This window comes from Balaenoptera ricei, chromosome 18 (assembly GCF_028023285.1).
Source record: "Balaenoptera ricei isolate mBalRic1 chromosome 18, mBalRic1.hap2, whole genome shotgun sequence".
Taxonomy (NCBI): domain Eukaryota; kingdom Metazoa; phylum Chordata; class Mammalia; order Artiodactyla; family Balaenopteridae; genus Balaenoptera; species Balaenoptera ricei.
In genome coordinates, this window is record NC_082656.1 from 18,155,089 (window position 1) to 19,308,521 (window position 1,153,433).

Consider the following 1,153,433-nt stretch of genomic DNA (forward strand, 5'->3'; position numbering starts at 1 on the left):
TTAGTATCAGTGTTAGTTTTCTGGTTTGGATATTGTACTGTAGTTGTGTAAGATGTTACCACTAGGGGAAGCTGAGTGAAGCGTACACAGGAATTTATGTATTATTTTTGCTACTCTTTGTGAATCTATAATTTTTTTTTAATAAAATATTTTTTGAGAAGTAATTTATCTTAATGTGTAAAATTGAGAAGATACAGGTAGGTAAATAAGGAAAAACTCAAATTACCGATATTTACATCATCTAGAAATAATTATTAATAAAATTTGGTGTATTTCCTTTCAGTGTTCTTGATAGATTTTATTCTTCATTGTGGTTATTTTTACCCAATAGGATCATGTTTTGTAACCTGGATAGCAGATGCGTTTATTCTTCCTGCCTATTAATATTATGGCATTATGAAAACAGTTTATAATTTATGTATTCATTCAAATTAAGGTGTTTGCTTCTAATTTATTTTCTTTTTTTCTATCTCTAGTTGATGACAGTGCAATTTTGGATTGCCAGTTCAGTGAATTTTATCATACTCCTCCACCTGGTTTTGAAAAGATATTATTTGAACAGCAGATCTTCTGAATGTATTTGTTTTTGAAACTTGTATTTCTGCACTGTTAAAAGTGTTTACCATTTAATAAAGCTTTACCTGACCTACAGATGACAATATATCCTTAAAAATATGCTCGTTAATGTTGTCTAAGGAACCAATGTATACAATATACCATCCTGAAGTTGTGATTTAAAATACTTAGGTTTTGTGATAATGAAATCAGCATTTGGGGCAGTTTATTTAATTCTTATTTAAATATAACTGTGGGTTTGATTAACAGTATTAAATGGAAATACGTATATAGATATTTAAAAGGGAATCTTTCTTAAGATAAAATATTTGTTTTGATAGAGATACAGAGTTGGGTGGGGGTTTTTGTCATGCTGAAGTGTAGACCTCATTAACTATTTTAAGTCTGCAGTCCAATAATTTTGTGTCTCAGTGTCTTTTTTATATAGAGTATAACAAGGTGACAAATTTATGTTATTGGCAACTTCATTTCTGGCGATTTATTTACTATAAAATGTACCACTTTTCTTAAAATTTAAATTGCTTATTTTGTTTGTATGTCATTGCTTTTGATTTTCTTTGTGAAAGGAGATAAGTGTCGTAGTAGCTGTCAGAGTATTTTGTTGAAGACCATCATGCTGTGTTACTTCAATACCTGAGTAAGTAGTGGTTGATTGGTGATGTAGTGTACACAGCAGACATTTAGAATAGTATCATGCTTTCAACTTAAGTGGAAATGAGATTATTCTTTTAAGGACTTTTATTTAAATGTGCATTTTTCTGTAAGGAATAATAAAATATTAGTAATTAAGGACTATTCAGTACTATATTAAATACATGTTCTTCCTGTTAATTATACAGTAATTCACTTCACCCTTGATTATTTCAGAAGTTCGGAGATAAGTGAATTCTCTCCACAACCCTGAGCCTTTGCCTAGTTTTCAGGAAGAATCCCTGACCTTTAGATAACACCCTACTAAGCTGAACAAATCACTTTCTATATCTGGTACCGTCTCCTTTCCAGATGGGCATGCAAAGGATGCGTGCGTTTCACTCCTTTACCAACGCGGAGCAGTATGTTGTACTAGAAAAACAGGGCTTTAGAACTGAAGGAGATCTGAATTGTGGTTTTGCCACCTGATCCCATTATCTCTTCAGGCAAGTTCCTCAGTCTTTCTGAGCGCAGGTTCCCCATTTATAAAAGGGATAATCATACCCTTGATAAGATTCTGTAACTCGTTAAATAATATTACATACATAAAACACCTTCGTCATCGTAGGCAATTAATGAACGCAGCTTCTTTGTTGACTGCTCAGTGGTTTTCATAGTGTGGCCTTCAAACCGTCAGCCTCGGCCTCACTTGAGAACTTGTTAGAAATGGACACTCAGGCCCCACCCCCGACCCACTGAATCAGAAACTGCTGGGGATAGCACCCAGGAATCTGTGTTTGAACAAGCCCTTCGGGTGATTCTGATCCACGCGAAAGATTGAGAACCACTGCTCAGGAGAGAGTCCTTTGAGAATGATTGCCTACTCTAAATTTTCAAAGGATTTAAGACTATTTTTGACCCATAGACAAAAGAATTCTGCACAATATTTATTTATTGTTCATTTGATAGACACAAACGTGACAATGTGTTTTGAAATCATAGATATACCTGAGTAACATCTATTTACATAAATCCCAAATTTACCTCTGTAGATACATAGAATTGAACTAACTTTATATCGTTTATGCATTTTTATCTGACTTTCTGGCCTAGTAGTTTTAATTCATAAAGAATATGCTTACTTCGGAAAGAGAATTAATATAACTACTGTTTGCTCTCTTTATAATGTTACCTACCTCTTATTTATTTTTTTAAAAGCCAAACTTTTTTTTTTAATCATCATATTCTTTTCTCAAGACTATCTTTGCTACCTCTAATCATACAGAATAGGTACAATACTAAAAATGGTACATGAGCTATGTCCATGGCAACAGTTTGATGAAGTCTAGATGTGTTTTTAATTTCTAGGTATCTAATTTCTCTTAGGAAAATTACCTATAACCTCAGTCTAATCTTGAGAAAAATCATCAGACAAATTCCAGTAGGGGCGCGTCCTACAAAATACTTGAGCAGTACTCCGAACTGTCAAGGTCATCAAAAACAAGGAAAGTCAGAGACACTGTCACACCCCGGGGAGCCTAAGGGAACACGACAAGTCAATGTAATGTGCGAACCAGGAACAGAAAAAGGACATTAGGTAAAAACTAAGGAAATCTGAATAAACCATGGACTTTAGTTAATAATGTATCAATATGTTTATTAATTATAGCAGATGAACCATAATAATGTAAGATGTTAATAACAGGAGAAACTGGGAGAGGGGATATATAGGAACTCTGTACTATTGTCTCAATTCTTCTGTAAATCTAAACCATTCTAAAAAAATAAAGTCTATTTAAGAAACTATGTTGAGCTAGGAGAAATTTAAAAATAAAGCCTTTCTTGAAGCCAGCAGACCGTTAGTATGATACATACCTATAGCCTAACTATTCAATGATAGCTAAATATAGACATGGATGGGACATAAAACATTCTTGTATTTTAACACACAAAAACCTGCGTTTGTTCCTGGCTGAAGAGATTGTCCACTGTCTTGATTCTGTTTATTGCAAAAATCCATTTGTTCACACTGGTGTAGCTTTTTATACTCACATTGAAAATTAATCAGTGATTTATTATCCATGTTATTATTTCAGTGATTTAAACATTGCAAGGGATTTGCAGTGTTAGATATGTGAAACAATGAAAATCTCATAAATAATAAATTTACATTATTAAAAACCAGAAAAAGAGAATTTGGCTTTTAACTGCTTTTGGCTCATCAGTTAAGATTATTTGAATATATTTTCAACTTGGATTACAAACTATTATAATTTAAGAATGGTACAAAATATAATTTAAGGCTTTTTAAAATCATTAACAAAAACAGACACATGTATGACAGTGTTGCTCACATCTCTTTTTTTTTTACTGTATGTTTACTTTTTTAACCAAACGATTTTTTTTTTTTTTAATACTTTTTTGGTCGCACCACACGCCATGTGGGATCTTAGTTCCCCGACCAGGGATGGAACCCATGCCCCTTGCATTGGAAGCGAGGAGTCTTAACCACTGGACTGCCAGGGAAGTCCCTGTACGTTTACTTCTTAATGTAAGTCTAGATATGGACCAGCAAAAGCATAGCTGGAAATGGAAGTGAAATCTTAGACTAATCTTGATAAATTACATTAAATCAGTAATTTCTTTTACATAATGTAAAAACACTAGATATTGTGAGTGGAAAATTTATAATCAAAACTGTGGAGTTTCCCTGTACATAGTACTCATAAATGGAATATAATCAACTACCACTTACATTAATTTGCATTATTTATGCAACCTGGCAGGGAAATACTTTGGGGAGCTAACTGGACTGCACGTGAATGAGTGGAAACAATAGAATCAATTAAACTCGTGCAATAGGATATGAGACTCCCTTTCAACTTGCTCTTTTAAAAAAACTGAGACCAAATTATTGAAATAATGAGTATAAACACAACGTTAGATATAATTAGCAATTTAAATGAATCACACACCACCCAAGACTTCTATAGAAATTGAAAGGAAAAATTGTCCCAGTATTGGCTGAAATGTGTAATCTGTAGTTCCGTAGGAATCATTACAATGTAGTCATTCAAAAATTGAATCATTTATGTGCTGTGTTTCATAAATACTTAAACACAATAGTCCCTGGCCTCAAGGAACTCTGTTAATAGTAATTCATTCATAAGTATGGCTCTGTAATACCCAAGATATATTGATAAATGAAAAAAAAGTTGTGAAACATTTGTATGTATAATCTGATTCATGGTCCAGTGGGTAGGACCCAGTGCTTTCACTGCCAGGGCTGGGGTTCAATCCCTGGTCCTGCAAGCATGGCACAACCAATAAAAAACAAAAAACTAGATCCTTATGTATAAGAAAAATATGATGTAATATAAACATCAAAAATACCATATGTTGAGAATAAGATTACAGGGATCTAGCTCTTTCATTGCAAATTTATCTGATAATTTTTTTACAATAAACATACTATTTTGGGGAAAAAAATTTTAAACGAGGAAAGAACGTGACTCTGGAGGAAGCCCTGTACACTAGAGAATGGGGGAATTTTACATTCACACTTAGAAATCTAAAAGGCTGCAGTAGAATCACAACACAATTAACTTAAGGATAAAAAGTGTTTCATGGCAATTCATCTTAAAGGATTCAGAAATTTTAGTCTATGCCATGCCTGGCACCACTACAAACTGGGTCCCCAGACCCAGGCAAGTAAGTGCTAGTGAAGCCACATGTGGAGTAGACCAGTTCCAGCAGACACTGCACTTGAAATCAAGGGCAGTGATAAACCAGCAAAGGCTACCAGGCTGCTGAGCAGCTGCTTAATTAATCCATGCATGAATGAATGAATGGTCCTTGACACTGGGAATGTTGGAAGAATGTATTCAATCCATTGGGCTATTGAAGCTGGTATGACTTGTGAAATGCTAATCATTTGAAGAAGTTGACTAGAAATAAAGCCAAAAAAAAAATAATAATCTGTAGATTCGTGTGTGTGATTCTCACAAATGTATTTCAGGAAAGACAGTCATAGATGTGTTTCAGATATCTGATGGTTCATCACTTGAAAAAAAATGGGTAGATTTATTCTCTATTGCCCTGGAGGAAGAATTATTAGAAGGTACAGGGAAGCAGATTTTAATTTAAGATGGAAAAGAACTTTCCTACTTAGTTCACTACTGAAATTGCTGCCTTGCAAAGAAATGAACTTCTGGTCCCTGGAATTGTTTTAACAGTTGTTTTTAAAATGTAGGTTTTGTTCTTATTCAGGTATGGAGAGCAGGAAACTACTGCTGTTGAAAAAGATAGTGTTACAGTTCCCAAGAGGAGAGGGCACACCTTGCCACACAGGGACTCACAGGTAAGCATCAGGGTTGGTCAGGAGGCAGAAGGAGCAAGGGGAAGGCAAGGGTGTGAGCCCTTATTGTGGTTTCCATGTGCAAGGCAGGGTAAGCATACTCAGGATTGGCTAGTTTGAATAGTTTCAGCAGGCTCTGGGGTACGGGGGCTGTCCCAAATTGTCCGGTACCTGGCCCTGGGGTGAGTAGGACAAGGAAATATTGATTGACATGGAATGTAAGAGCCAGGTAAGGAAGGTGGGGGGCTCTGGATTGGTTGGTTTACAAATGAAAGGCAGGCTCCTTGGGGCGAGTGGTTTGCCTTCTCTAGGAATTAGCCAACTGTGGGTGAAGCAGTCCCTCCTCTGACAGTAAGGCCCCAGTAAAGCATCAAGAATACAGAAAATAAGAAAATATAATCAATACACAGGCTAGATGACTATCCCAGAGATCTCATAAATATGGTTCCCGCTGGGTTAGAGACCAAACTAGATGTTTTCTTAAACTTTGTGATTCCGAATCATTCAAGACTATTGCCGAGTCTCCAAATAAGTTAAATTGAAAACAAGGAAATAGGAGATGCAGGATCTCCAGGGATTTATACAAGGATTTGTCACATTAAAATTTGTGTTACAATGGAACAGGATAGAAAGCCCAGAGAGGGCTTCCCTGGTGGCGCAGTGGTTAAGAATCCGCCTGCCAATGCAGGAGACACGGGTTCGAGCCCTGGTCCAGGAAGATCCCACATGCCACGGAACAACTAAGCCTATGTGCCACAACTACTGAGCCTGTGCTCTAGGGCCTGAGAGCCACAGCTACTGAAACCCGTGCTCCTAGAGCCCATGCTCCTCAACAAGAGAAGCCACCGCAATGAGAAGCCCACGCACCGCAATGAAGAGTAGCCCCTGCTCGCCGCAACTAGAGAAAGCCCACGCAGCAACGAAGACCCAACACAGCCAAAAATAAAATAAATAAATAATTTTTTTTTTTAAAAAAGAAAGCCCAGAGATAAACCCACACACATATGGTCACCTTATCTTTGATAAAGGAGGCAAGAGTATACGATGGAGAAAAGACAGCCTCTTCAATAAGTGGTGCTGGGAAAACTGGACAGCTACATGTAAAAGAATGAAATTAGAACACTCCCTTACACCATACACATAAATAAACTCAAAATGGATTAAAGACCTAAATGGAAGGCCAGACACTATAAAACTCTTAGAGGAAAACATAGGAAGAACACTCTGACATAAAATCACAGCAAGATCCTTTTTGACTCACCTCCTAGAGAAACTGAAATAAAATCAAAAATAAACAAATGGGACCTAATGAAACTTAAAAGCTTTTGCACAGCAAAGGAAACCATAAACAAGATGAAAAGACAACCCTCAGAATGGGAGAAAATATTTGCAAACGAAGCAACTGACAAAGGATTAATCTCCAAAATGTACAAGCAGCTCATGCAGCTCAGTATCAAAAAAACAAACAGCCCAATCCAAAAATGGGCAGAAGACCTAAATAGACATTTCTCCAAAGAAGATATACAGACTGCCAACAAACACATGAAAGGATGCTCACCATCACTAATCATTAGAGAAAGGCAAATCAAAACTACAATGAGGTATCACCTCACACTGGTCAGAGTGGCCATCGTCAAAAAATCTACAAACAGTAAATGCTGGAGGGGTTGTGGAGAAAAGGGAACCATCTTGCACTGTTGGTGGGAATGTAAATTGATACAGCCACTATGGAGAACAGTGTGGAGGTTCCTTAAAAAACTAAAAATAGAACTATCATATGACCCAGCAATCCCACTACTGGGCATGTACCCTGAGAAAACCATAATTCAAAAAGAGTCAAGTACCACAGTGTTCATTGCAGCACTATTTACAATAGCCAGGACATGGAAGCAACCTAAGTGTCCATCGACAGATGAATGGATAAAGAAAATGTGGCACATATATACAATGGAATATCACCCAGCCATAAAAAGAAATAGAGTTTTTGTAGTGAGGTGGATGGACCTAGAGTCTGTCATACAGAGTGAAGTAAGTCAGAAAGAGAAAAACAAATACCATATGCTAACACATATATATGGAATCTAAGAAAAAAAAAAAAAGGTCATGAAGAATCTAAGGGCAAGTGGGGAATAAAGACACAGACCTACTAGAGAATGGACTTGAGGATATGGGGAGGGGGAAGGGTAAGCTGTGACAAAGTGAGAGAGTGACATGGACATATATATACTACCAAATGTAAAATAGATAGCTAGTGGGAAGCAGCTGCCTAGCACAGGGAGATCAGCTCGGTGCTTTGTGACCACCTAGAGGGGTGGGATAGGGAGAGTGGGAGGGAGACACAAGAGGGAGGGCATACTGTGTTATGTATACATATAGCTGATTCACTTTGTTATACAACAGAAACTAACACAATATTGTAAAGCAACTATACTCCAATAAAGATGTTAAAAAAATAAAAAAGTACAGCAAAGACCCAAGGAAAAATAAATAAATAAATAAATAAATAAAATATAAAATGATATATTGCAAAAAAAATTTGTGTTTATTCTGAAAAGGGGAGATGATACTATAGTTTATTGAGGAATGTAGTGCTAGTTCAACACGGTAAATAAGAGGTTTCACACAGTTTTGTGAGTAGACGGAAGTGACTTACCAGTGATGAACAAGAAACTGTGAAATTGTATATTTGGGGATAAATTGTATGATGGTCTCCTAGGTCTTATTTAAGGTCACACAAAGATCTCTGAAGTACCAGCCCAGTGTGTGGTCACAATCAAAAGCATATGTAAAATGCTATTATCAGAAAGGGTTTTGAAAATTAAGCAGAGAATCTTATCACCCATGATAAGAAACAAGACACAAAACTTGTCCTTCCTGACCTATGTTTGGTTCACTTATTGCGTTTCTGGTGAAAAGGTGAGTTGAAGAAGCTCAAGGAAGAAGAGCACCAGTGACCCAGAGAAGGCACACGAGACACAACAGCCTTTCAGTCTGGAAGTCAAGGCTGAGGAGGAACCTTATCCCAATCTATAGAATCGTGGTGAGTGTGGATGGGTGCAGTGAACTTGGACTTGCTGTCGAATTCCAGAACACTAATAATTAAGGCAGCAACCCTTGAAACTTAAGGAAAAGAATATTTAGAGGCAAAAAGTTCCATATTATCTTCATGCTGTGTAAGAAACAGGATTGCGAGGTGGTATAGGGAGAGGTCGTTTTGAAACTGAATTGTTAAACCAGAAGGCATCTTGGAGACCATTTGTCCAAATCCTCACTCCCCCCATGGGTAAAGCGGCCCAAGAGAGATTAGGTGTCTTTGGCAAGGTGAAACAGTAAAATCCAGGTAATTCAGTATTCATTAAATAAATATAAGCACTTACTCCTTCAGGCACTGTATAAAGTTCATTCTACACTGCCATGTGATTAGATAAATCCGTTAACAATTTCTAAAGGAAAGGTTTCTAAAGGGTTTTTGATAGAAGCTAGGAATTTAGGAGTATATCCGTTTTAACGCTGAGAACATGAAAGATAGTTTAGCAGTCCTACAAAACACATCCTAATACAACTGTCCGAGACTGAACAAAGGCCAGGATAGACCATTAGATAGATTCACGTTTGATTACCCTTATTCAGTGGCTGGTTCTTGTAAAGGTGCCAAAAATGATGAAATAAATATCTGCCTTTCGGGATTATCTATGTGACAGCTCTCCATTAGCATAAATAAACAGCAGTTAATGATTCACTGACTGTCATTCCTGGGTAATGTGCAGACATGGAGGTGTGGCCTCAAAGACAGTTAATAAGAAAACGTGTTTTTTGGCCTTGTGTTATATTGTAATTAGATTGGACTATGTACACTGAGGCTTAGAAATTTACAATACTTTAAAGAAGGGGCTTCCCTGGCGGTCCAGTGGTTAGGACTCCATGCTTCCACTGCAGGGGGCGAGGGTTTGATCCCTGGTTGGGGAAACAGGACCCCACGTGCTGTGTGCGGTTAATTTAAAAAAAAAAAAATACTAATGAATTTTACTACAACGTGTCTTCTGTTGGCATTCCTGAATTTTTTCCTGGACCTTGTTCCTCCCATTAAACTCATTTTTAGAAAAGGCTCAGTATTTGCTGGACTTTACAGATTCAGACTTTATGAAGATTCAAACAATGAAGCCCCTCTTTTTAAAACAATGTTTGGGGAATTCCTTGGCGGTCCAGTGGTTAGAATCCAGTGCTTTCACTGCCATGGCTCGGATTCAATCCCTGGTCGGGGAACGAAGATTCCGCAAGCAGCGTGGCGTGGCCAAAAAAAAAATTTTTTTTTGAAGGATACTTTAAAGCAAATATAATAATAGAAGTTAAATTACAGGGAAAATGTTTAAACCCATCACAAGAACAAAGTTCCCACATTTTAGAAGCACACATATATCTTCTTGTAAGCAGTTGTCACACTAGTTATAAAACAGTTCCTGCCTATTTGTTAAGGATTTTGGAAAATAAGATTGGCATACTTACTGGCATAACTTATGTATTATCCATAACTCTTCTCAGAAATGGTGGTAGAAAATTTTCTTTTTGATTCTTTTGGGAAGACTGAACTTATTCATTCAACAAATATTTTTCAGCATCTACTATGTGCCAAGCACAAGGCTGGGCTAGATGGAAGGATGAGTAAGGCAGTCTTCACCTTGAAGGAAGCACATGACCATGCTTATGGCTCCATAACATTTACGCTCCACCAGCAGGAACAGAAGGAAACTGACATAGACTTGTTTTTTCTAGCATTACAGTGAAAATATGTCACGGTAACAAGCAGACTAGAATCATTCTGTATTTCCTTCAGTCAGATGCTCAGTTGGTGGGGTTTCTACTTGAATAACCCAAACCTTCATTCCCAAAAGAACCCAATAGTCAATTATCTTGTTTTCCTGTTTGTTTGTTTCTATGGTTTCCATTAACCCTTAACGTTGGTCATGGAAATACTAAAGACACCCCAGAAAATCCCCCGTGTTCCAGACATAGTCCTCCTTGTCCCCATTGTGTAGCAGCAACTCACTTTCCCTTCGGTAATTAAGGTCAATCACTTTAGTCATTAGAGTAATGCTTTTTCTGCCTGTTGGTTCAATGGCATGAGGAGCCCAAAATGGCCAGGTGGAAGCCTCACCATCCAATCTAATAGAACCACTGTTATTTCCGCTGGTGGAAAGATTTTCTCTTTGGGGACGAAGACCTCCCAGCCAGCAGAGCTCAGGGTTATCAGGATGAGAAGCGACAATTACCTGTGAGTGAGTTTTTGGGTATAACAGTAAGAAGAGCCACTCCTACTTTCACCCCTTGATTCTGGGCCATGTGTTCCGGTTATGTTCTGGAGACAGCAGGGTTCTTCCCCAAGGGGCACCTGCCTCCTCTTTAATCAAGGAGCTTTGGGTCTGTGAATTGACTTACATTTGGAAACGGGATAAGATGCCATGACTGTCCACGGTGGTGACTCAAGTCAGGTGTTTGGCTACCAGACCTGAAGTTTTCCCCTCTCATATAGATCAAGCAGTACTCTAACAGACTGTCTACCTATTTTATTCCTAGGAATAGCATGATAAATTAACCACCATCAAAGATCTCTGCAGGCCAAGGCATTCTGATTACCCCTTACAGTAGATGCATCCAATTTGTCTTTGGTGATTAAGTGCTACCACTACCTCTGCCACTCTGAGATCCATTATCCCTATTAGAATTGGAAAGACCATATCAGTGGTAGTACCTTTTACCTGGCTTACCAAGGAAAGCAACCACAGAGCTCTCCTTTGAGAGAGCTTGCAGGGGCTCCACTCATGAATGCAATTCTCAATGCTTTAGTGAAGGAGATGTGCTCTGGGCCTTGTCATGGAGCATAGCTGGGGGTCAGGAATGAATAATGATGTGATGAGAACAGTAAAGAAATATTTTTTACCATCTTCTGGGCTCTGTTCACAATTGAATAATTTTTTCCTAATAACATGGGCTTTTTAGATTTTGTAGACATTTTAGAGCATGGCAGAAGATTACAGAAAGATATTAGGGTATTTCATGAATCAAAGCCTCAGGAGGGCCAGAAACCAGGAAAGTTTCTGGATTCCTCAGCTGCATTCATGTGTGTCTCTTCTTTTTAAAATTTTGCCATCATTATGACGAAATTCCCATCCTCAGTCTTGGATCTCTCCATTCACATTCTAGAAAAAGAAGCTGAGAGAATTCCCTGGCGGTCCAGTGGTTGGGACTCTGTGCTTCCACTGCAGGGGGCACGGGTTCGCTCCCTGTTGGGGGAACTAGGATCCCACAAGCTGCATGGCGCGGCCAAAAAAAAAGAAGTTAAAAAAGAAGCTGATTTCTCTTTCTCTTATTTTATCAATTTTCCTGGAGGCATGCTTTTAACTGGCCAGTTAGCAAGTATTTTAAAGAGCAAATACCTTTCACATCAGTTTCCACAAATGCATCCAGCATCATGCTTTAAACTGGGAACAGTGCTTGGGGAATTACACAGTGGTATGTATAAACCTGAACAGGCTGTACTCACAAGGAAAAATATGTGATTTATCTAAGCATAGTAAATACTTCAGAGTTTAGATTTCAGAGTAGGAATGTCTCATGTAAACAGTAGCAGTGACTTTCCCTATAGCAAAATTTCTAAGCATGAGAATACATCAAATTTTTGTAAAGAACATTTGCTCAGTAATATCTTTGCCCTTTTATTTAGAGGGTAGAAGAGGGAAGAAATTTGAAAAACACACTTACTACTTACTACTACCTTCTCTTTTCTCATATTCTTTTCCTTACCATAAATTAAATCACCATGCACTGAATTTCAAGACCAATGCCATATCACTAAAGCTGTCAAGTTTTGCAAATTTACACGGTGACAGTTCAGTGCTCCTTGACTGGCAAACTTCTCTCTGGGTGTGGGTGTCCTGAAGCCTCCCAGATCCCTGCGTCATACTGCTTCTCAACCACACAGTAGCCAGGCCTTTAAAGGAGAAACGTAAAACTCATACAGTCAGATGAAACAGATTTGTACTCTGTTAACTCTGTCTTCACTTTTGCCTACAGAATGTAGGGTCCTTGAGGTGCCTGACATATTGTTTTTAAACTAGCTCCATCATTTCAAAAGCAAATGGTAGGAATATTTGCTGAGAAGAACATAACCTGAAACATTACATTCTGATCCATGGGCAGTGAAGATTCCATTTTCCTGTTCTTTTCCACCTGGGTTTTGGTTCTTATCCCTGCTGTACCCTCTGATTAATACTTATTTTCTCAGGGTTGTGGTTTCGTGGTTTTTGGCTGCCACTTCCTGCCAAAGCTACTTGGTATCTCTATATATCTAAGAGGGTCCCCCATCAACTTATGCCCTTCCTTTTTTCCTTTTCCCATCTACTATGTTGATTGCACTTGAACTCAATGAACTTTCAGTCCCTGGATTCCTTTATTTTAATCAATGGAGCTTTCTAACTAAATTGGCACACTAACTCCTAAGCAAGCCAGACCTGCATGTTTGATTAACCATACTGCTAGTCGTAGTTAGCTTGGAAAAAGTGTTGCAACTTCCAGACCTTTGGGAAAATCAAAGTGAGTTAGAAGCACCAGTTTGTAGAAACATGAGCCAATCTGGACAAGCCCAACTATTTTGGGAAGTAGATAGCCTCAGGTACACAGTTATGGATTAGGATTAATCACAATCCTATTTATGACATACTTTCCTCAATGGTCCTTAGGTGGCCTCTTCCAGTAGATATGATTATATTGGTATAGATATAAATATAGATGTAAATATAGATAAGCACCCATGAACTCACCATCTAAAGCAAAAATTAAGACCTTGACAAATTATGTCACTTAGAACAACAGAAATTTATCCTTTTCTAGTTCTGGATGGTAGAAATACAAAAATGTGTCCAATCTCTGTCTCTGTCTTCACATGGCCTTCTCCTCTGTGTGTTTCTCTGTCTCTTCTCTTATAAAGACATCAGTCATTTTGGATTTAAGGTCCACCCTACTCACATATGATGTCATCTTAGAGAATTACATCTGCAAAGTCCAAATAAGGTTTCAGGAGTCAGAACTTCAACATACTTTTTGGGGGACTCAGTTCAACCTATAACAGTATATAAGTGTCCAAATTTAGAAGAAAATGCCAAACCATTTCCCAAAGTAGTTAAAAAATGTACACTCCCACCAGCATTGAAAAAACTTGGTATTATCAGACTATTTAAATTTTTACCAACGGAATGAGTATAAAATGGTATGTCATTGCAGTCTGGGTTTATACTTCCAAACTAATAATTATGGTAAACATTTCTCCATATATTTATTGCCCTTATACTTCTTCTTTTTTTTTTTTTCCTGTTGGGCTACTTATGCTTTTTTTTTTTTCTTTTACTGATCTGTAGGAGTTCTTGGCATATTCATACCAGTCCTTTGCCAGTTTTATGTATTTTGAATATCTTATATATATAACTTTTCACTTTCTCTAAGGTAACTTTGATGAACAAAAGTTCTTAATTGTATATAGTAATATTTATCAGTCTTTTATGGTCAATATTTTTTGTGTCTTCTTTACAATATCTTTCCCTATACCAACATCTTAACTGTGTCTATCTCTAATTTTCTACAATGAATTTTAAATATATTTTGGGGGGATGTCTGTTCAATCTACCAATAATCAAGAGAAGATTGTTGAAATCTCCCATTACAGTGGTGAACTTACCCATTTCTGTCTGTCCTTCCATCATTTTTGTTTCATGAATTTTGCATCCCTTTGTTTATTACATACATAGATGCTATGCATCTTTTTGCTGTTGGCTTTAGATCCATTTTATCTAATACTACTGTAGATAAACCAACTTTATTTTGATTAGTATTTTCCTGATGTATCATTTTGCATTCATTTATGTACAGCCTTTGCATTTTCCTCATGCTTTAGGTCTGTCTCGTGTTAGCAGCACATACTTGGATTTTTTTTTTTATAAATTTATTTTTTATTTTATTTATTTTTCGCTGCGTTGCATCTTCATTGCTGCGCGTGGGCTTTTTCTAGTTGCGGCTAGCGGGGGCTATTCTTTGTTGTGGTGCATGGGCTTCTCATTGCGGTGGCTTCTCTTGTTGCGGAGCACGAGCTCTAGAGTGCAGGCTCAGTAGTTGTGGTGCAAGGGCTTAGTTGCCTCATGGCATGTGGGATCTTCCTGGACCAGGGCTCGAACCCGTGTCCCCTGCATTAGCAGGCAGATCCTTAACCACTGTACCACCAGGGAAGTCCCCATGCTTGGATTTTTTTAAAAATCCAAATTGTCAATCTTTTTCTTAAAAAGATTAATTTAGTTCATGTATATTTGCTGTAATTATTTATATATTTGGACCTGTTTCTGTGATCTTAATATTTTATTTCAGTCTGACCCACTTTTTCTATACTTATTGTTAACCATTTCTTTAATAGGTATATATTCCCCTAATGAGAGCTTTATTGTACCCTCATATATCTTCATCTCTACTCCCCAAATCTACATCATGTTATTACCTACACTTTAATGCCAGCTTATTGGGAATATGTGTTCTTTTTTCTTTAGTCATAGCTATTCTTTTAAGTCAAACAAATTTTACCAGTGGACTTGATCAACTTTACTTCACATATCTCTTGCAATATCTACTAGATTTTCTCTCCCCTTATTTAAATCCTTGGTCCAAAACAGTTTCCAATGTAGTCTTTGTGTGATAAATTTTCTGGAAACTTCTATGCCTGAGAATATTTTTTAATCATGCTCTTGCTTTTGAGTGGCAGACTGGACATAGGAAAGAGGTTGTTTCTGATTTCTGTTCCCTCAATATTTTGAAAATACCACTCCACTATCTTCTTGAATTACTTGTTGCTGTTGAAAAATCTGATGTCAACCTGACTTCTGTCCTCTTTTTGTGATCTTCTCTTTCCCTTTACAGTCTTTTAGAATTTGCTTCTTTGAAATTCTTAATTTTACTATAAAATTTCCTGGTATGGATTTTTTCATTATTACTCCTCTATAACCCTTTCAATCTTTCATCTTTTATAATTACGGAAATTATCTCAATTTCTCCTCAGACGTTTCTTCCTCTTCATTTTTATTTTTCCTCTCTTTCTAGGATTCTTATTAGCCACATGGTAGTACTTCTACTTCTATCTTCCAAATAACCTAGCTTTTAAAAAATATTTTATGTTTTTGTCCTTTCCTCCTTCCTTCTGAAAGATTTCCTTCACCTGTCCTCCCAAGTTGCTAATTTGTTCTGCAGCCCTATCCATTCTGTTATTTATCCATCTGATGCGTTCTTTTCAACTATTATATTTTTCACATCTAAGATTTCTTATCAGTTTGTTTTCTTATTTTTGTTTATCTTGCCATATATTCTTTTATCTCTTTGTATGTTTATTGGGCCAAAATTAAATTAGAATCATTTGTTTTCATATGTATACTTGGATTCTGTAATCTAATATGTTATTTTTCATTTCAAATAGTTGTGCTTCTCAAATCTCTTGTTACTTTGATGTGTAAATTCATTTTCCCCTGGAGGTAGAGGCTTCTCTGTCTGGTAATGCATAGAGAGGAAGGCCAGTCCCAATTAGGTCATTCCCAGGGAGCCCCAGTTAGCCCAGAGGGTGGGATGGATTAGGCCCAAGGTGGGGAAAGAAGCCTGGGCACAAGAAAACCAGGGTCACTCATTCCCCACCACAAAACACTGAAGTCAGGACTTTACTCTTTGTCTTTCAGGGATCTTCAGCATTAGAAGGAGACTCTCTTGGACTGTAATTTGCCAGCCCTGGGGGTTTGGAGGGGAAGGGGAAACAAACCCAAAATAGTCCTCATTGAATTAGTCCTCATTCCAAGCACAATTATTGAATCTAAAGTTGTGAATCTAATTTGTTGCATATCACTGGGAGGCCAGTCCCTGGCAGATTACCCATCAAGGGGCAAGATTTGTGCTAACATTCTCTTTCAGTGAGTACCAGGAAATCTCCTTTGTCCAGTTTTTCAAGAATTTCCCAATTCCATCCCTTCACATTTCTTCTTCTGTGATTCTTTTCCCTCCCCTACTTCTTCAGACATCTATTTAGGCCTCCTGCAGGTCAGGCACTGTGCTAGGTCCAGATTCTGACAGATGTGAAGAGCAAATGTACTTCAAAAATTAAAAACGGGGGAACAGAAGTGGGACCAAGGCTAGAACATTAAAGACAAATTTGGCCTCCTTTCCCTGGCAGCAAAGCAAGGAGAGAGGTGCTGCCTTCCTCTGAGGTGGAACCTAGAGATGGTGATGGAAAGGTGTTCTAAGCCACTGGTTCTAACTTTGGCTGCTCCTAGAACCACCTGGGGAGCTTTTTAAAATCCTAATGTCCAAACATACACAGTGTCAATTACATAATAATCTGTGGGGCTGGAACCCAGGCATCAATATTTTAAAAATTCTCCAAGTAAACCCAGTATACACCCAAGTTTGAGAACTACCGCTTGACTATACAGGCAGGCACCAGGTTTAGAATCAGGAGTCCTGGGTTAATCCCATTATGGATTGAATTGTGTCCCCCAAAATTCCTGTGTTGAAATTCTAACCCCCAGTTCCCTAGAATATGACTTTATCTGGAGATAGGATCTTTACAGCAGTAATCAAGTTGAAACGAGTTCACTAGGGTGGGCCAGTATGACTGGTGTCCTTAAAAAAGAGGAAATTTGGAGACAGACATGCATACAGAGAGTGAAGACAGCCATCTACAAGCCAAAGAGAAAGGCCTGGAAAAGATCCCTCCCTCACAGCCCTCTCGGGAGGAACCAACACCCCCTTATTTCAGACTTCTAGCCTCCAGAACTGTGAGACAATAAATTTATGTTGTTTAAGCCACCCAGTTTTGGGTACTTTGTTATAGCAGCCCCCTCAAAATAATACAAATTCCGACGTAGCCATGTTTCAACTATGCAAATAACTTCTCTTAGGGTGCTTCAATTACCTTATCAGGAAAACAGAGGATAAACCCTCCCTCGCAGGGCCGCTGAGAAGTTTAAACGAGATAAGGTAAATGAAGAGCACCCAGCACCCACATTGGAACACAGTAAGCGCTCAGTAAATGCTAGCTGAGTCTGAGTCTTTCCTGCTTGAATAAACCAAGTAGCTCTTTCAGCTTACCTGACTGTGGTCAGCTCGGCAGCCTGGGGATGCAGCCTGCTACCGACAGGATCCGCCCTAGGCTCTCAGAAAACAGAGTGAAAGACTTTGCCGGCTCTGGACAACCCCTTTCCACCCTGTGCCTTGGCCTAGGGAGCCCCTAAGCTTTCTCTTCAACCCTGTCTAGCAAGCAACTCTTGCTCCCAAGGACGGCCTCTAGGAGGCGCTCTGTCTTCAGAGCTTGGGCCTGGACTCGCCCCTTGGGCGGAGGGAACGCGGAGGACGGATCTGAGGCCCGGCAGAGGGCGCGCCTCCAGCTGTCCCCCTTCCTCCCCATGGCAGTTTGCTCGCAGTAACTCAGGAAAGCGGAAACACTCACTTTCCAGGGCTTTGCTGAGCGCGCCCTGATGCCCTGTGTGCTACATCACTTACTCTGGACAGTCCTGTTCTTTTCTCACAAATGAGTAAGTTAAGGCTCAGAGAGGTTAAGTAACTGGCCGAAAGCACACAGCTAGTGGAATAGAACGCAGCTCTGCCTGACTCCAAAAGCAGCAAAACACTTTTGTGGCCAGAAGAAGCCCCAAGTGTCCAGCTCTCCAGAGGGGGCCAAGTGACTTGCAGGCCTAGTCATGGGCCCAGCAGAAGACCCCAGGGACAAGAGGACCAAAACAGCTTTTATTAATACTTTCCTTTTCTCCTCAGAACCTGCTGCTGCTTCTGCAGCCCTAGGTATGTCTGTCTCTCTTTGCATCCACTGGTGATTTTTTTAAATTATTTATTTATTCGTTTTTTACCACCCTAATTCTGAAAGTGAAGGTGTTGAGGGTTAATTCCTTTTCCTTCTTTTCTCCTGTTCTCTGTCCCTCAGGATGGTTGATTTTCACAGTCACTTCAAAGGAGTATATAGGACAGTGTAGGAGCAAGTGTTTTGTTTATTGCCTCTCCATTGAAGGAGTCAGGACACATTAAAAAACAACAGTAGTAACTACATGTAATTGACTGCTGATGTCTACACTGCTGGCCAACGGCAGAGTTCTTCCTCCAAGACATGGTCTCCTGTGCCAGAAAAAATAACTACTGTTAATTTGATGTTCTGTGTCACTGAATTTGTGCTCTGCGGCTGTCCAGGTGATATTCTCCAGCTCCTTCCTGCAATCATCCATCCACCCACCCACCCATCCATCCTGCCAATAGTTCAGGGCCCACAACATGCAAACCATGGAGAAGTATACCTTGCTAGGTATCTGCAGTTGTGATCCAGCAGGGCAGCGCTCATGGGAGAACTGGCACCAAGTGCACATTCAGAAAACACTCTTTAATGCAGGACATACTCATGAAAAAGATGCCAATTCTTTCTGGACATTTTGTTGTTTGGTCTTGTAGCAATTCTTTTTAAGAGTATAGGAGTGATTACAGGAGGCTGGAATTCTGGTCCTCTCTATTGCACTCACCAACCCCAAATTGAGCCTGTGGACAAGGCCCTTGGCTTCTGTGTTTGTACAACAAGGAACACAGGCTCCTTTCTGACTCTGCTGGTCTCTCATGTCACAAGCTGGTGTTGGGACTTCCCTGGTGGCGCAGTGGTTAAGAATCTGCCTGCCAGTGCAGGGGACATGGGTTCGAGCCCGGGTCCTGGAAGATCCCACATGCCGCAGAGCAACTAAGGCCGTGTGCCACAACTACTGAACCTGTGCTCTAGAGCCCGCGAGCCACAACAGCTGAGCCCATGTGCCGCAACTACTGAAGCCCGCACTCCTAGAGCCCGTGCTCCACAAGAAGTGTTACAAGCTGGTGTCATCAACTGCTACAGCTTTGAAACAACTTTAACATCTCTCCTGCCCACACTAAAGTTCACAAGCATAATGCTGTGTGCAAGGTGAACTGTATTGAGATCCCTGGAAAAGACTCCAGGGCCGAGACAGCCTTCCTGCCCCCCACCCCTTGCTGTGCATTTGTTCTATAAGTTAGTGGCCTCAGGGAGACCCGCCTGCCTCTGAGGCCCTCCCTAGCCCTTGTTCAAACATGCCATCACCAATATCTAAGTAAATGTGACTGGGTGTCATGGAGAACAAAGACACTGGAAAGGTGCTAGTGAATGAAAGTCATAATAGAAGAGCAGAAAGTCTACAGAACAATTCCGGTGCCTTGGGTAGTGCTGATGAATCTAATCTTCAGGCCTCAGCACCCTTTCCTTCTCCCCGTGCGTGGCTGAGCACCCTTCCCCAGCCTGGTGCCCAGCGTCCTCACCCATCCATCCAAAGCTGCAGGAGCAGGAAGAGCAAAGTGTCCAGAAGGAGGCAGCACAAGAGGCGGGGGCTGGCTCTGCCCATCAGGAGCTCTGTACATTTGGGTGAGTTGCCTGGTCTCCAGGCCCATCGTCCTTGTCTGTAAAATGAGGATAGTAATGTCCAGTGCACAGAATTCCTACTGGGCACAGGAAGTGATGGGTGTAAAACACAAGCATGTGGTATGTGGTAAATCTTTTTTGTAAAGAGTGTTTCCTTCCCCGAGGTACCTGTATTTCACCAGGGCACAAAGTCCAGTCAAAGAAATGACCTTGTACAGTAGATTGCAGGTCATAACCAGGAAGGAAAATGTATTTGGAGGGATTGGTCATCTTCCCACTGTCATCGTATCCCAGCAAGGGGGCAGCTACTGAACAGAGACCTGTTCTGAGACTAGAATCTCATAATAATGATGAGAGTAGAATACTGCTTCCCTTACATTTGTAAAATAATTTAGAATTATCAATGAATTCTTATTTGACTCTGAGAGTGATCCTTTAGACAGGACAGATATAGTATGTCCATTGCAGGGATGTGGAGGTTGGAGATCACAGAAGTGAGGTGACTTGCTAGGAAGTGACTTGAACCCAGGGGCTTGACTCCTCTGGATTCCAAACTCAGTGCTCTTTCCACCATGCCCCCAACTACAAGTGTGAAATATTGACACTTGGCCAGACTGTTAGAGAGCCATGGATGACACATCACATTGTGTCCCACAGTGGCCAGTGCAGCTTTCCTGCAGGAGCACATCTCCAACTTCCTGCTGGGAACTAGTGTGGTTTTTACCCACAACTTTACTTCCCAGCAACTTCTCCAGAACATATTTGCCCCATACCATGGACAGAAGTGAACTTTTGATCTTGCCCAGCAAGTTGGCTCCTCCTCCATCCTCCCCTTTCCGGTGCACAGCACTGCATCTGTCCTTTTCTTTCTCCTAGAAACCTGCCCCTCACCCGCACATCCCATACTCTGTCCTGGTCCTTCCTCCGTCCTGGTCCTTCCTCCAGTGAAATATAGCTCCATGTTCTCTCTCTCTCCACTGCTCTAATCCAAACCACTTTCTTTTGTCTGACTTCAACTTGCGTCTAATCCCTGGGAGAGCTTTTGTTAAAACTCAGATTGCAGGGCCCCACCCCCAGAGTTTCTGATTCAGTGGGTCTGGGATGGGGCCTGAAAATGAGCATTTCTGATGCTGCTGGAGTCCACACTTTTTTTTTTTTTTTTAAATTACACTATACTAGGTGTGCTTTATTTATTTATTTATGGCTGTGTTGGATCTTCGTTTCTGTGTGAGGGCTTTCTCTAGTTGTGGCAAGCGGGGGCCACTCTTCATCACGGTGCGCGGGCCTCTCACTATCGCGGCCTCTCTTGTTGCGGAGCACAGGCTCCAGACGCGCAGGCTCAGTAATTGTGGCTCACGGGCCCATTTGCTCCGTGGCATGTGGGATCTTCCCAGACCAGGGCTCGAACCCGTGTCCCCTGCATTGGCAGGCAGACTCTCAAGCACTGCGCCACCAGGGAAGCCCCCTGGAGTCCACACTTTGACAACCAAATAACTGTAATAGCCTCCAGATGCCACTGAACTTCCCTCCAGTCCTTTCTCTGCATAGCAGTCTGGGAGATCTTTGCAAAATCTCAGTTGGATCATGTCACTTCCTTGCTGTCTTAGTCTGTTCAGGCTACTATAACAAAATACCATAGACTCAGTCGCGTATAAACAACAGAAACTTATTTCTCACAATTCTCAAGGCTGAGAAATTCACGATCGAAGTGCCAGCAGATTCTGTGTCTAGTAAGGGCCCACTCCATTGTTCACAGATGGCTGTCTTTTCTCTTGTCCTCACATGGTGGAAGGGGCAAGGGAGCTCTTTTATAAGGGCACTAATCCCATTAATGAGGGTGGAGCCTCATCACCTCCCAAGGGCCTCACCTCCCAATACTGTCACATTAAGTGTTAGGATTTCCACATATGAATCTAGGGGGGACACAAACATTTGGTCTATAACACTTGTCTGAAACCCTTCATGGCTTCTCATTGCACTTAGAAAGGGAACTGTGTCTGTCTTGTATCCCTTTGTGCTGGCACAAAGCTCCTTCAAAGTTCATGCCACCCTCCAATTGCCTTCATCTACTGCCTCCTTGTTCCTTAAGGACTTGAGTACTGAGCTCACTATCTTCATTTTCACCAACCACTTCTGTCACTATGTGGGGAATGATCCATCTAACACTTTGGCCTCTACGTTCCTGACCTCACCTTGAGTGATCTGTAGCTTTCCATCCTGGGGGTCATATGCTTGACCTTGTCGTCACTTCTAAGTCCCAATTTGAAGCCCCTCATTTCTTTTTTTTTTTTTAACGTATTTATTGGAGTATAATCGCTTTACAATGTTGTGTTAGTTTCTGTTGTATGACAAAGTGAATCAGCTATACGTATACATATATCTCCATATCCCCTCCCTCTTGCGTTTCCCTTCCACCCTCTCTATCCCACCCCTCTAGGTGGTCACAAAGCACCAAGCTGATCTCCCTGTGCTATGCGGCTGCTTCCCACTAGCTATTTTACATTTGGTAGTGTATATATGTCCATGCCACTCTCTCACCCTGTCACATCTTACCCTTCCCCCTCCCCATGTCCTCAAATCCATTCTCTATGTCTGGGTCTTTATTCCTGTCCTGCCTCTAGGTTCATCAGAACCATTTTTTTTTTTTAGATTCCATATATATGTGTTAGCATACTGTATTTGTTTTTCCCTTTCTGATTTCCTTCACTCTGTATGACAGACTCTACGTCCATGCACCTCACTACAAATAACTCAATTTCATTTCTTTTTATGGCTGAGTAGTATTCCATTGTATATGTGTGCCACATCTTTATCCATTCATCTGTCAATGGACATTTAGGTTGTGAAGCCCCTCACTTCTGACCACCTCTTCCTCTCCTTCTGGCTTATTGGTTCTAACACTCGCATCCCAGCAATTCTCTGACCTCATCAAGGCCCGTGAGTCATTGGCCTTATCATTTTTTCATCACCCATCATAGCTTAGGTTAAATGGCATATTTTTAAAAGCACTTCCTCGTAAATACCACTAACTCTCAGCTGTCCCCTACTCTATTCCTATACCCAATCACCCAAAAAAGAACACCAGCTGGGGTGAGTGTTCTCACTTTAATTCATGGCCACAGACCATAAAAGTCCCTACATACTGCCCACAAATCCTATGTATTTCCCTTCCTACTTAAGCGGTGGTCCTGGACCAACAGCACAGACATCACCAGGGAGTTTTTGCACATGCAGAAGCTCAGGCCCCACCCAGACCTACTGAATCAGGATCTGCATTTTAACAAAGTCCCCAGGTAATTAATTTCCGCATTAAATGTTCAGAAGCGCTGTCCTAGTGGTTTGCTTTCTGGATCACCAGAAATTCATTCATCATCTTTCTCTTTCTCCTCAAACCTTCTGAATCCCTGTGGCCCGTTGCTCAGCCTCACACTTCATTGGAATCCCAGAAGCAGTCATACTGAATTCATCTTCCCATCACATCTTCAACCTGCTTCCACATCCCATCTTCCCTCCTGTTACAATGAGAGAAGGGTCCCAGCTCTGCTGGAGGCCGTTGCCCTTCATTAGCCTCCGGATTTCATCCCTCTCTCTCCTCCATCCCTGAATCATGAGATGCTCCTTGGCTACTGGACATGTTCTAGTTCCAGCTTAAAAGACTCTTCCCTGATCCCACATCCCACTCCTACTGCCCACTTCTCGGCTTCCCAGCAAATCACCCAGGTCCCCTTTCCTCCAGTATTCTCATGGCTCACTCCCTCTCTTTATTTAGGTCTTTGCTCAAATGTCGCTTCAGTGGAGAGGCCTTCTCTGACCACCCTTTATAAAATCACACACACACACACACGCACACACACACACTCACTCTTTAATTATTTTTATAACGCTTATCTCCACCTGGTATGTTCTCTATTTCTTTAGTGTTGGTCTCCCCACACTGGAATGTAAGCTCCAGGGAGCAGGGTCTTTTTCTGTTTTGTCTGTGGCCGTCTCCCCAGGGCCTGACAGCCACTCTTGTTGCATAAATAAGGTCTAGGCTGGAGTGCCGCATGCCAGGAAGAGACAGAGGTTACCAAGAAGGGCCCTGGAAGGCAAAGACCTCAGAGACCCCTTCATTTGATAAGAGGTGATGGGACAAATAATATGTCTTTTTCATTCTTCATCGCTTTCTTAGGGTTCATTTATTGCAAGGATATAGAAATGTACTTGTCATCTCAAGTGAAAAAGAGGGAGACAGTTCTTATAAGATAAGCAGAGTCTCACTGAATCCCAGTGGGGAGTTCAGAGGGGCCTCAGCAGATGGCCTCCAGTGATTCTCCCCTCACTGTATTCCTGCCCTGGTGCACAGGCCCCCTACACTGAACAGGCCTGACCTGTGAGTAACCAACAGGATTGTGGAAACAACAGTGTGTGTGTGGCTTCTGAAGTTAGATCATAAAAGGCACTGTCTTAGGTCATTGCCCCAGGGGAAGCCAGCTGCCATCTCCCGAGGACACTCAGGAGTTCCCGGGAGAGGTCCACTGTGGGAGGAACCAAGGCCTCCCGTCCACTACTTGCCAACCTCGAGAGCAGCCCCCTTGGAAGTGGACCCTCCAGTCCTCCTCAAGCCTCTCTTGTCTCTGCCACTCCTTTCTCTGCTCTCTTGCTTTCTGTGGCCAAATGCTCTGTTGTCCGTACCATTCTCCCACTTCTCTCTGCAGATGACCTTTTCTGCTTACCTTTTAATATACAAATGTCAAAACATTGTTGCCAGTTGTTGGTCTACATCATGGGGCCAACTTTTTTCTATAAAGGGCCAGGTAGTAAATAATTAGGCTCTGCAGGTCCTGTGCTTTCTGTTGCAACTCTTCAACTTGACTCTGCCTTTGTAGTGCACAAGCAGCCATGGACAATACCTAAGTGAATGGGTGTGGCCGTGCGCTAATAAAATTCTATTTACAAAGTCAGGCAGTGAGCTGTGTTTGACTCCACAGTCGTGGATTGCCTACCTCTGGGTCTTCAGGACATCGCAGCTCCAGGGCCCAATACCATCTGATGGGCTACGTCTGAGGCTGGTGTCCACTGTTGGCAAATCAATTTTGGCCAAATAGCCGCAGTGAGACCCGATGGGTTAAGGGAGGAGCAGGGGCAAATTTTCCAAGAAAGAAATGGTGCTGATCAGGAAATAATGTGCATCTTTAGCACAACGACATTCAGTCAGTTCGTTAGTGTTAATTGAGCAAGGATTAACTGACCATCTACATTGCCCTGAGCACTTTGACAGGATCTTAGGAATATAAAGATGAGTGATACATGTTTCCCAATAATAGCCATTATGTATCTCATGATTAAATGTGCCAGGCTTGCCATTAAGTACTTTATACACATTGTCTCATATAACTCTCAAAGCCATGCTATGAGGAAATTGAAGTTCAGAGAGGTTAAGTAACTTGTTTAAGGCCGTACAGTAACAGGGAGCCAAGCCGCCTCTGACTATAAAAGCCAGGGCTCTTGAACCTTATGACTCCTGCTATTCAGTGCTGCCTCTCAAGTTTCTTGAGAATTCTTGCCCTCTGAAGAGCTCATAGTCGCCTTAGACTTTTTTTTTGGGGGGGGGGGGAATTCTCTATTTTTTTGTAAATTAGTTTTGAATCCTTTTTGCTGTTGATAAGACCAGTTATGTAATTATGACCTCGACTGTTAATAGAGTGACTCTACAATTAAAAATGACATTGGAGGAAGCCCTGTTCGCTGGACAGAGCCCGCACCTGGCCAACTTCCTGGCATTCTGGATTTGTGGGCCACTTATAGCCTGGCAGTCATTGTGGTCCGCAGCTGCCGTGGCTTATCACAAAGGCACACTTAGGATTATTGTTGAGGAGGCTGGGGATTCCGCCCCAGTTACTTTCTCTTTGTCTCTCTAAACTCTCAGAAATTACAACATGAATAAACATAGTCCATTTGCATTATTTTTCAGCAAATTAGAAATCAAATTGCAGTGAACTAAATACGTAATTTCTCAGAAGAGGCTCCCTAGTCTTCTAATCATGAAACATTTACTTTTTTTTACATTGCTTTTTCAAGGTGCCAGTTAGACACATTAAAATTTAAATCTTGGAGATTTACATCACTGTTTTTCTCTTCAGGTTCAAATCCACATTAATAATATTTACCAAGAAAAAAAAAAGCAATATCCCAGAACACCATTATATTTGTATTAACACCATTTTTGTTTCATAATTCTGAAGTTACAAATCAATAATAAATGATTATACTATATTGTTAAATTTTTTTAGATTTGACAGTGTAATTGTGGTTGTTTCAAAACCAGAGGCTTTGTCTTGGAGACACTGTGGTAGATTGAAAAACCTGGCCACAGTACTTTGCAGTTCCTCCCGTCAAGGGAAGACATCCACTTTCCCACTGCGTGTGTCTGGGCTGACGTTGTGATTTGTTTAGACTGATGGAATGAAGTGGAAGTGATGCCGTGTGGGTTCGGAAGCCCATACCCCAAGGGGTCTCATAGTTTCCACTTACATCCTCTTAAAATGCTGCCATTGCCACGGAACGAAGCCAGACTTTTGAATGATGAGAGATGACATGGAGAGAGAGCCACCACTGACAAGCCAGCACCAAGACCCCTGACAGTGAGGGAGGCCATCCTAGACCTGCCCACCCCACTCAAGCCACTAGATGACCACAGCTGCATGAATCAACCAGGGGAGACCATTAGAAGAATCACCCAGCTGAGCCCAGCCTAAATTGCAGAAGTGTGAGCAAATAAATTGTTGTTATAGGCCACTGTGTTTTGGGGTGGCTTGTTATAACGGTGATGAATAACTGATACAGGCAAACATACTGAAATATTTATGGATAAAATGATATATTGTCTTGGATTGACTTAAAAACAATCTGATGGTAGGGAAAAGTTGGTGGAGGTATGTTTGAAGAAGGTTGGCTGTCAGTTAATAATTGTTGAAGCTAGATGATAGATGTGTAGGGGAATTCACTATTCTCTCTCCCTTTAAAATTTTCAGATATGTTTGAAGTTTTCCTGATAAAAAGTTTTTTTAAAACGAGTCAGTATTGTAATATTGCGAACCAAGTGGAAAATTACCTATCTAGTATGGTATAACTTAAACTTTAATGTTGAATATTAGAAGACTTCATGTCTGGTCTCATAAAACAAAAATTAGAATCAAAACCAAAGAAATCAGGCTAAGAGGAAATATGGTGCAAAGAAAGGGCAGAAAACTTAGGCTGTTGGTTCTTGAGCCATCAGAGGCTGAATGAGTGCTATATATGTGCATGGCTACAAAGTTTTAAAATTAAATGTTAGGAAAGAAGCATCAATCTGAACTCTTTTCAGTAACCTGTGAGTCAGACTCTATGCTGAGCACTGGAGTTGTAACAGAGAGCTCATCCTGACCTTCTTGTCTGCCCTTGGACACACTGTAATCTCTTTAGCCCAGAGGTGGGAAACTCAGTGCCAACGGCCTGGTCAGGTATGTACACAAGTGAGGTGGCTACAAGGGGGGGGGGCTATGGCAGTGGACAGCACGTGCTGGATGAGGACCAGGGAAACATCTAGAAAGGTCACTGCAGCAGAGGGAGCTGGTTCTCCCACTAGCAGCTCTCCTGTCTCACAATAGACTTTTTATCTAGGCACCAGGCAGCCCAAAATAAAGACTGCATCTTCAGCCTCCTTTATGGCTGGGTGTGGCCATGAGATTGAGATTTGGACAATGGTTGTAAAAATAATATGTGCGACTCCCAGGTTATGCCCTTTAAAGAGAAGTGTCACATCCCCTCCTTCCTTCTTCTCTCCCTTCAGCTCACTGCTGAGACAGAGTAGACATACAGACAATCATAACTGCCCCCAGGATGGGGGCCCGGACCACTCTATGAATTTGGGGAGCCTTAAACATCTTTGCCTTTGTGGACCCCTTCCTCCATAAAAAAGTATTAAAAGTTATATTTTACAACTGCATCGATATAATGGCACATGTAATCCAGGCTGGATTCATTTTTATATATTCATTATTATTATACTCATGTTTTTCTTCTGATTCTAAACCAAATTAAAATTAAACATTTTCATGGACCCCTAAAAATATCACAGGACTTGGGCACTGCCTGCTGCGCCACCCAATGGGTAAGTCAGCCCTGGATGGTGGAGCAGTTAGAGAGAAGAACCAGGGTACTGGGGAGGGCCACGCCAGACAGGACCCTCCCAGAAAAGAGAATAAACATCTGCCTTTTAAAAATCACAGTTATTAGGGGCCTCGCTGGCATCCGTCTGAACCTGTATGTCTACTAATTGAACCCAGTTACTGGAGGCCCAGGAGGCTCCCTAAAGGAACTGACATCATGAAGGATGCGTAGGAATTGGCCAAGTGAATGGGAGGGGGTGAGGGAGGGCATTTCAGGCAAGAAAACAATTTGAGCAAAGGCTGGGAGGAGAAAAAGTGAAAGGAACTAAAGGACTTCATTACAGCTGGAGTTTAGGATGCAAGGGTGTGTGTATGAGAGAGAGTACTGAGTGCTTGGGTCCTTTGGTCTGTTCTTGGGGCCGCCCCTGTGTTTGAACATGCCCTCTCATCTCCTTATCTCCAGTGCCTACTGGAGCCAGCGGAACATGAATGACCAGGCGTCCACAGACAGGGGCTGTGTCCAAGAGGAGAGCATGTGCCCAGTTTAAGGGGCCTCCACTGGCCAGCTTCTGCCATTGTCACATGAGATTGCAGGGCCAGGGTTGAAAGAGTTTCCAGTTTATCTAAAGAAACCAGAAATTTGATTTTGCTTGCAAAACTCCTGACTTATAATGTAGGCCATTAACTAGGATTAGATACAAACAAACACTGTTTATGCCCGTCGGGATCCTGGGCTGAGAGCTGGCACCCTCATGCCCTTCTGTGAGGCATCACCCTTTTCCCTCCTCAGTCTCCAGTGTGGGCAGTCCTTCAATGACAGCATTTGGAATTGCAGGACAAGGCTGGATACGGAATCTTTAAAAGGCTAAAACAACCTTTTTCAAATGCTTTGACTCAATTGGGGTTAGTACCACTGCTGATTCTTTTTTTTTTTTCCCCTGTTCTCTCCCTTTCATTTTTTTTCCAATTTTTTTATTGTGGCAGAATCACATGTAACATAAATGTACCATCTTAACCATTTTAAAGTGTACAGTTCAGTGGTGTTAAGTAGATTCACATTGTTGTGCAACCATCACCACCAGCCATCTCCAGAACTCTTTATATCTCGTAAAACTGAAACTCTTACCCATTAAACAATTCCTCATTGCTCTCTCCCCACAACCCCTGGCAACCACCATTCTACTTTCTGTCTCTATGATTTTGACAACTCTAAGTAGTGCATGTAAGTGGAATCCTACAGTGTGCATTTTTCTGATTTGTTATTTCACTTAGCATAGTGTCCTCAAGGTTCACCCATGTTGTGGCATTTTACAGAATTTCCTTCCTTTTTAAGACTGAATAATATTCCATTGTATGTATATACCACATTTTGCTTATACACTGATTCATCAATGGACTCTGGGGTTGCTTCTGTGTGTTAGCTATTGTGAATAATGCTGCTATGAACATGAGGGTACAAATACCTCTATTAGACCCTGCTTTCAGTACTTTTGGATATATACTCAGAAATTAAATTGCTGGATCATAGGGATTTACTTTTAATTTTGTGAGGATACTCCAAACTGTTTTCCACAGCAGCAGTACCATTTTAAATTCCTATCAACGTTGCACATGTGTTTCAATTATTCCACATCTCCAACAATTTTTTCTTGACTATAGCCATCCTAATGGGTGTGAAGTGGTACCTCATTGTAGTTTTGATTTGCATTTCCCTAATGACTAGTGATGTTGAGCATCTGTTCATGTGCTTCTTGGCCATTTGTATACCTTCTATAGAGAAATGTCTATTCATGTCCTTTGCCCATTTTAAAATCAGGTTTTTGTTGTTATTGTTGAATTTCAGTTCTCTGTATACTCCGGATATTAATCCCTTATTAAACATATGATTGAGTTTAGTTTGTTCTTTTTCTAGGCCCTTAAGTTTTAAAGTTAGGTTGTTGGTTTGAGAGCCTTCTTGTTTTTAATGTAAGCTCTTATAATTATAAATTTCCCCCATATCACTGCTGTTGCTGTGTCCCATAAGTTTTGGTACATTGTGGTTTAGTTTACATTTGTCTCTAAGTATAATTTTCCTTGTGATTTCTTATTGATCCATTAGTGTTTAAAAATATGTTGTTTAATTTCAACAAATTTGTGAATTTTCCAATTTTCCTTCTCTGCTATTGATTTTTAACTGTACTACATTCTGATCAAAGAAGACACTTTGTATAATATTTGTCTTTTAAAATCTATGTGTGGGTGTCTAACATATGATCTATTCTGAAAAATGTCCCACGTGCCCTTGAGAGGAATATGTATTCTGTTGTTGTTGGATGAATTGCATGTCTGTTAGGTCTAGTTCACTTATTGTTTTTTAACTCTTCTATATCCTCAATTATCTTCTGTCTAGTTGTTCTATCCATTATTGAGAGTGAGGTACTGAAGTCTTCAACTATTGTCATAGAACTGTCTGTTTCTCACTTCACTTCTATCAGTTTTTGCTTCATATATTTTGATGGCCAGTCATTAGTATGTAAATGTTTATAATTATTTTATCTTGATATATTGAAAGCTTTATTAATATACAACGTCCTTCTTTGTCTCTTTTAACCTTTTTAAATTTAAAGTATATTTTTTCTGATATTAGTATAGCCACCCCTGCTTTCTTTTGGTTATTTGCATGGAATATCTTTTTCCATCTTGTCACCTTCAATATATTTATGTCTTTGGATCTAAAGTGAGTCTCTTGTAGATAACATATAGTTGGATCATGCTTGTCTTTTTATTTATTTATTTATTTATTTTTGGCTGTGTTGGGTCTTTGTTGCTGCACGCGAGCTTTCTCTAGTTGCGGCGAGCAGGGTCTACTCTTCGTTCCGGTGCACGGGCTTCTCATTGCGGTGGCTTCTCTTGTTGCAGAGCACGGGCTCTAGGTGCGCGGGCTTCAGTGGTTGTGGCACGTGGGCTCAGTAGTTGTGGCTCACAGGCTCTAGAGCGCAGGCTCAGTAGTTGTGGCGCATGGGCTTAGTTGTTCCGTGGCATGTGGGATCTTCCTGGACCAGGGCTCGAACCCATGTCCCCTGCATTGGCAGGCGGATTCTTAACCACTGTGCCGCCAGGGAAGCCCCGGATCATGCTTTTTTATCCATTTTGCAAATCTGCAAATCGAATCTTTTGATTCGAGAGTTTAATACATTTATATTTACAGTAATTACTGATAAAAGAGGACTGACTTCTGTTATTTGTTATTTGTTTTCTATATGCATTATAGCTTTTTATCCCTCATTTCCTGCATTACTGTCTTCTTTTGTATTTAGGTTTTTTTGTTTTTTTTACTGAAACATTTAAATTCCTTTCTCATTTCTTTTGTGTATATTCTTCAGCAATATTCTTTGTAGTTGCCATGGAGATTACATTTAACATCCTAAAGTCATAACACTCTAATTTGAATTTATGCCAGCTTAACTTTAATAATATTAAAAAAAACTCTGCTCCTTTACAGTTTCATCCCAAACCCTTTGGTTGTGGATGTCACAAAATTACATCTTTATATATTGTGTGCCCCAAAACATAAACTAATATTTCTTTTAAATGATTTAGTCTCTTAAATTATATAGAAAACGAAGTGTAGAGTTACAAACCAAAGTTAAAATAATACTAGCTTTTAGACTAACAATTGTTTCATTAAAATGCATCAGTCTCAGTGTCCCTGGTGGTGCAATGGTTAAGAATCCTCCTGCCAATGCAGGGGACACAGGTTTGAGCCCTGGTCCAGGAAGATCCCACATGCCATGGAGCAACTAAGCCCATGTACCACAACTACTGAGCCTGTGCTCTAGAACCTGCAAGCCACAACTACTGAGCTGCATGCCACAACTACTGAAGCCCGTGCACCTAGAGCCCGTGCTCTGCAACAAGAGAAGCCACCGCAATGAGCAGCCCATGCACCACAACAAAGAGTAGCCCCCGCTCACCACAACTAGAGAAAGTCTGCGCACAGCAATGAAGACCCAACGCAGCCAAAATTTAAAAATATATAAATGAATAAATAAATTTTTAAAAATTCATCAGTCTCTTTTTTAAACTTTTTTTTTAAATTTTTATTTATTTATTTATTTATTTATGGCTCTGTTGGGTCTTCGTTTCTGTGTGAGGGCTTTCTCTAGTTGTGGTGAGCGGGGGCCACTCTTCATCGCGGTGCGCGGGCCTCTCACTATCGCGGCCTCTCTTGTTGCGGAGCACAGGCTCCAGACGCGCAGGCTCAGTAGCTGTGGGTCACGGGCCTAGTTGCTCCGCGGCATGTGGGATCTTCCCAGACCAGGGCTCGAACCCGTGTGCCCTGCATTGGCAGGCAGACTCTCAACCACTGCGCCACCAGGGAAGCCCTCATCAGTCTCTTAAATCACATAGAATACAAATAGTAGAGTTACAAACTGTCATTACAATAATACTAGCTTTTATAACTGTCCATGTATTTACCTGTGTTGAGGTCTTTATTTCTTCATATGACTTCAGGTTACTGTCTAGTGCCCTTTCATTTCACCCTGAAGGACCCCTTTGAGCATTTCTTGTAGGGCAAATCTGTTGGTAACAAAGTCTCTCAGCTTTTTGTTTATCTGGGGATGTCTTAATTTCTCCCTTATTTTGAAGGATAGTTTTGCTGGATATAGGATTCCTGGTTGGTTGACAGGTTTTGGGTGTTTTTTTCTTTTTTTCCCCATTTTAGCACTTTGAATATGTTGGCCCACTGTTCTAGCCTCCAAATTTTCTGATGAGAAATCTGCTCATAATCTTAATGAAGATCCCTGTACGTGACAAGTTGCTCCTCTTACTGTTTTCAAATTTTTATCTCTGTCTTTTGAAAGTTTGAATATAATGTGTGTTGGTGTGGGTTTCTTTGAGTTCATCTTACTTTGAGTTCATTGAGCTTCTTCCATGCTGATATTCATATCATTCATCAAATTTGGGAAGTTTTCAGCCATTATTTCTTCACATATTCTCTTTGCCCCTTTTTCTGTCTCTTCTCTTTCTGGGACTTCCAGGATGTGTATGTTGGTCTGCTTCATGGTAAGCCACAGGTCCTTTAGGCTCTGTTCACTTTTCTTCTATCATTTTTCTTTCTGTTCTTCATCTCAATAATTTCCCTTGTCTTATTTTCAGGTTCACTGATTCTTTCTTCCACCTGCTCAAATCTATCTTTGTATCCCTCTAGTGAATTTCCCATTTCAGTTATTGTACTTTTCAGCTCCATAATTTTTTTTTTAGGTTTTCTCTTTACTAATATTTCCATTTTGTTCACAAATCATCTTCTCAACTTTCTCCACATCTTCCTTTAGTTCCTTGAGCATCTTAAATACAGCTGTTTAAAGTCTTTGTCTAGGAGATCTGCCCATCAGTGCCATAAAGATTTTTTAAGGACCGTTTCTGTTGTTGTTGTTGTTTTAAGGGTTATACTTTCCTATTTCTTTGTATGCCTTGTGCTTTTTTTTTTTTTTTTCCCCGTAAACTAGACATTTGAATCTACTAATGGGGTAACTCTGGAAATAATATTTTTACATTTCCTTAGGGTTAGCTGTTTTGTGTTACTATTTTTGCTTATTTTTTATTGTTGTAGGGTGTCTCAGTGCCAAGAATCAGCTTGAGGTGTAAACTTGAGGTATTTTTAAGTCTTTGGTGAGCCTGCACCTTTCCCTGAGCATGTCCAGTCACTTTCTAATTTTCCCTGTATATGCAGTTGCTTTTCAATGTCCTAGTCTTTAATGTCTGTCTCCCAAAAGGGAAAAAGAAAACTGAAGGGGGGTGAGAAAGGGTGCCAGTCCCTTAAATCCCCAGAAATCACTTCAGCTGGGTAGGGGGAGCTTACAACAGTGGGGAGAGGTCAGCAACAGTGACAGCCCATCTCTTTACCTGCACCTCTGTGATGAGAAGCAGCCATCAGTGATCAGAGCACAGATCCCCAGTATTTGGAGATCAGGGTGCTTTTTGCCCACCTTGGCTCCCACAAGCTGTGTATAAGTTGCTCCAGGAACATGTGCACAGCTGCCTTCAAAGGTGCTGAGCAGTGGGAGATGGGTAGCTGCTACTGTGCTAAGAGCATAAATTGACCAAAATTAACTGCACTTGATGACAATTACTGTCCAAGCCTTCCCTTGGAAGTTGCAAACCTTCAATAGATTCCAGAGTTACATCACATGGATTCTGCCAGTGCAATTGTTGTCTAAGAGGGGAGACAGATTCCTGGTGATTCCTACTCCACCATCTTCCCAGAATCCTCTCCCCAATTTTGAATCTTATGCCACAAGTTTCACTGACCCTTAATGAGAATCTATGAGTGAAAAAAAAAAAAAAAATGAACACACTTGCTTAGAGAATGCAAAGTGATTACCCTGTTCAGAGTGACAAGGGAGAACATTAGTGAATATTCAAGTACTACTTATCATAATATTTAAGTTAAATATATATTCATCCTGTAGCTAACCATGATGTAGTTGGGTTTCTGATTATTTAAAATAGCATTCATGTCATAGTCAGAGTTTAATTTTAATAGTTCTCCTCCAAGGACTGTTGAATTGTAATCTTGAAACTGTGCATATTTGTTAGAGAAAATTGCATTTGTTAAAATGCTTGTGGTAAAGAATATGCTTGTTTACTTAAAATTATCACCACTATGGTTTTTTCAGAAAGTTGAATTTTCTCACCAGCTTCATCATAAATACCTGCTGAGTAGTCCTTACTGATCTAGTTACAATTATTCAACCAGTGTAAGTTCAACAGAAAACTAACCTAAGTGTCCATCGACAGATGAATGGATAAAGAAGATGTGGCACATATATACAATGGAATATTACTCAGCCATAAAAGAAACAAAATTGAGTTGTTTGTAGTGAGGTGGATGGACCTAGAGTCTGTCATACAGAGTGAAGTAAGTCAGAAAGAGAAAAACAAATACCGTGTGCTAACTCATATATATGAAATCTAAACAAAAATGGTTCTGATGAACCTAGGGGCAGGACAGGAATAAAGATCCAGACGTAGAGAATGGACTTGAGGACAGGGGGAGGGGGAAGGGTAAGCTGGGACGAAGTAAGAGAGTAGCATTGACATATATACACTACCAAATGTAAAATAGATAGCTAGTGGGAAGCAGCTGCATAGCACAGGGAGATCAGCTTGGTGCTTTGTGACCACCTAGACGGGTGGGATAGGGAAGGTGGGAGGAAGACGCAAGAGAGAGGGGATATAGGGATATACGTATGCAAATAGCTGATTCACTTTGTTATAAAGCAGAAACTAACACAACACTGTAAAGCAATTGTACTCCAATAAAGATGTTAAAAAAAAAAAAGTATCAGTGTATCAGATGCCTCTGTGCCTGCCTCACATCCTCCTGGCCCACCCTTTTTTTTTTTTTAAAGTTTAGTCATTGCTGTAGCAAACAGGCACGTATATCCCACCAGCCCCTCCCCTCAGCTGCCTATGGAATCTCTAGATTTCTGTTGGGGTGGAAGTGGGGACTTCTGTGCCACCACCCATGCCTGTGGGGACCCACTGAGCCATTCAGATATGTGTGAAAACTTGGAGATACAAGGAGTTACCCACCTTGAGGCAACCTTTAAGCAGTTGGAGGCAGCCTTACAATTCTGAAGTCCATTTTCCCTAGCAACTCGGCATCCCCAGTGGGATCAAGTCCCAGCTGCCCGCAGCAGTGACTGGCTTCGTAGTACAGCTTTGGATTCATTCTCCATCCCAAACCCCACTCCCATTCCTTGGAGCCACTTTATAAGAAACTACACACATATCTGTCTCAGGGTCCAACTAGTGAAGTAGAAAGCACTGTGTATTTTATTTTATTTGTATTTTTATTTTTATTTTGGCGATGCCACATAGCATGTGGAATCTTAATTCCCCGACCAGGGATCAAACCCATGCCCCCTGCAGTGGAAGTCTTAACCACTGGACTGCCAGAGAAGTCCCAGCACTGTGTATTTTAAACAGAAAGATTTATTCAGAGAAATGGTTGCATGTGTGATAGAAGAAGCTGAGATGCCCACCAGTGCAGGGTGGGGAGACAGGGAGACCACAGCCTGAAGTCACTGACACCTCTAGGTAGGAGGGACAAAGGACAGAGGTGATGTCAGCAGGGCCTAGAAGACAGAAGCACCACAGTGGGCCTGTCCAGCAGCAGCTGGAGCCATAGAGGAGATACCTTTACTGCTGGAGGTGCTGGCCTCCGCCCGCTTCTGGCAGAACCCAGCCAGAAGCCAGCGGACGTGGGAGCCTAGGAAATGCAGCCTTCAGGGATTAGCTCACTGCAGCAGAGAGTAGAGCAGGGGCAGGCAAGGAAGGGAGGGAGGACAAACTGGTCTGGACTGGCACAAAAGAACTGGCAGGGGATAGACAGCAAAAGAGACTGAGAGTGAAGAGCCAGAAGTCTAAATTGTTCTGATTTTCTAAAACGTGCTTTGTAAGATTAAAAGAATATTCCCAGTTAGGATACCCCCATATGTTTCCTTGCTCTGTCAACTGAGGGGGCCTGGAAGCAACAACACTGCAGTAGCAGTGAGCACATCGAGTGCCCAGATCTTGGTTTATAGTACCATTCTTCAATAAAAGGAACAAGGGGTCCTCAGAGAAATGGCTGATTCTAGGACTAGGGCAAGAGACATATAAGATGAGCCTGGAGCATCCTGTAGGGCTAGAAAGTAAAGTGTTAAACACAACAAAATAAAACAAATTGCATAATGATGGAGGTATGTGAAAGGGACAAAGAAGTCAAATAAAAGAGCCCCCAATGGCCAAATTTGGAACACTCGATCAACAAAATAAAGTAGTACTGGATTACAATCCAAAGTATAAAATAAATATCCAGGAGTCTGTACTTATAGATGATTGAATAAATAAATACATGGGAGTGGATAGACACATCTCCCATGCAAAAGAATTCCAAACAATTTATGTAGACACTCAGCCCTCCAGGAGGTGGGGCATAACTCCCACTCCTTCAGAGTGAGCTGCACATCTGACTTTCTTCCAAGGAGTACAGTGTGAGAAGGGTAGGGGGGTGGGGGGCTGAGTACCTTTAGAGTGGAGAAACCTGACAGACACCACCTTAGCCAGGTGATCAAGGTCAACATCAACAGGGATAAATCACAGTGATAGTCTGTACCCTTGATATGGTGTGATGAGAATGACACTTTTATCTCTCAGTCTTCTTCCCCGAAACCCATAACTCCTGTCTAATCAGAAGAAAAACATCAGGCAAATCACAATTGAGGGTCATCCTACAAAACAGCTGACCAGCACTCCTTTACAGTCAAGGTCATTCAGTACAAAGAAAGTATGAGAAACTGTCACAGACAAGAGAAGCTTAGAGAGATGTGACAGCTACATGTAATGTCAGATCTTGGAACAGAAAAAAGGACATTAGGTAAAAACAAAGAAAAATCGGAATGCAGTATGGACTTTAGTTAATGATAATGTATCAATATTTGTTCATTAATTGTGACAAAAGTACCATTTTTTAAAAAAATTTGTTTTATTTATTTATTTTTGGCTGCATTGGGTCTTAGTTGCTGTGCGCGGGCTTTCTCTAGCTGTAGCGAGCGAGGGCTACTTTTCGTTGCGGTACGCGGGCTTCTCATGGCAATGGCTTCTCTTGTTGCAGAGCATGGCCTCTAGGCACACGGGCTTCAGTAGGTGTGGCTTTCAGGCTCTAGAGCGCAGGCTCAGTAGTTGTGGCATGCGGGCTCAGTAGTTGTGGCACATGAGCTTAGTTGCTCCATGCCATGTGGGATCTTCGGACCAGGGCTCGAACCCATGTCCCCTGCATTGGCAGGTGGATTCTTAACCACTGCACCACCAGGGAAGCCCCAAAAGTACCATATTAATGTTAGATATTAATAATAAAGGACACCAGGCACAGGTCATGTGGGAGCTCTTTGTACTATCTTTAGAATATTTCTGTGAATCTGAAACAGTTCCAAATTTTAAAAATTAAATATAAGACCTGCTCAAGTGTAAAACTGTGTATCAGTTAGTTCTACAGGCATTTATTGAATGCCCTGTCTAGGCAGACCTGGGCTACAGGATCTGAAAGCACAACAGATTCCTGCCCTCAGTAAACACACAGCCTGGTATGATGCAGGTATGTACCAGTAAACACCAAATATGCAATAATAGAAATATATACAAGGCACAAAACAATTTAGAGGAGGAAGTGATTGAATCAGAGGGAGAAAAATTGTTACCCAAATAGGATTTGAGAAATGCACAGGATTTTGTTTGAAAGATAAGAGAGAGGAGGGACTTCCCTGGCGGGTCCAGTGGTTAAGACTTCGTGCTTCCACTGCAGGGGGCATGGGTTCAATCCCTGGTCCCTGCTGCATGGTGCAGCCAAAAAAAAGGTAAGAGAGGGGATATTGTCATCTAAGACTTGAACACTGAGAGGACAAGCGTTCGACCTATATATATCTGAACATAAAAATGAATACACTTAAGTCCTCTTAGAGATCTGTAGCATACTCATCTCTGGTGCTCTAGTCCTAGAGTCAGAGTGTCTGGATTGAGATCATCTCTCCATCTCATACTGTTTGTGTATATCAGATGCATCTCCCGGCCTCACTTGTCTCTTCAGCCTCTTGTTTTCCCTCAGCTGCCATACGTGGCCCACACAAGTCTACCACCTGCTACATAACTAGAGTTATGGTTTCTCCCACCATTTCCAGGCTTTGATAAAGTACCAACCCACAAAGCTGGGATCTAGCTTCCGCAGTGACTGCCAAAGAGGCCAGGTGACACCCCGGAAGTGTGGGGTTATTGACTCCCTATGGGGCAAACTTGAGTCAGTAGGAGAAAGACAGGGGAGAGCTGACAGCAAACGCTCTCCTCTTGTCCTTCCACTGGACGCTTTGCGTTGTGGTTTTTCCATGCAGCCAGTGTGGAGGTCATTCCATGAGCCCAAGCAGCTGCTCCTGCTGCAAGACAAGTTGAATTGCTTCATGGCTCATGGTAAAGTAGTAGCCAGTGTGGTAACACATCACCTGGCATTTGCTTCCCGACTTTCCCTGCCTCACTTCTCTCTCCCCCCACTCTCGTTGCCCTGGAATTGTACCTCCCAAGAGCATTAGCTCTTGGCCTTGACTTAGATTCTGTGTTTTTCATAGGAAACTTCAGCAAGTTATAGTTTCTCTGGGCCTCAGTTTCCTCATCTGTAAAATGGAAGAAATAATAGTACCTACCTCATAGGGATAAAATGAAATAATTCACAAAAAGCACTTAGGTCAGTATTTAGCATATGGCAAGCACTTGATAGATCTGAGCTATTGTTATCTAGAGCAAGCCCTCAATTTTGCAGCTGTGGCTTATGAGGATCAGAGAGCTTGAGTAACTTGCCCAAAATCACTCAGTGATGAAAAGCAGAATTAGGATGAGAACCTAAAGTGGTGTACTTCTTATACCTGAGTGGACTCAAGAACATAATGCTGAATATTAATGTTTATAAACTAAACAAATAATTGACTTTATATTAATGAGCAGGTCTTGACCTTAGGCTACTGTCTCAACAGGAGCACAACGGACACATCAAGGTGTAGCATCCAGAGCCCTTCATCCAGGCATGCTCAGTAAGAGATCAGTATAATTTCAGGGAAACTGGGAGGGTTGTTACCCTGTAGAATCTTTTCTCATTCATTGTTTGCTACCTAAAATTCTACCTTCAGTATTTTTTTTTTCCAAAAGGTCTTGACTCCTGTTTATGCAAGTTTAATAAGAAAAAATGGTACACTGAAGTTTTTATCTAATAGTTATCTAGCACAACTGTTTATCATAGAAGGTCTTATGGAATAAATATTACTGAGTTAACAAATTTGCAAGAGTACCTGTTTATACCCTGGTGAATATGTCATAAAATAATGGTCCCGTGGAGGATGGCTTATAAGAGATGAAGAGGCCCCAGAGTACTGAGAAATAGAGTTTGAGGGAGATTTAGGAGGTACTATCAATAAAAAGGTGAAGATGGGTAAGCTGAGGGCCTGAAAATTAATGTTACTCTATAAATTTTTTCCTAGTGACAATAGCAAAATTTTCTATTGCAGTACAGCTCTTCTAGATGTTATAGATGTCCAGGAAAAAGGAAAAGGAACTTCCGAGGTAGACTTTCCAAGCATGAGGAAACTCCCCACAGTACAGGAAGGGAGCAGGAAGGCACATGAAGAGGCAGTGACAGACCAAAAGCAGAAGCAATAGATAACTCAATTCTGCTAACTGCTGCCAAGGAGGAAAAACAACAGCAACAAAAATCAATGATTAGTGGATATAATTTGGACAGATTGCAAAAGAGCACAAGATTTGGAGGCAGAGGCTTTGGGGGATTTGGGGTAAAGGACTTATTCTCTTGAATACCAAGTTAAAATAAGGATGATGATGATGATACAATACTTAACTTATTGGGTTACATGGATTCAAATCACCATCCTAATTTTTCTCATCATCAGTTTCCAGTTTAGATATTGGAAACTCACTCTCCTTTGAAAAGTGTCCTTTTTCTTGGGATACCCTTTGCTGAAGTTTGTGTAGGACTCTACTTGTTCCAACCGCAGGGCTGGTTCTGTGGGTCAGGACGATGCAGACCTCTGAGGATGCCCACCTTCCAGCAGAGGGCTAGAAGCATGTGGCCAATAATTGGACACTGTTTTCATGTTATCTGATAAAAAATAGAAGGACACGTGATTGAGTAAATAAATGGGGGAGAGGAGACAAACTTCCCATGTAGAAATCCAAATAATCTATGTAGCTACTCCACCCTCAAGAATGTGGAACACGGACTTCCCTCGCGGTCCAGTGGTTAAGACTTCGCCTTCCAGTGCAGGGGGTGTGGGTTCAACGCCTGGTCAGGGAGCTAAGATCCCACATGCCTCAATGGCCAAAACAGAAGCAATATTGTAACAAATTCAATAAAGACTTTAAAATGGTCCACATCAAAAACAAAAAACAATGTGGAACATAACTCCCTACTCCTAAGTGTGGGCTGTGCATAGGGACTTTCTTCCGAAGAGTACAGTATGGAAAGGAGTGGGGATAGGGAGAGTAACTTTATTGTGGAGACACCTGACAAACAGCACCTCAGCCAGATGACCAAGGACAACATCAGTAGTCAAAAATCATGCAGATAGTATGTACCCTTGATATGATGTGATGAAAATAGCATTTTGCATCTGTGATCTTATTCCCCCAAACACATAACCCCAGTCTAATTACAAGAAAAAATCAGACAAATCCCATTAGAGGGCCATTCTACAAAATACCTGACCAGTATTTCTCAGTACTTTCCAATGTCATCAAAAATCAGGAAAGTCTAAGAAACTGTTACAGCCAAGAGGAGCCAAAGGAGACACGATGACTAAATGTAATGTGGTATTCTAGACAGAATCCTGGAACAGAAAAAGGACATTAAGCAAAAACTAAGGAAATATGAATAAAGTATAGACGTTAGTTAATAATAACATACCAATATTGGTTCATTAAATGTAACAAATGTGCCATATAATGTGAGATGTTAATCACAGGGCAAACCAGATGGGAGTTATATGAGAAGTCTGCACTGTGTTTGTAGTTTTTCTGTAAATCTGCCTAAAAAATAAAGGTTATTTTAAAAGTTTAAAAACAGGGACTTCCCTGCTGGCGCAGTGGTTAAGAATCCACCTGCCAATGCAGGGGACATGGGTTCGAGCCCTGGTCCGGGAAGATCCCACATGGCACGGAGCAACTAAGCCCATGTGCCACAACTACTGAGCCCACATGCCACAACTACTGAGCCTGCGCTCTAGAGCCCGCAAGCCACACCTACTGAGCCCATGTGCCACAACTACTGAAGCCTGCACACCTAGAGCCCATGCTCCGCAACAAGAGAAGCCACCGCAATGAGAAGCCCACGCACCGCAAGGAAGAGTATCCCCTGCTCACCACGACTAGAGAAAGCCTGCGCGCAGCAACTAAGACCCAGCGCAACCAAAAATAAGTAATAAATAAATAAAATTTTAAAAAAAGAAAGAAGAGAAAGAGAACAAGTCAAAAAGAGATGTCCCAGTACAATATACAATTAATTGACAAATAAATTGTAGGGATTATAGTTCTGAAAGTTCAGTGGAGGGAGAGAGATCACTTCAGGCTAGACTTGCCAAGGAATATGTTATGGAAACAGTGGGACTTGAAATGTCTCTTAAAAGACTGACAAGCTTCTGCTATTCAGACTAGTTCTAAGTAATTTGATTCTTTTTAAGCAGAGTAATTAGGGGGAGTGAGGAGAAACAGAAAGTCTCATAAAGGAACTTTTGAAGCCTTCAACATTTACTCTAACCCCTTAGCATCAACTCCTCCCTAAATGGTATATGTGTCAGGATTTGCAGCGTTAATAATTGCAAGTAACTTGTATGTAAAGGATATGAGTAACTTACATTTCCGTTCCAAAAGCAGGGAATGCAGTTGTTGCATTAGAGCTGCTCTGCCACACTCACAGTATCTTGCTATTACCAACTAATGCCAAAAGAATGGTTTTGTAATAAAATGATAGATGTATTCTTAAAAAAAAAAAAAAGACAAGATGTTTATAAATATAAATTGAACCAATTTATTTTATGAGTAATTGTAATATCTTGATTAACTGATGAATTGTTCAAGTCCAAAGTAAGTAAATAAACTTTAATATTATTAATACTAGTGAGTAATATATAAGTACTGACTTTACTGTATAAATCTTAAGGTCAGGCTTTGAATGCAAAGGGAAGTTCCTTGTTTGTGTTCTTTCTTAAAAAAATTTTTTTTTATTTAAAAAAAAAAGTACAAAACCCTTGGCCAAGCCTCTATCTAGATTTTCCATAAGCAGAAGAAGCAGAGCAGTAGCTACTTCTTCAAATAGCAATTAGTAATGAAGTAATTCAGGATAATGGAAAGAGACAACATATGAAGCCGCATGACGCTTGGCATATCTTTTGTTTTGTTTTTTGGTTTTGGGGGTTTTTTTTGGCATATCTTTGTACCTGCAGTGCCTAGCATAATATTCATCTCTCCTGGTTCAACCCTAATATTTTTTTTTTTTTTTATACACTTTTTTTTTTTTTTTTTTTAAATTTATTTATGGCTGTGTTGGGTCTTCGTTTCAGTGCGAGGGCTTTCTCTAGTTGCGGCAAGTGGGGGCCACTCTTCATCGCGGTGCGCGGGCCTCTCATTATCGCGGCCTCTCTTGTTGCGGAGCACAGGCTCCAGACGCGCAGGCTCAGTAGTTGTGGCTCACGGGCCTAGTTGCTCCGTGGCATGTGGGATCTTCCCAGACCAGGGCTCGAACCCGTGTCCCCTGCATTGGCAGGCAGATTCTCAACCACTGCGCCACCAGGGAAGCCCCAACCCTAATCTTTTTGACCCTTTCTTCTCAATCTCTTTTACTGCTTGCTCTTCCATCTGCTCAATTAGGAATCAAAAGTGATATGGAAGAGATCTAGAGAACTATAAGAAAATCTGTGTAACACTCCAGCAATATCTTTGAAAATATAGAGAAAAATCAATGGCTTCCTAGTAAAATACAACTTACCAAAATTGATCCCCAAAAAAGTAAGAAAATCTATACCAATCAAAACTCGTGGAAGAGATTAGAGGAGTGATTTCAATCTAACCTTTGAAAAAGCAGTGGGCCAGTAGATCTGGGTTCTATCTACCATTTGATGCAGTGTTACTGCAGGTAGCCAGTGCTGAAACTGTTACTGTCCTGCAAAGAGATAAGGAGCTTATGCCAGAACATACATCAACATACTACTCGTCAAGAAAGTCTTGCTAAAAACAAACAACTGATTTTATTAATGGTGTTCTGAAATAACCCCTTTTTTTTTTAAATTTATTTATTTATTTTTGGCTGTGTTGGGTCTTCGTTTCTGTGCGAGGGCTTTCTCCAGTTGCGGAGAGCGGGGGCCACTCTTCATCGCGGTGCGCGGGCCTCTCACTGTCGCGGCCTCTCCCGTTGCGGAGCACGGGCTCCAGACGCACAGGCTCAGTAGTTGTGGCTCACGGGCTTAGTTGCTCCGCGGCATGTGGGATCCTCCCAGACCAGGGCTCGAACCCGTGTCCCCTGCATTGGCAGGCAGACTCTCACCCACTGCGCCACCAGGGAAGCCCTGAAATAACCCCTTTGAATTGAGTAAGTCAACCTGGGGGGTCCCAGGAAATATCAAAGAGAACCTCTGGAGCAAAATGAACGTTTTCATATATTGGGATATATATTTTCAAATGAATGTAGGCATATTCATTTGAATATTAAATGTGTTAAGGCCTTGTTATATTCTAAGCTGATGAGATTGGCATATACAGCAGTTTTGTACTTTGTATTGATGTTGTTATAGGTTGGGGGGTAAGGGTAGTTTTTAAGAACAACTTTCATCTAGCCACTCAGAATTAAGCAGTATTAGTATTTTGGGGTATATACTTTGAGAAAGTTTTCACATGTAAATGTACATGAGCCTACATGAGGCAGGGTTATTCTCCCCCAAATTAAATACTACACAAACTATTTTGCAGTCTGCTTTTTTCACTTAAAAATGTGAATGACCTCCCATAACAATTACAGATATACATTATTTATAATAATTGAATTATATTCTATTGGTTGGATGTATCATAATTTAAAAATCAGTTCCATGTCAGTAATTTGAATGTCTTGGTTTTTGTTTTTTGTTTTTTGGACCACACAGCTCGGCATGTAGGATCTTAGTTCCCCGCAACCAGGGCTCGAATCTGTGCCCCCTGCAGTGGAAGCACAGAGTCTTAACCACTGGACCACCAGGGAAGTCCCTTAAACTTTTATATATTGTAAATAGCATAGTGGAGAACATCCATTATTACCATTCCAGTACCCCGCCCTCCTCATTAACTCTTCTAGAACTGTTGCAGTGGCTTCATAAATAATATCATTTTGTCTGGCACACAAAAAAATAGGCTGAGCTATAAACTGTACATTTAGTGCCAAAGTTGATTTGCATTTTCATGCCTGCAGATCACGTTTTGAGTAGCACTGGTTTAACAAAAAGATAATTTATGTGTTGTTTAAACTACAGTTAACCCTTGAACAACATGGGTTTGAACTGCAAATAAGTGCGGGGTGCAGTTATAGGTGGATTTTTAAAAATAAATTCATACTGTATTACATGATTCAAGGTTGCTTGAATCTGCGGATGCAGAACCGCAGATTTCAAACGACTGATGTGGGACTTGAGCAACTGCCGATTTCGGTAACCGCAGTGGGTCCTGGAACTAATTCTCCCAAAGATTCCCAGGGATCAGGTATCCTTATTTCAGGACATAGGGGAAAAACCCCTAAAAATCTCTAAAACATGTATGAGGTTACCATAATCTTAAAATCCAATCAATATACTAACCCCCCCACCCCTGAAAAAAAAGAAGCAGGAAAGGAAGGAAAAGAAGACCTCTAGGCGCGGGAGACCTAGCAGGAAACAAGGCAGAGGTCGGGCTCTGTAGCAGATCGCATTCTAGAGGAGGGGGATTGGCTGTAACATGGAAACAAAACACTGACAAATGCTAAGAAGATAAAGTAGAGCAATGTGGTGGAGAGTTCCAGGGGTGGGGGAAATCTGCTTTAACTGCTGTAACAGACCTTTTTTTTTTTTTTTTCTGCAAATCTACAGCCTTCTCTCTTTCCCTTGATCAATCCACAGCTTAGCACTTACCTCTCAGATTGTCACTGAGGCCCTTTTGTTATCGGAAAACTGGGTTTACCTCTTGGTGGGTGTTGAGCCAATAGACACAACCAAGCCAAAGAGCAGGAGAGGGAAGGATTTATTACTTGCAGCGAGGAAGGAGAACACTTTCCCAACACTGCCTGCCCAACCGCAAAATTGAGGAAGTTTTAAGCTAAGGGTACATGCATATTCACGAGGGAGCTTGAGCAGAGGAGAATTCAGCATAGAATTGAGGCAAAGGTTGACAGAGTCCAGGCTTTAGTTGATTGAATTTGGAAGGGTCAACATCATTCCATCCTCCACCTGCTTGGGGGCCTTAATTCTTGCAGAACTTAAAGATTTATTATTATGTATATTCCTTGAAGAACCAGGACCCTGCCCCAAGGCTGCACTATTGTTTCCTTATTTGTTCATCCCCTCCCTTAAGATCATTAATTACTGAGACCTGTACTAGGGCAAGCATTGTGGCCAGGCTTAGATCACAAAATGGCTTAGGCCAAAATGGGCTCTGTTATGTCAAGAAAACCATTCCTGCTTCTCTTTTTCCGGGGACCCCCCCCAACCTATCTGCCTACACTTTAGCAAAAGGACTGCTTTATCCCTCTTCCCATCACATGATAGTTGCTAAAAAAAGGTGCTGATTAAGTTGCACAAAGGGGGCTTCCCTGGTGGCGCAGTGGTTAAGAATCTGCCTGCCAATGCAGGGGTCATGGGTTTGAGCCCTGGTCCAGGAAGATCCCACATGCCACGGAGCAACTAAGCCTGGGTGCCACAACTACTGAGCCTGTGCTCCGGAGCCCGCGAGCCACAACTGCTGAAGCCTGTGCACCTAGAACCTGTGCTCCACAACACAAGAAGCCACTGCAATGAGAAGCCCGTGCACCGCAATGAAGAGTAGCCCTCGCTCACCACAACTAGAGAAAGCCCGCACGCAGCAATGAAGACCCAACGCAGCCATAAATAAATAAATAAATTTATATTTAAAAAAAAGTTGCACAAAGGCTCTCATCTGATTATAACACTGAAGCAGCCATTAGTGTCTCCCTTTACCAAGGAGGACACTGATTCAATTTGCCCAGGGTCGTTGGACTAATAATAGAGTTGGGATGCTAACCTGGGTCTTTCCCACTCAATAACTCCATCCAGGTCACTAGAAATGCTATTGATAGGAGGGGTAAATTGAAGGGCAATCCATAAACCATCAGTGATTTGGCTTTAACTAATATCTTTCCCTCCTTTTCTCTTTACCTCTCTTTCTCCACTCAAAGTTAATGGACAGCTTGGTTTTAACATAATTAAAGCAATTCTAGAACGAACAACCAAAAAGTAACAACTAGATTGAGGTTGCTTCCCAGAATAAGATTTTATTTGGATTAAATCCCAAATTCAGGCTGACCTGACGCTGTGGGTCAGCCCCAGGATATTTCCCAAAGAATAAACCAAGTTCCTGTCTATTTCCCACTCCTCACCAAGATGGCAAGTACTGGAGATGAGATGTCACAGACTTGGGGATCCAAAGCCTCCAACTCCTCCTCTCTTTGCCGGGGCTCTGAACCTCTGTGCATTCTCCCCATTCCCCTTCAGGAAAAGACAAACAGCCTTTGTTGAAGATGTGCATGAAGTTGATACAACCCTTCAAGACTGCAGAGGAGACTCCTTGGACAATCTTCAGAACTGCAGGTAACTGCCCTAGGCTTTCTAAATCAGCTCATTCTCACCTCTATAATGGTATCACAGCTAGGGTGTAGTTTCCTAAGTGTCCGAGAGCTTAAGTACTTCCCAAGTTCTTTCAAGTGCAGTTGTCTCTGGGTGTGTGTTGACACCTTTTCCACTCTCCTTATCCCAAGCCTGCCCCCAGCTTTAAAACCTTCCCTAGGAGATCAATGTATCCCTCTAAAAGCACTCCCTTCTTCAATTCTCAACTACAAGTCCTCCTTGGAAGGCCAAGATCAATCAATCACATGAATAGTATTGATTTCCTAAGTGCTTTCTTTAGTTTTTTTTAATTAGTTTTTGAATAGTTGATTTATGTACATTCTAATAATTGCAAAACAACAAAAAGTTATATAGTGAAATACAAGTCTCCTTTCTCTCTATACACCAATCTGTCACAGATTCAGAAAAGTTCTGTGCCCTCTTTTTTTTTTTTCTTTGTTTCTTTTACACAAATGGTAACATAATACTCTGTTTTTCACCTAATATGACTAGAGGATGGGTCCACATCCATTCAGGTAGATTTGTCTAAAGATTTTTGTGGCTGGAAATCATTGCATTTTATGGATCGACTTGTTACCAAACAAAATTCATGTCCCCAGGGCACAGTGAGGCCAAATAAACCAAAACATCTGAGTTTGGAGCAGAGAAAGGTTTATTTCAGGGCCAAGCAAGGAGAACAGGTGGCTCATGCTCAAAAACCCCAAACCTCCTGATGGCTTTGGGGGAAAAGTTTTTATAGGCAGAGTTTGGGGTGAGAGCTGCAAGGTGTATGACTTTCTTCTTTTTTCTTTTTGGTATTTATTTGGCCGCATTGGGTCTTAGTCATGGCATACGGGATGGATCTTCATTGCGGCACATGGATTTCTCTAGTTGCTGTGTGCAGGCTCTAGAGCGGATGGGCTCAGTAGTTGCGGAACATGGGCTCTAGAGCACGCGGGCTTAGTTGCCCCGCAGCATGTGGGATCTTAGTTCCCCAACCAGGAATCGAACCCGCATTCCCTGCATTGGAAGGTGGATTCTTAAACACTGGACCACCAGGGAAGTCCCTGTATGCTTTTCTAATGATTGGCTAGTGGTGAGGCAACAGGCTATGCTCCAGGAATTGTGCTCAGCATCAAGTTACCATCCTCCACCGGGATGGGGCCTTAGTTCCTGCAGGAGAACTCAAAGATATTGCTATATATATTCCTTGAGGAGGAACCAGGACCCTGCCCCAAGGCTGCACTATTGTTTCTTGACCGTTCCTCCCTTGTTTGTGCATCCCCTCCCTTCCCTGATTAGCAACTGTTTGAACCTGCCCTTTGGAACTCAGGCACAGATAGGATTTGTACCTGGGAGCCCAACAGGGTCCTGCTTGGTTTCAGACTAGGAAACTGAGGTCAGGGACTCTTCCCAAACCTGACTTCATATATTGCACTGTCCTGCAGTAGATTTGTGGGTGATACCTTAAGGGCAAAAGTGTTTGATTAGAAACCATAAAATCAATTTTTTGATTATAAGAGGCTCAAGGAGATAGCTCTGGTGAAGGAATATGCTCTCCTTGTATTTGACATGAAACTTCATTAGGCTAAGTGTCAGGGTCCCCTCGTCCCCCTGCCCTACCTCCTTATAGTTTTGGAGGCTATAGGTACTTATGCCCAAGGGAAAGGGCCAGGTGGGGAATTAAATGTGTTCCACTAAAGGAGAGATTTGTCTCACTCTTAACCTGTATCAAAGTGATCATGGTTTTCAATTTTATTTTATTTTATTTTTAATTTTTTTGGCTGTGCAGGGCATGTGGGATCTTAGTTCCCCCCCTAACCAGGGGTTAAACCCGTGCGCCCTGCCGTGGAAGCTCAATGTCTTAACCACTGGACCACCAGGGAAGTCCCCATCATTGTTTTCAATTATCATGAATTTCCTTTAAGCTATTGACCTTTGTGATCCCTGTGGAGAAGCTGAGGCCGTCAAAAGATTGGGGAAAAGTGGGGTGGAATGAAGATGTGAGGGGGAGGGCTCCCTGCTAGTTCTGACGTGAAATAGGATGGAAAAGTGGGGAGAAGCGGATGTTAGGTGCAGGCAGATTCCAGGTAGGGTGGCTAGCCACCCCCCTCCCCCACAGGTACTGCCACGCCTCCACTTTAAGGCAGCCCATTCGACCTCACCTGTCCGCTCTGAAGCTGCCCTACCTCCCCTAAACACCCAGGTGAAGTGGGGGGGGGGGGGGTTGGTCTCCCCTGGAGTGGTGTTTCCCAGGAATGAAGCCACTTCTCTAACCCTGCCTAAGGGGATGCTCTGGTTTTCTAATGTCTGAGATGGCCTGAGTGTTACCCTGAAGATCAGAAACACCAGGCTGCATGCTCCCCACTCCAGTCCAGGTAAGATTGGGCCATATTGTTGCCCTCCATCCAGTAAAATGTACCTGGAAAAACCTTGTCATATTGTTTATGATTTACTTTAAGATAAATCAGCATGGGGAGTGGGGTATGTATTTGTGTGCTGGTTTTGATTTATCCCCTAGGGATGGTTAGTTACTATCTTTATTTATTTATTTATTTATTTTTTTGGGTGTGTTGGGTCTTCGTTGCTGTGCGCGGACTTTCTCTATTTGCAGCGAGCAGGGGCTATTCTTCATTGCGGTGCACGGTCTTCTCATCGTTGTGGCTTCTAGTGTTGCAGAGCATGGGCTCTAAGCACGCGGGCTTCAGTAGTTGTGGCTCGCGGGCTCTAGAATGCAGGCTCAGTAGTTGTGGTTCATGGGCTTAGTTGCTCCGCAGCATGTGGGATCTTCCCGGAGCAGGGATCAAACCCGTGTCCCCTACATTGGCAGGCGGATTCTTAACCACTGCGCCACCAGGGAAGCCCCAGTTACTATCTTTAATCTAGTGATCATTTTACTTGACCCATCAGCAGCATTTAAGGCAGTTGCTCACTCCATCCTCCTTGGAACAGTTTCAGAACAATATGTTCTCCACAGTTTCTGGCCGCCTTCCAGGACAATCTTTCTCAGCCTCCTTTACTAGTTCCTCCTCTTCTCCCAGACCTTAAAGTACCCAAGGATCAATCCTGAAACTTTGTCTCCATTCTGTCTCCTCTCTCTTGTTGTGTCAAGGGTTTAAGTGCTATCTCTCCACTGATGACTCCCAAATTTATCTACCCAGGCAGGACCTCACCTCTGAACTTGAAACCCTTCTATCTAATTGCCCAATTGACAGCTCCAATATCTCACTGGTCTGTCAAAACCAACAGGATTTGTCCCTCAAAACCTGCTTCTCTCATTTTCTTCCCCATTTTGGTAAATGGCAACACCACTCTAAAAGTTTTGGTTTTGGCCCAAAACCCCCCAGACAAATAAAAACAAAATAACACAACCCTGGAGAGTTGTCCTTGACTCCTGTCTTTCACACCTCCCGTCTTACTCAGCTTAAAAACCACAGTCCTTAAAATGGCCCATGAGGCTAACAATTGTGTGTGTGACTGAATTTAGTCCCGTTTCCAGACTTGGTGAAATAATGGGGCAGGGTGAGCTTACATTCCCCACAGACCTCTAATTTTTGGAGGCTACAAATGTTTGCCAAAAGTGTCTAATAACTGAAAGACTGGATGGGCTAAGATCAGTCACAGTGGCCTTATTTCCTTGCAATTAATTTCTTTTTTTTTTTAAAGAAATTTATTTATTTATTATTTATTTATTCTTGGCTGCGTTGGGTCTTCGTTGCTGCGCACAGGCTTTCTCTAGTTGTGGCAAGTGGCGGCTTCTCTTGTTGTGGAGCACGGGCTCTAGGCGTGCAGGTTTCAGTAGTTGTGGCACGTGGGCTCAGTAGTTGTGGCTCACAGGCTCTAAAGCACAGGCTCAGTAGTTGTGGCACTTGGGCTTAGTTGCTCCTTGGCATGTGGGATCTTCCCGGACTAAGGATAGAACTCGTGACCCCTGAATTGGCAGGTGGATTTTTAACCACTGCGCCACCAGGGATGTCCTGCAATTCATTTCTTTCTTTCTTTCTTTTTTTAAAAAATTAATTAATTAATTAATTTGGTTGCACCAGGTCTTAGTTGTGGCACACGGGCTCAGTAGTTGTGGCACGTGGGCTTAGTTGCTCCGCGGCATGTGGGATCTTCCTGGACCAGGGCTCGAACCCGTGCCCTCTGCATTGGTAGGCAGATTCTTTATCCACTGCGCCACCAGGGAAGTCCTGTAATTCATTTCTTAAACAGCTATTTACTAAGCAGCTACTCTGTGCCAGACCCTGTTCTAGATGCCAGGGATACAGCTCTGAACAAAATAGACAAAAGTCTCTGCCCTTTTGGACTATACATTCTAGTGAGTAAATGGATGGTAGACAAAATATCAACAAGTAAGTTACATAGTATTGTGCTGGGAGAAAGCTCAGGCAGGGGAGAGGGGTGAAGAATATTGGAGAGGGCAGGGGGTCTGTGTTCTGTGTTGGATGAGGTGTTCAGGATGGGCTCACTGAGCAGGCAACATTTGAATAAAGGCCTGAAGGACACAAGGAGTGAGCAGCGGTGTTTGGAGGAGTGCGTGACAGGCATGGGGAACGGCAAAGGCAATGAGGTGACCCTCAGCAGGAGTTGCCTGCTCTGTTCCTTTTAGTGGCACAGTGAACAAGGACGAGAGCGTGCTCGGAGTGAAGTCAATGAGGGCAGTAGGAGGAGATGAAGCAGAAGCGGGGCCAGTCTGGCTCTGGCCACTGAAAAGGCCTACTCATATGGCAATCCCAGGAGCAAGAAATACCCCTGGCACCCAGAATGTGGTCCCTCAATTCAATTGTGGTCACTAAAGGGAACCAGGGCTTCTGTGGATAATCACTGATTCCAGAGCTAGGGCAAGAAATGAGCAATTTGTCATCCTAGAAAGCAAGGAAGCTTTCAGAGATGGCTGTGTTATGTACCAAAGACTCAAGTCAGGAGCCAATGTAAAGAGACTCTCAGTGTTCAAAGATGGAATAATTTGAGCATCTCCAATGTATTGAAATTCATCAAATATATTAAAATCCATGAGTTTATAATTACACCAGAAAAAAAAACCTCCTCATAGGTCACCTTTACAGGTTGCTAGGGAACCAACTCATCACTCTAAAAACTGGTTTAAAAAGGGAAAGAATTGAGCATTTGTCTTGTCTTTTCTATATGAACTGCATCTCAGGATAGCTGAATTGTTGTTAAGGAAAAGTTCTTGTTTCAGAAGCTTTCCAGCTCGCAGATGAAGGAAGAATTGCAGAATTAGAATACCATACTTTTCTAATCCCTAATGAAATAATAGATCTAAACAATGATCATCAATGGCTATTTTTTTAATGTAGGTTTATTTATTTATTTATTTAGTTGCACCAGGTCTTAGTTGCAGCAGGCATGCTCCTTAGCTGCAGCTCGTGGGCTCCTTAGTTATGGCATGCATGTGGGATCTAGTTCCCTGACCAGGGATCGAACCCGGGCCCCCTGCGTTGGGAGCACGGAGTCTTAACCACTGCGCCACCAGGGAAGTCCCATCATTGGCTATTAAAAACTATCAGGGGAAAAGCTTATGGGGTACTTTTAAATGAATGGACCAAGCTGGCAATGCCTGAATTCACTAATCAATCCTAGCATCACAGAAGAGGAGACAATCAGACACCATGTGATGCTGATGTGATGCAGTTGGAGGTTCACAGCACCAGCTATGAAGTATCCTTGTCGAAAAATGGAACCTGAACTAATCAAGATCTAACCAATACCTTTCAGGAAATACAGGCCTTGGGGAAACATGTTGAATGATGCCACAGGGATGCAGTCAGGAAAATGCAGAATGTGGGAAACTACAGAACAGATAATCCAGTTTCTCCAACAAATAAATTAAAAGGAAAAAGGAAAAAAGGCAGGGGACCCTGTAAGTTAAAAAAGATGAAGAAGATATATTAACTGCAATGTATGGACCATAAAATACTAATTTTAAAAAACTGTTAATAAATAATGAGAAATTTGGAATGTTTGAACACTGACTATTTGATAATATTAAGACTTTTTAAAGTATGATAATGACATTATGGTTATGTTTTTTTTAAGAGTCCTTATCTTTTGGAGACACAATACTAAAATATGTATGGATGAAATGATGAGAAATCTGCGACTAATTTCAAAATAATCCAGTTAGGTGGAGGGAAATAGTATTTCCACATGTTAATAATTGTTGAGGCTTGGCAATTGTCCATTACACTATTTTCTCTGTTTTGTATTGTTTGAAATGTTCCATAATACAAAGTATATTGAAAGGGGGCGGGGTGGGGGACCATGTACAGAGGAGTCATAAAGAAAGACTTTCCATGACAAATGGGAATAATAATCCCTATTTTCTAACTGCAGGGCCAACAAATAAGTCATTTTTCAGTATAGTTTCTCCTTTAGTAACAAGTAACTTAGAGTAGACCCTAAAGAACTATTTCAGAGAAGATTCGCTTCCTTTTGTGGACGAAAGGGCTTAAAAGTCAGTCCTTTTGTTTTGGAATGTGATTAGTTGCAGTGTGGGTAGAATTTTCAGGTACCTCAGCAATAACAGGGCCAACGCTTGGCTGGAGGATGAAACCAGGAAAGAGGCATGGAGTGCTCTGCACCACCCTCCTACTGCCCCTCTCAGTTCTTCCTGCTGCTTTTGTACTGCTCTGCCGCTCCCAGGAGCAGGGCTACTTTGTAAGGCTGGGCAGGCTGTGCACTGTACAACTCCAGGGAACTACAGAGCCTGTGTAAATGATGCCCTCTGCACTTCTGCAGCATGGCAGCTTCTGGCAGGAGCCTGGTCACCTCATGTCATCTCTGAGTTTAGACTCCTTAGTCCTAACTAGGGCTATTTCCTCAGGACCCTGCCTTTAGTCTCTGCTAAGGTCAATGGGTAATAATGGCGTAAATCATATTAGCTCTTTAAAATTGGTATTTCTCTGGTATTTCTACGAAAATCTTTTTTCCAGTGACAAAATCCCCACGTGTATTCATCAGGATAAGCTGACAAACAACTCCCAGATCTCAGTAATTTAACAAAGTTAAGGTTTATTTCTTGCTTCTATCACAGTCCAATATAGTGGTAGGAGAGAAAGGGGATCTGGCCTCTTGCTCTTTCAAGCTCCATCCATCCAGGGCCTCTGTCATCATCTCCAAAAAGTCCTTCACTGGGTCTGCTGCAAGAGAAGAAAGAGCATGAAAAGGCTTCTCCATCTGAATGGCCTCTGACCGGGGGCCACACATACAACCTTCACTCACATTCCATCAGCGAGAACAAGTTGAGGAGCAGAGGGCCAAGGAGGCAATGCTGATGTTTGGGAATAACCAGCTAGTCTGAGCCACACCATGTGCGGTAGCAATGCCTTACTGCAGTTAAATTAGGAAGCCTGTACTACAGAATACTGTATAGTCCCTGGCCCCTCAGAGAGATGAGGGAGACGGAGATTTCTGGTGGGACGCCTTCCTGATGCTTTTAAAACTTCATGTAGCTACATTCCTTAAGCCACCTGCCAGGTGGTAATTGCTTTCAGAACAGGAAAATTTGGAAGAGGAATTATTCAGTTATATCCCTTTTACTAGCTGGAGGCCCAGGAGGTTTTAATTTGAGAGAGGGAATCCATGATGTGCTTCAAAGATTTGGTGATTCCCTGGAGACCATAAATAAAGCTGGTGTTTGCAGGGTTTTTTGGGGGGTTTGGGGGGAAAGACCGTAGTTTGGCACATAGAAGGCATTCGTTAAATATTCCTTCTAAAAACTCAAAGAGGGTTCTGTATTACTCAGTGTTCTCCAGAGAAACAGAACCATTAGGATGTATAGATATAGAAATTTATTTTAAGGAACTGGCTTACACAAGTCCAGAACCTTCAGGGTGAGCTGGCAGGCTAGAGACCCAGGAAGAGTTGATACCATAGTTCAAGTCCAAAGGCTGTTGGGCTGGAGAATTCCTTCATGCTCAGGGGAGGTCACTTTTGTTCTATTCAGGCCGTCAGCTGATTGGATGAGACCCACCCACATTACAGAGGCAATCTGCTTTACTCAAAGTCCACTTATTTAAATATTAATCTCATCCAGAAACACCTTCATAGAAACATCCAGAATAATGTTTGACCACATATCTGGGCGCTATGACTCAGCCAAGTTTAGGCATAAAATTAACCATCACAGGGTCCTTGAACCAAACAAAGGGTAGAGGTCAGGAACTACGGTTCTAAGAAATTTCCACCATTCTCCTTCCTTCCCTCTGGTCAGGCTTCAGTGCTCACCCCAGGTTCTGTGCCTGGCCCTAGAATAGGTTACTTATTTTGGCGGCATGTAGAAAATCCACCTAACAATTCCCTTCTAGCGGTTTCCTCCTATTCCACATTAAAAGAATTGGCTCAGGAATTCCCAATTAAGCTTTAGGAAATGTTAAATAATGTTAAAGAAAGAATTACTTGGGACGTCCCTGGCAGTCCAGTGGTTAAGCCCCCGTGCTTCCACTGCAGGGGGCACAGGTTCCATCCCTGGATGGGGAACTAAGATCCCGCATGCCACGTGGCCCGGCCAAAAAATAAAATTAAAAAAGGAAAAGAAAACATTACTTTTCTCCTGGAAAAAAAAAAAAGTTTTGACAAAACCTCCAGAAATGTTGCTTAAGGAAAACATTTTAGCTTTCCCACCCTGTATATGTCAATGATAGTATAATTGGTTACGGTATATATCTTTAATGCTTATATCTTACATCCCTGCTTCTAGTTAGTCATTGGTTGAATAAATCCTCCAGCAAAATGAAGTACCTCAAAATCACAGATTATTTTTTATTCCTTTGCAATTCTCTACAGTGTTGAAAATGCTACTGGCACAGGCAGGAACACCAATTAACGGGTGGTGTCGTCACGTTCTGTTTTATTTGACTCCACTCATGTTAAACCACCAGCTAGCCCTGGTATTAAAAATAGCCCAGATTTATCTTTCAGGATTATCACCCAACTTTGTGGCTATTTCTTACCATAGGTAAAGTCTGGTGATTTAATGCAGATATTTTCTCCCAGCCTTCTCAACCTAACTTAAATTTCATCTGAAAGAGTCCAGTAGGTTCTGTCTGCAGGAAAAGGGCTCTTTCTGCCCCTGATTCTGCAATGGCCCCTACTTGTGCTGTAATGCAGTATGGCTGAGACCTCTGTTCCTTGACCTGGGAAAGAAAGGATGTTCTGTTTCGTAAAGTACTGAGGGACCTAGATGGGTCAGCACTGCTCTATTAATATAAAATGAGATTATTCACCAGCTGTTGTTTCACTGCTTTCAGCAGAGCCGCTGAAACGGTTGCAAAATTGCAAAGGGTTCCAGATGGGAGCGGCCATTGTTCAAAATCCAGACAACCCAGTGGGCACGTCAGGTAACGGGCTTTGTGCCTGACCGGTGCAGAAATTCAGTAATACATCAAGGGTTTTGCATGATGGGTCTGTGCCATTGGGAAACCATAGCACCCTTCTTTTCCTTCCCACTGGCTTCTTTTTCCCCATTATTTCCCCCTTTTTCTTGTATGACCATAGATCTCCCTAAAAATCTGTTCGAGAGGAGTTACTAGATAAAGTTAAAGTAAAAACAAATCCAGTTAAGGAGATAGTAAATGTTGTTTTGACATAAACTTTGTCTTTTAGAGCCCACAATATGACCTACTATGTGTTTGATTTTCATACACTTATAGAACATCATCCAGGATGGGAGGGAGAATGCCAGGGAAAGGGATCTATCTGGAGCAGCGCACTCCTCAAGCTTAATGTGCACACGAAATACGTGGCCGTCCTGCGAAAATGCAGATTCTGATTCAGTAGGTCTGGAGAGGGACCTGAGAATCTACATTTCTGAAAAGCAGTCAGGGGATGGACAGCTCTTTGAGTGGCAAGGGTCTTGATTCAGTGTTTTTCCCATTCACATTTTGCAGCACATCTTGCCCAAGATTTAGAAAATACAACCCAAACAGATGATCAAGGTGGCAAAATTGTTCTCCTTAAAACTAAATTCCTGGGACTTCCCGGGTGGCGCAATGGTTAAGAATCCGCCTCCCAATGCAGGGGACACGGGTTCGATCCCTGGTCCAGGAAGATCCCACATGTCCGCGGAGCAACTAAGCCCGTGCACCACAACTGCTGAGCCCGTGTGCCATGTTTACTGAAGCCCGCGTGCCTAGACCCTGTGTGCCGCACAGAAGCCACCACAATGAGAAGCCTGCGCACTGCAATGAAGAGTAGCCCCCGCTCGCCACAACTAGAGAAAGCCCCGTGCAGCAATGAAGACCCAACACAGCCAAAAATAAATAAATAAATAAAAATTTTTAAAAACTGAATTCCTTAATAAATACTTCGTTACAGAAATACATGTGAGAATAGAGCATCATACAGTATCCATTTTAAAAAAAATGGTTCTCCTCCCCTTTCTACTGATGGATCATTCAACCTTGATCGCCACTTTTGTTGATTTTCTACTGAAGTGTAAGTACAGGATACCTATTCTCTATTTGGATACAGTTTACTAACCTAAAACTACCTTTCCCACGAAATAATGTGTTTTTTGAGAATGAATTTCCTAGATGGCATCTTGGTCGTGTGACAGGAAAGGTCAGAATCTGGCTCTGCCAATTAGGAACAGAGAGACTTTGGACAAATTGCTTAACCTCTCTGATCCTTAGTTTCTGCACCTAAAAGAATAAGTGAGGAGGGGAATTAAAAAATTAAAAAGAACATTTTTTAAATGGGAAAATAGGACTATCTACCTCACAGGATTATTGTAAGCTTTAAAACCAGATAAGGTACTCAAATTACTTACTACATTACATGAAGTAAGTACATAAGCCACGTGAAGTGTTCCATAAACCGAGCTTCAAAACAAAACCCTGAAATTTACATTTAGAATTGCTAAAATGTTTTCCTGTAAACGATTTTGGAAGGAAATCTTTCAAAACATTTCTCACCCCCTACCTTGTGTACGGTGTATTCTGAATCTAATTTAGCTCTTTCCTCATGACTCAGGGTCCTTGTTGTGAACATGAGTGACTGCACTGTCCTGGAACACAGGCATGACCTCAGTCAGGGCGATGATGATCTTGGTCTTTCTAACATCCACCCTCCTGCCCCTTCCCCGACTAGCACTCCCTCAGCCCTCTGTTCATACTTCCACAATAGCTCTTACCACACAGAGGCCAAAATTATGTTTACCCAGTTTTTTGGCCTCAGACCGCCTTTCTTGGGGCAGAGGCCAGGTTCTCAGTAAATGCTATTGAATGAAGATCTCCCCAGGCTCCACTTAAAGGGTTGGGTGTCAGGAACTCAGAAGCACGGCTTGTGTTCATTCATTCGGACACTTTAAAACGCCTCCATGTTCTCAGCCAAGTGCTAAAAGCACTGCTCTATTTTATCTTTTAAAGATAGCCAAAGACAGAAATTACATTCCTCCTTAGAATCTTGTAATGGTGTTTAATTATTGCAGGGCCAAGAAGTTATTTATCCTTCTGGTAAATTTTAAACCCATTCTGTCTTTTTCGTTCTTTGTTCTTCTTTCACTGACAGTAAGGTCATTGAAGCCAGGCAGCCCTGGATTCAAACATGGATCTACAATGTGGTAGTTGTTTGACTCTGGGCAAGTCACTTCAAGACTCTGCTGCTCAGTTTCTAAATCTGTACGATGGGGTAATAACAGTCTGCAGAATTGCTGTGTATATGGAGATGGCAGTAAAGGCATCTCCAGAAGTCCTCTTAGGGAGGCGTTTTAACATTCTCTGCTTTGATAATCCCACTAGGGTTAGGGGGCAGGGGTGGGACTCTAAAGATCCTCCCTGAGTAATACTAGATGGCTGTGAACTAGACTTCCAGGGAGCATGGCCTGTTAACAGTCAGGCATTTTACTTTGCAGAGCACAGAAGTGAGCAGGATACCAAGCTGCTTTGTATGACCAAGACTAGTGGATCACTTCTCTACAACCATTCTCTCCCCACACTTTGTCCTTGCTGCCAGAACCCACTTTCCAACTCTAGAGGCTAAAAACACCAATTAGTTACTACAAGCCTGTAACCCAACCCTTGTGGATGAGTTTAAAGATAAATCTTCTGAGATATTTCTGGGAAACATTTTCCTTTCTGATTTAGGGTTGGAGGTAGGGGACATGAAGAGAAATGCTCCTCTTTCTATCTTTAGATGTAGTTATCTGCAGATATAATTCCTGGAGCTATGGCAGCCATCTTGTGACCATGAGGGACAACTCTGAGGATTAAAAATCTACCTGCTGTGGATGGCAAAGGGAAAAGGCAGAAAGCACCTGGGTTGGGTGGTTGATGACATTGTTGTGCCTCTGAATTAACCAAACCTGGAAATGATACCTCCAGCAATAATAAACCTTATTGTTTAAGCTATATTTAAGCTCTATTTATATTACATATTCTGTTACCTGTTACTTTATTATACATTCAGCATAAAATTGAGGCGGCTGAGCCTTGGAGGTGGGAGAAAAAGGAGGAGACCTACTAGTAGCACAGCAGAAGAGGTGGTCAGAGAAAAGCCACTTCTGTTGAGGATTTTGACTTCTATTGGATGTGCAGTGTAGAACTCTGTTCCACTCCTTTAGGGAGGCATCAGTAAATTTCACATTGCTTGCGAATACTTTTGGTGCTAATGGATTGTATGAGGGACTTGAAGAAGGGTTGAAATCTACATCAAGAATGGTGCTTGATGGGGAATTCCCTGGCGGTCCAGGGGTTAGGACTTGGCGCTTTCATTGCCGGGGCCCTGGGTTTGAGGGAACTAGGATCCTGCAGGCCCAGCGGCATGGCCAAAAAAAAAAAAAAAAAAAATGTGCCTGATGAAAACAGAGACACACCTGTGAATAGCAGTACTTCTAGGTTATGTAAGGATTAGAGATCCTATCTGTCAAACATCTAGAATGATGCCTAGAATTTAGGACGTATGCAATAAGTTATAGATGCTATTATTACCTTATATTACCTGTATTTTTTTTTTTTTTTTTTTGGTCTCGCCTCACGGCTTGTGGGATCTTAGTTCCCCGACCAGGGATTGAACCCAGGCCCTCCACAGTGAAAGCAGGAGTCCTAACCACTGGACCACCAGGGAATTCCCACCAGTATTATTATCTCAGCTCCTGATTTGCATACAGAGAGGAGGCAGAAATTAGATGCTCATGGGTGGGGCTGTGCTTGGGGGAAGACCCAGTAGTAGGCTTTGAGAAGAAGCTCTGTGACAAAGGCTGTATGAAGACAAAAAGGAGCCAAGCACTGCTGGCAGGAGCCCTGGCAGGTGGGCAGGGAACTCCAGCAGAGCTATTGTGACCCTACAGATGGGGCAAAAGGCTGGATCCAGAGGCTGGAGGGAGAGGGAAATGGGGAGTTATTGCTGAAAGGGTATAAAGTCTCAGTTATGCAAGATGAAGAAGTATGGGAGACCTGTTCACAGCAAGGGCGTATAACACTACTGTACTGTAAACTTAAAAATGGTTAAGATGGTAAATTTCATGTTATGTGTTTCTTACTACAGTTAAAAAAATGGGGAGGATCCCAGTTACTAGAACTAAGGTCTACAGTCAGAACAGGCTCAACAGAAGCCTGAGAATTGTTTGGACAGAGGCTTCCTGAATGTCCCCTGATTAGAAAATTACTGGAGATAGCCTCATCCACCAGAGGGCAGACAGCAGAAGCAAGAAGAACTACAATTCTGCAGCCTGTGGAAGGAAAACCACATTCACAAAAAGACAGACAAAATGAAAAGGCAGAGAACTTTGTACCAGATGAAGGGACAAGATAAAACCCCAGAAAAAACAACTAACTGAAGTGGATATAGGCAACCTTCCAGAAAAAGAATTCAGAATAATTATAATGAAGATGATCCAGGACCTCAGAATGGAGGCAAAGATCGAGAAGATGCAAGAAATGTTTAACAAGACCTAGAAGAATTAAAGAACAAACACCTAGAAGAATAAAAGAACAAACAAACAGAGATGAAGAATACAATAACTGAAATGAAAAATACACTAGAAGGAATCAATAGCAGAATAACTGAGGCAGAAGAATGGATAAGTGACCTGGAAGACAGAATGGTGGAATTCACTGCCACGGAACAGAATTTTAAAAAAAGAATGAAAAGAAATGAAGACAGCCTAAGAGACCTCTGGGACAACATTAAACACAACAACATTTGCATTATAGGGGTCCCAGAAGGAGAAGAGAGAGAGAAAGGACCCGAGAAAATATTTGAAGAACTATAGTTGAAAACTTCCTTAACATGGGAAAGGAAATAGCCACCCAAGTCCAGGAAGTGCAGAGAGTCCCAGGCAGGATAAACCCAAGGAGAAACACGCCGAGACACATGGTAATCAAATTGACAAAAATTAAAGACAAAGAAAAATTACTGAAAGCAACAAGGGAAAAAAGACAAATACAAGGGAACTCCCATAAGGTTAACAGCTGACTTCTCAGCAGAAACTCTACAAGCCAGAAGGGAGTGGCACAATATATTTAAAGTGATGAAAGGGAAGAACCTACAACCAAGATTACTCTGCCCAGCAAGGATCTCATTCAGATTTGATGGAGAAATCAAAAGCTTTACAGACAAGCAAAAGCTAAGAGAATTCAGCACCACCAAACCAGCTCTACAACAAATGCTAAAGGAACTTCTCTAAGTGGGAAACACAAAAGAAGAAAAGGACCTACAAAAACAAACCCATAACAATTAAGAAAATGGTAATAGGAAGATACATATCAATAATTACCTTAAACGTGAATGGATTAAATGCTCCAACCAAAAGACACAGGCTCGCTGAATGAATACAAAAACAAGACCCATCTATATGCTATCTACAGGAGACCCACTTCAGACCTAGGGACACATACAGACTGAAAGTGAGGGGATGGAAAAAGATATTCCATGCAAATAGAAATCAAAAGAAAGCTGGAGTAGCAATACTCATATCAGATAAAATAGACTTTAAAATAAAGAATGTTACAAGAGACAAGGAAGGACACTACATAATGATCAAGGGATCAATCCAAGAAGAAGATATAACAATTATAAATATATATGCACCCAACATAGGAGCACCTCAATACATAAAGCAACTGCTAACAACTGTAAAAGAGGAAATCGACAGTAACACAATAATAGTGGGGGACTTTAACACCTCACTTACACCAGTGGACAGGTCATCCAGACAGAAAATTAATAAGGAAACACAAGCTTTAAATGACACCATAGATCAGATAGATTTAATGGATATTTATAGGACACTCTATCCAGAAACAGCAGATTACACTTTCCTCTCAAGTGCACATGGAACATTCTCCAGGATAGATCACATCTTGGGTCACAAATCAAGCCTCAGTAAATTTAAGAAAATTGAAAGCATATCAAGCACCTTTTCTGACCACAATGCTGTGAGATGAGAAATCAATTACAGGGAAAAAAACGTAAAAAACACAAACACATGGAGGCTAAACAATATGTTACTAAATAACCAAGAGATCACTGAAGAAATCAAAGAGGAAATCAAAAAATACCTAGAGACAAATTACAATGAAAACACGACGATCCAAAAGCTATGGAATGCAGCAAAAGCAGTTCTAAGAGGGAAGTTTATAGCAATACAAGCCTACCTCAAGAAACAAGAAAAATCTCAAATAAACAATCTAACCTTACACCTAAAGAAACTAGAGGAAGAAGAACAAACAAAACCCAAAGTTAGCAGAAGGAAAGAAATCATAAAGATCAGAGCAGAAATAAATGAAATAGAAACAAAGAAAACAATAGCAAATATCAATAAAACTAACATCTGGTTCTTTGAGAAGATGAACAAAATTGATAAACCATTAGCCAGACTCATCAAGAAAAAGAGGGAGAGGACTCAAATCAATAAAATTAGAAATGAAAAAGGAGAAGTTACAACAGACACCACAGAAATACAAAGCATCATTAGAGACTACTACAAGCAACTCTATGCCAATAAAATGGACAACCTGGAAGAAATGGACAAATTCTTAGAAAGGTATAACCTTCCAAGACCAAACCAGGAAGAAATAGAAAATATGAACAGACCAATCACAAGTAATGAAATCGAAACTGTGATTAAAAATCTTCCAACAAACAAAAGTCCAGGACCAGATGGCTTCACAGGTGAATTCTATCAAACATTTAAAGAAGAGCTAACACCTAGCCTTCTCAAACTCTTCCAAAAAATTGCAGAGGAAGGAACACTCCCAAACTAATTCTGTGAGGCCACCATCACCCTGATACCAAAACCAGACAAAGATACTACAAAAAAAGAAAATTACAGACCAATATCACTGATGAATATAGATGCAAAAATCCTCAACAAAATACTAGCAAACAGAATCCAACAACACATTAAAAGGATCATACACAATGATCAAGTGGGATTTATCCCAGGGATGTAAGGATTCTTCAGTATATGCAAATCAATCAATGTGATGCACCATATTAACAAATTGAAGAATAAAAACCATATGATCATCTCAGTAGATGCAGAAAAAGCTTTTGACAAAATTCAACACCCATTTAGGATAAAAACTCTCCAGAAAGTGGGCATAGAGGGAAGCTACCTCAACATAATAAAGGCCATATATGACAAGTATGTCCACTCTCGCCGCTATTATTCAACATAGTATTGGAAGTCCTGGCCACGGCAATCAGAGAAGAAAAAGAAATAAAAGGAATACAAATTGGAAAAGAAGAAGTAAAACTGTCATTGTTTGCAGATGACATGGTACTATACACAGAGAATCCTAAAGATGTCACCAGAAAACTACTAGAGCTAATCAATGAATGTGGTTAAGTTTCAGGATACAAAATTAATGCACAGAAATCTCTTGCATTCCTATACACTAACAGAGAAAGGTCTGAAAGAGAAATAAAGGAAACAAACGCATTCACTATTGCAACAAAAAGAATAAAATACCTAGGAATAAACCTACCTAAGGAGGTAAAAGACCTGTATTCAGAAAACTTTAGGACACTGATGAAAGAAATCAAAGATGACAAAAACAGATGGAGAGCTATACCATGTTCGTGGATTGGAAGAATCAATATTGTGAAAATGACTATACTACCCAAAGCAATCTACAGATTCAATGCAATCCCTATCAAATTACCAATGGCATTTTTTACAGAACTAGAACAAAAAAGTCTTAAAATTTGTGTGGAGACACAAAAGACTCCGAATAGCCAAAGCAGTCTTGAGGGAAAAAAATGGAGCTGGAGGAATCAGACTCCCTGACTTCAGACTATGCTACAAAGCTACAGTAATCAAGAGAGTATGGTACTGGCACAAAAACAGAAATATAGATCAATGGAACAGGATAGAAAGCCCAGAGATAAACCCATGCACCTATGGTCAGTTAATCTATGACAAAGGAGGCAAGGATATACAATGGAGAAAAAAGACAGTCTCTTCAATAAGTGGTGCCAGGAAAACTGGACAGCTACATGTAAAAGAATGAAATTAGAACACTCCCTAACACCACACACAAAAATAAACTCAAGAAGGATTAGAGACCTAAATGTAAGACTGGACACTATAAAACTCTTAGAGGAAAACATAGGAAGAACACTCTTTGACATAAATCACAGCAAGATCTTTTTTGATCCACCTCCTAGAGTAATGGAAATAAAAACAAAAATAAACAAATGGGACCTAATGAAACTGAAAAGCTTTTTTTTTTTTTTTTAACTTAAAAGCTTTTGCACAGCAAAGGCAACTACAAACAAGACGAAAAGACAACCCTCAAATGGGAGAAAATATTTGCAGATGAATCAGTGAACAAAGGATTAATCTCCAAAATATATAAACAGCTCGTGCAGCTCAATATTAAAAAAAACAAACAATCCAATCCAAAAATGGGCAGAAGACCTAAATAGACATTTCTCCAAAGAAGACATACAGATGGCCAAGAAGCACATGAAAAGCTGCTCAACATCACTAATTATTAGAGAAATGCAAATCAAAACTACAATGAGGTATCATCTCACACCGGTTAGAATGGGCATCATGAGAAAATCTACAAGAAAAGGGAACCCTCTTGCACTGTTTGTGGGAATGTCAATTGATACAGCCACTATGGAGAACAGTATGGAGGGTTCCTTAAAATACTAAAAATAGAATTACCATATGACCCAGCAATCCCACTACTGGGCATATACCCAGAGGAAACCATAATTCAAAAAGACACGTGCACCCCAATGTTCATTGCAGCACTATTTACAATAGCCACGTCATGGAAGCAACCTAAATGCCCGTTGACAGACGAATGGATAAAGAAGATGTGGTACATATATACAATGGAATATTACTCAGCCATAAAAAGGAACGAAATTGGGTCATTTGTAGAGATGTGGATGGATCTGGAGACTGTCATAGAGAGTGAAGTAAGTCAGAAAGAGAAAAACAAATATCGTATATTAACACACATATGTAGAACCACATAGAAAAATGATACAGATGAACTGGTTTGCAGGGCAGAAATAGAGACACAGATGTAGAGAACAAATGTATGGACACCAAGTGGGGAAAGTGGCAGGACTGGGGTGGTGGTGGTGGGATGAATTGGGAGACTGGGATTCACATATATACACTAATATGTATAAAATAGATAACTAATAAGAACCTGATGTATAAAAAATAAATAAAATTCAAAAATTCAAAAAAAAAAAATAAAGAAAATTACTGGTTCCAGAGCTCAAGTTGAGGCTTACCCTCAACCTGCCATGTAGAAGTCAAGCTGCTTCAAGAGTGGTATAATACTTTAAGACTCTGTGCTTCCACTGTAGGGGATGTGGGTTCCATTGCTGGTCTAGGAACTAGGTTCCCGCGTGCTGCGTGATGAGGCCAAAAAAATAAGAATAAAAAAGAAAGAGTGGTATAATACTATGTGTGTATGTGTGTGTGTGGGTATGTATACATATAAAATTTCCTCCTCTCTGTGCTTGTATGTGTGCAAGTATGTATCTCCTTACCTTACTTAACCTCTCAGAAGGGCCTTGGGTGTCAACCTAATTTATCCTGACGTCTATGAGGAGCCTTCAAAGCAAGGGACTTGCTTTGGTCAATGGGGTGTGAAAGGACATAGCACAGACACCATTTGAACTGAGGCTTTAAGGGCTATTGTGTATGTTTCCACCTATTTTCTTGCTCTTTGCTGTTTTGGCACCGGAGTGGCTTGTCTCAAATAAGAGCTACTCCTGCAGCCTTGGTCCCAAAATGTGAAAACACATGGAGCAGAAGCACAGCCTTCACCGATATGGTGGCAGACATGATAGCAGAATAAGGAGCACTGGTTGTTGCAAGCCACTGGGAGTCAGGGAGTCATTTGTTAGTTTGCTAAAGCTGACTAATACATCTGGAGAATCACCTATTGCGAACACACAGAAGCAGGAAAAATAATAAATCGTTGTTTTAAGCCACTGCATTTTAGGATCCTTATAAGGCAAAAATAGATAACTGGAGCATCCTGTAAAGAAGTGATGCCAGATTAATCCCAGGCAGGGCAGAAAGAGAGAAGATAAATCTGAGAAATATTAAAAGGGTGTATTTGAACTCTTTCAATCACTAATGATAGAACTCAAGCAAAAAATGGAATCAGTTGGCTAAAGGCATTGAAAATGATTGAGGACTCAAATGATGTCACAAGGTTGTTTCTCTCCATCTCTTGACTCTACCTTCCCTTGGTTGGGTTGGTACCCTGGACTCAGAGCAGTGGATTCCAGCAACCTTGGGTACAGCATCTCCAGGCTCATGTCTTTGAAGGTTCAAATTCAGTTTTCTACTGAGCTGCTTTTCTGGTCTTGCCCACAAAAGCCTGAGATCCACTCTGAATAGACTGGCTGAGGTCATAGCCCACCCCTGAGACAACCCCTATGGCTGGGGGGAGATAGCAGTGGCTGCAGAAGAGGATATGTATTGGTTATTGGGTCTTTCTTTTTTTTCTTTTCTTTTTTTTCCTTTTTTGGCTGCATTGCAAGGCTTGTGGGATCTTAGCTTCCCGACCAGGGATTGAACCCGGGCCCTCAGCAGTGAGAGCACAGAGTCCTAACCACTGGACCACCAGGGAATTCCCAGTTATGGGTCTTTCTGTTGAAACTCAACCAGGTTTTTTGAAAGGAAAAGTTATTCAGTTATATAACTTAAAAAAAAAAAAGAGAGAGAAAATTTCATGAAGTATTCCAACTTCAGGTGCAGTTTGATTTAGAGCCAAACAATGTGACCAGGATTCACCTCTTGACTTTTAAAAATTACTGCCAGCTGAGATACTCTTCCTACTGAGGATTTTGAAAACCAAGGAGAATTGGGTTTGGTGAATAGACTACAATCAAATGTTTGGGGTTTGGGACTTCCCTGGTGGCGCAGTGGTTAAGAATCTGCCTGCCAATGCAGGGGACACAGGTTGGAGCCCTGGTCCAGGAAGATCCCACGTGCTGTGGAATAACTAAGTCCAGTGCACCACAACTACCGAGCCTGTGCTCTAGAGCCCGTGAGCCACAACTACTGAGCCCACGCTCCACAACTACTGAAGCCCGTGTGCTCTAGGGCCCATGCTCTGCAACAAGAGAAGTCACTGCAATGAGAAGCCCACACACCGCAATGAAGAGTAGCCCCTGCTCACCACAACTAGACAAAGCCCACGTGCAGCAACAAAGACCCAACGCAGCCAAAAAAAAAAAAAAGCTTGGGGTTCGTCTTTTTAATTGGTTTCTGCAAACATCCATAGCTATAAGATATCAGTCTTGATGTATGATCATAGGTTTGTGAGTAGTAAGGAATTGTTCTTTGTTTAAGTTCATTATTGTTCCAGCTGCCCACAGAGGCAAGAGTGTAAAATGAATCCAGATGGCCCAAGCTTAGATCCTGGCTCTCACACTGATTAACTGTGTGACCTAGGGCAAGTCATTTTAACTACTCGGTGCTTCAGTTGATCCATCTGTAAAATAGGAAATGGTATTATCTACCTACCTTGTAGGGTTGTTAATAATAAGTGTGAATCTCTTAGAACAGTGCTTAGAACATGTTAAGTACTCAATTAATTATTCTCATTTCTACAGTAAACAAATGGCTACTAATGAAGACAGGTTTTCAGAATTATGGCTATTTCAAATGGCAGGGCTTGGCTTGGTTCAGGTTTTGCTTTGGCAGTGAGTGACTGGAACTGTATCTGCTCATACTGTGGGTCAGAAAACATTCTTAGGGTATTTTTCTATGTATTTTCAGTGTATTCATTTGTCCCAGCCATGTTCCCATCAGTCACTGGGCTATAATCTTCTAAGAGAGATGACTCCCTTCATTGGGCTTCTTTGATATGAAAGAAAACCTGAGCAAAGCTCAACTAAATTCTAAGGAGAAACAAGCTAAAGTTTTCTTTAATTAGAATATTTTGCAATCCAGCTTTGAATAGCAAGGACAGAGTATTGTCCTCTATCTTTTTATCATCTCATTGCATAATCTTGCTTCTCTGTTTTTTTTTCTTTGAGAAGCTTAGAAAATCGAAATTTCCAAATGAGTGTGACGTTAGCAATTCATATCATGATGAGATGTAAGTTACCCATAGCTTCTCCTGGTTATTTTTGTTTGGGTTGTTTTGTGTAGTTGTGATTGATTGAACAATTGTCCCATGAGTCTGGAATTATCTTGGCTCTGGCTGCTCGCATTCCTAGCTGTAATGTGTCCCTCTGTGAGAGTGGCAGGGATTAAGCTCTGTGGGCACATTATCCACAGCTCGCTCTTTCAGTTTGGGATGCTGTTATACAAGGCTCCAGATTGATCTGAAAGTGGGGAGGGTGGGAGGGGCTGGAGAGATGCTTAGATAAGTTGAAGTACTTTCAAAAGTCCTGGAGTGTGCAACTTGCATGGGTTTTATCTCCAAGCTAAAGGGTGGTGGGGAGAGGGGAGTATGAATTTTGCCTCACTGCTCTGCAAGCCAGACTTAGATCACCAATAGACATCCTGTTCAAATGCAGACATTTGCTGGACATGTTCCTGAATTAAATTTTAGGGATGGTTTGGGAATCAGAAATCTCCTGGGTCAATTTATGGGTTTAAACAGCTACCCACACCTTAGGTTTCTCCAGGGCAATTCAACTTGTTGTTTTCCTATAGAAGTTTGATGTCATAAATGAAGAAACAAACATATGTGTATCCGGGGACTTCCATGGCAGTCCAGTGGTTAAGACTCCACGCTTCCACTGTAGGGGACACCGCAGGTTCCATCCCTGGTCAGGGAACTAAGATCTGGCATGCCGTGTGGCACGGCCAAAAATTTAAAAACAGACAAACAAAAGTATCCTATGATGTTTTTAATTTTTTAAATCTTTTTGAGTAGCCAGCAAGATTTATTGAGTACTCATGGTATGAAGAAAATATTGGTGTCGAATATTTGAGTCTCAAAAGCTTGAATTTTTGATCCCTAAGCATTAATAATAATAACAGCTTTATTAAGCAATTAAAATGTGCTGGGCATTAACTGACTACTTTACAGGTGTAGGTATTTCTAGCTCTACTTTATAATGTAAATAACGGAAGCTTTGAAAGTTTAAGAACTTCCTGTGGTCACAAATCTAGTAAAAGATGGGAATTAAACACAGGCCTGTCAGTTGCTAAATCTGTGTTCTTTCTAAGGCAGTGCTGTCTCATGGAACTTTCTGTGATAATGTTCTATATCTCTGTGGTCCAATATGGTAGACACAGTATTGGTGGCTAATGAGCACTTGAAATGACACTTGTGTGACTGAGGAAATCAGTTTTAAATTTTATTTAATTGTAATTAAATTTAATAGCCACATGTGGCTAGTGGTTGCACAGCTGTAGGACATCACATTGCCTGGTCTATAAACACTCAGGCTACTGTGATTTCATGCGTAGTGGATCTGGATATAGAAGAGAGCAAATGTGAACAAGTAGTTGGAGAAAAAGGTAACCTTTCATCCAAATCAAAGTCATTTAAATTTATTTATTTATTTATTTATTTATGGCTGTGTTGGGTCTTCGCTTCTGTGCGAGGGCTTTCTCCAGTTGCGGCAAGTGGGGGCCACTCTTCATCGCGGTGCGCGGGCCTCTCATTATCACGGCCTCTCTTGTTGCGGAGCACAGGCTCCAGCCGCACAGGCTCAGTAATTGTGGCTCACGGGCCCAGTCGCTCCGCGGCATGTGGGATCTTCCCAGACCAGGGCTCGAACCCGTGTCCCCTGTATTGGCAGGCAGACTCTCAACCACTGCGCCACCAGGGAAGCCCTCAAAGTCATTTAAATTACAGATTTTAAAGGAAGGTAGACCTCAAAAGGCGCACAAAATTTAGGTAGGAAAAACTCCTTTTGGCAAGCTTCTACTGTATATTTTACTTAGGGATTATTAATATATTGACAATGTTGATTATAAGGGACATAGCAACTTGAAAACAGGAAAAAAATGCCTAGAACTGTAGTCTTACTGCAAGATTCAGTTCTCTAGGCGTTTTTCAATCTAGGAAATCACGAATGACCCAAGTAGTAAGGACAGAGGAGTGTGCTTACAATCAAACTAATTAACCAAGCTTTTTTGATTTCTGTTTTCAGGCATCTCCTGCCTCCAGTTATCCTGTTTTCCGTGAATGGTTTAGAGCTGAATATTTACAAACTGGAGCCTGTACTGCTCAATATTAATAAACAGACTAGGTCTCCTACGAAGGGTGATATGCAAGTGAAACATAGGTGCCTACTTAATAGAAGTCTACATGATAGCCACTTTTTTGTCTGACCTCTGGATTTACAGTTTGTCTGGATAGGTTCCAGCTCTGCCGACTTGATTGTAAAATCTCTTTTCACTGGAGACTAACTTTTCACACTTCTTTAATTCCTTCCTTGGTAACCAGTCTACATAGACTTTTTTTTTTTTTTCTAACAATTGACTATAACTTCAGCGTCCTGTGGAAACCCTTTCATTTATACTCGATGAAGGCAGTGTCTCCATGTGTTGTGGGCCAGAGCAAGGCACAGGGCTCTCAGAGGCAAGGGTCCTGCAGGAGACGGGTAAGCTGGCCAGACCCTGCAGATGCCCCAGCTCCAGGCTGTGGAACTACTCCTGTCTCCATCTCTCTGTGCATCTACACTCAGAAAAACCAATTACCAATGTGGGCCCTGGAATCAAATTGCCTAGACCCTGTTTCCTCGTGACCATGAAAGAGTTACTTGACATTTTTTGATCTGACCATAGGGAAGGAGTCCATTCATTCACTTGTTCATTCATTTATTCATTCAGAAAACATGCATGAGATCCAGTTATTCTCGGCTGGGAAACACAAATATGTACAAGCCATTTTAAGGGTTTCCAGGTGAGTGAGAGAGACAAGACTCAACACAAGTTGCAGCAGTACAGAACAGTAGGTAAGTTCTTCTGAGGATCAGAGAAAGATATGGGTCCTGGTTGGAAAGAGAAATAACTAGGATGAACATAGCAATTTCAAAGCACTTCTGCATGCATTTTAGAACTTCTCACGAAAACCGACGATTCAGAATCCTCATTTGTAGATGAGAAGATGATTCAGGGAAGGTAAAGTGACTTGCCTGGCTTGCTCTGGTAGGTAGTCCGCCCTACGGTCTGAGTTTTCAGATTCTGAAGTTCTCTCCACTGTACCATGCTGGGAAAGCTTCAGGGAGAAGGTGACCTCTTAGGCTGAGTTTTTAAAGAGGGACCAAATTTGACAGGCAGAGATAGGCCAGGGCCTTCTAGGTAAGTGAAAAAGCAAAGATGTGAAAGCTTGAAAGGTTAAGACATACTTGGGAAAGGGTGAGTAGAACATGTTAGCTGAAGCATAAGCTATGTGTAGGGGATTCAGAAAAGAGAAGAGTATACTGCAGTATGACTGCATCACTCGTGGTCTTAACCACTAGACTGAGGAGTTGAGAAATGATTTGAGAGACAGTCACAGAGGGAGAGGAGTGTACTGAATACTGGGAGAAGAGGTAAAATCAGGAAGATCTGGGAAGTGAGTCAGACTGTTGTGGAGAGGATGGGAGAGGCAGGGGAACCTGTTAGGAGGTATTGGGGGAGGAAGAGCTGGATTCAAGAAGTATTGAATGGTGAACTGATATGGTGACTAGGTGGGGGAGTTGTAAAAGGCAGGGAGTAAAGACGGTTGTTAGCTTTGAGTGGAGTCCCTGAAAGAATGTTTATGCCATGAGCAGAGTTGGTGGATTTGCAGAAGGAGTTGCCCTAGGGGGAGAATCATGAGCTCCTTCTTGGATCTGTTGTGTCTATGTTACCTTCTGTGAATTGTCACCTGACTGTCCACTGGGAAGGTGGGTAGTGAGTCAGAGGAAGAAGAAAAGTTTGACTGACTACCCAGGCAGAGGGGCCTTCCTTCCTGTCTCTGCTCTGCTCCCCACCCGCCTGCTGTTTAATGTAAGTGCCTGATGAATACAATGTTTGGTAGGTGGTGGACACTCAAAGTATGTTTGGGAAAGAAATCCATTTGAAAGAAGAGTTGTCAGAAGTTTTGGGACAAAGGCAAAGACTAGAGTAAGGGAAAAGAGGAGATGGTGGCTAACGGTGACAAGCCCCAAATTTGAGTCACTGGAGACAGTCATTTCCCAGAGATGAAGGACTTCGGAAGGCCTGGTGGGGTTTCAAGTGGTAGAAACCTGGTCTAGTTAAGAATGTGGAGGGACTCTGGAGCCAGGGTGCTAAATGTGTGGATGTTGAAGTCACCAGGAATAATGGCAAAGAGTAAAATTGACTAAGTAAGACTTGGGCAAGAAGGGACCCTGCTCTGGACCCTGCCCTTTTTTTTTTTGCTGCGCTGCGCAGCTTGTGGGATCTTAGTTCCCCAACCAGGGATTGAACCCAGGCCCTTGGCAGTGAAAGCTCGGAGTCCTATCCACTGGACCGCCAAGGAATTCCCGACCCTGCCCTTTAGAGGACCTGACTCTGGCTCTCTTCTGCTGCACTCCTCCCCATGGGAAGTCCATGGAGCCAAGGGGTCATGCTCACTGGAACCTGTGCTCCATAGACCCAGCTCTGGGTACCAGGGCTCTGGGATTCCCTGTTCAAATGGCCAAGCCTGCTTCCAGGGTCTTCCCAGGCTTCTTTTCTGGGTCTGTTTTCCTGGGGGCACATGATGCCACAGTTTTGCACACTTTAGGCCTGAGCAATGGCCAAAGGGCATCTCTTGAGGAGGGTAGGGGGATGTGAATAGAGCTTTGGGGGTGAGTGGGGTGGAGCCAGGACAGGGAAGAGAAGGGGAAAAAAAAGTGGGCTGGGGGCTGGCTTCCATCCTTCTTTGCACGGTCACATTCTGAAGCAGAAGTCCAAGAAGTCAAGAAATTTAAATTCAAACCCAGACTTCCAGGTTGTAAAGGAAGCGCATTTGTCAATGTCAAAGGTTAGAATGTATTTTGAGTTTGTAAGCTTGATTTATAACTTTTAAATTTTAGATATGTGACATATAGACCTCTATTTGGGATCTTGCCCTCACACATTAGGAATCAGCAGGTTATAAGGATCTTCATGCTGTGAGCCTTGACACCCATAACACGTTTGGGGTGATGATAACTTGTTTTATTGTCTGTCTACTCTGATAGATATGAAGTTGTGTGGAGGCAGGATACCAGGCTGCCTTGTTTACAAATATATCCCAGTGTTAGTACAACGACTAACCCATGGTAGGTGCTCACTAAATATGTCTAAAATTCTAAAATGGTAACTTACATGATTGGTGATAGCAAGTAGGGTGAAGAGAAGAGGTACAAAGGGGTAAAATAATCTGAAAAGAGAAGTTCTTGCTAAATTGTAATGGAGATTGAGCAACAGTCTGGAAGTTTCTCTTCAGTCAATCAGGAGGAGTGGCAAACATGCACTTCTATCGCCTTAAGAACTAGAGTTGAAGTAATCTATTTATTCATTCTAAGCTTTAGGTGTTTTTTCTCCCCATCAGCTGAGTGTTTGGACCAGGATCACACAATGTGAGGGCCTGGAGTTCTTAAGTGACTGATTCCCTAAAGTCCAGTAAAAAATATAAATCGACATTTAAAAATGAAGAAAAAAGAACAAAGCTTTTTGGTTTCCCTTGAAAAATTGGACCTTTGTCAAGACCAGCCCACAGTCCAATATGGCAACAATGGTCTGAAGCCTTTAAATGAGCCTGTGTTTATCAACAAGCCACCACCCACCACTCACAAAAGTGGCCCAGACATAGCCAGGCCAGCAAAGGCCTCTTAATTCATGACCCCTGGGCCTAGGGCTCTCTAAGTCCCCTTTGCTTTGAAAGAATATCTTCTTCAATTTCTTCATGGTTATATTTCTCCCAACCTTTGAATGACCTCAGTGTCATTTGAACTGTACTATAACATCGCTTGTATCTGCCAGAGATTCTGAAACTAAATTATTTCACATACATTCAGAGAAGCCCACCTGCTCCAGAAAGCAACTATTAGCGTTATGGATCCAAATTTCCCGTGATCATTCCTACCATGACCCTAAAAGGAGATGCTAGACTGGAGAGTCTGCGGATCAGGGCTTGACTACTTCCTGAAGGCTGAGAAGATTATGTGTGGTGGCAGAACGGAGGTACTGAGGGTACATAAATGCAGGAACTACCAGAGTGGAGGCTGCAGAACGGGGCTTGGGAGGATGATGAAGAAACATGCTAGAGCGCTAATCTGTTCAAGTATTTATTGATTATTCACGACGTGCCAGGCACTGTATTAACAGAGGGCTTCAGCAGTAGACCTACCAATGTCCCTACTTTAACTGAGCTCATTCCGATGCAGTAAGCCAGGTAACACACACACATAAACACATATATCACATACATACATATGTACATGTCAGGTGGAAATAAATGCTAATTATAAAACCAAAGCAGAGCAAGGGAACAGCGAATGAGGGTGGCTGCTATTTCAGGAGACTCCCCCCACCCCCCCACCCAAAGAAGCAGGGGAACAAAGCACGAACCGTGGATCCGTTTCTAATTTTCTAGGCTACGGGGAGGGAGGTGCGCCTCCCAGGAAGCCCCGCCCCCTCCCTCTCAATAGGGCGCAAAGTACCAACTACGGGGAAGCTCCTCCCACCCCACCCCACCCCGAGGCGGCCTTGGGGGCGGAGTCTCGCGCCCAGGCGGTCAGAGCGCAGCGCGCAGAAAGCCGCGCGCTTAGGGTTCCCGGCATTCTCCTGGTTCTGTCGAGGCCGGGAGAATTAGCCCCGCCGAAGAATGACATGCTGGGAACTGTAGTTTCCTGCCGCAGCTCCGCGTCTCGGGGGCAGTAAAAGCGGCTAAATCTGGCTCCATTGCTGGCGCATGACTTGCAGCTCCGAGGGGTTGTGGGGGAGTCCTTGCTGGGGGGCGGGGGTTGGCGGGGGTCATCCCGAGAACCAGCGGGCACATCTAGCCGGCTAGCATCCAGGCCGGAGGCCGCCTGCGTCACGTGACTCAATGCTCTCCAGGCGCCGCGGTTCCTCAGCGCAGTTCCCGCCCCGCCCCTCCCGTCTGTCCGCCTGAGCCTCCCCCGGCGCTGCTGCCACCTCGCGCTCGGAGGCGTCACGGAACGTGCTCTCCTCTCCCCCTCCCCCTCCCTTCCCTCCGGCCCTCCCCCACCTCCCCCTCCCGCGCCGAGACTCGCCGCCGCAGCCGCCGGAGTAGCCGCCGCCGGAGCAGCGCGCAGCCATGGCCGAGAACCCCGGCTTGGAGAACCACCGCATCAAGAGCTTTAAGAATAAGGGCCGAGATGTAGAGGTGAGTGTGCTTCCGCGGCTGGGGCCCGCCCGGCTCGCCCGCCTGGCCGCGCCGGCCCCGAGGCGGCAGGGAGGGGCGGGGGGCCGGCGCCGGGCTGGTTCTTGCCGGCTCGCGGTGGGTCGGAGTTGGCCGCCGCCTCTCGTCATCGCGGCTAGGGGCTGGGCAGAGCGGGCGGCGGGACGCGGGCCGGGCTGCAGCCGCCCCCCGGAGCTGCCGGCGCAGAGACCTGGAAATACCGGGGTTTTCGGCCCCGTCACGCGGGCGCGGCCTGCTGTCGGCGAGAAAGAGGTGTGGAGCTGAGGCGGGGTCCGCGGGCCGGGGCCTCGCGGGCCGGGGCTGCTGCCGCCCGGATCTGTCGACCGCCCCACCGAGGGGGCGGCCGCGGCTCACGCCCGCTCCCCATGCAGCCTTCCGCCCGGCGCAGCCCCCTCAGTGCCTCCCGCGCTGCCGCACATGGAGCCTCGACTCTGCCGGTCCCCGCGCCTACCTTCTGCGAGCCGGGCCCAGGCGGGCGGTGGCGGCCCGCAGAGGGGGGTGGGGACCAGCCGGGTAACTGACTTGTCGGCGGGTGGTGGATGGGGGAGGGTAGGATGCGCCAGGACCGTTTTCTAATATTCCGGTGCGGTTCTCTGGAGCAGTCGTGCTGAGCTTTTCCAGTTCATACTCTCCTTACTGCTGGCATTTGGAGCAAGCTGAAGGTGGACAATAGTTTACCATCTATTGTGTGGAGGCTTTGGAAGAGACGTTGTTCCCGACCTCCGCTCACAGGATCTGTTTTCTTAGCCTTTTCTTGTAGTGGGAGTGTGCACAGGGTGATCATTTCTTTGACACGTTTTACTGTAATAAATTGGATACATACGTTCACACGGCCTTGTATATATCTCTTGCTCCAAACTGGTAGAATTTCCAAATGATTGCAAAACTGTAAACATTCATCGTGGTCACTCAGTTTGTTGCTACTCAGCATGTTGCCATTGTCTCATTAAGGTGACATTAGCAGGTACTATTTGCAAACTCGGCTTATCCAGGCAGCGCTAGAGGTCTCTCTGCAGCTACCAAAAGCAGTGTAGTTTAATGCACAAACTTCACTGGGACTCTCACCTCTGGATTTGTTAGGGGGAAAGTGTTTCAAGTCCACAGCCTCCTCTTCTAATACTAGGTGACATGATTTGCAGTTTTGTCATTCTTGCTAAGGGGCCATTGTGACTAAGAAGTGTGCATTTTATCCTGTCCTAAAGAGAGAAGGTGGTGAGGGAAAATAATGCCAGTCAGCGTTGTTTTGTAGCAAAATAGAGAAGACACAGGCCATTTTTGGGAGCTACAAAATTACATACCAATTAGGAAATACTGTGGAATTCCCATTTGATTGAGACAAATAAAGTTCATCTATCTATGTCCTGGTCATGGTTAAATTTCTTTTGTGAGAAATATTGATACTTATAAGCAAAAGTGAAACCTAGGAATAGCAACAAGAAATTTTGGAACTGCTTCTTGTTATTGGTCCACTTGATGATAGGAGTTAATTTTGAACTTTGCCCATCAGTAATTGTTCTTGAAACTTACCCCTATTATAAAGCAAAAGTTAATGTAGTTTGAAAAAATACCTGTATTGTTCGTACAGAAGAACTAATTAACATTCTTTCCTCTCTTGGATACTGGTACAGGTTTTTGTCTTATTTTTTGCCCCTACTGTGTTCTGGCAGCTCAGTGATACTTAGTAAGGACTTCCGCACATAATAGGCACACAGTAAATATCTGCTGATAATCAGAATGTGACCAGTGACTTCTGGATGCATGCTTGCTAAGCCTTTCAGCCTGAAAATATTGGTGACATTACAATTCCCAGGATGCAGGAGGGTAACTAAGGCATGAAATAGCGGACATTCAAATGGTAGTTCCATGTGTCAGACACTATACTAAGAGCTTCATGATACCTCTTTTAATCCTGTGACAACTTTATGAGCTAGGTGTAGCATTATCCACACTTTACAGGAGGAAAGTACTTTAGATGAGGAAACTCAAGACTGTGTGTACAGCCTGCACAAGGTCATGGAGTGGGTATGAGCATTCATTCATTAATTGTCTTTTGGCTATCTAACATTGTTCAGTCTGTACCTCAAGGAGTTTACCTTTACAGTTAAGTAGGAGTGTGGGAAAGTAAACTGATAATTACAATGCAGTACATCAGTAAGTGTATTCTGAGAATGCATGAGAAGATCCTGACTTGGAGCTGAGCAGTCAAGGGAGATGTTCTGGTTGATTCCTAGTGGATGAATGGGAGTGAGCTGATCCTGGATGAAAGAAAGTTGTCCTGGGAGAGGGAGAGAGCAAGGAAGGGGCATTCCAGACATCAGGGAGTGGTAATTGAAGAGTCCTGAGAATGTAGGACTCTTCAGTTACTGCTGAGAGAGAGGGATACTAGAAATGTGACTAAAGGATGAACTGGGGTCAAATCTAATCAAGTGACTTTATTGTAGAATTTGGTGTAACTGAGACTAGACACCATATCTAGTTTAGTCTTATCCATTTTAGAAACTATATTACACTAGAAACTTATGTTGCAGCTTAGCTCTGTGACTAAATAGTAGTGATTATCAGGCTATTTCAAAAACAGTGAGATGTACTTTGATGAGATAACATTCCTGCTTTTTCACACATAGGATAGGTAAAAGATAAAACATATTGTAAATTATATAGCCAGCTGATACACAAATAAGATGCTAGGCGCAAGAATAAAATACATATTTTCTAAAGAAAATAAAAGTGTGGAGTTACGCTAGGGAATTGTGAGTAGGGAGAGGGTTCAGGAAGAAAGTAGTTTCATAGTCATTCAGTTGGGAATAGCTTCATAGAAGAAAGGCTGGTGAATTTTATAGAAAGTATGGACTAAACTTGAACAGGGCACGTGAGAAATTAGTGAATAAAGATCCAGGTGAAAAAGAAGAGATTAGATTAAGGAGTGAAGAGGTGAGACTTCCAGGTGGCTTGTGGTGGTCTGAGAATATTTTTGTGGCAAGGAGTTGCTTGGAAACTTCTTGATATAGAGATCTGAAGGAATTTATTCTAGAGTAGAGTTAGGAGGTGTAACATGATTACAGGAATGGAAAAAGGTGACTGACAGTAATATCTAGAATTAATTCTGGAGGAATGGTTCTGTTATCCCATATGTAAGGAGGAATTTTCCAAAAAATTAAGATCGGGGATGGTCCTAACATGGAATGAGGATTTGAACTTCCTCCTTTTCCGTTGTTCTCTTCCTCTCATGTGTGAAGCTCACAGGAGAGAAAGGGGATAACGCTATCCTGAGGTTTATAGATGGAGGTAGGGGAGGGAGTAATTATCATGGATAGCAGTTCAAGGCTTGGGTAGCGTGAATGGATTTTGTAGCTACAACTAGGAAATACATAGTTCCATTTAGTAAATACTTAAAAATCCAACATGCAGGTAACTGCCATCCAGGTCAAGTTTTTCTTGCTCCTGTACACTTCAAAGATATGACATTTTCATCAGTGACAACTATTCAATTATTTGAAAATTCTTAACACTTACTGAATGTTTACAGTCAACCTGTACCAAGTACTTTATATGGATTATTTATCTAGTCTTCACAGTCCTATAAAGTATGTATGTGTTATTATCCACATTTACTTCCAAGGAAACTTGAAGCCTGCAGTTCTTAAGTTACTAGCCCCAAGTCCTAGGGTGGTTTAAGTGGCAGAGTCTAGACTTAAAGTGAAGCAGCATGACACTAAAGCCAGAACTCTTGCTCACTGTGCTTTACTGTCTCTTCACTGAGTGGAGCTGAAGACTTGACTTGTATGGATGCACATCTGAAGGTTAATTACTGGGGAAAATATTTAATAAATCTTGACTGTATCAGGGAAATTCCTATTTTGATATTTTAAAACCTTGCAAATAAAAACTTTTGACATCCTATTTATCATTTGATTTATTTACCTTCTATTTTTTCACTTTTGCAAAGTTTCCTTATTAGTAAGAAGCCAGTTCATTGGTTTCACTGAAAAATAAGAACCCATATCTTTGGCCTTAACACTTAAACTTTAGGCTTCAATTTCTAATACTAGGGATAAATAAATATCTTCTCATTTGTAAATTCATCTAACACTACCAAACTTGCTTCTCTCTCTGGAACCTCTGTTGGTAAGAGATACTACCTAACTGTTCAAGCTTCAAGCCTTATCCTTGACTTTGACTCCCTTCTTCCCTTCCTTCACTTTTCTGTGCTGGTCATCTGATGAGCCCTCATATTTTTACCTTTGTTACCAACCTTACCACCCTGCCCTAGTTTAGGCCCCTATCACTGTCACCTATACAGGTGTGATAGTGCACCTGGTTTCCCTGTGTCTTCCCTCCCCAGTGAACTTATGGATTGATCTTTCTGAAATCTTTTTGTGTTACTTTCCTGGCAAATCATCCCATTGCGTTCAGGATAAAATTAAAAGTCCTTAGCATGCCCCACATAATTTCATAAAAAGGTCTGCCTTTTCTACCTCACCTACCGCTTTTCCTTATATTTCCTATATGATAAAGTACTTGAGATGGAGCTGTAACCAGTACGTTTCCTTTCCATGCCTTTATATTTGCTGTTCTCCTGAATGCCTTCTTTTGCTATCTGTTTGGTGGGGCTCACTCTGGCAAACTCTTTCTTCACTCATACTCCTTCATATATCTCTGGAACACCAAGATTGCAGTTCTGCCATACCATGTCATTATAGTTCAAAAAAACCTTCAGAAATTCTCCACAGGGCCTTTCCTGACTAATAACATACTTAGTACAATCAGTCCCTATTTTTTTCCTTCTCTCTGTGCTTTTTTCTAAGTGAGTTTTCCTTTACCTCTTTGGCATAGATTGCTGTGATGTACAACAAATTCTGTGTGTGTATTGCAGCTGTTAAAGTATGTGGTCTCTGTCAAGAAGCCCACTGATGGTAGGGACCTTGGGTCATTTAGTGACCAGTATATAAAATTTAATAAATACTCTTTAAGAGAGACTAGATAATGTACTTGGGAGTGAAAGGTACAGTATTATTCTAAAATATTAATAATTTCTTTTGTTATTGACTTTATAGCATTGATACTGTTGCCTACAACCCTCCTTTGGCAGTCTGTTCTGCTGTAATGTATTTCTGTAACATAAACTAATTCTTGCTTGAATGATAAAGAGGAATGATGTTAGTTCATGCAGAATTCATGTTGGTTGATATTTGATTTTTACCAGCACATTAACTGTTTAGCCCTCCCAAGTAGCAGCAGTTGAACACAAGTAGTTGAAGTACAGAAACAGTTGAAAATAGCAAACCCAGGAGTATGCCTCTTGGCTCCAATTAACCATATGTTCTGTCTTAAAGGTGCTTATTGCTCCAACTGTCTTGATATATTTCCCTCTTTCTTCCTAATTTTGCAGAACATGAAGTTTTTCAGGAATCTGTACGTCATATAGCAGGTACACTATAATTATCTTTTCTCAAATTCACTATCTGGACATATTATCTTTCCTGGTCCTCCTGCCTCACTGATTACTCTTTTTTGGTTGGCTTTGCTGGCTCTTCTTTCTACCCATTGATTATAGGCATGCCTTGGGATTCTGTCCACAACTCACTTCTCTGTTGGCTTTTTCTTGCCCACATTAGCAGTTCCCTTAGTTTTAACGGTCATTTCAGTGTGGGGAACTTAAATCTGTTTTAATCATCTGCTGGAAATTAATCACATGAGCATCACATCAGCTTCTCAATCTCGAAGTGTTTAAAGCCTTTGTTTTTTCTTTTTTCTGTTTATGGCATCATCACTCTCACTGTGACCTGAACTTGAAATTTGAGAGGTTTCTTGGACTCCTTCCTCATCTTCCACATTCAGTCAGATGCCAGTCATGTAGCTTGAATCTCTGTGCTGTCTCTGGATTTGGGCCCTGCCTCTCTATTCCACTGCCTCCAGCCTACTTTCAGCCTTATTACTTATCATCTAGCAGTTTAAAAGTTGCCTCCAAAGTGGTGTTCTTCCTCCAGTTCATGAGATTTTTTTAGTAAGCCTGATACCTGGTTATTTTTCCAGGTTCTGTGTCCGTCCCCCACGCCCCATCCCCACACCTTTAAGCTCTAGCAACACTGAACTTCTTATATGCTTATACATAATCTGGAATCCGGCCCTCCCCTGCTTGCCAGTTCTGTTTCTATTCTCAGGGCTATCCTGCTGACTGGAATATCCTTCCCTGCCTCCTGTTGCCTAGTTAATTCCTGCCCCTCTTAAATACTCACCTCTGGATTTAGCTCTTCTGAGAAATCTTTCTGAATCTCCCCTCACCGCCCCCCCCCCCAGGTTGTTAGGAACCTTTCTTCCCTCATTGTGGTTAGATAATATATTTTTATTATGTCTTATCTGTTTCTCCTATATGTACCTCCATTACCTAGTTCTTAGTACAGTGGCTAGAACAAAATAAGCACTAAAATATTTCTTAAATAAGTACCTTCATTGTAAGTACCACCAGCACAATAATTTTCCTAAAATATGCTTTTTAACTGAAACTTCTACTCTTTCGGTGCCTTTTTTTTTTTTTTTTACTGCTTCCCAAATCAAGTCCAAACTTTTTATTATGATAGGTAAAATACTGGGAGATTAAGACACATTCATGGAGAAATAATTTTTAAAATTCTCTTATACGTCAGTCATGACAATTTACTCCCGAAGACTTACATACTTCTCTAAAAAATGAGAGTGCTTTCTTAAATAAATACCACATCACCCTGACACAATTAATCATTTCCTAATGACAGCTAATGTAATCCACATTTAAATTTCCCCAGTTGTCCTTTAATTTTTTTTTTTTTTAACATTTGGTTGTTAGAACCATGATTACACAAGATCTGATCACATTTGGTTATGTTAATTCTCCTTTAAGAGATTCCTCCCACCATCGTTTTTTTTTAACATCTTTATTGGAGTATAATTGCTTTACATTGTTGTGTTAGTTTCTGCTGTATAACAAAGTGAATCAGCTATATGTATACATATATCCCCATATCCCCTCCCTCTTGCGTCTCCCTCCCACCCTCTCTATCCCACCCCTCTAGGTGGTCACAAAGCCCCGAGCTGATCTCCCTGTGCTATGCAGCTGCTTCCCACTAGCTATCTATTTTACATTTGGTAGTATTTATAAGTCCATGCCACTCTCTCACTTCGTCCCAGCTTACCCTTCCCCCTCCCCGTGTCCTCAAGTCCATCCTCTATGTCTGTGTCTTTATTCCTGTCCTGCCCCTAGGTTCATGAGAACCTTTTTTTTTTTTTTTAGATTCCATATATATGAGTTAGCATACAGTATTTGTTTTCCTCTTTCTGACTTTCTTCACTCTGTATGACAGACTCTAGGTCCATCCACCTCACTACAAATAACTTAATTTCGTTTCTTTTTATGGCTGAGTAATATTCCATTGTATATATGTGCCACATCTTCTTTATCCATTCATCTGTTGATGGGCACCTAGGTTGCTTCCATGTCCTGGCTATTGTAAATAGTGCTGCAGTGAACATTGTGGTACATGACTCTTTTTGAATTATGGTTTTCTCTGGGTACATGCCCAGTAGTGGGATTGCTGGGTCATATGGTAGTTCTATTTTTAGTTTTTTAAGGAACCTCCCTACTGTTCTCCATAGTGGCTGTATCAGTTTACATTCCCACCAAAAGTGCAAGAGGGTTCCCTTTTTTCCACACCCTCTCCAGCATTTATTGTTTGTAGATTTTTTTTTGAATTTTATTTTATTTAGTTTTTTATACAGCAGATTCTTATTAGTTATCTGTTTTATACATATTAGTGCATACATGTCAATCCCAATCTCCCAATTCATCCCACCACCACCACCCCCCCCAACCCCTGCCACTTTCCCCACTTGGTGTCCATACGTTTGTTCTCTACATCTGTGTCTCTATTTCTGCCCTGCAAACCAGTTCATCTGTACCATTTTCTAGGTTGTTTGTAGATTTTTTGATGATGGCCATTCTGACTGGTGTGAGGTGATTGTAGTTTTGATTTGCATTTCTCTAATGATAAGTGATGTTGAGCATCCTTTCATGTGTTTGTTGGCAGTCTGTATATCTTCTTCGGAGAAATGTCTATTTAGATTTTCTGCCCGTTTTTGGATTGGGTTGTTTGTTTTTTTGATATTGAGCTGCATAAGCTGCTTGTATGTTTTGCAGATTAATCTTTTGTCGGTTGCTTTGTTTGCAAGTATTTTCTCCCATTCTGAGGGTTGTCTTTTCATCTTGTTTATGGTTTCCTTTGCTACACAAAAGCTTTTAAGTTTCATTAGGTCCCATTTGTTTATTTTTGTTTTTATTTCCATTTCTCTAGGACCACCATGTTTTTTATTGTGGTAAAATATAAAATTTACCATTTTAACCATTTTAAGTGTACCGTTCTGTGGCGTTAAATACATGCACATCATTGTGTAACCATTCCCACTATCTGTCTCCAGAACTTTTTCGTCTTCCCCAACTGAAACTCTGTCCCCATTAAACTAACTACATTTCCACTCTCCCCAGCCCCTGGCAACCTCTCTTCTTTCTGTCTTTATGAATTTGACTCTTCTAGGAACATCACGTAAGTAGAATCATACAGTGTTTTCTCCTTTTGTGACTGACTTATTTCATTTAGCATAATATCTTCAAGGTTCATCCATGTTGCAGTATGTGTCAAAATTTCTTTCCTTTTTATGACTGAATAATATTCCGTTGTATGGATGTACCACATTTTGCTTATCCATTTATCCACTGATGGATCCTTGGGTTGCTTCTACCTTTCTGCTGTTTTTCCCCACCATTTTAAAAATGCCATTAATTTGGTGAAGAAGAAATCGGGTCAGTTTCCTTATATTAAGTCAAACCACATGAAATTGCCATTTTTGAGGTTCAAAGCAGCCAAATATCACCAGTTTCATATGGTTCAACCTATCAGACTGTCCTAATTACTGGATATGTCTTTCTCTTTGTGGTGTTGCTTAACTTGTTCCTCCTATTTTTTACGACCCTCTGAATTTTCTGTAAACTGGAGGTTAGTTTGAAAGGCTTAATTATCTTTAGTTTAAGTATTTTTGATTTAAAAAAACCTTCAGTTGGTGATGCTGTGTGCTTCAGAATACATCCCAATAGTGATGTTAGACTGATCAGGCGGTTCAGATGATCAAGAGTAGTTTAATGTCATGATGTCAGAGTTATCATATTTGGTGAAATGAATTTTAGTTGTTTGGGTGAAATATGATAAAGACTTGAATAACATTTGAAGTGAAAAAGTCACCTGACTTCTTGGGATCCAGTAAAGGAGTTAGAAAATGTATCTAGAAAATCTAACTTCAAAGTCAGTGATATTCTCTTTCCATGACTGACAGCATTCCTAAGTTGACTTTTTGTTTTCTGAGCATAAGGTTTGGCTATATTCTCATTTCCAAGTCTCTATTCCATTACCTTCAAAGTAGAGCAGTATTAAATATGTAAGGAGGATGTAGCTATACTTTGTCCTTTTGCCATTAAGAAAAAATTTGTCGCAGCTTAGGATACGAACATTAACAATTAAAACATGGTAAAATGAATCATGACTATATTAACTTGGAATTAATCATTCTGAACTGTTGAGTTTTCTGGGTTATAAGTTTATTTGTTTACATACCAAATTTTCTTTTATTTTGAAAAGCCAGTATTTCTAAAAATGTCCTATGCATGTCTCTGCCTTCCTAAGTAGAATATAATTTAGTTATTTTCTTGGTTCTTGAGAATCACCATTATGCATATGGCTATTACTTTTTGCTCTTATATAAGTGATGCCTTCAAGTTCTTAGATTTGTCAGAATTTTGGCCTTAATTTCTGTGCTTATGGAGTTTTTGCTCTTCATAATTTTTTTTGCCTGTCATTCCCTTACTCTTAGTCTGTCAGCTTTTTCTTTGACACTGTCAGCATGTTTATCTGTAGTAGCTCCTTTCTTCCCTTTTAGTTTGTTGCTTCATATACAGTTTATATCCTAGTGACTTAGATAACAGATTTATTAAACACTTATGTAGCATTTGCTATGTGCCAGGGAGGCATTGTTAATTCCAAAGACTGTAAATATGAATAATGCTGTCCTTGCTCTAGGGAAGTTCAGTTTGGTGGGAGAGACCGATATCTAAGCATATGCTTAATGTGCAGTATGATAAGTTCTGTGATATAGGTACATAATTTGCAAAGTACTATGAGAGCATGTAGAAAGGGAGTGACTATATCTGGGGAAACTGAGTAAGGTTACACAGAACATCACCCTTGAGCTAGGTCTTGAAGGAGGAGTTTGCTAAGACAGAAAGAAAAATAACATGAATAACAGTGACTAAATCATGGAGTGTTGAAAGCATGGCATGTTCAAGCAACAGTTGATACGATGATCTTATATCTGTTCCCCTTTCTTTTGGAAACAGCATTCTGATTTCACCTTTGGAAGCTACTCTTCTTCCATTGGATACCTCTTGGAGTTTTTAATCTAAATGCTCCTGCTTTTTTTGGTTAATTAAAGTGCTTCACTTTTTCTGGATAGTACAAAATAGACCAATCAGATGCTGTCCCCTGGCATTTAAATCTTGAGTGAGCTGATACTGGGACCTAAGTGATTCATCCTGACAGAAGTATTGTGAAGAAATCTTCCATTAATTCCTGCCACCTAGATCTTTGGAGTTGCTTTCATCCTGATTTTTTCATAGATCTGATTCTTTAGCTTTTCCTTTGGTTCTTTGAATTGTGCTATATTTTTCCAGTAATTCTCCTGTCTCCCCGCTTCCCCTTGTATCTTAAATTAACTCAAATCTGTTTTTTATTGTTTGCAACATATCTCTAATTTAAGGTGATGACTGTCCTTGTTTGGTTAGGACTGAGGGAGTTCTCAGGACACAGGACTTTTCAGTGTTCAGACCAGGAAAGTCCTGGGCAAACCTTAACAGATTGGGTACTCTAACTGAAACAGTTCGGAGTAAGGATAACAAGTTTTGGGAGCCAAACCTTGTTCAAATGGAAATATTCAGTATGCAGCTGAAAATACTGTGTGCAGAACTAGCTTGCTTCAGTTATTTTACTCAGAAGTTATCTGAATTCTGAACTAAGTGTGAGGGATAAAACAATGAAAATAATGATAATCAATGATTATCAATATCAATAATCAATGATTGTTGAGCACTTACTATGTACAAGGTACTCTGCTTATAAGAATAATCTTAAATAATCCTCACAAAATTGCCATTATACAGATGAAGAAAATGAGTTAAGTAATTTGCTTAACAATTTATTGACTAGAGATGTATTAATACGTCTTTTGTTACCCTAACTTTATCGACTGGAGATGTACCAATACCTTTTTAGAGAGTGACACAATTAACATCACCATGCAGAGTTTTTAGAACTTAAAATTGATCAAGGGTTCGTTATACAACTTAATGATTGTCGTTATCATTCACATTTTGCTCCATTAGGTTTTTGTTCCAACCTTGTGTATATTATAAATGCAGTGTACCATAAAATTTTCAAAAATGATGCATCGTGAAATTTTGAGTGAAGAAGAATTTTTCAGGTGAATTTTATGCAAGTACTTTCTCTGATCGTCCGAGCAACATATATACTGGTGTCTCAGAAGATGATAGTTCTTCAGAGTATAGTTCTGATTCAGACAATGTGAATATTAGACCAAAAAAAGACAAAAAACCTTAGCGATTGATTCTGATATGGAACGTGAAAATGAAACTCATGGTACTGGAGAATGCTCCTTTGCTTCTACAGAAGAGTGGATTGAAGACAACATTTCACGAAAATTAGAAGACTTTATAGGCGTGTCAGATGTAACTATTAAATGTAATAACCTGCAAAGTGTTAGTGAAATAACAGAATTAATTTTTGGTAATGACTTTGTTGAGTTGGTCACTTCCCAAACAAACATGTATCACCAACAGAATGAAAAATCATATAAAAAGTATAATAAGGCTTTACAATGAACTGATGTAACCAATAGTGAAATGAAGAAGTTTCTTGGATTAATAATTTTGATGGAGACAGATAAAGTCACACTGGAAAGAATATTGGTCGACTGATCCCTTACTTGAAACACCTATCTTTCTAAAGATTATGACGAGAAGAAGGTTCAAACAAATAATGACATTTCTTCACTTTAACGATAACTCGGAAACTCCACTTCCTGCAGGCAGAATTTCAAAAGTTAAACCTCTTTTGGATTATTTTCTACCAAAATTTCAGTCGATTTATATACCCAAACGAGAGCAATCACTTGAGGAGGCAGTGATAAAGTGGAGAGGATGACTCAGATTCAAAGCCTGTAATACTGGAAAACTTAACAAAATGTGGAATTTTGGTCAGGATGGTTAGCGAAAGTGAAACTGGATATATATGCAACCTTGAGATTTACACAGGTGAAGGAAAGAAACTGCAAGAAAAACAGTATTATCAGTCCTACAACCTTATCTTGGTTCATGGCACCATATTTACCAAGACAGTTATTACAATAGTATGTCCACATCTGAAATATTGTTGAAAAATAAAATCAGAGTTTGTAGACTATAAAAGAGAATTGTGGTCTACCAAACCAGTTAAAGGAGAAATCTAAAAATCTACAGAGGGGAGAAATGACATTCTTACGGAAGGGAGAAGTGATTCTTCTTATATGGAAAGATGAGGCTAGTCCGCATGGTGACAACTATTCCTGATGCCTCCGTAGCATCTACAGGAAAGGAAGACAGGAGGACTGGCCATCAGATAACTAAGCCCACTTCTATATTAGAGTATAATAAACGTATGAAAGGAATTGATCAATCTGATCAATATCTGGCAAACTTCAGTATCCTCCAGAAAACTCGAAAGTGGTATAAGAAAGTGGGTTTCTATCTGAGTAATTGTGGTTTATTCAGTGCGTTTAAAATTTATTGTAGCCTTAATGCACAGAATAAAGTGACATACAAGCAATTTTTGTTAGCAATAGCTAGAGAATGGGTAACTGACCATTCTGGTGCATGTAGTGGTAGTCCCGCACCTGGTCCTTCTTGTGGCATTTCTAAAAGAACCCCCCACTGGGACTTCTCTGGTGGTGCAGTGGATGGGACTCCGTGCTCCCAATGCAGGGGACCTGGGTTCGATCCCTGGTCAGGGAACTAGATCCCATATGCATGCTGCAACTAAGTTCACATGCCGCAACTAAGGAGCCCTGGAGCCACGACTACTTAGTTATTTCTTTGGTAGTAAATCTTGGGTGGGTCTGGAAGTAAAAGACAGCATCATATGCTCTGGGGAACTAAATTCATTCAGTATTTATTACAGGTGGAGTGCTTAGAAAGTTGGAAAAGATAGGCTGGGGCCAGATTGTGAACAAGCTGTACTGTGGGGAAATTTTTAAATCGGGAAGTGGGTTTTGTGCATTGAGAACTGTTGCTTTGGTTGTACTGTAGGAGATAGATTGGTGAGGGTGGGAAGAGAGCTTGGGAGGAACAGTTGGAAAACTCTCAGGGGTCTTAGAGGTGGATGGTCTGACTAATAGCACTGGCATTGGGGGCCAAAGGCAGGAAGTTATCAGAACTATTTACTTGGTATGTTTTACCTTCTAGAACAGAGGTTAGCAAACTTTCTCTGTAAAGAGCCATAATATTTTAAGCTTTGAGGGCTATACTGTTTATGTCACAACTGTTCAACTCTGCTGTGAGCATGAAAGCAGCAAAAGACAATAGGGAAACAAAGCTTATTTACAAAATCAAATGGAGGGCTGGATTTGGCTCACAGGCCCTATTTTGCCTACCCCTGCTCTAGGATGATGTGACCAGTGGTGAAGGTTTGGAAAACAGTTTAAACAGTGATTAGAACGTTTAAGAGAATATAGATAAGGGCTCGTAGGGGTAATAAGAAAAGAGGACTAGGAGGAAAGAACCCCAGGAACCACGTCATTTTAGAGGACTAGTGAGTGCCACTGAAGAATGAGTCTGTAGGAAGCTTACAGCAAAGAGTCGCATCAGAACTTTAGGGGAGGAACTTCCCTGGTGGTGCAGTGGTTGCGAGTCCGCCTGCCAATGCAGGGGACACGGGTTCGATCCCTGGTCCGGGAAGATCCCACATGCTGCGGAGCAGCTAAGCCTGGCACCACGACTACTGAGCCTGCGCGCCTAGAGCCCGTGCTCCGCAACAAGAGAAGCCACCACAGTGAGAAACCTGCGCACCACAACGAAGAGAGCCCCCTGCTCGCCGCAAGTAGAGAAAGCCCGCGCGCAGCAGTGAAGACCCAATGCAGCCCAAAAGTAATAGTAATAATAAAATTAAAGAAAATAAAATAAAATTTAAAAAAGAACTTTAGGGGAGAAGAGTTTCCTGAAAAAGGGATAACAGTTGCAGCATTAAATGCTGCAGAGGAGAGGTATGATGAGGACCTGAAATAAGCCATTCATTGTGGTTGGGGGCTGGTGATTAAATGGAAAACTCAGAGAGTGGTGGAGGCTGGGAGCTAGGTTATAATAGGGTGAGGAGTGAGTCGGAGTTGAGGTAGTAGATGGAACCAGTCAGTAGAAACTCAGTGTAAAAATTTGGTACTCATGGGAAGGAGGGACCACAGGTTAGCTTGAGGAGGAAGTATGCTTAAAAGAATTATTTTTGTTGTTTCTCAGTTGTTGAGAAGTATGGGATTGACTACTGTTTGTGAAGAAACTGGAGCAAAAGAGACTTAAGGACCTGGCTAGAAAAGGAATAAATGATTGAGCCTGGAATACTGGGGAGCTGTACGGATGTGAAGTAAGAGATATATGTTGTGGTTAGGTTTTGAAGGGGCCTCAGTTGGAAAGGACTTGGAAGAAATAGAGATAGAAGTATGGATAGGCTGCAGTAGGGTAGGGAAACTGGAACAGATTATGCCTGATGACCTCTATTTTCTCTGACAAAGTTATCTCCAGAGAATAAAGAGTCTAAGAGAGGTAATACTTGAAGAAAAGGTGTTTGGGGGAATGCAAAGTATCTAGGAATGAAGGCCTAGCTGAGATAAGTACAGTCATCCCTTGGTATTGGTGGGGAATTGGTTCCAGGAGCCCCCTTGGATACCAAAATCTGTGGATGCTCAAGTCCCTTTAAAAATGGTGTATGTAATACAATGAATACAGCTGGCCCTTAGAATCCAAGCAGACTGACAGTACTATAGTGTTATTTTGGTAATGGTTATGAACAGTTTTCAGTTCATTGCATCAGATTTAGCTGTGAAAGCATCATGGATTATAGTTAGAATTGTTAAGCCAAATATAAAGTGTAGAAATCATACTCACTTGAATCATTAAAAAATTGAACTAGCAAGATGCAGAACTTTAGTCCAGACCCTTTTTCTCACAGATGGTGGAAACCGAGAGCGTAGAGGAATAATGAATATTGTCCACTCACCTAGTTGATAACCAGGTTTTCTGATTCTAGTACTTGGGTAACACAGTACACTTAAAAAGAAAAGCAATATTTTAGAAAACTTTGAAACATACAGTAGTAGAATAATACATGGAACTCCTGTATACCATTTTAAAACAGTTATAATTTTTGACCAGACTTGTTTCATTTCTATTCCTGCCCACTATTACCCTTCCCTGGAATATTTTGAAGCAAATTCCAGATATCCTGTTTTATATATCAATATTTTAGCATGTATGTCTAAAAGGTAAGTCTGATTCTGACGCCAATTCTAGTGTGTGGATTTTTTTCCCCACGCCAAGCAATTCTCCGACACCAGCTGGGTTTCCTACAGTTCAGCTAAATTCTGATGCCACCTACCTGGAGATAGCATCAGATTCCATGGGTTAAGGGTTCAGTCCTACAAGACTGCTCCCCACCCCCACCCCTGCCTGCCTTTGATCAACTGGCCATAAACCTCCTTGTGTTGGGTTACTTTGGCTCACAGAACCCAGAGAAACATTTTGCTTACTAGATTATCAGTTTATTGTGAAAAGATACAACTCAGAAACAGCCAAATGGAAGAGGTGCATAGGGCAAGGTATGGGGGAAAGGAGCGGACCTTTCATGTTCTCTCAGAGCGCACCAGTCTCCAGCATCTCCGCGTATTCACCAACCTGGAAGCTGTCTAGACACTGACCTTCCGAGTTTTTATGGAGGCATGATTGATTAAATCGTGGGCCATTGGTGGTGGAACTCAATCTCTAGCCCCTCTACCCTCCCCCGAGTTTGGGGGGTGAGGCTAAAAGTTCCAACCCTCTCATCACAGGTCTGGCATCCAGCCCCCAACCTTAGGTTACCTGAGGTGATCCCAGAGTTGCCTCATTAACATAACAAAAGACACCTTCACTGTGCTCTACACTTAGAAAATCCCAAGAGTTTTAGGAGCTCTGTACCAGGAACAGTGGACAAAGACCAACTGTATATTTCATATTATAAATCACAATATCATAGTTAGACATATGATATTATTATACTTAAACAAAAAACCCAGACCAGTAATTGTCATGTCATTAAATACCCAGTTAAAAACACACTTTTGATATGAAATTTCAAAGTAAAAATACCCACTATTATACCGCACATTTTTAGACCAAAAGGAACCTTCTTGGTCAGTTGTTTGGGGTTGGGATGTGACATAGGAAATTAATAAATAATATTTTTAATAATTTTTTCCTCTCTCCAACTAAGAGAAGTAAAAGAATAATCCTGTCTCTCTCAAAATAGTTGATGATAACAGGTAGTTAATTTGTAACTTCCAAAGATGGTATACAAATTATTATAGAATGAGGAGACTTTACAGAAATAAAGCCTTTTTGAAATGAAGATGACTCTAATAAATGTTATACATTGTAAGAAAGATGTTAAAACACTTTTTGTCTCTGAAACAGCTTGATATATTCCAGTTTATTATACCTTGACTGTAAAAAAACACACAACAAAAAGTTTTCTTATTAAATGTAGAAGCGTTAAATTATAGAGAGACAAAGTGGGGCAGCAGTGAATTTGTGTTATAGACCCTTCCTTTGTTGAAATAGTGTATACTCTTTCTTTGCATTCCCTATCTTAGAATTGCGAAGGTAAATATCCAGTTTTCCAAACATCTTTGTGATGTTTTCAGAGGGTATTCAGGTAGACACTGTAGTCATTTTTCTTTATTTAAGATAACAGTAGAGAGGCAGAGGTAGAAAGCTGAACAGAGTATGGAGGAAGGTAGCTGGACAGACATGGAAATAATTAGATTGTGTAGTACATCTACATGTTCCTCTCAAAATTCAAATGTGGAAGAAAAAAGTAGGTAGCATGAAAAGGATGATCATGTTAACTAAGTATTGGGTTATATATAGATGATCGAGATGCATACATAGATGGTAAACAACCTAGCAGCTAGATGTTACACGATATTAATCTGTGTAGCAGAGAGCCATGGACTATACAGATAGTATCTTTGTAAATTTGAACTAATTTTGTTAATTTGAATCTAGTTCCATGAATATCATATATATGTATCTTGGTTTTGGAATAATGTATAATTAGGTACATTTATTGAGGCTTTTTTTCTTTTTAAACTTTGTAAAAATTTTTCATAACTTTAGCAACTGGTGTTTTAAACAAAAACATAGGAAGTAGAATATTTGGGGAATGGTGCTGCATGACATTAATTAGTGTACTAATTCATATTAGTTAATTATCTATTCACTTCTTAGTTATACTTCTATTTATTCTACTTACTATTAAAAATTAAATATTTTAAAGGGGAAGAGAAGATGAAAATACAAATCATTCTAAATAAGAAAATTTTAACATTCAGATATATTCACAAATTTTGGGGAGAAAGGTTATAAACTGGTAATTCCCAATTAAGGCCCTCATACTGTTTAATGATAAAATGCAGATTTATTCTTGTATGAGAATAAATTCTTGTTGCCTAAAATCCTTCGGTAGGAGTGACAGTCATTTAAAATGCTTCCTTAATCCCCTTGGACAATTTAAAGTTAGTGTTATGGACTGTGGCTGGTAGCAGCAGTGTTTTCAGTTTTGTGCTGAATTCTGGGAACATTGTTTTTGATTGGAATAAAGGAATTGATACTTGGATGTTAGAGTTCTATAATGGCTTGACATTTTCTTTTGTTTTCTAAGTTTTGTGAACGTGGGGCTAATGCAAACTAACATTTTTGTGTATCCTTTGAAACTTTGGGAAAGTGGAATATTTGAGAGTGTTGAGCTAAATCAAATTTTGGAATAGAGAGGGAGAAAGTACATGGTCTGTACAATGATTATGGTAAAGTTCAAACAGCATTGTCGGTGAACATGACAACACAACTTCAGATTTAACATTAGTTGTTCAAACTACTTTTTTTTTGTTATTGTGGAGTAGAGGGAAATAAAAATGAATGAAACAAGATCTCTGCCTTCAAGGGGTATTTAATCTAACAAATAAATACAGCTATAGGTAACTATAAGACAGATTGTGATTGTTTAATAAAAGTAAAGGTGGTTTGGGAACATAGAGGAGGGACTGGCCTTAAAGATTGGACAGAGCTTTATAGTGGAGATGACATGAACTGGGAATGTTTCATGGTTTGAACAAGAATTGTAGGTTAGATATATGTATAGCAGAAACAATTTTTTTATTAAGCTAATTTCTTGATGACAGGGTATTGATGACCTTCCCTCTGGTTTGCTGCAGTGACCCAGAGCATTAGCACGAGGGTCTGTTAGATCAGTGTTTTCTCATCTCATGTGTTGCCCTAGGGGTGGCCAGCCAGGGATCTGGGTGGTGGAGCCCTTGCGGTCTTGTCCCTTAATCTCAGTGTGCAGTACAAATATTTCTGTGTGTGTGTGTGTGTGTGTATGTGCGTGCGCTATGATATGAAAGAGGCTGGCAAGCGCTATTTCAGATTACTTCATACTTCTCTTCTGGTAATAAGTTCTTTAGTATATTGTTTAGCTTTTGTGAAAAACAGCTAGATTATTTTCATAATAAGAACACATTCTGGATAAATTGTATTAGATACCAGTGCAGACAGAATCTTCTAGTAAACTAGACATTAGCTCCATGCAGTGATTAGGGGGCCCTACCAGGTTTTTTAATTCTCAGATTTGTATTTGTGAACATGATGGCATTAAGTGAGGATATGATGTTTGTGGTCATGGCTACACTTTAAATATAATGTGACCAAAATATTCCTCTGTATGCTTTTCTTCTGGTAAACATAGTAGGTACTGGGCCTATTTCTGAGAAAACTATACTCCTCTCAGCAGAACAGGTACTTGGGAGGAAGGGAAGTTGGGCAAATTTGCTTACAGTAGGAACAGCCTTGAAAGGAAGTCCAAAGGCCCCTCCCAGCAAGAGGCAGAAAAGGGAGAAGCAGAAGACAAACTTAGTTTATAAGTTCTGAGTTTACGACGCAGAAGAAACCAGGCATCTGGACACCCAGGCCTAGGTGTTACAGGAGTGCCCTAGTTGTGACTGCTGCCAACTGTTGAATTCAGGATATAGCTGTAGATTTTGGGGGCTAGTATGGCTTGAAATACCCTGCTCCCATCTCCCCCCCACCCCCATTGTACTGAAGAGGAGAAATAGGAGTCCCAGCTTTCTTCTCTCAGTGAAGGGGACTAAGATGGTGGTAGCAAAGGGATAGTTTTGGTGCTACAGACTTTCGGAATATGGTTACTTTTTGTTTGTTTGTTGTGGTTTTTGTTAGTGAAGTAGAAGATATCTGGTGTCTTGGTATTTTAGGATCTTAAGAAGGACTCAGCACCTTCCTACACTTCTTGTTCAGTTTCTCTGCCTAGTAAACTTCAGTAATGTCATTTTGGCTATATAACAGTACTGTAAATAAAATCACTTTATATAAAATAAATAAGCACAGCATTAAGTGTCATATAAACATTATTGTAAGTTTTATTTATTTATAACACTGTTATGGGTTAGTTATTGACAGCTTATAAATTTTTTGAATTACAGGGAATATTTATCAACTGCTACAGTGGTGATAAGAAACACAGATCCAGTGCACAAAATAGTATTACTAGGAGAAAAAAATTAGACTGTTATTGGTAATTATATATTATAGAAAAGTAAATCTTTGAGGCGATTTAATTTAGGAAGGGTTTTAAATAATTTGAGTACTTCTCAGTAATGAACTGATTTTAAATTACAGGGGTAATACACATATTGATAATATAAATTCAAAGGAGAAAATGACATATGTCACCCACACCTGCTACCTCTCTTCCTGCAAGTAACAACTGCTTTTAATAAACTTTGCTGAGGTATATTTATCCATTTTAAGTGTTTAGCTTAACGAGTTTTGACAAATAATTACTCCCTTGTAAGCACCATCACAGTCAAGATGTAGAATATTTCTGTCCCCCTCAAAAGTTCCCCCATGTCCCCTTTTTTTAAAATTAATTAATTAATTTATTTATTTTTGGCTGCATTGGGTCTTCATTGCTGCACGCCGGCTTTCTCTAGTTGCGTCGAGCGGGGGATACCCTTCGTTCTGGTGCGCAGGCTTCTCATCGCAGTAGCTTGTTGCAGAGCACGGGCTCTAGGCATGCGGGCTTCAATAGTTGTGGCGCACGAGCTCAGTTGCTCTGCGGTATGTGGGATCTTCCCGGACCAGGGCTTGAACCCGTGTCTCCTGCATTGGCAGGTGGATTCCTAAACCACTGTGCCACCAGGGAAGCCCCCCCCCCCCATGTCCCTTTGCAGTCAGTCCTCCTTTTCCCCCAGCTGCAGGCAAATACTAGTTTGCTTTCTGTCATTATAGACTAGTTTGCCTTTTCAACAGTTTTATGTAATGTAATCACAATACATACTCCTTTGTGTCTGGCTTTTTTGTTTGTTTAATATAACATTAATATTGTTTTGTAAATCAAGCTTCTTCTCAAGTGCGACTTAATACTGAGATATTGGGCTGGCCAAAAAGTTCGTTCGTTTTTTTCTGTCCGCTGTTACAGAAAAACCTGAACGAACTTTTTGACCAACCCAACATTTTTATATTCCAAAATGCTAAAGGATAGTTTTCCTTCATTTCACACAACACTCCCCAATTCTTCTCTTAACGTCTCTGCCAGATGATCATCAAGTTTCTCCCATCAATGAGGGTCTCACAACCACAAGAGGCACCCATTTTGACAGTTCCAAATGATTTATAGTCCCTTTATGGATAAAACTGATACACAGTCTCTTCGACATAAAATTCCTTCCCCACAACTTCCTCCTGGCATTTCCAAATACTGTACTCTGGATTTTCACATCATGAATCGGTTTTAATATCTACAAGGCAATTCCAAAAGCACCTTTAAAAAATAAAAATAAATCAAGCGGTTAATTTTAAAAAAACAAAACTAACAAACAAAAAAAATATTGTTTTGTTTACTTGGAGTTAATTCTTTTAAATTGCTGACCCATATTCCATTGTATGAATATATCACAATTTGTTTATCCATTCACTTGTTATTGGATGTTTGGGTTCTTCCCAGTTTTGCACACTTATGAGTAAAACTGCTATGATATTTGTTTACAAGTCTGTGTGTGTGTGTTTTCTTTGGATAAAGACCTGGGAGTAAAATGGCTTGGTTATATGGTAAGTATGTCTTTAAATTTATAGGAAACTTTGAAACTCTTTTCCAAAGTGGTTGTAGTATTTTACATTCATATCAGCAGTATGTGAGTTCCAGTTGCTCCACATCCTCACCAGTATTGGCAGTCCTTTAAATTGTTGTCATTTTAGTGAGTGTGTAGTGGTGTCTTGTTATGGTTTTAATTTGCATTTTTCTCCTGTGTTTCCTTCTGACATTTGTTAGTTTCACCTGTTACATTTAGGTTTATAATTCATTTTGAATTAATATTTGATATACTCTTATATAGGGGTTGATGTTTTTCCAGCACTCATTGAATAACTTGGGTACTTTTGTTGAAAATCAGTTGGTCATATAGGTATGGATCTATTTCTGTACTCCATTCAGTTTTATTGATCTGTGTGTCTGTCCTTATGCCATTACCTCACTGTCTATTGCTGGAACTTTATAGTAAGTCTTGAAATCAGCTGATGTAAATCTTCTAACTTTGTTCCTCCTTTCAAGACTGTTTTGGCTACATAACAGACATCTGTATATCATTCATGCAACAGCAGCAGAATACACATTCTTCTCAAGTTCACATGGAATATTCTACAGGATAGATCATATGTTACATTAGGCCATAAAAGAAGTCTCAGTAAATTAAAAAAATATATTAAAATCATACTAAATATGTTCTCTGACCACAGAGGAATAAAATTAGAAATCAATAACAAAGAAATTTGGAAAATTCACAAATAATGTGGAAATTGAATAACACATTCTGAATAACCAGTGGGTCAAATAAATCACAAGGGAATTAGAAAACACTTTGAGATGAATGAAAATGAAAACACAACATATCAAAATTTACTGGGTGAAGCTAAAACGGTACTCAGGAAAGTTTATAGCTGTAAATACTTACATTAAAAAAAAAAGTATAGAGACTTTCCTCGTGGCGCAGTGGTTAAGAATCTGCCTGTCAGTGCAGGGGACACGGGTTCGATCCCTGGTCCGGGAAGATCCCATACATGCCACGGAGCAACTAAACCCGTGTGCCACAACTACTGAGCCTGTGCGCCTAGAGCCCGTGCTCTGCAACAAGCCACTACAATGAGAAGCCCGCACACAGCAGCGACGAGTAGCCCCCACTCGCCGCAACTAGAGAAAGCCCACGCGCAGAGACGCAGACCCAATGCAGCCAAACATAAATAATAAATAAATAAATAAATAAAATAAATAAAAAAAGAAGTATAACTGAAATGAAATAGAATAGAAAAACAATAGAGAAAGTCAATGAAACCAAAAGTTCTTTCTTTGAAAGTATCAACAAAATTCACAAACCTTTAGCTAGACTGATGAAAAAATTACCTTACAGAAATAAAACAGATACTAAGAGAATACTGTGAACAATTATAAGCCAGCAAATTACATAACCTACATGAAATGGAAAAATTTCTAGAAAGACACATACTACCAAACTGACTCAAGAGGAAATAAAGTATCTGAATAGACTTTGTAGCAAGTAAAGAGATTGCATTCATAATCATAAAACTTCCCACAAAGAAAAGCCCAGGACCAGAAGGCTTCACTGGTGAATTCTACTAAATGTGGTATATCCATTCAGTGGAATGTTATTCAGCAACAAAAACAAGTACTGAAATATGCTATAACATAGATGAATCTCAAAATCATTATGCTAAGTAAAGAAGCCAAACCAACAAAAGGCCCACATATTATGTTTCCATTTATATGAAATGGCCAGGCAGTCAGATCCATAGATACAGAAAGTAGATTTGGGAGCTTCCCTGGTGGCGCAGTGGTTGAGAATCTGCCTGCTAATGCAGGGGACACGGGTTCGAGCCCTGGTCTGGGAAGATCCCACATGCCGCGGAGCAACTAGGCCCGTGAGCCACAACTACTGAGCCTGCGCGTCTGGAGCCTGTGCTCCGCAACAAGAGAGGCTGCAATAGTGAGAGGCCCGCGCACCGTGATGAAGAGTGGCCCCCGCTTGCCACAACTAGAGAAAGCCCTCGCACAGAAACGAAGACCCAACACAGCCAAAAATAAAATTAATTAATTAATTAATCTAAAAAATAAAAAAAAAAAGAAAGTAGATTTGTGATTGCCAAGGGATACAGAGTAGGGGTATGGGGAATGAATGATAAAGTGTATGTGGTTTTTTTTGTGGTAGGAAAATGTTGATGGTTGCACAACTCTAAATATATTGAAACCCACTGAACTTATATTTCAAAGGTGAATTTTATGATATGTGAATTATATCTGAATAAAGCTGTTACTAAAGAAAAAGGCAAATTATGCCTAATACTAGCACAAATTACCTTACTTAATGAAGGCATTCAGAATGGAAAAGTGTATGTAATAAGAGTAACATGGGGTTCTGTCTTCCAGTAATGCTGTAAAGGTACTGGAGAATGATCAAAAGCAGGCAGAAACTGGAGGCGAGCTGATTGTTAAAACATAACCGTCTGATGAAATTTGTGAGTTAGTGGGGTTTAGTATGAGGGTCACTCTATAATCGTCCCACTTCTTGGGGCAGAATACTACAGCCTTGTTATAAGGCTCAAAGTATAAGAGTACAGAGTTCCAGGCTGACAAAACAGCCAGAAATCCTGGAAGATCAGGAGCTATAAAGAGAGTGAGTCCTAAAATTTGCATGTAAGATCTGCCCAAATGCTTGGCAATCTGCTGTATTATGCATGCATTTGTGTGCACACGTGCACGCACGCACACACACATGCACAAATGCTGGGCCATTTAGTTTAAGTTGAGTAGTAGAACATTAATTCTATATAGATTGTTTAAAGATTCAAATTATAATCCCTAATGAGAAAACTAATAAAAAAATAAAAAGGCAAACCTAAAAGGCTAGTAGAGCAATCAAACAGAATACTAAAAAAAATTGATTAACCTAAAAGAAGGCAAGCAAGTGGGAATAGAGAAACAGACAAAAAATAGATGAGACAATAGAAAACAAAAATAGGACAACAAATGCCTAATTTCAGCCACATCAATAATTACATTAAATATAAATGAACTAAAGTACTCTAATTAAAAGGCAGAAATTGTCAGACTGGATTAAGAAGCAAAACCCAACTATATACTCCCCACAATGGCTGCATTTCATTTTATTTTTATTTATTTATTTATTTTTCGGCTATGTTAAGTCTTCATTGCTGTGTGCGGGCTTTCTCTAGTTGCAGTGAGCGAGGACTACTATTTGTTGCCGTGCACAGTCTTCTCACTGTGGTGGCTTCTCTTGTTGCGGAGCAGGGCTCTAGGCGCACGGGCTTCAGTAGTTATGGCTTGTGGGCTCTAGAGCACAGGCTCAGTAATTGTGGCTTGTGGGCTTAGTTGCTCCGTGGCATGTGGGATCTTCCCAGACCAGGGCTTGACCTCATGTCCCCTGCATTGGCAGGCGGATTCTTAACCACTGTGCCACCAGGGAAGTCTCAATAGCTGCATTTTAAATATAAAGATACAAATAGCTTGAAAGTAGAAAGATGAAAAATGATAATAGAGGTATGTACATTTTGGACCTTGATTTAGGTTATATATAAGATAGATGTGTTTGCTTTTGGTGCTCACATTGATATTTGATGAATTACTAAAGCATAAGTTTGAATGAATGGTTTATATAGGTACACCTACTTTGTAGAGTAAATAACAAATCGTATTTCATAGACATCATGAAGGACCAGTTATTGCAAGTGCTTTCACTGTACTGTCCCAGGGAGATAGATCACAGTATCTTCATTTCTTAAATAAGGAATCTGGAGTTCAGAGAGGTTAAGTAATGTGCTCAAGATCACATAACTAGTGGCACAACCATTCAGGTACTCTTTCCGTTGCATCACTCTTGTAGCTTTAATACCTTAAAAAGGTACATAGAAATATGGTTTTTTAATAGTTTGAGTCATATTCACTAAGGCTTATTTTTTAAAAAGCAGCTCTTTGAGGTATAATTAACATACAATAAACTGCACATATTTAAAGTACACGTTTGATAAGCTTTGACATGTATATTCTCATGAACCCATCACCACAGTTAAGATATTGAATATATTCATAATGTGTAACAATTCTCCTTTCTCTATTTTGGGTAGCATTCTAGCATTAAATTATTTCCTGGTATTGCTCTAAAATTTTAAACTCTTTGAAACATAAGGACCTATCTTCTAGTCCTATCTTTCCAGCCCTCTTGTGTTAATCAGGAAAACTTATGTTTTAAAGGAATCCCATTGCAAAGTTATCTGTAAAGTGAAAAATCTCCTCAGTTTTTTAAAATGCTAGCTGAGTACTGGCATAAAAACAGAAATATAGATCAGTGGAACAGGATAGAAAGCCCAGAGATAAACCCACGCATATATGGTCACCTTATACTTTGATAAAGGAGACAAGAATATACAATGGAGAAAAGACAGCCTCTTCAATAAGTGGTGCTGGGAAAACTGGACAGCTACATGTAAAAGAATGAAATTAGAACACTCCCTAACACCATACACAAAAATAAACTCAAAATGGATTAAAGACCTAAATGTAAAGCCAGACACTATAAAACTCTTAGAGGAAAACATAGACAGAACACTCTATGACATAAATCACAGCAAGATCCTTTTTGACCCACCTTCTAGAGAAATGGAAATAAAATAAAAAATAAACAAATGGGACCTAATGAAAATTAAAAGCTTTTGCACAGCAAAGGAAACCATAAGCAAGACAAAAAGACAGCCCTCAGAATGGGAGAAAATATTTGCAAACAAAGCAACTGACAGAGGATTAATCTCCAAAATATACAAGCAGCTCATGCAGCTCAATATCAAAAAAACAAACAACCCAATCCCAAAATGGGCAGAAGACCTAAATAGACATTTCTCCAAAGAAGATATACAGACTGCCAACAAACATATGAAAGGATGCTCACCATCACTAATCATTAGAGAAAGGCAAATCAAAACTACAATGAGGTATCACCTCACAGTGGTCAGAATGGCCATCATCAAAAAATCTACAAACAGTAAATGCTGGAGAGACTGTGGAGAAAAGGGAACCCTCTTGCACTGTTGGTGGAAATGTAAACTGATACAGCAACTATGGAGAAGAGTATGGAGGTTCCTTAAAAAACTAAAAATAGAACTACCTTATGACCCAGCAATCCCACTACTTGGTATATACCCTGAGAAAACCATAATTCAAAAAGAGTCAAGTACCACAATGTTCACTGAAGCACTATTTACAATAGCCAGGACATGGAAGCAACCTAAGTGTCCATCGACAGATGAATAGATAAAGAAGATGTGGCACATATATACAATGGAATGTTATCAGCCATAAAAAGAAATGAAATTGAGTTATTTGTACTGAGGTGGATGGACCTAGATTCTGTCATACAGAGTGAAATAAGTCAGAAAAGAGAAAAATACTGTATGCTAACTCATATATATGGAATCTTTAAAAAAAAATGGTTCTGAAGAACCTAGAGGCAGGACAGGAATAAAGACCCAGATGTAGAGAATGGACTTGAGGACATGGGGAGGGGGAAGGGTAAGCTGAGATGAAGTGAGAGTGGCATTGACATATATCCACTACTAAATGTAAAATAGATAGCTAGTGGGAAGCAGCTGCATAGCACAGGGAGATCAGCTCGGGGCTTTGTGACCACCTAGAGGGGTGGGATAGGGAGGGTGGGAGGGAGACGCAAGAGGGAAGGGGATATGGGGATATATGTATATGTATAGCTGATTCACTTTGATTACAGCAGCAACTAACACAACAATGTAAAGCAATCATACTCCAATAAAGATGTTGAAAAAAAAAGTTAACCATAAATTCCAAAAAACTAAAAAAATAAAATAAATTGTAGCTGACATCTAAGACTATGGATGCAGTGAAATTTCGTCTGTAATGGAATTGGAATAGATCTTTTTTGAGCAGTTGAAATAAGTTTCACCTTTTTGTTATTAGGTGTACAGTTAAACTTCTCCATCCCCTGCTATATTTTTTAAACTGTAGCTAGCAGACCAGTGGAATTTGGTAGAGAAGGTGTGAAGTTCCCTACTCATTCTTAAATTTCCATACTAAACAAGACCTTTTTGATCAAAGTGATGCTCATCTGGTGCTTCCCTGGTGGTGCAGTGGTTGAGAATCTGCCTGCCAATGCAGGGGACACGGGTTTGAGCCCTGGTCCGGGAAGATCCCATATGCCGCGGAGCAACTAAGCCCTTGCGCCACAACTACTGAGCCTGTGCTCTAGAGCCCATGAGCCACAACTAGTGAGCCCATGCGCCTCGAGCCTGTGCTCCGCAACAAGAGAAACCACCACGCCTGTGCTCCGCAACAAAAGAAGCCACCACAATGAGAAGCCCGTGCACTACAATGAAGAGTAGGCCCCACTCACTGCAACTAGAGAGAGCCCACGCGTGGCAACATATACCTAACACAGCCAAAAATAAATAAATTTTAAAAATTAAAAACAAAATGATGCTTATTTTCCTGACATGATACCATTCAAATAGCAAATTTAATGTTATTTAATGTTCTGATATTTAGATTCTAAGTTGTTTGCTGCCCTTTTTTTTTTGAGAGAGCAGTGTTGGTACATTTCAAGCTCATAAACTCTGAGTCTTTGTTGGGGGGAAATCGCTTAAGAAAAATGTCTTCTCTGGGAAATTTTGCTAATCCTCTCAGGCAGATCTATGTAGTTGGTACCTCCTGTGATCACATACAGTGTAACCCATATTTAAAGGATAAGAAAAGATTAAAGAACAAACCATAGCCATCAATGCGCTAAGCTGGAGTATGTATGTATTTTAGTGAGATAAAATATGTATCAAGACTTCCCTGGTGGGACAGTGGTTAAGAATCCGCCTGCCAATGCAGGGGACATGAGTTCGAACCCTGGTCCGGGAAGATCCCACATGGCGTGCAGCACCTAAGCCCGTGCGCCACAACTACGGAGCCTGCGCTCTAGAGCCCGTGTGCCCCAACTACTGAGGCCCACATGCCTAGAGCCCGTGCTCTGCAACAAAGACCACTGCAGTGAGAAGCCCACGCACCGCAATGAAGAGTAGCTCCCGCTCGCTGCAACTAGAGAAAGCCAACGCAAACACCCAACACAAATAAATAAACAAATAAATAAACAAATAAAATATGTATCAGAATTTATGTCTCCTATGCAGCTAGGAAGCCCTTTTCAGTCTACATTCAGCCTGGAAGTTGTTCTCTTCTCAATATACACGCAAGGAGCTATTAATGGCCTTCTACCATGGAGATAATTTAATGTTCTGGTATTTAAATTCTATGTTTGCTTTTTAATTACTATTACAGAAAGACTAAGTATTTCAAATTTTGAGCAGTCCCTTTAGCACAGGAAAAGGACAGGAAAGTCCTTTTACCCCAAGCTCATGATGCAAAATCATAAAACACAAGAAAAAATAACTCTATTATAGGTAATGTGCAGATACCAAAAGTATAGTCTTAAGTCTCCTAAGAAATTCAGTAATAGAGATAGCAGAGAACGACTATAAAATAAACATTTAATTTAATTTAATTAATTTTTTTAAAAAATAAATTTGTTTTATTTATTTATTTTTGGCTGTATTGGGTCTTTGTTGCTGTGCGCGGGCTTTCTCTAGTTGCAGCGAGCAGGGGCTACTCTTTGCTGCACGGGCTGCTTATTGTGGTGGCTTCTCTCATTGTGGAGCACGGGCTTTAGGCTCGTGGGCTTCAGTAGTTGCGGCATGCAGGCTCAGTAGTTGTGGCTCATGGGCTCGAGAGCACAGGCTCAGTAGTTGTGGCGCACGGGCTTAGTTGCTCCGTGGAATGTGGGATCTTCCCGGACCAGGGATTGAACCCGTGTCCCCTGCATTGGCAGGCAGATTCTCAACCACTGTGCCACCAGGGAAGCCCTAAAATAAATATTTTAAAATGATTGAATCATTTAAGGAGGAATCAGAAGCATTAGGGAAAAAACCAAGATACTACCAAAGTAGATTAGGAGTATTTGAAAAGGAATTTCATCTAGAAATGAGAAATAAGTCATTGACATTAAATACTCAGTGGACAGGAGAAGTGGTAGGATTTAAAATTGGAAATGCTGATTACAACCTGTAGAAAAGGGAAATGAACATAGATGACTCTACTTTGTGATACAAACTGTGCCAAGTGCTTTTGTAAGTATTCATCTTATCTAATTCTCAGAACCACTTTTTGAGTTTGTTTAATATCCCACTTTAAAAGAGTACTTTTGTCTACAGATAGGGTAAAAACAGTAGGTGAAGCAAGATCAGTGAGGAAAATGATGAACTCAGTTTTGAATATGTTAAGGAACTTGTGGGGTGTTTTGGGAAGTGATCCAGAAGACATTCCAGCTCAGGAGAGAGATCTGGGCTTAAAGTTTTAAGGTGCTTAAATTCCCAAAGTTGTTGGACTAGCAGAATATATCAAAATTTGTGTATTTACAAATACAGCGGTTTATTTAAAGGATGCTGGCTAAAGGGAACTACAGTTGAAGGGATGATTCAAGCCTGACATCTGAAATTTACTATCCATGTTGGCTGCCTTTTCATCTGAGAAATTAAGCCTCCTTACAGATATTCCCTCCCTGTCCTCATCACACATTTTATTCATTTCTCATGGGTAGGAGCTTGAAAAAAAAATTTAGTTTTGCATATAAACTATCATAAACTGGTGGGGATAATTCCTTTAACTTCATTTTAAACTGATATGATATTTTCTTGGGGGATTATCCTTGAATGAGGTCTTCACATATGATTAGTAGTACTGTTTTTTTTTTTTTTTAATATTTATTTATTTATTTATTTATGGCTGTGTTGGGTCTTCGTTTCTGTGCGAGGGCTTTCTCTAGTTGTGGCAAGTGGGGGCCACTCTTCATTGCAGTGCGCGGGCCTCTCACTATCGCAGTCTCTCGTTGCGGAGCACAGGCTCCAGACGCGCAGGCTCAGTAATTGTGGCTCACGGGCCTAGCTGCTCCGCGGCATGTGGGATCTTCCCAGACCAGGGCTCGAACCCGTGTCCCCTGCATTGGCAGGCAGATTCTCAACCAGTGCACCATCAGGGAAGCCCCAGTAGTACTGTTTTAACAGTTTATCAATCAAAAGTAATGGTTCGTTAATCAGGACTGTGTGGTACTGTTGTAAGGAAAGGCATATAAATCAATGGAATATAATTAAGAATCCAGCAATGAACTTACGTTTACAGTAAATTGGTTTTTCAACAAGGATGCCAGAGCAGTTCACCAGGGCGAAAAAAATAGTCTTTTCAACAAAAGGTGTTGGGACAACTGAGCTGGACATCCTCATGTAAAGGAACGAAGTTAGGCCTCTACCGCACCTGTTAACTCAGATGGATCAAAGACCTAAATGTAAGATCTAACATATTAAAAACTCTAGGAGAAAAGAAGTAGGTGTAAATCTTTGTGACCTTGGACCAGGCATTAGTTTCTTAGGGACAACATCAAAAGCACAGGCAATCACATAAAAAATAGATAAACTGTACTTCATTAAAGTAAATATTTGTGCTTCAAGGGAGATCATCAAGAAAGGGAAAGAGATCATTAAGAAAAGAAACCTACAGAATGCAGGAAGGTATTTGCAAATCATGTCTGATAAGGGACTCATATCTAGAGTATATAAAGGACTCTTAAAACTCAATAATAAAAGGCCAACCCAATTCAAAAATGGGCAGTAGACTTGGATAGACATTTCTCCAAAAAAAATATACAGATGGCCAATAAGCACGTGAAAATATGCTAAATATCATTGGTCACAATGAGATGCCACTTCATGAAACCCACTAGGATGGCTAAAATAATAAAAACAGATAATAACAGATGTTGGTGAGAATGTGGCAAAACGGAAACCCTCATCATTGTTGGTGGGATTGTAAAATGGTATAACCACTTTGGAAAACAGTTTGGCAGCCTCAGAAGGTTAAACATTGAGTTACAATATGATGCAGCAATTCCATTCCCAGTTGTGTACCCCAAAGAAATAAAAACATTTCTCCACAAAACTTATTCATAATAGTAAAAAAGTAGAAATAATCCAAATGTCTGTCAGCTAATGAGTGGATAAATGTGGTATATCCTTACAATGGAGTATTATTCAGCAACAAAAGGAATGTAGTACTGATAAAAGGAAACAACATGAATGAACCTTGAAAACGTTATGCTAAGTGGAGAAGCCAGTTACAAAAAAACATATAATGTATGATTCTATTTATATGACTGTCCAGAAGAGGCAAATCTTTAGAGACAAAAAGTAGATTAATATTGCATAGGACTGAGGTGGGAGTTGGGTAGAATGGGGAGGTGACTGCTAAAGGAAACAAAGTTTCTTTTTGTAGTGATGAAAATACTCTAGGGACTTCCCTGGTGGTCCAGTGGTTAAGACTCCCCGCTTCCACTGCAGGGGGCACGTGTTCGATCCCTGGTCTAGGAACTAAGATCCCGTGTGCCATGCAGCGTGGCCAAAAATTTTTTTAAAAAAAGAAAAGAAAAAGAAAAAATACTCAAATTGATTTTGGTGGTGGTTGCACACTCTGTGAGTATACTAAAAACCATTGAATTTGTACACTTTAAATGGCTCAGTTGTGTGGTTTGTGAATTTATATCTCAAAGCTGTTGTAACAATAGCAAGCAAAAGGAGCAATGGTTCCACTGTGATATATTGACTAATTGCCACCTAGACTGTATATAGGTAGACAGAACACTATACTGTACTGCTTTAAACACCAGATAAAAATATTTCCCTATATTTAAAGACTAACTAAATGTTTCCTAATACATATGTTTATAACCTTACTGAAAAGTTACACATCATTATGTTTCAGAATTCATCAGTAAACAAACCCAGATGATTCAGAGTTATTAATATGTAGTTGATAATTAAAGCCATGGAAATATAATATTCTAGACACAGTTTGTAGAGTGAGTAGATGAATGGCCTACAGGGTTATAGACAGAACATAAGGGAAGAACATCATGGATGGATGAAGAAGAAGGCCAAAGAGGATGGTATTATGGAAGTCAAGGAGGTAAGAATGAATGGTTAACAGTTTTCTCCTGCATAGATGCCACATAAGGATTGTGTTTCATGAGTAGAAGATTGCTGATGATGTTAGCAAAAGCAGTGTCAATGGAATTTTATGGGAGCTGGCTAAGTGAATGGAGGTGAAGAAGTGGAAAACAGTGTAGACTATTCTTTAAAGAATTTTGGCTAAGGAAGACAGTAGTTAGAAGAAAATGTAGGTTGAGGAAGAGCTTTTTTTTTTTTTTTTAAATAAGATGAAAGAGACTTGAGTTGACTCATGATGATGAGAAATAGAGGTTGAAAAATGGGAGAGGGGATATTCGATGAAGAAAGACCCTGTCGCTGTGATAGAATGAAAGGAAAGAAGGATGTTTGAAAATGCAGTTTATTGGGGATGGGATTGAGGAGGAAATGTGGAGGTGCAGTGCGTGAATGAAGTTGAGGGAATTGCTACTAATGGTTTTTTTTTCTTAGTAAATAGAAGGCCTGACAAAAACAGAAATATTGATCAATGGAATAGGATAGAAAGCCTAGAGATAAACCCACACACCTTTGGTCAACTAGGAGGCAAGGATATACAATGGAGAAAAGACAGTCTGTTCAATATTTGGTGCTGGGAAAACTGGACAGCTACATGTAAAAGAATGAAATTAGAACACTCCCTAACACCATACACAAAAATAAACTCAAAATAGATTAAAGACCTAAATGTAAGACCAGACACTATAAAACTCTTAGAGGAAAACATAGGAAGAACACACTTCGACATAAATCACAGCAAGATCTTTTTTGAACCACCTCCTAGAGTAATAGAAATAAATTAAAAAAATAAATAAACAACTGAGACCTAATGAAACTTAAAAGCTTTTGCACAGCAAAGGAAACTATAAACAAAGAGAAAAGACAACTGTCAGAATGGGAGAAAATATTTGCAAACGAATCAATGGACAGAGGATTAATATCTGAAATATATAAACAGCTCATGCAGCTCAATATTAAAAAAACAAACAATCCAATCAAAAAATAGGCAGAAGACCTAAATGGACATCTCTCCAAAGACATACAGGTGGCCAAGAGGCACATGAAAAGCTGCTCAACATCACTAGTTATTAGAGAAATGCAAATGAAAACTACAGTGAGGTATCACCTCACACCGGTCAGAATGGCCATCATCAAAAAATCTACAAACAATAAATGCTGGAGAAGGTGTGGAGAAAAGGGAACCCTCTTACACTGTTGGTGGGAATGTAAATTGATACAGCCACTATGGAGAACAGTATGGAGGTTCTTTAACAAACTAATAGAACTACTGTATGACCCAGCAATCCCACTACTGGGCATATACCCTGAGAAAACCATAGTTCAAAATGGCACATGTATCCCAATGTTCATTGCAGCACTATTTACAATAGCCAGGACATGGAAACAACCTAAATGTCCAACGACAGATGAATGGATAAAGATGTGGTACATATATACAGTGGAATATCACTCAGCCATAAAAAGGAACGAAACTGGGGGATATCACTCAGCCATAAAAAGGAACGAAATTGGGTCATTTGTAGAGATGTGGATAGACCTAGAGTCTGTCATACAGAGTGAAGTAAGTCAGAAAGAGAAAAACAGGGCTTCCCGGTGGCGCAGTGGTTGAGAGTCTGCCTGCCAATGCAGGGGACACGGGTTCGAGCCCTGGTCTGGGAGGATCCCACATGCCGCGGAGCAACTGGGCCCGTGGGCCACAATTGCTAAGCCTGCGCGTCTGGAGCCTGTGCTCCACAATGGGAGAGGCCGCGATCGTGAGAGGCCCGCGCACCGCAATAAAGAGTGGCCCCCGCTTGCCACAGCTGAAGAAAGCCCTCGCATAGAAACGAGGACCCAACACAACCATAAATAAATAAATTATTTAATTAAAAAAAAAGAAAAAAAAACAAATATCGTATATTAACGCATATATGTGGAATCTAGAAAAATGGTACAGATGAACCTATTTCCAGGGCAGGAAGAGAGACGCAGACGTAGAAAACAGACATGTGGATGCCAGGGGTGGGGGGAGGGGAGGGAACGAATTGGGAGATTAGGATTGACATATATACACTACCAAGTGTAAAATAGCTAGTGGGAACCTGCTGTATAGTATTGGGAGCTCAGCTTGGTGCTCTGTGATGACCTAGATGGGTGGGATTGAGGGGGTGGGTGGGAGGGAGGGGATATATGTGTACATATAGTTGATTCACTTCATTGTACAACAGAAACTAACACAACATTGTAAAGCAATTATACTCCAATAAAAAAATAAATAGAAGGCCGGGTTTTCTGCAGAGAGGAAGGAGGGTATGGAAAAGAGGGCTTGAGAGCAGTAGCTTTTTGTACAAAACCTACCTAGGGAAGGCTGGAAAGATTTCCAAACAGCAAGCATTGAGAGTTTAATTGAGATTGGAGACCTATAGTTGATAATACCCATATTGGAGGTTGAGGTTTGTTTTTGTTTTTTTTTTTCTCTTGCAACATTTAGCAGCCCAGCTTTTGGAGTGAGACTTGAAGTGACCCAAGGTTAGCTTTTTGCCAGGGCAACAAGATTGAAATACAAGGGGCAAAGGTGTTGAAGTATGAGGACTATGTAAGAATGAAGCAAAAACAGGAAGGGGTTAATAAATTGGGAGAAAATCAAGGAGCTAAGAGACTAAAGTAATCTTTGTGGATCTAGGTCAGTCAGTCAAATGGCTAATTAGTGGGAAATTGTTTAATGCCTTAATTGGATGTAGGGAGAGTTTTGCAACTAGGGTCAGAGATTCTTCAAATTAGAGAACATTGTACATAGTGTTTAAGGGAAAGTCTATCCATTTCATATTAAAATGTTGACCGTTCCAGAGTTTTTGAATGAAATGTAAAACATCCAGAATTTATCCTGATTGGACTGGCAGATCTCTGGCTGGTTCTTGATGAAAGGATTGCTGGAAACTTAGAAAAAAAGAAAAACCTGTACCTGGCCAGCCTGTTGAACTGGGCTGTTTGAAGTGTTGTTGAAGACACCAGGGATGTGGTCAGAACTTGGTTTGGAGAGGAAAACTAAGCCAGCTGCTAGTCTTTAGTGATTATAAGGGCACTGGTGACAGAAATGAGAATGGGCACAAGGTGATATGGTTAAATGGTGTAAACCTTTTCCACAGCTGGGTAGAAGCAGTGGTCTTGAAGTGGTATGGAGATAGACGCAACATTGATGCTGACACATGTGGAATATGGAAGCATCATTAATGATGATGAAGATAGCTAATATTCTTTTGAGGGCTTTCTGTGCCATGCACTGTTCCCATTATAAACATTTAACATGAATTTGACTCATTTGTCGCAATAATCCTATGAGGCACTGTTATCATTTCATAGAGAAAGAAGCTGAGGTAGAGAGACCAGTAACATTCCCAGAGTGTCATCAGCTTTGCGCATGGGGGAGCCAGAATTTAACCCTAGACCGCCGACTCCAGAGCAAATGTTTCTAACCACTGTATTGTGCCATTGTAGGATAGTGCACTCATGTAATTTGTACAATATGTATTCAGTGTGTGTTGAATAATTTACATTAAACCTTAGAGGAAAATTGTTCAGTATAATTTTGGATGCTTTCTAATTTAGTGATAATTTTGTTGGATATTTTATGGAAGAAAATATAACCTAGAGCAGTGATTAAGACTGTGGTTCCTTGGGCCAGCAGCATCAACATCAGTATCGTCTGGGATCTTTTTTATTTTTTTAATTTATTTATTTATTGATTTTTGGCTGCGTTGGGTCTTCGTTGCTATGTGCGGGCTTTCTCTAGTTGCGGCGAGCGGGGGCTACTCTTCGTTGCGGTACGCGGGCTTCTCATTGCGGTGGCTTCTCTTGTTGCAGAACACGGGCTCTAGGCACGTGGGTTTCAGTAGTTGTGGCACACGAGCTTAGTTGCTCCACAGCATGTGGGATCTTCCCAGACCAGGGCTCGAGCCTGAGTCCCCTGCATTGGCAGGTGGATTCTTAACCACTGCGCCACCAGGGGAGTCCTCATCTGGGATCTTGTTTGAAACAAATTCTTAACCCTTACCCCAGACCTGCTGCTGAGAAATCTGGGAATGGAGCCCAGCAGTGTGTGTTTTAACAAAGCCAGTTTATTGTGATGCAGGCTAAAAATTTGAGAACTACTAACCCAGAGCAAAGTGTAGTATGAGAAGGTGAATGAGAGTTCGAATTAGACTGGAGTGATACTGAGATTATCAGTGTTTTCTGGATCACATTCTTAGGACTGAAATCTGATGGGGAATTATTAGCATTAGTTTACACTCTGCATGACTCCAGTTTGGTGTGTTGATGCTACTGGTCACAAGTGAGACGGGAGGCAAAATGTCAATGGACCACAGCTATTGACAACTCAAATGCATGGTTGTATATCAGTAGTGCTATTTTCTTTCCTTTAAACGTTTAAAAAATTTTGTAACATTTGATATACAAAAATAGATAATGTAGATAAAAGTTTTGAAGCAATAATAAAAGAAATATCCATGAATCCAGTACTTAATTTAAGAACTAGAACAAAAGCTATCTCTCTGATTCCCATCCCTAGCTTCCTACCAGAAGTAATCCACGCCTAAGTAGTGACATTCTTGTTCAATTCTCCCGTCGCTGTACTGGCCATGGCAGGGCTGGGGAACTTGTACCCTGGGGGTTGGGCCTCTGTGTTGTAGTGAAAGTGCATGTGTGACTCCAAAGCCAGAGCATGTATGATTTAATTCCACATACAAAAGAAAAAAAAAAAAAGTAAGCCACTGCCATAAATGTGTGTAAATCATTACTTTGCTTTTCCAGATTTACCATATATGTCTGTATCCTGAAATAACATAGCATTTAATTTTGCTTGCTTGTTTTTTTATATGAAATATTCATACTGTATTTATAACAGGAAAAGATAAATTTTTAACATTTCTGGATTCATTTGTGTAGCTGTAGTTCATTCTTCCTCATTGCTGAGTAATTATTGTCTTACAATTCATGTTTTCTTTTTAATGAACATTTGAGTTGTTTTCAAAATTTTTTGCCATTACAAACCAATGACGCCAGAAACCACTTATATATATATATCTCATGATGAGTATATGTAAGAGTTTCTGTAGGATTTATACCTTGGAGTAGAATTGTTGTGTACTTGGGTATCTTTCATCTTTACCATATTTTGCCAAATTTTCTCCCCAAAATGGTTGTACCAACTGACATCTCACCAGTTGCTCTACATCTTCATGAACACTCGGTGATGTTATACCTACTAATGTTCTGGCAATCTTGAGTGCAAAATGGTGTCTCACTGTGGTCTTAATTTGTATCTTCTTGAGTAATGAGGTTGACCACCTTTTCATGTTGGCTATTATTGTTTTATCTTCTTTGAAATGCCTTTTCTTGTCTTTCTCCTGTCTTTCCCAGTGATGTATGAGTACTTTGTATATTCCGAGTATTTATTAATTATTGTTCATGCTTCAAGTATTCTTCCGGTTTGGTTTCTTTTTTCACTTTCTGTGTGGCATCTTTCAAAGAACAGAAATTCTAAATTTTAATGAAGTTATTCTTCTGGTTTTAGCAGTTTTGTATTCTGCTTAAGAAATCTTTCTCCACTTAGGAATCGTAAAGATATTTTTCTTTAAACACTCAATGTTGCTTTTATAAATTTTCAAACCATCTGGAGTTGACTTTTCTGTATGGTGGTATAGTAGGTATCTGGTTTCTTTTTTTCCCCCACATGGATAATTATTTGGCTCAGGACCATTTATTGAATGGCCTGTCTTTTTCCCAGTGGTCTGCAATGCCATCTCTATCATATCAAGTGTCCATGTATGTTTGGGTTTATTTGAGGGATATCTTATATTGGTGAATTTATTTTCTACTTTAATACGTATATACTTTATAATATATCTTTAAAAGGTAGTAATTTTTAAAATTACAGCTAAACATAATTAATAGTAGTAACTTAGTAGTAAATACCCAGTGTTCAGATTTCCCCAGCTGTCTTTTATATATAACACACACGCACACGTGCTAATGTATGTATAAATCACATTATAGTTTGTTTGGATCAGCATCCAGATAAGGTCCATGTATTGTGGTTGGTTGATATGTCTCTTAAATCTCTGTCAATCTATAGGTTCCTACTCCATTTCCCAAGCCACTCCCCCTTCCCCTTTTGCCTTGTTGCTTGTTGTTGTTAGAGAAATGGGGTTGTTTATCCTGAATTTTGCTGATTGCAACCTCGTGATGTTTAGTATGTCCTGTTCTTTTTATTTCCTGTAAATTGGTTGTTAAACGTAAAGCCTTTGTACCCTTCCTTCCTTCTTTCCTTCCTTCTTTTTCTTTCTTTCCTTCCTTCCTCCCTCCCACCCTCCCTCCCTTCCTTCCTTCTTTCCTCATTCCCTCCCTTCCCCAAGACTGATTTGTATGTGGTATTATATACTATAAAAAAACCAAACATTTTGAGATATAATTCACATACATATTCATATCTGCTCAATATGCTTATTTTTAGCATATTCATACTAAATATGAGTTGTGCAACCATCACCATATCCAATTTTAGAATGTTTTCATTACCACAAAAAGAAATGTTATGTCCTTTAGGAGTCATTCCCCATTCCCTCCTCCCCCCCCCAACTAATCTTCCTCCCTTCCTTCCTCCCTCCCTTCCTTCCCGTGCAGCTAGGCATGTGGAATCAGGGATCAAACCTGTGCCCCCTGCAGTGGAAGCATGGAGCCCTAACCACTGGACCTCCAGGGAATTCCTTAATCTACTTTCTATCTCTATAGATTTGTCTATTCAGGACATTTATATAAATGGAATCATATAATATGTAGCCTTTTGTGACTGATTTCTTTCATTTAGCATAATGTTTTCAAGGTTCTTGCATGTTATTAGTATACGTTAGTACTTCATTCCTTTCTATTGCCGAACGATTTTCCATTGTATGGATATACCACATTATATGTATCTATTCATCAGTTGATGGACATTTATTTCCACTTTTTGGCTATTGTGGATAGAGTTGCTATGAACATTCGTGTACAAGTTTTTGTGCAGGCATATGTTTTCATATTTCTTGGGTATATACTAGGAGTAGAGTTGCTAAATCATGTGGTGACTCAATGTTTAACCTTTTGAGGAACACCTAGACTGTTTTTCAGTAGCTACACCATTTTGCAATCCCACCAGCAGTGTATGAGAGTTCCAGTTTCTCCACATTCTCACCAGTACTTAGCTGTCTTCTTTATTTTATCCATTTTAATGGGTGTCTCGTGATTTTGATTTCTGTTTCTCTGATTGCTAATTATGTTGAACATCTTTTCATGTGCTTATTGACCATTTGTTTATCTTCTTTGGAGAACTGTCTATTCAGATCCTTTGTTCGTTTTAAAATTGTATTGTCTTATTATTGAATGGTAAGGGTCCATTTATGTCGTCTAGATACAAGTCCCTTATCAGATACATGATTTGCAAATCTTTTCTCATTCCATGGGTTGGCTTTTCACTTTCATGGGTAACATATAATTTTTATTAGGTGGTATATAATGTTGGGTTCTTTCTTTTTGTGATATTAGCAACCATTGATGAACATTGCCTAGATACATTAATTTGTTAACTGTTGTAAAGTGGTGGTATTTAAATTCTACAATTCCTTCTTTATAAGAATTCTGAGTTTGAAGTTAATGTTCCTTCAGCACATTGAAGATTATCATTTCACTGCCCTGGGGCCTCCATTGCTTTTCAGAAGTCAGCTTTGTCATAAATACCTTGAAACATGAATGAACCAGTTGTTGGCAAATTTAGTTTTTATTGTCCCAGAGCTATTGTTTTCTAACTGTATCACCACTCGACAGGCCAATTTTATATCCTTATATAGTCTTCTACCTCCTTCTCCCCAAGTAAAATTTTTACATTTGCTTCAATTAGTGTATTTAGAAAAACAGACTGGGTAGCCCAAGGAACAAGTATATAAATATCTGTATTGTAGAGAATTTTAAAAACAGGCTTATTTAGGTATAGTTTATATGTAGTATAATTTGCTCATTGTTAGTATAAAGTTTGATTTTTAGTAAATTTTTCAGTTGTGCAGGCATCACCAAAGTCCAGTTTTAGAATACTTCCATCACCCCAAAAAGTTCCTTCCTGTCCTTTTCTGAAATTATTTATTTATTTTTGTTATAGAGAGTCTTAACCTGGAGTTGTCAGAGGCTTTCTGATGGCTCTAAAACCACATGAAATTATATGTAAACAATATGTTCTATAGGGCCTGTGTTTTTAAAAGGGCAGAATTTTAATAAAGTGTCAATTATACAAATGCAGGCTTCTCTTGTTTTTAGGGTTGACTGGGGATATACAAATTACTGTGTTGAAAAGTTGCATAGGATAGTATGACTATGCTACCAACTGGATGCACATTTAGGTTCATAAATTTTTTTTAATTTTTATGGATTGCTTTTTCTTAAAGTTTAATTTTGTCATACACATATATAATTCATTTTCATACGGTTCTAAAGTCAAATGTAACCTAGTTTCCTTGAGCTCTCTACCTTATTTCCTCCCTATTCCCATATATTTATGTGTAAAATAGTTCTATGCAATCTATTTTATGTATTTCTTTCAGTATTTTTTTTTTTTTTTTTTTAGAGAAGGCTTTGGGTCTTTTTTTTTTTTTTTAATTTATTTTTGGCTGCATTGGGTCTTTGTTTCTCCACGCGGGCTTTCTCTAGTTGTGGCAAGCGGGGGCTACTCTTCGTTGCGGCACATGGCCTTCTCATTTTGGTGGCTTCTCTTGTTGCGGAGCATGGGCTCTAGGTGCGTGGGCTGTAGGTGCGTGGGCTTCCTTACTTGTGGCATGTGGGCTCAGTAGTTGTGGCTTGTGGGCTCTAGAGCACAGGCTCAGTAGTTGTGGCACACGGGCTTAGTTGCTCTGCGGCATGTGGGATCTTCCCAGGCCAGGGCTTGAACCTGTGTCCCCTGCATTGACAGGTGGATTCTAAACCACTCTGCCACCAGGGAAGCCCTTTCAGTATGTTTTTTGATATTTTAGAAGGTTTATATTTTTGTTATGGTGGTTAGTTAGCTTTATTTAGTCCCTTCTCTTTTAGTTATTATCTACTGCTTCCCTATTTTGTGCATTTTGGAAATTGGTAGTGACCTCTTCTTCGCCTCCTCCTCAGCATCTGATGTAAAATAGATCCTTTTTTTTTTTTTTTTTTTTTTTCAGGTAAGAAGTGGATTTATTTAGAGAGAAACACTCCCCAGACAGAGTGTGGGCCATCTCAGAAGGTGAGAAAGGCCGATCCTTTTTTTAGAAAGGTTTTTTTATAAAAAGGTTTGCTTGTTTATTTATTTATTTTTGTGGCTGTGCTGCGCAGCTTGTGGGACCAGGGACTGAACCGTGCCCTCGGCAGTGAAAGCACTGAGTCCTAAACCACTGGACCGCCAGGGAGTTCCCTTTAAAAGTTTCTAAAAATTGACCTTTATTTTGAGATAATTGTAGAGTCACATGCAATTGTAAAACATAATACAGAGAGACCCTTTACTCAGTTCCCCCAATGGTAACATCTTGGCAGCATTATAGTAAAATATTGATATTCATACAGTCAAGATATAAAACATTTCCATCACCACAGGGATCTCTCATGTTGCCATTTTGTAGCCATGCTCACTTCCTCCCATCCTGCCCCCTCCTCAGCCCCTGGCAACCACTAATCTCTTCTTCATTTCTATAATTTTGTTATTCCAAGAATGTTATATAAATGGAATCATATGGTATATAACCTTTTGGAATTGGTTTTTTTCTCTTAGCATAATTCCCTGGAGATTCATCCAAGCTGTCGCTTGTATCAATAGTTTATTCCTTTTTATTGTTGGATAGCATTCCGTGGTATGGATGTACCACAGTTTCTTTAAACTGCGAAGAATGTCTGGGTTCCAGGTTTGGGTTATTATGAATAAAGTTTCTATAAACATTTGGGTACAGGTTTCTTGTGAACATAAGTTTTCATTTTTCTGGAATAAATGTTCAGTAGTTGCTAAGTCCAAGGTATTTGCATGTTTAGTTTTTTAAGAAATGATTTTCCAGGTATTGTTTTACATTCCCACCAGCAATGTAGGAGTTTCTCCACATCTTCCCCAGCATTTGTGTTGTCTCAGTTATTTAATTTAGCTGTTCTGATAGGTGTGTAGTAATAACTCATTTTGGTTTTAATTTGCATTTCCCTAATAGCTAATAATATTGAACATCTTTTCATATACTTATTTGCCATCTGTATGTCCTCTGATGAAATGTCTCTTCATTTCTTTGGCCTGTTTTCTAATTTAATTGATTGTGTATTTTAAGTTTGAGTAAGAGTTCTCTGTATATTCCAGATACCAGTCCTTTATCATATATATGTGGTTTGCAGATATTTTTTTTCTGTCTCTAGCTTGTTTTTTCATCCTCTCCACATGGAAGCTTTCTCAGAGCAAAATGTTAACATTTTGATGAGGTCCAGTTTACCAGTTATTCCTTTTGTGGATCATGCTTTTAGGGTCAAGTCTAAGAATTCTTTGCCTAGTTCTAGATCCTAAAGTTTCTTTCTTAATTTTCTTCTAAAAAATTAGTTTATAGTTTTACATTTAAACATGATTCATTTTGTGTTATTTTTTGTGTAAGGTATGAGTCTTAAGTTGAGGTTCATATATTTGTCTATCAATATCTACCTGAACAGCATCATTTGTTGAAGAGTCTAACTTTCCTCCATTGAACTGCTTTCATACCTTTGTCAAAAGTCAGCTGAGCATACTTGTGTAGGTCTGTTTTGTGTTCTCTATTCTATTCCATTGAACAGTGTATATATTTCTTCATCAGTATCACACAAGTGTTTATTACTGTAGCTATATAATAAATCTTGGAGTTAGATAGACTGATTCCTCCCACTTTTTTTTTTTTCTCAAAATTGTTTTAGCTATTCTAATTACTTTGGCTTTCTGTATAAACTTTAGTATTACTGGGATTTGAAAGCAATTATGCTAAGTCTATATATCATTGTGAGGAAAATTGACATCAAGTTGAGTCTACCAATCCATGAACACAGTGTGTCTCTCCATTTTTTTTTAGATTCTTGAATTCCTTCATCAGTGTTGTATCATTTTCAACATCTATATCCTGTACATGTATTGTTAGGTTTGTACCTAAGTATTTATTTTTTTGAGAGATTATTAATGATATTGTTTGTATTTTTAATTTTGATGCCCATGTGTTCATTGCTAGTATATTGCTGGAGGAATCAGACTCCCTGCCTTCAGACTATACCACAAAGCTAAAGTAATCAAAACGGTACAGTACTGGCATGAACAGAAATATAGATCAATGAACAGGATAGAAAGCCCAGAAATGAACCCACACACCTATGGTCAATTAATCTTTGACAAAGGAGGCAAAAATATACAATGGAGTAAAGACAGTCTCTTCAATAAGTGGTGCTAGGACTTCCTTGGTGGTCCAGTGGGTAAGTCTCCACTCTACCAATGCAGGGGGCCCGGGTTTGATCCCGGGTCGGGAAACTAGATCCCGCATGCATGCCACAACTAAGAGTCTGCATGCCGCAACTAAGAAGTCCGCATGCCACAACTAAAGATTCTGCACGCCGCAACAAAGATGCTGTGTGCTGCAACTAAGACTCAGCACAGCCAAAATAAATAAATAAATATTTTTTTTAAAAAAGTGGTGCTGGGAAAACTGGACAGCTACATATAAAAGAATGAAATTAGAACGTTCTCTGTATTTTTAATTTTGATGCCCATGTGTTCATTGCTAGTCTATAGACATGCAAATTGATTTTTATATTTTTATCTTGTATCCTGTGACCTTGTTGAACTCACTTATCAGATCTACCATATGTGTGTGTGTATATATATCTGACATCCAGAGGCATCTGCCTTGTCTTTTCTCTTTTCTTTCTTTTTTTCTTTTTCTTTTTTTTGAAATCCATTAGTCTTTCTAATATATAATGGTATTGGTTTTTCTGGGTTGATTTCCCAGGTACAGTGTGTGCTTTTTCAGTATTTCATTTCAAGTCTTTTAGTTTCAGGATATTTTTCCCTTTAATTGTTATCTTTATTGTCACTTTAATTCTAATAATTTTCACCTTCATTTCTTTTTGATTAAAATTTTAGTTCTTTGCACATTCTGTATCTCTTAAGCATTACCTGTTGTGTTGTGTGATTGTTCTTGGTTAGGTTTCCTTTCTGAAATATTTTTTTATTTTATTTCAAATTCTTTCCTGATTTCTAGTACCTCATTACTGAGTTTTTCTAATTCTGATTATAATGTTCTTTCACATCTTCTATCATTCTCTAGGATATAATTTTTACATGTTTTGTTGGTACAGCTTTTTGGTAGTCTTTTAATGCATCATTCTGCTCCTTGTGTCTTATGGCATAGAATTTGACCCCAATCCTTTTATATTGTACACTTTATAATAGGTTTTCCTGAACTCTTTGGAGTGAGTGGTGGGTCAGGATAGCTTTTCTAGCTTTACCACTCTAGACCCCCTTCTTCTGTTTTTTTTTTTTTTTAAGTGATTAAATAAAAATATATATATATATTTATTTATTTATTTATCTTCCTATTTTCTGAGATCTGGCTCTTGTTTCACTAACCCACTTTTATCTGGATCCTCTCTTTACTTTGCCCCAATTGCGCATGTCTTGATCACTTGGAATTCTTTTTTTGTTTGTTTGTTTATAAATTTATTTATTTTTTCATTTATTTAATTTTTGGCTGCATTGGGTCTTCGCTGCTGCACGCGGGTTTTCTCTAGTTGCTGAGAGCGGGGGCTACTCTTTGTTGCAGTGAGCAGGCTTTTCTTTGCGGCAGCTTCTCTTGTTGCGGAGCACGGGCTCTAGGCGCACGGGCTTCAGTAGTTGTGGCTCGTGGGTGCTACAGCGCAGGCTCAGTAGTTGTGGCGCATGGGCTTACTTGCTCCGCGGCGTGTGGGATCTTCCAGGACCAGGGCTCGAACCCATGTCCCCTGCATTGGCAGGCAGATTCTTAACCCCTGCGCCACCAGGGAAACCCAGATCACTTGGAATTCTTTTCCTGGAAATTTCTTTTCAGTTATAGGGCTTTTTCCAGGTAGGGGGACTTCAGCCCCTTGTTTTTGAGTCTACTCTCGTCATATTTTACAATGTTAGCATGTGCAGAAGATCCCTTCCATTTGCAGATATTCTCAAATTGCCTTCTAAACTCTAGTGATTCATGATTTGGGGTTCTGCTCCCCTCAAGTCCTTCAGTTACCCAGTTACTTCTGCTCTTCTGTTTCCTTCTGCAGATATGCTGAGACCATGTGAGTCCTATAGTTGGTGATTTAACCAGATCCTTCTTGTATTTGAGAATTCGTGGGGTTACCTTGTCACCCAATCTTGTAGATTTTATCCATGGGATTTTGATTTGGCTGTCCTGGTAACTTTTTTTTTTGGCCGTGTGGCATGTGGAATCTTATTTCCCCTACCAGGGATTGAACCTGCGCTCCCTGCATTGGAAGCACAGAGTCTTAACCACTAGACCGCCAGGGAAGTCCCATCGAGAGGTTTTATTCAGGAGAATGGCAACACAGGTTTGCATTAAAAAAAAGAATGCTCTGGCTGCATTGTGGAAAACTGATTCAGTGCGTAGGAGAAGACTAGTTAGGAGACTAGTAGTGATCCGGGTGACATGTGACATGATGTTGGCTTAGTCTAGGATAGTGGCAATAAAGCTAGAAGGTTTGAATCCTATTTTGGTGACTCCATTAGATGTCAGAGAATGAGAGAGTGAGTAGACATGGATTATCTCCCAGGATGTGGGTTCTTGCAACTGTTTGGATGGTTGCACTGTTTCCTAATATTGGGAATATTCATGGAATCGTAGGGGGTGTTTTTTTTTGGGAGGGGAAGATGGGGGAGCAGGTGTGATATTTATAAGCAGCTGAGTTTGAGGCCTTACAATGATCTGTCCTCTAATCTTAAGCATACATACGTGCACACATATTTTAATTCTTCAGCAAGCCTTTTCCTGACCCTCTGATCGTGTCTCCTGATATAGAACTTTATTATTTACTTTCCTATCTTAACATTTAACAGACTCGTGTTACTGCTTATTATTACCATCTTTTCCCCTAGAACAGCTGCTGGCAAACTTTTTCTTAAAAGGAGAGAGAGTAAATATTGTAGGCTTTCTGGGCCAAGAGACAAAAATTAAGTTAATGTAGACACTTAATATCATTTATAATGTAACCACTTAAAAATATACGAACTATTCCTGTGGGGCCCTGCAAAAATAGACAACTTGCCAGAATTGGCCCATAGGCTGCAGTTTGCTCACCACGGTACTAGATTGTAATTGCTATACTTGCCTCCTAGTTGCAGGCATATTGCCGTGGAGCATTTTGGTTGAATTTAGTAAATTTTTGTCAAATGAGTGAATATTATACTTACAGATTTGAAGCCCAGGCGAGAGAGCTGAATAAAGATAGATATTTGGGAGTGGTCTTCAAACAGTAATTGAAGACATAAGAGTAGATGAGATCACTTGGGAAGAATGTAAGGGAGGAGAGGCCCTAAGAAGAAGCCTTTTTCTGTAACTTAAACAGAGAGGAGAATGAGTGATGACTAACTCAAAGGTACTTGTATCATAGATGGTAGTTAGTACCTGTTGCTAACTGACCTAAGCCATTTGGCCATTTACACTCATAGGTTCTTTTGGATGAATAGGAGGCCTTTAACTATATAGGTAGGTGAGGGCAATAGGTGGTTTTCCTTAGAAATTTTACTATCAGTGAGTTACATTATTTTTTTTCTTTTTTCTTTTTTTTTTTTCTTTCTTTTTGGCCGCTCTGCGTGGCTTGTGGGATCTTAATTCCCCAACCAGGGATTGAACCTAGGCCCTTGGTAGTGAAAGTGCTGAGTCCTAACCACTGGACCGCCAGGGAATTCCCAGTGAGTTATATTATAATAAAATAATAAAACAAGCCTTAGACAGAATTTGCTACCCATACAAACATGTATTAGCAAGCAGTCACAAAAAGTCATATAGCTTGTTTTATGGGTTTAGCTCTTTTAGACTCTACTACCTTGTAATAAAACTTCAACTCTAAGCAGATACCAGAAAGATCTGACTAGGATTAGCGGACAGAATCCTCCAAGATGGGGTGGGACACAGGATCAAAAGGAAGCTTAGACTCAGAAACTTCTCTGAAGACAGATTGCAGGGCTTGTCAGATTCTTAAACCTCAAACAGGTAAGAATCAAGACACTTGTACAGTATTTCTAGTTAATCCATATATCTTGAACAATTGCAGTTCAGCAATATAAAATTATTTCCAACATCTCTTATGCTAATTAACAAACACATGTCTAAATTCAGATGTTGATATTCGAAACACTTACTAATTGGGAGCTAACCTCTGATTTGGCACTTCACATGCTAACTAACCGCCTGTGAAGTGTGGATTCCTAATTTAGAGTACTTCAGAAGTTAACTCATCACTTCTATCCAGGCTGAAGTAGTATTTTAATGGAAATTACAGTGTAGCAGTAACTTGATCATATTTTGGAGGGGATAGGCTGCCTGGGTCTTTTTGTTGTGTACTATCTTATAACAATTTGTAAACAATCAAATGTAGTAGTTATTGCAATGAAAATACTTTTTCTTCTCAGCTCTAGTAACAATTGGATTAGATGTTTATACAGGCAAATTTTGACAATTGGTGCAATTCTAATCTTCAAGTGAATAAAGACAGCTTTCTTTACAGAGTGATCAAGTAACACTTCATTAATATTGGTATTTGATTGCTCAATATTTATTACAGTTTGTATGATTAATTTATACATAAAGCGTTCTCTGTATTGATAGTGTTGAAGCCTAAATGCAGAAGCATATTAAATATAGAATTAGATTCAGGGCTCTTTCTTTGTACTGTTGAACCCTATTAGTGTTAATAGTTTTATCAGTGCATCATTCCATCACATTAAATAAATGTTACTAATTTGAATTTTGTTAGGCAGTTTTGTTTATATTTAATATATATCTATATTTAAGCACGAGTTTATATCTAGGTTAATATTTCAATATATTTAACAAAGTTTGTAATTTGGGTTCCATGGGATATTTTTTCCCTGCAAAGAGATTAATTTATCACTGCAGTTTAAGAAAACTTGACAGAGGTGCCATAACAAAAGAATCATTAAATAAAATAATAGCATACTGCATCTAGCCGTATACTAAAATAATAATATACCATGACATGTAGCCTTTATTCTGAAAATGTAGCCATTTATCATATTTGTATGTGTAATAAAGTAATCCATTATATCACTATGTCAAGGGGAGAAGGGATAGCTAGTCATTTCACTAATTCCTGTTAAGACATTCCTGATAAAGCCTCTTAGTAAATTGTAGAAGGATACTTCTTTATCTTTTGATACAAAATATCTATCCCAAATTTATTTTAATTTTTATGCGATTTTAAGGCCATGACAGTGAGGCATTTACTTTTTTTAAACATGAATCATTTGCAATAGAATACATTAGTTGCAAGAGAGGCCGCGATAATGAGAGGCCCGCGCACCGCGATGAAGAGTGGCCCCCACTTGCCGCAACTAGAGAAAGCCCTCGCACAGAGACGAAGACCCAACACAGGCATAAATAAATAAATAAAATAAAAATAAAAACCCAAAGTTTAAAAAAAAAAAAGAATACATTAGTTGCAAGCATCAAAAATCGGCTCTGGCTGACTTAAGAGCAAAACCATAATTTATTAGAAGAATATGAGGTAGTTCAAAGAATGAGTTACGGACACCAGGTAACTAGGAACATAGCAAGTTCAGGATATAGGCATGGTTCACTACCTTGTCCAAATGCTTCCTTTGGAAATTAATACGCTTTTTTTTTTCTTTCCATTTTGCTCTAGGTTTAGAGTTATAGGGGAGAGTTCTGCTGGCTGAGTTTAAGCTCATGCCCTATTTTTGCTAGGAGGAAGTGAGATGCTTTAATAGATGGTTCCATCAAGACTGTACACAATAGAGAGTATATAACTCCCCATAGAAACCTGGGTGCAGTTAGGAAACGGGGATGGATCCTAGGCAGCCAAGCTCTACCTCCCACTCCCCACAAAACTAACCAACAGATACCCAGTAAAATGGACAGGAGTTTTGGCTTTTTAACCTCCTGTAGTTCATCATTTAAAGTCTAAAACTGATTAATCCTTAATCTTTAAAAATAGAATCTTAAACAAATTTAAATCTTAAATGCCAGAGACCTTAATTTATGTACTAGCAGTATCAATATTTAGATACTTATGAAATTTTTGTTTTTCTTTTTAGACAATGCGAAGACACAGAAATGAAGTGACAGTTGAACTGCGAAAGGTAAGAGTGATTTGTGTTTAATAAAAAATAATTAGATTTTTTCTGATGTTAAAATTTTGTATAACTTGAATAATGAAAATACTACGACAAATTAATGGGCATCCCTAAAACTACACAGCATAAAAATATATCATTAAATAATCTATAATGGTATACATTTATAGAAGCTTCCATTTATTGAGTTACCAAGCACTGTGTGAAGTACTTTACCACTGTCATTGAAATTCTCACAACATCTGATGAAGTTGCTATTGTTTTCTCTTAATAATCTCTTTCTATGTGGGCTGTGTGCTAGACAGAATTCCTCCACCTTCCTCATGTAGAAGTTCCATGTCCTTGTTAAAGACACTTTAGAAAAATAAAGTAGAATAATCTTATATCTTACCAATTGAATGCAACTGCTGTTAAAATTTATTTTATTTTCTTCCATTATTTTTGAATTACCTTCATTAGATTGTGTTTTCATGCAAGCAGATTTTATTTTAAGCAAATTTTAATTACCATTTAACAAAGTACACATAATAAATTCTGTCTATATACATGTACATTAAAAAAAATAGATTTGAAACTTATTTCTAAATCTTTGTGTTTGTCTTAGATTAGATTTTCTTGATCTAATTCACTCCTAAAACTCATATATTAAATTATCATCTTGAAACTTTTCAGTTTTAGAAAGAAAGAAGGTCTTGATTCTGAGAGTACACACTCTCTCAGTGAGTCACTAGAATCAAATGGACCTGTGCATTTATTTACTCAATAAGTATTATCGTACCCACTTTGTGTTATTAATTTTTACTCAGCATCGATCTTATGCTCCTTGGTATAGTATATAGTTCCTGAGATCCATTCTCCTGTACCCCCTCTGCTCCATTTTTTATTAAATTTGAAAAATACTTGCTAATCCCATGTTCTTTCAACTCCTTAACTTCATGGGTACTTACAGATTAACATCAGTGCAAGTTTTTTCAGCTCCTTGGGTCATTTGGACCAGAGAAGTGAACTAAGCCTTAGCTTAATAAAGTAAGGTGAGCTCCTTGCCAGTCGTAACACTTTGGACTTAGCTTCTTTTTCTTTTCTTTTTAACTTTTTATTAACATATAACACACCTACAGAAAAGTCGACACAACTTAAGTGTACAGCTTGATGAATTTTCACAAAGTGAACATATCTGTGTAACCAGCTCCTAGATCAAGAAAGAAACACTACCTGTATCCCAAGGCCCCTTCACAGTTTCTGCTTTCCCCCAAAGGCAACCATTATCCTGATTTCTAACATTATAGATTATTTTACATATTTTGCATATTTTGAACTTTATATAAATAGAATGGTGTGTATCCTTTTGTATCTGGTTTCTCATTCATCATGTAAAGATCATTCTCTGTAATAGAGCTGATAGGAATAAAATTGGAATTAAGTAATTATTCATTTATTGTTATCTCTTCACATTACACCAGCTCTCCCCAGATGTGAACCTTCACTTTCCCTTAACTTCTCATGCTTGGAATACAATTCTGAGACTTTTGTATTGGTCTTAGTATTACTCAGAATCCTCTCCTGTTTTAAGCTTTTTTGCCCTTCTGATATGCTTATAAATCTAAGCTATTCACTTATATTTATGTTTGGTGATTTGTTCCTTTTATAGTTGTGCTGCCCTCTGTATTTAATTTATAGAATTAAAATTTCTTGCTTAATCAGAGTACATCTTTTTAAATACTCACCTTGGTTTCTTTAGAGACAGCTTTCTTATCTCTTCTTTTTTTTCCTTCTGGATAACATTATTTCCTTTCCAATTACTATGATTAATTCCTGAAAAATCCTTGTAGGAGGATCAAAATGAAATTAACTGAAGAAATCTCAAGCAGTTCCTTATTTCACATTTCAGAATTCCCTAAGTAAGCAGCAGAAAGTGACCCTTTCCTGAAACAAAGCCTATACTTCAAAGCTTACTTGATTTTGATATAATTCTCCAGAGATGGGTAGAGCCCTTCAAAAGAAGATTCCTCCACTCTTTATGGTCAGAGTGTCTGCCTCTGATTTCAGCCTTGCTGTCTCTATTGCTCCATTGAGGAGATGGTCACAGCATTGTTATTACTGACATTGAGATTCTTGAAAATACAAGAAAGAGAGCTAGTTTCCAGTTTCTTAGATGAGCTCTACACACTTCTGTTAGATGGTAAGCTTCTAAAGTGAAGGTAGTAACCACACTCCCCCACCCAGCCCCGACCCCCAACCCCAGTACTCCCAGGTCTCTCTCCTAGCCCATCCCAAAATGCCCAGTCAAATTCTGGACATGTAGTTGGTACTCATTACATGCTCATGTTCAAGAATTTAATTGAATTATGATATCTTAAATTTTTACTTAAATTTAAATCATTTATTGAAGCTTTAAGAAAAACACTTTAGATATAGAACAGTGCTCAGAAGCACTGATCTGTGACAAGTCAGGGAGCTTGTGTCAAAATGTTAAACAAGACACTGCTTCCTTTACCATGAAAGTCTTTCTGCCTAAATAAATGAATAATGGGACTAAATGGTGTGTTCATTTTCACAGTTGATTACTAGCACAAGTTCCTTATCTTGTAGCAAACCTACAACAAATAGTTCGAGAACGTTTAGCCAGTGACCATACTTTGAATAACACTGATACTGATCTATAAAAATTGAGGGTGAAATCTAGTTATTAATATGTAGTGCTTTACTGGCCTCAGACTCTTTTTGTTTGAACTCTTTTGTTTTCTTTTGTCTCCTTGATCTCTTGCTTTCTTATTTAATTAGGCCCTTATGCATCAACATTTACACAGAAGTCTGTATTTCTGTTTTATATCATGTTGTAAACAGAGTTACATAGGAATTAAATAACTTGTGTAAAGTCACACAGCTGAAAAATGGCAGAGCTGAGCTTTTAACCATTATGCTATAATGCCTCTCAATGTAAATGTTTAAGTGAATAATGCCTTATAAATTGAAAATTGATCCAAAACCTGTCACTGGCATTTATAACTTTGGCACATTGTATTAAACTTGATATAATCTTCTCTTGGTGATTGATCAGTCAGATATGCCATAGTACTTTACTATCATTGGATCTGGGATCGGGGCAGGTTGAGTTCTTACATAAAGAAAAACACCACCAAAATGCCCATTGGACTGATCAGATCCAGTACTTGTTTTAGTTGTCTGACTTAAGTAGAGGAAGCATCATATGGTCATATCAATTGATGCTGAAAAAGCATTTGACACCCCATTCCTGATAAAACTCAACAAATTAGATGTAGAAGGGGATTACCTGGACTTGATAAACAGCATCTACAAAAAAACCCATAGCTAACATCATACTTAATGGTGAAAGACTAAATGCTTTCCCCCTAAGATCTGGGAACAAGACATGGATGTCCATTCTCACCACTCTTATTTATTGTAGTGCTGGAAGTTCTAGCCAGTGCTGTAAGTCAAGAAAAAGAAATAAAAGACATAATTTGGAACAGAAGAAATAAAACTCTCCCTATTTCTAGATGACATAATTATCTATGTAAAAAATGCTGAAGAATCTACAAAAAGGTTTCTAGAACTAATAAGTGAGTTTGGCAAGGTCACAGAGAACAAGATCACACATAAAAGTTAATCACTTATATATGCTAACAGTGAGCTTGCAGAAACCAAAATTAAAAGCACAGTGCCATTTATAAGCACTCCAAAGAACATAAAATACCTTGATATACATTAAGAAAACATGTATAGGATCTGTATGCTGAATATTATAAAATGCTGATGAAAGAAATCAAATAAGACTTAAGTAAATGGAGAGGCATATACTGTGGTCATTGACTTAGTAAAGATGCCTGTTCTCAAATTTATCTGTTGTTATCAAACTCTCTCCAAGGTTTTTTTGTAGACATAGACAAGCTTATTCTAAAACGTACATGGAAAGGCACAAGCTCTAGAGGAGCTAAAATAATCCTGATAAAGAGTAAAATAGGAGCAGTTGCTCTACCCAATATTAAGGCTAATAGAATAGCTACAGTAATGAATACTGTGTGGTATTGGCAGAAGGATAGACATCAGTGGAACAGAGATAGAGCCCAGAGATCAACCCGTACAAAAACACCTAACTAATTTTTGGCAGAGGTGCAAAACTAATTTAATGGATGAAGGATAGCATTTTAAACAAATGGTACAGTACTAGAACAATTGGACATCCATAGGCAAAAAGAAAAGAAAAAGAACCTCAACCTAAATCTCACACCTTATACAAAAACACAAAATGGATCCTAGGTGTAAAAGTAAAGCATAAAGCTTTTAGAAACAAAAAATTGGAGGAAAATCATCAGGATCTAGAACCAGGCAAAGAGTTCTTATACTTCACCACAAAATCATAATCCATAAAAGGAAAATCGGATGTTAACAAATTTAAAAATTTTGCTCTGGGAAAGCCCATGTGAATAGGATGAAAATACAAGCTAGAGACTGGAAGAAAACCGAATATCCATTACAGGACTGGTATCTAGCATATGAAATGAACTCTTAAAGCTCAGTAGTAAAAAAAACCCCAGACAGTCCAATTAGAAAATGGGCAAAAGATATGAAGAGACATTTCATTAAAGAAGATATACCAACAGCAATCATGCTGCTGCTGATGATGATTAATGCATCATTAGCCATCAGGGAAATACGGACTAAGACAAACTAAAAGCCTGTATCAGAGTGGCTAAAATAAAAAAATAGTGATAATACCAGATGCTGGTGGGGATACAGAGAAACTGGATCACTCATACATTGCTGGTGGGAATGTAAAATGGTACAGACACTCTGGAAAACATGCAAACTACTGATAGAAGCAGCAGCTTGCATGAATTTCTAGAGAATTATGCTGGGCAAAAAAAGCCCATCACAAAAAGATTATATACTGTATGATTCCATTCATAGAATATTTTTGAAATGATAAAATTTTGGAGATGGAGGACAGATGAGTGGTTACTGGGGGTTGGTAGGGGCCGGGAGGTGAGAGGGCATTTTCTGGTTTTGGAACTGTTCAGTATCTTGACTATAATGGTGGATACAAGAACATATACAGGTGATAAAATTGTATAGAACTAAATACACATAAACACACATACAGTGAATGCAAGTAAGACAGAAAATCTGAAGTGGATTGTATCAATGTCAGTGTCCTGGTTGTGATGTTTTACTATAGTTTTGCAAAGTGTTACCGTTGGGGAAACCTGGGCAAAGTGTACGAGGGATTTCTGCAATATTTCTTACAACTGCATGCAGATTTACAATTATCTCAATAGAAGTTTTAATTAAAAAACCCTGAATTAGTAAATTAGAATCCATTTGAAAAGAAGAAAAGCAGCCATTTGTTAAGATCAGTTAAGTGATTCTGCAGGAACAATAATTTGTGTTAGGTTGTCAGATTTTTACCTGATTGATGAACAAGTAATGTTGTTTTTTTTGGTTTTTTTTTTCCTCCAATTTTCAGTTGAGGTATAACACACTGAGCAGAGTGCCCAAAATGTAAACATAATATATAAAACTCCTGGGTGAATATTCATGTAACCACCCAGCAGTAGTGTCACTTCATAAATGTTTATATTGAGGGGAAGATCTATCTTGTGAGCATTTTTTTTCTACCTCTATAGAAGCATTTAGATGCAACCAGAGTTGGACTACGTCTTAAAAAAAAGCAAGCAGTAGAATATATTTAAGAAACAGTCTCTGTAGCCACCACAGTCTCAGCTCTGCAGTCTCTGGGTTCAAATCTTTACTGATATTTCCCAGGTATATAATTTAGTTTAGCCAGGTTCTCTGTGTCCCCATTTATTCATCTGTAAAATAAAGATTTAAGTTTTACAGGACTAGCACTAGATAAAGATTTAAAACAGTGAGGGTATTGCTGGGTAAAAACAAATTTAAGTTTGAAGTGTGGCTCGTAAATAATTATCTGTCCTTCATCACATATGTAAGAAGTGACTGCTGACTTGTTCCATATATTTAGGTATGGGATTGCAAACTACTTTTTCAAGATGGAATGAAAAAGAAGAACTTTATATAGAGATTAATAACAGAATTTGTTAAGTCAAAAAATATTAGGTCAAGTCATAAGAAATTGCCTGTAATTAAGCTTTTTGATCTACAAAGTGGCAATTCCATGTGGTTCAACCGAATGTCAGAAAACAGAAGATCTAAAAAGTATTAAATACATACATGGGATAATAGATTAATAATGGATTTCTAAAGGAACTTTAAAATGGATGTAATCTGTGTGTATGTGTTTGGAGATAAGGTAGGTGTTGAAACTAAGCCAGTTTCCATATCCTCTGAGGTCCCCTCCCACTTGACAAAAGAAAAAGATACCTTTTATAGGTGCTGAATTTATAGTACAGTCTCTAAGAGGGTAAAAATCTCTAGGTGACAAGCAAAAGGACAGTTTAAGTTACTGGTTTTGGTGACGCCTCCTTTAATGGTTAATCACATCACCAGAAACCTGCCCAGAGACTGATTATCTTAACTTGGGTTGTACATATTTTTTTGCTGAGAGTGAAGTATGACTTTCGTGCCCTAGGGTGCCCAAAATGGACTGTGTTAGGATGTTTTCAGTTCAAATATGAAGGTTGTTACTTAATTTTTGATAAAAGAAACAACTTACTAAGATGGTATAATAATACTAAACTTGTGTATGCCCAAATATATGTAAGCCAAAATTGACAAAATTACAAGGAGAAATTTGTCAAAGACATAATCATTGTGGGAGAACTTTTGTCAACAGTAAACACACTAGTTAACAGGAGGTAGAAAGGTAAATAGCTTAATATGTGAATATTATCTAATAAACACATATAAACCCCATGCATATTTGAAAATTGGTTTTGTGATAGTATAAAGCCATAGTTGCTACCCTGTGCAGTGAGGTACCATGGGGCTCCATAGTGAATCAAAGGAATACCTTGGGATATTCTAAATTTTTGTGAGAAACATAGTGACACTTAACATTTCAGATACCACAGAATCATTAGATCTTGAAATAGTTCACAATTTAAACATTAGATTGCACTGTGTTTTTTTCAATCACATATTTTGTCTGAGTGAAATAAAATTATTTTCTTTTAACTTCTATGTTTTTCCCCCCAAATTACTATTGAGTTGTTTGGACCTAACCACCTGATAAAGGAAACTGTGGGGTACTTCCTTTGGCCTACACTTAGGCAGATAGACTGAGAAAGTTCTGGAAACTCTGGTATAAAGTAAATGTCAGCTAATTTCAGTGTTGTTCAGACTTTGTTCTCTGATCACAAAACAATTAAATGAGAAATCAGTGAATGAGATAGTTACAAAAACCTCATAATTGTGGGAAAAAAGTAAGCACTTCTAAATAGCTTGGGCATCAAGAAATCCTAATGGAAATTAGTTAATACCAAGGTATGAACAATAGGAAGATGCTACATGTCAGAACCTGTGCAATACAGTTGAAGTGTTACTTTACAAGAGAAGTTTATTGCAAGTAGAGAATAAAAAAATAGGAATTTAAGGGACTTACCTGGTGGCGCAGTGGTTAAGAATCTGCCTGCCAGTGCAGGGGATACAGGTTCAAGCCCTGGTCCGGGAAGATCCCACATGCCGCGGAGCAACTAAGCACGTGCGCCACAGCTACTGAGCCTGTGTGCTACAACTACTGAAGCCCGTGCACCTAGAGCCTGTGCTCTGCAACAAGAGAAGCCACTGCAATGAGAAGCCCACCCACTGCAATGAAGAGTAGCCTCCGCTCGACACAACTAGAGAAAGCCCGCACACAGCAACAAAGACCCAACGCAGCCAAAAATAAATAAATAATTTTAAAAAAAAAAGTACACCCATCACTCAGCACCCAGCTTCCTTGATTCTTAGCATTTTCCCATATTTGCCTTATTCTCACTTTCTCTCTGATATATGTGTGTGTGTGTGTGTGTGTGTGTGTGTGTGTGTGTATGTGTGTGTATATATATAGTGGCGTGGTGCCCCCTTACACCCTTAATACATCGTTAATACATCAGTTCATACACCTTTCAACGTAACCACAGTGTGTTTGTCAAGTTCACATAGATAAATTTCTACTATCCAATCCTTAGGCCCCCACTCATAGTTTGCTAGTTTTTCCCAATAATGTCCTTTATAAACCCAAGATCCAGTCCAGGATTAGACATTGCAGTTAGTTGTCATGTTTCTTAAGTCTCGTTCGATCCAGTAGTTCTTCAGTCTTTATCTTTTATGACAGTGTATTTGAAGAGTACAGACTGGTTTTTTAATAGAATGGCAGATTTGGGTTTGTCTGACTTTTCTCAGGTGGTTGTTATTACTACTACTACCACTACTATTATTGTTATTATTTTGGTCAGGAGTACCACCAAGGTGATATTGTTTTCTTAGTACATCAGACCAGAAGGCATACCATGTTGATTTTTCCTTTACTCTTTTTTTTTTTAATGTATTTGAAATTTTTTTTCTTTTTAATTTTTATTGGAGTGTAGTTGATTTACAATGTTGTGTTAGTTTCAGGTGTACAGCAAAGTGAATCAGCTATACATATACATATACCCACTCTTTTAGATTCTTTCCCATATAGGTCATTACAGGGTATTGAGTAGAGTTCCCTGTGTTATACAGATTCTTCCTTTACTCCTTTTTTTTTTTAATGTCACCGTTTTAAAAAAAATTATTTATTTATTTACTTATTTTTTGGCTGCATTGGGTCTTTGTTGCTGCGCGCGGGCTTTCTCTAGTTGCGGCGAGCGGGAGCTACTCTTTGTTGCGGTGCGTAAGCTTCTCGTTGTGATGGCTTCTCTTGTTGTGGAGCACGGGCTCTAGGCGCACGGGCTTCAGTAGTTGTAGCACGCGGGCTTAACAGTTGTGGCTCGCGGGCTTTAGAGTGCAGGCTCAGTAGTTGTGGCGCACGGGCTTAGTTGCTCCGCGGCATGTGGGATCTTCCCGGACCAGGGCTTGAACCCATGTCCCCTGCATTAGCGGGCGGATTCTTAACCACTGCACCACCAGGGAAGCCCTCTTCTTTTTCTCTGGATGATAACCTTTGCCACTTGGTCAAGATGCTATCTGCCAAGTTTTTCCTCTATAAATTAATAAGTATTTTGTGGGGAGCCACTTGGGACTATAAAATGTGAATGCATGGATTTTCATATTTGTGAGTTGCATTAATTTTAAAATAATGTAAAATTATTTATTTGAGTAGTTACTAAAGAAGTATGCTGTGATATAATTTGAAGTTGGTAATCTCTTAAGGATTAACATATACATAAGCATCTGTTTAAACATGCTTACTTGTACATAGCACACAGGTAGATGTCATGCAGATAAGCCAGTAAGCTTCAGATGTCTATTTCTAGTTTTAATTTTCTATTTGATCTGAATTTTAACCTCAATATCAATATCTCATCAATAGCTTTCTATTGTAATCAAACACTTCTGTAAATATTGTTTTGAAGACTAGAAGGTCTTGAAATTTTAAATTGAAAAGAATCTTAGATATCATTTAGTCTTTTATCTAATTTATTTTGACTTAATCCTGTAGACAAACTAAAATCTTAGAGGAAATTTTGGTTTAATCTGTATATTATGTAAAATGGCACAGGTTGCCATTACAAACAGTTGAAATCCCATAAAATGTAGAAGTATTCTGCTGTTAACAAAAGCCAGATAGGGGACTTCCCTGGTGGTCCAGTGGTTAACACTCTGCGCTTCCACTGCAGGGGGCACAGATCCAATCCCTGATTGGGGAACTAAGATCCCACATGCTGTGCTGTGCAGTCAGGAAAAAAAAAAGAAAAAGAAAGGTTAAGATGATTAAAAAAACAAAAAAGAAAAGCCAGATAGCAAGAGTTTAAATCTGAGATTATAGCAAATAGATAGCATTTATGCTAATGAATTCCCATTCCCCCCACTCCCAACAAACATACAAACCTTAACATTTTAGAAGTAAATTCTTTTTCATTAACCTGACTTCTTAATAAATTGCTTCAGGCAACCATTAGCAGTAAGTTGAAGAAAGCTAGCATACTAGTTGAAATATATTTGCTAGACTTTTATAATAATAATAATTTAAATTTAAAAATTTAAATCTTTACTACAGATTAGGAGGCACAGTATTGGTCAAAACAGTTGGTGCTTAATAAATTTTGTGTCTGTGTGTATGAATGCTGGCCTTTAAACCAGTTAATTTTGTTATCAAATCCAGAATGTGGCCTGTCATTGGTTTGCAGTATACACATTTAATTCATATTATCCTTATGTAGAGATTTTGTGTTTGTTTCATAGTTGCCTGATAAAGTTGAAATAATTTTAGTGGATTTTTCATTAACAGCAGCCTTCACGACTTCTTAGCTATTTATTGGTTGTCTTTCAGAACAAAAGAGATGAACACTTACTGAAAAAAAGAAATGTTCCCCAAGAAGAAAGTTTAGAAGATTCAGATGTTGATGCTGATTTTAAAGCAGTAAGTTACCTTGTTCTTATAAGGTGTTTTAAAAATAATTTTTATAATAACCAGAGAACTTCATTCTCAATCTAAGACCAGTTTTACAATGATAATTAAGGTATATTAACTATTATCTTTAGTAAATAGATTATTCAATAAATGTAATTTTGCTGTTAAACTCTTTGCTGAACTATCTTTTTTTCTTTTGAAGCAAAATGTAACACTAGAAGCTATATTGCAGGTATGTTATTAATTTAATATTTTCATTTTGAAGTATTTTGAAATTGATTTTTTTTTTAATTTCTGAAACTTACATTTGGTGTTGCAGAATGCCACAAGTGATAACCCAGTGGTCCAGTTGAGTGCTGTCCAGGCTGCAAGGTAAGTACTGATTTGTCCAGAGAGAGAATTAGGTGTCACGCCTAGGGTGTCTTAGCTCATAGTCCAGAAGTGGTACATTGTTATTTCTGTTCACAGTTTGAAAATTATAGCAGTTAATTTCTTGTATTTCTTTTTCTAGAAAGCTATTATCCAGTGACAGAAATCCACCAATTGATGACCTAATAAAATCTGGGATTTTACCAATTCTAGTGAAATGTCTAGAAAGGGATGATAAGTAAGTATAGATTTGACTCCCTGTTCACTTTTTTCAGCTAACTGAAAATTTGTGATTATTATTTAACCAGTGGGTTCCATTTGGTTTTGCATTTATCACATTTGTCATTTGTCATGTATTTTAATGTAATTTTCTTATTCTGTGATCATACTCAGTAGACCTAAAGTGCTTCTCTCTTCAGTTTATGAAGTGTGTGTATATTTTCTAGGAAAATTTTAGCTTCTGTTTATTGTCTATTCTAACTTATCTCAAATATTTATAGTCTTTATTTGTTAGTTGGTTTTTTTTTAAGTAATATTTTAAAACAACCCAAATAGTGTTTGAGTCACTCTTTGCTTATGAGTCTATATATAGATTAACCTCATGACTTGAGTCAACATGAATGGTTTCCAGAACTGAGTAGCTCTTTCTTACCCTGGGAGTATTCCAGCTGATCTACTGATACTCTGAGAAGTCTTTAACAGAACTCCAACCATGATTAGTTGTCTATCATCATGGTTTTTATTTGTGGTAAATTAAAAATAAGAGGGCAGATTATAATTTTCCAGAATAGAAAGGGAAAAACACCACTTGGTATCTTTTGAGGTACTGGCCCCATTTCTGTTAGTGTTTAGAGAGATCTCGGTGTGCTATATCTTAAACTTCATCAGTTTGAGTTAAGTGGGGAGAATGTAAGTTTCAACTCCAAAATACATTAAAACAAAGGCTAATTTTGCATTTAAGGGGCGTTTAGACTTGGGATATTTTGCTAAGTGTTGTCTGTGAGATTTTCAGGTGACTAGATAAAATGGTGGTATATAAATGTTTCTACTAAGGGTTTTCATTATTTAAAAATACTTCCTTCTGCTTTGATTATGTGCCACAACATCCCTCCAAAAGCCCATAACACTTTTTTAATACTATCATATATATTTTCTATAACAAGATTTATTTAAGTAAAAATAAGTTTATTTCAATTGTTAAACAAAAATTCTATTTACCTCTACTTTTAAGGCCCTCTTTTTGTTCTTGATTTGCTTTTCTTTCTTCTTCTCCTTCTTCTCCTTCTTCTCCTTCTCCTTCCTCTCCTTTTTTTTTTACTTTTTGGTCTTTGGCATGGGCTCATTTGTGTGGGTGTATCTGTGAAATACAGCATATATACAGAAGAATATGCTAAAATGTATGCAGACCTGTGTAACTACCACCCAAAGTAAAAATAGAAAACTACCACCAGTCGGTGGTCTCGATCTGACCTGGTGAATTTGTCATGGGAAATTGTGTCATAATATAAAAGGCCTATAGACTTTGGAGCCAAACAGACCTTGGTTTAAATCCAGGGTTTGTTGCTGACCAAAACCCAAGTAACATTTGAGCCTCAGATACCTCATCAATAAAATTTAGGTGGTTGTGAGGAATGAAAATAATATAAACAAAACACTATACAATATCAAGCATATAATACATATTCATTTATTATTTACTTATTGCACTCATTATTTATTTTTTCTCTGCCTTCTCTTTTTTTCAAATGACATCTTAGAAGACTTTCTCTAGCTTTGTAATTGTATTTTTTACATCTTTATGTTCTCTCATTTAAGGCCCTCATTGTCAGTATTTTGCCAAGCCACCTAGCCTAGTTTAATAACCCTTCTTCTTCTAGTCTGAGACAACATAAACTGTCTCATCATCTTTGATCTTATCATCCCTGTATTTCTCCTCAGCCTCGATACCCTCTTATTTCTTGCCTTTTGCCAAAGTTCATCATGTAGTTCTTGTCTGCTCCCTCATTTTCTCATCTGTTCCATCTTTTTAACCTCACCGCTTGCTGTATCGCTGACATTTATTCTCCTTAAAACCTTTTCCTTCTCGGATCTCTCTAACCTTTTGATATTAACAACCTCACTCTCTTTCTCTGATATTTACAGAGTTTCTTCTAAGTCCCTAACCTTTGGCTCCCCTTGGTTTTTGCTCACTACCACCCCCTCCTACCTTGGTATTCTATTTAAAAGAATTTGTGTTTTTCAGCTATCTATCCTAACAATGTAGATAATTTCTTAACAGATTTTTCCTACATTGGCCTTTAATCTTTTTTATCTATTCTGCATGGACTCCAACAGTGTTTTTTTTACTTCACTTTTCAGTAACACTCTATACTTAGTATGTCTGTAGAATAAATTCCAAGTTCTGAAGCCTGAGATTTGAGTCCTACTCCCCATACCACACACACAAACTTAGGTAACCTACCCTTCCAGTTTCATCCCATGTTATATTTTTGCATACCTTCTTGGCTTTAGCTCTCTTGATCCCTTCATAGTCATCTGTACACATCATGATCATCCCACCCATGATACTTTTATTTGTATTTCCAGCTGTCAGTGCCTTTCTTTCTTTATCCCTCTTTGAAAATCTAGTTCAGTTTTCCCTTTCTTTGTGAGGTCTTCCATCACCATTCCAAATTATAATGATCTCATCCTTTCAGCAAAATTATGTAGCCTTGTAATATCTCTGGTATGTAAAGCAGATGGTGTAGTGGAATCACAGCTCTAAGACCTGTCTAGAGGTTGTGGCAGTGATTCAACTGAGATGATGAGGGCTTCAGCTAACACAGTGATATTAGGGATGGTGCTATAAATATAAGAAATATTTAAGAGGTAAAATTGATATGACCCTATTGATTAGATGTCTGTGGGAGAGGAAGGAGTCAAGGAAAATAATGACTGGCTAAAAGTTGCAACTACCGGACTTCCCTGGTGGTGCAGTGGTTAAGAATCCGCCTGCCAATGCAGGGGACACGGGTTCGAGCCCTGGTCCTGGAAGATCCCACATGCTGCAGAGCAGCTAAGCCCGTGCACCACAACTACTGAGCCTGCACTCTAGAGCCCGCGAGCCACAACTACTGAGCCTGTGTGCCACAACAGCTGAAGCCCGAGTGCCTAGGGCCTGTGCTCCACAACAAGAGAAGCCACAGCAATGAGAAGCCTGCACACCACAGCAAAGAGCAGCCCCCGCTCACCGCAACTAGAGAAAGCCCATGCACAGCAATGAAGACCCAACGCAGCCAAAAATAAATAAATTAAAAAAAAAAAAATGTTGCAACTACCAATGGACATAAAGAAGTAAGTTTATATTGACTGACTTTGAGAGCAAATGAGACATTCAGGTGGAGATAGCCAACAGGCAGTTGGACATAATAAGACAAAATTCAAGGACAAGGTAAAGGATAACCGTATAATCTGCAGGTCATAAATGTAAATGGTAGTTATGTGTCTAAAGATTTTTTATTGTTTTTTACAGTCCTTCATTACAGTTTGAAGCTGCGTGGGCATTAACTAATATAGCATCAGGAACTTCTGCACAGACTCAAGCTGTTGTACAGTCTAGTAAGTAAATTAGTTAATTGAATTCCTTACTTGCTGGACCCTTTTTTTTTTTTTTAAGGGAAGGAAGTGGTGTTTTATTTAAAAATTGTGAATATTATAAGTTACTTATGATAGTTGATATCTTTCCTATAGCTATCATTAATCTATCACTGAATAATTTTAATTGTGGTTACTAAAAAGTGAATAAGAGTTTTATCTTTTTGGGTCAAGACCATCTCCTAATAATAGGGTTTAAATTTTCTATTCCTAATGTCTCCAAGGTGCTGAATAACTTATGTCTTTTAGCTTGTAACGTATATTTTTAAAATTTTGCTTACCTCAAGATGGGCTAACTATTATTAGCATGTTGACCCAAACTGTCAATAGCTCTTTGAAAAAAACTGGATGTCACCAGGTAGTCTTAAAGTGTGGGACACTTAACTGACTTCAGGTGGTACTTAAGGTGATTCTAGTAGTAAATGATATAGCAATAAGTTACATTGAATCAAGTAGTGAGAATACTATTTTCTTTCACTTTTGTTTTAGATATTTCAGTAATGTCAAAGAGAAGATTTCTAGGTAGATGTTAGATGTAACAAAAAGGGAACAGCAGATTTTAGACTAGGGCTTTCAATAGAGACTAGTAGGTACAATTGAATAACAGTGTTTTGTTTTCATTTTTAATTTTTTGGTTATCTTCTATGTGTGGTGATTGATACTGGTATTCTATTTACAGAAGTGATGAATAAAATTAGTTAAAATACAAATGTGAGTCGATTCAAACCCTCATACATTGCTGGTGAGAATGTAAAATAGTGCAGCCTCTTTGGAAAACAGTTTATTAAAAGGTTAATCATAGAGTTACCATATGACCCAGCAGTTCCCCTACTACATGGAACCAAGAGATATGAAACCATGTGCACAGAAAGACTTGTACAGAAATGTTTGCAGCAGCATTACTCATATTATTCATAATAGCCCCAAAATGGAAATAACCCCAGTATCCATTAGCTGATGAGTAGATAAACAAAATGTGGTATACCATTGAATACTATTCAGCAATTAAAAAAAATGAAATACTTATACATGCTATAACATGGATAAACCTCAAAAACATTATTCTAAGTGAAAGAATCCAAACAAAAAACTACATATTATACAAGTTCATTTATATGACGTGTCCAGAAAAGGAAAGTCTGTAGAGACAGAAAACAGTAAATGGTTGCCTAGGGCTGGGGGAGAGAGTAGTAGGACTTCTCTGGGTATGGGATTTCTTTTGGGGGTGATAGAAATGTTGTAAAATTAGATTGTGGTGATGCCGACACAACTCTGTGTAAATACTAAAACCATTGAATTGTACACTTAAACAGATAAATTATATTGCATATAAATTATATCTCAATAAAGCTATTAAAAGTGTGAGTCAGTTTTAATTTAAATGTTAAATAAATAATACAGGTAGTGCAGAGATACAGCTAAAATCCTAGAGGTAGTGCACAATTGACTGAAATTTAAGAAAAAGTGATCTAGCTTATGCTTAGTTTCTACAGGTAATGAATATGATACCAGTGTTTTGGAATTTCAGTTAACACATAAGTTATGTAAAGAGTAAGGATTATAATGATAAATTATCTTGAAATATAGGGTAGGCCTGATATGGGGATAATCATTTCTTTAGTTAATCCCATGTCAGCAATTGGATCATATTGACTAAAGTATTATATTCTAAGGTTACATGTTCAGGGTAGAAATTTTTTTTAATGAATTATAGGAAAAATTTTATGCTGCTGTTTTCTTTTAATTAATAATATAATAGCAACTTCTAGACACTGTCAATAGGTCTGTTACATGAATACTACTAGGGGAAAACACTAAAATATATTTAGGGTAAAGGTATTTGCCACATTTATTCATTCAGTGAATTATCATTGGGCAACTATAGTGTGCCAAACTCTGTATACAGGCTGAAATCTATGACTCTTCAACATTTTGCAGTGTAAATATTAGTTTTTCTTTATTATAGATGCCGTACCTCTTTTTCTAAGACTTCTCCATTCACCACATCAGAATGTTTGTGAACAAGCAGTATGGGCTTTGGGAAACATTATAGGTAAGTTGAATTTAGGTTTGAAAAGACTCCAATTAAGTATCTTAATTAACTTTTTTCCTACATTGGCATAGCCATTACACACTATGTTTCCTCTAATTTTAATGTGGGTTGACTACCTTCTTGTTTCATAAATACTAACTTAAGATTGTACCTCTTTGAAATGGATATGCAATTTGCTATCAGGATTGGTAGGTTAAATTTGTGTTCCCCAATCAAAGTCTGGAGAAATAGCAACACCTGATGCCCTTGACTAATGGTGAGGAAACATAGAACATCAGTGTCCCAACATGAGCCATTGCATACATTTCAGACTTTCTCATCCTGAATGTAATTTTTTTTTTTAAATACAATTTTCATTTCTGTAGGTGATGGTCCTCAATGTAGAGATTATGTCATATCACTGGGAGTTGTCAAACCTCTTCTGTCCTTCATCAATCCCTCCATTCCCATCACCTTCCTTCGGAACGTCACATGGGTCATTGTCAATCTCTGCAGGAATAAGGATCCCCCACCGCCTATGGAGACAGTTCAGGAGGTAAATGAAGAAATGCAAAGGCCAGATGGTATATTTTCCCTATGTTTATGCTTTAGATTTTCATGCACAGGGAATGAAATAATGTATATACTGATTTCACTGCAGGTATGAGATATTTAAGTAACGTATAATACTTAATTTTGACTCCTGTGAAATAAAAGTTGAGACTCTATGGCACCAGAGTGAATGTCAGTCCACCCTAATTCAAGCAGAAAAATACAAAAGAAGAAAAAAATCTCAGTTTTATTACTACATTGCATTGTTGGTTTAACACTAAAAAAATAAGGGATTGCTACAGATAAAACTGGTCTACTTATATGCAAATGTTCTTGAGTGAATTTGCATTAAGTCCAATCGAAATTTCCCTTGATTCCTGACAAAATTAGTACTCTTAATATGTGGCATGCTTTGTGTTAAATCTGCTAATTAAAGCAAAGTAAAATCTTTGCTATTTACATCTAATTTGTAAATGGATCTGAGTATTTTAAGTTTTAAAAAATCCTATGTAACCTTTAATCACTTGACTGTGCAGAGAAATATTGACTGTGAATCTTTAATCTTCGTAATTGATATCCTTCACAGTCTTCTGCCACCTCTTGCCCTTATGGAAGGGGTACTTAGTGATTCTCCCTGCTACTGCCCCCTCCCTCCCAGGTTTAAAAGAAGATCTGTAATGCCTGAATTCAACAAACTTTATACTTTATACTGGTCATAATTTTCTTGACTAAATCTGAGGTTGAAAACTTTAATTTGACTCAAGTAGCTAAATAAAATCTTATTTTTACTTTAAGCAGATAAGTGAGACAATGACAGCAGTTTTAAGAATAGCTTTTTAGTTTTTTTTAATAATGCACTAGTTTTTCTTTTTAATATTTATTTTACTTATTTATTTATTTATTTATTTTTGGCTGTGTCGGGTCTTAGTTGCGGCATGCGGGCTCTTCGTTGCAGCACGTGGGCTCTGTAGTTGTGGTGCATGGGCTCAGTAGTTGCAGCGTGCGGGCTTAGTTGCCCTGTGGCATGTGGGATCTTAGTTCCTCGACCAAGGATCGAACCCACGTCCCCTGCATTGGAAGGCGGATTCTTAAAATAGCTATACTACATACTTGCATCTCCATTCTTTCCAGTTGACATATGTCATAAAGAAGGTTATTGAAAACAAATGTTTTTCCTTTAAGGTACATTAATCTCTGCCAGACTTACTTGAATATTTCAATTAGACATCTGAAATATTTTTTTGGTTTTTCAGATTGAATTTATCATATTTTTATTTTCCTAATAGAGATTCAAACAAACTTAATGTTGTTTTTCTTGCCCTGCAAATAGTATTTACTGCTCTTTTTAATCACAGTTATTCATTTTTACAAAGACGTCTTCATCAACTCTAGTATTATTTATTGTTTGTCTTCTTTCCTCAGATTTTGCCAGCATTATGTGTCCTCATATACCATACGGACATAAACGTAAGTAAAGCAGAAGCTCAGATTTGGGATTTTGCTCTGGATGGGACTGAAAGGGTTTTTATTATTATTTTTTAAAAGGGTTATTTATTCTTATGCTTTTAATAAGTGTCAGCATATATCTTATTAACTTGTCAATCTTCCACAATGTATGTGGTTTTCAGAAACAGGATTAAAGTTAAATTAAGTTTGTATCTTACATCATTCAGATAGCAAAAATGCTAACTTTAGAGAAATTATCACATACGTAGTTAATTTAGTTATTTGTATCATAATAGTAGTGTTTTAAAGTATTAATATTTATAAAGTGGTAAAAGCTTTATAAAGCTTCTTCATATTTTTTTAAAATCTCATTTGATTCTTAAAATAGGTAGGCTAGATATTATTGTCCCCATTTTACAGAGTAAGAAACTGGGCCTCAGGGAAACATTAAGTGACTTACCCGAAGCTGCAGAGTTTGTAAGGGTCACAGTCGGTATTTAAAACTGAGATCTTCTGATGACAGATCGTGTTTACTTTCTGTGAAACCACACTAACGCCCATGCTACAACCTTTTGAGATACAATATTGAAGGATATCAAGTATAGTTTTATTTTTATTTTTTTAACATCTTTATTGGAGGATAATTGCTTTACAGTGGTGTGTTAATTTCTGCTTTATAACAAAGTGAATCAGCTATACATATACATATATCCCCATACCTCCTCCCTCTTGCGTCTCCCTCCCACCCTCCCTATCCCACCCCTCTAGGTGGTCACAAAGCACCAAGCTGATCTCCCTGTGCTGTGTGGCTGCTTCCCACTCGCTATCTATTTTACATTTGGTAGTGTATATATGTCAATGCCACTCTCTCACTTCGTAAAAATATGGAACGCTTCACGAATTTGCGTGTCACCCTTGTGCAGGGGCCATGCTAATCTTCTCTGTATCGTTCCAGTTTTAGTATATGTGCTGCTGAAGCGAGCACTCAAGTATAGTTTTAAATGCAAAGGCATCTTTACATGATTTGTTCATTACATGAGATTTAGTTAAGCAATTACTATATATATGCCGGCAAATTTTTTATCAGGCAGTCTGAAAATTCTCCTGAATGTAGCAAGGCTAAAAGTTAAATTCTTCCACAGAGTAAAACAATGGATAAATTTCAGTGAAATTTCAGTGAATTTAGAACTGATTCTAGCGTTGATCTAGCATTAATTTGGCTTCTAATGTTCCAACTAAGATCTCTTTCTGATTTGTTGTATGTTTGTGTTTTTATAATCCTATCTTTGTTTATACACACACACACACATAATATGTATGTATGTGAGTGTCAGAATTATGTGTGATTTATCATTGGGATGAGGAAAATGCATCTTTGCTAATAACATTTCTCAAGAGGCAATGTATAGTTCCTGTATAAATATTGAACTGCACGTTTCGCTAGTTAATTTTAGGACTTAAAGTTCTTAGGAGGGTGTCTTTTAAAGGTAACTAAAGTAACTTTTTATTTGTGAAGTGTTAGCCTGAACTGTCATAAAAATTAAGTGAAAACTGTTTAGTTATATACTGTCCGGTTTTCAAAATGGATGTAAAAGTGACTTAGCAACAGATGTAAGTTAATAAATATCTTAAAAGAAAGGGGGAGGAGGTAAAATTCTTTTTATAAATGTATTTGTTGTTATTGAATGCTAAATTTAGTCCTAAGCTTTCTGAAAGCCAAAATTAAAAGGCAAAAAAGCAAAATATCTGATATTTCCATCAAGACATTTCCCCTAGGACATTATGAAATTGATTATAGGCAAATAAAAGCTTCCACCACCTATTGGTCTTGTTAATTTGAAAGCTAGAGGTATTAAAGTGACGAAGTACTGTAGTTATAAGTATGTTTATCGAGTTTAACAAACACAGATTGTTCCACTTAAGCCAGAATTGCACAGAGAATTGTAGGCACAGAGATGAAGAAGACATAGAGGCCCTGCTCTCTAAGACCTCGACATTAGTAGCAGGTAAAAAGAGTGAATGGAGTGAACTTTTGTCAGTTACTTGCTATACTAAATCTGTTTCTATAATCTCCTTTTATCTTACCAGCACCCTTATGAGATAAGTTTTGTTCTCTTATTTTACAAGTAAGGAGATTGAAACTTAGTCAAGTAAAATAACCTAACTAAGGTCATACAGTGCATAAAAGCCATGGCTGAGAATTGAAGCCAAGTCCAAGGCCTATGCTCTTTCATACCATGATCACATAAGCACACAATATGTGTGCAAACAAACAAGAAAGGAAAAGTAAAACAGAGGAATGACCAAAATGCTAGAATTACAGAAGCACATATTCTCTCTGGCAACCAGAAAGCTTCATTGAGGAAGTAACATTTGAAATAAGCATTATAAGGAGATGGTGGTGGAAGTGGTGATAGAAGTGAAAAAGATGATTATGTTAATAGTTAGCATTTATTAAGGGTTTAAAGTGTGCCAGGCACTGTTTTAAGTACTTTTCATATGTTTACTCATTTATTCCTTATAAAAATCCTATGCGATTGGTTACTATAATTATCTCCATCTTACAAACAAGGTAAAAAGAAAACAGATAGTTAAGTAATTTGTCTAAAGTCATACAACTAGGATAAGAAGGATTTTGTCACGTTGAAAAGGTCATTTCAGGTACGTGAGGAGCAATAATAAGGAATCAAGAGAACACATGGAGGGTGTGGAGAATACAGGTGGTTAATAAACCAACACGTTTGCTGGGGAGTTAAGTTTCAGGGTTTTGAATGCTGTTTTAAGGAATTTGGGCTTATGTTGTAATCAGTGCAGAGTCATTGAAGATTTTCAAATAGAGGAGTGATATGCTCATGTCCGTTATAGTCAGATAACTTGGAAAAGGCAAGGAGGGTCTGGAATGGGGAAAGTTTGAGTGTAGGCTGGCCTATTTTACTATCATAATAGGTTTAAGGAAGTTGATGAAGGTATGAACCCAAAGCAGTAATGGTTAGGAGAGAGAAAGTGAGTTAGAACTTCAAGAGGAAAGGATCAAAGAGAAGGAGAAGTAAAAATTACTTTGGTTTCTAACTTGGCAATCTAAATGGATAATAATGCCATGAACCATCAGGAGTCAAGCAAATGGATGAGACTGGTAGAGGAAGATGATGAGTTTATTGTAGGACAGACACATTCATTCTGATTTATTTGTTGTTTCTCTGTAGTAATGTTTCCAGGAAGGAAAAGGCCATACATCTTTGAGATTTATCAGTACTTAAGAGATTCATGAAAATATGGACATGGAGTAAGATTCAGAAAAAGGGCTAAAAATTGAATTCTGAGGAATTCTCTGCATTTGAGCAGTGGTAACAAGGGAAAAGGAACCAGCCAAGGAGTGTTTTAAAGTAGAGAGACGGAAGCATAAATTGTGAAGCAAAGAGTGGGGAAAAAAATAAGGCAGAGATTTAGCAGGTTCTAGATCATACAGAGTCTTGTATACCACCTTAGGATCCATGTATCCTCTTTATGTAGCTGAGAGGGAGCTACATTATGGATTGATAATTTATACCAATTATGAGTGGAGTGTAGATTTTAGAGGAAAGTGGAGTTGAGAAGACAGATCGGTGTTGATTTTGTGGTATGAATGAGAGAAAATGAGGACCAAAACCAGAGCTTAGACATTAGGAATAAAAAGACAAGGGAGGACTGTAGAAATGTTTAGATGATAAATTTGCTGGGTTTGATATGGGTGGTGAGAGAAGAGAGGAGTCAGGGATAATACCCAACTTTCTAACTTGGGTCTTAGGGTAGGACACAACAGAAAAGAAGAATAGCAGCAAGGGGAGGTATAAAACAGCAGGAAAGACTTCATTTATGAGACAGTCACTAGTGGGACTGCTGGAGAAGCTGCGTTAGGGTGTGGAGAGAATTAGGTGGTTTATGAACATTCATATGCCTTTGTGACGTTAGAAGAAGCACTGAATATTGACCCCCAAGGACTAGAGAAGAAATCTGGACTGATTCAGGTCAGTCTGTGTTCATTTGCTTTCTAGTTATTGTGCTTCTTAAAGTTAAGGTGCAATTGCAGTGATTCTGTAGCATTTGGTTTTCCTGTCCTTTTTGAAGTTGTTCATCCATGGCTTGACATGCCCAGATAATTTTGAGTATTATCTAACTTTTGATACAAATCTACTGCTGTTACAAATGAAGTTAATCAGTTGTAGCAGATTGGTTATGTGCGGAGACTTGATGGTTAGTGACACTTGATGATATGTCAGGGGTCCCCAAGACCACCTTCAGGTTCAGTGATTTGCTAGAAGGAATCACTGAGAAGCTTTTATACTCATGCTTGTAATTTATAGCAAAAGGGTACAGATTTGTTTAGGGAAAACTCAGTCTTTTCCTTCCTGTATAGGGAAAAACCCAGTTCTTCCCTACGGTGCATATCTCTCCTATGTGTCTCCTTCACTACTTGTACAGAACACTTCACTGCTCATACTTCTGGTCACCAAATGTGTTGAGCAGGGCTTGGGGGGAGGGTGCCCCACAACAACAAGTAAGTCTCTGTGACCCATTAGGTGTCCTACAATTTAATTCAGTTCCAACACTACCCAGAAATAGTGTCAGATCCCACAGGTTAAGAACTCAGTCCCACATGATGGCCACCTCTTCCCCCAGCCCACAGGCACACTTCAGATGCCAGTCACAAAGTCACAAGCCCTGTGCTTCTGCCCACCCAGCTATAGATTAGAGGTTTCAAAGACACCCTCCTTGGGTTCTATTACTTTGCTAGAGCAGCTCAAAGAACTCAGGGAAACAGTTACATTTACTAGTTTATTAAAGGATATGAGAAAAGATACAGATGAACAGCCAGATGAAGAGATACATAGGGTGAGATCTGGGAGGGTCCTATCCCCGTGAAGCTGGGGTATGTCAGCCTCCTGGTGTGGGTGTGTTCGCCAGCCGGGAAGCTTTTCACACCCCCTACTGTTGGGATTTTATGGAGGTTTCCAAATGTAGGCATGATCAGTTGTTAACTCTGCTTCTAGCCCCTCTCCACTCTCTGGAGAGTGAGGAGCAGGGCTGAAATTTCCAAGCTTCTAATCATGGCTCGGTCTTTCTGGTGACCAGCCTTCATCCAGGAGGCCATCCAGGAGGCCATCCAGAGTTACCTCATTAGAGCAAAAGATGCTCCTAGTGCTCTTATCACTTAGGACATTACAAGGGTGTCAAGGATGGGGTCAAAGACCAGATACTGGAAAAAGAGACGCTCTTAATGTTCTTACTACTTAGGAATTTGTAAGGTTTTAGAGCCCTGTGCTAGAAACTGGGGGCAGAGACTAGTATATTTCTTACCATTTCACAAGATTAAAATCAACAAAGGCTAAAGGTACATAGGGCAGAGTTTAGGAGGACCCAGGTGCAAGTTTCCAGTTGTCCTTTCCCAGTAGATTGGTAAGGACAATACTTTATTCTCCCATCAACCATGTGTGGCGACACATATCAAGTATTACCAACCAGGAAGCTCCTGAACTTTGATGTGTCCAGGGTTTTTACTGGAGAGTCAGTCACATAGGCTGACTGACCTTAACTACTCAGTCTCTATCCCCTCCCAGGAGTCAGACTGATACAGTGTGGCCCAGGGTCTCAGGAATGCAATGTTATTAATAAGCAGGATAATCCCAGGGCTCAGAGGTTATCTTGAAGGAGCTGATCAAGGACCAGTCCTTTCTTTGGAATGTATAGGATTTGAGCACCCTGAGCTTACTCAGTTACCCTTTACTGCATATAAGGATAAGTATACAGTTTTAACTTGGTTCAGCTCTAGTTGTCTCTAAAGCATGTGTGATGTTAACATTCCATAGACATTCTACAGACACCTACTAGGAAATGCTGTACATGTTAATAGCAGTTTTCGGTAAGGGTGCCTAACAGGACATGATTTGTTAGCATATTTACTGGAGGTGGTAAAAATTGGTAAAGCTCTTTGAGCTGAGTATATTATTGTTTGGAGACTTCAGATTGCTAGAGATTTTCCTTTGGCTCATAAGATACCAGTTTTCAAGAAGTTTGTTCAATACATTGACCCTTTGAGTTGCCTATCTTTTCCGTGTGTATATGTGTCTCATACTGTGTGTCTAGAGATCAGCTTTCTAGCAGTCTTCAAGTACATGAAATATTGCTGAAGTAAAAAAATTTAAATGTTTCTAGCCCAGAAAAAGACACAGTGAAAAATAAAGTAGCTCAGGATTGCCAAAGACTTCATTGGCACATGATTAATCTGACTATTAGCTGGAAGGAAAAGAGTTCACTCATTGACTATTAGTGACTGTAAAAGCCAGACATTTTACCATAGAAATCCAGAAAAAGGGAAAAACCAAGAAAAAAGAATATTGGAGGAGGTGTAAAATAGCAGAAGCAGCTCAGATGGGAAAAGGCAGCAAAAGGTAAAATTACAAATGTCAAAGACATTGAGCAGCTGTTAGCCTGATTATGGAGATGAGGAAAGCAAACTGATGAAAATAGAAGAAACTAGAATAGCCTGATAATCTTGTGCTGTGAATTTCAAAGTTTTAAAGCATTTTTAAAATGAGATTTTCAGTGAAGGCCCAGTATATTATAAAACAAAATTAAAGAGAGACTAGAAGAGTCTTTACAGCTTCAGGGGGCCTGTGACCTAGCTATAGCTTACTTTCCCCCACCGGCCTTTGAGGTGGTGTCATGAAGATCCAACCAAAAACCATTAATTGATCTCAGCTTAGAAATCTTAAATATTTCATTTTTCTAGGCTACTGTATATTAGAAAAGAATGGTTTTCTGCTAATAGTAGGGAGGTATAATGGAAAAAAGTTACCTTTCATTTAGCAGCTTCCTAAAACATCACAGGCCAAGGCAACCAAGTATTGTTCTGCACAGTATTCCATTTTGTGGCTATGGTTTATTCAAACACACTATTTTGGGTAGGCATTTAGGCCATTTCTTGAATTTTGCAAATATGAATAATGTAGCGGGCAGTAATCCTGTGTGTTTTCATATTACTGGAGATATATTTCAGGGTAAATTCCTAGAAGCAGATTGCTAGGTCAAAGAGTGAATGCATTATAATTTTTGTTATACACTGCCAAATTCCCTGCCTTAGGGGCTGTGCCATTTGCATTCCCAGCAGCAACATACAAAAGTGACTTTCTTCATGGCCTTGTCCATGTGTTGTCATTTTAAAATTTTTGCCACTCTATGAGAAACTGTATCTCATTTTTAATATGTGTTTCACTTGTTGTGAGTGAAGTTGACCTTGATTTCATATGTTGAAGAACCATTTTTACATCTTTGCAAATAGCCTGTTCATCTTTATTGCTCATTTTCCATCAGATTTTTGGTCTCTTTTCCTTGGCTTTTAAGAGCTCTTTATGTATTAAGGACATTAACTCTTTATTTGTGAGATATATATATATAATCAAATATTTTCCTAATTTGTCCTTTGGCTTTGATATGTTTTGCCATGCAGTTTTCTCCTTTTTATGTAATCAGATTTATCAGTCATTCCTTTTGTTGAATCTAGATTTTTTTCCTGAGTTATAGATGTTTTATTATGTTAAGGAGATATCCATAAAATCCCATTTTGAGTGTTGACATCAAGAATGAGTGTTGGAATTTTTCAGTGTCTATGGAGATGATTATATGATTTTCTCCGTAAGTCTATTAATATGACATATATTGATATTCCTAAAATTGAACCATCCTTGCATTCCGTGAGAAATCCCACTTGATTATCATATATTATTTTCTTAATGTAGTATGGGATCCTTTTCACTAATATTTTATTCAGAATTTTTACATCTCTATTCACATAAGATATTGGTCTACAGTTTTTTTATGCTATCTTTATTCGGTATTAATATTGTATTTTTATTGCATTTTACAAGTTTAGGTATTAACATTATGTTTCATTTGTTTTCTATGCTCTGGAACAATTTATATAGCCTGGGGTCTATCTGATCTTTGAAGATTTGATAGTTTCCCCCTTGAAACCTTTTGGGTCTTGATACTTGTGTGATTAGTTCCCTGATAATTTTCTCTATTTTTGCTATTGAAATTGGCTTGTTGAAGCTCTCAATTTCTAGTGAGGTTAGTTTTTTGTAAACTACTGTCCAAGGAAATTATTCATTTCATCTAGGTTTTCAATTTTGCTTGCATTTAAGTATGCAAAGTAACCTCTTCATGATTTTTTTGTTTTAATTTACTGTTTCAAGAGTTATTTTCTTCATTATTTCTTATTTTGTACATTTGTGCTCCTCCTACCACTTCTCTAATTAACTAGGACTTTTTTTCAATTTTTTCAAAGAACTAGGGTTCTGATTTTTAATTAGATCTGTGGCTTTTCTGTTCTTTACTTCATTACTTTTTACTTTTGTACTTACTGTTTCTTTTTGCTTTCTTTTGGTTTGCTCTGGGTTTTTTTAAAATTTATTTATTTTTGGCTGCGTTGGGTCTACATTGCTGCGCACAGGCTTTCTCTAGTTGTGGTGAGGGGGGCCCCTCTTCCTTGTGGTGCGTGGGCTGCTCATTGCAGTGGCTTCTCTTGTTGTGGAGCACGGGCTCTAGGCGCACGGGCTTCAGTAGTTGTGGCTCGCGGGCTCAGTAGTTGTGGCTTGCAGGCTCAGTAGCTGTGGCTTGGGGGCTCTAGAGCTCAGGCTCAGTAGTTGTGGCACACAGGCTTAGTTGTTCTGCGGCATGTGGGATCTTTCCGGCCCAGGGCTCGAACCCGTGTCCCCCGCACTGTGCCACCAGGGAAGTCCCTGCTCTGTTCTTTTTCTAGCTTTTTATTTGGGATCTATTTTCATTCTTTTAAGTTCTGTTGTATACATTTTTAAGGCTATGAACTTGCCTTTGAACACTGCTTTAAATAAATCCCATAGATTCTGATATGTGGTGTTTTCATTATAATTTTCTAGAAAATTTTTTCTGTTTTGTTGTTTTTTTTTTTTTAATCCGAGTTGTTTAATATAAGGCTCTTAAATTTCCATATGGTATTTTGGTATTTATTAATATCTAATTTTATTGCCTTGTAATAGTTTTATAATATTTCTGCTTTATGTAATTGATGTTTTCTTTGGACCTAATAATATTTTTGTGCTCCATATGCAAGTTTATTAACTGTTATCAGGTTTAAATTTCGATGTATATTTATAAAATCTATATCCTCACTTTTTATCTACTTGACTTCTCATACTGACAACAGTGTATGAAAAATCTTTTATCAGTATATTTTTATTTTTTTCTTGCATCTTTTTAGTTCCTCCTTTGTAGTGGTATTTACAGGGTTACTTAGCGAATAGATGTTTTTAACAGTTACATGTTCATTATAAATTGTGGGATATAGCTTTACAAAGTAGCCTTCTTTATTCTTTGTAATACTTTGTAGAATGAATTCTACTGGTCTGCTAACAGGATTGCAGTCTCTGCTTTGTTATCATTTACTTGGTGTACCTTTGCTTGTCCCTTTATTTTTAGCCTTTTTGAATGACTGTTTTAGGTGTGTCTCTTGTATACAACATAGAATTGGGTTTTGTTTTAGGAGCCAATTTGAAAATCTTTTTCTTGTTACAGGTGAGTTAAGCCTGTTTCATATTGTTTGATATGCTTGGTTTCAACTCTGTCCTGTTATTTTGTGTTATAATTTCTGTGTGTTTTATTTTCTACTTAGTGTTCTTTCTTCTCTCTTTTAAAAATTTCTTTTGGTATTTAGGAATGTTTATTTTTGTTCTAATGTTACCTTTATTCTTATACCTTTTATAATGCCTTTTGTTTTTTTACTGTCTGGTTTGATAGGTTTAAATGGTATTTTTTGACTCCTGTCTTTACCCATACAGCAAGTGATGAGCTTATTTCTGTTTTCTCTTTTCTCTCACCTCATTCTCCCATTTTTGAATCTAGGTTTGTGTCTTTTGCCCAATTTGGGAAGTTTTCCGTCATTATTTCTTCAGATATTTTTTTCAGTTTCACCTCTCTTTCTGGGGCTCTACTGACATAAATGTTATTATATCTTTTGTTATTATCCTACAGTTCCCTAAAGCTCTGTTCATTCTTTGCAATCTTTTTTTTCTTGCCCAATTGGATGATTTGTATTGATCTGTCTTTGAGTTAGTTGATTTTGTTTTTTCTTCTCTCCCTTCTACTGTGGAGTCCTTCCAGTGAGTTTTAAATTTTGGTTACTGAGTTTATTAGTTTTAAAATCCATTTGGTTCTTCTTTATTTTTCCTATTTCTTTGCTGAGACTTACTATATTTCATTTGTTTCAAATGTGTTCATAATTGCATGCTGAAGTGTTTTTATGACAGTTACTTTAAAATCCTGTCAGATAATTCCAATATCTGCGTCATCTCAGTGTTGGCATCTGTTGGCTTTCTTTTCGTTTTTCAGTTGAGGTGATCCTGGTTCTTGATATGATGAGTTATTTTCAGCTGTAGCCTGCATTTTGAGTGTTATGTTATGAGACTCTGATTTCTATTTAAATCTTGCTACCTGTTACTGCCAGACTTGGTAGTAGACAAGCTTCACTCACACACACAGCATCTGTAGACACCCTCCAGCAAGGAGGCTTTCCTTGTGGGGGTAGGATGGTACATGGGTGGAGTTCTCAGGCATACCTTCTGTCCTCCCATTTGTCAAGTGCAATATTTCAATTTTTCTGGAACATATAACATTTAAATTATTCTTCCACTCTTATCTTCACATTTGTGTTAGTCTTTGATCTACAGTGAAATATTTCTTCAGTTATCTCTTAGTTGAATGAAGCTCATCCTCTGGTAAAGGTGTCAGCAAATTTTTCTATAGAAGACAGATAGTAAATCTTGTAGGCTTTCTGAGCCACATGGTCGCTGCCCCACTAAAGTGGAGTAGTTTTACTAGGATGTGTTACCTTTAAGCTCTTCATTCTGCTCTTCTCTGAAGTCTCACATAGCCTTAGGGCAGGAGGTCCAGACAAAAGGTAGAATTTAGTTTTTTCTCTTCTTACAGGTAATTTGAAATTTGTAGCATTCTCAGACTCCTAGTAATGTTGAAGTTGCAGGCTATATGTGGTTTTATTTGCTCTTGTTAATCCATATACTTTTTTGAAGGTTACTTGGAGAGATTTGAATTCAGGTGGCTGCTGTTATTTTAGAGCATCAAATGTCTTTAATTTGAATATTCTAATAGGAAACATCTCTGGATTTCACATGAGATCAGGCCTGTGCTTACATTCCTCTGTGAAGACACCAAGGAAAACCACATATAAGCTCTTTGACTTTGAATGAGTCAACAAACCTGAGCTTGTTTTTTATTATTTGCAAAATTAGATGGATGTAAGGCAGGGTTTATACTGTATGCTCTTCAATTGGGACATTTTTCAAGAAATTTACAAATAATTAATTGTTTCCCCAAAGTTAAAATGCCAAGCCATTTCTTTTATGTTTACTTTAATAGTCTGAAAAATTGCGTTGCTCAACATGTTTGAAAACTACTAACATGGATAAATGATCTCTTTGGGCTCTTCTAAACTGGAAGCAGCATGATATATTGGTCTCATTCTATGTATAAAGTGTTTCCTTGTGATTATTGGGTATTTAGTTTGTGGGGTCAGGGAGAATTACTTTTCTGCCTGTTTTTAAATTTATCTACCTAATATATAGATATGGAAGTTAAGGTAGAAGTTGTCCCAGACTTCTGTGTCTCACTTTCGTGGAGAGTGGCCTGAGGTAGCCATTGAGAGAGTTTTATCTACTACGTAGTAGATGTATCAGCTTAGCAGATATTTTTGCTACCAAGCTAAAACAAAATTCAGTTACTTTTTATGTCACCATTCCATAAGTGTGTTATGTATCTCAAACATTCAAACAAATACATTAAGTGGTAATTCTTTTTTATTTCCTGAAGATTCTTGTGGATACTGTTTGGGCACTGTCATACCTGACAGATGGAGGTAATGAGCAGATACAGATGGTTATTGATTCAGGGGTTGTGCCATTTCTTGTGCCCCTTCTGAGCCACCAGGAAGTGAAAGTTCAAGTAAGTACTTAAACATTTTTTCTTACTTGTGTAAAGTTTGTATTTGCTATAACTAGTTAACTTGTACAACCAGGCTTCAGTTCTGTCTATATGCACATTTCTTCAATATTTCTTGTGCTATTTTACTGAATCTGCTTTTGTTGATTTCTAAATCTTCATCTCATCCAGATTCTTTGCTGAGTTGCAGACTCATATAGCCAATTGTCCTTGAGTCCTTAGACATATCCTCTAAGAACTCCATTATCATTTCAACCAGACAAAAATGAACATACCATCTTCTCCCACAAACCTGCTCCTCTTCCTATATCCCCTTGCAGTGGACAGCATAGTCCAAGCTAGAAACCTTGATATTCCTCCTCTTGTCTCCCCTCCATTACGAAACCCTGTCAATCCTTATTATATAGCTTTCAAATCTGTTTTCTCCTTGTATCTAGAGCCACTGATTTAGTTCAAGATTTATTTTCTTTCCTCTGGGTAATTGCAACAGCTTCCAAACTGCATTTTCTCCTCTCCCTCTCGTTTCTCCTCACTCTAATTAGGGATACATGGCTGATAGATCTGTTCATCCCACTTCTGCCAAAGTGACTTTCTAGATAGAAATGTGTGCCTGTTAGAGGCCTTTATTAAAATCTTTCTGTGGTGCCAATTTAGTAATAGGTAAAAATAGCTGTTAAAAAAGGACCTTTACAATGTTTATTTTAATATTTTTTCCAACTATTTTCCACACAATTTTTCTATATAGTTCCAGTTTTCATAAGACTATTGTTTAACGTTCAAAACTACTTCCCAGTTCTGTGAAATGATTTGTGTAAGAATGCAGTAAATTTTAATCATTCACCCTTTGCATTTTTACATTTTCTCAGGATTATAAAGAACATAGTATCAGTTTCATCATAAACAAATTTATAGAAAACATTTTATCCCCACCCCAGACAGCAGCACTCAGAGCGGTTGGCAACATAGTGACAGGTACCGACGAGCAGACCCAGGTTGTTCTCAACTGCGATGTCCTGTCACACTTCCCAAATCTCTTATCACACCCAAAAGAGAAGATAAATAAGGTAAGGCATATAACAGCCTTGTCAGTGCATTTCTTTCTCTTTGTATATCTCAATTTTGACTGCCTTCTTGTTTCTGTTTCTGTTCCTGTTTGCTTGTGATCCTCTTCAAAACCACTCTAGTTAAGATGAGAATTATTTCAAATCACCTCTGCAGTTATTTTGTTTCAGTTTTTAATTGCTTGCTATTAAGTGCTGCCATGATCATCACAGAATAAAATTATTTTTATATTAACCAATGTTTTTATTTCAATAGATTGAGCAGTAGCAAATTAGTAGCCACTAGATGAGAGTACATATAAAATTTTCCATTGGGTGGCCTATATCTTTTTTTTTTTTTTTTTTTTTGCTGGTGTGTTTTATAAACAAATCATAATTTAATCTCCCTATGAAATTAGACTGAACGAAAAACTGCAGTGCCTAAATTAAAGGATCATTAAAATTGCTTTTTTTTTAAAAAAAGATTTTAAGCTTAAGATACAATCTTACTGTTAAATATGTGCTTAAGTACTCTAGTCTTCATGTCTGGCTTATTTCATATTGCATGTTTTCAAGGTTCATCCATGTTGGAGCATGTTTCAGAACTTCATTCCTTTTTATGGCTGAATAAATATTCCATTGTGCCTATATACCATATTTTGTTTATTCGTCCATTTGTTGATGGATATTTGGATTATTTCTACCTTTTGGCTACTATGAATAATAATGCTGCTAGGAACATTGGTTTGAGTCCCTGCTTTTAGTTCCTTTGGGTATATATCTATGAGTAGAATTGTCAAGTCATATGGTAATTGCATGTTCAAGTTTTTGAGGAACCACCAAGCTCTTTTCCATAGGAGCTGCACCATTTTACATTCCTACAAGCAATGTTATGAGGGATCCAGTTCCTTTTTTAAATTATTATTATAGCCACCCAGTACTGTGAAGTGGGGTCTCATGATTTTGATTTGCATTTAATTTAATACAGTTTTATCTGCCTGAAATGCCACTATCCCTCAAACTAACAAAACTGATCATTTCTTCTTTGTCATAATTATATTTATATAGTTGCATGACTATAATTTGACAGTTGGATTCTTTTTTAATATTTATTTATTTATTCATTCATTCATTCATTCATTTTGTCTGCTCTGGGTCCCAGTTGTGGTATGCGGAATCTGAGTTCCCTGACCAGGGACTGAACCCAGGCCACGGCAGTGAAAGCGCCGAATCCTAATCACTAGACCACCAGGGTACTCTCCTACAATCTTTTAATTGTAGAGGAGGAAGAAGATACACATTTGACACTAAACTTATAATAAACCTATTTGTTCATGACATAAATCATTTAAGGTTACAATAAAATTTGTTATATAGACCATCCTAGACTAGTTAGAAGCTTAAGTTCTAAATATATCTTGCAAGTAAAAATTTTTTTTAATTATTTATTTTCTTTATATTTTTGGCTGCACTGGGTCTTAGTTGTGGCGCGTGGGATCTTTGTTGAGGCCTGCGGGATCTTCCATTGGGGCGCTCTGGCTTCTCTCTAGTTGTGGCGTGCGGGTTTTCTCTCTCTAGTTGTGGTGCGCAGGTTTTCTCTCTCTAGTTGTGGCGCGCGGGTGTCAGAGCACGTAGGCTCTGTAGTTTTGCGGCACGCGTGCTCTCTCGTCGTTGAGGCACGCAAGCTCAGTAGTTGCAGCGTGTGGGCTTAGTTGCCCCGTGGCATTTGGGATCTTCCCAGACCAGGGATTGGACCCACGTCCCCTGCATTGGAAGACAGATTCTTTACCACTTGTCCACCAGGGAATTCCCTGCAAGTAAATATTTTTACAATAAAATAATTCACCTTTCTTAGAAGTAGTTTTAACACAAAGTATTAGGAACTTCAGTCTTTTATTTATTTCTATCATCTGTCTTTTAGAGGGACCTCATGCACCAAAAATACAAGGGCCACGAGTAAAGACTTTTGTCTGTTTTTTTCACTGCCGTATCACCATTGTCTAAAATAGTGCCTCCGGTATAGTCCTAGGTATCTATATTATTGAAGGTTATGCTAGGTTAATGGGCCCAGATATTATGGATAGAAGTTTCCTTATATGTTTAAAATGGGAGATTCTGTATAACCTAATCACTCTTAGATGCATTTCCCTTAATGCAGCTGAGGTGACTTGTTACTGTATATATAAACTACATTAAAATAAAAATATAGGGCTTCCCTGGTGGCGCAGTGGTTGAGAATCGGCCTGCCAATGCAGGGGACACGGGTTCGAGCCCTGGTCTGGGAGGATCCCACATGCCGCGGAGCAACTAGGCCCGTGAGCCACAATTACTGAGCCTGTGCGTCTGGAGCCTGTGCTCCGCAACAAGAGAGGCTGCGATAGTGAGAGGCCCGCGCACCGCGATGAAGAGTGGCCCCTGCTTGCCGCAACTGGAGAAAGCCCTCGCACAGAAACGAAGACCCAACACAGCCAAAAATAAATAAATAAATAAATAAATAATTTAAAATAAAAATAAAAATATAAACACGTTAAAGATACAATTTTTCAAATAAAGTTGCCCTTTATTTTGTTCAATTACAGGAAGCAGTGTGGTTCCTTTCCAACATTACAGCAGGCAACCAGCAACAAGTTCAAGCTGTAATAGATGCTGGATTAATCCCTATGATTATTCATCAACTTGCCAAGGTCAGTCATTGTTATGAGTTCATCATGTCTGTTAATATATTATAACCAAGACTTTTTGACCAAAAAATTCATTTTAACATTTCTTTTTTAACCTTCAGGGGGACTTTGGAACACAAAAAGAAGCTGCTTGGGCAATTAGCAACTTAACAATAAGTGGCAGAAAAGATCAAGTGAGTTTGGAAAAAAACTGTTAATAGTTGTTAATACTGGAAAGCATACTACTCTCTTAGGTTTAGGAGTTGTTGATCGTTTATAAGCCCTGTACTGTGTTCTTTTGGGGGAAAAGATAATTATCTAAATAAGAGTATCTCTTCTCTTCTGTTGTCTAGGTTGAGTACCTTGTACAGCAGAATGTAATACCACCATTCTGTAATTTACTGTCAGTAAAAGATTCTCAAGTTGTTCAGGTGGTTCTAGATGGTCTGAAAAACATTCTGATAATGGCTGGTGATGAAGCAAGCACAATAGCTGAAATAATAGAAGAATGCGGAGGTAAGAGGGTTGATTAAAGAAAAATAGTTGAGCACTGGAACTCTGAAACATTAGTTCCTTTAAAGACAGCTAATTAGAAAGAAAACTTAGGATATATTGCTATTAATATTAACATCATCGGAGGATGTTGCTATTCTTTGTTTGCTATATTAGTAGTCCAAGAAGATTTTCCAGAAAACAACCGGTTGTGAAAGTCACGCCATAACATTCCTAGAGGTTGACAATTCTTTTCAGGAAACACAAATACTCCTCCTGAAGTCACATTGCATAAGAGCAAATTAAAAGCTCTGAAAACCACTATAATAGAGAAACTTACAGGCTTTGTTTAATTCGGCATTTCTCAAACTCCTTGACAGTAAAACACTTGTTTTCACGTTATACCTATTATCATGTGATTCTGTGGACCTCACTTTGTGAAATACTATTCCATATATTGGAATAGGTTATGGAAAAGGTTAATGATTTCACAGTCATCTAGATATTTTGTTTCAGTCTTATGATTGCTAGAACTCCATGCTAGGGTTATTACTACAGAAATTACTTTGAAATTTTAATAAGAAAGAACTGTGATTTGAAATACTATATCATTATTTTCTCTGGTAATGACATATGAAGCATATATTTTAAAATTCTGTTTTTAAAGATGCCTGTTCAATGTGTACTAAATTGCTCAAACCTTAAATTAACTTATCTTAATGTCATGTTTTATTTTATACATTTTGTTGACTAATTTGTTTGATTATACTACCGAGTTTATTTTTTTAAGAGAAAACAAATGTGATAGCATCATAGAATGTTCAGACTGGAAGTATTTTCTTAATAACAAGAAGAAAATATTCTGGAGATGTTAAAGAGTTTTGTCCACGGTCAGGGAAGTAGTTAGTGATAGAAGCATAATTAAAAGCCAGATCTTCTTACTGTACTACTATTAATTCACTGTTTATTTTGTTTTAAGATGTTTTACTTTTTAAATAATTTGAAATGAACACTGTAGTCTGGTTCAGAACAACTTAACCCAGAAAGTTTGAGCTTGTTACTCCAGCTTTTTATCAAGATAGTTGCTTCTGTCTATGAGATAAATACTTATAATTAGGATACATATTTACTTATTTTATGATTTTATAAGGCACTCTACATCCATTATCTTTGACACCTATTTTCCCATTTTTCTGGTTTGAATATTACTATATAAAAAATGAAACTATTTCAAAATAACTTAGCTAAAAAGGCATTTCAAGGAAGAATATTTATTACTAAGGATTTTACAGACTTATTATGTACATGATACATGGAGTAAATATATTGGGAATATAAATAAAGGCATTCTATAGTTACTTTTCTGAAAAAATATTTCCCAGATTCACTGTAGCTATAGGACATAAGCACCCTATTCATTTTTTTTTTTTTAAAGAAATTATTTCAGGGACTTCCCTGGTGGTCCAGTGGTTAAGACACTGTGCTTCCACTGCAGGGGACATGGGTTTGATCCCTGGTTGGGGAAGTTCCACATGCCCCACGATGCGGCCAAAAAAAAAAAGAAAAAAGAAAAAAGAAATTACTTCAAAATTTAAAGTTTTATCTTATATTTATATCAATCATTAAGTAACATTTGGAAAACAAAGAGAAGGATAAAAATTACTGTATGCAACAGTATGATTATATTAAATGAGTCCTGGCATGGGGGGCAGAGATCTTGGTTCTAGTTCTGTCACTAACTTGCCACGTAACCTGAAATAAATCCCTTTACATCTCTGTGCCACAGCTTCCTCATCTGTCAAATGGGGTATTTAGGTGTTTTTTAAGCTGCCTGGCTCAGGGACCAGGATACCTCTAGGGCTTCTAAAGAGGAAGAAATTAGTGGGATGCTGGCCCTCTAACCAGAGAAGCTCAGGGTTTTATCTGTATTTTAGATGAACTGTCATCTTTGGCGGGTGGTGAGAGGGTGTTCTGAGTTCTTTAGGATTTTCCATGATTACAATGAGCACAGTTTTTATTAGTATGTGCCTAATTATTTTGACTATTTTATTTTTATCAGGTTTGGAGAAAATTGAAGTTTTACAGCAGCATGAAAATGAAGACATATATAAATTAGCATTTGAAATCATAGATCAGTATTTCTCTGGTGATGATGTAAGTATATATTAAAGTATGATGTATCTACATGTACGTTAAAATCTATACATAAAGTAAGTTTTCTAAGAATTTTCCATGACTAAATTTATACTGTATTTCTGTCACCTTGTTGCTTTTGTAGTTTGTTAAATGGGAAGAAATGGTAATTATAGAAATGATGTATGTTCAGATAGGTAAAGTAAATCTACAGATACAGGAACTAAAGCATGGGGCAATTTTTAAATGTGTGTTCAATTTTTAATTGTTAGATTTCTTAATAACATTGTTGATTTACTTAAAATATTTTTTAGGTAATAAAAACATTCATATGGAATTCTCTCCTAAGTAAATCAATTCCGCTTACACTGTAATGTATAGTATCTTAACATAATAAAGATTTTTTTCTTGCTTATTATAGATTGATGAAGATCCTAGCCTCATTCCTGAAGCAACACAAGGAGGTACTTACAACTTTGACCCAACAGCCAACCTTCAAACAAAAGAATTTAATTTTTAAGTTCAATTGAGTGCAGCATCTTTCCCACATTCAATATGAAGCACCACCAGATGGCTACCAAATGACAAGAACAACAACTACAAAAGGCTCCAAAACATACATGCCTCTTTGTTTTGATGCTTCTAAAGCAAGCCATGTCTCAGTCACTTTGCAGTTGCCAAAAGTCACTATCCACATGGACTGTAAATGCATATGCATGATTTCCTAAACTGTTTTAGAATTCTCCTTAACAATCTCAACTACCCTATTTTTCCCTGTTCCCTGGTGCCACACGCTGACAACCGCAGTCTCCAGTTTAGAATATTCTGTAGTGGTGGCATGTCAGCTGCCCACTTGATATTCCTTTGGAAAATGGTGCGCTATGGATCAAGACACTTTGGTATGACACATACACATGTTGGAAGACTTTAAAGAGGTGCAGTCTGATCTGAGCCTCCATCATTGTCCTCCACAAACATATTTTCATACTCTTTATGTGGAAGAATAGATTTTAAAGTACAAGCCAAATGATTTTCATTGGTGGAACTGACACAAACAAAAAGTAACTTAAAAAAAAGAAACTTGGTTATTGATTAAACAGATAAGTTTTAAAAAACTGTACTTCATCTACCAGTAATTGATGTGTTTATTATCTGCCTCAGAAGCCAGGGTTGGAGGAAGAACTTTAGCTATGGATGGTAATGCTTTCGCCATTATACCTAATTTTTGAGAACAGCAAGCCCTATTTGACCACTCACTTCAGCCTGTGTGTTCCTGCTGTTTTGAAGTAATCAAATGCTGTGCATGGTATTTTACCTGAGCTGCAACCTGTTACGGACTTGAACTTCTGTTTAAGTTGAAAGCAAGAGTCCCTGACTATAAAGAAAAAAATAAATAAAAACAAAAACACAAAATTCTAAAGTACCCATTGGTGATATTAAAAAAGAAAATCTTGCTTTCAGCTTTCAGGAGTTAATATTTTTCGTTTTAAATTGATAATTGGGTATGGTTGACTTATATTGGGTTTAAACTGTGGAGCTTTCATGTTTACTGTAATTTAGTCTTAAAATATTTTTTACTTAGTAACCAGTGCTTTTGATAATGTGGTTGGCAACAAAACAACAACTATTTAGAAGTGTCATAAAACTTCATTCGTTGATTATTGGAAAGTTCATTCAGATCCTACTCTAAAAGCATATTCACATATAAAAAGATTCAGACAAGGATCTGCATAGAGGAATAATCTACAGTTATTTAACATAAACCTGATTTGCAGTGATCTTTAAGTAATTCTGCAAAATCTGGTATTACTATGTAAAGTCATTGCTTTTGGTAAATTGTCTGACCCAGCTATTCATGAAAGAATTTGAAATTTTTTAAACTGAATAATTTGTGCTGTCACAGGAATGGTTTTGTTGCTATTGTTTACTGGGTATAATTTCCCAATGCATTGATGTGAAGGGATAGAAAATCTAAACTAATTTAGTTATCAGATGGGGGGGGTTGTGTATTTACTGTGATGAAGATGAGACAGATGCCATCAGAGCTTTGTGAATCAGCGGGGGTGTTTTCACTGATAAACAACACATAGCAGGTGTGCGTTCATTACAAATATATGTATCTGCCAAGGTGGAGCCACTTTAAAGAGTGAGTTTTGTCTTGTATCTAAAGTGGATACAAGAGTATGTTTAAACTGCAAGATTTTTACTTGCTAGAGAATCTGTTTTAATATAGTGGTTTGGCCTCTGATTATTTATAGGTTTTATAAATTTTAGAATCAATTTCTCTTTAAGGTGGCTCAGATTTTTCAACTCTTGTGCACATAAAATTGAGTTGAAGTTCATTGTGCCTTTTTTTCTTTATCCAAATTTTGAGTTAAAGCTTCATATGGTAACTGCATCCTGTTCAGTAGTCTAAATTTCTGAAACTGTGTGGTGTTCACTAAAAGTAGGAATAACAAAGTCAAAGCTAATTAAGGTCACAAACTTCGGTGAAACCCTTGAAGTCCAAATCTTCTCAATATTGTGAATTGTACCCCTTCCAGTTTACTTTCTTCTGGACTCTCCATACTTACTGACAGTTACCTTTTAAATTTTGCACACATTGAGATTAAATTGGGCCTCTACTGTGCCGATTCCTATTTCCTCTTGTGTTTTAAGTGCAAACTAACATAAGTGAACATTAGCATCAAGTAGTGCAGACATAACGTATGCATTGGCTTGATCCAATTTGTTGTGACCTTATCAGTTTGGAAATGGAAATGCAAAATTTCGTAGGTAAAGGAAACTAAGTATATTGCTGCACTTTTAAGTTTTCAAAACAGTGTTGAAAAATTGCATTGTTTTTATTTTTTTTTAACTCAGTTAAAAAAGACTAAAACATTCTTTCAAAAGAGGCATCTAAATGTGTTCCTAATTTTGTATATGGGCTTAGGTTTTGTAACCAATAAAAAAGCTGCTATCAAATATGATAAAACATTGAAGAACTTATTTTTGAAAGTATCTTAATTTCCTTCTGCCTTCATCATCACATGGTGTTCTCTCTATGTATCTCAGGTTTAAATACCACAACTCATAGAAAGGCCATTTGAGATGATAGTGTAATTATGACTTTCATAAAACAAAAATTCAAGCTTTATTTAAGGCCTGTCTAATCCTTGAAAACAAGAACTTTGGAAGATAGTCATTGAAGTAAGGTTGAGGCTCTAAATGAAATCTTGGATTAATTGAAAGAACAAAGGAGCAGCCAAACTTTTTAGTATACAGGTATTTTTACTTTCATATAATGAGACTTCAAAGTATTTTTGAAAGAACTCAGTATATAAGTAAATAAGTTACAATACTCCTATTTAATCTTGCCATAATTTACTTCAGAAGGGTTGTCCTTCTGACGAGATTAATTAATTAATTATTGCGAGTAAAAATTTGTGAATGTCAGTTGTCTTACAGTGATGGTTATGAATTTTCTTAACCCTAGTTGAACTGGGGGTTTTAATTAAATCTATTTGGAGAAAGGGAGTATAATTTCTGTACATTAAGCTGTAAGTCTTAAGGCATGTAGGCCAAGGAGTTCTCTCTTTTACCCACCACTCATGTGTCTAAAGTGTAAGAGGAACTCTTCATATAAATGTTGTACTTAGTTAAATAACTGAAAAACAGTGGTAGAATGCTTCTCAAAGCACAGTATATAGATGAGGTTCTATCTGTACATACCTATGTACAGTTGACCCTGGAACAACATGGGTTTGAACTGCATGGGTCCACATATGTGTGGATTTTTTTCAGTAGTAAATACTATAGTACTACACGATCGGCAGTTGGTTGAATCCTCGGATGTGGAACCACTTACACAAAGGAACTGCTGTATGGAGAAACTGTGTATATGGAGCGCTGACTATAACTTACAGGCGGATTTTCGAATATGTAGAGGGTCAGCACCTCTAACCCCTGCGTTGTTCAAAGGTCAACTATATAGGTGGGCTCAGTACTCTATAAAGAGAAAGTGTTTAGGAAAAGGGATGTGGGAATGCTGCCTGTTCACATCCTTAGCCTCTTCATTTACCCATGAAATTCCTCAACTAACTTTAACATAAGTCGGGGTTTTTCAAACCCTTCAATATTGACATTTTAGGGAATTCCCTGGCAGTCCAGTGGTTAGGACTCCGCACTTTCACTGCTGTGGGCCCAGGTTTGATCCCTGGTCAGTGAACTAAGATACTGCAAGCTGCACAGTGCAGCCAAAAAAAAAAAAATTGACATTTTAGGCTGGATAATTCTTTGTTGTGGGAGGCTGTCCTGTGTATTGTAGGGTGTTTAGTGGCAGCCTTAGGCTCTGCCCACTAGATGTGGGTAGTACCTCTCCACTCCCCAGGCAGGACAACCAAAAATGTCTCAAGACACTGCCAAATGTTTCCTGGGGGCCAGAACTGCCCCAAGGTGTGAACCGTTGGCCTAAATCAATTCAGGTAGAAAACTTCTCCAAAGGAGAGAGCCTAAATCATGCCTTTTTGTTCTATGAGTTGTGCCAGGCTTTTTTTCAGATACATAAGATTAAAAAATGAGACAAAAATGTGCCTTTTCTTCATTCTCAGTTTTAGGAGAAAGCAGAGCTCTACCTAACCACATTTCCCAAATCCCCTGTGGGTAGTGCTGAGCCCATCTACTGCAAAGGATTTAGGATAGGAATGGGAATGTGGGGTAACTAGTTACCCTCTTAAATGTATCCTGTGGCTAAAAGAAGTGTGAAACAACCAAATGTGTTGATTGCCCTTTGTCTTCTCAGCACTGCCCTCCCTGTAGCAGTGTTTTTCAAACATTTTTAGTTGAATATCTTTAAGTTCTCTGCGAAAGCTGGGGTTGGAGTAGACAAATCACAGCATAGTTCGAAAAACACTTCTTTGAAGCACTGTGAGAGAATGGCCTCATCAGGAGGCTTACAAGTTTATTAAAAATGATTAAAAGCAGGGGATCAATGGCTGAGCAGAGCTATAAAGGATGTGTTCCCTGCAGGGAATTTCTTCTGCAACATCCCTCTTCCCAACTCTGAAAAACTGCCTGCCATCCACCTTCTTGAGTAATTCCCTTTTTTAAAACTGTGGTCCCCGAAGAAAAATGGGACCTTGTGCCAAGTAATGTGTGAAGCCACAAGAGAAACCGGCCGACTTCACAGGACAGCCATTTTACTTGATGGTAAGGAAGACAGTTTTATGATACTATAAGCCTTAGTGTTAGAGAGTAAAGGACACATTTTGCATAATGTTTTAAAGATAAAATCAGATTTTTTTTGAGGCAGGCCATTTTTATGGACACATTCCTGCAGGACTAGGAGTCAGAAGAGTTTGAGAAGTAAATAGTGAGGCACTTACTCCAGGTAGGCCAGTTCTACTTGTGGAATAGCTTCAGTTGTGACCAAGTCTTTCCTTAATATTGAATAGAAGTCACCACTCTTAAATGACCATCATAAATTAACTGTTCTCGATTCTGAGTAGACTTCTAGTTATTCCCAAATAGCAGAAGACACAGATCTGTTTTTATCAGCTTCCTTCCTCAACCTGAACACTCCATGCATTGTAGCCAACCTGCTTATAAAGTCCTTCCTGGACCTGGTTCCTGTCGGCTTCGCGAATTCCAAGGACCCCACGAATAGAGTGTGGTGTGGCTAGTTTCTGGGTACAATGGAACGGGAACATTCCATTATCTGGCCATTTAATTTTGTTAATGTGGAGGAGATTGTTTCAATTATTTTACAAGCTTCATCACAATTAGATTTGTGATCAAGTAACAGCCTCAGTTCCCTTTGTCTTCAGCTCTCTTCTACCCAGTAGTTAGGCATTTACATTTTTCAAACCTAAATAGAAGAATTTATAAATTTCATTTTATTGATTTCAGCCCAGTTTTCTTCATAATAAGAAAAGATTCCATATCTGTATGTATCCTTTCCATGTCTTCAGTCTTTTATAAGTAAGAATTTTGACTAAGCCTTTAGGAACATTCAAATATTTCTTGAGCATCCTATCTCCAGCCAGGTCCTGTGCTAGGGCGCAGGGTCCACACACATGAATAAAAGTAAAAAAGTTATGACAAATGTTAGAAAAAAGAGATACACGATGATACATAATGGAATCAGCCTCGTTAGGAAGGTGATAATCAGGCTGGCAGTGAGTTCTTACTAAGTGCCAGCCACTGGCTTGAGTGCTTGAGAAGTACCAACTCAGCCCTCAACAACTCTGTGATGAAGGTTCTATTATCAGGCAGAGGAAAGTTAAGTTTGCCAAAAATTACACAGCTTATAGTGGTGAAGGAAAAGCAGAGTTAATAGGGCAGATTCACTGGAAACTCTTCTGGCAGAAGGAACAGTACATACAAAGTAGGAAGCAGCATGGGAGTCCAGGGAGTGAAAGAAAGTACAGCTGGAGCCAAGATGATAGTGGGGAGGAGGACTACCAGGGGCAGGGGAGGGGCTGAAGAGATAGGCAGGTGCTAGACCACACGCCTGTAAGTCATGTAAAGAAACTTTGGTATTCTAAGAGCAATGGTAAATCATTATTAAGCAAGAGTGATGATAGGAGAATTGTGTTCAATAACAATCATTGGCTGGTAAGGTAAGGACAGGAAATGTACTTTGGGTTTAGTGATGTGTAAGGTCGAAATAGTGTGAAGCCCTGAAGTAAGAGATGGTGAACAGTGGATGGGATCAAGAGATACTTGGCAGCTAAAACAGACAGGAGTAGGCGATGCTTAGATCTGGAGTTTGGGGAGAGGGAAGTATCAAGGATGATTTCTGTGTTTCTGGGTTGCTGTAACTGATGAATGTAAGTAGAGTAAGATAAGCAACACTGAGGGGGAGTTCCCTGGTGGTCCAGTGGTTAGGACTTGGTGCTTTGACTGCCATGGCCTGGGTTCAATCCCTGGTCAGGGAACTAAGACCCTGCAAGCCTTGAGGCGAGGCCAAAATACAAAAAGAAAAAGAAAAAGATAAGCAACACTGAGAGAGACTCAGACATAGGGAGTAGAGGGTGATGAATTCAGTTTGGATTGTGTTGAGTGGAGACATCCAAATGACGGTCAAGTAGGGCAACTGGAAATACTGGTCTGGGGCCCAGAAGAGGGGGCCGGGCTAGAGATTTGAATCCCCTATTTTGGTGATTATTACAGCAGGAAGTGAGGGTGAGACTGCCTGGGTTCAGCATTCGGAGTGAGAACAAGGCTTAGGACTGAAGTTCCAGCATTCAAGGGGCATGTAGAGGAGGATGAGCTTGCAAAGGAAACAGAAGGTATGGTTAGGGAGGGGGGAAGAAAACCTGTGTGTTTTCTCAGAAAACTGAGGGAAAAGAGATTTCAGTGCCCAGTGATGCTGTTGAGAGGTCAAGTAAGGTAAGGACAGGAAATGTCCTTTGGTTAGTGATGCGGAGGTCACTGGTCACCTTAGTGAGAGCTGTATCACTGCAGTAATGAGGGTGGAAACTAGAGTAGGAAGGACTGAGGAAAGGGCAGAATATGAAGACAGTGAATCTAATCAGTTTCTTAGGCTTTTATTTTGCTCAGAAGGGGAACAGGGCAGGATAGTCGCTAAAGAGTGGTGTGGGGAAATTGATGGGGGAAATCCAGTTGAGAAAGACATTGAATATACAAGAGAAGAGCAATCATCAGTTTTCCAAGTTACAGGAGAGAATCCAAGGCATAGGTGGCAGGATTGGCCATACTCCTTCAGTCAGCAGTTATTTAATTGAGCAAGTAGTATATGTCAAACTGTGTAATAGGTGCCAGAGATACAGCAGTAACCAAGCCAGACACCTGGCCTTGTGGAGCTTATACTCTAGTGGCAAGAGACTAACAATACATGTATAAATAAATAATTTCATCTAGTGTTAACTGCTATGTAAAAAATGATACGGCGTAACTAAGGGGGAAAGTTTTTGAATTTGTGTTCAATGCCAGAAATCATTTTTTAAATTGTGTAAAATACACATAAAATTTCCCATCTTAAACATTTGCAAGTGTACAGTTCAATAGTGTTAAGTGTATTTATATTGTTGTGCAACCACACTCCAGAACTTTTTCATCTTGCAAAATTGAAACTCTATAGCCATTAAACAAGTCACCTTTTCTCCCTCCCCCTAGCCCCTGGCAAATACCATTCTGTATTTCTGTCTCTAGGAATATGCCTACTTTAAGTGTTTCATATAAGGGGAATCATGCAGTATTTGTCTTTTTGTGACTGGCTTATTTCACATAGCATAATGTCCTCAAGGTTCATCCATGTTGTAGCATATCAGGATTCCCTTTTTATGGCTGAATAATATTCTATTATATGTACAAACCACATTTTAAAACAACAAATGATTTTTTAGCGTAAGTACCCTAGTTATATGCTAGTATAAGTATATACTTAAAATTTCACTTTTTAAAAAAATATGAAATTCATATTTACCTGGGCATTCTATATTTTACCTGGCTACCCAAAATTGAAAACACAGGCTTGATCAATAAGGGTTACAATCTTTTTTAACTCTGACTTCTTTCTCCAGTGCCAAGTCTCTAAGTAACAGAGGCCTATGGAAGGTAGAGGGAGAAGTTTAAAAGCAAACAAAAAGATGAGGAAAAAGTAGAGAGAAAAGGTTAACATGGTGATCAGAACAAAGGGGCACGTCACTCGAGGAGAGCTATACAGTTGTCCCTTGGTATCCACAGGACATTGGTTCCAGAAGCCCCCGTGTGTACCAAAATCCGTGCACGTTCAAGTCCCATTAGTTGGCCCTTCCTATCCACAGATGCGAATCCTGTGAATATAGAGGGCCGACTGCAGTTGCCAATATATTAAGTATCTACTCACACTGCAGGGTCAAAAAGCAAAGGCCTTGGGGACACCCAATCATGGGCTCTGGCCTCGGCCCAGCCACTGAGCGTCCTTAGACAAATTAATGTCTGAGCCTCTTTTCACATTTGTAAAATAAGAAAACACTGAACTCCTAGGGTTGTTGTGAAGATAAGATACCACAGGTAAAAGCATCTAGTACCAAGCTGATGTGGCCTATTGCTCCTCTCCCCCATACTCCTGCTGCTTTTTGGATTTTTTTAAAAATTTATTTATTTATTTTTGGCTGCGTTGGATCTTCGTTGCTGCGCGTGGGCTTTCTCTAGTTGCGGCGAGCGGGGGCTACTCTTTGTTGCGGTGTGCAGGCTTCTCATTGCAGTGGCTTCTCTTGTTGCGGAGCACTGGCTCTAGGTGCCCGGGCTTCAGGAGTTGTGGCACACGGGCTCAGTAGTTGTGACTCATGGGCTCTAGAGCACAGGCTCAGTAGTTGTGGTGCACGGGCTTAGTTGCTCTGTGCCATGTGGGATCTTCCCAGACCAGGGATCCAACCCGTGTTCTCTGCGATGGCAGGCGGATTCTTAACCACTGCGCCACCAGGGAAGTCCCTGCTTTTTGGATTTTTAAGATATAGGGTTAGAGGAAGCCACAAGGGCTTTAAAATGCCTAGTGGTGGTTGCTTGCAAGAGCCTAATTAGAACCTTTTGTCCCTAAAATTCTACCCCCTCTATTGGCAAAATTTCCACCATCTGGATTTCACTTTGTGGTGTAAGGCTTTGAACCTTGTTAAAAATCACACTGCGTCAAAAGGTGTGGCCCTATTACCAGTCCTTCGGGCGTGGTCTGGGAATAGGTTTGGTTCCGGCAGTAAAGCGAGGAGGTGAGCACGTTCCTGGCTTGAGAAAACCTCCGGGCTCTGATAGCCAGCGACTCGGCGGGGCTGCTGGGCGGCCTGGCGGAAGCGTAAGCCTCCCTCCGCTCCGCTCCGCCCCGCCCCGGCCGAGTAGCCCCGCCCCCTCGCCGCCCCGCCTCTCCCGGCGCACTGGGCAATCCTGGCTCTGGGCGCCCCGCGGTCTGCGTCGGGAGCAGGAAGCATGCGCGGCGGCTGGGAGCTGGGCGCCGCGGCTGGAGGCCCGCTGCTGCTGTGCGCCGCGCTGCTGGCCGTGGGCTGCGCACTGGGCCTGCGCCTGGGCCGCGGGCTGGGGGCTGCGGACCGCGGGGCGCTAGCCTGGCTCTGCTTCGACGCCCTGGTGCACTTCGCACTGGTAAGTGTGGTCGCCTCGGCATCGAAAACGCGGGCGGACGCCGCCTCTCTTGGGACCCTTCCCGCCCTCGTCCCAGAGAGTTTCCAGAAAATGACATGGACGACTCGGCCGCCCCGTCCCCTGTGGCGGGAGACCCGGGAAACCTCTGGAGGCCGCGGTGCCCGTGGCCTTTGGCCAGATGCTGCACCTCTCCGAGGTCTCAAGTCTGTAAAAAGAGAGCGCAGCCTCCCTATGTTGCCAATTCCTCTACCAAAAACAAAAAAAAAACAAAAAAAACCCCAAAAATCAGAAAACCATGAAAATTGTTATTCGTTTACGGTGTTGTTAGTCGGTTTGTAAACTACCGAAAGGCCTTGGCTTACTTAACATCTTATCCTGCACATAAATGTTGAACGTAATTGAGAGAGTTTTTGAATGCCCCAGAGGGAGCAGGGAGAGGTGATGAGGCATGCTGGGCCCTGGACCAAAACCAGCCCCCCGCCCCGCAGTAGTAATCACCATTTATTGGGTGACGACTGTATGCAGGCACAGTACTGTGTTTAAAATTTCTGACCTATGAACACCCCGTAAGGTACTTATTATTGTCCCCATTTTACAGAGGAGAAAATGGGCCCTGCAAAGTTAGGTGACTTTATAGTGCCACACAACTGGCGTGATTCAGTCAGGTTTAGTCTGGCTCCAAAGCTTGCACTTTCTTTCACGCCAGGCTTTAGGAAACGTATCCTTAAAAGTTCAACTCACTTTATAAATGGCCAGGACGGTTGTATTTAAGGGATTCTATTGAAAATGCCCCCCTCCCCGTGCACGCACTTCTTTTTTTAAAGCTTTGTTTAAAACTATGCCACAATATCTTTTTTTGCAAATTTGACCTTGCTTAAATCTAGGCAAACTTATAGCTAATGTGAAGCCAGAGTCTATACAATCGATCCTCCTCGGCAGCTGCGGATTCAACCAGTGGAGAACAGAAAATACCAGAAAGAAAAAAAAAAAAAATTCCAGAAATTTCCAAAAAGCAAAACTTGAATTTGCCACCCTCACAACCTACTTCCCTGCAGCTATTTACATAGCGTTTCCATTGTGTGAGGCATTGAAGGTAAGCTAGAGACAAGTTAAAATATAAGGGAGGATGTCAGGTTCTATGCAAATACTACTCCATTTTTACCTAAGGGACTGGAGCATTTGCGGATTTGGTATCCCCAGGGGTCCTGGAAGCAATCCACCTGAGGATACTGAGGGAGAGATGGAGTATTGAGAAAGAAAGAGAAAGCAAAGTTTTGGATAATCATCTAGGGCTATAGATGTTTATCCGTTGGATATGTGCACAAACCAGATGTTGCTGGAATGATGAAATTCCTTCTTTCCTAATAGTCAGCTTGTGGAGATAACAGACAGTAAATACTTCCCTTAACTCCTTTATTTATAGAATTGATTTTTAAGCTGTCACTGAACACAAGGTGTCCCAAAGAACAGGGGCAGTAAAACAGGTTGCTAGGCCCACGTAAGAGAGTATTATATTTTAGACACACAAAAAAGTTATAAAAACACTCAAACATATACACATATGTCTACCACCTGGTTTAAAATTAATTCTACTTTTCACGCACAGACTGTGACAGGTAGCACTACACACATCTCCATTTGTGGCAACTTGAGGTGTAGCCCCATGGGTGGAATCATTGCTCCACTCTCCCCCCCTCCTTGTTCTGAAGGAAATGCCTCCCTGCCCCTACCCACGGCCTCATCTTGTGCCATTTACCTGTCCCAGCTGCAAAACATCCCACTGTTTGAATGCACCATATCTTAGTTCTTTAATTCTAAAATGCACATTTTTTCGCATGTTGCAACAATGAATGACATAACCACTGTGGCTTCTTTTGTTGCTATTTTATGTCTCTGAGATTGGGATATATCTTACAATTGATCTTACAATATATCTTACAATTGGGATATATCTTACAATATATCTTACAATTGATATTTTATGTCTCTGAGATTGGGATATATCTTACAATTGATAAATAAAAACAGGCCCGTTAATATTGGCTGGTTAAATTTACTATTTACACACAGTGTTTCAACCAGCATCTTGGTACACAAGTCTTGGAGATTGGTGAGAAGGCACTTGACTAAGTGGTTGAGGCCTGCAAGACAAATGCATGTCCGTATTATCTTTGGGATAATTGGGAGTTCGTTGCAAGAATACCTAGAAATGTGGCAGGAGCTAAGATTGGAATGTAGAGGCTGGAGGAGATCTGAAACCACAACTCACTTGTTCCCACTAGAACCTGAGCTGCCTCTCCTCACCCCTTTTGCCTTTACTTCTCAAATAGAGGAGATGTTCGGGTTTGTTGGCCGCCATCAAATGCAGAGCTCCCCTATTGGACAGAGTTTCAGGCCAAGCATTCCCAGAGGTAGTTCACCTCCCAGATGTCCAGCCAGACTGTGGTTATCCAGGGCTGCAGAACTGACCTTCAGTTTAGTCAGTTATGGCCAAGATGAAGGTCTGGTTCGTTTCCCATCTGGTGGGAGCCATGGTGACATACATGAGGAAATCAATGGCATGACTCACCATCCCTCAAAAGTTGGCAATAGGCATTTCTTGCCCTGGTGCTTCATGGGTTTTCCCTCATCTGCGATCTAAGTATAGCATCCTAGGCATGGCCAGAGCCTGGAAGCAGGATGTGTACTCCTATGTTTGGGAAACATCTGGAAGTCCAGATTGATTAGAGCACAAGATTTACATAGGGTAAGATTCCAGCAACATCTCTCCAACTGACAAACATCTACAGACCTAGATGATTATTGAAAACTTTGCTTTCTCTTTCTTTCTCAATACTCTAATCCTCCTTTGGTATGCATGGTACGTTGCTTCCATGACCCCTGGGGATACAAAAATCCTCAAATTCTTAAGTCCCTTATATAAAGTGGGAGGACAGGCAGGAAAGGGAACTTGAATGACAGGTAAGACTTGGAGTTTTCTTCTGTGGTAGGAAGCCATTGAAGGGTTTCAAGCAAGGAAGTATAGCCAAAGTAGATCTTTCAAAAGATAGTTTGGTGGTGGTGTGTTAAGTCAAACTGTAAGGGGTCTGAGATTTTACCCTTCTTACAAGTTAAACAAGTTAGCCTGGTTGATTCCCCAAGCTCCACAGGGCAATACAGCGAGGGCCAGATGATACCTGCGCATGCTGGGGGTGCATTACAGGAGAAAACCCCCAAATTAGGCTCCCATCTTATATGGAGCTGCTGGTGACCTGCTCGTATTTCTCTCTGGAGAGAGACTGTATCTTTACTCAGGCATGAAAACAAATCTTCTCTGGGGAAGAGGAGGCGAGGTCTTTTTCTCAGGAGGGAGATGTCTCTAAGCTCTACTTCCTTGGAATGTCTCCTTACATAAATATTCTTAAATTATCTGTAAATGCCTGTGCTCAGACATCCCAGACAGTTAAAAGTCAGGACTAGGAGATAGTCAAGGAGAATTGTCTCCCAACAGGTGCAGGGTGGATTGGAAAGGACAGTTCAGGGACGAGCAGATCAGCTAAAAGCAATTGCAGTATTTTAGGAGTGAGAAGAAAGAGCTGAGCTAAGGTGATGGTGGAAGTTAAAATGGGGAGGAAAGATAAATACGAGAGACTTTGCAGGGGAGAATTTTGTGAGTCAAAGTGACCCCTTTTACATTGTGGGTGGAGATGATCTTGGGGTTTAGAACCTGGCCAACATGGATAATGTTGATAATGTTAACAAAGACAGGAAAGTCGGATTTTAGAACTGTGAATCTGGGGCTGGGGGTGTGGTTGAGGGGAAATGGCCAGAAGGCATTGAAAATGTTAAGACCTCTTGGGAAAACAGTCAGGGCAGAATAAAGAGTTGGAAGTTCTTCACTGCCTTGGAGGAGACAACAGGAAGCCCTGGGGATGAGTGACTTCTGAGTAAGAGAAAACAGAAAGGTGAAAAGGCTGAGGGATGACAGCAGAGTCTTTTTAAATGTCTGCACTGAACAATCAGGGAGAGGAAGATCAGGAAGGGGAGAAAGTGGGAAAGACCAAGAACAGGATAGTGCTGGGTCCTGGGACCCAAGGGAGGGAACTTCAAGATCCCTGTTAAATGCGCAGCACCATTAAAAAAAATTAAAATTTAACATTTAAAAAAAGGTGAAGGCTGAGCCAGGGCCTCTGGGAGCAGCCATCAGGAAGTCAGTGGTAGAGTAGTATTGCTTGAGTGGAGGGACCAGGAGCCAGAGGCAGGGGCTTAGCAGGTGGGATAGAGAAGAAGTGGAGGTTGCATATGCAAGACCTTCAGGAGATTTGGTGGTGGGAGCAAGGAGAGTGTAGGAAGGCACTGGCTTAAAGAAAAATGGACAATCTAAGGGTTTTGAGTTTTATTCAGGGACCTTACTGAAGACTATGGCCCGGGAGACAACCTCTTGGGAGCTCTGAGGAAACTACTCCCAAACGATGGGGGAGAAACCAGCTTGTGTATGGTTTTTGGCTCGGGAATACATGCAGTCAGCCTACATCTTGGTAAAAGATCACTGCTAGTCGCAAAGAGCAGATATCTCCAGTTAATGATATCTGTGCTTTTCCATGTACAGGAAGATGCAAGAATCTGGGCTCTTAAAAATTCTTCCTGAGATATGCATCTAACTATCTATGGGGCCTGTTTTTCTGAAGCACAGAGTGTCTCACCCTGTCTTTCATCCCAAGTTCCTCTCAGGGTGTGCTGTCAGCGACTGCAGTGGCTATTGACTTAATTCTTGTAGAGCTGGGAGCTGAGCAACACCCTTTGTTCTTCTTTGTTTACAAGGGAAAGCTCAAAAGACAGGCAGGGGCAGGCGAGAGACTCTGGGTTTCAGATGGGAAGGTCTGAGCGTGTTTGTGAGCAAGAGCCAGGTCAAGGGGAGAGTGAAGGGCAGAGGTGTGTGCGCACAGACACCGTGTGCTGCCTGACCTCCAGCAGAGCTGAATCTACCACTTGTCCTCTGCTCAAGCCCCTCGACTAGTCATTCCCACCTTTTCATCACTGTGGAGCACGACTTGGGCTTGTCTGTCAGGGTGCAGGGCAGTTGTCACAGAAAATCTGGGCTGGGTAGTCTCTCATTCTGCCTTAACACCCATGGGTAGTCTTCAAGAAATCCTGAGGCTGCTTAAGTCCCTATTGATTTGTGTATTTTGGACATTACCCTTTTCCATTTAACATCACCATCTGTTCTTCGCCTTCCACCACAATAACTTCAGCCTCCGACCTTGGGACTTTCTAAAAATTTCTTCCTCCTCCTACTTTACCATGAGGTCTGAAGTTGCCTTTTAATTCACCGTCTGTTACTGTCTCCTGTTTTCCTTTCCTTTTTTGGCATCGTCATCTTCATCAGTTCTGCTCTAAGATAGATATCCTCTCTGGTAAATGAATTTATAGTCCTTGTGCTGTTTGGTGAGCCTGGTGAATCACAGTTAGTTTAGCTGTATATTAATGGTAAACGTTTATTATGGTTAATTTTACGTGTCGGCTTGACTGGGCCATGGGGTATAAAAAAAATGTTTTTTTAACATCTTTATTGGAGTATAATTGCTTTACAATGGTGTGTTAGTTTCTGCTTTGTAACAAAGTGAATCAGTTATACATATACATATATCCCCATATCTCTTCCCTCTTGCGTCTCCCTCCCTCCCACCCTCCCTATCCCACCCCTGTAGGTGGTCACAAAGCACCGAGCAGATCTCCCTGTGCTATGTGACTGCTTCCCACTAGCTATCTATTTTACGTTTGGTAGTGTATATATGTCCATGCCACTCTCTCACTTTGTCACAGCTTACACTTCCCCCTCCCCGTATCCTCCAGTCCATTCTCTAGTAGGCCTGTGTCTTTATTTCCGTCTTGCCACTAGGTTCTTCATAACCTTTTTTTTTTTTTCCTTAGATTCCATATATATGTGTTAGCATAATGTTATTTCTTTTTCTCTTTCTGACTTACTTCACTCTGTATGACAGACTCTACCTCCATCCACCTCACTACAAATAACTCCATTTCGTTTCTTTTTATGGCTGATAACATTCCATTGTATATATGTGCCACATCTTCTTTATCTATTCATCTGTCGATGGACACTTAGGTTGCTTCCATGTCCTGGCTATTGTAAATAATGCTTCAGTGAACATTGTGGCACTTGACTCTTTTTGAATTATGGTTTTCTCAGGGTATATACCAAGTAGTGGGATTGCTGGGTCATAAGGTAGTTCTATTTTTAGTTTTTTAAGGAACCTCCATACTCTTCTCCATAGTTGCTGTATCAGTTTACATTTCCACCAACAGTGCAAGAGGGTTCCCTTTTCTCCACAGTCTCTCCAGCATTTACTGTTTGTAGATTTTTTGATGATGGCCATTCTGACCACTGTGAGGTGATACCTCATTGTAGTTTTGATTTGCATTTCTCTAATGATTAGTGATGTTGAGCATCCTTTCATGTGTTTGTTGGCAGTCTGTATATCTTCTTTGGAGAAATGTCTATTTAGGTCTTCTGCCCATTTTTGTACTGGGTTGTTTGTTTTTTTGATATTGAGCTGCATGAGCTGCTTGTAAATTTTGGAGATTAATCCTTGGTCAGTTGCTTCATTTGCAAATATTTTCTCCCATTCTCAGGGTTGTCTTTTCGTCTTGTTTATCGTTTCCTTTGCTGTGCAAAAGGTTTTAAGTTTCATTAGGTCCCATTTGTTTATTTTTGTTTTTATTTCCATTTCTCTAGGAGGCGGGTCAAAAAGGATCTTGCTGTGATTTATGTCAAAGAGGGTTCTGCCTGTGTTTTCCTCTAACAGTTTGATAGTGTCTGGCCTTACATTTAGGTCTTTAATCTATTTTGAGTTTATTTTTGTGTATGGTGTTAGGGAGTGTTCTAATTTCATTCTTTTACATGTAGCTGTCCAATTTTCCCAGCACCACTTATTGAAGAGGCTGTCTTTTCTCCACTGTATATACTTGCCTCCTTTATCAAAGATAAGGTGACCATATGTGCGTGGGTTTATCTCTGGGCTTTCTATCCTGTTCCATTGATCTATATTTCTGTTTTTGTGCCAGTACCATACTCTCTTGATTACTGTAGCTTTGTAGTATAGTCTGAAGTCAGGGAGCCTGATTCCTCCAGCTCCGTTTTTCTTTCTCAAGATTGCTTTGGCTATTCGGGGTCTTTTGTGTTTCCATACAAATTGTGAAATTTTTTGTTCTAGTTCTGTGAAAAATGCCAGTGGTAGTTTGATAGGGATTGTATTGAATCTGTAGATTGCTTTGGGTAGTAGAGTCATTTTCACAATGTTGATTCTTCCAATCCAAGAACATGGTGTATCTCTCCATCTGTTTGTATCATCTTTAATTTCTTTCACCAGTGTCTTATAATTTTCTGCATACAGGTCTTTTGTCTCCTTAGTTAGGTTTATTCCTAGATACTTTATTCTTTTTGTTGCAATGGTAAATGGTAGTGTTTTCTTAATTTCACTTTCAGATTTTTCATCATTAGTGTATAGGAATGCAAGAGATTTCTGTGCATTAATTTTGTATCCTGCTACTTTACCAAATTCATTGATTAGCTCTAGTAGTTTTCTGGTAGCATCTTTAGGATTCTTTATATATAGTATCATGTCATCTGCAAACAGTGACAGCTTTATTTCTTCTTTTCCAATTTGGATTCCTTTTATTTCTCTTTCTTCTCTGATTGCTGTGGCTAACACTTCCAAAACTATGTTGAATAATAGTGGTGAGAGTGGGCAACCTTGTCTTGTTCCTGATCTTAGTGGAAATGGTTTCAGTTTTTCACCGTTGAGGACGATGTTGGCTGTGGGTTTGTCATATATGGCCTTCATTATGTTGCAGTAAGTTCCCTCTGTGCCTACTTTCTGGAGGGTTTTTATCATAAATATGTGTTGAATTTTGTCGAAAGCTTTCTCTGCATCTATTGAGATGATCATATGGTTTTGTTTTTTTTTTTTTTTTAAATTGGTTATTTTTATTTTTAATTATTTATTTATTTATTTATTTATGGCTGTGTTGGGTCTTCGTTTCTGTGCGAGGGCTTTCTCCAGTTGTGGCAAGTGGGGGCCACTCTTCATCGCGGTGCGCGGGCCTCTCACTATCGCGGCCTCTCTTGTCGTGGAGCACAGGCTCCAGACGCGCAGGCTCAGCAATTGTGGCTCACGGGCTTAGTCGCTCCGCGGCATGTGGGATCTTCCCAGACCAGGGCTCGAACCCGTGTCCCCTGCATTGGCAGGCAGATTCTCAACCACTGCGCCACCAGGGAAGCCCGATCATATGGTTTTTCTCATTCAATTTGTTAATATGGTGTATCACATTGACTGATTTGCGTATATTGAAGAATCCTTGCATTCCTGGGATAAACCCCACTTGATCGTGGTGTATGGTCCTTTTAATGTGCTGTTGGATTTTGTTTGCTAGTATTTTGTTGAGGATTTTTTTTTTTTTTTTTTTTTTTTTTTTTTTTGTTGAGGATTTTTGCATCTATTTTCATCAGTGATACTGGCCTGTAGTTTTCTTTCTTTGTGACATCTTTGTCTGGTTTTGGTATCAGAGTGATTGTGGCCTCGTAGAATGAGTTTGGGAGTGTTCCTCCCTCTGCTATATTTTGGAAGAGTTTGAGAATGATAGGTGTTAGCTCTTCTCTAAATGTCTGATAGAATTCGCCTGTGAAGCCATCTGGTCCTGGGTTTTGTTTGTTGGAAGATTTTGTTGTTGTTGGAAGATTTTTAATCACAGTTTCAATTTCAGTGCTTGTGATTGGTCTGTTGATATTTTCTGTTTCTTCCTGGTTCAGTCTTGGAAGGTTGTGCATTTCTAAGAATTTGTCCATTCCTGGTTGCCCATTTTATTGGCATAGAGTTGCTTGTAGTAATCTCTCATGATCCTTTGTATTTCTGCAGTGTCAGTTGTTACTTCCCCTTTTTCATTTCTAATTCTGTTGATTTGAGTCTTCTCCCTTTTTTTCTTGATGAGTCTGGCTAATGGTTTATCAATTTTGTTTATCTTCTGAAAGAACCAGCTTTTAGTTTTATTGATCTTTGCTATTGTTTCCTTCATTTCTTTTTCATTTATTTCTGATCTGATCTTTATGATTTCTTTCCTTCTGCTAGCTTTGGGGGTTTTTTGCTCTTCTTTCTCTAATTGCTTTAGGTGCAAGGTTAGGTTGTTTATTCGAGATGTTTCCTGTTTCTTGATGTAGGCTTGTATTGCTATAAACTTCCCTCTTAGAACTGCTTTTGCTGCATCCCATAGGTTTTGGGTCGTTGTGTCTCCATTGTCATTTGTTTCTAGGTATTTTTTGATTTCCCCTTTGATTTCTTCAGTGATCACTTCGTTATTAAGTAGTGTATTGTGTAGCCTCCATGTGTTTGTATTTTTTACAGATCTTTTCCTGTAATTGATATCTAGTCTCATAGCATTGTGGTTGGAAAAGATACTTGATACGATTTCAATTTTCTTAAATTTACCAAGGCTTGATTTGTGACCCAAGATATGATCTATCCTGGAGAATGTTCCATGAGCACTTGAGAAAAATGTGTATTCTGTTGTTTTTGGGTGGAATGTCCTATAAATATCAATTAAGTACATCTTGTTTAATGTATCATTTAAAGCTTGTGTTTCATTATTTATTTTCATTTTGGATGATCTGTTCATTGGTGAAAGTGGGGTGTTAAAGTCCCCTACTATGATTGTGTTACTGTCGATTTCCCCTTTTATGGCTGTTAGTATTTGCCTTATGTATTGATGTGCTCCTATGGTGGGTGCATAAATATTTACAATTGTTATATCTTCTTCTTGGATTCATCCCTTGATCATTATGTAGTGTCCTTCTTTGTCTCTTGTAATAGTCTTTGTTTTAAAGTCTATTTTATCTGAGACGAGTATTGCTACTCCAGCTTTCTTTTGATTTCCATTTTTGTGGAATATCTTTTTCCATCCCCTCACTTTCAGTCTGTATGTGTCCCTAGGTCTGAAGTTGGTCTCTTGTAGACAGCATATATACAGGTCTTGTTTTTGTATTTGTTCAGCCAGTCTATGTCTTTTGGTGGGAACGTTTAATCCATTTACATTTAAGGTAATTATCGATATGTATGTTCCTATTACCATTTTCTTAAATGTTTTGGGTTTGTTATTGTAGGTCTTTTCCTTCTCTTGTGTTTCCTGCCTAGAGAAGTTCCTTTAGCATTTGTTGTAAAGCTGGTTTGGTGATGCTGAATTCTCTTAGCTTTTGCTTGTCTGTAAAGGTTTTAATTTCTCCATCAAATCTGAATGAGATCCTTGCTGGGTAGAGTAATCTTGGTTGTAGGTTTTTCCCCTTCATCACTGTAATTATGTCCTGCCACTCCCTTCTGGCTTACAGAGTTTCTGCTGAAAGATCAGCTGTTAACCTTATGGGGATTTCCTTGTGTGTTATTTGTTGTTTTTCCCTTGCTGCTTTTAATATGTTTTCTTTGTATTTAATTTTTGATAGTTTGATTAATATGTATCTTGGCGTGTTTCTCCTTGGATTTATGCTGTATGGGACTCTCTATGCTTCCCGGACTTGATTAAATATTCCATTTCCCATATTAGGGAAGTTTTCAACTATAATCTCTTCAAATATTTTCTCAGTCCCTTTCTTTTTCTCTTCTTCTTCTGGGACCCATATAATTCGAATGTTGGTGCATTTAATGTTGTCCCAGAGGTCTCTGAGACTGTCCTCAGTTCTTTTCATTCTTTTTTCTTTATTCTGCTCTGCAGTAGTTATTTCCACTATTTTATCTTCCAGGTCACTTATCCGTTCTTCTGCCTCAGTTATTCTGCTATTGATTCCTTCTAGAGAATTTTTAATTTCATTTATTGTGTTGTTCATCACTGTTTGTTTACTCTTTAGTTCTTCTAGGTCCTTGTTAAACGTTTCTTGTATTTTCTCCATTCTGTTTCCAAGATTTTGGATCATCTGTACTATCATTATTCTGAATTCTTTTTCAGGTAGACTGCGTATTTCCTCTTCATTTGTTAGGTCTGGTGGGTTTTTACCTTGCTCCTTCATCTGCTGTGTGTTTCTCTGTCTCCTCATATTGCTTAACTTACTGTGATTGGGGTCTCCTTTTTGCAGGCTGCAGGTTTGTAGTTCCCGTTGTTTTTGGTGTCTGCCCCCCCATCTCTGCGTGCAGGTCGCCTGAGGGCGTCTGTTCTTCACTCAGACAGGACAGGGTTAAAGGAGCCGCTGATTTGGGGGCTCTGGCTCACTCAGGCTGGGGGGAGTGAGGGGTACGGATGCGGTGCGAGCCTGCGGCAGTAGAGACCAGAGTGACATTGCACCAGCCTGAGGTGCCGTGTGTTCTCCCGGGGAAGTTGTCCCTGGATCACGGGAGCCTGGCAGTGGCGGGCTGCACAGGCTCCCGGGAGGGGAAGTGTGGAGAGTGACCTGTGCTCGCACACAGGCTTTTTGGTGGCGGCAGCAGCAGCCTTAGCATTCCATGCCCGTCTCTGGGGTCCGCGCTGATAGCCGCGGCTCACGCCCGTCTCTGGAGCGCCTTTAAGCGGCGCTCTTAATCCCCTCTCCTCGCGCACCAGGAAACAAAGAGGCAAGAAAAAGTCTCTTGCCTCTTAGGCAGATCCAGACCTTTTCCCGGACTCCCTCTCAGCTAGCCATGGCACACTAACCCCTTCAGGCTGTGTTCACGCCGCCAACCCCAGTCCTCTCCCTGGAATCTGACCTCCGAAGCCCGAGCCTCAGCTCCCAGCCCCCGCCCGCCCCGGCGGGTGAGCAGACAAGCCTCTCGGGCTGGTGAGTGCTGCTCGGCACCGAGCCTCTGTGCGGGAATCTCTCCGCTTTGCCCTCCGCACCCCTGTGGCTGCGCTCTCCTCCGTGGCTCCGAAGCTTCCCCCCTCTGCCACCCACAGTCTCCGCCCGCGAAGGGGCTTCCTAGTGCGTGGAAACCTTTCCTCCTTCACGGCTCCCTCCCACTGGTTCAGGTCCCGTCCCTATTCTTTTGTCTCTGTTTTTTCTTTTTTATTTTGCCCTACCCAGGTACGTGGGGAGTTTCTTGCCTTTTGGGAAGTCTGACGTCTTCTGCCAGCGTTCAGTAAGTGTTCTGTAGGAGTTGTTCCACATGTAGATGTATTTCTGATGTATCTGTGGGGAGGAAGGTGATCTCCACGTCTTACTCCTCTGCCATCTTGAAGCTCCTCAGTACCCAGATATTTTGACAAACGTTATTCTGGGTGTCTCTGTGAGGGTGTTTTTGGATGAGGTCAGTATTTAAATTGGTAGAGTAAAGCAGAGTGCCCTCCCTAACATGGGTGGGCTTCATCCCATCCATTGAAGGCCTGACTAGAGCAAAAACACTGGCCTTTCCTCAAGTCAGCAAGAAATCCTTCTGCCTGACTACCTTTAAACTGGGACATTGGCTTTGTACTGCCCTCGGACTTGAACTGAAACAATGACTTTTCCTGGGTCTCAAGCCTGCTGGACTTCAGACTAGATCGCCACCATTGGTTCTCCCTGTTCTCAGGCCTCTGGACTTAGAACTACATTAGCTTTCTTGGGTCTCTAGCTTGCTGACGACTCACCCTGCAGATGGTGGGACTTGTCAGCCTTCATAATTGCATAAGCCAGTCCCTTATGATTAATCTCTTTAGATAGATAGATAGATCTAGGTAGATAGATAGACCTATATATACATATAGATTTAGATATAGATATAATCTCCCAGTGGTTCTGTTTCTCTGGAGAACCTTAGTATAAACTTAGAAATGGTGCCTAATTAAAAGCCTAGGGAATAGCACCCATAATGACCCACTGTCCATTATTTAGGGTGTGGGTAGACAGCCCTTGTACTTCTGCAGACCAAAATTCAGTCTGTTTTCTAACATCATGAAGAAGGATGTTCCTTAGCAATAGGGATAGCTGTCTATTTAGCCACATCTCAGAAATGACATGTTTTTCTGTTGTTCCTCATTTCCACAAAATTTGAGTGCCTGCTGGGGTACTTGCGTCTTGCTGTGCTAGAAGCAAACAAAATGGATGGCCCTTGTCCTCTCAGAGCTTATGGAATAGCAGAGTTTTTCTCCTATTGTTTCATTTGGAGAATAATAGTTACTAATATCACTCTCAATGTGAAACCCATATGAGAAATTTCTTTCACAGATAAGTGCTAGGAGAAGCTTAATTTCTCCTAAAGAAAATTAGTCTGTCTGTTTCTCTCTGACAGCAAGAACAATATAAATGTTTCTCCTTTTCACTTTGGCTGCTTGGAAGCTCAGAATCACATTAAGCTCTATAATAACAACAAAAGATGGATATGCATATAGACATTCTTATTGATCCAAATTCAGGGTAAATTATGTATATTTTACCATTTAATGAATGTTTTTGTTGTAATTGACGTAAAATCTTTTGTATAAGGAGGAAGTATGTAAATACTTCAAAAAATTTTAATGCAACTAAAATTTATTTACTTTGAAATGGAAAAGATACTCTAGGGAAATATCTTTTTTCCTTTATAACACTAAGCACAATTTGTAGCTATTTTGTCTTCCTCTGTCTCTAGTACCTGGCATGTTTGCCTGGTTTGTAGGAGCTATTATGGAATATTTGTTAATATTGAATGAACGGAAGAATGATTCTATCCTTTCAATTTATAGCAGTATCAGTCATTTACATTTTAAGCCTCAAATTGCTCACATATCTAAAATGTCAGTTCTTTTTCTATGTCAGACAGTCTTTTAAAACAAAATTTATTTAAATCGTATATTCCCACAATCATTGCAAAACATAACATTTATATATCTAAAAGGAAGAAAAAGATAAAATTACCTAGAGATAATTTTTATTAGTATTCTTAATAGTCTTCCAGGGACTTTCCTGGTGGTCCATTGGGTAAGACTTCATGCTCCCAATGCAGGGGACCCGGGTTTGATCCCTGGTTGGGGGAACTAGATCCCGCGTGCATGCCGCAACTGAGAGTTCGCATGCCACGACTGAAAAATAAAAAAAAAAAGCTCCCACATGCCACGACAAAGATCCCGTGTGCAGCAAGTAAGACCCAGCACAGCCTAGACAAATAGATAGATAAATAAATAATCTTCCAGAATTTATATGAAAACATATATCCAGATAAATATTTTTTTAGAATTCTCTTTACAAAAATGGGATCATATTATTCATTCTTTGTTACTTTTTTCATTTAACTATGTTCAGTGACCATACATATCAGTCTATTGAACTACCTCATAATTTTAAATAACTGCATAGGATTCCATTATACTTTATGTGTAATCTATTTAACCAATCCCTAATTGTTGGACTTACAGGCTCTTCCCAGTTGCTGGCAATTATATAGAATGCTCTCTGTACATTCTCATGCACTTGTCTTAGGTATTTACACAGGATGAATCCTGGAAGTAGAATTACTGGCCCTAAGGGAAGCCAGTTTTTAAAGATTTCAGAAAGATGGTACCCATTTATATTCCCATCAGCTACTTTCTCACACTCATCCAGTACGAGGTATCAATATTGTATCAGATACCTCTTTTGCATCCTCTCAGATCTTCTTGGCTTCATTGGACCCATTACAGTATGCTCTAGTCCTGCCACCGTGACAGCGACCAACTCCAGCTTCGTTGGGGCCCAGCCAGGCAGCACCTGCTCCCACCTCCTGCCCCAGGCCCCTTGGATGCCACTCGAGTGTGAGATCCTGGGGACCCACTCAGCTCCCACACACCTACCCACAGGCTGAACCTTTGACGGTGGTATTTGGGAACTACAGGATAAATTCTTCTTCCGTCCTCCCCCAAGATGAACTCCCCAAAGAAGCAGTAGTTCATAAAATCTCTAGAAAAATGTAAGGTTGAGACATCAGTTAGCTTGTTACTAAGCAGCCTTACTGAGTTACTAATCCCAGTAATGCACCCTCATATCTGATTCATCCTTCTCCTTTGTCCCATTTCCCATTTCCCCTCCTCTGCCTCCTTGGGATAGCAATCCCCATAAAAGTAGTAGAACATAGCATGATACTTTCTGGGGGACCCGGGTCAAAATATCCTTTTTCCATAGAATGGATATACCATAATTGAACCAACCATGCAGCCTTCAGTTTGGGGTTTTGTTTTTTTTTTAATAAATTTTTTTTAAAATTTATTTATTTTTGGCTGCATTGGGTCTTCATTGCTGTGCACGGGCTTTCTCTAGTTCTGGGCTTCTCATTGCGGTGGCTTCTCTTGTTGCGGAGCATGGGCTCCAGGCACGGAGGCTTAGTAGTTGTGGCTTGCGGGCTCTAGAGTGCAGGCTCAGTAGTTGTGGTGCACGGGCTTAGTTGCTCCATGGCATGTGGGATCTTCCTGGACCAGGGCTCGAACCTGTGTCCCCTGCATTGGCAGGCGGATTCTTAACCACTCCACCACCAAGGAAACCCAGGGTTTTTTTGTTTGTTTTTGTTTTTTGCACCTAAAAACAAACAAGAAACTACAATAAATATTCTTGAACAGATGTCTTTTCTTCTGTAGGACAATTTTCAAACCTGAGATTCAAGTCAAAAAGTATGTCTAAGGAGATATAAGTTTTTCACCACAAAATGTGTCATATAAGAAATAGCTCATCTTTCTTTTATCAAAAATTTTAAAAGGTAAATATGTGAAGTGATGGGTGTGTTAACTAACTCGATTGTGGGAATCCTGTTACAATTATATCAAACATTCACATTATACACTTTAAATATCTTACAATTTTATTTGTCAATTATACCTTAATACAGCTGGAGAAAAAAAATAAATTGAATTGGCAAGCTCCTGTCCTGCCTGGGAGTGGGAAATAAATTCAACCTCAGTTATTAGGGGTCTTCTCTCTTTTGCAGAGTCTCATGAGAATGCAGGAGACTTACATGATTCCCAGAAAAAAGGAGTATCTAGTCTTTGCTCCATCCTCATCACAGCTGATACCCTCAGTGCCTGAGCCTCATGTTTTCTTGAGGGAGGGCAGCTCTGCTGTTCTGTACCAGGCTTTGGGACAGGAATCTGGGGCTGAGTCCTGGGTCCACCTCCTATACCCTGTTTTTCTTTTTCTTTTGCCACGCTGTGCAGCTTGTGGGATCTTAGTTCCCTGACCAGGGATCGAACCCTGGCCCTTCGGCAGTGAAAGCATGGAGTCCTAACCACTGGACTGCCAGGGAATTCCCTATAGCCTGTTTTCCTATGAGGCTGTTCATCTTTTCCTTATTGATCTGAAAGAGATAGTCATATGTTAGTGCAAATAATTTTACATTTAAATTATAAATGTGTAATTTTACATTTTATTACACACTTTTCTGGGGGGGAGCAAGAAGGTGTCTCAACTTCATTTATTGAATAATCCATTCTTTCTCCACTTACTTGAAATTCCATTTTTATCATATGCTAAAATCTTTTATATGTGTAGATATGTTTGGGATTTTCTTAAATTTAGTTTTATTTTATGAATCTTTTGGTTTCAGTTCTGTTTCTTACTATTTTAGCATTATAGTGCTTTTTATTTTTAAGATTTATTTATTTTATTTATTTTTATTTTTGGCTGCCTTGGGTCTTCGTTGCTGCGTGCGGGCTTTCTCTAGTTGTGGCGAGCTGGGGCTACTCTTTGTTGCAGCGCGTGAGCTTCTCATTGCAGTGGCTTCTCTTATTGTGGAGCACGGGCTCTAGGCGTGAGGGCTTCCGTAGTTGTGGCTCGCGGGCTCTAGAGCTCAGGCTCAGTAGCTGTGGCGCACGGGCTCAGTAGTTATGGTGCACAGGCTTAGTTGCTCTGCGGCAGGTGGGATCTTCTCGGACCAGGGCTCAAACCCGTGTCCCCTGCATTGGCAGGCGGATTCTTAACCACTTCACCACCAGGGAAGCCCCTGTAGTGCTTTTGAATAGCCAACGAAGCCAACTTATCACCCTTTTTCAAACACGTTACTATATATCCTTCCAGATGAACTTTAGATTCATTTTGCCAAGTTCTAAAATTTGGTATTTTGATTTGGGATTTTCTTAAATGTATAGATTAATTTGAGATTAAATGATATCTGTGCAATACTGAGTCTCTTCTAAGAATTGAGTGGATCTCAATTTGTTTAAATCTTCTGTTACAGTCTCTTAAAGTTTACTTCTAAATATTTTATATTTTTATTGCTACTATGAGAGTTTTCTCCTTTGTATTCTAACAGACTATTGTGATAAGTGAAAATTACCGGGTTATATCTATATCTATATAGTAACCAGCCACTTTTCTAAATTCTCTTTTTCCCCCTCCAGCTTTATTGAGTTTTAATTTATATACAATAAAATTCACCCATTTTGTATATGGTCTGATGAATTTTGGTGATTGTATAGAGTTATGCAACCAACCACCATCACAGTAGTAGTATAGAACATTTTCATCACTTTTTGAAAGTCTTCTTATGCCCCTTTGTAGATGATCCCAGCCCTGACCTCTGGCCCCAGGAAACACTAATCTGATTTATTGTCACTAAAGTTTTGCCATTTCTAGAATTTCATATAAATGAAATCATACAGTATGTAGTCTTTCATTTAGCATGATCTGCTGACTAGTATCCCAGTATATGGCTATATCCCAATTTATTTATCCATTTACCAGTTAACATTAGGGTTGTTTCTAGTTTTTGGCTGTTATAAATAAGGCAGCTGTGGGTATCTACTTCTAAGTCTTTGTGTGGGCATATGTATTATTTCTCCTGTGTAAATAAATGCCTACGAGTGGGATTCTTTAACTAGAGTAGAAACTGCCAAACTATTTTCCAAAGTGGCTCTACCATTTTCCATTCCCACCAGCAATACTTGAGCATTCCAGTTGCTCCACATTCTCACCAGCATTTAGTGTCTTAGTCTGCTAGGGTCGATATAACAAAAATATCACCGACTGGGTGGCTTAAACAACAGACATTTATTTCTCATGTTCTTGAGGCTGGGAAGTCCAGCCTCTACCCATATCCATGTGGGTTGAATTGTGTCCCTACCAAAAAAACCCATGTTGGGGTCCTAACCCCCATGACCTCAGAATGTGGCCCTATTTAGAGATCTGGTCTTTACAGGTGTAATTAACTTAAAATGAAGTCATTAGGAAAAAAATGAGGTCATTAGCATGGTTCCTCACCTAATAACGACTGGTGTCTTTATAAAAGGGGGGAATTTGGATGTAGGGACATATACACGGGGAGAACACTATGTGAACATGAAGGCACAGATCAGAGTGATGCTTCTACAAGCCAAGGAACGCCAAAGTTTGCCATCAAGCCCCTAGAAGGTGTAGAAGGAGGGGCATGGAACAGAGTCTCCCTTGCAGCCCTCAGAAGAAACCAACCCTGCTGACACCTTCAACCTGGACATCCAGCCTCTGGAACTGTGAGATAATAAGTATTTGTGGTTTTAAGCCACCCAGTTTGTGGTACTTTTTTGTGGCAGCCCAACCAAACTAATACACCATGTCTCCTGGTAACTTGAGTTCATTCATAATGTTGATTTGTTCTTGGCCTCTCCTGACCTCTCCTACATATTAATTTTCAGAATCTGATTGGATTCATTCCCTGTTTCTGAGTTTGTGTTCCAGAGAGTAAGCATTTCACGAGCCCAGCTCATCTGTGTTTGAGGGTGGCATTTTGGGTAGGCTGCTTTGTCGGCCAGGCCCAGCCTGTGCACTGCCTTCCTCCTTGTCCCTCCTGATCCTCTGATCCAATCACCTACAGCCAAAGGAGTGGCCGTCACAGTGTAGAACACGGTCCAGCCCATGGGAACTGGGGGTGGAGCCATGCTGGGCACAGCGTGCATCGTGACCCACACATCTAAAGGAGCACCCAGGGACTTCCCTGGCGGTCCAGTGGTTAAGACTCTGCACTTCCAATGCAGGGGATGCGGGTTCAATCCCCGATCAGGGAACTAAGATCCCACGTGTCCTGTGGCCAAAAGATATTCAGAAAATAAAATAAAATAAGGGAATGCCCAGTACTGTGTGTGGCAAGTGAGAAAGCCGCCATAGTCGAGCAAGGGCCTTTAGGAGCCAAATAGGCCGGCCTCCCCCTTGTATAGGAATTTTACTAAAGAGTCCAGACAGATGTTGGGTCCTCCCCCTTGTATAGGAATTTTACTAAAGAGTCCAGACAGATGTTGGGTCATCCACCCTTTGCTTGAAAACTTTGTCAGTGCCGTCTTTCCAAGATAGAATAGCTCTAGTTACAAGAAAATGTTTCCTTATGTTGAGCTAAAATTAGCCTCCTTATGACTTCTACTTCTAGGGTCCTACTTGTGCCCTCTTGTGTAACCCAAAGGGAAGTTGCATCCCGGGTCTATAAAACAGCTCCACTGTTTCTCACGACATGGTTTCCTGGCGCTTCTCTGTCCTGTCGCTCACCCTCACACACGCCACAGGCTGCCTTTCAAGGGCGGTGCTGGTTACGCAGGGCTGTTACAGAGGAGGTCTGACTGTTATTCAAGAAGCCCTGGGCAGAGTGGGCAGGTGGGAAGATTATGGGCTTTGGGGTCCAACGATGTGCTGGTGCAGCTGGCCCAGCCATTTCCCACCTGTGAAACCTTGGGCAGCACCCCTTTCCCTGCTGAAAACCCTTTCTGTCACGCGGAGGGGAAGGAAGGAATATATGTGCATTATGGAATATATGTGCATTAAACGTGTGTGAGAAGTACAGGCTGAGGAGTCTTTGCAGAGCATGTACAGAAAAGTCAAGATTCTCGCTACAGTGGTTTCCCCCTTTATTGCATAGTAAAAATGTACAACTATTTATTTCATTGTTTGCTAAGACTCGTATTTTGCATTAAACCCTTTTGGCAGCAAAGAGAAATGAAAAGCAAAATGTATGTTTAAAAAAAAAGGAAGAAAGGACTTTTTCTGTCTTGGTTTCCTTACTGTGTTAATCCTTTCAGGCTGCTATAACAAAATACCACAGACTGGGTGGCTTATAAACAACAGAAATTTATTTCTCACAGTTCTGGAGGCTGGAAGTCAGAGATCAGGACACCAGCATGGTCAGGTGAGAACCTGCTTCCTGGTTCATAGCTGGCACCTGGGTGGATGGGACTAGGGGTCTCTCAGGAGCCCCTTTTATAAGGCATTGATCCCATTCATGATGGTTCCACCCTCAAGGCTTAAGCACCTCCTAATACCATCATCTTTCGGGGGAAGGATTTCAACATGAATTTGGGGGCCATGTCTATAAAGTATAGAAATAATATTTTCTTCAAATTGTTGTTATAGGATCAAATAAAGCTTTGTAATTTAGGGCCGTGCTTCTCAAACTTGACTGTGCATAGTAATCACCTGGGGATCTTTTTATAATGTAGATTCTGACTCCATAGGTCTGGGATAGGGTCTGGGATTCTGCATTTGTCACAAGCTCCCAGGAGGTACTCATGCTGTGGTTTGTGGACCACATTTGAATAGCAAGGATGTAGGGCACCGGCACAGTGCCTGGCGTTTAGCAGAGTTCAGTAAATGTTAATTCTTCCTCTGTCCCTTTTGTGACCCCTCCTCGCCATATCCTTTAGTTGGATTAACTTTTAATTTTCATGCCATCCCTATGTAATAATGTGGTAACACACATGTCCAATTAAGATGAGCCTTGGAAGGTTTCAAATCTCTAATCGTAACAACTGCCTCAGCAGAGAAGGGTATATTCTTAAAAGGGGAGAAATATTCTTTAAGTCCTAAATCAAACGCTAAGCTGCTATGTTGTGGGAACAATAGGACTTGTGTGGCTGTATCACTCCTGAAGTACACAAAAGGGCCAGCACGGTCCATTGTTAACGTCAGGCGACAGCCCATCTGCTAGGACAGGTTCCGTCAAATGGAAGTCGTCATCTCATTAAGTGGATGACAGCTGGGCGGCATATGTTTATGAAGTCACTAAAGCCTTGTCATTGAGGTACTGTAGGAGGCTGAAGCAGCTGATCCTTCCAGAAACAATGATGTATGCTGTTGCCATGACATGGAAAAATCAAGTCTGATTAGGCTGAGATTTTGTGAGTCAGATCAGAAAATGCTAATAAATTTTGACAGGATTTATGTACTGATTCTATTCTTATTCCACTTTTTTCTCCCAGTCTTAATGCATGTTGCACTGTTTTTCTGGTTCTTCATCCAAACGCACTTTAAAAAGAAAACTTGCAAATATATTTAAGTATAAATTCAGCCTTTACAAGTACAAACACAAATTACAAAACAGAAAATGTATGTTCCCTTTTATTTCTATAAAGCCTTTTTGCTGCTAAATTTTTCATTAAGGGTGAAATGAGTAAACAGCATTCTCTACAAAATGGTCATTGAATTATAGATAGTAGAAGCTTGCCTAGCTCAAGCACTTTCTTTTTTTTCAAGCACTTTTTTTTTTTAATCTGAGCTTTGATTTGTAGCTGTCTTAAAGTCTATAAAATCCGTTGTTAGAATTACATGTCTGGAATACCTTAAGTGAAAAATGAGACTGACCTCTGTTACTTAATTTATTTGCCATGATACATTTTAGCTTTTAAGCTGATTTTGTTGGCAACTCAATTAGATAGGTATAGTTCGGTCACATTTTAGAGCATCTAGTATGAACTTTCCTATGTTTTTTAAACCAAAATTCCTGATACACAGAACTTAAAAAATTTTTAAGTCAATAAACATTGTGGAATTTTCCTCATCACCCTCTAGCTTAACAGTAGAAAAACTAATGGCAAGGAGAAAGTATTTTAAGTATTTGTAGCTACATAATAACATATACATGAAAAATTTCTTGAAGGCTACTGTGGAGCTCAACAGTGGTATCTCAGGAGGATGAGATTGGGGGTCAGGAGAGAGACTTTTACCTTTCACTTTATAGCTTTTTGTAATTTTTTTTAAACTTTCAGCATGTATCCCTTTAATAATTTTTACTAGTTAAAATAGTAAATGTACACCACCAGAAGGGACGTCAGAAGAGTAAAGAAAAATCTGATGGAAAGTTAGCATGCCGTGGGTGTTGGGAGCCCCGACATTGGGTAGGACAGGTGAGCTGTGACAGGAAAAGAGCCCTTATCAGCGTGAGCAAAAGCCCACTCTGCGCAGCTTCTCTGCAGACTTAACTGGACAACAAGAGAGAATTCTCTCAGCATGTCACCCAGAGCCAGGACACCAGGGCTGGCATTTTGATGGCTGGTCGTTCACCAGAAGGGCGTAGGTAATTTGAAAACGGAGTGTGAATAATGAGAGCTCTTTTCCCTTTCTTTTTTTTTTTTTTTTTTTTTTTTTTTTTCTGTTAGCAGTTCCCTTATGTATTGAGGTGCTCCTATGTTGGGTGCATATATATTTATAATTGTTATATCTTCTTCATGGATTGATCCCTGGATCATTATGTAGTGTCCTTCCTTGTCTCTTGTAACATTCTTTATTTTAAAGTCTATTTTATCTGATATGAGTATAGCTACTCCAGCTTTCTTTTGATTTCCATTTGCATGGAATATCTTTTTCCATCCCCTCACTTTCAGTCTGTATGTGTCCCTAGGTCTAAAGTGGGTCTCTTGTAGACAGCATATATATGGGTCTTGTTTTTGTATCCATTCAGCCAGTCTATGTCTTTTGGTTGGGGCATTTAATCCATTCACGTTTAAGGTAATTATCGATATGTATGTTCCTATGACCATTTTCTTAATTGTTTTGGGTTTGTTTTTGTAGGTCCTTTTCTTCTCTTGTGTTTCCCACTTAGAGAAGTTCCTTTAGCATTTGTTGTAGAGCTGGTTTGGTGGTGCTGAATTCTCTTAGCTTTTGCTTGTCTGTAAAGCTTTTGATTTCTCCATCAAATCTAAATGAGATCCTTGCCGGGTAGAGTAATCTTGGTTGTAGGTTCTTCCCTTTCATCACTTTAAGTATATCATGCCACTCCCTTCTGGCTTGCAGAGTTTCTGCTGAGAAATCAGCTGTTAACCTTATGGGAGTTCCCTTGTATGTTATTTGTCATTTTTCCCTTGCTGCTTTCAATAATTTTTCTTTGTCTCTAATTTTTGCCACTTTGATTACTATGTGTCTCAGCGTGTTTCTCCTTCGGTTTATTCTGTATGGGACTCTCTGCGCTTCCTGGACTTGGGTGGCTATTTCCTTTCCCATGTTAGGGAAGTTTTCGACTGTAATCTCTTCAAATATTTTCTCTGGTCCTTTCTCTCTCTCTTCTCCTTCTGGGACCCCTATGATGCGAATGTTGTTGCGTTTAATGTTGTCCCAGAGGTCTCTTAGGCTGTCTTCATTTCTTTTCATTCTTTTTTCTTTAGTCTGTTCTGCAGCAGTGAATTCCACCAATCTGTCTTCCAGGTCACTTATCCGTTCTTCTGCCTCAGTTAATCTGCTATTGATTCCTTCTAGTGTAGTTTTCATTTCAGTTATTGTATTGGTCATCTCTGTTTGTTTGTTCTTTAATTCTTCTAGGTCTTTGTTAATCATTTCTTGCATCTTCTCAATCTTTGCCTCCATTCTTATTCCGAGGTCCTGGATCATCTTCACTATCATTATTCTGAATTCTTTTTCTGGAAGGTTGCCTATCTCCACTTCATTTAGTTGTTTTTCTGGGGTTTTTTCTTGTTCCTTCATCTGGTACATAGCCCTCTGCCTTTTCATCTTCTCTATCTTTCTGTAACTGTGGTTTTTTTTTTCTCCCTTTCTTTTTTTGGTCATGACCACTGGCTCTCCTTACTTTTTATCCCTTCTGTGCAAGTGTCCGTGTGTCTGTGTGTGTGTGTAGGACACTGTGGGGCTGGCAGAAGGTGAGCAGTTTTGCCCTGTGGTTTATTGAGGCTGGAGTAACCTGGAGACTCATAGCAGTGACTGTTGAAACACCGGTTTGTTTGATATTAAAGTGCATCCGAAGAGGAGAAGGATAACAAACGGCTTCCGTGCCGTGCTCGCTCTGCGTGCAGTGTGCCGCACCCCTCACCTGGTTTCACCTCAGCTGTGCCAGCCCCGGCTGATCCAGACCCAACACCCAGGCGGCTTGGGGTCTGGAGGGGATCCTGGGAGGGCTGAGGTTCAGGCAGTGGAGTCCCAGGTGCTCCTGACCGTGGTCCGGGGGCCCCACTGGTGTGTTAGAAGCACGAAGGCCGAGGGCCTCTGGGACCACGGGGTCCTGAGTCAGGAGTCCAGAAACGCGAGGGGCAACAGTTCTTTTTTGACAAGGTGCTATATATCTTTTTTTTTTTTTTTTTTTTAATTTTTATTTATTTTTATTTATTTATGGCTGTGTTGGGTCTTCGTTTCTGTGCGAGGGCTTTCTCTAGTTGTGGCAAGCGGGGGCCACTCTTCATCGCAGTGCGCGGGCCTCTCACTATCGTGGCCTCTCTTGTTGCGGGGCACAGGCTCCAGACGCGCAGACTCAGTAATTGTGGCTCACGGGCCCAGCTGCTCCGCGGCATGTGGGATCTTCCCAGACCAGGGCTCGAACCCGTGTCCCCTGCATTGGCAGGCGGATTCTCAACCACTGCGCCACCAGGGAAGCCCTATATATCTTTTTAAAATTAAGTTTTACTGGGCTTCCCTGGTGGTGCAGTGGTTAAGAATCCGCCTGCCAATGCAGGGGACACGGGTTCGAGCCCTGGTCTGGGAAGATCCCACATGCCGCGGAGCAGCTGAGCCTGCGTGTCTGGAACCTGTGCTCCGCAACAAGAGAGGCCGCGATAGTGAGAGGCCCGCGCACCACGATGAAGAGTGGCCCCCACTCGCCGCAACTGGAGAAAGCCCTCGCACAGAAACGAAGACCCAACACAGCCACAAATAAATAAAGAAATAAATAAATATTAAAAAAAAAATTAAGTTTTACTGTGAAAAATTTCAAACATTCACAAATGTAGAGAGAATAGTATAATGAATAGGTTTGGCGTTTTCAAATTTTGCTGCACTTGCTTTTTCTTTTTCTCCCTCCCTCCCCCTTTTTCTTTTGTTATTGCTGAAGTACTTTAAAGGGAATCCAGACCTCCTATCATTTTGCTCCTACGTCCTGAGTAAGCCTATCTCGGAAAATTCACGTTGTGCTTCTTAGGGGACAGGTGTCTGCCTCTCAGACGATGGTAGGAATTACTACAATAATAGCACAGGAATTCTTGAAGACATCCTCACGCCCAGCCAGTCATTCAGGGAGTCTACTCTCATCGACCTCACCAGTGAGGTCAGTGGACCAGGTGCTGCATTCAGGGCTTCCAGTCAGTAAGAGACACTCTGAAAAGGTGAAGATGGAGATCTAGTCTAACTCTGCTCATGACTCTTTCATTCATACATCAAACATCTGTTGAGAGCTATACTCTGTTCCTTTATGTTGATTAGGGAATTGAAGCTCAGCGAGGTCAAGGTAGCAGGGACTGTAAGAAATAAAATCTGCTGTCCTTGTTTTTGCTCAAGCTCACCCAGCTCTCCAGCGTGCAGCACAGGGCTCTCACCCGTACACCGGTTCAAGCCCTACTTCCCAGTTACAGCAACACCCTACCGACGGCCTTTGCTGCTTACCAAGCTCCTTTCATCTGACCCTTAAAATCTCCAGGTAGTGGTTGAGCTCAAACATGAATTTTAGTTCCGGATGGCTAGTTCTTAACCATACACTATGATTAAAGACTTTTGGAGCTGATAACCTTCCAGGTTTATTCTGCAAGTTAATATAAACTTCGTGTTCCAGAGCCTAGAAATAATTTTAAGGGGGAAGAAAAAGTGCTTTATGGCTCATTTGATATAAAATGTGAATTCATGGGAGGAACTAAGTCTGTTTCCATTCTCTAGAATTCTACAGATAATTTTGGCCCTTGGCAAATAACAACTAATGTTTCCAGTGACTTCGATCTCAGGCCTGTTTGGTTAGAACAGATCTGGTTCAGAAGTCCCCAAAGAATCTTTAGGCTCATAAGAGCTGGTCTCATTCTGAAGTTGGACCACTGCCTTATGCCCCTGATTTGCTCAGTTTTGCACTGAGTCTACTACTGGTGGAGATTCAGCGGCAGATAGTGGTGGGCCTGTGTTTGTCAATTTACGTTTCTCATGGTGAGTTCCTTACAGGACAAGATCAGACCAAGCCTGGAATCACAGAACCTTCCAGAGATGGAACATCAGTTCCCTGGAACCCTGATATTGACACCTTACCCCTTTTCACTTTGTTCTTTTCCTGGTTTTAAATTAAATGTCCTTCCTGTGGTGTGACATACCAGGACCTGATGTTGTAGGGAAGGGTTAGAAGCCCTTAGAGTTGTTTTGGGGGAAGAATCAAGTAGTTGCTAATGCTAACGGTACATGGCCTATGTTATGAAGGAAAGCCAAGTGTGTGTGCATCTGTTCGGCGCCCTTTTTACATAAAGCACAAGGGCAGGGTTCCTGTGAAGAACGATCGCACCATCCAGGTCTACATTGACCCACCGGACCTGCCCCAAGTCTGCGGCCATCCTATTTCTCCTTTCACACAAGAGCATTTTCTCCACATAGCAAATGTTTTACCCAAAGACCTTTGAAAACCATGTGTCTGGATCCATTTCATCTCTGTTATAGCTAAGAAAAAACTGCAGACAGAGAAATTAGGAGACCCGGCCAATTCTACATGATTCAAGGATAGCTGTACAAAGTTTGCAGATTCAGCCTAGGATTGTCTGTTAAAGCTCACCATCCATGTATTCCAGGTAAATTGCATTAATCAACACCTGGTCCTGCAATTGAGCTTTGCTAGAAGGAGAAACAGACAGAAAAACAAACCATTATCGTGCAGTCTGGTAAGTGAGTGGTAGAATTGTGTCCAGGTTAAGAGGTAGCACAGTGGAGAGAAGTCACTGGGGTTTTAAAGACTGCAGAGGTGGGCTTCCCTGGTGGCGCAGTGGTTAAGAATCCACCTGCCAATACAGGTGACACGGGTTCAAGCCCTGGTCTGGGAAGATTCTACATGCCACAGAGCAACTAAGCCCATGCGCCACAACTACTGAGCCTGCGCTCTAGATCCCGCGAGCCACAACTACTGAGCCCACATGCCACAACTACTGAAGCCCAGGCGCCTAGAGCCTGTGCTCCGCAACAAGAGAAGCCACCACAATGAGAAGCCCATGCACCACAACAGAGTAGCCCCCGCTCGCCACAACTAGAGAAAAGCCTGCGCACAGCAACAAAGACCCAGTGCAGCCAAAAATAAATAAATTAATAAATTAAAAATAAATAAAGACTGCAGAGGAGTTTATCAGGTGACAAGAGAGTAAAGGCACTCAAGATTCGCTGCAGACCGCTTGCTCCCCATGATGGACTGGCAGATCTTGCCCTTTGATAGTGGCCCCTACTCTGCTCTGCCAAGTGCTTTGACTTCAGCAGAATAATTGGTTACTCATGCCCATGGGGCAGTCTAGTCCATCAAGTTCAAGTACCAAGTGGTGATCTCTCCACTGAAAAACATTTATATTCTTAACGACAAATAAACAGTTAAAAAATGGGCAAAAGATTTGAACAGACATTTCTCCAAAGAAGATAATACAAATGGCCAATAAGCCGTAAGATCAGTAGTCATTAGGGAAATGCAAATCAAAACCACAATGAGATACCACTTTACACCCATTAGGATGTCTATTATAAAAAACAGCAACAGCAAAGGAAAATAACGAGTGTTGGCAAGGATGTGGAGAAATTTGGAACTTTGGTGTACTGCTGTTGGGAATGCTAAATGGTGCAGCCACTGTGTAAGATAGCATGAGGGTTCCTCAAAAAGTAAAACAGGAACTTCCCTGGCAGTCCAGTGGTTAAGACTTCACACTTCCGATGCAGGGGGCACGGGTTCGATCCCTGGTCGGGGAACTAAGATCCCAAATGCCGCGTGGCCAAAAAATAAATAAAATACATTAAAAAATCAAAAAAATTTTTTAAAAAGGTCAAATAAAAAAAAAAAAAGTAAAACATAGAATTACCATATGATCCAACAATTCCACTTCTACCTAAATAGCCAAAGGAATTGAAACTAGGGACTCAAACAGATACTTGCACACCAGTATTCATAGCAGCTTATTCATGGTAACCGAAAGGTAGAAACAACCTACCTAGTTGTTCATCAGCAGATGAATAGATAAACAAAGTGTGGTGTATACATACAATAGAATATTATTCAGTCTGAAAAAGACATGAAATTGTAACACATACTACAACATGGATGTACCTCGAGGGTAGATATTATCCTAAGTGAAATGTCAGACACAAAAGACAAATGAGGTACCTAGAGTAATCAGAGTCCTAGAGGCAGAGATAGAATGGTGGCCACCGGCGGCTGGGGGGAAGACGGGGTGGGAAGTTATTGTTTAATGGGAACAGAGTTTCAGTTTGGGAAGATGAAAAAGTTCTGGAGGTGGATGGTGGTGATGGCTGCACAACAGTGTGAATATACTTAATACCACTGAATTGAAAACTTAAAATGGGTAAAATGGTAAATTTTATGTTATGTATATTTTACCATGATTTTAAAAATCCATAATATTTACATACTTTTTTTGGGGGGGGAAGCCAGGCACGCATACTCTAGGTGGAAGAGCAGCTTGTACACAGGCTTAGAGGCCCGCTGCCTCCTGGAAGTCTTCCCTTACTGTCCCAGCCACTGCTCCCTCATCTTCCTCCAATCGTTATTGAGCAGAATGTCAGTGTAACACAACTAGATGACAAGCTCTCTGAGGCCAGGGCCCAGCTTACTCTAAAGAAAAAGGTCCTGACGATTTTGTTTAATGTTATTAATTAGTAATGTTACTCTTTCTTCCATGTCTCTCTTTCTACCTGTCTGGGTTTTTTTAATAAATTTTTTTAGAAATAATTGACCTTATGGTCAGTTTAGAGATTGACATACAGTTGTTAAAAAATAACAGAGATCCCTTGTGCACTTTGTCCAGTTTCCTCCAATGGGAATGTTTTTCAAAATTATAGTATAATATCACAACCAGGACACTGACATTGACAATCCACTGACCTTAATCAGATTTCCTTAGTTTTGCTTGCACTTATGTGTGTGTGTGTGTGTGCATGTGTGTTAAGTTCTACACCATTGTACTGACCAGGTAGGCTTGTGTATTCAACCACAACAGTCAGATACCGAACAGTTCCAACACCATGACGATCCCTAGTATTTTTCTTTTGTAACTACCTGCACTTCCCCTCCCTCCACCCCTTAACCCTGGAAACCACTAATATGTCCTCCGTTTCTAAAATTTATCATTTCAAAAAGTGTTATATAAATGGAATTATAGAGTATGTAACCTTTTGGGGTTGACTTTTTCAATCAGCATGATTCCCTGGAGATCCATCCAAGGTATTGAGTGTGTCAGTAGCTGGTTCTTTCCTATTGCTGGGGAGTAGTCCAAGGTATAAATGTACCATGGTCTATTTAACCATATACCTTTTGAAGTACATTTGGTTTTTAGCTATTACCAAAAAAGCTGCTATCAACATTTGTGTACATGTTTTTGTGTGAACATAAGTTTTTATTTTTCTGGGATAAATGCCCGAGTGCAATTGCTAGATCATATGGTAATTGCATGTTAGTTTTAAGAACCTGCCAAACTCAGGTTTTCCAGGGAGGCTGTTCCATTTTCATCCCACCAGAAATGTATGAGTGATCCATTTTCTCCACATCCTCATCAGCATTTGGTACTGCCACTATTTTTTATTTTAGACATTCCGACAGATAGTAATATCTCATTGTGGTTTATTTATTTATTTATTTATTTATTTATTTATTTATTTATGGCTGTTTTGGGTCTTTGTTGCTGCACGCGGGCTTTCTCTAGTTGAGGCGAGCGGGGGCTACTCTTCATTGTGGTTGCTTCTCTTGTCGCGGAGCACGGGCTCTAGGCGTGTGGGCTTCAGTAGCTGTGGCATGCGGGCTCTGTAGATGTGGCTCGTGGGCTCTAGAGCGCAGGCTCAGTACTTGTGGCACACAGGCTTAGTTGCTCCGCGGCATGTGGGATCTTCCTGGACCAGGGCTTGAACACGTGTCCCCTGCATTGGCAGGCGGGTTCTTAAGCACTGTGTCACCAGGGAAGTCCTCTCATTGTGGTTTTAATTGGCATTTCCCTGATGGCTAACAATGTTGAACATCTTTTCATATGTTTATTTGCTACCTGTATATTCTCTTTGGTGAAATGTCTCTTCATTTCTTTTGCCCATTTTCTAATTAAATTGGGTTTGTGTTTTGTTTTTTCTTTTAACTCATTCCCTCCACCCTTCCTTTTATTTCTTATTCTTTTAGTAATCATTTATTAGCATGTCCCATCTATCAGGCATCTGGAATACAGAGACAAAGGCAAAGACTTACCCTAAAGAACTGATGGTTTTGAGGAGGAGATAAATTAAGCAGGATTCTGTTCAGGAAAGACATCTACCTCCTATCAGGGGAATTAGTGAAGGCTTGTTTCCTGGAAGAGGTAACATCTGATCAGCATTTGGAGGGTGGATATGTTCATTATACTTTATATGCTATGCTGCCTTTACACTTAGAGTAGTAATATAGTAAGAAATATATAGTGCCTTCTAAAAGCCCCACAGGGCACCTTTCTTTCTAAGTAATTCATTACGTGGACTTGTCATTAAATCAAAGTTAGCAGACACTGAACACAAAATATCACCCTGGGTTCTTGAGGATTCTAAGACAGAGAAGGCAACATCCCAGGCCTCCAAGATGTATGATCTAATGGGGACTGGAGATCCACCACCAGCAGACAGTTGATTACAGAAACACAAATTTAGTAACAAGGGAGAGTGAGAAATTAATTTTTACCAAGAAGTTTGGGAAGGTTTCTTGGTAAAAGGAGGGTTTGAGCTGGGATTTGAAAAAGGAGTAGAACTCCAACAGGTAGATATAAAAGGGAACAAATTTGGTATACACTCCTGGGTCCTGCATGTTATAGATTCCAGGTTTCCATCTTGCTCTTACCCAGGGAATTGCTTCTGAGGAAAGATTCTAGACTGGATGTCTGTGTCCATGTTTGCTGATGGCTCCAGTTGAAGAGGTTGCTAGTGGAAGTCACATCTAGTTTTAGGATGAGATCAACAATCTAATTTTGGGAAGTCCTTCATCTCACAGATAGATGTACTGAGGCCTAGAGAGGATCAAATTCAGCTCAGTCTTGTGGCCCCTACTGGCCAATCAGTGGATGTGTTTTATCTAGAAAGTTCCCAGGTCATGCCAGGGAAGTGGTGTGGATTTCCTATGGCTCTGCTAAAAATAAAAAGATCAATTGGTGAAAATAAGGAGTTGCAGAGTAGATGGGGAGTACTTCTTGTTTAAAAACATTGTTTATCTCACATGTAATTTTTTTTTTCACATGTAATTTTTTTAAATCTCCTTTAAGGAATATAATTTTTACATATGATCTGAAATAAACCACACTTACCAATTAAGTAACTTACAGAATGTCAAGAAAAGAGAAAATAAACCAGCTTCAAAGCCTCTGTTCAGCAAAGATTGGAATGGATAAGAAGCTGGAAGATGTATTAATGAGATGGGGAGAAAGTCAGGTTTCTTCTCTCAATTAGAGAAAAAGAAAGGCAATTACAAACTGTAGCATAAACAAAAATATCTTTTAACAAAGTCATGGCCCAAATATGAAGCAAACTAAAATGTAGCATGAAAAAAAATAAAATAAAATGTAGCCTGATTTTGAGGAATGTATGAGTGTAAGAAAAAATATTCCATTTGCCACATTCTTCTTAAGTGACAAAAATACTGGATTTGTACAGGAAGAAGTTGTGGCCCATTGCAGTGAACACTATTTACATAATCACCATATTGTAAATGCTGTTGATTGAATGGAAATGCAGTGAATTTCAACAACATACAAGCAAAGTGGACAGAGGTTGAGATTTGGAAGTGGGGAGGAGAGGGAGAGAGGATGGTGGGTGTTCTCATGCTTGTCTGATATCGTAAGAAGTCCAGATACTGCACAACATTGATGACTGGGTAAGCTGAGGCTTTAAGTTTTACTCTTTTTTTTTTGTTTTGGCTGCACCAAGCACCTTGCAGGATCTTAGTTCCCTGACCAGGGACTGAACCCACATCCTCGGCAGTGAAAGCGAGAAGTCCTAACCACTGGACCGCCAGGGAATTCCCCAAAGTTTACTATGTAAGTTACACATTTGGATAACTAATAGAAGAATTAAAGAGAATTCATATAGGGACTTCCCTGGTGGTCCAATGGGTAAGACTCCAAGCTCCCAGTGCAGGGGGCCCGGGTTCAGTCCCTGGTCAGGGAACTAGATCCCTCATGCCACAATTAAAGATCCTGCATGCCGCAACTAAGACCCGGCACAGCCAAAATAAATAAATAAATAAATAAATAAATTTTTTTTTAAAAAAAGAGAATTCATATAGCTATTAAAGGGATTCAGAACATGCTACTCCAAAATATACCACTTTGGCATATTGATTATTTTGAACTGAAGGCAATTGAGAAACTGTAGATGCAGGAAGGGCTCTCTGACCTCCCTCTTTCTACCTAAAATCAGGTCTTTGAACTTCCCATGAGAAAGGTGCCCTCCCTTTACCAGGAAGAAAAGAACATTCTTATCACTGGGTATTGGGCGTCAATGCTGAAGTGGTCCTGTACAAATAAACCTACTAACATAACCCTTGTCTTCCATTACTTTCTTCCCATGTATCTCCTAGTCACTTTCACACGATTTACTGTCCTCAGCTCAAGCCCCTTGGTCTTGTGACATCCCTGCAGTTTATTGTTCTTTGTGTAAAAAGGCATATAAGTTTTGGGGCCTAACAGCTTATTCAGGTCTTCATTTTCTCTTCAGAGACTCCCATGTATATGTAAAAATATTAAATAAGATATGTATGCTTTTCTTTTTAATCTGTTTATGTCGGTTAATTCTTAGGCCAGCTACAGAACCTAAGAGGGTAGAAGGAAGTTTGTCCTCCCCTACTATCAAAAATTGGAAGAAGGGAAGGGGAGGGGAAACAGTGTAAATTATACTGTAATTTTTCAGGATGGGCTGTCAGTTGATAATGTCTAAAGAAATAGTAATATAAGTATATTACGTGTTACGAAAATAGTTGCCAGAACTACAGACAGAAGTGGTTAAGTGTGGTTGCCTCTGGGAAGTTGTACTAGAAGTGACCTTAGGGATTAGGAAGAGACACAATTTTGATGTCACATAAGTGATCGTTTTGGTAAAAAGAAATGAGAAGGGTTGTATTGACCAGGAACAAAAGTTGTTCAAAGTATAATTGCAGCTATTTCATTACCTTAAATTTTAAATATAGCCTGTAAACATTTCTAATTTTCCTAAATTTGCCCTTGTGTAGGAAAAAGAACTAGTTCAGCTCTGATATAGATATTTGAATGCCACTTCTGTTAAGAGAGATGTTGGATTTTTTTGAGGTGAGACAAAATGAAGTACTGTGAGGTACTTCTCAACGGTGTAAAATCCCTGGATTAATCCAGAGTTTAGCTTATTTAATGTACCATTTAAGCTCTTTTCTTGTGCAAAATCTTCAACTTATTTTTTCCCCATCAGAGCACACCTCTGATTTTATAATGCCAATCATTGAAAACTGACATTTATTATATAAACATTCCCTTTGGACATATCCATTTCCAAGGTCAGGGAGCCAGGCTCCAGGAACCCACACGCACACCCCGGGACTGTGTGGTGTGGGGCAGGGCAGGGGACGCTGGCCACGCTGTGGCGCCATCCTGTGGTTGTGATGCTAAATTAGAGCATGTTTTCGTTTTCGTCTCTCTAGGAAGGCCCTTTTGTCTACTTGTCTTTGGTAGGAAACATCACAGATTCTGATGCCTTGATCGCTTCATTGTGTAAGTAATTTAAAACGTTTGCATTTGCCATGTTTGAGGGATTAATTGCAAGTGTGGCTGTCAATTAAATGAGTACCTGTACCCCATGCTGTATGATTCTATTTACGTGAATGTCCAGAATAGGCAAATCTATAGAGATAAATTACAGATTAGTGGTTGCCTGTGTGGGGAGGGGGCGGGATCATAGGCCAGAAATGGGGAGTGACTGATAATGGGTACAAGTTTCTTTTTGGGGGTAGAAACATTATAAAATTACATGATTTGTGGTGATTCAAATCTGAGAATATACTGAAACTTGTTGACTTATACACTTTAAACAGATTTAGAAAAACAGGTCTGGCACGTGAATTATATCTCAATAAAGCTATAATTTCAAATTTTTGTTTGTTTTTATGTATTTAATTTATTTATTTTTGGCTGCACTGGGTCTTCATTGCTGTGCGTGGGCTTCCTCTAGTTGTGGCAAGCAGGTGCCACTCTTCATTGCGGTGCGCCGGCTTCTAATGGCAGTGGCTTCTCTTGTCGTGGAGCACGGGCTCTAGGTGTGCGGGCTTCAGTAGTTGTGGCTCGTAGGCTCAGTAGTTGTGGCTCACGGGCTCAGTAGTTGTGGCTCTCAGGCTCTAAAGCACAGACTCAGTAGTTGTGGTGCACAGGCTTAGTTGCTCTGCGGCATGTGGGATCTTCCCCGACCAGGGCTCAAACCCGTGTCCCCTCTGCATTGGCAGGCGGATTCTTAACCATTGCGCCACCAGGGAAGCCCTATAATTTCAAATGTTTATAGTGAGTGCAGATTGAGGAGTTTGCTATATTTAAACTGGGTGTTTTCCATATTTTTATTATTAACTTTCATATATATATACATATATATACACACATATGTGTATGTATGTGTGTGTATATATATATATATATATATATATATATATATATATATATATATATATATGGTCTTGTAGATAATTTCCAGAAATCTTCCTGCTCTGCAGAGATATTAGCTAGTTTTCCCTATCTTCGTCATGTTGCTGTAAATCAGTCAACATTCAGTCAGTCAGTATCGACTACCTCCGATGTGCTGTGTCAGTACTGACAAATAAATGAGCTGTGCAGCAACTGGGTTCTTTGCCACTATTATAGAGCTGCCTTGTCCTCCAGCCAGGATCTGGACTCCTGTTCACCACTGGTGTTGTAAAACTCTTCTAGAGAACTGAGTCAGCCACAATTAGTGCTTCCCAAAGCAAAACACATGTTATCTTTGATGTCCGTCAGGTCCTAGCCATGGTAGCTCAGGGCGCCTGAGTCCCACATCTTGAGGCCACCTGCTCAGTTCCACGGGCTAAGGGAAATGCAGCTGTGCACCTTTTTGGCGAGTCTGCCGGATTAAACTGTGCTTGAGAATTGCTAGGGAAGTCTGGGGTTAAGGATTCCAGCTCAAGTCAGTGTCCTCCTACCCCGGCTGCCCTGCTCAGCCTCAGAGAAAGCAAACAGCCCAGATTTGGCTCAGTCCCATGAAATGCAAATATCTAATTCGATCTTTATCAGTCATCTTCAGTCTACATTTTCACCTTTAAAAAAGTGAAAACTCAGGCTTCCCTGGTGGCACAGTGGTTAAGAATCCTCCTGCCAATGCAGGGGATGCGAGTTCGAGCCCTGGTCCGGGAGGATCCTGTGGGGAAGAAACATCAAGGCTGTGGGACTCTTGATAGACTGACTCAACAGGATCCTTGCTGAAGGCAGGCCAGGGTATTAGGATATAGAGGGTGGGAGATGAGGAATTTGATCATATATCAAGATTATCTGTACTCCCATGTTCATAGCAGCAGTATCTACAATAGCCAAGACATGGAAACAACCTAAGTGTCCATTGACAGATGAGTGGATAAATAAGTTGTGTATATATACAATGGAATATTATTCAGCCATAAAAAGAAGGAAATCCTGCCATTTGTGACAACATGGATGGACCTTGCAGACATTATGCTAAGTGAAATAAGCTAGACAGAAAAAAACAAACACTGTAATATCTCACTTATATGTGGAATCTAAAAAACAAACAAACAACCCAAGCTCATAGAAAAAGAGATCAGATTTGTGGTTGCCAGAGGCGAGGACTGTGGAGTGGGGGAATTGGATGAAGATGTTCAAAAGGTACAAACTTCTGGACTTCCCTGGTGGCACAGTGGATAAGAATCCGCCTGCCAGTGCAGGGGACACAGGTTCGAGCCCTGCTCCGGGAAGATCCCACATGCTGCAGAGCAACTAAGCCCGCGAGCCACAGCTACTGAAGCCCGCGCGCCTAGAGCCTGTGCTCCGCAACAAGAGAAGCCACCGCAACGAGAAGCCCGCGCACTGCAACAGAGAGTAGCCCCCGCTCACCACAACTAGAGAAAGCCCGTGCACAGCAACAAAGACCCAACGCAGCCAAAAATAAATAAAAAAATAAATAAATTTATAAAAAAAAAGTACAAACTTCTAGTTCTATGATAAATAAGTACTAAGGATGTAATTAACGTACGACATAATTAACACTACTGTATGGCGTATTTGAAAGTTGTTAAGAGAATAAATCCTAAGAGTTCTCACCACAAGGAAAAAACCATTTTTTCTTTTTCTTTATTTTTGTACCTATATGACATGATGGATGTCATTAAACTTATTGTGGTAATCATTTCACAATATATGTAAGTCAATTCATTATGCTGTATACCTTAAACTTACACAGTGCTCTATGTCAGTAATATCTCAGTAAGACTGGGGGTTGCGGGGAGTGATGAGATACCAAGAGTGAAGGATTTTCACTAAACTTACGCAGCAGGATTCTTGCTGAAACTAGACTAAGTGGGCCAAGCACAGAGCCCAAGGTCGAGACCTTTTGGAGAAGAGGGCTTGGAGGAGGCTGCCTTGAGTTTGGTCAAGATGAGTTGTGCCCCTAATCTCCGCTCTGTGGCAAAGGGCACAGCCGTGGCTTGGCTACTGGAAACCTCCAGCCCTTCGTGTGCATCTTTCCCTCTGAACCTCTGCCTGAGCCTGGCAGTCAGTCACAGAATAAAGGATGAGGATCACATCATTAGGTTTATTAATGCTCTGTTTGCCCTTTCGCTGTTGTAGGTGTTTAACCTGCAAAGAGTTGGTCAAGGTTAAGCAGTAGGTGAGAAGATGCCAGAGGCTTGATACACTGGGGCCAGCAGATAGCAGGACCTGCTTCCAGCATCTGTCCCCACCCCCCCTCCCGCCCCTTTCACTTACACACACGCTGTCTCCTTCAGCTTTGCTAACTACCTGCAGTTTCAGACACACCGAGTGCTCTCAGCCCCAGGCCTTTGCTCAAACTCCTCCCCGAGATACCCTCTCCCTCCCCCAGTTCAAGGCTCGCCTCTTGTGATGTAAGCCCTGAGATTTCTTTTTTTTTCGTGCAAATATGCTTTATTTCTGTAATTTAGAAGAGAACTTTTGATTTAGGGAATGGGAGCTGTGTTTCAGTTCATACATATCGTCACACACTTCCCCAAGGGGGGGCAATTGACAGGCCACACGGGGGTCCGCACGGGGGTCCTGTTATATGACACCCTCATCCAGCTGGCCCTTGAGACTGGACCAGGTACCCTGCAGGACAGAAATGAACGATGGGCTGGCCACTGATCTTGCCTGGTGGTCATCCTCACCTTCATCCCAATCCAAAGCCTTGATTTCCGACACTGTGGAAGGTACGGGACTAGGAGAAAGGCCTGAGATTAAGATCCAAGATTACGTGTGCCTTGCAGTCTGGTAAAATCCAGAGGGCCTCAGATGTCGTAAGTGCCAGGCCCCTCTGCACCCTGCTTCCTCATATGAGGTCCCTCGACAAGCAGCCCTCCTGGTCTCTGGGACCAGCACGGTGCCTGCATACCCCTGAGGAGCCCTGTTCAGTTCCTGCCAGCCCTCAGAATTACTCGAACAATCCTATCACATCCTGCCGCGGGGACCAGGGGTCACCCACCCTGGTGCTACTGCAGAGCTCACCTCCCACAGTCCCTCCTCGTTCACTCCGGTTCCTAGGGCAGCCCCACGCGGCACAGTGTGCTTCTCCCCGAGCCTGTGAGCGTTCTGTGACCGAGGAACGGCCCTCAACCTTGTCTGCCCAGTGTCGCCTGTTGTGTGTTGAGCCACCGCATAAGCCCAGGGCGGGAATCCTTCCCTCACGTGCAGGAGGAAGAGGAAGCGATCAGGACACCTCACCTCCTAGCTTGTGCAGTGCCTTTTCTCCATGTCCCTATTCTCTGTCCCCGTCACTTATTGCATGGTTTGAGCTCGCTACAGTATGAACCACCAGCAGCCAACTTTGTGTCCTGGTCACTGCTGCATTCTTGAGAGCTAGCATAGAGGCGTCTGTACGCTACAAAAAAAATTGTTGAATTAAAGAATGAATGAAGGGGACTTCCCTGGCAGTCCAGTGGTTAAGACCCTGTACTTCTAATGCAAGGGGCATGGGTTCGATCCCTGGTTGGGGAACTAAGATCTCACATGCCACGCTGCCAAAAAAAAAATAAATACATCAAAAAATTTTTTTAAAAAGAATGAATGAATGGGGTTATTTTTGTGAATGTCTAAACACCCACTAATCTCTTAGCTCCTAAAGCATTGACCTTCTACTTGTGATATTTTCTTAGATTTTGGCTGCACTAGATAGTATATTTCACCTATTGTATCTGTGTTTAAATTTAGAGGGAAAACTTTTACTTTTACTATGATGTTGTTTTCCAGTTAGGTCATGGCAGGCAGTTGGCTAAGGACAGGCTGGACGGCTCTGCCTGGTCTGCCAGTTGCGTCTGGCCTTTCACAGAATCTCCGCTTCGCGTGTGTCTGTGTGTTATCTCATTAAATAGCTAATCCTGTTTACTGGCCTGTCCTTTCTCTGGGGACAGCCTTTCATGGGAACCCTTTGTCCCTGGCCCCGGAGGGATCTAACTCTAACCATTAAGAGACTATTGCTTTGTGCTGCTCAGACCAATCAGATCACGCAGCTAATTTTTGACCATTCATACCTTTTCTAAGTAATGTGAGAACAGTAGTTAAAGGGAGAGAAGAGGTGGGGACTTTGGGGGTTTTTTTCCTCTGGTTATTTGAGATCTTAGGACCAGCACGTATTACTTTGTTAAAGTAAAAAGGAAAGAGAGACAGAGAGAGAAAGAGAGGGGGGAGGTGGGGAGGAAGGAAAGAGAGAGAAAGAAAGAAGGAAGGAAAGAAGAGAGAAGGAGGGAGGGAGGGAGGGGAATATGACTTCGCCTAGTGCATGGCCCTTGGTCCTTCACTAAAAAGACTATCTGACCTCATGGTGCCTCCTAGAAGTAACCATCCTGATAACGGGACCTGGAAAGATTTCTTAGGGCACACCTGCTCCCTGGTCAGCACAATTTCGTGGTAGCTGTGTTAGTGGATTCTGTCCCTGTAGCAGACCGAAATGCCCCCTTGTCCATTTAGGATTCATTCTGTAGTCCAGGCTGTGTTATTCCCCTCCCCTCCCTGCTGCCTCCTCAGCACTCAATTCCTCTTCAATCACTAATAAACATGTGTTTTTTTATAAACATTTCCTTAATAATAATTTTCCCACATCTAACTAATACAGACTTTATGTTGAAATTTTGAAGTAAGGAGTTATAATGCATTTACCAAGATAACTATTAAAGATTATCTTTGCAAAGTCTGACTGTGTCAAACTGATGTAGAATTCTGCTGCTTACGATGAAAAGGGAGAGGGTGAAGAGGGCACACGTGTGAAAGCACTTTGGAAAATGCAAATCACTCTACAAATATAACATGATATTGTTATTATTACTTGTGTCCAGTGGCAAATGCATTTTCGTCATAGGGCCTCTCTTGCCTTCCACTAAGGCATTATGAAGACTATAGAGAGAGTGGCAGTTACTCTCTTATCTCCTCCTAACGGGAAAAAAAAGGTCATTTCCTCTAACTGTCATAAAAATGATTGCCAGATGAGTAACAAAATGTATTTTGTTTTCAGGGAAAGAATATGGCAAAGCTGACGCAAGATGGCTTTATTTGGATCCAACTATTGTGTCTTTGGAAATTCTGACTGTCGTTCTGGGTGGGTTTCTGGCATTGGTTCTCATTTATGCCATCGTCGAAGAGAAACATTATCGGTAAGTGCTCTTCTCCTCTCCTCCGGAAAAAAGGAGGAACATTAGCTGTCCCAACGCCAGCGTGACATTTGGAGGGGATAATGACCAGAGTTCTTTGTTAGACAAAAAGTAGACTAGAAACGAAAATTGTTTGATATTAGTTAAGGATCATGGTGCCACCAGGATAATTTCAGACCATTCAGAATAAAAAATATGAGAAATATGATTGTATTGGCAACCTAGATGCTGTATAGACAAGCACGGTGGTGACAGCATTGGATGATTTGCCACCAGTATTTTGGAGAATCAAAAGGTAATATCTGCATCCTTTCCCTCCAGCTCATTCTAGAAAACTCCCATTCCGCTTGACACAAAGAAAAATCTCTTATGTAATTCTGAGGTAGACATGCAAGATAAATAAGACATCTTTCCAGAAGCAGGCTGTGGAGGGTATGAGGAAGGCAAAAGAGTGAGGAGACGGAGGAGAAAGATGGCAGATTAACCATCCATCAATCAGACCCTGAAACTTTGAACTCTGCTTCCTGCCTCCCTTTCCTTCCTCTCCATCTTAGGGACAGAGTGACCTGGGACAAACAGATTGCTATCCTGGGGATGATTCCCTAAAACATTGTCAAGTAGGCACAACGGCATTCCATTTTCCACCATCTTGTATCAAAGAAGAAGTCTTATGTAAAGCTGCATCATAAAATTTCAGATTTGAAAGAGATCTCAAAGGTCATTTAATCCACTTTCCCCCACCCAGTTTTACATAGAGAGTTGGCAGGAAGAATTAAATTTCTCCTGGGTGCCTTACATGTCTTTGACTCCATGATCGTGGTTGTAGATTTACTACATGCACCCATTTGTTTATTATTTCAAATATTTAACACATATGCATTGTTGAATATGTGCCGGGCACAGTGCTTTATCTACATATCTCATTTAATCTCCACAATATTATTCGAGGAAGGGACTATTATTATCCCTTTTACAGCAGGTGAAATTGCGGCTCATAGAGAGATTCACATCCAGGTCTCTCTTTACTGGGTCAGGTGTGACCTCACTAAATCTTCCAAAGAATAGGACAGGATACCCAAGAGACCTTCTTTAACTCTGAGGATAACCTTCTAGGAAAGGCACTATTGCTTCTCCAAGGAAAGCATGGGTCTTCATTAATTATCAATTTGCCCCATCAAAGGAGCTCTACGTAAAACCTGGGGTCCAACTTCAGGGAGGCTTTCTGCCGTGGAAGACCATTGAAGCTGCTGGCAGTTTCATCCCTTGTCTCTTTCTCTCTAACAGGCATTTCATACAGATCACCCTGTGCGTGTGTGAATTGTATGGCGGGTGGATGACCTTCTGCCCAGACTGGCTTATGGGAAGCCCCAACCTCAACACCAACAATTGGCTCTACTTTTGGGTCTATCTGGTATTTTTCAATGGTGTTTGGGTTCTGATTCCAGGACTGTTACTGTGGCAGTCATGGGTAGAACTCAAGAAAATGCATCACAAAGGATTCAATTCAGGCAAAAAGTTACAGTGAATTTTCAAAATCATAAACACCATCAGCGTGCTTTATGAGCCAGAATGAATCAAACCTCTTTGTTGGGCCAAAATGTAATACATTCCAGTCTATACTTTTCTTTTATATTGTCATTCTTGAACAGCCTAATTGCTTTCGATTGAATCAGTTTCAAATGGACTGTAAGGTTGACAAGTTTTGGCTGTTGTTTTTTCCAATTAAATGGCAATACAGGGAACAGAATAAATTTTAACTTGTAATAATAACACATTTAATTATATACTTTTATGGCTAGCATTAATTGTTCTACATTAATAAAGCCAATTATCATGAAATGCTGTAGAGCATGTTATATTAATTTTTTATTTCAAAGAACATATTGTTGCTTCAACCTTTGATCTTCCCTCCAGTCTTTTGGTTACCAAAGTGGAACCAGAAATGAAATGAGTGCTTCTGTTTTGCATTTGTACTTTATCAAATTTGTGAAGCCAACAAAAAATGATAGTGGAAGGAATTTGTGAGTGGGGTAACTCCTCATGGGTGAACACTGGGGTTTCACACAGATGATTGATTTATATCTGTCCTTTTTTAAGGAGGAAGATTTAAGATACCTTACAAAAATACAATAAAAAATAAATCAGGAAATAGGAACATAGGGAAAATGAGTGAGAAACAATAAGATGAAGGTAAAATTAATATGCAAAATGCATGCCGTGACGTCGTATATAACTGATAGAAGTGAAGCATAAATTTAACACTTACCTTCAGTACCAAGAGGAAGACATGATCACACCATGTTTCAGAAAACACTCGTTTTGGCAGATGGCTGTAGCAGTTCCGTCGGAGGTGGGGAGCGGGTACTCACATTAACTTGTTCAACACCTGACTTTCTTACTAGCCTGTTAGCTCACAGATGTATTCTCTGCCTAGAAGAGTGCCCGGCATATACACCAGGCACTTGGTTGGTTGTGGTGGATGCTGTCACTTAGCTCAGTCTGCATTGCCCCTCCTTCTAAGTGTCCTCTTATCCTGCAGAGAGCTGCAGGTTGTGGTCCTGGATGCAAAATTTGCTGTCACCTTTCAGAGGTACTTGTGAGTGGTTTGGAGGGTGAAAGCATGGAGACCGTCTTCAGCTGTTCCTTGTTTACTTTTGCTGTTTTGTGGCGACAGGTAATGTCTATGACTATGGAAACGTGAGGGTTTGGAGCGTTAGCACATCGAGCGTTCAGCTTCGTGGGTACTGAGAGGCGGTTCTGGTTGGGGCAGTGGGAGTAAAGGGTTTGCGGGCTGAGGAGCTCCAGTGGTGGCCTCACTGGCAGTGCCTGCCTTGGGAGGGTCCGTCTTGTGGTCGTCTGGGAGCCATTCCTAGAAGCTGAGCCAAGCACCTACTCGTGGAGCCCTCCAGTGATTTTTATAAGCATCCTCTATGAAATCCTCCTGCTTAAAACACCTAGAGTCATTGCTGTTTTCTATGCTTTTATCCTGAATGATACCTGACTATGATATCCGTTGAATATTGAGTAAGTCTGGCCAAGTAAGTTTGAGGAATATTACGTTAGCACATTAAAGACTTTAGAAGTCCTGCCGTGAAGAAACTAGATTAACTTGTTTAACCCAGCTTTTCCCAACATATTTACCAGACCACTTTAACAAGTAGGATGGTGTTTCATGGAACATCAGATAGGGAAGCACTGAGTAACAGAGTTCAGTTTTCATGAGATTAAAAACAAACCAGTTGCCAATAAACAACTAAAATAGAATTTTTAAAAATACCATTTACTATAACATCAAAACATTCTAATATTTAGGGGAAAATTGAAAGATATGAAGGCTTGCACAGAAAACAAAAACAACTATAAAACATTGAGAGAAGTTAAATGAGACCTAAATAAGCAGAGAGATATGTCATGTTCATGGAATGGAAGGCTCAATATTGTAAAGAAGTCAATTCTCCCCAAATTGAGCTATAGATTCAATGTAATCCCAATCAAAATCCCAACAGATTTATCTATTTATCATTTTTTAAATGATTACAAGTTGATTTTAAGATATTTTATGGCAATGCAAAGGGCCAAGAGGGCGAAGACAATGTTGTAGAAGCATAAAGCTGGAGGACTTACTCTACCAGACATCACGTCTTAATATAAAGCCACAGTAATTAAGGCAATGTGGTATTGGCACCAGAAAGCCAACAGACGGATAGACCAATGGAACAGACTAGAAAGTCCAGAAACAGACCTTCCTGTATATGGACACTGGATTTAGAAAAAGGTGCCACTGCAGAACAATGGGGAAAGGATGGTCTTTTCAATAAATGGTACTGGGTCAGTTGCATGTCCATGTGGGAAAAATGAATTTTGATCCTTATATCATGCACCATATCAACGCCAGGTGAATTGTTGATTTTAGTTTTTTTAATTATTTATTCATTTTTGGCTGCGTTGGGTCTTTGTTGCTGCTCACGGGCTTTCTCTAGTTCCGGCGAGTGGGGGCTACTCTTCGTTGTGGTGCGCGGGCTTCTCATTGCAGTGCCTTCTCTTTGTTGCGGAGCACAGGCTCTAGGTGCATGGGCTTATTGATTTTAATGTGAAAGGCAAACAATAAATCTTCAAGAAGAAAAAAAAGTAGAAGAATATATTCTTAAAAAGGATACGGAAAGCTGCAATAAGTTTGACTACATTAAAATCAAGTACTTCTGCTCATCAGAATTCACCATTAAGAGAATAAAAAAGGAAGCCAGGGACTTATCTGGTGGCAGTGGTTAAGAACCCACCTGCCAGTGCAGGGGACATGGGTTCGATCCCTGGTCCGGGAGGATCCCACATGCCGCGGAGCAACTGAGCCCGTGCGCCACAACTACTGAGCCTGCACTCTAGAGCACGCGAGCCATGACTACTGAGCTTGCGTGCCAAAACTACTGAAGCCTGCACACCGAGAGCCCGTGCTCCACAACAAGAGAAGCCACCGCAATGAGAAGCCCGCACACCGCAACTAGAGAAAGCCCGCATGCAGTAAGGAAAACCCAACGCAGCCAAAAATAAATTAAATAAAGAAGAAAAAAAAAAAACGAGAAGGTAGAAGACATTTGTAGTTCATATAATTGACAAAAGACCTATCCCAATGGGTAAATTAATTAGAGAAAGACTTACAATCTAATAGAAAAGTTGACAAGATATTTGAATAAATACTTCACAAAAGAGAAGGGAATTCAGGAAATGATAATTGAGGCCACAATAAGATGTTGCTATACACCTATAAAAATGGCTAAAACTAAAAGGACTGACAATTATGAGGGTTGGTGAAGATGTGGAACCACTGGAACTTTCATACACTGCTGGTGGAATGTAAAGTAGAAAACTACTTTGAAATTAAACTGAACGTGTGCAAGCCCTAAAACCCAGTAATCTGACTCTTAGGTATACTTCACAGAAGTGCTTACTATGTGTACCAGAATGGCAGCATTATTCATAATAACCCCAAGCCGGAAACAACCTAAATGAGTAAATTGTGGTATATACATACAATGGACTACTGTACAGTGAAAATTATAGGAATGAAAATTAACAACCTACTTCTCATAACAACATGGATGAATTAGTGATAAGTGAAAGAAATAGTGATAAGTGAAAGAAGCCAGACTAAAAGGATACACATTGTATGATTCCATTTTTGTAATGTAAGGTTCAAAAACAGATAAAACTGTGGTGTTAAAGATCAGGACAGATTGCCTCTGGGGAATAGGGTGTGGGTATAGTGATGGGGAGAAGGCATGAAGGGGCTTCTGAGGTGCTGGTAATGTTTTATTTTTTTCCTTTGAGCGGTTGTTATAATTTGCGATAATTCATTCAGCTGTACCTTTATGAATGGTGTGCTTTTCTCTATATATGTTATACTTCAATTTAAACATTTTATTTTTAAAGATTCCCGGCATGAAGCCCTGAAATATGTCTCCAGTGGGTCCTCATGAAGAGGATGCTATGTCCTTGACAACAGAATTTAGTACAACTCGGGCTGTTTCTAACAGTGTCCCCCACGTGGGCTGAAGGCAGGACGCCAGAGAGAGAGTCTGTAAAAGCCTTTCTATGAGGGATTACCCAGTTGTTCCCAGTACTTTGCTCTCTGCTGATCTGGCTCAATCCGAGGGTAAACAGAGGAGAGAAAAATGGATGGGCTGCGTATCCTGCAGGCACTCCTGAAAACATGATTTTTCTCAGCTGAGTTTTTGCTGAGTATTGGATGGGAGAGAAATGGAGATTATAGACTCTGACAGGAACTTGGAGGACAGATACATTCTACTGCCAAGGAAGGACAGATCTAAATGTTTTAACCCTTAAGTGAGTTGGAAGAAAGATTGATGTCCCCATATGAAGTCTAACAGGTCACTGAGAATAGAAGCCCATCTCCCTGTGACAGGGAGGTAGGGGCAAGGTGAGATAGGTAATACTGTATTTCATTAACTCTAAGATAGATAGTTTCCACCCACATTTTAACATTTTAAAAATTAGAATGTATTTTACAGTTGATGTGTCATAATTGAGTTGGCAGTGTTTTTTCTTACAAAAATATAATGCATCTTATAATTGATGGCATCTTAGATTCAATTAAATAGGTCACTGCCTTCAATATTGTTCCTCTTTTCAAGCCTCGATATCTCCAACTACTTGGAGGTGATAGTTCAAATATATTTTAAGTCTAAATTTTGCTTGGGCCATAGAAGGCATATTTGGATGAACATATCAAATGATTCGCAATAAGTTATGAATTGCTTATGTTGATGGTAACTAGATTCCTGCAGACTGTCCATCACTCCCCAGTATTGTTTACACTATAAATTTCCTCTGCATACTCTGCCTTTCCAGATAATGTTGAGGCAACTGTCAGCATAACCCATCTAAAATCAGAGTCTAAATGATGACGTTTTCTTGTATTTAATTATGTCAGCTTTACAACTCCTGAAGTGCTAGCACTGAGGCTCCAGGAAAAGTCTGCAGACTGCAATATGAAATAGTAAAATAAAACTTTGTCCAAAAAAGGCTTGATGGAAACCAAAATGCACAGAGTTTGGAGAAGAATCCTTTGTTTTCTTTTTTTTTTTTTCAAATTATTCTTAAAATCCATGAGCCCTTTTTTGTTTGTTTGGTTTGAAAGCTGGAGTTTGGATCTAAAAATAAATAATTTATAATGAGAATAATTGGGCAAAACCATGAGTGAGAAAGGTTAACTGTTTCTGTCCTTACTTTTAATAAAATGCCCTTGAAGTAATAAGGAGGGGCCTGGCAGGCCTCCTCCACCCACTGTGCTTTTAGAAACTCTACATCTTCTCTCCCTTTCCAGTGACAGACCCGATCTAACAAAATCCATATCCCACCGCCACTTCACTGCAGGAGGCAAATCACATCCATTAATTCACATTAAGATGCTAATAACTGATAGTGGTTTGATGTATTATCTGTCCCGAATATATTTGCATTAAAAAAATATACAATTGATTCATGCCCGTTGCTGAAAAATGGAAAATCCAGATAAGCAAAAAGAAAAAAATAATCATTACCCCCAGTATCATCAGACAGAACCACTATTACAAATTTAGCTTCCATTTCTCAAGCTCTTGTCTGTGCTTGTATTACCATTTGGGGGAGGCTTTTAACATTTGAAGAAGAACTTTAACCTCCCCCCTAACTTTCTCTCTGTCCCTTGCCCCAGATTTATCATCCAAGAAGTAGCAGTTCTACATGTACACACAAAACCGACTGGATAGTATTACAGAACATGCTCCCATTCTTGAGAAATTCATGCGCTTATAGAGGTTGATAGGTAGCAGTTATCATTTATTTTTGGAAACCTTAGATGTTTATGTCCACACAGATCAAGTTGACATCTTAAAATATTGGATTGGCCACCTCCCATCTCTTCCAGGGAGGGATCCAGTATGCTGAGTGTGCTGCGGTGTTACTTTTTAGGTGTTTAATCCCTTCCCCTCCAGAAGCCTTCCCTCAGTCCCCCAGGAGTCAGAAGGGGAGGACTCTGAATTCTCGTAGCCCTTGTCTGTGTCACTTCAGTGGCCCTGGATTGTTTTGTTATTTTTGACATCCACCTTCCCAACTACACAGGGGCCCCTCAAGGCCATGCTTAGAATCCTAGAATCATGTATTGTTTAAAGGGGCCTTGGACAGGTCCAGTTCATATACGAGGAGACTGAGGCTCGGAGGGGTTAGATAACCTGCCCAAGGCCACAGAGCTTTTCCGTGAACTAGAACGTAGTTCACTTAAAAGTACTCTTTCTAGCCCAACAGTGTTAGACATGTTCCCAGAAGCCTACAAGCTATGAAAATTATTCAATTTTGTGGAAAAAAAAATTTAACCTCAGCACATTTCTGACCATCTAGGTCTATTCATTATACTTGAGTAGCCTCTCAATTTCATTGTTTTGATTTTGTGTTTTGTATTGTCCTGTAAGTATTTTTCACTGGTTGGACCAAGTGGTCAGGTGGCAGCAGTTAACGTCAATGCTTTGGTTTTTCTAGGGGGAGAGGTGACAAAGTGGAGGACGTGCTCTCAGGGTCCCCACTTTTTCAAATTTGAGCAACACTCCAGCACAGCACATGACTTCTTGTTCCCCACAAATGTGTTTGCTGATGATGCATTTTAGTTTAAAAATAAATTAAATATTCTGTCTTGGCCTCTCATTTCTGATTCACTGTATTGTGCTGAAAGTAACTGTGAACAGATTTTTGGCATTTCTTGGTAGCATTTTGGGAGTTGGACTGATTTTGGTCCCGGGGTTGGGGATGGGAGGGTGGGATCGAATCACTAAGAACTGGAAGCAGGAAATGGGTCTCACTGGTGTGCCCTTGAGTGCCCACAGTTTGAACTGTCTCCATGAAGTCAGTGCTTGTCCGGTGATGGGACCACAAATATTCATGCTCCCTGCAACAGTGACATCTGGTGGCCCTGGGGTAATAGGACAGCAGTCGAGTGGCTGATCTGTGCATTTTGATGAGATGACCTTATTCTATATATACTTGTCGCCGTAGGAGCCACTGCCCTTTCCCAGGGAGCCCCGTTTCCTCCTGTGACACACCCACCTCCAATCATCCTTCACCCAGGAAGCACCTGCAGCAGCGCCCCTGCTTCCTGGGGGCACTCTTCTCCCAGGCCCCCTGGCCGCCGGGCTGGGAAGAAGTGGACTTGCCCCATCTGGTGCGTGTCAGCCGCCAGTGGCCACGTCAGGCCAGGCCTGGCCTGGATTCTGGTGTTCGAGGGCCAGTGATTTACTGCCTGCCTGGGCAGCAGGTGGCTGGGGTATTTTTAGTGTCTGGAGCCTTTAGGAGAAGGGTTGGGTGTGGGCAGGAGGCAGTGATGAGGTCTGGGGGAGTTGGCTCTTCCAAGGTTCAAGTTGAAAGCCTCCTAATTGTGGGGGGGGGGGGGGGTCTGTTTCCTAACCTCCTGTAGGCTTTCAGGTTCTTGGTACGTCTTCTTGAATCTGTCTACCTTTTTTCCTTTGCTTGGTCAGTTTGCAAGCATGAACTAGAGAAGGTGGAAACCTTTGGGATGCCGAGTTGTTTGGTATCTAGGAAAACACTGGGTACTATTAACGCCCTGCACCTGTATTCATTCCACTTCAGAGCTCTTTTCTGTTCGTTGTATTATCTGATCCTCACGATAATCCCTCACGCTCCGTGGATAGGGATTATCATCTTCCTTCTGCAGAAGAAGAACCTGGCCACGAAAGGTGAGCATCTGTCCCGCGCCACGGGGAGCACACGGGACAGAACTTGGAGCCGAGCTCTGCCGGTTTTGCCGCTAAGCGGTGCTGACTTAGAACCCGCTGCCCCGGCTCACGTGCCGTGGGATTTGGGGCAAAGATGCTTGGCTCGTCAGTCTCCTTATCCAGAAACGGAGTCGTGGTACATGGCACACACAGCTGTGAGGATGAGCACATATCAAACACTCCATCCGCTGTTCTTATCCAAGTAAAAGCTTACACATTTATTTAGCTTTTGACTGGGTCTGTTGTCCAGGTTCTGAACATATGACATCGCCGCTGCCTCCATGTGAGAGACAATCTCAGAATCAACAATTAGACGTGCCAGGCGCTCAGGCCTGGAGCGGAACAACCGGCCGAAACCTGGGGCTTCTGAGCAGGCACATCAGAAAGAATAAAAGGTAAAAATTAAGAAGCCTGTGGGCCAGGAAGCTTTGTCAGTCTGACCATCTGAGACTGAGTTTGAGTTACTTTCACGCTGCTGCTGTTACTTGGTGGCGTCAGGGCTTTTGTGATTCCTTGTCCTCGGAATCTTTTTGTTTCCTTTCTAAGGAAACATTCTGCTTGTGCTTCAGAGAAGAGGGATTTTCATCAGCACCTGGATGGAACGTTGTCAGCACCAGGAGAGACCAGAAGAACCTGGGAAAATAAGTGACAGAGCCTCCTGCGGTGAGGGAGCTGGAAACAGCTACGACTGTGAGTTGCCGACTCCTGCATTTCACCCAGACCAGCTGAGCTGGACCCCTGGGGTTGTCTTCTCCGCGGCTGCGCCTACCATGTCCAGAGCCAAGCCTGACAAGGCCTGAGCCTCGAGGTCTCCAGTTGGGGGATAGGGCTGCTGCGAGGCTGATCTTAGTTTTGGGTGGGGCTGCCATGGATCTGTGGGCCCACTGGGCCCCAGCCTCCCAACTGGGTGCCTAGGTACCTTAGAACTGGACCTCTGCCTCCGTGGCTTTGTGTAGTTAGCACTTCAGTTTGCCGTGGGGGTAGAATCTGTCGCAAACCTCAGTTTATTTGCCTGTTGGCCCTGAAACTCTAAGTAGACCTCACCGGTGGAGAGGGGCTTGGCGGTGGTGGTGAAGGTGACACGTAGGAACCAGGTCCTTTTCCTGTTGGTGCCGGCTCCAGTAGTTCAGTAAGAAAGCGTCGTCAGTAGTTCACTAGTCTGAAGTCACGTTCTGTGTTGAAAGGGTTCAGTGGTCATGATCAAAAGTGGTATACCATACCCCTGCCTGCCTTGCTTTAGAGATTGACTATTCCCATCATCATATTCAGGGCTCTGAGATGTCCTACAGTGGAGAAACCTGTGTAATTCCATTAAGCCCACATTTCCCCAGCTTGTTGGACCATGGAACCCTCTTTTCAGGCCAGTAGCCCTTCACAACCTTCAGAGCTAGCGTTTCACAGATCCTACCTTGGGAAGCACGGGCACAAACCATGCCACAGCCATGAGAGCTGAGAGCCGTGAGAGCTGTCAGCTGCCTTAACTCGTGGCTGCATCCACCCCCGATGGCATCTCCTCGGACACTGATCCCTCCTGAAAGCGAACCTGAGCTCATCGCATCATGAGTCAGCCCCGCCTGGCCCATCTCCCCACTCCTAATCCCACACAGCCCTGGCTTTCTACCACCTCCCAGTTGGCCTGGTAGCTGAGCCATCATAAGGCAGCAGGGGGGGAGGGTTCCCCTGTGGCTCCAAATCTTCCCAAAGATGCCACAGCCATCTTCCCCGTCCCCGCCCCCATCAACACCCAGAGGTGCCGCTCACCTCGAGGCCAGGAGCCTCTTGGGCAGCGATCTTGCTTTTCCCTGCTTTCCTCCCTTCCGGTTCCTCAGCCTATGCTTCCCCACATCTGCTTAGAGCGCCCTGGGCCTGGGAGGAGCCTTTTATTAAGTGAACCCGTCCCACACACAGCCTCAGTCCTGATGTGGAAGACTTCAGCCCTGGCTACCCCGGCCATTCTGAGAATGTATTACCCTATTTTTTTCTTAAATCCAAGCAAGGTGTCAACCACAGTCCTTGAATCTACCTGTCCTTCATCCCTGGTTTCCCTCCTCTTCACATCCCCAGACCCCCAAGTTTCGGTTGAGTCTCTCCCACCTGGCAGCCCCATTCCAAGCAGAGGAGACACTGCAGGAAGGACGAGGGTGGTTTGTTACAGGACTGGGTGAGATTAAATCCCAGGGGGTCCTGCCCAGCTAAGGTGCATTTTCCCCTATGCTTTATGATGTTTTCCTCCTCTCTGCTTTGATCAACATCATACAGGAGTCACTGCTTTGAATCCATTCTGGGATCTCTGGCTTTTAGAACCCATTGCCTACTCCTTATTCTTTACTAAAACCTGCTCTCAGCATAGCATCTGATCAGTACATTCCCATTAAGTTAGAATCAGCTAAACACCCCCAAGATGGGAGAGAGTTCTGTGGCCAGGGATGACTCCTGGGAGCATGTGAAATTGGGAAACTAAGGAATCTAAGAAGTCTGATATGCAATTTCACACAACTTATAACTGAGAAGTAGCCGTTGTCACCACACGCTCACCCTCAACATCTGGGGGTGCATATCCCCCTGGCATGGCCACATTTATGTTAGACTGTCTCCAGTAAAAAATGTCAAAGCATATGCTAAGTAAGTAGGACATCTCTGTCATCCACCACACCTGTCTGAGGTTAAAAGTTCTTTTCCTTAACTCGTAAGTGATTAAAGGCTCAAGCTCTTTTTATGATTTGACCTTGGGATACCACCCCTGAGCATTATTTTATAAACCTGTGAAATCTTGGTATAAAACTGTAGATGGGTGGTTTCCAACATTTAGTGCCTGTGTTAGTCACCCAGCGCTGAGGGGGAAAAAAACCACAAAGATCTTCTCAGTGGCATGCAGCAATAAGCATTTGTCTTCAGAGCTCTGTGGGTCATCCGGGGTTTGGCTGATGCAGGCTGGGCTCCGCTGGTCGACTCTGCTAAGGCTGCAGTGGCTCAGTGGCTCTGCTACTCACCTCGGGTCTCTGGACCACTCGGTGGTTTTGCTCTACATGCCTCTCCTCCTATCCTCCTTAGACAGCAGGTTAGCTGAAGCTTGTTCTTCTGATGGCAGAGGCAGAAGAGGGTAAACCCCAGTGTGCAAGCACTTTTCAAACCCCTGCTTGTGTCCGTCTGCTGACATCCCATTGGCAAAGAAAGTCATATGGCCAACCCCAATATCGACAAAGAAGGACATTCCATCCGTGATGAAGCCATAGCAAGTGTGTGGATGGAGAAAGGAGTGAAGAATTGGGGCCAATAATACCACCATGCTCACCTGTGGCACACAGGGACGAGATAAAGGGTTTCTTCTGCCAGTTGCTGCTAGCAGCGTGTTGTTGCAAAGATGCTACAGGGAGCCCATTAGTCGTGGGAAACTTCTGAAGGTTAAACAGCTCACAGGCTCCCTGTGACCAGAGAACCAGGTGACCATCCTGATCAGTCCAGCTCAGGTTCTGGTGGGGGTGGGTAGCCCAGGAGCCCAAGTGAGGAGAGAGCAGGCAGCAGAAGTGCAGAGAGCGGTGCGGCCACCGAAGTACCCTTCCACGGCTAAGGGTGCGAACCGTTATGCTCTGACATACAGATGCCAAGGAACGCACTGAGGAGGTCAGAACTGGGGCCAGCCAGGGGAAGACCAGCTTTACCCAGAGTCAGAGCAGGAAGGAATACCAAATAGGCAAGGTTGAGACCCTGCCTCGAGCCCACAGTTAGTTGGGTTTATACGCTTAAATTAACCATTGGGTAAGCAAGGTTACCCATGATGTTCTGGTTGCTCTTGCCTTATTTATTTATTATTTAAAATGTAGTTTTTATTTATTTTATTTTTTAAAATTTATTTATTTTTGGCTGCGTTGGGTCTTCATTGCTGCGCACAGGCTTTCTCTAGCTGCGGCGAGCGGGGGCTACTCTTTGTTGCAGTGCGCGGGCTTCTCATTGCGGTGGCTTCTCTTGTTGCTGAGCACGGGCTCTAGGCGCACGGGCTTCAGTAGTTGTGGCTCGCGGGCTCTAGAGCGCAAGCTCAGTAGTTGTGGCACACGGGCTTAGTTGCTCCGTGGCATGTGGGATCTTCCCGGACCAGGGATCAAACCCGTGTCCCCTGCATTGGCAGGCAGATGCTTAGCCACTGCGCCACCAGGTAAGTCCCTAGTTTTTATTTTTATAAAAATAGCACAGGTATCTAGTTTAAGAAGTGAAATAAGAACAGAGGCTTATAATGGAAAACAACAGTCTCCTGCTCATCCCTACTAAGCCCTGACTACTTCTCCCCAGAAACAACTGTTTTAGCTGTGCCTTCTTATATTTTCTCAACATTTTTTTTTCCAAATTTGTGTTGTTGTTTCTTGATTTTTCAACCTTAGACATAATCTATTCTCTTCCTACCTTGGAAAATGAGAATTTAACTCTCTTATATTCTCCCCCATGCTCTACCCACACACATATATTTCCCTTCCCCGCATCTTCCCAATATAGATATTTTGGTTAAATGAATATTTTAGTATTTACATTATTATGACTTAGGTAAAAAATTTTCACAACTGAGCCATTTAGTATACTATGATTACAAAAAGTGCAACTTTCGTTTCCCCAGGAGCTTTTTTTTTTTTTTTTTTGTCTGTTTGCTTGGTTTTCTACGTACTTATCAATAATACAACCCTAGAGGGACTTCCCTGGTAGCACAGTGGTTAAGAATCCGCCTGCCAGTGCAGGCAACACAGGTTCAAGCCCTAGTCCGGGAAGATCCCACATGCTGCAGAGCAACTAAGCCCGCGAGCCACAACTACTGAGCCCATGTGCCACAACTACTGAAGCCGGTGCGTCTAAAGCCCGTGCTCCGCAACAAGAGAAGCCACTGCAATGAGAAGCTCATGCACCACAACGAAGAGTAGCCCCCGCTCACCGCAACTAGAGAAAGCCTGTGCGCAGCAATGAAGACCCAACACAGCCAAAAATAAATAATAAATAAAAAATACAACCCTAGACTGTCAAAACTGAAAATTTCACTGGTACAGTCAAACAGATAAGGTAAACTATTGGGTTTTTTGGTTTGTTTGAGACGTCCTTCTGGGAATGTTGTTCTGAAAACTCCTTTGCTTCCCTCTGGTGGCGAATTGCACGTTGCCTGCATCCTAGGTCTTCACTTTGGTTTATTCTCTTGAGGGAGCATGACTGCCAGTAGCCTTCTAATAAAAGATGCACGTGTTCTTGTTTGTCTGAAAATGTCATTATTCTGTCTTCACGATTGATAGCTAGATTGGGTGTAAAATTCTATGTTGGAAATAATTTTCCCTCGGAATGTTTTAACTTTTCATTTTGTAATAATTTTAGGCTTACAGAAAAGTTCCGAAAACATTACAGAGCTCTGTCTAGTGCCTTTACCCAGCTTCCCCTAATGGTAACATCTTACATAGCTGTAGTACAGTGATCAAAATTAAGAAATTAACTAAAATAAAAGGAAAGAAAAGTTAACTCTGATACACTTCTCAGGGTACAACATCAAAAAAAAAAAAAGCAACTAAGTAATTAACGTTGGTACACTACTGTTAAAAAAGTGACAGACTTTGGATCTCACCAGTTTTTCCAGTAATGTCGTTTTACTTTTCCAAGATCCAATCCAGGATCTCACATTTTATTTAGCTGCTGAATCTTCTTAGTCTCCTACATCTAGAACACATCCTCAGTCTGTCTTTGTCTTTCATGATCTTAACAATTTTGAAGAATACTGGTCAATTATTTTGTAGAATGTCCCTCAATTTGGATTTGTCTGATATTTTCTCATGATTAGATTGAGGTTATGGATTTGCAGCAAGAACACCACAAAGGTGATGTGCCCATCTGAGTGCATCCTATCAGGGGTACGTGACGGTGCTGTGTACTACTCAGGGTATTCATCTTGATCACATGGCTAAGTAGTTTATGCCAGGCTTCTCACTGTCAAGTTACTATTTTTCCTTTTATAATTAGTAAATATATTGGTAGACATAATTTAAGACTATGCAAATATCTTGTTTATCCTCAAACTTTCACCTACAAATTTTAGCATCCATTGGTGAATCTTGCCTACAATTATTACTGTAATATTCTTAATGATAATTTTCTATTTCCCTGATTTCTTTTACATTTCTTTTTTAAAGAGCTCCTGACTTTATTTATTTATTTATTTAATTTTTTTTGGCTGTGTTGGGTCTTCGTTTCTATGCAAGGGTTTTCTCTAGTTGTGGCAAGCGGGGGCCACTCTTCATTGTGGTGCGCGGGCCTTTCACTGTCGTGGCCTCTCTTGTTGCGGGGCACAGGCTCCAGACGCGCAGGCTCAGTAGTTGTGGCTCATGGGCCTAGTTGCTTCGCGGCATGTGGGATCTTCCCAGACCATGGCTCGAACCCGTGTCCCCTGCATTGGCAGGCAGATTCTCAACCACTGCGCCACCAGGGAAGCCCCCAATTTCTTTTACATTTATTAATGAAATTCTTTTGTAAGATAGAGCTGTCCCTTCTCCGCCATGTATTTAGTCATTCATTTATTTACTTGTATCAACATGGACTCATAGATATTTATTTTATTCTAGAGGTTATAGTACAATTTTATTGTTCAAATTGCCTTCTGAATTTTGAAGGCTTTGCTCCGTTATCCTTTGGATTTCAGTATTACTATTAAGAAGTTTAATAGTAGCCTGATTCTTGACCTTTCATAGTGACCCATTTTTCTTCTTTAGGATGTTCTGAAATTTTACAATATTGTGTTTTTTGTTTATCTTTATAACATGCATTTGTATTGGGCACTCCATAGACCCTTTCAAGCTGGAAACTCATGTGTTTTGGGAAATGCTCATATTTTATTTATTTATCTGATAATTCACCCCCTCTACTTTTTCCTTCTTTTTTTTTTTTTTTTTTTTTTTGTGGGATACCCATTATTCTGATGCAAAACTTTTGGACTAATCCTCTAGTTTTCTTATGTTTTAATTTCCAATTTTTCATCCTTAATCTTTTTATTCTACTTTTTAGGAGATTTTTGTTTCTACTTTATCTTCCAACTTTGTACTGGATTTTTCAGTGGAGATTTCCAAAAGCTCTTTCTTGTTTTCTAAATATTTTTTATAGCCATCTTGCTTCATGGCTGTGATATCGTCTCTTATTTCTAAGGAGATTTGCCATTTGGGGGAAGTTTTCTTTTGCTTCCTACAGTGATCACTCTTTCCTCTGAGTTGTTTTTTTCCTGCTTGTTTTTGTCTCTCTCTCTCATGTTGGAGACTTTTTCTCAGATGTCCTGTCATCCTTTATTGTCTGTTCCTGCAAGGCACTGAGCAGGATATTCACACTGTGTCAGGTATTACCCAAGGTCCCTTCACATTGGAGTGATCCAGCAGCCACTGCCTTTACCAAGAGGTGGAGCTTTGCTTCCCCACTAGTGAGATAAGCAGACGTTGTCTCCTGATGAGATGCAGCATGAAGTAGAGAATGTCACCTATGTGTCTTACCAAAATCATCTGATCTGAATCTAATCACACCTTTAGATCTAACTTCCACTTGACAGAATTTACAAGAAATATGGGGACAAGTTCAATGACACAAGACCCAATCAGACAAATCAGCTGTGAGACACTTCTTCAGTTAATGGCCTGGTCCCTTCAAAAAGTCAACATTGTGGGGCAAACAAAAGGAAAGAAGACTGTTCTAGGAAGGAGAATAAAGAGACATAATAACCAAATGCAATGAGATTCTACGGACAGTGGGGGAAATTTCAATATGGATTGAATATTAGAATATATTTGGGAGCTATTTTAAATTTTCTTAGGTGTGATAATGCATTTGGGTTATATAAGATCCTTATTCTTTGAATAGAGATACTGAAATATGTAGAGGTGAAATATAATGTCTGTAGTCATTTTCAAATGGTTCAGAAAATACTGTATGTACCCCTATATCTAAAGATAAAGCAAATATGCTAAAATATTAACAACTGTAGAACTTAAGAGGTGGGTGTATGGGTGTTCATCATAATATTTAAAAAATTTTTCTATATGTTTACATTTTTCCGTGATAAAGATGTAGGTGGAGGAAAGAGGAGGATACCAAAAAGCTGCTAGAAGCTTGTGTGAGTCCTGGTACATGGGCAGGAAGGGCTCCTCAACTGGTGAGCCAGCTCTTTCATCCAGAGACCTTCAGATGTCAGTGTTGTGTGTCTCCTCTCCAGCCAGTCAGTTCCTGGAGAGGGGCTCCCAGTCCCTGCCTCAGTGTGTAAACCTCACGGCCGGCCCCTGCGAGCTGAGTGGAGAAGGGATCAGGCAGCCTCCCCAGTCAGTTCACAAACTTTAGGAATTTTTTCATAGATGTCTCACCCCCATCGTCAACTGGGTAATGCCTCCAGAGAATAAACTGAAGGTATCCTACCAGGGAGCAGAGGGGCAGTTGTCTGGGGCTGAGTAAAATAGGGGAAGGAGCCTGAGAGTATGTCTCTTCATACAGACTTTCCACCACTTCTGTTTCCTGCCCCACTTCGTTGCTCCTTGATATCCCAAGTCCTGAGATCCCCTGGGGTTTGGGTCAGAAGGGCTTGCTAATCACGGTGAGGCTGTGTAGAGGGTGGTTTGTGGGCCACACCCCTGCAGAGGTTCACATTCTGCTGTGTGACCTGGGACAAGTTATTTAACTTCTCTATGCCTCATCCCCAAAATCAGGTCACAAACTTTCACATTGTTGGGGGATTATGTAAGTTAATACACCTTCAACACTTAGACCAGTGCCCAGTACAGAGTTAAGTCCTTTGACTACACACACACACACACACACACCTCCCAGCCCCCACCAACTTAGGTTTCTACTTTTTCTGGTCTGTGAGGTCTCTTTGTATCTTCTTTAATTTTAGTGCTATCTCAAGCCTGCTATATGCACTTTGGCTTTCTTTTTCCTTGTGGGGTTTGGCCTTTTAAAAAAAATCCCTTTACTGTCCCTTCAGTCAGGTTTGGGGAGATAGTAGAGTTACATGTATGTGTGCATTTCACAACATTAAACCACAAGTCTCAACAGCTTTCTTTCTTTCTTTGTCTCTCCTAAAGCCCCCCTTCAGTACATTCATCATATTCTAGCCTGAACTCACAGAGTGTTGCGGGCAGAGCCAGGGGAGTGAACGCCAGGCTTCTTAGTCAGATCTGGAACCAGCTCCTAGTGTTCTATCTAGAAAATGCTGAGAAGCACCTCAGGATAAACCTGCTGGTCGAGTGTTCCATGAGCCCCTTTCTGGAATCTTCTGAGTCACCATCACTGGCTGAGGGGAAGGAAGGGTTTGTGGTGGAGCCACCCTGAAGCTTGTGTAGGAAGCTGTGGCCCATGGCTGTGTCAACACCAAACAGCCAACAGGCTTCTCGCCCCACCACCCAGAGCTCTTGATTCCTAGGGATCACTCGATCGACCTAGAGAACTTGATCCTGTCTTCACAGTGGTAGAAGGGGGCACCTTTGCAAATGACTTGCTTGAAGAGTTTGGAATGCTGGTTTAAAAGAAAGAATTCCTCCCCAGGTAGGATTAGGCCCACGGAGTTTTGTGATCCTCTTCTTCTGCCTGGGTCATGACATTGCCCTTTTACACTCAGAAGCCCCACTCGAAGTGTAGGATACAATTGAGGGAGAGTGGCTCCTCCAGTTAAATCTGAAGCCACCTTCTGGCTGGTCGTCCCTTGGACTTTAGCGCTTTCTACTGAACGGTAATAAAGAGCTTGGGCTGCTTATTTCCATTTTCCATTCCCCACCCGACCCCGGATCCATTCTGCAAACCTGCCTGCTCTATTCCGTGCCCTGGGAAGGCAACTGCTGATAGAGACACTGGACTGAGATGAGAGGGTGGGAGGAAGAAGAGGCCAGATGATTCTCTGCCCACTGTCAGCCTAAAGGGGTGCTCCTGGCCCAGCCCCCTAGTTCTGCACTCCCTGGCTCGAGGCCACCTTTTCCAAGTGCCTGAGAAGATGGTGGTCCACACACCTAGACCCTCCCTCCTGGGCCTTCTTTCTGCATACAGTAGGTCCTTGCTGTGTGTACAGTGAGAGGGGGCAGCCACGTTCATCCCAGCCTCAGGCAATCTGTGAAGTCTGGTTCATTCCTTTTTGGCAGCCCCCAGCTCCCTGACCACACTTTTTTTTCTTTTAGCTGCATCACAAGGCATGTGGGATCTCATTTCCCTCATCAGGGATGGAACCCATGCCCCTTGCACTGGGAGCGCAGAGTCTTAACCACTGGACCTCTAGGGAAGTTCCCCCGACCTCCTATACTTCTTTCAGCCATTCTCAACATTTAGCTTTGCTTACTTTACACAACCTCTTCTGAAAAGACCTTGACAATTCATTCACATTACAATGCCAATAACTATCCCTGCTCCCTTTCTTCTAGGGATATTTTCTTTGAAAAACCGAAGTCCAAGGGATGAATCTGTAACTGTTGAATTTCAGAGAGGAATAGAATTGAGGGTGGGATTCAACCCCCCATCTTCTCAAATCATTCCTGTCTATGTCTAGTCAGTCCACTAGCCTTTGCAAGGGGAGGGTGCATTTAAATTGCATGGAAGAGATACTAATTCTGGGCTTTGCCTACTTGAATTAAACGTGCTTTGGTGTGGGAAGGACAGGGGAGAAGCTCTAGAATAGGGATGTTAATAGAAGTGGTAGGGAAGAGGGTAGAGGCTAAGTGTGCAGAGTTCAGACGTCAGAAGAGCAGTCTAGGGCTCTGCACCCCCAACCTCTGTACCCTTCCACCAGCCCCGGCCCCCTCTTCACTCCAGAACAAGTCTGAGTCTGGAGAATTCTGAGCGTGGGAGAGGGATCTGCAAGAAAAGCCTGGGCCCCCAGAACTCTGCTTCATTTGCATTTGTAGCGTGCTTCAGTGTGACAATATTAACCGCTGTCCCTTATTGAAAGCTAGACTGTATGTCAAGGGCAGGGACAGTGCCTGTATCTCCTCCATCCTTGTAGCTCTTGCACATTGCTCAGTGTTTTGCACATAGTAGGTGCTCAAGAGATACAGGTTGCCTTGATGAACACATTATCTCGCCGAATTCTCGTAAGAACTTTGCGAGGTACCTCCTATTATCACTCCCATCCTGTAGATGAGGCGGCTGGGGCGTAGTTGGGTTAAATAATTTGCCCAGTTGGTGAGTTATAGAGCTCCTGTTCTAGTCCATTCTGACTGACTTCAAGGCCAGACTCGAAGCCAGTGCGCACAAGCCAAGCGTGTTTAGATGGCACCAACTTGAGCAGAGGATGGGGCTCCACCTCCATCTTGGTAGCAATTCTCTCATGGAAGAATTTTCATAACCCTGAAAATCCTTATATATGTTTCTTTGAATCCTTTATATTTCTCCTCCAGGCTAAGCCAACGCTTAGTGCCATACGAAATTGAAGTTTGTGGAATACAAAAAAAGGTAGGATAAAGATTGCAAAATGATATGGTGTCATGTTCATAATCCGGAGATAATTTTTAATAATGATGCCTCCTTTTATTGGAAGAATTGGAAGTGCTTTTATGAGAATTAATTAGTTTAGGTTTGTAATTTCATGCTTGAAGTAAGCTGCAAAAATGCCCATGTGTCCCAGGTTGCTGGAGGGGACCAGGGTGAGGGAGAAGGACTCATTATTAGGTTTTTAGCTTGAAATCTGAGGCAGAACAGTGCCATTTCTCATGGAAAATTTTTAAATACTTTTCCATAGCCAAATTTCCTTGGGGGTGAATATATCAGAGGAGTGGAAATCAAGACAATGAGGTAAAAATAAAAGACTCCTTTTTTCCTTTCTAAAATTATTTTGTTTTTCCTGAGCCACTGCTTTTACGAGCCGTGTGGGAAGGGAATGCAGGGGTCACACTTCAGTGCACCGAGAAATGCTTCTCTCCGTGAGTTTAGAGGCAATCACAGGATTCTGATCACAGGTTTCCATAATCCTGTGGGAGGGGAGTGCCACGGGTATCATTCCTAATTAAGTGCCCTCCACAACCTTCTAGGAGGCATTCAGGGTGATTACTCTGCACCCATGTCTTGTTACTAATCATGGGTGCAATCAGGAGCTCACAGAGCCAGGCCAATGGGGTCTGTTAGGGAAAGAGAATTAAAAACAAATCTGCCAACCCAGCAAACCTTCTCCACAAAGGTAGGAGAGAAAGAAAACAGTTTTATTATTGAATAAGCATCAAACCAGAATGCGATGTGCATCACAGGCAATCAGCTAAGAGACTGCAAAGACAGAGAGGAATCTCAGCCTTTTGTACAGACAGGCGGACACAGGCCCTTACCTGCACAATAGTAACCAGTCCTCACCTCGCAGGACATGAAGGTGCCATTTGTCACACCAAGTTCTTCCTGGATTCGCCTGGTAATTGGGGTCACCATCTGTGTTACCTAATTGGCTTTAACCTAAAGAAAAACCAACTTCTCCTATCTTTATGACAGGAGGTAGTTTTGCAACAAGGAGCAAGGCTCCCACCCTCCCACAGAGATGGGAGAGGGGCCCTATCTCCCTTGATGATGGCATTTCAAAGGGATGGCTCCCTGGTCCTTGAGAAAGACAGTCCTAAAGCTGGCAGGAGTCTGAGTTAGCTTTTTAAAAAATTTACATACCTTTCAAAGAGACAGAGAAAAGAACTTAGAATTACAAGTTTTCTCAAGTGAAGGCTCCAAAAAGAGGGAGGAAGGAGAAGCATCTTCCCTTATTTTCAACAGGGAGAGCTAAGCCTCTTATTTTTCATTTGTATTTGCCCTTTCAGGCCCAAGAAGTGGCAGGAATGGGATCCCCACCTCCCACTCACTCAGGGACTCTCCCATCTTGACCCAGGCTCTGCGGCAAGAGGCACAGCCTGGACAATCTCATTGCTCGACTGCCTTGCCTCTGTCCGTCTTCAGGCCTGGGGCTTCTGGAAGGGAGCAGTACCCCGCTGGTGTTGAGTTGCATCAGGTGGGTTCTGGGGAAAGTATGAGTCTTTTGCGAGGTGACCTCACCGTACCACCTGAGGTTGCAGCCAGGATGCTTGAGGTGTCATGCATTCTAAAATCTGCCTGGAGGACGGGGACTTCCCTGGTGGCGCAGTGGTTAAGAATCCGCCTGCCAGTGCAGGGGACACGGGTTCGATCCCTGGTCCGGGAAGATCCCACATGCCGCGGAGCAACTAGGCCCGTGCGCCACAACTACTGAGCCTGTGCTCTAGAGCCTGGGAGCCACAGCTACTGCGCCCATGTGCCACAACTACTGAAGCCCGTGCACGCCTAGAGCCCGTGCTCCGCGACAAGAGAAGCCACCGCAGTGAGAAGCCCACGCTCCGCAATGAAGAGCAGCCCCCGCTCGCCGCAACTAGAGAAAGCCAGCGTGCAGCAATGAAGACCCAGTGCAGCCAAAAATAAATTAATTAATTAGTTAAAAAAAAAAAAACATGGAGAATGAGAAGGAAGGCAAGGTCCCAGCTCACCATGTGCTGAGGATGGGGGCCTGGCCCACTTTGAAGAACACAGCTGCCCCCAGCCCCAGCGGGAGGAGGTGAGTGTGGAAATCTGTGAGGATGGACAGCTGAAACCCAAAACTCAGCAGGACCAAACTAAAACCCAACTCCTGCAGTTCTTACTTTCACCAAAGGATTGCTTCTATCCAAGAGGGGAAGGAGAAACATCTTCAGAATCAATGAGTCAGAAAGGGAGAAGCTCAACCCATATTCAAAGGGGTAATCAGCTCTCCAACGTGGAACAAATCTCACGCTATACAGTGTTGCGGAGGAAAAAAACGGATTCCTTTATATATAAGGAGGAAATAGATACGTGCTTTTCAGCCACATCTGCTCGCGCACCTCCTCACTCCCGCTCATGGAGGCTGACGGACCTGAAAGGTGTGGGTGAACTGGAACACGCAAAATACCCCTCTCATAAGGAGAGCACCTTTTAAAAAACAAAATAAAACAGAAGGCACGATTTGTTTTTTCCTAAGCTTCCCTGTGCTGTAGCTCTGTGATATAAGCACCTGTATACGTACCTCTGTGTATGTTTCTCTCTGAGCAGAAGAGCAGGAGGGAAGCCCCTCCGTCTGCCCCCACCATGTCCCTGGTGGGCTCTGGCTTGCCTTGGGTGGGGAGGCAAGGGCTGAGGCTACCCTCCTGGCCCCTGACTGCCCTCCCCTTCAGTTGGCAGTGGCCATGGGAGTGGAATTCCCAGTCCTACAGGCCAGCTTTGTCCTGTTGCCACTCTTGCTCCCAGCAGGCAAGGCCAGCTACCCCATGGTCTTCAGGGAAGTTTCTGAAAGAGGATGGGATTTCACCCTCCTTCCAGAGCCAACATTACTGGAATGGGAGAAGGAAGGATGGAAGAACCGGAGAGGGCAAAGCCGGGCCACTGCCTGCGTGCCATGGATTATCCTCACCTCCTCCCCGGCACTGGCTCTGGGCCCTGTGTCTGCTCTCTCCGGCCACCTCTGTGGGCTCAGCCTCTCCCAGGGACCCTGGCAGATGCCTAGTGACATGGCAGAGGGACCCTTTTCCACTATGGAGTCATAAGTGTTGGGTAAACTATAATCAAAAAAAATTGTTTTAATGTAGGCTGCCCTTGAGCAAAAAAAAAAAAGGAAATCCTCAAGTGGCAGAAACCAGTTGAAGAGGGAAACCACAGCTGAAGCAGTTGAGTGAAGCCTGGAGTCCAGGGGGATCTTAGAGGAGCCAAATTTAGGCTCTAGGGACCAGGCTGCGGTCATAGCACCTGTACGGGAACAGGAGATGTGGCCTCACTCTTGCTTGGAGGAGAGAAAATTTTGATCTGAGCTCAGCAGAAAAGCAAGAGCATTGAAGTGGCATCCCTTTCTTAAAAGGGGATTGGAAAATTCTGCCCGCCAGCTCAGCCAGGCATGCCAAAGCAAACGGTCTATCTTGGGAGTGCAAAGAAAAACAGTTGCCTGTCAGAAACTGAATCCCTGGGGCCTGTGCCATGAATGAGCACAGAGTTCAAATTCCTACTACCTGTGAGGTCCGTGAGCCCCAAGCAGAGAAACTAACATAATATTTGGTCTAAAACAATTGAAACCTCCAGGATCCTGGTAGACGCTAATGTGAAACCACTCTGTGTAAAAACTGTCACAACCCAGAGCATACGGGAGTCACACAGGAAAAACAAATCCTACTGAAGATGAGCTCACAATAAAAAATGACAAATCATGTGAGGAAATGAGTCTCCATGAGCAGAAACCAGCAGATGCCTCCAGAGGGTCCTCAGTGCCTCAAACTCTGCAGATAACTGAACAGTCTGAAAAGAGCTATAAACACATTCAGATCCAGCATTCCAAAAGCAGGGTCCAGCGGTTCTAGCCCCTTCCCAACCTGCCCCTCCCGTGTCCACCTTCTCAGTTCATTCCAATCCCGCCTGCCACTCAGACTCAAAATCTTGGGCACCTTCAAGTTCTTCCTTTCTCAGCCTTTTGTCTTAAAAATGGCTCTCAATGTTCTTGTCTCCCTCTCCTCTCCTCTGTGACCGCGATGGGCATCTAGCTGGGCTGCCCGCTTTTCCGTCCCCAGTGTCCCCCCTTCTCTTTATTTCACCTCCACACTGCCACTAAATTAGCCTCTTAAATGGAAGCCAGGTGGTTTCACTTCTCCGAGACAAACTCCTGATTATGAAAGTCTAAGCCTTCCTTAATTTGGAGCTAAACTTTCTTTCCAGTTTTGTTTCCTGTATAATACATCCCACCCCTCACCCCAACCTCATGTTTCAGCCTTTCTGGTTTGTTTGTCCTTCCTACACTGTCCCTCATGCCTCCAAGCAGTCTCTTCCCTCTGACTAGGCTGCTCTCCCATCTCATCTGCCTACTGAAGGTCAACCTTGGCTTAAACCTTCTAGAAGCATGATGTCGTGGAAAAATGCACGCATCATCAGGGCTAGAATATCTGGTTTCGAATTCCAGAAATGTCACTTAAGAGCAGTGCCTCAAGCAAGTCACAACCTCTCTGAGCCTCAGTGTCTAATTATATAAAATGGGAATGATCCCTACTTTGCAGAGTTGGGAGAATTAGAGATAATCTCTGTAGAGCACTGAGCACGGAACCAGCCCCAGTATGTGCTCAGTAAACAGTAAACTCTCAACCTCTCCTTTTTATGGGAGTCATGTCCTCCTGCTTCCCCATCTAGAGGACCATGAGGCTGGAGTCTCCTTTGTCTTTGCATCTTTGCCCTTTTCTGTGTCTAACATAGGAAGTCTTGAAACACATTGATTGACATGTGGTGGAAAGAACTAGGCACACCTAACTTGATGTTAGAAGGGGAGACTTTGGGTAGAGGGACCTCTCAGATGTTGGAGTGATTGTGTCACTTCAGAGAGGGCAGAACCACCATCAGGAGTTCTAAGGAGGCTGATGGTAGCCCAGGATGGGAAGGAATATCCAAAATTTAGAGTTGTTTAACACGAGAATAGGTACCAAATGGAAGTTACTTGCCATTAAAAAGTATAGAAAGTATCCTGGGTTGAATGAGGTATAAGACCAGATCAGTGATTCTTAGGGAGTCACAGGTACCTTTGAAAATCTGACAAAAGTTATGGATCTTCTTCCCTAGAAAAATGGCCCAAAGCATAACATTTTGCAAATAATTTCAGGAGCTTCATGGATCTTAGGTAACGTCACCTGAAAACGCTTCGACTTTTCTCTTTCACTATTAATAGTGAGAGGTTCATTGCTGTTATACATATCTTCAAAATTCACACCTGCCATCTGGAGGTCCAGCTTCATATCTAAAGCTCATTGCCTTTTGCCACAAATTCAATACTAGGCATATTTTTTGATTAAGTGAATAAAAAAATGAATGAAATCATTGATTAATCTGATCGTCAAGGAAACCTATGTGCTTGAAGGAGAGAGAAAGAGAAGGAAAACAGAAAGAAAACAATGAAGGGTTTTAGAAAAAGACCAGTACAGGATAACAAAAAGTTGGAGAAGGGTTAATCAGGGTCAAAGAAGAGGATCAATTTTGGAAGGCCTGAACTCCTGGCCTCTGCCCAGGGCTGAGCACCCCATTGAACTTCTAAACCCAAGATCCTGCAGAAGCAGACTCCATCCTGCTGGCCCTGACTCCTTGCCCTCAGAGTGGTGGTGGCACATACCCAGGGGCTACCGGGGAAAATCACTCATAAATAAGATCATGCCCATGTCCAGGTGATACTCTGATTTGATTTTGAAACCTCTTTCCCTCTGTGAATTTAGGTCTTAATTATTCTGCAACCACTTTTTCTGTTATTACAATTGCTTAGTTCACACGTGGTAATGAGTTACTAAACGAAGTATGCTAAGGTATGTTTTTTCCCTCAGAGTATCATTATTCAAAGGATAGTTGATTTTTCAACACAAACACCGGTGACAATAAGTCCCAAGAGGAAAATATGCTGTCCGAGCGCAGGGGGATTCCTTGTTTGATAAACTGAATTTGAGATTCTCCAGGATTAGCTGGTCTTCCGATCCACATGAGCGAAGAAGACAGGCTGCTCTGCCTGGGTCAAGGCTTCCGGCTCTCGCCACAGCCTGCCTCCTGTGCTGACCTGGAGTTACAGTGGTGGCGGGATTTCAGGAGGCGCCTCAGGCTCTCCAGGGCCTCGGGCAGCCCCTCTCTGGTGAGGGCGCTGCAGCCCTGCAGCTCCCAGCGGCGCCCCTGTAACCTGTGCAAGCCCAGCCTGTCTCTGATCTCAGGCAGCGGCAGGGCGTGGGGTGCCTCCTGCTTGTTGGCCAGCACCAGGAGGGGCACGCTGGCCAGGTGGGGGTCGTCCAGGGCCTCGGTGAGCTCAGCCACTGCCTCGGGCAAGCGGGCTTCGTCTGTGCTGTCCAGCACGTACATGAGGACGTCCGTGCCCTCCAGGTAGTCCTTCCAGCTGGCCCTGAGCTGGCTCTGCCCCCCGACATCCCAGAGGGTCAGAGACGTGTGCCCAGGGACTTCTAGAGGCTCCACGTTGAAACCCACGGTGGGCAGGGTCTCCACCAGCTGGTGGCCCTTCAGTTTGTACAGGAGCGTGGTCTTGCCGGCCAAGTCCAGGCCTATCATCACCACCTGGGCTTCCGCCTTGTGACCTCGGGAGTTCACAGACCCCATGGGGGCCACTGCCAGACCCTAGGGGAGAAAGGCCAGATGCACACATCAGCCATTCTTTTCAGAAGGAACACAAATCCTTGCGGGCACATGGGAGAAGAGCTTCTACGCCCAAAGTAGGAAAGTATCTTTACAGTGTCATATTTCAAACAAAGGCCTGGGCTTCGAAAGGGCAGGGAAGTAGGGGCGTGTGAGTCAGCATCCGCTGACCTATCTCGGGGAGGGGGGGGGGGGTGCCCGCTGCAGAGAAGAGGGCAGGGCCTCCCCCTAAAAGGCACGGAACGTGGGCTGACATTCCTTGGTAGTTAGAGCAAGGAGGCACAACGAAGTTCCAGTTAGACAAACTGAAAGATGTTTCGATTCTTGCGGGTCTGTGGCTTCTAGCCTCTGTTGTCCTTCCTGTAAGCCTAAACCCCGAAGGGGAAGCTATCTTGGGGTCAGTGCACTGACGGAGGGGGGCAGTCGGCTCATGGTAACTTCTGCTTCCTTTGGACCCCCCCCCCCCCAAGGGACCAGGCCGCATCCTGTAAACAGTGGCTATTTATAAATACTGTTGACCGTGGACACATGTACGGCTCAGAGCAAAGTGGTTTCCTCCAGTGTCTTACCAAGGTAAATTACCTCCAGGACATTGCACAGGTTTTTCAAGAATCTCAAATTTTAAGACTAAGACCTGTTCCCACCTTAGTCCAGGGAAAGCTTGGCTGGAACAGGGGGAGGGACGTCTCACACCCAGGAGTATATTTCAGCTGCCCCTGGAGGAAAATAAGATAGCCTCTGTTCATTCCTCGTGCCAGGGGTGGAAGAGTGAAATGAAAGTTACCTCAGTGTTGTTAGGCTGCGGCCGAAAGCTCCCCTTCTGTGGTGGTCTTCCGCCTGCGGCTGCCTTCAGTCCTGAGAGCGAGATGCGAAACGAGTACAGTGACTGTGGCCGGTTCTCCCTTTTTGTGCTTCCTCTTCCCAGATGCTTGGGGGCGGGGCACAGGCTCCGCAGCCCCGCCCTCGTCCCTGGGGCTCCCCGAGCAGAGCAGTCCTGCTGAGGATGTGCCACAAAGATGCCCCCAGCCAGGCCCAGAGCCAACTCCCGGTTCTCGGCAGCTCAGACTCCATATGCAGGAGGGCGGGCGCCCAGCTCAGAGCCTTGCCGTGGTCAGCCGATTCACCTGCTCTCCTCTCTCAATCCTGGGATCCCCGCGGTGGAGAAATCTGAGAGTCAGACCTCTTCCTTCAGCTCATGCCTCGGTGTGTTTCTGGTGCCTGGAGATTCTTTCATTTGCTTGGAACCATATGTGCTTAAAAACTGCCTAAGTAGGATTAAAACACTTAAAAAATAGGTTTAAATGTTGAAGGTAAACCAAAGTAGGTATATATATACATATATATATATACTGAAGGTAAACCATAAAAATCAAAAAGTTGTGTTAATGGGTGGAACTATGCGTGATTAACCTCATTGCTTAAGTTTTTTTATTGAACAGTGTAATTATATTTTTCCCAGTAAAAATGATGCCTTCAGAAAATAGAATTTTCAAAAAATTGGCCAGCCAGAAGCCCTTGTTTCTGTCGCAGATTCTGATTTGGATCTGGAGCTCCAGTGATTTGGTTCTCGTAACCAATGACAGTTCTGCTTTCCGGCACATTCTTTCATTACAATGTCAAGAACCAGGTTGGGGCTTGTGATTCTCTCATCTTAACCAACAAAGAAACAGGCTCAGACAGGATAAATTATTTGCTCATGGTCTTGCTGAGATTTATAATTCGTCTCTTTCTCTTTCATCATGTCATGTTACTCATGGAGAAAGTGCTTTGCAAATGGCAAGCACCTTATTGTAACAGTTGTTGTCATTAGGCTGCTGTATTTTAATAGGAGGAAGCTATTGGGAAAAATCAGAAACCCAGGCGCCACTGTGTCCTGTTGATTTATAGCCAAGAAGCCTAGGGCTGTGGTGTCAGTGGATGGAAAATTACTAAGAGACATCATCGGAAAGGGGGGTTCTGGCTAAACTGACCTAACAGAGTCGTCACTAAAGACAGGCCAGTGTGATCAGACATTACCTGGGGGATGGTGGAGAATGAGGAACCTGGTCAGATATCGCGGGTGGAGATTCTCATTAAACAGACTTAGCAGGGTTCTTGCTAAAACTGGATTTTATAAGGAAGTGCACAGTCTCAAAGCAGTAAAGGACTGTCTGGAGGGGGGGGGCTTGTCCATCTCACACATGTGCTGGGCAGTTAGATGAAGCCGTGACCCAGCCCTGTCCAGGCCTGGCTGACAAATCAGTGGGAATCCTGCAAGGAATCTGCCAGGACTTTGTAGGAGGATTGGGGCCGGCAGAGGATAAGGACATAGCAGGCTAAGGATAAGGTGTGCATGGGGGCTGAGGGGCCAGGGATGCTACTCTGGCCCTGGTTCCCCTTGTCTGAGCCCAGGAGAGAAGGTAGTCTGGCAGACTGAAGAAACCATTGACTTGAGGGGCTCAGAGGCACCATACCAGGCTGCTTGGGTGCTGAGTGTCCCCAGGTGACACAGTGAAGGGAGGGACACTCCCCCAGCCTCCTGCCCTGAGGGTTCCAGGGAAGCCTGGGGCCATGCACGCCGTCTGGAGGCCCGGCTTTGGTACTGACAGTCAGGCTCTTAGAGAAACATCGCCCTCTAGGGTCTAGACAGGCATTCAGGGGGAGGACCCCTGAGCACTGACCAGTCTCCCCTGGAAATAAAGGAGCCTTTCCTGAGGGCTAAGGTCCCTATAAGCTGGAGAAGATGAGAAGCAGGAAAACAGCAATTACATTGAATGGGGCTCTAGTTCTACCCAAAAGCCACATGGCCTGAATTACCCCTGTACATTCCAACCCCATCCCTTTGGCTCAGCAAGGAGGAAAGCTTTTCATTGGACGCCCTCGTGTGGGGAGCTATAGAGGGCTGCTGGTAGAAGGGCTGCTGACCTGGGAGGCAACGAAGAGCAAAAGGTAACAGAATAGGCTTTGGTTTGGGACCATCTGGGTGCACACTTGGTCTCCACTACTTCTTTGCTGTGTCACCTCATGCATGTTCCTGAATTTCTCTGTGCCTCCGTTTATCTGTAAAATGGAGATGATAATAATATGGTACCTAACTTGAAGGGTTATTGGGAGGATTACATAAGTTAAGGCATATCACTAAGTACTCACATCGGGTACCTAGTCCCAGGTTAGTACTGTGAAATAAGGAAAGGGGAGCCATCAAAAGCAGACGCATGGTTGGAGAGGGACGTGCAGCTTTGTAAGCCTGTGACTGCAGCTTCTAGAACTATAATAAAGACGGGTGTCTCTGCTGGGCTCACTGATACCAGGAGAGACAAGGGTCTTGGGCCCCACCTCTACTGTCCCTGGAACTTAGGACTTCCCATGATGGCCACTGGATAGCGCCCCATGGTTCAGAGAATGAGTTTAGAAATCTACTTTTGCCAATTCTTGGGCAGATATTCAGGCCCGGAGGATCGAGGCATACTCTCTACACTCACAAAGAAATGATTTATAGGCCAGAATGCTATTTCTTACATTTCCAATGGGATCTATTCGGCCCAAGATCAGGGACCAGTTTTCCGTGCAGCACACCTGGAGAAAATGTGGGAGGAGGGGAGATGTGGCGGACGCACAGGTGAATACATCAACCGTGGAAGCTGCGTCCGAACAGGCTGTTTGGAAACAATGGAAAGTTGGTGGATTTTAAGGGATTGTTTATCATGGAACAGAGCCTGGTGACGGCTTTCTTTTCTCCTCTCTACAGTTAGGTTCAAAGGGAGAAAGTGCTAGAATCAGAGCTTTGTTCCCCTGGAAAGTGCTGGAGAAACGCTGACAAATTCCTCCTTCCAGCCCTCCTTTTCCTGGGCTGCATGGGGGACCCTGGCTTTCTGTCTGTCTGTTACAGCCTCATCTTTCTCTAGTCTCTCACTTTCTCAACTTGGCAATACCCAAGTAAGTAACTGGTTTCCAAGGACTGCATCTTTCGAAGATCAGGTTTTATTCATTTAGATTTTCAAGCTCTCCATACAAAATTCAAAAGGTACAAAAGGTGTCGAGTGTCAAGGAAGTTTCCCTCTCACCCCTGTCCTCCTGCCATGCAGGTGCTTTCCTGGGAAAAGAAACCCACATCATCGGCTTCTTAGATATTTTCCCAGAGACAGTCTGTGCACATGTAAGCAAGTATGATACATTAGTTTTTCATGGTTTTCCTTTCTTTCTTTCCCCAAATGGTAACATACTCTGAGGCATTTAATCTCTTGAGTAAATCTTCTCTTAATCAGTTTTTTAGGCATCGGCTCTGTCAAGGGTCAGTGGGAGAGGCAGGGAGGGGTTGCAGCCAGCAGCACCCCCCCCCCAGTGGGTGATGTGAGGGGCGTGTGAAAGTGGTCTTTGTGGGGTGTTGTGGTGGGAATCAACACTCCAACCATGCTAAAAGGGGACGTTCTCTCAGACATTTAACTCTACCTGTGACTATCCTTTATTAGGCACTCCCGTGGAGCCCTAAGCAGTGTATCTGAATTTGGGGTGCTTACCACAGGTGCAGTGTGTTTATGGGAACCTGGTTACAGGTAGGTATGGCCATGGGTAGGCTTTCCCCAGGCTCGGAGAAAGCGGGCAGAGAGCACAAGGTCGACGGATGATAAACTGAAACCAGTGGCTCTCGGTGGCGGCACTTGGAAAGTCTGGTGAGTGCACGCTGCTGGCATTCAGTGCGTGGGGACCAGAGATGCTAGACGTGCTACAGTGCCCACGATAATTCTGCACAAGGAAGAATGTTTCTTGAATTTGAATTCAGCTTTCGAATGCCCCGGACATTTCTGTCGTTTTTAAAAGCCCACTATTTGTAAAAATTATCTGATCCTAGAACCTAATTTTGTTTTATATGTAAACCCAGACAATTTTCTGCATCGTTTCACGTACATGACGTTTTCCAGAAATGTCATTACTCTGTGAATTGAGGAAAGCTTGCACTTTGTTTTGTTCAGAGTTTTAGCGTGAGCTGTTCACCATTTTAAGAAATCGCATCTCTGACAGCAGCAGTGCCTGCGGCATTTAAGTTGCTGATGAGACACAGGAAAATGCTGTATCAGGTGCCAGTGAGGCCACAGTATTTCTTTCTTTTCTTAAATTTTTTTAATTTTTAATTTATTTATTTTTGGCTCCATTGGTTCTTCGTTGCTGCGCACGGGCTTTCTCTCGTCGTGGCGAGCAGGGGCTACTCTTCGTTGCGGTGCGCGGGCTTCTCATTGCGGTGGCTTCTCTTGTTGCGGAGCACGGGGTCTAGGCGCGCGGGCTCTAGAGTTCAGGCTCAGTGGTTGTGGTGCACGGGCTTAGTTGTTCCGCGGCATGTGGGATCTTCCCGGAGCAGGGCTTCAACCCGTGTCCCCTGCACTAGCAGGAGGATTCTTAACCACTGCGCCACCAGGGAAGGAGGCCACATTATTTCTATGTTTAGATGCTGTGATTGTACCTGAGCACTTACGATGGAAACAGAGATTCTCTTACTACGTTTACCTTCCTTTTATTTATTCCTTATCTTTTAGTTAAAGCATTATATTGATTTTCTTTCAAGACCATGTGGGCAGGTAGATTCTATTATTTCTTTTTTTTTTTTTTTTAAGTTTTTTTTTTTTTTTTTTAAAGGAAGTGATTTCTTTTTTTTTTTTTTTTTTTTTTAATATTTTATTTATTTATTTATGGCTGTGTTGGGTCTTCGTTTCTGTGCGAGGGCCCTCCCCAGCCGCGGCAAGTGGGGGCCACTCCCCATCGCGGTGCGCGGGCCCCTCACCGTCGCGGCCCCTCCCGTTGTGGAGCACAGGCTCCAGACGCGCAGGCTCAGTAGTTGTGGCGCACGGGCCCAGTCGCTCCGCGGCACGTGGGATCCTCCCAGACCAGGGCTCGAACCCGCGTCCCCTGCATTGGCAGGCAGACTCCCAACCACTGCGCCACCAGGGAAGCCCACCCAGATTCTATTATTTCTGATTTTCATTTCTTGATTTTAAAATATTGGACATTGTAAAATATGTGTTATGTAAAACAAGAGGTGAGTTGCTGTTTGGGGCCCCTCCCATAGGAGGAGATAGTTGGATAGAGGAAAGGATGAGTGAGCACCAGTCATGGGGGAGCCAGGTGGAATGACAATGGGGGACCCCGAATCGGAAGTCATACATGGTGACAGCCAGAGGGTACAGCTTCTTGCTGTCTGATCAGTGAAGTCTGTTCCTTCAGGGCAGTGTGCAGTCTCACCCTCATGGATCCTGGCTTCCACCGTGTCCTATGGGCCACCTTGGAGCAGAACACTGTCCCACCGTATGCTCAGTATTGCACAGGGGACAGAGGCGGGAGCAAGTCAACCACCCTAAAACTCCACATTCATCGTGGGTGGGAATTTTTGTGTATGAAGATCTAAATCAGGCATAAGGTACAGTAGACACTAATTGCAAAGATATTTATATTTATAATATATAAATATTTTTATTTTTATTTTATTTTTTCATATACCTTTTAAAAAGATACATCTGTGATAGCTCTGTGCCTTTCCATGCTTTTCCTAGGCAATTGGGTTCATGGAATATTGCTGATATATTGCCCTCCACAGATCTCCCCAGAACACAGAAATCTGTCTGCCTATGCTTTGCTAGTACTTTAACTACAAATGAGGCTCTCCTAACAGAGGGTGAATCAATAGGAAACATTCTGCAAGAAATATTTATTCTGCAAATGGCATGTGGAAGCTGCTTCCCTGTGTTCCCTAAATCCTGGGTTTGGGATGCTCTGTGCCTCCCTCACAGGGTCTGAAGAGCTGGGCTGACTTCCTGGTACATCTTCCCCAGTGCCTGCGTGGAGTGTCCTAGGCCTGGGGATCCTGATGGGAGGCCTTCCCAGAGCACAGCTGTGGGCCCACATCTGCATCTCTGCTGCCCGCGCCTTCAGCTCTGGGCTCAGCCGCCTGGATTATTTTGAAATCCATCTAATGGCCTTAGTGGAGAGAAAACAAATGCCCTTTGTGTGCCCCACTACTATCACTGTCATATTTTCTCATCTTTCCTCCCTTTTCTGGCCAGAATGTCTTCAACAATCCACAGCCCCCTTATTTCTTGTGTTCCGTTGCACTTAATAATCGGTTTGCCAGTTATAGTCTGGCCTAATTATAGCTGTTCCACGTGGGTGTAACCAGAGTGTACATACACGTCTGTATTCTGATTTATTTCATTTAAGTCTATATAGAAAAGTACACAGCCTTACCCCTACACAGTCTCCAATAAAAACTTTTGTGTTGGCTTCATAACTATATCACATCAAGGAGAAATACTATGACTTCTAAAATAATGCTGAATTAAAGATTTTGTGAATAAAATTTTTCTCTTCATTTGGATTATTTCCATTGGCTAAATTGCCAGAGTTGGTATTTCTAGGACGGAAGAAATGAATGCTTTATGGCTTGCTCAGATCTTACCGTATGTCATCATGTTGCACTATGAGTTATGCCTTGATCTTACAAGTTGGATTTTTCTTTTTCTTTTTTTCTTTTACAGACTGTCCAGCCCTCCAGCTCCCAGGCTCAAAGCACCCATGCTTTGAGTTCCTCAGCCTTCAGAGAGGAGGTGGTAGCTGGATGTACTGTCCCCAGACACTGTTGTAGGGAAAGGCTTCCAGGTGCCGCAGAGATTGGGGAATAGAGGAAACATGCCCACTGTTGAGGATTTTGATGTAATGATTATAATGGTAATGGTACTGGCAGGCACCATTTACTGGGTTCTTTATGTTAGGCGTTTAATGATCTCATTTCCTCCTCTTGACCACTGTGCCAGGTAGGTATCATTATCACCTTTTTATTAAGAAAAAGCTGAGGTTCAGAGAGGCAAAGTAACTATGCTTTCAGCTGCAAGTGGCTGAAACTAGGTTTTCTTATGATCTCACACGACCGACGTAGGTAAGGAGGGAGGCGGTTCCAGGTTGGTTGGGCAGCTCAGCAGTGTCATCCAGGAGCCAATCTCTTTCCACATTTCTGCTTTGGCATCAACTTGTGGGTGATGTTTCCTTTCCTCGGTGCAGCAACACCAAGCTTCTCGTCTTCACACAACCGAATTCAAAAGCAGGAAGAAGGGAAAGGTGGCAGTCTTCTCGTGTGTTTGTGTGCGTGTGTGTGTGTGTGTGTGTGTGTGTGTGTGTGTGTGTGTATTTATTTTATCAGGAAGGAAATATTCCCCCAAAGCCTCCCAGTCAATTTTATCTGATATCTCATTGTCCAAGAGAATGAAACAACTTGGTTTGGCCAGGCAGGGTTCACCTCTGTCTCTGTCTTGTACTGTCTCTGTCTCTCGACAGCTGAGTAAAGTTGCACTATTCTTAGTGAGAAGAAAGTGGGAATAGTGTTGGGTGGGCAACAGTGTCTACTGCATTTCTCCAGTATTCCATGGTAGAGGGTTGTCTTCTTACACACATGCTTTCTTCCAAGATCGTCTTTAACATGAGTTAACAGTGTGTGTGCGTGCACACGCGTGTGTGTGCCAGCAGGCATGTCCCAGGTGCTCACACTTGGTTGCTTGTGTAGCCTGGTCGTCGAGTCCAAAGATAAGAAATCAGTGGAAATGCTGCAGTAATTCTTGCTTGCTATCTTGCAAATGAGAGACAGGGCAGGATAGCGAGGCTGGATTAGTGAGGCACCATCATGTATTAAGGAAGAAGGCAGGCTGAAGAACGAGGAGATCTGGATTCTAGCCCCAGATCTGCTACTTTCTATCTGTGTTACCTTGGGTAAGTTATTTCATCTTTCTGAACCTCAGTTATCTCAACTGTAAAGCAAGAAGGTTGGACTAGTTCATCTCTAAATTTTGTTCAGCTCTAATATTCTATAGTTACAGTGCGATTTTTACTGAGCAGCTACGAGCAGTGCTCTGTACAGTCTATCACATTATTTTTTTAAAAACCTTTCAAAATGCGTCTACATGCCATGTGAATGGAAGAGGTCAACATTATTCATGTATATGGAGACTAGGACATCATGTAACAGAATTAGATGTAGAATATAGTATTGCAGACTCTTTTTAAATGTCTTTATTTTGCATTACAAATTGTACTTTGAGTTATTATCACTTTAACTGGCTTGTGTTTTACATTTGCAGCACAGCTCATCTGCCAGAACTTTTCACTGTTTCTAGTTTCCATTTTATTGGAAGCACCATCTCTTTATAACTGAGTAAAGAACACGGCAGAGTCGGGGGAAATTTTTGTGCCTGTCTCTTTTTACTCTCTCTCTCTCTCTCTCACTCTGAACATAAATAGTATCTTGGCAGCTGATCTTTGTCGTTTAAAAAAAACACACATGAAAAGGAAACAGCAGCGGATGATCTGCTTTCTGAAACAGTGTAAGAAAGATCTGAAGAGTGTTAGCTTTGCACTGAAGCTCCTTCAGCTTCTGCTTTTACAATATTTGCAGGTAGTTTCCTGACACTAAGGGGGAAAAGAAACAGTGGCCAGAGACTGTCTCCTGAAAATATGCAGGAAGGATAATGTGGAGGCCGAGACAGACGTGTGTGATGAGCTCCAGCCGTGCCTCAAAACAGGAACTGATGACAGGGAGGTTTTGCTATTTATCATCCAAGGTTGTTTTAATATGCAAAGTAGGTCCTCAGCGGCAGCTGCTCTTCAGTCAGCCACATTTCCTGAACTGGCTAGTGTATTTTTAGTTGACAGGAAGAAAACCACTTGGTTAGGAAGGAGCTCGGATGGTCATGTCTCAGAAACTCAGATCAGCACTTGAGACTTTACTACATTTCCCAGACGAGTTACTGTCACTCTGGGCAGCAAGCAACAGAGTGTTTACTTCAATTCTCTTCTTTTTATTAAAAATCATTACATAAGTTTTGATGGATATATTTTTCTGTATGAGCGTCAAACAATATAAAAGTCTACAAGGTGAAATGCCTAAGCTCACCCTCCAAATCACTACTCCCTTCCTCAGAGATAATCAGAATCCACAGTTTGATGTACATTTTTACAGTGATATTTCTATAATATACTCACATATTTTGGAGCAGACAGATATTTTATTTTATTTTTTTTGTTTGGTTAGGTCTTTTTTTTTAATGTAATTGTGATGTCTGTAACATTTCATTTAACAATGTTGCAGTGATTTCTCCATGTTAGTACATATAAGTCTACCTTGGTTATCTTTTGTTACTATCTTAAAAAATAATTTATTAAATATTGAGAAGGCCGTAAGAAGTATAATACTAAAACACAGGTGAAATTATGTGATCCTAGAGATTTGCAGAATCTGCAGGAGACCTTTCTAGAACAGGGAGTGCTGCAACTTCCCCAGGCCAATCTTCCGTAGCTGCACAGGTATCGATAAGATGAGAAATCAATGGCTGCTCTAGAGGGAAGGCAGAGCATTCCCCAAAGAATGGGTGTTTACACAATATAGGAGTGTTCATATACTTTTGGCCCCTAGCAAACATTGCCCAACTGGTGTTCTTGAGGTTGGTACATACCTATGCTTGGGAAAGATGTGGAGGCTGGAGGAGGTGAGGAGATGGGGAGAAATCTGGAGTGTAGAGAAGCTTGGATTTCCATTGACACTTTTTTTCTCCTAGAGAGATACTGACACACAGTCACTGGATTAAATTGATGCTCCCATCTCAATTAACTCATTAGGTAGGAATAACAAATTTACATACCAGTGTGTGGGCTTATTCTCATGAACCCTCCATCCAAAAAAGTAAAAAAAGAAAAGAGAAAAGGAAGATGTGGGGTTTTTTAAACCCTCAAACATTGAAAACTTTTCTTCCCTTTAACTGCTTTCCCCAGTCACATCAGGTGAGTTATATGTGAAATTAATATTTCAGAGTTTGCCGTGGTAGAAAAAGAAAGAAGTAGGAATAAGACTTTAAAAAAGAAAAGAGGGACATGTAAAAACTATATCAGGATATGAATACCAATGCCCCACCCCTAATCATTTGAAACAAGTGTTAGAGGCAGCAGCAATACCGGATTTCCATTTAGTCACCCGCTAGATCTGTTGCCTTTTAAACAACTTTAGATATCATTTTTATTTTGATAAATGCAGGGAGGGGGCAGGGAAATGTCTGCCTGGCGTGTTACAACATATTAAGCTTATACCTTGCTAAAACAACATATTAAGCTTATACCTTGCTAAAACTCTAGGAAATGGTGACTCCTGTATAAATTCTGATTCTCCTTCTTCCTAGGAGTGTTTTATCCATATTTGAAGACTCCTTGGATATCCCTATTGTATGATTGGGAATTCTGCCTTCTAATCTGGCTCATTGATTCACTTCTGAGTGGACTGAGACAAATCCTACTAATTGTTGAATTTGTTTCCTTGTTTGTGAAGCACTGAAGTAAGTAATCCTCTTGTGGAAGTGCCTGGGCCACCTTTTAAAAGTTGGTCACCCCTGTAGTGGGATCGGAAATATTGCAGTGATTTTTAGAGTTGGATGAAGAAATGTATCTTGAAATTAAAAAATAGTTAAACCTATAGCATTTACCATAGCTGGGTGTGAATTTCTTATCAAAGACAGTGTCAAATCTAGGTTGGTTAATAAATATACTAGAAACAAACACAATAAATGGGAATAAAACATTTAACAGATGTGAAGTTTGGCTCACGCCACACGGTGGCAGGCTTACTCTGTGTTGTGCTTCCTTTTCAAGCAACAAATCTAAATGCTTGCATTTAACTACATCAAATCTTTTAGAAAGTTAACTTTTAGAAAGTATGACATAAGTTATTAATTTGTCAAGATTATATTTTCTTGTAAAATGTTCTTTACGTTGTATGATACCTGAGCAGCAGTGATTTGAGCCTTCGACAGGACATTCTACCTCTAGATCTCAATTACTTCATCACTAAAATGATGGGCTTGGGTTACTTACAGTTCTAAAATTGTCATACCTCTCCTATAACTAAAAAAAGCCTAAACATTCTTCTTCAGTAACAAGAATTTCAGTCATATTGCAGTTAACTTGATAAGGAATGTAGTTTTTCAGTTAGATTGCCTAGATTTGAATTTGAGTTCTGTCATTTATTAACCGTGAGGTAAGGAACTTCACCTGTCAAAATTCCACTTTCCTCACCTGTAAAGTGCTATAAATTATACTACATATCCAATGGGGTTGTTAGGATTAAATGCGGAAAAATGTATGTGTGGCAGAGACTCGCAAACTGTTCACCAAATCATTTCTTTTTTTTCCTGGACAATCAGCTAAACCACATCCCACATCGTCACGTGCAGTTAATTGTGGTCATAAGACTGAATTCTGGCCAAGGAATGTAAGAGAAAGAAATTCATGCTACTCCTAGGCTCAGCTCGCAAAAATCTCCCATTGTGATCCTCCTTGTTCTTTCAACTTCTGCAGTTTCCCTGGAAGCTACTTGTTAAAGATGCCAGGACCACCATCTTTAGGAAATGGAAGGAAACTTGGTCCCGAAACACGGTGTGGAGGAGAGCTTTATGCCTGTTAGAAACACTCGTTTTGGACTTTACGTAAGTGAGAAATAAACTTTGATTTTGTTAAGCCACGGAGATTCTGGGATTTATCTATTATGGCAGCTAGCATTAACTAAAATAGCATGTAAAGCGCTTAGCACAATACCTGTTTAATAAATATTAGATGTTTTCAATATCATGACTCTTAATAATACAGACCAAGAGCCTAAAACTCTGAACTTAAAACACAAGCAAGGGGCTTCCCCGGTGGCGCAGTGGTTGAGAATCTGCCTGCCAATGCAGGGGACACAGGTTCGAGCCCTGGTCTGGGAAGATCCCACATGCCGCAGAGCAACTGGGCCCGTGAGCCACAATTACTGAGCCTGCGCGTCTGGAGCCTGTGCTCCGCAACAAGAGAGGCCGAGATAATGAGAGGCCCGCGCACCGCGATGAAGAGTGGCCCCCACTTGCTGCAACTAGAGAAAGCCCTCGCACAGAAACGAAGACCCAACACAGCCATAAAAAAAAAAAAAAAACACACACACACAAGCAATAGTATGGAAATCTCTTCGGCAGTATACAAGACTTGGGCCCCCCCCTTTTTTTTTAAAGCTAGAGAAATAAAGTTGCGTGTAGATGTAGGAAAAATCTGAACAGTTCACGTATGTAACTTGTAGAAAGTCAGTATTTTGTATTTATATTTGCTACATACACTTTGGGGGAAAATTAACAGACTATAAAAGAAGAAAAATTGAATTAAAAATATAAGTTGGGGCTATCTTTAAAATAATATTTTTTAAAAATTGAAGTATAGTTGATGTACTATATCATGTAAGTTTTAGGTGTCCACCATAGTGATTCACAATTTTTAAAGGTTGTATTCCATTTATAGCTATTATAAAATATTGGCTATATTCCCTGTGTTGTACTATATATCCCTGTAGGTTATGTATTTTATACACAGTATATTTTATACATAGTTTGTACCTCTTAATCCCTTACCCCTATTTTGCCCCACGCCCTTTCCCTCTCCCAATGGTAACTACTAGTTTGTTCTTTATATCTGTGTAAAATAATATTTTAAATTATTTCTCCCTTGTGATGACTTCAGTGTTATGATTCATTCAGTGATTTCTCTTAGTACTTCACACAATGCTTATCTTTCTTTCTTGAAAATGTCTTTTCTTGGCTCCAACACTTTCTGATATTTTAACGCTTTTGCTCATGCCTATTCCCAGTTCTCTTAAAGCCCAGATCAAATTTCGCATATTCAAAGACTTCCAAGACATCCTGGTTGGAAAGGATCCTACTTACACTGAACTGTAACATTTATACAATCCAAGGCTCTTAACCATTTGCTGTCTTCTATAGTAGGGTTTATTTTCAGGTGGGTTTATAAAGCTTGCTTCTCCCTAACAGATAGTAAACTACCTGATGAGAGAGACTGTGTTTTTTGTTTTGTTTTGTTTTGTTCTAACATCTTTATTGGAGTATAATTGCTTTACAATGGTGTGTTAGTTTCTGCTTTATAACAAAGTGAATCAGCTATACATATACACACATACCATTATCACCTTCCTCTTGCGTCTCCCTCCCACCCTCCCCATCCCACCCCTCTAGGTGGTCACAAAGCACCGAGCTGATCTCCCTGTGTTATGCGGCTGCTTCCCACTAGCTATCTGTTTTACATTTGGTAGTATATATAAGTCCATGCCTCTCTCTCACTTCGTCCCAGCTTACCCTTCCCCCTCCCCATGTCCTCAAGTCCATTCTCTACATCTGCTTCTTTATTCCTGTCCTGCCCCTAGGTTCTTCAGAACCATTTTTTTTCCCCCATATATATGTGTTAGCATACGGTATTTGTTTTTCTCTTTCTGATTTACTTCACTGTGTGTGAAAGACTCTAGGTCCATCCACTTCACTACAAATAAGTCAGTTTCGTTTCTTTTTGTGGCTGAGTAATATTCCATTGTATATATGTGCCACATCTTCTTCATCCATTCATCTGTCGATGGACACTTAGGTTGCTTCCATGTCCTGGCTATTGTAAATAGAGCTGCAATGAACATTGTGGTACATGACTCTTTCTGAATTATGGTCTTCTCAGGGTATATGCCCAGTAGTGGGATTGCTGGGTCGTATGGTAGTTCTATTTTTAGTTTTTTAAGGAACCTCCATACTGTTCTCCATAGTGGCTGTATCAATTTACATTCCCACCAACAGGGCAAGAGGGTTCCCTTTTCTCCACACCCTCTCCAACATTTATTGTTTGTAGATTTTTTGATGATGGCCATTCTGACTGGTGTGAGATGATACCCCGTTGTAGTTTTGATTTGCATTTCTCTAATGATTAGTGATGTTAAGCATCCTTTCATGTGTTTGTTGGCAATCTGTATATCTTCTTTGGAGAAATGTCTATTTAGGTCTTCTGCCATTTTTGGATTGGGTTGTTTGTTTTTTTGATATTGAGCTGCATGAGCTGCTTGTAAATCTTGGAGATTAATCCTTTGTCAGTTGCTTCATTTGCAAATATTTTCTCCCATTCTGAGGGTTGTCTTTTCATCTTGTCTATGGTTTCCTTTGCTGTGCAAAAGCTTTTAAGTTTCATTAGGTCCCATTTGTTTATATTTGTTTTTATTTCCATTTCTCTAGGAGGTGGGTCAAAAAGGATCTTGCTGTGATTTATGTCAAAGAGTGTTCTGCCTGTGTTTTCCTCTAACAGTTTGATAGTGTCTGGCCTTACATTTAGGTCTTTAATCCATTTGAGTTTATTTTTGTGTATGGTGTTAGGGAGTGTTCTAATTTCATTCTTTTACATGTAGCTGTCCAATTTTCCCAGCACCACTTATTGAAGAGGCTGCCTTTCTCCATTGTATATTCTTGCCTCCTTTATGAAAAATAAGGTGACCATATGTGCGTGGGTTTATCTCTGGGCTTTCTATCCTGTTCCATTGATCTATATTTCTGTTTTTGTGCCAGTACCATACTCTCTTGAATACTGTAGCTTTGTAGTATAGTCTGAAGTCAGGGCTCCTGATTCCTCCAGCTACATTTTTCTTTCTCAAGATTGCTTTGGCTATTTGGGGTCTTATGTGTTTCCATACAAATTGTGAAATTTTTTGTTCTAGTTCTGTGAAAAATGCCAGTGGTAGTTTGATAGGGATTGTATTGAATCTGTAGATTGCTTTGGGTAGTAGAGTCATTTTCACAACATTGATTCTTCCAATCCAAGAACATGGTATATCTCTCCATCTGTTTGTATCATCTTTAATTTCTTTCACCAGTGTCTTATAATTTTCTGCATACAGGTCTTTTGTCTCCTTAGGTAGGTTTATTCCTAGGTATTGTATTCTTTTTGTTGCAATGGTAAATGGGACTGTTTCCTTAATTTCTCTTTCAGAGTTTTCATCATTAGTGTATAGGAATGCAAGAAATTTCTGTGCATTAATTTTGTATCCTGCTAACTTTACCAAATTCATTGATTAGCTCTAGCAGTTTTCTGGTGGCGTCTTTAGGATTCTCTATGTATAGTATCATGTCATCTGCAAACAGTGACAGCTTTACTTCTTCTTTTCTGATTTAGATTCCTTTTATTTCTTTTTCTTCTCTGATTGCTGTGACTAAAACTTTCAAAACTATGTTGAATAATAGTGGTGAGAGTGAACAACCTTGTCTTGTTCCTGATTTTGGTGGAAATGATTTCAGTTTTTCACCATTGAGAACGATGTTGGCAGTGGGTTTGTCATATATGGCCTTTATTATGTTGAGGTAAGTTCCCTCTATGCCTACTTTCTGGAGGGTTTTTATCATAAATGGGGGTTGAATTTTGTCAAAAGCTTTTTCTGCATCTATTGAGATGATCGTATGGTTTTTCTCCTTCAGTCTGTTAATATGGTGTATCACATTGATTGATTTGCATATATTGAAGAATCCTTGCATTCCTGGGATAAACCCCACTTGATCATGGTGTATGATCCTTTTAATGTGCTGTTGGATTCTGTTTGCTAGTATTTTGTTGAGGATTTTTGCATCTATGTTCATCAGTGATATTGGCCTGTAGTTTTCTTTCTTTGTGACATCTTTGTCTGGTTTTGGTATCAGGGTGATGGTGGCCTCACAGAATTAGTTTGGGAGTGTTCCTCCCTCTGCTATATTTTGGAAGAGTTTGAGAATGATAGGTGTTAGCTCTTCTCTAAATGTTTGATAGAATTCTCCTGTGAAGCCATCTGGTCCTGGGTTTTGTTTGTTGGAAGATTTTTAATCACAGTCTCAATTTCAGTCCTTGTGATTGGTCTGTTTATATTTTCTGTTTCTTCCTGGTTTGGTTTCGGAAGGTTGTGCTTTCCTAAGAATTTGTCCATTTCTTCCAGGTTGTCCATTTTATTGGCATACAGTTGCTTGTAGTAATCTCTCATGATCCTTTGTATTTCTGCAGTGTCAGTGGTTACGTCTCCTTTTTCATTTCTAATTCTATTGATTTGAGTCTTCTCCCTGTTTTTCTTGATGAGTCTGGCTAATGGTTTATCAATTTTGTTTATCTTCTCAAAGAACCAGCTTTTAGCTTTATTGATCTTTGCTATTGTTTCCTTCACTTCTTATTCATTTATTTCTGATCTGATCTTTATGATTTCTTTCCTTCTGCTAACTTTGGGGGGTTTTTTGTTCTTCTTTCTCTAATTGCTTTAAGTGTAAGGTTAGGTTGTTTATTTGAGATGTTTCTTGTTTCTTGAGATAGGATTGTATTCTATAAACTTCCCTCTTAGAACTGCTTTTGCTGCATCCCATAGGTTTTGGGTCATCGTGTTTTCACTGTCACTTGTTTCTAGGTATTTTTTGATTTCCTCTTTGATTTCTTCAGTGATCTTTTGGTTATTAACTAGTGTATTGTTTAGCCTCCATGTGTTTGCATTTTTTACAGACTTTTCCCTGTAATTGATCTAGTCTCATAGTGTTGTGATCAGAAAAGATACTTGATAATCATATCAATTTTCAATTTTCTTAAATTTACCAAGGCTTGATTTGTAACCCTAGATATGATCTATCCTGGAGAATGTTCCATGAGCACTTGAGAATAAAGTGTATTCTGTTGTTTTTGGATGGAATGTCCTATAAATATCAATTAAGTCCATCTTGTTTAATGTATCCTTTAAAGCTTTTGTTTCCTTATTTATTTTCATTTTGGATGATCTGTCCATTGGTGAAAGTGGGGTGTTAAAGTCCCCTACTATGATTGTGTTACTGTCCATATCCTCTTCTATGGCTGTTATTATTTGCCTTATGTATTGAGGTGCTCCTATGTTGGGTGCATAAATATTTAGAATTGTTATATCTTCTTCCTGGATTGATCCCTTGATTATTTTGTAGTGTCCTTCTTTGTCTCTTGTAATAGTCTTTATTTTAAAGTCTGTTTTGTCTGATATGAGAATTGCTACTCCAGCTTTCTTTTGATTTCCATTTGCATGGAATATCTTTTTCCATCCCCTCACTTTTAGGCTGTATGTGTCCCTAGGTCTGAAGTGGGTTTCTAGTAGACAGCATATATACGGGTCTTGTTTTTGTATACATTCAACCAGTCTGTTTCTTTTGGTGGGAGCATTTAATCCATTTACATTTAAGGTAATTATCAATATGTATGTTCCTATTACCATTTTCTTAATTGTTTTGGGTTTGTTATTGTAGGTCTTTTCCTTCTCTTGTGTTTCCTGCCTAGAGAAGTTCCTTTAGCATTTGTTGTAAAGCTGGTTTGGTGGTGCTGAATTCTCTTAGTTCTGCTTGTCTGTAAATGTTTTAATTTCTCTGTCAAATCTGAATGAGGTCCTTGCTGGGTAGAGTAATCTTGGTTGTAGGTTTTTCCCTTTCATCACTTTAAATATGTCCTGCCACTCCCTTCTGGCTTGCAGAGTTTCTGCTGAAAGATTAGCTGTTAACCTTATGGGGATTCCCTTGTATGTTATTTGTTGTTTTTCCCTTGCTGCTTTTAATATTTTTTCTTTGTATTTAATTGTTGATAGTTTGATTAATATTTGTTTTGGCGTGTTTCTCCTTGGATTTATCCTGTATGGGACTCTCTGTGCTTCCTGGACTTGATTAACTATTTCGTTTCCCATATTAGGGAAGTTTTCAACTATAATCTCTTCAAATATTTTCTCAGTCCCTTTCTTTTTCTCTTCTTCTTCTGGGACCCATATAATTCGAATGTTGGTGCGTTTAATGTTGTCCCAGAGGTCTCTAAGACTGTCCTCAATTCTTTTCATTCTTATTTCTTTGTTCTGCTCTGCAGTAGTTATTTCCACTCTTTTATCTTCCAGGTCACTTATCTGTTCTTCTGCCTCAGTTATTCTGCTATTGATCCCTTCTAGAGAATTTTTAATTTCATTTATTGTGTTGTTCATCATTGTTTGTTTGCTCTTTAGGTCTTCTAGGTCCTTGTTAAACGTTTCTTGTATTTTCTCCATTCTATTTCCAAGATTTTGGATATCTTTACTATCATTACTCTGAATTCTTTCTCAGGTAGACTGCCTATTTCCTCTTCATTTGTTTGGTCTGGTGGGTTTTTACCTTGCTCCTTCATCTGCTGTGTGTTTCTCTGTCTTCTCATTTTGCTTAACTTACTGTGTTTGGGGTCTCCTTTTCGCAGCCTGCAGGTTCGTAGTTCCCGTTGTTTTTGGTGTCTGTTCCCAGTGGCTAAGGTGGTTCAGTGGGCTGTGTAGGCTTCCTGGTGGAGGGGAGTAGAGCCTGTGTTCTGGTGGATGAGGCTTGATCTTGTCTTTCCGGTGGGCAGGACCACGTCCGGTGGTGTGTTTTGGGGTGTCTGTGACCTTATTATGATTTTAGGCAGCCTCTCTGCTAATGGGTGGGGTTGTGTTCCTGTCTTGCTAATTGTTTGGTATAGGGTGTCCTGCACTGTAGCTTGCTGGTCATTGAGTGGAGCTGGGTCTTAGCGTTGAGATGGAGATCTCTGGGAGAGCTTTTGCCATTTGATATTACGTGGAGCCAGGAGGTCTCTCGTGGACCAATGTCCTGAACTTGGCTCTCCCACCTCAGAGACACAGGTCTGACACCCAGCCAGAGCACCAAGAGCCTGTCAGCCACATGGCTCAGAAGAAAAGGGAGAGAAAAAGAAATAAAGACAGAAAAAAATAAAGTTATTAAAATAAGAAATAAAAAATAATTATTAAAAATTAAAAAATTACAAAGTAATAAAAAAAGAAAAGAAAGAAAGAAGAGAGCAACCAAACCAAAAAACAAATCCACCAATGATACCAAGTGCTAAAAACTGTACTAAAAAAAAAAAAAAAGGACAGACAGAACCCTAGGGCAAATGGTAAAAGCAAAGCTATACAGAGAAAATCACACAAAGAAGCATACACATACACACTCACAAAAAGAAAAAAAGGAAAAAATATATATATATCTATATATATAAAAAAAAGGAAGAAGAGAGCAACCAAATCAATAAACAAATCTACCAATGATAATAAACTCTAAATACTAAACTAAGATAAACATAAAACCAGAAACAAATTAGATGCAGAAAGCAAACCCCAAGTCTACATTTGCTCCCAAAGTGCACTGCCTCAATTTGGAGTGATTTGTTGTCTATTCAGGTATTCCACAGATGCAGGGTACATCAAGTTGATCGTGGGGATTTAATCCGCTGCTCCTGAGGCTGCAGGGAGAGATTTCCGTTTCTCTTCTTTGTTCGCACAGCTCCTGGGGTTCATCTTTGGATTTGGCGCTGCCTCTGCGTGTAGGTTGCCTGAGGGTGTCCGTTCCTGCTCTTACAGGACGGGTTTAAAGGAGCAGCTGATTAGGGGGCTATGGCTCACCCAGGCTGGGGGGAGGGAGGGGTACGGAATGTGGGGCGAGCCTGCGGCAGCAGAGACCGGAGTGACGTTGCGCCTGCCTGAGGCACGCCGTGCGTTCTCCTGGGGAAGTTGTCCCTGGATCACGGGACCCTGGCTGTGGCGGGCTGCATAGGCTCCCAGGAGGGGAGGTGTGAAGAGTGACCTGTGCTTGCTCACAGGCTTCTTGGTGGCTGCAGGAGCAGCCTTAGCATCCCATGCCCGTCTCTGGGGCCCGCGCTGATAGCCGCAGCTCGCGCCCGTCTCTGGAGCTCGTTTAGGCGGTGCTCTTAATCCCCTCTCCTCGTGCACCACGAAACAATGGTCTCTTGCATTTCTGGCAGCTCCATACTTTTTCCCGGGCTCCCTCCCGGCTAGCTGTGGCTCACTAGCCCCCTTCAGGCTGTGTTCATGCCGCCAACCCCAGTCCTCTTACTGGGTTCTGATCTCCGAAGCCTGAGCCTCAGCTCTCAGCCCCCGGCCACCCCGATGGGTGAGCAAACAAGCCTCTCGGGCTGGTGAGTGCTGGTCGGCACCGATCCTCTGTGCGGGAATCTCTCCGCTTTGCCCTCTGCACCCCTGTTGCTGCACTGTCCTCCGTGGCTCTGAAGCTCCCCCCCAACCCCGCCATCCCCGCCGCAAAGTGGCTTCCTAGTGTGTGGAAACTTTTCCTTCTTCACAGCTCCCTCCCAGAGGTGCAGGTCCTGTCCCTATTCTTTTGTCACTGTTTTTTCTTTTTTCTTTTGCCCTACCCAGGTACGTGGGGAGTTTCTTGCCTTTTGGGAAGTCTGAGGTCTTCTGACAGCGTTCAGTAGGTGTTGTGTAGGAGTTGTTCCACATGTAGATGTATTTCTGATGTATCTGTGGGGAGGAAGGTGATCTCCACGTCTTACTCCTCTGCCGTCTTGAAGGTCTCCTCGAGACCTTCTGTGGTATTGCCCACAGAAAAGAGTGGAGTTTTGTGCAAATAGTTATTGATACTAGACTCACTGGTATAAAAGCCCCAAGTATATGAGATTCCCCCTAACATTTTAGTATCTACCATGGAGTTTTATAAGAATGAAGAGCAACAGCTGAACAATACTTTATAATTGGGGGACAATCGTGGCAGAGATGGTATTTTATGGTCTGTGGTTTCGGTTAGAGGAAGTTTACAAAGAATACATTGGTGCCTGATTTTGCATTTTGAAACGAGGATGATTTTATATGTACTACCGGTTAAACTTATTTTGCTTTTTTTCAGTCCATCCTAACTATTCATTTTTTTCTTTCTTTTTTGCATATTTGCTTAAGATGTTTTCCTTAAAAATATTAAAAGTAATAGATAAATTTTTTAACATTGTATATGCAACATCATAAGGACCTTAGAATGTTTAACTCTGAATTTTGCCTTTCATCTTCTGTGTGATTGCTGTGTAATATCCTAGTTTCACCCTGTGTTTACCCTCTAAAAATTAGTAATTTTTTATAGTCAGTGTTTACTTAGATTTACCAATGTATCTACTAATTTCTTTGCTCATTATTGATTCTTGCATTCTAATCCTTCCTCCTTGGTTTATTTTTCTTCTTTCTGCAAGGGTCTGTGAGTGGGAAATTCTCTTAGTCTTGGTTTGAAAACGTCTTTATTTTATCCTCACCTTTGAATGTTAGCTTAACTGGATAGAAAGTTCTAGATTAACAGATATTTTCCCCCATCATTTTGAAGATATTATTTCATTATCTTTGTCACCTATTGTTTGTAAGAAGCCAGCTTTGTATGTGTATTGTTTCTTTGTAGGTGAATGTGACTTTTAAGCCCATCCTTAACATTTGTAGAACCCAGTGCAAAATTACAAATGGAGGCCCACATATCATATGTCTAAAAATTTATGAGTTAAAAATCAAGCCAACAATTTGAATAAAATATATTCTATTGTGTCTTGACAAATACAGCTTTTTAATAACCTGGATGGCCAAGCCTTGAATTTAGTATTCTTGGAATCTTTGGGGTTCTATATTGGAACTTGGCACAGCAGGGAGGGAGTACCATCCTGGTCTCTGTCCCAGAGTTCATCTCCCATCTTTTCCAATCCTGGCTTCATCCCACACTGCAAGGAGCTTTACACATATGCTTGGGGAGACTCCACTTCCAAGCCCTACAACAGTCCCTCCCTGACCACCCCATGGCCCTAAGGGTATGCAGTCTGTCTTAGGGGGGATGGATATAGGGAAGAGGTCCATGTACGTCCTAGAAGTGGACTGGGAATTCCAGGGTCTTGGGCACCTGGAACATGGTTTGGAGGGGAAGGGGCAAACTTTGGGTGGGCACGTTTCTTGATGTTGCAGTAACCTTCTTAATGGTTTCTTCCCATCCAGTCTTTTTCCTCACTATCAGAGAGAATTTTTTAAAAGTGCAAATCACAGCATTTTACACTCTTGCTTAAAAACCCTTTAAAGGCCTCCCATTGCATTTGAAACAAAATCCTTTAAAAGGACTACAGATCTCTGGGTGGTACTTCAACAGGCTAAGCTCTTTGGGAAGAGCCTTTATCCAAGATGTTTCTCTTCCTAAGACACACTCTCCTACCTGCTCTTCCCATGGCTGACTGCTATCGTGTAATATTTGGCTTAAATGTCACCTCCTCTCCAAGTACACCTTCCCTGTGTTTGCTATTACTGCATCTTGCTCATCTCCTTCAGAGTACAAGTCATAAATTCATTTTACTTGTTTAGTGTCTTCTCCTTCAAACTGCAATCTACACTAAAGAGACTGTCAAAGATAAGATTTCCTGGGAAGTCGACTCTGAGATGATTAGCACATAGAAAGTTTATTAGGAGGGACTCTAATTAACACCATTTGAACAAAAGAAAGTAAGACTGAGCAGCAATCAGTCAGCGGAGGCTGGCTTCCCAGAAAGGGGCTGACTTTCAGCAAACCAGTTCTCTTCAGCTGAAGCAGTTCCTAAGAGGGCTGCAGCTGTGGTCTGGGCAGGGCCGTATCCCATCCAGGGTGGTCCATGCCTTGCGCCACTCAGATCCACTTCCTTCACACGAATCTGAGGAGCAGTTCCTTCAGGACACTGGGGTGCCGTTTTTCCTTGGGAAACTTATAAAGAGGAAGGTTAGGAAGATGAACTACAACTCCCCCTGCTGCTGCAGTTGGTCTTGAGGCTGCAACCAGTACCCATCCTCTCCCGCCTCACTGTCAATTAGCACCTCTGAAGGTTTAGGTGATTTACCCAGTGGAGTGACTCAGACCCTCCAAACCCACGAGTTCCAGTTACTGTTTACCATGCCCTTCTCAGGCTGCACCTGCTGCTCTTGTCCATTTGTCATCAAAATTGCACAAGACAGTACTAAAAGATGTCTAAGTTGATTACCTGGGTGCGCCAAACGCACGCTTCCCTGCCTCCACTGTGTAACGGTAGCCTTACTGCCTCTTGATGGTAAGAGTCAACTACGCCCACCAGGATCTTACTCTTGCCTGCTGGTCCTTGAAACGAGGGGCCCAAAGTGCCTGGGTGGTGGTGTAGCCTAAAGTTCAATGGATATTCCTGCTGTGTTCCCTGGTAGAAACGTTCCCCCTCTGAGAACCAAGACCTTTAAACCTGTGGTTACAGTTGTGAGGATGAAAAAGCAGAAATTCCCCAAGTGGGTCACTGGAATTGATGGTAAATAGGGACACTCCTGCTTCCACACTTGGATCTCATTCCCAGGTATTCTGGGGATACAGCACCATATAATGGTGATTGATTTAGAGCATTACTGCTTCCTAGAGGGTAGCACTTTATCTTCATAAGGTATCATCCCCAAGCTGGCAATTCAGCCAAGCTTTCAACAGGCTGCTCTATTGCTTATTGGGCCAGTAGCTTCTGGGTGTTTTGCCAAGGGATAGGTCCAGTGGATTCCACAGCCATGTGCCGACTGCTACCTCTCCTTTGTTATAAAGTGGATTCCTTGGTCGAATTCCATATTTAAGAAGCTCTTTCATCTGACAAAGGGCAAGGAAGCAATTCTAAACAGAGTGTACTGGATCACTTTTACACATAAAGGTGATCTTATGTGGGAGTGACATAGATACTATGAGAGGAGCAGTCTCATGCCTGGTCCAGGGAACAAAGTAGGTTTATCTTTTTATTTTTTATTTATTTTTTTTAACATCTTTATAGAAGTATAATTGCTTTACAATGGTGTGTTAGTTTCTGCTTTACAACACAGTGAATCAGCTATACATATACATATATCCCCATATCTCCTCCCTCTTGCGCCTCCCTCCCACCCTCCCTATCCCACCCCAGGTTTATCTTTTTATGCCACCTGTTCAGCGTAGCATCTGCCTCAGTGCAGATGAAGATATGAATCAGCAGAGTAGTCTACTTTAGCCAGGGCTAAGATGCTTGTTTGTTTATTTAATGTGTTTTCATGGTGAGCAAAGGGAATTCATCTGGTTCTCAGGGTGAGGGAAAAAAGGAATTAGAATTAAAATTCTTTTCCTAGTCTCCATTATCACTTCTCTCAAGCTTCCCCCCTGCCCCGCCTTGTTTTATGCCATGTTTATTTATCCCAACTATAAGAGCAGAAATTATCCCCAAAGTAGTTTGATCAGTAAGGATTGAGGTTGTAAAACTTATTGTGACTGATCACATTCACCTGTTTGGTTAAGCTAATTGAAAATCACGGTGGAATCTCCCTCTAGATAGATTCTATATTTTATTACATTTGCAGAATCCTAAAAGTTATGTCATTCTCAATTCTCAGAAATAATGATGTTTTTGAGAATGTCAGACAGATTTCCTGACTATGAATTACATACACAGGTAAACAATCTGATATAGTGACCTAAATATTCCCTATTTAGCCATTATAAGTGTTGGTGGTTCTCTGGCTTATTTCTCTCAATCTTGACCAACCATGAGAAGAGGGAGGGGCAGAGAAGAAAAGGTGGAGATAATCTGAGTGCTCCCAGCTGTTTTCATTCTCTCAGGAGAAATAACATTCAAGTCTTTGAGGAAGTAACTGAAATCTCTTTTATTTTTGCTTGCTGACTGTCAAGAACTTTCGAGTGACGTATGAAAAACAAGTGTCCGCCTAGGGGACCTTCAGAAGATTTTCTTGGCAAAGAAAATTGTGTAAGAGGTGCACTCAATCAAGTGTTAGATAGTCCAGCTGAAGGAAGTGGGGCTGGATTGGCTGACCCACACCTGCCCCAAATGACACCCACAGTAGAAGAGCACAGTGGAAGAAAAGGGAGCAAACAAAAGGTGATGCTCTAATTTTCCATTTTCTGAGAGCTTACCTTTGGAAATGAACTTCTGAAGCCTCTAAGAGTGATTAGAACTGTTCTCCTATGTCCCACCCCACCTTAACCCTTCCGTTAACTGTGTTTCCCTAGGTTCGTGACAGATGCTTTTTACCAGCATAGTCCTGTATTAGCATGAACACCTAGAAGAGTCTTCCTCCTCGCCCACGTCTGGAGACAGAGCCCAGTTTCTTCTTAAACTACTATTTGTAAATTGAGTTCTTTGGTCCTGTAGAAAAAGTTCAGAAGGCTCTAAAATAATCTCCTTTGGAACAACTAATTTTGCTGTTTTCAGATAACAATTGTAGAGAGCTTTTGGAGCTGGAAAAAAAAAAAAGTAAAAAAAAAATCACCCAGCACTAGTGCACAGGTCAGTTTTAGGTGAAGAGCCTAGATTTGTCTAATGGAAAGTTACTCAATCCAATAAATAATACTAATACTAATAAATGGCGAATTCTTTCAAGTACATTAATGTTAACCTAATTAGGTTTCCTTTGTTCCAGATGTAAATGAGGTCATCAAGTCCAGCCAGTCAGGGTTACTTGCTTTTCTTAAATAACACTGTTTCAGGCTTTGCTATCTTTGAACACACTGCTCTCTCTTCTGGAAGAGCCTTCCCTCCCTTTTTCATCTAACTACCGCTTGTCCACCAAATTCACCTTCCCAGGAAGTTTTTTTCCTAACCCCCTGTATAACTCGTGGTCCCCCATGTGTGTTCACTGAAGCATTCTGTATCACACTTTTCACCCTGGGCTGGAATAACCAGACTACACCTTCCTTGAGATCAGCAACCATGTCTTATTCAATTTTTCATCCTCCAAGATGCTGCAAATACAGCATCAGGTACACGATAAGCAATGAGTGTTCAGGAAGTGTTCGATGACACAAACCCCCATTTTTTCTCAAACATGTTTTATTGAAGTAATTTTGATCAGGTTGGAGCCTAAAGAAACTGACTTCAGTGTTTTGAGAAAAGTAGGCCTCTTTTAGTAAATTCACTAAACCGCTGCTACCTTGGTCAAGCCACTTCGTTCAGTGGATATTAAGGGTCTATCACGTGGACCTTCACTCAGTGGTTGTTGAGGACCTACCACACGGACCCTCCTCATTCAGTGGCTACTGAGGGCACAGAAATAAGCCCAGAAGTCTTGTTTTAAAGAGTTTATAATCTAGGGAAGAAGATAGGGATAGATAATTTACTTCTTAGAGGAAGTGAACAGTACATTTTTGAGCAATGTGAGATTTATGTATCAGAATATGTACAGGGTCCTGGAAATCAAGGAAGGAGTTACATCTGACACCATCTGAATGAACTTCAGTTGCCGATGCTGTTGAATCAGGAGGAGGATGTAGGGTAGGAAGACAAGAGTAGGTGGTATTTTACCTGGATTTTGAAAGATGAGTAGGAGACTGATGTGTACCTTGGCGTGTTGTTAAAGATAACAAGGGCTCAACAGTGGTTAAAGCAGTAAGAACAGAGTTTATTCAGGAACTATTGCAATAGGGGAAAAGAAACCTCAGTATAGAACTGGGCTCAGTTCCCCTATTGCAATAGTTTTTGACTAAAATCTGTTTTTACTGCCTTAACTACTGTCTGGTTCTGGTTTTCTTTATGGGAGGAGAAGGTGCAGATTCAAGGCATTTCAGACTGAGGCAAAAGAATGAACAAACATAAAGAGGAGTAAAGCAAACTCAGGGAAAAAGTAAGTAATCTAAAGAAAATTGAGCAGTCAAGGAAAACAGGAATCCTCTGCAGCCAGAGCCTCGAGTAGTGTTGCAGAAGCGCTGGAAGATGAGGAAAAGTAGGCTTCTTTTAGCTTAGAAAATGCTGTGTTTTCCTATTTAAATGGGAAAAGTAAGTTTAAACAAAATTGCTTGGAAAGTTATGCCAAGAAGTTGGGACTTTATACTGTAGAGCCAGGGAGTTTCCAGAAAGCTGTGCAGTACTTTATAAAGATGACTGTGGTCTCAATAGATGTTAGGCTGCATGAAGCAGCAGGACGCATCTCCACTCCCAGCCTCAGTTTACTCATTTATAACAAGAAAAAAAATGGGTCTTTTGCTGTCTTAGGTCCCTTCCAATCTTGACAGCCTGCTTCCCCGAGGTAGTGCTGCCTTCCTTCCATTACCTGGGCCCTGTGCCTCACTCCCTCCTTCCTTCTGATCTTGGTTCAGTTGCCACATTCTCTATCCCCAGGCCTTAGGGGCTTTTCGACCGGTAGATAAATGGGATGGTGGGGGCGTCTCTGGAGTAAAACGAGTCTCTCTTCCGAGGCCCTTTGTTCCCTGCAAGCACCACCTCAGTAATGCCCACGTGGGTAGGGCGCGCTATGGAGCAGGGAGAGGAGTTTCCAATCGCATGTCCTTCCTAGGTCCCTTTGGGGTGGTTGGACGGCCCTCCCCACGGCCAATCATCCAGGGAGGGCGGCAGGAGCCCGCCCCTCGCGCGTCCCTGGTTCCCTGAGAGACAAAAGCCTTTGAGTCTCGGCAGCCACCGAGCGCGACCGCGACTCTCCGCAGAGCCTGGGGGCGGATTCGGACGGCCAATCGGCTTCTTGAGGAGTCCCGTGCCCGCGGGCCCAGGGCCGAGAGACTACAGGATCCCAGCCTGCCCGGCGAGCGGATTTGCCCGGGGCTGGCCGGGCGAGCCGGGCTGCGGCATCACGTGAGGCGGCCCGGACCACGTGACCCGGCGGCCCGGCCCCCAGCCCACTCTCCAGCTCCGCCCTTTCGCCCGCCACTCGCAGGGGAGTCTCCGGCCCGCGACGCTTCCTAGGTCCTCGCGGCGCTCCCGGCTGCTGGGCTTGCATGGACGGCGCGCGGCCGCGGCTGGCCTCCCAGGTAGCCGTGGGGAAGGGGGGGCGCGGGCCCGAGCTCGCGGAGGCCCCTTTCGCCCCTGCCTTCTCCTTGCTCCCCCTTCCCCGCGGGCCTGGCCGGCGCGCCCCGTTACTCCTGCGCCCTCCCTCCCGCCCTCCGGCCCGGGTCTCCCGGCCCCCCCGGCCCCCCGGCCGCCGGGCGCTGCATCCGGGCGGGTGATGGGGCGGCCGGCTCCGCACCGTTAGCGCCTTTGCTAGCGTTTCTTCCGAGGAGGAGGGGGGACAGGGTTGGGAGAAGGTCGGGAAAGTTTTCCCTGCTCCCTCTCTTATTTGAGCTTCAGGGACGCGGTTTTGCTCGTAGCTGGTCTGTCTCTGCTCTCGACGCTGTTTGCGTGAGAGGAGCCCTCCCCTCCGACTCTCCCGGTCCTCCCTCGGCCCTTCCCCAGATCTTAGCATCTCTTCCTCAACTCCGAATGTCACAAACCATACTCTACGCTGTTTCCCTTTCCCCCACACCACGGAGTCCACCAAGGGGTTTCACTTAATAGGGACTTTTATCCAGGAGTGCGATGAACCGAATGAAAAGACATTTCTTGTCCTGCCTCGGGTAGACTACCTGCTCTATTATATTTGAGATGAACATCTAGGCACGCTCTGGTCTGCTCTCGTAAGTAAGCTTTTTGTTTATATTTATTTGCATGTGAGACTCTCCGAAGTCATCTGCTGCAGAACTCTGCACCTGGGGATTACAATTTTATAAAGCAATATTATAACACTTAACCCCCACCCCCCCCCCCGATTCATAGTCTTATTTGTCTTTGGCCTATTCTTTTTGAGGGGAGGATTATAGCCCTTGGAGGCAAATACTATGAGTTGCTGAAGCTGGTGTGCGTTGTGAGCTAGTAACATGAAAATACCAAGGTATATAATGTTGAAAGTAATGGAAAAATGATTTAACCCTGACAACAGTTTATAGTGTGCTTTAGATTTTAGAAAGTATCCATTTGAAGTGAGCACTGGTGAATTTCACCTTTTTAAACTGCTTTCAGGGTTGAATATGTAACTGTATATTTAGATTCTATTAATATAGCAGTTGATCTGTGGAATGGATATCTTTTCATCCATGGTGCAAATACTAGTCCATTTATTAATACTTCTAGACAGGTCCTTTTTTTCTACCCTCCAGCGTTTCTCTTGAAGAGGGGACATTAATCTCTAAAGAGATTTCTTCCACGGTGGCTTTTATGTGTGATCCAAATGATCCAGTTCTGAGAACTTCGGAAATCAAATAGCCATAAAAACCAATGCTGTCAAGTTTGTAGCTTTAAAAAAATTCTTTAAAAAATTTTAAAGCGTTGCCTCTGTGTTCCAACAAGAGCTTGGCTTCATCTTAATAATCAGCAGTTCAAGCTGAGAAGTCTGAGATAGTGTCCTCCTTTATCTGAAAGTCAGAGTGGGGAAGATGAAACTGAAGGGAAGTCAAAGACCTATATTATTATTTTTTTTTTTTGGAGTAAGCATCGCTCTTTATTTTTTTAAATTTTTTTGACTTTTATTTATTTAATTTATTTTTTAAGACCTTTATTGTTATTATTATGCTGTTCCTTCTGTGTGTACTACATTAAACAGTAAGACAGGCATGGGGAACAAGGTTTGGACCCTCAAGGAATCTAGAGTCCAAGCAGAAGCATAAAGAAGAATGTACATTACATGTAATTTATATCATCTAAAGATAACAAGTTAATATTTTAGGGTGTAAGCCCTTTTTAAAATTAATTTATTTATTTTTGTCTGTGTTGGGTCTTTGTTGCTGTGCGCGGGCTTTCTCTAGTTGCGGTGAGCGGGCTTCTCATTGAGGTGGCTTCTCTTGTTGCAGAGCACGGGCTCTAGGCCCACGGGCTTCAGTAGTTGTGGCTTGCGAGCTCTAGAGCGCAGGCTCAGTAGTTGTGGCGCACGGACTTAGTTGCTCCGCGGCATGTGGGATCTTCCTGGACCAGGGCTCGAACCCATGTCCCCTGCATTGGCAGGTGGATTCTTAACCACTATGCCACCAGGGAAGCCCTGGTGTGTAAGTCCTTTTTACAAGACAGATTTACTGGGTTGCTGTGTTCAGATAGTGAAATTCCAGATTGTAAGAGATACTGTGATATCCAAATCTAGTTCATTCCTGAGCCTAGGAGAGCCAGTAACAAAAGTTTGAGTATTGAAGAATTTACCCAAATCTATTTGCTTCTTGAGTTTAGATAGAGTTTGGATAGCAAGAATTCAAATAGTTGGGGAGACCTCTATGTTTTTTAGTATTAGATATACTTTAAAAAATGAGATCATACTCATGCATACATAATATATTGTAAGGTGTGAAATGACTTCAGAAAATGATGAATCCCATCTGGGGAAGATTATACTCAGACCATTCCTGAAGGATGGTCTCTGTTTATCCCACAACCCCAGAAAAGATTCCATGGCTTTTCTAAGCTTAGCCTTCCATGGGGGAAAAAGAATATTTTTGCCCAGGTATTCTTTTTCATGCTTAAGAAAAAGTTCTAGTTTTGGAAATAGACAAGGTCTATCCCCTCTCAGTGCTTCAATCCTGAACTCAGGTGGTATTGTGTAAAGCATTCGGTAATATTGTTTACAGCTGTGGTAGAGGTGTTTTCCAAAGATGACTGTCAGCAATTCCTCCCACCCCTCCACTACTGCTGCTTCTCCCATCAAGAGATGCCGTCTGTTTCTGCTCCCTCTGAATCTAGGCTGGCCTTGTGACTTACTTTGACCAGTAGAACGTGGTGGAAGTGATGTGTGCCAGTTCTGGACCTAGTCCTTAAGAGGCCTGGCAGCTCCAGCATTTACCCTCTTGGAGGCCAACAGCACGTACAGAGGCTTGGGCTAGACTAGGTGGAGAAAGAGAACCCACCTGAGAGAGATAATGCGAGCAAGGCCTGTTTCAGCCCTAGTCAAGTTCCCAGTGCCTGTGACCCCAGCTGAGCCCAGTCAAAACACAGAATTGAGAGAAATAGCAAATTGCCGTTGTTTTAAGCCACTGAGTTTCTGGAATGGCATATTACTCAGCAAAAGGTAACAAACCCTGGGTATAAATCTGGTTCACAGGTAAGTCAGTTCCAAGATGGGATCCCTGAGCACAAAATTGTGGCCAGCATATGCAGTGGCATGCTTTAAAGATAAATCTCTAAATGAATTAAATCTTTACTTCATATTAACATAGGGATGTACTTACTGAATTGATTAAACTGAAGACTGGCTGTGTCGAGTACTAGGTAACTAACTGGTTAAGTCAAAAGTCATTTTCTTTTGTGTATTTGGTTATTATTTGTATATATGATTGCTATTATCAGTCTTAACACTTGGTGATAGGATTATCTGACATGTTTTAAAGGAATTGCCAGTTGTTGAGATGACAGATGTGTGGTGTTCCTTGCAGTCTGCCATTTGCTGAATTTAGCACCATGATTGTAGTCGTGAGTCTTGGCAGTACAGATGTAAGATCTGCTGCGGTGAACACATGTCTTGAGGGGTGCTTTGCTCTCAAGGGTCAAGGAGAGTGAATCTTATGCAGACTGTCATTTCTTTTTTTTTTTTTTTTCATTTATTTATTTATTTTTGGCTGTGTTGGGTCTTCGTTTCTGTGTGAGGGCTTTCTCTAGTTGCGGCAAGCGGGGGCCACTCTTCATCGCGGTGTGCGGGCCTCTCACTATCGCGGCCTCTCTTGTTGCGGAGCACAGGCTCCAGACGGTCAGGCTCAGTAGCTGTGGCTCACGGGCCCAGCTGCTCCGCGGCATGTGGGATCTTCCCAGACCAGGGCTCGAACCCGTGTCCCCTGCATTGGCAGGCAGATTCTCAACCACTGCGCCACCAGGGAAGCCCCAGACTGTCATTTCTAATGGATATGTTGCAGGACTTTAAAAAATAACTGATGGATTTTTCAGGGGCACTTCTTATTGCCTTTAAATGAAAAAGTTCTCTGAGCAACTTTCCATTCCAATTCTGGTTAGTTCGGTTTAAAAAAAACCCAGAAAACCAAAAAAACCTCTTTTCTTGGAGAAGAAAATCTCACAGGAGAGCAAATGGATGCCTTTATAGACTTATGGTCTCCAGCACCCACCGGACCCTGTCTTAGCATCTTTTTAGGTTTCCCTGGTCAGTGCTCTTTCCCATCCTCCCTGGTGGCTGCTTCAGACTTCAGACCCTTGTTTTTATTGCTTCACCCCATTTTCTGTTGCTACCGCCCCTCTTGCTCTCAACAGTAAGCCTTCCATCTTCCTTCACTGGGAGAATTGGTGACCTCAGGAGAGAATGCCCTCAAATGCAAATCAAACCCACAATGACATACCACCTCACACCCACTAGGATGATTATAATGACAAAGACAGACAATAATTAGGTGAGGATATGGAGAAATTGGAACCCTCATAAATTGCTGGTGGAACTGAAAAATGCAGCCTCTTTTAGCAGAGTCTCAATAGCAGAGAGAATGATAAAGAAAGAAATTAACTCCAACCTCTGGTTCCCCAACCTTTAAACTCCCTTTCTTCGTATCCGTCCTTCTCTTGTGTTGTATGGAAGATTCCCCCGCTTTCTATAGCTTATGTACACCTCTGCTTCAGATCCCATTCCCTGGTCTTTCTCAGAAACCTCATTTAGTTATGTCCTCTCCTCTTTCTACTGACTCCTTCCCAATAACATTTAAACATTTTCAGGTGTCTAACATGTTTGGAATAAAAAGATCATCCAAAATATGTCCTTCAGCTCCAGCCCATTTTACAGTTACTATCCTCTTTCTCCTTTTTCCTTCATAGTCAAATTTCTTTTTCTTTTTTTTTTTTTATAAATTTATTTATTTTATTTATTTATTTTTGGCTGCGTTGGGTCCCCGCTGCTGCGCGCTGGCCCCCTCCAGTTGTGGCGAGCAGGGGCCATTCCCCGCCGTGGTGCATGGGCCTCTCATTGCGGTGACCTCTCCCGCTGCGGGGCACGGGCCATAGGCACGCGGGCTCAATAGTTGTGGCACGCGGGCTCAGTAGTTGTGGCTCGTGGGCTCTAGAGCGCAGGCTCAGTAGTTGTGGCGCATGGGCTTAGTTGCTCCGCGGCATGTGGGATCTTCCCGGACCAGGGCTCAAACCCGTGTCCCCTGCATTGGCAGGCGGACTCCCAACCACTGCGCCCCCAGGGAGGCCCCTCTTCACAGTCAAATTTCTTGAACAAGTTCTTTCCGTTCACTGTTTCCTCCTCTTCACCTTTCGCAGGCTCTCAACTTGCCGCAGCCTGGCCTTGTCCATCCACAGCCTCACTGAAACTCTTCTTAAGGTCACCAGCAATTTTCGTTAAATCCTGTGGACCTTTCTCCGTCCTTACCTTGTTTGGCCTCTCAGCAGCGTCCGACACTGACACTACCTCCTCTGTGTGATGCTCACGCCCCTAGGCTTCTGTGTCACTGTTCTCCTGTATCTTCCTACTCTGCCTGTTCCTTCAGTCTCTGTTACGGAGTACTCCTTGTCCCTTTGCTGTTGGAGTTCCTTTGAGTTCTGTCCAAGACCGTCTTCTTTTCTTACTCCACACACTTTTTCCTGAGTGATCTCATGCCAGATAGCCAAATCTCCAATCCAGATCTCTTTCTTTTTAAAATTATTATTCTTTTTATTGAAGTATAGTTGATTTACAAATATTGTGTTAGTTTCAGGTGTACAGCAAAGTGATTGGCTATACATATATGTATATATCTATACAGATCGTTCTTGATCTTCAGCTTTATAAATCTATCTATTGGACATACCTACTTTGATATCCCACAGGTAGCTAAAGGTAAAATGTCCAGAGTAGAATTCCTCATCTCCCCCTGAAACTAGCTGTGTTCTCTCTACCATAGTAAGTGGCATTACAGATCACTCACTGCTAAGCTGAGCATCTGAGTGTAAGCCTTGGCTCTGCCTTTTTCCTTATCCAGCTCCCTCCTCCCATTCAGTCAGTTACAGAATGCTTTTGAGTCTACCTGTTTTCCCCACTTGCGTTTCCCTGGCATAGGCTTCCATGCTTTCTTTCCTGGTTACTGCAGCCACCTTAGGCTCTGAGTATGTCTCCCCCATCACCCCCATCTAGTCTCTACATTCTGCCAAAGTATCTTTCACAGACGTACACCTGATCACGCCACGTCCCTGCTTAAGATCCTTCAGTGGTTACGTGTTGCTCTTTGGATAGTCTAAGCTTTTTGGCTACAACTGTGCTGAATTTCTTTCAGTTCCTCCACCAGACTTTCACCTGGCATATATGGTCACTGTTCCAGGTGCCTGCCTTCTCTTCAGGTACTTGACACTTCCCGATTCTGGTGATTGAGTAGCATCCGAACCTCCCGCTCAGAGCATGGCCACACTGTGGTGAGCATCTGTTTATGTGCCTAGACCCCCCTGACCACATGGAAGTTCTGCTGGGGGTGATGTTGGCTGTGTGTCATGTTTACCTAGAGGACTTTCAGTAAACATTTACGGAGTGAATATAGTGTGGTTCTGCCTGTCTATTGCTGGAATTTTAGTTTGCCTTTAGGCCATTGCAGGGCACAGTTGATACTTTTCATGCAGCAGAGACTAGTAGATGAAATCACTTCAAAGATGTCCCCATAGGAGAGGTTCACGATACCATAAATAGGTTTGAACTTGGGCCCCTCCATTCCACCCTTAGACTTATTAGGAAAATAAAATGAACTATTATTGTGTTCTATCCATTTCTTTAATTGTTGACCCATCTATTTTTATGTAGTCTATTTTGCAAAGTCTGTATGTTTGGTGCAAAAAAAACCACAAAACCATAGAAGAAAGTTATTTGTAATCATGGAGGTTTCTTTTCTGGTTTCCTTTTGAAAATAAAAATGTTTTGTAAAAGCAGGATAGTCAGCTTCACAACCCTGAATGTTATTCTTTTTTGTTGCTAATGCTGTTGCCACTTGGGTTGTTTGCTTTGCTAACCCGAACACTTGGCTTCAGTAAAATTCTTTCTTCACTTACAGTGAGCGGTCAGATTCCCAACTTAGTAGAATTGCCTAAAGCTTCTGTGCAATGAAATGAAAGCAGGCTCTTGGATGATGGGGCTTAAGAATTGCTTCCTGAGGCCATTATTGCAAATTGTGCTTCGAGTTAAGTAACCTGTTGGTGGTTGGGAGGTGACAGTTGTCTTCTTAAACGAGTGATGAATTTGAAGGAAACTGATGAGGCAAAGGGGAATCACAGTGAGTGTTAGGAAATTCTAAGACAGCAGCGTGTGGTCTTTAAATGAAACTAGGACGGTTACCTTGTCACCTGTACAGCTGCATCTTTATGAAGGACGGCAGAAACTCCTCTGGAGAATGCTGCATTCTTAGAGTCCCTTAGTCTTTGTGGAATATGTCAAGTATTCAGGACATTCTTTCGTTTTCATTCTTGCAGTACAGTAATATTGCAGAAAAGAGAAGTGGATGACAGCTGTCCTACCCGTAACAGCATCAGTGTCTCAGCAAATCTCTGAAACTTTGCTCCTTTCATGTAGTTATACCAGAGAATAGGTGAAATGGTTTTAAAGTGTATTTTTATTTAAAAGACTTTTAGGCTGATTCTTTCAGAGGCTTGTCTGGACCTGGGAAATACATTTGGTGTCCAAATCAGAATTGTAGCATCTGCTCAGTCTCAAAAAGCTCATCAGAATAGGTATGGAAGAAAATGCTATGAGTAACATGTGGCTCTTCTGTAACTTGAGAGGTTTTTTGAATTGCTTTTGCTGTAGCGTGGATATATGACGTAATGAGTTGTAAAGTTGTGCCCCAGAAGTTTACCCCAAACCCTATTCCTGTTTCCTCTATTTGAAAGTTTTCTTAGATTTGAAATATAATGTACTCAAAAATAGGGAAAGATGGCCACACCCTTAAATCTTTTGTCTTCAAATGGGAACTTCTGTTGGTGAAAAAGGAAGAAGGCTATGAAAAAACACTTGTTCCTGCAGGAAACCTGGATGATCTTCACTGAGGAAATGCTTACATTTTGTCGTATGCTTACAATACTGAGAATTTGACTTCTGGGATTTCATGTAACAGTTTTCTGGGAGACATAATTTTTATATAGTAATTGTTGTGCACATAATTTTTTTCCATTTGCATGTATCACGTGGGCTATATGTTTGCATGTTGTATCTCATTGCTTGCTTAGTTATTTCACTTGCATTTGCATTCTAGGTTTCCACTTACTAGGACTGACTTTCTGTTAGTCCTGAAGTTCCTCAGAGGCAGGGGCCATGATTGTATTGCTTTATGATTTCCCCCAGCATTATTGTATATGGGGTCATTGTCAGAAGAATTAATATATACCATCATTTTGTTCACATTATCATAACGGTAGAGTTTTTTTTTGGCAAGGCGTCTTAGACTTTATCAGTAGCTCATAAACTATAAATAAATTCCTATTGTAAGGTGGGTTAGCAACTAAACTGATAAGTAAAATCATCACCCATCCAGTTTATGAAAATAGGGAAACCTCTCTTAGGAATCTTCGGTTTATGTGTAAGTGCTTTAATTTAATTAAAGTTTTTTGCAATTAAAAAATCATTTTTCGTATTTAACATTGCTGTTTCAAATAGTCTAAACCTGGCTGTGGCTTGTATGCTGAGGAACGTACAGGCCATTTTAAATGGATTGTCCCAACATTCAGAGTCCTTCCTGTTTCCCGTGAGGATATCAGCTTCCAAGATAAAGAATGACACAAGGTCACTTCATGCCCGAAGGATGACACCAGAAAAGGAGTCAGAATCTCAGGGGCTAACCAGTTCTGGGTTGTTCACTCTGTTTTGACCTCTTTTCCTTAGCAAGCTCTTAGGTCAGCAGAAGATGGGTTGGGAGGTGTAAAGTCTCATCAGTAACATCAGTCTCCTTTGCACCAAATACATCTGGTTAGAATTTGGGGGTCGAGGTCTTTGTGGAAGCCACGTGCTGGCTTACAAGGCGACCCTAAATTTCTGGTATTGTTTAGTATTGAGACCATTATTTCATCAAAAACAGTTTTCCTATATTATTTTCTCTATTTCCTGTTGTTTTTTTAAACTCGAGACATATTCAAATATATTTTTGCTGGATCAGTAAAACAAGGCCTTCCCCTCACCCTCTCTTAACACTTGGTTATCTTAGGGGAAGGGATAACAAATGTGCTCTTGGAGAGATCAAAAGATTGGCTGCTACATTACTCCTTCAGTCTTCCAGTTCTAGATTTAGATTTCTAAAATTGGAAGGTCTGTGTTTGTCCTCTTGATTGCATTTGCTTTCAGAGTGTAAAATGAAATAACCTTTTCTTCCCCATGCCACCAGCTCTCTGAGGGACGGTGCCAGTCGCTAGGAAAAGCCATCCCAGGGAATGGGATATAGATCTGTAGTACTAACAGACCCAGAGTCAGTCTTTGGGAACACAGGATGTATTTTCAAGTGCCAAAGAAAATAAGGAGATCCAAGTGGGTTGGCATATTATCCTTTGAGAGCATTAAACTCTTTTCCAATCTCTGCTTCCATTTCTCTTTTCTGTTCTTCTGTCCTTGCTTTGTCTCCATACAGCAAAAAATCATTGATTCGCCTATTAATGCACGAGTGATAATTCAGTCTGAACATATCAGTGCTATTTATGAGAAAGTATTTCCTAAATAAAATGGATAAAAATAATGTTGCAAAAAAATCACTATCTCATTGAACTTCACAAGTAACTATTTAACATAACTGACATGCTAATTACAACTCATTTTTATGATTATCAATCAAGCCCTGGAAGGACCTGTTCATTGTGGCAATTAGTTTGATCTAGTTTGAATTGCTGTAAGTTCTGGAAAGTTCTAAGAAGGTGATATTTCTTTTAGAAATGTTCCGTTCAGAATTTCCCTAATTTGAGCTTGCCTTCCCAAGACAGAATTATGATTATACTTTTCCAGAATTATTTTTTAGGTCTGAAACTTCTACATTTAATTTTTAAAAATACATCTTTGAGTTTATTAATACAGGCTTGATAAAAGCCCATGGGATCATTATTTGATTTTTAAAAGTTGTGGTAAAATATACGTAACATTCAATTTATCATTTTAACCGTTTCTGAGTATACAGTTTAATGACATTAAGTTATGCCAGTGTCATCATTCTCAGTCTCCAGAACTTTCTCATCATCCTGACTGAAATTCTGTATCAATTAAATAATAACTCCCCAAACCCATACCACCCAGGCCCTGGCAACCTCATTCTACTCTGTCTCCGTGAATTTGACTACTCTAGGTACCTCATGTAAGTGGACTCATACAGTATTTATTCTTTTGTTTCTGACGTATTTCACTTAGCATAATGTCTTGAAGGTTCATTCCTATTGTACTGTGTGTCAGTATTTCATTTCAAGGCTGAATAACATTCCCTTGTAGGTAGATACCATATTTTGTTTATCCATTTATCTGTTGATAGATATTTGGGTTTTCCATCTTCTGGCTGTTGTGAATAATGTTGCTTTGAACATTGCTGTACAACTATCTGGAGTTGCTGCTTTAAAATCTTTGGGTATACACTAGAAGTGGAGTTGCTAGATCAAATGGTAATTCTGTGTTTAATTTTTTGAGGAGCTTCCATAATGTTTTCCATGTTGGCTGTACCCTTTTACATTCACACCTTCTACATTTAAGTTTATATTAAAAACTCATTTTACAGATTTGCCCGAAACATTCTGCCACCCTAGGTTGTGAATTGAAAGCAAGAATACCTCTTAAAACTTTTAACAGCTTAGGGGGTAAACATAATTAAAATAAGCTTTAATTTCATTTAAAATACTTAGGACAGGAATAAAGATGCAAACGTAGAGAATGGACTTGAGGACACGGGGAGGGGGAAGGGTAAGCTGGGACGAAGTGAGAGTGGCATGGACATATATACACTACCAAATGTAAAATAGGTAGCTAGTGGGAAGCAGCCGCATAGCACAGGGAGATCAGCTGGGTGCTTTGTGACCACCTAGAGGGGTGGGATAGGGAGGGTGGGAGGGAGACGCAAGAGGGAGGGGATATGGGGATATATGTATAGGTATAGCTGATTCACTTTGTTATAGAGCAGAAACTAACACACCATTGTAAAGCAATTATACTCCAATAAAGATGTTAAATAAAATAAAATACTTGTTTATTTTTGATCACAAAGTGTGTGTTACAGAAATTTGGACTATATTTAAACAAAAAAGAAAATATCACCTCTATTCTCTCCAGAGAAGTACATTTTGGTGTGTGTATATCCTTTTTCTTTATACGTTATACTTAAAAAAATTGTATTCACGTAGTACATATTGATTTTTTATATATATTTATTTTATTTTTGGCTATGTAGGGTCTTCGTTGCTGCGCGCAGGCTTTCTCCAGTTGCGGCAGACGGGGGCTACTCTTCATTGTGGTGTGTGGGCTTCTCATTGCTGTGGCTTCTCTTGTTGCGGAGCACGGGCTCTAGGCGCACGGGCTTCAGTAGTTGTGGCACGCGGGCTCAGTAGTTGTGGCTCGCGGGCTCTAGAGCGCAGGCTCAGTAGTTGTGGCGCACGGGCTTAGTTGCTCCACCGGCATGTGGGATCTTCCTAGACCAGGGCTTGAACCTGTGTCCCCTGCATTGGCAGGCAGATTCTTAACCCCTGTGCCACCAGGGAAGCCCCAGTACATATTGTTTTATAACATACTTCAGTCTTACAGAGTACTTTTGGTTTTTGTGGGGTTTTGGTTTGTTTTTGTTTTTTACTTGGGAATAAGCACATAGTTTAGCTTTTTGTTAGCATCTTCCCTTGTGATGCACAGTAACACGGGAAGGAAAAACATTGGATTATCTTCCTTTAGGCACTTGGTTAATTACTGCTGAATCCTACTAATTTCTTGAGTTGCTAGCAGTAAATTACTTGCTTGGCCAGTGTTACTGCCTTTGTTGTTCTCATGCATTCATAAATCCACATAGCTTCTTCCTTACATCTTTAACATAAAATTGTAGATTTTTATAGAGCAGCTTTTTGGGAAACTCAGGCTCAGGAAGGTTATCATGGTTACTTTTGATTAAAAGTAAACCTGGAACTAAAACCCAGGCCTCAGCAATCTCCGTCCTTTCTACCAGGCCAGGGCTACTGGTGATGCTTTCTGATTTTATGAGGGGTGTGGACATGGAAGATATATGACTTGGCTTTTATATTGACTCTCAAGTTACAAGTGTTTGGAGAAATATCTTGTAAAATAATGCTTCAAGTAATTTAGCAATGGGTAAACTCAGTTCGAATAATAAGCCATCATTATGCAAGTTAGCTTGATTTTTTTTTCAGCAGATTACCAAACCCTTAGGGCAGAGTTGCCTGTAAACTGATTAATGACTTCAGAATAATTGTAGTGCTGTCAGGAAGTTGTATAACTTTGAATGGTAATATCCTTTTGTGTTGTAATTTTAAAGGTGGTGAATCATATATTTGGCCAATGTAATTATTCCCCCCCATCTAAAATGTAATTGTATATTACCATAAAATATTAAATTTTGATACAGTTGGTACAGGCTTTGATACAGTTCATATTCTAGGAAAATAGGCATCTGGATTTTCTTGGAATTTATCTACCTGCTTATAGATATCCACATTGTTTCATTTCTTGTGTTTTCCCCCTCTGTTGTTTTTTTTTATAAATTTATTTAATTTATTTATTTTTGGCTGCATTGGGTCTTCATTGCTGCGCGTGGGCTTTCATTAGTTGCGGAGAGCGGGGGCTACTCTTTGTTGTGGTGCATGGGCTTCTCATTGCAGTGGCTTCTCTTGTTGGGGAGCACGGGCTCTAGGCCCACGGGCTTCAGTAGTTGTGGCCTGCAGGCTCAGTAGTTGTGGCTTGCAGGCTCTAGAGCGCAGGCTCAGTAGTTGTGGTGCACGGGCTTAGTTGCTCTGCAGCATGTGGGATCTTCTCAGACCAGGGCTCGAACCCATGTCCCCTGTATTGGCAGGCAGATTCTTAACCACTGCACCACCAGGGAAGCCCTGGGGGGTATCTTTTCTATTACTTCTAAAAGCATTTGAGACAATCTTCTTACCATACAAAGAACATTTATAAATCAAGAACAAAGAAAAGAATGACAGTCCAGTAGGAAAAATAGGGACTTTATGTAAAAGAATGGCACCTGGACTCTTATTAATCACATGAGACCGAGAGGTGAAGGGTACACATGCTGGCTTCGGGTGGCATGGCTTCAGGTCTGGAATCTGCCACTTACTAGTTTGAGCAAACTCTTAAAGTCTCTTTACCTCCATTTCCTTGTCTATAAAGTGAGGATTAAATGAATTAATAAATGTAAGGTATTTGGAACAGTGCTTGGCACATAATACTCAACAAGTGTTAGTTGTTATTGTTGCTATGACTGTGATTATTTTTAAAAAATTATCCCAGCCTCACTCATCATAAGAGAAATTAAAGTTTTAAACAAAACTGAGACACCGTGATAATACACCATGAGCAAGAATGCAGGTGAAAGGGGCTGCCAACATGGATGGTTCTTTTATGCATTGGTACTACTTTAGCAGAGGACAATTTGAAATAGCTATTAAAGGTAAAACAGCTATTAGACTGGACCCTGCAATTCCATTTTTAGGAATTTGTCTTAGAAACATATATTAAAAAGACATGTATATAATGTATGCAAACAGTAGTTTCAGTATTGTTCATGTTAGCAACAGACTGGAAGTGACTTAAATGTCTCCCAGTAGAAACAGGTAAGCTGTTAAATCGATGTAATGCAATGCTCTGTAGAACCATTGAAAAGAAATGAAGTAATTCTTATATGTGCAAATAGGAATGATTTCAAAGATGTACTGTTAAGTGGCGGGGGGGGAAGCTTCCACACACTCATATAATGCTATGTAAATCTACACTGTCTGTGGAAGGAATTAGAATCAGTTGTTTCAGTGGTTTCCTTTGAGGAGAGGGTTGGGGAGGGATGGTAGGGAGACTTACTTTCCTCTGTCCTTTTGTACCATTTGAAACAAAAAATTTTTAACATGTTTATGTATTAGTTTTTACCCTCCCCGAAGTCCTTTATTTCTTCCCACCAACACACACACGCACACACACACACACGCACAGACGCACATACATACACATTCATGCACACTTTTCAGAACATTCAAATGTTAGTCCAAGAGTCTGGCTATGCAGAGATGGGGACCAGCCTGTCCTGATGGTGTTTAATGCTTATTGAATATGCGCTGTGATCCTTGCAGTATTGCAAGCATCTGATCCTTGTCATCCAAGCTGGCGCTGATGGATAAAACCTCCCTCGGTGGTGGAAACTGAGGCCCTGGCTAAGTAAGCCCAAGCCCCAGGGATCTCTTCTATAGGTGCTGTTGGAGGTTCTGGGGCCAGAAAGACCTTGGCTTGCTTGGCTATTTTTAGAGGTCTGAAAAGAGGGTGGGCGGGAAGGAACTTCATGAGTTATGTAGCTCATTAGGAAACCCTGGTTGTGTTTATCAACTGCTTGGTTCTATTTCAGTTTCCAGAGGTGAGAGCCAGAATGGAAACTCACTTGGCATGATAGGTTTTGTGCTTTGTGCAGCCCCCTGGACTTTCTAGAAATACTTTTTTTTTTTTTTTTTTTTTTTAGAAATACTTTTTAACTCTCGAAGAATTGAAGCTATGACCAGGATTCTTTGTGTAAAACTTCTTAAAACAGATGAAATTTAGAGTTTTATGGAAATTTATATATATCTCTACTTTTTATAGGGTGCTCTTTAAGCTAATTGCTACTTGCATGAAGTCTGTAGTCATCAGCTCTGACACCAAGATGAGGGTGAATTCTCTGACCCTTGTTCATATAACTTTTCTCCGTGTGAAATGAAATGTCCATGTATATATGTGGTCATATAAATTAGGAATAGAACATAATACTTTCTATTATGTTTTCATCCAGTAAATCTTAGGCTACTGCTTCTTAATGTTTTTGCCACTCCAGGCTATCTGAGGGATGTCCCATTTCTATCATTAAACAGTGGCTCAGTGTGGCAGTGATTTTCTACAAGGGATGAGGGCCTTTCAGGGCATCCTGTGGGTGGTAGTGGGAGAGTGGGAAGGTAGAAATAATGATTCTGATTTTTATAACACACACACACACACACTCCTAGTTGAGAATTAACTGCCTTAGACAAATGAGTATTGTAACCTTTAACTTTATCTCAATACCCTGGAGGGGAAAATACCTGACAAGACCTTGGTTTCATCTAGTTGGCATGTCTTCTCTCCATTGTCTGCTGTCAGGTTGCACATAAACACGTATGTGACAGATGAGCACTGACTTGTAAGTGGGCAAGACAGACAGTTGGTTCTAGCAGGTTGTTCCTTCCGTTACAGGAAAAGGCACAGGTTTGAAGGTAGAGGAAGGATTGGACACGTTGCTGGAGCAAGTGAGCGATCCATTTAACCAAAAGTAGGTGGTTTATTCTGAAATTAGCTTTTGTTTCCTTTTATTAACATTGTCTTTTTTTGTTTTAGTTTAGTGGTTATTTAATTTTTTATTTTGGAATTTTCTTTGTTTGTTACAGCAAAGATGTCGGCTTATTTTTAGGAATTACTTGAAACCAGAGTCATGGTGGATGTAGGAAAGTGGCCAGTCTTCACTCTGCTCTCACCTCAAGAAATTGCATCTATTCGGAAAGCTTGTGTCTTCGGCACCTCAGCCAGCGAAGCACTGTATGTTACTGACAATGACGAGGTAAGCGTCTCTCAAAACCCAGGGCTTAATTTTAGGGCTTATTTTGGGGTTGAGCTTTAAAGTGTGCAATGTGAAGACTGAGGAAAAGTGGGGCATAAAGAGAGCCTAAAATCCAAAAAGATGGTTGTCTTTGATAGAATTTGTCTTTTCTTTCAGTTTCTTGATTTAATACCCCTCATCCCTACTACTCTTTGAGTTTCATAGTATAGCCAACTATTCTAAAACTTTAGTCAGCAGAGGTTGAATGTTTCTTTTTTTTAAATAGATTTTTATTATTTATTTATTTATATATTTATTTATTTATTGGCTGCGTTGAGTCTTCCGTTTCTGTGCGCAGGCTTTGTCTAGTTGCCGCGAGCGGGGGCTACTCTTTGTTGCGGTGCGAGGGCTTCTCATTGCGGTGTCTTCTCTTGTTGCCTAGCACGGGCTCTAGGTGCGCAGGCTTCAGTAGTTGTGGCACATGGGCTTCAGTAGTTGTGGCTCGTGGGCTCTAGAGCGCAGGCTCAGTAGTTGTGGCGCACAGGCTTAGTTGCTCCGCAGCATGTGGGATCTTCCTGGAGCAGGGATCGAACCCGTGTCCCCTGCATTGGCAGGCAGATTCTTAACCACTGCGCCACCAGTGAAGCCCTGAATGTTTCTTAACAACCATGTCAGTTTCTTCCTAGCTACTGAGCTGTCAAACTGAGTTTTAGTGTGTCTTATATTCAGAATGGAGAAGAGACCCTTTATGTAACTGTAGGCCAAGTGACTCAGAGAGAACTATTTGTTTCCCAGGTCTTTGTATTTGGACTGAACTACAGTAACTGTCTAGGAACTGGAGATAACCAGAGTACACTTGTACCCAAAAAGCTGGAAGCCTTATGTGGAAAGAAGATTAAGAGCCTTAGTTATGGGAGTGGACCACATGTTCTTCTCAGCACCGAAGGTAAAGTGGGAATAAGTCCAGCTTCTGTTTGTGGGAAATCGAGCAGTTAATTCTAAGCTAAGGGGCAGTGGGTTTGTATCAGATATTGGATTTTGAATGATTTGTTTCTTAATTTCTGAGCGGAAGTACACAAAACAGGTAAAAGTTAAACACTTCAGGCTCCCTCTGGAACAACCATAGGATGACTTGCAATTTAAGCAAACTTTTGAGGTTTTCGACAACTTACGTAAAGTTGTGGAAGATGAACTATAGCAGATGAAGTGGTCCTTCAGCCTAATTTTTCAGTGAATTGTTGTAGCAAGGCAACGTCCAGGTTTTACTTGGTACTTTTTTTTTTTTTTTTGGCTGCGTTGGATCTTTGTTGCTGTGCGCGGGCTTTCTCCAGTTGCGGCGAGAGGGGGCTACTCTTCGTTGCGGTGCACGGGCTTCTCATTGCAGTGGCTTCTCTTGTTGGGGAGCACGGGCTCTAGGCACGCGGGCTTTAGTAGTTGTGGCTCACAGGCTCTAGAGCGCAGGCTTAGTAGTTGTGGCGCATGGGCTTAGTTGCTCCACAGCATGTGGGATCTTCCTGGACCAGGGCTCGAACCCGTGTCCCCTGCATTGGCAGGCGGATTCTTAACCACTGTGCCACCAGGGAAGCCCACTTGGTACATTTTTTAAAACACAGGTAGTACTGGTTTTCCTTGTGTGAATCTTGAATTCAAGAAATCTCAGTTCTTTCCTTGGCATTCGTGTGGGTGCCATATGGAAAGAATGTGGGGTAGATTCTTCTTTTCGTCTCTGCCTCCCCAAGATCACCAGAGGGGCCTCTGCATTCTTCCTTGGTGATTTATCTGTACTGTGGGCACCCAGAGCTCTCTGAAAATCTGTCATATATAACTCAGCTTCTTCCCTTTATGTTTTAGGCACATTAGTTCTTGCTCTCTAGCTTTCTGTTGGGTAAACTGTAGGGCGCACTTGGGAGCATTTGCTTCTCTGCCTTTCTGTCTCTAGCCTGGGGAATCAACACTTCCTCGGATGTTACCGTGGGTCTTGGTATTGAGCTTTTTAACAGCCTTTAACTTACATCTGAATCCACTCCCAAGTTCTCCACATCTTTCTCAAGCTGTGAGATCCAGATGTGAGCATGATTGTCTGGTAAGAGTGTAAGTGGTGTGGAGTATAATGAGGTGATTATCTTGCCTCTGCATTGTGTAATCATGCCTTCTGGCATCACACGGGCTCTTTCAAGCAGTTGCTTCTTTGCTGACTGGTTCAGCTTGTCATCCATTGTGACCTGATGATTTAATGTTTTCCTAACACATGTTAATTTTAATGAGGCATTAATTTCTGACCATAAAATACTGAAGCGGTTTTTTTGGAGCAAACATACTGAAACATATGCATTCGGATTCTTGGTTTTCTTCAAAGTGGTGACCTTGGGAAACTATAACTTCTGGAATTATTTTCAGAGTCCAGATCCTACAGTTTTAACTATCTTGAATGTTACAATTAAGATATAAATAAACATAAAACACAAATATAAATAACTGGTTTTCTTGTGGGAATAGTCTTCTTTTTGTTTTTAATTCAGTTTTGATTGTTATAATACATTTAATACAACATACATATGATACATGATGTATAGGATGTTTAATGTATGTTTGATACATATATTTGTGTGTATTTTATAAGTATTACAAATAGTCACATAGTTTAAAAACAATTTAACACTTTAAACCATCAAATAGTGTATGGATTTTAGTAGAAAACAGGACTCTGCCTCACTCCTCCTTACTCTTAGAAACTGCTCTTCAGGTGGAATTACTTTTTAACTCCTTCAGGTGTTTTTTCCTGGTATTTAGTCTCATATTTTTAAATTAACATGCTTATACTGCTATTTCTGAATTTTTTAATTTTAGATACTATCCTTCGACTTTTTGTAACAGCAGATAGAATTTAGCTCTTTCTCCTACCTTCCCTCACCTTATTGCGTCACTATAGGGATATCACCATTTTGGTTAAATCAGTAGTGTTCACATTACTAGGACTCGATAAGTATTATTTATAGCTGAGCCATCTCCTTTCTTATACAACTGTTTGTTTTCCTGGGCTTACTTGTTTGTCATAAACGTATGCTGGAACTCTTCTATAGCGCGGTATTTTTTTTTTTTTTTAACATCTTTATTGGAGCATAATTGCTTTACAATGGTGTGTTAGTTTCTGCTTTATAACAAAGTGAATCAGCTATACATATACATACATCCCCATATCTCCTCCCTCTTGTGTCTCCCTCCCATCCTCCCTATCCCACCCCTCTAGGTGGTCACAAAGCACCGAGCTGATCTCCCTGTGCTATGTGGCTGCTTCCCACTAGCTATCTATTTTACATTTGGTAGTGTATATATGTCCATGCCACTCTCTCACTTCGTCCCAGCTTACCCTTCCCCCTCCCCGTGTCCTCAAGTCCATTCTCTAGTAGGTCTGCGTCTTTATTCCCGTCCTGCCCCTAGGTTCTTCATAACCATTTTTTTTTTAAATTCCACGTATATGTGTTAGCATACGGTATTTTTTTTCTCTTTCTGACTTACTTCACTCTGTATGACAGACTCTAGGTCCATCCACCTCACTACAAAAATATGGAACGCTTCACAAATTTGCGTGTCATCCTTGCGCAGGGGACATACTAATCTTCTCTGTATCGTTCCAATTTTAGTATATATATGCTGCTGAAGCGAGCACCCGTATTTTTTTTTTTTAATTTTTAATTTCATTTATTTTATTTTTGGCTGTGTTGGGTCTTTGCTGCTGTGTGCGGGGTTTCTCTAGTTGCAGCGAGCGGGGGCTACTCTTCGTTGCAGTGCCTGGGCTTCTCATCGTGGTGGCTTCTCTTGTTGCGGAGCACAGGCTCTAGGCGCACGGGCTGCAGTAGTTGTGGTGCGCGGGCTCTAGAGCGCAGGCTCAGTAGTTGTGGCGCGCGGGCTTAGTTGCTCCGCGGCATGTGGGATCTTCCCAGACCAGGGCTCGAACCCGTGTCCCCTGGGTTAGCAGGCGGATTCTTAACCACTGCGCCACCAGGGAAGTCCCTATAGCACAGTATTGCTTCTGGGCACCTCTGAGCATATCAGTACCTCTCCGGAGTGTTCTGTCCCCGTACTCCAGCCTGGACTGGTCACTCTAGGCTGTTGCACAGTCGTTGGCCTAAAACTTCATTTCACCGTCATCCTCGGATGTCCCTTCTTTGTTCTTTCTGGATCCTTTGTCCTTTCTGGATCCCCTATTTTTTGTGTCCTGTGTCTTCCTCCTTGGATTATACCCTCATTTGGGTGAAACACATCTCTAGTAGCTTCCCAAGGAAGCAGGTGTGAGAGAAATCTTTGAGACACTGTCTTAAAATGCCTTTATTTTACCCATGCCATTAATCAGTGATTTGTCTGAGCAAAAAGGAAAAAAAAGGTACAGTATTTTCTGTTCCAATCCTTTAACACTATTTTGAGCATTTGCCTCTACTACCTGGTATGCAAAGCTCAGTCCAGAGTAAAGGATCTCTTCCTGTTAGGACCCCATTTATAGCCCCTGAGGCTACTGGCATTGCTCCAGTGTAATCCCCTTGCTAGCTCTGTGCAGGGCCTTCCCCCCCCCCGCCCCCCGGGGAGTTTTCCCCATAGCCATCTGCAGTCCCTGGCTCTCTTGTTGACAGAATGGTTCTTGTTGGCATTTTGTGCCTCTCAAGGTGTAAGAGAAATATGTCTAGATTCAACCCACCTCTGCACTGCTGCAGCCCCACCGTCCCATTCATTCCATGGGCCCAGGTGGCCGCCTCAAGGGAGTGCACCAAATGGTCCACTTGGTGGTCCCAGTCACCTGCTTGTGATGGGCGTCAACATGTCCTACTTTAACGGGCCTCTTAAATTCCCAGAGTAATTCCATAGGGCCATGCCCCATGTGGGCATCCCTTTAACAGTCTAGTTTCCATTGCTCATCTACCTGACCATACAGCCAGGCTGTTGGCTATAGCCCATGAGTTGGTAAAGACCCAAACATACGGATTTTTACCATTGCTTAATTCTTCCATCACTGCTCGGAAAACAGCCTGCCGTTCAGCCCACTGCACTGATTTATTCTTGACTCCTTCAGTCAGTCTTGCCATCCACTGGTCTTAATGTGGGCACTCTCCAAATGGGCTGTTGTCCATTCACCTTGGAACTGTGTCTGTAAAGCAAGCGGCTCTTTGTTGTTCAGTTAGAGCTTCACAGGGCACGTCCACAAGGCAGTGGGTTCCAGCAGCTCCTCAGGCAGCTCCAAAGTCGGTCCTAGATGAAAAGAGGCTCCCTGCTCACGCCTGCCCGCATTCCCCCAGCAGCACGCTCCCCTGTAAACCATTTCTGTTTTATTATGAAACTCTTCGGGGCACTGCCTTTCTTATTAGAGGGCTTCTCCGACACCACCCAAGATGTTATGGGCATCTCAGGTCTCATGATTATTTTATGTCCTTCAATCATTGAGGCAGTCTCAATTAATGCCCAGGCTACTAATTTTCTCAAATGGTGTGTACCAGACAGCAGCATCTGGGAATTTTCTGGTCTAAAATCCCAGTGGTCACTGCCGGGAGGTGCTCCCAGGTTTGCCATAAGCTCCTGTTGCAGAGTGCAGGTGGCAGATACCCTCAGAATCATATCTGATGGGGCCGTAAAGCCCCATGAGCATTGGGAGAGCTGCCGCCCTCTGCTAATTCAGACCCGGGCTGCTCTTGCGCAGGTCCCCACTCAGATACATCTGTCTTTCGGGTAATCTTATAGGTGGGAGCTAGCATTGTTTCCAGATGTGGAATATGTATTCTCCAAATGCCAGATAAACCACCCAAATGCTGGCTTGCTGCTGCTTCTTTGGTCCTAGGGGTGGGTAGCGACAGCAGTTTAGTTCAGTCTCTTGTGGAACGTTCTTCGTGGCTTCGGCAGGTTATTCCTAAGAATTTTAATGTTTGGGCAGGCCCTGGGACCTTTGTGGGACTTATTAACCAGCCCCAGTGGGGCCTGTGTGTCACCATGGCATTCAGATCACTCCTTGCCTGCTCTTCAGTTTCCGACATTATCATAATGTCATCAATATAGTGTATGATTGTACTTGAGACCTGTGTCAAGTCCAGATCCCTTCTGACCAAATTGTGACAGTAAGCCTGTGAGTTCAGATAACCCCGTGACGACACGGTAAAAGTAAACTGGGATCCTTCCCAATGAAGGCAAACTGCTGCTGGCTTTTTTCTGAGATTGAGAAGGAAGCATGTGCAAGGTCAGTCCCTGGGTTCCAGCTTCTGCTGGCCTGCTGCATCTTCTTTGAGGCTGAAGCCACGTCCGGAACCGCTGAGGCTGTAGGCGGCACAACTTTATTTACGCCTCCATAGCCTACTGTTAGCCCCCAGGAGCCACCTGCCTTTTCCCCAGGCCTCACAGGGCTACCGTACGGTGAGTGCATTGGTACCAGTGTTCCAGCTTTAATTAAAATGGTGAGCTCTTTCTGTCCGCGAGGTGTTCTGTATTTAAGTAAAGCACCTGTGCGGGCTCAGGCAGTTCTAGTGGTTCCCATCTAGCGCCCAGTAAAACCGGCCTGAGGGCAGATTTACATGCCTTGTGTTTTACAATATTAGGTTGGGGAAGCAGTCCCCAGTCAGATGTAATATCCATCCCAAGACTACGTTCAGGTAAGGGGGATGCGTCCACCTCACACAGAATCTGTTCCAAAACCCCCGTTTTCATTCAGACTTTCACTTGAGTCCCATCAACTGTTACCCATCTGTATCTCCCATTCTAACCTTAGCTGTTAAGACGTCACCAACAGGTTTTGGAATCACAGTGCGTTGGGGTCCTGTATCAGAAAAGTTTCCTCTCCTCCCCTTGGCTGTTGCACCCACCCATGTGCATATGCCCTTGGGTGCCTTGCTGGGGGTCGGGCCAGAAGATCCTGGCCTTTAGGTCAATCTTTATCTTCCTTACCATTTCCCCAGGGCATTCCTGGTCAATTTTCTTACCTTAGTCTTTACCTTTTGGCTTTTTATCACCTTCCAAGCTGGGATAAATAGAGCCGACTTGTTTGGGGCCCTTTAATTTTAGAGACCAACATGGGGTCCCGTTGGTTCACCAGTCTCTGGTCGTGCTGCAGCCACACCTTGGTTTCAGCTGCATCAGCATCCGATTTATTCATCCCACTTTGTAACAACCGTTTGAAGACTTTCACTCTGCCGGGGTGAGTCCCTTGATTCTCCCCTTTGTCTTTCCCTATTTTCATAATTAATGTTCTTAGTAAGACCCCTGTGGGGAAGTTGAGATAGCAAATTAGATAAGGTGTCTCAAACTGTTTGATTTTGTAGCAGTAAAGTTACATGAGGTGCCCATATAGCAGGGACCCTCTTAGTCACAGCATTTACCATAATCTGGGTAATGGGCGTATTCAGTGGGTGAATATCCCAGTCATCACAGAGCCAGTCCCACATGGCTTGCATACGAAGCATCTCAGCTGCTTCATCTGGGGTGTTCCATCTGACATTAATACGGGGAGTTGGGAAATCCCTCTCATCAGGATAAACAGACTTCACAGTGGCTTTTATCCAGTCCACCAACCTGGCTGTCTCCTTGGGACTCACCTCCTGGGTGTCTGGATCATGTACAGCCACCTGTGATTGTTCGGTAGAGAGCAGTGGGTCCTGCATCAACCCAGACATGCGCTTCCGCTCTGCAGCCTTCAAAATCAAAGACACAGCCCTTAAGTTAGTTACTCTCACAGCCCGTTTCAGTAAAGGTTCCTCAGGAAGCTGCTGATGCTGATGCTTAAAGTGAGCCAGTCCCTTCACACTGTCTCCCTTGCTTTTAGTTGCTTCTCGCTGTTGCCCTTCTCCTCTGGTAACTATTTTCTTGGTGACCCAGAGGTGCTGGAGGTACTTTCTGTTGCATAATTTTTCCCTTTCTAGGCAGCTTTGAGGCTAATGGCTGGAGCTCAGATTGACCCAAATCTGAGCTTGAATCAGCATCAAGGCCAAGCACTTTCTTTTATTTTCATTTTGGCTCTTACACATGAAATAAGCGGGGAATTGTTTATTTATTTATTTAAAAGTATTTATTTATCGATTTGGCTGGGCTGGGTCTTAGTTGCGGCACGCAGGATCTCCGTTGCTGCACGTGGGATCTTTGTTGCGGCGTGTGGGATCTAGTTCCCTGACCAGGGATCAAACCCAGGCCCCCTGCATTGGGAGCGTGGAGTCTTAGCTACTGGACCACCAGGGAAGTCCCAGGAATTGTTTATTTAGTGTGCTGCTTCTAATTTTGCATTTCCTTATATATCCATTGAGCCAACTCCTTGGGAGTCGGGTCTACTCCCATTTCTAAACGGCATTGGTAACTTTTACCTTTAGTAACTGATTGCAGCACAGCTGCAGTTTCATACCATGGTGACTACGTAGCTGTCTAGGAATCAGAGGTTCCTCATTCCTTGCCCTTTTATCCTTTATCTTCAAAAACCATGTGTCTGTGAGCCAGGGCTGTTCTTGCAAATCCTGTTTCTGACATCAACTAAATAGAGAGTTCCTGGACCCAGTTCCTGTGTGTGTGTGTGTGTGTGTGTGTGTGTGTGCGCGTGCGCGCGCATCCCCCAACAGGAAGTAATTCTCGGGTGCCAGCACGGTGTCCAGGAATCCAACACAATTCTGATACTACCTATCCGGGGATAGAATCAGATTCCATGGGTAAAGGGCTCAGTCCCACAAGACCACCCTCCACTTCAGATGTTGGTCACAAGCCCGGGTTGTTACCTGTGCTTCTGATTAACCTGCTGCAAATCAGAAGTTCCCGTGACCCTCTCCTTGGGTTTTTCTTTGTTTTGGGCCCCGCCATGTGGCACGTGGGATCTTAGTTCCCCGACCAGGGATCCAACCCCGGGCCCTCGGCAGTGGAAGCACAGAGTCCTAACCACTGGACCGGCAGGGAATTCCTTCCTTGGGCTTGATTAATCTGCTAGAATGTCTCCCGACACTCCAGAAAATCCATTTACTCACTAGATTACTGATTATTATAAAAGGATATTAAAGGATATGAGTTAACAGCCCGAATAAAGGAGCTTCCGTCCTCCTAGACCCTGGTGCCTGGCACAGTGGCACATGTAAGTGTTCTGGTTCCCCGACATGGCAACTCTCTGAACAGGGGCCAAAAATAGCTGTCCTCTTGGGTTTTTATGGAGGCTTCATTACATAGTCATGATTGTCTAAGTCATTGGCAGTGGCAGTTAATTCAGCCTCCAGCCCCTCTCCCCTCCAACCCTCTAATCTTGTGGTTGGTTCTTCTGGCAACAGACCCATCATCCTTAGGTGCTTCCAAAAGTGACATCATTCACATAACCAAAGATACCCTTATCATTCTCCACACTTAGGATATTCCACCGGTTTTGGGAGCTGTGAGACAGGAACTGTGGGTGAAGACTAAATATACAAGATAAATTTATTTTTGTAATCTGGATGACCAAATGTATATTTCTTATAAATCACAATGTCGCAAAAAGAAATTAAGGTTGGAAGATGAGTTGAGCAAAGTACAGGGGTTACTGTTTCTTCTTTGAGCTGATTCTTTGTGTGCGGCCATCCTGTATAGATGGAGTTGTTTATGCCTGGGGCCACAATGGATATAGCCAGCTTGGGAATGGGACGACCAACCAAGGCATTGCTCCCATCCAAGTCTGCACCAACCTCTTGATCAAGCAAGTGGTTGAAGTAGCTTGTGGCTCTCATCATTCAATGGCTCTGGCAGCTGATGGAGAGGTAAGTGCCCTGCTTTTATTCTTTATTTTTAAATTGTGGTAAAATACATGTAATATAAAATTTACCATCTTAACCATTTTTAAGTGTACAGTTCAGTGACAAGTATATTCACATTGTTATGCTACCCTCACCACCATCCATCCACAGAACTCTTTTCATCTTGCAAAACTGAAACTCTGTACCAATTAAACATTAACTCTCTCTACTTTCTCTTACTCCCAGCCCCTGGCAAGCACCATTCTACTTTCTGTCTCTAAGAATTTGACTACTCTGGGTACCTCACATGAGTGGAATCATACAGTATTTGTCCACTGTGACCGCCTTTATTTCACTCAGCATAATGTCCTCAAGATTCATCCATGTGGCAGCCTGCGGGAGAATTTCATTCCTTTTTAAAGCTGAACAATATTTCATTGTCTATTTTGTTTATCCATTTATCTGTTGATGAATATTTGGGTCATTTCTACCTTTGGCTATTGTGAAGGTCCTTGCTTTTTAAAAAAAGATGACCATATTTGTACTTGGATATGGTGTGAACATAGCAGCCCCGTGTGTGTCGCTAAGAACAGTATGGGAATGAACCCTTTTTCTAATACAACTTATATTGTGTGATCAGGACCACTCTTTTGAAGACAGTAGAATTAATTCTTAAGGCAGTTGAGTCTCATGCTTTTTGCTAAGATTACAAATCAGATGTGTATGACAGTGTTCTGTACTTTTGTTTTTTTAATGACCCCCATCCCCTAAGGTCTATTTTGTTTTTCAGTAAAGTAATGATGTCATAGAAAATAACTTTACCAACATTCCAGTAGGTTCTGAACAACTTGTTCACCCCCCAGGTTCCATGCTTATCTTAAATGTTACTCATCCTGTTGGTTCTACCTCCCAGTCTTTTGTATCATCTTGTTCCTCTCCTTCTCCATAAACTTAGGTCAGGCCTTGTCATCTCCTGGACTGTTGCCATGGTCTCTTTTATTCCATAGCTTTTTAGTTGGTCTGCCTGTGCAGTATTACTTCTCTGCCCCCTGTGATTTATGAAATGCAGATCAGATCGTATCGTTTCCTGTTTAAAGTCCTTCAGTGGTGTTACAGTGATTTTACTAAGTAGGGTAGGTTATGGGTGAACAAACCAAAGCACCTCAGGGAGATCAAGGTTTCATGGCTGGGACGTGCTGGAGCCAGGCCTAGCAGGCCTTATGTGCAGAATCTGCTGTTCCTAGTCTGTTTCTTGGTTGATGGAACCCTCGTCTCCATTTTTAAAATAAAAGGCAACTGCATTGGAAGGGAACTTAGGATATTTGAAAATAAGTGCAGAAGAATGATTGTCGAAATTAGAACTTGCTAATTTGTGCAGCCTGGCTTCCTGGTTTATTTTAACCTTAAGCATATGCTACTTTGGATAAATATTTGCATTATTACACTAGCTATTCCTGTGAATCCACTTTCAAGAAGTATGGCAGGTTATTTCTTCTGTGCCTATGAAATGAACCAGTAGCACATATTCTTTTTAAGACATCAGCCGTGGGTTTTAAGACATCACGTGGGCAGCCTCAGACACGTGAACTTAGATAGAAAGTGCTGACAGAGGAAAAGAGAATTGTGGAAGCCGGAACTCAGGATATGTGAGGACCACTTCCCACAGGCAAGTGAAGGGGGTGAGAGGGGTCCTTACAAACTCTCCTAGTGATGGAGGAAGTTATCTCCTCTGCTACCAGCATCCCCCTCCTCCTCTAATTCTTCTCTCCGGTCACACTCTTGTTTGATAGGCTCAGTTAATAATTAACTTAAAGTGATTTTTAGTTTTGTTTTTCTTCCTTAACTTAGCTTAGAGCTCTATTTGTGTCTCTCTCCCTTAGAAATCTGGTTTTCAGGTTATGGCCAATCACGGGCCAAAAGTAAGCAGGATGCAGTTGAGGAGGGGAGCTGCTTGGAGCTGACAGACAGCAAATGAGAACTCAGAAAATGTTATCAAGAATAGCCTAACAACCCCATGTCATTCCTGTAGAGACATCATCTCCTTAGTACTTGTGAGCATGACTGTGTTAGGACGTGGAACTATGACTGATAATTACAATGATGGTAGGCTTGTGTCGTCAGGAAAATTTATATAATGTCTCCTATTGGTGATTAGTGAGATAGGGAGAAGCATAGTATGGTTTCAAAAGTTTCAATGAAAAAAAAAATGACTATTTGTGCCCAGAGAGTAAGGCTGATTTTTTCGTATCACTGTGGCATACTTATGTGGCATATACCTCATTTCCTATTGATGCCGGATTAAAAATCCTATATAGCTGCCATAATTATAGTGGCAGTATAACATAGTGGTTAAGAGCGCTGCTAGACTGCTTGGGTTCAAATTAGTAGTAAATTCTGCTTGCTAGCTGTGGAGTCTCAAGCAAGTCACTCAACCTCTCTGTGTTTCTATTTTACATGTATAAAATGGGGATGATACTAGTACCTATCCCAGGGTCATCTTACAGGATTACTGTAAGGATTAGATGGGTTAATGCACGTAAAGCACTTAGGACCATTTAGCACATTGTAAGTACTCATTAAGTGGGTTTATTTTTATGTTATGATTGTTATTGTGTGTTAGAGGTAGAATTTTCACCCTTACTCTTTCTTTTTCTTTTCCCCTCCTGTTGTGTAGGTGTTTGCTTGGGGCTATAACAACTGCGGCCAGGTGGGATCGGGATCTACAGCAAATCAACCAACTCCTCGCAAAGTTACAAACTGTTTACACATTAAGAGGGTGGTTGGCATTGCCTGCGGTCAGACCTCGTCCATGGCTGTTCTGGACAATGGTGAGGTGAGCGATGTCTGCATCCCCCTTTCTCCTCCTTCAGTGAAATGTCCTTTTCTTTCCAGGTAGATTCTGGAAGGAAGAGTGCTTTGTTTTGCTAGCTCCATAGATAGTTAACTGATTGAGGTTGTAACCACAGGATGTTTGCTCCTCATTATGAATTTTTAAATGCCAAGATTTATCTGCAAGTAAAGGTTCTAATGTGTTTTTGCCAGATCCAAATAGCCCAGTGCTTATAGGTATTTGTTTGTGATTTAATGTAATAGATAAAAGAATTTAATACTACCTCTTTCTTCCAATGAAAAAGTGAACGATGCACTCTTTTTTTTTTTTTTTTTTTCTTTTAAATGAAAGCAGGTTTATTTAGAGAGATACTCATTGCATAGAGAGAATGCAGTCCATCTCAGAAAGTGAGAGCGGCCCCGGGAGAAACACACCCCACTGACAGAGTGCGGGCCATCTCAGAAGGCAAGAGGCAATGTGCACTCTTTAAAGTCAGCTGATGATGTTTATAAGCAGTAACTCTAATGGGCATGAAGGCTCTGTTCCTACCTACATCTGGAATGTTTGTCCACAGGAAGAAGCAACTTGCAAAAGGAGAATTTTTCATCCTGATTGTTATTAGCTACTTTTAAAAACCCACCTTTCAGTGACCTTCTATCATAGTCACCTTTGAGCTGATGGTCATTTCTATAAAATAATTCTGGTTGAAGCTTCTCCTTAAATGGACTTGTTACCACCTGTGCCTGTCTCAGTGCACAAGAATTATTCAAAGATGCTTCTTTGGACACAGACGTATGGCATCCTGCATTGGGGTGCGAGGGTGGTTTAGAGTTTACTGAATACTCGGCTGTGTTAGCTCACTTTTTGAATCAATCCTGATATCACACCGGAGGACTTCAGAATTCCTTGGGATAGTCATCTAACATCCTCCATTCCAGTATTTTCCACTTCTTTATTTTTTAAAACAAATTTAATTTTAAAATTATTATTATATGATTATTTCAACAAAGGAAAACAGATGAAGCGTATAAAGTAAAAAGTGAATACCTTTCCTTCAGTTTTGTTAATAGTTTGATGTATATCCTTTTGGACTTTTCTCTATAGTTAGTTATGTATGGTTGAGTATAATTACCTTCTTTAAACAATGGGATTGTTATACCTACTGCTTTTTTCTGCCAGTCTGCAACTTTTCTGCTTAACAACATATATGTTTTACCTGAATCTATTATCAGACCATTGATAGTTGCTTTCCATTATAATATATAATAGTTGCTTAGTTTTCTTTGTATGGATGTTGGTTTTCCTTGTGCACATGACCCGCATCCAGAGCTCTCCTGATGGGCCTTTCAATTGTTTTTTATATTTGTTTATAAACATTGTTGCACTGCTTTTCTGTGTTACTGTTTGTGAGTGTGTATATCTTTGCACACTCATGCAAGTATGTCTATAGAATAATTTCCCAGAAATAGGATTTCTGGGTCAGGGAGTATGTCATTAGAATTTTTGATAGCTATTGCCAAATTTCTCCCCAGAAAGTTCAGACCTATTAGACTTCTGACATTGAAAGTGCTTTTAACCATCTCTTGTTAGTACCCTAAACTCCATGTCCCCTTTTTCCCTCTGTCACCCTGACTGGAAAGGCCCTCACTGATGCCCGTTTGCCCTGTGTTGCCATGGGGCATGTTGCCACCCATATCTCGTGTTTCTGATTTGAGCCAGGCCTTTTGTCTGTTCCTGACCAGTACTTTACCTATGTCCCATGCTGGCCGTTCTAAACCTTTAACACTCGCTGTCAAACCTATGCCCAGCTCTGCGGCTTTCAGCTGATGACCCCCTCTTGGCTTAGGGCGTCTAAGGAACCGCCACATTCCCTTATGTCTCCTTCTTTAACCTCTTTGCTGGTACCTCTTGTGGTGCCGCTGTCACCACCTTCGTTGGACCCTCATCAGAGCTCACCTGTTTGCTGATGGGAGATGAGTTTATATGTCAAGGTCTCCCTGCCTCTGGTCTTACACGCTGCAGCCGCCCTTCATGTTGCCGCCAGCGTGATCTTTCCAGAGTACAAATATAGTCATATTGATCTCAGTTTTGGAATATTTCAGTGGGAGATGCACGGATGCATTTCACTTTCCTCGGTTTGTGTTTTGGCCCTTTGGGCCCTTACCTTTCCTTCTAGTCTCTCCCCAGCCACCACCCCAGCTCTATCCAGCCAGGCCAACCTGCTCGTCTCCTGAACCTGTCTCCAGCACATTCTGTGCCCTCCGCCTGAAGTGCCTTCAGCCCTGCTCAGACTTCTGCTTTCTGAAAAGTCTTGCCTAAACTTTCTTCTGTGGCTAAATCCTTTCTCCTCTCTACCTGCAGTGCCTTGATTATATCTCTATTATGGCACTTGCCACCTGGCTGCAAAAAAATTGCATGTGTCCATCTCTCCTGTTAAACTGTTTCCAAAGACTTATTCCTAGTACCTTTCACAACGTCCTGAGATACAGTAGGTACTTAGTAATTGTTAATGAGCCTCAGCTTCCTCATGCGTAAAACAAGAGTTAATGACTTGCCCAAGGCTATCCAACTAGTAAGCTATGGAGTAGAAACTGCCAGATTCTGTCATCCCTACCCCTAAAGCATCTTCTGTTTGGAGATCAGTTGTAGGATCACATTTAGTGGAATGTGAGCGTTGGAAGTGAAAAAAGTATCTGATTTGTTTAGGTGGATGGCATTTTTAGCTCTTCCCTCTTACCAGCAGTTTTAAAAGCCTGTTCTCCCCCTTTCTCTGTCTAAGGTATACGGCTGGGGCTACAACGGCAATGGTCAGCTAGGCTTGGGAAACAACGGCAATCAGCTGACCCCCGTGAGAGTGGCAGCTTTGCACAGCGTTTGTGTGAACCAGGTACGTATGGTGGACCCTTAGGTGCTCGTCCCCATCTATCTTCCCTGCTCTGACTTGACGGAATATTTGCAGGCTCTTAGTTCCCCGACCAGGGATCGAACCCGTGCCTCCTGCAGTGGAAGTGTGGGGTCCTAACCACTGGACCGCCAGGGAATTCCCAGAGGTTTACTCTTTAGTAAGTCTTTTTGAAGAGTACCCTGTGCCTTCATCTTCCACATTTAATATTATATCTTTCCTAAATTCCCATGATGGGAAGCAAGACCATGGTGCTGGCACACTGGTCTTGATAAGTTAAAAAAAAAAAAAAAACTAACGGAAAAATATCCTGTAGTCTCAGGTATAGGCTTTTCTAATGCTTTTTTAATGTTCCAGAGAATGTCAGTCCACACCTGATGATGAATTGGCATTCTGCAGAAGCTGGCTGTAATCTTTAAGTAGATGTTTTCCCTGCCCTTCCTGTTCTCCTGTTTATGGTAACCATTTAAATTTACTTGCAGATTGTCTGCGGCTATGCACATACTCTAGCACTAACTGATGAGGGCTTGCTGTATGCCTGGGGAGCTAACACGTATGGGCAGCTGGGAACTGGCAATAAAAATAACCTGCTAAGCCCAGCACACATCATGGTGGAGAAAGAAAGGTAACTTGTCGGTACCATGTCTTGGGATTGTGTGTGCGTTGGGACTTGGGACTGTGTGTGCTGGAGCTGTGGTCTTTGGCTTTGTAGCTCTTCTGTTTATTAACATTCTCATTTTGAACAAAGGAGTGTTGTACCAGTCAGAATGAATGTGAAGTTGACGTGATCCTTACACAGCTTTCTCAAATAACCCCCTGAGATTGGTAGGCATTCATGCATCTGGGTATAATCCCTGCAGCTTCTTGTTGCCTGTTTAGTAGGGAAGAAAAGTAGGGTCTGTCACCATGTTGAAATTTAAAGCGTAGTATAAACTCTTCTTTTTGAGCCAACTAAAACAACTTTTAAACAAATAAAATCTGCCCTTGAAAGGGCATTATCTGTTTAAATATTGATTTGATTTAATGTGTGTTACTGGAATAGATGCTTAATGTTTGTTCAGCCATATTGTAAGGTCTTACCCACTAAGTGTTAGAATGTTGACTTCTGATTCTGGGACCCTGCCTAAGAAGCATACGGAGAATGTAGTAAATTTGGCTTGATGTCCATTTGGATTGAGACATTCAGAGTCCGTGACCCCTGGACCAGTGCCTATCAGCCTAATGAGTGTTCTGAGCACTGGTAGGGGGTGAGAGATAAAGTTGTATTTGTAAGGAAATGGTATATTGAATACAGTATTTTTTGCTACTGTCTAAGCCTCCAGAACTGTCAGGACATTTTTTTCCAGTGTCCACTTCCCTCGTTTACTTTGGTTTCTATTCCCTTTATCCAGGTTTTCCTCAACAGTACGCATTATTCATCCTAACTCAGAATGAGGTTAGCGTGAGAAGTGGGGCAGCCAGGAAGAGAGACACACAGTACTCTTGCTCTAGTCTTTTGCTTTTGTCAGTATGACTTGGTAGCTAAAGTTCCTGGATCTTGGGCTTTCTGACGTGTTCTGAGCACGAACTTTTTATTTACCTTGTGTGGCACGCTTGGGCTTCTGTGAAAAAGAAGTGACGTGCATTTTTCTGAAAACTTCCCAGGGTAATAGAGATTGCGGCCTGCCACTCTGCCCACACATCTGCAGCCAAGACGCAGGGAGGGCACGTGTACATGTGGGGCCATTGCCGGGGCCAGTCGGTGACCCTGCCTCACCTCACCCACTTCTCCTCCACCGATGACGTGTTCGCCTGCTTCGCCACGCCTGCCGTCACCTGGCGCCTACTGTCTATAGGTAAGGAAGCTCAGGGCTGCTTCCCCCAGCGAAGGGTATCATCAGCTGACCAGTGTTCCTGCACATTTGCTGGCTGTGGGCTTTTTTAGGTTCAAAATGTTTTATCCTCCGTTAGCTTTAATACCTTTCCCCAAATTAGATTTGCATAATACAATTTATTAAAATGTTATGGAATATTATATGGATTTATTATTTTCTCCCCTTCAGTGTTTTCAGTTTAATTGAAGTGAAATTCACGTACATAAAATTAACCATTTTTAAAGTGTACGATTCAGAGGCATTTAGTACCTTCACCATGTTGTGCAACCACCATTTATATCAAGTTCTAAAACACTTTCATCACCCTAAAAGAACACCCTGTACCCATTCTTTCTTTCCCCCAACCACTGGCAACTACCAGTTTGCTTTTTGTTTCTATGGGGTTACCTGTTCTGGATGTTTCATGTAAGTGGAATCATACAATGTACAACCTTTTGTGTCTGGCTTTTACTCAATGCTTTTGAGACCCATCCAGGTTGTAGTATGTATCAGTACTACTTTTCTTTTTATGGCTGAGTGGTATTCTGTTGTATATGTAGACCACATTTTGTTTATCCATTTATCTGTTGATGGACATTTGGATGGTTTCCACCTTTTGGCTATTGTGAATAGTGCTGTTATGAACATTCATGTACAAATTATTTGTTTGAGGAACCTGTTCTTAAGTGCTTTTGTTATGTTAAATTTATTACATAATCTACTATAACATGAACCAAAAATGAACTTAAAAAAAAAAATGAAGAACTTGTGGTTTTGTTAACTTCGTGGAGTTGTTAATTCCATTTTCCTTCCCTATTTTTCTTTCAATGAATCTCAAATACTGTTTTTTGGGGAGGGGATCAAAACAGAGGTATTATAAAGGATAGTGGGGGACTTCCCTGGTAGCCAGTGGTTAAGACTCTGAGCTTCCACTGCAGGGGGCCCAGGTTCGATGCTTGGTCAGGGAACTAAGATCCCACGTGCTGCACGGCCTGGCCTTAAAAAAAAAAAAGGATAGTGGAATTCAGGTTGATCTTTGGTTATATAATCTGTCCCTTTTCTGAATATTGTCTTCTTCAAGGGTCCATTGTTGATTGAAAATGTTAAAATGTAATCAAGCTGAGTAGCCATTAACATGATGATTTTAATCTCTTTTTCTTTTATTTCTTGTCTATTTCTACCTTTTTGCCAATGTATTTCTTCTAAATCGTTCTTTTGTTTGTGATGCAGAGGAAATAAATGTCATGATACCCTGTGCTTGAAAATTAATATAGCTGTTGTCAACACGAGATTTGGGTTGCTCAGCAATTGATATTGAAGGTCTTGTAATAACGTGTCACGCTCAGGTGTGTCAGGTAGCTGGACCTGTCCCGTCATCAGGTGACCAGTCTATATGGTCATGGGGGCAAGAGTATGTTTAGGAAAAGCGAAACTGCTGCTCAACTTAAAGTGAAACAAATGGAACGTTTCCAGGTTCTTTATAATACAGTATTTTTTTTGCAGTGAATATTGTGATCAAAGAAAATTTAGTTCATAGAATGGGACTCTTTGGCCGTAATCACACCTACGTATAGACCCTGTACACATCTCAGAGTCCCATATACTGCTTAACCTGGACCTGTTTATAAAAGACTTCCCTCAGGTTCTTGCATTTTAAAATTCTAATCCTGAAAAGACATTCTTTTCAGACCAAACATCCTAATATTTTCTGTTATTAAGTTTGGAAAAAGTATGGTCCCTGAATATATCTCCCAGGTGACTTCTTTCTCTTCCACCCGCCAAAAGTCAGAAGTGTTTGTTTCCTCTCAGTTTCTGATCTCAGCTGAGTGTCGGGAAGAAAGTCAGAGGATGAATTCACACCTATGAAGAACATTTCTTTTCTGAAGGGAGGTACTGTACTTGTTGCCAGAAACCAAGATGGTCCAACCCTTAGGACTAGATGCAGGAGTTGAGGCACTGATAAGAAGCTGTTTTTTCGGTGTGGAGGTTGGGTAGCAATCTAGACTCTCGGACTCTGCCCATCTTAGTTATTTCCTTTCTTTCATTCACTGGGGATTCAGGTTACAGGGTCAGGGAAAGCCTGGTTTTTGAGAGCTTGTCCACCTCTCCTCCACAGCCAAGAGAGCTCTGCATTGTCAGGGTAGGGGGAGGATGTACGTTAAGGGAATAGGGCTTAGGCAAATGGTATTTCCTTGGGAGATGCTGATAATAAAGCTCGTGGAAAGCTCCTTTGTTAAGTTTCAGCCTAGTTTTTAACAGTTGTCCCTCCTCTGAGACTTGCCCTGGTAACAGCAGCTGCTGAGAGTCACCTTCTCACCTCGGGGGACGTGGAAATCTGTCCCCCACATCGACGGTACCTTCATTCAGTGCCAGCGGGGGTCTCTGGAATTTAAAATTTCCCTATTAGCCTTCTTCTACCTCTTTCCCTTTTTCACACATGGAAAGCACAAGAAAGTGTTGCGTGAGTTTGTACAAGTGCCTTTACTTTTCTTCATGATAGCACAATTCTACTTACATATAAGAATGACATGTACTTACACCTTCCTATCAGGCAGTGTGATCATGGTTTTGTAAAGCTGTTCTTTCTAAGTATACATTCCTACTAAGTAAATTTGCTCTGCTTTTAGGTAGTGTGTAAGGATTATTGCTTGTACTGCATTAATTTTTAGCGTTAAGAAGGACGTTTAGATTCCAGATATCGAGGGAAAAGGGTCACCCCTGTGAAAGAACACAACTCTTAGCGTAAGTGGTGAGTTTGTTTCTTAGGACTCCTTGAGTCAAATTTATCAACTCCTTGAAACTATCCCAAAGCAGAGCAAAGGTGTCCTTAGAGTTTCTGTTGAGGAAAATTGATAAATTCTTAGCCTTAGAAGAGCACCACTCAGTTTTTGAGAGAAGTAGTTACCTAATCCTGATAATCTATAACTTTCTCCTTTTTTAAAAAAATACACGTTTTTAGTGTCTAACTTAGCATGTCAGACTGGTATTTGGCCTTTCCAAATATGTATTTTTTTCTGAAGTTTATACACTTAGGACACTTAGGTAACAGCAGCTGCTGAGAATCACCTTCTCAGGGGACGACAAAAACTGTCTCCTGCATCTGTAGTACCTTCATTCCGTGCCAATGAGGGTCCCTGATTTTTTGTTTCCCCATTAGCCTGTGAAATTTAATTTAATTTCTGTGACATTGATTTTAATTTAATACTGTGAAATTGATTTGTTGAGTAAGGTCTGAACTCTTCTGAAAAAAATCTAATGGAATTATCCATCATGCTAATCATTATCTTTCTGAAGTCTTTTAAAGCTTGAACATGTTTCCTGAGCTTCCTGTATTAATGTGCTCGTTTCCTTCAGAGCATGAAGACTTTTTAACAGTTGCAGAGTCACTGAAGAAAGAATTTGACAGTCCAGAAACTGCCGATCTGAAGTTTCGAATTGATGGGAAATATATCCATGTCCATAAAGCTGTTTTGAAAATCAGGTATTTTCGCATGAGTTTAGAGTCATCAATAACCTTACTTTCTTCTACAATTTCCATTTCTTTGTTATTCCACAAAATGGGGACTAATAAGAAATAATCTTGGTAGTAGAGAGAAATGGCACAACTCAATCCATTCCTTATGAAGAGTTTTGCGTGTTATGTGTGTGTGTTTATGTGTGTGTGCACTCATGTGCCTTTTAGAAAAAGTGTAATGTGGTAGTATTTTTCTGTATTGTTTTTCAAATGAAGGAGATCGTGAATACTTACTTTGATCAAAAAATTTGTATATAAGGTTTAAGAAAATACAAAAGATTATCAGTGAAAAGCCTATATATCTTTTTTTACTCTTAATTAAAGATTCATTTTCCATAAGCAGAAAACTCTTAGGAATACTGGACTTCCTGGCCCTGAGAGACATCTAATTCCCAATTAAAGAAATGTTTTTCAATATAGTAAATGGCAGGAGTTCTTTGTATAAATGTGAGGGAACTTTGTATTTATTAGTACCTGGACCATTGCTCGCTGAGGCTGCCATTACAGAGAAAGAGGCACATAAAATCAGACCATTGAGAGTTAAACTAGCCACTTACAAGTCTTTTTTGAAAATGTAGTTAAATATTTATTTACAAAATAACAAGTTTTAAGGAACCGAAACGCTATGTCATTCATTACTTTAAGGGAGTAAGTATCTGCACCAATGTATTAACTGAAAAGGTGAACGGGAAATGTTTCTATCTGTGAACCTGTGGCCAGCCAGTCTGTTCCTTTCCTGTATAGTTTTCTGACCAATTCATGTATTAGTTCTTGCTTAGGCAACTGTATCTTTTTACTTCCCAGATGAGGTAAGTTCCTTTGTAAGTGGAGCCATTCTTTTAGTATTCTGAATGGATATTGAAAGTATTTTTGTGTTTATAGTGTAACTCATTTTAAAAGGATTTGGAAAGGTGATTTTTAAAAAATTATAAAGTATGTTATACTTGAAGAAAATTGAGTATTCAGAAATCAGTTCCTCATAGGGACTTCCCTAGTGGCGCAGTGGTTAAGAATCCGCCTGCTAATGCAGGGGACATGGGTTCGATCCCTGGTCTGGGAAGATCCCACATGCCGTGGAGCAACTAAGCCCTTGTTCTACAACTACTGAGCCTGTGCTCTAGAGCTCGTGAGCCACAGCTGCTGAGCCCGCGTGCCACAGCTACTGAAGCCCACGCACCTAGAGCCTGTGCTCTGAAACGAGAAGCCACCACAATGAGAAGCCAGTGCACCTCAACGAAGAGTAGCCCCCGCTCGCTGCAACTAGACAAAGCCCGCGTGCAGCAATGAAGACCCAGTGCAGCCAAAAATAATAAATAAACAAATAGAAAGAAATCAGTTCCTCATATAGGTGGATTTGTGTATGAAATACAATACAAAAAGACCTAGTTAGGTTTTCTTGAAACATGTGACTATTCTAGTGAATGTGTTTTATAAATAAATTGGTAACAGGCTTGGGAGGAGAGGGGAGCAGGTCAGAGCAAAGGAACAAAATAAGGGTGGTGGCTGTTTTGAAGATGAGTCAGAAAAGAAGGAAAATTGTCATGTAAGGTAATGGGAAAAAAATCCTCTTAAATATAATTCAGTTAACATTTAAAACAGTTTCAAGAATACGCTGATTACATGATGCACAAAAAATGAATCATTTGAATGACATGAACATATATCAAAAGTTTGAACACTCATTTCTGAATTTCTTCTAATTTCATTGTTTAAAATGCCCTTCTATACAACATTTTTAAAAAAAAAAACAAGCGAGCAGAAAAACTTGATCTGAATGGGGTCTATCAAATGCAAACAGTGGTACTGTTGAAGTAGTAGGTACTTCTAGGCTCCATGTATAATTCTTACTATGTAGTAGGCAGTATAAAAAATGAAAGTGAGTGTACGTAAAAGGTGAATGTAAAAGCCCTTGCCTGCGGAATATGTTTGGGTTCTTGTATGTGGAATGAATGTATCGGGTTGGCCAAAAAGTTCATTTGGGTTTTTCTGTAACATCTTGCGGAAAAACCCGAACAAACTTTTTGGCCAACCCAATACTACTCAGATAGTAGTAGTTAAGCATACGTGTAATATTTGTTTATCCCTGATTTCATCAACTTAATTAGGTAACTTTTGCTGTTCCGTTTTAGGTGTGAGCACTTTCGATCCATGTTCCAGTCTTATTGGAATGAGGACATGAAGGAGGTGATAGAAATAGACCAGTTTTCCTACCCAGTGTACCGTGCCTTTCTCCAGTACCTCTACACAGATACAGTGGATCTGCCGCCTGAAGATGCTATAGGTACCAGCCACGCTGGGACTGGCCAGGGCACAGGGTCAAAAATATAACTCCCTGTATTCTTACAGTATTGAAATGTAAAAAGTTTCAGGTTAATTGGTTTTTACGAAAGATTTGAAGTAAATGCCTTTAAAAAATAGTACTGTATTTGGGAGAGGGATGGACTCAGAGTTTGGGGTTAGTAGATGCAAACTATTACATATAGAATGGATAAACAACAAGGTCCTACTGTATAGCACAGGGAACTATATTCAATATCCTGGGATAAACCATTCCTGGGATAAACCATAATGGAAAAGAATATAAAAAAGAATGTATACCTGTGTATAACTGAGTCACTTTGCTGTACAGCAGAAATTAACACATTGTAAATCAACTGTACTTCAATAAAAATTTTTTTAAAGATAGTATTGTATAGATATGGTTAATAATTATGGACACTATATATGACTGTGGTCTTATTTTACTTTTTTAATACTGAAGTATAAGTTGCTAATGGATTTAGTGCATCATTTTGGAAACAAAATGATTGGGGAAATTCAATTTTCTCCCCTTCCTTTGTACTACAGAAGGAATTGTATAAAGTGAGTATAGGAGAGGTATGTTTGGGAGGTGGGGAAGGGATGGACTGAAAAAGAGAATTTATTTAATAAAATTCAGAGTGTTATTCCCTAAGAAGCTTCTGCTGATTTATCTACATAACTCTTCACCAAAATGAAATATATATATATTTATAAATTATTGGAAATTATTGTAACCTCAATTAAGCTTTCCACATTTTACTTTTAGGCCTTTTGGATTTGGCGACGTCTTACTGTGAAAACAGACTGAAGAAACTTTGTCAGCACATTATCAAGCGAGGAATCACTGTGGAGAATGCCTTTTCATTGTTCTCTGCCGCGGTCAGATATGATGCAGAGGTAACATAAAACAATAAGCAGAAACACAAACCGCCCTTAACTCCCCGTGAGCATGTTTCCCCCCTTTCTTGTATGAGACAAGCGTGATGAGTAACTTCACTTCTATGTAGGGAATCACTGAACTGATTGACCCCTAAAAAATGAAATCTGGCTTGCTTTATTCTCTGTTCATAGTTTCAAAAATGGTTGTTTCTCTACTTATATTTTTACCTAAGATAGGAAGCTAACTGAAGTCCCAGCAGCTATACTGCAGGTTGGAATATAAAGTGCCATACCTAATGGGACTAACAAACAGCATATTTTAGTTTCAAGTATTCCTCCAGGTCAGCTTAATATATTTTTCTCAAGATCCACTTTGCTGTCTCCCCAGCTCTCCCCTGTCGTAAACCAAGGCTGCCCTGTGATTTATAGCTGTGTATGCTCTGAAATTCTATCATTGTCTAATTATCACTCACGGTTATTCATGGGTGAAGAGCTTGCTCTGGACTCCTTTTTGTTTGTTTGCTTTTTATATTGGATTGATTGATGGATCTCTAGAGAGTCTCTGAATGAATGGGCTTTTGGGAGTCTTGTGTTTTGGGACATTTATGTACATTTTCTTTAAGTTAACTTAGAGCCACGATATCATCAGATTGTTAGCTCCCTCTGAGCAGGAACTGTATCTTATTCATCTGTGTGCCTTGTGCCTGGCACATGATAAATGTTTGTTGAACTGAATGAAGATTGTACCACGTGAAGGATACATGAAGGATAATTAGTGAACTAAAGGCTGGTATGCTTGGTTTTACATATTCATGGAGAATAAAAGTCAAAGAGCAAGAGTTTTGGAGTTCCAGATGTCTAGCTAAGGTGTGTACCCTAAATGGCACAATTAGTTTTTCTTATAGGTATTTTGTCATCATATGATGAGGCAGATTACCTGGTATCAGGGAATTTATCAGACACCTGCGAAGATCTGCAGCTGTGGCCTTGGGGATGTGGTGGAGGATAGACTTCATCTTTGTCACATTTGGGGATCGAAATGGACCATTATGTCTTGCATTTTCAAAATGTATCCTATCTTTATTTCAGGTTATATTATCATTATAAATATTTGATAAGGTCAGATATAGCTGATTTTCTCTGTGACCTTTTCAACAGATGGAATGATGATCAAAGTCAATCATTTCTAATGGGAAATGGAAATATAGTTTTCTTCCTACCCTTTCTTTGTCATCGTGAACATCTTTATTAGAAACGGTATTTCTTTAGATTTTACTTTTGCCCAATGATGTAATTTTAAATTCGTCCATGGCTTTTCTGTCCATTTGGTGATTGACTTTAGAATCTTCTGTGTCTCACCATACTCCTCCTCAGTGCTGATGAGTTCCATATTCTTGGGATTAGGATCTTGCTGACCAAAACCAGTCAGAACCACCTGGGCAGAGGCAGATATCTCGGCTCGAGTTGCTGGAAATTTCTTTCTCACTTTCAGCTAAAATCTACCCCAGAAAGTTTATAGAAAATGCCTTATTCCACTTCTACCCAGGCCGGTTGATCATTTCCTTCACTAGTTTTCACTTTTCTGATATCAAGTATAGATACATTAAAAGCTGTCCCTTGTTTGAGACCACAAACGCATGTGCTTCCCCAGAGTCTGTCACAGTGCGGGCATATAGTTGACACTCAGAAATGTATGTTGAGTTAAATGAATGAATGAATGTGTAATATTTGAAACACCTCACCATGAAGTTGTGCTTTTTTAAAAAAATGTAAAAACAAACAACTCACAACCCCACAAATATTACACATTCACTGTAGAAAAATTAGAAAATAGAAGGCAAAAAGCCTTCTTTCTAGGTTGTATGGTTTTGATTGTGTTGGGAGTTATGTAATTGACTAATGTAGCTTTACGTTTTATTTCCTTAATACTGTAGAATGTAGAAAGTAAACAAATGAAGTTTCTAGAATATAAAAATGAAACCCACTTACTATGTCTATTAGTTGATGGGAAGCTGCTCCTAAGGCAGGTTGGAAATTAGCTGCAAAATCCGTTATTTTCAGACATTGAACTTGGGGACCCTACTTGACTTTCCCTTCACTCTGTTGGTTGAAATGCTGGGAGGATGGAGACTACCTGCCTCTCATGTTTCTTCTCTTTGCTCTAAAAATTACTGTGGTTCCTCCATGCCTCCTTTTGACAAGAGAATTTTGAAGCAAATGGACGTACATAAAAAGAGCAAAAATGTATTGACTCAGTAGTTGTGGAGATTTTAAAAAGTAAGCTAATTGTTGTGGAACCCTTGCATTATGAATGCATTGTCAAACTTTCTGCACGTTTTTAAAAAGTAAAGAAGGACTTGGAGAAGGAGCACTTAAATATTCCTCTAGTACAAACCTGAATAAGTATCGACATCAAGGGAGAAAATGCGTATAAAACATTGTCTCGTGATAGTTCTGATCACATTATAAACATTTTGAAATGCTTCTATTTATACTGTTCCTTTTCAGGAGATTTTTGTTTTCTGTGTCTATTTGAACATTAGAAGAAACAGTTGGGGAATTTTTTTTGTTTAACCAGAGTAGAGAACTTTCCAGAAAATCCTACTTTCTGAGCAGCTATGTCTTAAAAGTTTGCTTTTGGTGGGAAGCAATAAATATGAGCCAGGAATCTAATTCCACAACTGATTTGGGTTATGAGTATTGGAAAACTTTGTGCTAAAGCCAGATGGTCAGCATTTATTTCTTTTTTCAAGGGGTTAAATTAAAAGTTTTTGTGATCAGTAGACTGTAAAATACTTTTTGGGTAGTGAGAGAAGGCACCTTTAACATTTTTTTCCAGTATAGTGAGACACTTAAATACATACTAAAAAACAAAATCAAAACCTACTTTGGTGTGGAATATTTTGTACTTGATATGCAGTTGACCCTTGAACAATGCAGGGGTTAATCGTGTATAACTTACAGTCAGCCCTCCATATCCCTGGTTCGTCCGCATCTGCGGATTCAACCAAACTTGGATCCTGTAGTGCTGTAGTATGTACTATTGAAAAATATCCTGAGTGAGTGGACCTGCGCAATTCAAACCTGCATTGTTCAACGGTCAACTATACTATCAAGTGAATTCGAGACTTACTGTGTTTGGGTTTTGCTATGTAATTATTTTAACAACACGTTTGGACAGTTAGGTGTGGTTCTCGGTATCTGCCATCTGAAATGTGTCTCAAGGGTGGCCTGTGACACAGAGGTCTCACCCTGGCCAAGTGTCCTTCCACAGGAAGTCTTAGCACTCTCATGTATTTTAGATTTTAAGGCTGGATAAGAACTCCGTTGAAGGCTGCGTTAGCATTTTTAAAATGTGGATATTAAGACCATCAATTCTCTGTGTTTTGTTTCTAAAGAAAATCTGTGGAAAGGAAAAACAACTTATTTTCAGAGTGTGTATAGTGATTGGAATAATTTAATTTAAATGCTTAAAGGTTTGGAGCAAATTTGTAAATTTAGAATAGCAATATTTTATTTTGATCTTCCTTACTAATTATAACAAATCTGATTTGCCTCAGAACCACTTTATAATAATTTCACCACAGAATGTCATAAACATGGACTTTGGTTTCTAAAACACCAAGAATACCATATTAGACTCCTTGATTTTACACCCTTCCCCACTTTCTTATTCCATGGCCTTGAGAAGACTCTTAGGAACTTTTTTCATCTACTGGTCAAGTGCTCCTTCTCATCCTTCTTAGAAATTTTTTTTTAAAGCCCAGCAGTCCTGTTATAGTTGACTTACTAGTTCGGTAAGGGTTGCATTTTCTTCTAGGTAATTGAAGATCTGATCGTTTGCAGAGTGAGGTGAACAGATCATGTAGGTTTTTGTAGTATTTAAGAATTATCAGAAGGGTGTTTATCTAATCCACACGTCAACATCAATAGCACACTGGCTCAGGTTGCGAAGTGAACGTGCTTGGCTGTGCCACTCTCTGGTTCAGGCAAATGAACGTGCAAATTCCAGTTTCTCTCTTCAAGTGTGTTCAATGCTTCCTTTTCCCAAGTTCTGCCTTATCCAAGGTGTAATTAGTTATTTAAACAACCCAGATTTAGATTATTTTCAGTATTCTTGAAACTGTTGAATACAGTTGACCCTTGATCAACACAGGTTTGAACTGCACAGATCCACTTATATGTGGATATTTTTCAATAGTAAATACTACAGTACTACACGATCCACGGTTGGTTGAACCTGCGATTGTGGAGGGCCAACTATTAATTATACTTGGATTAACCCCTGTGTTTTTCAAGTATCAACTGTACTGAGAAATCTTTCCAAACTAATTGGAGGGGAAGGGAAGGCAGTTTGATAAAACTATTTTCATAGGTATATGAACTGATTTGTAATTAGAAGCACCATTTGTATACCTGTACTATATAAAAAAGTTCTTAAAGTTTATACTCAAGGTAATCTATACAGTTAGTAAACTGAATAAACTCACTTTTTCATTATACTACAAAGCTCTTTAATTCCAAATAAGCAGATATAGAAGTGGTAAGGTTTTGCAGTGTCAGAATTTAGTGCCCTCTCTTTCTCCTTTGAATTTGAAATTATATAATTAAAACTTAATATTTAAAGATCCTTATCTGATACATTACATGGTTTGAAGAACTTTTTGTGCTATGACTGGCTCCTTCCTAAGTTATATGTAGATAAACTAGTTTTCTGTTTTTGATAAACAAGATTAAAATATGACTTTCATCTTTCCATGGAATATAATTTAGTCCCTAGAGCTATTTATTAACCATTGGGTTATGATACCAGGAGTAGTGCTTTTTCTTTAATAATAATGTGAGAGAGAGAATGTTTTCTATTGTTTAACATTTTAGTTTATTGTATACACCTGAGCATTCAGCTGTCCATTCACCCCACTGGGAATCTCTTATTAAAAAACATGGATTCAGGTATTTTTTTTTTAATTAATTAATTTATTTTTGGCTGTGTTGGGTCTTTGTTTCTGCGCGAGGGCTTTCTCTAGTTGCGGCGAGCCAGGGCCACTCCTCATCGCGGTGCGCGGGCCTCTCACTATCGCGGCCTCTCTTGTTGCGGAGCGCAGGCTCCAGACGCGCAGGCTCAGTAGTTGTGGCTCACGGGCCCAGTTGCTCCGTGGCATGTGGGATTTTCCCAGACCAGGGCTCGAACCCGTGTCCCCTGCACTGGCAGGCAGATTCTCAACTACTGCACCACCAGGGAAGCCCTGGATTCAGGTATTGTGCTAACATTTTAAATGCATTTTCAATTATCTGGAGAATAAAACTGACAGTAGCTGGCTGAGAGACATTAAATGTGGTTTATCTCTTACTGGTTATATGACTGGAGGGGAGGGACGAGAGACTCTTAGAATAAGGAACTGTTTGTTTGTAGGGGTCTGAAAGGGGTATTTCTGTATGGGGACACGGCCCTTCCCCACCCTGCCTAAAATTCTCATTTGGTGGTGGCTGGGAAACACGAAGCTATGACCCTACAGTTTAACAGTTGTTGAGATCCTAGTTTGACAGAACCCTGAGTACTGATGTTCAGTATTGCTGGCCACGTTACAGAAACTGAGCTATTAGACTTCATCTTTGTGTACGTTCCAGGTACCTAATTGATCTAATAAATATGTTCCACTTTTTTTAAAAAATAGACTTATTTATTTTATTTTTGGCTGTGTTGCGTCTTCATTGCTGCGCATGGGCTTTCTCTAGTTGTGGCGAGCGGGGGCTACTCTTCATCGCGGTGCACGGGCTTCTCATCGCGGTGGTTTCTCCTGTTGTGGAGCACGGGCTCTAGGCGCGCGGGCTTCAGTAGTTGTGGCACACGGGCTTAGTTGCTCCGTGGCATGTGGGATCTTCCCAGACCAGGGCTCAAACCTGTGTCCCATGCATTGGCAGGCAGATTCTTAACCACTGCGTCACCAGGGAAGCCCCTGTTTCAATGCTTGAAGGGACAAACAACAATATAGTAGAGTTTTGCTGGAGATGAAAGCATGTCTTAGCATAGGTAGAAATAGATCTTTTAAATTTTTTTATTTTTATTTTTTATTTTTATTTATTTATTTTTATTTTTTTGGCTGTGTTGGGTCTTCGTTTCTGTGCGAGGGCTTTCTCTAGTTGCGGCAAGCGGGGGCCACTCTTCATCGCGGTGCGCAGACCTCTCACTGTCGCGGCCTCTCTTGTTGCGGAGCACAGGCTCCAGACGCGCAGGCTCAGTAGTTGTGGCTCACGGGCCCAGTTGCTCCGCGGCATGTGGGATCTTCCTAGACCAGGGCTCGAACCCACGTCCCCTGCATTGGCAGGCAGATTCTCAACCACTGCGCCACCAGGGAAGCCCCAGAAATAGATTTTTAAATTGTTCTGGTTTGCCACTTGTGTATGTTACTCTCCCTCTGAATGTTGGTAGTTGGTAACTTCCATTTGTCTAACTGAAAAGTCAAGCCTCTATGACTATTCTTTTGTGGATTGACTATCCGAGAAATTAACGTGGTGGAAGTTGTAGTATATTATTCTTTGTGGCTTTAAAAATGAAGGCATTTTTATATAGGAGAGCATGAAAGTGAATTTAAGGTCTTTGGAAGTTTTATTTTTAACGTGTCACTTTAGGTTGACCATTTCTCTTCATCACTTTTCTGTTTCTTAAAGTCTTCTTTTCCTTGGACCAAATGACCCACATCTTAATTCTTTTCTCTGACTTCTTGAATGACATATGATGATATGGACAAAAGTTGCTTTCAGCTTTTTAAAACCATGTCTTTGAGTGACTAGACTATGTGATAACCATGAGGAAATCACCCCCCCCCCGGTGTGTGTGTGTGTGTGTGTGTGTGTGTGTGTGTGTGTGTGTGTGTGTGTTTTGAAGAGTCAGACTTGAGTAGGGGAACCATTGCTTTTACTGTGTGGTGAGTAAATAGTTTGTATTTTTCTGACATGTGCCTGTGGTCACTTGTTTGCCTAGTTTGAGGTTTCTGGCCTCAAATCTCTTCTGGGGGAGGGTAAGGGAGCTGGAGAGAAGTAATTCAAAGTTAATTAAAAAAGGCCTCTTCTTGTTTTTATTTTTGTTGTGTGTGTCCAGGATTTAGAAGAATTCTGCTTTAAGTTTTGCATCAATCATTTGACAGAAGTTACACAGACTGCAGCATTTTGGCAAATGGATGGCCCTCTGCTAAAGGAGTTCATTGCTAAAGCCAGTAAATGTGGAGCCTTTAAGAACTGAAGCCCAAGACTGCTGGGTTTTGTGTGAGTGCTCTGGGGCTGGTGATGGTGTGTCGTTTGTGCTCTATGGGTGATGTAATTCTGCAGGTAAAAGAGCCCATCAGGTTGTTTTGCTCACATGGAGATACAGTTCTCTGTGTAGGGGTACAGGAAGGGTGTACGGCTTTTCCTGAACCCATTTTAAACAACCCTTATTTCCAGATGTGTATATTTTAAATGTGACCTTAACATTTGGCTGGGACATTGTAAAAGGGTGAAAGTCTAGCTGGTTGTTTGTTTTTTGTTTGGTTTGGTTTTGATTAGAGGAACTCCTGAAGTTGGAAAGGGGGCTTTGTGGCAAGTCTCCTGGCTTACATATCAACAACCCTTTTGACGCCAGGGGTTGGGATAGGGTGCCAACTGTGAGAGATGCAGAGGCCCCGCTGGGAATGACAGATGCTGACTTGGGGGCTTGTTGAAGGGCTGCATTAGTTGCTAGTTCAGTAGCCTCACTGTGAAGGAATAGTTAAGATTGCCTGAGGCTTTTGTTTGTGTATTTGCATTATTGATGACTTTTTTAACTTCAAAATAATATTCAATTTAATATAAGCCTATTGAAATGGTAATTATGTGAAGATGAATTTCTAGGTTAGTCAGGGTTTCTCTTAAGACTTAAGTACATAAAGAGTAGTAATGTAGAACTATCTGTGAAAACTTGATAATGAAAGAAACTTCATTTGGGTGAAAGTGGATATTTTATAACTCAGAGTCTCCAATACTAACAGCGTTTTATTAAGGTTAAATTTGAGAACCCAAATTTAAATCCCCCCACCTTTTCTCCTCTAAATGCTAATCATATAAGAGGAAAATAGTGATATATTCAATGTACTCTTCTTGCCTTCCTGAATTGTGGTTGCTGAATCATCAGGTCTGCTACGTCTGACTCAAATAAGTGGTTCTTAAAACCAAGTTTCTTACAGGACTTAATAGAATTTGTTTTTATCGATTTTTATCTATGCCAAATGCTGTCACACATTTTGCTTATTTAAAATGTCACCAGCTTTCACATTTGATTTTCCTTTCCTTTTAATTGTGTTAGGTAACTTTGAAAAAGGATCTAAATTATGAGGGCGTTTTTTTGGTCTGGTTATGAAATGTGACTTTGGGAAGTAAGAGTGTTCAACTCTGAGTTTTATCATGTGTGCCCATTGAGCTTGCTTCAAGAACAAAGCTTTGTTCTGCTCTCTGGCCCACGGACTCATTTCCATTTGTGGGAGCTCCTTTAGTGAACTGTTTCCTGTTTGGAAGGTCCTCCATCTGAATTTAGAGACCGAATCCATTTTCAGACCCCAATTAACAAGAGGGTGAAGAGATGCTGCAGCTACTGTTTTTAGCAATGTTTCTAAGTGTATGTTGGGGGGTGAGGGCCCAAAGATGGAACTTCATTGATAGGTGAAATAAACACAAACCCGGAAGTCCCAGCCCCCTTTTCTTGACCATGTTGCAAGTGATCGAAGCCCAATGAGTTATTAGGTTAGAATTAGTTCTGCAACATAATAGAATTTTCTTACTAGGTTGATGAATGTACTTTAATTTGATTATTAGCTATGATGGGTAGTGTTTCTAATAATCACTGTCTATAGGCTTATGATCTGGACAAAACAAGAACTTCAGTAAGTTTACTATTGCTCTTACTTGAAAAAAAACTTTAAAAAAGCACAAATTAACATAGATCCATTTCCATAGATAGTTCATTCACTAAACAAATATTTACTGAGTTCCCAATAGGTGAAGAACCACTGCTCATATTAGATTACTGAGTAATTTGTATGAGTATATTTTCAGTGAAGAGAACAGAAAAAAGTCTTTCAGAAAGTACTTGAGTATCTTGTGTTGTTTTTTTTTTTTTTAGATATGCTCTCTTTATTTTTCTACTTGGTTTTGTTGTTAATCATAGCAGGAGATGAAAACTATTCTTTGAATTGTTTTTTTCATCTGATATAATAGTGAAAGCCAAAGTATTGGTATTTCTTCAAATAGCCCTAAAATGTACTCTTGAATTTCCTACTGGAACAAGGTTTGATACGCTAGTCATATAGGTTGTATTTATGTAATGTTTAGAGTGACATATTAATAAATAAAGCAATCTATTAAAATAGGCATGTAGAGTTATTTTTTCCCTCTCAAAAATCAATAATATGCAGCCTTGAAAGGAAATTCTGACACATGCTGCAGCTTGGATGAACCTTGAGGACATTATGCTAAGTGAAATAAGCCAGTCGCAAAAGGACAAGTACTGTATGATTCCATTTACATGAGGTCCCTGGAGTAGTCAGATTCATAGGAAGTAGAATGGTGGTTGGCAGGGGCTGGGAGAAAGGGTATGAGGGGTTATTGTTTAATAGGTACAGAGTTTCAGTTTTGCAAGATGGAAAGAGTTCTGTGCATGGATGATACACAACAATGTGAATGGACTTAACGCCACTGAACTGTACACTTAAGCATGGTTAACATGGTAATGTGTATTTTGCCACAGTTTAAAAAAAAAACCAGTACTGTGATTCTTGGGTATCAGACTAAAAACAGGTATCACCATGAACATGCTGTTTCTCAACTATCCTCCCCACCCCAGAAGATATGCTTTGGTTTTATTCCTGTTGCAAGATACTACAATTGAACTGTCACAGTAGAAAAATGTATCTGGATCCTTTTGGGGACTTATAAATGAAGGGAGAGGCATGGTCCCTATCCTCAAGGAATGTAAAAATTATTGGGAGAGAGGTTTAGGAATTAACAACATTAATAACATTTATAAACAGCTTTTTGTAAGTCATTGAGAGGAAACCCAATAGGGTTAGTATGAGAAGCAATTGTTCTGAAGGTCATGTTTGTGCAGCATACGGGGCAACACAAATGTCCTTTTAGCTCATTTCCAAAACAGCGGTAAGTGGCCCAAGCAAAGGCTTAGAGGTGGGGAATAATGAGCCTTCCAGAATTTTACCATAAGGAAGTTTGTTTGGTTAGAATGGGGAAAATAAACCAGGGCCCCTCAGGCAGAAATGTTGGCAAGGGGAGGGCATGTGTTGGTGTGTGTGGTGTGGATGAGAACATTTATTTCCCACAATGCCAGGCATTTTGTGCCCTGTGCTTCACATGCATTTTCTTTTTTAGTGCCCACATTTTGTACCATAAAGTAGGCAGAATTAGTCTCATATTAAATAATTTTTTTCAGCAGTGGCACTGCTAAAGTAAAAATCCAGGTCTGTTTTAATTTGCCCGATATTTGCCACTTGATGACAAATACATGTTGCTCCCTTGTACTGAGTTACCACCATGAAATTTGAAAGTAAAGTGGTGGACAGAGGGTTTTTTTTAAGAAATAAACATCATGACATCAGAACTGTTACTCAGATAAGCTTTGCTATAGGATGTAACATCAGGGAGGGGAGCTGAAGTTACAGCATCATCTAGACCAGGGGAAATCTATATTCAGTGGGTCTGGGATGGAGTCTTGGTTTTTTTTTTTTTTTTAAATTGAGGTATAGTCGATTTACAATATTATCTTAGTTTTAGATGTATAACATAGTGATTCAAAATTTTTATAGATTATACTCCATTTATAGTTATTATGAAATATTGGCTATATGCCCTGTGCAGTACAGTATATCCTTATAGCTTATTTATTTTATACATAATAGTTTGTACCTCTTAATTCCCTACCCCCATCTTGCCCCTCCCCCCTTCCCATACCCCACTTGTAACCACTAGTTTGTTCTCTGTATCTGTGAGCCTGTTTCTTTTTTGTTTTACTCAATAGTTTGTTTTATTTTTAAATTCCGTATATAAGTGATAACATACAGTATTTGTCTTTCTCTCTCTGACTTATTTCACTAAGTATAAAACTCTCCAGGTCCATCCATGTTGCTGCAAATGTCAGAATTTCATTCTTTTCGATGACTGACTAGTATACACACACACGCACACACCACATCATCTTTATCCATTCATCTGTTGGTGGACACATGGTTGCTTCTGTATCATGGTTATTATAAATAATGCTGCTATGAACATTGGGTTGCACATATCTTTTCAAATTAGTGTTTTCATTTTCTTTGGGTATATACCCAGGAGTGGGATTGCTGGATCATATGATAGTTCTATTTTTAGTTTTTTGAGGAACCTCCATACTGTTTTCCACAGTGACTGCACCAATTTACATTCCTACCATTAGGGTACAAGGGTTCCCTTTTCTCCACATCCTTGCCAACATTTGGTGGTATTTATGGTCTTTTTCTTTTTTCTTTTTTCTTTTTTTTTTGCCGCTTTGTGCAAGTTGTGGGATCTCAGTTCCCCAACCAGGGATTGAATCCGGGCCACAGCAGTGGAGGCACTGAATCCTAATCACTAGACTACCAGGAAGCTCCCCTATTTGTGGTCTTTTTGATGATGGCCATTCTGACAGGTGTGAGGTGATATCTCATTGTAGTTTTGATTTGCATTTCCCTGGTGTTAGCAGTGTTGAGCATCTTTCTGTGTGCCTGTTGGCCATCTATTCGTATGTCCTCTTTGGAGAAATGTCCATTCAGGTCTTCTGCCCATTTTTTAATCTCGTTGTTTGTTTTTTTGGTGTTGAGTTGTATGAGCTGTTTATATATTTTGGATATTAACCCTTTATCAGTCGTATCATTTGCAAATATTTTCTGCCATTAAGTAGGTTGTCTTTCTGTTTTGTCAGTGGTTAATGTGTCATTTAAGGCCAGTGTTTCCTTATTGATTTTCCGTCTGGATGATCTGTCCATTGATGTAATTGAGGTGTTAAAGTCCCCTACTATTATTGTGTTACTGTCAGTTTCTCCCTTTGTGTCTGTTAATATTTGCTTTATGTATTTAGGTGGTCCTATGTTGAGTGCATATATATTTACAGTTGTTACATCTTCTTGGATTGATCCCTTGATCATTATGTAATGTCCTTCTTTACAGTCTTTTTTTTTTTTTAATAGATCTTTATTGGAGTATAATTGCTTCACAATACTGTGTTAGTCTCTGTTGCACAACAAAGCAAATCAACCATATGCGTACACATGTCCCCATATCCCCTCCCTCTTGAGCCTCCCGTCCATCGTCCCTCTCCCACCCCAAAGTCTATTTTGTCTGGTACAATATTGCTACCCCAGCTTTCTTTTGATTTCTATTTGCATGGAATGCCCTTTTCCATCCCTTCACTTTCAGTCTACATGCGTCTTTAGATCTGAAGTGAGTCTCTTGTAGGAGGCATGTGTACAGCTCTTGTTTTTGTATCCATTCAGCCAGTCTATGTCTTTTGATTGGAGCATTTAGTCCATTTACGTTTAAAGTAATTATTGATATGTATGTAGTTATTGCCATTTGTTAATTGTTTTGGGGTTGTTTCTGTAGTTCTTTTTTGTTCTTTTCTTCTTCTTTCTTCTCTTCCCTTGTGATTTGATGACTATCTTTAGTGTTATGTTTGGATTCCTTTCTCTTTTTCGTCTGTGTATCTATTATACATTTTTGGTTTGCAGTTACCATGAGGTCTTTGTATAGCAATCTCTATATATATGTGATTATTTTAAGTTGCTGATCTCTTAATTTCAACTGCATTTTAACAGCCCTATATTTGTACTCTCCTCTCCTCATGATTACTGTTTTTGGCATCGTATTTTAAATCTGTTTATTTTGTGTATCCCTTAACTGCTTATGTGGATATAGACAATTTTACTACTTTTGTCTTTTAACCTTCCTGCTAGCTTTGTTCATGGATGATGTCCTATCTTTACTGTATGTTTGCCTTTACCAATGAGCTTTTTCTTTTCATAATTTCCATGTTTCTGGTTGTGGCCTTTTCTTTTTCACTAAAAAATTTCCTTTAACATTTCTTGTAAAGCTGGTTTGGTGGCACTGAACTTTTTTAGCTATTGCTTGTCTGTAAAACTTTTGATCTCCATCAGATCTGAACAAGAGCCTTGTCAAGTAAAGTATTCTTGGTTGTAGGTTTTTCCCTGTCATCACTTTAAATATATTGTGCCACTCCCTTCTGGTCTGTAGAGTTTCTGCTGAAAAGTCAGCTGATATCCTTATGGGAGTTTCCTTATAAGTATTGATAACTTGTTGCTTTTAAGGAAAGCAACAAGGGAAAACCTTGTTGCTTTTAATATTCTCTCTTTATCTTTAATTTTTGCCCTTTTAATTATAATATGTCTTGGTGTGGTCCTCTTTGGGTTGATCCTGTTTGGGACTCTGTGCTTCCTGGATTTGGGTGACTGTTTCCTTTTCAGGGTTAGGGAAGTCTTTAGCTACTGTGTCTTCAAATATGTTCTCAGGCCCTTTCTCTCTCTTCTCTTTCTGGGATCCCTGTAATGTGAATGTTAGTATGCTTGTTGTTGTCTCAGAGGTGTCTTAAACTGTCCTTTCTTTCTATTCTTTTTTTTTTTTCTGTTCAGCATCAGTGATTTCCACTACTCTGTCTTCCAGCTCACTGATCTGTTCATCTGTGTCGTTTAGTCTACTTTTGATTCCTTCTAGTGTATTTTTCATTTCGGTTATTGTATTCTTCATCTGTTTGGTTGTTCTTGATGTTTTCTCTTTTTAAAAAACTTCTAACTTCTTGCTCTGTTTATTTATTTTTATTCTGAATTCCTTGATCATCCTTATGATCATTACCTTGAACTCTGTCTCCACTTCGCTTATTTCTTCTTCTGGGGTTTTATCTTGTTCTTTCGTTTGGAACATATTCCTCTGTCCCCTCATTTTGCCTAACTTACTGTATTTATTTCTATGTATCAGGTAGGTTGGTTATGATTCCTGACTTTGGAAAAGTGGCCCTTTGTAGGAGATGTCTTACGTGTCCCAGCAATGCACTCCCCTCTCGTCACCAGAGCTGAATGCTATAGGGGCACCCTCCATGTGGGCTGCGTGGGTCCTTCTGCTGCGGTGGGCTGACTACTGTGGGCAGCCTGGTGGGTGTGGCTGGCCTCTGGTCTGATTGGTTGCCAGGCCCTGACTTGTATGGAGGAGCCAGCCACTGGTTGGCAGAGAGGATCACGAGGTGGCCAGCTGTGGAACCCCGGGAGGCTGGCCCTGGGGCTCGTGCTGGCTCACTGGAGCCAGGAGTCAGGTCCATGAGATCCGGGGCTGGTTCCCACCCACTGGTGGGGGAAGCCAGGTCCTGGGGTGTCACTGCAGGGCCCAGGGGTTCCAGAGCTGGTGTCAGACAGCTGGCAGGTGGGGTCATTTCCTGACACAGCTGGCTGCAGGGCCTGGCATGTCTTGAAGCTTGTGTTTACCTCCTGGTGGGCGGGGCTTGGGCTCAGCTGGTCCCAGGACTGGTGCTGGCCTGCTGGTGGGTGAGCTGCGGCCTGCCATGGGCAGGCTACAGGACTGTGGTTGTCCTGTAGGGGTGAGGCTGGTCCTAAGGCTAGAGCAGACTTGCTGGTGGGTGGGGCTGGGGCCCTGGGGATTCTAGGGCCGATGCCTGCCCACTGGTGGACAGAGCTGGGTCCCAGGGTGTCTAGGTCTGGTGCCTGTGCACTGGTATGTGGAGTTGGGTCCTGGGCCCTCTGGTAGGCAGGGCTGTGTCCAGGGACAGCTGTAGGCTCAAGGGGTCTTAAGGGGGCGTGTATGCTCCACCCCAGTTGTTCTGCCTGAAGTATCCCGGTACCGGTACCTATAGGATAGTGAGCAGGGGCACAGCTGGATCCTGAGACTAATAAGCTAGAGCGAGGATTCCAGAATGGCGCATGTAGGCACCAGTGTCTCCGTGGTGGAATGTGCTCCCAGAAATGGCCGCTGCCAGTGTCTTTGTCCCGAGGGTGAGCTCCGGTTGCCTCCTGCTTCTCTGGGAGACTCGCCACGATCAGCAGGTAGGTCTGTCCCAGGCTCCTTTCAAAATACTTCTTCTGCCCTGGGTCCTGGAGCATGAGCTTTTGGGTACATCTTTTAAGAGTGGAGTCTCTATTTCCCCCTGCCCTCTGGGACTCCCAAAGGTAAGCTCCACTGGCCTTCAAAGCCAAATGTTATGGGGCTTGGCTTCCTGGCACAAGACCTTTGGGTTTGGGGATCCGGATGTGGGGCTCAGACCCATTGTTCCTTGGGAAGAACCTCTGCAGTTGATTATTCTCCCATTTGTGGGTCGCCCACCCAGTGGTGTGGGTCTCGACTGTATTGTGTTTCTGCACCACCACCCCCCACCCGCCCCGTCTGGTTGTGGTTTTTTTGGTATCTTTAGTTGTAGAAGATCTTTTCTGTTTGCTTCAGTCTTTTTTTTTTTTTTTTTTTTTGCTTCGGTCTTTTTGATCCATAGTTGTTCTATAAATAGTTGTAATTTTGGTGTGCCTGTGAGATGAAGTGAGCTCAGAGTCTACTCTGCCATCTTCTAAAATCTTTTTTCGGCTTCCATAGTTTTTTAAGTGCCTCAGGTGATTCTGATGTGTACCCAAATTTGAAAACCATTGAGATTTTGCCCCGCAGTTATTAATGTCTTGGGCTGGGGTTGCCATTACAACAGGAATGGACATGTTCTTTCGTTTACATCGTATTCTTCAGCAGATATCGAGCATATTATGTGCCAGATACCATGTTGGAGACTCAGATCAAACTCATGTTGAAATGTAGCACTACTGTGGATCAAAGTAGTGTGGTAGAAAAGTAGAAATGTGAAGTTTTCAGAGGTCAGACATGGTAGTAGGGCATACAAATCTGAATTGTATATTGTCAGGTTGAGAAAAACCTTCAGAGAGACCATCCAGTTTTAAATGTTTATTTTGAAGATGACGTTATGCCCATGTGCTGACTGGCTGAAGAGAAATTTAAAAAAGACACAGGTATGTTTGGTACAGGTATAACGTTCAGATTTATTTTATCAAAGAAGCATTACAGGCTGGAACTAGTCTCAAAAGATAAAAACAGTTTATGCATTTTTTCAACATTTATTGAGCACGCTAGCTGCTGGGAATGTGACAGGGAGGAAAACACAGGAATTGTGAGTTTCTGCCCTCAGACTGCTTATACTCCATCGGTTTGAGGTATGATAGAGTGGCTTACACCGAGAAGGGATATGAAGAGAAAGTACTCTCAGATGGAATAGGTATGAGGACATCCGCAGGAGGAGCAGTGAAGACTTCACAGCAGAATGTGCAAAGGCCCTGGGGGCAGGAGCACCTGGAATCCACTTAGCTCACTGTAGTGGGGGTGGGGGAGGCGGGATCTAAAAATCTAAAAATCCACCAAAGGATTTTTAGAGCGATGGGAGGCATGGTCCAATTTACTCAAGTAGAATCAGAAATATTTTATTGGGGGGGGAGGGGTACAAGTGAGATGATGATGAGGAAGAGGAGGCAGTAAAAAGGCATAAGATGCCAAATCAGCAAGAACAGGTAAGGGCTGGTGAGGATCAAAGTTTGAGGGCCAGAGAGACACGAGGGGCCTAGTGCTAAAGATGTGTGGCTTTCACAGGCCCGTCTCCAGCTTTCAGCCTGTTTACAACCGTGCTTGATTCCTGGCTTAGGAAATGGTCATTCTTAAGAAGACAGAGAAGAATCTGAAGTAGAACTTGACTGAAGCTCAGAGCACAAGGTTTGTTTTAAGTTCTGAAGTAGCTCAGTCTCTTCCTTCAGCTGCCGCTGCCTTTCTTCAGATTGATGAATTTTATTCTCTATTGCTATAATAAGAAAATTATTTCAGGTTTTATTCAGTAGTTTTATACACAATGTACTATTTCTAGCCTCTTTTGAAAGTGCATAGTACACAATGTTGTGCCCCAAATGAAAAGGATCTAGGGTCTTGTGAGCAGGAATTGATGCTTTTCTGCCTTTGCTTTCTCTTCTAGTTCAGGATAGAATTCCAGTATTTATCACACATAAAGCTGGTCTGTAAATCTTTAAAATTTTGTATACATTTATAGCAGAAAAGGCACTTCTGTATACTTTTGAGTATTTGAAAGCAGCGACTAAATAACCTTCATGCTACACAATATCCATTTGTTGAGAGGATGCCATTAGACTATCAAGGGTTAAGGGCAAATCTTTCAGAGAAATGCATCCAATTTTTAATGTTACATAAAAGCTTTTGGTTTTATTTAGAAATAGGAATGCTTTTATTGTGGAAACTTAGAAGCTACTTTAGTTAGGCTTTATAAATTATAATATTACTCAGTGGCAATTTTTTAAAAACCTCAAAATCTTAGAATATCTGTATACCTGCAGTTAACTTTCTGGAACACTGAAAAGGCTGAATTAAGCAAAAGAGTCTTTATCAGTTGGGGTGTGAGAAGTTAAGTCTTTTAAGTTGGTTCTCATGCGATTCCAAATAGTGTCACCTCTGGGAGCTCACACCCCCCAAATACTACACTATACTGTATGTACTCCCAAGTAACTTAACCTAGGTAGTGACATGTTCCAAACATGTTACTTTTATATGAAAGAAAAATAAACATACATGAAAGTCACCTACAAGATAAAGCTTTTTAGAAAAAAATTTAAAGGCTGCTTTAAAAAAAAAAAAAAAAAAAAAAAGGATATTCCCGTAAGATGTGTGCAGACATTCTCAAGAGACTGGTAAAAAAGACACAATATTGTTGACTATTTTTCTGCTGATTATAAATGTAATACAAAATTCAAATAGAAATGTGTAATATGAAAACAAAAATGAGAAAGGCTTGTGTATACTGAGACAGGAATATGAACTAATATTTTCTCCACAGGGAAAATCTATTATTTTCCTAATACATTTGCTGGAAAGACAAATACATCTCTGGAAAAGAACAGAGTTTAGGGCACTGTTTGTGTACAACTTCAGGGGGAGCCCTCTGCCTTAAACTCTTTGTCAGCCTGTGCTCTCCACTCCCGCCCGGATGTGCGGTGCACAACCTGCCCAGCTGTGTGTGGCAGCCTTGATGGAGAAGTCAGGTCAGACTCAGCAATGTGGAAACTTAGCCTGTTTTGAAGGCATCTGAAATAGTGGTGAAAGGACCACTGTTTGTTTGATGTTTTATGGAAAGGTTAACAAACACTCTTGTTTTCACTAGGTTTTCTTTTTCAAAAGTTTCTTGGCTATTTTTTTTTTTTTTTTTGATGATGAACTTTAGAATCAATCAATCACAACCCTCCCTCTCCCATTAGATTTGAAGATTAATGTTGAAAGAACTGAAATTTTTACACATCATACTAAGTGAGAGGGAGACAGTGCAGCATGGTTTATCACAGCCTCACCAGTTCCTGCTGATTTCCAAACGTGGTGCCCAAATACTTCCATTTCGCAATAAATTTTTTGTTTCCACTTTTTCAGATGAGTTCTTTTTCTGATTACAAAAGCATTGTGTGTATGTATAAAATGTGGAAAATACAATGAGCACTAAGACAGAAGAAATTACTATAATCCAGTCACCTACAGATAACTACTGTTTCCATTTATGTGCGGTTTTTCTGTGTGCATGTGTGACCCTGTGTATATATATTTTTTCTTGTGTGTGTGAGGGCTCATATTGTTTTGTAATGGGCTTTTTCATTTAAGGCAACGGTGAACATTCTTCTAAAATAGGATTTTTATCACCTGAATAGTGTTATTTTAATATATATGATAAATGTTTATAAACTTTGCTGCTCAGTTATAACTCACATACCTGCTTGAAAATTTACAAATGCATCTTCAAACAATCTACAGTCGAAAAGTGAAGTCCCAATTTCTTCATAGTCTGGAGGAAGAAAAACATTTTCAGTTTTAATTTCAGTAGCTTACATAGGCAGAAACACCTCACAGAGTAACCCGCAAAAAGGAAAAGCACACAGAGCAGGCGTCCCCTGTGGTCTGCAGTGGCAGCAACCTCACCCGGGAGCTCGTTAGAAATGCAGATTCTTAGCACCTTTACTGGATCAGAACCTCCGGGGATGGGGCCCAGCCATCTGTTTTAACAAACCCCCCAGGTGGTTCTGAGGGGCATGCTCAAGTTCGAGATGTGCTTGGTCTAGAGACAAGAGTAAAGGAACAAAAGAATGTAATGAATGAGCTTTGGGAAATGTCTGTTTTCTCTTAACTACACTTTTTGGTTTCGTCCTGTAGAAAAACATCCCTTTCAAATAATCATACATTTTACATTGTTGCCTAAAATACACATACTGTCAAGGTTTTCCTTCTAAGACAGCTATACAGTTGACCCTTGAACAATGTGGGCTTAGGGGTGCTGACCCCAGTGCAGTCACAGATCCAAGCATAACTAACTTTACAGTCGGCCTCCCAAATACGTGGGTCCTCTGTATCTGTGGTTCTGTATCCACGGATTGTATAGTATTTTACTGGGTAGTATTTATTGAAAAAAATTCAGGTATAAGTGAACCCGTACAGTACAAACCCATGTTATGTGTCGACTGTATTTATAATAAAGTTTTTAAGCTCCTAACACAGGTTATGAGAAGGCTAAGTGGCTGTATAACCTGCATGTACAAATGGAACTTCAGCGTCCCGAAGAGCTCTTTCTGAAAGGCCACATTTAACTAAACCAAACATCAACCAAAACATTAAAATTACTTCTTTCTTCTATACTTTACAGTATTAAAAAAAGGCACTTGCTTGTTTAAGGAACAGAATTAGAGTCAAATCAAAACTAGCATAATGAATGTCAGTCATTCTCAGATCTTAGCAGCAAGCATGCTCAGCTGCGGGGGGCGGGGGGAGCGCAGGTGTGTGACTGAACCTGGTTCTGAACTTGACCGTTCTCTTGATGGTCACTCAGTTATGAACCTCTGGAAAAGACATTAAAACTTTCAGGGAATCAGGGTATTTTTTACTAAAGTAATGATTTTGTGAATTACCTACCTCCTGTTGATTTATAAAAAGACAAGAGATTGGAACAATAAATTGTATTAAAGAATGAGATAAAGGCTGTGAGGGCGATCTGGCTGTGACATCTGTCACCCCACTGATCGCCAGGGTTGACTCGGCTATCTGGCTGGCTAGGCGGGTGTCCCCTTCCTCCCTCACCACTCCACGTGCGTCCCTCCCGAAGCTGCGCGCTCAGTCGAACAAGATGACCTTCCCCGATAGAGGAGGACCGTTCTTCGGTCAAGGGTATACGAGTAGCTGCGCTCCCCTGCTAGAACCTCCAAACAAGCTCTCAAGAATGAGATAAAGACGGAAAAGAAAACACAGCGCAGAAAGAAAATGTGTACTTTGGGGGGGGGGGGGTGTTTGTTTTGTTTAACATGTAGGTCTGTGAGAAGTCTCTATATGTAGAAATTTTGTTATTTCAATACCTGATTCTGAAGTGGTCTCATCCATGAGTCTTTCCTGAATCAAATGAAGTTTGTCTAATATTTCTTCAAATAAAGCATTAAGAAGACCCGCTTCTTTACATTTCTTAAGAAAAGCAACTTTCACAATTGCATCTAAGAATAAAAAAAACATTTCAGAAGGAAATCGTCTGTCTCAGGACAGCTATCATACATCATTTTATGGTCACTTCTTCAGACTTTGCCTAATGGTGGATGAGCATTATTAGATAATACGTACAGCACCTTTATCTTCTCTATTAATTGTAATTTCATCATACCTCATTTTTTTTTTCATACCTCATTTTTTTCAAGCTGAAACAATGAATGAAATGTTATAAAAAGTGAACATAAAAGCTTCTCTGCTTAGAATAATTATATGAATAAAGAGAATTTTCTAAAATTTAGCTTCAAATCTTTGAGATAACAGCCTCCCTCATTTTTTTCTGTCACAGTTGACTGTTATTACGGAATGTCTGTTTCCTTAACAGAAAGTTACAATTACTGGCTTCAGCTTCTTGGCGGGGGCGGGGTCACAGTGTGAGGGGTGGCATGTCATTGGATTCTGAACTCAGGCAACCCTGGCTTCTATATCAAGAGCTGTTTCCTTTCTTAATACTGAAGAGCAGTTGGACCATCCCAACCTAAGTTATAACCTAAGTTATTTTGATCTGTTGGGGTTATGATGGAGTGAATAATTACGATAAAAGATTTCTGTTCTTATAATTCATTACTACAAGTCTAGAATAATAAAGTGGGATACCAACTCTGAAATTCTAAATAATAAAGTGCGATACCAACTCTGAAATGGTACTAAGTACTGTAAGTCATATTCGTTAACAGACAAAACTTATAGCAAACCTGTGTGTCTGCCATCCTTTTCCCTCCTATCCAATGCCATTCTTTCCGGTGGCTAAAAGGAGAGAAAGATGAAGATTACTTTACACTAATTTTTTACTGTTGACATTTAATACAGTAAGTCCCCTACATATGAATGAGTTCCATTCTAAGAGCACATTTGTAAGCCCAATTTGTTCGTAAGTCTAACAAAGTTAGCCTAGGTACCCAACTAACACAATTGGCTATATAGTACTGTACTGTAATAGGTTTATGATACTCTACACAAATAATACATAAAAAACAAAAAATAAAACATTTTTAATCTTACAGAACAGTGCCTTGAAAAGTACAGTAGTACAGTACAACAACTGGCACACACGGGCTGGCATCGAACAAACAGGCAAGAAGAGTTACTGACTGGAGGAGGGAGAGGAGGTGGGAGATGGTAGAGCTGAAGGATTGTCAGCAATAGACGGAGGGCAAGCTGCAATTTCACTCACGCCTGACGTTGATGGCACAAGTTCTGGTTCCTTGCTGGATTCAATTCTATCTACCCTCTTGACAAAACGATCCCATGATGTCTGGGTAGTAGCTCTTGTTTTCTTGTCATCGATGACATGGTAGCACTGGATTGCATTCTTAACAGTTGCTGCAGCCTTCGTGTACTGTTCTACGTTCGGGTCCTGTGCTTGAAATAAAGTTACTGTACTACTGTATACAGTACTGTACAGTAAAGTACACAAAAGCACGACCACTTGTAGAGGATGCACGCACGTGACAACGTACTCCAGACACATGAATGTGATTAGACGTGTGAATGCACGTTTGCATCTTTGAAAGTTCGCAACTTGAAGGTTCGTATGTAGGGGACTTACTGTATTGCATAAAATGAAAACCAAATTCAGTGATATGCTTATGGTGAAAATCATGTTCTGTGTTCATATGTAGATGTAAACATCAAATGTATTTTTGTTTTGTCTAATAAAACATTAACAGGTGTAACAAGCACCTCTTGTATAAATAGGGTGAGAGGTGAAGGTTGCTGGCTCATATTAATTTAGCTTACATGAGCTGTTGCAAATCCCCAAAACATTTTCATATGCTTTACACAGAACAGGAATCCAGAAAATTATGAGTCACAAATTAGGTCAAATGTGGATCCTGCAGCTGGGAAATACTTGGCTAGGCAAGGATGTTCCACTGCACCTATGCCTGTTTTAAGACCATAAACACCCTGTGGGCTCAGATCCTCTCCCTGATTTGGTACCAGGGGATGTGTTACAGGAGTCAGGGGACAGTCACCTCCTGGAGGTTATGTGCTTGGATACCCAAGACACATCCAACTTCTCTTTAATATTCATCATCATCTATCATTGTGTCACCTGAAATTCAGAAGGTTAAAAAAAAAAGACATTGTATGGAGAAACTTAAAGCTATAACGAAATTAAGTCAAATTACCTGTACAGGATTGCCTGCTGAGAGACGTTTTTTCCTTCCCCTTTTTCTTTTCACTCCTGAAAAGTAAGCAGAAAAATATAAATTATGTAGATACTGGAATCCATAAAGGAAAAGACTGATGCTGGACTACATAAAATGTACAACTCTTATATGCCAAAGGTTATAACAAAGTCAAAAGATATGTCAAACTTAGATTAAATGTTTGCAAAAAAAACCGACAAAAGTCCAATTTTTAAAATATAAAAACCTTATAAATCAATACGAAAAAGGCAATTGGGTAGAAAAATGGGCAAATGGGGAACTCTGGAGAGTGGGTTCATTAAACAGAAAAATAAATTGGGCCACAGGAAAGCAAATATAATTGATCAAAAGATAGGGGAATAAAAAAAAAAGGGGGGAATATACTCAGTTTCACCCATAAGTAAAGATATGCAAAGTAAAACAGGTAGAATTTTTCATTGATCAGATTAAGATGTATAATATATAATGTCTGCAAGGATTTGGGTCAATGTGTACTGCTGGTGCAGCCTCTTTAGAAGATAATTAGCCAACAGTTACCCAAAGTTTCATTGTTTATACTCTTTGACCCAGCAATCTACTTACAGGAAGTCTTTCTAATAGTATTGTTACATAAAGGCACAAAGATGAGTGGAAAAAAATGTTAGCTACAGTATTAAATGTGATAGAAGAAGCTGGAAATAACTTACATGACAGTCTCGCAGAGACTAGTTCAACTGTGGTTCAGCTATACAACTGAATAATATACACAGTGGAATACTATGAAGCCTTTTAAAAATGAGGTAAGATCTACTTATACCCACTGATAGAGAAGAATCTCTAAGATACACGAAGTGAAAAAGCAAAATATAGTAGTAGGTATGTTTCTATACACAGAACATTTTTGGAAGAATTTGAAAGAAACAACGATGGTTTCCTCTGGGGAGAGGATTCATTACGAACAGTGTTATAATCTGCTTTTTAAAACGAATACATTATTGTCATCTTTCCCTGTCAGTAGACACTGACTGACAGCAATGTTTTAGATAGTATTTCTGATAAGTTGCAAGGGGAATGGCTGAAGAATGGCTGAAGGGTAACGCTATTGTTTAGAGAGCGTTGCTTACCACCACAAAATGCAGCTGGCATGACAGGGAACTAAGCCTTTTCCAAAGAGGGCCGACTCCTGTCCACAGAGAGCATTCCACATCTAGTATTGGCAAGACTGCTCTTCCGGCAGTACACAAAGGCCAGGTAACCCCAGCTAGCCAGGACCCAGTTTTCCTCAGAACGGAAAGGCTAATCATGCATTCTTAGGAGAATTGCATTCAGGGAACATACAGCACTTTATCAATTTTATCTACTGAAAATTCTGATAGTCTTCTTAGAAGACAAGTAGTCACAAAAGTCAAGCTCCTTACCGGGTTTCAGTTCGGTTTGCTGACTGAAGTGAGAATGGAAGACACCAGACAAAGCCTTCATTGAGAGTAGGTCTAGTTCACGAAGAAGAAAAGTTTAGTCCATCATACTGCGCACCGCACAGGGACTGACAATTTTAAAAGTATGTAACATTTTGACTCAAAAATTTGTATTTTAACTTAGGCCAGTAAATCAGATTATTCCATGTCTTACCGAAGGTTTACCTTTCTTTAAACCCGCAACACTAAATTTTAGAGACTTACCATTTTGAGGGTCAGCATGTTGTTGGCACAATACTCTGAAAACATGAAATTTCAAAGAGTCAAATAATTGTATTTACACTTTTCAAATATTATGCCTATTGCATTGTAATTTAAAAGGGAACTAATCTGTTTTTCATGCGGGCTTAACCTTAAATATTTATTTGTTAAAAACAAAATTGCTGTTCAAGCCTGTGTAGTTACTGACACACATCAAGTGTAGATGGACCCTGTGCCAGCATCCCCTGTGCCCTTGAACCTTGGACAGGTCAGCGTGCTCTCTGCAGGGGTGAGAGCTGACTACATATTTTGAACAACACTTGTTCATATACAGTGGTCAGTGAGATTTTTTACTGTATAAAGAAAATACCTAGAGATCCAACAGCTAAGACACAAGTTTTCATCTGACTACACAAAGTTCTGCTGATTTTCAACAATAAGCACAAAATTGCATGCATTATCTGGTGGGAAAGTAGTTTTCTAACTCAACATGCATCTCCCCCAGATCTCAGATTTGAACTGCATGAGCTTAGAACTGGTCAGTGCCCTAGAAGAGAAGGAAGAAGCAGAGCAGCTAGAGCAAAGAAGTGCAGTGAGTAAACCTGAAGGAGCTGCTCAGGCCCTGTTTTCTCTCCAGCCTTTCTTCCTCCGCAGCCCCAGGTTCCCTTCCTTATGGTGCTGACCCTCATGATGCAGGGTCCCCTCACCTGGGGGAATGTATGAACTCTTCCTGTCGTACAGCAGTTCCCGCCCCCTCCATGCAGTCCTCCCAGCACGCCTCCCGCCCACCCCCAATCGATATTAATCTCCTCGCCCTTCGGATTCTGGTTTCTCAGCACTTCTGTTTGCCAGGTACTTAATTTTTTTTTTTTCAACCATATATAAAAGTGGAGGAGATGTGATGAACTCCCATGCCCCCAACCCCATCACCCGTTTTCAACAATTGTCAACTGAAGCCCAAGCCAGTTTCATGTAAATCCCCTCCTGCTCCCATCAGGCCACGTGCTCCTACTAGTTTTGACCTACTGGTCCTCCTGTGAGGTGATAGTTTTAGTTCACGTCTTGTTTCTCTTTATATTCTCACTGTACCTAACAAGGGGTCTCGTGCATGACAGCCACTCCGAATGTTTAAATTCAATTTAAAAATGAATAAAAGTTCACCTGATACTTGATAAAACTATGACAAAGAAGATTATTTTATGAGTCTCTATTCATTGGTTCTACTAATATATGATCAGTATTTTTTCAGACTTTAAGGTATAGCAGAAACTTGACTCCTTTTTGTTTGACCTTGTAGCTCTGCTAATAACAGTCTTTCTAGTGGGTGTTTTAGGTCTTTGGAGAAGTCATAATAAAACAAGCTCTTTGGGAAGGTAAATAATAAAAGTGAAACAGAATATTTCAATCCATGAGTTTCTCAGCAAATCAAATATAAAAAGAATATAAAATTAACATATTTACACATTTCCTGTCTAGTCTCAAGCAAGAAAATACCTATGTAAAATCAGATTTTAAATTATTTAACAAACTTCTTTGAATGTTAGGCTTGCCCACATTTTAGGATCTATGGCCGCTAAGCTTAAAGAGGATATGGTGTCAAAGAGCAAAGACTCTGGAGCCCTGAAGCCCAGCTCTGCCTCTTACCAAATGTGTGGCCTGGGTACAAATTACTGTCAGGGCCTCAGTTTCCTCATCTTTAAAATGGGGATAATAGTACCTACCTTACTGGGCTATTATGAGTATTAAACGAAATAACATTTGTAAAGTACTTTGAAATATTCCTGGCATAAAGTAAGTTGTTAAAAGATAAAGTAGCAAAATAAAATAGTTCTGGAACACATTGATAAAATTGGGGATATATGCCCACAGTGGGGAAAAAAATCTACCCTCCATATGGAATTTTAAAGTGTCATTTAGGAATGTAACAGATCTTACAAAAATCATATTAAAAATAATCCTCTGGGAGGGATAAATTAGGAGTTTGGGATTAACATATACATACTACTATATATATCAGTAAAATAGGTAACCAACAAGGACCTACTGTAAAGCACAGGGAACTATACCCAATATTTTGTAATAACCTATAAAGGGAAAAGAATATATATATATGGGTATAACTGAATCACTTTGCTGTACACCTGAAACTAACACAACACTGTAAATCAACTACTTCAATTAAAAAAAAAAAATTCTCTCATAACACTAATCCTGTTATTCAGATACTATGCCTGAAAAAAAATGTATATGTTTCACTGAAATTTAAAATGTCCAGTTCAATCAGAATCTATTCATATGCCCCAAAGAAGTGAGAAGTGTCTCCCTGGCTCGTCAACATTAGACCATCATTCTCTGTTTTATTCCATCTCATAACTTTAAAAAGGTCAAACCTAACATTTTGACTGTTATTTCCTTCACCTTTATATGACATATTCTAGACTGCATCTACGTACAAAAAAGAGTTCGCTGAACATGACCTGAATCAATTAAAAACTGGGTTACTGATTTTTTCTGACTAAACTGTATAATCACTTAACTGAACTGACTTCTTTCATCAGAAGGAAGATCAAGTTTCTTCCTGGATAAAACAAATATACTTGTTTTGGACTTGAAATATGCCTTACTGGATCAAAGTTAACGTTAAAGAATTATTGAAAAACAAGGAGCAAGATTTCAAAGCCAAAGGCAACACAGACAAGGTGTAAGTTTCTTCAAGGACTTAATGACTGATAACTGTATTTGCTGCATAGTTTCTTTATCATTTTTAGAGGCTATTTATAGTTAAGAGGGTGGTGACAGTGATGGGAAAATACATTCATTTGGAGACAAGATGGGTAAAGCATGGACCTAGAACTAACAAGTCAGGCTCCTTTCCTGTTCACAGAAAAGAGCAAGTGTGAACTGGTTTCCAGCCTCGTGGCCACCTGTTAGGTTACTTGTGCCACCATGTCAACCAGTGCTTTCTACGAGGAAAGAAAGGATACAGGGAGAGTAAAAACCAAAACAAAACCAAACCTGCTTCTTTTCTTCCTATGACACTTAGGGAAGGTGCTTTGAAGTTAGGTTCCCAGCTGGGCATCTCCCAAACCACATTCATACTTGGAAATCATTTGCATAAAATTAGCTTTAAAAAATCTCCTTGTCCTTATTCCAATCCCCCAAATGTGGCTTTAAAACTGTTTTATTAAATACTTGTAAGTTCCTTCAGATCCATCAGCTTGTAGAACTGCGTGGTCACTCTTGGCACAGAAAAAGTGGTAATTCTTGAGACAGGATTTTAAATCACATCCCACGGTGGCTCCTGTTTTCCCACAATATGTGCATTTCTACAGAAGAACAGATTTTACTGAGTAAGCACCTGATTTTTCAGAACCTTTGTTAAAATTTAAAGTTAAAGATGTCATCAAATATTATTTTTAAGTTGGCAGCCCTAATGTCCTCAGCTACAAACACTGGGTCCTGACATTTAGCTGCTCATTTTGAAATTTCAGCAAAACCTCAACTAACTGGAATGTTTTGTAATGATCTGACGAAAAGCAGAAAACCCTTTGTGTTTCCGAAAAAACCCCTCTCCTCTCTTTTTATTTTTATTTTATTTTATTTTATTTTCTCTCTCCTCTCTTTTTAAAAGAGATTTCTAAAAAGCAGGGTTGGCAACGCTGTCCAGCTCTAGGCAAGAGGTTCTGTTGGGGACACTGAGCCTGTGGCCGAGGTCAGCTCCCGGCACTGCCACTAACAGCTGTGTGATCTCGAGCCAGTCCCTTCCCCTCTCTTAGACCCGAATTCCTCCCTGGGGATCACACTGCCTGTCTTACAGAGGCACTACTGAGGAGACGTGAGAGAAAGGAAGTGAAATCTCTTTGGCATCTATGTAGAAAGGCCAAAAATGTAAAAAAAAAAAAAACAACACCAAAACAAAAAAGCCCCTGAGGAATAAGTTTTTTTCTTAGCTCAATTCATTTGATCTCTTGCTTTTATGTATCAGTCTATTGGTCTGATAGGAAGGTGGCGTAGAGATGGCTAGGAGGACAGTACGTGGCCACAGAAACCTAACTGTTTGGGGGTATCTGAGCCATGACCACAGCTGGTTTATATCATGCTCTGGCTGAATGACATGGGCGCACAATGAAACCACCTAGCAAAATAGGAGGTGACAGCTCACACAGTATCCCAAGGTCAGCACGAGCAACTATATAAATAAAGGAAATTCAATTGTGGGTGAGAAATTAGATTGTGCAAAAGGCAGAATTTGAAGTCAGAGCACAAAGAATGATCATTTAACGTTGGGGGGGCCATCTGACTATGTGTATAGGAAAGAAAGTTAGATCCCTACCTCACAATATATTCCCAAATAAACTCCACGTGGATTAAAGCTTTAACTGTATAAAAAATAAGTATTTTTAAAAAGTTGCAAGAAATTAGAAAATATAAAAGAAAAAAAGGACAGTATTGAGGCTTTCTAAGCAAGGCAGGAGACACAGAAGCCACACAGAAAAAGACTGACAGATTTGACTATATAAAAAATTTAAGCTCCACTTTTAAGGTGATAGATACCATTTAAAAAAAAGGAAAAGACTGTTTGCTGCATAGTAGATAAAGGGTAAGACTCTGATAGCCCACAGAAAAATGGGAAGAGAAGAAATACAAACGACTAATAAACGGTGACTCATTGAAAGACTACAGAGTAGCTGTGACGTGGCAGGCCCTCTTCCAGGACGGGGAAAACAGTGGTGGATAAGGTACCTGCCTGCATGAAGTTAACTTTCTTTCTAGTGGAGACAATGATCAAATAAAGCAAACTTTAAAACATAGCGATACATGCTTTGTAGAGAATTAAGGCAAAGTGACAGAGTGTCTCTGGGTCCCTACTTCAGATTGGGTGGTCAGTGATATAGAAGGCCTCTCTGAGGAGGTGATATGGAAGCTTAGATTTTAATAATAACAAGCGCTGCTAGTCTGCACCAAAGCAGGGGAAAGGACATCGTAAGCAGAAGGCCTTATGTGCTCGTGGCAAGAATGAGCTTCCCCACTGGCAAACTCACAGGAAGGGCAAGAGGGATGGGTAGCGTTGTTGGAGCAGAGAAGAGGCAAGGGGGACAGTCTGAGCTAAGATCCAAGGGGTAAGTGAGGACTGGGTCATGGAGGGCTTACGAGCCACAGTGATGAGTTGGGGTTTTACCTTTGTGCAAGAGGAGCATAAACCGATTCACAGTTTAAAGATACTGTTCTGGCGGCCGTGTGGAGAATGGGCTGGGGAGGGATAGGCGAGAGAGAAAGAAGGACAAGTATCAGCAGTGTTCAACAACAGTCCGAGAGAGTGAGATCACACTTCACCACAGTGGATGAGTGGCAGTGAGAGAGAAGAGGAGGATGCAAGGTCCGTAGGGTGAGGCTGATGGACCCGATGCTGGGCTGGGGTTGAGAGGCGATGATGGCGGACAAATGATGTGCTATTTACTGAGGAGAAGTGAGCAGGTTTGGATGGATCGTGTGTATGAGTGTGTAGGGGATGGAACTATTCTCTTCCGGCCAGTTTAACATGAGAGGCTATTACCTATCCAGGTAGGTATGTCAGGTTGGTCATCGGGGCTGGAGATAGAGAGAGTCCCGGCATAAGAATGGTATTGAAGCCATGGGAACTGGATGAGGTCATGTAGGAAGGATGTTCAGATTGAGGAAGGAGCCCAGGACAGAGCCTTGGGCACTCCAAACTGTAGAGGTTGAGCAGAGGAGGAAAAACAGCCAAGGCACCTGAGAAGCAGCAGCCAGAAAGGTAAAAGACATACTAGCAGCTTATGTCCAGGAAGTCAAAAGAAGGAACTGCTTCAAGATGCAGGGCAGGGACCACTGTGTGATGATACTGCTGACAGGTCAACTAAGGTCAGACAAGTGACACTGCAAGTGACCAGCTCTTTGTGTATAAGGGAGAGTTGTTTTTTTTTTTTTTAAAGATGACATGATCTGTTGATCATGTTTATATGCTGACAAGAATAATCGATTAGAGAGAAGGGATACTGATGTGAGGGGGTAGAGGAAAATGCAAGAACCTAGTCCTTAAAGAGGGAAGGAGCACGGCTCCAAAGCCCACGTGCAGGGTTGGCTTTGACAGGACGGAGGTCTGAGAGTCTGGGGACAGGCAGGTGGGCAGTGGTTTGGACAGTAGGGGTTTCTGTCTAGTCGCTTCCATTTTCTCGGTAAGAATCTGGCAAAGAAATGTACAACACCAGGAGTGAACCCTAATGTAAACTATGGCCTTTGGGTGTTTCTGATGTGTCAGTGTGGTTCACCAGTTGTAACAAATGTCCCCTCTAGTGGAAGGTGTTGATAAAGGGGAGACTGTGAACGTGTAGGGGCAGGGGGAATACAGGAACTCTCTGTACCATCCCCTCAGTTTTCCTGTGAACCTAAAACTGCTCTAAAAAAGAAAGTCTATCCAAAAAAAAAAAAAAAAAATCAGGGATAGTCGTCAACTTGGCAAGGAGAAGTTGGGGTGGAGCAAGGTTTTAAAGAGAGATGATAGGATATGAAAGAGTAAATGTGCAGGATGGGGGATGAAGTGCTGATGGTCTGCTTGAGGTTCATGGCCATGAATCTAAGATCAGTCAAAACATCTGTGGGTTTTTCTCCGGTTAACTGCTCAACTGCCAGCGCTACTCAGCTCCTGCAGACATCAGACAGACACACTTCCCCAGGCTAGGGCTTTGCTCAGTGAGTAAGGAGGGTGTCCAGGGGGTTTGCAAGGGAGTGACTGCTGTGCTGGACCATGGCCAGGGATCACTGAAGAACTGCTGGAGCTGGGTGAGCCGGGAAGATTGGGATGATTACTAAAGAGGGGTAATGTTCAACCTCTCCAGTGATCAGGGAAACGCAAGGTAAAACTCTGTGAGACTGGCAAAAATTAACGAGGTTTGAGATGTTCATTTTCGTCAAGGGCTGGGAGAAGTGCTCTTTCATCCACTATGTACAGAAGCATAAAGTGGTACAGTCTTTCTGGGGGATAGTTTGTCAGCATGTTTCAAAGATTTTAAAGGGAATTCTCTTTGACTCAGCTGTTCCACTTCTAGGAATGTGCTGTATAGCACCAGTCAAACCAGCACACGAGGATAATGCACAAAGATGTTTTCTGCAGCATTCACTATTACAGTGAAAATCAGTGTCAACTCATTATCTAAGGGCAGGGAATGGCTTCACGCCTTCCAGTACATCCTATGGAATTCCATGAGGTCAGTGAAGAGAATGCCAGGGACAGTCCTATGCTTATGGTTTCATGAATGTGCCACATCTTCTCTCTTGCCTTCCACGCCTTTGCACACCCTGTTCCCTCTCTCTGAAATTCCCCCTCCCCCATCCTCATTCCCCCCGCATTCCCAACTAGGAAGGCTTCCTGAGCCCCAACCGTGCTGATCTGCCTGCTCACTGAGCGCCCCCTGCTGACGCTTCTCAAAGCACATCAGGCAATGCGGAAACTGCCCATGTATATGCTGACATCTCGCAAGGACTAAAAAAATGTTTGTTCCAGGTCACTAACCTGATTGTGGATTGTGGTGGTGGTTAGGGTGTTAGTGCTCACGCTTGCTGTATCGCTGATGAAGCTGCGAAGGGCCTGTCATGGAGGGAGTCTACTACAGCAGACCCAGTAGAGCAACTACTCAGCATTCTTCCTTCCCAGGGGGAGCTGAGCCCGGCTCCGAGGGTAGATCCTGATTAGTTATGGTCGCCTCTAGCAATCGGTGCAGAAAGAGGGGTGTGGCCTAATTAAACTTTCAGAAGGGCTCTTAATCCATGCTTGGGGATGAACTTTCTCTTGTGATAAGATAGGAGCAAGCAAGTCTGATGCTTCAGCTGCTGCCTGTGGCCACCCTATGATCACAAAGGGACCAGCTGAAGCTGTGGACAAGGAGGGCGGAAAGGATGATGGGCCCCTGATGACATCGAGCCACTGAATCAACCAACCCTGAAGCCAGTTTTTCCTCTGGCTAAGTTAAGAAAATAAGCATCCCTTTTTTTTTTTTTTAAAAGCCAGTTTGTTCCTTCTACTTATAGCCAAAGCATTCTACCTCATGTCTACTTTGCCGATGAAGCATATTGTAGTTCATTTAAAAATAGTAAAATATTCAGTTGAATCTAAGTTTCCAATATAGGCCCTACTTCTTTCAGCTCTCCACGTTGCATCTCTATCCCCTGGTTTATCAATCAAATAGACTTTCTTTTGAAAGCATCACCAAGGGTCTGTTCATCTTTGTGAGTAATAAAATCATTTATACTTACCAACTTCCTTCCTCTCTTGATTTCTTTCTTTACTGATTCCACATCAAAATTTCTATCACGATTAAGCGGATCATGATCTTCACATTCCACAAGTGCTGAGGAATACAGCTGCAGATTGGGAAAAGAAAAAAGCCAGAGTATGCACAAAGTAATGCTGAAAGCTGCAAGTCAGAAAATGGTACCAAAAAGTACTCACCAGGAGTGGAAGATGGGTTGGGGGAGAACAGTGACCACCTTTTGGCGTGTGTGAGCAGATCTCAAGTCACCCTGCTTTTCTTTGGGAGTTGTCCTGATCCCCAGACATGTTTTGTACTGCATTACCCTGACCCCCAGTGGCTAACTGGACCTGGTCGGGGCCCTGACCCCAAGCTGGGCCAGTCAAAGTCCCTATCCTAGGGGACTAAAACAGGCTCTGAGCCACATGGTCAGAGCAAGTCAGTCTACAAAGAGAGGAAGACAAAAACAAGGGCTAGAGAGGACATCCTGGGTTCCTGATGGCTTCCCAGCTCCTGTTTCTTGTACCCACCTGTGTGCCTGCCTTCAGGAGCCACAAAATGCCCCTGCAACTTATTGCAAAGCCCCTTTTATATTTAGGTTGGCTCGAGCTTCTAAGAGTTTCTCGAAACCAAAAGAATCCAAACTACCTCTGAATGAAAGATCAACATTACACATACACTTAAATAATAAAGGGCATGAAAAACATAAGATAAAAAAATTTTGACACTGGCATAGGCAAAGATTTCTTATAAAAAGCAGAACTATAAAGAAAAAGTTATGAAGTTGGAATTCACCAAAATTAAAACTTTTTGCTCCTTGAAAGACATTGCCAAGAAAACAAAAAGGCAAGCCAGAAATTGGGAGAAAATATTCACAATTCATATATCTGACAAAAAAATTATATCAAGAATATAGGAAAAACTCTTGCCACTCAGTAAGACAAATAATTCAGTTAAAAATGGGCAAAAAACCTGGACAGACTCTTCAGAGAAGGAGAGTTACAAATGGTGAATAAGCACGTGAAAAGATGCTCAAAATCATTAACCCTCAGACAAATCAAAGCCACAATGAGATACCAATACACACTCACTAGACTGGTTAGAATTAAAAAGATTGAAAATACCAAGTGTCAATGAGGGTGTGGAGCAAACGAAACTCTTACACATTGTTGTAGAAGTGTAAAATGATGCAGTTACCTTTAAAGTTAAACATACACTTACTTTATGACCCAGCATTCCTCCTGTAGGTATTCACTCAAGAAATAAAAGCATTATTGTCCACATTTAAAGAAGGCAACAATATACAGTGGAGAAAAGACAGTCTCTTCAATAAGTAGTGCTGGGAAAACTGGAGAGCTACATGTTAAAAAATGAAATTAGAACATCTTCTCACATCATATACAAAAATAAACTCAAAGGATTGAAGACCTAAGTGTAAGACAGGACACCATAAAACTCCTAGAAGAAAACATAGGCAGAACACTGACATAAATCGTAGCAATTTTTTTTTGGATTTATCTCCAAAGGCAAGGAAAACATAAGCAAAAATAAACAACTGGGACCTAATTAAACTTAAAAGCTTCTGCATCAACAAACCATTGACAAAACAAAAAGACAACCTACTGAATGGGAGAAAATATTTGCAAACGATGTGACCGGTAAGGGGTTAATATCCAAAATACACAAACAGCTCATACCACTCAACATCAAAAAACAACCTGATTAAAAAATGGGCAGAAGACCTGAATGGATATTTTTCCAAAGAAGACATAAGACGGCCAACAGGCACATGAAAAGATGCCCAACATCACTAATCATCAGAGAAATGCAAATGAAAACCATAAAGAGGTATCACCTCATACCTGTCAGAATGGCCATCATCAAAAAGACCACACACAAATGTTGTTGAGAGTGTGAAGGGAACCCTCCTGCACTGATGCTGGGAACGTAAACTGGTGCAGCCACTGTGGAGAACAGTATGGAGGTTCCTCAAAAAACTAAAAATAGAGCTACCATGTGATACAGCAACTCCACTCCTGGGTATATATCCAAAGAAAATGAAAACACTAATTCGAAAAGATATATGCACCTCAGTGTTCATAGTAGCCTTATTTACAATAGCCAATGTATGGAAGCAACCTAAGTGTTCATCAACAGATGAATGGATAAAGAAAATGTAGTGTGTATATATATATGTATATATACACACACATACACATACATACAATGGAATACTATTCAGCCATAAAAAAGAATGAAAGTTTGCCATTTGCAACAACATGGATGGATGTGGAGGGTATTATGCTTGGTGAAATAAGTCAGACAGAGAAAGACAGAAACTGCATGTTATCACTTATACGTGGAATCTAAAAAAGTTAACTAGCGACTGTAACACAAAAAAAGTGTACGCCCACATGAAGACACATATTCAGATCGTCACAGATTTATCCTAGTATCTTCAAACTGGAATTAATAATACGTCTATCAACAGGCAAGTGGATAAACAAATTGTGATAGAGCCATACAATGAAATACTGTGCAGAAATAAAAAGGAACCAAATACACATATAAGAAACAGCATGGGTGAATCTCCAAATACTGTAATGAGCAAAAGAAGCCAGACACACAGAATACATACTGTAGGAGTCCTTTCATGTGAGATGAGGAAGACAGGCTCAAGCTATAGAAGCTGGGGCGGGGAGGAAGTGGCGGCAAGGAGGCATGAGGGAACCTTCTGGGGTAATGGGAATGTTCTACATCTTGATGGTGGTGGTGGTTACATTAGTAAATACATGTCTGAATACTCTCTGAACTGTACACTTAAAACGGGTGCTTTTTTAATGTAAATTATACTGACAAGGTTAACTAAAAATAGCAAATTACCATTAACAGTATATTAGAATAAAACATCACAATCAAATAGTGTTAATCTCCGAATGGTTTAACAGCAGAAAATAAACAAGCACATAACTTATTACTAACAGATTAAAAGGAGAAAATTTGAGACACGAAAACCAAATGTAACCTGTGAATCAGAATCTTTTGTTATAAAGTTATTAGGACACTTGAACCTGAAACCTGGGTGGTTTGAGGATTAGATCGTAGTAATATATTAATGTTAAATTCCTGATTTTGCTTATATGTTCTGGTATAATGTTATAAGTAATAATCCTAGTTATTACTTTAAAATGTATATCTCAGAAATAACTAATTTTCTTGTCAACTGCATTATTATGAACTTTCATCAAATCTTTAACTGTGGTCATTTTTAAGTCTTTTGTCATTTACAGACAGTTCTGGGTGTACTCTGATGCTTTTGCAAATATGTTCCTATAAAAGGGTTTCATCTTCAAGAAATTCATGGAAAAGACTCTGACAAGTACAGGTTTCTGGTAACTGACTGTACTGCTGAACTGAATGAATAAGCATTTTCAGAACTCTAATGAAAAACTGATGAACTCAAAAAAGTGCTAACAAAAGATCAAGATGAAAAAAAAAATTTAATTACATGGGACTGAGTGAACTGATGAGGATGAGTATAATTTTTGTGACTTTCTGTCTGAATTAAAAAAAAAAAAATCCCACAAGGACTCAGAGGCAAAGAATATACAAATCAATTTTCACTGCAAAGTAAAGGAGCTGTTACAGTGGAGGATTACTGGACTGAATGTCAATATTATAACATAGTATGAGAGTGTTTCAGGTTTGGTAATTGCAATCATTGTTGCTTTTGTTGTGGTCATCCATGTACAATGCTTGGTGTCGGTCTATTTATCTCTTGTAAAAATAAAATACAGTGTGTGTGTGTGTGTGTGTGAAAAAAAAAAAATTCCTGATTTTGATGGTTACATTGTGATTATGTGAATGTCCTTTGTATAAAATACATACTGAAGTATTCAGGAAAGATAACGCATCATGTCTCAATTTAATTTCAAATGGTTCTATAAATGAAAATAATCAATAAACAGTCTATAATAAGAACAGAAAAGAGTTTTATTTGAGCCAAACTGCAGACTACCCTGGAAGCCCACTTCCCAGATTACTCTGAGAAACTGCCCTGGACAAGCACTGCTTCCAGCACAGTTTCATATCTTGTCAGAACAAAGAGCATTAAACGAGTCAGGGTTACATTTCTTCAAGGTTAAAAAAAAGAAGAACAGACTAGCATGTACACAGTGAGTCAGTATGGCCTTGGAACCTGGGAAGGGAGTCTTATCATCAAAGGAGTACCAGCATTGGCATCCCAGGAGGAGGGGCATGTAATCTTTATTTTTAACATGGACATTCTTTACTTCTGGTCAATGTGTCCTTTTCTCTAATAATTAAAGCAGATGTACAGTGTATATTTGATAGGCCACAAACAGGCTATTTTAGTTAACATAAAATTCAAGTTAACTCATGTATAAGTCAGAATGACTTCCCTATATCTCAATATGTGAATATTTCTTTCATCAGTTCCAACAAAAAAGGTACTTTGTACTGTATGTGCAACTTTTCTGTAAGTTTGAGATTTAAAAAAATTGTGTATATAAAAAATAAAGCATCGGACTTCCCTGGTGGCGCAGTGGTTAAGAATCTGCCTGCCAATGCAGGGGACACATGTTCAAGCCCTGGTCCGGGAAGATCCCACATGCCGCGAGCAACTAAGCCCGAGAGCCACAACTACTGAAGCCCGCGCGCCTAGAGCCTGTGCTCTGCAACAAGAGGAGCCACCGCAATGAGAAGCCTGCGCACCGCAACGAAGAGTAGCCCCCGCTCGCCGCAACTAGAGAAAGCCCATGAGCAGCAACGAAGACCCAACGCAGCCAAAAATAAATAATAAATAAATTTAAAAAAAAAATAATAAAGCATCTAGCATTGTGCATGGCCAGAGAAAGAGAGGGAAAGAAGCCAGAAGATCATTACAATAGATGCAGAAAAAAGCATTTCATAATATTTAATACTTTAACTTGTAGCAAGCTAGAAATAAAAGGAAACTTCCTAATTTTAATAAAGTAAAAGTATTAAAAAGCTAAAGTATGCACAAATTTAATGATAAAACCTAGAAGCATCCCAGTAATATAAGAAACAAGACAAGGCTCACTAAAATGCTTTTAATCACCACTATAACACAATGTTCTAGAAAAATGCAGTAAAATAAGAAAAAGAAATTAAGAGGCCCAAAAATTTAAAGGAAAAAAAGCCGTCTTTATTTAAAGATGAGGATATCCAGCTGACATATATACAATGGAATACTACTCAGCCAGAAAAAGAAACGAAATGGAGGTATTTGTAGTGAGGTGGATGGAGTTAGAGTCTGTCATACAGAGTGAAGTAAGTCAGAAAGAGAAAAACAAATACAGTATGCTAACACATGTATATGGAATCTAAGGAAAAAAAAAAAAAGGGTCATGAAGAACCTAGTGGCAAGACGGGAATAAAGACAGACCTACTAGAAAATGGACTTGAGGATATGGGGATGGGGGGGGTAAGATGTGACAGGGTGAGAGAGTGGCATGGACATATATACACCAAATGTAAAATAGATAGCTAGTGGGAAGCAGCCTCATAGCACAGGGAGATCAGCTCAGTGCTTTGTGACCACCTAGAGGGGTGGGATAGGGAGGGTGGGAGGGAGGGAGACGCAAGAGGGAAGAGATATGGGAACATATGTATATGTATAACTGACTCACTTTGTTATAAAGCAGAAACTAACACACCATTGTAAAGCAATTATACTCCAATAAAGATGTTAAAAAAAAATATCCAGCTGAATCTGACTTTTAGATTTGAGTTTGGCAAGATTGTTGGATGAGATAAAAAATAAATAAAAATTGACAGTGTTTGTATATACCAATAATAGCTCACTTTAAAAATGTATTAACAAAACAAAACAAAAAAACAAACCCAGGAATAGGCCTAACCCAAAGTTCTAGACCTCTATAGAAAAAAAATTGCTGGACATTTTTGAAATTCATCAAAGAAGATCTGGATAGTTGAAGAGACATACCCTGTTAATGGATAGAAAGACTAATATATTATGAGGGTGTCTATTTTTTCCCAAATTCATCTATAAATTCAGTGGAATTCCAGTTAAAATTCCAATAGAAATTTCTGTGAAACCTGATAAGCTGATCCCAAAATTCAAAGTGCCAAAAAAATAGCCAGGGTTTATCATAAAATCATAGTAATTAAGAGTGTTGTACCAGCTCATTAGTCACTGATAATCTGCCTGTTTAAATGGCCTGTTTGAATGCCCATGCTTTGGAGACCTGTTCTTCCAGAAGACAGCATTGAAAGTACCATGTTACACTCTGTGTGATCTCTGCTAATGGCACTTTGGAATTGTATTAGTTAAGTCATTTTAGACATAACATCACTGTGGATCCAACTGTCAGGTACTGAGTTATCAGCTCTTTGAAGAAATAAATTTTGAGGAGGTATGGGAGGAAGGAATACGTTTCATAAAACATTATAATGAAGCTCATGACTGACTTTTGAATAGTAGGAGTTTTAAGCATGCTGTTAAAAATCTGTAAGGGACAGTTAAGAAAATTATCAGACTGCAAGAGAAACGTGTGAGCTCGCCAAACAAGAATTTCAGTGTAGATTTTGTCTTTATCAAATGAAGTTAAAGGAACAAGTTATAGTTAAAAGTTTGAATGGAAGAGCCTGCCATTGTTGTTCCACATCTGGTTGTTGCCGTTTACATTCCTTTACTGAGCCTACATCGTCATAAGCTTTTTGGCAGGTATACGTTGAACACTTCTGTTTCACGGTCAAGACAGGATCAGAGGCCATGGATACTGACAACTGATTTGTCTGTTTTCTTCTGTCTTTTTCCATGACTGTATCTACTGCCTCATCTTGATTTACAAGCAAAACCTAGAAAACCTACAAAAATAAGTGTTTTGTGGTTTATCTAGGAATAATACAGAAAATATTGCTTGTTATTTTTGGTGAAGAAAATCAATTTTGTATAGTTTATTTCAACCTAAATAAAATGCGTATTTTGTTTAAAAGAAAGAAAAAAGAGTGTTGTACCAGCTCAGGAATACACAAGTGACCATGGAAGAGAACGGAGAGCCAGAAAGAGATCTGTGCACATATGACAATACTGTTAGAGCAACGGATTAACATGAGGGTTTGAAACTAGATAGCTGGGTGAGAGTCCCGGCTCAGTCACTTACAGCCCTGTGACCTTGAGCAAGTGATTTAATTTCTCTGTGCCTCAGTTGTTCCACCTTTAGTTTGGGCGTAATTATAATACCTACCTCTTAGGGTAGTTGTGAGGATTAACAGTTAAATATAGGTTAAGCTCCCAGAACATTACCTTACACAGTGAACACCAAATAATAACAACAGTTATCATTATTATCACTACAAATCAGTGAGGAAAGGACAGATTTTTCAATAATAGTGCTGGGGGAGGTGGTTAATCGCATTAAAAAGAAAACAACTAAAAGTAGGTCCCTACTATACACTATAATCCAAATAAATTCCAGTTGGATCAAGAAGCTAAATGAGAAAAGCAAAATTTTTAAACTTTTTGGAAAAAAGATAGAACCTTAGTTCGGAAAAGAATTTCTTAGGGGGAAAATCCTACAAATTATAAAGGAAAATAATGATGAATGTTAATTACATTATAAGCTTCTGTATGACAGAAAGCACCATAAATAAAATTAAAAGCAAACATATATAATAAAGCATTAGAATTTATTTATATGTGAATAAATACATATAAGCAAAACTAAGATCTCAAAGATAAAGTGTAGTCTATGAACACAAGTCACAGAATCGAAAAAAAGAACCACACAGGAGCACAGCAAACGAGGTGCAAGCTCACTAAGTAATCTAGGAACTGCAAATGCAAATAACAACGAGAGACCATCTCACACCCATCAGAGAGGAAAACATGAAAATCTCATAGTATCATGATAGACACCAAACCATAGATCCAGGGAGGCACTGTAAAGAGAATGAAAAGCCACAGATTAGGAGAAAATATTGGTAAAATATATCTGATAAAGGACTTGTATCCAATATATAGAGAGCTCCTAAAAGTTAATTATAAGACAACCCAATTAAACACAATTAAACAATAACAATCCAATTAAAAATTGGACAAAAGATCTGGACAGACAACACCAAAGAAGATATACAAATGGCAAATAAGTATATGAAAAGATGCTCAACACCACATGTCATCATATGTCATCAGGGAATTACAAATTAAAATATGAACATCATATATACACTAACATGTATAAAATAGATAACTAATAAGAACCTGCTGTATAAAAATAAATAAATTAAATTAAATTAAAAAAATACGAACAACATGAACTCTCATTCATTGCATGTAGGAATGTAAAATGGTACAGCCACAGTGGAGGCCAGTTCAGCAATTTCTTACAAAATTAAACATACTTTTACCATACCAAAAAGAAAAATAAATAAATCTCATAGAATCAAGTGTTGACAAGGAAGAAGAGAAACAAACTCCAAAATAGTGGAAGTCAAACTTGGTACGATCCCTTTGGAGAGCAATCTGGCACATTTAATGAGGTGCAAAATGTTCCCTTCCTATGTCCAGCAGTTCTAAGTGCCCTAGACCAGAGAAATTCTCCTGTGAATTAGGAGACCTATACAAGGATATTTATGACAGCTGGTTAGTCACATAAAAAACTGGAAAACCATAAATGCTCATTCACAGAATACTTTAATGGTGATTACAGTCATAAAATGGAATACTATAACATTTAAAATTAAAGATTAGAACTACATTTATCAACATGGATAAATCTCAATAATCCACAGAATCTGATAGAAATTCTATAAACTCCAAGAACATGTAAAACAATATATTTGTTTATAAATACTTAAACGTGGTGGGAGCATAAAATTAAAAACACAAGATAATAAGAAACACGGAATCTGTGATGGCGATTACCTCTGGGGAGGGATGGAGAGAAGGGAACAGAGAGAAGAGAGAGTCCTTAACTATCTATGTTTTTTTTTTCTTTAAAAAAAAAAAATCAAGCTGAGGCAAATATCATATACTATCATGATTTTATAAATCTGGGTGAAGTGTCTATGGGTATCTGTTATATTTGAAATAATTAAAATATCTTTAAAGGAACTCCAGCATAATTCTTTGTGTGTTTGATCAGTTATAAATAAAACTAAAAGTAATCATAAGGTGTTAAGATCTGAAACTTGAAAAAGGGAAAAATATGCTCCCCAAATCCCCACTTAAAAGCCCAAACCATGGGCAGCCAACGTGTTATTCTTTGTCGTATCCAGAGTACATTTATCTATTTTGGTATGTCCTTCCCTAAAAGGACTCATGTGTTTTCAAGTAACTTACCAAACAGTTTTCATGAGCAGCTATATTCTCTGACTGTGCAAAGTACAGGACACTACACTCGAGGTCTTTGGGGCAAAGCGCGCATATCCTTTTTTGCAACTTTTCTGCAACCTGAAAGACACCTATAAAGTAACATCCCTGATGAGAAATGGAAAAGTGGAATTTCTTGGTGTCCGCAACTCGTCCACCCATCTTAAAGTAGAGGGCAGGGAACTTGTTTTATGAGAGAGTCTCAACTCCCAGGGAGAAAAAAATATTGGGACCCAAGTAGAAAAGCAACTTTGTATTTTTTTAAATGGCTTAATGCAAGAAAAGAAAAAAATGTTTCATTTAAAATGTCTAAACATGAGGAAAACCTTTACTTAAGAAACCTAAGCAGGAATTTAAATACAAAGCTCTCAAAGCATTGCCTTGCCCATAGTAAGCTCTCAATAATAATTACTGACATTATAAATCAACAAGAAAACAATGGTGTATTCAAGAAATAATGCTCTGATTCACTACCTGTAAAAAATAATTTAGATCCCTATATCATACTATATTCAAAAATAAATTTGGGGTGAATTAAAGAAGTAAATGAGCAATATACTTTAAATGTGCTGTAATCTAGCATTATAATAAACTAGGAGAGAAAGATACATGAAGGCAGGAGCAGATTTTTTTTTTTTCAAGAGAGGAATAAAGAAAGGAAAGAAGCTTAAGAGAAGGAGAGCTAGGAAGAACAGGGAAGAGACAGAGGGAGGAAAAAAGCCAGCTGTTCCCAATATCCACTGGATGCATCGGGTGAGAGGCAATCTTCTCTAACCTATTAGTTTGCTATTAATTTGGCCACAAGCATCCATTTAACATTTCTTTGCCTTTTCCAATGCTCATCCTGTTATTCATTTAGTTTTCTGTAGCAGAAAGCACTTTCAATTTTATCTTCAAATTTTAGTTTTGAAACAAAAATTCATTTAACCATTTAATGGCGAAAGGTTTTAATTTAAATGAGGTTAACCGCTTAAGCGCTTCCTGAAAGTCCTTTTTGTTACTTAAAAGTGTAAGATCTCTTGGTGTCTCTCTTAAATTACATCTTGCATCTCACAATGTCAGAAGACCTCACTTTGGAGCTAGCATTTATTTCACGTTCAGATGAGTTTCTTCCTTAATTAACGTCTGTTTTCTGGATTTGGGTCCTACTTAGCAGGGCTACAAATTAGTAATCCTCCTGATCACATCAACCAAGAAAAAGGGCGGAGACTGAGACAAAACTCCTCAGATGAGATGAAACGGGCTAACTGCTGCTTTTCATTCATCTCAAACCACCACTGAGTTGGGAGCACCTCTTGTACAAGAGTCACTGCGCTGAGAGCTCTAGACCAGCGCTGTCCGCAGAAACATAATGTGAGCCACAGGTGCAGATGAAGAATTTCTAGGGGCCTCATTTAAAACAGCAAAAGGAAATGGGTGAAGTTAATTTTAATAAGCTTTATTCAACTAAACATATCCAAAATACTACGCTCTCAACATTTAATTAAGGAAACAATTAATTCATTCTTTTGTACTGAGTCTTTGAAGCCCAGCGTATTTTGTGCTTACAGCATCTCTCAACTGGACAAGCCAAATTTTCAATGCTCAAGAGCCATATGTGGAGAGTGGCTACTGTACGCAAGGGCACAGCAGAGGATATAAAAAAACATGAGACAGAACTGTTGCCTGCAAGAAGCTTACAAAATAAACAAGGAGACCAAATAGTATTCTGGAAAATAAAATAACAGAATACATGGCACGAGTAACTGCTGAGTAGGAAATACAGTATACGCTATGGACAGAGGAGGAAGTGCTCCTTGTGGGATGGAGTGTTGTCAAGGACACTTCCTTGAGCTGGTACAACCTTGAGATGGAGAGGAAGGGGGGTCGGGGTGGGAGGGACGTTGCAGACAGAAGCAGAGATATGTAAGAGACCAAGAGGTCTGACTGGGAGACAGAAAACCAGCCAGGCTGAAGAGGAGAGTTCATGCAAAGGAAGCTGGAAAAGAATTTGAGAAACAGATGGTGAAAGGCTGCCAGGAAGGACTTTTTGAGCAGGGGGATAACATGATGAAAAAGTTGTTTTAAGCTCCATTTCAACATGGAGAGAAATACGGTGCACCTGGATAGGAAGGCTGGACATTATAATGCTGTCAACTCTATCTCAGGTAAGTGCGGACAAAAAAATGTTGCCCGACATCAAGCCATCAGCCACTGCAGCAAACCCCGCCCGCCCCAACAATGGGGTGTCCTGAGGGGAATTCAGGACTGAGAAAAACAGGATATTGGCCCTAGACAGTTACGACACATTTCTAAGGAATAATTTCAATAAGCCCAGAGTCTTGCATCTTCCCATACTTAGAAAAGCACTAAAATCATTAACTTAAAATGTCTGTTTTTTGTTATTAGCAGTAATTGTTTGATGTTTGACTACATGTTTGTTTTCAGCAAAAACTCCTATATATCCCGGCTCCTCCCTTACCTCTTCAGAGCAGTTCCTCAGAGCTGAGAGGCTGTCTCCCAGGCCATAGTCTTCAGTAAGCCTAACCCCAAATAAAACATAACTCGCAATTTTTAGGTTGTGTGTTTTTCTTCAATTGACATAAGTTTTAGATTTAATGCCATTTCAACTTAAATCCCAAGAAGGTTATTTTAAAGAACTTGAAAAAAAATATTATTTGGAAGAATAAATAGGCAAGGGCAGTGAAGAACACTTTCAAAAAAAGACAGGGTGTCTACCCATCTGATTTAAAAACATACTATAAAGAAAGGTACAGCTGGGACAGAAGGTTAGATGACCATGTCAAAAGAAAGAACACAAAGTGCAGAGAGAAGTGGATCATAATCTCTGATTATGAATTTAAGTTACCATAAGGTGGCATTTGCACTTCTTCTCTGGCACTGATGTCCTTAGTCCATTTTTCTATTGGTTTATTCACTAGTTCCTTACTGATTTATAAGAGCTTGTGGTGTATCCAGGATACTAACTCTTTGTTAATCATACATGTGGCCTTTTAACTTTGTTTATAATGTTCTCTGATATACAGAATGTTTAAAGGTTTTGTTTGATGAAATTATATCAATCCTTTATCATTTCTCACTCTTGGGTGGGCGGAACATAACTTAGAAGACACCTTTTCCTCTAGAATTTTATTTTTTACATTAGAATATTAACGTGGAATTTATTTTATTGTAAAGTATGAGATGGAGATCTAACTTATTTTCATAATGGCTAGCCACTGATTTAAAATCTTTTTTCATATATTTAATTATTACATATATTTAGATTTGTTCTACATACTTCTATTTGTTCCACTGATCTGTCACTTCCCCCACCAATACAACACTTTACAATTTTCAAGGTTTTAGAATGTATTTTAATATCTGACCACACAAAGCCTCCATCCTAGGATGAAAATGGGAAAAAAATATCCCCAAATTTTATTCACCTTGGACCCAAAATCTACTTCGATTAAATACTGTGTTCTTATTTAAAAGAACACTCAAAGTGGACATTAAAATTTGTAAAGCATAGGTTAAAACAAAAGTTTCAGGCAGTTAAATTACTAGTGCTAAAATTCCCTAATAAAAAAATATGATAATGTTTGATAGGCTATGCAGCACCCCTTGTGTAAGAGCTAGGCATTTTTGCAGTGTCACCCTTTCCTGTGCAGAGCTGCACCTGCAGACAGGTGAACTGCATCGGGCTGAGCTATCAGGCTGCTGATACCTGAGTGTGGTCCCCTGTGCTTGCTCTGGGGACTCTGCCTGTCTGAGCTACACTCCCAAGTCTGCAGGGTCTTGGCACCTGGGAACACAAGAGGTGGTGGCAACATCGCTGTCCTCTGATCTGGAGTTTCCAGTGCTGATAGACAGAAACCCAAGGTGGACACACAGGCTCCACCTAAGAGTTTTTTCCTGCTAAAACACCCCCTCATCACAATTTCCTAAAAGAGCCTGGCTATTCTAACTTGTTTATTCTTCTAGACTGGGAGATCACAGAACTCTCTGTAGTTGGGAGAGTAACATTAGAGGCTTTTACACAGACAGGCATCCCTCACATCTGAACGTTTGCTACACATTATCTGAAACTCATGGACCAAATACATTTGGATAACTTGATATTCCTCACTATCTGCACTCAGGAACTGTATAGATTCAGACAGTGAGGGACAGGTGTATCATGGGGGCTGGGACATTCCATATTATGGAAGAGTTCGTTGGTCTCCATCAGTAGTTGAGACCAAGAATAATGAAGATATGTAGGTCTCCCCAAGGTCTTTCTACCGGGTCTAGCAGGCCTAAGGACTCACAGAGACTGACTCAACGAGAATTCTCAAAAATGAAACTGGTAACCAGGAAAGGTTCTATAGAATGAAGCCGAAGAAAAATTATAAGCCAAGAATACATGAACTACGACTAACTCAAACCAACAGTGGCAGTCTCGCCAGCAATCTCCAGGCTCAGCTCCACCTGGGAAGGGATTGCTAAGGCCACAGCCTCTGCAGGGGTGTCTTCCCAATGCTTCTCTTCCAAGAGATGGTCTTAAAGCTCACCAGAAAAGGGCAATCCACCCAGAGGATAGAATCTGGGGTAGTCAGATAGGATGGCCAAGGAACATGTTCCACCACTAAAGAAATGAGTGAAACTGATAGAATGAGATTCACTAACCCTATACTTCCACTTACAATCCCCTTCCAATAGGGTATGGTCTATGTTCTGGACTGGCAACCAATTTATGGTGCTGGCTTGGAAATTCCTTCCTCTTTTCTCCTTTGATCAATAGTTTTCATTGCAGTTTACTATTTTAGTTCTGCCACTGTATATCAGATGTGTAGATGTTATTACTGAGTCCAGTGACTGCCTACCTGAACTGACCAAAACAGAAGGGGAGTAGATATTACCTAGAGGCTTGGTAACGGACTTGGAAAATGAATGGCTTCATCACATTGTCTCTGGATGGTGTGACTGGATATAACTTCGGAGAAGTTTGGCAGGATGTATATTTGGGATAGCCAGAATGCATTACTGGGGACAGCTTCAGAATGTGAAAAGAGAAATAAGGATGTCCGTGTTGTAAGGGAGGGGTGGCAGGCAGACAGCCAGGGAATAGGATGTTCAGTGGACTTCTTTAGGGTATCCATTTGACTCACAATCATACACAGGGATAAGCCCCGGCAGGCATGTTCACACTATGTGACTCGCTTTCCCTAGGCACAGCTGACAGTCCCAGAGGACCTACCTGCCCATCTCCCAGATATACAGAATTCAGAATAGAAGATTTTAGTTCAGATTGGGCTGGTTTCTTGAAGAAGGAGATGTACAAACTGAGAAGCTGTGAGGGTAGCCATCTCCTATCCCATTATCAGGAAAAGGGGACCAAAGAAAGAGAACAAAGCAGATACTCTGAGTGCTGTCAAAGTTTATGATGGCTTCCCAGGCCCTATTTCCTGGCTCTTTCTGATAAATGCTATAGCATCCATGTTCCTGGGGTCTGTGAGTGTGGTCTCCCTGCTTTCCAGTAACAAACATCCCTTTTGCTTAAATGACATCAAGTTGATTTTGTACTATTTGTAGCCCACAAGTCCTAATTAACACTGGAAGTACCATGACCTGATCTCTGTGTAGGCACGTGTGTACGTAGGTGCGTGTGCACATGTGCACTTGAGAGTGAGTTCCGGCAGCAGAGTGGAAAGTGGACTGCCCTGCCTTCACTGTCTTCTACCTGGTTCATTCTGATAATCTCATTTCCTTCCTTCTGCTTTTCCTGTCATGACTCCACTTCATTCTTCACGTTGCTGCCAGAGTGATCTAAAATGTACGTTTGCCCATGTTTCTCTCCTGCTAAAAACCCTTCTCTATCACCTAAAGATCAGAAGCCAAGCTCTTTAGTGCTACATACAACCCAATTCATTCCTTCAACATATACTTAATGAGAACCTACTATGTATAGTTTTAGGCACTAGAAATAAAGCAGGGAATAAGATGTGAATTTCAACTCTCATGGAACTTACATTTTAGTAGTACAGAGACATCAAACAAGTATTATTTCCGGATGTGTTAAGTGCTATGAAGAAAAACAGAGCAGGGGAAGGAGGCAGAAATTAATGAGGGTGGGGGAGGGCTCTTCTAAACAGGATGGGCAGGCAAGGCTGTGGAGGGTACACTTGAGCAGATATGTGAGTATGGTGGGGGCTTAGAGGACTCACAGTGCAGTGAGGGGTAGCAGAGTCATCAAGATGGGTAGGGCTGGATCAGATCGGGACATGGGGTACACTGTAGCCACAGTAAGATTATTCTGAAAGTAATGAGAGACTATTGGAGGGCTTTGAGTAGGAGAATCACACTTACTTTTTGTTTTTTAAAGATCATTTTGGCTACTGTGCAGGCTTGTATGTATGAGAGGCTAGAGTGGAAGCCAGGAGACCAATAGTCCAGGCCTGAGATGATGGTGGCTTGGATGGCAGTGATGGGAGTGGTGAGAAGAGGCCAGGCTTGAGATATATTCTGAAGAGAGAACTGACTGTCTGACTAATGCATTAGTTGGGAGGTAAGGAGGAAAGAGAGGCACCAAGAATGGCACTGGGGTTTTGGTCTGAGCAACCAGGTGAATGGAATGGGGAAGGCTGGTAGTGGTTGAGCAGGTTTGGAGGGTGTGTGTGTGTGTGCAGGCAAACAGGAGTTTTCTTTGGGACATACTCAGTTTGAGATCGTTCCTGGCATTAATGAAGTTGGTTTTACAAGTCTGGAGTTTGGGGAAAAGGTCAGGATGGAAGCTCATCTCCAGTAACTCCTCATCTTGCATTCTGTATACACACTACCTAAATGAAATAGTCAACTGCTTGGCTTGTGGTTGCCACATCTGATGTTTTGTGGCTGGTGCATTTTTTCGAGTCTTCACCTCTTTCTGGACCACCTTTTCAACCGTTCTATCTCTGGGTGACTCTTTCTCTTTAAAACTAAGATAGGATGTTCCTTGAACACCAGACTGAGTTGGAGGAGCCCCTCATTTGCGACTCTGTGGTTCTCAACAGGTCACACACGAGTTGCCTATTAGACTCTCTAGGGCAGGGTCTGCCTAACTCGTCTCTGCATCCCCCGCACCTGGCGCTGAGCCTGCACACGGTACGCGCTCTACATCCGTTGAGATGCAGGGAAGGAGCCCAGTCGGAAGGCTGTTGCTTCACTTAAGGAGAGGGCCACAGACTTGAACTACTACATGGAAAGGAGGGGATGGTTCCAAAACGTTACATTCTCTGTGGGAACTTCTCAAACTGCTTCCTGAGACCTAGCTGACCACTTCTCTTCAAGAGGGGTCCCCCTCCAGCCTTCCTCCCCAGAGCACTTCTCCGACTGCATTGTTTTAGGGGCGGGTGGAACCGCGCTGAGAGAGTAAACGCCCAGGCATTTCCTTCGGTTTTCGGTTTTCGTTGCTGGCTGTATTTCTAGCGTTGTAGGACTGCAGCAATGGGCTGTCCCATTAGCAGTGGGTGAGGTAAACAGTAAACCGTAAACCGTAAACGGTAAACGGAAGGCAAACCCGCCCCTTACGAGAGGCCCTGGGCAGCGGTCTGGGCGCAGGGCCGCCGGCGGTGGACGCCCAGGGGCCGAGGGGCTGCTGAGCCAAGCAAGACCTCAGCGCTGTCTCGGGAGGCGGGTTCGCGGGCCCCCAAGCGGCGGCGACCAGGGAGCTGCCCTGGGCCCCGACTGCCCCTGCCGGACCCCGCCCTCCCCGCCTGACCGCCCCCCGAGCAGTACTCACCGGTTGGGAGGGGGACCACGTCCCGCACAGCCCGCGCCTCGGACCAGTTGGCGCCGCAGCCCGACTCGGGCTCGGGAGGTCCCGCCGGCTCCATGGCTGTGCACTGCGCCCGCGCAGCCGGAAGTCCGTTTTGGCGAAATCATGATGATTGATTTCCCCTGCCCGGGGGAAAGTCCCGAGCAGGAAGCGACACCTCGGCTTTGCAGATACAGTTCTCAAAGAGAAACTCGCAACTTCTCCAGATCTGAGTCTGAATTTGAATTGCTTTTTTAAAAAAAAAATCATGCCAGGAGCTCCCCACCCTGCGCCCACTTAACCGATAGTCGGAGTAAAGGTGGCCGAAGCCCCTGGACTCAGCTGGAGAAATGATTGTTCTTCTGAGGGTCTATCCATTATTTTCTAAAAACTGTATCACACCAAGTCTGGCGTAAACAGGTCTATCATAAACGGACGCAGAATTAACAGAGTAATTCCAGTTGCCAGTCGCAAGCCTTTATTTAGCACCCATTGGGTACACAGCACCATACAAGACAAGGTTTTTGGTGCATGGAACAAATACACATGTAGAGAACACAAACGCATATAATTAAATTACAGTTAAAAAATAAGTTGCTCTGTAAAAGAAGCATGTAATAGCTGGTGGTTTGCTGAGGAACTAATCAAAGGAAAACTCCTGGAGGTCTTGCTTTTTGAGCAGATTTTAAAGAGAGGAAAGGAGGCAAACTGGGGACAGAAAAGAGAACAATATTAAAAAGGATAACTTGGATAGTCTTGACAAACACAAATGCGTTACAGAAGCAAGAGTGTGGAGCTGCAGAACGGGAGAAAAGAACACGCTCTGGCAGCAAAGTTTTTTTGCTTTCAAGCAGTAAGATGGAAGAGTACTCCTTGCCAGGCCAGAAAGTCCTAAAGAGACTGGATAAGAAACTGAATAGCTCAGCTAGGTCAGGTGAAGCAGCTGAAGAGCCCCTTACCTGTGGGAAGAATGCAGTCTTAGCCGGAGGTAACTCCTGGAGGAGACAGTATGTCTCTCACAAAAAGCAAAGCCCTCACCTTGGAATGCACTCTTTTTCCCAGGCCTGAGGAATGTAAAAGAGATTAGCAAAGCTATCTCAAGCCAGGAGACCTCAGGGAACTGAGAGTCCTGGTTGTTCCTTATGGCTGGGGGCTGTGTGTCTGCCTGGTTAAGGGAAGATAATGTTCACGGATAGTTGTTGTAAACTTGTTGACGTCCATGATAGTGACTGAACTGAGACGATAAACAATTCTATGGGTTCATTGTCTAATAATGAGCTCCTCTTCTGTCTATATAAGATTCAGTAGATTCTAAATAAAGTGCCTTGCAACCATCAGTTGTCTTGGTCCTTCTGACCCCATACTCACGGTGCTATTCAGTCCCTTACCCGTCTCCGTGGGGACCTGAAAGACCCCCTGCGGTGGCTGGACCGTCACACTTACCCCGCTCTCAGTTTATAATCTCAGCTTTTCAGTGTTCCACTCTTAAGAATGAGCAGACTTAACACATATATATGGAATCTAAAAAAAAAATGGTTCTGAAGAACCTAGGGGCAGGACAGGAATAAAGACGCAGACATAGAGAATGGACTTGAGGACATGGGGAGGGGAAGGGTAAGCTGGGACGAAGTGAGAGAGTGGCATGAACATACATACACTACCAAATGTAAAATACAGAGCTAGTGGGAAGCAGCTGCATAGCACAGGGAGATCAGCTCGGTGCTTTGTGTCCACCTAGAGGGGTGGGATAGGGAGGGTGGGAGGGAGACACAAGAGGGAGGAGATATGGGGATGTATGTATATGTATAGCTGATTCACTCTGTTATACAGCAGAAATTAACACACCATTGTAAAGCAATTATACTCCAATAAAGACGTTAAAAAAAAAATCCCTATTTTAAAAAAAAAAAAAAAAGAATGAGCAGACTGCCAAGATCACTAACTAAGGAAAGCCTAAAACATGAAAGACAAAGACCAAAGGACACATACAGGGAAAACACAGAAACAAACCTTGCAGGTCACAGAATATTCAGGAAGAAGAAAATATAGATATGAATGCCTGTATGTATGTTACACTATATAAATAGTATTTTCAAAGAGATAAGATACTGCAACCATGAATCAAAAATAGGATATTGAAGAAAAAAAACATTCAGAGAGCTCTAGAAATTTAAAATGAGACCAAAAAAAAAAACCTAACCAGAACAAAACAAAACCCAATCCCCACCCCCCAAAAACCCCCCAAACGAAAACCCAACACAATAGACAAATTGGGAAGATTAAGTTGAGGAAATCTCCCAGAAAGCAGAGCAAGAAGACAAAGCTGGAAATTAAGAGAAAAGATAAGAAAATGAGAGAACCAATCCTGGAGGTCTAATGTCTAGATAAATAGGAATTCTAGAAAGAGACAACAGATAACAGACAACAGAACTATTTCATTAAAGAAATAGTTCAAGAAAATTTCTCTGAAGAACAAAGTTTTCAGATTGAAAGATCCCACCAACCACCTGGTATGAGGTATGAAAATTGACTCTTACTGGGAACAGAACATTGCAACAAAGAGAATGCTATAAGCTTGAAAAAAAACTGGCCACATATACAAAAGATAAAGAACGGCTTTATCTGACTTCCAACAGTCACCCTGAAGGCCAGAGGTGAGAACATTTTCAGACTTCAAAGCAGCAACATTGGAATGTGGCAGATGTGTTCAAAATTGGGTATGGAAGCTATTCACGAACTCTGAGTACCCATACCCTGCCAAAATAGCAATCAAGTGTAAGGGTAAAATAACATGTTCAAACATACAAGGGCTCAAGATATTCACCTCTCATTTTTCCCTTTCAAAAGCTACTGGAGGATGTGCTTCACCAATATGTGGGAGTAAATCAAGGAAAGGGGAAATAACGGGATTTAACTAGAAACAGACCTGACATAGGGAAGACGAAGGGAATCTCTAGGACGCTGACGGAAGATGACAGCTGTGAACCAGTACAGAATGAAGCAGATCAAGATGTCCATTTCTGCACAAAAACATTTTCCATACTTATCAAGTGTCTTCACTTTATTTTAGTGCATTGCCTAAAATTCCTGCATCTTTACTGTGAATAAATGGACTTCTCAACTTTCCTCATCTGTCTACAGGCTGTTGGGTTATAATTTTTTGCTCCCTTTCCTAGCTCTTTGGTTTCCCACTCTCTAAACCAATTTCAAGTTAAATTTTTATTTAGTTCAATATTTTAAAGAAATTAATCGGGTCCAAACTTAGAAGAGATTTTTGTTTGAAAGGTAACCAAACTAAACCCAGAATCAAGATCAAAAAAAAAAAAAAGAAAAAAAAACCCTCAAAAACCAGAGCTACTTTTAATTACTCCTTTTTGAGCTAGTATTCCCACCCTGGTTCCTAGTGGGAAGTTCCTGGCAGCCAAATGTACATCTTTGTTATAGGTAAAATTAGTTTTAACTCTTGGAGATTCTCATCCTCTTTCCACTAGACAATCATGGTTAGGTAACCTAGAGCAAAGTAACTCTTTCCCTTTTTCTCTAGGAAAATAATTTGCACATCATGCCTAGGACAGTCCAAGGGTCTGTTTCAGACTTTGCAGTTCAGTAGAATTGTTTTGTTTTGTTAAGTGAAATTCTTGCCCAGCACAATCTCTTCTGGCTTAAATAAGCCACGTCTGACTATTTTCTAAGTTTCCTTTTCTTAAGGCTCTACTCTATCTAGAACAAAAATATTCTAATTCCTCCAAGTTTCTATTCCCTCCTTTCCTGTCTGTGTTTATGTGGAAGGAGTGAAGAGAATCTGTGGAAAAGAAACTGAATGGCAAAGAGTGTGCCAAAACCTTCCCCACAGGAGAGCTTCTCCCCCTTCTCATTCAAACGGACTGATGGGACACTTTCACGGAGCCAGATACAGCTTCTCCAACTAGCATTAAAATACTTGGAAGTAATATGCATGAAGTGAATTTCGACAGATTCTTCAGGCTCTGTTGACCACCTCATGGTTCACAATGGTAAATTATCTGCCAGGAATTAAACATAAATAAATTTTGTAGGTAAAGATGTGAGCTTTGGCCCTTTGGGGCCATGAAAGTCAAAGATAATTCCAAAAGCAATAAGTGCTGAAATCAATTGTGACATTTGTCTTTTTTTTTTTTAATTTATTTATTATTATTTTTTATTTTTGGCTGTGTTGGGTCTTCGTTTCTGTGTGAGGGCTTTCTCTAGTTGCGGCAAGCGGGGGCCACTCTTCATCACGATGCGCGGGCCTCTCACTATTGCGGCCTCTCTTGTTGCGGAGCACAGGCTCCAGATGCGCAGGCTCAGTAGTTGTGGCTCACGGGCCTAGTTGCTCCGCGGTATGTGGGATCTTCCCAGACCAGGGCTCGAACCCGTGTCCCCCGCATCGGCAGGCAGATTCTCAACCACTGCGCCACCAGGGAAGCCCCATTTGTCTTTCTTAATATATAATTTACAAATAAGTTACAAATTATATAGCAGTATTTCATATAAAATATACACTTCCATCCTACTCATGTACAGTTGAACAGCAGTAAGAATAAAGAGATACCCTATGCATATGAAAATGTCCTTATTTTGTTCCTAGCGTTTCTAAGTAATGCAAATGGACCCCCCAACAAGGGTAAACTGAGAGGAATTCTCTTGATGGATCATAACCTAAATTAATTCCACTGACCACTGGGGTTTCTTTTGCATGGCTCTAATTTCAGCTTGATAAGCTAATTTCATGAACAGGCACTAGCTACAGATTTATAATATTTTTTTCCTACACTTATTAGCCCCACATTGGCAGAATATTTCTTTTTCAGGCATAGTCCCAGCTTCATAACCATAATCCCATGTTAGTTCTGTTCTTGCTTTCACATACCTAGAAAGTAGAAATTTTAAAAATAATCATAAATTACCCTGAATAACTACCAAATGAACCAAATTTGATTATATCAATTTTCATATTAACATCATTAACCATCCTCAAAAATATGGTTTTCTCTATCTCTCTAACACCAACCAATTAGGAATGCTCTGTTATTAAGAATAATCATTTAAGTTTTATTTCAAATCTACTAAAATCATAAGTAAGAAGAAACTTGTCAATATCCACAAGGAAGGAAGTGTGTTTTGCAAACAGTGGAACCCAGTAATGTGATGAGGCATGTGGTGTGGTAGTTGGGGGCAGTTTGGACTCAAAGATGTAGCATTCTGCATCATTTATCCTCTGAACTGAACTGGCTGAGGCCTGCCATCCTTAGCCTTTCCAGGTATTAACTCTAAGAGGAGATAAGAATGAAAATTTCAGCTATTTAAAATTTTATTGACCACAAACAGTTTGGGATAACTGAATATTCTAGGGTGCCAGATATGTGGGGCTATAGCATATATCTTCTTTTAATATTTTTCTATTGTTATTTTTAAAGTCACAATTTCAAAATTAATCATATAAAAAAAATTTTCAAACCTGTTAGTGAAGAACGCCACCAATGGAAAATTTCTGTCATGTGTTTCTACAAAAACATTCTGTACCAAAAGATTTGGGCAACAACTATGCTGTTAAAAAAAATAAACACAGAGGTTAGACATAGCGTGAAGTTTGATACCTTGTTCTTTGCAGCATTAGAATACCATTCTGTTTCCAACACATGTAACTTATTTTTGTTTATATCCTTTTTTTCCTGACTAGTATATAGAATATCATAGCTCATTACAATTTTGTTGACGATAGGAATCCATTCAGAAAAGCCCTGTTTTGACACTCTTACATCTTTCCAGTAGAAATGCAAAATGGTACAAACCCCTATAGAAGATAATCTGTCAATATTAATCGTTATTATAGATGCATATCTTTTGATTCAGCAATCCAGTATCTGGAAATGTATCCGACAGATATATCTGCACATGCATCCATGTGTAAGATTATTCATTGAACATTGTTTTTTCTTTCTTTTTTTATGATGAAAGCTTTTATTATTATTATTATTATTATTATTTTTGGCTGTGTTAGGTCTTCGTTTCTGTGCGAGGGCTTTCTCTAGTTGTGGCAAGTGGGGGCCACTCTTCATCGCGGTGCATGGGCCTCTCACTATTGCAGCCTCTCTTGTTGCGGAGCACAGGCTCCAGTCGCGCAGGCTCAGTAGTTGTGGCTCACGGGTCCAGTTGCTCCGCGGCATGTGGGATCTTCCCAGACCAGGGCTCGAACCTGTGCCCCCTGCATTGGCAGGCAAGATTCTCAACCACTGCGCCACCAGGGAAGCCCTGAACATTGTTTTTAACAGTAGAGGTTTGGAAACAATCCAAATAGCTATCTAAAGAGGATTGGTTACATGAACTTTAGGATATCCACACACTGGAATTCTATGCAGCTATTAATATAAATAAAAAGAACGAGGAGCTCTGTGTACTGATTAGAAAGATCTCCAGGGCATGTTGCTAATTTAAAAAAAACAAAGTGTAGGACGGTAAATATAATATGCTATCTTTTATGTAATGGGTAGGAATAAGAACATATATTTATATTTACTTGTATTTGCATAAAGAAACTATAAGAATACACAAAAAAGTAATAAAAATGATCTTACTATAGAGGGTGGAGTGGGGGCAGGGTGAATGGGGGCAGAGTACATTTTTTTTTAAACAAAACAAAAAGTTTAATATGAACAATGTATATGACCTGAGTTTTACAATATAGTCAAACAGACCCGTTGGAAACGGTACCTGTATAAGTACCTGATTTCTCTGCTGAACATGACCTTCTCCTTTCTCCAAGGCTTCTAACATGATGATACTATTTCCTCCTATTACCACCATTCCAATATCGTTCTGTTGCCCACTAGCTGCCACCTCTACACATTCATCTATCACCAGATTCATAAAGGGATCAAATCCCAGCAATATTCCTCAGACATATTTGCCACCATTAAATTTCAATGATAACTTCCTGTCCACACAGTTTTTTCAATTTCGGCCTGGTAAGCTTTACTGATGGCGCCTACTTGGCAGGGTCAGAGCTACCTTGAAACAGAATTCTGTTTGGCTGTATGTATGTATGTATTCTCTAAGGCTTTTTATTTTATTTAAACTTTGAAATCATGTGAATGTATTATCTAAGTAGAAAATTAAATTAAAAAAGAAAGAAAAGCCCTGTTTTTTTCCTCCTATAAACAAGGGATGGACCCAGCTGGTGAAACCAACCATATAGTTCTAGCGCAGCCACCATACAACATAACCTACCAGAAAGGAAGCCACAACAGTCCTTTGCTAGAGATCATTCTTTAATGATCTTCTGGCTCTTCTGGCATGTTTAATAGCTCCTAGCATGTTTGGCAATAGTGTAGAAGTAGTGAAAGTGGAATAGAGAAAAGCAGTTGTAGGAAAGAGGAAAGGAGGAGAGGGTTCTGTTCTCTGTTAACCAAGTATCCTCCTAACTAGGAGAGAGAAAAAGAAAAAAGCCAAATAAACAGATTTATCTAGCAAGGAGAAAAGCTCTTTGGTTTTAAAGATTTTCCTACTTAAGAGTATTTTCTCCTCTAATGGCACCGTAATTACATGTAAAATTATCACTGAGGGCTTCCCTGGTGGTGCAGTGCTTAAGAATTCACCTTCCAATGCAGGGGACACGGGTTCGAGCCCTGGTCCGGGAAGATCCCACGTGCCGCGGAGCAACTAAGCCCGTGCGCCACAACTACTGAGCCTGTGCTCTAGAGCCCGCAAGCCACAACTACTGAGCCCATGCGCCACAACTACTGAAGCCCACATGCTTAGAGTCCACGCTCCGCAACAAGAGAAGCCACCACAATGAGAAAGCCCACGTGCCGCAACAAAGAGTAGCCCCTGCTCGCCACAACTAAAGAAAGCTGGTGCGCAGCAATGAAGACCCAACGCAGCCAAAAATAAATAAATTAATTAATTTAATTAAAATTAAATAAAATAAAAATAATCACTGAACGTCAACTTCAAACTACTCAAAAGTCATTTTAAAGAGGTGTTGAGGGAATTCCCTGGTGGTCCAGTGGTTAGGACTCCACTTTCACTGCTGAGAGCACAGGTTCGATCCCTGGTCGGGGAGCTAAGATCCCGCCAGCTGTGCGGCGTGGCCAAAAAAAAGGGGTGTTGAGCTTAGCAAAGGGAATGCATAAAAGAATCATGGGCCATGCATGCTTCCCATTACTTTCAGGGAAAAAAGCAAAGCTGCCCACCCCACTAATTCAACCCCAGAGAGGAAGAAGCGCTCTGATACAGATCAAAGAGAAAAATTAAGGCCATATCCAGGGGTCAGTGTACTAGAGTGGACCTTTCCAAAGATGTGTGGAGGGTATCAAAGTTCCCATCCTCCTTCCACGACTCCTCTTCACTCTCCTGGATAGGATAAGCAAGGACAAAGTGGAGCCCAGAGAGTAGGGGGCATACAGGTGGCTTCCACATGGTCCAGTTGGCCAAAGAAAGGAGAGTCTATATACACACTGGGACTAGAGGTTGGAGGGGATTTTTTTTTCCTGTAGGATTCCTGGGACCGTACATTCTTTGATAAGCATGTGTGACGGTAGGAGGCAGGATAGAATAGCGGTTTGATGGGAAAGCTACAAGGTAACTCCAATTCCACCCTACACAGTAGTTATGGCCAATAATACAAGTTATCCCTCTTATCATGAAGATGCCAGGAGTCTTAAGTCTTGAACCTTAAAATCAGAGAAATCATAAATATTTCTCTGTATAAATAAAAATAAATCTCATTACATATATCCCAAACATACACAGAAACAGAAAACGACTACGGTTTAGGAATAAAAAAAGGAGTAAGATAGTAAAATGCAATATTCTGATAAATGTACTGGTTTTCTGTACTAAGCCACTAAACCACTCAAAACTTAGTGAGAGTGAGTAAAACATAAGTACCCCCAACTGATTTTTTTGAATAGATAGAGGCATTTCTGAATAAGACATACTGTATTATATAAGACACAAAAGAGAAGCTTACTCTATGTGTCCCATTGTGATTTTTTTTGAAGTAATGAATCTTGAAAACCTTTCAATAAACATATATGATTTTCTTACTATTTCTTATAGCTTTCTCAAGCAAATGTTTACTGTGTGCCAGGTACCTTTTAAGCACTTTATATATAATACATTTAATCTTCACAACATCCTAGACAGTTATTATTATTATTATCTCCATATTATAGGGGTGGGAAATACAGCATAGAGAGGTCAAGTAACATGCCCCAGGTTATGTAAGTGGAGGACTGGCATTTTTTTTTTTTTTAAATTGAAGTGTAGTTGGTTAGGACTGGCATTCTAATCTAGGTAGTCTGGCTTTGGAGTCTTTTAATCATATTTTCCTCATGATTTTGTTAAGAAGCCTAGGAAAAAAAATGTGTTTAGACATAGGAACCTCAGCCCATATACTCACATTAAGGAAGCGGCCCACATTTCCTTCTTTTGTGGCATCCAATAAAAACACATTCCCTTCATTGAACTTCTTTAGAGAATCAGATGAAGCATTCTTGGTTTCACTTGGTAACTCTTTATCACAAAAGACCTGCTGGTTTTGACATGCTGGAGGTTTTTCCTCTTGGGGCTTTTGTATTTGAATCTCATTCTGATCATCCAGTGTGACTGTTTGGTGACATCTGCCCCCTGGTGGAGTTTCTTCTCTACATCTAGTTATATCTATCACATCTGATTCAATCACAGGGTTGTCTTCAGAATCTTCAACTTGGTTTGAGCTTGAGTCCTCTAATAAACATTGTGGAAGGAATTGTCAGGAAATATAATTGGCTGAGCAATAGTGCTGAGAGTAACAATACTAGTTAAATGCAAGCTGTGCTAATTATTGCTAATCCTTACAATGTATTAAGGTAGACAGTACTCCAATTTTACAAATGAATACTTCAAGCCTCTGAAGGCTTAAGGGATTCACCTAACTAGCAATAGTAATGAGAAGTGGGGTAAGAAACCCCGAAATATCTGACTCCAAAGCCTGCCTTCTTTCTACTACATAACAATGCCTTTTTATGAATCTGTATACATGTTGCTTCCTGTTACTATATTTAATCTCTACTCCTTAGAAACTGACTTACCTCTCTTCAATTTTGGAATCTGCATTTAAGTGTATTCTAAACAGCTGTAACAGAGAGGTTATTTAGGGAGTACTTTAGGCCTTTAATATACCAATGAAAGGCCTGAGGAGACCCTGATGGAGTCACACTCTGTAAGTCCCAATAGTAATAACTATTGCTATGGGTTTTGTATACATTAGTGTTTGGAGTTTTTACTAGATGATCATTCAATAATTACACTTTTACAAACAACAGTACTTAAGAAGAAGATGAACTACTTATTTTTCTTATCCAATAATGGAAATAATTTTTTGAAAATATTCAAAAGTATGAATGCATGTCAAATGGAATAAAATGATTTATTTTTAAAAAGTCATTTGTGTCACCTAATTCAGTGGCACGAAGAAATTATACTTCTCTAAAATTAATGTTTTTATTGTAATCATCACTGTTGCTGGCTGCTACTCCTACATGTACTCATATTTTAATCATGGGTTACTTGTGAGCCATTAATAGTGCATAACTAATTTTTGTGGTGCCTGCTATATACATTGTAGCAGTCAATGGAAATGACAAAAGAACCAAAAGTAACAGTAGTCGTATGGCTCACATGCATTAAATGGTGATATATCAGAATGTCATCCCAAAATGTGCATCTCTGACATAAGGACTATTTTGAGCTAAGGGCAATTAAGCAGCAATACAGGAAAAGTTCAGCCCTCCCCCCATCTGTCTAAAAGCAGGATATAAATTTACAAAGGTGTCCCTCCTTCTATAATACTAGGAAGGACAAAAGTTAATTACCAGAGATAACTTTAGACCTTTATCAGCTTGGAGACTGAACCAGAGCAATCTACATAGCAAACTTGACTAACTAGCCTTTATCTACCATTGGTTTCACATATATCTGGGTTCCCACAATTTCCACCCCGAGAGATTCAAGGCCCTTTTCCTTTGTCTTGTTGTTCCTCTAAAAATTTACTGTTCTTTGACTAAGATGCTAGATAAGCCAGAGTTCTAAGCCACCTCTCTGAGTTACTCATCTCTGAGTACTCACGTGTTATGTGTACAATATGCATACTAATAAACTTTTGTTTTTCTCTTGTCAATCTGTCTTTTGTCAGTCTAATTTACAGGGCCCCGGCTAGACAGCTTAAGATGGGTAGAAAGAGATTTTCCTCCTCTACAGGTGAAATTATTATAAGTGCCCTTTCTTGATAGACCTTTTCTGTCAAGGAGCTGCTTTGCCTCCCCCAGTTTCCATCCTTTAAGACCAGGTGGGGAGTTGGGGGTGCAGATGCAAGGAAGCCCAATGGCAGAAGAGGCAATGGTTGGCCAGTTCTTCACGGAGGGTCATGTCTCAGCAATGCCTCTCCACTGAGGGATATATTGAAATGCAAATGAACCAAAATCCAAGTTCGTCAGGTTGTAATATTAACCATGGCAGGTGCGGTAACACTGAAAGATAAGCACTCAGGGTAGCAATATTCACACTTTTTGCTAAGCATCTCCTGCAGCAGCACTGGCTGGAATACTCCAGCAGAATGATGTGTCTTTATTTTTAAGGAGCCTAAACGAAGAGTTAGGAAATAGCTGCGTCGGACAATGCTTCCAAAGCCATAGATGGACTATGCAGACTTGGAGCTGACCACCCCATTCTCCTGCCATGCATCAAGTCACGGCTGGCATCTAGACCAGGGGTCAGCAAACTTCTTCTGTAAGGGGCCAAACGGTAAATACTGTAAGCTTTGTGGGCCACATGGTCTCTGTTGTGACTATTCAGCTCTGCTGCTGTAGTGTGAAAGTAGACAGAGACAACATGTAAATGAAAGAGTGTGGCTCTGTTCCAATACAACTTTATTTAGGAACACTGAAATTATAATTTCCTATAATTTTCAAGTGTCGCAAAGTATTACTTATCTTCCCATTTTTTCTCAGTTATTATTTAAAAGGTAATATACATAAACAGGTAGTGGGCTGGATTTGGCCCACCAATTATAGTTTGCCAACCTCTGATCTAAACCAGTAGAAACTCTTGTGATGAATGCCACATTTTTGTTATGGAGTCTGAGAAAATGAGCCACAAGTACTGAGCAAGAGAGACAAAAAGGCAGAAGAGGCAGGCAATCAGACTGAAACAAAGCCTACCTCTCATTTCCTTGGCTTTAGAGTTCAGATGTACTTGAGTTGGTTTAAATCCACCATTATCTTCTGAGGTGACAGACTCTGAGGAAGTAAATCCCTTAAAAGAAAACAAGGAAGATGTCTTTACTTCCTAGGTCAGGAAAAAAAATTTAATTTAGCAGTAAGGCCTCTTTCATCAAGTGTCAATCGTCATAGGCTATAGCTACTAGATTAGTTTTGAAAGCCTCTCTGAAGTGATGGAGCCCTTATGGCTGTATTTTACTCCTAGGCACTTTAGTGAGCAACAGCTATGAAAATTATAAGGACTGTCAAGACACTCTTTAGGCATTATAAGTTCAAAATAAAATTCAAATACACCTGTCTGTATTCCTCAATTCTGATGCCAGATTATAAATTTGGCTTCAACTATAAGATGTGCAAAGATTAAAAACACCCTTTGGCTAGTTACTTCAAAGAAAAGGTTAAAGGAATTGCCTATCTCCGTGAGTTGCAGACACTGCAGTCACTTTAAATGGTAATGATAACTTTCAAAAAGGGGTATATGCTGAGCACAACGCTTGGTACTCAACTAAGTGCTCCATACGTGCTGACCATTATTATTATTATTTATGTACTTCAATGGTCAACATGTGTTGAGCACTTAGTTGGGTGTCAAGCATTGTGCTACACAAAGTTTCTGATGTTTATCTCATTTAATCCTCTTAAATCTGAGATAGATACTATTATTCTCATTCTACAGATAAAGAAATGTAGACAGAGAGATGTCAAGCAGCTAGTAAGCTGCAGTGCTGGAGGGCAAACCCAAGTCTATGTGATCCCCCGGCCCAATCTTTTCATAATCATGTGGTACTGAAGAGGTACCTACTGTATGTTACTAGGCAGAGGGCAAATATTTGCACACCACCTAGGGCAGAGTTTTTATTTTTCATCAACAAGCCTTACCGTGAACTACCATTACGTCTGCCTGTTCTTTTTCCTGCATCATTCTGTTTCGAAGTTACAGTCTCTGACTCTTCTTCTCAGTACAGACTGAAAAGTGTACCTTCAGAGGCTATCATGTAGAATGTTGCTTTCTTGATGATTCTTTCATTAGGCTGCTTCTCTTCTTTCTCCTACATCTCACAACCATCTCTCCTTAACTTAAATTACTCCATCCTTTTTTTCTTATTATGTAATACTATCAACTCTTGAACACTTTAGCTTCTTCTATAAATTCTTAGACTGGATAGCTCTCAGTCTCAGTAGAATACACTGTCAGATCATGACCAACATTCTCCTTATATACCTAAGTTGGGAACATGCCAACCACCATGGAGGATACTAAGTAAATAAAACATAGTCCTAACACTTTAACAGCACCACATTACAAAATAATAAAAGAAATCCTACACATTATTAAGTAACACAAACAATCTGAACTAAGTAATAGTTAACGTTCTCAGAAGGGCACCATCTACATTTTGCAGTTTTTACCATCTTTTTCCCGTTGTGTTGAATACTGGCCATCTTGGTTTTAGGACTTCTAATGACTGAATGATACTGAATTCTTGAAATACTGTTACATTTCATTTCTCTGAAAAGGAAAAAAAAGTTATTCTGTATATCACTAAAAATGCTCTTTATCGTGCCCTATATGAAGCTATATGGATAGCTTCACTGTTACATAAATATCCATTAGAAATTAATCTAAGTTATAACATCTATGCCTATCCCTCACTAGAAGAAAAAAGTATAATCGTATTTTAAAGTCAATCATTTTTGAAGTATATTAAAAAACTGAAGAAAACCTAAGAAAAGCTTTGCAAATAAAATGGTGATAGAAAATAAAAAGAACTGCAAAAGTTATGACATCCATAAAGAACCTGATTAAAGTCAAAGTTTTTAAAGGTAAAACTCCACAAATGGAAACTGAGGAAATAAAGTATGTAGGCTAGATTTTTAAATCTAAGTGCCCTAGATTTCTCACAGTGTTAAACTTACAACTGTGAAGCAAGTTGATATACAAGAGATATATAGGAGTGGAGGTGGAAATTAAGAAAGAAAGAGGAAAGAGAAAGAACTACTCTTGATCAATAGTATACAGTATAGATCAATCTTGATTGGGTTCATAAGATCTCACTCACATAATAGGCTCTTTGGGATTATTATGGAGCTTAGGTGGACACTCCTCAGTCATAGCACTTCTAGGATATGTCTCCAATTCTAATGGGATAACTTCAACCTCACAATCTGTGACTTCTATTTTCCTCTTTTTTGAAAACATATTTTTCATAATATTCTCTTCTTTTCCATTTTCATCAATAGCATCAGGTTTCTCAGTGTTAGATCTGCTTAGTAATCTTCCTAAAAGAAAAAAGTAAAAGAGCTTAACACAACAAAAAATAACACAATTACTAGCAACAAAAGGGCATCTCTTCTGCTCCATTACTAAAGAACCCTGTAAGGTATACCTTATTTCTAGAATGAAGATAAACACTAACTCATCCTAGAAAGCTACTGTAAGAAATAATATATAAAAGACCAAGAAGAGATTTCATATCTCCCAGTACATGAAAAAACACAGGGCACCTAAAAGAAGTATTTATCTGTTGTGGTATAACATGAAAGAGAAGAGATTTAGCTACAATAATATAAAACAAAAATACAGATCAGAAAGCATTCTAGAAAATTAGAGAGGTGAACTCTAGTCTTAAAATTTGAGCTTTTGTGTCTAGTTATAAATGCTTTATCATTTAAAACCTTTACTCTTTTTATAAAGTGACCTATTTAAATCTGTGGTGATATGTGCCTATTCTCATATTAAGCCCTAGTGTAATTAAAATCTTCATCTGAAGCTTACGCATTTTCTTTCAAGGAACTCAAAACTATAGTTAACAAGTCAAAATTAGCAACTAGATCAGAGAGATAACTTAGGTGCATTTTCTAACAATGCAGATAAAGCCAATGAATGATACTTTCTGGACACTATTTGGCATTTTACGGGCAGCTGACTTTCATCAAAGAGTTATTTTGAGAAATATGAGAGACGAATTGTCTAGGCAAGTTGTGTAGTATGTGTGTCTGTAAGTGGTATGTGGCAGGGATCCAGGTGTGACTATTCTGAACTCTGATAATTCTTGCCCTCACTGAAGTGCACCTGGAATTTCAGGTGAGGAGGGTTGCTCTAGTCCCTGCTGCCTAGCACATTTCCTTTAGACTGCCTTGAGAGTCGTGTTTCTCCAACCTTTCTCATTTCATGGTAGGCACAGAAAGTGAGAGTTTTTGCCTGACACTCTGGGGTAAAAGGAAGAGACAACTAGAGACTAACGTGTCTGGCCTGTGGGATATGGCCTGAAAGAATCAGTAATTGCACAACTGTAACACACTGGTTAGAAAGTTTCGCTCAGAACACCGGCAACTCTCTCGAGTCCCTGAAATGGAGTGAACTGCTTTGCCTGAATCATCACCTGAAGGTATTTATTACAATGTTAACCTATTAAATTCTAATAGCTCAAGACACTGAACAAGACAGTCTTTGATTAATAATCTTTACCTTAGCAAATCAGTCATTTAGATTTCCTATTTAAAAAGCTTTCTTACCTTACCCCAAAGCATCTGCAGCCACAGAGACCAAAAAATGTGCCTCACACAATAACCCAAGTTTTATCCCTTAGCCTTTCTTTTCTGGAACACCTGATACCTCCTCCTAAGGCATTTCATCCCTTCAGTGCTCAATTTCCCAGTCACTTGTCTTCCTCTGATGCTCCTCCTATATATTGTTGCTCTTGTCCTTGCTATAAGATCTCAGTGGCCCTGACTAGTAAAATGGAGATTCAGAAATGTAGATCTTACTATAGAGTAATGTGAAAGTAAACCTTTGCTTTACCTGAATAAATGCAAACAAACGTCCCTCTGTCAATGTCATCTAGGCAACGTACTCCCCATCCCTTCTTCTCAGTTTTGAATACTTGTAGCCTCACTTGAGGTCCATGTTGGACAACTCGGTTTTGACACATTCGTCGATTACATTTGCACAACAGGCTGCATTCATAAATGCTGTCAATAAAATATACAAGAGAAAAATCAATCAGACATCTTAAAGCAAAAGCACTTTATATTGCTACCTCACTAATAACTACCAAGGGAGACAGACTAAGTGTGAAGGCTCCTAGAGCTAGACTGTCTGGTTCCCATCATAGCTCCAGCATTTACTAGCTACGTGACCTTGAATTTAACCTCCCTGTACTTCAATTTTCCATTTTTAAAATGGGGATTATATGATACTACCTACTTCATGGGGTTGTTTTGTGAAGATTAAATGAGTTGGTATCTACAAAGTGCTTGAGACAATGCCTGGCACATAGTAAAGGTTAGCTCTTTAAAAATGTCTAGCAATGTCTACGAAGGAAATGTCTAGGAAGGGAAAGTCTAGGAAGAAAATTTTCTGTTTATTTTTATTAATAACAACCATGAGAAGTTGAAAATTCCCAATTCTCAGACAAACTTTGCACAGTATATATCTTAATGGGGAAAGGTCTACCCAAAGTAAGTTAACCCTAGCAGGGCAAGAGTCAGACTCAAAGCAGATGAGTGTCAGATATAGTCTGCCTGTTACATGTGTGCTCTCTGACTTCCATTTCCAAGAACAATATACAGGTTTTTTTTTTAATTCCTTAATTTAGATTTTTGGTATAAGAAATTAAGATTTAACAACATTTATAAGACTACAGGCCACAATGATAAAGTACCCTTCTTCAAAGATATAAACACCCTGCAACGGATCCTCAAGGTATCTTACCCAGTAGGTATCTGTCTCTGTAGTCTTTTATATTTATATCCAGTGGTTATTTTACTACTTGACAAGGGGCAAGTCTTGGCATTCCTTGCTGTCAGTTGAAGACATGCACATTTTGTTCTAAAAGGCAATGGATGGAGAAGTCAGAATAAAAAAGCACCAAGTTAAGAGACTGTCTTGACAAAAGTGTAAAGGATGTAATTGTATTTAGAATAGTTGTTTGGTTCATGGACTGTTAGACTTCTTCCCTAAATAAAAAAGACCTCTTTGAAAGACAACATCTACCAAAAGTTTATAAATAATTATAAACTGCCCTGTACCTCTATTTGCTCATGAAATAAATACTTAACTTTATGAGTTTACTCTAACTTTTCAAAATGAATTCCTTTCATTTCGTATTCAGCAAAACCTTCTTTGTAAAAATTCTCCTATGTCTGCTCTCTTACAATGGATAAACTTATATGTGTCAAACTCAAAAGGGCATATACAGTTTTGCATATGTCTTGTATTATCTCTCCCTCCAATGACATGAAAATAAATTGGGGAGACTGATGCTGGGTATCTGGCTACTACAATCTGTTTTTCGTAACATTGCTAAGCAGTAAACATGCAACCATAAAAAAAATTTTCCCTTTAACTATTTAGATAACTACCTAACATGACAGGGACTTATAACTCGATAGGGAGTAAGGAACCTGGTTATCTCGGCTATAAACTAGGTATGTAACCACTGGTAAGCTGGTTAAAATCTCTGAATCCTGTCTCCTATGTTGAATTGTAAGTGACTTTAAGGTCTTTTCCTCTATGATTTGCTTCTGCATTTTTCTGTATATACACAATACATGTCAGAGTGGTAACTACTGTTTGCAACAGAAAAAAACAAGCAATAAATTCATTAATTTGGATTCTATTTACAGATGTAGAAATCTACTGTTGCTTTTTTTAGTATGACTTTGTTTGCAAAGTTTAAAAAGTACAGAAAAACACAAACAATAATACAATAAACACTCATATTTTGACCATATAGAATTAGCTGTCATCATTTTGTCTAGTCCTTTTAGTTGACCCTTGAACAATATGAGTTTGAACTGCATGGGTCAACTTATACATGGATTTTTTTCCAGAGTAAATACCACAGTACTACATGATTCACGGTCGGTTGAATGCTCGGATGTGGAACCGCTTATATGGAGGGCCAACTATGTTATATGTTATATTTTCTACTGCACGGAGGGTCAGCAGCTCTAACCCCTGCATTGTTCAAGGGCCAACTGTAATTTAAAACATATATACTGTATATATGATCTTCCTTATAAAAAAAAAAAAAAAAGCATTACAGATAAAACTAAACTCTCAAGAGGTTTGGTGAGGCATCCTTTATACTTTTTACATACATATTTATCTACAAACAATATATTGTATTGTTTTTTTAAAAAGTACTATAGTTATTATCCTACAACTTTTTTCATTCAATATAATGCTTTTGAGACCCATCTGTGTTATATACAAATCTAGTTATTTCCTTCTAACTTTTCCACAGCATTTAGATATACAATTAAGTTGCTTGGTATACAATTAAGTAGCTTCTAGTTTTCAATACAACAAACAATGCTACAACATCCTTATTCTTATGCACATGTGTAAGCATCTCTAGGGTAGTAGCTTTCAAATATTTTTGACTATGACTCACAGTAAGAAATATATTTTCTTCACGATCCTACAGAGGCATGCATATTTATATATGTGTGTATGCGTACAAGCAGAAATAACAGTGGCATGAAACTACCTTATTATGTGTGATGCACGTGGGTACCTTCTGTATGATTTAATTTTTAAAATGCTAGTTACAAGTGATTTTACATCCTACTAAACCTGTAGCTTGAAAAACAATGCTCTAGATAGACTTAAAAGTACTATTGCTAGAAAGTAGTTATGCATGTCTTCAACTGCTGTGTAATTGTGTGAGGACCCTCCTCCCTCCCCACAGATGACCGTCTGGGTTGGTACAGAATTCTAGTTTTACATTTATTTTCCGTCAGCATTTTAAGCTAATATGCCTCCTTTTTGTCTTCTATTCTTTCTGATGAAGTGTGTTGTCAATCTATTTTTCCTCTTTTCTATCTGATAGTGTGAGATTTACTCTTTGCCCTAGATACTTTTTAAGTTGCATCATGATATATTTAGATACAGTTATCTTATTTTCCATTTCTAGTATACAGTAGGCTTTTTCACTCTGAAGACTCCTGTCTTTCTTCAATTCTGGAAAATTCTCCGCTATTATCTCTGAATAATGCTCTTTTCTTCTCAGATGTATGTTAGAATTTTTCATTTAGCCTCCATATTTTTTAACCTGTAAATTTATTTTCCCCATATCTTTATCTCTTTGCATTCTGAGGGAATCTCTTTAGTTTTGCCTTGCAATTCACTAATTCTTTCTCCAGCTATACCAATGCTTACCATTTAGTCCATCTATTTAGTTTTTATTTCAATGACCATATATTTTATTTCCCATATTTCCAAATGGTTCTTTTACATACACAGTATACTTTAAAAAATAATCTCCTTTTCTTGTTTCATGGATGCTAATATTTTATCTCTTTGGACATTTTAAACATACCTATTTTAAAGTCTCTGTCAGTCAGATTCTACATTTACCTCTGATTCTTCAGGTGTGAATGCTGCCATTTGTTGGGACTTATGCTGCCTTCATGGTCCTAAATGTCTTTGTGTGCTTTGACTGTTTGAAATCATACTTTTCGTGGAGTTTACTCCTGGGTGCTCCTCTACACTGGCTGCTTTCCTCATTGCTCTGGCTCTGACCTATGGGTTTCACAGCTCTAAACCCGGTTGTTATTAATACAATTCCAGGCCCTGTGAGTTATTAGCCTACTTCCCAGCCTTGTGCAGGTCCCTGTTTCTGTCCCCCCAAAGAGCTCAGTGTCTACTCTCTGCCACGCATAGGACATGTTTAATTCCCTTTCCTGTCAGGATTAGAATCCCTGGCCACAGTGCTCATGTCCAATTCCAGATCCCAGTGGGCTTCAGCTTTTGCTTATTTTGTGACTTCTCTTGTAATTTCTGACCAATAGATGAAAATATATATGCTGGTGGTGCATGTTACATGGGGGTTACTTTCTACAGTCTAAGGCAAAAATCACATACAGTCAAAATTATTCTTTAAAAAAACCCCGTTAAACTGACCATAAAGTACAGTAAACATTGTCTGACAGTTTTTTCCTCCATCACTGAAAGAGATTGGGCTTGGCCAGATGTAGATGGGTTACGTTTAGAGGCAATGCGGAAAAAACAACAACTTATATTTAAACAGAATAAAACTTGGCACAGTGAGAGGTTTCCTCTATGACAGACCTAAAGGAACTGAGCCAAATTGAGGTAACAGCAGATTGATATCTCATCTACACTCCTTCTGAGAGGATGGTGAAAACTATCTATATAATTTAAATTATTTCTCTTTATCTCGCTCATGCTTTTTCTTTTTCCTAGTACAGGCAGCTAAATTTGCATTAAATTAAATGTACATATAATGCAACTCCGCTCTACATATGCAAACCTACGAATACCAATAAATTACACACCCTGAAAAAAAAATGGTTTTCAAAGTCTTAATATATTAGAACATGTTTTCATTTTTTTTTATGGAATGTCAATTTTATGATCAGGAGAGGCACCATTAACTTTCTAAAAAAAGTAGCAAGGAAATGATTTGTAAAAGTAAAATACAACATATAACATAATGGTTAAGAGCACGGGTTCAAATCTTGGTTCTTAAATTTGTTGATCTTACACTTGGCTTCTCAACTTCCTCATTTGTAACATGGAAATAATATTACCTACCCCATGGGGTTTTGTGAGAACTAAACAAGCAAATATATGTAAAGCACTTGTCACAGTGTTTGGCACAGTTCCAAGGCATTAGCTGTAATTGCTGCTATTAAGAGTATGGTACTAGATTAAAGGGAATACTTATCCTTGGAAGAAATAATTCCCAAATTACTAAAATAACTGGCAAAGAGTTTTCTTTCCTATTGCTAATGAGATGCATCTTTCTATTTTAGATTCTTGATGAACTGGTTTCAGACAGACAAACTGATACAGAGCAGGACTTCTTGATAAGTACCCCTACATTCAGAAGATTTTTTTGAAATGCCATGTTTTTCTACTCACATGTCTATGCAGCCCTCAGAACAGTCACATGAATCAGTAAACATGTTGGAAAAGCTGTTTAAATAATATGCTCGTGGACACATAGTCTTTCTGTACTTAAAATGTGGAAGCTTTCTATTGTCAATTTCATTACAGAAAGAAATGGGCACCGATTCCACTCCATTGCTAATATCCGTATCAGAAACAATTTCTTCTTGCTTTGGGTAATTCCGAGTCAACTGAACATAGGTATTGAAAGAAAAGTTATCTGTAAATAGAAAGTTACACTCTGTCTCAAGCAGGTAACGAAAAACTTCCTCCACGTTTCGTAGACTCCTTCCACAAGGGGTTTTATAACTCACGTGGAGTGCTGAAGAATGAGAGTTTGTCTTCGCATGTCGTCTTTGGAAGTGGCATTTGATTGGTAGCTGCAGAGGGTTTTCTCCCTTGAAGGTAAGTGGCATTTTCATCAGACAGGCACCAGAGCAGTCATGCTTTTGGTAAGATAAATTTGAAGATGATTCTTTTTCTCTAAAGTCTGCAACTTTATTTTCCAGAGGGGGAACTGCCTTATTTTCTGTAGATCTGTTTAAAATTAATTATTTATTAGTATCTCAAATGTATAGCATAATCCCCATTTTTAAAAAAAACACTGCACACTAAGGTGGTATTTAACTCCTATTAGCTTCTTCTTAGACAACACTAAAATAAGCCAGACTCTGAAATCAACATCTTACTATGTTCTGCAGCCACATAAAGTTATACCTGAAGGGGTTTTTTTCTTCTGGACATCAAACATGTGGTGTTTTTTCCAGCACCACTTCTTCAACTGGGTGTCCAATAATTCAGTTCAATTCTGACACTATCGACCTGGAGTCAGCAACAGGTTCCACAAGTTAAAGGGCTCAGTCCCATAAGACCGCCCCCATGCCAGATGCCAAATGCAGTTTCCAGGTCACCCACACTCTTGACAACCCCTTTCTCTCTGATAATGTGCTGGAAAGACTCAGAACTCAGGAAAGCACTTTAATTACTATTACCAGTTTATAATAAAAGATACACTCAGGAACAGCCAAATGGAAGAGATGCATGGGGCAAGGTAGGTAAGAAGGGGCATGGAGTTTCCATGCCCTCTCCAAATGCACCACCCTTCCAGCACCTCAAACTGTCCACCAACCAGGAAGCTCCAGGAGCCCGTTGTTTAAAGTTTTTTATGGAGGTTTAACTGCTTAAGCATGAATGATTAAATCATTGGCCACTGGTGATTATCTCCACCTGCAGCCCTTCTCCCCTCCCTGGAGGTTGGGAGGTAGGGCTGAAAGTTTTAGGCTTCTAACCAAGGTTGTCTTTCTGGCGTCCAACCTCCATCCTGAAGTTAACTAGGAGCGCCTCACCAAGTCATCTCATTTGCACGCCAAAGACACTCCTACCACTCAGGAGATTTCAAAGGTTTTAGAAGCTGTGTGCTGGGGACCCAGACAAAGCAAGTATCTTTCTTATTGTATCAGTCTAATTTCAGAGTATTCCAGAAAGCTGTGATTACAGTGGTACCTTTTGCTACATCTACACCAATAGCACCTAGCAAATTTAGACTTCATGTAGGACATGAGTTCAATAAAGACCTGAGGAAGGTTATGTCTTCAGACAAGCTTGGTTCAAGCAAAAAAACAGTAAAGGCTAGGTAAAAAAATAATTAATTCATTAAGAATCCTTTATGCTGTGTTTTTCTTTTTGCCTTCAACAACTGTACCAAGTGAACGTTCCCCATAATATGTAACCCACCTGGTCTCATACACATCTGAAAATGGTAAACTACAGGAGAAAATGGAGAGGTTATTGACTTTAAGAAAAAAAATCTGTGAAGATTCCATGTGTTCCAAACTCAGGTTTTAAACTTTCACACACACACAAAAAACTGTTTTGTGTTACATAATATTTTCAATCTATCTCTAGGTATCTGTTATTTATTATAAAAGTAATATAGGTATTTTAGAAAATTTTTTATACTCACTATATAAAGCAGCACTGTCCAACAGAACTTTCTGCATTGATGAAAATGTTCTATATCTGTGCTGTCCAATGACGTAGCCACTGGCCACATGTGGCTACTGAATACCTTTAAATGTGGCTACTGCGACCAAAGAACTGAATTTTAAGTTTCATTTTAATTAGTTCAAATTTAAATAACCACATGTAGCTAGTTGGTGCCATACTGAATGCACAGATATGAGGTGCCTCATCCTTTTTTCAGCTGTATAGTAATCCTCTACATAAATTCCACAATTTATATAACTAGTCTTCTACTGTTTTCAATCTTTTGCTATTACAAATCATGATGTAATGAAAAACCTCGCATATAATAATTTCATACATGTGAAGATATCCCGGAAACCGGAATGCTAGGTCACAGGGTAAATGGATTAGTAATTTTGTTAAGATTGCCTAATTGCTCTCCATGGGGTCAGCCTCTCCAGCAATTTATGAGAGCGCCCGCTTTCACAGAGGCTCTTGATGCTTCTGGATTTCTGATAATCTAGTAGGTGAAAGGATGTCCTATAATTTATAAATCTTTTAATGTTGGAAATATTTGTTTCCAATTTGTCTCCAATTTACTACTTTGATGAACATCCTCATACATAAGGCCTTGACCAAATTTCTGATTACTACCTTAAGATACATTCCTTTAAGAGGAATTACTTGGTCAAGGGGAATATACACTAAGAATAACTTCTTATTAAAAAACTTTCAAACATACACTTAAGAGTATTCTTTTCTCATAAAGACTGATATACTGGACCCTCATGTACTTGTGAGAACTCCAGAACCCCCAGCACATAATGACTCTGTCCAACCCTCTGCACTGAGTGATAACCAAACTCTAGCAAGGCTTCTAGCAGCATAAGGACATGCATGTCTCTAGGATAACCCCAGCCTCTCAACAAAATGCCTCCCTGAGAAAGCTCAAGGCTGTTTCTTCCAGCCAACACCTAAAGACAAGCCCCTGACCTTTTTTAGAACATTTACTAAGAAGGTCTTAAAATTATGAATCTTTCCTGGGTCTCTCTGAGATGTATATGTACCTTCTACAACTCAAGAATATTTTTCTCAAAAACCTGAAAGCCATTCTTTTGAAAGGTAATCATCAGGAAGGACAGGGTCTCTGTCCTCCAGTCTCTGTGGGAGGACAGAATCCTATCTTGATGACTGCCAGCCAGCACACACAGCTGGCCTCATGGGCATTCACACTGATTAACCTTTAGTAAGTTTTCACTTGAGCCCTAGCTTGTACTCCCTTCCTTACTCCCCCATTGCCCTTTAAAACACCAGTCACCTCAGCACAAATCATGATGGAGCTCAGCTCTTATTCCTACTGTCAGTAGTTAGTGAATAAAATCTGTTTTCACCTCTACAGCTAATGTCTGGCTTTATGTTTGACACTTAATACCAGGTTTTAATAATTATCAATATTTTGCCTATTTTATTTAATCTATTCTCCACCCCTCTTGCCCCACCCTCAAACACTGGAGTATTTTAAAGCAAACACTTATCTAAAATAATTTAGTACGTATTTCTAACAAATAAGTCTTTTTAAAACTATATAATCTCAATGGCCCATCTTCACATTTCCCTGATTGTCTTAAAATCTGTCTGAATCAGAATCAAACAACCCCTACACTCTGTATTTGATTCAGGTGTCTTTTATGTCTCTAACCTTATGTAGTGCTCCCTCCCTCTTCATTAATGACATTTATTGGTTAAAGTTAAATAAATTGTGTCACTTGTCCTATAGTAGTTCCCACATTCTGGAATTTGGCTGATGCCTTCCTTGTGGTGTTGTCATTTAACTCACCCCCTTACTTTCCTGGCAAAGCAGTAGTCAGTTCTAGAAGCCTGATTTGATTCAGGTTCAATTTTGGTGGGGGGTCGGGGGAGATAATTCATACGTGGTGCTATGAATTTCCTATTGCATCACATAAGGAGACAAACAATGTCTGACTGTTCACGTTTAGTGATGCTTAGATTTATAAGTGGGTTTGGGTGTTTCCATCCATTTTAAAGCTCCTCACTTTCACTTAACAGTTTTGGCATTCACTCATGATCGTTGTCTAGACCAGTGCTACGTTAAGGTGTGGTGGTGCCAGTTCCCCGTGGTTTCTTAACAATTCATGGTAAGTACAAAAATTGAAAGTGCAAAAGTTTAGAAACTTTTACAGCAATTTAACATTGCTGCAACATTTTACTGCATTTTACAAGAGCATCACTCAGTAAGTTAGAAGTTTAAAACAAAACACCTGTTCTGACCACAATTCATTTGAGACCGCTGGGCTAAGGCCACTGTTTCTTTGGGGCGGGGTGGGATGGGGGTAGTAGTTGTAAAAATAACAATCTTCTAATTCTATCATTCCTACTGCATTTTCTGGCTAGAGTGCTTTCATAAAGAAGAAATTTTACTCATCAATTCTTGGGTTATCCTGAAATACAGTTAGTATAAGCAGGCAGATAAATGCTTGATTCTTTTTCTTTAATTACTAGTATTCAGAATGATGAGTTGTATACTAGCAACTACCAAAGTGACAGATTTTTTTTTTTTTTGCTTTACAATGGTGTGTTAGTTTCTGCTGTATAACAAAGTGAATCAGCTATACATATACATATATCCCCATATCCCCTCCCTCTTGCGTCTCCCTCCCACCCTCCCTATCCTACCCCTCTAGGTGGTCACAAAGCCCCGAGCTGATCTCCCTGTGCTAGAGCTGATCTCCCTGTGCTACGCAGCTGCTTCCCACTAGCTAGCTATTTTACATTTGCTAGTGTATGTATGTCCATGCCACTCTCTCACTTCGTCCCAGCTTACCCTTCTCCCTCCCCCTGTCTTCAGGTCCATTCTCTATGTCTGCGTCTTTATTCCTGTCCTGCCCCTAGGTTCTTCAGAACCTTTTTTTTTAAAATTCCATATATATGTGTTGGCATACGGTTTTTTTTTTTTTTGATAGCTTTTTTGCTTTCTGTCACAAGATATCTCAGGTCTGGAATCAGCCATTTCTCTAAGGGACTATGGGTCCATTTAATGAGAAATGGCATTTAGAGACTACAATCATGGTACTAGGAGGTACACATATTTTAATCAATATAAAATGCCAAACTGCTTTCCAAAAAGGCTGGACCAATTTATACTCTCATAGCATGGATGAATGCTCATCTATCTGAATATTATTTTAAAATTTTTCATCAATTGGATAGGTGAAAAATATTTTACTACCTCCTTAATTTTTTTCTCTAAATAATAAGGAGTTTGAACATAATTTCATGTTTATTGATTTTTTTTTTCCTTTTGGTTAACTGTCTATTCATATGCTTTGTCCATTTTCCTACTGGGGGCTTGTTCATTCGTTCGTTCGTTCATTCATTCATTCATTCATTCTTCCATCAACGATTTCTTGAGTGCCTGCTATGCACCAGGTGCTACGGAAAAAAAGATGAGAGCTCTGTGATCTCAAGGAGCTTACATTCTAGGCAGTGAACTAAGTATTCATAATAAAGTATAAACAATATTATGAATAATGCCATGATACATGTTATAGAAAGATATCTAATATTTATTATTTTTCTGTTTTTTTAGGGTTCTAATTTTATAATTAATTTTTCTATGGTTTGGGAGTCCAGTTTCATCTGGAATTTATTTTGATGTAACATGAAGATCTAACTTAAATTCTCCAAATGATATCCAATTGTTCCAGAGTCTTTTACTGAATACCTCCTTCTTTCACCTTCTGACTTTTGACTTACTAGCTTAATCATATCTCAAGTTCTTAGAAATACATAAAAATGTCCTCTTATTTTCTAGACTTATTCTGCCTTTTGATGGAACTGTTAATTCTTATACCAATATAACATTGTTTTCCATACTATGATGGAACATTTTGATATTTCTCAGGGCAAGTCCTTCCTCACTATTTTGCCTTTTAAACATGTTCTAGGTGTTTTCTGATTTTTTTATCTTTTGAGATTAAATTTATAATGGCTTGCCAAGTTAAAAAAATCCAAGTGCTTGGATTTCATACGAAATTAAATCTATAAATTAATTTGGGAAGAATTACCATTTTTATAATATGCAGTTTTCCCATCCAGGCACATGGTAATAAGTTTATCCATTCATTAAAATCTTTAGTATTAATTTTCCTCAGGTATATACTTCTTGTAATTAGTCTCATTTATTTTACTTTCTGGTGTTGTGAATGGGGACTTAATTTCATATTTTCTAAAGGTATAGAGTCTCACAGTTTTATTTTATGTGACTATGTCACTAAACCCTCATTTTACCTTAATAATTTTACACTTGCATCTTAGATTTTCTAGAAGGATAAGACTATCTACAAATAATTTTACTTTGTACATTTCAATAATCATATTTTCTTTTACATTCTATTATACTGGCTAGAATTTCCATAAAAATACTGAATAACAATTATGATAGCAGGCACTTCTGTCTTAATCTTTATTTAAAGGAAATGTCTCTAAGTTTCATCAGTATATAGGACGTGGATGCTGGTTTAAGAAACATACTCTCTCCCACATTAAGGAAGAATTCTTTAAAATGGTACAGATGAACCGGTTTGCAGGGCAGAAATAGACACACAGATGTAGCGAACAAACGTATGGACACTAAGGGGGGAAATTGGGGGGGTGGGGGTGGGATGAACTGGGAGATTGGGATTGACATATGTACACTAATATGTATAAAACAGATAACTAATAAGAACCTGCTGTATAAAAAAATAAATAAAATTCAAAAATTTAAAAAAAAAAGAGTTCTTCTATTTCTAATGGTTCATATTACTTTTAAAAGTCTTTTGGCATCTTATCTTAAGATAAGCTTTTTTTCCTGTGGTTTACTTCTGTAAAATAATATATTTCCTAATACTAAATCATTCTTGCTTGACTAGTATAAATTCTAAGTCATCTCATTCTTTTAATATTTCTCTGGATTAGAATTGCTAAAATTGTATTTAGAAGCTCCATATCCACAATAATGATATTTTAAACTTTTTAGGGCCATGAACCCTCTGACAATCCGATGAAAGCTATGAACTCTCTCTAGAAATTCACTATAAACATAAAACTTTGCATGCCATGCAGGGCCTCCATTGTCTCTAGTTTAAGGACTCATCTTTATTATAGTTAACTCTATATTTAGATGGTTTCCATGCCACTGCCAGTTCTTAAATACACGTCTTATACATTCTGACTCCTCTTTTGGTCAGCAAGAGGATTTTTGAGAAAGTTTTCCAGAAGGTTATGTATATAGATGTTTTCTGAGTTTTTGCAAAGGTGCTAGCCTGATTTTTGCTGTTTTGTTGGCTTTTTTTGTTTGTTTGTTTTGATACTTGTAAGATATTTATACTTTAAGACTGATATTAAAACTTTTAAAAAATCAATACTTATCTATTAGTAATTTTCATTTCTGTGGTACTTGGTAAAACCTTTTGCCTCCAGACTTGATATTTTCTTATACTCAGAAGTTACCTTCTTTGACTATTGCTTCTGCTTCACTTATTCTAGCTTCTTGTGTTTTTGTTCATTTGTTTGTTCTAGTTCAGAAAAAATAGGGCAGATTTTCCCGAAAGCAATGATTCTGTCGGGGAAGTTTACATTATTTTTTAATATACTGAAAACATCTACATTTCATATTTATTTAAGTACCAAATTGTTTAACGGAAAATATATGTATTTTCATTTTCTAGTTGCTGGAACAATTCTGAATCCTAGTTTAGACATTGTGATTTCCTGCACTGCAGTTGTGAGCAGTAGCACATTGGTCCTAACTCTGTCACCTTAGCTTGAAATTCTTAACATTTTGTAAAGAACATTATAACATATGGATGATCCTGAAAATATTTTACAGTGTTCACTAAAATTGTTGGTTTTCTATTAATAGCTTCTTTTTTGAGAACATTATTCATCATTCTCCTCTTTTTCTCATTCATATGCCCTTTTCTTCTACATTTTGGGTAATCTTTCTTTTTTTAAAAAAAATTTATTTATTTATTTATTTATTTATGGCTGTATTGGGTCTTCGTTGCTGCGCGGGCTTTCTCTCGCCGCAGCGAGCAGGGGCTACTCTTCGTTGCGGTGCGCGGACTTCTCAGGCTCAGTAGCTGTGATGCACGGGCTTAGTTGTTCCGCGGCATGTGGGAACTTCCCGGACCAGGGTTCGAACCAGGGTACCCTGCATTGGCAGGAGGATTCCTAACCACTGCGCCGCCAGGGAAGTCCCCATTTGGGGTAATCTTAAAGATTCCAGACTATACCTTTAATTTCCTTAATTGACTTTCACAATGAATACTTTCTTAAAAGAAAGGCTGGGATAAAACTGATCACTGCACTACTATCTATAATAGTAAATATTTGGAACAATCTAATTATCCATCCTTAAGGAATGGAATTAATAAAATGTATTCTCATATGATGGAAATCCAAACAAGGAGATGAAATAGATCTATAACACGGAAGCAACATGATTAGATCTCAAAACTAATGCTGAGTAGGGTCTTCCCTGGTGGCACAGTGGTTAGGAATCCGCCTGCCAGTACAGGGGACACAGGTTCGAGCCCTGGCCTGGGAAGATCCCACATGCCGTGGAGCAACTAAGCCCGTGCGCCACAACTACTGAGCCTGTGCTCTAGAGCCTGCGAGTCACAACTCCTGAGCCCATGTGCTGCAACTACTGAAGCCTGCGCGCCTAGAGCCTGTGCTCTGCAACAAGAGAAGCCACTGCAGTCAGAAGCCCACGCACCGCAACGAAGAATAACCCCCGCTCGCGCCACAACTAGAGAAAGCCTGCCCGCAGCAATGAAGACCCAACACAGCCTTAAAAATTAAAATAAATAAATTAAATTAAAAAAAAAAAACTTTCAAAAAACTAATGCTGAGTAAAACAAGTAAGAAGGTACATATATGAATATTTATGTAAAATTTAAAAACTACAAGTAATAGCACTATATATTATTTATGGCTATATAAATATTAAAAAATGAACTAGAAAAATAACTGATGATAGTGACTGCTCCTAGAGAAGCAGAGAGGGCAACGGAACTTTGTCATGGTGAGAAGTTAGGTATGGCTCAAAGAGATTATAGTGTTTTGTTTTCTTTTTAAAAAAGAGACTGGAAGCAAATACAATGAAAGGTTAATAGCTGTTAATTCTGGATGATGTGAATACGGATTTCTGCCATATCCCTTATGTTTTCAATCTTTAAAATTTCTCGAAAAGATAGCAAAAAATATTGGATGAGAATGCAGCTAAAAGATCAATGCAAATCCATCACTACCCATGGACTACAATGCAGTAGCACCTAATACATTAAAAAAGAGGGGGGAAAAAAGCAGAAAAAAATGAGGTAAGGTTATGTTTCCCCTTAAATAACTTCAGTCTATTTTAGTATTTTTGAAACATGCTGGGGGTATATCCCATAGTAAGAAATATATTCTATATGTTCTTTTTGTTTTGTTCTTCCATTTAACTTCTATCTTCTTTAGCCTAGTCTACTATAATACGTTTCTGTTTTTTTTTATTTATTTATTTAGGTATCCAACATTTCCTTGTTTTTTAAAGCCTGTGCCTGGAATTGCTTTTCCTCTATTATTAAGTGCCAAGTTCCTTTCTACCACTTTTTCATTATAATGTATTCTGAACTATGAGCAGTACTATTTAGTTGTCTACCTAAGATATAGATCCTTTTGTTTGGTTTCATTCAGTACTCACTGTAATAAATTCTCTTAGGCTCTCACAGCTTTGTTCTTTGTTTTGATATAGGCTAATTTACTCTCAAGTGATTTATATAGCTACAGTGTTGTACAACCAGTAAACTGAATGTTTCATTTCCCTTTTCAGCTTGACTTAACCAACTAAATTATGTTCCAAACTGAGTTCTGTGGCATTCTTTTCTACAAATTTCATCATTTGATTTCCCCTATTTTTGGGGAAGGGGAATACGAAATACTAATTTGAAGATTCAAAGAGTTCTTCTCTGAATATGAAGGGATTAACTTAGGGTATATGCAAGAGAGAAAATTGTATATAAGCTATCATTAGTTCTTAAATAAAAACTAAAATTTGTACAGTAATTTACAGTTTACAATGTATTTTTATGTAATTTCCTCATGTGACGCTTAATAAGTACAACTCTAAGTTAGTCATTACTGGAACAACAGACAATTAGAACTACTTACGACTAAAATGTAAAAGTAAACATGCTGGTAAAATCTGTAATTTGGAATTTAGGGTTTCAAGAAAGTTAGCTAAGCTGGCTTACAAGTACTCTTCTGGTGACTAATAAAAATCAAGAGGTGTAAGGCTCAAGTTATCAGGCAATTAACAAAGGAAAAATCTTTTTATATTTGTAAAGAAAAGTTAGAAAAGCAGAAAAACATGGAAATGAAATACTGATATGAACCTCAGAAGTGATTCTTTTCCTAAAAATTAATTAAAAAAAAAAAAAAAGATTCTTTTTTATCTGTGCTTCATTTCATAAAACAAATGAAAGAAAACCAACCTACTACAAATCTCAGGAGTTAAGTAACCTAATTTCAATCCAATTTTGTGGGGAGGAAGATCAACTTTCTTACATGTATGAAGATACTTTATTGGAAAAAAACAAAAACAAAAATAAAGAAAACCAATCCTATGCACAGTGCTTTAGACCTAGTTACTGACCCTGCAAAAACACAAAAATGCTGTAAGTAAACAAAGGATACGTAGGTAAAGCAGGGTTATCTGGTATTGTCTGCATCTTTCTGCCAGTCTCTGGGTAGGGGTAAACTGATGATAGTGACTGCTTCTATCAGTCACTATAGGCGCTTCTCTGTTTGTATTTGGCTTGAGAACTGTTTTGTCATTAGACACCTTGAACTACAAGGCAGAACATGGCTTCACAGAATGCCAACTGATTTCCCAGCTCTTGACAAGTCTGATGTACATAAAATACACAACTTTTAAAACTTTTGATGGGAAAGCATCCTTTTTTATATATTTTATCTACTCTTACGTCAAATGATTAGCAACAGTAAATCCCTTTTTGGGAGCAAAAGCATTAATGACATAAATAAATTTAACTTATATACATACAGAGAGGTATAGTCTTCTGGAAAGGAGTCTTCATGTGATGTAGAGGGCAATGAACTTGATTTGTTTTCCTGTGCATTCTGGGTCACAGACGTATGATCTACATGAAAAAATTACAAACTTAACAAGATTACCAGGTTAAAAATCACTCACTGTAAAATCTAAATAGTATCTTTATTGACTAGATATATATATAGCCCTTAAATCTGAAAACATATTAAGATTTCAAGATTGAGTCAAAAAATTAGGTGTCAACATTTTCAAAAACATTAAGAAAATAAGATAGGATAAAATAAAAGACTTAGGATAGAAGAGATTTCTACTGCAGAAACTGTAGTGTGGCCGAACTTTATCTGAATTTTAATCAACCTTTAAAGTGAAACAGCAAGTATCCCTATTTCTGCTTGTATTTTACAAAAAAACATAACTCTTAAAGGCTCTATTAAGGTCACAAAATGGAAAGTTTATGTATCTTTTGTTTTCTCATTATTCTATTACCATCTATTTTTTGGGGAGAGAGGGAGGTATTTGGGTACCTCTTTTTGTCTTTCCATTTGTATTTTCATATTTCTCTTAGTTTCTCCTATATCTTTCCACACTTAATTTCATCTCATTTCTTGTCTCTTCTTTTTCAACTTCATCTATTCTTTCTAACATGACTCCACTATAGAAATAAGCTATGTATTTAATGAAAAAGTTATAGATTTCCTGCTCTTATTTTGAAAAAAATGGATATGTAGAATATTCTTTGCTGGTTTTAAAAAATTGTTTTTAATTGTGCTTGCTTTTTCCTATGCAGTGGTGGACCTTAAGAAAAAAAGTGATTCTCATCCTGCCTTAGATTATTAACTTGCATTGGTCCTTTAGTGCAGACCACTCTTATTAAAAAGAAAAAAAAAAGTTTAATAAAAGAATAGTTTAAGTTATAATCCAAGGTCATCCTTGGCTAATTAGAAAGCATAAATAACCCTCTTCAGTTATCCAGGTGAAAAAAGATTTAAAATCTGATAGTTGAAGAGAGCTGAGTAAATAATATAATAACTGATTAAAAATTAAATAAGTTTAACAAGTTAAGAATTTCCCAGTTAATTTCTTTGAATGAGCCATATAAAGCCATATTAACAAATAGGAACAAAACAAATAAATATAAGCATAGTTAGAAATAAGATTTACTAAAAAACATGGAGATTTTATATTAACCGTTAGATAAGGGGAGAAAGGAGAAATAATAATTTCTTTCAAGAAAACAGTATCCAATTCTTCGTATGGGGATACAGCAGATATTTACAGAATTATACACAATCAAAGAAAATTAAAGGTAATTAGTGGTTTGGAGAATTCAGGCTGGATCTGGGATGGCTTGTTTTGACCTCAACACCAAGTCCTTTTGTTTCCCCCAGTCTCAATATTCCTTTTAATATAAATAGTAACATGAATCTTTATTACTAGAAAGTGTTTAATCCCTACATATGCTAGCAATGTCAATTACATAACTCCCCAATTACTTTTAAAACATTGCTCTACCACTAGCAAACATACACTTTTATTTTGATAAATTTGTTACACTTCAGATGAACTATGTAAAAATATGAAACTGTAGTACTCAGTATTTCTACTGATGAAATCATTACTTTAAAAGAACCAAAACAAAATCCCAACCTACTTTCTTTTAGTGGGAAAGACTGTTTCAGAAAGAAAAAAAGAAACAACATTGTTTAGAATTAGTTCCTCTTACCACCCCCTGCATTTAAAAGCTTCTCTCCTGCAAAGCAAATGTAATCCCTTAAGGGTGTGTTGATTCCAAGTGCTACTGAAGGATATTGAGAGAAAGACTGTTTTCTTAAAGAATCTACTCTTCTAAAACTGTACATTAGCTACTGAAATTGAAAATACTTTTGAATAACAAAAGCTTTCTTTAAAATAAACTTGGGACTTCCCTGGTGGTCCAGTGGTTAAGACTCCTCTTTTCCACTGCAGAGGCATGGGTTCAATCCCTAGTCAGGGAATGAAGATCTCGCATGCCTCGGCACAGCAAAAAATAAATACATACATAAATAAATAAAAACTGATGATGTTAAGCCATTTTTCAGAGATTTAAAACCTTATGGCTCCAAATTATTACAGTTAAAATAATTACAATTTGTTGAAAATATTTACCAATATTAATTAAAATTTAGTAAATGTACCTCCTCAACACTTTAGCAAATTAGTGATAGTGTAAGATTTATAGGATAGTGATTCTGATAAAATAACTTGCTTTTTAATTAAAAAAATTTTTAATTGACGTACAGTTGATCTCTAATGTTCTGTTAGTTTCTGGTGTACAGCAAAGTGATTCAGATATATATATATATAAATATATACACACACACGTATTCTTTTTCATATTCTTTTCCATTATGGTTTATTATAGGATATTGAATATAGTTCCCTGTGCTATACAGTAGGACTTGTTTATCTAAAATAACTTTTCAATTTTTCTTTTTATAATCCTGGTACATTATCTTTGTTCAATTACTTCTAAAATAAATTTGTTAGACTCACGGTCTAATAATAATCTAGAAATGAAAAAAATTTCCATCAATTTATCTATACCAGAATGTACCTTTTAGTATTGTTCTTTACACAAAGTATCAATAGGTTTATAGTGGTTTGGAGTCTTGGAATTCTTTTTGCCCTTCTTATAGTAGAAGCGTTTTTGAAGAAGAGATACATTTGTTCATTCCTTCCTGGAGAGGTTTAGTAGAGTGTGCATTTCCAATCTCTGGATGGGTAGGACTTTTCATTTACTAGGGAAACTGATTTCCATATATGGATCTTACAGTTTTACTTTAAACTGTCTTCAGTTAACGTGACATAATTAAGGCTGGCTTGCTTCAAAGCAAGAAAACAGCAGAGAATATTCTAGATTGGGATTAGAAATGTACATACCCTTTATCAAAGCTGAATTATTATTTATAGTTGCTTCCTTCACTAGAATCATTGCTTGGATGTATTCTGTTAAGGAAAGGAAAAAAGAATGAAAACAATCAGCAGCAGTATCATCTTCACTCAAGATGTCAGCTACTGTACTAGGCAATTTACATACTTTATCTCATTCAATCTTCACAACTCCTCTAAGAGGTTCTTATGATTATCTACTGAATACATTAAAGACAAAGAAATTAAGGCCTAGTGGTTAAGCTGTTTATTCCAGGTCAATAAGCTAGGAAGTGGTAGAACTGGATTCAAACCTAGATATATCTGATTCATGAAGGAATGAGAATAAATATTAAAATGAAAAATAGTATTAATTTTGTGGACAAGCACATCATAGATTAATGTCATAAGAACATCCATAAAGTATTAAGAATATCCTGGGGAAAAATAAAGGATAGTCGGGGGAGATTTTGCTTGAAAATCATACGTTCTGATGGAATGAAGGAAATTTCCATATAAAAGTCTATGTTCTAAAAAAAAAAAAAAAAAAAAAAGTCTATGTCCTACAACCACTTAGGTTGAAGACAAAGAAGCAGAAAATATACTTGGTTGACTGAACTGACTGCCTATGTAGAACGCAAGGTGTGCTTTCTGAAGACTACTAAGGCAAGTTCTGTTTAAAGCAGGCAAAATATATTTATATATTTACTTTTATATTAAAAAAAATAAGTTGCCTCTGAATGATTGGGTAATAGATAATTTCTGTTATATTCTTCTATATGTACCAAATGTTCTACAATGAGCAGATATTAGTTTTGCAGTACACCCCCCTCACACCCCCAAAAAAAAGATAAAATGAGGGAGAAAAAGGTAGCCTGAGATAAGTAGAGATAAATTCAGCAGCTATTATTCAAAGTAATCAGCTTCATCCAGTTTTACAAAATGTCCACAGTACGGTAAAAACAAGTTTTTATAGAAGCGGGGTACACACACACACACACAAAGCAAGTAGAACTGATGTTAGGTTCTTAAAAAACAAGTTATTTGACTTTTAAAACGAACAGCAATACTGGAAACAGAATTATACTATATTATCAGTGGGTAATATTCAGCATTAAATGTACGGAACGTTTTTATTGCTTCATACCTTTATTTGTGGCAGATCCATCTTTGATCTTTTGTTTCAGTGACTGCAGCACATTTTGCACTTGTTCAAATATGAAATCCACTTTCCCATCATCTTCTAGCTCCATCCAGAAAGTTTTTGCATCACCTAAAGAAAAAATAAGTGAATAGCCTAAGAACTCAATAGACATAATTTTCCTAAGGCACATGTTATTAAGAATATACCTGGTTTCTAAATAAAAATCAAAATTTAATTGGCCTATTACTTTCCTTGAAGAAAAAGATTTTGGTCACTGTTTCTTTACAATGACCTACAAGCAAAAAATATGACCTGGTATCTCACTTATTTCTGCTAATTAAAAAAAAAAATGTGTTGAAAACTTTAGTGACACTATTTTTTTTTTAACTTTAAATGCCTAAACAATTTATTTTTCTTTCTGTGTAGTGACACTATTTCTTGACTGGAAAACAGAAGGAATGACTTCATTCTAGGGGTGGGAGTGGGTGTATTTATAGACACATATTCACTTAAAAAATTTCAAGGACATAACCTCCACTGAGTATGGAAGTGGAGGGTTTCAGAATGAAACATCTCAACAATTGTTGAAATAACTAAATGCCTAACAATAATGCTTTAAAAACTATCTTTGATATTAACTTTTTAATAATTATGTTGACTGAAAGAAAAATGCACAACCTACAAGTTGCACATTATGTTTTATTTGGCAAACTACTGAGTACCACAGCCTGGGAGGCAGCCTCTCAGACAGCTCTGAGGAACTGCTCCGAAGAGGTAAGGGAGGAGCCAGGATATACAGAAGTTTTTTGCCAGGGGGAGTGGGGGCTGGGGGGTGGTGGTAATAAAACATGTAGTCAAACATCAAAAGATTACTGCTAATCACAAAAGACAGACATCTCAGTTTAATGATTTTAGTGCTTTTCTGTGTCTGGGGAGATGCAAGAGTTAGGGCTCATTGAAGTTATTCCTCAGACACACATCTTAACTATCTAGGACTAGTATCCGGTTTTTCTACACTCTGAACTCCCCTCAGGGCGTGCTGTTGGGGGCGGATGTAGTGGATGAGGGCTTGATGGCAGGCAGTATTCATTGTTTACTGAAATGGCAGGCAACATTTTTTGTTCACAATTACAGGAGGCAAAATAATGTTTAAAGCTTTTATAGATAGAGTTATATAGATAAACCAAAATTTCAGATGCCCAGCAAGCTAACACCTTAATAAAAAATTTTCTAGCAAAATCATCCTTTCAAAGCTGAAAACAGAAATACGAGAAATGCAATTAAAATAAATTGGCGAAAGTCAAATATTACACTATGTTTAAAAGTAACAAAAAATACCTAAATTCAAAAAAAAATACCTAAAATGTTAAACACAAATTATTTATAAAATATATAAAATTAATGTAGAAAATGTTTAAAATGAATAGGACCTTAAGCAAAGGAGAAACATAACAATAACTGCACTGTAGAAAGGTCACTTGAGAAGCCATTGGGAGGATTAATGAGCAGACAGAGCAGTAAGTTTATAAAAAATACATTTTCCTTAATATTAAAAATTAAACCCAGAACCTCCAAGTTGGTAATGGAGTGAGATTCTTCAAAAGAAACTTAGGATTCAGAGTCCCAACTCTCCCTGGCAGTCATCTAACCAATGGCCTGATGTGTACTACACAAGACTAAGCCTCTTTTCCTGTTTCCCCATAGCACAGTTCAGACAAAGGTTTCAACATCTGAAAAAAATGCAATGTGAAAGGACAAAATGAGAAATGATGTTTTAGAGACAGATTGGGGCTGTGACATGGCCTTGAGTGCCACGCTAAGCAACTTTATTTTTATATGGAAGGCTATGGGGAGCCACTCAAGAGGTTTAAGCATCTTATTATGTTATTAATTTTGCTTCTTAAAAATATCACTCAAGTGGCAGTGGGAAGAGGGACGAGACAAGAATGATTTCTACATTTCTGACTCAGGCAACCATATGTATAATAACGGTATCCACTGTGATAGGGAGTAAAGGTAGAGAGACAAGTGAGAAATTCAAGCAGGGTGAGTAAACTGGATACACAGGCCCCAGAGTAAGATCTGGTCCAGATATACAAATTTTGGAGTCAATAGCACACAAATTCTTGCTAAAGCCACAGAATAGATGTGGTTAGAGAGAATTTGTAGAATGAGAAGAGGGTCTTCTGTAGAACATCAACATGTAAGTGATTAGTACAAGAAAAAGGAACCATGGAGACTGAGAAGGAATACAGCAGCAGGTACTGGAACTGAAAATCAAATCAGTATACTAATATTGCCCCTACTTGCTTCCAGAAATGAAGGATACCATCTGATAACTCTACTGTCTGTCCAAGCTTGCTCCATTACTTATCTAGATATGACTATTTATTGCAAGAACATAATCATGAAGCAAGAGGTATGGCAGCTTTGTAAAGAAGGAAGACAAGTAAATCGTATAGTTAGACTATATGTCTTCCAATTTCACTTGAGATAGAAAATCTTTGTAGATAGGCAATGCTCATGAATCACACTTATCTGTTCATTTACTAGATGAATATTTATGGCGTGCTTACTAAATACATCGATAATGACCTAGGTATGTGTATATGTATATATCTATATTTCTCCATCCATCCCTTTAAGAGCTTCAGGGCATTGGTCCAGAGAATCTCTGGACACCTTTGAGCCTGTTATCAGCAAAGTGTAGTCTATGAACTCCTGGGAGTTCCCAAATCCTTTCAGACAATACGCTAGGTCAGGCCATTTTAATAGTAATATCAAGACATTATTTGCCTTTTTCTTCCCTATATTGACATTAGCTGATGGTTCAAAAGCACTGGTGTGTAAAAATGTTGGAGCCTTAGTGTGAATCAAGGCAGTTGCACCAAACTACTAGTAAGTCATTGTTATAATTTACCACCAATTTCACTTAAGAAGGTCCTTGATAAAGCAACATAAATAATTACCACAGTACAATGGCTGTTTCAAGGAAAAGCACTAGGGAGATTGTTTGAGTTGTAAGCTAAACTAGCTGTTTTTTTTTTTGTTTTTTGTTTTTTCATAGAAAACCATTTTTCCTTAAAAGAACCACTAATAAAAATTATGGTTTTTTCCAACTTGGGTGTTTGGTACACATTTTCTCAAACATGAATAAAGGGAGCCTATCACTTGAAGGACAAAACTAACAGCATTTGTTGCTAATGATAAATTCAAGCTATCAAGTTTAAATTGAAAATTTAGAAAACTTGCATCTGCCATGGTAAGCTTGAGAGCTTCTCAATAACTAATCACTTTTTGATGAGATTGGTAGCAATATTAACAAATGTAATTTTTAAATACTGTATGATCAAATGTGTCAACATTTGGAAAAATCTGCATAATTCATTGAACCAATGTTTTCCAAGTGGCCAATGCATGATGTTATAAAATCATACATGTGTAAAAGACCCATCAAAGTGCAAGACAAACCAATGGATTTTTAATGTAACATAGTGTAAAAAAAGCTCACTGATATGAATTCAGATTCCACACTACAACTAACCTTGAAGGAATGACTACTTGTTGAGTTTTGTAGTTGTATCAAAGAAAAATATCCACAATTATCTGAGAGGCTATTAAAATATACTTCCTTTTTCCAACTTCTTGTCTGTGTGAAGCTTCATTTTCTTTATACATTTACACCAAAGCAACATATCACAACAGACTGAATGCAGAAGCAGATCTGAGAATCTCTCTTCTATTAAGCCAACTATTAAAGAGATTTGTAAAAATATAAGACAATGGTTTTCTCACTAATTATTTTCGTTTCAGAAAATAGTTATGTCTCACAAAAATGTAATTTATGTTAACATGTTGGGTTTATTATTTAAAAAAAAATAAGCCAATTACCATTTTTGAAGCTTCTCAGTTTTCTAATACAGTAAATATGAATAGATATTATCCACATAAACAAAAGCTGTTAGGGGTTTTAAATACTTTTAAGAGTATAAAGTAGTCCTGAGACCAAAAGAAAGTTTGAAACCGCTGGCCTAGATAACTGTCCAGTGAAATCAGTACTACAATCTGTAAACAATCCCTGTATTACAAGTATGTTAAAGGGTGGTGAAACTATTCTGTATGATACTGTAGTGGTGTATACATGACATTATGCATTCGTCAAAACCTACAGAACTTGAAAGCACAAAAAGTGAAGCTTAATGTATGCAAATTTTAAAATATCATTTAAGAGATCAGGGATCCCAGGAAGGAATGTATACACAACCTCTCTGAAGGGCTAGGTGGAAAAGGTGCTGACCTAAATAACTTTGGAAATAAATGGACTCTGTAAAACTATAGGCAAAAGGAGATTGCACAAGCACTGAGGTGTCACACCTGAGAATAAGTTTATAGTACTTCTGATACTGCTATACATATATACTAGAATTGAGCAATTAAATAAATGGATAACAGATAATGGGAATTTATAGATAAGCAAGGAGAGTAAGCTAGAATAATCCATGTGGTAATGGATTAGAGCCAGAAACATCAGTATAAACTCATGTTTAGCTCAATACAGATACAGATGGTTACATATAGAAATATTTATAGATATGTGTATATACAATTATATTTATATATACCTTGCTCTGTCAGCTGAGAGGGCCAGACGCAAGACACCCCAATAACAAATGAATACACCTACTACCCAGATCTTAGTTTGTAATACCATTCTCCAATAAAAGGAACCAGGAGGGCTCATTTAAGAAATGGCTCATTCTAGGACTATGGCAGGAAATATACAAGATGAGCCTGGAGCATCATATAGTACCAGAAAATAAGTAAGTGCTAAAAACCAAAAACAAAGAACAAAACAAAAACCACCTACATTGATGGGGGTATGTCAAAGGGACAGGAAGCTGACTGAAAGAGCTCCAAATGCCTAATCCTGGGACAATTTGAAGAACAAAATAAAACAGTACTGGATTATAACCCAAAGTATAAACTAAGTATCCATGAATCCATACTGATGTAAATAAATGATTGAATAAATACACATACTGGGGAAAGGAGACAAATCTCCCTTGCAGAAGAATTCTGAATAATTAATGTAAATATTCTGTTCTCAAAGAGGAGGAGCATAAATTCATGTTCCTTAAGTATGGGCTACACATAGTGAATTCCTGTCAAAGAGTATAGTAGAGAAAGGGAGAAAAAAAAGAGTAGTAATTTACAGCAGAGAAGCCACTTAACACTATGTCAGCCAGGTGATCTAGCTCAACATCAACAGGTGAGAAATCATGTTGGTAACATGCACCCTTGATATCATTTCATAAAACTGACACTTTACCTCTATGGTCTTTCTCCCCAAAATCCACTACCCAAGTCTAATCGCGAGAAAAGAAAAAAATCAGTCAATAAGTCCAATAAAGGGGCATCTTACAAAACACTTGGATACAATATCTTACAAAAACAAGGGAAGTCTGAGAAACTGTCATATGCAAAAGGACCCTAAGGAGACATAAGTAAATGTAATGTATCCTGGATGGGATCCTGGAATAGAAAAAGACATCAAGTAAGGAAATAAGAATAAACTATGGACTTCAGTTAATTATAATGGGTCAATAATGGTTCATTAATTGTAACAAATGTACCAGCCAAGTGTAAAATTTTAATCATAGGCAGAACTGGGTGCAGAGACTATGGGAACTCTCTGTACTATCAATTTTTCTGTAAATCTGTAAGTTTTCTAAAAAAAATAAAGTGTATTTTTAAAAAGTACATTAAGGTACTGACTTAGCATTACAGATACACAACTAATTATAAAGACAATCAAAATTGTTGCTACATGAGAGTAAATTCTATAAATCCTTAATTCTTTCTAATTCAGAAAAGTTACTTGCACAGAAAAACCTTGAAAATTCCACAATTCAGCTTCATTAAGTAGTCTATATACTTTTAAACATAAAGTTTAACAATGGTTTTTCAACCTACCATTTTTTTCTCCCATCTTTTGGCGTTGTTTACAAACATAAAATTCTTCAAAATTAACTTTATCAAAGAACTGAATCACTTTGATTGTAGAATATAACTGGAATCCAACTGTGGTCTCTATGAAATTTGCAGTACTCAGAGAATCATTATACCACTCTAAACCAAATATTCTTTGATACTTGAATTTTCAAATAGAAATTGTGGTTGAAGAAACTTTCAGAAATGATCACTAGTCCAACTTAATGACAAGTCCATGCATCTTCATCAAGTGAATACTTATAGTCGTATCAGATCACTGACAATATCATTTTAAAAATAAAACCAACTCCATCTTTCGGTCCATGAATGCATGAAACATTCTGTAAGGAAAACAATAAGGAATGGTGCATGTTTGTAAATAATAAAATATATAAGAAAAAAGAGATTGTTATAACAATAGTGCTATCTTTTAAACCAGCATGAACTATTATGAAAAAAGAATGCATATTAACTGGAAAAACATGTAAAATATCAATATTAGGAAAATTATAGAAAAATTAAGAATCACCTACTTAATATATGTTAATTAATATAAACTATCTCCATTTTATAAAACTTTTTAAATGGGGATAATAATGCTAACTACCTCAAAAGATTGTTGTGAGGTTAAGACATAATAACCTAGAATAATACTTGGCACATTACAAAGGACTCAATAAATGCTAGCAATTATTATTATTCTTTCAGTATATATACTTTTAAAACAAAATTTGAATTTTAGTATATATAATTTTTTATAATCTTTCATTGATAATATATCCTGTACTTTCTCTCGTTATTAATGTTTTCCTGTAATATGACTTTTAAGTGGCTGTATAATGTACTTTGGTCAATAATCCATATATTAAATTACACTAAAGAACTGCAATAATTAAAATTTAATAAGTTAATAATTAGTACTATAAATAAACCTCTATAATGTACATTTAGATTATTTCTATTTTTCCAGTATAATAAATAAGGCTGGAATATATCTTATGCATATCTCTGATTATTTCCTGAAGATATACACCTAGAGGTAGAACTAAAAGGTCAAAAAGAGGTCAGCAATTTTAGTCTCAAGATGTTAGTCAACATATAAATTCTTCTCCCACTGCCACACCAAATCTGAAGAAATGGTAATTTTTTTTGTAATTAAAAATATAAAGTCATGCCGAAAACAAAAAGGGAATTCTCTATAGATTGAGTCTGCACGACCTCTCTGGGGAAAGGAAACAGATGGGAAGTTGCAGAGATAATGCCAACCACAAACACATCACCACGGCAAAAGGAAGAGCAAATCCTCTCAGAGGAGAAGAACACACGACCAAGAATCATCAAACATATGAAGAAAGCTATACCATGAAAGAGACTTAACAAGCCCACCAAACTGATGAACTTATATTAAGGAGGAGAATTAATAGAGCATCCTGAAAATAATTTTAAAGCAAATATTGTATTTAATATCAAAGAGCTAAAGAAGGAAACCTCGTCTATGAAAAAACATACAATTTTAAAAAGTAACCAATTGGCTATCTTGGATATAAAAACAGTTATTGAATAAACTCAATAGATAGATATAATAGCATAGACTCAGATGAAGAGCCAGTTAGTAAGCTGAGAGACTGAGTTGAGTAATTCACTCAGAACACAGAGCAAAGAAATAAAAGGAGGGATAACTAGAATGAAGAAGAGGCAATAATGACCAAAAAATTCTCAGAACTGGAAAACACATTAGCCTACTAATGTGGCTAGTGCAGGTAAGGGTCCATTGAGTATCAAGCAAGATAAACTTTTTAATACATACCACTAGACAAACCATGGATAAACTTCAGAATATCAAGAAGAAAGACAAAGTCTCAGAAACTTTCAGAAAATCTAGATTATCTAAAAGGAATGTTTATCAGACTGGTACTCAGACTTCTCATCAGAAATGCCAGATGCAAAATGTTATGGGAAAATAAGTCTGAATCCAGAATACTATTTCAGCCAAGGTATCTTTCAATAGTGGGGGGGGGGGGGGAGGGGGCGGGAAGGCTTTTACAGACACTCAAAGACTCTCTGAAAGAAATAAAGAAGTACTTCATGAATAAAAACTAACATAGAAGGAAGTACTGAGGTAAAAGAAGCAAAAGTGAGCAAATAAATGAGTAAAACACATTAATGCTAGATAAATACAGATTAAAAATGGGTTTTAATGACAAATGAAACCAAAATGCTAGAAGATATAACCATAGGAAATTTATATTCTTTTTTGAAGGAGGGATGGAAGAGGATTCTTGCAAGATCTGAGAAAATAAACTAGAAGCATACTAAGTTCTTCGTAGGGAGGAGGGTATCAATACAAACGAAATGTAGACTTTGTTAGGAAAATATAAATTTAATAATTGTGTTAAAAATGTAAAAGTAGGGACTTCCCTGGTGGTCCAGTGGTAAAGAATCCGCCTTACAATACAGGGGACGTGGGTTCGATCCCTGGTCAGAAAACTAAGATCCCACATGCCGCGGGGCAACTAAGCCTGTGCGCCACAACTACTCAGCTCGCGCTCCTCAACTAGAGCCCGCGCACCCTGGAGCGTACAAGCCACAGCTAAAGAAGCCCGCGCAGGACAACGAAGAGCCTGCGTCCCGCAACTAAGACCGACGCAGCCAAAAATAAATAAAATTTAAAAATAATAAATAAATCTTTAGAAAAAAATGTAAAAGTAATCTATGAAAAAGAAAACAGAACAAAGAAAACTTGGGGCAAACCTCAATTAAAATGAGAAATGGAAAAATATAAGATATAAAAGATACAATGGGCAGCAACGTAAATAAGAGGACAAGAAAAAGGCCAATTATGTTAATAATCACAAAAAAGGTGAATGTGTTAAGTCTTACTTATTAAAGGACAAACTCTCAGATTAAATTGCAAGCAAAACCTAGCTATATTTTAAAATAAGAGACCCACTTAAATCTCACAAAATGGCATCAAGAGGTTGAAATGAAGGGATGTGAAAAAAAGACATACCAGCAAATACAAGAAGAAACATTCATATCAAACAAAATAGAAGTTAATATAAAAACCAATAAAAGAGACAAATATTTTACACTGACAGAACAATTCACCATGAATATCTAATTGAACTTACTGACTAAATACCAATTAGGCTCAAGAAAAAAAGAAAAAAAAAACAATTCGAGGGATAAGTACGAAGGAAATTAAAACAATTAAAGATCTTACCAGAGCTGCATGCCACACATCCCCACCTCTCACTCCCAGTATACCAGGTCCAGAAAGTTTTATAGATGAATTCTACAAAACTTTCAAGGAATGGATAATTTCCATAGTATACAAACTGTTCCAAGAGCAGAAAAAATATGGGAGGCTACTCAACATTTTTTTGAGGTTACTGTAACCTTGACGCATAAGAAAAGAAACTCAAGGCCAAACGCACTTCTTGGTATAGAAGCAAATATAGTAAGTAAAAACATGCAGCAGTAGAGTAAAAGTATGTTACCAAAGTATGGTTTATACCAGGAATACCCAAAAAGTTTAGCATTGTAAAGTTACTCAATGTAAATTTCTACATTAACAGATAAATAGAGGAAAACTATCATCTTAAATACAGAAAGACACACAAAAGAATTTCAATAAAAGTCAAACTATTCTGGGGCGGGCAGGGGAAGAGGAGGAACTCTTGCAAACTAGGAATAAAGGAGAATTTCTTTAACCCGATAAAGACTACCTACAAAAACAAAGAAGTAAATATACTCAATGAGAAAACATCAGAAGCATTTTCGTTACAGTCAGGCACCAGATGGGGACACTTGCCACCAATGGAAGTTTGGTAGTGGAAGTCTTAGAGAAATACAGTAAAATAAAAAGAGACCTAAAGATTGTAAAGAAGAGAAAAATCTATCTGTAGAATAAATAATTGGAAACTAACAAACTTAACATTTTAACTTAAAGTTAAAAGCCAACCAAAGAGTTGGGAGAAAATGCTTGTAACATTTTTTAACAATGGTAGCAAAAAGTGGACATAGCCACAGACTCTAAAGAAATTTTTAAAAATTATACAGGATACACAGTAACCAGGACGCATAAAGAACTCCTCAAATCATTAAGAAAAAGATAATTCAATAGAAAAATGGGCAATTTTAAAAAAGAAATGATAGAAACATATATATTATAGGTCAATAAACATATGAATAGATACTGCAGTTTTACTGGTAATCAGAGAATGAAAAAAATTTTTAAATGAGTATAATTTTCATCCATCAGATGGACAAAAAGTACAAAGATAGTATCTCATGTTGATCTAGATTGTAGGGAAATTGAACTGTCATAGACTACTTTGTAGGATGTATAAATTAGAAGTATTTTGGAGGCAAATTTGGCAATACCTATTAAAATTAAAAATGTTCATAACTTAAAACCAAGCAGGGCTTCCCTGGTGGCGCAGTGGTTGAGAGTCTGCCTGCCAATGCAGGGGACACGGGTTCGAGCCCTGGTCTGGGAGGATCCCACATGCCGCGGAGCAGCTGGGCCCGTGAGCCACAATTACTGAGCCTGCGCGTCTGGAGCCTGTGCTCCGCAACAAGAGAGGTCGCAATAGTGAGAGGCCCGCGCACCGCGATGAAGAGTGGCCCCCGCTTGCCACAACTAGAAGAAAGCCCTCGCACAGAAACGAAGACCCAACACAGCCATAAATAAATTAAATAAATAAATAAATAATTAAAAAAAAAAAAAAAACCAAGCAATTCCACTTTTAGGTATATATTCTTGAGAAACAGCACATGTGCTCAGCAAAACAAATACAAGGATATCCCTGGAGCACTGTTTGAAAGGTGAAAAACTGAACAACCTAATGTCCATCAAGAGGAGAATGGTAAATAAAATGCGCTAGATAGTACATATCAAGCAAAATATAATTTAACATGAAAATCGATAAATGAGACAAAGATAAATATTTTACATTAACAGAACAATTCAGTCATACATTGGCACACTATCGAGCAGGTGAATGAAATGAGCTGTAAATAACATAACAAGCTATAAAATGACAACACGTTTACACTGCAAAAACACTGTCAAGTGAATAAAATTACAGAATTATATAGTATGATACCATTTCGATTTTTAAGAATTACAAATGCATATATGCACGTACAGAGAATATGTGAGTGTAAAAAAGGACTTGAAGGCTCTGCATCAGTCTTGAGTGTGGAATGGGGGGAGAAGGGGGTAGGTAATTCAGGGATTGTGCTCTTTATCTGTAAGGTTCTAATTTCATAAAAGGAGAATGTAAAAATGCACTAATTTAAAAATTAAGTATATGACTTTCAAAAAGGGACTGTCCATTTTAAAGCCTTCTGGAGCATACTGCCGAACTGCCTTCCAGGAATGTTCTACCAATTTATACTTCCACCTGTAGCATATAAGCACACTCAGTAATAGCTTCGTTTTAAAGAAAGCTCTCACCAGTGTTGTTCATACCTTCTGAAAATTTAAAAGTAACTGAACTACAAAATTAAAACATGTTTACTGAAGAAAATTTGCAAAATATAGTAAAGCATAGAGAAGAAAATTTAAATCACTCATAATCTCATCATCCAGAGACAACCAGTGTTATTTGAGTGTAACAGGATTTTAAAATTTGCTCATATTTTTTCCCCTTCTTTTTCATTTTGGCAGAAAAATAGTCTGTTTCGCTTCAATTTATGGTTCCTTTTCGTTTTTACAAATAGGCTCTTAGGAAACTGTGACCATTTCCTCTGTTAAGTTTTAATTGTGATGACAGTAATGAACATTTATTGCGTATAAACCATGTGACAGGCAGGCTTCTAAATACTTCACGCGTTCGTATTAATGTGCCTAACAATCATGTGGGATAAATTAGCATGCCCGTTATTCTCACAAGGAAGCTAAAGCTGCCACACTGTTAAGTGGCAGAGAACAACTAAGGAACCAAGCAGCCTGGTTTTTGAGCCCGTTTTTTGATTATTCCAATCTACCGCCTCATTAACACATGCAGAACTCACTGCAGGTTTCCACCTGCCCAAGAGCACAATTACATACTGTTCCTTATTTTATTTAACTAACTGTTGGGGATAATTCCTTATTGGATCGTGGCTAACGAGAGTCAGGAGCTCTTAGGATCTGACCTCAACTCCGTGATCTTGCGTAAATGATTTTACTTATTTAGGGTTTGTGTGGTCTTACCTGTGAAATGGGTCAGTGGTTAAACCATCAAATTCTGCTTCTGGATTTTGGACTGCAGTCCACTCCCCGCAGCCCCTTTTACAGCCTCAGGATCCCCAGCTGCTTAGGAATCACCTCACATGAAGATGTGCATCGGGTGACAAGAGACTGGAATGCGGGTTGAGAACTCACTGCGCCCGCAGTCCCTTCTCCAGCCCGGGACTGCACGTGGGTGAAAGAAGGGAGGTGACAAGGGCTGGGATCCACGCGGCCGAGAGCTCCGCCGCGTTCCCGGGTGCTGGGCCGAAAGAGCCGTTGGGAGGGCCAACCACAGCCGTGCCTCAGTTACACCGGCTCGACTGCGGTTTCCACGCCGCCCGCCAGACCGGAGGGCTGCGCTCGTCCCGCTCCGTTGGCGAGGCTGGGTTCCCCCGCGGGTCGGACTCCTCTCCCACTGCACGCCACCGAGACCTCACGGCCCCAGGTGCCCTCTGGCCGGGAAGTACTTCACCATTTACTAGACCTCACCTCAGCAAAAACAGTCCCGCCTCGCTTCAGCCGGGACGGAGGACCTCTAACGTGCAGGCCTACCTAACGCGAACCCGAAATGGGAGGAGTCGGACACTGACGGTTTCCACCACTTGGCCCGGAGCCCATTGGCTGCACACCCACTGGGTCCACGCCTCAGAACTTCCGCGCGCGTACCGTCGGCAACGCGGCAGCGCCGAAGCGCGCCGTCTCCCGATTGGCTGCCAGAACTCTCGGGTTGTCTCGCGCTCTCTGGCTGGACCAATGGGGATATCCGCAGTCGAGAGGACGGCATCGCTGGAGTGGTGGCTCAGCTGTTTCCTCTGGTAGGTGGTTGGAGCCATCTTGGGTGTGTCTGGGACTGGGCTGCTTGGCGGTTGAAAGCGTACTTAGCAGCGCAAGATGTAGAGGTGTTCTGAGGGAGCAGTGGAGGAGAGGAAGGGCCTGAGGAAACAGACCTGGCGCCTTCTTACTTCCCTGAAAGGGAAAGGTTTTCCTGGTCTGAGTCTCAGCCCTGGCTAGGAAGAGCGATAAATGGTGGCGGTGATGGGGATCGCAGGCTTTGGTTGGTTTGTTATTGTCGGGGCTTGGCGAGGACTCTGATGCCTTAACAGTGATCCCTTGGGTTCCAGGGAACTATTCCAATAATCTTTGTCTCGAAAAGATTCTGACCATCAACCCTCTTTACTGACAAAGGAGGTTGGCTGATGGGCTGCCTGATTCAGAAAGGAACAAGGCTGGTAATGGAAGGGGACGGGGAGATACCTCACGACTGTCCTCAGATTCGAAAGAGACGTCTTCATTTTCTGTCGTTTGCGAGGGAGTGACTGCTAAAGTGTTTGCCCTACTCGGTAGTTAACCTCTGACTAAGGCCCTCCTTTGGTAGAAGTGAGCGTCAGGTTCTGCGTTAGGGCAATTTTATTCATTAGTGTACGGCCAGCATTCCTGCAGTGGTCTTTTTTTAAAAGCAAGAAAGTGGTTGATCTTTGCAGAAACAGTGGAAATGAAGGAAGAATTTTGTCAAATTTTGGTTTTCCTTGTTACAATCTGCTGAAGATATAGGAATCTCCGGGTTTGCCTTGGCATCCTTGGTTGCTTCGTCATGGGTAGGGAGAGGTTTTTGTAAGAAAAAGCATCTTAACTTCTGAGCTCTTTGGGGATGGGAGGAGGGAGACAGGAATTACCTCCTTTTCCTCCTTATTATTTAAAAAAATCGAAGTAGAAAGCACGCATGGTCATTCATTTGAGGGGAAATTTTATCGGATCTGAAAACCTAGCTAAAAGGTTAATATTTTGTGATTAACTTCAGCAGTTTTGACACTCATGAGAAGAAAGAAAAGACACTTATTGCCTTGAGTTTAGTTTTCATTTATCCAAGGTTAACTGGTAACCCAACTCAAAAGTACCATGGCAGGAATACCAAAGAGAACAGCAGTAAAATAATAATTGAAAATTAATTTTCTTTTACAATTTTACTTTTTATTCATGAGTCTTAAAAACTTAAGTTGCAAGAGTTCCAGTATCAGTAATTTAGTGTTGAGTTGATGGCTAAGGTACTACGTACGTAAGAAATGTTGGTGTCTGCGGAGAATTTTGTAACCAATCCTGGGCGGATTTCCAGGGAGGACTGTATAGGCTATCAAAGTAAAGTTGGTGGGAATTCCCTGGCGGTCCGATGGTTAGGACTCTGTGCTTCCATTGCAGGGGGCACGGGTTCAGTCCCTGTTTGGGGAACTAAGATCCCGCAAGCTGTGCAGTGCAGCCAAAAAAATAAAAGTAAGCAATTGGTGGCTAACAAACACCGATAACACAAAGTAGCTGCTCAGTAAATGTTTGCAAAAACTTTTGGATAGCATTCACATATCATAGTTCCTGGCATATATTCAAAAGTGTAATTGTTGATTGAATACATTTAAAACATACAGTAATTGGGAGGTATGGATATATACATTTTTTTAGCCTAGCTGAAACATAATTTTTAAATCTGCTTTCTGGAAAACTTGACCTTCAATTTGTTTGAACTAAATTTATTTGTTGCTTCCACTTTATACATGTGAGTAATAATGAGGACAGGTTCATAAATCTTTTGTGAGGTCTGTTTATGAGATCCTACTATAGGGAAATTTAGATAATGAAAATGAACCCTCAAGTAATAATGCTGTAGTTGCCATTTTTTCTTGAAAGTGTACAATCTCAGTAAATGATACCAAACTTATTAGTGCCTTCGATCTCTTCTGTTGGAGAAAATTTATTGCTTTTCTATTTTCTTTTTGTTTTGAGTTTTATTTATTTTTTTATACAGCAGGTTCTTATTAGTTATCCATTTTATACATTTAGTGTATATATGTCAATCCCAATCTATTTTCTTTTTAACACAACTTAAAGTCAAAATACTACGTTTACATTTACTATATTGCGTAAATATGTTCTCTATGTAAGTAATTTTAAAATAACAAATTAGGTAAGTGTCTTCAGATTTTTCTTTGAAGAATACAGTTCTCTAGATTTCATAATATATAATCTGAAGATCTGTAGAAATTTTTTAAAATATCACTTTTGCATGAACAATGTTAAGTGACTTTAAGTAAAAGTCATTTAACTTAGATTGATATGTTAGAGATTTTTGAAGTACCAGAAATACCTTGCTGGGCTTTGTAAATAATTTTGACCATATAAGTGTCACTTTGGGGGAACATTTTGAGATTTTCAGAAATATTTCTATATTCTTCCTTAATTTGGTGTGTTTCACCATTATTTTTCTGGTATTCAACCAATAAGGTCCATTATGGGAATAAATTAAATGATGTGACTAAAAATAAAAAATGACTTAAAACTATATAAAGATCATCCTACTGCATAGCACAGGAACTATAGTCAATATCCTGAGATAAACCGTAATGGAAAAGAATATAGTAAATGTATATATGTATAACCAAATCACTTTGTAGTACAGTAGAAATTAACACATTGTAAATCAACTATACTTCATTTGTATTTTTAAAAAAGATTTATTATTTATTTATTTTATTTATTTTTGGCTGCATTGGGTCTTAGTTGCGGCACACGGAATCTTCTTTGAGGTATGCGGGATCTTTCCTTGCGGTGCGCAGGCTTCTTTCTAGTTGTGGCACGCAGGCTCCAGGGCACATGGGCTCTGTAGTTTGCGGCACGTGGGCTTAGTTGCCCCACAGCCTATGGGATCTTAGTTCCCTGACCAGGGATTGAACCTGCATCCCCTGCATTGTAAGACGCATTCTTTACCACTGGACCACCAGGGAAGTCCCTATACTTCAATTTAAAAAAAAAGAAAAACAAAACAAAAAACCTATATAAAGATCAAAATGACTACTGCAGTTTGTGGTCAGCTAATCAATGAAATTGATTGGATGCCTGAATCATGAGACTGTCCATTAACTACTGAAAATGATTGTGAGGTAAACACAAGGGACATTCATATTTCACTTAAAGGAGTAAACTTTAAATTATAATATATTTTGTTTTTTTTAAAGGATAGGGGAACTGAAACACTAAAGTTTTGCCTTTACTGTGACTTCTCCCTTTGAAATCTCATTTGTTCCTGCTGTTTAAACCATCATTTTTGTGCAAATGAGCCCTAATTCTAAAGTCAAGTTCTGCTCTCTTTTTTTTTTTTTTTTTTTGGCTGTGCTGGGTCTTCGGTTCGTGCGAGGGCTTTCTCCAGTTGCGGCAAGTGGGGGCCACTCTTCATCGCGGTGCGGGGACCGCTCTTCATCGCGGTGCGCGGGCCTCTCACTATCGCGGCCCCTCCCGTTGCGGGGCACAGGCTCCAGACGCGCAGGCTCAGTAGTTGTGGCTCACGGGCCCAGCTGCTCCGTGGCATGTGGGATCTTCCCAGACCAGGGCTCGAACCCGTGTCCCCTGCATTAGCAGGCAGATTCTCAACCACTGCGCCACCAGGGAAGCCCCAAGTTCTGCTCTCTTAAGCACTTAACACACATTTCTCACAGCCTTTTGGACAATTAGATCTACTCAATTTATATACTACTCTTCCTCTTTCATGTTTCCTATCTTGATTAATGGGTATAAGCATCTTCTGAGTGACTCAGATGTAAAACTTCAAATTCTTACTTCTCCTTTTGCCCAATTGTATAATCTGTAGCTTCAGCCTCCAAAATGGCTTTCTTCATTTTCTGCTCTCACTGCCACTGCCCTAATTAAGGCCTTTCCTTTCTTTTTCTTAACAACATTTTATATGCCATTGTATTATTGACAAAGCCCATACTCCTTAACTTGAAATTTGTATTAGTTAAGATTAAGGTTTGGCTTCTGTGATGGAGAAACTGAAAAATAATTGTTGTCTAAAAAAATATTTTTTTAATAAAATAAAAAGTTTATTTCTTTCCTAGGTAAAAGTATGAGCTGACCAGGTGGCTTTGCTAGAAAAAGTCAGGGGCCCAAGCTCTTTCTAACCTGTTGCTCTGCCATCCTCATACAGCTCCATCTTGTGGACCAAGATGGCTGCTTCACTTCCTGCCATTATATGCCACAGGCTTTTAACTTAAAGGCTAAAATGTATGGGAGTGGGGAGTGGGCAGAATATTTGCAAGTGGTAGTAGGAGTAGTATTTTATTTTCAACCTTGGGTTTTAGAAAGTTATTTTTAATATCTTTACAAAATTTTTTAAAGTAACAATTTCATCATTTCTGTTATGATTTCATGAACTTTTGATGATTCTGTTAGGTTCCTTCAGTTACATTTGGTAGAAGTAAGGTGGGTTGCTTGTGACCCTCAAATACTGTGCTCATGGCCTATCACTTGCAGACCTAGGGACTGGTACTTTCCTTTTCTCTGTGTGTAAAAATGATTTCCATTGTCCCAAATTACTTTCTTCTGAAAGTAATCAACGCCTAGCTCAACTTCCTCTTAAAGTATAAATAGGTTTCATTCAATCACAATCTCTTCTAATCACGCTATACTCAAATTGTGCATTTTATACAATGCTACTTGTTTCTTACAAGCTTGTGAGAAACAAAATAACTCCCTGGAAGGCAAGACTACTTCCTGAGTCTGATGAACACATGTTTGTATGTAGTTGATATTGGATAAATGTTTGTTCATTTGAAGTATATTTCATTTTTCAAATAGAATAAAGAATTGAGTGGGGAGGTCAGAGGTAGGCCTATATTGCTTTACATGTAAAGTGTGGTCTATACTTTTGGCGAGTGTATTCATTTCTTACAAATCAACATATAAAAACATCAGTACCGGGGGCTTCCCTGGTGGCGCAGTGGTTGGGAATCTGCCTGCTAATGCAGGGGACATGGGTTCGAGCCCTGGTCTGGGAAGATCCCACGTGCCGCGGAGCAACTAGGCCCGTGAGCCACAACTACTGAGCCCGTGCGTCTGGAGCCTGTGCTCCACAACAGGAGAGGCCGCGATAGTGAGAGGCTCGCGCACCACGATGAAGAGTGGCCCCCACTTGCCGCAACTGGAGAAAGCCCTCGCACAGAAACGAAGACCCAACACAGCCAAAAATAAATAAATAAATAAATAAAATTTTTAAAATAAACCAAAAAACATCAGTATCTGACAGAAAATGAGCAAAAGACATGGACTCATGGTGACAAAAGTATAAGCCCAAACGGCTTCCATGAAAAGTATTTAACTTGTAATTAAAGAAATAAATACTTAAAGCAATTTGTCGGACTGCATCAGAGACATAAATATGTATACTCTTTGACCCTTTCTAGGAAGCTTCTATGAAAATGGAGATGGAGTCAAAACTTTTTGATCACAATGTAATTTTATACTTGTGAAAAATTGGAAATAAAAATTACCCAATGGTGGAAGAATGGTTTTATAAATTATGGCACACCCATCACGATAGGCTATATTTCAACCTTTTAAAAGGATTATTTGCAAAGGGTATTTAGTGATACAGTCTATTTAATGACATAGAAAAATGATCATTATTTTCTGTTACATGAGAAAAGTATAGAATAGTAATTGAGGAAATGCAGTGAGATTCCACTATACAACCTCTTAGAATGGCAAAAAAACAAAACAAAAAGAAAAAGAAAAGAAATAACACAAGTGCTGGCAAGGATACAAAGCAACAGGACTCAAATCTTGCTGGTGGGAATGCAAATACTATAGCTATTTGGAAGACTTTGACAGTTTCTTATAAAATCCAACATACCTTTATTATATGACCTAGCAATCCCACTCCTAGGTTGAAATTTTCCAGCAAGATATGAGAGCTCCATTAGCTACTCTCTCTTGCCAGCATTTGGAATTATCAGTTTTTTTTTTTTTTTAATTTTAGCCATTATAATGAGATATGAAGTGACATCTTATTATGATTTTAATTTGCATTTCCCCAACAACTGCTGTATGCTTTTCTCATGAAATGAAAACCTGTAGTCTCCCCTCTGCAAGTATTTATAGCAGTTGTATTTATAATCACCAAAAACTGGAAACAACCCAGATATCTCAACTGGGGAATGGATTTTTAAAAACTGAAATATGTCCGTACAATGTGACATAGGAACGAACCTCTTAATCTAGGATAACATATAAATATATTGGAAAAGGGACTATGAGATAATTACATACTAAGTTATCATAAGAAAAAAAACCAAATGAGCCGTGGAGCATTGCATCATATAATGAAAACACACCAGAAAAAAAGTGGCCAAAGAGCAGATGAAAATGGTAATTAAATATTTCAAAATAAAGCAAAGAGAAATTAAGGGAAAGATGAAACCTTTGAAAGAACCACACAAATCAGAAATAAAAGGGGCTCAGAAATGAGGTGAATAAGCTATGTAGAAGGATGTGAAATGAGAGCTGGCAGAACTCCAGAAAGAATTAGAAAAAAGGATATTTTTAATGATGATTAAATTAGAAAGAAAACAAGAGTGAATATACATCATAGAAAGCACAATAAGAGAAATAAAGAGTAGATAGGAGAAAATTGAAGAAAATCAAACAGATGAAGATTTTTGAAAAGGGGCCAAAAGAAAGTGACAAGACAGGGACTTCCCTGATGGTCCAGTGGTTAAGACTCCACACTCCCAATGCAGAGGGCCTGGGTTCGATCTCTGGTCAGGGAGCTAGATCTTGCATGCCTCAACTAAAGATCCCGCATGGCACAACAAAGATCCCATGAAGATCCCATGTGCTGTGACTAAGAGCCTGCGCAGCCAAATAAATAAATAAATATTTTTTTAAAGAAAAGGAAGTGACAAGACAGACAAAGAGAGCAAAAATAAGTGTATTAGGAGTGTATTTGGTTTTGTTAAACCAAAGCGCAGAGGTGATGGTTATGTAACATTAACAAGTATATTGTGAATATACTTAATGCCACTGGATTGTATACTTTAAAATGTTTAAAATGGTACATTTTATGTTGTTTGTTTTGTTGTTTATTATTGTTGTTTATGTTGTTTATTTTACCATGATAAAAAGAATTGTAAACCAACGCAGTGGAACAGAACAACTATTAGAACTATAATTCAGGAAAACTTTAAAGAAAGTTTAAATCTATATACGTTGAAAGGCACACTGTGAATCTGGGGAATTCAACCCAGAACAGTCAGTTAACACAGAAGTATTCTTGTAGAATTGTTGGATTTTAAAAATAAAGAAAAAAAATTCTGCACCCATGGAAAAAAGACCAAGTAAACCTGGAAAGAAAATTAGACTGGATTAGATTTTTTTTATATATAAATTTATTTATTTTTATTTATTTATTATTTTTGGCTGTGTTGGATCTTCGTTGCTGCACGTGGGCTTTCTCTAGTTGCAGTGAGCGGGGGCTACTCTTCGTTGCGGTGCGCGGGCTTCTCATTGTGGTGGCTTCTCTTGTTGCCGGCTCTAGGCGCGCAGGCTTCAGTAGTTGTGGCTCACAGGCTTAGTTGCTCTGCGGCATTTGGGATCTTCGCGGACCAGGGCTCGAACCTGTGTCCCCTGCATTGGCAGGCAGATTCTTAACCACTGCGCCACCAGGGAAGCCCTGGATTAGATTTTTTTAGCAGCAACATTTCATGCCAGATAATAACAAAGCAACATTTTTTAAATATTCAAGGAAATAAATACTCCATATCTGACCAAACTATAGTTCAAGAATTCAGGCCATTAACAAGCATATATGAACATGAAACAACTCAAAGAATAATGTTCCTATAAATCTTTCTTGAAGAATATACTAGAGAACAAATTTCAGGCAACCAGGAAATGACTGGAGAATCTTTGACATGAGGTCAGGTTGTAAGCACTGAGTATATCTTGTGTAGCACTAAGATTGTAAGATAGGAATAATTGTGGTAGAATGGTATGTAAATGTTGTATAATCTGATGATGTAGAAATAACATAGCCCACAGAAAAAGGGAGGGGGGAAGGGGAGTGTAAGTGAAAAGTAGAATAAAGTGGTTGTTTGCCTCATAGGAATTAGCTGTAAGGAAAAGGATAGCACTTGAAGCTGACTGATGGACATAAACATACTATAAATAAGTATGTATACTTAGATGTGTAAGATAAAACGCTAATAAAAGTAATACCAGTGATCAAAACTAGATGGTGGGGGAGAAGAGGAAGTTACTAATTTTGTTACTGCTAATCGCAGGGAACTAACAGTATCTTAAAAAGAGGGGAGGGGAATGAAAAGTATTGTATAAAGATATTACTATAGAGTTAACCCCAATAACAAAAACGTTCCTAAATACTAAAGAAATACCTACCCTAAAAAGAGCAAAGAGAACTATGTAATGATATGCACACATTTTCTATATGTATTTTATTTCTATATGTATTTATTTTCTATATGTACTTATCTGTACACACACACAAAATGAATAGAACATGAATCATTATCACAACACTAAATATATCAGGTGTATTAATAAATGTATATGGGCTCAACTTAATGATTGCTGTATGTAAAAGATACAGTTGTAAAAAGTATGAATAATAAAAGGAGTTCATAAGAAATGAAGAATAATTTTAAAATAACAACAATAGAGGGAAGGGTGAAAATATATCAGGAAATGCAAATTTTTTAAAAAGCAAGGTTCATCATCTTGGTATCAGACAAGCAGAGTTTAGTTCAAAAAGCATTAAGATGAAGGATATTATAAAATATCCCTCATGAAGCTAACGGTTATATTTACAATGAAGATTTTTTAAAATATCTGTTTACCAAATGACACATCAATAGTTTTCATAAAGTAAAAACTACTAGATGTGAAAAGGAATAGAAACCTGCTAATAATAGAAGACTTTAACACACCTCTCTCAAAATGTCAGGTTAAGTGGACCAAGAAAATTAATCATTATTATACATAATCAGTAAGGTAGATCTTACAGATTTGTATCAAAGTCTGAATCCATTAATAGAGAATATGTCTTCTCAAATGCACATAGGACAGTTATAAAAATCTATTATGTATTAGACCACAAAGAATATATCAGTTCCAAAATATAAAAAGTCAAAATTTTGACCACATGTAATAAGACTAGAAAATAATTTAAAAATTAAAAAATTAAACCTGGGTCAAGGTTTCTGTAGGATGGTGGCAACTGTCTAAATCCAAGTCTCTCCATACATCCTTTTAAAAAACAATACAGGGCTTCCCCGGTGGCGCAGTGGTTAAGAATCCACCTACCAATGCAGGGGACACGGGTTCGAGCCCTGGTCCAGAAAGATCCCACATGCCGAGGAGCAACTAAGCCCATGTGCCACAACTACTGAGCCTGCGCTCTAGAGCCCATGAGCCACAACTACTGAAGCCCGCATGCCTAGAGCCCATGCTCCACAACAAGAGAAGCCACCGCAGTGAGAAGCCCGCGCACCGCAACGAAGAGTAGACCCCACTTGCTGCAACTAGAGAAAGCCCACGCAGCAACAAAGACCCAATGCAGCCAAAAATAAATAAATAAATAAATTTATTTTAAAAAAAAAACCATACAGATCTGTAAGGAGAGCAAAGTAAATCACCACCACCCTTGCCTAACTAAAGTAATTTCAAATTATGATTATGTAGGCAGATAAACTGAAATGCAGCAGACTCAGCTCTGGACCCCATGCTGAGGTGACAAGTGAGGTTGAGACTTCAGAACAGAGAAAAAGGAAGCAGGAACTGGCGTCAGTAGAATGCAAGTAAAATAACTCCAAAAAGAGAAAACCCCACCCTAAGGAGGGAAATACTAAGGTTTGAGACTCCTTAGACAAAAGGGACTTGAAAGTACACGGGATCAAAGAGGCCATCTCAGAAAGATATTGCTTCTGGGAACAGAATGACTTGGAAGGGTCACCATTTACCTGGAGGCTTGGTGGTAAAGAGAACGAAGAGGTAGTAGAAATTAAGGATCTTGGTGAAACAGAGTAGAAGATAGATGAACCCTTTTTCACCCAAAAAGGAGTCACTGGTTTTTAAAAGTCTGTACTTTATTAAACCAACAGAAGGTGCTATTGAACTAAAAAAATCCAGTATTTCTTACAAATCCCTCACTCCTGTCTATGTACCGTTGTTAATTAGTTTAGGAAAATTGAAACCCTTCAAAATGAACAGAAAATGGCAGGCAACACCCATATAAGGTTACTATAAGTAGAAAAATAAAATGAGAATCAAAATATTTCAGCTGATGAAAAGTCTCCCCCACAGCTTACTCAACTAAAGAGCTAAAGAAAACTACCTGAATTAAATACTCCTACCTGAATGAAATACCCTTAAACGAGCATTCGCAGAGATAAAGTCTCAAATTCAGAACCCCAAGACAAAAAAAGAAGGGAAGAAATGGAAGGTGAATTTACTGAACTCAGGAAACGAAATGAAGACAAAAAATAATCATCTTTTAAAATGAAGCTAAAGTCCAAGATACCTAACGGAAACAATATAAGGGGCATTGAGAAAAAATATGAAGACAGCCAAAAGAATGAAAATTAAATGAAGAAAGGTAAAAAGTCAGAGAGAAAATGATTTATATAGATGATATGTAAAATTAGAGTTCCTAAGAAGAAAAAAACAGTAGCTGAGGTAATATTTAAACTTAAATCCACAAAAACATTCTGGAAGTAACAGAAGATTTAAATCTACGTATTGAAAATGCTCCTTGTGTACTGGGAAAATTGATCCCAAGTAGTCAACACTAAGTCATGTCCTAATAAAACTATTGGACTTTGGGGCTTCCCTGGTGGTGCAGTGGTTGAGAATCTGCCTGCCAATGCAGGGGACACGGGTTCGAGCCCTGGTCTGGGAAGATCCCACGTGCCGCGGAGCAACTAGGCCCGTGAGCCACAACTACTGAGCCTGCGCGTCTGGAGCCTGTGCTCCGCAACAAGAGAGGCCGCGATAATGAGAGGCCCGCGCACCGCAATGAAGAGTGGCCCCCGTTCGCCGCAACTGGAGAAAGCCCTCGCACAGAAACGAAGACCCAACACAGCCAAAAATAAAAAATAAATAAATAAATAAAAAATTTAAAAAAAAGGAATTCCTTTAAAAAAAAAAAAAAGTAAAATAAATATCCATTAAAAAAAAAAAAACAAAAAAAAAAAACTATTGGACTTTGAATATAATGAAAAGTACCTCTGGGCTTCCAGACAGAAAGAAGAGGTTAGCAACAAACTTCTCAATAGCAACATACAAAGCAAAATAGGCATGGAACAAATTTAAAGTCTATGAAATTGTAAGCCAAGGATTTTATAACTATGACTCAATCTCAGAAGAAAATTAAAACTATGATAAATTCCACTATATTAAAAAAATATTTACATGGTGAAAAATGCCATGAACAAAGTCAAACGACAAGTGACAAACTGGGAAGAAATATTTGAATTTACAGCACAAAGACCTCATTTCCTTAATGAAAATAACCTCCAAAAATCAAGGCAAATTACCATCAACCTGGTAGAAAAACAGGCCAAAGATATGAAAATAGATTTCATGGAAAAAAATGCAGATGACAAAACATATAAAAGATGTTCAACTTCAGTCATACAAAGAGAAATACAAGTGAAAGCTATTCTAAAAACCACAACTACACTAAAGCCTTTCTCACCAAAATCTATAGTTATATAAAATGTTCTATGGACTGTGGGGAAACAGGCACTTTGATGCATTTCTGCTGGGGATACAAAAGCACAAAGCCCAGGAGGGAATTTAGTAGTATCTGGCAGAATCACATATGCGTGTGTCTTTTGACCCAGACATCTAACTTAGGAATCTGTTCTAAGGACACACTGGCATAAAATATAAACTGGCATTTGTAACAATTTAGTCACAACAGAATTACTTGTATTAGTGAAAGATTGGAAATAACCAAAATGCCCATTAATAGGGAACTGATTAAAGTACATGCAGCAATGGAATAATCTCCAGGTTGATGGTGTCCCTTCCAAGTCACCCTTTTCACCAGAAGGCATAAAGAGAATGTAGAAAGTCTCCATGTACCAATATCAGGTGATCTGCAGAATATATTACAAAGTGGAAAAAACAAAGGCACAGAAGAGTATATAGAGTAATCTATTAAATATGTAGAAGGAAGGAATGGGAAAGGTGCCAATGATAGAGAGATTTCTCTAATTATAACTTGTTTACATGGTTTCAATCTTAGAATCATGTATGTTTACATATTCAAAAATTAAATTAAGTAGAAAGGTAGAAAGAGAAGAAAAATCTACAAAGGAAATAAATTTACATAACTGTATAGAAGTTTGGTGACATAGCCACACAAGAAAAGGAACAATTTTAGTGACTTTAGAATATAGATTTTGGACTGTACATTGGCCCTCTGTATCTTCAGATTCTCCATCTGCAGAGTCAACCAACCGCGGATCGAGAATATTCAGGGAAAAAAATTCCAGAAAGTTCCAAAAAGCAGAACTTGAATTTACCCCATACTGGCAACTATTTACATATCATGTACATTGTATTAGGTATTATAAGTAATCTAGAAATGATTTAAAGTATATGTGCAATGTGCATAGGATATATGCAAACCCTATGCCATTTTATATAAGGAACTTAAGCATCCGTGGATTTTGGTATCCATGGGGGGATGGAGCTGGAACCAATCCCCCATGGATACCAAGGGATAACTGTACCTTCTTAGCGGGGTATATTCAGTAGTATAATTGTTGTATTGCTATTTTTAAAGTATTTTATGTCTATTGTTGGGTAAAATAAGTGTTGCAAAATGTTAATTGTTGAACAAAACCACAGTAGTTTATCAGGGCTATGACTTAGAAAATTTATTCTGGAAAGTCCTTTGATAGATTGAGCGAAGTGGAAATGAAGTACAAAATTACACAGAAGGACAGCTAAGATAACAGAGTACAGGTTACGTAGCAGGCTTTGTGCTGGGCACTATATATATGCTATATAATTTGGCTCTTGCAGCTACCCGTTGAGACTTGTGATATTATTTTCCTAAGAGGGATGTTGAGATTTAAACCCAGATCTATGTGATTCCAAAGCCTGTGTTTTTTCTACTACATTATTGCAGGATATACATCAAATATTGAGAAGAAAGAACATCCAGAGCTAAATGTTCTGTTTAAACCAGTAGTTGCTGCTCAGAAAATAAATAAAGATGCAGATCCAAAGTCAGTGGTTTATACGTTCTTCATGCAAGAGCATTGTATTAAAGGAGAGAGTGTAAGTTTTCTCTTATTTCTAATGGGAAAATGCAAGCATACACACATGCACACATCAACGCCCTCATACTGATGTTGGAGATAAAAATTTTATAAAAGTTGCCATTGATGACTGAAATTTGTGACAGATGTGAACTAAAACTATGGCAAAGCAGAAAAGAAAAAATCTAGCAGGCATGGGTTTTCATGATGCTGTTAAAAGCAAAAAACCTTTCAAAGCTTCCCTTCGTGACACTTCAAAGCTCTTCTAAGCTTTGCACAACCTTTTTGTATTGGCCTTTAAGATACTAGTTTAGATAAGGTGGTTTCCTCCTGTGGAAGGTTAGGGCTGATAGAGATTTCAGTGGTGCTAGAGTTCCCCTCATCAAAGCCACCCCTTCACATTTCTACTGGTTTTCCCTAATGATGAAATATTTTTATTTGGTTCAGTACTACTTTTTAAAAAGTCTACCACTTGAAGTAATTGGGGTAGGGAGATATTCCTATTTTAATTTGATTCATTTTTATATGATTATGATGGAAATTCAATTTATAATTCTATGTACATGATAATAAGAAAAACGTTGAAATTTCTATAAAGATTTTTTAAATTAATTTTATGCTTTTCTTTTTGTCAGAAGCTGTGTTGATCAGTGACTTTGGTGAAGGCTGAGAAAGTTGAAGAAAATTTGCAGATGATACACAACTTCTAAGGTAAGCTAATATAATGATGCAGGCAAAATTTTAAGTACCCTTGACAAACTTATAGACTACAGTTAACACACTAAAATAAAATTCACAGGAGTAATTATAATATCCTGATTTAAATTTTACGAAGCAATCGTAGAAGTATTAAATAGACTTCCATTTCTGGCAGTATGATAGACAAGACATCCACCAAATATGTAAAATACTAGATTCAGTATTTTAAAAATCCTTTAAAATGAATGGATGAACCTATAAGAAAATAAGGGAAACTTTCTGGGGCTAGAAACCAAGCAAGTATATTCTGTGAGGTAAACGAGTGCTGAAATCACTGAATACTTTGGGGGCATCCATCACTTTCTGTTGGCATAGAAACTTGTGCATGGAGAAGAATGGAGACTGAGGAAAATTCCCTGCGTTCTGCAAAATGAAGGGGGCCTATCAGAGACCATCCTGGAGAGGCATACAGCTCTGGGTGGAGTTAAAATCCCCCTGAATAATTCCTGGTTACCTGCTTACATTCACTTGGATTTGAGGCCTTATTTTACACTATTTTCATGGTCCTTAAACTCTACAAATGGAGAGTTTTAATTTAAAATAGACTTGGGTCCAAAAGAAAATAGACTTGGGTCTGTAACACTCTTCAGTACCTGCCAGAAACAATCACAAATCCTCCATGGAAGGAATTATCAACCTAGTTATCAAATAATCATAGTTAAAATTCTAACAAATAAACTCAATTTTTAAAAAAAAATCACAAAACATAACAAGGGGAAAAAATCAAAACACTATGAGCAAGAGTCAGCAGAAATCACAACTGAAACAGATCTACAGATATTTCAGCTATTAGAAATATCCAATACATAAGATAAATATATTTAATAAATAAAAGAGGGATTCTAACCAAATGTAAAGTAGATAGCTAGTGGGAAGCAGCCGCATAGCACAGGGAGATCAGCTCGGTGCTTTGTGACCACCTAGAGGGGTGGGATAGGGAGGGTGGGAGGGAGACGCAAGAGGGAGGGGATATGGGGATATATGTGTATGTATAGCTGATTCACTTTGTTATACAGCCGAAACTAACACACCATTGTAAGCAATTATACTCCAATAAAGATGTTTAAAAAAAGAGGGATTCTAAAACATAAATAAAGAGTAATAGACTATAAAAATGACAAGGCACATTAAAATAAGAATGAATTAGAATATCAGAAATGAAAAATCTCATAATAGAACTTAAAAATTTAATAATATGTTAAACCAGCATATAAGGCACAGTTAAAAAGAGTAAGAAACTATAGTTGACCCTTGAACAACACAGTTTTGAACTGCATGGGTCCACTTATGTGTGAATTTTTTTCAGTAAATACGTACTTCAGTACTACATGATCTGCAATTGGTTGAATCCACAGATGTGGTTACCGCAGTTATGGAAAGCTGATTGTAAAGTTAAACATAGATTTTTGACTGTTGGTGGTTGGTACCCCTAAACCTCAAGTTGTTCAAGGGTCAACTGTGCATGGAAGGCCATACATAGAGAAAAAAGATATAGGAAAAATAAAAGAGATGGCGAGATGATTTAATCAGACTAGCAGGATACAATTTATGAAGAAAGTTAGTACTAAAGTAGAACACTTCAGAGTAAGCCTAAGATGAGCTTCTCTAGAGAGAAAGCATCATCCCCTTTGTAGGGACAGGAAAAAAAAAAACAAAACCAGAACTAATTTGTTTTTAATGGGTTCCTCAACTCATCACTTAAAAGTCAGCACTTCCTCTTTGTCTTACTTTTTTATTCAAGACAAAGAATATAGTAGAACAGTAATGTGATTCATAATTTGAAAAAATCAATTGGAGATTTATTCACAAATATTTGCTGAGGATAAAGCAGTGAACAAAACACAGAAGTTCCCTTCCTTCACATTAGCTTATGTTCTAGTGTCATTAAAGTTGTCAGTTAGGAAGTAAAAATCAGGACAACAGCAAACTTATTCCTTTCCTTTTCACTCATAACTTTCCTCAGCATGGGGTTATAATGGAAACTCAGGAGTATGCAGAGTTCACCATAGTCATAGAATACAACAGTGTAGAGTGTATACATTATATATATCAGAGCCTACATTTTAAAAAATGCCTATTTCTTGTGTCAAAAAAATAAAAAATGCCGTTTATAGAGAAACGTAGCTGCTGCTTTTAAAAAAAGAAAATTTTTTTCCACTTACGAATGCTATGGTTGAAAACTTGATTTTTTTCTTAACATTTGTTGAGTGACTAATTATTGAAACCCTTAAGCATGAACTGGATGCTACAACAGCTGCTCTTTTGGGATTAGGTGATGTTCTTCAGGGAATTCATGCCTGAATCTACTGTATACAATTTTTAGGTGCTTTATTCAACCAGTGCCAGTGGCATTTCATCTTTTAACCTTGGCACTCCAGTTATACTTTCTCTTGCACTTGGGAGGGTAGCCACATTTGCCACAGATGGACTTATGTCGATGGTAGGCCTTAGAGCCACAACAACAGCACAGCATGTGTCTTATTGCTATGCTTTGCAAGTGATGACATTCCCTTCCTCATCTCGCTTCTGATCATTACAGAAAAGAATAAAAGAAGAAAAAGTAATCAATCCTAACACCCAAAGAAAATTACTTCTAAAATTTCATTGTACTTCCTTCTAATTTTATCTATGTAAAATTATATGTGTGTATGGACACACAAATGGTTGTGTGTATATATATAATTTAAAAGTGAATTTGAGGGACTTCCCTGGTGGTCCAGTGGGTAGGACTCCACCCTCCCAATGCAGGGGACACGGGTTCGAGCCCTGGTCCAGGAAGATCCCACATGCCATGGAGCAACTAAGCCCGTGTGCCACAACTACTGAGGCTGCTCTCTAGAGCCCATGTGCCACAACTACTGAACCCACGTGCCACAGCTACTGAAGCCCACACGCCTAAAGCCCGTGCTCTGCAACAAGAGAAGCCACCGCAATGAGAATCCTGCACACCGCCAGAAGAGTAGCCCCCACTCGCCACAACTAGAGAAAGCCCGTGTGCAGCAATGAAGACCCAATGCAGCCAAAAAAATAAATTAATTAAAAAAAAAAGAACCAGCACAGCCAAAATAAATTAAAAAAACAAAAAACAAAAAAAACTGAGGGGCTAATCAGCTGTGTCAAATGAGTGAGTCAAAGGGATGGATAGTGTTTCAAAGAAACACTAATAAACTGCTCACATTTAAAAAAATAAATAAAATAAAAGTGAATTTGAAATATTCATATTTATTCTATTTTTTGATTTTTATTTAACATATTATTTTTCTTATATGAATATATGACACTTTAAAATATTATTTTGACACCTCTATTAAATTCTATTATAAGATGATAGCATAGCATAATTTATTCAGCCTTTTCTTTTTGTAAACATTCCAGGCTTTCCTATTATAAATAACATTACGATAACATCGTTGACTATCTGGCCATATCTCTGATTATTTTCTCAGGATAGCTTTCTGTTAGTAGAAATAGTATGTTAAAGAGCATGAATATTTTGATAAATTGTTTTCTAGATATATTCTTAGTGATTTTATTCTACACAGCAGCATATGAGATTTTGTCTCACCACATTCTTGCCAATGGTAGTTTATGTTTTAAAAAATCTTTCTTCTATTTCTTAGGAAGATTGGTTCTGCTTCTTATAACAGTTATGCTTTTTTTACTAAGGTGAAAACTTTTCATCTGTATTTTTGATTTTGTATTGAGATGGAGAAATCGTTGGTCTTTTAGTAGTTGGCACGAGAATTTTTGTTTTTGCAGAAAATGCTGAATTTGTTTGGAAGAAATGCCTTGATAATTCATTTGTGATGAATATTGAGTCTACAAGGGGCTTGTTCAAGTATGAGAAGATGATTGTTAAATTGCCTTTTAATGAGGTGTGTTGTGTCCATTGGAAGGGCCTGTTTTGTTAAGGTTCAGGATGAGTTACATACACAGATTTGGAAGTAGAAGCTGGGACAGAAATAATGGGAAGAAAAAAGTGAAAGGTACAGGGAAAATCTGGCAGGAGGGGAATGGGAACCCTCGAGAGATGTTAGATGAGACTTTCCAAGTGAAATGCTGTATATTGTGTAATGTGACTCTCACTGTGACCCCACAAATAAAAACGTATGGAAATTAGGAAATCCTTGGTGTACCTGGATTTCTTGCAGAAGCCAGTGAAGGGGCTGAATGCTAATGTTGGTTGATATGGGACTAAAGCATTTGGCCAAGTGTTTAGGGAGCAGCTACCCTTTGGGTTACTTCTTCCCTCTAGGGGATATCTCTGTGTCTCACTGTTCTCTTCACTCTTTCCTTTACCACTGACTTCTTTTCCCACTAGGATCTTTTAGTTTTACCTCTCCCCAGGCTTCTTCCTCTGACAGTAAATATATGTGCCTAAGCAACAAACAACCCTCCCTGCCCGCCACTCCATCTCAGAAACTTTTTCCTGTATGCTTCTGTCTTAACCATGATTTTCTTTTCTCCCTTTTTCCTAGTTCTCTTTCTTTCCCCTCTCCTACTGTTTCCCCTTTCTTTTTTCATGCCAGTCTTCAAGATTTTCCTAAAACATTTTCCCTTGCCGGGAGTATCTTCCCCCCTTTTCTTTCTCACTATCCAGATCCTAGTACTTTTCCAAAGTGCATCTAAATTCCCATTTCTTCCATTAGTTCTTTACCTTTTCTCTCCTCACTAGGTAATCTCTATATTGTACCTTATAATACTTGGTCCCTTGATTATTTTTTCTTCCCTTTACATTTTCTCCAGTCTTTATATTCTGCTGTAATTGTTTCATATATGTAACTAAGTTTTTTTCCCCAAAAGCTCCCTGAAGGCAAGTCCTTTGTGAAAGACTTATTTTTAATTCCTTAGACAACGCCGTACTACAGTAGGCTTGTAGAAACACCAATAAAGAGTTGTTACATGTAATTGAGTGATAGTGGAGAATTAGGCTATAATGTGTAGTTAATTTGAAAATCAGTTATATGTGAAAATCTTCAGAATTATTGATAACACTGCATGGAAAACAATGACAACTTTTGCATATGATTACCAGTGATGAAAGGCCAAAATCTTTAAAGTAAAAAAAAGTTTATTACTATTAGATGACCACATTACAGCTTCTTTCAAAGGGGAACTGGCATCATAATTTTTAATCCTAATTTATACTTGTATTATCAGTGAATAAGTTAAAAATAGATTATAAGATAGAAGGGGCAGGGGAGCAGCAGCTACTGTAATATCTACATGTAGAGAAGTGGTTAACAAAATTGGTACATCAATATTAAGGAACACTGTGCAGCTCTTTAAAAAGAATGAAGTTGATCTATCAAATCTGGCATGTAAAGAAATCCAGGATCTACTATTAAGAAACACAAATAACTTACAAAACAGTATGTGTGGTATGATCCCATGTTTTAAAAGTTGTGTGTGTACTCGAACAACACGTATGTCTGTCTGTGTTTGCCTGGAAACAAATGTCAGGAAGAATAAAACTAAACTATTATTAGTAGTTAACCTTGGGGAGTGTAATTAGAGAAGAGGAAGGGAGGGGATTTTCAAACAATAGAGAAGCATATAAAATAAAAAGTTAGTTTGTTTTTTTTTTACAGTGAGCATTTATTTTGAAATCAAAAGGCTAGAAGATATATTTTTAAAGAATTAATGTAGCAAGAAAAGTACACTAGTTCGTATTTTATTTGTAAAACGAGATACCATTCTGTGTTTGCATTTATTAAAGGTATTTTTCTGTGGTCAGTAGTTATTAATAGATTATAATCATTTCTCCTATTCTAGATCATGTTTTATAAGTCTTCAGAGTTATGGTAAAATGTGTTTTATAAAGACAATGAAATCCAACTATAGTTACTGAACTAATTCCATAAAGATTTTTCCATTCAGTGAATATGTTTTATTATAATTCTATGTGTTGTTTGCTATCAATGTCTTTGTTTGAATCTGAAAATTAAATATCTTGTCAAAAAGTACTTTCCATTATCAACAATCTTCAAAATGTAGAAAGAGATACTTTGAGACTAGTTTCCCATGACATTTTATTTTATTATTATTTTTTTGTGAATGAAAACATATTATTTAAAGTCCTACAAGGAGATGAAGGATGTTGGTTGAGTTGACTTCCCTTTCATTAAAGACTTCAGAAAAGGCTATTCGCTATTTGAAATTCTAGCCCCCAAGATCTCATGTAATAGCAAGTGTGCTAGAATCCAGGTGAGATGCTGGCAGACAGAGCTCTCTCATGGCCATCTCCTAGGGTAGAGGAGATTCCTTACTGTAAGTCACTACTGATGAGAGTCTATTCTCATCTTGCTCGGTTTGGTTAGGAGCGGAAGACCATGTGTTTTTGCTGATCAAGTCGAACCTGGAACCCCCAGGGTCTTTTAAGTTGTTTTCATCTGATTGTTGGTTCTTTTGGGGAGAGGCAAACGGGTTGAAGTTTCCTTCTACCTTGCGATGTGGCTGTGTGTTGAACTCCGTTTCAAAAGATGACAGCTGCTGCGTTACTCCTAAAAGTCCACCCACCTCCACACTGAGAATGACCCAGATGACATCTCCATAGTAGAGTCCTGTAGCAGTGCACATCTGCCACTGTCCCTGATACATTCCGGCTCTGCTGGGGCTGCACATCTGGACGCTGACCTCTGCAATCTCTTGGGGCTCTAGCGATCTCACCATTACCATGTTCACATGTCCAAATTGGTCTCCCGTGACATATTTAAGACAAACCCCCGGAGGCCAGGCGTCTGCCCCAGAATTTTGGATCCGCCATGTTTTTATAAATTGAGTATCAGGAGGTATCGACTCCCCTTCTCCTATGGTGACATCTTCAACAAAGGACATAGAGGGCACACTGATGTTTGGGCTCTCAAAGTCATAATAGGCGCCAATTGCTGCTTCTAGGTTCCAGTTGGTCATGTCCAGGAAGAGGGCGCAGACGGCCGGGTTGAGCTGGAAGCCGAGCAACCGCTGGAACTCGGAGATGAGCACGTCCTTGTCGGTGGTGCCCAGGCAGCTGAACTTCTGCATCAGCTCGGCGTCCAGGTTCACGTCCATGCCCTCCATGGCTGGGGCCGGACACTCGCTTCCCTGCCTCCTAGCAACTGAGCCGCCGCCGGGCCCAGGGACCGGGAGGGGGCCCGCTGCTAGCTGGCGCCGCGACCCCGCTCCTCGGAGGTAGGCCCCGGGCCTCTCACCGCCTCATAGGGGTACTCACTCAGCCGCTCACTCAGTCTCGCGCCCCACCCCGCGCCCCCCCAGTGCCGCCGCCAACGCCTCCTCTCGCTTCTCCCTCCCAGAACATTTTAAACTGAATAATTTGTAACTCAAGGTCTTCTGTCCCTTTATTCAGCCTAATTCTCTCTTTGTCCTTTCTGTGTTCTTTTTAGATCCTGTTTTCCTTCTTGGTTCTGGAGCACCAGCTTACAAATTGTACTTTTAAAGAGTTATAACAGAAGTAATATGATTTTCCAACATAAAATTTTTTGTATAGCTCTGATTTCAGTAATTTGTAGCAAAGTGAAAGTTTGTAAAAACTCAGAAAATTGGAAGATGACGTACTTTATAAAAAGAGAGCGAACATGTGTCAGTTCTTGATAGGATGAGAGTTGTTCTTTCATTAAAAGCTATGTTGTGTTCTTAACTGGTTCAAGGAAGAACTTTTCATGCAAGTATCAACTGTGGGAAAAAACGGAAAATAGATCCAGCAAAGAAGGGCAGGGAAATAAGAGAGTCATTACCATGTGACTATGTTTATAGCACTAAGCCCATTTTTGTTGGTTATAATGCTATTGTATTGATATATTGTATCTGAGGATTCCATGACTTCTTTCTTACCTCATTGTTTGTTATTCCTTGAATTGGGAAGCTGGAGGAATACCATAGCATGTATTTCACCTGGTTATTTATTTATTTTTTTTTCACCTGGTTATTTTTTGTGGTGCAATTGTAAGTGGAATTGTAACTATCGAGCTTAGAATTTGATGTATGCAAGTTATAGCCTTTAGCTTTTCTTCTTACTACATTTATATGATATTTTAAAATTATTATTTATTTATCTATTTTGGCACCCCTTCATTTCTTTTTTTTTAAATTAACTTATTATTTATTTATTTATTATTGTCTGTGTTGGGTCTTCATTGCTGTGCGGGCTTTCTCTAGTTGCAGCAAGCGGGGGCTACTCTTCGTTGTGGTGCCCGGGCTTCTCATTGTGGTGGCTTCTCTTGTTGTGATTGCGGAACACAGGCTCTAGGTGCTCGGGCTTCAGTAATTGTGGCTTACAGGCTCTAGAGCGCAGGCTCAGTAGTTGTGGTGCACGGGCTTAGTTGCTCAGCAGCATGTGGGATCTTCCCGACCAGGGATTGAACCCATGTCCCCTGCATTGGCAGGCGGATTCTTTTTTTTTTCCTTTTCATTTATTTTGTTTTTGGCTGTGTTGAGTCTTCGTTGCTGCGCTCAGGCTTTCTCTAGTTGCGGCGAGTAGGGGCTACTCTTCATTGTGGTGTGCAGGCTTCTCACTGCAGTGGCTTCTCTTGTTGCAGAACACGGGCTCTAGGTGCGCGGGCTTCAGTAGTTGTGGCTCTTGGGCTCTAGAGCGCAGGCTCAGTAGCTGTGGCACACGGGCTTAGTTGTTCCGCGACATGTGGGATCTTCCCAACCAGGGATTGAACCTGTGTCCCCTGCATTGGCAGGCGGATTCTTAACCACTGCGCCACTAGGGAAGTCCCGACAGGCAGATTCTTAACCGCTGTGCCACCAGGGAAGTCCCTACATGATTTTTGATAACATCAATTTTCACTCTGCTCAAATGCACATTCTATTACTCCACTCTCATTCTCTTCAGATGATCTTGAGTCCTTCTTTTCTGAGAAAATGGAAGCAATCATGTGCTTTCTAACTTCATTTCTCTTTACCTGGACAGTTTTTTTTACTCACACTTTCTCTTCCTTTTTCATTTTAGAAAGATATCTATCATTCTTCTTGGGGGTTAAACTTTCCACTTATGTTCTTGATCCCATCTTCCGTTGTGGGCTTAAGACTCTTGCCTCACTAATTATCCTCTTGCATCTTTCTGATATCTGTTCCACCCAATCTACTGAGAGTTCAAAGTTAAAAAAAAAAAAAAAAGCAAGCAAGCAACAAAAATCCCTTTCATTAGTCCTTCAGGCTCTCCTTCTGTTCCTTATCAAACACTTGGAAACATTAATATATGCTCATGCCTCCATTACCTCATCCCTAACCTCTTACAATCCTAATTTTGCCCCGGACTATTTGTTGTGTGTCAGGTACTACTAAGACTCCAACCTCTCATCCAGTGTTCAAGGCAAGTCAGTTGAGCCATGCTACCTGGATCAGAACGAATATTACCAATTTCCCAGAAGGACTGGCTTGGAGTCCTCTGCCTGCTTTATGCTTTGCTATAGTACGGTATGCTCTGGTGATCCCAGCCTGGCTTTGGCCTCTCTATCAGCCTATGTCTTTAGGATTTTAGGGGAATATGAATTCTTAAAGGTCCCTTTCCTTGTCCTAAGTGGTTCTCTGAATATCCCTATTTCCCCTGATACCTTTGGTTTGTAAGAATTGAAAGAGGGCCTTAGAAATTAGATTACAGGTTTAGGCAGGATGCTCATCACCGCTCTACAGTATTCCGTATTGTTGCACACTTCATATTCTTGATGCTGTCTCTTTTGTTCATAGTGATAGTATACTTTTCTGGTTCTCCTGTCCTTCTCTAACTACTGTTTCTTTAGTCAGTTTTTTCTATCACAATTTATAGCCGTTCCTTAAAGGTTTGTCCTTGGCTTTCTTTTTGGTCTCTCATATTGCACTGGCAGAATGAGTGACCCCCAATATATCTCTGGCTCTGTTTTCTCTCCAAGTTCTATTCTGTGTGTTCAACTGCCTTTGTAGGCATCTATATCCAGAAGTCTTGCTGGCACCTCAAACTTGTTACATATCAAGCAACTGGTTATTTTGCAAAAATTTGTTTTTCCTTCGTTGGTCCTTATTTATTTTGAAGATATTACCCATCTACTCTTTCACACAGGCATGGAAACTCATCATATTGTCTCTTCTCTCAATTACCATCTACATTTATTCAGTTGCCAAACCTATTGTCTCTGATACTCATGTAGTCCTTTCATTCCCACTGCCTAGTTACTTTCATTGCCATCCTAGACTAGTGCAATTGCCTTTAATTTCATCTCCCCCTGTTTCTCTGCCTTCTTGATTCTTCTTATACACTGCCACATTCATATCCATGAAAAAGAGTTTGATTACATCATGGCTCCCTTTTGCCCACAAATTAACAGTTAAACTCATTAACCTAGTATTAAAGCTCTTCACAATCTGATCCCAACCTGTTTTTTTCAATTTTTTTAGTGTCATTCACATAGCATTTGCTTCTGATAAGCTAAATTATTGTTTGTTATTTATATCTTATACTTCCTAATGCTCTATTCCTATCTCCATGTAACCAAATCATACCCATCATTCAAAACTGAGTTCGGTGCGCCTTTTCTATGAAACCTTCTGTGATTCCTCAAGGTATGTTTTTTTTGGCTCTTCTGAATTTTTTGGTATTTCATTAGTCTTTTCATTTGTAATTCATAACTTTTTGCCTTACACTATAGTTATTTTTGGTACATGTCTTATATCCCCTAATAAAATATGAATTTCTTATTTTACTCTGTACTCCCAAAGAGCAGATTTCCCTCAGATGGTTGGATGAATGAATCCTATACACTGAAGTGATAAGAAAGTTGTAACAGAGTCTTGCCATTGTCAAATGTTCAGGGCCATTGCATTTAGTTGTATGGCTTGTCCACTGCCCAAAGGCTACTGGCCAGGGAAGTGAGTGGGGCCTGAAATCCATCTCACATCCCCACTTCTGTCACATCAAACTGTGTACCAGGCTGGTGCAGGGCTGCATCTGCCCGTGAAAAGGGTACTTGTTCTTTGTATGAAGGTGCTATCTGCTGGTTAATCTATGCGTCTGCTTGACTGCACCTGTCCCTTTTTCTGACTTTTACCAAAGTACCATATAAGCTAGTAGCAACCCTGAAAGTATGGATGGTATTAATTGAAGTTCATTATGAAAACTACTTTGTGTCATATAGAAAATACCCCCAAATTTTTGTTAGAATGAAAGATGTGGATTAATCGAGTATAAAATAAAGCATTGTTATAGAGCATCTCCTTGATAGTTTGCTATTAATCTCAAATTCACAAATATTCTGGAATCCCTGCACCGCTTATGGAACCTTTGAGACTTCTTGTAATTTTCTTACTTAGATCAAATGGTTAAGGGTCCTGTTTCCCTTGCCCCCACCCCAACTCTGTCTTTTGCTTAGAGTAAATTAGACTAAACTCCAGGGTTTCTGTACTCCTATCCTATGCTTTTTAAAAATGCTGCATTCAGGGAATTCCCTGGTGGTCCAGTGGTCAGGACTCTGTGATTTCACTGCCGAGCGCCCGGGTTCAGTCCCAGCTTGGGGAACTAAGATCCCGCAGGCCTCGTGGTGTGACCAAAAAAAAAAAAAAGCTGCACCCAAAATTCTTTTAACAGAATTCTTTTGGTCTAGCTGGTATATAAGACAAATTTAAAAGTCCTTAAATACATAGTTAATGACTTGTTGGTGTGTGGGTTATGAGTATCTCTGGAGCACCTACTATAGCACTTTGCATCTACTAAGTGTTTCGTAAATGAGGTTGACTACAAACTGCTTGTGACTCCTCCAGTGGATCTGCCCCATTCAGGAGTAGTGACAGAGCAACTGCAAGTTGGATGATGTACATTTAATATATGCTAGAGTTTTTTTTTGTTTGTTTGTTTGTTTGTTTTTTATGAGTGGAGCAGTGTCTAACATTTAACAGTTAACTAAGTCAGGCATGTATGTATATTATTTCACTTGATGCTCACAACTAGTCCTGGAGTGTATACTGTTATCTCCAATTTAAAGATATGTTACTTACGTACAATCTGTTTTCATTCAAATCTGGGTCTGCCTAATTTCAAAGATGCTATGGACTAGGCACTTGATATGAGAAGAGTGTTCAGAATAGTTTATCACATAAAGGCCTTCAGAGACTATATATCTATATTTATTTATTACTAAATAGTTATACGTAGAGATATATTTTATCTTGGCATTAGGGAAACAAGGCAGTCATTCCTTGGACTGGCATAGTAGATGTTACTGCTCAGGGCCAAATATTGCAGCTGCCATTGCAGTGCAGTACCAGTAGGGGGCCACAGTAGTGCTAGAAAGTGAAAAAAAGATTGATGGTCTCAGCTTTGAGAGATTGCTCTGACATTTTGGAAATACAGCCAATGGGCAGAGATGTCACCTAAATTTTGTAATTCAAGCTTCCTCCTTCCTAAAAAAAGCAGAAGGAGGAGATGGAAGCAGAGTTAGTATAAGAGAGAAAACAGACTAATGAAGAAGCTTTGTTATCTTGCTGAAGTTAAGAACTTTTAAAGATTTCCAAATTTGGCCAAGGATTAGCAATTAATGGACAATTGGAAATGTGTTTTCATTCTGTCAATTAACCCCTATTTCAGTGCAACTTGGACACCTCTAAAACATTTGTCCTCTGGCATTTCTTCTATATTCTGCTTTTATGAAATCAATTTGAATATCTTTAAGCAAGTTCCAGGGCCATGATGTTAATTCTGTCTGAAATGGGAGTTATGAGAAGAACTAGAGATATCTATGGTACATGGATAGCATGACAAACTCCTAAGATAATAAATAAATTCTTTCCTTTGGGGCTCCCTTTTTGGCATAAGACTATTGAAGAAAAGTCAAATGTTATTCCTGGGCTACCTGAAGTTGTAGCTGTGGTATTTTGTACCTATACTGTAATCTTTAGGAAAAGAGAAAAATAGAGAAACAAAAGCATAGATGAGAAGTGAGGAGAAAAAAAACAGTGAATGGAAGCAACCTAAGTGTCCATCGACAGATGAATGGCTAAAGAAGATGTGGCACATATATACAATGGAATATTACTCAGCCATAAAAAGAAACAAAATTGAGTTATTTGTAGTGAGGTGGATAGACCTAGAGTCTGTCATACAGAGTGAAGTAATTCAGAAAGAGAAAAACAAATACAGTATGCTAACACATATATATGGAATCTAAAAAAAAAAAAAAAAAGGTTCTCATGAATCTAGGTGCAGGACAGGAATAAAAGACCAGACAGAGAATAGACTTGAGGACATGGGAAGGGGAAGGGTAAGCTGGGATGAAGTAAGAGTGTAACATTGACATATATACACTACCAGATGTAAAATAGCTAGCTAGTGGAAAGCAGCTGCATGGCACAGGGAGATCAGCTTGGTGCTTTGCGACTACCTAGAGGGGTGGGATAGGGAGGGGGGGAGGGAGATGCAAGAGGGAGAGGATATGGGGATATACGTATGCATATAGCTGATTTACTTTGTTATACAGCAGAAACTAACACAACACTGTAAAGCAATTATACTCCAATAAAGATGTTTAAAAAAAAAACAAAACAGCGAGAGTAAGAGGTGAATACCACTTAAAAAAAAAAAAAATCTGTAGTTACCCAAATTAGCAAAATTATAACAATAGGTTCACAGTACTTGTTAGCATATTCAACATATACATATACATATATTTTACAGTGGTGAAAGTAATAGTCATTTCTGCTTTAACACTTGTTTTGAAAACACAAATTTGTTCCAATATGATTGATATATTAGGAAACATTTGAGCATAATGCAGATTTCTCATTTGCTTTTGTACAGTTTTACGAATGCAGAAAAACACCCAGCTGAACCAAGCCATGGAGAAGTGCACAAAACATAAGCCATGGAGAAATGCACAAAACATAGACATGCACACACCTCAAGCATGTACCAGCTATCTCTGTGTACCACATGTTATATGAGTCACATTCATCCACGTTTGGTGTTACAACTCTCCAGCTGATTTCAGATAATCCTATTTCCACTATTTTGAAATAATTCACAAGCTATAAGTCTCCTAACATCCACCGCCACAAGCAAAATGTCAGGTCTTTTTCAAGGAAAAGTACCATATTTATTGTGGTATTTATGCATTTTTTTAAACCACTTAACATGTGTAAAAGTGTGCTACTATTTTTATTAGGTTCCTACTTTAAGAGAAAAAATATGTCTGATGAAATTTTTGAGTATTGAGCTCCAACCCTGTTTTCCCCACAATTCCTGTGGTTCTTATTGCATGATATTGCATAGCATGGAGATTTTTAGGAACACTTACCTCATTTTGTAGCAAAACTGACTGTATATGTTCATTTTAGAACATTTGGAAAACAAGAATATATGAATGTAATCACTGGTGTTCCAACTAATGTTAACATTTGGTATTGTTTCCATGTCCAAATAGAAGGAAATATTTATGTAAAAAATAGAACAAAAATTGGGGGCTCGTATTCTTTACTAAGTTTAGCATCTTGGATTTTTAAAACTTGATATTATGCAATAAATATATCCCCATTTCTTTAAATGTTCTTAAACAACTTGACCATGATATTCTGTATTAATGAATGAACCCTGCTCAATATTCAGTAGGCATGCTGAATGGCCTGCAACTATGCTGGTTTTTTGGACATCTGCTTTGGTTGGCCAATACCCATGCCACATGGAACCCAATGATTATAATCAATCACATACTTTGGACTTTAGTTTTGGGGTTTTTTGCTATAAGTAGTGTAATAAATATCCCTATATAGTCTTCCTTGCATACTTATTATTCTTAGAATAAATTTGTAGACATTGAATTACTAAATAAAAAGGAATATGAATATTTTAAGCCTTTTGCAACTTATTGTTAATATCCCTACAGGAAAAAGTTATGTTAATTTACACTCTGTGTTAAAGTACTAGAGTTCTTGTTTTATTTTACCCTCACCAACCTTAGAAGTATAATTAAAGCAAACACAAAAACTTTATTATCTATGTAGGTAACTACAGTGTTATTGATCAGGAGAGAAGAATGTGGGGGAAATAGAGGCTTACCCCTTTCTATAGGGAGTTAAATATCGAAGTGGACCATGGGAAGTGGAGTGACGGATAGAACTGATGAATAGGAATTTATTTAAGTAATAAATGAGTGTACTAGGCTAAGAGGTCTTTAAGAAAATGCACACAAGGTAAGGGTGAAAGGAGGCTATAAAATTTCTGCCTTCTTGCAATAAAAAATGCTGAATGACCCAATGATATGAGTAAAGTAGGAAAAAAAGGCGGGGGGCAGGGGGAGAATGTCTTATTTAAGACGTTCCAGACATCACTTCCAATTGCCAGATTTTAAGCCACCCTCCTCATGATAATGGTATTGTAAATAAGCAAAGTCACAGGTTAATGAAATGAATCATAATCATTCAAGTGGAGCAATATGTGATTTTGCAGAGCTCCACCTGGGTAGAATTTGAGTCAAAGGAATTTGAGTAAGAGATAATGAGCTCATATGGAAAAGGATAACTAAAAAGGCATATACAGGACCTGAGAGCTTAAGAACTTCCTAAACATTATACCTGCGTATTTGTGTCTCCAGTGTGATCACAGCCATGAGCTAAATTAGTTTGAGCAAAAGTAGGGAGGCACAAAGTGTGAGAAAGATATGATTAGAATCTAGGAGAAGCCCGAAAACCCAAGCATCTTTTTCTACTTCTGCCTTGTGGGGCAGTCAACCCCGGAATACAGAGCAATCTAATGGGATGCGGCCTGGGTGTAAGGGGAGGTTCCCCCATTTTTTTGGAAGAAGAGACCAACAAGGAAGCATTTTAACCTGGGGACTTGAGTAATGGGCAGACCAAGGAAGCTGGTTAGAGACAAAAATCACAACAGATTCAACAGTTTCTGGCTTTGATGAGTAGAAGACAAAAGGCAAAGTGATTAAAAGCCAAATGATAATCCAAGACAGTTGTATTGTCAAAGAAGTTCAAGCCTGAGAAATAAAGTTCTTTCATCCCTTGGCAACTCCCAGACCCCTAAATCTGGCCCCCAAACAGGTAGACTGGCTTCAGCAGGAGAGCTGTCAGTCATGAACCATCCACAATGACCCTCTCAAATGTGACGTTGGAGGACAATTGATAGGGAGGATTCTCCCAGGGGTTAGAGAGATTAGAACCAGGGGCAGCCAGTTTGGTAGCTAAGGAGCTCATCCCAGGCAGGGAACCTTGCTCTTCCTGTCCAGCAAAGTATCATACATATTATAGATGAATGTTTCTTCACTTACCCTTTTTCATGTGGGAGTATTTATTCCTGGTACCCTGTGTTCCTTTTGCCTTGTTTATTAGATATCCTGGGTGGGTGGGGAAGTAAATTTATAATTGAGCCATAGAATGCTAGACCATAAGGAGCTACTTCAAATTTGATTAAAAAGCATAAAACCAACAGAGATCTTGGAGGTGAATGCAGTAAGTAAACACTTTTGAGCAAGGGTAAGTGCACTGTTCCTCACATTGGGAAAACTTCTCCCTGGAGAAATAGCCCAGATCTGGGAGAAAATAAATACAAGGTGAGCCTGCACCATTGTGTTGAATGAGAAAGCAATGAAAGTTCAAAGATTATTGAAATCGTATCAGAAGGATGTAGGAACTATCTTGAAAGGACTCCCACTGGCCTAATTTGTGGAAGTTTGAGCAATTGTTTTAGATACCTCTTATATACCATTGCAGATCCTCTAGGACTCAGTTGTCTCATTTCACCTCTATGCAAACCCTCATGCAGGCATAACCTAATAGCTTCATCTCCTGTCATTCTACAAGCCCTTTGCTACCTGCCGCAGGGCTTCCATGTGGCCACTGCTCTGGGGTCCACTCAGTGCCCAGACCCACACATGTGCAACCGGGAAGAATAGAGAAGTTAAACTCAAGTGTAGGGGAGTTAGTGCCCTTTAGGTAAAGACTTTGATCAATCCAAGATGAGAACCAGTAGATAAATTCTTCCTCTTCCTTTCCCACCCTCCCACCCGTGAACCCTAGGGGTGATCCTGAAATGCAGTTCATATAGCTTCTAAGAGGTTCAGTCTGATAGATTTAACAGGTGGCCAGCTTGATGATGCATTGTCATATTGGCTGACATATTCCTTCTTTGCTTTATTCCCCTATTAATATTAATATTTTAATATTTAGAAATTTGATTTGGGTCTTTTTAATATATTCCAGGGCTCTCCTTAACATACTTATGCTTTTTTATACTTTCTTAAACGTATGGAGTATATTTGTAATAGCTGTTTTAATGTCTTTTTGTACTAATGCTGTTACTTGTGTCATTTCTGAGTTATTTGCTATTGATTAAGTTTTTCTCCTTATTATGCATGTGTTTTCCTGCTTTTTGCATACCTGGTCATTTTTGACTAGATGCTAAACGTGTGGATTCTATGTTGTTGTGTGCTGGATTTCTAAAAATTTTTAATTCTACTCTAGGATACACTTAAGTTATTTGGAAACAATTTGATCCTTTCAAGCTCACTTGTAAGCTCTGTTAGGGGGGGACCAGAACAACCTTTAAGACTAATTTGGTCCTGCTACTGAGGCAATATTTTTCTGAGTACTCAACCCAATCTCCCATTTATTATGAGATTTCTTTACTCTGACTGTTGGGAACATGACCTATTTATTCTCAGCCTGTGTGTGTAGTGGGAATTCTTCAGCCTGCTTCTTTCCAGTAGTTCTTTCCTTGGCCTTGGAGAGTTTTGGCATGGACGTGCACTGATCACTTCTCAGTGAAGATTTGAGGGGAACTTTTTGCAGATCTCTGGTGCTGTCTTTGCAGCTCTCCCTCTCTGGTATTTTGCCCTGTGAATTTTAGCCACATTGGCCTTGAATTATCAACTCTGTCTTTTGAACTCAGGGAGACTGCCATGCTCTGTTTGGGTTCCCCTTCCTGCTCTGCAGACTGGGGCAATTGTGAAGTTTACCTTTGTTTGTTTCCTTTCTCTTAGGGATTACTGGGCTGAGCTGCCTGGTGTCCAGTGTCTGAAAACCATCGTTTTATTAATTCTGTCCAGTTTTTTAATTATATAAGATAGAAGAGTAAATCTAGTCCCTGTTACTCCATCGTAGTCTGAAACAGAAGTCCCTATAATTGTACTTTTAATTCTCTGTCCAAATAATTTTTGAAAGAATGTTCTTTTTAAATTTTCAGGTATTAATAGGGTATTTTTAAAGAACAGTTTGTTTATCTTCTGAAAAATTTAAAAATAACTTCTAGTTTTATTGTGTTGTATTCACAGAATGAAGTTTGCACTATTTCTCCTTTGAAAATTTACTGATGTCTTTGTGGCCTAATATAAGGTCACTTTTTGTGATTTCTTTGTATGCATCTTAAAAAATGGTATTTAGTAGGAATCAAATATAAACATACATTCATATGCAGACAATCTGCTTAATTATGTATTAAATGCCTTGTCTTTATTTTGTGCCTTAGACTCCATCACAGATTGATATAAAGTCTAACTTTAAAGTGACTTTTAAAAAATCAGCCTTATAGTTATTCTAAGTGCTACCCTTACAAATTCTGAACTTCTTCAGTTATACCACAACTCTTTGAGTATAATCTTAAAAAGATAGTAGGCTCTTAATACCCTTTAGGGTTTGGGGATAATTTCCATTTATTATTTCTTTAAAAATAGGAAATAAGATTCCAGATTTACAGAACTACTAATTTGAAGTAACAAACAGCAAGACTAATCTCTAGTCTTCTTTTATTTATTTATTTATTTATTTAGTTTTGGCTGTGTTGGGTCTTCGTTGCTGCACACGGGCTTTCTCTACTTGCGGTGAGCAGGGGCTGCTCTTCGTTGTGGTATGCAGGCTTCTTACTGTGGTGGCTTCTCTTGTTGCGGAGCATGGGCTCTAGGTGCATGGGCTTCAGTAGTTGCAGCACGCAGGCTCAGTAGTTGTGACTCACGGACTCTAGAGCACAGGCTCAGTAGTTGTGGCACACGGGCTTAGTTGCTCCGCGGCATGTGGGATCTTCCCGGATCAAGGATCGAACCCGTGTCCCCTGCATTGGCAGGTGGATTCTCAACCACTGCACCACCAGGGAAGCCCTAGTCTTCTTGATGCCTAATTTTTAGGTGTTAAAATTTCCTTGTAACATATATAAATTTTTAAACTGTACTTTAAATGAGCCAGATAAAGAAATATATATTTTAAAATAAGTATATATAAGTTAAGAAATATATATTTAATATATATGATATATAGATTAAGAAATAAAGCCAAGATTTATTCGCTTATTTTTCGTAAGGATAAACAACCAAGTACAAATAATTACCTTTCAATTTGTTTAAGCTCATATTCTTAGAGATATTTTAGTTCTGCAGAGAGTAAGATTAAAGTAATAATAGGTCTAACAACTATTTCTGTCAGCTCTGTAATTGGGAGATCTGTTAGAAGAGCACAAAACTTTTGATTGGAAACATAGTGGGAGACAGAGAACCTAAAAGTCTTTGGCGCTAAAGAACTGGAACAGAGGATTTCCCTGGTGGCTCAGTGGTTAAGAATCCACCTGCTGATGCAGAGGACACGGGTTCAATCTTTGGTCCGGGAAGATCCCACGTGCCGCAGAGCAACTAAGCCCTTGCATCACAACTACTGAGCCTGCGCTCTAGAGCCCACTGAGCCACAACTGCTGAGCCCGCGTGCCACAACTACTGAAGCCGCGCGCCTAGAGCTGGTGCTCCGCAGCAGGAGAAGCTACGGCAATGAGAAGCCCACGCACTGCAGCGAAGAGTAGCCCCCGCTCGCCGCAACTAGAGAAAGCCCGCGCACAGCAACGAAGACCCAACACCAAAAATAAGTTAATTAATTAATTAATTAGTTAAAAAAAGAAAACCCCAAAGCAGGCTCTGACTAGCATCCTCACAGAGCTAGCATGTATTCCAAGCTTACCTTTTAACTCCAAAGAATCTAATAAAGGCCATCTAAGCCTTTCACTAGCCATCCCACTCAGCCTTCTACCTAATTCCTCATCCTCAAACCTTGCAGAAAGATCCATAATTTTAAGAAATTTTACTCTATAATTATACATGTATATTAATGAAAAAATGTTTTTTGAAAACTTTAGCTTTTAAAATTCTCATTGAAGAGGTATTACATATCCTGACAAATAGTGCTTGTGTGTGATGGGGTGGGGAGGGAGGGGGAGACATTCTACACCAAATAGTTACATTTGGTTTGCACATAAATGGTGTAAGCTGCTCCATTTAATAGTTTTGGTGTTAATATTTCTCTATGTTCTTTATAATTTCCTTTTTATAACTAAATTGATTCTAAGTTTCAAAATATACCGTATTTTTTAAAAACTTAAGTTTTCACAAAATTACACTGAAATTAAATTATGAATACTCATTCTAACATCTCCCTTGCTTTTTAGAATAATCTTCTGATCCATAGTCAGAGGCATTATCCATTGTGCCAATGCCAACCACCCCACCCCCCACCGCCCCCGCCTCCCTTGCTTTTTAAAATCTCAAGATTCAATTAATAATACTTGTGTATTTACTTGCTACACTTTCTTATTATGATTGGGAATAGCATCTTCCCTGGGGAACTAACATATTAGCAAATGAGTCTGTTATTATCACTATCAACATGCCTTTGTTTAAATTTTTAAACAAGATGGTCAGGCCAGTTTAATTTGTTGACAAAACCATGCATGAACAAGTATAGGACTTAAAAGGAAAAAATGTGATGAGAAAAAAATTTTTGTTTATCCCTAGACTCTTTTTTTTTTTTCCTTTGGCCAAGAATTAAATTTGCCTCAACTTAATTGCTTTACACACATTCTTGTGACATTGCATGATTGGGAAGGAGGAAGAAAAAGAGGGAGCTGTGACTGTGTGGTATGTATCTAAAAGAGTGCATTAGAGGAGGAGAGGAGAACGCATAAGCAAGCTGGTTTGACCAGAAACAGAACTGCCTGTGACAGTTTAAGAGACAAGCAAGGCTTGGAATCTGAGAGCAAGCAAGGAGAGTGGAAATTTACAGCTGCCCTGTGTGAGTGTTCAGTGATCATTTTCTGCTAACTTTTTCCGGTGGTAACTTACTCTTCAAAGAGGCAGACAGAAAGTCAAGACAGGGTTGTGGAAACTCTTCTCTGCCACGCTTTGGTAATAGAAGGCACCCTCTATTAAATGGAAGATAAAGGCTACTTCATCTAAAGTGCTTTGAGCCCCAGAGAGAGCTGTCTTCAGCACCTCACCACGTGTCTACTTTTCGTTGCTTAGGCGAGCCTGGGCTTTTCTGTAACATTTGGTGAGTATCAACCAGGTTACCTATAACGGTTCACAGAGATGGAGTTAATATGATAACCTTTAGTTTAGTTGAGGTTTTACAGTTATTGCTTATATTTTCATTTTAAACTGTGCTGTTACCTTGTTTCTTTGTGCATGATAAACTGCTGTTACTAGGAGAGGTTTTAAAAAACAACTACAAAACAATACTTCTCTGTTGCCTGAGGCACTTGAATCGTTACCAACTATTCCGTGTCCATGGAATATCTTATTTTGGAAATGGGTTTTTATTTACAAAGAGTTTCCAAAAATAAAATAGTGGCAGGATACCATTTTTCATGTTTCTCTTTCAACTGAATAAAAATTCAAAAGTTACCTCGTTCCGTCTATTTTCAGTAAATTTAAAATAATCATTGTGATGTTTGATATTATCAATATTATAAATTACAGCATTCCCTCATAATTCAATTAGAAATGTTAATGATGCCAGTAAATAAAGGGATATGTAATTTGAATGTTGAATGCTTCTGTTAGATCCAATAAGTGACACATGATTTTTTTCAAAGTTCTGGAGTGAAAATAAAAATTATACAATTTACATATCAAATTTACCATTTGATACAAAATGAATGCACATTTCAAATTAAGGAATAAGGCAGTTATTTTGTTCTTATAGCTGGCACCAAACTCTTATATAATATTGTTGTTCTGCTGAAGAACTATTTTAACCAGATGCATATATGTATGTAAGCAATAGAGAAGAGAAAAAAGAAAAAACTCTTAAAATATATATTCACATTCCAATAAAAACTTCATTTGTACAATCTTAACATGGGAGATTGTATGCTAATTTTATATGTTTTTTTAAAGGCATCGATGGAAGGCATGTAATCATTCTTCTGTGTAAGAAGGAAGTAGATATTGTTAGCTGCAAAAGTGAGTCATTGCTTAAAGATGCATCATTCTAAGCAATGTTTCTAGTTCGCCAGCCTCAAAAAAGATGTCCTTAGTTATTGATTCAAGTGAGTCCTTTAAGGCAGAACAACTTAGCAGAAATGAAAACTTAAGCAGGGTGTCAATGAACCTATTAAAAGGGTTTGTACTCTAGATATAATGTAAAATGACTGTACTTTCTCTAATATTTCCTGTATGTGTGCAGAAGCCTGTAGAACAGGTTTTGTTTTGTGGAGTTTTTTTAACTTATTGACCAGTGTATAAAAAGAAACTCAGCTTGTCTGTGAAAACCTTTTCAGGACTAGTATCTTATACTTGAAGTCAAAAGTAAATACAATAGAGATTATATCACAAACCAAATTTTACTTCTTTACAGAATTTCCCACACTCAGTCCTTAGACTGATGGAAGATTTGCACATAGCTTCACAATCTTCCGAATAATTTTTTATTTTAAACTAGTAATTCATTGATATTATCTTAGTAGTGGCACCATTTCTTAAGCCTGTAGGATTGTAAATATAGAAATAAAAAATAAGCCATCCCCAATTTCCAAGTGTTTTGTACCTTAGAAGTTTATTTGTGAGTGGGTTGTTGGGAATTTGGGAACCATCTTCTCTGGGAAACAATTTAACAAATAATGATTGCTTGGTGTTTATTATAGCCTAAGTTTATATTTCACTTATACAATAGAAAAACCATCGCCACCCTGAAAAATATTAGAAAATCAATTACAGTGATGAAACTAAATATAAAAACAATTACAGGTTGAATAAGACATTATTTTTCCTAAATATTAATACTTGAAGAAAAGCAGTATGTTTATAAAACAGCATTTCTAGGTACTTTTATGAGTTTCCAAGATTAATTGCACTGTTTATGAGATCTAATCTTATATTAAAATCAGTGATTTTTCTTTTCCTTACTACAGGAATATTTCTAGCCATTGCTTTTATGCTTATCAGCCATTTCTGAGATCTAGCCCAGTGTCTGGCATATAAGTAGTTACCTAATAAATAGTTACCAGATAGGGACTGAACTCTTTCTTTGGTTTACAAAAATGGAACTGAGTAGTTTTTCCAAGGTACCCCAAAAAGGAAAGGGGTTTAGGGGCACACAGTTTTCATTACGAGAAAGAGAGGGCCTGTCAAGAATTGAATTTTAAGAAACAAACAAAGCAATAGTAGTACAGAATAGGCCTGTTAAGAGAAAAAGAGAAGACTGTGGTGTAACTTGGGGGTAATCCTGAATGAGCAGGGATGGTGATGAGGGGAGGCAATTTACAAGCTTGGTATCTTGAGTACATGGGACATTCTGAAGTAAGGTGTCAACTTTAACTCAGAAGAATTATGTATTTGCATATGTGTACTAGGACCCATATGGAGAAGTGTGGCCTATTCGGAAAACTCAAATTAGGTCTATCCAAATTAAGTTTAGTTACACTGGCCCTAAAAGTTTCTCTACAATAATGGATAATAATCTGGAAAAAATATATATATAGATATAACTGAATCACTTTGCTGTATACCTGAAACCAACACAATATTGTAAATCAGCTATAATTCAATTTTTTTTAAAAAAGTCTCTCTAAAAGACCAAGATATAAAATGTTAAAGTTAGTACTGCAGTAAACATAATGTAATGAAATAAACAATACAATGAATGCAGATTATACTTAGATAATTTTTAGTGGCAGAAAAACCTTTCCATTTGATCAAAAAATACTTTCTATGTTCTATTTCAAATCATATTTTAAAAGTAATGATTTTGAGTAGTCCCAAGTGGCATATAATAGGTGCTTAATAAATATTTGTTGAATGACTGAATGAAATAATGTGGAATAGTTTGGACAGTTTTCCATTTCTGAGGTATGGATGTCTGTGTACATGCATGTATAGATTTATAATGCAGCTTAAAGGTAATATTTAGCTGAGATTCCCTTAACAAGGAAAAAATCTATATTAGCATGCTTTTTAATTATGGACATACTTAGTGTTCCACTGGTAATTAAAATAGTTGGTTTAAGATGAAATCTTTACTGCTTCTAAATGAAATAATAAATATTTTAATTTTATGACTTATATGTCTTAAATTTCCAGCAGAAACTCATCTAGTCTCTTCCAGCTGTGGAAGGATGAGAGATCTATTAACTTACCCATCCAGAAGAACTTTACAATCCTGGAAGTCTATAGGATGAGAGATAACTTCAGCTAAATGACATTCATCTTTACTATCCCATGTTAATGTTTTATAGATTGAGAGTTCATAGATAGGCACAGGGCTTACTGAAGCTATTAAATGGTTGTATTTCACACTGTAACTATAAACTTTGCCTTAATACCAGTAACAGTATCTAACCAAAATTTGATGATTATTTTGTATATGTATGTGCTTACAAGAAAGACACCCCCCCCAAAAAAAAGAATTACAAGTTTCCCTTGATAATAATGTTGTGAAAAATAGCCATTTGTGAATTTCAGTGAGAACTGATGCTTTGATTACACTTCCTAGTCTTTGAGAATACTGACCTAGCTTCAGATCTCTGCTATAAATTGAGATTATGAAATTCAAATGTAAAATTATTATCCATTGACAATCTTTATTAGCTAATAGATGTAGAAAATTTTAACTCCAACAAATGACTGGAGCTGTCAACAGAAACATTACTGTGAATGAAGTTTCTGGTTGTTTTTCCTGGAACAGTAGTCTAGTAGGTTAATTAATATTTATAATAATAAATTGGTAGTTGTATGTCTTCCTAATTTCATAAACTAGTTCTATTTTTAAATTGTTTCAGTGGTTACAATACATTAGAATTAAGGAGCAATTCCCAAGGACATGGGTTTTTTCTTGTAAAAGAGTTTTTATTCTGATGTAAGTCTGATCAAGGCTTCCAAATGAGTAAGGGTGCATAAAACATTTCTTACAAGTTTTTCATTTCTATGTAAATTGTTCATTTTTGAAAATGGTGCTCCCTCAAACTCTGTTAACAAAACTTATAAAAACGGGTTCATTCTTAGTCATTTTGAACTGAGAAAAAGGATGATCAGTGAAAGTTCTTATTTATAATTTGTCCAGTGATTTTCACTTGTTTCTATAGGTTTTCAAGTACAAAATGCAGTTGTGGTGTCTTCTAATTACATCTAGGAAGTATATTTTAAAATGGAATGGTTGAGGGATAGCGGGCATTGATTGGAAGGTACTTTGACATATGTAATATGTTTTATAATGGATTTGATATCATAACATATATAATAATAATGATATGCTTTGTAATTTATTATATCTGTGAAAGTAATCAGTGATTTTGTGGTGGGAAGAGGCCTATTTGGGATGCAACAAATACAGTAGAACTTTTAGGTGTACTTTTTTTTATTTTAAGATTTACATTCAATGAAATGTACCCATTTTAAGAGAACAGTTCACTGAATATTGACAAATACATGTACTCATATAATCTCCATCCCATTGATTTTTTTTTTTAATTTATTTATTTATTTATGGCCGTGTTGGGTCTTCGTTTCTGTGCGAGGGCTTTCTCTAGTTGCGGCAAGTGGGGACCACTCTTCATCGTGGTGCGCGGGCCTCTCACTATGGCGGCCTCTCTTGTTGCGGAGCACAGGCTCCAGACACGTAGGCTCAGTAATTGTGGCTCACGGGCCTAGTTGCTCCGCAGCATGTGGGATCTTCCCAGACCAGGGCTCGAACCCGTGTCCCCTGTATTGGCAGGCAGATTCTCAACCACTGCGCCACCAGGGAAGCCCCCATTCCATTGATTTTTAAAAATGAATCTTATTGGCCCAATTATTTGCCATAGGTGTACTTTTTGATTGCATTATTTCTATCTGTGAGTCCTATTTGGAATAAAAGATAAAGGAATGGTAATTTCTGAACTTTCCTGAAATTTATTTTAATGTGATGGTTTAGTTTTTTTAGTTTGAGCGAAGGTAACTGTGACTAAGTTTAAATTAGCAAGCTCTATGAAAGACTTTTGGAAATGTTCCTTTCTTACTTATTCTTCATTTTAAAATAACCTATATGAAGGAAAACAAGGCTCATTTTTGAGCTGACTTTCTTACAGTGAGTTAGCAGTTTGGTTATGCTTTTTATGGTTTTACCTATGGAAATCTTGAGACTTCTCTTGTCTTCAATGATAAATTTCCCACTCCCTTAAGCTTTCGTGGAAAATCTTTGAAATGAAAACTATTATTGAACAGCACATTTGGAAGTTAGACATAAAGGCCTAGAGATACTCATTAGCCACCTACAGATAGACATTTATTCCCCTTTAAAATACTTTAAGGGATAACAGTGAGGGTATTTAATGCCCCAAATGACCTCTTCTCCTAGCTTCCCTTTCCCCATCCCCCTTCAAACACACTCCTCTCCACTTACGTCACTGAACATGTTCAGATGAGGCATTTGAGTGATTGACTTTGGGTCATCTTTAGAGGCGCTCACACATAAGTTAGGAATATGAAATATTCTACTGTGTCTTAGGAAAGGGAATGCTGCCAAGCTGCCAAAATCTACTAAAAATCTACAGGGCCTGAGTGAGTTCCCTGGGAGCAGAGCTGAAGAATTTTTTTTGGCTTTCTCTCCAGAATCTGAGCCAAGTGCTACTCTTAATGAAATTTCATAGCCAAAGTAACAGAAATCATATTTGTTTGACTAGTGCTTTGAAAAGACATGATGATCAGATATTCCACAGTTTGAACTTTAAAAAATGGTTATTTAGTCATTAAAAGTATTATTTATGAGAAGGTGTTTCCATTGTAAAAACATTTGCATGATCTATTGAACAAAGTTTGGGGACAAAAGAGAAAATTTGAAGGAAGAAGAAAACTAAGTATTTATAAGCCAACTACCCAGAGGCAATCACTGTTAACTTTTTAAAATTATTTTTTCTATGCATAGGTTCTGTGTATTTGTGGTTTTGTTTGCTTTTACATAGTTGTAGTTATGCTCTATATTATGGGATGGTGTTTTTTTAACATGTATGTTTTATTTCACATTCTTTGTAAACATTTTCATAGCCATATACTATATTTCATCAAATCTAAGAAGCCATTGGTTGTAAGGCATATACTCTTGTACCACTAAGAAAGAAAAAAAACAAAAACAAAAAAAACCCCTGCCCGTTAGTGTAAGGTCCCATCAATTGTAAGACACATGCACATTTTAGAGATGTTAAAATGTGGAAAAAAAAGTTATAAAGGTAACCTTTATTAGTTTATTTTCTTAGGACAGATTGATAGAAGCAGAATTACTAAAGTCAGAGGTTGTGAATAGTTAAAGGCTCTAGATCCATATTGCCAAATTATTGTCCAATTTATACTTCCACCAGTAAGAAAAGAGAGGGCCTGTTGCATCTCACCATAAATAGGATTGAATTTTCTCAAAACAACAACAAAAAACTTTGTTATATGATGGGCAAAATAGTCCTTCACTTTAAGTTTGCATTTTTCCATTATAGAGAATAAACATTTACTATGTGTTTAACTGTATTTCCTCCTTTGCAGTTTTCTAATATCTATGCATTATTTCTTAATGATTTTCTTATTTGTCATAGATCTCCTTTTATAATGATATTAGCCCTCTGTCTTTCATATTCATGTCACAGAATTCTCTTATTTGTTGTTTGCCTACAATGTTTTTATTATTTTATCCATAAAAATTGAAAACAATTTATTAGATTTGTAACATATTTATATTAACTGATTTGTCAGTCTTTTTTTTTTTTTGAGATTTATTTCATCACTTCTAAAATTGGAGACATTATTTTACATCCAGAAGTTTGAAAGTCACTTATAGTAACATCTGTATCTGGCCTCTTTTGTTCCATTGGTCTGTTTTTCTTGTGTCACTGTTTCACTTATAGCACTTGATAACACTTTTAATTTCATTCCCTCGTAAGAAACCTTCCTTTTTAAAACTCGTTATCCTTGTGAGTTTTTTTTGGTATTCTTGGCTTAATTTAGTTACTAAAAACTTTTTTGGACTTGTGACTGGACTTGTATCAAATTATGGACTTTAGGATTATTGACATTTTAATAATATTCAGTTTTTGCATTCAAAACCAAAATAGGTTTTTCTATTCAGTTCTTTTCTGAGTTACATGGGTTTATTCCCCACTGTTCTATTTATATTTCAGGAAAGAAGAAATGTGCGCATTATAGATAATACAGAAAAACATCAAGATGAAAAAATTTTAGATGTATCACAAATCTCATTCAGATAATACCATTAACATTAGCTGAGCCACATTCCAGAAGTAGTTCTGTGGCTGTATACAATTAAAAGGGTGGCTTGGGCTTCCCTGGTGGCGCAGTGGTTGAGAATCTGCCTGCCAATGCAGGGGACACGGGTTCGAGCCCTGGTCTGGGAAGATCCCACATGCCGCGGAGCAACTGGGCCCGTGAGCCACAATTACTGAGCCTGCGCATCTGGAGCCTGTGCTCCGCAACCAGAGAGGCCGTGATAGTGAGAGGCCTGCGCACCGCAATGAAGAGTGGCCCCCACTTGCCGCAACTAGAGAAAGCCCTTGCACAGAAACGAAGACCCAACACAGCCATAAATAAATAAGTAAATAAATAAATAAACCCAAAGTTTAAAAAAAAAAAACAAAACCCAAAAACCCCAAACATACAGCACTTTATAAAAAAAAAAAAAAAGGGTGGCTTGCTGAAGGACTGAGTAGACAAATAGACACATCTTGTACATCTTTAAGTACATCTTTCATATGTTCGTTCTCTACTTCAGGAACAGTAATTATCCTTACGTTGGATTATCACTGTCGATTTTCCATAGTGATGGATTCTTTATTTTTAACTTTTTATTTTGAGATAACTAAAGATTCACATGCAGTTATAAGAAACAATACAGAGAGATCCTGTATACCCTTCATCTAGTTTCCCCCTGTAATGACATCTTGCATACTAATTAGCAGGTAGTGAATTAATGGATAATGATCAGCACTTTTAAAAAAATTAATGTAGGATAGAACAGAATGGAATCTATCCAGAGGTCAAGTATTGTTTCATGAAACAATTATACAATCATTTATACATTCCTTTGCTCTGGATCACAATATAAAATGCATTTCTTACTACAAGTCACTTTAAAAAGTTGAAACCACTGCCCTAGAGAAATTCTCATACAAATGTATAAGTAGACCGGCAAAAGAATCTGTGTTATGATTATGCATGTAATAATAAACAATCGAAAACAATTAGAACTCGGAGAGCTGATAAATAAATTGTGGTATAGTCATACAGTGGGCTGCTATACAGCACGTAAGATAAACATGAGATTTGTGTATTAACACAAATAAATCTCATAGACACAGTGTTGAGGGAGAAAAAAAGAAACTGGCCATGTAATACCATTTCTATAACGCTTTAAAGCATACACAACAATATCACATATTGTCTGTAATATTAGTAGAAGTGTGAAAGCATGTATAGGTAAGGGTACATGATAAATAGGTACAGTATGAACCAGAGGGAAATGGGATCAGAAAATTGTACCAAGGGTGTTGCTTTAGTTGTTTTATTTTTTAAGCTGGGTGGTAAATATACAGGAACTTGTTACATTGTTCTCTATTTCTTCTAGATGCCCTAAATATTTTATTTAAACTAAATTAAATTAAAATACCTAGGGGAAAAAGTCCTGTTGAAGCATTTTGATTAGCTTGATGGTGTCACAATCCAGTTGTGAGCCAATTGCTGTAGCCAGGGCAGTGGAAGGAATACTCTGGCCCCGCCTGGGTCATGTTCCCACCCTTTTGGTAGGGTGGGGTGGGAAGGAGAGCAGACAGGTCTAGCACCAGAAAAAACAGGCACCAAAAAGTACCAGAGATTTTCTTTTTCTTTTACTTTTCTGATTCAGTTATTTCTAATTCTATTGTTATTTCCAGCATTCTTTTCTTGAGATTTTTGAGGCAGTTTCCTTTTTAACTTACTTAGTTGAATCCTTATTTATTTTTATTCCCACATGAATGAATTGTAGATTTACACCCTCCCAAATGTTCTGCCAGCAATATCAAGGCTCCCTTTCAAGAACTATTTCTGGCTTTTAGCATTTATTTTCTTGAACTCTTGTGGGTTTGACTCCATCTCATCTTTTTGTAAAAATTTTAGTAAGTGTACACTGTCTATTCACACATAAATATGTTGGCTAGAGACTTAATTGTGAGGTTATAGACTTTCCCTTTCAAAACTCTGTGGATTCTTTCCATGGTTTTATGACATGTAGTTTTATGGAAGTCCAAAGACAACTTAATTTTTATCCTTTTTGTTGTTAACAGTCATTTTGTAGGAATGAGCTTTAAGAGAAGAATGTTGGTTTCTTCTAAAAGCCACAAGGCACTGAATTTGGGGTCTCATCATTAATCTCAACTAGAAAAATCCTGTAAATGACGACATTTAGATCTTTTTTTCTGCTTAAGCTGTTTTATCTTTGTTGCTTCTCTCCATTTTTTAGTTCCTTTTGCATTTGTTGTCTTCCTCCACCTCTTTTCATTGTTGTAATACCCGTTTTTATAGGATATAACACTGTATCTTCTCCATATTTCCATAATGTATACTATACACACATCCACACGAACACACGCCGAGTACCTTTTCTCCATCATTTAAGTTTGTTTAACCTTTTCTGGCATTCTGGCAGAACCCTTTGTGTGGCTGTGTCTCCCACGACATTGTGCACCCTCTGAGGCTTATTTTACATTTACTAGTGCAACACCTCACACCTTACAGGTGCTCAGTAAATATTTTCTGAATGAATAAATATAGACTAACTAATTGTGTATGTTTTGGTTGTCCTCAATCAATTTTCTGTGGGGTCATTTCTGCTGTATGCAGATTTGGATTGCCATGCTGCATTTTGGGGTGTTTCTGTATATGTGTGTATATTATGTGTTTTTGATCTTTTATCTTGACCAGCTCTCTTTTTGTCTAAGTTCTTCTCTTCCTTTTTTTAATTTTTATTTTACCAATTATATCTATTCTATCTCCTACAGAGAATTAATTTTGGAAGTAACCTTTCCTGTCGAAGTCCACAGGGCATTTCTCCCCTTTGCTTGTGCTTTTTTTTTTTTTTAGTAGAACCTATTTATTTGTTGTTTATTCTGTTCACTTACTTTGGAAAGTGGAAAAGTACAATAAGGCCCATGTCAGTCCTCTGATATTTGCGTGCTGCATGGCCTGCTGTCAGCACTAACACTGGAGGGCAGGTTCACGTGTGCAACCTCACCACAGTTTTCAGTGCCCAGGAGGCATTCACCTAGCGTCAGTCTGTTGGACTTAGCATGGCATCTTCTCCTGTTCCTGCTTCTTGTGTTGTTGAAATATAACGTGTGTTCTAAAAACTCTGACGTAGAATTTATTACTACTACCACTTTATCCCAAGGAGGCACCATTTTCAGGACTCCACCTTACACACTTTATCTTTGGCCTTGATGGAGTTAGAATGGGTGTGGACCAGTGATGAATATGCTAGAGCTCCCTGTATTTGGCCTATCTAATTCAAAATATGATGCTCTATCTTTCTTTAAGAATCCCCCTTACAGTATAAAGGTTCCTCAAAAAATTAAAAATAGAACTACCATATGATATAGCAATTCCACTTCTGGGTACTTATCCAAGGAACATGAAAAAGCTAATTCATAAAGAAATATGCACCCTCATGTTTACTGCAGCATTATTTACAATAGCCAAGATACGGAAACAACCTAAGTGCCCATCAATGGATGAACAGATAAAGCATATGTTCTGTGTGTGTGTGTGTGTGTGTGTGTGTGTGTGTATGTATAATGGAATATTATTCAGCCATAAAAAGAATGAAATCTTGCCATTTGTGGCAACATGGATGGGCCTTTGAGGGCATTATGCTAAGTGAAATAAATCAGAAAAAGACATATACTGTATGATCTCACTTATATGTGGAATCTAAAAAAACCAAAAACCAAGCTCATAAGTACACAGAACAAATTGGTTGTTGCCAGAGGCAGAGGGTGGGGTGTGGATGAAATGAGTGAAGGGGGTCAAAAGGTACAAACTTCCGGTTACAAAATAAGTAAGTCATGGGGATGTATTAAAAAATAAAATAAGGTAACTAAACGGGTACTAACAAATAAATATAATGTATCTGGGCTTTCCCAGAGCATTTGGCAAAATTTTTCTTGGTATCTTCGTGAATGAGATGAAAAAAAATATGAGTTAAATGATATGACTAGGTGAATTCACAGTTAAAAAACAAAACACTCATTTTACAGATAGAGCAAATGACGTGCAGACAAGGGTGATAATTTCTGAATCATAGTGGATGAATTACCAACTCAGAACAATTTGGGGGTTTAAGTACCTCCTGTTTGTTTAGCAGGTATGTTGACTGCCAGTTAGCATTATTCTTGATCACAAACAACAAATACTGAAGAAATTTCTTGGAAGGGTATAAGGTAACTCAGAGATTTGACAGAAGTCCTAGGGAACCAGATTTGGGAAGTAGGAGTCTAGGGAGATGAAGTAAATATTTAGAACCATAGCCAAGGTTATGCCAGAGGAATAACTGCTTAGAGTATTGCTATCAACTGCTGTGTACATTTGTGTGTAATATTCTTTATTGATTAATTGCATCATTGTTAATAAGAAAAATATGAGGAAAAATGGAATTAACCCAAAAGTCTATCAATAAAGGTATTGGTAAAATAAATTATATAATAATTTAATAAGAAATTACCAAATACTGGAAGTAGTTACATAATATGTCTGTATAATGGATATTGCTATAAAAATATTGTAGTGCATCTAAACATATACTCATAGAATGATATTCAAGATATAAAAAGTGGGGAAAAGTTGAAAACTACTATATTTAGTATTTATTCTATTTCGGTTTTAAAAAATGTATTTTTATATACATAGAAAAAATTCAGGAGGAATATGTATCAAAACTGATAATAGTTGTTGCCCCGGGATGACTGGTTAATGGGAGCCTTTGATTTATTACATCATATTTCTGTAATGTTTGAAATATTTTTGCTAATAAATGTAAAGTAAATGAATATGCCTCTACTAACTGGAGCCTTTAATTTTAGATTTTTTTCTAAAAAAAAACCCACATTTTTAGTGTAAATAGGGCAATGACAGCTATATTTGGCTTTCTCTGCTCTATGTAAATAGATGTTCTCAAAAAGAAGAACTGATTTTCCTGTTCCCCTCCCACCTCACCCCCCATCATGGTAGTCCTCATTTCATCAGTGAGTATGGCCAGCTGAATATTTGAAGAGTAAATAAAAAACAGATTCTAAACAATTTTACATTGTAATTTTGTGATTGCTATGGAGTGGCATGTTTTTAAATATTGCTTTACCAAAGTATGTGGATCCTAATCCCACTTTTGTTTTACATGTTTTATTTTATCTATGATTATTATTATCACCATCATCATCTTCATCACTCTCTTTAGTCAAAATATCCAGTTTTAAATATCAGGTTATTCTCTAAAAATACTCCTTTTCCCATTCTTGCATAAATCTTGAATTTCTATTATAGGAAAGATTTTAAACTTTGAATAAAAACTTTTAGGTAAACTTTAAAAAATAATCTTTCTTAAAATATTTTATATTAATTTAAATTTGGCACAAAACTTGGTGAAACTTGTTTTATTTTTTTAAAAATATTTATGTATTTATTTATTTGGCTTCGCCGGGTCTTAGTTCTGGTACGCAGGATCTTTAGTTGCAGCATGCAGATTCTTTAGTTGATATGTGGGATCTTTAGTTGTGGCATGCGGGACCTTTAGTTGTGGCATGTGGGATCTTTAGTTGCGGCATGTGGGATCTAGTTCCCTGACCAGGGATCGAACCCGGGCCCCCTGCTTTGGGAGCACAGAGTCTCAACTGCTGGACCACCAGGGAAGTCCCAATGAAACTTGTTTTAGTTTGACTGATTTTAATGTTTCATATTACTGAATTGGTTATTGAAAACTTATAAGACATTTTGGTATAACAATTTAATCATGTTAAGAATTATAATTTTTGTTTATTTGTTTGTTTGTTTTTAGCATTTCACATTGGAAGAAGAGATTTCTATAGATGAAAAAAATGCCTTTGTTTAGTAAATCACACAAAAATCCAGCAGAAATCGTGAAAATTCTGAAAGACAACATGGCCATTTTGGAAAAGCAAGACAAAAAGACAGATAAGGTATGAGCTAAAATAATAACATTTTTATTAAAATACATGAATAGACCAAAAAAGCCAATGTAAAAGATTAATGAAGAATCCTAAACATGGTCTGTGATGCACTTGTAGGGTCTTTGTAAGTACGTTTAAATTGATTCCAGGTTTTATGCAACTGATAATTGTTGAGTCTGTTGTCTTGAACTCTTCGTTCACTTTCTAGAGCCTATGACCAACCTTGGATCCCTCTAGACTTAAACTAAGGGGTAACACCCCACCCTCCGCCTCTGGCAACCACCAATCCATTTCAGTCACAAACAAGAATGATATCTTGCCATTTGCAGCAACATGGATGGACCTAGAGGTCCATTATGCTAAGAGAAATAAGTCAGAGAAAGGCAAATACTGTGTGATTTCACTTATATGTGGAATCTAAAAAACAAAACAAAACAAATGAACAAATATAAAGCAGAAACAGAGTTATAGATACAGAGAACAAACAGGTGGTTGCCAGAGGGGAGGTGGGTTGGCGTTGGAGGGGGAAGAAATTGCTGAGGGAGATTGAGGTACAAACTTCCAGTTGCATGGGTGTGACAGGTACAGTGTAGAGAATATAGTTAACAACTATGTAATACCTTTGTATGGTGACATATCGTAACTAGACTTATTGTGGTGATCATTTTGGGTTTTTTTATATATACATTTTTTAAATATTTATTTATTTATTTGGCTGCGCCAGGTCTTAGTTGCGGCACACGGGATCTTCGTTGCGGTGCGCAGGATCTTTTAGTTGCAGCATGCAGGCTCTTAGTTGTGGCATGCGGGATCCAGTTCCCTGACCAGGGATCAAACCCCGGGCCCTCTGCATTTGGAGCTCAGAGTCTTAACCGCTGGACACCAGGGAAGTCCTGTGGTGATCATTTTGAAATGTACAGAAATGTTGAATCACTATGTTGTAAAACAGAAACTAACAGTGTTGTAGGTCAATTATACTTCAAAAACAAACAAAGAAACTCAGAAAAAGAGATCAGATTTGTGGTTACCAGAGGCAGGGGTATTGGGGAGAGGGAATTGGATGTAGACAGTCAAAAGGTACAAACTTCCAGTTGTAAGATAAGTAGGTACTAGGGTGTAAGGTACAACATGATAAATGTAAGTAACACTGCTGTATGTTATGTATGGAAGTTATTAAGAGAATAAATCCTGAATTCTCATCACAAGGAAAAATATATTCTTTTCTTCTCTGTTTCTTTAATTTTGTATCTATATGCAATGATGGATGTTCACTAAACTTATTGTGATAATCATTTCATGATGTATGTAAGTCAAATCATTATGCTGTACACCTGAAATTTATACAGTGCTGTATGTCAATTATATTTTAATAAAACTGGAAGGAAAAAAACTCAGAATGAAAAAAAAATCTAAGGGGTTATACTGGTGTATAATATTATACTGACATGGAGGGTAAAAAGTTTATATTTAAAGATCAACTGATAGTTTCTACTACAGTGCAGCCTCTTTTTTTTTTTTTTTTTTTTTTGGCACACCATGCAGCATGTGGGATCTTAGTTCTCTGACCAGGGATCGAACCCGCGCCCCCTGCAGTGGAAACGTGGAGTCCTAACCACTGGACTGCCAGGGAATTCCCAGTGCAGCCTCATTTTAACATTGTTTTAAAGTCCTACCAAGAAGGGCTTCCTCAGAGGAAGGGGTTTTTAGTAATTTAGTTATTCCTTCCAAGGGACATTGAATCCTACATATATAATTTGTCTCTAAAGTGACTAGTTTATGGCAAGATTCAAGATATCTGTAAAATAAATACCCTTGAGTTAATAGTATCTTTCTGTCCCAGTGCATGATACAACATTGTATTCTTGTAATGAAGTAGAAATATATTTTTTATCCTATATCTTGTAAGGAATGTAGAAATATATTTTTATTTCTAGTGTACTTTGTAATATTGAGCGAAATATTGGCTCAATAGAATGAAGAAATGACCTTCATATAAAAGTGAATCTAAATAACAAAAGAGAGGAAAAAGGAAAAGACATAAAAAGACACTAATTTTCATTAGTGATCAGGAAAAGGCCAATTAGAACAACAATAAATTCGTATTACATTCCTACTATCTTGTCAAAAATGAAAAATGTCTGATGGTATTAAATGTTGACAAGTGTGGAGAGCAATAAGAACTTTCATTCACTATGAGTGATAAAGTATAAATTGGTGTTTGGAAATGAGTTTAGTATATTATCTGTTAAATATGAAGATATACATGTTCTAAGACCCTGCAGTTCCCCTCCTAGTATAAACTCTAGAGATGTTCTTGCAAACATGCACCAGGGTGCGTGTCAAGAATGTTCATAGCATTGTTGTTCATAGTAACCCCTCAGTGGAAACAACCCTGATGTCCATCAACAGCAGAAGTGAGAAGTTGTGGTCCAGCCATTGATGGAATACTATAGAGCAATGAATGTTAAAGAACTGCTGCTACATGCAGCGGCAAGGATGAACCTCCCAAATACAGTGTTGAGTGAAAGAAGCAAGTCATGAGAGGGTACAGGTACTATTCCAAATCAGCAGAACTAAACTGTGTTGTTTTGGGATACAAACATAGGTGAGAAGACTATAAAGAAAAGTAAATAAATGATTGTCATCAAAAACATAAAAGGATTTACTTCCAGCTGAAAAAGGGGCATTCAAGTGACTTCTGGGATGCTAAAAATGTTCTATTTCTTGACCTCTTTTATGGTCAAACGGGTGTTTGCTTTATAATTATTCTTAACTCTATATATGTTTAAAGTAATCTTCTGTGGATATATGTCACAATTTAAGGAACTTCCAACCTTTAATAAATTAAGGATTGCTTTAGCAATATCATAAAATGTATCTGGAAATTAATTTTTTAAGTAGTGTCATGCTACTATGAGTTACTTTTACTATTTTGCCTTATTCTCCTCATTTCCTTCTTCAATTATAATGATTAGAATACAATACTTGAAAGTAATAAAACTATATTTCTTTAAAAACATTCAGCAAATTGTTAACTAATTGGCCTGTTTTTTTTCTTCACCTGTTTTTTTTTTTCCTTTTGGTATCCCATGCTTGCTTGCTTTCTTTCTTTCTTTATCTTCACCTGTTTTTAAAAAATTTTCTATTTAGTATAATTAAGATACCATATAATCCACCATTTTAAAGTGTACAATTCAGTGGTTATTAGTTTATTCACAAGGTTGTGTGACCATCACCACTATCTAATTTCAGAACATTTTCAGCACCTCGTTCTCCCTTACCCAGGCCCTAATACTCACTAATGTACTTTCTACCTCTATGTATTCTCCTATTATTCTTTAAAATGTAATGAGGGCTTCCCTGGTGGTGCAGTGGCTAAGAATCTGCCTGCCGATGCAGGGGACATGGGTTCGAGCCCTGGTCTGAGAAGATCCCACATGCCGCGGATTAACTAAGCCCGTGCGCCACAACTACTGAGCCTGCACTCTAGAACCCGAGAGACACAACTACTGAAGCCCGTGCGCCACAACTGCTGAGCCTGCACTCTAGAACCCGAGAGACACAACTACTGAAGCCCGCGCGCCTGGAGCCCGTGCTCCGCAACAAGAGAAGCCACCACAATGAGAAGTCCACGCACCACAACGAAGAGTAGCCCCTGCTCGCGGCAACTAGAGAAAAGCCCGCGTGCAGCAACAAAGAGCCAACACAGCCTAAAATAAAATAAATAAATTAAAAAAAAATTTTTTTAAGAATTAATAAAAGCAAAGTAACATATAAAATATGAGGACATTTTTAAAAATGTAGTGAGAATTTTTGCTTTTTTTTTTAAGTTTCATAAATAACAAAAAGATAATGGTTATGTGTGAGGGATCAGTGGATTGACAAAGGTTATGGGTTTTGACAATATATGATTTTGTACCTACTCCATTAAAAAAACCAGAATAATAGGGATTTGTTGAAAACCATTAACAAATGATTTAAATAAAGACTACTAGCTACTGATAAGTCTTCAAAATGGACTGAATTTAATTTATAAGTTAAATTTATAATTAATTACTAGTAAAGTTCAGTATGAGTATGATTTAAGGACGTTCATGGGGACTTCCCTGGCGGTCCAGTGGTTAAGACTCCACACTTCCACTGCAGGGGGTGTGGGTTCGATCCCTGGTCAGGGAACTAAGATCCCACGTGCTGCACAGTGCAGCCAAAAAGTAAAAACATTTTTTTTAATTAAAAAAAATTTTTTTTAAATAAAGGAATATCATTTCAAGTATTCTAAGTAGAAATACTAAAGATCTCTCTTTTATAAATTAACTTCAGTAACATTTTCTGAAATAAAAAACGCAGTGCTTACTGAATGGTTTTTGTTTGTAACTGTACAGAGTTCTTTAATCATAAATAAGCAGGGCTCAATAAGTGGTTTTTGTTTGTTTATTTATAACCTGAAATTTTTTATTACTCAACTATTAGCATACTTTTTGGTCACTAGGCTTCAGAAGAAGTGTCGAAATCACTGCAAGCAATGAAAGAAATTCTGTGTGGAACAAGTGACAAGGAACCCCCAACAGAAGCTGTGGCTCAGCTAGCACAAGAACTCTACAATAGTGGGCTGCTGGTGACACTGATAGCCGACCTACAGCTGATAGACTTTGAGGTAAACTATCTGCAAAAGGATGACAATTCTGCTTTTCAATTTTTATGTACATACCAATATTTGACTGTAATTTTTTATTATTACTGTTTATATATTATTTAAAATCCTATTTTCCCCTGAAAGTTCTAAAATCATCTTAATCGTTTTTTTTTAAAAAGCAAAAGGTATACTGGAATTAAGTTTTATGCAGCTAAGTAAGAAAGTTACTGGTCAATAATAATAATAATAATAGATAACATTTGTTGAGTGCTTACTGCATATTGTACAGTTTCCAAGCACTCATCTCATTTAATTCTTAAAGCAACCTATATATGATTGGTACTATTAGTCTTGTTTTAGAGATGAAGACCCTAAAGTTCAAAGATATTAAATAATTTCCCCAAAGTCACTCAGTTACTAAGAGCCTAAGCTGAGATTCAAGCTTATTGTCTCCAGACCTGTTTCTTTAATTGAAATATTTATACCAATGATTTAAGAAGTTTGTTAAATGCTGCTAATATAGGATATTTATCTCATTTTGAAAGCAATTATACCTAATTACCTAAATAATAAAACAACACCTAGAAACATAAGTGGTGAATATGTGTAAGCATTTTATTATCTATGGTACATCTAACTTAGAACAGTGGTTTTTCAATGAAATATATATACGTAAGGCACATTTCAATGATGGAAGTCTTGGTTTTGATTTGTTTGTTGTTTTGTTACTACTATCAGGCTTTTGATACTCTCAGGTAAGTGCTTGGATCTCCATTAATTCTCAAAGATAGAAGAGAATGGAGATTTCTGAAGTAAATTGCTTTTAGTTTTGTCACCAAGGAAGTTAAAAGAAACTCATTACAGTGATTAGACCAAGATAAGGTCAGGGCTCTGGGGATCTGTGGAAATACTAGCCCATAGCTCTCTGGATGGTTTAGATAGGGGAAGATTTTGGCCGACTGGAGCAGAGGAGGAGGAATACAGGGCAAGACTGCTCTGGAGATGTGAAGTCAGGTGTGTTGACTAGAAACTACACTGACTGAGGGCCTCTCAGGGCCCAGACTTCAACTCAGCCTTCCTTTCAGAAACACCTGTTTTTTTCTTTCCTTCCCTCTCTTATCTGTTTCTCTAACCTTGACATTTTCTGCTCAATAATCTCCTTTCCTACTTTTTCCTCTTGCCTGGCTTGTCACTCTCCCTCCGCATCTTACTCCCCATTTCCTTTTTAAACCTGGCATTTGTGGAATTAAAGTGTAGTTTTATCATTGTGTTTATATACTTTCATGTTTTTTAAATTTAGTTTAAAATGAAGTATTATGGACATTTGTAGGAGCTGTGCATAGTGGAAAAACACTTGACTTGGATTTAGGATTGTTTATAGAGTCCCTGCTCTGCCATTTGATAGTTAGTATCATAACCTCTTTGAGACTAAACTTTCTCATCTATAAAATAGGAATAATATGAACTTATATCGTTGTTTTAAAATATTAAGCAAAGCAAAATATATATACATATACATGTTATGGAAGAACACTAAATACATGTGCAAATATATACAGATGTCAGATAGTATATTTTCATCTTCTCTCTTTCTCAAACTTAAGTTAAATGTAAGCTGGTTTATTTTTGTTATAACCTTTGATGTTTGTTTCTTTGTTTATTATTTTAGTTTTAAATTTAGTTGGTGAGTGACCATAACTGGGAAACTCCCTGCTCTTGGAATACAGTATTATATTTCTATAAATCTCCCCTTGTTTTGCACATTTCCCTGAAAGCAGCAATGCATTAAGCTATTATCATCACTAATTAATATGTTAGCTTGAGTTAGTTTATGAGATTAGCTTAATTTGCAATGGGATGCTGGAAGGAATATGACCAAGATTGGTTATGTTTTGAAGAATGAGTCAGGGATGAGATGTCATCAGGTCCAGTGACCTGGAGAAGCCTTGAGCGACCACAGAATAGCATAGGTTCAAAGTGCTCTCCAAGAATTGGGGAGATGGGAATAGGCCAGAGAAAAACTTTGGGTGCCTCACAACTTTGTGCAGCTTTGGCTTAGAAAACAAAAGAAGAACAGTGAAAAAACACTTACGCAAATTTCCCTTATTTTACATGGAATACTGGAAATAAATATAGAGAAGTTTACTTAAAAATTATTTGGGGATTAAGACATTCAATTGCCTAAAAATTGATTTATACATTATCAAGTAGAGTAAACTTTTATTCTCTGGAATCCTTGGGGAAAAAATTATCTTTCTGAATATGTACATTTTCCATGTAGCTAAAGATTAACTCTTCAAATGAAGAAAGTTAAGTAGATTACTTTTGTGGATTACTTTACATTTTCTTTATAACATGCATTGTATACTTGCCTCTCCTCCAAAATTATATACTAGATGTAATAATTTTTTACTGAAGACTCAACACTATCATTATGAAGGTATCATGATAATTGCAGACAGTTCTTTTTTTCAGCTTTATTGAGGAATAATTGACCAGACGGTTCTTGACTTTGTTCATTCAGTTGATGCCTAGAACATAGTTATAAATGAATATAAATGAATGTGATATTCAGTAGGTGAAGCTGTCCTCCTCAATCAAACCCATAGAAAATAAATACTTATAAATACTTCTTGGTTGAATGAATGAATGAAGAACAGTTAAAATTGAAAATGGTTCAGTTTTAAGCATTCCACCAGCTATATACTCATAGTATTTTCAGGAAGGATGCACCATTACTAGCATTATGAGCCCACTTGCAGAAATGTGCTGTGTATTTCTATGGACTGGAAGCATGAATGATCAGCCCACAGGCAGCAACTTTCCTTCTCAAGCTTAAAGTATCCATATAAACTAGTGACCGTTTGATAAAACTCCCCCTAACTTCAAAACTCAGTCTAATCACACAGAACCCCACCCTCCTCATCTCTGGTTCTTAGGTAGCCCTGGTACAGCTCCTTCTGGATTGAGAGTATCTTGAGTACTAGGACTGCATTTCCCACACCTAGTTCCATATCTATTGGTTGGATGAATGAATCAATGTAGGTATGACAATGAAAAATAAAAGCATAGGTGAGGGAATTGGAACAAAGGAAGATGTCCTGAAGCACAGCAGTAAGCCACTTTTCTTAAAGAATTAGTAAATGTGTAGAGCATAATTCAAGAATAATGATAATACTTCAGTAAGTGAATAGCCTCTCCTGGGGCTTCTTTGAAGAGTATAACAGTCAATTGACTGTAAAATCTTTGGTATATTTTTATAACAGGAAAGGAAAATTATTACTTTACGGAAGGGCTGCAGCTTTTGCCAGGTAACCTAAAAGGATGGAGCATTCCTTACAGAAAAAAAAAAAAAAGGAACTTTTGTTTAGAAGACACCTACATGGGCTTTTTTGTTAGTTGTGAAAGGTGAGGTCTCTAGGCAATGTTTGGAAGGAAAAAGACTGAAAGAAAAGAGCTTAGATTCCCTTTGCAGAGTAAAATAACAGAAATTTGAGAAATGCCATCTCTTTGGCTAAATTTGATAGGAGTAGGAAATAGAAGAGAGATAGGAGAAGGGTTTGGAGTAAGGGAGAGAGAAGGCCCCAGAGCCATGACAGAGGAAGGGGCTTAAGGAAAAAGACGATCAGGAATGCTGAGGAATCTTTAATAATCTTTAATTATGATGTGTAGGATTCAATTTGAAGTTGTTTCTGCACTGTGCTATAATTACCCTTTGTTACCCTTAAACCCTTGATAAAAGAACTATGTACTGATAGTATATGTCAAATGAAGGAGAAGAGGCAGTTTTCTATACTTGGATAAACAGTATATAAAATAACTAGTTGAGAAAATAACTAGTTGTAGAAGGCAAGACAATGAACAAGGGCTGAGAGGAGCTAGGAGCAGGGATTTGAACTCCAGAGCTGACAACAGTGATGGTGGCCCAAGGCATTGGTTTAGATTGGGTAGCAGAGACTGACTCAGGAATCTGTGTGGCAAACCCATTTTCTTCTTCAGGAATCAGGAGGAAAGTGGTCCATTGGGGTGAGGAAAGTACTGGAGGATCCTGCTGTTATGTGAATAATGGCTAGTTAGAAGACAGACCTTTGGGTTAAAATTGTTTGAAAGAAAATCTCATTACTTTATAGCCATAAATTTTTGTCTAATCCTTTAAGCCTTAAAATTGCTGACAGAAAAAAAATACTTCAGCATATTCTTATGAGGTTAAAAAAAAAGAGTTATGGCTGAGATTGCAAGGTTTCTGATTTGTGGGCTCAGGATCAAACTCAGAGCTGTGTTTTTTGATGTTTGGCCACTATTCAAGACACAGCTTTAGACTCTTTGATGTTTTGAAACACAATGTGATAAGAGATCAAAGGATGAAAATGTATTGCATGTAAGAGTTGATGCATTCATTTTAAAGGCAGGTGTGCCTTGTGGAAATAGGGTGGATGCAAAGTCAACTGTTCAGTTTGAATTAGAAAGCAGCTCAAAGAAGCAGAAAACTTCCTAGGGAGGGTGGGAGGGAGACGCAAGAGGGAGGGGATATGGGGGTATACGTATACGTATAGCTGATTCACCTTGTTATACAGCAGAAACTAACACAACACTGAAAAGCAATTATACTCCAATAAAGATGTTAAAAAAAAAAAGCAGAAAACTTCCTACTGTGATAATTTAATCTCTAATGATTATTTCTTGCTACGTTTTTAAAAAAATAAGCAAAATAAGCACTCCAGGATCAGCTTCTCAATAAGCCATTTTATGGTCCTAAGTTTTTGAAAATTTCCATCCCCTAAAGATCCTTTTCTGTTCCCTGGCCCTCATTAAAAACTGGTCCTTAACCTTTGGTTTTATTACTATAAAAATGAGAAATCAGAAAGCCTTGAGACACAAGCTTTGACTGTACTTCATGCATTTAACAATTTGAAATGCTTACTATATGTGTAGGGCATTGATTTTATTTGATCTTGATTTTTTTGGTTGTTTATATATTTTGTACCTATCATTAGACAAATTAATTCAAAGAATTCACAATCTCAGGTGGGAAAATACTATGTCATATTAAATGGAATGAGTGTGTGTTTGTGTGTGTGTGTGTGTATAAACAGCTTTTGAAATAATTCACATGCCATGCAATTCACCCATTTAAAGTATACAACTTAATGGTTGGTTGTTTCTTTAACAGGGAAAAAAAGATGTGACCCAGATATTTAACAACATCCTGAGACGACAGATAGGCACTCGGAGTCCTACTGTGGAGTACATTAGTGCTCATCCTCATATCCTATTTATGCTCCTCAAAGGGTAGGTGCGTGCTTTCCTTTAAAGTAGGTTTGAGTTTAGAAAAGTTGTTAAAAGTAATATATAGCATTAGGCTCATTTGAGAAAACGATCCCTTTTGGATTCATATTTGCCATGCTTGAAGTTAGCCCTCCAAATCTATGTCTCTGGGATTACTCAGGCTGCAGCAAAATCCTTTCTAAATAAATTCCCTTCCATTTACTGCCTCTCTTCCTCCACTTTCCTGTTATCTCTTCCTATTACATTATTGCTTGTGCTTTCCAATCTGCCCTTTTTCTAGCTGCCCACTTAGCCTCTTTGCATAAGACTGAATCCCCTCATTACACAAATACACACACACACACACACACACACACACACACACGATATCCTTTCAATGGCTAGTATCTACTACGGTGACATGCTTCCACGTGAGGATAGAATAAATATCACTGTATGTATATGGGACGACAGGGCAGCCAAAAAACTAAAGTGTGGTCAGATAATAGAATTCCTGATTATTACTTTTTATGTATACTCATTTACAAATGTTTCTTGGGCATTTTGAGGCTACTCCAACTCCTAAAACCAGAAATATGGATGTAGAAAGGCTTGGGGATAGCAGACTATCTTTTGTCTCCCCTTCTCTATCTTTCTACTTTACCATCTTGAACCTAGCATGCTCTTCCATACCTAGTCCATCTCGTCTGTGTTCAATTCCCAAATCCTTTCTTGTACGTTTTAAAACATTTTATCGTATCAAAATAATACATACCACATAGTTTAAAAATCAGAAATATCAACAAACATCAGCTCTTTGCCTCTTCCTTCTCTATTCCTCAGTCCCATTGCCCAAAGACAACCACTTTTATCTTTTTTATTTGTTCAGCTGGTATTTACCTCTATATTATCAATAATGGGCTTTTACTAACTTTTGATTTACCAATTTTAAAAAATATCTTTTAACTTTCTCATAGACTAGATGACAATTTAGTATTTCCACCACCACTGTTACTCCATTTTCCTTCTCTTAACCCTCCCAATATACTTTATCACAATTTTTTATTTTATTAGTCACATTTATATTATTATAGCTATGTAATTATTATTCATTGTTGAACAAAGTAGTGTACTATAATTACTTTGTTTTTTAGTACGAAATATTGTTTTTACTGGAGAATTCAGTCTTTCCGTTCTGGAAAGGGAAATATACTTGTATCATGTATTAGTTAGGGTAGGCTAAACTTATAACAAACCTTAAGCTTTATAACAAATGGACCCCAAAATAGAGTGGCCAACTGCAAGATAAATTTATTTCTCACATAATAGAGAAGAACAGATGTTCTAGGTCAGCAGGGGTTCCTTCAACATGTGCTTCCTAAGATCACTATGTTGATTGCCATTTCAGCCCACAAGAAGGCAAAAATACTTGGGAGAATTTATGAGCCAGGCCTGGAAATGGCTTGCATTACTCGCACTCACATTCCATTTGAGAGCACTTAGTCACTTGACCTCTTAATTCTTAAGGAAACCTGAGAAATATAGTTAGTGCCCAGGAAGAAGAGGAGCAAGGATTTCTGTGGACAGTTAACATTCTCTGCCACATACTGTTTCTTTGAAAATTTATTCCCTTCTATATTCTCTGTTCTCACTTTCTTGCTCTCCTGTTAGTCAAAGTTAAATCTCTGGGATTGATTTCATATCTCTTCTATTTTCTGTTTCTTTGTCTTTTTGTTTTACTTGTCAGAAGATGTTCTTTTTATTTTTTTTAACATCTTTATTGGAGTATAATTGCTTTACAATGTTGTGTTAGTTTCTGCTTTATAACAAAGTGAATCAGCTATACATATATATATCCCCATATCTCCTCCCTCTTGCGTCTCCCTCCCACCCTCCTTATCCCACCCCTCTAGGTGGTCACAAAGCACCGAGCTGATCTCCCTGTACTATGTGGCTGCTTCCCACTAGTTATCTATTTTACATTTGGTAGTGTATATATGTCCATGCCACTCTCTCACTTCGTCCCAGCTTACCCAGGACATGTTCTTCATTGTATCTTCCACTGAAGATAAAGTCTACTGAGTTTTCCTTTCAGCGACCCTATTTTTAATTTATAAGAGCTCTTTTTTTGCTCTCTGATTATTCCTGTTTCTTGTCTCTTACACTTCTTAGCTCTGCGACTTTGGGCAAGTCACTGCACTTTTCCAAGCCTCAGTTTTCTTATCTATAAAATAAGAGTAAAATTTGTAATATTACCTTTGCACTAAAATAATGTTGCGTTATATGCCTTTGACTATACATTGTCAGACCGACCTGTGTGTTCAGTCAGGGTTCTGCTATTTACTTGCTAAGACCTTGGGCAAGTTACCTAACTTCCTTAAGTCTTGACTTCCTCATTGTAATATGAAGACAATAATAATACCTACTTCAGTATGTCATTTTGAGTCTTTAGTGAGGTAGTTCTTGCAGAGCATAGTACCAAGCACATGGTACTCAGTACTCAGTAACTACTAGTCTAAAAAATTATTATCCCTATCCCTCTTAAGAGCTGCAGTTCACATTGAGATATATGTGCAATTTTAAACAAATACAATTAAGACCATACCCAAGTGTCAGAATAACATTATAAAGAGAAGTGTTTGTTTCTAGCTCAGATAAGATCTACAAAATGTGATGGGTTATGATCTGCCCAGCTGGTCATTGGTGGATAAGGCTGGAATGATCAATTTGTACCCCCTTCTGGAGATTCTAAAATGTTAAGCTAAAGCATTTGACATTATCCTGTAGGAAATGGGGAGTCATTGGAGAGTTTTGGAAGAAGAATATCAGATTTGTGTTTCAGGAAGTGAAGATAAATTAATAATCATTTAAAGTTAGTTAGTAAATAAATGATCCCTTGAGAATGCTAAAATGTGTTGTCCTAAAAATATATTGGAGAGCCCATCAGCTGATGTGGAAGAGAAGTTGTGTGGATGGTCTAAAACAGTATCTTCCATCGTGGGGTCGTTATGTGAAGGATACGCGCAACTCCACGGACTTCATTCCTGGAGTGGGAATTATTTGTTTGGAGGATCTCCTTCATGTAGCTGCTGTCACTGAATAGCAGTCACAATAGAAAAATAGGAATTGTTTATTTTAAGCATAACTCCCTCAAATCTGATTCATCAGGAAAGTTTTATAAAGCGTCTTTCCATATCTTCTGAAAAGTTAATAATTAGTTTAGTTTGTAAGGCTAAAACTGCTTATTAATTCATCTATTAGGGGTCTACAATAATAATAGTAATAATAGCACTAATAATAGTAAGTACAGTAATTGTAGTAGTTAACATGGTACTTAGTATATGTCAGGCCCTGCTTTATATTTATATAATAGTCCTGTGGGTAGTTATTGTTGTTTTTGTTGTTGTTATTTTTATTATACCCATTTTATAGAAGAGGATACTGCAGCCCAGAGAGGTTAAGTAACTTGTCCAAAGTCACATAGCCAGTATGCTTTAAACTCTAGTAGTCTGACTCCAGAATCTGTGCTCTCAGAACAATATCCAGCTTTCCAGTCTTCAAGCAGTTATAGTCTACAGTGAGCAGAGATAACTCATTACAACTCATTGTTGTTTCTTTACCAGTATATTCTATGGGAGCACAGATGAAGAAGCCATCACCTCTGCTTGAGATGTCAAAAATGAAGCAGGTCTTAAATTAGAAAATTTCCAAATAGACACAGAGAGTAGAAGGATTAGGTACCTCCCATGCAAAGTCACAGAGGCATCAAATTGCGCAATGTGTTTGGACAATGACAAGAATTCTGATGCAGCTGGAACCTAGTGTGAATGGAAAGTAGGGATGAGGATAAAGCTGGAAGGGCTAAGACCAAGTTATGAAGAGTCTTTCATAAGTCTTTCAGTCCTACCAAGGAGTCTGAATGTTATTCTAACGGCAACATGGAACCATCCAGGGACTAGATGTGATGAGTTCTGGTGGCAGTATAGAAAATGGCTTGGAGAATTGGGGGGCTGAGATTCCAGCTTGGAAGAGTCCAAGCAAGGGATAATTAGGGCCAGAACTTTAATGGTGATATTGGGGATGAAGAGGAGTAGATATTTTTATTTATTTATTTTTCTTTTCTTTTTTATATCTTTATTGGAGTATAATTGCTTTACAATGTTATATAAGAGTAGATATTTTTTAAACATTTTATTTTTTCTGATTCAAAGTAATACATGTTTATTATTTAAAAATTCAGACATTTTAACACAATACTGTAATTCAACTATACTTCAATAAAAATAAATTCTAAAAATTCAAACAGTTTAGAAATCTATAATATAGAAAGGGAGTGCACACCATAATCCTTCCCAAAGAAACCGTTATCAACAATTTGGTGATGACTCCTCTGGTTTTTATTCTATATTATAATGATTCTTCTTTTATTTTTTAACCCAAACTTTAAACTCATTGCTTCACATCCTGTTTTATAGATACCATTTATTGAGTGTTTGCTGTGTGCCAGGTATTACATTCAACGTCTTACATTATTTCATTTAATCCTTCTAACAATACTATGAGGACTAGGTATTATCCTTACCATTTTACAGATGAGGAAATTGAAACTTAGAATAAGGCTATTGCTCAAGGTTATAAATACAGCTAATAAGTAACAGAGCCAATTTTTCAATCCAGATCTGATTCTAAATCCCATCTTCTTAACCATTAATACGTCCTTAATAAGATTTGAAGCCCTTCAGATAAGAAGGGAGAGGTAATTATAGAAGACCCTGAGGACAGAGTAGACAGGAAGCCCTGAACGGAACCATTGCACCTGAATCAGCTTTACCCATTACCATCTTCTAGGTTAGCTTGAAATGCTAGAGGTTTAACCCTTTGTTAAAGATCAGCATTTTTACTCAATTATCTCTTGTAAAGTTGCTTGAAAACTGGGGACATAATTTGATTGGTGCATTCAGACATCAAACAGTGATGGCATTTAGGTAAACAAATGGGACCTAATTAAACTTAAAAGCTTTTGCACAGCAAAGGAAACCATAAACAAGACGAAAAGACAACCTTCAGAATGGGAGAAAATATTTGCAAACAAAGCAACTGACAAAGGATTAATCTCCAAAATATACAAACAGCTCATGCAGTTCAATACCAAAAAAACAAACAACCCAGTCAAAAAATGGGCAGAAGAGCTAAATAGACATTTCTCCAAAGAAGACATACAGATGGCCAACAAACACATGAAAAGATGCTCAACATCACTAATTATTAGAGAAATGCAAATCAAAACTACAATGAAGTATCACCTCACACTAGTCAGAATGGCATCATCAAAAAATCTACAAACAATAAATGCTGGAGAGGGTATGGAGAAAAGGGAACCCTCTTGCACTGTTTGTGGGAATGTAAATCGATAACAGCCACTGTGGAGGATAGTATGGAGGTTCCTTAAAAAATTAAAAATAGAACTACCATGTGACCCAGCAATTCCACTACTGGGTATATACCCAGAGAAAACCATAATTCAAAAAGACACATGCACCCCAGTGTTCATTGCAGCACTATTTACAATAGCCAGGACATGGAAACAACTAAATGTCCATCCACAGAGGAATGGATAAAGAAGTTGTGGTACATATATACAATGGAATATTACTCAGCCATAAAAAGGAACGAAATTGGGTCATTTGTAGGGACATGGATGGACCTAGAGTCTGTCATACAGAGTGAAGTAAGTCAGAAAGAGAAAAACAGATATCGTATATTAACACATATGTGTAGAATCTGAAAAGATTGGTATAGATGATCTTATTTACAAAGCAGAAATAGAGACACAGGCGTAGAGAACAAACATATGGATACCAAGGGGGCAAGGGGGGTGTGGATGAATTGGGAGATTGGGATTGACATATATACACTATTGATACTATGTATAAAATAGATAACTAATGACAACCTACTGTGTAGCACAGGGAAGTCTACTCAGTGCTCTCTGGTGACCTAAATGGGAAGGAAATCCAAAAAAGAGGGGATATATGTATATGTATAGCTGATTCACTTTGCTGTACAGTAGAAACTAACACAACATTGTAAAGCAACTATACCCCAATAAAAATTTAAAAAATTTAAAAAAAGAGAAGAAATGCAAAAAAAAAGAAGATTAGACAGTGGAGTCAAATGATGAATATGGCTCAAGATGGAGGTGCGCATTATTCTGTTAGTTGAATTGCTCTTTGAAATTATCTCAATTGTTTAAACATGTTAGTAAGAACATGTCTCAACAGAACTAAGTGCTTTGCCACTACTATATATAAAATGATAACTAATAAGAAACTACTGTGCAGCACAGGGAACTTTACTCAATACTCTGTAATGACCTATGTGGGAAAATAATCTAAAAAGGAGTGGTTATATGTGTATGTATAACTGATTCACTTTGCTGTACCACAGAAACTAACAACATTGTAAATCAACTATACTCCAATAAAAATAATAATAAAAAAAGAAAAAGAAAAAAAGAAAGAAATCATTAAAAAAATGATGTCATTTAGGGATATGATAGTAACATGCTATACTGGACCTAAGTCTAACCATAAAGAATGTAAGACAGAAAGAAATTGATTCTTGTCCATCAAGGAGAATCATTTGGATATGGGATACAAAACATGGTAAAAGGATTTGGAACCCAAATTTTATGAAAAGATTATTAAAAAGGACTTTCTCACTTCAAACGAACTTTTCTCCTGGCCCATGCAAATGACATTTCAGGGTACTGAGAGAACTTGAGAGTGAGGTCACTAAACTGCTCTCAGTGATCCATAAAGAACCATTGCCAGTGGAAGATTTTCCAGAAGTCCAATATTAAAATAATAAATTTCTCCTAATAATCTTATTTTTTAAAATTTTATTGCAAAACTTTTCAACCATATACAAAATAAGACAGTACAAAGACAGTACCCATCTCCTAGCCTTAACAACCATCAGTATTTTGCTGTGTTTATTTCATCTGTCTTCCCAACACCCCTTCCCTTGTTTTTTCTTTTTTCTTTTTTTCTTTGACTGGAGTATTTTAAAGCAAATCTCAAATCTCATGTAATATCATCATATCAACCCTAAACACATCAATACGCATCTCAAAAATAAGATAATTTTTACGTAACTACAATGTAATTTTGCACTTTAAAATTAATAATAATTCATTAATAACTAATACCCAGTCCATACTCAAATTTCCTTGATTGCCCCCCCCCCCAAATTTTAGTTGGTTTGTTCAAACAAGAATTCTAATAAGGTCCACTTATTGTATTTGCTTATAATGTCACTTAAGTCTTTTTTAAGTCCCTTTTCATTTAAAACAGCACCTTCTCCCATGTTTATGCCATTGACTTGTTGAAAAACTGAATCAGTTATCCTACATAATTTCCTTTATTCTAGGTTTGTCAGATTGCTTCATTGGAGGTTATATTTAAAGGCTTGATTAGATTCAGATTCAGTTTTATTATGGCAGTCATATTTTGTAACTGGTGCTGTGTAGTTTGTGTTTCATCACATCAGGAGACATACATTTAGTAATGCTAAGACTGAGCAATGAGTTCAGATGGTGGCAGCCTAATCCACTATAAAGTTCCCCATCAACTACACTTAATTGTTTTATCATCCATTGATGAACATTGCCTGATTCAGTCATTTTGTTAGGGGTTACAAAAAGGTGATTTTCTAACTTTATTATTCCTTGTGTATTTATTGACTGGACTAGTTTTATAGAGAATAATTTTCCCTCTTCCACCACAATTTAATTAGTCTGAAGTACAATCCATACTGGAGAGGAAGAATAAATGCCTAATTCTTTTCCTTCAATTATCAGTTTAGAAAGTAATAAATTGTTAACCTAGGAACTTCCATTGGTGTTCGTTTATTTCTCTCTCTCTTTCCCCCTCTCTTTCTCCCTCTCCCCCTTCTTCCTCTCTTCTTCTTTCCTCCTCCTTCTCACCCCTGTATCCCTGTAGTATCATTATGAACTAGTGGATTTAGTGTTTTTTCATACATCTTATATAGTTGTACTTTAAAAAAAATTTTTTGATGCTTGATTATCTGTCTGTGGCCTCTTCAAGTTGACCCATGTCCTTTTGATATCACTCCCATTAGTTTGTGAGAGTTTCCTTGCTTTCTGGCCCATCTTGTACATTTTCTAACACAGACCTGGAATTAGCCATTTCTACCAAGGACTCTTGCTCCTTTTAGTTAGAAATGGTTCTTAGGAACTATAGTCTGGATGCTAGGGATGCTCATTGACATTGGATTGTTATTGCTTCTAGACCTTTTCAGTGGACAGTTAGCTCACTATTTTTAAAGTAAGCAAATGTTTCTAAATTAGAAGCAAAACTTCTTGATTATATTGAGGAGGCCAAGTGTTTGCTGAATGGCATTTTACAAAACTTTTCCTAGTGCTGGCTGACCTTGTTTCTTCCATCAGTAACAACAAAAGTCATTTTTCTCCTTACATAATATAATCTGTGTCCTTAAATTGAGATATTCTTGCACAAGGTCTTTCTTCTAACCATTTTTTTGTGTAATGTTTACTGTAGCTCACTGCTAGATGAGATCATTTCTCTTACACTTTGGCTTTTATTAAATTTGAAACAGATCTTACACACTGTTATTATTTGAATAAGCATGCATATAAAGTAGTGTGCATTCTCCACAATGACACAGTTAATTATATAGTCCGGACTATATGATCCAAACTACAAATCAGCAGGAAGATATGCTTCAATTGTATAAAATAGTGATTCAACATTCATTGGATTAACCTTTATCAGCAACCTGCCATTAAGTTAGTTGTTGTGGAGAACATAGTGATTTGTCGTGGTCTTTTGTCCTTGAGACCCTTATCCACAAGTAGAATAAAATAGATGAGGTAAAGATTGATTCTTTACCAAACCTAAGTATATTAATGTTCTTGGGATTTGAAACTTAAGGTAGACTTAACTTATGGAGCACTTCTTTATATAGTAGGCAATAAACTATCAAAAGTCAATATCCTAGAGGGTAGTCAGGTTGAAATGATGTATGTGAATTATAAATTCCTTAAAGGTGCTGAGGAAAATTAGGACTTTCCTTATATATCCCAATATATTCCTAACTTTAAGAAGTTGTCATCTCAGAGAAATGACAGTTCCACTCTTGGGCACAAACTACTAGGATGGAATGACAAGTGTTCTGACCCAGAGTAGCGTCTTTTAAAATATTCTCTTGCTTCTCAAGAATAGTCAGTGCATCACAGATGGTTCCAATAAACTTCACCAAATGAAAGAAAAAAGAGAACTAATTATACACAAAAGTTGGAGTAGAGACTTTTTTAATAGATAGTTTCAGTTTGACAATTGAATTAAGAAATGAGAAAACGTTGACTAGAGATCATACAGCTTTTTCTCTAAGCCAAAGTTTGTGTCTCATTAGAGTCCTCTAGTATTAAGAATTTTAATCAGAGTTTGAAGTTTATTAAATTCAGTATATGCCTTTGTGAAAAGCATTATCCTAGGCACTCTTCGGAGACTGGGGTAGGGATGGGGGAAGGTAACAGTAAATAAGACATAGGCACCATATGGAGGAGAGGAGAAGGTAACAGGATAAGTAAAACATATCCTTAGCAATTAAGTTGTTTGTAATGAGGTAAAGAAAACAGATTTATAACAATTAATTGCAATATACTATAGTGCGGAATGAGAAAAGTGCTAAGGTAGAATTACAGACAAGCTGTTGTAGGAGTATGAAGGAAGATATGAAGTATGAAGGGAGAGTGATTCTGAATGGTAGGTGATTGGAAACACTTCAAGGAAGAGGTGGCATTTGAACTAAATCTTGAAAGATGAGAGAGAATCTTAGAGGTGGAAACTTAAGGAGAAGGGCATTCTAGGTTGAGAGAATGGCGTACCCCAAGGAATTAAGGGATGTGATGAGAGATGAAATTGAAAAGTTAAGTTTAAAGCAAAATTATGAAAGTCCATAAATATCTTACTAATAAGTCTGGATTTTAATTGTCTGCCCCTTAGGTTCTTTCTCTAGGTCAACAGTCTTCATTTTATATTCTCCTAAGTACTCTATTAATAAATGATAGTGTTTTTCTCCTTCACATTTCAGAAAACATACCCATCTTTATAACATCTTTAATAAAACCCACCTTATAACTCTTCCCTGCATGCCAATAGGCTGATTTTCAAATTCTTATGATAAGAGAAATTGCTAACACTATAAATTGGCATTTTTTAATATTCTGCAAAGAATAGTGCCTATCTGAATAAACTAGCATTTAATGTTAATATGAGTTTTTCAGGGAATATTCAGATGATATTTGTGAATATTATTCCACATAAAAATGGGGAAAAAATGAATAAATACCACACTGGTTTAATGAATTCTCTCAAATACCTTTCTTTGCTATTTTCCCTACTGTATTTATATATTTGATGTTGCAAAGTAGCCTATTTCCTAAATTGTGGGAAAGAGATTTTATTCTTGATTCTGAATTCCATGTAAATATTATTTTATTATTCTTGAATCCTCAATTTCCCTCACCCAAATTTATTCCTCACCCTACCCCAACTACAACATCTACAAGCTTTGTTGACTCTTCCCCTGAATAATATACATGACCTGCCCACAGTCCTCTATTCTACTACTGCCACCCCAGTCCAAGCCCCCATCATCCCCAGCTGGGCTTCTGTTCCTCCTACTAGCTAGTCTCCCTGCTTCCACTCTAGCTCCCCAGCTCATTCTTCCCTGTTTTACAAGATTCTCCACAGGTAGCCAGAGTGATCTTTTCTTTCTTTTTTTTTTTTAATTTTTATTTATTTATTTATTTATTTATGGCTGTGTTGGGTCTTCGTTTCTGTGCGAGGGCTTTCTCCAGTTGTGGCAAGTGGGGGCCACTCTTCACCGCAGTGCGTGGGCCTCTCACTATCGCGGCCTCTCTTGTTGCGGAGCACAGGCTCCAGACGCGCAGGCTCAGCAATTGTGGCTCACGGGCCCAGCTGCTCCGCGGCATGTGGGATCCTCCGGGACCAGGGCTCGAACCCGCGTCCCCCGCACTGGCAGGCGGATTCTTAACCACTGCACCACCAGGGAAGCCCCAGAGTGATCTTTTTTAAAGCATATGATAGACTGTGTTAATTGCTTTCTTTAAACTATCCAAAGGCTTCCTATCACACTTAAAAATGAAACTCCTTACCTTGGCTTACAATGCTGCTGGTTCTTTCCTTGGAGCCTTTGCACAGTTAGTTCCCTTTGACTGAATGCTTTGCTTCTTCCCTGACCACTCAGTCTAAACTAAAGCAAATTAAGTACACTCTATAGTGTACCTATCTTGTTGTCTCCAGTTTCACAGCACTGAAGTATATGACATTATCTTTTCATTGTTTATAGTCTGTCTCCTCCCCCACCAGAAACATTTGCTCTAAACTGTGAACGCCAGGAAGGCAGTGAGCTTGTCTGCTTAGTCTTCTATCCCCAGCATCTGGAATAGTGCCAGGCACATTGTGGATATTTAGTGGGTATTGAAAGAATGGTGTTTGAATGAACTGTGACAAATGGTATCTATGCTTCCATTAACAGCAGTATTAAAATGGTTCTTTTGATACCATTAATATTATTTTGTTAATAAAACAACATAGTTCTCTGTTTCTCTCTTGTTTATGCTTTAGATATGAAACCCCACAGATCGCCTTACGTTGTGGGATTATGCTGAGAGAATGTATTCGACATGAACCGCTTGCCAAAATCGTCCTCTTTTCTAATCAATTCAGAGATTTCTTTAAGTATGTGGAGTTGTCAACATTTGATATTGCTTCAGACGCCTTTGCTACTTTTAAGGTAATTTTTTCTGAATCAACTGGGTTATTTAATTTCAGCATTTAGTCATTTGGCCTCTAAGAGGCAGTTTAACTTTTAAAAGCAGAAAATTGTATTCCTTAGGTCAGAGCATAGCCAACTGTGTATGATGTGGATCATAAGAGGATTCAGTAAATAGAATGCAATTAGACCTGTCTGTCACATTGTGGAAAAAGCAACTCTAAATGCTTGTCATAAGCTCATATGGGCTTATGAAGAAGACAAGGACACAGAGTAAGGAAGAAGAAAACCAGTGAGAAGAGCAAAGAGTGAGGGAAGGAAGGAAAAGAGGAGGAAAGGACAGGGGACAGACTCTAAGGAGAGTTGGCGGTGGGTGGAGGGAAGAGGAGCAGTGAGGGCAAGAAACATGGACTTGTGCTCAGGGTGTTGAGAAACCCCAGGAGCCTTCTCTGTTTCATAGGCGATAAGTCTCACCCGGCAAAACAACAGTTGTACAGTGGCTACAGATGAAGCCCCCAAGAGTATATCTAGAACACATGGTAGGAGGGGCCTTGGTGCATCAAATAGGAAGAAGGACATTTAACACAAAGGATGGTTCCATTTCTTTCTAGCAAATATCTGTGCCTAAACAACTGAGGAGATGTTCTCTATTAGTAGCTACTGTAGTGCCATTTTTTTTCCTTTTCTATCTGATGACTCTGTGCTGTCATGGAAACAAGTTAGTTCCTTTTTTAAAAATCCATAAATAAGACTTCACAAATAACTGTAAACATAGAACAACTCTAATGGAGGGGGAAGATCAAATTCAATTGAGCATTTATTTTTGAAAATTTCCCCATAGATTTTTCAACATTTAATAGAATAAACTATACTTGATAATAGTGTCTTGCATCATATGTTCAGCTCAGTTTAATTTTCAGCACAATATTGAATCACAAAAATAAACTATGGTGATTTGTACATGAGCATATTTTCTGTTGAACTTAAGTCAAGTCCTTGAAAATCTAAATACCTTAAAAAGTTTCCTAGTATACTACTGATATTGAAAATGCCTATTTTCTATATTTTACCAAAATGCTGTGGTTAATATAATGTAATGACCATAAGTCACTTTTTTTTTAAGTAGCTGGTTTCAAGGGGATTTGTTTACTTGGTTGGCTGGTTGGTTTGGGCTTTTGTTTCTAACTTCTTAGCCTTAACCTTTTTTGTTTTGAACTGCAGGATGACTACTGCCCAGTTAGTCATTGATGTTTTCACATTGTTGGCTTATGTTTTTGTCATGGTATTGTCTACAAATTGTCCTTTCCCAAAAAAGATTCCTTACAACCACAATCTCTTTCACCTCTCCCTCTAAGAATCAACATGATAAGAAGTGGTATGAAATCCATCTCCCTCTGCACCTGACTTGCTATATGTCCTTCATCTGTGAGATGAGGAAAATAATCTCTGTTTTTGCGGAGTTGTGAAGATTAGAAATAACGTATGTAAGGTGCTCGGCACACCCTCCAGCACATAGTAAAAACTCAGTAAATGCAGCTGCTGCTGGCTGATGTAGTATCGTGTCCCTGCCATTGCATGTCTGTCTCTGTCATTGCACCCCGAGTTCTCCCAAGCTGTGAAGAATTCACTAAAATATCAATATCAACATTTTTTTAGCATGATACTTAGACTATGCAGAACCTAGCCCTGTCAAAACAATTGTTACGAGGTGGGATGAAAGAGTACACTATTTCAAATACTTTTTTTAAACTTTAAATTCTTTAAAATTTGAACTTTATTTTTCTTGGCAATTTTCTGCTTTTTCCTTTTTGGGTGGGATCCTAGCAATTTTTCTCCCACTCAGTTATTTGATCTATAATAATGCAACATCTGTATTTGTCTATGTATTATGTTTATATACATGTATTATGTTATATATGTCTGTATGTGTGTATATATATATATATGGTATAATCCCTCCAGTTTTGTGCATACATTTATGATGTATATAAATTGGAGGGTATATCTATGTATATATAATGTATACACACTCAAGTGTAAGAGTGTATGTGCACGAATCACTTATTGGCTGTATCCATCATACACGTGTGCTGGAGGAATTCTACCCTACCATATTATATTTTCTATTATCGGATTTTAAAGTTATTTTTTTCCCTTAGAATTTGAAGGAGCTGCTACTAACAGAACCCCCTCCTTATTCCTCTTTCTTTGGTGTAACACTAATGTATAGCGAATGGAAAACCTTTCCAGGCAGCACTCATCTGCAAAGTACTCTTTCCGTTGCCACCATCACTGTATGTGCAGGGCCTGAGGCCATGGGAGATCATGGTCCTCATGCCCGAAGCTGATGACTGTCATAATAGATGAAGAACCCCATGGGTGCAGCCGTCCACAGTGTCTGCTGCAGCCCATGGAGAGAACTTTCTAACCTGGGTCAGCTTAGAAAATCACTGATACTGCTCAGGAGATTGGGGAAGAGGGTATCTGAAAACTAGGCATCCCGAATATCCAATTAGAAAAAGATTAGGGACCCCAGAGGATGCTGTGGAACTACCTTACTCTCTGAGGTGTCCCCTGACATAGGAACTGGTTTGAATTTTGACCTGGGATGGACCAGGAATGAATTCCTTAGAGAGTTTTCCCATTTTAAAATTGCGATTCCAGAACAGTACTACATGTTCTCCTGAGGAAAAAAGTACATTTCTCCACTGATAGGCCCAATGGTCAATCAAGTTGTGATGAAAGGTAATATGAAATGAAATTAATAGCCAGTCTCATTATTTTTGAACTTGAAAATTGTAGTGCAAACTAATGAGGACCTACTGATCGGCCCAATGGTCAGTCAAGTTATGACGATAGGTAATATGAAATGAAATTAATAGCCAGTCTCATTTTTGAACTTGAAAATTGTAGTGCAAACTAATGAGGACCTACTGTATAGCACAGGGAACTCTATTCAAATAATCTGTAATGACCTATATGGGAAAAGAATCTAAAAAAGAGTGGATATATGTATATGTATAACTGATTCACTTTGCTGTACAGCAGAGACTAACACAACATTGTAACTCAATTATACTCCAATAAAAATTAAAAAAAAAAAAAACTGAACAAAAAAGAAAATTGTAGTGCAAAGTGCTTTAAATATTTAACTTTTTATTGAAATAGAAATAAGTGAGTTTTACCATTGCTGCTGCCTTCTTTTTCTCTGTGAGGTTATGTTGTGTATCTTGTATATGCTTTTAAGAAGCTTTAATTAAATATGTATTAAAGTATAAGAATTTATTTTGGAAAACTTGAAAATTCTTGTTACGTTTTTAATTAAATTCTGCATAGTACCTAGACAGGGTTTTAGCCCTTAATCACGTTAAACGGATTAGCTGAGGCTTGTTTTCTTTCAACATTAAGGTGAATTAAGGATATAACTTAGTTATGAATTTTCAGTCAAACATTCCTTTATGCTTTTGTTCAATTTTCCGAGAGTTATGTCTGTAGTTAGATCAGGCTACTTGTCTTCAACTTTGAAAGGGTGCATTGTGCTACTTAGTAACTGAACAACACTTCCCAACCCATTAACCCAAGAGTGGGACGATGCTGAGATGGCTCTGTTAAATGTCATTCTTGTGCTCCCCAGCATCCTAGGCACTTACATTTCAAAAGTGGTTAAGAAAAATTAAAGGTTAATCGTTGAAAATCTGTTAACTTGTGAGATATGGTTTTAGTCCATTCAGAGTTCTTTTTTAAATAAATGGTTATTAATGACATTTTTAAAAGGTCGTCATAAACTTTATTTGAATATTTATTATATCATTTTCACAATGTAGAGTTATGGCTTGAAGAAATATACTGTACACTTGTCTGTTAGGTGACATTTGTTTCACTAGTTGAATCATTTCTATGGTATGAATTTAAAGCACTCCGCTGTTTTTAGCATGAAACAAATTGTATTTCACATCTTAAACCAAGAATGGAAGTAATTTTGTGATGTAAATGAAAATATTCTGAAACTTTTATGTTTCAAATTAATGGACTTGGAAAATCTTAGAAGAAAAAGATAGATTTATAAAATTTGTTACCTATAATAATTTTGTTTCACTTGACTGTTCTTTTTCTAGGATTTACTGACCAGACATAAAGTGTTGGTAGCAGACTTCTTAGAACAAAATTATGACACTGTAAGTAGAAGTCATTTTTAAGTCTTTACCTCATTCTCTATTCCTCTCTCTCTCTCCTTAGATCTGTTAGCACTTACTCCTATTTATGATACACAATTGAAACCAACCATACACCCAATTGGTTTATTACCTAGAAACCAGGTCATCAAGAAACTATGGAAAATAGAGGATGGCAGGAGATAAGGGCTTTCTCGTTTTTCACATCTCTTCCTGTTGTGCTCTGGAGCTCCAGGAAACAACTAGTACCTGCTCACTTTGATCTTGACTTAAGAGCATCCATGTTGCCCTTAAGAGGCAGTAGCAAACTCCAAATGGAAGAGCACCCGACCCTTACTAGTATAAATCATTTTACTTGGTTTGATAACTAGTTTTACTTACTAGTAGAAATACCAAAATACATATCTGTCTTCCAACTCCCTTCTCTAAGGGTGAATCCATCTCAACCTTTTGATAATTAGCTGTAATTGTTACAGAACCAAACTCACCCAACATGCAGCAAAGCCAGTCTACTGACACCAGGCTGTGATGAAGGAAAATTCAACATTTATTGCAAGGCTGAGCAAGGAATGTGGGGCGGCTAATGCTCAAAAGACCCCAATCCCAAATGGTTTTCAAGGAAGGGGTGAGGGTTGTGGGGTGCCTCATCGGCTCATGGACAGTCTTCTGACTGGTTGGTGGTAAGGTGACAGGGTGGTATTTCAGGGGTTAACATCATCAACCTTTTGGTTCCAACCAGTATGAGGTCTACATGCCTGTGGGCAGTATGCAGTTAACTTCTTCCACCTGGTGAGGGTTTTAGTATCTGCAAAACAACTCAAGGATATGGCTCAGGATATTATCTATAGACCTTGAGGAGGAACTAAAGATCCTTGACTTTGTTTTATGGCTAAACTATTATTATTTTGTCTTGCTTGGCTGTTTTCCTTTGTTTCTGCATTTTCTCACTTCTCTGATTAAATTTGCTCTTTGAAACTTGGGGAAGACCTAGGAGGCTAAAGCTTTTCTACAAACAAGACGTGGGGGACTCAGGAGGGTATGTTCCTGGGAAGGCCTCTCAGGGTCCTGCTCGGTTTCATAATGTGACTCTTCTAGGAAGCTTTCTGTAATCCCCCCACCCCCAAACACACACACACACACACACACACACTCTCTCTCTCTCTCTTTTTCTCTCTCTCTCTCTCTGTCTCTTTCTCTCCCCCTCTCCCTCCCTCCCTTCCTCCCTCCTCCTTCTCTCCTTCTCTCTCACACGTTTTCCACATTGTATTATTATGATGTGTCTTTATATCTTCCTGACTGATTCTTAAGCTCCCTGGGAGGCAGGAACCTTATCTGTCAAACACAGTGGTTCAGAATACAGTATAGACTTTAGTGTCCACTTGCTTTGCTTCAGGATCCTGCTCTACCTCTTACTAATTGTATGATCCCGGACAAGTTAACTGCACTTACCAAAAAATGAAGATATTAATAATACCTGCTTCATAGGATTGCTGTAGGAATTTGACAAGATTTAAAGTTTTTAGGATAATACCATGTATTAATTTTTATCATTATTACTTACATCCCTAATACCTAACTCAGTGCCATACATTTGGTGGTGTTAAATGAATATTGAATGAACAGGCCCATCCAAGAGCTGCTGTGCTTTTGCTAAGTGTATCAGCAATAGGAATAGCATAATTAAAGTGAAACATAGCACAAACCTAGAAGCAAAACTTTATAAGGTTTGTTCCAGTATTAGTTTAGCTGCTTTAGACCAGTACTGTCCAATTGAAATACAATGCAACCCACTATGTAATTTAAAATTTTCTAGCCACACAAAAATGTAAAAGGAAACAGATGACTCTGGGAAGATATGAAATACCCTATCAGTATCCTGTGTCTTCATACATCCAAGTCACAGAAATTAAACTATGGATTTTTTATTCATAAATTGTTTGCTGATCTTCCTTTGGTTTGAGATTAAGAATTATCAATATAATCATGAAATCAAAAGTGATTTTCATATCCTAAAATTATCAAGAGAATACCCATGGATCAACTGGAGAACTTTGATCAAAGTGTAAAACATGAAGGGAGAAAAAGATTATTGCCAGAGATATCCAAAAACTTCAAGACTAAAAGAAAATCACATATTTTTGAAGTTAGGAAATGAATTGTTATTATAGTTTAGTTGTTCAGTAACTATAGATGCTGGATGGAATGTTAAAGACTCATTAGATGTTACATTTATAATAAATGAAAATAAAGAGGGCAAAGATAGTTTATAACAAAACCTGTAGTATTAACTACTAATCTTTTCTATAGGATGAGTGAGATAAATGTGTTGTGCAGTTTGCATTCAAGGATAATAAGCAATAATCTGAGAGACCATAAACTCATTCTCTTTGACCCTTATTTACCTAAATTTGTCTCTGAATCTAGAGTCACTTCATGTGTAATTTAGTAGTTTCACAGGTGCTGAGCCTGCTACACTGACCTGAACATTAGCTTCGAGAACTCATACTCCCTAAACATTTCATACTTCTTGAGTTTCATATTTCTTTAGCAGTAAACCTGAAGCTGGAGAACATGATATATGACCTAAAGTAATGAAACTGGTAGCTTGGGGAGTCAACAATACCTTACATGCGTGTATTTGCATTTTATAGTTACAGTTAAAATTTACCACGACATTCGTGTGACAGATTTAGTGAAAAATCCTCCTTGTGTTCCATGACAATTAGAATAAACAAGTCCTTTATGTAAAAGAGTATAATTCCTGTGACTTTAATGTGAGCTGCATGATTTTGTTTTTACTTTTCACTTTCTTAATTCTCTATCAGGAATTATCCTCAGTGTGCACAGCTTGCCCTCATCATGCACACGCACACACACCTGGCACTTGCTCCTCTGAGGACCAGGACCCTTTTCTACCCTCCTCAGCCCCTGAGCTCTCTTGCCTTCAGTTCTCTGCCAGGCTTGCTCCTCCCACCTAAGTGGTCTCTGAGTTTGTGTATGTGTGATGGGAGGTTGACACTGAGCTTCGCCAGCCGCTGGCACTCTGTGTTCAACCGAAGGGCCTGGGCAGTGATTGACGACCAATCACATTAGGAAACGGGCCCCAATCACCAGCATCCCCTAGCTTCTGGGGAGAGTGGAAGTGCCCCAGAGAGGCCACCTGGGATTAACATGGCCATTATGTGGCAGAAGTAGCCCTATTCCTCTACCCGTTCATGCTATGAATTTGACAGTTTGATTCTTTATGAGTTGCTAAGTGTATTTAATCTTTTCTCAAATTATTCATAGGCTAATAGCTACCAGCAAGACTACATAAACAGATTTCTTTAAAATGGCATGAAATGAGTTATCCTGTAGCTCATTAGATGAGTTAACAGATGTTTTATTCAAAGTGATTTATTGGGAGGACTCAATTACTTCATTTATCTACTCAATTTCTAATTTACAGAACTAAAATAAAACAAAGGGAAGTATCTCTCTGGTATCACTTAACTCCTTGTCCTCCAGTATCCCTACGTGTAAATGAGGATGGTGAAATGGGGAAACCTCCCTATGGACAGTGGTGATCAGCCCAGGGATACAAAGCACAGCAGCTGGGCTGGGCTAGGCTAAAGGGTTGGGGATTTACTTCTGAAGTGAGAGAGCAAGCAAACTTAATGCAGAGAAATCACCGCTGGGTTTACACTCTGATATTTCTCTTCTTTTCATTAGATTTTTGAAGACTATGAGAAATTGCTCCAGTCTGAGAATTATGTGACTAAGAGACAATCTTTAAAGGTAATATCAAATTTCTTTAAGTTAGAGTCTCCAGAAGTTGATATTCTTGTTAGTAAATGACAGGTTTAATAGTGGACAAGTAAATACAGAAAAATTATTCTCTTTTTTTGTAACTTGAGAAGTACATTCAACGTTATGACTGTACTTTGTAGCAAAACGAGGTAAGTGCCCTGCTTCAAATACTTTTTGGAAGTAACAATATAAGTAATAAGTACAGAATAAATACAGGATGAGGGGTATGTTTTTATTTGTATGTAACCAAACGGCATTTCTGATTTGAGATTCTATCTCCTATGAAATGCCTGTTGAAATGCCTCTCTCCCTCATCAGACAGGGACCCAGCAGAATCGGGCCACATCCATCTGTGAGTGGCCTTCCCCCCGCTCAGTGAAAAGGTACCTGGAAGCAGCCATTTGGTCAAGAGGAGGTGGGACAGCTCCTGAGGGAGTAGGACATTGGCTAGAGCTGCATCTCTGCCCTTCAGATCCTACTCAGATATTCAAAAGAATGTTTTTGGCAGATAGTAATTGGCTGTTTTTGGTCAAGCAATTTGTATGATGCTTGAGCTTACTAAATATTATTTTATATTATTATATATTCATATTATTTTATATATTAATTATAAAAATATAGTATTTTTTAAATGTTGGAATGATGACATTATAGAACAATGCATTTGTTTCTAAATATTGGATAGTTTTAAGCTAAAGCAATAAATTAAGTCTATTTTGTACCACATATTTGTGAATTCACTTTCCCCATGATCATGTGTCAGCCTTGACCACTCTCCCCTGTACTTGTGCCCTTGCTGCTCCAGCTTTACCTGTTGATGGAGAGATCAGTGTACTATTTTCAGCCAGTCATTCAGCACTCTTGATTGAGTTTCTCCTTGTGTGGAAACCCATACAGAGTAATCCACATAGAAAAAAAATATCATGGGTGTGCTGCTGTCTGTGCTGGAGCCTGAATTAATGAGATGGAGCTCCAGGCAAAGGCAGGGACACCAGTGCTGTGCTCTCCCATGTCCAGAAAGCTTCTTAAAAGCAGTTGAAGATAAGGATACATCCTGTTGGGACAGCCGTGTACTTAAAGAATAGACACAAGGACAGTCAAACCAGGAAAGCTTGTCTGTGTTACAGAGATAGTCATCCTGGCGGGGAGTGGAAATTGGAACAGTAAACAGAGGTGACGATGCTCTGAAGGGCCAATATATAGCTAATTGCTCATAAATTTTCCAAGTCCTTCCTATTTTCAGTGGAATCTGTCAGGTACTGGGCCAAAGTAGAGGGGTTGATATGAACCAAGGTGACTGAACCAAATTGGGATCAAGAAAGCTGAGGGTCATGGACTTTAGAATTTATCCTTGTACCATTTTCCAGTGATAAGAACTTGTGACAGAAATTTTTCTGTGATCGACTGTCTCTAGGGCCTTAGGCAAAGTTATAAAGCTTACAGTTTTTTACCCAGACATTTCCCTTCTTGGCCTTCTTCCTGCTTTTCTTTCCTGCTGTCCTGTCATCCCCTCCTACCCATGTGCCCATTGCCCTCATTCTCTTCTCAGGATGCCTTCAACCCCACCTTGTCCTGTTCCCTTGTTAATATTTGTAAAATGGTTAGAGCAGAACCTACCACATGGTAAGACCTGGATATATTTGCTAAAGAAAATTGAAATAAATTTCATTAATAAATATTCCTCATCACTGTCCCCAGAGTTCAGTCTCTGGACTGAAGGCACCGATCTATTCGAAATAAATAATTGGGACTAGGGTATGAGTTAGACTTTTTCCTACCAGGATGCATTTGCATTTAAAAATCGAAGCCTATTAACCCAGTAGATGTATGATTAGTACAACATGTAATACAAATTTAGCGGGTAGCAAAGGGGAGCAAGAAAGACTCATTTCTCACCTCTGTCCGCTGCCACCTGGCTCTCCACCATCCAGCCTCTCTTCCTCTTTTCACATAGTTCTCCAGCTGGAGACCTCAGCGCTATTCCAGTGACATGGCAAAGAGCATCTGACTTTGTATGGCATGTGGTATAGAAAGTCTCCTTTAAACTCTCCCTTTTCAAGCTGATTGTTTGTTTTCTACTTATTTACAGATGCCCCAGCCCACTCGTAAGGCCTGTTTCTTGTTCTTTATTAATGCACCCACACATACTATATGAGCTGCTATTCCCACTTAAAATACTTTACAGTTGACTGTCTCACAAATATTTGATTTACAATGTGGTAAAACCAAGCACTGGTTAGACAGTGAAAAGCACAAGTAAAAGGTAGATAAAGCATATCAAGAATGTAAAAATTGCTAAACTCATTACTGAAGAGTTGGCCTTTTTTGAATGTTGGATTATAGGCAGATATATTGCTAAGATGGCCTTGTATCAGTCTATTCAAGGAAAGAGCTCCTTAAGTATTGTTTGCTCTTTTCTTCATCAGAACATTGTTCTGGAGAGCTCCACTGTGTGCTGTTGGGTTTTCCTTTGGGTAATTAGATCTGTGGTAGCAGTATGTTCTATTTTGATTTTACTATGTTTACATCTCTGGATTCTGTAATATTTTGCACATAGATGTTTCATAATTTTAGAAAACAAGAGAAGTTAGATTATTGTAACAGTGTATTTACTAGGCTATTTTCTGATTCCAAAGTAGTTGCTACCTACTGCCATTTGTTAATCAAATTCTAAATTTTTCTGAACTATCTTGGGGTGCTTAGGTTCCTGGTGTCAATAAAAAATAATTAACAGAGAAATTCCTTTCACTATGTGACATAGCTTAGGAATTTATTTCTTATCTTCTTCGGAGGCCTGGTATTTAATCACTAGAAAGATTATAATTCAAAAGAAGCTTGGTGGAATTCTGGATTTGGGGAGAGCTCTGGTCAATATCATTAAAACACAAAGTTTTTAAAAAACTCATTATTGTGCGTGGTTTCACTGTATACTATGAAGCCTATAACATGAAAGTTAAAGAAGTAAAAAATATGAATTTTTTTCCTTTTACTTAGTATAGTATTGCTGTATAATGCTTTGTATTACTATGAAATGCAGCATTTTTCACTGTCAGTATTAATTAATAGATTAATATTTAATGGCTAAAAGATTCAGTGTTTTTGGCCAAATGATTTAACATAGTTGATTGTTTCCAAAAAGTAGTGAAATTATATAAGCAGAGGATAGATTGGATAGAATTTATATATAGGCATCCCCATGTAATAAGAATTGAAGTGACTTAATCTGAATTTAACTCATAAATGTCATTTCAACAAATATTTACTGAATGTGTGTATGTATACAAATTTTAAATTTTTTAAATGAAATTGCTCTGTTGCTAGAAGACCTTTTGATATGTGTATGTGTGTATGCTATATATGTATTTTTGGCCACGCCACACAGCATGCGGGCGGGATCTTAGTTCCCCAACCAGGGATTGAACCCATGCCCTCTGCAGTGGAAGCATGGAGTCTTAACCACTGGACCACCAGGGTTATATTAAAATTATATAAAGATAGATATATATATATATATATATATACACATATATATATATATATATATGTATATATATACATATATATCCTTAGAAGCTTCTTGTCAGCTTTACAACCCAGAATGTTTTTTGGTGTTTTTTTTTTTGAGAATCCGGGAGCCATCCCCCTGGAGTGTAAACATCTAGGAAGATAGCTCTCCTTCCTCTCTATCACAGAAAAATTTAACCTTGATGCTTCTCTCCAAGCTGTAACCATTTGCTTGTCAGAGAGATAAGAGAAGTTTTATTATTCTCTACATTAGTTGGATAAAAGCAATGATGTAAAACAAATGGCTACTTCAATGGCCAGGTGAATTCAGGGTGAACTACGAAAGGGTGCACAGCAAATGGCGCTGTCTGGTCCTCTTATAGGGGACCAGTTATCTTTCATCTTGAGAGTATATATATGTGCTGGATTGTAGCTGCTTGGTTGTATAAATAAGGTAGAATTTTATGTCTTCGTAATGCCTTTTTTGTAGATTACCTACAGTGTTGTGCTCTGAATATGCTTATTCGATAATAAAACTGCTTTCTTTCTTTTCTACACTTTGTAGAGAGGATTGTGTTGCTTGGACTTTATTTCCCCAACAATATCCACACACCTCACACAGTTAGGTTATAAGGGATACAAACACTAGTGGGAATTGACACATGCCCTTATGGAGCTTATATTCTAAATAAGCTCATGAGTAACTCTGCACTGCAAGGCAAAGTGAGTACAACTAGGAAAAAACAAAGAGCACAGAGGCAAGAGAGGAAATTCAGCTGAGGAGAAGAGTTGAACTATAGAAACAGGAGGTAGAATGATGGTTATGGGTGGGGGGCAGGGGGATGCGAGATGCTGGTCAAAGGGTACAAGCTTTCAGTTATAAGATGAATAATTCTGAAGATCTAACATACAGCATGGTGACTATAGTTAATAATACTGTATTGTATACTTGAAAGTTGCTGAGGGTAGATCTTAAGCATTCTCACCACAAAAAGGAAAAGGGTAACTATGTGAAGTGATAGATGTGTTAATTAAATTGCATGTGGTAAATATTTCACAATGTATACACATATCAAATCTTCATGACGTACAATTTAAATATATACAGTTTTGTCAATTATACCTCAGTAAAGCTGGGAAAAATTTGGAGCAAGGGTAGTGAAGCCACAGAAGCAGAAGAATGAGAAAGAATAAGTGAGGGGGCAGAGGAAAGGATGCAGTAGCAATGACTCCAGTCACAGTGGGTTTTGAATGCCAGACTAAGGACTTCAATTTTTATCCCCAATTCAAAGGAATCTAGATATTTGTTTGTTTATTCATTCATGTTATAAGTGGCATTAGTAACATGAATAAGGCTGATCATCAGGAAGATTCATTTGACATAATGTGCAGAATGGGTTGGATTGGGTGAAGACTGAAAAAGAGACCATTGTGTGTGCTGTTGCAGTAGTCCAGATGGAAGGTAGGAGGGTCTGAATGAGTAAAAATGGAACGAAGGATGTTCAAGACATTTAAAAACAGAAAATTGGCAGATCTTAGATGTAGATTTGGTATGAGGAGTAAAGGAAGGAAAAGAGCTGAGAAAGATTTCACCTCTCTTCCCCAGGGGACTAGCAGATCATGATGTCATTAACAAGGAGAGGAAAGGGAATTGGTTGTAGAGATGTTGAGTGTGATAGGCCAGCTAAGTGTTCAACCAGGGCTGGGGGGGCGGGTGGGGAGTTAAAAATGGTGGGTATAGAGTTTAGGAAGGAAATTAAAACAGATGTATAATAGACTTGGGAGACATCTTCCTGGATGTCATAGTTGAAGCCATGGGCATAGATGAGATTGTTGGGAGATAAAGAGATAAAATAGAGCTTGGAAAATCCCTGCATGTATAGTGCCTAAAGGGAAGGGGAATCAGTAACAGGCAGCATAGGAACTCGCTTCAAGCGGTAAGAAAAGAGAAGAAAGCAGTGGCCTTGAAACCAAGAACAAAGAAAGTTTCCAGGAGAGTATCCAGTTAGCTTTAGATGCTGAGGAGAGATTAAGAAAGATGAAGACTAAAAATTTACACAGTTGCCATTGCATATGTATGAGACTAACTGGTGACCATCTAACATCCAACCCTGGTCATCATTAAGTATATCATATATAAAATTATGTTAAGGGTACATTTCAGCCACCTGGTCGCTGAAGCTTTAGGAATTGCTACCACTACAGTGAGAATAAAAGTTCAGCCATATGCTGCTAGGGGGTCTTCAACTATTCTCACTCTTGGTATTTTTATTTTGTTTTGAAGTGTATTAGTCTGTTTGGGCTGCTATAACAAAAATACCGTAGACTGGGTGGCTTAAACAACAAACATTTATTTCTCACAGTTCTGGATGCTGGCAAGTCTGAGGTCAAGGTGCCGGCAACAAGGGAGCTTTCCGGGATCTCTTTTATAAGAGCACCAAACCCATTCATGATGGCTCCACCCTCATGTCCTATTCACCTTCCAAAGGCCCCACTTCCTAATACCATTGCATTGGGGATTAGGATTTCAACATATAGATTTAGAGGGACATAAACATTCAGTTCATAACATGGAGTAATGCTGCATTTTAGGAATTAATAATTTGTCACCAGAAAATGTTTTGCTTTACTTTTTTATAAAAACTTGCTGCACATATTAAATTTCATATGAATTCAGGGTCAAAGTTTTTTTTCTGGCCCTATATCAGGTTTTGTAATAAAATTTAGGGAGAAGGTAAGAGTCACTTAATATAACCTGTTTTTGCAGTAAGCTACTAGAGTATATTTATTCAGATAATGAAAGTATAATTGTAAAGTCAATTTTTTTATTCTTGTCCTACCTCAATGCCTAAGGAGCAATACATTACTGGGAAGCACATTAAAGTAAGGGATGAAAATAATAAATTCATTTCTGGCTAGCTCTTGATGAGAGCAGCAGAGAGAGCTTTTTTAAGCAGTAGCAATGACTGGCTTAAAAAAAAAAAGATTCAGAAATGCATTAAGCATTGACTTTAGCAAAACTGTATGAAAAGTTTAAAAATAACTTAATACTAACTACAGCTTCCATACCTATGCTTTAAGATGCACTTAAGGACTCTGAATTTTTTTCATATCAACATTCATAACTCACATTTATATTTTGTTTTCTGGTGTGAAGAAGTGGGATATATTTTGAATAAGATGACTCTCGGACAGATTCTACTTTGATTCTGTGTTTTTTGTAGCTGCTAGGTGAACTGATCCTGGACCGGCACAACTTTGCCATCATGACAAAGTACATCAGCAAGCCAGAGAACCTCAAACTGATGATGAACCTCCTCCGGGATACAAGTCCCAACATCCAGTTTGAAGCCTTTCACGTCTTTAAGGTAAAGTGCAAGCTGCAGAAATAATGTGGGCATTTGTTTTCCAGTTGCAAATGGCAAACTCCCTACTTTGTATCCTCCTTTATACTTGAGAGAAAATTAAACAGGCAGTCTTTCTGTTTTGCATGACTTAGATGAAATTTTAGAGTTATTTTAATGAATGCCCATTTGTTTCTAAAAGATTTGCTAACTAATCCATATCTTGACATATTTTCGTTTTTTTTCACTGAGAAAATAGGGAGATACTGTTTCCCAAAAGTTACTAAAATAATCAGTGATTGAGTTGAAGCCGAAAACCTGTGTCAGAATTTGAATGCTTTGCTTCTGCCTGAAGTGTTTCTTTGAACTTTAAGTGAAACCTAAAGAAACACTGAGTACTACTCACTTTGCTACTTGCTTAGAAATATTTTAATGCGTTTTGAAAGAAAGGTAGTCCATGTAATACCTGCTTTTTCTAATATCTTTTCTTTGATGTAAGAGTAATAAAATCATCTCCTAGAAACTTTAAACAATAGATTTGTTTAAAAGTAGGGTAGGTGGAAGAAATCTAATCTATAATCCCATACCCCTGACTTAACTATTGTAAAGACTTTAGTAAATTTTATTTTCCTGTGCACATATTTGAAGGTTTTTTCTGCAGCTGTATTTACATTGTACACACAATTGATACACTAATTTTATCACTCAATGCTATACCGTAAGTGAACATTAATTCATTGTTGTTATACATAGTGTTTAAAAAGAGCCAGTAGTTTCATTGGCATCATAGTTTTTCACTGGGTATACTTACTCTAGTTTACTTAAATATTCCTGTTTCGTTTATATTTAGGTTATTTTCAATTTGTAGCTAAAATGAGCATTTTATGTATTCAGCTAATTTTTTCCATATTTAGTATTATTTTCTTAGGATAGGTATCTAGAGTAGAATTAAGGATTCAGAGAGTTCCAGGCTTTTTTTTTTTTTGGCCTTTATAGTGTATATTCAGTGATTGAATTTATAAGTCTATAAATGGGAGATATGACAGTTTATAAGGTATGTAATTGTTGCTTTGAGAGGTAAAAAAAAAACTTTAGTCCATCTTTCAGCCACCACATCTTTATTGTCCAAAAGGCTACTAGAGCAGTTCAAATCCCAAATTAATTTATAAATTCCATTTAATTACATCAAAATCCCAGCAGAACTTTCCCTGGAACTTGACAAGCTAACTCTAAAATTTGTAAGGTAGAATGATGGCCTGGGATTATCTATGGCAATTTTCAAGGAAAACAAGGTAGGGAAATCCACCCTACCATATATTAAGACTTATTATGGATTTATAGTAAATGGAGACAGTATTGTATTGGCATAGAGATAGATAAATGGAGCAATAAAACAGAGTAAAAAGCCCAGAAATAAGCCTGTGCAAATATGAAATTTGATATTTCTTAGTGGAGGGATTGTAAATCAGTGAAGAAGGGGTTACTGTTAATAAATGGCTCTAGGGTAATAGATTATTCATATAGAAAACCCTACTCTCCACTATATTCAGAAATAAATTCTGGTAAAGATCTACACTTGACAAGCAAAATTTTTTAACTTTTAAAAGAGAAAATAGGAGACTTTTTATGATGTTGGGGAAGGAAGAATTTTTAAAAAGAATTTAAAATCACAAAACGTAATAGAAAATGTTTGACTACACTAAAATTTAACACTTCTTTTTGAAAAGACATCATAAGCAAAGTGAAAAACAGGACAGAATGTGACACATGTAACTGACAAATCATTTAGAAAAAGACAAACAATTCAATAGAAAAATAGGCAAAGCATACAAGTTGGTAATTTACAGATGAGGAAACCTGATTGGCCAACAAATAGGTGAAGATGCTCATCTTAGTAGTAATTGTGGAAATGGCCATTAAAATATCAACGAGATATCACTTTACATTTTTCATATTGACAAAAATGTTTAAGTCTGACAACATCAAATTTTGGTAAGGTTGGAAGGCAGTAGGTCATACACTGTAAATTGGTACAAGCACTTGGGAGAGCAATTTAGCAAAGTAAAGTACTGAAAGTGTCCATACTCTTCAGTCCTGAAATCTCATTTTCTGGCAGTTTCCTAGGGACAATCTTGCTCACATGCATAAGGAATCCTGTACCAAAATGTTTATTGCAACATTGTTTCGCATGTTGTAAAATGGAAAAAAAAAAATGGGTATCTACAGGAGACGGTAGGAAAATAAGTTGTGATGTATTCATACAATAGCATATAGTAATGGGTTAAAATTAATAGAGTTATATGGGTCAGTGTAGATAAGTATCAGAAACAGAGTGGAATAAGCAAATGTTAAAAGGATGTTATTTATTTACAGTTTAAAAACATACAAAACAACGCTATGTATGGATTCAGACATATGCAGTTATAGTCTAAAAACCTGCATGGGAATGTTAAATACAAAATTCAGGATAGCAGTCACCTCAGGGGAGGGGTAGGAAAGAGAATGATATCATGAAGAAATGTCTAATGCCTTTAATTATATCTGTAATGTTTTATTTTATTAAAATTCTGAAGGCAAGTATGGCAAAAATGATAGAGCTGATGGTGGGAACTTGAAATCTGATATGTTATTGCTGTGCTCTTCTCTGTGTTAGAATTATTTCATAAAGAATAAACACAAATTGGATGAGACAAAAATAGGCTCTTGTAGGACAGGAAAATGCCTGCAGAGTATAAAATGATAGGACCTCTTAAGACCCTTCCCTTTTGACTGAGGAAATTATAGAAGGCTGTGTGTCTTGTCATTCCAGCTCCCACAGAATTTTAATATATCATCCTAGATGAGAACATGCTTCATATAACTTGGTTCCAAAATGCAGTATTATGGAAGTATTCAATGGGTGGCAAAATAGAAATAACCTACTTCCATCCTCTGAGATCAGAATTTGGATCATCTCATTATTGGACAGAATAGGTGCATTTAAAAATAGTTGACCACTTGTTTACTTGTATGTGTATAAACTGGACTTACTCTGGACCCTAACTATGTTCGTTGCACTGAAGGGCAAACTGAATTGTTTACTTGCCAAAAATATTTTGTTATCTAGAAAAAGTAACAGCTGAGTCCTAGAGTTTTTTCACAGTTCTTTATTAATAGTCTTTTTCCCCAGGTACCTTCCATAAAGTACAGAAAATGTGGAACACATGACTAAAAGTGTCTTTGCCAGATTATTAGTGGCCAGTTTTTATTAGCTTGCTTGAATAGTTCAAGGACTTGAATGAGATGCCATTTCATGTTTTCTCTGCTATTGACGAACAGGATGGTATGATGGGAAAGGACTAGATGGAAGTCATGGAAGTCAAGAGACCTGGGTCTTTGTTGTGGCTCGGTTGCCACCAGTGACTTTGGGCAAATCCATCTGGATCTGTTTCCTCACTTGCAAAATGTTAAATTTAAAAAGTTAAATTAAAATAAAAAGTCTAATTCTAAGATACTAGGTTCAGGAGACCTTTGTCTCTGTGATCCTGCCTCTTCCAGAGATATGGCCAACGTGAATTTAGGGATCAGCTATGAGCTGATCTTTCTTTCCTTTCCCTATTAACCTCCTTAATAGCAAAGGACCATGTTGCCACTGTCTTTCGAACCTAGAGGGTGGGGATGGCCAGTGCCTTTCGGCTCACCTCTCAGAGCTGCTGGAACTCAAGCATGGCCATTGCCGAAAATGGGCCTGAGTGTACTGCTCTGTCGCTCAGATCCTAGCAGTTGGCCACAATAGCCATTTCCATGAAAACAAGAAGCTCCACCCTAGCTTATTCCAAAATCCAAAGGCCAGCTTGACAATTCACCTGAAAAAGTATACAGAACAAAAATGGTTGTCCTCATGAATGGTTCATCTCAAGCCTTGATTTCAGTGTCCCGGGTGCCCCAAAGGAATTGTGCATTAGAGCATCAGTCACCTCTAATCAGCAACTACCTTTAGAGGCAGCAGAGTTCAGAAGCCATAAAAAATAAAAATAAGGAAAAATTTTAAACTTGAAAACAAATTGAACATTTTTTTAGGTCTGTTGTACAGTGTACGGATTCAGTAGAGTTGATCCAGTGATGCCTTGTCTGCAAATTCCACTACGTTTTACATTTATTTTGGATTCAAACAGAGAAGCTTAGTTTGTTCTATATATTTAACCTTCTAAAAAAATTTTTTGGGAATAAAAACTGTTATGAGTTATTGCTGTAGTTACCACAAATGCCAGACAGTTCCTAGCTAAAACTTCCCAGCAGCTCACTTGTAAACTAATGGTAGCCAGAGGAGCCACACGTTTGGCTCCAGTATGTGATTTCCTAACATACTAGGTGTTCTATAAACATCAGGCATTTTGTGTAACAATGTAAACGAGCCTGGGGTACTTTTTTTTAATAAGTAACAATTTTAATTTATGGTAGTAAAGTTCATATAACATAAAATTCACCATTTTGACCATTTTAAAGTGTACAGTTCAGTGGCATTTAGTATTTACAGTGTTATACAACTATTACTACTCTCTAGTTCCAGAACATTTTCATCACCCCAAAAGGAAACCCTATACCCATTCAGCAACTACTCCTCTTTTTCTCTTACCCACAGCCCCTGGCAATCACTAATCTGCTTTCAGTCTTTATGTATTCACCTGTTCTGGATATTTGATATAAATGAAATGATATAATGTGTAGCCTTTTGTGTCTGGTTTCTTCTATTAGCATAATGTTGTTTTTTTTTTAGCATAATGTTTTTAAAGTTCATCCATGTTGTAGCATGATCAGTAGTACTTCATTCATTTTTATGGCTGAATAATATTCCATTGTAAGGATATATCACAATTTGCTTAACCATTCATCAGCTGATGGACTTTTGGCTACTGTGAATAGTGCTGCTATGAATATTCATGTACAAGTTTTGGTTTGAACAAATGTTTTCAATTCTTTTGGCATATACCTAGGAACAGAATTGCTCAGTCTTATGGTAATTCAGTGTGTAACTTACTGAGGTACTACCAAACTGTTTTCCATAGAGGCTGCTCCATTTTACATTCCCACCAGCAGTGTACAGGGTTCCAATTTCTCCATTCCTCACTTGTTATTGTTAGTTGTTTTTTTTTTTTTTAATTGTAGCTGGCCTGGTCTCATTGTGGTTTTAATTTGTGTTTCCCTAATGATCTAATGATGTTGAGGACTTTTTCACATGCTTATTGGCCATTTGTATATCTTCTTTGGAGAAATGGCAAGTCCTTTGCCCCTTTTTATTTTATTTTTTAATATTTATTTATTTATTTGTTTTGGTTGTGCCAGGTCTTAGTTGCAGCACATGGGATATTCGTTGAGGCATGCAGGATCTTTAGTTGCGGCCTGTGAACTTCTTAGTTGTGGCATGCAAACTCTTAGTTGCAGCATGCATGCGGGATCTAGTTCCCCGACCAGGGATCGAACCCGGGCCCCCTGCATTGGGAGCACGGAGACTTACCCACTGGACCACCAAGGAAGTCCCCCTTTGCCCCTTTTTAAAAAAGGTTGTTTGTCTTTTTGTTGTTGTGTTGTATGAGTTCTTTATATATTCTGGACACTAGATGCTGATCATATATATGATTTGCAAATATTTTCTTACATTCTGTATATTGTCTTTTCATGCTCTTGATAGTGTCCTGTGATACACACAATTTTTAAATTTTGAAGAAGTTCAGTTTATCCATTTTTTTTGTTGTTGCTCATGCTTTTGATGTTGTAGCTAAGAAACCATTGCCAAATACAAGGTCATGAGGATGTACCCCTATATTTTCCTCTAAAAGTTTTATTAGCTCTTATGTTTAGTTTTATTTTATCAATTTTGAGTTAATTTTTGTTTATGGTGCAACGTATGGGTATAACTTTATTTTTTTGCATGTGGATATCTAGTTGTCCCATGTTGAGTGTTTATCATTATTATTATTATGAAAAGGTGTTGGATTTTGTCAAATACTTTTTCTGCATCAGTTGAAATGATCATATGGTTTTCTTTCAATGTACTAATGTGTCATCTTAGTTTCCTAGAGCTTCTATAACAAAGTACCAAAGACTAAGTGTCCTAAAACTACAGAAAGTCACTGTCTCAGAGTTCTGGCAACTAGAAGTCCAAGATCAAGGTGTCAACAGGGTTGGTTCCTCTTGGAGCTTTCAGGGAAAATCTATGCCTCTCTCCTAGCTTCTGGTGGTTGCCAGCAATCCTTGGCATTCCTTGCCTTATAGATGCATAACTCCAATCTCTGTGTCCGTCTTCACATGGCATTTTCCTCTGCGTATCTCTGTGTGTTTCTGTGTCCAAAATTCCCTCTTCCTCTAAAGATATTGGTAATTTGATTCAGGCCCAAGCTAACTCAGTATGAACTGATCTTAATTTGATTACATCCTATTTCCAAATAAGGTTATGTTCACAGGTACCAAGGGTTAGGACTTGAACATTCATCTTTTTAGAGGATGCAGTTCAGTCTAGTACATGTGGTGTATTACATCAATTGATTTTATTATGTTGAGCCATGCTTGTATTTCTGGAATAAATCCCATTTAGTCATGGCATGTAATCCTTTTAATATTATTTTGGACTTTGCTTGTATTTTGTTGAGGATTTTTGCATCTTTATTCATAAAGGACAGTGGTCTGTAGTTTTCTTGTGATAGCTTTGTCTGGCTTTGGTATCAGGGTAATGCTGACCTCATAGAATGAGTTAGGAAGTATTCCCTTGTCTTTTATTTTTTGGATGAATCTGAAATGGATTGGTGTTAATTTTTCTTTAAAAGTTTGTAGAATTTACCAGTGAAATCATCTAGTCCTGGGCTTTTGTTGAGAGGTTTTTGGTTACTGATTCAACCTCCTTATAGAAATAAAAAAGATTATAAGAAAATACTACAAATAATTGTACATCAATAAATTAGATAACCTAGATGAAATGGACAAATCCCTAGAAATGCACAAACTACCAAACTGATATAAAAAAAAAGAGAGAGAGAAAATCTGATTCATGGACTCTCATTTCACCTACACCATGAGCCCTTCCTGTTCCAAACTCAGAAATCTAATGTTATCTCCACCTCCTTTGAACCTCCACAGCTTTTCATTTCCCTCTCATAGGTCCTTAACATCCTGGTGTCGTTTTTCCTTCCTCATGCTTGCTGGATTGGAGGAACCTTGAGGGTTCAACCTTGTAGCTCCCACTGTCCCCATAGCCGATCACTGGCCATAGTGTGTTCGGAGTAGAGTTGTGCACTATTGGAGGTTCAGGATGAGGAGGCGGTGTGCAGAGGGGCTGGTGGTGAAGCACTCAGCCCTTCTGAGGAGTGAGGAGCCCAGAACATGAAACCAGAGAGCTATATAGCAGTCAACAGTTTTATGGGTGTTCTGGTCATGTCATTATATATATAGCATCTAACTAGGAAGTGTGTCCTTTGCAAAATACTGTACCAGTCAGCATTATAGTTTTTCTTTTTTTTAATATGCTTGGTTTTTTGGTTTTTTTTTTTTTTTTGGCTGCACCTCACAGCATATGGGATCTTAGTTCCCCAACCAGGGATGGAACCCGCGCCCCCTGCAGTGAAAGCACAGAGTCTTAACCACTGGACCCAGGGAAGTCCCAGCATTATAGTTTTGAGTTATTGTGTCCTGTTATTATAGTTGTTACTGTCTTTTATAGTACAGCTGAGTTATTAGCCCAGGATCATGGTTTCAACTAGGAGTGCACGTAAGAATCTTTGTGGAACTTTATAAAAATACAGAGAGCCAGACCTCCCCTCTAGATCTACTGAACTGGAGTCTCTGGGAGGTGGGACCTAGGCAGTTATAAATTTTAAAGCTCCACATACATAAGAAAATAATAACATTGGTGACCTCCAGGGAGAGGAGGTGAGAGGGGGACTTTTCACATTTGTCCTTTTTGAATTTTGAGCCAGATGAATATATTAAGTATATTCAATATATTATATATATTGAATATTTTATATTTTATATATATGGTTATATATTTATATATTATCTATTTCATTATATAGAATTATATATATTTATTTAATTTTATAATCACATATTTAGTTATAATGGTAATTTTAAATACATGATTAAATATATAATTTAAATATATTGAATATATTTGTATATTCTCTGTAGAAAATGGATATGAATGGGGAATTACTCATTTTCCTCAATAAGGAAGTGTAATCTGGGGCTTTCTGTATTTTACTAACACATGTAACAAATGAGACACAGGTGGGATCCGTGTTTTCCCTGATGTGCATTCCTCGTCCTAGGTGTTTGCTTCTCATGTTTCAGGTGTTTGTGGCCAGTCCTCACAAAACACAGCCTATTGTGGAGATTCTACTAAAAAACCAACCCAAACTCATCGAGTTTCTGAGCAGCTTCCAAAAAGAAAGGACGGACGATGAGCAGTTCACCGATGAGAAGAACTACTTGATTAAACAGATTCGAGACTTGAAGAAAACGGCGCCTTGAAGTCTCACCCAGTTTCCTGCCACCGTCACTGTCTCATTTGTTCAGTTTGTACAAAACGTGTCATTTAAAAAAGTAGTCATTCTTGGGAAGGCTTTGGAGATGGCTATTTTTTTCTCAATTCATTGTTCAGGGTAGATGGAATATAAATGTCTGAAAGAAAAAAATTAATTTAGAATAATATATTCATCTTAATCGAGTCTGTGATTATTTATGTGAAGTCAGAGCCATTGTTTTAGACATTGATAAAAGCAATTTTAACCCTTTCTTGATGAAGGGCAACAAGGTTGTGGGCTTGCAGACCTGAGCCCTCAGTCACCACGAGCCACCAAGTAGTAGGAGCCCAAAGAATGGGCATCACTGAGTCCTCGAAGAGGATTAAATGCTCAGAGAACTGGGCATGGGGGCAAGACGCACGAAACTGTTTTGCCCATCTGTACTTGGACAAACAAATTTCTCAAGGCACCAAGAAAATAAGATCCATGTTTTCAGTCATTACGTATTCTGTTCCCTGCCCATATCTTTTAACTGTAATCATTCATTCCTAACTTCCTAGGGAATTGATGCCCACCTTTCTGCTTACTGCCCCACGTTCCACCCCAATGGATCTCCTCAGCATGACCAACTCATGGTACACGCACACACACACACTCCCCCACTCTGACCAGGTTAGCATGGGACCAACTAAGTCCAAACAGAATGGACTAACAAGGGTCACGGGTGTAGAGGACCCACGGGGTAGGACCTGCTCACTTGAGAACTTGGAACAGATGGGTAAGAACCACAGCTCTAGCGACAGTCACTGCTGTTTCCCACAGACTTCTGTCGGGCTAGTGAATGTTTGGAATATTTCATTCATGCTTCTCATTATGGGAAAAAAGTTTCGTGGTGAAAGTGTGTTTTAGAGTAGGAATCATTGCATTTAGATTCCTAGCGTGTGCAAAACCATGGGTCCAGAGGGTTGCACAGGCCTTTATAAATAAGGGAACGTTGCCGTTGGAAGCGCAAATGATTAAATGCAGGAAAAAAATCCTCAAAGGACTAAAAATTTTTTTCACTTTATTTTCTAATAAGCTGTCGTTCTAATTTTACATCAAATTCCTCAGTGAAAAGGTAGAAAACTTATAAAAATGTTGGTCTCAAATACTCGCTTGCATACTAGGATGGTTAAGGAATTAATTTGTGTGTTTTTTAAAAGGCCATGGTTTGTTTTCAGACATCAAGTGTATAAAACGGAATTTTAAGCTATATTTACAAGACATTAAAGGTACAATTGTTAATCTGTATTTTTTTCATAATTCTGTTTCCAAATCATGAGTTATTGCCTTCCATAGGAATCTTCACTTTTTACAACATTGGGTACTGTGTTCTTCAGCCAGATATTTCTCCACCCAGAGAGGGAAAGATCCCCCTCCAGGATCAGTGCCCTTGTAGGTGTAGCATCTGAAGAATCACCTGGTGCGGTTTCATCCTTCTTGGCCGTGTCTTTCCGTGCCCAGCGCCAGATCCTGAGGCAGATGCTGCAGGGCTTGCGGGACCTTCTTGCGGCAGCTCTGGCCAGTGCCGGGCCGTCTGATGACCTTCATTCTTCAGTCACTGAGGTCAGATTATTTTTATAACATTCCCTGACAGTCCATAGTCTCTTCAAATTTGACTTTTCTGATTTTGTTTATTTGTTTAAGAGAGATGAGTGTAAATATTTTTTTTAAAAAAGAAGGCGGCGCAATAATGACCATTGGAAATGTATTTCATTGCTTAAATACTGTTCCACACATCGTGGGACACATGTTTTCAGTTGGAAAGCAAGGCCTTGTTATAATTCTTTTTTGATAAATAAAACATATTTTATTTCCTCCGAGCTTGAATTAGCTCATTCCTAGCAATCCCTTATCCTAGTTTAGTACCTCACAAACAAAACTAGTCTAAAAGGCAATAAATGAAGTAGCTGAGATTTTGCTGTGATACAAATTTGTAGATTATTAACGTGAAAGAGGGAGCAAGAAGCTCACAGTTAAAATATGTTTGCATAAAAGTCACTGTAAATATTGTGAGAATTGCGTTTTGAAAAGGTCATAATTAATAAGCTATTTCAAAAACACACATTTAAATAAAGACTGACTAAATGAAAAGGTGCCACATATTCCTTGGTCGGTTTCATTCCTCTGCATGTCCCGCCTCTGTGTTCTTGTCACTGCTCCAAACAGGGAAAGCCCCAGGCGGAGGGCACCCCAGGCTGCCCAGAGGCCCCACGCCCACTTCCCCTGTCCTTGGCTGTCCCATCCTCCCAGTGAGGCTCACTGCCATTGACCAAGGGCCGCCTGTCAGGCAGTATAGAAACACTTCACGTTATTGATGCTTCACCACAGCCAGAGTCACTCCCATTTTATATTTGAAGAAACTGAGGCTCTGAGCAGTTTATCCCAGACAGTGTGGACTAGACTTGGGGTACAAAGCACGGTGGCCGGAGGCCAAGCTCCTGCTCTTATTCGTTTTTTCATCCTCAAGGCTGTGAACGAGGGGAGGTCCTGGGGGTGGGGAATTATGTCGTGCCCTCCCCCACTGCTGCCTGGGAGGCTCCCGGGGGTGAAGGTCCTAGAATGAAGCCAGGATGGATTGAAATCATAATGTTCTTGGATGACGCTCTGGCTAAAGCCAGGCATCTGCCCAAATGTTAGGATTATTACCCTGGGAGAAAAGGCCGAGAGGCACTCAGCCCTTGGGCAAGTGTTCTGACTGCCAGCCTCTGTGGGTTCTCGTCCTGGAGGGCTCTGGGGAGCAGTATATGCTGAGGAGGGGCAGCAAGCTTTCCAAAGCCTCTGTCGCCAGCCACACTGGTTGGTCTGTGTGAGACGCAGCTGCTCTGAGCCATAGTGCCGTCTGGAAACTACACAGGACTTGAAAGTGATTGTAATAAAGGGAAGGAAAATGAAATTCAAAAATCACTAGGATTTTTTTTTTTTAATATGAAAAGATAGTTGTTTCAAAATAGGTTTACAGATCTTTCTACTCTACTATACTAGAGGAAATTTAGATTTATATCTTTTACTTTTTTTTTCTGTTTTATCCAAAAGAATGTTGTACGTATAGCATGTATATCTTTTCATGTGTGTTTTTTCAGGAAGGTTTTGGCTATTTTAATGAGGGCCCATAGTTAGATAAAGGCTGGAAACAAAAAGAGACCTGGAAAAGCTAGACTTAGTCTTTCTAAGAAGATTGAAAAGACAGAAGATGGCTGTGAACAAGGATGTGATTTTGTTTTTGACATACAGAAAGTGCTGTTATGTGACTACCGTAATTAAAGCAAAGTATGACAAAATGATCAGCCTGGCCAGCACTAAGCCTCTTCAGAGACCCTGTCGTATCACTCTTCACTTTATGGAGGAGAGCACTGGATCACAGAAAGGGTGAGTAACTTCTCCAGGTCAAACAGCTGGCAGCAGAGCCAGGATTGAGGGCCAGTCTGACCCCAGAGTCCATGTCTTCGGAAACTAGGCTGCATGTCTGGGCCGCCTCCCGCCAGGCCTGCTCTTCGACTCCACCCCAGGGGCAGACACTTCATTCATCATGGCCCCCAAGGAAAGGAGGAAATATTGGATTCCACCTAAAGGATAACTCAATAGAAAGATTTCAAAAGCTAGTTTCATTTCAGGGGGTAACTTTGCTCCATGTGGTTGTCTGGTGTTGGAAGATCAAATTAGACCTATGCATGGGACAAGGGATTCTATCTTGAATTTCTGTATCATTTGAGCAATCTCTTGGCTCTACACAGGTGTTAATTCCAAACCACTCTTCTGCATCTGCTTCTGTTTTCCTGACTTACTTTTGCAGTTGGACATAATATCAGCTTAGATTTCCTGATAGATTGGTTGCTGCCCAGCCAGCCGTGCCTCCATTTCAGATTCCTCAGCGGCCCAGCACCACGGGGCTACCACGAGGCAGACGTTCTGATGCATGTACAAACGATCCTGTTGAGATCACCGAGTCCCTCATCACTCCCTCCCAGGAGGAAGGTGTACAATTACCAATACCCTGAAAGTCACAGAACCATACAAAAATTCCCAGTCCCTTTACCATCAGTTAATTCAATATCGATTGTAATTTAATCACTGCCCTGTGAGCCATCTATGTTACGTGAAAGCTGTGATCGCAGGGGCCTTTTGGAAGAACATGTTGTTGTAATATACATTAATAATTTATCCATTAGCGAAGGTTGAAAAAATGAGTTTCTTTCATTTTAGTTCTGAAATTTAAAGCCTAGACAAAGCAACCAAAATCTTTATTTATTCAACCAACATTCACTGAACTCACTCTCTGTGCCCGTCAGGGGTTGATCCACAGAGTTACTGTAGGGGTCAGACCTATGTGCTGTGGGGGCTGGGTAAGTAGCCTTCGTAAGCCTGTCCCCTGCGTCTGGCACTGGGCCTGAGTCAGCAGGGAAGGGAAGATAGGTTGAAGTGGGCGCCCATGAGGACAGCTGGAATCCATGGATATGATCTGGAGCCCACACCACCTTCCCGGCCTCCCAGCCTCCACCTCCAACGCCATGGCTGACTGTAAGACCACACAACTCACTGTACAGCTCCCCCAGCTGAGCCCAGATTTGGAGCAGCTGACGGAGGAGGGGCAGGGGGGCTGGGGCCCCAGTGGCAGGGTGAGCCAGCAGGCCTGCGGCAACGTCCTGCGCTGCGATGGCCCCGACCTTCCCGGGGCAAGTGTGGCTGCCACCTCATTTCCACTTGCAACGCTGCCAGCTTTCTCTTGACCTCAGCCCTAATTCATCACCATGCAGGAGAGGAGACTGGGAACGTGTTCCAGCTAAACGGACACATCCCAAACCCACCACTTACGTGTTGCACTGGAGGAGGTGTTTCCACATCCTCTTAATGTCTTTCCCCCCTTGAAGACCTCTGGCTGTTTTTTCCTCTTAAGCGACATGAGAGGTTTGTGCGGTGTCGATGGACCCAGGCAGACACTGGGGACAGCCACGCCTGGACTTAATGCCAGCTCCACTACAAGTGTTTGATCGTGAGAATCACTGACCTTCAGTTTCCTACCTGTAAAATGAGGCAAAGAGAGGAGCTGCCTCACAGGGAATCAATGAGGCAAAGTCTGTGATGTGCCGGCCCGGGGTTCGCTCCCATGTTGAGCTCCCTCAGCTACCCTGCGGGGCTCGCAGCCAGTGGGAGAGGGAATTCCACTCCAGTGTGGAATCTGGGCGGAAGGGGCCATGGGCATGAAGCACGTGTGGCCAGAGACTGACAGGTGTGTGCCCTGAGTGTTGGGCGTGTGGACACGTGGAGGGAGCTGGGAGGAGAGCCTTCAATGCCACCCAAAGGGTCTTGGGCCATCGTGGAGGCAGCTGGCCTTTCAGCAGGAAGTGACATGCATCCTCCCTGTCAGAGCAAGGTCGGTCAGGAGGAGAGTGGTCTGGCGTGGGGAGCGCTGAGTGGGGGGATGCAAGACAGTGAGGACCCTCTAAGAACAGCTATGGCCAAGCTGGTGCCTGCTCTGAGAAGGCCCTGTTCTGGGTGCTTCACAAATACTAAACTCAAACCTTAGAACCACCTGTGAGGCATGTGCTCTTATTATCCTGACTTTACAAGTGTGGAAACCGAGGCTCAGAGAGGGTCACCGGCCCGATTGTCCACTGATCCCGTGGCGGGGCAGGATTCAAACCCAGGGCTCGGAGGCAGGAGCTTTAGAACCTGTGAGATACTTAGGACTTAACACTGACTGGGCTTAGTTCCACAATACATGCACCCCAATGTTCATTGCAGCACTAGTTACAATAGCCGGGACACATCACTTTTAAAAGATCAGGGCGAGTGTGGACTCAGGGCCACTGTGCCTAGGCTTCTCTGCTCTCCATCAAAGAACTTCCACCTTCCTTTTGTGGCCCCTCTCACTTTTGCCCCCAGTACTCAGCAAGTTTTCTTGCAACAAATGATTAGTTCTTTTCTTCTGACTTGTGGGGCTCCCTGCCACAGCACAGCTCTTGCCCAGCTGAACCCCATCCCTGCTTCATCTCAGTTCTGCATGGGCTTCACTCTTCCCACTCGTGGAAGGGAGGCAGCTCAGGGACCACCAGTGGGGGCCCTCTTGAGACACTTCCACTCGGATTCAGAAGCACACTCCTACCTCTTTACTGTTAACTCCTACAGATGCAGCCAGCAGTTTCCGGGCGCTTCTCTCAGCAGGTGCCTCCTACTGGCTTCTCCACTAGGGTTTCAGGACAAACTACCACGGAACTGCCTCAGCCTCTTCCCAGTCCTCCCCCCTCCCCCTTCTGTCTACAAATCACTTTGGTTTATCATCAGGAACTGAGCAGGTCCAAGACCCAGGTTTCTGCTTCTGCCCAGGCCAGTACTCTTTCTTTGAGGTGAAAGCCTTAAAATGTAGCTCCCTGGCCCTTGATGGGAAGCAATGTGGAGTGAATAAGCATGTTTTAATTTAGGCAGGCTAGTTTGGGATACCTTTAAAAAAAAAAAACAAGACAAAACCAGATATAAAGGTGTCTGGCAAGATTAGAATCAGAGTAGGTGATGTGCTTCTAAAAATTAGTTTCAGTGAGTCCCAGGGACTAATTAAGGTTTACTTTTAAAAGCGTCCCTTGGTACGCAGCCGCCTCCTGCATGCTGTGCGTGTTACTGGGACTCGTATATAGGAAATGGTATGTGAGGATCCAAACAGGACTCAGTGCTGCCATTCTCCTTGTCGTCTCTGATCTTCATCACTAGACCCAGCAACCCTCACCCCTCCCTGCCACCTTCCCTGCACCTTTCGGTTACAGAGGCAAATGGGCCTCTGGCCACAGAATATAAAGTCTGGGGCTGTTAGAAGAGTCCCCTCCTCTTTGCCTGCTCTTTCCTGTCCCTTCCTTGAATACTCTCCCCCATTAGTGATGCTGGGAAACTCATAGGACAGGCAAAGCAACTATTTAAAACCTTGTAACTGGGGACTTTCCCCTCCTCCCCTCGCTTCTTCCTTCCATCCTATTCCTCCTTTCTTCTTCCTTCAATGCATTTCCCACCCACAAGGAACTTTCCTATCACTGTGAACTTTGCTGGTGCAGAGGAACACCTATTTTTTTTGGAGCATAGACACCCAGGCATTTCTTAAACCTCCCCAAAATTAAAAAAAAAAAAGGAAAAAAAAAAGAGTCCTTATTGGCCTGGTTGTTCAAAGCATAAGAACAGCTTTATCCTACTCAGTACCAAACCCACTTCAGTACCCTTACTGAGGCCATGAGAGCCTAGGGGTTTCTGCCCAGGACAGGAGCCATGGCATGTTGGCAGAGACCAAACGGGGACCAGGAAAAGGGGTGATGTTCCCTTCCCCCTCCACCTCCAACCTCTGTCAGCAATGAGCTGCCCTGAACAGTGGCAGGAACTCCCCGTCTGCACAGTAGCTGGTCAGGGTTGAGTGCAGTCCTGGGGGCCAGGGGATAACATGCCCAGCTGTGTCAGCTGAGAGGATCTGTGCACATCTTAGAGCAACGAGAAGCCCACGCACCGCAACGAAGAGTAGCCCCCGCTCACCGCAACTAGAGAAAGCCCACGCGCAGCAACGAAGACCCAACGCAGCCAAAAACAAAAAAACAAAAAACAAGTCAGGGTTCAGACCTAAGAAAGATGTCACTATTTGCAGCCTGGTTCAGTGCAGTGGTTCTCAAAGTGTGAACCATTTTGTTTTAATTTCTAATACGGTACAGTAAATGTTGATAGATTTAACTCAAACAGATCTTTTGGGTCTTTAATAATTTTTGAGAGTGTAAAGAGGCCCTGAGACCAAAAATCAGAGAACCTCTGGTTTAGCGGAAGGACTGTACATTTTGGAACGAAGCGGTCTTTGTTTTGTCTCCTCTGTCACCCACTAACTGCGTAACCCAAGCCAAGTTATTTCAACTCTCTGGTCTTCCACTTTCTATGGATTAGGCTAATTGCCCTTATAATTATCTGCTCAAGAATGTTTCCCTGATTATGTCTGTGGGGTTGGTTTCACATCCTCAGAGCCTAGCACAGCACATGGCATGATACACGACGGGGTCTCAATAAATAATTACAAACTGATTGGCGGGCCGGGTGAGAGGATTAAGTAGGGTAATACGTGTAAAGTGCTGCTGAGGTACCTGGCACACGGCAGATGTCACAGGTGCTCAGTAGATGTCAGATCGCTTCCTCACCACCAGCGCTGTCCTCCACTGTACCCCCCAGGAGAGAAAACGCACAGTTGGTCTAAGCAAAGTGAACGGCTGAAGCGCCGGTTCTCAGCGTGCGCTTCCCAGCAGCAGCAGCAGCATCTCCTGGGAAACTGTCAGAGAGACAAATTATTTGGCTCCAATACTAGACCCACCGAATCATAAACTCTGGAGGTGGCGCGCACGGATCTGTGTTAAATATTACTGGAACGTACTGAAAGGGAGGCGGGGTGGGGGAGGGGGGTTAGGAGGTTGAAAGGCTGAGTCCCAGCGCAGCAGGTCCAGCCCGGGGACCCCCCGCCCCCCGCACAGCCCTCCCAACCCCCCTCGCTTCCCCGCCGTCAGGAGGAGGGGCGCTGCGACTCCAGCCGGGACTCTGGGCCTCCCCCTCCACGATTCCCCCGGGACGCGCAGGGCGGGGAGGCCCCCTTCCCACCCACACTGGGCCTAGCGAGACGGTGGGAGGGCAGGGGCGGGATGAAGGACCCAAATTCCCCAGACTAGGATGCTGCGCAGCTCTTCCTAAACAGGAAGATGAGGCAATTTGGTCCAGAGAGTCAGAAGTGCCCGGTAACCAGCTTCGCCTCTCTGGGCACCTTTTTGGGGTTCAGCCAACCCCATCTCCAACCCCATCTCCCAACCTTGGGGGTCGGGCCAGGGAGCCACAGGTGGGATCCTCCGGTGCTCTGGCGCCCTCTAGCGGCCATCGGCTCTAAAGCCAACTCACAGCCCTTCCTCCTGCCTCTCTCCCCAGCGCCCCGGGGCTGCCCTGGTCTTGGGCACCTGCCAGCCTGATTCCATTCCTCCTCTCCCTCTAAGTGCAATGAAGTGCCCTACAGAGGTTTAGGATCTCTTGGAGAAGGTCTTTTAGTCAATACACTTTAACCCTGAGAAGGTTGTTTCTAGAATAAACCTGAAATACTGTATTTTTCTCCATGTGTTTCCAAGGAGAAACAGCCCAGTGTGTGCTGGGTCCCTCGCTGACAGCAGTCTCTGGACATCCTGTCCTCCCTCTTTCAGCGTCCTGGCTTGTTAGGCAGGGAAGGCTCCCAGCGCCGATGCCTGGGCCTCTCTGAGGGACGCTGACATGTGGGATCACGATGGCTCCTGGGAAAGTGGAGAGAGTGAGGGCTGGGCATCTGGTCTGCATCAGACCCCAGCGCTGCCCCTACCGGCTGTGTGACCTGGAAACATTCCCTGACCTCTCTGAGCCTAGCTTTCCAACCGTGACAGAGGATTGCTGTGCTTGGCACACAGGAGGCCCTCGACCAGAGGAAAAAGCCAGTCTCCCCAAAGAACCACTCCTCTTACATGCCCAAAGCAAAAGGCACGTGCCACACATCGCAGAGCTGATCCTTGACCAGCAGGGCAAGGGCAATCCAGCAGCTCCTCCCGTCCCTGCCTGAGGTCTTTCCCTCCTCAGTGAGAGTGACTCGCAGCAGGTCTCGGCATCCCAGGAAGTCTGAACTGAGCTTTTGTGACTTGGGGGAGTTCCCTGTTCCACACAACTTGGTTTCCAGATCGTTCCAACAAGGAACAAGAGCACCTGCTCAGTGTTTCAGCTGCAAGGTCCTCCCTTTACAAATTGCCCCATCACTTTGGGGCTGGGAGATGTGAACCCCACATGACCATCTGACTGATGACTTCAGGGGAATCGTGCCCGCCCACCACTGCACTCCGCATGCCACCTCCTAGAAGAGGGGTTAGTGATCCACGGCCACGTGCAGTTTTATTGGAACACAGCCCCGGCCACTACTGTAACCACATGTGTGAGAAGCAGAGGATCCCGAGTGCCTGGACCCCTGTCACCCAGAAAGCAGAAGTCAGGGCAACAAACAGAAGAGGAGAAGGTACCTGTAGATCATATATCTGATAAGGGGTTAACACCCAAAACATGTAAAGAACTCCTACAATTGAACAGCAAAAAATCAAGCAATCCAATTGAAAAACAGGCAAAGGAACGGAATAGACATTTTTCCCAAGAAGACATACAGATGGCCAACAGGTACATGAAAAGATGCTCCACATCACTCATCATCAGGGAAATGCAAATCAAAACCACAATGAGATACCTCACACCTGTCAGGATGGCTGTCATCAAATAGACAAGAGATAACATAAAATAAAAAGGACTGTCCTTTGTATACGAAGGCAGTAGTCCCAGCCCTTCAGCCTCATTGACGCAGATCCTTTTAGATGTGCGTTTTACTCTGATCCAGCCACGCACTTTCACCTGGTTCCTCTCAGGGACACGGGTGTACGATTTGAAAGGGACCAGCTTCTTTACTGGCTTGTGGTCCCAGAAGAGGGAGGGGGACCAGGTGGTGATGAGTGACCCTCATGAAACATTCTAACCCATGTCTTTATCGCCACCAGAAGACCCCTTCCTCCACACTTTTAAGAAGCTGGAACTTCATCCTTTATCTTGGCCCTCACACTTCTGTACACTACTAAATGACACTATTTTATTTTTTTTTAACCTTATAAGGATGCATCCTCTTCTGGAATTCCTCTAATCACAAAGTCTCACTCTCAAGTTCTTGAAAATGAGGGCGGTCCCTGAAAGGCAGGTAAAGCAACCGAGGACAAAAGAAAATCATAAATCATTTATCAGTCAGAAGAACTTTGCTAAAGATACTGAAGCCATAATTTAAGCCTCATTAGGTGCAAAGCAACCAGAATAAAAGATTCAAATGTGTTTTGAGCTGAATGGAAATTCTAAAGTTGAGGAAAAGGAGATAAATGGTCTGCAAGTCTTAAATAGTAGGATATGTGTACAGACCTCAAAAGCCTTTTTTTTTTTTTTTTTTTTTTTGCATGAACTTGCCTAAATAGGACTGTGCTGTTGATAACACTTCCTGGTATTTCCCTGTGAAACCAGAACCGTTATCTTGCTGACTGAGTTAACGGGGGTCACAGGATTTAAGGGTGCTTATTGAATCAAAGAAGGTCATGGGATTTAAGGCCGCTGATAGATCTAACAGTGGTCACGGGATTTTAGGAGGCTGCTTGATCATACAGGGGTCACAGGATTTAAGGGGGCTGATTGATCGAACGGTTTTGTCAAGAAGAATTGCTCATGCACAGTTTTAGCTTTCTCTTTTAAATGTCACAACTGAATCAATCAAGCCCAGAGAGATTTTATGTGTTTACAGTTTAAGGAATCTACAGGGGAATCCTTTATTCTGTCTTCAATAAAAGGTCAATTCAAAAAAAATAAACTTTCTAAAATGTTGATTTTCCATCTCTGGCTCACAACATCGTATTTATAACTTTGTGTTTCTTTTGACTTAGAAAACTAGAGCTCTCTCTTCTTGGAAATACATGGAGAAAAATACAGTATTTCAGGTTCATTCTAGAAACCACCTTCTCAGGGTCAAGGTGTATTGACTAAAAGAGCTTCTTTCTCCAAGAGATTCTAAACCTCTGTAGGGCACTTCATTGTGCTTAAAGGGAGAGGAGGAACAAAATCAGGCTGGCAGGTGCCCAAGGCCAGTGCAGCCCCCAAGGCTGGGGAGGGAGCCGGGAGGAAGGGCTGAGTTGGCCTTAGAGCGAACGGCCGCTAGAGGGCGCCGGAGCACCCGCGTATCCCACCTGCGGCTCCCGGCCAGACATCCAGGCTGGGAGATGGGGATGGAGGAACCCCAAGGACATGCCCAGAGAGGAGGGGTTGGTAACCGGGTGCTTCCGACTCTCCAGCCCAAATTGCCTCGCCTCACACAGAGGACAGAGGTCTGCCCCTTCAGCATCCGATGGGGCACTTCCAGCCTGGCCAGGTGGCCCAGTGGCTGGACAGCCTCACAGGCTGTCTGCGGTGTGACTGCTCTTTGCTTATCCAGAGGCAGGACTCTGGACCCAGAAATACCTGGCTTGACTCTTGGGCTTGCAGTTTGCAAGCTGTAGGCCTGCGTGGGTGCTGGCATCTGGAAAACGGGGCTGGTGGTCCTGAACGTGGAGCCTGTAAAAGCGGTGGTATTTTGGTGGGTGGGCTGTGCTCATACCTGTGCCCTTCCTCTCCAAGTTTTCCGCCAACTTCCTTCTTCCCTTTCCATCTGAGCCTCCCCCTGCTGTCCCCACGCCCTCCCCTCAGCAGAAGGTTCTCGCTTATCCATCTGTTGTACAATCATTGATCCCAGCCTTTACGTCAAAAGTTATGTTAGGTGCTGGGATCAAGGAGAAGTTTCCGACTTTTTAAGTTTCAGGCTTGAGAGGCAGAGTGAGTGGAGACGGGTCACGTGACTAGATGCCCGCCACCTGCCCTAAATCCGGGGCACCTGACGTTTAGCGCCCGGAGTGGGGCGAGGAAGGGAACGGACAAAAGGCCCTGCAAGTGACTGAGGGCCCAGCGCCCCGCCGACCGCAATGGAGCCCAGGTCCCTACGGAGCCCGAACTCCCTGCATGGCCTCTCTTGCATCCATCCGCCCTAGCTGAGTTGCCTGGGAGCCGGAGGGGAGGGCGGCGCGACGCGGAGCCAGCCCACGGCCGCTCGGCCGCTGCGCTACGACGGACCGCGCCCGCTGAGGCCCCGGCCGCCCCTGGGGCCTCAGCCCAGGTAAGCTGGCCCGGACCCTGCACCGCCCGCGGGGGCGGGGGGGGGGTCGCGAGGCTAACTTTCGAGTCGCAGGGGTTCGCTCGGAGCTGCGACTGCTCTTTAGGAAGAGCTGCCCCGTAGCACCTTAATCCAGAGGAATTTGGGTCCCTCATCTCGCCCCTGACCTCCGCCCGGCTTGCTTGGGCCCCGGGGTGGGGGTGGAAACCTGCGCGTCCTGGGGGGAATCGGGGAGGGGGAGGTGCAGAGCCCCTCCTCCTGACGGCGGGGAAGGGGCGGGGCGTGTCTGTGCGGGGTCCTGGGGCGGGACCCGCTGCGGCGGGACTCCGCCTCCTAACCTCCCCTCCCCCCGCTTACAGTGGGTTCCAATAATGTTTAATTGCCTCTCGCGCTCTCGGGCTTAAAACTCATCCACAGGCTCGCAGGTCTGTTGATTTAGCCAAGTGCCTCTGCGCTCCTTCCGCTATTAGATAAAATACCAGGGGGGAGGGGACGGGGGATGGGTGCCTCAGCCGACTAAAGAGGTCGGACCCGCGCTGTCACAGACGCCCGGGGACCCTTAGGGTGGTCGAGGACAACAATTACTTGTAAATGGAATTATTTTATTTCTTTCAAATATTTTGTTAACTATTGCATATAATGCAACTGGCTTTTGTATGTTGGTTTTATGTCCTAAAACTTTATTGAATTTATTTTCTACCGTATTGGGGGGGAGGAGAGGTCTTATATAAGATCATGTTTTCTGAAAACAGAGGAAGCTTTACTTTTCCCTCTCCATTTTGGATGCCTTTTTATTTCTTATTTTTGTGTCATATTGCTCTGCTTAGGACTTCAGTACTGTCTTTAATAATAGTGAGTGTGGATACCCTTATCTTGTTCCTGATTAAAAGGGAAAAGCTTTGAATTTTTCACCATTCAGGGTTACAAGGTACAGTACAAGGTTAGTTGTGGTTGTGTATTATATGGTCTTATTTTGAGGCATGCTTCTTCTGTTCCCAATTTTTTGAGAGCTTTTGTCATAAAAATGTTTTGAATTTTGTCAATTGCTTTTTCTTCATCTATTGAAAGGATCATATATTCTTCATTCTTTTAGCAATGTGTATCACCCTTATTGATTTATTTAGACTTTTGCTGAGAATTTTTGCATTTATGTTCATCAGGCATATCAGCCTATAGATTTATTTTCTTGTAGTGTTCCTTATCTGGCTTTGGTGTCAGAGTAATGCTGAACTCATAAAGTGAGCTTGGGAGTCTTCCCTCCTCCTCAATTTTTCTGGAAGAGTTTGAGAATGATTGGTGTTAATTATTTTTTTATAGATTTAAAATTTTTATTTTATTTTTATTTATTTATTTTTAGTTGCATTGGGTCTTCGTTGCTGCACGCAGGCTTTCTCCAGTTGCAGCGAGCGGGGGCTACTCTTTGTTGTGGTGCGTGGGCTTCTCACTGCGGTGGCTTCTCTTGTTGTGGAGCATGGGCTCTAGGTGCGCGGGCTTCAGTAGTTGTGGCTCTCCGGCTCTAGAGTTCAGACTCAGTAGTTGCTCCATGGCATGTGGGATCTTCCCAGACCAGGGCTCGAACCCGTGTCCCCTGCATTGGCAGACGGATTCTTCCCCACTACGCCACCGGGGAAGTCCAGTTTTTTAATGTTTGGTAGAATTCACCAGTGAAACCATCTGGTCTTGGGCTTTTCTTTGTCGGGAGGTTTATGTTTGTTGTTTCAATGTCCTCATTTATTATTGATCTGTTCAGACTTTCTCTTCATGATTCAGTCTTGGTAGGTTCATGCTTTGGGAATTTATTTATTATAATTTATCTCATTTGTTGGTATGTAATTGTTAATAATATACTCTTATGGTCCTTTGTGTTTCTTTGATGTCTCCTCTTCCATTTATCAGATTTTTTGACTTCTCTTTTTTCCTTGGTTAGTCTAGCTAAAAGTTTGTCAGTTTGCTTTATTTTTTAAAACCAACTCTTAGCTTGATTTTTTTTTCTAGTCTCTTTATCCATTGTTTATACTCTAATCTTTGCTCTTTCCTTTCTTCTAATCTGGTGCTTAATTCTTTATTTTCCTATTTTCTTGATGTGTAAAGTTAGGTTGTTTTTGAAAACTTTCATTTTTTAAAATGTAGGCACATAAGAATTACTGTTGATGTATTCCCTAAATTGTGGTATTTTGTATTTATATTTTTTCAAGATACTGTCTAATTTCTCTTTTGATTTCTACTTTGACCCACTGGTTATTCAGGAGTGTGTTGTTCAATTTCCATGTATTTGTAAAATTTCCAGATTTTTCTCCTATTGATTTCTAGTTCCATATTGTGGTTGGAAAGCTTTGAGATAAGATTTTAGTCTTAAATGTGTTAAATTTGGCTTTTTGGCCCAGGAATGACATATCCTTGGGAATGTTTTATGTGCCCTTGAGAAGACTGTGTTTTCTGGTGCCCTTGGATGGCATGTTCTGTATATATCCGTTAGGTTTACTTTTCTAAAGTGTTGTGCAGGTCAATGTTTTCTCATGAATTTTCTGCCTGGATGATCTATCCACATTTACAAATGGGGTACTGAAGTACCCTGTTACTTTATTGCTTTTTCTGTATGTAGTTTTGTTAATATTTGCTTTAAATGTCTACATGTTCCAATGTTGGGTGCATATTTATACTTGTAATATTCTCTTGATAATTTGACTCCTTTATCACTGTAGAGTAACATTGTCTTGTGACTGATTTTGATTGAAAATATGTATTATCTAAGTATAGGTACTCCTGCTCTCTTTTGGGTTGCCATTTGCATGGAATATATTTTTACATCCTCTCACTTTAACCTATATACATCCTTAAAGTTAAATTGAGTCTCTTGTAGACAGCATATTGTAGGTTCTTTTCAAAATTATTATTTTTTTATTTTTTATTTTGGCCATGCCATGCTGCCTGCAGGATCCTTGTTCCCCAACCAGGGATGGAACCCAGGTCCCCGGCAGTGAAACCACTAGACCACCAGGGAATTCCCTGTAGGTTCTTTTTTTAAATTAATTCAACCACTTTGTGTCATTTAATTGGAGAATTTCATCTGTTAATGTTTAGGTTAATTGTTGATAAGGACTTTCATTATTTTCTGTTTGTTGTTGTTGTAGTTCCTTTGTATTTTTTTTGATGTGATATGAATTAATTCTTTTTAAAGAAAAAGGATTAATCTTTTGTGTAACTACAATAGATTTTTTTTTCTTTGTAGTTTCCATGAAACATATATAAAGTATCTTGTATGTAAAATATATTTAAATTAATAACTAATCTTTAATTTCATAAAATAACATTTCATTAAATAATTAATAATTTCTATTTTATGTACATTTTATATCTTTTTTCATATTTTATGTAAACAAATTATCTATCCCCAGAAAAATATTTGTATGTGTGTATATATATGTATACACACACACATATACACACAAATATACACACAAATATATACATACACATATGCATATTGGTATATTTTTCTCTATATATAAGATTTATATTTAAGGAAATCGATTTTTCCTTTTCTTCGAATCTGTATTATCTATATAAGGAGTTCATGATAATTTTATTCATATAGGCTTTTCACATGTGTTGTTAGATTTATTTTTATTTTATACTTTAAAAATTGCAGCCTCCCTTTTAACATACCTGGTAACTGCTTGCGATGTGTCTATATGAACTGTGTACTACATGCTTATGTTATAGTCTTTAAAATATTTTATTGTCTCAATTTCCGTAACAAATTTCCACTTGTTCTTTGGGCTTACTTACTAGATATATATCCATATGCTCTGCAAATGGAGATAATTTTAATCCTTCTTTTCCAGTGGTAATTTTTTTTTTTACTAATACCTCAAAGTGTTAAGTAAGTTAGGTGTTCATGTCTCCTAGTGATCTTTCTGACAATTAGAGGAAATTAATCTATTATTTCTCTATAGGTGAACTAGTGTTGTGGGTATGCGACATTTCTTTGAGTACATATGCATTAATATCTTATTTCTATAATTTTTACCTGTAATATTCTACCATGCTACTTTATTTGCATCTATCAAGTTGGTCACATGCCTTTCCTAAATTTGTAAGCTGATTAGTTGTATTAATATACTTCCTAACAACCAAAACATTTGAGTCCTGGCATAGGATTCACTTAATCTTGCTATAAAGTTTTTTCCTAAGTTAGGTTTATTAAGGTATTATTCATTTATTTATTTAAGTTTTATTGAGATATAATCGACATACAGCACTGTATCCAAGTTTAAGGTGTACAGCGTAAGGATTTGACTTACAGACATCATGAAATGATTATCCCAGTTTAGTGAGCATTCATCTCATATAGATACAAAATTAAAGAAATAGCAAAAAATTTTGTGATAACTCTTAGGATGTACTCTCTTAACAACTTTCATATATAACATACAGCAGTGTTAATTATATTTATCATGTTGTACATTACATCCCTAGTACTTATTTATCTTGTAACTGGAAGTTTGTAACTTTTGGCTGCCTTCGTCCAATTCCTTCTCCACGCACACACTGCCTCTGGAAAGGACAAATCTCTTTTCCTGTGAGTTTGTTTTTGAACTATAATTGACCTACAACACTGGTAGTTCCAGTTGCCCAACACAGTGATTTGATATTTCTATACATTTCAAAATGATCAACACAGTAAGTCGGTTTATGATATGTCACCATATGAAGATATTACATAGTTACTGACTATATTTCCCAAATCTCATACCCAAGACTGTTTTTTATTTGCATCTGGAAGTTTGTACCTCTTGATCTCCTTCACCTATTTCTTTCCTCCTCCGACTCCCCTCTCCTTTGGCAACCACCTGTTTTTTCCTCTGTATTTACAAATCTGTTTGTTTTGTTATATGTTCATTTGCTTTGTTTTTTGATTACACAAATAATTGAAATCATCGTTACTGTTTTTCTCGGTCTGACTTATTTTCACTTAGCATAGTACCCTCTAGGTCTTGTCATGTTGTCTCAGATAGCAAGATTTCATTCTTTTCTATGGCTAATATTCCATTTTGTGTGTGTGTGTGTGTGTGTGTGTGTAACTTCTTTATCCATTAATTGATGGGCACTTGGGTTGGCTATTATAAATAATGCTGCAGTGAATGTAATGGTGCATATATATTTTCCAATTAGTGTTTTTGCTTAATACCCAGAATTGGAATTGCTGGAACATATGGTAGATCTATTTTTAATTTTTTTTGAGAAATAGCCATACTTTTTTTCCATAGTGGCTGCACCAATTTACTTCCCACCAACAGTGCACAATGGTTACCTTTTCTATACATCGTTGTCAACATTTGTTACTGTCTTTTTGATAATAGAATATTCTGACAGCTATGAGATGATACCTCATTGTGATTCTGATTGGGGTTTCCCTGATGATTGGTGGTTCTGAGCATCTTTTCATGTACCTGTTGGTCATCTGTATGTTTTCTTTGGAAAATTGTCTATTCAGATGTCTGCCCATTTTTTTTTAAACTGGGTGCTTTGTTCTATTAATATTGATTTTTATGAGTTCTTTGTATATTTTGGGTATTAACTCTTTATCAGATATATGGTTTGCAAATAAACTTGAGCCTGAAGCCACCTAGTGGACCAATTCCAGCAGAGATGAGAGTTAAACAAGAACCAAAATACATGGTTAGCCTGGTAAAGTGTTTCTATTTTCAAGCCTTTTAAAATATACAATCAGAAATAACAAATAGAAAGACACCCAAATGCTATGATGTTGAACAAGATTTAATTCTTTATCCCCAAAGGTTGTGTTTTAGAAAATCCGTATTTTTCAGGTATTCCTCATCTCCATCAAGTCTTAAAAACAGCCCTTAGCAGAAGAACACATACTCCTCTGACACAATATCTTTGGGGCTTATCCCCAAGGAGAAGATACGTAATGATATTAGGGGGTGGCTATTTATACTAAATATATTAATAAAAATGTTTAAAATGACTGTGGGAAAGGAATTTCATGCTTAAAGCCAAAACATTACAGAAAATACAAAAATGGAAGTGAATGAACATTAATTTACCTCTTTTTTCTCCCCCAAAATCATAAAATGAAAGTAAAGGAGTTTTGTTTTAAACATAAACTTATAGGACAAAGAGAAAAGAGGACTCAATGGTGACATTCTGGAAGCTGTGCCTGTGAATGTGAGGTCTCGGGAGGCTGCTGCAGTGCATGAGGCTGTGCTGTGTTCTACATTGTTCTAAACATCTGCTGCCAAGTAACCCTTGTTGATTTTTTTTTTATAAATTTATGTATTTATTTTTATTTTTGGCTGCATTGGATCTTTGTTGCTGCACGCAGGCTTTTCTCTAGTTGAGGCGAGTGGGGGCTACTCTTCGTTGTGGTGCACGGGCTTCTCATTGCGGTGGCTTCTCTTTGTTGTGGAGCATGGGCTCTAGGCACACGGGCTTCAGTAGTTGTGGCTCGCGGGCTCTAGAGCACAGGCTCAGTAGTTGTGGTGCACGGGCTTAGTTGCTCCGCGGCATGGGGGATCTTCCCGGACCAGGGCTCGAACTGTCCCCTGCATTGGCAGGCGGATTCTTAACTACTGCGCCACCAGGGAAGTCCCCCTTCATTGATTCTTCTGAGTCTGACTGACAACCCAAACCTTGAAACTTATTCTAGTAGTGTAACTAGGATCATGAAACAATGCCTTCAAGATTCTGAGGGGAAGTTATTCCCAATCTAGAATTCTACACCCAACAAACTATCAATTAAATTGAGGGTAGAATAAAGACATTTGCAGATATTCATAGCATCGAAAATGTTCCCCAACAATAGCCTTGTCTGACAGTCATCCCACCACCATGTACCCTTTTCTCAGAGACCTTCTGAAAGATATGCCCACCAAACTGAGAAAAAGACTGGATTCCAGGAAACAGGTGTTCCAATTCAAGGAGAAGGTGAAGAATGCCCCCAACTCCCTCCAGGAGAGCTGTGGAGGGAGATCCCGGGAAGCCAGCAGTGCAGAAGGTCTGGTGACCAATTAGCCCAGGCCAGATGTGGTCAGAGGCTCTAGGAGGGATTTCTTCAATAAGAAGAGCTTTTTAGGACACTCAATGTGCTTGAGCATACTGAGAGAAGTTCACACAACTGGGAGAAGAGTTGGTCACACAACTGGGAGAAGAGTTTGGCTACAGGTTAGCAATAAAATATAGAAAACCAAGCTTGCCCCCCCTCTCCAAAAAAAGACAAATTTTAAATTCAGGAAAATAAATTTTATAAGGAAAGGGAAAGTAATCACAGTACACAACATGACAAACCTGAGTAGCATTCACATAGTCATAATACCAAACAATGAATATTGATGCAACCAAAATAAAATATGGGGAGGATGGAAAGATGGAAGTGTGTGGAGACAGTGAGGTGAAAGAAAGCTCTTTCATAATGGTAATTCAAAAGAAAATACCTAAAACTGAAACACTAGTAAGGAACATGTGATTTGGAGATTTGGAGATAAATACAAAATAATCAGCTAAAATAGTTGAGCCTGGTGGCCTCTGGGGTGGGGTGATACAGAGGACAGTGTGGGACTTACTGTTTCAAAGTAAGGTTTATAGGACTATTTGCTCATTTAAAATGTGTAGGTGTAACTTTACTAAAAAATGACTTAATTTATAGTAATGGAAGTCTTTTATTACTGTCACATACATGTTAAAATCAGCCAACATGTCAACATGTACAGGACAAATGTGCACTGACATTAAAAGCAAAACTGAAAATGGAAAAAAAAAAAACTGATACTGATTTAGGCCCTTGTGACATTCTGAACTAGACTTTAAGAAATCATTCACCTTCTGGACGCTTCTGTTTCCAGATCTATAAAGGAGTATTCTAAACAGATGAGATCTAAGTTCCTTCGAAATCTGAGTCCATTTAAATGCAATTCATTGAATAGAGTAAATACATTTTTATGGACAAGGTTCTAAAGGGTATTCCATTTTAAATGGGCCTCATTTTCAACTGATACTGATTAATGGGGCTTTTAACTTTTCTTGTATATCAGAAATACGTTATAATTTTAAATGATAGCAAAAAAAACCACCCAAAACCCTTAAGAATATTACACATAAAAATGAAGGTTCTAAACTGTTGCTTAATCCTAAAAAGCAATAGTAATAGCCTCAGCTAAATGCCAAGTGGCCACTATTGGCAATACCAGAACTTCAAACAATTGCTCTAAAGTGGGTCAAAAGCAGATTGTTGTGGCAGATCTTAAAGCTGAACTGTTCATGCATAAAACGAGGAAGATTTATGAGAGAAGGTATATTCTCAAACTCAATAAGTAACTGAGGAAGAGAAACCCATAGAAAAGCTGAATGAAAGAAAAAGCTTTGGCAGTGATGCAATGAAACAGTACATGTAAACCTGCATGCACTCTACCTGACAGCTGGAGGGCGAGCCAGGCCCACACTCACCCCGCCTCCAGGTGGCATATTATATTGTCACTTGGCAGTAAACAAATGCAGAGCTCTTTTTTTCAAATTATGAATTCACTATTATCCTCCCCATCTTTGGAATTAAGGATGATGTATTTTTAAGTGCAAATTTTGATTTCTCACCCTAAGGGATGAACCCTCTTGACTGTGAATTCCTAGATTTCAGGCAGGGGGCTAGCCCAGGGCGCTCTTGGTACAGCTCAGCAATCTTTGTGTGAGTCCCTGACACTTCCCTTTCCTGCTTCCCAGTGTGACCATCTATCTCCATTACTTTCTCCCAGAAGTTCATCTCACCCCCACTGTTTGCCTGGCAACACCCTGTAGCCCCTTCAGGACCTCCACTTCTACAAGACCCTTTCTCCGTGACTCACCAGAGTGTATGCTTGTCCTCTTTTGTGCCACCACTGTTCCTACAGTTACATCCACAGGGCGGTTCTCATCCTTGAGGGTCATCAGAATCACCTGGAGGGAGTGCTGGGCCCCGCCCCTAGAGTTTCTGACTCAGCAGGTTTGGGTGGGCCTGAGAACTTGCACTTCTAATGAGTCCCCAGGCGAGGCTAATGCTGCTGGTCCAGGGACCCCCTTCTGAGAATCACTCTATTGCTTGATTTCATGCCTGCGTCTTCCGCTAGACTGTGAGCTTCTGGAGGTCAGGATGCATGTCTTACACATCTCATCTACGGGGTCTAGCCGGGGTCTAGCCAGAATCTAGCAGTCATTCAGTCAATCAACAAATATTTATTGACTGTCTGTTATGTGCCAGACACTGTTGTAGGCACTGGATTCAGCAGTTTAAATACACACATGCAAATGCACACACACACACACACACACACGCATCTCTGCACTCAAAGAGCTTTCCTTCTGGTACTACATGGTAAACTCTCAATAAATGTTGAAATCTGGCCAGTTGCACAGAAGGAAATATGGCATTACCATGATCATTTTAATAGTGCTACAGAAATAACCAGTTTTCCATTTCCTAATCATAGCTCTTCCCATTTGTATGTTTCTCCCTTCCGATATTCCCCACTATGTCCAACACATAAATCCACAAAACTGGCAAAACATTTGCTGATTGATTTACAAAATAGTTGATGTAGCTGACATATCAGTTGAAAACAACACATCATATAAGATGAACTTAAGCATAATGTAAGCAAATCTCAATATTTAATATCGATAAATGTTAAATAGCTTAACCACTGGTTTTCAAATTAGCCTTAGTTACCTCTAAAGGCATCTTTCCTCCCATCCCTCTCTATTCCATGTCCTACATCTGTGGTGAAATGTTTACAGCAGTTCTCAACTGCCAGGTATGATGACTGAACTCCCGGAGGACCTAAGCACGCTGCTGTCCAAGCAGGGACATCGGTCAACATGTGGATTGTCCTGTGTAAAGTTCTGAGAAACTGATAGGAGGCCTTGTGATGATATGTGATGCCCTGGAAAGAAAGGGGGCAACAGCAGAGGCGAACCTGATTCCCCACATATAGCCAGAGCAGTCATTCCTCAGCATGTCACGCCCCAGGCCTGCAGGCCCCAGGCCATGCAAATCCCTCTCTAACTCTAGGAAAGTAGAAAACATGTACCTTCATCTTTGGGCTAATTTTCTGAAAGTTTCTCAGCAATAAAAATGAGAGGACTCACCAAGAGCAATTTGGAAAATAACTGAACTGACCATAATGTTTACTTTCAAGACTTTCAGTATTCTTAAGGTTTGCAAATGTTTTTATAAGGCTTTCCATTCAAAGCCATGAGACATTCTGTGCTAATTATATGGAGGGAATAATGGGCAGCATTTATGAATGGAACTTGAAAAAGGCTAGTTTCAGTATTCCAGACTAAAATATTTCTTCTCTGTTAACATCATAACCACATTTGAAGTTTGTTGTTAGTGGTTTCAAGAGTCAGTGATATCAAATAGTAATACTGTCTCAGAATTATATTCTCTTCCTTTTGCTACCCAAAATCAGTGATATAAAAACACCCTAGTCCAACAAATGATCGTGATTTCTACATATCGAAAGACTGAAGAAAAATTAATAACCTTGTTAGAAATATACTTTTATAAAGGAGACCAGGTCCACCAACTTCATTTTTATGACTCAATCCTAATTAAGTAAATTCTGATTATTAGAAAGCTTTGAGTATAAATGGGAACTTTTGGTGAGCCACACACTGACTTAAAAATGGCCAGGTTGCCATTTATTTTCCTGGAGTAGTTTACTAATTATCACCTTCATAATCCAAAAGAATATTTCTGGGCTTCCCTAGTAGCGCAGTGGTTAAGAATCCGCCTGCCAATTCAGGGGACATGGGTTCAAGCCCTGGTCCGGGAAGATCCCACATGCCGCAGAGCAACTAAGCCCGTGTGCCACAACTACTGAGCCTTCGCTCTAGAGCCTGCGAGCCACAAGTACCGAAGCCCGAGTGCCTAGAGCCCCTGCTCCACAACAAGAGAAGCCACCGCAATGAGAAGCCCACGCACCACAACGAAGAGTAGCCCCTGCTTGCCGCAACTAGAGAGATCCCGCGTGCAGCAACGGAGACCCAACGCAGCCAAAAATAATAAATAAATAAAATAAATAAATTTATAAAAAAAAAGAATTAATATTTCTGAAAAGGTATGTAATTCTCTGCTGAGATGTACGCTCCAATAAACCAGCCCCTTTCAAACTGGTTAATGTAAAGCTAAGACAAGGAGAAATCAATCTGTATGGCCGACTGAACTGGTCTCATTAAATTATTGATACCTCATTCAGTGTAATAAAAAAACACACCACTATACTCTGGAAAACACACAAATCTAAAATAAAAATATTCTCATTAATATCATTCATATGCTAGTAATAAATTAGCTTTCTTTAAAAATTTTTCAATTATATCCAAAATCCATTCTTATTTTCTGAGTTAACAAGGCTGGATTTTTAAAAGTGCAATAAAAATTCTTGAGGCCTTCACCCCAGTTTAGACAAGACTTCTTAGTGGTTTGCAAGACGCAGCTTCTTGTTTTGGTGCTGTTCTTCATCCTGGGGTATGGGTCCCAACACACCATCTAGCGTTCAAGAATAACTTAACGTCAGAAAAATGTCACTTCAAATAAATGACTATTTGTTAAAGTCACAGAGGTTGTAAGATCAAAATAATGCTTAAGTTAAAAAGGAATACTGATTTTATCTTAAAATAATTCTCAACTGTTGAAGAACAGATTCTAGATAACTCACTCAGGTAACACAATATCTGACCTTTTAAAAACTGGATTCATTCAACAGTGTATAGCCAACAATTCATAAAACTGTTTTGGGGGGAGAGTTATTATTATTAGGCTGGAGGAAACAAAATGCACCTACTTATCCTCCAGGGAGAGAAGGGAGCCATCTGTGGGGCAGGGAGGGTGTGAGGGAACACCCCGCCATTCCCACTCCTCCACAGGAGGGAAAACTGACCCATTTCCTTGGTCAGGTGGGAGAAGGGCCTGGCTTGAAGCTCTTCCCATCATTTGATTTCCATGGCTTTCCTGGTACATAAACTGTGTGTGTTTAAAGCGCACAATTTAATGGGTTTTAACACAAGTACGCATCCGAGAAACCATCACCACAGTCAAGGTGATAAATATATCCATCATCTCCAAAAGTTTCCTCTTGCCCCCCTGCTTCCTGTCTTTTCAGGGATCTGCCTGCTCTCCAAGCCTCTGTGTCCTGCTTTGCTCTGTCTTCCTAGTCTTAAGGACACAGGTGGAGGTAGATCTGGAAAGTCCTCTCTCTCTTATGATGTAATACTGGAAACATTAAAAAAAAGAATATGTGTAATACAGATGGGAGCTCTAAAGCCTAATAATAAATTAATACTCAAGAAACTACTACCCAACCCCAAAACTAGAATGCTACCACCTCCGCTATGCTCCGCAATCTAATCCTATCCCTCTGTCACCCCCATTCAGAGGTAACCGCTATGCTGAATTTTGTGTTTATCATTCCATTACTTCTTAAAAATAATTTTGCTACATGTACTAACCAATACACAATTTGCCTTCTTATTGAACTTTATATAGGAATTGCATCATAATGTATTTACCAAAGTAGATTAGTGGTAGCCTGGGGCTGGAGGTAGGGGAAAATAAGGATGACTACAAATGGGTAAGAGGAGTCTTTCTGAGATGATGGAAATGTTCTGAAATTAGGCTGTGGTGACAGTTGCACAAACCTGTGAATCTACAAAAACCCACTCAATTCTATACTTTAAAAGAGCAAATTTATGATATATGAATTATACCTCAATAAAGCTCTTATAAAATTGAAAAAGAGATAGCGATATTACTTGTTGATATAAAACACTTGTTAAAAAATACATACAAAACATAAATCTGCAGTTCAATGAACAATCATAAAGCAAACACACATTTAACCATTAGCCAGGTCAAGAAATACAGCACTGCAAGCAAAGCAAAAGCATCCCTCTCACCCCCTCCCCCATCACGACTCCTCCTTCCCATACTTCCACCCACAGCATGTCTTGCCCTTCCTTAGTGATCTAGGGACAATAAATCCTGGCCACAAGACCCATCTTGATAATAAGTGGCAAATATCGCCTCTTCCATGGCTTGCCTTTGTACTCTTTTAATGGTATCTTTTGACAAACAGATGTTCTTAATTTTAACATAGATAAATTAATTCATTTTTTTATGGTTAGTGCTTTTGGTGTCCTTTCCCTAACAGCAGGGAATTGTTCTCACCCCTTAAAACACTGTTACTGAATACGCATTCTTTAAACAGATACATATTTTTTCCTTTCTTTTTAAACGCTTTTCTTTTCCTTATAAATTCTGAAAAAGAAAGATGGAGTGGATATGTATTTCTTTCCAGATTACAAATAAAAAATTTACTACTTGAATAAAATAAAGCTAACTCAAAACATAGAAAATCAATATATTCACATAGAAATTATTTCCATAAAGACTTTTTTTTTAAACTCAAACTCCTCCAGTTTTGCTTTTTTGACACCCTAATGATTGCCAGCCAGTATATCAGTTAATCACTAAACTTATTTATTTTTTAAATTTTATTTTTTTTTTATACAGCACTCATCCATTTTATACACATCAGTGTATACATGTCAATCCCAATCTCCCAATTCATCACACCCCCCACCCACACCCCCCGCTGCTTCTCCCCCTTGGTGTCCATACGTTTGTTCTCTACATCTGTGTCTCTATTTCTGCCCTGCAAACCAGTTCATCTGTACCATTTTCTAGGTTCCACATATATGCGTTAATGTACGATATTTGTTTTTCTCTTTCTGACTTACTCACTCTGGATGACAGTCTCTAGATGCATCCATGTCTCTACAAATGACCCAATTTCATTCCTTTTTATGGCTGAGTAATATTCTATTGTATATATGTACCACATCTTCTTTATCCATTCATCTGTCGATGGGCATTTAGGTTGCTTCTATGACCTGCCTATTGTAAATAGTGCTGCAATGAACATTGGGGTGCATGTGTCTTTTTGAATTACAGTTTTCTCTAGGTATATGCCCAGTAGTGGGATTGCTGGGTCATATGGTAGTTCTGTTTTTAGTTTTTTAAGGAACCTCCATACTGTTCTCCATAGTGGCTGTATCAATTTACATTCCCACCAACAGTGCAAGAGGGTTCCCTTTTCTCCACACCCTCTCCAGCATTTCTTGGTTTGTAGGTTTTCTGATGATGCCCATTCTAACCGCTGTGAGGTAATACCTCATTGTAGTTTTGATTTGCATTTCTCTAATAATTAGTGATGTTGAGCAGCTTTTCATGTGCTTCTTGGCCATCTGTATGTCCTCTTTGGAGAAATGTCTATTTAGGTCTTCTGCCCATTTTTGGATTGGGTTGTTTGTTTTTTTAATATTGAGCTGCATGAGCTGTTTATATATTTTGGAGATTAATCCTTTGTCCGTTGATTCGTTTGCATTTTCTCCCATTCTCAGGCTTGTCTTCGTCTTGTTTATGGTTTCCTTTGCTTTGCAAAAGCTTTTAAGTTTCATTAGGTCCCATTTGTTTATTTTTGTTTTTATTTCCATTACTCTAGGAGGTGGATCAAAAAAGATCTTGCTGTGATTTATGTCAGAGTGTTCTTCGTATGTTTTCCTCTAAGAGTTTTATAGTATCCGGTCTTACATTTAGGTCTCAAATCCATTTTGAGTTTATTTTTGTGTATGGTGTTAGGGAGTGTTCTAATTTCATTCTTTTACATGTAGCTGTCCAGTTTTCCCAGCACCACTTATTGAAGAGACTGTCTTTTCTCCATTGTATATCCTTGCCTCCTTAGTCATAGATTAGTTGACCATAGGTGTGTGGGTTTATCTCTGGGCTTTCTATCCTGTTCCATTGATCTATATTTCTGTTTTTGTACCAGTACCAATATTGTCTTGATTACTCTAGCTTTGTAGTATAGTCTGAAGTCAGGGAGTCTGATTCCTCCAGCTCCGTTTTTTTCCCTCAAAACTGCTTTGGCTATTTGGGGTCTTTTGTGTCTCCATACAAATTTTAAGATTTTTTGTTCTAGTTCTGTAAAAAGTGCCATTAGTAATTTGATAGGGATTGCACTGAATCTGTAGATTGCTTTGGGTAGTATAGTCATTTTCACAATATTGATTCTTCCAATCCAAGAACATGGTATATCTCTCCATCTGTTGGTATCATCTTTAATGTCTTTCAACATTGTCTTATAGTTTTCTGCATACAGGTCTTTTGTCTCCCTAGGTAGGTTTATTCCTAGGTATTTTATTCTTTTTGTTGCAGTGGTAAATGGGAGTGTTTCCTTAATTTCTCTTTCAGATTTTTCATCATTAGTGTATAGGAATGCAAGAGATTTCTGTGCATTAATTTTGTATCCTGCAACTTTACCAAATTCATTGAATAGCTCTAGTAGTTTTCTGGTGGCATCTTTAGGATTCTCTATGTATAGTATCATGTCATCTGCAAACAGTGACAGTTTTAGTTCTTCTTTTCCAATTTGTATTCCTTTTCTTTTTCTTCTCTGATTGCTGTGGCTAGGACTTCCAAAACTATGTTGAATAACAGTGGTGAGAGTGGACATCCTGTCTTGTTCCTGATCTTAGAGGAAATGCTTTCAGTTTTTCATCATTGAGAATGATGTTTGCTGTGGGTTTGTAGGATATGGCCTTTATTATGTTGAGGTAGGTTCCCTCTATGCCTACTTTCTGGAGAGTTTTTATCATAAACGGCTGTTGAATTCTGTCAAAAGTTTTTTCTGCATCTATTGAGATGATCATATGGTTTTTATTCTTCAATTTATTAATATGGTGTATCACACTGATTGATTTGCATATATTGAAGAATCCTTGCATCCCTGGGATAAATCCCACTTGATCATGGTGTATGATCCTTTTAATGTGTTGTTGGATTCTGTTCGCTAGTAGTTTGTTGAGGATTTTTGCATCTATATTCATCAGTGATATTGGTCTGTAATTTTCTTTTTTTGTAGTACCTTTGTCTGGTTTTGGTATCAAGGTGATGGTGGCCTCATAGAATGAGTTTGGGAGTGTTCCATCCTCCGCAATTTCTTTCGAAGAGTTTGAGAAGGATGGGTGTTAGCTCTTCTCTAAATGTTTGATAGAATTCACCTGTGAAGCCATCTGGTCCTGGACTTTTGTTTGTTGGAAGATTTTTAATCACAGTTTCAATTTCATTACTTGTGATTGGTCTGTTCATATTTTCTGTTTCTTCCTGGTTCACTCTCGGAAGGTTATACCTTTCTAAGAATTTGTCCATTTCTTCCAGATTGTCCATTTTACTGGCATAGAGTTGCTTGTAGTAGTCTCGTAGGATGCTTTGTATTTCTGTGGTGTCTGTTGTAACTTCTCCTTTTTCATTTCTAATTTTATTGATTTGAGTCCTCTCCCTCTTTTTCTTGATGAGTCTGGCTAATGGTATATCAATTTTATCTTCTCAAAGAACCAGCTTTTAGTTTTATTGATCTTTGCTATTGTTTTCTTTGTTTCTATTTCATTTATTTCTGCTCTGATCTTTATGATTTCTTTCCTTATGCTAACTTTGGGTTTTGTTTGTTCTTCTTTCGCTAGTTCCCTTAGGTGTAAGGTTACGTTGTTTCTTTGAGATTTTTCTTGTTTCTTTAGGTAGGCTTGTATAGCTATAAACTTCCCCCTTAGAACTGCTTTTGCTGCATCCCATAGGTTTTGGATCGTCATGTTTTCATTATTTGTCTCTAGGTATTTTTTGATTTCCTCTTTGATTTTTTCAGTGATCTCTTGGTTATTTAGTAATGTACTGTTTAGCCTCCTCGTGTTTGTGTTTTTTACAGTTTTTTCCCTGTAATTGATTTCTAATCTCATAGCGTTGTGGTCAGAAAAGATGCTTGATATGATTTCAATTTTCTTAAATTTACTGAGGCTTAATTTGTGACCCAAGATGTGATCTATCCTGGAGAAAGTTCCGTGCGCACTTGAGAAGAAAGTGTAATCTGCTGTTTTTGGATGGAATGTCCTATAACTATCAATTAAGTCCATCTGGTCTATTGTGCCATTTACAGCTTGTGTTTCCTTATTAATTTTCTGTTTGGATGATCTGTCGATTGGTGTTAAGTGAGGTGTTAAAAGTCCCCCACTATTACTGTGTTACTGTCGATTTCCTCTTTCATAGCTGTTAGCAGTTGCCTTATGTATTGAGGTGCTCCTATGTTGGGTGCACATATATTTATAATTGTTATATCTTCTTCTTGGATTGATCCCTTGATCATTACGTAGTGTCCTTCCTTGTCTCTTGTAACATTATTTTAAAGTCTATTTTATCTGATATGAGTATTGCTACTCCAGCTTTCTTTTGATTTCCATTTGTATGGAATATCTTTTTCCATCCCCTCACTTTCAGTCTGTATGTGTCCCTAGGTCTGAAGTGGGTCTCTTGTAGACAACATATATATGGGTCTTGTTTTTGTATCCATTCAGCAAGCCCGTGTCTTTTGGTTGGAGCACTTAATCCATTCACGTTTAAGGTAATTATCGATATGTATGTTCCTATTACCATTTTCTTAATTGTTTTGGGTTTGTTTTTGTAGGTCCTTTTCTTCTCTTGTGTTTCCCATTTAGAGAAGTTCCTTTAGCATTTGTTGTAGAGCTGGTTTGGTGGTGCTAAATTCTCTTAGCTTTTGCTTGTCTGTAAAGCTTTTGATTTCTCCATCGAATCTGAATGAGATCCTTGCCGGGTAGAGTAATCTTGGTTGTAGGTTCTTCCCTTTCATTACTTTAAGTACATCATGCCACTCCCTTCTGGCTTGTAGAGTTTCTGCTGAGAAATCAGCTGTTAACCTTATGGGAGTTCCCTTGTTTGTTAATTGTCGTTTTTCCCTTGCTGCTTTCAGTAATTTTTCTTTGTGTTTAATTTCTGCCAGTTTGATTACTATGTGTCTCGGCGTGTTTCTCCTTGGGTTTATCCTGTATGGGACTCTCTGCGCTTCCTGGACTTGGGTGGCTATTTCCTTTCCCATGTTAGGGAAGTTTTCAACTATAATCTCTTCAAATATCTTCTCGGGTCCTTTCTCTCTCTCTTCTCCTTCTGGGACCCCTATAATGCGAATGTTGTTGCGTTTAATGTTGTCCCAGAGGTCTCTTTCTTTTTTCTTTATTCTGTTCTGCGGCAGTGAATTCCACCATTCTGTCTTCCAGGTCACTTATCTGTTCTTCTACCTCAGTTATTCTGCTATTGATTCCTTCCAGTGTATTTTTCATTTCAGTTATTGTATTGTTCATCTCTGTTTGTTTGTTCTTTAATTCTTCTAGGTCTTTGTTAAACATTTCTTGCATCTTCTCAATCTTTGCCTCCATTCTTTTTCCCAGGTCCTGGATCATCTTCACTGTCATTATTCTGAATTCTTTTTCTGGAAGATTGCCTATCTCCACTTCATTTAGTTGTTTTTCTCAGGTTTTATCTTCTTCCTTCATCTGGTACATAGCCCTCTGCCTTTTCATCTTGTCTATCTTTCTGTGAATGTGGTTTTTGTTCCACAGGATTTTTCTTTCTTGCTTCTGCCCATAAAGACTTGTATTTCCTGATTTTTCAGAGTAGTCAAATCATTGTTATTATCAAGAAAATTTTACTTATTATACTAAACTTCTACTTACCTTGAATTGAATCGAAACAGAAAGATAACATGGCTAATATTTTAACATAATATTGTACAGTTAATAATAATTAATGTTCCAAATTATGTGCCTGAGGAATTGCAAGATCTCCCAAAGATTGTATTACATTAACAGTATGTGTGTTAATATGCAAATAATAAAGCTCTGAAGATTACTAATTCATTTATGGTAACTGTGATGACTCTTAATTAGATTATTCAAATAACCAGAATATTTCCACTCTCTGACCAATCTGAGCTAATGTGGCTTTACTCTAATAAGAATGTACATATCCTCATAATTTGGCCCTAGATCCATCTGTATTAATTATATGTATTTTTCCTTTCTAACTGCCCAAGAGGCTTTTGTTTTGGTATAGAAGAGCACTGTCATCTACTTTCTCATGTAAATTTAATTTATAAATTCAATTTGTACATGATTATTTGTATTAAACTGCAGAGCCCATAGGACTAGTCCTTAATCAGCAGTTTCCATGACACCTAGCAAATAGTAGATACACAAACGTCTGTGAACAAATTGAATGGCAAAAATGTAACCTGCAAAAAGAATATGCTCCATCTCCAACCACAGCAATTTCCAACACCTGATCATTATAACTCCCTATGTTTCTTTTCTTCTTAGCAGCAAAGTCAACCTCAATAAAGGACTTGTAAATACTTACTCTCTCTGCTTTCAGGCTCATTTTGCTCAAGAACACAAGTTCTGGATGGATTCAGTTGCCACTGTAAAAGGACACAAACATTTTATTTATATGTTTAATAAATAGCATTTCAGCACTGTGCTTTCAAATATCAAAACAGCTTAAAACAATGTAAGAAAAAAGAGTTAGTGTGTCGTACCAACCAAGCTCTAATAACGACTCTGAATGACCCTGAATGATATGACTTCTGGAATGAGAATCAATATTCTTAGAGAAGGAAGTGTAAAAATCCTCCTTTACCTTCGTTTTACAGGTAAGGAAGTGGAAGACCAGAGAAGTGTAGTGAGTTGCCCAAGGTTACATACTGACTAAAGACAGCAGTAGCACCAGAACCTGGGTCTGCCCATGCCCAATACTATAGAATTTCCACCACTTCATATTCTAGCTCCAGGTCCTACAGAATCTTATAATAGCTAGAGAAGGCCTAGATAGAAAGAATGAAAATAGGACAATTTTAATATAGTGATATATTCAATACATTACTATATATTAATAATTTTAATATAGTAATATATTTTAATATAGTAATATATTTAATATATTAACGTATATTATAATTATATATAATATATATACTAATATATTAAATATATTACTATATATTAATATATAGTAATATATTATATATACATAATATATTACTATATATTAGTATAGTATATATATACTAGTATATATATATACTATATATAGTATAGTATATATATATAGTAATATAGTATAGTATAATATAGTATAGTATATATATATAGTAATATATATAGTATATATATTACTATATATAGTAATATATTAAATATATTAGTATATATTAATAATTTTAATATAGTAATATATTTAATATATTAGTATATATTAATATATATTATATTAATATATATAATATATATTATTGATATATAGTAATATTAATATATATTACAATTTTAATATAGTAATATATTAAATATATTACTATATAGTAATATATAGTAATGTTGCCTTTTAATATAGTAATATAATATATACTATTATTTTTATCATAGCATACCATTTATTGTATCATATCATACCATATCACATCTCCTCTGATTACAGTTTTCCATCTCAATCATTCAGAAAGAAATAGAGAAGCATGAAGATTCTCAGATATTACAGTGATGACTGGAGCAGCAGATAAGAAAAATTGAGTGTAATCAATATCTCAAAGCACACCCTTCCTTTCTTATTTGCCTAGAAATCCCCATCATCAGAATCACTAATGACTTAACCAAAAAAGCCCCACTAGGGCACTCTCTCCAGAAAGACACAATTAAGTGGATAGTTCCTGGGAGCCTCTTCCAGAATCATCAATTAGTTCATCAGATGAACTAATTAATGTCATGGGCCTTGAGGGAGAATGAGATATAAGACAGACATTTTACCACGTATAAAAAAGTCCTTGGAAAGGGAAGACATCTAGAACTGTTTGGTCACCTATAGAAATGGGATGGTTCGGATTAGTACCAGGAAAAAGGGGGATTTCCAAGCAATGGGAAGATATATGTGAAATTAACAACAAAAAAAAAGGCATGTTCAAAACATGTCAAACCACTAAAATCTATTACTTTGGGCAAAGTAAAAACTAATAACCTTGAATTTACATTTAAGGATCATCATAAAAAGATTATGTCTAACTGTGAAAACTTAGAAGCAATCTAGGTGTCCAACAAAAAGGGAATGGTTAAATAAGTTATGTCCATAGGTTGCAATACTGTGTAATCATTAAAAATTATTTCTGAAGAATTTTCAATGACACAGAAAATACAGCAACATGTTAACAGTGGTATCCATGAGCTGTGGGATAATATCTGTTCTTTTTTTATTTTCCTCTATATATCTGTTCTTTTTTCTATTTCCTCTATAATGAGCATACGTTACTTTCACAATTTAAAAAAAAGTAATATAACCTAATAAAGAAAAATTCACATGTATTAAACAGAAAAAAAAATAGTTTCTCAGTAAATGGACTTGGGTTTACACAGGTAAAATATATTCTTGGAAATACTGTTGCCCAGCCCTAGCTTAGTCTGCAACAACCCCACAGAACAGAACCTCTTATCTCAAGGCATATGGTAACACCTCAAAGAGAAAAGAAAAAAATTTTCAAACACAATTAATTTCAATTGGTTTAATGTTTAAAAAAATGAAATTTATTGGTACTCATACTACTTTTGACAGTCTAAAAGCAATATAATCATTATAAAAATTCCAATTTGGAACAAATACTAGTTCGTGTTAGTTACTGGTATTTACAAAACTAGGCATTTAGCTAACCAAGTAGTTTAAATCATTGACATAATATTGCAAGCCAGGCCAGATGAGGGAAAGGATGAGAGCGTGGAGAGCTAATCTTCACTGGAAGGAGTACAGAGAGACCAGGTGTACCTGAATGAGGGCACTCCTGGGTGGGTCTTGGCCCAACAGGTATTTCTGAATCCCATCTCTGCCCGAGGGGCCTTCACTCCCTTTGTCTTCCTGTCTCTTCCTGCTTCTCTTGCCCTTTCTTACATTCTTCTGATCTCTTCATTCTCTTTACGGTGGAAAAGCTACTGAAATCCACCAGTAAGCAAGATATTTCAGAATTCGCTTAACCCAGCACTCACAGTCCTGAAGAGCTAGGTCACTTACACTTTATAAAGAGAATTATTTCTTCCCAATCTTCAGGAGGAATGAAGGAACAGAAAACAGAAATACAGAACTGGTGATTTCCCTTTTGATTAGATGGATACAAACTTGTTTAGTTTTACAAAAGAGGCATCTGTCCCATCTCTCCCTTCTTTCAGTGCCCCCCTTTTCTTTTTAAAATCATGTCTTTTAAATAAGACAACTGGAAATAAAAAACAAAAGTATATGACAAAAATGAAAAGGATAAAAATTTATGATTCTTCATACACACACATAAACTAGGAAACTAAATAGTGTGTTGTTATATTAATTTTTAAATAAATTTTTAAATATATATATGGTTTAGTAAGTATTTTTTAGGTGCCTTATATGTTCCAGGCACCCTGGATTCAAACAGAAAAGTAAAGTTGAAATTTATAAACAGTTCTATTATATGCCTTTTGTACCCACTGCAAACTACAGTATATAAATGTTATATTAAATGCCAGAATTATGGGACTTCCCTGGTGGCGCAGTGGATAAGACTCCGTGCTCCCAATGCAGGGGGCCCAGGTTCGATCCCTGGTCAGGGAACTAGATCCCTCATGCATGCCACAACTAAGAGTTCACATGCCACAACTAAGGAGCCAGTGAGCTGCAACTAAGACCTGGTGCAACCAAATAAATAAATAAATAAATTTTTTTTTTTTCTTTTTTAAAGCCAGAATTATCAAAGCAACATATGATTCTGGACAGGATCCTTTTGCTATATAGAACTTTATTGGGACAACTGGTAAACCCTGATTGGACTCTGTGGATTAAATGGTAGCAACATATCAATGATAATTTCCTGAGTTTTGTGGTTGTATTGTTGTTAGGTAGGATAATATACTGTTTGAGGAAATATACAAGAAAGTATCTGAGAGTGATCTTGCATCATAGCAACAACTTAACTCTCAAATGTTCTGGAAAAAAAAATATTTGTAGTATTTTTGTAACTTCTGTATGCTTGAGATTATTTCTAAAAACAAAAAGTTTTTTAGAAACCAAAGTAGTAAAAAAGCACAAAGAATTAAAGTTCTGAGTTTTCCACAAACCACCTCAGCACTTTTTTGGAAATGTCAAATATTAAATTCTTCTAATTTTTTCCTGATTTTTCTCATGAGAAATGCACGTGTGTGTGTGTGTGTGTGTGTGTGTGTGTGTGTGTGTGTGTGTGTGTCCCCTTCTTTTGGGTAATCTTAAACTACTTTCACCTCTGTCTACCACTTCAATCCAGAAAGAAGGGTGAGGGAAGAGGTGGGTCAAGGATTTTGTTAGCCACCAGATGGCACCAAAGGACTAACTAATTCAAGATCTGTAAGGTCAATGCACAACTCTCGATAGAGATCTATATTCATAAGGCAGATCCTAAGCTGAACATTTGTAGTTAAGCAAGTGCTTGCACATAAAAATAAACTCTATGATAACTCTTTAAAAGGGTAAGAATCACTAATTTAAAATATGCAGCAGAGTACCTAACAATATAATAAAAAGTATATTTGAAAAAATGTGTATCTACTTACTGTAAATTTGCTAACACCTTCAAGTTCCCCAAATCTCATGTAAGAGATGTCTGCCTTCTTTTTTCCAACATCTACATCCCCTGCATAGATTTGTTTTATGCCCGCACCTTTAATTAAAGGTACACATTCATCACATGGGCACTTTGTCACAAAAATCATACTTCTTTCTTCTGGTTTTATCTCTTGACACCTACAAAAAATATATATAAAATATTAGGAAGATAGTTTCTAAAAGGGTAAGTTATGTTTTAGAAAAATCTTTAAACATTAAAATTGAGCTGCTTTAGGAACAGATTCACAACATTATACACAATAATGATCAAGCCTTATGCTTGCTGAATTAGTCAGTGGCAAGATTTTCAGTATTACATTACAAAGGAAATGAAAACAGAGATAGAGAGAAAACAATGCTTTCTAAGTAAGAAACTCTTTATAATGCCAGAATTAGGGGCTAACACCTAATTAACACCCTCCCTAAGAATGTATCATGTGTGATTAGACATTAAGTCATCATGGTAGCCAAAAGGTCTACCTCTTATCTGGTAACTAACAGATATTTAATAAATGCTTACTAAATTGATAAATTAATATTAGAGTTCTGTTTTGAGTTATAGTTCCCTTACTCCCTTCCCTAACACAGGATAATTTTATTTAACAAGCATTTGGATTTGACAAAACGAAGCAAGTAATCTGTAATGAAGAGCACAAGGAAAAAAAACAGAGGAGTTTGGTGAAATTTTACATGCCAGGGGTAGTTTAGGACTAAGGAATGCTTCATTTGAGGATACAGGAGTTGTACTTCTGGGTCCTATGGTTTACACTGCTCTCAGTCTTAATTCCCCACCACCAGCCTTCCGCATCCATGTCCTTAGTTCAGATTCTCATTCTGTTTCCCTGTACTAGGGCAGCAGAATTGTATGCATCTAGTCTGTTCAAACAATATGCCTGCAACCTAAGTAATCATTAGTGTGGCTCTGTCAATGTCATTCAATTTCTCCACTACCTACCAAATGAAGTCTAAACTCAAAGTCCTCTCTTGTCAGTCCCAACCGATCCCATGTGCTCCATGGTGCAGCCTACGTGGAACATCTGTGTTCCTAAACACACAAGCATTTTCCTACTTCTAGCCCACTGCTATGCCTGAAGCAAGAATGGTTTCCCTTCAAGTAAGCATCTCCAATGGCCATAATCCTACCAAACCTTTAAAGCACAGCTCAAATGCCAGTTTCTCCATAAAGCCTTTCCCTCTCACTCCCCCTCCATCCGTAGCAGCCCCTGAATTTCCACCCACTTTGTGTTGGCCTTTCCCACAGAACTGACCATGTTAGGTTGAATACAGTCTTATATCCCATACTGCGTTATAAGCTCCTCAAGGACAGAAACCATGACTTACGCAGATTTAAATCCCCTAAGATCACCCACTTAATGGTAAATGCTGAGAAATGTTTGTGGAAATGATCTAAGTTAACATTAGAAGGAGGTAATGCCAGTTATAATCTCTAACAAAAACTATGTTAAAGCAATTTGGTTCATAATAAAATCTATATATTCATAAATATAAATATATGTGCTCTACATTTAGAAAACAAAGCTGATCATGTAATGCAGAAATATGCAAGACCCTAAGGACAAACTTCAAGCAGTTTTATACCGGAGAGAGAAGGAAGAAAGGAAAAAAGACTTGCTCAATAAATTTGAAGGCCTGCAGGATCCCTGACAATGGCCTCAGGTCAGGTAGCAAAGACCAAGTATGACCAAAGTTATACTTCTGAAAAGAATATTTCTTGGAATTTTTAAAAAGGCAATAAATTACAGCTAAAAGAAAACTAATTTTAACTAACCCTTGCTACATTTTATAGAAAATACATGCAAACAAATTTCATACCTAAATGTCAAGGCATTCTGTTCTGCATGTACAATGTATCTGAATTTCCTTATTTCTCTGTCTTTCTGTTTGTCATCCATGTGCGGGAAGTCAGCATACTCAGATCCAACAGGAAAAGCATTATAACCACATCCTATGAAGTACATTGCTCCTGTTCCATCACAACTTCTCTATGAAAAGTAAGCAAACCAAAGCTGTTTTCAACATTCTGAAAAGGCATCTTACATTGTATCTTTAAAGCCTAGTATCATACTTCTTATAATGAATTCACTTTTCCATGATAAACTGAGCCATCAGAAAAATACATTAGATTTTCCTTCCACAGTGTGGTCTTGTCAAAGTTAAACTTCAAGCAGCCTGATCATCTCTAGTATATAATCTCAAGGCAGTCCTTTGTTTTAGCAGTTAATTAAATACTAGCTTAATTCACAAACTGCTTCACTTGATTCAGACACCTCTCCCTGAATAGGTTATAAGATCCTAGAGAATAGAAACCATGTTTTATACCTCCTTTCTACCCCTTAACGTAGACCGATTACAGTGTTCCATACACAGCAGGTACTCAATAAATTATTGTTAATTTCTTATATGCTCTGTGCTGTGCTACTACTGGTTAGCAAGCCAGAAATCCTAAAAATATTTTGAACAGACAATTTCTGTTTTGGGCTAAAAATGTGCTAGTGTATATAGTTGGAAAATAAATAATGCACTTTCCTTTAATTTTCGTGTTTACTGAGCCTCTACTGTGTTTGTGTGTGTGTGTGTGTGTGTGTGTGTGTGTGTGTGTGTGTGTGTGTGTGTGTGTGTATGTAATAGAACTTCCTACTTAAGTGGCTTTTTTATTTCTCCTGGTCAGTGGCATATTAGGTGTCAATATGAATGTTTTATCAACTATAAAAGTAAAATATTTTATAAATCAGAACTGTTTATAATAGTTTGGAATATGCTATAAACCTCATTAAATTTCAATATATTATACATAGTTACTCACGTGATAGTTTCAACAGACTCTACTATAGCAGCTTGATAAAAATCATTGTTATGATGAGCTGACAGAAGCTTACGAATAAAATATTATCTCATTAATAATAAATTATCCTTGAGCATTCACTAAAGGTTAAACATCATGCTCACTTTTATATGTGTTATTTCATTTAATTAATCCTCACAACATCCTAGACAGTAGTACTATTACTATTCCCATTGTATAGATAAGGAAACTGAGGCCAAGAGAGATTAAATAACTTGTCCAAAGTCACAAAGCTGGTAAGCAACATAGCCAGAATTCAAGGATGGGTTGCTTGACTCCAAACCCATGTCCTTCCACTTTACCATGCTGCCTACACTCTAGATAATATAACTGGAAACCTAAATTCTCCATAAAGTAGTTGAGAACCAGGTGTTAAGCCAAAAGGCTGCTGAGCATTTATATAAATCCAAGGGAGAGTTCCAACCATAGGCCAGGCCCTGTGCTAGGTTCTGGGAATACATTGGTAAATATGACAGAGAATCCCAGCCCTCAGGAACCTTCTGATCTGGAGACGATAAGAAACTGGACATGTAAATTTAACTGTGATGAGCGTCACCACTGAGTTGTACAGAATACTATGGGAGTTTCTGGCAGAGGAACCTATTCTAATAGGTGCTAACAATTTGGGAAGAAATAAGAGTCAAGAGATAGTTTGAAGGTGGAATTCACAGCATTTGCTGATTGTTTGAGTGGAATGGGGAATGGGATGGTGACCACTAGTGAAGGAATAGGTTAGCAGGGAAGATACTGAATGTATTGGCTAGGTTGAACTTGAGGGGCTCATGACATATCCAGCCAAATAGTCAAATTACTTGCTATAAAGTCTGTTGAAGGACACTTAGGCGCCCCTACTCATCTTTTAGTCATCCTCCTAGTTACGAAGTATCTCGTGGTTCCATGCCCTCCCAACCCATCCACATAATTCCAAGTCCTCATCATCTCTTTTTATTAATCTCCCTATTTCCTGTCTAGCCCCACTTCATTTTTTACATGCAAATCTAATCAAATCATTTTCCCACTTAAAATATTCTTGGATTGCTCTGTCCAATATAGTAGCCAGTAGCCCTATGTGGTCAGTGCAAACTGAGAGGTGCTGTAAGTATAAAATACATACAAGATTGTGAAGACTCTATACTCCCCCCAAATGCAAAATATTTTATTAAAAACATTAACCAATATTTTTATATTGGTTACATGTTGAAATGATAATATTTCTGGACAGATGATTAAGTAAAATATATATATGTATATTTTTTGGCCGCGCTGCGCGGCCCGTGGGACCTTAGTTCCCCAACTAAGAACCCGTGCCCCCTGCAGTGGAAGCACGGAGTCTTCACCACTGGACCGCCAGGGACGTCCCAAGTAAAATATATTCATAAAATCAATTCACCTGTTTCTTTTTATTATTTTAATGTGGCTCCTAAAAAAATTTAAATCACGTATGTGGCTTGCCTTTTATTTCTGTTGGTTAGCACTGTGCTAGCGTATCCCACTGTCTGATGGATAAAGTCTAAACTCTCTACGTGGTATACAGTTCTTCATGGTGCAGCCCAATTTTTTGCTACTGTGCTAGACACAGGACCCTGGACTTCAACGTGCCAAATCACTTGCATTTCCCCACATTCTCACGCCCTACCTCTGCATGTTACCCTTCTTCTAGTCCCACTAACTTGCTCTGCCTGTTGAACGCCTACTCATTCTTCAAGACTAATAGCACCTGACCTCCCCTAAGAGTATTTTACTCATTTCTCCAAGTGGAGTAAAGGTGCCTCCTCTGTGCTCTCACGGTATCAGGTTATAATTACAGTTATATACCAGTCTCTTTTTCACCTCTGTCTCCATCACTAGACTATATAAGGCTATGAAGGGTGGACCATGTGGTCCTTAACTCCCCATTGTTCACTGTGGCACAGAGCCCACCCTGTGGAAGGTGTTTAATAAATGTTCACTAAATGAATAAATCTATATAAAAAACTGTTGAGAGAATATGCAAATGTTTATAAAACTTAATAAATACACCAATAAGAAATATTAATCCCCCGGGGTCAACAAAATGTCATGTGCTTAAGATCAAAATATGTTTAAACAAAATCAAGTTTAAATGTTTATAAAGAATTATTTTCCTACTTACAGATTTTCCTTCTGCCCAGATGACTGCTCCAACTCCCGTTTTATGATCCTCTGAAAGATACATGGCATGTAACTCAGTAAAAATCAATGATTTGTTTGTTTCAGAAATACATTTTTTCCAAAAATAATAAACATGTATTTATTGAAATATACTTCATAAATGTAGCAGCAATCCTTGACAACCTCACTAATTACGGAAAAAGTATGAAAATACTTTTGATAAAAATCAAATTGTCAAGCAAATATTGTCAAAGCAAATATTGTCAAGCATAGAATATATGGGAGCTAGGTACGAACTAACTTATAGACAGTGTCACTACCAACCCAATCTCACATGATCTATGTGCAGAGATAACACAATGGCAGTGCCCGCACTCAGGTGACTTCAAAGCTGTAACCAGAACTGAGTGTAACTTTATTGAATTTCCACCAACAAGTCAGTTTTTAAATGACTATTTCTAATAGACGATAAAATCAATTAAGAAAGAAGTTTCTGAACTAATGGATTTAGTGTAATAACCATTCACAACAATCATATCTGTCTTCTCCTAGCATTTTTTGCACTCTAATCATGGAAAATACATTTCATGAAAGTGTTCTTGCTATGAAAAAAGTTCAAACTCATAATACAAACATAAACAAATCTTTATGGGCTTTCATATATATACCTTTTTTTTTTTTTGCTGGAAGGTACATGAAAGGAATTTTGATTTAAACAAAATGATGTCCTTTCCCTGACCTTCACAGTTTACTTTGAGGGGAAAAGAATGCCAAGTTAGTGACATGATGCCCATTTCTAAATCAAGTGGCAGAAGTCACAAATATAAGATTATAATTTCCCTGCAGAACCAACCTATTTACTTTTCAACAAGAAAGGCTGTATTTCTTAAAACTATTAACCTTAAACAGAAAATACAAAACCAAAATAGAAATTCTACATATTAAGAACTGACTTTTTCTTTCTACTACTACTCAGGGTGAGTTTAAAATTTCTAAGACAATTATACACAAATTATAAAAACCATAGTATTTATCAAAATCTTAATAAGAGACCAATATAGTTAAGTAGGTACATTTACACAGAGAAAGTGAAAATTATCTGTGAACTTGCCCTCAGGCATTTTCATATTGATGAGGATTAAACAAAACTGTGGCTTCACCCCACAATTTCCTAAAAGTTAATCCTTCCAATAATAACATATTTAAATACTTTTCTAGTACAAGTACAAAGAAACATTATTCTACCTATGCATGAAAAACTGGATGCCTGATAAAGTTAATTTTTTAAGAAAATTATGATACTATAATGAAATTCCCCATCTTCAGGTCAAGCAAGCTTGGGTTTTCAAAATTATACCACAAAGCATTTTTATAATTTATTTTAAGCACTTGTTATCCATTATCTCATTTTTATCCTAAAGGTAAAGCAGACAAAATTTCCTTTTCTAGATGAGAAAACAGGCAAAGAAATTAAGTGACTAAAATTTAGCCCTCCACACCCAACTGGCTTGCCTCCCTCCGATGTGAAGAATTTTGTAACAAAGGTTCCCCTTTACTGAATACCTGAGTGCCTATACTCACGGAGCTTATGGTCCGATGGAGAAGGAAGGTGGTAACAAGGAAACATCTAAGAACCTAGGTGCTGTGCTGGGCTATGAAGGAAAGGAGCAGGATGCTGAGGAACAGTGTATGGGAGAAACATACTTTATAGAGTGGAGACTGTCAGGAAAGGAATTTTGCGGTAAACAAGTTTTGTTCCTTCCAAGATTGTCAGAATATAGCATGAAGGGAAAAGAATATAATTATGGCTTTATGCTCATTTCTAAGGTAAGTAGTATAGAAGTTAAAAACCTAAGATTATATTTCGTTTATATTATAAATGAAAACCTTTAAGTAAAATTGTACTTAATACATGCATAAATCTGAAACAGAAAATGAAAAACTCAAATAGAAACTCTTCATATCAAGAGTCTACTTTTCCTACCATTGACACTAAGTATTTTTCATATTATTATTTTTTAGTCCAGGAGCCACTTTTTCTGTTTCAGTCTAGGGACAGCCTAAATCTTGTCAGGAGGAAAAAAAATGTGATTTTTTAAACTAAGCTCAGGGACTTCCTTGGTGGCACAGTGGTTAAGAATCTACCTGCCAAGGCAGGGGATAGGGGTTCGAGCCCTGGTCTGCGAAGATCCCACATGGCGCAGAGCAACTAAACCCGTGCGCCACAACTACTGAGCCCACATGCCACAACTACTGAAGCCCACACACCTAGAGCCCGTGCTCCGCAAGAGAAGCCACCGCCATGAGAAGCCTGCGCACCGCAACGAAGAGTAACCCCACTCACCGCAACTAGAGAAAGCCTGCGTGCAGCAACAAAGACCCAACGCAGCCAAAAATAAATAAAGCTCTACTGCTTAGCTAAGGTTAGTTTCACCAAGATAATATTCTTTACTACATGTCTTTTGAAATCAGAATAAAATTTCATCCATATACGATGAGTAGATTTCACCCAGCCCCCAAGGCTGGATGACAGATGAGGTAATTTCTCAAAAATCTTATCACATCAGTAATTTTTATGTAAAGTTTCTCAAAAAACTTTCATGTCTGTAAATTGCTCCCCAGGATCTGGTCATTCACAGGATTTTCTCTGTATACCCTTGAAGGAAAGGTCAACTTAAAATCACTGAGCCAAATTCCTGAGACTCTTTGGTCACTGAAAGTCAGAGGACTCTTTATCCTATGGTTCTGGAACACAGGCATGGTTATTTTAGCTCCCAATACTATGGTCATGTCAGGGTTTGTCCAAGTGTGGTTCACAAACCAACTGCATCAGAATGACTGGACGCTTGTTACAAAGGCAGACTCCTGGCTCCCATGGAAATTCCATGAATCAACCTCTCCACGGGAGGTGGCAGACTCAGGAATCTGTACTTCTCATGAGCATCACCTCTGATTCGTAGGCAACTAAAAGTTGAGAACTGCTGAGTTATGATTTGAAACAGTTAACTTTCTTGGCTACTCCAACCTACTTTCATCATCAGCGTTGTGGTTCAGAAGGAAGGCATAATCGTCAGCTTTGGAAAACGCCTAGTCTAATGGGAAACAGGACATAAAAAGAAATCAAAACTCACACTTAAACCAGGTAGGTAAGATGTGATGCCCTCCTATCTCTGTTTTTTCCCCTAGAGTCTAATCAAATTTTGTCACTTTTTTTCTACCCTCGAAGTAGCTTAGAAACATACTTTTAATGACACCTCTGTGGATCCTATTTACTCATCATTCAAAAATCAATTATTAATTACCTACTTTCAATTAGTTTTAGAACTCTGTTAGAAGTTTTGGCATTCTTTTTAATCATATGTATATTTTTAAATGAAATGGTTTAACGGAATGATTTCTTCACCTATTAGAGTGTAATAAAGTTATGTGAGCTGAACAGCGTAAAATTTAAAGTTTGAGTTATTAGAAACACACTAAGTCAAGGGGATATCTACCTTGCTGGATTGTCCTCAATGTTAAGTGAGGTACATATATATATAAATCACCTAGCTCTGTGCCTGACACATAGTTGGTGCTCAATAAATTGTTATTTATTATTATCATCAATGAGGAGTATCAGTCCAGAATTCCTTATCTGCAATCCCTTATATCAAGTTTTTTAAAACAGCTTGACACACATACATATAGCACGTACATATTATTTTTCTAAAATCTGAAAAATTCTGAATTCCTTTTCATCTGGCTTCAAGAGCTTTGGGTAGGGGACTGTGGACAATTTACCTTTGTATATAAAAATATTTCTTTTGTGCTAAGGAAAAAACAATGATGAGGACATGGTCTCTCCCCTGGAAGAGCTCACAGTGGAAAGGAGCACATGACAAAGGGTCGCATTCTATTCAGGACTTGGCTTCCAGGCAAGAAAGTCATACACAGGCAAAAAATTAACCTTGAAAAGCCTTTTAAATCGCCCATCAAGTGCATAAGTACAAAACTCTGCACAGCAACAGCAGATAAATTTACAATACTATAACTATACTAGTAGAGTATCTAATAAAGAATATATATGCAAATTTATATCTATACATTACTGCATCTTTAAACAGTGGAGTCATACATGGTATTATTAGGTATTATGAGAGGAGCTCCTGAGATCAAGTGAAAAAACAACAGACTCACACCTCCCATCTTACGCTCACTCTGGAATCTGCTGAATGCTAATTAGCAAATGAGAATTAGTGAAGTATAGCTGTAACAGCTGTTTCCATTTATGTTTCTGTCCTTCCAGAATGGTTGGGAGAAAAATTCTTTATAAAGCTGGAGTTGGCAGAGACTAACATATAGCCCACGAAACAAGATAATTACATTAAGTCAGACCTTTACATAATTCAGGTGTTGGGCATCACGCAGTTTGTGCCTATAGTAGAATCAAATTCTTTAATAAGAATCAAGTGATGATTAACCCTACTGAATGTTGGAATCCCTTACAGAAATTTAAAAATTCACAGGCCTAGGACATACCCTTAGGGACCAGGTTTAGTAGGTCTGGGTTAGAATTTGAGCATTCGTACTTTTAATACAAGTTTCTAGGGTGATTCTAACATGCTGCCATTTGAAAACCTCCATTTTACTGAAATTACTTCAACCTGTGGTCTTTGTTGAGCATATACTGCAGACCAGTGGCATTTGTATGGACTTTTTCTGAAGATTTTCTCTCTTCTCCTTCTTTCTTGGGATAAGTTTAAAAATTCCTACTATAGCCTACTCACCAAATCTTACTCTACTGCTCCTCCTGCCTGCATTTTCTTTTCCTTATTTCAAAGTTGCATTTTAAAAAGTGATCATGATTCTACTTTGAAAAATGTTATGTCTGCTGAGATATAAAAGCACTGTTCTATAATTGGAAATACAGATACCACCTTTTATCATGATAGAGAAAATTCCCAAGTAATATTTTCCTTTTTCACATACTTACTCAGGTACAACTTAATATAATAAAGTAAAAATGTTTGATTTCTCTACTTGCTGATTGAAGACATACCAGAAATTGGAAGAATATGACAAAATTCCTTTACTTTGATTCTATTCATTATTTTGAATTCATATTTTTAGTTTAAAGATTTTTTAAGTTTTTACTAAATACTGAATACCTACAGAATATTGAAGAGTTAAGAAAAAAATGAATAATTCTGGTTCTCTCTCCCCTCTCTTTTTGTCCTATCTCTAGTGGAAGGCTCATTCAACTGTGAAATGATAAAAGCAAGAAGCAGAAAGGGCCTAATCAGATCCTGATTTATAAATGTAGCACCCGATATAGGCCACAAGAAATCCTAAAACTACTCTAAGAGTTGTCTACTCAAGGGTCTCACTAACTTCTCTTTATTTGTATGACCAACAAAACCTTAGTATCTAAGAGTCAATAAACGCTACCATAGATGAAATGAACACCACTTTACTTCTGAGACAAATACAACCCAAGCAGCCCCGATTTATGAACTAAGCATGTAACTCACCAGTTCGATATGCCAATAACCTGGCCTGAATCATGCAGTGCCTTGCAATTTCTTGCGGCAAACTCTGATTGTGAATTTCATTAATCTGTTCGGTATTGCTACAATAAAATCCGTAGTGTTTAAAGTTGGGCACACTGGAAGCTACTGTGGCCAAAAGGAGGATAAGGTCTTTCATGTTTTGCCTTAGATTGCTAAAGTACGGATTTTCACACAGGTTCTCCAAACCTATAGTCATCAGTATTTGCTTATGCATTTCTTCTCTGGAAACCAAAAATATCATTTCATATTCTTTTATTCTTTCTTGTTTACATTCAGAATAAAAGTCAATGTTAGTGTCCGGCAATGTTTTTGAAATTTTTTGAATAAAGTCACATTTGTAAGAGGTCTCCTCTACAAACTGCACCATATAACACACCAAAGGCTGAAGTAAGACACACACATGGGCCCGACTGTTTGATTTCAATCTTTGCACTGCTTTGGCATCTAACTTTGCATCTTCAGAACTAGAAGCCTCAGTAAGCAAGCTTATTTCTGGATCAGCAGGCCAGTATGAAATTCGGTTAACTCCAGCTGAAATACAAAATATGAAAGGTAGTTATCAGATGCATGCTGAAAGTAAGGGTTTTCTTAATAAATCCACCATATCACTGCAGTAGGTCCAAAGGTCCCAATATAATAAAAGTCTATCACCAAGTCACCAATAATATAGCCCAAGTGCTGGCAAACTACGGCCACAGGCCAAATCTGTCCTGTTGCCTATTTTTATACAGCTTGCAGGTCAACAATGGATTTCGCAGTTTTAAATAGTTGGAAAATCAAAAGAAAACTATTTTGTGACATGAAAATCATATAAAATCCAAATTGCAGTGCCTATAAAGATTTGTGGAAACACAGACAAACCTAATCTTTGACATTGTCTCTGGCTGTTTCTGTACTACAATGGAGTAGCTGAGTTGAGAGCTGAATAGCTGTATGGATACCCTATGGCTTGCAAAGCCTAAAATACTTACTATCTATCTGGCCCTTTATAGGAAAAGTTTGTTTGCATTCTGGTTGCTTCTAGTAATCTTGATTCAAGAAGAGGGGATGACCAATGTTTAAATGTATTTTCATGTACTAGTATCAGAAGCTACAGCAAAGGTTCTCAAATTTTTTGGTCTCAGACTCTGTTACACTCTTAAAAATCAATGAGGACCCCAAAGGGTTTTTTTTCATGTGGACTATATCTACTGATATTTACTGCATTAGAAAATTTAAACAAAATTTTAAAATATTAATTCATTAAAAAATAGCAATAAGAACCATCATAAATTAATATAAATAACATAGTTCAATAAAAAATAACTATTTTCTAAAACAACAACAAAAACTAGTTGAGAAGAATGGCATTAAAGTTTATACAAATCTCTTTATTATCCGGCTGAATAGAAGATAGTTGGGTTCTCAAATCTGCTTCTGCTTTCAACCTCTTGCCTTAGCTTTTCATTGAAGTATATAAAAAGTGTCCGGCCTCACTTGATATGCAGTTAAAAAAGGAGTATTTTAACAGCCATTTCAACTAATTATGAATATTCTTTCACACTACATAAAATTTTGAGAAGGGATAGTTTCTTAGAGGTGAGTTACAGTGTGGAATCTGAAATCACACACAAACTTTTTGTACTGTTACGTTAAAGTCCACTGGTCTATCTTACACTTAGAATGGCTCTTTCACTCACACATGATTTTCTAGCATCATGCACTGGTCATTTGGAAAACAAGAGTTTACTGATTTCACAATACTTAAAAAAAAACCAAAAAACTCATTCATTAATATAACCACCAATCTCATCAGAAGAGTCTTTAAGCAGTGGGAAGCTGTAAGCTTATGATGATGGTAGACAGGAGTTTTTCAAAATTCTAATTTTCACTTGAAGTTTCAAATTTTATCAGTGGCAATAAATGCTGTCAGTTGTTTTCTTGGAAGTGATGGTTTCACTTCATTCATTTTTGAGAAAATGTCTGCCAGATAGCCAAGTCTAAGTAACTATGGTTTGTTAGTTCATGGTGTTCCATGAAAAAAATTGGATAATTCAGTTTGTGACTCAAACAATTGCATAAGCGGTTTTCCTTAAGGCAAACTTCATACTTAGGTTTAGAGCAAAAGTGCTTTATGTCCACCTCCTATTTTCTCATACAGAATCTTAAAAAGATGCGTACTAAGGGTTGGGTTTAATAAAATTGATTTTTTTTTTTTTTTTTACTGTTTCATCAATGACATTCTTACATGAAACCCCACACCCTCCACCTTTTTTTTTAAACTCCAAGTAGGTGGCTATGTAAGAGTACAATGACTACTATTGCCTTGATTCATACAACTGCAACAGTAGTTTTACTCAACATTTTTTTAGTACTATTAGCATAAATGTAGTGTTATTATGAAAATAGTTTTGACCTTGTGGACCATGAGGAGGTCACAGACCACACTTTGAGAACCACTATGCTTTAGAAATGTTTGCTTTGTAACTGAGGTAACAGTAATTATAACTGAAATAAGTTAGCTAGAGCATGGGGTTAAACCATGCCCCTTTCCAAGATAAGTAAATAATACATAAGCCTAATCAAACATAGCAATTTTATTTATATATGGCTCTAATACCAGCATAAAAGCATTTCCATTGCATGTCCTTCCTGATTTTCCACATTGCATTATCTCTCTTGCCAGGTTTAAGTGTCTGAACTCAAAGACACAAGCAATGGTGAATTACTCGTACTCCAACATTTTTCTAATTCTTGGCTCTGAGGCTATTAAGAGTGCTTTGAGTGTAGTCAACTCAGCGCAAAACACGACTTTTATTCATTCTTCTCTCTTGACTCTAGAAGAGATGAGTCGACAAATGTCTGGTTCTTTCACATTCTTTCCTTTCTAGATCAATGCCGCCACCTGAACCCTATTTTACACCTTATCTAATGCAACAGTCTACTGATCAAGCTCTCAACCTCTTTATCTTTCCATGTTCTAATTCAATAACAACAACAAATAATAATCTTAATCATGTTACATCCTGCTCAAAACTCTTCAATGGGAAAAGGAGAAAAAAATGTCACCACCACTATCACACTTACCTTCTCTATTCGTAATTGCAGGGGAAAGACTACAGAATCTAATAACTTATCATAGATGCCTACCTACCAGCTTGAAATACTCGATGCAGGCCAGGAGGCTCTAGCCACATGACCATTTCTTCTGGAAGTGCTTCCACTTGTAGCTTAAGGGAACTGCCCTGATCACCGATCTGATCCTTACTCTTAAGACTTTGATATAAACAAAAACCGCTCTTCCTCAAAGCAAGTTTAGCAACTCTGTTCTATAAGATAAAGCCCAAAGGCCAGACAGTTTTTCAAAGTTCTCCAGTAAGGCCCCAACCTATCATTATAATCCTTCTGCCACTATTCTCTTCAAGAATAATTTTCCACTCCGAACACTGACCCCCAGAACCCTGCTTCTCACAACTTGATGACCCCGCATGCATTGTCCTCCTGACCAGGAATGTGTTCCTCCTCCTCTACATCTGACCCATGAAGGTCCAGCTTAAGCCCCAGCTATTTATAACATGCCAGCCTGCAGGGATCACTGTCTCTCCTCTGAGCTCATATATCATTTACAGCTGTTATTACTCATTTGGTATTACATGATGTGTTACATTAAATTGGTTTTTGCCCCCAAATAACAGCTTGAGGGAAAGGATTAGGAACTACATTAGCCTTTTTTCCCCAGAAGCTCTCTGAACCCTGTCCTTCTGGGTTTTAAGGAAGCTTCATTACATTGGCATGATTGATTAGGTCACTGGCCATCGGTGTTTGAACTCAAACTCTAGCCCGGCTCTCCTCCCCAGAGGTCTGGTGGGGGTGAGGCTGCAAGTTCCAACCCTCTAGTCACCTGGCTGGTTCCCCTGGCAACCAGGCCCCATCCACAGGGGATTCCCAAAAGTTACCTCATTAACATAAACTCAGTAATGGTGGAAAGGGACTTGTTATGAATAACAAAAGATACCTTTCTCATTCTTAACACTCAGGAAATTCAAAAGATTTTAGTTGCTCTGTGTCCAAAATGGAATGAAGACTAAGTATATAATTCATATTATAAATCACAATTATCACAGTGCCTATGTAAAAGATATACTATTTTTTAAATAGGAAAGTGGTCTGAATACTTATCTGGGTGCAAAATAGCATCATAAGCACAAAGACGATAAGTGAGTAGCCCAGAGTGGCAGAGATAGATAGCTATATGTTAATACTCTGTTCTCCTCCTTCCAAAGGGTAGAGTAGTCATTGGGAGGCAGCCGCCCAGCCAGAAACTACAGTTCCCACAATGGATGTGAACAGAAATGATGTCTGTGACTTCCAGGTCAGGGTTTTTAAGAAGCAGGTATGCCTTCTCTACTCTCTGTCTCTAGATGCAGAGGAGGCCAGAAGGAAGACAGTAGCAACAAGACAGAAGATGCCTAGGCCCACGGATCAACCACATGGAGAACAGCTGTCTGCTGTTCAGCAACACTTGCATTGGACTATTACATGGGTGATAAGTGTCTAGTGTATTAAGCCACTGAAATGTTGATGCTTATTTGTTATAGCAGCTAGTATTAAATCTACCAATACACTGAGGGTAATCTAACTAGTTAGTGACAGAGCTGAGACCAGAATCCATGTTTTCCAACTCTTCTTCTTACAGTACATCAAACTGTCTTCAGATATATATTTATATTTCTAAATTATCTCTGTGGTATTTAGGCAATTTGTTCCCACTTGATTTGTTCTCAGATAAATGCTATTAATCTCCAACAAAGCCTTATCTGCACTTACCATTTACAATCATTTTCAAACAAGCAGAACATGGTTTTCTGGAAAAATAAAGATCACAGTTTTTCAACCTTGACCCATGTTTTATCAGAGCGATTTTCCCAGCATGTAAATCTTCACTTGAACAGTGGAGACCAACAATTTTCATGTTTTTCACCACCACAAGACCAGTTCTCTTCACCTACATTAAGATACAAAATAATAATTTATTTTATAATTTATGTGATTAGTTATAATATCTAATGATCGTATCATGGATTATACTTGATTTATTAATAAAATGAAAGTTTTGTTTAGTTCTTCATCTGAACACAGTTTGAACAAAAGCACATTTCTCATTAGGTCCAAAATTTTTTCTGAAAGTGTAATGTTGACTTTCTACCAGAAATTTTCTAAATCTAGGCTTTATTAACCAAGCAATTATGCATTTAATTATCATAAATTTACCCTAGTAAAAAATGAATACATTTTAACCTAGTAAAGGGCAATAATGAAGTCGATTTGACTTGTTTCTTAATCTAGTCTAAGACTACTTAGTATTAAGCTTCTAGATAATAAGGAAAAACTTGGAAAACCCTGTGATTTTACACATGGATAAGTGAAGCCCAGAGTTTACATGATTTTCTGAAAGACCCATAGATGGTAAAAGGCAGAACTAAATCAGAGGTCATATTAAGTTTTCAAAAAAAATTTTTTTATTGAAGTATAGTTGATTTACAATGTTGTGTTAATTACTGCTGTAAAGCAAAGTGGTTCAGCTATACATATATATACATTCTTTTTTTTTTAATATTCTTTTCCATTATGGTTTATGATAGGATATTGAATATAGTTCTCTGTGATATACAGGGACCTTGTTGTTTATCCATCCTATATACAATAGCTTACGTCTACTAAATTTTAAAATATTTTAAATATTGATTAAAATAAAGATAATTCTCAACTTCTTTCTAAAAATTGACTCTAACAATTTTTAGGACTATGGCAGTCTAGACTAATGTGGTAGGACCCACCTCCTACAAATATATAGATTATTTATAATTTTAAAAATGTTTTAAAATGCATAGTCAAGCTCAGAAGAAAGGAAGACATAACCCTCAGGTGTTAGAAAGGAAGAGAGAACTCAAAGCAAAAGCAGTGAACTGCAGCTATCTCAGCAGCGTCCCACCCACAGTCAGGGACTGGGCTGACTTTGCTTTAAGCCCCAGAGGCCGAGCACTGGCTGGAGTTCTAAAGAGTGGTTACTTTAAACCTAAAGTATCCTAACTTACACAGATACTCATCATATAAGCTGCTGTAACAATATTAATATCAGATAAAATAGACTAAGGTTAAAAATCAGTTCTACATAAGCCGCACAACAGTCTATGCTGTTTTCACAGCAAAAGATCCTGAAGTAAGGAATGTAAACCTAATCCTTGGGTTCATAAGGGATTTTACAATATGAGGGGGACTTGGGCTGAGAACAGAGTGTCCATTATTCCCTACTCCCTTTCAAAGGGATTTTACTCTACAGTTATTCCCAATAGGACACATCTGAAATTGCTTTAAAGAGCAGACCAAAGCTGTATTTACTAAAATAGTCAAGTTTCGGTTTCAATTATGAGTATAAATTTTTGAAACTATGGAGAATGATACTTTGTGAAATGTGAAGGAACAGAGAAGATTTCATAGAATTCCCTTTCAGAGGTAATCAACCATCTCCTAAACATTCTGGACATTTAAAAGGAATACAAAAATCTTTCCCTTACAAAATATATGTCCAAAAACATAGATTAAATATGAAAGACCTGTCTATACTGGCTTTTAAAATAAGCCTTAAATTTACCTTGACTCCTTTCCCCTCCCTATCCCAAAATTTCGTAAGAGCTTTATGTTCCTCAAACGTAAAGAATATGTTAGTATCTACTTCTAGATACTTCCAGCAAGCTTTTAAAAAAATTATCACTGATGAGGCCTTATCAAAAGATCTCAGTAGACTAGAGCTCATTTTATTTAAATGAACCAATTGTGACCAATGGAAATGGCTGCAATTAAATGATTTTAGCTTTAGATTTTCTAAGTAGTTATGCAGACAGAAATAAAGCCAGAAACCCTGACCACAAAAGACTTTAAAAAAAATTATTCCTAAAAAATAGGAAACATACTCATCAATTTATTTTTTTATTGGAACAATCTTTTAGGCCAAGTTTATCACTTTTTTTGTCTAGAGTCCTTTTCACTTCAGAAAATATATACATTTTTTTTCCATTTTGTTTCTAGTTAAGGCCAAAATATCAAGTTTGAGACCAAGATTTTTCCATCCCAAACTGAAAACAAAACAAAACCAATAAAAGCCTAAGTTGCATTCCATTTCGATACTTCCACTTACTCCAACTCCCAGAAGACTGAATCTTTGCAGTGAATCACTGTTCTGGATTCTGATTTTGCTTCACTTCACTAACATCTTGGCAAGTGTCTATGTAATCCTAGTCACAGAGTTCTACATTAAAACATAGGCAAAAGAGGACAGTCTGGTTTGTAAATGAACTAGTACATTTACTTAAATGGCAATTCACAACTCTTTTTCCCTTTTGCCCTTCTTATAATTAAAAACATCTAACTATTCTAAAATAAATTATTTCTATATTCTTGTTGGGCATTTTAGAGACTCACTCCCAGAAATAATCAGGAAATCTCCAGGAATGTACATCAGAATCACCAAGGTAACTTTTTTCAAAATATACATGTCTCCACTTCACACCCAATGAATCAGAATCTCTCTGGAAAACTCAAAAGATTAAAATAGCAAGGAAATACTATGCAATATTAAAAAGAACAAGGTTCATCTTGCCAGGTTTGGGCTTTGATTTTACCCTACTTACAAGCTAGTAAGTTAGCCTGTTACTGTTTCATGGATGCTAGCAGAAGACATGAAACTCCTGGGTCAGAAACAAAGGACTTTATGGTTCACAGCACAGCAAGCCGTGTGAGCATCATGTTTGTGATGGTGCCCTTGCCCACAAGTCCCACAAGGGGTCATGCAGATGGGTCCATATGGATTCCTGGACATGAAGCGGGTTGTGTTACAGGAGAGGAACACTGAGCTCGGGAATCTGTTGTGTTTTATTGCAAATAGTGAGCAAACCTGCTCTGTGTCCCAGAGGGAGACATTATCTCAACCCTCAGGGTTGCTTGTGGCAAACACAACTCTTGAGAAATGGCCTAGGTAAAGAACAGTTAGGGCCTTGCATTCTTGGCAAGACCGGCAGGATGTGTTGGGAGTTTGAAAGAACATGAAGAGTGTTTCTCAACACATCTATATAAACTAATATGGGAAGGTGAGAAGAGTTAAATTTGAAAAATTTTAAGAAAGAGCAAGATGTAGGAACATATTACAGAATACATAATCCCATCTGTTCTCCCTCACCACCCCCAACCTTTGGAGAGACATGCATAGTCTTGTAAATGTATAATTTTTAGAAGAGGATACAAAAACTCTCTTGGAAGTGGGAATGAGGAACTTGAGTATAAAAGAGACTTTTATTCTACTTTATACCATTCCTTTTGCTTTGTTATTATGAGCCTATGTCTTTTTTTTAAATCATAAAAATTCACCTGTTTTTTGTCAGTAGATACTCTGGCCATCTCTTCATTATCTCCTAAGGGTCCATGCTTGCCTTCCTCCCTTTCCTAATTAAACGCAGATTAAGGGGGGAAAAAAAGATTAGTATATAAGATGTGATTAATTCAATATTTCCTATTTAAAGACTGGTTTCTTTGGCTGTGGCCATTTATTTTTTTCCTCGATGAAACTCTGTATTGACTTCCTGCTTTGTTCAGGTTCAAGTTCAGACTACTCAACCTAGAAAATAAGGCTTTTATAATCTGGCCCCTGAATACTTTTCCAAAATACAGAAGAACTGAAAATAAAATTCTGTAGTTTAAGGTTTCAGAGTTGGGGCAGTTTTGAGCAATGGAAAAGTCCTAGTGTGGCCATGGCTAAGAAGGACTAAAGGGGAATAGAGGTAAATTACCTGGCATTGGGAAGGTGAAGAACTATGTAGCAAGGATATGAACTGGATTGTGGTAGGCAGAATAATGGTCCCCCAAAGACCTGCCGGTCCCAATCCCTGGAGCCTGTGGCTATGTTATATTACATGGCAAGGTTGCATACGGAATTAAAGTTGCTAATCATCTTGAGATGGGGAGGTTGTCCTGGATTATTTGGGCAATGTAATCACATTACCAATGTAATCACAAGGGTCCTATAAGTGAAAGAGGGAGGCAGGAGAGTCAGTGCTAGAGGGATGCAACATGAAAAAGCCTCATCCCGCCATTGCTGGCATTGAAAGTGGAAGAAGAGGTTCACAAGCTAAGCAATGTGGGCAGCTTCTAGAAGTTGGAAAAGGCAAGGAAACAGATTCTCCCTCAGAGTCTATAGAAGGAATGCAGCCCTGGCAACGTTTTGATTTTAGTCTAGTGAGACCCATTTTGGACTTCTGACCTACAGAACTGTAAGAATATACATTTGTGTTGTTTTAAGCCATGAACTTTGTTGACACTAATATAGGAATGTCCATAAGTCTCCTCTAAAAGTAAAACTTCAAGTAGAAAGTTTTGAACCAGGGGATAAATTCATTCATCCATCCATCCATCCATGCAACCAGTTTTTGAACACAAATTTTCTTAGCAGATTTATTTTTCATTTATTAATTCAACAAATATTTATTGAACCCTTTCTATGTGCCAGCCATAAACCCAGTTGCTCAGGATGCAGCTCTTATAGAGCTTATGATTTACGAACACAGGAAAGTGATTATGAGGTAAGTAGATGACAGAGTGAAATAGCAGAATTCTGTGAGCCCCAAAGTAGGTGGGATATGAAAGTGGGAATGACAAACTCGGTGTATGTTGACCTCTTAGTTTTCTGAAACAAGGGCTGGATGCTAGAAAAGGAGTAACCTCTAAGAAATTTACAAGAAAAGCCATGTCCTGGGAATGAGGTTTCTGTTCAAGCAGAACAGGAAGTGGAGGAAGTAATTATGTTGGTAATGTAATTATGGGGGTGTGGATGGTAGTAGTGGTGATGCTGATTATATGTATGATAATAATACCCAACATTTACTGAGTGTTGGCCATGTATCAGGCCCTAAATTACCTCACGTAATCTTTACAACTTTACAAAAGTAGCTATGATTATTCCCATTTTGCAGATGAAGAAATTGTGGATAGAGATTAAATATCTCAACCATGGTTACATAACTAATAAATGGGTAAGCAAGGATCTGAGCCCTAAATCCATTGTCTTCACTGTTATCCTATATTACTTCTGTTCTGGAAAAGTATGTGAGGTCTTTTAGCATAAAGATAAGGTACAACACCAGAGGACACAATGGGAAGAGCTGGGAGAGAAAGACAAATATGTGATGTGCAGAGAAATATGAGGGAACAATGCAGTTATTCTAATTCTTACTAAAGTAACATTCAGGCAATTTAGGTAAGTCTTACTTAACTGAAATTTAAAACTATAAACCAGTAGGAGAGAGAACTATTTTTAAATGACAGCCGTGTTCAACAGTACTCGATTTCTATTTCAAAACTTTTAAGTACTTATGGTTTTTTTCCTCAGAAGTCTCATAAATAGTTTCTCTCCTACTCATTTATCTAGTTTTAGACTGGATTATTAAAAATTCTTATTCTTTATACTCAATATATAACTTGCTGAACAATCCTCAAGGCACACTCATACACTGTAAATATTTGACAACATAGAAAACTCAGATAGTAGTTATATTCTGAAGTGGCTATAGTTAATAATTCCATAAGGCTGGTAAAAATGACAGACAATTTAAATGTCCAATAATAAGGGAATAACCACGTTACATTGCTACAATGGACTGTTATGCAATCATTAAGAGGACAATAAAATGATAATAAAAACCATAAAATTCCTAGAAGAAAACAGGTGGTAAGTTCCTTGACATAGATTCTGGCAATTTTTTGAATCTGACACCAAGAGCAAAAGCAACAAAAGCAAAAATAAACAACTGGGAATACAACAAACTAAAAAGCTTCTGCACAGCAAAAGAAGCCATCAAGAAAACGAAAAGGCAACCTACTGAATGGGAGAAAATATTTGCAAATCACATACCTGACAAAAGGCTAATATCCCAAATATATAAAGAACTCATACAACTCAATAGCAAAAAACCAACAAATCCAATTAAAAAACGGGCAGAAGATCTGAATAGACATTTTTCCAAAGAAGATATACAGATGGCCAACAGGTACACAAAAAGATACTCTACATCATTAATCATCAGGGAAATGCAAATCAGAACCACAATGAGATACCACCTCACACCTGTCAGAATGGCTATTATCAAAAAGACTAGAAGTAACAAGTGTTGGGGTTAGGGTGTGCTGAAAAGGGAGCTGTCAGGCACTGTTGGTGAGAGTGTAAGTTGGTGCAGCCACTATGGAGAACAGTATGGAGGGTCCTCTAAAAATTAAAAATAGAACTACAATATGATCCAGCAATTTCACTTCTGGGTATTTATCCAAAGAAGATGAAAACACTGACTTGAAGAGACATATGCACTCCCAATGTTCACTGAAGCATCATTTACTTACAAAAGCCAAAATATGAAAACAACCTAAGTGTCCATCAACAGATGGATGGATAAAGAAATTGTGGCATATATATATACATACACACACAGTGGAATATTATCTAGCCATAAAACAATGAAATCTTGCCATCTGGAACAACACAAAGGGATCTCAAGAGCATTATGCTAAGTGAAGTTAAGTCAGACAGAGAAAGACAAATACCATATGATCTCTCTTATATGTGGGATCTAAAAACAAACAAACAAAAACCCCCAAGTTCACAGACACAGAGAACAGAATGGTGGTTGACAAAGATAAGGGTGGGGGTAGGAGAAATTGGTGAACTTTTAAAAAAAATTTAGTTTAAATAAACTGAGTTTAAAAATAAAATAGGGGCTTCCCTGGTGGCGCAGTGGTTGAGAATCTGCCTGCCAATGCAGGGGACACGGGTTCGAGCCCTGGTCTGGGAAGACCCCACATGCCACGGAGCAACTAGGACCGTGAGCCACAACTACTGAGCCTGCGCGTCTGGAGCCTGTGCTCCGCAACAAGAGAGGCCGCGATAGCGAGAGGCCCGCGCACCGCGATGAAGAGTGGCCCCCGCTTGCCGCAACTAGAGAAAGCCCTTGCACAGAAACGAAGGCCCAACACAGCCAAAAATAAATAAATAAATAATCCTTCCCTCTACTTTAAAAAATAAATAAATAAAATAAAATAAAAATAACAAACACATAAAGTACATAGTATATGCCAAGCACTATCTAAGACCTTTACAAATATTGTCATTCATTTTTCAATAAAAGTTCCATGTAGTATGTACCAGTAACATTCCATTTTACAGATGAGGAAGATGACACAGAAAAAGGTAAAGTAACTCACGCAAGGTTACACAACTAGTAAGAGATGGAGCCAGGATTTGAACCCAGGCAAGCTAACTGAGAAACCACTGGCTACTCCCAAAGCATAAGACTAAGTTGCCACTCCAGTGTTTATAATAGTATTACAGCATGAGGATTTTCCTATGTTAAGTGAAAAGGGCAGGATCCAGAATTAAATGATATCAAATGAGTAAAGGAAATAGAGAAAAAAGATTGAGAAACAACACAAAAATGTTAGTAGCCTCTAGGTGGTGGAATTATGAGGGATTTTTTTTTCTTCTGTCAATTTTATAAATAATAAACATGTATTACTTTCGTAACACATAAAAATATTTTATTTTTAAAAAGACAAAGGTTTGTAAAGTGTCAAAAGCAATGTTTCCAATACAAGTACGTGTGAAATTGCATCTTAGAGTTTCTGTGACTTAATTTGTATAGCAAAAGCAGGATAAATAATTTAAGTGAAAGAAATTTATTACTTTAGCTTAAAGAACATTTTTCTTCTCTTAATAGGAAAAAGATCTTAATCAACTTTATGAACATCATGTGCAATTAATAATGGAATTATTTATTTAATTTAATGTGCCTCTCTGCTGAAAAAGAACAGGATGTATTCTTGTGTGTGTGTGTGTGTGTGTGTGTGTGTGTGGTGTGAATGAATTGAATTAAAATGAGACCAAATCTTGATATTCAAAAAGGTTCTTCGGGCTTCCCTGGTGGCGCAGTGGTTGAGAGTCTACCTGACAATGCAGGGGACGCGGGCTCGAGCCCTGGTCTGGGAAGATCCCACATGACGCGGAGCAAGTGGGCCCGTGAGCCACAACTACTGAGCCTGCGCGTCTGGAGCCTGTGCTCCGCAACAAGAGAGGCCGCGATGGTGAGAGACCCGCGCACCGCGATGAAGAGTGGCCCCCGCTTGCCACAACTAGAGAAAGCCCTTGCACAGAAACGAAGACCCAACACAACTAAAAATAAATAAATAAATAATTAATTAAAAAAAAAAAAGTTCTTCAAAATTATTACTCAATTTGTAAAAAGCCCAGCCTTTAATTAATTTATTTTTAACTGAAATATACTTGACATATGACATTGCGCAAAATTAAGGTGTATAATATATTAATTTGATACATTTATGTACTGTAATATGATTGCCATTGTAGCGATAATTAGCACCTCTAGGGACTTCGCTGGTGGTCCAGTGGGTAAGACTCCACGCTCTCAACGCAGGGGACCCAGGTTCAATCCCTGGTCAGGGAACTAGATCCCACATGCCGCAACTAAGAGTTCGCATGCCACAACCAGCAAGTCCGCATGCCGCAACAAAGATCCCACGTGCTGCAACTAAGATCCGGCACAGCCAAAAAAAATAAATAATAAATAAAATAATAACAATAATAATAATTAGCACCTCTATCTCTTAGCATGTTTGATGATTATAATACAATATTGTTTTCTACATTCACTGCACTGTGCATTAGATCTCCAGGGCTTACTTACTACTCATAAGTTTGTACCCTTAAACAACATCTGTCCCTGTCCCCCCCTGCCCCAGCCCATGGTAACCACCATTTTACTCTCTCTGAGTTTGGCTTTTCTAGATTCTACGTATAAGTGAGATCATACAGTAATTGTCTTTCTCTGTCTGACTTATCTCATTTAGCATAATGTGCTCAAGGTCCATTTACAGTGCTGCAAATGGCAGGATGTCCTTCCTTCCCGTGGTTGAATAACACTCCACTGCAAAGCCCAGCTTTTTAAATGCACTTTTAAAAGGCGTAAATCTCTAAACATTTGCTTCTAATCTGTCTCTTCAAGAGAAATTTCATCAGCAAAAACCAAAACAAACCAAAAAAACAAAAACAAAAACAGAAAACCCAACAGCTTAGAAGTCTTCTACTTTCATAAAATAATACTAAGCTGTTAATAACTAGAAAGAATAAAGGACTTCAAAATCCATGAAGAAAATGAAGAACTTTCTCAAAGCCATTAATAATATGTGGAGCCAGGGTGCGGGTTACGGGAGTGGTTGAAAAATAGGGAATAAAAATGCATAATATTTTAAATAATGTTTTATTATTTATAAAACATTTTACATAGGTCTTGGGAGAAAACTACTCCAATAGATATCATTTTATCATGAAAAGTGAATTCCCTATCTACACACAGACCTTACACCCTTCACAAAAATTAACTCAAAATGCGTCATAGACCTAAATGTAAAATACAAAACTATAACACTCCTAGAAGATAACCATAGGAGAAAACCTAGGTGATCTTGAGTATGGCGATGACTTTTTAATTACAACACCAAAGGCATGATGCATGAAAGAAATCAATGATAAGCTGGACTTCATTAAAATTAAAAACTTCTCTGCAAAGGACAATGTCAGGAGAATGAGAAGACAAGTCACAGACTAGGAGAAAATATTCATAAAAGACACATCTGATAAAAGACTGTTCTCCAAAATATATAAAGAACTCTTAAAACTCAACAGTAAGAAAACAAACAACCTGATTAAAAAATGGGCCAAAGACCTTAACAGACACCTGACCAAAGAAAATACAGATGGCAGTCTGAGAGGGTAACTACGTATTCCACTTTTAGACTGGAAAGAGAAACTATCACAGCTATGAATTGCAAGTATCACACTAAACCATGAAGGTATTTTGCAAATTTGAAGCCTTGTTGAGTTTAAGTGTGACCGAAACTAGAGCAATAAAATAAAATTTTAGACCACCACTTGTCTAAGGGGAAAAACTGTCCAAGGAAACAAATTATACCTGAGACTTTTGTCTTTGACTTTTGACTGCTGGGAAGAGCTCCATCCAGAGACTGAGCAGAGTGAAAAGGTTGACTTTAGAAAGCCTTGGTATTTCACCTGCAAAAGAGAGGGCAAACATTTTAACATTTTACTAATGATGAAAATAAGAACTAAGCTCAATGCCACTTGGGTGCTGCAGCCTTAGCTCAGCTGTTTTAGCAGGAGGCAGAGAGAAAGGATTCGTGTGCAAGAGAATCAAAGCACTTTCTTATCAGAAGACTGATTTCAACCTCCTTGCCGGCAACCTCTTCCAGCACTTTCCAAAGTTGGGCCCTCTTTCACCCAGCAGAAGAAAATAGTACAGCTGATACACGTAGCTATGGGAACAATCCAAAAAAAGTTACGAAAAGTCCTTGCATCTGAGATCATCGTGGAGCAACCTTTACTTTGCACTGTGACGAAGCGTTGCAACAAGGTCAGTGGTTAGAACCCAAAACTAAAAATACGGTGACCTTAAAAGGAAAAGCAGTTGAAATACAGGAAAGCGTCGCGTGCGGTTAATTTTGAAATCGAATAAAAAACACAGTTTGGGGAATTTGCAGGCTCGTCGATCCCAGCTCCAGGTGCTGGGAGGAAAAGTAAAGGGGAGTAGTGAGCGCAACTTCAAAAGCCAGTGCAGCCGGGCCAAGGGATTCCGGTGACCGAGGTGGGGACGCGCCCAGGGCAGGGATGGGACACCCAGGAGCAGAAACGCAGGCGAAGACGGCCAGGCAGGGAACCCAGAGTGAAACGGCGGGAGACGCACAGAGGAGAAAGAAAGGCGAGTGGCGGGACAAGGATTCGGGGCACTCACCGGTCATGCTGCCAGTCTGGGTGCTGACTGACCGTCCGGCCCCCTCGCTCTCCAGATTTTGCATCTGCCCTGCTTCTTTCATCGCCAGCCCAGCGGCCTCTGCTGCCCTGGAAACCTTTCGCTGTACTGCATGATCCTTCGCCCCAGCTACCCCACTTCTCGCCTCCTCCCAGCAACTGTACAGCAACAACCAACTCTGCGCGACCGAATGACGTAGGAGCCCGGCGGCCATTTCCCGGCGCCCTGTGTGACGTCACGGCGAGGCGTGGATGAGGCAATACAGGGCTGCTCCTCGGGCGCGACCGTGTAGGTAGGAAACACTACACAATAAATCATTTGACACTTGTATTTGACTGTGTTCGTAGGTTTTGCTGAAATCTGGTCGCTTGAGGATGTCTTGGCTCGAAGTCCCAAGTTGCGCAGACTCTCAGAGGGTGATGAGGGCTTCGCATACATGGGAGTTTTGGTCAGAGAGCGAAGGAGAATTGAAATGGAAACCTGCCCAGTCTGTCGTGGTCAAGGTCTTGGAGAATTTGGGAGACGAACGGGGTGGGAGCTGGGCGGTCCAGATTGTTGTTATCCTCTAAGATTGGCCAGTCCTGGGGAACTTAGTGCCAGGGACCACCACAGGAACGTTCTGCTTCTTATTAAACACATGAAGACGTTAAGAGGTAGAACTGTAGTTGTGGGAAAATTGAAGATAGGAGGAAGTGGCCCCTGGAAAATCTGAGAAGTACCTGACATTGTGGATTTGTGACCAGTGCAATTTATTATTTTGTAAGTGTCCTAGGCATGACTCAAAATGAAGCCCCTCCCTCCACCAGTGACTCAGAGCCTGTTTTCCATCACCAACTTGCGCTATCACAACTTGAAATACTTAAAAATAGTGAGACACAAAAACTGCTCCGAGACTCTGAAAGCAAAAGCCAACATTATGAAAGTACATTATTTTGTAAAGGATTAAAGAGAGAATTTTCAGTGTTGATGGGTATGACTGTGGTTCATTGTCACTGCTGTATAGTATTTCATTGTAGCTATATACCACAATTTATTTATCCATATTTGAGTCAAAAGACATTTGCACTATCTCCAGCTTTTTGCTATTGCAAGCAATGCTGCTTTAAACATTTTTATATACGTCTCCTTATGTTCATATGAAAGAGTTTCTTTAGGGACTACACTTAGCAGTAGAATTCTTGAGTTGTTGTTGTCAAGTTTCCCCGATAATGCTGAAAAGTTTTCCAGAGAGATTGGGCCAATTTACATAGCTGTATATCCCCACTAATTCTTGGTATTGTCAAACGTTTAATGTTTACCAATCTGGTTGGCATAAAATGATATCTTGTGGTTGTGATTCCCCCTGATTTCTACTTAGATAGATTGGCTATACATGTGTCCTCTCTATGAAATACCTGTTAACCATTTTTCTATTTGGTAGTTATTTCTTATTCATTTGTAAGCATTTTTTATACATCCCGGATATTCATTCTCAGTTGGGTATGTGTACGGTAAATATCTTCTCCCCATTTGTCACTTGCTTTTTCACTTAATGATGTTTTTCAGTGCATAGTTCTTTATTTTAATGTGCTAAATGTACAAATAATTTTCTTAAATGGGTTTTGTATCTTTGTATCTTTTTAGAAAGCATTTTCTACCCAAGGTTATAAAGTTTTTTTTATTTTTCTATGTCAGTTATACCTCCATTTTTAAAAAATAACTTTTATATTTCCTCTAAAAGCCATAAGTTTTTCCTTTTATATTTGTATCCTCATTCATCTAGAATTTATTTTTGTGTATGATGTGAGGTAGGGATCCAGTTTTTTTTCCACTTGGATAATCAGTTATCCCAGCACTATTTTCTCATTGATCTACAATGTCACCTCTGTCATGTATCAAATTTCCATATACACATGAGTCTGTTTCTGGGCTCTATATTGTATATCATTGGTTGATTACACCTCTGCCCCCTTACCCCCCCCCCCACAAAAAACACTTTATTTTCTTCAGGAATATCTTGGTTATTCTCTCTTTTTTTTTTAATGTTTTAAAAAATATTTGTTTATTTATTTAGGCTGTGCCGGGTCTTAGTTGCGGCCTGCAGGATCTTCGTTACAGCATGTGAGATCTTTAGTTGTGGCATGCAGGCTTCTTAGTTGTGGCATGCTGACTTCTTAGCTGTGATGTGTGGACTCTTAGTTGCAGCATGCATGCAGGATCTAGTTCCCCAACCAGGGATTAAACCCGGGCCCCCTGCATTGGAAGTGTGGAGTCTTAACCACTGGACCACCAGGGAAGTCCTTCTTGGTTATTCTTGACCCTTTAATCTTCCATGTAAGTTTTAGAATCATAGTGTCACATTCCTCAAAAAGTTCCTCTGACGTGTTGATTGGAAGTGCATTGAATTTATAGATCAGTTTGAGATATAGAGGCTTCCCATCCCTGAACATGGTGTATCTGTGTTAACTTTGTATATTGGGTTTTTCAAAAGGTTTTAAAATTTTTCTCCACAAAGATTCTGCATATATTTTATGATTTAATCTTATTTTTTGTTGCTATTATAAATAACATCTTTTTAAAAATTGTATTTGTATGTATTTGTGCCTAATATATAGAAATGCAAGTGATTTTTATATATTAATCTTATATTAAGCAATCTTGCTAAACTTTTATTAATTCTAATACTATTTATTTTTAGTTTCTTTTGTTTTCTAGACTGAACCTATATTATCTATAAATAATGAAAATTTTATTTGTATCTTTCTAATCTTCAAAGCTTTTATATCATTTGCTTGTCTTACTGCACTCTAGAATCGCTAGGGAAATGTTGAGTAGAGATAAAGGCACAGGCATCTTTTCTTGTTCCTGATTTTAGAGGAAACTATTTCAATGTTAGACTTTAAAGTATGGTTTTTGCTGTAGGCTTTTGATAGCTGTCCTTTATCATATTATGCAAATTCACTTCTATTTCTTTTTTTTTTTAATCAGATGTTGAACTTTATTAAATGCTCACGGTAGATGCCTCTAATCAGCTTAAGAAAGGTCCTTTCTCTACTGTCTTGCTGAGAATTATTATCATGAATGGATGTTGAGTTTTATCAAATGCATTCTCTGCATCTAATAATATGATCCTATAGTTTTTCTCCCTTAATCAATTAATGTGGTGAATTGTACTAAAAGATTGCTTAATGTTAAACCAGCCTTGTGTTCCTTTGGTAGACCCATCTTGGTCATTATGGGTAATTTTTTTATTCATTGCTGGATTAAATTTGCTAATATCCTATTAAGATTTTTGAATCTGTGTTCATGAGTGAGCTTAGTGTGTAATTTACCATGGTATCTTTGGTTTTGATGTCTTGATTAGGGCAACCTCTTAAATGAGTTGGGTAGTGTTTCCTATTTTTCTTTTCTCAGGAAGAAGTTGTGTTAGATTGGAATTATTTGTTCCTTGAATGTTTATTAAAATTCTCTTGGAAAAGCAATTTGAGCCTAGTGTCTTCTAAATGGAAAAATATTTCACTACTAATTCAATTTCTTTATTGGTTAAAGGACTACTCAGACTGTCTATTTCTTCTTGGTCAGTTTTTGGTAAGTTATATTTTTCTCAAAATTTGTACATATTACTAAATTACCCGCCAATCATGGATCCTTTGCCTGTTACTTCACCTCTTGTCAGTACAAAGGGCTCCCATATCTTCTCCCCAAATTTGCAGTTTTCAACATTTTACAACATTTACACTATCTTTTATAATTCTTTCTCTCTCTCTTACCTTTGTACACCACTCCCCCTCATTCTTTTTTATGAATCATTTGAGAGCAGGTTAAAGACAGTATACTCAATTCCACCCTGCCCCCAAATAAGGACTCTAACTCATGCTAATTCATCCATCCAAAACAAGAAATCACCATCGATTGGACACTACTGTTCAACCCACAGGCCCTTTCAAATTTCAAAAAGTGTTTCAACGTGTCATTTTCCTTTCTGGTTCAGCATCCCATCCAGAATCACTGAGTTTTGCATCTTGTTAGTTTCCTTCAGCCTGGAACATTTTCCTCAGTCTTTCCCTCTGTTTCACAACATTAACAGTTTTAAAGGGTACACGCTTTTCATTCTGTAAGATTTCTGTCAACCAGGGTCATTCTGAGGTTTCCTCACAACCAGACTCAGGTGGGAATGCTGCAGAAGATGCTGTGCTGTTTTCCATGGATGACCTCAGGAAGCAACTCTGTGTTAACTCATCCCACCCCTGTTGATGCCAACCTCAATCATCTGGCAAGTTAGTGCCTGTCAGTGTTCTACACCATAAAGTCATTATTTTTCCCTTTGTAATTTATAGGTATTTTGTGGGGAGATACTCCCAAAACTATGCCAATACCCTATATATGTTAAACCCGCACGCACCAACTTTGACATCTATTGGTGATTCCCACATGAATTAACTACCATCGTGATGGTTGTCCGATTGTGATTTTCTGTTTCCATCATTTCTTCTACATGTAGTAGTTGTCATTCTACTATAAGGAAGAGCTTTTCCCTCTTCCTCATTCATTCATTTATTCATGTATATCAGTATGGATTTGTGAATTCCTATTTCATTCAGTGGCTTGTAATCTGTTATTTATTTTAATTCTCAAATTGTCCCACATTTGGCTGATGAAATCCGCTATAAGTTGACTCCTTTATTCTTTTGATGTGACCCCATCATTCTTTGAGCATTTTCTTACATTCTGGTGCAGCAAGATGCTCCAGGCTCATCATGTTCCTTCCCTGCCCCAGACCTGGAATCAACCATTCCCCCAAGTAGCCCTGGTTCCTCTTAGTGTTGGTTTTTTTTTTTTAATTTTTATTGAAATATAGTTGATTTGCAATGTTGTGTTAGTTTCAGGTGTACAGTAAAGTGATTCAGTTATATATTCTTCTGTTTTTTTTAACATTCTCTACCATTATAGGTTTTTACAAGGTATTGAGTATAGTTCCCTGTGCTAAACAGTAGGTCCTTGTTGGTTATCTATTTCATATATAGTAGTATGTATATGTTAATCCCAAACCCCTAATTTATCCTTCCCCCTCCTCTTTCCCCTTTGGTAACCAAAAGTTTGTTTTCTATGTCTGTGGGTCTGTTTCTGTTTTGTATATAAATTCATTTGTATCATTTTTTTTTTAGGTTCCACATATAAGCCGTATCATATGATATTTGTTTTTCTCTGACTGGCTTACTTCACTTAGTATGAAGTGAATCTCTAGGTCCATACATGTTGCAGCAAATGACATTATTTCATTCTTTGTTTATGGCTGAGTAATATTCCATTATATATATATATGTATATATATACATACCACACCTTCTTTATTCATTCATCTGTTGATGGACATTTAGGTTGCTTCCATGTCTTGTAAACAGTGCTGCTGTGAACACTGGGGTGCAAATATCTTTTCAAATTATGGTTTTCTCCAGGTATATGCCCAGGAGTAGGATTGCAGGATCATGTGGTAGCTCTATTTTTAGTTTTTTAAGGAACATCTGTACTGCTCTCCGTACTGGCTGTACCAATTTACATTCCCACCAACGGTGTAGGAGAGTTCCTTCTTCTCCACACGCTCTCCAGCATTTATTATTTGTAGACTTTTTGATGATGGGCATTCTGACCGGTGATACCTAATTGTAGTTTTGATTTGCATTTCTCTAATAGTTAGTGATGTTGAACATCTTTTCATGTGCCTTTTGGCCATCTGTATGTCTTTTTTGGAGATGTCTATTTAGATCTTCTGCCCATTTTTTGATCGGGTTGTTTGGTTTGTTTGTTTGTTTTTTTGATATTGATCTGTATGAGCTGTTTGTATATTTTGGAGATTAATCCCTTGTTGGTTGCATTGTTTCCAAATATTTTCTCCCATTCTGTAGGTTGTCTTTTTATTTTGTTTATGGTTTCCTTTGCTATGCAAAAGCTTTTAAGTTTAATTAGGTCCTATTGGTTTATTTTTGTTTTTATTTCCATTACTCTAGGAGATGGATCCAAAAAAATATTGCTGTGATTTATGTCAAAGAGTGTTCTGCCTATGTTTTCTTCTAGGAGTTTTTTTTTTTTTTAATTAATTAATTTATTTGTTTTTATTTTTGGCTGTGTTGGGTCTTCATTACTGTGTGCAGGCTTTCTCTATTTGTGGCAAGTAGGAGCTACTCTTCATTGCAGTGTGTGGGCTTCTCATTGGCATGGCTTCTCTTGTTACAGAGCACAGGCTGTAGGTGCGCGGGCTTCAGTAGTTGTGGCACACGGGCTCAGTAGTTGTGGCTCGCGGGCTCTAGAGTGCAGGCTCAGTAGTTGTGGCGCACGGGCTTAGTTGCTCCGTGGCATGTGGGATCCTCCCGGGCCAGGGCTTGAACCCATGTTCCCTGCATTGGCAGGCAGATTCTTAACCACTGCACCACCAGGGAAGCCCCTCTTCTAGGAGTTTTATAGTATCTGGTTTTACAGTCAGGTCTTTAATGCATTTTGAGTTTGTTTTTGTGTATGGTATTAAAGAGTGTTCTAATTTCATTCTTTTACATGTAGCTGTCCAGTTTTCCCATTACCACTTACTGAAGAGACTGTCTTTTCTCCATTGTATATTCTTGTCCCGTTTGTCGTAGATTCGTTGACCATAGGCGTGGGGGTTTATTTATGGGCTTTCTATCCTGTACCATTGATATATATTCCTGTTTTTGTGCCAGTACCATACTGTTTTGATTACCATAGCTTTGTAATATAGTGTGAAGTCAGGGAGCCTGATTCCTCCAGCTCCATTTTTCTCCCTCAAGATTACTGTGGCTATTCAGGGTCTTTTGTATTTCCATACAGATTAAAAAAATTTTTTGTTCTAGTTCTATGAAAAGTGCCATTGGTAATTTGATAAGGATTGCATTGAATCTGCAGATTGCCTTGGGTAGTAGTATAGTCATTTTGACAGTATTGATTCTTCCAATCCAAGAACATGGTATATCTTTCTGTTTGTGTCATCTTCAATTTCTTTCATCAGCATCTTATAGTTTTTGGAGTACAGGTCTTTTGCCTCCTTAAATAGGTTTACTCCTAGGTATTTTGTTCTTTTTGATGCAATGGTACATGGGATTGTTTTGTTAATTTCTCTTTCTAATCTTTTGTTGCTAATGTATTGAAATGCAACAGATTTGTGTATTAATCTTGTATCATGCAACTTTATTGAATTCATTGTTGAGCTCTAGTAGTTTTCTGGTAATGTGTTTAGGTTTTCTATGTGTAGTATCATGTCATCTGCAAACTGTGACAGTTTTACTTCTTCTTTTCCAATCTGATTCCTCTTATTTCTTTTTCTTCTCTGATTGCTGTGGCTAGGACTTCCAAAACTATGTTAAATAAAAGTGGCAAGAGTGGACATCCTTGTCTTGTTTCTGTTTTGAGAGAATGCTTTCAGCTTTTCACCATTGAGTATGATGTTAGCTGTGGGTTTGTCATATATGGCCTTTGTTGTGTTGAGGTAGGTTCCCTCTATGCCCACTTTCTGGAGAGTTTTTAATCATAAATGGATATTGAACTTTATAAGAAGCTTTTTCTGCATCTATTAAGATGATCATATGATTTTTATTCTTCAATTTGTTAATGTGATATATCACACTGATTGATTTGCAGATATTGAAAAATCTTTGCATCTCTGGGATAAATGCCACTTGATCATGGTATACGATCCTTTCAATGTATCATTGGATTTGGTTCAGTAGTATTTTGTTGAGGGTTTTTGTGTCTATGTTCATCAGTGATATTGGCCTGTAATTTTCTTTTTTTTGTGGTATCTTTGTCTGGTTTTGGTATAAGGGTGATGGTGGCCTCATAGAGTGAGTTTAGAAATGTTCCTTCCTCTGCAATTTTTTGAAATACTTTCAGAAGGATAGGTGTTAACTCTTCTCTAAAAGTTTGATAGAATTTGCCTGTGAAGCCATCTGGCCCTGGACTTTTGTTTGTTGAGAGTTTTTCAATCACAGATTCAATTTTAGTACTTGTAATTGGTCTGTTCATAGTTTCTCTTTCTTCCTGGTTCAGTCTTGGGAGATTGTATCTTTCTAAGAATTTGTGCATTTCTCTAGGTTATCCATTTTCTTGGCATATAGTTGCCTGTAGTAATCTCTTATGGTCCTTTGTATTTCTGTGGTGTTGGTTGTAACTTCTCCTTTTTCATTTCTAATCTTATTGATTTGGGCCCCCCTTCCTTTTTTTTCTTGATTTGTCTGGCTAAAGGTTTATGAATTTTGTTTATCTTATCGAAGAATCAGCTTTTAGTTTCTTTTTTTTTAACATCTTTATTGGAGTATAATTGCTTTACAATGGTGTGTTAGTTCCTGCTTTATAACAAAATGAATCAATTATACATATACATATGTCCCCATATCTCTCCCCTCTTGCGTCTCACTCCCTCCCACCCTCCCTATCCCACCCCTCTAGGTGTTCACAAAGCACCGAGCTGATCTCCCTGTGCTATGCGGCTGCTTCCCACTAGCTATCTATTTTACGTTTGGTAGTGTATATATGTCCATGCCACTCTCTCACTTTGTCCCAGCTTACCCTTCCCCCTCCCCGTATCCTCAAGTCCATTCTCTAGTAGGTCTGTGTCTTTATTCCCGTCTTGCCCCTAGGTTCCTCATGACCATTTTTTTTAGATTCCATATATACGTGTTAGCATACGGTATTTATTCTTCTTTTTCTGACTTACTTCACTCTGTATGACAGTCTCTAGGTCCATCCACCTCACTACAGCTTTTAGTTTCATTGATCTTTGCTATTGTTTTCTTCATTTCTATTTCGTTTATTTCTGCTCTGATCTTTATGATTTCCTTCCTTCTATTAACTGTGGGTTTTGTTTGTTCTTCTTTATCTGGTTGCTTTAGGTTTAAGGTTAGGTTGTTTATTTGAGATTTTTCTTGTTTCCTGAGGTAAGTTTTTGTTGCTATAAACTTCCCTTGTGGAACTGCTTTTGCTGCATCCCATAGGTTTTGTATTGTCATGTTTTCATTTTTATTTGTCTCTAGATATTTTTCTGTTTCCTCTTTGACTTCTTCAGCGATCCATTGGTTGTTTAGTAGCATATTGTTTAGCCTCCACGTGTTGGTGTTTTTTGCAGTTTTTTTCTGTAGTTGATTTTTTAAAAATATTTATTTATTTATTTGGTTGCACCAGGTCTTAGTTGCAGCTCATGGGCTTCTTAGTTGCAGCTCGCAGGCTCCTTAGTTGCGGCATGTGAACTCTTAGTTGCAGCATGCATGTGGGATCTAGTTCCCTGACCAGGGATCAAACCCAGGCTTCCCCTGGAGTGTGGAGTTCTATCCACTGCGCCACCAGGGAACTCCCTTGTAGTTGATTTCTAATCTCATAATGTTGTATTTGGAAGAGATGCTTGATTTCAGTTTTCTTAAATTTACCAAGGCTTGCTTTGTGACGCAGCATGTGATCTATCCTGGAGAATGTTCCATGTGCACTTGAAAAGAATGTGTATTCTGCTGCTTTTGGATGGAGTGCTCTATAAATATCAATTAAGTCCATCTAGTCTAATGTGTCATTTAAGGCCTGTGTTTCCTTATTGATTTTCTGTCTGGATAATATGTCCACTGATGTAAGTGGGGTGTTAAAGTCCCCCACTGTTATCGTGTTACTGTCAATTTCTCCTTTTATGTCTGTTAACATTTGCCTTATATTTTGAGGTGCTCCTATGCTGGGTGCACATACATTTACAATTGTATCTTCTTCTTGATTTGATCCCTTTATCATTATGCAGTGTCCTTCTTTGTCTCTTGTAACAGTTTTTATTTTAAAGTCTATTTTGTCTGATATGAGTATTGCTACTTCAGCTTTCTTTTGATTTCCATTTGCATGGAATACCTTTTCCCATACCCTCACTTTCAGTTTCTATGGGTCTCTAGATCTGAAGCAGGTCTCTTGTAGAGAGCATATATACAGGTTTTGTTCTTGTATCCAGTCTATGTCTTTTGGACATAGAGCATTTAATCTGTCTACATTTAAGGTAATTATCAATATGTATGTTCTTATTGCCATTTTGTTAATTGTTTTGGATTTGTTTTTGTAAGTCTTTTTTCTTCCTTTCCTCTTTTTCCTCACAAGAGAACTTCTCTTCTCTTGTGATTTGATGTCTATCTTTAGTGTTGTGTTTAGATTCCTTTTTCTTTTTTGTATGTATATCTATTATAGCCTTCTGGTTTGTGGCTACCATGAGGTTTTGATATAGCAGTCTGTATATACATGATTGTTTTAAGTTGCTGATCTCTCAATTTCAAATGCATTTCAGATATCCTGCATTTGTACTCTTCTTCTGTCAGGATTACTGGTTTATATATCACATTTGTGTGTGGATGATTTCCTACCTTTACTGTATGTTTGCCTTTACTGGTAGCTTTCCCATTTAATAGTTTTCTTTCTTTTTTTTTTAATCTTATTACATCTTTATTGGAGTATAATTGCTTTACAGTGTTGTGTTAGTTTCTGCTGTGCAGCAAAGTGAATCAGGTATATGTATACATATATCCCCATATCCCCTCCATCTTGAGCCTCCCTCCCACCTCTCTAGGTCGTCACAAAGCATTGAGCTGATCTCCGTGTGCTATGCAGCAGCTTCCCACTAGCCATCCATTTTACATTTGGTAGTGTATGTATGTCAATGCTACTTTCTCACTTCGTCCCAGTTTCCCCTTCCCCCACTATGTCCTCAAGTCTGTTCTCTACGTCTGCATCTTTATTCCTGCCCTGCCACTAGGTTCATCAGTACCATTTTTTTTAGTTTCCATATATGTGCGTTAGCCTACAGTATTTGTTTTCTCTTTCTGACTTACTTCACTCTGTATGACAGACTCTAGGTCCATCCACCTCACTACAAATAACTCAATTTCATTCCTTTTTATGGCTGAGTAATATTCCATTGTATATATGTGCCACATCTTCTTTATCCATTCATCTGTCGATGGACATTTAGGTTGCTTCCATGTCCTGGCTATTGTAAATAGTGCTGCAATGAACATTGTGGTACATGTATCTTTTTGAATTATGGTTTTCTCAGGGTATATGCCCAGTAGTGGGATTGCTTGGTCATATGGTAGTTCTATTTTTAGTTTTTTAAGGAACGTCCATACTGTTCTCCATAGTGTCTGTATCAATTTGCATTCCCACCGACAGTGCAAGAGGGTTCCCTTTTCTCCACACCCTCTCCAGCATTTATTGTTTCTAGATTTTTTGATGATGGCCATTCTGACTGGTGTGAGGTGATACCTCATTATGGTTTTGATTTGCATTTCTCTAAGGATTAGTGATGTTGAGCATCTTTTCATGTGTTTATTGGCAATCTGTATGTCTACTTTGGAGAAGTGTCTATTTAGGTCTTCTCATAGTTTTCTTGTTTCTAGTTGCAGCCTTTTCCACCTAGAGAAGTTCCTTTAGCATTTGTTGTAAAGCTGGTTTGGTGGTGCTGAATTCTTTTAGCTTTAGCTTGTCTGTAAAGCTTTTGATTTCTCCATCAAATCTGAATGATAGTCTTACTTGGGTAGAGTATTCTTAGTTGTAGGTTTTCCCCTTTCATCACTTTAAATATATGATGCCATTCCCTTCTGGCCTGCAGACTTTCTGCTGAAAAATCAGCTGGTAACCTTATGGGTTTCCCTTGTATATTATTTGTTGCTTTTCCCTTGTTGCCTTTAATGTTTTCTCTTTATCTTTAATTTTTGTCAATTTGATTACTATGTGTCTCAACGTATTGCTCCTTGAGTTTATCCTGCCTGGGACTGTCTGTGCTTCCTGGACTTGGGTGACTGTTTCCTTTCCCATGTTAGGGAAGTTTTCAGCTATTATCTCTTCCAACATTTTCTCAGGCTCTTTCTTTCTCTCTTCTGCTTCTGAGACCCTTATAATGTGAATGTTGGTGTGTTTGTGAATGTTGGTGTGTTTGTGATTGTCTCAGAGGTCTCTTAGATTGTCCTCATTTCTTTTCATTCTTTTTTCTTTATTCTGTTCCATGGCTATGATTTCCACCACTCTGTCTTCCAGCTGACTTACCCATTCTTCCGCCTCATTTATTCTGCTATTGATTCCTTCTAGTGTGTTTTTCATTTCAATTATTGTATTCTTCAACTCGGTTTGGTTGCTCTCTATATTTTCTAACTCTTTGTTCAGAACTTCTTGTAACTTCTCCCTCTGTGCATCCATTCTTTTCCCAAGTTCTTGGATCATCTTCACAGTCATTACTCTGAACTCTTTCTTGGGTAGATTGTCTAGCTCCATGTCACTTAGTTGTTCTTCTGGGGTTTTATCTTGTTCCTTCGTCTGAAACATATTCCTCTGCCATCTCATTTTGTCTCAATTTCTATTTGTGTTTTTATGTATGTGGAATGTTAGTTATGTTTCTCGACCTTGGAAAAGTGGCCGTCTGTAGGGGTTGTCCTATATGCCCCAGCAGTGCACTCCCCTCTTGTCATCTAAGGGCCAATGACCAGCTGGTCCCAGGGTAGGTTCTGACTTGCCTTTGCAGACTCAGTTCCACAGGCTACTGGATTGTAGTCTTCTTGCTTCTGGTGTCTGCCCTCTGGTGGATGAGGTTGGTCTAGAGGCTTTTGCAGGCTTCCTGGTGGGAGGGATCAGTGCCTGCCCAGTGGTGGATGGAGCTGGGTCTTGGCTCTCCAATGGGCATGGCCATGTCTCAGGGCATGTCTAAATGTGGCTGTGGGCTCAGGAAGTCTTTAGGGAGCCTGTCTGCTAATGGATAGGTTGTGTTCCCGCCCTGTTGGGTGTTTGGCCTGAGGCACTGGAGCCTACAGGCTCTGGATGGAGCCAGATCTTGGTGCTAATTACCCAAGCAAGATGTTTGCCTCCAACAAGAGTTCAAGTAGATGAACACTCTCCAATATTTCTGCCACCGGCTTTTATGACTCCAGAGAGAGCCATGGCCACCCTCCCCCCACCCCCTCCAAGACCAGCATGTAGGTCTGGCCCAGACTCCTGTGAAGTCACTGCTTTTGCCCTGGGTCCCAGTGTGTATGAGACCTTGTGTGCACCCTCCAAGAGTAGAGTCTCTGTTTCCCCCAGTCCTGTGGAGCTCCTGTGATCAAGCCCCACTGACCTTCAAAGCCAAATGCTCTGGGGGCTCATCCTCCCATGCCAGACCCTCAGGCTGGGGAGCCTGACCTGGGGCTCAGAACTCTTCCTCCTGTGGGAAGACTTCTGTGATATAATTATTCTTCAGTTTGTAGGTTGCTCATCCGGGAGGTATAGCATTTGATTAGATCACATGTGTGCCCCTCCTACTGTCTCATTTGGTTTCTTTTTTATGTCTTTGGATGTAGAATATTTTTTTTAGTAGGTCCAGTCTCTTTTATTGATGGCTGTTCAGCAGTTAGTTGTGTTCTTGATGTTGTTATGAGACCTTGAGGTGAGCTCAAGGGCCTTCTCCTCCACCATCTTGTTTCCAATCCCCCGCTCCTTAGTGTTTAAAAACTTAAGATCTAGGCAGTAAGTGTGCTCATTGCTACTGGTATGTCATTACCACTAGACCCTCTGAGAGGCTAGATCTACAAAACATTTATATCTATATATGTGTGTATAAATACATGTACACACACTCATATAACTGTATCTCTCTCAATAGCTAGCTAGCTAAAAGAGTTCACACCAATACCTTCAATTCCAGTCTAGCACACCAGGGTTTCTTCTAGCCTTCCCCCTTGCCATACTTGCAAGTCTCTTCTCCAAACAGCAGGAAGCCTGGCTCCCATTATTCTCAATATAGCTTTTTTCTTTTTTTCCCCACTCAATTCCCCCTATGTGACCAATCTCCCTAGCACAGTGGCTACCTCCTTGGCTTCCCAGCCACTGTGCTTCTGCCTCTACAGCCCCTTCTGCCTTCAAGGGAAGGGGAGGGAGGGGAAAAGGAGAGGAGGGGAGGTTGTCAAATGGCTTTTTTTTTTTTTGGCCACACTGTGCAGCATGTGGAACTTCCCTAACAAGGATTGAACCCGCACCCCCTGCAGTGGAAGTGCAGAGTCTTAACCACTGGACCACCGGGGAATTCCTGTCAAATGGTTTTTTGACTGAATTATTCAGGGAGGGAGGAAAGAAGGAAGGAGGGATGGATAGAGGGGATGGCGGAAGGGAGGGAGGGATATATGTTTATCACAAATTTTCTTGAAAACTAAATGATTCCAAGTAGCACAGCTCCTGCAAAGAATAGGTGCTCAGCATCATTAATTAGTGTCCCTCCCCACTTTGTGTTTCATTTGCTTATTCTCTATAGGTAACCCAGATCTTTTCCTTTTATTCTAGGTCCTGTTGGTTGGGAATCTTGGTCCTAGCAGTGTGTTTATTTGGACAGAATCCTCTCACAGCAAAACAAGCTGAGGTCCCATGGAGCTCATCATCCATACATAGTATCTATACTGGATTTGTTGATACTGGTGATATTTGGCAGAGACTGAATACCTGGCTTGTAGAAGAAAATGTACCTCACACTCGGTCTTGCTCTCGTATGTGGAAGGCACACATGACCGGTGACCATGTCTTTTGCATGCCTGGAGATAAGGTGGCCACAGGACCAATAGGGACTCCTGGTGGCCAGTGCACCCTTGTACAAAGGATTGGCCCTAATTTGGTCATATCAGGCAAAGATGTAACCATAAACACCACCCTGAATCCAGAAATTAAGGTTTCCTAAGCAGTTCTTGGAAGGCAGTTCCTGGCAGCACTAAAACCCCAAAGAAGCAAAGAGAAGCCAAAACAAAATCCAGATGCCCTTCATGGAACATCTGCTTTGTTATGGAGGGTAGTGCTGCCAAAGAGAAATGACTTCTCAGGTTTTCCATATATTGTCCCTAATGGTGTCCTCAGAAAAGTAAACTTGGTGCCACATAGATTAATGTGCTACAAAGTAAGACTGTCCAGGAACCCTGAGAACGTCTGTGCCCCATGAGATTGGAAGGACGGGCAAGCCCACTTCCTGTGTTACCCTGGGTCACTCTGCCATAGGCAGCCTGGGAGTGGGCAGGCAGTGGGCCTGATACCATGGTCCAAATGGGGTCAGGGTCCCCATTAGTGTGGCATCCTCTGGATTGGGTTTGGGCATTTCTGGATCAGCAGCCTGAAGAGGTTCTCTAATTAGACATGTTAGAAATCAACAGAATTTGGAGGGAGGGGTAGGGATGAGAGGACAGGTAAGAGGGAATAGAGAGGGAACTAATGCTGATGGAATAGCTGCTTGCATCAGTCAGTTTATGTAACAATGATGATAGTAATAATAATGGTATCTTACATTACTCCGCATTTACTATGTTCCAGGCTCCGTTCTAGCTACTTTACATATATTATCTCATTTACTCCTTTCAGCAACCTTATTATGAAGTGGGTATTTTTATTATTATTCCTACTTATAAGAACCAAGACACTGAGTACCTTGGTCAAGCAGACACAGCTTGAGAGGGGTGGGAGCAGGATATATATGTTCATCACTTCATTTAATACTCACAACAACCCAATGATATAGATCTTCATCATCTCCAATTTATAGGCAAGGAAACTAAGGCCCTTGGGCCAGCAACATCAGCATCACTCAGGGGCTTATTAGAAATGCAAAATCTTTGGCCCCACTTCAAACCTACTGAGGCAGAATCTGGACAGAACCGCCGGTCTAGACCAGAGGGCCCAGCAAGTCTGAAACTTGCACGTGCATGTGAGTCGCCCAGAGACCGTCTTAAAACCTGGATTCCTGGGCCCCACCCACCCCTGGAGATGCTGAGTCCCTGGTATTTAGCAGCAGTATTTTGGCCCTCTGTGGAGTTGCTTCCATAAGTTGTTTTTGGCATCACATCATCTACCAACATTAGCTGATATTGAAAAGCAAAATTTTCATACCAGTTTAGGAACAGGAGTCAAAGTTTCATTTTAATTCAGGGGTTGACAGACTTTTTCTGTAAAGGCCCAAATTGTAGATATTTTACTCTGTGTGGGCCATTGGGTCTCTGTCATGTCACAAAAGCAGCCATGGTCAGTATGTAAACAAATCAGTGTGTTTGTTTTCCAGTACAACTCAACCAACTCCCCCTCCTTTAACTCAGAACCGAGGGAACCTCTGGTGATGGCAGCGTGCCCTAGTGCAGAGCGGATTGGAAGAATGGGGATCTTAACATTTGGAAAGGAGAGGACTAAGTAAAATAGCTCATACTGTAGGGGAGGAAAAACAGTTTCCCCTCTACTCTTCTAGGTTCTTGGCTGAGACGCCCTTGTAGCAAAAGACAGATTAGTGAAAGAAAAACCATTTTAATTACTATGTAAGGGAGAGCCGCAAAGATAGGAGACTCAAAAGGCAGCCAGGCAACTGAGGCTTATATACCACCCTGAGCTGAGAAAAGGGACAAGGGTCTGGGCCTTCAAATGGAGGAGGGCCATTCGTGGGAAGAGGAGAAGAGCAGATGTTTGGTAAACAGATGTTTGCCAGAGGTGCAGGTAAGTCTCTCAGAAGAAAACGTGATATCGGGTAATAGCTCTCTTCCTGGTACAGGGCCTCTTTCTAATTTCTTTTAGGCAGTTAAGAGGGAGGTAAAAAGCTTTTCCTGAGTCTGCTGGGTCTTGACTGCTTTCAGTTCAAAATAATCCACATGTGAAAGTGATACTTTCTGGGACAGCCTGTTGTGAACCCCCTCCATACCATATGCCTAGTTAACTTTCTTCAGGCTGATTAAACCATAACACCTTTGGGGTAACTTTTCTACCAGGCTATAAAATCCTAATACTTTATCAGTTTCTGCAAACCTCTCATCTCACAGGCTATAAATTGTCACTGTTTTTTATCAGTTGTGTTATTAATTTAAAAAAAAAAAAAAGTTGTGCCAACAAATTTGCCTTCCCCCAGAATATCAAGTGAGAGTTCCATTTGACAAGGTCCTGCTTTTACTCAAGCAGCCATATTATTTTCTAATAATAGAAAAGGCATTAAAAAAAAAATCAAGTAATCACCTTCTATCATTTTCCAAGTGTGGGATAAATTTTCTCATTGGCCTGATGAGAAAAAGCCCTATGATACTCAGTGCTGATTGCTGTAAAGATTACTGTTGGTTATTATTATGCTGTAAAGATTATTACGGTTTTCTAGCTTATAGGATGTCATCTTGGAGTCCCCACAGGATAAACTCTCCTGTCTCCTGTGAATCATGTGACCTTCCTAACCAGACACCAAGGCATGAGTTTCATGTCCTCACTTTCTCTCTGGTATTATAATCTTATGTTACCTACACTAGTTTTTACTTAGTTTCTACTTTCTCCATTTCCTTAATGTTTGTCTTATTTGGGGGCATTTTTGTAAATTGTCTTCGGTCCTTTTTGGAATACAAATTCATTTAAATCAAAAAGAATGTTCAGGATTTCCCTGGTGGTGCAGTGGTTAAGAATCCACTTGCCGATGCAGGGACACAGGTTCAATTCCTGGTCTGGGAAGATCCCACGTGCCACAGAGCAACTAAGCCTGTTTGCCACAACTACTGAGCCTGTGCTCTAGGGCCTGTGAGCCACAACTACTGAGCCCATGAGCCACAACTACTGAGCCCGTGAGCCACAACTACTGAGCCCATGTGCCACAACTACTGAAGCCCACACACCTAGAGCCTGTGTTCCGCAACAAGAGAAGCCACTGCAATGAGAAGCCCATGCACCACAACGAAGAGCAGCCCCCACTCGCTGCAACTAGAGAAAGCCCGTGTGCATCAATAAAGACCCAATGCAGCCAAAAATTAATTAATTAATTAACTAAAAAAAAAAAAAGAATGTTCGAATTTGAGGATTCTTTAGTTCAATGTGCCTTGAGGATGAAGGGGAAGTGAAGCTGGTATCTGCATACTTAGAAAACAACACACGTGATATCTTAACACACCAACTTAAACATAATGTACTCACATTTACATGGTCACTTGTATGACCAAAGGTGAATATTCTTGGCTGACATGTGCATCCCACCTATCTCACCTCATCCCGCCTAAGTACTCTAGACAGTTACTCTACAGTGTTGCTTTTTTGTTTCGTTTTTTAAACAAAGTCCACATTTTATTAGATTGAAATGAACCACAAAATTGTTCATCTTCACCAACAAGAAGGCAATATTTTCTGTATTCTTCCTAGATAAACCACAAAACTCCTATTTTTGCAAGAAGACCAGTTTTCCTGGTTATGCATATAAATCAAGATGAGGAAGCAGATATGGTTATGGAAAAACACCCAAAGGAAAACGGGCAAAACCAGACAAATCAGTCATCAACATCTGCGAACTCAGGTTCTGTCTCGCCTGTGAAACAGTGTTCATGGTACATCTGCTAAAAAGCTGATGTCCAGTTCGGGTGGACTTACGTTCCCTTGAGGACAAAGTCTACACTGAAATCCTCTTCAGGTGAGCACATGGCTTCTATCACTTTCTGGTACCTTCCACAACCAGCCATTACAGATTTTTAACAACGTACTCCAAACATAATGTACTTAAGTCAGAAGCACCATTGCACTTTATAAATGTGTTCTCCTCCCTTTTCACTCCCTACTTCCTCAACATTTATTGCTTCAAAGAACTGATAACTCAAATCCTGGTCATTAGATCAATGATAATAAACATCATGTCCCAAATGACTTCAGCCCTGCCATTATGCCACCAGGGGGGAATCTCAAAGCAGCACTTTCAATACCATCTTCTTGGAGAACACAGAAGTCTTCAAAGTCTGCAACTTCAGATTGTGGCTGTTCAACAGGTGAGTGGTCAGTGGCTGATGGATTTGGTGAGAGGCCTGTTGGCAAATTTACCTTCAATGACTAAGTGGCCTGCATGTACCTTACAGCTTTGCCTCCTAATAAACCAATAAAAGGCACCTTTAAAAATTCTCTTGGATACTTTCAGTGATTTCTGAATTACTTTAGGAAGCTCTGACACATTGTGTAGAGTTTTCTGTGTGTGTCTCATGAAATCCAGATCATGTTTTGTATTAAGAGTTATGTTCACAAAGCTCCATGACTTGACCTCTGTTGAGTCTGTGTTTGGGGGTGTGTTTTGTGATGCTTGCATTCGTGCTTCCTCTCCATCTTCATCCTGGGAAGAATCCGCAGGACCTTAAGCAATATGGAAGCATTAGGAAAAATACATAAATATCAGGCAGCTGTAGAGCATCATAAATTGTGGACAGAAGCACTTTATCTTTTCCTCTTTTTCCACTTGAGCCTCTGGGAATGAATCTCCACGGAGAGTGTCAGGATTGGTAAGTCACTCTATACATGTTGGCACAGTGCTCCTCTGACATGTTGAGCTGGGGATGATTCATGTCTTAATGTGAGGGCTTTGAGGTGCTGATCTGGGAATCTTTCTCCAAGATACTGAATAATGTCCTCCACTGTTGGAACATTGACTGTTTATAATAACCTCAAAGGTTACTTGAGATTCTAGGTTACCTTGGCAAGCCCTGCAGAACTTCCCACAAAGTTTCATTTGACTATCGTGTTTAGTGACCAAATCTGTGGCTTCCTCAAACCAGAAATCATAATAAAACTCCCTATTTTCCATCACTTCATTTGTGAATGTGACACAGTAGTCGAGCAGCTGGCTGCCAAGAAGATGCCAGAAGTTTGTCGCTGGATTTTTTTCCCCAACGGCTCTTGTTAAGATGGGACATTTTTAAGAAGGACAAATGAAACCAATGAAATAGAAATCTGTTAACATACTACAGAGCACAAATGCTTGACCAGCTATAAAGCTATTCCCTCCAGCCTGTGTCATTCTTTATACTGTCTTTATATAAAACAAAGGCCTACAAGAGCTCCACTTACATTTCAAAAGCACAATATCCTCCTGCCTATTGAAGAAGGCCCATTTCCTTCAGTTAGTATACCTTTTTCCATGCTCTGACAAAGGGCAGCTATTACATTGTCAAATCCTATAAGCACCTGCAGCGACTGTTGGAAAAGAGAACGGTCTTCCTCAGGTGTTCTCAATGCAATAACAATAACAAGCCCTGACTTTCCATGAAGAGCAGAGTGTATAGATACCATGGGAATATTTCTGTAAAAGCTGGGTGGGCAGGACTTTCATTTTGGAAGGCAATTCACTGGGCACAGTATATACCTGACCACATCACTACTCCATGATCAGCCTCCACTGTGTGTATGGAGGACATTCTGGACAGGGAGAAAGACTGATTCTTTCTAACGAGGGAAAGTAGCATATGAACTGAGGACAGTAATGCTGGCTCACACTGAGGGTTACCACATGCTGAACAGTGTGCCAAGTACATTGTATTATTATAAATACATTGCAATAATTATGTAATTAAACATTCAATTATAATATTGCAATGCACTAACTTTTTAAGAAATCAGTCTTTCTCCCTGCTCAAAATGTGTAGTATTCTCTATACACATATAAGTACTTTTATTAAGTCCTTACTACGTGCTGGGCATGGTGCCAGATTCTACACATACAGTGAAATATTACTTCATTATCTGTGGTCTCAATTGTCACACAGAGATATGTTTTTCCAGAATGAGAACCACCCCCCTCAACCTTGTGAATTGATCGGTCACTTAACAAAATTTTATCTTACTCCACACCTTGGCAGAAAGAAAAATAAGGCCTTTCAAAGTTGCCAAGAATGGATTATATATAAATTAAATGCATTCAGTTCAACACATTTTTATTACATACTCTGTTTCAGGAGGTTCTGAATCAGACACATTTCTTCAGTTTTGTGATTTAAGAACATCAGTGTGAGTTGCAAATACTCAGCACACAAGTGCCCTGTGCTCCCAGGAGCTTGGGCACAAGCCACAGCAAGAGAGACTGGCTCTTGGCCTGGGGTACAAGTTAGGGCAGGACCAGCAGCAAAGCCCCTTACTCAGCTGCTGGGATCCCTTTTCATGGAAGCCCCAAGGCAGGACCACCTCAGCCCTGTTCCACAGCCATTTTCTCTGTAACTTAGCAGCTTCTGGCTCCTGCCCTCAACACTCCATTGAAAGGCTCTCCAAGTTCCTTCTTTTTGCCAAATCCTGGGGCCTTTCCATTACCCTTCTTTTAGGGATACCAGATTTAACAAATAAAAATACAGTGTCCAGTTAAATTTGAATTTCAGATAAATAACGAATGATATTTTTAGTACAGATCTTCCTTGACTTGTGATGGGGTTACATCCTGATAAACCCATCATAAATTTAAAACATCATAAGTCAAAAATGCATTTAACACACCTAACCTACTGAACATCATGGCCTGGCCTAGCCTACCTTAAATGTGCTCAGAACACTTATATTAGCCTACAGTTGGGCAAAATCATCTAACACAAAGCCAATCTTATAATAAGTTATTGAATATCTCATGTAATTTATTGAATACTGTACTGAAAGGGAAAAACAATAGCTGTCTGGGTACAGAATTGTTGTAAGTGTACAGGTTGTTTACTGTCGTGATCATGGTCTGACTGGGAGCTATGTCTTGCTGTCCAGCATCACGAGAGAGGATCATACTGCACATAGGTAGCCCGGGAAAAGATCAAATTCAAAATTCAAAGTATGGTTTCTATAGAACACGTACCACTTTTACACCATCATTAAGTCGAATAATCATGAGTCATGTAAATTGGGATTAAGTACATCATATGTATACTTATTAAACTTATACTAAAGAAAATCATTTGTTGTTCATCCAAATTTCAAATTGAACTAGTAATCTTGTATTTTATCTAATAACCCTACTTCATTCTCTTTGTATTCTCTGGGTACTTGATCCCTGACACTCTCTTCCTTTGGGTAGTATCAATTCATCCCTTTCCCTTTTTCTGCCCCTTCTGCCTGGTTCAGTGAGTTCTCCAGCCTGCGCTGGAACATTAGCATGTAACCCTAAGCCTCTTCTTTTCTCTCTCCCAGCTTTCTCCTTGGAGAGGTCATCTGTTCCTATCACTTACATCAGTGGTTCTCCAAGTGTGGTCCTGGACTAGCTGCTGCAGTATCACCTGGAAACCAGACAGAAATGCACATTCTCAGGCCCGGGCCCAGGCACACAGAATCAGGTCTTCTGGGGTGGGGCCCAGCAATCTGTGTTTTAAGAAGCCCATCAGTTGTTCTGATGCAAGCTAAAGTTTGAGAACCACTTGTTTAAATGATCACTTCTAAGCTGTTGACTCCCCAGTCTTTATCATTAGCCCTGATTTCATACCCACACTTCCCTCTGGTATTTCAAACTGGAGTGTTCTGTGGAATGTTACAAAATGGGAGGGAAAAAAAATAGCTCTATGGTCAAAAAGAATTTCTATGGGGCAATTCCCTGCCCTCCCCGCCCCCCCCAAAAAAAAACCAGTTTCCATGGTATTGCAGCATTTCTTAAGATTTGACTATTGGGACCTATTTCCCAGTGGTTGTGGGAGGATGCAACAACGGGATGGGGTCACTGGAAAAGAGATGAATTGAAATGGAATTCATACTAACGATATTGTAAATCAACTATACTTCGATTTTAAAAAAGAAAATGGAATTCATTATTGTCCCCTGCTAAACCACCTCTACAGCCTATTTCTTTTTAATTTTTTTAAGTTGAATATTTTATTATTAAACTCTCTCTTATTTTCCTGCAAGGCTGTAGCTTCATTGTATAAAAATAGCACCAGCAAACACAGTATGTTGCAAAATTAAGATAGTATTGTTCTTCATCTGACACTGTACAACTAACAAAAACTTCTCCACCGCCAGTTATTTCCAATGGGAAGATCGTTAAGTATTTTGACCCAATACAGGGATGGCTGTAAGCTGTTATAAGGCTTAAGATAACAATGTTATGTTATCCTTGAATTACATAATTTTTATAACTAGTTTTACCACAGATAATTTCAGGAATTCTGAGTATTGTAACTGGAGCCTAGCCTAAAAATCATAGGGTGCTGTGGAAAAGATGCATAGTGTTTATCTGCAGTCATTAGGAAGTTAAGGGGTATTTTCTTCTGGTAACATGTTGCAAGTAGTTTCCTTTGCTACAAATTGCTTTTTAAAAAATCTATCCACAACTAATTTAAGACAACTATGCTAGATTAAGTTGTTTCATACTAGTTTATTTAGGGGTTCTATTTTCACTCAATAGATTTTGTGTTTCTCATATGCTTCTTCACTCATTAGTTCATCTAGTTCTGAAGGGTTACTGAGTGTCACATTGATCAGCCAATCATCTTCATAACAAGATTTTTTGGACACGTCCTGGATTTTCTGCCAGAGCTTCGTTAATTTCAGTTACTTCTGACGGAGGAAGAAGAGTAGACAAGCAGCTTTCAAACTTTCCAAAGCACCAAACTCCTCTTGTTTGTTCAATTTTGTCCCAACTTCAGGCAAACTACAGTAAGCAACATCTCCCATAGCTCCCTGTGCAAAATTGCTGATTCCCGCTGTGGCAACACCATTTTCTGTTGTTGTCTGTCCACGTCCGCCTGTGAATTGACGCGCGGAGAGCGAAGCTGGGACGGGACGCAGCTCCCCGCAGGGCCGGCGCTCCCACGGCCCGGGCTGGCGCGGAGATTGCGCGCAGGCGCAGACGGCAGACCTCGGCGCGCACGCGCCGCTCGCTGCGCCACGCACCCGGGCCTCTGGCAGCCCGTTTCTTTCAAACAGACCTAAAATGTCGGAGTTCTGACTTCCTCTTCTCCCGTATGCAGCCAGCCTCTGAGTTTTAGGGCCTCAGTTACGATAACGTTGAAAGGTTGGAGACCTGACGTGACTTTGGAGCGTGGAGCAAGCTCTGGTTGAGGCTTCGCAGAGTCAAGGCCCGCTCCCTGGGACCCGCAGCCCGGCGCGTCCGCCCGGCTGACCTCAGTAACCAGCACCAGGCACAAGTCCCGGGGCTGCCCGCCAGGGCCACAGGTGACATGGGGTCTCACGCCCCCGAGAAGGCCACAGGAAGAGCTGAGAAGGCCTTTTCTGGAGGAATTGAGGAAAAGCGCACGGAGCCAGTCAGGACTTGAGGGAAAAGAAGAATAGAAGATGTTTAGAAGAGCAGGAAACAGGGTGGAGGCCTGGTGACGGAAAGGAGCAGTCGCGGAAGCGTGGGCTCAGCGTGGCCCGCGCGTGGAAGGACCTCGGCGTGGGCGGGAGACGTTAAGGGGACCGGGGGGCTGAGGAGCCAGGGAGCCATCGCCGGACCACAGTCATTCCAGAGTTTCTGCTGGAATATAAATGACTTTCCCATGAATCCACCGCCCAAACCCACCTGCAGTATCTTTGTTTACTATCTTCGTCTCTTTTCTTTTATCCGGAGGTAAATACAGGGAAAGGGAGGAAAGGGGTGGGGCGGGGGAGAGGGTGGAGCGAGAATGGAAGAGATTTCGGTGAGGGAGAGCCTACTGATGGTTCGCAGTCTTGTCTGCACATTGGAATCACCTGAGGAGCTGTGAAAACCACGTCTGGGTTCAACCCCCAGAGATTCTGATGCCGTCGGTCTAGCCTCTCGATTGGTGCTTCTCAAACTTCAGTGTGCGTCGGAAGCGCCTGGGGCTCTTGTTAAAATTCAGATTCTGACTCAGAAGGTTCCGGGGTGGGGCCTGAAAGTCTGCATGTGAACAAGACGAGAGGTAATGCTCATGCCGCTGCCCTGTGGCTCACATTTTCTGTAGCAACCATCTACCGTAGCGGCTCCCAGAGGGTGGTCCCGAGACCATCAGAACCAGCATCCCCCGGGAACTTGAGAGAAAGGCACGTTCTCGGGTCCCAGCCCAGACCCACGGAATCTGGAATTTTGGGGGTGAGGCCCAGCAAGCTGTGTTTTAGCTCTCCCTCCAGGTGATTCTCACGCGTGCCAAAGTTTGGGAACCACCGCTCTAGAGAATTACAGAGGGGAATAAAAAGCCCGAGGGAAGGGCACTAATAATCACTGTAATGACAAAGTAATGAATTATTGTGGAAGTAAGACAGAAACAGAGATCACGTGGAGCCCTATGTATGTTCCAGTTATGAACAGGTATAACCATTATAGTAAAATTAAGACACCACGACTTTGAAAACTGCAGGTTTTCAAAACAAAAATTTTTTTTAAAGTTTTTTTTAATCTCTGTATCATCATAAGTCGTAGGAATTATTGGAACATTTTCGAGACTTGCACACTCGCTGCAAAGATGAGGGAAAGGAGATGTCAAACTGGACCCGTCATGCTGTGGGCCTTCCTGAGCTGGGGTGGGGCGCAAAGGCACAGATGCAGGAAAATAAGGTGGGGTTGCCTGGCACTGGGGATTGAGGATGGGGAAAGGCATGCTCCCTGTTCTGAGGCCACGAGGTTGCTGGCGTCTTGGAGGTGCTGAACCTGGTGTGTTACTGATCCAGTGTCACCCCTCTACCCCACGAGTGCCCTGTGCCTGGATTACAGTATCTAACTGGTCCCAGCCTGCCTCCCAGGCTCAGCCTCCCCAGACCCTGCTTCATTTGCTCTGCAGGCTCCAACTCCTGATTACACCAGTGCCCTTGCCTCCCTCCTCTCCTCTTCCTCAGAGCCCTGTCCTCTACTCCCTTCAGCACCCACGCCCCCTGTGTGCCATTTTCGCCCCTGTCCTGTGCTTTCCCTCCGGCTGACCGATGGCTCAGAATGGACGTCCCAGTCATCTGCTTACTCAGCCTCCATCTCTGTCCACCCATTGGGGTGAAGATCCCTGTCCGGTTGAGTTCAACACATATCTACCTGTGGGCAAGAGATGCCAAGGGGGATAAAGCACAGTCTGTCCTTAGGGAGCAAGTTACAAACTCTGGGAACCAGTCCCCAAGATGTGACGGACCAAGTGCTGTGAAAAAGATTCACATAGAGCATCGCCTGACTGCCCACACTCAGGTCTCCTGGTCCGGCTGGCACTTTTTGGCCCTTTATTACACAAGCGTCTGCTAATCTTTCAAAAGTGTGTGTGTTGTTTTCCTAAGAAGGTGGCCAGTAGAGTCTGCCTTTGTCACCTCCTTGTAGCTTACATAGAGTGAGGGACACGCTGAGTGACTGCCACAAAGCATGCCACCCACAGATCACATGCCTCTCAATGACAAAGGTTCCTGTGCTCCTAGGAGCGGGGATGCTGATTTTGGAAGGCTGCTCAGAGCTGACTAGGTTCTTTGTAATATTTAGAGTTCTGAATCTTTAGAAAGTTGGCTCACAATTGAAAATGGCCTCACAGCTACGTTTAAGAAAGCCTTTTATTAAAGCTCCACTTAAAGCACTTGTACAATCACTAATACTTATATGTGAATGGTTCCACATACTAGCAAATGTTACTGTTACTTGGGTAGAAATGGTAGGAGAGGCCATGTTCAGACTTTCAAACATCATCAACACATTGCTCTCATGTCCCCTGGACTCCTGGGTCCTCGGAGGTGCTGTGCAATTGCTTCAAAAGTGGAAAAGTCTCCTGTAGAAAGGTGGAGGGAAGTAGTGTAGATGACACTAACCTGAAATTCTGCAGGTCCATCCGATGTGAGTGCTTTTATTGGCCTGTGAGCTGAATCTGAGGTTAGTCTAGATGAACAATCACACATTTCAAGGCAAAAAGGCCATTAAAAAGTTGATTGATTTCAACACCATGACATGGACTAATGTTTCTAGAGTATTTTGACATACACGTCTAGCACTTAGCAGTTGCTTGGTGAATATTTGTGGAGTGAATGAATGAAACACAAACCCTTCCCTAAGGTTGGTGCCTCACCTAAAAAAAGCAACTTGGCCTACAGAAGGAGCCCTGCAGCGACCCAGCACACATCTTCATCCGAGGGCAGCGAGAGGTCCCAGACACAGCATCCAGGATACCATCCCCAGGGCGGAGGGAGGCCCACAGCCCAGCCATCCCTCTCCAGTGATCCTTGACTTGGCCACCCCGAGTCTTCCCAGGACGCCCCTCCCCTTTATAGCCAGTTGTCAACACCAGAGGACACTTTCTTCTGTGGCAGAGAACAATTTTAGACCTTAGAACAGCTTTTCAAATATTTTTGACCATGACCCACAATGAGAATACATTTTATTTTATGAACCATGAAAGATACCCACCAATATATAATTGAAACAAAAGTTTCACAACACAACAGTTAGCCTTACTACTCGTGATGCACTGATTCTCTATTCTATTCGCAACCCAATAAAGAAACATGTGACACTCTCCACTCATCTCACAATCCACTAATGGGTAAGATCGGCATTCTGAAAACAGGTGCACAGCGATCCACAGGCGGGATGGAATTCAGATACTCCATCTCAGGGACCCAGTGGCAGGAAAGGGTGATCCTCCTCATGCCCACACCTGGGAACACACCTAGGTCACAGGAAAGTTTGATGCAAATCCCTCTTTTCTAGAATCTGAATGAGAAAACTCAAAGGAGAGGTCTTTGCTTCTATATCTAAAATATTATACTGCAAATAACATATCAGTAAGTTTCTTAGCCATGATTTTCCACAGGGAAGAAGCCGCTTCTGACTGTCCCAGAGAGGAACTCCCGAGAGAAGAAAGACTGTGTGGTTGCATCTCCAGCACGTCCCCACTTAGTGCCACCAAGCAGGGGAGTGGCTGTGGCACAAGGCTGGCACCTGCACCGTGAGACCCTCCATCAGTGTCCCCAGCAACAACTTCTCAGAGCCTCTGATGGGATATTTTGTGTTGTGACTCTTGGGAAGGTGGGTACAGCATGCACTGTTCTTCTGCCATATTTGACCACAGAATCCTTTTTTCAAATACTCCCTGAAAATCTGCAGAACACAGTTTAGGGACCACTGCCCCAAGTTGGAAGAAACATGGTGTAGACGGGGGACTTCTTCACTGCCACACCAGTTGAGGGAAGGGCCAGGGTGTTAGGACACTTCAAGGGGACTTGAAGGCATCACTGTACATAGTCAATCACATGAAAAAGCAACAGGACCTTGTCAGCATGTGGAGCGGACCCTTGTTTATGGAGTCACCATTTGTAGTTTACAGCTGACCTAGTTGTATCCTGCCTACCTCCAGGGGGCGCCATTCATAAGACCCTGGGTTGACTGAGGCCCTTTGGAGTCCAGCGAGGCAGTAGGAGCCCTCCAAAAACAGGTTTATGTTTTAAACTGTAAAAACTAAAACAAAGTTACAGAGTTGTTGGCCAGAATGTCCAGCACAGTCTCTCTCACCCTTGAGTACATCCATTGACTCTCATTTTTTCTGTTAGTGCAGCTTCTCGGGGTGGGAGTGGGTAAGGCTCTTAAGAGTTCAAACTCAGACCCCAGACTTGGTTCCATCATTGCTTATCCCACCAAGCTGAGGCGAATAAGACATATTAAAGCTCTTATCAATGTGATCAACAGTCGCTTTGTGGAAGCCACATCCTGCTGCAGCTCCCTGCCCTCAGACTTCGGTACCCAGGTTCTGAAAGAGGGTACTGTGCCTAAACTTAATGATTTGCTCTGAGCCTGAGAGAGGCAGGACCCCTGAACACTGGGCTCTACCCAGAATTCCTTTCACTTGTTTCTAAACATTTTTTGCTGCCATATATAAGCATTAAGTAATTTCTTGGATTAAAACTCTCATTATCCTGGATTCCTTGTAGATGCATCATCACATTTATATCCAAAACATAAAACAAAATACACCTCTGACCTCACAGGTGACAATTTTTATGGCAGCATCTCTCTGGATCACTTGTTAACTGGAAAATGAGTGGTCATATTTCCCCAGAGCCGAAGAATGAGGACTTACAAAACCTCCCCAGAGAACATTTTGTGATGTGGGATTTCAGGAGGATAAAATGAACGTCCCCAAGGGGGTACATGAAAGGAAAACCAGAGAGACTGGTACAGTTACATTTCATACCTTTGTTTAAAAAAAAAAAATCATGCTAAGTTGCTGACCAACTTGCGAAATGTCAGCCACTCTTTCTAGTTCTCCCTAACAGCATCGGTTCCCCCCTCGCAGTTCTTTTCTCCCTGCAGACCTGTTTTTCCCTTAAGTCCCAGAGCTATGGGATGATGCGCTGTGTTTGGCCATGCTGGTTGCCCGTGTCTGTACATTAGCGCTGGTCTCGGTGCAGCCAACCGTGTCTCCTCCAGGGTCCCCTTCAGCCGCCCTGCTTCTGCAGAAACCTCTCTTGTCTGGACCGCCTGGCTAGCAGCAGTTTCCAGGCCGCTGCTCTATACTTCTTTGAAATGAAGTTGTAGAGGATGGGGTTGATGGATGCGCTCAGATAGAAAAGTTGCAGAGCAACAATGTTAAAGTACTGAGAGAAGTACATCATCCGGGAATCTTTGGTATTTATGTAAATGATTCTGCCAACGTGGAAAGGCAGCCAGCAAACTATATACGCCAGAACCACCACCGCTGCAAAACAAGACATAGGCACCAGAATTAGCTAAAGCATCCGAAAACAAACGCTGCTCTATACTTCTTTGAAATGAAGTTGTAGAGGATGGGGTTGATGGATGCGCTCAGATAGAAAAGTTGCAGAGCAACAATGTTAAAGTACTGAGAGAAGTACATCATCCGGGAATCTTTGGTATTTATGTAAATGATTCTGCCAACGTGGAAAAGCAGCCAGCAAACTATATACACCAGAACCACCACCGCTGCAAAACAAGACATAGGCACCAGAATTAGCTAAAGCATCCGAAAACAAATAAGCATCCCCAGGAAACCATCTGAAGTAATAAGTAACAGCAAAATAAATAAAACTCTTGCCTAGCCAAATCCCCACCCCCAGAAAAACTACCAGGTTGCAGACAGCATCGATACTAGCTTTAAACTGAATATTCGGCTCATACATTTACTATCAAGGCCTGACATAAACCAGAAGGAGCGATTTCTACTAACATGCTGTTCTGGCAGGCTTCCTTCCACAAACCCACTTCGGAGACATGTTCTCTGTTTTCGGTTGAAAAGAACTCTGCAACAAGTCTGCACAATCTTTATTTATTTATTTTTTTGATATGGGCATGATTCACTTTAGTCTTCAGGATAACATAACATTAAGTAAAGAAACTTTATCTTGGGGGCTTCCCTGGCGGCGCAGTGGTTGAGAATCTGCCTGCCAATGCAGGGGACACAGGTTCGAGCCCTGGTCTGGGAAGATCCCACATGCCGCGGAGCAACTAAGCCCGTGAGCCACAACTACTGAGCCTGCGCGTCTGCAGCCTGTGCTCCGAAACAAGAGAGGCCACGAAAGTGAGAGGCCCGCGCACCGCGATGAAGAGTGGCCCCCGCTTGCCGCAACTAGAGAAAGCCCTCGCACAGAAACGAAGACCCAACACAGCCATAAATAAATAAATAAATTTATTAAAAAAAAAAAAAAAAAGAAACTTTATCTTAACGTGATCTATCCTGTCTTCTCCAGGGTTCTGTAATTCCACATCTGCAGCATCAAACAGAGACAGGCAGTTGGCTTAAGAGCCTGCGATTATCCATCTTGGATCAGCCCAGCTCGCTGATCACAGAGACTTTGGAGAATAATTGCTGTTTACAGGACCCGGATATCCCACTCTCAAGGGACGCCTGGGGTGACCCAGAGCCCCCTGGAGGACGGGAGATGGTTTTCTCTGGAGACTAGAAGGAGAAGCAGGTGGAGGCTGGGGTAGAACGACAGAATGAAACGTGGCCAGAAGAGGCGCCGAGGGCTGGGAGACCAGGGGAAGGGGACACAGCCTGGACCGTGGGTTGGGGTGTTTGGAACAGAGGCGGCGCCACATACGCAGGACGCGGACCGTCTGCTGGTGTCCCTTCTCCCGAGTGGAGATGGCCGGGCCTCGCAGCGGCCCGCGGCTCCTCCACAGCTCCCGCCCGACGAGCCCGTAGAGGACGCTGAGGCACAGGAAGGGCAGGAAGAAGTAGGCGGTGGTGACCCACAGCATGATGCGCAACGCGCCCCGCTGCGCCGGGCTCGGCCGGCACTCCCGGCTGAACAGCGCCGCGGCCGCCGCCGCCTCGGGCCCCGACGGCGGGGACAGCGGTGGCGCCCACGAGGACCCGAGGAGTGGCGGTGGCGGCGAGGCGCGGGGCGAGGGGGCGAGCTGCGCGGTGCCGTTAAGGTCCTGGACCGCGTGGCGGCCGGGGTCCTGCTCGACGCCCACCAGAAAGAAGAAGGGCCCGGCGGAGAGCAGCGCCACGGCCCAGAGCGCGGCGGCTGGTGACGAGGACGCGGGCCCGGAGCGGGCGACAGATGGCGAGGTAGCGCTCGAGGCTGAGCGCCGTCATGTGCAGCAGCGTGGCGTAGGTGCAGCCCTCGCCCACGTAGAGCGAGAGGCGGCAGAGCAGCGTCCCGAACACCCAGGGCCGGGAGCGCCAGAGGCGGTACAGGTCGAAGGGGAGCCCGAGCAGGATGAGCAGGTCGGACACGGCCATGCTGAGCAGGTCGGACACGGCCATGCTGAGCAGGTCGGACACGGCCATGCTGCCCAGGTACAAGTTGGTGGTGGTCCGCATGTCCCGGTAGCGCCCGATCAGCAGCACCGTCATCACGTTGCCGCTCACCCCGACGGCGAACAGGCCCAGGCACACGGCGGTCACTGGCACCAGCGCCCCCAGGGGGAAGGGCGAGCAACGGCGCTCGTCGCAAGGCAGCAGCTCGGCCCACGGCGGCTCCCCCGCGCCCTCCGAGCCTTCGCTGCGGTTCTCGGCGCTGCCCATGGGCGAGCCGCGCCCCCGGGCCGGGCCAGGAGCCTAGCGCCTGGTCCCGCGGCCAAAGCGCTTCCTTCGGCGGCCGGTGCGCGCTGGGCGCGCCAAACCCCTGCCGCCTGCACAGCCCGAGCCCGGCGGCACCGCGCGCGGGAACGCGGCTCTGCAGGGTCCGCCTTCAGGGCTGCCAACCGGGCGGCGCGCAGTCCCCGCCCCCAGCCACCGCCCGGCCTGCCCCGGCCCCGCTCCCGCTCCCAGGCCCGTGGTATTCCACGTCTTCCAGGCGCTTCCCTCCCCACCAACTGAACGCGGGAGGCGGCCGCCGCGGACGAGCCCCGCCCAGACGCGGGAAGCGATTCCTGAACCCCAGCGAGGTTGGTTCCTGGGCCCAGCGGAGCGTGGGCTCTTTTGTAGGTTGGGTTCAGAGGGGGGACCTTCTGAGGGACCTCGGCTGGTGGCTGCCGTGTCTTGACGGTTCGGGAAGGTGCCGCAATACTAATAATAGGAGAGAAGCCTAGACCAGAATCTAGAGCCCCTCCCGGGTTCTGGTCGTGGCTCTACAACCGAATCATCTCGGATTAGTCCCAGCCTTGCCCAGCCAGTTCTCCTCTTCTGTAAATTTTCAAGCGGTGACGGAGTTGACCGAGTAATTTCAACGATGTCTATGACTATGAAATCTATGGATATGACCACGTCTATTCATTTTAAAGAACAAGGCTGAAGTATTTACGTTTACCTCTGAGTACTTAAACTCTGCTATTTTGTTCCTGTGTACAAAATATGCTATAAATGTAATAAAGCAGAGTATTGGCCAACACCAGAAAGGACTAAAATTCTGGGGAAAAGACTAAAAACTGGTTTATGAATCAATTCATTGTGGTCCTAATGACAATAGCTGACACTGAGAGCTCAGGATGTGTTTGGTGCTGTGCTTTCCATTTAATCTTCAAGTCCTTAGAACTGAGTTTTTTTAATCTCTTCATGGATGGACACTTCTCTAGTGGTTTTTCCATCCATCCTACTGTGGTTTAAATCCTCAACTTCTTTTCCCAAGGTTCCCTTCCTCTTTCTGGAACTGAAACCAGGCTTTGCTCTAGTGCCTCGTATCCCCTCGTTCCCCGTGGTCCTCTCTCACAGGCAGAGCCATGGGCTTCGAGGAGGGGTACCTGTCACCTTCCTCATCATTGCTCTTCCCAGCCATCCTAAAACCTACCTTTGAATCTAACTTCCTCACACTCTGCCCTCTGCAGCCCCCTCCCCCATCGCTCACCCTCATTCTTGAGAATTTTGGTGCCTGACCTTCACTCTCTCAAGCACTCCTCCTAAAATTCACACCCCTGCACAATTCCCCTGCCTCTCCTTTCTACCAATGGTCTTGTCCTCCACCCCATCTCAGGCAGCGGTTCCTGTGTACATCCCTTACACCTTATCATTACCAGGACCTGGGAGCTCGCCTTCATCTCAATTTCAGCCCTCCCAAATTCTGACCTCGACCCCCTGTCTTTCTAGCTCACTTTCTCTAATACCTCAACTCCTACAATCCTTCAGCCGCACTGGGACCTCCGTTCGGCTTCTCCTCCTACCTTTTCCTTGTCCCTCACCTGCCTGAAGTCCACGCTTCCCCACTTTAATGGATTTAAACTCCGAGAGCAATACTAATCGCCCCCAGGAAAACACCCTCAATTCCCGTGCTCTTTTCCCTGTTGTCATACTTGTCTCCTTACGAGCGCACAACCATAACCCTGGTTAAGTGGAACCCTCTGCTTACTCTGTGCGGGCTCCCAAGTACCTTGAGTTGTTTCACTTGAAATTCACAACCTCTAGCTGGATGCTTACTTTTCTCCCACCATCCTCATACTTATCCTATTTAATTCGCTCTCTCGCCCTCCAAACCACTCTTTTGTACATCCTCCTCGCTCCTTAATCCCCAAGACCTCCTCCCCATCCTCACTCTCAGGTGGTGACCTTGCATTCTATTTCCTGGAAAGAATAGAAACAGCTGGAAGAGAACTACATGCTCCCATCACCACCACCACCCCTCATCCACCCCCTGGACAGATGAATGAGTGGATGGTACTCGTGCCTGAAGTCAACTCTGCCCCTCAGCACTTCATTCGCCTCCTCGAAATTCTAGAAATCACTTTAGAAAGTGTCTCTCTCTCTTGCATCATCAAGTTTTCTCCCTCTTCTGGATCATTTCCATGTTTTCAGCAAAACTCAAAAGAGTTTCTGCGTTCACTGTCTGCACTTTTCCTCCCTCCCTCCTTCCCTCCTCCTCCTAAGCAGCGGAAATGTAATTTCTCCATCTCTAGTTGATCTGAACTTGCCTTGGACTCTCACCTACTGGGTAGCAAGAAACAGTTATCCAGCCTGAGTAAAGCATTGTCCAGCTGGATGAATTAAACAGCTCCTCTGGGTAGTGTCCAGTCCTCTTGGATAATAACATCCTCTCCTCTCCAGTGGCTTCCTCCCCGTGCCCTGCCTTTCCCTAAGGGGGCCCAGGTGGATGGGGAGGGAAGGTCAGGTGGCTTCAAGGCCCTTAGGAAACTAGGAGGGAGAGGGGTACCTAGCTTTGTACCGGTTCCTGGGGGGACCAGGCTGGCATTTGCTAGACTCCAGTTCAGTGTCCCCTTCCCGCTTGGCCCCCAGGTGCTTTGCTAACCCAAACGCAGAGGTCTGTGGCCGTTGAATTTGTGGTCTCTTTCTTTGACTTAAGTGATGCTCCTGGGAGCACCTGATACCTTCCCATTGGCTCTCACAGGCTGCAGCCCCCTGAGTCTCTTTCCTTTATCCATTCTGCTCCATGGCCTGGTGGTCTGCCCACCTCTGCTGAAGGCTCCCTCACCCCTCTCCACCACCACAGCAGCTCTGAGCAAGGCTAACTGGGGCTCAGACAGTGTCTGCACCATCAGGCTCACGAATGCCAACTCTACCCTCTCTGACTGTTCTGTACTACACACCCTCCATTCAGACACTCCCCTGCTCTGCTGTATTTTCTCTGTATAGCTTATTACCAACTGACCTACTATTGAATTTACGTAGCTCTTTGTTTGTTATCTGCCCCGCTCCATCTCCCGACATCACGTGCTCCAGAAGGCAGGCTTTAATCTTTCCCTAGTGCCTGGTACAAAGTGAGAATTTAACAAATATTTGTTAACTCCGGGAATGAATAAGCTTTTGCAGAACCAGGTACCATTATTTTCTTTACAGTTCCCAGCAGCTGAGAACAGTACTCTGATCATAGTGGGTGCTCAGCAAGCGTTCCTTGATAATCTGGTTGGAAATAGAATACTGATATGGAGAATTAGATTGATGGCTGGCTTTTTGTTATGTTTTGGCTCAAGCATGACTTGGCCCCTAGGGCCGATCTGAACCCTATTATAACGGCTTGGCCTTCCATGTTTTAGGAGGAAATGGGATCAGACATCTGAAGAATGACTAAATCCTCTTGTACTTTGTATTTCTAAGTCATCCACCAGCTCAGGGCTTCATACTTCCTCTGAGGAGAGGAAGAGGAAGTTCTCAGTAGTCCAAGGTGTGTGGATACCTTTCTCCTCTACCTCCACACTTGGTGATTGTGCGGGGCAAAACTGAGTCTAGGTCTGGCCCTGCTGTCCCCCTGTTTCCCTGGAAGCAAAGGGTTGGTGTCCTCAATAGGCACCTGGCCCCTGGCTGGAGACCTCACAGGTTGGAATGTTCTGGAGAAAAATAAATCTAACACATGCTGTGCGCAAGGTGCTGTTTCAAGTACCTGCATATGATAACTCATTGAGTCTTTAACAACAGCCTTTTGAGTGGGCGCTTTTAGTACGTCCATTTTATAGATGAGAAGACCAAGGCACAGAAAAGCTGCCTTAGGTCATGCAGCCAATAAATGGAAGTACTGTCTACTTCATGAGGCCACGGGCACAGGACCTCTTGCTATGTAGACCATAGCACAACTAACCTTAGGAGTGGTTGGTGTGATCAGCTTCTGCTAAGAAAGTGTCTTTCAGCTCGGATTCCAGAAACCAGATTTTGTGGACAAATGGAAGGAAACGGAAGGTTGGTTTCTTTTTTTTAAATTGAAGTATATTTGATTTACCATGTTGTGTTAGTTTCAAGTGTATAGCAAAGTGATTCAGTTATATATATATATTCTTTTTCAGATTCTTTTCCCTTATAGGTTATTACAAAATATTCAGTATAGTTCCCCATGCTATACAGTAGGTCCTTGTTGGTTATCTATTTTATATATATAGTAGTGTGTATATGTTACTCCCAAACTCCTAATTTTTCCCTCCCCCTGCTTTCCCCTTTGGTAACCATAAGTTTGTTTTCTATCTCTGCGGGTCTATTTCTGTTTTGTATATAAGTTCATCTGTATCATTATTTTTTAGATTCCACGTATAAGCATATCATTTGTCTTTGTCTGGCTTACTTAATTTAGTATGATAATCTCTAGGTCCATCCATGTTGCTTCAAATGGCAATATTTCATTCTTTTTTATGGCTGAGTAGTATTCCATTGTATATATGTACCACTTCTTTATCCATTCCTCTGTCAATGGACATTCAGGTTGCTTCCAATGTCTTGACTATTGTAAATAGTGCTGCCATGAACACTGGGGTGCATGTATCTTTTCAAAATATGGTTTTCTCCGGATATATGCCCAGGAGTGGAATGTGGAGAAAAAAGGAACCCTCCTACACTGTTAGTGGGAATGTAAATTTGTGCAGCCACTATGGAAAACAGTATGGAGGTTCCTTAAAAAACTAAAAATACAGCTATCATATGATCCTGCAATCCCACTCCTGGGTATATATCCAGAGAAAACCATAATTTGAAAAGATACGGAAAGTTTGAAGGGGCATTAGGAATTGCATTACATCCATAAATGTCAGTGTACCTGTTGAAACTTGCAAAAACTCCATAGGTTTTATACTCTTTTCTCCATAGAAGAGCAGGATATGAGGCAGAGGTTGAAAGGTGAGTGTGTACAGCAGTTGACCCACATCTCATAACACTCTGAGCCAACCTCCTAGAGTCGGGAAATTTCACGTGGAGTTCCAGATTTCCAGCTTGTCTTGCAAAAGGGGAAGATCTGCTCTGGTCCCGCACTGTCCACAGGCCATGGAATCCAGGCTGAGTAGCAGCTGCCCCCTGTGGACAGGCCCCCTTGTGCCTGCTGCCCGCAGTCCTCCTCGCTTGTGCAGAGGTGGTGTGGCCTTCACGCCCAGCCCCTGCTTCCGTGGCATGACCTGCTGGCACCTCTAGACTCCAGGTGCTAGCAAGCGGCATCTTATTTAATCCAATGGCAAGAAGGCAAAGCTGGCCTTGGTGGGGGAGCCTCTGACAGAGAAGACCAGGGGCCAGCTGTGGCCAGACCTCACCTCCAGGACCTGACGGATGCATGGAGCCGGGGCCTCAGGCTTTCCCAGGTTTCTCTTTGCACAGCAGGGACACGGCAGGGCAAATTCAAGGCAAGACTCTGGGGGCCTATTGCTCTGCAGCTGTTGCTTTAGCAGTTTCCTCTTGGTCTCCATTTCTCCTAAGAGGGAGACAGGCTCACCACGGCCACGATGATCAAGGTGGGTGGGAGAGAGGGAGCAAGTCCCTGTGAGGGGTGGATGGGAAGAGGGTATATGACCTGCAAAGACCGTCTGTGGTCAAGAATGACCGTCCTCCTCCCACAATACAGCAGCTCACCTGGGCCCAGCTTAGGCTCCCCTCACATGCCCTCTCTGCCGTGACGGAGTCATTGGCATCTTCCACTGACTTCCACAGCCATCAGCCACAGGGACACAGCTGTCTCACAGCTGTGGAGCCGCCACTGCTTGAAGTGTGGTGCCGCCCTCCAAATTAAGGAGACGGGGAGATGTAAGCCATACGTCTCACTGCTCTGTAGTAGCAGAGATCCCAACATGTTCAGAAAGATGAAAATAAAAATAAGGAACACTCTAACTGTTGTTTATGATGCAGCTGACTTGAAGTGCACATCTGGAAACACCTCCCAGTACTCCCCCTGAGTCATCTGCTCCCACCTCCCTCCTTTCGAGTTTAAAAAAACACCATCTGCCCTTTAGACCTCAGGAGAGCCCTATCGGAGCACCACAGTGGCCGTGGACATACAATAAGGAATACTTGCGTAAAGTAACAAGGAGAGTTTTCTGGGCAACCCTCACCCCAATATCCATCTTCTAGGTGGACAGAGTTTTTATCATTGATTATTTTTTACCTCCTAAGGGGGCCCCATAGGTGTATCTTTCTGTCTCAGGAACTAGGAATATGAGTGTTCTCACTGCATTTCTGGGGAATGGAATGGAGATAGAAGGAAGCTTGTCCTTGGGGAATCCCTGAATCTTCCGTGCAGGGGTCAGTGTGGGGATTTTCCTCAGGGAACCCGGAACCCTGAACGGAGAGATGAAGAGTGTGGATGCTGAAGTCCTCCCAGGGGGCGCGGTCTACCGCTTAGTATGTGAACTTGGGCAAGTTACTTAATGTCTCTGAGCCTCCCACTCCTCATCTGTAACTAGAGGTGCTAATACCAGGACCCACCTCACTGGATTGTTCCAGCAAGAAAACATAAAGTTCTTAGCTCGGCGACCGGCACATAGTGGGCTCTCTATAACTATTAGTTCTTCTTATTAATCATAATAATAACAAAAGAATGAGGCTGTCCTTGGGTCCAAACTAGCCCCCATCTAGTTCTTTCTCTGGCCAAATCTTGTGCTTTCTGGCCCCTATTCCTTCACTCCTGCCTTCACTCCATCTCTCTGTCTCAAGAGCCCATCCCGGTTGCCCTTTAAGGGCACCGAAAATGTCATCCTTTCCAGGTCAAGTTTCCCCAGCTCCTCATCTGGATGCAAGTGTCATCTTTGATGCTCCTGGAGCCCTTGTTACCTCCTGACACCCCTGACATGTAGGGTTGAGGCATCACTGAGCAGACCCTTGCCTCTCACCTTCACCTCCCTAGGGAGCTGCCCCTAGGCTGCAGCCTCTTGCACCTGCACAGGTGCCTGGGGCTGGGCCACAGTACCACCTGGTCCTCATGTGGAGGGCAGGGTCAGCCTGGAGGAGAGGAGAGGTTCTTCGGCCCAACTGTAATAGGGAATAACCTTTGTATTCTATTACAAGGTAATCACTAAAGAGACCTTGCCTATAAGCTTAAATTATACATAATGGCCCATCTCTGGGAGCCCTGCCTCCCACGTAATGAGCATTAAGCTAAAACACCTTTGCTGAGTTCCCAGGAAGCATCCTGACCAGGCCCACCTGTGAATGACTTCAGGGAGGAAGGAATTAACACATCCCCTCTGGAGGCTGATGGGGACCCGGAAGTGTTTGACTTAACTCCCTCCCCTTTTAGTAAAAAAGAAGCTTGAGTTCTAACTCAGGCAAGATGGTTCACCATCTTGGTCTGCTGGCGCTCTGAATAAAGTTGCTCAATCTATTGGCCTTTTGTGTGGCGAGCAGTGCCAGCTTGGACTTGGTGACGAACTTTGGTGCAGCCGGCCCCAAGCCTTGCTGCTCGTGGCTCCCAGCCCGCTTTGGGGGAACGTCCGGGTAAGGCCCTAGCAGCTGCCGGGACCACTCGTCTTGAGCATCTTCCCTTCAAAACTCCCCAGAGCGGCCCTGGCTGCCCCCGTGCTTGGCAGTTGGAGCAAGGAATCGACGTTTGGGAGCCGACGGGCTCCTTACAGTAGGGTGAGTCGCTCCGGCGTGTACAGCCGGGAACTTTATTTCCGCTCCGTTTGGGGCTTTTTCTCCAGAATAAGCCAATTTGTTTTGTATTTGAGTGGGGTAACCTGCTGGAGAGAGGAAAGAGTTGTTGGACCTTTACCTGATTTGTGAACCGGTTCATTTGTTTCTTTGGACGCCATCATTTGTGTGTGCAGTTTGTTTGTCTAGAATTTCTGTCTTTAAAAATGGGAAATGTTTCAACTCTCCCAAAAGAAAGTCCTCTGAGGTGCATTTTGGATAAGTGATCTGATTACAGCTGTGAACCCCTGGGTGAAAGGAAGATGATATTTTATTGAAACAATGTGTAGCCACAGTACCTGTTAGGATCTCCACAAGGGGTTTAGGCAGGGTTATCTTGGGGCCCTGTGCACCGTGTACTGCTGTCCTTGTTGTGTTAATTATGTAATTTAGGGTCTCCTGTGTCATTGGTATATGTAAAACCCCAAGACCAAACTTGAGAGTTTATTTAGGATTTTCTGTTTGTCCTTTGGGTTTTTTGTTTCATTTTGTTTGATACTCTTCCTCCATTTACAGTCAAATCATTTTTGTGATATTTACAACTTTTTTACTAATGTCAAATGGAGGAAAGGAACAGAAACAAAACAAAACCTGTCTGTTCTTGTCCAAGAGTGGGACATTCCCAGGAAGAAGAGAAAGATTCTACTTGGTTCCTAAAATCACCAAAAGCTACAAATAGAAATAGAAGTGTCTTTTCCATAAATATTAGTAAAAAAGGGTTTAGCCATCTAGACAGATGACCTTGATTTGTCCCATCTGCCAGAAACCCAATTTGAATCGAACCTCTTTTGTAACTGATGGGTTTTACCTGATCAGATTGTTGTACCTGATTCATGGCTGAAATTTTGGAATGGGAACTCTGAGGTCCCTGTGTTTGTGTGTTTGTACATGTTATAGATGTATGGCATTGTCAAAATTAATTTGTAAAAGAGCTCTATTTAATTGGCTTAAAGGAGATTAAGCATTTAAATAAATACTCAGATATAAAAATCTGGCCAGAATGAATTTTGGGTTCACATGACCTGGGAAATATTCAGTATTGAATTAATATCTCGTATTAAAGTTAGCTTAAGCTTGTTGGTTTGATTAATATAGACATGTTTTTAGAGTCATCAACATTAAGTATAATACTTTTATTGTACCTAGGTTTACTAGAAATCAAATGACATTATTTCTATTACAAAGTTTGTCAGCAAGAAAAATAACCATATGACAAAGCTTTTAAGTAAATAAAATAGAGATAAATGAGGTAAGAGTTTTAGGTAAACTCTATAGGAATAATTATATTTTGGGAATGTCTATCTCAAATAGTCTCTCCAGATTTCTGTAACTTGAAACTAAACTAAGTTAAATGAAGAGAATTCATTGAATATCTGGGTCATTTCAAATAGGATAAAATATTAGAACATTAATTGCTGGGCAGGTCTAAGTTTACCTACCTTTGCCTTCTTAGGAGAGGAAAACTAGAGTGTAAGTTTGTCAGTCAGGAAATGCTGTTACAACACACAGTTTACAATTACTTGCTTCTTGGTTTTTTACTAGAGGTGAAGGTTTTAAGGTTAAGAATTATAAGGTAAAATTTCAATATGCAAAGATGTAGGATGTGTGTTTTCAGCAAAGAAGGTATGAGGAATGAAAATGCATTTTATTAAAGGGAAGAAGGTGGTTTTGTCCTAGAGCTGGTTGTTTATGAATGGAAAAGAAAGTGAGGGACAGATTAATATGGGTACAGAAAAATTGTGGAAGGTTTGTGGAGGAGGAACAGCGAAAGAGTTTTGTGCATGGTCAGGATTGGCTAAGATACGATTGAACTTAATTAAGAAAATGAATTTTAAAGGTAAAGTGGTACTAAACCTGAATTTGGTTCTCTAAGAGGACAAAGGTTTCTTAAAATACCAGAGTATTTTGGGTAATTGTGAGTTTCTTTCTTTTTTTTTTTTTAATTGTTTGTTTATTTATTTATTTATTTATTTATGGCTGTGTTGGATCTTTGTTGCTACACGCGGGCTTTCTCTAGTTGCGGTGAGCGGGGCTACTCTTCCTTGCGGTGAGCGGGCTTCTCATTGTGGTGGCCTCTCTTGTTGTGGAGCATGGACTCTAGGTGCACGGGCTTCACTAGTTGTGGCATGCGGGCTCAGTAGTTGTAGCTCGCGAACTCTAGAGTGCAGGCTCAGTAGTTGTGGCACATGGGCTTAGTTGCTCCGCGGCATGTGGGATCTTCCCAGACCAGGGCTCAAACCCATGTCCCCTGCATTAGCAGGTGGATTCTTAACCACTGCGCCACCAGGGAAGTCCTGTGAGTTTCTTTAAGTGATCTGTATTTACCATTGAGATCTTTTATTATCACTGGTTAAAATTTTTTGATATTTTTGACAAAATTCCCCAAAATCAAATTCTAAATGAAGTTCATTTGACCTCTAGCTAACTTTGAGGTTTTCCAAAGGGTCCCTGGAACACCTCAAATTATTTTCTCCATCTCAGAGAGAGGAATATCAAAATAATTAGGCTTATTTAGTATGTTGAACTACATGGGAAGCACTGTCAAATAAGTGGTGATAAAACTTCTTAGATTGTATCATATGGGTAAATGTTATTAATATACACATTTTAGAAATTACATGAAATTCCTAAAATTCTGGTATATTCTGGAAAATGATAATCAGTCATAATTTTAGTAGTTACCTTAAATCGTTGTGTATCACAGCAGTAATCAAGTTTCTTTTCAACTGCATTGTAATCCCTGTTGGTTGATGCTGAAGTAAAAAGGCATCCTTTTAATGGTTAGAAATGATCAATTGCTATTTATGGTTTTACAGTGGCTTTTGAATGACTTTATAGCTATTTTGTGGAGAAGCGGGGTTTCATCAGCTTCAAAGAGTTGTACATAAAAAAAGGATTGACTAGAGATTCTAAGGAATATTTGTTGCCTCTGTTCAGCAAGAAGTAGCCAGAGCCGTTTATATCCCTTTTCCCACAAGATTCTGGAATGGACATTGATAGTGGGGAATTTTAATAGGGAAGAAACTTTGTATTCAATTACAAGTTAATCACTAAAGGGATGTTGCCTGTAAGCTTAAATTATTCATAATGGCCCATCTCTGGGAGCCCTGACTCCCAGGTAGTGAGCATTAAACGTGAAGACCTTTGTTTAGCTCACAGGAAACATCCAGACCTGGCCCACCTGTGAAGACTACAGGAAGGAAGAAATGAACACATCCTCTCCAGAGGCTGACTGGAACCAGGAAATGTTTCACTTTACTCCCTCCCTTTTTAGTATAAAATAAACCTTAATCCTAACACAGGCAAGATGCTTCTTTGGGACCCAAGTCCACCATCCTCGTGGCCTGCTGGCTTTCCAGCTAAAGTCGCTCTTCCTTGTCCCAACAACTCTTGATTTATTGGCCTCTCGTGCAGCGAGCAGTACAAGCTTGGACTCTGTAACAGAACCAACAGCCTAACACGCCACGCGTCTGTTTCTTTTCTTTTTTTTTAACATCTTTATTGGAGTATAATTGCTTTACAATGGTGTGTTAGTTTCTACTTTATAACAAAGTGAATCAGTTATACATATACATGTGTTCCCATATCTCTTCCCTCTTGCATCTCCCTCCCTCCCACCCTCCCTATCCCACCCCTCTAGGTGGTCACAAAGCACCGAGCTGATCTCCCTGTGCTATGCGGCTGCTTCCCACTAGCTATCTATTTTACGTTTGGTAGTGTATATATGTCCATGCCACTCTCTCACCCTGTCACATCTTACCCCTCCCCCTCCCCATATCCTCAAGTCCATTCTCTAGTAGGTCTGTGTCTTTATTCCCGTCTTGCCACTAGGTTCTTCATGACCTTTTTTTTTTTTCTTAGATTCCATATATATGTGTTAGCATACTGTATTTTTCTCTTTCTGACTTACTTCACTCTGTATGACAGACTCTAACTCCATCCACCTCACTACAAATACCTCCATTTCATTTCTTTTCATGGATGAGTAATATTCCACTGCACATATGCGCCACATCTTCTCCATCCATTCATCCGATGATGGACACTTAGGATGCTTCCATGTCCTGGCTATTGCAAATAGAGCTGCAATGAACATTTTGGTACATGACTCTTCTTGAATTATGGTTTTCTCAGGGTATATGCCCAGTAGTGGGATTGCTTGGTCATATGGTAGTTCTATTTTTAGTTTTTTAAGGAACCTCCATACTGTTCTCCATAGTGGCTGTATCAATTTACATTCCCACCAACAGTGCAAGAGTGTTCCCTTTTCTCCACACCCTCTCCAGCACCTATTGTTTCTAGCTTTTTTGATGATGGTCATTCTGACTGGTGTGAGATGATATCTCATTGTAGTTTTGATTTGCATTTCTCTAATGATTAATGATGTTGAGCATCCTTTCATGTGTATGTTGGCAATCTGTATATCTTCTTTGGAGAAATGTCTGTTTAGGTCTTCTGCCCATTTTAGGATTGGGTTGGTTGTTTTTCTGTTATTGAGCTGCATGAGCTACTTGTAAATCTTGGAGATTAATCCTTTGTCAGTTGCTTCATTTGCAAATATTTTCTCCCATTCTGAGGGTTGTCTTTTGGTCTTGTTTATGGCTTCCTTTGCTGTGCAAAAGCTTTTAAGTTTCATTAGGTCCCATTTGTTTATTTGTGTTTTTATTTCCATTTCTCTAGGAGGTGGGTCAAAAAGGATCTTGCTGTGATTTATGTCATAGAGTGTTCTGCCTATGTTTTCCTGTAAGAGTTTGATAGTGTCTGGCCTTACATTTAGGTCTTTAATCCATTTTGAGTTTATTTTTGTGTATGGTGTTAGGGAGTGTTCTAATTTCATTCTTTTACATGTACCTGTCCAGTTTTCCCAGCACCACTTATTGAAGAGGCTGTCTTTTCTCCAGTCTATATATTTGCCTCCTTTATCAAAGATAAGGTGACCATATGTGTGTGGGTTTATCTCTGGGCTTTCTATCCTGTTCCATTGATCTATATTTCTGTTTTTGTGCCAGTACCAAACTGTCTTGATTACTGTAGCTTTGTAATATAGTCTGAAGTCAGGGAACCTGATTCCTCCAGCTCCATTTTTCATTCTCAAGATTGCTTTGGCTATTCGGGGTCTTTTGTGTTTCCATACAAATTGTGAAATTTTTTGTTCTAGTTCTGTGAAAAATGCCAGTGGTAGTTTGATAGGGATTGCATTGAATCTGTAGATTGCTTTGGGTAGTAGAGTCATTTTCACAATATTGATTCTTCCAATCCAAGAACATGGTATATCTCTCCATCTATTTGTATCATCTTTAATTTCTTTCATCAGTGTCTTATAATTTTCTGCATACAGGTCTTTTGTCTCCTTTGGTAGGTTTACTCCTAGATATTTTATTCTTTTTGTTGCAGTGGTAAATGGGAGTGTTTTCTTAATTTCACTTTCAGATTTTTCATCATTAGTGTATAGGAATGCCAGAGATTTCTGTGCATTAATTTTGTATCCTGCTACTTTACCAAATTCATTGATTAGCTCTAGTAGTTTTCTGGTAGCATCTTTAGGATTCTCTATGTATAGTATCATGTCATCTGCAAACAGTGACAGCTTTACTTCTTCTTTTCCGACTTGTATTCCTTTTATTTCTTTTTCTTCTCTGATTGCTGTGGCTAAAACTTCCAAAACTATGTTGAATAATAGTGGTGAGAGTGGGCAACCTTGTCTTGTTCCTGATCTTAGTGGAAATGGTTTCAGTTTTTCACCACTGAGGACAATGTTGGCTGTGGGTTTGTCATATATGGCCTTTATTATGTTGAGGAAAGTTCCCTCTATTCCTACTTTCTGCAGGGCTTTTATCATGAATGGGTGTTGAATTTTGTCAAAATCTTTTCTGCATCTATTGAGATGATCATATGGTTTTTCTCCTTCAATTTGTTAATATGATGTATCACGTTGATTGATTTGCGTATATTGAAGAATCCTTGCATTCCTGGAATAAACCCCACTTGATCATGGTGTATGATCCTTTTAATGTGCTGTTGGATTCTGTTTGCTAGTATTTTGTTGAGGATTTTTGCATCTATGTTCATCAGTGATATTGGCCTGTAGTTTTCTTTCTTTGTGACATCTTTGTCTGGTTTTGGTATCAGGGTGATGGTGGCCTTGTAGAATGAGTTGGGGAGTGTTCCTCCCTCTGCAATATTTTGGAAGAGTTTGAGAAGGATAGGTGTTAGCTCTTCTCTAAATGTTTGATAGAATTCGCCTGTGAAGCCATCTGGTCCTGGGCTTTTGTTTATTGGAAGATTTTTAATCACAGTTTCAATTTCAGTGCTTGTGATTGGTCTTTTCATATTTTCTATTTCTTCCTGGTTCAGTCTCAGCAGGTTGTGCATTCCTAAGAATCTGTCCATTTCTTCCAGGTTGTCCATTTTATTGGCATAGAGTTACTTGTAGTAATCTCTTATGATCGTTTGTATTTCTGCAGTGTCAGTGGTTACTTCTCCTTTTTCATTTCTAATTCTATTGATTTGAGTCTTCTCCCTTTTTCTCTTGATGAGTCTGGCTAATGGTTTATCAATTTTGTTTATCTTCTCAAAGAACCAGCTTTTAGTTTCATTGATTTTTGCTATTGTTTCCTTCATTTCTTTTTCATTTATTTCTGATCTGATCTTTATGATTTCTTTCCTTCTGCTAGCTTTGGGGTTTTTTTGCTCTTCTTTCTCTAATTGCTTTAGGTGCAAGGTTAGGTTGTTTATTCGAGATGTTTCCTGTTTCTTGATGTAGGCTTGTATTGCTATAAACTTCCCTCTTAGAACTGTTTTTGCTGCATCCCATAGGTTTTGGGTCGTCGTGTCTCCATTGTCATTTGTTTCTAGGTATTTTTTGATTTCCCCTTTGATTTCTTCAGTGATCACTTCGTTATTAAGTAGTGTATTGTGTAGCCTCCATGTGTTTGTATTTTTTACAGATCTTTTCCTGTAATTGATATCTAGTCTCATAGCGTTGTGGTCGGAAAAGATACTTGATACAATTTCAATTTTCTTAAATTTACCAAGGCTTGATTTATGACCCACGATATGATCTATCCTGCAGAATGTTCCATGAGCACTTGAGAAAAATGTGTATTCTGTTGTTTTTGGGTGGAATGTCCTATAAATATCAATTAAGTCCATCTTGTTTAATGTATCATTTAAAGCTTGTGTTTCCGTATTTATTTTCATTTTGGATGATCTGTCCATTGGTGAAAGTGGGGTGTTAAAGTCCCCTACTATGATTGTGTTACTGTCGATTTCCCCTTTTATGGCTGTTAGTATTTGCCTTATATATTGAGGTGCTCCTATGTTGGGTGCATAAATATTTACAATTGTTATACCTTCCTCTTGGATCAATCCCTTGATCATTATATAGTGTCCTTCTTTGTCTCTTGTAATAGTCTTTATTTTAAAGTCTATTTTATCTGATATGAGTATTGCTACTCCAGCTTTCTTTTGATTTCCATTTGCATGGAATATCTTTTTCCATCCCCTCACTTTCAGTCTGTACGTGTCCCTAGGTCTGAAGTGGGTCTCTTGTAGACAGCATATATATGGGTCTTGTTTTTGTATCCATTCAGCCAGTCTGTGTCTTTTGGTGGGAGCATTTAATCCATTTACATTTAAGGTAATTATTGATGTGTATGTTCCTATTCCCATTTTCTTAAATGTTTTGGGTTTGTTATTGTAGGTGTTTTCCTTCTCTTGTGTTTCTTGCCTAGAGAAGTTCCTTTAGCATTTGTTGTAAAGCTGGTTTGGTGGTGCTGAACTCTCTCAGCTTTTGCTTGTCTGTAAAGGTTTCAATTTCTCCATCAAATCTGAATGAGATCCTTGCTGGGTAGAGTAATCTTGGTTGTAGGTTTTTCTCCTTCATCACTTTAAGTATATCCTGCCACTCCCTTCTGGCTTGCAGAGTTTCTGCTGAAAGATCAGCTGTTAACCTTATGGGGATTCCCTTGTGTGTTATTTGTTGTTTTTCCCTTGTTGCTTTTAATATGTTTTCTTTATGTTTAATTTTTGATAGTTTGATTAATATGTGTCTTGGCATGTTTATCCTTGGATTAATCCTGTATGGGACTCTCTGTGCTTCCAGGACTTGATTCACTATTTCCTTTCCCATATTAGGGAACTTTTCAACTATAATCTCTTCAAATATTTTCCCAGTCCCTTTCTTTTTCTCTTCTTCTGTGACCCCTATAATTCGAATGTTGGTGTGTTTAATGTTGTCCCAGAGGTCTCTGAGACTGTCCTCAGTTCTTTTCATTCTTTTTTCTTTATTCTGCTCTGCAGTAGTTATTTCCACTATTTTATCTTCCAGGTCACTTATCCGTTCTTCTGCCTCAGTTATTCTGCTATTGATCCCTTCTAGAGTATTTTTAATTTCATTTATTGTGTTTTTCATCATTGCTTGGTTCCTCTTTATTTCTTCTACGTCCTTGTTAAATGTTTCTTGCATTTTGTCTATTCTATTTCCAAGATTTTGGATCATCTTTACTATCATTATTCTGAGTTCTTTTTCAGGTAGACTGCCTATTTCCTCTTCATTTGTTAGGTCTGGTGGGTTTTGACCCTGCTCCTTCATCTGCTGTGTGTTTTTCTGTCTTCTCATTTTACTTATCTTACTGTGTTTGGGGTCTCCTTTTCGCAGACTGCAGGTTCGTAGTTCCCGTTGTTTTTGGTATCCATCCCCAGTGGCTAAGGTTGGTTCAGTGGGTTGTGTAGGCTTCCTGGTGGAGGGGACTAGTGCCTGTGTTCTGGTGGATGAGGCTGGATCTTGTCTTTCTGGTGGGCACGTCCACGTCTGGTGGTGTGTTTTGGGGTGTCTGTGGCCTTATTATGATTTAAAGCAGCCTCTCTGCTAATGGATGGGGCTGTGTTCCTGTCTTGCTAGTTGTTTGGCATAGGGTGTCCAGCACTGTAGCTTGCTGGTCGTTGAGTGAAGCTGGGTCTTGATGTTGAGATGGAGATCTCTGAGAGATTTTTGCCGTTTGGTATTACATGGAGCTGGGAGGTCTCTTGTGGACCAGTGTCCTGAAGTTGGCTCTCCCACCTCAGAGGCACAGCCCTGATGCCTGGCTGGAGCACAAAGAGCCTTTCTTCCACACGACTCAGAATAAAAGGGAGAAAAAATAGAAAGAAAGAAAGAAAGAGGATAAAATAAAATAAAATAAAATAAAGCTATTATAATAAAAAATAAGAAAAAAATTATTAAGAAAAAAATTAAAAAATTTTTTAAAAATAAATTTAATTTTTTCTAATAAAAAATAAGAAAAAATTATTAAGAAAAAATTTTTAATTTTTAAAAATAGAAAATAAGGAAAAAATTATTAAGAAAACATTTATTAAGAAAAAAATATTTTTAAGTAAAAAAAAAAAAAAAAGAAAGAAAAAAAAAAGAAAAATGGACAGACTGAACCCTAGGACAAATGGTGAAAGCAAAGCTATACAGACAAAATCTCACCCAGAAGCATACACATATACACTCACAAAAAATGGAAAAGGGGAAAAATTAATATATCCTGCTCCCAAAGTCCACCTCCTGAATTTTGGGATGATTCGTTGTCTATTCAGGTATTCAACAGATGCAGGTACATCAAGTTGTTTGTGGAGCTTTAATCCGCTGCTTCAGAAGCTGCTGGGAGAAATTTCCCTTTCTCTTCTTTGTTCGTACAGCTCCTGGGGTTCAGCTTTGGATTTGGACCCTCCTCTGCGTGTAGGTCGCCTGAGGGTGTCTGTTCTTCACTCACGCAGGACAGGGTAAAGGAGCAGCTGCTTCGGGGGCTCTGGCTCACTCAGGCCGCGGGGAGGGAGGGGTACGGATGCGGGGCGAGCCTGCGGCGGCAGAGGCCGGCGCGAAGTTGCAGCAGCCTGAGGCGTGCAGTGCGTTCTCCCGGGGAAGTTGTCCCCAGATCACGGGAGCCTGGCAGTGGTGGGCTGCACAGGCTCCCAGGAGGGGAGGTGTGGATAGTGACCTGTGCTCACACACAGGCTTTTTGGTGGTGGCAGCAGCAGCCTTAGCGTCTCATGCCCGTTTCTGGGGTCCGCACTGATAGCCGCGGCTCACACCTGTCTCTGGAGCTCGTTTAGGCGGCGCTCTGAATCCCCTCTCCTTGCGCACCAGGAAACAAAGAGGCAAGAAAAAGTCTCTTGCCTCTTTGGCAGCTGCAGACTTTTTCCCGGACTCCCTCCCAGCTAGCCGTGGTGCGCTAACCCCTTCAGGCTGTGTTCACGCAGCCAACCCCAGTCCTCTCCCTGGGATCCGACCGAAGTCCGAACCTCAGCTCCCAGCCCCCGCCCACCCCGGTGGGTGAGCAGACAAGCCTCTCGGGCTGGTGAGTGCTGGTCAGCGCCGAGTCTCTTTGCGGGAATCTCTTCGCTTTGCCCTCCGCACCCCTGTTGCTGCGCTCTCCTCCGTGGCTCCGAAGCTTCCCCCCTCTGCCACCTGCAGTCTCCGCCCACGAAGGGGCTTCCTAGTGAGTGGAAACCTTTCCTCCTTCACAGCTCCCTCCCACTGGTGCAGGTCCCGTCCCTATTCTTTTGTCTCTGTTATTTCTTTTTTCTTTTGCCCTACCCAAGTACGTGGGGATTTTCTTGCCTTTTGGGAGGTCTGACGTCTTCTGCCAGCGTTCAGTGGGTGTTCTGTAGGAGCAGTTCCACGTGTAGATGTATTTCTAATGTATCTGTGGGAAGGAAGGTGATCTCCGCGTCTTAGTCTTCCGCCATCTTGCCCAGAACCCCCCGGTCTGTGTCTTTATTCCCGTATTCCCGTCTTACCCCTAGGTTCTTCTTGACCTTTTTTTTTCCTTCTTAGATTCCATATATATGTGTTAGCATACTGTATTTGTTTTTCTCTTTCTGACTTACTTCACTCTGTATGACAGACTCTACCTCCATCCACCTCACTACAAATATCTCAATTTCGTTTCTTTTTATGGCTGAGTAATAGTCCATTGTATATATGTGCCACATCTTCTTTATCCATTCATCCAATGATGGACACTTAGGATGCTTCCATGTCCTGGCTATTGTAAATAGAGCTGCAATGAACATTTTGGTACATGACTCTTTATGTATTATGGTTTTCTCAGGGTATATGCCCAGTAGTGGGATTGCTTGGTCATATGGTAGTTCTATTTTTAGTTTTTTAAGGAACCTCCATACTGTTCTCCATAGTGGCTGTATCAATTTACATTCCCACCAACAGTGCAAGAGTGTTCCCTTTTCTTCACACCCTCTCCAGCATTTATTGTTTCTAGCTTTTTTGATGATGGCCATTCTGACTGGTGTGAGATGATATCTCATTGTAGTTTTGATTTGCATTTCTCTAATGATTAATGATGTTGAGCAGTCTTTCATGTGTCTGTTGGCAATCTGTATATCTTCTTTGGAGAAATGTCTGTTTAGGTCTTCTGCCCATTTTTGGATTGGGTTGTTTGTTTTTCTGTTATTGAGCTGCATGAGCGGCTTGTAAATCTTGGAGATTAATCCTTTGTCAGTTGCTTCATTTGCAAATATTTTCTCCCATTCTGAGGGTTGTCTTTTGGTCTTGTTTATGGCTTCCTTTGCTGTGCAAAAGCTTTTAAGTTTCATTAGGTCCCATTTATTTAGTTGTGTTTTTATTTCCATTTCTCTAGGAACTGGGTCAAAAAGGATCTTGCTGTGATTTATGTCATAGAGTGTTCTGCCTATGTTTTCCTGTAAGAGTTTGATAGTGTCTGGCCTTACATTTACTTCTTTAATCCATTTTGAGTTTATTTTTGTGTATGGTGTTAGGGAGTTTTCTAATGTCATACTTTTACATGTACTTGTCCAGTTTTCCCAGCACCACTTATTGAAGAGGCTGTCTTTTCTCCCCTGTATATTCTTGCCTCCTTTATCAAAGATAAGGTGACCATATGTGTGTGGGTTTATCTCTGGGCTTTCTATCCTGTTCCGTTGATCTATATTTCTGTTTTTGTGCCAGTACTATACTGTCTTGATTACTGTAGCTTTGTAGTATAGTCTGAAGTCAGGGATCCTGATTCCTCCAGCTCCATTTTTTTTTTTCTCAAGATTGCTTTGGCTATTCGGGGTCTTTTGTGTTTCCATACAAATTGTGAAATTTTTTGTTCTGGTTCTGTGAAAAATGCCAGTGGTAGTTTGATAGGGATTGCATTGAATCTGTAGATTGCTTTTGCTATTCGGGGTCTTTTGTGTTTCCATACAAATTGTGAAATTTTTTGTTCTGGTTCTGTGAAAAATGCCAGTGGTAGTTTGATAGGGATTGCATTGAATCTGTAGATTGCTTTGGGTAGTAGAGTCATTTTCACAATGTTGATTCTTCCAATCCAAGAACATGGTATATCTCTCCATCTATTTGTATCATCTTTAATTTCTTTCATCAGTGTCATAATTTCTGCATACAGGTCTTTTGTCTCCTTAGGTAGGTTTATTCCTAGATATTTTATTCTTTTTGTTGCAATGGTAAATGGAAGTGTTTTCTTAATTTCACTTTCAGATTTTTCATCATTAGTGTATAGGAATGCCAGAGATTTCTGTGCATTAATTTTGTATCCTGCTACTTTGCCAAATTCATTGATTAGCTCTAGTAGTTTTCTGGTAGCATCTTTAGGATTCTCTATGTATAGTATCATGTCATCTGCAAACAGTGACAGCTTTACTTCTTCTTTTCCGATTTGTATTCCTTTTATTTCTTTTTCTTCTCTGATTGCTGTGGCTAAAACTTCCAAAACTATGTTGAATAATAGTGGTGAGAGTGGGCAACCTTGTCTTGTTCCTGATCTTAGTGGAAATGGTTTCAGTTTTTCACCATTGAGGACAATGTTGGCTGTGGGTTTGTCATATGTGGCCTTTATTATGTTGAGGAAAGTTCCCTCTATTCCTACTTTCTGCAGGGTTTTTATCATAAATGGGTGTTGAATTTTGTCGAAAGCTTTCTATGCATCTATTGAGATGATCATATGGTTTTTCTCCTTCAATTTGTTAATATGGTGTATCACGTTGATTGATTTGCATATATTGAAGAATCCTTGCATTCCTGGAATAAACCCCACTTGATCATGGTGTATGATCCTTTTAATGTGCTGTTGGATTCTGTTTGCTAGTATTTTGTTGAGGATTTTTGCATCTATGTTCATCAGTGATATTGCCCTGTAGTTTTCTTTCTTTGTGACATCTTTGTCTGGTTTTGGTATCAGGGTGATGGTGGCCTCGTAGAATGAGTTTGGGAGTGTTCCTCCCTCTGCTGTATTTTGGAAGAGTTTGAGAAGGATAGGTGTTAGCTCTTCTCTAACACAACCCCACCCATTAGCAGAGAGACTGCCTAAAATCATAATAAGGCCACAGACACCCCAAAACACACCACCAGACGTGGACCTGCCCACCAGAAAGACAAGATCCAGCCTCATCCACCAGAACACAGGCACTAGTCCCCTCCACCAGGAAGCCTGCACAACCCACTGAACCAACCTTAGCCACTGGGGACAGACACCAAAAACAACAGGAACTACGAACCTGCAGCCTGCAAAAAGGAGACCCCAAACACAGTAGGATAAGCAAAATGAGAAGACAGAAAAACACACAGCAGATGAAGGAGCAAGGTAAAAACCCACCAGACTAAACAAATGAAGAGGAAATAGACATCTGTTTCTTGCTTCCCAAGAGTCTGCCTCGCGTCTGGGGGACGGTCCAGAGTAGTCTTCTCTCTTTGATGGCTCACTCTTCCACCATTTCAAAGGCTGCTTTGATCACACGGCCTCTCTGTAAGAGCAGATGCTCCCATAATCTCTGAGGCAGGGGAGGAGACTAAATGGAAAGTAGAAGCTTTAAACTGTTGTCTCTGGGCTCCAAACTCTCCCTTCTTGGATTCTGCGAACTGCTTTTGCCCATCGTTGGGCTTGTCAGTGGGGCTGCTAGAGGGGAGGGGAGGGGGAAAGGCACTGGCTCCTTCCTGTCTGCTCATCCCACGGTGGCCCCGTGCCCTCCCAGCAGCATGGGCTCCAGTCTCCAGCTTCTCTGGGCACAAACAGAAGCCCTACCATCAGCAGCCAGGCAGCAGCCACTTCTCAGGGGCCTTAGTCCTGGTGCCCGGGGCTCCTCCTCCAGCCTTTTAGGCTTGAAACCCTTAACATCTTTCCTTTGCTCCCAACTCCCAAAGTGGCAGATTTTAAATACGGCTCTTACCTCAGTGCCACCTGCTTGCTTTTTCAGTCTTGTAACACTTGTTAACCAAATGACCAATGTTAGATGATCCGTGTTAAATACCTAGTGTGGCATCTGTTTTCCTGATTGAACCCTAATGAGTACAGGGGTGAATGTCTTTTCTGCTCACATTTCACTGGCTGAAAGTCACCTCGCCAGTCCCAACTTCAGTGTTATGGGGGCGGGTGTGTGGGGAGTGCCCTGAAGGAGAACCAATATTTGGTCAAGAACCATGTATTTTAGAATTTGAATTATGTGTTCCAGTAACTATTGCTGTATAAAAAAATTTCTGACTCCTTTGTGGCTTCAAACAACCATTTTATTGTGCCAGTTCTGCAGATCAGGAATTGAGGGATGGCTTGTCTCTACCCCATGATGACTGGGGCCTCAGCTGTAAAGCCCCAAAGGCTGGGAGACAGTTGGGGGCTGGCATCATCTGAAAGCTCACTCACTCACTGGCCTGGGCCCAGGAGATGTGAGGACTAGGGCACCTGACCAGGGAGCCTGCAGCCTTCTGCACTTCGTCATTTAATGATATATCTTGGCCTTCTTTCCAGATTAGTAAATAGAAGGCTACTGTAATCTTTTTGCTATAGCTGCATAGTATTCCGTTGTATTGGGTGTACAATTTATTTAACCAGTCTCCCATTTTTGCTCATTTAGGTCATTTCCAGTCTTTTGCTGTTACAGACATGTCTGCAATGAATAGTGTTGTCTAATGTGTCACATGTGGGTGTAGATGAATATTTGTCAGTGAATTTGCCTGCTCAAAGAGTATAAACAATATGTAATTTCCCTTCATAGGGACTGTACAGCTTAAGCTACACCAGCGATGTCTTGTTTTTCTATACTTACCAATATAGTTTGTAATTGAAGTTTTGCATTTTTGCCAATGAGAGTGAAAATGGTTTTTCTGTGTTTTTATTTTGTGTTCCTTTTGTGTGTGAGATTGAGCATCTTGTCGTATGTTTGAGTTCTTTGTATTTCCTTTTATGTGAACTGCCTCTTTTTATATTGGGTTATTAATCCTTTCATCTCCATATTTCAGAACTTACTACATTTTCCTATGTTAGAGAGACTAGATTAGCCCTTTTCTGGGATATGTGCGCAAATATTTTTTCCTGGTTTGCTATTTGCTTTAACTTTGTTTTCATACTGCTATGCAGAAGTCTTTATTTTTATGGCATTTAAATGATCAGCCTTTTTGTGACTTTTGTATCTTGAGGCACAAAAGGCCACCACCACTGCAAGATTATAAAGGAATTCTCCCACATCTTCTCTTTTATTTGGTTTCATTGTTTACATTTAAATTCATTTGGCATTCATCCTGGTGTAAGGTGTGAGATACGGATCCAACTTTAATTTTTAGGTTGCTACCCAGTTGTACCAATATCATTTATTGACTTGTTCATTTTTACTCCATTGACTTGAGGTGTCAGCTTTATCAAGTATTAAATTCTTCTATGTACTTGGGACTACGGGCTTTCTATTCTGTCCTTTAATTTTTTTGTGCTGGTATTATCAGTTATTAAATCTTTATAATTTAGTGCAGCTAATCCCCTCTCATTGCTCTTTTTCAGGGTCTTTCTATTTTTATTTTCCCAAATGAATGGCAGTATTTTACTCATTTATTTACAGTGGATTTATAGTATCTTTTAAAATTTGGTGTCCTGTAAAAAAAAAATTGTTAACGATATTGTCATAAACTGCGTGTGCTCTTTCTAGAATAACGTGTACTCTCTGGACCCTTTGTAGTTTTACACTCTTCACCCCTCTGAGGTCATTGTGAGCCAGATTTACAATGAATAGATTCCAAGTTTTTCATAGCATGACTGGATACTAGAGTTCATGCTGGTTTTAATGGTCTGAATCAAAATTTAGAGAATCACAAATTAATTCCATTAGTATTAGTACTTGAGCATTAATACATGAATTTTCCTCAAATGCTTTTTAGGTTGCTTTTCAGAATATAGGCTGTGAGGAAAAAGGTCTTATATTACTGTATATGAACATTTCTCACTACACAGCTGCTGTCGTTGGTAAACTGAAACTGTAAAACGTAATTTCCTCCCCAAGACCACTGGGTCATCTTAGAAACACTAAGAGTCAGAGAAAGCTGATAACTTAGGCTTGGGCAGGCCAAATCATTTAATAGCTATCAATGACATCCATAAAGATTCAGTTGTACCAGGCACAACCCACCGACTCAAAGGAGTAGGAACACCCAAGGAGGTCTGGGAAGTCTGAAAAGGAAGTGAGAAGTTGGTCTGTGTCCTTAGAAACATGGACTTAAGTGAATTTATTTTATTGACTCAATGTCCAGGAGTCTCTAGTCGTGTGCTTTCTGTATATCAGTCTTTAGGAATGTCTTATAATCCCTTCTAGAAACTGAGGTGAAAAATTCACAGAAAACCAGCCATCTTAAAGTGAGCGTTTCCATGGCTTTTAGTACATTCACAACGTTGTGCAACACCCACCTACGTCTGTCAAGTTCCAAAACATTTCCCAAATAAAACCCCATACCCATTACGCAGTTTTTCCCCATTTCTCCCTCCTTCCAGCCCCTGGCAACTACTAACCTATCCTTATGGATTTAGTCTTGATATTTCCTATGAATGCAATCACACAGTATGTGACCTGCTGTGTCTAGTTTCGTTCACTTAGCATGTTTTTGAGCTTCATCCACATTGTAGCTATATTCCCTTTTTGGACAAGTTAGCTTGTCTCATTTGTGGATGAATGAGTATTTAAGAGAATGGGTTATTCCTAGGGCAGGGTGGAGGCTCAAAATGGGAATCAATGTAGCAAAGGATGAAATTCTAGAGGAAAGAAATTAGGGCTTCATGTTTAATCTGTCTGATACGCTTGTACCAGATTCTCCTAGTCTGTTTTCCTTCTGTTCAATCCTTAGTGGGCTGTGGGCTGTTTTGGGTGTGGGGAAGCGTTCAGCACAATGCCTGGCATACAGGAAGCTCTCAGTAAATGCTATCATAAATGCAATATTAAAGTCAACTGTTATTTTGATTTCCTTCTTAGAATTCAGGACTTCTCTGGGAGACAGTAGAGGGTAGTGGTCAAATGTGGGAGCACTAGACCAATCACATGGGTTCAAACCTCAATCTCAGCTCTGTCACCTGTTAGCCATGTGATCTTTGGCAGATGCTTGTTGCTCCGTGTTTCAGTTTATACTTAATAGAGCAATTAAGAGGATTATGAAATAACTAAGGTAAAGCCCTGAACACAACACCTAGCACACACTGAGTGGTCAGTAGATGCTATTATGATTTGAATGGTCATGTGGCTTTAAAACCTATCCAGTTTTGAAACTTTTCTCTTGGCAAATTTCCCATAGCATCCTGTCATATAAGATGAAAAATAGTCCTTATAGCATCTAAACATTTGAAGGCACCACTCCATACACTGTAGGTTTGCTGACCCCAACTATTAAAATCTTAGTTGTTCTGTCAACTTCCCCTTTAAGAGTGTAAGGGAGAAAATAACGAGTGAATAAAGGGATACTCTTGAGGGCATATAGATTATCCTAAAACTGTATATTCAAAAGGCGTTTAAAAAATACAAGGCACTATCATCACCTATGTTGATGGTAGGTGGTTAGATTGTAGGAAGACTGGTGTTAGGTTTTGGGGACCCATTTCCTCTTGCAGTCTGTTTGCCTAATTGAGCCACCATACACAAGGGCTCCTCCTGCAGAGAATCTGTTCATGATGATGATGGTAAGGTACTTGCATTGGAAACCAACCCACAAAATGCTCAAGTACAACATGTGATACTCCTATTTCCAATCTACAGGAAAAAAAGGTGATAACGTAAGTATCATATTGTTCTCAAGGCTAGATTCCAACTCAGTTGCTTCCGTGGAGTGATGCTCCTGCATCCAAAGTTTATCTCCTCTTCCCCAGCCTAACACTGTAAACTTTACAGTGGTGCCTGCATTTGCGGCAATTGGAGATCCACTTGGATTTTTTTTAAAATTTATTTATTTTATTTTTATTTTTGGCTGCTTTGGGTCTTCGTTGCTGCGTGCGGGCTTTCTCTAGTTGCGGCGAGCGGGGGGCGACTCTTCGTTGTGGTGCGTGGGCTTCTCATTGCAGTGGCTTCTCTTGTTGCGGAGCACGGGCTCTAGAGCACAGGCTCAGTAGTTGTGGCTCACGGGCTCTAGAGCACCGGCTCAGTAGTTCTGGCGCACGGGCTTAGTTGCTCCGTGGCATGTGGGATCTTCCCGGACCAGGGCTCGAACCTGTGTCCCCTGCATTGGCAGGCAGATTCTTAACCACTGTGCCACCAGGGAAGCCCCACTTGGATTTTAAAAAGCAATGTATCCCTGGATGAGGTCTGTGGGATGGAAATTTTAACGAGATAAGTGAGGAGGAATGTTGAATGTCCTGGTGCATGTGAGAACTTTCTGGTATGGTATTAAGTAGATGGGAACGTTGAACTTTCTGGTGGAGAGCAGACCTGGGGGCAGATTGCAGTGCCAGTAATAGGAAGGTTCTGGGCCCCTGTAGGTGGGAAAGAGAAGGTACTAAGAAGTAGGTAAAGAATGCAGGATACGTGAGGTGTGGTCCGATTTTCTTTCCAATGGAAAGTTTACCTCAGACCCATCCTTATTCATTAGATATCTTGTTTCCTTTATATATATATATATATATAAAAGAATACATATAATGTATAATGTACATATAATGTATACATATAATGCAACAGAATCAGGTCACTAGGATAAAACTTGACCTTCTTGAATATGGATCCTCTCATGTTAAAGGATTAAATATTTTGAGAAAACTGCTGTAAGCCAACTGCAAGAGGGGAGACCTTAACATTTTATTTTCCAAAAGAGGCAGCAAATAATGTTTATGAATACAATAAACACATCTCAAAAAAGAATTATACAACTTTTATTTTCCATGGATTTTAAAGATACTTTTGCTACATAGTTTATGTATTTTTATGAGATTATATTTTTTCATTTGTATGAAGTTCAACCTTATACAATTTCAAGGTGATACGTTTGGTAGTGTATCTATAATCTTTAAAAAGTTTTTAGAGTTTTTGGAATGTACAGTATATGAGGTAAAATCAAGATTACATTAAAAATTGTTTCTCCTCTGCACTAATTTTGCAGTGAGGCTCAAATGGCAAGTACACTATTAAATGACATTTACTATCAAAAATAGGAGTTCATTTGAGTTACTATGAAAAACATAAGCCACTGCAACTGCCACAGTGGCACATTTTACCATTTTAGACATTCAACTATATAGAAATCTCTGGGCTATTACACTCAAACTCATTTGTACTGCCAAATGTGGCACTTTTAAGAAGTTTCTAGAAAACAATCTGAATCACTGTTTTGGGGGAAGTTAGCCTACACATAAGAGATTAAATTTAAATAAAATGTAAACATACAGTATTTTATAGTGACAGATCATTCTTACCACTTGGGAAGGCCAAGTTTATCCATTTCTTTTTTGAACAAAGGTTAATGTTTTTTCTACAGCACAGATCATTTGACATAAAACAATTACAATACATGCTCATTCTAATATAAGAAATTCTTCAGAGATCTTCAAAGCACAAAACATACGTCCTTTTTTTCAAAGACTGACAGAAGTGCTTAGTAATCACGAAACTGCTAACCTCAGCAACTAAAAATTAGTGACTCACTATCCTAAAATTCAAATAATAAATTAAAAAGGCTAGTTACAAGTGTTTCACAGATAACAGATGTGATAAAACAAGAATTTTAGATAGTTTCATTACAAACTATTATTACTGGCAGTCATGGACATCTATGCAAGATGTACAATGTGATACTTGACAAAATTCAATCTGATCACCCAATAACTCACAAATGCAAGCTCACAAAACATTAACGAATTATGTAATTGCAAAGTGCTCTAATGCAACATTAACCACATGCAATCAACAACTGGAACAGTATCCAAACAGACATTACATTAAACATTAGTTTTTCAAGAAAGAAAGCAGCTTGAAGTTTACTGGTGCAAATTAATTTTGTCTTCGGATTTGGTGCCCCAAACAAAAGGTTAGGTTTGATTATGAATTCTGATGGTGATGGCAGTAGTTATGGGAGAAGCAGCAAAACTTATGGGAGTTCTTCAAAATTAGCCTGTACCAGATAGATGGAGTGAGAGTGTGTGTGTGTATATGTATATATATATATTTCTACACTTGGTATATATAAAGCCATATATGTATGTGCATGTCCTTATACACACACATATAGTTCAAAGGCTCACAAAACCAAATTAAATAGGTTTGAAATTCAGAATTATGATTACTTTTAAAAAGTATGTAAAAGCCCTCTGTTCTTTTCCATGTTCTCAAGACCTGAAGATGGGTTTTTGAGTAAACATTAAAATACTTTTAGGCCAAGTAAACTGTCTGTGCTTTCTTTAAGTGACTTATCTGTGAATTCGTGAATATATACTTATAATGAAGAACTCCACATTTATCAAACAAGAAGCTTCTTTTTTCCATGCATATTCTTTCATCCAGTTTTTGTCTGCTAAGCCCCTCCAGTTATTCATCATAATCCCACTTAACAAATTAAGACAAATGAGGAGGTAGAAATATAGCACTAGATTGCTTTCACAGCATCATACTTTAACATTTTTATATAGCATGTTAGTGTAAATTTTAATCATTCTGAATTTTTCACTAGGTAATAATTAAAACAAACAGATCAGGTTGTCACTGTTACACTCATGCTGACTGGTCAAAGTATCAATTATATATTGTTGCCTCTCAGAAAGTTTGTTTCACAAGAAGGCATGTCAAAAAAAGAAGAAGAAAAAAAAAAAAAGGAAAAGGAAAGAAAAAGAAAAAGAGCCCCAACCGAACAAAAAACCGAAACGTGCTATTTCTGTGGCTTGCATTCTAATAAGGTGCCAGCCTCTACCTAACAAAATAAGCATTAAAAATGGCAAAAATGATGTACTATAGTCTCATTGCCAGTGCTAAATGTCACTGTTTTTGTAAAAGCAATACAGAAATAATTTTAGTACACGACAAAATAAAATGTAATACAATATTAAAAATAAAGTTATATTTTCACTTGATTACAAAGTACTGAATGATAAAGGCAATCAAAATGGAAAAGAAAGCAAACAGCACAAGGATGACGGCTGCACACTGCTCGTCACTGAGTGCCCGCCGGGTCCTCGTGCTTTCCACAGTGTCTCTGTTGGTGCTGGCTGGTGGTTCAGTCCTCTGAGAGATGAAGAGTACTGTTGTGCTGTAGGGGCCTACGAGGTCCTGATGCCCCACAGGGTCTTGGCACTGGCGAATGGCACACACACGGAAACGATATTCACAGTTCAGCTGAAGGCTTGAATACCGGAATGAAGAGTCAGGCCCTTTGTAAATCTGATAGTAAGACATTAGAAAAAGAATTATATGGGAAGGCTGGGTAGAAAATCTATGTTAAAACTGGCTAGTTTTAGAATTATTTTTGACATGGAAGCTAGTGAGTGCCACTGCTTGTATCTTTTAAATGACATTTAAAAAATACCTATCCATTAAAGAACTCAACTGTTTGCTGTATAATGGCTGGAGAAATCTGTAAAGTAAGGATGTGATATCTACCCTCACAGAGCTTACAGACCAGCTGAAGAGTGAAGATGTGTCCCCAGAATAGCTAGAGAACAAGCAAAATCAGTCCACGGGCATTTCTCTGGTTTCACCAAATGTAAGAAGTCAAACTTCTGTGAAATCATTCCATGAAAGGAGGAACAGTGTCTAACCTTGCTCTCCCATGATATCTTTGTATAACTGGTTTCTGTAAAGTTTCAAACAGATCTGCTAAATGAAACAATAAGTGAAAAAGGAGAGCTCTCTATAGGTGTCTATGGCAAATCATTTTATAAACTTCAAAAGGAGAGATCACTTAGAATCCAAGAATGGGATTTTAAAACCCAACTCCTCTGCTCATCCCTTAGAAGGGAAATAACAAGAATGGAATTCCATAGATTTTTCAAGACAGTGTGCTAGTGATTGAGAGGATATGTATTGGAACTGGGTCCAAGCTCTGCTCTACCACTGCACACTCCTCCAGGGCATAATAGTAGTTATCTTGTATGGTAATTACGAGAATGAAATAAACTAATACTTGTTAAAGCACTTCTTAGCACAGTGCCCAGCATATAGCGAGTGCTCAATATATGGAAGCTATCACTTCCACTACTGCACCCCTTCACTCATTCTCTAAATGAAAAGACCAAGACTCATAGTGATTTCCCAGTTGAGTTTCCCCAGCTAGTTGGTGGGTTATATAAGAGATCAACCAAAACCTGTGGGCTAGCATTCCCTCAAGCAATTTTAGTAGCCTCAATTGTATCTGTGTTGTGAATCTACATTTTTACATACTGGTTTGCTTCCAAAGGAGAAAGGTAAGATCTTTCCCTCATTTTTGTGTCTCCAGAATCTAGCATATAATAGGTACTTAATGAAAAGCCACTATATTAGGACTGACTATGTATACATCAAAATGTATATCAGTAGATACTGAGAAGATATATAAATGAACTTCTATTGGAAAAGTAAGCTTTAAGACAAATCTTAAAAAAATGCTGAATATGAATTAGTTCTGAAGACGCATATGAGCATTTCAGGAAGTGCGAATGTAGAAATGATTTATGTCTCAGTGACAGTAAAAGGATGAACTTAAGTAAATCAGAAGACTGTATTAGAAAGCAGTGTGAAACAGTATACATACAATGAAGTCAGTTTAGTAAAAATAAAAAATATGTATTTGTCTTACGGGTATAATGGGTGATATTTATTTTCGTCTTTAAAATTTTCTTTACTTTCCATTTGTCTCCAAATGAGCGTGGTAATGTGATCAGGAAAAAAACCTCACCAAATGGCATGAGGGTGATAGGTGAAGAGATCTGACATTGAAAGGAGGAATATGTTAATCCACTAGTTGGAAATTTAAGTTTAATTCTACAGGGGCCACTGCAGTGTGTGATATTTAAACTGTTTAAGGAATCCTGATCATAAGGCTGAGAGGGATTGAGGGAGTTGGGCATGACAAGGGCTCTTGCCGAGTTATGAGGCCCTGGTATAATTTTCATGGATCACTTAAAAAGTGACTTTTATTTTAATAAAAGTTGGCAGGCAAAAAAAAAAAAAAAAAAAAAAAATCTTCCAAGAGTTTAAAGCTTGGGGACCAAAATGATGTTAGTGTTTATGATCCTGACGAATGAGGAAGAAGGTGGAGAGGAGAGACTGGGAAGGAAGATGATGAGATCAAATTTTCAATTTTGTTTTAGATGTTGGGAAGATATCTAAACAGGGAGACATCCTATAGGTAACTGTAGATTCAGGACTGAAGAAAACAGATACATTTGCTAGAGCTGATTTTAAAAGTTTTATAGATCTAAGTGAAGCTATTCAAAAAGAGTCTCAAGCTCAAGATAGCTGGGTTAGGCCTTAGAATGAGAAGTAAGAATTAAAATGAGTAACACCATTTCCACCACCCCCTTTCATATTGACAAGATAAATTTTGTGGCCCTAATAAACAAGAAGGCAAGTAAAAACTCTAATAAATTCATAATTTTTTGGTCCATAGCTATTGCTCACAGATAGTATTACATATAATTAAAACAAAAGAAAAACTAAAATATCCCCTTTATATTTGCTATCAATCAACTATCCATTTACTTAGGCAGAATGTGGCAAATATAAATTAATGCAGATTTGTAGTTAAGGCGATGGCAGGTAAGACATTACTGTTTTCACTTTCTTTGCATTTTAACTGAGAAATGCAGACTAAAATTTAAGCTTGTAAAGTTTGTGCATATCTAGCAGGCCAAGAACTTTGAAATAGTACACCACCTGCAACAGAATTTATAGGAAAACCTTTATAGAAAGCTTAGAGTTTCATAAATTGGTATTTATCCTTACCTTAGCTTTGTGAATATATCACAGCATGGAGAAAATAACAACTGTAGAATTGGGGCCAATAAGACTGAAATCACTATTTTACCTATTTATATCTTCCTCTATATCTGCATTCTAAAAATCTATTTGGTTCGCGAGATTAATTTACCAAGTACCCATACTAAAATTCAAGACAGTCCTTGTTGTTACCTTTTAAGGACAAGTATACATGTTTACTACCAAAGACAACCACTTTTGAAGCTGTCATTACAGAGGAACAAATTCTGTTGAACTATTTCTACTTTCTGCGTACATTACATATCCACAATCTGATCTTATAATGAGTAATACACACAGTCTGTATTATTTATAGCAATTAGTGTAAGACAATGATTTCAGCAATACATTACTATTAGACTGAATGCAGACTTAGTCAAAACTTCCCTAAGATTTATTATAGATTTGACTGCATTTAAAAGTAATTACAGTTGACCCTTGGACAACACGGGTTTGAACTGTAAGGGTCCACTTATTCACAGATCTTTTTTCAATAAGTACAATCTACAGTTCTACACAACTAGAGGCTGGCCAAATCCATGAATGTGGAACAGTGAACATGGAGGGCCGACTATAAAGTTATATGTGGTTTTTCCACTGCACTGGGGGTCGGTGCCCCTAACCCTTGTGGTGTTCAAGGGTCAACTGTATTCATTAAGACAAATAATAAGGCATATGTTGTCATATAATTTGGCACATATGGTCACATAATGTGATCCTTCTGTAACTTATGAATGTATTATTGCAAGTAATTATTTTGTAGTGATCAATAAATGAAGGGAACAGTAAAAACCCTCAAAAACAACTGATTATGGACAAATAACCACGTAACTCGTCTCTACCATTCTTCCCCTCTATTATTGTTGAGGAAGTTGTAAGTGAACTTGGAACTTTTAGAGCATTTTTTTTTGAATTTAACTTAATTTTTTTATACAGCAGGTTCTTATTAGTCATCAATTTTATACACATCAGTGTATACATGTCAATCCCAATTGCCCAATTCAGCACACCACCATCCCCACCCACCGCTGCTTTCCCCCCTTGGTGTCCATACGTTTGTTCTCTACATCTGTGTCTCAACTTCTGCCCTGCAAACCGGTTCATCTGTACCGTTTTTCTAGGTTCCACATACATGCGTTAATATACGATATTTGTTTTTCTGACTTACTTCATTCTGCATGACAGTTTCTAGATTCATCCACGTCTCTACAAATGACCCAATTTCGTTCCTTTTTATGGCTAGGTAAAAATTCCATTGTATTGTATATATGTACCACATCTTCTTTATCCATTTGTCTGTCGATGGGCATTTAGGTTGCTTCCATGACCGGGCTATTGTAAATAGTGCTGCAATGAACATTGGGGTGCATGTGTCTTTTTGAATTACAGTTTTCTCTGGGTATATGCCCAGTAGTGGGATTGCTGGGTCATATGGTAGTTCTGTTTTTAGTTTTTTAAGGAACCTCCATACTGTTCTCCATAGTGGCTGTATCAATTTACATTCCCACCAACAGTGCAAGAGGGTTCCCTTTTCTCCACACCCTCTCCAGCATTTGTTGTTTGTAGATTTTCTGATGATGCCCATTCTAACTGGTGGGAGGTGATACCTCATTGTACTTTTGATTTGCATTTCTCTAATAATTAGTGATGTTGAGCAGCTTTTCATGTGCTTCTTGGCCATCTGTATGTCCTCTTTGGAGAAATGTCTATTTAGGTCTTCTGCCCATTTTTGGATTGGGTTGTTTGTTTTTTTAATATTGAGCTGCATGAGCTGTTTATATATTTTGGAGATTAATCCTTTGTCCGTTGATTCGTTTGCATTTTCTCCCACTCTCAGGGTTGTCTTCGTCTTGTTTATGGTTTCCTTTGCTGTGCAAAAGCTTTGAAGTTTCATTAGGTCCCATTTGTTTATTTTTGTTTTTATTTCCATTACTCTAGGAGGTGGATCAAAAAAGATCTTGCTGTGATTTATGTCAAAGAGTGTTCTTCCTATGTTTTCCTCTAAGAGTTTTATAGTGTCTGGTCTTACATTTAGGTCTCAAATCCATTTTGAGTTTATTTTTGTGTATGGTGTTAGGGAGTGTTCTAATTTCTTTCTTTTACATGTAGCTGTCCAGTTTTCCCAGCACCACTTACTGAACAGACTGTCTTTTCTCCATTGTATATCTTTGCCTCCTTTGTCATAGATTAGTTGACCACAGGTGCGTGGGTTTATCTCTGGGCTTTCTATCTTGTTCCATTGATCTATGTTTCTGTTTTTGTGCCAGTACCATATTGTCTTGATTACTGTAGCTTTGTAGTATAGTCTGAAGTCAGGGAGTCTGATTCCTTCTGCTCTGTTTTTTTCCCTCAAGACTGCTTTGGCTATTCGGGGTCTTTTGTGTCTCCATACAAATTTTAAGATTTTTTGTTCTAGTTCTGTAAAAAGTGCCATTGGTACTTTCATAGGGATTGCACTGAATCTGTAGATTGCTTTGGGTAGTATAGTCATTTTCACAGTATTGATTCTTCCAATCCAAGAACATGGTATATCTCTCCATCTGTTGGTATCATCTTTAGTTTCTTTCAACATTGTCTTATAGTTTTCTGCATAAAGGTCTTTTGTCTCCCTAGGTAGGTTTATTCCTAGGTATTTTATTCTTTTTGTTGCAGTGGTAAATGGGAGTGTTTCCTTAATTTCTCCTTCAGATTTTTCATCATTAGTGTATAGGAATGCAAAAGATTTCTGTGCATTAATTTTGTATCCTGCAACTTTACCAAATTCATTGATTAGCTCTAGTAGTTTTCTGGTGGCATCTTTAGGATTCTCTATGTATAGTATCATGTCATCTGTCAGTGACAGTTTTACTTCTTCTTTTCCAATTTGTATTCCTTTTACTTCTTTTTCTTCTGATTGCCATGGCTAGGACTTCCAAAACTATGTTGAATAATAGTGGTGAGGGTGGACATCCTTGTCTTGTTCCTGATCTTAGAGGAAATGCTTTCAGTTTTTCACCATTGAGAATGATGTTTGCTGTGGGTTTGTCATATATGGCCTTTATTATGTTGAGGTAGGTTCCCTCTATGCCCACTTTCTGGAGAGTTTTTATCATGAATGGGTATTGAATTCTGTCAAAAGCTTTTTCTGCATCTATTGAGATGATCATATGGTTTTTATTCTTCAACTTATTAATATGGTGTATCACATTGATTGATTTGCGTATATTGAAGAATCCTTGCATCTCTGGGATAAATCCCACTTGATCATGGTGTATGATCCTTTTAATGTGTTGTTGGATTCTGTTTGCTAGTAGTTTGTTGAGGAGTTTTGCATCTATATTCATCAGTGATATTGGTCTGTAATTTTCTTTTTTTGTAGTATCTTTGTCTGGTTTTGGTATCAGGTTGACGGTGGCCTCACAGAATGACTCTGGGAGTGTTCCCTCCTCTGCAAGTTTTTGGAAGAGTTTGAGAAGGATGGGTGTTAGCTCGTCTTTAAATGTTTGATAGAATTCACCTGTGAAGCCATCTGGCCCTGGACTTTTGTTTGTTGGAAGATTTTTAATCACAGTTTCAATTTCATTACTTGTGACTGTGCTGTTCATATTTTCTATTTCTTCCTGGTTCACTCTTGGAAGGTTATACCTTTCTAAGAATTTGTCCATTTCTTCCAGGTTGTCCACTTTATTGGCATAGAGCTGTTTGTAGTAGTCTCTTAGGATGCTTTGTATTTCTGTGGTGTCTGCTTTAACTTCTCCTTTTCCATTTCTAATTTTATTGATTTGAGTCCTCTCCCTCTTTTTCTTGATGAGTCTGGCTAATGGTTTATCAATGTTGTTTATCTTCTCAAAGAACCAGCTTTTAGTATTACTGATCTTTGCTATTGTTCTCTTTGTTTCTATTTCATTTATTTCTGCTCTGATCTTTATGATTTCTTTTCTTCTGCTAAATTTGGGTTTTGTTTGTTCTTTCTGTAGTTCCTTTAGATGTAAGGTTAGGTTGTTTATTTGAGATTTTTCTTGTTTCTTGAGGTAGGCTTGTATAGCTGTAAAATTCCCTCTTAGAACTGCTTTTGCTGCATCCCATAGGTTCTGGATCGTCATGTTTTCATTGTCATTTGTCTCTAGGTATTTTTTGATTTCCTCTTCGATTTCTTCAGTGATCTCTTGGTTATTTAGTAACGTACTGTTTAGCCTCTACGTGTTTGTGTTTTTTACGTTTTTTATCCCTGTAATTGATTTCTAATCTCATAGTGTTGTGGTCAGAAGACATGCTTGATATGATTTCAATTTTCTTAAATTTACTGAAGCTTGATTTGTGACCCAACATGTGATCTATCCTGGAGAATGTTCCGTGCACACTTGAGAAGAAAGTGTAATCTGCTGTTTTTGGATGGAATGTCCTATAAATATCAATTAAATCTATCTGGTCTATTGTGTCATTTACAGCTTGTGTTTCCTTATTAATTTTCTGTTTGGATGATCTGTCGATTGGTGTAAGTGAGGTGTTCAAGTCCCCCATTATTATTGTGTTACTGTTGATTTCTTCTTTTACAGCTGTTAGCAGTTGCCTTGTGTATTGAGGTGCTCCTATGTTGGGCACATATATATTTATAATTGTTATATTTTCTTCTTGGATTGATCCCTTGATCATTATGTAGTGTCCTTCCTTGTATCTTGTAACATTTTTTTAAAATTAATTAATTTATTTATTTAAAAAATTTTTGGCTGTGTTGGGTCTTCATTACTGTGCGAGGGCTTTCTCCAGTTGGGGCAAGCGGGGGCCACTCCTCATCGCAGTGCGTGGGCCTCTCACTATCGCAGCCTCTCCCGTTGTGGAGCACAGGCTCCAGACGCGCAGGCTCAGCAGTTGTGGCTGACGGGCCTAGCAGCTCCGTGGCATGTGGGATACTCCCAGTCCGGGGCCCGAACCCGTGTCCCCTGCATTGGCAGGCAGAGTCTCAACCACTGCGCCACCAGGGAAGCCCTGTAACATTCTTTATTTTAAAGTCTATTTTATCTGATATGAGTATTGCTACTCCAGCTTTCTCCTGATTTCCATTTGCATGGAGTATCTTTTTCCATCCCCTCACTATCAATCAGTGTGAATATGTCCCTAGGTCTGAAGTGGGTCTCTTGTAGACAGCATATAGATGGGTCTTGTTTTTGTATCCATTCAGCAGGCCTGTGTCTTCTAGTTGGAGCATTTAATCCATTCACGTTTAAGGTGATTATCGATATGTATGTTCCTATTACCATTTACTTAATTGTTTTGGGTTTGTATCCATTCAGCAAGCCTGTGTCTTCTGGTTGGAGCATTTAATCCATTCATGTTTAAGGTGATTATTGATATGTATGTTCCTATTACCATTTACTTAATTGTTTTGGGTTTGATTTTGTAGGTCCTTTTCTTCTCTTGTGTTTCCCACTTAGAGAAGTTCCTTTAGCATTTGTTGTAGAGCTGGTTTGGTGGTGCTGAATTCTCTTAGCTTTTGCTTGTCTGTAAAGCTTTTGATTTCTCCCTCGAATCTGAATGAGATCCTTGCTGGTTAGAGTAATCTTGGTTGTAGATTCTTCCCTTTCATCTCTTTAAGTAAGTATATCATGCCACTCCCTTCTGGCTTGTAGAGTTTCTGCTGAGAAATGAGCTGTTAACCTTACGGGAGTTTCCTTGTATTTTATTTGTCATTTTCCCCTTGCTGCTTTCAATGATTTTTCTTTGTCTTTAATTTTTGCCAATTTGATTACTACGTGTCTTGGCGTGTTTCTCCTTGGGTTTATCCTGTATGGGACTCTCTGCGCTTCCTGGACTTGGGTGGCTATTTTCTTTTCCATGTTAGGGAAGTTTTCGACTATAATCTCTTCAAATATTTTCTCGGGTCCTTTCTCTCTCTCTCTTCTTCTGGGACCCCTATAATGCGAATGTAGTTGAGTTTAATGTTGTCCCAGAGGTCTCTTAGGCTGTCTTCATTTCTTTTCATTCTTTTTTCTTTAGTCTGTTCCATGGCAGTGAATTCCACCATTCTGTCTTCCAGGTCACTTATCCGTTCTTCTGCCTCAGTTATTCTGCTACTGATTCCTTCTAGTGTATTTTTCATTTCAGGTATTGTGTTGTTCATCTTTGTTTGTTTGTTCTTTAATTAATTCTTCTAGTTCTTTGTTAAACATTTCTTGCATCTTCTCGACCTTTGCCTCCATTCTTTTTCCGAGGTCCTGGATCATCTTCACTATCATTCTGAATTCTTTTTCTGGAAGGTTGCCTATCTCCACTTCATTTAGTTGTTTTACTGGGGTTTTATCTTGTTCCTTCATCTGGTACATAGCCCTCTGCCTTTTCATCTCATCTGTCTTTCTGTGAATGTGGTTTTTTTTCCACAGGCTCTGCAGGATTGTAGTTCTTCTTGCTTCTGCTGTCTGTCCTCTGGTGGATGAGGCTATCTCTAGAGCAATTCTTAAATTTACTGTGCTTAAGCACCACTTGGAACTTAAAAACAAAGAAACTAAAGCAGCAAAAGAAAAACAGAATTGTGGGTTCCACTCCTAGACATTCAGGTTTATTAGGTCTGCAGGCCACTCTGAGGAACAACTGTTTTTGAGAATCTCAAGTTCAGAAGTTTAAGAAAGGAAGAAATTGTATAGAATCCAACAGGCCACTGTCCCAGCAACCGTTCTCCTATATTGCCAACAATACCCTAATTTTGGATGGGGTATCCAAAGTACAGCCCATGTACTAGGAGAAGCTGGCTGAGGCTTAACTCCAGAGGTGGGCCCTGGCTGGCTTATGCCCTGGCACAGTCACTGCTTCAGGGATGGCTTTGTAACCCAAGTGCTATCTTTTCCCTGAATGTGAATAAGGAAGTGTAAGTTCCCCATGGCAGGCACTGAGCACCGAGAGAAACTATGTCCCTGATGACTTCATTAAGCTCCTCGATCAACCTGCCTACCTACAGGCTTCTCCCTAAAAGTATTTATACTTTATAAGCCAATCTGAATTAACTTTTCTGGTACTTGTAACATTAATGAGCTTGGACACAAGAACTGTCTTAGGTACAGACTCCCAGATGGGGCTTATCTGCTTTGACGGTGGTTCTACTGTCCCCCAATATTTTCACTTCACCCTGTTATACCACTTGAAATGCTGCTTTTGGTTTAAAAGCACTTGCTTTGAAAAATGTATACACTTCTGGGAGGATGAAAGAGCCAGCAGACACTCGACTTTTGACGTGAATTTTCCCATAGAAAGAGTCTTTCTCCTAATGGCAATAAGGTCAGTTATACTGTGTATATGAGAATTACGATGTATGTGAGAGAGGGAGGCAAGAGTCAGAGGAAGAGTGTAATTTTAGAGAATGGGGCCAAGCCTTGGGGAGGTGCTGCAGAGCAGGGCACAGAGCAGGAAAAAGGCAGCAAGAGTTTGGTGAAAGCCACTGACTGATCAAAGAGGGATGAAGAAAGGGAAGAATGTAAAGCAATCAATCAATATGTTTCTAAGTTTGGCCCAGGGTCGTTAAGTACTGGCTGCTGCTAGGCTAATTTGCTTCCAGGTCCCCAAACCCAGCAACACTACAGGTTAAACAGGTTTTAATAGGCTAGCCTAGAAACTCAACCACCAATTTATAAATAATAATCCTCTTCTTAAAAACATCAACAGTTCCTACTGCTGTAGAATGAAGACCCACCAAGACTTGGCCTCCTCCACTACACACTCCAATCTTTTTTCTTTTTTTAGCTTTTTTTAAAAATTAGTAATCTATTTTATACATATTAGTGTATATATGTCAACCCCGATCTCCCAATTCATCCCAGCAGCATATGCCCCGCTTTCCCCCACTGTACACACTCCATTCTTGAGCCTTACTCAAGTCATACTTGAGAGTTCATGGTTCCTCCTAAGCTCATCAGCCCCCCAGAAAGACTCCCTTTAATGATAATCCTTTTGGAAAACATTCCAAAGTCCAGCTGGAAAAAAAATCATTCCTTTTTATAAATTATGTTTTATCTTTATCATGACCTTTTATTTGCTTACATAGAATATCATGATTATAAAATTTCTGCTTCCTTGCTAACGTCTAATAAACAACTTTCTTGAAATCAGAACAGTAACTTATTAATAATGTAGCCCCCTCAAATTCTTCATATGTCGTATTTAATACATGTGTGTTGAATAGCAAGTCAATTTTAAGTAAAATATTAAAATCCCATGAATGAGATTGAACTCTTAAAAAAATGACCTTCAAACTTTTGGAATACAACTTGCCAATAAATCATAAAATTTTATAAACATTTAAGAGATTTAGATGAGCATATATATGATGAAGTTCTAAGGAAATCAGTATTTTAAGTTTTACAGTATGCTTACAATCTAAAGCAAAATTGGTGATAGGGTTAATTTAGCTTTTAAGTTAAATTAGAATTAGCACTGCTGTTTCATGTAGTGATATGTTTATTAAAATTCATATACTACTCAAATGTGGGTTCCCTATTTCCTCTGAACATGTAATGCAATTACATTTTCTTTAATATTAATTTTGTTTCCTCCTTGGAAGGAAACCTGCTTATCTGTAAATCATATTCAAATCTAATTATCATGTCAATTTGCAGATGGCTTAATAAAGAAAAACAATCACATGCCAAATTTAATCAGACTCTTTGGGGCCTTTTGTAATTTCAGTTAAGAAATTATGCTTCCATATTTAGCAAAACTTGAAAGGAAAAAATTATACCTTATTGAAAGGTATTCTATTATTAATAGTTATAAAAGCACAAGAGTGAAATAAAACAGATGAATGATTTTTTAATAGTGAGAAAAGAAAATACAAGATAAGAACCTAAAATGAAAACAACCCAACTTAAAAGCCCTCAAAATCAAGAAGGTTAACAGCAAAAAGGGAGAAGCAGATGAAATGCTTACAGAAATAAGGCTTTTGAGTTGCATAAAAACTTCTTTATAAAAGTCATAATGAACACTGACAGCTGCCCACTTCATCGGCTGTTCACTGTTTACCAGGAACCTATCTTTGAAATTTCACCAGGAAGGTGATACTTCCTCTAGGCTTCCATAATAACTGTGTCTATTGTCATATTTACAACACTTCATTATAACTATGACTATTACTAACACTAAAAGCCTCTTCAATGCTGTCTCTGCATCTGTCCTCATCCTACTGTGGTCACAGTGATCTTGTGTCTGATCATGTGCCTACTCTGGTCAAAATCACCCTACACCAATCTCCATGCCCGCTCATAGACCCTCTACCATTAAAGCCCTGACTTCATTTATTATTCCTCCCTTTGCTCATGCCGCCCCAGCCATAGTGGCCTTCGTCTTGTACAGCAAATTTAACAAGCATGCTCCTGCCTCAGGGCCTTTGCACCTACTGTTCCTGCTTCTTGAAACACTCTTCTCCCCATATTCACTTCCTTTGGGTCTCTGTTCAAATGTCACCTGACTGCCCTATATGAAATAGCACTAGCTGTCCCTCGCCCTAGTACTCCCTAATCCTTTTATCCAGTTTTATTTTTTCTCCATTGTGCTTATCACTATTTAACATACGATATACTGATGTGTTTATCTGCTTTTGGAATCTCTTTTTCTACTAGAATGTAAGCTGCACAGAGGCAAGGACTTTTTGTTCACTTGTATCCTGAGTGCCTGGCACAGAGTTCAATAAATACCTGTCAAATGAATGAATACTCTGTTTAAGTGCAGTTCACACCCAAAAGATGTTGAATCCTGATAGACTGTGTAGTTACTAATCTTTGGAACATAGTAAGCACTGAACAAATGTTTCTGAATTAGGAAGATAAAGGTAGTCAAATCCTGCATTGAAAATACATAAAAATGAAAAAGGTGAAAGTGTGTATCTATAGAATTATATTTTGGCACATACCTGTTTGAATTCTGAATCTTTTCCCACCATAACTTGAAGACTGTAAATAACTGGATCACCTTTCATTGGCTGTAAACACTCCCATGTAATTTCACAAATGTGATCATTTACTTTCTCTATTTTGGGGGCTGTAGAGAACAAATATAAATAAAATCTGCTCTACTTGATTTTTAACATGGCACATCACACAGACACTTGTTTCAATCAAAATCAACAGACTTTAAAACATAGTTACAAACTTGAAATAAATATCAGTGAATTTTTGAAATTTGCAGAGAAATGGTCAATGGCTAACTCTTACCATCTCCAGGCCATACAATCTACAAGCACTCCAATGGCCAGACTGATTAAAAGATCTGTAAAGATAAGTACTATATTCCCTGAGCTAAAAAAAGCCAATGGCAGTTCTACATCTTTTAACGGTACTTCAAAGAGCATAACTAGAACGTGAAATTTTATAATTTAAGAAACCTTCTAAGCGAATGAGTTGAAAAATACCCCTGGCTGCCTGACCACAGATATGACTGCCTCACTCAGTAGTGGCGTACAAAGGTGTTAAAATCAGCAATCTTCTTAAGGTAAAGAGACACTAAACCAGATGAGGGAACAGAAAAATAACTCAGTGAAATCCATCAGCATTATTAGAAAGACTATTCAAAGAACAGTCTTGCTAACTATGGATCTGCTTAACAAATAATACATTCAAGATATGATCCAGGACACTGTACTAGAAATCTTTGTGATTTGTCCTCAGAGGGTGAGGAATTTTAGTATTTTTTACTTTCCAGGGTTATTTTAAAGTAAGAACCCTGCTGAAATTAATTTTAAATATATAATATATACACAAATGTGTGTGTGTGTATGTAAATTTGATTTAAAAATTCAAGTTAACTAAGTATTTATTTATGTTTTGCTAAACAGATGACCTGGCTCTCTCCCTGAAATCCAAATGAATGAAAACAGCAATGACTCAAAACAACCAGAATTATGATTTTTTTTAAGTAACAATAGTGGAAACAGCAAATGACCCTATTAGAAAACTAGCCTACCTATTCAATTTAGCACTTTTATGTTTATTAAAAAGATCAGTGACAAAAACCAGCACTTGTCTGATTATCAATATGCCAGATAAAATAGCTTTTATTATTAAGTGAAAGTCCCAGTAGGTAGGCTTTTCTAATTTCCTTCTTATAATTTAAATGTTGGACACATCCTGGATGATAAATTTTAATAGTACAAAAGTACTTTATGAAAAGTGCATTTAATTTATTATTAAAGAAAATAACTTTGAGGATGTATAACTTACCTTTCAGGGCAGCTGGGACAGATTTTGGAGTAGTGAAAATATATTCTTGGGAAAGAGGACCTTCCCCCGCTTCATTACAAGCTTGAATACAGAATTTATAAGATGTCGACTCATTAAGTCTTTGTACTTTGTACGTATGGCATGGGCCTCTGTACAGGGATATAAACCTAAAATGGAAATGACTCCTATGAAAAATAAACCTTGACTACCTTATGAAAAACGTTTAAAAACCACTAAAAAAAATACAGTTCGGACATTATTTAGGAGTAATAAGTTACTCCTAGAATTTAATGCCAGGAATGGTTTGTCACACAATAAATCTGTGTTTTTTTCATCAGATGATGAAAATCACAGAATGAGTAAATTTCCCAATTTGACATGGTTTCCTGAAAATTTATTGCTAAATTTTTCTCTTCAGGCTTCTGGTATAAGCTTTGTTTCTGACTGCTGTTTTTTAACGTATACATTTTAAAGGATACTCAGTACATCACAATTTTCATTATAAATTATTTCTAACTAGAGTCATAGGCATACAATTTGTCACATAAAAAAGAGAATTCCCTTTCCCAGGCATAATTTTAATTGATTTGGTGAGGTTTTCTTAAGATTTACATAACAGTATGAGATAATATATAATTTCCCATAAATTATCCACTTGAACTGTTCAATGGAAAGTTTAACATCATATATGTTATCCGTATGCTGAATGTTCCCCAAAGTTTTGATTGGCTATTTTAAAAATTTTTGGAAACTGAGGAATGAATAATGAATACTCATATAGTTCTAACAGTCTGAAAACTGTAGATAGATTAAAAATGAAGAAATATTTAATGATCTTCAGTAAGAGTATATCCAAGAAGCAGTAATTACGTAAGCCTTGCCTTTTGAATCTCCAATTTTTTTTTTTTTTTAATGATAGGAAAACAACCAGTGGCAAAACCACTGTCGAAAAAAGCTGAACGATAAGACCTGTGGTCAGGGAACAGCTGAGGTAGCATTCTGACATGATCCCACAGCAAGTGTAAAGAGTTGTGAAAAGTCAAAAGAAAGTAACTAAAGATATTAAATTGATTTAATGCATTAAGTTTATATGGTAAATTTACAATATCAATAAAACGTTTTAATTTATTTATTTTCCACAGCCAAAGACCATAAGCCATACCCCATACCCTACAACAATTCTCTAGATGCTAGCTAAATATTAACTATGGCTAAAGTTCTAAAATAAGAATATAAACTAATATAATCTATATTTAATAGAATCTTTGTTCTATTATCTTTCAACCAAACACCAATTAAACCTGTTTCCAGTAAACCTTCTTGCACTACTACCCCAAATGTAAATGCTAGAAAGGGGATAAAAATAACTTAAAGAATTAATTCACCTAACAATAACAACATATATTAAAGATAAATGGCTATACCAAAAACCTGTGGCAAGGCAAAGAATTTCCTTCTAGAGATAAGGCTACAAACAGTACATAAAATTCTGCCAAGAACAAAGGCTAACATTCATAGAGGCAAAGATTTCAGGAAACGATCAATACTATTTGCTCTGTGTAATGCTCTTACTGTTGATACAGTATGTTTAATTCTGTATGCTATTTTAAATGTGTAAGTACTTCTGATAGAGAGTACTTACATACAAGTACCTTGAATATTCCATTATTGAATACTTGGCTAAGATACAAACCCAACACAAAATACAAAGTAATCTTGGGAAATACTGTCCCTGGTACTCTGAATCTATCAGACATACAAATTATTTCTAATAAATTGAGTGAAAAAACAAACACACAAAAAAGAAAAACCAACAAAAAAACCCCAAATTCTTAAAAGATTAGAGTAACAGCTGTGAAAGATATATGGCATTGTTTATTTTGGATATAATATCAATAAACTACCCCAGATTGGAATTTGAATAATTTACACTACAATTATTTTGAGTAACACTGTAATTCAAATGCATGATTTAGTGGGGTAAAATATGGCATGGATGTAACGAGACTGTAAAGGATGGTAGCACAGAGAAGAACCTGAGTAGCCAGGGGACTGGACTATTTATTCAGAGAGTCTAAGATCTGATGGTGAGGAAGTAAACTACTGCATTCACTTAGTGTGCAGGCCCTGTGAGGGTGTGGAGGAGGGTGAGATATAATCCCTGCCTTCAAGGATCTCAAAGGCCTTAAGCCAATCAATGATTTACTGTAAAAACTGCCTCTTGCTGGAAACAAGCACTGAAGAGATTATTTTGCAGCACAGATTATGTTTCTTTTACTAGCTTGAAGAGAGAAAATGGGTTAGAGATGAGAGCCAAAGAATAGTTCCCCTATTTTTTTCTCTCTTGCATCACCCTCACAATTATAAACAGAAAATCTTCATTATGTCTTCTGATGTTTCAAAAATGGCATACTTAAAAATTATTTATGAGACTTCTGTTTTTTAAAACTTAATTTACTTCTATTGTTAAAAAAAATTCACGGACTTAAGACCTGAGAAACTATATAAAGAAGCAATTAGAAACACCTACCTTCCATTCTTATCCTCCATCTGAAGGTGGTACTGAACAGAATCTGTCGACAATGTCTTTGGGGTTCCTTCTCCCCACTTCAGTTTAAGGTTCTGGTGGCTGAAGGCAACACATTCCAGACGAGGTGGATCAGGAGGGAGGGGTTTAGTTTTTAATTTTATCATGTGGCTGAAAGGACCAGCTCCAAGGCTATTCAAGGCTTGAATTCGTATTCTAAGTGCCATATTAAAAAAAAAGAAAAAGTTTAGTTTATGATTATTCTATTTAAAGTGTCTCTCTGGTCTAGGCAAAAATTAACATAGTTTTTACTGTGTACCTGTATGTTGTATCTGGTTGCAAACTGTCTAGAATGTAGCTTGTAACCTTTCCCACAGTCAAGGGCTGTTTATCTCCAAAGTCTATGCTGTAGGCAAGGATTTCTGAACCATGATCACAAGGCTTTTCCCAGCTTACGGCAAGGCATGTAGACGGTGAATAGTTGGGATTTTCTATATCATCATCACTTACTTCTTGAAGACAAGTCACAATACCAGGAACTGATGGTGGAGTCACACAGGCTACTACTTCACTGAAAGGGCCTGCACCCACAATACTCAGAGCCTACAAATTAACAGAGCCCAAAAGGTAAAGACGCAATCATGAAAATGCTCACAGAACGCAAAACTCTGGATAGAGTAAAGTGACAACGCCCTGAACGCCTTTACCTGGACTCTGCAATAATAGGTAGTTGCTGGTGAAAGTCCTTTTAATTCATAACTGAGACCGGGCCCACAGTAACATATCTGCATACTTCCTTCAACTCCTCCCCACTCCAATCGATATTCAGTGACATCAGTTCCATTACTCAAAGGGACCTTTAAATTAAGAAAAAGATAAAGGTCTTAAGTCCTGACATGATTAAATAGCTTTTGGGCAAAAATGTTCTTTACCTGAGCATATAAAAAACAGAATTTAAACTGTTCAATATTACATTTTTATTCATTAAGGCCACCTGAATTTACGATTTGTCAAAAAGTATAACTTTGTTTTCAATTAGAAGTAGAAATATGACTGAATCACTTTAGAAAGAGTATTTTAAGGTAAATATACTTCAAAACAATTCTATTAAGTAATACAAATGTTAAATCGTACAAGGACATTTTCTTTGTTAAATTTCAAAAGAAACTGAAAATGTAATTATCATTGATTATTACTATATGCAATAAATATACTAGAGACAATAAACATAAGAGAAATAGTATTATAATAATTCCTATGAATGTTTGTTCTGAACATTAAGCTCACCGTGGCTAAATATCTCAGTACCGAGACAAAGCCTTTGATAAAATACAAAGCACATCACGAATCTAAATACTTGTAATGTAAATATACCTTATTTAAATGATTCAAAGAGAAAAAAGAATTCACTTTTTACCAAGTGAATTTAACTAGGACTTACTCTTTGTATAATTTATGGAGATAAAATGCACAGTATCTTTATTCTTTTATATAAACTGTTTTAATCACTTAAATATAAGTCAAGGAAATTACAGTACCTCCCAATTCACTTGTGCACAAGTTGCAGATCTCCATGTAACTTGAGGGGGCTTGCACTGATCTGGTGGTCCAGGGGCTGTAGTAATATCACATTTTTCTGAAAATGGTCCAAACTAGAAAAACAAATATTAACCAGTGTTTTCATTTTTCACCTACCAACTGCACAGCTCTCCATAAATATTCACAAATAATCAAATTCATCATCCCTTTCCTTTAAGACTAATTGGACATAATAAAATTCTAAAAGAAATCACAGAAAGTAAAGATTTAATTAATGATCATGGAAGTAAATATGTGGGGTATTTTAAAGTTTCATTTACTGTAGTTTCTTCTCTTGCCCCTTATTACTTCACGAATTGTTTTTGTAAAAAGGGCGGGGCATTCAGCAATTGGGTTGGTCAAATAAATACGAAGAAATTCTGTGAAGAGTGAAGAGATGATACCAATTAAAGGCGTGAGAGGTGATGGGCATAAATTATATCTTAAAATTTAGAATAGCTTTAGTAGGGTGTAAAAATGTAAATTCTCTGGAAATACAGAGAACAAATATTAAGATGATTTTGACAGGTTATCACAAACCTGAAAATATAGGTTAAAGACACTAGCACTAAAGATGTTAATCCCAGTGTACTGCAGCCTTGAGGGGCTGACAAGATCATGACTTCAGAAAGGAAGGAATGACGTACGCAAGGAATGCCAACAAAGTATATAAAACTGACATGTGAGAAATTTAAAAGTAAGTTTACAGATACAATGAACTCAGTTGGAGAATGAGACATAAAACACAGCACAGTTTACTAAAATCTGAAATAAAGGGGAGAGACTTGTCAGTTTAATTTTACGAAATTTTAATTATACTGTAGTTTAAAGAAACACAGTGCTAACTCAGTTAAAGTAAGAAATCAGTGCTTTGTCCTTAGGGAAGTTTTAATTCAGAGGGACGGGAGGTGTCACAGTTGAGTGGAAAGGGCGCTGGCTCTGGGGTCTGAGGCAGTGGCTGGCTTCCACCACTTCTTCGTCTGTGTGACTGCTGGGGCAGGTATCAGCTTTTCTGAGCCCCAGCTTCCTCAGCAGTAAAATGGAGATATCATCTGTTTTGTCCATTTATGGAGTTGTACATAGATAATATATTTTTTTTTAAAAACCCACACACACACACAAAAAAGAAAAACAACAAAAAAAGAAAAAAAAGAAAAAAGAAAAAAGAAAAACCCACACAAAACCAGAATGCTTAGAATGTAAGTTTTCTCCTTTAGGCAAAAAATGAATCACAACTAGTTGCAAACTAAAAAAAAGTAAATGCTGCATTTAACCAGCCTCAAAACACTTAATAACTCTAAGTATTTCATCTTATGATCATGTTTCTACTCTTTTTACGAAGTAAACCCTATTAGCACTGCCTGAAAGGCAAGCTTTAGCTCAGCTAAAGTCCAAAGTGTCACATATTGTAAGTGGGGTTTGAAAATACTGAGATTCTATAACAATTAAGTTATGGTATACACTGACTTCTCTCTTATTTATCAACAGAGGCTTATTAAAAATTGTAAAATTTGGAGTTGCATGTTGAAAGCAAAATGGTCAAATAATGGGTACAATGACGTATGTTATATGAAATACCACTGAGATGATAATTCAGTCAGCTCAGTCTTCCTACCCCCATTTTGTTAGCTGCACGCAGTCTGAAGCTGTAAGTCTTTCCAGGAAGAAGGCTGCTCACTGTACATTCCACTTCAGAACCTTGGTAAACTTCTCTGGGTTCATCTCTTTCTACAGGAGACATTTCCACCCCATAGCAAGAAATGGGTGATCCACCGCTGACCAAAGGGGGTCCTAAAGGTGGAAAGATTCATGCAATTTAACAAGAGGAATATATTTAATACTAACTTAATTATAATTTATTACCAAAATGAAAATTACCCCATCGTAACTGTATTTCTTTTGCTTTTGGTCTACCCTGTAATCTGGGAGGGAGGCATGGGCCAGGAGGCACAGCTGGAGTCTGCACAAGTAAAGATTCAGATACCTGCCAAAACAAAAGCAAAAACAAAACGAAAATGCCCCAAGCCAAATAATCAGACTGCTTTTGTTAGAGGAAAATAAGACAAACACAAAGATTGCACCAATAATTTGAAACTGTACTTGACTATCAACAGAAAAGGAATAAAGTTCTGAATAAAATCAAGCCCAATTAAATCATTAAAACTCAAATTTTATACAGGCAAATAAAGACATGTATTATGTGACCACTAGATAAAAAGAAAGTTACCAGAAAAAAACCCCCAACCGCCCCCCCCAAAACTCTTCTTTCCATAATTAAAAAAACCCAAAAAAAAACCAACAAAAAAACCCCTCCATATAACCTAATGGACATTATTTTTGATCATGTCCAAATGGCTCTACAAATCTCTTCTAAAGAAGGATGTTTTAACATTCTGTAAATGCTATCTGCTGTGTTTTCAGGAGGTTTAGACTATTTTGTCCACTTGATTGTATTTGTAACCTAAACATTAATTTATTATTAAAAAAAATCTTTCCTTCACCCTAAAAATAATTTAAAAATCAGGTAAGTTTTCCCAAGTATTTGGCATCTTTCCAGGTATTTGGTATTACTTTTAATTTCTATGCTGTTAAAAAAAATCTTTTAGTTTTATTTTAAAAAACTTTCTCTTAAAAACACTGACACAAACTCAGTGCCATATTCATTATCTGCACTGCACTTAAACTTTTTCCAAACATAAATAAAATATTTGGTCATCACCTTATTCAGAAAGGCATTCATATAAGAATACTATAGATGCTATATTAGAAAGATAGGTGTCTTTTTTTGGTGGGGGGAGGGGAGTGGGGGTTTGCTTTTTTAAAAAATCTAGGAAGATTTTCTTATTAAAGAAAATGAAGCAATTGGATCCAAAGCCTGTTGGGCAGGACTTGCAACTCAGTTTCACAGTACTCTCATTTTCAACAAAACGCTTATAATTCATTAAAAAGAATAAATATATGTTTTCATATATTTATTCTTCCAAAGCTAAACAGCAACCAGACAATAGATATTCACTAAATTTTGACCATAAGCTAAGTACTATATGTATTAGAATAGTCTGGTCACTATAAATTTAACCACCTGGGTTATACATTTATGATTTATTTCAATATTTGAGGTGGCATCTGATGATCTCATCTCATTTGACCAAACTTGGAAAAAAAAAATCTGCATGTAAGTATTACCGCACTCTGTCCTCCATCACTGATGCAGTAAACTCGAAAACGATAGAAACAGCCTGGATTCAGTCGATCGCAAAGATGTTCCCTAGTAGCTCCACTGTATATCATATCCCACTTGTTTCCTGTAAGGTGAAGAATTATGTTCAATCAGCTACCAGGTAATGTTTAACATTTTGGTACCATGGACATAGCAGGTATCCTAGCTTCACTAAGTAAGTGTTTATGTAATTTGTCAGAAACAATTTAAGCCTGTTTTTAGTTTCCTGGAAATGATCTAATTTTTTTTATGTGTGCAGCTTCCTAGACCAATTTGCATGGCTTTGTTGAAGTGAAATATCTCTGTAACTCTGTGCAGACTTTGACTTAGATTGATAATTTACTTTTAATTAAACATTTTAAGTGTTTACTGGGCCGGTAATAACATTATATAACACACAAAGAATAGAAAGAACCAATACCATAGGAAGTTTAGTCTTAATTAAAAGACATCCTTATTTTTTGCAAGGAAATAGGCCATTTGATAGAAATAAAGATTGTTAAATGTGTGATTCAAGAATAAAGTTTACTAGGCAAAGAATTTATTACTAAAACTAGTATAATGTAAGTTAAATTTTAGAAGATGATTTTTCTGATACATCTGGGTATAAATCTAACTGAGTAAGCTAACCTTCAGAAGACTTTAGGTATACTGGAACTGAGCAATGCAAACAAAGGAGGGAAAAAAATAAGAAAACAATATAGCTATACAGCAGTCTTGCATTTGAGTCACTGTATTTCTGGAGATTACAACTTAAAGTGGGTCATAATAGGCAAAATCCTAAATGCTACAAACAAAGGAAAAAATCAAGAGAAAAAAAAGAGATTATACAAAATTTAAAATCATGAAGAGTAAAGGTAGACTGGTATAAATCTATCAATTTTTAATAGATATTCTTACCATTAGAACCTTCTGCCATCTCTACTACATATTTATTGATGGCTGTTCCTCCATTGTCTTTTGGTGGGTCTTTCCAAAGAAGCAAAAGTGTTATTAGGCAGAGTATATACAATTAAAAAAATCACATAAACTCATAATAGACAAAATACCAAACCCAGGATTGCTCTAAAAGAAAAAAGAATCACCTGCAATGATTTAAAAAAAAATTAACTCCAGCATCTCATTTACTCTCTTGTTTTTGCATAAGGTAGTACATAAGCAGGTGCTCAATTAATTTTTGTTTTAAATGAATAAGTGATTTTAATTTCTCGTGAAAACCAGAATGAGACAGGAAACTGTAGCTACAAGTTCAGTAATCTTTCATTTCACACATTGCTGCCCCTGCTCAAAGTTCTACAGTGGACCCCAAGTGTTTCCTCCATCAAATCTGAACTTAGTATGTGTGACTACAAAGCCATCCTCAAACAGTAAATGAGTCTCACATTTCTCACTGAACTTACTTGAGCTAACAAATTTATTCAAGTATCTTAAAAATGATCTAAATATTCAAATCATTTTAATCAAATATAAAAGTAATGATATACAAGTATGCATAATATCTTACCCCAAGTTATTTTAAAACTATGTGAATGTATCTTTCCTTTAACTGAGGGCTTTACAGGTACTCCCGGTTTATCAGGGCATGTAGTAAATTCAACTACTTCACTTGGATTACTTTTACCTTCTGAGTTATAAGCAATAACCTATGATGAGAACACAAAGACATAAAATAATTAATGTTTGATACCTAATGATATAGGCTTAACGAACAAAGTGATGAGAGACAACTAGGCTCAGTCAAATGATTTATGTGAGGATTGCTTGTCTTCAAAAGGGACTCAGCATTAAAAACAAAGGGGATCCATCCACGTCTCTATATACACCAATATGTATAAAATAGATAACTAATGAGAACCTGCTGTATAGCACAGGGAACTCCACTTCACTGTACAGTAGAAACTAACACAATAGTAAAACAACTATACCCCAATTTAAAAAATAAATAAAAACAAAAACAAACAAAAGGGACTTAGCATATATGAAGAAAATTCAGGTATAACCCCCTTTTAGAATCAGTCTTGAAAATACAAGTATAAGTCTAACATTTTGATACTAAACAAGAGTCATCACTGGAACAAGCTATAAGCTATAAGCTATCTGGTGATACTTGATGGGCTTTAGGCTTGCTTTAACTTATTCTTTTATTATTCTTCAGGGGTTTAAAAAAATGCCCACAAATTCTCTGAATTTCCTCTCTTTAAAAGATAAAGGTTAATTCCTCTTCCCTTTGAATTGTACTTAATGACTTTCTTCTAACAAACAATGTAGAAGAAATGATGGTATGTGTATCTTCCCTATGGAGAAGCCCAGGTGGTGAGGAACTAAAACCTCTGACCAAGAGACAGCAAGGAGCTGAGGACTCCTGGCAAAAAGTTCACTTGAGTGAACTTGAAAGCACATCCTCCAGCCACAGTCAAGCCTTCAGAGGACTGTAGCCCCAGCTGACATCTTGATTGCAACCTCATAGAAACCCTGCATCACAACCATCCAGCCAAGCTTGTCCTGAATTCCTGACCCACAGAAACTGTGCCATAATAAATGTTCATTTTTTCAAGCTAAGTTGTGCAGCAACAGATAAATATAATTCATATTTATAATAATTATATTTATTCAATAATTATATTTTTCACTTTAGAAATTTAATTACATATATATTTTAAAAATTTTATTTATTTTACTTATTTTTGATCGCATTGGGTCTTGGTTGTTGCGCATGGGCTTTCTCTAGTTGCGGCGAGCGGGGGTTACTCTTTCTTGCGGTGCGCGTGCTTCTCATTGCGGTGGCTTCTCTTGTTGCAGAGCACGGGCTCAGGGCACGTGGGCTCAGTAGCTGCGGCATGTGGGCTCAGTAGCTGTGGCTCGCGGGCTCTAGAGCGCAGGCTCAGTAGTTGTGGAGCACGGGCTTAGTTGCTCCGTGGCATGTGGGATCTTCCCAGACCAGGGCTCAAACCCGTGTCCCATGCATTGGCAGGCAGATTCCTAACCACTGAGCCACCAGGAAAGCCCTATGTTTGTATTTTTACCTATCTCTTCTACTGAACTTAAAAGTTCCTCAAGTCCGATATCAAACTTGATATGATTTTCTCTTCTCCAAACCTGCTCCATCTCTGTTCTTCCCCATCAGTAAAAAGCACTACTACCATTTACCTAGTTACTCAAGCCAAAAATCTAGAAGGATCTTTGATCCTTTCTCTAAACCTATTTGTCAAATCTATTAGTAAATCCTGTACTCTACCTCCACTTCTCTGTTTTCTATACCTACCACAACCTTAGTTAAAGCCTCCTTTATTTTATGTTTGCTGAATGACTGTAACATACTACTAATTAGTTTCTCAGCTTTCATTCCTTTCCTTAACCTCATCTATTCTCTACATGGCAGCCAGAGGGACTTGATCACTTCTCAGCTTCATGGCTTCTCATTTTACCAGAATAAAATCTAAATTCTTATCTACAAAGCCCTATGTGATTCCACCCCTGACTACCTCTACTCGAAAGGTTTGGGTCTTTTACGTTAGCAGTTATTTCCTTTGCCTGGAATGTTCTTTTTGACCTTGACATGCCACCTCCTTCTTGTTATTCAGATCTGTTTAAATGCCATTTCCAAAAAGACTTCCTCGACTACCCAGTCATTCTGTCAACTCACCCTATTTTAGTTAACTTGCATAGCACTTATCACTATCTAATATTTGTTTGCTTGTTTGTCATCTATTCCTTCCACTAGGATATTAGCTGTTTTGATCGCTATTGAATTCTTATTGTTTAGAAGAGTGCTTATCATAGAGCAGATGCTCAATAATTATTGGCTGAATGAATGAGCCATAGGTGGGGACCACTATGACGTGACACTACAGACGAGGATCTAAATAAATCTATTACCCCAAATAACTCATGCAACCCATGAGAACTCAGTAAAATTTAGTCCAATTGTTCAGTTTTGCTCAGGCTTCCTCATCAGTCCTCCCACATATTCAGATAGAATTTCAGGATGTTTTCTCACTCTGCTGCTTTACAAATTAGACTACAAAGGGGGTCAAAACACTTTCAACACAGTACACAGTGTTTACTTAAACCTCACAACTAGAGGAAGATTTTTTTTAAAAACTTAAGAATAGTTGATGTACAATATAAGTTACAGGGTGTACAATACAGTGATTCACAATTTTTTAAGGTTATACTCCATTTATAGTTATTATAAAATATTTTCTATATTCCGTGTATTGTACAATGTCTTTTAAAAAAAAGAAACTTATTTATTTATTTATTTATTTATGGCTGTGTTGGGTCTTTGTTGCTGCACACGGGCTTTCTCTAGTTGTAGCGAATGGGGGCTACTCTTCCTTGCGGTGCGTGGGCTTCTCATTGCAGTGGCTTTTCTTTGTTGTGGAGCACAGGCTCTAGGCGTGCAGGCTTCAGTAGTTGTGGCACACGGGCTCAGCAGCTGTGGCTCGCAGGCTACAGAGCACAGGCCCAGTAGTTGTGGCGCACAGGCTTAGTTGCTCTGCGGCATGTGGGATCTTCCTGGACCAGGGCTCGAACCCGTGTCCCCTGCACTGGCAGGCGGATTCTTAACCGCTGCACCACCAGGGAAGTCCCAACGTCTTTTTTTTTTTTTTTTTTTTTTGGCTGTGTTGGGTCTTCGTTTTTGTGCAAGGGCTTTCTCTAGTTGCGGCGAGCGGGGGCCACTCTTCATCGCGGTGCGCGGGCCTCTCACTGTCACGGCCTCTCTTGTTGCAGAGCACAGGCTCCAGATGCGCAGGCTCAGCAATTGTGGCTCACGGGCCTAGTTGCTCCGCGGCATGTGGGATCTTCCTGGACCAGGGCTCGAACCCGTGTCCCCTGCACTGGCAGGCGGATTCTTAACCGCTGCACCACCAGGGAAGTCCCAACGTCTTTTTTTTTTTTAACTTTTTATTTTATATTGGAGTTTAGCCGATTAACAATGTTGTGATAGTTTCAGGTGCACAGCAAAACACCTCAGCCATATATATATATATATATACATGTAACCATTCTCCCCCAAACTCCCCTCCTATCCAGGCTGCCACATAACATTGAGCAGAGTTCCCTGTGCTATACAGTAGGTCCTTGTTGGTTATCCATTTTAAATACGGCAGTGTTGTACAGTATGTCTTTATACTTATTTTTTTATACCTAGTAGTTTGTACCTCTTAGTCCCCTACCCCTACAGTGGCCCCTCCAAAGGAAGCTTTTATTTTTTAATTTTTATTTATATACTTATTAAAATCTTTGGCTGCACCGTGCCGCATCCGGGATCTTAGTTCCCTGACCAGGGATCGAACCCGCGCCCCCCACGTTGGAAGGCAGAATCTTAACCACTGGACCACCAGGGAAGTCTGAGGAAGCTTTTAAAGTAAAAGCAGACTCCATAAAAACCATAAGATCCACTAATTATGTTTTTAAAGCTATATATGTCAGCACTGCCTTTTACTCCAGTTAGCCAGTAAGGTATAAAACCATATTTTCCTCCAAATTTTACAAATAATCAAAACATTCATTTAGTGTCCACCACAGAGGGAGCACTGTGCTAATAACTCTAGCTGTGGTGCACTTTTTACCTTCAAAGAGCTTAGAATCTTTGTGCAGATTCTAAGCAGACAGGCAATATGCATATCAAAACAATTAGGCAACAGAAGAAAGATTACTATGGCCTAAAATGGTCCAGAAAGGCTTTGAAAAAGCAAATGAAAGTGATAACGGGGTTTTCACAGACAACAGCAGTGAAAAGGGGAAGACTGGGTAAGAGAGAATAGAAAGACGTGAGTACAGGAGCAGAAGGGAATAATAAACAGTGAGCTCTGCTCAGGGAAGGATGAGTATTCAGTGTGGTGAGGGAGCCAGTTCAAGTAAGAAGTGAAAGGCAGTGCAGTTAAAAAACTGAATGGCTTGGAATATAAAGAACCTTATAACAAATTAAGGAAATTGTATTTTGGAGGGAAAGCTGTGTTTCAGACAGATTAATCTAGGTATAAAATATAACTTGGATTAGAAGGTGAGCAATTAGCTTGAAAGTGATACAGAACAGGTTTGGAGATTTAGTACTCTTTAGGACAGAAATGACAGCTGGCATAAGGCAAAGAGATGATATTTCCAAGGCAGAAAGGGATATTCCAAGTAGAACTAAGGACTAAACTTGGGCACACTTAGATAAGGGCAAAGGAGAAAGGGAGACATCATAAAATGACAACAGACAAGATGAGAAAGAAGAGGGAACATGACTCTGTACTGTCATAGATGCTGATGTATGAGCAAATTTCAATGATGGAAGATAAGTGAAATTGATGGACCCAGATACTGTTTTGATTTCTCTTCACCTGTGAGAAGGCCTCAAAAACAAGTAATAAGCTGAAGTAAAGGTATCTAAGGGTTCTCAGCTCAAGGTACTCAGACCTTGACTTTTAGAAGCCTTGCTACTTGAAAACATATTTTTCAGGAACTTCAGGAAATAAGGCATTAGTTTTCTAGTGGCCCAGAGTCATAGGGACTGGCCACTAGTCTCTGAAGGTTTTAATTCTTTCTTTAAAATCTGGACACTAGGTCTTGGCACAGCTTCCAAGTGAACCACTGGATGGAATTAGCATTGTTCACTTGTTTATCACTCTGAATTTTAAATGATTTTAAGAATTCTGATTGCTCTCTTATGCTTTAAAGTTTTATTTTCATTTTTCTTTTGTCCTTTAAATTTTTTCATTGTTCTAATTTTGTTTTAGTATTTTGAGTGTCCTAGGATTGTCCTTACTGTACAACCTAGAACTCTGGCATTTGGTAAACTTGCTCAAATTTGAATTTTATGTTAATCGTATCCTTACTGTTTCTTTACAAACAATAATATACTATTTAGTCACTACTTCCTGCATTATAACATTTTTATTGCTTTTGCTTAGTATTCTATGATTTCTTTTAGAGTGTTAAGATTTTACTTTGATATGTTTGCTTGAAAGAGGAGACTGCAAATGTCAAGCTAGAAAGGAAGACTCAGACATAGAAGTAGGATTTAATGATTCAACCCCACCTCAGCTGGCACCCAGTTCATGGCAGATTCAAAATAAATGTTTGAGCTTCTAGAAAACTTCATACAGTCACCATTTTCTATTTCCTAATATTTTTTTCCCTCCTCTAGATCAGTGGTTCTCAAATTTTCACAAGCATCAGAATCACCTGAAGAGCCTGCTAAAATACAGATTGCTAGGCCTTACCCCCAGAATTTTAAAATAAATTTACCAGATTATAAAGACATTAACAACTTCTCTTTTAAAGATCTGCTGGTATGATAATCATTACTAAAGTAAAAATGCAATCCAACACCATAAGAGGAAAACTGGAATAAATGTGCATACTTCTTAGGTATTTTATAAATCTTGTCAATAATAATAACTGTATTTTAAAATTAAAATGACCCAGTGTTATCAGAAGTTTTAAAAAGGAAGATAATATACAAAATAAAGCATGACAAATATAATCATTATGAACTGCATAATCAAATTTCCCATTATCATTAAAATTTTCTTAGGTTCTCAAGGAGTAATAAAATTTATCTTTTGCTTTTTAATAGTGAAAACAATTTATGATGGCTTTTATCATTTATTTGAAATAAGTTGTTTAAACAAGCAATGGTAGGAAAATTCAAATGTTGAATTTATCAACTAATAAGCATCCTGTTACATTTTGGGGAAAACCGCTGCATAAAAATGTCGGCTGGCTTATATTAACTGGTATATTAGCTAATTCAAGCACTGTCTGCCAAGAAATAGCAATGCATATCACCAACCAAGTCAGAGCTAAAATATATGCTAGAATGGATGAAATACTAGGAAAGATACAGAATTTTCAGGAGTCTCCATAGGAGAAGAATTTTCAAAGCTTGCTACTGCTTCAAGTGAGCAAGAATGATATGTAGAGTCTCCAGGCCTCAAGCAAGCAAGAATGACATGAGGTAGGTTGGGTGGAAGCAGCAGCATCTGCCTAGTAGAAACTCGAGCACCCTGAATAGGACTCTAGGGAAGGATATAAAGGAAAGAGGAGGAGTTTCATCCAATAAGTAAATATTGTGAACATATGTGGGGCAAAGTTTCTCACTGATGATGATGGGAGTTAGAAATAAGTAAAGGGAGAAAATTAGAATTAACCTATGGCACTAGATTAAATGGAGGTTTTTGGTGCAAACTCATGATTTTTAAAAATAGATACCCTAGAAATAAGAATATAAATGTGTTTGTGCATGTAAATTGTGTATGTGTGTGTGTATACACACACACAAGACATACATCCATACATCTAGTTCTTAGCCTTGTCCACTGAGAGGATGCCCAGGAGTAGCAGTACCCTTATAGCATTAAGTATACTTACTACCCAGATCCTGACTTCTACATACCATTGTCCACTCAAAGGACCCAGGTGCTTTGAGAAATGGCCAGTATCAAGGTTGACAAAGAGAAAGTACAAGATGAGAATGAAATATCATGTGCCAGAAAGAGTGGGCTCAAAGAATGATTGGGGGGGGGGGACATGTCAAAAAAATTCAGAAGTCAGCCTGACAAGGGCTCCCAAATCTAAGACAATTTGAACCTCATAACTGATAGCCATAGCAACAAAATATAACCCACTCAGTAAACAGGAATCCATGAGTTCATACTGATATAAATAAATGAGAAAAGAAAGCTTTTCCTTATAGTATAATGCCAATTAATAAATGTAGAAGGAATGATAAAATTTAAAAAAATCACCACTTGGCAACCATTAATCATGATTACTGAATAATTGATTCAGGCAAGATTTATCAATGGGTGTTAAAACTAGTGGGTGAAACTTTGATGAGGAACAAGATGTCTACAGAGTATTTACAAAATACTTATCACAAAGGGAAAAAGAACAACTTTACAGTGAAGAAACATGGTAGATATCACCTTCATCAAGTAACTACTAGTGACTGGACAACTGAAACTGTGCACCACTAGATAGAGCATTAAAATATCATTACTTTTTTCTGATACACCTGCCAAAAAAGCATATTCTGACTATGTTCAATGACATCCACATTTTAAAAGATGTTTTGTTCACATTTTACAAATAAGACTCCTGTAAAACATTAAGACTTTTGAATTTAAATACATAAAATTTGAGAAGCATTATTATATAGTAAGAAAGTAAAACAATAAAGCTCATTAGAAAAGGCCAAAATATTTAAGATTTAAAACCACAGGAATGAGGCATGTACCTGCCTTTAAAACAGGAACAATAAGAACAACAAACAGATCTTTCAAGGGCTTTCAAAGCTTACCTTAAATTTATACTTTGTACTACGTCTGAGATTTTTCACTGTGTAAGCAAGGTCTTCTCCATCATATTTAGGCTTAAAACCATATCCCTGGAAAGGGAAAATAAGTCTTCATTAGAGGTCTAACAGCAGAAATATGGGGAATAAGGAATATGTGAAAAGATTCAGGTCCTCTTCATCTTCTGTTACGTGAAATGTGATTAATGTTTGGTTGAGGGTAATCTTCACCTTGATGCTTCTATCTTGAGTAGACAGATCCAGAAATGCTACTGAACATTTGTAGGAGGATGGAGAAGACCACTTATTCTCAGTAAATACAGCAGCCAAGAGAAGATCTTTGTGTTGAGGGAAAATGAGAGACAATGGTAACATCACGATCAGTAAGCTTATCCCTAGAACTAACAGGAATTTCCCAGACAGATGTTGCAAGAGCTAAACAAAACCATAACTATTTAACTTTCCCTGAACACATAACTGTGTTTAGGTGAATAGATGAATAGTTGGTTGTGCTGGCAGGTTGTGATGTCACTTAGGTTTGGCATTATTTATAGCCCCAGGGACAATGCTTCACTACTTTCCCAATGTTATTTTTAAAAATTAAAAAGACTGATATATAATTCCCAAACCATAAAATTCCCATTTTTAAAGTATAAAGTTCTTGGGCTTCCCTGGTGGCGCAGTGGTTGAGAATCTGCCTGCCAATGCAGGGGACACGGGTTCGAGCCCTGGTCTGGGAAGATCCCACATGCCGCGGAGCGACTAAGCCCGTGAGCCACAATTGCTGAGCCTGCGCGTCTGGAGCCTGTGCTCCGCAACAAGAGAGGTCGCAATAGTGAGAGGCCCGCGCACCGCGATGAAGAGTGGCCCCCGCTTGCCGCAACTAGAGGAAGCCCTCACACAGAAACGAAGACCCAACACAGCCATAAATAAATTTAAAAAAAAAAAAAAAAAAAATAAATAAATAAATAAAGTATAAAGTTCAATGGTTTACAGTATAGTCACAAACTTGTGAAACCATTGTTTAATTCCTAGTTCCAGAATAAAACCTGTACTTTACTTTCTGGTTAGCAGTCACTTTCTCTCTTTTCTTATACACCAATATACTTTCTATCTCTATTATACACCAATATATTTCTATCTCTATGGATTTGCCTATACCCATAGAAATGGAATCACACAATACGCAGTTTTCTGAGACTGGGTTCTTTATTTAGCATAATGTTTTCAAGGCTCATTCATGTTGTGGCATATGTCAGTACTCCATTCCCTTATGTGGCTGAATGATATTCTACTGCACAGATATATTACACTTTGTTTATCCATTCATCAGCTGATGGACATTTTGGTTAGTCCCACTTTTTGGCTATTATGATTAATGCTGCTGTGAACATTGGTGTACAAAGTTTTGTACAAACATGTATTTTCAATTCTTCTGGGTATACACCTAGAATGGACCAAGCTATTTTTTTTAAAATTAATTTTTATTGGCGTATAGTTGCTGTACAACGTTGTGTTAGTTTCTACTGTACAGCAAAATGAATCAGCTATACATACACATATAACCCCTCTTTTTTGGATTTCCTTCCCATTTAGGTCACTACAGTGCATTAAATACAGTTCCCTGTGCTATACAGTATGTTCTCATTAGTTGTCTATGGACCAAGCTATTTTTGACTCATATTGCTTCAGAGTAACTCTGAAAAGCTATGGAACTATATATAACTAGGAGAAGACAGCCTAACTCTTGTTTAGCTCAGTTCTAGCTGACAGGAGATGAGACATTGGTAACTAGATTCAGGCTGCACTATATAGTCTCATGTGAGGCTCTTCAAAGTTTCTGTGGCACTTGGAGAAGCAATGCATGAACACAGTTGGAGAAGGGAAACATTCTCTTTTCTTATCTTTTAGAGTTGCTTAGTCTAAGGCTGTGGTGATCCTTCCCTCTCTTTATTTTCCCCAAAACATATATACTTAAAATGTAGTCTGTGTTGTTCCCAGGCATAAAATGTATCCAAACACACATAAAAACCAAACCCCCCCCAACACATCAAGAAAACAAAAGGCTGAGTTGTCCCTCACTTCCAGTCCCTCCCAAACAGTAACGAACTGAGGTTTCAAAGCATTTGGGAAAGGATCTAACTATTCTATTGTGGCAATATTTACTGTATCAGGATTAATGTCACACTGAAATGTTTTAAATACCATATTTAAAATACATACTTACTGAAGTTTCTTCCTCCATCTCTAAAATATAAGAAATTCCTTCATCTGATGGTGTTCCTGAGGGTTTACTCCATTGTAAGGATAACCAAGTAACCCCAGCTTTAATTAATATAGGACTTGCTGGCATAGAAGGGGCACAGCCTGAGGTGTAATATAAGACTTCTTCACTAAAACCACTGTTGAAGCAAATGGTTTTTAAAAAGGAATGAAAAAAAGTTATTTTTTATAGCCAAAGAACTCATTTTTGATAAGTGACATTTTGGGGGCAAATGATAATTTTGATAACTAATTATAATCCAATAATATATCTTGGATTTGGTAATATCTTTATGGTAACCAGGTCAGATACCTAAAAGTGAATTAGTATTCTTTTAAAACTGCAGTTTATGTAATTAACAAATTCTCTTTTAGCTTTGCTAGGTTAGTAACACATCTTAACTAAATCAACGAAGTGATAACTAAGGCAGAATTTTTAGTGGATAATTTGGACTGTGAATAATTTACACAAATGAATAGTCTAAAATAGCTACATTAAAATGTATCTTACCTTGGACCATAGTCATTTTTGGCTGATAGTCTAAATTTACAACCCATTGCTGGTGACAGTTTAGTAATTTTAAATTGCTTTTGTAAGCCCGTGTAACACTGACAAAATTCTCCATTTCCTTTTCCCTAAAAGAAACAGTTATTATAATTCATTGTACATTACTGTAAAGAGAGAAATCCACATTAATTCCTAATTGATAGTAACATATTAGCTAGTGTACATTAAAAGTCATCTTTGTTACATGCATGTCATGAATCTCAAGAGAAGTCTAAGATAACACATCTTTTATATGATACTCACTGTTCATTAACACAGAATTCAAAAACTGAAGAGCAGGCATCTCTGTATAGCTTCTTGAACTAAGCACCCTGTTTTATAGCTGATGCTTAACCTCTGGCTTTTAGTGAAAGCAACCCTTTCTGGGTATGGATCCCACAGTCTCTATGGAGGGACTGGTAGCGGTGGAAACAGGTTGATCTTTGATATGCATAACTGGCAGCTCTCCTCAACCTATGAAAAGTTCTATGCAAACAGTTTCAAGAAAAGGTCCCTACCCATCCCCAAACCACCTAGATAGCTACTGAACTTCCTTAAAGATTCTGGCACTACTACTGCTTAGATTTAACACTGAAAGAGTATAAACAGAGAGAAAAATCCCATTACAGGCATTAAGATGGGAGAGAGAAAAGTCTGCAGTTCAGGACAACTGAAGAGTTTTAGAAATTTAAGATGCTACATAAAATCAACAAATTTTTTATTTTCTACCCATTTCTTGTTATTGTGTGGTAGAGGTAAAGGGCCGTTAGGGTGACCTCTGCTTCAAAGAAAACCTTTAGTCTGAATCTGGTTGCTTTATTGAACTCTAATGTTAGTTTTAATAGTGTTTATAGTTGATTCTATCAAGTTATCTAAATAGAAAATCATGTCATCTCTAAAAAATGATAATTTTGCTCCCCCAGCCCAGCCACCATAGCTCTACCTCGTTTTGATTCCAAATCATACTGTATTAGCTATAACTTCCTGAATAATGTCAAATAAAGGTGGGGAAAACTGGCAACTTTGACTTGTTTTTGCTTTGCTAGAAGCGCTTTTATTGTTTAGTGATAGTACTGCACTTAATACAAAACTACCAAATAAGGAATTACCTTTCTATTCCTAATTTGTTTTGAGTTTTAAATCAGATAGGTGATAAATTTTATCAAACATCTGTCATAATTTATTAAGATGATACGGTTTTTCTTCTCAATTACTATGATACAGCAGTAGACTTCCTAATTCTGAATTCTCTTAGACCTTCTGGAATAAAACTTAACTTGGGTTGCGCCTCGTTACTCTTTTAACATACTGCTGAATTCCCAAATTAGCAGTGCAATTTCTTCTACTCCCTCTGGCCCCTCCTCTTAGCTGCAGTGAAGCAGCAGGGCAAAAGAGAACATGATATATATAAATGACAGTAAAACAAAGTACTAAACAATAAAGCCCAGTATGCTTGCTGTGGTAGGTTGAATAACAGCCTCCAAAGATATCCAGATCCTAATCCCTGGAACCTGTGAATGTTACCTTATATGGTAGCAGGGACTGTACAAATGTGGTTAGGGTAAGGCTCTTGAGATGTGGAGAGACTATCCTGGATTATCTGGGTGGGTCCTAAATGGAATTACAAGTGTCCTTTTTAAGAGGGAAGCAGAGAAGGACTTGAAGACAGAAGAGGAAGAAGGCCATGTGATAATGGCAGCAGGGGGAGAAAGGGCAATCTGATGTGGCCATGAACCAAGTAATGAGGACAGCCTCCAGAGCTGGAAAAGGCAAGGAAATGGGTTCTGCTCTAGAGTCCCTGGAGTAAGCACGGCTGTGGTGACACGTTGATTTTGGCCCAGTGAAAGCCATTTTGGATTTCTGGTTTCGAGAATTATGAGAGAATAAAAGTTTTGTTTTAAGCCACCTAGTTTGTGGTAATTTGTTAAAGCAGTCACAGTAAATGAACATGCTTGCCTTTAAGGCTGATGTGAAAGAAAATATTCCATCAAGTTAATTAACCAAGTGATAGCTTTGATGGTGGTTTAGTTGAAAACAACTAGAACACTGGGAAGTCTGGTCAGTAAAGGTTTCTAAGAACACCATCAACTGACTCATCCACCATAAACAAAAAGGTATTTCTGCCTGAGGATATGCATACATTTTAGCCTAATTTAAAAAGTTTAAATGTACTTACCTCATCCCATTCTAAAATAAAACTTTGGATTTTAGAACCATTGTCACTAGGTGCCTAAAACAAACACCAAAAAACAAACAAAATGAGTACAAATTAGTACTTTTATAAAAGATATTGTGATGATCCAATCTAAGGCATCTATTGTGTGTTACAGATGTTCTCTGGGATTTAGCCCTGGAAAAATTCGCACAGAGAATACAGAAATGCATGCATATCCTATAATCCTTTTAACTTCAAGAAAACAAATCAAGAGGCTACTCAAATTTTTATGAACACTGAACAATCTCTTTTATCAAGATCTCTTAACTTTTATAATCCTGTTTTTAAAAAAATTTATTATTTTTGGCTGCGTTGGGTCTTTGTTGCTGTGTGTGGGCTTTCTCTAGTTGCGGCGAGCGGGGGCTACTATTTGTTGCGGTGCACGGGCTTCTAATTGCGGTGGCTTCTCTTGTTGCAGAGCACAGGCTCTAGGCGTGCAGGCTTCAGTAGCTGCGGCTTGCGAGCTCTAGAGCACAGGCTCAGTAGTTGTGGTGCATGGGCTTAGTTGCTCCGCGGCATGTGGGATCTTCCCAGACCAGGGCTCGAACCCGTGTCCCCTGCATTGGCAGGCGGATTCTTAACCACTGAGCCACCAGGGAAGCCCTATAATCCTTTAAAAAAAAAAAAAAAAACTTTGCCTTTTATCAGAAGGTTTTATCAGCTTTAAGCTCCTGGGATAGATCCTGTCATTTTCATTAAAACTCAACTTACAATCTGAAAGTGATATTGTGTAATACACTAAAAAGTGAAAGCTGGATCTCTGCTTCTAGACTCCACGTGTCAACTGCCTAAGACTGCTAATTCACCAATCTGTTAATTTTCAGTGGTGAAAATTTCAGCTTTTTTGGTCATTTTTCCCCCAGTATTTAATCACTCTAAAACTAAAGAATTTCACCTTCATTTCAGTACAATGAAGAATTGTTCTTTTCCTCTAGGACTTTTGAATGTGCTCCTGGACATCCATACATCCATGAAGTATCTGTTTATAATTATCACTGCCTAGAACCTAATTCCATTTTACAAGGTATTTGTGGTATTGTTTTAACAGTTACTGTATTCCCCCAAATGCAACTACTGTGCAACTTGAGAAAGATTGTACTTAATTTTATTCAGAAATTTACCAAGACCTAGGTATCATTTCAGAAAATCATGTCACCAATGACAGTGATGTCTGTGGTGTGTGAATTACCAATTCTATCTAGTGTCTTTCCATTTCATTGCATCTTCTTGTGTAGCTGGGCACAAATATTTATATATTAAAAAATACATTATTCTATTAAAAATAATTTTATTCCTCCTTTAAGGCATATTAATATTTTAAAAACTATGAGTCTAGTTAAGTTATTATGAATCTCATTTTAGGATAAAATTCAGGATATAAAGGTGTCATTACAGAGTATTATAGAAAGTAGTAATGAGCCTGAGAATTACACACTGCAGTGTCATTACAAATTCAGTACAAGGGCTGCTAATTATAAATCAATCTTTTCTGCTATACTTACATTATAGTAAGAAAAACTGATAAGAGTGTTATTTTAGGATATAAGGAACAAATGCCTATTTAATATACCTGAAGAGCAAGAGCAAGTTAGCTTAAACCTCTTTTTGTCTCCAAAAAAAAATGAAGTTTAATACTACAGAAGAAAAAAAAGGAAAACAAATGTCCAGTTGGAAATACCCTAGAGAATATTCTTACCTTCCATTGCAAAGTGAGTGAATTTTTGGTCCGATTGGCTATCCTTGGTGGATTAGGTATGTCAGGTTCACAGCTCAAGGTGGTAAAGGTTTCAGCTTCGGAAGGAGTTCCCTTTATAGAATTGTATTCTGCCTGGACTCTAAGGTGATAAAATAAATTGTTTTAACCTGCAGGTAGAATCACTGTATCCTACCATTCTATAGCATCACCTTTAAGTACAGGCAAGTCAGTAAGATGCCCTCTGAATGTTCTATTGAGAAAATACGCATATCAGAAATAAAGGGTGACCCTTAAAAAAAAGAAAAATAGAATAGGCCAGGGGCTTTCATATTTTTCTGACTGCCGAAAGTAAGAATACATTTTAAACTGTGACTGTGTCTCTCAGATATGCATTTACACACACACATGCATGCACGCATGCACGTACAAGTACCCTGAAACAATATCCTTAACTAGGGTAATATACTGATACTTTCTATTCCATTTGATTATATTTAACTTTAAAAAATTCTGAATATAACCCACAAAATTAATTTCATGATTCAATAATGGTTGCAATCCACAGTTTGAAAAATATTAGGTTGGATGATACTTTGGGTTTATCCATAGGATGTGTAATTGAAGACTTAATTTAATAGTTTAATAGGAATAATCCCAATTACAAGTGTTCTTTTTAAAAACAGAGGTGACTGACTAAATCGTTATCCTGAGTCCCAGCTGGGGAGACCCTAGAGTCTGTAAAATAATTTCGGTAAATTATAAAAGAAGAACTGTGCAGAACAAAACAGTAGTATCTAAGTTATCCTAATTAAATGTTATGAAATTCTCAGAGGTTTTTTTTTTTTTAAAATTTATTTATTTATGGCTGTGTTGGGTCTTCATTTCTGTGCAAGGGCTTTCTCTAGTTGTGGCAAGCAGGGGCCACTCTTCATTGCGGTGCGCGGGCCTCTCACTATCGCGGCCTCTCTTGTTGTGGAGCACAGGCTCCAGACGCGCAGGCTCAGTAATTATGGCTCACGGGCCTAGTTGCTCCGCGGCATGTGGGATCTTCCCAGACCAGGGCTCGAACCCGTGTCCCCTGCATTGGCAGGCAGACTCTCAACCACTGCGCCACCAGGGAAGCCCTCTCAGAGTTTTAATATCCCAAACTTGTACAAAATATGATGAAGTAAAAATATGTAAGTACAAATATTATTTATGATTCTGTTTCGTAAAAGTTTCAAAAGCTGGGACAATTTTCCAGTGCTGAATTAGATATTACAGCTATATTATACATATTATCTGTATATTCATTCTAATCTCTAGGTCCTACAAACAGGGTGATTTACCCTTCAATATAACATTTGAGTTAAATGTTTTTGTTTTTTTTTGGAAAGTGTTGATAATTATACCACAAGAAAAATCAAAGTCCACAAAACCCATGTTTTTAATCCAAAATTAATATTTAAATTATATTCTAGACTTTTAAGGAAATCATTAAAAACAAACAAACCCTATGCTATATCATATAAAAGCAACATACAGGAATTCCTTACTTTGCATGGTAATCTGTAGCTGGTTTGAGATCATTTAAAGTGACACTGGTTTCTTCTCCTCTGGGGAAACAAAAGGCAACATTTCGTTGTCTGATAAATAAAGCATTCCAGAGGATGTGTATTATGTACACTACAGTTTGTGGTACTTTATGAAATTATACTGCTTCTTACTTTTCCAACTGTAACCACATTCAGACTGCACTAATATGCAATTTGTGTAATTAAGATATATGCCGAACTTAAGCATGTACCTGAATACCACTTTAAAACAAAAAGGTATGCTAAGCAAATCAACTGTGTAAGCCAGACTTTTTTTTTTTTTTCTTTCCTGTGGAGTTAGGGAAGATATTTAGCTTACTGAAGAAACAGAACCATTTTCAATTATTTGAAAATCCACTGGTATATAATTAAAATGCTAAATAACACATGTACTACTGAAATCAAAATCAAACCTACCAAATTTCTGCAAGGAGTCTGCCATTATTGGATTTTATTTAAAATATAACACGGAACTTTATTAAAATGTTATAGTTTAATGAGTAGATTAAAAAAAAACTGAATCATAATTTAAGGTAAAGCATTTTTTATGGCCACTATTAAATTTTCAAATATAATAGCACATATTTTCTTAAATAATCATTTGATACAACTATTATTTGGGTATGTAGCCAACAAACTAGCCTGTTTTCTCTTCCTTTTCTTTTAAATCACTGTTCTCTGTTTCATTTCCTTCAGTTAAGTTTCTCTCCTTTCCACTTTATGGACTTCTTCCTCCAACCTCCCACCTCCCTCCCACTTTCCTTCCACAGCTATCCTGTTTCTCAAATCAAAGCCAGTGAATCGTATGAGAAAGGAAACATGTCTCACTGATAGAAGTACACCTTAATGAATCAGGCAGCTGTAGTAGCAGCCTCAGAAAGAGACCTTAATTGGTGCAGGGTAAACAAGGTGACTAAGGTTGACTAATGTCCCTCTTGTGCTCTCTGGTCAGGCTGCAAATGGAGATAAATCCTTCCTCTTAGAAAGCAGCCATATCAAACTAGAACAGCCATTAACACAAAAAGAAACCTTTACGTTGATGGTCCTTTACCCTCTGTTTACCTCTTAGGTAGGTTTTGGGTCTTTTAAGAAAAGGAAATAGAATAAACACAAGGAAGTCTCAATAGAGAGAAGGAGACAGGACATTTTTATAACCTTATGTTGCTAGATGACAGTCACTCGAGCAGTTTCTCTTTCCTTTCTTCCCCATACTAGCTATTTTTTTGAAAAAAGATACCAAGAAGGCTGATGTATCCAGTGTTGTGTGTTAATAATGATCAATCAAATGGCTAACCACCTCCTTTACAATCTTCCTGGTGGTGAAATTATAACTAGTAATCGACTTTACTCTTTTTCATCAGAATAAGCAATTTCTATATGAGTAAGAAGAGAAAAATAATTTATTTTACAACCATCAATCATAAACGTCACAATTTTAGCCACTGATACTTTCTAAGGCTTCTTGGTATATAATATGCTTTTGAACCAAGAAAAGAGAACTATGATTTTTCAAAGTATGATTATTAACATACCAATACACAAATGAGTAACAATGGTACTAAATTCATTTTACAATGGGATATGAGCTTGTACATATAAGAATTAAATCCAACTCCCTAGAGGAGCAATATCACATTGCATGAGTTCACAATATAATAGTTCCCATTTCTGGTCCTGGCTTCTATATACTACAATTTATGTCTCAGGAATACATGAATAGTGAAATATCTATTAGGGAGCCTACTGAAAAATAAAAAAGCTGAATGTGGGCAATGAAAGTGATTATTCCAAGGGAGTGTAGACAGAAATGTGAACCAGCCGGCATTTGGACTATTTACATTGAAATTACTATCACTGGTCAACTTATAGATTCAAAATAAAAGCATGAAGAGGGAAAATAGCACAGAATTAGTTTTAAGCTGTTTTTGATAAACCATTAACCTATATAATGGGAGGGAGTAAAACATAACAAATACCTACGCATATACACTTTTATATTTCCCATCTTTTCCAGTACTTGAGACCAGAATTTCATAACCATAGAGCTCTGGTACAGTAGTCTCATCTGTTTCGCCATTAATGAGGCTGGAAGGAGGTGACCAGGTAAGTACTACTGTCCTTGCCTGGATGTCTGAGGCCTGCAAAAACATAATATTTGAAAGCTCTTTGAAACAACTGTAATGTGTACAACAAACAGTAAAAAAATCTAATGGGGTTTCAAGATTAAATAAAATATATCTAACTACTTACATAAAATGGCTCACATTTTTGTGGATGAGATACAATTTGTAGATGAGATACAATTTGCTGTGCAAGGGTGGAGAGGTTCAACAAAGGTTTAAAGACCGTTTGGGGCCGTCTAAAACTATTAGTGTAAACATCATACACAGTCGAAAGAAGGGCAGAAAAAAACCCACTTTTAACATGCTTGAAAGGGTTCATTTCCTCACTTTAGAAAGTGTCTAACAATAAGAAAAAGACCAAAAACTCAAGAGAAAAATGAGCAAAGGACGTGGACTGTCCAAAGAAATATAACTGAATAATATTTAAAATAAAAAAATATGTAAAATATTTCTAACTACATTCATAAGTAAATAAATGTAAATTAAAACAAGATACTACTTTCATCCACTGGATTAGGGAAGATTAAAATTAATTAATGGATGAAATACTGGATTAATATCTAGTGTGGTGAGGGTCTGGAGAAATGGGTGGTCTCTTAGATGAGGATAGGAATATAGATTGGTACAATCCCTATGAAGAGCTACTTGGGAACCGTTATAAAAATTTTAAATGTGTTTACTTTTTGATTCAGGAATTCTACTTCCAGGAATTATTTTCATGATAATATTCCGTAAACTTACATAAGTACATAAATATACACCCTTAAGAATACTCGTCACAGCACTCTTAATAATGGCAAGAAACTGGAAATATTGGTATAGCTTCTTAACATATTACTATGCAGGTGTTCAAAAAATGAGGTAGACATGTACGTGCTGACATTTAAAGAGATCCTCAATATACTGGCGCTATGTAATAGAGGAAAAACGGAAGCTGCAAAGCAATATATATGCCATGATTTCAGCTGTGTTAAAGAAATTAAAAAACGCATACAAATATCTGAAAATGTACTATAAAAATGTACTAATCCTTACCTTTGGGGATTTTGTGAGTACGTGTGGTGGGATGGAGAGATATGAGAGAAAAACAGGAGGTCTTAATAGCATTTTTACATTTTGGATTACTTTTACAAAAAAAAGTCTAATAAAGAGGAAAAAAAAGTCTAGGGATTCGATTTAAACTAAAGATTAGTAAGAAAGGTATCAGATTATATCAATACCCAGACATTAATGTAAAAGCTTGCTTTAAAATTATCTACATTTAATGACTATCTTAATCAAAGACAATAAAACAAACAGAAACAAAACAAAACCACTAACCACTAGGATGAAGCCCCTATCTTGAATTAGGCAGAATAAACAATCTATACACACGCATAACTTTCTCTCCTTTTCAAAGCTCTCAAAGCTTGAATAAGTTTAGAAGACTGTTACTGTATTTATTTTGCTTCTGTTGAGTCACAGGAAATGTAATATTTACTGTCATGCTGTCTTTAAAAAGTCTTAGTACAGTACTGTGTTTCATTTACAGTGGACTTAAAAGTGATTCCTTGTTTTAACCAGTGTCCATCTCGCTATTAATCTGTAACTGTGTAAGGTTTTCTTTCTTTTTTTAAACAAACATACTGTTAACATACATGTATCTACACCCTTTAGAGTTTCTTGATTTTATGGGATGATCATAACTGTGTTAAACTGTGAGAATAGGGAAGTGAACAGTATTCTGAAGGTAGGTCAGTTAATAGCATTAACTGGCATCTACATTATAAAGCTTATTAGGCTTTGTGGGTACTGATTACATCATCAAAAGCATAGGCAGTAGAGAAAAGACTAAGCAGGGAGACAGAAGACTTGTCACTAATTTGCTTGGTGATACTAAGCTCTCAACCTTTTAGGTTCCAGGTGTCATCTATAAAAATGAGTGAAATGATCTGTTTACCTTAATTAATCAAATACAGTATATTTAAGACAGCTTTTTGGGGGAATAAATCTAGATTTACAGAAAAGTTGGGAAGATAGTACACATACAGAGTTCTGTATACTTTCTACCCAGCTTCCTCTAATGTTAACATTTTATATAATGATGTATTTCTGTCAAAACTAAGAAATTAACATTGGTAGAGTACTATCAATTAAAATTTTACCTAAACTAAATAGACTTTTCCAGGATACTATGTTGAATTTACCAAGTATAGATTAAAAAAAAAAAAATTAGACACACTACTGATTTCAACTTTTCTAGACAATCCATTTTTACAGAAAAACTCTTGGTCCCAACTCATTCTTTAAAAAAGATATTTTATTACTTGCATATAAATGTTAAGGCACAAAAGATGTGATTATACTAGGGTTGCTATGGAAAACTTCATGAGAAGTGAATTTTGAATAGAATTTTAAAGGATTTGGGATGGGATATAATTTTGGTAGAAAAGAAATGGGTAGGCTGCTGGAACATGTGTGAGTGTGTATTTTTAAAAGTTACCTAGTAATTTCATGCTCATATGAGAGCCACAGATGAAGGGAGAAAGAGAGAGAGATAGATAGTGGACCATTAAAAGGATGATAGGAGAAAGAGGAAATGATCAACAATGTCAAACACTGGAGGGAGATCAAGGAGAATGAATGTAGTCTGAAAAATGCCTAAAAATGCTGTTTTCTGGTGCTGGTTTCAGAAGGATGTAACCAGTTGTAAAGAAGAAAGAGAAGTGGACTGCCATTAGGTACTGTGAAATTCCTGTGTAAAGATGAGGTTATGTGTGTGTGTGTGTGTGTCCAGGAAAACGTAGATCCTAGAAATTTATAGTGAAAAAATGGATAAAGCTTGGAATTCAGTTTGGCATGGGGAGAATTAAAGGTAAAGAAGAAATCTAAGGTAATACTGATACTGTGAGCCAGAGAAATCTGGATGAGTAAGTGTTCATTGACGGAAATACTGAAAGGAATTAGAAAACTAAAGGGATCTAATCCAATTCCTTCTTTATTTTAGAGGAACAATGGAGAAGAGAAAATAGTTTCTCTTAGGAAACTATTTTCTAATAGGAAAAATGATGAAGAATTTGGTTTTCTAAATGAAGTTCTAGTTGTTGGCAAAATATACAAACTTGGGTATTCTTTAGGATGCTTCAGGAAATGTGGTTCTAGAGGAAGAGGTGAATAATGAGGGTTAAAAATACAGATACAGAAATCATCTGAAATATGTCTTCTATTTGTATGCTACTTTAGAAGTAAAATTTCCTTTTATATTCACCTCACTTGATCCTTATAATTATGCTCTAAAGCAGGCAAAACAGACATAACTATCTTCATTTCATAGATGAAACACATTCAGAAAGGTTAAGTGACTTGTCTGAGGTCACTCAACTAGTGACTAGGGCCTGAATAATTCAGTTCTTTTTTTGCTACAAAATGCTTCCATTTTTTATTTAAAAAAATTAAAAAAATTTGTTTTATCTTTTGGCCGTGCCACACGGCATGCAGGATTTTAGTTCCCCGACCAGGGATCGAACCCACACTCCCTGCAGTGCAAGTGTGGAGTCTTAACCACTGGACTGCCAGGGAAGTCCCCACAATCCTTCCATTCTGAATCCACTTCTAGACAGTAGCTGAAAATAGACATGACCGTGTAAAAGTGAGTACTGACAAAGACTAAATGGTAGTAGGCAAACATGAAAATAGAAGTGGTTGAATTATGTACAGTATATTTTAATTTTTGAGGAAACCTGTGGTCTTTGTTGGGTAGTGATCAAAACCATTCTTGAAGAAAAGCTGTCTGTTGGGTTAAACAACGTCTAGCTAGGAAGCTACTGAAATGGTAATACCTGATTCTTGTCTGCATGTGAGGCTTAGGAAGTGAGAGAAATATTCTGAAGATAACTCAAAGGTTGAGCCTAAGGAACCTTGTAGTAAGATACTGGTTCTAGTAACCACACAGAAAGGGGTAATAATTCTGAGAGTAAAAAGGTAATGATATGTCTAATTTTAAGCATTATTAAAGATGTCAGTAGATTTTTTTAAAACAGTATTTTATTTATTTTTTAAACTAATTTATTTATTTTATTTATTTTTGGGTGCGTTGGGTCTTCGTTGCTGTGTGTGGGCTTTTGCTAGTTACGGCGAGCGGGGGCTACTCTTCATTGTGGTGGGTGGGCTCCTCATTGCAGTGGCTTCTCTTGTTGCAGAGCACGGGCTCTAGGCGCACAGGCTTCAGTAGTTGTGGCACGCAGGCTCAGTAGTTGTGGCTCACGGGCTCTAGAGTGCAGGCTCAGTAGTTGTGGCGCACGGGCTTAGTTGCTCCGTGGCATGTGGGATCTTCCCGAACCAGGGCTCGAACCTGTGTCCCCTGCATTGGCAGGCAGATTCTTAACCACTGTGCCACCAGGGAAGTCCCTAACTTTAACGTTTTTTTCTTCATAAGGCTGTAATCATGGTGTCCAAACAGCTTGATCTCCAGCATTTTTCCTTACTAAAGTTTCTTTGCATGTTTTTGCACTCTTCAAAAGCATATTTTAAAATGCCTATTATCATTCTGTCCTGTGAAAATATCCCAACTTATCTATGCATTCCTTTATTTTATTTTTGTTGATTAATGCTGCAACAAACATTTTCATTTGTGTAGCTTCTTATTGAGAAATGAGACCTCACAGTTTCAGAAAAGTTTACTTTGTATTTCTTTTAATTACTAGTAAAGAACCCTTTGGGGTCTTAATAGGTTTAAAAAAATTGTTTGGGACTTTCCTGGTGGCACAGTGGTTAAGAATCCACCTGCCAACGCAAGGGACACGGGTTTGAGCCCTGGTCTGGGGAGATCCCACATGCCGCTGAGCAACTAAGCCCGTGTGCCACAACTACTGAGCCTGCACTCTAGAGCTCGTGAGCCATGACTACTGAGCCCACGTGCCACAACTACTGAAGCCCGCGCACCTAGAGCCCGTGCTCTGCAACAAGAGAAGCCACTGCAAAGAGAAGCCCGTGCACCACAACGAAGAGTAGCCCCCACTCACTGCACCTAGAGAAAGCCTGTGAGCAGCAACGAAGACCCAACGCTGCCAAAAATAAATAAATAAAATAAATTTATTAAAAAAAAAATTCAGTTTGTACAAGCAATTTAATTTTTTTTCTTCTCTGATGGAAATATTTTTTCTATTAGAATGATAGCCTTTATTTGGGCTATTCTAAAAATATGCAGAAAATTTTATGTAGCCAGTTTTGCTGTCATACCTTTTTCTGATTTTCTGACTTCTTCTATTACAGCTACACAAAAAAAGGACTGGGGAATATTAACTTTCTTCTATGGTTTGATTTTAACTCTCTTTGTATATGGAGTTAATTGGATATATTTAATTTGGAAATAATATAAATGGGTTTTTAAAAAAATGATAATCAGTTGTACCTACACTCCTTATTAGACCTTTGCTTGGTCCAGTCATTTCCAATGTCACTGAGCATATATTAAAACCTTGTTTAAAAATTCTTGGTTGAGTATTCTACTTTACTGATTAAACTAAACTATCTCAACTTATGTCAGATCTGTACTGATCCACTACTGACCTCACATTCCTTACATATAGTTAAGTTTTAAACAAGGCCTGAATATACCAAAATCCTATATGAATATACTAAATATAAACGTCAAGAAAATATATAAGATACTTACCACTGGTTTGACAATGTTGGAAAGAAGTGCTTCAAAAGCTTTAGTTTCTTCATCTTTTTCTTAAAAAAATTAAAAAAATTTTTTTGAATATTAAAAAAAAATGAACCTAAATGCAATCATCTCGGTCCCTTCCCAATATGTCTTCTAAAACATATACCAAGCGGTTGGTATTTGAGAGTTTTATTTTCTAGTTTTTACCTCTTAGTTCATAATCTCATACCTCTTAATGACAAGTTAACTAAGTATTTATTTCATGACATGCCTTAACTGTGGTTCCCAAAATAGGAATATAATTGACTTGACCATAACTTATAGCCACCACTGATGTACCTGAAACTTTAGCTTAACTCTTCTGAAACATCAGTGCTGAAAAGAATGATCAGAAGGTCTCAAAAATATGGGAGAACATTTTGATAAACGTTAATATACAAGCCAAGAGGCTGTTAAAGCATTAAATTTGTTGATGGGGAATGGAAATTTTAAAGAAAAGGAAGTAATGCTCAGAGTTCATATGGTGAAAGTCATAGGTTAAAGGAAGGATCCAAGGGAAACATGGGGATTTTGAAAGAAAAGAACTTTTGAAGAAAGAAATGGACAATACTCTATCCTAACTACAGAGTATATAAATAGATTGGTGAATGACAGAACTAGTTGCTGTCAGGGACCTGTGTATAAAGAAGCTGGGAGGATTAAAGAGGTTTGATAAAAATCACCATAGCCTTATCTAGGTCCAGAAAGAAGAAGGAAAGGAATCTGGATGAACTTTGAATTTTCCTATCAAAGAGAAATTTCTCTTGGTTAGTAAAGTTTAGATATAGGTGAAATTATTAATTGAGCTTTCCCAAAATGTAAAAAGAAATACCCTAGTAACAATTTAGGTTCTAAAACTTTCCCCTCACATTTAAGAAGTGTTAGGCTATTCATCGACAGTTTATGTGAAGCATGACGAAATGACTGAAACGTTAGAATATACTTTTAGTAGGTTAAATGATGATAAAAAGTACAATTAGAATATATTTTATTTTAAATAGTTACCTTCTATTTCTGTATCAATTTGTGCACCACCTTTCCCCCTTCCTGACTTGTTCTTTGCTGATCCTGTGTTTACACCACTAGCATTCTGCCCTTTCATAAGCCCATTATGTTCATTTATGGGAGAAGGGCATTTCTGGGGTGATGATGGCGGACTGTTCATTTTATCCTTCTGTGTTCCTTGGCGATCCTTTAATTTTTTCTGCAAACGTTCATATGTCTTACTAGATCTTTCATCTCTAAAGTTGGACCTTCCATGTGTAGAGTGGGCATCTAAGAAGAAATAAAAAATAAGACATTTAAAAAGGTCACTGTCTCCAAACCCATTTATGGCATGAGAAAAGAACAGGAAATAAATATATCTATATTATATAAAACTTATGTATTATAAAATATTTCAAAGAATGATCTTGCATAACAAAGCTATTTCTGTGTCTCCACCAACTGAAAGAACCAAGCTTTGTGACTTGATTATAACTGTAATCTTATAGACACTTCTTTCCTTCCTCTTTTCTCAACTATTAATCTCCACAGAAACAGCTTGGTGGTAATGCTATGACTATTACAGGTGGGGAATAAGAGCTGAACTGAGCTGTGTAGAGTTTTTCTTTTACTCTTTTGTAGCCATTACTTTTAGCATCTCTTTCAACTTCAAACATATCAACTAGTAAACAGAAAATCTCCACCTACCTAAATTCCCTTATGACTCAAAAAAAGCAAATCATCACTAAAAAAATAAGGTTTTAAGAGTCAGCAAAAAGAAGTGAGTGGGACTGTTAACTAATAACAGAATCTAGGTACAGAGTATTACATCTTCAGATATTGTAAACTCAGGGCTGAGACTTAGAATGTATTCATTCTAATAAGTCATAGAGCAATATAATATAAATCAATACCCTCATAAATATTGTTAAATCAGTTGTCCTCAGAGTTCATTTTCATTGTAAATTTAAAATCTGTAGTGAGGAAAATATTTTTCAAAGGAAAAGTCTCAAAAATCTCAGTAAAAAAAGTTTTAATTTATCAGTGATTTAAGAAAATTAGTATAATACTCTTGAATACTGTAAGGATATGCACAATAATATTAAAATAAAAACCCAGGAATTTGGATATATACAAGTAAAAGAGTAAGTTTAGAGCCTTACTTCATATTATACACAAAAATTAACTCAAAATGAATCAAAGACCTAAATGTAGGAGCTAAAACTATAAAACTTATAGAAGGAAACAAGCACATATCTGCATGACTTTGGATTTGATAATAGTTTCTTAGATATGACACCAAAAATACAAGCAATCAAAGAAAAAATAAGGTGGACTTCATTAAAATTAAAAACTTTTCTGCATCAAAGGATACCATCAAAAAAGTAAAGAGACAACATGGGAGAAAATATCTGCAAATCATATATCTGATAAGAGACTTGTATCCAAAATACATAAAAACATTTACAACTCAACAATAAAAAGACAAATAACCCAATTAAAAAGAGGTGAAGGATTTAAATAGACATCTTTCCAAAGATGATATAAAAATTGCCAATAAGCAAATGAAAAGATGCTCAGCATCAGTAGTTACTAGGGACAAGCAAATCAAAACCATACTGAGATAATACTTCACACTCACTGGGATGGCTAGAATCTAAAGACAAATTTTGGCAAGGATAGGAAGAAATTAGAACTCTCATACGTTGCTGGTAGGAATGTAAAATAGTACAGTCACTATGGAAAACGATTTTGCAGTTCTTCAAAAAGTTAAACATACAATTACCATATAAGCCAGTAATTCTACTCTTAGGTATATACCCAGGAGAAATGAAACCATATGTCTACACAAAAACTTGTACACAAATGTCACAGCATCATTATTCATAATTGACAAAAAGTGGAAACAACCCAAATGTCTATCAACTAATGAATGGAAAAACAAAATTATATCCACATAATGGAATATTTTTCAGCCATAAAAAGGAGAGGAGTATTTATCATGGTACAAGCTTGAAATGTACCTTGAAAATAATATGCTAAGTGAAAAATGCTAGATACAAAAGGCTATATATTGTATGAACATTTACATGAAACCTCTAGAGCAGACAAATCCAGAGACAGAAAGTAGATTATGAGGTGGGGGAAAAGAGGGAATTGGGACTGACTCTTAATAGACACGGAGTTTCTTTTTGGGATGATAGAAATGTTCTGAAATTAGATAGCAGTAGTGAATGTAGTATCTAGTGAATATACTAAAAATCACTGAAATGTACACTTTAAAATGGTGAATTTTGTTACGTGAATTATCTCAATAAAAAAAGAAAAAAAACACAGGGACTGTAATTAATTAGTGCATACTTTAAAAATGTAGTTATCCAAATGTTTTTATATTTCATTTACTACGCAAATAGAATGATAAATGAACCATGAGGGGAAAATAAAAAATATGTTGTAGTAACAGGAAATTTATTATCAAACAGATCTGAGAGGGTTAAAATCCTCAACAATGAACTAGTTGTGACCTTGCAGAAATTACTTAACATTTCTGAGCTTCAGTTTCTTTATTTGTATTTTGGAGGACTTTATTGAGGCTTAAGTGAGATAATACATGTATGAGCATAGTGTCTAGCAAAGTTCAGGCTCAATAACCATAGTTGTTGACAGTGAAATGTTGGATTAGGTCCCACTTTGGGAATCCAAACAAAATATGCATGGAAAAGGGGTAATGGAGGCAGCTACTAATTATAAAACTACTGTAAGTTACTAGGATCTAGTGGTAAATTCCTTGGCTTATAACCTCAAATACAATATGACTCCTATCTTCCATCACTGGGTAGCTGGTTTTCAGATTAGTGCTCTTCGTAGATCTGTATGCTTCACTTTCCTTCTCATCGCTGTGAATCATATTCATACATTCTAATGCATATCTCCTCTGAATAACAATGGGTTTTAACAATGTAAAACAGTAGTAAATTGTAATATTTAGCTTTTTCTTATAATTTTCTCAGACACATTTTTAAAATATTGATTGACTGATTGATTGATTGATTGGTGCATTGGGTCTTCGTTGCTGCGCGGACTTTCTCTACTTGCGGCGAGAGGGGGCTACTCTTCGTTGTGGTGCACAAGCTTCTTATGGCTGTGGCTTCTCTTGTTGTGGAGCACGGGCTCTAGGTGTGCAGGCTTCAGCAGTTGTAGCATGTGGGCTCAGTATTTGTGGCTCGTGGGCTCTAGAGCACAGGCTCAGTAGTTGTAGCACACAGGCTTAGTTGGTCCATGGCATGTGGGATCTTCCCGGACCAGGGCTCGAACCCGTGTCTCCTGCATTGGCAGGCGGATTCTTAACCACTTCGCCACCAGGGAAGTCCCTCTCAAAGACATTTTAAAAAACGAAGTCATAATTAGGAGTAAAAAAATGGAAGAGACCGATTTATAGTACATACTCTTGCTACTCAAAATTATGTTCACTGGACCACTGCATGAGCCTCACCTGGAAATTTATTAGAAATGCAGAAAACCAAACCACACCCAGACCTATGGAATTAATATACATTACTTGGGCAACAGAAATAAGTTTGAAAAAAATGTAATATATGACATAATATATATAATACATCTACTACTTACAGGCTGTGCTACACAATTAAAATTTTGTATTTAGAGTTATTTCTTCTACAGATTTACTAAGCGTAAATGACAGGTACTGATTAAGTGCAAGGAAAACAGTGATGAATAAAACAGATTCAGTTCTTAGGTGGTTTACAGTTAAATAAGGGAGAAAGACATCCAGAAAAACAACAAAAAAAATCAAATTGTGTTAAGTTCTGTGAAAGAAACAAAAGGTTTCAGTGCTAGAGACTGACAAGGAAAGGTTAGGGAAGATCTCTCTGAAAGCTGAAATCTAAAGGAAAAAAAAAAAAAAAAAAGAAGCCTTGCATGGAAAAGGGGGAAGAGCACTTCCGGTAGAGAGAACACCATTTGTAGAAGCATTGAGGCAAGAAAGAGCTTGGTTCTGAAAAACTGAAGGTGGGGCACATGCATGGGAACACGTGGGACAAGGCAGGATCTTGTCCAGGGCAGTGGTTTGCAACCAGCGCCAATCCTGGCCCCCAGGAGTCATCTGGTAATGTCTGGAGATATTTTTAGTTGTCACAGTCGAGTCAGGGTGAGGGCTGGAGTTGTGTGCTACTGGCATCTAGTGGGTGGAGGGCAGGGATTCTTCTAAATATCCTATAATGCACAGTTCTGTCCTCCACAATAAAGACTTATCCTTCCTCAAAGATCTAGAGAGCTGAGGTTGAGAAATCCTGGTCCAGGGGAAGGGTTTAGGATTTTATTCTAAATGCAATGGAAAGTCACTGAAATCCGTTAAACAGAAGAATGGTCTGATTTATATTTTAAAATGATTACTCTGGCTGAGCCTGGATGGTTGGGGGCAAGAATGACAGCAGAAAACCAACTGGAAGGCTGTTGTTGCAGCTGTCCTGACAAGAGCTGATGGTGGACTAGAACTGAGGAGCAGTGGAGGAAAAGTAGGTTCATTTGGGAAACTTCTGAAAGTAGATACCAGCTGAAGTGGGGGTTGAAAGAGGAGAAATCAAATGTGGCCACGTCTGGTTTTCCCTTGAGCAAACTGAGCGGACAGTGGTACCATCTATCGGGATGAAGACGGCAGAGAAAAGCAGGTTCCATCATTGAGATTTATGTTTTAAAATGCTATAACTGAGATGTATGAGACACTTAAGTGGAGTTATCAAGAAGGCGTTTACGGGAGTTCCCTGGTGGCCTAGTGGTTAGGATTCCAGGCTTTCGCTGCTGTGGCCCAGGGTTCAATCCCTGGTTGGGGAACTGAGATCTTGTAAGCCGCACGGCATGGTCAAAAAAAAAAAAGGCAGTTAGAAATAAAAGTCTGGGACTCAGAGGAGAGGTTTTGACTGAAGATACAAATTTAAGAACTGTCAGTATATAGATGGTATTTAAAGCCATAGGAAAGAATAAGATTATTATTTTGTGTGTGTGTAGTTGTCTATTCTTCCCAACAATTTAAACTCCCTGAGGGCAGATATTATGTCTTACTGTTCTTTTCAGTACCTTACAGAACCTAGCAGCTTTGGTTAGTGGCATCAGAGGCTTCAGGATTTAACAGTAGCATGATTATTCCTGGCTAAAAAATTTCCTCAGAGCCTAGAGAGCAGCAGGACAAAGAAGACCTCTTGTTCGAATGTGTCCCCACTAAATATTGCTGCATGATAGAAGTTACTTCCCCTCTTTGATTTTCTGTTTACTCATCTGCCTTGAAAGGTGATCATGAGGATGAAACATTTAACATAGTGTTTTTTTGTTTTGTTTTTAAATTAATTTTTATTGGAGTAGAGCTGATTTACAATGTTGTGTTAGTTTCAGGTGTACAGCAAAGTGAATCAGTTATACATACACATACATCCACTCTTTTTTTTTTTTTGTCTATTTGTTTTATTTGGTAATATATTTGGATCTATAATAATTCATTTTTTTTTAAACATCTTTATTGAAGTATAATTGCTTTACAATGGTGTGTTAGTTTCTGCTCTATAACAAAGTGAATCAGTTATACATATACATATGTTCCCATATCTCTTCCCTCCTGCATCTCCCTCCCTCCCACCCTCCCCATCCCACCCCTCTAGGTGGTCACAAAGCACCGAGCTGATCTCCCTGTGCTATGTGGCTGCTTCCCACTAGCTAGCTATTTTACATTTGGTAGTGTATATATGTCCATGACACTCTCTCACCCTGTCACATCTCACCCCTCCCCCTCCCCATATCCTCAAGTCCATTCTCTAGTAGGTCTGTGTCTTTATTCCCGTCTTGCCACTAGGTTCTTCATGGCCTTTTTTTTCCCCCTTAGATTCCATATATATGTGTTAGCATACTGTATTTGTTTTTCTCTTTCTGACTTACTTCACTCTGTATGACAGACTCTAACTCCATCCACCTCATTACAAATACCTCCATTTCATTTCTTTTTATGGCTGAGTAATATTCCATTGTATATATGTGCCACATCTTCTTTATCCATTCATCCGATGATGGACACTTAGGTTGCTTCCATGTCCTGGCTATTGTAAACAGAGCTGCAATGAACATTTTGGTACATGACTCTTTTTGAACTATGGTTTTCTCAGGGTATATGCCCAGTAGTGGGATTGCTGGGTTGGATGGTAGTTCTATTTGTAGTTTTTTAAGGAACCTCCGTACTGTTCTCCATAGTGGCTGTATCAATTTACATTCCCACCAACAGTGCAAGAGAGTTCCCTTTCCTCCACACCCTCTTCAGCATTTATTGTTTCTAGATTTTTTGATGATGGCCATTCTGACCGGTGTGAGATGATATCTCATTGTAGTTCTGATTTGCATTTCTCTAATGATTAATGATGTTGAGCATTCTTTCATGTGTCTGTTGGCAATCTGTATATCTTCTTTGGAGAAATGTCTGTTTAGGTCTTCTGCCCATTTTTGGATTGGGTTGTTCGTTTTTTTGTTATTGAGCTGCATGAGCTGCTTGTAAATCTTGGAGATTAATCCTTTGTCATTTGCTTCATTTGCAAATATTTTCTCCCCTTCTGATGGTTGTCTTTTGGTCTTATGGTTTCCTTTGCTGTGCAAAAGCTTTTAAGTTTCATTAGGTCCCATTTGTTTATTTGTGTTTTTATTTCCATTTCTCTAGGAGCTGGGTCAAAAAGAATCTTGCTGTGATTTATGTCATAGAGTGTTCTGCCTATGTTTTCCTCTAAGAGTTTGATAGTGTCTGGCCTTACACTTAGGTCTTTAATCCATTTTGAGTTTATTTTTGCATCCACTCTTTTTTAGATTCTTTTCCCATATAGGTCATTATAGAGTATTGAATAGAGTTCCCTTAACATAGTGTTTGAATAACAGAAAATGACTGTGATATTGTTACCATTTTTTGTTTCTTTTATATAGTAATAGCACCTATTCTATCCAAGCAAAAAATAGCCAACTCCATAAAACAGGAATATTTTTAGCTACTTACCTACATCTCCATATACTTGTGAAGACTGATACTGTGTCATATACTGTGTTGCCATGTCTCCAGCTCCAGTTACTGGTGAGTACATGTGGCGTGGTGGAGGGGGCATCATGGTTGGTACAGGAATGAAACCAGGCAGAGGAGGATGTGGGGAACGATGGATGACTGTGTGACCACCAGGATGAAACTCTGGTGCCTGAGGAACCACAACAACTCTTCGAACTCCATTGTCTTCAATAACCTACAAAATGAACAACAGATTAAAAGTTTCTTCCATAGGATGTTAAGCAATCTTTTTCAAATATGTTAGAGTAAGAATTTTTACACCATTAGGAGTTAATTAAGAAATTTTACAGAACCAACATTTTTATTAAGTACATTACATACATATGAATTAGCACTGAACAACATGAAGTAGTTTTTGTTATACAATGCAATATAAATCTTAAAACACTGAAAAGACAAGCTAAATAATAATATAAACAATGAGTTATGACATCTGGTATTTATCTTACGTGATACATGCATTTAGTGATACAGTAAAAATGAAGGGAGTCTCAAGGGAACTTTTGGTTTGAACATAATATGGGAAAAAGCTGGATCCAGACTCCTAAGATCAACCATATATTGAATTTAGGTATAAAACTCTTAGGACCATGACCAGAACAATTTTAATAATTGACGATCATTTCAAGGGAGGCAAACACCTAATATATTAACTCCCAGTTAAGAAAAATATCTGTGGCTCTGAGTCATAGAAATTACACGTTTTTAAATAGGGGTCACACCGTGGCAAAGGATTTTTTAAAACGCCAGATTTATTCCTTTTGAACCTCACTGGAACAACAAGGACATACAGCAAGGCCTAAAAAGATACAAGATTTAACCTCAAAATTAGAAGTCCTTCTACTAAAACAGGGTCCTTAATCTTTTAGACTTAAATGATTACTACTGAAGTACAACAAACGGCTAATAACAGAAAACGATTAAAATGTAAAGTGCTAACTTAAAGGCAAATCCTGGTATTTTCAGGAAGGACACATTTTACTATGCTTAAACGAATTGCAAATTTTGTTTATAAACATATGTGCTTGGGAGGAATATTAGAAAACACACTTATTTGGGTAAAGGTAAGCCTAGATTACAAATAAATTACTGCTTTAGAAAGAATATAGTTGCTACTAAATAGCCTATTAAACTAAGCTTACCTGTTGGGAGTGTGAGATGACTTGCCTGTAACATGGGACCAGAAGAGCAAATGAATCACTGTTTTTATACACTAGCTCTAGAACTACAGTGCCTGGCTTCTAGCACAATGGATGCCTCATATCCCACCTCTCTCCCTATTTAACTCAGTTCTGGATTCAAGCCTCAGACAAATGTATATGACTGACTGGTGGAAACTAAATCATATCTGGAAGCCTAGCTGAAGATAATCTGGAAACTGTTTAGTTTTTTCAGCCTCTAACCTATAGGAACAGACATTAGAAGAAGTTTGAAATGGATTCTGAGTGAGCCAAATTACAGTGTCTGTCATTAACATACTACTTTCATCTTTCTCAACTGTCTGACTCACAAATCTTAAATGACCCCGCCATTTCTGATAGGATTGTACTGTACATACTCCTCAACCTACCATCCCATCTGGTTCCAACCTATCATTATTGCTGTATCTTCTTCCACACCAAATCCTGAACCCTTAATTCCAGCCAGGCTGGTATACTAAAAAAAACTATCTTCATACCTAACCTACATATTTCTTTATCTTGTACTTTGGTTTATGCCATCTACCCTCTTCACTTTGCTTCCCCTTAATCCATAACAACGCAAATCCCATCTCTCCTTCCAAATCTAGCAATACCCTCCTCCATTCATTAAAAAAAACAAGATTTGTTTTTGAACAAAAAGACATTGGTAATTTAGGAGAGAAAATACAAAGTGATGTGTTTATGCGGGCACACACACTAACAGGAGCAGACAAACATGACATCAAAAGTAAATTACCGAGCATACTGCATGGTGATAAATACTACGATAAAAAAACAAACAGGTAAGGGGGATTAGAAGGATTGTGGGAGGGGACCAGGTTGTAGTATAAAAGGGTGATCAGGATACGCCTTATTGGCAAAATGAAATTTGAGCACAGACTTGAAGGAACTGAAGGAATTAGCCACACAAAAATCTGAAAGAGTGTTCTGGGTAGAGGGAACAGTTAGAACAGAGCCTCTAAGGTAGAAGTGGCTAGAAGGAAGCCAGTGTGACTGGATAAGCATAAAGGAGGAGGAAGGACAGAAACAGATGAGATCAAAGAGATACAAAATGGTAGGGGAGGGACTTCCCTGGCGGCCCAGTGGTTAAGACTCTCCGCTTCCAATGCAGGGGGCGTGGGTTCCATCCCTGCTGGGGGAACTAAGATCCCACATGCCGCGCGTGGCCAAAAAAAAAAAGGTAGGGGAGGTGGCCGAGTCAGGTAGGGCTGTATAGGCTTATTAAGGACTTGTATTTACTCAGTGAAACAGGGAAGCGTCGCAGAGTTTTGGGCAGAAGAGGGATACAAACAAGCGATTCTCATCCAGGGGTGATTCTGTGGCACCACGTGGAGTCACTTTTGGTTGTCACACCTGGAGCTGGCGGCACTACTTCGCATCCAGCGAGCTGAGGCCAGGGATGCCGCCTCGATGCCCTGCAACACACAGGGCAGCCCCACAGCAAAAAAACACCACGCCTGAATGTCTGCAGTGCTGAGGGTGAGAAGCTCCTGACGTACTCTTACAGGATTACTCTGGCTGCTGAACTGAGAATAGATTGTAGGGCAAGGGCAAAAAAGGGGAAATCATTCAGGAAGCTACTGCAGAAATCTAGGCAAGAGATGGTGGAGGCTTGGACCACGGTGGTAGCAGTGGAGGTGGTAAGAAGTGGTCCACAGTCTGCGTATCTTTAAAGGCAGAACAACAAGATTAGCTGATAATTCCAGCGGAGAAGTGTGAAAAAGAAGTTTTGGAACGATGGTATTTCAACAACAGTGAAAGGGAAGGCTGCAGTTAGAACAAGTCATTTGTGGGGTGGGGGCCAGGGAAGATTTGGAGTTTTAGGTTTTGCGCATGTAAGTTTGGTAAGTCTGTAAGACACCTAAGTGTAAATGCTGAGTGGGCAGTTGGTTAATAGTAGTCTGCAGCTGCAGAAAGATTGGGAAAGGACAACCAGGTAAGGCAGGAAGAAAACTTAAGAATGTGGAGTCTGGAAGTTTGGTTAAGTGTGTCAGGGAGGAAGGATCAATTCTGTCAAATGCTGCTGACAGGTTTAATAAGATGAAGACTAAGGACTGACCATTGGATATAGCAATATGGAAGTCATAGTGACCTCGATGAGAGCAGTTTTAGTGTAATCATAGGGGCAAAGCCTGATTGGAGTGGATTTAAGAGAGAAAGTGGGGAGGAGAATTAGAGAGGTAACAGCACAATTCTGGAAAGTTTTCCTGCAGAGGGGAATATGGGAATTAGGGTGGTGACTGACAGTAGTAGAGTCAAGCAGCTTAAAAAATTTGTTGTTTTTAGTGAGAGCAATTACAACATACTGATATACTAATCAGCACAATCCATCAGAGAGTAAGAAATTGATGATGTAGGAGAGAGAATGCTAGAGTAATGTCCTTGAGCAGGCAAAAGGAGATGAGATTCAGGGCTCCAGCTGGGGCAGAGGATCTAGACAGGAGCAGAAAAGTTTGTCTTTGTTCTAGATGAAAAAGAAGTATGGACTGATGAGATGAGAACGTAGAGCATATAACTCCAGATACTTGTAGAGATGTGGGGTTAGGAGTCTGTAGATAGTTTCTTTTGATTGTTCTCTGTGACCCTTTCCTAGACACCACGATCTCAGTGATCTCTCCTTCCTAACAATTCCATTGCATTTATTCTCTATCACTTGTTTGGTATCCATAACACTGTAGTATTTGTTAATTTTCCAAATCCATATGTCTTACTCTATAATTTAACTGTAAGTTTCTCAAGGGACATGTATTAACTATTTAATCCTCAACACAATGCTACAAATAGGTAGCATTATTATCTCCATTTTTTAGATGGGGAAACTGAGGCACAGAGATGTCAAATAACTTGCAAGGTCACACAGGTAGTAAGTGGAGGAGCTAGTAACTGAACTCAGGTAATCTGGTTTCAATTCTATGTTCTTATTCATTTTGTGGGCATAGAATCCACAAACACCTGTCTTCTGCCTTTAAAAATTTCACAAACACAAGTGAGATCTCATCGGTTAAAAAAGAAATGGCTAAATTACTTTTGAAATTAAAACCACTTTTCTTCTGAAAAAGAACATTTCAAATATAAAGATAAGCTGAGGGAAGGGAGATTGGGGAGTTATTGTTTAACAGGTTGTGAAAATGAATAAAAGAAACCTCATTTAAAAAAAGAGTTGGGAAGCCCTGAAGGCTTCTCACTTACTACTGCTTGCTGCCCCTTGCAGCAGACACTAGCAAGAAGCATACCTTGCATTCCCCAACCAGAAGAAGCTTACTTTACATACCCCAGCTGGAGGAAGGAAGATTTTTCTCCTCGCCCAGCAACAGCCCAGCCAATGAGAAGCCACCACAACTAGCCTAATGAGAAGCAGCCATAACCCTGAACTCTCTTTCCTCCAATGGATTTTGCTCAAAAAACCACCCCTTCCCAACTCCCCTCTTTTCTTTATAAAAGAATAGTCCTCTTCTTTGTTTTGGGGACTTGCTTGTGGTTTGCCATAGTTTGCATGCCCTGAACTGCAATTCCTCTGCTATTCCTGAATAACCGCATTTTGCTGCTATAATAACTATGTGTTTTATTTTTAAGGTTGATAAGGTACAGAGTTCAGCTTTGCAAGGTGAAGAGTTCTTGTGATGTATGGTAGTGCAACAATGTGAATGTACTTAATACCACTGAACTGTACATTTAAAATAGTTATGACGGTAAATTTTTAGTGTGTATTTTACCACAATTAAAAAAAAAAAAAAAACCAACCTAATATGCAGAGATTAAAAAAAAAAAAAGAGCCAGACCAGGACCAAGAGTGTGTGGAGAACCCCACCACTTCCAGTAACCACCTGAGCAGCCAGTAACTTCAGAGTAAGGCCAGAGACCTCAAAACTATCTGCTACGTCTCCAGCTGCCAAGAAATAGCCAGGACATTGAATTTTATACCAACAGGGTACACTGACGGTGATGATTAAAATAAAATCAAGTCGTGAAAAGGAAAAAAAAAGGTAAAATATCCAAATTAGTCTATGTTAAAAAAAAATTAAAGGCAATGAAATAAAATTAAATGGAACTATCAGCATAGTCTGACCACGTAACCACGTATGCCACGCAATTTCGAATTAGACAAAGCCCTGTTTTCTTTTCTTTATTTGAACACAGACGTAACTGAGAGGGACTGCAGAGAAAGGAGGTTGTGTTTACTGTCTGACATTTTATACTGTGCACCAGAATATACATTCCATGACAGATCTGTTCCCAATATCTGGTATAATACACCTAGCATATGACAGATGCTCAAAAATTTTTTTGTTTAGTGACTGATGTGACCAGAAATAAATTCTATTAGTTCTACTCGAATGCTCCCCTGCTCCCCCCTTAACAACACCAAACTACTAGGGTTTTGTGACTTCTTCAATGCTTACAGTCTTTGCTTCCTCACTACTTTTAGCAACCTACTTCTATTGCCTCACCCTGAACCCTGAACTACTCCAACTTTAAGCTATTAAACAATAATAAAGATATTTCTGGCCATTCATCCAACAGATATTTATTTTATATACCTAATCAAACACACAGCAATGTCACTACAAGCGACTACAACCTTTCTCTCCAGCTCTTACTGTGACTCTTCGTCCTCATCTAAACCTCTAAGTCCCCTTCCAGTCTCTTACACTGCTGCCCATCTTTTTTGGCTGTTCTCTCCACAAGAGACAGGGAAGACTGAGATCAGACTGGTTTGTAGAATCTTTGAAAAACTTACTGACCTCATTGCTGCGTGCTGACATAAAGGCACAGTGAAATACCAAGTCCAGCTCAAAGGAGTAATCTGAAACTTTTCATGAAGCTGATATAGGCCCTTTCCCCACATTATGAGATCTACAATTCCCTCCCTGTTAGGTACCCTCTCATCACCATAACAACCCACATTCTATAAAAAACAGGGGAGCCATTCATTATAAGAAAGGCAAAAGGAGAGAACTTTTGCTATTACACTTCAGGAGTTCCATTCAGGTAAATCTATAATATTTTCTTGATAATTCATCAACTTCATCATTAAAATACCAAGTGTTCTGAGCTGCAATGCCCTTAGGGACTATAAGTTATTATTATTTGCCAGGAAATTAAGTTCCTTCTACACTTGTCACCTTTTGCTTTCCATGTCATCATTTGCTTTGTTTTTTGAGTTTTACTGTTTGTTTGTTTCTCCATTTGATGTCTCAGTTCAGTTGGCACATATTTCTGCCTCTATGCAGTTACGTCAAATCTCTTGTAAACCTCCCTTTCTTACTTGTTAAACTATAATAATAGAGTTCGTGAAGGTTATGTCCCAAGTTGTTTGTAATTCTGTAATCAGAAAAAAGGCTAAAGGGAAATATTCTAAATGTTTACAGAGAGTATCTCCGGGTTATAATAACACTCGATGCAATTTTTTTCCCTACCCTTTTACATGTTTTCCAAGTTTTCTACGTAATAATGATCAGAAAAATATACAACTTTTAAAATATACAACTATATTTGTTCCTTATCACTAAATATATTTCCCATTGGCTTGTTTGCAAAATTAATATTCCTTTATATTTAAACTTCCGGTGAACTACATTTTGAACTATATTTAAGCTTCCAGTGAAGTACATTTTGCTTTATGCATATCATTTTAATTAACTTTAGGTTTCCCTATCATATTGGATGGTATCTTACACAGTGTCATGGTTAATAAAAATTTTTTTAAAAAAAAGATCCATTTTTCTGATCCAACAGTAAAAGTTATGTAACTGAAAAATTAAGTCTGACTATTCCCATTACTGCTGAGTAGAATGCTAAAGTATCAGAGCACTAAGGTACAAATATTATAAAATAAACAATATTGTGGAACTCTTGAATAGATATGCAAAGGAACTATAACACAACTGGCAATTTTAATGGCGAGTTTGGGTTTTGCAAATTACAAATGAGAAAAACAGAACCAATTAATCCCCAAATTACCCAGTGTATAATACCCTGACTGTCTGTTATTCTCAAAAATGAAGTTAAAATATATGAGTTAATGATGAGTTCACACCTGAAGTGCGTCTAAACTTAATGGGGACATGCCATTGGTACAAACATCAAAAATTTGAAGGTTGATTTATCCTGGGTAAATCATGATTTCTCCATGTTTCTACTAATAAGTATTTTTGTTAAATCTCAACCTTCATCTTAAATTAAGATCTGTCTTTTGAACCTTTCATTTTTCAGCCTCAATATGCTCCTAGATATGTAGCATCATTACTTCCTCAGTGGTAGAGCTAAACAGTCCCAACACTGGATTTTAATTTTTGCAGTCCTTACTTGCCTGACCAAACGTTTTAGGATACATACATTTGCTGAATCCTATTAGTATGTATTGAATTACATGATGATATAGCAAAAACATTACTTGACCCTCCTTGGATCACTGGCCTTCAATAAGAGATACACGTAAGGCCAAGGCCGGGATGGAGGTGATTAAACCTGCTGCCCTGAGGGGAGAACAGTGTACGAAAGTCTAAAGGGAGACTATAGATGATAGCTATTCATGGATTTAGTGTGTGTGCTACTTGGTTCCTGCTGAGCCAAATACAGCTTGTACTTAACAACGGCCATCTCTGTGTCTTAACATTTGGTTCAACTCCCAGCTTCTATATTTGCTAATATAATTACGTTTGCTTACTAGTTTGCTTACAAGTTTTGGACAATTATCAAGCTCTTAGTTGTGCCTAGAACTTGGCTCTTTATAAGTATTTTCTAACATCAGAAATTGCGTATGTCAGGCAATGGGGGATGTACTTCAACAGTGATGTCAAAATGTTAGAATCCATTCTTACATAGTGGGTACTTAAATTATTTCAATAATGATGAAACTAGATTTTTGTCCTTGGATTACCGCTGTGTGCTTAAAATGATACATTTCCTAGAGATAATCTTAAACTAAGGTTGATTAATTGTTAATTAATAATTAGCCTCACATAATCCTTCCAGTAAGATTATTGTTAAAGTTCATTCACTTATTTGACAAATATTTATGAAACACCTACTGTATGTGAGTTACCACAGAACAAAAATAATAATTAAGAGTACCTCCCTATGCTCAAGAAACTTAAAATCCCATTTAAGAAGAATATATATACACACAATTATAATACCAGGTGGTATATAACATATAACCAAAGAATGGCACAAATAACTCGATCTAGGTTCTCAAGGATGGGTAGAATTTCAAAAGGCAGAAATGAGGGAATGAATAACATTCCCCAAATAACAGCATTAACAAAAGCATGGAGAAAGAAAAACATCAAGTGAGCATGTGAGTAGTCATGTTTGGCTGCAAAAATAGATTATGTGATTAGATGTATCAAGAGAAGGGTACGAAGACAAACTAGAAGAGAACTGTGTTAAGGCCTTCTATGTCAAGAAATCCAGACTTCATTGAGTGGACAAGCCAAATAATAAGCACAGAAGTGAAAAAAATCAAAGAAGTAATATAGGAAGATTATTTCAGTAGCTCTTGGCCTAAAGATATAGAACCTCAACTTGGATGATTATTTGATTGATTTACTAATATTTATTGAGCCCTTAATATATGACAGGCATTGTACTCAGCATCGAGGAAATAACAATGAATATGAATCCTATATGATCTAGTCCCATTATCCATTTATTATGCTTATTGTTTCCTTTTTCCCAAAAGAATGTAAACTATGGAAGTATGGAGGTCCTTGCCTCTTTTTATTCAAGCACCTAAAAGAGCGCCTGACATATATGAGCACTCAATACATATCTGTTGAACACTGTTGAATACAGGAACTGTACGAATTCATAATCTTCTCAGGAAAGAGAATTTATTAACTAAACAGTGTGAAAAAATTCATTAAAAGAAGGATATACATAATGTGCCGTGAGAACCCCAAAGGAGAGGCACCTGAAAAGCTTCAAGGAAAGCTAAGTCTAGAAGGTCATCACTGAGTGAAAGGAGAGGGGTAGAAATTTGCTGTAAAAATAAAAGGTACTGTTAGCTGAGAGAAGAGGATACGCTATAATTGCCTTCAAAGAATCTGTCTTAATCATCTTTATGTCACTGGCACCCAATACAGAGCTTGACATGTGGTACCATTCAACACATTTGTTAAACTGAAATGTGCTACAGAGAAAAGACTGGGTATCCTCTTTAGGTGGCGAAAGGTCTGAGAAGGAACACCCAGAGAAGTAGGAAGAATCAGGATAGCATTACTTCAAGGAAATCTGAGATAATCTGGGATAAATCATATGAATAGGGTCAAATGTTTAGAGCTCAAAGAGGATCAGGCTGGAAAAAGGCCTTTGGTTTGGTATATACCAGGGAGTAGATTTAGTAGGGTAATAAAGGCAGAATGCAGGCTAAGGAGTCAGTGTGCTAAACAAAAGTAGAAAGTGAGCAGATTACTCTTCTGAAAAGCTTACGAAGCACTTTCTAATATGTTATCATCTCATCTTACAGTGAGGACACTGAGGCTCAAGTAAATTGATTTGTCCCAGGCCACGCAGCTAGCGAGGGTTTTAAAAATGACATGGATCCAGCTTTTTGACTCTAATTCTCTAATGGAATGCTTCCATTCTCCCCAGCATCATGGTCCTCTTTTGCTCTCATTCATATAGTGGTAGGCTTCACAGAGTGAGCAGTGAATCCACCACAATATCCCACCAATATTCTGGCATAATCAGAGAGGAAGTAAGAGAGGGTCTGAAGAAAATTTCAAGTATAAATTCAGTGCTAGGATAGGAAACTGGCTATTTCCAAGAAGGTTTTGAAGCAATGAGTGCCGACTACATAGAATCTCAGTAGCAGATATCGAACACCTACAGATACTACAGTTTAATTAAGTTTGCCTGTGCAAATTAGTTAGCTATCATTTTTTTCTTTAAGTCAGAGCTTTCCAAGTGGTATGTAGGAAAGGGCTACAGGTGTGTGGTGATATTGATCCCCTTAGCCCTTATGGTTGCAGGTCTACAGGTCTAGATTCTCTTCTATTGACCACAATGTGCCATACAATTATTATGGGTGTCTGTGAATGATTGTAAGAATAAAATTGGAAGTACCATCTTGGATTACTTTTAAGCAAATGATTAATTTAAAAAAGTTAGTGTAGGCACCTTTAAATCTTTAGATATTACTTACATTACTCACATACCCAAGGAGATAAAACTCTAAAATTAATTCTGTATTATAATTCAACACCCAAAGACAAGGCCAAATGATGAGTGCTGCTAACTTAATTTTTCCTCCTTTACAAATATACTAAATGTACTAAAATATTTGAAATAGATTTACCAAAGATATACTGTACTGGGTAAGCTTCAGCGCTTAAATGGTACTTTTTGTCTGAATTAAACAGTAACATAACGATCACTATTATATAGGTATATAAAGAAAAATTACATAAAACATACCTGTGGGGCATATCCAGGAGGCACGTAAATAGGAGGCACAGAACCATTTGGGGACATCATTGGAACCTGAGCAGGACCTGAATGGGTCACAGAAATGACGTATTAATCCAGGATTACTTAGCAAGCTAAAATTGAAAACAATCTGAATTACATTTTGAATTCTTCATCTAAACACTCAAACTAATAGTGACTGTATTACTATGAAAAGAAATTTAGATGTTAAAAAATACAAAAGTTTAACTTATAAAGTGCACTGATTGCTCTTTACCTATAGTTGTTTCTCAAACTTGCCTAGTGACCATAACAGTCACCTGGGGAGCTTTTTAAAACACACAGGGACTTCCCTGGCAGTCCAGTGGTTAGGACTCATGCTTCCACTGCAGGGGCATGGGTCTGATCCCTGATCAGGGAGCTAGGTTCCCACATGTGTGCGGCATGGCCAAAAAACCAAAAAAACCACACAGATTTCCAGGTTCTCCTAGAGATTCCTGTTTAGTATGCTTACAGTAAATGGGGGTCTTGAACCAGCATATTTACTTTACAAATATCCAAGGTGATCCTTATAATTGTGCAAGTTAAGAAACGCTGACCTAGAGGAAAATCAAACTAAACTTTGCATATAAAATCAATGAAAAATACAAAAGGCAAAAATCAAAAAAAGTCAAGAGGGAAAAGCAGTAAGAGGAAGAATAGTTAGAAATTTGGGATTTGCTTTGTTAGGGTTAAAAACCTCTTGTGAATGTGTAAGTCATGTCTGTGGGGGCTTGAGAACAAAGTTGGAGAAATGCTATACATGCATATGTACCCAAAGTAAATTTTTTTGTTTCCTACACTGAAAAGTTCTTTAAAAAAAACTCAGCTTGTCTTATTCTAACATTTCCTTTCGTTTTTATAGTGATATCCTTTCCAAACAACTTTCAAAAATATTATCTCATTTCCCTTCTCTAACCAGGCACTGTTGGAAGGTATGTTTTATTCTTTCTAGGAACTAAAATCTTACTTGCTTTACATAACTTTAAAAAAGAATATCTTACCTTCAGATCCTTTTTTTCCCCTGTAACTTTAGACTGCACTGTCCCCCCACCCACTAGTTTTTAATAAATTGAAATGAAACCTTCTCAGAGAGCTTTACTCATTTCTAGGGAAATAAAGGTACCCAAGAGTCTGAAGAAGAATGTAATGAAGGAAGAGTTCCTTTTATATGTAGATTTCAACCTGCAGAGTACAAATAATGGATCCCAGTCATAAAAGAAACCAAGGAGGAAAAGCTAAATCACAGGACAGAAAAGCAACAAATTTCACTGGTATCATTATACATATTTCAGAAAAACAGAATGAAGAGCATGGAGGTTACAGCAAATCAGATTACAGCCACTCTGCTCTTTCTACGGAAGGAGGAGGGGTGAGGACCAAACAACAAAGTAGTGGTGAAGGCTGGTGAAGGTAGGGGAAGGAAGGTGAGAGGTGGGGAAGGAAAGAAAAAAGAGAATGTAGGAAAAAGGAGGATGCAAGAGGGTAAGTACCAAACAGTGGTAAGGAAAGGGTGAAGAGAGAAGAGGGAGAAGGGAGGGAGGAGGGGGAGAGGATAAAGGCAGGAGGGGAGGGAGGAGGCGGCAAAGGAGGAGAGGTAATAGGAGGATAAGGGAGAAGACAGGAGGAAAGTGAAAAGGGCTGGAAGGGAGGGAGTGAAGGGGAGGGGAAGGAAAGGGGTGGAAGAATGGGAGGAGGAAAGGAAAGAAAGAAGAGGCAGGTAGTAGAAGGAAGAAAGTAGGGAAAAGACTCAGGTGGTTAAGAGGAAGTAAGGAGTGATGTGTATGTGGGCAGACTACCAAATTATACTATATATGACTATAAAATAACTTTGCAACAATACTTTTCCTATCCAAAACAAGCCCACCAAATATATGAAGTTGTTCAGAATATTATCTTAAAATAGCTAATACTAACTTACTACGTGCCAGGCCTTTTATGTACTTTTTTCCTCCTCATAATCATTCTATTAGGTAAATATTATTACTCCCATTTTCCAGATGTAGAAATTGAAGCAGAAAGGTTAATACAGCCCAAGTGGTAGAACTAGGATTCAAAACCAAGGAGTTTCATTTCTGAGGATATATCTCTACTACGTATTTAGTAAACACTAAAATATGCAATTTGGCAACTGATATAATCTGAGCCTTAAGAACTATGCTCTGATGCTTCTAAGGAAAATTAAGGCCTTCTTTATCATCATATCCTTGAAAATCAAGACAGAAGGAAGAACATAATTTTTCTACATCTAAGCAACATTACCTATAAATTCACTAAATAAAACTTGTGAGGTGCTTTATACCTCTAGGCAAGAAAGGCTTCATCCGAAATTCACCTTTTAATTTCTATACACTGGACTCAAGAGAAAATGACAGCAGTTTTAAAGTAATCCTGGTTTACTTCTATTAGCTAATTTATATAAAACTTTCTGAATCCTGAGAGCTGGCTTAGATACTATTCAGAACATGTGAAATTTAGCTGAGAACCAGAAAGAGAATTCACTGAAAATCACATCTGTAATCTTAATAAAGGAAATTATTTTGTTGAGCTTCTACTATATATGCCAGAGACTGTGGTTCCTTGCGTATGTGGTCAAATTTAATCCCTACTTCAAGTCATCAGAACAATTTTTTGTTTGTTTGATTTTTAGCCTTCAGGGTAAAAAATAAGTTATTACTGATTACATTTAAAGTTGTAAAACTACATAACTGCTTTGGGTTGCTCTTCTTTTACTAAAAATATGAATACATAAATACTAAGTAGTTATAATTCAAACCATTTTATACTTTGAAAGCTGCTAAAATCTTTTATAACTTAGTAGTACAAAATTCTACTTTACTCTTTAATTATATTTAAGCGTGATACTGAAAAGAGAACAAAACAAACCCAATCTAAAATAGACCAGCAGTAAATCCATTACTAGCTGCAGTCCAGGAATAATGATTAACTCATATCCCTATGAAGTAATCATTTCACTTTAGCAAGTGAATTTTCTTACCCTGAGACAGAAATGGTACAAGGTTAGATTAAAAAAAAAAAAGACAATTCATGTATATCGTTATTTAATATCTAAAATACTGGTGTGAAGTAACATGCAACACTGAACACATAAAACTCCCACTGTATAAACATAATAAATACAAGTATTCATGTTTAGAACTACAATATTTACAGCACCACTTCTGTTGCTCTTCCTGTATATAGCAGCGAAACTCTAACATCCTGCATACTTAATGATGCAAAAGTTTGATTACCTCCTTAGTTCCAACAATACTTTTTAATTTAGTAACTACTAAACCCCGATTAAGGACAGTGAGGGAGATTTTGTCCCAATGAAGGAGCTACATCTGTTACTGACTGTACCATTAAATGCACATCTGGCAGGAGAGTGGCTATATCTGTACAACTGTAGATACACCTAGTAACTCCTTAATAATCTATATAATTTGAGCAAAATCTACCCCAAATCACACAGCTATTGATTTTTAAGGGCATATTTCCTTTTCCAAAATCGTGCATAAGAGTAAACAACTCTATTCACCAATTATCTTAAGAAATTTGAGAAGCCTCAATTTCTTAAAAAGTGGCATCAATGATTTAATAAAGACGATATTTCATCTAGTATAATTTAAACTCTTTTTAATTTTTTTTTATTAGTATACATTCACATTTTAAAAAAAACAAAACAATAAATTTGTCTGGGTTTAAATTCTTAAAATGCATCGGGCTGCTGACGTGCCACACATTCCCTTTTTAAGCAAGCTTTCACAATGGCTTCCAAATAATCTGATGCCAATTTACAGATTTTAGTTGTAAAAAGAAAAGCCTAGTAAAGAAAAGGCTCTGGAATATAAAATATACTCTGTGGAATATAAAATCAGCTCAACCCTAAGTAAAGTCTAATCTTTTTATAACTACATGGCCACAATTTAAAATATTTTTACAGCGACAGACCTGGCATCTATTGAAAAAACACATGGCATGACTTTAGATTAATACGATACTTTCTACATTTTAAAATAAAAGCAGAATGTTTAAAATCAGTCAGCAAATCTTACCACTCATTTTGTTTTTACAGTAGCAGCAGAGAAGAAAATCCAACAAGGAAACAGCGTAGTACACGTTAACAGCTTTAATTGGAGAACGGCGGCGGCTTTCTGTTTTTTTTTTTTTTTGCGAAGCTGTGAGAGGAAAAGATCCTTTGACCGAGTCACGTGATGCCTATCACGTGACCCGCAGTGACCCGCGGAAAGAGGGAAAAAAACAACCAAGCGTTCCTGCCGGCAGTGTTTGGGATACAGTAAATGATTAATTGATTTCTACTGATTCTGCCTTCGATTTGACCATTTTCGGACTCCCTTATGAACAAACTCAAAAGCTCATCAAAATATACATGGAGAAATAGATACTTGATGTAAAACAAGTCTCTTTGTTCTTACCTTCCTCTGATAACATAATGAGCACTATCTACTAATTCAAGTTTTATTACCCAGCCGGCTGCTTTTCATTTATAAATTTTAGAATACATGTAACACTAATTTACAAGATTCGCTCTGAAATGTCCTTGTGTAACTTGACCCACTCTCCATACTCAACCCGTAAGGAATGCCCACAGTATACAAAAAAATTGTCTGTAAAACACAGGCTTGATCAACGTGTTCCTCTAACATGGGGTTTTTATTTCAGGCTGGCATTTAACCTCTCAAGCTAATAAAGGCTACCACTTTTATTGCTGGTTTTACTTCTTTTTTTTCTGATTTTTTTGTTGTTGTTATTGTTTTTAAAGATTTAACCCGGACATTAATACAGATACTTGGTGGATGGCATTCTCACTCATATCCAAGAAATCTGAAAAGACAGGTCATGACTGGGGCTTAGAGCACTGTATTCAAGCATGTGTGGAGACCAGGAAAGAGACTACAGATGTTCAGTTACAAAAGAGGGGAATAAGACTGTGAGAACTTTTGGGGGTCTTTTCATTACTTTATGGTGCTATGCAGTTAAGGAAATTTATTAACAGCTAATACGCATATACAGGTAATGATAATGATTGTGATTTGTAACAAGTTGCACAGTGGAAAGAAAATGGATTTTGGTATCAAAAGATGTAAGTTTTAATAACAGCTTCAATATTTATTAGCAAGGCAATTTACTGCTCTTCTGTGAGTCTGTTTCCTTCTGTAAAAAGGTTTAAATAATCAACCTCATAGCACTGCTGTGAGAATCAGATAAATTTAAAGTACCAAATACACTGATTGGCAGCACTCAATAAATGATAGTTATTATTATAAGTATGATCACTATATGTTTTAAAAAATAATAATGCTATAGTGCAGAGTATGTACAGGACACTATCCAGTGTTTTACATGTGTTAACTCACTTAATCCTCACAATAATTGAAGTAGGCATCATTTATAGGTTAAGGAAATTGAAGCAGAATGCAATTGAGTAACTTGCCGAGGGCACACAATGAGGCAAAGCCAGGATACTCTAACAATAAGGCAATATTTTAAAAATATGTAAACGATGTTCAAAGACTCAGTCTTCCAAAAAGGTGGAAAAGAACTGGCAAGGGATAACCTGGAGCAATAGGTTTCAATAAATACTGGGTTGGCCAAAATGTGCCTTCGGTTTTTAAGTAAAAATAAAAGACACATTTTTCATTTTCACCACGAACTTTATTGAACAACATATTCACCCTTTTGTTCCACTACCTTCTGCCATTTTCAGGCAACTTCATAATTCCATCTTCCCAAAACTTTTTATTTTTTTGAGCAAAGAACTGTTCCAGGTGCCTTTTACAGTCTCCCAGGGAATTTTTTCCATTAAGAGAATTTTGTAAAGACCGAAATAAATGGAAATCCGAAGGTGCAATGTCTGGTGAATACGGTGGATGAATCAGAACTTCCCAGCTAAGCTGTAACAGTTTTTGCCTGGTCATCAAAGAAACGTGCGGTCTTGCGTTATCCTGATGGAAGATGATGCATTTTCTGTTGACTAATTCTGGAGGCTTTTCGTCGAGTGCTGCTTTCAGTTGGTCTAATTGGGAGCAGTACTTCTTGGAATTAATCGTTTGATTTTCTGGAAGAAACTCATAATAGAGGACTCCCTTCCAATACCACCACGTACACAACATCACCTTCTTTGGATGAAGACCGGCCTCTGGTGTGGTTGGTGGTGGTTCATTTCACTTGCCCCACGATCTCTTCCGTTCCACATTATTGTACTGTGTCCACTTTTCATCGCCCATTAACAATTTGTTTTAAAAACAGAACGTTTTCATTACGTTTAAGTAGAGAATTGCATGCGGAAATATCCTCAAGAAGGTTTTTTTCCGCTTAACTTACGTGGAACCTAAACATCAAGGCGATTAACATAACCAAGCTGGTGCAAATGATTTTCAACGCTTGATTTGGATATTTTGAGTATGGCAGCTATCTCCTGCGTGGTATAATGCTGACTGTTCTCAATGAATGTCTCGATTTGATCGCTATCAACTTCAACTGGTCTACCCGACCATGGAGCATCGTCCAGCGAGAAATCTCCAGCACGAAACTTCTCAGACTACTTTTGACACGTTCGATCAGTTACAGCACCTTCTCCATACACTGCACAAATCTTTTTCTTGCGTTGCAGTTGCGTTTTTACCTCTCTTGAAATAATAAAACATAATATACCAAAAATGTTGCTTTTTTTCTTCCATCTTCAATATTAAAATGGCTACACAAAAGTTCACCAGTTTTGACAGGCTATTTTTTTCTTTTTTTGTGGCTGCGTTGGGTCTTGGTTGCTGCATGCGGGCTTTCTCTAGTTGTGGTGAGTGGGGGCTACTCTGTTGTGGTGCGCGGGCTGCTCACTGCGGTGGCTTCTCTTGTTGCGGAGCACAGGCTCTAGGCATGTGGGCGTCAGTAGTTGTGGCATGCAGGCTCAGTAGTTGTGGCTCGTGGGCTCTAGAGCGCAGGCTCAGCAGTTGTGGCACACGGGCTTAGTTGCTTCACGACATGTGGGATCTTCCCGGACCAAGGTTCGAACCCGTGTCCCCTGCATTGGCAGGCAGATTCTTAACCACTGCTCCACCAGGGAAGTCCCTTGATAAGCCTTTTTTTAAATGCATGCTGATATGACAGCTGTCACATGCAATCTAACAAAATTGTTTTGAATGAAATTAAAGACAACTAAGTGCTACTAGAGCCATCTTACGGAAAAAACTGAAAGAACTTTTGGCCAACCCAATACATGCCAGACACTACAGAGGAGATAAGACACTAAGGCAGCGGTCCCCAACCTTTTTGGCACCAGGGACTGGTTTCGTGGAAGACAATTCTTCCTCGGACAGGGCGGAGGGTGGGGAGGGGAGGGGGATGGTTCAGGCGGTAATGTGAGCAATGGGGAGTGATGGGGAGCGGCAGATGAAGCTCTGCTCTTGCCAGCCACTCGCCTCCTGCTGTGCGGCCCAGCGGGGGTGGGGGTGGGGCTGGGGCCCCGTGCACTAAAGGATCATTCTCACCAGTGGGGAAGGGAAATTGTTACCTTCTAAGTTCCTACTAAAAGGCAAGGCGACCCTGAAGAGCATGACTTAATAGCGAAGAGTCTCCTGGTCTCAACAGTATCTCCTCATAAATGTTGGATTCAGGCTCCCAGTAAATCCAATCATGCCTCTGATCTTCAGCCCCTAAACAAAAAGCAAGCCCCGGCAGCCCACTTCCTCATTTTGGCTCATGTTCTCACACGGCTGTGTTTCCATTTGTTGACTCTTTCTTTAACTGATGATCTCCTTCTCAATTCTTTCCACTGTGCTCACTAGAACCTTTTCTCTAGTATAAATTCCCCTATATCCTCAACCTTTTCACAGCACACCTGTTCATGTGCTTTCTTTAAATGAAACCTGGTTTTCCCCAGGACAGTTTTTCCAGCAGCCACTGGGAGCAGAGGCTTCCCATTCTCCCCTGCGGCAGTCTCCAGACCCCGCAAGGCTGCTTGCATTACCACTGTCCTTCCTGTTTGATGCTTAACTTTCTTCTTACTTGAGATCATGCCATAGGAACATACCACCCTCTACCCCTTCTCACTGCTGTCATGCTCAGTCCTCATTTCTTGAGAACTTTGGCACCATGTTCACAGTGTTTTTCCCAGCTCTTGCCCATCAGCACAATGACTTTCATGTCCAAGGAAACCTAACTTCAACTTTTCCTGAACTCTCCTCTTCCATTCTGTTTTTAGTAACCCATGTTCAAAGACATATCTTGGAACTTATCACTTAGAATTCCACTATTTCATCTTTGAAATCTTAAACTTTCATGTTTCAGTCTCTGGCCACTATATCTGTCTTTCATCTCTCCAGTTCTCTTTCTTCTACAACATTTGGTCTTCCTCATAATGATCTCCCGTTTCTCCTGATCCACCACTGTCTTCATGGCCTGATCTTTTTTCCCATTCATATCTTCCTTTTACTTCCCCTTCACTAAAAATCCCCAATTTTAGTCAATCAAATAAGTATCTTCTCATAGACCTGAACTGTAGAAATCAAATGGTACTCAGACTGGCATGTTTATAAATTTAGTTATATCCAACCTTAACTCAGCCATCAGCATTGCTCAGGAATCCTTTCAGGAAGTTATCCCTGGTTAAGAACCTATATCCTGTTTTCTACAGTGATTATCAGAGATCTTCACCACTCTCTAAGGACCTTCCTCAACCCAACCTCAACTACGTATCTCAGCATGAAACTGAACTCTTTGTTCATGTTATTGAAATGTTATTTACAAACTTTTCTCACCTCTTCTATTTTCAGAAGAATCACTGTCCCTTCACATTAGGTCAAAGCTATCTCTCCACTTCTACTCTTGATCTGATCTCCATTTCCTACTGGGGTCTTTACTTTATTGGTCTGTCGTCAGTACCCTCTTAACAAGACTTAGCTCTATACCCTTACTATCCTCAACTATCCCCACAGTTGCCACAGAGTTCTATTGCCCAGGATTAGTGACAGGGTCCATACTTTCAAGGACCTTTCAGTTATAATAAGAAAAATATAAGTTAAAAGTATTTTATATTTCCTAAAGACCTTGTTAATTCAAGAATGTGCATCAAACACTTTTCCCATAGAAATAAAGTGAGAGGATGCACTGAGAATATCACAATTACAGGAAAACATTATGCAGTGATGAGTATTCATTTTCCCTTTCTACCTGATTATATGACAATTTTAACAAACTTAAAATGCTCCTGCTTTTTATTGCCTCAACACTGTCTCAAATATTTTGCAGAGGGCTCTCTTAAATTAGGAGCATGACATGTCAGCAATTGTATGGACTTCTTGATAACATTTTAATGCATTAACTATTAGCATTCCTGAAATACTGATTTTCAGGTAGGCTTGTCAGTGTAGCACTATACTTGGGTGATGCTGTTTATAAGCACTTATTGGGTACCAGGCACTGGTTTAAGTGCTTTACAGATATTAACTCATCTAATCTGAATAATATCCCTGTGAAGTAGTATGACTATTATTTCCATATTATAGGTGAGGAAACTAAGATACAAAGAGGTTAAGTAACTTGCAAAGTCTCACAGCTAGTAAGCCAGCAATAGAATTAGGTGGTCTAGCTCTGTAACCCATGCTTTTCAACATGACATTACTCTGCTTCTGTTGTTTAGGATATAACAAATATTAAAAATTATAAAATGAATGAGAAAAATTGCAGCACAATAATACTAAAATTCACTTGAAGATAAACCACAAACAGAAAAGCAATGAACATTTGGATGGAAGATCCCACACAATACACCCCAAATATCTGTTAGTTACATATAATGGTAACAAAGCAAAATGTACCTAAATGTATCTCACTGAAATTGAGAAGAAAAATCCTAAAAATTTCTACTAAGTGAGGGATATCATATGGAAAATAGTCAGTGAATTACTTAATAACCAAACCTGTTCCAAAAGATAATTTAAGGAAATTTAAGAGACAAACACAGCATCATAAACAAAAGCTAAAAAAACCCCTAAAAAACCAACCGACCAACCAACCAAAAAGACCTCAAAACAAAATAGATGACAAACTGACGAAAAGGGAAAATTAACATAGGGAAAATTAAGATAGAAAAAATAATATAAATAAGGAGTGAGGCTGGTATTATGTATGCCCTTTCTAGAGTTGGGCCATAAAACCTTTCTGGTTTGTATGAGCTGAAATGTGATTGAGATATCAAGGACCACACTGTCAAGCTAGTCCTCATTTTCTGCAGATCAAGTACATCTCAAACTGCATGGCCCCAGTGATTTGGCTTGAAATAAACTAGAGCAGGTATAAAGTAATGCTGACTTTGGTCATAAATGAAATTTAGTAAAGCATCAATAAATGTAAAACTTTTAAGCAATGTATCCTCAAAAATAACTACTAGTTGCAAAATGAATAGCTAAATAGCTAAATAGCAAGCCAGCTATATCAGCTGACTTGTAGAAAGGGATTATTATCTATGAAGCAAATGAGAAGCTGGAAGAGTTGACTATGATTTTATAAAATTCCTTCTGGAAATAAATAAGATTAGTTGTTTATTAAGGCTGCTCTTAGACTGTAATAGTAAGTCTGGGTCATTTGCGTGTCAGAAAATTTAAGAGGCAGACTCATTCACCTTAGCAAAAAGTGGTTTCAAATCATATAAAATGTAAATTTAAAAGAGTGGGGGGACTTCCCTGGTGGCACAGTGGTTAAGAATCCGCCTGCCAATGCAGGGGACAAAGGTTCGAGCCCTGGTCCGGGAAGATTCCACATGCCACGGAGCAAATAAGCCCATGTGCCACAACTACTGAGCCTGCGCTCTAGAGCCCGTGAGCCACAACTACTGAGCCTGCATGCCTAGAGCTGGTGCTCCACAACAAGAGAAGCCACCGCAATGAGAAGTCTGCACACCGCAAAGAAGAGTAGCCCCTGCTCGCCACAACTAGAGAGAGCCCGTGCACAGCAACAAAGACCCAATGCACCTAAAAATAAATAAATAAATAAATTTATTAAAAAAAAAAAAAGGAGTGGGGATGTGAAATATGTCCCTCTTCTACTCCTCTACAAATACATATCTAATCCTCCAAAAGACTGACTCTGACGATGACAGTGACGCTGATTCTTGTGGCAGTATTAATGTACAGGTTCTGAAAAAGCATCTAAAGAACATGTGTTAAGCTCATGCAGCTTAGACCATAACTGATGCATGTCCATAATGTCAAGCGACCAAGAAAAGGTTAATGAAGTCTGCAACTAATCAAGTGCTCTATGGGAGGGAGTATATTACAGGGGAGTGGCTGACAGCAGTATAGGCAAATAACCTCAGGAAGATAAGGGGAGCAAAGGATTGGAATCTATAACTTTATCTTGGACACAGATCAAACCTTGTTTATATTAAGTCTATTTGCTTGCCCATGTTTTTCCTCTTTAGCCTTTCAGGAGCCTTAGTCACCTTGCAGATTGAGCCACACCACAGCATTTTCTTTCTCTAAAGTTTCCCTCTTTACTTGTATTAAACTAAAGTATCAATCAACTTGACAGAAGTTTTACTCTATATTATGCATGCCAATAGGAAGCAAATGTGAGGATCATCCTAAGAACAGATACAGTTTGAATTGACTGGGGTGTGAAGGTGGCCGGAGGTTAGAAGCCTAGATACTAGCCAGGGTATGGTCAATTCAGACATCTGTGTTCTAATGTAGTATTTCCCAAGTATTTGTATTTATATGCCAATAAAATTTCAAAACAAATTCTGGGGACTCATTAAGGTAACCAACTTTTTATGAGACCAAGTAATGACATTAAAAGGAAAAAAGGTGGAAAGGAAGGACAGAAGGAAGGAAGTCTATCCTATATTATCACATAATTTCATTAAGATGCTCAAAACAGTAGAAGGGATTTAACTTCAGAATTTAAAAAAGTCTTTAAGTTAAATAAATTTAGCTTAATGACTACTACATTATCCTTATTTCTGCATTTCCTAGACTGATGAAACTTCCCCAAATCTATGAACAAGAATATGGGAATAACTCTCAGTAGTAAGAAAAGTAAGAATTTGTCCTCAAGGCTGACTAGCTCTGGTGATGGAAGAGGGAGAAAACAGAGCAGAGGTAGGGTAATCATATTATCATCATCCAATCTAGGACACTTCTGAAAATGAAAGAGGTAGCTTAAAAAATCATTAAAATTATATAATTTGGAATTATTCTTTATTGACTGACAAATTGCTTTTATTCTACTGAGGAACATGAAAAAGAGTTATATTAAAAATATTAAAATATAAAATGCTTTATTAAAACACATATGCAAGTACACTAAAGAGCATTTTACAGGTTTTTTTAAATTGAACATCTGAATATTAAAGAGTAGTATAAGAAGAACAATTATTCTTAGTACATATCTATGTATCTTAATCAATTTGTTAGCTATATCTGTCTCTAATTCTATATCACTGGTATTTAACTGAAAATTTTCCTTTTTTCAATGTAGTCTTATTTTTAATTTTTTCATAAAACTGCCTGTAACTGTTGTATTTTATGGTTAATAAATTTGAAGCTATTGATACCTTCAATTGACTCTTTTCTATAATATTTAAGACTATAATGTTTATATTAAGAAAATACTATGATTCTGAGGGCGATGTTTGGTAAGCTGGGAACAAATTCTGCTAAGTGGAGGTTATTCTCAGTTCTGTTTTTTTTCTTATTGAACTGTGTAAATATTTCAGTCCAAATATTTTCACTGGTACTACAATACCTTCAAATATTTTTACAAACAAAATTCACTGAGTTCTCTTTATTTATGATTCTTTTGAATGTTTCGCCAAATTTAGGGTTTTTTTTTTTTTTAGCTTATTTTTGCTGAAAGGGTTTACTGCAAAATAAAAAAGCACTGCCAATAATAAATAGTTACAGGTTTATATAATAAATGACAAAACTATTCAGACTATTTTTTATATATTCTGAGGCAGAGATATTTAGATTTTATTTCCTACATATTATTTGTCATTCATCTAACCTATATGCGTCCCACTTATCCCTCCAAGTGGTGGCCTGGTGACACCAAGTGGCCATCAGGGGCATTAGCATTACATACTTCAGCCACCACCACCAAGAGACTGCAAGGAGTTAGCTCTCCTTAGCCCTCCTTTATCTACAAGTACTTTGCTCTACTGCTAAGTACTTTAACTGTTATCCTTGACTTGCTTCTGCCAGGGGTCAGGGAAAGAGAAATGGTTTATTCCGGTTGCCTTTAAGTTTAATCACAGGTTAAAGTAAAAACAAGAGATGGACAAACTGCTTGTTTAGATGAGATCATGGCAGAAGCTGGAAATACAAAATGATGGCTGATCATATACATTAGAGCTTATTTTAATCGAACTACTAATTATACTGTTAAAAAATGAAAGGTCTGAAACAAATGTTAAACCGGTTAGATACCAAGATGACAGGCATAAACTGGGACTGTCCTAGACAAAATGGGACATGAGGTCACCCTATTAACAGGGGATGCTTATTTGTTAAGGCTACAAAATGCCTGGCAACATTTATTCACATGAGGCTGGCAATTAGCACAGGCCTTGAGTCTAGGTATTTAACGAGCTGGTGATCATAATTTGGGAATAGAATGAGGCAGGAAGTTACAGAAGAAAGAGAAAAGATCAAGGTAATTATTATTCACTGCTTTAGGGGCCTATCTTTTCCTTGAAAATTTATTATTCATTTTTAAGGCTGGATAAAGTAGACTTTAAATCAGGGGCCTAAGTATGATTCAGAATTACAGGTAACTTCATTTATCTGTGTACAGGTAATTGAAAATTTTTATAATTAGATCTGTAAGCATATAGGTATATCAGTGATAAGCACACGAAGTAGAAAAAGGTTGAAGAATGACTATCACATTATGGTTAGAATCTACCTCTAGCACTAAATCAAACTGTATATTGATAGAAAACTTAAAGTAGGAGATGTGTTTACCGAGCACCTGCTTCTAAACAAGAGTTATTTTTAGTGTACTTGTTTAGAAAGCTACAAAGGCTATGATATTAATGTGCATGGATGCAGCAGGTTGTGAACCTTACTATTTTTAGTATCAGTCTAATGTGAACAATGATGAATCATTCTTTGTTATTCTAGTAGGAAACAGTGCTTGGGATTTACTGCAGCACATGAAGTTAACTACGTCTCAGTAACTGTACACCCACACACTGACATCACACAGGCAGTGATATGGATCAGTGATGCAAATCCTGTCAGGATCAAACATTCAGCCCACAGCAGTTAAAAAAAAAGTGCCTGCGTGACAGGGCAGACCAGTCATCCAACATGTACAGACTGCATTAAATCAGTACTGCTGATGTTGAAAAGGGTTGTGTTAGGTCCTTTTTATATAATAGCTAAACTTTTAAATTTTAATTATAGATTTCCCACATACAGACTCCATATTTATCTTTAAGCTTCCTCACAGCTTCTGTGGTTTAAGGTCTGGACCTTTAAAACATGTCTTAAGGCCACATGAGTTATCTGGAAAATAGCCTCTGTAGCCAGGCTATCTATCTATCTCTCTATTTATCTATCTGTCTACCTACCTATCTATCTACCTATCTATCTATCTATCTATCTATCTATCCATCTATCTATCTATTTAGGCTGAGTTGGGCCTTCGTTGCTGCACACCGGCTTTCTCTAGTGGTGGTGAGCGGGGGCTACTCTTCGTTGCGGTGCGTGGGCTTCTCATTATGGTGGCTTCTCTTGTTGCGGAGCATGGGCTCTAGGGGTGCAGTCTTCAGTAGTTGTGGCACGCAGGCTCAGTAGTTGTGGCACGTGGGCTCTAGAGCGCAGGCTCAGTAGTCGTGGCGCACGGGCTTAGTTGCTCCGCGGCATGTGGGATCTTCCTGGACCAGGGCTCAGAGCCATGTCCCCCACACTGGCAGGCAGATTCTTAACCACTGCGCCACCAGGGAAGTCCCTGTAGCCAGGTTCTTATAGACAAATCTTTTGAAGAACATGCCTTCAAAATCTTTTGAAGCATTTTATATAACATGTTGTGCTTGACAAATAACATTCAGATTTAGATTTGGAGCACTACACTGTGGCCTCACAATTCACTGCTACCTCAGAGTCTTCTTCCCACTGTCACCTTCTTCTTTGAGCTTTTACTGTTTTTAGTTTTATTGGCATCAAAATATTAATTTTTTATGGTTACAGATATATTGGAAAAGATGGCTTATTATGAGTAACCATGTATAAGGTTTCAAAATATCTTCTCCTCGAACTACATGTACCCACTGGAATTAGAGATTTCCCTTCCTGTAACAGGAACATAACCTATCCCTGGAGGCTTGCCACAGAACATTCACATCCTGTTGCAGGTTCTTCTGAAAAGAAACTGGGTCTCTACACTTAAAGCATCACCCTTCCTTCTAGTTTCTTATGTTCTCCTCAACGACTATCACTTCCCAGGAGAAATGGAAAGCTGAAAGGAGATGAGAGCTGGAGGTGTTTCATTCTATCACTGATGTTCTGACATAATCAGACTAACATGAAAACATGCCTTTCCCATGCTCTCAGGCACCTGCTTTCATGTTGTTTCCTCAACTAGTGGTGTTTCTTATGAGAGCTTGAAAAAAAAAGAAGGAAAGGTAAGGGTTCTCCCTCATCCTAAGGTTGGTTAGTTTTTTTTAACTGTTAATCATCTGAAAGAAATATTTGGAAAACATAAAAATTACTGAGACAGTTGTCTTCATAGTTCTTTTTGAGGGGTAATCTTTAAATCTAGATTTTCCATAGTAGAAACCAAATGCTATTTCACAGTTGAAAATATTTCCATACTTGCCCACTGCACATCAACTGTCATCATGAGAAGACTGAACTGTAAGGTCTTATTTTTCTCTATCATGATTTATATATTTTGATCATCTGCTATTAGCTTCTATTTTACTCTAATCATTTCATTTCAGCCTTCTCAGGGCAAGTCTCTATCAGCTAACACAGTCTTAAATGGAAAAAAGAAGATTAAAAACTCACTGTGCTGATGGCATGCTGAAGACTTCAAAGAGTTAGGAAAAAACTCCACAAAAGACAGGAACAGAGACCTTGTCTCCCTCTCATTCTCTTCAAAGGTTCAAACATTACCAGACTGGGAAGTGGAATCTTATTTTATTTTATTTTTAAAAATTTATTTATTTTTATTTTTGGCTGCATTGGGTCTTTGTTGCTGTGCGCGGGCTTTCTCTAGTTGCGGCGAGCGGGGGCTACTCTTCGTTGCGGTGCACGGGCTTCTCATTGGGTGGCTTCTCTTGTTGCAGAGCTCAGCTCTAGGCGCGTGGGCTTCAGTAGTTGTGGCACTCGGGCTCAGTAGTTGTGGCTCGTGGGCTCTAGAGCACAAGCTCAGTAGTTGTGGCACACGGGCTTAGTTGCTCCACGGCATGTGGGATCTTCCCAGAGCAGGGCTCGAACCCGTGTCCCCTGCACTGGCAGGCGGATTCTTAACCACTGTGCCACCAGGGAAGCCCTAGAATCTTATTTATGTAGATAATTTATGATGAGATTAAGCAGAGAAATGTAGGAGACAGGGCTTTTCCTAGGCTCTTTGCTTGTGGCTACTAAACATTTTGGAAATATTTAGATTGCAGGTTTGAGGCCTTAATTTTCAACCCTGACTCCCAGCTATAGTTCTCCTCCCCAAAGCAACCATTCTTTGTTTTGTATAAATCTTAACAGAGGTATTTGATGCATACAAAAGCAATTACGTGTATATTCTTTAAAAAATACAAATGATAGTATACTATACACACACTGTTCTGCACCTTAATAATACAGCTTAGAGATCTTTCCATGTTGGTACATGCACACGCTGCTTCAATCTCTTAAGGGCTGCACAGTACTCTGCTGTAACAATATACCATAATTTATTTAACTATTCCCCTATTGATAGATATTCAAGTTATTTTCAACCTCTTGCTATTACAAACAATGGTGCAATGAATATCTTTGTACAAACATAATTTCATAGATGTGTCAGTATGTCAGCAGGATAAATTACTAGAAGTGAAATTGCTATATCAAAGAGAATTTGTATTTTGGAAATCACCAAATCTGAGTTTGTATTTATATTCTCATCAACACACCCTCACCAGCATTTATCAAACTTTTTGATATCTGCCAATCTAAAAGGTGAAAATAGTGTCTCAATGTAGTTCAGTTTGCATTTTCTTATGAGTAAGGTTGAATATTCATATTAAATGTTTAACAGCCATTTATTTTTCCTTTTCTGTGATCTGCCTGTTCCTAGCCCCTGCCTATTTTTCTACTGGATTTGCAATACTCTTTATACATTTAAGAAGTCAGCTCTTTCTGATAAGCTGCAAATATTTCTATTTCTTCGTCTTTTACCTTTCTTTACGTTGTTCCTCTCCTCCCTGCTCCTTTCCCAAGATTATAGTATACATATTCTTGGATGCTAAGGGATAGATTAGGGTGGCACTGGGGATGAGTATCAAAATGTTAGACGTTGAAAGCTAAAACTCAAGAGTTTGCTCAAGGACAGTGTTTCTGAAAATACGTTTTATAAGATCTGGTTTCATGAGGTGTCTCTAAAAAAGGATTCTATGGTCAAAAGAATTTAGAACATGCTGCAAACAACAAACACTTTCTTGAAAACTCGTGATGAATATTAGCATGTTAAAGGCATTGGTTAAGTCTACAGCAAACAAATTTCTTTCATCTTCTTTGTAACAGCTCAAACTTATTGGTCTTTTTTCCTCCTATAATACCTATCAACAATCCTACAGTACCTGTTATACTGCTCTAGTCTTAAAAGGAATAGATAAAAGAAACTTCTATGTTTCTCTGTATGTTATCTTATTCATTCTTCTTTTATGAATCCCTTAAATGTTACATGTCTCTCATGCCTGCAACTTCAAACTCTTTTTCTTCTTACTTTGCACACTTTTCTTGAAGAACACATTCAAACTCATTGCTTCAAATTACATATTGACAACTTCACTATTTCCATTCTGTGATGGTTAATTTTATGTGTCAACTTGACTGGGTTAAGAGATGCCCAGAGAGCTGGTAAAACATTATTTCTGTGTCTGTGAGGGTGTTCCCAGAAGAGATTAGCATTTGAACTGGTGAACGTAGTAAAGCAGAGGGCCCTGCCCAGTGTGGGTGGACATCATCCAGACCTTTGAAGACCTGAATAAAACAAAAAGGAAGAGGAAGGGCAAATTCGCTCTCTCTGCTTGAGCTGAGACATGTCTTCTTCAGCCCCTGGACTTCAACAGTCCTAGTTGTGGACTTTCAGACTCAGATTGGGACTATCATCAGCCCACCAATTCTCAGGCCTTTGGATTCTAACTCAATTACACCAACTTTCTGGGTTCTCCAGCTTCTAGTCAACAAACCGTGGGACTTCCTGGAGAACCCTAATACACATTCCAAGCCTCTCTTATGAGAAAGAGCTATAAAACCAAAAAGCATTTTGAACCTAACATGCTCAGAAATAAATTAATCATTTCCATCCTTCTACCCAAACCAATTCTTTCTTTTTTCTTCTATATTTTGAGGCAAAGAGAAAGAAACTGTCATTTATCTTTATGTTCAACTGACTTGTGAAATCTGTAAATCATTCTAGTCTCTTCTTACCCTCTGAATTGAGCCCCCAGGTCTTATCCTTACTACTTTTTTTGGGGGGGTTATTTTCCTGTTTAAAATCAATACATCAGTGGCTCCCTGTTCCTTTCAGAATAACACCTGAACTCTTTAGCATGCAATATAAAGGTATTTGTAACACAGCCTATGTTTCCATTTTTAGTCTCATTTTCTGATACTCCTCAATGTATTCTGTTCTCCAATCTATTTCTTTAATCATACCTTTTCAGTCTCCTCTAACTTCTCTGTGTACGTGCTAATCCTTCTGCTTCTAAGACATTTTCCCAATTATTTTTCCTCTTAGTTAACTTCTATTTCTTAAAGCATCACCTTTTCCTGCACAGTTCAACAACTATTCCAAGCTGGGTAAGGTATGTCTCCTCTGGCCTCCCACGTATGTCTGGGCATACCTAATTCCATCATAGCACCTATTACCCTCTTCTGTTTTAACTGTGGTTTACTTGCCTGTCTCCCTGACTGTGCTGTGAGGCAGGGTCTAAGTCTTTCAAATGGCTGTCAAGAATGAGCTGTCCTTCAGAATAGAAGAGATTTGGGCAAATTCTCTTTCCAGGAAAAGAGCATGCATGCACTTAGTTACTGTGTTTTCTGTGTTCTGGCAAGCCCTCGAGCATGGGAGATTGAGTACAAGAGGGTGAGAAATCCCAAAATATTAAGACTAAAAATAATGTTAAAATATTGAAATATGATCTTTCATTGTAATGATAAAGGAATTTTCCAAAAACGTTGAGGGATTATATAATAAAATGAAGCAGAAGAGGATATCAAAGACAAGAGAACTTTGCTGATCCATAAAAAAAGGAAACAGGATTCGATTAAAGTTCACCCTCTAACAGTGAATCAACATCCTCAAATAAAGTTATTGCACAGATTTTGAGATCAGAAACCTATGTTAAAATTGACTCTCGCAGAGAGTAACTTAACCTTTGGAGCCTTAGAGAAATTAGTACATACTTGCAAGGAAATCTTCTACCACCACCCTTATTATGTTGTTGCCTGACTCTTAAGGTTAATGGCAGCATGTTTGGATGTGCCTTAATATAATACCATAACCACAGTCAGGGGCAAAGTCATACTTTTATAAATATAAGGAGGGTCTTTATTAGATATGAAATTATGCCTAGTGTTAGTTGCTGTGACACAGGAAAATGAGAATTGTGAAAGAATGATTTTTCCATCCCTTTATATCTAGGTAGGTACTAAAAATCACATTTAACATGTTGCCATATAAAGAAAGGAACCAGAAAAGATCTTTTCTTTTTCCTGGGACAATCTCTGCAGATAGGTATAAGCGTATGTAACTCAGGTTATGTAATTAATTCATGGTAGTCTCTTTATGACTTTATATAAATGTTCACTGAAGATCCTAGCCTTGCCTTATCCCAGCTATGCTTCCGGGAAAAAACCAGAAAGGTTTATGCCCAGGTTAGACTGCTTAATTAGCACTTCCCTGAGTCCAAAATTGTGGCTGCAGTTACTACAAGGCTTAAATAAGGTAAATCTCTGTATCAGTAATTCAGACGCTCTTCTCACCAAGAGATCCTTCTAGTGAAGCTAACTTTAGAGAGTGTGGTTTTTATTTTTAATAAGGAAAGTGATGTTTCTATATACTCTTACATAGGGTTAAGAAAATGAATGCAAAGCACAAAACAGGTTTGTAGTAAATACTGGTTCCTTTCCTAGCATCCCTTCACAGAATGATTCGGTTAAATAGAGAGGATCCAAACAAACACATCTTCTTTCAAAAATACAGCCTAGGGCTCCCGTGGTGGCGCAGTGGTTGAGAATCTGCCTGCTAATGCAGGGGACACGGGTTCGAGCCCTGGTCTGGGAAGATCCCACATGCTGCGGAGCAACTAGGCCCGTGAGCCACAACTACTGAGCCTGCGCGTCTGGAGCCTGTGCTCCGCAACAAGAGAGGCCGCGACAGTGAGAGGCCCGCGCACCGCGATGAAGAGTGGCCCCCGCTTGCCACAACTAGAGAAAGCCCTGGCACAGAAACGAAGACCCAACACAGCCAAAAATAAATTAATTAATTAAAAAAAATATATATATATAGCCTACCTTATACTGGTACTTTTTTGGGGTCGACGAAATCCTCAACATATAAGGTGTATTGCCCTGGGTTCTACCTGTCCTTTTGAATGTCAGAATTCTTTAAGCCATTTCTAAATTATGATATCAAATTTACAAATTTCTTTTTTTCCACCCCCTTGATTTCAAAAATTGTCAGACTATTATAAGCTTGGTATGTCCCTTTTTTTTAAGTTTTTACTAGTTAAAAAATCCACTTATCTGCACCAAAATACATTGTATGGTCCACCATTTTCCTTAATAAGCTCAGGGTCTCAGCTTTTAAAAAACGAAACTATAAATTTTATAAAATAAAATTGGGACTAAATTTAGAAGGAATTAAAACATTTATATGGCTATTTAAGCAATTAATATTTGTCAAAATTATCAAATTATACAGAAAATATAAAGAAGAAAAAAGACTACTGTAATCCTACCAAATAGGGGCAGGCACTTGAAAGAAATGTGCTCAAATTATTTTTGATGCATATATATTCATTAAAAATAATATTTTTCCTTATTACAAAAGAACTAATTCTGTTGATATCCTTAGTAATGTATAATCACATAAACAGCCTTCAAGATTCAAGTCCTGATTAAATAAAACTACTAATTAATAATCTTTTTAATCTTCCATTTTGGGGAGGTAAAAAGTAAAAAAACAGAGCTTATCCTTTGAGTTTCCTCTAGGAAGTATCTCCTAGTCCCTGGACTGGTTTGGATGTTCCTGCTAGAGCTTCTATAGCACCCTTCCTGTTCTCTTCAATCACAGCCCTTTTCTCACTTTACTAAATACTTTTGACTGTCTTCCCTATGAGATTGTAAACCTCGTGGAGAGCAGGGATAGGGTCTACCTTACTCATCAGTAAATCTCCAGAGTTTTGGAATAGTGACTGTACATATCAAGTTCATAATAATTTGCTAAATAAAAGAATGGGTTTTAAAAGAAACCTCATATTCTAATCTAGACTCAGCAATTTATTCAACTCAATCTTCTAAATAATCTATACTATAGTACCATATAATCAGTATTAATGCTTATAATGATTTAGGGCACTGGCAGATTCTGAATTATTTTCAGTACATTCTGTTTACTAAGGCTAAATATAAGTGTTTATTTTGTAAACATTTTCAGTAATATGATTTGGAAAAAGCTTTTCTCGTTTTCAGTTAATCAGAAAGGTATTTTAACAAAAATACCCTGCCCCAGATCAGCGTTTAAAGCATACACCTTATGCCATAATTATTAACTCTAATAATATCATCTTTGGCAAAAATATCTTAAAGCCAACTGATGAAGGTTTCTTCCCCAAAAGATGAGAAGGCAGAATCAAAAGATACTAACCTTCCCTTTGACCCTTCCCCATCTTTTTAGGGTAATAAAAATTAAGATCTTTCTCAAGTATAAATGGGGAAAGGACCTTTTCAAATTCTAATACTTAGTGTTTTTACTATAAAATCTGGTATTTTTTACTCCTTAAAATTCTTATGGTGGACTCTCTCTTCAAAGAAGAGGATTAGTATATTAAACATGCTTTGAGATGTGCTCTGAGGAAAAATGACATTTTGCAATTAAAAGCAAAAGAGATTTTTTTTTTTTTTTTGCCCTAGCATCGTGTAGTACAACGTATATAAGACTAAGTGGTACTTTTTGATAGCGTTGGTCTTAGGGTTCAGAGATGAATTTATGAGTAAAGTTCTTGGTCTACAGTAATTTGGTTTCAGATCTTTAGAAATAAGACACTCCCATTTCTAGAATACAATTTTGAATGACTTGCAGTAAGTATATGAAAATATTTCAGAAAAAAGTATGTGGTTGAGAGGAACTAACTATTGTTAAGCTATGAGTAGAGTGCCACCTTAGGTACTTTATGTTTGAGAAGTAGCTATGAAGTGTGGACTCTGCAACCAGACTACCAGAGCTCAGATCCCAGCTCAGCCACTCAGTAACTGGTAACTCCGGGCAAGTTATTAACCTATGTCTCAGTTTCCTTGTCCATAAAATGAAGATAATAATAGCTATCTCACAGGATTGATGGGAGAATTAAATAGATTAATTATATGCAGAATGTTTACAAAAGTTAACTGGTGCAGTAATTATTCAATAACCATTAGATAGTATCATACATGCTAATTAAATTACAGAGTCACTTTCTGCCTCTTTTCCCATTACTTGAGGCTCTATAACGCATTGGTCTTGCAATTAGAAATGAATAAGCGCTGAAATAAAGACAATTCGATTGCTTATTCCTAAAATAAGTCAATAAACATTTAGAGTTTCTATAAATGCAAGGGGAAGGTCCAGGTGCTATAGGGAGGGAAAGGAGATCTAGCACCGAAGAATATACTATGGTTTTGTACCATCATCACTTGAGAAAGGTTGATGTGGGTCCAGACACCTGCATGTTTCAACTTCCCAGTTGATTCTGAAATCCCTTGGTGTAGTGATAAAAACTATCTTTACAGTCAGAAAGACCTTCGAGTCCCAGATCTTCCAATAACTAGCTCTAAGACTTTTATGAACCTTAGGTTTCTCACTCTTTTAAGGTTTAAATAAGATTAACTGCACACAGCACAATCCTGGCAGATAATGAACACTCAATTACATTATTAGTGGTGGACTCTAAAACAGAAAAAAAAAGATAAAAACCAAAAAATAACATATGCCAAGTTAGAGATATAGGCCAGACGAGCGCAAAAGGAAATTGAGGAACACTTTTTAACCCTGGGGTGGTCAGAAAGAGAATCTCAAGAGGTGGAACTAATTAGCATTGGGTTTTGAAGAACTGCAAAAATTTAGAAAGCTCTCTCGTGTGTGTGCACATGTGCATGCACGTGTGTGTGCACACTCTTGTGTGATTTTTCAGTGAAGGAGCAATGTGAACAAAGATATGAGAGGGGTCTCTGTAAGAAATATTTAGAGACTAGAGTATCTACTAATCCTGGAATATTTGGAGTGGAAGTTTCCTGAAATAAAAACTAGAAAGAAAGATTGGAATGAGGTGATGGAGTGCCTAGAAAATGAGCCTAAGAGTTCTATGCTATATGAAATGAAAGAAGGCAAGGCTTTTCAGTTAGTTCTTAGCATGACTTCCTAAAAAGTCATGTTTTAGGAAGGCCAATCTTGTAGTTACAGAAATAAATATGGAAAAGTGACAGACTTCTGTAAAGAAATTTGAATCCTAATCAATGTGGGACTAATGTGCTTAAAAGGCCATAAAACTACTCAATTAGGTGTAATACATGCTCACACAGACTTCTGTGACAAGTTTTAATCAAATCTAGTTAGAAAGTATAGCTCTCTAATGTGGAAACTTCCCCAATTTATACAGCTAGTTAAGAGTGATTTGATAAATTACAGTATCATTAGCCTTGGTTTCCTCACTTAAGAAGTTGCTCATACAGACAGTTCTCAATTTACTAGAAAGTGAATTGGCAAGATGGATATTTAGAACCCAGTTACCTGACTCTCTCAACTTTATAAATGGTAGTAAGGCTCTGCTATAAATAAAAACTCACAAAATAAATACTGACACGGTCTAAAACAGCGGTCCCCAACCTTTCTGGCATCAGGGACCGGTTTCGTGGAAGACAATTCTTCCACAGATGGGGAGTGGGGGGATGGTTCAGGCGGTAATGCGAGCGATGCGGAGCGGCAGATGAAGCTTCACTCGCTCGCCCTCTGCTCACCTCCTGCTGTGCGGCCCAGTTCCTAACAGGCTGCGGACTGGTACCGGTCTGCAGCCTGGGGGTTGGGGACCCCGGGTCTAAAAAGTAGTTAAAATATTGTGCATATGCAATGACAACAAAAGTGGAAGGACCTTCTTCTATTAATTTTTGTGAAATATATCAGAACGTATCAAACACTTAAGAATACCTAATATACTTAATCCATTATATGTATATGTATGGATATATGTATACATATTTGACATGGCCTCCTTTGGGCTGAGCTCACTGACTAAACTCCAAATGACAAAAATCTCAAGAGGGGGCTTCCCTGGTGGCGCAGTGGTTGAGAATCTGCCTGCCAATGCAGGGGACACGGGTTCGAGCCCTGGTCTGGGAAGATCCCACATGCCGCGGAGCAACTGGGCCTGTGAGCCACAATTACTGAGCCTGCGCGTCTGGAGCCTGTGCTCTGCAACAAGACAGGCCGCGATAGTGAGAGGCCCGTGCACCGCGATGAAGAGTGACCCCCACTTGCCACAACTACAGAAAGCCCTCGCACAGAAACGAGGACCCAACACAGCAATAAATAAATAAATAAATAATAATAATAATAAAAAATCTCAAGAGGGACAAAGAGGAAGAATGGAGAAATACTAATCCCAAAGGAACAGGTGAATGTGTCTGAGGGAAGGCAGACAAGTATCTTTTGGGTAAAAAGAAAGGGGGGAGGTGGAAGTTTCTTATATACAGCCCTTATTTTATTTATTTAAAATGGTTTTTTTTTTTGACTGCACAGCATGGCTTGTGGGATCTTAGTTCCCCGACCAGGGTTCAAACCTGTGCTCCCTGCAGTGGAGCACGGAGTCCTAACCACTGAACCGGCAGGGAATTCCCTAAAACGTTATTTTTAATAGGAAATACATTTACAAGATTGAAAAATGAAAAAAATATAAACAGGTAGAGAGGAAAAACTTTCACTCCATCCCTGTTCCCCATGTGATGCACCACCACCCCATAAGTAAACACTATAATTACTTTTGGAGGGTCTTTCAAGATTTTCAATTATTATTATTGTTTTTAAAAATAGTCTGTGGCATCTATTAGTTAGCTTCTAGTATTTGTTCTTGCCTTTTTCCACAGTAATAATCCCCTGAATGTTAGTTGGAATCCATGGTCAGCCCAACCAAAGGCAATTTTTAGCTCTCTTATCTAGCTAGAAGTGGTCAACTAAGCTATGGTCAATGAGAATGTGAGGAGAAGTGATCTTTACAATCTCCAGAGTGTGTCCTTAAAGAAACAAGGCATGTCTTATATCTCTTCATCTCTTCTTCTTTTCCATTCTGTCTGGGACACGAACATGGTGGTGAGCCATCTTGGATCATGCACATGAGTATGATGTGCAGATCCTAGGGATGGCAGATCAAGATAGAAGTAACCTGGGTCCCTTTACTGCTTATGGGGCAAAGAACTCCATACAAGTACTAACTGACCTTTGAACATAATGCATGAGAGAAAAAAAGTTCATATTATAATTGTCTTAGTTTTCTATTGCTGTGTAACATTAGCACAAACTTAGTGGTTTTAAAAAAACACCCATTTATTAGCTCACAGTTCTGTAGTTCATAAGTCCAGTCATAGTATGGACTGCGTTCTCTACTCAATCTCACAAAGTGAAAATCAAAGTATTGGCTAGGATGTGTTCTCATTTGGAGGCTGGAGTCCTCTTCCATCCAACTTCATGCGGTTTTGGCGGAATCAGCTTCTTGTGGCTGTAGGACTAAGATCCTCATTTCCTTGCTGGCTATTTTACACAATTATATTTCTGGGTCTCACTTCCCTTTTGCCATCACCACTCACTAAAATTTTTTTAAATTGAGATTTTTATCACTTATTTTAACAGAACTCACTAAACTGGTTTAGATTTCCTATTTCCAAGAGAACTTTAACAGTGATATTTTATTCATTAGGAACATAAAGAATTGAAGATAACTTAATTTGCCTATATTTTCCTTTTTAGCATAAACGTTGCAATTTTCTCTTAACTAAGTCATATATAAAATAGTTTCTCTTGAAAAGTAACATTTAATAGCATTTAGGGACAACCTGGGACTATTACACAATGTACTCAGGATGAGTCATAGTCATTCACTTAACCTAAAATGGGCTGAATTTATGAATGGATGATCTATTATGGTTCATTTTCACAAACAAGACTCATTAATGTTTCAAAACAAGTGTTTTGAGTTTCTCTACTGGAACTGATGTTTTCATTTTAGAAGGAGAAAATGTAAAGGGTAAAGTTTTTAATATAATAATGTGATTTCCACCAGCATGAAAAATGGTTACTTATGCTTTTAGAGCATTTTCGAAGGGTAGTTAAGATTTTCTAAGTAATGTATAAAGGATATAACTTCTCCATGGTTTAGTTTGTTAAATTATGAAAAAAGTAAATAATGGCTAATCATATGGGAATGAGAATCTACTACATATGATTTGGACTTGAGTTACTTATAATTTCCGTAGACCATAAAGAACTTCATTAAGTTCAGTCAGGTCTGTAGTAAAGAAAAGTCATTAGTCCAAAGATAATCAGTGGTCTTATAAAAAATTCTTGGAATACTGATATACTTATTATTAAAATAAATTTAAGATATGGCATAAGATATTAGCATAGTTATGAATACCTAAAAACTTGAGAGCTGGTAGAAAATTGTTGAATCCAATTCACACTAGCCCATCCTCATTTATGTGCAAAATAATGGCCAGAATTTAAGTAATATACCCAAGGATACAGAATCATAACATTTTAGACTCGTGAGGAACCTTATTAAAAGGCATCAACTCCAACCATCCATGATCTATTTTGAAATTAAACCTCCTAATGGCACCATCAAGTGAAGAGTCAGTATACGCACTACCACCTACAAAGGTGGATGGGAAACTGATTGCTGCTGAGTCTCTTTGACAGCTCTGTTTATTACAAAGTTGTTCCTCATACTGAGCTAAATCTGTTTTCCTTTAACTCCCATCCACTGATCCTAAAACCCAGGCTGACCTACTCCCACACTTGTACCTTTAAAAATGCACCATTAATTAATTCACATATTTTGTTATTTCTTTAAAGTTTTATTGTTGTGAATTTAGGAAGAAAAGTTATATTTCATACTGCTAGTTATAGTAACTATAGCAAAAAGTGTAGTGACCATAATATATAAAACAATAGACATTTAACCTCTAATAAATTTCAGAGGTATTTTTAATATCAAAGGTCTGACATATCTAACAAGATTCATGGGGCCTGAGGCATAGTTTGTATACATGTCTCAGGTATTCCAGGGTATCAGAGAAGGTCACTAGGAGTCCTACTTGCATGAAAACTCCATCTTCCTTTCCCATCCCCAACAAAGACAACCTGGGAGAAAAGGGCTTTTTTATTTTTTTACACAAACATTTGCAACCATTTTATTTATGTTAACCAAAATCTGGAAACAACTCAAATGCCCCTCAACAAGTGAGTAAATAAACAAGATAGGGGTATTCATGCAATGTAATACAACTCAGCAATAAAAATGAGCAAACTATTGATACGTGCACAACATGGACAGATCTCAAACTTGTTGCACTAAGTGAAAGAAGCCAGAAATAAAATTCTACATGTTGTATGATTTCATTTATGAGATATTACTAGCAAAGGTAAAACCATAAAGACAAAAGGGATTTGATTATATCTGATGAGCATAAGGATTCAGACTAGAACACAGAGAAGGGCAAGGCCAGGAGCTCCAACTTTTGGAGCGCAGAGAATTCACTCTGAGGTAACAGAGTTGGGATAAATGGGATACAGAGCTTGTAAGTAATTAACAAAATATTGTTTTATTAAGGACCTCAAAGGTCATCTGGCTCAGTTTAGGAGGAGACTTGCTAATAAAATGCTCTGCAAAGGAGATGGCAAATATGAAAGAGCAGACCAATTGCGGGAGGGAGGCTAGACACGTGTGTTTATACTCACCATGATCCCAAAACACAGAGAAGGACAGAGTGGTACTTACTAGTGGGGACAAACCTCCCCTTAACTTCAAAAACCCCTACAATGGCACGAAGAGTCTGGATCAGGTGTATGAGGAGATAAGGTGAGAGCGGAAAAGCAGTAATAAAGAGCAGCAGCAGTAAAGAGAAGAAAAACAGGAGCAGAGGTGCTGACGATAACTGCCCCAGGAGCAACAGTGCTGGCCACTCTTTGAATGAGGTGACAGTAGAAGCAACAAGGGCCCAATAACCTCCCACTGGCAGACTGGAAAGTGACACCAACAGTAACAGTGGTGAAATAAACATGAGTAACTACTCAGAAGCTGGTCAGAGCCATCTGGAAGCAAAAAGGAAAGCAGGAAGATTTAGAGGTAGTATTGATGGCATACTAACTCTAGTGGGTGAAGGGGCTCAGAATCAACACACTCCGGAATTGTCAGTTAGGTTCCTGACTTCCCTAAGTAAGGTGAGCTATGAGAAAACAAAGGTTAATAGCTTTCAACAAACCTGAATTCACTTTGACAATTTTTCTACATATGAGAGTCAAATCATAAGAAAATAGGCAGAAATCCAGGATTTGGCTAAATGATTAATATCTGGGCATTATCTATGGCTCACTACATTTATATTTTTACATTTTTAAATTAATATTTCCATATTACCCTACAATTTTAATTGGTGCTCATATTGAAGACTCTAAGGCACTAAAATACCCCTAAGTATAAAAGTATATTTTCAGTATATAGTAGTTACCAAGGCGAACAAGTATACCAATATATTTAAAGATATTTTAGCAGTTAATTTTAATAAATATCGACAGCATGCCTACTAAGCAAAAGGCATTATTTTCACACAAAGAATCAAAGAAAAAAAAAAAAAGGACAATTTTTGTTGTTAAGGAAACAAAATAGAAGGAAGCTAATATTCCTTGACCATTTTCGTCAAGTAAGGTTTTATGTACCAAGCTAAAGATAGCATCACTGTTTCTGTCCCTATAAGATTTGAAGTTTAGTGGAAGCTTCTCTCACAAGTGTTTATTTCATTAGGAATTTGGACTAGTAAATTAGCTGGTTGGCATGCTATTTATAGGTCTATTAGGAGCAATAACTATTCACTAGCTCGATTACTCTATGAAGTGTGCCAGTGCACAGATATACTTGTTAAATTTAAGACTCTCATTCAGAGTACTCACTTCCAAAAATAAGGAGATCTCAGTTTAATTAAAAGATTATTTTGGAATCAAAGAATCTTTAGATAGAATGAATGCTGGAACTTGCACAACCAAAATTCTTTCACTATGCAAGAATTACTTTTTATAATATCATCTAACCAGTACATAAGCATACATAATGATGAGAGTCTGGTATAATCAAGCAATGACTCCATTTTTATACAGCCATAATTGTTGGACAGTTTTTCCCTGTGAGTCAAAATTTGTTTCCCTGTAACTCTCTCTCACCTGTTTCAAACATGTTAAAAGGATACCATCTAACCACAGTACTACACCATCTGTTTTGAACATACATTTCTATTTTTGCAGTTCAAGATTTTGTTTGTTTTTACTTTTGTAAGTGAGATTCAATAAGTGACTCACACTTAGCTCTAGTTCTACTAAAATAAGCAAGTTCTAGTCATAAAGTTAAGTCCTCCTCTCCTGCACTATAGTGGACACTGTCATTTGTTTTGATGCATACGATCTAAAGTCCTTTTGTGTGTTGGAGGAGTCACCTTGGTGTGAGGTGAAGAACATTTCTCCTATAGGTGCTGATAACGTAGGAGGCAGTGGTGGGTGCTACAAGATTCCTGTTCCAGAAGTGGTATCTGTGCTGGAAGCAAGTGACCTTGAATTCTTAGTGGAGAAAGGGCATGGGTACAATCATGGCATTCATGATGATTTCCTAATCAAACTAGTACTGTAGCATGGTTTTGGGGCATTGTTCCTTAAGCTTAGCCTTGAGTACGGTTCTCTAATACTCCCAAAGATTCTATAAGATATCCAATACCATTTTCTTAAAGTAATATTTTTAAAAAAATTCGAAATAATCACAAATTTACAAAAAAAGCTGCATGTCCAGCTGGCACCAAGAATTTTCTTCCCTAAACCATTTGAAAGTAAGAGGCTGACATGATGACTCATCACCCATGGAATACTTTAGTGTGCATTTAGTACGTATTCTCCGATATAACCACACAACCATCAAAACCAGGAAATTGACATTGATACCTTGTTACTACCTGTTATGGGTAAAATTGTGTCCCCCACACCAAAAGATATATTTAAGTACCAGTACTTCAGAGTGTGACTTTATTTGGGAATAGGGTCACTGCAGATATGATTAGTTAAGATGAGGTCATGCTGGAGTAGAGTGTGGTACTAATCCAATATGGAATCCTTTTAAGAAGAGAGCCATGTGAAGACACAGAGACACAGGGAGAATACCATGCGAAGATGGAGGCAGAGACTGGAGTGATGCATCTACAAACCAAGAAACCCCAAGTATTGCTGGCCATCACTAACAGCTAGGAAAAAGACGAAAGTCTCCCTCAGAAAGAACCAATCCTACTGACACGCTGATCTTGGACTTCCAGCCTCCAGAACTGTGAGATATTAAATTTCTGTTGTTTTAAGCCACCCAGTTTGTGGTGCTTTGTTATGGAAGCCCTAAGAAACTAATAAATCACCTAATTTCAAACCCCACACAAGATTCACCAATTGTCCTAATAATGTGCTTTCCAGACAAAGGGTCTAGTTCAGAATCACATATTGCAACTAGTTAGGATGTCTCTTTAGTCTGTCATTCTGAACAGTTCCTCAGTCTTTCCTTGACTTTCATGATCTTGACCTTTGAAGATGAAAGGCTAGTTATGTTGTAGAATGTCTCTAGATTTGAGTTTGTCTACTATTTCCTTGAGTTTAGATTCAGATCATGCATTTTTGGCAGAAATATCACAGAAGTGACACCATGTTCCTCTTAATGCATCATATCAAGTAGCACACAGTTTTGATTTCTGACATTACTGATGACATACAATTTGATCACCTGATTAAGACGGTGTCCGTAACTGTAAAGTTACTTTTTTTTTTTGCCTTTAATCAATAAGTATTTTGTGGGGACGTAGTTTGAAACTATGTAAACAGTCCATTTTTCATCAGACTTGCAATTTATTCATTTATTTATTTATATTTGTGTGAACTCATTGTTTCCTATTTTATTCAGTGGACTTTAATCCATATCTATCATTATTTTGATGCTCAAATTGTGCCTGATTTTGCTAATGGAAGTTCCTTCAAGCTGGCTACTACATCCTTTTGACATGTCTCCATCCGTTTTTCAGCACTTCCTTCTTTCTGGGATAAGACTTATACAGCAGAAAAGGAGTTACAGATGTGGAAAGGGAGGAAACTAGAATGAATCCTGGGGCAACTGAGTCAGAAAAATCATACATTTCTGATTCTAGGTCTGGGGCAAGGGAAGTTCAAGATGTTATCCCAGAAGGAAGGGATATTCAATATTGTCATCCCAGGAAGTCACTCAGGCTCTGACTTCCCATGTTGAGTTTCCTGCCCCTAACCCCCACTCCCACGTGAATGTTCTTTCCTTGCCTCCGTGTGGTCACACACAAGCTCTAATGCCCTGTGCTAGGCTACCCACTCCAGTTTTGTGTATATTCTCTTCTCACCACATCTGGGCTCTGACTTCCCACACCAGGCCATTCCACCCCTCACCCCACCATGTGGACTACCTCCTTACTCTGCTTGGGCTCCGATCCATACCAGGCCACCCCTTCTTGAGGACACCCGTCTCAGCCTGTTTAGGCTCTGAGTCCATACAGCAGGCCACCTTGCTGTGTGAATTTCCTCCTTACTCTGTCTGGGCTCTGACTCTCTACACTAGGCTGTTGCCCTATGTGATGAGCTCCTCCCGCTCTGACATCCTACTCTGGGGCACTGCAGCTCACCTCCCCAACTCCCCAACAGTGCAGTGCTGCCATAGAATGAACGTCTGTGTCCCCCCCCAAATTCCTTTATTGAAACCCTAACCCCAATGTGATGGTATTAAGAGATGGGATTTTTGGGAGGTGATGAGGACATGAGGGTGGAGCCCTCATGAATGGGACTAATGCTCTTATAAAAGAGAACCCGGAGAGCTCCTTTGTCCCTTCCACCATGTAAGATTACAGTGAGAGTCAGCAGTCTGTAAACGGGAAAAGGGCTCTCACCAGAACCTGACCATGCTGGCACCCTGATCTTGGACTGCCAGCCTCCAGAACTGTGAGAAATGTATTTCTGTTGTTTATAAGCCACCCAGTCTATGGCATTTCTGTTATGGCAGCCCTAATGGACTAAGACAAGTGTCTACATAGTTCTGCCCCATCTAATGACTTTAGGACCTAAGTGCTAGGAAGGAAAGGGAAGAAGGGAGAGGATCTCAGTATCACAGTAATAAACTCCTTTTGTGCCTAATTGACAAGAGTCAGTTTCAAAATGGAACTCTGATACACATCATCTATATGGTACCAGTGCAATTAATTTTTTAAATCAAAATGTATAACTTTGTATTATTCCTGTTAAATTTTATCCTATTGGTTTTGACCTATCATTTCAATATATTATGATCTTCTTGAGCTTGGCATTTACTTAATGTTATTAGCTGTCCTTGGTAACTGTCTGATACCTGGTAATTTTATAAATGTGTCACTTATTTTTGCCAAAGCTATTGATTAAAGGTACACAGAAAGAGAGCCCTAAAGAACAAAGTCCTCTTTCTGACTTACTTCACTGTGTATGACAGACTCTAGGTCCATTCACCTCATTACAAATAACTCAATTTCATTTCTTTTTATGGCTGAGTAATATTCCATTGTATGTATGTGTCACATCTTCTTTATCCATTCATCTGTTGATGGACATTTAGGTTGGTTCCATGTCCTGGCTATTGTAAATAGTGCTGCAATGAACATTGTGGTACATGACTCCTTTTGAATTATGGTTTTCTCAGGGTATATGCCCAGTAGTGGGATTGCTGGGTCGTATGGTAGTTCTATTTTTAGTTTTTTAAGGAACCTCCGTACTGTTTTCCATAGTGGCTGTATCAATTTACATTCCCACCAACAGTGCAGGAGGGTTCCCTTTTCACCACACCCTTTCCAGCATTTATTGTTTCTAGATTTTTTGATAATGTCCATTCTGACAGGTGTGAGGTAATACCTCATTGTACTTTTGATTTGCATTTCTCTAATGATTAGTGACATGGAATCTAAAAAAAAAAAAAAAAATGGTACTGATGAACCTAGTTACAGGTCAGGAATAAAGATGTAGACACAGAGAATGGACTTGAGGACACGGGGAGGGGGAAGGGTCAGCTGGGGTGAAGTAAGAGAGTGGCATGGACATATATACACTACCAAATGTAAAACAGATAGCTAGTGGGACGCAGCCGCACGGCACAGGGAGATCAGCTCAGTGCTTTGCAATGACCTAGAGTGGTGGGATAGGGAGGATGGGAGGGGAGGGGATATGGGGACATATGTACGCATATGGCTGATTCACTTTAGTGTACAACAGAAACTAACATAGTATTGTGAAGCAATTATACTCCAATAAAGATCTATTAAAAAAAAAAAAGAACAAAGTCCTGGATAATATATGACAAAGCTTTAGACTGGCAGTGGGCCAGGGATGAAATTTTATTTTATCTTCCCATAAAGATATATGAGAAAATCTGTCAAATAACCTTGAGGAAGTAAAGAGTGCTTGCTTATTCAACTTTTGTCTCTTACTGAATACTGAATGAATGAAGAATATGAGGTCCTCATTCGTGCTGAAATGCAATTGTGGAAGCAACATTGCAAAACAAATCATCAAAATGTAGATCTGGTTAATCCATGATCAACATAATTAGGGTGTATATATCTGATGTAGCTTTTTGGGTTTTATGATTCCACAGATATAAACAATATGTCAAAAAGGTATGGTGTAATAATAATCTCTATGACTAATTATATTCCAAATCCTCTGTGATGGATAGACTCTTTCACACACACACTCTCTCTCTCTTTACACAAACAAGTATAAGACAGGATGTAAAAATAATCACTAAATTGCTTAATGTAATCTGACTGATGTAATAGTAAGCAGCAGAGCTGAAACTCAACCCAGGTAGCATTTGCTTAACTGCTGCCTTATTAGGTTAACAAAATTGAACATTCATCAGTATCTTTCTCTCCTAAAGTATATCATTCGAAGGGGTCAGGGCATATAAAAACTATTCAAGCATAGCTGGTTTATATATTCATTTTTTTTTTTTTAAAGATAACTTTGTATCTTGCACGGACAGCATGGAATCATACCACAGCAGAAGTCCCATAACAATGCAAAACCACTAGATATTTAATTAATAAATTCATATTATTTAGTCCTATTTATTCATTTTGAGATGCCATGGAAGAAAAGAAGGGGAAAAAAAAGAAAGCCATACCTGCCTCTCAATAAGGAGGGTTTTTAGATAAAACTGTTTGTCTATATAGACTCCATTTGTTTGGCACATGGAAATGCTCAAGAAAGGTTAGCTTTTTCTCTTTCTCATTCAACTTAATTAAACATTTACTGAGCATTCTGTATGTGCTGGGCACTATGCAAGACAGGAGGTTTACAAAAATGTCAAACAATTTCTGCCCTCAATGATTTCTGTATGTGTATCCAGGGGTAGAAGAGGAGAGAAACTGAAGAAAGATCTTGTCTGCAAACACTTCACAGAACAGATAATGTCTGAAGGATGGGTACCAATTTATTGCCAGGAAAGCCAGCTCTACAACAGGGATCTTAAGAGTTCACCACATACGCTCTACAAAATGTGCTTCTAGGACATCACCAGTAAGCCAAATTCAGAAACTTCGGTTAATTCTCTATTCTGTGTACCTCCCCACAAAACAAAACTAAGTAGGGCAGTCTTTAGCACTTGTTACAAAGATCTATTAATACTAAACCTTAAGATTTATTCACATAATAAATTTTTACATTCCTATGCACAATTACCAAGCAAAAATGAATTTCCATAATATCTATCATTATACAAAAAACAATTTGTTGACATGCTATCAATGCAATCACTAAAAAACCCCAAAAAACATCAAGTTGTTAGATGTTTCAAAGTAACTTTTAATAGAAAAAAAAAAACAGATTCAAGATAGTACTTCAGTTTCAAAAGTAATGAGGTATTTGTGCTAAAACCCATTAACAGTGACTTAAGATGGCAAAAATGAGGTATAGGTTAGAATCAGGAAGTATAAATAAACCTAACCAATGAGCAGAATAGCAAACTGAAAGGTGGTAGGGGCTTCCCTGGTGGCGCAGTGGTTGAGAATCTGCCTGCCAATGCAGGGCACACGGGTTTGAGCCCTGGTCTGGGAAGATCCCACATGCCGCGGAGCAACTGGGCCCGTGAGCCACAATTACTGAGCCTGTGCGTCTGGAGCCTGTGCTCCGCAACAAGAGAGCCCGCGATACTGAGAGGCCCGTGCACCGCGATGAAGAGTGGCCCCCGCTTGCAGCAACTGGAGAAAGCACTCGCACAGAAACGAAGACCCAACACAGCCAAAAATTAAAAAAAAAAAAAAAAAAAATTGAAAAAAAAAAAGAGAGATTTGTGCATTTCCAGATTAAGATGAGGTTATTTAAAAAAAAAAAAAAAATTAAAAAGAAATTTTAAAATAATTTTTTTCTAAATTTTCATTTTAAAAAATTAAAAATTTTTATTTCTTAATAAACTTTTTTCTTAATAATTTTTTCTTATTTATTATAAAAAATAAATTTATTTTAAAAAATAAAAAAAATTTTTTCTTAATAATTTTTTTATTTTTTATTATAATAGCTTTATTTTATTTTATTTTTTTAAAAATTTTATCCTCTCTCTTTCTCTCCTTCTACTTTTTCTCCCTTTTATTATGAGTCATGTGGATGAAAGGCTCTTGGTGCTCCAGCCAGGCATCAGGGCTGTGCCTCTGAGGTGGGAGAGCCAACTTCAGGACACTGGTCCACAAGAGACCTCCCAGCTCCACATAATACCAAACGGCGAAAATCTCTCAGAGATCTCCATCTCAACATCAAGACCCAGCTTCACTCAACGACCAGCAAGCTACAGTGCTGGACACCCTATGCCAAACAACTAGCAAGACAGGAACACAGCCCCATCCATTAGCAGAGAGGCTGCCTAAAATCATAATAAGGCCACAGACACCCCAAAACACAACACCAGATGTGAACATGCCCAGCAGAAAGACAAGGTTCAGCCTCATCCACCAGAACACAGGCACTATTCCCCTCCACCAGGAAACCTACACAACCCACTGAACCAACCTTAGCCACTGGGGACAGATACCAAAAACAACGGGAACTACGAACCTGCAGCCTGTGAAAAGGAGACCCCAAACACAGTAAGATAAGCAAAATGAGAAGACAGAAAAACACACAGCAGATGAAGAAGCAGGGTCAAAACCCACCAGACCTAACAAATGAAGAGGAAATAGGCAGTCTACCTGAAAAAAAATTCAGAATAATGATAGTAAAGATGATCCAAAATCTTGGAAATAGAATAGACAAAATGCAAGAAACATTTAACAAGGACGTAGAAGAACTAAAGAGAAACCAAGCAATGATGAAAAACACAATAAATGAAATTAAAAATACTCTAGAAGGGATCAATAGCAGAATAACTGAGGCAGAAGAACGGATAAGTCGCCTGGAAGATAAAATAGTGGAAATAACTACTGCAGAGCAGAATAAAGAAAAAAGAATGAAAAGAACTGAGGACAGTCTCAGAGACCTCTGGGACAACATTAAACGCACCAACATTCGAATTATAGGGGTCACAGAAGAAGAAGAGAAAAAGAAAGGGACTGAGAAAATATTTGAAGAGATTATAGTTGAAAAGTTCCCTAATATGGGAAAGGAAATAGTGAATCAAGTCCTGGAAGCACAGAGAGTCCCATACAGGATTAATCCAAGGAGAAACATGCCAAGACACATATTAATCAAACTACCAAAAATTAAACATAAAGAAAACATATTAAAAGCAGCAAGGGAAAAACAACAAATAACACACAAGGGAATTCCCCATAAGGTTAACAGCTGATCTTTCAGCAGAAACTCTGCAAGCCAGAAGGGAGTGGCAGGATATACTTAAAGTGATGAAGGAGAAAAACCTACAACCAAGATTACTCTACCCAGCAAGGATCTCATTCAGATTTGATGGAGAAATTGAAACCTTTACAGACAAGCAAAAGCTGAGAGAGTTCAGCATCACCAAACCAGCTTTACAACAAATGCTAAAGGAACTTCTCTAGGCAAGAAACACAAGAGAAGGAAAACACCTACAATAACAAACCCAAAACATTTAAGAAAATGGGAATAGGAACATACATATCAATAATTACCTTAAATGTAAATGGATTAAATGCTCCCACCAAAAGACACAGGCTGGCTGAATGGATACAAAAACAAGACCTGTATATATGCTGTCTACAAGAGACCCACTTCAGACGTAGGGACACATACAGACTGAAAGTGAGGGGATGGAAAAAGATATGCCATGCAAATGGAAATCAAAAGAAAGCTGGAGTAGCAATTCTCATATCAGACAAAATAGACTTTAAAATAAAGACTATTATAAGAGACAAAGAAGGACACTATATAATGATCAAGGGATCGATCCAAGAGGAAGGTATAACAATTGTAAATATTTATGCACCCAACATCGGAGCACCTCAATATATAAGGCAAATACTAACAGCCATAAAAGGGGAAATCGACAGTAACACAATCATAGTAGGGGACTTTAACACCCCACTTTCACCAATGGACAGATCATACAAAATGAAAATAAATACGGAAACACAAGCTTTAAATGATACATTAAACAAGATGGACTTAATTGATATTTATAGGACATTCCACCCAAAAACAACAGAATACACATTTTTCTCAAGTGCTCATGGAACATTCTCCCGGATAGATCATATCTTCGGTCACAAATCAAGCCGTGGTAAATTTAAGAAAATTGAAATTGTATCAAGTATCTTTTCCGACCACAACGCTATGAGACTAGATATCAATTACAGGAAAAGATGTGTAAAAAATACAAACACATGGAGGCTACACAATACACTACTTAATAACGAAGTGATCACTGAAGAAATCAAAGGGGAAATCAAAAAATACCTAGAAACAAATGACAATGGAGACATGACGACCCAAAACCTATGGGAGGCAGCAAAAGCAGTTCTAAGAGGTAAGTTTATAGCAATACAAGCCTACCTCAAGAAACAGGAAACATCTTGAATAAACAACCTAACCTTGCACCTAAAGCAATTAGAGAAAGAAGAACAAAAAAACCCCAAAGCTAGCAGAAGGAAAGAAATCATAAAGATCAGATCAGAAATAAATGAAAAAGAAATGAAGGAAACAACAGCAAAGATCAACAAGACTAAAAGCTGGTTCTTTGAGAAGATAAACAAAATTGATAAACCATTAGCCAGACTCATCAAGAAAAAAAGGGAGAAGACTCAAATCAATAGAATTAGAAATGAAAAAGGAGAAGTAACAACTGACACTGCAGAAATACAAAGGATCATGAGAGATTACTACAAGCAACTCTATGCCAATAAAATGGACAACCTGGAAGAAATGGACAAATTCTTAGAAATGCACAACCTGCCGAGACTGAACCAGGAAGAAATAGAAAATATGAACAGACCAATCACAAGCACTGAAATTGAAACTGTGATTAAAAATCTTCCAACAAACAAAAGCCCAGGACCAGATGGCTTCACAGGCGAATTCTATCAAACATTTAGAGAAGAGTTAACACCTATCCTTCTCAAACCCTTCCAATATATTGCAGAGGGAGGAACACTCCCCAACTCATTCTACGAGGCCACCATCACCCTGATAGCAAAACCAGAGAAAGATGTCACAAAGAAAGAAAACTACAGGCCAATATCACTGATGAACATAGATGCAAAAATCCTCAACAAAATACTAGCAAACAGAATCCAACAGCACATTAAAAGGTTCATACACCATGATCAAGTGGGGTTTATTCCAGGAATGCAAGGATTCTTCAATATACGCAAATCAATCAACGTGATACATCATATTAACAAATTGAAGGAGAAAAACCATACGATCATCTCAATAGATGCAGAGAAAGCTTTCGACAAAATTCAACACCCATTTATGATAAAAACCCTGCAGCAAGTAGGCATAGAGGGAACCTACCTCAACATAATAAAGGCCATATATGACAAACCCACAGCCAACATTGTCCTCAATGGTGAAAAACTGAAACCATTTCCACTAAGATCAGGAACAAGACAAGGTTGCCCACTCTCACCACTATTATTCAACATAGTTTTGGAAGTGTTAGCCACAGCAATCAGAGAAGACAAAGAAATAAAAGGAATCCAAATCGGAAAAGAAGAAGTAAAGCTGTCACTGTTTGCAGATGACATGATACTATACATAGGGAATCCTAAAGATGCTACCAGAAAACTACTAGAACTAATCAATGAATTTGGTAAAGTAGCAGGACACAAAATTAATGCACAGAAATCCCTTGCATTCCTATACACTAATGATGAAAAATCTGATAGTGAATTTAAGAAAACACTCCCGTTTATCATTGCAACAAAAAGAATAAAATATCTAGGAATAAACCTACCTAAGGAGACAAAAGCCCTGTATGTAGAAAACTATAAGACACTGATGAAAGAAATTAAAGATGATACAAATAGATGGAGAGATATACCATGTTCTTGCATTGGAAGAATCAATATTGTGAAAATGACTCTACTACCCAAAGCAATCTACAGATTCAATGCAATCCCTATCAAACTACCACTGGAGTTTTTCACAGAACTAGAACAAAAAATTTCACAATTTGTATGGAAACACAAAAGACCCCGAATAGCCAAAGCAATCTTGAGAACGAAAAATGGAGCTGGAGGAATCAGGCTCCCTGACTTCAGACTATACTACAAAGCTACAGTAATCAAGACAGTATGGTACTGGCACAAAAACAGAAACATAGATCAATGGAACAGGATAGAAAGCCCAGAGATAAACCCACGCACATATGGTCACCTTATCTTTGATAAAGGAGGCAAGCATATACAGTGGAGAAATGACAGCCTCTTCAGGAAGTGGTGCTGGGAAAACTGGACAGGTACATGTAAAAGTATGAAATTAGAACACTCCCTAACACCATACACAAAAATAAACTCAAAATGGATTAAAGACCTAAATGTAAGGCCAGACACTATCAAACTCTTAGAGGAAAACATAGGCAGAACACTCTATGACATAAATCACAGCCAGATCCTTTTTGACTCACATCCTACAGAAATGGAAATAAAAACACAAATAAACAAATGGGACCTAATGAAACTTAAAAGCTTTTGCACAGCAAAGGAAACCATAAACAAGACCAAAAGACAACCCTCAGAATGGGAGAAAATATTTGCAAATGAAGCAACTGACAAAGGATTAATCTCCAAGATTTACAAGCAGCTCATGCAGCTCAATAACAAAAAAACAAACAACCCAATCCAAAAATGGGCAGAAGACCTAAACAGAAATTTCTCCAAAGAAGATATACAGATTGCCAACAGACACATGAAAGAATGCTCAACATCATTAATCATTAGAGAAATGCAAATCAAAACTACAATGAGATATCATCTCACACCAGTCAGAATGGCCACCATCAAAAAATCTAGAAACAATAAATGCTGGAGAGGGTGTGTAGAAAAGGGAACACTCTTGCACTGTTGGTGGGAATGTAAACTGATACAGCCACTATGGAGAACAGTATGGAGGTTCCTTAAAAAACTAAAAATAGAACTACCATACGACCCAGCAATCCCACTACTGGGCATATACCCTGAGAAGACCATAATTCAAAAAGAGTCATGTACCAAAATGTTCATAGCAGCTCTATTTACAATAGCCAGGATATGGAAGCAACCTAAGTGCCTGTCATCGGATGAATGGATAAAGAAGATGTGGCACATATATACAATGGAATATTACTCAGCCATAAAAAGAAACGAAATGGAGGTATTTGTAGTGAGGTGGATGGAGTTAGAGTCTGTCATACAGAGTGAAGTAAGTCAGAAAGAGAAAAACAAATACAGTATGCTATCACATATATATGGAATCTAAGGAAAAAAAGAAAAGTCATGAAGAACCTAGTGGCAAGACGGGAATAAAGACACAGACTTACTAGAGAATGGACTTGAGGATATGGGGAGGGAGAGGGGTAAGATGTGACAGGGTGAGAGAGTGGCATGGACATATATACACTACCAAACGTAAAATAGATAGCTAGTGGGAAGCAGCCTCATAGCACAGGGAGATCAGCTCGGTGCTTTGTGACCACCTAGAGGGGTGGGATAGGGAGGGTGGGAGGGAGGGAGACACAAGAGGGAAGAGATATGGGGACATATGTATATGTATAACTCATTCACTTTGTTATAAAGCAGAAACTAACACACCATTGTAAAGCAATTATACTCCAATAAAGATGTTTAAAAAAAAAGAGTATCCTGGTTTGGATGATAAAGCATACGGTCCCCCCACTTCTAACGTGCTCTTTTCAAATGAAAGTAATAACTATTAGATAGGTACCCAATATGTGGAAGGCCAAGAACTGAAGGGAATACAAAGAAATGTAAGAAATGGTATCTGCCCATAAAGTCCTTATTAAAACTTAGTTGGAGAGACTGAATAAACATTCCAAGTTAAACATACAAAATTTAACTGGCTTTTCAAAATACTAACTGGAAGAACTGTTACAAGAAAGTACATTCTTGCTAAATGAATGGCACAATAATTGGTGTTTTGGGCTTTCACAGGAGATGGGGTCACCTTCTATTAAACACCGCTACAGTACCCACCATCACCATTTACTCAGTGCCTTATGTGTGCCAGGTCTGGTTTAGAGTGCTTTATAAACATATTAGTCAACCCTCACAATTATCCTATGAGGTGTGTTATTATTCACAGGGATAGGAATTTTACTGAGAAACGTACCTGATAGAGGTTAAGTAACATGCAAAAGTTCATACAGCCAGTTAAGTGGCAGAGTTGGGGTTTAAAACCAGGTTCTCTAATTCCAAAGCTAATGACCTTTTTATTGCTTTCATCTTCACACAGAGTGGTGGTTCTCAGCTAGGGGTGATTTTGCCTCCCAGGGAACATTTGGTGATATCTGGAGACAGTTTTGTTTGGCACAAACGTGTGTGTGTGTCGGGGGGTGTTGGCTAGTAAGTTGTGTGGAAGGGATGCTTACTAAAGACTTTATAAAAAACCTTTTAAAGATAAGATCTGAGCTCAGTCTGGAAGCATTTGGATAGGCTGGGGGTAGTGGTGATATGGGTAAATTATAGATAAGAAGAAGAATACAGTAAGTACAAGAAAGGTTCAGAGACAGTGAATAAACCAACTTAGCAAGATTGAAGGGAAACAGTATTGAAGGGAAAGTGGGAAGCAAGCAAGAAAGAAGAAATGATCTTTCAAAAAGACTAAAGAACCTGAACTGGATTCACTGAAGATTTCTGAGCAGGGGAGTGACATCACAGTAGGATTAATCAAGAAACCAGGGCAAAGAGACTAATTAGGATGCTACTGTAATAGTTAAGCCATAAAGTATTCAGAGTTTTTGCCTTGTTGTGGTGGTAGTGAGAAAGAAAGGAAGAAACGGTGAGGTGGGGATGGTGGTGTGCTGAATTGGGCGATTGGGATTGACATGTATACACTGATGTGTATAAAACTGATGCCTAATAAGAACCTGCAGTATAAAAAAACAAACAAAACAACTAATACTAAACTTTCATTGGGTTATTTGTATGTAAATGTGTTAATATAAATGTTTCAGACATTACATGAAATTTCTAAAAATCTTATATTTGTATTTGTATGGAAATATGTATGTAAATATGTTAATATAAATGTTTCAGACATTACATGAAATTTCTAAAAATCTTATATTTGTATTTGTATGGAAATATGTACGGAAGTATGTTAATATAAATGTTTCAGACATTACATGAAATTTCTAAAAATCTTATATTTGTATTTGTATGGAAATATGTATGGAAATATGTTAATATAAATGTTTCAGACATTACATGAAATTTCTAAAAATCTTATATGTTCTGGTATAATGTTATAAGTAATAATCCTAGTTATTACTTTAAAATGTATATCTCAGAAATAACTAATTTTCTTGTCAACTGCATTATTATGAACTTTCATCAAATCTTTAACCGTGGTCATTTTTAAGTCTTTTGTCATTTACAGACAGTTCTGGGTGTACTCTGATGATTTTGCAAATATGTTCCTATAAAAGGGTTTCATCTTCAAGAAATTCATGGAAAAGACTCTGACAAGTACAGGTTTCTGGTAACTGACTGTACTGCTGAACTGAATGAATAAGCATTTTCAGAACTCTAATGAAAAACTGATGAACTCATAAAAGTGCTAACAAAAGATCAAGATGAAAAAAAAAATTAATTACATGGGAGTGAGTAAACTGATGAGGATGAGTATAATTTGTGTGACTTTCTGTCTGAATTAAAAAAAAAAAAAAAAAATCCCACAAGGACTCAGAGGCAAAGAATATACAAATCAATTTTCACTGCAAAGTAAAGGAGCTGTTACAGTGGAGGATTACTGGACTGAATGTCAATATTATGACATAGTATGAGTGTGTTTCATGTTTGGTAATTGCAATCATTGTTGCTTTTGTTGTGGTCATCCATGTACAATGCTTGGTGTCAGTCTATTTATCTCTTGTAAAAATAAAATACAGTGTGTGTGTGTGTGAAAAAATAAATAAATAAATAAATAAAATGCTTAAAAAAAAAATCTAAAAAGGTGGCGTTAATCTATTGTTAGTTTTTAAAAGTTACAAAACATTGAATAAACTAGTATGTTATTTTGTAAAAAAAAAAAAAGGAAGAAACTACAAGCATATACACTTTTATGTATCATAAATTTTAGTCTTGTCTCAAATGACAATAAATTACCATTCTTACCTGTAATGCACTGAAACTGTCCATCTTCTCTTCTTATTGTAAATGCTTCCCCTGGGTTAACTTGTACCAGGATAACCTTAAAATGAGGGGAAGAAGTATTAATCAAAAGAGAAACAGAGTAAATCAGTATATCAAGATATTAAATGTTGCTAGTAAGAGAGTAGATGTGAGCTATTTAATCATATGAAACTGGGAAGGAAAATGGGGATTACACATTTGTTGAAAAGTATTAATTACTTCATTTTTCTGGAGGTCAGGCTCAAGCCAAAAGTGAGGGAATAAAAAAAGACAGCGGCACAATTTTATTGGAAAGTCAATAACTTCACTCTGAAACAAAGATGGAGTCAAACTACAAAATATTTGGATCATCTATGCCTACTTCACCAATTGTAAAGTATTGTGTTTTTCTAAAAATAAAGTATAAATTGATAGGTAGAGAATAAGATGGCACCCCTGAATTAGTATGACATCTCAAATTAGCAATATATTTAAAAATATGTTAAATTAATCCCATAATTTTGAGTAGTTTTCTTTTTATTTTATAGGTAATACACACTAATCTTATGACATCTGAAAAACAGAAAAACAAAAAAACTGGAAAAAAACTGAAGTCCCTCCATCCTAATAAACATTGTTAGCATTCTGATAAATTTCTTAGTCTTGTTCTCTATGCATAGGCTTAATTTCCCCCCTTAAATATAGGGGGGAAAATAAGACCTCCAATTCTGTGTCTTTTTTTGGTTTAATATTAAAAAAAGACTTTTCCATGTTATTATTCAAAGTATGTCATCGAATGTTTATACCATAAACTACTTAACCATCCTCTTAATTAAAGAATTTAGGTAGTGAGCATTTTGGTATGTAGTTTTCCCATCTCTATAATTAGTATTGTTTCCTTATGATATATTCCCAGAAACAGAATTCCCGTATCTGTTGCTAAACTACTTTTTAAAAGGGTTTTACGAATTCACATTCCTCCTCAGTCTATGAGAACACCATTTAAACACATTCTCTGAACCCCTCAAAATTATAGTTTTAAAATCTTTGCTACCTTGATAGATGAAAACAGCATATTACCATTGCTTAATTTGCACTTTTTTGATTATTAATGAGGTTAAAATCTATCTTTACATTTGCTACTGGCTCTTTTGTAAACTGGCTGTCATCTTTATCTTTTGGGGTCTTAAATGTTCTTAGCAATTCATATGAATTCTCTGAATAATAATGGTAGTAATAATAATAATAATATAATATACTATGGTATGCTGCAAATATTTTCCCATTTTGTCTTCTCAAATTTTTTAATTGTTTATTTTCCTGTAGCCAATGTTACCTATTTTTTCCTTTGTGACACCTTCTATTGCTTCTAAATTTAACTTGTGGCTGGCTATCAAGCACTTGAAATGTGGCTTGTCTTTGTCTATATGGAGATGTGCCATAGGTGTAAAATACACACTGCATTTCAAACACTTAGTACAAAAGAACCCAACCATGTAAAATATCTTGTTGTTAATTTTTATATTGATTACATATTGAAATAATACTCTGGACATATTGGGTTAATAAAAAATTATTACAATTAATTGTTCCTGTTTTTACTTTTTAACATAGCTACTAACATTTTTTAAATTACTTATGTGATTGGCTTTATATTTCCATTGGACAACGCTGACCTATAGGTTTGATAAAAATGCTAGTTTTTCTTTTCTTCTAGTTTTATATAATTTAATTGCTTATATTTAGTTCTTTAATGCACCTCAAATTTATCTGGAGAAGATCCAAAAATATTTTTTTTCCTTAGAGAGCTAACCAATACAATTTGCTAAATTTAAGATATCTCCTTTAGCACACAATATACTCTTCTGGCCTGTCTCATCCATAACACTATCTAGTTTGGCAAAAGTAGCTTTGGAAATATGTTTTTATTTTCATCATTTTAAACACTGTAACCTTAGAAATATGTTTTCTGTTGGTGTACCTCGATTACTACTCTTCTTCAAACATTTCTTTGACATTGGTGATAAGTGCTATGACAGGAGAAGTTAAGCACTATCAGAGCACACAGGACCAAGTACTTAAATTAGTGTTACTTGAGCATGTGTGTGTATACCATGTGTATGCACGTGTGTGTGTGTGTTTTCATGTATTTAATGGCTTTCTAGAGAATATAAAAGTTAAGCTGAGTCCTGAAGACTGAGAAGGAACTAGCTAGGCAAGAAGAGTGGGAAGGCCTTTAAGGTACAGGGAAGAGCAAATGCAAAGCTCCAGGAAAGGAAACGTCATCAACAGTTTATCAAATTCAATGAACCAAAAGAAGTTCTGTGGTTTTATATGGCTGGAGAATGGGGCAGGCGGAGATAAGGGTTGGGGAAACGATGCAGGAAAAAAGTTAGAAATATGGTGAAAGGTAGACAGGAGTTGGGTTAAGAAGGGTCTTGCGAGCCACCCTAAGGGCAAGGAAGAGTTACGGAAGCAGGTAATGCTATGGAGGACGGCCCTAGCTGCAGTGTAGCAACCAGATATAGGAAGAACTCTTCATCAGGAGGTTACAACAGTCATCTAAGTAGGCTTCTTTTAATGCATTAATTTCTATTTTCAACTTTTATTATTTCCTTTCTTCTGTTTTCCTTAGGCTTACCATGTTGTTTTTCTAACTTTTTCAGTTGAATACTCTATTTTATTATTTCTTTAGTAATATATGCACTTAAAACCATGAATTTTACTCAGTTTAACCACAGAGAATATTTTCACTATTATTTTTTAGATTTTCTGCCATTTACTTCTTCATTCCGTGATCCAACAGTTGTTTTAAAGAAAACTTACAATTTTGAAAGTGGGCTGGAGGATTTTCAGTTTGTTTTTATTTCCAATACATTTTTTTTATCAATCTCAAACAAATCCATGGTTCTTTAAAAAATTTTTTAACCCATTATGTTTCTTTCACTCCTTTCCTTATTAGTGTTAGAACTTAGTAGAGGTAGTTAATTACCGAAGGATGATACCTGAGGCCAGCACTGGGTTAAAGCACAGGAGTTCTTAACCTGGGGGCCATAGATATCTATTCAAAGGGTTTGTGAACCACGCAGAATTATATATGAAACTCTCTGTAGATATTACAATTTTCTATGGAAGGGTTCACTATTTTCATTAGATTTCACTAAATTCTTAATGGGGTTCAAGACCCAAAGTAGTGCTTACTGTGTCACACTATGCTGTCTGCTTTACATGTATGTTACCTCTTTTAATTATGACCCTCTATCAGTACTGGTTGTACTATGGAGTTCTATAAAATACTAATAATTCCTGTAATGAATTCATTCACTACAAAGTTGGGAAAAAGAAATAAAACTAAGAAAACCAAACACGGTACACATACAACCGATATATCCTGATATGAAGTAAGAAAGGATAAACTCTTTTAAATTATAATAAGACGTTCAGGAAAATGGTAGGAGGTTAAATTTATTCATTTATCTAAACACCCACTGTGTGGCACCTACTCTTATATGCACTATGGACACCAAGAAGAAAAATAAATCACAGTCCAAGGCCTCAAGGAATACACAGTCTTGTGAGGGAGACAGGCAAGTACTCAGCCAATTAACTGTACAGTGTAATAAGAGGTGTAACAGAGATATGAACAATGTACTATAGGTTCCACTCAGCCCACAATGATGAGGGAAGATTCCTGGAGGAGATGATAGCTACATAATGTTCAGAGGGACAACCAAGAATTAACACGCTAAAGATGGGGAGAGAACATTCCAGGAGAGAGCACACATAGCATGTATGAAGTCATGGTGGTGAAAGAGATCACGGATAATTTTTTTTTTTTAAACATCTTTATTGGAGTATAATTGCTTCACAATGGTGTGTTAGTTTCTGCTTTATAACAAAGTGAATCAGTTATACATATACATATGTCCCCATATCTCTTCCCTCTTGCGTCTCCCTCCCTCCCACCCTCCCTATCCCACCCCTCTAGGTGGTCACAAAGCACCGAGCTGATCTCCCTGTGCTATGCGGCTGCTTCCCACTAGCTATCTATTTTACGTTTGGTAGTGTATATATGTCCATGCCACTCTCTCACTTTGTCCCAGCTTACCCTTCCCCCTCCCCGTATCCTCAAGTCCATTCTCTAGTAGGTCTGTAAATTGATCACGGACAATTTGAAAATGGGAAGAAGTATGGCATAGCTAAAGTCTAAACTAGTTTGAGAAATGCAATGGAAAGAGATAAAATTGGGAGGATAAGCAGGGGCTAGATCATGAAGAACCTTAAATATAAAGCTAAGGAGTTAAACCTTTAGGCAAGGCTATTAAACAGGGAAGGGTCATATTCAAATTTCATCTTTACCCCAACTTTTATTCTGTAATATTTCAAATGTACAGAAAAACTGCAGGATTGATTCAATGAATGCCCATATACCCCTCACCTAGATTCACCAATTGTTAATGGGTTGCCATATTTGCTCACTCTCACACTCACTCTTTTTTTTTGATATACCATTTTAGAATACCTGAGTGGTGTTAAGTTTGATCACTTGGTTTTAGGTGATTATCTGTTAGATGTCTCTATTATAAAGATACCATTTCCCTTTGAAAGTAATAAACAATCAATATGGTGATACTTTGAGACTCTCTGAATATTCTATTCCCTAACAGTCTTTCACCCAATGGTTTCAACAATTACTACTAAACATTATTGTGGTAGCTGTAAAATGGCAATTAAAAAAAACCCTATTCTTTCTGTAGTTACTAGTTAGCATTCTTCTATTAAGAAGAGACTTCTTTTCTGAATTCTTCCCCTTATCCTACACCCCAACTTTACATATTTCTTAGTATGAGTATGGGCTCATGGATTCTTTTAAAAATCGATGTTATTATAATCCATTAGTGTCACTATTAATATTTTCAGTGAGGTGAAATTCACATATTAATTATAAATCAATATTAAAGTGTACAATTCTAGGCATTTAGTACATTCACGATGTTGTGCAACCACCACCTCTTCTAGTTCCAAAACATTTTACTACACCATTTCCATTAAGAAATCACTCTACTTTTTCCCTCTTTAAAACCCTGATAACCACCAATTTGCCTTCTGTCTCTATGGATTTACCCATTTCTATGTATCACATAAATAGAATCATATAATATGTGATCTTTTATGACTGGTTTCTTTCACTTAGCATAACGTTTTTAAGGTTCATCCAGGTTGTAGCATGTATCAGTACTTCATTTCATTTTATGGCTAAATAACATTCTACTGTATGGATATACTACAATTTATTATGTATCCATTCAAACACTGATAAACAACTGGACTGTTTTCAACCTTCTGGTTATTGAGAATAGTGCTATGGTAAACATTCATGTACAAATATTTGAGTTCCTCTTTTCAATTTTGGGGGTATGTACCCAGGAGTAGAACTGCTGGGTCATAGAGTAACTCTACATTTAACTTTTTGAGGAACCACCACATGCTCCTTATGCAGCTGCATCATTTCACATGCCCAGTAACAATATACAAGGATTCCAATTTCTCTAGACTCTTGCTAATGCTTGTTATTTTGATTATAGATACCCAGTGGATATAAAGTAATATCTCATTGTGGTTCTGATTTGCGTTTCCCTAACATCCCTGACAAATGATGTCAAGCATTGTGTCATGTGTTTGTTAGCTATCTGTATATCTTCTTGGGAGAAATGTGTATTCAAGTCATTTGCCCAATTTAAATTGTGTTGTCTGTTTTTGCTGAGTTGTAAAAGCTCTTCATATACTGTGGATACTAGACCCTTATCAGACACAAGATTTGAAAATATTTTATCCCATTCTGGAAGTTGTCTTTTCACTTCCTTCATAATGTTCTTTTATGTACAAACACTTTTAATTTTGATGAAGTACAATTTATCTAATTTTTTTTGGCTGTTGTTGTTGCTTGTAAGTTTGGTGTCATATCTAAGACTCCACTTCCAAATCCAAGGTCATGAAGATGAACTCTTCCTTTCTTCTAAGAGTTTTATAGTTTTAGCTTATTTAGGTTGTTGATTCATTTCAGTTCCCTTTTCTATACGGTGTGAAGTAGTGGTGTAATTTCATTCTTTTGCATGTGGATATCCAGTTGTCCCAGCACCGTTTTGGGAAGAGACTATTCTTTCCCCACTGAACAGTTTTGGCACCCTTGTCTGAAACAAACTGGCCATAGAGGTATAGGTTTATTTGTGGACTCTCAATTCTATTCCATTGGCCTATATATATCTATTCTTATGCCAGTACTATACTATTTTGACTACTGTAGCTTTGTAGTAGGTTTCAAATCGAGAAGTGTTAGTTGTTGAACAACAACTTTGTTGTTCTTTTTCAAGATTGTTTTGGCTATTGAGGACCCCTTGCAATTCCATATGAATTTAAGGATCAGCTTCTCCATTTCTGCAAAAAAGGCGGCTGGAATTTTAATAAAGATTGTATTGACTCTGTACCTTCCTTTGGTCAGTGTTTCCATCTTTACAATATTAAGTTTTCCAGTCCGTGAACATGGGATGTCTTTTTATTTAGTTAAGTCACCTTTAATTTCTTTCAGCACACTTCTGTAGTTTTCCACACACAAGTCTTTCACCAACTTGGGAATATTTATTTCTATGTATTTTATTCTCTTGGATGCTACTGTAAATGGAATTATTTTCTTAATTTCCTTTTCAGATTCTTCACTGTTGATGTGTAGAAACACAGCTGAATTTTTTTTGTTGATCTTGTACCCTGCAACTTTGCTGAATGTGTTTATTAGCTCTAGTCATTTTTGTAAGGATTCTTTGGGATTTTCTTTTAAAAAAAATTTTTTTTTTGAGGTGGACCATTTTTAAAGTCTTTAATGAATTTGTTACAATATTGCTTCTGTTTTATGTTTTGGTTTTTTGGCCGCAAGGCATGTGGAATCTTAGCTCCCTGACCAGGGATCGAAACTGCACCCCCTGCACTGGAAGGCGAAGCTTCAACCACTGGACCGCCAGGGAAGTCCCCTGGGATTTTCTACATAAAGGATCATGCCATCTGCAAACAGACAGACCTTTGGTTAGACTAACCAAGGAAAAAATAGGACCCAAATCAACAAAATTATAAATGAAAGAGGAAACATTACAACTCAACTGATACCACAGAACTACAAAGGATCATAAGAGGCTATCAACAACTATATGCCAACAAACTGGACAACTAAGAAGAAACAGAAAAATTCCTAGAAACATACACCTTACCAATACTGAGTCAGGAAGAAACAAAATCTGAGCAGACCAGTTACCAGTAAGGAGATTAAACCAGTAATCAAAAATCTCTCAATGAAGAAAAGCCCAGGAGCAGATGGCTTCACTGGTGAATTTTACCAAACATTTTAAGAAGAACTAATGGCAATCCTTTTCAACCTCTTCCAAAAAATTGAAGAGGAGGGAATACTCCTAAACTCATTTTATGAGACCAGCTTTACCCTGATACCAAAGCCAGGAAAGGATACTACAAGAAAACCACACTACAGGCCATTACTCCTGATGAATATAGATGTAAAAATTCTCCACAAGATACTAGCAAACCAAATTCAGCAGCACATTGGAAAATTCATTTGCGAGACGAAAGCTGAGCTAAAGGCAATGAATAGCAGAATGAATAATGCAGAAAGACGAATAAGTGATCTGGAAGATAGAATAATGGAAATCATCCAATCAGAACAGCAGACAGAAAGCCAAATGAGAAAAAAAGTAAAAGCAATATAAGAGACCTATGGGATAATATAAAGCATGCCAACCTATGCATTAATAGGAGTTCCAGAAGGAGAAGACAGAGAAAAGGATATTGAAAATATATTTGAAGAAATTATGGCTGAAAACTTCCCAAACTTAAAGAAACAAATATTCAGATACAGGAAGCAAAGAGGGTCCCAAACAAGATGAACCCAAACAGACCTACACCAAGACATACAATAAAAATGGCAAAAGTTAAAAAAGAGGATTCTAAAGGCAACAAGAGAAAAACAAAGAGTTAATTAAAAGGGAACCCCCCCATAAGGCTATCAGGTGACTTCTCTACAGAAATGCTGCAGGCCAGAAGGGAGTGGTGAAATATATACAAAGTCTCGAAAGGGAAAAATCTGCAACCCAGAATACTCGACCCAGCAGAATTATCATTAAGAATAGAAGGAGAGAGAAAGAATTTCTCAGACAAGCAAAAACTAAAAGAATACAGTAATACTAAACCTACCCTAAAATATTGAAAGGTCTTCTCTAAATATAAAAGAAGCAAGAAGATACAGAAAAGAGGAAATCACAATTGGAAAGTAAATCACTTAAATAAGCCAGTATACAGATCAAAAAGAAAAAAAAAATCTATTTGTGAAAGTAATGATAAACACAAGGAACAGCAAAAGGATAAACATGAAGATGTAAAAGAGGACATCAAAATCATAAAATATAGGGGAGGAGAGTAAGAAAATGTAGATTCTTCTTTTTTAGAATGTGTTTGAGACTACATGATTATCAGTCTAAAGTAAGCAGATGGAGGAAGGGGTTAACATACTTGAAAACAGGGTAACCACAAATCAAAGTCAGCAGCACATTGAAAGGACTATTGGAGAGAGGAGAAGATGGTGGAAGAGTAAGATGCGGAGATCACCTTCCTCCCCACAGATACATCAGAAATACATCTACACGTGGAACTGTTCCTACAGAACATCCACTGAACGCTGGCAGAAGATGTCAGACCTCCCAAAAGGCAAGAAACTCCCCACGTACCTGGGTAGGGCAAAAGAAAAAAGAAACAACAGAGACAAAAGAATAGGGACGGGACCTGCACCAGTGGGAGGGAGCTGTGAAGGAGGAAAGGTTTCCACACACTAGGAAGCCCCTTCGTGGGTGGAGACTGTGGGTGGCGGAGGGGAGAAGCTTCGGAGCCACAGAGGAGAGCGCAGCCACAGGGGTGCAGAGGGCAAAGCGGAGAGATTCCCGCACAGAGGATTGGTGCCGACCAGCACTCACCAGCCTGAGAGGCTTGTCTGCTCACCCGCCAGGACGGGCAGGGGCTGGGAGCTGAGGCTGGCGCTTCTGTCAGATCGCAGGGAGAGGACTGGGGTTGGTGGCATGAACACAGCCTGAAGGGGTTAGCGCACCACAGCTAGCCGGGAGGGAGTCCGGAAAGAGGTCTGGAGCTGCCGAACAGGCAAGAGACTTTTTCTTGCCTCTTTGTTTCCTGGTGCGCGAGGAGAGGGGATTCAGAGCGCCGCCTAAACGAGCTCCAGAGACGGGTGCGAGCCGCGGCTATCAGCGCGGACCCCAGGGATGGGCATGAAATGCTAAGGCTGCTGCTGCCGCCACCAAGAAGCCTATGTGCAAGCACAGGTCACTATCCACACCTCCCCTCCCGGGAGCCTGTGCAGCCCGCCACTGCCAGGATCCCGTGATCCAGGGACAACTTCCCTGGGAGAACACACGGTGCCTCAGGCTGGTGCAATGTCATGCTGGCCTCTGCTGCTGCAGGCTCGTCCCACATCCAACCCCACACTCCCCCGGCCTGAGTGAGCCAGAGCCGCTGAAGCAGCTGCTCCTTTAACCCCGTCCTGTGTGAGCGAAGAACAGACGCCCTCAGGCGACCTACACGAAGAGGCAGGTCCAAGTCCAAAGCTGAACTCCAGCAGCTGTGCGAACAAAGAAGAGAAAGGGAAATTTCTCCCAGCAGCCTCAGAAGCAGCAGATTAAAGCTCCACAAACAGCTTGATGTACCTGCATCTGTGGAATACCTGAATAGACAACAAATCATCCCAAATTGAGGAGGTGGACTTTGGGAGCAAGATATATTATTTTTTCCCCTTTTCCTTTTTTTGTGAGTGTGTATGTGTATGCTTCTGTGTGAGATTTTGTCTGTATAGCTTTGCTTTCACCATTGGTCCTAGGGTTCTGTCTGTCCGTTGTTTTTTTTTTTAACTTAAAAAAATTTTTTTTTCTTTTTTGCTTAAGAAATATTTTTTATTTTTTTATTTTAATAACTTTATTTTATCTTACTTTATTTTATTTTATTTTATTTTATTTTATCCTCTTTCTTTTTTTTCTTTCTATTTTATCTCCCTTTTATTCTGAGTCGTGTGGATGAAAGGCTCTTGGTGCTCCAGCTAGGCATCAGGGCTGTGCCTCTGGGGTGGGAGAGCCAACTTCAGGACACTGGTCCACAAGAGACCTCCCAGCTCCACGTAATACCAAACGGCGAAAATCTCCCAGAGATCTCCATCTCAACACCAAGACCCAGCTTCACTCAACAACCAGCAAGCTACAGTGCTGGACACCCTATGCCAAACAACTAGCAAGACAGGAACACAGCCCCATCCATTAGCAGAGAGGCTGCCTAAAATCATAATAAGGCCACAGACACCCCAAAACACAACACCAGATGTAGATCTGCCCACCAGAAAGACAAGATCCAGCCTCATCCACCAGAACACAGGCACTAGTCCCCTCCACCAGGAAGCCTACACAACATACTGAACCAACCTTAGCCACTGGGGACAGATACCAAAAACAACAGGAACTATGAACCTGCAGCCTGCGAAAAGGAGACCCCAAACACAGTAAGATAAGCAAAATGAGAAGACAGAAAAACACAGCAGACGAAGGAGCAAGGTAAAAACACACCAGACCTAACAAATGAAGAGGAAATAGGCAGTCTACCTGAAAAAGAACTCAGAATAATGATAGAAAAGATGATCCAAAATCTTGGAAATAGAACAGACAAAATGCAAGAAACATTTAACAAGGACGTAGAAGAAATAAAGAGGAACCAAGCAATGATGAACAACACAACAAATGAAATTAAAAATACTCTAGAAGGGATCAATAGCAGAATAACTGAGGCAGAAGAACGGATAAGTTGCCTGGAAGATAAAATAGTGGAAATAACTACTGCAGAGCAGAATAAAGAAAAAAGAATGAAAAGAACTGAGGACAGTCTCAGAGATCTCTGGGACAACATTAAACGCACCAACATTCGAATTATAGGGGTCCCAGAAGAAGAAGAGAAAAAGAAAGGGACTGAGAAAATATTTGAAGAGATTATAGTTGAAAAGTTCCCTAATATGGGAAAGGAAGTAGTGAATCAAGTCCTGGAAGCACAGAGAGTCCCATACAGGATTAATCCAAGGAGAAACATGCCAAGACACATATTAATCAAACTATCAAAAATTAAATATAAAGAAAACATATTAAAAGCAGCAAGGGAAAAACAACAAATAACACACAAGGGAATCCCCATAAGGTTAAAAGCTGATCTTTCAGCAGAAACTCTGCAAGCCAGAAGGGAGTGGCAGGACATATTTAAAGTGATGAAGGAGAAAAACCTACAACCAAGATTACTCTACCCAGCAAGGATCTCATTCAGATTTGATGGAGAAATTGAAACCTTTACAGACAAGCAAAAGCTGAGAGAGTTCAGCACCACCAAACCAGCTTTACAACAAATGCTAAAGGAACTTCTCTAGGCAAGAAACACAAGAGAAGGAAAACACCTACAATAACAAACCCAAAACATTTAAGAAAATGGGAATAGGAACATACATATCGATAATTACCTTAAATATAAATGGATTAAATGCTCCCACCAAAAGACACAGACTGGCTGAATGGATACAAAAACAAGACCTGTATATATGCTGTCTACAAGAGACCCACTTCAGACGTAGGGACACATACAGACTGAAAGTGAGGGGATGGAAAAAGATATGCCATGCAAATGGAAATCAAAAGAAAGCTGGAGTAGCAATTCTCATATCAGACAAAATAGACTTTAAAATAAAGACTATTACAAGAGACAAAGAAGGACATTATATAATGATCAAGGGATCGATCCAAGAAGAAGATATAACAATTGTAAATATTTATGCACCCAACATCGGAGCACCTCAATACATAAGGCAGATACTAACAGCCATAAAAGGGAAAATCAACAGCAACACAATCATAGTAGGGGACTTTAACACCCTACTTTCACCAATGGACAGATCATCCAAAATGAAAATAAATACGGAAACACAAGCTTTAAATGATACATTAAACAAGATGGACTTAATTGATATTTATAGGACATTCCACCCAAAAACAACAGAATACATATTTTTCTCAAGTGCTCATGGAACATTCTCCAGGATAGATCATACCGTGGGTCACAAATCAAGCCCTGGTAAATTTAAGAAAACTGAAATCATATCAAGTATCTTTTCCGACCACAACGCTATGAGACTAGATATCAATTAGGAAAAGATCTGTAAAAAATACAAACACATCTGTAAAAAATACAAACACATCTGTAAAAAATACAAATACAAATACAAACACAATACACTACTTAATAACGAAGTGATCACTGAAGAAATCAAAGGGGAAATCAAAAAATACCTAGAAACAAACGACAATGGAGACACGATGACCCAAAACCTACGGGAGGCAGCAAAAGCAGTTTTAAGAGGGAAGTTTACAGCAATACAAGCCTACCTCAAGAAACAGGAAACATCTTGAATAAACAACCTAACCTTGCACCTAAAGCAATTAGAGAAAGAACAAAAAAACCCCAAAGTTAGCAGAAGGAAAGAAATCATAAAGATCAGATCAGAAATAAATGAAAAAGAAATGAAGGAAACAACAGCAAAGATCAACAAGACTAAAAGCTGGTTCTTTGAGAAGATAAACAAAATTGATAAACCATTAGCCAGACTCATCAAGAAAAAAAGGGAGAAGACTCAAATCAACAGAATTAAAAATGAAAAAGGAGAAGTAACAACTGACACTGCAGAAATACAAAGGATCATGAGAGATTACTACAAGCAACTCTATGCCAATAAAATGGACAACCTGGAAGAAATGGACAAATTCTTAGAAATGCACAACCTGCCGAGACTGAACCAGGAAGAAGTAGAAAATATGAACAGACCAATCACAAGCACTGAAATTGAAACTGTGATTAAAAATCTTCCAACAAACAAAAGCCCAGGACCAGATGGCTTCACAGGCGAATTCTATCAAACATTTAGAGAAGAGCTAACACCTATCCTTCTCAAACCCTTCCAAAATATTGCAGAGGGAGGAACACTCCCCAACTCATTCTACGAGGCCACCATCACCCTGATAGCAAAACCAGACAAAGATGTCACAAAGAAAGAAAACTACAGGCCAATATCACTGATGAACATAGATGCAAAAATCCTCAACAAAATACTAGCACACAGAATCCAACAGCACATTAAAAGGATCATACACCATGATCAAGTGGGGTTTATTCCAGGAATGCAAGGATTCTTCAATATACGCAAATCAATCAACGTGATACATCATATTAACAAACTGAAGGAGAAAAACCATACGATCATCTCAATAGATGCAGAGAAAGCTTTCGACAAAATTCAACACCCATTTATGATAAAAGCCCTGCAGAAAGTAGGCATAGAGGGAACTTTCCTCAACATAATAAAGGCCATATATGACAAACCCACAGCCAACATTGTCCTCAATGGTGAAAAACTGAAACCATTTCCACTAAGATCAGGAACAAGACAAGGTTGCCCACTCTCACCACTATTATTCAACATAGTTTTGGAAGTGTTAGCCACAGCAATCAGAGAAGACAAAGAAATAAAAGGAATCCAAATCGGAAAAGAAGAAGTAAAGCTGTCACTGTTTGCAGATGACATGATACTCTACATAGAGAGTCCTAAAGATGCTACCAGAAAACTAGTAGAGCTAATCAATGAATTTGGTAAAGTAGCAGGACACAAAATTAATGCACAGAAATCTCTTGCATTCCTATACACTAATGATGAAAAATCTGATAGTGAATTTAAGAAAACACTCCCGTTTACCATTGCAACAAAAAGAATACAATATCTAGGAATAAACATACCTAAGGAGACAAAAGCCCTGTATGCAGAAAATTATAAGACACTGATGAAAGAAATTAAAGATATACAAATAGATGGAGAGATATACTATGTTCTTGGATTGGAAGAATCAATATTGTGAAAATAACTCTACTACCCAAAGCAATCTACAGATTCAATGCAATCCCTATCAAACTACCACTGGCGTTTTTCACAGAACTAGAACAAAAAATTTCACAATTTGTATGGAAACACAAAAGACCCCGAATAGCCAAAGCAATCTTGAGAACGAAAAATGGAGCTGGAGGAATCAGGCTCCCTGACTTCAGACTATACTACAAAGCTACAGTAATCAAGACAGTATGGTACTGGCACAAAAACAGAAACATAGATCAATGGAACAGGATAGAAAGCCCAGAGATAAACCCACACACATATGGTCACCTTATCTTTGATAAAGGAGGTAAGCATATACAGTGGAGAAATGACAGCCTCTTCAGTAAGTGGTGCTGGGAAAACTGGACAGGTACATGTAAAAGTATGAAATTAGAACACTCCCTAACACCATACACAAAAATAAACTCAAAATGGATTAAAGACCTAAATGTAAGGCCAGACACTATCAAACTCTTAGAGGAAAATATAGGCAGAACACTCTATGACATAAATCACAGCCAGATCCTTTTTGACTCACATCCTACAGAAATGGAAATAAAAACACAAATAAACAAATGGGACCTAATGAAACTTAAAAGCTTTTGCACAGCAAAGGAAACCATAAACAGGATGAAAAGCCAACCCTCAGAATGGGAGAAAATATTTGCAGATGAAGCAAGTGACACAGGATTAATCTCCAAAATTTACAAGCAGCTCATGCAGCTCAATATCAAAAAAACAAACAACCCAATCCAAAAATGGGCAGAAGACCTAAAGAGACATTTCTCCAAAGAAGATATACAGATTGCCAACAAACACATGAAAGAATGCTCAACATCATTAATCATTAGAGAAATGCAAATCAAAACTACAATGAGGTATCACCTCACACCAGTCAGAATGGCCATCATCAAAAAATCTACAAACAATAAATGCTGGAGAGGGTGTGGAGAAAACGGAACCTTCTTGCCCTGTTGGTGGGAACGTAAATTGATACAACCACTATGGAGAACATTATGGAGGTTCCTTAAAAAACTAAAACTACCATACGACCCAGCAATCCCACTACTGGGCATATACCCTGAGAAAACCATAATTCAAAAAGAGCCATGTACCAAAATGTTCATTGCAGCTCTATTTACAATAGCTAGGACATGGAAGCATCCTAAGCGTCCATCAACAGATGAATGGATAAAGAAGATGTGGCACATATATACAATGGAATATTACTCAGCCATAAAAAGAAACGAAATGGAGTTATTTGTAGTGAGGTGGATGGAGTTAGAGTCTGTCATACAGAGTGAAGTAAGTCAGAAAGAGAAAAACAAATACAGTATGCTAACACACGTATATGGAATCTAAGGAAAAAAAAAAAAGGGTCATGAAGAACCTAGTGGCAAGACGGGAATAAAGACACAGACCTACTAGAAAATGGACTTGAGGATATGGGGAGGGGGAAGGGTAAGATGTGACAAAGTGAGAGAGTGGCACGGACATATATACACTACCAAACGTAAAATAGATAGCTAGTGGGAAGCAACCGCATAGCACAGGGAGATCAGCTCTGTGTTTTGTGACCACCTAGAGAGGTGGGATAGGGAGGGTGGGAGGGAGGGAGATGCAAGAGGGAAGAGATATGGGAACATATGTATATGTATAACTGATTCACTTTGTTATAAAGCAGAAACTAACACACCATTGTAAAGCAATTATACTCCAATAAAGACGTTAAAAAAAAAAAGACTATTCATCACGATCAAGTGAGATTTATCGCTGGGCACAAGGATGGTTCACCATACACAAATCAATACACATGATACATGGCCTTGATAGAATGAAATTAAAAAGATCATCTCAATAGATGAGGAAAAAGCATTTGACAAAATTCAACATCTGTTCATGATAAGAGCTCTGAACAAATTAGGTATAGAAGGAAAGTATCTCAACATAATAAAAGCCATATATGACAAGCCCATGCAATGGTGAAAAGTTGAAAGCTTTTTATCTAAAAAGACAAGGGTGCCCACGTTTACCACTCCTTTCCAACACAGTACTAGAAGTGAAGTCCAAGCCAGAGCAATCAGGAAAGAAAAGGAAACAAAAGCCATCAAAATTGGAAAGGAAGAAGTAAAACTGTCTCTTTTGGCAGATGACATAATTTTGTACACAGAAAATCTTAAAAGACTCCACCAAAAAAACTGTTAGGTCTAATCAACAAACTCAATGAAGTTGCAGGATAAAAAATTCACATGCAAAAACAGTATCATTTCTATACAGTAACAGTGAACTGTCTGAAAAAATTTTAAGAACTATCCCATTTACGATAGCATCAAAAACAATAAAATACTTAGGAATAAATTTAACCAGGGAGGTGAAGGATCTCTATGCTGAAAACTACAAAACATTTATGAAAGAAATCAAAGAAGACACAAATAAATGTAAAGGCAACCTGTGTTCATGGATTAGAAGGATTAATATTGTTAAAATGCACACACTACCCAAAGCTATCTATAGATTCACTGCAATCCCCATGAAGATTCCGACGGCATTTTTTTACAGTAGAAAAAAATAATCCTAAGATTTATATGGAACCATAAAAGATCCCAAATAGCCAAAGCAATTCTGAGAAAGAGGAATAAAGTGGGATGCATCACACTTCCTGATTTCAAGCTGTAGTGTAAAGATATAGTAACAAACAGTATGGTACTGGCATAAAAACAGAAACACAGACCAAGGGAACAGAGTCGAGAGCCCAGAAACAAACCCATGCATATATGGACAACTAACATTTGACAAGGGAGCCACAAATACCCAATGTAGAACCCACAGTCTCTTCAATGAGTGGTGCTAGGAAAATTGGATAGTCACATGTAAAAGAATGAAACTAAGACCTCTATCTTACACCACTCACAAAAATTAACTCAAAATGGATTAAGGACTTAAACACCTGAAACCATAAAAATCCTAGATGAATACATAGGAAAAAAGCTCCTTGACATGAGTCTTAGCAATGAGTTTTTGGATATGACATCTAAAGCACAAACAACAAAATCAAAAATAAACAAGTGGGAGTACATCAAACTACAAAGCTTCTACACAGCAACAGAAATGATCCACAAAATTAAAAGACAACCGATAGAATGGAAAAAAATATTTGCAAATCATATATTTGATAAGGGGTTAATATCCAAAATATATAAGTAACTCCTACAGCTCAATAGCAAAAAACCAAATAATGGGACTTCCCTGGTGGCGTAGTGGTTAAGAACTCGCCTGCCAAAGCAGGGAACACGGGTTCGAGCCCTGGTCCGGGAAGATCCCACATGCCACGGAGCAACTATGCCCATGCGCTACAACTACTGAGCCTGCGCTATAGAGCCTGTGAGCCACAACTACTGAGCCCGCGTGCCACAACTATCGAAGCCCGCGCACCTAGAGCCCGAGCTCTTCAACAAGAGAAGCCACAGCAATGAGAAGGCTGTGCACCGCAATGAAGGGTAGCCCCCGCTCACTGCAACTTAAGAAAGCCCACGTGCAGCAATGAAGACCCAACGCAGCCAAAAATAAATTTTTAAAAAAACAAAAGACAAAAAACAAATAATGCAATTAAAAATGGGCAAAGGACCAGAATAGACATTTTCCCAAAGATATACAAATGGTCAACAGGTACATGAAAAGGTGCTCAACATCATTTATCATTAGGGAAATGCAAATCAAAACCATAATGATATTATCTCACACCTGTCAGCATGGCCATCATTGAAAAGACAAGAGACGACAAATGCAGGGAAGGATGTAGAGAACCCTTGTGCACTATAGATGGAAATATAAATTGGCGCAGCCACTATGGGAAACAGTATGGAAATTCCTCAAAAAATTAAATAGAACTACCATATGATCCAGTAATTCCACTTGGGGGTATATATCCGAAGGAAATGAAAACACTATGTCAAAGAGAAATCTGCACACCATTTTCACTGCAGCATTATGTACAACAGGCAAGACATGGAAACAGCCTAAGTGTCCACTGACGAATGAGAATGGATAAAGAAGTTGTGTTATACATACACAAATACATACACACACACACACACACACACACACACACACAAAGATCCTACACATGGCAATGAAGATCCCGCATGCTGCAACTAAGACCCATCGTGGACAAAATAAATAAATAAATATTAAAAAAAAAAAAAAGAAAGAAAAAGAATTCCATTCACTGTTAAGAAAAATCCTTGAATTAAAGTTTACTTTCTGGGACTTCCCTGGTGGCGCAGTGGTTAAGAATCCGCCTGCCAATGCAGGGGACGTGGGTTCCATCCCTGCTCCAGAAAGATCCAACATGCCGCGGAGCAACTAAGCCCGTGCGCCACAATTACTGAGCCTGCGCTCGAGAGCCTGTGAGCCACAACCACTGAAGGCCGCGCACCTAGAGCCCGTGCTCTGCAACAAGAGAAGCCACCACAATGAGAAGACTGCGCACAACAAAGAGTAGCTCCTGCTCACTGCAACTAGAAAAAGCCTGTGCGCAGCAATGAAGACCCGATGCAGCCAAAAATAAATATATAAATAAATTAATTTAAAAAAATTTACTTTCTGACCTCAGTAGAACCAGTACTTATTTTTTCTTTTTATAGGAAATGTATCATAAAGCGCTATGTTTCTATTTAAATACAATCTGAAATATTTGGTATTAATTTCAAGGTAAAATATAATGGCATCACTTTCATTAGGGACTTTCATTAAAATTATCATATGGGTTTCTGGAAGGTGTGGAAGAAAGCAGTTATAAATTCAAATTAATGTATAGTGATAGAAATGGGTATTTTAAATTCTGCATTGGTAGTCTTTAACCTTCACCAGAGTAATTTTCACTAACCAGATGTTTAAATAAAAATTAATATCTCAGAAAAATCAAAGACCTTTAAAAACTTAGAAAAGATTGAAAATTAATATATTAAGTGTCCTACTGAGTGAGAAAAGGCAGAGCTAATTCAAAGAAAATAAAAGGAAGGAAAGAGCAGAAACAATGAAAACAAAGAAATGCTGGAGGATGAGAAAACAGCTCTAACAGGAATCAGAGTGAAAGATAACCAAGACAAAAATTGCAAGAGGAAAAAATAGTCACCTTTTCCACCTTGGGGATGTTTTTTTCCCCCAAGGAGATTCTCAAACCTTGGGAGATTTTATGCAAGTAGATGACTATAAAATGCATTTTATAAATTCTAGGAACTTATCTCTCTACACAGGTTTTATTTAGGGGAATAGTAAAATTATGGCTCTTCTCCCATGATCTTTCCAAGGAAGGCTCATTATTACTCAGGAACCTCAAATGTCATCTCCTCAGAGATCTTCCTTGCCCACCAAATTCTAGGGTATATATACCCTCACACATTTTCTAACAAATCAATCAATCTGTTTTATTTTTTAAGTGCTAGCACTTATCACTATCTGAAATTATTTTGTGCAGTTATTTGGTTAGTTGTTTACTGAGCCATTTCCACTCCACTAGAACAAAAGCTCCCTAAAAGCAAATACCTTGACTTTCTCATAAAATGCTAAAGCCTGGCTCATAATAGGTTTTCAAGAAACTTTTGTTCAGTGAATAAACAGCTGAACAGTGAGGACTGGGAAGTATGTGGAATTCATTCAACAAACATTTCTTGAGGTCTTATTACAATGTACGGCTCTGTTCTAGGTAATGGAGCTAGAGTAGTAAACAAAACAGAAAAAAATATCTGCCTTCATGTTACGGCAGAAAAAGAAAGTTATAGGATTCAAGTTATGCCACTGAGTAATACCAACTAACAAACTGGGGCTACTTTGTAATAAAGGTGCCTGACTGAATTCTAAGCCTACTCATAGGTTTCTGGCAAATTATCAACAGAGATTTTTGTCTAGCTTCAAAATGCAGAATTCACATATCTTCAAATTATCTGGATTCCTATGCCATTTTACATTCATCAGCACAAATGCAGTAGAATTTTCCATAATCTCATCATAAACAATAGTACAATGCGATAAGGAGAAAGACAACAACTACATATGATAGTTATTTTACCTGAGATAAAATTTGCCCCCAAACTGTTTCTAGCACTGCCATAAATGAATCAGTGCAGCTTCTTGACATATATAATCTAATTTGGTGAACACAGAAATCTTGTAAACAAAGTAACTCTCAGAATTGTGACAGGTGAGGAATCCTGGCAAATTATCCATCATTTTGTGATTCTTATCACTGATGTCTCTATTAGCATAGGGAAATATTACACAGCACATTCCACAAATACAGTATCATAAAATGATTATGAAGTACTTGATTGGACTTTTGAAAATGAGATTCTTCAACATCTTCAAATTTCACAAAAACAAATGATCATACTTGTATGTATCTCAAATGCACTGCTGATCTTACATTTCCTAACCCCTTTAAAAATTCAGAGTTCAGACCTGACAGTTACATTACACTCCATAAAATTACTAAATATGTTCTCTTCTCCACTCAGTTTCTTTCATTCCTTACATCCCCATATCCACGGTGCCATGCTTAAGATCTCATTCAGCTCGCAGGATAGATTAGCCAGGCAGTTTTCTTTCGTCATTCTTTAGTGAAAATGCTTTTAATGCCTGGTTTCAGTTAACAGTGTCACCATGGGGTGAGTAGACAACTGATAAAACCAATTGCCTGAATATGCGCCAATAGTTCAACTTCTAGCATTCTAAACAGAGATATGCAGAGCTACTGAACATTTTAAGTGTATTCTGAACTTAAATATTCAGTACTACTAATATTTACATTACTTCTTGAATAACAGATAAACATATGCTTGAAACATATGTTTTGGGTAAGATGGCTACCACCAAACGGCAGATTAAAGTTGACAATGACTGTAAATAATGCCATACCATGTAGATTTTTAAATTATTCTTACAAGTAGGCTATGATGATACATGGAAATATTTATACAAAATGTTACATTAAACAGTAACACAAAAAAGTACTATAATGAAAATGTCACTGATTAAAGCTATAACCATGCCTAGTATATACATTAATGAAGACTAGAAAAATCTAGAAAAACTTAATTAAAATTTAATGCTCCCTATATTCCCTAATAAATAATTAAAAATATACAGTGGCTTGGAGAAGTTGTGGAAGAAGAAAGACAAAATTTAAGAGGCTCAAATATAAAACTATTTCCTTAGAGAAAAAGAATTTTCAAAAAAAGCAGGATAGCAGAAAAAGACGTCTCTGGAGTGAGGAAAGAAAGAGAAGGACCAAGGTGCATAGATAGATATCAGAAATCAGCAAGCCTGACATGAACACCTCTAAACAAACAGGGCATACAGCCTGGGAAAAGTTAGAGCTAAGGAAACCAGAGCTATCATTTAGTCCAATGCATATTTATTTTTTAAAAAGTAAAATAAGAGATTATTGGTGTTATTGAAAAAGTTACTTCATTTTACAAAACCATTCAAACTGTTCTCTTATGTAAAACTCCCAGTGTAGTGGACTTAAAACTTAAACTAACCACTTAAAGTGAGGCAAATTCAAATGAACATTTACAACAAAAAATATAGGACTTAGGTACCACCTTGGAATCTGTACTACATAAAAGTGCCAAAATTCATTTATTTATGCTTTGTTATACAAAAAATTGACTTTATTCAAATGTCAGGACATAATCATTTATTAATAATATTTGCATATATTTTAAAGGAAACACAATGAGTCAACAATTTTTAAAAAACATAAACACCTAGGTATAAATTGTACCTTGTCATTTAATTTTCAATCGCTATTAATCATTGCTAAATATAACTGAAAATATTCTTTTGCATTTCAAAAATACAAAATTCCTTGGCCATGTACTTCAATTTTACTGAATTGTTGTTAAAGTTCTTTATATGTAAAATGAGAATAGGAAAAATAGCAATCTTTCACATGACCCATGGCACCAATAAAGTGTATTAGATGAGAAAATGTGCACTAGATGAAAAGGGATACTTCTTAGAATCACTCTGAAATTTTCAAAACAATATGTACATATTTAGGTCTATTTCCAGGGGGTAAGGAGTCTGGTATTTTTCCCCGAACCTGAATGCCATGGAAATAATCAGTTTTCTAATGTAATTACTCATAAGTTCCTAAGATGGCCATCAGAAAAACCATGCTATTATTTATTGTTCCAGAAAGTACCACTACTTTAAATCCTAAAGGATTTAGTAAAAGATATAAGGTTAGTGTTAATATTCTATATATAATCTCTAAAGGAAACAACAGAAAAAAAAAAGCCAAATTATTATAAGTAATTTGTTCTGTGCAGGTAACAAAAATTTAAGCTTTTGAATTTAGGAAATCATTTTAAAGTTTGTTTCTACTGTTAAACTCTAACAGTTTAAATTGTTTATTTTGAGGGATATATACCTATGAAACATTAAGGATGTATTAATTTCTAAAAATGTTCACCTATATTTTTATAAAAATAACCTACAAAACCAAATATAATCATTGAAAAAAATAAAGAGGAAAATGTTTACGGACAGCATCAATTTGTGTATATAATTTAATTTTTTCCTCTCTACGTCAAAGGACACACAACTTGCATTCCTCACTGTACATTAAGACTGACACTAAGTTAGGTCTGAGGAGAACAAAGCAAGTACCTCACAGCTCTATTTCTGAAACTCAGTAGAGGGTTTAGCAGACAGAACAAGAAATCAACCCAGAAATCAAAAACATATATACATGCTTTCCAGTATTTACAGATGTATTATCTTGGCTACTGTATTAGTTTGCTAGGGCTGCCATAACACAGTACCAAGTCTGGGGAACTTGAACAAAAATTTGTTTTCTCATAGTTCTGGAGGTTAAAAGTTAAAAATTGCTTTCTTCTGAGGCCCCTCTCCTAAGCGTGTAAATGGCTGTATTTTTCCTGTGTTTTCACATGGTCCTTCCCTCTATGTGTGTCTGTGTCCTAAAATCCTCTTATTATAAGGACACCTGAACAAAATTGTCTGGAATGCCTAATCCTTTTCCCTCTTCCTTATCCAACTGCTTCTTCATGCTTGGTCTAGGGTACCAACTTAAAGAGGTTGAGAGTAATAATAAAAGGGAAAATCCTATGGGCCTTGTACCCTTAAATAATAGTTAACATACCTTTAGCAATGTAGTTTCCCAATCTGTGGTTGAAAGCCTTCAAATTAACTCAATACTCATGGGGTTGCTATGATGACTAAATGAGTTAACATATGTCAAGTGCTTAGGACAGCAACTGGCATGTTGTAAGCACTATTTATGTGTGTTAGCTGTTGTTACTGTAAGCACTGTATGTGTAGCTCTTAGTATTACTATTTTTATCAGTGCAGATCTGCTGCTTTAAGAATTTGCCCTCTAGCTTAGGAGAAATGGACTAATTTACACAAAACAGAGAGAACACACACAGGACACAATGTTTATGAGATTTCTCCTGAACTGGTGCTGGACACCTGCCTGTCTCTTACTTTCCATATTTTCCTGTACTGACCACCCTATAGCTTTCCAGCTATCCATCTGCTTTATTCCTTTCAATTCTTCAAGAAATACTACCCATCCTTCAAGATGCTGACACCCTAAAGCAGAGTTAGATTATTCCTGTATTAGAGCCCACAGCACTTTGTACATCCTTCTATAATAACACTTAGCACATGATTGTGTTCACTTGTTTGCATGTTGTCAGCTCCACTACATGAGCCCTTCTTGACTTCAGTCTATTTATTTTAATACGCAGTTACAGAGACTACAGAAGTTAAACAAATGTTTGCTGAATTTACTACTGTCCAGTCTCTGAATAGCTCCTAAATCTTTTCCTCTGCCTCTGAGAACAGGGCAAGCTGACAGAACTTTCTGTGATGATGGAAGTGTTCTATATTGGTGCTGATAAGAGCCTCTAGCTATATTTGCTTATATATGGTCTGTATATGTACACAAGTGCTACTGAGCATTTGGAATGTGACTAGTAAGAATGAAGAACTAATCTTCTTTAATCTTCTTTGATCTTATTTAATTTTAATTAGTTTAAATAGCCACATGTAGTTAATGGCTACCATATTAGGGTATATCTCTAGATTCCCCAAGCTCCAAAATTATATTTCCAACTAATTTCTGAATTTATTTACCTTGATAAACTGCAGGCACCCAATCTTATTATGTCTAAATTTGAACTCATTATCTGATTTTCCTAAGAAATTAAGCTGGGAAATTCATTTCATAAACAAGTCTGAATTATTTAAACATCAACATGTTATTAAACTGACTTCACTATAGGAATTTTCAGTCATGCTTTTGTACTTCACTAGATCCTGTTAATCTGTAGATGAGCTGGCTGATGTAATATATTTCAGCTGAAGTCTAAATAGAGATTAATAATTGTAAATAAAAGGACAACTATCAAACTAATGAATTTGAGTTTAGTTTTTAGTCCTATGAAGGAAAATCATTTTCAAACTCAGCTAAGAACACATGCTTGATACCAGCATACAAACAATTGAGATCTGTCAACCATCTACTCATTTACTTATTTGACAAATAATTAATGAGCAAATACTATATGTTAGGCACTTTTTGCAGAGTTGAGGATGTAAGGATGAATCAGTAAGGGAGATAGTTACAGCCAATTACAATGCTAAGTTAGAATACAAGGTGTAATATGTGATAACTAGAAAATACATAAAAAACTTTTTTTTCTTTTAGGCTCATTTGCCTTCACAATTTCTTTTTAGAAATAAAAGTACTGTAACAGAAAAAATATGAATTTGTAATCAGGCAATTCTATATTGAAACTCTATTGCTTAATAAATGTGTGATTTTTAGACAAATTTACCTCCGTGAGCTTTAGTGTCTTTTCTAAAATACAGTGTTTTTGAAGGATTAAGGGAAACACTATATGTAAAATGCCAGCACAGTGCCTGACATACAGTAGACCCTCAAAAATAATATTTGCTTTAAATCCAGTACAAAGAGAATCCTAATTAATAATCTAGACTGTGGAATACTTCATTTACTGACAATGGTAGAAAAGTGATGTAATATCCCCCCCCACACCAAAAATATATATAGACAATGTACGCACACATGTGACATTCAGATGTTTGTGTGCACATCACGCCATGCCTTTGTGTGTACATATGTGACTAAGGATTTGCGTCTTCACCTACTTCAGAATGGCTTATGAAAAGATCTGTTCTTCATTCTCTTACTAATCCTACTAAAAAGGGTCATACCTGCACAAGTGCACCTTGTATTCCATTGAAGATTTACGTGAGGGTTGGCAACAATTAAATCTTTAGTTTCTAAAGCCAGTTCTGCTAAAAGGTCATATTTACATTTTTCTATTCTAAATAAAATGAAATTATGTTTAAAGAAAATTATGTAGACTTCACAATAATTAAAATATCACTGTCACTTCAAATTTCTGTTCTTTTGGGTTTGCCTGTCCATATATGTATATATTTTTAAAATTTTATTTATTTATTTATTTATTTATGGCTGTGTTGGGTCTTCGTTTCTGTGCGAGGGCTTTCTCTAGTTGTGGCAAGCGGGGGCCACTCTTCATCGCGGTGCGCGGGCCTCTCACTATCGCGGCCTCTCTTGTTGTGGAGCACAGGCTCCAGACGCGCAGGCTCAGTAATTGTGGCTCATGGGCCCAGCTGCTCCGCGGCATGTGGGATCTTCCCAGACCAGGGCTCGAACCCGTGACCCCTGCATTGGCAGGCAGATTCTCAACCACTGCGCCACCAGGGAAGCCCCTGTCCATATATTTTTAATCATTCTATTGTTCTTTAAAAACTGACATTCAAAATAAATTCAGGGTGTCAAGTGGATGATTACAACATCACCAGCTAAAAGCTGTGTTTTTTACTTTACTGTAAACAAAGCATTTGCACACTTATTTATTTTGTTGATTTTAGGATTGAGTTAAAAATGTGAATTCACTGTTCATACAGATTATACTCAAATGATATCATATACCACCTTAACATGAACACTCTCAGTATGAACTGTCTACATTTGAAAATGAACTAATTTATCTTTTTAATAAAAATTACTGCTTTATGTTTAAAAAGCAAAATAGTTTATTTTATATGCTGACAGTCTCCTCACAGAAGAGTAAGTTTTCTTATATAAACTGCATCAGTATTTTGAAATCAATTCGTTATGCTCATTAAAACTCAAACACACAAGTTTTTATATTGAGATTTAGAATTAAAGTAATGAGAAATACTCAGACTAAATAACGTCTTACAACCTGATAGGATCAAGTAAAAAAGAGTTGCTTAAATAATTCTAAGTTTCAAAAGTATTATGACGACAAAGTTATATGGATGACAAATACTATTAGGTTATTTTAAACTTTGCAATAAATTATTCTAACAATAAGTGTTTATGTATATGTATGAAATAGTGTCATTTCAAATATATTAACAAATTAACTAAAATGTATACTGAGAACACTGTTTAAAAATGAATGCTAGGGGCTTCTCGGGGCTTCCCTGGTGGCGCAGTGGTTGGGAGTCTGCCTGCTAATGCAGGGGACACGGGTTCGCGCCCTGGTCTGGGAAGATCCCACATGCCACGGAGCGACTGGGCCCGTGAGCCACAACTGCTGAGCCTGCGCGTCTGGAGCCTGTGCTCCGCAACAAAAAGAGGCCACAATAGTGAGAGGCCCGCGCATCGCGATGAAGAGTGGCCCCCGCTTGCCACAACTACAAGAAGCCCTAGCACAGAAACGAAGACCCAACATAGTAATCAATCAATCAATAAATAAATCTTAAAAAAAAAAAAAAAAATGAATGCTAGGGGCTTCCCTTGTGGTGCAGTGGTTAAGAATCCTCCTGCCAATGCAGGGGACACAGGTTCAAGCCCTGGTCCGGGAAGGTCCCACATGCCACAGAGCAACTGAGCCCACGTGCCCCAACTACTGAAGCCCGCACGCCTAGAGCCCGTGCTCTGCAACAAGAGAAGCCACCGCAATGAGAAGCCTGTGCACCGCAACGAAGAGTAGCCCCCCACCCCCGCCACAACTAGAGAAAGCCCAAGTGCAGCAACAAAGACCCAATGCAGCCAAAAATAAATAATAATTTTTTTTAAAAAAGAAAAGAATGCTAATTAGTACCTGAAAAGACTTATTTTCTTTCCAGTGTCTTACAATAGCCTGTCATACTTTCTTTTTTCCTAATGTACCTTCTAAAAATTTCCACATTTATAATTTCACAAAGAGTGTAGATGGACTGATCATTCATAAATAATCTCAGAAATTCTACAGTCAAATTATAAAGACTTTAGACTACTAAAAAAAAAAGAAGTTATAAAATCTCCATAATTAGCTGGACTCATCAAGAAGAAAAGGGAGAAGATGCAAATCAAAAGAATTAGAAATGAAAAAGGAGAAATAACAACTGACACTGCAGAAATACAAAGGATCATGAGAGATTACTACAAGCAACTCTATGCCAATAAAATGGACAACCTGGAAGAAACGGACAAATTCTTAGAAAAGCACACCTTCCGAGACTGAACCAGGAAGAAATAGAAAATATAAACAGACCAATCACAAGCACTGAAATTGAGACTGTGATTAAAAATATTCCAACAAACAAGAGCCCAGGACCAGATGGCTACACAGGCGAATTTTATCAAACATTTAGAGAAGAGCTAACGCCTATCCTTCTCAAACTCTTCCAAAATATAGCAGAGGGAGGAACACCCCCTAACTCATTCTATGAGGCCACCATCACCCTGATAGCAAAACCAGACAAAGATGTCACAAAGAAAGAAAACTACAGGCCAATATCACTGCTGAACATAGATGCAAAAATCCTCAACAATACTAGCAAACAGAATTCAACAGCACATTAAAAGGATCATACACCATGATCAAGGGGGGTTTATCACAGGAATGCAAGGATTCTTCAATATATGCAAATCAATCAATGTGATACACCATATTAACAAATTGAAGAATAAAAACCATATGATCATGTCAACAGATGCAGAAAAAGCTTTTGACAAAATTCAACACCCATTTATGATAAAAACCCTCCAGAAAGTAGGCATAGAGGGAACTTACCTCAACATAATAAAGGCCACATATGACAAACCCACAGCCAACACCGTCCTCAATGGTGAAAAACTGAAACCATTTCCACTAAGATCAGGAACAAGACAAGGTTGCCCACTCTCACCACTATTATTCAACACTGTTTTGGAAGTTTTAGCCACAGAAATCAAAGAAAAAGAAATAAAAGAAATACAAATCGGGAAAGAAGAAGTAAAGCTGTCACTGTTTGCAGATGACATGATACTATACATAGAGAATCCTGAAGATGCTACCAGAAAACTACTAAACCTAATCAGTGAATTTGGTAAAGTAGCAGGATACAAAATTAGTGCACAGAAATCTCTTGCATTCCTATACACTAATGATGAAAATCTGAAAGAGAAATTACAGAAACACTTCCATTTACCATTGCAACAAAAACAATAAAATACCTAGGAATAAACCTACCTAAGGAGACAGAAGGCCTGTATGCAGAAAACTGTAAGACACTGATGAAAGAAATTAAAGATGATATAAACAGATGGAAAGATATATCATGTTCTTGGATTGGAAGAATCAATATTGTGAAAATGACTCTACTACCCAAAGCAATCTACAGATTCAATGCAATCCCTATCAAAGTACCAATGGCATTTTTCACAGAACTAGAACAAAAAATTTCAAAATTTGTATGGAAACACAAAAGACCCCAAATAGCCAAAGCAATCTTGAGAAAGAAAAATGGAGCTGGAGGAATCAGGCTCCCCGACTTCAGACTATACTACAATGCTACAGTAATCAAGACAGTATGGTACTGGCACAAAAACAGAAATATAGATCAATGGAACAGGATAGAAAGCCCAGAGATAAACCCACGCCCATATGGTCACCTTATTTTTGATAAAGGAGGCAAGAATATACAATGTAGAAAAGACAGCCTCTTCAATAAGTGGTGCTGGGAAAACTGGACAGCTACATGTAAAAGAATGAAATTAGAACACTCCCTGGGCTTCCCTGGTGGCACAGTGGTTGAGAGTCTGCCTGCTAATTCAGGGGACATGGGTTCGAGCCCTGGTCTGGGAGGATCCCACATGCCGCGGAGCAACTGGGCCCGTGGGCCACAACTGCTGAGCCTGCGCGTCTGGAGCCTGTGCCCCGCAACGGGAGGGGCCGCGTTAGTGAGAGGCCCGTGCACCACGATGAAGAGTGGCCCCCGCTTGCTGCAACTAGAGAAAGCCCTCGCACGAAACGAAGACCCAACACAGCTAAAAAGAAAGAAAGAAAGAAAGAAAGAAAGAAAGAGTAGCTATTAAAAAAAAAAAAATCAGGAACTTTAAAAATACTTAAAAAAAAAAAAAAAAGAACACTCCCTAACACCATACACAAAAATAAACTCAAAATGGATTAAAGACCTAAATGTAAGGCCAGACACTATCAAACTCTTAGAGGAAAACATAGGCAGAACACTCTATGACATAAATCACAGCAAGATCCTTTTTCACCCAACTCCTAGAGAAATGGAAATAAAAACACAAATAAACAAACGGGACCTAATGAAACTTAAAACCTTTTGCACAGCAAAGGAAACCATAAACAAGACGAAAAGACAACTCTCCGAATGGGAGAAAATATTTGCAGATGAAGCAAGTGACACAGGATTAATCTCCAAAATTTACAAGCAGCTCATGCAGCTCAATATCAAAAAAACAAACAACCCAATCCAAAAATGGGCAGAAGACCTAAACAGACATTTCTCCAAAGAAGATATACAGATTGCCAACAAACACATGAAAGAATGCTCAACATCATTAATCATTAGAGAAATGCAAATCAAAACTACAATGAGGTATCACCTCACACCAGTCAGAATGGCCATCATCAAAAAATCTACAAACAATAAATGCTGGAGAGGGTGTGGAGAAAAGGGAACCTTCTTGCACTGTTGGTGGGAATGTAAATTGATACAGCCACTATGGAGAACAGTATGGAGGTTCCTTAAAAAACTAAAAATAGAATTATCATATGACCCAGCAATCCCACTACTGGGCATATACCCTGAGAAAACCATAATTCAAAAAGAGTCATGTACCACAATGTTCACTGCAGCTCTATTTACAATAGCCAGGACATGGAAGCAACCTAAGTGTCCATCGACAGATGAATGGATAAAGAAGATGTGGCACATGTATACAATGGAATATTATTCAGCCATAAAAAGAAACGAAATTGAGTTATTTGTAGTGAGGTGGATGGACCTAGAGTCTGTCATACAGAGTGAAGGAAGTCAGAAAGAGAAAAACAAATACCGTATACCAATACATATACATGGAATCTAAAAAAAAAAAAAAAAAAAAAAAGTCATGAAGAACCTAGGGGCAAGATGGGAATAAAGACACAGACTTACTAGAGAATGGACTTGAGGACACGGCTGGGGGGAAGGGTAAACTGGGACAAAGTGAGAGAGTGGCATGAACATATATACACTACCAAATGTAAAATCGATAGCTAGTGGGAATCTTTATTAGCATAGCACAGGGAGATCAGCTCAGTGGTTTGTGACCACCTAGAGGGGTGGGATAGGGAGGGTGGGAGACGCAAGAGGGAAGAGATATGGGGATATATATATATATATCTATAGTTGATTGACTTTGTTATAAAGCAGAAACTAACACACCATTGTAAAGCAATTATACTCCAATAAAGATGTTAAAAAAATAAATAAAAATAAAATAGCAAAATAAATAAATAAAAATTAAAAAAAACTCCATAAATTTTAACTTTATGGTAAAATGTTAAAATACACATCTTAGCAATAAATGTAAGCAATAAGCTAAAATAGCTTCATTTATATATAATTTACCCATTTAAAATATTGATGTTCTAATAGTTTTTTTGTTTTTTAAATTTTATTGAAGTATAGTTGATTTACAATGTTGTGTTAATTTCTGCTGTATAGCAAAATGACTCAGTTATACATATATACTTTTTCATATTCTTTTCTATTATGGTTTATCAGAAGATATTAAATATAGTTCCCTGTGGTATACTATAGGACCTTGTTGTTTATCCATCCTATATATACTAGTTTGCGTTGACTAATCCCAATCCTTCCCTCCCCCACCCTTCTTCCCCCTTGGCAACCACAAGTCTGTTCTCTGTATCTGTAAGTCTGTTTCTGTTTCGTAGATATGTTCGTTTGTGTTGTATTTTAGATTCCACATATAAGTGATATGTTCAGTCATAAACATGCTTATCAGTAAAGCCACTTCCAAAATCTTAGCACTTATTCTTGCTCGCATCCTCTTTAATTTCCTCATTCAATTACTGCTACTACAGCTACCAAAGGCTGCTCTAAGAGCCAACAGTTTCTTCTCCAAGTATTCCAATGTGTTGCATTCACCGAATACTGAGGGAATCTTTATTGGCAAACTGGCCCTCAGACTGTCCTTCGCTTAATAAGTCAACCTTTAAAAATCCATTCAAAGTAGAATCTTAGAGCATTTTATAGCTATCTTGGGTGAAAACACACATAGAGGTGGGATTTTAAAGGTACTATTGATTATCAGTATATTCATCAATACCTACCTCAAACCTTGTTTCCAATCAAATTAGCCAATGTATAATAATAAGCTTCCTCTTGAACAGGAATTTATCAGGTCACCATAACAACTAAATCAACAAAGAGCTGTGGTAGCAACTGCTTCTGGATCATACAATGTCAGTCAATAAGTTGGAATTTTAATAGTATTCTGCTTCTAAATACATTTCATTTTAAAGCCACAGTTTTAGTAATTTTATTTATTTTAGCTCTCTGATCTTGGAGTATGTCAGTATATTTATAGCTTATAAATACAATATGCAGATAAATATGCAAGGAAGTAGACAGTGCCACTATGCAAACAATTTATCATCATATATTTAGAAGTGTTTTAATTCTGAAATTGATTCTATAAATTTAGCCAATTTATCAAAGACTAACAAGTCTTATAACAATAATTTATTTCTAGATTACCAGAAATCACATTTATAATATATAAACACATCTAAAATATGGAGATGGGTTTTAAGATATTTTTTAATGAGATATAATCCATACACTATAAAATTTACCCTTTAAACAGTACAATTCAGTGGTTTCTAGTATACACACAGATTTGTACAACCATCACCAAAGTAAATTTTAGAACATTTTCATCACCTCAAAGAAAGTTTTGTAGACTTCTTTAACTGGCTTCTTTAACTTAGCATTAAGTTTTTGAGGTTCATCCAAGTTGTAGCATATACTGAAGTACTTCATTCCAGTTTATGGCAGAGTAACATTCCACTGTATTGGATATATCACATTTTGTTTACCTATTCATTTGTTGACAGACATTTGAATTGTTACCGCCTTTTGGCTATTAATAAATAAAGCTGTACACGTTTTTATATGCACACATGTTTTCATTTCTCTTGAGTAAAAACCTAGGAGTAGAACTGCTGGGTCATATGATAACTGCATGTTTAATTGTTTGAGGAACTGCCAGAATGTTTTCAAAGTGGATTCACCAGTTAACATTCCCACCAGCAGTGTATGAAGGTTCCAATTTTTCCATATCCTTGTTAACATATGCTATTATTTGATTCTAGCCATTTTAGTGGGTGTGAAGTGGTATCTTGTTGTGGTTTTCATTTGCATTTTCCTAAAGATTAATGATGTTGAACAACTTTTCATGTACTTATTGGCCATGTACATAACTTCTTTGAAAAAATTACTATTTACAACCTTTGCCCACTTTTGAATTGGGTTATCATCTTTTCATTGTTGAGCTATAAGAGTTCCATACATATTCTGAATATAAGCCCCTTATCAGATATATGATTTGCAAATATTTTCCCCTATTTTGTGGGCTACCTTTTCAGTTTTTTGATAGTGTCCCTTGAAATACAAAATTTTTCAATTTTGGTGAAGTATACTATATTTCATATTTTTCTCTTGTGTTACTAACATAGCCAGAAAACCACTGTCTAATTCAAGATCATGAAGATTTACCCCTTTGTCTTATTCTAAGAGTTTCATAGCTCAAGAATGTACTATTATTGTTCAGTTGTCTATTTCCTCAATTCTGTCAATTTTTACTTCAGGTATTTTGGGGCTCTGTTGTTAGGTGCAGATTGACCCTTCTATCATTGTAAAATGTCCTTCTTTGTCTCTGGTAACATTTTTTGTTACTAGCTATCAGTATATTAGTGTATAATATAGTGACTTCACCTGTCTTTTGGTTATAGTTTGCATGATATGTCTTTCTCCAATCTCTTTCATTTCAACCTGTTTGTATCTTTGATTTAAAGAGTGTCCCTTGGAGATCCAGCACATAGATCATGGGTTTTTATCCATTCTGTTAATCTCTGTCTTTCATTGCCATATTTAATTCATTTACATTATCAGAATTACTGATAGAGTATAATTTGTATCTATTTTGCTATATCTTTATGTAATTATGTCTTTTTTGTTCCTCAATTCCTCCATTACTGCCCTTTGTGTGTGTGTTAAACATTTTCTACTGTTCCATTTTAATTTTATTGTTTCTTTTACTATATTTTTTTGGAGTTATTTCTTAGCAGATGCCCTGGGGATTACAATTAGCCTGTTAATTTATAACAATCTAAATCAGATGAATTCCAACTTAATTTCAGTTGTATATAAAAACTTTGCTCCTCTATAGCTAAGTTCCTTGTCCCATCCTTTGTGCTATTATCGTACTACTAATTGCATCTTTATACTTTATAAGTCAATAACAGTATATAATTATTGCTTTTTGCAAATGTCATTTGACTCAGAAAAGAATTAAAAACAAAAAATATATTTATACTGTCTTTTAAATTTACCTATTAGTTACTTTTGCTGGTGCTCTTTATTTCTTCATATAGATTCAGTTACTGTCGTGTTAACAGCCCTACTGAATGCAAGGAAACAGCGTTGGAAAAGCATTCACTAACCATTCCTATGAGCCAGTGTTACCACTTCTAAATTGCTTTATTAGTATCAACTGAATCACCAATTATCTAGAACCAAGTGTTTTCAAATTTTGAATTTAAATTCAACTTCCTTATTTACTCCAAAGTGACTCAGAGTGGGGATCAGAAGACTTAGATTCTAGTGTCAACTCTGCCACTCTGTCTGTAATCTTAGATAAGCTGGTTAACTGTTAGCTTTATTTAGTTTTTCTGTGTCTAAAAATGTGGACTATTTTTTTTTGCACCCTCTTTCAGTTTGGAAATTCCATAATCTCTTCATACTCATTCTTTTTCTTAAAAAAAAATTATCAGGTTTCCCCCTTTATTTCCATTTCCACAGTTGGTATTCTCTAAATCCACAGTATAGATTCATACAATGGAATACTGGTAATAGTATTCTAGCATTCCATCATATGAATCCTCCAAATTCTATTCATTTCTCTACTGTTGGATATTTATATTGTTTCCAGTTCTTTCATTATTACAAAACAATGCAATGAATAGGCATGCACACATGCCCTTGTATACATGTATAAGATTTTCTGTAGGATAACTACCTACAGAAAAGGAAACAGTGCTGGAAAAGCATATAAAAAGCAGTATATTACGTTAGATTTTAGGTATGTACTTTTTCAGCTTTGTTAAATATTGCCAGACCACTCCCCCAAATGGTTGTGCCAGCAGTGTATGAGGGATTCCACTGCTCCACAGACTTACTATATTTCAGATTTCTTAATATTTACATCCTCACTGAGGTTTTAATTTGCATTTCCCTCCGTCAAAACATAGTTCCAATCGCCTTTCTTCCCCCAAACCTTAATTAGTCCCGTGAATCATCTCCAAGAAGATAGGGTACTTTGATGTATACAGGCACTTTGTTGCCAACTTTGCAGGTAACATGAAATTCTTTCTTTATACAATAAGCACTCAGGGAGAGACCTTCAAGATGGTGGAGGAGTAAGATGTGGAGATCACCTTCCTCCCCACAAATACATCTACATGTGGAACAGCTCCTACAGAACACCTACTGAACACTGGCAGAAGACCTCAGACTTCCCAAAACGCAAGAAACTCCCCACGTGCCTGGGTAGGGCAAAAGACAAAAGAAAAAACAGAGACAAAAGAATAGGGACAGGACCTGCACCTCTGGGAGGGAGCTGTGAAGGAGGAAAGGTTTCCACACACTAGGAAGCCCCTTCGCGGGCGGAGACGGGGGGTGGTGGGGGGAAGCTTCGGAGCTACGGAGGAGAGCGCAGCAACAGGGCTGCAGAGGGCAAAGTGGAGAGATTCCCGCACAGAGGATCGGTGCCGACCTGCACTCACCAGCCCGAGAGGCTTGTCGGCTCACCCGCCGGGGCGGGCGGGGGCTGGGAGCTGAGGCTCGGGCTTCAGTCAGATCCCAGGGAGAGGACTGGGGTTGGCTGCGTGAACACAGCCTGAAGGGGGCTAGTGAGCCACAGCTAGCCGGGAGGGAGTCCAGGAAAAAGTCTGGACCTGCCTAAGAGTCAAGAGACCATTGTTTTGGGGTACGCGAGGAGAGGAGATTCAAAGCACCTCCTAAACGAGCTCCAGAGACGGTTGCGAGCTGCGGCTATCAATGCAGACACCAGAGACAGGCATGAGACGCTAAGGCTGCTGCTGCCGCCACCAAGAAGGCTGTGTGCGAGCACAGGTCACTCTCCACACCTCCCCTCCCGGGAGCCTATGCAGCCCGCCACTGCCAGGGTCCCGTGATCCAGGGACAACTTCCCTGGGAGAACACACTGCACGCCTCAGGCTGGTGCAACGTCATGACGGCTTCTGCCGCCGCAGGCTCGCCCCGCATCCATACCCCTCCCTCCCCCTGGCCTGAGTGAGCCAGAGCCCCCAAATCAGCTGCTCCTTTAACCCCGTCCTGTAAGAGTGGGAACAGACGCCCTCAGGTGACCTACATGCAGAGGTGGGTCCAAATCCAAAGCTGAACCCTGGGAGCTGTGCGAACAAAGAAGAGAAAGGGAAATCTCTCCCAGCAGCCTCAGGAGCAGCGATTAAATCTCCACAGTCAACTTGATGTACCCTGCATCTGTGGAATATCTGAATAGACAACGAATCATCCCAAAATTGAGGTGGTGGACTTTGGGAGCAACTGTAGACTTGGGGTTTGCTGTATGTGACTGACTGGTTTCTGGTTTTATGTTTATTTTAGTTTAGTATTTAGAGTTTATTATCATTGGTAGATTTGTTTATTGATTTGGTTGCTCTCTTTTTTTCTTATATATAGACATATATATATTTTTTCCTTCTTCTCCTTTTGTGAGTGTGTATGTATATGCTTCTTTGTGTGATTTTGTCTGTATAGCTTTGCTTTTACCAATTGTCCTAGGGTTCTGTCTGTCCGTTTTTTTGTTTTTTTTGTTTTTCTTTAGTATAGTTTTTAGCGCTTGTTATCATTGGTGGATTTGTGTTTTGGTTTGATTGCTCTCTTCTTTCTTTCTTTCTTTTTTCTTTATTACTTTAAAAATTTTTTATTTTAACTTTATTTCTTTTTATTTTTTCTTTCTTTCTTTCTCCCTTTCTTCTGAGCTGTGTGGCTGACAGGGTCTTGGTGCTCCAGCCGGGTGTCAGGCCTGAGCCTCTGAGGTGGGAGAGCTGAGTTCAGGACATTGGTCCACCAGAGACCTCCTGGCTCCACGTAATATCAAACGGCGAAAGATCTCCATCTCAACACTAAGACCCAGCTCTACTCAACAACCAGCAAGCTACAGTACTGGACACCCTATGCCAAACGACTAGGAAGACAGGAACACAACCCCACCCATTAGCAGAGAGGCTGCCTAAAACCATAATAAGGTCACAGACACCTCAAAACACACCACCAGACACGGTAATGCCCACCAGAAAGACAAGATCCAGCCTCGTCCACCAGAACACAGGCACCAGTCCCCTCCACCAGGAAGCCTACACAACTCACTGAACCAACGTTAGCCACTAGGGGCAGACACCAAAAACAACGGGAACTACGAACCTGCAGCCTGCGAAAAGGAAACCCCAAACACAGTAAGTTAAGCAAAATGAGAAGACAGAGAAACACATAGCAGATGAAGGAGCAAGGTAAAAACCCACCAGACCAAACAAATGAAGAGGAAATCGGCAGTCTACCTGAAAAAGAATTCAGAGTAATGACAGTAAAGATGATCCAAAATCTTGGAAATAGAATGGAGAAATACAAGAAACATTTCACAAGGACCTAGAAGAACTAAAGAGCAAACAAGCAATGATGAACACCACAATAAATGAAATTAAAAATACTCTAGAAGGGATCAATAGCAGAATAACTGAGGTAGAAGAATGGAAAAGTGACCTGGAAGATAACATAGTGGAGATAACTACCACAGAGCAGAATAAAGAAAAAAGAATGAAAAGAATTGAGGACAGTCTCAGAGACCTCTGGGACAACATAAAATGCACCAACATTTGAATTATAGGGGGTCCCAGAAGAAGAAGAGAAAAAGAAAGGGAATGAGAAAATATTTGAAGAGATTATAGTTGAAAAGTTCCCTAATATGGGAAAGGAAATAGTTAATCAAGTCCAGCAAGTGCAGAGAGTCCCATACAGGATAAATCCAAGGAGAAACACGCCAAGACATATATTAATAAAACTATCAACAATTAAATACAAAGAAAAAATATTAAAAGCAGCAAGGGAAAAACAACAAATAACATACAAAGGAATCCCCATAAGGTTAACAGCTGATCTTTCAGCAGAAACTCTGCAAGCCAGAAGGGAGTGGCAGGACATATTTAAAGTGATGAAAGGGCAAAACCTAAAACCAAGATTACTTTACACAGCAAGGATCTCGTTCAGATTCGACGGAGAAATTAAAACCTTTATACACAAGCGAAAGCTAAGAGAATTCAGCACCACCAAACCAGCTTTATAACAAATGCTAAAGTGAGAGTGGCATGGACTTACATATACTACCAAATGTAAAATAGCTAGTGGGAAGCAGCCGCAAAACACAGGGAGATCAGCTCGGTGCTTTGTGACCACCTAGAGGGGTGGGATAGGGATGGTGGGAGGGAGACACAAGAGGGAGGAGATATGGGGATATATGTATATGTATAGCTGATTCACTTTGTTATAAAGCAGAAACTAACACACCATTGTAAAGTAATTATACTCCAATAAAGATGTTAAAAAAAAAAGCACTTATTAATGTGCCAGTTAAGTTTACCAACTGTTTTAGTTTTAAAATGCCAATTTCTATATTACATAGGTGTACAGACCATTAGGTGGTCAATTATGTTTACAGACACATATAAGACACTGGAATTAATGTTTACTAATTAAACAATAGGCATTTTATTCAGATATTCCCCAAGAGGAAAGTATATTTATTTTTGTGCACACAGGAGGTATGTGGATATTTCCTCTAAAATTCAACTAGTATACATACCTATCATGATAATAGATAAAATGAAACAGACAATTCCAAATGATGATTTGACTGTAGAGCAACTGCCAACAACATACTGCTTGTGGAAGTGTAAACTGGTACAGCCTCTTTGGAAACCTTTTTCTTTGCCATCAGTGGGGCGGGAAAAAATAATCTTACCCTAGAAGGAGGCAGCAGCTATCTGGGGAAAATAATAGTCCTCCACAATAAGGGAAGACAGAAGGTAGTAGTAAAAGTTTGGTGTTTGAGGGAATTTGAGGAGAGTTCAATTGTATTTGAGGTATTCTGGGATGTATAAGTAGAGATAAACAACAACAAAAAGTAATAGTCACTATTTGAACATATATATTCCCTATGACCCATGCACTCCACTATTAGGTATATACCCAAAAGAAAAGCATGCACATGTATAAAAGTAGTGTACAAGAATGTTCTTGAAGAACTACTTGTGATAATCAAAAAGTGGAAACAACCCAAGTTTCCATCAATAGTAAATTGAAGCGATTAAGGTATATTCATAGAATGGAATATTATGCAGGAAATACTATGCTACAGGTGGTAACATGGATAAATCTCATGCATATAATGTTGAGCAAAACAATATATACAGTATAATTCTATTTATGTAAAATTCAAATCAGGCAAAACTTATCCTTGGTTTGGGGAGGAAAAAGGGGATACTGTTTGGGAGAGAGGGGTTACTTCTTGGGAAGGGTTGCAAGGGTAATCCTTCCCAAGAAGTGTCTTGGGGGTGCTGGTAAAGTTCTATTTCTTGACCTGAGGGTGGTTACAGGGGCTATGTTCACTTTATTTTTTTTAATTGGGCTGCACAGAAATGATTTGTGCACTTTTCTGACATATGTTCGTTTAAATACATTCTAAAATCCTAAAACAGTTTGGATAAAGCAAAATTTCCACCTCTTGCCAACAAATCTTTTTCTTGAAAAGAAGAATCACTGTTAATAAATGCGTATGTATGTGTCCAGAGCTTTTCTTCCTGTGATATATGTGTATATGTACACTTGGAACTGCGTGGTTTTTTTTCTTTTTTCAACTATTAGTTTTTAAATTGAAAAAGTAATAAATCCACAAGATTAAAAAATATTCAAACAGTACAAAAGGTTGTATAGTAAAATGTAAACTTTTTCTGGGGTCAGTCCCTGCTTATAATTTCTTGTATAACTTTCTGTCATGTGTTTACATGTATGTGCATATTTGTCTGATTTTCAAAATGTTCTTTTCTGAAAAATCACACAAATGCATTTCAGGAATTTGAATCCTGGGCATTCTATCTGGTGGTAAGAAGATACATAACAGTACTTTGAATATATAATGACCATGGTTTATTATTGAAAGGGAAATGTTATGAGAGCTGAAAAAGCAGAATTCAACTTCTATTTCTACAAACATCTGTATAATTTTTGACAAAAAAATCTTGCTTTGTATTAAGCTAATGTAAGAACATAGAAAAGATCACGGGAAAGATCATTTTTGTAAGAAGACTCCTTTTCACTTAGTATCTCCTATTACAGAAGTTTATAATCAGATTCACTTTAAAGAATTTTCAGTATTCCATGGATAATTTTTAGTTGAATGCATTTCCTTGTTTATTCAGTGCTGCTTAGAAGTTATTCTTTATTTCCTCCTCACTTCAGCCCAAATTACATTTCTTGTAAGTCAACAATTTCTACAGGATTCTGGGGCACAGGATTTGACAAACTACAAAGTCACTTAACTAGAGAATTAGGAATTATTCTAACTGTAGAATATCTAGGAGTTAATTTAATAGAAAATCAATTATTTTTAGACCAGGATCCATCAAATTTCCATGACCATTATGTTTCATTTCCTTAAGATGTTGTTCCCTTTAGAGTTTGGTGATTCTGTCTTTCACAACAGGTTTAAGTGTGTATGTATATATATATATACACTTACATGTATTTCATTAAAATACTGTAAAATATTTAATGTTTTAAGTTACAGAAACAGCCAGGTGGCAATACCTTGCAAGGTTGCAGAAAGGTTTTCCAGGAGGTGGCATATGCCCTAAATTGGCGTCCAGTATATGGTGCTGTTTCTCTCATAGCCAGGACTCGCGAGTCCAGGTCGAAGAATCAAGGGGTGGAAATGGGAGGGGTACCACTCTCTTGTAATAGAAGTGTAAGAGATTATTATCCTGCAAGGTTGCTAGATATTAAAGCAATATAAACTGTGTTTCTAGTTACCAACAACAGAACATGAAATTTCACACACACGCACACAATTTCTAATACCTTAGATTATACCAACTTCAACTTCAAGGACTGAAAGACTCAATATTATAAAGATGTCAATTCTCTCCTAACTTGATCTATAGATGCAAAGTAATCCAAATCCAAATCTCAGCAGGCTGTGTATGTGTATATTGATAAGCTAATTCTAAAATTTATATGTAAATGCAAAGGCCAAGAATATCAAGACACTCTCAAAGAACAACAAAGTGAGATGGATTGCCCTACTAGACACCAAGACTCCATTTAAAGTGTCCTGGCACAGGGATAATCAAACAGATCAATGGAATAGAATTAATAATCCAGAAACAATTCCACAAATATATGGTCACTTAACTTATGGCATAAATATCACTGTAAAGTCATAGGAAAATGATAGTCATTTCAATAAATGGTGTGAGATAATTCAATATACATATGGAAAAATAATCAAATTGAACCCATGCTTGACACAGTTCACAGAAATCAACTCCAGTGGATTTCTGAATAAAATGTTCAAAGCAAAACTATACTTTTTAGAATATAGGAAAATATTTTCATTGCCTCAGTGTAGGAAAGAATTAAACAAAAAAACAATACACTAACTCTAGATAAAAAGAACTGATAAATTTGACCACATTACAATTAAGAATTGTTCATCAAAAGACACTAAAGAGTGTGGTTACAAGGATAAGAGAAAGCATTCACCACATTGGTGACTGACAAAAGGTTTATATCCAGAATATATATCAAGAGTTTTGACAAATCAAAAAGAAAAAACAGTATCAAACTAGAAACTGTCCAGATGTCCACCAAGAACAGAAGAGATAAATGAATACACTGTTGTATATCCATACATGGAATCCTATACAACAATGAAAACAAATTTCAGCAACATCCAATAAGAATGAATCTTAAAAACAATGTTGTACGAAACCAGCAAGACACAAAAGAACAGTTACAGTAAAGATTACTTTAAAGATCAAGAATAGGCAAATCTAAACAATTATTGCTTAGTGATGTATGCATAGATAAAACTATAAAGAAAAGTCTGGAAGTAATTCCCATAGAAATAAGGATAGTGGTAACCTCCAACTAGAGAGGGTATTGTGATGTAGAAGGAACACACAGGGGATTTCTAGGGTGTTGGCAGTATTCTACCTCTTACTCTGGCTGGCAGTTATAAGATTTACGCTCTATAATCATGTGCTATATTATATATTTGTTTTATGTACTTTTCTATGTATATAGGTTATAGCTTACAATTTAAACAGGTTTTGAAAACAGTAAGCTGAGGAGATGTTCCATGTTTTCTTAAATTCTGTATTTGTCTATTTGGCATCTGTTCAACACAGGGCCAATTATTTTAACGATATTTTCTTATTTTCTGTGTTCTTGATGCTCTGGCATTTATGGCTGAGCTGGCTGGGGAGAGACTGCCTGTCCCAGGGCTAACCAATTCTTAGAGGTAGCAAAGGGCTCAACCAGGAGCACACCTCTCATATGCAAACCAACCAATTTCAAGTCTACAGCTCCAAATAACCCCCTTACTGAACTCTTACACACCAAGCCAATATTTCTGCTGCCCTATATCACCCCACGGCCAAGTAACAGGAAACTAAAGACCACCTGTATAGCCCCAAATCTGCCAGAATTATTTTTTTTAATTTTCTTAAAATTGAGATATAACTGGGCTTCCCTGGTGGCACAGTGGTTGAGAATCTGCCTGCTAATGCAGGGGACACGGGTTCGAGCCCTGGTCTGGGAAGATCCCACATGCCGCGGAGCAACTAGGCCCGTGAGCCACAACTACTGAGCCTGCATGTCTGGAGCCTGTGCTCCACAACAAGAGACGCCGTGATAGTGAAGAGGCCCGCACACCGCGATGAAGAGTGGCCCCCGCTTGCCGCAACTAGAGAAAGCCCTCGCACAGAAACGAAGACCCAACACAGCCAAAAATAAATATAAAAATAAATAAATAAATAAATAAATAAGATTACTATTAAAATTGAGATATAATTGATAGAACATTATATTAGTTTTAAGTGTACAACATAATGATTTGATATATGAATATATTACAAAATAATTACCACAGTAAGTTTAGTCAACACCTACCACCACACATAGTTACAAATTTTTTCTTGTGATGACAACTTTTAAGATCCACTCTCTTAGCAACTTTCAAATACAATACAGTGTTGTTAACTATAGTCACCTTGCTGTATATTACATTCCTAGGACTTATTTATCTTATAACTGGAAGTTTGTACCTTTTGGCCATCTTCACCCATTTTGCCCATCCCCCCTCAACCACCCACCTCTGCCAACTACCAATCTGTTCTCTGTATCTGTATATGTTCATTTGTATATGTTCAAATGTATATGTTCATTTTTAAAAATATTCCATATATAAGTGAGACCATACAGTAATTGTCTTTCTCTGTCTGACATTTCACTCAGCATAACGCCCTCAAGGTACATACATGTTGTGGCAAATGGTAACATCTTCTTCTTTTTCATGACTGAATAATATTCCATCGTGTGTATGCATATACATATACACATACATACACACACACCACAACTTCTTTATCTTTTCATCCACTGATGGATACATAGGTTGTTTCCATGTCTTCACTACTGTAAATAATGCTGCAACAAACACAATAATGCTGCAACACAAAAATGTACATACATTTTTTCCAGACAGTGATTTCACTTCCTTCAGATAAATACCAAGAAATAAAATTGCAGGATCGTATAGTAGTTCTATTTTTAATTTTTTGAGGAATCTCCCTACTGTTTTCCATAGTGCCTGCACCAATTTATCCATACCTTCCTACCAACAGTATACAAGGGTTTCCTTTTCTCCATATCCTAGTCAATACTTGTTATTTCTTGCCTCCCACAATTATTAAATAGCCAATCCTAAGCTACTTACTCTACACTGTTGTGCCTTTCCTGAGAAAACACCAATTTAATGGCTTTGGCCTAGGCTTTCCTCTTGTTCCTGCTTCTGCCTCCTGACCAAAACGTGATGTTTCCCCTGTGGCCCAGCATGGCATGGTGTGCTCCCTTCTTTCAGGAAATGTAAGTAATAAAAATTTGCCTTCAATGGCATTAGTCTCTCTCTGTCATTACTCAGTCACCTCCATAAATCAAAATCAAGCAGGTACAAGTGAGAAAATAATTATAGAGTTATAAAATAATAATTAAAAAATGAATGAAATGGAGAAGATTCTGATAAAGAAGCTAGACAGGCACTGAGTTTTGAAAGATCTTAGCCAAAAGTTTAAATGCATTCAATATTTTTGGAAGGTAAATGAGTAAAAATTAGAGAAGGTAAAGTTAAATTAGGAAAGTACTGAACCACACAAGAAACCAAAATATCTGAACTTTCTTTTGATGGTAGCAATAGTGAATACAGCTGGGAGCATTCCACTTGTGCTTGAAGTTCATATTCCCTAAAGCATATTTGGGGGTTCTAACAGGGCAGCACAAGCACTCATAAACGCTTTACCTGCTCTATCAGGAAAGGATACAATCTCAAATCAAGGACATGCTTGAGAATGCGAAATGGTATAGCCACTCTGGAAAACAGTTAGTTTCTTATAAAGTTAAACAGAGTCTTACCGAACAATCTAGCACTGATGTTCCTAGATATTTATCCAATTGAGTTGAAAGCTTACGTCTATCCAAAAACCTACACATAAATGTTTAGAGCAGCTTTATTTATAATCACCAAAAACTAGAAACAATCAAGCTGTCCTTTAACAGGTGAATGAATAAACCGGGACATTCAAACAATGAAGTATTATGCAATAGTAAAAAGGAGCTATTGAAATAGCCACAAGAAGAAATTTTCCAGACCATATTGCTAAGTGAAAGAAGTTGGTCTGAAAAAGCTACATACTGTATGAATCAAATTATAAGATATTCTGGAAAAAGACAAAAATTATAGGGACAGTAAAAATATCAGTGGTTGCCAAAGTTTCAGGGGTGGGGAGTGAGGGAGGGATAATAGAGCACAGCAGAGTTTTAAGGCAGTTAAACTGTTCTGTATAATACTGTAATAGTGATATACAGCATTACACATTTGTTAAAACCCATAGAACTGTACAATACCAAGAATGAACCCTGATGTAAACCATGGAACTTAATAATAATGTATCAATAATGGTTTATTAATTGTAACAAAGGTACCTATTAAGATGTTAATAATAGGGGAAACCGTGTGGGAGAGGCACATGAAAAAACCACTCTGCTCAATTTTTCTGTAAATCTAAAACGCTCTAAAAATAAAGTTTATTATAGAAAAAAGGGGAATGAAATTCTTCAAACACAAAAAATAGTTCAGGTGCTGCCAATCAAAATGAATGATAAATGTCTATTATAGCTTCCCTAAAAGCAACACCAGCAGTAATGATGTCAGGAGAGAGTCCCTCTAGTATAATTCATAAGCCAAAAGACCCACTATGTATAATGTGACATTGTATAAAATATGTTTGCTATAAAAAATTAGAAAATATTAATGAGTAGATAGATAATCTGGATGGCTAACCATAAGAAAATTAATTTGATCTCAAGGGATGGAACAGAAATCTCATATTCCCAAGAAATAGAATAATATTCCCAAGAGAGTAAAGACAAGGGACAATCTATCTGTTTTCCTAAATTTTTAACATCATGCATGTACCCGAGACTTCCTCCTGTCAGGAACTGTCTTTAGCTTGCTTCTTTACTCTGGGCACCAACCAGGTAGTGTCATATCACCAGAGGCAAGCTCTAACTTGGCCATGCTTGGCATACCAGTAAGTTCCTGAGTTAAGACAAAGAGATGCATGTTGTCAGTTGTTATCTACTTACTGTTATCTACTTTTCTTCAGTTCCTTACATTCTACCATAGCTATTGGTCCACTCTCTCACACTTATACTTTAGTTTGTATCCATCATAATTATCTATTATCTTACTATAACTATCTCTGTTGACTTAAGTCCTGACTGACATACCTATATAGTTTCTTCAGTCTTTTAAACATTTATTAAGTGCTTCAATTCAAATTTAGCAAATATTTACTGAGCTCCTTCAAGCTCATTTCACCCTCATAGCTACAGCTGCTTTAAGCAGCTATTACTACCTCTATCTTATAGAGAAGCAAACATACACAGAGAAGTTAAATACTTTGTCTTAAGTCACCCAAATCAAATCTAAGTCTATCAACCAAATCCTATGCTCTTTCCACTCATTTTTCTCTCTCCCTATCAAACTACAAGGCACTCTCTTTGCCAGTTAGAATTTAAGGCTTTATTCCACTTCTTGACACCTGATTTTTCAAACCCTAACTAAAAAAAATTAGGTCCTCTAGACCTAGTGACTCTCCCTGATCCTTCAAATCTTGCTCTAGTGTGCTCTTCTATCCCCAGCTCCTTTCTCTATATCCATCTACACAACTACTACTATATGCTAGCCATGGTGCCCTCAAGATTTCAAGAAAAATTCTGCCAAGAGAATCTCCTTTTGGGGGAAAAGAGAGAAATAAGTCTTAGGAAGTCACTGTGGGTCTTGTTTCAGCCTACTGTCTTCCCTTTAACAGACTATACACTTTAGCAACTATATCAGTGTACTGTAATTAACTGCTTAATAGATTTTTTCTTGTATTACACTATAAACAACTTGAAGCCAGTGATCTGCCTGAAGCAACAATGATAACTGAAAGCACTCCCAGAGCCTCGAAGTAAATGAATATCTGCCACATCTATTATTTTTTAGGGAGAAGAAAATTTTAACAGACTTAAATTTGACTATAAAAATCAACTTTAGTGAAAAGAGGTTGCTGCTAAAAGCTATCAGAGCACATGTGAAAATCAAAACCAATATATACTTTAGAAAACAAGCTAATCACTTGATTTTTCAATAGCCAAGTTAATAAAGTAGTCCCTTATCTTGTAAGCAAATAATAACTGTCCACTATAGACACGAAGTTTGTAAAGTAACAAAATAAGACTACATTATTTTAGTTTCCCAAGGAAGCAGTATGAGTAATGGAGCAAAAAAGCTTTGTGTGATCTTGAGCCTTTCTGAAACTCATTTTGTTTCATCTGCAATAGGGACAGGATTGCTGAAAGAATTAAATAAGATCATAAAGTTCTTAGCACATGTTTTTTATATAGTGAGAACTCAAATTGTTCCTTCTTCTTATTCTTATTTATTATGTCCTTAATCTTTGTTTCTTCACTTACAATATTAAAATCACTACCATACAGGGTAGTTGTGAGAATTAAGTACATTGCTTGGCACATAACAGGTACTTATGAAAGTCCCTCATTCCCATCCCTTTAGGATTATTGAGGGAATGAGGCATCAACAAAATAAGAGAACTTTATTTATAAAGCCCTGGGTTGGGAGAAAAACACACCATGAATTGTGTGTTTGCTTTTGGGAGGGGGGATTCTGGTGAGGAGAAAAGAAGAAAAAGAGATAACATTTTATTATAATATAATGCAGGCAGTCATTTAATCACATAATTAAGTCATGATTTCATAATGATTTGAGATAATGATTTATAATAATCATTAAGGTACAAGGTTAAACTTAGTTGAAAAACACTCAGGGACTAGTACGTTGTCTAAAGTAAAACAAAAAAAATTTCAGTGGGAACTAAATATAAACACAAGAAATTTAATCATTAATTAGTGAGACATTTTAGAAGCAACTTCACAGTCTCATTATTTCATCGTCCTATAAAACCAAAACAACATTTTGAACTGGAGTTTAAAATATGAATTAACAGGAACCTACTGTTGTGATGTCTCATTCTGTTCTAAATTTTGCATTCTTCTGAAAGAAATACATGTGTACTAGACATAAGAAAATAAACATTTCAGTTTCCTTACCTGTTGTGTTCCATCTGCACTTACAATAGGGGCAGATAGAAGAGAAATATCACTACTTAAAATCTGAGTTGTATCCAGTAGTGGTGGATGTTCTGCCATTATCAATAAGACATTAATATACCGGATAACCCTCCAACTCTGAAAAACAAAAATATATAGCCATTTGTGTGTACATCGTTAAAAATATATTAAAATATAATACATTCAAGATAAAGATAGATTCTTGTCAAAGGAAATTTTACAATACTCTGTTGACAGCTTTTTTCTGTCAACAGATCATTTAAGGAAATATATTTCTTATTTACCAGCTGTCTGTCAATGTAGACAGCAAACCAAGATACACATCAGGAGCTTCTTCTTAAATTCCATGTCTAGGGACTTCCCTGGTGGCAAGTGGTTAAGAATCCTCCTGCCAATGCAGGGGACACAGGTTCGAGCCGTGGTCCAGGAAGATCCCACGTGCTGCAGAGCAACTGAGCCCGTGCACCACAACTACTGAGCCTGCGCTCTAGAGCTCGAGCCACAACTACTGAGCCCGCGTGCCACAACTACTGAAACCCGCATACCTAGAGCCTGTGTTCCGCAACAAGAGAAGCCACCGCAATGAGAAGCCCGTGCACCACACCTAAGAGTAGCCCCCACTCGCCACAACTAGAGAAAACCCGTACGCAGCCACGAAGACCCAACACAGCCAAAAATAAAAATAAATTCCATGTCTGTCTGTCTCTCTATCCCTTCCACCTCTATATAATATTTATTTAACCACCACTACTTTAGCTAAACAGTGGGATAGGAATTAAAATGCAATGATTGAATGAGGCAACTCTATCACTGATTTTTTAATCTGAGCTGAGAAGGTGTTTATGAAGGCCCAGTTTCCCCTCATCACCCTACCAGTCTCTAGGAACTCACAAGAATTATAATTTTTCACTGATTCCTCAAACAGCAAAATTTGAAAAATTTGCTCGGGATTAGAAAAAGAATCTTCAAGTTTTAAGTGTTAAGCTCTGGCTTTGGTCTTCTGTCATTCTGGTTTTATTATTTTTTTCTGAATACTTTACAATAAGCCAAATCATTTCAGTGATACAAGCACATACACTTGGAACTCTTTAACTGTATATACAGTATCACTTATATAAAAAGTAAAAGATTTGATATAAGCAATATTAGTCTACCATACATAACATCAACCATTAAAACATCAGCAAATTACAAGTCAAAATGAGTACAATTGAGCTTAATCATAAATTTTATCAAATCTATACTGAAAGACAAAATAACAAACATTTTTGGATGCTTGCAGCATTCTACAATTCAGCAGTGTCAAAATGTTTAACTTTTATAAGACATTAAATTCATGCTATTTATTTAAAAATCTTGAATCTTTGCAGAAAACTTTCATACAAGTTGATTTAACCTAAAAACAGTTTTCTATTTAGATACATAAACACTGTTTTAAGATTAAAAAAAATATTCAATACAGGTATCTACTTCAAGATTTTATACTTAAAACTATAGTATGGAACATTTTATATTATTTAACTATCTCATAAAAATGCATGCCATTTAAACATAACGTATACATAAATATTTATACAATAAATACATATGATATAAACACATGTATGTTTTATATATACAGTATATAAACATTTTTATAGACATATAAATGAAGGGGCAAATCTAAATTCTGGCTTAATCTGTATTGCTATATTTCTTAAAGTCCAACAAAATCACTGAGTACCTTAAATCATGTCAAATAATTTCACTCTGTGGAACACACGAAGAATTATATATAAGATGGGAAAGAGTCAATGTATTTTCCCTCTTGCATGTCATAAGATTTAGTTCAAGAAGAAACATTTTAGGAAGCTAACTCAGGATTAACCAGAGAAAGTTTATAAGTAATTTACCTTTTAAAATTAATAAATTAAAAAAATAACAACCACTGAGAATTTTTCTTTTGTCATTGTATTCTAATATTTTATTTAATATGCTTAGTTAAAACTGCAAGCCACCATTATTACAAAAATGTTAGAATGTAATGCTGAAGATACAACCATAATTTGGTTTCAAGAGGTCGACTGGAAGCTTTACAAATAAAAATAGAAATTTCTTCTGACTCTCCAGTTAATTCCAAGAACAGTGGTATTATACAATGAATCTGAAGCCATATGCTGCTATGTTTTAATATTATCATTCCATTTAAGGTGTTATCTCTGATTTTACTCTTTTCAAAGCTATAACATCGTCTCATTTATGAACTGCCTTCTTTTATGGCCATATTCATCACACTACATGCAAAGTAGCTGGATTTATTTCAGCTTGCAAATTGGAAACTTCAGTCATGCAACTAAAATGTTGCATTTAGAAACCTAAAAATTCCTTTCATTCCTGCATAGAGAACACTGTCAGCTTCTTCTTTAAATCAATTTCTTCTAATTTTGTTACTACTAAGTTCCTGTGTTCTCATCTTATCTTGTGACCACAAATACCCACTTGTTTTAAGTTATGCATCTATTTTTGCTTGCTTTTTAATAATGTAATATTTGATACGTGCAAAAAAGGGGAGAAGTGATTTGTTCCATTTGCTAATTTCCATAGAATACATATTCCTCCATGCCCCATTTCAAGCCATCATGGTTTAAAAATCGACCTGAAAATGCCTGAATTTTTAACAATCAACTTTTATATACAAGTACAAGATGGCTCCAGCATATCTGTTTATATCTATATCTATGTATCAATATTTGACCATCTATGTGGTAATAATACAATAAAATATTAACATTTGGGGAGTCCGTGTGAAGAACAGCTGGATATCTTCGTACTACTCTTGCAAATTTTCTATTAGTCAGAATTCTAACTAATGTCAAATTAAACAGTGTTTAAAAAATTGATGCCAGGTAGATTGTATGCATATCTGAATGCAAAAAGTAAGACAAAAAAACTTCTGAAGATAACACAAAAGAATATCTTCATAACTGTGACACAGAGAAAGATTTTTTAAACAGGGTATAAATGTTTCTTAAATCATAAAGGAAAAGAATGACATATTGAACTTCATGAAAATTAAGAACTACAATTCATTTAAAAAATCTGTAAGAGAATGAAAATGCAAGCCACAGACTGAAAAATATTTACAACACATACAACTGGAAAAGAGGACATATTTAGTAATATATACAGGCCTCCTACAAATTGAGTTTTTAAAAAATAGAAAAATGAGATGAGACTTGAATGTGCTCTTCACAAAAGCGGAAATTCAAGAGACCAATAAACATATGAGAAGATTCTCAAGTTCATTATTTATTAGGAAAAAGCTAATTAAAATCATAATGAAATACCACCACATACTAGGATAGTAAAAATGGAAAAGACTGACAATATCAAGTATTAGTGAGGCTACAGAGCAACTAGCACACTCATATGGAATGTGAATGAAAACTCATAAAATCACTTTGGAAACCAGTTTGATACTACCTACCAAAATTGAACATATAAATATTCTATGACCCAGTTATGATCCAGCTATTAGACTCCTGGTATATACCAAAAAGAAATGCATGCACATGGACACCAAAAGATAAGTACATGAAGGGATGTATAGCAGCATTATTATAATGTATAGCAGCATTCTTCTTTAATAGCCCCAAATTGTAAATAAGCTAAATGTCCCTCAACAGTAAATGGTAAACTGTATCTGATTCACCCAATGGTCTACTATACAGCAATGAAAATTAATGAAGTAGAAATATAGAGAACAATACAAATACATTTCACAAATACAATGTGAGTGAAAAACACACAGAAGAGTACATACTGCACAATTTTATTTATAGAAAGTTTAAAAACCAATAAAACTTGTCTGTGGTATTAAAAATCAGGTAGTGATTTGCCTTTGGAAAGGAGGAAAGGATGGGGACTGGGAGGGGCATGAAAGCAATTTTTTGGGTGCTGGTACTGTTCTACGTCTTGATCTGGGAGGCTGTTGTATGGTAACTACTAGTGTATTATAAACTGAACTGTACACTAAGTATGTACTTCTCTGCATATACTTCAATAAAATTTTTTAAAAGTAAAATGAACACACGATCATCTCAACTGATGCAGGAAAAGCATCTGACAAGATTCAACACCCTTTCATGATAAAAACACTTAACTAGGAATAGAAGGAAACTACTTCAACATAATAAACACCACATATGAAAAGCCCACAGCTAACACCATACTCAGTGGTGAAAGACTGAAAGCTTTTCCTCTAATCGGGAACAAGGCTATAGAATGCCCACTCTCACCACATCTATTCACAGTATTAGACATAGTATTGGAAGCCGTAGGCAGAGCAATTAGGCATGAAAAAGAAATAAAAGGCATACAAACTGGGAATAAATAAGTAAAACTATCTTTGTTCACAGATGACAGGATCTTAACATGTAGAAAACCCTAAAGGTTTTTAAAAAACTATTAGAACTCATAAACAAATTCACTAAAAATGCATCATACAAAATCAATGCACAAAAATCAGTTGCATTTCTATACACTAACTGAACCGATCTGAAATCTGTTCCGTTTACAATAGCATTAAAAAGAATAAAATACTTAGGAATAAATCTAACCAAAGAAAACAAAGATTTGTATACTGAAATCCATGAAATATTTCTAAAAGAAATAAAGAGGACACAAATAAATGGAAAGACATCCTGTGTTCATAGTTGGAAGACTTAATATTGTTATGATGTCTATGACACCCAAAGTAATCTACAGATTGAATACAATCCCTATCAAAATCTCAACGGCATTTTTTTCAAAAACAGAAAAATTCATTCTAAAATTCATATAGAATCTGGGACTTCCCTGGTGGTCCAGTGGTAAGAAATCTGCCTTCCAATGCAGGGGACGTGAGTTCGATCCCTGGTCGGGTAACTAAGATCCCACATGCTGCGGGGCAATTAAGCCTGCGTGCCACAACTACTGAGCTCTCGTGCCTCAACGAGAGACCCCGAGTGCCGCAAACTACAGAGCCCATGTGCTCTGGACCCTGCGAGCCACAACTAGAGAGAAGCCCAGTGCCACAACAAAGACCCAACACAGCCAAAAAAAATAAAATAAAATAAAAAAAATAAATAAATATTAAAAATAAAATGAAATAAGACTTCCCTGGTGGTGCACTGGTTAAGAATCTGCCTGCCAATGCAGGGGACACAGATTCGATCCCTGGCCTGGGAAGATCCCAAATGCCACAGAGCAACTAAGCCTGTGCGCCACAACTACTGAGCCTGCGCTCTAGAGCCTGTGAGCCACAACTACTGAAGCCTGCATGCCACAACTACTGAGCCCGCGTGCCACAACTACTGAAGCCCACGTGCCTAGAGCCCGTGCTCTGCAACAAAGAGAAGCCACTGTGTGTGTGTGTGTGTGTGTGTGTGTGTTTGTGTGTGTGTGTGTGTGTACATATATATAATGGAATATTACTCAGTCATAAAAAAGAATGACAAAAAATAGTAACATTTGCAACATGATGGACCTAGAGATTGTCATACTGAGTGAAGTAAGTCAGAGAAAGACAAATATTATATGATATTGCTTATATGTGGAATCTAAAATCATGGTACAAAACAGAAAGAGAGTCACAGATGTAGAAAACAATCTTATGGTTACCAGGGAGGATGGGAGGGAGGGAGGGATAAATTGGGAGATTGGGGTTGACATATACACACTACTATATATAAAATAGATAGCTAATAAGGACCTACTGTATAGCACAGGAAACTCTACTCAGTACTCTGTAATGACCTATATGGGAAAAGGATCTAAAAAAGAGCAGATATATATATTATATAGATATATGATCCACTTTGTTGTACAACAGAGACTGACACAACATTGTAAATCAAGTATACGCTAATAAAATTAAAAAAAAAAAAAAAAAAGAGAAGCCACTGTAATGAGAAGCCCGCGCACTGTAACAAAGAGTAGCCCTCACTCGCTGTAACTAGAGAAAGCCCACGTCCAGCAAGGAAGACCCAACGCAGCCAAAAATAAATAAATTAATTAATTAATTTAAAAAATAAATTAAATAAATTAAAATAAAATAACATTCATGTGGAATCTCAAGGAATCGAAAACAGCCAATTTTGAAAAAGAACAAAGTTGGAGGACTTAAACGTCCTGATTTCAAAACACATTACAAAGCCACAGCAATCAAACAGTGTGATACTGGCATAAAGACAGACAAGTACACCAGTGGAATAAAATAGAGAGCCCACAAATTAACTGTCATATATATGGTCAAATGACTTTTGACAATGGTGCCAAGACCACTCAATGAGGAAAGGACAGTCTCTTCAACAAACGGTGATGGGAAAACTGCATATCCACATGCAAAAAAAAAAAAAAATTTTTTTTCAAGTGAAGTTGGACCTTTATCTTGCACCACATTGAAAAATTAACTCAAAATGGATTAAAAACACAATATAAGACCCATAACGATACAAGAAGAAAATAGGGGAAAAGCTTCATAACATTGGACTTGGCAATTGTTTCTTAGATATAACACCAAAAGCAAAGGCCACAAAAGCAAAAATAGACAAATGGGACTACATCAAACCTGAAAACCTTTGTGCATCAGAGGTCACATTCAACAGAGTGAAAAAAAGGCAACCTATGGAATGGGAAAAAAATATTTGCAAACTTAGCTCCAGCTGCTACAAAATACCACAGATTGGGTGGCTTAAACAACAGACATTTATTTCTCACAGTTGACATTTATTTCTCACAGGTAGGAAGTCTAAGATCTGGATGCCAGCATAGTCAGGTTTTTGGTGAGGGCCCTTCTCCTGGCTTGCAAAGGGCTACCTTCTTTCTGTATCCTCACATGGCCGAGAGAGAAAGCTCTGGTCTCTCTTCCTCTTCTTGGATTAAAAGGGCACTAATCCCATCATGGGGGCTCCACTTTCATGACCTCATCTAAATCTAATTACCTTCCAAAGGCCCCACTTCATAACACCAACACATTAGGGTACAGGGCTATGACAAATGAAGTTTGGAAGGACACAAACATTTAGTCCATACATTCTGCCCCTGGGCCCCAAAATTCATGCCTTTCTGCATGTAAAATTAAAAAACAAAACAAAACAAAAAACCATTCATTCCATCCCAACAGCCACAGAAGTCTTGACCCATTTCAACATAAAGTCTAAAGTTGCATCTAAATCAGATTTGGGTGACACTTGAGGTACAATTCATCCTGAGACAAAATTCCTCTCCAGCTGTGAACCTGTGAAACCAGTTAAGTTTCACACTTCCAAACTACAATGGTGGGACAGGCATAGGATAGATATTCTCATTACAAAAGGAAGAAATCAGAAGGAAGAAAAGGGTGACAGGTCCGAAGCAAGTTCAAAACCTAGCAAGGCAAATACCATTAGATTTTTAGGCTGGAGAATAATGTCTTTGGTTCCATGCTCTGCCCTCTGGACCCAAAGGGTGTGGCATCACCTCCACAGACATTCCTTTAGCTTGGTGGAGTCCTGTCAATGTGGCTCTGCAGGGCAGAAGTCCCATCCTTTGAAATTGAGGTGAAGGTACCCTGCCCCTCAGGCCTCTGCACTCTGAACCTGTGGGAGTAACAGCCCTGATGACTTTGAGTCACCTTTGGGATCCTTCGTTTTCTTGAAGAATAACACGTTTGAAGCGTTCCTTCATTTCATTCCATTTTCTCTGTTTCCTTTAGTCCCACCTGGCAGGGTTTCCAATGGTATAATTCCATCTCTCTTCCTGGCTTTTGTTGAGATGCTGATTAGGTCCATGGCTCACATCACACTTATATCCTTATCAAATAGCTGGTCAGCCACACTCTTTGTGTTCTCTTCTGCAGGTGCTTTCTCATTTTTGCAACCTGGATAGGCTGAGAATTTTCCAAATCTTCAAATTCTGGTTCCTTTTTGCTTAACAGACCCTTCTTCAATTCATTTCTTTCCTTTCCCATTTTACTAAGCAGTCAGAGGGAACCAAGTTACTCCTTCAACACTTTGCTTAGAAACCTCCTCAGTTAAATATCCAACTTTATCACTCACAAGTTTCACTTTCCACAAAATGCTAGAATATGAACACAACTCTGCCAAGTTCTCAAACGCTTTACAATAGGGATCACCATTTCTCCACTGTCTAATAACAAGTTCCTCATTTTCATCTGAGACCTCATCAGAATGGCCTTTACTGTCCATATTTCTACCAACATTCTGTTCATGATTATTTATGTATTCGCTAAGAAGATGGAAGTTTTTTCCTCCAGCTCTCCTCTTTTCTTTCTAAGCTCTCACTAGTTGCCATTAGCAGTCCCCACAGCAATCTCGGCTTTTTCTAGCATGTACTTCTAAGCTTTTCCAGCCTCTACCCATTAACCAGTTCCAAAGCCACTTGCACATTTTTAGATATCTGTTACTGCTGCACTGTACTTATTGGTACCAATTACTGTCTTAGCTCGTGCTACTGGAACAAAATACCATAGACTGGGTGGCTTAAACATCACACATTTATTTCTCACAGTTCTGGAGGCTGAGAGTCCAAGATCAGGTGCCAGCATAGTCAGATTCTTGATGAGGGCCCTCTTCCTGGCCTGCAAATGACTACCCTCTTGCTGTACCTTCACTTGGCCAAGAGAGAGAAAGCTCTGGTCTCTTCTTTTTCTTATAAGGGCACTAATCCATCATAAGAGCTCTACCCTCATGACCTCATCTAAACCTAATAATCTCCCAAAGACCCTACCTCCAAAAACAATCACACTGGGAGGTTAGGCCTTCAAGATATGAATTTGTGGGGTGGGGGTTGGGGGGGGAGATTCAGTCTACAATGCTATTAGGTTTAGCAACAGTACTGTTTTCTCACCCACTCCCTGTTATAATTCTGAATCTGTACCAGTTTCCTTATGCATATATTTTGCCACAGTTTTCCTTCCTTAATCTCCTCACTCATAGCCATCCATTCTACCTGAATTTGTTCTATTTTTAAAGATGCTGCCGTCATAATGACAATACTCTATACCTAGAATCTAAGGTAGCTAACTCATGGCAATAAGCTTGGCGTGGGGTTTGAAACTTCAGCTCTACTTGTTTAAAAAGTATGTGGGAAAATGCAAAGCAGGATCCTACTTGGATTACAGCCATAGTGTAATTGAGAGACTCACAGGAAAAATATGTGCATTTAGATTAAGAAATCCAATACATTTTTCTGGTCTTTTGATTTGTCTAAATCAATGAAACTAAAAATTATAGGACTCCAAGGCCATATCTGAAATCACAAGATTATTATACACTCCAAAGTAGATTTAGTACATTTAAATCTAGACTTTAGGATTACCTGAAGATATACATATGAAAAAACATTATGCAAAAGTATTAATATTATAGTAACAATTATATTAAGATGGTGGAATTACAGTATTTTTTTCTCTACTTCCCCAATTGTTTTGTAATGTGGATATGGTTATACCACTTTCATCAAAATTTTGATTCAAAAATGAACAGTCTTGAGGAGCCCTAGGCAACTACAGAGTCACACCTGGCTTATCAACTATATAAATACCCTTTCAGGGAAATTTTCCTTGAACTTGGACTTTTATCCAAATTACTAATTCATCTTATGAACTGATATCCTAAAATGTATTTTTCCCATTTAGATTTCTATTTCTTTTGTTTCTACGTTTGGATTTTTTACTTTCTAAACTTGATTACATCAGATTAAAAAAGGGGGGAGGGCGAGACTTTCCTGGTGGTCCAGTGGTTGGGACTCCGTGCTCCCAATGCAGGGGACCCAGGTTCCATCCCTGGTCAGGGAACTAGATCCCGCATGCTGCAACTCAGAGCCTGCATGCTGCAACTAAAGGAGCCTGTGTGCCACAACTAAAGGAGCCCGTCTGCCACAACTAAAGGAGCCCGTGTGCCGCAACTAAAAAATCCCGCATGCCGCAACGAAGATCCCCTATGGGCATTCTGCATGCTGCAACTAAGAACCGGCACAGCCAAATAAATAAATAAATATTACAAAGGGGGGGGGGGCACTTAAAATCACCTGTAGTGAAATTTCCTGTGATGAAAGTCACAGGAATCACTATGCAGAGTCATCTTATTTCTTACCAGAAACCTAAAACAAGTATTTCACAGATTTTATACAATAAGTACATGATATTAGATTTTATATTCTTCCTAAGACTAATTAATTCTTTCAATTACCCTGTTTCATGTTAACTGTACTCCAGAAAAATGACTCTTAAAAAGATATGTAATTAATCTAATGCATTATTTTGCTTCATCTGAATTTTCATATCTTAGTGTGAACTTTCATTAAGACATAAAGGACAGTTATGCTTTTTTTAATTTATAGAAGAAATTTATATTTGTACAAGAAGAGAGAGTGCTATCAATGATTTTAAATGATTGATATCAAATAAGGGAGACTATTACATTAAAAAAGAGGCAGTCCTCAACACAGAAACAGGCTGCCTTCCAACACTGAATTTAGAAGTCAGAAAAACTTGGAAAATATTTTCCCATAGAAACATGTATTAAATGGTTGTTAGGTTCTCAGATCACCCTGCATAAGTTCAATTTAACCTCTAGTATATCTTTGTTAAATATTTTTATTTGTGGAAAATTTCAAACATATACCAAAGTAAACATTCGTATAATGAACTCCCATGTCCTCATCACCCAGCTTCAACCATTTCAACTCACAGCCAGTCTAGTTTCATCTCTACCACCACCTACTTCTTCCTGTCCTGTATTATCTTGAAGTACTTTCATCTGCAAATATTTCAGTATGCACCTCTGAAAAATAAGGACTTTTATACATACACATACACACACACACATACATATATATATATATAAAAATAACCACAAGACCATTACCATACATAAAAATCAATAATTCCTGAAATCACCAGTGTTCAAATTTCAAATTGCCTAATTTTTATTAAAATTCGTTTGAATCAGGATTCATATTAAATGCACACACTACTATTCACTTTCATCATTCATCATTTTTAAAACCTCTTTTAGGGCCTTCCCTGGTGGTCCAGTGGTTAAGAATCTGCCTTCCAATGCAGTGGACACGGGTTTGATCCCTGGTCGGGGAACTAAGATCCCACATGCCACGGGGCAACTAAGCCCACGTGCCGCAACTACTGAACACTCGAGCCATAACTAGAGAGCCTGCGTGCCACAACTACTGAGCCCACATGCCACAACTAGAGAGAAGCCTGCATGCCACAAGGAAGAGCCTGCGCGCCACAATGAAAAGATCCCGCATGCCGCAACAAAGATCCCGCATGCCACAACTAAGACCCGACACAGCCAAAAATAAAATAAAGAAATAAATATTTTTTAAAAAAACCTCTTTTAATGGAAATACTTTCCATTTGACTGGTATGACTTCTATAACAAAATGTTTTAAAAACCAATAAATTGTGTCTAACTTTAAAAGTAATGATAACCAGATCATGTAGGTATAACTGATGAACATTTTCATCTTGATATATCAAGAGTCAATCAATGGAGACAATTTAGAGAACATTAATGAGATCACATTTCAATATCCAATTTACTAGAAATATCTCAAATAGCCAATTTCTAGGATAAATAAATGCAGTATCAATATATTAAAACACCATCTTCTATATCTGCCCATAATTGTTGTTAAGATGCTAAAATTTCATTATCACCCACCATTATTTTGTCTAAAAGTACATCTGGGCACATTTCAGTATCTTGCACAAAAATTTAAAAAGGAGTCATTATGAGGATTTTATATTTTATCATGAAAAATTTCAAACCTACAGGAAAGCTGAAATAATTAAAGAGTGAATACCATATACTTGCCATCTAGATAATAAAGTTAACATTTTTCCTTTATCACATGCGTTCCTCTAGCCATCTTTTTAAAAAATGCATTTCAGGACTTCCCTGGTGGCGCAGTGGTTAAGAATCTGTCTGCCAATGCAGGGGTCACAGGTTCGAGCCCTGATCCGGGAAGATCCCACATGCCACGGAACAACTAAGCCTGCGTGCTGCAACTACTGAGCCTGTGCTCTAGAGCCCGTGAGCCACAACTACTGAGCCCATGTGTCACAACTACTGAAGCCCTCACGCTTAGAGCCCATGCTCCACAACAAGAGAAGCCACCACGAGAAGCCCGTGCACAACGAAGAGTAGCCCCCACTCACAACTAGAGAAAGCCCGTGCACAGCAACGAAGACCCAATGCAGTCATAAATAAATAAATAAACAAAATTTAAAAAATAAAAATGCATTTCAAAGTTGCAGACATCAGTATACTTTACTCCTAAACACCTCAGGCATGTTTCAGTAACTACTATTCAGTATTTAACTCTTTTTTGAAGGCAAAATTTACATATGATGAAATACACAAATCTTAAGTATGCCATCCTGTGAGATTTCTTGAAATGAATTCTACTACTATCAGTACCTAAGTATCTGAAGTCCCACTGTTGCTCTAAGACCATAGCTTTCAAACTTTGGCACGTATCAGAATCACCTGCAGGGTTTATTAAAACAGACTGTTGGGCTCTACACCTAGTCTCTGTTTCAATAGGTGTGGGATAGGGCCCAATAATTCACGTTTCTAGTAAGTTCCCAGGTTAAGCTGATGCTGCTAGTCCCATGACCATACAGATTATAGATGTAAAACTAATTTTCACTAAGTATTAACTGATAATGAAGGAGTCAGGGTGATAACAATGTAAAGAATACTTCATTCTTGAAGGGTCCAACCCAGATGTGAATACATTCTTGTTCTTCAACTAGAAATAGATAAAAATAGTTTCCTTAAGGAGAAGAAAGTATTTGTAAGTAATCAAGTTTAATGAGGCCTTTGAAGTTGCCTTTGGATATTTCAGCCAAATCAATAGCCTATGAGCCAAATCAATTTTTCTCTCAGATTGAAACTGCTATTTCCTACAGGTTAAAACACACACACACACACACACACCCCCAAAAACATTCAAATGTTCCTAGGAAATGGCATCAAGCACATATAATGTGCTAACTACTATAGATTTAAAAAATAGCTTTATTTTGGTATAACTGACATATATTAAATAATACATTTAAAGTATACAACTTGATGAATTCTGACACATGAATACACTGATGAAACCACTACTATGATCAAGATAATTAACCTACCCATCACCTCCCAAATTTTCCTATTTTACTATCTATTTAAAATCCCAGGCTTTGCACTTCCATAACGACTAATGATGTTCAGCACGTTTTCATGTGCTTATTTGCCCTCTGTATAGCTTTTTGGTTAAGCATCTGGTCAATACTTTTGCTCATTTTGTTACTGGATTGTTTTTTCTTATTACTCAGTTTTGATAGCGCTTTAATATACTTGGGTTAATAGTCCTTTATCAAGTTAAGTGATTTGCAAATATTTTCTCCCAGTCTGTGGCTTGTCTCTGCATTCTCCTACCAATGTCTTTTGAGGAGAAGTTTTAATTATGACAAATCCAAGAGATTAATTTGTTATTTTATGGATGGTGCTTTTGGAGTTCTATCTACAAGATCCTTGTGGAATCAAAGGTCACAAAGATTTTCTCCTACGTTTTCTTCAAGAAATTTTAAAGTTTTAGGTTTTACATTCTATCTGTTCTATCAATTGTTGAGAGAGGGGTATTAGAACCTCTGCTAAATTACTTATTTGTATATTTCTCTTTGCAGTTTTATCATGTATAAAAATTTAGGATTCTGTCTTCTTCATGAATTAATCCCTTTATTATTACAAAATGACCCTTCTGTCCCTGGTAATCTTTGCTCTGAAATCTAACTTCTGATCTAATATAGTCATTCCAGCTTTCTTTTGGATAGTGTTAGCATGGTCTATCTTCCAACCTTTTATTTTTAACTTATGTGTGTCTTTATATTTAAAGTGGGTTTCTTGTGGGTATCATATGCTTGGGTATTGATTTTTAAAAAATTGAATCCAATGATCTCTGCCTTTTAATTATAGCGTTTAGATCGTTTATGAGTGGTTATTGATATAGTTGGGTTTAAATCTACCATCTTGCTATTTGTTTTCTATTTGTCCCATGTGTTCTTCATTCCCCTTTTCCTCTTTATCTGCTTTGTCTTCTATGTACTTCTATGAATTTCCGTACATTCTTTCTCGTTTTCTACCAGGTTGACTTGGTTAATTTGTAGGCACACCTTATATACTCTGAATATTAACTTTGTCTACTACATGTCAAATATTTTATCCCAGTCTATTGCTTGCCTTTTTAAATGGCATCTAAGTTTGACGTCTTCTTTGAAAAGGCTTTCACCACCCTGACACCTTTGTTTAATTCACTTCTTCCAAAATTTTTGCCATTTTATTTTTTTACTTATATTTAGTCCAACTGGAACTTAGTTTTGAGAGTGCCACAAAGTGAGTACCTAATTATCTTTACCTCAGCTGGACAGCCAATTGTCCCCCATCATTTATAGACTAGCTCTTCCATTACTCACTTGTTAATCATACAATAAATTCTTCTGTAACCATGGAGCTCCTCCTGAACTCCTTATTCTGTTCCTTTGATCAACATGCTCATTCCTACTCCAAATTCTTATTATTTTAATAATTATAATTGTACAGTATGTTTTAATCTTTGATGGGTAAGTTCCCCTTTGTTATGCTTCTTTTTGAAATTCATCTGGCCATTCTTGTGCATTTTTCCTTCTCAAAACTTGAAACATCAGTTTGTCAAATTCCATTTTAAAAATCCTGTTGGATTTCTAATGAGGATTACACTGACTATATTGATTTGGTGAGAACTGCCAATTTTATAGTATTAAGTTCTGACATTCAGGAATATACTATTCCTCCATCCATTCAGATTTCTTGTAGTTTTCTTCAGATGGTGCTGCATATTTTTAAAATTTCTCAAGTATTTTATAATTTAGGCTTCTACTTTTCTTACTGTTTTTCATAGTTGGTTATTGCTAGTATATAAGAAAGCTAATGAATCTCCTAAATTTATCTCATAGCCAGTGGGCTTACTGAAATCTCTTTTTGACTCAAATCATTTTCTGTTGCCTGTCTTGTCTAAGTAGATAATCATATCAACTGCAACTAGTAACAGTGATATATTCCACCTCACTCCCAATCCCCATTATTTCGAGGTTAATTATTTTTCTTGTTTCTTAACGCACTGGCTAAGACTTTGACCAATGTTCCTATCTTTTAATGAAAGTACTTCTAATATTTCATTATGACATTTAATACAGGTTTCTGGTAGAGACCCTTTATAAGATTATTTCTTGTTGATGAAGAGTTGTCAGGGATAACTGAATTTTAGAAAATGATTCTTTTTTTAGCACCAAAGAGATATAAACATACAGTTTTCCCCTTTAACCTATTAGTATAGTGAATTACATTAATATGCTTCCTAATGCTGAATCAATATTATACTCCTGGGATTCAACGTATCAGAACTGGTATGATTTAATAATTCAAAGCCAGGCTCTGGAGTCAGAATGCCTGGGTTCAAATCCCAAATCTTTCACTAACTAGTTGTATGATTTTAGGTGTGTTATTTAACTTTTCTGTGCTTCAGTTTCCTCATCTTTAAAATGATGACAATAATAGCTACCTCAGAGAGTTGTTTTAAGGATTAAGTAAACTGATACATGAAAAGTTGTTTCGAATAGTACACAGAACATAGAAAGCATTTAATATATGTTAATTATTATCATTTACTGAGTGCCTCATATTTGCCAGCCGTAAGGTATGCGGCATTGCAGGGGTCAGCAAACTAAGACCCATGCACTGAATCTGGCCTCCTGCCTGCTTTTATAAATAAAGTTTTATTGGAACACAGTTATACCCAATGTTTATAATTATCTATGATTATTTTTATGCTCCTACACCACAGTTAAGTAGTTGCAACAGAGTCCATATGGCCACAAAGCCTAAAATATTTGCTATCTGCTCCTTTACAGAAAAAACAAAACAAAAAAACCCTGCCGACCCGAGAAGTATTGTTCAAAATCGAGGAGTTCATAGTCAAATAGATGAGACAGGCAAGTAAAAATATATATATGCTACAGTATGTTATATACACAGTCATGATATTATGAGCATATTATGGAAACCTGTGGCAGTTCAGTACTAAACTACAGGAAGGATTCACACAAGGGATGAAAGACAAGAGGTATTTTATTTACTTTTAATTATTTTAAAATATGTATTTGTTTACATGTCTTTATCTCTCATCGTAGTGTGTGAATTGCTAGAGGAAAAGGAATATGACATACATTTTTGTGACATTCATATTCTAAGTATCTACGACATTTAAGGTTTTTAACAAATGATAGATGAATAAATAAATGAATGGTGAAAGGAAGAATTTAGATACCTGGGTAACAATGATTAGAAATGTCTTTTAAAGTTCTAAATGTAAATGTCCTATGGCAAGTATTTTACTTGCCATGTTAAATGGGCTCTTTCTTTTAATCCCTATAGCAGCTAATTCTAGGAGATAGATCCTATATTACCCCTCTTTAAAGTGAAGAAAGTAAGGCTCCTTGAGGTAAAAGCAATGTGCTCAAGTTTATATACAGCCAGTAAGGGAAGAAGCCAACAAACAAACCTTTATCTGCCTAACGTAAAACATATGCTCTTTATACGACAAAGTTGGGAAGTGGTGGGAAATAGATATAGTCACAGGATACCAACAGAGTATAAACTCTAAAATAGAGATAGAAGATATTATAATTGATGCAGCAGGAATTGTAGTGTGGTTTTAACTTCTAAAACTGAGCAATGATTTGAATAAATTCATATTTTTAAAATATTAGTCAGGGGGCTTCCCTGGTGGTGCAGTGGTTGAGAATCTGCCTGCCAATGCGGGGGACACAGGTTGGAGCCCTGGTCTGGGAAGATCCCACATGCCGCGGAGCAACTGGGCCCGTGAGCCACAGCTACTGAGCCTGCGCGTCTGGAGCCTGTGCTCCGCAACAAGAGAGGCCGCGACAGTGAGAGGCCCGCGCACCGTGATGAAGAGTGGCCCCCACTCGCTGCAACTAGAGAAAGCCCTCGCACAGAAACCCAACTCGCACAGAAGACCCAACACAGCCAAAAATAAAATAAATAAATAAATATTTAAAATATATATATATATATATATATATATATATATATATATATATATTAGTCTGGAAGTAGCCTGAAGATGAACTAAAGGAACAGTTGCCTGTACATTTTATCCAAAGTCTCCTCTATCACACATATTAGGCCAGTTTTGGTCAGGTTCAAGTAATCGACAAAAAAATAGAATTGCTAGCATACTATGGCATTTGAGGAATAATGATTTATCTACTAATCTGAAGTACTGGAAATAGCTAGTCCTAACATGGAAGAAACAAAAGTATATTTCATTAACTAAAATTTAAGGAAAAAGTATATATTGCAAATGAAAATACTACATAGAAAAAAATCAAGTCTTAAGAATGAAACTGTAACTGAGAATGGCTGTCAGGAAAAAGATTCACAGTCTTAAGAGAATGAACTTAGGGTTACCCGGGGGGGGAAGGGCAGGGGGGAGGGATAGACTGGGAGTTTGGGGTTGACATGTACACACTGCTATATTTAAAATAGATAACCAAAAAAAAAAAAAAATAGATAACCAACAAGGACCAATGTATAGCACAGGGAACTCTGCTCAATACTCTGTAATAACCTAAATGGGAAAAGAATTTGAAAAAGAGTAGATACATGTATATGTATAACTGAATCACTCTGCTGTACACCTGAAATTAATACAACATTGTTAATCAACTATACTCCAATATAAAATAAAGGTTAAAAAAAAATAAAATAAAACATCTTTGGAAAACAAAAAAGAATGGCTGTCACAAGCAAACCAAAAAAATCTAGAAAATGTAAACATAATGAAATCACAAATTATAAATTATGTTTTCACTTTTATTTTTATTTAAGCGAATCTTAAGAGAAACTGATTTTGAAGTAAATGAAATGACTACTCCTTCAAGCTAGATCTCAACATAAGTACATAGTTGTTGTATATGACATCTATTTCTGCAAAAGAAAGCATATAATTACTTTTTAAAGAAAAGTCTTAACTGTGCTTTAAAATGTACTTAAACATCTGTTTAGAACCCCCAGAGAAGCAGGAAGATTTTTTTTCTCCTTACTGGGGAATTGGATTTCACTAAGAAATCACTTAAATTGTTTAAATTATTCTGTTCAAATATATATTAAAATATGGATTCTGAAGAAGGAAAACAGAAAACAGTAACTTTCAGACACTTCTGATAGAGGCTGATTAACACAACCTAATTTATCAAATTTAGATAACCTTTACACCAAGGTTTATGTCAAAGTACACATCATACTTACTTTGTCTTTCTAACAATTAGCACATAAGCAATCTCAAGAAGTGAGGGAGGAAGAGAGATGAAAGTCAATCAGAAGTAATAGTTTCATCTGTAAAATGAGAGTACCACCACATATCTGGCAAGTCTATATGGGATTTTAAAAAAAAATAATCACGTTTCCAATAAGAGTTCAAGTGGATCTTATTACTATAGATAAATAGTCTTCTACTTGAAAAAAAGAAAACTATAAGGAATTCACTTTTGCATATTTTTATCCCACTGTGGAAAGACTAGCTCAATTTCCTTGGAATGAAGATCAGTATTCTCTTGCAAAGAAGAACAGAGGCACTGGATACCGACCACACTGAAAGATTAATAAGAATGGAAAGAAAGCTTTTAAAACGTGCATTCTCTTTGCCAAGAAGGCAGTTAAAACTTTTGAGTAAACTAAATGTTTATTGGAATACTATATTTACAGAACTTTGGAGGATAAAACTTGAACTCATGATTTCTGGTCTTACTAAAAAAAGACTGCACTGCTTCCACTGTAGTAGCATTAATGTAAACACATATGGCACTTTAATATTGTCATGGTTTCCAACATCTCTTTGGTTGCTCACAATATTTCTGTGGGGAAGTCAGGATAGACATTATTCTCCATTTTAAGAATTGGGAACCTAAAATTGAAAAAAACGAATCTGAGATCATACGGCTAACAAGGGTGAAGTTGGAACTAAGATCCAAGGTACTTTATCTCCTATCTAGGAAACGGAAACAGCTGGAATAATGAAGCTGTTTCAAGTACTGACAAAAGGGGGTGGGGTGGGAGAGTGAACTGTTAATTTCTTCTTAAAGCAAAATTTAAAAAGCCAAACTTTTATTGGGTAGCAATCCATGAAGGCTGAAATTTAGTTCAAAAGGTTTGTACTGCCTTAAAACTTAAGACAGTGCATACATTTAAAAAGTATGGAAAATGCTAGTATAGGCAAAAGGACCAAAGTTAACTTAAGTTTTGGGGTTTTGTTGGTCTGTTTGCTTTTAATGTTTTTAAGAGGAAAAAAAGAAACACTACTGATTTATCCAGACAGCTCTCCATCATATACATCTTTACTTTTCCCAGCACCTAATACTATCTCTGATATACAGAATGTATTTACTAATGCCTGTTGAGTCAAAGATTGCTCTTATGCTATATTCTTACTTTCTTGATAATACAAAATATAGAGTAACCCTAGAGAATTTATTCATGCAACCATAACCTGAGGCACCACTATTTACCTGGTAATGATACATGAAACACAATGTGAAGGAAAGAGAATTGCTTTAGAAATACACACCTATAAATTTAGCAACTTCAAAGATATATTTCATGTAAATGAATTTTCAAAATAAGTGATACTTATCCTTTAAATCACTGTAACTTATCTTTAAATAATCATAATGAAAATATTTTAAAAGCGATTTCTAGGTCTTTTTTCTCTGCCTTAATCTAAACATGATACAATCTTTTCTTGATGACTCAAACTCATCAATGTAAATATCAATTATTAGACTATTCTATAACACAGTGACTCTTGGAGTTATTGAGGGATGTCCAACTGTTTGTCTCTTCACTAACTCATCCTAGACTACTTTTAAAAACAAGGTTTCCTACTGCCTGCTCCCCAGTTGTCACTTATAGGCCACCAGCATCCTAGCCAAGGCTTCTAAAATGCCAGTTGAAGTTTAAAATACGTACAACCTGAATAGGCAGTTGATATACTTAACCTTATACAGATTATAAATTCCATGGTGTAGCTATTTTCACTGCTCTAAGGCCTAGCTCAAAGGCTTTTCTTCTTTTATGTCCGAGTTCTGAGACTCAGTCTAGGCAGTTGCTAGAACTCTGGCCACAAAAGAACAATTACAATACTAATTTCTGCATGTTCTCTTAATTCTTACTATAATATAGGGGAAAAAACCATAAATGATAGTCATAAAAAAACACAAAACAACCATGTAAACAAATGATGTAAGGCAGCTCACATTATGTGCTATATGGACAATTACCTAGCCAATTATTAGCCAAGAGTCAGCAAACCAGGCTCACTGGCCAAATCCTGCAATTGTAAAAAAACAAACAAAAAAGGATATTCAACAGAGACAGTAAGTGGCTCACAAGGCCTAAAATATTATCTGGCACTCTACAGAAAAAGTCTGCTGATCCCTGATCTAAACTGTAAGAAACACACACATATAAAACATATAAGCTATTCCTCATACATAAAGCTTAAGTTATTAATATAAATAACTTAGTAGATGTAGCATCCTTTCAGTGATGGGTTCATAACGATACGGCCAAACTTGTCCAGCCCTGCCTATTACTCTCTTGACCATGCTGTGGGGCTTAGCCAAAATCTTGACTTTATAAACTTCTTTCCTTCTTCCTCCTGATACTTATCCTTATACACTCTCAGACTGGTCTCCTTGCTATTACTTCCAGCTCTGGCTGTCAATCTTTTTTGGAATGTCTTTCCTTTTGCTAGATATCTAAATCCTTCCTAAGCTTCAAGTCTGACTTCCTTTAAATGCCTTACAGGATCATTCTAGCCCTCAGTGGCCTCACTTTCTTTTAAATTACAGTCCTTGCCACACAATTTAATAATGCCATCTTATATTTTTGCTAATGATTTCTTGTGTGTTAGTCTAGTATCCCCAACTAGTCTGTAGACTACTTGAAGGAAAGAAACACATCCTATTGCTTTTGTATCCCCGCTCTAATAGTAGCTCATCATCCTCTGAGCACATGTCATCTCCCAAGCGCATCTCTCTACCTTGGAGAAAAAACAGCCTGAGGACTGGTAATGGGTGATAAGTGATTGGAAATATCAAAGAAAGACACCTACAAAGGAACTTGATGGAAGACCATAGGCTACAACTCAAACTTAGAAAGTATATGTGAAAGATAAGCAAAACTACAATAGTGGGAGGATAGAGATAAAGATCAAGGGTTAAAGAGACCACAGCGTAACACTCTGAAATAAAATGAGACCAAAATATTAAGAAAATTATAAAAGCTCCCAATACAGGTAAAAAAAAAAGTTGCCTTTCAACACTACTGGTCATTAATTCCTTTTCAGCAAGCAGCTCGACACTGATATCCATATGGGCCATTTTTCTTTTTCTTTTTGCAATGTGATAAAAAGAAGCACTAAAAGACTCAATGGAATTGCATGCATAGTATTCTAAACCTTTGGATTTACAATATTGTGAATTTATTTGAAGTCTGCTAGAGACTGCTAGGGGAAAAAACCAATCTTTTGATTACCTGGCTAATAAAATTAGAAATCACATGCATATTGCTACATCATGCTCAAAGACATCACCTAGACTCATTTTCATAGAAAAATGTACCAAGAACATGAAAAAGAAAACAAAACCTTTAGGTTACTTCATCAAATTGTATCTTAAAAATATAGGCAAAATAGAAGATGCACAAGCATTGGATGTATGCACATTAAAAAAAATACAAATATTTTTAAACAGGCATAACTATTACCCATAAATCTAAAACAAATTATAAATTAAATGCTCTTTACCTAAGTAAAGCTACAAAAGACGATGAAAACTATTAATCATGCATCCCTTCTCTTTTTTCTGGGTTTTATAACCTCTCACTCCTGACCTCTGCCTGGCTGGTCAGAGAAGAGGGAGAAATTTTTTCATAATTAGTAATAAAACATGCTCAAAATTATACTGTAGAACTTTAAAAATTAAAACATAATCACTAAATGCATGATAAATCAGCTTTCAGTTACTCATACAAAGGGGGAAAGTGATGACACAGATGACACCAAATCTGTTTTTTCGAATCATATGATTAATGTGGGAGAAGCAAATTACCCTTATAATTATGTTTCACTGAAGCCAATGTTAACCAGAAGTTTATTTTCCCTGAACAGTCAATGATTTTTGAGGGTTCAGACAAGACAGAAAGAGGGGGAGTTCATTCAGAAGCATACAGGTGGTTAAAAGCAGCCAGCCTAAGATAAAAAATTTTCAGTTAACCTACACAAGAAAACTGAGAGGTGTTCTATGAAGGGAAAGAAGAAAATTTCATAAAATTTGTGATAGTGCTAAAATTCTTAAACATAAAACTATTTATAAAAATTTTAACAAAATCTTTTTCCTGTCATCATCCCTTCTTCCCAATAACTGGTATAAGTGGTGATGGCAACAATTATCAGTGGGCTAAGAAGCTGAAAGCAAAATTTTAGGTTCTATGTTATCAACGATGTGTAAAATCCTTTTTATCACTGTTTTAAGTCCACCATCTGTCTCAGTGGGCACTTTATCTCATTACTTGAGAAAAATCAAACCAACCAAGAAAATATCAAACAGGCAGGGGACTCATTTCTCTGGACTATTTTTAGGTGATTTAAAAACTTACACGATGGCAAGAACTACAGATTTAGCAAATACACAAAAACTAAATATTTATCCAAATACAAGATCATAGCCACAAAACTCAATTAGTTTCTGCCTAACATATGGCTCCAACTCCCGGGTGGCATATGTTTAGCACTGGCGCTGGTACTATCATGGTGATAAAACATTATAGTAACAGTTCAACTTTTGTTATTTCATTCTTATAATACAGAAGAACACACACCAATTTTGCTTCCAAGAACTAAAAACACAGACCACGGGAAAAAGCAAAATAATTATGCCGCTCAGTTTTAAGAGCCTACAGTCTACACATACATAAGGATTATACAGTTTAAAAAAAAAAACAAACTCTTGTCAGCCTGGTATGCTATGTTAATAGATGCTCAGACACGAAGGTGTCCAAAGGAACTTACATGAAATTTCACAAAAGAAAATCCCGTATTTATGATTCCTAGCACCCCACTATCCATTACCCCCCTTCCCCCCACAGAAAACTATCCCAAGGCTTTTAACGTTAACAGTTTAATAAAAGAACGACTAACGACTACATTCATTAAAACCGCCGCCGTTCTGCCCTCGATTTTATGGCTAAATTACGTGTTCATTTTCTTTACCTAACGCGTGACGTCCTTCCACAGCCGTGTCAGAAGTTCAAAGATCCAGGCTGTTAAACAGGGCGAGGACTGCAGCCCGGAGTCCACCCCCCGACTGAACAGGTGGTTAACTCCGCCGGCTGGAGGAACGGCCAGGTACTGGCACCAGCCAAACAGGATCAAATACACAAGGGCGGGTTTTCGAGGTTTTAACCCCAACAGGAGCGGGGGAAACTCTCTTCAGAGGAGCGTTCAAGTTTGGCGGCTGCCCGGCGGCCAACACCTAAGGCGCCGCGGCCGCTCGGCGATCCGCTCCGGAGGGCTCCCCAATCCACCCCCCAGCGCCGCCGTCAGCGGCGCGGCTCGCCGCGGGCCGCGGGCCAGGGGGGCGGAGGGAGGGCTGCCCGCGCCGCCGCGCCGCCTCCGCGGGCTGGTGGCGGGGCCGCGGCCGCGCCCCCACGAGCGCCTCCCGGCGAGACTCGGGCCCAGCAGGTGCCCCGTGAGTGGACGGATCCCGCCCGCGGCCCACTCCCCTCCGCCCAGCGCGCGCCCACAAGACCGGGTGGGCCAGGCCCCTCGACGGGCCCGAGCCCCGCTTGGCGCCCCGGCCCCTCACACCCAGCCTAACGGTTTGCGCGGCGCCTGCCCCGGGTGGGGAGGGTGCGGGGGGGGAAGACGGGACCCGGACGCCTCGGTCTGCCACACCTTTCCCGAAGGGAGCGCCCGCGCTCTCACCTCCGAGTCACGCCGCTCTGAGGCGGAGCAAGGCGGCTACCCCGGCGCCTCTTCTTCGGGTTCCTGATCGTTCTCGCTCCACTTCAGCGGCAGAGCCAGCTGTCGGGGCCGCCGCGGCCGCCGGCGCACTGACTGTTGGGGTGGTTTCCCGGCAGTGACGGTGCCGCCTCAGCCCCGCTCTTCGCTCCCTCTCCGCGTAGCTCCCGCTTTCTGTTTCACCCGAGGGACCACGAACGCCGCCGCCGCCATGCTTACTACGGAGCCGGGAGGAGGAGCCCGGAGTCGGCGCGCCGAGTGCGGCTGCGCGAGCCCAGCCGACGGCGCCCCCGGCCGGCCCGGACCCCGCGTCCCCGCCCCGCGCCCTGGCCCGCCGCCTTGCTGGTCTTTACCGGTAGCGCGAGGCGCCCGCGGAGCCGCCGGTGCGGGGCGTCAGAGTCTCCGTCGCCGCTCCCGGGGCGCCCATCGCCCTCCCGGGGCTCCGGGCTCTCTCCTGAGGTCCGGCAACGCCTGGGTCGTCGCAGCCGCCGCCGCGGCCAGGCTGCTAGCGACACTAGGGAAATGAGGAGCCAACTGACGTTCCTGGGGCTGCTCACACACTTCTCAGTCCAGATTGTAAAAGACTCCCTCTGAGGCGCACCGGGTCTGCCTTTTTCAGGAAGCACAAACCTTAATGCCGGCAGGTGCTTTTAAAGACACTCTCCCAAGGAATAGGAAGCCAACCGAAGTGGGCTTGGATGGTTTCAATCCCAAACGCTTACACCCCAGGAGCTCTTAAGCAAACAAAGATATTGAGATATTTACTTCAGCTGGTAACGTGAGGGTTAGTTTCTTGGTCTCTTCCCCAGTCAAAACGCGTGGAAACCCATTACCTTAATTTGTGCAACAGCCCGAAGACTTACAAGGGAACGCGGCCGAGATTTCCTTGAACCTGCAGCAACTGGGGGCGCTGCAATAATGCCTGAGGGCCGGTCAGGGCTGCTTCCTTTTGCGGTTTCCACGGGAGGACTTGGGATGGGGGTTGTCCTTGGGACGGGGAGTCTAACCCCAGGAACTGTCCCCTCAGAAACAATGACGACGTACCCAGGCTCCTTGTTCTGGCTTCATTTCAGCTTATGAATTGTGCTGCCTTTAAAACATAGCAGTGCTTTTTTTCCCCACCTTTTTACAGAAATCCTTTTAAAATGTACTTATTCCCTACATTCTTAAGGAATACAATGGTTAATGAAATCCTTTGTTGATGACTAGCCACCAAACGCCATACCTTGGCCATACGCTAGTCCCAGGGCATTGCTGAGGTATATAGGATCTCTACTTAGGTGATCTCTTTTTTTCTCGTTGGAATGTTCTCATCACCTTTTCTAATATCTGTCACTGCTTCTCATCTCATCTGCCTCTTGATCCGCTCAGATCCTTCCTCTCATCCTTTCTACTTTACTGTTTATTTTTTACTCTTTTCTCCTTTCTTGACTGCTTTTCTCTATGGCTCCAGGTGATGACTGATCAGATGTTTATATCCACAGTCAGCCAATGAGAGATTTCTTTTCTTCCTCTTTGCCATCAGTAAATAGGACAGTGACTGTATATCAAGGGGTATCCTGAGATATTTTCATTGTTGTTCACTCTCAAAAAGTTCTTCTTCCGCCAGAGGGGTTTCCTTTTCTTAACTTCCAGATTTGGCCCTCTTCCAGACAAAATTACTGGAAAGCTGGCCTCTGGATAACTGAGGCACAACTGTATTTTGTTTTAAAATATGAGGGTTTATTAGAGCGTGGGTGAGTTGGGTGGCTTTTCTGTATTGCTGCCCTAGCTCTGTTTGGTCTGAGACTAAGGGAGTGGTTTCCAAACCTGACTCTATGCTAGTAATTTCCAAAGCTTCCTACTTGGAAACTTTTTAAAAAGACAGAATCTTGTAATCCATCCCTCAAGATTCTGATTCCTTTGGGGTTGGGTGTGGAGGTGGGAGAAATGGAATTTTAAAAAAATTATATTTTGGACATCCCTACATGTATAGGCACAACAAGAAAGAACAGCTATTTTGAAGGAGACTAAGACATAATTCAATAATGTCACTGAAGTAGACATAGATTAGTCAACAGTGTACAATGCTGTAAGGTTGAGTCAAGCGAGGACCGGGAAATTTATGTTCTGTGGAGAGAATGAATCACACACATAAATAATCCTAGCATGGGCACCAGTATGAATTCTCTGGGAATCCAGAGAGGGACAAGAATTTACATTGACTTTGAACAGGTCACTTCTCAGTGCTTCATTTTTCTTATCAATAAAATAAGGGTTATTTAAAATCCTCATCTTTTTCGAGCTCTGAATAATACCCAACACTTTGACCACTTATTTCCTTGAATAATTCTTCTTCCTCTGGCACTATACTCTCTTGGATTTTTTCCTACATTTCTGGGTACCGCTTCTCTGATTCCCTTGCAGATTCCTTCTCCTCTCCCTAGCTATTAAATTGTGAGGAGTACCTCACAATTCAGTCTAGGTTCTTTTCTGTTTTCATTATAATCTCTTGGCCTAAACCTCATCATCCACCCCAATGGCTTTAGTTATCATCTATATGCTGATGATTTCCACGTATGTGTCTCTAGCCCAGTCCCTTACCCTAAATTCCAAATCTGATACCTACTGCTTCACTGACATGTTCACTTAAAGCCTCAAAGTTACAAAGTTTAGTCCGACTTAGTTCACAAACTCTTCCTGTTTTCCTTTCCCCTCATCTATCCAGTTGTTCAAATCAAACAAGCAGTAGTCACCCCTGATATCTCCCTCCTTCTCATTCACCATATTTGTTGCAGCACCAAGTCCTAGCAATTTTACCTCCAAAATCTTAAAATTGGCCTACTTCTTTCCAATTGCTACCAATCTAATCTGGTCTCACTGCATACAATCTGAGCCTTTATTCTCCACTTTGCAGCCAAAACAGTTTTTCTAAAAGCAAATAAGATTATGCCACTTCTCATATAAAACCCTTAAACAGGGTCTCATTGCTCTAAGATAAGACTAGCATTCTTAAGGTGGCTTACCAGAACATGTGAGGTCTTGCCTTTTCTAGTCTGATCTGACACCACTCTCCCCTGGCTTCCTGTGTGGAAGACTTCCTGGCTGCCTTTTATTTTCTCAAATGTGCTGTAATCCCAACAGCCATAGGCCCTCTGCACATGACCTTCTTTTCCCTTTTAACTTGAGTAAGGAAAAACATTTCTGACTTCCCAGACAAGTTCAAGACATTTGTTGATGTCAGCCCTCCTACCACCATGTACCTTTCCCTCTATGACTTATCACAGCTTGTAACATTTGGTATGTGTAAATACTAGGTATGTGTCTATTGCTCCCTTCATGAGGAGAAGGACTGAGCCTATTTTTGCTTACACAGTGCCTGGCATTTAGTAGCTGCCCAATAAATATTTCTTAAATGATTGACTGTGTTCTTTGAGGTCCCTTTCAGCATTCTAGAAAGTTATTGAATCATACAATTAGGAGATTACTGATCACTTTTGAGAGAGGAATCTTTTGTATGATTAGTGGGAGCAAAGGAACTGCTGTGAGCAGGAAGCTGGTGCTGCTTGCTGTGCCATGTGTAATACAGTCCTTTGACCCAGAAAATTCAGGTCTTCTTTTTTTTTTTAGAGGAAAGTTCCCCTTTTTTTAAAAAAAAATAAATTTATTTATTTTTGGCTGCGTTGGGTCTTCGTTGCTGCACTTTCTCTAGTTGTGGTGAGTGGGGGCTGCTCTTCGTTGCAGTGCGCGGGCTTCTCATTGCGGTGGCTTCTCTTGTTGCAGAGCATGGACTCCAGGCACGCGACCTTCAGTAATCGTGGCACACGGGCTCAGTAGTTGTGGTGCACGGGCTTAGCTGCTCCGTGGCATGTGGGATCTTCCCGGACCAGGGCTAGAGCCTGTGTCCCCCGCATTGGCAGGTGGATTCTTAACCATTGCACCACCACGGAAGTTCAGACTCAGGTCTTCTGCTAGCATCCAAGAAACTGTAGCAGGCTAAGTTATTAGCTTGCAAGGAGCATAACATCTCAGACCCTTCACATCTCTTAACAAGATATGATGGGTTGAAGAGAAAGAAAGAGATGAAAAAGTCAAACGGCAATGGAGACTTGTCTTTTAGGAAGTTTGGGGGAAAAGTCTGGTGAGGAAGAGAGCTGGGACAGAAGATTGAGGTGGGAGGGTAGTGCTGGCCGAATCCTCTGAGCAACCCTGGGGGGTCGTAACTCAGAACCAGAGAGAACACTAATTGCCATTGCTCGTCTCTTTGGATGGGGAACTGGTGCAAGTCTGGAAGAGGAGAGGAGGTGAAAGCAGTTGATCTGGAGGTACACCCGTTAAAGTAGCCAGAAGCTTTTTGTTTGTCTCTGAGGGGTGTGGTATAATGTGGGGGAGGAGAGAAAGGCTTTGGAGTCAGGTAAATCTGGGCTCCAATCTCAGCTGTATTACTGACTGATTGATTGATCTCGGGCATGTTATCCTCCTGAGCCTCAATTCCTAAAGATAAAATACCTACTTTGCAGGATTAAGTGGCATAATGCATGAAAATGCCTGGTATATGCCTGATGCTCAGTAAATAAATAATAACTATATGATTAGGATGTCCTGGATAATGTGACCTGGTGAGGTTGGGAAAGTTCAGAACCTTCCTCAATATTTCCAAAGATACTCAGGGGGGGACTTGGCCAGAGTTAACTTTTGCTCCAAACTCTTTATCCTGTTGCAATCTCCATCCCTCACCATGCTTTCCCAGCCATGCTTTGCTCCATGGATGAAACAGCTCCTTCCCTAAAAGCAAACAAGGAATAAAATAAAAAGCAACTTGACATTGAACGTTGGCCATTCCCACCACAGGAAATTTGTCACTGGCCATCATTCTGCTCAGACCCCACCCTGCCACTATGTTGCTTTGGACCCTCACTCTACTAAGAACCTTCCCCACATTTTTCTAAATTTCTGGGACCCCCCCCCAAAATCTGTCTTGGGACAATTCCCAAATTCTTGTTAATTTATTACTCAGAGCAATTTTGCTTTTTGTTTTCTGCCCTCATTTTTATACAGAATAGCCTTGGAAGCCTTACTTTCTTTTCAAAAATCAAAAAGATCCATTCAGTGATTCAGTGATTTTTGATGAAGAGTTAATTCTGTCCTAGAAAAGTAGTTCTTAAACTTCAGCATGAATAAAAATCACCTGGAGTGCTTGTTTAAGATATAGTGGTTCTACCATGTGTCCTCCGCACCAAGGTTTGGATTCAGGAATCTGCATTTTATAAGCACTCCAAGAGTTTCTGATGAAGGTAGTCCATGGGCCATATTTTGAACATCTTAGAACAGCTCAAACAGCAGTCAACTTTCACAAATAAGATGGTTTTTCTCTCTGTGACATGGAGTTAAACTAGGATTGACTCAATTGTTCAAGAAAACTGCTCATCTATGGTTCAAGTCTTTTATGTTGTTTCTTCTTTATAGAGAAACCAATTAGGAAAGACTAAGGAATTCCTTAATCACAAAATGATATCCTAATAGCCCAAATTTGTCAGTGTTAATGATATGGTTTCAAAGCAGTGCTACTGGAGACAGTCTTACTTCCAAAGAGGGGAAAGTCTTATCTGGTTACTGGCCAGGACTTATTAAATAGGTTCCTGACCTGAAGGGGCTATACAATAATAGACAGATTACAAGGATTTTCTCTAGGTTGAAAAAATAAGGTTTCTATATCTGTCTTTTAGACTGTCAACAGCTCTTTGATGTTTTGCACAGCTTTAGGAGGCACTGATAGCAGCCCTGGGGTTGAACACACCACAGTCATTATCCAGCATAACCAGATGACATATGAATCCATTTTAAAGACAGAAGAAGGAGATAGGCATCTATAATGACAATGAGGCCAAAGATGACTTGGGATTTGAAAAAACTATCTCCAAACTACCTGCCTTTTTTTTTTTTTCCAAAAAATCAAACTTCAAAACCAGAGCAGTACTTTATCAAGACAACAATGGGATTTTAATCTAGAAAAAATAAAAATAAAATTTAAATGAGTTAGGAAATGAAAATTCAGATAATCTAAATGCAATTGTCACCAAACTTAAAATTCTTCCACAAATTTCAGAAGTAAATATTTAAACCAAACTGCATTTTAAAACTACCAGGCAAATCGACTATTCATGGCAAGTAGAGCAAATATCTTCATACAATAAGTTGCCTTTAATTTTTATATATCCAAAGAAACAGGCATCTTTTAAATAAGGACAATGAGGTATAGTAATGAGAAAAACTAGGGAAATTGTTTATAAATTGAATACTTTTAATGAGGTAAATAAGATACTAATTTTTTTCTAATTTCCAATATTTATGTATAAAATTTTTAAAAATCAAGGCACAACTGAACTTTGATCTTATTTTCCCTTTACACTGTACTTATAAGATATAAACCCAGTACCATCCTATTGAAAAGACAAAAGCTAAAATGAATTAGTAGTAGTAATTACCATTACTAAAATAGAGACTCATTTTAAAAATAATGAAAGATGACTTTACCAAATAAATACTCAACTTCAAATTAGAGAAACTACTGACTTAAAACATTGGAAATTCAAATGTAGCCCATTTTCCCAAGTTACAGCAGACTAAGAGTAAAAATAGGGTTGTGGTAGAACTCACAGAGTAGTCTCACACTCTTCCCCCATCCACACTCAAATTCTTTCAGATGATTCTAAGAATCCCCAGGGATTTGCACAGGTACCCTCCAAGAATTAGTCCTCTGAGAAACTCGATGACATTTACCATCTTCCTCCTCCCCTCCCCTGGTGTACTGAGGTATTTTCTCCTGTTGTTTCCAAAGCCAACGAAACTCTCCCGCTGCACTTCTATCTGTGCCAAAACTACCAACGCCTAACTTGAAAGGCACTCATATCTGTAACAAGATACAGTTTTCCATGGGCACCATCTCCTGCTGCTCTCATCTTCAGCTCCAAAACTCCCACATACATCGTAGCAAAGCATATAATTATATAATTTATTTGCAGTTCTCGGACTCAGGCATGAGCGCATGGAATAGACAACATGTTCTACTAAGCCTTTTCCTTAACACTGGGCAATTGACCTTGAAGCGAACTTTTCGTACTTCTCTTCACTTAGGATGAGTTTTTTTTCCCCTTCTTCTGTAAACAGACTGCTCTACTGCTCTGTAAATGTGCCCAAACATGCTCAAATCTTAGACCAAAAAACAGTTTAACTCAAGCTGTGACCCTAGCTACAAAAACAATTAAGTACTTCTGATGAGAGACTTGGATGTTAATGAAATGATTTACTATATTAATTCTCTTAATAACAGTGCCTATTGAACATTGATATTACACTAGGCATCTTACTCAACATTGAATAAGAGCAACTCCTTTCTTGTAAGAATCTAATTTAAATTGATAATCCAAATATGCTTCAGAGAGAGGTCCATCGCAAAGGAGAGAATCAATCAAGAATATCTTTTAGCAACTAAGACCTGGTACAACCAAATAAATAAATAAATAAATATTCGAAAAAAAAAAGAAGAAGAATACCTTTTATATTGAAGGTTCTGTACAAAGAACAAATGTCTTGACCTTAACAAATTTACTTTTTGTACTGATTATTTATATTTTGCTCTCATCTCCAAGCACACCCTTTTATATCCTGCTCTGGGATGCTGGGGCTAGGTCTGGAAACTACATTTCCCAGACTCATTTACCAGGTGCCTTCCTCTTAGGATCGGCCAATGGAGGCTGTGGTAATTAAAGAGAAATTGGAAGGCTGGTGAAGGAGAGACTGGACTTGCTTTCTATTTGCAATTCCTGTCAAAAGATAACAACTCCAAAATAGCTTCAATGTCTTTTGGCATATTTAGCACCAGCTGTGCCACATCCCTCCAATGCTACCAGGACTAGTCAATTGGTACTCCCTTATTAGCATAAAAACCAGCCATACAACACCTCCCTCAGAGATCTAGGCATTAACTATATGAGAACTCTTCCTCTAAGCAATGAAGTTTTATCATTTAGTTCTCTGCCCTGCCCCAGCCCAGCCCAGCAGGTGTTAGCTATTTCCTTCAGCATTCCTGTTGCCTTTTCAGTTTTTCAATATCCACGTGACTAATTCCTTGCATTCAATCCCTCTGTCTGAAATAACTAGCATGGTTTCTGATTTCCTGCCTGCACTTTGACTGGTAGATTTCAACCAGGTAGATTTAAAATATCTGGTTAAGGAGACAGTACCTACTCATGCAGAAAAAATTCAGAAATATAACATTTGAAATGAACAACTCTGATAAAATTTGCTCCTGGGGTTCAAAAAGGCAACCAATTACTTGCTATGGGTTGATAAAACACAGGCATCGTGTTTTTAAATTTAATTTTTTGGATTTAATCTTCAACATCGTGATCAAAGTACTATTAGTTCTCATTCTATAGATGAGAAACATTGGTTCTGAGAAGCTAAACATATGTTCACATACATATAGCTAAGAAGGTAGCAGAGCTGGAATTCATACATAGGTCTGTGTAACTCTAATGCATCCTTTCCATGATTCCATGTTAGTTCAGAAGGGGTGGAATCTGAAGTGAATCTTGAAGACTAGGCTTCAAATATGAATGGTCAGAGGAGGGGACTTTAATGGGACTGATAGCTAACAAAAGCATGAGACTGGAAAAATCCAAGTGTGCCTGGGGGTAAAAAATAAACCTGTGCAAAAGATTGTGATGGAAACTATCACACAGAGCAGAGAAAGTAGGTTGGGGCCAGATTAAGAAGGACCTTGGGTGGCACATGAGCAATTTAGAAACCACATATTTTTAACCAGGGGTCAGAGAAGTGAAATGGCAAAAGTGAAAAGCTATGTGGTATTGCTGATTAACGGACTTCATCACTGATATTTGTCAAGCCACTGTTGTTATCAAAGGCTTTTTAAATAACCAACAAATAAAAACAAAATGAGAAAAACCTTTATGGATTAACCATCAAAACAAGTGATTAGAAAAGGAATTTTAACTTTGCATAAATTTCAGGGTTAGCAAAAAAGCAAAAAAAAAAAAAAAAAAAGCTTTTAGAGAAAGAAACCGTGGTTTTTATCAGAGGGAAAATAAAAGAGTATTGATACTTATTTATCCTTTGATGTAAGATAAATCAAAGTGCTAAATTAATCTACATGGCTATGAGAAATGTTAAGTACTTTTTATAGAAAGGTATTATTATTTGACTAATACATTTTTAGAGGATAAAATGAAAAAATATTAAAATGACAAGTCAACAACCCTAAATTGAGAGATACCAATAAAGTGGGCCACCTATCAGCCTGTCAGTGGACTATTATGTTCTGTTACAAACCTCTTCTTGAAGCAATTGGATTCAGACACATTATGGGTTAGATAGACTTTTGTGGGCTAGCCTGCAAATTCAACTGTCACTTATAACTTTGTTTCCATGGCAAAATGCCTTTGCAAGTTCTAAACGGCAGACTTTCAAATTAACTTTTGGAATATAACCCACTGCAACTTAGGGACTGCCTGTGCTTTGAATGTAGATTGTCTATTATAACAGGGCCTTAACTCTACTGAATCTCAGAGGATTTCAAATTAGTATCTTTCTTTCAAAATCCAGTACCTTATTTGGGAAAAGAGGATTTAAAAAAGCAACCCACCTGGTGTGAAGAAAAGCAAATCCAATGACTTTTTTCCATTAATGGCCTGATTATATGGAAGCAAACATTTTGTCTATAAGAAGAAAGAGTAGGGCTTCCCTGGTGGCGCAGTGGTTGAGAGTCTGCCTGCTAGTGCAGGGGACACGGGTTCGAGCCCTGGTCTGGGAAGATCCCACATGCCGCGGAGCAACTAGGCCCGTGAGCCACAACTACTGAGCTTGCGCGTCTGGAGCCTCTGCTCCACAACAAGAGAGGCCGCGATGGTGAGAGGCCCGCGCACTGCGATGAAGAGTGGCCTCCGCTTGCCACAACTAGAGAAAGCCCTCGCACAGAAACGAAGACCCAACACAGCCATAAATAAATTAATTAATTAAAAAAAAAAAAAAAGTGGGACTCCTGATATTCATCCCACTTAAAAAAAAAAAAAAAAAAAAAAAGAAGAAAGAGTAAAGAATTTTTTTAAAAACCCGAGTATTTATATAATGGAAGACAGTATTTGTTATCTTTTTTCATACAGTTTGTCTCTACAATGCAAAGGTAACTCAAAGAAAAGAACTGCTTCCATTAACCTTTAAATGCCTGCTTAAACTATTCTTAATGATGACCTTTGTATGCTGTAGGTGAAAATTTTCTAGACTAGATTTGTAAGGATTATTGCAGTAATTTTCCATTGAACAGTACGCAAAAAAGATGTAGACAAAGACCTATATATGAAACTTGGTGTTAAAAATTGTTTCTTTTCAAGAGGATGAAATATTTGTTGTTCATATATAAAACATTTGATTGGATTTCCAGTTAACTTTACTCTTTCAAGTAATTTCTTTTTTCCTCTTTAGAAAGAGAATAATTGAAATAGATACAGAAAAATAAGAAATATTTCTCTCTTCTATCAGCTTGTGCTTTATTGAAGACTTGTTTAAGCTTATTAAATTCATAGCTGATAGGTTTGGGACTCTATATATGACACAAACTTCTGGTTTTCCATCAGGTAAGCTAGTGGATGCTGGCATTCTTTTTTCTTTTTTTTTTAATTTATTTATTTATGGCTGTGTTGGGTCTTCGTTTCTGTGCGAGGGCTTTCTCTAGTTGTGGCGAGCGGGGGCCACTCTTCATCGCGGTGCGCGGGCCTCTCACTGTCACGGCCTCTCTTGTTGCGGAGCACAGGCTCCAGACGCGCAGGCTCAGTAATTGTGGCTCACGGGCCCAGTTGCTCCATGGCATGTGGGATCTTCCCAGACCAGGGCTCGAACCCATGTCCCCTGCATTGGCAGGCAGACTCCCAACCACTTCGCCACCAGGGAAGCCCTGGCATTATTAATGATGCCTCACTTGTTATTTTACCCCTGGAATTTTTGTTTGTTTGCTTCTTTTATAAACCAGACTTCTTTCTGGTCTATTTATCACATAGGTGGTAGGGATAATACCATTTATAGTGAGATCTTAGAAACATTTTTTTCTATTATATACCCTAAGTATCTTTTGAAGTCTTAGCCTGACAGTTTGAAAATTGTTATCTTTATTTAGAGTTTACCTGGTCCTTTATTTTTACCTATTGTTTTTCAAATACTTCATTTTGTATTTTTCATAATGACAACTGAAAGCCAGCAGCCTGGGAGTCAAAAACTTTGGATGCTAGTTTACTCTTTCAACAAGTACTTCCTGAAGGCCTTTTGTGTAGTGCATTCATAGCCATTCAGTTCTACAAGTGTTTTAATTTCTATTATGATTTTCTCTATGATCCATAGAGTTATTTAGGAGTACATTTTTTTCTTTCCAAACATTTTATTCTTGAATTCTAATCTTTTTTATCCTGGGCAGAGAACATGTTTTATACATTAGCCGTTCTTTGAAGTTGTTGAACTCTCTTTGGTGATGTAATATGTGGTCATTAAAAAAAAAAAAAGTGCACTTGAAAAGAATGTATATTTTCTATTTGATGCAAAAGTCTATTCATATCAATTGGCTCAAACTTGTTAGTTTTCTTGTTCAACTCTCGAATATTCTTATTAGTCATTTTGAGTTTGAGCTCTCAGTTAAAAATCTCCCATGGAGATTATCAGTTTGTCCATGTCTCCTAGTAATTTAGTAAGATATTGCTTTATAAATTTTGGAGCTATGCTTTTAAGTACACATAGTTGAAGATTGCTCTATTTCCTTGGTGGATCATTCTTTCTTATTATTCAATATCTCTCTTTATCTTATTAATACCTTTTGCCTTAAATTCTATTTTGGCTCATTTTAGTTTTGCTACTAAATGTTTTTCTATTTGTCTGATTTAGCATATATCATTTTTCTGTCCCTTTATTTTTTGTCTTTCTGTGCAGTTATATTTTACACATGTTTATATAAGCATCCAGAGGCTATATTTTCTATACATTCTGATTATCTTTACCATTTTATAGGTGAGTATAATCTATTTATATTTATTGTGATTACTCATCTATTTAGACATATTTCTACACTCTTAGTTGTATTTTCTTTTTATCATATTTTTCTTTGCTTTCTCCCTCCTTTCTGCTCGCTAATGGGTTAAACAAAGTTTTCCATGTGCCCCATAATTTTCTCTGCTGGCTTGGAAATTACAGATTATTTTTCTGTTCTTTTAATGGGCTTATTTATTTATTTCTATTTCTATCCTCTTGCTGAGCACAATTCCAATTTTGGCATACTTTACTCTTTAGTATACACAACTCCCCTGCTTTCTCAATGCTCCCATTTTGTTACTGTTTTTGTTACTTCTAAAGTTTTAATATATTTCTTAATTGAGCATAAAAATATATTTATGTATTAATTTATACTCAGTTATTCATATTTACTAACATATTTTTAGCTATTTCTGTTCTCCTTGTTGCTTCTCGTATGCTACACTTTCCCTCTAGGTTCACTTTTCTTCTTGTGGAATGAAGCATGTACTTTAATACCTCTTTCAGTGAAGGTCTGTGAAAATTTTGGACTGGATCAAGTGGTTCCTAACCATATCTGACCCAGATACATCTTTTTGTAATTAATATTTTGTAATGCCTTCTTTACCTCATGAAATAAAATACATAGATAATATAACAACAATACATACAATTTTTAAGCAATCAGTACATCATAACTGCTATATAATGCATTAGTAAAAGGAAAGTAAGTTATCAAAAGTAATGTGCTTTTTGACATGTAAATAAATGTTTGAATATGACCACACTAGAAAACATGATGGAGTGGGCAGACAGCAGAAGCAAGAACTACAATCCTGCAGCCTGTGGAACAAAAACCACATTCACAGAAAGATAGACAAGATGAAAAGGCACAGGGCTATGTACCACATGAAGGAACAAGATAAAACCCCAGAAAAACAGCTAAATGAAGTGGAGATAGGCAACCTTCCAGAAAAAGATTTCAGAATAGTGATAGTGAAGATGATCCAAGACCTCGGAAAAAGAATGGAGGCAAAGATCGAGAAGATGCAAGAAATGTTTAACAAAGACCTAGAAGAATTAAAGAACAAACAAACAGAGATGAACAATACAATAACTGAAATGAAAACTACACTAGAAGGAATCAATAGCAGAATAACTGAGGCAGAAGAATGGATAAGTGACCTGGAAGAATGGTGGAATTCACTGCTGTGGAACAGACTAAAGAAAAAAGAATGAAAAGAAATGAAGACAGCCTAAGAGACCTCTGGGACAACATTAAACGCAACAACATTTGCATTATAGGGATCCCAGAAGGAGAAGAGAGAGAGAAAGGACCAGAGAAAATATTTGAAGAGATTATAGTTGAAAACTTCCCTAACATGGGAAAGGAAATAGCCACCCAAGTCCAGGGAGTGCAGCAAGTCCCATACAGGATAAACCCAAGGAGAAACACACCGAGACACAAATTGGCAAAAATTAAAGACAAAGAAAAATTATTGAAAGCAGCAAGGGAAAAATGACAAATAACATACAAGGGAACTCCCATAAGGCTAACAGCTGATTTCTCAACAGAAACTCTACAGGCCAGAAGAGAGTGGCATGATATACTTAAAGTGATGAAAGGGAAGAACCTACAACCAAGATTACTCTACCTGACAAGGAGCTCATTCAGATTCGATGGAGAAATCAAAAGCTTTACAGACAAGCAAAAGCTAAGAGAATTCAGCACCACCAAACCAGCTCTACAACAAATGCTAAAGGAACTTCTGTAAGTGGGAAACACAAGAGGAGAAAAGGACCTACAAAAACAAACCCAAAACAATTAAGAAAATGGTCATAGGAACATACATATCGATAATTACCTTAAACGTGAATGGATTAAATGCTCCAACCAAAAGACACAGTCTCGCTGAATGGATACAAAAACAAGACCATCTATATGCTGTCTACAAGAGACCCACTTCAGACCTAGGGACACATACAGACTGAAAGGGAGGGGATGGAAAAAGATATTCCATGCAAATGGAAATCAAAAGAAAGCTGGAGGAGCTATACTCATATCAGATAAAATAGACTTTAAAATAAAGAATGTTACAAGAGACAAGGAAGGACACTACATAATGATCAAGGGATCAATCCAAGAAGATATAACAATTATAAATATATATGCACCCAACATAGGAGCACCTCAATACATAAGGCAACTGCTAACAGCTATAAAAGAGGAAATCGACAATAACACAATAATAGTGGGGGACTTTAACACCTCACCTACACCAATGGACAGATCATCCAAAATGAAAATAAATAAGGAAACAGAAGCTTTAAATGACACAATAGACCAGACAGATTTAATTGATATTTATAGGACATTCCATCCAGAAACAGCAGATTACACTTTCTTCTCAAGTGTGCAGAGAACATTCTCCATGATAGATCACATCTTGGGTCACATATCAAGCCTCAGTAAATTTAAGAAAATTGAAATCATATCAAGCATCTTTTCTGACCACAACACTATGAGATTAGAAATCAACTACAGGGAAAAAAACGTAAAAAACACAAACACGTGGAGGCCAAACAGTACGTTACTAAATAACCAAGAGATCACTGAGGAAATCAAAGAGGAAATCGAAAAATACCTAGAGACAAATGATAATGAAAACACGACAATCCAAAACCTATGGGATGCAGCAAAAGCAGTTCTAAGAGGGAAGTTTATAGCTATACAAGCCTACCTCAAGAAACAAGAAAAATCTCAAATAAACAACCTAACCTTACACCTAAAGGAAACAGAGAAAGAAGAACAAACAAAATCCAAAGTTAGCATAAGGAAAGAAATCATAAAGATCAGAGCAGAAATAAATGAAATAGAAACAAAGAAAACAATAGCAAAGATCAATAAAACTAAAAGCTGGTTCTTTGAGAAGATAAACAAAATTGATAAACCATTAGCCAGACTCATCAAGAAAAAGAGGGAGAGGACTCAAATCAATAAAATTAGAAATGTAAAAGGAGAAGTTAAAACAGACACCGCAGAAATATAAAGCATCCTAAGAGACTACTACAAACAACTCTATGCCAATAAAATGGACAACCTGGGAGAAATGGACAAATTCTTAGAAAGGTATAACCTTCCAAGACTGAACCAGGAAGAATTAGAAAATATGAACAGACAAATCACAAGTAATGAAATTGAAACTGTGATTAAAAATCTTCCAACAAACGAAAGTCCAGGGCCAGATGGCTTCACAGGTGAATTCTATAAAACATTTAGAGAAGAGCTAACACCCATCCTTCTCAAACTCTTCCAAAAAATTGCAGAGGAAGGAACACTCCCAAACTCATTCTATGAGGCCACCATCACCCTGATACCAAAACCACACAAAGATATCACAAAAAAAGAAAATTACAGACCAATATCACTCATGAATATAGATGCAAAAATCCTCAACAAAATACTAGGAAACAGAATCCAACAACATATTAAAAGGATCATACACCATGATCAAGTGGGATTTATCCCAGGAATGCAAGGATTCTTCAATATATGCAAATCAATCAATGTGATACACCATATTAACAAATTGAAGAATAAAAACCATATGATCATCTCAATAGATGCAGAAAAAGCTTTTGACAAAATTCAACTCCCATTTATGATAAAAACTCTCCAGAAAGTGGGCATAGAGGGAATCTACCTCAACATAATAAAGGCCATATATGACAAACCCACAGCAAACATCATTCTCAATGGTGAAAAGCTAAAAGCATTTCCTCTAAGATCAGGAACAAGACAAGGATGTCCACTCTCACCACTATTATCCAACATAGTTTTGGAAGTCCTAGCCATGGCAATCAGAAGAAAAAGAAATAAAAGGAATAGAAATTGGAAAAGAAGAAGTAAAACTGTCACTGTTTGCAGATGACATGATACTATACGTAGAGAATCCTAAAGATGCTACCAGAAAACTACTAGAGCTAATCAGTGAATTTTGTAGAGTAGCAGGATACAAAATTAATGCACAGAAATCTCTTGCATTCCTATACACTAATGATGAAAAATCTGAAAGAGAAATTAAGGAAACACTCCCATTTACCACTGCAACAAAAAGAATAAAATACCTAGGAATAAACCTACCTAGGGAGACAAAAGACCTGTATGCAGAAAACTATAAGACACTGATGAAAGAAATTAAAGATGATACAAACAGATGGAGAGATATACCATGTTTTTGGATTGGAAGAATCAATATTGTGAAAATGACTATACTACCCAAAGCAATCTACAGATTCAATGCAATCCCTATCAAATTACCAATGGCATTTTTTACGGAACTAGAACAAAAAAATCTTAAAATTTGTATGGAGACACAAAAGACCCCGAATAGCAAAGCAGTCTTGAGGGAAAAAAACGGAGCTGGAGGAATCAGACTCCCTGACTTCAGACTATACTACAAAGCTACAGTAATCAAGACAACATGGTACTGGCACAAAAACAGAAACATAGATCAATGGAACAAGATAGAAAGCCCAGAGATAAACTCACGCACCTATGGTCAACTAATCTATGACAATGGAGGCAAGGGTATACAATGGAGAAAAGACAGTCTCTTCAATAAGTGGTTTTGGGAAAACTGGACAGCTACATGTAAAAGAATGAAATTAGAACACTCCCTAACACCATACACAAAAATAAACTCAAAATGGATTCAAGACCTAAATGTAAGACCGGACACTATAAAACTCTTAGAGGAAAACATAGGAAGAACACTCTTTGACATAAATCACAGCAAGATCTTTTTTGATCCACCTCCTAGAGTAATGGAAATAAAAACAAAAATAAACAAATGGGACCTAATGAAACTTCAAAGCTTTTGCACAGCAAAGGAAACCATAAACGAGACGAAAAGACAACCCTCAGAATGGGAGAAAATATTTGCAAACGAATCAACGGACAAAGGATTAATCTCCAAAATATATAAACAGCTCATGCAGCTCAATATTAAAGAAACAAACAACCCAATCCAAAAATGGGCAGAAGACCTAAATAGACATTTCTCCAAAGAAGAAGCACATGAAAAGCTGCCAAGAAGCACATGAAAAGCTGCACAACATCACTAATTATTAGAGAAATGCAAATCAAAACTTCAATGAGGTATCACCTCACACCAGGTAGAATGGGCATCATCAGAAAATCTACAAACAACAAATGCTGGAGAGGGTGCGGAGAAAGGGAACCCTCTTGCACTGTTGGTGGGAATGTAAATTGATACAGCCACTATGGAGAAGAGTATAGAGGTTCTTTAAAAAACTAAAAATAGAATTACCATATGATCCAGCAATCCCACTACTGGGCATATACCCAGAGAAAACCATAATTCAAAAAGACACATGCACCCCAATGTTCATTGCAGCACTATTTACAATAGCCAGGTCATGGAAGCAACCTAAATGCCCATCGACAGACGAATGGATAAAGAAGTGTGGTATATATATACAATGGAATATTACTCAGCCATAAAAAGGAATGAAATTGAGTCATTTGTTGAGACGTGGATGGATCTAGAGACTGTCATACAGAGCGAAGTAAGTCAGAAAGAGAAAAACAAATATCATATATTAAATCATGTACGTGGAACCTAGAAAAATGGTACCAGTTTGCAGGGCAGAAGTTGAGACACAGATGTAGAGAACAAACGTATGGACACCAAGGGGGGAAAGCCACGGTGGGGTGGGATGGTGGTGTGCTGAATTGGGTGATTGGGATTGACATGTATACACTGATGTGTATAAAATTGATGACTAATAAGAACCTGCTGTATAAAAAAATAAATAAAATTCAAAAAGTTAAATAAATAAAAAAAAAACTTCTAGGACCAGAGCAGCCCCCTCATCTGGACACTGCTGGAGACACACCAACTGGTACTTATCCTCTGACTCTCCTTTTCCTACCCTCCATGCAAAGATAATGTCCTTGAGAAACACCCTTGCTCAAAAAAAAAAAAAGAAAACACGATGAAGTAGTCACATGCTTGCATATACTTATAGTGTTTAAGTTTGGATTTAAGAGAAGGAAAGCAATATTTAACTCAATATTATCAGTATTTTAATTTTACATTTTATCATTTATCTTATTTACTGCTTATTTTATATTTGACTTTAAATAAAGAGGCTAAATATATATACACACCCACATATGCACATCCATGCATAGAATCATATGATTATAATAACTACAAGGTACAGATGTATTGTTATTGAGACTCAGATTCCTTCAATGGCCTTGCTATTGGTGACACAGTTTTCCAAAATGGTGAAAAATCCTTAGTAAAGTTTTAAACAAAACAAATTACAATTGTCTCTCTCTCAATCTGCATCATAGTTGTTTTCCTGGACAATTCGGCATGCATTATTTTTGTGTTCCTATGTAAAATGGAGATAAATTTTAGGTTCAGAAGATTATAGAGAGGATTTTCACCTATATGTATATATGGTAGGACTGTAAAGAGTCATTAAGGACAGCACAGTGTTTTGTTATATGGGACTTTCTCACCACAATGCTGGCCACCCAGCACTCCTGGCCCTCCTGTCCTCTAATGGCCAATAGCATCCCCCCAATTATTGTGATAACTCAAATTGCCCCCTCACATTTCTCACATGCACCATTGGGGGCATTACTGCTCCATTTGAGGCCAACTCAACTAGATAATCTCCTAGATAGGAGTACTTTTTTTTTTTTAACATCTTTATTGGAGTATAATTGCTTTACAATGGTGTGTTAGTTTCTGCTTTATAACAAAGTGAATCAGCTATACATATACATATATCCCCATATCCCCTCCCTCTTGCGTCTCCCTCCCACCCTCCCTATCCCACCCCTCTAGGTGGTCACAAAGCACCGAGCTGATCTCCCTGTGCTATGTGGCTGCTTCCCATCAGCTATCTATTTTACATTTGGTAATGTATATATGTCCATGTCACTATCTCAGAGACACATGTGATTTCGGGAGATCCATGAACGTGGAAGGAAAAAAAATACATATGCTTTCATGCTTGATATGACATATATGTTGCTTTGTCTAAGACTACCGTTAATGCTCTATTCAAGCCGAGCAACAATAACCTTCACATTGGTATTTCTCTCTTTATATAATTTATATACATTTGCTTGTTATATAGTGCATTAAGAAAAGCACATAACAGTAGTGCAAATTTACTTCCTTTTTCCAATATGTTGATAAATATATTTCAACATAATTGGTTTACTTTATGTGTTTAATTTTATGTATTTAAAGACATTATTTTTAGAAGTGAGGGCCATAACTTCATTAGATTACCAAAGGGGTGTTTCACACAAAAAGTGGATAAAATCAGACCCAAGGCTTCAACATCTTTGTATTGTTTTGCCTACGTTGGCTCCATGGCATCGGTTCAGAGCTAGGATCTCAGTGAGGGAGTGTCCAAGAGGAGTGTCCGAGAAGGAGTCAAAAATCAACATAACTCAGAAATATAGTTAGACTGTACGAGACAAGAATACAAGAAGGTATTGATAGGGTGATAGTCTCTTTGACCCAGTTTCTCTTCCATCAAGCTAAACCTGGGGTTCTCAAACTTTGACATGCATAAGAATTCTGAAGAGTATGTTCAAAAACACTGATTTAGTTGAATCAGAATCACTGCAGTTGGAGTATCATACTTGTGATGCATGTGATTCACAGACCAAACTCTGAGCAACCTGGGCTCTTGCACAATGTTTTAAAGGGGACTAGTCGGCATCTGATACACATTGCACTTCACCACTCCATTGCCCTGAAAAGTCCTTCCCTTTTTTCATCCCCCTGGTATACTTCTACTTATCTGTTAAGCCTAGAGTACAGGTACACTCTACGTTTATTCCTTTCCAAAGCTCTCCCACAGCTCCCATATTCCTTTATGCATTTCTTAGGGCAATAGGGATTTTTTATATTAAATTATTTATTTGAACATCCATGTCACTGGGCTAAAATCCTTGAGGGCAGGAAAATATTTCTGTCCATCATTGGTTTTTTCCCTCTCGCATCTTAGATATTTGTTAACTTGAATTGAAAAATGAAGAAATTCTCTTTTCATTGAGAATTCTCATAGAAGTTTATTTTAAAATCAATCTCATATATTTGGACTTCTCTATCTATATAAAAGTTTTATTCATTTTATCTTTTCCTCTCTTAGATCAAGTTTCCTGGGAACATGTACATATACATTCACCTACGTATGTTAAAAAATACCACATATTAGTTATTGTGGCAGGGATAGTTGCCTTCCTAATGTGAGAATTCCTCTTCTTACACGTAAGCCAACAAAACAGAACAAAACCTCATATTTCCCAGTCTTCCTTGCAGAAAAGGGCAATCATGTTTTCAATTCTGCGATGGGAACAGAAATTATTGAGTAGGACCTCCAGGAAAACCCTTAAAAGGAGGACAGATTTAGCTGGCTTGAACATTTTTGCCCCTTTCCCTTCGATCTTCACTTTCTTCCAGCAGGAACATGGACACACAGTTGGGAGGTGAAGTGCCCATCTTGGAACCCAAAGTGATGAGCAGAGTAGGATGGCTGAATGGAATGATATAGGAGCTTGGATACCAATTGCATCATGGAGCTGCGGACCAGCCCTCAATTTTCTACTTCTAGATTTCTTGCAGGTAGAGAAAAATGAAACGCCTAATTTATTCAAGCTACTCTTCCCTTTCTCTCTTTTTTTCCTCCCTCCCTTCCTTCCCTCCTTCCTTCCTTCCTTCCTTTCTTCCTTCCTTCCTTCTTCTCTCCCTTCCTTCTTTCCTTCTTCCCTCCCCCCCTCCCTCCCTTCCTTCCTTCTTTACTTTCCCCACCCTCTCTTTTTTGGGTTTCTGCAGTAGAATGCAAATATTTGACTGATAATCACCTAGCCTCATCAATGAGTAAGGTTACATTCCTATTAACCTATGGTAGTGCAGCAGAAAACTAACTAAAAAAACTTGGTATTGCTTGGTTGTTTATTTGACCACTATAGAGATCAAACATATATTCTATCTGTCCTCTCCATGACTAAGTTATAAAGTGGCATTTATAAAATCAATGTTGTGTTTATAAAAGTCATATATGTCTGTGTATATATAAAAAATATATATATACATACACACAGCTACTTATAAACATGTTTACCATGGCCCCCAATAATTGATAGTGGTGGGATTTTAGATTATTTTTACTTCATTTCTTATAATTTTATATTTAAAATCTTACATGACTGTGAATGTGTGATCTTTATAATACCAAAAACAATAACACAACTTTCAAAAAAAGTGAAGTGTAATAGTAAGAACATTCTTATTACTAAAAAGAAAACATTTTTCCTAAGAATATTATTTAATTAAACAACAATTTAATTGGGGGGGGGGCGTGAAGCAAAGGACAAGCTTTTAAGTCAACAGAAAGGATTTGGGCTCTTGTACTCTCTGGAAGCCCTGAGCTGCCACTTAAAGTCTGACTGGACCACTATGATGGAAAGGCCACTTACAGGTGCATGTCCTACTTGAGCCCAGCCTTCCAGCCATTGCCACCAAGGCACCAGGCAGTAATTACAGCCATCTTGGACCCTGTCAACTCCACATGGAACAGAAGAATCACCCAGCTTATCTCTGGCCTACAACATCATGATATATAATAAAATGATTTTTGTTAGAGAAAAAAGGTCTTGAATCTCTTTCTCCTTTCTTGGGATAGTGGTCCTACCTACCCTGGTATCCACTTCTTTTTTTTTTAAATTAATTAATTTTAATTTTTGGCTGTGTTGGGTCTCCGTTGCTGTTCACTGGCTTTCTCTAGTTTCAGCGAGCGGGGGCTACTCTTTGTTGCGGTGTGCAGGCTTTCTCATTGTTGCAGGGCACAGGCTCTAGGCGTGCAGGCTTCAGTAGTTGTGGCACATAGGCTCAGTAGTTGTGGCTTGTGGGCTCTAGAGCACAGGCTCAGTAGTTGTGGCGCACAGGCTTAGTTGCTCCGCAGCATGTGGGATCTTTCTGGACCAGGGATTGAACCCATGTCCTCTGTATTGGCGGATGGATTCTTAATCACTGTGCCACCAGGGAAGTCCCATGGTATCCACTTCTAAGGCTAGAGCCTTACTGTCTAAGGGTGGCTCTCCTACATGGTGTCTGGGGCCTGCTTGGGACCGAGGGGATAGTGCCAGTGTTACTCTTTGTCCTGTCCCACCTATTTTACAAGCAGCCATCTTAAAATCTTTCTATTGTTAAACACAGGAAGCTACAAAATGATCAGTATGTTTGAGAAGAAGAATAGGGACATTGCCTAAAGTAGACAGGATTTAGAGTAGTTCTAAAGAGAACATGTGCTAAAATATACAGTCAACACCGTGAAAATCACCAGGGCTACTGCACTGCAGCTTCTTAGGATTTTATGTTAAGAGAACCCCCTGCAGTTACACAGCAGCAGTGGTTTGCGAGGCCCTCTGGGAAAATATAATGAAACGTAAGGGATACAGCTGTGTTAGGCAGGGTTCTCCAGAGAAACAGAACCAACAGGATGTATGTGGATGTGTAGATACAGGAGGAGATTTATTATAGGAATTGGCTCCCATGGTTAAGGAGGTCAAGAAGTCCCATGATCTGTGTCTGCAAGCTGGAGAACCAGGAAAGCCTGCGTGTAATTCAGGCCTAGTCTGAAGGCCTGAGAACCAGGGGAACTGAGGGCGCAAGTCTTTGTCTGAATCAGAAGGCTTCTGAACAAGGAGCACCGGATGTGTGATGGCAGGAGAAAATAGGTGTGCCAGCTCTCGCAAAGAGAGAACAAATTTGCCCTTCCTCTCCCTTTTTGTTCTTTTCAGGCCCTCCATGGATTGGATGATGCCTACCCACATGGGAGAGAGCGATCTTCCTTACTCAGTCTGCTGAATCAAATGATAATCTCTTCCAGAAACACCTTCACAGACACACCCAGAAACAATTTTTTATTTTTGTAACATTAGCCATCACAACAGCCTTCCCTCAAAGCATTTATAATCTAGCTGGAGAGGGCAAATATATTCAGACAGCAAGGTAACCAATAAGATTTCTGTCTTATATGCATGTCTTATATACAACATGTGTATAATAAGTGCCATAGGATTTCAGAGATGGGAGACAATCACTGTAGGCCAGCATGACCTAGAAAGAACCTGGAAAGGGTGTTATCCTGTTGGCCCTTGAAGGTAGGCAGGAAGTCTTATAGGCACACTATAGGGAAAAAAAATACCTTCCCTGTTCCAAAGGAGTTCATTGAACTAGAAATTCTTTACTTAATAAAACTTAAGTAAAAATGTTTTACCCTTAAAATTTTTTTCCTACACGATAATTTATATAGTGTTTCTCTTAGCAGTGAAATTCACATTATATGAAGTATTATATACGAAGTACTATAGTTAGCTTCTCAATGGAGAAAGCAGGTCTATGTAGTTTAGATAAGGCTTAAGTATATAGTATGAAAAATAAATCCTTAAATTCACTTGATCTAGAATCTGTTGTAAAATATCATATTTATAAACAAAACAAGAGAAATCTGAGATCTTTAAAGGTTTTTTATTTTCTAAGTACTTACTCAAATCTTTCTTTCATATATTAGTATTATTTATTATACTTAAAATGTTAAAAATTAGATGAGTCCAACTCAGGGAACAAGAAGCCAGCTTCTCAGGCTTTTCTTGGCTTAAATACCTTCTTCAGCTCCTAGCCCAAAGCTGTTCACATGAGTACATCATATTCTTAATTGCTGAATGAATAACTACATGAATAAAGAACAAGGAAGATTCAGAGGGGAAAAAATTAGCAAAACCTGGTTAACACATTCTAGTAAATATTTTGGCTGCTGAAATTGAAACCAAACCATCTTGTTTAAGAATAGATGACAAAATTACACACAAAAATATCAAGCTGCTAGATTTAAATGTACATTGCTCTTTCTCATTATAGATTCATTGTATTCTCTAGTCATGCTAGAACCACTTTCAGGCTTAAACTTCCAATATTTCATTGTGACTCACTGCACTCTTCAAAAACAAAGAAATGACAAAGGTCATGAGGCCACCCATCACAACATATAAAGTGAATTAGCAATTCACTGAGCTGTTTTTTTCCTTGCTCGCATTTTCTAAGTGTTTTCTGCAATAAGCATAGGTTCCTTTTGTAATAAGAAAAAAAGAATACTAAACTTCATTGAAAAATATAGTAGGTTTGAAAGGATATAAAAGGGTTCAGGATTTTAACCAGTCACTATGATTTTATGGTATGGGGTGATTGTAGATCAATTATTTTCTTCATATTTTCCACTCTCACAGCACTTTTAACATGTGTCATTCAGCAGTTTAGCTAGGTTGGAGGTAAGAGGCTCTCTTGGCCTGCTTGGAACAGATTCCATCAGGTACTTCCTGTATTTAAAACTCTTTGAAGAAGAAAGGTATTATTTGAGTATTAAGCATTATTATGAACATCCTGCCTTTTAAAAGCTCAAAGGGAAAGACAAAAGGACCTGTCCTTATTAGTATTTCCAATTAAACTGGGAAGGATAAATTATTTCCAAACCACCTAATCTTTCCTACATGTCCCCACCACCTCCGCCTCTACATTTCAGTCAAATCTACACATGGGGAGAGACATGAATCCAACCTTTAATTTTCCTCTTAGCTCTAATAAACACATTTATTATAGGGTTTCCCTGCATGTTTCTTTGTACGCACAATCTTAGAGGGGTCCGTTTGCTTCTGCTAATGAGGTTTAACAATACTCTCATAAGCGGTACTACTTGCTCCCCCCTTCCCCCGCCCCAGTCGAGTGGGTAATACAGGAACATGTGGCTGTTTAGTTTGGGGTCTCATAAAGCATTCTGCCAAGTCCTTTAACAGTGATATGGTGGTGTAAATTTGTCTGGGTATAATAATCATTCCTAAAGAGCCATCAAATATACTTCTAGAAATTAGTTACTGGGAAGTTTTTAACCCTTTTTCAGGGAATTAACAATAGTCTTAATACAATTGCCAGTTAAATTAATTGAATTATCAGACCCTTTGCACGAAGTCAATTTTTTTGACTTGTATGTTTGATGCTTACCCAGCCATCCCTCATAGCTTTCAACCTCCTGAGTTATAATTCCAAAGTCATCCAGCTTTAAACTGGCCAAAGAGCTCAGAATTTGATATAAATGATATTTTGAGGGGTACAAATTGAATTTCAAAATGATGTTAAGGAATCCCAAATAACAACTTGCATATCTGTCACAAGTACAATGATTCAAAAAAGGGTATGTCTAAACAGATTAGAGACTCAATAGAGAACATCATAAATTTAGACCAGATAATTAGAGAATATAATTTTTAGCCCACTGGGATGTGTTTTGAATTCAACACCAGTTATTTTTGGTAGAAGGTTGAGTCTGAAAATTTCAAATGAAAGGGCACCATGTTAAATTACCTGTTCTAAAATGAGGACCTTTGTTCTCTTCATGAGATTCCCTTTTAGAAGTACAGTGTGATAAATTAAAATTTAGACTGTGTACCAAACTGAAAGTATGAAATCCCATCTTTAATTACTTGAGAAATCAAGGGTTTGCAAAATCATGGTTCCTCAGAGGGCTGTTTTGCTTCCATGTGTGTAAATGTATCGATTCCATAAAGACCAAATTTCTTGCCCCATTACAAGGGTAAATAGTTTCAGTTAAAAAATATAATTCCTTTCTGAATGTATGAATTTAAAAGCCTAAACTCATTGTATGCTAGTAGTCTGGCAGCTGTAACAGCAGCCTCAAAGGAAGAGTTCACTGCATCCCTCAAGAAGGATCATCAAGAACCTGATGGCATCATTTAGGTTATCTAGGGAGTCCCTTGTACCATGTTACTGTCACCAGGGAGCTCTATTAAGGTGATGGAGACAGTTGAGTCATCAAGCTTAGTTTTTTGATCACCGAATATAAATGTATAAGGAAATAATATCAGCATCCACTCTGTTAGTGTGGGAAGCCTAGTTTTAAAAATAACTTGGGAGTTAAGGGTGACCTAATATATACTAACAGACACTCCCTCAGTCTTGCCCTCATACTTTGGTCCTCCCTCCGATTCTCTCTTCAGGAATAACATTCCCATCCCCCAGTTGCTGGGCATATTGGGTGCTGTCTGCCCACACTGTTTTCACTGGAACTGCCACAGGGAACTGCCTTTACCAAGGAACTACTCCCACTAAGCGGCAGCTTGCGGCCAGTGACTGGATGATATGGGGATAAAAGGACCAGCTCCCATGCCTCCATATGGGACAACACCTGGCCCCAAAGCCCCTTAAAGGATTGACTGAGGCCTCAATTGCAACAACTTTGCAGGTCAGCTCCTCTGCTTTCAACTTCGGTCTTCACTCCCTTATAGGTTTATCTCCTGAGAGCTCTCTCCAAGTGAAGTTTTTGCAATCACCACCTCATCTATCCCTCTTTTCAGGGAAGCCAATTTAACACACAGATCATAAACATGGGCTGGCCAACTGTGTTGGCAGAACATGCGGCTACTTAGATTGACCTTCTGGTCAAAAATATTACTACGACCAATCTGTTCAATCTGGTGTTCAATATTACCATGGTCAAACCATTTCTGTGAATTAGTCCTGAAAGCATATGATGTGTAGGAAAGTTTCGTAGCAGAAAACAAGACCCTAACTGGAAGACAGTCTAATGTATAGGTAAGATTGGATGAGCTACAGGAAAAGGAGAGGGAGAAAAGATCTTATGCAGTCTGCTTGGGAGAAGAAGTTCATAATGGGGTTCTCTGTGCCAACTGGTGCGGTATTTGTGACTGAGGGAGGAATGAGGAACATCACAGGAGGACCGTGGACACCTGGAGTCAGGGGCGCTGAAAGGAAAGCAGTGGAAGGGAGCAACTTCATAATTTTGGCTTTAAGATGACTCTAAAATGAAGCTACTCTAGACCACTACTGCCTACACCTCCTTTTCCCACTCATTTTAGTGCTAAATCTTTTGTCTTATGTCACTTAAATATTTAATGGAAGTATGCATTTCCTCATACTTTTTTTCTTTCTTTTTTTCGGCCGTGCCGCACGGCATGTGAAACTTCCCCTCTGGGAATCCGTGCCTTCTGCATTGGAAGCTGGGAATCTTAACCACTGGACCACCAGGGAAGTCCTCCTCAAACTTGTTTTGAACACCTTATGGTACCAACACAGAGCTGTGCACATAATAGGGATTTAAAAAGTACCTGTTGAATAAATGAATGAGTAGATAAATGTAAGACGGAAAGATTATCAAGTTAGAAACAAACAAACAGAGACTTGTGATCCAAAGGTCCTAAATCTATGGTTTCAGAAACTTTTAAAATGTGGGATTTAACACAATGATTTTCGATAGGAAGCAATGGATAGACATAGTTTTATGCTGACTGAATCCAAACAATATTTTTGAGTTGGCAATTTTAATCGCAAATTGCTAATGATATAAGTATCTTGTCATAGGAGATAATAGATTCCTGTAATTTCAGTACAGCTCAGTGAGAGCAAAGAGACCTACTGAAAGGTTACATGCTTTATGTAAACTCTGAGCCGTAAATGACTTCCTTTTGTTCAGGTAGTTCCAGACGCCCCCTCCTCCCAATGAACACAAGGTTCTGCCTTATAAGAGAACAAAGGTGTGGACTGCAGAGCACTTCTGTGTCTGGAGTCTGACCTGGCTGTAAAATGACTCCATTTCCAGACTACATGACTAGGCTCCTATTTCTCTTGGACAAAGTCTTGATACATTCCTTTCTTCCCCTTAATCCCACTGACCAAAATATTCAGGTGAAAACATTTCTAGGAATAGTTTGAAATGAGGATAATAACCACTTCCTTTTACCACACTCCACTTTTCCAGGAAAGATAAGTTCTTTAATTGATGCTTATTAAGAACACTCCACGGTTACTTCTCCCTCCAAATCAAATATCGAACTAAAAATATTAAAATCAGTTTGCATGTATTCATAAAGTAAAAACCTGTGGGCTAAACCCTCTAGCATAGAATTACTTAAAACAGATAGAAATGTGAATGAGTGTAAAAGTGAACCAAATAATGGTCTCTTTAAAAGGTTAAAGCATTTATGTTGGAAGTGGCTCCTTGAGTTTGTAGTCACAACCCTTCAGGTGGTCTGCAAGGACATTATTCATTTGAAATGGGACAAGCTATTTTTAAAAGGCATATTTAAAATCACATTCAATACATGGAATCTATGTTGAAAAATTATGAATCATTTATAACAGTAAGAGCTTAATTATCTAGAAACATCAGTTAACCCGAAATGCATTTGTTACACTCTGTAGCTGGGTAAGACAGACAACTTACAGAAAAAGCTGGTGAGGATAGTGACTTAATATTAAAGGCAACTTCCAGAGAAAAAGTTTTTCTTCAGGAAAGAGTGAGCCCTTTTTGGCCCATGAAAAATATATGATTGAATTCCCCAAAGTTTTAACCCATTGAGCATGACAAATAATTTTGGCCAAGAAAAATCTCAATAAGCCTCCCATGAAATATTTCTTTTTTTAAACAAAATAGCTTTCTGATGAACTCACCATGTAATTCAAGTCACTACATGGATTAATGTTTTGCCTGGAATTAGGAAATATGAGTCAATTACCCTTTGGAGGACATATGTTAAAGACAGTTTTAGTTTCAAGGACTTATACGAAGTCTTTTTTTTTTTTTTCTGAAAATAATTGGGCACCAGAAACATCTAAGTAAAATAAACAAGTAAACAAGTAGAATGAAGAACAACAAAATGAAAACATCATTAGCATTACTGGAGGAGAGTGGAGACAATGCATTCAAATAATTGAACTATAAGTTGAATTATTTTGTCTAAACTGCAAGGTTATTTTCCATTTGACCAGAAATATTAAAATTCAGGCTGTATATGAGGCTCAATAACTGAAATTGTGTTCATGTTACATTGTCCATAACCAGCTCTATTTCTCAAACCAACACAAAGTGAAGGTAACAAAAGGTTTATAGATTTATGTGATTCTTGACAGATTTCTCCACAAGGTAAGTAATATGACAATAACAAGTAAATGTCTAATTGTACCTGAATTCTTTTGCTCCTTGAACAAGAACAAAATATTGAACTGAGAAACCCAGATCTGTAGTTTGAGAAGGGAAGCTGGTCTCAGTTTTTGACAGAATGTTCAACAAACTGATCCATTTGAATTTGGGGGAGAATAGAGAATTTCCCCTTTGAAGAACAGAAAGACCACATTTGCATCCTTCTATATGGATCATACCTGTGAAGGTAACTGAGGTAAACAGGTAAGTAAGTACTACAGTTCATTAATTAGAGCCGGCTTTGAATGGTTCTGAGAGACAAAAGTCTTTAGCTATGTGTGCCATGTAATTTTAAAATTTTAATCAAAGAAGCAATTAAATTGCTCTATTCTAAAATCAAACTCATTATTTGCCAAAAAAATCTCAATTCTTACTTATGTGATTGCTTAGAGTGTAAGTATGTTATTTTAATGACAAGTAGATGAAGTTACTTCCCTTCATTATGATCCATAAAATGCCTTCCACTACTTATGAGTCATTACCTGGGAATAATTTTCTTCTCTGTGTGGCTACCTTTTCTATCTTTAATCTAATTGTGCTGGCCAGCTGCTGTGATCTGTTGCATCATGGGGATGGAAAGAATAATTGAGGTCTGAACTGAAACCAGCTTTTCCATTAGGCAGAAACAAGGGTGCCACGATGACTTCTGGGTCAGATTATTAAACACAATGGTGGTTACCCGAGGACTTTTATGCTTAAACTCTTCCATGGCCAGTGTCACTCACAAGGTCGGTGTGTTACGAATCTTTCTTTTTGAAGCCATCCCCTGAATAACAATATCTCCAAATCTGTGTCACTAATTGCTTCTAATGGCCAGAACCAGGACCTCCCACACTGACTTATTACAGATCTTAGCAGACGATAATGAGATTCAAACCTCATTAGCATGGTCCCTGGGCTGTATCCTGTACTGGAAGCTGGGAGCCCAAGGATGGAAAGGCATGTCTTGAATTGTCTCTTTCAATTCCCATTTTGCATGCACCTTTGCTATCTTGACTTCCAACAGGCATTATAAATGAAGAAATAGGTCTGCAAGGCTTATGTTTGAGGACAAAGAGGGAAGCATCTCTCTCAAGGCAAGCAAAAGGAAACTTCACAACAAGAGCCACTGAACTCATATACTTACAAATTTCTGATGGAACTGGAGAGCTCTTCATTTCAAGACAATGTTTGTACGGTACTGCAAAACCATCAATAAAGGATTCAATTACATTTCCTGTACTCTGTTTACTCAGGAAGAAAATCAGATATACCTAAAATCCCAAGTTTTATCTTCTCCCAAACCTGCTCTTTTTCCCATAATCCTAACTCAGAAAATGACACCAGCATCCCATAGTACCCAAGTCATCGCCTCTAGTATTGGTCCCCGAGTTGTGTTGATTCTACCATCAAAGCATCTTTTGAATCCATTCGCTGTTTTCTACCCTCACTGCCATTGAGAAGGTTCAAGCCTTCATCCTCTCTGTCCTGGACCACTGCACAGACTCAAGATTTCCTAACTGGCCCCATTTACCTCCAATGCATCCCTCTTCAGTCCGTCTGTCCTCTACTCAGATTTGTCTTTTCAAGACGCAAATATGATTGTGTCCCTTCCCTCTTTTAGAACGTTCGTTGGCTCCTCATTGATGATGTAGCCCTTCATTTGATCTTCTATCTTCATTTCCCACCTCTTCCCATACTATGCCCTTTGCACTTCTCTGCCCTTCCATGTACCCCTCTATCTGTCTGCCATGCCTTTCACCTTGTTTGCCCTGTTGCTCTTCCAATATGACATCCTCTAGTTCTTTTGCTGTTTTCTCTAAGTAGAGCAGGTTGTACTTTTCTCTGTGCTTCCAGGTTACTTTGTATGTATTTCTAATTTAACTAATCATTTTACCTTCCAATTATTTGATTGTTTTGTTTTTCTCTTCTACATACTAAGCTACTGAAGAGTGGAGGCTATCTTATTTATTGCTGTATCTCCAGGCTTACTTAGCACATTGACTGATCCAGAGTTGCCACTCAATATATGTTTGATGAATGAAGAAACAAGAGTTGATACGTTCCTGCCATTTATTTATTAGGTTTGTATGGTATATGGGACCATCAGCAATGTGCTGATCATGCATGATATTGATAGCAATAACATAACCAGAATTTTATTACTATACTTTGTATTCCACAGAGGAAAGCCACGGATAGGCATCTAATTTGCTTGAATTCTGGAGATGAAGTAGCATAATTCCCCAAAATATTGGATAAGAAAATTGTACATGGCTCAGGAGAACAATGTATTCTTTGACATTAGCCATGAAAGCTTTCGAAACAAAAATATAAATTATCCTCACCTCTGAGCTGTTTTCCCTGGTCTCTTTCCTACAAGAGATCACATTTTTCTTTCTGTACACACAGTATTTTTAGAGCACTCTGCTGTTACGAAGCATTCTGCAACCCCTAGTTAACCTATTTAGATCTCAGTGTTCTTATCTGTATAATGAGGCTAATGGTGCTAAGCTGTTCTCCCAGGGATGTTTGATTAAATATGTTTCTTGACATTGCACAGACCCTGCATATATCAGCAAGGATTTTCAAAATAAAATGTTCTATATGCACAGAAAATTGTTTCATTTGGCATTGTCTTAAGAGCAAGCACATTTCCAAGAGGAATGTTTGCACCATCAGCAAACATTTCAAAATGGATCTAAGGTAAAAATTGTTATGACTGCAGTGAATGTTTTATTTGGGGTTGATAAGATAGGCAAGTATTTCAAAACAGCTCCACCCTTAATTTTTAGTGGGAAAAGCAATGCTTGGTGGAATGTGAGATAATTTTAACAGCCAGTATACTGGCTGTTATAGGGGATTTTCTAATATTTTTTACTTCAAGACAGGCCTGTGTTGGATTGAGTCTTTGTACAGTGCCTTGACACTTCACGTAGGAATGGGGACCAGAATTCCTGATGGCAGGCCCTGCCCTGGCGATTTTCCTGTCATTTCATGGGGCAAGAAGGCCTGCGTTGACCTCTCACATGTGCAGAGCCAGACTGGCTTAGGTAGATGGGGGTCTCCTTTTCTACAACTCACTTTTCTGTCCATCTGACCTCTCCTTTACTTCTACTACTTTTTGTGACAACTGCCAGTCTTTCTCCTAGTGAGAAGTAGACCACACAGACAGAGAGGAGAAGCCAATAGAGAAAGGAGAAAATGAATGGAAATCAATAAAAATATAAACAAACATACCCTAGAATGCTTCTGAGAGGCTGAAAAGTGGTAGCCTGAATTCAGATTTTCCAAAAAAATTACAGGAGAATATTCCAACTCACATTCTCCCATCATCTGTCTCTAACCTAGATTCAGTTGTCAACAGGTGAATAAATGAGTGCTTGCTTCCTTCAGTAAAACTGGTGTGAAAAATAATGGCAGTCTAGCCAGGAGAAACAGGATAGACAAAGGTTCTGACTCTAGGAACTGGTTATAGTCAAGCTCTGGTTAAGCCTCTTTTCTGTGCTTCCATAGCTTGACACGCAACAGAATCATCTGGAAATATTTCTAAACATTAAGAGAAACTCTTTTTATTGAAGCATAATATACATTTTAAATGCATATATTGTAAGTATAAATGATGAATTTTCACAAACTGAACACATTCATTACCCAGCATCATCTGGAGAGTTTTTTGGGCTTTGTTCTTTTTTAATTCATTCATTAATTAATTTTGGCTTCAACAGGCCTTAGTTGCGGCATGCGGGATCTTTTAGCTGTAGCATATGAACTCTTAGTTGTGTGGTCTGCAAACTCTTAGTTGTGGCATGCATGTGGTATCTAGTTCCCCAACCAGGGATTGAACCCAGGCCCCCTGCATTGGGAGCATGGAGTCTTACCCACTGGACCACAAGGGAAGTCCCGATTTTGTTTTTAAGATGTAGATTTCAGGAACTTTTTCCAGACCCACTGAATAAGAATCTCAAATATTGAGGCCCAAGAATCTGTACTTTAAATAAATTCCTCAGGAGATTCTTTCGAAGGCAGCTAGGCACTGGGTCACATTTGTGAACCACTGTCTGGATTCCTAGGTGCATGAATTGGGCAGAGAGAGATATTAGGGTAGGGCATGGAGCCCTGGAGGAAGGAAGAGTAAGGAATCCCCCTGCTTTGGGAAGAGTTCCAACAGTTCTTTGAGGAAGGCACTATGGCAAAAAAAAAAAACCCTTCCATTTGATTCTCAGTATTCATTTATCTTTTATCATTTAGTAACAGAATCCTAATTTTCAGAGAGGCATATAGTTACCTGGAATAAAGACTAAATCTTGGCCTCTCTTATAGTTAGATGTGGTCACGTAGCTAAAATTTAGCCAATGGCATTTAAGCAGAAGTGTCATATTTGACTCCTGGGAAATCTTCAGAGGACTGAGGTGTTCTCTTCATGACCCTTTCCTTCTAGCTAGTGGCTGGAATATGGAAGCGTTGGCTGGAGCTCAAGTAGCCATTTTGATCCAGGTGGATAAAGGCCATATGTTATGGATGGTAGAGCAGAAAGCTGGAAGGAACTTAGGTTCCTTAGAACTTTATGGATTTCATACCAACTCTTTAGTATCAATTCAGAACTTTTAATAGAATAAAATATTTTATGTTTTGGCTACTATTAATTTGAGTTTTCTAATACTACAGCTGAACTTAATCCAAACTGACTCAGAGGATTTTCCTGCTCTATACATACATGTCTGAAGGATCCCAAGAAGAGGTGGTGATCTCTCAAGAGCATGGTGTTCTATTATTTGCCAAGAAACAATGGAGAGCAAGTTTGGGTTTTGATAATCAATCCTTAAATAAGATAAATGTGTTCAATTTTGCTCAGTAGGAGCTTTCTTTCTAGGAGGTATGTTTGTGATTGGTCTCTTTCCATAGGCTTCATGAGGACCAGGTCTTATCTGGTATCTGGAGCTCTTTGGTGGGATTCTCCAAAGAGTGGCTTGTTCTTTGCAGGTCAGTGTTAGCCTTATCGTATTATAGTTTTAGGGGAATTCTATGGGTTAGAGCAAGTTTCCAGCAGCAGCTAAGGGTACTGGGTCCAATTCCTAAAGAGATGAAGCTGGCACAGGTTTGGCATATTGTCAGGTCTTAAGCCAAGATAAGCGGGAGTGGGCTTTCACTGTAGCGCCAGTGCCAGTGGGAGGACTGAGACGTGAACCAGTTATTGGGATGGAGCTGAGGCAGAGGCAGGGAAGAGCGGCAGGTCCCAGGGCATCAGAATGCCCAGGAATAGCTGACTCTGGTCTGCAGCAAGACCAACTCCAAGGCCCTACTAGGTAGTGCCTGGGGTTCCTAATGCATATATATTCTCTACCGTTGTCAGAAACCAGACAGGGCTGAGGTTACTGGTAAAAGATAGCACTGCCTCAGTCTAAAATGGATAAGAGAATGATCGTTGTCTGACTTTTTGCAACTTACTTACCTCTTCTTAGCCTCAATTCCCTATTCTGTAAAATTCGAACTAATAATACCTGGCCCAGAGGTATTCAATCATGAATTAAAAGAAAAAAAATTATGTGCAAGGAATTTGCAAATTGTGACGAGTTATACAAATGTAAACTATTATTACTATCTGGGGAGAATGATGCCAGCAATTCAACTGTGCAGAGCAAATCTCCATAGCATTTAAGATGAGATGAATATAATTCATTCATCTGAAATGAAAGGGGGTAGATTTATAGAGTCAGGATATAATTACTAGATTTGTAATCTGGTCAGGAAACTTATGTCAGAGAGATACTGTATTCTTATTTGAGAAAAATGCAAGGCTTTTTAAGACATCATGTAACAGACTTGTTTACTTTTTAATTATTTCATAGGCAATATGGTTTATCTTAGGGAAGCCACGATTCATAAAAGTCCAGTTTATGATCCATGAGAATCAAGAACGCCCATGTTGAGAGTTATTAAATGTTGTGTGTTGTTCAAGACAACCATTAAGGATCAAATGCAAGAGTCAAGAATGCTTGCTTTTCGCCATAAAAGCAGCATTGGGGCATATAGGTTTACAATTGTATTTGTTGTAATAAACCACATTTTATAGGCAACAGGTGTAGCTGACTTATATCCTAAATTGTGTGAGGCTGTGCTGTCAGGCTGGCTCTAAAGGGATTTGGAAGGATTTATGAGATTGAGTGACAGCCAAGGTGATTCTTGAAATTGACTTTTTAAGGTGTCATTTTGGTGAATGACAGGTTATAGTTACTAAAAAAAAACAAACCCTCATAATAATACGGAGTTTGTCTTTAAATGTCAGTAAGGCTGTTTAGTGAAAAAAAAAAGCTCATTTTAAACTAGAGATTGCTACATTTTGGACATTTGGCAAACCTAATTGGCTCTGAGCATGTGGCCTGACTTCCTCAGCCATTCACAATCACTTCTTCCTCCAGCCAAAGGCCACATGTGCCTTCAAACAGGGTTGTAATCTACTCATACTGCTTAAACAGAATTTGCTCTTAATTAGGGTCTTTTCTAACTACTGCAATTAATTTTAAGACAAAGAAATCAGCTATGCATCAAAGGAAGAGAAAGAGGGAAAAAAAGAAGGAAACATGTATTCCATGCTCTTGTCAGATGAGCTTCTCTTTCCTTCTCTCTCCTTTACCGGTCATCCTGCTCAGGGGCCCCCATGCTTGCTCCTCTCACTGAGATAAATCATTTAATCTCTACCCTCCTCTCATGTTTCAGACCAGTCAGCTAGTCTCACAAAGCCTGTCAGCATTTGAACTTAGCATTTTTCAGGTTGAATTAAGAAGCATTTTTTTCTTTCATTTTTTTAATTGGTTGTTAAATATGGTATCTTAACTGTAAAGAAAATTTTAGAGGAAAAAAAGGCCCGTAATTCTCCTTAGCATAATTGTTTCCTTTGTGCTTGTCATTAACTCATTTGTTTATATGACAAATAATTATTGAGAGGCTTCACTGGCCTAAGCTCCATTTTAGGCACTGGGGACATAGCAGGGAACAAACCACCCTGCTCTCCTGGGGTTTTCATCTGAATTTGGGGAGAGAGAAAATAAACAAACAAATATTATGTCAGATGGTGTTGAGGTCTAAGGAGACAAATAAAACAGGGGAAGGGTTGGGAACATGGGGTTGGGTGGGGAAGCTATTATTTCCTTTCTATTTTCTTCCAGCCACACACGTAATTCTTACTCTGTACTCTGTAAGACCATGTATTCTTCCCCCTGAAAAATGCCAACTCCCTCCACCCCTCTCTCCCCAAAAAACTCAACTCATAAATATATATTTAGCGATACAGTCTGAACTTCATTTTTTCATAGCATTCATATGACATTTAATACAACTAACACAAATAAGAGGCTTGATGTTAACTCTTAAATGGAGAAAACTGGAGGAAATAGATGTAAAAAGATAAAGCATCAAATAAAAGAGGAAACTGGCATGAGACAGAAGAGATAAAGTTCTAGTCATTAAAAATTTGCACTCATGTATCAAACTCAGAATTTGGGGCAAGACCAGATTATAGGGTAGAGAAATCCTGAGATAAAGTTAGAAACAAATCAAGTAAGATTAAAAGCAGTTTAGGTCAGAGTTAACAGTCTTATCCAACCTGTGTACCGATTGTTTCTGTTTTGCATAAAGTTCCTGAGTTCCCTCTTTTACTCTCTTGTCCTAGAAAACAGTCGAAACATTAAAAATAGGAAGTCCTGCTTACCTAGAGATGTCAGGACTATTAGCAATGTGAGATGACTAATTTTCATGAAAATAATGGTTAGAATCATTACGTGTAAATTCAGGAGCCCCATTTACTCTGGGAGCCCATGTGGACCAGCAGAATGAGCTCAGCATTTGCAGTAGGCAGATGTGGATTTGAATTCTGGCTTTTCCAGGTACTCATTGACCTTAGGCAACTCAATTAATCAATCACGCTGGGCCTATTTCCTAGCTGGTGGGAACATTTCTGGCGTTGGAAATGATATGCATTCAAGGGGCTAGTCTTGACTTAGATGGAACCATATGAAATTGCCATTTTGTACCTCACAGGCAGTCAAAGGCAGCAATTTTATGTGGTACAGCTTGGTATATAGTGAGTACTCAGTTAAACGTAGCCATTTTTATTGCCATGCTCTTTCAGTATTTTAAAGATTTATTTACTTGAAAATATTAGAACACATATATTGATGAAGGCCTTTAGGTGTCCAAAGGACAATCATATAAAGTATTTTATTCTTTTTTTAAACAATAGCTTTATTGAGATGTAATTCATGTTTCATAAAATTTATCCTTTTAAAGTATACAATTCAGTAGTTCTTAGCATATACACAGAATTATGCCACTCTCACCACTATCTAATTTTAGAAATTTTTATCACCCCCAAAGAAACCCTGTAACTCCTAGTCACTCCCTGTTCTCCCTCCTCTTAGCTCTTGGCAGCTAACCTACTTTCTGTGTCTGTGGATTGGCCTATTCTGGCCATTTCATATAAATGGAATCAGACAATATGTGGCCTTTTGTGATTAATTTCTTTCACTTAGCATAATTTTTTCAAGGTTTATACATGTTATCACATGTATCAGTATTTCATTCCTTCTTATGCCTGAATACTATACCATTGTATAGGTGTACCACATTTGGTCTAACCATTCATCAGCTGGTGGACATTTGGATTGTTCCTGCTTTGGGGCTATTGTGAATAATGCTGCTGTGAACATTTTTTTTTAAAGAGAATTTATTTTTATTTTTTTAAAAAGATTTATTTATTTATTTATTTATTTATTTATTTATTTATTTTTGGCTGCATTGGGTCTTTGTTGCTGTGCATGGGCTTTCTCTAGTTGAGGCGAGCAGGGGCTACACTTTGTTGCAGTGCGCGGGCTTCTCACTGTGGTGGCTTCTCCTGTTGCGGAGCATGGGCTCTAGGCACACGGGCTTCAGTAGTTGCAACACGTGGGCCCTAGAGCATGCGGGCTTCAGTAGCTGCAGTGGGTGGGCTCAGTAGTTGTGGCACTCAGGCTCTAGGGTACGTGGGCTTCAGCAGTTGTGGCATGTGGCCTCAGGAGTTGTGGCTCACGAGCTCTAGAGCACAGGTTCAGTAGTTGTGGCGCAGGGGCTTAGTTGCTCCACAGCATATGGGATCTTCCTGGACCAGGGCTCAAACCCATGTCCCCTGCATTGGCAGGTGGATTCTTAACCACTGTGCCACCAGAGAAGTCCTGCTGCTATGAACGTTTGTGTACAAGTTTTTACGTAGACATATGTTTCCATTCTCTCATGAAGGAAATTTCTGGGTCATATGATAACTGTACGTTTAATGCTTTAAGCTACTGCCAAACTGTTTTCTTTATTCTAAATAGCTAAGAATTGGGTGATTCTAGCAGAGAAAATACAAGATGATCTTGGGCCACCTGTAGTGCAAGAAAGCAAGGACGTGCTAAAAATATAAAAGATGAGGGCATATCAAAGGGACACAGGAGCCAACCTAAAGGAGCTACCAACAACAAAACCTGGAACAATTTGAACAGCAAGGGAAAGAGTATGGTATTAGATCACAATCCAAATATAAAATAAATATGTATTAGTCCACACTGATATAAAATAAATGATTGAATAAACAAATAAATAGAAGAGACAAGTTTTCCTCAGTGAAGAATTCCAAATAATATAAGTAGATATTCCCCCCTCCAGGAGGTGAAGTTTGAGTGTGGACTGGACTTAGTAACTCGCTGCCAAAGAATAAAGTATGGAAAGGAAAAAAATAGTAACTTTATAGAGAAATCTGGCAACCCTATCTTAACCAAATGATCCAGGTTAACATTGCCAGCAATAAGTCATGTTGAGATCGTGTGCCTGGTGATATGATGTGATGAGAAGGGCACTTCACCCATGAGGTGTTCTTCTCCAAGATCCATAACTCTAATTTAATCATGAGAAAACATCATATAAATGCAAATGGAGGAACATTCTGCAAAATGCCTGATCAATACTCTACAAAACTGTCAAGGTTATGAAAGATAAGGAAAGACTGGGAAACTGTCCCAGAGCAGAAAAAACTAAGGAGACATAACAACTGAATGCAACACGGTATCCTGCTTGGGATTCTGGAACAGGTAAAGGACATGAGTGGGGAAACTGGTGACATCCAAATAAAGTCCAGAATGTAGTAATGTACCAGCGTTGGCTTCTTAGTTTTTGCAAATGTACTGCTGTAATGTCACATGTTAACATCAGGGCAAAACTGAGTGAGGGTTATATAGGAACCATATACCACCTTTGCAACTTTGTTGTAAACGTAAAATCACTCCAAAATAAAAAGTTTACTTGAAAAATAAATCCATTACATGTAAACATAAATAATACATTTTAATTGAAATATAACTATATGTGCCAAAACACAAAAATTATTTAATGAGAAAATCTAGTGAGTATACGAATGGTTAGCCAGGAAATTCAGATAAAAGAATTTGTCACTGAGAATGAATGTTGAGATTGATCTAAACTGGTGGTTTGCATGGATTAAATTTACCAGGGACTTGCTTATCTTTCTATCAAACTATCTAAAGTTACAAGGTTGGCTGGCTAAAGCAACAGCAGCTACTGCAGCAACAAAGATTTTTAGCATTTGATCCCCAGCACTGAGCACTTAGGGCACAGTTCTGTTGTATTCTTCTGTGGATTAACTTATCTCTTTTCTTAAGCAGTATCAGCATTTACCAAATTAGTGAGTTAGGGTTACACCGAAGAAGATATTCACTTCCCTTGGCCTCCTTTACCTGGCGTTGCTAAAATACACTTTCCACGTGCCTGCCAGTCGATCCCATTCTTGTTCAGGACTCAAGTCTCATGTAAACATGATGACTCCCAAATCTGTATCCTCACACTTCTCCCTTGAGTTTCAGTCTTGAATATCTGACTCTTTTTCTGGACATAAACTGGCTGTCCCACTGGTACACAACTGAAAAGATCGCAAAGTCAAACATATTCTCTTGCTACCTTTCATTCCTGTTAAAATTGTTCCTCCACTTGTATCCCCTTCCTCAAAAACAGACATAGACAATGCATAAATAAATGAATGTGGCTATGCTTCAATAATACGTTATAAAAACAGGCAGTGGGTCAGATTTGGCCTGGGAGCTATAGTTTCCTAATGCCTTATTTAAACCATAGCATTGGATGAGACTGCCTATGACAGTAGGCTGAGAAGGCCAGAGGCTCTGGAAAGAATCCAGAGGAACATCAGTGTTAAAGTACTTGGCTTAGGAAAGGAATTCAGTGAAGGAGAATGAGGAAGAGTAGTCAAAGAGGCAGGCAGAAAATTAGGATACAGGTGTCTCTTAGAATTCAAAGTATTAATAATAGTGTACCTGCATCATTAACAAATGCTTACAGAGAGATGAAGTAGGATGTGTTGAATCTGGGTGAACTTAGGCATAGGCCATCCTGAGACCACAGCACTTTGTGACAAAGGTGAACAGAAATCTGGAACTGGGATAACGCAGGCTGAAGTCCAACCTTGGGACCCAGACCATTCAAGGAAGATTGGGGTTAGAAGGAGAAAGAAGTGAACTTCTCAGGGTATCTAAGATCCAGGGCTTGTTCAGGATGCACCAAATATCAGTTCCGGATAGCAAATCTGAGCTTTGGAGTGGTGGAACTGTGAACTATACGGCTTTACTTTTTAATCCCAAAATGTGGATACATGTTCTGAGAAAACATATAGACATTGACTTTTAGGTTATCACTGTAAGACCTCACTTCTCAGTAAGATAACACTGTCTACTTCCTGGTGGGGAAACTGGAAATAGAAAGTTTCTGGAAAGCTTGACATCATGGATAAAAGTAAGCAAGCAACCCACGAACCCCTAATTGTGCCCCTCAGTTTCCTTCCCCAGCCTTGCTTTTGTGGGGGTGAGGAGGGCAATCAATCTGAGAAGAATTTTATTCCATGAAATATATCTAAAAAATCCTTTTCTGTTGTCATCATCTAAGAACATGATTGCACTTGGCATATCATAATTAGAAAGATAGATTACAATAACATATATCCACTGAATTTACTTTTAAATGTTTTTACTTTTTTGAGCATGGAAATACACCAATCATCCTCAATGTACAAAGACTGACATAACCTCACATGATTGATGGTTCTGAATATGTCTTTCTTTTCATAAATTTTAGAAATCATTTCAAAAAGAAAGAGCTGATAGCATTCACTGGAAATCTCATCTCAAACATTTTATTCATCATTCACATGACCACATTTTTCAGTTAAAAAGATACTTAGGATGGAATTCTTCTTTTTCCTTTCTCTTCTTTTTCCATGCCCGTATACTTCTGGGACTTAGACATGAAAGATTAACCACCTCAGAAACATCCTGGGGCTCAAATCACAGTAAATGACCAAGAAAATCCCATGACGCTGCTACCTTTTTGTTCTAGGAATTCTGCTTTCTAGTTCTTGGAAAATATGAGACATGGATTAGCGTTACAGTCCAAGGTTTACTTGAGAGTTGAAAACAGAGATGCTGAGAGAGGCTCACTTTGCCTTTTGATCAGTGGGAATAAAGCTTGGTACTGACCATTTTACCTCATTAGTGGGGCTCACTGACCACACCTCTCTCTTTAATTCTGTCCTGAGTGAATTTGTAATTTGCCTTTGGTTTCTGCTTTTAAAAGAACAGATTGTGAAGGATCAAAGAGGAACTGGATAATGACAAGGAGGAAGTGGCAAGTTAGTGACATCTTTGTAGAAGAAATAGTAACTATACACAGTGTGATTATTCAGAATCAGTCTTCAGAGAAGTGACTAGAGAATAAGTTCCAGTACAACAAACTCGAAGTATCTTATTTACTCTTTAATTCTTGTTCAGCCATTAAGCTTTTATTGAGCATCTACTATATACAAGACTTGGTAAAAATAGAAGTATAAAATAATGGATAAGAGATGGAGATCTTAAAGTCAAACAGAACTGTATATAAGTCACTGGTTCTACTGTTTACTACTTGTAGTGGGTTGAATCATTGTCCCCAAAACAGATGTCAACCAAAAACTTCAGAAAGTGACCTTATTTGGCACAAGTCTTTGCAGATGTAAGTAAAGTGAGGCTCTTAAGATGAGATCATCCTGGATTAGGGTGGGCCCTAAATCTAATGAGGAGGGTCCTTATAAGAGACAGAAAAGGAGAAGACACAGAGCTACATAAGAAGGCTACATGAAGACGGAGGCAGAGACTGGAGCTCTGCAGCCCCAAAAGGCAAAGAACATCAAGGGCTGCAGAGAAGCTAGGACAGAGGCATGGAAGAGATTCCCCCTCAGAGCCTCCAGAGGGAACCGCCTCTGCCAACATTTTTTTTTTCTGCCAACATCTTGATTTTTGGACTTCTAGCCTCCAGAACTGTAAAAGAATAAATTTGTGTTGTCTTGAGCCACCAAGTTTGTGATAATTTGTTATGAAAGTCCTGAGAAACCAATACACTGGCTGTGTGAATTTGCGGTTAACTAACCCTCTATATTTTCGTTTCTTCCTCTATAAAATGAAGAGGATAATATTACCTACTCCTAGAGTTATTGCGTTATATTTATTCCTAAATTTCTAGCTTGCTTCTATTTCTAAATTATGTTTTCTGGTTTGCTGAGAAGTTTTTTGTTGTTGTTGTTGTTTTTTACTGATTGGGTAATGGATTTTATCACATGCTTTTACTGCATCTATTAAAGTGATCATATGTGTGTTTTTTGATGAGTTAATGTGGTGAAATACATTTACGTATTTACCATTGTTAAACAACCTTGGGGCTTCCCTGGTGGCCCAGTGGTTAAGAATCCGCCTGCCAATGCAGGGGACATGGGTTCCATCCCTGGTCCGGGAAGATCCCACATGCCGCGGAGCAACTAAGCCCATGCACCACAACTACTGAGCCTGCGCTCTAGAGCCCGTGAGCCACAACTACTGAGCCCATGAGCCGCAACTACTGAAGCCTGCGCGCCTAGAGCCGGTGCTCCGCAACAAGGAAGACACCGCAATGAGAAGCCCTCGCACCGCAACGGAGAGTAGCCCCCACTCGCTGCAACTAGAGAAAGCCTGCAAGCAGCAACGAAGACCCAACGCAGCCAAAAATAAATAAATTAATTTAAAAAAATACATTTATCTTTAAAAAAAACCAACCCTTGTGTTCCTGGGATACACCTATTTTGGTGATTCATTCATTCAAAAATAACATTGATGCCCATTTATGTTCCATGTGGTGTTAAGGTGTTGGGATACAGTAATGGGGAAAAAAGAACTAGAAATTGCTACCTTCATGGAACTTACATACTAATGTTTCATACACAGCTGGACTGACTTGGTTAAACTTTGTTTATAATTTCTGCATCTATGCTCTTGAATGAAATTGACCTGTAATTGCACTTTCTTGTATTTGTCTTGTCCACGTATTTGAAAACTATTCTACAGGCTGGGTCATAAAGCCCAACTGGAAGGTTGGCCCGGGTTCGATTTAGGTTCTGCATTCAAAATTGACAGTCTTACATGTATTTTGTAAACGAATTGAAGTAGCACACTCAAAAGTGATATAAATTGCCTCCAAAATCCAAAATAAAGGCCCTACAAGTGTTGTTCCACTTTTTTTTAGCAGTCGGTGGTGGAAGACACAGCAACTTGTTTTTCTCCTCAGAGGGGATGGATATCTCAGCTTGTTCTGGACCACAGGAATCCGGACACTTTACGGAGGTGATGGGTTCCTGAATATTCATGGGGTTTACCTTTTACCTTCTGGTTTGCATTCTCACACATTTTCTCCAGGCCTACGTCAGCACAATTAGCAACCCTTGCACTTCTTTAAGCTGCTGTCTCCCAAAGCCAACTATGTACTTTCCCCCCTTTGAACATGACGAGATCTGATCTTGTATGAACCTGGTGAAAACAAGGAACATTCAGGCTAATTCTTCAGGAGAATGAGTGCCACCTTGTAAGGCAACTGCTTCAGATGCGGTTATCACGGAGTATTCGAGCAAGGAATAGATAGTCTCCTTACACATGCAGGGCAGGCTCCTTCTACTGGCAAGAGAATCTCCGAGTGACTTGGTGGTGGCGATGTGGGTGGGGTGGCGGTTAAGATTCTCAGTGTCTTCTGAACCCAAGCAGATGTCTCCATTCCAATTCTTAAGTCTCACTCTTACCCAATCAATGCCTTCATTTTTCTTTTTTCCTTTTTTCTTCACTTTTTTATTGTGGTGAAATACACATAAAACTTACCATATTAATCATTTTAAGTGTACAGATTAGTGGCATTAAATACATTCACAACCATCGCCACCATCTACGTTCATAACTCTTTTCATCTTGTAAAACTGAAACTCTTACCCATTAAACAAAAACTCCCATTCCCTGCTTTCCTAACCCCGGCCAACCACCTTCTACTTTCTGTATTTATGATTTTGACTACCCTAAGTACCTCATATAGTGGAATGATACAGTATTTGTCTTTTTGTGACTGGCTTCTTTCACTAAGCATTAATGTCCTCAAGCTTCATCTATGCTGCGGCATATGTCAGAACTTCCTCTCTTTCTAAGGCTGAATAATATTTTATTGTATGTATACACCACTTGTTACTTATCCATTCAACACTTCAGCGAATAATGCTTCTACAAACATGGATCTACAAATATCTCTTTGAGATACTGCTTTTATTTGAGTATATACCCAGAAGCAGAATAGCTTCATCATATGGTAATTTCATTTTTAAGTTTTTGAGGAACTGCTATATTGTTTTCCACAGCATCTGTACCATTTTACATTACCACCAGTCGTGCACAAGGATTCCAATTTCTACACATCCTGGCCAACACTTGTTATATTCTGGCTTTTGGTTTTTTTGGTAGGTGCCCTTCTAATGAGTGTGAGGTATCTAATTGTAGTGTTGTTTTTTTTTTTTAACATCTTTATTGGAGTATAATTGCTTTACAATGGTGTGTTAGTTTCTGCTCTATAACAAAGTGAATCAACTATATGTATACATATATCCCCATATCCCCTCCCTCTTGCGTCTGCCTCCCACCCTCCCTATCCCACCCCTATAGGTGGCCACAAAGCACTGAAGTGATCTCCCTGTGCTATGAAGCTGCTTCCCACTAGCTATCTATTTTACATTTGGTAGTGTATGTATGTCAGTGCTACTCTCTCACTTCATCCCAGCTTACCCTTCCTCCTCCACGGGTCTTCAAGTCCATTCTCTACGTCTGAGTCTTTGTTCCTGTCCTGCTCCCAAGTTCATCAGAAGCATTTTTTTTTAGATTCCATATATATGTGTTAGCATAGGGTATTTGTTTTTCTCTTTCTTACTTCACTCTGTATGACAGACTCTAGGTCCATCCACCTCACTACAAATAACACAATTTTGTTTTCTTTTATGGCTAAGTAATATTCCATTGTATGTATGTGCCACATCTCCTTTACCCATTCATCTGTCGATGGACACTTAGGTTGCTTCCATGTCCTGGCTATTGTAAATAGTGCTGCAATGAACATTGTGGTACATGACTCTTTTTGAATTATGGTTTTCTCAGGGTATATGCCCAGTAGTGGGATTGCTGGGTCACATGGTAGTTCTGTTTTTAGTTTTTTAAGGAACCTTTGTACTGTTCTCCATAGTGGCTGTATCAATTTACATTTCCACCAACAGTGCAAGAGGGGTCCCTTTTCTCCAGACCCTCTCCAGCATTTATTGTTTGTAGATTTGTTGATGACGGCCATTCTGACTGGTGAGGGTGATACCTCATTGTAGTTTTGATTTGCATTTCTCTAATGATTAGTGATGTTGAGCATCCTTTCACGTGTTTGTTGGCAATCTGTATATCTTCTTTGCAGAAATGTCTATTTAGGTCTTCTGCCCATTTTTGGATTGGGTTGTTTGTTTTTTTATATTGAGCTGCATGAGCTGCTTGTATATATTTGCAGATTAATCCTTTGTCAGTTGCTTCGTTTGCAAACATTTTCTCCCATTCTGAGGGTTGTCTTTTCATTTTATTTATGGTTTCCTTTGCTGTGCTTTTAAGTTTCATTAGGTCCCATTTGTTTATTTTTGTTCTTATTTCCTTTTCTCTAGGAGGTGGGTCAAAAAGGATCTTGCCGTGATTTATGTCATAGAGTGTTCTGCCTATGTTTTCCTCTAAGAGTTGGATAGTGTCTGGCCTTACATTTAGGTCTTTAATCCATTTTGAGTTTATTTTTGTGTATGGTGTGAGGGAGTGTTCTAATTTCATTCTTTTACATGTAGCTGTCCAGATTTCCCAGCACCACTTATTTAAGAGGCTGTCTTTTCTCCATTGTATATTCTTGCCTCCTGTATCAAAGTATAAGGTGACCATATGTGCGTGGGTTTATCTCTGGGCTTTCTATCCTGTTCCATTGACCTATATTTCTGTTTTTGTACCAGTACTGTACTGTCTTGATTACTGTAGCATTGTAGTATAGTCTGAAGTCAGGGAGCCTGATTCCTCCAGCTCCATTTTTCTTTCTCAAGATTGCTTTGGCTATTCGGGGTCTTTTGTGTCTCCATACAAATTTTAAGATTTTTTGTTCTAGTTCTGTAAAAAGTGCCATTGGCAATTTGATAGGGATTGCATTGAATCTGTAGATTGCTTTGGGTAGTATAGTCATTTTCACAATGTTGATTCTTCCAATCCAAGATCATGATATATCTCTCCATCTGTTTGTATCATCTTTAATTTCTTTCATCAGTGTCTTACAGTTTTCTGCATACAGGTCTTTTGTCTCCTTAGGTAGGTTTATTCCTAGATATTTTATTCTTTTTGTTGCAGTGGTAAATGGGAGTGTTTCCTTAATTTCTCTTTCATATTTTTCATCATTAGTGTATAGGAATGTAAGAGATCTCTGTGCATTAATTTTGTATCCTGCTACTCTACGAAATTCACTGATTAGCTCTAGTAGTTTTCTGGTAGCATCTTTAGGATTCTCTATGTATAGTATCATGTCATCTGCAAACAGTGAGAGTTTTACTTCTTCTTTTCCAATTTGTATTCCTTTTATTTCTTTTTCTTCTCTGGTTGCTGTGGCTAAGACTTCCAAAAATATGTTGAATAATAGTGGTGAGAGTGGACATCCTTGTCTTCTTCCTGATCTTAGAGGAAATGGTTTCAGTTTTTCACCATTGAGAATGATGTTGGTTGTGGATTTGTCATATATGGCCTTAATTATGTTGAGGTAGGTTCCCTCTATGCCCCCTTTCTGGAGAGTTTTTATCATAAAGAGGTGTTGAATTTTGTCAAAAGCTTTTCTGCATCTATTGAGATGATCATATGGTTTTTATCCTTGTTAATATGGTGTATCACATTGATTGATGTGCGTGTATTGAAGAATCCTTGCATTCCTGGGATAAACCCCACTTGATCATGGTGTATGATCCTTTTAATGTGCTGTTGGATTCTGTTTGCTAGTATTTTGTTGAGGACTTTTGCATCTATGTTCAGCAGTGATATTGGCCTGTTGTTTTCTTTTTTTGTGGCATCTTTGTCTGGTTTTGGTATCAGTGTGATGGTAGCCTTGTAGAATGAGTTTGGGAGTGTTCCTCCCTCTGCTATATTTTGGAAGAGTTTGAGAAGGATAAGTGTTAGCTCTTCTTTAAATGTTTGATAGAATCCGCCTGTGAAGCCATCTGGTCCTGGGCTTTTGTTTGTTGGAAGATTTTTAATCACAGTTTCAATTTCAGTGCTTGTGATTGGTCTGTTCATATTTTCTACTTCTTCCTGGTTCAGTCTCGGAAGGTTGTGCTTTTCTAAGAAATTGTCCCTTTCTTCCAGGTTGTCCATTTTATTGGCATATGGTTACTTGTAGTAATCTCTCATGATCCTTTGTATTTCTGTAGTGTCAGTTGTTACTTCTCCTTTTTCATTTCTAATTCTTTTGATTTGAGTCTTCTCCCTTTTTTTCTTAAAGAGTCTGGCTAATGGTTTATCAATTTTATTTATCTTCTCAAAGAACCAGCTTTTAGTTTTATTGATCTTTGCTATTGTTTCCTTCATTTCTTTTTCATTTATTTCTGATCTGATCTTTATGATTTCTTTCCTTCTGCTAACTTTGGGGTTTTTTTGTTGTTCTTTCTCTAATTGCTTTAGGTGCAAGGTTAGGTTGTTTATTTGAGATGTTTCTTATTTCTTGAGGTAGGATTGTATTGCTATAAACTTCCCTCTTAGAACTGGTTTTGCTGCATCCCATAGGTTTTGGGTCGTCATGTTTTCATTGTCATTTGCTTCTAGGTATTCTTTGAATTCCTCTTTGATTTCTTCAGTGATCTCTTGGTTATTTAGTAGCGTATTGCTTAGCCTCCATGTGTTTGCATTTTTTAACAGTTTTTTTTTTCCTGTAATTGATATCTAGTCTCATAGAGTCCTGGTAGGAAAAGATACTTGATAAAATTTCAATTTTCTTAAATTTACCAAGGCTTGATTTGTGACCCAAGGTATGGTCTATCCTGGAGAATGTTCCATGAGCACTTGAGAAGAAAGTGTATTCTGCTGTTTTTGGATGAAATGTCCTATAAATATCAATTAAGTCCATCTTGTTTAATGTGTCATTTAAAGCTTGTGTTTCCTTATTTATTTTCATTTTGGATGATCTGTCCATTGGTGAAACTGGGGTGTTAAAATCCCGTGCTATGATTGTGTTACTGTCGATTTCCCCTTTTATGGCTGTTAGCATTTGCCTTATGTATTGAGGTGCACCTATGTTGGGTGCATAAATATTTACAATTGTTATATTTTCTTCTTGTATTGATTCCTTGATCATATGTAGTGTCCTTCTTTGTTTCTTGTAATAGTCTTTATTTTAAAGTCTATTTTGTCTGATATGAGAATTGCTACTACAGCTTTCTTCTGATTTCCATTTGCATGGAATATCTTTTTCCATTCCCTCATTTTCAGTCTGTATGTGTCCCTAGGTCTGAAGTGGGTTTCTAGTAGACAGCATATGTAAGGGTCTTGTTTTTGTACCCATTCAGCCAGTCTATGTCTTTTGGTTGGAACATTTAATCCATTTACATTTAAGGTAATGTTCGATATGTATGTTCCTATTACCATTTTCTTAATTGTTTTGCGTTTGTTTTTGTAGGTCTTTTCCTTTTGTGTTTCCTATCTAGAGAAGTTCCTTTAGCATTTGTTGTAAAGCTGGTTTGGTGTGCTGAATTCTCTTAACTTTTGCTTGTCTGTAAAGGATTTAATTTCTCCATCGAATCTGAATGAGATCCTTGCTGGGTACAGTAATCTTGGTTGTAGGTTTTTCCCTTTCATCACTTTAAATATGTCCTGCCATTCCCTTCTGGCTTGCAGAGTTTCTGCTGAAAGATCACCTGTTAACCATATGGGGAATTCCCTTATATGTTATTTGTTGTTTCTCCCTTGCTGCTTTTAATATTTTTTCTTTGTATTTAATTTCTGAGAGTTTGATTAATATGTGTCCTGGTGTGTTTCTCCTTGGATTTTTCCTGTACGGGACTCTCTGTGCTTCCTAGACTTGACTATTTCCTTTCCCTTGTTAGGGAAGTTTTCAACTATAAACTCTTCAAATATTTTCTCAGACCCTTTCTTTTTCTCTTCTTCTTCTGGGACCCCTATAATTCGAATGTTGGTGTGTTTAATGTTGTCCCAGAGGTCTCAGACTGTCCTCAATTCTTTTCATTCTTTTTTCTTTATTCTGCTCTGCAGTAGTTATTTCCACTATTGTATCTTCTAGGTCACTTAGCCGTTCTTCTGCCTCAGTTATTCTGCTACTGGTTCCTTCTAGAGAATTTTTAATTTCATTTACTGTGTTGTTCATCATTGTTTGTTTGCTCTTTAGTTCTTCTAGGTCTTTGTTAAACTTTTCTTCTATTTTCTCCATTTTATTTCCAAGATTTTGGATCATCATTACTATCATTACTTTGAATTCTTTTTCATGTAGACTGCCTATTTCCTCTTCATTTGTTGGTCTGGTGGGTTTTTACCTTGCTCCTTCATCTGCTGTGTGTTTCTCTGTCTTCTCATTTTGCTTAACTTACTGTGTTTGGGGTCTTTTCTTCGCAGGCTGCAGGTTCGTAGTTCCCATTGTTTTTGGTGTCTGCCCCCCAGTGGGTAAGGTTGGTTCAGTGGCTTGTGTAGGCTTTCTGGTGGAGGGGTCTGGTGCCTGTGTTCTCGTGGGTGGGGCTGGATCTTGTCTTTCTGGTGAGCAGGGCCATGTCCGGTGGTGTGTTTTGGGGTGTCTGTGAACTTAGTATGATTTTAGGCCACCTCTCTGTTAATGGGTGGGGTTGTGTTCCTGTATTGCTAGTTGTTTGGCATAGGGCGTCCAGCACTGGAGTTTGCTGGCCATTGGGTAGAGTTGGGTCTTAGGGTTGAGACAGAAATCTCTGGGAGACCTCTCACCAATTGATATTACATGGGGCTGGGAGGTCTCTGGTGGTCCAATGTCCTGATCTTGGCTCTCCCACCTCACAGGCTCAGGCCTGACACCAGGCCAGAGCACCACGACGCTGCCAGCCACACAGCTCAGAAGAAAAGGGAGAAAAAAAGAAAAAAAAATTTTTTTTAAATAATAAATTTTAAAAATGAAAAAGATTCTTAAAAAAAGAGAGAGAGCAACCAAACCAATACACAAATCCACCAATGATAACAAGTGCTAAACACTAAACTAAGATAAACATAAAAATCAGAAACAAATCTTGCAGACAGCAAACCAAGTCCACAGTTGCTCCCAAAGTCCACAGCCTCAATTTTTGGACGATTAGTTGTCTATTCAGGTATTCCAAAGATGCAGGGTACATCAGGTTGATTGTGGAGATTTAATCCACTGCTCCTGAGGCTGCACGGAGGAATTTCCCTTTCTATTCTTTGTTCGCACAGCTCCTGGGGTTCAGCTTTGGTTTTGGCTCTGCGTGTAGGTCGCCCTCAGGCATCTGTTTCCGCCCAGACAGGAGGGGGTTAAAGCAGCAGCTGATTAGGGGGCTCTTGCTCATTCAGGCTGCAGGGAGGGAGGGGTACGGTAGTTATAATTGGAATGCGGGGTGAGCCTTCAGTGGCAGAGGCCAGTGTGTCGTTTTAACAGCCTGGGGTGCGCCATGTGTTTGTTCTCCTGGGGAAGTTGTCCCTGGATCATGGGACCCTGGCAGTGGCAGGCTGCACAGGCTCCTGGTGGGGGTGGGGGGTGGGTATGGATAGTGACCTGTGCTCGCACACAGGATTCTTGGTGGCTGCAGCAGCAGCATTAGCGTTTCATGCCCGTCTCTGGGGTCCGCGCTAATAGCCACAGCTTGCGCCCATCTCTGGAGCTCGTTTAGGCGGTGCTCTTAATCCCCTCTCCTCGCGCACCCTGAAACAATAGTCTCTTGTCTCTTAGGCAGGTCCAGACTTTTTCCTGGACTCCCTCCTGGCTAGCTGTGGTGCACTGGTCCCCTTCAGGCTGTGTTCACACAGCCAACCCCAGTCCTCTCTCTGGGATCTGACCTCCGAAGCCCGAGCCTCAGCTCCCAGTCCCCGCCCGCCCCGGCGGGTGAGCCGACAAGCCTCTCGGGCTGGTGAGTGCTGGTCGGCGCCGATCCTCTGTGCGGGAATCTCTCCGCTTTGCCCTCTGCACCCCTGTTGCTGCGGTCTCCTCCGTGGCTCCGAAGCTTCCCCCGCCACCCATCCCCGTCTCTGCCAGTGAAGGGGCTTCTTAGTGTGTGGAAACTTTTCCTCCTTCACAGCTCCCTCCCAGTGGGGCAGGTCCCGTCCCTATTCTTTTGTCTCTGTTTTTCCTTTTTCTTTTGCCCTACCCAGGTGCGTGGGTATTTTCTTGCCTTTTGGGAAGTCTGAGGTCTTCTCCCAGCGTTCAGTAGGTGTTCTGTAGGAGTTGTTCCACATGTAGTTGTAGTTTTGATGTATCTGTGGGGAGGAAGGTGATCTCCACGTCTTACTCCTCCACCATCTTGAAGGTCAGTGCCTTCACTTTTACATGAGTGACTTAGGGAGGCTACGAATTCAATTTACATTGTAATTCTGCAACCTGTTTTGTTAAATTTTGTGTTTAGTTTTCAACAATATTTGCCCTGTGGCTACCAGAAATGAGATTCTTTTAGGGATAGGATAGAAATTCTCTGATAATCTGTGACTTAAGTTCAGTGTGTAAAGACCTGGGCTCATAATTTTCTTTCTGTAAATGCTCCATTGCACTAGAAGAATTCATTCAATGCCACATTCCTTGTAGTCAACATTACTTCATTAACAATCAAGTGAAACAATCCCTTGTTTCTCCAAAGTACTTAATCCGTTAAGAACTTCATCATAACCAACCACAGGTATAATCTGATTGTTAATACCAACACATGAATCACTAGTATCCCATATTCCATTATCAAGGCACTACATTCAAGCCCAAGAACACAACCAAATCAATCCTCTAGATGATATTTTTCAACATTTCCCTTAGAAATTTCTGGTATTAATTCATGTGTAGTTGGTGTCTCAGGAGAAATTATACAACTTATTTTAACATAGATAATTTAATATAAAGAATTATTAACTAGGTATTACGTTGATAATTAGGTAAGGAAGAGGCAGAAAGAGAACACTAATACATCATGAAGATAGCAACTATGGGAACAGCTACCATCTTTATGGCTGGGCAGTCAAAGGGAAGAAGTTGGCATTATTAAAACTTAAAAATTTGGAGGAGACTCCTCTCCGCACCCCCTCGCCCTGAGCTGGAACTCAGACCTCTTGGAAGGGGCACAGCTTGACTGTCTCTGACACCTCTGAACTTGAAGGAGAAGCCCTGTGGAGGTGGGGCCCAGACCCTTGAGGTGGGGACACTAGCCAGTTGGTGCTAGTGTCTCTGAGGGAGTGCAACGAGGTTCATCCTGCAAGTGTTGGAAAAATTGCAAATTCATTCAACTACTGATACAGGAAGGGACGGTAGTTGCCAAGGTGTAGGGTGATATTCCCAGGAACCAGAAGCAGACAAGAAGCTAAGAGGAAGCAAACAGGAAGTGCAAGTCCTTTCTTTATCCTCTAGCCTTGCAGTCTCCCTCTAGTGCAGCCCTATGGCAAAGTCTGACAGGGAGCCAGCTGGCCAAGTAGAAATGTGGTTTGCAGGCTCCTGGCGTGGACACCACAAAGCAGAGACTGGAAGGGGGTTTTGGAGTTATGAGACAACTGTACAGACCCCTGTTTGACTCTCTTTCTTCCAATTTTCTTATTATTCTGAGTGTATGAGAAAGCAAAGCAATGAGAGAATTAAAGAAACATTTATTTACAAACCATTAGAAATAATTATTACTTTGGTAAAGGTAGCTATTTGCTCAGAAATCCAATATTAAAAAAACAAAAGCCTTTAAAGTATGGAGACGCAGAGGCAGAGAATAGACGTGTGGACACGGAGGGGGAGGGGAGGGTGGGATGAACTGGGAGATTGGGATTGACATACATACATTACCATGTGTAAAATAGCTAGTGGGAACCTCCTGTATAGCACAGGGAGCTCAGATTGGCTCTGTGATGACCTAGATGGGTAGGATGGGGGTGGGGTGGGAGGGAAGTCCAAGAGGGAGGGGATATATGTATACATATTGCTGATTCACTTTGTTGTAGAGCAGAAACTAACACAACATTGTACAACAATTATATTCCAATAAAAAAAAAAGGATTGTGCCTACTGCTTATAAGAATTGGAATTTATATCCCAATGACAGAAGTACTGAAAGCTGGAAAAAGGTAGGATTGAATGGTTTATTTAGAAGAGAAAATAGTAAAGAAAAATGCAACTTGGAATTTAAACATAGATTTGTGTCCTTATTCTATACTTCACAGACATTTGACAGTCTACTGATTCCTTATAAAATCTTGACCCTTATTGTGAGAAAACTCTTCGAAAAGGCAAAATTAAAATTTAATTGATACCACACTAATAAAAAGAGGCTCTCATTCTTTTTAAGTTAAGATACATTTGTTCCAATTCAGTGATTCATAATAGATTCATGGCTGATGAAGTTGGCCTTAAAAATAAGGAACAAAATATGGAAACATTTTAGTCAGGGATAAGTTTCCTACAGGGCCTAATTGCAAGGATTCTCTGTAATTAAACTGTTCTGAATGTTGGCTTAAGTTTTAATAAGCTGATGTCTAACTTTCCCATGATTGTCCTTATTCAAAACAAATCAGAGTTAAGAAAAATATTTTTTCCCCTGCAACTGCAATGCATTTCAAAGGCAGATATACTTAAAGTGCATTCAAATCATAAAATGCAGTACCAAATGCGGCATTTAGCCCTTAATGTGTTTAGTATTTCCAAAGCAGTCTATCAGCCTTTTTTTTTTTAGCATTGTCATCAATCATAACACAGATGGTGTTTCTTGATATCTTTCAGTCAGATTTCAGTCCTGGGCCACAGCAGCATCCTCTGTCAATATGGCTTCTTGGAACTCTCATATATTGCTGGTGGGAATGCAAAGTGATACAGCTGCTTTGGAAATCACTTTAGCAGCTCCTTAAAAGGTTAAACATAGAGTGACTATTTGATCCTAGGTACATACCCAAGAGAACTGAAAATAAATGTACACACAGAAACCTGTGCATGAATGTTTATAGCAGTAGTATTCAGAAGAGCCCAAAAGTAGAGACAACTGAAATGTTTATTAATGGATGAATGGATAAGGAAAATGTAGAGGCATACAATGGAACATTATTCAGCAATAAAGAGGAAAGAAGCACTGATATATGCTACAGCATGGATGAACCTTGAAAACAGTATGCAAAGTGAAAGAAGACAGACACATTGTCTGATTCCATTTATATGAAATGTCCAGATTGGCAAATCCATGGAGACAGAAAATAGATCAGTGGTTGCCAGGGATTTGGGGGGTGGATGGGTGAAAGGAGAGTGACTGCTAATGCGTATGAGGTTTCTTTTGGGGGTAATGAAAATGTTCTGGAGTTAATGGTAGTAGAGGCACAACTCTGTGAATATAGTAAGAATTAAAGTTCACAGTTTAAGGGGATGAACTTTATGGTAGTGAATTATATCTTCATAAGCTATTATTTAAAGGAAAATATAAGGGGGCATTCCTTTCAGGTGTGAACCCCACACTTGCATGAGCCTAAGAGGAAATGCCTCATTAAATTTGACCCCTGGGTACCTTGCTTGCCTCACCCTAGTCCAGGCCCTGCAGATACACCATGGAACTCTGCCACTGGCCTGGTCTTATACTTCATTGGAGTCTTACACTTCATTTACTTCCACTGATTCATTTTTGTAACCCCAATTCTCCCATTGCTATCTACTGATTGGCCCTCCCTAAAAGCCTATGACCTCCCTTGCCAATTCTGATTGAAGCAGAAAGGTGAGATCTGAGTCTGTCTTGTTCTGAGACGGCCAGAGTGCCTGGTGTGTAGTAGGTGCTCCGATACCTGTAGAATAGAAGCCATTTTTCTTAGAAAATGTCATCCAGTGACTTCCTATTGCTTTCAGGTTAAAATCCAAACTTCTTCCTGGGATGGCATGTAAGGCCCTTTGGGACTGTGCCCTTACTGGGCTGTTCAGTCTCATTCTGCCTTGCTATTTGGAGCTCCCTGCATAATATTCCTGTTATACTGAACCTTTTGCAGGTCACAGAATGCTTCATGAACTCTCTCTCCTTTCTGGCTTTGTATTTGTTCCTCCTCTTCATGGAACATTCTCCCCCCATAGTAGCTTGGATCCTACCCAATCCTTCTTCCTTCCCGCTGTCCTTCATGGATGTCAGACCTGCATCTGAGTCTGAGGTTCTTTCTATTGATACTTTCTCTGACTTCGGCCCCTTTCTCTTTCACAGACGTTTTCCCCAACAAACCTCTTGCATTTCTAATCCTGTTGTGGCATCTGCTTCTCAGTGAGCTTGAAGTAACACACTAGCTTGACAGTCACACTTTCCTTTTTATTCTTGCAGTGTTTTTTTACTCCAGAAATCACACCATGAACCCTAAATTACATAATTCTAAATTTAATAGCTTTACTTTCTTTCCAAATAATACAAAGACTTTAGATTCTTAAACTGCATTTGTTCACGCTCCTCACCAATACGATATAAATGTTAAATATTTTAACTCTTGCTTTGTTTTAAACATTATGTGACAATATTGCTATTGTTTTATATGATCTTAATTTATATTTATGCACATATATACCATTTTCAATGCACTTCATTTCTTCCATTTGCAATCACTTTCTTTTGGCCTGAAGTACATCCTTTAGAATTTCCTTCCATGAGGTCTGGCTGGTGGCAGACTCTCTCTGTTTTTGTTTGTATGATGTCTTCATTTTGACTTCATTATTGATAGATAATTTAACTGGATGTAGAATTCTAGGACAGTAGTTATTTTTCAGTGACTTAAGGATGGTGAGAACTGGAGAGCTCGAAAATGTGCATGAGTAGATATTCTCCAAGCTCATCTGTCACCTTCTTGAACCCCTAGTTTACCTGACAGACAAAGGTGCCCTCCAGATGGATTAAAGATGTGAAAGATAAACTTAATAGGAGGTCACGATTGAAGCAGGAAGGTGAGGGAATACTTTAGTGACTCAAACACACCTAAACTATGAGGCAAAATTCTGATAGATATGACAATGTAAGAAGTAAAGATTTCTATTTAACACAGGACACTTCGGTAGATTTAACACACAGACACCAAACCAAGAGAAGCCAACTGCAATGTCAAAAATCATCATTGTATTATTATTTGCTAATCAATAAGAAAGACAACTGAAAAATGGACAAAAGATATGAACAAAAGTGGAAATGTAAATAAATGACAAGTACACGAAGATGGGCTTACTCTCATTCGTAACTACAAAAAGGCAAGTGAAAACAACAATGAAATACCACTTTTAACTTAATATTTTGGCAAAAATTTAAAACATGGATAATAGCAAATGTTGAGAGAGAAGTGGAGAAAGGGGAACCATTAAGCATTATTGGTGAGGTGAACTGTTGCAGCTGTTCTGGAGAGCAGCTTGACAGCTTTTAGTAAAATTAAGTGTGCATTTATCTTACGACACCGCAGTTCACTTCTTGGTATAAAGTCCAGAGGAATCTGTGCAGGAGTTGATGAAAGACAGATTTGGGGCTATTTATGGCACTGTTGTTTGAGGTCGTGAGGATCTGGAAGCAAGCTCCAGATTGTGTCCTCTAGGGAAATGACAGGTAAATGACTGAATACTATGCAACAATTAGAAGCAATGAACTAGATGTCGTGTACAGAATTACTGATGGGTCTTAAAAACAGAGTTGAGAGAAAAAAAGAACAAAACAGAAATAGATTGACAGCATAATACCATTTGTGTAAGTTAGGAAATGTATAAACACAAAGTAACACGGCAAATTTAACAAGGATGCATATATATTGGAGGACAAATATTGAACACCACAAAGTGAAAGCTTGCGAGAGAGAGGAATGTGGGAGTAATGAATGGGAATAAAGGGGAAAAAGCAAAACAGGCGAGGAGTCATAAACTGAAGGGAATAAACTGAATCAATTCGTCTCCTTGTCCCTGAGGTCCAATACTCAGCCCTACCCACTCCCCGCCCCCAAATACCAAATGTAATCTCCTCTGTCAGGTCTTGCTTGACTCCTCTGTGAAGATGGAATTCATCACTGCTTCCTCTGGTCTGTTCCATGTTCCTCCCATCATACTGTGCTCCAAGATCTATGTTAATACACACCCTACTCTATCATAATTCTTGTTTTACTGCTTTCCTTCCTTAACTAGGTAGTGGGAATTTTGAAGGTGGTCCCTGTAGCCTTAGGAACCAGCTCAATGCCTGACATACTGTGTTTGCTGAGTGAATAAATTAGTGAAGCAAGGGAATTGTGATAGAGAAAAATGTACTGAAATCAAGGAAAATCAGCAATGTCAGGTAGAAAATAGGGGGAAAGTAGGTTACATGTCTGAGTTGCTGTGGGCAGACAGGAAAAAACCGCTTGGGTGTGGGTGAGTGAAGGAAGAGAATCAAAGAATTTCAGTAAGAGATGTCTGTCTATCTTTAGAGTGGGAAGATAAGAGCCCAGCTGGAAATGCTATCTAGGCCAACCTACTACCTGCACACAGATCTCATCCTCTCCATCCTACTCAGGGATATTTCTCCAGAAATCTCCCTGCTTCTCTCTTGTATCATCAACTGTCTCCTCACCACTGGATCATTCTCATCAACATGCAGAGAAGTTGTAGTGTCTTCCATCAAAGTAATCCCCCCATAACTTCCCCATCCCCCTCCAACTACCACTACATTTCTTTGTTCTCATTTTCAGCAAAGCTGTTTGGCAGAATTGTCTCCACTCACTATTTCTACTTTCCTCTCTTCCCATTCTCTTTTGAATTCATCTCAGTCAGGCTTTTGCCCCATTACTCCACTGGAACAGTTCTTGTAAATGCCATTAGTGACCCACAAATTTGCCAAATATGAAGGTCAATTCTCAGTCCTTATTTTACTTACTCTCTCAGCAACATTTGAAAACAATACTCCATCCTCCTTGAAACAATGCCTTCCAACAGCCCACTTTCTTGGTTCCTCTATTCAACACCTCCCCTTGATCGACTAATGGGTGTTTCAAACTTAATGTGTACGATACTTAACTTCTGATTTTCACCTTCAAACCTGATCTTTCTCCATCCTTCCAGTTGCTCAGGTCCCCAACATAAAGTCATCTTTGAGTCTTTCTTCATCTCACATCTCACATCAAATCCACCAGCCAAATCCAACTGGTACCATCTTCCAAACAAATTCAGAATTCGACAACTTCATCACCTCAACTGAGGTCGCCCTGATTCCAGCCACCACGATCTCTTTCCTGGGTTATTGCAAGTGTCCCCTAACTGATCTTCCTGATACTACTCTTGCCACCTCCTCCCAGCCCCTTGTCTCAGTCTATTCTCAGCACAGCAGCCTTTTAACACCTGAAGATTCTTCTAAATTCTTTTTAAAAATGTCTTTTCTCTTTTCAACATCCTCCACTGGCTTCCCATCTACTCCCGAATAAAAGCCTCTGCCTCCTGGCTCCCATTGCCTCTCTGATCTTATCTCCTACAAATTATCTCTGGTCCCTCTGATCATACTGGTCTCCTGATTGTTCTTTGACCATACCAAACTCACTTTTGTCTCAGGGCCTTTGCATCTGCTGTTCTCTGCCAGGAATGCTTTTTGCCCTCCAATAGCCTTACAGCTTACTCTCTCACTCCTTCAGCTCTCTGCTCAAATGTCACATTGTCAAAGAAGTTTTGCTCCTTAACCCTTTCTAAAATAGCACCTCCTCCCTTCACTCTCTTACATTGCTCCGTTCTTGTTCGTAACATCACCACGTTATATTTGTACGTTATCTGACTCCCCCTTCTACTGTGACTTTGTCTTTCTTGTTCACTGCTATATCTTCAAAGCCTAGAATAGTTTGAGGTACATATTGGATGCTTTAAAAGTATTTGTTGAATGAACAAATGATTCCCTTCAGAGAGGAAAACAACATTGCAAAGACCCTTTTTTTTTTTTTAATTAATTAACTTTTGGCTGCGTTGGGTCTTCGTTGCTGCATGCGGCCTTTCTCTAGTTGCAGCGAGCGGGGGCTACTCTTCGTTGTAGTGTGCGGGCTTCTCACTGCGGTGGCTTCTCTTGTTGCACAGCACGGGCTCCAGGCACGCGGGTTTCAGTTGTTGTGGCACGTGTGCTCAGTAGTTGTGGCCCACGGGCTTAGTTTCTCTGTGGCATGTGGGATCTTCCCGGACCAGGGCTCGAACCCATGTCCCCTGCATTGGCAGGCGGATTCTTAACCACTGTGCCACCAGAGAAGTCCCACAAAGACCCTTGAAGTCCTTCCAGATGCAGTATCCAGGGCAACATCCATGGTGTAAAGTTTTCCAGCCATGGCCAAGGACTTGGAATCCAGCAAAATGAACTAAGAGCATGAGCCCCCAAAAGAGGTGGGCTGGCCAAGTGTTAGTAAAATAGCTAAAACTAAACTAGCCCAGTGGAAATCTGATGAGCTCATGCCAGCCTGTCTGTTTGTTTCCTGTGTGTGTTGAGTGTGACTTCTGAGATTCCTCCCTGCTGAACCAGTGTTGCTCCTGCTGTGACCTAGGGATGTTTGATTGCCAGTACCATTCTGTGTAGGACTTGGGAGATGGGCATGGTGGGATGGAGTTGAGTTGGTCCCAAATATAGGCTCTTCCGTGTTCCTATAGTGATGAGATAAAGGAACCAGCAAGGAGAGTGAAAAAAGGTAGTTCCTTATGTATTTTTAAAAATATTTATTTATTCATTTATTTGGCTGCGCTGGGTCTTAGTTGCAGCGTGTGGGATCCTAGTTGCGGCATGCGGAATCTTCAGCTGTGGCATGTGGGGTCTAGTTCTCTGATCAGGGATTGAACCCGGGACCCCTGCATTGGGAGCGTGGAGTCTTAGCAATTGGACCACCAGGGAAGTCCCTGTAGTTCCTTCTTATCAAATAAATATGCTGATCCCTCGGTCTCTGTTTTACACATTTCAGCACTGTATCTGGGTGCCTTTTAAAATGATGAAATGTTATTGGAATTTGATAGTTTAAGGCAATTAATATTTATTGAGCAATTAGCCTTCAACTGGATATTATGGGAGTAGGAATTGAATCAATCAAAATCAATAAACATCATCTTGAACAAAGCAATATGGTAAGTGTTTTAAAAGACAGAAATAGGACCTGGGTCATTGATTCATGCAGTCATTGGGTTTCCACCGTGGAGACCTCTGTGAGACTGTCTGCTGACTTTTTGCATTCCTCATGCACAGAGTCTTGAATACAGTAGAATTATTTGTGAAATTGTTTTCCAGTCCTCCAGACACTGAAGCAAATCTCAGCAGTGGAGAATGGTTCTCTCTCTGGAATTTTATAATCTTGAGCAAGTAAACCATTACTCAAAGTTTTCTTCTGTTTCTCTGTAATTCTTTTAGAGAGCTGCCAACATACCTTTTTGATCTACTGATAACCATTTAATGTATTTTTCAGGGATATCAATAAGGTTTCCAGAGAATCTATCAAGTTCTTTCCTGAGGATGTTGATAAATAAAGTAGCAACATAAACAAATCACATCTCTAGCTCATTCCACTCCCAGAGGAAGGTCTAAGGAACTACAGAATAGACAAAATCTGGTTTGGTGAGGCCAAGAAAAATCTATAAGCACGGCAGTCGCTATCACCTGAATTCAAAAAATGTGTGCCCTCTGGGTGAGAATTAGAAACCAGGCACTCTTCCTCCAAGGCTGACAGAGCTGTGCCTCGAGCACACAGCTTGCTGAGTGGAGCCAGACCCGTATTTTGCAACCCTTCTACCCTTTCTGGGCTCCCTTGAGATCCCCTTGGCTGGGTGCAGTCACACGGTGCTGTTACCAAACTGAACTTGAGTCTGCTTGCTTGAGTGGCAAAGCCAATTTACTGACACTGGGTTGTGGTGAAGGAAAGTACAGTGTTTACTGCAGGGCCAAGAAAGGAGTATGGGCAGCTCAGGCTCAAAAGATCTGAACTCCTCGATGGTTTTTGGGGAAGAGTTTTTCAAGGCAAAATTTGGGGTGAGGGCTACAGGGTGTGTGACTTTCTTCTGATTGGTTGGTGGTGAGATAATGGGATGGTGTTCCAGGAGTCTTGTGCTCAGCCTGAACTTACCATCCTCCAGCTGGGTGGGGCCCTTAGTTCCTGTAGAAAAACTCAAAGATATATTTTTATGTGTATCCCTTGAGGAGGAACTAGGACTCTGCTTTATTGCTGCACTGTTGTTTGACTGCTTTTCCTTTGTTTCTGCATCCCCTCATTTCCCTATTAGTAACTGTTTGAATCTGCCCTTTGGAACTCAGGGAAGGTCTAGGAGGCTGAAGCCTTTTTCCTACAGACAGGAAATGAGGAACACAGAAAGGCTTTTTTAGTGGGAGCCCCCCCCCACCATCAGGGTCCTGCTTGATTTCAGTGCTGGAAAAGTTTGAGTGGAACTAGAGAAATCCTTGAATGGGGAGCAGATAGCTGCAAGTTGAAGCGCCTTTACTGCATTTCTCTCTGAGAGAAAACTGAAGTGGGGAGACTTCAAGTTTCAGAGGCTTAGTGTGTCCAATACATGGTACAGTGAGGGAGTAAGATGAGTGCTTTGTTCTCAACACTGTGTTTAAAGTAGGATGTCAGCTACTATCTCCTCTTGATCTTTCCTGCCGAATCTTCCCATTGAACTCCTCCATGTGATGCCCCATCACATTGGTTCAGTCTTATAGCTTGTGCTTTTTTCCAGTTTCCCTGTAGATCTCAATGGACAAGCTCATGGCTCAACAATGATTATATACCTCCTGAGTGTACAATCCACAGCAACAGGCACCTGTTAGCTTGAGTGTCTTTTCAGAATATTAAGAAGTGTTTGACCCAAGAGCCAGGGTTCTTGATGAGACAAACCTGAGTTCAAGTCTCAGGTTTGCCCCTTACTAACTGTGTGATCCTGGGAAGTTGCTAACTACTGGAGCCTTATTTTCTTCATCATGGGCATTAAATAAGAATGCATGCAAGTGCTTTATTAAGCCCAGGGCCTGATGCACAGCAAGCATTCAAACTTTAGAATCTGTCACTGGCATCATAGTTAATACTAAAAGTACCTTGCCCATGGCAGATCTTGCTAATCAATCATAGTGTGCACTGCAGCTTAGCTTCAGAATACTTTGCAAAAGTGAATTTTAAGTAGTCACTACTAAGTGGTTGGCCTGGCCATCCTTGGCTTGGAAAGTTATCAGTACTTGTGTAAATATAAGGTATCCTATTGTGGGGACAGTGGGATAGGGTGGGCCAAGCCAGGAGGGGTTGGGGCTAGGAGCTCACTCAGGGGCAAGAAGGTCTGTTGGAACAAGAGGGAGGAGATGGACTCAGTACTATGAATCAAGAGTGTGAAGCCACATCCTTAAAAAACTAAAAATAGAGCTACCATGTGCTCCAGCAATCCCACTCCTGGGCATATATTCAGAAAAGATGAAAACTCTAATTCAAAAACATACATGTATCCAAATGTTCATAGCAGTGCTATTTACAACAGCCAAGACATGGAAACAACACAAATGGCCATCAACAGATGAGTGGTTTAAGAAGATGTGGTATAGATATATTTACATATATATATATGTAAATATACATATATATGTATGTAAATAATGGAATACTACTCAGCCATAAAAAAATGAAATAATGCCATTTGCAGCAACATGGATAGACCTAGAGAATACTAAGTGAAGTAAGTCAGACAGAGAAAGACAAATATTATATGATATCACTTATATGTGGAATTTAAAAAATAATATAAATGAATCTATTTATAAAACAGAAACAGACTCACAGACATAGAAAACAAACTTAGGGTTACCAAAGGAGAAGTGGGGGAGAGGATTAATTAGGAGTATGAGAGTAACAGATAACAAACTACTACACATAAAATAGATAAGCAGGGCTTCCCTGGTGGCACAGTGGTTGAGAATCTGCCTGCCAATGCAGGGAACACGAGTTCGAGCCCTGGTCTGGGAAGATCCCACATGCCGCGGGGCAACTGGGCCCGTGAGCCACAACTACTGAGCCTGCGCGTCTGGAGCCTGTGCTCCGCAACAAGAGAGGCCGCGACAGTGAGAGGCCCGCGCACTGCGATGAAGAGTGGCCCCCGCTCGCCGCAACTGGAGAAAGCCCTCGCACAGAAACGAAGACCCAACACAGCCAAAAATAAATAAATAAAAATAAATAAATTTATAAAAAAAAAAAGATAAGCAACAAGGATTTACTGTATAACACAGGGAACTATATTCAATATCTTGTAGTAACCTATAATGGAAAATAATCTGAAAAATATATATATAACTGAATCACTTTGCTGTACACCTGAAACTAAAACAATATTGTAAATCAATATACTTCAATTAAAAAAAAAAAAAAAGAGTATGAAGCCATGATCAGGGGACAAACCAGAGGGAGCAAATTAAAAAAGGAACCTGTGAAGGAGAGCCAAAAAGAAGTTCAAAATTTCCTATGGCGACCGGGAGTCTGGATGTTCAGAGTTGAATCCAGGCTCAAGGGAAAAGGAGGAGAGTGAAATCTAGATAACGAAATCCAAGAACGGTGACCTGCAGTTGCTGACACAAAAGTGGATTCTCCCAACAGTGCCCCAAGCTATAACTTGACTTAAAGACAGGTGTTGCTAGTCCTCTCACCTTGTTTCTGAGTGGCCTCCTAAGGACTATGCATTACCCTACAAAGGCAGGGTTATTCACATGACTGGGTTACTGTTAACCCATTTTCTGGTACATAGATGAAGATAGTACTTGTTTAAGGTAAATGTTCCCTTATCTGCCTGGATCCTCAGTTCCAAAAGGAATCCATACACCTGATAAAACAATCCCACTTCGAATTTCATAGGGGATAGAAATGTGTTTTGGTATTTTGAGCTGGACTGCAATGCACTTTCCTATGGACACATGTTCTACTTAGAAGTTGGGAGCAAATGTAATATCATTGGAAGGATCTTAAATTTAAAAATTTCAAGAACTGTATAACTCAAATATTTTGTCCCATTATCCTTGAGAATTCTAATATTTTGAATATCCCAGATTATTTTAAATCCTGAAGAGGCATGAAATTCCTTTGAAAGACCTGGTGTAGTAACTCAGTGGTTATTACAGTTATAGTTTAAAAGGATACCTGAAAATGTTTATTTGGCAAATTAACCGTTGCATAATGTTGTTTCTTTGGAAGAACGATCATGAAGTCATGAGCAACTGACTTTCAAAGAAGCATTGTAAAGACAATCTGTTCATCTGGAGAAGAGAAACTGTAAAAGTTCTTCTTACAGGCTACATAACTCCATCTGAAGCCAGTTTATTGAAAATGCAGCTACATCACATGAGAAAGAAACCTCTAACCTGCATGTCCTTGTCTGTCTACAGGACAATCTCTTTCCTTATAAGCTAGTTAGAAGGTTCTTGGGAGCTGGCCAGGGCACATAGCTTGAGTGTGTCCTAGACTAGGTTGCCCTGCCCTTTCTCTGTCCTGCTCTGTATCACAGGGGCTGACCCCTGAAGGCTGCATCTCCCAGGCTTTCTTGTCAGTTGGTGTCTGTATGGATTTGGCCAATGGGAGGCAGTGGTGGGAGATAGAAGAGCAGGTGGAAGAAGAAGCAAGGCTCTCTCCCTTCTTCATCTTGACAGTGTCTTCTTTCTCCTCTCCTTTCACAGATATCTCCCAGCCTCCTCCTGCTCTCTTGCCCCTTAATTCTTTATAAGCATCTCCTCCAATAAATATTTGCAACCCTAATTCCATCTCAACCTCTGCTTCCCAGAAAACCCAAACTGACACTGATATCTTCAGCGACCAGCAAAATGTCAGGGCTGACATTTTTGCTGGGAAAAACAAAACTTTAATCTCACCATTTTGTTAAAAGAAAGGCTTATGGTTTCATTTATTTTGGTGGTTAGACCAAAAATACCTGGATAAGGTGTCCCACTCTTTTATTTTTGGTTTATCTCAGGTCCTAAAGTGTTTAATTTTTCCTCTGACGGTTGTCTGTGCTGTGCACACTTATGCACGAAGACATGAGGGCACAGCGCAGCGTCTGTGAGTTCTGCTTTCACTCAAATTGCCAAAGGCGTTATGAGCAGAAACATCAGAGGAGAAAGACGGCCAGGTCAGTGCTATTTGTCCTGAAGTTCTTTGTGGTAGGCAGAAAAAACAGACCCTCAAAGATGCCCACGTCCTAATCCCTGACACCTGTGAATGTTACCTACACGGTAAAAGGAACTTTGCAGATGTGATTAAATCAGGGAACCTGAGATGAGGAGATTATCCTGGACTATCCAGGTGGGCCAATGAAATCACCAGGGTTGTATTAGAGAGAGACAGGAGGGCCAGTCAGAGAGAGATTTGAAGGTGTTATGCTGTTGGTTTTGAAGATGGAGGAAGGGTCCACAACCAAGGGATGCAGGTGGCCTCTAGAAGTGGGAAATAAGGTGAGAAAGTGACTTCTCCTCTAGAGCCTCCAGAAGGAACGCAGCCCTGTCAATACCTTGATTTCAGCTTAGTGAGAGTGCTTCTTGACCTCTGACCTCCAGAACTTTAAGATAATAAACTTGTGTTGTTTTGAGCCACTACTTTTGTGGCGATGTGTTATAACAGCAATAGGAAACTAACACAGTCTTATTCAGGCTTATGATTTTATCTTCTTTGGCACTTTCTGACATTCAGCATTTACTCATGGGCTCTGAAATTTTTCACACCAAAGATATTGCCTGGGTCCATCTCTATGTCATCAATTCATTCATTAACTCAAAAATATCAGTGTAGCATAGTTGATTAAGAATCAGACTCAAGAACCAGATTTGAACCTTGATGCTGCCATTTATCAGCTCTGTGATACTGGGCAAGTTACTTAACCACCTGGGTTTCAATTTTCCCATCTTCAAAATAGGAAAGGGATCAGAAAATTATGGCCTTTGGGCGAAACCCATCCTCCTGTCTGTTTTTACAAATACAGTTTAACTGGAACACAGCCATGCAATTTGTTTACATATTGTCTACGGCTGCTTTCACACCATAACAGCAGAGTTGAGTAGTTACGACGGAGACCATATGGTTCACAGCGCCTAAAATATTTACTATCTCACCCGTTATAGAAGAAGTTTGCAGACCCCTGAAATAGAACAGTAACATTATCTACGTCATGGCATTTTTATGAGATAAAGCTAGCAAAGAACACAAGGGTTCTTGACACATAGTCCTTAATAAACACTAGCTGTTGTTGTTTTTAATATCATCATTATGTAATTTATTATTGTCATCATGATTATTGGTCAATTCAGCACCAACTCTACAGCAGACATTGTGGCCCCCACTACCCCTGCTGTCACTGCCAGGAGACCCCCGACTTCTCCTTGAGCCTGAACTACAGGGCTTCTCCTGGAGCTCTCTCTGTCCACACCAATGCCCACTTCCAGGTTTTGGGCTGCCTTGAGTCTAGGCCAGGGGAAACAATAGGGGGAAAATACGATAAACTCACTGTGGGTTTGATGGTACTTTGAAATCTCTTTTCTTCCCTAATTTGCCTACTACTATAGACTTTACAGCCTCCTCAAATAGCTGCCACGTGCATTCTGCAGCTGTATTCAGCGGGAGAGGCAGGTGGAGTATGCTTACTCCATCTTACCTGAAACTGGAACCTCGCAATACAGTTTAGTATTGTTAATTTTTAGGCAAGATGCTAAGTATTTATGGGGTTATTAAAAAGTAGTAGGACTTGGTCCCTGCCTTGAAAAAGCTTGGTGGAAAGTAAGAGGTCAGGGTAATCCCCACATGTCAGAGTTTGGTCTTTTCTTTGCTGTGTATATGTTGGGGGAGGGCAAAGAGTGAATTGAGATCTCAGCCAAATGGAGCTGGTGGGAAGCAGGCTGAAGCAAGGACAGGAAAGGATGGGGCGAGTGAAGTGACAGGAGGTTTCCTTGATGAGGGGAGCACCTGGGTTGTCCAGGTACATTGAGGAAGGTGTAGGGGATTTGGTCCCAGGTCTACAGGCAGTGTCCTAGAATATCGAGTGATGAGGATGTGTCAGCACAGGAGAAATTCACGAAATGCCTGAAGCCAGGCAGACTGTGTGCTATGATTTTGGAAGACTTGTTTCTAGGCTCTAACATGCCAGGCAGGGAGTAGGATATGGTCCTCAAAAGCCTTGGGGTTCCGTGTCATGCGTCCTTCCTGGAATGGGGTGGAGCAGGAAGCAGGGCAAGAAGGGGTACTATGGAGGGGAGGAGTTTGGTTAGGAAGTCTAGTTTTTTTAGATAAACTTATACTGGTGGTAGGGAATACTACAAGATGAGAAGCCACATAATGAACATGGAATATTCCAGACTAGTTATCAAGAAGAAAGACAGGGCTTCCCTGGTGGCGCAGTGGTTGGGAATCTGCCTGCCAATGCAGGGGACACGGGTTCGAGCCCTGGTCTGGGAAGATCCCACATGCCGCAGAGCAACCGGGCCCGTGAGCCACAACTACTGAGCCGGCGCGTCTGGAGCCTGTGCTCCGCAACAAGAGAGGCCGCGATAGTGAGAGGCCCGCGCACCGCGATGAAGAGTGGCCCCCGCTTGCCACAACTGGAGAAAGCCCTTGCACAGAAACGAAGACCCAACACAGCCATAAATAAATAAATAAATTAATTAATTAAAAAAAAAAAAAAGAAGAAAGACAGACTGTAGAGACCTGAGGTGCTCCGCAGCCCCAACTGGACCACCCCTTCTTGAGAAGGTGACTTAAATTTAATCCTTACTAACAGAACTCGATTCTCAATGTTAATATGCATAGAAGACATCTGCTTTAAAAAATGTAGATTTTTGGAACCTTACCGTCCTGGTAAGTCCATTTGAGGTGAGGCCCAGAAATCTGCACTTTTACCAGATGATTCCGATGTGGCTGAACCACAGATCACACGACGAGGTTTCCTTCTCTGTTAGGATTGGCTGATGCATCTGAACCGCACGTAAGGCTTGTCAGGGGGATCATCTGTGATGAGCAAGTGACTGTGGAGGGAAGAGAAATGGGGCAGCACAGGGGTGACCACCTGTCTATTCTAGGATGTTGGAACTTGGAGCTTGATTTTTCCCACTCATCACACTTCTTCTCCAGGAGCCTGCATTTCCCAAGCAACTGATCAAAGAAAGACAAAGTACTGCTTATTAACAGAGGGTAAACACCCAATATGCTCCAAAGCAGGGTTCTCCAGTCAAAAGCTGTATTTTCAAATGTGGTTTAGGCTGGGAGGCTCCAACAAGGTTTTTGATTCATTTCTGCTTGAAAATAGAAAGGCAGTGTCTTTGTCCATTTGGAATAGAAAAGAATGGGGCTGAGAGAGGCCTTGGCTGGGCAAACCTTGCAGGCTAGCTTACCTCACAGGTTCAGCAAGGGAAAAAGCAGGGCATGACTATATGTCTTTTATAACTCACAGTAAGCTGGCCCAGTAGTAAAACACAGCCCAATTAGCATTTAGTCTCTAATCAGATTGGCAATCCTCCTTCCCTTTGGGGAGGAGCCTGATATAAACTGGAGAGGAGAATAAGAAATGTTATTGGACATTCCTTTATCTATGGGAGAATTTGACTTCCCAAAAGGGATGAAAGTGATTTTGTATGTTTGAACAGAGAAACTCCAAAGGATATTAACACATGTTAATACTTCCTGGATTTATGGCAGTAAACATAAACGAATGTCTGCCCCCAAGACAACTTTGAACAGAGTCCGAAAACTTCATCTCTAATACCTATGCTTGCTACAGAATTGTTTTCAATGAATAAGCGAATGACAAACACATCCCTTGATCAGTTTTCTCAAAAGCCCTCAAGTAGACTTAGATCTCCCCTGTAGGTCTCCTCAGAGGTAACTGAAACCCTTAAGCCTTTCTGGAGCTCCTCATGGCCAAATCGGGGACAATTTGAGCAACAAAATAAATAATGATAGTAACTGATTGTAATCCACAAAATAAAACAGATATCCAAGGGTCCATATTGATGTAAATAAATAACTGAATAAATAATGAGAGAGAGGGCTTCCCTGGTGGCGCAGTGGTTGAGAATCTGCCTGCCAATGCAGGGGACCCGGGTTCGAGCCCTGGTCTGGGAAGATCCCACATGCCGCAGAGCAACTAGGCCCGTGAGCCACAACTACTGAGCCTGCGTGTCTGGAGCCTGTGCTCCACAACAAGAGAGGCCGCGATAGTGAGAGGCCCGCGCACCGCGATGAAGAGTGGCCCCCGCTTGCCGCAACTAGAGAAAGCCCTCGCACAGAAATGAAGACCGAACACAGCCAAAAATAAATAAATAAATAAATTTTTTAAAAAAAATGAGAGAGAAAGAACTGTTCTTCCTTACAGACTACCAATTAAGGAATGTAGAAGGAATGATTGAAATAGAAAAACCACTCTTTTGCAAACACCACTGTAATAGTTGTTTCAGGAACCATCAATGGATGGTAAAATCAATGGGTGAAGACATCATGAGAAAGAGGTATTTGTACAGTTTCAACATACATCTCTCTCAAGATATTCTTAATGTAAAGGGAAAATAGTAACTTTTAAAAGTAGAAACCTCGCAGACATCCCTTTAACCAAGTGATCAAAGTTAACATCACCATAATAAGACATACAGATATGTAACTCCTGTCCTGATGCACTAAGACGGTTGAACTTCTGTATTCTTGCCAAAAACGCATAAACGCAACTAACCATGAGAAAAGATGAGACAAATTCAAACTGAGAGACATTCTACAAAGTAACTGACCTACACTCTTGATAAAAGTCTGAGTAACTGTTCCAAATTGAGGAGACCAGGAGACATGACAACTAACTGTAACATGGGATCCTGGATTGGCTCCTGGACCAGAAAAAGAACATAAGTAGAACAACTGGTGAAATTCAGATAAGATCCATAGATTAGCTAGTTTTATTGTATTAGTGTTAATGTTCTGGTTTTAACAATTTTACTATGGTTATGTAAAATGATAAAATTAAGGAAAATTGAGTGAAGGGGATATGGAAATCCATGTACTAGTTTTGCAATTTTCTTGTAAATCTAAAATCATTTTAAAATAAAAAGTTAGAAAAGAAAAAGCCTTTCTGAATTCTACGAAGGTATTCCTTCACCTTTAGATTTATGCAATGAAGTAAGGCAGAAATTATGCAGAAGATAAAAATTTGGTATATGACATTATTTTGTAGCATGTATCAGGTATATAACTCATAATTGACTAAACATAGTCTTTAGTTTATTTTTAATAAAAAGTTGGATATTGAACATTTAATTAGGAATTTAATGCCCTAATATGACTTTAAGTCTGTGGAAAAATAATTTTCAACTTACATAATTTTGACTTACGGCACCATTTCTAGAAAAGCAATCCTCTGCAAAACTGGGAATGGTCCGCAAACTAATCACATTTATCAGAGACTAAGTAGATTGATAGAATCTGACTTTCAGGGAGGTATTCTTACCATCTTGATTTCTTTATTTTTTCTGATTACAAATCATTATTGATTTCAATGGATAAATTATATTGCAGCTAAAATGTGGCCATCATACTGAAGGGCTCTGTGGCATGTATCATTATTCAAGAATGCACTGATTAAAAATAATAGAAAAGAAAGACAAGGCCTAATTCAGTTCTGGCTTCTGAGAATAATTTTTAATCTGAAAGTCTCAGAATCAACAGGGACATTCTTTGGGCAGATTCATTACCTGAAAGAACACTTTTGTTCATTCAGAAGCCTGTATTACAAGAACCAAGGAAGATGTATGAGATCATGCATGACTCTCCAGAAGGAAATGAAATTGGGTGCAGATGTGATTCCTGTCTGATTTGGGTGATGAATGTATTCCCACCTCTATGCTGTAGAATACTAATCAATTGATTTTGTAAAGCACAGAGGGCTTAGTACTGGGGAATAGGAACGGAAATGGTGTGACAGTTCGTGTGGTAGTCAGTGTGTGTGGAGGTGTAAGTCGCCTGCAAAGACTCAGGTGAATTTGTGGATTTTGTAAGAATACCAGTTAATTTTCTTTGGCAACACTAACAATGAGTAGAAGCTAACCTTTATATAGTGCTTGCTGTCTGCTAGGCTCTGTGCCACACACTTTCCACGTTAACTCATGTAATCATCACAACAACCCTACGGGGTAGATACTGATGGTAAGCTCCATTTTACAGATGAGGAAACTGAGGCACGGCAATAACTTACCTTGCCAAGTGGGCAAATCTGGGCAGTCTGGCTCTAGAGTTATGCTTTTAACCACTACACTATATTTAGTGTAGTTTAGGGTTTTGCTTCCTTGGTATATTATGTTCACTCCTCTCTTCTGGCCATATGCTATCAATTTTCTGTTGGTTCTGGATATATAGTAAGTACAGTCAACATTTTATAAGCACTTTATAAAAATTACATCATTTAATTCCCATAACTGGTGTGTGAATTTCAATGTCTTCATTTTGCAAACTGAGGTTAAGTAAAAGTCTTCGGTCCCTAGCAATTAATTAGCGAAGGTGGGAGTCCCTTTTAGAGAGCTACTGAGGTGGGGCTCCTATTCTTAAACACTGTGCTCTGTGCTAACTTTGGAGGATGTGGCAGGTTGCTCTTCCCCACCCTCCAATCTGTTCTCCCCTTCTTCCATACCATGGAGTTTTGGGTGAATACAAGGCCACGTTGCATGGACTCTGTTGACCAGATGTCCTTGAAGCTAGATTTGGCCATGCACCTAGGCTCTAACCAATGGAATGTAAGCAGAGGAAAGTCTGAAATTTCTATCAAAAAACTGCTTAACCTGGACTTCTCTTTTTCCTGTGGGGGAAAGCAGAGCTGCCAAGCTGGCCTGGACCTGCTGGACGGTGATACCAAATTTCTTCTGATTGAGGATAAGTCACAGCCTTTAAACGGCTACTCTCTCCCACCCCATCTGAAGCATTCGAATGACAAATGTTTCCTGCATTCTGACAGAGATTTTAATTTTTTTGGCTGCGTTGGGTCTTCGTTGTTGTGTGCGGGCTTTCTCTATAGTTGCGGCGAGCGGGGGCTACTCTTCGTCGCGGTGCGAGGGCTTCTCATTGCGATGGCTTCTCTTGTTGCGGAGCACAGGCTCTAGGTTCGCAGGCTTCAGTAGTTGCAACACATGGGCTCAGTAGTTGCGGCTCACAGGCTCAGTAGTTGTGGTGCCTGGGCTTAGTTGCTCCGCAGCATGTGGGATCTTCCCAGACCAGGGATCGAACTCGTGTTCCCTGCATTGGCAGGTGGATTCTTAACCACTGAGCCATTAAGGGAAGTCCTGACAAAGATTTGTTTTGTCTTGTTTTCTTATAGCAACTCAACTTCTACATAACATCAAATGGTTCAATAGTCATGTACCAGAACCAAATATAATATCCCAAGTAGTCACCTATGAATTCAGGATCTAAGCATTTTGAGAACAACTGTTGCCTAGAGACGTTCTAGATTCATTAGTTTGTGAACAGAAATATTGCTATTCATTTGACTGTGATATCCCAATGACCTGTGTATCTTTTATCATGCATCCATTGAAAATTATCAGGCAGAATACTATTTAATGGCACAAAATGGAAAATGTTCATGATATTTTTTAAGTGCCTTCCAAAATGGTACGTAAAGTGTGACCCCTGTTTTATCATAGTAGGTCTCATTATGTTGAGTAATTGCAGATTTTTATTTCTTCTTTTTTGACTTATCTGTATTACAGTAATTTTTCTTCAATAAGATTGTATTATTATTTTTTTTTTTTTTAAAGATTGATTGATTGATTGATTGATTGCTATGTTGGGTCTTCGTTTCTGTGCTAGGGCTTTCTCTAGTTGCGGCAAGCAGGGGCCACTCTTCATCGCGGAGCGCGGGCCTCTCACTATCGTGACCGCTCTTGTTGCGGAGCACAGGCTCCAGACGCGCAGGCTCAGTAGTTGTGGCTCACGGGCCTAGTTGCTCCGCGGCATGTGGGATCTTCCCAGACCAGGGCGCGAACCCGTGTCCCCTGCATTAGCAGGCAGATTCTCAACCACTGTGCCACCAGGGAAGCCAAGATTGTATTATTTTCATTAAAAAATTTTAAAGATGAAATAAAGGTGGAATATATATTATATATATATGTAATATATATGAAGTATAGGTGCTCTAACAAATAAAAGTCCAAAATGTAGTGGCTTAGAGAACTAGAGGTTCAGTTCTTGCTCATGTAATGGAGCAGAGTGCAGGTTCCAAGTTGGCTGCGGTGGCTCTACTCCTTGCAGTCATTCAGGGGCTCAGGGTGACAGAGGCTCCACCATGTTGAACAAATGGCTTCCAAGTCACAATAGTCATCTTCATTCCCACCAGCAGGGATGAAGAAAGAGCACGGAGAAATGTGCGTGGCAGGTTTTTTAGGGCCAGGCACCCACTCTACTCACATTCCACTGTCAAGAACTCAGTCTTGCTACATCCAACTGCACGCCATTGTCATTAGCCTTTGAGGTAATATCATTGTTCCCAGCTATCCATTCAGGTTCAACAAATGACTGAACAGTATGACTTTTGATTCTTAGATTCTTAGATTATTTTTTGGTTCAAACTTAGTGCTGCTAAAAGATAATTTATCAATTTTCCTGTCAAATTCTTTTTTTTCATAAAGAGCAGGGAATAAAAATTTTCTCTCCCCAAAGATTCAGGACTTAGCCTGTTACTTTTTAGCTTTGTAACAGTTATATTGATTCACTTTGGTATTATGCTCTAACTCAGTTTCATTTCAAAGCAAGTGGCACCTATTATTTACAGGTCAGGAAAATAGTTGACATTCACTCTTGTCTCTGGGGTGAAGCTAATGAATTGTAAGATTGGTTCATGGTGAATGAATTAGTTTTGAAACCATGGAATTCAGAAGTTTGATATTTTCTTTTTTTAAATCCCAGATTTCTCTCTGTGACTCCCTGGTTTGTCTTTTGATTTTATAGATCGTATGAGATAAGCTCTTTGCATCCTCATCTCCACCCTCTTCCTTTCTATCCTCTCCTCAGGTAAAGGGGTAGCTTGTTAAATACTGAATATAGTCCAAAGAATCAAGTGAGACTTATTTCCTTGAGTGATGGTCACAATAAATTTCTTCTGATCAAGGATAACTCACAAGTCCTTAAGCAATTTCTTCCTCTCACCCCATCTGAAATATTCTGATGACAGAAATGGTTTCTGCATTCTGATCATGTTACTCTGATATTAAAACAGAGGAAGCAGTTAAGAGACATGAAATTCTGAGTCAGGAGAGTAGGGGTGATGGATGAATAGCCTTGAAGCTTCAAGAGTTAAGGTTAGGAAAAATGAAAGACTATGAACAATGTTTTGAAAGCTAATTCACATCTCAGAGGACAGTTAAGAAAGGAACCAGAATCTGAAACGTATGGCTTAAACAAATAGAAAACCGGTAAGAGTGGGTAATCCAACACTCAAGAACCTATCAGATCTTGTCCTCTTTCTCACGTCCTCCTTCTCAACATATCCCTCTCCATCATTCACAAATCCTCTTTGTCTTTATCTCTCCTTCTCCATTCCCTGACATTCTTGCCTGTTCTTCTTTCACACCTGTTTATTCTGGTACCATCCTCAACTCTTTATACCTCTTTCTCACACCTTAAGGTGGCCACAAAATGGAATGGAATAATCTAAAATACATGCATTTATTCACAAATAATTTTAAGCTCTAAATGTCAGTGCCTGTATTAGGTCCTGGAATCCAAAGATGAACAAGATGCACTTCCTGACAAGATGCACTTCCTGACCTCAGATAGCTCATTGTCTATTTGGTCAGATACTTCCACTCTTTGGGAGTATGAAGGGCAGAAAAGATAGTTTTACCAGGGAGAATCTTCCCTGATTCTCCCTGGTAAAGAAGGGGACACTTGGGCTTGGGTCTTAAAAGATAATTAAGATTTTGCCAGGTAGAGAAGAAGGGAAGACCCTTTCAGGCAGAGGGAACAGCATATAAACTCCTTTTTTTTTTTTCTTAAAAAGAGATCTCCCAGTACTAAATGAATACCATCAAGAATTATCGAAGAGAAAGTATTTCCTTCCTTATCTATTCTGAGGTATGTTACCCTGACTAACAATGTCAGAGTAAGCTTTTCCTATCCAGAACCCAGTTACCTAGAATTCCTATCACTTGAGAACACAGCTGAACACCAAGTATTAAGTGAACAAAGGTCTCTGAGTAGCCAAGAGTTTCGTAGCAAAGTGTCTCTGCTTATCGAAGAATCACTCAGTCAGAGCCTCTTTCTGGATATTATGGACGTTGTTCTAACAAAGCAAATCAGAGGCAGTCACACGGGATGGAAGTAGGGAAAGGTTTGAGATTTAAAGGGCTATTTCAGGCAGGCTTACTAGGAGTAGTAAGAAGTAATGGCTAGAATCCTGAGAGTTAGCTGCAGTTAGCTGGCAGGGTCAGGGAAAGATACAAGCACCTGAGCCTTGTTCTTGCCCATTGGAGCCGTCTCCAAGCTTGGGGCTGTGGTGGGCACGGAGATGAGCTGGAGCATGCTGCCTAGGAGGGGGGTAACGTTCTAGGGGAAGGATCACATTAAACCAGATAGTTCTACATTTAATTTCAAATGAAAAGTTAAGGCATTTTCAAAGCCCTGTTTACACTTAACTACCATTTGTTTATAGAAAAGAATCATTGGTAAGCAGCATCTTAAATTAGAATGAATCATTGAAGCTTTGGCATGGCCACTTCTGAACATGTTGCCAAAGACCAGAGCCTCCTTTACCACCTCTTTCTGGACTGTTCTTCATTGCTCAGTCTTTTGCCTTGACTTACTTAGGGCCGTGCAACCCACATTTATTTAGTACTCTGTGGGAGAAACAGGCAAGGAAATTGGGGTCAGAGCAGAGATGAAAGAGGTATTTTTCCTGCTCCTCCAAGAGTTTGGTGGGGAGAAGAGAATGTTCACAGAGAATTTAGGTCAAGGTATAATGTGAAGAGTATGATAAAAGCTACAAACAAAATGCTATTGCCAAGCATTGGTGGAGTGAGATTATTTTCAGCCAGGCAGTCAGTGGCTTAGGGGTTGAGTCAGGGAAGATTTTGTGAAGAATGAATATTGAAGCTTGATTTTAAGGATAGGTATGATTTAAACAGGGAAAGATAATAAGGAAGGCTTCTCTGGGTGACAGAGGGGACAATGCATATGAAAGCATGGGGTCAAGAAAGTACAGGGCAGGCTTCAAGAAGCAGGTTTTGAAGTGCACAAGGATGGAGAGGGATGTTGTTGGCAAGAACAGTGGACAAGTAGGCTGGGGCCAGGCCCTGCGGCTCTTCACTGCTGTGTTCAGGGCTTTGCGTGTGGGCAGTGAGGTGTGGGGGAGGAAGTCTGTTGCTCCTGAACTTTACCCAGTGTTGCAGCCCAAAGTGGAAAAGCATCTGCTCCTTCCACGTAATTGGAGAAAGGGGGAGCTGGGAGCTAGAGGCTCTGAGCAAGAAGCTCTCTCAAGCCTCCCTTCCTCCGCTCGAGGTCACAGTGACAGGGGCCCGTGGCTGAAGCCCCAGTGGTCTGGGTGACCCAGCATGCCCTTATGCTCAGCTGGTATGAAGCTCCTTCTCCACAATGATGTCTCCTCCTGTAACACAGTCACCTTCAGTCTTGAGCCCCAGTGACACTGGCCTCCTTGACCACTCCTTTAGGGTCTTTTGCTTCATGAATGAACTGTTTTCAGCCCCCTGAACTAAAAATTTCCGGAAGGCACGAGTCACTTCTTATGCTTCTTTTGTTTACCCCTATTCGGTGACAGATGCATAGTAGGCTTGCAAGGAAAAGGCCTTATTAAGTATACCAGCCCACTTTATTCCCCACAAAATGGCTGAATAAAGAGTATTAATATAGCAAACTACTTAATCCTATAAAGATTCCTAAGAAGAAAGCTCTAAGTAGTCAAACAACTTAGATGTTTTCTTTAAATTAGCAAATTGATTACATGAGTATTTTCAGTATTTTTACATTTCTGTTCAAGGTACAGAAGTCTCCAGAGTACCAGCGGCTGCTTACACCCACTCCTTGGCCAATATTTTACCAGGCCCTGAGTCATAGCTCTGAAATCAATTCTGCCCTTTATTGCAAAATCATTACAGGGCCAAGAAAAATGATCCTTGCTGTTTAATCAGCAGGGGTGCTGGAAAATCAGGAGACGTTGATACTGCACCGTGAGATAAGGGTCTGAATGAAGTATGCCAACCAGAGATGCGGAGGATGTGATCACGCTCACTCTCAAGCCTGGCTCTAAAATGAACTCAAAGGAAAGGGTGTTCTGATGCACTCTCTGTAATTCACAGAATCACAAAATTTTTGCATGTTCAGTTTCTCAGTCTTTTAAATCGTTCTTTCCCAAATAAAAAGAACATTCTAAAGATGAAACATGTGATAATAAGAAACTGAAATGTCAATCTATTACCAATTTTTTCTTTTTGGTGTGCTACCCTCCTTACTTTAAAAAATAAAGTCCGAAAATAAAATAAAATAAAATAAAGTCTGACTTCAAGAAAACAACGAGAGAGCAGAGAGAAAACATTCACCATGCAATCAGAAAAGGCGAAGAACTGAGGAGACTCCAGTAGGAAGACGTCGTTGTTCTTGCTGTATCATACTTGCCAAACACTGTAAGACTAAGGCACCGGAAAGAAGGGAATTCAAGGGCTGTGGGGTGGAAATGGGTCCTTTTTTCATCTTTTCCTGGAGATCCTGACAGTGGTGTCTTTAGTGGAGGCCCTAACTGAGGGCTTGGTCACCAGTTTCCAAGCTCAGTACATCGGAGCCAGGATGGAAGGGCCACGAGCCTGATGGTTTAAATAAGGACCTTCTTCTGGCCTCTTTATTTGGGGGTAGTTTGGGGGCTGGTAGAGTCAGAGCCTCTGTGCCCATGGTCAGACTATGACTGCTTCAGGTTCATGGGATTTCCTGCTGTTTTCATTGTGAATTACTGACACCAGAGCCTCCTTTACCAGCCACCACTTTCTGGATTGTTCCCATTGCCCAGTCTCTTGCCTTGACTAACTGAGGGCCATGCAGCCAATGTTCATTTAGTATGCTATGGGACACACATACTAGGACCTAGGGGGAAGCAAAGACGAATAAGCCTTTTTTTTTTTGCCCCTCAGTAGATTTGGGGTTGGGGAAGGTGAAGGGTGATCACAGAGAATTCAGTACAAGTACCTCTCTAACTAAGCCTCTTAGACTATGTATGCTCTCTCGCTCTTTTTTTTTTTTAGTATTTATTTTCTTTATTTTTCTGGCTGCGTTGGGTCTTTGTTGCAGTGCGTGGGCTTGTCTCTAGTTGTGGCGTGCAGGTTTTCTCTCTCTAGTTGTGGTGCATGGGCTTAGCTGTCCCGCGGCATGTGGGATCTTAGTTCCCTGACCAGGGATCGAACCCACGTCCCCCGCATTGGAAGGTGGATTCTTTACCACCGGACCACCAGGGAAGTCCTTATGTATGCTCTCTTACTGGAGCAATGGGGATACTCTGAGAATCTTGTCCACGGAGCACATGAAGAGAGAGGCACACTTAGGGTGGCCTCGTTCATTTCCCCTACTGGACTATGAGATCCTAGTCTTGCTTATGTTTATTGGTCTAGCTCTGTGGGCAGTGACTTCAAATAGTGGTCTCTCAGCAATTATTAGCAGTTGCTAATAATAATAATAATGATAACCATTTAATGAAAATTCACTATGTGCCCAGAACTTTTCATGCATTATTTTCAGCAAATCATTATGACAACTCCTCTGAGGTAGACAGTATTATTTTCCCTTTTCAGATGAGTCTCTGAGAGACCAGGCACCAAACAGAGTATCTGAATAGTATGTCCTTTCATCACAGACAAACCAAGGGTATGCTTTGGATAATAAAAAAAGCATTGTTTTCTACGTTCTTTCATCCATTTATTCATTTAGCAAACTCTCACTGAGCACCTACTATGTGCTAAGAGGCCCCAAGACAGGAAACAGAGACAGAAAAATGTGTTTTAAGACAGAGTTCCTTGTTTTGAGAAATTCCTTTTCATGCAAAGGAGACAGACACATGAACCAACAATTTTATTTCAAAGCCCTTAAGAGGATTATTGAGCAGGACTATCTGCCTAATTAAGAAGTTATGAAAATACAGTATTCTAAAACATTTGTGATGCTAATTATGAGACTATTTACAAAAGTACCTGAAAATGGTTTCAGATGTAAGAAGATAAGTCTCTATTTTAACAACAAATTTTTTGTGTGATGTCGTTTTCTAAGATGATACAGTAGTACCCCTGTTGATGTTTAGTTCCTCACAGTGTTTTTGGTTTATAGAAGGTACTTAATGGAAACCCAATTGTTCTATCGCAACACTTACTATTTAAATTTTCTTTTTGTTGTTCTTCCAAATACTTTCTCTCAGCACATTTATTCTTTCAGATATTTTACGGTAAGCATTTTAGAGACAGCTTCCTTTTTAATTTGGATCTTGGCACCTTAAAAATAGGGCTTGATCAAGGAAAGAGCTGCAGTTCCTTCCCCAATCTTGAACTGCCTAAGACTGCCCTCTTAATAATACTTCACATTTATCTTAGCACTTAAGAGTTTTCAAAGTGCTTTCCTATACATTATCTTAATTAACCCTCTTAATTACTTGATGGGATAGGCTGGAAAGTATACTTACTGCCATTTTTATTAGTGCTACAAAAACAATACATGTAGAGGACAGAAAACCCCCCAACAATATAGATAGTTACAAAATTAAAAAGAAAATTACTGCTTCTTTATCTCTTTTCAGACCACTCCTCAGATGTAACCATTTTCAACTGTTTCTCTTTTTACTTCTTCTGACATTTCTCTCCATAACTCCAAATTATAGTATCTGGTCATTTCTTGGTTTATCAGCCTTAGGTAGAATCTAAGAATCTAAATTGATTCCTTTCTGTGAAAGTGAGAAATTTAGCTTATTCATATTACCTTCCTCTTTCATTCAAATTTTTGCTAATTATATATTTATTTTTAGTTCTTTCATTACATATCTTTATAATATTAAATAATATAGTGCTTAAATCTGGATTTCTTCATATCTCAACTTTAGAAAAAATATATATTAACTCTATTTATGGCAGATGAAGAATTTTTACTCTATACTTCTCTTCACCTCATCTCTCTCCCTTTTATTCCTAACTTCTATCAGCACTACCATTACTTTTATACTGTTAAGGTTTTAAATTTTAACATTGTGTCCTTTAACTATGATTCAGTCTTACATGCTTTGTTTACAGCTTGATTTAAAAAATTAAAACATGATACTTATGTTAATATGATTATGAAAATACTATACACTACAGGTCTAATTAGTGATTAGTTCCACAGAAGAGAAAATGTAGTCTTGTAACTAAACCTATGTAATTCAAAGGAGAATGTTTCAAGTGTCAAAATCAAATGAGACTTCGGTAATACTGATTGTCCAAAATTAGACTACAATGCTGCAATTTGCATCACATTTGGATCCATGGCTTTTTAATTCAGCTTTTTGTTTATCCTGGAATTTTAAATTGCTTAACTTTTCCCCTATGCTGTTGGTTCACTTTCCAGCCATGCCTCAGTTGCAATTGGTGTTGGCTTCTAATAGCTCATAGCTGCCCACTTTTCCAGAGAACTGCCTTGGGCCTAATGGAAGCTGCCTTTTCAGGGAAGTTACCCCTTCTCATACAAGCCTGCAGCTGGCTGACTGCCTGAATGACTGACACAGGGGCAACAGACCAGCTTGCTTCAAGATGGGACCCATTCTCTGGTGTAGTTTGTGATCCCTATTTCCCTGTGGAGTCACTGTACAGCTCATATTCAGCAGAGCCACATTCTTGCTTAGCTTTTTTCTTGCCCTTTATTATTTCCCTCATTCCCCCCTTCTCCAAACAGCATGTCCTCAATAAATCACTTGTAAAAGAATCCTCAACTTAGGCTTTGCTAGCAGTATCAGCTAAATGTTTTTCCTCCCCAAATTTTATATTTTGAAGTCCTAATCCCCATTGTGATGGTATTAGGAAGTGGAGCCTTTGGGAGGTAATTAAGTTCAGATGAGGTCATGAGGTTGGAGCCCTCATAATGGGATTAATGTCCTTTTAAGAGGAGGAAAAGAGACCAGAGCCCTTCCTCTCTCTCCATGCAAACACACCAAGAAAAGGCCATAGGAGCACACAGCAAGAAGTCTTCTGTCTGCAAGCCAGGAAGAGGGCTCTCACCAGACACCAAATCTACCAGCACCTCAATCTTAAACTTCCCAGCCTCCAGAACTGTGAGGAATAAATATCTGTTGTTAAAGTCACCCAGTCTATGATATTTTGTGATAGCAGCCCGAGCTGATGAAGACAGCTAGGAAACCCAATCTAAAACAATTGTTGATAGAAGATCATAAGTCTTCACCAAATCACTAAGGATTATATAGTGTTTTTACCTTACTTTTTTTTTTACAGAACCGACTTTCTTCTTGAATATATTTTTCTTAGAATCCTCTGACTTCCTGATGAAGTTTGGATCAGTTGCTCTCTAAGTATACTATGCATCTAAAATATTGAAATTTATTTGATTACCTCACTTCTGGGTTAGATCTCCTAATATTTGTATCATATATCTCTCTTTCTTGGATTCTCTTTTGTGTTAAAAACATGTAATAAAATTTAAAGCAATTGTCACAAAAGTTGGACAGGGGGTTAATTTTGTGAGTCACAACAAGTCTGAAAATCTGTTTTCACTAACTTTATGATTGACAATTTGGCCGAACATATAATTCTTGTTTAAAAATAATTTCCCTTCATCCTTTTAAAGGCAATTCTGCATTGTATTCTAGTTTCTAAGGTTGCTGATGAAAAATCCAATGTCAGTCTGATTCTTTGGGGGATGGGGGGGTACGTGGGCGGTGGGTAGGAAATCTATTATTTGTCCCTGAAGTTTTTAGCATATTTTTTTCCTTTGGGTTTTCTGAAATTTCATCTATTTGTACACTCAATGGGCTTTTACAGTCTGACAACTCCAGTCTTTCTTCAGCTCTAGGAAATTTCCCTGAATTATTTTTTTAATTGTTAAAGCTCCTTTGTTTTTTCTACTCTTTCTGGAATTCCTCTTAGATGCACAATGGCTTTATTTGTGGATTTATCGTGGATTTATCATCTGTATTTCTCTTAGTCCCCCTCTCCCCCCTTTTTAAAATTATGCTCTACTTTCTGGGAGGTTTCTACAATTTTACCTTCATCTTGGTTCCTCATTTTGGGGCTTTTTTTTTTTTTTTTCAGTTATGAGGAATCCTTGGCTTTCCATTTATATTTATGAATAAAGTACTAGATTATTATCGTGAAGATCTAGTATGACTTTCCTCTGGGTGTGTGGGGTTCATGGAGAGGGACAAAACTAGTCTGTTTCTTTTCTTTCTTTTTTTTTTTTTTTTTAATAAATTTATTTATTTATTTTTGGCAGCATTGGGTCTTCATTGCTGTGCACGGGCTTTCTCTAGTTGCAGCGACCGGGGGCTATTTAGTCTGTTTCAACAGTGCATGTTTAGTGAATCATGCTTATTGTCATCCGCAGCTCACTTTTGCTCTCATACCTGCTAACTCTGGGCTTAGAGCCTCTCCTGGTCTTACAGTCAGAAACAACTTCAACTCCTGTCTCTGCTGCAGTCTCCTGCGTGGGTCCTGGGCTGTGACTTCCTCTCTCAACATGAATCATTTCAAAGGCTTCAGTTCTCAGCACTGTTACGGATGTGTCCCCCCTCCTACATCTTTATTGTTGATCTAAGGAATGGCTGGGAGGAGAGTGAGGTCAGCTCATGTGTGTCGCCTGCCCTCTTGAACCAGAGCTTGATCACTGCCATTTTCTAGTTCCTGAAGCTTGGGCACATAGGAATTACATGCTTTGTCAAATGACTCGCAAGCTGTGAAGGTAAAAACTAGAATCCCGGTTTTCTGTCGCCTAGTCTAATGTTCTTTCCATTTCTCTGTACCTCTTCACCATGCCTTGTCCTCTCAGTCCTTATCAGTGGAATTCAAGACAGCTGAGCAGGAATGTTTACAAGCAGATTTTTGAGCATGTGTCTCATTAGAGCCAGATGTGAGGACAGATAATGCATCTGTATTTGCTTTGAATATTTTTCCCAAGTCAATGTCACTCTCACTCTCATCTTGGGCTTACACAGAAACATCAGAGATAAAAAGATTTGGAAAGTTTTTAGTTTTAAAACCAGTGTAAGTCACTTGCAATAAAAGCTTTAAAATAAATTAGTTGACTAGGGGGGAAAAGCACTTTTAAAAATGCTCACTATGATCTGTGAACATCACATTTATTAGGGCCTACTTCGGTTCCAGTTTCTGAAAGCTGGTGGTGTGTGGGCTGAAGGAGAGACATCAATTACTTTTGTCTACTGTGGAGCCAAAACAGGTACCTCCCTTAACCTCAATCAGACCCACCTGTACTTTCCCTCTCGTTGCCAGTTTTTATACCCATTAATCATTGAAAAACAGAAGCTGGAACATGGAATTATGGCCGTTATTACACACACAGGGCCTGTTAAACCAAGCGGATTAAAATTTCTCACCTTCATTTTCAGAAAACCATAGTTAATATTAACTGAGGGAAATAGGTATAAAGTAGGGATTCCCTTTTAATTAGGAAATCTGAGAGCAGAGAGTAACAATTCACTCGTTCAGTGAACAAATTTCTAACAAGTATCTCCTACTACATGCAGGCATTGTTGGAAATTTGGAATAAAAACAGATAAAATGGTGAGCATCTAGTGGAGGAGGGAGGCACGAACTAAATAATAGAAATACGTGGTAAAATTATGAACTGGGAAACACCATGAAGGTAAAGTCCACACACAGTACCATTGATAACCAGGGGAAGGCAGGCAGGGAAGGCTTTTCTGCAGGAGGAACATTTTTTTTTTAATTGGCGTATAGTTGCTTTACAATGTTGTGTTAGTTTCTGCTGTACAGCAAAGTGAATCAGCCACGTATACATATGTCCCCTCTTCCTTGGATTCTGACGGAGGAACATGTGAGGTGAGTTCTATTTGTGAGGGAGCAGGGTCAAAAAGGAAGAGAATTTTAGGCAGAGGAATAGAAGGTGGAAGGGCCCCAGAACACGAGAGGGCATGGTACAGACTGAAAAGAGCCAGAGCAGCTGCAGACACAGGCAAAATCCAGAGCACAGGGGCCTGCAGGCTTGGGCACCATGGGAAGGCACTGAAGGAGGGCAGGGAGTCTGACTGGATTTGTATTCAGAAAAACCGTCCTGCATGTATCATGAGGCACAAGCTGGAGACAGGCAACAGAGGACCTAGGAGGTCAGCTAGAAGACTACATTGGTAGCCCAAGTGAAAAATGGTGCTGACTTAGACAAAGGTTTTGTAGTGGAGTTAAAGAAAAAATGGGTGGATTCAAGAGATACTGAGAGTAGAATTTCTGGGGTTGGTGGTGGATTAAACATGGAGAGTGAGAGAGAGGGCATCTGGACGTCAAGGACAACTGGTCTCTCACAGATGGGTGCATGCCGGAGGAAACACCATATTCTAGACAGTAGGCTCAGGAGATTAAGAAGATTAAAGTGAATGGAGCCATGGCTTCACGTTTTCAAGCCTGGGTGGGTAGGAGGCTGGTGGTCTGTTATCAAGAACAGAGAAGCCAACAAAAACACATGAGTTAGAGTGGCTAAGAGAACTGCCAAGGAGAAATATTTACCAGGCGTTTGAAAATATATGACTTGAAGTTCAGGATTGGAGATGTGGATTTGGAAGTCACCTCCAAATAGTTAAAGCTGGGATGGGGAAAGGGGAAAGTTGATGAGATCACCAAGGACTTAAGAGTAAGGATTTCAGAAGATAGACCCAAAGTGAGAACCTTAGGAAATGTATTACTCGAAGTTCCGTAAAGAAGAAGGGTTGTCAACGACAGGGGCAGAGAAGAAGCCATCAGAGAGGCAGGAAATGAGTGGGAGGAGTGTGACGTCAGGGAAAGCAGGTGATAAGCTTTGTAGGAGGGGGATCAGAATTGTAGGAGGAACAGGGTTAATAGTGTTAAACTGCTTACTCTTCAAGCCATAAGTTAATATTGAGAGATCTGGGGAAAAGCTTATTAGGCTTGAGGCAGAGAAACAGAAAAGACAGGACCAAAAAAGAACTGTAGGGAGGGACAGGCTGGCTCAGGAAATGCTTGTTGAACAAAAGAAGGCTGAATGGGACTTCTCTGGTGGCGCAGTGGTTAGGAATCTGCCTGCCAATGCAGGGGACACGGGTTCGAGCCCTGGTCCGGGAAGATCCCACATGCTGCAGAGCAAATAAGCCCTTGTGCCACAACTACTGTGTCTGCGCTCTAGAGCCGGCGAGCCACAACTACTGAGCTAGCGTGCCACAACTACTGAAGCCCGTGCGCCTAGAGCCTGTGCTCCACAAGAGAAGCCACCGCAATGAGAAGCCCGCGCAATGCGACGAAGAGTAGCCCGTTTGCCACAACTAGAGAAAGCCCGCGTGCAGCAGTGAAGACCCAACGCAGCCAATAAATAAATTAATTAATTAAAAAAAAAAAAAAAAAAAAAAAAAGGCAGCTGAAAAGTGAGCCGACCTCCCTGTTCCAGGGAAAGCTCTTGGTGGTACCTCTGGAGTTTTAATTTACAGTTGTGCATCTTCCATTGTTTTCCTTTGTGTTCTGAAGACCATAAAATAATGCAGCTGGAATGATTATTCACCCCTAGGTCTTTTCTAGTCATTGTTTGATACTAAATGTAAAGTTATTTTAAAAGTTATATTTAATCAACTTGCTCAGCAACCTCAGAAGTTGCAGCTTCCATTTTATGGCTGCACAAATGACTGGTGGGGGACCCAGTCTTGATGTAATTGACATACTGATGTCTGCTGCTTCCTCCCACACAGGCTCCTTGGGTAGCGCATGAAACAGTCAGGGGGCCTAAGGTACCTGTAAAAGGAGGGCACATCTGACAGCTTGCACTCTTTGGGGTAGATTACAGAGCAAGGAAGGGAACTTTCAGATGTTACTAGATTTCTCCCAGTTTAACAGAGATTTCTTGCTGGAAAGGCATCCAAAGGACAAGGGTGGGTAGCTGGTTGCTCGTCAGTAGGCAACTTGGTGGCTGCACAAGCTGCAGAGCCTGTATAGCCACACAGGAAGACATATTTACATTCCTCTGTATAGTCTAGAAATGGAAATTAATGGTTCTGCTGCAACATCCTCCTGCCACTCCTGATCAAAGCGCATCATTACAGCTGTGAGTCTCCAAGGAAAGGGCAAAGACATGGGATTTGGGAAGACTGCGGTTTAAATCTCTGCTCTGTACCTACTGGTATGACCCTGGGCATGTTACTTCACATTTGTGTGTCTCAGATTCATCACCTAAAAGCAAGAAGTAAAATGGTGCTGACTCCCAAATCTACACTTCAGCCCAGATCTCTCTCCTAAGCGCCCTACCCTTATGTTCAACTGCCTCTTGGACACTATGGAGGTGTTTCATGGGCAACTCAAATTCATTTGTCCAAAACCGAACTCATCTCTACCCCCACCCCCGATAAAACAAAACACTGCTCTTCCTGCAGGTTTCCTAGGTTTCCAACCAGTTCCACAGGCTGGAAACTTGGGCGGCATCCTTGACTTCATCTTCTGCCTTATTCCATTTTCAGTTCATCACCATGTCCTATCAATGTTACCCTCTAGCTATTTCTCCATTCCTACTTTCACCATAATAGTGAGTTTTTTCCTGTCTGGACCTCTCACCTCCTGCCACTTGCCCTCCTGTATCTTATACTGCAACCACACTGAGCTGCTTTTAGTCCTTGAGATGTGCCACGGACTTACTTTCCACCTGGCCTTTGAAATGGTGGTTCTCTTTGCCTGTAACGTCCTGGTCATATCGCATCCTTTTCTGTCATCTGCTTAAATGCCATTTCTTTTGGGAGCCTTCCCTCATTCCCACCCTCTGGACCAGGCTAGGTGCCCCTGCTCAGCAGTTCCATAATACCTGTTACCGCCCCTACTAGAGTACTTATCAAAGTGTATTCTGGAGACTCGTCTGTTTATTTTCTTCCTAAACCCTTAGCTCCTTAAAACAGGAATTGTATCCATATTGTTTACTAATATATCCTCAGCCCTCAATACATACTTGTGGAAAGAAGGAAGGAATGAAGATAAGAAAGAAATGAGCAAGAGAAGAACTGATTAAAAATGATCTAAGAAAGCTTGCTTCGTAAAAGGAATCTATCACTATTGCTATTCCAGGGAAAAGAAGTTTCAGAAGGCAATTCTTGTATATTAAGGCATCTCACCTGCTTGGAAGGGGATCTGGGGGTAAAGCATTCCCTGAATTCAGAATGGAGATGTGCTTGCTCACCCTATGAAGCTGAGGATATATGGGAAGTAAGGTTTCCCCCTCCCCATACCTCCATTGGTGTGTGAGGGGGCTACCTACAGCCATTGACAATGTACTTTCGGGAAGTTACTTAATTTCTTTGAGCTTTGGTTTCCTTATATATAACATGAGGGGACTGGACGAGATCACCTTGAGGGTCTATTCCAACTCCAACGTGGTTTAATTTTAACTTGTAACCCACTCCTTTCTTCCTTAAGACTTTTGGATCCCATTTATTTATTTTTCCTTCTTTCCCCCTTCTCACCTAGGTTTATCAGTGGTAAAAAATAAAGGTTGAAAGATTTGGGGGAAAGTAGACAAGAGTATATATGTTACCCGTTCTACACTTTGGTCTTTGTTCGACTGTCTTCTGTTTGTATAAGCTTTATCTGATCTTCCAGGTAGTCTAGAATATTTTCACAGTGGCTCAGATTCAGACCAAATTTTTAACTTGGAGACATTAGTTCCAGCCACACCATCTACTGGCATATCCAACAATTTTTTTTTTGCCAGAAGGATTGGTTCTGGTCAGCAATTTAGGCCAAATGTCCTTTCACAGACGAATAATCAAAGACATACAGGTCTATCCTGGGTATCTTTCAAACCACACTTCAAAGACTTTAATGAAGTGAGACTTCCCTTGGAATGAGGCTGCCTGATGGCTCAGTCTTCCCAAGGTGCCATGTTAGTACATGTCTATGAACTCCTCTCTCAGTTCTTGATATGGCTCGTTCCTTCTCACTGTTCATGTCTCAGCTCAAGTATCATCTCCTCGTAGAAAATTCCCTTGACTACTTTGGTTAAATCAGCCCTCCCACTCTGCAGTTACTTTGCCACATTGCTGTTTCATTATCACCACAGAATTTATCACTGCCTGAAATTATAGTGCTTATTTATTTGCTTATTCCATGTTTTCTCATTCACTAAAATGTAGGTTTTATGGAAGATGGGACTCTATCCATCTTGTTCAGTGCTATATACCCAGCAGTGAGGACAGTGCATTCACAAAATAGATGCTTGAATAAATACCATGGTGAATGGATGAACCTTTGGGATGTGGTGGAGTTTACTCAGTCCATTCATCTAGCAGCCAATAAATGTCAGCACCTCCATGGGATTACTGTGGAAAATGAGTGGATTAATAATTTTAAGGTTTTTAACATCAGACTACGTGGTCTTTTAAGGACTTTTCAATCTGATATTCTCTGCTTTCTAGTCACATTATGTATCTTTTAGCTAGGTAATGCTATCTACATGCAAATTATATCCATATATCTATCATATAATATATTTATATAATATTTATATATCCTATATACATATAGATATCAATACCTATTTATCTACCCTAAAATTCCTAGTATTTTAAATAAATAATGACTTAGAGCAGTGGTTTACTTTTTTTAAGCTGAGAAATCCTTTCTTCAAGTGAAAATCTTATGGGGAAGCCTAATATATATGAGATAAAGTGAAGTCCACTGGAAGAAGAAAGAATGGGGGGGAGGAAGAAGAGAGTTTATAGCTCTGCCTGCTTCCCAGAATAACACCTTCTTCCTCATGATAGCCCCCGGGATATTTTGACTATTTATGGATTATAATAATACTAAGCAATATTTTCTGAATACTTACTACATACTAAGTACTTTACATGCATCATCTCATCTAATTCTTATAACAATCCTATGAAATAGATATATTATTATTGTCTGTATCAGGCAAATAAGAGAACAAGGTTTAAAGAACTAAAAATAAAAACCTTGTCCAAGGCCTTCACGGTAGTCATTTTCCAAGATAGTTGTCAATGCTCCTACCTCCTGGTGCTAGTACCCTTGTGAAGTCTCCTCTTACATTGAATCAGGGCTGACCAGTGTGACCAGTAGAAAGTGGCAGAGGTGATGATGGTATGTAATTTCCAAGGCAAGATCATAAAGGCACTGTGGCCTCTGCCTTGCTCCCTTGGATCACTCACTCTGGGGTGAGCCAGTTGCCATGTCATCAGAACACTCAAGCGGCCTGTGGAGCCCATATGGAATGAAACTGATCTCCCTGCCAATAGCCTGCAGCATCTTGCCACATGAGTGAGCTACCTCAGAAGCAGATTTCCCAGCCCCAGAGAAGTCTTCAGCTGACTGCAACCCCATGAGAGACCTTGTGCCAGAATCACTTAGCCAAACCGCTCCCAAATTTCTGAACTACAGAAACTGTGGAAGATAAAAAATGATTATTACTGTTGTAAGCCAGACAGTTTGGGGATGATTTGTTACACAGCAGTAGGTAACTGGTGTAGTCTTGTAGACAGTTCAATGGCAGAACCAGGATTTTATCCCTGGTCTGACTCCAGAGCCTATGCTCTTAACCATGAATGCTCTATTTTCTTACACACTCACTTTTAAGACAAATAAAAAACAAAATAAAAGTTATGCAAGCATCTTACAAACTCCGTGTCACAGAGGAAAAAACTGAGGCTCACAGAGATTTAAACATTAATTGGCAATCCAATATTTGACATCAGGCGGTCTAATTTCAAGACCTGTGCTCTTCATTATCATGCTAAGCTATCATAATCAGAACAATCTTTCAGTAAAATTAATCTGAAGCCAGAATGCCAGATGGAATGGAAAGAAAAGAGCACGGAAGTGTGGTCCTTGACTGGGAGGCTACTGGGCTTATCGAAGAGAAGAGTTATTTGAGGGAAATCAAGACCTCTGTCATGGAGAGTAACTTCTAAACTATTTCTCAAAGTATCTTTGATTGCTATTATTGGCTATTGAAGATTTGAATGGGCAGGTCATTGGTCTTTAACAATAAATTATTTCTCATATTGCAATAATTTCTACTCATTGGTCAATATTCCAGAAAGAGATTAACCATGGTCATTGTCCAACATGACCTCCCAAATGGTGGGAGTTGGGCTGGCTGAAGATTGTTCTCAGCATTCACTATAATGTTTAGTCTCTGTTTTCCTGTAGTACTTCAATATTTACTTTTATATCAAAACATGTACCACTGTTTTTAAAAGAGGAAGGAGAATGGACCAAGATTTTCTCCCTTTGAGGTAAGCTAACAGATCAGTGATAATTGAAATGAGAAATCCTGGTGCAGGAAGAGAGAAGTGATTGTGCTCTATCCTTGGTAGAATTTTGAGTCATTCATGCAGTATAGTGTCTGGAGAGTTCTAGTGAGTCATGCATTGCTAACTATGGAAGAAAAATGTATTTTCTAAAGCTGTCTCTTATTACTCATGTCTTTCAGTGAGCATCAGCAGATGCTGGTACCCTACTGACTGGTGATCTAATAGAAAGTTTCTCAGAGACAGACAGCTCTGACACAATTTCCCTCTAACTCTGATAAATTTGGCACAAGTCCTTTTATTTGGCTTGCAAGATGTTTGCATTAACATCGTGACTTATTTTTGGCTTGGTGTTAAAAGGATTGTTTAGTAACAAAACTGGAGCATTTGGATTTGGTGGCAGCCGGGAGGAATGCTTTTATTTTATAATGAAACAACCAAACAAATGTTTTTTACAGTGATTCATTACTCATGTGGGAAAAATTTCTTTTTATATATATTCTCTCTCTATCGGATACATGAAGCTGCTCTACCTTCAATATTTAGGCAGAATTTCTAGCGAGCGATTTGGGAACAATACCTGTAAATTATAAAGATAGGTTCCTCTGCAAAATAAGCAGTATTGAAACTATAGGATTGAATGTTAGGAACCACTTGGGTTCTATTCCTAACTGGGTCAGAGTTGGTGTATAACCTTGAGCTATTCACTTAATCTTTTTTAAACTTGGGTTTTTTTGTCTAAAATAGACAGAAATTGCTTACCTATTTAGCCAAGGCAGAAACAATTTCCTGATAGGAAGATGACTCAGCTGCCTAGGGAGGTGATGTAGCCTCCTGTCCTGGAAGTCTTCAGGGAGACGGAAGCAGCCAGCTGCCTGGATGGCTTCAAGTGTGGTGCTTGAAGACTGGAGACCAGACCACACGGGTGAAGCCTGACCTTTAGGGACAGTAAAGAGATGCAGTCATTGAGGGCATGCTATTTGCCAGTCACTGAGCTAGATCCTGGGAGATAATGGTGAACCAGATGTACCCAAAGTTTCTGCCCTTATGAAGTTTACTGTTGAGGCTGCTGTGTGCATGTTTGAGATGATTCAGAGAGAGGTTCTATTATTTTATTATTTGGATCTGAGGGGTATTTTTTTTTTTATTTTTATGGGATCATGTAGGATCACTCTCAAGAAATACAATTGTGGGAGACTTATGGGAGAGAAGTCTGATGTTGGATGGGGTATTGTTAAAACAGGCCTTGTTAAAACAGGGCTTGACCGCCCCAGCTCAGATGGGAGAAATGGAATCACATGGGCATTGCCTGTTACCTGAGATGAGAGTGTGGGGAGAGTTTTAACATATCTTGCATGGATTTTTGGGTCAAAGTTAATGGCTCCTCCTCTCCACTGCCCCCAGAAGGGCTTTTTACCAATCTGCTGATGTCCCACTTGGATGATGGGGCTGTAGCAATTGAACAATGGATTCTGAATACACAAGCTGCTCCTGTTCTTCTGTGGTCAAGGGCACAACCAGTAGTGGTGTATAGGCAGTGTAGTGGCATCACTGGTCTTGCACCAAGATTTTGTTTATAGGTCACATCTTACAAAGCAGTGGTTCTTCCCACTGTAGGAAATTTGAAATGCTCCTTCTCTTGCCATTGTGCGTGTTGCTCATGCAGGGGAAAAACTGCCACAGGTACTGAGATTAGGGAGTTGGAGAGACAGCTGCAGCATCACACAGTGGGTCCTTTGAGCAAATGTCAACTGTCTGGGGTATCCCAAGTCTTTCAGTGTTATTGGCTAATTTGTTCCATTATAATTTTTAGTTTTTAATTTTTTTTTTTTTCTCAGAAATGCAGAAAGTGTGTTCTGCATTTATTATTTTTTTTTTTAACACATTTATTTATTTATTTATTTATTTTCGTCTGCGTTGGGTCTTCGTTGTTGCACGTGGGCTTTCTCTAGTTGCGGTGAGCGGGGGCTACTCTTCGTTGTGGTGCATCGGCTGCTCAATGCGGTGGTTTCTCTTGTTGCGGAGCATGGGCTCTAGGCACGTGGGTTCCAGTAGTTGTGGCTCGCGGGCTCTAACTGAGATTAGTTCTGTAGAAACTTAATCGCTTTGGAGAGACCATCAAAAGTCTTCAAACGACAGAGCCAAACTCAGAATCACTGCTGCTACAAATGGGGAACCACTTAGCTGTAATCGGAGACCGATTCATTTTCCGCTGCTCTTGGAACAACGTGCAGGACTGTGGCAGTGGAGGCGGACTCAGGGGTCGGGTGCTCGGGGTCGTAGAAATCCCCCATCTTCGGAGGCGGCTGCGGCGGCAACTGCTACATCCGGAGCGGATGGAGACGGCGACGCGAGCCCCCTCCCCGCGGCAGGGCGACGGGAGGGAGGGGAGGGGAGGACGCCGCTGGTCCGACGACGGCGACGGCGGCGGCGGCGGCGGCAGGGGCGGCCCGCGTCGCTCGCTCGCTCCCTCCGGCGCCCGCCCGCCGCCTAGTTTTTAATTTTTAATTGCAATATTCACTTTATTGTGGTCTGGAACTGAACCCACAATATCTCAGAGGTCTGTCTGCCTGAACCTAAAAGAATTGAAAGCGGGGTCTCGAAGAGGTATTTGTAAACCCATGTTCACAGAAGCACTATTCACAATACTTAAAGGTGGAAGCAACCCAAGTGTCCACTGACAGATAAATGGACAAGCAAAATGTGGCGTAAACATACAATGGAATATCACTCAGCCCTAAATAGGAAGGCAATTCTGACACCTGCTACAACATGGATGAACCTTGAGAACATTATGCTGAGTGAAAGAAGCCAGTCACAAAAAGACAACTATTGTTATCATTCCACTTATATGAGGTACCCAGAGTAGCCAAAATCAGAGACACAAAGTGGCTGCCAAAGGCCGGGGAGGGGGATAGGGAGTTAGGAGATAGGCGACAGAGTTTCAGTTCAGAATGTTGAGAGGTTCTGGAGATGGTGGTGATGGTGGTGGCAGCCCAACAACTTGAATGTACTTAATGCCACTGAACTGTGCACTTAAAATGGTTAAAATGGTAAATTTTGTTGTGTTCCTACAATTTAAAAAAAGGTCCCCCAAAAGTCACATTTTCAAGTCACCCGTTCTGTATGTACCGTTTATCTTTTCCTCTCTGGGGCCTGGCAACCCTTACATTTTCCCCACTGCCTGACATCCAAACAAGAGAGCATGGACCACGTCACCCTTGTGGGCTTATCGTTTCCTCTCCTCTCCTGGCCTCCAGGGGTCGGTGGGAAGTCCCTTCACCCGACAGGCCCGGGGCCAGCTGGCACCCGCTAGAGAAAAAAATGTGCCTGCTTCTTCCCAAATCCGTTTTTGGTGATGTCACCTTGGCAGTTTTAAGTCATTGGGAGTGGGAGCGTTCACACCAGGGAAATGGGCGAGCGCCACAGACCAGGGCTTTCTGTCTGGGGAGCTGCTTCCAGCTCACCCTCGGTCTGACGTGTCCCTCAGCCAGAGATGCGCCTTATTTGCCAGCAGGTGCTGGAAGAAATGCCCAGGCCACGCCTAACACACCCCACGTGCACCGCCCGCCTGGCTCAGGAGGGAGATGGGGTGCCCAGGTCCCCGCTGCTCGCCCACCCGCCTTTGGAACAAAGGACAGTCTTGACTGAGGAGGCTCTGAGACCAGCTCACAGGCCCCAAGATGGTCAGCTGGACCAGATGGTGGGTCTACCCCGCGAGACCCTTCTCCTGCTTCATGAACACACAGGCAAGTGGGGACACAAGGCCCAGCCTCCATTTCCATAAAGCGTGCACATCAGGCCCCGCAGCACGCGGCCCGGCCAGCCTTACCGCCGTCGTGGTAGTGCTGTGTGGACTCCTCAGACGGCCGGTAGTAGCTCTGCTGGGCATAGGACGCCAGCTGGTCGGCGTAATCGCCGTGTGGTCCTGGGGGGTCTGTCCAGCTCATGGGCTCCGAGGTGGCCTGGTGGTGGCTGTACAGCTCGCCACAGTTGTTCTCCCCCTGGCACAGGTACTCTGGGAGGAGCCTTGCCGAGAGGACCGGTAGCGCCCTGTGGGCCGCTGCCCCATCGCGCTGCTCCCCTGCCCGCTCCGGCCATCATGGCCGTGGACTGGCCTGCGTAGTGCGGGCTCCCGCCCCGCGCCCAGCTGTAGCGAGACGAAGCCTGCATGTTTTTGTTGGCCCAAGACACGTCGTTGCGAATGGCGCCTTGGCCCTGCAAGCGGTACGCTCTGCGAGGCCGGTCCCGAGTGGCTGGAGCCGAGCCTCCGAGCCGTGGCTGCCGGCTGGCGCGCTCGTGGAGGTGCTGGGCGGCGCGCTCTGCGCCGTCTGCCGCGTGAACACGTGGTTCGGACCGATGTCGGTCTGCGCCTGCGTGAGGGAGGACGGCGGCAGGCCGGCGGGGGTGGCATCAATGAGGCTTCCCTGGGGGTGCGGGCCCTGGCCAGTTTTTTTCACACTATGGACATACCAATGCTAAAATCAAATTGATAAAGCTTAAATTCACATCAGGAACCAAAGACTGGGGGAAAAAAAAAAAAAAAAATCAGGAAAGGGATTTTCCTGGTGGCGCAGTGGTTGAGAATCCGCCTGCCAATTCAGGGGACGCAGGTTCAATCCCCGGTCTGGGAAGATCCCACATGCAGTGGAGCAACTAAGCCCGTACGCCACAACTACTGAGCCTGCGCTCTAGGGCCCGTGTGCCACAACTACTGAAGCCCGCCTGCCTAGAGCCCATGCTCCACAGCAAGAGAAGCCACCGCAAGAAGAAGCCCACGCACCGCAACGAAGAGTAGCCCCGCTCACTGCAACTAGAGAAAGCCTGTGCGCAGCAACGAAGACCCAACGCAGCCAAAAAGAAAAAAAAAAAAAATCAGGAAAGCTTTATCACACAGTTCAGACATGTGTTCAAAATTTTCCATAATGGCCTATTATTGGGGAAAAAAGGGAAGATAAATAAGATAGGTATGTGAAGTGGCCTGAGAGTGGTGACTGCAGAATTATATAATAAGAAGAAATATTTTTTCAGTAGATTAGTGTTTGGAAATACATATGAAGTAAAATTGTCACTGAAAAATACATTATGTTGGGCAGTTATTTTATGCAGCTCTAAACATAATTATGATTGGGATCTAGAAAATAGAAAATAACTTTGTTTTTTCCCCCAGCTTTGTTGAGGTAAAATTGGCAAATAAAAACTGCATATATTTTAGGTGTGCAATGTGATATATTGATATATGTATACATTGTGAAATGATTACTACAATCAAGCTGATTAACATATTCATCATTTCGTTTAGTCACCATTTTTTGTGTGGTGGGAACACTTAAGATCTACTCTCTTAGCAAATTTCAAGTATACAATAATGTATTATTAACTATAGTCACCATGTTGTACATCAGATCTCCAGAAATGAAGTCAGTGTGTTAACCACTTGCTTACTGATTGCGTTTAAAAGTCAGTCACAACATCACCCACTTGGTTGTTAGGGCAGGGTGATTTTGCAGGTATTACTTTAATAAATGTGAATAAAATATGCTTAACTGGTACTCTAGGAATCATTCAAATTGTTAAAACATCTTAAAGGAGGACAGGTCTGAGAATGAAAGGCAAGGACATGTAGACACAGGGTTTATTGATGGTGTTTATCACATGCGGATATAAATTCATAGACTGAAGTGAGGTGCCATCTTGGTGAAATAGACTGTGGCCAACAGGGTAGAGCCAAAGGTGGTGACTGATTTAAGGTACTTGTGATTTGCAGCAAATAACTGACCCACCAAACTGGAAAAACTTTTTCATAGATATGTGTGGGTAATGCTGAGTTAAAGTCACAAAGATTTCTTTGCATCTGACCTCAGCGTCTTCACTACATGTTATGAACTGAATGTTTGTGTCCTCCCCCAATCCATATGTCGAAGCTTTCACTTCTAATATGATGGTATTTGGAGGTGGGACCTTTGGGAGGTCATTAGGTTTAGCTCAGGTCATAAAGATGGGGACCTCATGAAGGAATTAATATCCTTATGAGAAAAGGAAGAGAGACCAGAGCTTTCTCTTTCTCTTTCTGCCATGTAAGGACACAGTGAGAAGGCAGCTGTCTGTAAGCCAGAAAGAGAGCCCTCACAAGGGAACTGAATTGTCTGGCACCTTGATGTTGGACTTCCAAGCCTCTAGAACTGTGAGAAATAATTTCCTGTTGTTTAAGCTATCCAGTCTTTGATATTTTGTTTTGGCAGCCTGAGCTAAGACACTAATGTTTACTGTAATACTGTACTAATGTTTACAGGCTTACTTTGGCGATATTGTGGGTTTGGTTCCAGACCACTGCATAAAGCAAATATCACAATAAAGCAATTCACATGAATTTTTTGGTTTCCCAGTGCTTATAAAAGTTATGTTTACACTATACTGTAGTCTATTAAGTGTGCAATAGCATTATTTCTAAAAAAATAATTGTACATACCTTAATTTAAAAACAGCTTATTGCTAAAAAGTGCTAACCATCATTAGAGCCTTCAGCAAGTCATAATCTTTTTGTTGATGAAGGGTCTTGCCTTGATGTTGAAGGATGCTGACTGATCAGGATGGTGGTTTCTGAAGGTTGGGGTGACTGTGGCATTTTCTTAAAATAAGACAACAGTGAAGTTTGTCACGTCATTTGACTCTTCCTTTCATGAACGATTTCTCTGTATCATGCAGTGCTGTTTGATAGCATTTTACCCACAGTAAACTTCTTCCAAAATTGGAGTCAGTCCTCTCGAACCCTGCCACTGCTTTACCAACTAAATTTATGTAACATTCTAAATCCTTTGCCGTCATTTCAGTAATCTTCACAGCATCTTCACCAGGAGTAGATGCCATCTCAAGGAACCCTTTTCCTTCTCATCCATAAGAAGCAACTCCTCATCCATTAAAGTTTTACCATGAGATTGCAGCAATTCAGTCACATCTTCATGTTCCACATCCAGTTCTAGTTCTCTTGCTGTTTCTACCACATGTGCAGTTATTTCCTCCACTGAAGTCCTAAACCACTTAAAGTCATCCACGAGGGTTGGAATCAACTTCTTCCAAACTCCCGCTAATGTTGCTATTTTGACCTCTTCCCATGAATCATGAATGTTCTTAATAGCATCTAGAATGGTGAATCCTTTCCACAAGGTTTCCTACTTACTTTCCCCAGATCCATCAGAGGAATCACTATCTATGGCAGCTATAGCCTTATGAAACTTCTTAAATAACAGGACTTGAAAATCAAAATTATTCCTTGATCCATGGGCTGCAGAATGGATGTTTTATTAGCAGGCATGGAAACAACATTCATATCTTCGTATATCTCCAACAGAGTTCCCGGGTGACCAGGTGCTTTGTCAATGAGCGGTAATATTTTGAAAGGAATGTTTTTCTTCGGAGCAGTAGGTCTCAACAATAGGCTTAAAATTCAGTAAACCATGTTTTAAACAGACATGCTGTCATCCAGACTTTATTTTACCATTTATATAGCACAGGCAGAGTAGATTTAGCATAATTCCCAGGGGCCCTAGGATTTTCAGAATGGTAAATGAGCATTGCCTTCAACTTAAAGTCACCACCTGCATTAGCCCCTGACAAGAGAGTCAGTCTGTCCTCTGAAGCTTTGCAGCCAGGCATTGACTTCTCCTCTCTACCTATGAAAATCCTAGATGGCATCTTCTTCCAATAGAAAGCTGTTTTGTTACAATGAAAATCTGTGGTTTAGTGTAGCCAGCTTCATTAATTATCTTAGCTAGATCTGGATAACTTGCTGTAGCTTCTACATCAGTACTTGTTGCTTCACCCTGCACATTTATGTTATAGAGATGGATTCTTTCCCCAAATCTCATGAAATAACTTCTGCTAGTTTCAAACCTTTCTTCTGAAGCTTCTTCACCTCTCTCAGCCTTCCTAGAATTGAAGAGAGTTAGGGCCTTGCTCTGGTTTAGGCTTTGCCTTAAGGGAATGTTGTGGCTGGTTTGATTTTCTATCCAGACCACTAGAGCTTTCCCCATAACAACAATAAGGCTGGTTTGCTTTCTTATCATTCATGTGTTCACTGGAGTAGAACGTTTAAATTCTTCAAGAACTTTTCCTTTGCATTCACAACTTGACTAACTGTTTGGTGCAAGAGGCTTAGCTTTCAGCCTATCTCGGCTTTCAGCATGCCTTCCTCACTAAGCTTAATCATTTCTAGCTTTCGACTTAAAGTGAGAGACATGCAACTATTTCTTTTAATTGAACACTTAGAGGCCATTGTAGGGTTATTAATTGGCCTAATTTCAATATAGTAAGCCCCCTACATACAAACGAGTTCCGTTCTGAGACCACGTTCATAAGTCCAATCTGTTCATAAGTCCAACAAAGTTAGCCTAGGTACCCAACTAACACAATCGGCTATATATTGATAGTACTGTATTGTAATAGGTTTATAATACTTTTCACACAAATAATACATAAAAAACAAACACAAAAAATAAAGAAAGCATTTTTAATCTTACAGGACAGTACCTTGAAAAATACAGGAGTACCAGCTACATCACGGCTGCTTTTACGCTTGCTTCCGGACATCCTGGTCTTGAAATAAAGATACTGTACTACTGTACTCTATACAGTACTGTACAGTAAAGTGCACAAAAGCACAACCACTTGCAGAGGATGCAAGCACGTGACAATGTCTGCCAGACACGTGAACTAACTTACATGATTGGACATGCGAACGCATATTCGCATCGTTGAAAGTTCGCAACTTGAAGGTTCGTATGTAGGGGACTTACTGTATTGTTGTATTTCAGGGAATAGGGAGGCCTGAGGGGAGAGAGAGAGATGGGGGAACAGTCAGAACATGCACAACACTTGTCGCTTAAGTTCACCATTTTATATGGGTGCAGTTCATGACACCCCAAACAATTATAATAAAATGTCAAAGATCACTGATCCCAGGTCACCATACAAATGTAATAATGAAAACGTTTGAAATATTTCTAGAATTACCAAAATGTGACACAGAGATATGAAGTGAGCAAATGCAGTTGGAAAAATGGCACCATTAGACTTGCTTGACAAAAAGGAAACCTTTAATCTATAAAAAATCACAGTATCTGCGAAGGGCAGAAAAGTGAAGCACAATAAAGTGAGATACGCATGTACTATAAATTTCCAAGAAAAGTGTGCAATATCCAGTGTTTCTCAATCTTATTTGAATAGTAATCTTTCTCAGAGATTCTGGAGGACAGTGTGGGCAGAATTGCCCTTAGATGAGGCAAGAAAGGCCCCTACCCTGGGATCTGTGATATAGAGGCCCTGAGTTGGCCCTCCTCTGCCTGTGCCCCTTCCCTAGGGCCATGGGGATAGCCCCACCCCGAATTTCGGTTCACCCCTCTACATCATGCTCTGGGCCTGCATGCCTTTCTATCAATGGTACAGCTTGTCCTTCTGAGAGTGGACTCCCCTCACAGCCCAGCCTTGGCCAAGGGGCCCTGCTGTTTGCAGGGGTCTGGGGACAAAGTTTGGATGTGTGTGTTACTGACCAGAGTTCTTGGCCTTCCCCAATCAATAGAAATTGACTAGAGGCCAGACAAGAAATTCAGGCAAGGCTCTATTGGGGCCCCTGCTGCAGCAGCAGCGGGGAGTGAGAACAACAGTTTCCCTTGCTTGCTCGCTCCTTGAGTGGGGGGCAAGCTTGCTCCTTATATGGGGTGAGGGTAGAGGTGTGTCCCAGGGTCGGGCCAGAGGGGCGGCTTAGGTGTTTTGCCCACCCCTTAGGTGGTGTAGTGTGCACGGGGCATGCGCAGTACCCTGCTTTTGCTCTCACACCCTGTTTTTGCTTCCAGCTCTTCAAAAGTGGCAGTTGGGATTTTTTTGTATCTTTGTATCTTTTGGGTCCAGAATTTGCCCCAACTGCGCATGCACGCAGTTATTTTTAGTCCCATAAAGTAACTTTGTATTTCGTTGCTTGAGGAGAGGTGTGTCCAGGTGCAAGCACTGCAGCACGGCAGCAAAGGGTCCCAGGTCCCAGCCGGTCTCATGTCAACTACTGTATCCACCTGTGAACACATGAGGCCTTTCTTGGTGGGCTCTGGAGACAAGCATGAGAAGAGAAAGGAATGGCAGGGAACAACTTCACTCCCCATGATCAAGTTCCAATGCAGAACGCTGTGGAGTCTAGGAGTCCAGAATCTGAACCTGGCCTTCCAAGCTGTTGTGAACGTACTTTTTGCAAAGGTAAGAGGATATTTTATTTAGCGGTTTGCTAGTCTAATTTATAACTTTAAAATATTTAGACATATGGTAAGTGGGCTTCTATTTATACTGTTATGTAACTTTAAGCCTTGCAAAAATTACGAGAGAGCCTGGGCTGGTGTACCCCAGAACGTGGGTCTGAAAAGTTTGCGCTAAGCTTCACTCTGTGACTATTTCCTGCCTACTACTCTATTTACTTGTGGCAGCCAGACTTACCCGCGCTGAATGCTATGCCAGAAAGGAAGCTTCATATATCAGAGTGGGAGGGAGGATTCCAAGTAATGGTTCTCTGAGATTCTCAGTTTCTCTTTTGTAAAATGGGACAATATGAAAGTACCTCTTTCATAAGGTTGTTGGGAGGATTAAATTGAGTAACTTAGCGCATTTAGCACAGTGTTTGGTGCATAGAAAGCTCTCAACAAATGTTCAGATATTCTTACTAGATATTTTAAATATTTTTACTATCATTAATATTATCATCTTAGTTCAAAGTGGAACATTGCTGGTCATTAATTAGGTAACAGTGGTTATTTATTAAAAAGTGTGTCTTGTTTGATGGGTGAGAAGCAAGCTCATTTGGAGACAGACCTGCCAGACCCCCAACTTCCTTGGGCTGCTACCCCCCTGAAGTCCAGGTGATTCCCTCTGCAACTGTGGGGAAGCACCAGGCTACAGCTCTACCTTCCCATGCAGAGGGGGCCGGAGTAAAAGCGCAGGTCTTGTCTGGGGTTGGAAGTGAGCCAACAGACAAGAATGGTGGTCTTGATAGTCCCTCTTCAGAGTGAATCTCCAACACCAGGCCAGGCAGAAATTCTCACCTATGTGTTAAAAGTCTGGCCTTCATAATACCTATTAACTGAGAGAGACCCAATGTTTTAACTGTTGTCGTCGGTGAACATAAGTGTTGGGGTAGTTGTCTTAGCAGAGAGAAGAGTCCAGATGGATTGGAGGAAAGAGAGTACATTCCAAGGAAGGAAAGAGAGAGTGGGTGGTATGGAGCAGTGATTTTCAAACTTTAATGTGTGCAACAGAATCACCTGGAGGACTTGGTAAAGCACGGGTTACTGGATCCCACCCTCAGAACTTCTGGTTGGGATGAGGCCCAAGAACTCTCATTTCCAACCAGTTTCCAGGAGACGTTGATGCTGCTGGTTTGGGGACCACAGTTGGAGAACCACTGATCTGGAGCATTAGGCGCTGTTTAGAAAGGCTACAATTTAGTGATTAAAGAGACAGCCATGGGGCAGGATAAAGGTCTATCCATAAAGACTAGCATTAATGATGAATGTGGCCTGCTTCCTAGATTAGCCTGGGAACGTGGCTTTCAAGTCTCTTGTTTTATTTAGTGTTTGCTTATTGCTGCTCTGGAGCAAAACCTCTCTTAGGTGCCAGCACTTGGTGCATAGTAGGTGAATCAAGCATTGGTCAAACAGGATTCCTAGAGAAGAGGGAATTTGCACAAATACAAAACTAATAGGCATATCTACTGAAAAGTTCATTTATTTGGCACTTTCAGAGAATGAGATGGGTTTTGCAAATAAGGTCAGGACCTTCCCCAAGGGTGAAGGTCCTTGGGCAACCCCGTCAGTGTTACGTTCCTAAGATAATCGCACTGGAAAGGAAACACTCTGCCAGCATCTTTCAGAGACCCCTTGGGTTATCTTTATTCAAGACAGAAAATTTTAAATTGAGTTTTAACAATGTTCCAAAATAGAAGAGTGAGGTGCAGCACCACCATGGGGCCGAGGACAGCTGGGTGCATTGCTCTCCCCAAGAGATGGATCTAACTGGAATTTACATTTTAAAAGATCAAACTCGGGGCTTCCCTGGTGGCGCAGTGGTTAAGAATCTGCCTGCCAATGCAGGGGACATGGGTTCGAGCCGTGGTCCGGGAAGATCCCACATGCCGCGGAGCAACTAAGCCCGTGCGCCACAACTGCTGAGCCTGTGCTCTAGAGCCTGCGAGCTACAACTGCTGAAGCCCGTGTGCCTAGAGCCCATGCTCCGCAACAAGAGAAGCCACCACAATGAGAAGCCTGCACGCCGCAACGAAGAGTAGCCCCCGCTTGCCGCAACTAGAGAAAGCCTGCGTGCAACAACAAAGACCCAGCGCAGCCAAAAATAAATTAATTAATTAATTAAAAAAAATAAATAAAAGACCAAACTCATTTTACTTTAGTTGCTGTTGTTCCCACATTTCCTCCTTACTTCCTGTTAATTGCCTCTCTTCTAGAAAGAAGTGTCCTGAGAAGTTGAAATAAATAATGTTGTTCTAACCTGGCCAATAAGCCCAGTTTCACTCCAATAACACAGCTGTACTCAAGGCATAAGTCAACCAACCTCACCCCCAAACGGCCTTACCATTGATTCTTCCATAATCGCAATTTCCGCACAGGGAACACTTTCAGACGTAAATTGCATTTTAACATGGGTGACTCTTTTCATTCATCTTAGATTACTTAAAGGAATGACTTAAAGTACATAGTCACTCTTTTCATCTATTCCTCTTCATCTTTCCCAGGTGTATCTAGAGCTGTGAGGTGAGAGAATAAAATATTTGGGGGATGATGGCTTGTTGTTCTGTGCTTGCTTTTTATCTAGCCCAAGTTTTCCATCAAAGGATCAAAAACAAGCTTTGGGGAGAAGAAGAAACGAGCTCTGTTTGTTGTAGGTATTTAATAGCTCTTTGTTGGTTTGCATGATGAAGGATGTCAGCCACTGCTATATTTTTATAAAGAAAATGTCTTCAGAGTTAGAGAAACTATCTGATAACTGGGTTGTGGCTGGTAGGGTAGGGTAGCCTGATCTACTCCCGGCTTTTGGGGAGGAGTGCATATTTGACCTCCCCATACATTGCACAGTATATGAGTTAAGAGTTTCAGATGACAGGGACAGAAAGAAAAACGTCTATTCTTTTCTATCAGGTATTCTTAGAAATGTCAACTCATTTTTTTGGAGTATATATAGCACAAGTTAACAAGAAAATGAGTCACTTCCAGCCCTGCTTGGGAACTGTGACACCGTAGTAGCCTAGCTACCTTACTGTAGCCTGAAAGCGACATCCCCTTGAGTTTTTAACGTCACAATTGGATTACCAAACTGAGAGAGCAAGACTAGGAAGAGGGTTGTCATCAAAGTTAATTGGACACACGTTTAATAATAATATATGGAACTGTTATTGCACTGAATGGCAGTTAGGTATAAATGGTGCTCAGTTCCATATATGAGTCTGTTTTGTCACAGTCAAATCAAGCATTTCTAGAATTCTGGTGGGTATCAGGTTCTTTGACTCCTGTCAAAGAGACTAGAGCTGGGTACTAGTTAAAACAGAGAAGATAAATTATATTTTTTTAAAAACCCAAAACTATTGCAAAAGGAGGGAAAAAAGAGACTTCAGTATAGAACTGAATTCTGAGTGCAGCATGGACAAGTGGGGATTAATAGCCAAGGATCAGGGTGGGGGTCAGTGGATGGAAAATCACTAAGAGGAAACGTCAGGGGTAAGGAGGGATTCTGGCTAAACCAACTTGGTAAGATTTTTGCGGAAGGCAGGGCCCGGAGATTAGATACCAAGAGTGGGGGATGAAAAATTTGATCAGATATGGAGGGTGAGGATTTTTGCTAAACTGACATAGCAGGATTTTTGCTAAAACTGGGTGATGTAAAGATGGACACAGAAGTTCAATGGTTGGCTCCTAGTTGAGAAGAAGGTTCCAAAGAACCTGAGCAAAGTTTGGTCAAGGAGATAGTCTTTGTCATCCCACATATCCCATCATCTTTCCCCTGTCACAGTTCTCTTTTCTCCAAGTCACCCACCCATACCTGCTGATGGTCCCCAGTCTTTTCATCAATCCCAAATCTGGGCAAAAGGAATCACAAGGATGGCAAACAGATTTCAGAGCTGCCTTCTCTGCTCGATTGGCAGTACCTACCAGCTCACTGCGAACAGAGTCTGGGTCTGGGTTAGTGGGACAGATGCCATAGGATAGGAAAAGACACTGTAGCCAGCATGCCCTGGGACACTACAGGATTGATAAAGCTTAAGATGTGTACAATTTACAAAAGTATATGACCACATGAATAGATTGCCAGGGCCTTGGAAGGGACCTGTGCAGAGGAAGGGTTTTAAAGCTTAGCTTCCTGGTAGAGCTGCCTCTAATTGAAGCACAAACATTCTCACTCTGATCCAACACTTTAAATCTCAGTGGCCCATTGTTCTTGCAACTAATCCAACTTACCAGTTTCTTTCCTTTATGGCTAGTGCTTCTTGTGCTCTACTTAAGATATCTTTGCCTATCATGATGACATTTTCCATTATTTTCTTCTGAAAGCTAAATTGTTTGACATTTAGAGCTATGACCCATCTGGAATTGACTTTTGTGTGGTATGATGCAGCATAGTAGATAGTAGTCAAGATTCATTTTTTTTCTATATGGATATCCAATTGACCCAGCACCATTAAAAAAAATGGATTATCCTTTCTGCACTATAGTCAGAGTCATCTTTATTTTAATTAGGTAATATTCTATGTTTCTGGATTCTGTTCTGTTCCGGAGGTCTATTTGCCTATCCTGACACCAGTACCACACTGTTCCAATTACTAGAAGTTGAAAATAAGTCTTAATATTTGTCAGTATAAGTCCCCTAGCTGTTTTCTTCTTTTTCAAGATTATCTTAGTGTTCTCAATTTTTTATAATTCCATATCAATTTTAGCTTGTCAGTTTACACACACACACACAAACACACACACACACACACAAACACACACACACAAACAACCCGTACAGAAATTGAGATTGGGATTGTCTTAAATCTACAGATCAATTTTGGGGAGAGTTGGCAGAGTCACAATTTCAATTCATAACTGAATTGAATTCAATTCAATTTAATATCTCATATTTCAATGAGATATCCTACCATTGACTTAAACCTTTAAAAATTTCTCTCAGTAATGTTTTTTAGTTTTCAGTATGGATGTTTTATACATCTTTTAGATTGATTCCAAGTATTTGATATGTATTTGGTACTATTGTAAAAAGTTTTATGTTTCAATATATTTTTCCTTTTTTGGTGATATATAGAGATAAAATTGATCTTTGTATATTAACTTTTAAATACATAACTTTGTTAACTTATTGGTCTAATAGCTTACAGACTCTTAGATTTTATATGTGTGCAATCATGTCATTTACCAATAATAACAGTTGTATTTCTATCTTTATAAACTTTTGCCTTTAATTTCACTGGCTAGGAACTTGGGAAAATGGTGAATCATCTTCTTTTCATTCCTCAGTAGAGGAGGAAAGCTTTCAATAATCTGTTTGATTTTATGTTTGATGTAGGATTTTTGTAGGTAATCTTTATCAGATTAAGGAGAGTCCCTTTTATTCCTAGTTTGCTAACATTTTTATCCCCTAAAGGCATTTAACTGTATAAAATGCTTTGTCTACACCTATCAAGGTGATCATAATTTTTTGTTTTAATCTGTTAATATTATGAGTTACATTGATGAATTTTAAAATGTTAAACAACCCTGGCATTCCTGGAATAAACTCTGCTTCTTTGTGACATAGTACCTTGTTATATATCACTGGATTTTATTTGCTAATATTTTGTTTAGGATTTTTGGATCTATATTCGTGAGAGTAAGTAGTTTGTAAACCCTGTCAGGTTTTAGAGTCAAGGTTATACTTGTCCTCATAAACATGTCCTTTTCTATTTTCTAAAAGAGTTGGTGCAGAATCAGTGTTATTTCTTTCTTAAATGTTTGGAAGAATTCACAGCCAAAGCCATCTGGGCCTAAGGTTTTGTTTTGTTTTGTTTTATTGGAAGGTTTTTAAAACTTAATTAAGATTTTCTATTTCTGTTAGTTTTGGTAACGTTTTTAAAGAATTATTCTGTGTTAAAATTGTCAAATTTATTGGCATAAAGCGTTTCAAAAATATATATCTTTAATACCTTTTGATATCTATCAAGTGTATGATGATGTCCCCTTTTCCATTCTTGATTTTAGAAATTTGTAATTTCACTCTTTTTTTCTCTCAGTTTTCTAGAGGTTTATTTATTATTTTGATATTTTCAAAGAACTAATTTTGCTTCTGTTGATTTTCTCTGTTGAAAGTTTGTTTTCTATTTCACCGATTTCTGTTCTTACCATTATTATTTTATTTCCCACCTTCTCATTTGTTTCATTTGATTAGTATGTTTTCCTAGCTTTTTGAGATAGAAGCTTAGAATACTGACTTTTAGTCTTTCTTCTTTTCTAACGTATCTATTAAATATGTGTTAAATATGGCTATATGTTTCCCTCTACCACTGTTTTAATTACATCCCACAAGTTTTGATATGTTCAGAAAATTGCACAAGTTATCATTCAGTTAAAAATATTTCCTAGTATTTGTTGGGATTTATTTGCCCTTATTTAGAAGTGTATGGCTTACTTCCAAAAAAGTTGAGATTATCTAGTTCTTTTTGTTATTAATTTTTATCTTAATTTCATGTTAGAGAATATGCCCTTCATGATTCCAATCCTTTGAAATTTGCTGAGGTTTCTTTATTATCAATTTTTGACATGCTCTATATGCACTGAAAAGAATGTGTATTCTGTCATTACTGGATGCAGTGTTCTATATATGTCAATTAGGTCAGAATTTTTAATTGAGTTGTTTAGGTCTTCTATATTCTTAATAACTTTTGCCTTTTTAAAAAACAATAAACTATTCAGCCATTGAGAGAGGTAAAGTCTCTCTTTTAGTTCTGTTGAGTTCTGCTTTGTGTATTTTCAAGCTATGTTATTGAGTGCATACAGATTTAGAATTGTGATGTCTTTCTGGTAGAATGACACTTTGATCACTGTGAAATATTCCTCTACTTTAGAATTGCTATATGTTTCATGTATAGAAAAAAGACTGGATCATATAAAAAATATGTTTCCCTGGATTACTCTGGGAGTTCTAATTATAGATGATTATTTTCTTTTTTTTACCTTATTTATATTTTCCTATTTATTACAGTGAGCAAGTGTAACTTTTATAATGATAAAAAATATGAAATTTACTTTAGAAAACACAATAGCAGACAGTAGCTTCAAGTTTCTCCTATACATAACCAAGTAATTAAAGGGATGCTTGGGCATATGCAGCAGGACTTCCTTGGTTTAAATATCAAGCAATTCCACTTCTGCTCCTCCTGAGTGAATCCCTATGTTTATCTCATCTAGATGCTCTCATATGGAACTCTGACAGATATAAAGGGTGGGCATGCGTGCACACACACACACACACACACACACACACACACATACACACCTCTTCTTGACATTTTTAACTCTGGAGCTTTTAGAAAAGTTGACAATAAGATTTAAATAAGATTTAAAGTGTCATTAATAGGCATTTGTCCCTTCTTTATTAGTAGATATTTTGGCATCATTTATATCATCTTTGGGAAGCAATCCAAGCAAACAAACAAATTCCAAAACAGAACTCTCAATTATCATGCTTGAGAGAATATGGAATTAAAACTGATAATCAAAATATACAAATAATCTCATATTTTATGTAAGTAATAGTTGTCATATATTTCCCCAGTTAGCATTTACCAGAATCATCATTTTTGAAGGGGGAAAATCATAGTTAACATTATTGAGCACTTAATTCTGTGTCAGCCACAACTGTAAGCTCTTAGTTAATCTTCACAAATCCCTGTGTCATAGATAATATTCTTGTTCCCATTTTACAGATGGGGCAATTGAGGTACAGAGGATAATTAACTTGGCCATGATTAAACATCCAGCAAATGACAGAGCCAGAATTTGAACTCAGGGAGTTTGGGGCATCCTCTTTAATACTATATTATATCATAGCAGAATTATAGGAAGGAAATTAGTGTTCTAGAGTTGGGGAGTCAAATAGAGTTGGGATTATTCGTTCTGGTGAAGGAAACATGGCTTAAGACTCAAGTGAGGACTTCAGTCTGTGGCAGGAATCCCTGATGGGCTGTGAATGGGTCAGAGAAAGGCTGGTGGGTCTGAGAGGAGCTCCAGAATGTGCTGGTCTGTTCTGGGGGACAGAGTCAGGGTGAATGTCATTACTGCCCAATGAGGAGACTTCAACTTGTCTTGGAAACCAGGAATCCAGTTTTGCTGCCTTCCAAGGAACACTGAGGCTCCACCCTTATCGCCCCAACCTGTGGCTGCCCAGCTTGCTGCAAATTCCTTGATTTCTAGCTGGAATCTGCAAGGCATGAGTTAGGTAGAAACAATTCTCTTAAGGCCCTATCACCATTCTTCCTTTCCAATTTCCTTCCTCCTCTCTAATAATCAGATTACCCATTCATCCTCATCATCATCATCCTCATCATCCTCATTATCATCCTAGTATTTATTAAACCCCTGGTGTACACCTGGCAAAGTATTAAGAATTTCTACTGCATTATCTCATTTAGCTCTTACAGCCCCCTTAGATGACTGAGTTGGGCACTGAAGCTTAGCATGGTTGTCAACTTGCTCAAGAGCTACTAGTGGCAGAGCCAGGTTTTAAACCCAAGCTTGTCTGATCCAAAGCCTAAGTTCTTAACCCACCATGTTGTACTGCTAGAAGAATTAGTCTGGATTTATGGAGTTTAGGGTAAGTACTGGAAGGGAGAAGAGATGTGATAAATCTAAAGTCCTTCCTTATCATTACATTAGTGGCTGCTTCCTCATGAGACAGTTTGGCCACACTTGAAATCCAAAGTACTTTCCTACCATGAATCTCAGTTATGGCTTCCATCATTTAGTATTATACTTTCTGCCCCTTTTGATATGTCTTGAGCTCCTTGAAGGAGCTCAGTTATCCTCTATTATCTAATGGAGGATTTGGCATCCAGTAGGACACAAGATTTTGTTGTAAGAGGGCAGCATGGGAGTTCACAAGTGTTGCAATCAGAACATCTGGCTTTGATATTTAATCCTGCTGCCTACAGGCTTTGCGACACTGGGCAAGGCATTTAACCTCTCTGAGGGTCTGTGCCCCGTTTCTGGAATACGAGTGATTATTTCTTTGTAGTGTTAGTGGCTCTAAATGACCACATGTACGTGAAGACCCTTCGAAATTTGTAAAACTCACTACCTAAATGTGAAGTATATCATGAGTATCGCTGCTGTTTCCAATGTCAGCTGCTGACACTGTGCCTTTTCTGGCCCAGCTTCACAGCATCCTGGGCTGGTTGACAGTCTCCTAAGCTCATTTGTCTCCCCAGCACCCAGCAGTGTTCCTTCAGGGTAGTAGGTGCTACTAATCAGTATTGCCCACGTCATACAGAAAATCTGCTTCATTTAGAGTTGACTGTAACAAAATCGATAGATTTGAGGTTTATATTCTTTCATGTCTTCTGCCTATGTTTGCTCTCGGTCCTAAGGAGATGTTAAATGAGCATAAATCTGAGTACCTATTCGGAAGAGGAAAGAAAGTAAGGGTCTGCACAGCTCAGGTTGCAGATAATTGGCTTCCTAGCTATTGAAGGTCAAGTACAGTGACTCATGGAAGCACAATGTTCTTCCTAAGGGTCTTTATCATCCACATTTAACCTGGTTTGCTAAATGCAGCAGAGAACATAAAAACCTTAGGAAGCTGACATCTTAAAAAGCTTTTAGAAAGGAATGAATCAAAGATTCAAGAATCTCTTCAAATTTAACATTCGCCACAAATTCAACCTTCTTTTGCTTTTATTTTTTCTTATTATCAAGTTCTTCATTTGGGGGGAAAAATCTTTTTTTTTAATTCCTGTAGACATCTTAAGTCATAACAGATTCTCTCAAGATCTTCTGAAGCCTTTAAACACCTGCTACTCTGTAAAGATAGATATGATTTCCAGCTGTTTTCTTTTCTTCTTTTTTAAAAAACATTTATTTATTCAAGTCAAGGTGATAGTTTTTCTGAAAGGGTTTTAGCTATACAAAGCTAACAAGGACATATTTAGTATAAACTCAACATTTTCTTTTGGCCAGCCATATAAAGAACAATACGAATACTTAGAATCATTAAATTGTATGTAGAAAAAATGTTTTAAAAACTTTAAAAGGTCACCTGACCCTCTAATTCTGTTTCTAGTAAACAATCTTGAGGAAATATTGAGAGAAATGGCATTTCTTGTAATAGTGAAAAATTGGGAAAAACTCAAACGCCCAACATTAGGGAGATAGTTAAATAAATTATTGTTTATTAAATAATTTGCAGTTATTAAAATGATATTTTCCAAAAGATTAATTACAAGGAAAAATGCTAGCTAACATAATATTCAGTGAAAACCCAAGTATATATATTTTTTTGTCAGAGTCATCCCTTAGAAAATATATACATATTTATGCAGAAAAAAATGACTGAAAGGAAACCCACCAGTATATTAACTGAGGTTAACTGTGGGTGATGGAAGTGCGTGTAAGATTCATTTTGTATTTTTGTACTTAAATTTTTAATTGTAATTAATTTTAATTGTAATTAATTTAATTTTTTTGGTATTTTCCAGATTTTCTGCAAAGAGAATGTTTAAAATTTACAATCAGAAAAAGTATTACTTTAAACATGCCTAACACAATATTTATAGTTATTACACTGCCAGATTCTTACATTATGATAAACGTTGAAAACTTTATATTTCTACTGATTTCAAAGAATAACAAAAAAGGACTTGGGCAGCAGAGCCTTTAACCTGCCCTGGACCCCTTCCTATACGTGTTTGTTTCCTGATTTTGTCGGTCCACTTGACTGGATAGACCACAGAATTTTCTGGAAGAGTTCCATAAATCCTTCAGGCTAGTAAAGCTCTTTCCGTGTCCCCCTGTCTTGGATCCTCAATCCCAAATAGAACAGACTGGAGTTGTGGACGGGGAGGGCAGGAGGGACCAGTGACCCAGTTTAGTGCCCAGAGTTTAGTGTAGCTGTGATTATGGTAGGTCATGCGTTTCAATCCCAGCTGCGTCTGTCACTAGCCACTACCTCTCTGCAACTCAGTTTCCATGCCTGGATTAACTGGCATTACCGGGGTTAGCATGATGTCTGGCCCCATAGTAAGCACTCAGTAAAAGTTAGCTTTGACTGAACTTCAAAAGAGGTAGAACCCTTTCATCAACTCTGCAGGCCTAAGTTGGAACAGTCTCAGCAGGTGTAGTCAACTAGCTGCCTTCTTGGTAGGAAGGAAGCAATTAACAGGTCGAATCTTGTGCTTTGTTTTCTTTGGGGGTGGGGAGGGAGGTGGGGCTCCGAAAGCCCCAGAAGGGCTGTGTCGGGGAAATGCAGAGTTGGAGGCAACAGATCAAGTGTTGTAAAAGAGGGTTCAATTTTGGAGGGGCAGTTTAGGGACAGACTTGGGCAGAGCTAGGTAACCACCATTTTAGGGGCAGCCGACTGGGGTGTTGGGAGCTGCTGCCGCTCCTGAGTTTCCCACACACCTTGACCCAATGGACAAGGAGAGGAGGCCACCACTGCTCCCATCACTGATACCTCCTCTCCAGCACAGTGGTCAAATGCTTCCTCCTCCTGAACCTGCAACCCAGGGAAGGCAAGGAGTAGATAATTCTGGCAACACTGATGAACTACTTGACCTGGGAACAAACAGTACCCTCCCCACACCCCTCACCAGGGTGGAGTGTCAGGGACAAGCAGGAGAAAGTGTCACTCCTCCACTTTTTGCTGCCAAGGGTGACAGATGCTACCTCATTGGTTCAAACACGTGCTCCCATGCACTCGGGAAAGGAGGCAGTGAGAACGGTTGGCGGGGGGGGGGGGGGCAGAAAAATCAGGAATTTGGCATTTGGGGTTTTGAATTGCTTAGGAAGAAATTAGTTCCCTGAATGGTCTGGAAAAGAGGATCCTTGTCCTGTGTGATGAGAAATTTTGAATTAGAAAGAAAAGTGAGGTGCTTTGGTAGTACAACATCAGAGAGTGAATTTTAGAGAAACAGGTAGAATTTCCCTTTCAAGGACGTCCAGGTGGTCCCACCGGTTCTCAGCAGACCTGAGCGGCAGAATGAGGCTAAAGACAGGTCTAGTCCTTTGTCACCTGAGTGGCAGCTCAGGCTGACAGGAGAAAGGTGGTCGGCTCAAAGCCACCATTTGGCTTGGCCCATATGCGGTGGGGCAGGGACAGATTTCAACCTGGCTTGACTTTATTTATTTATTTTATTACTTTTTTTATCTTTGTTTTTTATTTTATTTTTTTTTTACTGAAATATAGCTGTACAATATTATATAAGTTACAGGTGTACAATATAGTGACTCATAATCTTCAAAGGTTATACTCCATTTATAGTTACTATAAAATACTAGCTATATTTCCCGTGTTCTACAGTATATGCTTGTAGCTTATTTTGTACCTAGTTTGTACCTCTGGGTTGACTTTAAACAGTCCCTGTTCCAGCTGCCAGGCACTGATTCTCATTCTCCAATCTAAACTTAGGTGTAGTATCGTTTTACATCCGTTAAATAAGAATTGTTTTTCCACTAAGAATGTGAGGTCATGGGCCAGGATAATAATCCAGGAAAACTCAGGCCTCTGATGGAAATGGTGGATAATTGGTAGAGGAGGACGACTTAGAGAAAGTATCGCCTTTCTGTGGTTTGTAACTTTCGAGGCAGGCAAGGTCTCCCCACTCCCTGCCTCCTGGCTCTCCTACTGGCCTTTCCTTTCATCTAGAACTCTCTCTCCAGATTGTAAAAAAATAGCTTGCATTTGAAAGAAGTCATCCTACTGGATACTAACTTCTTTGGGCCTTCAAGGCTTTTTCCAGCTTTAAGAACCCTCTATTAAAATGCAAACATTCCAGGAAGGAGTAAAGTCTGCAGTGTTGACAGCTAATACCTTATCACTATCAGTCACTATCACTTTAGCAAACATGTACTGAGCCCTTACTACCTATTTATTTGTTTATTTATTTGTTCATTTATTTATTTAAAGTTGGGTTTATTGAGGTATAATTTACATACAGTCAAATTTATGCTTTTTAATGTACAGTTAGTTCCATGCCTTTTGAAAAAACATAGCAGTCATGTAACTAACCCTACAACCAAAGTATAAAACATTTCACTTTCGGGATGTTCCCAATACCTGGCAACAATGGACCTGTTTTCTGTCCCTGTAGTTTTGCCTTTTCCAGTCCTTATTATTAATAAAAGTAAAAATGACCTTAAACTGTATTTGGCTCTGTTTACAATCTAGTTTATTAACCATTTCCCTTGGGGAGAGCATGGATAAACTTTCAGACTCATTTCCAGTCTCAGCAGCTAGCAGGCCAAGCACTTGATCACTGGGGAGCCAGTGAGCGGGAGCTGGGAAAGGAGAGAAGAGAACCAGGCAGGATGGGCATGCAGGGGGCGGGGCCGTTGCTTTAGGAAGCACTCATCTGGCCTCCAGCCCTGCAGGTGGGCAAGTCACAGAACACCCTTCACCCAGGCTCCTGTTGGCCCACTCCTCCAAAAAATAAACTCAGGTCAGAGGCAGACTGTCAGCTTTCTGAGGATCATTTGCCCCTTCTGGTCTCTATTGTCCCCTTTTCTTACTTGGTGGCATCTGCTCCGGGTGACTCTGCTTGTGCAGCGTCAAGGACAGCGAAGACTAGAATTAGTCTCCCACATTTCTGGCCTCAGTCCCTGGGTAGGTGACGGTGCCAGGAATAAGGGAGGAAAAGGAAGGGAAATAATATTTTTTGCACTTCAACCACATGCCAGGCACACATGATTTCATTTAGTCCTCTAGAGAATCAGATGAGCCTCTGAGCCAGAGACCAGCCCCACCCCAGCCCTGTTCTTCCACCCCTGTGACCCAGCATCAATCGTGACCATCAGTTTACCCCTTAACTCCTTCCTAACTCTCCCTTGATTTCCTCCTCACTGCTCTGTCTTCATTCAGTCTCATCATCTCTGAGAGTCTGGATGTTTACAATCATCTGTTAGGAGTCTCTCCACTCCAGTCTGGTCCTGATTTATCCGTTTCCTGGCTACCAAAGTTACTTTTCCTGAATGCAAATCGGATCATATTTGTTCCCTGCTCAGATTTCCTCTGTGACTCCCCTTTATCCTCAGCATAAAATGGCAATTCTGGCTCCTGGTAAACAAGGATGCCTGATCCAATGCAAGCCCCTGTCCCAGCCTCCTCTGTTATGCCCAGAAATCTGCTGGTGGCCCTAGGCGACCACGTTAGTTCACGCTCATCCTCTCCCCCTCCCCTCTTCTAGCCATGCCCTGGGCTGCATGGGTCTTTCTTGTCTAGATGCAACTCCAATATTACCCTCTCTGAGGAGTCTCCCCTGTTCCCTCTCCAAAGACATTCTCGACCGCTTCTTCCCTTGTTCTTCACTAGATCCTGACAACATTCTATCACAGCACTCAGGTGCTTATATCTCTGGCTGGTGATCACTCTTTTCCTTGCCTTCCTGCAATGCAATTCTTAGTAAATGACAAAGTCCCATTTTAAATTCTTATTTTCCACAACATGACTATCTCAAAGAGTTGAAGTTTGAACCTAGAAAATTGGCTGATACCCAAGCCCATGCTGTTTCTACTGCATAAACTGTAGAAGCACATTTGGGAAGAAAGATGATTTTATTTGGGATGTGTTGTATTTGAGATTCCTGGGGTCACTGAGGTGTCTGTGTGCAGTAGGCAATTGGAAAGGAGAGTATGAGCTCGGGAAGAAGTTTTGAGTTGGTTTTCAGTAAATAACTCTGTTTGGTAGACCTGACGCACTCTTAGCTTTGGACGCTCTTTTCCATATCATATAAAAATATATCAAAATATCTTATGTATAATATATTAAGTAGGTAATCATATGAGTTACATTGCAGATGACTATTTCACATGACTTGTAGGATGTTGATTAAATATTTACTCATTTCATTTTTCAGTTTTCCTCCCTTCCTCTTTCTTTTCCTCCCTCCTTTCCTTTCTTTCTCATATATTTCCTTGACCTTTGAAAAGATATGGTACTTTTGGTACTTACTGGGAAAAATAGCCCATGTGTAAGTGGCAGCTGACCTCAGAGGAACAAAAGGTGACTGGAGGTGGGGGGAGAATTAAGTCCTCCTATAACCTACATCTGCACCCAACAAGCTGTCCCAAATAAAGAGAGAATGCAAGTAAATGTAGACTCCTCTGTAAATTCAGCTTCAAGGCAAATCTCCTAGCTCTCCCTGTAGAGAAATTCTGGTGTCTCTGCTGGGTTTGGATAAGTGATGCTTCTTTGTCAAATGAGAAGATGGCTGAGAAAATGCAACAGAACCCTAACATTTGAAGCATCCAGCAGAGGAACAGTGGTCTGGGGAGAGGGCCAAGAGGCTAGGCCGGGAAGAGAGGTATACCAGATAGTAAAGGGTGGAGGGTTTCTAAAAAGGAAACAGTCAATAGACAGAGGAGTTCAGTAAAAAAAAAAGAAAAAGAAAAAGATGGAAAACAGTCCATTGAAATGGGTAATTCAGGAACCACTGGTGGGCAGAGCCAGATCGTCTCAAGCTGACAAGGGAGAGGGAGCTAACTGAGGAGAGCAAGTGTAGACAGTATTTCAAAGACCCAAGACTATTAAGGGAAGGAAGGAAAGATACAGGGCATTCAGATGCAACTGAAGTTTGTTTCATTTTGTAACGGGGAAGCCAAAAGATGCTCAAGGAGGCTGAGGGGGAAGGAGCCAGTGGAAAGCACGGGCCGTTGTCCGTACTCCTAGCTCAGGCCAATCCCTTTACTTCCACTCAGTCCCATCACTTCTGGACATTGCCCCAGTGATGTTCTTTTTCTCTTACCTCAGTAAGTTTTCTCCTTTCTACTGGATCTTTCCCATTCGCATACCAATCCACGAAGATTTCTCTCATCTTAGTGATTTCCCTGGTGGTCCAGCAGTTAAGACTCTGTGCTCCCAGTGTAGGAGGCCCGGGTTCCATCCCTGGTCAGGGAACTAGATCCCACGTGCATGCCACAACTAAGACCTGGCACAGCCAAATAAATAAATATTTTTTAAAAAACAGATTTCTCTCATCTTAAAAGCAAGCAAAATCTTTTGAATTCACTTTCCCCTTTCAAGCCATTGCCTGTTTTTCTCCTTCCATTCTCAACACAATGCCTTGAAAGAGGTTTCTGTATTAGTTGTCTCTAACTTCTCATTCCTCATTCTCTCCTCCATTAACTCCAGTGAGTGTTGGTGGGATGGAAGGGTGTGCCCACCTTTCTATGGAAAGTTCCCCGTCAAGGTTATTAAAGATGTTAGGTGGCTAAATTCAACGGTCAGTGAATGGTCCTCATTTCCTGCTGGCCTATTTGCAGCATTTGACACGTGTAATCACTCCTATCTCTTGACACACTCTCTTCACTTGACCTCCTATCCTCATCCTCTTGTCTTTTTTTTTGTCTATACTCACTCCTATAGTGATTTCACCCTCATCTCATGACTTTAAATACTAGCCTGGACCTCTCCCCAGAGCCACAGACTGTACATCCAACTGCATGTTCAACATCTCCACTTGGTTGTCTAATTAGCATTCAAAACTGAGCTCCTGGGAGTCCATCCCATACCTGATCCTTCCGAAATCTTCCTCATCCCAGCAGATAACAACTCCATTCTTGCAGTTATCAAAGCCCAATGCTTCAGGGTTATCTTTGACTCTTCTCTTATTCTCATACCCTGTATCTATTAACTAGCAAGTACTGTTGGTGCCCCTTAAAAATATATCCAGAATCTGATCACGTCCTGCACCTCCACTGCTAACTCCCTAGTGACGAGGGTCTTTCCAGGCCACCATCATCTTTTACCTGGATTTGATGCATCAGCCTCCCAGCTGGGCTCCCTGCTTCTACCCTTGTGCTTTTCAATCTCTTCTCAGCACAGCAGCCAGGATGTTCCTATTAAAGTGTAATTCAGATCACATCACTCCTCTGGCCAAAATCTCCCAGTGGCTTCTCATCTCACTCAGAAGAAAAACCAGTTGCCATGACCTCTAAGACCTCACTGATCTCGTTTCATTGGTTCCTTCATATACCTAGAGCCCAGATATGTCACACTTCAGGGCCTTTGCACTTGCTTCTCCTGCCTGGAATTCTTACTCCCTTGCCTCCTTCAAGTTTTAAGTTTCACCGTCTTAGGGTGACACAAGTCCCTCTACTTAAAGTTGCAGCATTCTCTCCTTGACACATGACTTCCTATTCCCTGCTTTGTCTTTCTTCCTTGGGGAGAGGACTTTTGTCTGTTTTATCCCCTGTGATGGCCCCAGTGCCTAGGACAGTGCTTGGCACTTAGGATATTGAATGAATGAGATTGATAATACTGGAGGGCAGAGGGATTATTGATTGATGAAGGCTCAAAAGGGAGCATGTGGAAAGACAGATGCAAAAAACACTAAATTTTTACCTAAAGAGACAAGGCAGAGTAGGGAACCAAGAAAACTCCTGGTGCCATCATTTGCAGGTTGACTGAAGCAGATCAGTACCAGTTAAGTCACCTTTCCTATGCATTTACATTTTTAAGGCTTTTATCTCTAATTGTGGTGGGACAAAAACTTTGTCCCTGTGTTAAAGGAATTGCATGCACTATCGAGAGATTGTTGGAGATTTACTCAGAAAACACGAAGCCTTCTTGACCTTGAAATTGTCTTACACCTGAGGTAAACCAGCTCTATTCTTGAAGACATGTCACTCTGAAGCATAAAACAGATCTTCTTCTTCTTCTTCTCCTTCTCCCTCTTCTCTTCTCCTTCTCCCTCTCCCTCTCCTTCTCCCTCTCCCTCTTCCTCTCCCTCTTTCTCCTTCTCCTTCTCCTTCTTCAGTAGTAGTAGTAGTAGTAGTAGTAGTAGTAGTAGTAGTAGTAGTCGTAGCAGTAGTGTTGGCTTGCCTGGTTATGAGGCTGAATTCTAGACCTTCTAAGAACTGGTCCCATTGTTTCCTCTTCCATCCCTTGGACCCAAGGCTCATCATATCCTAAGGATTCAGAGCCAATGTTGCTGAACTCTCTTTCTTCCCTGAGTGTCCCTTTCTTCCTTTCAACATGAAAATCCTGCTGATAATCCCAGCAAATAGTCACAAGCCCGAAATCACAGATTATCCTCGGCCTCAGGTCTTTAACACTTAACCTGAGGGGAAGTGGGCAATTACGTAACTACTCAAGGACAAGTGCAGGGGTGGGGGGTAGCAAAGATGGAAGGAGAGAGGACCAGGAAGGAAACGGCGTGCCTAAGGGAGTACTCAGGAAACTGAGGAAGCTTGGCTGTGCTTGGGGCAGGTGTACTGGTCATGATGCTCTTTGTCAGATTAATTTTATTCTAAGTTTTATCTAAGTGTAACCATGATAAAGGAACTTAGTTCCTTAGTTCTATAGGAACTAAGTGTATATGAGCCACATATGATATTGGTTTCATTATTTTGTACTCATCCTTCATATTCTTGAGTCTGCATAGTTTTGCCACTGGAAAATAAACAGGGATTATTTTCAGGAAACCAAAGACAAGCATGGTCTTCTGTGGGTGTGGTGAATTCATGAAGTTCCAGGGATTTTTAAACCCCTCCTTAATTCATCAGTATCAGTAGATTACCGAGTACTTAGCAGGTTTCTGCTGTGAATGACTTGTTTTGTTACTGAAGGTGGATCATTTTGACTACTTCATGCTTTTGTGTGTTTGAACACAGGAGTAACAAATAAGGGTAATATGAATGTGAGAAGTAATGGTGGTAAAATAAAACAAGAGATACATAGGTACCCAGGTTGAGGTTGGAGAGAACTGAAATGATTGTGTTTTGTTGATGCACCATAGGGACCTATGTTAAAGGACTCTTTAATGTACCTGGCTTGGGGTCCACTCTAGTAGCTTTTGATGCCAAATAGATTTTGACCTTTAGGTCTCTCAGTTTCAGAGAGAAAATTCTTAGAAGAGGTATTCTCTTAAGGGTCATTTAGACAACTCAAGCTACACAGACCTTTCTGGATTCCAGTAATGTCACAGGAGCACCCTGTGATTGCTACCTGCTTATCTAAAGTTTGCCTGGTAGACCTAAGAAAATTTTTCTATTGACAGTGCAATGTGACCATCCTAGTCAAATCCCTTAAAAATATACCAGATCAGGGTTTTTATGTAACCCACAATTTATTACTCTGGGCTGCCTCTTTTATGGAAAATGAGAAGTTTATTTTAAAAACTCCTAAGTATAAAGGGCTATAAAGGTTTTATATTTCAATTTTAAATACTTAGATTCTATTCTGTAAGGATAGAACCCAGAACAAAGGTCTTAAATCAGTAATTGTATAAAATGGAGGCATATTAAAGATTAATCTCATTCGCATTACTTATTGTGGCCCATGTTTTATTTCTAATCTTTCTTCCTGTTTAGATGTGGTCAAAATACTAGAGTTCATTCTACAGCATATAGCTGTTCGGTCCCACAGGTTGTTCCCGCTGGTGGTGGGTGGCTGTGTGTTACTGATTTTGGTCACTTCATACTCATATATAAGCCGTATTATTAATGTAAAGAGGATATGGGGTCAAACACACACATTTAATGTTGTATTTGGATCTTGGAGCCTCCACAGGATTTGAAATACGAAATTTAATCTTTCAGTATTCTATAAAGAAAAAACAATATTGTTTCTTGTAAAAATACAGCCCGAATAAAAGTTGAAACCTCAGCTTCCTACCACTAAGTTCCCTCCCTCCATTTAAAACATGGTTTCTTATCAAAAGAAATAAACTTTGAGAAGTTAATTTGGTTCCAGAGAAATCCTGTGGTTTCTTCTTATATTGTATACATGTTGAATGAGGTACTTGTTGAAAGGTATTGGATCCAAAATAACAAAAGAAGAATGGAAGTGAATTTATTATTTTTCGTATTCTCTTTACTCTTCTTTCTGAGAGTAGGAAGAAGGGGCAGTGTCTCTGCATCACACATAAAACCAAATAGGTGAGTTCGTTGGACATACTACTTTGAAGTAGGCCAAAGCCCAGGTTTCCCTGGAGAAATGCCCAAGTGAATGCATATCCCAGAGAATATGCTAGGATTCTAGAGGCTTTTCAAGTAAGATAACCTGGGGATCCCCTTTTCACAGCTCTGGCCACATGGGACTTAGAAACAAAACAAAACAAAACAAAACAAAAGAGAAGCCCTCTTGTTTCATTTTCCCAGGGCTAAATGAAGCCTTAATTATCTCTTATTTCTAGCTCCTTGTATAACACCCACACTGTAGCTGTTGCTTCTCTTAGCGGTTTGCCCTCTCACACCGGCAGGGCAGGGCCTTAGGCTTGGTTCCTGACCCTAAATAAGCATTTGAGATGGAGTGGTTGATACATCAAAGAAATGGATTTTCCAATGAAAAGGAAACTTATCCTTTCAAATGAATTTGGATTTTCCTTTCCTCTCCCCTGTCTCTGTTTAGAAATATGTTTAGTTTATTTTAAGAAACTTTACACTTGTATGTCAGTAACAATGACTTCTCAGTTTAGACTTGAGAAATGCTTCTGTGTCCCAAATTTTAGAGAAAAATGAGAGTCAACTCTCCATGAACTTGGGAGTAACGAGTTAGTGCAGTGCTTTTCCGGCTCCTCAGACTCAGGGCCTCCCTTTATATAACGTATTTTGAGATGCCCCTTTCCTATTCTGAAATGAAATTCTCAGGTAATGCAATCTAACTGTACGCATAATAAAAAATAAATATGAAATACCAGTTGTAACATGAAAGAGAAATATAAAGAATATAACTTGAAACAATATATATGTCAATATGTAAAGGGCTAAACTGGAAGATAAATTCCACAGATTTCCAAAACACTTCACGGGGAGGAGAACTAATCTGGGTGAGACCACTTAGTGCTCTGTCCTCACTGGTGTTGGACGGTGCGATGAATGAGTTGAGAAATAAGTTCTTTGTGACTTAGAGCAGGTTACCTTTTTTCTCTGAGCCTGAGTGTCCTCATATTTAAATGAGGACACTACTTATTTCACAGGAATGTTGTTTGTATTACCTAAACATTACATATGAAGCACCTAGGACCACATCTAGCCCAAAGCAGGATCTCAGTGAATATTGATTCTCATCATTTCTTTCCCGGAGGAGTCAAAGTTACTGCGAGTCCAAGGGTTATTTGCCCTCTTTGCAAGCTTTACCCAGTAGGGCTTAGTGTTTTTCTACTGGGGGAAATGAGAAGTGGGAGTAATTCAAAGACTGAGCTGTTAAAGAAACACTGACTTTTACTGCTCCCCTCCACCCCCGCTCCCACCCCTTCTCCAAGTAGATGAAATAAATATGGGTCAAACCGCCCTTTCTTCTCTGCAGCCCAGTGTTTTCATGCTACGGACCTTAAGCAGATTCCAACTACCTGCCATTGGAGGTAAGGGCACTTTGCAAGCTGTTGTTAGGTGATTGAGGACTGGATTGTGATTTGGAAAGCAGTCCCAAGTCTCTGCTTCTCTAGGATAATAGTTTATGAGGGTGAGCCATTTGTAGGGGCAGGTGGAGCTGGTGGAGAAGGACAGAGGTAAATTGTTCCTCCATTCTCTGCTATTCATGCTATTAGCATCCTATGCTAACTATAAAGCAGAAATCAAGGAGTTTTCCTTTTTAATCTCTAGAAAGAATTTGCCAGTTGCTTTTTTAAACTATTAGCCTCCAAGTAAAATCCTCTAAAATATCTTGGAGGTGAAACATGTAGCTCTCTTAAGAAAACAATTCAGGTATAGTCTTAAGTTTGCAGTTCAGGAAAAGATTATTTTTTAGTGAATTGAGGGGACATTTTAAAGGTAGACTTTCTTCCGCCTGTTCATTTAGAAATCCTTGCAAACAATGATGTTTTAACCACCGTGTTTTCACGTTTTAGAAATCGTAGCAGAATGAAGTCCTTATTCTGCATAGCAAAATAAGATCCTTTAAAAATTATCTGGAGCAGCAAAATGTCATCCCCTATTTTATACCCTCATAAACAACCTCAGTTGGATGAAAAGCATTTGCGGAGGGGCAGGCCTCTCTGGTTACTGCCTCTCCTAGGTTTCCCTTCTCTGTTTGATTCTCCTTTTCGATAAGAGATCAGGTAACCATGACAACACTGCACAGTGGAAGTCCTTTCATTTTTGTGCTTTACATAATCCTGAAAATAAATCTGCTATCTCTTTGACATTTGCTTCCGTTTCTTACAAACTTTTTTTCTTTAATCTTAGCACAGTATTTCCTGAAAAGAAACTTGCTACTTCAGAGGATTTGCTGCCACCAGTGTGACTTCCTATTAGTAACAGGTTTGACTTTGTATTCTCTGGGGCTTGGATTCCCGCTGTAGATGCTCCCCGTACACACTTCAAACTAAATTGTAGCTCTATTATCCAGTTATTGAAGACTAGCAAGACTGTGATGGTTCACAGGGGTCTTTTCTGATTTAAGACTCACACAGGTCAAGTCCATATCATCCAAAATGGCAGCCGTTGTTATTAGGCGAGTCCCTAAAACTCAGCATCACAGGGCTGGTTTCATAAGGATAATTCTGGTAGGACACTTCCTAAAGTCCACGGTGGATATGAAGCACTGATTCTACACTCAAATTTTGACAGTGTGAAAAGATATCAATAGTTTGACCTGATGTTTCTTGAAAAATCAAGACTCCAACATAATTTAATATATGAATCTTGACCATCTGCCTTTGAAATGAGAATGTGTATTGTACCTACCTGGAAATGTTAGAATTTTGAGCCATCCCAAAAGACTGATTTATTCCTCCCTTCCTTCCTTCCTTTTTTTTTTCTTCCTCCTTCCCTCCCTTTGTCCCCACCCCCCTCTCTCTTTCTTTCTTTCTTTCTTTCTCCTATCAGTGAGAAGAAAGATTTGATTCCCTGCTGTAAATTCTGGAGACTTCCAGACTTCCATAGTAATGAAGGTTTCTCCTACAATAAAAGGAAATGACTCAGTTTTTTTGTTTTTGTTTTCTGCATTAATGGCTTCATGGAGATTCAGACAAGTCAAATGCTGTATGGTTCTTGGTTGGATGGGAGGGAAGTTATCATTAGGGTCAGAATCAGGTCACTGTTTTGAAAGCAGACCTAGTTCTTACCATTACCCACTGGCTTGGATTGTGTTCAAGCAAACTGTTATTGATTTGATTTATTTCCCTAATGGTTGCTTTCTGCTCTCTCTCAGGATCTTTAATGTACAAAACACATAGAGCTTTCCCCTGCATGTCTGCCGATTGAGTGTTATTGAGTTTAATGAGTCTATTCAACAACACCCAACTCTCCAGTCTTTATTCAGACAATCTCCTGGGAGTTGGAGCTCAGAGAAAGGACTGCGGAAAAAAGCCCACTAATTTGGTGAAAACCTTATATTTCCTTTTAAGGACAAGTTTGTTCTCCCTGGAACATGTGATAGTCCGTGTGTAATTACATGAAGTGTAATCGTATCGCTGTCGTTCGAAATGACTGGACATTCAAACGGCCTTTATTCAGAATGACTGGGATAAGCTCAGGGCCTCCATGTACACTGCAGGGGTTGTGCCCTGACTAAGGGTGGTAGCAGAGAGTGAGAGTAAATCCAGTCTGTTCAGCGTCAGCTCAGGGGGAAGGTGCCTTTTTCTAATTCCCAAAAAGACCCTGCCTGTGGTGGCCTTGGGTGAAGTGGTTTCGGTACATTACTGTCCATACTTGACCACCCGAATGAACAGTGTCTCACCATCAGGATGCTATAATGATGAGCAGGGGAAAAGAATGAGAAGATATAAGGTGGAAGTAAAAGGAAAAATAAATGCACAGACATCTGAGTATCTTAACCTCAGACTGTTAGATTACTGATATCAGATTGCATTCCAGATTTGGTGTGACCTAGGGGGCCTCTTTGTATTACTTCCATCTCTGTGATTTTGATTCCTCATCTTCAGTGGGGATAATCCTAACTTATAGAACTGTCGTGAGGCTTCCTTGAGATAATGAACATAAAGCTCTTAGCGCAGTGCTCGGCCAATTGTAAGTGCTCGATAAATGCTTTTAGGATTGTCACTCCCCTCTCCCAACCCCTGAATATAATTCTTAGTCTTTATTTGCCGCTTTGTAGGGACTGCTAATGAGTCTGTGACACCTCATGGGGTAAAGGGAGAAGAGGAGGAAGGGAAACTAGAGTGTGGGTAATGAATAAACTACATTGGGACGGGACTCGAAGCATTTAGGGCTGCAAGGAGATTTAATCAGCAACACATTTAACCAAGAAGAATCTTTAAAACTCAAACTAGATTGATTAAGGTTTTTTTTTTTTTTATTTTTGGATGTCACATCTTGTGATTCAAAATACAGATTTCTCTGAAGATGGTGAAGAGCTTGCTTCTGATAATTATTGCTTGTGAATTCAAAAAGTAGAGGGCAGGTCGTATTTACTTCTCTGTCTCTGACTATCAAGACTGTCACTTGCATCAGAGGAGGAGCAAGTCTCCTGTCTCTTGCTGTCCAGTGAGGTCATCTGATCCCAGTATCCACTACGCGCACCGACCTTCAAATACTCAAGGGAGCAGGGCCAAGGCCCTCCTCTGTCCACATTTTAATATAGCATATGTATTTTTCTCTTTTCAAAACTTAACTGGAAACCAGCTGGCTGTACAACTAGATATTCAGCCTTAATAGTTTCCCATGAATACTCTCTATGCTGTATTTATAATCTATTTAAGCTCTCTAGTGATGGGGAAATTCAGGGCTCAGAAAACATGCTTACTTGCTCTAAACAAAATGCCACAATGCCATCTTCAAAGCCTCTGAGAGCCATCTGATGCAAATGTATCTAATTTGGTCATTCTTTGAACTTGCTGAATTGAAATACTGTATAGGAGTCCCTAGTTTTAAGCTAATTTGGTTTTTTGTTTGTTTGGGGATTTTTTTTTTTTTTTGACAGCTGCAAGAATGGCAGAAAAAGCACTGGCCCAGAGTTGGACCTGGGCTGTAGAACCTGGTCTACTAACTGTGATCTTGGGCACAATGTCTTCCAGCCTCAGTTTTGTCATACGTGAAGTGGGAGGTTGAACAGTTGTCTTTAACAGGGCTGGCTTTAGAGTATGTGAGGCCCAGTGTAAAACCAAAATATGGGACCCCTTGTTCAAAAAGTAGAAAACAAGTGCTATTAAAGGTATATAAAATAACACGTTGTCCTTTCTTCCCTGGTCTCTCAACTTACCATGGTGGTTTTTTTGTTTTGTTTTTTTGTTTTTTGGTTGCACCACGTGGCTTGTGGGATCTTAGCTCCCTGACCAGGGATTGAACCCGTGCCCCCTGCAATGGAAGCACAGAGTCCTAACCACTGGACTGCCAAGGAAGTCCCAGTCATGGCGTTTTTTAATTTGCTATTTAATGTCATTTTAAGTAAAGAAAAATCAGAATTTTAAATTATTAATATGAATTTTATCATTCATCTGTATATTATGCAGTTTTTCAATACCAGTTGAGAGTGTTTAACTCCTATGGAATCACTGATATACAATTAGTATTTCATAGCTGTTACATGCATATGTCTTTCATTCTTAGAATAGTGGAAACAGTGCACAGAACTAACTCAACTGCTTTCATTTCACTTATTAATGTGTAATATTAATTACATTCCATCAACACCCTCTACTTTCAGTTTACTGTTGGGTAAGGAGGGATGGAAAAGAAAGGGAACCAGGGATTGCCCTTTCTTCTATGTCATCATTTTCAGCGGAAGTGGTTGGCTGATAACAGGGAAGTAACACAAGTCAGAAGGGATGTGATAGTGTTTCTTGGTTGTTCCTACTTAGAATTCCTTTGCCATCTTTCTGTGTTGGAAGCAAGTTCTATTTCAAACAAAAAGTGTGGTAACTTGGGGGCTGTCATTCCCTTTCCCCCACCTAGTTAGTTGTAGAAGGAACACGGTTACCTCGTGTTCCCTCTGAGCCTTGTGGAACCCCCATGCGTCGTGAGTCACCAGAGTTCTGTGCTTTTAGGACATCAGGTGCGCTATCTGCTGTATGTGAAGGGGGCGACAAGGAACTCTGGACACACGTAATGCACCTACCTCCTCTGCTCCCGCACGTGCCCCATTATCCCATCGGCTTTCACTTACAAAACACAGGTTCAAAGATGAAATAATTAAGAATTTCAAGATGGATGGTAATCACACACCATAAAACAGAGGCAGGGGTCCTTCTGAGTGCAGGGCTCTGTGTGACGCCACAGGCCTCACAGGCCCCTGAAGCCTGCCCTGGTCTTTAAATCTCTAGATCCCATATAATCATCTAATTGCCATCATGACCTTATTCATTCCTGGACATGTTTTATCTTTGTAGAGTGACTTTTTAGAGCGACTCCAACTTAAGGAATTGCTGATCTGGTCATAACATTAAGGAAAATCAGCCTATTAAAGTATATTTTACGTAACTTTACGTACATATAATTCACTCACTGCAAATGAACAGTTTGATCATTTTTAGCAGATTTAGCCAGTTGTGCACCCATCACCTCCATCCACTTTTAGAACACTGCCGTAACCCCCCAAAGTTACCTTGTGCCCACCGCAGTCCATTCCCATCCCCACCCCAGCCCAGGCACCACTGCCCATCACGACATATTTATACAGCAACCTCCTTGGACACAATATGCTGTGGCAGTTCTGGGTCTATTAGGCAACTAGCAATTCAGACACAAGGGCAAAATTCCAGAAACATTGGCTCCTGTAAGGATTCCCAAGGCCTGGGAATTGGTTGGGAAGGACTTGGGCCACCACTGGCCTATGAAAGTGCCTTTGGGTGGATTTAAAAAGTGTGCCTTCTTCAGACAGAGGCAGTTCCATGGCTTGGAGAACAGAGCCTGGGCTACATTTTCCTCTCCACTTCACCCACCACCTCCACTCACGGCCTGGGGCTCCTTTGCCGGATACAACCTGGAGGTATAACCCAGTGGTCTTAGGAAAAGTACTGGTATCAAGAGTGGGGAAGGACAGCTTAGACCCTCCTCTATACACATGTGGGCAACTTATTAACGTCTCTGAGCCTCTATTTCCACATCTACACAGTAAAGACAGTAGAATTTACCTTGCAGAGTTGTCGGGGGACAGCGTGGCATGAGGCATAACGCATTTAAAGACGCTTAAGTGTGCATAGTGCTCCAAACCATTAGCAGTTGTTTTTATTGGCTGAAAAGTACCACAGGTGCTAGGGTTTCCCTGGTGGCGCAGTGGTTAAGAATCCGCCTGCCAATGCAGGGGACACGGGTTCGATTCCTGGTCCGGGAAGATCCCACATGCCGCGGAGCAACTAAGCCCGTGCGCCACAACTACTGAAGCCTGCGCACCTAGAGCCCGTGCTCTGCAACAAGAGAAGCCACTGCAATGAGAAGCCCGCACACCGCAACGAAGAGTAGCCCCTGCTCGCTGCAACTAGAGAAAGCCCGTGTGCAGCAATGAAGACCCAACTCAGCCAAAAATAAAATAAATAAATTTATTTTTTTTTTAAAGTATCACAAGTGCTATTATTTTCAGCACTGTATCCCAGGAGCAACAGCACTCCAGGGGTATCTGGCTCCCTCATTACCAAATGTTTTCAACTGAGTACATTGATAGACTATACCCCCAACTCTATTTCCAATTTTAGAACAAAAAATTAACAGGTACATAGAATTTCATTTTAAAAATTCCCTCCTTGGACAACTTTGCTGGAACATGGCTTCTCCACGAGTCTGTCCTTCGTTTTTTCCTTCCTATTTTTCCTTTCATTTAACCAAAAAGCTTTTAAAATGCAGGAAGGGCTCTGCCAATAGCTAGTTTTTTCACTCTGGCCAAGTCATTTGACTTCTCTGGGTATCAATTTCCTCGTTTATTTATTTATATTTATTTATTTATTTATTTTTGGCTGTGTTGGGTCTTCGTTTCTGTGTGAGGGCTTTCTCTAGTTGCGGCAAGCGGGGGCCACTCTTCATCGCGGTGCGCGGGCCTCTCACTATCGCGGCCTCTCCCGTTGCGGAGCACAGGCTCCAGACGCGCCGGCTCAGCAGTTGTGGCTCATGGGCCCAGTTGCTCCGCGGCATGTGGGATCCTCCCAGACCAGGGCTCGGACCTGTGTCCCCTGCATTGGCAGGCAGACTCTGAACCACTGCGCCACCAGGGAAGCCCCGATTTCCTCGTTTATTAAATGGAGAGGATGGACTACAGATATTCTAAGGGTTTCTTCCAGTTCTAAAATGCTGTGGTCAGTGCTTACCACTGGGGAAAAAGGAAACACACTTAAAGAAAAGCCATTGTCTTTTTATATAGGACTTCTTACCATGTCTTTCTATTCCTTTTTTTTTTTCTATTTGCAATAAAATTGGTAGGTATTGTAACTGAACAAATCCCAGCTGTGACCTCATAGTAGGAAGGAGCATCAACATTTGGGTCCTTCCCTCTCCGAGTCTTTGAAAATTGATGGGAAGCAACCTCCTGGCTCAATGTGGCCCCTGGGTGTCATCATGGAGTAAGTAACGCAGGTTTGCTGTGAAAAAGGGAGAGGAGGTGAGGAGCAGAGAGAACAGAGTCTGCACTGGGCAGATGATGCCCCCATGTGTGTCCTGGCAGGTGGAAGTGCTGTAATCATTCTTTATCCTTGACCCCGAATTACAACAGGACTGGACTGAATTTAGAGCCTTTTCTGGTTAAAAAAATAATTAAGGAAAGTTTTGCCCTTTTTATGAATGACATCTCTGCCTTTCTTTTTATAGTGAGAAGTAATTAAAAAAATAGAGATGACTTGTGTCTACAGAAGTGAAAGGGACTTTGAAAAGGATTCAAGTGCAATTCTTTCTTTTTAGAACTTCTTACTATGGAATACCCAAAACCAGAGAGAACAGCATATGATAACAATCAGCCATCACCCACATTCAGCAGTTATCACTCTGGCCAGTCTTGTTTCATCTGCAGTGTTGCCGCTACTCACCACCACCCCGTAGATTATTCTGCGATAAATCCCAGACATCATATCATTTCATCTTCAATGTTTTAGTATATATCTCTAAAATGTAAGTACTTTTTAATAAAAACACAATCAGAATATAAGTATCATGCCTAAAAGAAAGAGAACAACAGTTGGTTAATATCAGCAAGTAGTCAGTAGTCCTATTTTCCCAATTATATACCTCTTTTCACAGTTGGTTTAGGGTCCAAATAAGGCCCATATATTGCAGTTTGTAAATTTGTCTCATAAGTCTCTAATCCAGTGGTTCTCAATGTGTGGTCCCCAGATAAGCGGCATCAGTACCATCTAGGATCTACTTAGAAATGCAGTTTCCCTGGCATTAGCCGAGACCTACTGAATTAGAAACTCTGGAGGTGGGATACCACAAGCTGCCCTCCAGGTGATTCTGATATAAACTAAAGTTTGAAAAGCGCTGCTCTAATCTTTAGGTTTTTCTCTCTCTCTCTACCTCTCAATTTATCTGTTGAAGAAACTGATCATATGTCCTATATACTTCTCCATAGGTTGGATCTTGCTGATTGTGTTTCTATAGTAATTTAACAATTCTTTCTTAAGCAAACTGAATAATAGTACATATGCTCAGTCCACGTGGATCAATTCACATAGATATTAAACAGTCAGCATGATGAGCTGCCATCAGTTGACAGTATTAGTTACTGTCTGTTCTGTCAGTTTGAAAGTGTGACTAAGAGAAACCAATGTATGTTTTGAAACTATTTGAACTTTATTTTTGTTATTAGAATTGGAAATATTGCATTTTTGGACTTGATAGTATGACTACTAATCCAAATTACAGGCTTATTAACACACTATTAAAAAGCTGACACATCCAGTGGCATGGTGGGAGGCCAGCTCTTTGGCTCCCCCCTTCCATCCCCCTGACCCACTCCCAATTTATAGAGTCTCTTTGGTGTAAACACTCGCCTGTGGTGGATTTCAGGCTACCAGTGTGATGTCACTGACTTGGGAAGACACAGGAACAGTCAGCAATCAAGAGCCGATAGGAGCTGGCCCCATCACACCACTGGCACAGCCTTTTAGCATCTGGTCTTAATGGCCACAATAACTTGGGTAGTTTAGGCAAAACCCACTATTTTCCTTCAGCTGTGTGAATCTAAACTAAGGTTCATGTGATAGTTAATTTTACTTGTCAGCTTGGCTGGGCCACATGTCCAGATATTTGGTCAAACATTATTTTAGATGTTTCTGTGAAGATGTTTCTTGGATGAGATTAACATGTAAATCAGTGGACTTTGAGTAAAGCAGATTGCCCTCTACAATGTGGGTAAGCCTCATCTAATCAGTTGAAGGGCTTAACAAAATGAAGAATGACTTTCCCTGAGGCAGAGAAAATTCTGCCTGCAGTCTGCCTTTGGACTCCATCTGCAATACCAGTTCTTCTCTGTGTCTCCAGCCTGCTGGCCTGTCCTGCAAATTTTGGACTTACCAAGCCTACACAATCATGTGAGCCAGTTCCTTAAAATAAACTTTCTCTCTCGCTTTCTCTTTCTTTCCCGCTTCCTCTGCCTCCTCATCTTTCTTTCTCTCTCTCTCTCCATACGCATACACATATACATACATATACACTCTGTTGGTTCTGTTTATTTTCCATAAAACTAGTTTTCCATAGAACTTAAAAATTTTTTTAAATAAAAAAAGTTAGTTATAGCTCTATTTTTATAACCCCCAATAGATTGAGATCTGCATTTGGACAAACCTAATTTAAGGGCCCTTCTCCCCCAAGCGTCTTCCTACTGGCTTTTCTACAGCACTTGAAATTCCTACCTCACTTACATAAGGTAAGGCCTTGATGGCTCCTGTTAAAATATGGAAACAATCAGGCCAGTATCAGCTGTCAGCATCTTAATGGGCTACGCATACAGATTTTCTGTCCAGTCACCCCTGAGAAATCTGTGCAGACATGTTCTAGATATGTTATTGGGTCCCCTGGCAGCTAGAAGTCCTCATGAAGCTCTATCTAGGTCACAGGTGGGCCTCCGTTGACTTATTTATGTACTTAAGTACATCCTGACTAGCTCTGGAAAGGATTTAAGATGGTGTTCAAAGAAACCTTGCTGTAGTGCAGCAAGGTCAGATGGATAAAAAAAGTGAGGCAAAAGGAAAATGGTGGTAGAAGAGGATGGAGCCAGGAGCAAGGCAAATATGCAAATTACATTTCTTGAAATTCTATGTGCTTACAGAGATGAGTTATGCAGTTGAGTTAAAAACTTCTAGGAGAATGTGTGAAGAGGGCTAAAGGGAGTCATATAACATAAAAGATAAAGAATTAATCCATTGCTTAGACAAGTCCAAGTCCTTCTGTTATTAAGACCAGAGTGAGATTTCTTCAGTAGATCTTCCAAGAGAGAACTCTGGGTAATATAAATAATAATGTCTGCAACATCTTTGGACTAAATGAAGTGACTCACTTCAAAGGGCCCCTTTTGATGAAACTCTTCATTTAGCCAAGAGGATTATATCAAAGTGCAATTCAGTAGAAGCACTTGTGCAGGTACCTGCAATGATGCATCCCAGGTGTAAAATCACCGGTGATCTGGTTTCATCCAGGGATAAGTTATAAATTATCTAGTTGTTCTCAAGTGCCAGTCTGGCATTCAGTGATGAGAGTTCCATGGGTTCATGATGAAAATTAAAAACACAGTGCAGTCAGTAGCGAATTTTCCATAACACTAACTTTCCATAAAACTTCAATTTAAGAGACTGTCCTTTTGTTATATCCTTACTTGGTAAAGTAAGTTAGCAACCTATGCCAGTAACCATCATAAATTTGTTTTAACTAGCCTGTGAAATATAAAAATCTGGGAAACCACTGACCTAAGAGAATGGAAAGACACACAATCCTCCATGAATATTATTTTTCTCAGCAGGACTTTTGATGGCTTTATAACTTGCAGCAATATGCTAGAAATGATACCCTCTGACAAATATCTGGAATGCAGCTCTCCAATATTACAAGTTTAATACAAAACCGTACGTTTTAAAAATCAGTCAATCTGAAGGTCGCATTGATATACTGTTATAAAAATTTAGGAACAAGACAAGGACCACGCCTGACTAGAAACCACCGCCGCTGTCCCTCTGAGTTGAGCCAAGGGAGGGCAGGGCCGAGAGGGTCATCGAGATGTTATTTTGGATGTTCACTAACTCACAGACAAATAGATGAGAGAGATGCCCAAGTTTTACACCACTGAGCACTGCCACAGTAATTCTAATCCAAGAGCATTTTAAAGTAGGCACAACCAAGTGGACCATTAAACATTTGGACCATTCAACAACAACAACAACCAAAACTCCAAACAAAAGCTACACAGTAATAATGCCTACAGAATCTTTAGCTTTGAGTAATTGAGCTGTTTTGAATTTCTTGAAAGATGAACAACTGTGTGGTAGTTGATGACATCATCTGGTAGACAGGAAGTGGCCATATATAAATAGTTAATATTTATTGAGCACTGTTTTAAGCATTTTATGTGTAAATACCTTTAATCCTCACAACAACCTTATAAGAATCATTACTTTTATATTCCCAATTTACAAATGAACAAACTGAGGCCAAGAGCTATTAAATAAATGTCATCCAATGACTATGAGGTAGAACCAAGCTTGAAACTCTTGCAGAGAGACCCCAGAGACCATACTTACAGCAAGATGCTTCCACTGACTCCATACCTAGCTATAAGCCTAGAAGAAGTTGGGAGATGGTTGCCAGAAATGGTGCCCTTGATCTTAGAACAGTTGATTTGTGGCCATTCTTTCTGGAAGTAGCCAGATCACAAGGACAGTTTTCTTGGAAGGCCATTTCTAGCCTGTAATAATAAAATTGTATCATCTTCAGATAAGAGGGTGCTTCTTGTACTCTTCTTTGGAGTCCTTGGCCTCCAACTCATCATAAGCAACATCGAATTGTTTCAATATGAGCTGAAAACAAGGGGGATGGGGAGTAGAGTGTGACTCGGGTGCTCAGAACATATCTTCATTCTACACACAAAATTTTATTGGATTGGCCACGTCACCCCTGAAATCTCTAGGTCATGGAAGGCACTGGGGAGCAATCTCTGTGTGAACGTAAATGTCTGTGGTGTCTCTATTGAATTCTGGTCCCTTTGCCCACTACAAATTCTATTCCACTGAGTCAAAGACCTAAGAAAGATGAAAAATAAACTGCAAACTGTCTTTCATTAGGCCTACCCAACTTCTTCCAAGAAAAGAGCATAAGAATGGTCAACAGCAGATTAGCTGTGCGTAACGCTGACCTCCTGCGATGGAGGTAGAACCAGCAGTGAGCTCATCATCGGTGTGTTCCCCACAGCTTGGAGCCGCCATGATGTGCTTCCAGCCTAGAAGCCCTCCAATCTCTCACCCCAAGCCCCCACTCCAATTTATAAGTTGTCGTCATGGCAATACTCCATGCCCTTTGGGTCTCTGGCTGCTGTAATAAAGGCTGTCTCCAGTCGGTGAGTCAGTAGAAGTTCAAAGTATTTGCAAGTGAGGAAATCACGGGTACACAGAGCTAACAAGGGTCCGGCTTTTGAGACCATTTTCCCCAGTTTCCCTGAGCCCAAATATTGCGCTTCTGCCTCTAATCTTCCTGGCAGAGTTTAATCTCTCGGTTTTGGGCCGCCCAGGGTATCTGTTCTCCTTCTACCCAGATACTTCTTTTTTAACTCAAACTTTTCTCTGCTTTCCTAGCCTTTCCTTCTTTGTAACCAGCAGTGTGGAGTCTTTGTTCTTTTTTCACTGAAGATCTTTTAAAGTCTCCAAGTTTCTCCTGGGGAAAACAACATTGTTTATCCACAGTTATCTGTCCTGTCGTTGACACATCTACATAAAATAGACTATCCACAAGAGGCCAGTACAATTAGTGGAGGATGAGGGGGCCAGAAATAGAGCTACAGGAGAAACAGAGCTACAGGGGCACAGAGGACATTACCAGCATAATTTCCCTACTCCCCAAATTGTTACTTTGGACTTGACAGAGGAAGGTTAAATATTCATGTGCAGATTCATTCAACAAATGTTTATTGGTAAAGCACTGTCTTAAAGCCAGTCATGGAGTTACTCGGGCTCTGCCTTTAAGGAGTTTTTGGTCTAGTAGGAAAGCTGTGGCACACATTATATGATCTAAAGATTATATTACAGGCAGAAAGTGATACAGCTATAAGAAATGTACAAATAAACTGCTGTGGGTGTTCAGATTACTGAGAAATCAGAAATGCATCGAAGTTTTAAAAAGTAGGAATAAGAATTTATAGTGGGAGTGAATTTAAAGGTCAACTAGTTCATCTGATTCACTTTATAGATGTAACAAACAGAGCCAAATATGCTTTAAAAAGTAAAAAACAAGGTAAACAGTTTAATTGTGACAAAATTGTTCTAAAACACAAGTCTCTGAATTCCTAGCCTGGAGCTATTTTCTCTATACCGAGAAGCTTTCCCCAGTAACCCAAGAATATGTGGACCACAAATTGAGTCTAAATTAGCAATAGCCAGCAAAGCTGTTTTTTTAGAAATGAGGATGACCATGTTAATTGGAGAACGTCTTAGAAAAGACAGGAAAGAACTCTCTGGTTATATTTGGCATTGATTCATTTCTTGTTATAAGAAACTACATCCAAAAGAGAGCTATAAAAATAAAGGAATAAGAAATGAGAACCTAAGAAAGGTTATGGAAATCAGAGTTATTTAGTCTGAAAAAAGAATGTTAATGGGGGAATTCTTTAGCCTTCAGGGATCAGGAGGTCCCCGAACAGCTGTTCTCCATTTTTCCAGAAGGCAGAGAACCAGAGAAAATAGACTTGACTATCAAGCAGAAAAGATGAAGTTAGATGTAAGGAACAGGCCCCTGATCTGAAGGTCTAATACACACAGAGAAAGGAAGGTGTTGGATGCTGTGTCTTGCCTTTCTCTCTCAGTCTTTATACCTGGGAACCAATACCTTTCCTAGAAGTTCTGTAGACCTGCCTGGAAGTGAGGAGGGAGTCTTTTAAGCCTTTTAAGGATTCTTCCCAGATTTGGAAGATTATTCCAACCCTAACACCCCTGCTCTATTTGCTCTTATAAATTAGGGGAAAGCAGAAAGATAAAAATAAAATGCTACATAATATTTCCTGGCAATTATAAATAGAATGGGATCAGGCATTTCCATAAGGTGTCTGATCTGAAAGAGCTAATGAAGGATCTTGTTTTGCAAATAGCCATTTTTGGGTCAAGGCTAAACAAGAGACTGGGAAGGAGCCATGCTTGTTTCTCGAGCCTTTCCATGGAATTTCCAAGCCTTCCCATTCCCATTCTCCCCTTCTCCCTCTCCTGGATTATCATTCTTCAAAACATCTCTCAGTTGTTGGTTGATGAATCTCTGAATTGTTAACTGAGGATGGCATAAGTCCCTGGTTCCAAAACCTGGGCATAGAATCATCCAGAAAGTTGAAAATAAAATAGGAAAGTCCAGGTCCCACTCCAGAGATTCTGACTTAGTAGGTGGAAAAAAACCTTCCAGGTGGTCCCAAAGACCAGGATAATTTGAGGATAATTAAGTCGTGATATTTTTCCTCTCCTGGAGGCATTTTCACTTTAACAGGGATCTCTGGAAGACCTCTGAAAATTTTCAAATCCCCAGTAATTCTGAGATGGTGAAATTTCTGATGCAGGTGCTCAGAGAAGTAATTTTGGGGATTTCATCCCCTGAATCGTTCATATGGACTCCACCTACTCTGCAGACTTGGTAGTGACCTTGGCTTTGCAAAGGGCAGTGTTGCCATTGCATGGGAGTAACTCTAAAGAAAGGAGCAGAATGTCAAATCCTAGGACATGTGGCAGCATCCTTAGGGAGGGAGGAAGTGAAACATGAGGCAGGCAGACCAGCAGACTGATTTCAGGGCTCCCCGTTGACTGTATAAACCACTCTCAACTCGTGTCTTGTATTTGCCACAAGAGAAGACAGAGGAGAGGCTCAGGAAAAAATAAACTTTGTTATACTCATAGGTCCACGGGGGCACACTGCGCAGGGCCACATGGGAAAGTCTTACCAGGGTGGTCAGAAGGCAGAAGACAGGAGGGAAGGGAAGCTTTAGCCCAGAGCCTTTACTGGAGTTTCCTTGGGAAGAGCAAGGCAGAGCAGGGTCAACAGTTTAGGACTGGCTACTTTGAATAATTTCTGCAGGCTTTGGGCTCTAGGGGTGGTCCCTAGTTGCCTGGCACCTGGCCCTGGGATGACTAAGGCAGAGGAATATTGTCCCTTGGGGCATATGGGCCCAATAGAGGAAGTAATACTCTGGACTGGTTAGTTTGCGTATCAAGGGCATGTTCTATGCTGGGTCCTTTTTTATATCTCTATGAATTTGCTAGCCTGGGCGGAGAGAGGTAGTCTCTCCCCAGCCAGAAAGATTTTCTAAAGATGTCAAAACATCATAATAAACAGAAAATTAAAAATATTTACAATACAGTTGGTTTCCTATCTAAGGGGCTTTATTACTATTATTTTTACTTTTTTACCACATCCCATGGGCTTGCTCCCGTAGTAGTGTATGTTGCTGAAGTTGTTTAAAAATCTAGAAAATCTAGAAGATTTGACAGTTTTCCTCCCCTCTTGAGACAGTTTTAAAAAATTAGCTAAGGAAACTAAAGGACAGTAAGAAATGAGCCAGCAAGGAAATAGGCTATGAATTGTTTACTGACCCTTAAAGCTCCCTCAGACTTGCTGCACTGATCCTCCAGCCTGGACAGATAATCAGAGCTGTTCTGAGAAATTCCTTGCTTCATAAATTGGAGTACTTGAGTATCACACTGACAGGAACTCAATATTTTTCTTGGAAGGATTCGGTCAGTCTGAACTGGCTGTCCATTACTAAATGGAGTAATGCCCAGGTAGTGATTACCAACTAGTGTTTATCTCAACTATAGTGTGCCAGAGCCACACTTCTAAAATCTCTTCTTCCTAGTAACTGCCTAGTTAGAGACTGGATTTCCCAGCCGACTTTACAGCTAGGCATAGCCGTGTGATTAGATTGTCCCCCAATAAATAAATTTGGGGACAATCTGACGTAGGTCACTTCAGCCTAAACTAATTGAGAGAAAATTGCTTGCCCAGGACTCTCTTTAATTAAGTGGAAAGCACACATACCAGGGAGCCACTTGCAGCCATGGAGAAGAGGCTAATGCCCCATGGGAGCAGAGCAATGAGATGGAAGGAACCTGGGACCCTGAGGCATCTCCCAGAGTCGAGTCAACCTGCCAACCTGAAGTACTCCCCTTGGGACTTCCACGTAAGAAATAAACTTCTATTTTATTTAAACCATTGTATTGTGGGTCTCTTTGTTATGACTGCAGAGACATTACCTAATTAATATACATAATTATAAGTTGCCACTTTTTATTTTTCTAAAAGGAATTACGGTTTTCACAGAAACAAAGAACCTTAGAATGTAGAATAAATTAAAGGTCATCTTGTCCAACTTCCCTCCCATGCAGGAGCCCCCTCTACAGTATCCCCTCAGGAGGTCCCTCAGGCTCTGTGCCAACCCTTTTGTGATGGGATCTACACCATTTCACTAGGTGGGCCAGACCATGAGGCTGCTTTGTTTATACTGTGGATGAAGAAGGTCTCCGACCATGTCAGTAAACAAAGGATGTTGTGGCCATCAAGCCATCAGCCTTTGCAGCCACCCCCAAGGATGCACCCTGATGGGATTCAGGATGGAGAAAAGCAGGATACTGGCCCTGGATAGTTAAGGTGCATATCAAAGGAATAATTTCAATAAGCCCAGACTCTTGCATCTTCCCATGCATAGAAAAGGGCTAAATTCATTAACTTGAGATCTGGTTTTCTTTAATTAACAGTAATCTTTTGATGTTTCCACTACCTGTTCTTTTGTTTGTTTGGTTTTTTGCAAAAATTCCTATATATCCTGGGTCCTTCCTTACCTCTTCAGCATGGTCCCTCAGAACTATCTGAGAGGCTGTCTCCTGGGCTTAAGTCCTCAGTAACTCCACTGAATGACACATAATTCTCAACTTTTAGATTGTGCATTTTTTTTCAGTACACAGTACTTTTATATCTTCCCCCATGACCAATAATGTATTGTGTTGCTACAAAACTAATTGGCCTATGAATCGTCTAACCCCTCCCTCCCCCAAATATGTTCTATGTAATAATGATTCTAGAAGATATTCCTCAAATAAAGCATTTTGGAGCCAAATAAATTTTGAAAATACTTATACTACACCTCCCCCTGAATAGTCACAGAATATATTAATATTTTAAGGTGTAGAAAAGTCTGAAATAAATTTGTTTAACTTGGTTTAATCCAGAGTTTAATAAACATATTTGGCCATAAACCACCCCTAGATGCTTAATTTTTTCCTGAATAATATCTGTCACTATCATGTAAAACTAGTGTGTTCTATAAAACACATTTAGGAAATGAAGATCTAACCCATGACCTGACCTTAATTGACACTGTTTCCTAGACCACTGAGCAGATCAGCCACAGATACGCAGAATCTAACTCTACACTGGATAGAAAAATGTTGGAATTTGTTTGTCTTGCTTGGTTATTGGATGTTAGCCCAGTCAGTAGTAAACAGGAAATGTTTTTATTTGAGAATATACCAAGAACTCCAGAGACAAAGGAAATACACACCCCAAATAAAATCCTTACGCAACAAACCATGAACACATAACTAAACTCTTCCTTCCCATAACTCCCTTTTGCAGGGCTTACTAATAGAGAATCTAGTCTTTACTGATAAGAAAACCTGGTTTCTCTTCTGTTTAATCTCAGCCTGGTTTAGTAGGAAGAGTATAGGTTCTAGAGTCAAACAGAGCTAGATTTGAAGCCCACTTACTGTCTTTGTGATTTTGGAAAAAGTTATTTATTCTAACTGAGCCTTAATTTCCTTTTTTATAAAGTGGGAACAAAAATACCTCATTATGTTTTGCAGGCATTAAGTGAGATAATGCCAGCAAAGCCCCAAGCAAAGCACCTAGCACATAATAGGAGTTCAAAAAATGTAGAGTTATCTCTACTTCTCTACTCTCACCTCACCCTCCCCTTTTTAGATGTTTCTGTCTGTTTCAGATTGACCTTACCATACATTTCATTACTATAGGATGCATCCCATATTCCTTAGCCAAATCCAAGAAATTTGTTTAACATCCATTTAAAACTAATGAATATAATTTGTTCATCTTGCTGCCCAGATAATGTCTTTCTCTTCCTGATAGTTGTTATAGGATATGAATAGTCAGTCCATCTTCTTTTGTCCAATGAAAATTTTGAGTCCCATCATTGAGGGTGCTGTGGTGCCTTTTTACTATAATAATTGATTAATATTTGAAAAATATCAAAGATGGATATATTAACATTTTCCAACTAAATTGGTTTTTTTTCCCTTCTTTATGGGGACAGAATATTATGTCCATAATTAATTTTCATTTATTCCCCTTCAACTCTGTTTTAACAGATGAAGGCACTAAGTGACACTGAAAGTCAAAACTACACTTTTAGTAACCAAAGAATTTTTCAGGAACGGAAACAGGTCAAAAGGCTAACTAACGGTTAGGAATTTGTTTGAAGTTTTGTTGGTTCGTCACATTTGTAAAAGGCACAAGTTTTGTTTGTGGCTATCATTGAATAGCTTGTGTCAGACAAACCCTCCCCTGAGCACAATTATAAGAGCTTAATAGCATTTTTTTTTTAAACCCAGCTATTTGAAGATCTCAGAGAACGACCAAGGCAGCCAGGACTTCAAGGGCTAAAATTCCAGAGATATCCCTTGACATAAAAATCTGATAAAAAATGGAACAAGAAAGGAATGTTACAGGCCTCTCACATTCATGAGCATAGGTGCAGAAATGATAAACAAAATATTTACAAACAGAATTCAAAATACATATAAAATGAATGAATCATCATGACCAAGTTGAGTTTATTCTAGGAATGCATGGTTGTTTAACATTAGAAAAATCAATCAATGCAATTCTCTGCCTTAACAGAATAAAGGGGAAAAATTATATGATCATCTCAATAGATACAGGGTAATTATTTGGTAAATTTCAGCTCCCAAAGGACTTGCAGAAAACTAGAAATAGAAAGGTAGTTCTTAATTTAAAATTAAAAATGTTTCTGCAAAAACCTACATCAAACTTTGTATTTAATGGGGAAATATTAAAAGCTTTTCTCCTGAGATCAGTAATAAGACAGTAATCAGCGCTGCATCAGTTCTAATCAACATTCTGTTAGAGGTTCCGGGCAATGAAATAAGGCAAAAAATAAAGAAATATCAAAGATGTAACTGAAAGTGGAGTCCAGCTGCTCGCTGCTCAAAAGCCAATAAAGAGGCAAGGTTGGTGGAAAGGAAAGTTTGCTTTACTTTGGAGGCTGTCACCTGTGGGGGGGAGGGGGAGTGGGGAGAGGAGGGCAGACTCTTGTCCAAAGGCCGACTCCTCCCCTCTGACAATCAGGGGGCAAGAGCTTTTATAGACGGAGGGAGGGGGCTACGTGCAGAAACAGCACCGCCAGCTCTGACAGTCATCTTGAAATTGGTCATCGGTGTTCTGACCATCATCTTGATTGTTCTAGGTGCAGTTAATCTTCAGTTCCAGGGTCTGTTTTTTCCCATTTCCTTGAGGCCAAATCTCGGAATCGTGGCAGCTTATGTCATGGCTGCAGTCTGGTCATCATGTAGTTAACTTCTTCCACCTGGTGGGGTTACAGTATCTACAAGACAGCTCACAGGATAGGGCTCAGAGTATTATCTATAGCCCTTGAGGAGGAACTAAAGGTCCTTAACTATGTTTAATAACTAAACTATTATTATTTGGTCTCCTTTGACTGTTTTCCTTTGTTTCTACATTTTCTCACTTGTCTGATCAAACTTATTCTTTGGCTGAAGTTTTTCTACAGACGAAAGGCAGGCTGAGTACATGGTGTGGGTGTGGGGTTGGGCAAGGACCATAGGGTCCTGCTCCATTTCAAAGACTTGAAAGGAAAACATAAACCATCATAATTTGCAGACAGTATAATTGAGTGCATCAAAAAACCATAAAAATAAACTATTAAAATTAAAAGGTGAATTTAACAAGGTCTCTGGATACAAGGTCAATATACGAAATTCAACTGTATATCTAAACACTAGAAACAACTAGAAATAAAAAATTTTAATGATATTTATATTAGCATAAAACATTAAATACTTATTTAAATATGTGTAACACCTCTACACCTGAAACCACAAAACAGTAGGGAAGGAAATCAAAGAAGACTTAAATAATGGAGGAATATACCATACTCATGGAGTGGAAGACTCAATATTGAAAAGTTGTCAATTCTCCCCAAACTGATCTATAAACTTAATGCAATTTCAATCAGAACTTTACAGGGTTTGTGTGTGGGTATGTGTGTGTGCATATGTATGTAAGTTGACAGGTTGTTTCTAAATTTTACATGGAACAACTAAGGACCAAGAATAATCAAGACAATCTTAAAGAATCAAGTTGGAAACTTACCCCAATGGATATCAAGACTTACACAATGCAGGACTTCCCTGGTGGCGCAGTGGTTAAGAATCCACCTGCCAATGCAGGGGACGTGGGTTTGATCCCTGGTCCAGGAAGATCCCACATGCTGCAGAGCAACTAAGCCAGTGCACCACAACTAGTGAGCCCTCATGCCACAACTACTGAAGCCCGCGCACCTAGAGCCCGTGCTCTGCAACAAGAGAAGAAGCCACCACAATGAGAAGCACACGCACTGCAACGAAGAGTAGCCCCTGCTCACCGCAGCTAGCGAAAGCCCGTGCGCAGCAACGAAGACTCAACGCAGCCAAAAATAAATAAATAAAATAAATGTATTAAAAAAAAAAAAAAGACTTACACAATGCTACAATAATTATGACAGTGTGGTGTTATGCAAGGAGAGACAAAGATTAAAGGAAAAAAATAGAGTTCAGAAATAGTAAAATATCTATTATGTCATTTGATTCATGAGAAAGATTACTACTGAAAAGCAGTGAAAAAGTATAGTCTTTTCAATAAATAATACTAAGTCAATTGGATATCTAATTGGAAAAAATAAATATTGATTTCTACTTTGCACCATTCATTACACCAACTCCAAGTTGACTGTGGACTTAAATGTGAAGATAACATAGGAATGTAACATTGGAATGTGCAAAGATATCTTTCATGGGATACCAAAAGCATTAAGTATAAAGAAAAAAAATGGATAAATTGGACTTATTAAAGTTAAGAACTTTATCAAAAAAGATGAGAGTGAAAAAGCAAGCCTCAAAAAGGGATATTTATAATACATATATCTGATATATCCAGATATCAGATATGTATATGTATATGTAATAACACGTATAAATCAGTAAGAAAAGATAGATATTACTCACTCTTCCTTCCCCAACAATGGACAAAAATTTTCACTAGGCATTTCACCAAAGAGGATGTCCAAATGGTCAATAGACATATGAAAATGTGCTAAACATCATTAGTTATGAGGTAAATGCATATTAAAGTCACGGTAAGAAAGCACCTCCCGTGTACCTTTTCTTAGGAATTTACTAGAGGAAACGTTCGCTGAAGTTGGAGATTAAACCAAGAAAGAGGAAGATGTAGGATCCAGAAAACCTAAGATCCAACACAGGAGGCAGGTGCAGGGTGTTTCCAGGAGAATGGTCAATGGAGAGCATAGTGGAGACCAGTGTAGGTCTTGAGAACATCTGGTCCAGACTGAAGCAGATCAGAAGTTTCTGGGAGAGCTGTCTTCAAGAAGATGAAATTTGTTCCACACCTACAGGAGTTTTAAAATATAAGATAGGGCCTTCCCGGGTGGCGCAGTGGTTAAGAATCCACCTGCGGGGCTTCCCTGGTGGCGCAGTGGTTTAGAGTCTGCCTGCTAATGGAGGCGACGCGGGTTCGAGCCCTGGTCTGGGAAGATCCCACATGCCGTGGAGCGGCTAGGCCCGTGAGCTACAACTACTGAGCCTGCGTGTCTGGAGCCTGTGCTCCGCAACAAGAGAGGCCGCGATAGTGAGAGGCCCGCGCACCGCGATGAAGAGTGGCCCCCGCTTGCCACAACTGGAGAAAGCCCTCGCACAGAAACGAAGACCCAACACAGCCAAAAATAAATAAATAAAATATTTTAAAAAACAAACAAACAAAAAAAAGAATCCACCTGCCAATGAAGGGGACATGGGTTCGAGCCCTGGTCTGGGAAGATCCCACATGCTGCGGAGCAACTAAGCCTGTACACCACGACTACTGAGCCTGCCCTCTAGAGCCTGTGAGCCGCAACTACTGAGCCCACGTGCCACAAATACTGAAGCCCGCGTGCCTAGAGCCCGTGCTCTGCAACAAGAGAAGCCACCGCAATGGGAAGCCTGTGCAACGCAATGAAGCATAGCCCCTGCTCGCCGCAACTAGAGAAGGCCCATGTTCAGCAACAAAGATGCAATGCAGCCAAAATAAATAAATAAATAAACAAATAAACAAATAAATAAATATATTAAATATATATATAAGATAGATACAACTCTAGGGAGTTTGGGTTGGATTTGTGATTATTCATAGAAAATTAAGCAAAATAAAACACGATAATTATTAACTTCAGGGAAAAGAAAACAGAAAGGAAAAGTAATCATAATATGCTTCATATTGTGAATAATATTTATGTCATCAAATTAATACTGATTACCAATCTAAACAAAATTATGATACAACTACACAGAGAGAAGAGAGGGTTGAGAAATGTGTGTTTTGTGTTTTAGGCTATACCTGAAGCTGAAACAATAAAATATTTAGAGATATTGAAGTAAATAAGTTAAAAACATTTTTTAAGGTAGCTGTCTTTAGGCAGTAGGAAAAGGAGGGCTGGTGAGAACGACTGTTTTTCATAACAAGTCTTATGGAGCAATTTGACTGCAATGATATGCATGTTAAATTATGATAAAAATGGAAACAACAATAAAAAAGAAAACTATGAAAAGACTTGAATTTTCTGTGATCTTAGACAAGTAACTTCTCTGGACATGATTTGTAAAATAAAGGGATAAGTAACCTTCCATTTTGGATGATCTCCGGCCCAATAAATTTAAGTGTTAAGCTGCTTAGTTCTAACTTTAAAGCTCATAAGATCCCAGGAAATGATGTCAAATTTTAGAATTGGAAGGGCTAATGGTGTCAAGTAGTTATATCCCTCAGTTCCAAAGAGGAAACCCAGAGGGACTTCCCTGGCAGTCCAGTGCTTGAGACTCTGCACTTCCAATGCAGGGGATGTGGGTTCTATCCGTGGTTGGGAAACTAAGATCCCACATGTCGCGCAGAGTGGCCAAAAAAAAACAGAGGAAAACCAGAGAAGCCAAGTGATTTGTTTACAGGCACCCGCTCCTTAGTGGCTGAGAACACACTGCGACACGAGTATCCAGCTCTTGATCCAAATACTCTTTTTATTTTACCGCAATGCCAGTCAGGGAGGGCTTTGTGAACGAGATAGACAAAAACCACATAGAACAGTGAAAACAAAACAAACCAAACAATTCTTAGAATACTATCTCCTGTGGTTAAGCAGGGAAAGTCGTTTGATTGAACCTCTCCCATCGACCCCGCCTACCTCCTTCTTGATAGAGTTGTATGCCGAACTCTAACTGCAGCAAAGGTCAAAGACAAAAAAAGCACATTTCTAATACAGAGATGAATCCATCTTCCCAATACAGAGATTACACCAAAACCAGTTTTATTGTGTGTCACCAAACCTTCCCTGAGGCCATTAGTAATTTTCCAGGCTTCTGTCCCACACTGAGTCTGCGGCTGAATCAATGCTGGGGTTATAACAGAGATGCAGAGTGAGCCCATAAAGCACGAGATGGTCTGCAAACAGTGTTACAGGTGACATTCTGCCTAGAGCACACTCTGTATGCTGCGAACCTTTTCCCTTCCCCCAGTCAATTTGCTGTGCTCGCCTGCATGCAAATACAAGAGGGGCATCTAAGAGCAGTTACTAAGGAGACAAAACAGGTGCTTTGCATGAGTCATCCTCTTTGGAGGGAATCTGGGTAAATTTTCTATGGTGGAAGCTTTGGTGGTGATTAATTCACTTTTGACATCCATTTCAGTGCACAAGGGCTGAAGAATTAATTTCAAATGAAACCTTTTTTCCACAACACTGGCAGGTGAAAGCAGCAAATGATTCACTGTGGTCTGGTCTGGGGTTTCAGGAGAATCCCTGTGCTCTTCTTAGGGAAGGAGTGAGAGAGGCAGAAGCTTCTGGATGAATAGGTGGCTCTGCCTCGGGGCCGAGGAAAAGCGTGGGTGACAGATCAGTCATTTGGCTCAGTAGAAAGAGCTGGAAAAAGGACCGGATGTTAAAATGCTCCTAACTTGTGCTAATTCCTACAGAACAGTCAGTCCCATTCAGGCAGTCAACCCTGATACTTCAGATAAAGGGTTTGGGGTTGTGGGGAGGAAACAAGAGGGAACACAGTTTAGATTTGACTTTCATTCTGGGAGGCAGCAGCTTGATGGAAACATCATGGGTTTAGCAATCAGACCAGTGATGATTGCCATCTCAGGAATGCCACCTAATGGGTCTGGGTCCTTAACCTTTCTGAGCATCGGTAATATGGGAACAATGCCTATGTCACAGGTTATTGCGAGGACTTACACATAGCAAGCTCCTAAGAAATTTCAGCCTTCCCTTCCCTTCCCCTATGAGTTATAAACGCAAGTTTAGTTAAAATCATAGAAACCCAGTGCTAGAAAGGGGCGTTTGGCCAATTGGAATGCTTGGAAGAAATCCTAAAGCCCCTAAAAGAAGTCCAAAGGTTCTGCTCAAATACCTCTAGTAAGAGGGAATTTCCACCTCTAGAAGGAAGTTCTCTTATATTATGATAATTATTTTAGAAAGTCCTTTACCTATATATCTTAGTTTGAGGCCCTAGGACCACAGAGAATAAACTAGTCTAATCACTTCCACAGGAAACACAATACTTATTTTCTTCCGATACGATATGTTCCTAACATGATATGCAACTTTCTCCCATCATTATGATCGCTGTTTCTCCAAGAGTTTGTAGCAGAGAACTGTGATCTAGCCACCAAAATCCATTCTCCCTTCCGTTTGTTACTAGAGAATTATAGTTGGGTAGATGCGGTGTCCAGCTGAGCTACCTTTCCCAGCCTGCCATGCAGTGAGGTACAGGCACACTGGGTGACAGTGAATGTGAGCAGAAAAGATGAGTGCCAATTCTTGGCCAGCACCTTAAGACAGCAGATACTTCTTCTGCATGTCCTTCCTCTACCCCTTCAACTGTAACCTGGTCATAGCGGTGACCCTGTTTCAACTCTGTAGTAGATGATAATACCCTGGTGGATGATGAAGCAATGATGGTGAAAGGAACTTGGTTCCCTGAATGACCACATGGAACAGAGCCACTTACCATCTTAGAACACTTACCTGGGACTGTTACATAGGAGAGAAACGTGCTTCTTCGTTCTTTAAGCCACTGAATCAATAGATCTCATTGTATCAGCAGCCTAGACGTACCCTAACTAAAACGGGTCCTCTTCAAGTGCTCCTGAGAAATGGGTGCAATAATCAGGTGGCGATGTGGTTTCACTAGAGCAGAACACTTATCTCTCTTTTGCCTGATATAATCATATTTTATAAATGGAATCTAAGACTAATTATTCTTGTGTAGTCACATCATATTGGCTGTAAAATAAGCTAAAGCGTTAAAACTTTTTTTCCTGTGTTATTGCTAAACCACATATCCTCCAACCTATACTTGTGGAATTGGTTTTTGAATGTAAAGGAAAGTCCTTACATTTATCATCTTTATTAAACCTCAACTTGACAGATAGAATCCATCATTCTAGTTTGCCAAGATCCTATTGTTTTCTGGTCCGTCATCCACTCTCTTGGTTGCTCCTCTCAACTTCCAGTGATCCATATTTTTGAGCATCATGTCAGCTATAGCCTTTGTTTAGCTTAATTTCATCTTTTGATGCTTGCGTTAAGGAATAAAATACCTTATATATTTTTTTCTGCTAAAATGGACCTAGAGTCTTCTGTCTGCAGCTTAACAGTATGATTATGATCCCCTATAGTGCAAGTAATATTTACAGGGTTGCCCCTCATATTGGTGCATTGCAAGAAACAGTGCAAAAATGTCAGTGAGCATCACTATGCTGGGAATGTACTCAGTCCAGAGCCTCTCTTCCCTATTCGGCAGCAGGTGTCAAAACCATATCCACCCACAGGAGTGTAGTGCTTGTCTCTAAATGGAAAAAACGTCCAGCTCTTCTACTTCTTGGCAAATGAGTCCCCTTTGTTCCTTCTCATTTGTAGACATACATCTGTAGACAAAAACATATTAAAAATGTGTTACCGTTTTAATGATCTGTCATCTGTAAATGGACACACCAATGTAGCAGACTAATTAAAAATTAACGACACAGCTAAAACCAAGTTTTAGCTTCTAGTAACTATTTAAGATTAGAGTACAGTTACTGAATAAAAATAGTTTGATTCTGATTAATTTAGGAGAAATGAGGGGGCTGATAATACTTGCTAGATATAGGTGGAATTAGCATTTCAAATTACCTTACATTTCTGTATGTTTCTGTTGCCAAACATAATGCCAGCGCTGCCTGAACATTGGGTGGGAGGGCGGAGTCTTGGACTGGGACTTGTTCAGAGGCCCCTGCTGTGCTCTGTGCTTCTGCAGAATCCCTGCCTTCTCTTGAGCTCTACCATCCCCTCTTGAATTCCCAGGCTTATTAGGAAATTTCCAGCTGGATGTGCCCAGTACTCCAATTCTATGCCAACTTAAGCTAGTGGCCTTTAGAAGGCAGACGTGATACATATTTACAGGATCAAAAACATACCAAGCCATCAAGGACATGGTACCCTGTATTTTGAGCCCTGTTTGGAGTGAACTCAGCATCACACAAATTTTAGGAGTAGAATGAACCCCAGAGATCCTGGAGGGATTTGGTGTGTTCCCACAAACTGAGAACCTTATCAACCATGCCTGGAGCAGCGTTGATGGTCCATAGAGCCTGACCTCTGACACCAGCTGTCATCTGTTAGAGTCTTCTAGTTTCTCTGCCTTACTTGGCCCCAGAGAAAAACATTTAAAAGTTTATCCATGATGAATACTTGGGAAGTTCTTTCCATCTTAGGGCCTCTCCCACATTTATCTGCATAGCTTCTTTATGTGTTTTATTTTGTAGTCTGAATAAAATTGCATGGAAAATAGCAACTACCTGTGGTTCCCATTGAAGCCGTGTCTTTTCTCATTAGTCCACCTCTTCTCTGTCTTGTTTTCCCACCCGGTTGCTACACACTTCTCTGTAGACAGGGCAAAACCACCACAGTTCCTTCCCAGCCGGAAGAAAAACATTTCATCTTTACAAGTTTTTCCGTTGGATGATGTACACATCCAAGACATAATCTGGGCTTCCTCCTATGTTCTCTATCTTAGTGAATGGCACTATTACGAGTTTTTAGCTCAGAGATGAATGCCTTAGCCATGTCCAGTCTACCAATAAGCCCATCAAAGACATTCTTCATTTCTGTTACAGTGTTTTTTATCTCTAGCATTTCTTTTTGGTTCTTTCATAGGATTTCCATTTCTCTGCTTACATTGCCCATCGGTTCTCGTGTACTGTCTACTTTGTCCATCAGAGCCCTCAGCAGATTAATCATAGTTGTTTTAAATTTCCTGTCTGATAATTCCAACATCCCTGCCCTGTCTGGTACTGGTGCTTGCTCAGTCTGTTCAAACTGTGTTTTCCTTGTAATTTTTCCTTGATGGGTGGACGTGATGTACCGGGTAAAAGAAGCTGCTGTAAATAAGCCTTTAGTGCTGAGGTGGTGATGGGTGTGTGTGTGGGTGGGGTGTTCTATAGCTCTCTGATTAGGTCTCATAGTCTAGTGCCTGCATCTCTGAACTGTGAACTTCACAAGTGTTTCTCAGTTTTCTTCTTCCCCCTTTGGTGGGACGGGATGGCTAGAGCTGTCTGGAGTTAGGTATTTCCCTTCCCCCGTGTCAGTTAGGCTTTGATAATACCCCAGCAGGATAGGTTTGGTTAACTAGCTGCCCCTGAGGGCAGGCTTTGTTGAGAATAGAGTGCTCTGGCGTATTTCACAGAGGTTCCTTTCCGCCTCCTTCTGCTGGAAGTACAAAGGGATTGTTTTTTTCTCTGATACTTATTGTGGGAACCTGATCAAGCTCCTGGAGGTAAATCTCACAATATTTGGGGCTCAGCCTGGAGTTTTTAAATCTTGGAGTTGTTCACGCTAAGCCTCCAGCAACTCACCCATTACAGTTCAGATTTTCCTACCCCACCACTGGCTTCCATCGGTTTCTGTTCATGAGTTTCTGGTCCCAGAAGCTGAACTCCCTGTATTCTCCTGTCTGTCTCTCTAATCTTGGGGCAGTAGTTCGCCCTGTGTCCCCCTCTCTCACAAGGATCCAAGAAGAGTTGTTAATTGTTCAGTCTGTTCAGCTTGTTATTTTTTGTTAGGACAGAGTGGGAACTCCCAAGCTCCTTACATGCAGAACTGTAAATACAGAGTCCTCCTATTATGAGTTTTTAATGAATTTGGGATTCCATCTAGTTGTGTGATTCATGAACTAGAATCTCATCCCCACATCACCCACTGAGCCTGTTGACACTTATCTTCTAAATATCCCTTAACTCTGTTCGCTTCCCCTCCTTTGTTATCTCCACGCTGGTGCAAGGCACCAGCGCCTCCTCACTGCCCTCACCACCCGCACTGTGGACTTCCTGTAACTGATCCACACACTGGAGCCAGAGCAATACTTCCAGAACAAAAACCTCTGTATTACTAACCATCTTTCGAAACCCTTGTGGCCAAACAACAGCAAGGCCTTGCCAATGGAAAGCCCCTAAATGGACACAGAGAATTCCCAGGTTCTGCAACAAAGATGCAGAAAAGTTTAAAATATAGTCCAGCAAGAATTTCATCACTTAAGCCTGGGACTTTAGGCTGGGTACTGTGGACTCCTGAGTGGGCAGAATTGTTGCCTTACATGGGGGGGGGGGGCAAATAAACACCGGAAACCCTATAGTTCAGGGCCTTTCACGCTTAAAGGATTGGCCTCTCTGATAGGCTGCTGGCCACAGCTGACACCCTAAGATGCATGAGAAGCAGAGGTGGGGGACCCGGGAGGTGTCCTTTGTCCATGTTGTTCTTACATGCACCATGATGCTTCAAAGAGCTTGTGAGGGGAACTGACTGGTACCCACGGGTTTCATGGTCCCCATCTGCAAGCCCAGCCCTCGTCTGCTCGTTCCAGGGCCAAAGAAACCTTTCAGTGATTTCTCATCGTTCTTTTGATAAGGCAAACTCCTCAAGTGCGGTCCTTGGCTGGGTTTTCAGGCTCCTGTCCTGCCCTGCTTCCCCCGACTCCCTCCGTACAGACACAATGACTTTCCAGCTCCTTGTATTCGCCACCCCCTCTGACCCCAAAGCTCTTCTCTTAGCCTGGGGTGCTCTTTTCTGCTCTTCTCAGCTACATAACTTCCACTCATCTTTCTGATCTCAGCTCAAGCACCATTTCGTCAGAAAAGACATCCCTGACCTGTCTAGCCAATCAAATCCCACCAGTGTAGATTTTTATAGCATTCTGTGTCTTTTCCTAACATCGGTCACCATTGCAGTTAGCATATCTGTGTAATTATTTGATCAATATCTGTTGCTCCATGAAAGCAAGGACCATGGCTTGTTTTGCTTACTATCGTTTCCCCTGTGCCTAGCCTGGTGCTTGGCGATGGGAGGCGCTCAATAAATGTAATGAGTGAATGAATGAATGCCCTTGTATTGGTCATAAACAGGAGTCATTGTGTAACTGACATTTTCTTTTCTTTTTGGGTGGGGTTTGGCTGTTTTTCAGCAAGTATTTATTGAGCTTGTAAGAGGCAGAGGGTATTGTTTGTTGTTATATTTTTTTATTAGTCCCGTGGTACGTGGTATGTGAATACTGTGCTGTGATTCTAAGGAAGACAAATAAGGTATAAAAAAGAGGCTGATCTTCTTCATCTTCTTTATGAAATACGCTAGAGTAAGGTAAGTAACCAGAGACCAACAAGCAAGGGATGAAATCACTTCCAGAAGTAACACAGAAGACAAGTTAGTGATGGAGCTCAGAGTGATGGAAGGAAAGTTATCAACTGCTTCCTCTTCCTTCAGCCACTTTGTGCGTCTTTGTTAAGAATTTCTCTGTTCTAGACAAGTGCAACGTGACCTGGGGACTCACTGCAGGTAGTACGGAGTGAACATTACATAATACGTCCCAGACAGCTAGTGTAAGCTGCTAAAAGTTTCTGTCTCCAGGAGAGAGAGAGAGAGAGAAGCCATTCTACAGCAGGGCCCTGGAGAGGGTCTGCATCTGCAGGCCTGTGGCCCAGAACAAAGGGAGCAGGGGTCTCATTCCCCTTCTGCAGGCTGCTGCTGGTTTAGAGACGTGCCCTCTTTTCACCACTCATCTACGTGGACTGCATTTCCTTTACTGAATGGTTGTGTAACAGGAAAAGTGATTCAAGGGGAATTTAAGGCAGCTGGCTTGTTTACCAAATGTTAACTTTGGTCCAAGCACCAAGTCACTTGGTGTGCCATATGTGTGACACCACGATTTTGTTAGCCGCAGCAGGCACTGTGCAGATGAACCTCTTCGGGGGTGGAGGGAGGTGGGAGCTTCTTGGAAGGAGGTTTGGCTGGTACAGAAGAGCCAGAAATGAAGGCTGAGCCTGAAGCCTTCCCTGATGGGCATTGGAGCAATAGTGAAGCAAGGACTCACTTGGTAAATATCTGATGCCTGTTGAATGGCATGTGTGTTTTACTGGAGAAATATGTGCATCTTAACAGCATTTTTGTGGAGAACATGCTGTTTTGTTGACTCTTAAACCAGCAGCTTAAGAAAACACACACACACACACACACACACACACACACACACACTCTTATTTATCCCAGATGTCTACTGGAAACCCAATGTACTAAACTGGGGAGCCTATTTAATGCCTGGAAAGGTAATGTCTCATTTGGACTTGATTTACAGGGATGGTAACAGACTGTATCTTCACACTTCGCATTCATTAAATATTTTGCAGAGTATGAAATTAATTTTTAAAATAGTTTTAAAAAATCTCAAATCATTGATGATTCAGCCCAAGATTAATACCCTTTCAAAAGATGTGGATTAAGAGGTGAAGCAAGGTAAGTGGGAGTTTGTGAGGGACCATGTGGAGTTGTGAGAATTTTAATATCAGAAGGATCAGTCATGGGTTTAAAAAATTTTTTTAATAGATTTTATTTTATAGAGTAGTTCAGGTTCACAGCAATATTGACCAGAAGGTACAGAGGTTTCCCATATAGCTCACACATGCATAGCCTCCCTCACTGTCAGTCAGTCATGGATTTTGAGACGCAAGAAGATGTGTAGAAAATGGTCATTTGTTGCTTTTGACTGTCCAACGTTAATGCCTTTCCATAGCATCCTGATTTCATTGGAGGGAATTGTCCTTCCTTCGCGGGTGTCATTCTGATGGCATAGAGAACACATCCCTTCCTCTAAGGAACCTGAAAGGAACCCATCCTCCCTTTCCCTGGGGGAATGGCACATAATATGGGCTCAGCCAATCAGACTCACTGTCTCAGGAATTGGAATCTTGAACAAGTGTTGAAAGGACATGAGAAATGGGCTGTCATCACCAGGACCGGGGCAGTGGCCAATCACCCCACCACGCTGCATGACTGTGGCTCTTCTGGCACCTAGTCCTCTGGGTTCCCTCGGTTCCTGCCAATTTTAATGGTTCAATGCCTCCAGCCTCCTGTTGATTCTCTGAGCCCTTGTGTCCTTCCAACAAATGCCTTTGGCTTAAGATCATCAGAGTTGGTGACTAATATACAAATGGTAAATTAGTATGAAGAAGGCTGTTGAGATGGTATGACATTAAAAAACTATTCAAGGGTGTACACGCAGGAAACAGCAGGGCTGGGGAAATTCGGGGCCAGAGTCAGAGGATGTTTCTGGGCCAGGATTCCATGAGGCTGAGAGAAATGAGAGGTATGAAACTTTTCAGGTTCCGAGGTAGACTTCAGAGTCAGAAAAGAGCTGCCTTACCTCCCTGCACTGAGTGATCAAGGACACAGAGAAAAACAGCATTACTGTGGCAGCAACACAGAAAAGACCAAAGTTTTTTCATAGTGGAATAAATATGGAAAATAAAATACATCGTGTTTAGAATGATTCAAAAAGTGAACAGGGGAAGGTGAGGCAACACAGAGATAAGCAAACAGGAAACAGCTACCTCCCACCCCTGGCTAGAAGGACAAAGGAAGGAGGTGGTAGAACTATGGTGGTAGATGGATGGGGCATGTTGAGGCGGGGGTTCGCGTGGTGGAGGCCAGGACTTCGGAGAGACATCCTGACTGGTGGAAGCAGGAATTGTGGAGATGCAGTGACTCCCAGAGGTACCATTTCCATGGCCCAGAGAGAGGGTAGAAAATGCACTGGCTTCTCTCCCATCCTGCCCTCCAGTCTCCTAAAATGCCTCGCATTGGCTGAACCCTGCTGGAAACCAGGTGATGGGAGTCTGGAAAATTCAGCCTGCAGGGGAATGCAGACGAGAGCAGATAAGCAATGACCCCACTGAGTGGAGATAGGGGCTGTCTAGCCAGGAAGGGCACCATGATATTCAAAAGCAAGATCTGGAGAGGGGTCGGCCATAGGTGTCTGGAAGAGACTGGTCCTATTAATTTCCTAATGCTTCTGTAACAAATTATCACAAATGTATTGGCTGAAAACAGCACAGATTTATTCTGTTATAATTCAGTGAGTCAGAAGTCTAAAATCAGTTTGACTGGGCTAACGTCAGAGTGTCATCAGGGCTGGTTTGTTCTGGAGGCTTCAGAGGAGAATCTGTTTCATTGCCTTTCTCATTTCTAGAGGCTGCCTGCATTCCTTGGCTTGTGGCCTCTTCCTCAAATTACTCCAGTCTCTTGCTTCCATCATCACATCTCCTCCTTTGACACACAGCTTTTGCCTGCCTCTTACAAGGACCCTTTGTAATTCCGTCGAGCCCGCCTGGATAACTCAGGATCATCTCTCCATCTCAAGATCCTTAATATGGTCACATCTGCAAAGTCCTTGCTGCCATATAAGGTAACATATTCACAGTTTCCAGGATTAGGACATGAGCATCTTTGGGGATGATTTTTCAGCCTACCACATGTGAATACTTGGAGCTGAGTCAAACTGCATGGTCTTGCTTGGGACTGGGAATAGGCAACTGTTTTACAGCTTGAGTCCTGAGACCCCGCTCATCACAGTAAAACAGGACACGTTGCACTTTGCACATGTGCTGTACTGCTGTGAAACTGGCATCACAGAAGAGAAGGAAGTTTGAATGGGACTCTCAGGGGGAGGTTTTTTGGATTAAACATTCCCTTTGGTCCCTCTAGGTTGAGTCACCCACTGCAGCATCAGGGACAGAATCCACCTGCAAGCCCATCTACTTTGCTGCATTTCCTCATGTCTCAAATCAGCTGTAAAGTTGTAACCATACAACATGAAGAAGGTGTGAGAGGAATGCAGAATCCAATTGGATCTCATTAGTGTTGTGGTCTACAGACATGAATAATAAGATAAGAATCTAAAATTCAACACAAAAGAAAAAAGCTTAGCCTGGTAAGGGTTTGAAAATTTGAGATTGTCACATGAAAGAATTACGTAAAGCGTAATTTTAAACCCGGAGCAACTCAACTCATCTGAAGGATATAAGATTTGACATCTTTTATTGTCATAAAGGCTATCCCCAAAAGGCTCAGCATGTCTTTCAGTGACTCAGAAAGAATCCCTTTGGGGCTTCCCTGGTGGCACAGTGGTTAAGAATCCACCTGCCAATGCAGGAGACACGGGTTCAAGCCCTGGTCCGGGAAGATCCCACATGCCGGGGAGCAACTAAGCTCATGCGCCACAACTACTGAAGCCTGCGTGCCTAGAGCCCATGCTCCACAACAGGAGAAGCCACCGCAATGGGAAGCCCGCGCACCGCAAGGAAGAGTAGCCCCAGCTCACTGCAACTAGAGAAAGCCCGTGTGCAGCAACGAAGACCCAACGCAGCCAAAAATAAATAAATAAATTTATTAAAAAAAAAAGAAAAAAAGAATCCCTTTGGACTTATTTATCCCCCAGGCCTGCTTACTGGCTTCAGATCTCTGATCAATAAGCAATCTCAGGCTGCCTGAGATGATGATCCTGTTGTGGTCACGGTCAAGGCAATAACCTCAACTCACTATATGAAACTATAGGATAAGAAGAACTGAATACAGAGAGGGCAAGCCCATATATGAATACATGTGTATTAAGTATGGGAATATTTCATCAATGCTTGATAGTAAAAGTATATGTGGTATCTTAGAGAATTTAGTGTATTAGAGAAACTGACAGGTTAGTCTTGTGTGTTTGATTTAAAATGTATAACTGGTTTTAGGCTTGTCACTTAAGCAAAAAGGCATAAGAAAAATGGACTTAGCCTGCAAGCAGTATTATACTGTTTAAAAGAACTTAAAATTTTTAATTCATTAGATTGACAAAAGTTTCTAAGTACTTGAAGGAAATATTACTTCCTCTGGTTGTAAGCCTACCCTTTAGGCATTCGAAGGGCTTAAAAAGAAATTGAATACAATATTTTTATTAATGAATGTTAAAAAAGATCTGATTAAGTTTGTAAATGGGATTCATTGTGACAAATGCTTAGAATCTTCAGTGTGAGTGGATCAGGTACCAATCAAAAGCCTTCTTGTTTTTATTTTACAAAATTTACCAGATTTATAAATAGCCTGATAAGATTTTTCAGTTAAACCTCAAGCCTTAAAAGTAAACCACATTTTAGGGCTTCCCTGGTGGCGCAGTGGTTGAGAGTCTGCCTGCCAATGCAGGGGACACGGGTTCGAGCCCTGGTCTGAGAGGATCCCACATGCCGCGGAGCAGCTGGGCCCGTGAGCTACAATTACTGAGCCTGCGCGTCTGGAGCCTGTGCTCCGCAACAAGAGAGGCCGCGATAGTGAGAGGCCCGCGCACCGCGATGAAGAGTGGCCCCCGCTTGCCACAAATAGAGAAAGCCCTCGCGCCCAAACGAGGACCCAACACAGCCATAAATAAATAAAATTAAAAAAAAAAAAAGAACCGTGTGCTCTGACATATCTCAAAATGGTTCCTTTAAAAAAAAAAAAAAAGTAAACCACATTTTAAATTTGTTATTTAATCAACTAGTTTAATTTTAAACCTGATAACTATAAATAATATTTTCTGTGTACCACTCCCACTCCAATATCAGAATGCTCATAGTGACAGCTCACAAAACTATATGGGAAAGCTCGGGGCTGGATTAGCTTGGAGTTCTCCCCAGCAGAAAGCAATTTAACTGTATCATACAGATGGAGGTTTAGAGAAGGCTAACACAGAACTTTTCATGTTGGAGATTTCTGACATGCTGCAAATCATATATCTACTCCCAAGCATGGCCTTCATCCTTACCATTGTCACCTCTGTGTCAAGACCTTCCATAGCTATCTCTTCTGAATTGATTTGGTTGGCTTTCCAGCCACTCCCCAAACTTGGTTCTCTTCTTTCCCATTGACGTACCTCATCATGCTTCCACTTTGTGGGTTTGGAATGACTGTTTGCTTTTCAGTTTTCCTGTGAAGTCTGTAGTATAGAGATTGATTCAGTTTCACATCTATCTCTCCAATTTTGCAGCTTGCTTATGGTTTCCTGCTTTGCATCTATTAGATTGTTGTCTTTTCCCCTCATCCTCCTGTCCAGTTCTTGACATTCTGCTTTGTTTTGGAATCAATCTCTCAGGAAGAACTTTGTGAGATGGTGTGTTGATGCCATTAGATTAACGTGAACTGCATTGTGTGTGGTGGAGGAAAAAGAATTGCATTTGCGTATTTTGAAGTAATACAAGGAAAGCTAGCTTCTGTATGATTGCAGGGTGAAAGTGACAGGATCTCTTCTAATTTTTAAGGCAGCAGGGAAAACAAATCTGGACTGAAATAGGCAGAATGGAGCTGAAAGGCATCCTATTACCTGAGCATTAGGGCAGAGAACTAATCAATCTCAGACAACCCCGCCAGCTCACATTTTCCAGGTCATCTGTCTTATCACTCCATCGTGTAACTCAGGATAGTTTATAGCCTGCCTGTGGTTGCTTTGTGTTTATGTTTTTCAGAGTGTGTGCTGAAAAGCTTGAATTCAGCCTGTTTTGCTGAGTTCCACACGTGTGCATTTGTCTTCTTTATTTTTTTGCCTTGATTATTTTGCAATAGGGAATTTATTCTGACTTTAGAGTCCTGTCATAGGCAGGTTATAGTTTGCGATCTCACTTGAAATTGATACAGAATATGCAAATATGGAATGAATGATGAAATCTTAGGTGCATTAGCTTCATCCTACTTCTCCGTCTGGCAAAATCAATCCACATTATTTCCACACTCAAGATACTCTCCCAAGTGTTATAGGACACCCCCAAATGAACTGCTTTTGCACAGGGAGCTCGTGTTTACATATGGAACTTAAACAGTTCAGGAACCATGCTAACAAAATTATCACTCCAGGTACTTAGAAGAATGTATTCTTTGGGAAAACCATATATTTTGGTTCAAAAATTTTAAATTATAAGCCGTAAATGATTTACAATCTTAAAAATAACTTGCAGATGGTAAAGGAAATCTGTATTTTAAAAAATTCTTCTTAGGAATTCCCTGGTGGTCCAGTGGTTAGGACTCTGTGCTCTCACTGTCGAGGGCCCCGGGTTCCGATCCCTGGTTGGGGAACTAAGATCCCACAAGCTGCCAAAAAAAACACTAAACTTCTCAAACCTAAAAATTTCCTCTAATCTCTTGTTAACTGTGGCAAAAACTGGGTAACTTTTCACTAAAATTCACATTCTCTTCTTCCTTGGCTACATTTCTTAGCCCCTTTGCATCTACATGGGGCTGTATGACTAGTGGCATTTGAAGGAAGTGATGGTGTCACCCCCTGACCAGGCAGTTAAGAGTTGGGGTACTTCTGCTGTGCAGTCTTTTTTTTAACAGCTGGCTAATTGCAGAGGATCCAGTGATGAACTTCAAAACTCTCCTAAGATGGCAGAACCACTAACTCAAAGGAGCCTGGGTCCCTGAATGATTGTATGGAACAGAGCTCCCTGCTGGCACTTATTGGAGTGTGATATGAACAGTAAAAACATCTATTGTGTTAAGCCACTAAGATTTTGAGGTCATTACTGCAGTTAATCTGCCTTGATTAAGACATTGGATAAGCGTTAGTACCTGCTCAGAAGAATGATTGTGAATACTGATTAACTGGCTGACAATTCCAGGCATCCTTAAAGGTTTCAGGGGTTTTTTTTTTTTTCCCTCTTTCTTTTGTTTTATCCTGTAACAAAGACTACACGTCAATGTGTCAGTGTTCAAGACTTCATGGAAGAAGCTATCCAGAGATACATATACAATGAATTTCTTTTTTTTTTTTCTTTTTTCTTTTTTTTTTAATCAATATTTAGATCCCACAATGGATACTAGATGGGTAGAGCATATGTCAAGACTTTTCAGGTTTGGGGACTATTTATTTTTCGAGAACTGGTATTTTTTAAAATAATTAATTAATTTATTTATTTATTTATTTTTGGCTGTGTTGGGTCTTCGTTTCTGTGCGAGGGAGAGGGCTTTCTCTAGTTGCGGCAAGCGGGGGCCACTCTTCATCACGGTGCGCGGGCCTCTCACTATCGCGGCCTCTCTTGTTGCGGAGCACAGGCTCCAGACGCGCAGGCTCAGTAGTTGTGGCTCACAGGCCTAGTTGCTCCGCGGCGTGTGAGATCTTCCCAGACCAGGGCTTGAACCCGGGTCCCCTGCATTGGCAGGCAGATTCTCAACCACTGCACCACCAGGGAAGCCCTGAATTTCTTAACTTACTGTGTAATTATAAATGTTCTCTTCTTGGCCAATAAACCCATAAAAAGATGCTCAACATCACTAATCATCAGGGAGATGCAAATCAAAACCACAGCAAGATACCGCTTCACACCCATTGGGATGGTTATTATAAAAAACAAAACAAAACAGAGGTGGGGTATCAGGGATGAAGGGGAAAAAAGAATAATAAGATAAAATTAGAGATGACTTGACATGATGTTATTACTGTATCATGAACAGAAAAGTGCAATCAACTCAACTCTTGGCAATTGATGTTAAAGTCTTAGGTATATCGATTGAATGCCACTTACTATTCTACTTTCCCCAAGATTCATCCTCTGTCAAAGAGAAAAATTAAGTTGATCTTATGTTCTTTTTCCCCACACTGATCTATTGATCAGTATTCAGTAGAAAACAACTTGGTTTGGGCATATTAAGAAGAGACCTAGGGCTTCCCTGGTGGTGCAGTGGTTGAGAATCTGCCTGCTAATGCAGGGAACACGGGTTCGAGCCCTGGTCTGGGAAGATCCCACATGCCGCAGAGCAACTAGACCCGTGAGCCACAACTACTGAGCCTGCGCGTCTGGAGCCTGTGCTCCGCAACAAGAGAGGCCGCAATAGTGAGAGGCCCGCGCACCGCAATGAAGAGTGGCCCCCACTTGCCACAACTAGAGAAAGCCCTCGCACAGAAACGAAGACCCAACACAACCATAAATAAATAAATAAATAAATAAATAAATAAATAAATAAAAATTTAAAAAATAAAAAAAAAAAAAAAGAAGAGACCTAGGGCTTCCCTGGTGGTGCAGTGGTTGGGAGTCTGCCTGCCAATGCAGGGGACATGGGTTCGAGCCCTGGTCTGGGAAGATCACACATGCCGTGGAGCAAATGGGCCCGTGAGCCACAATTGCTGAGCCTGCGCGTCTGGAGCCTGTGCTCCACAACAAGAGAGGCCGCGATAGTGAGAGGCCCGCGCACCGCGATGAAGAGTGGCCCCCGCTTGCCGCAGCTGGAGAAAGCCCTCGCACAGAAACGAAGACCCAACACAGCCATAAATAAATAAATTAAATTAAATTAAATTTAAAAAATAAAGAGACCTTTTTTATGTGGTAAATATACATAATATAAAATTTACCATCTTAACTGTTTTTAAGTATGCAGTTCAGTGGTGTTAAGTACATTCACATTTTGTAACCATCACCACCATCCAGAATTCTTTTCATCTTCACAAACTGAAACTCCATACCTGTTAAACAATAACTTCCCATTGCTTCTCCTCCCAGCCCCTGGCAACCACCATCCTGCCTCCTGTCTCTATGAATTTCACTAAGTCAGGTACCTCATGTAAGTAGAATCATACAATATCTGTCCTTTTGTGTCTGGCTTATTTTACTTAGCATAATGTCGTCACGGTTCATCCATGTTGTACCATGTGTCAAATTTTCCTTCCTTTTAAAGGCTGAATATTTTCCATTGCATGCATATACATTCTGTTTATTCATTCATCCATGATGGACACTTGGGTGTTTCCACCTTTTGGCTACTGTGAATAAGGCTGCTGTGAACATTGGTGTACAAATATCAGTTTGAGTCTCAGCTTTCAATTCTTTTGAGTGTATGCCCAGAAGTGGAATTGATGGATGATATGGTAAATCTATGTTTAATTTTTTGAGGACCCTACATACTGCTATCTACAATGGCTATACTATTATACATTCTCATCACCAGCAAGGCACAAGTGTTCCAATTTCTTCACATCCTCACCATTTCTTATTTTGTGTTTTGTTTTGTTTTTTAATAAGAACCATCCTAATGGGTATGAAGTGGTATCTCATTGTGGTTTTGATTTGCATTCCCCTAATGATTAGCATTTTTTAAAATATTTATTTATTTAGTTAGTTATTTATTTGGCTTTGTGGGGCCCCAGTTGTGTCATGTGGGATCTTAGTTGCAGCCTGTGGGATCTTTTGTTGTGGCGTGTGGGCTCTCCATTGTGGAGCGCAGGCTTCTCTCTAGTTGTGGCACTCAGGCTTAGTTGCCCTGCAGCATGTGGGATCCCAGTTCCCCGACCAGGGATCAAACCCGCATCCCCCCTGCACTGGAAGGAGGACTGTTAACCACTGGACCCCCAGGGGAGCCCCATGATTGGTGATGTTGAGCATCTTCTCATGTGCTTAATGGCCAAGAAGAGAATATATTTTATATACATTATAAATATATGAATATATATTTGTATATTTTTTAATATGTTTATATTTTAAGTTTATACAATTTGCATTATGCTATAGATCTCGCTCTGTTTACTTTTTTCATTTAACACTGATTTTGAAAGCTCTATTCATGTTGCTTTATGTACCTCCAGTTTATTGGTTCTGACTGCTGTATAGTATTCCAAAATGAGTTTCTACCATGTTTTATTTATCCATTCCCCTAATGATGGGCAGCTAGTTTGTCTTCCATCCTCTTACCACAAAATAAAATTCTGTGATGAACTTTGCTTTTGTTACCCTTGGATCTATGGATAGTTTTCTCTGGGTTTGCACCCAAGAGTGAGTATGCACATACTGAATTTCGCTGAGTTCTGCCATTTTTTTTTTTTTCTCCAGAATGGTTGCTGTGGTCATATGTCTCCACTAGCAGTGCACGAAAAAAAAATGTTTTCCCACATCCTTGCCAACATTGACTATTATCCAACCTAGGTTTAGTATAAAGGAGTATTTTATCCTTTCATTTTGCAGTCCTCTCATTATTAATGAGGTTGAACATCTTATTCATATACAAGTTAACCATTCTGATTTTCCCTCCTATACATTGTTCATTCATATGGTTTGCCCATTTTTTAATATTGGGATCCCAGTTTTTTCTTTTTAATTAGCAAGAGCTCCTTGAAATGCTAATCTTTTATGATTTTTGACATTGCAAATATCTTTCCCCAATCTTATGCTCAGTTAAGGTTTTCTATTGTGCGGTTTGTTGAACAGAAATCCTTAATTTTGACATAGTCAATTCCATTATTTTTTCCTTGTGCTTAGTATTTTTGAAGTCTATCCTGGGAATCTATCTGTACTCCAATGTGACAGAGGTAGTATCTGACACTTTTCTATTTATATTTTTAAGCAATCTGGAATGTTTCTTTGCATATGGGGTGAGTGAGGTAGGAATAAATTTATTATTCTCATTATGTGAAAAAGGCCAGAATTTCCCAAAGTATTTCCCATAGGAGACTAATTATGTAAGATGTTAAGTGGGTAGCAGAAAAAAAGAGTTCCATGGTTAAATAAATTTGAGATAAATCTCGTTAAACAATAGCAAGCACAGTTTTATCCTACATATCTTTTTAAAGACTTTAATGCACTAGTATATATTTTGAATATTCAGGAAGGGTCCATAGCAGGGGTAGGCAAACTACCAGTCCAGGGGCCAGAAGTGGCCCGTGGTCTATTTTTGCACAACCCTCAAGCAATATTTATTACATTTTTAAAGGGTTGAGAAGAAGAAGAAGAAGAAGAAGAAGAAGCAGAAGAGGAAGAGGGGGAGGGGGAGGGGGAGAGGAGGGGGAGGGGGAGGAGGAGAAGAGGGGGAGGGGGAGGAGGAGAATATGTAACAGAGATCATATGTAGCCCACAAAGCTGAAAATATTTGCTATCTGGCCCTTTCTAGGAAAAGTTTGCCCATGCCTAGTCTATAGTATGCCAAGGTGTTCAAAATACATTGATCCCAGAACCCTCTGGTAGAAGATGGTCTCATGGCATTAGATTTCTGCCACACAACACAAGGAAGCACTGACCTCAGCTAAATCGACACAGTATTTACAAAAGCAAAAAATCTGGTGATTTTCCAATTAATTTGAATGCTGTAGAGTCAAAAAATTATTAAAGATTTAATTGACCTTATTGGTCATACAATCACAACCTTCTACCCAGTGTTGGTCCAATCAATAAAAACATCTGACTTTTTTCTTCATTGGCACAACTGCACAGGGGAAACACCTCTGGAAACAGCTCCACACACCATTTCTTTCCCCTGCAGCCATTCTGCCACCTACACTGACACTGCAGTATATTTGTGCTTCTGCTTCAACCCACTCACTCTGAACTCTAAATTCCATTTTTATTTTTCCATCACTTTAGTGTTGCTGAAAATACTCCATTGATAATCCTTCTATTTCACAACCTCTCTCCTACTTTTTTTTTCCTGAAACTGTTTCTTAAAGGATCTATCTAAAATCGTTTCCTTTCTTTCTTCTTTTCTAAGTATGTGAATCTAGTTTTAATATTTTTTAAAAGAATAATGAAAAGATAATAATAGTAACCCCTTACTAGATTTTATTTTAATTTTTGAATTTTATTTTATTTATTTTTTTATACAGCAGGTCCTTATTAGTCATCAATTTTACACACATCCGTGTATACATGTCAATCCCAATCGCCCAATTCATCATACCACCACCCCTGCCACCCCGCCGCTTTCCACCCTTGGTGTCCATACGTTTGTTCTCTACATCTGTGTCTCAATTTCTGCCCTGCAAACCGTTTCATCTGTACGATTTTTCTAGGTTCCACATATACGCGTTAATATACGATATTTGTTTTTCTCTTTCTGACTTACTTCACTCTGTATGACAGTCTCTAGATCCATCCACATCTCTACAAATGACCCAATTTCGTTGCTTTTTATGGCTGAGTAATATTCCATTGTATACATGTACCACAACTTCTACATCCATTCGTCTGTCGGTGGGCATTTCGGTTGCTTCCATGACCTGGCTATTGTAAATAGTGCTGCAATGAACATTGGGGTGCATGTGTCTTTTTGAATTATGGTTTTCTCAGGGTATATGCCCAGTAGTGGGATTGCTGGGTCATATGGTAATTCTATTTTTAGTTTTTTAAGGAACCTCCATACTGTTCTCCATTGTGGCTGTATCAATTTACATTCCCACCAACAGTGCAAGAGGGTTCCCTTTTCTCCACACCCTCTCCAGCATTTGTTGTTTGTAGATTTTCTGATGATGCCTATTCTAACTGGTGTGAGGTGATACCTCACTGTAGTTTTGACTTGCATTTCTCTAATAATTAGTGATATTGAGCAGCTTTTCATGTGCTTCTTGGCCATCTGTATGCCTTCTTTGGAGAAATGTCTATTTAGGTCTGCTGCCCATTTTTTGGTTGGGTTGTTTGTTTTTTTAATATTGAGCTGCATGAGCTGTTTATATATTTTGGAGATTAATCCTTTGTCCATTGATTCGTTTGCAAATATTTTCTCCCATTCTGAGGGTTGTCTTTTCATCTTGCTTATGGTTTCCTTTGCTGTGCAAAAGCTTTGAAGTTTCATTAGGTCCCATTTTTTTCTTTTTGTTTTTATTTCCATTACTCTAGGAGGTGGATCAAAAAAGATCTTGCTGTGATTTATATCAAAGAGTGTTCTTCCTATGTTTTCCTCTAAGAGTTTTATAGTGTCCGGTCTTACATTTAGGTCTCAAATCCATTTTGAGTTTATTTTTGTGTATGGTGTTAGGGAGTGTTCTAATTTCATTCTTTTACATGTAGCTGTCCAGTTTTCCCAGCACCACTTATTGAACAGACTGTCTTTTCTCCATTGTATATCCTTGCCTCCTTTGTCATAGATTAGTTGACCATAGGTGCGTGCGTTTATCTCTGGGCTTTCTATCTTATTCCATTGATCTATGTTTCTGTTTTTGTGCCAGTACCATACTGTCTTGATTACTGTAGCTTTGTAGTATAGTGTGAAGTCAGGGAGTCTGATTCCTCCAGATCCGTTTTTTTCCCTCAAGACTGCTTTGGCTATTCGGAGTCTTTTGTGTCTCCATACAAATTTTAAGATTTTTTGTTCTAGTTCCATAAAAAATGCCACTGATAATTTGATAGGGATTGCATTGAATCTGTAGATTGCTTTGGGTAGTATAGTCATTTTCACAATATTGATTCTTCCAATCCAAGAACATGTTATATCTCTCCATCTGTTTGTATCATCTTTAATTTCTTTCATCAGTGTCTTATAGTTTTCTGCATACAGGTCTTTTGTCTCCCTAGGTAGGTTTATTCCTAGGTAATTTATTCTTTTTGTTGCAGTGGTAAATGGGAGTGTTTCCTTAATTTCTCTTTCAGATTTTTCATCATTAGTGTATAGGAAAGCAAGAGATTTCTGTGCATAAATCTTGTATCCTGCAACTTTACTAAATTCATTGATTAACTCTAGTAGTTTTCTGGTGGCATCATTAGGATTCTCTGTGTGTAGTATCATGTCACCTGCAAACAGTGATAGTTTTACTTCTTCTTTTCCAATTTGTATTCCTTTTATTTCTTTTTCTTCTCTGATTGCCGTGGCTAGGACTTCCAAAACTATGTTAAATAATAGTGGTGAGAGTGGACATCCTTGTCTTGTTTCTGATCTTAGAGGAAATGCTTTCAGTTTTTCACCATTGAGAATGATGTTTGCTGTGGGTTTGTCATATATGGCCTTTATTATGTTGAGGTAGGTTCCCTCTATGCCCACTTTCTGGAGAGTTTTTATCATAAATGGGTGTTGAATTTTGTCAAAAGCTTTTTCTGCATCTATTGAGATGATCATATGGTTTTTATTCTTCAATTTGTTAATATGGTTTATCACATTGATTGATTTACGTATATTGAAGAATCCTTGCATCCCTGGGATAAATCCCACTTGATCGTGGTGTATGATCCTTTTAATGTGTTGTTGGATTCTGTTTGCTAGTATTTTGTTGAGGATTTTTGCATCTATATTCATCAGTGATATTGGTCTGTAATTTTCTTTTTTTGTAGTATCTTTGTCTGGTTTTGGTATCAGGGTGATGGTGGCCTCATAGAATGAGTTTGGGAGTGTTCCTTCCTCTGCAAGTTTTTGGAAGAGTTTGAGAAGGATGGGTGTTAGCTCTCCTCTAAATGTTTGATAGAATTCACCTGTGAAGCCATCTGGTCCTGGACTTTTGTTTGTTGGAAGATTTTTAATCACAGTTTCAATTTCATTACTTGTGATTGGTCTGTTCATATTTTCTATTTCTTCCTGGTTCAGTCTGGGAAGGTTATACCTTTGTAAGAATTTGTCCATTTCTTCCAGGTTGTCCATTTTATTGGCATAGAGTTGCTTGTAGTAGTCTGTTAGGATGCTTTGTATTTCTGAGGTGTCTGTTGTAACTTCTCCTTTTTCATTTCTAATTTTATTGATTTGAGTCCTCTCCCTCTTTTTCTTGATGAGTCTGGCTAAGAGTTTTTCAATTTTGTTTATCTTCTCAAAGAACCAGCTTTTAGTTTTGTTGATCTTTGCTATTGTTTTCTTTGTTTTTATTTCATTTATTTCTGCTCTGATCTTTATGATTTCTTTCCTTCTGCTAACTTTGGGTTTTGTTTGTTCTTCTTTCTCTAGTTCCTTTAGGTGTAAGGTTAGATTGTTTATTTGAAATTTTTCTTGTTTCTTGAGGTAGGCTTGTATAGCTATAAACTTCCCTCTTAGAACGGTTTTTGCTGCATCCCATAGGTTTTGGATCGTCGTGTTTTCATTATCATTTGTCTCTAGGTATTGTTTGATTTCCTCTTTGATTTCTTCAGTGATCTCTTGGTTATTTAGTAATGTATTGTTTAGCCTCCATGTGTTTGTGTTTTTTACGTTTTTTTCCCTGTAATTCCTTTCTAATCTCATAGCGTTGTGGTCAGAAAAGATGCTTGATATGATTTCAATTTTCTTAAATTTACTGTGGCTTGATTTTTGATCCAAGATCTGATCTAGCCTGGAGAATGTTCTGTGCACACTTGAGAAGAAAGTGTAATCTGCTGTTTTTGGATGGAATGTCCTATAAATATCAATTAAATCTATCTGGTCTATTGTGTCCTTTAAAGCTTCTGTTTCCTTATTTATTTTCATTTTGGATGATCTGTCCATTGGTGTAAGTGATGTGTTAAAGTTCCCCACTATTATTGTGTTACTGTCAATTTCCTCTTTTATAGCTGTTAGCAGTTGCCTTATGTATTGAGGTGCTCCTATGTTGGGAGCATATATATTTATAATTGTTATATCTTCTTCTTGGATTGATCCCTTGATCATTATGTAGTGTCCTTCCTTGTCTCTTGTAACATTCTTTATTTTAAAGTCTATTTTATCTGATATGAGTATAGCTACTCCAGCTTTCTTTTGATTTCCATTTGCATGGAATATCTTTTTTCATCCCCTCACTTTCAGTCTGTATGTGTCCCTAGGTCTGAAGTGGGTCTCTTGTAGACAGCATATAGATGGGTCTTGTTTTTGTATCCATTCAGCAATGCTGTGTCTTGGTTGGAGCATTTAATCCATTCACATTTAAGGTGATTATCGATATGTATGTTCCTATGACCATTTTCTTAATTGTTTTTGTAGGTCCTTTTCTTCTCTTGTGTTTTCCACTTAGAGAAGTTCCTTTAGCATTTGTTGTAGAGCTGGTTTGGTGGTGCTGAATTCGCTTAGCTTTTGCTTGTCTGTAAAGCTTTTGATTTCTCCATCGAATCTGAATGAGATCCTTGCTGGGTAGAGTCATCTTGGTTGTAGGTTCTTCCCTTTCATCACTTTAAGTATATCATGCCACTCCCTTCTGGCCTGTAGAGTTTCTGTTGAGAAATCAGCTGTTAACCTTATGGGAGTTCCCTTGTATGTTATTTGTCATTTTTCCCTTGCTGCTTTCAATAATTTTTCTTTGTCTTTAATTTCTGCCAGTTTGATTACTATGTGTCTCAGCGTGTTTCTCCTTGGGTTTATCCTGTATGGGACTCGCTGCGCTTCCTGGACTTGGCTGACTATTTCCTTTCCCATGTTAGGGAAGTTTTCAACTATAATCTCTTCAAATATTTTCTCTGGTCCTTTCTCTCTCTCTTCTCCTTCTGGTACCCCTATAATGCGAATGTTGTTGCATTTAATGTTGTCCCAGAGGTCTGTTAGGCTATCTTCATTTCTTTTCATTCTTTTTTCTTTATTCTGTTCCACAGCAGTGAATTCCACCATTCTTCCAGGTCACTTATCCATTCTTCTGCCTCAGTTATTCTGCTATTGATTCCTTCTAGTGTAGTTTTCATTTCAGTTATTGTATTGTTCATCTCTGTTTGTTTGTTCTATAATTCTTCTAGGTCTTTGTTAAACATTTCTTGCATCTTCTCGATCTTTGCTTCCATGCTTTTTCCGAGGTCCTGGATCATCTTCACTATCATTATTCTGAATTCTTTTTCTGGAAGGTTGCCTATCTCCACTTCATTTAGTTGTTTTTCTGGGGTTTTATCTTGTTCCTTCATCTGGTACGTAGCCCTGTGCCTTTTCATCTTGTCTATCTTTCTGTGAATATGGTTTTTGTTCCACAGGCTGCAGGATTTTCGTTTTTCTTGCTTCTGCTGTCTGCCCTCTGGTGGATCTTGTTTCCTTTCTATATATATTTAAAAACACCTAGAAAGAGACTGATTAAAAATTGTTTACTATGTGAATTTCTAATAGCTGCAAAAGAGATATGGGGTAGGGTAATGTGACAAGGTTAAAAACAATTGAGCAGTGTATAATGTGAAGAAGTTTTAAAGATGTTTATTCTATTGATTGAATCCATATTAAAGTATTATATTTCTTTTAGAGATGAACTTTGGGAAGAGGTATGGAGAATTTAGAATGGTCCCCCCCAAATGCAGCAGAAATAATTATATGGTCAAAAAGGAGTGTGAGGGTACTTTGAGTGTGAGTTAGACATGTATCCAAAGAATAGAGACTAGAATGGGAAAAATATAAAATTTATAGTGGAGAAAACTGGCAAATACTATCTCAATCAAATGACTAAGGTTAACATTACCAGTGATGTCCTGTAATCTGACATGTACCCCCAGTACAATGTGATGAGAAGGGTACTTCACCTCTGTGGTATTCTTTCCAAAAACCTATAACCACAGTTTTATCATAAGAAAAGCAACAGATCAACCCAGATAGGGGGACATGCTACAAAATCCTTGACTAGTATGCCTCAAAACTGTCAAAGTCAAGGTGATGGAAAAAGCAAGGAAAAACTGAGAAATTCTCACTGGAAGATAAGAACATACTAAGGAAACATGACAACTAAATGCAAAGTGTTATTCCAGATTGTTTCCTTGAACAGGAAAATAACTTTAAGGAAAACCTGATGAAATCGGAATAAGTTCTGGAGTTCAGTTAATAGCAATGTATCTGCGTTGGTTTCTTAATTTTGGCTAACAGACTTTTATAGTGTATGATGGTAACATTGTGAGGGGGAGGCCACTGGAACTGGGTGAGGGGAATACAGGAAATCTCAGTACTATTTTGTAACTCTCCTGCAAATCTAAAATTGTTCTAAAGTACAGTAAGATGCTTATTTAAAAAATGGAATGGGAGGGGGAACAGAATCACATGTGGAACAGTGGTGAATGGTGATGGTATTAGGAAGTGTTAAATTGTGGAGTGGAGTGCAGACCGAGTTCTTCAGGAATTCAAAGCAGAGAAAGACTAATAAGGGCTGAGATGGAAAGTTTCATGGAATGTTGGATGGGAAAATGAGCACATGACAGATGAGAGGGTCAGCATGAGTGAAAGGAGGACTGAAGGTGTTCTCAGGGACCAACACAAATGACCTCACCAGAGCTGCGGGCGGAGGTGGTAAGAGATGGCTTTGGACAGGTAGGGTGAAGCCGAGCAGTGGTGAGTCTCGTGGGTCAGAGGGACAGCTCAAAACAGATTTGTCTATGTAAAACCATTGAGGAATTATTGGAAAGGAAAGATCTTTTGGCCAGAGGAAAGAAAGCATGGTTAATAATTCTCTGCAGACACCTTAATCATTTTAATAAGTTGGAGATACAAATCATAAATGAAAAATAAAGTTCTTCTAACAGATAAAGTGCATTTTTTTTTTAATGTTTGGCTGTACCTCGTGGCTTGCGGGATCTTGGTTCCCTGACCAGGGATCGAACCCATGCCCTTGGCAGTGAAAGCATGGAGTCCTAACAATTGGACCGCCAGAGAATTCCCTAAAATGCATTTCTGTGGAGGAGAACAAGCAGCCCTTTTGCACGTGCACGATGATCTTCAGCCAAGTAGGTTTTGACTGTGTGTGGTAAGGGAGACTTAAATTAGACAGGATACAGCGCCTTTTGATTGAGAAGCCATTAAGCCTTAGAATATGCTATGAAGGTCAGCGTAGAATCTCTTACAGAGAAGGGAATACAGATCAGGCTGGAGGGTTGGTGGGCATTCTCTGCAGGATAACCCTTTCCTCCAGGTTTCTACCAGATCTATGGCTCTATGATTTGAAAAATAGTCATGGCCAAGGTCATGGCTCCTTGTGAAAAATCAATGACTGTACAGGGCTTTCCCACTTAGCTTTTCGTTTTTACATTCTTAGGTCAAGCTCGTGACTGTAACATTCAGGAAAATGATAGACTGCCCTGCTCTGAACCACAGGAAGTCCTAGGAGAAATATAGTGCGCGTTCCCTTGCATGGCTGCCTCTTTGGACACGGGCCTGGCCTGCAACGCTATTGCTAACCTGTAAGGGCCTCTACGGACCTCGCCATCTGTTGATGTGATCCGAATCCAGTGCTTCTGATTCTGAATGTGTTCTTTGGTGTAGTCGCTCTTGGCTACGTGCAACCTGTTCTGAAGAGCAGGAGCAGGCTTTTATAGAGGTAGAGAAGCCTCCGTTTACATCAGCTGAATCTCACAAGCTTCCTTTCCCTGGAGAAGGACATCATTTCTCAATCACAGCCTCTGAGATTTTTTTGCATTCATCAGATACAAGCAAGAATTCTTCTAGTAGCTTGTTTCCCTGGTATATTTTCTGGAAAAGTGGATAAAACTCCCTTATTTCTGTTTTACACATGCTGCTGAGACTATGACATAGCTTTGGTTCCTACAGATGGAGAAAGCCATAGACAAGACAGAGGCGGTCTGGGTAGGAGCAGATGTGTTTGTACGTAATAGCTGCGTCAGACTGACAGGGACCTTGAGGCTGTCACACAAGTGCCACAAGCTGATTTTTTTGTTATCACACTGAGATCTCCCCTCCTGTCAAACAGCATCCCTTGGCCATTACAGGAGGCAGATAACACTGTTATTTTGCCTCTAGTCAGAGTGCTCTCCCACTGGCTCCCCGGGAAATTAGATCTACCGTTAATGGTATCCTGGTGGGGGAGGGGAGTTTTCTAGGAGGTGCAGATAGTGGGATCAGCAAGCTAAACTCCAACTTGGAAGAGGGGTTCAGGCTCACCATTCCCCATGGCTCCTAATAAAACAAAAAGTGGAAGCCAACATCACCACCTACCTTCCATAACCACATCTATGATTCATAGAACCATTTTTGTAGAGTAGACTGAGAGCAGCATATGTACATCAATCACTTAAATGGAGGGCAGCATTTCAGTGTTTTGTTTCATCTCTGAGTTTTTCTCCATCCTCCTCCCCATCTCCACTTCCAGATGATGAGAAAAGAGGTGTTTTTTAAGATACAACTATAGAATTCAAGCTCTTGAAGGAAATGGAGCAAAATATCAATACAAGATATTGACCACTGAATTCAGGGACTACTTAATTTGGCAAGATGGAGACCACAGGTGGCCTTGCCAAAAGTAGTCTCAATGGAGTGGTGAGGAGAGGATCCCAGTTGAATTGGTTTGAGGAGGGCAAGTGTAGAAAGGAAGTGGAGACACTGACGATAGGCAAGTCTTGTAAAAAGTTTTGCTATAAAAGGGAATGAAGTCAAGGGAGGGTTTAAGATAGCGGTTACTAAAGCATGTCTATATGCTGGTGTTGATGTTGTTTGCTGATCCAGGAAAAAGAGAGAATTGATGAGAACCCTTCATCTCTTTGTCTTACTCTTAAAAGCAGACTCCTTTGAGAAGGATTCAATTTTGCTTCATAGCCACTTTCTTTTCTACTAGTTTATGACTGCTTCAGGGTAGAAATCATATCTGATCCATTCCTGCATTTCAAAAAATGCTTTGATGTAATGTCCATAGGAGCAGGGATCAGGACTGCCTTTATCCCGTTGCATCCAGAGTGGCCAGCACGGTATTTTGAGCATAGCAGGTGCTCAATAAACTGTTGTGGAATTGAGTGATTGCTTAGAGAATTAGTGCATGAGCATAGGAATGAATGAACCCGACTACTTTCTGGAGTTTCTGTCGGAAATTTTGAATCATGAGCTGTCTTCCTTCCTCTGCCCTTTCCAGTTCTAAAAACTTGCTCTTTAAAACACAGACTCACACTCAGGAAACGTTACATTTAATATACATCTAGAAAAACAGATTCGTTGAAAGGAACCTACCTACGTGTTTCAGCTTCTCAATAGGAGTGATGTGGGGGGTTTTCCTCCATTTCAGAATATCTTTTGGTTATAGTTTTCTTTTCTTTTTCTTTCTTTCTTTCTTTTTTTTTTGGCCCCATGGCTTGCGGGATCTTAGTTCCCCGACCAGGGATCGAACCCCCTTGGCAGTGAAAGCGCCAAGTCCTAACCACTGGACCGCCAGGGAACTCCCTAGTAATAGTTTTCTTTAAAGTTATAATGTGCTTTCACACCTACCATCTCATCCTTTGATCAGTCCTGAAGGGAAGTTAGGGTAGAATATCATTCCCATTTGGAAATAGAGACCCAGAGGAGTTCAGTTTACTGAAGGTCACACAGCTCATTGGTGCAGAGCAGGACCTTGACCTCAAATATTTTTGCTGTCAATTTAATGAATTAGTATTTAAGTTCTCCATTTAGTAAGCACTCTTCACCCACATCCTATGACTCAGAGGATCCACTCCTCGTTTTATTCCACTTGTTTCGTTTCTGTGTAAAGCACTAACAAATCTGTATTTCTCCAGGGCAGGCCGTGTTTCATTAAGCTTCTGCAAAGTTTTAACCTTTTCTAAGACTCGAGGCAGATGGAACAGGCCATAATGAGGCTGACTTTGCTTCGTGGCAATTGCTGGGTTGGTCTGGATACAGAGCATGCAGCCTGGAGGCTGAATCCTCCGGTGGCATTTAGGGTTTTGTGATCTGTGGGCTTCTGCAGCAGGCGGGCAGGGGATGAAACATTACTGTTTACCAAATCAAAGCAGATGTTCTGCTCTTTGAAAGGTGAGATGGAGGCCCCTTCCTCCTGAAAAAAGATTGTTGAAACTGAATCTGCTTTAAAATGTGTCGATCTGGGAAATGTTGACTCCAGACATATAGACCTCGTGACTATGTTATGAGACAAGCTTGACAAACAGAGGATGTGGGCCCGAATCAACAATGGACACAAGAGCCTATTGTATCTCCTGGTAAATGAAGTAAATTTAAGGATAAACCAAAGAATGCATATCACAGATACTAAGTTTAGATTCACTCATACCTGTGTCTAGGACGTACTCTTGGTCAAATGCTGGGTGTTTGGCGGGGCTGCCATATGAGCATAGCAAATTCAATTTCACAAGCCACCCAGTGTTTACAGACCAGCAGATTAATTAAAAGACTCAAAATGTGAACAGCTGGGTTATATTGCTGCACTATATCAACTCCTAAAGGGGATATGTGGTTCTGTTTCTTTTTTTCCTTTTTTTTTTTTTTAAAAGATTTTTATTGATTGATTGATTGCTATGTTGGGTCTTCGTTTCTGTGCGAGGGCTTCCTCTAGTTGCGGCAAGCGGGGGCCACTCTTCATCGCGGTGCGCGGGCCTCTCACTGTCATGGCCACTCTTGTTGCGGTGCACAGGCTCCAGACGCGCAGGCTCAGTAGTTGTGGCTCACGGGCCTCGTTGCTCCGCGGCATGTGGGATCTTCCCAGACCAGAGCTCGAACCCGTGTCCCCTGCATTGGCAGGCAGATTCTCAACCACTGCGCCACCAGGGAAGCCCTTTTTCCTTTTTTTAAATTTCAGTTTTATTGAGTTATAATTGACATAAAATTGTAAGATGTGCATAGTGTACAGAGTGGTGATTTGATATACATATACATTGCATTGTTTCTTTTTTTTTTTTTTTTTTATAAAGAGAAGGTAGCTTGTGTTTTTTTTTTTTTTTTAATTTTATAGCTACTTTATTTATTTATTTTATTTATTTATTTATTTATTTTTGGCTGTGTTGGGTCTTCGGTTCGTGCGAGGGCTTTCTCCAGTTACGGCAAGTGGGGGCCACTCTTCATCGCGGTGCGGGGACCGCTCTTCATCGCGTTGCGCGGGCCTTTCACCATCACGGCCCCTCCCGTTGCGGGGCACAGGCTCCAGACGCGCAGGCTCAGCAGTTGTGGCTCACGGGCCCAGCCGCTCCGCGGCATGTGGGATCTTCCCAGACCAGGGCTCGAACCCGTGTCCCCTGCATTAGCAGGCAGATTCTCAACCACTGCGCCACCAGGGAAGCCCCATTGCATTGTTTCTTAATCTTTAATCTATCATAAAATAGAGTTAGCTCAAATATTTGACATTGTCAGGAGTTGACCATTTCAGTGAAATAATGAGGCACATAAAAATACATTGATACATAATACAAATGATGTACATACATTTCTATCCACATTTTGTTTTCACATAATCATGAGGGAGTTTAACGGAAGAGCTGATGATTACTGAGTTTTGATCAACTTATTTCCTCCCTTCCACCTTCTATCCCCTCACTGAGCATACACTCTGTGTTAGACCCTTTAAGTATTGGGGATACAGTAGTGAACACGACAGACACAGTCTTTGGCCTCATGGAGCTTACAGCTGAGGTGGGGAGAGTATGGAAGATGGGGTGATTGTAGATGGCAAACGATGAATTATGCAGATAATTAATTATAATGTATATAAGTGCTGCTTAGAAATATAAGGTGCTTGAGCAGGGAAGACAGAGAGAAATGGATACATTCAATATCTATTTAATGGATATCTAGTAAGCTGAATCAACAGGGCTGGATTTATTCGATATGGGAGGGTGAGTGAGGAGTCAAAGACATGACTGGATGATTAGCTGGAAGGATGGTGGGGGAATATGGCGGGGGGAGATGGAAGAGGAACAGATTAGTAAGAAAAAATCCAAGGGAAATTGGATTTTTTTCTGGATGAAAACGTCATATACTGACTGATCTCTCTCTCTCTCTTTCTCTCTCTCCTGTCTCTTCTTCCCCGACCCCTCCCCAAAGAAAAGAGAATTTCTGAAAGTCCTTTTTTGATCCCCCAAAGAAAATTATCTTAATCAGCCAGGAAGACAGGTTCAGAAAAAGCCTGTTATGCAGGCTTTTCCACTCCTGATTGTAAAGGGCTTTCTAATCTCACCCTTTTAAGGAACCGTGATGGTGATCTACTTTGACATTTAATAGCCTGCCATTGGTATGCTTGTCTTTTCCTTGTTATATGTTATATTATGAGCTTCCTGAGGGTGAAGGTAGCATTCATTTTTTGTCTCCCTCAGTCTAATTAGTGCATGGCATTTAGTAGGTAACAATAATTATTTGTTGAATTGAATTATAACAGTTGTATGAATGCTGGCTATAATGAACTTGTGTTCTTTTATGCTTGCCTAGGCTTTATGTGGTCTTCTCAAGCAGTATGTAGTTCCGTGTGTGGCTCCTTTTAGGGAAAGGATGTGTCTATCTTGCCAACCACTGCATCTCCAATCCTGATACATGGTTAGGTTCAAAAATACTTGTTCAAGGATGGTGGTTGCCAGAGGGGAGGAGGATTGGGGATGGGTAAAACATGTGAAGGGGGTCATGAGGTACAAACTTCCAGTTACAAAATAAATAAATCACAGGGATATAAAGTAAGGCATGATGACAATAGTCGATAATATTGTGGAGCATCCTTGAAAGTTGCCAAGAGAGTAAATCTTAAAAGTTAACTTTGTTTGGTGACAGATGGTAACTAGACTTAACTGTGCTGCTCATTTCACAGTATACACACAGACATCAAATCATTATGTGGTACACCTGAAACCAATACAGTGCTATACGTCAGTTATACTTCAATAAATTTGGTTTTTAAAAAATTCTTGTTCAGTTTTTGCAAAGAGGAGGGCAAAGTTATTCAAAACCTTTGAAAGCATTCTGCATATTACACAGCTAAGGGAGCAACAACAACAAAAAATATGCCACTGATGAACCTGAAGAGCCTCAGAATTTTTGCTGGGGTTCGTTATAGAGTAGAGCGTTCTTACTCAAAGGCTGACCACTTTTAGATGAGCCAAGTTTGATTCAGATATTAGACCCTAAATTAATTTTCATAATCAACAAAATTGGACAAATTTGGCATTTTGATACTCAAACTTGAAAGGTTGGTGACTTTTCTTTATTGGTTTTCAATGATGTTCCAAGGAGCCTTTGAGGTTTCATGGAAATCTTGAGCGAGCCAGTTGGATGGGGCTCTGACCTGTTACTTCTGCCTTTGTCCATCACAGCTCATCTGTGTTTGTTTTGTTTACATGTCTGTAAAATTCCCTTTGAAGGACAAGTTCCATGACTTAAAAGAAAAACCAAAAACTTCAAAAACCATTGTCAGATAGCAACCTAACACTGTTCTCAAATAACTATAATATTCCTACATGTAAAATTCCTACCTGAGAATTGGTGGTGGCATCTGGTTGTCTTTGGGAAACAGCTTGGTCTCCTAGAAAGTACACAAATCTTTATCAGTTCAAATGTCAGAAAGCTACAGATGTGCTTGTAAAGTGCACAACACATCTAACAATTGCATTTATTCCTCTTTTTTTAAAAAAAAAAAAAACTGCCTGTTTTCTTGTGTATACTTCCCAATGCCTTCCCAATGAAATTGTGAACTCTTTGAGAGCAGTAACAATAATTTTTTGTTTCTATTGAGTTTGGCACAGTGCCTAGCACAATAAAGTTATAGTGAATGAATAAATGGATGGATGGATGGATGAATGGATGAATGGATGGATGACTTTGACTATCAGAAGAATGATTGTGACACAACACTAATACCTGGGACTTGGTAATTGTTTTCTAATCCTGCAATTTTGTTTTTTTAAGACCCTGAATAAATTAATTTTGTATCTCATTATGCTAAATATAAAATTTAAAAAGAATGTGTTTTGCAAATTAAGGATGATGAGTCATTGTTTCTTGGGAATAGAGGGTGCATGAGCAAATTAATTACCAAGGCTTCTGTTATTATCATTATAATGTTAATTATAAGATATAGCTGCTGTTGATGAAACTAGCCCAGGAAAGGAATGTAATATGAGCAGTTGGTTCAAATTTTGGGCGGACAAAATTACTGTTTATTACTCAGAGGACCTTAGACCAAAGTTTGATAGAATATAGCCTGTGTCGGGTTTCTGCACATTCAGTAACAGCAATGATCTAGTAGCCAAAGGAGACATTGAAAACCAAGGCAAATTTGAAGAGGAAGAACAAACACAGTTGTGAAAGGTGAAGATTTCCACTTCTTGTCAACTGCTATGCTGGATGAATGTGTGTATGAATAAATTTAGTAGAACTTATTAAGTTGCTTTTCTGTGTAAGATCTGGTGCTGAAGGAAATTAGAGATGAATTACTAAATAAAGGGAGATGAGGCATAAACATGTAACAAAGAAAGTATTAAGGGCCACAAGGGAAATAGGGTTCAATGGTACGAGAATTCATGAGGAGGAGAATAATCTTTCTCTGAATATGGCTTATTACTTGGATTACTTATGCCTTGGTTTTCAAATAAAATAAAACCTTTCATCTTCTCAATAGAGTCTTTAGCATAAATAAATATGTAGAGAGTATTTCTGGCAAAGGTATGCATTCCCTAAAGAAGGAAGCCCTTTCCATAAACATACTTTGTTTCTTTGTTGGGACAGTCGGCTCCATTTTGTTTCCATCATGTGGCATGAAGGCTCTTGAAGTTGCGAAGCTGTCCCTGATTCTGGGCCAAAGTTGAATCATCAAATTGACTGACCTCACCACACCATGTGTTTTGTATTAAAAATGTGTGTGTGTGTGTGTGTGTGTGTATGTGTGTATTTAGCACAAGAAAATGAGGACTCCCCAGGCCCTACATACTTTGTTATTCCTACGTTTACCAATGTTTTCACAATTTTGTGAAAACAATGTATCTCTGATATAGTCAAAGTACCTCATTTTTACAAGGCAGGATATTAATATAATCCAGAAAGACTAAGAATAAATTGGTATGCATACCCCTCCAAAAAACAACAGTAACTTTTGACCTTCATGTAAATCTTTAAATTTGAAGGGGTTAGGTCAATTTTCCAAAAAAATAAAATAAAAGACAAATAGATGATAGATCTAAAAGAAAGTTTGAAGAAAAAAAGACATATATAATCTCACCCTAACTTGATACACAACTTTTTATTTTTGTGTATTTCCTTCCAGTTATTTTTATATTCATGTCATTACCTTCCACTTATTTCTAACTCACCCTACTCTGGATTCTACCCCCACCAGGCCACCGAAATTGCTCTTGTTCAAGTCACCAGTGGCCTCAGTGGATTCCTTTCAGTCCTTGTTTGCCTGGGCTACCAAGAGCCTTCAACACAGTCCAGACCCCAGCTCTCTCCTCCTTATTCTCTGTATTCCAGGCACTGTGGGCTGACTGACTTTGGGTCCACACGGTGTTCTTTCCTTCCTCGGGCCTTTTGCATGTTCTGTAACTCCTCCTTGGAAGGCTCTTCCTCCCAGTTCCTCCTGCCCCTTCACCCAGTTAACCTCTTCTCTTCTTTCAGAGCTCAACATAAATGTCACAGAGTTAGATAAGATCATGGCAATCCTGCTTCAAACTAGTCATCAGACATATAATTACAGGTTTCCTCTCTCTCCCTTACCCTCTAAGTTCCTGGATGACAGAAGCCATAATTGTCTTCACCATTGAAACCTCAGTGCTTAGATCATTGCCTGGCATATAGGAGATGCTAAAAATTTTTGTTGTGGTTAAATGGATTTATGAATAGTTGCATCAATTTTATATCCTGCTTTTTCATACCAACACATATCTCCATGTTGTTCCTTTCTGATTTTTTTTTTTACTTTTATCAAAATTATGCATGCATACTTGTACAAGAATGCTCAAACTGGAAATAATCCAAAGGTCCATCAACAGGAAAACAGATAAATGAATTGTGGTGTTTTCATTAAATGGACTATTACAGAGCAATATTGTCAGTCTTGCTACATATAACAACATGGATAAATCTTACAAACATACTAGCAAATGAAGCCAGAAACAAGAGTACTTACATATGATTCCATTTATACAGATTCCAAAAGCAGGGGATACTGATTTATGATGTCACAAATCAGGATACCGGTTTTCCTTGGTGGGATGGTGGGGACTGGGAGGGGGCACAAGGGGACTTTCTGGGTACTGGTAATGTTTAATTTCTTGATTTGGGTCTTATTATATAATGTGTTCACATGGGAAAAAGGCATTGAACTAATAAATTGTATACTTTTTTCCTACTTATGTAATACTTCAAAATAAAAAATTAGTGAATTTTAGGCGCAAATTTTTTACACAGTCAAATAGTTCTACAAAGGTTTTTTTTTAATTAATTAATTAATTTATTATTTTTGGCTGCGTTGGGTCTTTGTTGCTGCGTGCGGACTTTCTCCAGTTGCGGTGAGCAGGGGCTACTCTTCATTGCGATGCATGGGCTTCTCATTGCAGTGGCTTCTCTTGTTGCGGAGCACAGGCTCTAGGCACCCGGGGCTTCAGAGTTGTGGCACACAGGCTCAGTAGTTGTGGCTCGCTGGCTCTAGAGTGCAGGCTCAGTGGTTGTGGCGCACGGCCTTAGTTGCTCCGCAGCATGTGGGATCTTCCCCGACCAGGGCTTGAACCCGTGTCGCCTGCGTTGGCAGGCGGATTCTTAACAACTGCGCCACCAGGGAAGCCCGTCTACCAGTGAAGCCCCTCTACAAGGTTTAAAAACAGCATTTCTTTGCTTCCTCCTCCCTCACCCTCACTCTGCAGTGTCCATCTCCCCACAGACAGCCTCTTTCAACTTTTTTGGTTGATTCTTTTGCTTTTGACCTCCATACCTCTAAATAACACGCTTCACTGTACCTCTTAATGTTTCAGTTTGAAACATTATCTAAGGATTATTTAAGAATGGAAGATGGGGCTGTAGCCCTTTTTCCTTTACCTACTCCCCGTACTTATGCATATTCTTTCCATCTCTATATACTCCTAATGTGGATTATTTATCATTTTAATCTCATTAATATTCAATGTTTATATGACATTTTCTATATAAGTGCTATTGCAGCTGAGCCATGTAATAAACTTTGATCACTCCTCTTTTATTGCACTTCTTGTTTTCCCTGTTATCTTCATTTGGTCTGTTTGCTTCGTTTTCAGAGAATTTCAATCCCAAATACTGCATCACCTGTTTAAATCTTCCTTCAAGACCATCAGACATATTTGTTAAATTATTAATTTCATCTGGAAGAAATCTCTTCTAGAGTCTTGCGATTTGCTCTGTTCTGGGCTGGTTGCCCTTTATATCTCGTTCACAGCTCTTATCCTGAGATTTCCCTTCAAAAGTATTCTGGGGATTCACTGTACCTTCTTCTGTGTTCATTTTCTGGTCCCCGTTTTTTTGTGTAGTCTTTCTTTTCTTGGTTTATTTCCTTAGTTTTAATGGAGAGCATTCTCCAGTAACTTTCTGGGAAAAGGGTACATGTAAAAATGTACCCTTTTTCCCAGATGGGTGCTGGGAAATGGAATGTAAAATGTTAAGACTTTGCATGCATGAAAGTGTTTTTATTCTATTTTCACTTGATTGATGGTTTAGCTTGGTATAGAATTCTATGCTCAAGATAATATCCTTTCAGAATTTTGAAGACATTGCTCCATTGTCTTATAACTTTATATGCTGATATTCAGAAGTCTGTGGCCATTCTTACTTCTTTTTTGCATATGTGACCTGTTTTTTCTCTCTTGTAGGAGCTTCTCTTTGTACCTAGTGATCTAAAATTTCAAATTGTCGTGTCTTGCTGTGTGTGTATCTAATTTCACCTAATATTCTGGTCACAAAGTGGGTCCTTTTTAATCTGAAAATTCAAGACTTTCTGCTCTGGGAAATGTTCTTGAATTTTTTGTTAATGATTTCTGCCCTCTGTGTTCTCTGTTCTCTCTTACTTAGAACTCTTACTGTTAGATCTCCTGGATTAATTATCTAATTATCTAATCTTTAATGTCCAGTTTCCTGTCCATTTTCATGGTTGTGATATTCTCTTATCTCTCTGAGGATAGCAATGATTTTTTTTCCTTCTCCATGCATAGTCTTTGTTTTCTCCAAGTTACTTTTTAACTGAGTATTTATTTTGGTCTCAGTATTTCAAGCTAATGACTGTCCAGATGTGTGTTAACCTAGATAATTTTGGTAAGTTTGTTTATAGCTGAGAGATTGCGAGCTCTGAGAACGTGCATGGTACTTAGGATGACCAACCACCATGGTTTGCCTGGGACTATGCCAGTTTTAACACTGAAAGTTCCATGGACCTGGAAACCACATCAGTCCTAGCTAAGGTCACCCTAGTTGTTATCATCTCTATAGGGTGAACAGTCTGGAAAAGTTCCCAGGGAGCCCAATGTCAGTGTCTTCAGTTCTTTTCCCATGAGCTGGCAGATTCCCCAAAGAATGCTATTCCAATTTCCTGCATGGAGGTCAAAGTCCTGCCTTCGAACATTCTTGGGCTTTAGTTGGGGGAGTACAGCAGGGATTGTCAGCTTCCAATATGAAAATATCCTCTTAATCTCACTTCAGCTGTGTCTGGTTTTTCCTATTCACTCTTTACTGAGTGCTTGCCATGTGTCAGGCACTGTTTTAAGCACTGGGGAGGCTGCAGGGAATAAAACATAAAAATATCTGCTTCTGTGACTCATGTAGGAAGGCAGGCAATTGATCAATTAATTTTTTAAAATTATGATTTGTCAGAAAGTGATAAATGCTATGAATAAAAAAAAACAGGAGAGAAGGAAAGACAGAGCTAGGGTAAATGGGTTATTTTAAGACTATTTTATTTATTTTTATTTTTATTGGAGTATAGTTGATTTACAATGTTTTGTTAGTTTCTGCTGTACAGCAAAGTGAATAGTTATACATATACATATATCCACTCTTTTTTAGATTCTTTTCCCATATAGGTCATTAGAGTATCGAGTAGTGTTCCCTGTGCTATACAATAGGTCCTTATTAGTTATCTATTTTATATATACTAGTGTGTACATGATTTTAAGACTATTTTAAATAGAGTGATCAGAGAAGATCTTACTGAGGGGATGACATTGTGCAAAGGCCTAAAGGATATAAGGTGGACATTTGGAGGAAGAGCCTCCCAAGCAAAGGGAACCAGCAAGGTCCCTGAGGCACGAATGTGCGTGATACCTTTGGAGAAGAGCAAGAGGGGTATGGCTGTAGCATAGTGAGCTAGTGAGTAAGGAGGTGCCTAGTCATTCTAATTGCTGAGTGGAAAATAGAACGTGTGGGCTCAAGGGAAGAAAAAGGAAGTCCAGTTAGGAAGCCATTGTATCAATCCAGTCAAGTCATGGTAGTGTTTTGGACCAGGGCTGCGACCAAATTGCTGCTGAGAAATGGTTAGATTCTGTATATGTTTTCTGGATTTACTAATGGATCGGTTATGAGGTGACAGAGAAAGGAGGGGATCAGGGATGTCTCCAAGGGTCTTAGTCTGAGCATTTGGAAGTATGGAATTGCCATTTACTGAGATGGGAGAGATTTTGGAGAGACATCATGAGTTAGATTTTACACATGTCATATTTGAGACATCTATGGAATGTATATGTAGAGTAATAGGTGGCTATATGAATCGTCTTATTTGGGTTCTGCACCCAATTCCAATATGTGGAGGGGCAGCTTTCCCCCCACATCACCAAGGAATGCTGGGGACATCAACAGGGTGTCTTGTAATTCAACTCAATTCTGACCCAATTTACCCAAAGATGGCATCAGACTCCAAAGTCAAAGAGCTCATTCCTGCAAGACCACCCTCCACTTCAGATGCCAGTCACAAGCCCTGTGCTTCTGACCAACTGGCCATAAATGAGAGGTTCCCATGACCCCCTCCTTGGGTTCAATTAATTTGCTAGAGAGGCTCACAGAACTCAGGAAACCAGTTTACACACTAGGTTACCTGTTTATTATAAAGCATATTAAAGGATACAAATCAACAGCCAGATGAAGAGATACATAGGGTAAGTTTCTAAATACAGGAGCATCTGTCCTCATGGAGTTTGGGGCCCAGCACAGTGGCTCGTGGAATCGTTCTGTTTCCCCAACCTGAAAGCTCTCAGAAACCCCTCCTTTTTGGTTTTTTTATGGAGGCTTCATTACATAGGCATGATTAATTAAATCACTGGCCATTGGCGATTGATTCAACCTCCATCCTCTCTCCTATCCCTGCAAATCAGTCCTAATCATCTATTTCTGGTTGGTTACCTTGGCAACCAGCCTCCATTCTTAGGTGCTTTCCAGAAGTCACCTCATTAGCATAAATCCGGTTGTGGTGGAAAAGCCTTTTTATATGAATAACAAGACACCCATTTCACCTTTATGGCTCTGAAGTGTTTTCAGGAACTGAGCATAAGAGATCAAATATAACAAAAGATGCTCTCATTGCTCTTATGGCTTGGAAAATTCCAAGGGTTTGGGGAGCTATGAGCCAGGAACTGTGGACAAAGACCAAATAAATATGAAAAATATAATTTGATCATCTGAATGACCACATGTAAATTTCTTATAAATCGCAATCCTCAAGGTGCTCAAGGAAGAGGCTGGAGACATAAATTCCGGAGATGGTATTTAAGGTCATGAGGTTGGGTGAAATTGCCTAGGGAATAATATAGATTGAAGAGTGGACCAAGCATAGAATCCTGCAGTACATCAACATTTAGAGGTTGAGGAGATGAGAAGGAACTAGAACAGGAGACTGAAAAGAGGGGTCAGTTAAGAAGACAGAGAATCAAGAGGGAGAATTATCTGGACGCCAACTGAAAAAAAGTTTCAAGAAAGAGAGAGTGATGAATTGTGTCACGTGCTGCTGGAAGAGCCCTCTAGTTCAGAGACACTTTGATCCATCTAGCCCAGAAAGCTTGTGTAGCATCTTCTCCAGGATCAAACCTCCAACCATCTGCAGGATTGGAGGAGGGATAGTCTCCTGGTTGTGCAGAATAGGAGAGGATAATGGGAAATGGGATATCAAAGTGCTTCTTAGACTGTCAACCCTTCCCCCTTATTTTAGTTGCCCCCTCCCTTCATTCCACTTTTAAGTGGATGCCACCAATTTCTGAGCCTTTAAAGAAGCCTCCAGTATAAATTAGATTGATTCATACTTTGCCCCCACTGCCCGTTTACGAGTCCACTTTCTCTGATGTGCTAAGTCATTTACTTCTTGATAATCCACTACTTTCAGGCTTTGCAAATAAAATTGCTATTGTCTCCTCTTCTTTTATTCTTGTCCTTGTGGACTTAAGCCTCTTAAAAAGATCCTTTCACTGTCACTTAGGGAAGGAGTAATAGTAGATGCATATATTCAATCCATCTTCTTTACATGGAAGACATGACCACCATTTTTAATGGTGTGAAGTTGTCAACTATCTGGACATACATCATTTACTTAACTGTTCCCCAATGTTTGGACATTTGGGTTGCTTCCAGTGACATATAATACTGTGCAATAAATCTTCTTGCATATAACATTGTTCATGATTAGGACTTTTTTTTTTTTTTTTTGCTCTGGATTGATTCCCAGAAATGTAATAACTGGGTAGAGAGATATTAGAATTTGATACAGTAGAAAGCAGTATAGTGAATAGTTCAGAGCATAGTCTCTGGAGTATAAGTCAGAGTGCTTTTGTTTAGATTCTTGATCTGCCATTTGCTAGCTGTGTGACCTTGGGCAAGTTTTTTAAACTCTGTGTTCTACTTTCCTCATCTGTCAATAGAAATAATAACAGTAGTACTACTGAGGGAAGTGTGGTAGGTTAATACATGTAAATTACTTGCACAGTGATTAATACACAATAAATTAACAGTCAATAAATATAATCACTACCATCATCATGATCACCATCATGACACTTGATAAGTATTGCCAAGCTGCTCTTCAAAAGGGGATCAACTTCAACGCCATCAGCAACGTATAAGGATGCACATGTAAACACTTCTTTGCCAACCAAACTCAGTAATTATTTTAGAAGACTCTTAAACACGACTCTATTAAATTTCTCTATAGTTTTTGTAATAAAAACATGGACTGCAGGACTTCATCGTTAATGTTCCAGCCTATAAAAGGAAAATCTTAGCAAATTCTGTGCAAATTCTGATATAAAGGCTTCAGATAGGGGAAGTCACATCATACGTGGATTCGACTTGAACAAAACCAATTATACCCCTGGACGGGAGGAGGAAAGAGAAAGAGAAAAAAAAATTTTAACCTATAGTGATTTTCTTCTGACCATTCCACTCAACGAGTATATGTGAGTTTTAGATGAAAGTTGAACGTGCTTTTCCTCAGTTGATCTGAGTTTTAATGTGCCTCTTCTAGTGTGAGCATCTCATTCATGCAGATTGTGATTCTAGAGTTTTAGAGCGATTTTCATACCACGTGCCAAGAGCCAAGACAACACTGTCGGCCATTTGGAGAGTTGTTGTATGAGTGTATTCCTAAGTGATGTTAAAGAAACACTTTGATCATATGTGAGACAGCCTCCATATCCAAAAGTTTGTGCACAAAAATGATCACATCATTTTTGGTCTGTGACTAAAATAAATGGTATCATCCAACATTTTTTTCTGTTTGAGGCTTTTGATTTTGCCGCCAGGTAGATGACTTTCACTAACGCTATGCATACTGCTCCTTTGGATTGGGACAAGCATCCATTCTTTGCCTGCCAAATTTAGACCCATCCTTCAAGGCTTAGCTCAAACCGGAAGACTTCCCAGGTTCCTGTTGGCGCCTTAGGCCACTGTGTCTAGACCACCATGAGTGGACCTCTAGTATAGCAGTTATCATGTCAAGCCATATTTGTCTGTACGTCTCTCTCCCCACTGGTCTGTGAACTTCTCTAGAATAGAGACTGTGTATTAGTAATTTTTGTAACCCCAGTGCCTAGTAGAATGCCTGGCACATAGTAGACATTTAATAAATATTGTTGAATGAATGAATGAGAAATGGAAATTGAGATAGAAAGAGAACCATGGTATAGAGGTGCCACAATATCCAAGGGAAGAGTTTAAAAATGAAAACTCGTCAACAAGGGCAGTAATAACTGCTCATAATCAAAGACTATCTGTATTCCAATAGCTCCATGTGCATTATAATCTTCCTTGTAAATCACCTTACTTATTTTACAGATGAAGAAAAGTTAGTCTCAGAAGTTAAGTAACTTGTCCAGAGCCCCATGACTAGGAATGCAGGAGTAAGGATTTGAACCCAGTTTGTGTATTTCCATCACTCTCTCCCGCTTCCCTGATTCAATCCTGTCAGAGGTAGAAGAGAAATCAAGTGGGATGATTAGAAAGCATCCACTGAATTTGGTATTAGGAGGAAATTGGGACCTTTACTGATTTCAAGGGGTGCACGCCTATGTGTCCAACTTTATTTCTGACCATGGTAATGAAGTTCCTGCTCACAAAGCATGCTGTCAGAACACAGCTCTTCATTAACAGAAGTGCCATTGAGTATCCTTCAAAAGACCATCATGTTCTCAAAAGGAAGCACAAGTTTACTATGGAGAGATGGGTCATGATGCTGCTCAGGGGAACCAGACCTGGGACTCAGAGACAATTAGGAGACATGTCCTTGCATCAGGCTGGCTGTGAGCCAGGGCCTGAACAGAACTTTCTGGAGAGGAGCGAGGGTGGGAGAGGAATGTGTGTGTGTGTTGGTGGAGGGTGGGGCAGGGATGTGTGTCATCCTTGAGATGAACTCCCAAGGATTGATGACAGCAGGAAAAGCTGATCTCTGAGCTAGTGAGAGCACATCTATTTACGTAGCGTTGGGACAATGACTAAAGTCCACTTGCTTACTGGGTTAAAATGCTGATGCACTGCTAAATGGAAGCTTGCTAAGTGTGAGTCATGATGACAAACCACTGTAACAAGATGTATTGAAACCCTCTCCCTCCCATACTCAAAGTCACTGTTGGCTATGATGCTTCCAGAATTTAAAATTTCCCCAGTTCCTTTATTTATAACTTTCCTAAATCAAATGTAGCAGGGTGGTCTTGGCCAAACCTGTGTGGAAGTTGGAACTGTGGAAACGGAGAGTGCCTCCCTCTGGACCCCCAATGAGTCATAGGATATAGGGAGAAAGACTTCCTTTTGGCTGAAGGGAGAAAGGAGAGGTTGGGGGCATGGGCACAGAGTTTTTGATTCAGTAAGTATGGACGGGATCCAAGAATTTGCATTTCTAACTAATAACTTCCCAGGTTGTATTGATGTTGCTGATCCAGGGGCACTTTGAGAACCATTGATCTAATTGCTCTTGAATCCTGAGAACCAATATAGAGAAGCAGACCGTAAAGTTACTACTTAATTTGTAAAACCCCCCCAAACTCCAAGGATTATGAATAAACGCTTTACTTTAACCACCACAAAAGAGTCACTCTCTCCCACTCTATTCCCAGGTTGAATCAGTTTACAGACAAGGGCCATGCAATCATCTGACACGTACTTTATTGTATATCTTCCTTCAGCTTCTCCAAAGGGTCCTGTGGTCACTTACTAGGAGAAGAAGAAATACCTAGTCTATTCCGGACATCAGACACTATCCTTAAGCAACATTAATTTCCAGGGACTCAGAATGCCACAATTATCTACAGAGTGGAGGCTTAACAGGGTCATGCAATAGATGGAGATTTAACCCGAGTTCACCTCACAGTAGGCTCAGTGAGACCCCATAATTATTGCCCTAGTTTCTTAGAGTATTGATGGCATAGATTTACTCAGCAATCTTCAGAATCCCCTCGTTGGGCCCTTGACCCATGGAATAAAACTATTCTAGTTGAAAAGATCAATTAGAAACCGCTGACTCAGTAAATCAAAAGCACTGCCTCATCCTTGGTAAAATTGACGACATAAATGCCATTATTATGGACCTGAAAAGATATAGGAGTGGGATTATTTTCACATCCTTACTTGATTGCCCTCTTGGCAGTATTAAAAATGATAGAATTGGGATAATGACAGCAATTTGTTGTAAGCTTAATCAGGAAATAATGACAATTGTAACTACTCTTCTAGATGTGGTCTCTTTACTAAAGCAAATATATATATCCCACGGTGTAGGAATGCAGCTGTTGATCTCTATCCCCCCAAACAGAAAATATGTGAAGTAGTTTGCTTTCACCTAGTGAGGAGAGCAGTATACCTTAAGTGTATTGCCCCAGGGACACATCAACTTCCTGTCCTTGTGTCACACAAGTCCATCTGCAGGGACCTCGATTATCCTATCATCTCACAGAAGATCATGCTGTTCCACTACATTGATGAGATGGATTCCTGGGAGCAAAAAGTTGCTGGAGCTCGATAAGCATTGCTACGACTGAGGATGCCAGATGTAGGGAGATAGACGCCCATGAAAATACTAGGCTTGCTACATCAGGGAGGATTTTTGAGGATCCAGCAGTCTGGAGCACGATGGGATAACATTAAAAGCTGAGAACTTGTTTCTACATCTTGTAACCCCTGCCACTAAAGAAAAAGAAAATGCTTAGTGGAGATGTTTCGATTTTATAGAAAACATATACCACATTTGGGTGTCATGTTTCTTTTGAAAGACAAGCAGCTTTGAGTAGAACCAGGAGCATGAGAGCTCTCTCCAGCTGGTCAAGGTTGTAGTGATAGAGCAGCAAGGCTCCAAGGATTTGTTGCAGATTATGATGTTGAATGAAGCCTGTAGAAGGTCTCAGGGGGATCGTCACAGAGGAGATCCCTAAAGCTTTAGAGCAAGTAAAGGCACTATTCACTTTTGAAAAATATGTCCGGCTTGCTGGTCGACCCTGCTAAAGACTGATGGTGGGACAACAGGCAACCAGACAGTCTCGACTCTTCAGAGTTATATTTTCTTTCTGTATTTTCTTCCCTATAGTGTCATGTTCATATTTTAGCTATTTTTCCTCTTTCTCTCTCTTTCTCCCATTATTTTGTATAGAATGAGTTGGTAGTAGTTTCCTTAACTACTACCATACCTTTATTCCTTTAATATCTAGTCCGTAGGATAGTATAGGTAATATAGAATATCAATACAGATATTCCTCTTCTAGAAATAGAAGAGTCCCACTCAGACTTCCAGGACATGAGCTGGATGCAGTCCGTGATGAGATTTGGTGTTGCTATCTTGTTGAGGAAGGAGGGAGAAATTGTATGATTGTATGAGGGACGGTTACATTTTGTCAGGCAGGAGCATTTAGGATGAAGAAGAGCGTCTGTTAATGTTGGACAGCCAAAGGGGTGGATGGTGGTGGGCATTTGTTATTCCCACTAACAATATCTCAAACTCTTAGTGCTTCTCAGTGCGAAGGGCAATACCTAATGCTCAGCGGCTGAAGCGGAATGTCTTCTCCATACCAGTTCTGAGGCATGATCTGGAGCCTTGCTCTTGACTATGTACCTGAACTTGAGTCTATAGCCAATCACAATTCCAAATGTCCAATATAATTTTAATAAATTCCTGTTGTACTTACATCCATTTACATAGTTATTTTCTACCGCATCTGAGAACCCTGTCCAATCTTCTCATTAAAACAACCTTCTGGCCACGATAATAAAGGAGGGGGATTCCTTGGATAGTAGCTACAAACATTCCTGTCACTGTAAAGGGATATCTCCCACTGTATATTAAATAAATTGACATTCTAATTCAAATATTGATCTCCTGTAAGTTTGGTTTGCATGAGTCCATCCCTCTGAGCCTAGTCTCCTCTGGGTACACTCGGTATAAAATCCAGTAGCTTTGTGACAGTCGACTCTGAGGTTCTGTTTTAGTAGTTACCTATGATCTCTAGCTCTTTCACCCTCAACTCAAAAATCCTGCCATCATCTGCCTCCTGGAGCTCACATCTCTAGGGTATGTTCAAGTGCATTTCCTCATTTATTCCCCTACAACAAGGCAGGCATGCACTTTTATCTACAACCTAGAGGTGAACAATTAAAGTTAAGCTTTGAACCAGCTAGAGATAAAAGAACTAAAGTTAAGAAAAGATACATTCAGCAAATTAGTAAGAAGCAGATCAGAACCCAGAACGTGGGTGTTTGGACTCGTAGACCAGCCTACTACAGAGGGTGCTTTGCTTCATTTATCTAATCCAAAGGGGGCATAGCAATGGAGGGATGCCCGTGCATGGAGCCAATGTCATCCACATCCATCAGCAAATACCTGTGGAGACTGTGGGAGAGACCTAGGTGAGCATAATTTATTTCCAGGTGGCTTGAGGGTTTCTACACCTTGTGTCTTCTGCTTGTTTTGTTTTGTTTCTGTTTCTGTTGCTCTGAGCTCCTAACTTGTCTTTGCTCTGGTGTCTGGTACCTTTAATTCTCATTTTCATGTAACTTGAAGGTTGCCTTTGTTGTAGCCAGATTCATACAAAGTGAATGCCATGTTCACCAGTGCCCTGGGATTGACACACTGAGCCCGTGTAAGATGTGGGAGATTTCACTCTTTCCAGAATATAGATCAGTGAAACACAGAGGCCAGCTGGTGCAAAGAGGTTCTGTGTCAGCTAGTGAGAGACTTTTTCATCTCTTCACAAATGATTTATTGCCAAGTAGGTAGTAGCAAAGTTATGCAGATCACCACAGGAACAAACGTCTCATGAAAATAAACCTCTCATTGAAAGGCTCCTTTTCTGAAAGTCCACAGAAAGGGAGCCTAAACTTTCTAGGCTGTTCAGTTGCATGCTGTGAACATACATGGTTTTATCCCTTTTAAGTTTGCTTTTAACTCCCACTGTATGACTTTATTCTAGTACCCACCTCAGTCTTCTAAACTGAAATTGCCACTTAATTTACATTGCCACCTAATCTGAAATTTACCAACAGACCATACTGCTTACATTACCCTTTCAGAAACTTAGAAGCCCCAAATATTTCTTTTCTTATTTTACTCTTAGCATAGCAAATCATTTCCAGAGTTTTTTATATTGTTGATACTTTAAAACCAAAATTAGTAGGCTTCTATGGTGCATGAGCTATATTGTTCATCCTCTAAAGAGAACCCATCAAGGTATTTTAGCAGCTCTTTACCCTTGCTGCTTCCTCTCAATGGCAGTGTTTTTCATTCATTCATTTATTCACTCTTTCATTCAATTGGCATATATTAATCTTCTATTAGGTATTCAACCCTATATAAACGCCATTAATTGTGTTTAAAAAGTAGACAAAAATGATCCCTTCTAATCAGGAGTTTACCACCTACTTGGGTTGCGAGACACAACTAGAGCTCACATAGAATATACTGTAATCATATAAACACATCCCTGTGTGTTCAGGGAATATAAATTGTCTGTGCATGCTGTTACATAATCTATAGGACACATCCTTTTAATTTGGGGGAAGATGAAGAATTTCCTCACTTGGCAGAATGCTTGAAGATCTAGAACAGGCTCAGTTGTTTGAACGGCTCACTAATCACTGACAACACTTGCTATCCTGTATTGGCTGTGAGTTCTCTGTCAACAACCTGTGGGGCCCAGGACTTCCTGACTCAGCTGGTGCTCTCCCCACATTCCTGAAGACTGCTCTGACTCTCTTCCTTTCAGCTAGCGTTAGGAAGGCAAACTTCCCAGTCACGTGGCAGAAGACGGCATAAGGTGAGCCAGCCAGAGGAGTGCATCTCCATGAAATGCAGTACGACCACATGCTGTCTCTTTTCCAATCAGAGGGAGTAACTTTCTTCTTTCCAAGGGGGAAGGAATCATCTCTGTGGGGGAATCTATTAAGAATCTTTTTGGTTTTTTTGGTATCTTCTGGATGAATTTCATTTCTAGTTTTACTTTAAATACTAGCATTTCTCTTAGCAAAATTACAGTCTGCAATTTAAATAAACTTGCTTCTGGGCCACACTAATAATTTGAGTTCTCTGAAATTGATGTGGGTGGAAGTGGAAAGATTATATACTCACATTTGAGGATTTTCACCACAAGCTGTAGACAGAAAACTTATTAGTTTAAGTAAAGTTTTGGGGACTTTTCTGTGGTCCAGTGGTAGAGAATCCACCTTCCAATGCAGGGGATGTGAGTTCGATCCCTGGTCAGGGAACTAAGATCCCACATGCCGCAGGGCAGTTAAGCCCACGCGCCACAACTACTGAGCTTATGCACCTCAATTAGAGAGCCTGCGTGCCACAAACTACAGAGCCCATGCGCTCTGGAACCCGGGTGCCACAACTAGAGAGAAGCCTGCATGCCGCAATGAAGAGCCCATGTGCCGCAACGAAAGATCCTGCATGCCTCAACAAAGATCCCGCATGCTGCAACTAAGACCTGATGCAGCCAAAAATAAATAAATAAATCTTTAAAAAATAAATGAATCAATAGAGTTTTGATGGGCCCTCGTACCCTCTCCTCCAATATTACAGGTTATATGTTACTTTTATTTCTGACCTCATCAACCCATCTTCTTTCCTCAAAGTTCAAGTCAAACCAAGGGGTGTGTAAATGGACTGTGGTTGACCACTTGAACCCGTGTTTCTTTCTTAGGGTTGACTCATCTAGCAAGACTAAATCATTTCAGATCTGGAATCTATTTTTTTTTCATACACGAAAGTCTGTTCATTTTTATAGTCTCCCTGAAAATGCCGATCAAATTCAGATAGGGCCCTCTGCTGTTAGGCTCTCCTTGCAAATGGCCTCAGCTGTTAGAGACTGGTGTATTCCACCTCAGAGAATCCACAGCACATGCCATAATTCCAATAAAGTTGAAGTCAGTCTGTCTGTCTATCTATCTAATTTATCTGTCCATCCTCTGCTCAAATATGTATCAATCACTTACAAAGCCATGCCAAGCATAGTGCTGGGCATATAGATACACAGATGAATAACATGGAAACAGAGGTACTAGTGTAGTAGGGGGGAGATACAGGAAAACAGACTGATTATAGTACAGTGTAGACCTCTGTTTTTAACTATGTTTGCCGGCTTATATTTTGGTGTCTAAGACAGAATGGACCCTCAAATCCTTATTGAACAAATTGGATGATAAATCACAGAAGCCAGGTGAGTGAGAGGGAGAGCTGTGGATGACAGCAGAGAGCATGCAGGGTGGGACTGGGTGGGTGGGGTGTGGACGGCGTGAGGCTCTGTAAGGACTATGTGGCTTTTACTCCAAGAAAGATGGGAAGCCATACAAGTGTTTGGGCAGAGGAGTGTCATGCTCTGACTTAAATTTGAAAAGGGTCCCTCTGGTTACTGTGGGGAGAACAGACTGCAGGGGCCATAGGCAGAAGCAGCGAGAACAATTAGGATGCTACTGCAGTAATCCAGAGGAGAGATGGTGAGGCTTGAACCAGAGGTGCAGGCAGTGAGCGGCACTCAAATCTGGATGTATTTTGAAGGTATAGCCAATGGGATTTGCTGATGGATTTGCTGTGGGCTGTGAGAGGGAGAGAAGAAAGAGTCAGGATGTCTCTAAGCTGTTTGGCCTGAGAACCCAGAAGGATGAAGTCCTCCGCCCCGAATATCTACCAGCTAGCTCTTACTTTCTTGAGTTTTCTGCCTAAGTGTCCCTTTATCATCAGAGAGTCCTTCCTCGACCACGTGTAGCAATCATTAGGTCTGTTCACACAAGCTCAGTTCTGTCTTCTTAGGAAGATGGTAGGATTGCCTTTCCACATCCTGTTTAACTCAGGTGTGACCATGTGACTCATTTGGGCCAATGAAACGTGAGCAGATAGGACTTGCACCATTTTCAGGTGAAACCCTTAATGCTGGTGCGTGCTTCCCCTCCTTTTCTCTAGCTTCTGTCAGAGCAATCAGAAATGTTTGCTTGGGAACTCTTCTCAATATTCTGTAATAATCTAAATGGGAAAAGAATTTGAAAAGGAATAGATACATGTATATGTATAACTGAATCATTTTGCTGTACACGTGAAACTATCACAACATTGTTAATCAACTATGCTCCAATATAAAATAAAAATTAAAAAAAAAAGAAAAAAGAAACGTTCGCTTGGGCTTATCTTCACAGTAAGGAACGTGGAGCTAAGTCCCAGCTGAACTTCTGTGATCATGTAGCATGAGCTAGAAGCAAATCTTTGTTACAAAACTAAGATTTTAGGGGGTTGTTTGTTATTGCAACATAACCCAGCCTATCCTGACTGATACATCACCCTAAATACAATAGAATTCTCAACCCCTTCCTCAGTCCCCCATCCCCCTCACTTTTACTACATGCTAACATAGTATACATTGATTTTCTTTCTTTTGTTTTTAATTTCCACCCCCTTCTTATTTGAATGAATGCTCCATGAGGACGGACATCTGGTCTGATGTGTTCACTGCTATGTCCAGCACTTAGAACAATATCTGGTCCACAGCAGGTTGTTAGGCTGCACCCTGCAGGCCTGCAATCCCTGTACTTGCCCAACCACAAGACCAAAGAAAGAGCCCAGAGTCAGTGACAGAGACATCAGTGGTTTAATGGATGGGGGATCTTACATGTCTGAAGCAAGGTACTGGAGTGACACCCCATTGCGTGTGGCAGACGGTGAGGACATGGCTGTGGCCTTCGCTACCAGGGGAAGAGGGAGATGACCAGTTATAGGGGGAGTTGATGTCAGGTTGGCTCATGGGTTGCCAGGGAAAGCAGCAGAGGGGTGCGCCTCACTGCCCCTTTGATAAACTATCATAGTGGAGGTAGTTCTGATCTAAAGATTAGAACAATCACTAGCTGGGGCTGGGGGCAAGTACATAGGCATTTACTGATTAGGCTCTATGATTTAGAGGGAAGGTTGGTCAGGTGAGTAGGGTGTAGGTGAAGCAGAGACTGGTCAAGTAGGGGATGTACAGAGAGCAAGAGAACAGCCATCTTGTGTGGCCTGCTCATACACAGGTGCTAAGGAAACACTAGTTCTGTGAATGAATAAATGCCTGGGATATCAGGGATCACTTTCCAAAACAGAGAGCATTGAAGCTGTATCTCCGCGGGTGCATAGGAGTTTGCCAATGGGAGGAAATAGCCGATGCAAAGGTCTGGCATGTCCAGGGAACCCTAAGGAGTTCAGTCTTGTTAGCATGTCGGCTGAGTCAAGACAGCTGTGGAAGGAATTAGGGTTTGGCGAGATGGAGTGATGGAAGGAAGATGAGGCTAGAGAGATAGGTTGGATCCAGTTTCGGAAGGACCTTCTATGCCCTCCTAATACTCTTGGACTTTGTTTTTTGAGCAGTGAAGAGACAGTGGAGTTTTTAAATCAGGAAGTGACAAGATCAGTTTTGATTCTGCCTGAACAAATTACTTTCAGGGAGCAATCTCTGCCCAGCTAATATTTTCATTTCTCTTTGCCTACTGTAGCTATGTCACCCTTCATCAAATCATTCATTCATTATTTTTTCCCAACAAATGTTTACTGCTTGTTATGAGCAATGTACTATGTAAGGGGCATGGAGAAGTAGCAGGAGCAAAAGACACCCCTTGCCTTAAATGAGTTTCCCTAATCTGGGGTTCAAAACTAACAAACATAAAGGGTGACTATACAAGCCCATGTGAGCAAAATCCTGCATTGGGGTCTCTGGCTCCTGTGAACCTTTCTTTCCCATCAATACATCCACTCCTGTTCCACGTATGAAATACTCGAAAGCTCACTTCACCATTTCACATCATTCTCTTCCAAAAGAAACCATCATCATGACCGTCATTGCTATCACCAGCCTCACAATCATCAAATCATCCTCACAAAAGAGCAAACGTTAACATTTATCTAACACTTTACAGTTTACAAATCACTTTGATATACATTACCTCATTTAACCCTTACAAGAACCCTATGAAGTATTATTATCTCCACTTTACAAATGAGAAACCAAACCAAAACAAAGCACCAGATCTGAGAAGTTGTAACTTGTCCAAAGTCACATACTCAGAATGGCCTGGAATCCAGGTCATGTGAACAGAGAGAAGTACGAAATTGTCCACCCTCCACGTGCAGATTTTCTAGGCTCTAGGTTTCCACTTTGTTTGTTTCTCCCTCTGGACAACAAATATTTTCTGAGCATCTATGATGTTTCAGACACAACCTTGGGACTGCAGATGGAATGGTAAAGAAAACACACCCAGTCAGTGCTTTCTTGGAACTTAGCAGAGCTTACAGTCTGGCTTTCAGGGGGGGCTTTCCCTTGTACTGTCACTCCTGATAAATTGGTGAGGGAGACCTTCATCTCAGTTGGTCCAAGGACAGAACGGGCACCCTGCCACGGTTTCTCCACCTCTGCAGCGGCCCCCTCTTTAGCTGGTGTGTTTGTCTCCTCCCGATTCAGCACAAACGTGTTGGGTCCTGCTGTCCCTGCCCTGCCCTTGTCCTGCCTCACTAGCTACTAGACAGTAGCCCTCTCTCGCTGGCAGGGGACGTTAAGCTGCCTGACCCTCAGATGTCCTAACTGTCCTAAGTAACAGGCAGAAGTTCCTCAGAAAGTCTGTGTTGCTTGTCCCTTTCCTCACCACACCTTCCTCTTGGTGGCCTGAGCTGCTGGAGTCTTGGTCACCTCCCAGGGCTATTGCGCAGCCAAGGGGCAGAGCTCGGTCACCAAGGGGCAGAGCTCAGTCACCAAGGGGTGGAGTTCAGGCTGGAAGCACCACCCGTCACTAGGCTTATCATTCTGCCCTGAAAGCATTTTGCAATTTTTTCCAGATGCCTCCTGGTCAGCAAGCCCAGTTCTCTGATCTAACCCCCAGTGTCCCCATTTCTGACCCTGCTATCTCTCGCCCCTTAGTGCCTGTCCTCCTGCTCTTCCTTCAGGGCTGGGTGCCCAGAGGGCGCTACATTCTGTAGGTACCCAGTAAATAATTCCTTATCACTGACATTCCTCATGCCCCTGGAGATGTCTGCAGGTGACAGCATAGCCTTCTGACTCCAGCCTGTGGGAGACTTACTCCCCTGCTATGAAGATACTATCGAAAACAGGAATAAAGAATTTCTAGCCAGGGACTAGACCTTTGATCTGAAAGGTGAAATTAAGGATGGCCAACGAGGCCGGAATTACCAGACTGTGGCAGGTAATTAAATGACAGTAGCAGAGGGGGTCTGTGGGGGTCCTTCCTCGCAGGGTTCTCCTAGTCATCACATCTCACGCCATCTCACTTTCTGTTTGATCCATTTACTGACTTGGGTGGCTTCGGAAGCTGGGAACTGGGAACTCAACTGGATGGCACTGGACAGCTCCTGACAGGGGAGGTGACACGGGCATCTGTGGGGTTCAGGTTGTGCCTCGGTCTAGTTCTGCACCAAAGTCTCTCCCTCCACCTATCCATGGCCTTTGCCAGTGGGATTAACCTTGAGCACCTGAAAATTCTCCATCCCTAAATCCTAAAAGCCTAATCTTCCCCTGGTGCAGGGGTGAGGAGTGGGGAGGGAGCTGCTCTCAACAGACACAAAAGGATTTCAGACATGGAAAGTGAGATGGAAGCAGGCAGAGCAGAGCATAACTTCTTGTCTGGAAAATGAACCTGATGAAGAGATGAAACTCCATACCACAGGCAGCAAGAGTGGTGGAAGATAGGATGGGTATATGTGTTTCTTTTTTAAAAATGCAAATGACTATATTTCTGATTATCATTACAAACTCACTGTGGAAAATTTGGAAAATAAAAAAAGAACTACAAAGAAAATACCCATGGGACTTCCCTGGTGGCGCAGTGGTTAAGAATCCGCCTGCCAATGCAGGGGACACGGGTTCGAGCCCTGGTCCGGGAAGATCCCACGTGCCGTGGAGCAACTAAGCCTATGTGCCACAACTACTGAGCCCGTGTGCCACAACTACTGAGCTGCGTGCTGCAACTACTGAAGCCCGCATGCCTAGAGCCCATGCTCCGCAACAGGGGAAGCCACCGCGATGAGAAGCCCGTGCACCGCAACAAAGAGTAGCCTCCGCTCGCCACAACTAGAGAAAAGTCCACATGCAGCAACGAAGATCCAACCACGCAGCCAAAAATAATAATAAATAAATAAATAAAACTAAAAAAAAAAAAAAAGAAAATACCCATAATTGTATGCAACATTTTGAAATGTTGCTTTTGACTTTTTCCTCAGTCCATAAATACGTAAATAAAACTACTCTCCTGTTTTTGAATATATAAAATATTTTCAGTTTTATGATGATAAGTAACTTGGTGATGAACATCTTTGTTCCTAAATATTTCTCTGAATTATTTCATCGTGGTGCTTTTCTTCATGACAGAGAATGAAAACATCCCAAGAGGAGGTGAGAGTGGGTCTTTCAGGAAGTTGGGTGGAGGGGGGGGCCCCCCTGGGAGGAGGGCAGAAATGTCAGGGTTCATAGAGGTCAAGAGTTTGTGTGCACTTCTTTCTCTTGTGTGCTCATACTATTACAGTTTCAGACTATAGTTGACTTCGTGGAATAAGAAATCATACAAAAATCCATGTGATTCACACTTCCATTGTTTTCTCTTTGGCTTGATTTTATTTGGCAATTGGCCGGAGCCTTCGTTGCCTGGAATATTACTGTGTGTATTGACAAGCTCACAGGCTGCCCAGCCCTTTTCTATCACAACAGGGGAAGGCGGGAAGCTAAAATCGACATTTCCCAGGCCTCCAAGTACTTAGGCTTCAGGATGTGGTTTGGAGGCTGCCAGTCAGACGCGCTCCTGGTAGAATGGGGTTTGGAATGAACCAGGAGGCAGAGGGGGAGAAAAGGAGGAAGGAGGCATCCATTCTGCATTACAAATAAGGCTTAAGTTCCATCTGCGCCCCCCTCCCCTATCCTGGTTCCCATCGCACCCCAACCCTGGAGGGAACCAATGTTATCAATCTGCTGTGTATCCTTCCCTCCCCGTTTCCGTCCTTTTTCCAAATATACCTATATACATACATATACTCTATTTTTGTTTTGATTCTCCATTTTTTAATTGTGATAAAATATGCATATCGTAAAATGTACCACCTTAACTATTTTTAATGTACTGTTCAACGGTATTAAATACATTCATAGTGCGCACCCATCACCACCATCCATCTCCAGCACTCTTTCCTTCTTCACAAACTGGAACTCCATATCTATTAAACATTAACTCCCCACTCTCCACAGTCCCTGGCAACCCCCATTCTACTTTCCATCTCTGTGATTTGGACTATTCCAAGTAACTCATGTAAGAGGAACCATACGTGTTTGTCTTCTTTTGGCTGACTTATTTCACTTAGCATAATGTGCTGAAGGTTCATCCACGTTATAGCATGTGTCAGAATTTCCTTCCTTTTATTTTGATAAATTTATTTTATTTATTTATGTTTGGCTGCGTTGGGTCTTCGTTGCTGCGCGGGCTTTCTCTAGTTGTGGTGAGCGGGGGCTACTGTTCCTTGTAGTGTGCAGGATTCTCATTGCGGTGGCTTCTCTTATCGCAGAGCCCGGACTCTAGGCACGCGGGCTTCAGTAGTTGTGGCACGTGAGCTCAGTAGTTGTGGCACACGGGCTTAGCTGCTCTGCAGCATGTGGGATCTTCCCGGACCAGGGCTCGAACCCGTGTCCCCTGCATTGGCAGGCGGATTCTTAACCATTCTGAGCCACCAGGGAAGCCCTCCTTCCTTTTTAAGGATGAATAATATTCCTTTGTATTTATATACCACATTTTGCTTCTCCATTGCTTGGGTTGCTTCCATGTTTTAGCTATTGTGAATAATGCTGCTATGAACATGGGTGCACAAAACTCTTCAAGACCCTGCTTGCAGGGTATCAATGAGCTGAGGCCTGTAATGCTTATCACAGTCTCTGGCATATTGTCAGTAACGTATGGTGGCCCTTACTATTCCTACCCTACCCCTCTAAGCTCATCTATAGATGGGGTCATTCTATTACAGTCCTGTGGGATTGAGATCATTTTGTTACTACTGCAGGTTGTGTCCGCTTTTCAGAGATGCCAACACACTCTGTGCTGCATTTCTACATGGCCTTTTGAAAGAAGCCCATCGTACTGTGGGCTCCTATCTCATAAGACCACTTGATGCTTTTAATTTAATATACTGAATATGTGCATGAGTCATGCTAAATTTTCCCTGAAAGAACCACTTCTCCATGTATCTGCAGATACCTACGCTTTTCAACGTTTTTGCATGTAAGAGACTAAAATTAAGTTAATGTCGTCAAAATGGCCATTTTCAAATGAAGTGAATTGTGCTCGTTAGCATGTTCTGTTTCAGGAAAAGGAATATCTGAAGGAATATCTGGTTCCATTTTAAAAGAGGCTTTTTGAGTAACTCAGGCTATCATGGAATGGAGAGAGACTGTGATTGGGAGTCGGGAGCCCCACTGACCCTTGCCCATTATTAGCAGTGAAAGACCCTTAATATTTCTTATATTTATATTTACCTCATAAGGTTGTTAAGAAGATTTAACAAGATGACGTACGGAAGTACTGCGCACACAGCCATCCTTAAATACTGTTCATTCTTGTCTTCCTTCTAGTGGTATTCTGAATCCACCATCTATTTCTCGAGTACCAGCTCTGTGAGAGCAGGCACTTTTATAGGCTGCAGGGTAAAGGGACACATCAGAGAGCCAGTCCCACCTTCAGAGGGTTTTTAAAAATTTATTTATTTATTGGCCTCACCATGCGGCATATGGGATCTTAGTTCCCCGACCAGAGATCTAACCCATGCCTCCTGCAATGGAAGCAGGGAGCCCTAACCACTGGACCACCAGGGAATTTTCCAGAGCGTTTTTAAACTAATGAGAAAGGCCATGGCTAAGTGAACTTAAGAGAATAATAAGTGCAATAATAATATTACAGCTAGGATCCACATGTCCCAGCAGAGGAAATAAGAGGGGCCTTCACAGAGGTGCTGCTTTAGCTGGGTCTTGAAGCATGAGAACGAGTTCACCAGGCAGGTAAGAAGGATAGGTGTTAAAAAAGCAAAGACAGAAAGAGCATGGAGTGTTCTAAAACTGCTGAGTACTTTTCTTTCTTCTAGAGAATGCCTGGCCCAGAATTCTCACAGTCTCTCCTTTGGCTGGCATCTGTTCAAATCTCTGGGCATTGCATTCAATAGAAAAGCCAAGAAATATTAATGCCCATCACAGGCTGGAGCTTGGAGCTCCATACATGAGCCCAGGCCTTCACGTCTACCTGGAAAAGGCTTAGCTCGTCCTTTTCTTTTACCTTTTCACGGAGAGAACTAAGTAAATCACCATGGTGCTGTCTGGCAGTCCTGCCTGTCACTATTGATCATGAGAGATTTTTCTCTCTGGAATCAGATCATTTCATCTCATTTCTAAAAGTGGTGTTCAGGTGCTGGGTGGGTGGACGCTGCTAATAATAACAAATGATCAATGATTCTTCCAGCAAATATAGGAGGAAGTCACCCAGTGGACAGAAAAGTCTGTTCCTCCAGGTCCATTTAATAAAGAAAATTCCAGAGCATGAATCAGTTTGTCATTCAAAGTGGCCATTCCCAAATATAATTATGTCCCTAACTTATGTCCCTATACTCTTGTATAAACCTCTGGCATCTGCCAGCTGCTGCTACTGAGACAGGAACGTTTATATCCAGGCAGAAGGACAAAAACATGATAGAAAATGAACAGGCTGAAACCAGTAAGAAATACTGGAAGGAAAAAAAAAGCACAATCAACGTCTGCTGTATATTTTAAAAGAAATTCCAGTCCAGTTGTAGCTGAGAGATGACTCATCCTGTTCACAGAAGCACCAAGAGGAATGAAGCAGGAGGGATGAACAAAAACAAGATTCTGTTTTACATAATTCTCATTTTCATGCAAAGAGCTCTTCAAACAGCTCATGAAATTAGCAAGCAATTTAACTACCTCATTATTTAGAGTGTCAGGCAAAGTGCATGAGATTTTTCTAGATAAGGATTATGACAGCTGGTCCGTAAGAAGACTGTCATAGACCATATCCTGCTATCCAGAACACCAGGGAAGTGTCAAAGCTCCTTAAAAAGATTGGGACGAGCAATGCATACAAATCCTTTGGTTGCAACAGCGACCACTCGAATGACCTCGGAGAAGGGGGACTAGGGAGTTATCAGTGATTCTCAAACTTGGCTACACGTTCACCTCACCTGAGGAGTTTTTAAAACTACTGAGATCTGGCTCTCACTCAAGTGATTTTCATGTATTCAGTGTGGGGTGTGACTTAGGATTTTTAAAACTCCCCAGGTAATTCTAATACGCAGCAGTGTTTGAGAACCACTGATAGAAATATATAACAACCGGAACTGGAACAGAAATGCCAGGAAGCAAAACAATCAAGGCTACCGCATTGCACAGCTTCAGGGAGCATCAGTCACCAGGCGTTCTGTGTGAATGGCGCCCCCTAGGGCGCAACTCCAGATGTGTAAGCCTGCGGTGTATTGACAGTCCCTCCATCCCTTTCCTTGGGGGGACAAACAGATTGTTACTCAAGTCTTGAATGCTGCCTTGTGCTCTTTCACTATAGCTATGTTCCTAATCACCCAAGTCTCTCCATTTCCCAATCTCAAATCCCTAAGAAAGGAATTTAATGTATCCAGCTCAGCTTTTAAAGACACATGACAAAAATCACTTGCTTCTGACCACCCCATCCCATCATGAGTGGGGAAGCATGTGGTGCTGGCCATTAAGGGACCAGAGCTCTGGGCATGGCATCTTCCCTCAGGAAGTGTGAGTAGGAAGGTGATGACAGGTATCAAATACAATGAGCTTGGTAGAGGCTGACAGACTTCATTAACAGCTTGAAACTTGGGTGACTGTAGAATTAACTGACCAAATTAGGACACTTTGAGAGTGAAAGAGTGCTGTTAATAACACTTGACAGGAGGTATAAACTGGAACAGTTCCAGGCAGAGTGGCACATATGGCCACCCTACTTTGGTTTAACTTTTGACAGAAAAGGGGGAAAAAAGACCTAGATAAAATTTCAGGGTGTGGATATGGAAAGTAATCTTGTGTTATAGATATAGTCGGAAGAACCATAGTGAAGACGAGGATGTGAATAAATATACTCAGGGAACTTCTCCTATATAGGGTAGAAATTCCTGGAGATGAGGGTCCCCTCATTGTGGCAGTTCTAGATATGCAAATTGCCCACCTAAAGTGTAGTAGTTTCCTAATTAACAAATTACCACAAACTTGATGGCTTAAAACAATAGGAATTGATTCTGTCACGGTTCTGGAGGCTAGAAGCCCGAAATCAAAGTGCCCCTAGGCTCTAGTGTTGAAGACTCTAGGGGAGAATCGTTCCTTGCTTCTTGCAGCTTCTAGTGGCTCCAGACAGTCTTTGGCTTGTTGGCTGCATAACTCCAAAATTTGCTTATGCCTTCACATGGCCTTCCCCTCTTTTCTGTCCGTGTCGTGTCCTCTTATGTCTCTTATAAAGACACTTGTCATTGGATTTAGGACCCACCCTGGTAATTCAGTATATCTCATTTTGACGTCCTTAATTTAATTACATCGGCAAAGACCCTTTTTACAAATAAGGTCACATTCACAGGCTCCAGATGGACATTTCTTTTGGGGAGCCACCATTCAATCCACCACAGCAAGTATGGACCTCAGAGTCAATGTCACTTAAAACAATATGGCCTGAAGATGAGGGAGTGCTCAAGAATCCATTTTCAGGCACCATATGTCAGATTCTATGTTGCAAGTAGTAGGAAACCCATCTAAAATTGGCCTAAACAGTAAAGCAAACTCACGGGCTCATGAAAAATCAAGATAGAGGGCTAGCTTCAGGTGAGGCTTGAATCAGCAGCTCAATCATATTTCATTCCAAGCCTCCAGTTTGCCCTCTGTAGAGTTGCTTCCTCATAAAGCTAGCTTTTTACTTGTGGTCCGACAATGGCAGCCTGTAGCTCCTGGGGCTGCAACTATTCTTGTCCAGGATCTCCAGGGAAGGAGAGTCCACTTTTCAATAATGCAAACTGAATCACTGGAATTAAACCTTTTTGGCTTTCTTTGGTCTGACTTGGCTTAAGGTGATGGGATACTCTGATTGGCTTAAGTCAATTGGGACTCACCTCTAAAGTTGGGATGGGGTCAATCCAACCCAAAAAACATAGCTGAGACTTAAGATACTGTTAATAAGAAGGAAAGTAATGAAGATGCTGGAGACGAAACCAGCATCACAGAACCATTACAGGTATCAAATAACGAAAATGAGAAACTAATATTTTCTGAGTGCTTATCACGCGCCATGCACTACACATGAATTAGATCATATGTTTGCAACAGCTATAAGAGATACTATAATGATCCCCATTTTACAGATCAGGAGACAAAGACATGAGGTGTTAAGTAGCTTACTCACAGTCACACAGCTAATAAGTGTATTATTCTGAAGGCACCGAGAACTGTCACGATTAAAATTTATCTTAGAAATATCATTCTGGCAGTACCATGGAGAAAGAATTGGAAGGACAAGAGGGGCTGCTGGGATCCCAGTAACCCACATAAGCAGCGATGAGGACCTGAACCAGAGCATGGCAGCAAGGAAAGGGAGAAGTAACCAGTGTGAGAAATACCAAGGAAGTAGAATCAGTGGACTTGGTAACTGCGTGTGAAGGGACAGTATAGGAATCATTGATGAGCCCCAGGTCTCCAACTTGAGTGAGTCAGCTAATTCACTGACATTAACTGAAATTGAATAATATTATAACTTATATTTATAGAGGGCTTACTTTGTACCAAGCACTTCAAAGGACTTGCTCATTTAATCTTTGCAACATTCTTCTAATGCTAAATGACAAACAACCACAAAACCTGAGTAGCACTCATCAATGAGCATTTATTTAGCCAATGTGTGTCTGTGAGTAGGAGACAGAGGTCAGCTAAGGCACAGCTGAGGAAGTTTGGCTCTGCCTCACCTGTCTCTCATCCTGCTCTTGGGACCAGCAGGTGAAAGAGACCTCTTTCACCAGATAACAACACTTATTGCAAAGATGTATCTGAACTAAGGTAGTGTGATATTGGCTTAGGGACAGATAAATAAACCAAGGGAATTTTTCCCAAAAAAGAGTTGGTGAGGGCATGAAGAAATGGAAACTTGGGGGCTTCCCTGGCGGCGCAGTGGTTGAAAGTCTGCCTGCCAATGCAGGGGACACGGGTTCGAGCCCTGGTCTGGGAAGATCCCACATGCTGCAGAGCAACTAGGCCCGTGAGCCACAACTACTGAGCCTGCGCGTCTGGAGCCTGTGCTCCGCAACAAGAGAGGCTGCGATAGTGAGAGGCCCGCGCACTGCGACGAAGAGTGGCCCCCACTTGCCGCAACTGGAGAAAGCCCTCGCACAGAAACGAAGACCCAACACAGCCAAAAATAAATAAATAAATAAATAAATTAAAAAATAAAAAAGAAATGGAAACTTTATTGTGATTGGCACTGTAAATCAATACAACCATTTTAGAGAACGATATGGCAATATCTAGTAAAGTTAAAGGTGTCTGTAATCTATGACCCACCAATTCCTGTCTTGAGTGGAAAGAGCAGAATGCTAGTATATGGAAACCTGATATATGACAGAGGTGTCATTAAGAATCATTGAAGAAAGCATGGACTCTTTGATAAGTAGCTCTAGTACATTACACATAAAACGTTGAAATTAGATCCCTATCATACACACAAAAATAGATTTCAAGTGGATAAAAGATCTAAAATTATCTTTTTGAGAATGTCTTATGAACTTGGGATGGAAAAGGACTTCTTACAAAGTCACAAATCATTAAGGGAAAGATTGATATATTCAGATATTAAAATTAAAAACCTCTGTTCAACAACCTAGCCAAGCATCGTAGCTAACACTGCCTTTAACTGACAATCATTTGGTTTCCAGAATATATCTAGAACTTTCATAAATCTATTAAAAAATGCAAACTACATAGTACTGAAACAGGCAAAAGATATTAAAGAGAAAACCTTTTTGATACTTGAATTGCCAATATGCAGATGAAAGTTTTCTCAACTGTGCTAGAAATTAAGGAAAAACAAATTAAAATCACAATGAGATATTTCACCCCCATCAGTTTGGTGAAGATTCAAAAGTCTGATGTTATCAAAGGTTGGCAAGGAGAAAAAAATGTCAATGTCATGGAATATATATATATTTTTTAAGCTGGGGAATTTTTCTAGATTAAAGGGGATTAAAGGAGACTAAAGATACATGACAATTAAATATGATATTCAATCCCTGATTAGATTCTGGACTGGAGGAAAAATTATAAAGAGCATTATTAGTTCAATGGGGAAATTTGAATCTGGACTATATGATAGGTAATAGAATCATATCAGTGTTTAATTTCCTGAGTGTAATAATTGCAGTATGCTATGCAGGAGAATGTCCTTGTTCTAGGACATATACATTTTTTTAAAATTAATTAATTTATTTTTGGCTGCGTTGGGTCTTCGTTGCTGCACGCGGCTTTTCTTTTTATTTGCGGCGATCTTCGTTGCGGTGCGCGGGCTTCTCATTGCAGTGGCTTCTCGTGTTGTGGAGTACGGGCTCTAGGCGCACGGGCTCAGTAGTTGTGGCTCATGGGCTTAGTTGCTCCACGGCATGTGGGATCTTCCCGGACCAGGGCTTGAACCCGTGTCCCCTGCATTGGCAGGCAGATTCTTAGCCACTGCGCCACCAGGGAAGCCCCTATACATATATTTTTTAAAATTTTATTTGTATTTATTATATATATATTTATGTATGTATACACATATTTCAATATAAGTATCCCTGTGGAAATATGGAAAACAAAAGGCCAAGAAATTTTGAAGCAAGAGAAAGGGAAAGCAAATGAAGGAAAATGTTAATAATTGTTGAAATGAAGTATATACATGTGTTCATTGCACCGTTTTGGCAACTTTTTCTGTAAATTTGAAAATTTTCCCATATAGAGGAGTCATGGACATGAAAAAATGGAAACTTTGTCATTGTTATTGGCCCTATAAGTTGATATAACCACTTCAGAGAACAATTTGGCAATATCTAGTAAAGTCAAAGATATCTAATCCCATAACCCACCAATTCTGCTCTTGAGACATTTTCTCAAATTGCACAGTAGATGTGTATAAGACAGTCGACTGTGGTATTGTTTTTACGGGAAAAAAATGGAGAATAACTAAAAATATTCACAAACCACAGAAAAAATAAAGCAGCTATTCTTTTTTTTAAATAGTATATTAATTTGTGACCTATATTATTTTATTTATTTATTTATTTATTTATTTATTTATTTATTTATTTATTTATTTATTTATTTTTGGCTGTGTTGGGTCTTCATTTCTGTGCGAGGGCTTTCTCTAGTTGCGGCAAGTGGGGGCCACTCTTCGTCGCGGTGCGCGGGCCTCTCACTATCGCGGCCTCTCTTGTTGCGGAGCACAGGCTCCAGACGCGCAGGCTCAGCAATTGTGGCTCATGGGCCTAGTCGCTCCGCGGCATGTGGGATCTTCCCAGACCAGGGCTCGAACCCGTGTCCCCTGCATTAGCAGGCAGATTCCCAACCACTGCGACACCAGGGAAGCCCAAAACATCTATTCTTGCAATTCAGTAGTTAGAGTGAAAGAGCTAGTCCTACACGTATCAATATTTTAAAATCTCAAAAATAATATTATGAGCAAAGAAAGCAATTTACAGAAGGATCAGTGCCGTAGTATATCATTTTTATACTGCTAAAATAGTTCAAAACAGCACTAAATCTTGTTTATGGATTCATACATACGTAGTCAATGTTTAAAAATATTGAAGATGATAAACATAAAAATTCAAGATAGTGAAGAGAGAGAGGAATGAGATCGTGGAGCCCCTGCCCCCAAGGAATCTTCAACCGTATCTGTAATTGACTTCTTAAGAAAAATAATTTGGGAACAATATAGCAAAATGTTAACACGTGACAAGGCCGGGTGATAGAGGACAGATGTTTGTTATATTAGTCCCTCTACTTTACCATAAGCGTAAAATATTCACAGTATAATTTTGAGATCTTTGGCAAGACAGGACCAGGAAATATGCATTTTATTCTGCCCTCATAGGAGGCATGCCAGAAACTTGCTCTAAACTCAGGAGATGGAGCTCTCAGGAGAGGGTGATTTCAGAAGGTATTTCTTGCGAGACAGCAAGCTCGCTGCGGTGCTTTTGTGCCCATGGAGAGCACTAAATTGACACCGTGTGCTGCGCGTTGACACCGCATCTCTATAGTTTAAAAATGCACACATCTGTATCTGCAAGGGATTTAGGACAGTGGGTGAGAGCTCCAGCCCTGTAGTGCCACACGCCTAAAGGAAGACAAATGGCTTGAAGTTAATTGTGAGAAAAACAAACTTGCTGACAGCTGGATTCCTCCCTGGAAGAACCCCCAGCTATCATTGAGAACCAGAGGGAGCATCAAGATGGGGGCCAGAGGGACTGCCCCCCACTCCTTGCTGCAAACGAGGGTCTTCAGTCAGGTACCCACAGGCTCCTGAAGAAGCCCCGTGGGGGACATTGCAAATGTCCCTTTAACAGCTTCAGTGATCTCCAGGGCGTCCCAGACTTGCGTTCTGTCTTGGAACGTAGCTGAGACTGGGGGCCAAGAACCGGGATTGCATAGAACCTGCTCCAGCTCTTAAATATAGGCCAATTGTATGGTTTAAGGCAGGCGTCCCCACCCCCGGGGCTGCAGACCCCTACCGTCCGGGGCCTGTTAGGAATTGGGCCACACAGCAGGAGGTGAACAGCGGGCAAGCAAGCGAAGCTTCATCTGCGGCTCCCCATCGCTCGCGTGACCGCCTGCACCATCCCCTTCCCCGCTTCCCTGAAAAACTGTCTTCCACGAAACTGGTCCCTGGTGCTGAAAAGGTTGGGGACCGCTGGAAACTTTAAGGTATTCCACTCTCCATCCTGAGAACAAACAGGATATTTAAGATTTCATTCATCCAGTAAAATTTGGAATGGTGAGCATCTCTTTTGTGCCAGGCACTGGGCTGGACTGCACAGCCGAGGATGAGCAAGTTGGGCCCCCAGGGAGCTCATCGTCCAGTGCAGGAGGCAAACAAACGGGTAAAATGCAGTAGGAGAAATGTCCCGGTGCTAGCTGTGACGGAGTCCCCTGGGAGCAGAGCGTAGAGCGCATGGAACACGGACGGTGGCCATTGGGGTTCCGCAGAGGAAGCACCGTCTGAGCTGATGACAGGTGGCCGGTAGGGCATGAGCAAAACCTGGGCGTGTGAGAGAGCAAGGTGAGCTGGGACCCTGCTGCCCTTGAAAGAAGAAAGGTAGACGAGAGGGATTCCCAAAGCTTTCGTGGCAAGCAGTACTGTACTTTAACAACCACGAGCTGAAACCTGTTTGGGCTGGAGAGTTCTAAATGTGGAGGCTTCCATCTTGGAAGAGTGAACGCCTTGGTTTGTACTCAGCCATGGAGGGCCAGCGGCCAACACCTGTTTGATGGAATTGTTTATCCTTTAGTCCCTCCCCTGTCAGTGTAACGTCAGGAGACACCTTAGCTCCTGGAATGTCCAGCCAGGCAGTTTGTTCACCAAGCGGTCTGGATGTACCTGGGAGGAGAAGAGGCAGGAGAGAATCTTCCAGAGCATTCAGGAGTCCTGCCAAACACCTCAGACTTCCTGTGCGCTGTGGAGTTAGAATGCTGAGATCTGAATGCTGTCTCTGGCTTCTAGCTGTGCGCCTGGAGACAAATTATTTAACCTCTCTGAGCCTTAGTTCTCTTTTTGTCAAGTGGAACTATTAATAATTGGGTGGCTGTAAGGACTAAACGAAATAAAGCATGTAAGGCAGAGAGCACTGTGCATATTAAATACTTAATAAATGTTCATTATCATTATTGTTGTTAATATTGTGTCCACGTTTCTGATACCTTTTTAAAAAATTCCATGCCTTTTCAGTGCTTTTTCACTCTTATCTTCTGCATACAGCCACTAGATAGACCCCATCCAGCTTTGCTTCCTGTGTTTGTATTATGAAAAAAGTAGGCATATTGGATATTCTTTCTCAAACCAGGGCTGCTCACCTGGAGATCCTGACGCCAGTCTCCCGCCTTCACCCTCACCACTGGTTGAGAAACCCCGATGGGGACACTGTAGGCTTTTAAGCAGGGGAGACACACAACTAGATGAGGCTGCTTGCAGTATCACTTAATTATCTTGGGATCAGTATTATAACATGTGTCTGAAATAGTTTATATGCTCTTGTGTCTTCATTGGTCAACTGCCTGAATTTTTTATTTCTGGGGAGATTACACTCAAGCTTCCCGTGTCTGTTGTACTACTTTGGGTCCAGGGACGTTATATTTTACACGCTGTTGAAAGAAGCCCTTGTCATTTTCTGGGCTAACACTCCCTGGATGAGTCAGATATTTGCTTCCAAGCACCGCGGCCTGTGCAAGCCCTCTAAGGGTCAGGCTGCTCTTCTTTCCGAGGGTCCCCGGCTCGGCTGCCACCTAGTGGTGAGTTTTGTGAGTAAAAAAATGGCTCTTGAGAAACACTTCAAATGCGCCCTTGGAAATAGACCCTCTGTGGCTGTGAGTCATTCCGGATGACAGCACAAAAGATATTTACTCATCTTTGTAAAAGATGACTAATCGGCTTCTGGCCAAATGGAGGCTGTCTTTGAAAAACAATCCGATTTTGTTTTCTTCAAATATGAATTTCAGGATTTTCTAAACAATTAATGATTTTTCTCTTTAAAATCCACCCTGGCAGAGAAAGGACTAGGCCAGCATTGGGGGAGGGGAGGGTGTATTGCTAATGTTTGTCAAGCCTTTAGGAAGTGCTGAGTTCTGTTGTAAGCACTAAGAACATCTCACTTAATCCTTATTTCAATCCTGAGTTAAGTACTGTAATAAAAACAAAGCTAATAATTATTATTTATTGTCATTGTTGTGGTTGTTATTTTATAAATGAGGGAGTTAAGGTTTAGGGAGGTCTAACATCACTTAGCTAGTAAGTGGCAGGACTGGGATACTAACACAGGCTCGTCAGGCACCAGTAGCTGCGTTCTTGACCATTCTACTCCTTAATGATGTCTTCACTTCTCTGCACCTGCCGGGTTCCAACATCAGCTCATCCTGCAAATATTTGTCAAGGCCTTAAATGTGCATTCTATTGAATATTGGTTATCAGCTATGATCCAGACACAGACCGTTCCCTCATGGAGAAAAGAGAAAATGTGATATAGATTGATAAATGCTATAGTGAGGTAAGCACAGGGTGCTGGGGGCCATATATATGAGTAGCTTGTGGTATAACCTGGGGGCAATCAGGATAGACTTCCTGGAGGAGGTGACCAAGGTAATTCCTATTGGATGAATGGGAATTAGGCAGGCACAAGAAAGGAGGGAATTAGAGGAGGACGTTTCAGACAAAATAAGCAGCAAACATGAGTGACCAGAGGTCCTATGTGCTGAGCACTGGGAAAACACTCTTATAATTAGAGAGTTTCAGGGAGACACCAAGGAGTTGGCTCATTTGGGAGCTGACTTTTGTTTTCTGTGTCTGGCAGGATGCTGGCAGCCTCATTCTGAAAGGAACACTGCTTTGCAGAGGAAAAGTTCTGAGAGAGGGGTAAGAAGAAAGCCTTTTCTTCCCCCTTGTGGACTGAAATGGATGTGTAAATGCTGTCCTGGGCCTCCCCAGAAGCTCTGAGAAGCCTGATAAAGATACTCTGTGATAAAGCTCCAGGGTCAGCCACGGTGAACCTGGTGGACTGGCCCATGTTGTGTGGTCCAGATCCCATGTTACACCCTGGTGCAACCTCAAAGCCAAAATTTGGGAGGATGAATCTTGTTTTCCTATTAAACATAACTGCAGAGAAGAAGGAAACCACTGTGGTGGAATGGACGGAAGAGAGGGCTCCCTGTTGTTGCTGCTAGTACCTTCCACGGATGGTGAGAAAGAACTACAGGCTCTTCTCTAAAAGCTGAGACCTTGGGAAGACCACCTTTCCAGCTGTTTCTCCATGGTACTGCTCCCCACCCCTGCAGTGGTCTTCAGCACAGCTCTGTTAGTTGGATGCTTACTGGGCAAAGCCACATTGCCAAATTATGAGTAAACCATGAAGAAGGTAATTTACAGGTATGCAGTGTATTTAGTCAACCAGATTTGGCTTCACACAATGATTGGGCTGTTGCCTGGTCAATTTGTCTCTCTTCTGTTTACTACCTGCCTAGTTGGGTCACTTCACCTTGGTGACACTTTGGACCTTCTTGTTAGACATTCCAGACTTAACCCTTTGATTCAGGTTTAAATGGTTGTTCAATAGCCTCGTGAATCCCAGCCTCCTGTTTTTTCCATATTTTGCTGTGTCTCTTAACCAAGTCTCCCCTCCCAGGCCCTTTCTCTCCTCATGAAGAATTTCTCTCTCAGTGATTGCATTTCCTTTAAGTCTTTGTAGCAGCAATGGGAACGTTCCAGTCTTAATGGCAGTGACGGGGCCATAGTTGTAAGTCCAAAACAGGGGAATTTGCTATGGCAACTTGCTATGAAATGGGAGGACTTGGCACCAATTTTTCTATTTGTGAATCATATTTAGCCTCCTGTTAAACCACTTTCATAGTGTAGTGGTTAGGAACGTTGAATAATCTTGGACAGTTTACTTAACCTCTTCATGCCTTACTTTCTTCATCTGTAAACTGTGCTGTGAACAGTGCCTGGCCCAGAGTAAGCACTACTGAGCCTTTTTTTTGGGGGGTGGGAGTGGGGGCCACGCCTCGCAGCATGCGGGATCTTAGTTCCCTGACCAGGGATCGAGCCCATGCCCCCTGCAGTGGAAGCACGGAGACCACTGAGCCTTTGCTACTGTTCCCTTTTCTGATTACTTCCTGTGGTCCCTCCAACTCTGATCAAATCATCATTTAATTCCCCCGTGTCGTATTTAGACAACATTTGCCTACAGAAACGAGTAGCTGAGGAGTTCACAATGTTCTTTCTGGAGTGACATTCCTCACAGTGACTCCCCCCAGCTCAAGAAAGCCCATATCACAACAGGAAAGACTCTGTTCACACCGGCTCCCAGCTCACTCCTCCTACCCCTCAAAATCATGCTCTAGCTTTCTCTCGGGCCCCCTTCCAAATGCCCAGCTGTGGACTGTTCTACTTACTGTGCCCATTTTCTCTTCTAGTATTAGTTCTGAACTCTCTCAAGTAATCTGGAGTAGCAGGTGTCACTAATTTCTATTAGATAGCTTTATATTAAAATTTGTAACATGCTCGTGGAGACCAATGTTCTATTGTGTGCTATTTTACACTTCTTGGTCTTGGAGTCTGCTCCATTCATCTGTGGGTTTCTGTGTGGAGTTTGGATAGATGTCTACCTTGGTGTTTTCAATATATTCCATAAGCCTGAAGAAAAACCTGACAAGACACCACACACCCATCACTTCCTTCTCTTCAGGAATTGCTCTGTGCAATAATAAAATGCTATTCCTTTTAGTGATTTGTTTGTGACAAAAGAGCCAAAAATTATATCCTGCTGGAGAAAGATCATTCTTGCCTTTAAAAACAAAATTCTATTTCTTTCAGGTATAATATAATTTGATTTGTCATTTTCTTCATGGATTTACATTTTCTTTGTTTTTCTGAATTCTATCATGTTTTATCGTGGAGGAGATGAGACTTCAAGGCAAAAACTCTCAATACTTGAGGTCACTTTTACTTTTATCTTTGCAAAGGTGTAGGGGAAAAAATGACCTTTCCTGGTGTTAGCTCCTCTGCCCTGTGGTAGGGACCACAATAGACTTAACTGGAAGCTGTGTCCTAGTGGCTTTGCAGTTGGGAAATATTAAGGGTGAGTTTACTGCCACGACTGTTGGCAATAAGAAGAAATACTGAGCTATTAAGAAGAGTACATTAGCACAGTGGATGTGACATCTGAGCAAGTTGCCATAGTGTACTTTCTAGGACTGAGTCCCCTGGTCATTGAGCAATTTCAAATTCATACACACTACCTTACCATAGTTGGATGGGAAACTGGGAATCTCATATAGGGCTTCCTCAGTAAAAGGGCTCATGTGTCTTCTGCTTGTGAGATCCCAGGCCTCCATGTCTCACTCTGAGCTGTTGGTGGCCCTGGGTACTCCTTGATAACACTATGAAGTAGGTGGAAGCCATCTGGGGTACTGCTGCACATTCCTCTCAGGGATGCTTTGCCCCATTCTGGGCTTGCTTCTCCTGTGGTATCTCTAAATGCCTGGAGCTCTTTGCTGTTGGGTCTTGCCCTTGGCAGCTCTTACTTCTTTCCCTTCTTTCTTGCTGCTGTGAAGAGAAAAGATAAATACATAACATTTGCTTCTGACACCTAATTCCATTTCAAAACCCTGTGTCTCTGTACTTATCATCTGTATCAATCATTTTAAAATTACTTTATTGGATTTTTTCCAATCAAATTAAACATGTATATGACTTGTATGCTGAAAACTACAAAATACCGATGAAAGAAATGAAGGAAGATCTAAATAAATGGAGAGACATACCATGTTCATGGATTGGAAGACTTGGTATAATAAAAATGTCAGTTCTCCCCACACTGATTTATAGGTTTAATGCAATTCCTATCAAAATCCCAGCAAGATTTTTCTTGTAGATATAGGCAAGTTGATTTTAAAATTGATATGGAAAGACAAAAGAATTAGAATAGCTAAAACAATTTTGAAAAAGAATAAAGTGACTGTATACTCAACTTCAGGTATCCCTTCCTCACAAATGCCACCCAAATCATGTTTGCAGCCTGGAATACATTCTCAGTCACTTTCTCGAATCTCCAGTATCTTGCTGGCCATTTTACCTCTCATTTGGGGTTGTCTCACCAGACCTCAAATTTAACTTGTTTAAGCCAACAATACAAACAAGCTCCAGATTTCCACCTTCACCCTATGATGTCATTGCTTCTCCTGCTGTTTCTTTAAGCCCACTATCTGCTTGCTCTCCGACTTGTATTTATTTGTTGCTTATTCTTCTTTCCCTCTGGGGTCATCCTAGTTTGGGTTCTTATGATTTCATATCAGCTCTTTGTAATAGTCCTCAAACTACTCCCCCACCTTCTATCTCTTCTTTTTCTCCTTAATGACAACCCCCTCCAAACACCACCATCAATATAACTCTTAAAACACGACTTTCACTATGCTATTTGCCTGCTCAAAAATTTTCAGTGACTTCACTATCAAAAGGAATAAGCCCAAACTCCTCAACTTAGAACGCAACCTCCTTTTATTGATCCCAATTTATCTTTACAAACTTGATTCCCACTGTTCTAAAGGAAATGGACCGAATAGGCTGGTACACTCTCAATGCCCTAATCACCCTTGGCAAATTTCCACTTTGGTGCCTTTGTTTCTTCTGCCTAAAATGCTTCCTATGTTGACCTTTCTCTCTCCTCAACTACTGTAGATCCTTGAATACCCCTCACTTAATTCTTATTTTCCAGATACCTTCCCTGAACCTGCACACACGTTGATTTCTCTCTCACAGGCCACACTGCAAACATTGACTGCGTTTACTTTCTCCATTTCATTCAACATATTATGTCTGCATCCAGCTCTCTATTACAGGGTCCCTGAGGGCAGGGGCCACGACATACATACATATATTCACTAACTTACCTAGCACAGTCCTCTGCACGTAGTCAGGGCTCAGGACATAGCTCTGGCTCACTTATGTGTCTTGATGATAGACATTATAAAGGGCAAGTTGCTTTATCATGTTTCATTCTTTCTTAACCTTGAGTCCAAAGTCATACAGACTTTGATGAAACCACAGAAAACTGGATATGAAGTGATTAACACTCGTGCCAGTGAGCTGCTGCTTTCCGGGAATTATTTGAACACTGTCTCTCAGGAAGTGTCATGGTTCGGCCAGATGGAGTCCATATCCATCCAGACTGAGAAGCAACATCCAGCGTTCACACAGCACTGGCGAGGGAAACAAAGGCTTTTGCAGACATCAATTCAATAAAGATGCAGGACTTAAAAATGACACCTTCAGGGGCTTCCCTGGTGGCGCAGTGGTTGAGAATCTGCCTGCCAATGCAGGGGACACGGGTTCGAGCCCTGGTCTGGGAAGATCCCACATGCCGCGGAGCAACTAGGCCCGTGAGCCACAACTACTGAGCCTGCGCATTTGGAGCCTGTGCTCCGCAACAAGAGAGGCCGCGATAGTGAGAGGCCCGCGCACCGCGATGAAGAGTGGTCCCCGCTTGCCGCAACTGGAGAAAGCCCTCGCACAGAAACGAAGACCCAACACAGCCAAAAATAAATAAATTTAAAAAAAAAATGACACCTTCAGCAATTGTGTAAACAAAGGCTAAGAAGTCAGCACTACTAGCTCTGAAGCAGGAAGTGGACATTTCAGCGGAGGCAATGAGGGAAAATCCGACTTAAGGGGATGTACCGCCTTAAGACACAAGAGGGTCCCCGGGATGTACCTCCCCTGTCCTAAGTGAGGACAAACAGGAATTTGATGCCAGAATCCAGTAGGAGTCACCACACAGCAGCCTCGGAATATTGTTCTCATTAATACATGTAGGTTCAGCCATCTTTACCAAATCCCTTTGTCATCTTCATAACTTCTCGGGCTGAAGAACACATCTGAGTGGACTATCGGAACCGGATGGACCCGAGTGACTCTTCAGAGTGGACAGAGCCCTTCTTCATGCCACACACTTTCACCCTCGTGTCTGTTACAAACGCACACCTCTAAACGTGGGCATGAGGAAGGAAGGTGGAAGGGGAAACTAACACTGACCCAACACCTATTCTACAGCAGGTTCTGTGTTAGGCATTTCATTAACATTATCTGCAGTCCTTACAGGTGTCCTGAAAGGTGGAAATTAACTTCATTATACAAAGAAGGACACTGATGCTTGGAGAGGTGAAGCCGACTTGGCGGGTGTCACAACTGGGTAGCTCCGAAGCTGGACCCCACCCTCCTCCGGAGCTCGCGCCCTGTGGCCGCCTGTATCTCGGTTCCTGAAATTTTGCAGCTGCACACAGGCTTCCTTCTCTGCGCCATCAGGGCCTGCAGAACAGGAGCTGTTCCCCCCATAAGCAAAGTCGTTTAACACAAACAAGAGCCTTTTCTTGGGAGGTAGCTTCTTGGTGAAAAGGTTTGGAAACTCCTGCAGGAAATGACATGTGTATCAGCTCAGCACAAGCCCTTCAGAAGGCAGCGTGGGGAAGCCTGACTGTGTGCCTGCCCTGGCAGTCACCGAGGTATCCTGCAGAGCGCTCACTCAGAGAAGGGTCAAGGGAACTTTGACACCCTGGAAGAGACTCTCCCTCCCACCTATTTCCAGAGGCTTGGAATTAAAAACCAAAAACCAGGGAACAGGTCCTTTCATTCTTTAACTAGAGACATTGCAAAGTGCAAATACTGACACAAAAGGGAGAAGCATTGATTTAAATTTATGCTAAAGTGAAAATAGGTAACATAGCCAAAGTGAAGAGCATGGGCTTTGGAATCAGGACTGAGTTCAAACCTGGCTCTACCAGATGTAAGCTGTGTGGCCTTGGGCTTGTTGGTTCACCTCTCTGAGCCTCAGATTCCTCATCTATAAAGTGAGAATTATGCTACTTACCTCTAAGTGTGAGCAGAAAGATTACGTGAGAAGTACACAAAAGTGCCCACTACAGGGCCTGGCACACGGTCTATGCAGAATCAAGGACAATCATTCTTTTTATGACCATCACAACTTCTTAATATTTTTGAGTTCCCAAAAGTGTAGTCATACAGAGGATAGAGCAAATGTGATTAGCTGACTTTAGCCCCACCACTTGGGAGCTCTGTAACCTTGGGCGTATCACTTACCCTCCTAGCCCTAGATTCCTCACTTTAAAACCAGACCGTTGTGAGCATCAAGCGAAATGACATATGTGAACATGCTTTGCAACATGGGAGTGTCTACGTCAATATGCCGGGGACGGGGGGGAGCGTGGATATTTGAAAGTGCAGGGTGAGTACAGCTATGTTTAGTTTATGGTTATAACGTTATTGATCAGAGCACTAATTACAGGTCATAGAATGTTGATGGCAGAATCTTGCTGGGGCTGTAAAGAAATTTCGCCTTAATGCTATATCTCTATTAGTGTGTATATATGTAAATAGACGCATAAATTTTATAGACGTGCAATAATAAGTTGAACGATGATATCCATTTGATTATGCATCACAGAAATCCAGCAATAATTTGTCCTTTTCTTTTGAAGCACTTTCTAGCACCACCCTCGGGCCTCTCTGGGAATAAGTGCTGCTATACATGTTGACTCACAAAAATTAAACATGACACTGCAAGCTGGGCCACCAGACACCCAGGTGGAGCCCAGAGGACATAGTCGGCTCTGAAGGCAGCGTGTCCCTGAACAGGAGATCTGAAATGGCCAGGATGGGTATGAAAGCATTCGCAGACCTGGGCTTCCTCTGAGGCAACCGGAAGCCAAATCTGAAAAAGCCCTTGGAAAGCTTCCCCGGACAAGGAAGATGAGGAATAGGCTGTGCAGGATGGGAAGTGCCTCTGAAGTTGTCTGCGGGCAGATTCTGGGGGCTGCCGCTTCTGCTCTAGCAGCCCACCTCCACCTTCCTGATCCCCACGGAGTCTAAAGGAAAAGCACTGTCTCTCTTCTACCCTCTCCCATCCACTAAAGCAACGCTCTTAGGGTTCATCTGTCTGCCACACATTCTTGGGCTGCGTTCTACTAGCGGATCCTCTTCCCTCCAGAGACTTTGTCAGTCTGGCCTGGCGTCCCGAGCGGTTTTACGAGACGTAGATATAGCCCTTAGGATGCAAACCAGTGCAAGAGGGAAAACACAGATCGCTTTATGGAGCGATTGGCCAAGTGGATATAGTTAGCAGCTATCAAGCCCTTGAAATATGAAAATTAATTAAATTCAGCTTGATGTATGAGAATCATCACTTCAACAGGCTAATGCGATAAATAACCCCTTACATAAGGAAAACAAACATTTCAGTGCTGCAGGTGCCATATGTTGAGAATTGCTGAAATGCAAAAAAAATCCAAGTTTTGAAGTGAGCGGTACTGATGCTAATGAAGTGAGCCCTGAAGGTCCCACCAGCAGGACTCCTGCTTCTCACCGCTGGGTTGGTTCTCACTCTCCACGAACTGGGAGTACTCTGATCCCCAGAGGTATGTACTTCTCCCAGTATTCATTTCCTCTTGCTGCTGAAACAAATTACCATGAACCTAGTGGCTTCAAGCGATACACATCTTTGTTCTCTTTCAGGTCTGTAGATCAGAAGTCCGATATGGGTCTCATTGGGCTAAAATCAAGGTGTTGACAGGGCGGTGTTCCTTTTGGAGATTCGAGGAGAGAATCCATTTCCTTGCCTTTTCCAGCTTCTAGAAGCCACCTACCTTCCGTGGCGAATGGCCCCCTCCTCCATCTTCAGAGCCAACATCGGAATAACTTCAAATCTCTCTCTCCCTCTGACCCTTGCTTTCAGTTTAGTACACATGCATTTCTCTTACATACATTTGTGAAAACCCATAGAATGTGCAGCACCAAGAGTGAACCCTTGGGTAAACTATGAACTTGGGATGGTAATGATGTATTGATGTAGATTCATCGATTGTAACAAGTGTACCATTTGGTGGGAGGTGTTGATGGTGGGAAGGCTGTGGATATCTGGGGGAAGGGCGTATATAGGATTTTTTTTTAAATTTATTTATTTATTTATTTATTTTTGGCTGTGTTGGGTCTTCGTTTCTGTGCGAGGGCTTTCTCCAGTTGCGGCGAGCAGGGGCCACTCTTCATCGCGGTGCGCGGGCCTCTCACTATCGCGGCCTCTCTTGTTGCGGAGCACAGGCTCCAGACGCGCAGGCTCGGTAGTTGTGGCTCACGGGCCCAGTTGCTCCGCGGCATGTGGGATCCTCCCAGACCAGGGCTCGAACCCGTGTCCCCTGCATCGGCAGGCAGACTCTCAACCACCAGGGAAGCCCTTATATAGGAAATTTCTGTACTTTCTGCTCAGTATTGCTATGAACCCTACAACAGCCAAAATAAAAATAAAATCTTGGGCATTCCCTGGTCCAGTGGTTAGGACTCCGAGTTTCCATTGCAGGGTGCACGGTCTCAATCCCTGGTTGGGGAACTAAGATCCTGCAAGCCATGCGGCACGGCTAAAAATATGTGTGTGTGTATATATATATATATATATAGTTTTTTTTAAAGTCTTTTAAGGGAAGAATGAGCTGCGTAATGTTTGTGAAAAGGTTAGGAACTACTGCATTAAACCTGCCTTATTTCAACCTTACATCCTGAGAGCTGCACACATTCCTGCCCCTGGTGGGAGCCGAATCTACGACTGAGACCGGAAGGAGACCAGGGTGTGGTGAAGTTTCATGCAGCTCAGGGTCACCTTCAGTGTCAGCGCAGAGCAGAAGTGGGCAACCAGAAACCAGCACTGTTTAGCCCTGTGCCAATTACTTCTGCATTGTCCCACTTCAAGCTCACAGTAACCCTACAAGAGAAATATTAGCATTTCCCTTTTTAAAGTGAGAAAAGTGGGGCTCAGAAAGGTTAAGTAATTTGCCAAGCTACAGGTTGAAGGGCCTGGATTCAAAGCTAGGTTTGTGTGGGCCCAAAGCTCATGCCAGGCTTCCTCCTCAAGTCACAAGAGAGGAAAAGGTGGTTCTTTGTGTGTGTTCTGAGCTCTGGATGTGGAAAACAGGCAGAAAAATGGACCTGCAAACCAGGAGTGGTCCCAAGGGCTGGTTCACTGGTGAAGGCAGCCTCTCATATTCATATAAAAGCCTGGTTGCCACTGGAGGAATTCCCAACCCTTGGAAGATGCCAGTGGTCCCCGTGGGCTCTCACGGGAAAGAGGAACCTGGTCTAAGGCCACCAGACCTGACCAAGCCATGCTGGAGCGGAGAGGGACCGGCAGAGGGCGCTGTGCAGACATGGTGGGCTCATGTCTTACCACAGGACTCTGCCTGGCGAAGACTGAGCAAGTGCTGAGGGCCAGGGATGGAGAGGTCATTTTGAACTAAATTTGTTTCTTTCCCTTGAGACAAAGTAACACAGGATATTTTTCAGAAAGCGTTGGAGAGTGAAGTTTGCCTCTTGCAAAATCACTAACTGTTGTGGGTTTCTTTCTCTTACATAAGACTTCCTTTTGCCGCAATGGATGTCGAGGAGACACTGTAGAAAAGCGGGTAGAAAAAAGTGGGCATGTCCCATCCCAGGTCTGCCTCTTGTTAGAGGTGTGGGTTTTCTCTGAAACTCGTTTGTGTTTTTGGATGCTGGAGATCAAAGGCTTTATCTTACAGGTCTGTTCTGAAGACTAAAGAAAAGGCACAGAAAAGGTAAGTACACAGTTTCACTCAGCTTGCAATCACTTTGGTCTTATGACCTCTTTACAGTCTTAAAAATTATTGAAGACTCAAAGAGCTTTTTTTTTTTTTTGGCCGTGCAGCTTGCAGGGATCTTAGTTCCCTGACCAGGGGTTGAACCCAGGCCCACAGCAGTGAAAGCACCGTGTCCTAACCACTGGACCACCAGGGAATTCCCTCAAAGAGCTTTTGTTTAAGTGGGTTCTATCATATTTACTACATTAAAAACTAAGATTTACTTTTCAATTAAATTTCTCATTAAAATATCTATTTCGTTAGGAAAAAAATATTAATTAGCAAGAAAAGTTGTAAAGCAACTATACTGCAATTTAAAAAAGAGTAACCAAATATATGTATCGATGAGCCCATCACAGACTAACTTAAAAACATGTTTTTATGAAAAATAACTGTATTCTCAAAATAAAAAATATTTAGTTAGAAGAGTGACAGTGCTTTGCATTTTTGCAAACCTCTTTAATGTCTGACATTCGCGCATATGTTCTACATGCAGACTGTTGTGATATCACACATCAGTAGCCTCTAGAAAACTCTATTGTACACTCATGGAATAATGGGAGTGAAAAATGCAAATTACATCCTTGCGTTCTATGGAAATAGTTTTGATCCAGGCATTCAATAAGTGATAGTGATTACACTGTTCCCCAAGAGAGTTCATCCCAATTTTGGGTGGCTACTCCAGCCTGTAACATAGGACGCTCTGTGTGCACAGGCGGTAAGCCGGTCCTCGGAGAAACCCACGAGGGTTATGAGAGGTTTTACTCAGCATGCAAAGAGCCTGATGAGAAATCAAGTCATTGACGAGATGACTCAGACCTTGCACAGTTAGAACAAGCCTGAGCTCATGGTGCTTCCAGTGAGTGCCGAGTTGATACCTATTTTGAACATACAAAATCCAGAAGTCATAAAAAAGAATGAAATTCTGCCATTTGCAGCAACGTGTTTGGACCTAGAGAATATTAAGTTTAGTGAAATAAGTCCGACAGAAAAAGACAAATACTAAAAACAGAACTACCATATGATTCAGCAATTCTACTCCTGGGTATATATCTGGGAAAAAATGAGAACAGTAATTTCAAAAGATATACACACCTCCATGTTTATAGCAGCACTATTTACAATAGCCAAGACATGGAAGCAGCACAAGTGCCCATCAACAGACGATTGGATTAAGAAGATGTGTGTATATATATATATATATATATATATATATATACACACACACACACGATGGAATATTACTCAGCCATTAAAAAAGAATGAAATACTACCATTTGCAGCAATGTGGCTGGATCTCTAGAATATTATACTTAGTGAAATAAGTCAGACAGTGTTTACTATATGATATCACTTACATGTGGAATCTAAAAAATATTACAAATGAATATATATATGCAAAACAGAAACAGACTCAGATATAGAAAACTAACTAGTGGTTACCAAAGGAGAGAGGAAGAGTGGAAGGGAAAAATTAGGGGTATGGAATTAAGAGACACAAAACTACTATGTATAAAGTAGATAAGCAGCAAGGATACATTGTATAGCACAAGGAATTATAGCCGTTATCTAATAATGATTTTTAATGGAGCATAGTCTGTAAAAATACTGAATCGCTATGCTGTATACCCGAAATTAATACAGTATTGTAAATCAACTCTACTTCAACTAAAAAAAAAAAAAGAAATCATGGAAGCCACTCAGAGAGCAATTGGTTGACCAAACATTTTATTTCAAATGAACATAAAATCTGCCTTTCAATGACTTCCAAAATGTTTCATTTCCTTCCTGCTTTGGATGATGAGATGCATTTACTGTGTTTCTATCTCCTCCCCAGCAGGCATCTGAGCCTGATGAGTCCTGTGTTAATGAGCCTCTGCCTCCTGCTGAGACTTGTGTGACTTCCTTGGGCCCGATTGCCCTGTGTCTGCCCAGGTGGGCATGAGGTCCCCCAGGCTGCCTTCAGCAGAGGGAGAACACCAGCCAGCAGAGCCAGTGCTTCAGCGGCTGTGTGGGTCGTGGTGTCCCAGGGTCTCCGTCAGCGTCTCGGTTACCTCAGTCACCAGATTCCTCTTCCTTCCCGCCTCCCCTTCCCCTGTTCCTCCTCACTCCTGTCCATCCCGTTACAAAGCTCCCTCTCCTTGATCCTTTGGACTCTCTTAGTCCTCTCTGCAGCCCTCATTTCTCCCCTAGGTTCCTCTGTCCGCCCAGCCTGAATCCTCTCCACTGACTCACGGCTCTCTCCCTGTCCTGTCCCACCTCTCCATTTAGGCCCTTCTTCCTCCCTCCTCTCTCTTCTGTGCCTTTGAATAGAACTCCCTTCACGTGCCAGGGCCATGCTGGGCTCTTGTAATATAATTAAGATGCAATTGGGAATTCCCTGGCAGTCCAGTGGTTAGGACTTGTTGCTTTCACTGCCGTGGGCCTGGGTTCAACCCCTGGTCGGGGAACGAAGATCCCGCAAGCCCTACGGAGCAGCCCAAAAAAAAAAAAAAAAATGTAATCTACAAAGTAAGTAGCATTTGTACCCATTTTCCGGACCAGAAAAATAAGGCACAAAGGAATTAAGTAACTTGCCCAGGTTCCCATGGCTGTTACCCCTGAGACCAGGCTGTGACCCTTCATTTCCAGACTCTCCATCTCATCACTGTTGCCTCTTTAAGTAGCTTCTTCATTTGGACACTGTCCGTCTTCACTGTCTTTCCCATGTGCTACCTTTGATAGGTCTCACCACACACACACCTACCACGTGCCCTCTAAACGCATCTTCCAAAAGACTGCAAATTGATGGAGTCCCTGTGATGTGCCAGGAACTGCTCTAGGGCCCAGGAGAGAGCAGTGAGCAGGGCTTCTCTCACGGAGCTTCCAGTCTCTTCCTTTTTTGCACTGACATTCAGACTCGTTCGGGCCCTTTTGCTTCATCGGCTGTCTTCTGCCTTTGTTCCAGAAACACTTTTATCCTGGGCAGATGTGGACTGGACAGTGTTTTGCTTTGTGCTGTGTCTTTAACAAACCCCTCGCAGCCTCTCCTCTCTCAAGGCTACTCTGCTGGCCACTCCCGGTTCGGTCCTCAGCCTTTAAGGTGTCAGCTGGCTCTGAACCCTCAGCTTTTCCTCATCCATATCCGCACCCCACCCCCATCCGGCCCTACCCCGTACCACTTCATGAGAAAGCCGCCACTTCAGGGAAGCTGGCCTTTCTGGAACCACACACACGCTCATGGCAGCCCACCCCGCATTGTCTGCTGAAAGCAGGAAGCTGGCACGGCTGTAGAAGCTGCAGGGCGATGGCAGGTCAAGGTCTGCCTGAGATGCTAGAGCTTGGCGAGGCCAAGGGCAGGCCAGAGGCCCCTGAGAGCTAGACCTAAGTGAGAAAGAGCCAGGTTAGAGAAGAGGAAACAGGTTAAGTGCTTCATTCATGCATGCATTCATTCATTCATTCATTCAGAATATGTATTCAGTACCTTCTTTGTTTCAGGGACTATTCTAGGCCTGGGCTACAGCTATGAACAGAACCAACGACTCTGCCCTTGTGAAGTTTGCAATATATTGGGAAACACAAACCATAAACAAACAAATATATACAATAGTGTCAGATGGTGATAAATATTATAAGGAGAAATAAAGCAGTGTCTGGGGACAGAGCTGATGGAAGTGGGGGAAGGGTAGTCTTTTAGATAGTGTCGTAAAGAAGAGCTCTTCTGGGAGGGGTGGCATTTAAGTAAAGTAATGAACGAAGTAGGAGAATGGTCCAAGTGAATGCCAGATAGAGAGTATTCCGGGCAGAGGAAATAGCTGTTGCAAAATCCCTGAGGTGGGAGTGTGCTTGTTGGCTTTGAGTGGACGGAAGCAGGAGGACAGCATTGCTGGAGGGAATAAGAGAGAAGGGGGGTCAGGAGTGAGGGTGGGGCGGGGCAGGGGAACCTGCCCCCCAGTCACGAGGGGGCTAGGTCCCAGATAGAGTGCTCTTTATACTGCACCATGCTGCCTCTTCCAGGAGTTATCATAAGAGGGAGTCTGGGGCTTCCCTGGTGGCGCAGTGGTTGAGAGTCTGCCTGCCGGTGCAGGGGACACGGGTTCGAGCCCTGGTCTGGGAAGACCCCACATGCCGCGGAGCAGCTGGGCCCGTGCGCCACAATTGCTGAGCCTGCGCGTCTGGAGCCTGTGCTCCGCAGCAAGAGAGGCCGCGATGGTGAGAGGCCTGCGCACCGTGATGAAGAGTGGTCCCCACCTGCCGCAACTGGAGAAAGCCCTCGCACAGAAACGAAGACCCAACACAGCCATAAATAAATAAATAAAATTTAAAAAAAACAAAAAACAAAAAACTTAATATTAGGGGAAAAAAAGACTGATAAATTTGTTGAGATGAAAATAACATTAACAATCTTCATAATAAACATTTGCATAAAAAAAACCTAAAACATGGAAAATATTAAAAAAAAAAAAAAAAAAAAAGAGGGAGTCTGGTTTTGAAGATCAGCAAAAATGATGCTTTGGGCTCTCGACATTTTCTTTCCTTCAGTTCGCTTGCAAACCAACCAACAATCAGAGTGAAGGTTATACACGAGATCAAGAATACAAAGAACAAAGCTTCCTAACACCTCCCTTATTCTTTGCAGAGGCGTACCCCAAGTTCTGAGTTCATGTAGCCCATGAGGAGAGTGGAATCGGCCATCAAGAGGAGCCCAGAACCCTTGGGCTGAGGAGGGTCATGTTGCCTTCAGGGGCTCTGCCTCTAATTTATTGGTGCATTCTCCTACAGACTGAACTGTGTCACCCCCAAAATTCATATGTTCAAGCCCTAACCCCAATGTGCCTGTATTTGGAGATAGGACCTTAAGGAGGTAATTAAGATCATAAGGGTGGGGCCCTAATGTGATACGACTGGTGTCCTTATAAGAAGAGGAAGAGATACAAGAGGCTCTCTCTCTCTCTCTGTGCAAACAGAGAAAAGGCCATGTGAGGACATAGTGAGAAGGTAGTGCTCTACAAGACAGAAAGTGAGGCCTCACCAGAGTGAAAGATGAAATAAAATGGGGTCGCTCATGTCAAGGGGTTTCCAATGGAGCTGGGAGGACATATAGGAGGTGGGCCTTATGCACATCCTCACTCGGGTGGAACTGTGAACTTTTGAACTGGGCCAAGCAGCAAATATTCCGAGAACTCTGCAAGAACACCTGCAACTTGCTCCAGTAATGGGCTTCTGCCTAGTGACAGACAGCCTTAGCAGCCAAAGCTTGTGTAGCCAAGGCAAGCTTTCGGCTGTCAATACCAATCAAAATTCTTTGTAAACAGCTTATGCAAGCATTTCCTTTTGTCTTTAAAACCTCCCGACTTTCACTCCCTACAGGGACACTATTTTGGTTGCTACTCAAATCTGTGTACCCTGAATTGCAATTCTTTGATCCTGAATAAACACTTTGATTGATTGCCTCCTGAGAACTTAAAGTTGACACCAGGAACCAACCCTGATGGCACCTTGATCTTGGATTTCTAGCCTCCAAAACTGTAAGAAAATGTCTGTAGTTTAAGCCACGCAGTCTGTGGAATTTTGTTATGGCAGCCTGAGCTCACTAAAACACATTCCAATGAGTTACTTCTGTATTCTGTTTATTATGCATCACGGGGCCTCTGGCAGGCCTGGCAATGGCCTACCTCACCATCAAATCGGAGAGGAAGACTCCCTCTGACTTCTAGGAAGGGCAGTTTCGCTCGCAGGAGGGGTGAGCAAGAGGTAGTTTGGAATCTGAGATGCACTTGTTTATGCCTCTATTTCTTCACCTATAAAATGGGGAAGATAATACCAGTGCTTTGGGGGAAGTTCTAAATATAAAATTCAGTTGAATAAATAGCTGTTGACATCATTTATGCATAAGGCGTTGTACTGGGAAGGATGTAAGGGTAAATATGTATGTTTCCCTTATGGGAAATTTTTCTCAATCATAAGGTATATGTGTTTAATAACTGTGAAAATATTTTGCGACATTTTTAAATGAGGGTTTTTTTCATAATGTTAACAATCTTGTTACTTGTTTAATGTAAACGTACTGATTTTGTAATCATAATAGTCTAAGTACTGTCTCTTAAGGTGTTAAAACATTTACAAGACTAATATATTTGTGAATTGAATTTAACATTTAGAAGTATTGGATTAGGTTTGCAATGTTTAAATATTTGGGACAATTCACTCTTAAATTTATATATTTTGATTTATTAGTTATGTAAGTAGTCTGAGAGTATTTAGAGGATTGTTGATTATTTAATGTTCAAAGAAATGCTAATCATTTAATAAAAGTGTGTGTAAGATTACTACATTATGCATCACCCCTAGGTAACAAAAAGTTGGGGAGAAGTGGAGGGTATTAAGAATGCAGCATAGGGACTTGCCTGGTGATCCATTGTTAAGACTCTGTGCTTCTACTTCAGGGGGCATGGGTTCGATCCCTGGTGGGGGAACTAAGGTCCCACATGCCGAACTGCGCAGCCAAAAAAAAAAAATAGGAATGCATAGGGGGGTGTAGAGGGACTCTAGAGCAGCTGCCTGATGTTTGAGAGATAATGCCAGAGAGGAGAGTGGAGGAAAACTGCTATATGCTAAGAAAACAAATCCTCTTGGGCATTTTCTGGAAGGGTTATAATAAAGATTCAAAGTGCTTAATTACTCTTCGGTTGCCAGGCTGTGTTTCTTTGAATACGACCACATGCTATGATTGTACCAAAAAAAATACCTGACTTTACACAAGTTACAGGAGTAAATGTGCAAGGTTAATGCACAGAATGATTTAAACGAAGCAGCTTTCTCTGCAGTATCATCCAAATTGACCCAAAGACTTTCCTTCAGGAAAGTACAAGTGGACTAAACTTAAAATTCCTGCAAAATGACTGTGTCCAAGTTGGTGTATAGATGGAGGATAATGTTATTTAGATCAGAGTATCTCAGAAAACCCACAAGGCTGGAACTTACATCCAATACTTGAAATGTTTCCCTTTTGACCTACAAATGACCTCACAGACAGACACGCGCGCGCACACACACTCAGCTGGGATTTTTTTTTGGTTCTCTCTTTCATGACTATTTTGCATGACTGTAATAGTTCAAATTTTCTGACCCTGTGGTTTGATGGAATTCAGGACACACCATCTCAAAATATGGCACCCTGGCGTATTGAATATTTGGGGTTGAGGGAATTTGAAAGAACCGCGGAAGCAGGAAGGTCACTCTGACCCTTCCCACCACCCCTCTTCCCTGAAAACAGGTCATAAAACCTTCAAGTGAGGCATGCTCTCCCTATACCCAGAGGAAAAGAGTATCCTTGTCTCAGAAGACCAAGGGACTCCAAGTAGAATCCGAACAGGCCTGGCCAGGTTTTCCCCAGTTTACTCCACTCACCTTATATTCCTTAAGCTGTCATATTTCTACCTGACTGCCCACTCTTCATCAAGCCTAGCATAAAAACACTCAGGTCTAACTCTTTCTTCCAGGTCTTCATTTCCTTATTAAGCCTCCTGTGTCATGTAAAATTTATATTAAATAAATGTGTACACTCCTTTCTTGTTAATCTGTTCCAGTGTGTGTTTTTCCAACGCCACCAAGCAGTTAACTCAGTTCTGACACTATCTACCGGGAGAGAGCATCAGATTTCACAGGTTAAGTGTTCAGTCCCATAGACTGCCCACCCCTCCTTCATGTTAGATGCCAATTGCAACTCCACGTTGTTACCTGTGCTTCTGACCAACTGGCTATACATTGGAAGGTCCCCTGACCTCCTCCTTGGGTGTGGTTAATTTGCTAGAGTGGCTCACAGAACTGAGAGAGACATTTACTTACGTTTCCCAGTTTATTATAAAGGATATTAGGGAATTCCCTGGCGGTCCAGTGGTTAGGACTCCGTGCTCTCACTGCTGGGGCCCGGGTTTGGTCAGGGAACTAAGATCCCACAAGCCACGAGGAGCAGACAAAAAAGAAAAAGGACAGATTTTTGATCATAAAAAAAATATATTAAAGGCTATAATGAACAGCCAGATGAAGAGGTACATAAGGGGTCCAGAAGGGTCCCAAGTGCAGAGCTTCTGTCCCCTTGGAACAGTGTGCACTACCATCCCAGCACGTGGCTGCTTCATCAACCCAGAAGCTCATCAACTCTTGATGTTCAAGGGTTTTTACAGAGCTTCATCTGTAGCCCCCGCCTCCCCTTCCCAGAGTCCAGTGGATGGTGCTGGAAGTTCCAACCCTCTAATCACTTGGTCTGTCTAATGACCCACCCCATCCTGAGGCTACTGAGGGGTCCCACCCTAAGGCACCTCATTAGATAAACTCAGCGTTCTTGAAGGGGACATCTTGTGAGAAACGAGAGAGACCCTCCTATCACTCAGGAAATGCCAAGGGTTTTAGGAGCTCTAAGCTAGGATCCGGGGACAAAGCCCCAACAGATTTCTTATTTGACTACATCTATATTTGTCAGTTTAATTTTCAGACACTGCCAGGGACCCTAAAAAAAAAAATCTCTTTCCTCCCCTACAGGTTCTCCCTACTAAAATAAGCAAAATTTATTGAGTGCCTACTCTGTACCCAGTACTTTCCTGGCTGCTGTTACATACTTTATCCTGTATTATCTTCACAACTCTGTGAGATAGATTTCACTATTTTCATCTTTACAGATTCGAAAATCAAAGCTTCTAGAGATTGCCTTCCTTGCCTGAGAATCCAGAGCCAGAGTTCAGAGGCAGGTCTCCCAGACTGAGTCCACGACCTCCCCACTGCACTAAACTGCTTTCTAGAAACTTAGCCTTGAGTCTTGTATGTGACCTGTAGCCCAGTCCTCACTATTCTGTGGCTTTCTCTTTTTTGCAGCCTTGTGGCCAAATGGAAACAAACCCACACAAAATAAACCCCATAACCTCTGGTTTAAGGTAGTGCATTTCAAGCTTTGCTAAAGAACAGATGGTCAGGACTGAATTCAACCATGTTTGGATTACTCTTGATTTCTAGCACACAGCTTTGAGAGTCTAACCTTTCTTGTTTGAGGTGATGGCTTTATTCCTGTATTTCTGGAAGTGACTATGTTACCGAGTCCAAGCTCGCCCTGCTCGCCGCAGGACAGACCAATGAATCGGAGACGAGGTGTTCAGGCAAGGAACTCGACTTTATTCGGAAAGCCGGCAGACCGAGAAGATGGCAGACCAGTGTCTCTGAAAAACCATCTTATCGGGGTATGGATGCCAGTTTCTTTTAGAGGGGGAGGAGATGAGGAAGTAAAGTAAAAAGACCATAAGTTTTGCAAATGTCCCCTGGAATGGCCAGCCTCGGCGAGGGGATGTGTTCATTTCTTCTTTCTTGCAGCCATCCGCAGGTGGACAGGGTCAGGATGTACAAAGGCACTTCGGTTTAACATTCAGGCAGAGGGGCAGGGTTCCCTGAGGCAGGCCATTATGTATGATTATAATAACAAAAGCAACGAAAAGCGAAGATTAAAGTCAAAGAAACAGATCCTCATGGAATCCGATTTAACTCTTCCCTGTTACAACTATATTTAGGAAAGAAGTTGTTTATAGATGTCAGGATTTAAGAGGCAGTTAAGGAGACCCAGAGTGCCTTTGAGTCATAATAAATTAGGCTTCTGTGCCATCACTTCTTAGGTAAAGAAGACTGAAGTCAATTGTTCCGGGAGCCCTGGGGGGGGCATGTGGAGATACTCCAGGAGGCTTGCTTCTCCTTCATCACATGAGCGAATGCCAGCCTCTGAGCTCCCTCTGTCCAGCACTGCATACTGCTTAGCATAATCATTGCAATCTTTTAAGTAAGGACACGAGTTTGCCCTATTTTCAGAACACTCAAAATAGCAAAATTCAAATACAAAGAATGGACAAATAAGGGACCAACTCATCCCCAAATAATTATTTGCTTTAAGTAAACATTCACTGCATGATTTCATTTGCAGGGCAGACCCTCCCAAAGGCATTTAACTCATAAGGTGATTAATATGAACTCTGTTTATGCAAAAATCTAGTAGCATAGAATAGCTGGCATTTCTGTGGGGTTTTACAGATTTCAAAAGGATTTGACGTGTGTTTTCTTATTTTATTTTGTCCTCAGGACTGCTTTGCAAGATGGGGTGAGTATTGTCATTCCCGTGTTACAGATGAGAAAACTAAGGCAAAGAGAGCTAATTCCTTGGCCCGAGGTCACATAGCTGGAAAGTATCTGAGCTGAGGCTAGATCCCAGTTCATGTGACTCTTTGTTAAAACACTCTTGCCTTTATAAGCATACTTCTTTTTTAGATTTATTTTTTTCCTTTGAAGCAGGACTCAGACACTTAGGAGCCATTTTGGAGTATATTCAAATTTGAAATGGAGAACTGTTTGTAAAAAATGACTTTTCTTCCAAAGAGGGTAGCTGGATATCTGTATGATTCTGAAAAGAGGATCTAAAAATATACTTCATCAGGATCACCAGTGAAGCTTTAAAAAAATCACAGATGATCACGCTGGACTACAAATATACTCAGTAAGAATTTCCAGGTGTGGGTTTATTTGTTTTTCTTTAAAGCTAAAGAGTCGAGTCAGCCAACACTAAAAAGCACAAGTTCAAATGTGGCCAGAGTGAGGCAATCTGAGGACTGCTAATGAGGGTCATAGATTTTCAGAGTGAATGGCTCCTATGCTCAAAGATTTACGCCATTTCCTTGCAGGCAAACCTAATAAAATTAATTCGTACTTAACTCCTCTAGCAGAGAAGACAGAATGAGTCATTTGTAATTGAAGATAATCAAGAATAAGTTCTGTTTAGCTTTAGAACATGGTTCTATATTTATGTTGAAGATCTAGCCTATAAGCTCTTTCTAGAGTAATGTTCTTCATACATGGATGACTTTAGTCATTATACTACTCCACTCAGAAGTCTTCCGTGGTCTCCCATTGCCGCCCCCCTGAATACCTGTAAGTCCACCAGCCCACATCAGAGTGCTTACAATTTTCAAAAAGCACTAGATTTTGTTTGGGTCTTTATCCATGTCCCTCAACTTGAAATTCCCTTTACTTTTCTCTTCCTCAATGTCTGCCTGCTAAATTCTACCCGTGGGTTGACTGGGTTCAGCTAGGAAGTTCTCACTTGGGGAGTTTCCTGGGGTGGTAGCTAGAGGGAAACTGGGGCTGGAGTCATCTGAAACCCTAGCTGTCCACCCAGGAGGGCTCACTCACATGGCTGGCAGTTGATGCTGGCTGTCGGCTAGGAACTTGGCTGTTGACCAAAACATCTTCACGTTATCTCTCCAGGTAGCTTGGTCTTCTCATAGAACAGCAGTCGCATTCTAAGAGGGAGTATCTCAAGAACAAAGGTCCAAAAGACTCAGGCAGAAACCTCAAGGCCTGTTGTAACTGAGTCTTGGAAGTCCCACAATGTCCCTTCTGCTGTATCCTGTGGTCCAAACAGGTTATTAAGCCCAGCCCAGACTCAAGAGGAGGGGAATTACATTCTACTTTTTGATGTGTTGAACACTGTGCAATTATAGGTAGAGAAGGACTCAATGGTGACCTTTTTTGGAGAACATCTACATTACCTTTGAATAAAGCTAGAACACTGCAAGTGATGCCGAAACTTGGCCTCTGTACACCAGTGCCAAGTCGAATGAATCTTGGAGACAGAGTTTTAGGTGAAGTAGAAAAGAATACCTTTAATGCTTTGCCAGGCAAAGTGGGACACAGCTAATGCCCTCCAAACTGTGTGTCCCAACTTGGGGGATTTGGTGAGGAGTTGTATAGCAATGGTTCAAGGGCAGGGTTGCTTATAAGGATCAGGGTGTGTGCAGGGCCTGCATTCCTTTAATCTGGCCTCAGGTGGTCTCTTGATGAGCTTCTGTGGTTCTTGAGGTTATCAAACTGTGACCTTCTCTTTGGAATGAAGAATGCTTCATCCATGAAGTAGTTAACATCTTCCATTTGTTGAGGGTTCTGCAGGAGAGCTCAAAGATATTGTTATATTTATCCATTGAGGTGGAACCAGGATCCTGTCCCAAGGCTGTGCTATTGTTTCTCGACTGCCCTTCCCTTGTCCCTGCATCCCCTCCCTTCCCTGATTAGCAACTGTTTGAACCTGCCCTTTGGAACTCAGGGAAGGTCATGGAGGCTGAAGTCTATTCCCTACAAACAAGAAACGAGGAACACAGAAAGGCTTTCGTGCCCAGGAGCCCAACAGCATCCTGCTTGGTTTCATAAGCTCCATCCTCAGTGTAAGAGCAAATGAGAAACAAACATCAGAGAGAAGGAAAGAAAAATGGACTTTGCCTTTCTGGACCCCTCCCTCAGGTGCAGGTGGAAAATTTGAATCACAAGCTGATTCTTGGGGAATTATGGCCAGAATTTTCACTATCTGTGTGGTGTAAAAAAGAAAAAAGAAAAGAAATCAAGTAATGAATTTAATCTAATATGGTCACAGGTTTGTAATGCATCCAAGATCCTGGCAGAAAATAAGTACGAAACCTCTCTGGAGGAAAGTCAACACGAGCCTCAAAATTTTTTCACTGATAAAAGTCTAAAGAATAGGGGCCCATAGTCATGATATCCCCTGGATTACCCTCTCCCCACTCCCATTCTCCGCCAACAGGGTCTCTATTTTCAACCTCTTTTCCAAGAAGAAAAATGAATTATCTATAGAAAGCCATCTCCCTTACTGATCTCCCTCATAACCCATTTTTGGCCAGTTTGATATCATCTCTACTCCAGAATAAATTACGAATCAGCTTAATTAAATCCAAAACAGAGAATTGGTCATTTAAAATAGTTACAAAATAGAATGGCATCTGCCTCTTAGGTCCCACTGAAAAAGCACAGTTCCAGTATCAAAATTCTACGAAAGTTTACATGACAAAAATCCATTCTCCCAGTTAACAATTTATGTAAATACTTGCTTGAGGGGATACCTAATCTCTCAGACAAAAAGGACTATATTTAAAACACCAGACGCTTTTGGCTTTCACTTTGGTAAATAAGAGTTCCTTTTGGTTTAACTCCTCAAGGACAATTCCCTCTCCTTGTTCCCAAGGTTCTTCACCCAGCTGGGAAAAAGAAGTCTTGGAAAAAGGAAAAGTAAATCATGAAGTTCCTCCCACTCATAGACCCCCCCCCCCACACACACATACACACACACACACACCATAGACTTAAAGACACTGATAACTCACAACCCCTTCATTACTGCTCATTCCAAGGACCTTGGTTGCTCCCACCCCGTATACCCAGCTTTATCTGGGCTCTCTGGCCCTTTGAAAGTTATTGAGATTTCTAATTGCCATTTGAAAATCTCTAGGACTCTATGCTACAAACACATATTTTATCTTTCACCCTTCTTTGACTGCATCACTCCTCCCACCCTCTTCAGTTGCTGGGCCTGTTGAATGGGTCCAGGCCATGCCCATAATAGATGCCTGGCTGACTGGTGGTTCTCTTTCCACCTCACTTGCAATGCAGAATATGTGGCCTCTGCAAGCCCCATTTCACACCCCCTGCAGCTGAGATTTCAGTGGGTTTAACTCCAACCTCCACTTTATTTATTTCTTTATTTATCCATCCATCTATCTATTTATTTTTATTGAAGTATAGTTGATTTACAATATTATATTAGTTTCAGTTGTACAGCATAGTTATTCAATATTTTTATCAATTATATGATTACACTCTATTTAAAGTTATTACAAAATAATGACTGTATTTCCCTATGCTGTATAATATATCCTTGTTGATTATTTATTTTCTGCATAATAGTTTGTACCTCTTAATCCCCTATTTCTATCCTGCCCCTCCCCACTTCTCTCTCCCCACTGGTAACCACTAGTTCTCTATATCTGTGAGTCTGTTTCTGTTTTGTTAAATACATTTGTTTGATTTGTGGTTTCCATGTCGAGAAGACCCTTTAACATTTCTTTTAGGGTAGGTTTAGTATTGATGAACTCTTTTAGATTTTGCTTGTCTGAGAAGTTCTTTACCTCTCCTTCTATTCTAAATGATAATATTGCTGGGTAGAGTATCCTAGGTTGCAGGATTTTCCCTTTCAGCACTTTAAATATATCATTCTACTCCCTTCTGGCCTGCAAAGTTTCTACAGAAAAATCAGCTGATAGCCTTCTGAGAGTTTCCTTGTACCTGACTCTTTGTTTTCTTCTTGCTGCCTGTAGAACTCTCTCTTTATCTTTAACTTTTGCCATTTTAATTATGATATGTCTTGGTGTGAGTCTGTTTGGGACCATCTTGCTTGGGACCCTCTGTACTTCCTGTACCTGGATATCTGTTTCCTTCTTCAGTTTGGGGAATTTTTCAGCCATAATTTCATCAAATACATTTTCAATCCCTTTCTCTCATCTCCTTCTGTGACCCTTATAATGCAAATTTTGGTACATTTGATGTTATCCCAGAGACCACTTAAACTGTTCTCATTTTTTAAATTTGTTTTCCTTTTTGCTGTCCTGATTGGGTGATTTATATTATTCTATCTTCCAGCTGACCTATACAGTCCTTCCTCTGTATCACCTAGTCTGCTCTTAATTCCTTCTAGTGTGTTTTTCATTTCAATTATTGTATTCTTCAGTTCTGACTGTTTCTTTTTTATATTTCCTGTTTCCTTGTTAAAATTCTCACTGGTTTCATCTATTCTCTTCCCTAATTCAGTTAGCATTCTTATTACTAATGCTTTGAACTCTTTATCTGGTAAATTGTTTATTTCTGTTTCATTAGTTGTTTTTTTCAGGGGTTTTCACTTGCTCTTTCAATTGAAACAAATTCCTCTCCTCATTTTGCTTAACTTTCTCTGTCTCTATGAAATTAGATGAAACAGTTACCTATTGTGGTCTTGAGAGGGTGTCCTTGTGTTGGAGCACCCCTGTATATACTGCATGTGCCAGTGGCTTTGGTGGGAGAGCTGGATCTCAACACAAGTCCCATCTTTCCTCAGGGTGTGCTGGCAGCTATCATCTTGGTAGGAGGTGGAGCTGGAGATGGAGGGGGGGAGAGCTGGAGCCGGGTGTGAGCAGGGGCTTCTTCTCTGCTCAGTGGCTGTCACTGCCCTATTGGGGGTGGGGGTGGGTCCCAAGTTGCTGGAGCAGAAGACCTGAGGGTCGGATCCAAGCGGGCTCTCTTCCCTGTAAGGGTGTGCTCTCCCCCTTCCCAGAACCAGCACCCAGCCCCAGCAGGGAGCAGTGCTGGAGCAAGAGGGGCTGGTGTGAGCATTCAGAATGGCTTGCAGCGTGGGCTGTGGCATCTGGCTGGGGTCAGAGACCCAGACTGCTTCTGATGTACTGTCTGTGTAAGCCCCAGTGGTAGCTGCCTCCCCACCCTGCTCAGATACCGCTTGGAGTCTCAGCCTCCTTTGTCCCTCACAGCTGAGCTCTCCCTTGGCCTTTGCCACCCTTACCCTGGTGTGGAGCTGTACTGCAGGTCAGGTGGGATCGGTGTGGGTGCTTTGCACGGGTCAGGGCATGGATTGTGGTGATCTGGACCCAGACAGAGATCAGGACTGCTTCTGATATGCTGCCTGTATATGCACCAGTAATGATTGCCCCAGCCTTACTCAGACACCATTTTGGGTTTGAGCTGCTTTTGTGTCTCATAGCTGAGCTGTCTCCTTGGCCACAGCAGCCCTTGCCCCAAAGTGGAGCTGCATCTTGAAGCAAGCGGGGCTGGAGCAGTTGCTTGGCTCAGGCTGGGACACGTGCTGGGGCAGTCGCGGAAAACCGGCCACCCTCTCCACCTTGTTTTGGACGTAAGTAACTGTGTCCATGCTCCTCACGAGTGGAGTCAGTCTTCCCATAGCCCTCCTTTTAGTCCCACTGGCCCTCCAACCAGCCAAGGGGACTCGTCTTCCTGGTGTCAAACCCCAGGTAAGGGTGCCCGGCGTGTGGCTCTAACTGCTCACTCCCCAGGGAGGGTCTCCATCCACGTAATCTCCCTTCTCTGCTGAGTCCCTTCCCAGGAGCACAGGTCCTGACCCAACAGCTTCTCTTCCCTTCCTATCTGATTCCATGCGGATCTTTCTTACAGCCTTGGTCGTGCAGGAGTCTTCCTGCCACTCCACTTGGTTTTCAACAAGAATTGTTCCACATGTAGATGTATTTTTGATGTGTTTGTGGGGGGAAGTGAGTTTTGCATCTTCCTACCCACCATTCTGATCTTCTCCCCCACAACTCCCGCCTTAGGTGGAGACTCTGGTCATCCTCATTCAGTCAGAGTAATCTCTTCTTCCTTGGTTTATTGGGAGCTGGTATGTAATCTGAGTAGGTCTGATCAAAAGGAAGCCCTGTGACTTTTGTTAGATGACTTGGGCAGGAGATACCCTGTTTCTTTTCCTGGATGCAAGTAAGGAAACATGTAGCCTCAGGCTGCTCGCAATCAGCTTGTTTCCATGAGGTGATTCAGCCACGGGACCAAGCCGACACTTGGAGAGAAAGGCTCACAGAAATCCTGGTTGACTAGGGCCTGAAGTCCAACTTCCCTTTGTATGGTTTAGTTATGCAGTATAGTGGTTGTTTAAGCCCCTTGGAGTTGGGTATCCTGTTACTTACAGCTAAAAAATCCTGACATACCAAATCACCCCTCACCCCAGAAAGTGACTCCCCTCACCCCAAAAGGGAGCTCCCTTTCCATGGGGGGGGGCTGGGTAGGTTTCCCTCAGGGGCCCAAATCCAAATGTAGTCCTTTTCTGCTTTCCTTTCTTCTCTCAGTGCACAATTTCCATTTCTGGTCACCTTTCTTTTCTTCCTCGTCTTTTTTTTTTGTTAAGGCAGAATTAATTTGAATTTTAAAATTAATTTTCAACTTAATTTTTATTTTATTTCAGCAATACATATTCACAAGTTAGACAGTTAAATACTTATTAAGAGGAAAAAAGAAATCCCCACCTTATCCTCCCACACCCAACTTCTCTCCAAAGGCAATCCCTGTCAATCTTGCTCACTGTTTCTTCTGGGCTTTATCCTCTATTGTTAAATAACATTTTTATACAGATATTTGTCATTCTTTAGCTTTAGTTATGATGAATTTTCTGTGATAAAATATAGGAACATAGATTTATTATACCCCTCCCCCATCATACACATCCTCTCCCCTTCATTTCCTGAAAAAACTTATATCACCGTATTTTGCTATTTACATTCTCTATGTAAATATTGTTCACAGCTGAGCCATGTAGTGTACTATGGTTATATTTCCTTTCTTAAACAACAGTTTCTTTTCCCCTAGCATTTAATAAGTGCATTGTCTTTTCATTTGCTTATTTTCCTATGTATTTTTACTAGTTCATCCCACGCTATCCAAGAAAAATATAAGTCCCTCCAACGTGTGCAGATCAATTAGTTTCTTGTTTTTCTGCTATGCACAAACGTGCTGGGAATTTTCTTCATCTTACTCCTTGTTTGCTAGACGTCATGTTTTCCTTTATCCTGGTTAATCTCTTATTTTAGAGAAGCAAATTCTCCAGTAGGTTTCTAATAAAAAGTGTGAGGGTGATAAAAACGTTGAAATCTTTCATACTGAAAATGTCTCTATCTACCCTCTCATTCATTGTTGGTTTCTCATGTTCAGGCCCTTTCCTCTGATGTGTGGTCCTCATTGACTGCTCATAATAAGAGTGACGCTCTAACAGGTTGATTAGATGCTCTCTATGAGTAGAAGGGATTAGTTGCAGTGTGGGCTTCCTGTTGGGTAAGTAATAAGGCCGGCACCAGCTTTTGTGTTGGGAGAATACCCAAAAGTCTGTGTCTGTTGGTCTTTTTCCTTGAGTCGGGCAGTTTCCCCATAGGAGGAGCCTCCAGGCTTCTGTCTTGACAAGGTATGAGTCTGTTGGCATTCTTGCAGCTGAGTGAGGGAATGGCTCTGGGGCTCTTGTTCTCTATGAAGACTTTCCTTCAGTCCCTTGCTAGCTTCAGAACACCACCCTCCCACTCTCCACTCTATCTTGGGGTCAACAACTCCAAAGAGAAAACCTCAGCCTTCAGTCTTCTCATGAGAGTGAGAAGGGGTAGGTACCTGATGGGGGAAGAGAACTCTTACTCAGACTTTCAACTAATCCTTATGGAGGTTTGCAAGGGGAATGGAAGGGAAAGCACCCAGCCAACCTCTCTGCACAGAGGTTCTTAAAACTGTGTGAACTTGAACAAGTTTCTTGATTTCATCTGTAAAATGAAGATGAAGGGCTTTGGTGTGAGGGTTAAATGGAATTAACGGATGGGAAGTGCCTTGGGCAGTCTGCCCAGCACAGAGAGGGTACTCAATTGTTGGCAGTACAGTGGTCATGGTGGTAGCAGTAGGTAGTCTCCTTAGTCTTGTTTCACTGGACAGAAAGGACCTCCCTCCCACAATCCAGTGCTTTGCTACACTCTCTCAAAAGAAAGCCACCCTACTCATGTTCTGCCAAAATGTTAATAGAATTTCAGGGGTACCACAACTTACAACTTTGCAACTTACCTTCCACCCCACCTTCTCTGTGAGTGCCCAACCAAACCCTTAGCACCACCTCCTCTGTTCTGGCTCCCATCCAAATGGATTAACCTGCAGGATGGGAACTGCAGTGAACAGCCCGAACCCAAATCTCAAGAGTAAAATGGATCCCCTTCTCTCCTATTCCACACATAATCCCTCCACCTGCTAGGGCAATGCCCCAGGTCTTCCTCCTACTCTTTCTGTTTTCCTCACCCCCTGACAAGAGAGAGGCATGCCCTTTGCCTTCAGTGTGCTAGAGACCCTCTCCTAGTGCAAAATGAAATTCTTTTTTCCCCTTTCTCTCTTCTCCCTGTTTTTGTCCCACTGTTCTTGTTGGGGTCCTTGACTCTGCTTTGTTAGAGGACAGCCTTCCTCTTCACAGTCTAAGTCTTTCCCCTGAATTCTAAGGATGCTTTCCTTATCTGCTCTGGGGCCTCCAGTAGCTTTGTTAATTGGCTGTGTCTCAGGGGATTGAAGAGGGAAGAGGAGCTGGAGCTAGGAATGTTGGGGTGGTCTTAAAATTAAGAATTTAGAATGCCTAGTGTGCCAGAGATCTGGTACAGGATCTGATGAGAAACAGCAGTCACCGTTCTCAGCACTTTTTCCCAGTCTGACATTTCAAGTTGCAAGACTCTAATAGGGATTTTTCCTGCTATACTCTCTATTTAGACTCAAACACTGAAGATACACCTAATGAAAATTTTGAAGTAGGTCTTATCAACAAAAGTCATGGTCAATTAAATCTTGGGAATCGACCTTTGTTGGAAATGGTATAAATACACAGTCATTTGGAGACTACGTGTGAATGAAGGTGGACACAAGGATATAGGAACAGCGTCACCTAATAACCCCTTACACTCTTGTTTCCTTTTTTAACCACACACACACACACAGGAAAGCTGCACTTTGTTTGCTGTGAATGACATTTCCTGAGTGCCGACTTTAGTCTGTCCTTAAAATTCTCGCTAGCAAAGTAATAGAGCAAAGGGTTGAAGCAGCTGTTGGCCGCTGCCAAAGCCAGTGTGATGGCCACAGCTTTATGTAGATTCTCTTTGCATTTATCCACTCTCCACTCAACTACGTGGAGGGTTCTCAGTATGTGATACGGCAGGAAACACAGGAGGAAGATGATCAAGGCAATGATGATGGTGGTTAGCGCCTTCCTGTGAGAAAGACGCAGCCCTGATTCTGGGACCTCCGCCTTTAACAAAGCTCGAATGATCAGCAGGTAACAGATGCTGAGTGTGCAGAATGGCAGCAGAAAGCCCACCACCAAGGCAATGTGGTTCATGGTCTTCAGTTTAATAACTTTATTAGGATTCAGCTCCAAGCACAATGTGACATTGCCCTTCAGCTCAGAGCCATTTTTCAGAAGCACTGTGGAGGAAGCCATGATAAAGATCCATATGACCCCACATAGAATCCAGGCATTCTTGACGCTGGTGGCATGAAGGAGCCGGAAGGGGTGAACAGTTGCCAGGAAACGCACAACGCTCAACACAGTCAGGAAATAAATGCTGCTGTACATGTTGACATACATAGAAAACGACATAATTCTGCAGGTTAGGTCCCCAAATATCCAATTGGAGCCTCTGAGATAATAGTCAACCCTGAAGGGCAGCGTGGTTATGAACAAGAGATCGGAAATGGCCAGATTTAGCATGAAAACATTCACAGATGTGGACTTCTTATAAGGTTGCAGGAAAACATATATGGAAAAGCCATTTCCCAAGGCTCCCCAGATAAATATTACCAGGTACACGATGGGGTAAAATTCTCTCTTGAAGGTTTCAATTGTACAGTTCCTGCTGCTATTGTGATTGCTGAAGCTGCCGTTGGGTTCCATTTCTGATATGGAGATGGACGGAGGTAAGGACACAGGTTTTCTCTCCATGCTGAATTAAAAAGAAACAGATACAAAAAGTTACTTCCTGCGTACATTTTTCCAGGTTTTAATGAAACAGAGAGAAATACTAGCTTTTCTTTGAAACGTGAGTCAAAAAATATTGCCTATATTTTACTATATGCTTACACTTTTACTGTATGCTTATACTTTTACTATATGTCTTTACTATATGCTTCATTACATTTCATGATAAATTTCTGGAATGCAGAATAAACATTAATTTATTTGGTTGAAGCCGAATCCTCAAACCGGGGGGACTTTTGCCCAGTGCCCAAATGAGTATCATCCAAAGCTTGTCTCTGACCCTGGAGAAAGTCATCAATTACACAGCTTCTGCTCTGGAAGCTGACAAAGATTCTCTCCTTGATCAAACTCTAGCCAAGGTCTTCTGAGTCCTCTTCTCAACCAGGTGTCAACCTTGGCCTACACAGACTTGAATAACAGCTAACATAAAAGTGCTGATATGGTTTTTAACAGCTCAAGTCTGCACCTCTAGGATGACCATACCCTCCCCTTCTTACATAGCCTGAGAAAACTCAAGGCTGCTGAAAGAATTTTCTGTTTGTTCCAGCCCACACCTGGACACAGGGCCTCTGCCTCCAGCCTCTGTGGAAAGAGGTTAGAGCCTAACCTCTATAAGCGCCAGTTAGCAAACCCAGATGCTTTTCACTTGGATCAATCTTCCCTTCCCACTTTCTGTAATTTTTTTTAAAATTTATTTATTTTATTTATTTATTTTTGGCTGCGTTGGGTCTTGGTTGCTGTGCAAGGGCTTTCTCTAGTTGCAGCGAGCAGGGGCTACTCTTCGTTGTGGTGCACAGGCTTCTCATTGCGGTGGCTTCTCTTGTTGCAGAGCACAGGCTCTAGAGCACAGGCTCAGTAGTTGTGGCACATGGGCTCAGTAGTTGTGGCACACGGGCTCTAGAGAGCAGGCTCAGTAGTATGGCACATGGGCTTAGTTGCTCCGCAGCATGTGGGATCTTCCCGGACCAGGGCTCGAGCCCGTGTCCCCTGCATTGGCAGGCAGATTCTTAACCACTGCGCCAGCAGGGAAGTCCCTGTTACTGATTTTGAAAAGGACAGTCTTGTCCACACAGCCCTGACTTTGGAGCAAGGATTCAGATATAATCTTAGGAAAAGCTTATATCAGGAAAGGATCTGAAAAAGTAGACTTTTTCAAGTAGACTTGAAAGCAATCAAGTTCTCAAAATTTTTGACCATGAAGACCTTAAAACCACTTCTCCCATCTCAAGACCAACAGGGACTATAAATTGCAATGAGAAGGGCAACCTGGGACCCCGCCCTGCACTCCTCCTTCACTGGGGGTGGCAAGCGTGCAAGGACAGCTACAGATGCTGGGGAAAGTCCCTTATCATAGGCAGAGAATGGGATCCAGCAGGTATGAGCACAGACAAGAGATCATAAAAAAGATGGTAACAGTTGCTCCACAAGGGAATTGAGGGATATGGGGGGACCAACAACAGACCCTAGCAACAGGGACTTCTTGAGCAATTGGGGAGGAAGGCAGAACTCATGAGGGAAGGTCAGTGTGCAAGCAGCAAGGCCCTTGTACTTCCAGGTCATGATGGAAGAAGAGGACTTTGGATCTGAGAGGAGGGTTGGCCATTGCAGGCAGGCCCTGAGTCCTGGAGAACCTCAGTGCTGGACAATACTTTTGGCACAGAGCCTCAGGCCAGGGATACCAAGACAGAGGCCCTTTTCCCCTGTTGAGGTGGGGACCAAATCTTGGGGAAAAGAGAGATGCCCAGTTTTAGAATCGAGGCACCAGATCAGGATCAGACCTACCCCAAGGGTAACACTGAGTCCCAGAGTTACTTCAATTCCTCTGCCTCAGATTGGGATTGGTTCTGGGCCCTGGAGGGGCTGGAGGGGGACGGGAGTGGGAGTGGTCCAAGGCTGTCAAACAGCCCCACTTGTAGGAAGAAGATAACTACAGAAGTTGGGACTTTGATTCCAAGAGCATCTTAATCCTTGGAAAGCTAAAGAAAGAAAATACACAAACACCCTTCCTAGAAGCCTCATTTAACTAACAGCCACAGACTAAAAGCAGGGCCAGCTCAGATCCAAAACTCCATTAAGCTGGCCACTTTCTCTTGAGAAATCTTTTAAACACTTTGGTTGTTCTTTTCCGCCCATAAAAAATACACTTGACTACACCACACTGCAAACTTTCACTAGACTGCTAAAAAAAAAAAGAAAAAAGAAAAAGAAATGGCCTGTTAGAAGTGTCTGTAAAAATCAGCCAGACCAATTAAGTATGTGACAGGAAGCTGAGAAATATATGAAGAGGTAAATTCAAGGAAAATTAGGAACTAAATTGACAGCGTAATTTGCACCGCCTTAGAGGGAGAGCACAGCTTCCTGGACTGAAATCGGTCTTGGAACAAAGAAAGAATTGAGGCTTTGTCTGCTGCAGCTTTACTGATAATAAAACAACAAAGAAGAAACAATGCAAAGCAGCAGCAGATGGAGATTCCAGATTGCAGTTATGAAGAAAACTAAACATGCCGCATGACCAAAGTCTAACGAGGATGAAGAGCTTATGTGGATGATTAGGATGTTTTCATGGTCACTGCAAAGCTGCAACTGTTCAAAACCTCACAGAAGTTATTTTTATTTATACTTAGAAAAAAAAATATTTTGATGCCTTGCCAGGATAGACCTTGTCACACATCCTGCCCCCATCATCAGCACTGACTAAGACTGTAAGTCCACAGGTGTGCTTACCTTCGGTTCTCAGGTACAAGCCTGTGACCTGGCAGCAGAGCCCAAAGACTGAGGCCCTAAGACACAGTGACACAGTTTGAGGAACTGCAAATATGATAGTCTAGGTGAGGCATAAAAGGAAGGATGAGGTAGGCAGAGGGTAGTTTGAGAATGACTTACATCCACACTGGGGAGTTTGATCTTGGGTTTTATCTTGAGGGCAATGAGAGCCCTTGAATTGTGGGGAGCAGATCTGCATTTTAAAGGTGTGATTCTGGCAGGGATGGAGGACTTTTTGGAAGAAGGCAAGCCTAGGTCCTGAGAGACACGTGGGGATGCTCTTGTGATTGTCCAGGAAAGAGGGGGTGAACATATCTGGATGAGATTGAGAGTAGAAAGGAATGAGAGTTGACTGGAGTTGGGGATGGACTAATTATGGAAGGTCAGGGGCAGTTGGAGGTGGGGATGGTCAAGGACCCTCTCATGTATTTTGAGGGGGAGAATGGTACATTACATTGATAAAAAGAACAGAAGAGGAATAAGAGGAAATTGCTGTTTGGGGTGGTAAAATGAGTTCAAGTTGGGGCATTATGAATTTGAAGCACTTATGAAACTGTCAACTACAAATTGGCACTTGCCATCTACCTCTACAAGGATTAAATCAGGTGCCACTGCAGCTGCTGACCTTCAACACCCCCTGAAAGGAATTCAGAGTGGAGATCAGGAATGAGGCACCTGGTGCTCTGAGAAAAATTGGCAGAACAGGTCTTCAGATAGTTAAGATATTTTCAGGAGCTGATTTGATGAGCCCAATTCTTGCATCTTCTCATATCCAGAAAAGCACTAAATTCCTTCATGGTGACGTCTGCTCCTCGTGACTAGCAGTAACCCTGATGAGAACTTCTGCAAAAATATGTGCTTGATTGCATGTATTCCCCCTTCACCAAAATCACATATATATTGACCTCTTCCCCCCCACCGCCACCTCTTTGGAGCAGTTTCTCAGAGCTATCTGAAATGCTGTCTCCCGGGCTGCAGTCCTCAATTTGCCCCAACTAAAACTTAACTTGCAACTCTTACATTGTACTTTTTTTTTTTTTTAAGTCGACAAAACACACGCAAGAACTGTCCCATTGCAGTCTAGAGCCTGATGAATTTAGGGGCCATCAGCACTTGGTACCTGAAGCCAGAAGAGTGGAGGAGCTCCTGCAGGGGTTTAAGAGCAGAGAAGGAAAGAGGATCAGAACAGAACCTTGGGGAACATCAACAATTATGGGACAGGCAGAGACAACGGGAGCCTGGAAAGACGATTGAGAAAGACTGGCCGAATGATAAGACACGAATCAAGAAGGCAACTTCTGGGAATTCCCTGGTGGTCCAGTGGTTAGGGCTCCACGCCTTCACTGCTGAGGGCCCAGGTTAAAAAAAAAAAAAGAATGCAACTTCAAGGAGGGGGGAGTGGTCAGTGGGGATAAAATGTGTCAAGTGTCAGGAGATTTAGCAATAAGCTTATCAGTGTTCAGAGGGGGTGGGGCGGGACTCCAAGGCCAGGAAGCTGATAAAAGAGCAGGGGTTGAGAAAGTGACCACTTTCTCAGAGGAGAGAGAGAACATCTCAGCTCAGCTTCTGTGAAGGGTTTGTTTTTGGAGGAAGTCAGGGAGGGAAGATGCATTCTTTTCTCTTGAGACACCTTCTTACTCTCAGCCCATCTCCTACAAATGACTGCAATGTCTTCTTCTGTTCATTTCTTGTCCTATCTTTTCAACATCAGACACCTGAACAGGGCTAGAGTAGAATGTACACCGAATCTGAAGTCCAGTAGACGTGATTTGACTCCCAACCGTCCCACTTTCTAGCTCTAAGACTTTGCACCCCTTGTCCCAGCAATACCTGTATTTTCATAAACGAGATTCAGCTAGTGGAGCCTGCCACAAAGTGACAGATGGTGGGAAAAGCACAGAAGTCTGGGTCCTGGTCTGCCAGTTTCTAGGTACACAGGGCCTTGGCTAACACATCACTTAGCTTCTTTGGGGAAGTGTGTCTGTAAAATGCGGGTAATGTTGCCCCTGGACCCCACATCAGGAAAGAGCTCTGAGAGGAGCAAATGCGATAATGGATGTAAAAGCACTTTGAAAACCGTAAAGCTGGCATTATTGCTATTATTTTGCTGCTCCTCAACGCCAGGCAGCGGAAACCTGGATTTGCACTTCTTCGGGCACCTACCTGTGCCGTTCACTCTGCTCTCTTTTACCTCTGCCTTTCCCCTCTTCTCTATCCCCCTTCTCCCCGATCTGCAGGGTGCCCAGCTCTAGTCAAGCCAAATCCTCTTCTTCAACACCTGTATCACCTTCTGCATGTCACCTTACCCAACTGACACTTCTCACGGGTCTCTCTCTTTTTTTTATCACTCCTGCAGCACTTGTAAATAAACTACAGCAGCCTGAAATTAATTCTTCATGTGCTTTGACAGATACATCTTAGGCAGACATTACACTGGCCTCTCCAGATTATGAGACTTGCAAGAGGAAGGGACAGTCCTCTGCTGATTTTGCATACCTTATTATGCCACACACATATTTGAGGGAACTCGGTAAACTCTTAATCACTAGACAAATGAGAGTTACCATAGCACATAGCAGGCTCATAAAGTGCACGTGTTAGACACAGATTACAGAATCTGATGGTCCAGGTGATTCACAGCCCCATTAGTCTTCTTCTCCTCCTCACTTACGTCTACGTCCAACCGCCAAGTCCTTGTGGGTTTGAAGTTCTCCATAGTGGGAAGTTTCTGTTTTAATAACCCAACCTGCAAATCACAGCTCTCTCCACAATAATGCTCTTTATCTTCCCTAATAACTTTAGAGCATAACTTGGATTTTAGCTCCCAGAGCTACTGCATACTGTGCAATGGCAAATAGAACATTCTTTTTGAAGTTCATAGAAATGTTGGTGTAAGGTCATAGAGCCAAATCTGCCACTTTCAAGCTTGAGAATCTTGAACAAATAACTTATCTTCTCAGAGTCTCAGTTTCCTTATCTGTAAAGGGCATAAGGAACGTGAGGTATTTTGCACAGGGTGAGCACACAATGACGTCTACTACTATGATTAAATCTCAAAGTGTGGGCTTAGGCATATGATTAAAGAGGCGAAAAGTATTTGTAAAAATATAAAAGCAAAGGCTGAGAGATGATTTAATGATAAAAATGGTGAAAGGAATGACAAGGATTCCTCTCTGCTGCAGGGAAGAACACAAACTCTGGTTTGAATCCTGGTTCTTTCACTCACCAGCTCTCTGTGACCTTGGACAGCTGCCTTTATCTCCCTGCCTCAGTTCCTTACCAGTAAAATGGAGATAATGAAGACAATAGTCCTTACGTCTCTGGGTTGTTGTGAGGATTAAGCAAGAAAAGCTGTGAGTGGCACTGAGGTCAGAGTCTGGACCAGAGGAGAAAGCAGCATATGTTAGTGAAACCGAGCAGGGGCTCCTGGGCATGGAAGCCTTTCTGTCCCCCTTTTCTTATAGGGCACAGACTCCAACCTCCATGACCTTCCCTGAGTTCCAAAGGGCAGATTCAAACAGTTGCTAATCCGGGAAGGTAAGGGATGCAAAGACAAGGGAGGAGCAGCCAAGAAACAATAGTGCAGCCTGGGGGCAGGGTCCTGGTTCTGCCTCAAGGGATACACATAACAATGTCTTTAAGCTCTTCATAGAATTAAAACCCAACAAATGGAAGATGTCAGCATTCTTCATACCAGAGAAGACCACCTGAGGCCAGATTAAAGAAACCAGAGAAGCTCATTGAGAAGATTACCCGAGGGACTTGCCTGGCAGTCCAGTGGTTAAGACTCCGTGCTCCCAATGCAGGGGGCACGGTTTGATCCCTGGTCGGGGGATCTAAGATCCCACCTGCCGCATGGTATGGCCAAAAAAACAGGAGAAGATCACCTGAGACCAGATTAGGAGTATAGGTGCTGCACACACGCTAATCTTGTTCAGCAGCCCCATCCTTGAATCGTTTGCTCTAAAACTCATCAAATCCTCCTGGGTTGGGACACACAGTTTCAATGGCAGGAGTCCACTGTGTCCCCCATTGCCTGGCAAAGCAATAAAGTTATTCTTTTCTACTTCACCCAAAACTCTGTCTCTGAGATTTGATGCAGCACCAGTGCACAGAGGCTGAGCTTTCAGCATCATTAGCTGTTATTATTGCAAAAGCTCACAGACTTAGCTCCCTGAAGCTGTGCAGAGAGCATTCGACCCTCTGGATTGGAAGATCCTACAACCTCAAAATCCCAGAGGCCCTGGAGTGCAAAACTAATACGCCCCACAAAACAGAGAAGTATCAGTGAGGGCCTCCTTTTTGAAATCCAACACTGCTGGCTCAGCCCTCAGTTGTAACAGGCTCCAAATGTGCTGGTGGAAACGTAAAGCTTCGGAGACTTCTTTAGCCTCCCAGGAACAGTCTTGCACTTTTAGAATTTTTTCGAGGGATAAAGTGAATTAAATGCTTGGAGACCAAAACAGAAATACAAATGAAAAGATCTGAGATTACAACCTCTTTTGAGTGAGGAACTGAGCTGGTCTCCAGGCTTCCGGAATAAATGGGGGGCAGCGAGTGAACAACATGGGGCCCTGTTTCCACGGACTCAGCAGCTCGGAGCATTCTGCTCTCTCATCCTCTACCCTGTCTCTCCCAAAGTGCCTCAGAGTGCAGGTCACGTCTCACACCACCAGCCTAATGCTCCTTTGCCTTCTCAATGCCATTTACTTCCCCACACCTCATAGCTGTGAAGTCAGCCCATCGTTGAAAGGGATGCTTGCAGATCTGCTGTAAACCAGTAGGTGTTAAATAGCACTTATGACTTTGGAAGTCCCCCAGGAGCAAATTCTCCAATTTATTTTCTCTGTGCGGCAAAGATCTCTTTAACAGCTCTGGGCCCCAGAGGGGACTCCTCAGCCAGGGTCCTGGGCCTGATAATTCTCCCTGCTATCCTGATAATTCTCCCGGATGACCATGAAGTTACCCCTCCAGGGCCTATGGCCTAAGTAGAGTTTCATTGTCTCATATCTGTCCTCTGGCTAGGAGTCCACATTTGGAAGTTGCAAAGCTCGTAGGGCCCAACCTCTGGGATCCCAGATCCCAACCAAACTGTGCCAGACTTGCCCCAGAGCTCAGCAGACACAAAAGTCAGTGTGTTCTTCCTAAGATTTCGGGGGATTCCTGGAGAGCTTGAAGCCCTGAGGAGCTGTCTTTGGACCTGGTCTGTTTTCCATCAAGGGGAAGAGCTGAATGAGTCCTGGCAGCAAGGGTGGGAACAGTCCCACCCGGCAGAGGATCCCTCGGGGGACAGAGTGCTCTGAGCAGTTTCCCGCTTGTAATCGCCTCCTCTCACTGGCTTCTTTCACAAGGAAACTGTCCAATCCCCCTTCACCATTTCTCCCCAGATTCCTCAGGATTCCCACCAGGATTGGGCCAGTAGGAAGGGGGATACTGGTGATTAATCAGTCTTTCAGCCCTGCTTCCTGACTAAATTCTAGAAAGTTCAGTTGAAGTTCAGAACCCTCCCAAATAACTTCTGAATTTCATTATCTTGGTTTTCTATTTTATTTCTAAAGACCAGACACACTCTATGGTATTGAGTTTCCTAATTAGAATCTTTTCTTGAAATCACAGTCATTGGGTTGTCAACTTCTTAGTGATTTCTACCTGCTGCCGATCTACATGTGCCCTTGAGCTGGCACCTGCCTGTCTCTCCTTCTAGCACTTGCCCTGATGCCTGAGAACCCACCAAAGCCTTCCTTGCCTGGACTCTGCCTCAGGCTGCTGGGCCCTCTTGAAATATTGCCTGTCAGGCCCCGTTTGGGGTGAGGCTGGACATGCAGTGCGCAGTAGCTGTGGCCTTCTCCCACTAAAAGCAGAACTTTGCTCAGACCACAGAGTGTGTGGTAAAATGACATCCACCACTCCAAATGCACATGGGCAGATGGAGGAAGAAACACCTCAAGAAGAAGTGTATTGCCAGAGCTGCCATCAGGACAAAGGTCAGCGTGGGTGAAAACTGATAATCTGGAGAGTGTTGGTACGGTCAAAATATCAGATCTTTTAAGTAGCAGCGTCTTGCTGACGGTTTAGCAACAGCTGCCTTTTTTCTCTCTTTTGCTGACAAGCTTTTCCCCTCTATTCACTTGATCGCTCAGTTTGCATGTTCTCTTCTGAAATTCCGTTCTTGAGAATTTCCCTGTGCAAAAAGGTGCCTGTGGGTTATGGACACTTTCGGGGATAACTACACCTTAAAACTGGAGTCTTTTCACAATTTCATTGTTTGTTGTTCTCCCAGAGAACAACTTATCCCAGGGATAAGGCAGGGCCTGAACCCTAGCAGAAGGTTGGCATCCAAGCCCATGAGGGGCCTCTCTGCCTCTGAGAGCGACACGTGTGGCAGTATCTCGACATCCTTCTTCCCACCTCCATCCTTGTTGAATTGCCTTATTTCATTCTCTAATATTCTCCCACAGCTAGCATTTCTTCCATGTTCATCCGAACCACTAACACTCAGGCTCCACAATAACCAAACAACCACAAATTCGACACAGAGAAAGCTTAACATGTAAGGAGAGCTCTGGGCTCCTTGGAGATACGGCTTCATTTTTTTTTTTTTAAAGCATTATTTTGACTTAGTGCTGTCTTCTCTCTGGCTCTCATAACTTCTCGGTTTTTCTATGTTTAGAATATATAAGCCTATAAAGCTGATTGTGGATTTAATTTTACAAAAATACCTGAGCTTTTTTAAAAAATTATTTATTTATTTATTTATTTAGGCTGCTGCGAGTTTTTGTTGCAGCACGTGGGATAATCGCTGCGGCATGCGGACTCTTAGTTGCAGCATGCATGCGGGATCTAGTTCCCTGACAAGGGATCGAACCCAGGCTCCCTGCATTGGGAGCACAGAGTCCTAACCACTGGACCACCAGGGAAGTCCCAAGCATTTAAAAAATCATTTTCTAATGCACTTCATCAGTGTATCAAGGAAGATTGGAGGTATCTGTTATTAACCCAATTTCTGATCCAAGAAAGGCCACAGAATCGTTCTGCAGCTGAGTCTCTGATTTCCAAGTCTTCTGATTCCAAAGACAGAAAATCAGCAAGTATTATCTCAGAGGCCATTGCCCTACTCATTCCAATAATTTCCAAGGGATTGTGTCAGCATTAGGACTCTCCCTGTCCACAATCAAAGTGACTAAGTGACATGACTCAGGGGCTCCCCCAAAGCCCACTCACTCAAATGAAAACTCCCTCTCTGCCTTTCGCCTTGGCATTTCATATCCCATCATTAAATTCACTTCTTGGAGCAAAGGAATTATTTACCAAGGTAGTTAGTTACACAGCATAGGATTCCTGGAAAGATTCCGAGGTGTTCAGAAGTCATAGGAAAATTTGGGGAGTAAATCCCAACAGGATCCAAATCCTAGCTCTAGCCCTTACTGGTGGTGTGGGCATTAGCAAGTGCTCAGCCTTTCGGTGTATTGAGGGGACCAGGCAGGCAGCACACTGAAATCCACGCCCCCCAGCTGCACCGAGCCTGGCACATCGTACACTTTCAATGCGTTAGCAAGCCTGTGCGAGCCTGACTGCTGCCAGGGGAAAAAAAGCCTGAGAACTTTTCAGTATGCCAGGGGCAGGATGTCCGTAAAGGATAGTAAGAAACTGATGAGAAGAAAATGTTTTCCTATGTCTCAAAAAATTGCAAACCAGGGGAATTGCCCAGGAAAGAGCCCTAGCCAGCTGCCAGTAGCCTGGGGACAGTGGGCTTGTGTGACCTAAAAAGGAGAGAGCAAGGGGCAAAGCACACTGCCGGCTCCCCACTCCCCCAGACCATCCTGCTGCCCAGTGTCTCCTCTGAGGCAGACATGCCCTTATTACCGAAGGTTTCCACCAGCCCCTCCTTCCATCACAGGGGCCAGCTCAGGGCCCCCCAATACAGGCTGTCACCTCGCCACCACTCTCCTCAGTAAAATCCACTCCAGCCTCGTGGAACTTATTTCAGTGCTCCGAACATACCAGGTTCTGTCTTGCCTACACGCTCTGAGCTCCAGCTCATCACCTGGCTCTCTCTCACCAGCCTCAGGTTTTTTTCTAGAATCCTCTAGAAAAAGCCTCCTCTGACCCCTCCGGGTCTTGACCGGCTGCTGATCCAGTGCTTTCTGTCGTCACACTACCCCACGGGGCAGCCACTAACTCCTGCTTATCCCCACCCACCAGAATGTTTGCTCGCTGAAGGCTAGAACGCCTTACTTGTCACTGCTGTATCCCAGACGCTGGCACAGCTCATGGCCATAAACATGCACAAAGAAATGACCAGTGAGTGAGCAAATGAAGCTGTGATCCAACACCCCCTCATGTTACGTCTCACTGTACTGCCTGCCCAGATAGCCCCTGGGGAAAAAAAAATTCCCAATGGCCTTTCGCAACGGAATGATGTTAGTGCATTTTTCCTCACAAACGTTCTGTCTCTGAAATTCAAATCTAAGATTTGGGGACAGGAATATATAGGGTCAATGGCATGGGGGCAAAAGGAAGACTACAAAAGGGACGCCAGCATCATAGGAGGTGACCCTCTTTATATCTCTGAGGGTTGCAAATTGTCTTTCTGGCTCCGGGCCAACAAGTTCTGCTACAACTAACCAGGCGAGTCGCCTTCAAACCTCTCAAGAGAATTTGTAAGAGAACAAAGTTATTGTTGAGGTAAGACTCAAAATGAAAAGAAACCAACTTACTTCAAAGAATCTGTGATGCCTTCAAGCATTCTGTAGCTGATTGTGTTTCCTGTACCAGAGGGGCAAATGAGGTAAAATGCTCTCTCTGTAGCCTCACAGGAGGATACTTACATGGGAAATAGTTTTTTTTTTTAAATGATAAAACTATTCTTGTTTTTATAATATACAATAGGAGTAATAACCTGGGACTGGACCGTTTTCATTTTTCCCAGCTTAATTAATCTTTAAATGTCCAGAGCAAATAGACTCCCCACCCCTTCCCTTCCTTCCTCTCTCTTCCTTTCTCTGCTCTTCCCTTGGCCCATTCGCCCCTCCCCTCCCTTCCTCCTTCTTGTTCTTCCTCAGATCTGCTTCCTTCTTTGAAACCTCTCCTTGAAACAGTAAAGATGTAAAAAGCTTCTGCACTGGCCCTGGCTCTTCCTGAGGACCCTCCAACTTTGGGATTCTTTGGTTCCAGGTTGCTGCTCCAGCCTCCGTTTCCTTTGTCAGAGGGGTCAGCCCTTACTGCCACTAAGTCATCCAATAGGAGACGTTTTCCTTTAAAGGTTGTCCAAGATTGTACTACTTTCTCCATGGGTCAGTGAATATAAAGAGGTTAATAGGTTCAACAGAGAGAAACAGAAGCCGTTAACTAAAGTTCACATTCATTGGTGAATTAATTTATTTACACCTGTCCATTTATTCTTAATGGAGCCCATGTACTGGGTTGCCTGCAAGGACTCCATCCTCAGGCATTCTTCATCCAGTAGAAGGAATGAGACTCACACGTAAGTAATTCCAACACAAAGAAGGCAGTGGGCAGCTCCCTGAGAACAGCACAGATATAGTGCTGGGGGTTCTGTTATGGATTTGATAAGCCTCTACAGCAGAGCTGATCAACCCAGGCCAATTCTTGCCTTTCTCTGCATTACCCAGCTTGGCTGCTGTGTTAACCAGAGCTCACTGGGTAATTTCACAATCCCTTGTTAGGCTTTCACCTTCCAGGCTTAGCCTTGGGGGATTAGCACGTCTCAGATGTCTGGTGTGCATGACAAACTAGAAAAGCAGGAGGAGTCCCTGAGTCTGGAGCACACACAAGGCACTCGAATGCCCAAGGGGATCCTGACACATAGAAATGAGTACACCGCAAAAATATATCACCTTTCTTCCCAAACGGGTGTTGCTTACGTGATGAGGGTACCCTTGATGACCCCAGGTGGATAGGCAGGAAAGATGGTATAGTGAATGAAAACATGTGTTTTAAGTTAGATGGGACCCAGGTTCGACCCTCAGCTCTGCCTCTTGGTCCCTCTTATTCCTGTACTTCAAGACCCTCATCTGCAGAGGGAGGACGGGAGTGAGTATTGCTGAGGAAAATAGATGTAAAAAGATTAACTTGGTGCCTGACACTTGGTAAGTTTTCAGTCGATGCGAGCTAACAATAACAGGAAGATTCATGACAAGTAATGAACAAAACTCATCAAGAATTAAATGACTGGCTTCCTTATGGCCAAGGAAAGGAGCTGGGACCATTTCCTCTGGAGAAGAGCCAACCAGAAAGACAAGAACAATTCTATTTAATTTACTTTACATTTTTATTACACAAGCAGTGAATGTGGTTAAAACAAACAAACAGAAACAAGGTAATACAAGCTGAAATAAACTTAAATTACTAGCTTTACCACCAACCAGACATATATAAATGTTTGTGCCTTTGCTTCCTTTCATCTTTCTTCAAATATACATATTTTTTAACAAAAATGAGTGCATATTTTAATGCAGTTTTGTACCTTGCTTTTTTTCTTATCGCTAAATCATGATCATTTTTCTGTGCCAACTAATAAACATCAATGTCATGTAAATAGCTAAAATAATATTCAATTATATAGACATAACAAAATTTGAACAAATTTTTCACAATAACCATTACTCAAGCTGTAAGGAAAGGGCCATGTATGTGCCCTGAACTGAACCAGATTGGGCCAACTCTGGTTCTACCCTAGGAAAGATCCTGTGTTCTATTGGCCTCACTTTCTTATTTTAAAATAAGAATTACACACTCCAGCACTCAAGGCTATTCTGTGGATCAAATGAACTACTGTATGGAAAGGGGTTTTGTAAACAGTGAAGTACTCTGTGATGTTTATGTTCATCAAAGAAGGTGCTAAACAGATATTCTCCTCCATCAAGTCAAAACAAGAAGAGACTTCCTTAACGTGCTCTTGATCAAGTTAGGTTGAATCAAAAGAAGTACATCCCTTCTGTAGGCTAGGAAAGCAGCAGTGGAGGCTTCAACTTGGTTTAGCTGCCTTTGTTCTATTCTCAATTCCTGATTGGAGAAAGCAAAGCAACAGCTCTGGTTTGGAAATTCTGTCCACTTTCCTTCCGGGGACATAAGGTCCAGAGAAGGTAAGTGCCAGGTCTATGATCCTGGAAAGGCAGGGCCGTCAACCTGCTGCTCCCCAATTCAATCCCAGTCTTTGCTTTTTAATATTAACGAAATTTATACCTATTAATAAAATTTAATTGCAGTGGCCAGCTATTAAATGCCCACCTTATCATTCATTGATCCTTGAAGAGTTTGCAAATGAAAGGAAGGCTGGCACCTTGGCGGAACACTAACAGACGCTGGGCTTAATTCTGATACTTTTAGAACATTCTGGAGCCTCCACCTCTCTAACTTCTAACCACCAATGCACTGGAAACAGACCCATCTCTTTAAAGCATTAGTAAATTGGAACTCTCAAGTAGATCCTCGTCTTAAGGGTCTATGGGATTGAGGTGGAGAATAGAAATTGCTAGAAGTTTGACATTTCACCCAAATTACTTTTGCATTATTTATACAGTATTGAAAGGAATATTTGGGTGGCTTGCCTGATAGTGTATCTCCCTTTCCCTTAAAATGTATTACTCTCAGGTATGGATCAGAGACAGGAAAATATTTCAAATAACCTAGGTCGGCTGTTATCACGCTTGCCACCCGTTAGAACCATCTGAGAAATTTTGAAAGTTAAAAACAAACAAACAAACAAACAAACCCAAAACCAAATCAAACTAAAACAAAAAACCTACAGATGACTGGCTCATCACCACCAAAGTTAATTTTCAATTATTCTAAAGGTAATTTTCTAATCTCCCCAGAATCAGGTGATTCTGACGGAATGTACAGCCAGAGTTGAGAACCACTGATTGTAGCCCCAAAGGTTATAAGCAGATTATAAACACACGCTTGCACAAACTCTTTCCCTCTCATTGTGCCTCTCAGTAAAACTACTGAAATCTACATTCTCAAATCTAACCTCCTCTCCTCATAAAACAGGACTCTGAATGGAAAAAGTATATATCTTACGTAATCAAATGACCCACTCTATAAAAATAGGAAAGATGCTTTATGGCCCCAAATAGGGGAATGCTTGGGTAAAGTATAGTAAATCTCCTCAATGCAATACTATGTAGCAATTTTAAATTATGATTATGAGGTATTTACAGCAATGTGGGAAAACGCATGCTCTAACGGAAAAAAGGAATATAATGTATCCATTGTGTACGAACACAACTATGAAAATCAACTAAAATCATAAGCAGACACACAAAAAAGAATGGAAAGAAATACCCTGAAAATATCAATAGAAGCTGTGGTTTTTGCTTCCTTCTACTTCTTTGCACTTTCCCAATATTTTAAAAAATATCATTTATCTGGTAGAAAAAAGTTTACAGTACAACAAAATAAACTTACTTTTTAAAAATTATTCTTCTTACTATGAAGCGATAAGCAAAGCATAATTCCTAACAATGAGTTAACAAAGCAAAGATTAAAATGCTCACCTGAGTTTTCTTTCTTTCAGCTGCGTTGGCTCTGTCTCCTCTACCTCTTTTGTCTTCCTCCTCCAAGTAATTCAGCTTGCTCATTTAAAAGAAAAGTGAAACAGCAAATTGTATTTTATGAACAGTGTCAGCCAATAGCAAGAGAATAAGGAACTCTGGTCAGAAAGTCATCTGTGCTTTATAGAACTTTGGTGTGAGCGCCGGTGCTGGCTTCCTTCTCAAGATGAAGAGGGTAAGATTTCCACTTAGGGACTACATCTAGAGGAAGAAACCTGCATTAGCCCTGCCCCTCTAATGACTGTTTTTATCTGCATCTTTCACAACAGATCAAGGGGATGTGATGGGCTAGACTCAGGGGTTTTAAGTGGCTTTTAGTTCTCCTAAATGTTTTTGTTTCCACACAACAGTAACATCAGCACCACCTTATATAAGTACAGCACTTGAGAGCTATTTAGAGCTATTTCCATCCCCCACTTGCTTTTTCAACTTACTTGCACATGGGTGGAGGCCTTACCCATTCTGCTGAAAATGCTGTCAAAAGTTATCAATGGCATCCTCATTGCTCACGTTAAAGGTCCTTTCTCAGTCCTCATCTTCCTTCCTCAACTTGTTTTACGCAGTTAACCACTGCCAGTTCTCCTCGTTTCTCCGACTCTCTCGGTTCTTATTCTATCCCTTGGATTGTTTCCTCTTTGCTTCCCTTTCTTTCTTTCTCTCTTTTTTTTTTCCTTTCCTTTCTGATTCTCTTCTATCCTTTCTCTAAATGTGAGCTTGCCCCAAAAGTCTGTCTTCTGACCTCTTCTCATCATATTCTCTTGCTTTTAACTATATTATCCACATCTATGGCCAAAATACAGCTTTTCTAGTCCCCGCCCAAGTGCATGCTCTCCCATTTACCCCCTCTAATCAAATGGCACTACAATGATTCAGCCAGCTGATATGACCATAAACCTAGAGATCATCCTTAACTTCTCTCTCTCTCCCACAGCCAACATCCAAGCCAACAATTTCATTGGTTCTACCTGCAAAATATGTTCTAAGCCTAACTATTTCTCACCTTCACGATTTCATTAAAATCCTCAGCATGTCTTGAATGTTGCAGTAACATTAGGCAAGAAATAAAAAGTGTCCAAATTGGAAAGAAAGAAGTAAGATTACGTCTGTTCACAGATGATATAATCCTATATGTAGAAAACTCTAAAGATTACACACGCGCACGCGTGCATGCGCACACACACACACAGATCTGCTAGAACTAATAAACGAATTTGGCAAAATGGCAGGATACACAAAAATCAATTGCATTTCTATACACTAACAATGAACAATCCAAAAAGGAAATTTCATTTATAATAGTATCAAAAAGAATAAAATACTTAGGAATTAACTTAACCAAGGAGGTAATAGACTCGTACACTGAAAATAAAACATGGTTGAAAGATATGAAAGACACAAATAAATGGAAAGATATCCCATGTTCATGAGTTGGAAGACAATATTGTTAATATACTACCCAAACTGATCTACAGATTCAGCACAATCTCTATCAAATTCTCAATGATGTTTTTACAGAAATAGAAAAAACTCCATCCTAAAATTCATGTTGTGAAAATAAAAAACAAACAGGGACTAGCCTTGAAAATTCGAAGAGCAAACAAAACCAGTTTAGTCACACAACTAAAGCTAAACTAAAATAAGTTAAATTAAGCTTAATTTATTTTGCAAGACTAACTTGACCTGAGTCAAATTGTTTTGACATTTTTGACAAACTTCCCAAAATCAAATTTTAAATTGGAGTCTTTCCAACCTGGAAGCAAGTTGGGATTTTCTAGAAGGCCCCTGGAACATCTCAAAAGATTTGTTTTCTCAAATAAGTTAAACTGATTTTAAAGGAGATAAGTTAAACTGATTAGGCTTATTTGATATGTTAAATTATATAAGAATCATTGTCAGTTAAGTGATACTAAGCTTTCTTTTTGTTGTATTTGTATAGATATATAAGTGTTCTAGAAATGATATGAAATTCCTAAAATTCTGATATGTTATCAGTCATAATTTTCAAATGTATGTCACAGAAATAACTAAATTTATTTGTCAATTGCGTTATTTGTGTGTGTCTGTATGCGAACTTTCACCAGATCTTTAACCATGGCTATTTTTGTCTTTTGTCATTTGTCGATGGTTATTGCTTTACCCTGATGCTTTTGCAAAAGTGTTCTTGCAAAAAAATGCTTTATCTTCAAAGAAATTCATGGAGAAGACCCTGACAAGTACTATAGAATGCAGGTTTCTGATAACTTTAAGATCATAACACTGAACTGAATAAGAATTCCTAAAACTCTGATGGAAAACTGATGAATTCATAAAACTGCTAACGAAAGATCAAGATAAACAAGAATTAATTACAGGATACTAAATGAACTGATGAGGATGATTATAATTTTTATGACTTCATTTAAAACACTGCTGCTTCTTTAATGTTTTGCTTTTGAGATTCAAAGAACCCCCTTTTTCTCCTCTCTTTAAAGCTATCTATCTATCTATAACTAACAACAGTTTGGTAAAGTATATCTTGGCAGCAAAGGTTAAAACATCTGTCTTTTTCTCTCTGCCTGATCCCTCCAGAATTTCTGAATTTCTTATTAAATATTCTTATTTTTCATGACAATGTACGTATTTGTCTATGTTCAATAAGAATCTAATCTCTTTATAATAGGACACAGTTAGACAGGTCCTTGTCTTGGCTTCCTGGTCTTGAGAGGCTTTTGAAAGTTCAAGCTGAGATTCCTTATGAAAAGTTCCAGCAGAGATTTAAAATAGTCAACATAGTCAGTCACTAGACTTCCCTGGTGGTGCAGTGGTTAAGAATCTGCCTGCCAAAGCAGGGGACACGGGTTCGAGCCCTGGTCCAGGAAGATCCCACATGCTGCGGAGCAACTAAGCCCGTGTGCCACAACTACCAAGCCTGCGTTCTAGAGCCCGCAAGCCACAACTACTGAGCCCGCATGCCACAACTACTGAAGCCTGCCTGCCTAGAGCCCGTGTGCTCCGCAACAAGAGAAGCCACTGCAGTGAGAAGCCCGTGCACCTCAACGAAGAGTAGCCCCCGCTCGCAGCAACTAGAGAAAGCCCATGCACAGCAACGAAGACCCAACAGAGCCAAAAATAAATAAATGAATTGAAAAAAAAGACAGTTAAAAAAAAAAATATATATATATATATATATATAGTCAGTCACTATTCTTGCTGCACTTATATAAATAATCAGGCCAAGTTTATTGAAACTAGACTTAATTTTCAAACAAATTAATCTTGTGATTAATCTTTATCAAAGCTAATCTTTGATAAAAAAGGGGGATGATTATAGAGAGAAAAATTGTATTTTAGTAATACACCTTTGTGGATATCAGATTCTAGTGCTGTTAATTGTCTTGCAGGTTTTGTTTTCTACCTGTTAACTGGAATGGAAACTGAATTCTTCTAGTTTCCTCCAATATTTGGCTTGAACTTTCCAAACAAACATTTCTGATTTTTTCCCACTATTTTGGCTTGGAAACTAAAACTGTCCTTTTCCAAAGCCATGCAAGATAAAGCTGGACGAGTTAAAGTAAACTTCAGAGAAATCATCACAACAGCTCATGTGGGGTCAATTTCATGCCTGTTGCTATGTGACCACTCAGAAAAATCACCCGAGACTTTCACACTGCAAACCAGGAAAATCTATCTGATTGCCACTGCTTGCCCTCCCTCCACCTGAAGATGCTCAAACTTGACATCTGGGAATTTTCCCAACTGGCTGCCCTCCAAACTCAGAGACTGAATTTTTTTTTTTAACATCTTTATTGGAGTATAACTGCTTTACAATGGTGTGTTAGTTTCTGCTTTATAACAAAGTGAATCAGCTATACATAAACATATATCCCCATATCCCCTCCCTCTTGCATCTCCCTCCCACCCTCCCTATCTCACCCCTCAGAGACTGAATTTTTAATTTGCTCAGAAACGGAATTTATAATTTGCTATTAACCTGTTTTTCTTTTGTTTACATGGAAATGCCTCTCATTAAATTACCTGATTGCTCACACCATATAGGAGCGTAACTTAGGTGGAAGCTCACCTGCAATAACATCTCCTGACTTAAAACATCCTCGTGTTCATCTTGTAACCATGAGGATATAAGGATATGTTTGCTAATACATCATGTTTTGTCTATGTAAATAATTTTTAAAAATTGAAACCCAATTACACATTATCCAAAAAAATTGTAGATTGATTTAGAGGTAAAACCTGAATCTGATTATAACCCATTTGAGTTATTTAATTGTTTAAATCTTGTCTCCTGGGGAATCTCTGCACTAGGGAATTTTCCACTCCTTGGGTTGGTCAAAAAGTTCATTCGGGTTTTTCCATATGATCTTACAGCAAACCCTGAACGAACTTTTTGGCCACCCCCAAATTTTCTTTATAGTCATCATATTAACCTCTCTAGGGCATTGTATACTCTCAAGGGTTTTTAATGCCTGTCAGCAGCCACTCTCACACCAAGTGGTATCCATTGTGGTCAGACTACTGGGAGAAATCAACAATAACTGCATAAATAATGAAGATGGTGACCACATGGCCCTCTGGCCTGATGACTCAACTAATGGACACAGTGAATATGCCATTCTTTGGCCTGACTATCCATCAGCGAGGGGTAAACGAGAATAACCCTATACTGGTTGGTGATACTCTCAGGCTGCTGAAAGAATGACCAAAAAGAGGAATTGGTAAAATCGAAAACAAATGGAGATCAGCCTTGAAAATTCCCTGGGCAGACAAAACGAGTTTAGTTACACAAATAAAGCTTAATTTAGTTTACTTGCAAGGCTAACACTACCTGGGTCGTTTCTTGCTCATGCCTCTGGAAATCATAAGCAAAACTTGAACTATTTCCCAAGACTGATATGAGGTAATCACTGAAAATTCTAATATTATAACCAACTTCTGTGAAGAATAAACAGTCACTACTTTCTCCCTATATAAGCTGCTTTATAACAGTATACTTCTGAGCCTCATTCCATGTTTTGGTTTGAATACTCCCAGTTTGCAAAGTATCTTTTCAGTAAGTGCACAATAAACTTTTACTTCTACTTCAGGGATTCACTGGTTTTGCTTCAGCCATTTCTGAACTTTTGACAATGTGGAATCTAAAGGGACCCCCAAATAGCCACAACAATGTTGAAAAATAAGAACAAAACTGGAGGATGAACACTTCCTGATTTCAAAACTTACTACAAAATTACAGTAATAAAAAAAAGTTTAGGCTTAGCATAAAGACAGATATATAGTTTAATGATGTACAGTAGAGAGCTCAGAAACAAATCCTCCCATATATGGTCCAATAATTTTTGACAGGAGTGCCAAGACCATTTATTGGCAAGGACAATCTTTTCAACAAATGGTGCTGGGAAAACTGGATATCCACATATAAAAAATTAAGTTGGACCCTTCCCTAACATCATATACAAAAATTATCTCAAAATGGATCAAAGAGCTAAATGTAAGAGCTACAACTATAAAACTTTTAGAAGAAAGCAAGGGAAAAGCTTCAGGGATTTGGCAATGATTTCTTGGATATGACACCAAAGGCTCAGGCTTTGGACTTCATTCAAATTTAAAACTTTTGTGCATCAAAGGACTCTATCAACAGAGTAAAAAGGCAATCTACAGAATGGGAGAAAAATACTTGCAAATCACACATCTGATAAGGGATTAATATTCAGAATATATATAGAACTCCTTTAACTCAAAAGCAACAAAAACAAACAATTCAATTTAAAAATGGACATAGGACTTGAACAGACATTTTTCCAAAGAAGACATACAAAGGGTCAATAAGCACTTGAAAAGATGCTCAACATCACTAATCATTAGGGGAATGCAAATCAAAACAAAAATGAGACACCACTTCAAATCCATTAGGATGAACAAACAACCTAATCCAAAAATGGGCAGAAGACCTATATAGACATTTCTCCAAAGAAGATATACAGATTGCCAACAAACACATGAAAGGATGCTCAACACCACTAATCATTAGAGAAACGCAAATCAAAACCACATTGAGGTATCACCTCACACCGGTCAGAATGGCCATCATCAAAAAATCTACAAACAATAAATGCTGGAGAGGGTGTGGAGAAAAGGGAACCCTCTTGCACTGTTGGTGGGAATGCAAATTGATACGGACACTATGGAGAACTATATGGAGGTTCCTTAAAGAACTAAAAATAGAACTACCATACAACCCAGCAATCCCACTACTGGGCATATACCCTGAGAAAACCATAATTCAAAAAGAGTCATGTACTACAATGTTCATTGCAGCACTATTTACAATAGCCAGGACATGGAAGCAACCTAAGTGTCCATTGACAGAGGAAAGGATAAAGAAGATGTGGCACATATATACAATGGAATATTACTCAGCCATAAAAAGAAACAAAATTGAGTTATTTGTAGTGAGGTGGATGGACCTAGAGTCTGTCATACAGAGTGAAGTAAGTCAGAAAGAGAAAAACAAATACCGTATGCTAACACATATATGGAATCTAAAAAAAAATGGTTCTGATGAACCTAGGGACAGGGCAGGAATAAAGACGCAGATGTAGAGAAAGGACTTGAGGACACGGGGGTGGGGGAAGGGTAAGCTGGGACAAAGTGAGAGAGTAGCATCGACATATATACACTACCAAAATAGATAGCTAGTGGGAAGCAGCTGCATAGCACAGGGAGATCAGCTCGGTGCTTTGTGACCACCGAGAGGGGTGGGACAGGGAGGGTGGGAGTGAGACGCAAGAGGGAGGGGATATGGGGATATATGTATACATATAGCTGATTCACTTTGTTATACAGCAGAAACCAACACAACATTGAAAAGCAACTATACTCCAATAAAGATGTTTTAAAAAAATCCATTAGGATGGCTATTATAAAAGCAAAAACAAAAACAAAAAAACAAGTGTTGGCAAAGATGTGGAGAAATTGAACCCTTGTGCACTGCTGACCAGAATGTAAAATGGTGCAGCCACTATGAAAAACAATATGGCAGTTTCTCGGCAATTAAAAATAGAATTATCAGGGACTTCCCTGGTGGCGCAGTGGTTGAGAACCCACCTGCCAATGCTGGGGACCGGGGTTCAATCCCTGGTCTGGGAAGATCCCACATGCCGCGGAGCAACTGAGCCCATGCACCACAACTACTGAAGCCCGCGCGCCTAGAGCCCCTGCTCCACAATAAGAGAAACCACTGCAGTGAGAAGCCCGAGCACCGCAACGAAGGGTAACCCGCTCTCCCCGCAACTAGAGAAAGCCTGCGAGCAGCAACAAAGACCCAAAGCAGCCAAAAATAAATAAATAAATAAATTTATTTTTAAAAAATAGAATTATCATATGATCCAGCAATTCTACTTCTGAGTATATACCCCAGAGAATTGAAAGCAGGGTCTTGAAGAGATATTTCCATACTAGTGTTCACAATAGCCAAAAGGTGGAAGCAACCCAAGTGTCCATTGATGGATGAATGGGTAAACAAAATGTGATATATACATACAGCGTAATATTATTCAGCTTTTAGAAGGAAGGAAATTGTGACACATGCTACAACACAGATGAACTTTGAGGACATTATGCTAAGTGAAATATGCCAGTCATAAGAAGATAGATACTGTATGATTCCACTTACATGCAATATCTAAAGAGACAGAAAGTAGAATGGTGGTTGCCTGGGACTGAAGGGAGGTAGAAATGAGGAGTTGTTATTCAATGGGTACAGAGTGTCAGTCTTGTAAGATGGAAAAAGTTCTGGAGACAAACAGTGGTGATGGGTGCACAACAATATGAATATACTTAATGCCACTGAGCTGCACTCTCAAAAATGGTTAAGATGGTAAAGTTTGTGTTATGTATATGTTACCACAAATTTTTAAGGTAAAAATATTTTTGTAAAAAATTGGAAATATAAAAAAGAAGAATGCTGTAGTAGCAGCCTATCTAGCTGTCTACCTGTTTCCACTCTTGCTGTTCTACAATCGAGTTTTTAAAGAGTCAATCAGATCATGTCATTCCCCTGCTCAAAACTCCATAATGATTCCCAACATTCTCAGAACAAAAATCCTGACCATGGTCTACAAAGGCCAGACCTGATCAGCCCCTCCTCCATTCTATACGACCTCATCTCCTGCCATGAGGACTAGCCGGCTGCTCTGTGTGTGTACACGTGCTGAAATGCCCCAGCACCCCTCACTCCCTCACTTCGTTCTGGTCTCTGCTTAAATGCCACCGCCTCAGAGATGACTTCCCTGACCTCTCTTACTAAGAGACCTCCCCACATACTCTCTACCCCCTTAATGCTGCTTTATTTTGCTTTATAGTGTTCATCACCATTACTACTTCTGATAATATTACATATTTATTTGTAAATTGTTGAACTCCTAGGCTATATGTTTGTACAGACTTCTCAGACTCCTTGAGGTTCTGGCTGCAATGTGGCCAACCTCCAGAGAGCTGGCAAAGCCCTTGCTCTCTTCCCACACTTAGGCCTGTGGACACTCCAGCCTTCATGTCCATTTCCCCGCCCCTGCAAACAGCCACCCTTGGCCATCCCTAAGACATAGAGGTACACAAAGTGTATGCTCCAACGTACCTGGGGAAGAGGCCACACAGCCCTTGGGGACACTTGGCTGGGGAATTCTCAGGAAGTGGGCCTGGGAGATGGGCACACCCCTTAGCCCCACAGTCTCCCAGCCCCCTTGGGACAGGAGGGGCTGGAAGGCTGTAAGAGGGCCAGAGGGGGTTTCTCCAAAGCATGGCGCCCAGGGCAGCAACTCCCCATGCCCGAGTCTACAAATGGTTCTACGTTCACTGTCCCACCCCAGCCTCCCTTTCTGGTCACGTTTCCTGTTAGTGGCCCTCTTGCTCCTAACCCACACTCCAACCCAACTGAATTATTTGTTCATCTCCAAAAACAAAAAGCACTATTTTAGAGCCTGAGAGGAGTACAAAATGGTAAGGAGTTTGTGTTGGATAAAAAATCATAAATGCCTCCTTGAAAAGAAAGAAGGCTTTGCTTGTTTATTGTTTGTTGGCTGGAACTGTAACAGAACTAAAAAAATGATCACGATACATACGAAGAAACAGAGGCTCTGACCTGCTGAGCCTCCCCAGTCTCTGCACACAGCTAGTTAATGTTCCTCCAGAACTGGAACCCAGGGCAGGGGCCTGAAAAGCCGCTCACAGCCATGATGCCTGCTCATCCCACGCCCCTCCCCTTGTGTCCTCTGTTGACCCAAAGGCCACAGGAAAGACAGGTGGCTCTGGACACATGCTCACCCTTGGTCTCCTCCATCCCTGGAAACCACTGATTTCAGTGCCCAGACCCAGCCCTTCCCAGCCCTGCCTCTGGCCTGGTGCCAAGAGCCAAACCTATGAATCCTTCCCCATCCCATCTGTAGCTCCCCAAAGTGGCAAAAATCTTGAGACTTGGGGGCAATGAAAAGTAGGTCTTCCTTGAAAACTCTGGGCTGTTGCTGCAGAGGTGAAGAAGGAGGAAACTCCTGGAGCCGTGGCTCTCGAGCGATGACCGTGGCCGGGACAGTGCAGTGGTCTGACCTTCACACCGAGGAACTGAGCATAAGAGTGGGCAGTGCTCTGTGCTGCTTCTTGGTGGAGTCGTGGAGAAAAGGCTGAGGCCAGGCCTGCTGCTCTGAAGACAAGGTTCTTCCCGGGCCTGGGACTCGGTTTCTAATATTTGATTAACCCAAGTGGAAATTCACAGCGTACAAATATTGCAACATTACTATTCTTACCTTCAGGAAGAAAAAAGCTTGAAAGAATAATTCTATAAGCGACCACAATAGGTTTTCATTCCCCTTCCCAAAAAGTCCAGTAAATTGACTAATGTATGTCTCATTAAAATAAACAAAGTGAAAAAAAATTCAACCCTCTAATGCCAGAGCTAACTCCGCATGTCAGGTTTTCAAGGAGCAGAACAAGACTCTTTTTCAAGAGTGTTAGAAAGATAAGGAGAGAAAAGCTTCTTTTTCTTCTTTTTTTTTTCTCCCTACCTCTCAGCAGGTAAACCTCAGGGAAAGGAGAAATCTCTTTAAGATTTTATTTTTTGAACATCCTGGGATTTGTAAGCCCTATATAGACAGGAACTTCACTAAAAGGTACCCATTATAAACTCTTTCTTTGTACAACTTGATCTGATGATGTAAAGAGATGAAATCCCATTTTAATCAGATTTGCCAGGATGAAGAATGAAATCATTTTTTTGGAGTAGATAGGGAAAGAGTCCATGGCTTTAAAGAGAAGATAATCCTAAGAGAGCAGAGAAATGAATCAACACATTTTCCAACCTGTTGCTCCTGATGACCTTTGAGAAAAAAAACAAAACAAAAAAATGGCAGCATGTTTAATGTCTACCGTGCACAGAGAAATTCTCTGGAATTCTCAAGGGCCTGCAGAAGTCCTCAAAAGATAAGAATCAACTCTAATTTTGAAGGAGATCTCAAAGTTTGTTCCTGGATGACAAGGTGAGTTAAGGAGAATCAGGGCCAATTTCTTGCTGATTACACTAATGCACTAGTCACAGAGCTGTTTACTTAGACTTTTAGAGAGGTAAGCTTGAATCTAGCACATATGTTCTTGTAAACACAAATCTGGGATTTTTAAACAATCAGGACCACTGTTAAGTCATTAGGGCACCAGGGAGAGTAGCTTATTTTCAGAACACAGGGAAGAAGTCCATGGGAATCATGTTTCTATTTAGGTCATTAACCAAGGGAAAGATGAAAGTAAAACTTGAAAATTCGTGAACTTTAGAAAACAAACAACAAATTTTATGGGCAGTCGGGCTCATTCTGGGATAAGACAAACGAGAAAAGAATTACCCAGTGTAGTGAGCTGAATGGTGACACCAAAGATATCCTAGCCTCGGAATCTGTACATTTTTTTGGAGATGTTATAAATTTATTCTGAATCAGATTAAATTGTGTTCAGTATGGCTCAATTCTTTACAAATCAGAATTCTCGAATATATGTTAAAACACTTAAATGGTTTTAATGTTTATTCCTTAGTTATACCGGATACACATCAGTTTAACTATACAAAAGGCAATGCTGATGTGGTTACTGGGACCCAAAGCATGGTTAGGGGACCCTGTCCCAGAGGACTGGCAAGTGAGGAACCCACCAAAACTCTTTAGGACCTCCTTCCTACTCGGCCACCTCTTGAGTGCTCACTCCTCAGGCATCCCTTGATGTTGAGTGGAACAAAATCTACGACTGGAGTTTCATATTGCAGTTACTGGGCTTCTCCTAACATTCATACTTAAAAAAAAAAAAAAAAGTCAACAAAAAGAAAGCATACTGGACAGTTAAAATACTTTACCTTCTCCCGTGTGGCTTCTCTGATGTTTGGAAAGATTACCTAATATTGCCTTACATGACAAAAGCTGTGACTAATTTATGGATCCACTCAGGTGGGCTCAAAATGCAATCACAGGGATTGCTGTAAGAGAGACGCCGAGGGACTTCTGACACAGCCCCACAGAGAAGGCCGCCTTAAGTGGACAGAGTTGGGTAGCCATAAGCCAAGGAGTACCTGAAGCCACTAGAAGCTGGAAAAAGCAAGGAAGGGTTCCCCTAGAGCCTCCGGATGGTGTTCTCTCAACACCTTGATTTCAGAAATCTGGTTTCCAGAACTGTGAGAGAAGGAATTTCTGTTGTTTTAAGCCATCAAGTTTATGGCAACTTGTACGGCAGTCCTAGGGAACTCATACACCTACCTTCTCCAACCATGAGGACCTAAAATTTAAGGAGAAAGTGATTCGGTTGCCACGAACCATCCAGTGTGTTTAAACCACAGAGGACTTATTTTATTTTTATTAAAATGAAAACTCTTTTGTTTTAATATTTTGATTTCCAATCTCCCATGTTTAATTCTCCCTCCAGAGGAACAACATAGCTTCCCAAGCACTGTCAGTTCTCTGGAGAGATGCTGAGGTTGGAGTGAGTGTTAATGGCCACCCTAGTCCAGTCCAATCAGAAGGCAGGAGGAAGGAAATGGAGGAGAACCGTACTGTATGTTGGTCACGTGACACATACACCTCCTCAACACATACACACTTACCCCTTTACGAAGTGCTTTTTAATTTAATTTAATTTTATCTTATTTATTTATTTTATTTATTTATTTGGGTGTGTTGGGTCTTTGTTGCTGCGGGCAGGCTTTCTCTAGTTGCGGCGAGCGGGGGTTACTCTTCGTTGCGGTGCGTGGGCTTCTCATTGCAGTGGCTCTAGAGCGCAGGTTCAGTAATTGTGGCGCATGGGCTTAGTTGCTCCGCAGCATGTGGGATCTTCCCGGACCAGGACTCGAACCCGTGTCCCCTGCTTTGGCAGGCGGATTCTTAACCACTGTGCCACCAGGGAAGTCCCAGAAGTGCTTTTTTAATATGTTGAGCAAATTGGTGATGGGTTGCCAAGTTGAGAATTCTAACAGGCGGTGAATTTCTCTTGCAGAATATTGCGTGAGAATGAGAGTCAGGAGACTCCAGGTCTAGACCTTAAGGGGACCGGCTGACAGCTTTGGGGAAGGAGCAGGTCCATTTCCCTTTGTATGATTTGTACAATGGAGTTACCCAGAGCTTTCTTTGTGGAGGGTGTAAACATGGAGAAGCCCTCCCACTCTTCATTCCCTTATCAGACCCCTTCCCCTCCTTTTCAGGCTCCTCTGCTTCAGACCCAGAAAATCTCTTGCTGCCCATCCTAGGCCTTTTAGAGGAAACAAATAGTCAAGTCACTTAGGATAAATTAGTGCCTAAGAACAGGGGTCCCCAACCCCCCTGGCCGCAGACCAGCCCCGGGTCTCGCCCTCTTAGGAATCGGGTGGCACAGCAGGAAGTGAGTGGCAGGCGAGTGAGTGAAGCTTCATCTGCCACTCGCCTCCGCTCCCCATCACTCACATTACCTCCTGAACCATCCCCCACCCCCCACCCCAGTCCATGGAAAAACCATCTTCCACAAAACCAGTCCCTTGTGCCAAAAAGGTTGGGGACCACTGCCTTAGAACACAGTATTCTGGAAAAGGTCCACAGAATTAGAGCCTGAACAAAATGCAGGTACGTAAGAGAATCTGAACTCGCTTGTTTAGTTTCAAATCTGTAATTGCTCATCATTCCCTTCTGGTTTGTTCCAAATCCCAACGATGGTGTCATGAGCCCAGCTTGCAGCTCTCAAGGCTCTCTCCCTGTCCTCTGTGGCTTCAATCCCCGGCAGCTGAGTGCCTTCTTCATTCTCATCTTTGCCTGAGGCAGCAGGTGGCCAGGTAGGAACCTTGAACAGAGTCAAGAGATAGTCTGGTCTGATGCCTGCAGGCTGGTTGTGTGGTCTTAGAAACACACTGGGACCCCTCCATGGGGGAAGGGGAAGGAAGGAGGATACAAAGATAAGTACAACCAGTTACTGAACACAACGAATTTCTAAACTAAACTTAGTTTCTTTCCACAAAAGTCAATCATACGATCAAACGCCAAAACACAGCATTTTAGTGCACTCCCTTCTTGACGTTTTTCTATGCTGTTTGCTCATTTGTTACTTCCTTCGTTTGCCATAAATTTGCATCCTGATTTTTCCCACACACACTTTAACAGATTTTCCCACGTCAGCATAAACATTTTATTTTATTTTACTTTATATTTATTTATTTATTTTGGCTGCACCAGGTCTTAGTTGCGGCATGCGGGATTGTGGGATCTTTAGTTGTGGCATGAGAACTCTTAGTTGTGGCATGCGAACTCTTATTTGCAGCATGCATGTGGGATCTAGTTCTCTGACAAGGGACTGAACCCCTGGTCCCCTGCATTGGGAGCTCGGAGTCTTAGCCACTGGACCTCCAGGGGAGTCCCAGCATAAACCTTTTAATGATTAAATTCTAATCCATCAACAGGGTGCACTGTAGTTGGGAGAATAAACTGCATTCACTGTGATTTTTTTCCCCTGATGCATGAAGCTTTTCCCAAATTTGGGGTGACAGACCGCTGTGGATGGCTCTGGGTTAGTTTCAATAATAGAATGTAAGGAGAGAGCTTGTAAACATGAAGTTCAACATGGCAGATAATGGGCGGGCTCTTGAGATAAATGGCAAATGAGCCACCAGAAAATCCTAAAGAATGCTCTGTTCTCCACCTTCCCTGGCTTGAGTCTGAGTTTGAGGCCAGGGCTTTAAGAACTAATACAGGTGTCTCCCCTGTAATCACACCCCAAGACCAGGCTCAGGGCCAGAGCACCTGGGCATCCGAAAGAGCCCACTTCCTCCCAGCTCTGGGCAGAGTGCATGAGGAGCAGGGGCGCAGGGTTGCCCGACCTCCCTCTGTGCTTGGCTGGCTCAGGGGCTGCACATGCAAGCATTTAAACAGCAGGTGCTGGCCTGATGGTGCCGTGGGCTTGCTGTCTCTGCTCCTTTCCCATCTGTAGACAGAAGAATGACCCAGCTTGAGCAGAATACCTCAGGGACATTTGGGAAATAAAAGCATGGGAAAGATTGGGGACAAGGACAAGAGAGGAGGAGATAGGTTGGAAGCAAACTGTCACCCCAGATGAAGACCTAGGAGCCAGACCATTTCACTTGGTCCCTCTATCACGGAGGGTCCAGAGCCCACTAGGCAGCCCAGGGCCTGGGCATGTTTACCCCCAGCTCTGTTCCTGCCTCTCCCCTGTTCTTGCTCTCAGTGGTGTGGGTAGATAGCGCTCTCCATTAAAAGCAGCACAGTTCAGACTCCCAGGTCCACCAAGCTTCTGGCTTGATTTGGCACTAATGGAAGAAAGGGAGAATTTCTTCCCATCCGATCCTCGGGTGGCATTTCCGATGGCAGCTGTGGCTCCAGCTCCTGCCGCCAACCTGCCATGGGCCCAACTTCTGCTAAGTGAACCCCGATTTCGGGGAAGGCCATGTTCTCCCTCTGTCCATGAAGCCCATGGTGGCCATAGCCTCTCGCCGTACCAATCTCTTTTGGTCTCTCAGCTCTTCCATCGCCTGTGCAAACTTTCCTGTTTCTTTTTTTCTCGTGTAGTGATTGCAGTGACACTCTGATACGGTCCCATCTGATAATACCTAAATGATGAGGATGGTGCATTTCAGAGATGTTGAGTAGTTATGCATCCTCCTACCGTTAGCAAATGCCAGAGGTACCAACCAGAGTTCCTTTGGCTAGTATAAACCCCTCCTGCCAATATTAGGGAATTTCTCCTTACTAACAGAACCAATAGCTCCCCTTAGCCTTGCCAAGCATTTACGTGACACTCATATTCATTTGGCACCAATGTTTCCTCAGTTTATCAGGCTTCTATCTTAACAGCTTGAGGATGTGGGCAGCAAGGGCCTCTTGGGTATGCCAAACTAAAAGGAAACTGGGCAAGCTCAGCAGAATAGATGGCCCAAGAAAATAAAAACACAAAATGCATCAGGCATTTAAGTACCGAAAGGGTATTTTGCAGTTGCTCTAATAGCTGGAGACTTCAGAAATCTGCAGAGCCAGGAAATTGTATTATTTCATCCAAGTCATTAGGGAGGTCCAAGTACCAAGCCCTTGGAACTGCCCAGACGAGCCAATTCACTTTGCTTCTTGTAGATGAGCCACGAGGCTCCTGTTGATGACAGCCCAGGGTACAATTAGCGCTACCCTCTGCACTGATGGGGAGGGGGCAATGCTGTGGAAGGAAAGGAGCCTGGGCTCCATCCTGGTGGCGTGGAGAGAGGCAGGTTTGGTAAAGGAGTAGGTCTGCAGATAAACAGATGGGAAATGTGCAGTGGAGAAGGCATTCTGAAATCTGAATTTCTTACACTCCAGGGATGTCTGTGTTTATAAATTCCTTCCTCTGGTGCTCATAGAAAGACTCTTCTGTTTTAACTCTTCTATTAAGTAATTAGGAGCCTGGAAGGATGAGACCCCAGGAACCTAGTAGGGTGCATTAAGGAACTTGATGTAAGGCTGCTGTCTTTCCTGGTCCTCACAGGGGCAGACCCAAGAGCTCCAAGGAAGCCTTAGGACCAGACTCCTGTGGGTGAACCACACGCAGAGGTGGGGATAAAACCAAAGCTGAACCCCAGGGATGGGATGACTAAGGAACAAGAAAGAAAATCTTTCCATCAGCTGTACAAGCTGAAGATTAAATCCCCACGATCAGCTAGGTAGACCCTGCGTCTATGGAATATCTGAGCAGACAATGAGCATTCCCACAAATGAAAATGGTCTAGCGCTGGCAGCTGTGGACTTTGGGGGCAGCACATGCAGGAATTGGGCTAGATCAGAGTCTGAGTGGTCCCCCAGCCCACAGCAGGTCCAGAGACCAGCCCAGAGGCAGAGGAGAGCCTCTTGGGGAGGTGGAGGTGGGCTGTGGCTCACAGCGTGTGCAAGGACACTTACAGCAGAGACCATAGGGAAACATAATTATTACTACTCATTTTATTATGTTTTGATTCATTTTATTGTTTGTTCTAGCTTTCTTTTTGGTTTCATCTTCTTTTCTTTTGTTTATTGTTGTTGTTTTAGGTTTGTTATTTTTTTAATTTAGTCTTTTCGGATCTCTGTGCTTTATAACATATTTTCATTTTTTATTTTTTTATACATATCTATTTTTACTTTGTTTTTCTGTTATTCTGTGTTCTTTTCCCTTTTTGTCCTCTTTTTCTTTTATATATACATTTTTATATATTTATATTTTCATTTCTACTTTGCTTTTCTGTTGTCCTGTTTTTTCCCTTTTTATTTTATTTTATTATTATTATTATTATTTTAAATTTTATTTATTTATTTATGGCTGTGTTGGGTCTTAGTTTCTGTGAGAGGGCTTTCTCTAGTTGTGGCAAGCGGGGGCCACTCTTCATCCCGGTGCGCGGGCCTCTCACTATCGCAGCCTCTCTTGTTGCGGAGCACAGGCTCCAGACGCGCAGGCTCAGTAATTGTGGCTCACAGGCCCAGTTGCTCCGCGGCATGTGGGATCTTCCCAGACCAGGGCTCGAACCCGTGTCCCCTGCATTGGCAGGCAGATTCTCAACCACTGCGCCACCAGGGAAGCCCTATTATTATTATTTTAAAAATCATTTTTATCAGTTTTTTCTGTTTCCTTGCTTTATTCTTCAGTTGGCACACTGCTTTGGTTTTGTTTTTAGGTTATGTGTTTTTGTTAGTTTTAATCCTAATTGTTTGGTTTTATTTTTGAGTTCTTCTATTTGTCTGGTTATTCTCTTGCTTTTTGTTTTATTTGGCTCTATTTTTGTTTCTTTTACGTGTGTGTGTGTGTTTCCTTGTTTCTGTTTTTGTTTGTTTGATTTTCTTTTTACCATTTCTCCTGAGTTTTGTCTTTTTTTAAAAATATATTTTCTCTTTTATTTTTTTAATATTTCTGTTTCTACATGCTTTTCTGTCTTTTTTCCCCTTTCTCTTTTTCTTTCTTTTTTTAAAAATGATTTTTGTCAGTTTGTTTTGTTGCTTTGCTTCATTCTTCAGTTGGCACTCTGCTTTGGTTTTGCTTTTTGGTTTTGAGTTTTTGTCAGCTTTCTGCTTAGTTGTTTGATTTCGTTCTTGGGTTCTTTTGTTTGTCTGGCTGTTCTCTTCCTATCTGATTTATTTGGTTCTGTTTTTGTTTCTTTAGTGTGTGTGTGTGTTTCCTTGTTTCTGTTTCTGTTTGTTTGATTTTACTTTTTATCATTTGTCTGGGGTTTTGTTAGTCTTTTTTTTTTTAATCCCCTTTATTGCCAAGACGAGAGACTTGTGGTGTCTTGGTGACTTGACCAGAAGTCGGGCCTGAGGCTCTGGAGTGGGAGCACTGAGTCCAGGATGCTGGACCACTAGAGAATTCCCGACCCCAGGGAAGATTAATCACTGAGAGCTCTCATGGAGGCCTCTATCTGAATCCAAGACCTAGCTCCACCCAACTGCCAGCAGCTCCCAACACTGAACGCCTCACACCAAACAACAAACGAGAAAGGAACACAAACCCACCCATCACCACACAGACTACCTAAAGTCATAATAAGCTCGCAGACACCCCAAAACACACCACCTGACACGGCCCTACTCATCAGAGGGAAAAGACTCAGTTCCACCTACCACAATGCAGGCACCAGTCCCTCCCATCAGGAAGCCTTCACAAGATGCTAGACCAACCCCACCACCGGGGGCAGAGAACAGAAGCAAGAGGAACTACGACCCTGCAGCCTAGGGAAAGGAGACCTGAGATATGGTAAATAAGACAAAATGAGAAGACAGAGAAATATCTTACAGGTAAAGGAGAAAGATAAAAATCCACAAGACCAAATAAATGAAGAGGAAATGGGCAAACTACCTGAAAAAGAATTCAGAGTAATGATCGTAAAGATGATCCAATATCTTGGATATAGAATAGAGAAAATACAAGAAATGCTTAACAAGGACCTAGAAGATCTAAAAACAAACAAACAGTAATGAACAACACAATAACTAAGAAACTAAAAATTAAACTAAGAAATTAAAAATACTCTAGAAGGAATCAATAGCAGAATAACTGAGGCAGAAGAACGGATAAGTGAGCTGGAAAATAGAATGGTGGAAATAACTGCCACAGAGCAAAATAAAGAAAAAAGAATGAAAAGAATAGAGGACAGTCTCAGAGACCTCTGGGACAACATTAAACGCACCAACATTCAAATCATAGGCATCCCAGAGGAAGAAGAAAAAAAGAAAGGGTCTGAGAAAATATTTGAAGAGATTATAGTTGAAGACTTCCCTAACATGGGAAAGGAAATAGTCAGTCAACTCCAGGAAGCACAGAGAGTCTCATACAGGATAAACCCAAGGAGAAAAATGGCGAGACACATAATAATCAAACTAACAAAAATTAAACACAAAGAAAAAATATTAAAAGCAGCAAGTGAAAAGGAGCAAATAACATAGAAGAGAATCCCCATAAGGTTAACAGTTGGTCTTTCAGCAGAAACTCTACAGGCCAGAAGGGAGTGGCAAGGTATTAAAAGTGATGAAAGGGGAAAAACCTACAACTGTTAGCAGTTGCCTTATGTATTGAGGTGCTCCTCTGTTGGGTGCATATATATTTATAATTGTTATATCTTCTTCTTGGATTGATCCCTTGATCATTATGTAGTGTCCTTCCTTGTCTCTTGTAACATTCTTTATTTTAAAGTCTATTTTATCTGATATGAGTATAGCTACTCCAGCTTTCTTTTGATTTCCATTTGCATGGAATATCTTTTTCCATCCCCTCACTTTCAGTCTGTATGTGTCCCTAGGTCTAAAGTGGGTCTCTTGTAGACAGCATATAGATGGGTCTTGTTTTTGTATCCATTCAGCAAGCCTGTGTCTTTTGGTTGGAGCATTTAATCCATTCACATTTAAGATAATTATCGATATGTACGTTCCTATGACCATTTTCTTAATTGTTTTTGTAGGTCTTTTTCTTCTCTTGTGTTTCCCACTTAGAGAAGTTCCTTTAGCATTTGTTGTAGAGCTGGTTTGGTGGTGCTGAATTCGCTTAGCTTTTGCTTGTCTGTAAAGCTTTTGATTTCTCCATCAAATCTAAATGAGATCCTTGCTGGGTAGAGTAATCTTGGTTGTAGTTTCTTCCCTTTCATCACTTTAAGTATATCATGCCACTCCCTTCTGGCTTGTAGAGTTTCTGTTGAGAAATCAGCTGTTAACCTTATGGGAGTTCCTTTGTATGTTATTTGTCATTTTTCCCATGCTGCTTTCAATAATTTTTCTTTGTCTTTAATTTTTGCCACTTTGATTACTATGTGTCTCGGCGTGTTTCTCCTTGGGTTTATCCTGTATGGGACTCTTTGCGCTTCCTGGACTTGGGTGGCTATTTCCTTTCCCATGTTAGGGAAGCTTTCGACTATAATCTCTTCAAATATTTTCTGTGGTCCTTTCTCTCTCTCTTCTCCTTCTGGGACCCCTATAATGCGAATGTTGTTGTGTTTAATGTTGTCCCAGAGGTCTCTTAGGCTGTCTTCATTTCTTTTCATTCTTTTTTCTTTATTCTGTTCCACGGCAGTGAATTCCACCATTCTGTCTTCCAGGTTTCGTAACCGTTCTTCTGCCTCAGTTATTCTGCTATTGATTCCTTGTAGTGTAGTTTTCATTTCAGTTATTGTATTGTTCATCTCTGTTTGTTTGTTCTTTAATTCTTCTAGGTCTTTGTTAAACATTTCTTGCATCTTCTCGATCTTTGCCTCCATTCTTATTCCGAGGTCCTGGATCATCTTCACTATCATTATTCTGAATTCTTTTTCTGGAAGGTTGCCTATCTCCACTTCATTTAGTTGTTTATCTGGGGTTTTATCTTGTTCCTTCATCTGGTACGTAGCCCTGTGCCTTTTCATCTAATCTATCTTTCTGTGAATGTGGTTTTTGTTCCACAGGCTGCAGGATTGTAGCTTTTCTTTTTTCTGCTCTCTGCCCTCTGGTGGTTGAGGGTATCTAAGAGGCTTGATGGGAGGCTCTGGTGGTGGGTAGAGCTGACTGTATGTTTTATTTCTTAAGCTATACTCTGGGTCACTGTCATAGGCAGAGTCTCTATATAAAAGACCTCTTTTCAGTTCCAGTTCATCTTCTTTCTCTGGGTCTCTCTCATCCTGCTAGTGTTGGAGAGTCTCCTGCAGAGGCAGGGGGTGGCTGTGGCTCACCGTGGGGACAAGGACACTGGCAGCAGGAGTTCTGGGAAGTACTCCTTGGCTTGAGCCCTCCCAGAGTCTGTCCCAACATCATTCTTAATGGTGGAAAACTGAAAGCATTTCCTTTAAGATCAGGAACAAACAAAGGTGCCCACTCTCACTACTATTATTCTACATAGTTTTGGAAGTTTTAACCATGGCAATCAGAAGAAAAAAAATAAAAGGAATCCAAATTGGAAAAGTAGAAGTAAAACTATCACTGTTTGCAGATGACATCATACTAAACATAAAAATCCTAAAGATGTCACCAGAAAACTACTAGAGCTAATCAATGAATTTGGTAAAGTGGCAGGATACAAAATTAATGCACAGAAATCTCTTGCATTCCTATGCACTAACAACAAAAAATCTGAAAGAGAAATCAGGAAACACTCCCATTTGCCATTGCAACAAAAAGAATAAAATACCCAGGAATAAACCTACCTAAGGAGGCAAAAGACATGTATGCAGAACACTATAAGACACTGATGAAAGAAATCAAAGATGATACAAACAGATGGAAAGATATACCATGTTCTTGGATTGGAAGAATCAACAATGACTATACTACCCAAAGCAATCTACAGAGTCAATGCAATTGCTATGAAACTACCAATGGCATTTTTCACAGAACTAGAACAAAAAATTTTACAATTTGTATGGAAACACAAAAGACTCTGAATAGCCAAAGCAATCTTGAGAAAGAAAAATGGAGCTGGAGGAATCAGGCTCCCTGACTTCAGACTACTACAAAGCTACAGTAATCAAGACAGTATGTTACTGGCACAAAAACAGAAATATAAATCAATGGAACAGGATAGAAAGCCCAGAGATTAAACCCACACATATATGGTCACCTTATCTTTGACAAAGGAGACAAGAATATACAATGGAGAAAAGATAGCCTGTTTAATAAGTGGAGCTGGGAAAACTGGACACCTACATGTAAAAGAATGAAATTAGAACACTTCCTAACACCATACACAAAAATAAACTTGAAATGGATTAAAGACCTAAATGTAAGGCCAGATACTATAAAACTCTTAGAGGAAAACATAGGCAGGACACTCTTTGACATGAATTACAGCAAGATCTTTTTAGACCCACCTCTTAGAGTAATGGAAATAAAAACAAAAATAAACAAATGGGACCTAATGAAACTTGAAAGCTTTTGCACAGCAAAGGAAACCATAAACCAGACGAAAAGGCAACCCTCAGAATGGGAGAAAATATTTGCAAATGAAGCAACTGACAAAGGATTAATCTCCAAAATTTACAAGCAGCTCATGCAGCTCAATAACAAAAAAACAAACAACCCAATCTAAAAATGGGCAAAAGACCTAAATAGATATTTCTCCAAAGAAGATAAACAGATTGCCAACAAACACATGAAAAAATGCTCAACATCGTTAATCATTAGAGAAACGCAAATCAAAACTACAATGAGATATCATCTCACACTGGTCAGAATGGCCATCATCAAAAAATCTAGAAACAGTAAATGCTGGAGAGGGTGTGGAGAAAAGGGAACCCTCTTGCACTGTTGGTGGGAATGTAAATTGATACAGCCACTATGGAGAACAATATGGAGGTTCCTTAAAAAACTAAAAATAGAATTACCATGTGACCCAGCAATCCCACTACTGGGTATATACCCAGAGAAAACCGTAATTCAAAAAGACACATGCACCCGAATGTTCATTGCAGCACTATTTACAATAGCCAGGACATGGAAGCAACCTAAGTGTCCATTAACAGATGAATGGATAAAGAAGATGTGGTACATATATACAATGGAATATTACTCAGCCATAAAGAGAAACGAAATTGAGTTATTTGTAGTGAGGTGGATGGGCCTAGAGTCTGTCATACAGAATGAAGTAAGTCAGAAAGAGAAAAACAAATACCTTATGCTAACACATATATATGGAATCTAAGAAAAAAAAAAAAGGTCATGAAGAACCTAGGGGTAAGACAGGAATGAAGAACCTAGGGGTAAGACGGGAATAAAGGCACAGACCTACTAGAGAATGGACTTGAGGATATGGGGAGGGGGAAGGGTAAGCTGGGACAAAGTGAGAGAGTAGCATGGACATATATACAGTACCAAACGTAAAATAGATAGCTAGTGGGAAGCAGCCGCATAGCACAGGGAGATCAGCTCGGTGCTTTGTGACCACCTAGAGGGGTGGGATAGAGAGGGTGGGAGGGAGGGAGACACAAGGGGGAAGAGATATGGGAACATATGTGTATGTATAACTGATTCACTTTGTTATAAAGCAGAAACTAACGCACCACTGTAAAGCAATTATACTCCAATAAAGATGTTAAAAAAAAAAAAAAAGAATTACTATTTAAGGGAGGAGGGGAGCTCAGAGCCTCTTATGTTACCATCTTGGACAACTCTGATTTCCCTTAAAGGCTTTCTGTGACTTTTCAGTAAAGTAGGAGGCTAGGTATCTTGTTTGCTGATGAAGATGGATGAGCAAAATCTTCACTTTAATTTTTTTTAATTGAATTATGTATTGAGGAACAAGACAAGAAAAAGTATTGGATGGGGCTAAGAATAAGGAAGTAATCTCTGCCCACTTCCACCAGGCTCTGAAATTAATTGGAATATTATACCTTGTCAAAAGATCTTGAACCTGCCCCTTCCAATCTCCTTTTCCTTCCCAACCCTCCTTACTCCAATACTGCTGTTAAATACCCTGGATATTTTATCAACAGTGGGCAGTGCACATAGATTTCTCTTATAGGAGCCTTAACATCTTAAACCACAGATTTGACTCAATTTGAGGACCAAAGCCTTGAATGTTTGTACAGAGAAGTTTATCTAAACACAAAGGCAACAAAAATTACCATGATTATAGAAAGTTGAGATCGAAGGAAAATTACAGGTTATCTCACCTTTTTCAGCAGCACTATTTCTTTTAATACACCCTCATGTTTGTTGCTCAATCTAGTGGTAAATGCTTCACATGTGGTGTTTCAATCTTTCCCAGGAGTCCGAGAATAGCACTTATAGCGCACAAATATTTTTCCAACATTCAATGTTACTTCCTTTTCTCAATCCTATGTCCCTAACCCAGAAGTTTTTAGGCCTTTTTATTTATCCCAACGTCTCCTAAGGCCTCATGGGGTCTTTGGCTCTACCACCAAGCAAACAAAAAAATCTTTTCAAAAGTTACTTGGCCAGGCTAGCTGCTCAGCACACATGGGTTTGGCGTTCCCCAGGAGTCACTTGTTGGCTCAGCACAGGACGTGGGGGAGGATGCTTTACCCCACTGACATCCTTCATGATCTCTGACCTGATGACCTTCTCCCCCAGGAGTCCATTAAGGTAGAAACAAGAGTCCTAGAGCCGAGCCTGTCCTACCAGGTTTCCAAACATGCTCAACATTTTCTGACCCCTAGTGGTGAATGGAACTTAGGATCCTGCTAAATTCAAATCACCCTGTAAAGTTGGTCCCGTTACTCTCTTCTCATAGATAATGAAACAGGCTTTGGGGAGATTAAGAGATTTGTTCAAAGTTCTGTAGCAGTGTGTTGATTAATTTTAAAAATAAATCAGTTAATTAATTAATATTGTTTTGTAGTAGAAGTTCTGATTTCAAAACTGGTGACTAAGGGGCATTGGAGTAGGAGGTGGGATTTAACGAAAGAGATCTGGCTTTTGGGACTTCCCTGGTGGTCCAGTGATTGGGACTTCGCTTTCCAATGCAGGAAGTACGGGTTCTATCCCTGGTTGGGGAGCTGGGATCCCAACTGCCTTGCAGCCGGGAAACCAAGGCACGAAACAGGGGCAATGTTGTAGTGAATTCAATAAAGACTTTAGAAATGGTCGACATGAAAAAAAAATCTTAAAAAAAGAAAGAGAGAGCTGGTTGTTTGATGTTATTGGGTGATCTGCTCAACTCCAGTATTCCTGCAATCACACGAGATGCTTTTACAGATACCTGGGGTGTAAGCCTCTGTTGTGCTCGAAGACACAAAGCTCTGTGTGGACTCCACTGGAAGAAATCTGGTTCGTTTTTCTCTTCATTTTCAGTACAAACACATTGCTCTAAGGAACAGTTGTGAGACATTTGATTTAAGGCTGAAGATTAGGATGCAGACTTGGCTTCCATCCATAACTCCCCAGACCCTGGCTTGAATGAGGAGAGTGATTACTCTCGGGCAACCTGTGAGGACCAAGGCGATCCACAGTCCCAGAGTCTGTTGAGATGGGAAACAGAGAAAACCTCATCACTCTGCTTCTGATGGAAGGACCATAGAAGATGGGTAAGTAAAAGGAATTCCAGATGACGAATGTGTAAGCCAGGAAGCGAGGCCAATTATTCAAAATCTTTATGACTATACCAGTCAAAATGCCTTGATTGCAAAAAAGAGAAACCAGCTTTAGCAGCTTAAGCCAAAGAGCAGGAGAAGGAAGCCTTTCTTACTTGCAGCGAGGAAGGAGAACACAGGGGATCTTTCCCAAAGCAGTCATTCCCAACAGCAAAATTGGGGAATTTTTAAGCTAAGGGTACAGAGCCCAAGCTTTAGTTGATTGAAGTCATGAGGGTCAGAGAGGGTCAACAGCATCCTCCCTTAGGTGCCACTTGATCCGATGGCTGAGCGCTGCAGGCTAATCTTTACCATTGAAACAGAACTGGGAGTCTTCACAACAGATATGTTATCTTTGCTGGTGTTACTTCTCTTGCCTGATAACAGTCATTTGTTTCTGCATTCTTTTGTTCCCTTAAGGTCATTCATTACTAAGACTCATTCAAGCATAAGAACTGTGGCCAGGTTTGGATCACAAAACGGCTTAGGCCAAAAATGGCTTCTCTTCTGTCAAGAAAGCCATGCCTGGTTCTCTTTCTCTGGGGGCCTCTTAACCTATCTGCTTACACTTTAAGTAAGATTTGCTTGCTGCAGATGAGATGATGGTATGTGTCTTAGTAGCTCTTCCTGAAACCAGATGCAGAAAAGGGACCAAGGCCTCCCACCTCAGGACCTGACAGGTTCAGAAAGCTCTCATTTGGGGCCACCATGACAAGGGTGGGAGGGACCCTCTCAAGTCTATTTCCTGGCGCAGGAGGGCAAACTTTATAATATTTTGATACTTATTTTAAAATTTTCTGCAGCGGTCCCTGAACGACTCCCTGGGTTTTCACCATTTCCTTTGGGCAAGTTTCTTAATCTCCTCCTGGATAATAGTTTCTACCTCCTGAGGCTATGTGAGGATTGAGTGGGTTAATCTTTGCAGAGTCTGAGAACAGTGACTGACACACAGTAAGTGTTGCATAGGTTAGCAGTTATTACTTTTATTTCAGGAAAGGTAAAAGAGATCCCATGACCTCCTTTGGGGTTTTATTTTATCCTTAGAAAGAGTAAACATTCAAGGAGAGAATTAATTCCCCATGACCCATCCACATACCTAAACTTTTTGCCAGAATTTATTTATTTTATAATTTATTAATTAATTAATTTATTTTTGGCTGCGTTGGGTCTTCTTTGCTGCACACTGGCTTTCTCTAGTTGTGGCTAGCGGGGGCTACTCTTCACTGCGGTGCACGGGCTTCTCATTGTGGTGGTTTTTCTTGTTGCAGAGCACAGGGCTCTAGGCTAGTGGGCTTCCGTAGTTGTGGCACGTGGGCTCAGTAGTTGTAGTTTGCAGGCTCTAGAGTGCAGGCTCAGTAGTTGTGGCGCACGGGCTTAGTAGCTCCGCGGCATGTGGGACCTTCCTGGACCAGGGCTCGAACCCGTGTCCCCTGCCTTGGCAGGGGGATTCTTAACCACTGCGCCACCAGGGAAGTCCCTTTGCCAGAATTTAAATTATTCACACAAGTATTTTCAAACTGTACAAGCTCCTCTGGCTTTAGGGCCAGTTTTTGAAAGAGTTGCAGTCTGGGTGGTGAATACATTTACTTGTGAAAGTTGAGTTACTTGCTCAGATAGTCAACCCCTAGCCTGAAAGAAGGAGAGGACAGAGCCTTGATAGGAAGAGAGAGAGAGAGAGAGAAAGACTCAGAGCAGGAACCAAAGGAAAAAGACACACACTTTTGCTCTATAGATATACCTGAAATGCAAATAATTACTCATCCTTGGTTAGCATGCACGCTGCCCAGCCTTCCCTCGCTCAAGGGCGTGAAGGACACTTGAAAACTTCAGACTACAAAGTTGGTCAAGGAGGGACCAGCCTGTTCTGCCTGAAGCCTGAGGGTTGGCCGAGAAGAACCCAGCACGTCCAGGCACGCTGTTCTCCACTGCAGGGCGAGGACTGTGCATGGTCAAATCTGAGCTGCACGGAAGATGGGAAACGTTTTTGGGAGGGTTTTGTTTCGTTTTGTTTTCCTTGAGCTCTGAAACCTCAAGAGAATGGAGAAAGGCAAATTCAGAGTCAGGTGCGTCCTAAACCAGAGGCTCAGGAGCCGTGAAGGAGGCATCAAAGGCAGCGGGGTCGGGGGGCGGGGGTAGGGGGGATGGAGGGGTGCCACCCTCTCTCATTCGGATGGTCTGGATCTGGGGACGCCTCACCGTGAGAACAGTCTCTGCCTTTTTTAGAAATGGGTTGGATTCCTGTCCATTAAGTATAATCTCTAATGTTAGACATTTTCCAAGGAAATGACTAAGTCGAATCATCCAAGTCTCAATCGTCTTCTCTGGAACTTTTGAGCTTTGTCTTTTTCCCCACTGTTTTCCTTAGAAACCTGCCTTGGTGTCCAGTTTGGGAAGTGGACAAAAGTCCTTGCTTTGGAACCCAGCTGATTAGCTTCGGGACAGAAAAGGGATTGATCCCATGTCACTCGATGCCACAACCCTGGTTCCACTGAAGGACCAGCTGATATTCCCCTTTTGTTATTTACTGACCTTGATGGCAGGTGAAAGAAGGAAGAAAAATACAACTTGAGGGAAGGTGACACTAAGGCCAGTTTCCTCTGCCTGGAATGTTCCTTTCCCTGCTTGATTTCTCCTCATCCTTTAGAGCTCGGTTTAAACCCGGAGTAGACTTCCCAATCTCCTGTCTACTGTGGATATAGCCCCTGTGACAGGTGACGGTGGGCCACGGTCCTCAGGTGTGGTCAAGCACTATTTTGGATGTGTTCTGGGAGGGTGCTTTTGGAGGAGCCATACATTTAGATCAGTGGACTTTGGAGCAGACTGCCTTCCCTAATGTGGGTGGGCCTCAACCAATCAGTTAAAGGCCTGAATAGAGCAAAAGGCTGACCTCCCAGGAGCAAGAGGGAATTCTGCCAGCAGATGGCCTTCGGATTTCATCTGCAACAGCAGCTCCTCCTGGTTCTACAGCAGACGGCCTGTGGACTCAGACCACAGCTCTTTCCTGAGGCTTCAATCTGCTGGCCCCCCGTCAGATTCTGGACTCACCAAGCCTTCACAGTTGATTAGCCAATTCCTTAAATAAATCTCTCTATATATACACACATCCTATTGGTTCTGTTTCTCTGGAGAACCCTAATACACCCCGCGCCCACACACAAGCTTATTCTTTTCCTCAGTCCTTGTTCACGTCCTTCAGAAGCGCACACCCACATGCAGCCATTTTGCGCATTGTTTCATCTGTATCTTCAGTGTCTTTACCGAACATATGTTCCCCTAGAGCTGGGCAGGTTTGTCTGTTCTCCTGGCTTTGTGTTCTCAGAAGTGCTGGGTGCACAGCAGCTGGGGTAAATCTTGGTTGAATGAGTGAATGGTGAAGCTTATCTGATAGACTGTGGGCTAGGGGAACTCCTAGATGCAAATCCTGGTTCTAAGGTGTCTGAGAATATTGTTTTAAAAATGCTCACAACCGTAGTGAGATGCCACTTCACACTGGAGTCACACACACACACACACACACACGCACAGACAATAATAACTGTTGGTCAGGAAATCAGAACTCTCAGGTATTGTTGATGGTGCAGCTATTGTGAAAAACAATTTCCTTATAAAATTAAATATAGAGTTATCCTATGACCAGCAATTCCACTTCTTGACTATACCCAAGAGAGATGAAGCTCGTGCACAGATGTTCACAGCAGCATCAGTCATAATGGCTAAAACTACAAACAACTCAATGTCCATCAACTGTTGAATGGATAAACAAAATGTGGTATATAAATATTTGGATACATCTGTGATGGTTGTACAGCCTTGTAAACTTACTAAGTGCCTCTGAATTGCATACTTTTAAATGGTGAGTGTTATGGTGTGTGAAATGTCTCAATTTTTAAAAATAATAAAATGCAAAAAAAAAATGCTCTCAAGAGATGAGGTCTGTGGGCTCCACGTGCAGGATGTAACCTCAAGCTAAGTGGAACGTACAGTATCCCAACCCCTCCCTTAAGACCCTCCACTGTGGGGATTCCCTGGGGGTCCAGTGGTTAGGACTCTGTGCCTCCACTGCAGGGAGCCTGGGTTTGATCCCTGGTTGGAGAACTAAGACCCCACAAGCCCGGGGAACGGCCAAAAAAAAAACAAAAAAAAAGACCCTCCACCATGTAAGCAAGGGCATCTCTAAGCGAGGGTTACACTTATTAGCATAAGGATAGTCATATTAATACTATTCTCTATTTTTCTTTTTGGCCTATGAATATGCTTAGAGGTGAATTTATCATTCTTAAAACTCACTTAGCCATTATTTAAGAAACTATAGCTGTAGCCCCTTTGAAAACCATGAGTCAAAACCCACTATTGAATATAACAGTATCAAGTGTGGCTAGTAGGAAATGACAATTTTGGCTGCCACGAAAAATAAAATGAAACTCCCCACTTTGTCAGCTTCCTGGAGGAGCACTGGAGACATTTATCATGGGTCCAATCTCAACCACAAAAGCCAGATTCCCTTCTAATCCCCACCCTCTCCGCTGTGTGCTCTGGCTAGAGCACTTCCGATCGCTGACGTCTGCTCCATAGTACCTTGTCTGTAAAGGCAGCTGAGGACACACTGAGTAGGAGGGACTCTCCTGGGCACCGCAGCAACCCACAGATGAAGCCATCGGCACCTCGCAACCCAGTGTCACCCCTCCACTCTTGGGGAGACCCTGGTGCAGAGGGAGAGAGATTACTCTGCAGAGGATGCGCTAGACCACATCTCACACCTACACAGAAGGTGTGAAGCCACTTGGGGTATCTGCTTCTTTTATTGAGAATTTCAGAAGAAAGAAAAGGAAACATCATGACTGGCTCTCATCTCCCAGAACTCTGTGTGAGTTCAGTAGAGCACCTCAGAGCTCCTTCCTCAGCTAGGAAAGCCAAGTGCACAGAAACTGGTGTTGGGAAAATTCCTTCTCAAGAGGAGCAAGGGTTAGTCTCGGAAGACTGCAGCTGACTTCCGAGCACACGTGCATAAAGTCCATTTTTGGCAGATCTAGACGAAGGTACCTGATCAGAAGGACAGTGTGTGCTTTAGAAATGAAAAAATCAGCCAATCAACTCTGACTGTGACTTTTCGCTTCCTAAAAATGAAAGGTGGGCACTAAAATCCCATTTTGAACGTTATTCGGGAACAATTCCCAGAAGCCTGGAGTTTAGCAGGTGAAATACTCTTGGGTCATTTTTGAACTCTGAGCAGGGCTGTGGGACACCAGGAATAGTGAGTGGGAGATGGGAGGACCGTCCATATTTGCAGAAAGTTCTCCCCAAAATTAAATGAGTAGAAATAGATCTAGTTTTATTAGCTGAGTCTTGAGCATCTGCCCTCCATTCCACGCTGATGACCAGCTTGCTGAGTTAGGGGGTGGGGAGGAGAGAAATGACCTTCAAGGTAGTCAGCACAGAGGCATGACTCTGGCAAATCCTGAGTGTGGTCACAAAGCAGCAGAGGCAAGGGGCCGTGAGTCAGTAAAGCTCATGTTAGAAATCGAATTCTCTGCCAGGAATCGGCCTCGTCCTCAGGTGTGTCCTGATGCGAAGTGCTGAGCAGCGTGAAGCTGAACCTGACCACCAGGGACCATCAGCCAGACTCAGATCGAGGGACTGTCTGCAAACCCCCTGCCCTGTTACCCTTAAGAAACGTTGATGTCGGGACTTCCCTGGCGGTCCAGTGGTTAAGACTTCCACTGCAGGGGACACAGGCTCGACCCCTGGTCAGGGAACTAATTTCCCACATGCCGTGGGGTGCAGCCAAAAAAGGAAAAAGAAAAAGAAAAAAAAGAAACGTCGATGTCATGAAATCCAAAGACAAACTAAAGAGATGTGGCAACAGAATGCAGCATGGGATCTTGGATTTTATTTTGCTGTAAAGTATACTATTGGGCCAACTGACAAAATATGTATAACGTTTGTAGATGAGAGAATAATATTTTATCAATGTCCATTTCTGGGGTTTGATGATTATACTGTGGTTATGTAAGAAAATCCCTTGTGTTTAGAAAATACACAATGAAATATTAGGAGTATGGGGCTACCATGTCTGTGTCTTATTCTTAAAAGATCCAGAAAAATAATGGGAGAGAGAGAGAGAGAAGAAAGAGGAGGACTTCTTCATGAATAAAATCCCAATTCTGCTGGCAGGAAGGAAGGGAAGAATGGACGCTGGACTTTATAACAAGCACACGGATCATAATAAGGTTGTCCTTTATTGCTGAAAAATAACTTGGGTAAATTCCACACTAAACTATTTAGATGTGCAATTACATGTAATAGGACATCAAGTGAGATTTTTCCTGTGGTCCTGGAATTAGCCAGAAACATTAAGCACCCCACATTCAGAAAGCAGCCGTCAGTTGACGTTAGTTCTTTACCAATGGCAAGAGGCACCAGTTCAGAGCTAATCCTACTTTCCCTCCCTCACCCCATCCCATCACCCACGGACTCTAAGAAGAAGACTGGGAAGTAAAGGAATCCTTGGCTTTTTGACTAATACAGTGTTCATGAGAAAAAGATATTTCATCCCATTCTCCAAAGGAAGGTAGAAGACTCCAAAGATTCGGAGGGGGGAACTACAAAAAGGGGAGAGTTGCATTTCACTCCCTGGTTGAACATCAGCTTATCTGTTAGAGATGCTAATTTGCCCCTGTTACCTGAGCAAGGGGCTGAGAAACTTGGAAAGATGGCAACGTGCAAAGAGGGCTGTGCAGCGGAACAGGCAGTACACCCACCATTTGACAAGGCGAATATGTATATGTTTCCAGTAGGTCAAAGAGACTCTAGTGAAAACAACCAGGTCTGCATCACGTTGCTGATATCAAATCAAAGCCACTTAACGTGCAGGAAAGAAGAACCCCAGGAGCAAGAGGCTATGGGATGGCCCATCTTTCATGTGGATGGGGACGATGAGAAGGGGGGTGAGGGAGCCAGTGCAATTTACAGAGTCACGTGGTCTGGAATGTTGTCTCATAAATAAACTCTGATCTTGCTGGAGGACTTAAACCTGCTCTCAGCCACAGTTGTACAAACCACGTGTAACTTCACAAACCCCAAGAACCAAGCCAGGTTTACTTGTTACAAGGAGGATGAGGAAAAAAAGAACTTGAAATGACTTTTGAGATAGAGGTTTTGAAATGAACAGAAGTGAGTTTCAAATGCCAAAATGAGACTGTTCCAAAACACAAAGGCCTGAAGAACTGTAAAATTTGGTCAAGATATCAATAAAGAATGAGCTACCCATTGGTAAAGTTTCACAAGACCAGCTGGGCAAAATTCCTAGAAAAAATAAGACCATTTTATGTTTTAGACACATGAATTTAGATCCTGAGTAAACTGGTTATATATAGAAACTAAAATGGATAATAACAATGGTATTGAATCATAATCCAACCAAATGTACCTCACACCCTGTCCCTTTTATCAGTCCTGTCCTCGTGGTTGACCAGCCAGCATAGAAATGCCAAGGACCCTTCTAGCCACTGGGATGACAGAAAGAGAACCAACTTTCCCTAGGAAATTCCAAAGGAGTGAAGTTAGAAAAATCATCATTAAGTGACCTCTGAGGATGTGTTCACCTGGGTCTGCCACTGCTAAGTCACCCAGATCTAGAGTAGTTGGTCAGCGAGCAGATGCCAAAGCTGACCTTGTGTTCGCTGTGTGAGACAATCCCCGTGGCCCCACTTTTGTGAGGCTGCCATCTTGTTCCAAGTCTATTATTCGGAAGGGTGAGTGGAAGGAAGGAAGGAAGGAAGGGAGGAAGGGAGGAAGGAAGGGAGAGAGAAGGGAGGGAGGAAAGAAAGAGTAAACTATATCCAGCAACAGTCAGAGTATGGTTTAATTTTCCTTGGGCCTCCTTATCTAAATTTGAGGGGGGCAGTAGACACAAGTAGTGACATATTTCCTGATTGGAATTATAATTATACTTATCGTTATAAAGAAAACATCGGGGGGAATGGAGTGGTGAAGTCCAGTCAGATTGGCAGCCTGCGTCCTGGAGGTAGAGGGCCTGGGTTCAAGCTCCTGCAATCCCATCCATAGCTGTATGACCTTGGGGACATTATATTATCTCTCTATGCTTCAATTTCCTTATAAAAAGTGGTATCTACCTCACTGAGTTTTGTGAGGCTTGGAGAAATAATCATACGTAAAACCCCCTGCACATCATAAACACTGAAAAAATGTTGGCTGTTGTCATAATAATTATAATTACTATCACCTTAAAAAGCCTAGGGGCACAGAGTAGGGGCAGGAGTGAGAGCGGAGGGAAAGGAAGAGCTGGCTGCTATCAGCAGTAAGTGATTGGTCACCCAACACAGAGAGTCGAGTGAAGACAAACCAGCAGCCAAAGTCAGACTGAGAAATTCAACTGTGTTCCCCCACGAGAGGTCCTGGCGCTGATGGAGGGCGAAGGCAGTGTCCAGCACGACCCGGGACTGGGGTGTCAGGAGTGGGTAGACCAGGAGGTGCCTGGTGAACAGGTGTAGCTGCATTGTATTTGCTCCAAAGAACATGGAGCCATAGCCCAAGCCAGAGGCTCTGACCTGTCCTGCAGCTCTGACGCCTGCCCTGGGGTTGTGGAAACACCTCGGGGACAGGCAGTGTGACCAGGCTAGAGGCTGTTCTTCTCTGGCTGTTTGGGTCCAAGAAGCCAGAGTTATCTACTCCAGCTGGAGGCTGACGGGCCCTGATGTCACAGCTTGGTTAGCATTCCTTCCTGAACAGAAAATGGTTTAAACTCACCTATGGGAAATGCAGACACACTGTCAGAAATGAAGGGTTGAGGGTAATCATTAGTTAAGAATAACAAGCAGAGCTGTGATGGCTGGGCCTGATGAAAAACTAGAGGAAGTTGGAGGTAGTTTGAGAAATGTACTCTAAATGAGAGGTCTTTCCTTGGACAGTGCTACAAAATGAATACAGACACTTGGGAGGTGAAATAACACAGCGCCCAACTTCTCAAACCTCATCCTCAGACAAACGTGGCTTTGAATCTCCACCGTGCCACTTGGAAGCTGGATGTCTCTGGGTGAGTTACCTAATCACACTAAAATTAGGTTTTCTCCTCTGTAATTTGGGGCCAAAAATAGTACCAATCTCAGAAGGTTATTTTAAGTGTTAAATGAAAGAACTGATGAAATAAATCTGGCAGATAGTAGGAGCTCAATAAATTTTACCTACTGTCTTAAGTGACCACATTTCTTTGTCATATTCATTTCCTATGAAAGGGTAAGTGACTTTGAGGGTTATGCTGAGAAGCCTAACAAATGCTTTTTCAACATCAGAATGACTTCCAGATATCCAGTTATAGCGTCCATGTAAATATTTTTCTGATATATTGTCTATAGAATGGCCAAGATAAGGAGTTCACCGTCTATATGCCCATGACTCCCAATTACATCTCTAGCTCAGACCTCTCCCTGAATTACCATAGATTTCTATATTCAGTTTTCTACTCAACATCTTCAGTTGGATGTCTGAAAGACAACTTAAATTAAACATGTTCAAAATCAAACATCTAGCCTTCATATCCCAATCTGCTATGCTCATAGCCTCCTCATTTCAATTAATGACAACACTAACCTTCCAGGTTCTCAGGTGAAATACCTTGAGACATCCTTGATGCCTCTCTTTTTGACTCCCAATATGTCAGCAAATACTTTTACTCAGATTTCAAAATGCGTCCAGAGTCGGGCCACTTCTCACTACTCTTCTATTACAATTCAGGTCTAAGCCACTAACATCTCTCACCTGAATTGTTGCCACTGCTGCTTTTTTTTTTAACATCTTTATTGGAGTATAATTGCTTTACAATATTGTGTTAGTTGCTGCTGTATAACAAAGTGAATCAGTTATATGTATACGTATATCCCCATATCCCCTCCCTCTTGCGCCTCCCTCCCACCCTCCCTATCCCACCCTTCTCGGTGGTCCCTGTGCTATGCAGCTGCTTCCCACTAGCTATTTTACATTTGGTAGTGTATATATGTCGATGCTACTCTCTCACTTCGCCCCAGCTTACCCTTCCCCCTCTCTGTGTCCTCAAGTCCATTCTCTATGTCTGCATCTTTATTCCTGTCCTGCCCCTAGGTTCTTCAGAACCTTTTTTTTTTTGTAGATTCCATATATATGTGTTAGCATACGGTATTTGTTTTTCTCTTTCTGACTTACTTCACTCTGTATGACAGTCTCTAGGTTCATCCACCTACAAATAACTCAATTTTGTTTCTTTTTATGGCTGAATAATATTCCATTGTATACATGTGCCACATCTTCTTTATCCATTCATCTGTCACTTAGGTTGCTTCCATGTCCTGGCTATTGTAAATAGTGCTGCAATGAACATTGTGTACATGTCTCTGTTTGAATTATGGTTTTCTCAGGGTATATGTCCACTAGTGGGATTGCTGGGTCATACGGTAGTTCTATTTTTAGTTTTTTAAGGAGCCTCCATACTGTTCTCCATAGTGGCTGTATCAATTTACATTCCCACCAACAGTGCAAGAGGGTTCCCTTTTCTCCACACCCTCTCCAGCATTTATTGTTTGTAGATTTTTTGATGATGGCCATTCTGACTGGTGTGAGGTGATACCTCATTGTAGTTTTCATTTGCATTTCTCTAATGATTAGTGATGTTGAGCATCCTTTCATGTGTTTGTTGGCAATCTGTATATCTTCTTTGGAGAAATATCTATTTATGTCTTCTGCCTATTTTTGGATGGGGTTGTTTGTTTTTTTGATATTGAGCTGTGTGAGCTGCTTGTATATTTTGGAGATTAATCCTTTGTCAGTTGCTTCATTTGCAAATATTTTCTCCCATTCTGAGGGTTGCCTTTTGGTCTTGTTTATGGTTTCCTTTGCTGTGCAAAAGCTTTTAAGGTTCATTAGGTCCCATTTGTTTATTTTTGTTTTTATTTCCATTTCTCTAGGAGGTGGGTCAAAAAGGATCTTGTTGTGATGTATGTCATAGAGTGTTCTGCCTATGTGTTCCTCTAAGAGTTTTATAGTGTCTGACCTTACATTTAGGTCTTTAATCCACTTTGAGTTTATTTTTGTGTATGGTGTTAGGGAGTGTTCTAATTTCATTCTTTTACATGTAGCTGTCCAGTTTTCCCAGCACCGCTTATTGAAGAGGCTGTCTTTTCTCCACTGTATATGCTTGGCTCCTTTATCAAAGATAAGGTGACCATGTGTGTGTGGGTTTATCTCTGGGCTGCCACTGCTTCTTAGCCAGACTCCCTGCTGCCACCCTTGACCCTTGTTGAGGGGTGGAATTGTGTCCCCAAAAAAGATTTGTTGAAGTCCTAACATCCAGTACCTGTGAGTGTGACCTTATTTAGAAATAGGGTTTTTGCAGATATAATCAAGTTAAGATGAGGTCATATTGGATTAGGGTGGGCCTTCAGCCAATGACTGCTCTCCTCAATAAGGAGAGGGAGATTTGGAGACTCAAAGATATAGGGAAGAAGGCCACGTGGAGACAGAGGCAGAGATTGGAATTTTGCTACCACGAGCCAAGGAACATCAAGGAAGGCCGGCAACCACCAGAAGCTGGAAGCGGTCGAGAAGGATTCTTCCAGGGAGCATGGCGCTGCTGACACCTTGATTTCAGACTTCTAGCCTCCAGAACTGTCAAGGAGTAGATATTTATTTTAAGCCACCCAGTTTGTGGCACTTTGTTAAGGCAGCCCAAGGAAGTGAATACAGCCCTCTACAGTCTAGATCAACACAGACCCAAGAGTGATCCAATCATATCACTCCTCCAGTCAAAACCCTCTAATATCCTCCAATCATATCACTCCTCCAGTCAAAACCCTCTAATATCCTCCGCGTCAAAGTGATTACAGTTGCTGACTTACAGTTGCAGATCCTCTACAATCTCCTCTTCCTGCCTTCACCTCTCCCTTAATCCTCACTAGCTGTATGGCTTCTTACTGTTTCCTGTACAAGCCAAGCATGCTCCCACCATAGGGCCCCTGCCAGTGCCTAGAAGGCTCCTCCCCAGATACCCATATGGTTCCTCCCTCACCTGCCTCAAGTCTTTGCTAAGGTGTCATTTTCTCAGTGAGGTGTACCTTGACCACCGTTTAAAACTGTAACCTACTTGGGAATTCCCTGGCAGTCCAGTGATTAGGACTTTGCGCTTTCACAGCCAAGGGCCCTGGTTAGGGTTAGGGTTTGGGCCCTGGTCAGGGAACTAAAATCCCACTAGCCATGTGGCCCAAAAATAAATAAATAAATAAAATTGTAATCTACCAACCCCTACACTCCCCAAACTTGTTATTCTTCTCTATTTTTTCCATCTTGCACAGCATCCTTTCACATATCATATAATTTACCAATCTATTATGTCTTCTCCTCAAGCTAGAATATAAGTGCCTCAGAATGGGAATTTCTGCCTGTTTTGTTCATGAAAGGTGACACGCAGAAAGAACTTAGTAAATATTTGTTGCATGAGTGAGCCAAAATGAATGAATGATTCTGTTGGGACAAAATTGTGATTCCATAACAAGACATCTTAAGGCAGATAATCCTCCTCCCAATGGCCTGTGAAGACTGAATTCTTGGGTCAATGTATTTTTAGGCCATATCCCCCAGATCCAATTTAAACTAGGATCATTCCAAGTTAATCAAATGAGGATTAAATGAGAAAATGTATGTAAATGCAGTTAACATTGTTCCTGGCACAGAATAGTTTCAAATAAATTAAGTTTCTAACCACCCCCCTTTCTGATAAGCACAGGATTTGATTATCCTGAAGGAGGGTCTAGGGCTTCTTTAATATGAGTCCTTCTAGTGACAAGGACAAATTTATGTGGGGCCATGGCATCAGATGGTTCCTTGCACCTACACCAAAGACTGCTCTTCTAGACTTGAGGGTAAGCAATGACATGCTGGCATGCCAACATGAGGGACAGGCAGAGCCATAGTGGTAAGTTATGGAAATTCTGTTCCTGCAGCAACAGGACTTCTTGCTCCATGGGGGGATAATTTTTACTGTTAAGGACCTAGTCCTTGCCCCTCAGTGCCTTCTGGCATTTTGTGTCAAAGCACAGCATCAACACAGAGGACCCAGAGGAAAGAGACAGTGTTTCTGTTCACCACCATGCACGGGCACAGTGAGCGCTGCTAGACACAGCCTCCCATTGTGGGACCCCCCCAGTCCCTGGGACTGACCTTTCCAGGAGGCAATGAAGTCACTCAGCCATAGCTGTCTTAGTGGAAGGTCATGTGTATCTCTTAAAGGAGAGCTTAGGTAGCTCACTTATTCTAATTCATACTTCTCTCTTCTTACCCTTTTGCACTGAAATCATGCAAGGTTTCATAGACTCTCTCTCTGAAGTTCATCCTCCATTGAGTTCATGGTCACCATGTTGATAAAATATAAAACCATACCCTGGAACCCCTGAAAGCAGTACAGTATCTTGGTGAAGCATTTACAATTTTCTAGGAAAAGAGAAATTTCAAATTAGAAAAAATTCTCACTCTTATGTATATGTTATCACATTTAATCCTCTCAGGAGGTGGGTATTACCATTTTATAGATAAAAGCAAAGGACTAGATAAATTCAGAAAATAACACAAGTTTGCTGTCTTAGTTTCCTAGTGCTCCATGAAAAATTGCCACAAACTTAGTGGTTTAAGACAACAGAAATGTATCCTCTTACAGTTTTTGAAGCCAGAGGTCCAAAATCAAGGTGTCAGCAGGGTTGGCTGCTTCTGCAGCATCTAGGAAAGGATCCTTCCTTGCTTCCCTCCTAGCTTCCGGTGGCAGCAGCCAACCTAGGCATTGCTTGGCTTGTAGATGCATCGCTCCAATCTCTACCTCCCTCTTCACAAGGCCTTCCCCTTTGTGTGTCTGTGTGTATGTTAAATCTCCCTAGGCTTTCTCTTAGAAGGACACCAGTCATTGGATTTGCATCTTACTCTAAGTCCAGGATGATCTCATCTCTAGATCTTTAACTTAATGACATCTACAAAGACCTTATTTCCAAATAAGGTCACATTCACAGGTATCAAGGGTTAGGACTTGGACGTATCTATGGGGGAGGGCACAAGTCAACCCACTATAGTCACTAAGAAGTGGCAAAGCCAAGACTCAAAACAAATTCTATCGATTTTAGCATTCTAAATCCATACAGCTTTCCACAGTGATCCCAGAGGAACAAGCATAAACCACTTTAGATTTGTAGCTGGCTTGAAGACAAGTGCCTCTTACGAGCAGTCTTCTTTTCCCAAGAGAAGATTTTTATTTTAGCTTTTCCCATTATTTCTCTGGATCCAAATGGAATGTACTTGGAGTCAAGCCCTTCTGAGAATTTCTTGGGAAATATGTGGAAGGGTTATTGTAATGTTAAGTGCGCTTTGCATCATCTCTCTTCCTACAAGGCATTGAAGTTATTCTGAAAAAGAATCCAAGTGCACATGACAGCAGAGATTCTAGCCGCAGTGCCCTGGTGCATGCTGAATTTGTAAAGATGCTCCTGACGTGGGAAAGAGTGCTTTAGAACTACCTGTTATGTCTGAAGTTTTTGAACAATAAGAATTCATTTGGGTACTGTGCAGTAAAGGATTAGTTCAGTAATTCCAGGTTGTCCAAACCCTGCCCATTTCAGAGAAGGCTTTCATTCTTGCTCAGCTCCTAGGAGATAACCTCTAAGTTATTGGAATATCCTGTCAGATAAAATTGTCTTTGATTACCTAAAGGTCTTTGGCCACACCAGAGAGTTTATGCTAACAACATGACTTATGATGGGACCCTTGGGCCACGTGGTATCAGGTTGATCTCTGGAGTTAAGTCAACCACACAAGCAGTCAGCCATGCTTATGTGATAAAACCCCAATAAAAACCCTGGACCCCAAGGCTCAGGTGAGCTTCCCTTATTGGTGATACTTCATGTGCATTGCCACACGTTGTTGCCTAGAGAATTAATTGTCCACATGACCCCACTGGCAAAGGACAACTGGAAGCTTATGCCTGGTTTCTCCTAAAATCCATCCTATGACCCTTTTTCTGTTGTTGATTTTAGTCTATATCCTTTCACGGTAACAAATCATAAGCATGATTATAACAGCTTTGCTGATTTCTGTGAGTCTTCTAGTGAATCACTGAACTTGAGGGTGGACCCTGGAAGACCTTCTGGGAATCTGAAGTGCACCCCCAAACACAGGAACTATTGTCTAATAAAAGTCTATAATTTTTTAAACAATGCATGGTTCCACTAACATTCAGTTCTGTCAAAGTCCTGCTGAATTATAAATTCCATTACAGTGAAAACTCTGCCTTTCTATGTTGATCTTTACATGCCCTCCTCTCCACAATACACATACAGAGCTTTTCATGTACTAGGTGTTCAATGAGGAGCAAATGGAAATGAAATTGAATTCTGCGACCAGACTGAAGAAAACTCTCCTATAACTGGAGCTGACTCGTTAGGCCATTGGTGAGCACTGTTGTCAATACACTTCTAAATGGGATTCAACTCACACAATGAAGATGTGTGCCTCCACTGGATGGATTTTGAATGATAAACTCTCCTAAGGTGGCTCTTTTCCTTGAAGTCTCTGTTCCCTGCCTCTGTGGCTACGCAGACAGCTCTTAAACCATAGGCAAGGCTGACATGTCTGAACTGGGCCCAAGTTAGGGAATACACATTCCCTCTTCTCTTCCCTATGAACAGGAGATCTCTGACTGTTTGTAATGGACGGTATTGGAGTTACAGCTTCTGCAGTGTCTGATGTATGTAGTGATGCCACACCATTCTTATAAGTGGGCAGTCTCCTGAATTGAGGAGTTTAGTAGGAAGGTGATCCAGGGACTGAGCAACTCCTTAAATCGCAGCCTTGGAACTGATGCCATGACTGTTCAAGAAAGGCAGCGATGTCCTCAACAGCTTTTTATTTTACAACTAGAATTTTAGTGGACTCTTCCAGGTTGGTCAAAAGCCATAGTCTTAGAAGAAATAAAGCTGGTTGACTGAGGCAGATATTAAGGTCTCTCTAGTCATCTAGAGCTAGCATACTTCTCACGGGTCTCTGTTCTGTTTGCTTTGAGATAGAATAAAATGTTTTCAGCACATGATGCCAAGCAGCAAGCTGATGGACAAATTGGCCAGTGTGCACTAAAACAGACAGTAGAAGCACTTAACATAGGGTGGAGGCTGTACTCTGCTATCCAGAAATAGTTTAATACTGTTTGCTTTGTTCAACGTGTCTGTTTGTTCATCTGTTTGTTTTTTCTTGTATCAACATCTTCACCAGCAAAATTGTTGTGGGTGAAAAATTAAAACAAAACAAAATGAGTCAATCAACTGATTTTAGACCAGGATGCCAAGACAATTAAATGGTTTTTTCAACAAACTGTACTGGGACAAACAGATATCCACATGCGAAAGAGTGAAGTCGGACCCTCACTTCACACCATCACTAACAAAAACTAGCTCAAAGGATCAAAGGCCTGAGATTAACCAAGATGGCGGAGTAGAAGGACGTGCTCTCACTCCCTCTTGTGAGAGCACCAGAATCACAACTGGCTGCTGGACAATCATTGACAGGAAGCCCCTGGACTTCACCAAGGAGGATACCCCACGTCCAAGGACAGAGGAGAAGCCACAGTGAGACGGTAGGAGGGGCGCAATCAGAGTAAAATCAAATCCCATAACTGCTGGGTGGGTGGCTCACAGACTGGCGAACACTTATACCACAGAAGTCCACCCACTGGAGTGAAGGTTCTGAGCCCCACGTCAGGCTTCCCAACCTGGGGGTCCGGCTATGGGAGGAGGAATTCCTAGAGAATCAGACTTTGAAGCCTACTGGGAATTGATTGCAGGACTTTGACAGGACTGGGGGAAACAGAGACCCCACTCTTGGAGGGCACACACAAAGTAATGTGTGCATCGGGACCCAGGGGAAGGAGCAGTGACCCTGGGGGAGACTGAACCAGACCTACCTGCTGGTGTTGGGGGTCTCCTGCAGAGGCGAGTGGTGGCTCTGTTTCACCGTGGGGATAAGGACACTGGCAGCAGAGGTTCTGGGAAGTTCTCCTTGGCGTGAGCCCGCCCAGAGACTGCCATTAATCCCACCAAAGAGCACGGGTAGGCTCCAGTGTTGGATTGCCTCAGGCAAAACAACCAACAGGGAGGGAACCCAGCCCCACCCATCAACAGTCAAGTGGATTAAGGTTTTACTGAGCTCTGACCGCCACAGCAACAGTCAGCTCTACCCACCACCAGAGCCTCCCATCAAGCCTCTTAGATAGCCTCAACCACCAGAGGGCAGACAGCAGAAGCAAGAAAAACAACAATCCTGCAGCCTGTGGAACAAAAACCACAGTTACAGAAAGATAGAGAAGATGAAAAGGCAGAGGGCTATGTACCAGATGAAGGAACAAGAAAAAAACCCAGAAAAACAACTAAATGAAGTGGAGATAGGCAACCTTCCAGAAAAAGAATTCAGAATAATGATAGTGAAGATGATCCAGGACCTCGGAATAAGAATGGAGGCAAAGATTGAGAAGATGCAAGAAATGATAAACAAAGACCTAGAAGAATTAAAGAACAAACAAACAGAGATGACCAATACAATAACTGAAATGAAAACTACACTAGAAGGAATCAATAGCAGAATAACTGAGGCAGAAGAACGGATAAGTGACCTGGAAGACAGAATGGTGGAATTCACTGCTGCGGAACAGACTAAAGAAAAAAGAATGAAAAGAAATGAAGACAGCCTAAGAGACCTCTGGGACAACATTAAACGCAACAACATTCGCATTATAGGGGTCCCAGAAGGAGAAGAGAGAGAGAAAGGACCAGAGAAAATATTTGAAGAGATTATAGTCGAAAACTTCCCTAACATGGGAAAGGAAATAGCCACCCAAGTCCAGGAAGCGCAGAGAGTCCCATACAGGATAAACCCAAGGAGAAACACGCCGAGACACATAGTAATCAAAGTGGCAAAAATTAAAGACAAAGAAAAATTATTGAAAGCAGCAAGGGAAAAACGACAAATAACATACAAGGGAACTCCCATAAGGTTAACAGCTGATTTCTCAGCAGAAACTCTGCAAGCCAGAAAGGAGTGGCATGATATACTTAAAGTGATGAAAGGGAAGAACCTACAACCAAGATTACTCTACCTGGCAAGGATCTCATTTAGATTTGATGGAGAAATCAAAAGCTTTACAGACAAGCAAAAGCTAAGCGAATTCAGCACCACCAAACCAGCTCTACAACAAATGCTAAAGGAACTTCTGTAAGTGGGAAACACAAGAGAAGAAAAGGACCTACAAAAACAAACCCAAAACAATTAAGAAAATGGTCATAGGAACATACATATCGATAATTACCTTAAACGTGAATGGATTAAATGCCCCAACCAAAAGACATAGACTGGCTGAATGGATACAAAAACAAGACCCATATATATGCTGTCTACAAGAGACCCACTTTAGACCTAGGGACACATACAGACTGAAAGTGAGGGGATGGAAAAAGATATTCCATGCAAATGGAAATCAAAAGAAAGCTGGAGGAGCTATACTCATATCAGATAAAATAGACTTTAAAATAAAGAATGTTACAAGAGACAAGGAAGGACACTACATAATGATCCAGGGATCAATCCATGAAGAAGATATAACAATTATAAATATATATGCACCCAACATAGGAGCACCTCAATACATAAGGCAACTGCTAGCAGCTATAAAAGAGGAAATCGACAGTAACACAATAATAGTGGGGGACTTTAACACTCCACTTACACCAATGGACAGATCATCCAAAATGAAAATAAATAAGGAAACAGAAGCTTTAAATGACACAATAGACCAGATAGATTTAATTGATATATATAGGACATTCCATCCAAAAACAGCAGATTACATGTTCTTCTCAAGTGCGCATGGAACATTCTCCAGGGTACATCACATCTTGGGTCACAAATCAAGCCTCAGTAAATTTAAGAAAATTGAAATCATATCAAGCATCTTTTCTGACCACAACGCTATGAGATTAGAAGTGAATTACAGGGAAAAAAACGTAAAAAAGACAAACACATGGAGGCTAAACAATACGTTACTAAATAACCAAGAGATCACTGAAGAAATCAAAGAGGAAATAAAAAAATACCTAGAGACAAATGACAATGAAAACACAACGACCCAAAACCTATGGGATGCAGCAAAAGCGGTTCTAAGAGGGAAGTTTATAGCTATACAAGCCTACCTAAAGAAACAAGAAAAATCTCAAGTAAACAATCTAACCTTACACCTAAAGGAACTAGAGAAAGAAGAACAAACAAAACCCAAAGTTAGCAGAAGGAAAGAAATCATAAAGATCAGAGCGGAAATAAATGAAATAGAAACAAAGAAAACAGTAGCAAAGATCAATAAAACTAAAAGCTGGTTCTTTGAGAAGATAAACAAAATTGATAAACTATTAGCCAGACTCATCAAGAAAAAGAGGGAGAGGACTCAAATCAATAAAATTAGAAATGAAAAAGGAGAAGTTACAACAGCCACTGCAGAAATACAAAGCATCCTAAGAGACTACTACAAGCAACTCTATGCCAATAAAATGGACAACCTGGAAGAAATGGACAAATTCTTACAAAGGTATAACCTTCCAAGACTGAACCAGGAAGAAATAGAAAATATGAGCAGACCAATCACAAGTAATGAAATTGAAACTGTGATTAAAAATCTTCCAACAAACAAAAGTCCAGGACCAGATGGCTTCACAGGTGAATTCTATCAAACATTTAGAGAAGAGCTAACACCCATCCTTCTTAAACTCTTCCAAAAAATTGCAGAGGAAGGAACACTCCCAAACCCATTCTATGAGGCCACCATCACCCTGATACCAAAACCAGACAAAGACACTACAAAAAAAGAAAATTACAGACCAATATTACTGATGAATATAGATGCAAAAATCCTCAACAAAATACTAGCAAACAGAATCCAACAACACATTAAAAGGATCATACACCACGATCAAGTGGGATTTATCCCAGGGATGCAAGGATTCTTCAATATATGCAAATCAATCAATGTGATACACCATATTAACAAACTGAAGAATAAAAACCATATGATCATCTCAATAGATGCAGAAAAAGCTTTTGACAAAATTCAACACCCATTTATGATAAAAACTCTCCAGAAAGTGGGCATAGAGGGAACCTACCTCAACATAATAAAGGCCATATATGACAAACCCACAGCAAACATCATTCTCAACGGTGAAAAACTGAAAGCATTTCCTCTAAGATGAGGAACGAGACAAGGATGTCCACTCTCACCACTATTATTCAACATAGTTCTGGAAGTCCTAGCCACGGCAATCAGAGAAGAAAAAGAAATAAAAGGAATACAAATTGGAAAGGAAGAAGTAAAACTGTCACTGTTTGCGGATGACATGATACTATACATAGAGAATCCTAAAACTGCCACCAGAAAACTGCTAGAGCTAATTAATGAATATGGTAAAGTTGCAGGATACAAAATTAATGCACAGAAATCTCTTGCATTCCTATACACTAATGATGAAAAATCTGAAAGAGAAATTATGGAAACACTCCCATTTACCATTGCAACAAAAAGAATAAAATACCTAGGAATAAACCTACCTAGGGAGACAAAAGACCTGTATGCAGAAAACTATAAGACACTGATGAAAGAAATTAAAGATGATACCAACAGATGGAGAGATATACCATGTTCTTGGATTGGAAGAATCAACATTGTGAAAATGACTATACTACCCAAAGCAATCTATAGATTCAATGCAATCCCTATCAAATTACCAATGGCATTTTTTACGGAGCTAGAACAAATCATCTTAAAATTTGTATGGAGACACAAAAGGCCCCGAATAGCCAAAGCAGTCTTGAGGCAAAAAAATGGAGCTGGAGGAATCAGACTCCCTGACTTCAGACTATACTACAAAGCTACAGTAATCAAGACAATATGGTACTGGCACAAAAACAGAAACATAGATCAATGGAACAAGATAGAAAGCCCAGAGATTAACCCACGCACCTATGGTCAACTAATCTATGACAAAGGAGGCAAAGATATACAATGGAGAAAAGACAGTCTCTTCAATAAGTGGTGCTGGGAAAACTGGACAGCTACATGTAAAAGAATGAAATTAGAATACTCCCTAACACCATACACAAAAATAAACTCAAAATGGATTAGAGACCTAAATGTAAGACCGGACACTATAAAACTCTTAGAGGAAAACATAGGAAGAACACTCTTTGACATAAATCATAGCAAGATCTTTTTTGATCCACCTCCTAGAGTAATGGAAATAAAACCAAAAATAAACAAATGGGACCTAATGAAACTTCAAAGCTTTTGCACAGCAAAGGAAACCATAAACAAGACAAAAAGACAACCCTCAGAATGGGAGAAAATATTTGCAAATGAATCAACGGACAGAGGATTAATCTCCAAAATATATAAACAGCTCATTCAGCTCAATATCAAAGAAACAAACACCCCAATCCAAAAATGGGCAGAAGACCTAAATAGACATTTCTCCAAAGAAGACATACAGATGGCCACGAAGCACATGAAAAGATGCTCAACATCACTAATTATTAGAGAAATGCAAATCAAAACTACAATGAGGTATCACCTCACTCCTGTTAGAATGGGCATCATCAGAAAATCTACAAACAACAAATGCTGGAGAGGGTGTGGAGAAAAGGGAACCCTCTTGCACTGTTGGTGGGAATGTAAATTGATACAGCCACTATGGAGAACAATATGGAGGTTCCTTAAAAAACTAAAAATAGAATTACCATATGACCCAGGAATCCCACTACTGGGCATATACCCAGAGAAAACCATAATTCAAAAAGACACATGCACCCCAATGTTCATTGCAGCACTATTTACAATAGCCAGGTCATGGAAGCAACCTAAATGCCCATCAACAGACGAATGGATAAAGAAGATGTGGTACATATATACAATGGAATATTACTCAGCCATAAAAAGGAACGAAATTGAGTCATTTGTTGAGACGTGGATGGATCTAGAGACTGTCATACAGAGTGAAGTAAGTCAGAAAGAGAAAAACAAATACCATATATTAATGCATGTATGTGGAACCTAGAAAAATGGTACAGATGAGCCAGTTTGCAGGGCAGAAGTTGAGACACAGATGTAGAGAATGGACATATGGACACCAAGGGGGGAAAACTGCGGTGAGGTGGGGATGGTGGTGTGCTGAATTGGGCGATTGGGATTGACATGTATACACTGATGTGTATAAAATTGATGCCTAATAAGAACCTGCAGTATAAAAAAACAAACAAAACAACTAATACTAAACTTTCATTGGGTTATTTGTATGGAAATATGTTAATATAAATGTTTCAGACATTACATGAAATTTCTAAAAATCTTATATTTGTATTTGTATGGAAATATGTTAATATAAATGTTTCAGACATTACATGAAATTTCTAAAAATCTTATATTTGTATTTGTATGGAAATATGTTAATATAAATGTTTCAGACATTGCATGAAATTTTTAAAAATCTTATATGTTCTGGTATAATGTTATAAGTAGTAATCCTAGTTATTACTTTAAAATGTATATCTCAGAAATAACTAATTTTCTTGTCAACTGCATTATTATGAACTTTCATCAAATCTTTAACCGTGGTCATTTTTAAGTCTTTTGTCATTTACAGACAGTTCTGGGTGTACTCTGATGATTTTGCAAATATGTTCCTATAAAAGGGTTTCATCTTCAAGAAATTCATGGAAAAGACTCTGACAAGTACAGGTTTCTGGTAACTGACTGTACTGCTGAACTGAATGAATAAGCATTTTCAGAACTCTAATGAAAAACTGATGAACTCATAAAAGTGCTAACAAAAGATCAAGATGAAAAAAAAAATTAATTACATGGGACTGAGTGAACTGATGAGGATGAGTATAATTTGTGTGACTTTCTGTCTGAATTTAAAAAAAAAAAAAATCCCACAAGGACTCAGAGGCAAAGAATATACAAATCAATTTTCACTGCAAAGTAAAGGAGCTGTTACAGTGAAGGATTACTGGACTGAATGTCAATATTATGACATAGTATGAGTGTGTTTCATGTTTGGTAATTGCAATCATTGTTGCTTTTGTTGTGGTCATCCATGTACAATGCTTGGTGTCAGTCTATTTATCTCTTGTAAAAATAAAATACAGTGTGTGTGTGTGAAAAAAAACAAACAAAAAAAAAAACAAAAAAACAAACAAAAGGATCAAAGGCTTAGTGTAAGACTTAAGAATATAAAACTCTTAGAGGAAAACATAGGGGTTAATCTTTGTGACCTTGGATTAGGCAATGGTTTGTTAGATATGACACCAAAAGCACAAGTGACATTAGAAAAAATAGATTAAAAAATAACAGCACCAAAACTAAAATTTGGGGGCATCAAAGAACACCGTAAAGAAAGTAAAAAGACAATCTATAGAATGGGAGAAAAGATTTGCAAATCATATATCTGATAAGGGACTTGTATATGTAATATATAAAGAACTCTTACAACTCAATAATAAAAAGACAAATAAGCCCATTTTAAAATAGGAAAAGGACCTGAATAGACATTTCTGCAAAGAAGACATACAAATGGCCAATAACCACATGACAATGTGCTCAACATCATTGGCCATCAGGGAAATGCAAATCAAAACCACAATGAGATACCACTTCACAGCCACTACATGGCTAGAATCAAAAAGTCAGGCAGTAACAAATGCTGGCAAGTATGTGGAGAAATTGGACTCCTCATACACTATTGATGGGAATGTAAAATGGTTTAGCTGCTTTGGAAAATAGTCTGGCAACTCCTCAGACGTTTAAAAATAGAGTCATCTACCATATGATTTAGCAACTCCATTTCTCGGTATAAGCCCAAGACAAATGTGTTTACATATGTGTTTACATATCTTAGTTCATTTGGGCTGCTGTAACAAAATACCATAGCCTGGATGACCTAAACAGCAAACATATCTATTTCCCATTGTTCTGGAGGCTGGAAGTCTGAGGTCAGGGTACAAGCATGGTTGGGTTCTGGTGAAAGTACTTTTCCTGGTTTATAGATGGTATCTTCTTACTGTGTCCTCGCATGGTGGAGAGAGAAAAAGAGAGAGAGAGAGGGAGCGCACTATGGTCTCTTCCTCTTCTTATAAGGGTGCTAATCCCATTAATGAGTCCCCATCCTTATGACATAATTATCTATACCTCCCAAAGGCCCTACATCCTAATACTATCACTTTGGGAGTTAGGGCTTCAACCAATGGATTTTGGGGGGAAACAAACATTCAGTCCATAAAGACACATATCCACGCAGAAACTTGTATGCAAACATTCATAGTAGCATCATTCTTAACGGCCAAAAAGTAAAAACAACCTAAATTTATCAACTGATGAATCAATAAATAAAATGTGATATATCTATATAATGGAATATTATTTGGGAATAAAAAGAAATGAAGTACTAATACATGCTATACAACATGGATGAACTTCGAAATCATCCTGAGTGAAAGAAGAAAGTCACAAAGGACCATATGTTGTATGATTCCATTTATATGAAATGCCCAGAATAGGCAATTCTATAGAGATAGAAAATAGATTAGATAGATTGCCTAGGACTGGAGGAAATGGGGCAATGGGGGCGGGTGGGGGGTGGTGATGGCTATGGGATGTGAAGTTTATTTTTAGGGTAATGAAAATATTCTGAAATTGATTATGGTGATGGATGCACAATTTTGTGAATATACTAAAAGTCATTAAATAGTGCACTTTAAATGGGTGAATTGTACAGAATGTGATTATATCTCAAATCTATTTCTAAGCTGCTTTTTAAAATAACATAAAGATTGAGCAAATTTTTCAGAAAACCAGTGACTTTTGCAAAAAAAATCACATAGGTTAATCCCTCCCCTATATCTCCCAGCCAAGGAGAAAAGAACCAGCCTTGTTGAGCCAGGCAATTGGTACCAGTCATTGGTGCCTGTCAGACAGACCTGGCACCAGCCATTGGTGCCAGGCAATTCTTGCTCTAACTCTGCCGAGATCACTCAACCAGTAACAGGGGAGGTCAGGTCCCCTTGAGGAAGGACCCTACTACGCTGCTTAAAATGTATACTGTTACTCTTTATCCCAGCCTTCTCCAAAGGGACCTTTGGCCTTTTACCAGGTGACTGTGCACTGGGGAAAAGGAAATAATCAAACATTCAGGGATCACTGTACACTAATGCCCAACTGACACTAATTCCAGGAGACCCAACACATCGCTGTGGTTCACCAGTCCAAGTGGCGGCTTATGGAGGTCAGGTGATTGATGACATTTTAGCTCAGGTCTGTCTCACAGTGGGTCCAGTGAGTCCCCAAACCTATCCTGTGGTTATTTCATTTCCAGAGTGCGTAATTGGAATAGGCATACACAGCAGCTGACAGAATCCCCACGTGAGTGGGAGTGTGCCCTGAAATCTAGGTCTAGCTGACTCCAGAACCTGTGTTCTCTCCACTATGCCAAATGTCAAGAGGGCAAAAGATCAAATTACTAACAAGAGGCTCCAGCAGCCCTGGAATTTATTCCTACTTTCTACATAATGAAGTCAGCTGGTGATCTGCTTTCTCAGTACAGAGCAGAATGAAGCAGCAAAGTAGAAGGGACACAAATTAGACAGAGACATTCTGCAGACAGCCTTGAGGGGTGAACATTGACAGCCCTCAGTTGAGACAGAACCTACAGAAAGGTGGCAGGAGCTCCTCCTGCAAAAGGTGAAACAGCTGCCCGCCCTCCCTCCCACTCCTCCACCCTGCCACGGCCCCTGAGGGCATCCCCATATCAGCCCTTCTCAAACTTGAGTGAACTTCAGAATCACCTGGGGGGAGGGATTAAAAAAGAAGATCCTGGGCCCCACCCCCCCAAATTTCAGATTCAGTGGGTCTGCGGGAGCCTGAGAACGTGCCTTTCTAACACGTTCTGGTGTGCTGACGTTACTGGTCCCGGACACACTTTGAGAACTGCTGACCTAGATTCTAGCCCAGGGCACTACCCGGTGTTCCCAGTAATTGCTTCTTTTTAAGAAAAGATGCAATTGTGTCGGGTTCCTGTGTTATAAGGCAGAGGTGTACGATGCATCTAAAATAATTGTGGTCAAAACTAGTTAGAATAAAAACTTTTTGGCATTTAAAGAGGTCAGGTTTGGAAAGTGGGAAGATTCATTCCTAAGGAGCCCTGCACACAGATCGCCTGAGGAGGGGGACGGCCTTCCCTCATCACCTTAGCCAGCGTCCCCTGCATCCCTGGTCCCTAGTCCCCAACCTTGCTTTACTTCATCTCACAGCATTTACCACAACTGGATGTTGCATTGTATATTTATTTGCTTATACGTTCATGGTCTCTCTCCCACAAAAAGTAAGCTCCATGAAGGCAGCCTCGATTTCTTGTGTTCACCATGGATCCCCAGAATCTAGAACAGGCTTGGCACTTGGTAGGGTCTTAATAGTTACTGACTGAGAAAATGAATGATGAAAACATAACATTTTGCTAAAATATTGGTTAAAGGCAGGGTGTGTGTGTAGTGTGTGTGGTGTGTAGTATGTGTGTATAGTGTGTGTAGTGTGTGTTTGTGTAATGTGTGTGTCTGTGTGTTTTGAGAGGATCCAGGCACAGGAAGAGGGCTAATTGTTGGGTGGCTACAAGTCAAGGATAAGGACCCTCCTCTCTGCACCTGCTTTGAGAAAATGGCATTTGAGGAGAGCAGTAAAGGAGCGGAGGGAAACTGCAGATTGTGAAGAAGCTGTTTCCCTTCTCCATCCAGGTGCTGAGAGGGCAAGCCCAGCCTGGGGAAGGGGCAGGAATCCAGCTCGGAGACTCCGGTTCGCCTCCGCCTAACCCTAACTTGTGGTCAGGGCCTGGAAGCCCTGCTCAGTTTATCCATCACCCAGTTTATCCATCACCTAGTCCACCACCTGTTGGCAAAGACAGGAGGCGCTCCATGGCAGACTGACCGTGACTCCTCAGGACTGCTGAGGAAAGAGGAAAGCTTCCGGTGGTGGAAAAATACAGAAAAAGCAAAACCCCGCATCCTTGCTCTTCTCCCCTTGTCTTCCAAACAGCATACTGTTTTCCCTCTTGGTCACTCTCCAGATGGTCCCACCACATACCTTCCTGACACATAAAGTCAGGGGCTCAGCTAGGGCAGAATCTCCATTGCAAGTGAGATCACGAAGGCCCAGGAAGCAGAGGTCTCTCTCCCAAGTTAGCCGCAGATCCAGGACTAGAATTCAACTCTGTCCATCAGGAGAGCTTTCTTCTGCCTATCCTGTCATCAGCGGGACTTTGAGCTCCTGTGGAGAGAAACTGCCGTGTTCATCTGATGGGCACAGTGTCTGGTATATAATAGATCTCAAGAAATACCGGAGAATTAAATATATGAAAGCTCTTTTCTTCTCTCTTTTCTTCTGTGTGCTCTGCAAGAGACAGTGTGATTACGGATGACCTAACGAACAACTCTGTTGAGGTTAGAGAGAGAAAGGGACATGAGAGAGAAACTACAGAGGGACATCCAGGCCTGGGGTAGCTAAGGAAAATCAACAGTACGGGGTCAGCCCTTTCCAGGCTTTTGTCATACGTCCTTTGTGTCTGGAAACCCAATCTTGAAACCACCTCAAGCTAACCAAACTCACAAGAGACCAGAATGCAGGTAATTAATATTTAGTGTACCAAAGGGACTGGGTATCTGAATTAGCTCATCAACCATTCTCTGCTTATGGGAAAACCTAATTGGAAAACCATATCCACTAACTGTGAGTCCCTAGGGGGCCAGTATGAGCCCTTATTACCCTCACTCCAAGCCCTAGCACTGTGAATGATCACTCAAAAATTTATTCCTTCATCGAAAGTAAGCTCCAGGAGGACCAGCATCTTGCCTTTCTTTTTCACCAGTGTATCCCAAGCACCTAAAAGAATACCCATCACATAGCATATGCTCAATGAATATTTGCTGAATGAATGAAGAGTTCTGTAATCAACATAAAATTAGGACAAGGAAAATTGCCCTATTGGCGGTGACAGGCTTAGGTGGAGTGATACAGCCATCTCTGCTAAGAAAATACAGCTGCCGGGCTTCCTTGGTGGCGTAGTGCTTGAGAATCTACCTGCCAATGCAGGGACACGGGTTCGAGCCCTGGTCTGGGAAGATCCCACATGCCGCGGAGCAACTAGGCCCGTGAACCACAATTGCTGAGCCTGCGCGTCTGGAGCTTGTGCTCCGCAACAAGAGAGGCCGCGATAGCGAGAGGCCCGCGCACCGCGATGAAGAGTGGCCCCCACTTGCGGCAACTAGAGAAAGCCCTCGCACAGAAACGAAGACCCAACACAGCCATAAATAAATAAATAAATAAATAAATAAATAAATGAATGAATGAATGAATGAAAATACAGCTGCCAAGCGGATGTGATGGGCACGTGCCCCCACTGGCATCTTCACTGGAGGGTGCTGAAGACACCGATAACACTTAGCTCCATGACCTCCCTTTACTTGGCAGATCTGCCCTTGGGGTGTCACATTCTCTCTTTGGACAAGGTACAAGCCACTTCTAGCACCCACCTTCCAATCACCCCACCTGGTGACTACACCCGGGCACCTGGTCATCTTGCTTGAGAGTGGGTGAGGCTTGCTAGAGTCTCCCCAGCTCCTCCTGTGTATCTCTTGGGGGGAGTCAGTCCTTTTCAGCATATGTTGATTCATCCTTGTTTCCTCCCCAAAGGGCAACTGAGTTTCCAAGTTCAAGGCTCCCAGTAGTCTAGCCATTGTCTGTAGCAAGTATTCAGAAGGAGTCATGGAGGCAGCCAGGAAATAAAACACCCCGCGCTCTGCCTCCAAACATGAGATCCTCCTGAGAAACTAGCTGTCAGCATTACGTTCACTGTCAAGTCTAATTAACATGTTCGTAATTCTTACAGTTTAACAACACTCTTACACGTGACATCGCTTTTTTTCATTATTAAAGTATAGTATATATAGATATATATATATCTAGCTGAATCACTTTGCTGTACACCTGAAACTAACACAACATTGTAAATCAACTGTACTTTAATTAAAAAAAATTTTTTTAAGGAAAAAATAAAGTATAGTTGACTTACAATACTGTATTAGTTTCAGGTGTACAACATAGTAATTCTTTATTTTTATAGAATATACTCCATACAAAGTTATTATAAAATATTGACTATATTCCCTACACTGTACATTATATCTTTGTAACTAATTTATTTTATACTTGTAGTTTGTACCTCTTAATATCCTTCACCTATTTTGCCCCTCCTCCTACCACTCTGGTAACCACTTGTGTGTTCTCTGTATACACATGGTATCTCTTGATCTGATGCTCATAATAGCCACCTGGCATAGAGGTGACAGAGCCATGTCACAGAGGAGGACATGGCAGCAGTGAGATTTAGTGCCTGGACTAAGCTGACACTGCTAATGAAGCACAGAACTGGAGTTTGAGCTGATTTTGTAGGACCCCAATCTAGAAGTCTTCCATTATATCCTCTCCCTCTATAAACTGAGGATGAAGGGGAGGGTAGTGACCGAACCCAGTGGTGTGTCTAGGTCCTATGGAATAAAGAGATCAGCAACAAGATAGAAACAAAACCAGCCGGTAGCCACAGTGTTGAAACCTCCACTCTGTCCCTATCCCCACCAACACTGCTCCCCAAAATCCTTCTTCTGAAAACCCCTACCAAAGTGATAGTCAAGGAATTTTAAAAGTATAAATGCACAAGGATCAAGAGAACGCAAGAGGAAACAATGATGGTCAAGAAGTGTCCACACAGTTTTAGAAGATGCTAAAAGATTGTAGAGATCCAGAGACTTTTATCTGTGTAGAACTTAGATCAACTTAATATGATGACACAGAAAGTAGCACAATAAGACAAAGAGATAATTGGGAAGGGGTAAGAAAATTCGGTATCAGGTGGTATAATATCTTATTAATAGGAGATGGGAGAATTGAGAAAACAGAGGGAAGGAAATTTCAAAGAACGAGTACAAGAACATTTAACCAGGCTGAAGGAAATAAGTCTCTGTTTTGAAAGGAGCCCACTAAATACAGTGAATGAAAAGGACCCCTACAGCACAGCATCATGAAATTTCAGGATCCCTGGTGTTAAGAGAGCTCCCTAAAAGCTTCCAATCAAATGTAAAGAACTAAGAATCAGAATGACTTTGGACTTCTCAACAACACTGGAAGCTGGAATATGTCAGAGAGATGTTTCAAAATTCTAGGAACTCAATCTATCAATTGCTATGTAGAATTGAGACATTTTCAGGTGTACAATAAGTCAAAAAGATTTATGTCTCATGTCTGCTTTCTCAAGAAGCTACCAATCAAAAGAGCAAATGTGAGAAGAAAAGGAAAGAATGAATACAGAAAGAAGAAAGGGCAAGGCAGTAGATCCAGAGCACTAGGCTCCCACACAGGAGCTCAGTAAACAGGGGCACCAGGAGGCCAGCAGGGGAACCACCTGAATGGCGTGAGATCAGCTCATTTCCCAACAGGGCTCCAGAGGGAGAAAAGGAACAGATAAATTGCCTGATGTCTTTGATCATGTTCTACAGATGACTTGGCCTCTTTAGGAAGCATTAAGGAGTGGCACAAAAAGATAACCAAACAAATATTCAAAGTGAGACAAATATTAACTCTGGACAATCTAAATATTGTATAAGAAGGAATGTAATGGTTGGCCCAGCGTGGACATTTCCACAGCACTAATAATGAACATTCTAAATATAGACTTAATAAAAAAAAAAAAACTTATGATATAACCTAATTGGCAGCTGGAGGGGAGAAGAGAGATAAGGTGGGGATGCCAGGCAGCTAGATCTTCATCTACCACAACAGGAAGACAATAGCTACCATCGGAAACTGACAAGTCGGGAAATAGCTGTATGTGTATATTCCTTAGAAATATTCAGTTCAATATCAGCAAAATAGAAGGGGCTTAGAAGAGTTGAAGGTGATTGCCTTCAAGGAGCAGGAATGCAGAACCAGAAAGACAGAAATGTGAAGCAGGGAGCCACTGTTATGTCTCTTAAACTCTCAGTACTATTGGACTTAATATGTGTGTGTATACATACCACTGATAAAAGTTACAAATGCCCAGAGATGGCTAGGGAATGTGGTGCATTATAAAGAGATTTCCTTCAAAAACGGCTGGCGTCAGCAAGCACCCATCTAGGATTTAAGATGCAAGCTTCAGCTGTTTGAAAAATGCCCGCACGTGGCCCCCCTCGTCCCCCATGCTGAATCCCCAAGCTCTCACCACGAGACGTCCCCTCACACTCCACCTATTCAGTTACCCGGGCAAACTGTTTGCTCTGCATATCTGGACGCTGAGCGCTTTCTCCAGGAAAAGATTTGTGCTTTTCCACGGCTGACGAATGATGTCTCCTACATACCCCCAAGGCATATTTTGTTGGCTCGGTCCCTCCGGCCTTTGCCAAAAAGCAGCCCAAGCTGCCAACTCTTGTGCGTTCCAGAACCTGCAGGACTGAATTATGACTTTTGAGGGCCCAAGGCCCTTCATCTTCGTGGCTCCTTCCTTCATAAAACAAAATTATATTTGATGACCGCACTGGTATAAAATTAGTATAATACAGGCTGGATTCACTGTTATGTATTCATTAAAATGTGTTTTTTCTTCTGATTTGAAGAGCAATTAAACCATTTTCACAGGCCCTGAGGAATGGCAGGAAGAAAGGACAGCTGACCTCAGCACTCTGCTGAAGTTCTGGGAGAAAAGTGCCAAAAGGAAATAAATGATAAACATCAAATGGAACAAAGTAATGGTCAAGTGTAAGCTGGTGTTTGTTGAGCAGTTATTATGTGCGCTGTGCTAAGCAATTTGCTGACACGTACTGTTGAGGTCCCTCAGCCTCCCCCTGAGGCAAGCCCCATGTCCGCTGACATCCAGTGGCCCCAGAGGTTAGGTTTAGTGCCCAAGTTCACCCAAGCTGTCAATGGCAGCCCAGTGATGTGTGACCGCCAAGCCTGGCTCTTCCCGCCTCCCCCTCAACTTTTCTGATGAGGTGGAGGAGAGGGGGTCTGCATCTGCTCCTGTCACTCTCTGAGACCTCCTTGCCCCGCCGTACACTTTACCCTGCATGGAAAAGAAAAATAAACATCAGTTTCCAGTAAGAGTGAGGTCAGAATCTGATATATGAGAAAACTCCATAAATGGGTGTTCCTTTGTATCTACAGAGATCAGAAAGTTGGTGACATCTTTTCCCCTTCTGATCTAGAGTCCTCATTGGCACCCCGTGTTCCCGTTTCAAACGGTGTCATGAGCCGGCCTTGGTGGCAAAAGCTGAGCCTCCACCTCAGGTGGTCACCTTCTGTGATGTCTAGACTGTGACAAGCCAGTAGCACAGGCAGAGTCCCCCTGCTCTGAGAGACCACCATTTCAGATGAAGTCACCAGCAGCCAGTAATTGCAACCCCACCTCATTTTCCTCAGCTATTCCCCATTTCTGTCCGTGGGTGAGAGGAGGTGTGTGTACGCTTACCCGCCTCATGCTATACATGCTTATCTCTGATGGTACAAACACTCCCCTGTGATTATACCTTCCTGTTGCATCTCCCCACGCAGTTAATCAGGAATAAGTCCACCCTTGACAATGACCCGTCCTGCTGGTTCTGTTTCCTCTGTGTAATCAGCTCCCTGTCGCCTCCCAGAGTGTGGCACTAGCTCGTGTTAGGCCACCTAACCCAGAGGCTGTCAGCAGGTTCCAACACAGACTCAGCTGCAGACAGAGGCTGGCCGGAGGCCAAACTCTGAAGCGGGACGGCAGCCTTCCTGTGGGTGGAAAGGCTTGACTGTGACAACGGTCAGGGCAGAAGCCAGCGGTGAAGACTTTGGTTGTTGCTGAGTCCTAAACCATCCCCCAGATTATTATGTTAACTCAGAAAAAGGAAAATAAGGGGTCTTTTCCAAACATTTAAAATGTGAGGGCTACCTTTACTTCATACAAGCGCTACTTAGCAACAGAAAGAGTAGGTACAGGGTCTGAGAACCACTTTCCTTCACATCCCATGGTTGAAAAAAAGGATTTTTCTTTTTTTATTTAAGAAAGTGAGACAAGTGGTGACAGAGATGGAAATGAGGTGAAGACTGAAAGGCCATAATTATAGGAGTTATCAGAGAAGAGAATACACAAACCTCAGGACAGTCATTAATGAAAAGTGTATCTCTTAGGTGTTCTTGATAACTTTTGAGGGAGGGAGAGTGTATATTCTTTTTTTTTTTTTTTTTAATCAGTCATCAATTTTATACACATCAGTGTATACATGTCAATCCCAATCGCCCAATTCAGCACACCACCATCCCCACCCCACCGCGGCTTTCCCCCCTTGGTGTCCATACGTTTGTTCTCTACATCTGTGTCTCAACTTCTGCCCTGCAAACCGGTTCATCTGTACCATTTTTCTAGGTTCCGCATACATGCGTTAATATACGATATTTGTTTTTCTCTTTCTGACTTACTTCACTCTGTATGACAGTCTCTAGATCCATCCACGTCTCAACAAATGACTCAGTTTTGTTCCTTTTTATGGCTGAGTAATATTCCATTGTATATATGTACCACATCTTCTTTATCCATTCGTCTGTTGATGGGCATTTAGGTTGCTTCCATGATCTGACTATTGTAAATAGTGCTGCAATGAACATTGGGGTGCATGTGTCTTTTTGAATTACGGTTTTCTCTGGGTATATGCCCAGTAGTGGGATTGCTGGGTCATATGGTAGTTCTATTTTTAGTTTTCTAAGGAACCTCCATACTGTTCTCCATAGTGCTGTATCAATTTACATTCCCACCAACAGTGCAAGAGGGTTCCCTTTTCTCCACACCCTCTCCAGCATTTGTTGTTTGTAGATTTTCTGATGATGCCCATTCTAACTGGTGTGAGGTGATACCTCATTGTAGTTTTGATTTGCATTTCTCTAATAACTAGTGATGTTGAGCAGCTTTTCATGTGCTTCGTGGCCATCTGTGTGTCTTCTTTGGAGAAATGTCTATTTAGGTCTTCTGCCCATTTTTGGATTGGGGTGTTTGTTTCTTTGATATTGAGCTGAATGAGCTGTTTATATATTTTGGAGATTAATCCTTTGTCCGTTGATTCGTTTGCAAATATTTTCTCCCATTCTGAGGGTTGTCTTTTCGTCTCGTTTATGGTTTCCTTTGCTGTGCAAAAGCTTTGAAGTTTCATTAGGTCCCATTTGTTTATTTTTGTTTTTATTTCCATTACTCTAGGAGGTGGATCAAAAAAGATCTTGCTGTGATTTATGTCAAAGAGTGTTCTTCCTATGTTTTCCTCTAAGAGTTTTATAGTGTCCGGTCTTACATTTAGGTCTCTAATCCATTTTGAGTTTATTTTTGTGTATGGTGTTAGGGAGTATTCTAATTTCATTCTTTTACATGTAGCTGTCCAGTTTTCCCAGCACCACTTATTGAAGAGACTGTCTTTTCTCCATTGTATATCTTTGCCTCCTTTGTCATAGATTAGTTGACCATAGGTGCGTGGGTTTATCTCTGGGCTTTCTATCTTGTTCCATTGATCTATGTTTCTGTTTTGGTGCCAGTACCATATTGTCTTGATTACTGTAGCTTTGTAGTATAGTCTGAAGTCAGGGAGTCTGATTCCTCCAGCTCCGTTTTTTTCCCTCAAGACTGCTTTGGCTATTCGGGGTCTTTTGTGTCTCCATACAAATTTTAAGATGATTTGTTCTAGTTCCGTAAAAAATGCCATTGGTAATTTGATAGGGATTGCATTGAATCTATAGATTGCTTTGGGTAGTATAGTCATTTTCACAATGTTGATTCTTCCAGTCCAAGAACATGGTATATCTCTCCATCTGTTGGTATCATCTTTAATTGCTTTCATCAGTGCCTTATAGTTTTCTGCATACAGGTCTTTTGTCTCCCTAGGTAGGTTTATTCCTAGGTATTTTATTCTTTTTGTTGCAATGGTAAATGGGAGTGTTTCCTTAATTTCTCTTTCAGATTTTTCATCATTAGTGTATAGGAATGCAAGAGATTTCTGTGCATTAATTTTGTATCCTGCATCTTTACCAAATTAATTAATTAGCTCTAGCAGTTTTCTGGTGGCAGTTTTAGGATTCTCTATGTATAGTATCATGTCATCTGCAAACAGTGACAGTTTTACTTCTTCTTTTCCAATTTGTATTCCTTTTATTTCTTTCTCTTCTCTGATTGCTGTGGCTTGGACTTCCAAAACTATGTTGAATAATAGTGGTGAGAGTGGACATCCTTGTCTCGTTCCTGATCTTAGAGGAAATGCTTTCAGTTTTTCACCATTGAGAATGATGTTTGCTGTGGGTTTGTCATATATGGCGTTTATTATGCTGAGGTAGGTTCCCTCTATGCCCACTTTCTGGAGAGTTTTTATCATAAATGGGTGTTGAATTTTGTCAAAAGCTTTTTCTGCATCTATTGACATGATCATATGGTTTTTATTCTTCAATTTGTTAATATGGTGTATCACATTGATTGATTTGCATATATTGAAGAATCCTTGCATCCCTGGGATAAATCCCACTTGATCGTGGTGTATGATCCTTTTAATGTGTTGTTGGATTCTGTTTGCTAGTATTTTGTTGAGGATTTTTGCATCTATATTCATCAGTAATATTGGTCTGTAATTTTCTTTTTTTGTAGTGTCTTTGTCTGGTTTTGGTATCAGGGTGATGGTGGCCTCATAGAATGGGTTTGGGAGTGTTCCTTCCTCTGCAATTTTTTGGAAGAGTTTGAGAAGGATGGGTGTTAGCTCTTCTCTAAATGTTTGATAGAATTCACCTGTGAAGCCATCTGGTCCTGGACTTTTGTTTGTTGGAAGATTTTTAATCACAGTTTCAATTTCATTACTTGTGATGGTCTGTTCATATTTTCTGTTTCTTCCTGGTTCAGTCTTGGAAGGTTATACCTTTGTAAGAATTTGTCCATTTCTTCCAGGTTGTCCATTTTATTGGCATAAAGTTGCTTGTAGTAGTCTCTTAGGATGCTTTGTATTTCTGCGGTGTCTGTTGTAACTTCTCCTTTTTATTTCTGATTTTATTGATTTGAGTCCTCTCCCTCTTTTTCTTGATGAGTCTGGCTTATGGCTTATCAATTTTGTTTATCTTCTCAAAGAACCAACTTTTAGTTTTATTGATCTTTGCTATTGTTTTCTTTGTTTCTATTTCATTTATTTCCGCTCTGAGCTTTATGATTTCTTTCCTTCTGCTAACTTTGGGTTTTGTTTGTTCTTCTTTCTCTAGTTTCTTTAGGTGTAAGCTTAGATTGTTTACTTGAGATTTTTCTTGTTTCTTGAGGTAGGCTTGTATAGCTATAAACTTCCCTCTTAGAACCGCTTTTGCTGCATCCCATAGCTTTTGGGTCGTCATATTTTCATTGCCATTTGTCTCTAGGTATTTTTTTATTTCCTCTTTGATTTCTTCAGTGATCTCTTGGTTATTTAGTAACGTATTGTTTAGCCTCCATGTGTTTGTCTTTTTTACATTTTTTTCCCTGTAATTCATTTCTAATCTCATAGCGTTGTGGTCAGAAAAGATGCTTGATATGATTACAATTTTCTTAAATTTACTGAGGCTTGATTTGTGACCCAAGATGTGATGTACCCTGGAGAATGTTCCATGCGCACTTGAGAAGAACATGTAATCTGCTGTTTTTGGATGGAATGTCCTATAAATAGCAATTAAATCTATCTGGCCTACTGTGTCATTTAACACTTCTGTTTCCTTATTTATATTCATTTTGGATGATCTGTCCATTGGTGTAAGTGATGTGTTAAAGTCCCCCACTATTATTGTGTTACTGTCGATTTCCTCTTTTATAGCTCTTAGCAGTTGCCTTATGTATTGAGGTGCTCCTATGTTGGGTGCATATATATTTATAATTGTTATATCTTCTTCTTGGATTGATCCCTGGATCATTATGTAGTGTCCTTCCTTGTCTCTTGCAACATTCTTTATTTTAAAGTCTATTTTATCTGATATGAGTATAGCTCCTCCAGCTTTCTTTTGATTTCCATTTGCATGGGATATCTTTTTCCATCCCCTCACTTTCAGTCTGTATGTGTCCCTAGGTCTGAAGTGGGTCTCTTGTAGACAGCACATAGATGGGTCTTGTTTTTGTATCCATTCAGCAAGCCTGTGTCTTTTGGTTGGAGCATTTAATCCATTCACATTTAAGGTAATTATGGATATGTATGTTCCTATGACCATTTTCTTAATTGTTTTGGGTTTGTTTTTGTAGGTCCTTTTCTTCTCTTGTGTTTCCCACTTACAGAAGTTCCTTTAGCATTTGTTGTAGAGCTGGTTGGTGGTGCTGAATTCGCTTAGCTTTTGCTTGTCTGTAAAGCTTTTGATTTCTCCACCAAATCTAAATGAGATCCTTGCCGGGTAGAGTAATCTTGGTTGTAGGTTCTTCTCTTTCATCACTTTAAGTATATCATGCCACTCCCTTCTGGCTTGCAGAGTTTCTGCTGAGAAATCAGCTGTTAACCTTATGGGAGTTCCCTTGTATGTTATTTGTCGTTTTTCCCTTGCTGCTTTCAATAATTTTTCTTTGTCTTTAATTTTTGCCACTTTGATTACTATGTGTCTCGGCGTGTTTCTCCTTGGGTTTATCCTGTATGGGACTCTCTGTGCTTCCTGGACTTGGGTGGCTATTTCCTTTCCCATGTTAGGGAAGTTTTCGACTGTAATATCTTCAAATATTTTCTCTGGTCCTTTCTCTCTCTCTTCTCCTTCTGGGACCCCTATAATGCGAATGTTGTTGTGTTTAATGTTGTCCCAGAGGTCTGTTAGGCTATCTTCATTTCTTTTCATTCTTTTTTCTTTATTCTGTTCCACAGCAGTGAATTCCACCATTCTGTCTTCCAGGTCACTTATCCGTTCTTCTGCCTCAGTTATTCTGCTATGGATTCCTTCTAGTGTAGTTTTCATTTCAGTTATTGTATTGGTCATCTCTGTTTGTTTGTTCGTTAATTCTTCTAGGTTTTTCTTAATCGTTTCTCGCATCTTCTCAATCTTTGCCTCCATTCTTATTCTGAGGTCCTGGATCATCTTCACTATCATTATTCTGAATTCTTTTTCTGGAAGGTTGCCTGTCTCCACTTCATTTAGTTGTTTTTCTGGGGTTTTTTCTTGTTCCTTCATCTGGTATATAGCCCTCTGCCTTTTCATCTTGTCTATCCTTCTGTAAATGTGGTTTTTGTTCCACAGGCTGCAGGATTGTAGGTTTTCTTGCTTCTGCTCTCTCCCCTCTGGTGGTTGAGGCTATCTAAGAGGCTTGATGGGAGGCTCTGGTGGTGGGTAGAGCTGACTGTTGCTGTGGTGGTCAGAGCTCCGTAAAAAACGCATATTCTTTTTAGGTAAGTAAAGTAGTCCTGGTTATGTAGCATTATTTCCTGATATGAGCGAGAAACAGAAGAAACAAACATTCCAGTGGATATGAAAATTAGGACATTTGAATCCCTGTATAGAGCTGCCAACAATTTACGTCATTATATTCAACTTCAGAAAAATAATGAATAATTTTTAGTGTATGTCCCAAATATTGTAGATTTAAAAATTCTTTGTTGTCTATCTGAAATTAAAATTGGATATCTTGTATTTTTATTTGTTAAATCTGACAACCTTACTATTGCAGTAAGAATGAAAACTCTCAATAAGCTTGGCATGAGAATGGCATCTAGAAGATAAGAGAAAGGTCAGCAAGAGGTCATCCAGGGAACACCACTAAGGGTTTTTATAGAGGATGTTGGATAAACACTCGGCAAACTGAGAGCATCTTGCTCCTGTGAAAGGTTGGCTTTGTTTCTTAGCGGGATGGAGGCTGCCTTCAGTAACCCCAATTTATAGCCAGATTGGAAAACTCTCCCGGAGTAGAACTGGTTTCCATGGGAACACCCTGGCTGTCAAATACTCAAGTGCCAGGCGTGCAGAGCTCCTAGTAGGTGCTCAGGGAAGAAGCGCAGGTTGGGTGAGAGAGTTGGTAGATGAATTCTCTTAACTTCAGCATCTAAAAAGTGGCTGACTCTTTAATAAGACTAATTAGCCATCCAAAGTATTCCTATCTGCACTCACTGGCCAATGTTCAGTTTTGTTTTTTAATTAATTAATTAATTAATTAATTAATTTATGGCTGTGTTGGGTCTTCATTCCTGTGCGAGGGCTTTCTCCAGTTGCGGCAAGCGGGGGCCACTCTTCATCGCGGTGCGCAGGCCTCTCACTATCGCGGCCCCTCTTGTTGCAGAGCACAGGCTCCAGACGCGCAGGCTCAGTAATTGTGGCTCACGGGCCCAGTTGCTCTGTGGCATGTAGGATCTTCCCAGACCAGGGCTCGAACCCGTGTCCCCTGCATTTGCAGGCAGTTTCTCAACCACTGCGCCACCAGGGAAGCCCCAATGTTCAGTTTTTTAAGTATAAAAATGGAGAGATCTTCAGGCAAAGTCAACTCAGCTGGTTAGTGGCAGAGCTGGGACAAGAAGCCCCCAGGCAAGAAACAGTCATGCTGTGCCATATGACTTGGCATGTATTTCCATTCAAAAATTTGCTTTCTTATTTGATGACTGAGATTTTCATTCTCTCAGGGTGAAACAAAATCACACTTTTCCAGAGGCATCATTCTTTATGCTTTGTGTATAAGACAATTTACACAGCCTCCATTTTCTCAATTTTTTGGTTTGACTGAGCTGATTTATTTTGGAAAACCATCACACTGCAGAGCCATTCCAGCTACTCTCCTTTTTATCTGCAGATTTATCAATATCTAAATGAGCTTGGTCCCTGCCAATTTAGATATGATTTAGATGGAAATTTTTTATCACTTCTATTTTTCATGTATCCTGTCTCCATTAAGTGATGGTATATGACCATCATTTAAATCTAATCCACACATTTAGTTGGGGGTTAGAATATGCTTAGGGCATTACCCTGAAGTTTGATTTCTGTTTATTTTGTTTCTATGTCTTTGATAACGTTTGGAAACATTCCTAAAGACCTTTGGGTAATTGACATGTTTTAAAAAGTACCTAAATCAACAAATGAATCTGGGTCTTGAGCAGAATATCTCCTATAGGAGAGGGGGTAAAAAAAGCATGAATCAAATTGAGCTTCCTGGTTTTCCTTTGATGCACAGCCCTCCATCACTCAACTCAGGTCTACTGACCTAGAAGCACCAGGCAGTGCTTTACAAATGTCACCCAAAGTGTGTCATCATCCATGACAAAAATCCCTGATCACACTCATAACTCCCCTACTCTCACAGCTGCCTTTGGCTGGAATTCCAGAAGAAACTACCAAGTTTCAGAACTTATCCTGTCATCTTTTAGATGTGTGATGAGAAAAAATGCTTGCTTTGATCTGAAGAAAATAAATCTGCATTTACTTGGAAGGTGTATTTTATAAACTCACATAGCAGTGGTATGGGATGGACCTGGGGCTGGAGATACTTTATGAGCCCCTGCTCCATACCAGATATTGAGCTAGACAGCTGGGAAATATAAATTTGCCTCTCTCTCCTCAAAGGGCCATGAGACATGTAGCTAAATAATTATAACACAAGGCTAAATACAATGCATGCCCTAAAAAAGTACAGAATGTTATAGGATTAAGAGGGAGGAGAGAGGCTTGTACTGGGGAATAATCGGGAAACAGTATTTTAGCCTTGAAAGTGGCTTTTGACGACCAAGACGAGGGTCCAGGCAAGCCAGACAGATGGGACAGCATAGGGTGTGTAAGGAAGCACGTTCCAGTTCCATCAGTAGGATGCAGGGGAGAGCAGGAGATGAGCCTGGAAAGGTAGGCTGGGGTCAGGTGGTGCAGGACCTGGAACGGCTTAGTATGGCATTCAAGGTGCCCTGTGGCAGAGAGGAGATTATCCTCACATCCCGGCTCTCACCCAGGCCCTGTGGCTTTGTTATCTGCATCCACATTGGGCTCTTTATCCAGATGGGACCCCTCTTGCCCCGTCAATATGTGCAGAGAGCTGCTGTACAGTGGCATTTACTTTTTGACAAGTAGCTCCTGGGGACCAAAAGTTATCTTCAAAACCTCAAGAGAGACAGAGAAGGAAAAGTTACTTTCCAGGAAGCCTAACCTTTAAACAATGACAGAGACACGTCACAGTCCTGCCCTCCAGGTGACCCTGAAGCAAAGTCATTGCCTGTAAAGGCCAAAGCAAGCGTGGAGGGATAAGAGGAGTCACTTGAACATAAGTGACCTGTTGGACCCCGGCTGTGGCCAGAGTGTGACTCTCAGGTGACCGTGCTCCTCTGGTGAATTAGGACAGCGCACTGGAGAGCGTTACCCCTTAGGTCAGCCTGCAGAAATCATTTCCCACATCTTCAACAATCGTGTTCTCCCTCTGAAAACTGCCCCAGAAGTACCTGTGGTGGCTCAGTCGGTGGGCTGCCCTCACTCTTGTTTATGCCTCCCCTTTCCCCTTTCTCCCACTTAACAAAAGAAAGACATACACCTCCAACCGTCCCACATCTTAACCACACACACGGTCCCAGCATGTGAAAACGTGCACCAAACAACAGTGCAAAAGGAAACTTTAGATCTAAGAGAAAAGTCCCATGACAGCAAAGCAAAGGGAGCTTTCTCAAAGAAAATCCTAACGGGGCAGTGCCACAGTCACCAGTGCTGCCCTAGTATCAGACAAGAGTACCATGGTTACCACCAAAAAACAGTTTCTTGAATGGAAAGCAATCAAGTAAACTTTTTTCTCCTGTCAGAAAGCAATTCTAATTTGACCACTGGCTTGACAGTGAGGGCTGCCTTTGCCCACGATGAGATACAGAGAGGGAGAGCATTATTCATTCGCTAGGGGGGGCTCAAGCTGCAATTACTTAAAACACAGAAAACATGTGGGAAAGTTCATCCTTTACAACTATGAAATTGAGGATACAAATCTAGATGTCATCTTTGAAATGTGCAGGGGGCACATAATTGCTCACAACTATTTTAGGGGGGTTATGAGCAAAGTCTGAAGATCCCAGAACCTTCAATGTCTCTCCAAACTGGCCAGTGTTGAGGAGTTCGTATGAACTGCTGAGCTGAGATTCTAGTTTTGCCCTGCAGAGGGCAGCGTTGGTAAAATGTTAAGGGCTGAAAAAAATTTTTTTTTCTAGTGGTTCTTTCTAGGCTAACTTTCCTTATTTGCCTTCGGATAATTTTAATTCGAATAAGAATGAGTTTTAGCATTTGTGGGCTTGAGAAGAGAGTAGCTGTTTGATCAGAACAGAAAGGGCTCTGTGTCAAGCAAATCTTTTCAGAGCTGAAACAGTAGTTTTTTTTATTTGTTTGTTTGTTTACCAGTTTCTTGATTTCCAGAGTCTAACAGTGCCCAATATTAAGTAGGTGCTCAAAAAAGTGTTGGATACTCGGACAGTCATGCTACTTCCAGCTCCAGGGAAGCTTTTAGTTAAACACACAGGACAATTGTGTGTCTACAAGACTCACCCACATGCCTGAAAGTCCACTTCACTCAGATTACTTGAGGCTAACAGTGCCCAGAAAGGGCAGGCACCGTCTATAATTAGAGAGGACTTTGGCCCTGGTTGACACGAAATGACCTGAATGTGACTATAGTTGTTTACAGTTCTCAGTGACTCCAGGGAATTATTTTCTGGTGCCATTTCACTAAGAAAATTATGTGATTTCCTGATAGCGAGTTAATTATTGCCAGATCTTGAATAAATGGTCGAAAATTTACATTTAAAGCACAGGTAAAGCATGTAGGCAAATAATCCATGGCTCACATTGGACACTGCTGTGTCAGGAATTGAAAGCTTCTTCAAAGATGAGACAGAGAAGGAAGATGAGGTTGAAAGAACAAGCATGAAGTAATGAGTTTTGACTCTGAGACTCTCAATTCCTCTTTCCAAGAATGTGTCTACTCCCCATGGTGTCCCCTTCACACCCACAGCTAAGTGGCTACACACTTCTCTTTCTAGATGTAAAAACTGCCTTCAGGGAAGTTTTAACTTGTGAGTGTTGGTTGCCTCCAGTAGGGTATTTGATATTTGTTTAATCAGAACTGAAATAGAAACTTTTGCTCTCGGTGGAAGAAATTCCAGCATCAGGGACTGGAGTGGGAGGTGGCTTTTGCGGAGGGTGGGCCCTGTTGCTGAGACGTCTGGACAGGTGTAAAAGGAGCCCCACAGACTCCACTCAGCCCTTCTGTCTGCTTGCCTGCACCATGGCACCACCAAAACAGAATGTCAATGTCAAGGGATTTGCTACTCTCAAGGGATTGAAAGTTATGAATATAACCTCCAACAATAAAAACCACAAGATTGCTTTCTACTACCAGTCCTCTTGTGTTTTCTAAAACTGGCAGCATCTCAAAGTGCTTACATGTGTGCCTGTCTGATATGTGTATATATATGTGTGTGTGTATATACACATACATAAATATTGTACTATATATAGTGTATTAGGTATACATATATTTAAGCACACAATTAACTGCAAAAATATAAGGCTTACTATATCAGGAACTGTATATCTTGCCAGGAAAGAATCTGTCATCACCACCACCAAAGGCAAAGAGTTATTGATTAAATGCCCATATTCACATGACGTTTCTCTGTGCATACAAAATATCCAGCAGCTCTCCCTGAGTTTACCATGTGTATTAAACACCAACCTGGGCCCTTCCATAGAGGGAAAGGCAGGCAGGGAAAGGAAGACTGAGAAATGAATGGCGAGGACCAAGCAGTTGACCAAATTAATACATACACACTGTGGTTTGTGAAGACAAGCGTCCACACTGCATGACATCATGGCCTTGGTTGTGCCCTATTTCTTCACTTAATATAGGCTATTATGATCCTGACCCACTGGTAAGCTGGCTTATTCAGGCACTGGCTTATTCCAGACTAAACCACTGGCTTCCTATTTCCAGATGGTAACACCAAATACAACGGACTGAATATTTATGTCCTCCAAAAATTCCTGTGTTGAAATTCTAACCCTCAATGTCATGGTATTAGGAAGTGGGGCCTTTGGGAGATGGTGTTTTTCTTGCACGGTCATGAAAGGGAGTCCTCATGAAGGAGATTACTGCATGTATAAAAGAGAATCCAGAGAGTTCCCTCACCCCTTCTACTGTGTGAGGACACAGCAAAAAGACTGCCGTCTATGAACTAGGAAGCAGGCCCTGACCAGACACCAAATCTGCCAGTACCTTGATCTTGGACTTCCCAGCCTCCAGAACTGTGAAAAATACATCTCTGTTGTTTAAGCCACGAAGTCTAAGGTATTTTTGTCATAGCAGCTCAATCAGACTAAGACCCAAGGTAAAGGCAGTGCTTATTATACATAGGCTTCAGAGTCCCAGAAACCAGTGCTGTCATCCAGGTACTGACGAGTCACCAGGAAACTGGTGAACTGGAAGTTTACTGGAAAGTTCCTTCCAGTTTACTGTTAACTGGAAGACTCAGCCCTAGCCCACCTTAAAATAGAGCTGTAACCAGGGTGTCCCCTAAGTCAAGAGGGTGAGAGGAAGGAGGGAAGGGAAGACGCTCTCATCCATGTTCCCTGAGAGTCTTTCTGGCCTCTCTTTACCCTCGATAAGAGTATTGCAGAGGATTAGCCCCAGAGATGCCAGAAAGACAGCATCGAAGGCTCTCAGGGGGGAACTTTCAAGGTTAAAAGCCACATCCTAAGCCTCAGCAGGAGCCAGGCCAGGCTGGGATAACACATGCCCCTAGGAAAGAGCATCAATTGCCCCAGGAGCCCAGAACTTCACTCTTCCAGACACTTCCTCAGTGACTCAGATCCCAGGAGGTTTGGTGACCCTTGGGTAGGATAATGGTTTTGAAGCTTGTGAAAAATTAGTTGAAGAGGAAAAATGTCAGACCCATACACCCTTTCCTCCGAAGAATTAAAGGTCTTGGAAAGGGCTCTAGAGAATACAGGTAGCAAAGAGATGACCAGCCACAGAGCTTCAGCTTAGTGTTTTGATTCTTACTCTTTTTCAGATATTCATCATTTCTTTTACAGTCTCAAGGAGAGTCTGAAATTCACCCGAATTCTTAAAGTAAATCCAATTTAATTGTATCAGATTTAGAAAAATTAACATATGTTTTACAATATGTTCAGAGGAAGATTGCGCAGGATCTATCTTGCTCAAAATAACAATAATAAAGTGACTGAATTAATTAAGGACCATGAACCACCTATTTATACCTATTATGTAGAGTATATACCTATAGCTATATCTGTATTTGTATCTATATCTATCTAGCCTGAAGAGAACGGACGCTAACGAGCAGAACTCCCACTTACTCTTGCTTGGCATTTTGCAGCATCAGTTCCCTTAAACCTCCCAGACAATCACGTGAGGAAACCAAGGCTTAGAGAAGTTCTGGGTTTGCCAAGGTCCAGCAGCTGATAAAGTCATGTGGGATAAAATCTAGATCTGGTGAGCCAGCCAGAAGCCAGTGTTCTTCACCAACTGTCCCACCAACTCCCTGGATGCACTCAACAAATGTTTGTTGAGTGAAAAAAAAAGATTCCATGAAAATCTTCAAAAAGAAGAGAAGGATATTGTATCCTACTGGTATCAGCCTTTGTAAATAAGTATCCCTGGTAAATACAATATCCATGGTTATAGTTAATGTATTGTTTCCATCTGTGTCTTAAAGGGAGGAAGGGAAGGGAGAAGAAAAGAGGAGAGGAGAGGACAGGAGTTAAAGCAGCTTTGAGATCTTTGACACATGTCCACTTTCTGTCCCACTGGGCAAATGGAGAACATGCTCTCTGGGAAAAATGTCAAGTCATTCCCCATGGCACATTTCTCGCCAAGAACAACTGGTTACCTCCTTCAGAGGGAGATGTGTGATCCCTGCCAGTGGGGTTAAGCACCTGGCTGCAGGAAGGATTAGACATCCGGAGATGTAATCTACCTCATCCTGAAGACCTGGGCAGGACGACTGTATGAAGCAGTTCATGGCTCCGTAAACCCCAAGGATTTGAATGCTGGCCAGAATAATGCTGAGGAGTCTTCCTCTTTCCTGATGGCGAGGCTGAGAGCCCTCACTCCAGGGACTGGCTTCCTGACCAGATGTTTCTCATCCACACCTGTGGACCTTAGGAAACCTAGGGTGATCTCAGTAGGCGCAGCCTTGATTTCCTTCCCATCACCGCCCTTGAGATGTGGAAATTGAAGGAAAACCCACACGGGGGCCATCCACTCAAACAAGCAGGTCAGGGAGGGGAACTTCCTCACTTTATGGTCAGCAAGTCAGGTGTTGGGTCACCTCCTGGCACATCTGATCAAAGGACAAGATTATCCTGGCAGTGGGGCAGGCTGTTTCTTGCAGGATGGTGTGGCTGGGCTTATATTTCATGGCTCGTCCAGAAGCAGATGGTTTTGATTCTCTAGTGGTACCCCCAGAGGCTGTGCTAGAGTGCGGAAGCCACCCCATTGGGGTCTTGGGACACTGGATTAAGCCAGACCATCAGACATCTGCCTCTGCGCCCTGCATTTTCTTAGCCTCTCCTAAAAGTATCATTTCTGAACCAGCTTTTCATGGACTGCCACTTTTTGCATCAAGGAACATTATGTCAGCTATAGGAACATTTCTGTGATAGCCACTGTACCGGTGCTATTGAGGATGTGGCCCAATCCAGCTGACAGCATTGATCCCCTTTTTCAGGTGTCTTAGGAGAAATGTCTCTCCGTTTGAATAACCAGGAAAATGTGTATTTCTCCTGAGTGTTAGTGTGTTTTCTCTTCCGGGCATTATGAATCTTGCATCTCATAGAATTTGCCTCTTTATTTTGGATGCTGGGAAATTCAAAGCCAAATATGTTGCCCACTTCCAGCAACTTGTACAGTCCCACAGGACATGTATTTTCCGTATGTGCTTTGCACTTGTGTTCATCCTATTTTCCTACCCTTGTTTTCTTTTTGCCCTAATTGCTTCCTCTCTAAGTTGTTGTTTATCACATTGGATGTATTCTAAAGGTTACCTTTATTAGTCAGAGTAGGCCTACTGCAGTCACAAATGACTCCAAAATCTCAATGCAATAAGAGAGGTTGACCTCTCACTTGCCTTAAGTCTAATGCAGATATTACTTGGTGATTCCCCTGCACATGGGGGATGGAGGAAGCCAAGTCCTTTTCAACATGTGGCTCCAATGGGTAGAAAGATAAGAAGCATATCAGATCATCGACTCCTTCAACCTGGAAATGACACACACCATTTCCTCTCACATTCCATTGGCCAGAACTAGTCGCCCAGATGCAAAACTTCTGGGAAATATATTTCCCAGTTGGGTAGCCTCTTCCCCAAAACAACTCTATATGGGAAGGAACATGAATCCTTTGTGGTCAGCTACACTTTCTCTGCCACACTCCCTAAATTCCTTCTTGGAACAGGAAAATTAAACTAGCTCAGTAGACTTTAGATAAAAAGGAAATATCTTTTCTCCTTGCCAAAGAACAGAACTATCAATCAAGAAAGAACCAAGATTGGTGAAGATCTATGGCTGGATCCTATGCTGGGTACTGTAGGTGGCTCAAAAGTATAAGTTATATAGTTCTTACCTTCAAGTTGACTCTAGTGTTTCATGTACACCTCCCACACTTCTGCTTCCATGGTTAGGTAGAGATGTAGCAGCCCTCAAAATCATTCTGTGGTAGAGACGTCATTCTACCAGATCTCTTTCCTGCCCTTATCAAACGCTGTAAAGGGAAGGGTCAGATGCGGCAAGGAGCTAGCTCTTTCTGTGAAATAAAAGAAAGCCCTTCTGTAGCTACCTTTAGGGTGGCCAGTGGAAAGTAAGGAGGCAGGGACTCTTCATTTCTGATCTTGGGTAAAGGGTTTAATTTCCTCTTGCCTGGATTCCTAACCATTAAATCAGAGATAATGATGTTTGCCTACCTTGCCCTCAGAATTAATTAGTGGCTGTGTTGCACTTTTCATCTACAGATGAAAGGCTTTTACGTGAGCACAGTGTATCAACCTCATCCTCATCCTCATTCTCACCACCATCATTACCTTGTATCCTGAAGATAAAGTGATGGAATTCCCACACAAAGCTTCCAAGAGACTTGACCTTTCTAACCTTTCTACCTCTCCCTCTACACTTCTTAAAAGAACTAATCCACTTTCCACTTCTTTGTGACCTTGCTGTCAAGGACTGAGAAAGTGAGAGTTAGTCACAATTTCTTAGAGATCCGTGTTTCATACACCTGAACTTGATGACGACATTCTTCCAGCGATCAAGACTAGACATTTCAACCATACCCTGAATCCAGATGTAAGAGATATATCAGAGGAAGAGGGAAGGGAAAACGTTTAAAGAAACTTTTTAAAACATCTTGGAACTCTTCAAAAAATTATTTCAATTTTTCTCCAAGAACGTCTCACTATATATAAATTGACCTTTTCTGTTTACTTGATGATATTAGAAGGAGAAGTATTATTTCCTTTGAACTTAGTGCTCTGGGCTGGATCCCAAGTCCTTTGGGAGCTTTTCCGTCTCCAAACTCAATAAAAGATCAAATTCTGATGTGAAAACTGAAGTCCTCCTGGGGAGATTGAGAGGGCTTTGGACAACATCCTGCTTTGAAAGTGGGAGCTAAGACCAGAGGTAGTGTGGGTTATGAAGTGATAGGAACAGAGCCAAGCAAACAGGGTCAGGTTATCAGAAAAGAACCTGAAGTTTCCCTGGTACCTAGATTTAGTGTTCCCGATCCAGTACTGAGTTGGTACAATCCAATGGTGACCTTATAAGCAGTCTTAATTCCTGGGACTAGTTTAATTGGAGCCTTGATACTTCTGGGAAGTCATTAAAATGGAGTAGTTTGCTAAAGTTGTGTAAACCTTTTCACTTATCACTGATGCAGGTACTTCTTCATTCTAAATTAGCACTGAAATGTGAAAGCTTGTCAGGATTGGAAGAGCTGGAATGATTCAGCTACCTCTGTGATTCCAGCCCCAGCTTGTCTTGTCTCAAAGTGAACAATGACCAGTTACGCAAGGGGATTGAAGTGATTCTGAGTTTTTTGTGACTCACGTGCTTAGTCAGACAGTAACGATAATAGCAAACATGTTTACACCTCTTCCTGTGTGCTAGGCCTCGTTCTACTCCCTCTGCATGAAATAAGTCATTTAATCTACAAATGACCCTGGGAAGCAATTTCTATTATTACCCCTACTTTAGAGATAAGGAAACTGAGTCAAGAAAGGTTTAAATGTCTCATCCAAGCTTTCATGGCCAGGCAGAGGCAGAGCCAGGATTTGAACCCCGGCTGTCTATACTTGGAACCACTAAACTACGGTGACTCTCTGAGTGCCCTATTCTGTGTGTCTCTGTGTCATTTCAGTATTTCTCTGTGTCAGGAAGTCAGTCCCTATTCTTGGACTGAATGTAAATAATCTATTTTCTCCACAAGTTGGAGTTTTCAAACCTATGGAAGACCTGCAAATATGATCAACTACAAAGTAGGAAATAGGGTGGAGCCCAGTAGGATGGACACCACATAGTGACCATGAGGTACAGATAGAAACACATGCTGATGCTGGGGGTTAAAAGAGGGTGCTGAAGGCATGGGTCCAGTCCTTCCATGGCCAAGACAGGGCTTGGGGTTTTTTTTAAACTACTCTAAGCCAAGATGGAGATATCTGTTGCTGATGAGAAAATCTCTCAGAAGTGGAATAAACAAAGAGATCTTTTCAACAGATCATGCTGGAACAACTGTATATCTACATGCAAAAGAAAAAAACAATTAATCTAGGCATAGATTTTATACTTTTCACAAAAATTAACCCCAAATGAGTCATAGACCTAAATGTAAATGCAGAACTATAAAACTTCTAGAAGATAACATAGGAGAAAATCTAGGTGACCTTGGGTTTGGCATAAATTTTTAAATAGAACACCAAAGGAGAAATCCAAATTGATGTCAGACTTCATTAAAATCAAAATCTTCTGCTACACAAAAGACACTGTTAAGAGAATGAGAAGACAAGTCACAGATTGGGAGAAAATATTTGCAAAACACATATCTGATAAAAAGGACTTGTATTCAAAGAACTCAAACCCAGCAATAAGAAAACAAACCACCTAATTTTTTTTCTTAAATTAATTTTTTTTTGGCCACGCCACACAGCCATGGGGTCTTAGTTCCCTGACCAGGGATCAAACCCGTGCCCCTCTGCAGTGGAAGCACGGAGTCTTAACCACTGGACCGCCAGGGGAGTCCCAAACCACCTAATTTTAAATAGGCAAAAGATCTGAACAGACACCTCACCAAGGAAGATATACAGATGACAAGTAAGCAAATGAAAAGATGCTGCATGTCATATGTCACTAGGGAATTGAAAATTAAAACAACTACGAGATACCACCACACACTTATTAGGAATGGCTAAAAATCCAAAAAAACTAACACCACCAAATTCCAGAAAGGATGCAGAACAGAAACCCTCATTCGTTGCTGGTAGGAATGCAAAGTAGTACAGCCAATTTTGGAGACAGTTTGGCAGTATCTTAAAAAGCTAAACACAGTCATATGTCAGCTATATCTCATTAAAGCTGGAAACACACACACACACACACACACACACACACACACACACACACACAGTCTTGCCATACGATTCAGCAATCATGATACTAGGTGTTTACCCAGATGAGTCGGAAACTTGGGTCTACACAAAAACCTATATGTGAATATTTATAGCAGCTTTATTCATAATTGCCAAAACTTCGAAGCAACCAAGATGTCCTTGAACAGATGAATAGATGAATAAACTGTGATACATCCAGATAATGGAATATTATTCAGCATTAAAAAGAAATGAGCTATCAAGTCATAAACAGTTATATAAGGCAGAACCTTGAATGCATATTGTTAAGTGAAAGAAGCCAATCTAAAAAGGCTACATACTGTATGATTGCAACTATATGACATTCTAGAAAAAGGCAAAACTATATATATAAAAAAAAAAAACAGTGGTTGCCAAGGGCTTGGTGGAGGGAGAGAGGGCTATAAATGTAGCACAGGTGATTTTTAGGACAGTGAAACTATTCTGTATGATACTGTAATGGAGGGTACATGACATGTATTTGTCAAAACTCACAGGCCTGTACTACACAGAGTGAAGCCTTATGAAAACTGTGGACTGTAGTTAACAAAAATGTATCAATATTTGTTCATCAATTATAACAAATGTCTCACACTACTGAGAAATATTAATAACAGAGGAAAGTGAAGCAGGAAAGGGACAGGAAAAAGGGGCATATGGGAACGCTTTATACAATCTGCTCAATTTTTCTGTAATTAAAATTACTTTAAAAAGTAAAGTCTTAATCAGAAAAATAAAAGGTAAGAGGGGAAATATGAAAGATAAGAAAGTTAGGGGCTTCCCTGGTGGCGCAGTGGTTGAGAATCCGCCTGCCAATGCAGGGGACACGGGTTCAAGCCCTGGTCTGGGAAGATCCCACATGCCGCCGAGCAACTAGGCCCGTGAGCCACAACTACTGAGCCTGCGCGTCTGGAGCCTGTGCTCCGCAACGAGAGAGGCTGCGATAGTGAAAGGCCCGCGCACCGCGATGAAGAGTGGTCCCCACTTGCCACAACTAGAGAAAGCCCTCGCACAGAAACGAAGACCCAACACAGGCAAAAATAAATAAATAAATAATTTAAAAAAAAAAAAAAAAAGAAAGAGGATTAATTCAGAGAATCCAATATCTGACCCACCATTGTAAGGATACAAGTTTCACATGGGGAGGGATTTTATCTCTTGTTCACTCTTATGTCCCAAGAGCCTAGAACTGTTCTTGGTATAAAGCAGAACTCTACAAAATATAAAACAATACTAGGTGTTCCAGAAAGAAAAAGCAAAGAAAATGGCAAGGACACATTTATTAAGGAGCTAATACATTTCTCAGAACTGAAGTATGCTCAGAAACAGAAAACTGAAAGACAAAAGGCCCAACAAGGCATGTTACTGTGCAGTTTCAGAACACCCACAAGAAGGAAAAGATCCTGAAAGTTTACAGAAAGGACTAAGAAAGAATGACATTGGATTTCTCGACAACACCAAAAGGGAGAAAGGAATGGAGAAAGGTCTTCAAAGTTTTGAGGGAACTCTTCACCAACCTAGAATTCTCTGCCTTGCTACACTATCAATTAAATACGAAAGTAAAATAAAGCCTTTTTCAGGCCAGCAAGTGTTTCAAAATTTCCCTCCACCAACTCCTTCTCAGAAAGTTCCAGAAGGATGTGCTCTACTAAAGTAAGGAATTAAACCGCGAAAGAGGAAGACAGATTCTAGGAAACAGGGGCTCCAACACAGAGTGTGGGCAAAGGGAATTCCCAGCGTGCTGGTGAAGAGAAGTTGGAATCATAGCTGGGTAGCAGACCCCGTGAGCAACCAGTCCCAACTGGAGCAGGACAGAGAAGTCTCTATTTTTTTTTTAAAAAAAGTGAATATATATACATATTCATAATCACATGACACCAAATATTGATTTGACCCCAATTTCTGAAACGTCCATATAGGGAGGTAGAGAGTGGAGGTGGGGAGGTGGAAATGAACTAAAGTCTCTCATTCTACAGGAAAAATCAACAAATAATGCTTAAGATTGAGAAATTAATAAACTGCAATGTAGCATTTTTGGTTAAACTATGGAAGTGATTGCTTTGAAAAAATCAGCAGTTTCCTGTAGGGAGGAGGCCTTAGGAAGGGGGGGGGCAGAAAGCTGTGTCTCTCATTATAAATAAACTTCATAGTGTTATTTGTCTTCTGAAGCCATGACATGTATTATATTGTAAAAATACAGATTCAATTTAATAAAAAAAGAAGAGGGAGAAAAGTTGCAACCGCAACTCCAAAAGGACTCAAGCAGGGTCCTTCGGGTTGTCTGCTGGTCATATGGAGGACGGAGAGGCAGTGTACAAGTGGCCCGTCCCAAATGCCTCCTTTTTCCCGGAGAGACCCAGAGCCCAGGCTGTGTCTGGGGTGGTAGAGTAAGGCTCATTTTGGTATATCAACAACATCATTTTTGGTCTTTGGTTCTGTGCTCTCTGCATGTCTGACTTTGAATCCTTTGCAGGTTTGAAAATGTTTTCAATCATACATTAGCACCAGGAGCAGATCCACGTTTTATGGGACCAAAAACTTATATGACCTTGGAGATCCTCTCTAAGAAAAATAATATAAAGAAATATTTATTTATCTTTATTGTTTAGAATGAGAAAATATATCACAATAGATTACAAATTTTTTAAAGCTGTTAAATACCCAAAACCTAAAAATCCAGAGAAGTGGCATTACATTTTACTAATTAACTACCTGACATACCTCTAAAATAATTTTTTTCCTGTTTTATTTTGGATGCATAATCTTTGATCCATATAACAAAATTTTGTCATATTTTCTATAGAGAGACTAGAAAGATAATTCAGTCTTCCCTCTAGCAAGGTTGATTGAAATCTATTTTTTTTACAATTCGTTGCTTAGAAAACTTTTTCTCTGGTTTCTAACTCCTTATTGATAAAGCCATGTACATTTTTAAGATCATTGTCCTGAATTTTGAAACTCCTCTATTTTTGTTCTTTTCATTTATGAACTACTTCAGACATCTTGCTCTTGTAATACTGCCTCAGACTTGTTGCCCGCAAACTCAGGAATTCTGATAACTGTTATCGTATGTGATACCCACCAATACAGGAAAGAAACAAATATATATATGTATGTATACACACAGTGTATCATAATTTTCTATGCTGCATTTTCAAGTATATTCCTGACAGGAAAGAACTTGCATTTTGACTAAACTTGTTTGAGAACTGAATCTTGCATTTTCCACTGAAGATTGGAAGAAAGTTCCACAGACTGTTTTTTGGCTCCAAACATTTCAAACCTGTTTCTCCTCCACTGTCCTTATACTTGCAGTGTCAGATGCCACAGGACCTGTCCATGTCGTGAAATGGCCTCTGTCCTTGCATCTTCTTGTCAGGACTCCCAGCGAGTGGGCGATAGGAGTATTCCTAGAAATAGCTTGACTACTTGGAAGAGACCACAGCGTACAAAAATATATCCCACTGTTCAAAATTTCCCTCCACCAACTCCTTCTCAGAAAGTTCCAGAAGGATGTGCTCTACCAAAGTAAGGAATTAGACCACGAAAGAGGAAGACACAGATTCTAGGAAACAGGGGTTCCAACACAGAGTGTGAGCAAAGGGAATTCCCAGGGTGCTGGTGAAGAGAAGTTGGAATCACAGCTGGGTAGCGGACCCCGTGAGCAACCAGTCCCAAACTAGATGTATCTCCAACTCAACCTCCCCCCAAATACCCATGGAAACCCACAATGCCACTGCCAGATGGGAAAGAATGATGGAAGGGAAATCAGAGAAGAAACAGGATCTTCACTGATTGTGGTTCAAATATCTCTTGCAAATTTTATGTTTTAAAAAACCATATGATCATGAGAACCTATTTCTAGGGCCTTAGAAGGGCCAGTGCAAAGGAAGTGCCCTGCAGTTTAAGCTTCACTCCCTCTGACTGGTAATTAGGCAGGAAACTGGCCAGCATGCCAATCCTTCTGCCCTGATGTAAAGTGTTACAACTTCTGCCCTGAGGATGGGGGTGGGGGAGGAATGGGCTTGGGGAGGGTGAAGAGGTAGGGCTGGCACGTGGCTCACTGGAGCTGACCTTGGCTATGTGGCTTAAGGGGTGTGTGCAGAGGGCAAAGGAAGGAGCATTCCCATCAGTATCACCCTGGAAGCACTTTCCCTGTCAGCTGGCAGGGGAGGGGGCAGGGTGGGGGGAACTGAAGGGAGACAGGAAAGAAAGGAAAACCAGTCTAAGTCTCCTGGTCCCCAGCAATTACTAGTAGGCACCAAAGAAGGTCTCTTCTGGCATTGAATCTATGTTTCACATCACCAGGATAAATCAATTAATTGATTTATTACCAATTTTTCTAAAAACAGCCATCTCTCCAGTATCTGCCTGAATTTATTCATTCTGTGGATTGTGACCACAACAGATTGCCACAAATTGTCCTTTGGATCTGCCTCTCCCATCATCAATTGTATGTGCAAAAGAAATAAGAAGGATATTATTGGTAGGCCAAGGAAAATATAATGGGGAAGATGATTCAAGGCAGAAAGTAACATAATACATTCCATGGTCAAACAGAAATTATTCTTGAAAGTCTCTTTATTTCTGGCTCTTGGACGAGCAAATATTTTTAGGGGCTTACTTTGTGCCATTTGTATTATCATCTCCTTTAATCCTCACAATAATCCTGAGAGGAGGTGTGATTATTTGTATTTTGCAGATAAGGACACAAGCCCATAGTGAAGTAAACCAAAAAGGCTGGGGGCCCCGGACAAGATAACACACTAACAAGGGTTGTCTGACTCCCAAACTGTGTTTTCTCACCACCCCACACTGATAACTGAAAACTGCCCATAACATCAAGTTCCCAGGCTGGCCGGAGTCCTCCCCACTAAAGGTCTTGGTGTCCAGACCTGTCATGCTCTGAGGATCCAGACCTGAAGAAGGCAAAGAACCCAGCCGGATACTTCCCTTGTACTTTACAGGGCTGCTCGGTGCTTGCTGACTGATCCCGACAGCTAATGGGTATATTTTATTCTTTTCCAGAAGAATTACCACTACCCTCAGAAGCAAACCCTAGAGCTAAGAAAGTCTGTAGAAACCTTATTTTAGAAACACTTTAAAAAAAAATAAATTTCTTTATTTATTTATTATTTTTGGCTGCATCGGGTCTTTGCTGCTGCACACGGGCTTTCTCTAGTTGCAGCAAGCGGGGGCTACTCTTCGTTGCGGTGCGCGGGCTTCTCATTGCGGTGGCTTCTCTTGTTGTGGAGCACGGGCTCTAGGCACGCGGGCCTCAGTAGTTGTGGCTCGCAGGCTCAGTAATTGTGGCACACGGGCTTAGTTGCTCCGTGGCATGTGGGATACTTCCGGACCAGGGCTCGAACCCGTGTCTGCTGCATCGGCAGGCGGATTCTTAACCACTGCACCACCAGGGAAGTCCCTAGAAACACTTTAAAGGTCCATTTTCAAATTGTAGATTAGGGAGCTTTGACGGTTAATAGTGCTGAGGTAGATGAGTGGGGAAAAAAAAAATCCTTTCATTTTTGAGCCATTGTAAGTACACAGAGGCATATCTTCACTCCATACCCCTAGGAAACAGCAAAACGCTGGCTTCCTTCTCTGATTTCTTGTATCTGAAACAAAAGCTGTTATTTCTTGCTTGCGTGTCTGGCTGTTGTTCAGAATGAAAGCAGAACTTTCCCAGCCTTCCGGAAGCTCCGGGAGCCACGAGAGCTGGCGATTCTGCAATCACAGTGCAGAAGGGTAGGGGAAACTCCCAGCAGCTCCCACACACGTATCACATACTTCTTCTAAAATGAAGCACAAAATGAAGACTCAGAGAACCACAACTGCAGTTACAGACTGAACTACCTACCTGTCCTCATTTGCAGTCCGCTGTGTACGTGGTGTTGTGGCTGAGAAGAGGAAGAGGCCAGGGGCAAGAGCTCCTTGATTTCATCAAAGCTTTAGAGACGTTTCTCGAAGGATAAACAGACTGTCTTATTTTGCTCAAAAGAAATTAGTTTTACATAAAACATATGTCAGGGAATGGAGACCTTTGCTTTTTCCCACACAATCACATGTAGCTATTTTAGTCTCCGTGGCAGGAAAGTGTCCTCGACCTGCATGTGTTGTCCCATAAAAGAGTAGAGGCAATCGTGATGCCAGGCCCATGCCAGCAAATTTTGAATGACTTTTCAAATGACAACAATAATCATCACGTTTGAGTGACATCTTTCTCGAAGGAACCCAATGAGTGATAGCCTTGTCTTTAACTCTGACCTTTCCCTCTAAGACCCTAAATCTCCTTGGCCACAGAACTGTGAGACATCTGTTCCTGTGTCTCCCTCCCTAGGGTCCCCTCATCCCACTAGAGGCCCAAAGCAGTCTGATGGCTCTGGGTTGCTCAGAACCCCCAAAGCAGGGCACAGGACTGGTACAGCTTTGCCACTCTATGGCTAGCAGGATTGGCCTCACCTGGGGGCTGGTCAGAAATGCAGCACCCTGGATCCCAGCCCTGACCTGCTGAATTGAGTCTGCATCCTAGCAGGACTCCTGGGGACTTGTGGACACATGTGTGTTTGTGAAGCACTGGTCTACCCTATCCGCATGGAGGAACAGTGAGCCTTGTCAGTAACTTGCGTGTGAAGCAGATTACGACACATCTCCGGGCCTCAGTTCTCTCATTTGTGAAATGAAGAAGTAAAACCATCTTCAAGTGGCTCCAGGGTCAGGCCATACACTCACCTCTGTGTCAAATGAGTCAACGCCTCCAAGCCTTAGTCTACTCACTTGCAAAATAGCAATATTAAGTACCCATCTGATGGGGCAGTTGTAAAGGGGGAGTGAGAAAACCTGTATTTGTTTCCTATTGCTGCTGCAACTTTACCCCAAAGTTAGTGGCTTTAAAAAAAAAAACAATTTTTACCTTACAGTTCGGAGGTCAGAAGTCTGAAACGGGTTTCACTGAGCTGAAATCAAGGTGTCAGCAGGGCCAGGAAGCTCTGGAAGAGAAGCTGTTTCCTTGTGTTTCCAGTTTCTAGAGGCTGCCCACATTCCTTGGACTATGGCCCCCTCCACCTTCAAAATCAGCAATGGCCAGTAGAGCTCTCACATCATATCACTTCAACCTTTGCTTCTGCCGTTACCTCTCCTTCTCTGACACTGACCCCTGCTTCCCGCTTTCACTTATAAGGACTCCTGGGATTCCACTGACCCACCAAATAATCCAGGATGATCAACCCATCTCACAGTCAGTTGATTAGTAACCTTAATTCCATTTGCAGCCTTAATTCCTCCATTGCTGTCTAATGTAACATAGTCACAGACTCCAGGGATTGGGACATAGATGTTTTGGGGGGCCATTATTTGGCCACTACACAGCATTAAGTGGTTATTACTGTGCCTGGCAAGTAGTCAACACCCAATAAATGTTAGGTGTTTTTATCTGTGATCCTGCCCCACTAGTGTAGGAAGAGAGTAGTGGACTGGTTGTGTTTTCATGATGAAATGACCAAGATATTTTCCATAGAAGTGTCCTCTGATTCTGGCTTGTCTTACCCTCTCCAACTTTGGCTCCTGTGGCTGGACACACACCCCTAACTAGGGGGCTCCCTCACCCCTGACAAACCAGCCACATTCCACGTCTAAAGCTTGAAAAACTTTCATATATACACTATGCATGGATGACAAGTTACAGCCCCATGATGTAGTTACAGAATCCCCTGAACCCACTTATCTGAATTCTCTCCTGTAGACCACCTACCCTCTATCACATTCATTCATTCGGGCAATACTGAGTACCTCTCAGGTGCTGGGTGCCAGAGATGAAACAAGGTTGAGTGGGCTTATCTCCGCCTCTCAGTAGAACCCTATGTCCCTGCACAGATGCCTTGGGAGCTGCCAACGGGGTTCAGAGGGAAGCTGGGAGGCCCTGGGTTCTCCAAGCCTGGCTTCAACAAAGCAGCTTCAACAAAGCAGAGACTTTTGCATGGCCTTCAGTGCAAAGACTTTAGATCAATCCTTTGTATTACACTTGGTTGCCTCTTGGCTATATAACTTCTGAGTGCAAATCGTTGAACTCTTTAACAAAGTATTGTAGAGAATAAATCATAATGGGTTTAAAAAAAAAGCAGCTTCAATTGTTTTCTGTTTCACATAGTGGGGTTCTGTGTAGGATTTTGTTTAAAAACAGGGTCCCCTTTCCAGTACCTGGCACACAGTGGACGCTTGTAAATAAGTAAATCTCTAGGTGTCTGAAAACCACGAGTCTAGGATATGGAGCCCTTTTCCAGCTGATTCTCAAGGGTTGGCCCCTGGGGCTGCTGACGCCCTGGGCCCTCTGGTCCTGAGTCTCGAAATGCCTTCTCACCTCTCCTCAGTTGTGCAGCCGCCCCTGTGTGCCGTGAGCAGCTGCCCCTCCTCTGTCCTTATCAGTCTCGACTGCCTTTGTTTTCTTTCCGCTCCTAGGCAACCCCCCATCTTTTGCTCCACTTCCGGTATTTCTGGAGCACATTCGGCCCCTCTCACCATCTTTCTGTCTCCTGTGAGTTACATCCTGGTTCATCATCATAGCTGCAGCCTCAAAACCCCTGTGATAATTCTTGCCTTCTTCAGAAAGTGATTCAACTCTGCCCTCCTTCCTGGGGGAGAGGAGAAATCACCCTGTTCCCCTTGCTAGCCCTCCCCTCTTACCATAGAGCAATAACCATATCTAACCCTCACACAGCTCTCCTCGACCCTGAGTCATTTGAAATGACTTAAATTAAGCTGTCTCATCATTTCCTTCCAACCACTTCTAATAACACCTTATATTTATAGTTCTTCAGAGTTCACAAAGCCCTTTGACATTATCGCATTTAATTTGAACGTCAAGCGCCCTTATGAGGTAAGCAAGCTGCTGAATTTTATTCTCATTTTGCAGAGAAGGAAACAGGCTCAGAGCGAACGAGCGCTGCGGTCAAAGCCACTGCTGCCTTAAGTGGTAAAACCGGCCCCAAGTAGAGATTTTCCCAAGCACAGCACTCTCTGCCCCGTGTATTCGGCCTCACCTCCAAAGATTAAGAAGGTTCAGGGACTGTTTCATTTTTGTTTCAGGAATGGATTTGGCAAAAGAACAAGACAGTGCAGTTCATCCTGGCTGCAGCGGCTGCGTGCCCTCCTTGCCTTAGCTGCATGTTGAATTTGGAACCTCAAACAAAACGCAGTAGGAGGACAAAGAAATCTTCCGTTTGCATGTTTGCATTCTATATTGTTTCCTCCTTTGACGTCATAGAAAGGAAAGAAGCAGGAAACCTGCACTTCTGTCATTGTTACCATCACTTTAATTATGCCATGCCACTTGAAAATTAAGCCAGCTTTGTTATGAAAAACACGTTTCTTTTGAGGAAATAGGGCAGCCTTTTGGAGCCAATGGAGATACAAAGTTCTGCAACATTCTCCACAGCACACCCTTGATGTGCAACAGAACAGAAGGATAGTTAAGACATTGTATCTTAATTATCTGGTAACAGAAGTAAACTCTCCTAGCCTCAGGACTCCAAATATTAAGAAATACAAATGTAGACTGTAAGAGATCACGAGACAGTCAGCAGGGCCCTGTCCTTTCTGTTCTCTCTCCTCTTCTCTCCTTGGAGAAAGCTATACAATTTGGGCTGTCCTCAGAACCTTAGAGACATGTGAAGTACTTCGGATCTTCAAAAGCTCCTTTTTTTTTTTTTTTTTTTGATTTTGATACTAAAAGAAATAACAGATTGCACTTTCAGAGCCAGGTGAAAGGGATGGAAACTGTTGTATTCCGCTTGGGAAAAGTGGTTACCCTGAAAGCTAATCAGTTTCCACATCAGCTTTCCCTTTACTGAGTCAGGCTGGGAGCAGAATAAGAAATAAATGGTTCCAAACTTGAATGCCAAACAAGAAACACTCCTGACTAGGGGGAACTGATTTGAGTTAATGAATGTAGAATACCTTTCCATTAAAGGAAGAACCCTGTGGTTTGGATTAGGAACAGAGGATTCACTGTAATTCAGCCATGGCTTAAATAAATATATACTCTAACTCTCTGTACTGAAGGGCCCTAGAAACGGTGATACCTCAGTAGTAATAAACACACTGTGTGCCCAGATACTGGTTTCTAAATGCCATTATACTGGACTCCTTGAGAAAAGGAAGAGTTTCAGGGCTGGGATGGTGGGGGGATGGAATACAAAATGAGCCTGTGCTATGCCAGAAAGCAGAAAAACAAAGACTTACAGGCAGGTGTAAATAAGATCATGCAAAGACATGAATGAGTCTTAAATGCATATTGCTCAGTGAGTCGTTGGTCTGAAAAGGTTACATACTGTATAATTCCATTTACATGACATTCTGGGAAAGGCAAAACTATGGAATGCTAAACAGAACAATTTGGGGTGGGGCAGAGAATTGAATAGGGAAACTATTCTGGAAAGTAAAGAATTCTGTGATAATACAAAAAAACCACTTTGAGGGTTATCTGTTTCCCAACTTCAGATTTTACTGTATAGGATTTTCTAAAAGGAAAGAACACACCCTATACTTATATACGTATGTGTTATAGAATATATACGAAGAACTGAAAACTGCAAGTGTTGGTATATGGCATTTGTAAATGCACGTAGGTAATCACCTTGATGGAAAGAGTATAATAAAGTTCCACTACATATTGCAATTTGTTTAATAGAATATTTGATTCAGACATCACCTTAGGTTTCCTACTGCATTATAAATAGACTGATTGAAGTTGAATAACAAGTGCAACTGAATTAAACACATAAAATTTCTGTCTCCATCATGTCCTACCCCATTGCAGCAAAAGACTTAAAAGCCTCATAACACCTAAGGGACCTATGTGTCACGGACCCTGGGGCACGAAAGGCCAGAATATCATTGATGAGGCCATCACTCTGCTAGCACCTATTCAGAAGTCTGGAACCCACCTGTAGTGTCTCTGAGAAGGGGGACATTTTGATTTAATGTGACGAACTCAAATGGGCCCCATCAAATCTTAAGAGCCCATCTTTCATGGTCCCAGTTGTAAGAATGTCTACAAAATATGAAGAGATGAAATATCACCTGAAGTCTACAGAAATTAAAGTCTGAGGCCTCACGCTCTCCCTAGGCTGAATCTCACGGTCCTCTGAAGAAGAGCTTCCGCACCCACGAGCGTGCCTCATCTGGGGTACACGCACACACACCCATACTCACACTCACACACGCTCACATACGTTTCCCCCTTTCTTCCCTTAATACTCAATTCTAAGGCAAACTCTGTGTTGCACCATTTATTTTCATTTTCTTTTGCCTACATAAGTGGCATGGGGCCAAGCTTACTGATAACTGCAAACTTATGTAGAGTCAGTATTTGTAAAACCTCTCAAAGTGCCTCTTATCACTATCAAAATAGACTAGGTCAGCAGCCTGAAAAGGAAGTAAAACACGGACAAAGAAAGATGATCTCCTTAAACCAGCGTAAACATCCTTCCTTATTTGCCATGGCCTCTTATTATCATCATTTTTCTTTGCTGGAATAGCATGATTTTGTGTGTGTGTGTGTGTGTGTGTGTGTGTGTGTGAGTTGTTATCACCAATTACCCCAGAGAAAGGATAGCATTTATTTATCGTTCTTTATTTCTACTTTAAAAACTTGAGGATCTTAAGTGTCCTTCTGCTTTTTTTATCACAACCACATTTTCAATCTCTTTCCAAGATGCTGATTGGCACCTCTGTATCATGTCTTCCCTTGGACAATTTTACCAGCAAACAGTCTAAAACACTAACAGAACCTATTACTTTTGTTTTCCTGGTGAGTCACACAGCTTATTAAAAGCATCTCAAGGCCAGTGCAAGCGTAGATGACTGGATAGTTGATGAAACAGGAAGTTTTTTCAATTAAGTGAAGGGTCACATGGCCTTATGTTAAGATTCCTTTGGCCACTGTCCCTTATAGTTCAAACACATATTTAAATGTGATAATTACCCTTAAACAATTCAAGCAATTTGGGTTTAGATACAAAGCAACCAGAAGAATGGAATTGATAATTGGAAACCTTGTATAGCGCAGGGAGCTCAGCTGGGTGCTCTGTGGTGACTTAGATGGATGGGATGGGGTGGGGGGAGGGGAGAGGGAGGGAGGTCCAAGAAGGAGGGGATATATGTGTACACATAGCTGATTCACTTCATTGTACAGCAGAAACTAACAGAACACTGTAAAGCAACTATATCCCAATTTAAAAAAAAAAAATGAGGGAAAGTTGACTCTCTCAGTGCTCTACAGAATCAGGGAGTGTTAGAGCAGGGAGGAATTTGGGGGAGTTATCAAGGAGAAGCATTTTACTTTACAGATGAGGAAGCTGGGAGCCAGGGAG

At 39.8% G+C, this 1,153,433-nt stretch overlaps 12 protein-coding genes, 2 long non-coding RNA genes, 3 other non-coding genes and 3 pseudogenes across 58 annotated transcripts in view; 8 read left to right on the plus strand and 12 right to left on the minus strand.

The window, feature by feature from the left end:
* Positions 1-3,010, plus strand: part of SPRYD7 (SPRY domain containing 7) — an 18,146-nt gene extending 15,136 nt beyond the window's left edge. The window contains exons 5-6 of one of the 2 annotated variants that reach the window (XR_009498765.1): positions 477-1,213; positions 2,593-3,010. Coding sequence is in view for 1 of the 2 variants with exons in the window: in XM_059903078.1 (XP_059759061.1) it covers positions 477-574 (98 nt within the window). In the remaining variant the exon portion in view is untranslated. Of the gene's footprint in view, positions 1-476 lie in introns of both variants that reach the window. The other variant, XM_059903078.1, reaches the window with a different exon arrangement.
* Positions 3,011-76,162: 73,152 nt separating this feature from the next.
* Positions 76,163-166,140, plus strand: KPNA3 (karyopherin subunit alpha 3). Of its 2 annotated transcripts, XM_059902733.1 has the most exons (18): positions 76,227-76,310; positions 118,185-118,246; positions 126,308-126,352; positions 136,740-136,829; positions 137,023-137,052; positions 137,140-137,192; positions 137,332-137,427; positions 140,701-140,786; positions 142,789-142,875; positions 143,241-143,410; positions 144,829-144,873; positions 156,745-156,876; positions 157,809-157,937; positions 160,493-160,597; positions 160,696-160,767; positions 160,927-161,089; positions 163,125-163,219; positions 163,620-166,140. In XM_059902733.1, exons 3-18 carry the CDS (start codon positions 126,311-126,313, stop codon positions 163,716-163,718), a joined length of 1,494 nt encoding a protein of 497 aa, XP_059758716.1. In that variant the 5' UTR covers positions 76,227-76,310; positions 118,185-118,246; positions 126,308-126,310; the 3' UTR covers positions 163,719-166,140. The 2 variants fall into 2 exon arrangements, with proteins under 2 accessions (XP_059758715.1, XP_059758716.1); XM_059902732.1 differs by lacking the exon at positions 118,185-118,246 and having other exon boundaries at positions 76,163-76,310.
* Positions 145,731-145,837, minus strand: LOC132352776 (U6 spliceosomal RNA). Its single transcript, XR_009498859.1, has one exon. It is a non-coding gene; the product is annotated as a U6 spliceosomal RNA (small nuclear RNA).
* Positions 166,141-170,043: 3,903 nt separating the features above from the next.
* On the plus strand, positions 170,044-170,115 carry TRNAQ-UUG (transfer RNA glutamine (anticodon UUG)). Its single transcript has one exon. It is a non-coding gene; the product is annotated as a tRNA-Gln (tRNA).
* Positions 170,116-173,073: 2,958 nt separating this feature from the next.
* On the plus strand, positions 173,074-251,887 carry EBPL (EBP like). Of its 10 annotated transcripts, none has more exons than XR_009498833.1 (7): positions 173,074-173,272; positions 199,892-199,981; positions 206,974-207,043; positions 213,039-213,177; positions 222,700-222,844; positions 222,996-223,139; positions 251,741-251,816. XR_009498833.1 is itself a non-coding variant. In XM_059903350.1 (5 exons), the coding sequence occupies exons 1-5, from the start codon at positions 173,102-173,104 to the stop codon at positions 251,787-251,789; spliced, it is 519 nt and encodes a 172-aa protein (XP_059759333.1). In that variant the 5' UTR covers positions 173,074-173,101; the 3' UTR covers positions 251,790-251,887. The 10 variants fall into 10 exon arrangements, 4 of the variants coding, with proteins under 4 accessions (XP_059759333.1, XP_059759334.1, XP_059759331.1 ...); XR_009498829.1 differs by lacking the exons at positions 222,700-222,844; positions 222,996-223,139 and adding exons at positions 248,063-248,252; positions 251,126-251,186 and having other exon boundaries at positions 251,741-251,813; XR_009498832.1 differs by lacking the exon at positions 251,741-251,816 and adding an exon at positions 248,063-250,597.
* Positions 234,537-241,576, minus strand: ARL11 (ADP ribosylation factor like GTPase 11). Its single transcript, XM_059903352.1, has 2 exons — positions 241,348-241,576; positions 234,537-240,545 (listed from the first exon to the last, which is right to left on the minus strand). The coding sequence occupies exon 2, from the start codon at positions 240,525-240,527 to the stop codon at positions 239,940-239,942; it is 588 nt and encodes a 195-aa protein (XP_059759335.1). The 5' UTR covers positions 240,528-240,545; positions 241,348-241,576; the 3' UTR covers positions 234,537-239,939.
* RCBTB1 (RCC1 and BTB domain containing protein 1) lies at positions 251,809-317,982 on the plus strand. Of its 10 annotated transcripts, none has more exons than XM_059903345.1 (14): positions 268,741-268,945; positions 269,483-269,587; positions 284,290-284,365; positions 284,504-284,650; positions 285,425-285,575; positions 294,185-294,351; positions 297,002-297,160; positions 299,937-300,044; positions 300,542-300,684; positions 301,704-301,894; positions 305,267-305,393; positions 307,556-307,707; positions 308,494-308,624; positions 315,706-317,982. In XM_059903345.1, the coding sequence occupies exons 4-14, from the start codon at positions 284,525-284,527 to the stop codon at positions 315,844-315,846; spliced, it is 1,596 nt and encodes a 531-aa protein (XP_059759328.1). In that variant the 5' UTR covers positions 268,741-268,945; positions 269,483-269,587; positions 284,290-284,365; positions 284,504-284,524; the 3' UTR covers positions 315,847-317,982. The 10 variants fall into 10 exon arrangements, with proteins under 10 accessions (XP_059759320.1, XP_059759321.1, XP_059759325.1 ...); XM_059903343.1 differs by having other exon boundaries at positions 268,742-268,945; positions 269,469-269,587; positions 284,481-284,650; XM_059903339.1 differs by having other exon boundaries at positions 268,742-268,945; positions 284,481-284,650.
* Positions 288,188-288,296, minus strand: LOC132352781 (U6 spliceosomal RNA). Its single transcript, XR_009498864.1, has one exon. It is a non-coding gene; the product is annotated as a U6 spliceosomal RNA (small nuclear RNA).
* A 6,684-nt stretch (positions 317,983-324,666) lies between the features above and the next one.
* Positions 324,667-407,664, minus strand: SETDB2 (SET domain bifurcated histone lysine methyltransferase 2). 10 transcript variants are annotated; one of them, XM_059902609.1, is made up of 21 exons: positions 407,006-407,664; positions 400,783-401,141; positions 394,813-394,938; positions 393,678-393,743; positions 390,750-390,846; positions 379,646-380,209; positions 375,464-375,580; positions 374,552-374,721; positions 372,810-373,029; positions 372,160-372,259; positions 370,690-370,783; positions 350,686-350,807; positions 341,341-341,448; positions 336,265-336,398; positions 333,076-333,110; positions 332,815-332,886; positions 331,397-331,452; positions 329,960-330,011; positions 329,084-329,215; positions 327,457-327,528; positions 324,667-325,497 (listed from the first exon to the last, which is right to left on the minus strand). In XM_059902609.1, the coding sequence occupies exons 2-21, from the start codon at positions 400,796-400,798 to the stop codon at positions 325,358-325,360; spliced, it is 2,493 nt and encodes an 830-aa protein (XP_059758592.1). In that variant the 5' UTR covers positions 400,799-401,141; positions 407,006-407,664; the 3' UTR covers positions 324,667-325,357. The 10 variants fall into 10 exon arrangements, with proteins under 10 accessions (XP_059758592.1, XP_059758591.1, XP_059758590.1 ...); XM_059902607.1 differs by lacking the exons at positions 324,667-325,497; positions 327,457-327,528; positions 329,084-329,215; ... (5 more) ...; positions 341,341-341,448; positions 350,686-350,807 and adding exons at positions 362,620-362,929; positions 363,948-364,036; positions 367,893-368,218 and having other exon boundaries at positions 379,646-379,863; positions 379,987-380,209; XM_059902599.1 differs by lacking the exons at positions 324,667-325,497; positions 327,457-327,528; positions 329,084-329,215; ... (5 more) ...; positions 341,341-341,448; positions 350,686-350,807 and adding exons at positions 362,620-362,929; positions 363,948-364,036; positions 367,893-368,218 and having other exon boundaries at positions 407,513-407,664.
* On the minus strand, positions 364,317-365,431 carry LOC132352696 (small nuclear ribonucleoprotein G-like; annotated as a pseudogene).
* Positions 407,665-407,796: 132 nt separating the features above from the next.
* Positions 407,797-503,462, plus strand: CAB39L (calcium binding protein 39 like). 4 transcript variants are annotated; one of them, XM_059903006.1, is made up of 11 exons: positions 407,797-407,838; positions 421,764-421,839; positions 428,785-429,057; positions 456,151-456,292; positions 460,773-460,937; positions 466,087-466,205; positions 477,878-478,046; positions 482,141-482,200; positions 485,909-485,974; positions 492,715-492,858; positions 501,157-503,462. In XM_059903006.1, exons 4-11 carry the CDS (start codon positions 456,182-456,184, stop codon positions 501,334-501,336), a joined length of 1,014 nt encoding a protein of 337 aa, XP_059758989.1. In that variant the 5' UTR covers positions 407,797-407,838; positions 421,764-421,839; positions 428,785-429,057; positions 456,151-456,181; the 3' UTR covers positions 501,337-503,462. The 4 variants fall into 4 exon arrangements, with proteins under 4 accessions (XP_059758989.1, XP_059758988.1, XP_059758987.1 ...); XM_059903005.1 differs by lacking the exon at positions 428,785-429,057; XM_059903004.1 differs by lacking the exons at positions 407,797-407,838; positions 421,764-421,839; positions 428,785-429,057 and adding an exon at positions 442,743-443,154.
* Positions 407,823-424,406, minus strand: LOC132352736 (large ribosomal subunit protein eL37-like; annotated as a pseudogene).
* LOC132352737 (protein ILRUN-like) lies at positions 428,134-428,973 on the minus strand. Its single transcript, XM_059903420.1, has one exon. The coding sequence runs from the start codon at positions 428,944-428,946 to the stop codon at positions 428,134-428,136; it is 813 nt and encodes a 270-aa protein (XP_059759403.1). The 5' UTR covers positions 428,947-428,973.
* Positions 503,463-513,789: 10,327 nt separating the features above from the next.
* On the plus strand, positions 513,790-542,736 carry LOC132352459 (uncharacterized). The gene is made up of 3 exons (XR_009498716.1): positions 513,790-514,083; positions 539,597-539,685; positions 542,670-542,736. It is a non-coding gene; the product is annotated as an uncharacterized LOC132352459 (long non-coding RNA).
* Positions 520,610-564,301, minus strand: CDADC1 (cytidine and dCMP deaminase domain containing 1). Of its 3 annotated transcripts, XM_059902937.1 has the most exons (10): positions 564,106-564,301; positions 563,272-563,369; positions 556,616-556,690; positions 553,022-553,199; positions 548,177-548,746; positions 542,668-542,717; positions 539,507-539,676; positions 537,622-537,811; positions 533,393-533,453; positions 520,610-525,625 (listed from the first exon to the last, which is right to left on the minus strand). In XM_059902937.1, exons 1-10 carry the CDS (start codon positions 564,185-564,187, stop codon positions 525,552-525,554), a joined length of 1,548 nt encoding a protein of 515 aa, XP_059758920.1. In that variant the 5' UTR covers positions 564,188-564,301; the 3' UTR covers positions 520,610-525,551. The 3 variants fall into 3 exon arrangements, 2 of the variants coding, with proteins under 2 accessions (XP_059758920.1, XP_059758921.1); XM_059902938.1 differs by lacking the exon at positions 556,616-556,690; XR_009498715.1 differs by lacking the exon at positions 537,622-537,811 and having other exon boundaries at positions 525,606-525,625.
* Positions 564,302-587,700: 23,399 nt separating this feature from the next.
* LOC132352460 (uncharacterized) lies at positions 587,701-592,416 on the plus strand. The gene is made up of 2 exons (XR_009498717.1): positions 587,701-588,394; positions 591,552-592,416. It is a non-coding gene; the product is annotated as an uncharacterized LOC132352460 (long non-coding RNA).
* Positions 592,417-593,060: 644 nt separating this feature from the next.
* MLNR (motilin receptor) lies at positions 593,061-595,774 on the minus strand. The gene is given in 4 exon segments (XM_059903422.1): positions 593,061-593,204; positions 593,206-593,432; positions 594,796-595,220; positions 595,222-595,774. Coding segments are annotated over 4 exon segments (1,305 nt in total). The 5' UTR covers positions 595,731-595,774.
* Positions 595,775-624,124: 28,350 nt separating this feature from the next.
* FNDC3A (fibronectin type III domain containing 3A) lies at positions 624,125-806,938 on the minus strand. 8 transcript variants are annotated; one of them, XM_059902746.1, is made up of 26 exons: positions 806,686-806,938; positions 782,533-782,670; positions 734,820-734,895; positions 690,247-690,323; positions 679,562-679,799; positions 672,547-672,816; positions 671,512-671,570; positions 665,716-665,873; positions 663,697-663,756; positions 662,162-662,300; positions 660,427-660,480; positions 658,215-658,339; positions 657,669-657,843; positions 655,448-655,534; positions 647,657-647,795; positions 647,053-647,121; positions 646,119-646,237; positions 644,811-644,916; positions 644,548-644,723; positions 642,893-643,006; positions 642,062-642,211; positions 641,674-641,957; positions 641,358-641,570; positions 638,828-638,994; positions 637,522-637,649; positions 624,125-625,079 (listed from the first exon to the last, which is right to left on the minus strand). In XM_059902746.1, exons 2-26 carry the CDS (start codon positions 782,629-782,631, stop codon positions 624,765-624,767), a joined length of 3,597 nt encoding a protein of 1,198 aa, XP_059758729.1. In that variant the 5' UTR covers positions 782,632-782,670; positions 806,686-806,938; the 3' UTR covers positions 624,125-624,764. The 8 variants fall into 8 exon arrangements, with proteins under 8 accessions (XP_059758729.1, XP_059758730.1, XP_059758735.1 ...); XM_059902747.1 differs by lacking the exon at positions 806,686-806,938 and adding an exon at positions 805,972-806,233; XM_059902752.1 differs by lacking the exon at positions 782,533-782,670.
* A 94,759-nt stretch (positions 806,939-901,697) lies between these two features.
* Positions 901,698-906,648, minus strand: LOC132352739 (calcium-responsive transactivator-like; annotated as a pseudogene).
* A 139,686-nt stretch (positions 906,649-1,046,334) lies between these two features.
* CYSLTR2 (cysteinyl leukotriene receptor 2) lies at positions 1,046,335-1,065,346 on the minus strand. The gene is given in 3 exon segments (XM_059902610.1): positions 1,046,335-1,048,895; positions 1,048,897-1,049,902; positions 1,065,222-1,065,346. Coding segments are annotated over 2 exon segments (1,041 nt in total). The 5' UTR covers position 1,049,902; positions 1,065,222-1,065,346; the 3' UTR covers positions 1,046,335-1,048,859.
* Positions 1,065,347-1,153,433: the final 88,087 nt, after the last annotated feature.

Bases quoted from the DNA above. Each gene is read 5' to 3' on its own strand.
- KPNA3 (XM_059902732.1), top strand. From the start codon at position 76,242: ATGGCCGAGAACCCCGGCTTGGAGAACCACCGCATCAAGAGCTTTAAG. The intron at 136,830-137,022 runs GTAAGTTACCTT...TTTCTTTTGAAG, and splicing joins TTGATGCTGATTTTAAAGCA to CAAAATGTAACACTAGAAGC. The intron at 160,768-160,926 runs GTGAGTTTGGAA...TCTGTTGTCTAG, and splicing joins TAAGTGGCAGAAAAGATCAA to GTTGAGTACCTTGTACAGCA.
- EBPL (XM_059903348.1), top strand. From the start codon at position 173,102: ATGCGCGGCGGCTGGGAGCTGGGCGCCGCGGCTGGAGGCCCGCTGCTG. The intron at 173,273-199,891 runs GTAAGTGTGGTC...CATGTATTCCAG, and splicing joins CCCTGGTGCACTTCGCACTG to GTAAATTGCATTAATCAACA. The intron at 207,044-213,038 runs GTAAGTAATTTA...TTTTGTTTTCAG, and splicing joins TGCCTTGATCGCTTCATTGT to GGAAAGAATATGGCAAAGCT.
- ARL11 (XM_059903352.1), bottom strand. From the start codon at position 240,527: ATGGGGTCTGTGAACTCCCGAGGTCACAAGGCGGAAGCCCAGGTGGTG.
- RCBTB1 (XM_059903337.1), top strand. From the start codon at position 252,962: ATGGAAGGAAACTTGGTCCCGAAACACGGTGTGGAGGAGAGCTTTATG. The intron at 297,161-299,936 runs GTGAGCGATGTC...TCTCTGTCTAAG, and splicing joins CTGTTCTGGACAATGGTGAG to GTATACGGCTGGGGCTACAA. The intron at 308,625-315,705 runs GTAACATAAAAC...GTGTGTGTCCAG, and splicing joins CGGTCAGATATGATGCAGAG to GATTTAGAAGAATTCTGCTT.
- SETDB2 (XM_059902609.1), bottom strand. The intron at 374,722-375,463 runs GTAAGATACCTT...TTTTATTGACAG, and splicing joins CAGAGACAGATACCTACTGG to CATTTATGAATGCAGCCTGT. The intron at 373,030-374,551 runs GTAAAGCAAAGG...TTTTTCTTTTAG, and splicing joins GTTTGTTTGCATTTATTCAG to GAAGATTACTAAGCAGATCT.
- LOC132352737 (XM_059903420.1), bottom strand. From the start codon at position 428,946: ATGGAGGGCATGGACGTGAACCTGGACGCCGAGCTGATGCAGAAGTTC.
- CAB39L (XM_059903006.1), top strand. From the start codon at position 456,182: ATGAAAAAAATGCCTTTGTTTAGTAAATCACACAAAAATCCAGCAGAA. The intron at 456,293-460,772 runs GTATGAGCTAAA...TTTGGTCACTAG, and splicing joins AAGACAAAAAGACAGATAAG to GCTTCAGAAGAAGTGTCGAA. The intron at 482,201-485,908 runs GTAAGTAGAAGT...TCTTTTCATTAG, and splicing joins TAGAACAAAATTATGACACT to ATTTTTGAAGACTATGAGAA.
- CDADC1 (XM_059902937.1), bottom strand. From the start codon at position 564,187: ATGAAAGAAGCAGGGCAGATGCAAAATCTGGAGAGCGAGGGGGCCGGA. The intron at 563,370-564,105 runs GTGAGTGCCCCG...TCTCTTTTGCAG, and splicing joins CCAGACTGGCAGCATGACCG to GTGAAATACCAAGGCTTTCT. The intron at 548,747-553,021 runs GTAAGTGCAGAT...TTTGTATTTCAG, and splicing joins TTTGAAAATGATTGTAAATG to CTGGAGTTAACCGAATTTCA.
- FNDC3A (XM_059902746.1), bottom strand. From the start codon at position 782,631: ATGGCAGAACATCCACCACTACTGGATACAACTCAGATTTTAAGTAGT. The intron at 665,874-671,511 runs GTAAGTATCTTA...ATGTTTTTGCAG, and splicing joins CCAACATTGTCAAACCAGTG to GCCTCAGACATCCAGGCAAG. The intron at 663,757-665,715 runs GTAGGTATTTGT...TTGTTTCCCCAG, and splicing joins AAATATAAAAGTGTATATGC to AGGAGAAGAAACCAGTGTCA.